This window comes from Lissotriton vulgaris, chromosome 7 (genome assembly GCF_964263255.1).
Source record: "Lissotriton vulgaris chromosome 7, aLisVul1.2, whole genome shotgun sequence".
Taxonomy (NCBI): Eukaryota; Metazoa; Chordata; class Amphibia; order Caudata; family Salamandridae; genus Lissotriton; species Lissotriton vulgaris.
In genome coordinates, this window is record NC_141695.1 from 182,724,315 (window position 1) to 183,847,601 (window position 1,123,287).

At 44.7% G+C, this 1,123,287-nt stretch overlaps 1 protein-coding gene across 3 annotated transcripts; it reads right to left on the reverse strand.

Moving 5' to 3' along the window:
- Nucleotides 1-449,735: 449,735 nt before the first annotated feature.
- Nucleotides 449,736-955,824, reverse strand: LOC147701147 (sialic acid-binding Ig-like lectin 13). Of its 3 annotated transcripts, XM_086929908.1 has the most exons (13): nucleotides 955,688-955,824; nucleotides 867,452-867,645; nucleotides 842,046-842,426; nucleotides 789,616-789,921; nucleotides 735,841-735,882; nucleotides 706,737-706,997; nucleotides 647,416-647,460; nucleotides 627,372-627,632; nucleotides 601,634-601,681; nucleotides 517,250-517,510; nucleotides 505,211-505,319; nucleotides 468,924-469,014; nucleotides 449,736-450,612 (listed from the first exon to the last, which is right to left on the reverse strand). In XM_086929908.1, exons 2-13 carry the CDS (start codon nucleotides 867,537-867,539, stop codon nucleotides 450,427-450,429), a joined length of 2,079 nt encoding a protein of 692 aa, XP_086786034.1. In that variant the 5' UTR covers nucleotides 867,540-867,645; nucleotides 955,688-955,824; the 3' UTR covers nucleotides 449,736-450,426. The 3 variants fall into 3 exon arrangements, with proteins under 3 accessions (XP_086786034.1, XP_086786036.1, XP_086786035.1); XM_086929910.1 differs by lacking the exon at nucleotides 706,737-706,997; XM_086929909.1 differs by lacking the exon at nucleotides 468,924-469,014.
- Between the last annotated feature and the right edge of the window lie 167,463 nt (nucleotides 955,825-1,123,287).

The following is a 1,123,287-nucleotide window of genomic DNA, read 5'->3' on the forward strand; positions in this document are numbered from 1 at the left end:
ATCGATATTTCAAACAATTTACTTTTGCCTTTTATTTGCAGGAGGCACTGTTTCTTATCGTGGTAATTGCTGGGTAACTGCATGTACTTTAACACACGACCGTTTGCACTAGAAGTCGTTTATGCAAGCATACTAATCAATACATTGCAGTCCATGGCGTTTTCATGTACACTTTCAATGGTGTGCACATCACCAGCAATGAGTTCGATTCCTATTCGTTCTAATTCAATTGCTGGCATCAATTTACTTAGATGGCGCCTCACGCTGCGTTTCAGTAGCGCATTACGCGCTTAGACAAGCGCAGAAGGTGCACCAGGAAGGCGCGAAACAGCTGACAGGAATTATTGCCGAAGGACGCGCACGACTAGCCAATCACCCAGGGAGATGAGCGGATGCCCAAAACTGGCCTGTTATTAAATGAGTTGGCAATCGTGGGCTTTAGCAGATCACGCGATGGCAAGACAGAGTTCAGGAGCCAGTCATGTTACAGGAGCAGAGGTCGAACCGGACGGCACACATCCATGCACAAGAGTCATAAGATCAAAATACACTCCCAAGTCGCTCAAGATACAACGCTAGGAAGTCTGACACTAACCCAGGTATGAAGACCGATCTTCAGTATCATGGGTGAAACTTCTTGTAAAGTTCTTGGAATGAGTTTAAATTCACAAAGTCCGCGGTGAGGGGATGTTGTAGAAAGTAAATTACTGGTACACAGTAGTTGAAATCAGTAACAGGTTTATTCATGAACAGCCCCACACCTGGCGCGGTGCGTGGGTCAGGAAGGTCATCACTGGAATGACAGTTAGGCAGTTGGAGTGGAACAGAAGGAAGGGTGGAATGTTGGGAACCAATGGAAAGGGGTATGATGACAATGGGTGCCCCTGCGCAGGAGAGGTGACTGGTTGTCGTCACACACTGGGGCACGAGGAAGTACAGAACTGGGATATAACAATATACACCAATCATTAGCCATTTGCAGGCTACGATGTATTAAGGACACAGACAATAGCCAATCCAAACGTGGAAGGAGACAGACCCCACAAAGTACCTACAACAGATAGAATGAGAGCGCACAGTCTAGGCTCGACCTAACAAACATTAGCAATGCAATAAGTCTTGCATAGCTGAAAGGTTGACCTATTGGCATTGCAAATAAGAATGCAACGCCAATAGCTCAAACTTTCAGTAATGCAAGACCTATTACATTGCAAATGCTTGTCATCCTTGCATCCCTCCTTTTTCTCTTCTTTCCGATCTTCCGCTTCCTCTTTTCTTTCTTTTTTGCATTTCTCACTTTTGCTCTGGTTCAAAGACTTGTGTAGGAAAAAAAGTCCTGATCCACCAAAATAGCTGCGGAAGAAAAAGGACTCTTGGGATTCAGTGTATTTGTGGTAAAGGCCACAAGCAGAGCTCACAATATCTATTAACCTTTGGTTTTAGCTGCACAGCCCAAGCGTCACTTACAGCATCCTACAGTTCTAACCCATCCTCATCCCTAAAATTCAGGACCCATGACTTCATACTCTAAGGACCTGACTTGCCAACACCTTATGCTATTCCTAAGAGACGTAAAATCATTCAAAGTGATGCAAAGCAATGCAGTTATTCACTCTCCAGGCAGTATGTTGTATTGCAAAGTAACCCTTTTTTATGTTCCATAAGTGCTTTGCATCACTTTGAGTCAAGGTTGAAAGGGAGTCACAATGCCAACACACTTGGGTCCAGATTTACAAACAGGTTGTGCTGTGTTTTGTCAAAATTTACTAGAACCAGTCTTTTTGTTATTTATTTTTCTGGACAAAAATTATTTTGTGCTGGAAAGTTGACTGAACATAATGCCAATGAGCGTAAAGTGCTGTTTTGCATTACTTAGCTTCAAGGGGGTGCTACGTGTGTGGGACATGGGCTTTACCATGCAGCCCCCAAAGCCTTTTGTTGCAAAATCCTATCTACTAACAGTAGTGACAAGGTTTTTGTTCCGAAAAATAACCCTGCTTAGAAGCAGGCAGTTGAAAGAAGACATACTTGTATTTCTCCATACGTTTCCCAATTTGCATGTGTGCTGCACGGTACAGAACCCATTCAATGGAGAAAATATTTTAAAATTAGTCTAAGCATAGTATTTTGTATGGAAGGGAAGCCTTCCAGTGAAAAACCTATGTTAGACTCACACACATGCCCTTGCACTATGGTGCAACAGTGTACGCGTGGGGCTAAGCAGGAAAATGCTGTGCCTGCACTAGGAAGATGAGAGGAGAGAGCCATCTCTTTAAAGCTATGGCCTTCTCCTGCTCCCTCCATGTTACGTAATGCAGTGCAGCACTTATGGATGCTGCACTGAGTTGTGTGTAACTTTTGTAAAGCTAAGCCATACTTAACTAGCACCTCCTTGAAGAAGGTGCCAATAAGTAGATTTTATTTCATTTTTCATGAAAACCTGCACGCTGCATGTATGATGACCTTCGCAGCACACATCCACTGCTTTGTCTAGTTCAGAAATTTGAACTAGAGGGATGTTCCTCCAGTGCAAACGTTATGGTAGAGAGTACACACTCATCTCAGAGAGGCTGTAAGTCACAGAGGGCACCCTGTAAGAGTGTCAGTGCAGTGGGTCACAGCAGAATCCATATATATGTCTCTATGGTTTGTGTACCCCCTTGTGCAATAGAGCACTGCAAATTTAGCTGCTGGGCTTTGTTGCTTTAAAAATGAGAAAATCGGCTCCTAAAGCCTCCCTTCTTCCGTTAAATGCCAAACATTTACAGCAAGTCTACTTATTCCCTTCCTCTTTCAGCCTACGATGACCAAATCTTGAGAATCAAATGAAAATTTGGCAAAAATAGAAGAAGGTCTGCAATTTTACATTAATGGAGTGGCACGAAATGACAGCTCTCATCAATATAGGAACACAAAAGAGGCACTAAGAAAATAAATATAAGGTATTTTCTAAAACCAGCATCATACTTGTTAATTAAATTGAGAAATTATAACAAATGCTAACTAGCACAGCTTTAAAACTCCTAAAAAGTGTCTCAGACGTGTCCAGTTGACGGAGCGTCGCTAACCGCCAGGCATGGCGGATGCACTTTAAGGGAGCTCCACGCCCAGACCACTGAGTCCGGTGAAATCCTCCCTTGCTGGGGTGCATCCTACTACCAAACGACAGCTGCCAGCTCAGGAAGTGGCAGATGTGAAATATAGCCACTCTCACACCGACTGAAGGTGATTCATACGGCTCTGTGGAGTGGCCGTGCTGGTACGCGAATGCCAGGCATGCCAAATCACTGGAAACTCTGAGTCACCGGCTCCTGTTATAATCGAAGAGCTAGCACCGTCACCTTGGTCGTGGATAAGTTTAGATTTCGTAATCTTTCCAGACGGTTGAACCACTGCAGTGCTAATCGACGGATACACCACATATCCATTCGTAGAGGCACTGCCATCAACTGCATTCAACCACTTACTACCGATGTTAGAGAAGACGTTTGCCCTATTTTGGTTACCACACATAGTCAGAACAGATAATGGACCCCCTTTTCAAGGAAACAAATTTAAAGAGTATTTAACAAGACTGGGGATAAAACACCATTGCATCACTCCACAATGGCCACAAGCAAATGGGGAGGCTGAACGATTCATGAGAACCCTTAATAAAATTCTACAAATAGCACTAGCCGAGCAATTAGACCCAGAAGTAGCACTACAGAACTTTCTGCTGGAGTACCGTAGTAATCCTCATTGCATCACCAAAAAATTCACCTTGGTCAATGATGTTTTCAAGATAATGATGAGACACCATCCCAGCAGCTGAGAATTGGAAGCCAGAGCCATACCGTCCTGAGGAGACTCAAGACCGTAGGATAGCAACCAACCAAAAGACCAGTCAGCAACGAAAAGCATGACCAAGGCTGTTTGTGCCTGGATGTACGGTTCTGGTGAGAAGAATCGTTGGAGTGGAGGAAAATTCCACACATTCTATGAACCAGGACTGTGGAATTAAAGGGACTGCCAGGACAGCGGGAAAAAATGGAGAAATAATCACTCGAAATATATCTTGGTTCAAAGAAATAAGTGCTCAGTAGCATAGGAGAGTTCGGACCGAAGCGCCCACCAACAGTGAACCACATTGGGTGGCTGATTAACTGAATCCTGCAAAAACCTGTGTGACTAGTGTCACAGTCCGTTACTTGTCCGCCGTCACCAGATCCAGATCTTCACCCAGTGAAAGAGAAACAACCACGCCACGAGCCAGCATGCCTGCCCGTCAACGTCATTATGATTTGAGGCCTAATCCAAGGCCAAACCTTATTCATTTGTTTATTTATTCTGTTTCTTTTAAAACAAAAGAACTGATTTGGGATCGGATGTAGCGGTCTAGTTGTTCACCGCTAATTATGTGGGGACCCCTAACCGGAAGTGGAAGCACACAATGCAACACCTTCGAGCCAGGCATGACGACAAGGCTTAAATAAACGGACCGGGGTCGTTCGGGACTTCTGGCCCACCTGACTGCTCTAGCCAATGTGTCTGTGTGCCATTATTAGAAGAGCGTAGGCCCTCACTAGTTTGGGCCCTCACAATGCTGACTGAGGCCTGGCTGGGCCGCCCAAACCTGATCCTGCCAAGTTGGCACTTGCCTGGGGGACTATTGTGATGCTGTCGATACAGGGAGGCCGATCCTGTTCCCACCCTTCAGCAGACCATTGTGGACCCCCTGTGAGGAAAGGGGCCTTAAGAGACACTACCTTGGAGATGCTGGCCCTTCCGCAGGGAGTGCCGAACCAGCCTACTCCCACCCGCGAGAAGACGCACCATATGCGGCCCTTCCCCTCACCTGAAGATCAATGGCATCCTGGGCCTCCTGTGCCAAGTGGTAAGTCAGGTGATCAGGGAGACCTCTGCAGTCTAGAACAGAACCTTGGTGAAGTGTGGCTTGCAGCTGAGCTTTGGGTCTGCTGCAGGGGACCAAGGCACTCATGGACTCGTTGTGGCCTTTGGAGAGAGCGAGTGCCCCTGTGTGCTCCCCCAGGCTGGGTGGAGTGCTCAATGCTAGCTGAGTGTATACCGGAGATGGCCTGTAGGTGTGTGGCAGAAGTGTGTGTGCTCCCGCCCTGCAGAGAACATTCCTGTGGACCATAATGGTGCTGGTGAAACGGAGGGCCCAGCCATCTGCTTCAGTGGCAGCCATTAGGTCTCGCATAATCAATCAGCTGTTCTAGTGTGGGGGCAGGGACCCAGTGGATTAGATTGCCGGGGCTGCTGGCCCACCAGCAGGGCTCACTGGTCTCCTGAGGCAGTGCGCTGCCATAGCCCCCCCCCCCTCGCCTGTACTTCTTTGAACCCTTGGGCACAATGCAGAATGCAGCGTGTGGGAAACCTAATGACTGCCCCTGTCCTGGACGGGGCCTGGATGCGAGTGACTGATCGCTGAGTCCTGTGCTTGTGCACTCCCTCTGATGCTGGTCCAGCCTTACCTATGGACATGGAGGGCAGATACAGGCCAGTTTGCTGCCTGATGGGCCTATAATAAGTGTAATCCCTGCTGTGTGCGGTCTGGTGGTGGCCTGAGGCTTGGTGCTCTTTTCTTTATCCCCCTTGACAACGTGATGGGGTGTGGAGGATGGGATAACCCTGGGATACTGCCAGAACCTGTGAGCCTGCCCTAGGGATGGATGGACATGTTCCCCCCTCAGTGAGGTTGTGTCAGTATAATAAAGCCCTGTAGGAGGCGGAGCACCCTGCTGGACCCCTGACACAGATCGTGGCACTCCCCTCTATCTCTCTGAAGACTTGGCACTGGAGAGGAAACACAGGAGGCCCTGGGACCTTGCATGGTCCTGACAAACCTTAGCAACAGCAACCACTAGGTGGAAGGCTCACATGTGATGCACTTGAGGACAATCACGTTGATTAAAGGGGCAGCTGGACAGAGGGCTAACATCAGCGCCTGTGTCAAGACACTGTGGGATAAAGGACAAATTGGTAAAGTCGGACGCCGAAAGCTTTGATTGAATCACAAGAGCACGATCAGCAATTAAAGCACAGTCCTTGCTGTAACTACAGTGGTTAGTTCACATACCTGGCGACCTGCGGATGGCTGAACCCCCCAAAGACAGGGCCTAGCCTAATACATCAGCGGAGTCATTGCAATCCACTAGGCACACTTGTTAATAGGTGAATCGAACTGTCTCCCGGCGCTAGGAAGAGTAACAATGGGGCGCCTGAAAAGCAGAGCTCCAGAAAATAACACCCCAAGCAAACAACAGGCAAAGTATATGGACGCCACCTCTCAGCCATGCCTCTTGATCTGTGTCCCGCCAACATATGTGGTCTCAGAACACGACAAACTGGATCTAATTCTCCAAGAATTATGAGACTCCAGAAAGTCCACAATGCAGCAAATTGGCTCCTTGAGAACAGGACTCACTCTCCGGAAAGCAGACCATGCCAAACTCGCCGCCACCATTAAAGTTAACAAACCTGTCATAACTGAATTAGTACAGCAACTTAAGGAACAGGTGTTAAGGGCCCCATGCTTCCAAGGTCATGGAGCAGTGGTTCAGGGAACATGTAGCCACAAAGGGCCTCTCAGACTTTTTCTGTGTGGAGAGAGAGAGCACAGATTCCCATCAGGACATCCAAGAGCAGGAGCCATGCCCTGTCCTATGATTGCCCATATATTAAAAGTACCATGACTACACGATGCTCGTACAGCACAGAAGATCCTCGTCCATAGCGACCAAGAAGAGACTTAGAGCCTTGGATCTTAAATATGCCCTCCTTTTCCCGGCTGGCCTGAAAGTCATACACGATCAAAAAGCGAACTTTTTGACACTCCGCAGGAAGCAGATGAATGGCTGGAGATTATGTTCCCACCGACAACATCCGGGTCCTCCACGCAAAGAATGCTTCACAGCCAGAAGATGCTGGGGTCTCGGAGATCACTGCATAATAAACTCACTCAGAAATCTCAGGGTGGTAATCCTACTCCGGAGCAGGTCTTACGTGGCTGTTTGGAGGCGATATGACCGGCAAGCACCTTCAGAGACATACACCTTCAGTTGGCATCTGAATCATCTGAAGAGAACACTGCTCACTCTGACTCCAAAAATAGTATTGCTTTATTTTCCAATGTAACTCCTCAGACTGCACACGACCTGCTAGGCTAATAAATAGTCTGGAGGGGGGGTATCTGCCACACCCAGTTGGTAGTTATGCAACAGTAATTGGTAAGATATCAGAGGGCAGTGGGGCGCAACACACACTTTATTCCCCAGCTTCGGTACTGTTACATTGTCACATGCATTGGGCCCGGGTAACATGGGCCCAAACACCCCTACAAAGCTATGTATAACATAGGAAACACCCCCCAGAAGGTGAATGCACCTCGTAACCTGTTTACATTTTACACTGTTGTGATATCAGTTTGGACCAGTGAAGTTAGAACACTAGACCTAGTTTTTAAAGTGTTCCAAAGGAGTTCTGGGTCACTGGCTCATCCCACATACTATGACTTCTCATACCTGCACTGGCGCCCCGCCTGTCACAATTTGCTCCCTGTACCAGGGGACCGCATAGTGGGACTTTCCAGTCTTCTAATAAGCTTCTAGACCCTCCCCTGCATGCATATCCTGACTCCCAGCCATTTGGATACTTATTGGAATTGACATCCATTCCCAATCCATGTCGGGTTTTGTGAAAGCCAGCCTGCTTATACTTGAAGCCACCCTCCTCATGTTTGGAACTCCACTACCTAGAGTTCCCTGCTCACTGCTTTGTCTTCACCCCTGCAGACCAAGGATGAGTGGAGGAATTCAGCTCACCTGTGGCTGGCTGCTGCTAGCCTGCTCACACCTGCTGCATGTGATTACTGTGAGCTCTTATAAGCCCCAGCTCCCTTCAGGCCAAGGTTGGTCATTGTAGCTGTTTAAAGGTGAGACTGATACTTATTTCCTGTGCTCCCTGAGCTTTTGCTATGCTTGTTTCTAGTCTTTCCTGAGCCTTAGTATTCCTTGTTCCTGAACTGCAGCAGTTTCCCTTCTCCTGAATTAGCACTGCTTGCAGTGCTACCTTGTTTCCTGAGTTCCTGAGCTATAGCTATTCCTTTTAAGCAAGTCTCTGGCCGAGCTATAAATGAGGCAAAATCACAGGTATTATTTTTCCATCCCGGCATACATCCAGATATCATACAATTTGATCAGTTCTCTCTCTCGGTGGCAGAACAAACATTCAAGTATCCAGGCATCCACATCTATAGAGAAGCACAAGACCTACTGGAAGGCAACCTGAACAGGGCTATCAGGGCACTCCATTCCCAAACGATCTTCTGGACTTCATTGCCGCTGTCATTGATGGGCCAGGTAGCTATCTCAAAGATGGTCATCCTCCCACAATTACTGTATTTTTAAACAACTTTGCTAGTGGTAATTCCTACTCCCATATTTAAATCATTAGATACCTTACCTTCTGACCTAATTTGGGGGATAGGTTAGTGATGGGTGGGCCAGGCCAAACTACAATGACTGTCATACTGGTTGGCAGGCTGTAATCTGCAGGAGGTGGGCTACACAATTCGGGACATCAACCGATGCGACCTACACACCTTGGTAATACCTCGCTCAAAAATCCCACAAAGTACACCCCCACTATTATGCACAGCACATTTATACAGGCACAGGGCGGTGCAATATACATGCCAGAATATCCCATACGCTAATAACGTGCCTTTACTGGGAATCCCTACACCCACAGGACTGATTAGAACTCGAACCACCTGCTTTTGGGCTGAGGAGGGGGTTACTACAGTGGGGGCGCTCTTCAACAATGGCATTCTCATGGAGCATGAGAACTTCACTAGGGAAAATGGGGTTTTTGACAATCTATACATGACACATGCAACTATCCTTGCCTATGTTAAAAAGCACTGGACCCCAAACAGAGAGGAACCCCAAACACATGACTTAACACAGGCCCTTAATCTTATGGGAAGGAGATGTCACCTTACAAAATGGCTATATTGTGCCATCAGGGCACAAGCAGGGGTATCTCTCACCGACCTGCGTACCAGGTGGTCTGAAGACTTTGGAAAAAAATTAACTGACAAGGAATGGGCCTCACTGTTGGAGTACCCCAAAAAGGTGTATAGAAATGCCAAGTTCAAATTCATAAAGTATATGATATTACATAGGGCCTACCTCACTCCGCACTGTTTACAGCGTATATTTCCGGACACAGAACACCAGTGCCACAGCTGTAGGTTAGAAAACGCTGACAATTTACATATGCTATCGGCATGCTCAATATTAGCTGAATTGTGGGTAGGGTTAGTATAGAGTTTAAGGACCACAATAGTTATTCCTATAGAACAGACAATGCATACTTGCGTGCTTGGCTTTTGCCGTCTCCCTAAATCGCAGAAGGTGCAAACTCGCCTCATTGACTTGGCAGTACATATCGCTACGCACGCTATCACCATGCGGTGGAACTCGGCGAAGGCCCCATCAGTTTATATTTGGCATAGAGAGGTGACACACTGGGGTAGTGCGGAGGGAGCTGCAATTAGACAAGCGGAGACCCGAGGCCTAAGCAAGACACTAATCTCAGTGGAATGGGACCCACTAATGGGGGCTTTTAAGGCCCTAGAACTTGCGCCTGTTCATAGAATAAATGATGAATAGCCTGAAAATGACCGTCCACTGTCAACTTCACCACTACTATTGGTCCAAGGATAATACACATAAGTAGTATGGTCCTCCAAACCCCATATTGTACACATGTGACTATGGGCACACGGTGGCCACCAGGGTAGACTGTATGGCCCAGGGTTCTTACTAGGATAGAGCCAGCCAAGAGGGCTTGGGCGATAGGGAAATTCAGATGTTATGTTGGTTTGTCATTATAATTACACTCATGTGTGACCTCTTTTATCAGGTCCTACTGTGAGATGGCACAAGATGTGTAGTGTCAAATGATATCCATACTCTATAGATTGCATGAAATATATTGGACAACATTACCTTCACTGTACTGTAACTTTCACTCTGCAAATACATGTTTCTGTCAACTTGAAGAAGAATTAAAAAAAACAAAGTGTGTTTTAAAAAAATGTTTCCAGTGTACCGCCTCTAAACAAGCATTTGCAATGCAATCGGTCTCGCATTGACGAGAATTAGAGCTATTGGCGTTGTAAATGATATTAGGGCATATGTAGGTAATCCTTTTTGAAAAACAGGGCACCCCTACTAGAGAATGCGTTCGTTACACGTAGGGAATAATAATCATTTGGAAAAAAGGAACTGTAGCAAACAAATCTATACTCTATACTAATATTATAAAGAGAGAACAGAAACCTTTTGGCAAGGTAAACTCGGGAACCACAGAGCCAATCCACACACCCAATACATTGTTGTAATCCTCCGGGTGTGTAGATGGACATAGGCTGCATAAAGTAAAAAAAAAAAACGTAAATTAAAAAATTAAACTTTAAAAACAAAGTTGTCCCCTTAAAGTAGCGCCGGCCGCGAGTAAACGCTGTCCGCGACCTAGCGATGTCCGCAACGTGTGTTATGACAACAGGCGGGGAAGAGTGGTGACGAGCAGCGAGGAGTGGCGGTGAAGTCCAGAGCGCGGGGAAGAGCGGCGGCTCAGGTAAGGCACAGGCAGAGGCGGGAGGCGGGAGGCGGCCGAGAGGCGGGAGGCGGTCTGGGCAATGTCGGGGCGGGCGGGGTAAGGCAAAGGCAAAGGCGAGGCCGGAGGGAGGCGGGAGGGAGGTGGGAGGCGGTCTGGGCAATGTCGGGGCGGGCGGGAGTGCACCCAAGCCTGATAGTACATTATCAATTGATACGTATTTAAAGGATTAAACATGCACGGTTTTTCTTATTATTTTCAATGAAAAAAGTCAATATGAGAATTAATTATTAAAAACCTAGTAGAAAATACTTCTGTTGTCACACAATCATAATTTTGTTATTATAATATACAGTGGATTTCAGTTTTAGTTCGCATTACATGTTTATACATTAGAAAAAACGAAGGTATCACTGACAGTTATGTACATGGACCAATCCCAAAACATATCAAAAAAGCTTCATTGACATGAACCTAACAGAATATAATCTTATCCTCAAACCAGCAAATGAACCCATAGAAGAGATAAAGTAAAAATAAAAGCAAGTAAAGAAAGGCAATTATAAGGGCAGCTGAAACCCTATGGTATGGTTGTTAGATTATGTTAGACCATTTAGCAAAAGAAATGGAAGGATTACACAGTAACTTACTATTTTCTTGCTCCAAGTAAATATGGGTCTGTAATGAGTCAATGGAGGTAGTAATCCGATGTAATAGGCTTCTATTTCATAAAAGATTAATTCGATTTCTTTTTAGTGTCTAGAAGTATATCAAATCCTAATTAGCGACTATTCTCATTGTGCATTTAACAAACTAGCGCTATTAATTGTAGATAAAATAGATTACCAATGTAATTTATCGCGGCAAACATCAAGACATCTAATCTCAAGTTCGAAAAAGGAGGTATTCAGACTGTTCCCTTGTCCATTTAATTTTTAGTTAGAGAACAATTTTTTCCTAAATGTTCATAACACGAGAATTATCAGTACGAGTGATGACACTTTTAACAGTAGTAAACAGAAGAACACAGAAAAGTAAGTGAGCATATACCTGATATAAATAAAGGGTAAATATCGATGTCTAGCGTGGTATTGTTCACACAGCTAAGACGTATTGGAAAGCGATGTCTATCCGGCTGCAGTACTTCCTGAGAGTTAGAGGATAGTTTTAAATATCTAAATGGATGACATATAAAGGGGGGGGGGAAGAAAACCGGTATTGGTAATTTCATGCAAATATGAACCTGGTAGTTCTACATTACATGGAAAAACCATTAAAAAGGATTACCTTATTTTAAGAAAACACCATTCCTCAATGAGATTCCATCAAAGGGATGTTTATAGAATGCCGTAATTTATCAACGCCATTGTGTAAATCTCGAAGATCTACATAATAAATAAATGAACAGGAGAATTAAAAATAGGGAGTTATTATAAACAAGTCGATCAGGGAGTTATTATCAGGTAACTTACCAAGGATAAAAAAAAGTCGCAATTCAATGTAGCCGGGATTCTATGTTCGACGTGCTGTCATCCACGTTAAAGAAGAATGAAGGGTAATACTTACTAACCACGCAATGTATGTATGCGTTTTCAGATGTTAATTAGAACCCGGTGTAAAAAATCTAAGGGATGATTTAGTCGCCTAGCTAATGGCGTATTCGGCCGAATATTACAAGCCTGATGTATGTCGGCATAGAAAGAGGACTGTTGTAAAGCCTCTTGGTTTCTTTGTGCAGAATGCCATAATATTTTTCTTTTTTGGAAAAAACGAGGAGTTAAGAGTTTAATCGTGTAAATTCAAAGAACTCATTATTTAAAAAAAATGTTTTAAATGTCTTGGCAGAGAAGAGGGAATGTTAAAATCAAAGAGATTGCCGAAACGGGATGTATCCCAGATATAGAAAAAGGACTACACACTAGCGCCATCTTTCAGTGTAGAACAAATAAGAGTTGCCATGTTAAAAAAGGGGATTACAATTTTTATGTGGAATTCAATGTATATACTCAGATTGAATTTCACTGAAAAGGCATAGTTAAAAAATATGAAATGATGATTCAATGCGAATCAGATAATGACCTGTAGTTGGTGGAAAAGAACGAATCCTGAATGCAAGAAGGCACTCACTTGAGTACCTCCTACATAGCCTTTTGGATTTGGTAATTACCAATTCCTTAAAATAAGGAATCAGTAGGTAATGACAGAATCCTTAAACCTGCCTCCTACATCTCAAACCCTAAATACCGGTCGGTAAAGGCCGAAATTCGGTAATTTCGGCCGTTACCGACCGGTATTGGGCTACCTACATCTGGCCCAATGTCTTTTACCCATGTGTTTTGCATTTCAGTGGAGTGGATGTATGCGGTTTGAGTGCAATTATGTGGGTTGAATTGGAGAAACTGTTAGTTGTGGAATTGTATGGTGTCTAGTGTATTTGTTAGTTTTATCGATATTATCAACACTATTATTTTCATTATGTTCCTCTTTGAATAATAATATTGTTGCCATTTGAATGAGGTATTCTATTTCGAGACCATTTGTAACATAGTTTCCTGTTTACTCCATGATATCTTAACATGATAACTTTGTTAGCATGGGTCCTGGGAATTTTCCGAAATGCCAGATTGAATAACAAGAGTTCTAGATTCCAAATACACGTTACCAGGATGCAGAAGCAGGCTAGAGATTTTACATGACATTTTACAGCAATGCTGGCACTGCAAGACGGAAAGATTCTTCATTAATCACCAGCGCACTTCTTTCAGAAGCAGCAGAATACGAAAACTTCCCTGGAGAATACAATTTTAATATAAAAAAAAGCCAAGAGACATTTAGTTGATATGATCTCTGTCCATAGGGCGCAGTTGCATTCCCATTCAAATATTTACAGGCAACAGCACTACGTTTACTTCTCGAAGTCGGTGAATGTTTTTAATGTTTGAGCTGCTTTGAAAACCCTGGATAATGAGAGCTAGTTACAAGCATACCTACATGTACTCCCTGCTACTTATGCTTGAAAGCGTAAGTTAAGAGTTCCCTTTTTTCCTCCGCAGGAAGGCATATGTGCATTCTCGTGTAGTAGGAAATTCAGCTGGGAAAATCCACTCCCCTTGCACGCCTTTTGCCTCATTAAAATAACGTGGCACCTTATATTATTGCATTGATGTCCCTGGATCTAGTCAGAAAACCACACATAGAAAACATTTTTTATAGAATTCCACAGCAGGGGAGCGGGCTGCCGGAGACATAATTGAAAGCGGGGCTGGTTGGAACTTACATGAGAATAGCTGTCAGAGCAGAGAGTGGGGGCTGGGTATAGCTGCACACGTTATGCCTCGCCAGGTGTTATAATCTTGGGGTAGGTTAGTCGACTGTTATGTCATGTCTGGAACTTGACTGTGTAATGGAATTCAGTGGTGCATGCCTCCTGTAGATCTAGCATTCCAGAGCTGAGTATCCTGCTGTGCAGTTGGTGCTGTGCGTTCATGCTGAGATTCGTGATTAAACTTCAACATTATCATCTCTTGTGGAAGATGCATCATTTCAACACTGACGACGAGGTGTTTTAGCCTGATTGGGTGTTAAGTAACCACACAGCTGGATTACTTAAGTATCTTCATTGAGATAAAATAATGAAAGAACAGGTAGTGTCAGGAACACAACTGGAAGGATCCGCAGTCAGTCAATAACTGCCCGTCTACCTGGAACACACTTACACAGTATTGTTCTAAGCTCTAACACCACGAGCCTTAAAGTAACACATACAATATTAAAAAGAGCAACATAACACATCCCCCCCTTACAAAAATAAAACAAAATTTTAAAAAAAACAATAGAACAATAAAGAAAGCATAACAACACACTGGACACCCATCCAATAAAAACTCACATGACATACTCATTCAACCCCAAAGGTAACATCCTTTTCCTCTTAGTGCAAACAGTATCCTTCACAAAGCCTGACTGCATATTTTCGTCAGTGCCACAAGCACCATCCACCAAAGCCTTATTCACATCACCATCCACCACCAACTCATCCACCGACCCTTCCCCTTCCCTTAATCGAGAAGGCACAGCCGAGACATCCACATTACAAGGACCACTTTGAGACTGTACACCATGCTTCTCCTCCAAAGCCAAACGAAACTGCAACTCACTATTTTCAAAATAATCCTCCACCCAATCAAAATCCCTTGCTACACCATTTCTAGACTCCACTCTATCATGATCCAGGCTGATATCCAATGCAACATCCTTGAGATTCCACACTTTCCCATCATCCAGTCTAACCGAGTTTCTAAAAACTTTAACTACCTGTTTAGCCACATCAAACTTGTTCTCACCCTTCTGAACTTTAAAAGGCTTCTTAACATGAATCCAATCTCCAACCTTAACCTGGGTATCTTTAGTACCATGATGTTTGTCATAATATTCTTTGTTCTTAGAATGCACATTTTCCAAATTCCTCTTTACCTCATCAATTGACCACTTTTCCTGTTTACCTTCAAACATCCATCCCGGGCTAAACTTACACCTTGGAGACCTGCCTCTCAAAATCACAAAAGGGGATAACCCTGTACTATTATGCACAGTAACCCTGTAAGACCATACCGCCTTCTGTATTTGCACCTTCCAATCCAACTTCTTATTAATAGCAGCTTGCAAAATTCCTTTAATTACAGTGCCGTTACCACTTGGATTGTACAGAGCTGTGGTTTTATGTTTAATTCCGCACCTTCCAAAATAATCCTGAGCTAAATTAGATAAAAATTGCACACCATTGTCCGTTAAAATGTTTACTGGCAACCCTCCCATTGTAAAAATCTTGTCCAAAAACTTAAGAACAGTTTGGGTATCTACCTTCTCCACGAATTTAACCACCGGCCATTTCGAAAAAAGATCAATGGCAACTAATCCGTACCCTCTGAGTTCCCCCACCGGACCAAAAATGTCCACAGCAACTGCCTCCCAGAGAAAACTGGGAATTAATCCCTCACTCATCACAGGTTTCAAAGTCCTCAAAGACTTGTCAGCTGAAGTACAAACCAAACATGCCCTTACAAAATCTTCTACCTCCTTATCAACTTTGGGCCACCAAAACAACTTTTTGACAGCTACCTTAGTCTTGACTATCCCAAAATGTCCTTTGTGACACATTTGTACAATCTTTTTCCGTAAACACACCGGAGGAACAATTCTGTATCCCCTTAGTAACACTTCTTTTTCAAAGGACAACTCCAAACGTACTTCCCAAAATGGCCTCAAACCATCAGCAATAAACCTTTCCTTAGGCTAACCTTCACAAATAAACTTAGATACATCAACCAAAATCTTATCTTTTTTTTTTTTTTTTTTTTTTTTTTTTTGTAAGACGTTTATTAATGTTCAAAGGTATAGTACACATAGCAAAGCCAACAACCCTGCGGGCCGGCTGCAAATGAACGGTAAATCGTGGGGGTGTGGGCCAACATAAAAAGGGCATGTCATTGCGTCCCTTGTGTCCCCGGTGTGCTAGGACATGGAGAAAATAATCACATTTTCTTAAGTCAAGAAAGGAAATGTCCATAAATGACGCCTTATTTTTTATTTTTTCTAGAACTGAGCCATGAAATCGGCAAACTAAACAAAACAGTTCGTATCGGTGTGTCCCAATGTTCCTATCGCGGCTTCCCCACTCGAAGTCTGTCCCACAGGCACGGTGTTAGTAGGTGCCACCTCCGTACGGTGTGTTGTTTGCCGATGCTGTTACAGTGCAACTGGAGGTCAGAGGTGTGCGCGCGCAAGTGTGCCTGGACTTGGAGTGGGACAGCCCCTGCGGGCCATGGTGTGTCTTCGGTCGCCGGCCTTGTTAGTGGAGCATGTGGCATTCAGGTGGAGGAGCCTCGCTGTCGGTGTGGCTATCAGCGTCCACGCCTGCAGTCGCCATCTGTAGTGCCGTCAGCGGCTTCTACCTACTTCAACACGAGGGGGCAGGGAGGCCACCTTCCGTGAGCAGGGGTCCGATACTACAAACATGTAAACATATATGTGATAGTGGGTGGGGGGGGGGGTGGAGTGTGCTTGCGGGGGCGTTGTCAGCAGCTTTGTGCTTGGGGCGCGCTGCTGGGCAATGGCCGCTGATGGGCGCCTGCGTGGGTGTTAGGTCGTAACCGAGGTGTACGCGCTGGCTGTTTCTTGTCTGCGTCAGGGGGGGGGGGTGGGGGGGGGGTGGCGCCGCTTACGATGATTCCTGCAATACAGCATTAGCCCCTGGGACCCACCTCCGGCCTCACCCAGTCTACGTGAGCCCTCTGACAGTGCCCTCTCCCTTCAGGGACCCCAGGATGCCATCCCAGAGCTGAGCAATCGGGAACTGCCGCAGGCCCGCTATTTCTTCCCGGTGGAGCGCCGTGCCTTCCGCTCCGGCCCAGGTTGTAAAGGAGGCGAACCAGTGTTTTGGGGTGGGTGGTTCCCGCCGCTTCCAGTGTCGCGTAATCAGCCGTTTGGCCGCAACGAGGCCCAGATCCCAGAACCGTGCCTGCGTTTTGTTTAGCTTGGTTCTTTTATAGAGGCCGAGGATGCACGCCTCCCACGTGTCCGGCAGGCCCAGGCCCGTGCTGTGATTCAGGAGTGAGGTCACCTCCCCCCAGTACGTGGTCAGGGTTGGGCAGTGCCAAAGCATGTGCAGGATATCTGCGCCTAACAGGTCACATCTGGGACAAACAGCAGTGTCAACGGCGAAGTATCTGTTTATTCTATCTGGTGTTAGGTATGCCTGGTGCAAGATGTATAGTTGGATGACACGGAAGCGGGAATTGCGGGGGATGTTCACGGGGCTAGCCAGTACTAGGTTCCACTCCTTGTCCGTCCAATCCCTCCCACGGTGCGCCGCCCATTTAGCCCTAATCTGCTGCGTGGGTTTTTGCGTGTGAATAAGAAGCGCCTGCGCCAACCAATGTGTGATGTGCGAGCCTCTGCCCATTACATGTAGATATTGGACCAGGTGGTGCATCGGCGGTTCATCCTGGATGTCACCCCAGGAGTCAGTGTATGCCCGCAGTACCGATGCATGGAGTAGGAACTGCCCGGCCTGGAGTCCCGTGGTGTCAGATAACTCCGCAAATGAGAGCAGGGCTCCGTCAGAATACAGGTCACCCATGGTCTCTACTCCAGCCGTGACCCAGTGGTCCAGATTGCGCTGCGTAATCATCCCGCCCCTCCTGGGGGTGCCCAGCAGGGGGAGGGCAGGAGCATATGGCCTGGTATTGTGCGTCAGCTTCAGGCTGCGGAGAAAACATTTGCGGGCCACGGCCACATGCATGGGCAGGGGACGGGGCCCCTTGGTCAATGGGTGGAACAGGGCGCAGGTCTGGGGATGTGTCCACTGGTAGTCCGCAGTGGCCGTATCGTCCAGATGTGCATCGCTGAGCCAGTACGTCACCCATTGGAGCTGCGCGGCCAGGTAATACAGCTCCATGTTGGGGACAGCCAGTCCTCCCTCCGCGGTCGGGGAGTACAGTTTAGCCAGCGCCACTCGAGGTCGCCCCGTGTTCCAGATCAAGCCACGGAGCATTGATTCCAGATCGCGGAATATCCGCGTGGGGACATACGTGGGGATATTCGCGAAGTAGTATAGCAGCCTAGGGAGCGCTATCATTTTAGTAAGAGCGATGCGGCTGGGCACGTTCAGCGGAAGGGTTTTCCAGAAGGACATCTGAGCTCGCAGAGAAGAAATTGCGCGCACCAGGTTGCCCTCTAGTAAGTCCTGTGGGTCTCTATAGATGTGTAGTCCTAGGTATTTAAACGTGGTCGGGTACCAAGCGAGCCTGGCCCCTCCAAGATGCACATCGCATTCCTCCTGATCACGGCTAAACGAGTATGCCCCGGACTTGGCCCAGTTGACCCTGAGGCCCGAGACCTCTGCGAAGGTCTGGAAGACGTCCGATAGCTCGGCTGGCACCGCGGTGAGGTCCCGCACATAAAGCAGCAGGTCGTCTGCGTAGAGTGAGACTATGTGCGTTCCGTCAGCCAATGGGATCCCCCATTCCGCTCCTCTGTCCCGTAGCAGCGCTGCCAGTGGTTCGATGGCTAAGGAGAAGAGGAGGGGGGACAGGGGGCAGCCTTGCCTGGTGCCTCTGCGCACCCCGATCCTCTCCGACAGCAGCCTTCCCGTTCTCACTCGGACACTGGGTCTCTGGTAGAGCAGACCGACCATGTCGGCAAACGCATCACCCACCTCAAATCTGTCCAGCACGGCTCCCAGGTATGGCCATTCTACCGAATCGAAGGCCTTCTCCAGGTCCAGGACCAGGCACCCCGATCTAGGCCAATGCGTCAGAGCCGCTTCCTGAATCCGGAAGAGGCGGCGTAGATTACGAGACGTGCTCCGCGCCGGCATGAAGCCATTTTGATCGGCGTGTATCAGAGTAGGCGCCTCCAGGGCCAGGCGGCGGGCCAGGAGTGAGGTGAAAATTTTATAATCAGTAGTTAGCATGGCCAACGGTCTATAGGACCCCATGAGTGCGCCATCTCTGCCCGGCTTCAGCAGCGAGACCAAGTTTGCCTCGTTAAGCGAGTCTGGGAGCGCTGATTCTTCCAGTGCTGTATTGTACAACTTGAGCAATTCCGGAACCAGCGTGTCTGAGCACGCCTTAAAAAATTCGGCGGGCAGTCCATCCGGGCCAGGTGATTTGCCGTTGGACAGTGCGAAGATGGCCTCGCGTATTTCGTCCGCGGAGAACGGCGCCCCCAGGGCGTCCTGTTGGGAGCCTATAAGGGAGGGCAGCGGGATGTTCGACAGGTAGTCTGCTATGTAGGCCGCAGTTACTCTCAGTTGCGACTTATATAGGGCCCGGTAGTGTCCCACAAACGCTTGGTGTATCCTATTTTGGGTGTACACTAGGTCCCCCTCAGCCGTGCGGATGACGGAGACCGGCTCCGTGCGTTCCTCCTGCCTGACTAACCAGGCCAATAGCCTGCCGGGCTTGTCACCGTGCTGGTGCACTCGCGCCGAATGGGCCGCAAAGTTGACGTGCCGCAGCCGTTCCAGTAGCGTTTCGTGCTCCGCCTGCAGCCGGTCACCTGCACCCTCCACCGCCTCCTGCTCCCCGCCGAGCAGGTCCGCCTCCACCCTGCGCAAGTCCTCCTCCAGCTTCCACCGTATGCTCCCCTGAGTGCTCAAGCAATGTCCCCGTACCACCACCTTGAATGCGTCCCACTCTACTCTCGGGGAGGATGCTGTATCTGAGTTGTCTTCGAAGTATTGCGCTACGCTGGCCTGCAGGGAATCTCTGAAGGGGGCATCTAGCAGTAATGCAGGTTGCAGTCGCCACGTGGGGATTGGCGGGCGCGGTCGTTCCCAGGCCATGTGCAGTGTATGGGGGTTGTGGTCGGAGTGTGTCCTACCCAGGTATTGTGAGTCTGTGATATGGGGCAACATGTCCGCTGACACCATGAATCTGTCGAGGCGAACATGTAATGCATGTGCTCCCGAGAAGTACGAGTACACCCTAGTGTTCGGATTATGCGCACGCCATGCATCTTTCAGACCCCACTGCGCCGCCCACTGTGTGAGTGTCCTCGTGGCCCCCTGGGGTGTCGCCTCTGGCCTCGGCGGGACCAAACGGTCCAACACTGGGTCTAGTACCGCGTTATAGTCGCCCCCCAGGATCCATGGGACGCCGTGCCAGGGCGCTAATTTCCCTGAGATACGCGCCAGGAAGGTGCCCTGATCCGTGTTTGGAGCGTAAATGGACGCCAGGACCACTGGTTGCCCGTCTATGCGACCCTTCACCAGGACATACCTCCCCTCCGCATCTATGTGTACGTCCAACATTACGAAGGGGGTTCCCGGCTTTACCCATAGCAGCGCCCCGCGGGCGTACGAGGAGTATTCAGTGGCATACAGTTGTCCCCTCCATCTCTGCCTCAGCGCTGTCACCTCTGCCCCACTCAGGTGTGTTTCCTGCAATAGCGCGACCTGCACGTTCTGCCTCTTCAAGTAGGAGTAGATTTGGTACCTGCGCGCGGGTGTGTGCATACCTCTAATGTTCCACGTGCATATTTTTATGGCAGACATTGCAGCAATATACATTCCCCCCTGACCCTCCCAATAGCAGCGGCATCACCAAAGGCCCCAGCAGTGGCTCTCCCAGCTCTTCCGTTCCCACCCCCCACATTACACTCAGCAAAGTTTGGGAAAACATAAGGACAGGGAAAAAAAACAGTAAAGAACAACAACCAACAGCGGGCGAACCCCACTAAAATACCAAAAGGGCAGTGGCGGAACGAGCCACCGTCCATACTCTCAGGAGAGAGGAACAGTCTTGCTTTGTTCAAGGGGCAGTGTGTGCTAAGCACAAGTTCGGCAGGATGTATGTATAGTCAGTTGTAGGGGAAGCAGGCCGCTTCCCTGAGCCATACAATACAGGACAATAGTGGCCGCCCACTGCGGTCCAATGCTCCAAATCGCCCATCCTGTGTGCGACCAGGCGCGGATGCGCGCTAAAAGACCACCCCTTCAGCGCCCTCCCAGCTTACCACTAGTGCCATAAGGGCATTACTCACTGTTCCAGGTGTCCACAGTTCGATCAGCTGGCAGCAGGGGGGGGGGGGGGAGTGGCCCCAGCAGTGGCGGGCACCGATTGCGCACCATCGTCCAGGCGACCACTGCCAGCCCCTCCCTCGTCATGGCAGGGCCAATGCAGACATCCCCCATGGGGTCAGTGGATCAGGTCTGAGGTTTGCGGCGTGACGATGGGCAGTTCCATCGAGATCTGTGAGTTCGGGATCCCGTATATGGCCTCGTCGTCGTCGCTGGGTACCGGCTGTTGGCCGTCCTCCTGGGTCGTCTCATGGGAGGATGAGTTGCTTATTTGGGAGACCTTCTGCAGTGCATCGCGTTGTTCTCGGAGCATCTGGTCCAGTGTGGGGGAAAGTCCCGGCCCCTCCTCCGCGCGTTGGGACTGTTGGGTCCTGTGCCTGCGGCGTCGTCGCGGTGCTCGTGGCCTGGTCCTCATCTCGCCCCCGCGAGAGTGCTTCGGTGCCGTGTCCGTGCCTCCGTCCAGCCACTCGTCGGCCTCCTCGGGTGTGTTGAAGAAGTAAGTGCTATCTCCCGCCACCACTCTCAGCTTGGCAGGGAATAGCAGGGAGTACTTGAGGCCCGCGGTGCGTAGTCTCCTCTTCACTGCCATGAAGTCGTGCCTCTGGCGCTGCACCTGGATGGTGTAGTCGGGAAAGAACATGATCGACGCGTTGTCTATGCGCACCTCGCCCAATCGCCGTGCCTCTCGTAGCACCGTGTCTCTGTCCCTATAGTTCAGTATTCTGAAGAGCAGCGGCCTCGGGTTGGCGCCGGTGGTATAGGGTCTCGTTGGCACCCGATGCGCGCGCTCCACGACGAAGTGTGGTGACAGCGAGCCTTCGGGCAAAAGTGTCCGTAGCCATTCTTCCACATGTTCGGCCGGGCGGGCCCCTTCCCATTTCTCCGGGACCCCCACAAGTCTAATGTTGTTGCGTCTCGCCCTCCCTTCCGCGTCCTCGACCCTGTCCTCCAGGAACTCCACTCTGTTCAGGAGGTCCTGTACGTGTCTGTCAGTCTGGGTGACCTTGGGCTCGATCTCCTTCACTGCGCCTTCCAGGGTCTTGGTTCGGTCGGACAATTTCCTATGGTCATCACGCAGGAGGGTCAGGTCCACTGCGACCCCGTCAATTTTGGACTCCAGGGAGGTTCTAGTTTGCTGGAGGGACTGCTCCATCCGTTCCACCGCTGCCAGCACGCTGTCAAGCCTCGCAGCCAGTTGCTCGGCGGCCATTTTGTGTATCCGCTTGTCCGTCTTCCCCTTCGGCGGGGCCCCTCCGGTCCCGGTGCGGGTCCGCACTCCCCCGGACATGTGCGGGTGGCGCCTGTCCAGCAGGGTCGGCCCCCGGCGTTGCTCCAGTGACGGTGTCCCCTGAAGCGCTGCGTTCCCGGGTTGGGGCCCCGCGAGTGCTGGCTGGTCCCTTCGGCTAGGCTGTCATTGTTGTCCCCTAGGGGGGGGGTCCTCCAGCGGGCGGCCTTGCGCGGGGGCCTCGGCGCAGGCGGGGGGGTCCTGTCTCCTCCTTCGCCCGTGCTCGTCCCTGGCGGTCTGCGGCCGCACCTATTGCCCCCCGGAGCGCTAGCGGGTCGCGGCCCAGTCACTCCGCCTCAGTTGTAGTGGGGGCCGGGGGGGCCGGCACTGTGCGTGAGTCCGAGGGGTCCAGGCGTCGCAAACAGGTCTGACCACCGGTTCCGGCCCGGGTCACAGCCTCTTGTGTGCCTCGCTGTCCTTCAGGCAGTGGTTGTCCCCGTGGGGGGGCCCCGCAGGCGGGCCCGGCGTGGGGCACACCGTCGCGTGCCTCCGTCTCAGGGGGGGGGCGGTCAGCCTGTCTCCGGCAGTGGTGTGGCGTCCAGGCGAGGGGAGGGACGGTCTGCTGTACCGCGGGTTTTGGGGCCTCAATGCCCGGGCTGGCGCTCCGCGTGGGCTCCTCTATGCTGGCGGGCGCAGGAGGGACTCACCGGGTGGCTCCGACGGCTGCACCGTGTCTCGGAGAGGGGCCCCCGCTGGTCGGGGCCGCCACGGCACCGGCGCCTCTCCGGGGTCGATCTCCACGCCTCACCTGCCCCAGATGTGCCCCAGGTGTGCCCTCCGGAGGTCCAAGGAGCCCGCCAGCTCGCAGGGCAGCAGTCGCGCGACGGCCGCGATGTGGGGGCTGGGGGCCCACTTCCCGCTGGGTCCGGGCCCTCCGCTGGAGTCCTGCTGCGGGTCAAGGCGATCGCCGGGCCACCGGAGGTTGCTCACAGCGCGGCAGCAGCCGGCCAGCGGGCCTCGGACAGTGTGGCGTGGCCTACCAGTTGGGGCCTGTGAGCCGGGCCCAAGCCCCGGACTCCCGTAGTAGCTCCGCCGGCCAGGTGTCAGCGGATCCCGCAGGAGGTCCGCAGGATAGGTCGGGGTCAGCCTCGTCGGAGCCCCGAAACAAAAGTCGGCCAGATTGCCGAGGAGAGCTCCGGGAGGGTCCGCCAGCAGTTTCGGGCGGCTCGAGTTAAATTTGGCGGAGAAACGGCTCAGGGAAGGGGAGCTTGGCACGGAGCTCTACCCTAACGCGTCCTCCGCCATTGCGTGCTTAGCCACGCCCCCAACCAAAATCTTATCTTTACCATGCTCTCTAGCCCAATCCTCCTTACTAATAGCAGGAACTCCAGAATCCTGAACCAAAGCCACACTGAAAATTCCCCACGGATCATCTACACACTCCTCCAGAGGTGTAGGCAACCTGGATAAACAATCTGCCACTACGTTATCCCTACCTGGCATGTAACTCAACTTGTAAATATACTCTTTCATACGCATTGAAATTCTTGCAAGTCTGGCTGATGCCGTAGCAGTCCCTTCTGTAGACAAAATATGGACCAAGGGTTTGTGGTCCGTTCGAATATGTACCACCTTGCCCCATACAAAAGCACGAAAATGCTGTAGAGCCCATGCACAAGCCAGAGCTTCTCTTTCTATGATGGGATATCTACCTTCAGCTGGTGACAAAGCCCTGGATGCGAACAAAATAATCCTTTCTTTCCCATCACCACCAACCTGCGAAAGTACTCCACCCAAACCCTTATCACTTGCGTCCGTAGTCAGCAAACAATCCAAATTAGGGTCAAAACTAGAAATTGAACTCACTTTCTGTAAATCCATCTTAATCTCTACAAACTCCCTTTCACATTGCTTGGTCCATTCAAATCTCAAATTCTTCTTAAGCAATGATCTGATGTTATAAACTTTCAAAGCGAAATTATTAATGAATTTTGCGCAATATTCCGCCATCCCTAAGAATGATTTAATCTCTTCTTTAGATCTCGGGGCTGGCGCAGCCAAGATATTTTCAACCAAAGACACCTTAGGTCTGACACCATCCTCACTAATCACATGACCAAGGTAAGAAACACTCCTCTCTCCAAATTTACATTTTGTTAATTCCACTGTCAAACCAGCTGTACTTAAAATTTCAAACACTCTCATCAACTTAGCGTCATGGTCCTCCTTGTTAGTTCCAGTAATAAGAACATCATCCTGGAAAAAACATACACCTTCCATTTCACCAAATAACTTGTGCATTAATCGCTGAAAAACAGCTGCAGCTGATGCCAAGCCAAATGGCATTCTCCTAAACTGATAACATCCGAATGGTGTGATGTACGCCGTCAGATGTCTCGATTCCGGTTCCAAAACCACCTGGTGATAGGCAGCAGAGAGGTCAAAGGTTGAGAACCATGTTGCCCCTCTTAAAAATGAAACCATCTCATTTATTTTTGGTAAAGGGAACCTTTCTATGACAATGTTTTTATTTAGATGGCGTAAATCAATGCATAAACACATTTTTCCGTTGGGCTTCCTCGCGACAACAATCAGAGAAATCCATTCCGACATGTCCACATCCTCAATGACCCCCTTAGATAAAAGACCTTGAATTTCTTTCTTCACTTCCTCCCTTATTAACATTGGAATGGGTCTGACCTTGTGCACTTTTGGCTGAGCGTCCCCTTTAAGCATAATCCTGTGCTCAAACCCTTTCAATTTCCCCAACTTTTGACTCATAACACTGGCAAATTTATCTTTCAAAACATCCTCTATTTTGCTGCACTCATCTAGTACCAGCACTTTCTCTTTACTATTTGGATCTAGGATGATATGTCATTCTTCCTTTAAAAAGAAAAGAGAGCCATCTAAATCCTAAAAAATGTATCCTCTCGCCCGTGTAACCCACTGGGTTCACATCAGATGCATTCAGATAATCCCCTATTTTGTGTACTAATTTATTTTTCCACACTTCTTCGTTTACAATGGTATATGGGGATCCAGAATCTGCATACACCTTAACCATTACACCACCCAGAGATAAATCACACATTGGTTTCCCTTCCATTGCCTCATCGCTGATATTAAGCATATAGTTCCCTCTTACGTTCTTTATGCATACTTCATCATCATCATCACTCTCTTCTGCATTCAATTCCTCACTCCAAATACATTTAACGTTACTACGTCTGCGACACATCTTGCTAAAATGTCCAACTAATCCACATATGCCACTCTTCTTCTTCAAAGCAGGACACATCTTGCTGAAAGCCAAATGTGCCCGGCTGTCGCAACGATAACACCTCCTTTCCTCTGCATTCCTATCTCTTCCTTGACTCTTAAATGGTAGGCTAGTTCCTTTCCCTTGAAATTGTCTGTTTGTGTTCTTTGAAACACTCTGGATTTTAAATACTGCTGATGCTGTTTTTACAGAATCCTTCTCCGTATCTTTAACCACATTGGCACATCTACCCGACATTTCAGATTTCCTCATAATGGCAAGTACATCATCTAAAGGTGCGTCTCCATTCACCCATAACCGATCTTGTATAGGTGAATTGTCATTGTGCATGACCAGTTGGTCCCGGATAAGATCATCATGTAGGTTATCAAATTTGCAGTCAATTGCCAACTTCTTCAAATCATCCAGCCATTCATCTACTAATTCTTCCTTCTTTTGCTTCCTCTGGAAGAATTTATGTCTTACTACACCAATACACACCTTAGGTGCAAAATATCTGTCCATATCATTCAAGGCATTTTCAAAGTCACTCAAATCTGCATTCACAACCTTTTGCATACGTGAACATGTTTTTAAACCTTTGGGACCTAGTGAATGCAATAATATTCTCTTCTTCTGTTCAGCCTTCATTTTCCCTGCTTCGTCGATAGCACAAATGTAATTAGTAAAATATTCCTTCCATTCTACCCATTTGATCTCCGGTTTCAATCCTGTGGACCAGAAAGGCTGTGGAGGACTTATGGTAAAATTCTGTTGAGCCTTATCCACTTCAGCCCTAGTCTGATCACCTCCATCCATAAAATGTGCTTCCAACACAACCAAGTCTTTGGACCTTCTTATTAAATTCACCACGCAAAAAAAATATATATGCTATTAATATTATTATTATTTTTTTTTAAAAGTGTCCGGACTTCCTCACCTGTTCTTTCCGTTTATCATGTATATTCCATTTCATAAATACTTTTCGCCGAATATCGTGTTTTCTTAATAATCGTGTTTCCTTTTCTTTTAAATCTGCCTATATCATATGGCTGAGATACCCGCCACCCCCTCTCAACACAATCCCCAAAGGAGGGAAACAGGAAACAGTTCTTGAAGTTTTTGGAAGAGGGAGGGAGTGACCCTCCCGGCCGTATTTATTAAAACAAAATTAAAACATTAAATCAACATTTTCATATTATGTACAATTTCATTACCACATTGCGATGTTTGGCTAACCTTAACAGATTCTCTAATACAGAGGTTCTCCTAGCCGAACTAACATCCTACAAACATTTACTTGAAATTATGAAATTGTACATCCTAACGTTTAAGGGCCAACGGCAAGGTCGTAACCGGTGTCAAGATCCCTAACCAGAAATACCCCCCCCCACTTGTGAGGGGCGACAGCACTGAGGCGTACCTCAAGTGCAACTACCAATTTCCCTTTGACTTGACGGGGGCACCAATAAAACTCGACGCCACTTAAAGGTCGTTCGAGGACTCGTGTGAGGTATCTAGAAGGTAGCGTAGACCCCCCCCCAAACCCCGCACAACTTACCACATCTGCCGTCGCAGACGTCACTGGCCCCGGGAAATTCCCCAGGAGGGGGCTGTAACCCCTCCTACACAGGAAGGGGCCTTGACCGCCTTTCCTTTTCTTTCGGCGACCCATCCTTAGAAGGGACCGCCTCCCCGTCGAGGGGCCAATGGCCACCTCTCCCGAGCGCTCCCATCCGTGTTGGGTGACGCCCACTCATAGGGATCTTCCAATTAGTGCTCACCGATCATGACCTTACCGCCCGACCAAAAATAAATACGACAATGCTAACTAACCTATTAAACTAAAAATACATTGGCTACTACGACCGTAATAAAAGCATGCTTATAAATGAACACTAAAGCCGAATTTCTTTAATCATAAAACATAAATGACATAGACCATTCTTTATTACATACTCAAAATCAACACGATAATACCACAACCTGTAAACGAAATTAGAGTTATCCATCAACTTTTATTCAAAACAACTGGCTGTCTTCAGGGGCTGGTGGGTGGGTCAAAATTGGCTCTTCGTTCCGTCTCGAGCTCACGTGCAGCGAGGAGGTGCAGCTTCAGAGCACAGGAACAAGAGGATGCCTTCTGGTCTTGCGTCCCCTTTTATCCGTCTTCAGGGCGGGCGTAAACCCGCCCCTGCCTGCCCCGAGGGCGTGGCCAGCCGCGTCAGTGTCTAGGCCAGCCCACTCTAGGGCGGGAAAAAGCGCGCCCCGGCTACGCCGCTTCGGGCATACCAGCCGAGACACGCCTCCCGCCCAAGATGGCTTCCCGGGGGGATCGTGGTACTCTGCCATACGTGCGGGGGGACCGAGTGGTCGCCCCTTTCCATATGGCTGAGATACCCGCCACCCCCTCTCAACACAATCCCCAAAGGAGGGAAACAGGAAACAGTTCTTGAAGTTTTTGGAAGAGGGAGGGAGTGACCCTCCCGGCCGTATTTATTAAAACAAAATTAAAACATTAAATCAACATTTTCATATTATGTACAATTTCATTACCACATTGCGATGTTTGGCTAACCTTAACAGATTCTCTAATACAGAGGTTCTCCTAGCCGAACTAACATCCTACAAACATTTACTTGAAATTATGAAATTGTACATCCTAACGTTTAAGGGCCAACGGCAAGGTCGTAACCGGTGTCAAGATCCCTAACCAGAAATACCCCCCCCACTTGTGAGGGGCGACAGCACTGAGGCGTACCTCAAGTGCAACTACCAATTTCCCTTTGACTTGACGGGGGCACCAATAAAACTCGACGCCACTTAAAGGTCGTTCGAGGACTCGTGTGAGGTATCTAGAAGGTAGCGTAGACCCCCCCCCAAACCCCGCACAACTTACCACATCTGCCGTCGCAGACGTCACTGGCCCCGGGAAATTCCCCAGGAGGGGGCTGTAACCCCTCCTACACAGGAAGGGGCCTTGACTGCCTTTCCTTTTCTTTCGGCGACCCATCCTTAGAAGGGACCGCCTCCCCGTTGAGGGGCCAATGGCCACCTCTCCCGAGCGCTCCCATCCGTGTTGGGTGACGCCCACTCATAGGGATCTTCCAATTAGTGCTCACCGATCATGACCTTACCGCCACAGGCCGGATAGTTGACCGGCTATCCGGACCCCCCACAAAGCTCCTACCTAAAGGTCATGTTTTAACGTTTTTAACCATGCTAAGAAGTCTCCTATGAGTAACTCATTCCCCACCCGAGACAAATGCACACCATCCCCCAAATACATACTGTCATCATTAATACAGCCATGCGAAATAGAATGCAATGTCCTGGAACGGAACAACCTACTCACTTTGTTATTAAGCTTTCTCACAGAGTGATTCAAAGCAGGAACAGAAATAGCCCCTCGCCACACCTTTCGTGGGATCATATGGGACCACGCAATTGTGCACCCCGGAACTCTCCTCGCCAACCAACTTACAGTGGAAAGCATTGCCTCCAGGAGAAGTCGTCTACCGGTGGTGACCAAATCATTGCCCCCTAGATGCACTATGATTATAGACGGCGGTGACCTCGTCCGCCCTAACAAACCCTCGAAAAATGCTTGAAACTGGTCAATACAGAGCCCGCCTCTTCCGTAGAAGGACACCCTGTACCCGTATTCCCCAGCTACGTGAATCATGTCACCTGCTTTGAATACGTCCGCGGCACGCCTCACGTATGAGTGGCCCACGACCCACCTCCTTCTTCACAGCCGGTGATGTCTGACCGCTGGCCCGGTGTTGGGTCGACTGCATAGTCCGCCCCGCCTCGTAGGCTTGCGCAACTGAAAACCAAACAAAGACAAGAAGCGTGAGTACATCATTACAGCTTCACAACATGTGCAACCGCACATACCTCTTATAACACTTGGAGGACCAACGCCCCACTCGTTTCACTTGTTCAACATTAAGACCCCTAGCTGTAGCTTCCGTAGCAGCCCCTATCCGAAAGGAATGGGTCCCAAACTCGCCCGGGTTCAAGCCCGCAGCGGCAATTGACATCGCAAGCACCCGCTGAAACTGAAATTTCGTCAGTGGGGTGGCGTCCGCGTGTCTCAACAAGGTCCCCCCCCATGATGCCACCCTTCGTGCTAGGTAGTCTTCTAAACACTTTACCGGACACATGGAGGACCCGGGAATCCTGCGTATGATTATGCAGTCACCCATCCCATCTTGATCGGTCTTGGACCTGACAAAGGAGACAGTCATTGTCTCTCCTCTGATCTGAACGTGTTCCTGGCACAAACCCCCTGTCACATCCCGTTTGTTCCTTGCCACCAGTTCGCTTACCCGCATCGCTCCATGAAATGCCAGCGTAAAAGCGGCTCGGAACAACACCGTCTCAAACTGAGATGAACATGTGGCAGGGAGTGTGGCCAACAACTGGGCCAACCTATCCAAACCTATCGGGCGCCTCTCATCTACTCTGCGACCCTCAAGGCGTTGCCACCCACGCAGCGCTTTCTGTACAACGAAAGACGCTGTCGGGTCCTGGATACCATGAGCCCTGGCAACAAAGGAAATGGCAGCACGATGCCTCTGGGCCGTAGCCACCGATTTCCCAGCCCTACGTAGGGACATCAGAAAATTCACTACCCATTCCTCGTGGCCCCAAAGCCCCTCTCTATCAGTCCCCAAAAAGGCTAAATAGGACCGAAACGCCCCTTCATATGCCTTCCTTGTCCTTGGTGCTAGGCTCTCTCCCACGAGGTGACGAAGTTCGGGGCACCGAGAGACCAGAGAGCTTCGGGAAAGGGTGCCGGCTCTGGGTCCGCTGTGGGAAGGAAACCCGAGAAAGCCTGCATATGAAAACGAGACAGTGCATCAGCCGCCTGATTCATTACCCCCGGGACATGTTTGGCTCTGAATAGCACATTCAGTTGCATACACAGTAAAACAATTTCTTTGAGCTGTCTTAAAATCAGTTTACATCGTGCTGCCTGGCTATTGATGCACTCGACCACAGTCATATTGTCAGACCAAAATACCACAGAGTGATCTTTGAACCCTTCGGGCCAGGTTCTTAGGGCCACCAAAATGGGGAAAAGTTCCAGGAAAGCAATATTACTTGTCAGTCCATTGTCATGCCACCATGCCGGCCATCTTTGTGCCGACCATTTTGTGCCGAAGATGGCACCAAAACCTATGCTACCTGCCGAATCTGTCCATAGCCCCAGCTCTTCAGAGGACACGGCCGGTTTGTTCCAGACGACTCGACCATTAAAATCCGCCAGAAATGTTAACCAAATGCGCATGTCCTGGCGGACCTCTGCCGATAGTCTTGTGCGATGATGACCCTCCTTTAGGCCGACCATAGCTTGGGCAATTGAACGGGAAAAGGGGCGGGCCATCGGTATAACCCTCAGGGCAAAATTCAACTGTCCCACCAACTGCTGTAATTGATGCAGCGTAACTTTAGATCCATTTATACACATTTGCAGGGCTGCCCTGAACTTCCCCACTTTGTCAGCTGGTAAACGAAAACAACCCTCACTGGAGTCTAACTCGATCCCCAGAAACTCGAGGCAAGTCGCAGGACCCACCGTCTTACCTGGTGCCAATGGCACACCAAACTGCTTCATTAATACACAAAATTCGGCCAAGGCCTGGCCACATTCGAGATCCCCGGCTGCCCCAAGGAACAGAAAGTCATCAAGGTAATGCATTACATGTTGGAAACCCGTCCTCTTTGTGAAGACCCATTGTAGAAAACTACTGAATTTCTCGAAATAGGCACAAGATATAGAGCACCCCATCGGCATACACCTATCCATGTAATAATGACCCTGAAACATGAAACCTAGGAGACGCTGGTCGTCTGGGTGTACCGGGAGCAATCGGAACGCTGACTCGATATCCGACTTCGCCATCAGCGCCCCGGGCCCCAGGCGATTCAAAATGGCTACGGCCTCATCGAAAGATGCGTACCGCACCGAACACACTTCAGGGTCTATTGCATCGTTTACAGAAAGACCACGTGGAGCTGATAAATTATGAATCAGTCGGAACTCACCCGGGTCCTTCTTGGGGACCACCCCTAAAGGAGAACAAACAAAACTCTGCACCGGGGGTACACTAAACGGGTCGGCAACCCGACCTCGAGTAACCTCTTTCCGGATCTTATCCTGTACCATGGTCGTATGCTGCAGGACCGAAAGTTGATTTTTACACTTCTCCACACCCTGAAAGTCCCCTACTGGGATGCGGAAACCATACGAAAACCCGTTCCGCAGCACCCCAGCAGAAGTACGATCCGGGTATTCACTGAGCCAGGGAATCATCGCCAAGGTATCAATCGGGGTAGGTAAAGGCGCCCCTCGGACTATGTTAGACCTGTTTGGCGCCTCCTCTACCCCCGTTATCACCCGTTTTGGCTCTGCACGTGGACTCAGGATGGGACGACCCGCACCCACTACATTCGTGTTTAAATTTACACGATCCCTGGGGCCTAGTACATTTACCTCTGTTGAAATTCCAGCAGAACCCCCTTTTCCCTGTATTGCTGGCAGGTCTCGAGTAATCGTCGGTACCCGTACCTGATCGAAAGGGCGTCCCCGCATATTGGCGGGAGGATTCGCCAACATTACCCCCTACCAATGGCATTTTCAACATACCTGTCTCCTTCATTTTATCCCATGTCAAAGAATCGTAACAATCCCAGGTTAAGCTTTTATTATGCTCTTTAGCCTTTCTAAAAAGATTATCGTAGCAGAACCAATGGTTACCCTGGTGTGACGTCGAGTACCCCATGATTCGCGACTGATAGGTCGGCAACTCGGAAAGCAACTCGGGCCTACGTTCCCCTAAGATCGACGTAAAAATCCCCCATGCTTTGCCCCAATTGCCAATATTCTCATTCACTTTAAAGGCGGCCATTTTTGCGCGCCAAACACTCGGATGCATGAGGTCTTTCTGGCCCTTAACATGCTCCACCTCATAATGATCAACAAGCAACGAGAAGATGTTCACATATTCCCCCGCCCAAATCTTCTCTTTAATTGCCAAAGGCACATGTTGACCCAACCTTTCTCTACGAGAGGGTGCTGACTCATCCCTCGCAATCGGCAATGGTCGCTTACCTGCACCGGACGCTGCCTCTGCGGTCGTAATCGTCCCTTGTGGCTTGTCAACTACTGCAGCCGGCGCGGACACCTTGGCTGCCTCCCGTTTCTCACGCAGTTGCTTCATCAGCGCCTGCGCGTCGACAGCCGTGGCACCCTCACTACCTTCGCCCAACCACGCTGCAAGTTGTGCTGCCAGCTCGGGCGGCATATCTTCATTGGACACCGGGGTGACCACCACGGGAATCGGATTCCCCTCCACGGGTACTGGGGTTGGCGCTTCGAGCGGGGTACGGGGAACCGGGACGTCTCCCCCAGCTGGTCCCCTCCTTGGCCTCTTGGCTCTCCCTCCTGGGGCTGCTCCAGCCGAAGGACGTTCCGGCCCCCCTTCCTCGTCTTTATCCGCCATTCGCCTCTTTAGGTCGGTCACCTCTTTCATAAGAACACGCAGCATCTGTTCGGTAGTCATTCGCTTTCCCGCTTTCTTGGGCATTCTCCAAACCGAGTATCTGTAAAACAAACAAGAAAGATTACAACGCTCAAAATTGGCTCTTCGTTCCGTCTCGAGCTCACGTGCAGCGAGGAGGTGCAGCTTCAGAGCACAGGAACAAGAGGATGCCTTCTGGTCTTGCGTCCCCTTTTATCCGTCTTCAGGGCGGGCGTAAACCCGCCCCTGCCTGCCCCGAGGGCGTGGCCAGCCGCGTCAGTGTCTAGGCCAGCCCACTCTAGGGCGGGAAAAAGCGCGCCCCGGCTACGCCGCTTCGGGCATACCAGCCGAGACACGCCTCCCGCCCAAGATGGCTTCCCGGGGGGATCGTGGTACTCTGCCATACGTGCGGGGGGACCGAGTGGTCGCCCCTTTCCATACTTTGATCACAATGCTCATCAACCATGGACAGTTCGCGCTTCACTACGGGTGTACTGTGAGTATGTTTATCACTTTTTACATCCTTAATGCTGTTTTGTGAAAAGCGCAAGGTTGTTTGCCAAGCTCACGGTTAACGTTCACCGCCCGAGCCATCTCTCAACCTCTCTTACGCTGCTTCCATCACTGAAACGCACGCCGCACTCCTGCACGAAGTGATGATGTGACACTGGGGTGTGTGGTCAACGTAGCGGCGTGTCTTGAAGCATTCTCATCATTGGAACGGCCATTTCGGTTCACTTTGTTTACATTCTGCTGTAATCGAACATTTTACCGGCATGGATGGAAATTGATCTTCTCATTATTTCACTTTTATCGATCCCTCACAAGAACATTTGTGGTAAGAATGGGCAATACTTTTAAAGTTTTTGGCCTAATACAGCAGTGACGATCCAACACAAGAACATTTATGGTGAGGCTAGGCAGTGCTTTTGAACTTTGTTTGGCCTAATACAGCAGTGACAATTGTTTTATTGTTGTTGTTCTTTCTATACAACTCCTGGTTTTCCTTTATTTGTTTACATCAAGAATTGGTCATGGCTTCCACAGAAAGTATGTTCCAACCACCACCTTTTTTATCAGAGGAAGGTGAACCGATCCTTCCTTGGAAGAGATGGAGAAACTTATTTGACTCCTACATAGTAGCAATTGGAGGAGAGAAGTTCTCAGCATTTAGAAAACAAGCTATCCTTCTTCATAATTTATGAATAGAGGGAAGGAACATTTACGATAGCACGGACCTTATCCCTGTTGGCAGTGGGGACGGAGAGCCTAGTGACGTCTACGAAATGTCCATGTTAGAGAAATATTTTGGTCCCAGCATTAATGTTGTACTAGAAAGACATACTTTTTTACTAGAGTTCAGGGTTCTGTTGAACGAGTTGGAAGTTATGTTGCATCTCTTAAGACTTTAGCACGTACTTGTGAATTTGGTGAACTCTCAGATTCACTTGTCAGGGATCAGCCTGTGAGATGTACTAATAGCACTCCAGTCCAAGAGAAATTGTTGTCAAAAAACCCATCATTGGTCAAAGCTGTTGCTTTAGTAGAATGAATGGAGAACACTTGTACTTGGATAAAGGAGATGAGGAAAAACCGAGAGGACAATAAAGAGGTGCAAAGCGATGTTAATGCCTTGGTTGAGTGTGAGACCCTGGAGGGCTACGATAGTGTTGCCAAGGTCTCGCCTATTGAGAAACATAAAGTCTAGGAGAAAGATACGCGGTCACATGGTCCTCCTAGAGGTTTACCAACTAAACCAGACCGTGAAAATCACTCTCCGAATGCTAGTAGTGGTAGTGCCAACAATAAAACATCTGGTGAATTTCCTAAACCTAGGTTTTGTAGGTGTGGCAGTTTTTCACACTTCTCCAATTATCCTCACTGCTTTGCCAGGGAGTCAAATTGCAATAAATGTGGTATCAAGGGGCATTATGCCAGGGTTTGTAAATCGTCCATCAAAACTCACAACCCTGAGAAAAAAACTGGGACTGTGCGTACTGTGGTACTGAGCATCGACCATGGCGAGGATGAAGTTGGTGTTGGGAAAGTACTGATGAGCGTCGGGCATTATGAAGGAGAAGTAGATGCTCGGAAGATAGTGATGCCCGAATGTGACATCTCTGTAGTTGGTTATGACTTTGTAGTTCTAGCCGATTCTGGCTCACTGTTCACGATGATTGGCAATAAGCAATGGGACGAGATTAGGGGTTTGGACAGTATGACATTATTTCCCCCCGATATAAACCCTATCAGTTATAGTGGTGGGAAAATCAATCTCCTAGGGTATGTCGAAGCCAATATCTGTTTCAAGGGGAGACGTACAGTTGGTAAGGTCTATGTAGCTGTGAGAGAGGATAAACTTTTGGGGTGGAGACACCGACGTGGCCTGGGTATCATACTTAATCCCAGTGCACGAGATCCCAAAGATCAGGTTATGTTGGTGGACTGTGAAAATTATACCTTGGGATGCCGTAAGGCGTTTGAGTACCAAATTCTACTCAAGGAGAGAGCTGTACCCTGTGTGCATAAGGTCAGAAGAGTACCAAATATGATAATGGCACTGTTAGAGTCTGAGCTCAAAAGACTCTTAAGTTTGGGGAATATTGAGGAAATAGAAGGCTCTGAGTTGTTGACTCCCATTGTTTTGGCCAAAAAGGATGGTGGTGCCAGCTTTAGGATGTGTGTGGACTTGAGGGGCCTAAATGAGTGGCTATGGGTAGGGGCCCAACCCTTGCCAAACATTTTTGAAACTCTTAGCATGCTCAAAGTAGCACAGATGTTTACTGTGTTGGACTTGTCATCCGCCTACCACCAGATACTTCTTCACAAGGACTCTAGACATCTTACCTCTTTTGTGACGCCTCTGGGAGCTTACCGCTTTCTGAGAACGCCTTTCGGGTTAGCATCAGCGGCGGCATGCTTCCAGAGGGTGATGAAGATGGTCCTGAAGGGAATACCTAACATCATGTTCTTTCAGGACGACATTTTGGTCTACAGGAAGAACGCGGTTGAACACAGCATGACTCTGACGTCTGTTTTGAAAAAGTTGAAAAAGAAGGGACTTACTGTAAAGAAACAAAAATGTAGTTTAGGGTTGAGAACAGTCACTTATTTGGGACATGTAATCTCTGGTGAATGGATTCAATCCAAGTTAGAACTTGCAGAAAGTATTGCAAAAGCTCCTGCACCCGAAGATAGAGATCAGGTCAGATCTTTTCTAGGACTGGCCGAGTTCTATTCCAAATTTGTAAAGGGATTTGGCAGTGTGACTGAACCCATCAGGGCTTTGCTTAAGAAAGGCACACATTTCTTATGGACTGATGATTATCAAAGAGCTTTTCTTGACATCAAAACTAAGATTGGGAATTTGCCCACTCTAGGGCATTTTGATGTCAACCGGAAAACTGTCCTAACCACTGATGCCGGTCTCAAGGGGTTGGGGGCAGTGCTCTCTCAAGTTGTGGACGGACAAGAGAGGACAGTCGCTTTTGCCTCTACGGCTCTTAGGGATGCAGAAGTCAATTATTTGTGTATGGAGAGGGAAGCTCTGAGTGTGTTTTGGGATATTCAGCACTTTAAGTTTTATCTTTGGGGCATTCCATTCCTGGTTAGGACGGACCATCGCCCTTTAATTCAAATCTTTTCATGCCGTCATAATAAGCATATCACACCCAGACTTAAATGCTGGAGAGAGGGTCTCCAGGAATATAACTTCTGTGTACAACATATTCCTGGAAATAGTAACAAGTCTGACGACTGTCTTTCACGGTTACCTGTTGAATGTGAGCAGAGTGAATCCCTACAGAAGGTGTACCCAAACTTTTAATTACAGATAATGGGGTGCAGTTTGTGTCTCATGAAATGTGTAAGTTTCTTAAAGATCATAACAACATTCATCAAAAATTGACTTAGGTCCTAAATGCTGCCTTCCGATTGGTTCTAGGCTTGTTAGTTCCTCCTCATGATGAATATGTCGTCATGTGTATCCTTCCATGGTTACTGGCACTTTTACTTCGAGTGTTGCATATTACGTTTTTTGTATATTGTGAGCACTCTTTTCTTCCTGTGCCTTCCCTTCCTGCAGTCCGTGCCTTCTCGGACCCTCCCTCCTGTTGTTTGTACCTTCTCACCCACTCGTTTGCAATGCAATAGGATTTGCTGTAAATACATGGGGAGCTATAAAGAACAGCTTCAGCCCTTCTCTGCCTCCGGAGACCACTTCTCTACTGTCTTGTCACAAATCCCCCTTTCCTGGTTCTTGCCTGGTGTCGAAATGATGCATCAAGCGATAATAATGTTTAAGTTTAATCATGAATCTCAGCATGAATGCACAGCATCAAATGTACAGCAGGATACTCTGCTCTGGAATGCTATATCTGCCAGGAGGCATGCAGCACTGCATTCCAAAACACAGTCAAGTTCCAGACATGACATAACAGGCTACTAACCTACCCCAAGATTACAAAACATCCCCCTTTCAACAGAGAAAATAACAAGAAATAAAAACAAAACAGTAAAAATACAATTAAAATAAATTGTGATAAGAACCTGCAAGCAATAAGTGATAAGAGAAACACTGCAGAACAGAAGATATCTTTAGGAAATCCTGCAAGGAAAAGAAATATATAAAAAAACATAGCATCAGAATAAAATGTAATCTTTCATCCTCACAGGCAGATTTTTACATCTTCCAGAAGAAGAACCTTCTTTGCAGCTAACAATTACATCTGAGGAGATGTGACCATCAAGCAAACCACTTGTTGAAGTCAAATGTAAACTTAGAGATGGATCCAAACATTTTCCCATATATCTCACAAGTCTATACATGCTCCATATGCAACCTGTGTCAACCTTCACCACATTCTTCTTAATGGCAACAATGGTGAAAGGACCTAAGAAGCTAGATTTCTCTTTTAAAGTATGCCTAGGATTTTTCACCATAACCCTGTCACCAAGGTGTCACTTTCTCCTCTTCGCACACGTCTGCAGTGTAGTTGCTATATACCCAATAGGCTCTGCGCATTGGAATAATATATCTTTTAGATTAGATGTAGGACTGGGATCAACTAGGTCTCTATCGAATATACTAGTCTTAATAGTGAGTGCCAGCTAGCTCAGAGGTCACTAGAAACTTTCTCGAATTCACAAGAAGGGATTCGTTTCTGCCAACCGCATAAATATGACAACTTTGTTTCCCAAGAATAAGAAATATATCTCGAGTTGCAGAAACAATAGATAAGTATTTCACTCAGTCAATCGTGCATGCTTCGTTTCAAAAGAGTTTGCAGATAAATGGAGAGACAGGTGTTTTCAATAATAAGGTTTATTGAACAGTCTTCTTTTTCATGCAATAGAAGTGAACTGCTACAATTGTTAAGCAGACTGCAAAGTATAATGCGTACAGCGAAATTAGTATTAAAAATAATACTGTAAAAGCATTGCATCGTTTCTAAGCCATATAAAAATACATACATAAATACCATTGAGTAAAATACTGAACTGGTGCTTCTAAGTACGCACACCCCAATGTACCTAACCTAAGTCTAGCACGCGGAAAGAAGTAAGTATGGTGTAGCATAGGTTTAGTTGTTTCTCTAGGTTCTAATCAGCTGCATACCTTGGTTTAGAATGAAGGAAGTCTGGTATCTCTGTCTCAGGACTCGATTTCCCAACACCCCGCAAGGGGAGTTGGAAACACTTGAGCTGATTTCTTGGCGAGAGAGAGACAGCCTCTTGATCAGTTCGTCAGCTGGATGGTCTGCTTCTTTTTGCACTTGCTGTAGCGAGCTGCATTGGGCAAGTAGATAGTCGAACTGCTCCGAACCACCGTAGTTTGCCATTGCAAGTGAAGGTATATTTATACCTTGAAGATGTTTAGGAATGCCATAAATTGACGTAAAGTCAGGCATAATAACGTCAGGAAAGAACCCCTAGAGAATAGTTATTCCTTGCAAAGTACACGAGTTCTTGGACAAGTGAATATTCAAGCAAAGGGAAGTTCCCTAACTGCTTTAGCTGATTTTCCAAGAAATCATTGTGACGTTTGGTACGGGTGGAAGTAGCCATGCCTGTATTTGGTCTGCATGGGCTATGCCTAAATAAGGGATTGATTTTTGATGAATGATGTTATGATCTTTAAGAAACTTACACATTTCATGAGAAACAAACTGCACCCCATTATCTGTAATTAAAAGTTTGGGTACACCTTCTGTAGGGATTCACTCTGCTCACATTCAACAGGTAACCGTGAAAGACAGTCATCAGACTTGTTACTATTTCCAGGAATATGTTGTACACAGAAGTTATATTCCTGGAGACCCTCTCTCCAGCATTTAAGTCTGGGCGTGATATGCTTATTATGACGGCATGAAAAGATTTGAATTAAAGGGCGATGGTCCGTCCTAACCAGGAATGGAATGCCCCAAAGATAAAACTTAAAGTGCTGAATATCCCAAAACACACTCAGAGCTTCCCTCTCAATAGACAAATAATTGACTTCTGCATCCCTAAGAGCCGTAGAGGCAAAAGCGACTGTCCTCTCTTGTCCGTCCACAACTTGAGAGAGCACTGCCCCCAACCCCTTGAGACTGGCATCAGTGGTTAAGACAGTTTTCCGGTTGACATCAAAATGCCCTAGAGTGGGCAAATTCCCAGTCTTAGTTTTGATGTCAAGAAAAGCTCTTTGATAATCATCAGTCCATAAGAAATGTGTGCCTTTCTTAAGCAAAGCCCTGATGGGTTCAGTCACACTGGCAAATCCCTTTACAAATTTGGAATAGAACTCGGCCAGTCCTAGAAAAGATCTGACCTGATCTCTATCTTCGGGTGCAGGAGCTTTTACAATACTTTCTGCAAGTTCTAACTTGGATTGAATCCATTCGCCAGAGATTACATGTCCCAAATAAGTGACTGTTCTCAACCCTAAACTACATTTTTGTTTCTTTACAGTAAGTCCCTTCTCTTTCAACTTCTTCAAAACAGACGTCAGAGGCATGCTGTGTTCAACTTCGTTCTTCCTGTAGACCAAAATGTCGTCCTAAAAGAACATGATGTTAGGTATTCCCTTCAGGACCATCTTCATCACCCTCTGGAAGCATGCCGCCGCTGATGCTAACCCGAAAGGCGTTCTCAGAAAGCGGTAAGCTCCCAGAGGCGTCACAAAAGACATAAGATGTCTAGAGTCCTTGTGAAGAAGTATCTGGTGGTAGGCGGCTGACAAGTCCAACACAGTAAACATCTGTGCTCCTTTGAGCATGCTAAGAGATTCAAGAATGTTTGGCAAGGGTTGGTGATCTACCCATAGCCATTCGTTTAGGCCCCTCAATTCCACACACATCCTAAAGCTGGCACCACCATCCTTTGGGGCCAAAACAATGGGAGTCAACAACTCAGAGCCTCCTATTTCCTCAATATTCCCCAAACTTAAGAGTCTTTTGAGCTCAGACTCTAACAGTGCCATTATCATATTTGGTACTCTTCTGACCTTATGCACACAGGGTACAGCTCTCTCCTTGAGTACAATTTGGTACTCAAACCCCTTACGGCATGTTATGTTATGTTATGTTACATACATTTGTAATGCGCACTGCTGCCCCAGCTAAGGGGCGTCCAGGCGCATGGCAGGTAAAAGTGTATGTGTTACTTTAAGGCTCGTGGTGTTAGAGCTTAGAACAGTACTGTGTAAGTGTGTTCCAGGTAGACGGGCAGTTATTGACTGACTGCGGATCCTTCCAGTTGTGTTCCTGGCACTACCTGTTCTTTCATTAATTATCTCAATAAAGATACTTAAGTAATTCAGCTGTGTGGTTACTTAACAAGTGTCGACGAGGGAAAACGCGGATGATGAAGCTAACATATGTATTTGACGGAACTCTGAAACGGAAAAAAAAAAACGGAACTTTTGGAAATATTCATCGTACTGATTTACTACAATCTCCATTGGCTCGCTGTTCAAAAAACAAATCCTTGTCACCTTTATTAACTTATTGCGTCAATTTAAACTGACCTGCATCATTTGAAAATCTGCTGTGAGGGCGAGTGTTAGCAGCATTGAGCGCCAGTGTTGCCAGCCATCGCATCGTAAACACAAAGACGTTGACGTGCGTGATGATGTCATTGCGCAGGGTCATGTAGCGTGACCTTTGCGTGGCGGCCATTTTGCGGGGAGAAATCAGTACTAGAAACATCGGAGATTTAAAAGAAAAAGGAAACACGATCTTTGGTGAACTGGAACATCGATTATTAAGAAAACACGATATTCGGCGAAAAGTATTTATTAAATGGAATATACATGATAAACGGAAAGAACAGGTGAGGAAGTCGGGACACTTTTAAAAAAAATAATAATAATAATATTAATAGCATATATTTTTTTTTTGGAAGGCTGAACAGAAGAAGAGAATATTATTGCATTCACTAGGTCCCAAAGGTTTAAAAACATTTTCACGTATGCAAAAGGTTGTGAATGCAGATTTGAGTGACTTTGAAAATGCCTTGAATGATATGGACAGATATTTTGCACCTAAGGTGTGTATTGGTGTAGTAAGACATAAATTCTTCCAGAGGAAGCAAAAGAAGGAAGAATTAGTAGATGAATGGCTGGATGATTTGAAGAAGTTGGCAATTGACTGCAAATTTGGTAACCTACATGATGATCTTATCCGGGACCAACTGGTCATGCACAATGACAATTCACCTATACAAGATCGGTTATGGGTGAATGGAGACGCACCTTTAGATTATGTACTTGCCATTATGAGGAAATCTAAAATGTCGGGTAGATGTGCCAATGTGGTTAAAGATACGGAGAAGGATTCTGAAAAAACAGCATCAGCAGTATTTAAAATCCAGAGTGTTTCAAAGAACACAAACAGACAATTTCAAGGGAAAGGAACTAGCCTACCATTTAAGAGTCAAGGAAGAGATAGGAATGCAGAGGAAAGGAGGTGTTATCGTTGCGACAGCCGGGAACATTTGGCTTTCAGCAAGATGTGTCCTGCTTTGAAGAAGAAGTGTGGCATATGTGGATTAGTTGGACATTTTAGCAAGATGTGTCGCAGACGTAGTAACGTTAAATGTATTTGGAGTGAGGAATTGAATGCAGAATAGAGTGATGATGATGATGAAGTATGCATAAAGAACGTGAGAGGGAACTATATGCTTAATATCAGCGATGAGGCAATGGAAGGGAAACCAATGTGTGATTTATCTCTGGGTGGTGTAATGGTTAAGGTGTATGCAGATTCTGGATCCCATATACCATTGTAAACGAAGAAGTGTGGAAACAGAAATTTGTACACAAAATGAAAAAGATGGGCGGAGAGTGGACGGAGCTTCCACAAAGCTTCCAAGTAATACTGAATACTGCATGCCTTACAAAGCTAGCAGCGCATGCGCTGCGATGCATTGCTCAAACTAAAAACGGGACATAAGCTAAAATTGCCGCAATCTATCGGAACAGCTTGTGGAAATGCAGGATGCCTGTTCACCATACTCCAACATCCTGGACAGCCTGTGCACTTTTCTTTGTTTCCCTAAACTTTGCATTATTCTTTTACTAAACCTCTCCGCTACCAACGTTCTCTGTTCTCCAGTTTTCTTAATTGGTGCTCTCTCAATTAACTTTTCTTCACAAGCCATTAAATACATGCAGTCAAAACACTTCACCCAACTTACTGCCAAAGGCCATTTAATGTTTGCCAGGGTGGTAATTGGGTTCTTTGGTGAACGGAAGAAATAATACTGTTGAACCTGCTCAGAAGTGGTTCAGCAATGACAAAACAGAGCAATGGCATTCCGTCTCCTCTTAGCAGAGCCTGCTTTTCCACTAGTAACCACCTGCAAACACTGGCAGAAATTAAGCACAGTGGCAGTAAAGCAAACAACAGTTTCATTTTCTGTCCTGCCAAAACTCAGAGTAAGCACTCCAAGGGGCTGATTACGATCCAAAAAGTTACATATTCCCCATGATAAATAACAATACCTTGAGGTATGTCATTGGGTGTGATAAATCAAACCTATTCTGAGTTCATGGACAATAAAATGTGGATATTGGGGTTCAACACACCAACATACACATGATATATTGGATACTGTATTATTACCCCTGTTAAATTCCTGCAGGTTTGACCTGCCGAAATTCAACGAAAAGTTGAGGTATTTAACATATCTAATGTTTCTGATAATTATCGGTTTTAAATTCCTCAAAATCGGTAATTCCGACCCCTGCATGAACAGGGTTTTACGCAGGGACCAATATCATGAGGAACTTGTAATCAGGAACTAAGTATCAGCAGTACAAACTAAAATGTGGACTACTATGACATGATGTACCAAGCTGTTGGAGAAGGGAACAGAGAAAAGTCAAACATCAGTCTAAAACTTTCAGTAAGTGTAAATGTTCCCAATAAGCATTTCCAAGGCACATGGCTGTCCAATGTCATTTGGAAGGAGACTGCCACCACTTAGTCTACTGTTGGGCTGGGCGTATTTCGAGAAGTAGCGCTACGCAAAGCTACGCGAAGTGAACTTCGCGAGCTTCGCGTAGCACTACGCGAACTGCGTAGTAGCATGTTCGCACTGTGCAAGATGCAGTTTTCAATGATTGCACAGCGCGGACAAGTATCCGGCACTGTGCAATCATTGAAAACGGCATCTTGCACAGTGCAAGCTGTAGTTTTCTGCAGCTCGAGGAGACGCGGGCTGGTAGTTTCTCATTCCGAGCATACGCAACTGCTCGCAATGAGAAAACAGACCTTCCTGCGTTGAAAATCTCACAGGGAGGTTTATTTTCCACGTCCGTGATCGGCAACTTGATGTTGCTGATCGCGAACGAGGAAAAAGTCTCGCCAAGATGTCATTTTGCTTGCTCGTGGTCGCCAACTTGTTGTTGAGGACCGTGAGCAAGCAAACAATGACCGCTGCATTACGCTATGCTACGCGTGTTCGCACTGTGCTATTTGCAGCTCGCTTAGTGCGAAGTTGCGCAAACTTCGCAAACTACGCAAGCATTGCATAGTGCTTCGCCCAGGATTAGTCTACAGTATAAATTACCAAAAAATTGTGATTTTGACCTTGTTTAATGTTTTTTTTTATTATTGAAAAATGTGTTCGTTCACATACAGGCCCATTAGCAGCTTAATTGAATTTAAGGGATCAGTTGAACCCTACAAAAAGGCTACCAATGGAAAAGAAGTCGAAGTTCTGAATTTTCCTTGCGTGTTACTCGAGAGTGCTGTAAGAAAAATGCATGTAACAGAGATGAAGTATAAGGTTAGTAACATGACTCATCAGACCTTGGCCTTACGTAGCATAAGAAGCATATGTCTTCTTGACAGTATTGACAAATATATGATATGGCGCTATCCAGCTCAATGATGCTCATTTGGGGAGCGACCCTTGACCCTTCCAGGTAAGTCACTCCCCCTCCGCAGAGCACCACCTGTGCCCGTTCTCTCCCTCACTGCCCCGTGTTTCACTGCCAGGTTTCCCTTCTGCTCCCCTCACTGCCCCCGTGTCTCGCTGCCCGGTTTTTCCTTCTGCTCCCCTCGCGGCCCGTGTCTCTCTGCCCGTTTTTGCCTTCTGTTGCCTAGCTGCCCCTGCATTTCTGTGACCTTTGTGCGTCTGTGCCACTTGTTTCCCCTGTTTATTGTGACCTTTCCTGCCCTTTCTTGTGACCTTTTGCCCTTTGTGCCACTCGTTTCCCCCCGTTTTCTGTGACCTTTTTGCCCTTCCTGTGACCTTTTTGCCTTCTGTGCCACTCGTTCCTCCCTATATTCTTGTGACCTTTTTGCTCTTTTTGTGACCTTTGTGCCCTCTGTGCCACTCATTTCCCCCCGTTTTTTGTGACCTTTTCTGCCCTGTCTTGTGACTTTTGTGCCCGCTGTGCCACTTGTTCCCCCCCATTTTCTGTGACATTTTCTGCCCTTTCTTGGGACCTTTCTGCCTCTGTGCCACTCGTTTCCCCCTGTTTTTTGTGATCTTTTTGCATCTGTGCCACCCGTTTCCCCCCGTTTTTTGTGACCTTTTTCTGCCCTTTCTTGTGACCTTTGTGCATCTGTGCCACTCGTTTCACCCTGTTTTTTGTGACCTTTCTACCCTCTCTTGTAACCTTTCTGCCTCGGTGCCACTCGTTTCCCCCCGTTTATTGTGACCTTTTCTGCCCTTTCTTGGGACCTTTCTGCCTCTGTGCCACTCGTTTCACCCTGTTTTTTGTGACCTTTCTACCCTTTCTTGTGACCTTTGCGCCCTCTGTGCCACTCGTTTCCCCCCATTTTTTGTGACCTTTTCTGCCCTTTCTTGGGACCTTTCTACCTCTGTGCCACTCATTTCCCCCCTTTTTTGTGACCTTTTCTGCCCTTTCTTGGGACCTTTCTGCCTCTGTGCCACTCATTTCCCCACATATTTTGTGACCTTACATGCCCTTTCCTGGGACCTTTCTGCCTCTGTGCCACTCGTATCCCCCTCAATTTTTGTGCCCTTTTGCCTTCTGTTTTATTCGTTGCCCCTCGCCACTGTGTTCCCGCCCCCCTGACTGCCCATTCACTACCCCCGCCTCCCAGCTGCTCCTACCTCCCACTTCCCCATATAGGCCGGCGGCTGCGTAGTGAGGAGAGCGACCCTTGACCCTTCCAGGTAGGTTGCTCCCCTTCCACACAGCACCGCCTGTGGCTGTTCTCTCCCTCACTGCCCCGTGTCTCTCTGCCCGGTTTCCCTTCTGCTCCCATCGCTGCCCCGTGTCTCTCTGCCTGGTTTTTCCTTCTGCTCCCCTCGCGTCCCCTGTGTCTCTCTGCCAGTTTTTGCCTTCTGTTGCTTAGCTGCCCCTGCATTTCTGTGACATTTCTGCCTTCTGTGCCACTCGTTTCCCCCCGTTTTTGTGACATTTCTGCCCTTTCTTGTGACTTTTTGCCCTCTGTGCCATTCGTTTCCCCCTGTTTTCTGTGACCTTTTTGCCCTTCCTGCGACCTTTTTGCCTTCTGTGCCACTCGTTTCCCCCTGAATTCTTGTGACCTTTCTGCAATTTTTGTGACCTTTGTGTCCTCTGTGCCACTCGTTTCCCCCCGTTTTTTGTGACCTTTTCTGCCCTTTCTTGTGACCTTTGTTCCCTCTATGCCACTCATTTCCCCCCATTTTTTTGTGACCTTTTCTGCCCTTCCTTGGGAACTTTCTGCTTCTGTGCCACTCGTTTCCCCCTTTTTTTTGTGACCTATGTGCATCTGTGCCACCCGTTTTCCCCTGTTTTTTGTGACCTTTTTCTGCCCATTCTTTGGACCTTTCTGCCTATGTGCCACTCGTTTTCCCCCATTTTTTGTGACCTCTTCTGCCCTTTCTTGGGACCTTTCTGCCTCTGTGCCACTCGTTTCCCCCTGTTTTTTGTGACCTTTCTACCCTTTCCTGTGACCTTTGTGCCCTCTGTGCCACTTGTTTCCCCTGTTTTTTGGGACCTTTTCTGCCCTTTCTTGGGACCTTTCTGCCTCTGTGCCACTCATTTCCCCACATATTTTGTGACCTTACCTGCCCTTTCCTGGGAACTTTCTGCCTCTGTGCAACTCGTTTCCTCTCAATTGTTGTGCCCTTTTGCCTTCTGTTTTCTTCGTCGCCCCTTGCCGCTGCGTTCCCGACCTCCTGACTGCCCATTCGCTGCCCCCACCTCCAGCCTCCCAGCTGCTCCTCCCTCCCACCTCCCCATATAGGCCAGCCGCTGCGCGGTGAGGAGAACGACCCTTGACCCTTCCAGGTAGGAAGCCTGTCTGCGCCCGCCCGCGCCTGGATTGTGCCTAGCGCCATAACCCCATGCCCCAAACCCATGCCCCCGCACCCGCCACCACTACGATGCCAGCACTCTGCACGCTCTCAACCCCGGTCGGACCCACAACTGCTTCAAGGCCACCCCGAAACGCACACATGGTCCCTTCACCTGCGGGAACTGCAGCTACACCAGCCACAAAGCCGACAAACCAGCCGCCAAAAAAGACCTCAACCACCTCCGATGCATACTACAGAACACCCGCTCCACACGCAAACACGCCGTCGAGCTCTGGGACCTGCATAACACAACCTCCCCAGACGTCGCCTTCCTGACAGAGACCTGGTTGAACAACTCCTCCACACCCGACATCGCCAAATCCATCCCAGACGGCTACAAGATCACCCGCAGAGACCGCACCAACGGAGTCGGAGGAGGAATCGCCATCATCCACAAGAACAGCATCAGGGTCTCAACTATCACCGACAACGCGCTCAGCACCACCGAACAAATCCATTTCCAGATTCACACAGACCCCAACTCCACCCTCAGAGGCACCCTCAGCTACCGACCCCCCAGGCCCCGCCCCCAGTTCAGCGACTCCATCGCCGACTTCATTAGCACGCACGCCCTGACCTCCACCGACTACATCCTCCTCAGAGACCTGAAATTTCACCTTGAGAACAACAACGACAACAACTCCACCACCCTGATCAATAACCTTGCCAACCTCGGACTGAGACAACTCATCACAATGCCCACTCACTCCACCGGCCACACTCTCGACCCTGTCTTCTCCTCAAGCCCCACGTCTCCGTCAGCAACACCACCGAACCCCTATGGACCGACCACTGCTGCATCCACTTCACCTTCCAGAAACCCACCACACACCACCGCACCCAACAGATCTCCCGCTGCTGCTGGAGTAAAATCATTGAAGACCAACTACATGCAAACCTTGCTCTCAGCCCACCCACCGAACCCTCCAACACCGATGTCGCTGCCCACAACCTCAAATGTTGGATCGAGGACTGCGCCAACACCCTCGCCTGCTGAAAAAAAAACCCACAGAGACACCAGCAAGAGGGCCAGCTGGTTCACCCCAGAACTCCTAGATTCCAAGATAGGCTGCCGAAAACTAGAGAAGACATGGCACATTGAACAAACTCCGGACAGCAACGCAGTACACAAGGACGCCATCTGCAACCACCACCACCTCTTCAGGGCTGCCAAGAAGACCCCTTTCAAAGACTGCCTCAACAACAACGCACACGACAGCAAGGAGCTCTTCAACATTGTGAAGGAACTCTCCAACCGCAGCTCCAACACCAATGACATCCCGCCATCGCAAGCCCTGTACGACTCCTTCGCCATCTTCTTCCACCGCAAGATAGCAGACATCCACGACAGCTTCAACACCCAGACAGCCCCAACAGACAGCAACACAACAGACCCTCCGCACACCATTGACCACATCCCCTTGCTAGCCTGGACCAGCGTGAGTGTCGATGACACCATCAAGACCATGAGCACAATCCACTCCGGCTCACCGTCAGACCAATTCCCGCACCACGTTTTCAACAAAGCAAGCAGCTCCATCGCACACCACCTACGCTACGTCATCAATCTCTCCGTTGAGACCGCGACCTTCCCAGAGAGCTGGTAACACGCTGAGATCAACTCCCTACTAAACAAACCCAAGGCAGACCCAAGAGACCTCAAGAACTTCCGAACCATCTCTCTGCTCTCCTTCCCAGCCAAGGTCATCAAAAAAATCGTTAACACACAGCTAACCCGATACCTCGAAGAGAACAGAATCCAGGACCCTTCCCGGTCAGGGTTATGTTATGTTATGTTAAAATCGGTTTTATATAGCGCTCAGCTACTCGGAGGAGTGTCCCGGCGCTTCAAGAAACCCGATGAAAAAGTGAGGTGCAAATGAAACAGAGCAGAACAACTATTGAACTAAAAGCCAGGACTTCAGCTCCTTCCTGAAAACTAGCAGATTAAAGTTTTTTTCTCAGAGGGACTGGCAAGGAGTTCCAAAGTTAAGGTGCCAGGTGACGAAAGGAGCGACCTCCAATCCGGGCTTGTCTGATTGGCGGAACAGATGCCAAAGCCAGGGAGGCAGACCTCAGCACCCTTGATGGCAAGTAGAAAGTCAGTCGTTTCCTGATATATTTTGCACCGGAGTCATGGAGTGCTTTAAAAGCAAGCGTAAGCGCCTTAAAAGCAATCTGTTTTTTAATAGGGAGCCAATGCAATTTTTTTAATAGATCCGTGGCACTGGATGTCCGGTGGAGGCCGTAGATGGCTTTGGCAGCAGAATTCTGCACCACTGCAGGCGAGATAGGAGATATTCCGGCAGGCCCAGGCAGAGCACGTTTGCGAAATCCAAACGGGAGCCTATCAGGGCCTGTACGGTAACTTTCCTGTGGTCATTAGATAGCAACAAAAGGAATGTTCTAAGCATTTTCAGGATGCCAAAACACTTCCCAACAAGGCCAAGAATCTGTGGCTTGAAGGTGAGACGATCGTCGATTCTTGGCCTTGGAAGACACGACTGCAGGACACACAGCACTGAGACCGCCCTCATCCCCGCCACCAACGACATCAGGACCCTGCTAGACAACGGGGAGACTGCAGCACTCATCCTCCTAGACCTCTCCGCCGCCTTCGACACCGTCTGCCACGGCACACGACGCGCATGCCTCCATGCCGCAGGGATCCGAGACAAGGCTCTGGAATGGACCACCTCCTTCCTCTCCGGCAGAACCCAGAGCGTCCGCCTCCCCACGTTCCGTTCCAAAGCTTCCGAGATCATCTGCGGCGTACCTCAAGGATCCTCCCTCAGCCCGACACTGTTCAACATTTACATGGCCTAGCTCGCACACGTCACCCAACAGCACGACCTCAACGTAATCTCCTATGCCGACGACACTCAACTGACCCCATAACCGCCAAAGCCAACCTCCATGAAGGAATGAAGACCGTTGCCGACTGGATGAAGATCAGCCGTCTGAAGCTGAACTCGGACAAGATGGAGGTCCTCATCCTCGGCTCCAACCCGTCAGCCTGGGACGACTCCTGGTGGCCAACGGCACTGGGAGCAGCCCCGATCCCCACCGACCATGCACGCAGCCTGGGAATCATCCTCGACTCAATGCTCTCAATGACCAAGCAAGTCAACGCCGTCTCCTCCTTCTGCTTCAACACCCTCCGCATGCTCCACAAGATCTACAGATGGATCCAGACAGATACAAGAAAGACAGTCACCCAGGCGTTCGTCAGCAGCAGACTATACTACGGAAACTCCCTCTGCGCGTCAGCCCCGACCAAGCTCATCAATCGACTACAACTCATCCAAAACACCTCGGCACTACTGATCCTTGATGTACCATGACACGGCCACATCACCCCCACCTGAGAAACCTACAGTGGCTCCCCGTGAACAAGAGAATATCCTTCAAGCTCCTCATCCACGCAAACAAGTGATGGAGCGAGCTTCAGAAAATATTTTATTCTGACTCGCAAAGTTCATTCCCTGTAACATGAATTAATCTATTAATGAATTGTTGCATGATTTATTTTACTAATTCAACTTAGAGTAAGATTGCACACACACAAACACGTGGGCCTAATGATATGTGCTCTTTTTGCATTTGCGAGTTTGTCATATAATACTTGATTAATATTGTCCTGTTCGTCCTATTGTCCTTGTCACTATTAATGTGCGGCTGATCATTTTATGGCATGTGCTTTTATCATGTGTGCTTATATGTTTGTCTTATGTTGTGTTTGTTTGTCTGTGTATTATTCGATCATCTTTTTACTCTTTCAGATACATAAACACTTCAACTGAACATTATGAAGAATGGTAGATATTAAATGTGCTGGTTTATTTGTTTGCATCTGCTAGATGTCATTTAATAATGGGTTAATTATTACCAAAGGTAGGGTGGGTAACAGAAGGGTTTATTTTACTTGAATTAATCATTCTTTTGTGTTTGTTTAAATACTAGCCCGAGAGAAAGGCTTGGGGCCTAGTTCTGAGAAAGTTGGTTAGCCTGTACGTGAGCAGAGCCAAGCACAGTCATATTGAAATTTTTCCATGAAAGCTATTCTTTGGATTGAACTGAAGTTTAAACACAAGAATTGTGCGTTATGTGCTCTGGATGTTATTTCTATAAGGCCAAGGAAGTGACAAGGGATGGTTTTGCCGAGCTTTGGAGGAAACCAGTGAAACAACTTTGGAAACTGTATCTAATCCTCGGAAGCTGGTGTCGCTTCATGTCAATGAACAATGATGAAATGACGTTGTCACTTTGGAAAGAGGTGGCTTTGGTGGTCTGACAGTCAGCAACCAATCAGGGTGCTGGAAATTATTAAAACATATCGTTTAGTTAGATTAGCGAGTAAGAAAGGTATAAAAATTAGGCCTCTTGAGGGGAGCGGGGCTGACTGTTTCCTGAGGGCGAAGTGCTGTCCGTTTTCCTTTTGACACGTAAGCATAATAGATTGTTGCTTTTCAGGTCAGAAAGCTAACACAGGGAATAGGGTAAATGTTTTCTTTAATTCGTTATTCTATGCAATGTTGAAGTGTCGGACCTTTTGAGCCAATGATTTAATGAATAAAACTGTTTTAATAAAATGCTTGATATTAATAAATGAGCTAATAAAGTTTATGAAACTTTGAAATTTAAAAAAATAAATAGACTTAAAACGTCAAGCTGGACTTGATTATTGAGTTGTTACCATTAGTTTAAATCCGTTGGCCTCAGTGGTCTAATTAAGGTTTCTTTGATTAATTTATGAATATAAATGTTATACTGCAGTTGTAAATATGTATTTATGAGTTTAATAGTGTGATAAATTAGGCCACATGATTCAGCTCCATGATTTTCTGTCTTGGTGCATGTCCTGGTTATTGATTAGTTTGGTGAGTATTAGGTAGTGAATGGTGACGCATGTGAGACAGAATTTCTATAGTGATGCTGGATCAATTCTTTTGGTAGCAGAGGATGGTTACTATGGTAACATACATGTTACATGCAAATTACATAGGATACATGTCTAAAAATTGTTGTTAGGTCTGTTCATTTGTTGAATTTAGTCGAAAGGATTTTTCCAGCAGTGTGAAAAATTCCTGGTTATTTGCCGGCAAAGGGTAGTGTGACTAGAAGAGTTACACAGTGCATTTGTTCTGTTTCAAAATGTGTGGTATAGAATATATCACGTGTTGTGGACGTACAACACAAGTTTAGGGACCTTAGATGTGACTGGTTGAATGTTATAGTGAGGATTGCCTATGAAATCGTAGCATTAAGCATAGGGACCTGGTGAGCCTGTTTTAAAACTTTTTGTGAAAAGAGTAATAGGATTTATCCAAGCTTGAGTGAAGGTTAAGATAGCGTTGTCTATTCTTATTTACGTTTGACGTTTTCTGTAGTTGGTTCAAGTCCTGCCAAGATTTCGTGTATGTATGATTAGGTTTCCGTATGAATGCGCGAATGATCGTATAGAAATAGCGTCGTCTATTTTATGCGGAGAGAAAGTTCTGAATGTTTGTAAAACTATCACTTTGTTAGCGAAACAGACAAGTGGTTTGTTTATTTGTAGTTACTAATTAAAAATTCATTGGAAAGTTTTGCTTAAAATGGCGCCGTGAAAAAGTTTTGTGAAGGAGGGGTGAGTTTACGGAGTAACACGCAGAGAAGCTGCAGCGGCAGCATACGTCATTTTGGTTCGCGCTGTGATTGGCTAACATACGTCACAGAAAGCGCACTGATTGGTTCAAGTGACAGTGACGAGCAGGTACCAGATTGGTCGGTTCTGAATACTGTATTTCTATTGGAGAAGTAAGGTGATGACGTGGCTTAACCTGATTGGCTTGTTGGTGTCTTTCGCACACGGATTGGCTGGAATAGCGGAACACCAAGAGAATATTTTGAAGCTTTCGGAATAAACGATTTTGATTTAAAACATGAGTTATTGGAACGATAGTGAGATAAAGAAGCCTTCATGGTTTCAGAAAGTGAAAAATTATTTTAAACCTGACAAGAAAATTGAATCGCGTGGTGGTAAATTACTTCATAAGTACAAAACCCCCGCAGCCTATATGGAAGGCGAATATGGCTATCATACTGTAATTTGGTTTGACAATTGGATGCATTATACTAGAAATGATGGCGTATTAGCCTGGCCAGAAGATGGGTCATTTAATATGAAAGTTTTGAGGAAAAATGATGGATCTTGTGCCGAAGCCTAGACCTACACAATTCGAGGCATTGGTTGAATGGGAGGTTGAGATGATGGAACTTGAGCGTGAAAGCAAAGGCTTGGCACCTAGAAATTCTAAGTATATTCTAAATAGAGAAACACATGAAGACAAAGTGAGACGCTGGAGGAAGGTAGACATGTATGATGGTCTGTATCCAGTAAGAATAATGATTACTGAAGATTTAGAACAAAAGAAAGCTGAAAAAAGACTTGATGAGGAATTAGATGATGCAGTTTTAGAAGACATTTATGCTACTAAACACAAACCGCCACCTTATCAAGTAAGTTCTCAGACTACCCCGAGAGTTTCTACAGGAACTTCTCCAAGTGCACCTCCTAGAGAAACTGAGGAAGGTTCTCCTAGATTTTTTAAATTACCTGAAAGAGTAGGGACAGTAAATAATTGTAGTACACCTAGAGAAAATAGATTTCCCCAACAGGAAAATAATTTTGTGAGAAATCAGGAAAGAATACCTGCTGATATGCAAGAAATTTCCAGTTACAATAAAGCAAAGGAAGAATTAATTCAACATTGACAAAGCATGGAAGCAGTGACAGTACCAGTAACTATTGGTCCTGTTGTACCGGTTTTCGATCAAGGAAACAATAGACATTCTGCTTTGACAGTTCCATTAAATGCAGAAATTCAAAAAGTGGCTGAGAGATTTTATTCAGAACTTTTAGAGATTCATAGAGAAAAATCTATGATGCCAAATTTAACTTTAAATGGAAGTTTGTCAGGTTCGCAAACACCATCTGTTGCAGAATCAGATTCAGGTCTGTCAGAGAAAAGTCTAAATAGAAAAGATTTATCTCAAAATGCATTGTCCCCTGAAGCTCCTGATTATAAAAAGCTTCATGTTGCAAAATTAAAGGCTGATTTAGAAGAATTAATCATTGGCACAATTGGTACTGACAATTTGAAGTTGTATCAGGATGATGAATTGCTTTTTATCTGTAAAAGTATTCAGTGGAAAACAAAAAACAGGTATGAACAACTGGAAGAAATGGCTGCTGAATTAGAAATTGATTTAAGTAAACAGAAACATTTACAGAAACACTACAGAGTGGATTTTTCTGAAAGAGATATTGATAATCTCAATGCTGCTGGAAGAATGGCCCATATAAAAGAATTAATAAGTTTTCTCAGAAAAGTAGGCGAATTAGATACATGGAGAATAAAATGGTCAAAGAATAAAGAACAGGATAAAAGGTTAAGAAATGATGTGGTTTCAGAATTTCCAATGAGGGAAATAGAAGGAGGAGGGTATGTACATGTTCCTTGGTCCAGACAGGATATTCTTCTGTTTACCAATGATATCCCACGTTTGAGAGAAAAGCCAGTTGAGTGGTATCGACAGGTAGACAGATTTATAAAAGTGTCAAAGGTTCTGTGGATTGATCTTGATGGATTCTTTGACATTGTTGTCCCATCAGATCTTTGGACAGAATGCAAGATTTCTGTGGATTGGCCAAAAGAAGAACCTCCCCGAGACCCATTCACAGGTGCCCCATCAAAAGATGTCATGGACATTTATAATAAAGTAATTTATTGGCTGAAGGGGAAAATTCCCCCGAAAGAAGTGGATTGGGTTAAAATTGACAGAACAAACCAGGGACCAAAAGAATCAGTTCATTCATGTTATGAAAGGTTACTGTTAGTCTTCAAACAGTACAGTGGCTACGAAAAATGAAGTGAAAAGGACATGAGCCACTTTATATACAGATTTGTATATGGCCTGAGATCTGAAATTGGCGATATGATTAGAAATGGAATTGTGTGCTGGCAATCACTTTCAGTTGATGACATCCTGAGAAAGGCAAAATATTGCAGTGATGAGATAGATGCAAAACAGAAAAATCTCAAGGAAAAGGCGATGTGGGCACAAGTGAAGGTAGCGGAGCAGCAACAACAGCAGTTAGCTTCTATGCAGCAGCAGAATCAAGGGAAATTCAAGAACAATTTCAATAATAATAAGCCAAAATTTAATGTAAATGTTGAAGAGCTTAAACAAAAGCTCCCATGTTTAATTGGGGCGAAATTGGACACTGGAAGCGCGAGTGTAAAAACCCACCCAGACATTTTAAAAATAATTCATTGAATCCACAGGTGCAGTGTGAGTTAAATCCGCAGCAACAGCAACAGCTACAGCAACAGTTAAACGAGCTAAATCAGCAGCGACAGCTACAGCGACAGGTAGCAAATCAGCAGAGCCAGATACAGCAGAACCAGATACAGCAGAGCCAAATTCAGCAGAGTCAGGTACCACAAGCACCATTCCCTAATAGTGCTAACACACAGAGATTTTCACATGAAACAGGTTTCTGTGGAGGTAATTTGGTAAATAATGTGTCAAAAGTTAACATGTCAAATGCTTCTCAATTTTGGCTGAAAGACAAAGAAGAGAGTGATTCATCAGAAGATTACTCATGACGGTGCCTGAGAGAGGAAGAAGAGTGTGTGCTTGGACCCACTCTTGAGGTAGATCAGTCTGGTCCATTTGTAAATGGTAAAGTGAATGATGTTGATATCACTTTCCTTGTGGACACAGGTGCTACCCGTTCTACTGTCAGATCAGCAGAAATAGAAAACCTTCCTCTCTCTGGTGAGTCCATCCAAGTTGTAGGTGTAGCTAATCAGCAAATTAAAACAAGTTTAACAGAACCAGTTAAAGTGGAAATAGGGAACTACAAAGATAAACACAGATTTTTAGTTTGTGACAGCAGTCCTGTGAATCTGTTGGGTCGTGATATGAATTGCATGATATATTGCTCACCAGATGGCATTGAAATGCAAACATCAGAAGAAGATGGGCTTTATAAATTGACAATGTTAATGGTTGGTGAGGAGAAAACATTACTGTTTCCTGTTTTTGATAAAAATGATTTGCCAGAAGAGCTCAAAAAGCCAGTTAATCCAGCAATTTGGGACCTAACAGGAAATGATATGGGTCTTATGAAAAATGTAGATCCAGTGAAAATTACAGTAAAGCAGGGAATAGATTTTCCAAATGTTCCTCAATACAAAATGAAAGCTGAGACAATCGAAGGTGTTATTCCAGTGATTGAAAAATTCATAAGTCAAGGTGTGCTAAAAGAAATTGAAAGTAGCACATGTAATTCACCGATTATGGGTATTAAAAAGCCAAACGGAACATATAGAATTGTTCAGGACCTGAGAAAAATTAACCAGATTGTTGTTCCTTGTTGCCCAATTGTTCCAAACCCTGCGGTAATTCTTTACCAGATTCCGCATGATGCAGAATGGTACACGGTCATTGACCTGTGTAATGCCTTCTTTACAGTTCCATTGCATCCAGAAAGCCAGCAAATTTTCACTTTCAGGTTCCAGAATAGGATCCTAGCATGGTGTCGTATCCCACAAGGGTATACTGAGAGTCCATCTATCTTTAATCAGTTGTTAAAGAAGTCTCTGGAAGATCTGATATTGCCTGGTAATTCCACACTGGTACCGTACATTGATGATTTGCTTGTGGCAGCAAAAACACGAGAAAATTGTGTTACTGATACCATTACTCTTTTACATTGTTTGGCAGATGAGGGACACAAAGTGTCACCTGCAAAATTGCAGTTTTGTAAACAAGAAGTAAAGTATCTTGGTCACAGAATTGCAAAAGGAACAAGAAAAGTGACAGTTGAAAGAATTAAAATGATTAGAGCAATTCAGCCACCGACAACACAAAGACAGGTCAGAATGTTTCTGGGAATGGTTGGTTACTGTCGACAATGGATTAGTGGATTTTCAGTAATTGCAAAACCACTTCAGAGATTAACAAAAGCAGAAATAAAAAATCCAATCAGATTGTCAAAAACTGAACTGGAAGCTTTTGAACAATTAAAAAAGAGCTTATGTGAGGCTCCGGCTCTGGGTATGCCAGACTATGAGAAAGAATTTGAACTGTACTGCAGTGAAAGGGAAGGTTGTGCATTGTCTGTGTTGATTCAGAGACATGGAAAGTTGAGAGAGCCAATTGCATATTTCTCAGCTGTTTTGGATCCCGTTGCAAAAGCTTTGCCAGGTTGCCTAAAAGCAGTGGCTGCAACAAGTGTAAGTCTTGAACAAAGTGAGGGTATCATTATGGGATTTCCTGTAAAAGTATATGTACCTCATTTAGTTGAAATTCTTCTTACCAGAAGTAAAACTCAACATTTAACAAGTTGCAGATTGATGAAATATGAAAAAACAATTCTGGGGTCAGATAACGTTTCAATTGCGAGGTGTGTTAATCTGAATCCTTCCACACTGTTGCCAGATGGAGTCGTTACTGAGGTAAATAATGAAAATGACATTGATCATGAATGCCTGGATGTTGTAAATTACTGCACAAAACCACGACAGGACATAAAAGATGTTCCTTTGCCTGAATCAGACATAGTGTATTTTGTGGATGGGTCCTGTTTGAGAACTGATGAAGGGATTCTGAGAGCAGCATATTCGGTATGTACAGTTTCAGATGTTGTTGAAGGTTCACCTCTTGATGGAATTCGATCTGCTCAAATTGCAGAGTTAATTGGTTTAATTTGAGCTTGTGAAAAGGCAGCTGGCAAAAGGGTAACCATAGTGACTGATAGTCTGTATGGTTATGGCTTGGTTCACGACTATGGACAGCAGTGGTCTCAAAGAGGTTATATGACCTCTGCTTGTTCGCCAATCAGAAATGCAAAATTAATCAAGAGATTGATCGATGGCATTCAGTTACCAGAGCAAATTGCTGTTGTAAAATGTGCAGCTCACAAGAAAGGTGATGATTACATCACCGCAGGAAATGCATATGCAAACGAAATTGCAAAGTATTGCGCGAAAAACAATTATTCAATCAATCGGGATAAAGACAAAAGTCACACGTTGAATTCTCTCATGCTAATTTCTGTAGTTGAAACATGGCAGGAGGTAAAAGAATTACAAGATGAGGCAGACGATGAAGAGAAAAACACATGGTTAAAAAAAGAATGCAGACAACGAGAGGAAGATGGAATTTGGGTGTACAAAGATGGAAGGCCTGTAATGCCAGACTGCATGATTGCTGACATGGCACGGATGTACCATGGTCCAGGGCATTTAGGGAGAGATTCTATGATCAGACTATTCAGAGAAACATGGTTCAGTACAAAATTTAGAATCATTGCAGAGTCACTTTGCTAAAGATGTTTGACCTGTCAACCGATGAATCCAAATAGGAAAACTGTTGTAAGCATGGGAACCATAGGACGGGAGGGTGGTCCTTTTACCAGATTACAGATGGATTTCATTGAAATGCCGATGCATAACAGACTAAAATATGTACTAGTATTTCTTTGTCTGTTTTCAAGATGGGTAGAACCTTTCCCAACCCGTCACAATGACTCAGTCACTGTGGCAAAATTGCTTTTAAGGGAGATCATACCTAGGTTCGGATTTCCAGTGACCATTGAAAGTGATTGTGGAACCCATTTTGAAAACAGATTGATGAAATTGATTTGTGAAGCTTTGAACATTGAACAAAAGCTGCATTGTGCGTACAGACCAGAAGCATCAGGTGTTGTTGAACAAATAAATGGAACTATCAAGAATAGAATTTCAAAAATGTGTCTGGCCACGGGAGTAAAGTGGACAGATGCTCTTCCACTTGTTCTGATGTCATTGAGAAGTACTCCTGAGAAAAAGACAGGCCTTAGTCCCCATGATATTGTAATGGGTAGAGTAATGAGGCAAGCATTTGTTCCAGTTGGCAAATTATTAAGTATTAATGATAGTGCAATCATTGAATATTGCCAAAATCTCTCTGATGTTGTAAATGCTGTATTTCATCAGGTGGGAACAGATGTAATCTCAAAGGAGAAAGTGCAAACGCATGACTTGTTGCCTGGAGACTGGGTGAGGACTAAAGTCCATCGGAGAAGAAACTGTTTAGTACCAAGGTGGCAGAAGGCAAGGCAAGTGATTTTGGTCACAACAAATGCTGTTAAGTGCAAGGGGTTGAAACGGTGGGTGCACGCGAGCCACACCATTCGTGTACCACCTCCTGAAAATCCTGATGAAGACAGTGAAGTGACAACTGATTCAGATTCAGAAGGAGATCCAGAAGATCCCGAGTCTGATGATCAACAAGAAAATCAACATCAAGGAAATCTAGATGAGAATCAGAACTTGAATGAAGAAGATCTGAATATCGAAACTGGAGATCAAGGTGTTGATAAAGACCATCTAGAAAAAGAATCTTAAAGAGAAAAGGGAGATTCAGAAGCAGAAGATTCTGAGCAAGACGAAAATCTGATCCGGGAAAGTATTGAAAAGCAAAGGAGTAACTCTGTGTATAGGAGCAAAAAGCCTGAAACTGGGAAGCTGAAGGTGATTCCTGAAGAAGAGGAAGAATTACCAAGTACCAGCTGTAAGGATATTTTTCCTAATGGAGTGAAGCAGCCGAGTAAAGAAGTTCCTAGGTACAGATTTGAAGTCTCAGATACAGATACTGATGAGAGTGATGAAGAATCTGAAGTAAGAAAATTCAGAAAAAGAGCTTGGAAAGCTGAATGTAACGAAAGTATGCCATAGAAAAATATCTTGAGGAAAGGAGATATTTGGCCTGAAGATAATTTGAAATTCAAACTGGTGAAGAAATCAAAAGAGCAAATCAACGAAGTTTCTAGTCAGGGGGGTGATTCTGATAAGAAAAACGAAAGTAAAAAGATTGAAGTGATCGCTCGAAAGACAAAAAGAGTAATTAAGCCAAATCAAAAGTGTAAGTCCCCAGAGTGGACCTATATTATTATACCACCAATTGTAGAGGTGGAAAGCAGTAGTCAGGAAGATTTGGAAGAGCTCAGTGACAAAGATTGAAGTTGTTTAAATTCTAGATAAGGGTTTTGTTTCCTGGCATAAGGCTGAAGAAAATGTGTTAGATGACTTTAGGTCGAAGAAATTGTGTTTAGTTGGAAGCACATATTTATGTGACACAAGGTCGAAGAAAAGCTGTTTAGGGTTTTATTCTAAAAAAAAAAAATTTTAAAAGGGGGATATAGTTTAATAGTTTACTCACATTTTAGTTAGTTGATTCACATTATTTTACATTTTTGTTTTTCAGAATGCCTAGATCAGATACTTCAAGGTGTTCAATACTAAGAAGATGTTGCAAAATGACTTCAATTTATGTGGTTTTATTAATCCTAGTTTGGTTAATATTAGCTGTAGTTTATCCTTTTAGTATTGACAAGCAAAAACTCAAGACTAATATAACAAGTAAGGCAGAGATTAGACATGATAAACATGCTGGCAAGTCTAGCAGAGTTGTTGAGCATGATCCAGAGATTCATCAAGACAGATCTGTTGGAGATTTCTCAAGCAATTCATTTTCAAGGCTTCTGTCTGAATATGTTAAAGTAATGAATGTAAAAGACTGTTATGTCTGTGTGAAATTGCCTGCTTCTGTTTCAGAAGGGGTGACTTATAATAAGTTACCTCTCACTTATGGCATTACTTGCAGTGTAATTGCTAGCCTGTTTTATCAAACTGGTCATCTGGAATATTATTATTCAGACTTTGATGGGGTTTTTGCAAACCTCAAAGTTGTAAATAGCTTGAACAAAGTGAAACCTGCGAAACAGATGAGGGAATTCTTTTTAGTTACTAATGAACTCAATTATGAGTATGCATATAGAAATAACTTAACGAGCAGAAGAAAAGACTTTACTGAACATGGTTGAGGAGAGAAGGGCTGTTTATAAGAGAAACGAAATGCTTATGTATGTATAGGCATTTATATAGCGCACTACTTACCGGGAGGGTCCCAAGGCGCTTCGACCGCTGTGAAACCCTTCCTGGCTTCCCTGAGAGATGGTCCCTTAATGGGTATCTCCAGGGTGAGACCAGGCATCCCCGGCGGTCTGGTGGGGCCGTTAGTAAAGATGAGGCAAGCTAATGCCCAGAGTTGCCGAGTGTGATCGCTGATCAGAGTGGGCACCGAGGTGAGAGAATTTTCGAGTCCGCTGACCCTGGTCCAGAAACCTGCTGCGCCGGGAATCGAACCCTGGTCCCGGGCCGTCCTCTGCTCTCGGGTCTGCCGCCTCTAACCAGTGAGCCACACTACTTCACACTTAAACATGCCAAGTCCAAGTACTGGCAAATGGAGGATGCTAAACTAAATGGTGTTAACACAAATGCTGCTATACATATAGATGAACCAGTTAGTGGTAAATTTTGCATTAGGAGAGATAATATGCTTTATGATAATTATTTTATGGGTGCTAGTCAATGTGAGGATACCTATCCTATCATAGGGGGATGGGGATTTAAGGGTGGTAAGGATCCCATTGTTCCTGGAATTTATTTTATTTGTGGTAATAAAGCATATTTTAGCCTCCCAGATCATTGGTATGGGACATGTTAGCTTGGTTTAGTTTTTCCAAAAATGTTTCATGTTGACAGAAATGAAAAGGGTACCTTTGAGTTTGATGAACATCTGAATAGGTACAAAACAAATAGTTTTACAGAGGTCCTGGGAGACATCTTTGGTGCTGTCATTCCTATGGTAGGAATTACCATGAATTCAATCAAAATCAGAAAGGTTTCTACAATCGTAGATAGGTTGTCAACAGATACTGCAAGTGGTTTTCAATTAGTCAATACAGAACTTGTTGCTACCAGAAGCATGGTTATGCAGAATCGTGGTGCATTAGACATTCTGTTTGCAAAAGAGGGGAGAGTCTGTGGGGTCTTACATGTCCAGCATTGCTCTACTTATATTCCTGACAAGAGTCAGAATATAGAGTCGCTCATTAAGAACATTACTGAGTTTCACGAGGAAATAGAACCCATGGAAGAAGAAAACTTCACAGAACAAATAGGGAAAAGAATGGAGGCTATAAAAGAATGGATTTCAGAAATTGGAAGCTCCATCATTGGCAAAGTGCTCTATACAGTAATTGTCATTATTATAGTGATAATGCTACTAAAAATTAGCTGTATGATTCACAAAAGGAAGAAGCATCAGAAGGAGAAGAGGAGGATTTACAAACTCAGAAAGGAACAGGAGAAGGAATATGAGTTAGAAGAAGGGCTCAGTTTGAGAGAGATGACCAGACAGCAGAAACAGGGGTTTAGGGAGACTAATACAGAGAGAATTCATAATGTGATGTCTCTAGATTGGGTTCAAAATTTCCTGAAATTTTTGGGTGTTGTTTGGTGATTTTTAAATCACCAGATGAAGGAGTTGATGGAGCGAGCTTCAGAAATTTTTATTCTGACTCGCAAAGTTCATTCCCTGTAACATGAATTAATCTATTAATGAATTGTTGCATGATGTATTTTACTAATTCAACTTAGAGTAAGATTGCACACACACAAACACGTGGGACTAATGATATGTGCTCTTGTTGCATTTGCGAGTTTGTCATATAATACTTGATTAATATTGTCCTGTTCGTCCTATTGTCCTTGTCACTATTAATGTGCGGCTGATCATTTTATGGCATGTGCTTTTATTATGTGTGCTTATATGTTTGTCTTATGTTTTTGTGTTTGTTTGTCTGTGTATTATTCAATCATCTTTTTACTCTTTCAGATACATAAAGACTTCAGATGAACATTATGAAGAATGGTAGATATTAAATGTGCTGCTTTATTTGTTTGCTTCTGCTAGATGTCATTTATTAATGGGCTATTTTATTAGCAAAGGTAGGGTGGGTAGCAGAAGGGTTTATTTTACTTGAATTAATCATTCTTTTGTGTTTGTTTAAATACTAGCCCGAGAGAAAGGCTTGGGGCCTAGTTCTGGAGAAAGTTGGTTAGCCTGTACGTGAGCAGAGCCAAGCACAGTCATATTGGAATTATTCCATGAAAGCTATTCTTTGGATTGAACTGAAGTTTAAACAAAAGACTTGTGCGTTATGTGCTCTGTATGTTATTTCTACAAGCCCAAGGAAGTGACAAGGGATGGTTTTGCTGAGCTTTGGAGGAAACCAGTGAAACAACTTTGGAAACTGTATCTAATCCTCGGAAGCTGGTGTCGCTTCATGTCAATGAACAATGATGAAATGACGTTGTCACTTTGGAACGAGGTGGCTTTGGTGGTCTGACAGACAGCAACCAATCAGGGTGCTGGAAATTATTAAAACATATCGTTTAGTTGGATTAGCGAGTAAGAAAGGTATAAAAATTAGGCCTCTTGAGGGGAGCGGGGCTCACTGTTTCCTGAGGGCGAAGTGCTGTCCGTTTTCCTTTGGACACGTAAGCTTAATAGATTGTTGCTTTTCAGGTCAGAAAGCTAACATAGGGAATAGGGTAAATGTTTTCTTTAATTCGTTATTCTATGCAATGTTGAAGTGTCGGATCTTTTGAGCCAATGATTTAATGAATAAAACTGTTTTAATAAAATGCTTGACATTAATAAATGAGCTAATAAAGTTTATGAAACTTTGAAATTTAAAAAAATAAAAAGACTTAAAACGTCAAGCTGGACTTGATTATTGAGTTGTTACCATTAGTTTAAATCCGTTGGCCTCAGTGGTCTAATTAATGTTTCTTTGATTAATTTATGAATATAAATGTTATACTGCAGTTGTAAATATGTATATATGAGTTTAATAGTGTGATAAATTAGGCCACATGATTCAGCTCCATGATTTTCCGTCTTGGTGCATGGGCCTGGTTATTGATTAGTTTGGTGAGTATTAGGTAGTCAATGGTCACGCATGTGAGACAGAATTTCTATAGTGACACTGGATCACAAGGCACTCCACAAGACCGGCCCAGCCTACCTCAACAAATGGCTCTCCTTCAACACCCCCAACCACCAGCTACGCTCCGCCGACCTCTCATTTGCCACCGTCCCGTGCACCCGAAGAACAACCACCAGTGGTAGATCCTTCTCCCACCTCGCTGCCAAGACATGGAACACCCTCCCACTGAGCCTATGACAGACCCAAGACCTGCTGACCTTCAGGAAGATACTAAAGACCTGGGTGTTCGATCAGTAGCGGCCCCCATCTTGCTCCCCCCCCAGCACCTTGAGACCCTCGCAGGTATGTCGTGCGCTTAGCAAATGACTGATTGATTGATTGATTGATTGATTTGAACAACTTCAGAAGGGAGGAAGTCTGACTGCGCCTAGCGGGATTTGATCCTGTGACCATGCTATCAAACACAGATTCCCTTTTATTGATGCATTTGTCCACTGAGCCAGCAGACCCACATCTCTGTGGTTTCAAACCCGACCGACTGACAGGTCGGCGGTCAAAAACCGCAATTGAGATGCAACCGCACGTGGTGAGTGCGCAACATCCCATTTCCCTATGGGAGCTTGAGTGGTGGTCGGAACCTGGATCCTCGGAGGAAAGGGGGCCTTGCTAAAGGCCCACAAATTTGTTTTTAGATATTGCCTGGCGAAAGCAGCGCATGCTCTGCTTTCGCCATGCGAGGACCGTTTGCAATCTATTCAGCCAAAGCTGAATGCACACGCGTACAGATTGACAACAATGGCTGCTCTCGCCATCCACAAAGCTAAACATGCACGCGTATGGACAAAAAAATGCATGCGCATGTGGACAGCCCAACGCCATCTTTGTTTACTTTTATTAGCTTAGGGATCTGCACATGCACGTGCATTTTTTTATCCGTACACGTGCATGGCGGCGTGCTTTCGCTTTCCATTTCCCTCTCTGTCAGTACCTCTCACTTGGTGTCTCGTCATTGGCTTCCTGGGGCCAGTTCCATCTCAAAGAGCCTCTGTATTCGTCACTCCTGTTCACAAGTTGGGACTAGCTTATGTTCTCAGCACACCTCACGTCACAATCTTCTGAGTAGAGCTTTATATAAGCTCTCTAACCTTCTTTGCTCTCCTGCATTCGGAGAACACGAATGGGAGGACGTTTCTTTCTCATTCCTGGCTGCCAAGCCATGGAATTCCTTGACTGCCACCCCCAACCCCCCGTCCCTGCCTGCCTTTTTGTATGCATCTGAAAACCCGGCTCTTCACTCAACCTCAATCTCAGATCTTTTCACAAGTATTTGGGGTTTCTGCCTTCATTCACTGGCACCAAAACACTATGTCTCGAAGCCTATGACCTGTGAAAGAAAGGCGAATAATCGCCGAGCGGCGTATCAAGAAAATAACTGATTCGAAACTGACTGTGTCACGTCCCCGCCTCACCCAGAAGGCGACAAGGACGCAGACATTTCTCAGCCTCGGCATTCAATGATTATGTTCCTGTAGGGCATACACTGTCACATTCCTGTGCTATCTCTTTGCCCTTCCTTCGGTATTTGCGCCATCCATCTACGTCTTCTCATATGGCTGAGATACCCGCCACCCCCTCTCAACACAATCCCAAAAGGAGGGAAACCGGAAACAGTTCTTGAAGTTTTTGGAAGAGGGAGGGAGTGACCCTCCCAGCCGTATTTATTAAAACAAAATTAAAACATTAAACAGTTTCATATTAATGTACAATTTCATTACCACATTGCGATGTTTGGCTAACCTTAACAGATTCTCTAATACAGAGGTTCTCCTAGCCGAACTAACATCCTACAAACATTTACTTGAAATTATGAAATTGTACATCCTAACGTTTAAGGGCCAACGGCAAGGTCGTAACCGGTGTCAAGATCCCTAACCAGAAATACCCCCCCCACTTGTGAGGGGCGACAGCACTGAGGCGTACCTCAAGTGCAACTACCAATTTCCCTTTGACTTGACGGGGGCACCAATAAAACTCGACGCCACTTAAAGGTCGTTCGAGGACTCGTGTGAGGTATCTAGAAGGTAGCGTAGACCCCCCCCCCAAACCCCGCACAACTTACCACATCTGCCGTCGCAGACGTCACTGGCCCCGGGAAATTCCCCAGGAGGGGGCTGTAACCCCTCCTACACAGGAAGGGGCCTTGACCGCCTTTCCTTTTCTTTCGGCGACCCATCCTTAGAAGGGACCGCCTCCCCGTTGAGGGGCCTATGGCCACCTCTCCCGAGCGCTCCCATCCGTGTTGGGTGACGCCCACTCATAGGGATCTTCCAATTAGTGCTCACCGATCATGACCTTACCGCCCGACCAAAATAAATACGACAATGCTAACTAATCCTATTAAACTAAAAAGACATTGGCATAACGACCATATTAAAAGCAAATAAGTGAATTTCTTTAATCACAAGACATAAATGAAATAGACCATTCTTTATTACACACTCAAAATCAACACGATAATACCACGACCTGTAAACGAAATTAGAGTTATCCATCAACTTTTATTCAAAACAACTGGCTGTCATCAGGGGCTGGTGGGTGGGTCAAAATTGGCTCTTCGTTCCGTCTCGAGCTCACGTGCAGCGAGGCGGTGCAGCTTCAGAGCACAGGAACAAGAGGATGCCTTCTGGTCTTGCGTCCCCTTTTATCCGTCTTCAGGGCGGGCGTAAACCCGCCCCTGCCTTCCCCGAGGGCGTGGCCAGCCGCGTCAGTGTCTAGGCCAGCCCACTCTAGGGCGGGAAAAAGCGCGCCCCGGCTACGCCGCTTCGGGCATACCAGCCGAGACACGCTTCCCGCCCAAGATGGCTTCCCGGGGGGATCGAGGTACTCTGCCATACGTGCGGGGGGACCGAGTGGTCGCCCCTTTCCATATGGCTGAGATACCCGCCACCCCCTCTCAACACAATCCCAAAAGGAGGGAAACCGGAAACAGTTCTTGAAGTTTTTGGAAGAGGGAGGGAGTGACCCTCCCGGCCGTATTTATTAAAACAAAATTAAAACATTAAACAGTTTCATATTAATGTACAATTTCATTACCACATTGCGATGTTTGGCTAACCTTAACAGATTCTCTAATACAGAGGTTCTCCTAGCCGAACTAACATCCTACAAACATTTACTTGAAATTATGAAATTGTACATCCTAACGTTTAAGGGCCAACGGCAAGGTCGTAACCGGTGTCAAGATCCCTAACCAGAAATACCCCCCCCACTTGTGAGGGGCGACAGCACTGAGGCGTACCTCAAGTGCAACTACCAATTTCCCTTTGACTTGACGGGGGCACCAATAAAACTCGACGCCACTTAAAGGTCGTTCGAGGACTCGTGTGAGGTATCTAGAAGGTAGCGTAGACCCCCCCCCAAACCCCGCACAACTTACCACATCTGCCGTCGCAGACGTCACTGGCCCCGGGAAATTCCCCAGGAGGGGGCTGTAACCCCTCCTACACAGGAAGGGGCCTTGACCGCCTTTCCTTTTCTTTCGGCGACCCATCCTTAGAAGGGACCGCCTCCCCGTTGAGGGGCCTATGGCCACCTCTCCCGAGCGCTCCCATCCGTGTTGGGTGACGCCCACTCATAGGGATCTTCCAATTAGTGCTCACCGATCATGACCTTACCGCCACAGGCCGGATAGTTGACCGGCTATCCGGACCCCCCACAAAGCTCCTACCTAAAGGTCATGTTTTAACGATTTTAACCATGCTAGGAAGTCTCCTATGAGTAACTCATTCCCCACCCGAGACAAATGCACACCATCCCCCAAATACATACTGTCATCATTAATACAGCCATGCGAAATAGAATGCAATGTCCTGGAACGGAACAACCTACTCACTTTGTTATTAAGCTTTCTCACAGAGTGATTCAAAGCAGGAACAGAAATAGCCCCTCGCCACACCTTTCGTGGGATCATATGGGACCATGCAATTGTGCACCCCGGAACTCTCCTCGCCAACCAACTTACAGTGGAAAGCATTGCCTCCAGGAGAAGTCGTCTACCGGTGGTGACCAAATCATTGCCCCCTAGATGTACTATGACTATAGACGGCGGTGACCTCGTCCGCCCTAACAAACCCTCGAAAAATGCTTGAAACTGGTCAATACAGAGACCGCCTCTTCCGTAGAAGGACACACTGTACCCGTATTCCCCAGCTACGTGAATCATGTCACCTGCTTTGAATACGTCCGCGGCACGCCTCACGTATGAGTGGCCCACGACCCACACCTCCTTTTTCACAGCCGGTGATGTCTGACCGCTGGCCCGGTGTTGGGTCGACTGCATAGTCCGCCCCGCCTCGTAGGCTTGCGCAACTGAAAACCAAACAAAGAGAAGAAGCGTGAGTACATCATTACAGCTTCACAACATGTGCAACCGCACATACCTCTTATAACACTTGGAGGACCAACGCCCCACTCGTTTCACTTGCTCAACATTAGACCCCTAGCTGTAGCTTCCGTAGCAGCCCCTATCCGAAAGGAATGGGTCCCAAACTCGCCCGGGTTCAAGCCCGCAGCGGCAATTGACATCGCAAGCACCCGCTGAAACTGAAATTTCGTCAGTGGGGTGGCGTCCGCGTGTCTCAACAAGGTCCCCCCCCATGATGCCACCCTTCGTGCTAGGTAGTCTTCTAAACACTTTACCGGACACATGGAGGACCCGGGAATCCTGCGTATGATTACGCAGTCACCTATCCCATCTTGATCGGTCTTGGACCTGACAAAGGAGACAGTCATTGTCTCTCCTCTGATCTGAACGTGTTCCTGGCACAAACCCCCTGTCACATCCCGTTTGTTCCTTGCCACCAGTTCGCTTACCCGCATCGCTCCATGAAATGCCAGCGTAAAAGCGGCTCGGAACAACACCGTCTCAAACTGAGATGAACATGTGGCAGGGAGTGTGGCCAACAACTGGGCCAACCTATCCAAACCTATCGGGCGCCTCTCATCTACTCTGCGACCCTCAAGGCGTTGCCACCCACGCAGCGCTTTCTGTACAACGAAAGACGCTGTCGGGTCCTGGATACCATGAGCCCTGGCAACAAAGGAAATGGCAGCACGATGCCTCTGGGCCGTAGCCACCGATTTCCCAGCCCTACGTAAGGACATCAGAAAATTCACTACCCATTCCTCGTGGCCCCAAAGCCCCTCTCTATCAGTCCCCAAAAAGGCTAAATAGGACCGAAACGCCCCTTCATATGCCTTCCTTGTCCTTGGTGCTAGGCTCTCTCCCACGAGGTGACGAAGTTCGGGGCACCGAGAGACCAGAGAGCTTCGGGAAAGGGTGCCGGCTCTGGGTCCGCTGTGGGAAGGAAACCCGAGAAAGCCTGCATATGAAAACGAGACAGTGCATCAGCCGCCTGATTCATCACCCCCGGGACATGTTTTGCTCTGAATAGCACATTCAGTTGCATACACAGTAAAACAATTTCTTTGAGCAGTCGTAAAACCAGTTTACATCGTGCTGCCTGGCTATTGATGCACTCGACCACGGTCATATTGTCAGACCAAAATACCACAGAGTGATCTTTGAACCCTTCGGGCCAGGTTCTCAGGGCCACCAAAATGGGGAAAAGTTCCAGGAAGGCAATATTACTTGTCAGTCCATTGTCATGCCACCATGCCGGCCATCTTTGTGCCGACCATTTTGTGCCGAAGATGGCACCAAAACCTATGCTACCTGCCGAATCTGTCCATAGCCCCAGCTCTTCAGAGGACACGGCCGGTTTGTTCCAGACGACTCGACCATTAAAATCCGCCAGAAATGCTAACCAAATGCGCATTCACTTCACACATTGTTGCATTTCTCCCTACAACCGTACTTGCTCTCTTTTTCACTTCTACTTCTCGTTGCCCCGGTCATTCTCCACTTTTTCTTCCCCTTCTAAATCCAGGCTCTCCTTCTCCCAAACTTCCTCTTTCCCACCCTCTCTCTCTCCAGATTTCCAACTCTCTCTTAAATACATATTTAAATATATTCCCCTCTCTTCTTCTGTCTCTCATCCTCCTTCGTTCCCATTCTCTTAAATCTTTTTCACTCCTTCTCTTCATTTCTCCTTTCCACTCGCCCCATCTTCATACTCTGTCATCACTCATCACCCCTGTATCCTCCCTCGACTTTTCCCTAGCTCACAGCTTTTTTGCCACCTCTCTTTCCCCTTTCACTGTCTTGATTCTGTAATCTCTCCCCATCTTCTTTCTAATTTCACCCCCCCTTTCCTTGCATTCTTCCTCTATTGCTCCCTCGCAGTTTCCCTTTTAAATGCATCCCAATTCGCACATTCATTTTCTCGTTTTATAGTGTTCTCCTTTCCACTGCCATTTCCGTTTTCACCCTGCCTTCTTAGCTCTTCTCTCTTTCATTTAATCATTCCTTCCTTTCATCTTACCCTCTTATCCCCTCATTACTAAGCCACTTTTAAGCCTTCTACACTCTCCTAACTGCCTGCCTCTTCCTCCCTCCATTTAATTCACCCCTCTTCCCTCTTCTCTCATCTTTCACCTCCCTGTTCCTCTGCCTCGGGTGATGTCAGAGTCTTGATTATTGTTTCGAGTGGATAATAAATACATCAGCACGAGACAACGGGCTGCACGCACAGCCACGCTCTGCAGCGCTCGGCAACAGACGCCGCCAATGAAAACAGCAGCCATGCATTTGTCTGGCGAAGACCCGGAGGAGAGATCGCTCATGTTCAGGTTATGTGTCAACTCAGGATCACGGACATTGGCCTTCTGAAACCCCTGACCTGCTCATAATGAGGCAGCCACTGAGTAGATGAAACTGCTTCTCTCTTCTTTTCTGCACTGCGTTTTCAACCAATGAATGGGACAAGATGACAGAGGATTGGGCCAATAAGGAAATCTGGTGCCATAACAGTGCCTTGTCCTAGGGATAGGGAGAAGGTTTCCCCGGCAGTATGCTGGAGGTAAGGTAGAGGGAAATGCCAGGAGGATGCGAGTAACATTCCAAGTTGTAAAACTTAGGGCTGGGGTCCTATCAAAGCTGGCCTTTGCTCCGATAGCGGCCTGGGAGAAACAACATTTTGTGTTCTGTGTCCATTTAAACGTATCCTCTCAGTGTCGCACCCACGAATGCAAAACACAAATTTCAAGAGTTTATTTCAGTCACTTTGTGAAGAGCCGAGAACTGTGAAGGAGAAACCATGGGGGGGAGAAGGCGACGAAGAAAGGTTAAAAGAGCAGCAGGCGGTGGAGGGGGGGGGGGGTGCAGGCGGGGGGGAGGGGCGAAGGTGCAGGCAGAGAGGGAGATGGTGCAGGCAGAGGGTGAGATGGTGCAGGCAGAGGGGAGATGGTGCAGGCAGAGGGGAGAGATGGAGCAGGCGGAGGGGAGATGGTGCAGGCATAGGGGAGATGGTGCAGGCAGATGGGAGATGGTGGAGGCAGAGGGAGAGATGGTGCAGGCACAGAGGGAGATGGTACAGGCAGAGGGTAAGATGGTGCAGGCAGAGGGGGAGTTGGTGCAGGCGGAGGGGAGATGGTGCAGGCAGAGGGGGAGATGGTGCAGGCAGAAGGGAGATGGTGCAGCCAGAGGGGAGAGATGGTGCAGGCGGAGGGGAGATGGTATGGACAGAGGAAGAGATGGTGCGGACAGAGGGGAGATGGTGCAGGCAGAGGGAGAGGTGGTGCAGGTGGAGGGGAGATGGTGCAGGTAGAGGGAGAGATGGTGCAGACGGAGGGGAGATGGTGCAGAAAAAGGGAGAGATGGTGCAGGCAGAGTGGAGATGGTGCAGGCAGAGGCGAGATGGTAAAGGCAGAGGGTGAGATGGTGCAGGCTAAGGGAGAGATGGTGCAGGCAGGGGGTGAGATGGTGCAGGCGGAGGGGAGATGGTACAGGCAGAGGGGACATGGTGCAGGCAGAGGGTGAGATGGTCCATCCCGTAAGTTGCGAGGGGCTGACACCATGAGTTACCCGCACCGGGTGACATCAACCCTAGTGACGCCAATTGTTAAGGTGCTGGGAAAATGGGAGGGGTAGCGAGAAGGTGAGGGGGCAAGATAATGAAGAACAAGCATTGGCATAGCCAATAGGTCTTGCTTTTAATTAAGTTAAAGCCATTTGCTTTGCTATACAATACCATTAGCAAAGCAAATGGCTTTAACTTAATTAAAAGGCGAGACCTCATGCATTTTCAATGCATGTTTGACAGGCTTTCCATGTCAAAGTCCAACATGGAAAGCCTGACGGAAGCCTACATCATAATCCTGACGGGAGAAACGCCAATCCGTAAGCGATTATGTGGCGGTTCGTATGGAAGCAAGGTTTACCCTCTGACTGCCTTCTTTGTAATAAGGCTGTAAGAATTTAAACCAAGGATGTTGGTGGGTGGGCCTCCAGCGAGCAATTGGAGGCTTACCGACCGACATCCTAATCGGCCCCTAGGTGTTTTTGGAATGCCTGTTTTCAATTCAATTGCTGAGTTGTTGTCTGCAGGGTTTTCATATGAGCTTACTTTGATTGGAATATCCCTTCCAAATAAAACAGACATGTACCCTTGCACTAAGTGACTGGTTTTATGTGATATTGCGATCCCAAATTTCTAGTTTGGCCCTTGTATCGAGCTAATCTTGCATGCGCGCAAATGACTAGGTATGTCCCGGTTATGCAAAATCTGGAACCAGATCTGTGGTCTGGAAGAGAGCACAGAGCATGCCACCATAATGGGCATAGTATGTCATTTTCCTAGGTTAAATGGGTGGCAACGTACTTGGATTTTATGAATCCGTAGTGTGATGAGACCTATTTCTCTGTATCATGGAGAGATAAGTTGACCGACCCTTCCTATATAATGAGGCTATTGAAAGGGCTGTTATCTGACCCCGAACCTTGTTCTGACATTCCTTGTGCATATTGTATGGGTTTATGTACACTGGCTGTGTATGGCAGTAGGACTCTGTGTGTGGTGATAGCCAGTGTGCTGTGGCCCGTGGGACCCATTTGAACGCCCTTACCTGTTGTTTGGGGAACAACTTTTGTGCCCAGATGCCCTTGCTGCCCTGCTGCGGTGCCCCGTGGGGGTGAAGACCTTTTGCTGCCCCTCAGCTCCTGCCCCCCCACTCGACGCGGATTCCCTTGCTGCCCTGCTGCGGTGCCCCGTGGGGGTGAAGACCGTTTGCTGCCCCTCAGCTCCTGCCCCGCACTCGACGCGGACCGCCGGCTGCCAAACGACATCACCCAGGAGGCAGCAAGGCGCGGTCTCGCGTGAGGAGGAGGGGGGCAGCCCCATAAATTCCACGGCGGGCTCCCATGGCGCGGGCGCCCTTACCTGTTGTTTGGGGAAAAACTTTTGTGCCCGGATTCCCTTGCTGTTCCCATGCTGTGGTGCCCCGTGGGGGTGAAGACCTTTTACTGCCCCTCAGCTCCTACCCCCGCACTCAACGCAGATTCCCTTGCTGCCCTGCTGCGGTGCCCCGTGGGGGTGAAGACCTTTTGCTGCCCCTCAGCTCCTGCGCCCGCACTTCTCACAGACCTCCAGCAGGCCAACGCGGAGCGGTCTCGCGTGAGGAGGAGGGGGGTGGGCCCATAAATTCCACGGCAGGCTCCCGCGGCGCGGGATGCGCACGGGCCAAGGGCACGCCCATCCTTGCCCATAAAAGGCCGGAGGAGGCCAGGCAGGGCCACCCCCCTTGCATCTAAACATAAAGGGACGAATGCTAGACTTGGAGAGGTAATAAGGGGATTGTTTTATATGCTCCCTGTACTGACAGCAGGACAGTCCGTGGAAATAGAGTTTGAACATATTAGCGGACCCGGAGGCAGTGCTTTGTAGACTGTAGCGCTCTCTGCATTGTATGCAATATAAGATTTGATTAAGTCTTAAATTATATCCACGTTGTATTTTGCGGGAGTTCTGGGTATTTTATTTTAAACATTTATCAAGTATGAGTAAGCGGAAGGTGACACCCGCAGGGGTAGGGAGTTAGTTAAGGGGACTCTTGATGCATTTCTTCAAAGAGCAGAGTCGCTGTTCATGAAATTCAGCTTACTGAAAAAAGATTGTCGCTAGATACACTGTTAGATCTTGTCCCGTCAGCCCTATTCCTCCCCTTCCCTCTCCTCCTCACCTCAAGACAACTTCTTTCATTAGTGGCCTCATTAACGCCAGATCCTTAGCACGTCACGGACAAGACATCCATGACCTTATTGTATCAGCCGATCTCGATGCCCTATTCATCACCGAATCCTGGTTGCATGATGCCTCCAACCCTGATCTTGCAACCGCCCTCCCTCCTGACTTCACCATCCTCAGGCAGGACAGACCCATTGGTCGGGGAGGCGGGCTGGCCATCATTGTAAAGAAATCATTCAAGTGCCATACATTCGACCTGGCCGCCTTCAAGGATTGTGAGTCCCTGGGGTTTGTTGTCCAAATTAGCTCTTCCTCCGCTTTCTCAGGAGGACTTGTCTACCGCCCCCCTGGAAATGCCACTTCATTCTTGGACTCCCTTGATGAAACTCTGGCAGCCCTCCTTACCCACTACCCCACCTTCACCCTCCTAGGGGATTTCAATCTTCATTTGGAATCTTGTACTGACCCACACACTCTCAATTTCCGCCACTCCCTCGAGATTTTTGGTCTCTCCCAATCAGTCTCCCTTCCTACCCATTGTGCCGGGCACACTCTGGACGGCATTTGCACAAACCTGGCCTCTTTAGATGTCTCTCCCCCCTACCACAAATATGGACAGATCACTGTTTCATTCCTTTTTCCATCAAAACCAAAACCCTGCTCTCTCCCCCCATTAAACACTCTCACATCCCCTTCCCCGTCAATTGGAAAAAGGTAGCTGAGTGCATCAAACTCAATCCCCAACCGGCTGTCCCCCCCCCTCCCATTATGGGAGATGCATCACTAGATTCCATAAACTTTCATCTGTGGATTGACAGAATGGTCTCTGCCAATTCAATATCTGCTACTCAAAAACCAGTTCGAGGTAAAAAGAAGCCCAATGCCCCCTGGTATACTCCAGCCCTCACTGACTGCCACCTTAAGTGTAGGCTTATGGAGAGAAAATGGAGAAAAACCTACGACCCTACTGCCAGATCCATATACGTCCTCCAGAGAAAACAATATCTTTCCAATATAAAAAAAGCAAAAATGGCATTCTTCACTCTAGCAATAGACTCAGCTAAACAGAAACAACAAACGATTTTCAACATCGTAAAATCTTTCACTCATCCCAAGGCACTGGCACTTGAAATTCCCCCCTCACAAACTCTCTGCGATCAAATCGCTGATTTCTTTGAGGAGAAAATTAATAATTTTCATAAGGACTTCCCCTCCTTACCCACTCCAACCCAAGAACCCGACACAACTACGCCCCTACTAAATCAATTCACAACAGTTTCCCTACAGCAAACCCAAAAAGCTATTCTGGCTTGTAAATCAGGTGCCCCTACGTACTCTTGCCCCCCAGTCATCCTACACCACCTTATCGAGGCCGTCAACCCTCTGATCAATGCTATTGTGAACCAATCTCTCAACTCCGGTATTGTTCCCACTGACTGGAAGAAGGCCATAGTCAAGCCCCTCATGAAAAAGCAAAATAAATCCCCTACTGATTTGTCTAATATGCTCCCAATTTCCCTTCTCCCGGTGCTAGGCAAAATCACCGAGCAATTAGTCCATGAGGAATTAAAAAATGTTGTGGAAAATAAACGCATCCTGCACCCACAGCAATCCGGCTTTCGCCCTGGCCATTCTACAGAAACCGCTCTGATTGAGTTATCAGACACCATCAAGTTCTTGCAGGATGAGGGCAGGCAGGCTGTCCTCATCCTGCTCGACTTAACCGCGGCCTTCGACACCATCACACATGCTATTCTTATCAATAGAATGCGTGAGATTGGTGTCTCGGGCTCCGCGCTTGCTTGGATAATTTCATTTCTGTCCAACCGCTCTCAAACGGTTTCCTTAGGCCCTTATCTTTCTGGCGAACGTTCCACCATCTCGGGTGTGCCCCAGGGTTCTATCCTGAGCCCTCTCTTTTTTAATGTATACATGGCCCCCCTCCTTACGTTGATTGAGTCACATGGGATTCTTGTGACATCCTACGCAGACGACACCCAGCTTGTCGTCACTATTGACAAAAGACTCCCTGATGCTGCCATCAGATTTCAAAACTGCCTGTCAGAAGTCTTTTCCTGGCTCAACCTGAATCATCTAAAATGCAACAGCGCCAAAACCGAAATAATACCCCTCGGTAAAGGCACACTCTTTTCCCCTAAAGAGTGGTGGCCTCATAACTCCGAAGCACCACCAAGCGCGGTTGTTTCAGCCCGCAATCTGGGAGTTCAATTCGACGCATCCCTCAGCTTCGATGAGCATGTGCGTATTACCGCAGGGCGCTGTTTCAGTCTAATCAGGCAATTAAAGAAATTCTTTAATTTTTTGCCCATTTCAGCCAGGAAATCAGTCGCGGTTGCGCTCATCCTTTCCCGGCTGGATTATTGTAACGGCCTCCTAGCAGGCATTAAGAAGTCCTCTCTTAAAAAATTACAAAGTGTTCAACACGCAGCGGCTAGGCTCGTCCTGAAACTCCCCCGCAGGTCTTCAGCCTCTGCAGCCCTTAACGCACTCCATTGGCTGCCCCTCCATAAGAGAATCTTATTCAAGCTTCTAGTTACTGTCTTTAAAGCCAACAGGTGTACGGGCCCATCTTACCTGATCAAGCGCTTTCAGCGTTATATTCCAACCCGCTGCTTGAGGTCATCAGGCGCTAATTTCATCTCTGAACCCCGAATAAAATTAAAAACCAAGGGCGGAAAGACCTTTTCATTTCTCGCTGCTAAGGCATGGAATCGCCTCCCCCCAATCTTAGGCATGCCCCCTCAGAAAGCCTTTTCAGGAAATCCCTGAAGACTTGGATTTACTCTCAATCTGACTCCTCAGTTCTCGCAGCCATTTGATCCATACTCCCCACAGTCGATCTTCTGTGTGCTCAGCGCCAAGATGCTCCCTCCGGAGCGAAAGTAGCGCTTTACAAAAGCTAATAAATATCAAATATCAAATAAGCGATCATCTATGGGTTCCATAGCAAGGTCTAAATCACCTAGTAAAGGTATCCCCCAAGGCCAACCAAATCAAGATAGTAGCAACAGTACTAGTGCCATAGTTCATGCTTCCCACATGACACAGGAGGATGGCTTGCCCACATACCTTAACGATCAGCTCACCTGTTACTCTGACTCCGATCTGACCCACATTATCATCGAAGAGGCGGAGGGGTACCCCAACCCAACCCCACCAGGAATTAATGGGTCAGAATTGGGGGGACGAGAGTTAGCAGCACCCAGGGCCAAACAAGGTGCAGGAATTAGGGCTAGGGAGGGTAGAGAGGTGGTCACGAGATCGAAAGGTGCCTTAAAAGCTGCATGCACCACACAGTTGGTATCACCTTTAGCTGACTCAAGGACTCTGGGCACACGATCGGGGGAGGGGGTTGAACCTGCCAAGACCCAAGCCAAAACAGAGGGGTGTAGCAAAGAAGAGTAGGGTGAAAACCTCAGTGGGACCCACAGGTAGTGCACAGTGTTCACTTTTTCGGAAGATGGGGATTGACCAGGGAGTGGAAAATGTATTATGGCCTAAGTTAGAGCTACTTTTTCCCACTCATTTGGGACAGGTGTTGGAGAAAATTAAGGCTATTGAGGAAAAACTTTCCCTGTTATGTGACCAGGGCAAACATGTATCCGGCAGATCTATGGGGCCAGAGGAGGGGGTAGTAAAGGCCGCATTACACCCAAAGCCCACCACTAGTAATGACGGCCAGGGAGGGCAATAACAAGGGCCCTGTGGTGGGCACAACGAGTGGGACTAATCAAGGCACAAGTAGTACGGGGCCAACTTATACGATTCACCCTCACACAGCCCATAGATGCCCTGAGGGAAGAAGGGCAACAGACAGTAAAAAAGAGCTAATACTGCCCAACCCTGTGCAGAGCACCCGGGGCCTACCGACACTGGACTTCACCCCAGCCTCAAGCCCCTACACAGTAGTTCTAGTAGGGGTTCCAAATGGTGGGGACGACAGGGAAGAAAGCCTTTGCACCCTAATTAATAAGACAGCCCATTGGTTAATTAAAAATACAGGTTTTAAAATTGCACAACACAGGCATATCCTGATGGCACGGAGGGTGGCCTGGATTGGAAGCAGCAGGAAGAGTTTTGAGGGCGACTGCGTAATTCTAAATTTCAGATATCCAGAGATAGTTAAAGACCTCCTTTATAGCCAATCGAGGGGTCAGTACCAAGGGGAGGGAGGGTCTAGTATTAGACCGCCCCCCCTGGCCTTTTATTATATGGCCACAGTGCATAGGAACATGCAAGGTGACCACAGGCGGAATCAGGTGGCACCACAAGGGGAGGGTTGGGTAGCCCCACTAACTAATCGATACACACCTCTCCATTGTGCTTCAGCCCTAAACGAAATAGATTGACTCATAGGGAGGCCGTCTGATGAGAAGGAAGTCATGCGGGAGGGGCTGTACACAGTTATATGATTCTAATTCTAATGCGAGAGACATAGAGCCCCGTGGGAGAGGTCTAGGGGAAAATGCAGGCACATTGGGCGAACCTTCTGCAATGTATATTAGCCCCACATCTGATATTGCAGGTAGCCACATAGCAGCAGAGATTAATATAATATCCTGGAATATTGCGGGATTAGCTTCAAAAATTAAAAATCATAATTGGCTAATTAATATAAAGAAACATCAAATAATCCTCGTGAAAGAAACATGGAAGGTACTTAGCAATATTCAGGCAATAGAAGGATACAAATAGTTTTTTATCCCAACACGTAAGTCAGCGTCGGGCAGGGCAAAAGGTGGTCTGACCATCTATGTCGACCTTAGATTATCAGGAAGATGGGAAGAATTGAGATGGGCCTCAGATTGCATACTGGGAATTACTTATCGCAATAAGGGCTTTAACTTAACCCTGGTTAATTTCTATTACGCTATTACCCCAGGACAACCCCTCTTATGTCTAACTGAATTGGGTGCTCCGCTGGCAGGAATGGAGGAGCTAGGGGCATTAAGCTCCCAGCTAGTACTAGCGGGTGACTTTAATTGTCATCCAAGCCCTTTTTTAAGAATGAATGGGGGGAACTGGTCGGCCTGCCCGATGGCAGAGGGGTGGCCCCTGAATCACACAAGGGAAGGAGGAGAGCTGAACAAGGTCTTGGGCAGTCATGCACTTACACACACTATGGATTTGATCGATGGGGAGGGAAATAGCACGGTTACTCCAACTTTTAAAGGCAGAGGAAAGGGTTCTATAAATGATTTTATCTTTGTTACAATTACGCTAAAATATCAGGTCACACGGTTTAAGATAGAGGTCAGCATTTTCAGTGACCATAACCCGCTATTCTTGTGTATTAGAGACCCAAACTCGGCAATTCAACCCCACCGAAGGGAGGCCGGAGGTCTGATTAAAGCCACCGACCAGGGCAGGAGACTAGTGTGGGTCAACACTGACAGTGAAGCATTTTATAGAACCTTACTGACACAGGATGAATCCAATGTCTGGAAGTGTTTGGGCCTAGAGGTCGAGGGGTCTGGACCTGATCAATGCATTGGAGGGTGCTGCCTAATAATTGATGGTTTACTCAGGGGCAGAAAGACCATCAAGGAACATAGCGCCCACGGGTGGTTTGATCATGACTGCACCCTTACCCTGAGGGATTTGAAGGCAGCTCTGAAATGTGTACCCAAGGATAGGGTGAAGGTATCGAGGTGTAGGGCAAGGTACAATAAGACATTGAAATGTCGGAAGACCTTACTGCAGAACCAGGCATGGGAAAACCTGAGAGAAGCGGCTGAGACAAAGGACTCGACTGCTTTCTGGAGAGTCATTAATGAACCATGCTTCCAGGATTCAAATAAACCCAATTTGGCCTGTCATATTCTCCCGGAAACTTGGCTTGAGAACTATCAGGGCATTTATAACCATGGCAGTACCAATGAACTGATTTCAGTAGAACAAGAAAGTGTGAATCCATCTCATATTATCTTTTCCCTGGGAGAAATAAAGGCTGGGATTGAGGGGCTAACCCGTAATAAGGCACCGGGCCCTGATAGGATACCCCCAGACCTTTGGGCGTCCATACTCACAAGGGTAATAAACACTGCAGTAGAGACAATGATGCCAACATCCTGGTCTATGGCCACAATAGTCCCAATATTCAAAAAAGGGAAGAAAAATAGCCCACAATGTTATCAGTCCATCTCGCTGATTGATGTTTCCATGAAGGTTCTAGGTAGGGCCATTCTTAACCGATTGATTGATTGGGTGGAGGAACATGAGATCATCACGGATACCCAGTAAGGGTTTAGGCATGGCCGCTCCACTACAGATCAATGCCTCAACCTATATCTCCTGGCAGCCAAGTACACTGTGGCCAGTGAGGGGATGGTGTACGTGGCTTTCATGGATCTTACTGCAGCATTTGATCGAGTAAATCAGGAGAAATTGTGGGAATTATTGGGGGCCTTGGGAGTTGACCCAGGATTGGTAAATATATTAAGAGGCCTGCACCAGAACACCTCTGCCCAGGTCAGATTCGATGAGGAGGGGAATGTCACTGACCACTTCCCATGTTCAAGGGGAGTGAGGCAGGGGTGTATTCTGGCTCCCTTCCTTTTTACTTTATACATAAATGGCTTAGCTCAGGTGCTGGCAGCATTAGGGGTGGACTGACCACATATAGGAAGTAGAGAGATTTCCGTGTTGTTGTATGCGTATTATGCAGTGCTTTTGGCCCGCACTGCGCGTGGATTGTAGCGCCTTATAGACGGCTTTGTCCGTTTTATGGATAGTCTAGATTTGTCACCGAACCTGACTAAATCTTATGTTATGGTGATAGGGAAAGAACCAACCAGGAAAACTAAGTACACAATAGGCACACATGGATTGGAAAAGGTCAAGATATTCTCATACCTGGGGATCTTGTTTGATAGTCGTCTTAGCTTTAAAGCCCTTGTAGAGGAGAAATGTCATACACTAATTAACTCAACAGGGGCAACTATGAACTTTGCAAAGAGGTTAGGACTATGGTCCCCGGAGCAAATTATGAACCTGTACAGTTCTGTAAGTTGTGCCAAAGTCCTATATGGTAGTGAGGTCTGGGATTTTATAGACCCACATAAGTTACAAATAGAAGAAAACAAATACTTGAGGCGGGTACTGAAAGTCCCTCAGAGTATACCATCTTATGTGGCTCATGAGGAACTGGGCATAATCCATCTGTGTGACAGGCTGCAATAGAAACGCCTTGAATGCTGGATTAAAATATGGACAACCCCAGAGGCTGCTTTAAGTCAGCAGATAATATTAGATTGTATGGCCCGGGCACAGGACATAACATTCCTTGGCTTAAATATATCAAGGAAAACCTGATGGCGAGGGGTCATGTTGAACATTTTACTCATCCAACAAAATTGTCATTCAAGGACAAGGGCCCCATTAAGTTAGGATTTTTAAATAGAGCCATATCAAACAGGGAAGACAGGGAGCTGACCAAGTTATCAGTGAGAACTCATCAGCTAACAAAGTCATGCCTGGGCCTGGAACCTTATCTGTGCCTTATTTATAATCCCCAGCACAGATTTCTTATGACCCGTTTCAGGCTAAATTTGTTACATCACATGCTGGCAGTTCCAGCAGGGTACACACCCATCTGAAGAGTAAGGGTCCCTGCGGCTGCAACCAACGGTCTCCGCAGGACACACTCCACTTGGTCTTATTATGCCAATGTTATGCTTACCCTAGGCGATTATTTTTAAAAGGTATTTTAAGGAATGCTAAGTTTAAACAAGCTAAGGTGCCCTATTGTTTCTGAAATTGTCTTTAGAACCACTTACGCTTTTTTGTACAGTACATTTTTTAAGACTGGCAATGAAACTTAGAACCAGTAATGGGGAGGAATAATGGCCCGCGTGTTTAATATTTGCTACTTGGAGAAAGGAAAGGTATTCCTCAGGTATTTATGACTGACTTATCTGTGTCGTGATCCTGTAATTGCTCATTGCACTACATTTTGGCTGAATCATTTTTAAATTGGGAAATTCTGTGTTAGTTCAATTAGATGATCCTTGTGTTGAATCAATTATACTTTATGCACCGCTGGTAAATATATTTTTAGCATGGTTTTTAAAATGTCTGAGATACTTTTTTAACGCTGTATTTTTATGGTATTGTTTTATGCCGAATAAAGTATATTTTGATTTGAATGGCCCCTGGTTTAACATGGCACTAGATGGAAAGTGGTGAACGTGGCCCTCTCTGATGGGCCGGGTTAACATTTTTTGCCTTCACCCTCCACTTTTTTCATGAATTAGTTTGTGCTGACCTAAGGACTCTGTGCACGTTACCACTATTAACCACTGCTAAAGTGCTTGCGTACTCTCCTTGGGGCAAGGTAGAATTGGTTTATACCCATTTGGCATATTCAATTTTCATGTAGGTCCCTATTAAAGTGGCACTACCTGTGACCAGGGCCTGTAATCAAGTTCTACTAGTGGGCCTGCATTACTGAATGTGCCAGCCAAATAAACATGCCTCAGGCCTGCCATCACAGCTTGTGTGTGTGCAGTTTTACACTGACATTTCAACCTAGAAAAATACACCTTTTTCCACACCCAAACCTTCCTTTTCAATAAATGCAAGTCATCCTAGGGATAGGGACTAGGCATGAATGTTTTTAAAAAGTAGAAAATGTACTCTTAGGATTCAAAGGTCCTGGTAGTGAAAAAAGGCTTGTGTTCATTTTTCACTACTGCAATACCCACCTCTTCCATAGGATATTATTGCAGTTACATTGTTTTATTAAATAATCATTCATTTCTAAATGGGAGCAGGTACCCAGTTCATATCTGGAGTGTTTGTCATTGTAATGGAAAATCCTAAGATAAGGTGAAGTCGGATTTTATATTACAATTTTCAAAAAAGGCATTCAGAAAGTTGGAATTTTCCTGCATTAGCCATTTAAGGCCTGCAGAAAGTCTCTGCGTTGCACGACTAGGTGTTGCAGACAGTTGGACCTTGTGTATTACTCCTAGACAGCCAATCACAATAGAGAGCTAAGGTGTTTCTGGATAGCCTCTCACTGGAAGTACGAGAGGGCACAGCTGGGCCCAGCCCTACCTACAATTGAATAGGCTATGTCCTGCCTCCACACAAAGGGCTGCATACCCGTGTAGTTAGTCTGGAGCCAAGGTATGGAACACAGGAAGCCTGTGAACTTCAAGAAGAATTTCTAGAAGCTTCTCCTAACTTCCAGAGAAAGGGCACCAAGTTTAAATATTGGACCTCAAGCACCACCTGTTTACTTCTGGACCTGTGGATACTCTTATAAGGAAGAAAACAAGGGAGGTCCCGTTTGTATCCAATTTAGGACAGGGGGAACAGAAGTAAAACAGCAATGTCCCTAGTACAGAGTAAAATTCTAAAGAAACCTGACTGTAGGATATTGTTATGTTTGTCAAAGTTCAGAAGAAGAAACCTAGTACCAGTATGTCAAAAAACAAAATACCCATAGATGACAAGTAAATGTGCTAAAAACAGTTAACAAAACAAAATTTCTAAAACAACATGATTTATTCATTACAGTACATTGATGTATACAATAAATTCAATTTCATAAAAATACATATTAAAATACAGTTAAAAGTTTCCTGTCACCAGGTAGCCACAGCCGGCCTGGCGGGGGCAATCCGCCCGACATCATATCCAGATTTCCACCCACCATATTAGAATGGAATTAGAATTAAAGTGGCACTACCTGTGACCAGGGCTGTTGTAATCAAGTTCTACTAGTGGGCCTGCATCACTGAATGTGCCACCCAATTAAGTAGCCCTTTAAACATGCCTCAGGCCTGCCATCACAGCTTGTGTGTGCAGTTTTACACCGACATTTCAACCTAGAAAAATACACCTTTTTCCACGCCCAAACCTTCCTTTTCAATAAATGCATGTCATCCCTAGGATAGGGACTAGACATCAATGTTTTTAAAAAGTAGAAAATGTACTCTTAGGATTCAAATGTCCTGGTAGTGAAAAAAAGCCTTGTGCTCATTTTTCACTACTGCAATACCCACCTCTTTCATAGGATAATATTGCAGTTACATTGTTTAAATAAATAATCATTCATTTCTAAATGGGAGCAGGTACCCAGTTCATGTCTGGTGTGTTTGTCATTGTAATGGAAAATCCTAACATAAGGTGAAGTCGGATTTTATATTACAATTTTCAAAAAAGCCATTTAGAAAGTTAGAATTTTCCTGCATTAGCCATTTAAGGCCTGCAGAAAGTCTCTGCATTGCACGAATAGGTGTTGCAGACAGTTGGACCTTGTGTATTACTCCTAGACAGCCAAACACAATATAGAGCTAAGGTGTGTCTGGATAGCCTCTCACTGGAAGGACGAGAGGGCACAGCCGAGCACAGCCCTACCTACAATTGAATAGGCTATGTCCTGCCTCCACACAAAGGGCTGCATACCCGTGTAGTTAGTCTGGAGCCAAGGTATGGAACACAGGAAGCCTGTGAACTTCAAAGAGAATTTCTAGAAGCTTCTCCTAACTTCCAGAGAAAGGGTACCAAGTTTAAATATTGGACCTCAAGCACCACCTGTTTACTTCTGGACCTGTGAATACTCTTATAAGGATGAAAACAAGGGAGGTCCCCTTTGTATCCAATTTAGGACAGGGGGAACAGAAGTAAAACAGCAATGTCCCTAGTGCAGAGTAAAATTCTAAAGAAACCTGACCGTAGGATAGTGTTATGTTTGTCAAAGTTCAGAAGAAGAAACCTAGTACCAGCATGTCAAAAAACAAAATGCCCATAGAACACAAGTACAGGTGCTAAAAACTGTTAACAAAACAAAATTTCTAAAAAAACATGATTTATTCATTACAGTACATAGATGTATACAATAAATTCAATTTCATAAAAATACATATTAAAATACAGTTAAAAGTTTCCTGTCACCAGATAAACAATAATGTGAAACAAAAACGATGGTATGGAAAAACACAGTTGTCGACGCAGCGTTTCGGTTTTTGCTTTAAAACACCTTCTTCAGGACAGTTTTTCTAGATGGTAAGAAACATATAATTAATCACATCATAATACTTAACAGCCTTTTTTACAAAAAAAATGTTACCAACATTTTTTTTTTGTGCAACAGTTTGACATGGTACAGATACAGTCTACATTCTTTTAGACCTGCTATTTTTTAATCTAACAGTTCTGAACTTGACCAACCCTTATTAACATAACTACTACCTCCAAAAACAATTGACATAAAGATATGTCAATTCGACACATGTATGTTGCATTATCCACTATATGGCAGTTACTGATTTCTGCAGTCTGTAATAATCCATAATGATTACATACCTCAAGAATCACATCCAAGATGTGAGCAAAAATAATTGGACTTTTCACTTTAATAATCCGGTCTATACCGTGCTTTGAGCGTACCAGTCTTCTCATCAAGGTACACACCTTTAAAACATCATTTAAACAGCAAATTTTGAAAAAAACCTATTGTAGTGTTTCTATTATTAGATTTTCAGATATATTAAATTCATTACCTTGGCTAGTCCAATTCCCAAGATGTATTTGTATATACAGGAGCCACCGTTTATCAGCAATTTTATTTGAAGGAAGACTCTAGAAAGATGTGATGATAGTATAAATTTACAGACTTTGGACTGGTGTGTCTTTTTTAACCCCTTGCATGCTGCCGCAATTCTGCGCCTGTGCGTCAAAATTGCGAGAGGGCAGGTTTATGACGGCCCCCAGCCATCATCAGCACATGAACACCGTAGTGCCTGACGGATGGAGGCCGTCATCAGCAAGCATGGGGTTTAGCATGGGCTGAAAATTCGTTCCGCTCGCGAAATTTGCGGATTTTGGGCAATTTCGCGAACTGCGCAAAATTGCCAAACAATTTGCAAGTTTGTGATTCTTTTTTGCTTGTTCGCGCTTCTAAAATACAATCTCGCGCCCACTGAGTTGACTTACCTTGATTCTGAGTTTGCCGAGTTGTTTTCCTCCCGTGAACAAGATGGCCGCGCCCAATAAGGACCGCATGGGTAAGTTCGCGGTAGCCGCTCTGAAAAAAAACCCTGCGAACATGCCAAAATAAAAAAATTCACAAGTTCGCACAAATTCACGGATTTTGCAGACCGCAAATTTGCTTTTGCGCAAATTCGCGGACCGCGAATTCGCGAATTTTGCCCATACTTAGGGGCCCATTATGATGTCGGGCGGATTGCCCTGCCAGGCTGGCGGTTCCAACCGCCGCCCTGGCGGGGGCAATCCACCCGACATCATATCCAGATTTCCCCCCGCCATATTAGAATGGTGGGGGGACCGCGGCGGACGGAAAGACCGTCTGCCGCTTTTCCACCCCGGTCACCTTGCGGCCGGGGTGGAAAAGGATTAATATGGTGGCGGTGTCTATGAGACACCGCCAGACATATTAGGATGCCCTTTCTGACATGCTTTTCCGTGGCGAAGGCATGCAGAGACTCACTGCGGGGACCTGTTACGGGCCCCTTGGGAGTCCGGGGGGTGCACATGGGGGGTACCTATTGTACCCCCCCGCATTTCAAAGTGCAACATGGCAGGCACCGCGCGGTGCCTGTCATGTTGTGCTTTGAAATGCACAACCTGCATTTTTACCATTGCAGTGGGCAGCGCTTTCTGCACCGCCCGCTGCAATGGTAAAAATACAGGATGCGCCCGCCTGTGTGGCGGGCGCATCCGAATGCTCAAGGCGGGACGACCGCTCCTATGGCGGGCGGTCCCGTTTTGCACGAGGATGGCGGGCGGGCAAAGTCTGCCCGCCATCCTAATGGGCACCTTAGTCTTTTGGCATATATACCGAAAGGTTTACAATGATACTCTTACCCAGTTAAAAGTAAGTAGGGCGACCAGTCACTGCAGCCACAATCAGTTTACTGTGATTATACTTGATCCGCAGTATTATCAGGGGTTATCCTCCTGAAGGGGTCTTTTTATATGACCATCTGAAAATATTATGTCAATTCGTGAATAGCATTATCATTAAAAGAGATAAGAAAAACCCTAATCTCAATTGACTTATTCGAGGAATAAAGTTAATTTGTGATATATTGTTTCACTCGTACTCATACCATATTCATCAGGTCAAGCACAGAGGAAAAAAAAGGGACAAAACAATACAATAAATCGCATATATGGTAGCCGACCTTAAGGCAGACCTAGAAGATACGATCACTGCCCTGATTAACCTCCTTATGTCAAAAATTGACAGATTAAGATCCCTAATAAACAATAAGGGGGTGGGGCTCACTAGGCAATCGGGACATGACGGCACATTATCCAAAGCGGGGCAAGAAGGGGGAATGGTTAACAAGACATCAAAAGATAAGGCAGTACCAATTAATGATCCTACTGCAAACAGACCAACGAAAGCCAGGCAAATGAACACCCCAACAGTAGAAAAAGCCCCTATACCCCCTAACACCGGTACCTCTAGTGCCACCCCACAGTTGTAAATGTAAATGTATTGCAATTTATATAGCGCACGTATCACCCAAAGACATCAAGGTGCTTGCCTTGGGAACCCGTCCTGGTATTCCCCTGTGAGATAACCCCAGCAGGGTATCCACAAGGTGAAAGCCAGGCATCCCGCCGCGAGGGGCTGTAGTGGAGATTAAGCAAGCTATTGCCCAGAGTCGCAGAGTGTGAACCCTTGAGTCGAGTAGGCACCGGAACGAGAATTATCGAGTCTGTGGAATTTTTGAGCCCAAGACCCGCCGAGGCGGGGAATTGAACCCTGGTCCAGGACCGATCTCAGCTTCCGGGTCTGCTGCCTCTAACCCCTGAGCCACACTTCTCCACAGGTACAAATAAAACAAGGTAAAGGAACCCTCCAAGACTCAAATGACAAAACAGGCCAAACCCTAAAAGAAAGGACCATCACAAACCCCCCTCCAGTAAAAAATGTACCTGAAAAAATAAGATCGACTCGATTCCAGACAATCAACCTCCCACCTGAAGCCTTGCCCTTAGTGGTTGTATTGACAGGAGTTCCACCCCTGAAAGAGGGAAAAAGGGAAACACACTTCGAACTAAAAAATAAATATGTGCAATGGCTACATGTAAATAGACCCCTACCTCCAAATATCTGTGGCGAAATACTTACAGTAAGAAGAGGGGAGTGGATTGGGAGAGGAATAAAAGCAATAGCAGGGGACATAATAACAATTAATTTCAGAGACATTGCTGCAGTGAATTATATATGCAATGCACCCCCCAGTAGATCTCAGACACAAATCCACCCTTTACATTTATCATATTTTTACCCGACTATACCCCAAAGACCAATGCAGGCAAATAGAACACCCATGAGTAGGGTTCAGCAGCTAGAACCACGGCATAGATTTCTCCAATGGCAAATGCCTTGCCAAGGCATCCCAGCCTATGACCCTTTTCTATCTCAGCATATGCACTGGAACAGGTTCAGTGCCCTTGAAGAGGTGGACTGACTTGTATTGGAGGAAACCAGTATTTTACATCCCATGAAGAGATTAGAGGAGAAAGGGATTACTGGGACAGGAACTCGTACACCGAGTACCCTAGGACATAGCAATGATAGGGGGGCTAGCATAAGGAACCTGAAAACAAAAAAAGGGGGAATAAAAACGACAGAGCAATTAGACCAAAAGATAACCCCCGTTCGAATTAGGCGGAACAGTGAAATTATACTTGAACCCCGCACCAATATAATAACAATAGGGGAAGTCAAGGAAGCGCATCCATTAAGGGAACCAAAAGGGTTTCCCTTAGGGGATAACCCGGATAGCCTCCGAATCATATCTTGGAATAATGCAGGAATGGCAGCTAAATATGAATCCCAGGAATGGCGGAAGTATATAAATAACTTCCAAATTATATGCCTGCAAGAGACATGGGCGGTTGACCCAAATATGTATAGCATAGAGGGGTATAAATGCTTTTCTGTCCCGGGCACAAAATCACCATCAGGGAGAGCGATTGGGGGATTAATAATGTATGTAGACCTCCTTATTCAAGGGACCTGGTTTAATTATAACTGGGATTCACGAAATATACAAGCGGTAGGGTATCGCTTTAAAAGGCTCAACCTCATTTTACTAAATTGGTACAACGCTGTAGGCATGATGGGAAAGGGGACCGTTACAAAAGAACTGGATTCCCAGCTAGACAAGCACGATTTATTAAATAAGACACCAAACCCCCCTAGTGTAATACTTATGGGGGATTTTAATTGCCACCTTTGCGAGAATCTAAGACCATTGAATAAGGATTGGTCGCAATGCACCGTATCAAAAGGCCCACATTTTGCACACACTATAGAGGGATGGGATTTAGAGAAGCTAACAAAAAGGTAGAACTTGGTCCATACTATGGACCTGATGGAGCTAGGCAGAAATGGAGACCCTAACCCAACATTCAAAGGCAGAGGCTGCCATTCGTACATTGACTTCATTTTGGCTTCACCTTTCATAAAAAGAAGTATCAGCAGCATGGCTATTGACACAAGCATTTTTAGGGATCACAACCCTCTGATCTTAGCAATAAAAGGCTTTAATTTTAAAAAACCTTCACATAGAACAGATATTATAGAGAAGGCAGTGGACCAGGGGAGGAGGATCAAGTGGGCCAAGATAGATGGAGATACATTTCTACAGAAGATTAATAACAGAAGGGCAAATGCTATAAATACATGCCTCGATCCCAGCATGGGGGGAGCAACGGTGGTTAGTGCATTTGAAGAAATTGCACGTCATGTAGATAATCTACTAAAGACCTCTAAAGGCAGTAAAGTAGCTCTTACCCAGCGTTGGTTTGACCTAGACTGTACTAAGGCGCACAAAAATCTCAAACTTAGCCTCAAGTCTCGCCCTAGGGATAACCTTAAAACTGCACAGTATAGATTAGAATACAAAAAAGCCCTGAAATCCCATAAAAAGAGTTCACAAACACAAGCGTGGGAGGACTTAAGGGAGGCGGCAGAAAGGGGAGATATTTCGGGATTTTGGAAAGTTATTATTACACCATGTTTCCAGGACCCAGGAGTACCCAAAATAATTAATACCATTTTACCAGAACAATGGCAGACCCATTTCCAGAGCCTCTATAATCATACAGGACAACTAACCCAGGGTGAAGGATCAAGGTTAAATCCAACTACACAATTGGACTTTTCCCTGGGAGAAGTGGAACTGGCAATAGCAGGTCTGAGCAAGAACAAAGCACCCGGCCATGATGGTATACCCCTGACCTCTGCCTGAGCAATATAGATCTGTGGGCTCCAATGCTCACGAGGGTTCTGAACGAGGCAGTGGTGGCAGGGCTACCTCGTTCCTGGTCAACGGCAACCATAGTCCCGATTTACAAAAAAGGGAATCGTGATGACCCACAATGTTACCGTCCTATATCCCTCATAGACGTGACGGCCAAGGTACTGGGCCGTGTTATTCTAAATCGTTTGCAGGAATGGGCGGAGGAGAACCAGGTCCTGACAGACATACAATATGGGTTCAGGGAGGGCAGATTTACCACCGATCAATGCTTGAATCTCTACCTCCTGACAGCCAAATATACCATAGCTGGTAAGGGGGCTATATACATGGGGTTCATGGACCTCCCTGCGGCCTTCGCCGTGTAAATAGAGAAAAACTTTGGACCCTATTGTTAAACTTAGGAGTGGAACAAAAACTGGTAGACCTCCTAAAAGCCCTACACTGGAACACTTCCGCAACAGTTCGATACAACCAAGAGGGAAGCAGGACTGAGCACTTTTTATGTACGAGTGGAGTGAGGCAGGGTTGCATCTTGGCGCCTTTCTGTTCTCTATATACATTAATCTCCTGGACAAAGAACTACTCAAATTGCATGTGGACTCACCCCAAATAGGACACCGAGCGGTGCCCGTATTACTCTACGCGGATGACACGGTGTTGTTAGCCAGAACACCCCTGGGGCTTCAGAAGCTGATTGATGGCTTTGTCGATTTCATGGCTAAACTTGACCTATCGGCAAATCTGGAAAAATCTTATGTCATGTCAGCAGGAGTCAAAGAAAAAGGGAAGTTTACCTATAAAATTGGGTCACACAAGATTGGACAGGTTAAGACCTTCTCGTACCTTGGTGTACTGTTCGATGAACGGTTAAACTTTAAACTCTTGACGGACAAACACGCAGCAAAACTGGCGGCGTCATCGGGGGCCATCACGAGTTACGGAAGAAGACTTGGCAGATGGTCTCCAGAGCGAATGCTAAACCTATATAGATCAGTATGTTGTGCCAAGGTCACCTACGGAGCAGAAGTATGGGGTTTTATAGATAAACAATTGCAGCAGATTCAGGTGGAAGAAAACAAGTTCTTTAAAAGAATCCTGAAATTGCCACATAGCATCCCGGCCAATATCATCCACGAGGAAGTAGGGGAGCCCTACATTGAAGATCATATCAAAATTAGACCCCTTCTCGCCTGGATTAAAATCTGGATTATTCCAGAAGCGTACCTCACAAGACAAATCCTAAAAGACTGTTTGAAACGTGACAGATGGGGCCACATTCCATGGCTGAAGTATGTAAAGGATTCTCTTGAGGCAATCGGCTGCAAAAACCTTTTCACTGCACCAGAATCTTTAAACGGGCAGAATAAAACAATGGTTAAAAAACTTTTTACAGAATGGACACTTACGACTAGAGCTGAGGTGGAAAGGTGTAAGCCTACTGTTTTATCCTACTGCTTATTGACAAAGAAACAAGGAATGGAACCACACCTCACTGTGATGCATAACGCCCAGGACCGATTCTATATGACCCGGTTTAGACTAAATATGCTACATCATTTAATTGCCGTCCCCTCTGGATTTACTCTAACACTGGAGGTGAAGGGTACCTGCTGCTAGGTCTCCGCAGGATACCCTTCACTTTGTTTAGCTATGTCCCTTTTATTCTGTTCCCAGACGTAAGTTCTTAGTAGGGATCCTGAAAGAAACTAAACTTAGACAAGCAAAAATGGCCCTGACGTTTCTCCAGGAAGCCTCAGATGCTCATACGTTGTTTTGTACAGTAAGTTTTATCAGGGTGGCAGTGCGGTTAAGGAACACCAGAGAAATAACTGACTGTAATGCTCCTTAAACAAAGACCCAAGTATGGAAATTTCCCCTTCTTCTTTGTAAATGAAATGAATTTTAGCCTATTTTTTAAAACTCATTTTTAAACTTGTTTTTATATATATAAAAAAAAATTATGTATTGTTTATGTACGTTTATGGTGTCTTTTTAAGTGCAGAATAAAGATTTAAATTGATTGAATTGAATGGGCTTAGTTCTAATGATATTGCCAAAGTGTTTCACAGCCAGTTGAGAGCTGTTAGCAACAAAGTAACACTTCAAAATGTCTACGGCCGCTGCCGGTATGCGTATTAAAGAGAAAAGAGAAGAGAAACAATGTCATAACGTTCTACACGGATAAAGAATAATCGCTTATCTGATTATGTGGCACTCACTGAAAATATTAGAACCGGCCTCCCTGCTCCTGGTATACTGATTATCAATGCGCCGCGATAGTTGACAAAACTTTTGCAGGAAATGCTGTTTATATACGTTCACTCCGCCTATCACATGTCTTTGTGCATATCATGTGATCATTGATTCACGTCACTACAATGCGACCACCATTTATACATAAGCGTTGCTACTATTTTTGAAGGGCAATTTGTAAATGCTTTATTTATAAACAAACTAAACGAGCACACAGACAAAGGATAATGAAAATTATTATTTTTAAGTGTGCAATTCGGCGGCCATAGATGAATAAACGCTATTGTGTATTCTAGGGGCTACAATAAAGGCTTCATTGTTGAAACAATCTAACCTCTTAGCGGCAGAGCAAATTTTAATATTAATGTTAAACTACATACAAAGTACTATTTAAAAGTGCAAGAAGTTTAACTTTCTATTGTAGATATTGACCCCCATATATTGACTAGAGGAGTGGCTATTGGATGGTCAAAAATAAAGCGCACAAATTGCTATACATAAGGAAAATAAAGAACATGCCGATTCATATACAATCACTTACAATGAAAAATTCTATAGAGTACAGACATGAATTTTTTCCAAGGAAAGTTTTTTATATATATAAAACAGAGCGATATCAAATACTTTTTGGACATAATATACTGAGCATAAAGCCTTGATACCCTAGCTAGAAATTAAAAAACTATGTTGAGCCTCAGAGAAGAAGATTCTAACAACTTTGACCCCAGCACCTGTACTCTGTCACCTGTGAATCTGTACTGCCAAGTGGTGCCATGCCAGTCCTGCAACCTTTGAAGTGGGCTTAACTTGCTGTACCAGACTCTGTGGACGTAGCAGAAATAAGACATCTCCTCTGAGCAGCTTAACCTTCAGCAGAACCAACGCATCGCCTCTACTGTGTGAATCAAACCTGTTTCAAAGACCTGCACTGCCTTTGCAGCCAACAACAGCTTTGAAATGGCTGCTTAATGAAAAATCCTCAGTGCAAGCCCACGTACCCCTCATAAACAGCAGCCTCGATGTTGGAGCTGGACTCCGCATCACAGGCTTGCAGCTTCTTGGACCCAAAGGATCACCTGACTGCATGACACATCCTCGACACTGGAGTTAGCATCTCAAGCCATCGTTTGCGGCATCCTCGATGATGATGAAGGCCCTCACCTCAGAGCTGATGTATTGCTTCGGTTGCACAACGCATCTTCAATGCAGATCATCATACTAACCAACCAACCAAGATTTGAGATAGTTTGTTCAGCGGGCCAAACTCGGTCCCTGAATCAAGCCTGTGATCCATCTCAGTCCAAAGCAAGGGACCCACGTCTGGGCATACCCTGCTAACTGCATTCAAGCTAGCCTGGCTGATGAGGGGTGTTACCCAAAAACTGGTCCCAGGATGCTTCTTTCCGGTGCAGGGAAGACCCGGCTTGGCAGTTCGGGCTGGATCATGCATTTAACCAGAGAAGCTGCATGGATGCGGTCTCTCTCACGCTTTCCCATTTTTAGGTGCTCTCACTACTACGTGCATCATTCCCTTGGATCTAAAACCTTTTGTCTTGTTTTAATTGTAACCTGGCATTGTGCATTTTAACTGTATTTTCTAAAAAAAACTTATATTGTGCAAAGATTGAATTTCATTGTACTGTGCTGAAAACTAGGGTAACTGAGCTGGTGGAAAGGTATTTTCTGACGGGCGGGGAAGGAAATCAACCGTTACTCGGCTAGGTAGTGGCCCGATATCTGGCAACCATTTTTCCTCCAGGGTGACAAATAAACGGGCAATTTTTGGAAACACCCGCACTAGTCTATCATGCCTCCCCATGCATTTAACCAGGGACGCTGCGCAGACGCATGTAGGAGGCCCGTAAAAGGAAAGCCTGTCTGCGCCCATCAGTGTCCCAGAAGCGACCAGCACCAGCCACTATGCCGGTACTCATAGGGCAAAGACGGCTTGCATTTCGGATAGCCCTCAACAACTTTGTTAGCTGGCCAAACATTTCACATGCACCACTTTTAACCCCCTTACCCTTCATCTCTCTGTTAACCAATGCAGTTTGAGTGATTTCTGTATTAAAGATGGGAAGCAACCTCTATGGGAGCACTTACATACTAGTCCCCACATTATGGCAGGTTTGATTAATATTTATTCTCTTCCAAAACATGCAGCCAATAATTATTTGACCTATTGTGTGATGAACAATTTGATGTACTATTTGTAACAAAAATTGGTCCTTCAGACTCGTCAGGCCCAGACATTTAGTCAGCCACTCTGTAAGGCTTTAAAATTATGAGAAAATATCACATTTTAGGTATTGGGGGAAGCCTCGCAATTATTTACAAGGAGTATTATACACTCACTTTCTGTGCCCCCAATGGATCTAGTTGGGCCATTGTTTCGGGGCTGCATGTTCTATCTCTCATTGAGACAATCGGTATGAGGGGCACTCATTTACAGGCCTCCTGGCCCTTCAGTAGGCTTTTTAGCCTCTCTTTGCACTGTACTGGCCCCAATGACTCTTAATTTCGCACACTGCTTAGTGTTGGGTGATTTTAACCTTCACATAGATTGTGCAGAGGCAAGAGATGCTACAATACTTCTTAAGAATCTAGCTGTTGTGGGCATGGTCCAGTCTGTTCTTTCCCCCACATATTTGGCCGGTCACACCCTGGACCAAATTTTGACCTCTTGCCCTCTTGAAGTGGATCTCTCTTGCTCTGGTTTGGTCTGAACACTATTTGCTAGAAGAAAATGGCTTAAACGTAGGAACCATCCAGCTCCAAAAGACAACTTATCCAATACAGTAAGAGCCTTTCACAAACCTATGCTCTACATGTGAAGTGGACAAACCCACCCCTATTGACAGGTAATCGAGAGGTAGACACAACCCAAATAAATAGCTAGTTAGAGACCTCAATCGTAGGTCTTGCTCCAGTAAGGAGGTCTCAGCAAAATCACCTTAAAAAGTCCAGTCCCTGGTACTAACGCTGGTTGAAAAGTCTAAAGCTAGAATGCTGTAATGAAAGAGCCACTCTTGTGGTTGAGCACCCTATGATGACCTCTGACTACCACCATTTTAACTGACTCTATTGTGTTTTTTTTACCCTAGCCTCAATTTAGGATGGTCCTGCATATGCCTGCTTCTCTTCTGTTCTGTAATCTTGCTGTCTTTCAATGGGAACTGTCACGAAGTGGAGCAGTCTTGCCAAGAGCAGAATGTGTGGGATGTGAATTTGAAGGCCTGAGAGGGAGAGAGAGATGTGGAATGTTCTTTTTGGTCTTGAGATGCAGTGTTGGGGGCGGGGTTGCACACATGTGCTCGGTGTTGTGCATTGGTGAGAATTATCTTGCTTTCTGACTTTACCTTGCTTCAGTTCTTCTGCATGCACAGTGGTGTTTGACTATTGGCTTTAACATGGTCTCATGTCATCTTGCTTTCTGACTTTGCCTTATTTCTGTTCTTCTGTGTGCACAGTGGTGCTTGCAAGTTGTTTGGGTTATGAGAATTATAGGTGCTTACTATTGGCATTGACATGGCCTCATGCAGGGCCGGAATGGCAAGCACAACCAGTCTTGGCAAAGTGCTCCTCCTCCCCCACCTCCGCACTGGAGGGTTGAAAGTGCCGCCGAGCTCTTTGCCGGGGCCGGTTTTCAGCCAATTTTGGTACAGGGCCGATTTTGCAGCTATGCTGCAAAAACTGCCCTGTAACAAAAACGGCACCCCAGGGGCCCAAAACCAGCCCTCACCCATGCAGCGCACCGAGGGATTGCCCGGTGCCCGCTATGGCCAGTCCGGCCCTGGCCTCATGTCATCTTGCTTTCTGACTCAAGCTTTTATGTGTGCCCAGCAGAGCTTGCAAGTTGTTTGGGTTATGAGAATTATAGATAGTTACTACTGGCTTTGACATGGCCTCATGTCTTCTTGATTTCTGACTTTGCCTTACTCCTGCGTGCACAGCACAATCAAGGCTTTTTCTGCTCCTCACTTGTTTTTCGCATTTCACCGAGTGAACAGGCACATGTTGTGGGAAGTGTCTCTGGAATATACAACTCTGCCTTGGAGTCAATATACGGGAGCTTGGCCAGCCTCTGTCTTGGCTTTGGCGCAGACTGGTACAAGCCAGCTGTTTTTTTCCAATGAGAAGTGGATGAGGTTTTCTAGAAGCTTCACTTCACATTGAGTAATGGTATTAAAGCTGGGGGCTTTTGGGGGCTAGGTGGAAGTTCACCACAGAATAGACGTATTGCTTTGGAGGTGACTGAACCCGGGTCCTGACTGAAGCTCCTTCCTGGGCTGTTGAAAGGACTTCCCCAGCTAGAGTTGGCAAGGATGTTGCAGAATCAGTCCATGAGGTGTTCCTAACCATTTTTGTATATATATTTTCTACTCATTGCTACTTATATATATTGCATTCTATTTCAATTGTTAATTTATTTAGTCACTCGAAATGTGGGAGTCTGCAATTACTGATATATTTGGCTTGCTTTTTTTAAATATTGCATTAATAAATTTGTGTGTCATATTAAATGCACCGGAATTTGCCTTCTTCCCTCGCCTTTGGGAGTGTTGCGTTTGTGAGAGTACAGGGTTTGGGTGTGTCCTTATCATGAAAAGCACATTAATTACAAATGCAAACACTTAGAAAGGCAGTGAAGAATTTCATACTGCACAACAAAAAAATCAGATTATAAAGAAAGTCTAAGGAGATTAAATTAGCAAAAAGCATACTTTGAGGCTAAATATTTAACTGCTGGCAACTGCTCTAAGGAAATCTTCAAAATCATCAAATCCTGAAGCAGAGACTAACTCTAAACCATCTTCTAAAAAATGGTGCAAACAACTTGCTAGTACAATACATGACAAAATAACCTCCATTCAACTTAGCCTTCCACCTGCAAAAGTCAACATCTGCTTGGATAATGATAGTACAAAGTAACTCACAGGCATAAAGGAGAGAAAGGAAGGAGAAAGACCTGATTCTTCCAATGCCAACCTTTAGTAGCACAGTCAACGTTTTTTACTCTTTCCTTCCATTTCAGTGGAAAATACCTTTCTAGCCATAAGTGTCCTAAAATCAGGCTCCCCCTCTGATCCTATCCCTGCCTCTCTATTAGCTCACGGGGCAAAGGACATCACCCCACTAGTGCATCAGTTATTTAAAACATCCCTGTCATCAGCTAAGAAGCCCATGGTTTGGAAAAAAGCTAAAATTTTACCACTGCTGAAAAACCCCTTGCAGATCCAACTGATCCAATCAGTAATCATCCTTTACTACGAATTTTTCATTCCGAATTCTATTATCACGCATACTTCCACTCCGCAAATGCATTAATTCCGAATACTTTCACTCCACATATACACTTATTCCGCAAACTTAATGCCCACAATACTATCACTCCGCATTTGTTTCTAGATATGGAATCTGGCATCGATTTTGTAAGAAAAGGAGCAACATCAGAAGGGTGCAGGATGAAGAGAAATTAATTATGTGGATATCGTGGAAAGACAGGAAAAGAGTGCAGCAGATTGGGACACTGATATATCCGATGGTGCAGGGGAAATGTGAATGGAGGTATTAAATATTACTTCAACAGGCATAGAAAGTAAAAGTATCGCCCATGTTAAACCTGCTCTGGAAAAGTGATTTATATTAAACTTTTTGTAGTAATCATAAAAAAAAGAATTATAATAAAAGAACTTTTGTAGAGAATATAAATAAAAGTGACTTACAGAATAAAAGAAGGGTTAATCTGGTCCAAAATACAGTGCACTGCCTGGTATATGACGAAACTTATTTTTTGGAAAAAAAGGACGGAGAGAGTGAAAAATTATGTGGACTGGTTGATGAATATTAGCGATGGTGAAGCTGTTAAAAAGGTATGTGTCGGGTATTGTTGTATTAATAGTTTTGTCGAAAGCGGTAATTCATAATAACAACTGTTTTACTTTGCAGCATGTCTTCAATGGGAACGGATGCAGGAGACAACTTCGGAAAGGTAAGTTAGATTTTCTATATTGTTATTGATTTAAATTGAAAGAACGTTTTGGGGGAAAGTAAGAAAACAAAGAATGTAATCTTTTTTTAAAACTATTGATATTTAATGTGAGATGCAGAATAATATTTATATTGAAAATAGAATAATAATTATATAGAATATTATTTTGAATGTTGTATGAAAATTATTCAAAGTGTTTAATAAATGATTTGATAATTATTTAGATTCCAAACATTGTAGATAATGCACTAATATAAAAAACCAGATTCTTTAAACAGTTGAAGATGAAAGTTTGGATGATTGGAGACTTCAAAGGTTTCTGCAAGCATGATAATGTGGCCCAGCTGGAAGAACGATCTGCGCTAAGGTAAGATAATAATGTAAAATAAAATAATAGAGGAGGTAGGCTGAAAGTTATGTAATATATTTAATATAAAACAAAGTAATTTAAAAAGGTTAAATATTCTTATGCAAGTTGAAGTAGAAATACCTAGTATTCACAATTAATAGTACAATTTTTAAATATATAAGTTAAAAAGGTTAAAAAATGGGAGTAATTTTTTTATTAAAAAAAGGTGTACATAAGAAATGTGTTTTTTTTTTAAATTAACCCCTTCGATGCTCATGACGGAACGGTTCCGTCATGAGCATCGGTCGGGCTGTGCTCATGACAGAACCATTCCGTCATGACCACTCCCGTTTTAATTAGGGCTCAGCACCGGGGGGGAATCGGCGCCGCATGGATGCAGTTAAGGATTATTCTTAAATGTAAAAAAGATAGATTTTTTTTATAAAAAAAAAGATCATTTAAAATTGGAAAATCATCATAGCCAGAATAGAAATTAAGTGTATCTTTTTTTTTTACAAAAAAGAAGAATATATTTCTAGTTGCAAGACAGAAATGCGAAAAAAATCAATTTAAAAGTAGTGGAAAATTCTAATTTTCTAAACAATAGGTTTTTATTTAAAAAATTGTGCATGTTTTCTTAATTTAAAAAAACAAAACATGCAACATTTAAAAAAGAAAGAAAAAACAGGCAAATAAAGAGCAGAAGAAAAAGGGTATTATTAGTAGTGTAGGATATGCACAATATTTTCCATGAAGTATGAGGCCACCATCAACGAAAACTGTTGAATATGTGCCAATAGTCGCTCCGACATTTCCTTTGGTTTTTTTTGGAAGTACGTGGATTCAGACTTCATGACAAAGGTTGGGCAATCCTCATTTATTGCAAACTTTGCTCCTATCTCTAAAATACCAAAAAATGCTAGAAACTGGGATGTGACTTACCAATTGATTTATTGAAGGAGTTGTGCCATCACTCAATGGCATTATTGGTTTTTGCTCCACCCTATAAGCAGGTCATGTAGCAGTTCTAAATTTGGATAGCAAACCTCGGGTTCCTCCTGCGGCCTGGCCTGTTTAGTCGGCTAATCCATGTGTCTTGGAAGTAATTTATTAAAGGGCCCAATTTATCCTCATTTGACACAAAATATTCATTTTCTGAAATGTTTGTGTAGTACTCTTCTATACATTCGGATGGAACAAAACACAATGCTGTGAGTTTCTTCCATTCAAACTGAAGTTTACTATCAGTTTTGTACTCCTCAACTAAGGATGTTTTTTGAATCTTGCACCAATAGGCCTGAGAAAAGTGAAAAAAACATCCTTGAATTTGGGTGTCCGTTTAGGTTTTGGGTATGGTATTAATCATAGATAATTCGTAGTCAATTATAACTTTTCTCTGACTTTTGTTATTTGATTTGGATTTTATTACTGATAAAAATTCAGTATATGTTGAGGAATGTTTATCTGGTAGTAAACTATAGACTAAAGGAACTACTGTCTGATTAATATAGGCATGAATAGTGTACATTTGTGAAAATGGATGGGGCGTGGATTTAACCGTACCATCCATCATCCAAATATCACTAGATTCTAATTTTAGAAAGTTAAGAGGTGTGCTAAAAATTTAAAGTCATTTTTGAGGGTTTTCGTTATCATATAAGAGAAAGGTTTCATTAGTTACAGTTAGTGTGTGTTCATGAGGAATGCGAATATCAGAAAAGGTCTGAGGAGTTATGCGTTGCGGGTTATTTGCCTGTTTTTGACGTTGTATAACCCTTCTTATATTGTGAATACTAGTCATAGAACTAGCAACATGCATAGGAATATGTTGAGATACCTCCCTCATAATAGATTACAGTATCATTGGAGGTTGATGCAAGACTTTTCATTTGATTTATATTTTCTCTTATTTCAATCTCCATTGCAGAGACAGAGTGGTTATGTTCGGTGGTTTTCTACACAAAGTTTTCCATTGTTACTGTTCTGCCTCTGCAATGTGATGCATGATAATGAAAACACCTCCAATGACTCCTGGGTTCTGTAAGTCTATCCTTACAATATAGATAGCCACCAAAATTCAGTAATCTATTCCCTTTTGCTGAAGTTACATATTTTGCCTCTCTTGAACTGGACATGGCTTCAAAATCTGAAAAAAGAAAAGACATTTTTTTCAATTATGAATAGTGAAAGTTTTTGAAATACAAAAAATTATATAGTTGTAATTGCTTAATCCGGAACCACTACACTGTACAACATTTTTCTTACTGAAAACACCTGGAGGTGTTAGAATAGTTAGCTGGCACCAATACACTGATTAACACTTTCCTTACTAAACACAATCTTTGCGGATAGAATAGTTATCTGGGACAGCTAAACTGAGCTAATCTTTCCCTATGTGTCACCCCCTCTGGAGTTTGAATAGTTATCTGGCATCACAAGATTGACCAAAACTTTCCGTAATGAAGACACCCTCTGGAGTTAGAATAGTTATCTGGCACCACAAGACTCATCAACACTTTCCCTACTGAACACACCCTCTTGAGATAGAATAGTTATCTGGCACCGCTAGACTGACCAACACTTTCCCTACTTAACACACCCTCTTGCTTTAGAATAGTTATCTGGCACCAATACACTGACCAAAGATTTTCCAACTGAACACACTCTGTAGAATTAGAATAGTTATCTTGTAAAGCTAGACTGACCAACACTTCCTCTACTGAACACACTCTCTGGAATTAGAATAGTTATGTGTCACTGCAAGAGTGACCAACACTTTCCCTACTGAATGCACTCTCATGAGTAAGAATAGTTATCTGGCATTGCTACGCTGATGTACACCTTGCCTACGTTACACACCCTCTAGAGTTGGATTAGTTATCTGACACTAATACATTTAGAATAACTTTTTCTCACCTTTTTAATGTGATCTTGATTTTGTATTTGTTGTTTAGAAAGTAAATGGCACTGTTGATGTTGTTGTTTGTTGCAATTCGGTGATACTTCACTGCTGTTTTGAAGGATTTCTGTTGAGAAAAATAAAATGATCTGGCACCGCTACACTGACCAACACTTTCCCTACCGAACACACCTCCTGGAGTTTGAATAGTTATCTGGCACAGCTACACTGACCAACACTTTCATTACTGAACGCACCCTCTGGATTTAGAATAGTTATCTGGCACCGCTACACTCACCAACACTTACCCTACTGAATGCACCCTCTGGAGTTTGAATAGTTATCTGGCACCGCTGCAATGGCCAACACTTTCCCTACTGAATGCACCCTCTGGAGTTAGAATAGTTATCTGGCACTACTACACTGACCAACACTTTACTTATAGAACACACCCTCTGGATTTAGAATAGTTAACTGGCACAGCAAGAGTGATCAAAATGTTCCCTAATTAAGACACCCTCTGGAGTAAGAATAGTTATTTGGCACTAATACATTTACATTTACTTTAATTGCATAATTCACACATTTCAATTACAACACTTATGATTCTCCCTTACAGAGCTTTTCTTGAATCGCATCTGGTAAAAAAAATTGTTTGTATATTTTTTTTTAGTTCTTTTCTCACCTCTTTAATGAGATTTTGATGTTGTATTTGTTGTTTAGAAAGTCGATGGCATTGTTGATGTTGTTTTTTGGCAATTTGGTGATACTTTACTGCTGATTTGAAGTATTTCTGTTGAGATAAATGAAACAATGTTAGATCTTATTTTCAAAAGAATTTGGCACCGCTACACTTACCAACACTTTCACTACTGAACACACCCTCTGGAGTTAGATTAGCTATCTGGTACCGGTACTCTGACCAACACTTTACCTACTGAACGCAACCTCTGGAGTTAAAATAGATATCTGGCACCGCTACTCTGACCAACACTTTCCCTACTGAACTCACCCTCTGGAGTTAAAATAGTTATTTGGCACTGCTACACTGACCAACACTTTCACTACTGAACGCACTCTCTGGATTTAGAATTGTTATCTGGTACCGCTACACTGACCAACACTTACCCTACTTATTGCACCCTTTGGAGTTAGAATAGTTATCTTGCACTGCTACACTGACCGACACTTTCCCTAGTGAATGCACCCTCTGGATTTAGAATGGTTATCTTGCACCGCTACACTGACCAACAATTTCCCTACTGAACACACCCTCTGGAGTTTGAATAGTTATCTGGCACCGCTACACTGACCAACACTTTCTCTACTGAATGCACCCTCTGGAGTTAGAATAGTTATCTGGTGCCACTACACTGACCAACACTTTTCTTACTGAACACACTCTCTCGATTTAGAATAGTTATCTGGCACCGCAAGACTGACCAACACTTTCCCTAATTAAGACACACTCTGGAGTTATCTGACACTAATACATTTACATTTACATTAATTGCATAATTCACACATTTGAGTTACAATACTTATGATTCTCCCTTACAGAGCTTTTCTTGAATCTCATCTGGTAAACGAAGTTGTTTGTATATTTTATTGTTTTTCTCACCTCTTTAATGAGATCTTGATGTCGTATTTGTTGTTCAGAAAGTCAATGGCAGTGTTCCTGTTGTTTTTTTGGCAATTTGGTAATACTTCACCGCTGATTTAAAGGATTTCCGTTGAGATAAATGAGAAAATGTTACGTCTTATTTTCAAACAAATCTGGCACCGCTACACTGACAAACAATTTCCTTACTGAAGACACCCTCTGGAGTTAGAATAGTTATCTTGCACCGCTACACTGACCAACACTTTCCCTAATGAGCCCACCCTCTGGAGTTTGAATAGTTATCTGGCACCACTACTCTGTCCAACATATTTCCTACTGAACACACCCTCTGGAGGTAAAATAGTTATCTGGCACCGCTACACTGACCAACACTTTCCCTACTGAGCACACCCTCTGGAGTTAGAATAGTTATCTGGCACCACTACTCTGTCCAACACTTTCCCTACTGAACGCACCCTCTGGATTTAGAATAGTTATCTGGCATCGCTACACTGACCAACACTTTCCCAGCCTGTTATTTTGAATAGTTTTATTACATTGCTATACTCAGAATGTAAGTGTACTGGTAGCTTCAAAACTCACCTCATTAAAGATTGGTACTTGTTTTTTCATTTTCTTTGAGTTTTGTATTGTTGCTTTAATGATCTTTTAGTCCTAGTATTTTAGGATTCTTCAAATGTATCAAAATGGTTTCCTGTTAATAAAAAAAATGAAATTAAATTCATGTTGTTATTTCTAGTGAATAAGATGTATATAGTCAATCATTTATTTTTTCATCGTTATTTGAAAAAACATCATTTTGCGTTTGTTTACAGTAACTTGCAGTTTATTTATTTTTTGTTTTTCAAATATATTTCTGGAGTGATTTTTTACTTGTAATTTTCAACACATTAATTTACATCTATTTAAAAATATATATATATTTTGAACAGGGATAGTTTGTTTATTTTCTAAAAACAAAATTCATTACTTTTTAACTAATAGTTTATTTTTATAAGAAAATATTTTATTAACATAATTAAAAATGAATACCTGTTTCCAAAGAAATAAAAAATGCTCACTTATTTCAAAAGACTTGATGACTGTGTCTTTAAACCGTTAAAATGTGTCTGAAATTATGACTTTTTTTTAATAATCTGCTTTTTTGAAATTCAAGATTTAAAGTTAAATACATTAATGTTCATTATACATTTATCTACTTATTATTTCAAATGTTTTGTTGTTCTTGCTCTTGTTACTTAAAAATAATTCATCATGGGTTACTTATTGAGTAATGTCGTCTTTAAATAATAGTACCTTATTATATCTTTTTTTTTTGTAACATTTCCTTACATATTGTCTCATTTACACATCAATTAATTTAAAAATATATATTTTAATAATTGATTTGATTGTATATCATGATTACATTGATTACTAGGCTGATCATTTTTAAACCTGTACTTACTTTTGTCAGTAGATGGCACTGTCATTCCACAAATGTTACAATATTGCCTCCTGACGAGAGAGCACGTCCTGTCAGTCTGGTAGCATGTGTGTAATGAACTCAAAATGGTGGGTGGCGTAATTTATATGTTTTTCATTGAGCAACAGTTTTTATTTTAAAAATATGATTTGTGAACCATAAAAAATGTAGAATCATTTGCTGACTAAAGGTATAATTTACATTTGATTTTTTTAAAGTACATTATAAATATATATCTCTCCCGTTTCTGGTCGCCATTTTGCCATCCTAGTATGACATCAATATTATTGGAAATAGTAGATGGACTCATTTTTAGTCTACTTTGTTTGTTTTCTTGTCTCAGAGGTTTTTTGAATGTTAATGCTTTATGTTCTTAAAACTGTATTTTTAAAGTAATTTAATATGAAATGTTTAATTGTTTTTTAAAATGAAATTATTTTTAAAGTATATTTTGAATTAAAATTAATTTTTAGATATTTATTCTCGAGATATATTTATTAAAGAAAATCTATGCCACTTACTCTCTAACACAAATCTATTCTCAGTTTTGTTTATTCAAAACAAAGAAAAAGATAAAATGACAGCTATCTAAGATCAGTGTTATTACTTTGTTTTTAAAAATTAATTTGGTTGATGTATTCAATAATTTAAATATTTCTTGAATATTTTTAAAAGTACTTACCCACCCAAAACCCCTATTTTTCCCTCTATCTGATCTAAGTACTCGAGTACTTTTTAAATTACTTACCGACCCAAAACCCCTATTTTTCGCACTATCCCGTCCCAGTACTCGAGTACTTTTTCAATTACTTATCTACCCAAAACTCTATTTTTCCCACTAACCCATGCGAGTACTTGAGAACTTTTTAAATACTTACCCACCCAAAATCCCTATTTTTCCCACTATCCCATCCCAGTACTCAAGTACTTTTTATATTACTTACCCACCCAAAACGCCTATTTTTCCCAGTATCCCGTCCCAGTATTCGAGTACTTTTTAAATTACTTACTCACCCAAAACCCCTATTTTTCCCACTAACCCGTCCCAGTACTTGAGTACTTTTTAAATTACTTACCCGCCCAAAACCCCTATTTTTCCCACTTTCCCGTCCCAGTACTCGAGTTCTTTTTAAATTACTTACCCACCCAAAACCCCTATTTTTCCTACTATCCCGTCCCAGTACTCGAGTGCTTTTTAAATTACTTACCCACCCAAAACCCCTATTTTCCCCCCACTATCCTTTGCCAGTAATTTAATTACAAAATAATTTAAAAAAGCATTTACAAGACTTTTATTATCGTTGTGAAAGGCAAGCATAGGTTCTTCCGAAATTCGTGATAAATATAGTTTTGTATATTAAAATAGATTGTTAGTTGCCATTGCTTTGTTTTAAGAAAATGCTGAGTTATGGTATTTGCGGACTTAAAAATGTGTTGAGATGGTATGCTGAATCATATCATGCGGAATAACTCCATATTTTCGATCCAATCAATTAGCAACCCATCTCCCTTCTCCCAGCCCTAGCAAAAGGAAATGGAGAAACTGATTTCCAAACCTTTAAAAAAACAATAATCTGTTGCATGCAAGTCAATCTGGCTTCTGGCCCAACTATAGTACTGAGGGTGCAATGCTAGAAGTTCTTGACAACATTCGCCTTAGTACAGGCAGGTACAACAGAGCGCTGCTGGTGTTACTCAATCGATCGGCATTGTTCAACACAGTATCTCACTCCATCCTCCTATCTTGTTTATTTATTTATTTATTTATTTATTTATTTATTCATTCATTTATTTGAAATTTTTTATGTAGCGCTGGCTAGACCGGGAGGTATCACAGCGATTTACATGAGGATCAGCGAGTTACAGGTCACATAGTTACATCAATTAAATCAAAGAATCAAGGAGGGAGGAGGGAGGAGGAAGGAGGAGGGGGAAGGAAGGAAACACAATGTTGAAATGAGAAAAACAATGTGAGAAGACCGACTGGGTAGGTGATGGCCGAGGGGGTGAGACCAGGGTCAGACTCCTCTATTGCTGAATATGACAGCTCCACCAGGCATCGGCCAAGGTTGCTCATGCACCGAGGTGAGTACAAACAGTTTTGGTATCCTCTGAAGGGGCATTGTCAAAGGTCCATTGAAAGTTCCATCAAAGTTCCACCGGGCATGGTCCATTTTGAACAGGCTTTGTGGTGTGTATAATGTTCAGAGTTTCAGTAGCGGCGATTTCTGCAATGGGCAGGCGGTGCCCTCTCTTTCCTGCCCGCCGCCGATGCTCACCTCGCTCGGCCTCGGTATGCAGTCAGTGTATGCATTGACTGCAGCCGAGCCGCGCACAGCCACACACAATTTGGATTTAAAATGATAAGTAACAACAATGTTACTTATCATTTTAAATCAAAAGCGGAACGGTGCGCGCATGCCCAGCCTCAGCCTGCATTGTTGTTTATTTGCTTATGACCAGAGCTGACTCGCTGTCATAAGCGCTGGTCAAGGGGAACGATGAGTCCTGCTACTGCTGCCTTCCTGCCTGTGACACTCAGAGTCAGACTCCAGCGTCATTAAGTCACGCAGGCCAGGCACGGAAGGCACAGAGGAAAGCAGTTTGGGGGCAAGTTTGTGATACATACAATTTGTGTATGTGTCACAAAATGAAACTTTACATCTACCAGGCGGACATGGTGTCAGCCCGGTAATTAATTTGAAAGCCCTGTTAGGGACTGCCTACTGATGACGCTAGGCAGCCCCAAATTTCTAGAGCAGCCTCAGGCGGGTACTGCAAAAGCCCGAGGCTGCATTACACCACCACACTGCCCTGCCTCACCCCTCCCTTTCACCAGTCATCACAGGATGGGGTGGGTTCAAGCATAACTGACCCGAGCCATCTCTATGACGAGTTGGGAAAGGTAGTTTTTATTTTTCGCTATTACAATAATGATTTCAAGCATTATTGTAATAACTTTACAGACTCAGAATAAAAAAAATCCACACACACATATTTCCTTATGTTACAGAGTCATGAGACTTAACTCGTGACCCTGTGAGGTGGAGTCACATGCTACATGCTGCACAGACTAAAGCTTTCACTGTCAGCTCTTCTGAACCAGCAGCAGCTCTGAATTTAAGGTGGCAGGAGCAGGTCCAGAGACTTCAGGAGAAGCACAAAGCACACAGCAACCAGCACTGAGGCCATCAACTAGCTGACTAAGACAGAAGCAGCTGTCTGATAGGGTAAGTGTGAAATAATAAATTGTACTTTTAATTTTTATGCAATGTTGCATTGTTTAAATATGCTGCTGTATAATTATTTTAGCATATTCCCCAGTTGGTTTACCAGGTCTAGTATAATGCCTCATGAGTGCATTAGCAAGGGTTAACATGATATTAACCCTTGCAAGTTTTTTTAAATGCACTCTAATATGTCTTATGCAAAGCAGATCATGTAATATGCAGATGACAATATTTTTACTTTATGTACCTACATAAGTGGGTCACTGCTATTAACACAGAGATAGTTGTTATCGACAGTTCATAAATTGTAATCCTTCTAATGTAGCACAGTGAGCTATAAACATGCAACTCTTACACATTATATCCCTCACTCACTTATGTAACACAACCTGTACATTCATTTAAACACTCTTTTTTATAAAGAGCAACTCCTTACCCATACGGGTTTCAAGCAGTGAGCGGGTGAGGGGATCTGTGGTTCAGTCGAAGAGCCAGGTCTTAAGGTCCTTTTCTGAATTGCGGATGTAATGATGATTGCCTGAGGTGGAGAGGCAGGGAGTTCCAGGAGTTAGGAGAAGGATCTTTCTCCAGCAGTGGTCTTGCTGATATTTAGGATGGTGGCCTGGGAGTGGTGGTTGAGGTATCAATCAATCATGTGTTTGTTAAGCACGACTACTCGCCCGTAAGGGTCTCAAGGCACTAGGGAAGAGGGGAGGTGCAGGTTCCAGTCCATCAAGGAGGGGGTCTGTCGAAAAGCCAAGTTTTGAGGATTTGCGTGAAGAAGGGAGTGATGTTGTCTGTCTAAGGTGAAGCGGTAAGGCAGGCTCTGGCCACGAGGAAGGAGGAGGAGCGACTTCCTCATCTGGTCTTTCTGGTGTGGGGGACAATGAAGTAAGAGAGCTGGGCTGATTGTAGGGTCCTTTGGGGTGAGTGGAATTTGAGTCAGCTGTTCAGGTATGCAGGTACGGTGTTGTGGCGGGCTTTGTAGCCATGGGTGAGAATCTTGAAGGTGAATCTAGCCTCAATGGCAAGACATGGAGTGTGCACAGGTGTTGTGAGATATGGCAGTGTCTTGGCAGGTTGAGGACCAATCGTTTGGCAGCGTTGTGGATGTTTTATAGCTTGCTGGAAAGGTTTTTGTGTATTCCGGCGTAGAGTGTGTTGCCGTAGTAGAGTCTGCTGGTGAAAAGGGCGTGAGTGACGGTCTTTCTGTGCTCAAGGGGGATCCATTTGATGGTCTTACATAGGAGGCAGAGGGTGTGAACGCAGGAGGATGCGACGGAATCGATCTGGCGGTCCATTTTGAGCTTGGAGTCCAGGATGATTCCAAGGTTGCGTGCGTGGTCCATGGGGGTGGGAGGACTTCCAAGGGCTGGGGCCACCAGGTGTCATTCCAGGTGTTCGGGTGTGGGTCCATGATGAGTACTTCTGTTTTGTCAGTGTTGAGTTGTAGGCAGCTGCTTTTCATCGATTGTGCAACAGCTTCCATGCCTTCTTGAAAGTTGTGTTTGGCTGCATTGGGCTCGCTGGATAGCAAGATAATGAGTTGTGTGTTATCTGCGTATGAAACAATGTGAGTCCATGGGTTCGGACGATGGGGTGAGTGGAGCCATGTAAACGTTGAAGAGCCTGGGGCTGAGGAAGGACCCCTGGGGGACTCTGCAGGTGGTTGGTGTAGGGTCCGAGAGTAAAGGTGGGAGTCTGACCCATTGTGTTCTGCCAGAGAGGAAAGAGAGGATCCAGTTGAGGGCCTTGTCCTGGATCTTTGCGTCATGGTGGGGATGCACTGCAATATCTTATGAAGTAGATGGAGCGTGTGGAAATGGGAGGATGAAACAGCATTGATTTGGTTGTTTATTGAGAGCGAGGAGTCCAGGAAGTTGCTAAGGTTTTGCACGTGGTCAGTGGGTTCCAAGTGCTGCAGGCCCCTCTGCCTGGGCCACCAGGTTTGTCCCAGGCAGAGGGGGTGTTGGCAGCAGTGAGGGATGGATCCTAGGATGAGGACTTTGGGGCTCATTATAATAGCTGAAGGACTGCAATAGCCGGGCCGGCGGTGGTGGTCCTTCCCCCATCATACTGAAAAATCCCACTGCCAAATTAGGATGGTGGTGGGATCTTATATCTTCCAGTTGGTCTTGAGAATTGTATTTTCAGCAATAACTTTCAAGTGTGGAAGAAACAGATTATATGCTCAAAATATGCCATCAGTCGGTTGTTTTCAATCAGAGAAAGAAAGATGAAGTAAATGCCATATGTCTGGTATCAGCGTCTCGTAAACATGCGGTCGTCTGGTCGTCTAGTAGATGTTATTGCTGAAAATACAATTCTCAAGACCAACTGGAAGCTGTGCTTCAAGATATATTTGACTCAAGCCCTGAAGAAGTCCGGTTTTCGGACGAAACGCGTTGGCTATTGTTTTTATCCACCAATTTTGAATAAAAGGAAAGAATAACGAAGAAACTTGACTTTGGACTTTCTTGGGAGAACATTTGGATTTCTTTTCTCTTGCAAATAATATGCATACTGAGCATTAATACTGTGTTTACTTACTGATTTTGGTGTGCAGGGTCAATTTGTGGAAATTGATGGAAATTGCAAGGTTGCTGAAATATTTTATTGTTTCACACATCTAAAAGACTCCTCTGCAGAAACAATTGCCTGGGCCATTCTTAATGAATTAAACATTTTTTTCCCTGAGCAATGTGCTAAAGGAAAACTAATTGCTCAAAGCTACGATGGTGCCAGTGTCATGCATGGTGCAACAGATGGGGCGCAAAAGAAAATCAGGGATGTTTACCCAAATGCACATTATATTCACTGCTATGCCCACCAACTTAATCTAATTATGAAACAGGCTTCCTCTAAAATATCTAGAGTTAAAATTTTCTTTTCAGAGATTGGTGGTATAACAGCACTTTTTGCACGTTCCCCGAAATGGACTGAAATTCTTGAACAAATAGTTACAAGAAGACATCCAAGAGTGTCTGCATTGCAACTCGCTGGAACTTCAATATTCAAGCAATATTGATAATTTATGAATAGAGACGATCTTCTTGAATGCATGTCAACCATTGCAAACAGTGGTGATTTTGAGTCAAATAATATATGTGAAGCTAAGGGATTTAGTAGAACATTAGATGATATAGAGTTTATATTCTTTCTGTTTCTTTTTTACCATATAATGCCCTACGTAGACATTTCATATAATCAATTGCAAATGCGAGAAATTGACACTGTGTCTGTCCAGAAAGCTACTACAGACTTTGTGACAAGCATCACCAAAGTACGGGAATTTATTGACAGTTTGGATTCTACACTGCCACAAGAATGTACATTTGTAAACCGGATACTGCAAATAAATACTTTGACTCAAGAAGCAAAATAAGTCTGTGACATTATTGTGGTCCATGCCAGAGAGCGCTTTGCATTCACAAAGCATCTTGTAAGTGCAACAATATTGCGAAGTGACCTTTTTGAAAGACATGACAAATCTTTCCCAGCTGAGGCACTCGCAGAAACAATAGAAGCCTATCCTATGTTAGACAAAGCCAGATTGCGTACAGAAGTTTCGGTCCGGTATGGAAGATGTGACTTCCGTCAAACTACTGGTGGTGCCATGGCTTTTTTTAGCTTTTTGTGTGAAAACAACTTAGGGAAATCCTTTTCTGAGACCATAAATCTTTTAAGAGTTGTCATTACAACATCCATGACAACAGCTGAGTCTGAGCGATGTTTTTCCACTCTAAAGATGGTAAAAACATTTTGGTGAAACACTATGACTCAAGCTAGACCTAGTTCATTGGCTATGCTATCAATGGTAAAAGAGCTAATAAATGAAATACCGGAATTCAACAACAGAACAATCAAAAAGTTTGTTCATATTAAAGGTCGACAAGCAAATTTTCTATATACATAGAAAATATGAATCTGATGTGTGATCAAAGCGTCAGGTGTTTATAGCTTGGTTTGATTGTAATGTTAGAAATGTACTCATTCCTTTTAATATGCATACAACTCCTCTATTAATATGTATTTATATATGTGTGCATATGTAGCTGTGAATTTATAAATATTTGTTTTCATATGTTATTATTATTTAAAATATTTGTGTTGTTAGTGTTTAAAAATATGTTGGTTTTGAGGGTATATGTCTTTATATGTACAACATTTAGTTATTTTCCTAATTCATTTTTATTTAACCGTTTTCCACTGTACTGACAGGGACAAGAACACTTCTACCTGAGATTGACATGCAACGTATTTAAATATTATTTTTATTTTTTAAATTGTGTTTATAAATATCATATTTGCTTTGAAAGTTCTTAAAATGTACATTTATTCATTTCCATAATTTCTTTTTGTTTAACTTTTTATGCTGTGCTGTCTGAAGGGCACAATGGCCTAAGAGTGGCACGCAAAGTATATACATAGTATTATAAAAAAGAATTGTTTTTGTGTTTACAAATTTCATATTGGTTTTGAAGGGATATTTCTTAAAATATACATGTATTTATTTATTTTCATATTTTATTTTCATTTAGCCATTTTCTACTGTCCTGACAGGCACATGGGCCTGAGAGTGGCATTCAAAGTATTTAAAAATAAAGTAAAACATTTTTACCTAGCCTGCTTATATATATAAAGTTGTTGTTGTTTCTTTCTAAACTAAATGAAAGATTTTTAATGGATATTTCTTATATTTTTGGGAATGCATATTACACTCATTTCATAACTTATTTTTATTTAGTGGTTTTCTAAAATACTGATGGACCCAAGGGTTTCAGAGCCCTATAGGAACTATTTTAAGTACAATATTTACTCCATTTTTTATTTTGCAAAATTGCCTTGCTCAAAAATGCAAAGCTTTTGCTGACTTCATAAAAAGTAAATGTTTGTTTCGAATGGATATTTCCTATACTTGTAGCTATTATATATGTCATTAAGATTACTGGGCAATCAACATTGAATAGCTGATGCAGAAAAGCTAGTGGGCAGCCTTCATTTCTGGTGTTTGTTTCTTTGTGGATGTTTATGCACCTATGTTAGATGATTTCTATTGGAATGGGTAGAGACGAAGCAGTCTTGCTTAGTACTGTAGCTCTCTTCTGAAGTCAGACTTACTCGGCAACACAGAAATTCTCTGAAATAATGTAGAAGAACTGATTTGTAATATTTAAAAAATGTCTTCACGGGTGGAGAACCCCCCCCCCCTCCACCCCACCGAGCCCGGCCTATTGCTGTCGGGTTCGCTCCCGTACGTTGGTTCCTACTTCATACGGCTCACCAGTTTAAAATTCCACCAGCCGCCACTGGGTTACAGTCCGGGGAACATTGTGAAAGATCAATTGGCAGCATTCTTTCCGGAGTTACTGGGAAGCTAAAACTTACCGTAGGATTGATATTCATTCAATAGCAATGCTTCCTGCATCTGTTCAGGGAAACCTCCATCTTGCCTCCGCCATCAATACCGACTTCACACAAATCTGGTAAAAAGGTCAGAGTGGCACAGATGTAGTCCCTGACTCCTGTGTGATTTCAGTGCATCTCCAGTGGTTCCAGAACCTCCCAGTCGCACCTTTTAGCTCCTTTCACAGAGGATCGGTGGCCCAGGACCTTGTGGGGACGATTGGATTCATCCACAAGGCTTCCCCCTTCACGAGATGGGATCAGTGGCAGCCATCTTAGGGTCAGGCATGGTGCAATGCTCATGGCCCTTGTTGCTGAGGACAAGCCAGCTCCCAAGATTGTGTTGTTGGGAGATCCAGAGACTCCCAGGTGGTCCAGGGGGTAGGACACCATCTGGAATGTGTCGACACTGTCCCTCCCGTAGCTACCACAAACATGGGTGCCATGTTGGAGTCAGGTGCGGCTGGAGAACATTATTCCTCCTGTGATGGAGATGGGCCATTTGCTTATACACTTATACACTCATACACAGCTCATATACACTTAGGGGCCTATTAGGATGGCGGACGGACCAGCGTCCGTCCGCCACCCCAGAGGTGGAGGGACCATCCGCAGGGGCAGCGCCCCTCCGTGCAAATTAGGATGTGACCGCCACCCTGGCGGTCCCATCCTGTATATTTAACAATGCGGCGGTTGCTGCTTGAAGCAGCACCAGCCGCAAGGTTAGATGTGCATTAATTCCATTTGCATGCACAAATCTTCAGGCACCACTGCGCGGTGCCTGCCGCCTTGTACATGCAAATGCTGGGGGGTACCATAGGTACGTGGAAAAGCATGTTTTCAAACACATCCTAATTTGGCTGACGGTGTCTTGCAGACACCGTCACCAAATAGCCCTCCACACCCCGCGGATCAGCGGCAGACGGACCTGCCGTCCGCCGCTGGTCCCACCGCAATCCCACCGCCATCCTAATCTAGCGGTGGGTGTTTTCTGTGGCCGCGGCGGTGAATCCGCATCCTCCAGGCCTGCGGTGGCAATCCGCATCCTCCAGGCCGGCGGTGGCAATCCCACCGCCATCCTAATTGCCTCCTAATGTGGATCACAAAGTGGCCCTGGAAGTGGCTTGCCACCTTTGTGGACGACAGAGGACAATAGGTTTGGTGCAGGCCTTTTCCCGCAAGCTAAAGGTTGGAGTCCCACAGGGCTCAGCGCTGAGTCTAGTTAATATCTATCTCTCCCTTGGCCTTCTTAATAGAATTCTGGGGAAAAAATAGTGCCATGTGCAGATGACACCAACTCCTTTTCTCCTGGGGGAAGAGTGAGGCCTTCCCTGGTGAGAAAATCTGTGAGTGCCTGAATGCATCATTCAGATGGTTATCCAATAACCAACTCAAATGTAAAGCTGGTAAGACTGAGCTTCTCTTCTTTGGCCTGGATGCCAAGACAGCATGGGAAACTTTCTAGCCGATCAATGCCCCCCTGGATTCGATGAGCAACTGTCATTTTACATTCAAATCAACTCTGTGGCGGGCATATGCTTTGCCCTTCTTCATTTTCTTAGGAAAATCTTTTATCTCCTCTCCCTTCATGTTAGACAACAGGTGACGCAGGCCTTGATTATCTCATGGTTGGGCTATGGAAATAGCCTTTAAGCAGGGTTGCCCAAGCACCTGACAGGTTGTAGTTAGTTCAGAATGCAGCAGCACCTACCATCTTTTGGCTCCAATGTCACTCCCATGTCTCATGCCTCCTTCACAGCCTACTTTGGCTTCCGCTCAGGAAGATGATCAAAGATGATAAAATATTGATCCTAACCCATAAGACACTTTATGGTGCCGTCCCAGGGTACCTTCAAGACAAAATCAAGCTCTACAATCCCTAGAGAAACCTTCGCTATGAAAATCTCTGTCTGGCCAGAGTCCCTTGGATTAGGAAGACGAGGATGGGGGCAGGACTTTCTCCTTTTTGTGTTTGACTTTGAGAGGGCACAGGCTTGGGTACTCAGCAGACCTATTTCAGAGGGAGAGGAGGCTGACATATCCCAAAAGAACCAAATGTTGGGAGTCTATGAGTCCATGAATCCTGAGCCAGGAGCCACTAGAAGGTGTGTGATTCTCTTAGTGCAAAGTAAAATTCCGTTTTTTTTTGGCCAACAATTTGCCCTAGGAGAGTTGGCCATAAAAAAGACCAGGCCATTGATGTGCAGAGTACAGAAAGGTTCTGTAGTATCTCTTCTACTTGCCAATAACAGGCCTAATCATATGCAAGTTTAATCTTACACTTTTCAGTACCTTTGCTACTTTGACCGTTCACCATTTCCAAGTATAATATTACTCAAAAATTGAGGCGTATATGTCCTCACTCCCTGAACTATGGAGTGGAGTCAGTAAACACTTCAAATACAGCTGCAAAAATACTACCAGCAGTGAGATCCCTGTTATTTTTCCTATAGCTCTTGAAGATAAATGGTGGAGACCCCCATTATCATAGCAGACATCTCCATACAGTAAAGTATAGGGAAAAGCTTGAAGTTGAATGGATTTTTTCAAAAATGTGTTAAAATATTTTTAGGTTAAATATTCATTTTAATTAATTTAAAAATAATGTTTTTATTTTGAATACACTAAATAAGATATAAAACATTATTTTCCTGAAGTTTAATTTGAAAAAAGATCCCAGCTATAGTAAACAAAATATTAGATATTTGCATTTTATTCAATATTATTGTTAGAATATTTTTACAATTGAAAAACTTTAATACCATATTTTTAAATAAATTAACAATGTTTTTTTTATTTTTACAAAACTTTTATAACAGTACAAATAATTTTTAAACTGTTTACATAATCTAATTTATTTTAAAATTACTTCATATGGGGTTTTATTTTAAGTTCTACTTCCAGTATTTTCCATGGGAGGGTGTACCAGTGAGCGGCCATGTGTGTTGCTGGACTTATTCCAGCTCTGTGCTGGAGTACATTCACTAATGTTGAGGGCATTTTAACTATAGAAGGGCAGTTTGCGAACAGGAACAGGCTTAGTTTTTTGTGCGTGGGTTCATATTTCTCCATAAACCTCTCCTTATTCCTCTCTCAACCCCCGTTTTTACCTCTCCCTAAGTCCGTCCCCTTCATTAGTATGTATTTCAAATGTGCAAGACACACCAATGTGTCCCTCCCACATTCACTACTAAGCCTAGGCTTATGTGTGTGAGGATATCTGCAGTCAGGGCGGATATCTCGATCACACAAAAGATAGGAGAAGTTGAGGTGTAGATCTCCACAGGTAGGCATGCTAATAGTAAGTTGTAGTACATTAGTAGTATACTAGTAGTAGTACTACTAAATATCCTACAAAATGCATTTGTGAACTGGCCCCCGGGTGGTAAGTAAAGAGGCAAGACCAAGGAACCATTAGGGCTACTGCCAGATGTAGGTGTGATTGACATTGTCAGTCCCTTTGACCCCCATCAGCATCAGGCCAAAAGTATCTCTTGGTTGTGGTGGATCATGCCACCGGGTATCCTGAGTCGGTATTTCTGAGGAACACAACTGCAACAGTAAAATATAGGGCTCTCCTGAGTATCCAATTTAGATAGCGACTTTCCATCAAGGAGCAACCTTGTGTGAAATACATGTCTCCAAGATATAGCACCCATAAACCACAGGGTTCGAGGAAAGGTTTAAACTTGGCCAAAACACATCCCAGTGGAAGTGGAATATTCTCCTGCTGTGTCTCTTGATCGTCTACAGAAGAATTCCCGAGTCCCTTTGAACATCTGTTTGGACTTCCCATGCTTGGCTCACTCAACAAAAGAGGAGAGAATCTTCAGAGTTACCACAAAAGAATCTTACGGAGTATGTGAATTGCATTAGGAGTCTGTTAAGTTATGTTAAAAGCTCTTATAAAGCGTACATTCACCCAGCGGTTTCATGGTGCTAGAAGGCAGAAAGAAAGGTTTAGGGAGTCTGCTAGTGCAATACATGAGTCATGTGAAGGTTAACTTTCAGGTATGAAAAGAGATGATGTAGGAGCAGTGTGACCATAAATTGAAAGTAAATGGGTACCAGGAGTGTCAGAAGCTACTCATAAAGAAGCCAATTTTTCAATTAGCTTTAGAAGATAAGTGCTATAGACCATAACTGTAGTACAGAAGGTGTCTGAAGTAAACCATTTGGTGGAAAAACTGGAGCCAAAGGGATTGTTTCATGTGAACCAGCTTTAGCCATCCCTCCATAGAGGCATTGTAATGAGCACCCAGCAAATGACAGAGAAAGCTGGAGAAGAAAGTGAATCACTTCCTGGCCGATTGCACAGTGATGAGAAAAATGGATCTGCGGAGGGGGAACAACTTGCACCTGAACAGAGGCCTGTGTAACAAAGAGCATGTAGATAGATATTGGGACGAATATACCATTTCTTATCCAGGCTTAACAACTGTCCGTGTGTATGACATAGATAAGCAAAACTTAACCTTCACATGCCACCCTCTAGACAGCTGTTTACTTGACTTAGCTCTGTAGTTCAGAAAGCTGTTAAAAGAGCAAGTATTTATTTACACATTAAATGAAATAAAAGAAAAAGAAGCAAATAAGGTGTTCTGCACCACTTATTTTTAGACACACCTTCATTTTTAAAGACATTTTGAAACAAGCATAAAATATGATAAAGAATCTTCAAAAGTGTATTTCATTAACATGCAGCAGCACTTCACGTTAGTGCAATATAATATTTAGAAAATAATTCACGCTGCAAAACAAAATGGTTACCAGTAGGAGTAGTTTTGCAGATTGAAGAGTTTCTGGATTCACATGTGACCCACCCACCTCCCCTATAATGAGGAATACTAACTGGTGGGACAAGATATTACTGAAACCAAAGAACTATTTATTTATTTATTTATTTATTGCATTTATATGGCGCAACAGCTACCCTGAGGGTTTCCCGGCGCCTTGGATCTATGTTACACATGGAAAGAGAGGGAGAAGCACTATTGATTAAACAGCCATGATTTGATTCCCTTCCGGAACCGAAGGTAACATGGTTCCAGGCATAAAAAGAGCGGAAGTGAATTCCTCAGTGCAGAGGCCAGATGGGCAAATGAGCGACCTCCCATCCGAGCCCGGTAGACCCTGGTAACTGTGAATTTTGCCTGGTTCATGGAGCGCAGATTACGAGAGGGTATATATTTCTGGGCAATCTTGCATAGATATACAGGCGCTTCTCCAGAACTAATCTTGAACATGTAGCATAGTGCCTTAAATTTAACTCTGCTGGAAATCTTCAACCAGTGTAGCTTCTTAAGGTGATCTGTCATGCTTGTACGGCCTGGGAGATTGAGGAGCAGTCGTGCCGCAGAGTTCTGGACCACCTGAAGTCGGTTCAGGATGCTTTTTGTGACACCCAGATAAAGCACATTGCCATAGTCTAATCTCGAGCTAACTAATGCCTGTAGTACTGTTCTCTGTGCATCGGCTGGTAGTTGCCATAACATTTTTCCTAGCCATTTGAGGATCAAAAAGCAGGTTGAGGCTGTTTTGGCTATATGTGCACACATAGATAGCTTGTCGTCAATTATTACCCCTAGGTTACGAGCAGATTGTACCGCAACCGGGGTTGCCCCCATTTCTGCTGGCCAGTGAGTCGGGCCCCAGAGATTTTTTTGGTTACCAAAAACAAGCTACTCAGTTTTTTGCCCGTTCAGTTTTAGTTTCCTAGAGTGAAGCCAGTTCGCTATTCTTAAGAGCCCAGAGCGAAGGGGAGAAGTTCCAGATTTGTCTGTGGGTGTGAGGGAGAACACAAGTTGCGTGTCATCCGCATAGGAATAAATTGTAAGACCCATTTCTTCCGCAATCCTGGCCACAGGAGTGACATAGACATTAAAAAGTAACAGACTTAAAATTGAACCCTGGGGTACCCCATAGGGGGACTTTTGGATCTCTGATGAATTCGTTTTGGAGAAGACCTGAAAGGTCCGATTCAGGAGGAATTCTTCAAGCCATTTCAGTGCTTTTCCTCTAACCCCTATATCTTCTAGGGCCTGAATCAAGATTGTGTGGGAGATGGTGTCAAATGCGGCACTCAGGTCTAATAGAATGAGTGCCGCCGTGCCTCCAATATCCAGTTCTTGATGGATAACCTCAGTGACCCCCAGTAAAGTGGATTCTGTAGAGTGGCCTTTCCTAAAGCAAGATTGAGAATGGTGTAGTAAGTTGTTATCATTAACAAAGTCTGTCAACTGCTTGTTTACGTGCTTTTCTAAGATTTTAGAAAAAATTGGTAGAAGGGATATAGGGCGGAAGTTAGAAAAGACCTCCGGATCGCTATTGGCCTTTTTTAGCAAGGGAATCACCATGGCATGCTTCCACTCACCAGGTATTGCCGCTTCATTGAGAGAGGCATTTAACAGCGCTCTGATTACTTCCAAGATGGATGGGTCTAGCTGTTTAAGAACATGAACAGGCATAGGGTCCTGGGGGGGAACCTGATTTAATACTATTCAGGACTTTGCCGAAAGTATTGATATTTAATGGCTGCCATGCTGTAAGAACGCGGTTCATGAAGCAATCCCTTTGGTCACTATAGCGAGGGGTGGAGAGATTAGATGGACCATCGATGCTGTCATCCTCTGAGGTGAAGTTGGCATAAATTGTCGATATTTTCTCCTGGAAGAAATTAGCAACGGAATTGCATTGCGTGGGAGACAGAGTAGGAGGTTCGGTTGGGCTGCTGCCCCAGCTAAATTCTTTAGAGTTTTAAAAAGAGTCCCTGAGTGATTTTGAGCTCCTAGGATGGTGTTTTTGGTGATGCCCTTTGGAGATTTTACAGGACAGATGGTACATATTAAGTGCATGTTTATATCTTTCTTTTTTAGCAGGATTATAATCTCTTCTCCACAGTCTCTCTAGTTTTTTACACTGACTTTTTCCTTCTCTCAATTTATCTGTGAACCAAGGGACCGGGGGATTACATTATTTATGCTTACTTAAGGTCACGGGAATGATTGTTTGTATGGCACTAGATAACCAATCATTGATCGTCCTATGGTCACTAATAGTGATCTTCTCAAGATCGAAACAAGGGCTGGATCTAATTACTTGTTCATCAAGATCTTTTATGTTGAGTTTTTGCCAATTTCTAAACCATACCTCAGATTTTACAAGGATTTTATGAGCGGGTTCCCAGATATGAAATTTGGTAAGAAAGTGGCCAGACCACGGGATTAATAGTGCGGACTTGCACTTTATGCAAATTTGCAAAGATTGGATCTAATAGGTGACCGGCTCTATGTGTGGGGCCTGTGTTCCATAGGTGGATGTTAACTATCATCTAAACAAAACAGAATGTAAGACATTTCCCACAGAAAAAGAGGAAAAAAAGCATCTGAAGATGGCTACCACACATAGGAACTTCTGGGGCACCGTCTGTCGTCACACAAGGGATGGACCTAGTGCCAAATGGTGGCGGTCGACAACACCCTAAACAGGCAAAAAAGAAAACCACTAGATGGCAGAATAATGCAAATGTATATGCTTATTAAAAGTGATAGTTCACAAACAAGAACTTAAAACATTCATACCTTCCACTCCTCGACAACAATGCCATTAGGTCAGTTGTCTTGCACAATGTCTCTGTGGCATGAATCATTATTATGAATGGAACTAGAGGTTTCATACAGAAGACATCCTGAACTCATTTATTTGAAGGCGCTCTCATACATGATAATGAAGGAAAAAAAACAAAGTGAAATGAAACAATTGCTTAGTGTAGGAAAGTGCCCCTTTTTGCATGGTTACCCCCCTCTTTCTGCCTAACATCTTATGCAACTTGACTTGATCTACCCATGGTCCCTGCCAACCAGGTTCCCATGACCTATGTTCTTTACAAAAACTGAACCTTTGTATCCACAATTGTCACCTTCCTGGCCCCAGGTAAGCCCTTTCTAAAAGGTACCATGGGTACCAAGGGCACTGTAAAAAGGGAAGGCCTCCAAGGGCTGCAGCACTTATTGTGCCACCCTTAGAGGCCCTGTACATTAACACCCACACCCTGCCATTGAAGGTTGCATGTTCTGGTGCAGAGAAAAGTGAAGAGTCGGCAGAGCACACATCCCTGTGTGCCTACCTGCAGGCCACTGCCTGAGGCCTTGGTAAGTCACCACTCTAGCAGGGTGCACTAGCTCTCAGGTGAGAGCACAGTGACACGAGCCCTGTGACAAACAGTGACACAAACCCTGTGCCAGAACAGTGTCTAAGTTCATTCTAGGTGGTGTGATCACTTCTTTTAGATCCATTAATGAGCCTAGATGCTGCATTTATTGTGTCGTTTAATTGTGCAAGTGAGGTTTGTGGGAGGCATACCAGGGTAGGACCATCATTGTCTAATTTCAATAGCACAACTGCTGCTGCGATGTCAGCCACAGGGAGGTGAGGTGTTAGCTTTCTAAGAATGTTCAACTAGGGTTTCGGCAGAATCAATGATATGTGGTGTACAATTCAGGGCAGGTAAATGTATACAGATGGACTTTACATAAGCATAATGCCAAAATATAACTCTGAAGGGATGGGATGGCAAGTTGTAATTAATTGAATGATGGATAATATTTAGCCTTTTGTCATAATATACCCAGTTACAACATGCACACATTAGTGTCTTTTCATGTGCACATCCACAGCTAGGCCTGAGCTGAGTTCCCCAATCAAAGTGGGAAAGAATCTGCGGAGTTCCAGTGGCGTTTCCCAGCCCACCTGTTTGCATAGCATTTCATTGTCAAACACAATGCAGAGTGCATCCTTACATTGTGTGTGTGTGTTTGTATTTATATAGCGCACTTCTACCCAGAGGTCTCGTAGCGCTTTATTCATACTGGTCCTGTTTTTTAATTCCTTCTTAATTTTTTCAATCTTCCGCCCTCCTTACTCATCTGCCCCATAAATGTATGTTTGTTTTAGTGCGTGTTCCCCTGTCTGTGTATTCATCATTTTTGTATTTAAATGGTGTTGTTTAATGATTATTTTATTTTTGTTTATTTTTTGTTTTACATTCTTATTTCTTCCTTCTCTTCTTCCTTCCTTTTCCTCTTTCTTTTTTTCTCACCCCACCCAGCACCATGGCTGAGCAGGTCGATCATGGAAACAGCGGTACCAGGCAATCCCGAACAGCCAACAGTAGCCACCTATCTTGCGGATGACGGGTGCAGCCCTGGCAATCTTTTGTGATATGCAGTTGGTAACACTAACTTTTTTTGTGCAGTGCCACCTCTTTTCCATGCTGGTATCAGTTTGCAGGCCTGGCAGGGGTTGCCTCCTGTGGGAGCATCGGATAAATTGGGGGAGGGTGTGGCGCTCCAAACAAGGCTATCACACTACCGAGCAGCTGACGCACCACTGCGCCGATATCTTAGACTGGGAACAGGACCTACTAGTCCTGCTAGGCAGCGAAGTTGTGGGGCTGGGTGGGTATTCATTGTTTGTTATGTTTGTGTTTTACAATGCTGACATTTTTATTTCTGAATAGCATGCTGTTCACAGGATGTTTAGGTTACATTAAGAATATTATTATGTGATCCAGTTTGAGCAAGAATGGTGCTCAGCGCTACCTACTTGAACTCCTTGGTGCTTGCTTTCGGTGATTATTTAAGAAGCCATTGCCCACTCCTCTGTCCTCCTCCTGCCACCATAGTAAATTAGTGATATCTGTGAGTTAGTGCTCTCTGTGACTTTATTTATATAACTCATACAGTCCCAAGCAATTTCACAGTAATGTGTAGTACTAGCAGGCATCTGTGTATTGCAAAAAAGGGAGACTGAGTTGGTCTATCAAGGGGGTCGAGAAATGAGAATACTATCAAAGATCATTCATTGCAATGAATTAGTTCCAAATGCAGTTTTGTTAAAAACTTGCAATAGGTATTTTTGAATTTTATGGCCAACTGAATGATAGTTGATGATAGTACTATAGGAGATCTGATTTAAATAAGTACAATGTAATACCTTTTCAGAGATTAACTGTACCACTAATCTTTTTTTTTTAAATCTTTATATCTTATGTCAGCACCCAAGGGCAAGAAGAGGGGCAGTTTGGGAAGAACTAGGGATGAGATGGGAACCACCAGAGCCACTGCAGAGGGCTCTACTTAGCCCAGTAATTCCTACTATTCATTATTATTTTATCTCTTCCTATTGTACTAAATTATTGTTGCCTTGCTTATTACTTTTATACTGTCTTCTTTTTCCAACTCCCCTATCCAATTTTGTTTTAATTCCTGTTATCCTTGCATTATCTTGTTATCCTATTTCAAGGTATATTTTTTGGTAGCTGACTTTTTCCGGTCTATAATAGTCTGTAGTTTTCTTCTACTTTGTTGGCACTCTTTACCTCTCCCCTATAAAGCTTGAGGAACTTGTAAGACTAAGAACTGATTTTTGGTACTCTACTGTCTACTGTGAAGATTGCATGCCCAAGTAAGCTAGTATTATGAATATGAACCATGTAGGTTTGTTGAGAAGGTTTTCTTTTTCTGGCTCCTGCTCTAATAGTTAACAAGAGAGTGGCTATGTTCAACCTCAACTCCCAATGTTGTGCTGTGTAATTCATTTATGCACTATACCAAAGGTTCCATGACAGCATAGCATAGCTAAAAAGTATAAGATTCCCATTGCATTTGCCATACAACAGCATATGTCTTTTATTGACCATTATTATTCAAATCCTTCATTGTGCTTCAATGACTCAAACTCATCATCATTATATGATATAGCTCTGGCCTGTATGGCTTGCCTACCTGGCTTTTCTAACATTGTGAACCAACAAAATGCCTAGATTGATATTTTTAATCAAAGATACTGCAGTGCTCACCAAACTTTGTGTATTGCGTTGTACTTTTTCATTAAAAAAGTTAAGGGTAGGTGTAGCTGGCATCTAAAAAATTTATAATGTTTTTTTATAGCCACACAGAGTGCAGCTGGCTCAAGTGCCGCTGCAGGAGGAGAAGGAGATTCGGTTGGAGGAGGAGAAGCGGCAGCAGGGACAGGCGATGGTATGTCACTTTGCTTGCTTGTTGACAATTACCTTTATATGGTAAGGGTGTCACTGTGACTTGTGATCATGAACCCCCCCCCCCTTTACCAGCTGCAGCAGTGGTTGATTTATGGCCTCTTCCATCTGCAACTCATCAAAATCTCACATAAATAATGCTCAAAATTATAAAAGATGGAAATGGCGAATAACGGAAGGTTAACAGAAAGGATGGGTGAAATGGTATATTAGTTAAACAACAGGATGTGTGGGAGGATAAAAGTATGCATGGGTGGGTATTGGGTAAATGGATGGATGAGTGAAAGGATGATTGAAAGAAAGGGTGCCTTCTGAATGGATGCTTAATAGATTTTAAATTTGGGTGAAAGGCAGGATGAGAGAAAGTAAAGCTTAAATCATGGTGGCTATGAGTGAATATAGAAGAATGAAAGGATGATTGAATGATTAATTGGATAGGGGCATGTTGTTCACCTACTTCATTTACTTTCTTGTATAGTTATCAAGTGTATGGTTCAAAGTTGGTGGTATTTTTATTTGTTTTCTAATCTTGTAACTCACTGTTTTTGTTATTAGAAGCAGGTATGTATTCCACTGATCATCATTCATCACCGCCCTCCGTGCCCAGGGCATTTTGCCACCCAGGATGAAGTGCAGTGTGGTTCAATGCCTGACTGCAATGTTGGCTGTGCATCTGCTTCAGTTAATGCAGCATTTACAAAGTTTCCAATGCATTTCAAACCAAACACACAAGGTGTGTTTCCCTTTACCCACTCCGTCACCTCTTAGTACTTTGATCCTTTATTCTGTCCTGAGTTCTTATTTTCCAGCCAGCCAAAAAATTTAAAAATCCATTCTTGACATGTGTCTCAAGTCATTTTTATGGCGATTTTAAATTATGACAAAATATATTTCATGGTTTCCTATAACAGATTTATTTTATGCCTGCTCAGATTTTTCCCTTTTGACTTTTGTCTATTGCAGTGACTGAATAAGCCGAAGTTTAGACACATGATAAATTGATTATCAGTTACACCATTCTTTTCTATTTCAAAACCTCTTTCTACCCACTTTATCCCTCTACCTTACCCTGCAGTAGAGCAAGTCAAGTTTCCTTTCCTTACTGCCCAGTGAATGAATTTGTTGGAAATACTTTGTTGTGGTGGGCGAGGCCAGTGAGTAAAGTGGTACTAAGTGCCTAATTTGATTTCAACTTTTGTGTAAGGGATCCTCTGTGATTAATGTGCCAAATACAATCTATAAAGCCAGTCCCTTTCTAAGCAGTGCAGTGTAGTGCATTTTTTTCCCTACCATCTACTTACAGCAGACAGGATAATAATAGCTGTATTTTATACAGGACGTGTGTAACGTATTTCCTATTCATCTGCCTCTTTGGAATCAGTGTAAAAAGTGAAAGGCATTTGGAGAACAGCAGGACCATTGGAATTAGAGATAGTTAATTGTCAACTACTGGTTAGCATACCTCCATTCATTTAGCACAACTACTTGTACTCCATTGTGCGTATTGCCTTACTCATTAATGAGAGGTAACTTATTTTTATTTTTCCACTCAAAGTGTCTGTTCAGTTATTAGTAAAACCTTTGAAAAAAAGAAAAAAGTAAAACAGAGTTTTTAAAATGTGGTATTATTTTTCATTAATTCTTTTGTGCCAGTCAGTGTTTTTATGTGAGGATTGTGTGGGTACAAAATAAAATTAAATTGGCCTTGTAACTCCCCTTATTATAATCATATCCAATTTCAATGGCCCTAGGGGACCAGCAATGTACTGCTAATGTGACACGCACTACTAAATTTGAAACAAGTATTTGCATGGAGCATTGTTCACAATTTGTCTTTTTTCTTTACATTATCCCCAATATAGTTACTCCTGCTGGTCTACCAGAACCACCCACTAGGCAGGAGATAGCTGCCCAGCTTCGGCAGCAGAGGCTGGAGAACATCCAGTTAAAATACCAGCAGCAGAAGACCCTAAAGGATGAAGAGGTGGAAGTAGATGCCACTGACCCAGGACCCTGTTCAAGAAGCCAGTCCCAGCCTCCTTTTCTTACCATTGCATCACCCGCATTGCTGCCAGCCCTGACTGCACTGCTGCTACCCCCTCCGGTCGTACAGGCAATTTTATCCTGCAGCGGCTTGACCGCATTGAAAGCTGACTAGGGAGCATCGAGCAGAGTCAGGACTAGCTCCAGACCTGTTTGGACAATGCTCTCTTCTAATCTACCTTTTTAATTTTTGGGGGGGTGAAAGGGACTTGTTGTGGGTGGAGAGGGTGGAAAGTGTTGAACTTTAGTTTAGTCATTGATTGGGAATGGGTCAATTTGTTTGGAGACAGGGGTGGGCATGTTGTGGGTATATAGGGTGGTACTTTTTGTAAAATGTCAATGGGGGAAATTATTTTGCCACACTTTATGCCTTGAATAGTTTACTTTTGTTTTACCTTTACTTTGCACTGCTGCCCCTTTGTACTGCCTGTTTTTCTAAACCTGTTTAGTAATAGTGTATACCGGTTAGTTACCCTTGTCTTATTTCCCTCTCAAACTATATTGACCATTAGCGGGGATGCTGCCATCACCTATATTATCCATAACAACCTAGTTAAATGGTGTCTTATCTGCAGTAGCAGTCAGTTGCTTACTTGCTAGTTTAACTAGCTCACTTCACTCTATAGTTCTCTTACCTGAATAATGATGAAAGAATAACAGTGAAGGCATCACAGCTTCACAAGTGAGTTCCGACTCCTACCAGGTGAGCTCCAACTGTTGGATTAATTGTAAGGAATGTACATTGCAGCCAAATAAATGGAAATGAAAACACTGAGTTAGTGGGTTACAAATTATATTGTAGCTTTACAAAGAACTGAGACCACTCTACTACATGACATATCAAAGAATACCTGATAGTGAAAAAATAACAAACAAATGGCAATATTAACTTCTTCTGGCAATGGAGAGCTAGTATTTAATTAAAACTAAAGTTACAAATTCCTGAGCCAAGAAACGTTGACTCAAAGCTTGGAGTGGACAAGGTTAAGCATTTACGCACCACAAGGCCTGCTTATTGATACAGACAACTGATGTGCTTCAATGTATAAAATATGTATCTTTTTTATGCATCAGTGAGTAAATGAAGCAAGAGAGGGTTTTGCTAAGTTAATAGAAGATCCTGCAGTGAGTTGGTGTCGCTTTCACCCCATCCACCCCACCAAGTGTGTAATCCATTCATGGTGTGAATTAAGTCACACCGCTATAAATCACACAGCCCTGGGGAAGAGATATATGGGTTTGATGATTGGATGGGAAAGGGTATTTGAGGAAAGGTGTGTCAAACACAAACACAACATAAGAACAATATTCATCTGGGCAATGAGTAGCATATCATAGTCATCACTCTGTTGTAGAAAAAAATGAAGGAATGAGTATGAAACAGTACAGTTCAATGTATTGAAATAAGTCATTCCGCCCCAGATACCCAAGTTATCAGATATCTAAATGTTCTCTCTACCAGGTTTGAAAACCTAAAATTATGGAGGAGTGAACCCACCCTGTTCTAAAAATATGATTGTTAAAAGAAAACATTATACTGTATTGCACAATTGGGTGGTGCATTTGTATTCTCCTCAGGAATGTCCAGAAATCTTGGGTGCCTGTCTGGTCCAGTTCGGTAGGTAAGCAGAAGAGTTGAGGTCAGCTTTCACCTTTTGTTCATGCAGAAGACAAGACGGCCTGCAGATTGTAAAACACAATCTTCATTGTAGAGCCAAAGAGCAGGACAGAAGGAAGGTAAGCTTCATGAGAAGTGTACCAAGAAGATTCAGAAGCATGCAAAAAACAAGAGGGCGGAGTGTTTCACTTTTGCCACCAGTGCAACATACACTTGCAGCATTTCCAAAATCAACGCACCTCTCTCGGTTCCATATAGCTGACTAAATGGTTCCCCTTTGACCACAATAACTTCTTTCTTCTAGCTGTTGCAAAGGTAATCCCGTCCTGAGTTCATCCATCCTCCTCCTGGCTCTGACTACCTCTGCAGCAGTCCTGACCCAAGCAAAATAGACATGTGGAGCACTGCTGTTGAATCAAGTAGAGAAACAGAATTGCAGTATTTTTTATAGGTGTTTTGTTTGTTAACTACAGTGACTGGCTTGATCTCTGAAGAACCAGAAAAAAGGAGTGAAATCCGCAAGTAAATCTCGCTAAGTGTGAAATTACCAATCACAATCCGTAAAAATGATCACCCATCATTCAGGTCCCAATCATTGCAAATCATCTCAATCAAGTTTACAAATTACAGTTGAACACTCTCCCTCACTGTCTGCCAGATGAAGGATCAATCATCACTCACAATTACTCAATAATATATCACTCATCTGTGTAATAGTTACCTGTTCCCATACAAGCACGGTGATAGGTACACAATTGTATCTCTACTTTCATGCAAGCAACATATTGGAATCAGTTGTGTAAATTAAATGATCTTGTGGGGCAGCCCTTGTAGGTGATGAATACAAGAAGGATGATAGGAGTCAACTGTAAAAGTTCATTTTCACTAAGTAACTTTGTAAAGGCCAATTCTCTGGAAAAATGATCACCCATCATTCAGGCCCAATTGAAAATCATCTCAATCAAGTTTGCACATTACAGTTGAACACGCTCATTAATCATCAATCATCACTCACAATCACTCACTGATTGTTGCAATTGTTGTAACTTTTTTAAACAAAAAAGAGAGTGACCCTTCAAAACAAAGGGAACTGGTTTGAGACAAATAATAATAGACTGTTCCCTTTGGTGTTCATACGACCTCCCTATTCCTACGCATTCATTCAATCATATGTGCCCCAATATATAGCTGGATTAGGAAAATTATAGAATAAATGAATTGCCTTGCCAATAATATAAAAATATGTTTTACTTTATTTAAATGTTTCTTACAAATGTATTGTTCTGTTCTCCACAATGTAAAAACACATTAACATTTCATTAAAAAACATCCTTGTTTCATGGATGAGAAAGACACAATTTGATCTCATATACCCTTATGTGTCTACAATCTTAGATGACAAATGGCACATCACATTTCTTTGTGTACCTATTCATTTAGAATTATCCAATAATAAATCATATGCATGTATAATATCATATATTTATACAAATCTAGATTTTTTTTAAAACAATACACAAAATGAAAAAAGTTTAACTACCTCTTCTAATCCAAGCAGAGGTATATTAGGTACACAGTTTTATCTTTAACGCAGGCAACACATTGGAATGTGGTATAGGCACTGTTGTAAATTAACGATCTTCTGGGGCAGCCCTGCTAAGTAATGCACAGAGGATAGGCATGTCTCCAATGTCATGAAGGAATTGAGGAGGCATCTGCACTTCACACTGAGCCAACTGCAATCCAGCAATATAGGTGACTACAACTGCTGAGACAGTATACATCTGACACCAATATAATGTTTCCCTAGCTACTTCTTTTTTTTCTTCACAAAGAAATAGGTTTAACAAAAATTAATAAACATGTTGTATGGTGGCACTGGCCAGGAAGTAGAGTTTGTCAAACTCAGGTATGTATGGCTCATCCAGAAGTTGGTCAACTAACACAGTTGATTCTGACCAGTCTTCATCCTCCTCCTCTTCCTCCTGTGCAGTTTCTGGAACAGTTTAATTGTGTGGTATGAAATGTTGCTTCATTTTGATCATAGTCCATCTCTCCATGTTTCTGAGGTGAAAGGCCTATCCTTCTCACTATAACAACTACACCAACTGCCCTGAAAATATGCTCAGCAGACACATTGCCTATAGGACAAGCCAGATACTTTTCTGCCAGCCTGCTGAGCCCTGGCCACTGGTTCCTCTTCCCATACCAATGCATCAATCGGTTTCGATCCACTTACATCTCTGGATAGCCAGTGGTGCTGCCACTTTCTCAACCTCTTTTGCTATCACCGCTGCACTGGACTAAGCCCTGCAATTGGATACCAATGCAATTTCGAGTTAAATCTGTTACTTCTGTTGCTGTTGTTGCCCGTGTTCTTGTTGCTGGTGTTGTTGGCTGCTGTGAGACTGCCCTCACTGTAGTTGACGGTGGCACCAGAAAACTGCGGGGTGGGACTTTAACCTCCAGCCATTCTAATTCCAGGTCACCAGCTTTCTCAACAATCCACCTTTTGTACTTTGAAATATACCATCAGAAAAATAAATGAAAGTGGGCTGAATTATTTTGTACTATGGATCAAGTAGTGTGGTACATATGTAACCCTCCCCGCTCCCGCCTCCCAACTGCTCCTCCCTCCCTCCCACTTGGCCATAAATGGCTACCGCGCGGCGCAGGTGAGTGTGACCTGTTCCCAGGACACCCCTGCGCTGCACGGCCACCAGCTGTTGCGTGTGCAACCCGCCCCGCTGCTGAGCCTGCCTCGGCCCCCGCCATATCTTCATGTTGTGCTAATTTTCTTTTTGTCTCCTTTGTCTCTTCTCTGTTTCATTGCAGCTTGCTAATCTACTTTTTATTTTCCATTACTGTTATTGATTTTTGATCACTGCCTGTACTGTTTACTGTGTCTCTGCCCCCTGCCCGCCCCGCTCCCCGCTTCCCGCTGCCGTGCTAGCGGCCATGCCCCCTTTTCCTTCTGTGCCCTCCCCACTCCCGCCTCCCAGCTGCTCCTCCCTCCCTCCCACTTCGCCATGAATGGCGAACGCGCGGACGCGAAGGCGCGCCAAAGGTAAGCCCATCTGCACCCGTCCACGCCTGGACCGCGCCCAGCGCCAGGACCCGTGGTCCCCACCGACGATGCAAGACGACCCGACAGACCTACGACGCCGCCGCCCTCAACGCACTCAATGCCGGCCGGAACCCCGCCTGCTGCCGGGCCACCCCGAAACGCTTCCACGGACCCTTCACCTGCACCACCTGCAAGTTCACCTGCCTCCGAACATGCACCACGCCCGCCAAGCTTAACCCCAGCATCGACCTCAAGTGCATCCTGCTCAACACCTGCTCCGTCCACAGAACCGCCATCGAACTCTGGAACCTGCTCGACACAACATCACCAGATGTCGCCTTCCTCACTGAAACATGAATGAATGCCTCCTCAGCCCCCGACATCGCCATCGCCATCCCGGATGGATACAAGATCATCAGGATGGACCGCGTCAACCAGACCGGAGGAGGCATCGCCATCGTCCACAAGAACACCATCCGCATCACGGCCGACGCCGATGACACCTACATCGCCGCTGAACACCTCCACTTCCAGATTCACACCGACCCAAAGACGACCCTCAGAGGCACCCTCATCTACAGACCCCCGGGACCACGCACACAATTCAGCGAAGACATCACGGACTTCATCAGCCCACACGCCCTCCCCTCCGCCGACTACATCCTCCTAGGGGACCTCAACTTCCACCTGGAGAACAGCAAGGACTGCAACACCGTCAACCTGCTGGACAACCTGGCCAACCTCGGACTCAAGCAACTGGTCAACACCCCCACCCACTACGCCGGCCACACGCTTGTCCCCATCTTCTCATCCAGCAAGCACATCACCTTCAGCCACTCCACCAGACTTCACTGGACCGACCACAGCTGCGTCCACTTCAGGTTCAGAAAAACCACCACGCACCACCACCCGCAACAGGTTCCCCACAGAAGCTGGAGCAAGATCACCGCCGACCAGCTCACCGCCTCCCTCAGCCAGAATCCACCTGCAAGCACACCGGACCCCAACGAAGCAGCCCGCAACTTCACACAATGGCTGACCGCCTGCGCCAATGACCTCGCACCACTAAAGAACCCTCCCAGCAAACCGAGAAGCAAGAAGGCCCCCTGGTTCACCGACGAACTCAAGGACTCCAAGAAGACCTGCCGCACACTCGAGAAAGCCTGGCTCCTCGACCGGACCACTGACAACATGACCGCCCTCAAACACGCGACCCGCAAGCACCACCAGCTCATCCGCACCACCAAGAAGAAATCACTGAAGGACCGACTGGACAACAACGCCCACGACAGCAAGGAACTCTTCAGCATCATCAAGGAGTTCTCCAACCCCATCACCGGCAACAACGACATCACTCCCTCACAAGATCTCTGCGACTCCCTCGCCTCGTTCTTCCACCGCAAGATTGCCGACATCCACAACAGCTTCAGCACACCATCCTCGCAACCAACCGTCGAACCAACGCACCCCAGTGCCACCCTCCGCACCAGGACCGCAGTGACTACCGAAGACACAGCCCGCACGATGAACACCATCCACTCTGGATCTCCGACTGACCCCTGCCCCCACCACGTCTTCAACAAGGCCGACTCCACCATCGCACCCCAACTCCGAGACGTCATCAACACCTCCTTTAACACCGCCACCTTCCCGCAGAGCCGGAAGCATGCCGAGCTCAGTCAGCGCCCTACTGAAGAAACCAACAGCGGACCCCACCGACCTCAAGAACTTCCGCCCCATCTCGCTCCTCCCTTTTCCTGCCAAAGTCATTGAGAAGATCGCCAACAGACAGCTTGCCGCCTTCCTCGAGACAAACGGATCCCTCGACCCCTCGCAGTCCGGTTTCAGAGCCAACCACAGCACCGAGACCGCCCTCATCGCAGCCACCGACGACATCCGAGCCCTTCTCGACAACGGGGAAACAGCGGCACTCATCCTCCTGGACCTCTCCGCCGCATTCGACACTGTCTGCCACCGCACCCTAGTCCAACGCCTCAGCAACACCGGCATCCAAGAGAGGGCATTGAAGTGGATCATCTCGTTCCTCGCTGGAAGAACACAGAGAGTCCGCCTCCCCCCGTTTCGCTCCGAGGCCACCGAAGTCATCTGCGGCGTCCTGCAAGGATCATCACTCAGCCCTACCCTCTTCAACGTCTACATGAGACCTCTCGCAGCCATCGCACGCCAACACAACCTCAACATCATCTCCTAAGGCCGACGACACCCAGCTGATCCTCTCCCTCACCAGAGACCCCGACACCGCCAGAACCAGCCTCCACGAAGGGATGAAAGACGTCGCCGAGTGGATGAAAAACAGCCGTTTGAAACTGAACTCAGACAAGACGGAAGTCCTCATCCTTGGGCCATCACCCACGGCCTGGGACGACTCCTGGTGGCCCCCAGCCCTGGGCACCGCCCCCAAGCCGACAGACCACGCACGCAACCTGGGCTTCATCCTGGACTCCTCCCTCTCGATGACCAGACAAGTCAACGCCGTCTCCTCTTCATGCTTTCACACCCTCCGCATGCTCCGCAAGATCTTCCGATGGATCCCGATCGAAACCAGGAAGACGGTCACCCAGGCCCTCGTCTTACAGCCAGCTGGACTACGGAAGCACCGGAAACAGCGGAACCACAGCCAAGCTGCAGAAAAGACTACAAAGCATCCAGAACGCCTCCGCCCGACTCATCCTAGACATCCTTCGACGCAGCCACATCACCGGCCACCTGATGAACCTGCACTGGCTCCCCGTCAACAAGAGGATCACGTTCAGGCTCCTCACCCACACACACAAGTCTCTCCACAACCTGGGCCCCAAGTACCTCAACGACCGCCTAACCTTCCACACGCTTACCCGCCAGCTATGATCCGCTAGCCTCGCCCTCGCCACCGTACCACGCATCCGAAGAACCACCGCCGGAGGCAGATCCTTCTCCTACCTGGCGGCCAAGACATGGAACTCCCTCCCCATCCACCTTCGGCTAACCCAGGACCACCTCGCCTTCAGGAGACAACTCAAGACCTGGCTGTTCGAGCAGTAGCGGCCCCCCTCCCCCAAGCGCCTTGAGACCCATCTGGGTGAGTAGCACGCTATACAAATGTTATGATTGATTGATTGATTGATCCTTGGATGAGATGAATTTATGTTGCAGCCTTGTATTACAAGTCAAGCAAAGTATTAAGCTCTCAACCAAGGCATGCGCTTCTGTGTTTTTTAGCGAACACCTGTGATGGCGAACCTTTCAGATACCTCCTTTAGCTGGTCCTGTACCAGATGCAACAATGGGATACCTTGGCCCATTGTACTGTCCTAATTGCTAACCTCCAGTGTGAAAACCACAAAAGAGAGTAGATCGGTGTCAGGCATTTGACTAGAACCTATTTGACCGCATCCATGGTCATAGCTTTCCCAATTGCATCCCTCCTCTTTGAATTACATTGTCATTGATCTGTTTGTACTGCACAAACAGACATTGCGACATGCAATAGGTCGAATTCCAACGTGTTGGCACTTCCTGTATCAGAGCTTTAACTAATACTCTATTAGAATGCTAAATAATCCACAACTGCTACTGGCATTAAAAGAATGGCTGAAATGAGTGCTGATTCTTCTGCAGCTGGTCAGTATGGTGCTTACTATGTGTTCTTTTTTGAGAAATTCTTGCACCACCCGGTTGATGCAAAAGGCTAAACACAGGAGTCTGGAATAGCCCTGGTCTGCCATGGGCTTTCATTGCCATTGTGCATGGCAACTAAAATGATTCTGAGACCTCTTGGTGGCAGCCAGTCAGGCACCTTGCTGTTAAATTCTTCCAAGATGTTTACAGCTGTATGTGATTTTTCCACGGTGAACATGGCCAATGTTGCATACCATCAAACGCTCTTAAAATGTTCTTCAGGCCCAAGACCTGTAGCTATATTTTGCTTTACCCCAGCAAAAAAGATCTAGTGTGCAATGATGCACATGTAATCAGTCTCCTGACAACTGGCCCATATTTCTGTCTTCAGGCGTATAGAGCTGACACCACTTTGCTGCAAAGCTTGTCCAACCAACTGCAGCACATCGAGATGCAGCACAGGAGCTGCTTGCAAGACTCGCTCCGGACACCGCTTCATAGATACGTCGAGACAGACATAGGACTCCAGCTATACTCTGCAAGAATCCTTCTCTAACCGGAGAACTTTCCATTAAATAACAAACTTTCTCTATCAGAACTTATAAGTGTCACCATTAAATAGACGGCCATTGAAGGATTATATCTACCTTTAGCAAATTTTGCCCTGAAGAAGCCCATGTTTGGGTAAAACGCGTTTGCTGGTTTGATCATTTGCACACTTTGCACAGCTGAAAATAAAAGATGAATAACAGCATCTCTTATGTCGTCTCATTGAGTGCTTACACATTTTTCTGTTGCTATATGTTGCCTCTCATCCAATTTATTTGTGATTCTTTTTTGTGGTCTATAAGCAGCAGGCCACGTGAGGTAGGCAATATACCAATCTAATTTGTGACTTGCCCTGGCACTGCTGCCCTTAAAGACCCAGCTGCTTAGTGCTGCACTAATCCACAGGAGCAGCAACTCTGGCAAAATAGGTCTGACTTGGTACCTTCCATTATGAGCACATGGCTGCCACAATTTCTAAGAATTCCACTTCTTCAACAAAAGAAAAAGAGAGAAGGTCTAGAGCTTTCATTGTTGCCTTCTTCCCTTTGTACAAATGTGCATTTGGGTGATTGCCGTCATAGCCCCCCCATGCGGAGAAATGCCCATAAAAGTAACCTGTATTGTTTCCTTCTTTTCTGGAGCCACTGACAGTGACAACTTTTGAGAAGTTGATGGTGGTGGACTCAGTTTGTATCATGGTGCAGTAGTCACGGTATGCTGTGGTGTCTCCCTCTGACTATTACCCTCTTCTTCCTCATCATCACCTCCCACAGTGATTCAACTTGTAGCTGATGTTCCCTACCTCACCTTACTTTTACCACTACAACCATGTTCAGCAATTCTTTCAAGGTGCTCCTCCGCATGGATTGCATGAGGTTTTTTCGTATCGGTAATTTGGACTTCAGTACCATAATGTGAACCAGGCTTACCTCAAAAAAAACTTTTGTGGCAAATGGTACATATTGCTATTTGTAAACAAATCCCAAACTGGGGGGACTACGTTTTTCCTGGGCCACTACCAAAGCCTGAAGAAGAACTGGAGGTAGGTGGGCATGTCTTCCATTGCCTTTCTGCAGTGCATACTTCTACTGAGGGTGTGGTTAGTGCAGGTCTCAACTGAGGCTTTGCAATTATGAGAGCTGGTGGTGCTACCTGTGCCACATCCATCAGAGCAGGTTGAATAGCAATGTTAGACTCATCTGTGCCACCTTCCACATTGAGTAGCTTGTCGTTGTTATCCTCTTCATCATCCCCTTCCATAATTGAAAGGCTGTCAGAAACTTTTCTTTTCCTTTGCCTCTCCTGGCGTCTTCTGGACTCTGGTGGGGTCTACTCCAATTCCTTATCATCATCATCAGAAATGGTGCTTGAAGAAGATGATGGAATAGTACCCTTCGTTTTCTCTGCTGGAGGTCAGGGAGCCAGTGATTCTAGAAAAAGAGGTTCTTGCTCGACAAGATGCTTAACCTCCAGTTCTGCTCCAACATCAGGAAGATGTACTATTGCTTGCTGCGGCTGCTGTACAATTTGCTCTATTTCCTGAAATAAATGGGTACTACTTTGCTATATGGACAAATCCAATTCAATGTTACTGCTCGTCAGCATCACTATATTGCATTGGCTGCCTCACTGACAGACATGGTCTTCGGCTTAGGTTAGAGTGGTGCTGTTGATGTGAGAGCGCTGCTTCAAGCTTGCTTCCCGGAGGGAAACAATGTTTCGGCCAACACGCCATTAGTAGAAAGCTGCTTCTTCACACTGACCCCTTTTTTGGCAGCAACTCTGTTTGTGGCCATCTTGAAGCACTCAGTTCGCAGGGGCACAAAGCTGCACAAGCAGAAGAGATTGGAGGACTAACGTGTGATGTCACTATTGATGCATTATTTTTGGCAGTACTGCGGATGATTTCTCTTCTTCTCTTGTGCACCCGAAAGTAAACAAGCAAGAAAAACATTTAGTGAATTGGAGGAGAACATGGTGGCCGGCAGTTAGCTGGTCGTGGAGGCTCCAGAGGTCGGGATGAAAATTACTGCATAAGTTTAGCTCTAAAATCCGAACACATACACGCGGATCCGATTCGGAAAGCTACTGATCTGTTTGGAATGAAAATATAGCTAAATGGTAGAGGAAAACAACATAAAGTGTGTTCCACGCTTGATGGCAGCGAGGCAGGCTGCAAGCTAGTTGTGGCGGTTTCTCTCCACGGACATGCTCATTGTGTTCCCCTGGATGTGTTTCTCTGGTGTATTTTCTTGCGCTGTGGCAGAGGTGATGGGTTTTGTGGTGGCTGTCCCAGACGCGATGCCCCCCCCCCCGGGAGAGGCTCAGCAGGAGCAGGTTGCTCTCTGGTCTTGGGCAGCCTTACAGCTGCATTGTGGGTGGAGGGCGGCAGCAAGGCTCCCCATCCACGGCGGCCGATGGCGAGGAGGAATACAAGGGAGTCCTGAAAACGACAAAATTAATTGGCTCGCACGGAGAAGTGGACTACAAGACACCCCCTGTGAAGAGGCAGATACTAATATCAGCACACGTTTAAAACAGAAAGTAAGTGCTGCATCTGTTGTATCTGTGGAACGGGGGGGAGGGCCTAAAGGGTGTCATTAGGAAAAAAAAGGGGGTTAACTGGCAGGATACCACTGCATTATGTTTTTAGGAGCTCAGGACGAGATTCACTCTCTGGGTTAACAGAGGATCTGGAAATAGCTGATTTTAGTGCGACAGCCTGTAAAGCTCATCAAGCCTGTTTATCCCCTAATCACGAGACCCAGTCACAGATAAGTTCAGTAAAACAAAAATTGAAATCTCTGGCAAAGACAAAAGCCAAGACACCAAGTCAGGAACAGAAAAAAATAAACCATACTCCTTTGTTAAAAGGCTACTTTAAGACAGTACCTAGCAAATAATACCTAAACCGACAGAGAGCATGTCAAAGGACGGTACTTGTAGCAATTTGGGTGATACCACTGAACTCCCTCAATATTCTGAGGGCAAAACAACACATAATAAATATTAGCCTTTAGTAGATCTCCAATAGAGCAAGAAACAGGAGGGCATAGGACGCTAGAGACAGCTGACTACGCGTGAAAATTGGGAAAAGATGGGTCTCCTTTAGTGGATTCTCAAGAAGTGAGAAAGTAGAAGGAGAATAAACAACCGGAAACATCAAGCGAAAGTTCTAGCGGTCTAAACAATCAGAGGAAAACCTTGGATCTCCTGTAGGCTTTAACTGACGAGATAAGGAACAGATTCCAGGTCTCGGAAAAGAATCAAGCTGAAATCAAAGTTTTCTGTGGAAAAATGGAATATAAGCTAGATTAATTAACAGCCGGAGCAGAAGCATTAGAAACAACGGTAGTCGAGCTAACAAGAAAAGTGGACAAAAATGTGAGAGACCTTGTTAAAATAAAAGAGCAAGAAATTAATCTTCAGGACAAGCTAGAATCTATTGAGAATGCTCAACGAAGGAATAATCTACGCTTACTTAAAGTACCAGAGGGAGTCGAAGGAGATAATATAAAAGAGTTTGTAGGTAAACTAATCAAGCAAATGGCTAACATTGAATGTTCAGAACAAGCTTTGTGTGCTGACATTCTAAGAGTCCATAGGGACCCTTTTAGACAAAGCCCAAATAAGACCAGACCCAGGAAGATTTTTATTCATTTCCTAACATACCATGTAAAAGATGTGATTTTAAATAAGGCATTAAAAATGAATACATTAAGTGCAGAAGGGTTTACTTTTCAGAATCGCTCTGATGTCTCCTCATAATGGCATCTAAACAGTGGGAGCTGGGAAATCTTTTAGAACCATTTACTCAGCTGCGAGCAACAGCGCAACTCAAATTTCCAGCTACTCTAAAAGTGATGTTTAAAAATAAAATGCATACATTCAGACGGGTGGATGAGGCAGAAGCATTTTTGCAGCTTATCACAGAAAAGAGCAAAGAACTAATGGTTTGATAAAGAAACTAAACAACTAAAAAAAGAGGGGAAAGAATGTTTTCTTCATCTCGAGTCTTCAAGACAAGGTTAATAAGAGATATTTAGAAATCTATCCTTAAATAATTATATAACAAATATAACAAAATAGAAAAAACAAAAAATCAGCGGTAATTCATGGAGCTAGAATGAAGTAAAATTGTCCCGACCAAAGAGAGGTAGCCTCAAAGGCCAGGGTAGGGCCATTAGAGAAATAGTGGGGGTTCTCCAGGGGAGCACAGGGGTGGGAGGAGGGTGGGTTCAGGGTTGGTCACCGGGTGGGGAGCATAGGGTAAAAAAAAAATATATATTTCCAAGTCGTCATGTAAAATCTTGTAAAAGTCCACCATACATCTTAATGAGTAATGGCACGGGCTCTAGATGACCATGCTATATATTCGAAGATATTGACGTGGAATCTAAATGGGTTATGGGTAAAACATTGAATGGAAAGGATATTCCAGTACTTAAAAGATGTCCTAGAACAAATTCTTATTCTCCAGGAAACACACCTAGTTGAAAAAGAGATGAGGGCTTTGTGTAAAACCAGAAGTTGGATTAAGGAGGTTATTTGCACCACACTGCACATATCAACAATGGGTGTTGCAATAATTGTAAAGAAACATTCTGCTTTAACAGTTGAAGGGTCTAAAGTGGATAAGTTGGGAAGATGGGCCATAGCAAACATATAGTTCTACTTTATTAAATTCACGATAGCAGGATACTATGGTCCAAATTTGGACGATACAGTCCCTTTGAAGGATATCTGTGTTCAGCTGTTGCTTTTCCAAGATCCCTTAATGCTTGAAGGAGACATTAATTTAGTCCTGTATCCTGTGATGGATAGATCCCTAAAGAGTAAAGTATCACAAAATTGTAAAATTAGGTCTTTACTGAAAAATACGATGAAGCAATTAGGGTGGGCAGATATATGGAGAGAGAGAGAGGGAGGCAGGAGAGTTTACACGTTTCACAATAAGAAGTATGGCTACAGATCTAGGTAAGACTTTTTAATCTGTGTGACCTTGAGAACTTGGGTGACAGAAGTGAAACATCTTGGAGGCCATTTATCTGACCACGTGGCTGTGGCATTAACGTTGAGACTTTCCAGTAATCCAATAAATAAAAGACGGACGTTAGATCGAGCTATCTTGTTTGAGGAAGAAACAGTAGAAAGAATAATGGTAGAAACTTATGCCTTTTTCTAAAAAAACATTGATATAATTTCCATTGAAATTGTATGGGACGCCTATAATGCTTTTTTAAGAGGCTGTATAACTTCTATTCAGTATGCCAGACAGAAGAAATATAAAACAGAGATTAAGATAATAGAGGACAAAATTCAAGAGTTAGAACAATACCTCATGGGGCAAGGAGAAAGTATGACTATCTTATAGAATAGACTTGGCAGGGGTATTGGACGCGAGATTGCAAAAGAGGTGGGAGGCCAGTAAAATGGCACACTTGAATATGGGGAAGGCTCCTGTAAACTTCTTGCATTGAAAACTAAGCAAGAATTAGCAAGGATAACATAAGGGAAGTAGTATGTAATGCTACGGGAAAAGTGTGCCAGGGTCCGGCAGATATCGATGAAGCCTTCCGAAAGCATTTTGAGAAAGTGTATTAAGAGGGACTCGTTCCTCAGGATAGCATAATAGAATACTTGTTTCAGAGTTATCCTTCAGAAACAGCTAGTGATGAGGCCTTATTAATAAACCCTATACCAGTTTGAGATTAAGAAGTTAGATTTGTGTAAGAAAGGCAAGGCGCCAGGACCAGATAGTCTTCCGGCTGAGCTTTATAAATCCCTAGCTGAAGTTCTGATTCCAATAATGGACAAGATGTTTTCTCATATTTTTGATAAAGGTCGGAATATGCCTCCCTCATGGGATGAGGCCATGGTAACCTTGATTTTAAAGCCTTCTAAGCCTGCAAACCAGTGTGACTCCTACAGACCAATCTCTCTGCTTAACCTTGACTATAAGATCTTTGTCAAGGTTTGAGCAGAGAGGTTGAATGGTATTATGAGTGGTTTGCTGCATCAGGATCAAAAGGGCTTTGTTAGAGGAATAGGCATTCAAGATCTAACTTATAACTTGATTGGCGCTATTGATCTTGCAACGGCATACAAATTACCATTGGCAGTTATCACGCTGGATGCCACCAAAGTGTTTTTTGATAGGGACAACTGGACATATCCGATTAAGGTATTAGAGAAATCAAACTTTGGAGAACAATTTTGTAGGGTTATCGCAGCGATCTACCATGCCCCAATAGTTAGAATTTTGATAAATAAGTTCAGTTGGGAGAATTACTCTCCACGGCATCACCAATCTCTTGTGGAGTGCCACAGGGGTCGGCTTTGTCGCCCCTGTTATTTAATATATACCTTCAACCACTGATTGGACTCCTGAATCAGATGGATTGTCAGGTATATAACTACGCCGATGACACCCAAATCATTATCCAAATGGATGATGGGGCACCAGCTAATCTGCAAGCCATCTTGAAGCAGACAGCTAACTGGATGTCACTGAATTCTTTAAAAATCAATCCGGAGAAAACGGAAGTTCTACCTGTTACCATCGCCGGCCACCCATGGCATGATGGATTCTGGCCGAGGGAACTTGGACCGCCCCCGGAGCCGGCAGTGGCTGTAAAAAGCCTTGGCATTTATGTGGATGACAAGCTCTCCATGCGGAAACAGGTCACCACGGTGGTAGGAACTTGTGTTGGCATGTTGCGTCAACTTAGGAAGATCGCGCCATTACTGTCCCATTCTACCCTGCGAAGGGCGGTCTCTGCTATGATCCTGGCAAGACTGGATTATGGTAACTCGCTCTATTTGGGCTTACCTCAAAAACTTCTGGACAAACTGCAGATGGTGATGAATGATGCCGCCAGGCTCATTCACAAGAAACCCAGGAGCACGCATGTGTCCCCACTCATGCGTGAGTTACATTGGCTCCCAGTAAGGCAGAGGGTGCTTTTTAAAGGGTTATGCATTGCACATAAATCCCTTTATGGTAAGGCACCAAGTTACATCAAGACCCGCCTGACCCCATACACACCGTCCAGGGTGTTAAGATCTGCCGAAGCAACTATGCTCACGCAACCCCGGTTCAGATTGGCGACAGTGGGCGGTCGTGCCATCTCCAATACCCTTCCAGGGGTCTGGAACAGTCTGCCGGTGGACTTGCGCAAAGAACCCAATTTGCTGACCTTTCGGAAGAGGCTGAAGACGGTTCTGTTCCAGAAAGCTTGGGGAGGGCTATAAATCGCCTGTAGTGTTTCTTTTGGTTCCTGTGGTGTTTACTGGACAAGCGCTTAGAGACCCCGGGGTTATATAGCGCTATATAAATCGAAATAAATAAATAAATAAATAAATAAATGGTAATCTCTCCTCTTCAATACAAGTGCAAAGAGGCACAAAGCAGGGATGTCCTCTTTCGCCAATGTTATTTAATTTATACATAGAGTCTTTTGCATAAAGCATAAGGATACATGAGCATATTCCCCCATTTAGATTTGGTAATTAGGAAAAAAAAGGTCTAATTGTTTGCCGATGATATTAGGGTATACACATCAGATCCCGAGAAATCCATTCCTATCATATATAGTTGAGCCGAACAATTTGGTAATATTTCAGGATATGAGATTAACCAATCAAAAACTGAGTGTATGGCTTGGAATTATACAGTTTGTTCCCTTTAACTAAAAAAAGAAATCCGATATCTAGGAATAAAAATTACTCAGGACATTAATGATATACCCAACACAAATCTGCGCAAAATTTCAGATTCTCTCAAAAGTTGGGCATAATTACCCATAACATTAATAGGTAGAGTCAATCTAGTAAAAATGATGCTCTTACCTAAATTGATTTTTATGTTCCAAAATATACCGCCAGCCTTCAAAGAAGAAAGCTTGAGGAAAATTCAGTCAAAAATTCATTCATTTATATGGTCTTCTAAAGGGACTAGAATTTCTTGGAAGAAACTTTGGAGAAGGAAGAATAAGGGAGTGCTAAGTGCGCCAGATATAATTATTTACACATGGGTCTTCTTAATGAAGGCTGGTAAAAGGATGATAAATGAGCCCAATCTTTCAGACATAGGAATAATGTTCAGGGAAATGCTGCAAGACCCAAAAGCAGCGGTATATGCCTATATACATAAATTTGGAGATCCCCGCTTCTTCAAGAAAGTCTGATTGAAAACTTTAAGGGTCTTAGCAATCACTTGGAGCAAAATCAGAAAGCTTTGAAAAATCAGCTATTATAGCGCCAATGCTCATATATGGGACACACCTGGCTCACCCGAGTGGACTAGAGATTCACTAGCAATCCCATTAAAATTGGCTGGTATAAATTGGCTGGTATAAACCCTCTGGAACTTATTCCAGAGGGAATTCTGCTACCCTGGGAAGATTTAAAGTTTATAACGGATAATCAATTAGCAAAATTCAAATACTTACAGATAAAAAGCTGGTCCGTAGCAGTTGGTATCTTGGTTAGTTTCACAAATAAGTTTGAGAATGTTCTGAGATCCAGACAACAAAACAAGAAAGAAGTGGTGAATCTTTACTGGCTCCTGATGGATCTGGCAGGTGGGGACTTCATCCTTCCTGTACAGCTGTGGGGCGAGTGCTTGCCTGGCGCCAGTACAGAAGCTATATGGCAAGTATCATTTGACTTACTACATTCTACAGTCCAAGCTGCCAATTTAAGAAGGAATCATCTTTTCTCTCTTCACAGAGTATACTGGTCTCCTCTCAAATTATCAAAGTTTGCAAAGGGTACCATACCATGCTGTCCAAAATGCCAGAAGGATAAAGCTAACGATGAGCATATCTTCATAAGCTGGCCTCGATTACAGCAATTTTGGGGTCTGGTAATAAAAGGTATGGAAGATATATTTGAGTTTGACATTAAGGTGAGCATTTCCTTAATATTTTTGGGTATTCTCCCAAATTATAATTTGTTTTCTTTAGACATTAATAAATTGTTTTTTTATCTCATCCTATTAGCGCGTAGGGAAATTTGCAAATGTTGGATGAAATGTACCCTTCCGACTTTCCTAGACTGGCTCAACTTTATAAAATATGTAGTGAAATTAGATATTGTCACACGTATAGAAAATAATAGGAAGAAGGCCTTTTGGACACCTTGTATAGGATGGATGGATAATCTTTGAATTAGGGGTATGTTTGTCCAATGATTATGCCTCCACATTGAATTACTTCACCACTCGGGTCAGTTCTTGGGCTTACAGATAGAAGAAGAGAATAGACAAATCACAAGAGGTTCTGTATAAAGTGCAAACCATTAAGATCAGAGCTCTTGTGCTGGTCCCATCAGACAGGGAGCACAGCAAAGGTAATCAAGCTAGCTCTGTTAAGATGTAATGGCGCATGAGGACAAATATAAAAAAAAAGAACATTTAGTGAAATGTGGTATGCTGCAGTTTTAGTGCAGACAAAGGCAATATTAATGTGGTTGGTTACTTAGGAAATAATCACTTTAGAAATCAAACCACACCACCATACCATAAAGTGTTATTACCCATCAGGATAACACAAAATTACCAGATAGAGCTTTTTACTTGAAGTCCATATATTTTAAGGGAGACAGATGTGACACACAGGGATCTGCAAGGGGAAATGAAATAATAATATTTAAAAAGATGGAGGCTAGTGTGTGTCTATGGCAGGCAATGTGGTCCAGGGGGAAATGGAATAACAATTAAAACAAGCATTTGCAATGCAATTGGTCTCGCCTTTTGGACCTTATAAGTATTTAGTGATGCAGCATATTATCGCATATTAGTGCAAGGTAGATCTCCATGGCTATGAATAAATCACTGTGTAAGCACTCATTAAATAATCAGATGCAGCCACCCCTAAAATTGTACACCCATGGAGAGAGTAAATCAAGCGCGAAGGAGCTGTTGCCTTCCTTAAGAGCCAGCTTTAAAGGGGAATTTTTGAATGTCAAAGAAGAATGAAATCTGAAGCTGATGTCATCAAACAAGCAGCATTCTGAATGCCTATTGCTCATGCCCACGAGAGAAGCAGGGCTGTACTAACTAAGAGGGTTTATGTGACTTTAGTGGAAGGCAACAAACCGAAGCCCCTGCCTAACAGTGGATAAATCAAGCAGCCTAAATGCTTCGACAGATTGCATGCAGGAAGCTTTGTGGTGACAATCCCTTGGGGTTTGCCATCTTTTGCATACCTGTGACTGTCAGGACATGGGATATTCATAACGTACCCAGAGTTAGTGTACATTACACTGATAGATATGTAGTTAAACACATAGATTTTACCATTGTGAATTGCATGCACTCTTGTATTCATTGAATGCAGCATGTCCATGCATAAGTATAATTGACATAACCTTGAAAATGGTTAGTGCATCGACCCCTAAATGTAATTGTAATTGTAATTGTAATTGTAAATGGGTATTCTTAGAGCGCATGGCTACTCCATGAAGTGTCCTGGCGCTAAATGTGTCATGTCCTAACATCAACAGCAAATGTAAATGTACACATAGGTGTTTGTTAAGCTGTTTATAATGGGAGCCCTGAAATGTGTTGTTAGATTTTTACAGTGGAGAATAGCATTCATGAGTGGCAAGATTTATTCACTGCTTAATTTGAGCCAGAGGTTGCAGGTGGGTCCTACCAATACTAATTTTTAGGATTGGCAATTATTTTTCCTCAACCATCTTTGATTCAGTGGAAGCGAGAGAAAAACTTAAGGGGGAAGAGAAAGACGGAATAACACTGACATAAAAAGAAAGCAGGTTTGAAAAATATTCTGCTAGAGTGAGATATATAGGCAGTGTATAGTGATGAATTAAAGAGGCATGAGATGGAATAAAGTTTATGCAGCATTGGTATCTGGTACCATCCTTTGATAGTAGCAGCCGCAGAATTTTGAGCAAAACTTTGGGCCATAACACTTATTCTTTTGCAAATGAAGCCCTCCATATTGTGCGGCAATTTGTTTTCTAAAGAGGGTTTGGGAAGTTATAATTTTAGCAGGGTCATTGTTCACGAGCATAGGGGCAGAGATGGAGAAGGCCTGTCTTCCATTAGTTTGTTGCCATTTTTGTTTGCAGTCCGGGGATGTCCTGGCTTTTGGTGTGGCGTTGTGCTTCTGAGATGGGCAGTTTCTTCATTGGATATTTTCAAGGTCCCTCTCCGAGAACCTTATACGTGACGGCGGTGGTCTTGGAGAGGACAATTGCCTGAAAATGCAGAATGTGGAAGTCTAGTGGACCTTATTTTAGCATCCTGACACACATCTCTTTAGATACAATTTTAAGGAATGAGCTGAAAGTTAGAATGAAAGCAGACACACCTTGCTGAGTTTAAAATTAAATTTCCCCAGTACATGCAAACTGGCACACATTTGACTAAGGATGTACAAACATTGGGCTATGTTTTCCGTGAGCATACCCTCCATACAAGAACAAGGGGGCATATTATCAAGGGGGTTTATCTCCGCTTTTTTGGCTTTAAAGGCCAAGAAAGAGGAGATAAAATTATCTCCCTATTACCTAGCTGTCGCTAACACCAGTTAGCGACAGCTAGTAGGAGATAGCGACCATCTTGGGCCCCACTTTGCATGTCAGTGATATTTATCACTAATGACAGGCAAAGTGGGCGTGCCAAGATGTTAGCGACTGGAAACAGTCGCTAACATCGCTATCTCCTATTACCAACTTTTGGAGATATTCGCGATAAACGCGATTATCTCCAAAAGCTAACACCTGCCCTGAGCAGTTCTTAGCCATGTTATCCAATGGGAGGTGGATAACATGGCTAAGAGCATTAGCTTGCTAATGCATGAATATCGCTGACTTTTCAGCGATATTCATGCATTGCGGACGAATTTTATTGCATTTGCGATAAACCTTGGTAATACCAAGGTTTATTTGCGATAAAAATCACCGCAGCTTAGCGGTAAATTTTTGTCTCTAACAAAGCAATAGCGATAATTATCGCTATTGCTTGGTAATATGCCCCAAGAAGTTTACCAAAAAAGTCACCTGTGCAAAATACATTGAATGCCATTAACTAGAGAGATTTGCATTAAATTTTGGCTGCTGCAGCGTCATAGCTGCATGGTTCCAAAATGTCCTCAGAGAATCCAAACTGTTCTCAATAAAAAACAGCGACCATTTTCAAACAGGAGTCTTCCAAAGACTCAAAACTAACCAGGAGCAGAAAAGTGGGGATGGATTCCGTAAACCTTCCGTCGCATTACTCCGCTCTTCTCCAGAAGCTCCAGAGCGACTCTTGTCAAGTAATATCCTTTAATAAACTATATTAGTTTTAACTTTTTAAAATGTAAGCTTTAACTTCGAGGAATCACACAGGATCTGAAAATGTTAACTTTGTTGGTACCTAGTGCTGGTAATAAAGCCACAACACCGTCTTCCCGTTTGATGGGGTTTTTACTGGTGTTACAATTGGGGACCGCCGGTCTAATGCTATTTTAAAGAATGAAGGAAGAGACGCCGAGTAAGTGACGTGTGTATAGAAGAGGCAGCATTTCAGTGTGTGCTACCAGTCATACTATTGGCTTACTTTAGCATGAATCTAATGCACTGGAGAAATGCTGTTGCACTGAAGAATTAACAAAAAGTGAGCGACCCAAATAGACCCTTGAGGGCTTGGGTAATTAAACTGAAAAGGTAAGAATGCCTTCAAGGGAATTTGTTTTAGTACGTATTTAGTAACTTAAAACAGTTTTAAAAGGATGAATTCATAATCCTTATTGTGAACAAATCGAGTACTATTAGACTCTAATTCAATGTAAACTCAATTTTGACAGGACACAACATACAAACAAAACACGAGGAGTATTAGAAAAATAGATTTTTATCAAAAGAATTTTTAAATTAGACACTTCATATACAGATAAGTACACAAACAAAGAATAGGTCTGTGGGTACACACAAAAATAAATCAATACGTGACTCAACAGAACCTAAACGACATCTATCCCCAGTCACATTGAATAAAGCAAGATAGGGATGAGATGTAGGGTCGACGTTTCGGTTTCCTAAGAGTTATTTGTAGAAACCATCTTCAGGACTGCTGTTAATTGAAATCTGTACAGAGATATTGTAATCTGAAATAAAAATATTTACAATTACAAATCTACATTAACTATATCTATTCCTTACACCTCGGTGACATAACAAGAATCATATAAAAACACTAGGGACATTTAAGAAATACTGACATGGTAATGTACAAAAAACATAAAAAACATTGTGAACCTAGAATTCATCTGTAGAGAATCATTTGAATGATAAAATATATACATCTTATTTGGTACAAGCAGATTTTTGTTCAACTCAAAAGGGTTCTTTCTGCACTAGAACATTAGAACATGCGACAAGTACAATGATCCTGTAGCACTAATGCCAAAATTGAGGGAAGTCTCATATCTTATTAGGTAAAGATAATTAGCACAATCTGCAGAATCCTATAATTATGAAATGGATGCAGTAATTTATACGTGAGATGTTCGTTCGGGTTGGGAATCCCTCCCACGACTGGACGGGGCCGATGCTGCACCTCGCTGGGCATAAGCTATCCCTGCTTTACGTTGCCTGCCTCTACTGCAGAGCTGAACCAGGCACCACAGACAACAGGAGGGAGGGATGAGTGGTGGGATAAAGGCACCACGGACAACCGAAGAGAGGGTGTGGGGTAAAGGCATCACAGACAATGGGGGGGGGTAAATTGACGATGTACAACAGGAAGAGAGGGGAGGTCAAGGCACCAAAGACAACGGGAGGGGGGTGGGGTAAAGTCACCACAGACAATGGGAGAGAGGGTGTGGGGTAAAGACACCATGGACAACGGAGGGAAGGGGAGGTAAATGCACCACTGACCACAGGAGGGAGGGGGGTAGGGTAAAGTCACCACAGACAACGGTAGGGAGGGGGGTGGGGTAAAGTTACCACAGACAATGGGAGGGGGGTGGGATAAAGTCACCACAGACAACGGGAGGGAGTGGGGTGGGTTAAAGGCATCATGGACAACGGGGGGTAAATTTACCATGGACAACAGGAGGAAAGGGGAGGTAAAGGTACCACAGACAATGGGAGGGGGTGGGGTGGGGTAAAGTCACCACAGACAATGGGAGAGGAGGGGAGGTAAAGGCTCCACAGACAACAGGTGGGAGGGGGTGGAATAAAGTCACCAAGGAAAACAGGAGGGAGAAGGATGGGGTAACGTCACCACGGACAATGAGAGCGGGTGGGATAAAATCACCACAGACAATGGGAGGGAGGAGGTGGGGTAAAGTCACCACGGACAACAGGCAGGAGGGGGGTGGGATAGAGTCACCAGGGACAACGGGCGGGAGGAGGTGGGGTAAATTCACCACAGAAAATGGGAGGGACGGAGCTTGGTGTTAAGTCACCATGGACAAAAGGGGAAAAGTCACCACAGACAACGGAAAGGAGGGGGCTAAATTTACCTAAAAATGTATGATGCTGATGTGTCTGCAGTGCACCACCGGCAGAGTGTCCAGGAGAAAATGGTATTATACCTAAAAAACTGAATGCTGTTGCATGGCTATGCGCCTGTGATGGATGGATCGATTGTGGCAAAATGAATAAAAAGCCTAAAAAACTGTTTCTTTTTGTAAAAGTAAAAAATAAATTGAAATTATTTAAATTTGTTTTAAATTAAAATGAAATTAAAAATAGAACAATTAAAATAAAATAGTAGCCCATCTCTGCTTTGCTTTGTAAAAGACTAATAAGGGTCACCTTCCTTGTAACAGTGTGTTCATGAAGTAGAATAGAGACAGTGGGAGGCTTGCCCTTTGTGGAAGTGGTCCTTCTTTCTGGTAAGTACTAAAGCTTTTGTCCTAATCTCTAATATGTAAATAAGACACTTAGGGAATCTTCATTGCTTGAAATGGGAGGGGGGCAGCTGTGCAGTAGTGCATCTGTGACCCTGGGATTTGTCCTTGTGACCTTCAGGTTCAACAGAGATAGATCCATTTAAGGGACACAAATCCGTAGTATAATATCTGACCATTGGTTTTTACCATTTCCCTAGACTCTCTTTCCATAAGTGCCATAGAGTGGAAAGATTTCTTAACCCACAACATATCTCCCTTCATTGGATTATCTAGTGAGTTCAATAATTCAGGCCGCCCTAATTGCACTGCAACCTTTTCACATAACTCAACCAGGTGATACTACTTGCTTGGTCTAAAGCTAAACAGCTGCGCATAATTTCACGATTCTTTTCAAGTTCAGGGTTTATCCAAGTTGCTACCCATTTGAGTAGAGGTGCCATTTCAATTAGGTCTGCCACAAAACCTTCGCCATTCTCCTGATGAACTATGTATGATGGTGTTAATTGTGGCACTGGAAGAATATTTCTTAGAAATTTGTTTCCACTATTTGGATACCCTTAGCTTCTTTATATCACCATATATAAGAGCCGTAATTTGAGATATCAATGCATTTAGCTCTGTATATATTTTAAAGTGCTTGTATTGGATTTGCCCTTAGCCTAAGTGCAAAGCCACGGACAATGAGAGCGGGTGGGATAAAATCACCACAGACAATGGGAGGGAGGAGGTAGGGTAAAGTCACCACTGACAACAGGCAGGAGGGGGGTGGGATAAAGTCACCAGGGACAACGGGAGGGAGGAGGTGGGGTAAATTCACAACAGACAATGGGAGGGACGGAGGTTGGTGTAAAGTCACCATGGACAAAAGGCGGGAGGGGGTAAAGTCACCATGGAAAAACGGAGGGAGGGGGGAAATGTCACCACAGACAACGGAAAGGAGGGGGCTAAATTTACCTAAAAATATATGATGCTGATGTGTCTGCAGTGCACCTCTGGCAGAGTGTCCAGGAGAAAATGGTATTATACCTAAAAAACTGAATGCTGTTGCATGGCTTTGCGCCTGTGATGGATGGATCGATTGAGGCAAAATTAATAAAAAGCCTAAAAACTGTTTTTTTTTAAATTAAAAAATAAATTGAAATACTTACATTTTTTTTAAATAAAAATGAAATTAAAAATAGAACAATTAAAATAAAATAGTAGCCCAGCTCTGCTCTGCTTTGTAAAAGACTAATAAGGGTCACCTTCCTTGTAACAGTTTGTTCATGAAGTAGAATAGAGACAGTGGGAGGCTTGCCCTTTGTGGATGTGGTCCTTCTTTCTGGTAAGTACTAAAGCTTTTGTCCTAATCTCTAATATGTAAATAAGACACTTAGGAGAAACTTCACTGCTTGAAATGGGAGGGGGGCAGCTGTGCAGTAGTGCATCTGTGACCCTGGGATTTGTCCTTGTGACCTTCGGGTTCAACAGAGATAGATCCATTTAAGGGACACAAATCCGTAGTATAATATCCGACCATTGGTTTTACCAGTTCCCTAGACTCTCTTTCCATAAGTGCCATATAGTGGAAAGATTTCTTAACCCACAACATATCTCCCTTCATTGGATTATCTAGTGAGTTCAATAATTCAGGCCGCCCTAATTGCAATGCAACCTTTTCACATAACTCAACCAGGTGATACTACTTGCTTGGTCTAAAGCTAAACAGCTGCGCATAATTTCACGATTCTTTTCAAGTTCAGAGTTTATCCAAGTTGCTACCCATTTGAGTAGAGGTGACATTTCAATTAAGTCTGCCACAAAACCTTCGCCATTCTCCTGATGAACTATGTGTGATGGTGTTAATTGTGGCACTGAAAGAAGATTTCTTAGAAATTTGTTTTCACTATTTGGATAGGTTCTTTATATCCCCATATATAAGAGCCGTAATTCGAGATATCAATGCATTTAAGCTCTGTATATATTTTAAAGTGCTTGTATTGGTTTTGCCCTTAGCATAAGAGCAAAACCAAAAACCGCTCAAGTGGATCTGTCCATTATATTTCTTTTTGCATTCATTTGCGGGGCCCATGTACCCCTACTGTCAAATAGGATGCCTAAGTAAGTAAATGTAGTAATCCTGGTGATCTTTTTTCTTTCACAATGCAGTGTTTTAGGCCTTCTGGGCTTGCAGCCAATTATAATTGAGTGAGATTTTGAAAAGTTTACACTTAAGTCCAAGGATCTCATGAAAACAGCAAAGAAATGTCTTTACTGGCTTCGTCTAAGGCTGGGTCCAGGTTCTTGGTGTATAAGGTAACAAATGGGGGGGCTAAAATGCGTCCCTGCCTTACTCCATATATAATGCTTATTCCCTTTTTTCAATTACCCCATTGATCAAATTTCACTGTGGCTGTCAGATCCCTGTGCAGATCAGCAAGGAATGTTCTTATCCATGCCTAATTTATTTAATATTGCCCATAGCTTGGATTTATTCAGCTAGTCAAAGGCCGAGGAAAGACCCATGAACGCCAAATATAGTGTCCCATTCTCGGCGATGTTATACTTCCCAATTCGAACACTGATCCGTGATCCCCCTCCCTTTCCTGAAACCATATTGCAAATTTGAATGTGTGTTTGTTTTGGTTAACCAATCAGTAAGTTTACTGAGTACCACTCTTCCTAGCACCTTCACTGCTGAATCTATAAGTGAGATTGGTCTGTAGCAGCTTGGATCCCCTCTGTTACCCTTTTTTTTAAACTGGGATTATAATTGACTCAGACCATGATCTAGGCAGGCCAAATTTACAGGCCATATTAAAAACATGAGCCAAACGTTTTGACCATAATGTCACGTTATATTAAAAAAGATCGGCCAGGACACCATCTGGTCCAGGAGCCTTATTGCTTGTCATTTGGTTTATAAACCAGGGCATATACCTTAACCTCAAACAATGTACCTAGGGGTCCTTTGTTCTCCTGGTCGCCAAATATATGTTTAAAATGTTTAAACCATTCCTGTTCTGGTATGTTGTGTTCTAGAGGGCTACCCTTAGTATCCTGGAAAAATGGTTTATTAACAATTTCCCAAAACTAATTTTAATAACGTCTATGGACAAAAGATCATTCCACGCCTAACTTTTTAATCTCAGATTTCAGTGTATTTATGGCCAATTTATAGGTTTGTCTAGGAGCTGCTATTACACTTTTGTCTTGTGGTTTATGTTTTAGGGCCACCAGCAACTTTTGTTGGGCAACTGTACAATTATGGTCAAACCATCACTCCCCTTTATTCAAAAATTCCTTATACAGACGATTAAAGTCACAGCCCACCTGGTTATAGATTTTAGATTAGGCTATGAGGATCTCTTTGGCCCTTATATTATCGTCTAGGCAGATATCAATCTCCATTCCAACAGTTATCAGTAAGTTCTCATGAAAATCCTCCGGCACTACCTTAAGCCACTTAAGTCAACGCTTGGTCTTTGGTTTTTAAATTAGCAGTGGGGAAACATCTATTTGTTTTTAAGTTGTTCTTAATACCCCCTGCCAGTGTAATATGTATAGGGTTGTGGTCACTAAAATGTGACCACATAGTGGTATATCCTATCACCAGGTGTGTCATAGCAGTATTAACAAAAATATAATCAATAGTGGAATTAATTCCTCTACCTTTAAAAGTTGGAATGCTATTGCTATCATGCGAGGTATTAGGATATGATGAACCAAATTCTGCTGGGGTACCCTCTAAGATTCCACCTTGCTGTGAATGTTCAAAATGTGTCTACGAATAATTACCGGGGCCTAAACTGTCAGTGACGTGACAGTTGAATGGGCATCGATGTACATTAAAATCTCCTAAAACAATAACCGAATAAGATGTAACTTGCTTTCCAATATAAGACTCAAGGAAACAATTCAGACTGGCCAAATGTTCCTTTGCAGCAATTTTGTCAAATGAGTTGTAAAAATGAACAATAGGATTTTGGGTGTATTAGTAGCGTAATCTGTACTGCCTGACAGTGTAATGAACCTGAGGCCAGTTTACAGTGTTTGCCCATAACCTTTAAGGAGATTAGGGTTATTAAACCGCCCTTTGCCCTACCAGCTACAGATGGTCTTGCTGACTCAAAATAGGTTGTGTAACCATCCAGGCAGGAGTTAATTTCGGTTTCCCAGGACTCTTGAAGCCCAATCACATCATAATCTTTTAAAAATCCTTTCCCCCTTTCATCCTCAATCTTGTTTTCTAGCCCTGCTATGTTCCAATTTGGCGGTCTATTACGATGGTGGACGGAAAATCATTCTGACCACTATGGTAGCGGAAATGAACTGTCCACAGGTACCGCGTAAAAACTGGCAGTCAGATTAGGATCAACTGCCAGAAAAATCCGACTGTAGTTGAACAGTGCCACAATAGACCGCCGGTAGTGGGCGAGGCAGGTGAGAATCTGTCCGCGGCAGTCAGCTTCCTGGCATAAAAACCCAAACCAGCCGCAAGGCCAGCAGAGTGACCATACACACAATTAGGATACCATTGAGGTGACAGCGGAAGGGTCTGCTGTTTCCGATCACCATGGTTGCTAACAGTGATGAATGGGAAAGCAGGTGGAAGGGCTGCTTCACACCCACTGCCGAGGCTGCACCAGAATTATTACAGCTATAAAGAAAAAAAACACACAACAAGGCCACCAAGTGTACACATCAAACTAACTCAGCACCCAAAAACACCTAACACACCCCAAGGACACACCCCCAGGGCATCTAAAAAAATACAAATCCCAGGACAACGCACACAACACACCTGACAGCACTACACCATTTTGACACATCCACATAGGTGAGTATATCAATCAATCAATCAATCAAAAACATTTGTAAAGCGCACTAGTCACCCGTGAGGGTCTCAAGGCACTGGGGGGAGGGATGCTGCTATTGTTTGAATAGCCAGGTTTTGAGTAGCCTCCTGAAGGTAATTAGGTCCTGTGTCTGCCGTAGGAGGATGGGGTGGGTGTTCCAGGTTTTGGCGGCGAGATGGAAGAATGATCGGCCGCCTGTGGTTGCTCTTCAGATGTGGAGGATGGTGGTGAGGGTGAGCTCGGCGGAGCGGAGCTGGCGGTTCGGGTGAGAAGGGAGTCATGTATTGAGGTATGCAGGTCCGGTGTTGTGGAGTGTTTTGTGTTCATGGGTGAGGAGCCTGAAAGTGATCTTCTTGTTGACCGGCCACCAGTCTCTCAGGTGGGGTGTGATGTGGCGGCAGCGGGGGATGTCGAGGATCAGGCGTGCAGAGGCGTTCTGTATGCGGTTTTAGTCATTTCAGGAGTTTGGACGAGACTCCTGCATAGAGGGTGTTTCTGTAGTCTAACCTGCTGTTGACGAGGGCCTGGGTGACCGTTCTTCTTGTTTCGGTGGGGATCCACCTGTAGATTTAGCGATGCATGCGGAGGGTGTTGAAGCAGGAGGATGAGACGGCATTGACTTGCTTGGTCATGGGGAGTGTTGAGTCTAGGATAAAACCTAGGTTGCGGGTGTGGTCGGTGGGTGTCGGTGCTGCTCCTAGTAAGGTCGGCCCCTAGGAGTCGTCCCAAGCTGAGGGGATGGAGCCGAGGATGGGGACTTCTGTATTGTCCAAGTTCAACTTCAGACGGCTGTTTATTATCCACTCAGCGACGGCTTTCATTCCTTCATGGAGGTTGGTTTTGGTGTTGAGGGGGTCCTTGGTGAGGGAGAGGATCAGCTGGGTGTTGTCGGCGTAGGAGATGATGTTGAGGTCATGTAGTCGGGCGACGTGAGTGAGTGGTGCCATGTAGACGTTAAACAAAGTCCAGCTGAGGGATGATCCCAGGGGCATATGATCTTGGTGGCTTCGGAACGAAAAGGGGGGAGGCGGACGCTCTGGAACCTGCCACTTGCCTGACCAGAATTCTTTGCATTGCTCCAGCCCAGAAGGAACTAAACCCTACAGCACATTGGATATGCAAAACACCACAAATCTGACCAGCACAACAACACACACACATACACCACCTACACCACCCCCACCACCCTCCCACCTGCACTTCAAAATATTTGCACACCATACACCATAGCACAAAAGAAAATGCCCAAATTCACCGACTATGAGTTGTCAGTCATGGCAGATGAGATAATCAGATTAGAACCACAATTGTTTGGTCACCGGGTCCAATAGACACCATTAGCCACCAGAGCACAAATGTAGGTAAGGATTGTCAACAAGGTCTATGCATTAGGGACCACCCCGCGCACCAAGAAGGAGATCATGAAGCAGTGGCATGACCTGAAGTGGCAGGTGAAGGAGAAGAACAACAAGAACCGTCAGCTGGCTCAGATGACTTGCGGTGGCCCTCCCATTCCACCAAGAACATTCACTTCATGGGAGGAGTAAGTGCTTGCCATACTGCATCCAGAAAGTCTCACAGGAAAAGTCGGGAGAGAGGAGGATGGTGAGTATAAACAAATATCTACCATCACGCTGCTATATACTGTCTTGCACAAACACAGGGCTACACCTCCTAGGCCCAAATTCACCTTGTGCACCACACACTCCCCAACAATGTCTCACAGATCCAAGATTCACTCCCTCACATTTACCCCAAAGTTAGCTAGCAACATTCCCTAGATTGCATGCGTTAAGGCAGACAGCACTACAACTCTGTCCCACAGCTCAGTAGGATGGAACACTCCCCCCATCCAAGAGCCATGTGTAATCATTCACTTCCTCTGCTCCACAGGGAGCCAGCCATCTGAACAGGGAGGGGTGTCTTTGGATAGGCAGCCAGCAGTCCAACTCCCACCAGGCCCCCTAGTACCACAGTTCAGAAAGATGTAGCACTTCCACCCCAGCTATAAGCATTTGGCAGCCATTGTATCTAACCAACCAAACTTACAGGTAGTTAGCCATCTTAAGTTAACAGGGTGGGGTGTATGTGTGTGGGAGGCCAGCACTCCAACTCCCACCAGGCCCCCTGTCCCACAGCTTAGCAAGATGGAGCACTCCACACCACACAGAAGCATGTGGCACTTATTGTATCACATCAACCAAACTTACAGGTAGGTAGCCATCTTAACAGGGAGTGGTATCTATGGGTGGGAGGCAGGCACTACAACTCCCAACAGGCCCCCATGTCCCACAGTTCAGCAAAATTGAACACTCCCGCCAACAAGAAGCATGTGGCAGCCATTGCATCTCACCAACCCAACTTACAGGTAGGTAGCCATTTTAACATGGAGGGGTGTTTGTGGGTGGGAGGCCTGCACTCCAACTCCCACCATGAACCATTGTCCCACAGCTCAGCAAGGTGGAACACTCCCCTCACCCAGAACCATGTGGCAACTATTGCGTTGCTCACCTTCACGTAACATGTAGGTAGCCATCCTATACTCTCTTGTCTCACCCCTGATCAGGATGGAACGCTCCCCCACCAAAGAGCCATGTGTAACCTATATCCTCACTCTGCTCAACTTCACAGCTAGGTAGCCATCTTAAGAGGGAGGTGTATCTCTGGGTGGGATGTTAGCACTACAGCTCCGACCAGGCACCCTGATCCCACTGTTCAGCAAATTGGAGCAGCCATCCCACCCCACCCAGAAGCATGTGGCAGCCATTACATTGCCCTCATCAAACTAACAGGTAGGTAGCCATCTTCACAAGGAGGGGTCTGTGTGGGTTAGAGGCCAGCACTACAACTCTCACCTGGCTCCCTTGTCCCAAAGCTGAGAAAGATGTAGTACTCCCCCCACCCACAACCATGTGGCAGACATTTAATCTCACTCATCAAACTAACCGCTAGGTAGCCATCTTCACAGGGAGGGGTGTGTGTGGGTTGGAGGCCAGCACTACAACTCCCACCAGGCCCACTTGTCCCAAAGCTGAGCAAGATGTAGTACTCCCCCCAGCCACAACCATGTGGCAGACATTGAATCTCACTCATCAAAGTTACAGGTAGGTAGCCATCTTCATAGGGAGGGGTGTTTGTGGGTGGGAAGCCAGCAATACAAATCCCAACAGGCACCCTTGTCCCACAGCTCAGCAGAATGGAGCACTACCCCACCCAGAACCATGTGCACTCATTGCATTGCTCACTGGTAGACCTTGTACCATTGGTATGAGTCTCCCTTCCATTTTCTGCTGATGTCTTCTCTGTTTTTGATCTGTTTTGCTGGTTTACATTCTTTGGGCACTGTGCCACTGCCATGCAGTGCCACAGTGCAAGTGCTCCCTATTGTAAATTGATGTAATGGATTAGTGACTCCATGATTGGCTTATTTGATGTACTTGTCAGGCCCTAGTACAATGCACCATGTTTGCCCAGAACTTGTAGATCAAATGCTTCTAGTGGGCTTGCAGCACTGATTGTGTCACCCACAGAAGCAGCTTGCAAATTGTTTCTCGGGCATGCCATTGCAGTGTCTGTGTGCAGTCTAGTACTGCTGTGTCAACCTGGTGGGTGCACCCACTTACCAGTCCCTAAACCTTCCCTTTTCTTCATGTTAGCCACCCCGAAGGTAGGCCCAAGGGAAGGGTGCATTGTAAGTTAGAGGTAGGACATGCCCTGATGTGTGCTGCATGTCCTGATAGTGAATTACAGCACATTTTATTTTTCAGTATTGCAAGACTACCTGTCCCTATCGACCAGATTGGGCAGTTTGATAATAACATTTTATAATCCGAACTGACCCGGGGAATGGCTCGCCACGGCAAGTTCGTAAGGAATTCAAGTCCCCGCCTGACGCACTGACCAGACGCTGTCATCCTGCTCGCAGAGAAATCAGCTTTCAGTGTTCTGACTCCCATGCGGGGTGTTAGAGATTGAGATCCGGAAAGAAATTCCCACCTCTCTCATTCTAAGGAATGGAGCAGACTAGAACCTAGAGGGACTCTTGGCATACAAACTTTGCATATACCATACTATAGAAAAAAGCACCTACTTCTTACCTCGTACTACACTTAGGTTAGGTACACTGAGGTAGAACTATTTAGAAGCACCAGACGAGTATCCACATTTTAGCCTGTGTTATTTATGTTTCTATATATGAATATATGTCATAGCTAAAAGACAATGCTATTGCCGTATTATTTCTTCTTACTGCTCATGCTGTACGTATTATATCTCGCATACTGTCTTGCGATTGTAACAGCTCATATTTCTTACATGAGAAACAAGACTATTCAATAAATCCTTTTATTGAAAAGCCCATCTATCTATTTCCTTGTAACTCTGAAGAAACTAAGCATGCACAATTGACTGAGTGAAACTGTTATCTATTGTTTCCACAATTCTGACACTGTTCCGATTCCAAGGGAAACAAAATTGCCATGTTTATGCGGTTGTCCGAAACTACTCCCTTCTTGTTTATTCAAGAAGTTTCTTGTGATGTCTGAGTTAACTGGCACACAACGTAATTAAGTTTAATGTACTCAATAGAGGCATACTGACCTCAGTCCTATGCCAAAACTATAGTGCGAATTATTCCAATGCGCCAAGCCTATGAGGGAAATAGGAACTACACTACACAAGGTACTCAATTCTGCACACATTACAATGAGCAACAGTACCAACATAGACATTCTGTAGATGTGCATGACTGCCCTATCCTAGAAATATTAGCAGCCTGCACAGACCCAACAGGCAGCAGTCACAAAGCTCATGTAGACCTTTTCACCAACAACAACATCTGCAGAAAATGGCACTGTTGTAAGTTTTCACTCACCTTCAAGGGAAGTAGCGGTTGATGAGCTGTTGACCCAGATCAACACCTTCCTCCTCTCCTCTATGCTCATCACTGGACATGTAGGGTTTGCAGGTGGGGGCCTTGGCTGCTCATCATTGTCCAGGAGCAGGGGGATCACCTTGTGCAAGGCCAGGTTGTGGAGCATGCAACTACGATCTGACACACCTTGTGGGGAGAGTACATCAGTGCACCTCCGGTCTTGTCCAGGCAGCAAAATTGTGACTTAAGTAGACCAAAAGTATGGCACAGACATGTGAGGTTATCATATCCACCTGGTATACCACTTGCACATTGATGGAATGGAAATGCTTCAGATTCCTGTAGAAATGCTCACATGCCTATGCCTATGGTAGAACCAGGCCAAAATGTGTGCAGTCAATGGCACCAACAACATTAAGGATGTGGCCAAGGACATAAAAATCACCCTTCACAGCAACTATTTCATGCCCCTTGGGCAGATTGCTATATCGGTCCTTGTAGGTCATCATAGCAGACAGGACATCATGTAGCACCATGCTGAACATAGGTTGCGACATCCCACCTGCGGTGAACACTATATACTGGACTGAATCAGTAGCAAAGAAATGCAGGGCTGCCATCACCTTATACATTGGTGTCAAAGCAGGCAGATAGGTTCTGTGAGGCCAAGATGGGGATCCAACTGACCACATAGGTCTTGAAGGGTAGGTTGATCCAAATGGAATTGCCATATGACCTCCTCATCTTCCATGTCCGCAAGCACTGTGAATGGATGATGCACATTTAGTTGTCTCCTAGGTGAGGTGAAAGGGCACACATGTCAATTGAATCCCGCTATGTGATGTGTCCAACATCTTACGTGTCCACTGAGACAACACCAACAATGACTGGCAAAAACACGTCAGCTTACAGCACAATTCACATGTAGGGACAGCTTGATCCAAACTAGTCGTACACTTGTCCAGTTGTCACACAGTGAGTACCTCCAAAACAGAATCAGACTATGTGAATTCCAAAAGGTACATTTCAACGTCTTGTGTCACCAGCCCTGAGAGTAGTTGTCACACCACATGTGTGAGACAGCAACACTGCTAGCCTCTACATAGCTGCTGTACATGCCACATCTTCTTGAGTAAGTCAGACAGGGCACCCATTAAAAGCACAATGTGCACAGTGTGTGCACAACGAGCAAGTATTATCATGAGTTCAGCCTATTTGTGTGATACAAATATGCCTATTTGTATCACACAAATAGGCATATTATGCAGTCATACCTTCATTGCTGTCTGTGGATTAGCCATCTCACACATTGAAATGTGTACACATGTGAGAGTCCATCACACCACACATGTGTGTACATGCACAACATTTTTATAAGTGACATGTGAGTACATACCCGTGCATGAAATCCTGTGCACTGACATGGCATGTGTAATCGTCAGTGGGCTAAATGTCACGCTTTGCTTAGCAATATCTGGTGGTAAGATTCATGTGTCTACTGTACAATGTTTTGAACTGGCCATTGACACTGCCACTGCATGATGTGTCCATAGGTGCCATGAGCGTGCTCCGCCACCAAAATCACAGCAATGTGCACCAATATGAATCTGCCAAATCACAGCAGCGTTTGCCTGGCCCCTGCGGTGTGCCACCGCAAATACCCGCCGCAATCGCAGTACTGATATACACACTGTAAAATGGCGGTTGGTGTGCTCCGCCACCACAATCACGCCCATGGGTACCAATATCAAGCAGCCAAATCACGGGAGCGACCGCCTGGCCCCTGCGGTGTACCACCGCCAATGCGCACCGCAAAACGAGGTAGTGATGTACACATTGTAAAATGGCGGTTGGTATGCTCGGCCACCACAATCACTGCCATGGGCACCAATATCAAGCGGCCAAATCAGGTTAGCAACCGCCTGGCCCCTGCGGTGTGCCACCCCCAATGCCCATGCCCTTACAGTCAATGAGAAGTGCAAACACGGTAGCAAAAAGTAATTTTGAAAATAGCGGTAGGTGTGCTTCGCTACCATGGGTACAATCATTGGATGCAATTATAAGATGCACGATCGCAGTAGCAACCAGCTGGCCCCTAAGGTATGTCAACGCCAATGCCCATGCCCTTACAGCCAATGGGATCCACAACTGCGGTAGCCAAATGTGGCCAGTAATTGGATGCAATTGTAAGATGCACAATCGCGGTTGCAACTGCCTGGCCCCTGCGGTTTGTCACCGCCAATGCCCGTGCCCTTACAGCCAATAGGAAGCGCAATCGCGGTAGCCAAATGCAATTTGGAAAATCGCGGTAGGCGTGCTCCGCTACTGCGAGGCCAGTCATTAGATGCATTTGAAAAAGGCTGACCTGGAACTCCAATTGCAGCCGCTTGGTACCACTGAAACGAACTCAGGGGGCTATATATGTCTGGGAGAGAGCTACACAGTTCCACTGCTTCCAGACACTGCTGACTGACACAATTCACCACCAACTGCTGCTGTTCCTGTCTCCTGGACCCAATGATGGTGAAGACTGGGAATATAAGGGCCATTAGGAAGCGCAATTGCGGTAGCCAAATGCAATTCTGAAAATCGCGGTAAGTGTGCTCTGCTACTGCGAGGCCAGTCATTGGATGCATTTGAAAAAGGCTGACCTGGAACTCCAATTGCAGCAGCTTGGTACCACAGAAACAGCCCCTAGGGGCTATATGTGTCTGGGAGAGAGCTATATATTTCCACTGCTTCCAGAAACTGCTGACTGACACAATTCACCAACAACTGCTGCTGTTCCTGTCTCCTGAACCCAATGATGGTGAAGACTGGGAACATAAGGGCCAATAGGAAGCGCAATCGTGGTAGCAAAATGCAATTTTGAATATTGTGGTAGTCATGGTACGCTACTGCAAGGCCAGTCATTGGATGCATTTGAAAAAGGCTGTCCTGGAACACCAATTGCAGCAGCTTGGAACCACTGAATCAAATCAGGGGGCTATATATGTGTGGGAGAGAGCCACACAGTTCCACTGCTTCCAGACACTGCTGACTGACACACTTCACCCCAACTGCTACTGTACCTAATTCCCGGACCCAGTGATGGCAAGGACTGAGAACATCAGGGCCCGTCCCTTCACCACAGAGAAGTTGGAGGTCCTGGTGGACGAGGTGCTCACACAGTATAGGAGGCTATATGGTGCTCCTGATGTCATGGTAAGTGTTTCTGATTGAAAGTACCGTAGTGCACAAATTAAGTTGATCTGCTTCTGTATGTGCCTGAGAGTGAAGGTATGTGTGATACACTGCCTAGCATGCTTTTTCAGGGGAAAGGGGTTTGTAGCCTATTTTACACATTTCCCTGACTGCACATCAGGATGGGAGCAACATGCAGTGTTTTTGGCAGCCAAACAGTGACCCTGCAAGTTTGGTAAGTGGGTGTCAGGAAAGAAATTGCCTGTGCCAATGGATGTTTGGGTTGATGAGGTTCTTCACAGGCTCATCTGTGACATTACAAAAAGTTTCTGTCCAGAGGGAACTGAAGGAAGTGTGTCTGAATAAATATTGCCACAATGCATATGTCAGAATTATGCACAAGAGTGAGGGTGACACTATTGATGGAAATCTACCTATGACACAGCAGATTGTTGTACTTTTGAAATGTCCCCCTTTAATTTTAATTTTCATGTGTACTGACTCGCATGTGTAGGCAATGTTTGCACTCTCAGATTGTACATGCATATGACAGTTCTAATGGCCCACGTTAGTGCGCAGTGTGAGCCCCCCTGGCATGCACAGTTACTGCCCATTTTGTCAGGGACCCATCACTGAAGGGACAGAGTGAGACATATGCGGACAGTCAAGTCACCATGCGGACACTCAAGTCACCCTTCCTAGGAGATCCCCCAGCTTTCCGCCACTTAGATGTGGCGGTGCCAGCTGATAAATGGGTGGCTCATTACTCGCAAATATTTGGTGACTCCTCCGCCGAAGCCTTAAACGCACAGCCCATGAAGAAGCCCTCACGCTGGATAATCCTTATCCAATTGACCTCTTCTTCGATCTTAAAGAGGTCACAGCCGCACTAACCTCTTCGAAGACTGGCAAAGGGCCTGGCCCCGACGGAGTACCACTCTATAATTTTGTGAGTAATCTTGATCTCTGGTCCCCAATAGTCACACAGATCATGTCTGCAGTCTCACAGGCTGGCCTAATAGAATCCTAGTCCTCGTCAGTATTGCTTCCAATTTTTAAAAAGGGTGAACGGGATAACCCAGCCTGCTACAGGCCCATTTCCCTCTTGGACTCACTGGGGAAGGTTACCGGGCGATTAATCCTGGAGCGCCTCCAGTATTGGACATCGGAGATGAACATCCTAACCGATCTCCAGTATGGGTTCCAAGAGGGATTGGGAACTGTAGAACAGGCCCTTAACCTGACTCTTTTAATGGGCAAATACACAGGGGCAAAAGGAGGTAACTTGTATTTAGTGTACGTTGACCTCAGTGCTGCATTCGATTGCGTGATTCACTCCAAATTGTGGGTAATCCTGAGGGACTTGGGGGTTGATCCTCCCCTTCTAAAATTCCTCTGAGAGCTTTATACCGACGCCAATGCGTGCGTGAGGTATGGTACAAACGGCGAACTATCTCAGTCATTTAGCGTAGCGAAAGGTGTTAGACAGGGGTGCGTCCATGCCCCATTTTTATTTAATATCTACACTAACGGGTTAGAACAGGCGATGCTGGAAGGCAGCCAGGACCTTCCTTGCATAAAAACTCGGCCTATTCCAGCCCTATTGTATGCCGATGACTCTGTCATCCTGGCGAGAACATTAAAACAGCTTCAATTACAACTGGACAAGTACTGCCAGTTTATGCTCTCCCTGGGTTTAAAAGTTAATAAGAGCAAGACCTTCGTGATGCATATTGGCCCAAAAGTGAAGAAACCGAAACCTCTCTTTGTAGAAAAGACTAGATTGGATTATGCTAGGGAATATCCCTACCTGGGTATTTTCATTGATGACCAAATAACCTGGAAACCCGCCATTGCGAGGAAAAAGTTGTTATTCCAGCGAACAACTGCGGCGCTGATTTCTTTTTCTAGGAAACTTGGCAAACCTGCTTTAGGCCTTCTGGCCTTGCAGCCAATTATAATTGAGTGGGATTTTGAAAAGTTTACACTTAAGTCCAAGGATCTCATGAAAACAGCAAAGAAATGTCTTTACTGGCTTCGTCTAAGGCTGGGTCCAGGTTCTTGGTGTACAAGGTAAAAAATGGGGGGGCTAAAATGCATCCCTGCCTTACTCCATTTATAATGCTTATTCCCTTGTTTCAATTACCCCATTGATCAAAATTCACTGTGGCTGTCAGATCCCTGTGCAGATCAGCAAGGAATGTTCTTATCCATGCCTAATTTATTTAATATTGCCCATAGCTTGGATTTATTCAGCAAGTCAAAGGCTGAGGAAAGACCCATGAACGCCAAATATAGTGTCCCATTCTCGGCGATGTTATACTTCCCAATTCGAACACTGATCCGTGATCCCCCTCCCTTTCCTGAAACCATATTGCAAATTTGAATGTGTGTTGGTTTTGTTTAACTAATCAGTAAGTTTACTGAGTACCACTCTTCCTAGCACCTTCACTGCTGAATATATAAGTGAGATTAGTCTGTAGCAGCTTGGATCCCCTCTGTTACCCTTTTTTTAAAACTGGGACTGTAATTGACTCAGACCATGATCTAGGCAGGCCAAATTTACAGGCCATATTAAAAACATGAGCCAAACGTTTTGACCATAATGTCACGTTATATTAAAAAAGATCGGCCAGGACACCATCTGGTCCAGGAGCCTTATTGCTTGTCATTTGGTTTATAAACCAGGGCATATACCTTAGCCTCAAATAATGTACCTAGGGGTCCTTGGTTCTCCTGGTCGCCAAACATATGTTTAAAATTATTAAACCATTCCTGATCTGGTAAGTTGTGTTCTAGAGGGCTACCCTTAGTATCCTGGAAAAATGGTTTATTAACAATTTCCCAAAACTAATTTTAATAACGTCTATGGACAAAAGATCATTCTACGCCTCACTTTTTTAATCTCAGATTTCAGTGTATTTATGGCCAATTTATAGGTTTGTCTAAGAGCTGCTATTACACTTTTGTCTTGTGGTTTATGTTTTAGGGCCACCAGCAACTTTTGTTGGGCAACTGTACAATTATGGTCAAACCATCTCTCCCCTTTATTCAAAAAATCCTTATACAGACGATTAAGGTCACAGGCCACCTGGTTATAGATTTTAGATTAGGCTATGAGGATCTCTTTGGCCCTTATATTATTGTCTAGGCAGATATCAATCTCCATTCCAACAGTTATCAGTAAGTTCTCATGAAAATCCTCCGGCACTACCTTAAGCCACTTAAGTTAACGCTTGGTCTTTGGTTTTTAAATAAGCAGTGGGGAAACATCTATTTGTTTTTAAGTTGTTCTTAATACCCCCTGCCAGTGTAATATGTATAGGGTTGTGGTCACTAAAATGTGACCACGTAGTGGTATATCCTATCACCAGGTGTGTCAAGGCAGTATTAACAAAAATATAATCAACAGTGGAATTAATTCCTCTACCTTTAAAAGTTGGAATGCTATTGCTATCATGCGAGGAATTAGGATATGATAAACCAAATTCTGCTGGGGTACCCTCTAAGATTCCACCTTGCTGTGAATGTTCAAAATGTGTCTCCGAATAATTTGAATGGGCATCGATGTACATTAAAATCTCCTAAAACAATAACCGAATAAGATGTAACTTGCTTTCCAATATAAGACTCAAGGAAACAATTCAGACTGGCCAAATGTTCCTTTGCAGCAATTCTGTCAAATGAGTTGTAAAAATGTACAATAGGATTTTGGGTGTATTAGTAGCGTAATCTGTACTGCTAGACAGTTTAATGAACCTGAGGCCAGTTTACAGTGTTTGCCCATAACCTTTAAGGAGATTAGGGTTATTAAACCGCCCTTTGCCCTACCAGCTACAGATGGTCTTGCTGGCTCAAAATAGGTTGTGTAACCATCCAGGCAGAAGTTAATTTCGGTTTCCCAGGCTCTTGAAGCCCAATCACATCATAATCTTTTAAAAATCCTTTCCCCCTTTCATCGTCAATCTTGTTTTCTAGCCCTGCTATGTTCCAAATTGGCGGTCTATTACGATGGTTGAAGGAAAATCATTCTGACCACCATGGTAGCGGAAATGAACTGTCCACAGGTACCGCGTGAAAACTGGCAGTCAGATTAGGATCAACTGCCAGACTGCGGTGGAACAGTGCCACAAGAAACCGCCGGTAGTGGGCGAGGCAGGTGAGAATCTGTCCGCGGCAGTCAGCTTCCTGGCATAAAAACCCAAACCAGCCGCAAGGCCAGCAGAGTGACCATACACACAATTAGGATACCATTGAGGAGACAGCGGAAGGGTCTGCTGTTTCCGATCACCATGGTGGCTAACAGTGATGAATGGGAAAGCAGGTGGAAGGGCTGCTTCACACCCACTGCCGAGGCTGCACCAGAATTATTACAGCTATCAAGAAAAAAAACACACAACAAGGCCACCAAGTGTACACATCAAACTAACTCAGAACCCAAAAACACCTAACACACCCCAAGGACACACCCCCAGGGCATCTAAAAAAATACAAATCCCAGGACAACCCACACAACACACCTGACAGCACTACACCATTTTGACACACCCACATAGGTGAGTATATCAATCAATCAATCAATCAATCAATCAATCAAAAACATTTGTAAAGCGCACTACTCACCCGTGAGGGTCTCAAGGCACTGGGGGGAGGGATGCTGCTATTGTTTGAATAGCCAGGTTTTGAGTAGCCTCCTGAAGGTAAGTAGGTCCTGTGTCTGCCGTAGGAGGATGGGGTGGGTGTTCCAGGTTTTGGCGGTGAGGTGGAAGAATGATCGGCCGCCTGTGGTTGCTCTTCGGATGTGGAGGATGGTGGTGAGGGCGAGGTCGGCGGAGCGGAGCTGGCGGTTCGGGTGTAGAAGGTGAGTCATGTATTGAGGTATGCAGGTCCGGTGTTGTGGAGTGTTTTGTGTTCATGGGTGAGGAGCCTGAAAGTGATCCTCTTGTTGACCGGCCACCAGTCTCTCAGGTGGGGTGTGATGTGGCGGCAGCGGGGGATGTCGAGGATCAGGCGTGCAGAGGCGTTCTGTATGCGTTGTAGTCATTTCAGGAGTTTGGACAAGACTCCTGCGTAGAGGGTGTTTCTGTAGTCTAACCTGCTGCTGACGAGGGCCTGGGTGACCGTTCTTCTTGTTTCGGTGGGGATCCACCTGTAGATTTAGCGATGCATGCGGAGGGTGTTGAAGCAGGAGGATGAGACGGCATTGACTTGCTTGGTCATGGGGAGTGTTGAGTCTAGGATAAAACCAAGGTTGCGGGTGTGGTCGGTGGGTGTCGGTGCTGCTCCTAGTGAGGTCGGCCCCTAGGAGTCGTCCCAAGCTGAGGGGATGGAGCCGAGGATGGGGACTTCCGTATTGTCCAAGTTCAACTTCAGACGGCTGTTTATTATCCACTCAGCGACGGCTTTCATTCCTTCATGGAGGTTGGTTTTGGTGGTGAGGGGGTCCTTGGTGAGGGAGAGGATCAGCTGGGTGTCGTCGGCGTAGGAGATGATGTTGAGGTCATGTAGTCGGGCGACGTGAGTGAGTGGTGCCATGTAGCCGTTAAACAATGTCCGGCTGAGGGATGATCCCAGGGGCATATGATCTTGGTGGCTTCGGAACGAAAAGGGGGAGGTGGACGCTCTGGAACCTGCCCCTTGCCTGACCAGAATTCTTTGCACTGCTCCAGCCCAGAAGGAACTAAACCCTACAGCACATTGGATATGCAAAACACCACAAATCTGACCAGCACAACAACACACACACATACACCACCTACACCACCCCCACCACCCTCCCACCTGCACTTCAAAACATTTGCACACCACACACCATAGCACAAAAGAAAATGCCCAAATTCAAAGACAATGAGTTGTCAGTCATGGCAGATGAGATAATCAGAGTAGAACCACATTTGTTTGGTCACCTGGTCCAACAGACACCATTAGCCACCAGAGCACAAATGTAGGTAAGGATTGTCAACACGGTCTATGCATTAGGGACCACCCCGCGCACCAAGAAGGAGATCATGAAGCAGTGGCATGACCTGAAGTGGCAGGTGAAGGAGAAGAACAACAAGAACCGTCAGCTGGCTCAGATGACTTGCGGTGGCCCTCGCATTCCACCAAGAACATTCACTGCATGGGAGGAGTAAGTGCTTGCCATACTGCATCCAGAAAGTCTCACGGGAAAAGTCGGGAGAGAGGAGGATGGTGAGTATAAACAAATATCTACCATCAAGCTGCTATATACTGTCTTGCACAAACACAGGGCTACACCTCCTAGGCCCAAATTCACCTTGTGACCACACACTCCCCAACAATGTCTCACAGATCCAAGATTCACTCCCTCACATTTACCCCAAAGTTAGCTAGCAACATTCCCTAGATTGCATGTGTTAAGGCAGACAGCACTACAACTCCCACCACGCCACCTGTCCCACAGCTCAGCAGGATGGAACCCTTCCCCCCATCCAAGAGCCATGTGTAATCATTCACTTCCTCTGCTCCACAGGGAGCCAGCCATCTGAACAGGGAGGGGTGTCTTTGGATAGGCAGCCAGCAGTTCAACTCCCACCAGGCCCCCTAGTACCACAGTTCAGAAAGATGTAGCACTTCCACCCCAACCAGAAGCATTTGGCTGCCATTGTATCTAACCAACCAAACTTACAGGTAGTTAGCCATCTTAAGTTAACAGGGTGGGGTGTATGTGTGTGGGAGGCCAGCACTCCAACTCCCACCAGGCCCCCTGTCCCACAGCTTAGCAAGATGGAGCACTCCACACCACACAGAAGCATGTGGCACTTATTGTATCCCATCAACCAAACTTACCAGTAGTTAGCCATCTTATGTTAACAGGGTGGGGTGTATGTGTGTGGGAGGCCAGCACTCCAACTCCCACCAGGCCCCCTGTCCCACAGCTTAGCAAGATGGAGCACTCCACACCACACAGAAGCATGTGGCACTTATTGTATCACATCAACCAAACTTACAGGTAGGTAGCCATCTTAACAGGGAGTGGTATCTATGGGTGGGAGGCAGGCACTACAACTCCCAACAGGCCCCCATGTCCCACAGTTCAGCAAAATGGAACACTCCCGCCAACAAGAAGCATGTGGCAGCCATTGCATCTCACCAACCCAACTTACAGGTAGGTAGCCATTTTAACATGGAGGGGTGTTTGTGGGTGGGAGGCCTGCACTCCAACTCCCACCATGAACCATTGTCCCACAGCTCAGCAAGGTGGAACACTCCCCTCACCCAGAACCATGTGGCAACTATTGCGTTGCTCACCTTCACGTAACATGTAGGTAGCCATCCTATCCTCTCTTGTCTCACCCCTGATCAGGATGAAACGCTCCCCCACCAAAGAGCCATGTGTAACCTATATCCTCACTCTGCTCAACTTCACAGCTAGGTAGCCATCTTAAGAGGGAGGTGTATCTCTGGGTGGGATGTTAGCACTACAGCTCCCACCAGGCACCCTGGTCCCACTGTTCAGCAAATTGGAGCAGCCATGCCACCCCACCCAGAAGCATGTGGCAGCCATTACATTGCCCTCATCAAACTAACAGGTAGGGAGCCATCTTCACAGGGAGGGGTCTGTGTGGGTTAGAGGCCAGCACTACAACTCTCACCTGGCCCCCTTGTCCCAAAGCTGAGAAAGATGTAATACTCCCCCCACCCACAACCATGTGGCAGACATTTAATCTCACTCATCAAACTAACAGCTAGGTAGCCATCTTCACAGGGAGGGGTGTGTGTGGGTTGGAGGCCAGCACTACAACTCCCACCAGGCCCACTTGTCCCAAAGCCGAGCAAGATGTAGTACTCCCCCCAGCCACAACCATGTGGCAGACATTGAATCGCACTCATCAAAGTTACAGGTAGGTAGCCATCTTCATAGGGTGGGGTGTTTGTGGGTTGGAAGCCAGCAATACAAATCCCAACAGGCACCCTTGTCCCACAGCTCAGCAGAATGGAGCACTACCCCACCCAGAACCATGTGGCACCCATTGCATTGCTCACTGGTAGACCTTGTACCATTGGTATGAGTCTCCCTTCCATTTTTTGCTGATGTCCTCTCTGTTTTTGATCTGTTTTGCTGGTTTACATTCTTTGGGCACTGTGCCACTGCCATGCAGTGCCACAGTGCAAGTGCTCCCTATTGTAAATTGATGTAATGGATTAGTGACTCCATGATTGGCTTATTTGATGTACTTGTCAGGCCCTAGTACAATGCACCATGTTTGCCCAGAACTTGTAGATCAAATGCTTCTAGTGGGCTTGCAGCACTGATTGTGTCACCCACAGAAGCAGCTTGCAAATTGTTTCTCGGGCATGCTATTGCAGTGTCTGTGTGCAGTCTAGTACTGCTGTGTGAACCTGGTGGGTGCACCCACTTACCAGTCCCTAAACCTTCCCTTTTCTACATGTTAGCCACCCCTAAGGTAGGCCCAAGGGAAGGGTGCATTGTAAGTTAGAGGTAGGACATGCCCTGATGTGTACTGAATGTCCTGATAGTGAATTACAGCAAATTTTATTTTTCACTATTGCAAGACTACCTGTCCCTATCGACCAGATTGGGCAGTTTGATAATAACATCTTATAATCCTAACTGACCCGGGGAATGGCTCACCACGGCAAGTTCGTAAGGAATTCGAGTCCCCGCCTGACGCAATGACCAGACGCTGTCATCCTGCTCGCAGAGAAATCAGCTTTCAGTGTTCTGACTCCCATGCGGGGTGTTAGAGATTGAGATCCGGAAAGAAATTCCCACCTCTCTCATTCTAAGGAATGGAGCAGACTAGAACCTAGAGGGACTCTTGGCATACAAACTTTGCATATACCATACTATAGAAAAAAGCACCTACTTCTTACCTCGTACTACACTTAGGTTAGGTACACTGAGGTAGAACTATTTAGAAGCACCAGACGAGTATCCACATTTTAGCCTGTGTTATTTATGTTTCTCTATATGAATATATGTCATAGCTAAAAGACAATGCTATTGCCGTATTATTTCTTCTTACTGCTCATGCTGTACGTATTATATCTCGCATACTGTCTTGCGATTGTAACAGCTCATATTTCTTACATGAGAAACAAGACTATTCAATAAATCCTTTTATTGAAAAGCCCATCTATCTATTTCCTTGTAACTCTGAAGAAACTAAGCATGCACAATTGACTGAGTGAAACTGTTATCTATTGTTTCCACAATTCTGACACTGTTCCGATTCCAAGGGAAACAAAATTGCCATGTTTATGCGGTTGTCCGAAACTACTCCCTTCTTGTTTATTCAAGAAGTTTCTTGTGATGTCTGAGTTAACTGGCACACATCGTAATTAAGTTTAATGTACTCAATAGAGGCATACTGACCTCAGTCCTATGCCAAAACTATAGTGCGAATTATTCCAATGCGCCAAGCCTATGAGGGAAATAGGAACTACACTACACAAGGTACTCAATTCTGCACACATTACAATGAGCAACAGTACCAACATAGACATTCTGTAGATGTGCATGACTGCCCTATCCTAGAAACATTAGCAGCCTGCACAGACCCAACAGGCAGCAGTCACAAAGCTCATGTAGACCTTTTCACCAACAACAACATCTGCAGAAAGTGGCACTGTTGTAAGTTTTCACTCACCTTCAAGGGAAGTAGCGGTTGATGAGCTGTTGACCCAGATCAACACCTTGCTCCTTTCCTCTATGCTCATCACTGGACATGTGGGGTTTGCAGGTGGGGGCCTTGGCTGCTCATCATTGTCCAGGAGCAGGGGGATCACCTTGTGCAAGGCCAGGTTGTGGAGCATGCAACTACGATCTGACACACCTTGTGGGGAGAGTACATCAGTGCACCTCCGGTCTTGTCCAGGCAGCAAAATTGTGACTTAAGTAGACCAAAAGTAAGGCACAGACATGTGAGGTTATTATATCCACCTGGCATACCACTTGCACATTGATGGAATGGAAATGCTTCAGATTCCTGTAGAAATGCTCACATGCCTATGCCTATGGTAGAACCAGGCCAAAATGTGTGCAGTCAATGGCACCAACAACATTAAGGATGTGGCCAAGGACATAAAAATCACCCTTCACAGCAACTATTTCATGCCCCTTGGGCAGATTGCTATATCGGTCCTTGTAGGTCATCATAGCAGACAGGACATCATGTAGCACCATGCTGAACATAGGTTGCGACATCCCACCTGCGGTGAACACTGTATACTGGACTGAATAAGTAGCAAAGAAATGCAGGGCTGCTATCACCTTATACGTTGGTGACAAAGCAGGCAGATAGGTTCTGTGAGGCCAAGATGGGGATCCAACTGACCACATAGGTCTTGAAGGATAGGTTGATCCAAATGGAATTGCCATATGACCTCCTCATCTTCCATGTCCGCAAGTACTGTGAATGGATGATGCACATTTAGTTGTCTCCTAGGTGAGGTGAAAGGGCACACATGTCAATTGAATCCCGCTATGTGATGTGTCCAACATCTTACGTGTCCACTGAGACAACACCAACAATGACTGGCAAAAACACGTCAGCTTACAGCACAATTCACATGTAGGGACAGCTTGATCCAAACTAGTCGTACACTTGTCCAGTTGTCACACAGTGAGTACCTCCAAAACAGAATCAGACTATGTGAATTCCAAAAGGTACATTTCAACGTCTTGTGTCACCAGCCCTGAGAGTAGTTGTCACACCACATGTGTGAGACAGCAACACTGCTAGCCTCTACATAGCTGCTGTACATGCCACATCTTGTTGAGTAAGTCAGACAGGGCACCCATTAAAAGCACAATGTGCACAGTGTGTGCACAACGAGCAAGTATTATCATGAGTTCAGCCTATTTGTGTGATACAAATATGCCTATTTGTATCACACAAATAGGCATATTATGCAGTCATACCTTCATTGCTGTCTGTAGCTTAGCCATCTCACACATTGAAATGTGTACACATGTGAGAGTCCATCACACCACACATGTGTGTACATGCACAACATTTTTATAAGTGACATGTGAGTACATACCCGTGCATGAAATCCTCTGCACTGACATGGCATGTGTAATCGTCAGTGGGCTAAATGTCAAGCTTTGCTTAGCACTATCTGGTGGTAAGATTCATGTGTCTACTGTACAATGTTTTGAACTGGCCATTGACACTGCCACTGCATGATGTGTCCATAGGTGCCATGAGCGTGCTCCGCCACCACAATCACAGCAATGTGCACCAATATGAATCTGCCAAATCACAGCAGCGTTTGCCTGGCCCCTGCGGTGTGCCACTGCCCGCCACAATCGCAGTACTGATATACACACTGTAAAATGGCGGTTGGTGTGCTCCGCCACCACAATCATGCCCATGGGTACCAATATCAAGCAGCCAAATCACGGGAGCGACCGCCTGGCCCCTGCGGTGTGCCACCGCCAATGCACACCGCAAAACGAGGTAGTGATGTACACATTGCAAAATGCCGGTTGGTATGCTCGGCCACCACAATCACTACCATGGGCACCAACATCAACCGGCCAAATCAGGTTAGCGACCGCCTGGCCCCGGCGGTGTGCCACCCCCAATGCCCATGCCCTTACAGTCAATGGGAAGTGCAAACACGGTAGCAAAAAGAAATTTTGAAAATAGCGGTAGGTGTGCTTCGCTACCATGGGCACAATCATTGGATGCAATTATAAGATGCACAATCGCAGTAGCAACCAGCTGGCCCCTACGGTATGTCAACGCCAATGCCCATGCCCTTACAGCCAATGGGATCCACAATTGCGGTAGCCAAATGCAATTTAAAAAATAGCAGTAGGCGTGCTCTGCTACTGCTGGCCAGTAATTAGATGCAATTAGAAGATGCACAATCGCGGTTGCAACTGCCTGGCCCCTGCGGTTTGTCACCGCCAATGCCCGTGCCCTTGCAGCCAATAGGAAGCGCAATCGCGGTAGCCAAATGCAATTTGGAAAATCGCGGTAGGCGTGCTCTGCTACTGCGAGGCCAGTCATTAGATGAATTTGAAAAAGGCTGACCTGGAACTCCAATTGCAGCCGCTTGGTACCACTGAAACAAACCAAGGGGGCTATATATGTCTGGGAGAGAGCTACACAGTTCCACTGCTTCCAGACACTGCTGACTGACACAATTCACCACCAACTGCTGCTGTTCCTGTCTCCTGGACCCAATGATGGTGAAGACTGGGAATATAAGGGCCATTAGGAAGCGCAATTGCGGTAGCCAAATGCAATTCTGAAAATCGCGGTAGGTGTGCTCTGCTACTGCGAGGCCAGTCATTGGATGCATTTGAAAAAGGCTGACCTGGAACTCCAATTGCAGCAGCTTGGTACCACAGAAACAGCCCCTGGGGGCTATATATGTCTGGGAGAGAGCTACATATTTCCACTGCTTCCAGACACTGCTGACTGACACAATTCACCACCAACTGCTGCTGTTCCTGTCTCCTGAACCCATTGATGGTGAAGACTGGGAACATAAGGGCCAATAGGAAGCTCAATTGTGGCAGCCAAATGCAATTTTGAATATTGTGGTAGTCATTTTCATTTCATAAAGCTTTATTCGGAACATTTAAAAACATGTCCATAAAAGCACAAATAATACAGACAATTCATACATTTCTTAGAGGCAAGCATAAATATACATATACATCAACTAGCAAAATACACATATTACAAAATATCCAGAGGGGGATGGAATAAATATTTAAAAAAGTACAGAAATTTTAATTTAAAAACACATACTTTTCCTGGCGCTAATCGCTTTATATAAAAAAGATGCAGTGAAAAAACAAATGTCCGCATGGTTCAGATTAAAAATCAATTTCATGGCCTCTGTTGTGCCTCTTACTCCAAATCTAATGAATAATGGCTTCAGGTAGAATTTCCTTAGCTCAGTGTACAAATCACAAGTTAACAAAAAGTGCTTAGTGCATTGTTTGGACTTATTGTCACATTTACAGGGACCAACAGGGCGCGATTTGATGTTAGGCCACGTGACCAGATGTTGTGCTATGCCCATCCTCATTCTGGTCAATACAAACTGGTGTGAGGATCTAGTCACCTGTGATAAATATGGTCTGAAACCTGTAAATTCATTCAAATTATTGTATAGTACACAAGTTGTTAATTTAGAGTCCTCTAAATGATGACTTTCGTTACAGTTATTTAAAAATATAGTTTTCACATCGGATTTGGAGATTTCCGAAAGCCTGTAGGGGTCCATTAAAACATTGATACCAAATAAATTTTGTACACGGTCAATAATATAACCGATCCAGGGGATCTTCAAATGCTGGTCCAATAGGAGGCAGTCCTTGATAATTGCTCTGTTCAAAGTGGTACCTTCGCTGAGCCAGATCGAGCGCCACAATAAAATGGGCCTTAACATGATCAAATCATTTAGGGTTGGGTCCCTGTTTCATTGTAAACCAAGGAATTGGAAGTAGACCTGGGTAAGCATAGGAGCTTTTTCAGGAAGAGGTTCTCCTCTACCTGCAGGCTCTTAGCAGTTATCACCCCCCAGACTCCTGCCCCGTACAGGGCAGCCGAACGGCATTTAGATTTATAGATGTTTAACATATCTTTAATGCGTCTATTCCCCAGTTTCTTGGCAAACAGAAAGACCCCATTGGCGCTTCTGGTCATCTTAGTACAATTTTGAATATTGTGGTAGTCATGGTATGCTACTGCAAGGCCAGTCATTGGATGCATTTGAAAAAGGCTGTCCTGGAACACCAATTGCAGCAGCTTGGAACCACTGAATCAACTCAGGGGGCTATATATGTGTGGGAGAGAGCCACACATTTCCACTGCTTCCAGACACTGCTGACTGACACACTTCACCCCCAACTGCTGCTGTACCTGACTCCCGGACCCAGTGTTGGCAAGGACTGAGAACATCAGGGCCCGTCCCTTCACCACAGAGAAGTTGGAGGTCCTGGTGGACGAGGTGCTCACACAGTATAGGAGGCTATATGGTGCTCCTGATGTCATGGTAAGTGATTCTGATTGAAAGTACCGTAGTGCACAAATTAAGTTGATCTGCTTCTGTATTTGCCTGAGAGTGAGGGTATGTGTGATACACTGCCTAGCATGCTTTTTCAGGGGAAAGGGGTTTGTAGCCTATTTTACACATTTCCCTGACTGCACATTAGGATGGGAGCGACATACAGTGTTTTTGGCAGCCATACAGTGACCCTGCAAGTTTGGTAAGTGGGTGTCAGGACAGAAATTGCCTGTGCCAATGGATGTTTGGGTCGATGAGGTTCTTCACAGGCTCATCTGTGACATTACAAAAAGTTGCTGTCCAGAGGGAACTGAAGGAAGTGTGTCTGAATAAATATTGCCACAATGCATATGTCCGAATTATGCACAAGAGTGAGGGTGACACTATTGATGGAAATCTACCTATGACACAGCAGATTGTTGTACTTTTGAAATGTCCCCCTTTCATTTTAATTATCATGTGTACTGATTTGCATGTGTAGGCAATGTTTGCACTATCATATTGTACATGCATATGACAGTTCTGATGGCCCACGTTAGTGCGCAGTGTGAGCCCCCCTGGCATGCACAGTTACTGCCCATTTTGTCAGGGACCCATCACTGAAGGGACAGAGTGAGACATATGCGGACACTCAAGTCACCATGCGGACAGTCAAGTCACCCTGCGGACAGTCAAGTCACCCTTCCTAGTAGATCCCTCAGCTGTCCGTCACTTAGATGTGGCGGTGCCAGCAGATAAATGGGTGGCTCATTACTCGCAAATATTTGGTGACTCCTCCGCCGAAGCCTTAAACGCACAGCCCCACGAAGAAGCCCTCACGCTGGATAATCCTTATCCAATTGACCTCTTCTTCGATCTTAAAGAGGTCACAGCCGCACTAACCTCTTCGAAGACTGGCAAAGCGCCTGGCCCCGACGGAGTACCACTCGATATTTTTGTGAGTAATCTTGATCTCTGGTCCCCAATAGTCACACAAGTCATGTCCGCAGTCTCACAGGCTGGCCTAATAGAATCCTGGTCCTCGTCAGTATTGCTACCAATTTTTAAAAAGGGTGAACGGGATAACCCAGCCTGCTACAGGCCCATTTCCCTCTTGGACTCACTCGGGAAGGTTGCCGGGCGATTAATCCTGGAGCGCCTCCAGTATTGGGCATCGGAGAAGAACATCCTAACCGATCTCCAGTATGGGTTCCAAGAGGGATTGGGCACTGTAGAACAGGCCCTTAACCTGACTCTTTTGATGGGCAAATACGCAGGGGCAAAAGGAGGTAACTTGTATTTAGTGTACGTTGACCTCAGTGCCGCATTCAATTGCATGATTCTCTCCAAATTGTGGGTAATCCTGAGGGACTTGGGGGTTGATCCTCCCCTTCTAAAATTCCTCTGAGAGCTTTATACCGACGCCAATGTGTGCGTGAGGTATGGTACAAACGGCGAACTATCTCAGTCATTTAGCGTAGCGAAAGGTGTTAGACAGGGGTGCGTCCATGCCCCATTTTTATTTAATATCTACACTAATGGGTTAGAACAGGCAATGCTGGAAGGCAGCCAGGACCTTCCTTGCATAAACACTCGGCCTATTCCAGCCCTATTGTACGCCGATGACTCTGTCATCCTGGCGAGAACATTAAAACAGCTTCAATTACAACTGGACAAGTACTGCCAGTTTATGCTCTCCCTGGGTTTAAAAGTTAATAAGAGCAAGACCTTTGTGATGCATATTGGCCCAAAAGTGAAGAAACCGAAACCTCTCTTTGTAGAAAATGCTAGATTGGATTATGCTAGGGAATATCCCTACCTGGGTATTTTCATTGATGACCAAATAACCTGGAAACCGGCCATTGCGAGGAAAAAGTTGTTATTCCAGCGAACAACTGCGGCGCTGATTTCTTTTTCTAGGAAACTTGGCAAACCTGCTCCTGCCGAGTTGCTCAAAATCTACCACGCTAAATGCCACAGCGTTGCAACTTACGGAGCGGGAGTTTGGGGCTACGCTCCCTCCGACGAGCTCCAAAAAATTCAAAATGGGTTTTTAAAATACATTCTTGCCCTTCCTCAAAGCGCCCCAATCTATGGTTGCCAGATCGAGCTTGGCTTGGATTATCTATCGGATACCATCAGATACCAGCCAATCCTCTTATGGCACCGTATTTGGACTAAACAGCAATGCCACCTTACACGCTCTCTAATAACTGATTGCTTATCCTTGGCTCACTGGAAAAAGATCCCATGGTTATTGTACGTTTTTAACTTTCTGAAAGATTTAAATTGTTTAATATTTTTTACAGACCCCTCTTCACTGTTTGATATATCCAGGAAGGCCTTGAAAAATCTGTGTGTAAATCACCTTAGAGATCTACGTTTATGCACAGAGATAGGCAAACGTACAAACACACATCTACTGATGATACAAACCTCACCTGGCATTCAATTGTATTTGTCCTTCTTTCTGTCAAATCACGAAAAGTTTGTCCTAACCAGGTTTCGTTTTGATTCCTTTTTCCGTCTTGTTTCATTTCCCGGGGTTTCAAACTGGTCACACAAATTGATTAGATGTCCTTGTGACGGAACTGCACATCAGTCAACCCTACATGTAACATTGTTTTGTAGCTATTATGAGACCCCACGCAAACGTTGGATTATTCCTCTCCTCCGTCAAATGGGCCTGAGAAGATGTAGGCCTGCGCTCCTGGCTGTACAGTTTTTAGAGACTCAATTTGCTGCTAAATGTATAGCTTGTTTCTTAAAAGCATGCTTGAAAATTCACTTACAATCATCTGAGATATCTTTTTAATTTTGATCTAAATGATATCAACTGTCTTTTCTTAAATTGAAATACTTTTAACCTATCTGTTACAAACGTGTATGTGACAATCTTTTTTAGAAGTTTGATGTAATCTTTTATTATGCACTTTTTATGCTTGTAAAATCTCAATCGAAATAAAGACTTTTGAATGAAATGAATATTGTGGTAGTCATGGTACGCTACTGCAAGGCCAGTCATTGGATGCATTTGAAAAAGGCTGTCCTGGAACACCAATTGCAGCAGCTTGGAACCACTGAATCAACTCAAGGGGCTATATATGTGTGGGAGAGAGCCATACATTTCCACTGCTTCCAGACACTGCTGACTGACACACTTCACCCCCAACTGCTGCTGTACCTGACTCCCGGACCCAGTGACGGCAAGGACTGAGAACATCAGGGCCTGTCCCTTCACCACAGAGAAGTTGGAGGTCCTGGTGGACGAGGTGCTCACACAGTATAGAGGCTATATGGTGCTCCTGATGTCATGGTAAGTGTTTCTGATTGAAAGTACCGTAGTGCACGAATTAAGTTGATCTGCTTTTGTATGTGCCTGAGAGTGAGGGTATGTGTGATACACTGCCTAGCATGCTTTTTCAGGGGAAAGGGGTTTGTAGCCTATTTTACACATTTCCCTGACTGCACATCAGGATGGGAGCGACATGCAGTGTTTTTGGCAGCCATACAGTGACCCTGCAAGTTTGGTAAGTGGGTGTCAGGACAGAAATTGCCTGTGCCAATGGATGTTTGGGTCGATGAGGTTCTTCACAGGCTCATCTGTGACATTACAAAAAGTTGCTGTCCAGAGGGAACTGAAGGAAGTGTGTCTGAATAAATATTGCCACAATGCATATGTCCGAATTATGCACAAGAGTGAGGGTGACACTATTGATGGAAATCTACCTATGACACAGCAGATTGTTGTACTTTTGAAATGTCCCCCTTTCATTTTAATTATCATGTGTACTGATTTGCATGTGTAGGCAATGTTTGCACTCTCATATTGTACATGCATATGACAGTTCTGATGGCCCACGTTAGTGCGCAGTGTGAGCCCCCCTGGCATGCACAGTTACTGCCCATTTTGTCAGGGACCCATCACTGAAGGGACAGAGTGAGACATATGCGGACACTCAAGTCACCATGCGGACAGTCAAGTCACCCTGCGGACAGTCAAGTCACCCTTCCTAGTAGATCCCTCAGCTGTCCGTCACTTAGATGTGGCGGTGCCAGCAGATAAATGGGTGGCTCATTACTCGCAAATATTTGGTGACTCCTCCGCCGAAGCCTTAAACGCACAGCCCCACGAAGAAGCCCTCACGCTGGATAATCCTTATCCAATTGACCTCTTCTTCGATCTTAAAGAGGTCACAGCCGCACTAACCTCTTCGAAGACTGGCAAAGCGCCTGGCCCCGACGGAGTATCACTCGATATTTTTGTGAGTAATCTTGATCTCTGGTCCCCAATAGTCACACAAGTCATGTCCGCAGTCTCACAGGCTGGCCTAATAGAATCCTGGTCCTCGTCAGTATTGCTACCAATTTTTAAAAAGGGTGAACGGGATAACCCAGCCTGCTACAGGCCCATTTCCCTCTTGGACTCACTCGGGAAGGTTGCCGGGCGATTAATCCTGGAGCGCCTCCAGTATTGGGCATCGGAGAAGAACATCATAACCGATCTCCAGTATGGGTTCCAAGAGGGATTGGGCACTGTAGAACAGGCCCTTAACCTGACTCTTTTGATGGGCAAATACGCAGGGGCAAAAGGAGGTAACTTGTATTTAGTGTACGTTGACCTCAGTGCCGCATTCGATTGCATGATTCTCTCCAAATTGTGGGTAATCCTGAGGGACTTGGGGGTTGATCCTCCCCTTCTAAAATTCCTCTGAGAGCTTTATACCGACGCCAATGTGTGCGTGAGGTATGGTACAAACGGCGAACTATCTCAGTCATTTAGCGTAGCGAAAGGTGTTAGACAGGGGTGCGTCCATGCCCCATTTTTATTTAATATCTACACTAATGGGTTAGAACAGGCAATGCTGGAAGGCAGCCAGGACCTTCCTTGCATAAACACTCGGCCTATTCCAGCCCTATTGTACGCCGATGACTCTGTCATCCTGGCGAGAACATTAAAACAGCTTCAATTACAACTGGACAAGCACTGCCAGTTTATGCTCTCCCTGGGTTTAAAAGTTAATAAGAGCAAGACCTTTGTGATGCATATTGGCCCAAAAGTGAAGAAACCGAAACCTCTCTTTGTAGAAAATGCTAGATTGGATTATGCTAGGGAATATCCCTACCTGGGTATTTTCATTGATGACCAAATAACCTGGAAACCGGCCATTGCGAGGAAAAAGTTGTTATTCCAGCGAACAACTGCGGCGCTGATTTCTTTTTCTAGGAAACTTGGCAAACCTGCTCCCGCCGAGTTGCTCAAAATCTACCACGCTAAATGCCACAGCGTTGCAACTTACGGAGCGGGAGTTTGGGGCTACGCTCCCTCCGACGAGCTCCAAAAAATTCAAAATGGGTTTTTAAAATACATTCTTGCCCTTCCTCAAAGCGCCCCAATCTATGGTTGCCAGATCGAGCTTGGCTTGGATTATCTATCGGATACCATCAGATACCAGCCGATCCTCTTATGGCACCGTATTTGGACTAAACAGCAATGCCACCTTACACGCTCTCTAATAACTGATTGCTTATCCTTGGCTCACTGGAAAAAGATCCCATGGTTATTGTACGTTTTTAACTTTCTGAAAGATTTAAATTGTTTAATATTTTTTACAGACCCCTCTTCACTGTTTGATATATCCAGGAAGGCCTTGAAAAATCTGTGTGTAAATCACCTTAGAGATCTACGTTTATGCACAGAGATAGGCAAACGTACAAACACACATCTACTGATGATACAAACCTCACCTGGCATTCAATTGTATTTGTCCTTCTTTCTGTCAAATCACGAAAAGTTTGTCCTAACCAGGTTTCGTTTTGATTCCTTTTTCCGTCTTGTTTCATTTCCCGGGGTTTCAAACTGGTCACACAAATTGATTAGATGTCCTTGTGACGGAACTGCACATCAGTCAACCCTACATGTAACATTGTTTTGTAGCTATTATGAGACCCCACGCAAACGTTGGATTATTCCTCTCCTCCGTCAAATGGGCCTGAGAAGATGTAGGCCTGCGCTCCTGGCTGTACAGTATTTAGAGACTCAATTTGCTGCTAAATGTATAGCTTGTTTCTTAAAAGCATGCTTGAAAATTCACTTACAATCATCTGAGATATCTTTTTAATTTTGATCTAAATGATATCAACTGTCTTTTCTTAAATTGAAATACTTTTAACCTATCTGTTACAAACGTGTATGTGACAATCTTTTTTAGAAGTTTGATGTAATCTTTTATTATGCACTTTTTATGCTTGTAAAATCTCAATCGAAATAAAGACTTTTGAATGAAATGAATATTGTGGTAGTCATGGTACGCTACTGCAAGGCCAGTCATTGGATGCATTTGAAAAAGGCTGTCCTGGAACACCAATTGCAGCAGCTTGGAACCACTGAATCAACTCAAGGGGCTATATATGTGTGGGAGAGAGCCACACATTTCCACTGCTTCCAGACACTGCTGACTGACACACTTCACCCCCAACTGCTGCTGTACCTGACTCCCGGACCCAGTGACGGCAAGGACTGAGAACATCAGGGCCTGTCCCTTCACCACAGAGAAGTTGGAGGTCCTGGTGGACGAGGTGCTCACACAGTATAGAGGCTATATGGTGCTCCTGATGTCATGGTAAGTGTTTCTGATTGAAAGTACCGTAGTGCACGAATTAAGTTGATCTGCTTTTGTATGTGCCTGAGAGTGAGGGTATGTGTGATACACTGCCTAGCATGCTTTTTCAGGGGAAAGGGGTTTGTAGCCTATTTTACACATTTCCCTGACTGCACATCAGGATGGGAGCGACATGCAGTGTTTTTGGCAGCCATACAGTGACCCTGCAAGTTTGGTAAGTGGGTGTCAGGACAGAAATTGCCTGTGCCAATGGATGTTTGGGTCGATGAGGTTCTTCACAGGCTCATCTGTGACATTACAAAAAGTTTCTGTCCAGAGGGAACTGAAGGAAGTGTGTCTGAATAAATATTGCCTCAATGCATATGTCAGAATTATGCACAAGATTGAGGGTGACACTATTGATGGAAAGCTACCTATGACACAGCAGATTGTTGTACTTTTGAAATGTCCCCCTTTCATTTTAATTATCATGTGTACTGACTCGCATGTGTAGGCAATGTTTGCACTCTCATATTGTACATGCATATGACAGTTCTGATGGCCCACGTTAGTGCGCAGTGTGAGCCCCCCTGGCATGCACAGTTACTGACCATTTTGTCAGGGACCCATCACTGAAGGGACAGAGTGAGACATATGGGTTGTCTGCTACCCTATTCCTCAATGAGCTATCCCACTACTGTGGGTTGCAAAAGACAGGCCTTGTGATAGGGGTGTGAGGTTGTAAGATCATGTCCCTATATGTGAACTCCATGACACAGGTAGCCATTCACAGGCCAAGGACATTGAGGGGTGTGCAGTGTTGGTCACAGTGAGTCTGCCCCAAAACATAATTTGCAATGTAATGTATGTCTTGCTCCCTCACATACTGCATTGCAGATGTGGGCCATCTTCCCCTTGCTTTCTGTGCTTGCATTCTGTGTATGAGATGGACAGGTACTGTGCCATCCCCATACCTGCATGCATCTAGGTATGATTGTCTCGTGCTAATGTCCTACTTGTCATGCTGCATTGTCTCTGCTAAACATATCTGAAAAGATGTGATGACTGTGTGCATGCTCCTGTACTGAGACACAGCGGTACATAACCCAGTGTTACTGAAATTTGCTCTCTTTGTCTCCCATGCCGGCAGCTCAAAGTCCACCTGCGGAATACTGTATGGAGGGTCATTGCACGCAAGGTACGGGCTCTGGGTGTCTCCAACTGACGGCACACACACGGCTGAGTAAAAACCCGGCAGAGATGATGCTGGGGCTGCTCCCTCAGACTGACAGGTGCGCAGGAGCATGACACCACTAATGGCCGCATCTTGGCAGTGTCACAGCCAGAGCTGGATGAACATTTGAGGGCCCATCAGCAACAAGCTGGCGGTGAGTATTCTGGGACTGGTAGCTTTGGTTGTGAGTGTCTGCATGTGTTCCAACCCAGAGCCAGTGCTGAGCTCTCTGATGTTGCTAGTGTTATGCAATGAGTTGTAAGCGGCCTCTGTGTTGGTTGCAGCTGTCATGCATTTTCGCTACATGTACTTTCTCATGTCATTGATGTAATGGCCCTTGACGTTGCATTCTGAGTTGTGGCCTTATGGCATTGGCTGCATTAGGGGAGTCAGGGACATCCCATAGCAGTGAATGTTAGTGCGCCTCACCTGAGTGTGCTTTTGTCAATGTGTGCAGTGCCTGTGCTCGGAACCATGAGAACTACATCTGACATCAATGTGCAACTGTAGTTTTGCACCAGAGCATGACATGGTGGATGGCAGGAGCTCATGGCCACAGCTAAATGACATTTTGCATCTGTGTTGTCCCCTTATGTTGACTCCATATGTGACTGTGACAACCTGTTGGGATGTGCATCTTTTTTACCCACAGGGACCAAGGTATGCTTACAGGGATGTGTATGTCAGGTTACACGGAGGCACAGGCAATCTATTTGGCTGTGTGCATATCATATGGATCAATAATGCAAAGTGTGCAGGTTACCATGCATCTTTTGAGTTTTGAATTAAGGTTGCACAATGTGACTGTTGCAAAAACCACAGTTGATGGACAGAATGCAGAACAATGTCATACATTCACCCCAGTACAGAGATCTGGGCCTAAATCCATCGTTTTTTTGCACTCCACACCACCCCAGTTCAGACATGGCCATATGCAAATCAGTCTGACCCTGTGCCTCATGGGAACAGTCCAGCCCGAACCGCCAAGCCATGCCTTCCCTGGACCGGAAACAAGCTTCCGAGGACCGGTTTCTGGCATTCCAGCTGTCTTCAGCCCGGCTTGCTTGAATCCAGTGGTGTGGAGTGCATGGGACTCATGTCTGAGCATACCCATCCCTTTCGGGGTGACAAATGCAAAAACCACAGTTGATGGACAGAATGCAGAACAGTTTTATACATTCACCCCAGTACAGAGATCTGGGCCTAAATCCATCGTTTTTTTGCACTCCACACCTCCCCAGTTCAGACATGGCCATATGCAAATCAGTCTGACCCTGTGCCTCATGGAAACAGTCCATTCCGACCCGCCAAACCATGCCTTCCCTGGACCGGAAACAAGCTTCCAAGGACGGGTTTCTGGCATTCCAGCCGTCTTCAGCCCGGTTTGCTTGAATCCATTAGTGTGGAGTGCATGGGACTCACGTCTGAGCAATTTAACCCAGATCAGTTGACTGGTGGTGAGTGTTTGTATTGTCAACGCTCCGTCCATCATCACCTTTGGTTTTTCTTTGTTCACCCTAAGTTGGCAGGGTATGCTCAGACGTGCGTCCCTTGCTCACTTTGCCACTGGAGTCAAGCAGGCCCGGCTGAAGACGGCTGTAATGCCAGAAACCGGCCCTGGGAAGATTGATTCTGGTCCAGAGAAGACATGGCTCGGCAGTTCGGGCTGGACTGTTCACATGAGGCACAGGGTCAGACTGATTTGCATATAGCCATGTCTGAACTGGGGTGGCGGAGTGAGCTAAAGAACGGTGATGGATTAAACCCAGATCTGTTGACTGGGGGTGAGTGTTTGTATTGTCAACGCTCCGTCCATCATCACCTTTGGTTTTTCTTTGTTCGCCCTAAGTTGGCAGGGTATGCTCAGACATGAGTCCCTTGCTCACTTTGCCACTGGAGTCAAGCAAGCCCGGATGAAGATGGCTGTAATGCCAGAAACTGGTCCTGGGAAGCTTGATTCCGGTTCAGGGAAGACATGGCTTGGCAGTTCGGGTTGGACTGTTCCCATGAGGCACAGGGTCAGACTGATTTGCATATAGCCATGTCTGAACTGGGGTGGCGGAGTGAGCTAAAGAACAGTGATGGATTTAACCCAGAACAGTTGACTGGGGGTGAGTGTTTGTATTGTCAACGCTCCGTCCATCATCACCTTTGGTTTTTCTTTGCACAATGTGACTGCACAGGGTGATGTGCAACCTGGGGGTATCATCATCTTGTTTTGTGCTTTGCTTGCATATGATGTTTGTGTGTATGGCCCTAAACTGAACCTAAATCTCTGTATCTTGCAGCATCTACAGAGAGCACAGCTACAGAAGGACATGGGACAAACACCAGTGGTGAGGCATCTTGCTCGACTGCTATGCATGATCTCACTGACACTGATTTGACTAGCGCCTCAGAGGGGGACAGGAGTGTCCTTTAGGAATCATGCCCAGAAACACCAACCTCTACGTCATCTGACGCCAGCGGTGACTCCTCGATGTTGGCAGACACAGGTAATGGGAAATCTGCCTCCTCTTCCAACACACATCGTCCAGTTCCCACCCTCCCAGCTACTTCCACTAGTGCTGCACGTGCTCGCACCAGTAAGAAGGGAAGAGTGTCCTTCCCCCCAGGCAAAGCTGCCCCTGGCCGTGTCTCTCCTGCTGCCCTCAGTGTTGAGGCTGTGGACCTTTTGTGTCAGCTGTGTGTGGGTCAGACAACTCTCCTGAATGCCTTCCAAGACCATGACAAGAAGTTGGCACAGGTAGTTGCCTTCATGGAGAGCATTCATTCAGATGTGGGTGGGCTACACTGGACTTTCCAGTCCTTGTCCTCCACAGTGATGGCAGCTCTGTTCACTTTGACCATACGCCAAAGCCCACAGAATCCAGGTACACCATAAGCAGCACACAACAGCTGCACCCCAAGCGGGCCACATTACAGTCACCATCCCCCAAAGAAAATAAAGTGAGTCAGGAGCGCAAAGGCAAAAGCCCTTCAGATGACAGTCAGGGGCATCAAGAGGCATCAAGCCAAGAAGCAGGCCTCAGACTCACATTCCTCAAAATCACCTCCATCGCAAAAGCGTCTCATAAAGACAGGCAGACAGTTGCCGTGCCTGCTGTGAAGCTGGTGCCTGCTAAGAGTCAGCATAAAAAGCCCTCTAAGGCAGATTCACGCACAACCTCATCACCCATCCACACCCCTGTGAAGCTGGTAAAGGAGGGAGGCACTGTAGGGGGCTCAACTGGGCAACAGGGGATGGAGGGGAAAAAGCAAGGCCAGGCCAAGTGTACCGCCCAATCCAGCAGATCCCCAGAGGGAGGGCCACCACCTGCACCTGATGCACCTGTGGTAGTGAGTGAGTCTGTTGTGCCCGCCACACTTCCCACTCCTACCAAGACACTAATTCCCTATCAAATCCCCAAGAGGTTGAAAGGCAGCCCTCCACATTCTCTCTCCCACACTGTGTCTCACGGCATCATGTCTCTGCCTCCACGAGCCACCACACCACCCGGTACAAGCAGCCCTCTGACTCACAAAGCCACTGATGCCTCTACCTCAGCTGGTCCTCTCTCTCCCAGGTCCAGTCCTCCAACTGTCCCCGACAATCAGCCACCTCCCAGTTCAACTGACAGCCAAGTCTGAGGCAATGGCTGCCACCCACACCTATCCCTCCCACAACCGAGCCTGGACTTCCCATTGTTATCCCCTAGCTGTGTTGCTTCCCATGGCAGTGTATGGTGTCACCCATTCCCTGTGCAGGTTCTCGTGCGCACATGTGCCTACTTTGAACTATGGACTGGCCACTGGCCTTGGTGTTTGTACCTATTGATGCCTTTCCATGTGCATGTTCTCATGCACACATGTGCCTACTTTGAACTATGGATGGGCCACTGGACTTGCTGCTTGTACCTATGGATGCCCATTCCCTGTGCAGGTTCTCATGCACACATGTGCCTACTTCAAGATATGAACTGGCCACTGGCCTTGCTGTTTGTCACTTTGTTTGCCCATTCTCTGTGCAGCTTCTCATGGACACATGTGCCTACGTTGAAATATTGATTGGCCACTGGCTTTGCTGTTTGTACCTATGGATGCCCATTCCCTATGCAGCTTCTCATGCACACATGTGCCTACTTTGAGCTATGGACTGGCCTCTGGCCTTGCTGTTTGTCACTTTGTTTGCCCATTCCCTGTGCAGCTTCTCATGCACACATGTGCCTAATTTGAGCTATGGACTGGCCACTGGCCTTGCTCTTGTCTATTTTCTCTGTGCAGCTTCTCATGGACACATGTGCCTACGTTGAAATATTGACTGGCCACTGGCTTTGCTGTTTGTACCTATGGATGCCCATTCCCTATGCAGCTTCTCATGCACACATGTGCCTACTTTGAGCTATGGACTGGTCTCTGGCCTTGCTGTTTGTCACTTTGTTTGCCCATTCCCTCTGCAGCTTCTCATGCACACATGTGCCTACTTTGAGCTATGGACTGGCCACTGGCCTTGCTCTTGTCTATTTTGATGCCTATCTGGGTAATATGTAATAAAGACAGTTGCTCCTGTTGTCTGCTTTGTCAGTGTCCTTGCTTAATAAAAAAATTCTGTATGGGTATGGTTTCATTTGACACACGCTCTGTATGCCACTTTAACATTGCCAATTGCTTGTTTCACTTTTTCTGACTTTGTCAGAGGTGACAAGCACTTCAGTTCTTCTTGGCTCTTAGGCTTGGGGGTGCAATGATGGTTGTTTGTGGTGATATACTGTTCTCCTAATCTATGTATTTATTTATTTATTTATTGAGAAGTTTTATATAGCAATGGTCATACCCGAGGGTATCGGAGTGCTTTACAAATTTTGTTTTTGCAGGATAATACAATAGGTCATGGTATATAATATAGTTTCGGAGGTTCCAGCGTGCTGTGTAACATTGAGGTATGAAAGTCGTGAGAATACTCAATGGGAACACAATAGGTCATGGTATTTAGTATTGTTTCTGAGGTCCATGTGTGCTGTGCAACATTGAGGTATGGAACACCTTACAAAACTTGATTAGGGCACAATGTCTTGGGTTGTACCTCTTTCAAGGAGGAGGGAATGGGGAGAAGGGGAGCGTGGAAGAGGTAGGTTTGAGTATCACAGTGTCAAGATGCTACAGAGTTCAGGCTTGTGGGCATCAGCAGCTGTTAGGGGTTCAGGAAGGCACGATTGAGGAAGAGTCATTTAGGAGTTTCTTGAATTTGTCAAGGAAGAGGTAGTCCTGGTGTCGATTGGGATGGATTTCCAGATTTTGAGTGCGTTTCCAGCAAAGGATCATGCGGCAGTTTTTTGTTTGTGTGTTTTCATGGGAAGGAGAAAGAAGGATGTTAGAGCTCCTGACTTTCCTTGTCTGACCATCTCTCTTGAGTTTTGAGGCCAGGTAGTCGGGTTTTCCTGTGTGCAGGGCTTTGTGCATGAGGCGAGCAGTTCTGAAGCTGGCACGCATTTTGATGGGAAGCCACTTTAGTTCTCTGAGTGCGGGTGAGATGTGATCATATTTCTTGATTCCAGTTACCATCCTGGCTGCTGCGTTGAGGGTTGTTTTGAGGGGGGCTAGGTGAGATTTGGTTGTACCTGTAAGGACTGCAGTCCTGTAGTTGAGTCTGGATAGCACCAAAGATTGAGTCGCTAGTTTGAGGTCCTTGGGTGGGATGTATGGTTTTATTTTGTTAAGTACCTTCAGATTGAGGAAGGCACTCCTAGCGGAGATCTTAATGTGCTTGGCCATGTCGAGTTTAGGGTCTAGGTCGATTCCTAATGATTTAACTGAGTTAGCCAGAGTGAGATTGCTGTTGAGGGCCTTTAATTGCTTTTAGCCATTCTGTGAATTAGGGGTTTTCCTCTTTGTTAGAGATAAGGAGAATTTAGGTTTTGTCTTGGTTGAGTTTTAGGTGGTTTGTTGATAGCCAGTGTTGGACTTCTTTTAGCGTGTTGTTGAGTCTCTGAATGTCATCAATGGAGGAGGTTTCCTGGTAGATCTGGGTGTCATCAGCGTATAGGTGGAATGGGAGGTTGGATTTTTTGAGTAGGGTATTGAGTGGTTCCATGTATATGTTGAACAGTTGGGGCAAGACCACTGATCCTTTGGGAACACCTCTGCTGACGGGGTGAAGGTCAGAAATAAACGTTTTCATTTTTATACTTTGGGAGCGATTGTGTATAAAGGAGTAGAACCATTGTAGGACCACATTGTCTGCACCTACCCTTTCTTGAAGAGCCTTAATGAGTAGGTTCGTGTCAAATGCTGCAGAAAGTTCCAAGAGAATAAGTAGGCAGAATTTGTCATTATCTAGTGACTTGTGGATATCGTCTATGACGTTAAGGATCACGGTCTCTGTGCTACAGCCTTTTCTGAAGCTTGATTGGTGTGGGTCTAGAAAGTTGATGTTGTCCAGCTGTTGGGTCAGTTGTAGTAGAACACATTTTTCAAGGGTTTTGGAAAAGAGGAGGAGATTGAAGACCGGTCTGAACTTGTTCAGATCGTTGGTGTCAAGGCCTAGTTTTTTCAATAGTGGCGTGACTTGTCCGACTTTGAGGCCGTCTGGTATGACGTCGGTTATCAATCAGCTGTTTATGATCTTTCATCAATATGGGGTTAGGGAGGGTCCCAGCTTTTTGGTCATTTGGGAGGGGATAGGATCTAGGACTTGAGATGCGGGTTTGGAGGTGGAGATCAGTTTGATAATCTCGACTTTGGGGATATAGATGAAGGATTTCTAGGTTTTAAGGGACCTGTGAGATCTGTATTCGGTCTCTGAAGTCAGATTTTTGTTTGAGGTATTGAGTTTATTGTCTGTAGAGAGCTCAAACTTGGTGATTTTGTCGTTGAAGAAGTTGGCAGAATTGTTGCACAGGTCTTTGGAGGCCAGAACTGAGGTAGGAGGGGCTTGGAGGTTTGCTGTCTGATGATGTTAAAGACTTCTTTGGGCCTGTTTTTTGAGTTGTCCAAGACGTTGGAGAAAAAAGTGGATTTTTTGTTACTGGTGTGCTTTTTGTATTATCGGCAGGCTGCTTTGAGTTGCTCATGGAGGTTTGTTGAGGTATTGCTCCTCCAAAGTCTTTCTGTGGCTCTTAGTTGTCTTCTTTCAGCATTGATGTTAGTATTGAACCATGATCTGGATGGAATGTTCCTGTTTTTTTTTGCTTTAGGGGGCTATTTTGTCTAGGGTGGTCATCATAGTTTAGTTATATTGAGAGGAGAGTTCTGTGGTGGAGAGATCGTCAGTGGCCATAGGAAGGAGTGAGTTTACTCTTTCCTCCAGGTCGGCCATGTTGATCTGTGTTAGATTTCTCGACCAGTGATGTGAAATAGGATTAGGCGGCGTTCGGACCAGTCATCAGGAAGGATGTGGTCAATCGTAACAGTGTCAAGTTTGGCGATAATGGCATCTAGGGTTGCTTTTTTGTTATGGGTTCCATCCGCACAGTGCTGGGTGAGGTTGCTGCTGTGAAGCAGCTCATTCACGTTTTGGGTTAGAGAGTTGTTTTCTTCATTCCAGTTTAGGTTGAGGTCACCCAGAATAAGGTTGTTGATATCACGGAGCGAGCAATGGACAATCAAGTTTGATAGGTGCTTGGTAAATGCAAGGGTGTTGCCTGGAGAGTGGTATAGGTGATGACAGTGTAGTGTTTTGTTGTCGCTGGTGTTAATCATTCTATGTATTGAGAAACAATTGGACCCCCTGCGAAGAACACTAAATACTAGGGCTATCAAACTGATTGGTGTTGGCTTCTTCACTTATAGGCTTGTAATGTTTGCTCTTAGTAGAGAATGCACTTTTTACTTCACCTCTCTTGTGACTTCCTCGTGTCTAGTTATGCTCAGCCTCTGAGCTCATTCTTCCACCTATCTCATGACTGTGAAGCATTTCCCCTTTCAGTTTGTGAAACTGATTGACAACACACAGTTAGATGCTGTTAGATTAGTGTAAGTCATGTAAATTTCTTCATATACATGAGCTCTTTTCAAAGTGTGTCCATATTCAAACACTGCAAAGTTAATCGGCCACCTGTGGTCCAAGCAGAACCGACCCATCGCCTTACAGATTTACATAGGGACTTGTTGGAATGTGGTTTATTAGTAGGGGTAAGTAGGTATCTACCACCAGTAATGAGGCCACAAGTACAATATAAGGCTCAATGAAGGTCTTAATAAATTATTCCTTTCCTCAACCCTTGGTAGCTGGCTGTGAGCAGGCAGGCTTAACGTAGGAGATGGGTGTCTTAAGCATTTAAAAACACTAATATGTCAAATATTTAAGCCATAACACACACAACAATTTCACCATTTTAAACCAACTGGAAATATTTTTTTGATTAAAATGACACCAAAACAACAAAAATCCAATGTAGGGAATCAGAGATATGGATTTTAAAGATTAAAAATAAAACTAGTGCTCAGAAACAAATAATGCTCAAAGGTTTAAAAAATAGGTTGTGCTGGACCGAGACAAAGTCAAGTGTACAGGCTACTCATGATGTAATACTTGTACACTTCCAAAAGTGTTTCTAGATGCATGAAAGTGGTCCACAGCCCAAGCCAAGGTTTCAGATGCTCTGGTTTGTCTCTTGGGGTCTGGGGTTACAACTCCCACAAGCACCCATTCAATCCAAGTAAAATCAAGGTGAAAATTGTCAGCTGGACTTGTCCTCATTGTTGATGTTACAGGTACCCCTTCTAGCACTTTTCTACATGTTGCTGATAAGGGAGTCCACTCCTTATACTTGAAGACAGGAAAAATCCTTTTGCTACGAAGCCTTGTAGGTGCTGCTGGTGCAGTCATTATCAGTGCAGTCCTCTCTTGTGCAGTCCAAGGATCCAGCCGGACAATACTTATTCTTCCTGTAGTTTTGGCAGTCCTTCTTCTCCAGATGTTGGGGGTCCATAACACCAATCCAAGGTTCGAGTATCTCTGAGTTGCTCTTTGGGAAGTTGGACCTACAAGACCCATAATGCACCTTGCCAAATTCTTTAAAGTCCACTGAACACTATACAGCTGGGTCCTTTAAGATGGTGATTATGCTGGTGGGGCTCTTCTAAATTGTTGCTTTCGGGGAGTCAACTTCTTCAACTTTCAGAGCAAGCCAAAGCACTTTTTGGGTTGAAAACCAAAGTGTGCAGCAGGAGCAGTCCTCATGAGTGCTGTCTTCTCTTATGCAATTCAAGGGTCCAGCAAGGCAGTCCTTCTTCTTCTTGTAGTTTTGAGGAAGAGATCTGAGTTTCTGCACATCTCTCCCATATGTATGCAGTGTTCTTTGGTGACAAGCCGGGTGGTAACCCTGACAAATGGGGTACAGAAGTATGACAGCTCCCTCCAAAGTATGGCATATTCTTCTCCCAGAAAGCACTGTACTTTAGAATCCTTTCTCCTGCATGTTAAGATCTGGTTAAGCCAACCCACTGGTGTAGTTTACTTTCCATAGTACTCCCTTCCAAACCCTCAGCTAATTCAATTACTTCAGCTCCTCTCTGCCTGGGGGTACAGGATGTGGGGCTGAGCCTGTGTCCTTTGCTAACTGCCATTTTCTCTTTGAAGACCCATTTGACAACTCCACCCCAATCCTACCTTTTGCTCTGCAACTGCTGAACTCCTTGCATCTGATGTCCTTTGTGTCTATGCAGGTCACTTCACACCTCACCAGAGCAGCTTGACTCAGCCTGTCAGGCCTGGCTATTTACTCAATAACTTACAGGGAGTGCCGCCTTTTTTCTTTTTCTGCTATCTCAGCGCCGAGACACCACATGTGGTATTTGTTGCGCTCTACAAATCTTAAAAATAAATAAATAAATAAATAAGCAGGAGAGGTAGCTAGAAGGCTACATTTTGGCACATCAGAAAAGCAAGCTTTATAACTTCTCTGTAATAGTTATAATATCTGGATTTATCATAACTATTCTTTTAAGTATGTGAACTATATGTTTGGCTTACTCCTGTCAATAGCTATAGTAAATTATTCCCATGTTAGCCCATTGAGCCAATGTGCGACGATGGGGACAAACGAAAATGGCAGTTATTCCCTCACCAGGGCTTATAAAACATCTTTTAAAATGTCCCTATTTATTTCTACATGGCTCCCTACCCTGAGGGCACCGAGAGTAGACCATAGGGGTAACTTGAATGTAAAAAATAAGGTATTTTAAGGAAATGAATATACCCTTAATTCCAAAGTCAAAGTTGCATATAATTAAATTTTAAAAGCAGACTGCAAAGCAGGGCTGCTTTTAAAAAAATGACAGCAGGCAACACAGCGGTTCACACTCAAGTACATTAAATATACTGAGCCTCTAAATCCACATGCCCTACCATATACTAGGGTCTTACAGGTAGGTTGTCAGTACCAATTGTAATTATACCTAATTATGTTGTACTTTTAATCATTGCATTGAAAATAAACACACTGAGAATGACTTAAAGTGGTCAATTCTATATGTTCTGCAACAGTCTAGACCCATTGACCATGATAAACTTCTACTAAAAAAAGAGGCCTACCTTATACTTAAGTTTAATAGCGCACTCAGCGGGCTCAACTCGCTTTCTGAAATATCTAGAGTGTGAGCTTTATCTAGTACAGTGCCTCCAAAAGAAAGGGTCGATGGTATTTGCGCGTATGTTTTCATATGTGGTTTAAATTCACCTTTTTTCACATCTAAATGATAGCCTTCTCTAGCGACCCCATTCTAAGATGGCCGCCAAGCAAGTAGCTATAAGTAGGTCCAAATCCATGTTACAACATGGCTGCCATACTAAGTGAATGAGAGCTTTCTCTAGCGACCCCACTCTAAGATGGCCGCCAAGCAAGTAGCTATACGTAGGTCCAAAACCATGTTACAACATGGCTGCCAAACTAAGTGAATGAGAGCTAGATGCCGAGTCACAGCTTGTTCAAGTAAGTCTAGAGCTAACATGGGTTTGATTTGCCACCAATATTGCAGTAGCCCCAGAAACCTAATAAAACGCTGTTATTTCCTCTAAGGAAAGCGAGCGCAAATAATAAGGACTGAGGAAAGCGGTGCCTACATGGTTAGAAAGCGTTTACCGCTGCATCCGATTAGAACACGAACAGCCCAAGCGAGGAATCCCTCAGAGCAGGTATGCCGAGTAGAGCAACGAGTGACATACTCTCTCCGTCTGTGCATAAAAAGCGCGTAAAATGTTATTCTCATTATTTTCAGGCTGTAATACAAGACTGAAAATTAACTCCCATTTGGTGGAAACGTAGGATCACGAGCATGATCCAGTAAAGTATGTTGATAACATATGTGCCCCATTCTGGTCTTAGAAAGTGAGCAAGAACAGGTCATGATACCTGCGTTTGTTTTTTGATCCCGAAAAGAAAAGAAACTCAGTCAGAACTAATACCCTACCCTTGACCGGCGGCTGCTGGTTCAACAGGTAATATGAGGAATCTGAGTTAAATGTAAGTTGGAAGCTAAACAACTGTCAGAAATGTAGCTAAAACAAGTTTTATTTTATACACTTGCAGATATCCCGTATTAAGACAGAGCCCTGATGAGAATCCGTAGAGTTGACATACCGGATTCGAAACGCGTTGGCGTAAAAAGATTAGCCATTTATTGTTTGAATGGACTGAATGAATTAATTTGAAGTCTATTTTTCCTTTTTTGAACTGCCTACATTCAACTGTAGTTCATTGATTTATGATTGTCATCAAGTTTATACTTTTGACTCTGGTCTTTATGGAATTACGGATGATTTTTTCTTCGTAGTATGAATATTTGAGTGTATATATATCAGAGCAATTTACTTTGTATAATACAACTAGTTATGTGAATGTGTTTGTGTTGTAAATAATCGCGAATTGTAAATAATTGTATATAAGGTGTACAAAACAATAAGGTGTCCCTTTCATACATCAATACTTAAAAAAAGACAAAAAACAAATAAATAATAAAAGGGTTTGAGTGATATACCCGTACGAACCAGGAAGTCTCTTATGGTTTGTTCCGTCAAAAATAGAGGATTTAAGTAAGTGTGTGGCTGGCAATCTGTGTACTTAGGTACTTTTAATCAGAGCACAGGCCCTGTGTCCGGTTAGCAAAGCCCAGGGCACAATCATAGTCGGAATACCAGCATCAATAAGTCAAAATGTGGCCAAAAAAGTAGGGGGCACTATATAAGGCACTGGATTCTCACAGGACTGCTGCTGCATGCTGCAGCCTTAATTCAGGACCCCACATATCATTGGAAATGCTGCTGCTCGATTCATCATTGATGTAGGATTTTGCATCGCAGCTCCATGGAACTGCTGCAGTGTGACACATCCTCATCATAGGACCTTATATCGCTGCTCCACAGCTGCTCATACATGCTGCTGCGCAATGCATTCTTGATGCAGGACCACACATCTCAGCCCTGAGCCGCTAATGTGCAAAGCATCCCAACATGGGACGTCGCAACACTGCGTAACCTGAATTTAAGGTACATTGTTCCAGGGGCGTACCCTGATCCCTATATCCGGTCAGCACTCCATTGTGGTCAATCTGAACTTGTGAGTGTGTCCCAGTTCAGTGTGATGAGATAACCACAGTTGGCGATTTGTGTTTTTCAGCCCTATTCTTACCTAAATCTTTAAAATTGCATATCTCTAGTTCTAACAATTGAATTTTTGCTGTTTTGGAGACAGTGTATTACATGTTACTGTATGTTTCTAAAATCATGAAGGAGTATTCTTGTGTTCTGTTTTTACTTTTTTACTAATTGAAGCGATGCATAAGTATTTTACACATTGCCTCTAAGTTAGGCCTGACTGCTCTGTGCCAATCTACCAGATGGTTAAAAATAGGTAAATTTGGGGCTTGTTTGTTTTTCACCTTGACAAGAATTGTGGTTAACCACTGGCCTAGTAAACCAGTTTCCTACAACTGTGATTGAAATGTTCAAATTGATGACTCTAACCCTCCGTTCGAGATTACAGCCCACCGGAGTAAGTGCAGCAAGGACAGGAGGCTGTGCCTAGTTTGTGCAGTGCGAATACCATCCTTATCTTCCTGAGCTATCATGTGTTACATCAGTCACTTCAGTTTCTGCCTTGATAATAAGAAGTGCTATGTTTCTCGAAAAGTCAAGGTGTTACTGGAATGACACCCTATATACAGCAACTATCGCTTGGCTTTAGCCATTTTTAGTACTCCTCTCACTAAAAGAAGGGTCACCTTCTATGGTCTAATAAATGCTGGATAGACTGCGGGCCTGCCTGAGTTGCTCAGAGACTGCATTGGAAGCTGACCGAAGGCAAGATGCCCAAAAACAATTCTCAGAAAGGGTGTGTCAGTGTATATAATACATTGCCCTATGAAGCTGCTAGTAGAGAGAAGTGAATTACTGCAGGGCAGCCTGTTCCTTTAATAATGTATTGGGTGGAGTGATCACTCAATCACTGACCTGCGGAATAAACAGACCGCCACATCAGAGCTCAGGCAGGACCTCCCCTCCATCCACTGAAACTGAATAAATACAATGGGCAAACAATTAGATGTGGAGAATGCCTGATGAACTGCTCAGAACCTGATCTTCTGCACTGACCTGCTCCATCATTCCTCCAAAACCATGCAGGTGTTCCTCACCTCCGCCATCTTTCTCGCTTCTGTGATCACCGAAGGTGAGACATCAGTTGATACTCAATATTTTTAGTTCACTTAATAAACTCAGGATCACATAGTCCAAAAGAGAAACTTTAAAGTCTTCTGCTGGAAAACAACTTGGGTTGACACAACAAGAAAAGGCAAAACAGGTCATTCTTACAACATGTACCAGAGTGCTAAATAACCCTACCAGTGAGGTACATGCCATTTCATCCTAGCAATAATTCAAGAAATGGGCAGGGGGACCCTTTCACTGTGCATGTTTGACAATGATATTGCACGGGGAATACATTCAATTATGAATACATTCAATGATGTGGTTGGAGTAGTTTCCTGTACAAGTTATTTCTTCCAGTAGACTGCATGGCTTCTGTGTGGCTTCAGGCAAATGAGGCGTAAAGTAGAAAAAAAGTATTTCAACCAACTGATTTCTTTCCAATGTTTTATATAGATGTTTTTTAAAAGACAGTTATTTCCAATAATCATGCACCTGAACTAACTGAATGTTTTCCATATTTACAGATTTTTTCCACCTATTTACACAAACAAATTATTTTCTCTGTTTCCATAAAAATGTCAAACATGGAAACGAGGCTTTTAAAATTCTAGCTCCTCGGTATTCCATTGGCTATGCAGTTTCACTGAATGGAAAACATTGGTTGTTTACATCCAGTTGTCAGGCAGACGCCTAAAGTCATCAGTCAAAGGTCATTTCTATCACTTTAGACATAATTAACATTTCACCTTTCCTATGTCAGGTGTTCATCCATGCCCAACTATATGGCACCTCCTTTGCAGAGATTGACTATTTCTCATCACACTATCGGGGCTTTGGGTGCTATACAAAGAACTAAAAATGAACAATAAATGAATAAATAATGCCTTGTAAATGGCTACTTAATTAAAGCAAACAACATGGGGTTCGTCTTGTGAAATTGTACATGAAATGACAAATAAATGTTTACAAATACGTGTTCATTTTCATTTTCTTTCATTTCTACATGGAACAAAAAATAAATGTTGACAAATTCATAGGAAATGGTCAAAAGTAAATGCAAGTGAAATTTTCAGAAAATAAAAAAACATTGAATTGGGAGTCTAATCAGCCGCTAATCAGATTGAAAGAGGACATATAATGTAGCTTGAACCTGGATTTTCAGACTGAAATTTGAACAGTAAATTTAGGTGAAATCCAGACCGAAAGCAGACAGTATAAGGTAGTGACCTTCACTCTAGTCTGAAGATGGTTGTGGAATGTGGATGCTCATAGTCCGAAGGTGATTGTAGAATGTGGGAGCCCATAGACCAAAGGTGATTGTAGAAAGTGGGTGCTCATAGTCTGAAGGTGATTGTGCAATGTGGGTGGGCTCTCTGTAAATGTCTGCATTAATTTTCAGCACCACTAAGGGATAGTTACGAACGTAGGTGCTATTTATCACACCTTATAAATAGCAATACCACGGGGCACGTTATATATAGGGTATATATAGGGTGTTATTACATGAGGTGGGGAATAATTTATGGATTTTGCTGTTTAACTCACCAAAATCTGCATGATACACAGTGGCAGCTGCCACATACAAAAGAGTCGTGGGGTGCAGGAGGTAACACAGGGGCCTTGGGTGGGGAGGCCGGGAAGGGGTGCGGGGGAACTATAATAACAATTTAAATCATTAAAAAAAGCTTAACTTATCTAATGCTGGCTACTATGTGTCTCTTAGTGCTGTGACATCCTTGCCCCAGCAGACACTGTGACTATGTGCAGCACAGGGATTGGCCTGAGCAGGCTAGAAAGACGCTCTGCACAGGTCAGGAAGTCTGTGGGGTTTCTCCAACCAGGCTGTGCAATACTGCCGGGTTAGATAAACCTAAGTGCGCATGTGTGCTTTAGTCAGCCTGAGCTGGTCGGCCAAACACATATGTGCACTTAGGGAGGGCACATGGCACTCCTCTTTCTCCTCCCATGCCCCGGTCCAACCCCTTCCTAGCACACATTTAAAAATAAAACGATAATGAACTATTGTTTTCTTTTTTTGCTGCTGGGTTTGAGCCAGTAGGATGGCGTTCCCCCACCATTGCTGTTCCTGTCTGCACAGTAACTAGTGTATGCTTTTGACTCGTTAAATTATGGCAGGTTTGACCTTCTAAAAACTTAACAAGAGTTGAGGTATTTTGCACATTCAATAATTATCACATGCGCTAAACACCTGCCAACTCGTTATTGCAACCCATGTGTAGACGGCTCTTTCACGTTCTGGAGACAGTTCCCATTTCTGACCTCCAATCATTGAAAGTGTCGATGGAATCTGTGAAAGCCTCTATTACTATTAGCTGGACATACCTGCATGCACTATTTTAGAGAAGAAGCTATGAAATAGAATTATGCAGCAGGCGAGGGCCACATTTTGAAGCAGGGATGAGTAAATTATGCAACATAGTGAAGCACATTTTGTATTAGAAGTACTTCATTAGTTTGTAATTTCTAAACTTTGTAATACTCTCTGGGCAATGGTAGCACCTCATTAGTACCAGTTTAACACCCAAATATACTAATAAGCAACAGAAAGGTGACTAGTTCAGCTTTGCAAACTGCCTTCCACTGTGCTGCAAAACGTGTTATTGCATGTTTAGTAATTTTTTAACCATTTGAGCTGGTAAACAAATCTTTTTTGGTCAAAACCTGCAGAATATGTGGCAGATGAAGTATCGTGTAGCAAGTACAGCCAATCTATAATTATTCAAAAAATGTTGTGGCCGCACAATCGCATAATTCCAGTGGCAATCCTACGACAAGAATATGCATTTTGAATACATATAATTGAAGTTGTTGGAACTGGGCTATTAGTTGTGTAGCCATCAAAAGTAATAGGCCCACAATTGTCCTCACCTTATTGTAGTGCTTGACTCTTACAGTGTAGCGAAGTGTAGCAGTCGAATGCCTACTCAAGGTAGGTGGTGACCTCCTAGAGGGGTTGCCCAAACATACCAAGTGAGTTTATTTATGTTATTTCATAATAAACCACATTAAGTTACCTTTAGCAGGAATCATTGTCAATATTGCAGTGAACAAGGAATTATGGATCATTATAGTGAACCTATACAATATGTGCAATTATTATGCTGAACCAATACCTAATAAAGCATTAAGAGCATTAAAACCTGTTGTTGTGTAATTCTTAGGCATTTTATACCAAGATCTTAACCAGGCCCAGGCCCAGTGCTATGATGAAAATACAGTGATAACTTACACACAAACAGATTAGGGTACACTATGTGTTGGAGTAACCTATGATTGACATGACCTATCCTATAAGTCCCTAGTACTAAATAGGGCAGCAGGCTTAAAACTACATTTAATTCCCTAGAATCTAACAAGGCATGGCAGTCTAGAGGCCAGCAGCCCTTTCTGCACTTGCATGTCGGTACTGCTAAGAGCCTGAGGTCATTTCAAAAGCAGCCATGTGTTACAGGACTGCTTTTAAATGTAAATTGTGCCCAATATCGACTTTGGTGGAAGGGGTACTTAAAAATTGATAAACTACAATATTTTGCCATTGTTTGTGCTCCCATGGTTGGGGTCAGGTACTTATAAGGAGAACCCTTATAAAAGATGCTTCATATGTCCTGGAGATAGAGTGATTGCAAATTTCACTTCCCCGATTGTGGTGAAGTGCTTCCCAAAATCCACTTTTATGCTAGGAGCAGTGTGGATGGAGAATCTACATTACTCCTAAAGTCCCTCCTGGTATCCCAGGGATGGGGAGTCATGTAGCTTTTAGCAGGGTCCTTATAAAAGATTTTTTATAAGCCCTTGTGTTAGAAAAAGTTGATATTTCATTTTCCCCATTGTTTATAAACTCATAACTAACTCTTGGGATTACCGAAAAATACTATTCAAGGATTTTGGAGAATGGTATTGATGAATCCAACAATATGATATTGTTGAATATATCCTGAAATGTACAGAAAATAAGTTATGCATGCTTTATAACCTGTTAGTCAAAACTGCCTGTGGTTTCCCCAGATTGGTTAGAGTTAACATGTTTAACCAGGCTACTTTGATTTGCTGATAAGTGGCACCAAGGGAGAAAGGCTATCTAGAAGGAGAGGGCACTGCTACACAGGAATGCCAAAGCAGAGGGGAGGGGTTGTAAACCATGAGCTTCAAAGGAAGAATGGGCTAGGCAGAAAATTTCAGGTCCATCTTCCCAAATCCCCTGTGATGGCCGGCTTAAGGAATGAATTTGCAGAAGTCAGGGAGAGGAGAGCTACGGAAATGAACCATACTAGAAGTTGGTTTAACTAGTTCTTACACCTCTGATGAGATTTCAGCTACATTGAATTTTGGAAGAATGGTGCTCTCTGGGAAAGAGTTTGGAGGAAGTGGTCATGCTCTGGGGTGTTTCCCTGCACCTCACTGGAATGCAGTGCCCTCCTGCTTGACTGCAGAGCAAATTTAATGAGCATTTGACAGGGGCAGAGCCTTTCCTATCTACTGCTTGGAACTAAGAAGAAGAGGGGTCCCTGCTGGAAGTTTCACTTGCACCAACCAGACCCTGCACTCTGACTGACTGCACCTGCTGCACAGTCTGGAACTACAGTCCAGTGGATCTAACTTGCTTCAAGAGGACTAAAGAGAGGACTCTCTACAAGCTACAGGTTAACATAGCTCACCTGGACCATCACTAAGATTCCCCAGTCTGGAGGTTTGACTTTCAGAGTTTGACTGGGAGCTCCTTGGAAAGCAAGCAAGTGTCTCTCTCCAAATCTGGAATAGTGATGAGCATCAAGGGACTACAGCAGAAAAAGTAGTTAGTACAAGCTTTGCCTGAATTACCCGGAATAAAGGTGTAAGAATGTGGAACGCAACTGTCTTATTCAGGTTTTTTAGGTTTAAAGCATTTTATTAAGCATTCACAAATGAAAAGAAAAATAAACTGTTGTCGCAAAGAAGCAGTGCATAGGATATAACCATATAGTACCGCACCAGCGCGCTACGTAGCGTTCATCCAAATGTGATGGTTGGTGCATATGCTGCAACAAGATGTTCCAAAATGAACAAACCCCCCTCAAACTTCCCCACTCCTCCCTGATCCCACAAAGCCCCCCCCCCCTCCACCCCCGTCCAGTGCCTCAAACCTTCACCCGCCTCAGCCCCCCAAACCACCCCTCCTCTCCAGTTGCTCCCAGGTCTAGGCACGCTGGCTATCTGAATCGGCTAATGCAGTCAACCTCAACAAGCGGAGATATCTTGGGCATGTAAGTTCTGTGAATTCCCCTACAAGCAGTGAGTGAAACGGATGCCACAGGTCATTAAACTGTTCCACCTCTCCCGCCACCATAAGCGACAATTTTTCCATTCCCAGGACATGCCATAATCTATGCAACCACCCTGTGGTGGAGGGGAGTGTGGTGGTGCGCCAGTGAATAAGTATGTTTTGCACAGCAGAGCCCAGTGCGATCGCAATTTGCCTCCCTCTACGAGACCTCACAGGATACATCAGCCCATTGGGTAAGCCCAACAGTACGTATGCTGGAAAACGGAGAAATTCAATATCGAAATTGGAGTCAATCTCGTCCAGGACCTCTTTCCAGTAGGGGGACAGCAGTGGGCAGTCCCATAAAACATGAGTGAGGGTGCTTATTTGCCCGCAGGCCCGCCAGCAGGTGTCGTCGATATTGCGATTCATCTCATGCAGTCTCTGAGGTGTGTAATATCAGAATGTGGGCAATTTAGTGAATGTTTCCGTAAGCCCAGTGTGATATGCGGAGTGGCGAGCTCGATAGGCGATGTTGTCCCAGTACTTGTGGCTTGAGGATCTCCCCAGTTCTCTTTCCCAGCGTTCCCTACCAGGGTTTTAGAGGTCAAAGGAGAAAGGCTGCAAGAATGTATACAAATTCGAGATAAGTTTCGTATCTGAGGTGTGTGTTACGAGCCATTTCTCGTAGGGAAGGAGCTTCCTATCTGCCGACTCACGTACCTGTGGCTGCAGCGCCCAATGGCGCACCTGCATGTATCGCAACCGTTCCACTTCAGGTAATTGATATTCTTTCCTGAGATCTGGAAACGGAATGACGCTGTCTTGACCATATACATGAAATAGTGCTCTGCATACCGCAGCCCGCCAGCGCGTGAAGGCCCCTGGTTCCATCCCAGGATGGAAATCTGGGTTGTCGATCAGTGGTGTGAACGGTGAGGGGAAGGTGGTGAGTGCGTGAGTCGCGTTCGTGGCGTCCCACACCCTCATCGGGACCCGTGTGATAAAAGACGCATATAAGTTGGGCGGGCGATGTGTCATACGTAAAAAGGGCACCTCCTGCAGAGTCCGGCCCGCCACCACCTGGTCTTGGAAAAGCCAGTGTTTGTCAGACTCCCACTTGCTCCACTCCACTAGGTATCGTAATTGTGCTTCCTGAAAATATTTGCGGAGGTCCGGTACTCCCAGTCCCCCCGCCTCAGGTGCCAGTGTAGTCAGGGCCCTCTTAAGCCTGGGTTTGCGACCCTGCCATATGAAGCGCACAATGTCCGCCTGAATCTGCAGTAGCCAACCTTTCGGGTGCTGCAGCGGCAGGGCTCGAAACAGGTATAGCGCCTGCGGCAAGATGGTCATCTTCACCGCCGCAATTCTGCCCAGCCAGGACAAGGTGCCTTTGTTCCAGCGACCCAGTTCCTCCTTTATTTTCGTACCAAGGGAGGTATAATTCGCGGTCATCATAGCGGGGAATGTGGGTGCCAGAAGAATGCCCAGGTAGGGCACCAGATCTTTAGACCAGTGCATGGGGAACCGGCCCTGCAAGTCAGTTCTGGTGGCCGCAGTCAGCGAAACATCGAGGACCGCTGATTTCCCCATGTTCATCTTGAAGCCTGCTATGGCAGCAAAGGCCTCCAATTCATCAATGCACGCAGGGAGTGCCCTCCCTGGATCAGATAGTGTCAGTATGATGTCATCTGCATAAAGACTAATAGTATGAGTGTACTCCCCCTATCTTCATTCCCAGCGCATTCGGATTCTGGCGTATCCTCTGGGCCAGGGGTTCCATATAAAGTGCGAATAGGAGCGGGGACAGCGGACACCCCTACCTAGTGCCCCTTTCTATCGCGAACTGTTGGGAGCTGCAGCCGTTAACTCGCACCACTGCCGATGGGAACTTGATGCGAAATTTCTCTCCGATACCCGCTTTCGCTAGAACCTTCTCTAGATATGGCCAATGCCCCCTGCCAAAGGCTTTCTCTGCATCAACTGCTAGTAGCATCCTCTCCCCGGGTATCCGGGAGGCTTTCTCTAGTATATGGACCACCTTCTTGGTGTTATCCACCGTTTGCCTCCCAGGGACAAATCCGGCCTGATCCGGGTCCACCAGTCCCGGGAGATGAAGTGCCGCCAGGATCCCAGAATACAACTTGAGGTTGATATTCAAGAGAGAGATCGCTCTGTAGGAACTACATTGCATCCGATCCTTCCCCGGTTTAGGGATAACCGAAACCGTTGCTTGAAGCAGATCTGGGGGGATGGCTCCAGGAGCGGAGAAGGAATTAAAGAGGCGCGTGAGGATCGGGGCCAACGCAGGGCAGAAAGTTTTATAGAAGAGGGAAGTGTTACCGTCCGGGCCCGGAGCCTTCCCGTGTTTAAGCCTGGAAATGGCTGTAATCACCTCCTCAACTCGAATGTCCCTTTCGAGGTATTCCGCCTGTTCCGGAGTGAGAGAGGGAAGGTCAACCGAGGCTAGATAGTCCGCCTCTGCTTGTGCCGACGGGGTTCACCTTTATAGAGGTCAGCATAGAATCGGCGAAAGCCCTCAGCTATTTGGCTGTCCTCCGTAACCGACACCCCGGTAGGTGTCGATATCTCCTTCACCAAGTGCCTCTGATTTGCTTCCCTGAGTTTGTGTGCCAGAAGCCTGCCACATTTGTCCCCACCCGTATAATATGCATGCTTCAAGCGTAATGCAGCATATTCCGCTCTGTCCATATCTAAGGCTGACAAAAGTTTCCTCGCAGCTTTAAGTTGCTTCCAGATTCTGGGAGCTCCCGTCCTCTGGTGAACCTGTTCCAAATCTCGCACTTTGCTGGTGAGTTCATCCCGCTTCTGCTGTCGTTCCCTATTCTCTGCGGAGGAGATGGCCATAAATTTCCCTCAGAGCACTGCTTTCAATGCCGCCCATTGAGTCGCCTGGGTGGTGTCATTATTATCATTGTGCTCCTGGTAATCCCGTATCGAATCGTGAATATTCTTCACCACCGTCTTTTTATGCAACAGGGTATCCCTGAGGCGCCATACCCCACGCTTGGGCGACATCGGTGGCAATTGAAATGTCCCCGTACAAGGGGCGTGGTCCGACAGAGAGAGAACCCCTATCTCAGAAGCTGTGGCCAAGTCGCAGACCGGCTTTGTGACTAATAGATGGTCAAGACGTGCATATGTCTTGTGTGCGTGCCAGTAATAAGAATAGTCTCGGGCGGTGGGGTGGAAGCGGCACCAAAGGTCATGGAGATCTAACTCCTCTAATTGGCGTTTGCCTGTCTGCGAGATCTCCCAAGTCTGCGGGAACCTCTGCATTGACCTGTCCAAGGAAGAATCGAAGACCATATTCAGGTCTCCCCCTATGATTATGTGTCTGTCTGGTGTGGCGGTGACATCCACCACGACCGAGTGAAGGAATCGTTCTTGGTGTTCATTGTGGCTATACATCGATCCAATGGTGAATATCAATCCTCCGTATTTGACCCTAAAAGCGAGGAGTCTACCTTTCTGTTCAGCAAACTTATGGAGGACCTCTCCTTTAAATGTTCTGGACACTAGAATTGCTACCCCAGCGGTCTTAGTGGTATTGCATGAGAAAAATTGCGTGGGGAACTTGTGGGAGCGCATCCTCTGACAGTCTTTGGCTAGGAAATGAGTCTCCTGTAGGAGACAAATGTCCGCGCGGGTATTTTCCAGTAAGGAGAGCACTGCCTTTGTCTTGACAGGGTATTTAACCCCTTTAGATTAAGCGTGACTACTGTAAGAGCTGTCATCTGTGTGAGTGAAACCAAAGTTCAAGCAGTGTGCCACAGCCCAAGAGGGGCGGGTGGGGTGCAGATAACGTGTAGGAGCTCGGCAAAGCTGTAATGACTGGTTCAATAGCACTGGACGGTCCCTGTTCCCCCCCCCAAACCCCCTCGAACTTCCCCAAAACCACCTACCCTCTACCTCCCTCTTCCCCAAACCCCCTCTACACCCCAACAAACCCCTCATGCAAACAACCAAGCACCCTCCTCCCCCTCCCTCCAGCAAACCCCTGAAATCCCAACGATTGTCAGTCCCAGTCATGCCCAGCCGGCAAGTCTGTGGTGATTTACTAAAGTGGACGTCCGGCCACTTACTCCCTCTCCCTCCTCCCCTCCACCCCCATCCCTCCAAGACCCGAACCTGCTACATCAGTAAGGCTGTGGTGTTCTCCCCCGGAGCGTCATTATGCTGTCAGCGACACATCACCGTTGGAAGCATTGTCTCTGGCCGCTTCGGAGACCGCATTCTCCATGCCAGCTCTAATGGTGGGCGAGTCCGGCCTTCTGGAGCTAGCAGACACTCGTCTCCGTGATACCCTCTGCCAGCCGTCTCTGGGGCCGCGTCTCTCGCTCGGTGTGGCCATGTCTTCCTCCTCCGCCGTGATCCCCAGAACCTCACACGTGTCTTGTAGCGATCTAAGTTGATGCATCGTGCCATTCCATCTAAAGATAAGGCGGAAGGGGTGACCCCAGGGATAGGATGTTTCATGCTCTCTCAGAAAGTCAGTGGCGATCTTAAATGATTTCCGATTTTGAAGAGTGATGGCGGACAAGTCCTGATACAGTCCCACAGAGTGACCACGAAAAGTGAACGTGGGTTGTTTCCGGGCCTCTGCCATGATGCGTTCCTTCAGTGGGAAGTCTGGGAGGAACGCTAGGATGTCCAGAGGAGGTGCCGATGCTTGTCGCGGCGTCCTACCCTGTGAACTCTATCGATCCGGACTGGGAACTCCAGCGGTTCACCCAGGATAGCCCGAAGCAGGTCTCTCAGGTAACCCGCCGCATCCGAGCCTTCTTCTGCGGACCGAATTCCCCGGACTCGGATGTTGTTTCTTCGAGACCGGTTCTCAAGGTCCTCATTGTGCGTTTGCAGGTCTAAATGCTGGTCTCTGAGGCGCAACACCTCCTGTTGCAGCAGGACTATGTCCTCATCGAGACGGTGGTTTGTGCTCTCCACCGTGGCCACTCGCTCCCCGATTTCTTCCACCTCTCTGCGCACCTCCCGAACTTCACCCGCTACTTCCTGTTTCAATGTCTGAAAATCGTCTCTGAGGGTGCTGAACAGCGATTCAAGGAACAATATGGTGACAGGCGGTTCCCCTCCATTCGCACCCTGTGACCCTCTGGTACGGCTTGAGGAAGGTTGCCCCCTGTCTCCTCTTTGCTGGGACCTGTTGAGCATTTCGGGGAGGGTGCGCTCTCCCTGCTTGGTGCCTCTGCCTGACGCCATCTTGGATTGAGCGTGGGCCAACTCTCCCGTCCCCTCGACTCGACATTTCCTGATCTGCCGGTGCTGTACTGGGTCAGGCAGGGGACTGTCGGTGGTCACCAGCGATCGTTCCGAGCACCGTTGAAAAGAGCGCTACCAGCGCCGCCGCACCAGACTCCAGGCGTGGCCACTATGGCAGGCGCCATTATGCTGTTCACTCTTCCCGTAGGCCCCGCCGGTCTTCGTCTGCCGCGGGCTCTGCCAGGCGCAGGTGTCGCCCCCGTGATCGTCTCCTCCACTTGACCTCGATCACACCGGATGGGGGAAGTGCTATGTGGCCCTTCGGTTCCACTCGGGACCTCTCACCAACGTAGGCCTCTCAGGCTGTCCCCACCATCTTCCACCTCCGCCCAGTCATGCCGCATGTCACGGAACCAGCGGCTGAGGATCGTTCAGGGGGCATCAATGCAAGCCCCGGGACCGCTAAGGCCACCAGATTTTCTTCGGTGCTTTATGGACGCCCGCCGAGCTGGGTGGCCCCCTCTCTGGGGGGACCGGGGAAGCAAGATGCAGCGTGGGGCTCCAGGCCGATACCCTTCCTGCTCCGGTTCTCTCCCAGCGGGTGCTTAGTCGAGTAGGCCGAAGCTCATGCGCCGCTCACAGCTGCTCCCACGGGGCCGGCCCGGTGGTCTCCGCCGGCATTCAGGGCCGTCCGGGCGTGATGGTGCAATACCTCCTCTGGCTGCGCACTCCAAACGGCAATGGCCGCGGCGTACGTCCGGCCGACGTGCTTCGGGATTGGCCTCCTCCTCCTCCAGCTTCCCGGGCCAGACCTCCAACGCCGTCCGGCGGGCTGTCCTGAGGCTAAACGGAGACCAGGACCAGACCAGTGTCTTCACGTCTGGTTCCTCCACCTCTCCCAGTGCCGTTAAGCTCCGGCGGGGGGAGAAAAGGCTATATTTCAAGGCTCGGGCCTAGTCGGATCGGGGAGCTGCAAGAAGAAGCGTCCTCTCACTCCGCCATCTTGGCCACGCCCCCCTATTCAGGTTTTTTAATACAAGGTCTAGAGCCCTCCCTCGTCTCCTCACGGCTTATTTCTAGGGAGTGAATAACCATTTTGTTATGTCCTGCATAGTTTACGTATATCTTGTAGTTTATCAATGTTCTTGCTGCTCAGCCAGTGTGTATGTTTACTGGAGAATGTTGGGAATTCAGTGATGTGCGGACTGTTGGGTGTCTGTGATTGAGGAATGACAGTTAGAGATGGGCGGAGCAGCAGGAAGGCTGCTACAGGTGGGGTTTGCTTTTACATGGAACTAAGGGTTAACAACAGGTTAACCTACATTATCTTTTCCTGTTTACCTGGACTATCTATCTGATGTACTTGTATACCATCTGGATGTACTTGGACCAACTACAGAATAAAGGTACGTATGAACTTTACTTGGCTATCAGCATTTACTTGTGCCACAGGGTACAATACAGTTGTTGTCTATTATCACTCACAAGTACTAATATCCTGCTTCTGTCTCCAGAAGTTGTTGGTTAAGTACCAACATGGGGCTCTTTTTTTCCCTTGATTTAGTATTAGAGTTTTCATTTTTCTAAGTTGTTCATCAGGCCGTTCTCGACCGAGAAAAATTGTGTTACATCAAGCAATTGTTGAAGCTTATCAACACCAAGTCATTGGGATAAACAGATTTGATAATATCAACCACCCCAGTTTCAGAGTGTGGCAGTTGCAGCAGTTCAACTTTGGTCTTCCATTAAAAGATGAAGCAGGGTGGGGGAAATGACGCACCTCTGCTTCAGGCCTTTTGTGGTTAAAATGCACCTGGAGAGATGCATACCAGCCCATCCCTTAACTTGTACCCACGTGTCTGTATGCAGTAAGACCAACTGTCTCAGAAGGGCAGATGGGATTTCCCAGTCGTTCAACTTAGGCACAGTTTTTCCCGATCTATATGATCAAAAGCAGACCGGTAATCGAAAAAGCAAAGATACATGCGTAGCCTGGGAAAAAAAAGTATTTTAAATGAGTGGCCCACAAGTCATTATGCAGTGAGATTAGAAGAGAAGTTGATCATTTTTGCGGCATTTGGAAGAGCCAAGTCGGGTTAATTTTTTCTTTCTCTTCATTTTTCGTGTGGACTCATGCCGTGGATTTCCGTTGCGGTGTGCTCGGCCCCACTCATACTCTGTTGGGCAGATTTGGATGATCCTGGGCCTGTTTTACTTCTGGTAGTGAGTTCTATCCACCAAGGGAAGTTGCAGAAACCCTCCTCAACTCCAAAGTGGTGCAGCTCTCAAAAAGTAGTTTTTCCTGGCCCCCTGCACCAGTTCTCCTTTGGTTCTTTGCTGGTTGGTACAGAAAAGTCAAGGATTTTCTACCAACTTGTTCTCAGGGGGCTCGAGGGGGCACGCCTCACTTGCCCTTGTGGAGACCCACTGGTCCTGGGATCAACTGTACAGAGTCCTGGGTCCTGAGTGGGGGTCAGATAGTTACTTTTTCCAGTTCTCCATGGTAGTCCTAGGATCCAGCAGTGAAGTTTGTAGAAATCCACAGGCAAGAGAACGTCTCTTCCTTGTACAAGAGTTTTTAAAGGGAAGAGGAAGGTTCCAGAAGACAGGCACCCTTGGCCAAATCTGGGTTGCCAGATTATCTCTCGACGCATGACCCAACCTTCCTGCCCAGCACGTTGGGACAATCAAAAATGGAGTCATCCAGGAGGCACTGGTTATAGTAGCTCCGGGGGTCTCAGCTCCACCCCTCACTGACATCACTGCCAGGCACTTGCAAACTAGGATTTCAAAGACAGCCCCCCTCTGGGTTGGCTCCAGTTGTATGGGCACTCTAATTTGTTAAGTGAGCTTGGGCAGGCCAATGCCCGGTACACTGTGCCACCTGAGTGGTTGATGGAGATCATACCACCCCACCCCTTCATTCCTGAGCTGGTAGAAGTACTGTTAGTTACTCCTTTTGTGTGGGACTGGCTTTGTTTCAGCTGATGAAGAAAATGTAACTAACCGAGCACTGCAGGATGACAAAGGGCCTGGGAGCTGATCCTGAGATAAGCGGGGAAAATATGGAAACCTGTACAGTACCTGTACAGGTTACACTCCAGTTCTAGATGTCAATGGTATCTGTAGGCCAAGGGGTAATGAAACTGCACTCTTAGACAGTTCTCTCCCAATTGTACAACGGGTGCCACAACCAGAAAAACAGTAAAACACACTGACTTCTACTGCTAGTGTAATCTTCCCTCATAAGGTCTATCCCTGGTGAATACCTAAATATGCAGAGTCCCCATTACCTGTGGGCTGTTAGAGGGCTGGCACAACAATAGTCTCCTATGCATAGCCCGCAGACGTGTGCACACACATATGCAAACATGGTCACGTGTATCCAGCCAAGTGTCCCTTGCCCTTGTTGAATTGCAGAAGCCTTACCCTAAAAGGTGGTAATGATGCACAGTCCATTCACTATGTCATTACAGTGGGTCAAACATCAGTAGTGAGACTCACCCACGTAAAATGTTTTTAAACTGGTTGATCAGAAAAGCAAAACATCCGGGCGTACGGAAGAGGCGAAACCCAGTAGAACAAGAGTAACACAGAGTAGAGCGAGGAACCTCTCAAGGTTGCAATTAGAAATGAACCATTAATCAGTGGTATGAAAGCAAAAAGCAGGAACCACAAGGGTACAGGCTAGGCATTATTATCTTTTAAGCAGATTATTTACCGCTTTATTTAAGGGTATGCAGACAGGGTTAGGACCATCTATTGAAGGTATAGAAGAGTTTAGGGAAACTATTGGACATGCAGGTATATTGGCCCATATCGAGCATATTTCCAGTAGGGCTTGTCCAGAGCAGCAGAGTGCTCCAAGGTGTATCCACCCTATAGCTTGGGATCATCACATTACAGTAGTTAAGAATACAAAAACATAGAAAGGAAAGGTATATTATTGAAGACAATATAGGGCAGACTAAAACATCTGTCAGAGGCCCACACTCTCTGACTGTCCCAATCCGGAGCCTCCCTGGAGTAGGTGGACAGAGTGGGTCCCACAGTTTAGTATACTGGACCTCGATGGGAGTGAGTACAGATGAGAAACTTTTACAACAGAGTTCTCAAGCACATGATGCATGAGAATGGGTTATCAGGTATCAAGGGGACAGTTGATAACTCACATTAAATCCCAAAGTGGTACAAGAGCTTTGTGGCAGCAAATGTAAAAAATCCCTGACACATGAAATATAGAATTTATTAACCATGATAGGAACTGGGTGAAGAGCAGTTTCACATCTATTTACAGTTCTAATAGACTGAACTAAAAGTGTGCTGGCTGGGTGAACGGAGAGATGGCTCTAGGGGCACAGAGCCTTGAAGACATGGACTGCACACTTAAAGTGAACTGTGAATTCAAGTGAAGTGCCCAGAAATACCAGATTACATTAGTCCAACACAGTTTTTCTTTAACTCTAAAGTGGGCAGTCAAAATATATTAATTGTTTCTGGGGTGATGCTCACAGTGTGAGATAAAAAAATGCAACCTTCTGGTACAGGTTTGCGCATGGTGGATTATTGTATGGTACAGGGGTGTTCTTGCTGGAAAACTCATAAAAATAACTGAATAACTAATTTAAACACTGGTGAACTGTATGATTTCAACTTGATGCCAGATCCTAGCAACCAAAAATCAGCTTGCCGATTTGTTGACTGTGGGTTTTTTTCTAGTCCAAAGGGGGACATCTATAAACTGGAAGTCACCTAATGCTCCTGCTATTGCTTTTTGGCTGCAAATAGTGGCAGACTGGGATAGCCGGGAAAGAGACGTGTTACACATAGAGAAAAGCATAGGACTTCAGATATACTCCTATCAAAGTTTGAAGTGGAAAGAAGGAACTGAGTGATAATCAGCAAAACCAGGGCTGGCTATCAGGCCTAGGATAAGACGCAAACTTAATGACTGAATCAACGGTCCCCCGGCTTGCACCATCAGTTCTAATAGACTCCAAAATGAAGTAGGGAAGGCAGATACTGTGATTTCTAGACAACTTGGACCTACCTAATTATTTAAATAATCCAGACCTTACGTAAATGAAAGGTAATGGGAGACAGTAGTATCTAGTAGTACTGTGGTGCTCTGACATTTACCTACGCACCAGTTGGAAATGACTACCTCTTGCCTGCTTTACCCCCAGATTTTTGCTTTGACTATTTTTGATGGCTGTAAACTCCTAACCAGTGGCAGAGTGCATGTGCTCCCTCTTTCAACATAGTGACATTGAAATATCTTTAATTGCCATACTTAACTCTAGTCTCTGGTATAACGGTACGTAAAGAGTAACCAGGACCTATAGGTTAGAGGCCATATTTTGGCACCATATGTAGTGACAGGACAAATGAATGTGAACCTTTATATATAAAAATACCTACTTGCAGTTGCCAGTAGGTAGTTATAGTTAGGACCTAGTTTCCTCAAGAAAAGCGTTTATTATTTTGTTAATAACTTTGGTGCTGTTTGATGAATCTTCATTAAATTTACAATACTAGTTTACCACTCACTTCAGCTGCTATCTGTAATGTTTTGGGGTGATTCAATAAATGGGGACGAAAAAAAGGTGGGGTCCCCATTCAAATTCCCACAGGTGTTTTAGACACAACTACAGACTGAACTGCTTAAAGCACACCATATTTGGCATAAAGCTGGATCTCGGTACAGAAAATACTTTTTGTAATCCTGACCCTCATGGGGCTGATGGAAGGGTCTGTGAGGGAACCCTCGTGGGCAAGAAATTGATAAAAAAAATGTTTTTTAATGAGCGCTAGGATTAGAAGATTTACTGTTGTTCTCACTGCTGCCCACCATATGAATCTGTGGCAGATTCATGGATCCAAATCCCAATAAAAAAATGACACTCACTCACACACTCACTCATATGCACTAGACACCTACACACTCACTCACACATCCATACAGGCATTCACACACCCACTCAGAGACCCAGAACACCATCCACGCACCCACTGGCACACTTACTCAGAGACCCGGAGAATCACTCACAGACCAACCAAGGGACATATATACTAATCTCAAGTAACTATAACAAGTGCCCTAAGGTAACTAGAAGTTGCGCCCTCGACATGCACTGCTAATTTTCCCACCATATTACCTTACTCCCAAATCTTCTATGACATCGTTGCCAATACTGCTGCAATTTTTTAAGTGAAATTATTGGTGGGAAAACTGTGCATGGTAGGGGCTTGAGTTCTAGTTACCTTAAAGCAAGGTTTATAGTTACTTGAGATAACTATAATTGCTGAATTTCTATAGTGTTGTATATGGAAAATCTGAAGGCCAACAAGGGTTTACTGTGGGGGAGAAAGTTTGGATATTACTACTCACGCCTGTGAAGAAAATCTTAGCCACTTGGCAAGGTCCTTATCAGGTACCAGAATAAGAGAACCCAGTGACATACAGGGTTTCCCACACAGAGGGCGGTGGGACAAATGTATCTCGTAAATCTATTGAATACATGAGAGGAGCCACCTCCCGCTCAATGGACCCAGTAGTCTCCGTAATCTCTGTGAACAATGGTAACCCCCTAGATATTCCCATTCAACCATTTTTAGACAACAATGGTGAGTCTGTTAAAATGGGGACTATATTACCTACCAAGCAAAAACAACATCTAGCTACATTATTCGACCATGATTTCAGGTGTTCCTGGACACACATTCCTGATGTACCACAATATCATCACATGTGTGGTTAAGCTTAATCCATACTACAACCGAGCTGTGAGATGACAGGCAGTGGAAAAAGAAGTAGAAGACAATCTTCGAGCTCACTTAATAGAACCGTCCTGGAGTGCTCGGTGTTCACCCATGGTATTGATACTGAAAGAAGACAGGAGTCTTCATTTCTGTAATAACCTCTGCCAATCAAATGCCATATCCCAGTTCAATACCTATGAACTGGTAGCGAGGCTGGGAGTTGCGGGTGTCATGTACATGACTGACCTCACGAAGCGATATTGACGAACACCCCTTATGCTTGAAGCACAAGATAAGACAGCCTTTGCGACCCATTCAGGGATTTATTACTACAAGGTTCTGCCATTTGGCCTTTGTAGGGTCCCTGCCACCTTTCAGAGACTCGTGGGTATATTGTTAGGAGCTCATCAGGCCTACACAGTGGCATACGTAGTCTATAATGTGGTAAACAATCCTTACTGGTGAACACACCTGCAGCACCTAGGACAGGTTTTTACATACCCTGAATCAAGAGGGGTATACTTTGAATCCGAAGAAGACCACCTTTGCCATGGAACACATAGATTATTTAGGGTTCACCATACATGCATTGGTCATCTGACCACAGCTAAACAAACTCAAGGTCATTCAAAGGATTCCACAACGAAAAAGAAGCTAGACTCTTTTTGGGACTTGTAGGATACTTTCGCATGTTTGTTCCATAGTTTTATGAAATTACGGACTTTCTACCTCAGAAGTACACAGGTAAACATGTGCCATGGAGCATAACTTCCAACAATAGAAATTGGCATTGACAATTGACCCTGTTCTCATGTGTCCTAACACTGACAAGACTGTTGTGCCTAAGGCTGATTACTCTGTTCAGGGCTTGAGTAAAATTTTATCACAGCCCGACCAGTATTGTGACCTGCGCCCGATCCTGTATGACCACCACAAATTGTTCCCTGGAAGTACATTATGGCACCATAAGGTAGGAATGTCTTGCCATCAAGTGGGTTATGGAAGTCCTACAGTATTACCCAATGGGTCGTACATTTATTCATTGACAGATCATGCCCCCCTCACCTGGCTGGAGCTGCATAAAGATTCCAACCCTAAGGTGCACTGTGGTCTTACAGCCTGTTTTGTTTCAGGCCTTCTATGTTCCTGGGAAGCTGCAGGATAATATGGATTTCCTGTCCCATTGCCCCGTCACTGAATGGCTCCATTAATTTTGGGTAGGCAGTGTAGTCAGATGGCTACCATCTGACTTCACTGCAGGCAACATCAACACAGGATAAGCATTGGCATTGTCTAGATTAGATTATGGCAATGCCTTGTATGCTGGAGCCCGAAAACAAATCTTAAACAAGTTGCAACACCTACAGAATGCAGCTGCAAGGCTGGTGCTCGGTATCCCCAAATATGAGCCAATTACATCTAAATTAAAACTTCTGCATTGGCTCCCAGTGGAAAAGAGGGTTTGTTTCAAATCACTATGCCTGGCATATAAGGCTGTTCAGGGCCTAGGATCACAGTTTTTGCGTACCAAGTTGAAACTGTATGAACCAGGCAGGATGCTTAGATCAAGGCAATTGAAATTAATTAATATCCCAAAATTCAAACGAACCAATTGGGTTGGGAGAAGTTTCCTGGTACATACAGCACGGGCATGGAACCGGCTGCCACTTGGTATAAAAGAAAGTCCAACACTGGCTCAATTCCGAAAGGCAGTGAAAACTTGGCTTTTCACTGCAGACTGTTAAGGGAGTTATGTTTCCATAGTTGAGGCCTGCTATATGTCCTAGCGCCAAGACGCCTTCGGGCAATCGCGCGCTGTATAAGTTGCTAAATCAAATCAAATCATAAGGGAACTGCAGTGCTCCTGTGGCTCATGAGTGATATGAGATATCATGTGGCCTCCTGAGTGAGTCAGCACCATAAATAAAGAACCGCATTGGTTCAGGGTGGACAGCATTATTACAGAGCAGGAACCTGGAGTGTGAGCAGAAAGAAAGGCGACTTCAGACAGATGTTGTCTGTATGTAAGCAAGGGAGGAGACACTGAGGACTGTTGGGAAGTGGACGTGGAGTAAGGGGAGACCAAGGCTGTAAACAGCGTGTCCATCAGAGGAAATAGCGTGAAAGGGCCGGGCTCATTAGTTCTACACCTTTTGTCTGGAGACACACTCCAATTGTTCTTTTTCTCAGCATGAGTGCATAAAGGGTGAGAAAGGTAGTTAATCAGCAGTTAAATAGGCAATGATACACTTGATACATAATAACCCACTGACAACTACATAAGGTTAATTCATTCATTACAAAGCCAAAAGTAACTGGACATAAAGGCACCTCAACACGAGGGTATAGAAATACAAATAAATTACAACAAAGCTAAATCTATGCATCCAATTTAGATGATGCAGTATGAACAAAACTGTAAATTGAAGAAGTAGCATACAGGAAATCAGAAAGAATGAGTTCCAATTTCTCTGCATTGAGGGTTGGTGAGTGAAAATATTTAGATACATCCCTATTCTAGCACTAAGAAGACATCCCTACGTAACCATTTTCCATAGAAAGGTGTCAGTATGTGGAGTATTCCTAAGAAGTCTCTCCACCGTCCATAAGTTAAGAAGCATTAAGCCAGGATCGCAAAGTAAGAGCTTGTTCTTAGATGTTCTCTCTCTCTGAAGGCAAGAATGAAGTGGGGCTCTTTCCCTAATTCCAACAAACAATTATCCACAGGTAGAATTTCCATAGCACACTTTGCACATGCCATCCACTTTGCACAGCCAGTCCTGAGCATTCTTTTCCACAGCACTGTCCATGTGCAACCTTGGCAACATTTTGTTCTTGTTTCCCAGCCCTTCTCCTGTGTGAATCCTAACTTCCTTTCTTTATCACCCCAAGTCACATGATTGTAACTTCTTCTCTCCTTGTCTAGCTACTAAACATGGACATTATTCTGCCTTAAAAGAATGCCTCTTCATCTCGCAATACAAAACGTGAGAAGAGACAGATTCAACAGCACACATGAAAGTCAAGCTTTAGTTCTAAAGCAAGAGTTGTAAGGGAATTGCCTTTCAGGCTTACGATTTCAGCTAACATAAGAATGTCTCAATTTAAGAATTATAGATTGGCATTACGTTATTTCGTTTAGATTAACACATTTACCAAATTATAGAAACATCAGTGTTAAACACTTTCAGTATATGAGTGATATTATCTTCACAACACCAACTCTTCATGTTAACGTTTTTTGTTATTTACATCCATTTCCTATGTTAATTCTCCATGCTAATTTTCAAAACCTAAAACACGACATGTAGTTATGTTAATACATTGCAACACCTCACGTGTTCACAGTTGTAAGATTATATGCAGGTGCGCCGTTTGAATTATTATGATGCACCCCTACAATAAAAAGTCACAGTCACCTAATTAAAACCTTTACAGTTAAAAGATCATTGCATCAGCACTGTCACCTGGGAGATTCTTTTCTATGTATCAAACCATACAGCAACATGGTGCAGTGTGCCAGATGCCAATAGGAGCTCATCAAGTTTTAACACATAAATAATATAAACAGCAGATAAGACAATCTATGAATACATTCTGTGCAAAGGAGCGATTCATCAAATCTCAATTCAATTCAATATTGCTTTATTTCGATTTTGGTTGCAAATCATAAAAGCATACATTACAAGTCATACATATATTCATAAATAAATACAATCATATAACCATATATAATACGATTAAAAATACAATATTTACAGAATTAAAATGTTAATCGATTGGCAACCTGCAGGTTGATTTTATACAAATGTCTAAGCATTACTTGTTGCGTTATTAAAATTCAGGTTTCAATATTATACAGGGAGCAATCTAAGGTCGGACGATGGCGGACAACGCATTTAAGGAAGCTCGCCACTAGAAAAACCAACTGCTCACCCTGTAACAATTGTAAAAAAAGTAATGCTGGACGGTATTGTGTAAGACCAGTGCTCCTTAGTATGAGTATAAGCCATTTTTTCCTAAGGTTATAATAAAAAGTACGGAAAAATAAAATATGGGGAGTAGATTGTAACGAGACTTCATCACAGGGACAAGGAGGAAGTGTTTTTGCCCAATTATTTCTAGTAGGAAATGTAACCAATCTATAAAAGGAATTCATTCTGAACCTTACCAACAGATGGCGTTCATAACTCGTGGTGTTATAGGTGAGGTACGGCTGTATTGTAGGTTCCGTTTGTGTAAGCAAAGCATGAGTAACAGAGGGTTTAGTAATCTCACTTGTTAATCTCAGAGCCTCTAAATGAGCCAAACATTTCTTTTTTAGAACCTTTCTCAGTACCTTGCGAATTAGGGAGGGATTTGAATAGTATTGGTCCCACCCCAGATCATGGAAAAATCTCGCTGTGTATCGCAGCCACCTTGAGCTATTGGCATCATCCATTTTCAAGCAATCAGAGAGAATAAGCTGGGTAAAGGCTGCCTTGTCTGAGGTCCAGATCCTATGCCACAGTAACAATGGTTCAGTTTTTGCTAGGTCCATAACACATGAAAGACCTAGTTCGATGTGACAAGCCAGAGTACCCGAGCTACCAGGAACTCCTAGAAGATATCTTAGAAAGGAGTTTTCTACCCTATGAATGCTGTCAAGAGCAACAAAATCCCAAAGACCAGCCCCATACAGAGCCACGGAGAGACATTTGGCTTTATAGATCTTTATCATTTCCAGGGGCGCTCTCTTTCCCAGCTTCCTGGCAAAGTTGTTTAAGCAGCTGTGGTTCTTAGAAAGAGCCGTTTACGTGTATCCATGGCTGCTCTCCATGAAAGTTTGTGGTCTGTTGTTATGCCTAGATATGAATATTTATCAGTAGTCGCTATTTTTTCTTTGTTGAGGTAAATCCCCCTCATTTTGTTTTTGCGGCTAGTACCCACCCTCATAACAAAGGTTTTACTATTGTTTATTTTCAAATCCAGACCAGCCATAAACCTTGAGTATCTATCCAGATTCTTTTGCAGTTCAATGGGGGTGCGGGCTAGTATTACTGTATCGTCCGCTTAAAGTAATGCGGGGATTGGGCGGTTTTCCACCATTGGGAGGTCTTGGGAATCCTTCAACATCTCACTTTCCAGCCCATTCGTATACAAAGGGAAAAGGAAGGGTGCCAGGACACACCCTTGCCTCACCCCTCTTTCTATTGGGAACTCCTCCGTCAACTCTCCACCCATCGATCAATAAAGACCAAAGGTAAGAGTGGGAGACACAATCGAACATGGATGATAGATCCACATAGACCAAATAAAGGTCTCCGCCTTTGATGGAAACATATTTGTCAATCAGGAGGGAGAGATTTAGGTCCTGCTCAATAGTCCCTAGGCCTTGACGAAACCCATACTGTAGGTCTGAAATAATTCTGCCTTCCTCTGCCAAATCTTGTAACAGTTCTAAAATAACATCAAATCTTTTTGTACAAATTAAAAAAAACAAGATTCTAACGTGTTTAATGTGCTGATTGTGAAAAGAAAGTGCATCTCACTAATGTAAGAACCACACATATTAAAAAATGAATTGCAGATGTTTTCAAAATTTAAAAGAGCTCTCACATTTTTAAAGTGCTAGATTGTACACAGTAAATGCACCCTCACTAATTACAACAATGTCCAAATTGAGTTTTTAAAGTTCCTCCCCTACTGTATTCTATGCACGGTCCTGTTTTACGGGTTAGAGAGGACTATCTTGTTAGCAGTTTTTTGGGCTAATGACATGAATTGCAAAAATCTTTCACTGAGTACTAAGTCATCTCCTTGAATGGAGGCTATTTGTTTTTAAATGTTACTTTAATAGCTGTTTAAGTTCTTCTAATAATGGTGGGTATATGCATAAAATGTGCAATGGGTCCTTCGTGATGCAATTGCACAGACAACAAGCAGTCTCGATAGATGGTCTTATCCAAGCAAAGGAGTACTGTAAAATAATAAAGCAGCCCAATCTATAGCCCTTTAGTTTCAGATGTGCTTTATGGTCAAAGGTTTCCGAGCAAGATGGTGCCTGTGTGATTCCCTGCCTCACCGCCACCTGTGCCATGAGTTCACTCGGTCATCTGCTACGGGGCCTGACCTGGAGACACTGCTTTGCCGGGATCAGTCTGTGCAGGTTTGCTGCTTTGGGTGCGCCTGTGGATCCTTTCGCATCTGCGAAAGCTCAGAGAATGTAATCATTGCAACTCGCGGAGCCATCCTTCCAATTTTTGGTGCTGCGTTTCTCCTTGGGGGGCTGGAGCGGTCCAGTTTTTCTGCATGGTCTTTTCGCTGCTCGGCTGTTCTCTTTGGCAATTCAATGCTGTCCCCCCACCGATCCCATTTGTGCTAATTACCGATTCTTTGGCAGGACCGGAGGCTTCTGATTATGCTTTCTCATTTCTTTACTGCCAAAACACAGCAGCCAATAAAAGGAAAACTACAGTATTGAACAACTACAATACCCATGAGGCTTTGAACCACGCCTCTAACATTACAGCCAATCACAGCATACATTTAGCATACAAAGTAGAGAGACACTAATCTGGCCTCCTCTTTCTTTGCTGCTTGGCAGCCCAGATAAGTGCCTCTCTACTTTGTACCCTTGCACTGTACTGTTGTTGCATATGCTTAATATACTTATGATTGTTTTGTAGTACATATACATATTGTACGCTGTATATTTTTGTATACTGTATTTAAAAAATATTAGTACACAATGGCTACAAAATCCTGGTTCTCCAGATCCCTTTGGGGAGCACTTTTTCTCGGTCTCAGATGGTTCAAACTCTCCGACTGAAGCAAGTTCTTCTTCATCTAGTGACCGTGACCTCTCTGAATCCAATTTCAGTAATGCCTCTAAAGGGAAGATGTGTGGCACAGCACCCAGGGCGACTGACGCTGGACACAGGGGATCACGATTCGATCTCCAGCACAGGCAGCAAGCGCCTGCCCAGCACCATGTGACTCTGGACAGTAGCTTGCTTCAAGAATCTTTACTTCAGAAATCAAGGCTAAAGAGTTTCTCACTGAACTCAAGGCCAGAAAAATGCCAAAATAATGCTAATCCTGGCTTAGTATGGTTGTAGTTAATTTCGCCGGTATGATAGTTGATACCTCTAAAATTTACTTTAACAATAGGATAGCCTCTAAAAAAACTATCTGTTCTGCTATCAGCAAAGAGCTACTCGATCAAGAGACTTAGGATAAGGGCTATGCTGAATTAGTTTTTTCCCTTTTTCCGTTTTTGTTTTAAATCTAGTCTTACTTCTCGCTTGTTATCTTACTTTTTTTTCTCTTCGCTAGTTCTTGTCCTTCCCCGGTAGTGGCCGGTTCTAGGCTATAGGGATTAGATGGCCCCCTCTTGAGCCCTCTTTGATAAAATTCATAACAGCCTGATGTGTTAATACATGCCACACGTTAAACATAGGCTTATCTAACATGGCAAGGGACAGGTGGCGGGGTGTAATAATAGGTATCCATCATTCAGGGTTTTCCTGATTGCTCATTTTTGGGGGGGGAGGGTAGATAGGGGGTTCTAGAGGTTAGAGCAAGGTTGAGAGGGGGGCGGGTGCTCAGGGGGGGAAGCCTAATGTAAAATAGTTGCTTTTGCTTTTGTTTTTTTGATATGCCTAATGTTTAATTTGTACAAGCAGTCATATGCCAAAAGTATATCTAAATGTCTTATAGTCCGACATGGCCGATGCATCCACTCACTTTGGGTAGGCTTCAGGATGTCTTAATGTGCTTCATCTATATTTGCTTCATGGCTTATGTTTGTGCATTGTATGTGAATTGTGCACACTTACCCACAGTGGTTCATTATGGGGGGTTCTTTCCTCTAAAACTTTCATGAATACTCCAAATCTTAACAAATTTTCTCTGAATATGTGTGGGTTAAACGATATAAGAAAAAGGCAGAAGGTAGCCCAGAGCTTAGGGTTGATGGGGCATTGTTTGCCTTCAAGAGACACACATAGAAGGCTCTCAGTTGCATCTTTTAAATACTCTGGGATACAAGGTTATTGGGGGAACTTCGCAAGGAACTTGAACCAGGGGTGTTGCTATTTTAGCACGCTATAATTGCTTACCTCAGTCAACCCCAGTAAAATCTGATCCCCAAGGAAGATGGGTGTTTGCAGAATGTCATATACCCTACCTTTTCTTTCACCCTTTGCTCTATATATGCGAGTATTCTGGATGACCCCCGCGTGCTAGCCTGGGTTTCTGCAGAATTGGCACACTGGCCCCTACCTTTTATCTTATATGAGGACCTTAAAGTTAATCTGCCCTGCAACTGGGGGTCGAATCCCCAAGTCCGGCTGACTAATAGCAAACCCAATGTGCCTTAAGCCCTTAAAAGTCTTCTGAATATTCATGGGCTTGTGAATGCCTGGTCTCATTTAAATCCAACTATGCCAGGCTACACATTTTTTTCCGAACCCCACAAATCCTTTGCACGCCGGGCTTGTTTTTGGTCTCCTCCTCTCTAATCCATATTAGTGAAATTGATCTGCTTCCCTGCATCTTTTCTGATCACAACCATTTAAGCTTTAATATTCAGGGTCTGATCACCCGCAAGGAAATCTTATCCTGGAGTTTTGAGAGAGCACTCCAGTTAGATGAAGGCTACCATACTCATTTGAAACAGTGGATACAGACCATCCTTGATAATAACCTAGGCTCAGCCCCCATTATGGTAGTTTGGGACACACTAAAAGCATGTGTTCGGGGCGAAACCTTACAATTTCACTAAGGAAAAACAGGCAGGAGAGGGCACAGCTGAAGGAGCTAAACGCAAAATTAGCAAAAACAGAGGAAAGCCTTATTGCGGTAGTTTAATCCAAGGGGGAGGTAGGTGAGGCTCAACTGGGAGTGGCCGCTGCTGGGCTGAGATCTGCTCAGTTTTGGCTGAGAAAGCCGCCTCCATGTAGGCTGCTACACGAGAAAAAGCATACGAGTGTAGCAAAAAGGATCGGCCATCAGTTGGCAACGAGAACCAGACAACAGACCACTGTTAATGAAATTCAAAAAATTAGGACCTCCTCAGGAGTCATAAGTAGCAATCCGGAAGAAAGTTGTACAGCCTTCTGCAAATTTTTCCAGGGCTTATATTCAGAGGAAACTGTGGCATCTTGATTGGATGGGCAATCTGACTTTAATAATTACTTGGACCCAATTGTGCTGTCATCCCTTTAGTAGAGACGAGCGAGATGAAAGTGAGTCTCCTCCCTCCTGGGATGAAATCGCCAATGCTCTGACCAATCTACCCGATGGGAAAGGTACCTGCCCGACAGTATTCCAGTTGAATTTTATAAGGTTTTCCTTTCCCAAATTAAAGATATTTTTAGTGCTGTAGTGACGCAAATCTTTCATGGCCATTCCTTCTCAATCCTGGTTCATAGCCAAGATTATTGTCTTCCTTAAAAAAGACAAATCTCCAACGGAAATCGGTTTGTATCACCCAATCACCCTTATTAAAAGTGATTCAAAGGTATACTCTAAACTTTTGCCACACGACTCTCGGTCAGAATTGAAGGTCTCGTATCCTGGAGGCAGCACAGGTTCATACCCCTCAAAGGCACTACTGGCCTATTCGGAGGGTTATTACTCTGCTTGACGCTGCACAGGTTTCAGGGGACCCAATGGCTGTAATACTCCTTGATGCCGCAAAAGCATTCAATGGATCTCCTGGAATTTTCTCTGGGGCGACATGCAGAAAATGAATTTTGGGCCTAAAGCCATCCAGGCCATTAAGGCATTATACCTAACCCCTATGGGGAGGGTGTCTATTAACGGGACACTGACGGAACAAATAAAAATTTGTCCGGGGGCCCAACAAGGTTGTCTCTGCTCCCCATTACTCTTTGCCATGTACATCGATCTACTCATTAAAAAACTTGAAGGAAACCAAGCTATACCAGTAGTGAGTAACTAAAATCATGGCGTATGACGACTAGTTGGCCTTCTCATACCAGATACGGGCATAGCCAGTCCAAAAGTCGAGGCTGAGGCCCATTTATTTGGTTCTGTATCAGGATACAAACTAAACAAATTTAAAACCCAAATATTAATCAACAAAAATGTCACCTGGAACGATGGAAGAGTAGTGGCCAAAGCTAAATACTTAGGCATTGACATCTTGGCTGATACCGACCTGATAGTTGGCCAGAAAATGGACCCTCTTGTCTCAGAGACTAGGAAAGCCTTGAGTCATCTTAACAATCTACATCTTTCCATCTTTGGTCGTTGCAATGTGATAAAAATGACTTTTTTCCCCAAAATTCTATACTTGTTTAGAGCCAAACTTTTAGAGTTCAATAAGTCAACACCCTTAAGATTTGATAGGTTTGTGTGGGCATTTTCTCACCCGGGGAGGGCATACAAATTCTTGTCCCTACCTCGAGAAAGTGGAGGGTGGGCTCTACCCAACTTAAGAATATATTATTGGGCTACTGTTGTACAATCATGTCCTATACTGCTGCAAGACTATCCCCTAATCCCCGATAAAGGTCTACCTTCACCCTTCGAACTTTTGCTTGGTCCCGGAGCTTGGGGTTGCTTGTGGCGACAGCTGAAATTTGGATATTATAGAAGGGTCAAATTCAAGACCCTCTTAGGTGTCTACAAGGTTTTCTCTGCTGTTTGTAAGAATCTAGGTAACAGTAGATTGAATTTTTATACTCCTATTAAAAATAATTCAAATCTACCAGATGTCTGCTGTGGTGTTCTTATTCTAATGACGTACTGTTGCACTGGACACTTTATCACTTGTTTTTATCAATATTGATTACTTTTTTCTTCCCAACTCCTCGCTGGAGAATTTTCTATCGTATTTGGATATTTTGGACTTTGACACTTCTGCTCTAATATGATATATAATCATAGGCTTTTAAAGATCTGGTTTTTGTTGTACATTCTCAGCCTTGGGGCGGGAGAGTTGGGGGGTTGCTACCCTTTGTATTTTCATCTCCCATGCTATGTATTCTGTGTTCACTGCAAAATATATTTATTTAAAAAAAAGGTCAAAGGGTTCCATCAAATGGCTCAGAATAAATACCCAGTCGGAAAGGATGTATACATTACAGAGGGGGTTTGTAGGCTGTGCATAGGATGATGAAACAGAGGATGAGCAGCCAAAAAACTTAAGTCACCAGTATAATGCATTGAGTAAAAAATATAAACATGTAATTCCAGAACATAAAAAATGCATATCCAGGCAGTATGGTCTAAACATATATTAAAGATAGTCATAGCTGTTGACACAAATGAACCAGTTGTATACCATGCATACCTAACAGCAGGTTATACACTAGGGGCCAGATGTAGGAAGCCTAATACCGGTCGGTAACGGCCGAAATTACCGAATTTTGGCCGTTACCGACCAGTATTAGGCTTTTGGGATGCAGGGGCCTAAATTGTAAATTCGGTAATTTACCGAATCGGTATTTTAAGGAATTGGTAAATTACCGATTCCTTAAAATACTGAATCGGTAAATTACCGATTCCTTAAAATACCAAATCGGTAAATTACCGAATTTGCAATGTAGGGAACACTCAAATTAGTGCTTTTTTCCATTTTAGGATTCGATATTTACCACTAACTATAGGTTGGCGGTAAATAACGAATACCTTTGAAAATGCAAATCTGTGCATGTTCAACTGTGCCATACGGCAGACATACATACCCTTAGGGCATGTATGTGTGCCACATCTGCACACAAGCACGATTCAGGGGTGCAACAGGGAGTCAAATTGACACCCTGGCACCCTTGAATGTGTCCCCCATTTTACGGAATAGGTATATACCGATTCGGTAATTGCCATTTATTCCTATGGGCCTCCTGGCCAATAGGAATGAATGGCAATTACCGAATCGGTAAATACAGATTCTTAAATACTGAATCAGTAAAATTCGGTATTTAAGGATAGGTAAATTGGGATTACCTACATCTGACCCCAGGTAATGTTAGGAATTAGTGAGGGTTTAGCTCCCTGGTCTAGTCTTTTTCCTTCTTTCGATTTTCCTATGGTGTCCTTCCTCTGTTTCCTTGTTTTCGGTAACCCCGCCCCCTTTCCCTCCGTGGATTTAGGTCGCCAGCACTGGGGCTCTGTGCTTGGTTTCTGACCTTGTTGGCGTTTTTCGTGAGTCTGGATTTCGAGTATTCCTGGATTCTTCGTGGGAACCTGTGGGACTTTGATTGTTCTGATCGCTTCTTGACAAGCGGAGGCGTTCTGCTGCACGAGGCTTCGTGTCAGCCGCCCGGATGGGTGCCACTCCGGCCGTCTCCCAGATCGAGTGAGAACCGGCGGTAAAGTAAGAGAAGCGTCCGCTTTGAAAAGCACGTGAACTTACTGCTGATATTATTGTGTGGAATCGGGACTGTGCTCGAGGGTTCTCCTCGCCGAGGGAATCGCGAAAGCCTTGCCGGGTTCTGAGTGCCCGAGGTTTAGTGTAGTTTTCTAGTGCTACCAGTGGTGGCGTGTCTAGTCTGTGGCCACAGAAAGTGGGATTTTTGTTGGATTGTTTAGTGCCTAGTGTGCACTTCACGTTTATCTTTCAGGGGTTTTTTATGTCAGACGTATGACTTTTTTCCCCCTTTCACTTATAAGAATATTCTACTAAGCCGGTCCTTGAACCGCTAATGGACCTTTTGCTCTTCTCGGATCACTCCTGATATGTTACACAAGTAAGGAGGGGATTGGGGTGTGTTGGAAGTGTTTATTGTGTGTGAACAAGGATTCAGGAGAAGGAACACTGGGCTATATGTTAACATGCTCTTTCTTTTCTGTGTTTCTTTTCTCCTTTGACTGCAGGTTAGAATACCTTTTCCCATGCAAATGAAGAGGGTCTGCTGTGCTGTAACAAAGAGAGAGCATTGGCTTTACTTTTTCTTTGTTTTACTTTTTCCTACCTTCTCCCTTTTCCCGGTTCGCGGTCACGCTGTTCTGACTTGCGTGTGGCGATCCGAGCAGGGGCAGAGGAGTGGGGCCATCCTCGCTTCCGTGGTTGTGGGCTGAGTCTGCGAAAGACCCAACAGGTAATCACTAATGTGTTGAATAAGACTAGACAGAAAGATGCAACATGGCAACTGTTGTCCTACGGAATGCACAGGGGAAAATTGAAAGGATTTGTCTCACAAGTATGCGGGGGTGTTAGTGAGATAGATTGTGTGATCCAGTAGCGAGGAACTCTGATATGTATTGAAAGAGAAGACACAACATAAGGAGATATTGCAGAGGTGTGGAAGACATAACGTGAATCATGGCAGTTTGTAAGTAAAGCCCCTTGAATCTAGTGTCTGCCAGATTGAAAGACGTGAGACACTCCATGGGGTAATTTGGCGAGCAATGTTGTCAGCACCCCTCAGGAAATGGAGCCATTCCTGCCATTTGGCAGAGGAGACCACTGTGAAATTTTTATCACTGGATAGGATTAGTTTTCAAGCTAACCTAAGCATTAAATCCAGGAGGAATTGGTCAAGGTCACATTTGAGTTGGGGATCCAAAGGACCAAGGGCCAGATGTAGGTAATTCTGATTTACCTACTCTTAAATACCGAATCATACCGATTCAGTATTTAAGAGTAGGTAAATTGGAAGTTGGCAGATGTAGGTAATTTTACTTTTTCAATTACCGAATCTGTAAGATTTGGTATTTACCGAATCGGTAAATACCGAATCGGTATTTCCCATTGATTCCTATGTCTTTGAAGCACATAGGAGTCTATGGGAAATACAGAATCGGTATTTACATACCGAATCCTGGCAGGGGGAACGGGGTGTCACTGTAGCACCCCTATTGCAGGCTTGTGTGCCATGTGTCACATGGCATAGGTGTACATGCTCAGATGGGCATGTACACTGGAATTCGGTATTTTACCACCCAATAGGATTGGGTGGTAAATTATGAATTCCTAAGGGCCTGTGGCACTGCAAACTGTGCCACCTACATATGGATTTACAGAATCGGTATATTTACAGATTCGGAAAAATACCGAAGCGGTAAATTTACCGAACCGGTAAATATACCGATTCTGTAAATTCAGCGACACCTACATGTCAAATGCCAAATACCGGTCGGTAACTGCCGAAATCGGCCGTTACCGACCGGTATTAGGCGGCCTACATCGGGCCCCAAGTGAGATGTATGCGAACTGTCTTATTGGGAGTATTTTAATGTGAATGTGATGTAATCAAAGACCATCGTCCAATAGGTATGAAGTAGTAGGAAGCTAAATAGCATGTGTTCAAGGGAGCCTTCATATTAATTGCAATAATAGAACAAAATAGCTGCCAATGCTGAGACTGACTATTCAATTACTTAGGGTCATTTCACGAAGGAAAACATGAAATGCTGCTTTAAGAATTGCAACTTAGTACAACGCACATTATTTAACCTTCATTTATTTTTTTCAGTTATTTTTTAAAAGAGGGCTGCATATTTAGTTGTGCATTTCAATACATTAAAGACATAAACACATTATTGGACAAAAGATAAGCACACGTAAAACAGAGTCATCACCATACACTTGGCAAATTCCACATTCATATCACATTCACACAAACATCCATCCTAGAAACAAAAAACGACAAGGTCCCTTTGTCACATACACATGTATGGTTAAACAAACAATGTATCATGTGTCACAAATTTAAATTAATCAAATGATTTGCAAGGGAAATATTTTCTTATATACACAAGTAACTTCTGTGTGATCAGGGACAGGGTTGGTCGACGCGTTTTGAACCCCGACTGTTTTGTGGGTTCTCCTAAGGACCAATAGCTATTTACAAGAGACAACAAACAACAAGTTTTAGACTAACTAAGCTTACGCAAGACCGATGGCCATAGGTTTAATGTCTGCTCCCCTAGTTGCTTCTCTACCTTCAGTTTTCCAGCTCGTGATTACAATCCATGTATGCCAAAATCCATACTTCACACATAGACAACACTGAAAAAGGAGAATGGAAAGTACTCAGATAACAACATGTATAATGATAGATTTCTGCATTCTAATTATCGCTCCAATGGAGTAACTTACTGTGAATTGCACGGTTGTTTATGTCATCTCAATTCTTAAAGGTGATTGCCCTTCAAAATGTTGCACCGTGGGGCGCGGTCATGTCCTAAGCCCTGTGATGGAAAAAGGTCAATGTCCCATTTATTGTAAACTTATAGGCATTTGGGGCGGCTTCTGTATTAAATAACACCGTTAATCGCTTACCCCGTGTTATTGGGTTTGGTGGTCTCGGTTTGTGGCCAGCGCTACTTCAATTACAGGCGATTTGCTTGTAATCTGATGGGGGCATAAAGCATTCAAGGTATTAATGATCTGAAGCCCTTCTGTTGTGGCGGCTCAAAGGGCGCGGTGAACTGTAGCCTTACCGGGTGGTTGTGAGTTCAGTCTGCCAAGCGATTCAATCCCTCACTGGCAAGCGACCGCACTGCTCAGGACGGAGCATTTACTTGACTCCCGCACGGGAGTATGGGATTTGTAGTTGATTCTAAAATTGAGGAGCGATAATTGTAACAACATCACAGAATGACACCCCTGCCGAGCATTAGCCAAAGGCTCACAGAGTTCGGGCACGTGATGCCGCAATATTTACAAGGGTTTGAATATTTCAGAAATCTCGTTGAGGCCATGAGTAGCGGTATTGAACTTCATGATTAGGAGAGCTTGTCTTTGACTTAGCCGTGCCTCGAGATCACCCCCTCGAGGGTCTTTTTCACTTTTCGAAGGAACAGTCCATTTCAAGTCTGTTTCTTTATGATCTTTAATAATCCAGTGATTCACAAGTGGCGCATTCTGGACTCGTCTCCGTATGCGGGACTTATGCTGTGTGATGCGCTGTCTGATTTCCTGGGTCGTTTTGCCAATATATAGGCTTGGGCAAGGACACATGACACCATACACCACGTTTTTGGTTTTACAATTAGTAAACACCTCATGTTTCCAATAGATATCCTGAAATGTGAAAATTTAATTTTCTATGGTTTGTTCGCAACAAGTGCATGTGCCACATTTGTGGTGTCCAATGACAGGTGTTAAACCCAGCATGCTCCTTAAGGTTGGTGTTTGTGTTATCGGTAGCGATGCGCGGACAATGTGGTTGGCAACGCTCTTTTCTTTCCGAAATGCAAATAGTGGTGGTGATTCAAACTTCTCATGTAGATTTTTAATCAAATGCCAATTCGTTAAGATTAGTTTTCTAAGTTGGTGGGCATTTGGACAAAACGTAGTGACGCAGACGGCTCTTTTGAGAACCGGTTTGTTTTTCTTCACAATTAAAGTTTCTCGAGGTGTCCACCATGCTCTCTTGATTGAATGTTTGAGTAGTTTTTTGGGGTAACCTCTCTGTAGTAAACAATCTTTTAATTGATTAGCATAGCTAAAGTAGTTTTCTTTCAGTTTCTACGAATCCGTAGGAATTGTCCATAGGGTAAATTCTGTCTAAGGCTGCGCTGGTGATTACTACTATAATAAAGGGCTTTGTTTCTATCCGTCTCCTTGCGGAATAAAGTTGTAGCCAATTGTCCTTCCGATGCCACCACTTTGACGTCCAAAAAATTGATAGTTGTATTCGATGCGGAACAGCTGAATTTGATGTCATTAGTTCTTAGGTTTAACCACTCCACAAATTCATTGAGTAGTTCATGAGTTCCCGTCCAAATTAAAAATACATCGTCGATGTATCGCATATAATTGGAAATGTGTTCAGTATAAGGATTATTATTGTAAATGAACTTGTTTTCGTATAATCCCATAAAAAGTACTGCCAGTTCTGGCGCAAAGGGGCATCCCATGGCTACTCCTCTTATTTGATAGAAGAATTCCGAGTCAAATGCGAAATAGTTTTTTTGTAATGCAAATTTTGCAAGTTCCAAAATGAAATCTGTAGGTACTCTCATCGGTTGGTCTCTGGTGTCTAAGAAAAAGGACACGAGCAGTTGTTTGGTTTCATCAAATTGCACTGATGCAATTCTACTAAGGAATGCCGTGGAGTCTTTCAGATGGGCTGGGATGTCTTCAATGAAAGGTTTCAAAAATAAGTCAATATACTTGGCTACTGGTTCAATTAAAGAGTTGCATCCCGACACTATTGGTCGGCCTGGGGGGTCAATTTCGCTTTTATGCAGCTTGGGCAGTACATAAAAGACTTGTATACTGGGGTTTTTGTTCTGCAAAAATGAGCATTCTTTAGACCCTTTAAATCCTAGTTCAAATCCTCGCTGAATGATACTGAAAAGATGATTTTGTAGTTCATTTGTTGGATTTCTTTCAATCCTTCTGTAACAACTAGTATCATCTAATTGCTGAAAAACTTCCTTTTTGTATTTGTTGATGTCCCAGAGTACCACTGCCCCACCTTTGTCTGCCTGCTTGATGACTAAGGAATTGTCGTTTTTTAATGAAGATAGTGCATCTTTTTCATTTTTAGAGAGGTTGTAGTTCACATATTTTTTCTTTGACTCCATGGCTTTTATCCCTGATAAATGGTTCTTTCAAATGTTACGACTTCCTTTGGCACTTTCAGGCCACCTGGGCAAAAGGATGATTTGTTTCTTAAACCTGTGACTTCACCTGTAGATGTTTCTTGAATGTCCAAGAAAAAGGTTTTGAGTTGAATCTTGCGACAGAATTCAATAATTTCCAGTTTCATTTTGATGAAATCCATTGGTCTGGAAGGTACGAAACTCAGACCTTTCCTTAGAATCGATAATTCCGATTTGGCCAGTATTCTGTCCGATAAGTTGAAAATCGGAGATTCTTCTAGCTCTTGTAATATTGACGACAAGTCGTCATCTCCCATGGTTGGGCAAAGCGTGTCCTGCCTCTGCCTCTCTGTTGGCCTCTGCCTAAAAAAGGCGTCTGATTCTGTGGTTGTTGGAGTAGTTGTTGGTTTTGTTGGTTCCCTTTCCTGTTGGGGTTAAACCTTGTGTTAGTATCCGGTTCTCCTTCCGAAGATGACGATGTATCAGAAAAAGTTAAAAACTTTTGTCGTGATCGACCCTGGTTTCCTTGAAGAAATCTCCTTGAGTCCACCCGTGTATAAAAGTCTTTGTTTAAATACGGATTATTAAAGATCATAAAGAAACAGACTTGAAATGGACTGTTCCTTCGAAAAGTGAAAAAGACCCTCGAGGGGGTGATCTCGAGGCACGGCTAAGTCAAAGACAAGCTCTCCTAATCATGAAGTTCAATACCGCTACTCATGGCCTCAACGAGATTTCTGAAATATTCAAACCCTTGTAAATATTGCGGCATCACGTGTCCGAACTCTGTGAGCCTTTGGCTAATGCTCGGCAGGGGTGTCATTCTGTGATGTTGTTACAATTATCGCTCCTCAATTTTAGAATCAACTACAAATCCCATACTCCCGTGCGGGAGTCAAGTAAATGCTCCGTCCTGAGCAGTGCGGTCGCTTGCCAGTCAGGGATTGAATCGCTTGGCAGACTGAACTCACAACCACCCGGTAAGGCTACAGTTCACCGCGCCCCTTGAGCCGCCACAACAGAAGGGCTTCAGATTATTAATATCTTGAATGCTTTACGCCCCCATCAGATTACAAGCAAATCGTCTGCAATTGAAGTAGCGCTGGCCACAAACCGAGACCACCAAACCCAGTAACACGGGGTAAGCGATCAACGGTGTTATTTAATACAGAAGCCGCCCCAAATACCTATAAGTTTACAATAAATGGGACATTGACCTTTTTCCATCACAGGGCTTAGGATACGACCGCGCCCCATGGTGCAACATTTTAAAGGGCAATCACCTTTAAGTATTGAGATGACATAAACAACTTTGCAATTCACGGTAAGTTACTCCAATCAAGCGATAATTAGAATGCAGCAATCTATCATTATACATGTTGTTATCTTAGTACTTTCCATTCTCCTTTTTCAGTGTTGTCTATGTGTGAAGTATGGATTTTGGCATACATGGATTTTAATCACGAGCTGGAAAACTGGAGGTAGGGAAGCAACTAGAGGAGCAGACATTAAACCTAAGGCCATAGGTCTTGCGTAAGCTTAGTTAGTCTAAAACTTGTTGTTTGTTGTCTCTTGTAGATAGGTATTGGTCCTGAGGAGAACCCACAAAACAGTCGGGGTTCGAAACGCGTCGACCAACCCGGTCCCTGATCACACAGAAGTTACTTGTGTATATAGAAAAACTTTTTCCCTTGCGAATTATTTGATTAATTTAAATTTGTGACACATGATACATTGTTTGTTTAACCATACATGTGTATGTGACAAAGGGACCTTGTCGTTTTTTGTTTCTAGGATGGATGTTTGTGTGAATGTGATATGAATGTGGAATTGGCCAAGTGTATGGTGATGACTCTGTTTTAGCATGCCCTTATCTTTTGTCCAATAATGTGTTAATGTCTTTACTGTTTTGAAATGCACAACTAAATATGCAGCCCTCTTTTAAAAAATAACTGAAAAAAATTAAATAAAGGTTAAATAATGTGCGTTGTACTAAGTTGCAATTCTTAAAGCAGCCTTTCATGTTTTCCTTCGTGAAATGACCCTAAGTAATTGAATAGTCAGTCTCAGCATTGGCAGCTATTTTGTTCTATTATTATATTGGCTCAGCCTTGCTGAGTGAGAGCCAAGACCCATTACTGTTGTTAGATTCATATTAATTGCAGGACCAGCAGGTGGGGCTTTTAGTAAGACTGAGTTTTATTGTGACCTTTATAAACACCTTCGCGGTGCCTATCTAAAACCATTATTTAAAAAACAGGCAACTACAACGGTTAATTTGGCAATGAGGTTACTGTTTTCCCTATTTGATCCCGATATTTGTTTCTGCACAGCCATGTATATTTTGAAATCTGTGGCCGCAAGGAATAGTATGTTTTTTAAATTATTCTGTTTTATTGTATCACTGTGTTGTACCAAATCGGTCTTTTTTAATTCCTAATGATTTATCCCATGAATAATTTTTATGGGGTACCCCCATTCGAGTTTTATATTATGAATGTATATGTACTGTATGCTTTTATGATTGTTTTTTATAATCCAATATAGCTTTGAAACTTGTACTTGAGTATTTTAATGTGAATGTGATGTAATCAAAGACCATCGTCCAATAGGTATGAAATAGTAGGAAGCTAAATAGCATGTGTTCAAGGGAGCCTTCATATTTATTGCAACACCAGCAGGTGGGGCTTTTAGTAAGACTGAGCTTAAAGAGTTTTGCAGGAGTCTAGTAAGTCCTGTTGATTAGCATGAATTTACTTTCTGATAGTATTGGTGATATTTTATGTGAGAATTGGGATTTGTTGATTTCTGGCCAGTTGAAGGCAATGTTTATTTTGATAGGTTCGGACTCCCATTTCTTTTGGTTACGAGATAAAGATTTGCTTTGGTTCGGTAAGATGATTTTATAAATGTGTAACATTAGTTGTCCTACCTTGGATAGGTAACACAATAGGGCAGCGATAGAGGGCAGAGAACTTGATAGGTTTATTTTTGTAAACTCTACTTTAAGCTGAAGGAAAGTGTAGTGATCAAAGTTAGTAAGATTGAACCTATTTTGTATGAATGAGAATGGCAGTGGGGAGGCCTTTTCGAAAACGTCTTGCACAAGGGTAATGCCTTTGCCTGACCTGTCTGGCCAGAAGAAGAACCGTCAATTTTGAAAGCTTTATTATACCATAGAGAGGATAAGTGGGTATGTTTTATTTTGATCTTGAGTTGAGTCTAGAAGTAGGGTGGCTCCTTTGGTGTTGTGTATGATGTTCCTAGAATGTGGTAGGTGGGAGGTATCCATCGTGGCTATTGCGGGTGAATGGGATATTCTGTAAGAGGGACTTTTCTATAAACACCAAGGGTGGAAATGTATGATGGGCTTCAATAAACCAGGCTGTGCCTTGTTTGCATAGAAAGGCTGTTTGATAGTTTCTGAAAATCGGGAGGGAGATGCCCCCATTTCTTTGGGCCAGTTGGAGCTTTTTCATAGAGATTCTGGGATTTAAAAGCCCCCTGACCGAGAGAAAGTACCTATAGTGGTTCAATGTACATCCTTTGTATGGCTGACATCATGTATTTACTTCCTAAGGTTTTGCCTGCACTGGGTACTACCTTCCATAGGATGTTGTTCAATGTGCCTTCCTTGCTCTTTTCATTTTATAACACATTTCAAGTAAGCAACCAAGCGTGCCACGTCTTGTCTCCCCAGTCAGAATTCCAGCTTTAGTTGTGTAATGGATGTATGGCACAACAACTAGAATACTCATTGGTAGATGTCTATACTCAATGTGTCATTGATTCCAACTACCCTTCCCCTTGAGTGCTTCCAAACCTTATGCTAGGGTGGGGGCTAGTTTTACTCTCATGACCTTGCCCAGAAGTTAAAGAAACGGGGCATTTAGAGAGTTCCTTAAGCCCTTGCATGCTCATGAGGGCCCTCGGCCGTCATGCGTCACTGTAGGCGTGTGCAGAGGAAGGCCGTAGCTGTGCGAATCCCGCCCACTTTTAAAAAGGCACGCACAGCGCGAAAATATGCGCAGCATGCAAGGGGTTTATGTGTAAAACGCAGCTAAAAGGGTATTGCTCCTTTTAGCCATTGAACATTTACATGCTGCAAATGTCCCTCTTGCATCAAACATTATCCCCAGGTACTTCTACTCTGGATCTGTATCCAGCACATTTCTGTTCAAATAGTATACTGGTGCTGGAAACCTCTCTGTTCTGAGAGACATTGCTTTTGTTTTTGGAGATTGACTTCTAGCCTGTGTGTTTCCGCAGTGGAGTTTATTAGACTTTGAGGACCCACATTTGTGTGGCTTAACATAACAGTGTCATCAGCGTACATTATGTTTGAAGCATTAAAACCTGCCACCTTTGGAAAGTGAGAGTGTACCTTGTTAAGTGTTAATGTGAGTTCTGCCAGATATAAATTGGAAAAGAATGGTGCAGGAATGCAGCTGCCATTGCTCATGTTTATTTTCCGATTAAGTGTTATTTTGATAACATTCCTTATTTCTATCTATGTGTTGGAATGTAAGAGCTAAATAGCATTTAGAAGTGCTGGTGCAATACCACCTTGCTGGACTTTGTGCCAGCATAAGTTATGCTGGACCACATAAAATGCAGAGAGAAAGTCCACGAAACATAGATGTAGGTTCTGGCTCTGGAGACTGACCTAGTTAACTATTTGGGAAAGCATTAAGTTATCAGTTGAAAAGACAATGTGGGTGCTAACAGTTCATGGGCGCTCCACAATTGATACAAGGGATAGTAAAGTCAAAACACAGAATCAACGGTTGGTGCTTCTAGTGGGAGGGCGTGCATCCTACACCCTAAACTTGTGAAAAAAAAATTCAAAAACAAAATGTATCAATACCCTCTGGGCACACAAATACTAATAACTGGGCGAGTCTCAATTTGTAATATAATTCCGCAAGTTATAGATGACTGGTGAGTCACAATGTGTCTAATGAATTCAAGTCCATTCATAAGTCGTCGTAGTCACTTGTATCTTCAATTGTAATTTATTCCAATCCAATGTAACTGTACATTCTGTACAACAGTCCAGTGTATGGATGGTACGTCAGCCAATACGTGTTTCGTCGTGTATTTATACAACACTTAGACTTCCTCAGGGCTGTAACCAAAACATAAACAATGCCCATATTTAAAATAAGAACTCAATATATCTAAGAGATGAAGAAAAATGATAGTAATCTCCACCAAGAAAATATTATGTCATGCATACCTAATAGTAGAGTAGGTACTCTTAGTGAGAAACACAGAGGTTAGAAAACCCATTTAAATATAGTGGAAACCTTATAACCCATGCGCTATCAGTAAAATATTAGTAAGCTCATATTTACCTCGAACTAAATCCTGTATCATGGAATATAAGAGTTCCTTGTCCTATTCCAGTTTGATCACTATAAATGAACGTAAATCAAAGTCACCAAACATATCAAATATGCTCCTGACATCTCATAGTCTCAGTGACCTCAGAGAAACTTTATCAGAAGCCTATCACCCCTACTTAGGAAACCCTAAGTATCGAACGAACTAAGATCAGCCTTCGGCTTGGAGCTAAGAATAATGGATATGCAACTTTCTTGTGTCCCACTTAGCAAATGTTGTTTTCTCCTTCCATACCAGCTGTGTGATTTGATTTATTTGCCCAAGTAATAATGATAGATTATTCTGTGTTATTCTGTGGTGGTCGGCGGATTGCAACTTGTAAAATGTCAGTGGTAGTGATGTGCTGTAGAGAAGGGTTTTCCTGGGTCATAGGTAACATTGAGCATTTATTAATTACATCATGCTGTCCCCAGGACTTGTATTTAGGGATAAATAAATAAAATCTTCAAAGTATGCAGTAGATCAAACTCAGTGAACGACCAACTGATCACACCTATAAACGTTGAAGCCAAATTGCATGTCTCCAATCTACTATTAGACTTTGAGGTTTGGGCCGCAGCCAGCATCATTATTCCAATTACATAAATGAGATTTAGTGGTGACATGAGCCCAACGAGCACCATTTATTTTTTATTTATACGATTTATATAGCGCGCAAATACCCTGAGGTGTCTCGGTGCTGAACGTAGCTCAAGAGACGCTGGATGGGGTTACTAATTGAAAAGCCAGGTTTTTATTTGTTTCCGGACTAGCAGCAAGGATGGGCTATTTTTGATGTGGAGGGGGATGGCATTCCACAGTCTGGAAACTGCCACTATGAATCGTCTGTCACTCTAGGCCACTTTTTTTGTACGTGGGATTGGGAGCAGGTGGGCGGAGGATGAGCGTAGGGATCTTTTAGGAGTGTATGTGAGCATAGCTTTTTTAAAGAAACTTCGGCCCTATATTGTTCATAGCTTTGTAGGCGATGCACAGAGCCTTGAATTTGGTTCGGGTTCTGACCGGGATCCAGTGAAGTTGATGAATGATGTGATATTGAGGTAAACTTTAGGGTGTGGGTCAGAATTCTTGCTGCCGCGTTCTGGATTTTGTTAAGGACTTTCTCTTGTGAATTTAATAGAAGTCCATTGCAGTAGTCAACCTTGGATAGGACCAAGGTGCACATGAGGGTCTTGCCGGCGCTGGGAGGGAGGAAAGGCAGGAGTGTTCTAACCATTCTAAGGGTATAAAATGAGGAGGAAACAACAGCATTTGCATGACTGACAAAAGATAACTTGTCATCAAATATTACTCCTAAGTTCCTGACCTTCGTAACAGGTAGTACAGGGGGACCCAAATCAGTAGGCCACCAAACTGGGGACCAAGAGGGGGTGAGACTGCCAAAAATCCTGACCTCCGTTTTATCGGAATTAAATTTTAGGCAGTAACATGCCATTCAGGAGCTAATAGCCATCACGCCTTCTTGAAAGTTGGCAGCAATTGCTCCTCCATCATTATGTACAGATGAACAGGCTGGGCTAACCTTGTTCTCCTATGCAGATGACACCCAGATTGTCTTCTCCCTATCAGGGAGAGACGAGAACAATACCTCCGCACTCAAGTCTGGCCTCATCCTTGTGGCCGACTGGATGCGGAGAAATTGTCTCAAGCTGAATGGGGAGAAGACCGAGGTGGTCATTCTGGGTCGGAACAAACATCTCTGGGGCTCCCGTCATTGGCCCATTGAACTGGGAAATGCGCCTACACCATCCACTGCAGTTCGTAACCTGGGCGTCTTTATTGACGACAGGCTAACTATGAAGCAACAGGCTACTAAGGTTGCAGCCATTTTCTTCTCAGCGCTGCGGTGGCATCACAAGATTTTGTGGATGCTCCCCCTCTCCTCTCGCAGAACCGTAGTCCAGGCACTTGTAACATCACGCCTGGACTATGGCAATATTCTCTACCTGGGCGCAGATAAAGCTACCATACATGTGCTTCAGGTTGTACAAAATGCGGCTGCGCGCCTGTTAAAGAACGTCCCTAGACGCACTTCAGCCGCTGCCGCCTTGCGTGACCTTCATTGGCTGAGCGTCCCGAACGTGTTAAATTCAAGGCACTCTGTTACATGTTCAAGGCCAAGCAGGGCAGCGCTCCAGCTTACATTCAAGGGTTGGTAAAACCTTACAGACCCTTGCGCTCACTAAGGTCATCGGACACTGGCAATTTCACATTGCCAAGATGTAAGCTGGCAAAAATGGGAGGCCGCTCCTTTTCTATTCTGGGCCCTAAATATTGGAACTCCCTCCCACTGGCACTAAAGTCAGAGACCAACCTACTTTGCTTCCGTAGGGCTCTGAAGACTCTACTTTTCACTAAGCGTAGCCAATAGTTGGTTGTGGCCTCAAGTCAGGTGCTGCACCGTCCTTTCTTCTACAGTCTATCCCTGGCGCCGGGAAACCCACTGTGGGTAGCTGTGCGCGATAAAAGCTTAAATAAATAAAAATAAATACAGCCAGTACCAGCTGGTTATCATCTGCGTACGATGTTAGCCTTATTCCGTGTGCTTTGATGACCTTGGCCAAGTCCTACACATAGATGTTGAATAAGGTCGGACTTAGTGAGGATCCTTGGGGTACTCCACAAGGGAGGGTGAAAACAGGGGAGTAGTAGCCACCAAGTTTGACCGACTGTTTACGGTCAGATAAAAAGGAGGTCAGAAGGGTTTTAGCCTTTTAATGGATGCCAATGGAGGATGCACGGTCGATCAAGATAGTATGATCGACCGTGTCAAAGGCTGTGGACAAATCCAATAGTATCAGGACTGCCGCACAGCCTTGGTCGAGGATCAACCTAATTTCGTCCGATGCCTTTATGAGGGCTGTTTCTGTCCCATGGCCCCTCCTAAATCCAAATTGTGTGTCGCATGGGGGGTTGTTCTGGGACAACTGTGTGCTCATGATTTTTTCAAATATTTAAGATGGGAAGGGAAGAGATGCAATGGGTCTGTAACTTTTAGGTTCTGCGGGATCGAGATTGTTTTTTTTTAATAAGGGTTTGATGATAGCTTTTTTCCAAGTGGATGGATAGGAGCCTGAGAGGAACATGGAGTTGTAGATTTTAGTGAGAGCGGGTCCTATTAGATTTGAAACAGGCTTGAGGATGGAATGTGGACAAGGGTCGAGGGGGGATCCTGATTTGGCGGTTGCTATTAGTTCTGCTATCTGTGTAGGGGAGGTTTGACTAAATTCGAGAAATGTGGTGATGGGGAAGCTGGAGCTAATGTTGTGATTTGGGCGATCAGTAGCAGCCTTGGATGCGAAATTGGAATAGATGTCGTTGACCTTTTCCTTGAAGAAATCAGCCAGGGAATTGCAGAGATTTTGAGAGGGTTCTGTGGTTGCACTTACCGGCAGAATAGATAATTTTGTTACTACCTGAAAAAGTTGTTTGGCGGAATTTTGGGCTGATTCTATTTGTGTGAGGTAAAATTTGCTTTTTTCTGTGGTGAGAATCATTCTATATGTGGCAAGTGCTTTTTTGTATGCAGCTCTATCATTGTTGTCATATTGTTTGCGCCATCACCTTTCTAGATTTCTACAACGTTGCCCTTCCAGTCTGAGGGTTTCTGAGAACCAGGGGGCGGACGGGGAAGTCCCGTTGGGCGACATGTTCTTAGAAGGTGTTAAAGTGGTGAATGCATTATGTAACCAGCGAGAATAGTTATTAGAGGCTATGTGTGGGTCTATTATGTCATCCGGTTGAGTAGATGAAAGGGTTGTCTGTTGGGTTGGGATATCAATGTTCTTCCAGTCTCGAAATTGAACAGGAGGACGAGAGGTGACATGTGGGTTTTTGTGATTGGTTGTCATGATGGTGAACATAACTGCTGAGTGATCTGTCCAAGTTAGTGGTATACCTGCTGATAAAGCAATGTGGGTGTTATTAGTGAATAAGCCATTGAGGGTATGGCCCGCTTGATGAGTTGGTACGGTAACCAATTGTTGAAGACCTACTGATAGAAGGTCCGAGATTAAAGCTAGGGAGTCTTTGTCAATGGAGGTTTCTAGATGGAAATTAAAGTCTCCTAATATGGTGTAATCAGGGGTAGAGGCAATAGGCTCTATTAAGCTATTAAGGGCTGCAAGGAAATCAGTCCCGGGATTCGGTGGGCGGTAGAGAAGAGTTCCTTTGAAGGATTCAGAGTGTGAGAGCGTGATTAAGAAAGTTAGTGCTTCTGTGGATGAGAAGTCAATGGATTCTATTTTAGTTACAAAGTTTTTCCTATTGATAATTGCTATACCACCACCTTTTTTATTTGAGGATCTGTCCTGTCTGACTACTTGGTAGCCATCAGGGGTGGCGATGCAGAAGTCTGGACCGGATGCTTGGTCAGCCCAGGTTTCGGTTATGAAAAGGAGATAAATGTTATGGCTGGTTATCATTTAAGAGATTTCAAATTTGTGTTTTACGAGGGAACGAGTGTTGATGAGCGAGCATTGGATGTATTTAGATTCATTGGCTCCAGGAGAAAGGTTATCCGGGTGTTGGCAGAAAGGTGGGATCATCTTGCAGAGCAGTTGGGGCAATGTGTGGATACTAGGTTGATTGGGGAGTCGAGTTTAAAATAGGGGCAGCGAGAGGTGCAAGTGGTGTTCTTGATATCCATAAGTTGGGAGCTGGTGTAGGTAAGTACCTTATCTCCAATTAGGGGTCTCGGAGGGCCAAGGGACATGGCCCTTGGCGTAATCCAGGCGCGGACGGGTGCAGACAGCTTCCCTTTGGCTCGCCTTCGGCGCTCCCGCGGCGTGCCCGCAGCGTGTGTGCGCTGCGCGTCTGGTAGATCATGAGCAATATATCGTCTAGCCCCTCCTCCAGCTAGACCGCAGCCTATGGTCCTGCCGCGCTCAGGGACTGACCCAAGATGGCGCCCTGCCCTCCACACAAACGGCAATACAGCCGCGATGGACCGGGGCAGGGAGAGCACACCTCGCACCAGGTAGGAAAGGGGATTCTAAAATGCTGTTGCAAAAGCAATTGGAACAGTTAAAAAGTTGATTTAACAATGCGAGTAAAAGCTATAGGGACAAGCAATTTGGCGATCAGTAAAGCAGAAGTGTACGCAGTAATCTCAATCATTACGATCAAGTGCCTCGCAGTCTGCCCCCAGCGCTCAGCAGAATCGTAGGAGCTGCCACCACCTACTACTGCCGCCTCGTGCTTCGTCTTGCCCTGAGTCTCCTCATCAAAAATCTATTCACAAGACCTCTAAATTGTACACCTGCTTTATTGACCTAAAAGCGACCTTTCACATGGTCACAAGAGAGCGCCTTTGGGCAAATTTGGTCAGATGGGGAGCACCGCCAAATCTACGGGGAGCCATAGTCAACTTATACTCAGAGACATGGGTTCGAGTCAAACTAGGCAAAGGCGATGGAAAAACAGGGAAGATCCCCACACACATATACCTAAAGTGTGTGTGCTCGTCCCTTGCTCATTTATCATTTTTCTGGTGGACCTAGATGAATGGTTATCTGTAAAAGCTACAAAGTGATCCACCAAACCAGCAAAGAGTGTTGGGTTTAGGGTATTTCTTACCAGTCTTGAGGCATTGGAACGGTTCCCAGCTTCGGTTCTGGTACTTCCTAGTTTGTCTGAGATAGGGGCGACCCCTTCTGGTAGCCATGGTGCTGCATACAATGAAAGCCTTAGTAACCAGTGCCCTCCAGAAGGAGTCCCAAGAGGAAAACCCTGGAGGGAAAAAACCTCTGATGTTAAGACTCCAGGAATGAAGGAGAAGACAAGGAGCCAGAAGACACTGGATGACCAGGAGCCCAAAAGGAGCCAGGAGAAAACTGTAAGTTAAGCTGGAGCAGAAGTCGCCAGGTAAACAGGAACGCCAATGGAAGGAAGAGATCACCAAAATAAGAGTCAAGGAGCCAACAGAAGGGAGGACAAAAGGAAGCAAAGGTTCTGATCCCTTATATACAGAAAGACCGGGAGTGACAAACAGGAAGTGACATACACAATAGGAAGTGACAAAACAGGAAGAAGAGGTGTTGCCATCTTGGATAGGGAAAATAATGGAGTGCATTACAGTAAGATCACCATGTTAGGTAGGTAAGTCACTCTCCCCTTTTGCCTTCTGGGAGCAAGTTGAAGAGGAGAGCAACAATACGGCCCCCAAGGAAGGGGATCTTCAGACACCCACACCAGGTGAGTGTAATATCCGAAGGTGCTGCGGGAAGCAGATGGGCCACTGTGCAAGTAAGTGGCATGCCCGAATACCAACATGCATTGCAGGTGCTTTCGGCAACGCCGTTGAAATGGCCACAGCGGGCGCAATGCTGTCCCACGGTGCCCCCAAAGAGGAGGGAGGTGCATCTGGGGTTGCACCGTGGCTGGCAAATAGGAAACAGGTAGCGCCGCAGGTTGCATGTTGGCCCTCAGTATTCTGCCAACGGTAGGTAGGAGGACCAGTCGCTCTGAGTCGAATTGCAATAACGGCAGAGGTATTGCTCTAGCCCTTGATTTAAGCTTTCTGTTTGACCATTGGTCTGGGGATGAAACCCGGAGGACAAGGTCACCTAAATATGAAGAGCTTTACAAAAATATCTCTAAAACTTGATACATACTGAGGGTCTCAATCCAATATAATCACATTTGGCATGCCATGGAGGTGGTATATCTCCTATATGAAGACACTTCTAAGTTCTCTTGCAGTAGTTAGTTTTTTAAGGGCAGTGTAAGACTCTATTGTCACCATTGTAACCCGGTTACCTTCAGATGGAAGCAGAAAGGAAATTAAGTCGGTGGATATGGTATGTCATGGAGCTCGTGGAACGGGTAGAGGGTGAAGCAATCCCATGGGTTTCGTATGCAATGTTTTGTCTTGGGCACAGACAGGGCAAGATGTTACATAGGCTTCAGTATCTTTTCTTATGGACCGATACCAGAAAGAGCAAAGTATCAGTTCTAGGGTAGTCTTGAAACCATGATGACCAGCCACAGGAGAATCCTGACACTTTTGGAGGGCTTCTAGCTGCAACTTTTGTGTAGGAAGAAATAAAATCCTACCATGGTAGCAGTGTGTGACATGTTGCTTGACCAGATCAAATAGCTTCTTCTATTCTTCCTGGTTCATGGATTTCTATTTGGGAATAACCCTGTATATAAAAGATTGAACTATGCCAATAATTCTTTGTGGCTAGATTATGTACTGTTGTGGGAGCTTACGTCTTTCTGGATAACGTCTGCCAAAGTATTCTGAGATCCTGGTATATAGGAAATGACAAAGCCATACTGGCTGAAAAAGTAAGCCCACCTGGCTCGGTGACTATTTTGGCATTGAAAGTTACGGAGACATTAGAGGTTTCTATGGTCTGTTCTGATGTCAAAAGATTCATTGGTTCTCATTAAAAACTGTCTCCATTCACGGCAAGCATACTTCATGGCCAGTAGTTCTCATTCTAGGACAGAATAGTTCCTTTCAGAATCTGACAGGACATGTGACAGGTAAAACACAGGATGTTACAGTCCTTCATTTTCTTGTTGTTGGAGGAAGACGGCTCTGTCCGAGGCATCTGTTTCTAGAAAGAAAAGTATTCGTTGCATCAGGGTGTTGTAATATGGATGCTTGCATGAAAGCTTTTTTTAGGGATTAGAAGGTCTGTTCGGCAGCTTTGGTCTACTTGAACCCTTGCAGGAGATACTCTTTCTTCAGAGTTGAGGACATGGTGTTGCAGGTATTCTGCTCATGCACAGAACTATGCACAGGAAACCAGGACCTCGGTGTATTGTGGTGTACCAAAAACCTACCTCAGTGCCCAGAACACCAATCCGTCCGGCATCAGTGTGTCATTCATTCTCCATACTACAGCGAAGCTACCAATGATTAGAGAGCCAAGAACAAGCGATTCAGTGAATTCTCAGGAATGGTGGAAATCAAGAATACTTTTTCGTTTTATCTCTCATACAAGTCAGCAATGTGAATATTCAGAGCATGATATAGTTTAAAATGTTTATTTTAGCAACATGCTGTAAGATGCAGTACTTTTGCCAATACTAATAAGAAGATGCATAATAATAATACAATCAGCTTTGTTACAATTCCATAAAATACAAAGCGAGGAATCATATTATAATGATAGTGGAACCAGGAATATAGCGCCATGTGTATCACCCTCCCCTTTCTAGGAGCTAGCTTTTATATTCTATAGCCCCTGTTATTGAAATCTATGCAGCAAGGGGAGTTAGCACAGCTCTTTATGGGGCAGAGCTATGGGGCTCATGTAACACTAGCGAATTGTCAAGATCTGAGAGGATGTTATGTAGGGCAATCATGTCACTTCCCCAGGGTACTCCTATGATCCCACTAATGCTTGACTTAGGCTGCCTCCCTATTGGAGATGTGGCAAAGTTCCGGCCCTTACTCTTATGAGCCCGGCTGTGGTGAGTCCCGGAGCTTGCCAAATATGCTAAAGGGCTCTCTGAAGTAATGCCATTACCGGGGTGGCACAGGAAAAAATGGCTGAGAGATATGAAAGCCCTCCTGTGTAACTTGGGTCTAAGTGAAGCCTGTGCAAATAGGTCTTCCCCCCCAAAGGCAACACTCAAGAGTTTGTATTGGAACTGGATTGTGACTCAACGGAGTACTAACTGTACATTGGGTAGACTCACGGAGGACTTTTTAAAATTTAAGGATTTGCTGATCCGGGAACTTTAATTAGACATTATTGAGAGACCATTTGACAGGACCCTTTATTTTAAATTTAGGACTGGGACTCTTCCACTGCACGCTTTTACATCTCGGTGGAAACCCCCAGCACAGACCACAGAATTTTGCCCTATTTGCATATCCAGACAAGAGTCAGTGGCACACTTTCTGTTTGAATGCCAGGTGTATGCTCAACCAAGAAGAAGATGGCTTAAGCAATTGTGCCATTTGTTAGGAACCAGGCATCACATTGAGGCAATACGTATTTTAATGTCGGACTCTCGCCCACTGTATGTCTGTGCCCTTTCCAAATTTTTATCATGGGCCTGGTGCATTAGAAGCAAAAGGCTTAAAGGAAATGTTTAATTCTCTTTTTAAATAACTATTTATGATGTGCTTCTTTTATCTGAAAATTAAGATTCTAAGGTTAAATGTAATTAAATTTCTATATTTTCTTCTTTTCTTTTCTAAAAATGAAATTGTCTGTTTTTAATATGAAGCTTTTATGATAAGTTTTTATCGAAATAAAGCCTTTTGACTTGACTTGATTAAAAGAAGACCTCTAGACTTTGACAGGGAACCCCATACCTCCAAGATCAGATGCAGTGAATCATATACCAGGACCAGTACATCTCTTTGTAGATGGAAAGGTTTTCTCCAAGTGCCCCCTTCATTCATGCAATGCAATATTAAAAGCACCCGAGTTTCAGTTATTTGCAGCTGTGTTCGTGTTATGTCTAAGTGTGTGGGATTGATCAACCTGAATTAACAGCGTACATTGTTATTCGACCTTGGACACTCTGTGCAGACTGAGGTTGAGGTGTAAGCCTAGGCTTGTGAAACACAGACCATTCTCAGGTGAAGAAAAGCAAGCAGTTTTATTTACGAGAACAAAGGCATGTAGTGTTGTGCGCAAAAGCAGTAAAATGGTGTCTAAGCATATAGTTCACCTATGCTAACATAGCAATGTCTGCAGGCAATATCGTATCTTCACTACAACCTCCCCTGAAGAGGTCAATGAACAAAGGTACACAAAATAGGAAACACAGAGTTCAAGTTGGAGTGAGCAAGAAATAAGTTCATCCTTGTCAAATGGGGCAATTTCAAAGGGGTAAAAAATATCAACAAGGAAAACGGAAGAAAAAAATGTAGGCGCCAGTCAGCCAAGAGAGAAAAAAAAACTCAGTAAAAGGGCTCTACTGATGATGGAAGGCTGGCAAGTTGATCCATCAGCCTATATGCACAATATGTTACAACAGCTTCCAAGAAGAAGCCATTCTTATTGTCAGAAAAGAGACATGGCATAAAATCGAGCAAAGAAAAGGAACATACATGTTCTTTGATTATAGGAGCCTCTAGCACCATCAGTTCTTCAAGATAACTTCATTCAGGAAGTCATGTGCAGCCACACAGATGTCCCATTGAGCCACAACTCCAAGCGCAGCCGCACAGGCCATAATCCCAAAACCTGAGCATTCCAACGCATGAGCCAATAGGGGACTCATCAGCAGATCGTAATACGGGTCAGGAAACACTGTATTGGAGAGGCCGAGATCCAGTGGCCATTGGAAGGGACATACCAGGCAATGGAAGACAGGTTGCACGCAAGTGAAATATGAGAAATGAAAAGATAATCCATATGCCGCGCTCAAAAAGTGGCCAAGGGCAGAATACCGCAGTATTCAAGCATAAGGCTACGAAGCTTTATCCGCCGTGCTCGGCTGTTTTGTGACACAGACAGTGCAGCCATTCCGGAGCAAGCAAAATAACAGCAATACACCGCCAGCCAGGGCGAGAATTAGTGGGAAGCAGCCGAAGATTCTGGAAAAAATAGAATGAAAAAATGTCGGTATCACACCAAATATAGTTTGGAATGAGGTTACAAGACCGGAGCCCACAAGTTTAAAAAAATGGGCCAACCTTGCGGGAGTCGAGGCATTGAAAATGGTGTGGCTCAATGAGCCGAAATGAAGTGGGAGATCGGTATTTAAAAGCGCCTGCATCTCTGTACCAGTGTTAGCAACAGTAAGGACAAATGTTTCACAGGAAGAAGTAAGAGCTAATTCTTTTTGGGACAAGAGTGCCCGTATTCTGCTCAACTTGTTAAACTCTGCTTTCAAGGTCAGAATGGAAGGCCAAATCGAGATGTCAAGCCTCCCATATGGGGGCAGAAAAAGCACATTTTAACAGCAAACTACATATTGTGAGACTGTCACAGTGTAAGGGATCCCAGCCAGCAACCCGCAGCAAGCTTCGTAATTGAAAAGTAAATAACTACCGTTAGCAAGCAGTGTGAAAGTTGGTGTGATAGCTGGCGGTGGATTACCCTTTAAAATGCAAGCTAAAATCCGTGCCTGTAAATTCCAAGCTCCGTGCATTTGTATATTCTTACAGACAAGTGAGTGATCAGGTGTGGAAGGGCACTCTTCCCCTGTTAAGTAAACCTCTTTGTCATCTCTCAGACATCTGTATCTGAATCGCAAAGACCATACTTCATGGAGAAACGCACTACCCAGGAGTTTATATCTTCCTAGGGCATAATGCTTCATACACAAACTAAATTTAAACATGGAAAATGGCAGAGTTATTTCCCTATTGATGAGCCATACAGCAGAATAAGTTTCAGCTACTGAAAATGGTAATTGTTCTAATTTTTCAATATGTGATAGAGAGTAGGTTGCATCCTTCATGGACATGAACTGTTGTCTTTCTGTCAAATTAAAAGACAAAAATAAAAATGAAGTGTTCATGTAGTCCCAAAGAACTTTGCCAGATTTCAATGTTTGTAAAGTCCAAGCGAACTGCAGTATGGAATGCAATTGATTCTAAACATGGTACAATGCCGACACTTCATCATGTACAATCTCCACAACAGATGCAACAATATTATCTAATGTACAAATTCTGGAGGAGAGAGTGTTAATGCTATTATCAATGACAGCAAGCACTTTTTCTAAATTTGCTTGGTCTATTGCCCTTAAACGTGAAGGCGCTTCTATTTGGAAAAAGCCGTACAGCTCCAACTTACGGACTATTTAGAAAACCACTCTCTGCTTCATGGATCCCAATCCGGTTTCAGAGCAGGATTTAGCACCGAGACGGCCCTGCTGGAGGTATCTGAAACCATCCGAGAATGCGTGGACAGGGGCGAGGAGGCCATGCTGGTTCTCCTCGACCTGTCCGCAGCATTCGACACGGTCTCCCACCCCATCCTTCTTGATCGCCTTAAGCAGATAGGCATCGGCGGCACTGCCCTCAGCTGGATTGAGTCGTTCCTCTCATCCAGAAGTCAAAGGGTTCTGTTACGTCCTTTTAAATCAGAGAAAAAACCTCTGTCATGTGGAGTGCCGCAGGGCTCCGCCCTAAGCCCCCTATTCTTCAATGTCTACCTGGCCCCCTTGGCTGACGTTGTGGAATCTTACGGAGTCAGGGTGGTCTCGTATGCTGACGACACACAGCTGGTGTTTTCCTTTCGGGACCACTCGGACTCCGCATTTCTCAACTTCCGCCAATGCCTTAATAACATCAGTGGCTGGATGACTACGAACCACCTCAGATTGAACGCAGATAAAACAGAGGTTCTGTTCTTCAATCAGAAAACCCCTATCCCGTCTGCTTGGTGGTGGCCGACGGCGCTTGATCCTGCCCCATCCCCGGTTCACTCGGCGCGGAATCTTGGCTTCCAATTTGATGACTCTTTATCATGCAAAACCCAGATCAATAAAGTTACTTCCGCCTGTTTTATGAAACTCCGCATGATAAAAAAGATCCTTCCCTATCTCCCCCTGGTTTCCCGCCGCACAGTCACCCAGGCCCTTATCACGTCCCATTTGGACTATGCCAATAGTCTTTATGCAGGGGCTCCCCAGTACCTGATTGGCCGGCTGCAGATTGTCCAGAATGCTGCAGCCAGACTGATCGGTAATATCCCGTACCGTCAATCTGTCTCTGCATATCGGAGGCTACTCCACTGGCTCCCTGTGGCTAGCCGCATCCAGTTTAAGGTCCTCACTCTTACCTATCGAGCCGTCAACAACTTCGGTCCTACTTATTTAAAAAACCGGGTCTCGATATCCCGCTCCACCAGAGCCTTGAGATCCAATGACCTTCGCCTCCTGATCTCGCCCCGTTTCAGACTGTCTCGAACCGGTGGCAGAGGTTTCAGTGTCATTGCTGCCAGACTTTGGAACTCCCTTCCACTTGAGCTGAGGTTCTGTCCCTCCGAAACCATCTTCCGAGCCAAACTTAAAACCTGGCTCTTCTCCGGACTCTAGCCTCCCCACTTCTTTCCTTTTTCACCCCCCCTCTTACTCGGTTGACCCTGGATTTTAGCGCCGGGACACCCCTTCGGGGGTAGCTGCGCGCTCTACAAACTCCATAAAATAAATAAATAAAATAAAAATTTGCGACAGTTTCCAAACTTCATTGTACATAGCATAGGGACATTTTTGGGATCTGCCACCTGCAGGGCCTTTAACAATATCAGTCAAATAAATATCTTCTGTTAATAAGGACAAATGATGTTTAACTGACATCAGAGTGTTTCAACCAATTTTGGCTAAATTTCCTACTGAATATGTAGTAACCGAATAGGAGTTTTTCAAAATGAGGGTCTGGTCTATCTTGTGTGTATCCGGGGGCCTGTCCTAGAAAACAGTGTTGGTATGTATCAGAACTTGTTTGCCATACCAATCAACCCAAGGGATCTAGACTAGAACTAGTAAATGAAGTGTTAGCAATTAGTAACTGTAATTCATCAAGTGGCATATATGTGTGATTTTTCCATGTAGGATAAGCATACAGATCAGGAATTTTAGGGCCATTCATTTGAAAGGGGTCAAAAAATCAAAAAGGAAAGGAAAACAGAAGAGAAAAAAAAATGGGGGTGTCAGTCAGCCAAGAGAGAAAAAAACAACTCAGTGAAAGGACTCGACTGATGATGGAAGGCTGCCAAGTTAATCCATCAGCGTATATGCATAATATGTTGCTAAAGCCTCCAAGAAGAAGCCATTGTTATTGTCAGAAAAGAGACATGATATCCAATCAAGCAAAGAAATGGAACATACATGTTCTTCGATTCTAGGAGCCTCTAGCACCATCAGAGGGCAACTTGCATGTTCTTCAAGATAACTTTGTTCCAGAAAGTCATGTTCAGGCGCACGGATGTCCAATTGAGCCAAAACTCCATGTGCAGGCCATAAACCGTATTGGAGAGGCAGAAATCTAGTGCCCATGGAAGAGAAATTCCAGGCAATGAAAGACAGGTTGCAAGCAAGTGAAATATGAGAATCGAAAAGATAATCCATATGCCACGCTCAAAGTGGCCAAGGGCAGAGTACCGTAGTATTCAAACATATAGCTACAAAGCTGTATGAGCAGTGCTCAGCTGTTTCATGACACAGAAAGTGCAGCCATTCTGGAGCAAGCAAAATAACAGCAACACACCAGCAGCCAGGCCGAGAATTAGTGGGATACTGCCGAAGTTGGTGGAAAAAATAGAATGAAAAAATGCCAGTATCACACCAAATATAGTTTGGAATGAGGTCACAAGGCGGGATCCCACAAGTTATAAAAAATGGGCCAGGCCTGCTGTAGTCGAGTCATTGAAAATGGTGTGGATTAATAAGCATAAATGAAGTGGGAGATCGGAATTTAAAAGAGCTAGCCCCTCAGTACGGGGGTTTAACACATGAAGGACAAATGTTTCATAGGAAGAATTAAGAGCTACTTCTTTTTGGGAAAATAGAGCCCTTATTCTGCTCAACGTGTTAAACTCCGCTTTCAAGGTCGGAATGGAAGGCCAAATTGAGATGTTGAGCCTCCCATGTGGGGGCAGAAATAGTACATTTTTGCAGCAAACTACACGTTTTGAGACAGTCACAATGTAAGGGATTCCAGCCAGCATGCCACAGCAAGCTACGGTATTTAAAAGTACATCACTACCGTTAGCAAGCAGTGTGAAAGTTGGCGTGCTAGCTGGCACTGGATTACCCTTTAAAATGCAAGCTTTATTTTGTGCCTGTAAATTACAAGCGCCGTGCAATTGTATATTATTACGCAGAAGTGCGTGATCTGGTGTGGAAGTGCACTCTTCCCCTGTTAAGTTAGCCTCTTTGTCATCTCTGACATCTGTATGTGAATGGCAAAGGCCATACTTCATGGAATAAAGCACTACCCAGGGGTTCATATCTTTCTAGGGCATAATGGTTCATACACAAACTAAATTTAAACAAGGAAAATGGCAGCGTTATTACCTCATGGAGGAGCCATACAGCAGAATTAGTTTCAGCTACTGGAAATGGTAATGGTTCTAATTTTTCAATATGTAATAGAGAGTAGGTTGCATCCTTCATGGACATGACCTGTTGTCTTTCTGTCAAATTAAAAGGCAACAATAAAGATGAAGTGTTCATCTAGTCCCAAGGAACTTTCCCAGATTTCAATGTTTGTAAAGTCTAAGCAAACTGCATTATGGAACGCAATTGATTCTTACCATGGTACAATACCGACACTTCTTCATGTACAATATCCACAGCAGATGAAACAATAATATCTAATGTATAAATTCTGGAGGAGTGTTAATGCTATTATCAATGACAGCAAGCACTTTTTATAAATTTGCTTGGTATTTTGCCCTTGAACGTGAAGCTTCTTCTATTTGCGACATTTTCCAAAATTCATTGTAAATAGCATAGAGAAATCTTTTGGATCTGCCACCTGCAGGGCCTTTAACAAAATCAGTCAAATCAATATCATCAAATAGTAAGGACAAATGATGTTTAACTGACATCAGGGTGGAGTGTTTCAGCCAATTTTGACATAATTTTCTTACTGAATAGGTAGTAACCGAATGGGAGTTTTCAAAACTGAGGTTTGGTCTATCTTGGGTGTATCCAGGGGCCTTTCCTATAAAAACGGTGTTGGAATGTATCAAACCTTGTTTGCCATACCAATCAACCCAAGGGATCCAGAAATATTAGATGAAGCTTTAGCAATTCGTGACTGTAATTCATCAAGTGACAGTCTGTGAGATTGTTCCATGTAGGATCAGCATACAGATCAGGAACTGTAGGGGTATTCATTTGTTTTGAGGTAGCTAATATAAAATAGGTCATTTGATAAATAGAGCTGTTCAGAAACAACCTGTGGTTTGGGATAAGGCATGCACGATGTAAAGCCTCTGTGCCTTGTATCTGCCAGGGTGTAGAACCCCAAACAGATTTAAGAACAACAGCATCTCTCCATAGCTCATATCCACCTATAGCTAACTGATCAATTTAGGATTTTGAATACAGTAACTTAGTGTGGGTGAGCCTAACTTTAGAATTGGACTTAGAATTCCATTTAAAATAAAAAAGAATGCGGATTGGACCAATTAAATTCAGTGAAGTATGTACATTTTTTCAAAAGGATTTGTAAACTGCCTTCAATGGCAGCTGGGCAATGTTCCCATTGTGTATAAATAACCACATTTCCAAAGGTATTAGTTTTAGGCAGGAAATGTTGGACATAATACGGGTACAAAATAAATCAGCATCATTTGCAGAATTTAAATACAAATCTTCAGCATCAATTACAGCATAATATTTCAAATCAGAAAATAAAGACTATACTGCTTGAACGTCCCAATCATCAGAGCGTATGTTTTGTTACTCTTCATCCCCCATAGAAACATGAAGTACATTTGGGACATTAACCACCTCAGTTGAGCCATGAATTTGAAATGTTTCAGCATCCCATACAATCCCATCCAACACAAGCCAGGCAGAAATGTTGACAAAAGTCTGGTCTCGCATCATGATGTGTGAAGAAGAGTTTGGTGCCAAAGTAACATCGATTAACTTGATAGCTGAGCGTTCAGTAAGGTAGTGTCCATTGATTAGATGGAAAACGACTGTCACAAATCCAATCAACATGAACAACCATATGTAAGTCCAAGGTGGAATACATTTTATTTGTTTAAACCCAGTGTCAAAAATAGAAAATTTCGATGGTGTACTCAATGTTTTGGAGTTAGTGTCAAATGAAAAACGTGACTGGTCTACTGCATTTGCTTCCACAACAGGCAATGAAACAATCATAGGGATACGCATTCTCTGTATCTGTATGTCGACTGCAAGTCGGAGGATTCAATAATGGATTAGTAACAGAGGGCATCTCTATGGCAATGTCAGTCCTGATGGTGTTTGCCGAGGCCAAGACACAATTTCGTAGTATCATTGAACTGGAAACCGAAGGAGTCATAATATGAAGAATCGGACATGCATTGTAGTTTGACCTTGTCAATGGATATGTACCTGTTATCCTTGTGACCAGGAATATCTTGGTAAAATGACTGTTCTAGTACCCTGTACGCCAAGCACTAGAACCTGTGCATGATAAGAGGGACCAAACTCTTTTTTGTTCTCCACTTTCTCACGTCCAAGGTCACAGACTTGGAAGCTTGCTTCCGGTCCAGGGAAGACATGGCTTGGCAGTTTGGGCTGGACTGTTCTCATGAGGCACAGGGTCAGACTGATTTGCATATAGCCATGTCTGAACTGGGGTGGCAAAGTGGGCTACAGAACGGTGATGGATTAAACCCAGATCTTTTGACTGGGTGTGAGTGTTTGATTGATTCAGATGCTCCGTCCATCACCACCCCCTTTTGTACCCGAGACTTGAGGTAGCCAGCCAACTACTGGAATCTGTAGTGCAGCTTCAGTTGCGCTGGGCAAATGTTCCTTTGCAAGACTGTCACAAGTCTCTTATAGGTTCTGTAACACAGCAGAATGATTATCTACATCAAAGGGTACGGCTGTCATTGCCATGTCTAGACCATCAAGATCCGGGACAAACATTTTTATGCCAAAGAACATTTCGTATGGGGTCCGACCACCCAGAGATGTTCTAGGGAGATTATTAAGTGCACATTGTATGCTATATAAATGGGTGAACAAGTTCCTGCCAGTACCAAAGACTCTAGCTGTCAAGGATTGCTTTAGGTTGCGGTTCATTCGCTCCACAATACAATTGCCTTCAGGCCGGTATGGAGACGAAAATTTGAGGTGCACTCCCAAAGACCTCATGGCTTCCTTATACGTCTTAAAGGCAAACGCTGGACCCTGGTCAGAATGGAAGGTGCCACATGCAAAAACTGACACAAAGACATGCAAATCCCTGATGTCAGTTCATGCGACAGAACTGCATTGTGGCCAAACCCATAGAAAACATGTGGGGGTTAGCGCTGCCCTTTATGGGGCTGAGCTGTGGGGTACTTGTAACTTAGATGTACTAGTAAAAGCAGAGAGCAAATTTTTGAAAGATCTGTTGGCTCTCCCGTCGAGTACTCCAACTGTCCCAGTGTTTCTTGATTTAGGATGTAAATCGATCAAGGACCATGTGCAACTTCGCCCCTTGCTTCTCTGGGCTCAGTTGTGGCGGGTGCCAGAATTAGCCTCCTATGCAGAAGCGCTATCAGAGGTAATGGCAATGGTAGGCTGGTCTAGGATTAAATGGTTGAGGGACGTAAAACGGCTTCTAGTGGAGATAGGGCTAGGTGAGGCTTGGGCATCTAGATCTGCCCCTCCTAAAGCTACGATTAAGAAATTGTACTGGGATCTTCAAAACTACTCTCAGATCCAAGCCATTTGCAATTCCACTCTAGCCTTTTTGGGGATTAAAGATGTGGTGGCCTACGAACCCTACTTAGACATGATTTCCATCCCTTTTGACCGTACCCTGTACTTTAAGTTCAGAGTAGGAAAACTACCAGTAGGCAAATTAGTTGCCCGCTGAAAATCCCCTTACCAGATCTCTCCCTCTTGTGCGCGCTGTCCCACTCGTATTGAGTCGGTAGCCCACATTCTCTTCGAATGTCCGGATTATTGTGCACCTAGGAGGCGATGGCTTAAACCCTTATGTAGACTTCTAGGCACCCGTCAATATAAAGCGGTGCTACGTATTTTAATGTCTGACACATCAACTCTGATTGTTTGTACTGTTTCAAAATTTTTAAAGTGGTGTTGGTTGATTCATGCAAGAAGGCTTTCATTATCAATTTAATCTTGTTTTAACTGTTTTTAATACCTTTTCTTTCTGTTTTTTTCTTTTGTAAATTTGGAATTTGATTGTTGTAAATGCTGTGTCCCTTATTTATTGTATGCGCTTTTATGATATTTTTATATCGAAATAAAGCTATCAATCAATCAATCAGAAAACATGTGCACAAATCCACTGCAACTGAAATAAACTTGTATGCAGTATCATATGAAAATGGACCTCAGTGATCTAATAAACACAACCAAGTTGTATATGTGTGTATGTGTTTGAGGAGGCCCTGCAGCAGTGTAAGGTTTAATCTGCTGACAAATGTCACAAGAAAGGTCATAATAACGAGTTTGTTTATACAACCCACGCCACCAGTACCTTTGCTGTAAGATACAGACAGTCACTGAAATGCCTGCATGAGCCAAGGCCATGCCTTCGTGAGCGGCTGTTATCAAGGAAACTCTGCGGTCCGCGTTGGGAATCAATCTGTCACCAAGGTATTTAATTCTCACATAGGGAACATCATAAGGACTTAATTGATGAGAGTATTTAGAAGGGAATCTCTTGGGGTAATTACCACCCTACTCTGTAGCAGCGATAGCCGCCAAGATGTCATCATCAATCTTACTTTTGGATCTTGTAACTGCTGCTACTAAGAGTGGGTCCGATTCACAGAACTAACTTAAGACAAAATCCTAAACTTACTACTTTTGGTATTCACAGAAGTTAGGATTTTGTCTTAAGACACACTTAAGACAGGCTTAAGACAAAATTAAGACAAAAACCTAACTTAAGTCTGTCTTAAGTTTGTCTTAAGACAAAATCCTAACTTCTGTGAATACCAAAAGTAGTAAGTTTAGGATTTTGTCTTAAGTTAGTTCTGTGAATCGGGCCCTATGTGGCTACTGATGTTTTTCCCGCTGCTTGGTCAGCTAAACTGCTGCCAACAGCGTGTACTCCTACATGCTGATGACCAAGAGTATGAATTACATTTGAAAGAGGTAGATGTTCTTTAAGTTCTGCGACTCAAACCCATAGCATTTTTATGCTTAATTGTGCTACCTTTGGAATCATGATGGTCATTCGAGTCCAAAAGGAATAAATTGTCGTTGAAGGACCGAGCACAGTAGTAAGGGTCACTTACAATGAATGTAGTCACATTAGGATTAGCATATTCCAGTGCAAGCACAAGAATACGCAGCTCTGCCAAGTGGGCGGTATAGTCTCCTAATGCCTGCCTGTGCACTACATTTGACTTGAATTCTCCATTCACCATGGTACCAGCCACTATTGGGCAGGCCACTAAATAAGAATGCTTAGATCCAGTTGCCGGTTGCACTGAACCGCCGGTGTAAATGATACAATGGTAATTCTCAAGCGGGCGCATGGTCAGAGGAGCGGGATGAACAAATTCATACTGTAACAACTCCTGTGTTTGTAATGAGGAGTCAAAGATAAATGTGACAGCAGGAGCTGTCAGCGAAGTAGACCATTGCATCCAACATGGATAAAATGCTTTTGAATTGGGTACACTAGCTTCTGTCACTGCATCAGGGCTGGATAGGGTGTAGCAACCAACATACGTTTTCCTTGTGACAGCACTCTTTCCTTTAGGATCGCCATCTGCACTGCTGTCAAAACTTTTTCAACAGACGAAAAGCGCATTTCTGCCGAAATGTACAAGTGTGACTTGTAAGCAATGGTACTGTGTCCCATTCATTAAACGTCAAGTAAGTGAAACCCACTGCGCCTGGTACACATTTTATTACCAGGTTTGTATAGTTATCACATGTAAGAATTTAGATTCAAGAAGATCAGACTACAAAGATTGCAGAATAGCAGAATGTCTTGGAAGCCAGCAGGTTTTGGTAAATGTAGGTTGTATCAAGGCATATAGCGGCTTGACAAGCTGGGCATATTCGGGAATGTAAGTCTGGCCAAAATCTTTGTTATACACAGCATAGATTGAAGTTTTTTCGGAGTTGTAGGAGAACGCAAACATCCACATTTCTCCAGGTAGTGAGGTGCCAGACTTCGACCTTCATTGTTGAACTCATAGCCAAGAAACAACACTGTGTACTCTGCAATATGTGATTTTGCGAAGTTCAATTTGTACCCGTAGTCCGCAAACAGAACTATGATGCGGTCCATGTGACAGAGATGCAGTTATAATTCCTCATCCGTGAGCTAAATATCGTCAACATCTGAGTACGCATTAGGGTATATGCCATCTAAGAAGGAGACAACACGTTTTTCTGAAGCCCATGGCCAATCTTTTGAACTGTTTTGGTTTGCCACCAGAAGTAAAGGCTGTCCACTGACTACTAATAGAGGACAGGTTATGACTAAAAAAGCCATTGGAAATGTCAAGTGGGGTTTTTGTCACAAGACTGTTTACGAGGGCAGAACTATGGGTATTCTGTACCATGCAGGTTCGACAATGAGGGGCCGATTGACAGAACTAACTTAAGACAAAATCCTAACTTTACTACCACTAAATGCCTTCTGTGAATACCAAAAGTAGTAAGTTTAGGATTTTGTCTTAAGGTAGTTCTGTGAATCGGGCCCTGAGAGTTCAAATGTCAATAATTCAAAACTAGGCGGTACGACCCATCTGGTTTGGTGACAGTGAAAAGAAGGTTATTCATGGGTGACACACATGTCCCAATCACACCTTGATATTCCAATTGTTCAAGGATTTCATCAATGGGAGCTTTTGCCTCCCACTGCAGGGGATATTGAGGTTGTGGCTGTGACATAGACAATGGTATCTCATGTGGGGTTGAAAGTTTATCCCACCCAACCTGAGTATGGTACAAAGCCAGAGCCCACTCTTCAGCAAAATTCTGTGCCTGCTCCTTGGGCACTACCCCCTTCGAAAGGCCAAAACAAAAGGCGGGGGGCAATCTGTTTCAGTTAACAAGATGTCAAATCCTTTTAACTATGCGTTGCATGTCACCTTCAACTAAAAATACTATATCATATTGTCTGTCCGGGGGAGCCACTCGGGTGTCAGCAGTTTCAACTGTGATGAAAGTGTTAGTTGCTTGCCGCACTTCTGTAACCTCCACTGCACTGTCTAGCAGCATTACTTTCAATTAATCAAAAAGAGACTAGCTAGAAATGGGGTTGGCAAGATTTTATATTTTAAAGATCATAGTGACTCAGTTTTGTTTTGTCAAGGGGTGGTGGCACCTGATGGGTGTCCTTAAAAAGCCCTCACCCACCAACCTAGTTGGTGGCATGCTTCATCATCGGGCCCACCCAGTGACACCTAGCGTGTCCCGGGTGTGCTACGACGCCTGGTTACAGCGGAGCAGGTATGTCACTGTGTGTGCGGTGAAGGGTGATAAGATTGTGAGTTTAAAACGGCTTGGCGGGGGTCCCAGTACCCAGGGGGTAAAGACACTTTATTACCTGGGCCTCCGTCAGCAGTTAAAAATAAGGCTGTGGGACGTTAGAGGCGAGTTACGACCTACCACGTCCTTAGAGTGTCAACATGTTTCAGCCAGTGCCTTATCAATATGCTGGCTTTCTTCAGGACTGATAAAAAAAGTGTGTGAAATTAAAACTAGTGGGTGTGTGAAACAGGCTATGTGTCTACACGCCCTAAAGTGTATCTATGTGTGAGAGGGGGGATTCCCTTCTCAAGATCACGCTAGTTTTAAGTTGTTTTCTCTTCAAGGTTATTGAAGTGGCAAGGGGTTGGCCAGGATTTCTGGCCAGCGCCGGCTTTGGACCTGTTGTGCCTCCTTCGCAGAACCGGTTATGTTACGGGTGAGAAGAATCACCTCCAACCCTTCACTTATTGAAACAAGATTGGAAGAAATGGGAAGAAGGTTCAAAGAAAGAGGATACCCGGAAGGAATAATCCAAGACGCCAAAAGAAAAGCACAAACAACACCTAGAGAAAAACTATTAACAAAAGCCAAACAACCACAAAAGGACAGGATGGTCCTTGTATCTAGGTTTTCTACACTCAGCACAGCGTTTAAGAAAATTGTTTTAAGACATTGGTCAATCCTAACAGCTGAACAAGACTTTGGAACCACCTTTAAGGATCCTCCCATCTTTGCATACACTCGCAGTGCGAACCTAAAAGAAATTCTCACCAAAAAAACACACTCAAAAGGCAATTACAAAGGTACCCAACCGTGTATGAACTGCGGTAATTGCAACTGTATTATCAAGGGCATGTCCATCAACCATCCCATGAGAGGGAATGAAATACAACTAAAAGTCAACGCAACATGTGACACGCAAAATGCCATCTATCTGATAAAATGCCCGTGCGGCAAAATATATGTCGGCAAAACCGAAAGGAAGGTAAAAATTCGGATTAATGAACACAAGTCTAACATCAGGACACAGAACACCAAGTCCAACGTGGCAGCACATTTTACTGAATCAAGACACAACATCTCCCAATTGAAGTTTTTGATATTAGAAGTTGTTGAAAAACGTGAACGCGCCGACAACAACAAAGAACTACTCAGAAGAGAAATGACATGGATTTTTAAACTTCAGTCCATGAAACCCATGGGACTGAATGATCGGTTGGAATTTTCCTGCTACCTGTAAAGTACTTTTTCGTGGTGTTTAATTGCCGATTACAGACATTCCTTATGTGCTGTGACCCAAATATTGTTTTTATTGTACCTGTTCACCTACTTTAATTTATTTACACATTTAGTCACAACCACTTTTATTTTATTTTTAACCCCCATCGCGGGTATCGAACCCTCACTAATACACCTTTTCACCCTCCTAAGATGGCCGCCTTCATAGTCCTTTCTCTATATTAACTACAACACTCTAGGGCGCAACCCACTCATTTCCGGGTTTCGCGGGAGAGACGAACGCCGGACTAATTCACAGAAGCCGCTGAGCACATTAACCAAGGTAAAGCGTTGAGACTCCAACTTACATGTCCCGCATAGGCGCTTGAGAAGCGCATTGGAATACGAATGTAGCGCACCGAGGCTTTACTAACGTTCACTATCATTATTTTTTTAGACACTCCACACATCGCAAGCACGTAAGCGAACGACGATTTACCAATTTTTGATGCACACGCATGTTCAGTCACTGAAATCACTTTGTAGCACCTTGTTAGTTTCGTCATCAGTCACTGCGATCCTTTCTACTCAGCACACCACCACGCAATAGGAATTCTAAGCACACGGTAACATTGGCCGTTCACCCCAAGCACTTACCCGACCTGCATGCAATGCGAGAACATCTTTGTAAATACGACCCCACCCTTAGTGTGATATGCTTTATCTCTGTTCACAGAAGCTCCCCGATGAAGGGCACAAGACCCGAAATGCATTGGAGCAGTGTCTTGAAAACATAAACTTTTCAAATGTAAAACATGAATGAAATGGATTACTGATTGAAATATCATGCACCAATTAATTTGCGACAATTGGTTACACTATGGAGGTTTATTGTCTAAACACCAAAGGTGTGCACTAAACGCAGGGACGTCACCAAGGCAATATGGTGACGCTTTGAACAGATCTTTAAGATCTAACCAGCGTAATTTGCTGGTAGTACCCAGGGTGAAGCTGGTTCGGATGGGTGGCCGCCGGCTTTCTGTTCAAGCAGCCAAAGAATGGAACAAACTCCCAGACAACATCAGGCATGAGTCCAACCATCTAGCTTTCAGGAAGCGACTAAAGACATTCCTGTACCAATAGTGTCTTTCTATGTCCTCTGGTCTTACAGCGCTGGGATGCTCGAGAGTAGCCATGCGCTATACAAGAGGGTATTCATTCATTCATTCATTTATTGCATGAAATGTATTGTACTAGAGCCCGATGTACCCTATTAAGAAGGTATGTAAGAGAACTAATTCTTCAAGAGGTATCAGTAAATAAGGTGGATGTGGTATGTACCCTGCAAAAACTGGCCGAGTAACCCCAGGAATTGACAAAGGGCCTAACTGGACCAGATCACTGTGTGGGTGAGGGCAACATTAAACCAAATACGATGCTGCCATGCTGAAATTGGAACTTCTTGTGACGTATATGGCCAATAATTCGCAAGTGTAGCGGAGGGAGTATAAGAATGGAACAACTCATCGTCCCCATCTAAAGCCCCAAAGGTAACCCAAGAGTAGAACATTTCGATGGGTACCCTGCGGTTGCACCAACCACAAAAATAAGCGCCATACCTGCGTCAGGCATCAAGTGACGTTGGAGTGCCGCACCACTATGCAGAGCAATTTCCATCGCAGCCATAAGGACAAAGAAAATTAACACAATCTATATGAACCGTAGCAGAAAAAGGGTTAATAATTCAAAATGTGAACCTTCTTTAAATTTCAAGCTTGAACTAACCTATAAGTCTTCATTATAGGTAGGTTATGTCGTCACAACTGTTATCCGGAAACAGGAGTGAGGGTATTGTGGACAAGTATAAACACTACTAAAGTGTCTCAAAAATAAAACCAAACGTTAGGTGTGCCATGTTGCAGGAATTCTCTTCATGAACAGAACTATGTGCAGGAAACCAGGACCTCGGTGTATTGTGGTGTGCCAAAAACCCACCTCAGTGCCCAGAACCCCAATCCGACTAGCATCAGTGTCTCATTCATTCTCCGTACTTCAGCGAAGCTGCCAATGATTAGACAACCCAGAACAAGCAACTTAATAAACTCTCAGGAATGGTGGGAATCAAGAACAGTCTTTCGTTTTAGCCCCACACAAGTCCACAACGTGAGTAATCAGAGACAAGATATAGTTAAAAAACATGTATTTTATCTGCGTGCTGTAAGATGCAGTACTTTCGCCATTAGTAATAAAAAGATGCATAATAATAATACAATCAGCATTGTTACAATTACATAAAACGCAAAAGGAGAAATCATATTATAATGATAGTGGAACCAGGACTATAGCGCCGTATGTACCACCCTCCCCTTGCTAGGAGCTAGCTTTTTATAATAATAGAAGACCTCTAGGTCTTGACGGGGAACCCCATACCTCCAAGATCAGATGCAGTGAATCACATTCTACGACCAGCACAGCTCTCTGTAGATGGAAAGCTTTTCTCCAAGTGGCCCCTTCATGCATGCAATGCAATATTATAAGCAGAGTTTCAGTTATTTGCAGCTGTTTTCGTGTTATGTCTAAGTGTGTGGGATTGATCAACCTGAATTACCAGCATATATTGTTATTCGACCGTGAGCACTCTCTGCAGTCGTGTGAAAAGCAGCCCGTCTCATGTGAAGAAAAGCAAGCAGTTTTATTTACGAGAACAGAGGCATGTAGTGTCATGCGCAAAAGCGGCAAAATGGTGTCTAAGCATATAGTTCACTCATGCTAACATGGCAATGTCTGCAGGCAATATCGTATCTTCACTACAATGCAGCTGGATTGGTGAGCAAAGTTGTCAATTAATTGATGGTAAAAGTTTGCCAGACCTAGGAAACGCTGTGTTTCTTTAATGGTTGAAGGTGATGGCCAATCCAAAATTGCATGTACCTTTTGAGGATCCATGGAAATTCCCTTCTTGTTAATTCGGTAGCCCAAATATTCTACCTCGGACTTGTCAAACTAACATTTGTCAGGTTTACAGAAGAGACTAATTTGGTGTAGTCGTTCCAGTACGTGCATGACGTGCATGCAGTGTAACTCAGGAGCTGCTGAATGGATCAATATGTCGTCTAGGTAGATTACCACTATCTGGTTTAGGGGATCCTAGAACACATCGTCCATGAACCTTTGAAAGATGGAAGGCGCATTGGTCAGCCCAAAAGGAATAACTTGTTATTCAAAATGCTCTAATCGAGTTTGAAATGCAGTTTTCCACTCATCCCCTACCTTGATTCGAAGGAGATGATAGGAACACCTGAGATCCAGCTTGTTGAATATTTGTGCCACTCTTACCGACTCCAGGATATACTTTATCAAGGGCAGCGGCTAACGCTCTTTGATGGTGACTTTATTTAAGCCTCTGAAGTCCCTACATGGCAAAATATTGTAGTTTATCCATTTTTAAGTGCCATACAGGGACACGTTGCCTGTTGCTGCCAGCGCATTTCTGGACCCGTGCTCACCTTCTGACTCCAGCGTTAGCAGCTCGCCGCACCCGCTCCGCGGGTGCCGCTTCGCCGAGGGTCCTGCTGCTGACTCTGCCTGCTTCCTGTAGGGGCACTTCAGGGCGAACTTTGGGAACTGAAAGGCTTGAGGGCTGCGAGCGTGCAGGGACTACCTGATCCAGGTGTCCCTGCGAGACCGAGTCCACCTTCCGGTCCGCTCTCCCTCTAGCTCCGCCCCCCGCCCATCGGAGGGCCGATAAAATCACCTGTACTGCCTTTGACCCCTGGGACACTTTGCCTGTTGCTGCCAGCGCATTTCTGGACCCGCGCTCACCTTCTGACTCCAGCGTTAGCAGCTCGCCGCACCCGCTCCGCGGGTGCCGCTTCGCCGAGGGTCCTGCTGCTGACTCTGCCTGCTTCCTGTAGGGGCACTTCAGGGCGAACTTTGGGAACTGAAAGGCTTGAGGGCTGCGAGCGTGCAGGGACTACCGGATCCAGGTATCCCTGCGAGACCGAGTCCACCTTCCGGTCCGCTCTCCCTCTAGCTCCGCCCCCCGCCCATCGGAGGGCCGATAAAATCACCTGTACTGCCTTTGACCCCTGGGACACTTTGCCTGTTGCTGCCAGCGCATTTCTGGACCCGCGCTCACCTTCTGACTCCAGCGTTAGCAGCTCGCCGCACCTGCTCCGCGGGTGCCGCTTCGCCGAGGGTCCTGCTGCTGACTCTGCCTGCTTCCTGTAGGGGCACTTCAGGGCGAACTTTGGGAACTGAAAGGCTTGAGGGCTGCGAGCGTGCAGGGACTACCTGATCCAGGTGTCCCTGCGAGACCGAGTCCACCTTCCGGTCCGCTCTCCCTCTAGCTCTGCCCCCCGCCCATCGGAGGGCCAATAAAATCACCTGTACTGCCTTTGACCCCTGGGACACTTTGCCTGTTGCTGCCAGCGCATTTCTGGACCCGCGCTCACCTTCTGACTCCAGCGTTAGCAGCTCGCCGCACCCGCTCCGCGGGTGCCGCTTCGCCGAGGGTCCTGCTGCTGACTCTGCCTGCTTCCTGTAGGGGCACTTCAGGGCGAACTTTGGGAACTGAAAGGCTTGAGGGCTGCGAGCGTGCAGGGACTACCTGATCCAGGTGTCCCTGCGAGACCGAGTCCACCTTCCGGTCCGCTCTCCCTCTAGCTCCGCCCCCCGCCCATCGGAGGGCCGATAAAATCACCTGTACTGCCTTTGACCCCTGGGACACTTTGCCTGTTGCTGCCAGCGCATTTCTGGACCCGCGCTCACCTTCTGACTCCAGCGTTAGCAGCTCGCCGCACCCGCTCCGCGGGTGCCGCTTCGCCAAGGGTCCTGCTGCTGACTCTGCCTGCTTCCTGTAGGGGCACTTCAGGGCGAACTTTGGGAACTGAAAGGCTTGAGGGCTGCGAGCGTGCAGGGACTACCTGATCCAGGTGTCCCTGCGAGACCGAGTCCACCTTCCGGTCCGCTCTCCCTCTAGCTCCGCCCCCGCCCTTTCAAACTACCATAAACAGTGTGTGTTCTCCCGCAGCGCGGGACGCAGCTCGGGGCGAAGACCGGGCTAAGAGCGGGCCGTTTGAGGCCGTTCGAGGTCTGAGAGGACTGGACTGGCCCACCCCCCTTGGCTCAATATCTTGGTAACTAAATCATTACCTGAGGGGGAATTGATCTACTCTCGTCCCAGTGCCCCACTACTATGGATCCAAGGGTAACCGGTAGCAAGTCCTCTAAACGTGGGTCACTAGTTAGCGGCCCCATGGATGACTTTATAACCCGCACCAACATAGCTATAGACAAGGAAATTTCTAAGCTCCAAACCCGGGTGTCGCTAGAACTAGACGCCGCAAGAAGAGTGTCCCAAGTAATTGCACTTACCAAAAAATCCTCCCTAGGCCACATAGCAACCTCTGTTACCCCTGAGCGCCCAGCTCGCCCACATTGCATAGTCGCTCAGGCAGATATCCACCATTCACCGACCCCGGCCAACCCTATATCTGCATCAGGAAGTAAGGTTGAGGATACTCCACTGACACCTCTTAGTGTGCAAATCCCTACTCCCATTGTATCTTTCCCGAACCTGCCCCATAACATCTCCAGTGGCAAACAACCAAAGAGGAAACGCAATTCTTGCTCAGCTTATTTTCGTAAGAAAGCGAAAATTGCTGTTCCCAAAGATTTGCCCACGAATAACATCATAGCATCCAATGTTGGAGCTGAGTTTACCCCTAATACCCAGTCTTGTAGTGAGGGACAGGGAAACAATTCATCTATTCCCCTCCAGGCGAGGACCCTGAAGTAGACGGGCTAACCAACAACAATAAAGAATTTATAGAGGTGGTTTGGGACACACTTAAAAAACTCTTGTCACCCCTGGACCTAAGACTATCAAGGATAGAAAATAATTTGCTAGAAATGGAGAAGAGCATTATTGCGTTGGCCACTCTTGGGTTGAAAAGTCTGGAAAACCAGGGCATTATTGTAGCTGACCCAACGCCACAACCTACCGCACCCCAAATCAATCTAGCTTCCCCTTCAGCACCACCTACAATAAAACCTGTTCCCAAACCAAGGACAGTTACGGTGGAGCAAGCTCGTGTTAAACCAAAAGCACCTCCACGAGGCTCCACACGCAACTCGCAAAACCCCAAACACGAAACATTCATTAGACCGGTTCCCAGTGAAATTCAGGTCCCCCCAGTTAAAGATAACTTTAGAGGTGGCTATATTGACCTCCCTGTATGGATATCAAAAGGAGACTAGCTAGAGATTGGGTTAATCTGACATTAATATTATTAATTACATAGCGACTCAGTATCGTTTTGCCAAGTGGCAGTGGCACCTGTTGGGTGTCTTTAGAAAGCCCTCACCCACCAACCTAGTTGGTGGCATGCTTCATCATCGGGCCCACCCAGTGACACCTAGCGTGTCCCGGGTGTGCTTCGACACCTGATTACAGCGGAGCAGGTATGTCACTGTGTGTGCGGTGTAGGGTGTTTAGGTATGTGAAGTTAAAACGGCTTGGCGGATGGTCCCTGGGGTGAGGATACTTTATTAAAAGGGCCTCCGTCAGCGGTTAAAATAAGGCTGTGGGACGTTAGAGGCGGGTTACGACCTCCTACGTCCTTAGAGTGTCAACATGTTTCAGCCAGTGCCTTATACTAATCTGGCTTTCTTCAGGACAATAAAATATGTGTGGGTTAAAATAGGGGTTGTGTAGTGTAGTCTATGTGTCTACACGCCCTAAAGTGTATCTAACTGTGAGAGGGGGGATTCCCTTCTCAAGATCACCTGTACATTTAACATTGAGGACAGGTACAAGACAAACATGGGAGAGAAAGAGTCACTAGAAGGTATTGATCATATATTATGACAGCCGACTTAAATAGCGAATAGTGCAGGCTATGAGCGGCTCAAGTGTAATGACACTGGTGGTATCATTAATGTGGAATCGCACTAGAACTTCGAGGGTGAAGTGATTAAAACAGCGGTAAAAATTACTGCAGTGAATGGTGAAGAATTGTGGCGCAAGGACCATGTCTTACGCTTTCAAGGCTTGTTTTTGCTCCAAGGTTATTGAAGTGGCAAGGTGTGGCCCTAGTAGGGAGAAAGAGGTAGGACCACTGGGGTTAGGGGACCTGTGGGAGAAAATTTGGGAAGCGCTTACCTATTGTGGTGATGTACAGCATACTTACAGGATTTCTGGCCAGCACCAGCGTGGGACCTGTTGTGCCTCCTTCGCAGAACCGGTAGTGAATGGCTGCTGTTGCCGGTTTATATACTGTCATAGATTGAATAATTGAGGGCACCTGGGGGGAGAGCAATGGTAGAAAGACTCGCTAGGCGGGTCTAGATAGCGCTCAGGTGTGTTTCTAATTGGCGCGCTGATGCGCGGTATAGTGCCCGGTCTGAAGCGCCTGTGTGGGCGTGTGAGGCTGCCGGGTGCTGGGGCGGCCGTGAATAGCGCATGCGCGGCCGGGAAGTGGTCCGCGCATGCGTAGAAGGCAGTGATCGGCGCATGCGCGGCCGAGAAGTGGTCCGCGCATGCGCCGTAGTGTGTATACCGGTGCGCGAATGGGAGGGTATCCCCGTTCGCGCTACCGCTCCGTTACCTGCTGCACTGGCTCATGATAAGTGACAGGGGCAGTATAATATGGCATTATGAATAGCGCTTATGGCCCTGGGTGCTAGTATATGTAAATTAAAATTAAAATACCGCTCCGTTACCTGCTGCACTGGCTCATGATAGGTGACAGGGGCAGTTTAATGTGGCATTATGAATAGCGCTTAAGGCCCTGGGTGTTCTCAGGTGCTAGTATATGTAAATGGAACACTGTGTGTGACCTATTGCCGTGGCTCCTTGCTGGTGAATGGGGCGAATAACATGGCAAGAGGAATAGCGCTTGAGACACCAGGTTGTTCTCAAGTGCTAGGTTAGCACAGTGTAATTTGGTAGCGCCTTGCTGGGGGGTGATAAAGACCAGGGGACATTGTATATCCTGGGAGGTAGGTGTTTGGTCAGACTGGGCTGCTCAATAGAGTTGCGTAGCCGGGTGATGTGATTGCCATCATAGGGTCAGGGAGTTCCAGGGGATAGCATCATTAAGCCCATCCGTGGCTGTGGACAGACGGTATATCCATCTTTGTTCTTTGTTTAATAGTTTTTTGTCATTGTTGATGGGGCTAACTGGTATTTGCTCAATGACTGTCCAGGTGAAGTCATTGGGGGTGTGACAGTGGGTGATGAAGTGGTTTGTCAACTTGCTAATGTTTTTCTTGGTTTTGGTGTGGGATGTCAGGTGACAGACACTGCAGTCAACGACTACAAAACACAATCAGCGGACCTAGCCCAAAAACTAGAAAACCGCGGTTACCCTAAGGCGATCATCAAGAAAACCCAGAAGAGGGCAAGAAACCAGAACCGTGACGCACTACTTGAAGACGTCACCAAAGAAAGCGACACACAACCTACTACATGTGTGACTACTTTCAATACTGCCTCCAATGAAGTGGCTAAAATTATAAAAAAGCACTGGAGAATCATCAATTCAGGGCAAAGGAAATGGGAACCCCCCAGGTTCGCCTACAAAAGGTGCCATAACCTCAGAGACCAACTAGTCAGTACCAGACCCAAACCACCACCTAAACCCGACAATACCATCCTCAATGCGTGGGGAATGCCCAAAGTAACCGGACACTACCCATGCAATGACTGCAGTGTCTGTCACCTGACATCCCACACCAAAACCCTGAACCTGGAACCGAATAAAGTATGGTCCCAAAGGAGCCACACTAATTGCAACTCACAGAATGTGATTTACTTACTAACCTGCAGATGTGGACTCTGATATGTGGGCATGACCACTCGCAAAGTGAGGACCAGGATCACGGAGCACCGCAGCACAATGCGATGCAAGAAAAACATTAGCAAGTTGACAAACCACTTCATCACCCACTGTCACACCCCCAATGACTTCACCTGGACAGTCATTGAGCAAATACCAGTTAGCCCCATCAACAATGACAAAAAACTATTAAACAAAGAACAAAGATGGATATACCGTCTGTCCACAGCCACGGATGGGCTTAATGATGCTATCCCCTGGAACTCCCTGACCCTATGATGGCAATCACATCACCCGGCTACGCAACTCTATTGAGCAGCCCAGTCTGACCAAACACCTACCTCCCAGGATATACAATGTCCCCTGGTCTTTATCACCCCCCAGCAAGGCGCAACCAAATTACACTGTGCTAACCTAGCACTTGAGAACAACCTGGTGTCTCAAGCGCTATTCCTCTTGCCATGTTATTCGCCCCATTCACCAGCAAGGAGCCACGGCAATAGGTCACACACAGTGTTCCATTTACATATACTAGCACCTGAGAACACCCAGGGCCTTAAGCGCTATTCATAATGCCACATTAAACTGCCCCTGTCACCTATCATGAGCCAGTGCCGCAGGTAACGGAGCGGTATTTTAATTTTAATTTACATATACTAGCACCCTGGGCCATAAGCGCTATTCATAATGCCATATTATACTGCCCCTGTCACTTATCATGAGCCAGTGCAGCAGGTAACGGAGCGGTAGCGCGAACGGGGATACCCTCCCATTTGCGCACCGGTATACACACTACGGCGCATGCGCGGACCACTTCTCGGCCGCGCATACGCCGATCACTGCCTTCTACGCATGCGCGGACCACTTCCCGGCCGCGCATGCGCTATTCACGGCCGCCCCAGCACCCGGCAGCCTCACACGCCCACACAGGCGCTTCAGACCGGGCACTATACCGCGCATCAGCGCGCCAATTAGAAACACACCTGAGCGCTATCTAGACCCGCCTAGCGAGTCTTTCTACCATTGCTCTCCCCCCAGGTGCCCTCAATTATTCAATCTATGACAGTATATAAACCGGCAACAGCAGCCATTCACTACCGGTTCTGCGAAGGAGGCACAACAGGTCCCACGCTGGTGCTGGCCAGAAATCCTGTGAGTATGCTGTACATCACCACAATAGGTAAGCGCTTCCCAAATTTTCTCTCACAGGTCCCCTAACCCCAGTGGTCCTACCTCTTTCTCCCTACTAGGGCCACACCTTGCCACTTCAATAACCTTGGAGCAAAAACAAGCCTTGAAAGCGTAAGACATGGTCCTTGCGCCACAATTCTTCACCATTCACTGCAGTAATTTTTACCGCTGTTTTAATCACTTCACCCTCGAAGTTCTAGTGCGATTCCACATTAATGATACCACCAGTGTCATTACACTTGAGCCGCTCATAGCCTGCACTATTCGCTATTTAAGTCGGCTGTCATAATATATGATCAATACCTTCTAGTGACTCTTTCTCTCCCATGTTTGTCTTGTACCTGTCCTCAATGTTAAATGTACAGGTGATCTTGAGAAGGGAATCCCCCCTCTCACAGTTAGATACACTTTAGGGCGTGTAGACACATAGACTACACTACACAACCCCTATTTTAACCCACACATATTTTATTGTCCTGAAGAAAGCCAGATTAGTATAAGGCACTGGCTGAAACATGTTGACACTCTAAGGACGTAGGAGGTCGTAACCCGCCTCTAACGTCCCACAGCCTTATTTTAACCGCTGACGGAGGCCCTTTTAATAAAGTATCCTCACCCCAGGGACCATCCGCCAAGCCGTTTTAACTTCACATACCTAAACACCCTACACCGCACACACAGTGACATACCTGCTCCGCTGTAATCAGGCGTCGAAGCACACCCGGGACACGCTAGGTGTCACTGGGTGGGCCCGATGATGAAGCATGCCACCAACTAGGTTGGTGGGTGAGGGCTTTCTAAAGACACCCAACAGGTGCCACTGCCACTTGGCAAAACGATACTGAGTCGCTATGTAATTAATAATATTAATGTCAGATTAACCCAATCTCTAGCTAGTCTCCTTTTGATATCCATACATATAAACCGGGGATCTGGACTAGCTTTCTGGTCCTCTCTCTCCCTCTTGATTCTCGCATATATTGACCTCCCCCCAGAGGCAAACGACTATGTCGTTGTATTGACGGGTGTTCCAACGTTAGGTAATGGCCAATTTGAAAACCACTGGTCACTTAAAAATAAAATAATGCACTGGTTAGATGTCAACAGACCTATCCCCCATGGCAGAAAAAGTAGGGTATTGATGGTTCGCAGAACCCCCTGGGTAGGGCCAACGTTGAAATCTAGTCCGGGGGACTGCATAGTAGTGACCTTCGAAGATCCACACACGGCGCACTACATTTGCAGTTGGCCCAGTAATGATGACTCCTTAGTCAAACCCAAACCATTATCCTTTTTCTATCCTCCCCGTCCTAGCTGTAATCAGGGGGACAATTGGACATTGGTTCAGCACCATCAACGGCCGAATAAGTCCCGGGGCCACAGGGAGACCCTGCTACACTGGAATGGCCTCTCTACCTATAACAGATTTGGTGGTCTAGAGGAGGTGTATTGACTCTGTGTGCAAGCAGCCAAGCAATCTTGAAAGGTATTCTTAACTTCGCGAAGGCATCATTCCACTGATTGTGCTGCCCCTGAATCTGCAACAAGCCGAGTAGGACGATCCAGCAACGCAAGGGTTGATGGTGTGACAATGTCATTGGACATAATAGCAAATTGTAAAAGGGAAGACTGGCCAAATCCGCTTTGCGTGACCCTCCCTGCATCCACTTCTCTTGAACAATTGGATCCTTCCTGCCCTGCCCCCTATGTGTCCTCCAATCTCCCGCAAATCGAGCCGCTTGTGAGGCCTTCAAAATCTGTGGGTGCGACTGTTTCTCCTATGCCGATGACTATCGACCACATCAGGGCTTCTTCACCAGCTGACTCTGTCCTAAAAATACTATCTTGGAATGTGGCTGGTCTTGGTCGCAACTTTGACATCCCCGAATGGAGTGACTTCCTGGAACCCTTCCACATCTGCCTCTTACAGGAAACCTGGTGTCTGGAGCCAAGACACCGAGTGGGATTCTCCACTTTTTTTATCCCCGCAGTCCAGGAACAAGGATCCAAAGGTCGTCCGTCAGGCGGCCTTATAATATGGATTAGTATTGCTTTAGGCTTTAGGGTAAAAGAAAGAAACACCCAATCTTTGGATCTCCAGTGGCTAACGGTAACACAGAAAGGGGGAAAAAGATTGGAAGTCTTTAACATCTACCTGAGGGGTGCCAAAGGCGGTGCATCCCATTTACCATCCACAGGCTTAAACTGCAACCTGGCCGCCTGTGATGCGGATTCCCATATATTGCTTGCTGGGGATTTCAACTGCTGTTTTGAGCCCTTGGCCAATGAAGATATCTTGGACACTTTTGAGGAGGACACCAGGAGAGGCATTCCCATTTTGAATCTTGCCCCGATCCCCAAATGGTCGCAAAATGCAATAGAGATCAATGCCCTGTGCATGGAGCATAACTTGCGACCGACAAATGGACGATCCAAATCTGACCATATGGGCGCCCACACCTATAACAGACAAGATCACACGTCTAGGATTGACTATATCATGCTTAATTACAACCTCTGGCAACACCATCTAGATATGGAGGTTATAGCGTCGGGTGATAGCGACCACAACCCCTTATCGCTATCCATTTCATCCCCTTGGCAGGCTGAAAGGCAAGGCCTAACCGGTCATAAGTGGAAATCCTCCCATGAGATAGTCCCTACAAATTGCAGCAGGCGGTTAAAGTGGGCCAAAGTCTTAGCAGATGATACGAGAATTGCCCAAGCCGGATTAATTTTGGAAGAGGTGGAGTCCCGGATGACCACTCCTAACCAGAACGATAACAAGATCCTACCTCTATTCAATAAGACTGTTCTGGCGCTAAGTGACTTATTTATTGTTCCCCAAACCACACGAAGTGGTATCTCAAAATCATTGCCTAAACAGTCAGACGAGTGGTATACTCCAAAATGTCGTGAGGCCAAGAAGGAACTTGTTGTGACATTAAAGTCTAAAGATGCGGTTGCTATTAGGGCTGCTAGAAAATTTTATAAAAAAATCATAACTGAAGCCAAACAGATTTATGATTCTAATTTCTGGGGAGATCTAGTAGAGGCCAGCACTAGTAAGGATGCTAAGAGGTTTTGGGACCTATTAAGATCTAGGGAAAAGCCCATAGACCAGCAGCTAACATGCAACATTACAGGGGGTGCATGGTTCGAACATTTCTCACAACTGTACTCTGCTCCCTCAGACCCAGCCCAGGTAGCTTGCCCATTTATGGGTCTTACAACTAACCTCCCGTGCCATGATGGCCTATTTACCAACCTAGAAGTAGAAAAAGCAATCCAATGCATTGTCCCGAACAAGGCAGCGGGTCCGGATGGAATCCCAGGAGACTTAATTAAGAACTACCCATCTCCTTGGAGTAGACTAATCGCCTTGCTGCTGAATGAAGTGATGTTGGGTGGGTCTTTCCTGACTCTTGGAGGGGCGCTGAGGTCGTACCTATTTTTAAAAAAGGCTCTAGGGACGACCCAGCGAACTACCGCCCAATTAGCTTATTGGATTCTTCTCAAAAGGTAGCAGGGAAGGTGGTACTGGGCAGGATCATTGAGTGGGCAGATGAAAATCACATCCTGTCAGATCTCCAAGCAGGCTTCAGAACAGGAACAGGCACAATCGAGCAGACGTTCCGCCTTCTAATGATCTATTGGAAAGTGGTGGTGCTGGGAGGGGGCAGTCTGTATCTAGTCTTCATTGACCTACGGACTGCCTTCGACCTGGTACCACGCACGCTCCTATGGAACGTCCTCGACGGGTTAGGCCTCCCCCCCTACTTGTTGTCACTGCTTGTTAAATTCCACAATAGGAATTTTGCCCAAATTAGATGGGGTAGACAGGGAGAGAAAACATCTTGTATCCCCGTGGACAGAGGCGTCCGCCAGGGGTGTGTGCTTGCCCCCACTCTGTTTTCTCTTTACATTAACGGAGTGGTGGAGCATCTCCTACAACAACCATCAGATGCACCCACCCTGGCTGGAAGGAAGATCCCAACGCTTCTGTTCGCCGACGATACCCTCCTAATTTCAAAATCACCGATGGGCATCCAAGCGTTGCTTTCTAGGTTTCAAACCTTCTGCAACGAAAGGGGTTTGGCAATAAATATAGGCAAAACTAAGTTTTTAGTTCTTAACCCGCCAAAAAAATCTGTTTATCCCCCGTCCTGGATTCCGTTCCACTTGATCGCGTGAAAGAATTTGACTACCTGGGTATACGCATCAGTGATACTATGAGCCGGAAGTCACACCACCAAAAAGTCTTCCTTACCCACAAAAGGGTGGCAGGTGCGCTGCTCAAGGAGCAGCGAGCATCATCATCAAAACCTATTGGGGCTCCCCTAGATATCTATAGGGCAAGGGTTGTAAGTGCGGCACTTTACGGTGCTGAGCTGTGGGGCACTCAAAAAGTTGACACTCTGGCCCACCTTGAGAACAACTTTCACAAAGATCTAATGGGTTTGCCCCACAGCACACCAACAATTCCATTGCTGATAGATGCAGGTACCCGGGCAATCTGCGACCAAGCGAAACTACGCCCACTCCTGTTATGGTCCAGAATCTGGAATGTGCAGGAATTAAGTAGTTACGCAGATGCCTTATCCGACATTTTGTCATTACCGGGCTCTCACAAGATCACCTGGCTTAGGGAGGTTAAAAAGTTGCTCTACAAACTAGGCCTAGGAGAGGCTTGGTCCACTAAATCTGTACCCACGAAACAACAGCTAAAGAAGGTCTATTGGGCATGGGTAGACAGTGAGAGGGCACGATCCACAACCCATTGTAAATCTGTAGTTTTGTTTTTGTCAGCCAAGGAGTTACCGCTAAGGGAACCTTATCTAGACACCATTCAAAACCCGAGGGACAGAGCATTGTACATCAAGTTCAGGTTGGAGGTGCTCCCATTATGTGAGTTTACTTCTACATGGAAACCGCCCGCTCAAACTGTACCCTATTGCCCCTTTTGCGATCTAAGGGTAAAGTCTGTGTCCCACATGTTGTTCGAATGTAGTGTCTATGTAGCCCCGAGACGTAGGTGGCTGAAGCCCCTCTGCAGAAGTTTGGGAACTCGCTCTCACTTGGAAGCCCTGCGTATTTTACGTACAGATGCTAGACCCTTATTCTCCATTTGCATGGCAAAATTTTTGGGGTGGGCATGGCGTCTAAGAACTGCAAGACAACTGTTAATCCAGTAAATGGGCCTATTTACCTAATATGCTGTTCTGGATATGAAATGTTTTTATGTTGATGATTGTTGTAAAAATGTTTTTTTTAAAAATGATGTGTAAATGCTTTTATGATATGTTTTTATCGAATAAAGCTACTACTACTAAAAAAAAGTGCCATACAGCATGCAATGGACAAGACTGCCTTAGGTCCTAGGCAGTCTTGTCCATTGCATGCTGTATTTTAAATGTATCTATGGATTAAGAGAATAAAAGGAACCGCTTTCTATAATCAAAACGACCATTGCTTTATTTTTTTTAACCGTTTTTATTAATTTGTTATCACAGTGAAGCCATTCAATCACAATATCATATAATGTGGACAGGCTTGTGATTAATAGCGTATGACAATAAAATTCTTCCTCACAGGGATGTCTCTTAATGAACAGTATTAGCTTCTAGATCCGAACTGTTGTAGCGGTGATTTCTTCAGTACATCATTACATCTCGCCTACATTGTCCGGCATGACATGTTTTATTCGCATCTGTACATTGAATGTGATTGCTAGCTATAGTACACTTACAATCAGCATTAACACATTACCGAATACATTCGCACCAATAGCAGCACCAAAACGGAATCGGAAATGGAGATAGAGCAATGGTCGGAAATGTGGGAAGAGTACACCATCCGGGGGGTGTCAGGTGAGTGCATACAGGGAATAAAGAAAAACCAAAGGGGATGATGGACGGTGCATTGACAATACAAACACTCACCCCCAGTCAACTGATCTGGGTTTAATCCATCACCGTTCTTTAGCTCACTCCGCCAGCCCAGTTCAGACATGGCCATATGCAAATCAGTCTGACCCTGTGCCTCATGGAAACAGTCCAGCCGAACTGCCAAGCCATGTCTTCCCTGGACCAAAATCAAGCTTCCCAGGACCGGTTTTTGAAGAAAATCGGCCTCTGGAACGTTACAGCATGCGCACCGATCAGTGTCTTTTAACTTAAATGTGTGAATTTTTACTGGGCTATAATACAAGCGATGTAGGAATTTGCAGTGTGTGATATGCATTTTATGGCTTGCAGAGATTTGTTCAGTTTGCATGCAACAGTATGTCAATTGGTCATCAGTGAGCCTGTAACCTAGCTCCGAGTCCCAGTGCGTTCTGGAGGGCCATGGTGACATCTCTTCTGTTTTGTGTATTGTGTGTTAGATATTAAAGACGATGTGCCCTGGGGAAGTAACATGTAGCACAAGGTGCAAAGGGGCTAGTGTAGGAGGCTTAGGTGGAAACTGTAGTGTGATAGAGTGGAGGTCCTGCTGCAGCCGCACGTATAGGAAGACATCTAAAGGGGATGGCTCGTTGTCTCTGAATATGTGAGATAGTGTCCAAAACTGTCCATTATAGTAGAGGTCGCCCCATGTGATGATTTGTGTCCATTCTAGGAGCTTGTGGAACCCTTTCTCCTGTAGGATTTGCATGTGGGGTAGATATGTCAGTGGGAGTAGTGGAGAATAAATAGAGCAAAGGACATGGTGCTAAGCTTAATATACAATGCCAGGCGTTGACTGTGCAGGTAACTATAGTCGATGTCTTGTCTCGTAGTGCCGGAGGGTCACAGAGTGCTCCTTCTAGGGGTATGGGGTCGGACAGCCAGCGCTCCGCCGTGATTTTTGGCATGTATCAGGCAGGGTGAAACCAATAATATGCGTAGTGAACTTGGGCACATGTATAATAGAGCTCGAAATCCGGCATATCAATATTTCTGTACGTAGTGCTATGACAAAATGGCGTCTGGGATTATAGCGTATGTTGAGAAACAAGTATAGCAACTGTGGGAGAACCACCATTTTAATTATAGATGCAAGTCCCACCGAGAGAGGCAGAGAAACCCATTGGATAACATTGTCTAGGATGTGAATCAGGGCTCTACCGTAGTTCGAGCGCATGAGTCACAATGAAGAGCGGACTTCCCGGGTTTCAGTAGAGATGTAATGTGGCCTCCCACATAGACGGGCGGAGTATGCCATTTTCAAGCGCATCTTCATACACCTCTTGGAGGAAGGGAGCTAGGTAATCTATATCTGTTTCATAACATTCTATTGGGAGCCCATCTGAGCCAGGGGCCTTCCCCGATTGTGTGTGCATTATAGATTCCTGTATTTTCTCCAGCCGAATGGGACGCTGAGAAATTCCTGTTGGCAATCACTCAGCCATCCACACGCTACATCCTCTAGATATGCGTTTAGGTCTAGTTCGTCATGGTGCTGTGATGCGTACAGGGTGGAGTAGTGCATGGAAAATGTACTAAGTATGTCAGCAGTGTCCTGGTACGTGGTGTCCCCTGGCCCTGCAATTTCTAGTACATGGTTGGAAAAATGGGGTTTGCATATCGTATTGGCCAGGGACTTTCCAGCTCATTCCCTCTTGCCATACCGTCTGGTGACCCAATGTTTGCTTCTGAACTTAGCATCTCTGCTAGCAGCATCAGTATACTCGGTTAATTTATTGCGAATCTCTCATTGGACCTTCCTGTTGTATTGGCGGCTAGTCGTGTCCCTAGTTGCTTGATTTCAGTCTCCAACATTTTTAGCGAGCCCAGAATGTTCTGTAGTACACCAGAGGTTTTGGAAATACAGGAGCCCCTAATCGTGACCTTAAAAGCCTCCCAGACTGTTTTCAGGCTGTCTATTAAGCCTTTGTTTCTCTGGAAGAACTCTTGTATTTCTTGGCCTAGTTCTTCATGGAACACCGCATCGAGCAGCGCTAGGGACTGGAGACGCCAATTCCTGTGTGGGGCGTCGTATCCTGGAAGCTTAATAGCTAGTCTTACGGAGAAGTGGTCTGAGTATGTTCTTGCTAAGTGTGTGACACGGGATACTAGGAGGCCAATCCCTCGTGTGAGTAGGAAATAGTCTATGCGGGCCCATGACGTAAATTGAGATGCATAGTGTAAACCTTTGGTGACCTGTGGATAAAGATGGTGCCAGGTGTCTATTAGGCTATTAGACATTGTCATGCCCTGCAGATGATTTTTGTGAGCAAATATAGTGATGTGGAGCAGGGTTAGAACTGTCTAAGGTAGGGTCCGGGGCAACACTAAAATCACCTCCCTAGATAAAGTGGGCCGTTCCTATCTCTGTAATCTTACCCCAGAACGTGTTAAAAAAGTCGGGGAAGTCGACATTGGGTCTATAGCAGCAGGCTAAGGTGACAGAGTATTTTCCCAGTCTACCCTGCGCAATGCAAAATCTACCATTCCAATCGTGTTTTTGATCCAGCCAGGCCAAATGGAACGTTTTTTTAATAAGTATGGCCGTCCCTCTAGAATACAAGGAGTATGAAGAAAAAATCCTATGTTCTGCCCACCTATGTGCAAATGTGTTATATTAGAGATTGATGTGGGTCTTTTTCTGAAGCATTGCTGTGTGTATTTGATGTCTTTCTAAATATGCCTGGACTTGGCAGCTTTTTTTTTGGATCCCCCAGGCCCAGGACATTCCAAGTGAGTATTTGTACAGTCGGAGTTGACGCTAAGTTAGCAATGTATGTCGACAAGTTATAACAAGTCTTATAGCAGCTATTCTATGCATGCAAGGAAGATTAAAACAGTGCAAAGACGATTTTTATCACATGTGGTCTGTTCTTTAAAAGGTAAACTTGGAAACTAACCCTTTATAATTGGCTCTGTTGGGGTAGGTAAGAGTCACCTTCTGGCACCCAACTTACGAGCAGATAAGCAAGACTGCGCTTCTATTATTCATCGAATGGGACCAGTTGGACAGGATATTTTAGCGGATTAGTACCCCGAGCTGCTGGAGCCTCACTCCAGTGCGGCCATTCTGCTTGTTCGCCACCTAGCGCCCCCCGACCATTGCTCTTTCCATTTGGTAAGCCACTGATTGATTCCTTTATGCTTGATTATGGACAATAATTTGCCTTCCCCTACTATTTCCTTGTTGTTTTGAGTGCAGCGCAATTCATGTTTAATTTGATTTAGTGTTTTTTTACCACTTTTCTTGGGACGTATGGAGGTTACATCCCAGGCTTATTGCACCTTGTTCTATCCATAGTTGTAACCACATCACATGATAATGACAGGTGCAGGATTCTTTGCCTTGATCTTAATTTTTTGTGTTTTAGAATAACGGTGTCATGTCTTTGACCAGACCGGAAATGAGGGGGGTTCTGTCCATGTTATGTACTTGTTCCGGGATCTCTTTAGGGACACGACTAATGTGCCTCTGACTAGCCCATTCTTTATGCAAGTACATCCTGCAATGCTCATATCTTCTATTCTACTCCACTTGGCAGCCTTATAAGTACAGGCAGAAGAAAGAAAGAGGTGGAAGTTTGGTACGAGGTACAGATGGAAGGGGTTCCAGACCATAAGTTATGCAAATATTATAGTGCTAGGGGACCTCAATATTCATATAGATAACAAGGACTGCCCGATCACGAAAAACCTAATGGAAGATTTGAGTATGTTGGAACTCATCCAATTAGTTATTGACCCATGCATGATCTAGGCTATATTTTGGATCCCATCTTTACCAACTCTCATTCTTTTAAAGTAGCCTAACCTATCCGGGTAGCATTTCAGACCATCGCTTGATTCCTTTCTGAGCTACAGAACCCTTACACGCAGAGATGCAGCTCCAAAAATCCTTCTCATGCAAATGGGCTTGGATTAGCCTCAACAAATGTATTATGGCCTTAAACTTCCATAGACTAACTCTTGCAGAATCTAGCATTAGACACTTTAGCACCACTGAAGTCAGTTACTAGCAGGTGGGTTAAACCTTCTGCACCCTGGTTTTCAGAGGCACTCCAAAAAACTATGAGATCTTGCAAAAAGTTAGAGAGAGTATACTGCAAAGAATATAAAGAACATCACAAACCTACATATCTTGCAGCCTTAAAGAAATATCACAAGGATCGTAGGCAGGCCCGGGCAAACTATTATGCCCGACAAATTTAACACTCGAAAAACTCTACCAAGGAGCACTTTCAGATAATCAAATCTCTCCCCTCCCTAGAACGTACTACAGCAGTAATCCCCCATTTCCTGAGCGCTGTGATCAAATTGCAGTCTACTTTGTGAATAAAGTGAACACCATCTATACTTCTTCCCCATAGAATGCTAGAACCTTTAAGAAGCCACTGCTCTAAAGCACTCCGTTAGACACTTCGGGAAAACGTCTTAGATTACAATCTATTTCAGAGAATGATACTGTCAGTCTAATGCTCAGAGTTAAATTTGGATCCCCTTAGATCCTGCCTCCCTAGCTATGTTGGAAAAGGACAGTGCCACTATTGCTGCAGTACTAACAGAAACTTTCAATTTGTCTTCTGCACCGGCCTATTCCTGGAAGAATAGAAGCATGCCATGGTCATTCCTTTGCTCAAAAAACCTACCATACACCCATTAGTACCTGAAAACTTAAAACCTATCTCATTACTTCCCTACTTTACGAAGGTGGTGGAGAAGTTCATCACCCAACAGCTAATGCAGTCTGTAGAGGAATACAACCTCCTCCATGAGAGACAGTCTGGAATTAGACCCCTCTTTAGCACAGAATCAGCACTACTTCTAGCTTCAGACTCAATATGTAAAATTGTTGATGATGCTCAAAAGGCGGCTCTAGTCATGCTGGACCTAAGTGCCGCCTCTGATATGGTTTCTCATGGCCTTCTACTTGACTGCTTCAAACAACAGGAGAGTCAGGGTGTAAACAATCACTCTTTTACCCTTAAGATCGAGTTTCATTTAACAACAGAAGAGTGATAAATATAAACCATCTCGAATGGGTACTCAAAGAAAACCCAGAGATTAACAAAACAAGACAAAGTGAAGGAAACACAAAAGATATTTTGTAAAAAGAACTCTCACTCACCACATAGTGGTGACATGCTTCATCATTGGGTCCCTACTGGAAGGACCGAGTGTCCTCCCAGTGTGCTACTACGCCTGTCTACAGCGGAGCTGGTTCTTTTGTGCGTTGATTCAGTGAAAAACAAAAAGTGATTAATGCGTGCAGGAATTAAAAAATGCGTAGTTGTGACTGTCAATCACTTTATTATTAGTCCAACCAGCATTGGTTAAAAGGGTGAAAATGGGACCTGTAAAAAGGTTTTTTTAAATTGAAAACCTTATGTCCTCTGATAAAACGGTCAACATGTTTCTGCTCATCATATTCATAATTACCTGCAAAATGTTTTCAAAAGCATAGTTTCCTAGTATTCTCCTTCACCAAATGACACCCGATTCAGTGGCATACTGTTCATGCATGCAAATCTTGTGCTCTTAATGTCAAGGGATAACACAACTTGTTCCCCAATCACTGGTGTCAGATTACGTCTGAATGCTGGGAGGACACTCTGTCCTTCCAGTGGGAACCCAATGATGAAGCATGTCACCACTAGGTGGTGAGTGAGATTTCCTTCTACTTTACTGACCATACCAGGCTGGTATAGGAGATCTGGTCCGGGGCCGGCAGGCGAGCTTTCTGGAGGGTTGCACTTTTCAAACTACTCTGCAACCCTTTGTCTCCTCTATTCAACATCTGAAACAGAGGGTACCACAGGGCTCCGCCTTGAGCCCGACCCTGTTTAATCCATATATGCGGCCATTTTCAGAACTGTTGAGCAAACATGGGATGTCATATGTAGATGACGTTCAGCTGATCCTCAGGTTGGCCTAGGACAATGTCAAAGCAGCAGAGGATTTTAATCTCTGCATGGAGGACATGGCTAACTGGATGAAACACAGTTTTCTCAGGCTTACTAGCAAAACTGACATTCTAGTGGTAGGAAAACAACCCTCCATCGGGTCCTCAAGGTGGTGGTCTATGTTGTTAGGATCTCTTCCCACTGTGAGCCACTAAAAATCTTGGAGTTTGGTTTGACTTCACCCTATCCTTCTCTGATCAGATTTCAACTCTTAAAGCTACCTGCTTTGGGATTTTAAAGATGCTGAAGAAAATCCTAGGACTTATCCCGGACAATGCTAGAAAGACAGTGGTACAGGCGCTTGTGACATCTAGACTGGACTGATGTAAAGTCCTGTATCTGGGGGCCCCAAAAAGGAGCAAAGGTGCAAAAAGCTGCAGCTTGAATGCTTCAAAACATCCCTAGATTCTCTCCAACAGTGACTGCTCCGGAGACTCTCCATTGGCTCCCTATTAAGGAATGTCCATAGGAAAATGCAGGGTAAGGGCCCGGAATATCCATGCCCTATGATACATCCCTGTCCTCCCATACACAGTCTAAGATCAGCCAGGACCGGACTGGTCTACATCCCTAAATTTAACATGAAACACTTTGGAGGTATCTCCGTTAGGTACCTGGCAACTAAAAAATGAAATTATCTTCCTATGTACTGAAGACAGGAGACCTCAGAATCAGTTTTTAGGAAGTAAATCAAAACGTGGTTGTTTAAGAAAAATCTTGCTCTCACAAATTGTCATCCTCTCTAGCTTTCAATTATGATCTTAGCCTCTGAAGGAATTTAGCGTGGGGACACTCCATAATGCAGTAACTATTGCGCTTTACAAACTGCTATAACATAACAATAATAGATAGGAAACCCTCCCACAAGAAAATGTCCTTTAGGAAATTGATAACATCGTTGGATTTAGGCTCGCCAAAGAAACTATAGTTTGCCAATTTGGAATTGTAAACAGCAAAGGAAGCCGAGGGAGGAAGGTTTCCCTGTCAACAAGAGGATATCCTTCAAGCTCCTCACCCAGGCACACAAGGCACTCGACAAGACTGGCCCAGCCTACCTCAAAAGACACCTCTTCTTCTACATCCACAACCGCCAGCTACGCTCCGCCGACCTCTCACTCGCCACCATTCTGTGCATCCGAAGAACAATCACTGGTGGGAGATCCTTCTCCCACCTCGCCCCCAAGACATGGAACACCCTCCCATTGAGCCTAAGACAGACCCAAGACCTGCTGACCTTCAGGAGGATACTCAAGACCTGGCTGTTCGATCATTAGCCCCCCCCCATCAACACCTTTAGACCCTCGCGGGTATGTAGTGCGCTTTACAAATGACTGATTGATTGATTGAGGTTGAAAGGACCAACAAATCAATGCCAACTTTCCCCTAGGGCCAAGCTGGAAGTTGAATGGGTTGGAGAGGTGGAGTTCTCATTTGCAGTCCTTTTTCTGCATTCAAAAATACAACACATAAGGGGCCACCAATCAAATTCATGTAGACTGTGCTTGGTGATAATTTCAACCAAATGCCCTTTGTGACCACCACAAACCAATTTATCACCACACACCAAGAAACGGTCCTCCACAGAAAGTTCAAGGGAGACTTGTACAAAAGTTTGCTATAAGAAGGGTGCCTTCATTTATTTGTACAGCCACCTTCAAAAGACGTTATGACCTGAGACAGCATGACATTTTTGGTCACTCATCTCTCCATTCTTCTTCACTCACAGCACACATGCCACCCATAACCATGTAGGCAATAAACAATAGTTGAGAACCTCATCATCACCTGACAAGGAATCTTCATCGGCCACGGGAAATCTCGAAAAAATTTGTGCCTTGCCATTCTTGTTACCAGGAAGGTAGGAGACTTAAAAATCATATTGTAACAACTTAGTGGACAACCTGGCTATTCTGGGAGTGTGTACTTTGATTTTGTTCCCAGAAAGGATGGAAACAAGTGGACTGTGATTGGTGCACAACACAAAATTGTTGCCCCAATTATAAGGATGAAATTTCCTAATGGCCCACCATCAGGCCAACAACTCTCTTTCTATAACTGAGAAATTCAACTCTGGATGGCGCAAAACTCTAGATGCATACCCCAAAGTGTTTTTTGTACTGTCGCTGGTCTGTGTGAGACTAGCACCCAACCCAACACTGCTGGCATCCACTGTGATGGTGCACCTGACATTGGGATCAAAAGATTTAAGAATATTCGGACTAACTAATTGGATCTTGATCCATTAAAAAAACTTCCTGCCAGTGAATGTCTCAGGCAACAGCTATACTTTTCTTCAACATGTTGCTGAGGGTTGTACCTTTGATGCATGGTCAGGCACAAACCAGGACACAGAACCTTATCAGTGGGTGTGGTGCAGTCAACAATGGTCCTCACCAGACCAGACCTCGGTTCCACCCCTTGTTCAGACAAAACATGGTCCAAGTACTCTTTCTTTTCTAGGAAGGGAAACTTTTCATTTTTGAGAACAGCTCCCTCCTTCTGCATGATGTCCACAACATGATACAAGGATTCATTGTGCTGATCCTTGGATGTAACATAGATCAAGACATCATCCTGAAAGACACAAATTCCCATTTTAGCTTGAGGCCATTTGGTCCAAGAGGCAGGGCCAAATGGCATCATCCTACAATATTGAACTTTTCAATGAGCGACACAAATGTTGTGAGAGGCCACGAAGAAGGGTCTAAAACCACCTGATGGTAAGCTGATGGTACGTAACCGAAGTTCAATTTTTATTTGCTTGAATAACACTAGAGGATCCATTCGATAGCCCACTTGGTTGTTCATCTGAGGTTCGAGGGTGCACCCATGACCTAAACTTGTCATTACCAGTACTGCATATGGGGGCTTGCTTTCAATGTTCTTACCCACATCTTTTTTGATTTAACACTTCTTACTGCCCATTCTTCCATTTGGAATGATGAATATCTTTTGCTTTCCAATTTTGTCTTCTGCACTGATTCGCACTGGTTGCCTTCAAATTGTAATTCATAAGAGGGAGTAGTGTGTGGCTGAAGGGGACAATGGTCATTTGACTTTTTTATTGTATTAAAATATTGTATCCATTGGGTTTTTTAAATAACTAAATTTAGTCTGCGATCTCAGCTTAGCTTTAATGGGACTTTTCCATTGCAACAGGTGAAAATAAGGTCCCCTCCTCCTACTGTAACATTAGCGGTGGACCTTCTGGAACCCTGTTACTTTTAGCCGTATGTGTGCATCTCTGCTTACGCCCAGTGGTTTTCACCCAACCTCATTCAACCCTACCTGATGGGTTTGGTTTGACCCCACCAAGCACTTTTGAGTATCAAGGGAGGGTGGGATAGATGTTCTCTACTTCCAAAGAGGCACTTGTCTCTATCCCTCTAATTCTTTAGATGATGTTTGGATGATGCCCTGGTACATGTCTTACTGGGATTGCAGCAGGGAGCAAATTTTCTGTTGGCTGTGAGCCGTAAGCCTTAAATTGCATGCCACTGAATAGATAGTCATCTACAGCTCTTGTCAATTGTCACACTATAGTTGAAACTGATACTGTGAGCCCATAAAAAAGCTGGGGGTGCCTTCATAGAGCACAGATGTTGGATTTATTGGAGCAGCAACTTTCTTTACATTATGCAGTGCTTTGTATTGCGTGGAGTTGGAGACTATTTGGAGACCAGTGGAGAAGTGTGGCTCAATGGTTAGAGCGGCAGACCCTGATGCAGAGGTCTGGCCCGGGACCAGGGCTCAATTCCCGCCTCGGTGGGTCTTGGGTTCAATCTCCTCGGACCTGATAATTCTCGCCTTGTTGCCTAATCTAATCATGGGTCCCACTCTGCACCTCTGGGCAATAGCTTGCTTAATCTCCACAATGGCCCGAACAGGGCTGGGATGCCTGGCTTCACCTTGGGGGTGCCCAGGAGTGGGCACTTCACAGGGAAAAGCCAGGAAGGGTTCCACAGCGGTATGCGTACAGCGCCTAGAGGCCTCAGGGTATAAGTGCGCTATACAAGTACGAAGTTTACAGTTTACTACTCTTAGATCGTCCATAAAGGACATGTGAGGATGTGGGTCTTCACGTGGGCCGACTTACAACTAGCCTGCGGGCCTGCAGGTGGTTTTCTATCCTGTGGGGCAACAGGACTCTAGCTGCCCCCTAGAGGTCCAGAAGAGCCAAAATGATGGGGTATTGATATGGCCTAGATTTTGAAGTCCCTCTGGCATCTATGTACTAGCATTGCTTGCATGGGCCATGACTGTGGCAGCTCTGGCAGCAGTTTGAGTGAGAGGGACAGTGTAGGCACAAAGTTTCCTGCATGTCAGCAATGCATTCATCTGCCTCTGATATACTTATTATGAAAAGTTATGACAAAAGCAGTAAGTGTGACTAATTTATTGTGAAAAGTGATGGTTAATGCTAACGGGCCTTTAACCTCTTGCATTCTCATGACTGCCTCTAGCCATCATGAGTCACAGTGGGCATGTGCTCATGACGGCCGGGAGCCGTCATGACTACGCCCGTGATTAGAATTCCCAGCACTGCGGTGGAATTTGCGCCGCAGTGAAGAGGTTAAGTGTGGATAGTCACTACAATTAGTTAAAGGCTGCAGGCAGATATTTTATTACAAGGAATATCACAGATGAACATTGTAATCAAGGGGTGCAGTTTGAGTACCCCCTTGGACATACACTTGTAGTTCAAGATTTGCGTTGTGATAATCCTTTTAAGGCCAATTTTCCTGGGGTTGTCTATTGCTTTGCTAAGTGTAAGTTTATATATATTTGTTATTCTTCGGCTGTTGATGATGGTTTCTCACTCATGTGCAAGACAGGAGGCCTCAGTTTGTATGGCAATAACTCAATAAAGAAAATTGTTGTCTTGATTGGTTCATTGGGAAATGTTATGTCATATGCCACAGGTCTGATATGTTTATTATTAAACATTACAAAGGGAGTAGGTCTGGCCTACTTATTGTGAAATACATGTAATATTAACTCCAATAGACCTTTATGAGTGATTTGTTCTGGCACTGTATTGAAAGCTGTAGACTGATATTTTGTAACGTGGCATCTCACAGAGATGTCGGACAACCCTTTGAGTAGAAGACTGGTATTGTTGTAATCCTGGTGAGAACTTCTTAAGTGAGGAAGTGTCTGCCAGGTCCTTGTAAAAAAAACTCTTCTTACCTACTTACATAAAGGGCCTTTGTGGCAGGCCTCTTCTACCTTTTCCAGTGTCATTCTTATTCTGCTTCTCCCCATTACAGTATACTGCATGGGGCAATCATTTTGCCCATTTCTGCAATTGGCAGTGAGAAACATCGGGCCATATTATCAAGGAAGCTGCGGTAGTTTATCGCCGCTTTACCGGCAGGAAACTGCCGATAAAGCGGCGATAATGGGCTTGATAATATGCGATTCGAATTTCAATCGAAGCCCAGGTTAGATGTTCACACATTTAACCTGGGCTTCGATTGAAATTCGAATCGCATATTATCAAGCCCATTATCGCCGCTTTATCGGCAGTTTCCTGCCGGTAAAGCGGCGATAAACTACCGCAGCTTCCTTGATAACATGGCCCATCATTTGTCCTGATCATATGTGCACATCCATCGAAAATTGAGGGCATTTCTTTGTCTGGGTTAGTGACCAATCAACAATTTTTCTGTTTATTTTTATTACTTAGGTCATCTTTCATTTCTTTCATTCTTTTTCATGAGCATCCTGCAGCTCACCCATACTCCTACCGGCTGCTCGCTTGCCCCAACATGTTATCTGCTGCATCCGATGTTGTCACTATTTTTAAAATGGCTTCAGATCTTGTAATGGTATTGTCTATAGTATCATTGCTTTATAGTTCCAAGATGGTCAACATATTTAGAAATATTATATCGGCAACCTTGGCTTAATATGTCTTTAGCATCTTAAGATTGTATTGTGCACATTGTGTCATTGCTTTCACTGCTCCAAGGTGGCCAACACATTGCTACTTAATGTGGCATCCATGTTTAAAATGTAAAACAGTTGTACACTGTGTACAATACAATTGATAACCGCCTCTTCCTATGTTCAATATTATATTTGCATTATCTCATAAAGGTTAGGAGGGGTATGTTTTCACTTTTCTATGTGTGCTCTTTTTATTTATCGTACACGTGGGCATTTGTTTTATTGTGGGTGGATAATTGACCCATTGGATGGATGAATCGATCTATCAGTTCAGGAATGAGTAACAGAGTGCATTCTTGATGACTTAGGGTGTTCCTAAAATACATCAGTGACAGAAGAGGAACTTTCAGTTATAAGACAGACTTATTAGCAGTGCCATTGCTTGTTTCTTTTTATTAATATCCTTCTCACACCAATTCTCATGGTGCATAAAATATAAAAAATGATTCACCAGCCTGTGGCTCAGCATCATTTAATATACATAGTCCCCAGACTGGACAATAGCCCCAAAAGGAGAAATGTAAGTGCATTTTAATCAAATACCCACATATTCACTACAATATGTTGTACAGTCGAATGAGGGTGTACCTTTGAAAACGTTCTCAGAGCCAACACATATCATAAATATAGGTTTCTGACAAACATACTGGGCCCAGTAGCAAAATAGTTGCAAAATGGAAAATCTAACAACACACAAAATCTAAAAATACATTCATTCTTTTCTTTTCAGGGAGTTCCCTCATTTGTGAGGGTTGTTTAAGCCGCAACAGATTCACTTGCTCTGGCAGGTATTACCAGTGCGGCAAAGGAGTCACTCACTGCAGTGTTGGCCTGCGGAGAAAAACAGCAGGTACGTGTCCATGGATGAATTGTGTCTTCATCGCCGACCCAGTTCCATTTTTTATTTTGTGCCAAGGGGGCGCAACAGGCATGTGCACCCACTTCGAGCTCCCCAGGCACATTGGTACTACAGAAGAAGCTTCAGACTCTTGTGTGTCCCCTTCTGTAATACAGATAACGCTGGTGGACAAGTTGCTCCAGTGCTATCATGAGAGAGCGCTTCCACATTTCCTGGAGGCATGGCTTCATGTAAATGAGGGAATCACTTTGCCTCTGCGCCCGTGCCATATTACTGCCATGGGGACAGACTCAAACGTGCAATTAAGAGGTATGATGAAAGTGCGCCACAAAAAGGTAGTGCACTTTCAGTGCGCTTCCTAACAGCAGCCCCCTCGAGGAGGAGATATAGGGTCTCATGCACCTCCTCAGACATTACCCTGAATACGGGTGTAGTAACTCACTGCACACGATTGCAAGGGGATCTCTAATCTCTGATCCGCATTTCAATTAAATACGCTGCCCCTTGGGCAGCGCAAATTGGCGGTTTCTCTGAGGACAGCACATTAATTCGAATATGGCGCACTTTCCTTTTTTGCTCAGGGTGCAGTTCGGCACAGCATGTGAAAGGTAAGGCCATGCTCATTTTACTGAAAACGTGTGTAATTTAGGTAAATTTCTATTATGCATACATTGCCAAATGTCAGAGGAAACGCCATTGTGTAATTTTATATATTTTCTGACTTTGAACTGAAAGAAGTTCATAATGTGCTGAAGGGCTAGAGAAAGGAATGAAGAGATTCTAAAAACAGTCTAAATATCAACCAGGGTGCCACAGTGTAAGTCGCGGATAGAGTGCCAGTTCTTCTGTAGGTGTTAGATATTAAGCTTTTTGTTGCTGCAATTCTATTTTCTTTCAACCATATAATGTGTTCTTTTCACTTAGGGACCAAGGTCTTTTTATCTGCATCCAAAGGTTGCGTGCAACCCACCGCGCAGTTCAACTGTGGAAGAGATGTTGTGATCAGGGGCGCTGGCATTCTCCTGCAGAACACACTACTGTGCTGCAGCTCAGACAAATGTAACTATCATGAAATTTATGGTAAGGAACATGCCTGATCTGCCATCCAACATGTGCCCGGACTCTTGAAAATGAAAGAGGTTTAAAAATGTTTAAAGGGGACCTCAACTTGTAAAATTTGTACTTATAAATTCACCATAGTAGCATTACCAACACATACTTTTAGATATAAGATGGCGGCTATTTGGAAGCCCACGGAAAGCAATGCACCTACCATCAGTGAAGATACCAGGAGGGAGATCAATCTGCAGACTCAGTATTGGATGACTTTGCAGTTATTTGGTAAATCGTAATAGGACTGTCACAGAAGAACTGCACATGCACTAATTAAAGGACAAGTAATCAGCTGAAAGCAGCCTCTAAATAATGCTGCTGACATTTTCAGGGCAGTATATAGGGACAGGAGCAAAAACCCATGAACGGCGTTCAGATCAGTTGAGACCACATTGAGTGTTTCAACTGGTATTTTGAAGAAAAGGAAAAGTACAAAACATTACACGAAGGAAGAAGGGAGACTCGTGTTATTTGGTTTTGGAAGTGCTCATGGCATCATATATTTAGTTAAGGTAATTTATTCAACACATTTATATCAGCACTGTGGGCATAAATTGCAAAGGCAACCCAAAAACATTAGGTGTACGTTGTGCTTATGACATTAAAAGTGATGGCGCAAGTGACACTTGGTGAAGAACAGCATAAGGCGAGAATGTGAAGAAGCATATATACAGAGTTATGGTTCAGCTTTAAAAGTTTGAGGCATTAATTCATGTTATTCAAGATATTTCAGTGAACCATAGAGATATGTGCGCTGCGAATTGTGCTGAAAGTTTGGTCGACGGCGTTTCTATCCTTTCGAGTCAGAATAATCTTCAGTACCCGGTTGCCTATTGATGGGTGCTGTATGGGGGAGGAAAAGGAGAGATCAGGGTGGGTAGAGGGGCGAGGGCAGGCGGTGCGGGCTCGTCGAGGATAAAGGACAGTGGTTGGAAGTCTAATTCAGTGCATGAAATGCGTGAAATTTGAGGAATTCAGAGAGGACAGAAGGCTGAGCGCCAGAGAAACACCTCAAAAAGGAAGGAGTGAGTCTGAAACTGCGGATGGTGTCGGAGATAGGTTGTGGAGAGAACGGCTCAATGAACGAGGGTCCAATTAAGCTGAGCTGGAATGGGAGTCAGATGGCCGTGCGTCTGAGACTTTGCGCAAGAACCACACTCCACGCTGTTACTTGAAGTGTAAAAGGCCATTTTATTAGGACAAGGTTGCACTCCTTTAGACTTTATTACATAGTACATAAATGCAATAAATGTACTTTCCCCACCCCATACTGACTCATTCTCCATTCCTCCTTCTCAAAACCATCTCACCTGTTTGACTCTTCCCCATTCACTCGGTGACCTCCTTCCTCTCCCCATTCTCACCTTCAATTGCCTTCCGAGCATCCTCTGTTGAATTTCCTTCATTGCCTCCCGCTCCCCGCTATCAGTCCCCCGTGTACCGTTCTCCACCTCGAGGGGTGGATCATCCGTATGTGACTCACCACCCCTCCAAAGTACCGCCACACCTCTGCCCTGCAAGCTGCCCTAAACTGGCATGCTCAGACCCAAAAACCACCCCAAGCCCATCGCTTAAGACATGTAGGGTGGGTCGGTGGACAAAGTTTTCTTATGTCCCCCAGGTGGTGCTTAGGTGTTCAGAAGAGGCAGATTCTCCTCTCCTAACACCTTTTAAGCCCTCCCAGATCCCGCCCCTTCCCCATGCCCCTCTAATCCCACCCCCACACCTTGTCCTTCCGGTCTATGCGTGAATTCCCCAGGGGAAGACTGTTTGGTGACCTTACTTCCCCTGGGGCCCGAATCGTGCAAGAACCACACTCCACGCTGTTACTTGAAGCGTAAAAGGCCATTTTATTAGGACAAGGTTGCACTCATTTAGACTTTATTACATAGTACATAAATGCGATAAGTGTACTTTCCCCACCCCATACCGACTCATTCTCCATCCCTCCTTCTCAAAACCATCTCACCTGTTTGACTTTTTCCCATTCACTCACATTCTCACCTTCAGTTGCCCTCCGAGCATCCTCAGTTGAATTTCCTTCATTGCCTCCCGCGCCCTGCTATCATTCACCCGTGTACCGTTCTCCCCCTCGAGGGGTGGATCGCCCATATGTGACTCACGACCCCTCCAAAGTACTGCCAACCAGGGAACCCTCGTAGGGTGATTCACTGCCCCACCCCCTGCTCCTGTGCCCCTTTCGCCTCCTGTCGGCCGACCCCATGCCACCCCATGGACAACCACCCACTCGTATGTTTGATATAATTCACTATTGATGGGACAACTGTCAGTCACGAAAGGTACCAATGTTCGCAGCACCACTTGAAACCCCAAGTTCCTGTGCAGTGAATGCATCCGTCACCTTGTAGCATCCAGTGGCTGACCAGCCACCACTTCCCCATGCGTCTTGCGCAAACAAATAACATTTCCATTGCAAACCCATGTCTGGGAAAAGTGTCCCCCTCTTAGTGAAAGACCATGCCACTTTGCTTGCATCCAGTGTAACCAAACATTTGTCGGGCCAAACCGTGTCAGTGACAGCAGGCCCCCCTTTGTTTGTTGAACAATTATCCACCACCTATGCCTGTGCTCAGATTTACAGAGCACATTGCGTCTGGCCAAACCATGGCCGGGACATTGCCCTCATTGCGTTGAACGACCCCCCCCACCGCGGGAACAAATCACATATTGCAAGCCACTCTTAGTCTGCAAAAGGTGCCACTCCTGTGGTGAACGACCAATCCACCACCTCTGCCTGCATCCCGAGCACACAGATGAGAGTCATTTTGGGACAAACTTTGCTTGCAACACGTGCCTCCTTGGCTTGTGAACGACCATCCACCCTTTTACTGGTGTCCAGCATAGACATAGGTTTCCAAAACCCTATTAGTGCCAAGTACCCCCTTTCTGGTGAACGACCATCCACCTTTTTTGCCCGCCTCCACTGTGAACCTATAGAATTCAAGGTGACCAAAACTTCATTTGTGACAGGTGCCCCCCCTCGCGGTGAACGACCATCCACCCTTTGCTTGTATTCAGAGTAACAGAAGATTTTTGCGGGACCAAATCTGCTTGCAACAAGCACCCCCTCCTAGGTGAACGACCATCCACCCGCATTGGTTGCATCCTGTGTAAACAGACCGGATTCTTGGGCCAAATTCTATCAAGTGCACCCTTTGCGGTGAATGACCATCCACCTTCTTGCATGCAACCAGTAGAACGGAAAATTTTGGGCCCACACTTTGCTTTTTTGACGAGCGCCCCTTCATTGGTGAACAAACATCCACCCATTTGCTTGCCTTCAATGGAGATAGCTAGGATGCTGGGGCCTAAACCTTATCAGTGCCAAATGTCCCCTTCACGATGGACGACCATCCACCCTCTTGCTCGCCACCATTGTGGACAGATACGATTTGATGGGACCGAAATTATGTTTGCAGCACTTGCCCCCCTCTCTTTGACCAGTCCACCCTTCTCCCTTCATCCCATGGAAGCCGCTCAGAAATATTTAGGCCAAAACTTTGCTTATGACAAGAGCCCCCCTTCACGGTGAACAACCATCCACCACCAGGGCCTGCACTCAAAGGAACCAGCAGCGTTTATGGAAGGGACCGACCCTGTCCATTCAGGTGGCTCCCTTCCCAGCGCAGTCCTACTCCCCTCACCTGTACCTTAGTCAGTCAATAGCTCCCCCCATTCTGCTGCGAGGCCCCAAGTCATCACAGCAACCTCATTGCCACCGGTACCTGCTTCCTTTCCCCATGTCCCACTCCATGCATCATTTGTGTAAAGACATACCCACCATATCCCAGCATCCGTCTGTCTCGCACCTGAAACCTCGGATTGGGGCGACTCCTTATTTCACATAACAAAGTGCCAAACATCCAGACCAAAAACTCCCGAAATACATCCCCCAGATTCCTTCATCATTGTACAGCCCTTGTGCAACTGGCTAGTTTGCCTCTTCTGACGGTCCATGCCCAGGAGAAAGGGGGCCACTCCCGCCAGGTGACCTCCTGGGGTCCTGCTCCACTCCCAACTCCTGTAGTAGAAAATAATAATTAGTCCGGCATGAATTCTATCCTTCTTCCCTTAGCCCCGGTCGACAAGTGTCCAGTCGCCACGTCATCACAGAAACACCTTGTCGGACACCCGAAGCCCTGAATCCTGCAGCCACTCCCTCCCCTCCCCCCAGGGCCCTGCGTCTGTCAATGCTGCAACAGCCCCCATAACGCCGAAACCGTGCGGCACCGTAGGCAGCCCCTTGCGTGTGAAGCCTATAACGACCTGCAGAACTGAAAACCCACTTTCCTCATTTGGAAAACAACACCCCCAGTCCTATGCTATGCAATCTTAAGCCAATAATCTTGTTTCCCGTGAAGACTGCCCTCCAACCGTAACCACTAAACCCAGCCCCATTCCAGGCATTCAGACAAACCATCCTCACAAAGCGCCTTAAAGCACCAAAGTCGCCCTGCTTGAGAATCAGGTGCCCCCAGTATTTATTTATTTCTTATTTCTAGTATTTGTAGAGCGCGACACTCATCCCATGGGATATCACGGCGCTATAAGAAAAGAAGACTACTGAAACTGTGCTGTATCCCAAGGCACGCCAGCCACAATGCCGGTCACCCATTCATCCGCTGCTCAAGATTGCCCACTGTAAACCGGCCTCCAGGAGAAAACTAACGCACTTCCAGGTTCCCTGTAACTCATGAGAATAGCACAGTGCCAGAGTCTTCCCGCCACTGCCCCGCGTGCAGGTTCCCCCCACCACACATCCCAAAAACCATCCCTACCTACCCTGTTGCGTACGATCCCGATGCACCATACGGTCTTGCACTCTGTGTGCTCATGAAAAAATTCTCCGGCCAGACACCCAGCCTAATACCCCCCCTTCCATGTGTATCACTCCCAAACCAGACATGCTATAAAGCCACCTGTGCCCAAGGCCCCCCAAAAACCTCAGCCGCTTCACACCCCCGACACCCCAGTTTGTCACAGCCTGTGTGCAGTGCGCCCTGATACCCACGGGTCCAGCCACCACTATATAAAAACTGTACTTCAATAAATGGGGATAGCATATCAGTCAAAACCAGTCTCAACTATAGCACAAACCTCAAGCCCTACCACTCTTATGCCAGTCTTCAGTATCCGCAGAATTTGTGTTAGCCATCCATGTCTACGCCCCCCCGGGTGGGCCCCCATCGCAGCCACAGACACCCACTCCAGCGTCCCTGGACCTATGCAAACCCACCCCCCACAACAAATCCTGCATCTGCGCTGGACTATCGGCTTTCTCCCTACGACATTGAGTGCCATGGACCCATGGCCGCGAACAACAGAGATGGGCTTCCTAGTCCCTTCAATACCCTGCATGTCAGTGGATTGTCTAATTCTTTACCGTGCAAGTCAACCCAGCCTGATGGCCCCCAATATCATCATGCCCAGGAACAGTGCGCGTACGCCTCCCCCCATTGCCACTTATACCACCCATGGGGCAGTCGGCGCCTCAGGCCCCCAAGTGCTCCTCTTACTCTGAGAATGTCCCGGGACCCCTGGCAAAGAATTTCAACCACGCTGAATCAACCAACACCGTTACCTAACATTCCAATCCAGCAACCAGTGTGCTCCGTCAGTCCCCAGTCCAGTCCCATGCCTACCCATCACTTTATCCTAAACAGTACACCAGCAGCCTGCCGTAGCAGCACCTTCATCCCCTTTAATCCACCACCTCCCAATGCACCCCGGCCAACCAGCCGTAGACCCCTGTCTGTGCAGCTCCCCCCTTTGCCCCATCCATAGATCCGTACCTCAGAGTCCATCCAGGACCTCCTTCTCCTGTTCAGACGCTGATGTTCCCACTTACGACGTCCCCCTCCCTCACCTGTAACCGTACTTGTCTCCTGGAACAGCACAAAACAAATTAATTACTGGAACTCCCCCCGGGCAACCCCACTCATCCGCCACCCCATTTGCACCGCATCTCGCACTCCACCAACCCATTCTCACGGCATACCCCCACATCCATGGCCACAAACCCTCACTCATCAGCAGACTTACCTGCCACATGTCAACTGTCACACACTGTGGTCATAATTCCCCAAAAATTCCATCTCGCCGCAATGTTAGAGCTGCGCGATCCCACGATGGAGGGGCAGGCCGCCGCGGACACCCCTACTGCTTCTGGCCAGCATCTGGAGGACGTTGTGCGCCCCACTTGGCATCCCTGTCTGCCGGAACAATAACCGGTCCTGGTTCCCCCCAACCAGGTTGCTCCAATCAGGTGAAGCCCGAGCACCACCGGGCCTTGCGCGGTGCATGGCGGACCCTCACCCCTAATCACAGTGCCCCAAACATCACCTGGGTCCCCGTCCGCCTCCCACGGCCCTCCCATGCAGCACCCCCCCCCAAAACAAGGCCCCTGCAATATTTAGCATAGTCACACTACGGAGGTGTCATTCGCCATGACTCCGGACACGTGCTACTCCGCGCCTCCCCCCAAATGGGTGCAGGTCTGCGATAGGGGGCCCTTCTTTTTCAAACATGTGCAGCAGCAGCAGTGCCCCCCACCCCCGTTGCCGCCGAGCCCACGTGTGCTCCAGCCGAGCCTTGTGTCTTTGTTAAATTTATGTTACGGCTGGACCCTGCTCCGGTTTCCCCCACTTCTCTCTAGGGCAGCCAGCTCGCATCCTTACCGGGCAAAGTTGCCAGCGCCCGCATACAGACGCCGCCACCCGTCCGCACCCCCCGTCCCACCCCCCCCCCCTCCTCCCCCCCGCGGCCATCCAAATTACAACGCATCACATCGCCAGCCCCACCTGACAAGGGGTCCGCCTCCCACCCAGCGCAGACCCACGCGCGTCACAAAGCCGCCCTCCCTGCCCACAAGCAAAGGAAGCGAACAACGCGTAAGCGGCAAATGTAAACAGGGCCTGCCGACCCCCGCCCCAACTCCCGCCGAACACCACAACAGGGTGCCCACCTCAACTTGCCACAGCCACATTACGGAGTGCGCCGAACCACAGCAGCATCTACGCTGGCCCCGCACATGCCTGCCGGCCGGCCCTTCCCCCACCCGGTGAGCACGCTGGCCACAGCCTCTCCTACCACCCGCTCGGCTCCGCACCGTGGGCAGCTAACCCTAGCAGGGCACCAGAGCCCATAACCCCCATAAAACTTCCCTGCGCTACACCCTAAAACCGCAGCCAAAAAACAAAAAAAACTCCCCGCCGATCGACAAATCGGCCCCTGCCCCAACCACCCACCTACCAACCACAACATTTTCTTATGTCCCGCCGGTGGTGCTTAGGTGTTCAGAAGAGGCTGATTCTCATCTCCTAACACCTTTTAAGCCCTCCAAGATCCCGCCCCTTCCCCTTGCCCCTCTAATCCCACCCCCACACCTTGTCCTTCCGGTCTATGCGTGAATTCCCCAGGGGAAGACTGGTCTGCGACCGTACTTCCCCTGGGGCCCGCATGGCACGTGGCAAGTGGGAAAGAAGCTTCACGTCTAAAACTGCGGGTAGCTTCAGTGAGGGAGAGGCAAGGAATGCGTCTGGGAAAGCCTGGTTGTAAGGAAGGGCAGAACTGCTGATTGGAGCGGTGGCTAGGCAGCAGGGAATGAGGGAACTCACCTGTCTGCCACCTGGAGCGAGCGAGCGGTGAGCAGGTGGAGTGGTCGGAGACCCGATCCACTGCAGGGCGAATCCGCAGGGGGATTCAGCTATCTTTGAACCAAGGGTCAAGATTAGGTGAGGGGATCCAAGGGAAGAAGGGGAAGAGAAAAGATGCTGGGAAGGAGAACTTATCGAAGGAAGATACCGTTTGGGTGGCACAGAGTCAATCCAGTAGTGGTGTGTGTGGCAATCCGTGCCAAACACAGAACCACAAGGAAATTCAGAATCTGTGGGAGGAAGGGGAAATGGTTAGGGGGATTCTGGAGGGTGAGATGGTTCGAGTGCAAGCTGTGGATGACTATGGGAAGGCTTATTGTGGTGTTTAATGAGGAAGAAATCCAGGACTGCGGGATGTGCAGAGATCAGTCCTGGGCACCCACGTTCGTGTGTGGAATGTTCAAGTGCCTAGAGCGATAGTGAAACTGCCCAGATCAAGTAGGAGCTGCGCTTCTGGGTTCAGCACGTCACTGAGTCATGTGGCAGAGGCCACTGCGGTCAATGATGAGTGTGGGAGGGACATCAGGGGTGTCGCATGTATGACAGCAGGATTGCGGAGATGGACGCGCAGCAGAGGGAGCCGGGAAGGGAGGGGCGGTGGAAAAAAGGGGGAGGGTGGGAGCGGAAACAAACGGAGGGGAAAGAAATGTTATCCGCACAATTAATCTGTACTTCAGCAAATGCAATTTAGACAGGTATCACATAAAATGCAATGTTACTTGGTGATAATCTCGGAGCTAAACGGAGGGGAAAAAAACTTTGGCGACACAAAGAACCTGTATGACACAGATTGCAAGTGAGACAGGTTTTACATAAAATACAGTTAAACATAGTGTGGACATAGATTGTATCAAGGGATTCAAAATTAGACAAGTGTTACATTTCAAAATGGTGCGGGCGTGGTTTGCATCAAGGGTGGCAAAATAGACAGGTATTATATAATTTACAATTTTCATTGTGCAGAAGTGGTATCTACAAACGGTGGTGAAGCTAATTACACATATTAGAGTAGAGACAATGGATGTGCTAAAGGGAGCGCAATCCCTGGGACAAATGCAACAAGCGTGTGGTGCAATAGGGGGAGCATGGGGGAATCAAGTTATAGCATGGACGCTAGGTATCTGTCTCATGGGGGAGCATGGTTGATCTTCTGAAGTGGTTAGTGAACTAGCGGGATGCTGATCTGCCGACAACTAATACCAAGCAATCATTCAGGGCCCATCCAACACACACATAAATGCACCATACACCCAGAAATCAATATTCATAATCACCTCTGGGAATCAATTTTATAGGGCTAGGACCGATTTTTAATTCTTTACCTGATTTAGCCCTATTTATGACTCATGGATCGCTTTAGTTAGATAGTTGTGGCAATTATGTAACAGTTCACTTTATCATTTATTATTAATAATCACAGACAAAATTATAGTTTTTAATGTTTAAAAAATTATTCTTTTACAGCAAGCAAAATACAGTGTTAACTCCGTACCCACAAGGAAAGATTCATTAAGCATTTCCGTTTGATTAGAGTCTTTTAGCAATAACGGATACCTTAGGAAAGGAGAGGATAGAAAGAAAAGGTACATAGGAAAATTCACATTTATATTAACCTAATAATGTGTGGAAATCAAACCCCTCTGGCCAAGAGATTATGGGTCCTTTGGAAAGATTCAGATATTGAAAGTCTCAGGGTAGATTCAGACAGATTCAGGACAGGATTTTAGGACAGATTCAGGACAGGACAGATGATTTCCTTTGGATTAGATGCCTGCATCTTACCCCTCTCTGACACTAAAAAACTAAAAACCTTCCTTGAGGACTTTATGCAAAATCTATTCCATAAATTCTCCTACCTCCAGGTCTAAGTCTTTTCTCCTCGTGGATTTTCTCCAAAGCAAATAAACTCACTAATACCTAACTTGCCTCTCTCTAAGTCGATCAACATTCGGACAGCATCTCTGCTCCTAAGCATTCCATCTGCAGCATCTGGCACTTGGTCAGCAGCTCTCTCGTCTGTGTGAATCTGGCTCGATAGAAGTCAGCCAGCGTGCACAATTAAACTAATCAGACAGGCCAATTATACCTTTCTTTGGGTATGTACCACCTCCAAATGTTTCAGTTGTATGGCATTTCTTTATTATGATTGGTCGGGCAGAGGGGATGAGCATCACACCACATTAAAATTGCAATGTTTTCTTTAAGTCTATTGTCTTAAGTTTCCGTCCATCAATATGGATTCCCAAACTTTATTTCCCACCCAATGATCATAGCAATAGAATACAATGTATATAAACTTGCATGATTTGTCCATTGAGTCTTCAGGATGTTCCTGCTTTCCCAGGTCATCTCGTTCAGAGTTCCTTCCAATTGGTAAGGTGACTTAGTCACATGTTTAAGACTTCATTATGATTTTAGGCCCATTTACAAATAATTTAGGAAAGTCAAAGAAAACAAGTATTAATTTCAAAATACAATGATTTCACTGTATGCCACTTATGTCTACACTATTCCCATTTATTTATGTTAACTATATCTGCATTAGCGTTTAGTATATCACTCAAGTTAATTCTAGGAAAGCAGATGCTTAGCACATGATTTTCTGAGCTGCCATTTTATCACCCCTGCGCAGATGTAAACTTTTCCCTCCAAAGCGTTATGTCATCATGTGGCGTGCGCATGCACAATTTACTTCCAGCTTTTTTAGCAGCCATCTTAGTTTATTGAGTTATTTGTTAGTAATACACATAGGCAAGCTTCCCTCTATCTAATAATATGTCTGTTTTGATGGAAGATTAGTATTATAAACATATTTTAGTACTTAATAATAATGGTTTACTTGAGGATATTGCTCCAAACAAGTTACATTATGGATCCTTGCTCCATCAATCCCCTCTCTGATGGCATTAATGCCATCAAAACCTACCTATACCCAATCAGATACCAGTTTTAGCACATCTCAATTCCCTTCTCTGGTTTTTCGATATCAACATTCCCTTTGCCTTTCATATTTTTCATGTTCTTGTACAGTTCTCCTTTCATTTATTCTAATTCAATTTCTTCATACTTTCTTTTCTTTTCCTGTTTGCTCACAACATACCTTCCTTTTCTATATTTACATCAGATCATTACTATTAATATTATCATTGTTATTCCAAGTATTGGTAAGATTACTTGTGCTACCACTCCTTTACCTATATTAGCAATCCATGTATCTATTGAGGTTAGATTATTGTTTCATTTCTTCCATACACTATCAACTTCCAGTGGTTTAAAATCGTCTTCTAATTTTGTAATATTCTTTATATATTTTCCAATTTCAATACTTTTGTCAGTTAATTACGTGCAACAATGCTGTTCTTTCAACATTTTACTGACTCTGCCCTATTTGCCAAAAATATATCAAGGGCAAGTCGATTTTCCATAACCGTTGATTTGATTGCAACCATTTTGGTATTGATCATCAGAAATCCTCCTGTAGTATCTGTTGATACACAATCAACTACTGTGGATAATTGACAAATTCTATGTGAATTTTGAACTACACCCACTGAAGGACTCAATGCACTGAATGTCACCTACAATTTCTGCGAAAATAGATCTTCTATTTCAAATTAGTTCACTACTGTTTTCATTGGTTCCAGTGATTCTTTTCACATGATAAACTTTGGGGAACATTATTTTAAAATAGCACCTCCCATACCATCATGCAGGAAGCCTAAAATAGGCCTTATTCCCACACACACATAATAAATTTCAGGAAATACTGGATCTGTTCCTGCTTTTAACCCCATCCTCCAAGAATTTAAAAATTGTGCTCACATTCACTGGAGCCAGTACATACATTGTTTTAATCAGTCTTTAACCTTTGGAGATACATTTTTCCTTTCTTTTCATAGTCAAGGGCCATTGCAGCATGAGTCTTTCAAGATGTGTAAAAACTTTCTTTTTCAGCCCATTGTGGCACAACTTGATTCTCTTTGGTCTCTGAATTCCTCTCTAGCTTACCAAATTCAGGACTTTTCGGTGTGCTAGCCTTCACCTGAATATGTTACACAATGTCTAACTGTCCCTGTTCTGGGTTTTCTTTAATTCTTTCTTCTTCGTTAATGTCTTTTGCTATTCCGAACAGGTCCTGAAAAGGTCTTAATGCACTTGATTTGTTTGCTGCCTGAACATGTTCTTCTAAACCTACCTGTCCCTTCTCAGACTTAAACATTTTCTGATTCCCCTTTGTCTGAGTGTAGTTTTCTTTCCTTAACTGTGCCTGCGTATTATTTTCAACAATTTCAAATTCTATTTCCTGAGCTGGTTCTTCTAAACCTATCTGGTCCTCTCTATTTTCCTGTTCTTCTAGCTGTTTTCTCCTACTTGTTTTGAGAATGACTTCAGGAATGTCAACCACTGGTATCCAATCATCCTGACTAGTGTTTGGCTGTTCTTGGTCAGCTATTTTGAAATCTAATACTTTAGATCCCTCAGCTGTTCAACCTTCAGCACTCTCAACTTCTTGAATCAGTTGAGGAATGATCTCACCAGGAGTTAGAATTCTCTTGGTATGACTGGCATGCACCCAATTAGGCAAAGCTGCACATCTCACTGCTGTTGTAGTGACCAATATGACCTGCTTTGGTTTACTCCACCTCAGTGCAAGGCACTTCTCATGGGTGTGATTCTTTACTACACCCGATCTCCAGGATTTAACTCATGTGTTTGGTCCGGCTGTCTGGCAAATGCGTCTTCTCCAACCTGATGAGAAACAGAACGCACCAGGTCAGACAATCTTTTACAATAGTCCAATACTTGATCATCAGCAATGCTTAACAGTGTGTGTCCAGGAATAAATGCTAATCTTATTGTTCTTCCCATGATTATTTAATGAGGACTCAAAACTGTGTTCCAGTCAGGATTTTTTCTGAGTCCCATCAGAACAAGAGGTAATGCATCTGACCACAACATTGAAGTGGAGGAGCACACCTTTGCCAATCTTGTCTTTATTGTGCCATTCATTTGTACTACCACTCCGGAAGCCTTTGGGCGATATGCACTGTTCAGTTTTTGTTCAATTTTAAATGCTTCACATATCATTCGAATTACTTCATTATTAAAGTGTGATCCTCTATCTGATTCCAAAGTTACTGGAAAACCAAAATGTGGGATCAACTCTCTCAATAATAATTTTGCAGCTGTCATGCTGTCATTTCTTCTAGTTGGATATGCCTCCACTCACCGTGAAAACAAACAGACAATGACAAGGATGTATTTTAATCCCCTGCATTGTGGTAACTGAATGAATCCAGCTGCAACCTTACAAAAGGTCCTTCTTCCTTTCCAATTCTTCCCCAACTAACTACTGTTTTAATTCCTGGATTTTTCTGTTGAGAAATTAAACATCTCTGGCAAGGACTCCCTGCAACAGTCCTAAACTTTTGGTTAAACCAATCTTGTCTTAAGAGTCAGATCAAAGCATCACTACCTATGCGTGTGTCTCCATGGTACATTCTGGGAAATTATTAAAGTAAACAGTCTGGCATAATTGGTCTACCTTCAGGGTAAATCCAGGCGCCATCTTCTTCCCTTCTTTTGCATCCATAGTTGGCAAAAATCATGCACAACCCCTTAACCATACTGACTATCTTTAAAAATGGTTACTTTCCAATTTTTCCCAATTTTGCAAGCTTTAATTAAGGCTATCAATTAGGCTACTTGTTCTGGTTTGACTTCTGGTAAAAAGGATGCTTCGACATTCCAGCCAATGTACAGACCGCATAAGCAGCACTCAACCTTCCTTCTTCATGTCGCAAACAAGAGCCATCTACAAACAGCTCCCTTTCACATTCTTTTAAGGGTTGTTCTCGTATGTCTGGGTAAGGTTTGGTTTGGTAAAGTACTCTGTTACATCTAAGCAATCATGTTCAGTGTCATCCCTCACTTCTTCATCATACGTGTCAGGTAGTACCGTAGTAGGATTTAAGACAGTGCATCTGATTAATGTCACATTTTCTGCACCCAATATTATTTTTTCATATTTTGTCATTGGACTTGGGGTAAGTATTGTGTTTGAGTCCTGGTCAATAATATCTCAAAAGAGTGTTGAACATAGACTTTTAAAGGATGTCCCATCACAATAGGCTCACTTTGTTCATTGACCATGCAGGTCGCTGCTACTGCTTTAAAACAACCAGGTAATAATGACGCTACGGGATCAAGAATTGCTGAAAAATATGCCATTGGTCTTTCGCATTAGTCAATGTCTTTGAGTTAATGCTGATAGAGCACAATTATCTCTTTCACAAAATAACAAAGCAAATTCTTTTCTGTAATCTCGCATTCCAAGAGCAGGAGCTTCACATAAACAATTTCTTAATTTCACAAAAGCTGTCATGCTTTCATCACCCCATTCTATGGGATCCTTTGCTCGCTTTTTTGAAATTTGTATTAGTGGCTTGGCCAACAGTGAAAACCCTGCAATCCACTGCCTGCAGTAGCCTATCACACCAAGGAACATTCTGATTTCTTTCTGAGACTGGGGTGTCTGCATTTGTTTAATTATCTTAACTCTTTCAGGAGTAACTCTCTTCACCCCTCTTTCCAATTGATGCCCCAAGTACTTAACTTGTGTTTGACAAAATGGCATTTTTTCTGGTGATAATTTGTGTCCTCCATCAGCCAAGTGATTCAACAAGGCAATGGTATCTTGAATACAATCATCTTTAGTCCTTGAGGCAACCAGTATATCATCAATATATTGAACTAGGACTGATTTTCGCACAAATTCTTCCAAGCATTTTTTTAGGAATCTGATTAAATATAGAAGGACTTTCTGTATACCCTTGAGGAACTTGATTCCACAGATGCGATTTTCAAATTTAAATGTAAATAGATAATGACTATCTGGATGTAGTGGGATATAGAAAAAGGCATGACACAAATCGATTACTGTAAAACCATCCTGCATTCCAGGGTTTTTGATACAATATTACTGCTGGTTTGGGTACCACAGGGTGACATGGCACCACTATTTTATTATTTTTTTGTACTATCCAGTATTTCCCACTAGGTTTCTTAATGCAAATTATAGGGGAATTACAAGGACTGCTCATTATTATTTTCAGAATGCCTTGTTGGACCATTTGTTCCATTTCTGCAATGACACCTGCTTTAATTTCAGGGCTCATTTTGTATTGCTTTGTGTTTTGCATAAACTGCATTTTCCTTCAGTGTTACTTTTATTGGGTCTACATTTGCCATTAATCCTACTTCTTTTCCAGCAAAATCCCTTACTTTTAGATTGACTGTAAATTTTAACTTATCATGTAAATCATCTTTTGTCCTCATAGAATACATGTCGTCTACTTCAGTGCCTTGCTTTGTCAGCATTATTTTATAGACACCATTCTCATCAGGAGTCTGTATTGTAACACCATCCAGTGAACAATAAAGGGTGCAATTCATCTTGCACAATAGGTATCATCCCAAAAGATTTACAGGACTAGAGTCACACACCACAAACGTATGCATCTCTCTGAAATTACATATTTGAACTTCCGTGGGTTCTGTTACGGGAGTTCTAATATTCTTATTTGATACACCAACCACTTGTATTGCCGCTCTTGAGAGGGGAAGGTTTGGGATGTCTGCTGTTCTCACAGTAGAACGGGTAGCACCAGTATCCAATAAAAAGATATGGGGGCATATTATCAAGGGGGTTTATCTCCGCTTTTTTGCCTTTAAAAGACAAGAAAGCGGAAATAAAATTATCTCCCTATTACCTAGCTGCTGCTAACACCAGTTAGCGACAGCTAGTAGGAGATAGCGACCATCTTGGGCCCCACTTTGCATGTCAGTGATATTTATCACTAATGAGATGCAAAGTGGGCGTGCCAAGATGTTAGAGACTGAAACAGTCGCTAACATCGCTATCTCCTATTACCAACTTTTGGAGATATTCGCGCTAAGCGGGAATATCTCCAAAAGCTAACACCTGCCCTGAGCAGTTCTTAGCCATGTTATCCAATGGGAGGTGGATAACATGGCTAAGAGCATTAGCTCGCTAATGCATGAATATCGCTGACTTTTCAGCGATATTCATGCTTTGCGGCGATTTTTACCGCATTTGCGTTAAACCTTGGTAATACCAAGGTTTATTTGCGGTAAACATCGCCGCAGCTCTGCAGTAAATTTTTGTCTCTAACCAAGCAATAGCGATAATTATCGCTATTGCTTGGTAATATGCCCCAATGTTCCTTCTACCTTTCCCTCAATAAATGGACCTGACTGATCTGCCTGCAAGGATGCACCAAGTACGCACTTCCCTTCCTTCATTGCGCCTCTTCTAAAAAAGAGCAAATACTCTGCGTACTTTCCCTTGTCACCCATTTTTTTTATAATCCACCATACTGCTTGAATACCTGTAGTAAATGCTCATAATATGCATGTACACTTTCATGTATATCTGGAGTAGTTCTGTCTAATTTTATCTAATCTATTTCTTATGGGGACATTTTCGCTTTCAAGAAAGTAATTACTTGCTGATACTTTTTCATCACTTCTACTGAAGGAGCACCTGTTTTCTCATCTCTAGGGTATTCCTCACTTGGCCAATCAACATTGATTTTACATTCTGTCCATAAATCAGCAGGTACCACTATGTTAAATAGACCCTCCAAATCTTTCAATAAAATTCTTGAAACCTTTACAAATCTGTCAGCCTGTCTCTACCACTCAAATGGCTTTTCTCGTAATTTGGGGAAATCATTTGTAAATGATAAAATATCTTGTCTAGTCCATGGGACATGCCCATACCCTCTACCTGGTAATTCTCTTATAGGGTACAATTGTTCTGCCTTTTTAGTTTCTTTTAATTAGTATTCTGTTGTTGTTTTATTTGCCTGTGTTCCTTCCTTTTTCTTTGTCCACCTTGTTTTCCATCGATCTGAATCTCCCCATTTCTGAAAAAATTGTCATTAATTCTTTCACCTGTAGTTTTCTCCCTGGCACATTCATATTCTCTTAATCTTTGTCAGTAAATTCTGCTCTGTAGGGTTTCCGTAATACTTTTGATTTCCCAATCTCGAATCCCATTTCTGAAGCAAGTTCTGTTAATTTTTTGTGGAATATTTTTACATTTCTAGTTCTACTGTTGCATAAGAACAGCAGTTCCTCATCATTGTATGTGTTTAGCCTGTCGATTACCACATTTTCTGCTAATATTTCATCTAATTAAATTTTATATTTATAAATATAGAGAATCTTTGGCTTCTGGGTAGGTTTTTCCATTCCCTGTGCCCACCTCTCTAATTCCTCTGTGGACATTATAGTAGCACTCCTAGTTCCTGTGGATGTTTCTAGTCGTATTTCCTTTGAACAACCAGAAGTAACTCTTCTTTGTGTTTCATTTATCTGTTCTCTTATTGGCATATCCATTAAGGATATCACTGACTCACAATAACTTGCTTGATCTTCAATTATGTTATTTTCTTTTCTTGGTTCTATTTTGGGAGTAGTCATAACAGGTGGCTTTGGATAACTTCTGTTATCACTGTCAAATGGTTCAACAGGCCCTATAGTCACTGGTATAGTCAATGCCTCAGGGTTACACTCAATTGGGTTATTTTCTGTAATTTTTCTTCTCTATTTTTGTTTATTGCTTTTCTCTCTTTTTCTTGCAATATTCTTTCATTCAATGAATCATTTAACATCTGTTGGACTAATGGTGTTTCAAAAATAGGAGCACTTGGAGTATTTCTACTGGGTCCTTCCTGTTATGTTGGAGGATTTTTAGTTAACATGTCTTCTAATAATTCATCATCTGATTCGCCACAACCTGTCAAATGTTTTGTTTTTCTTGCGCTTTTACTTCCTGACTGTTCCTCTGACATTAATACAGGATGCAGTCCATCTGTGACCATTGCCTGTCTCCATTGTCTCATTTGGTCTTCCCAGGTGTTGTTTTTTTCTTTTCAGGGTAAAACCCTCAGTACCCCCTAGAACTTCTACATCCGACTCTAACAAATTACTCCATTTCCCATTTTTCTAATGCTTCACATCGAGATTGCCTTGTCCTGGGTTCTAATTAATTCATTCTAGCCCTTACATTTTGAAGAATTCATCCATTAAAAGTACCATTTTCTGGGAAGGCTAGTATTCCATCCTCTGTTGTATATTCCCTCCAATCCTCTAACCACTCACAGGTATGATAACCTCTCTCCATCATTAAAAATGAAGCAGTAGTTTTAGGTGGAGGGATTAAAATTCCCTCCCTAGTTTTAATAGGCTTGGCATTCTTGAAATAATTTTACATTTTCTAAAAGAACGACATTTTCCTCTGTTCTCCGTACATGTTTGGACTTCGTTACCTAATATATTCTATTCAGAAAAAAACTAGATATCATCTGTCAGGGCAATTCCCTACTAAAGTTGGATCTTTTACCCACATACAATTTCCCCTATCCACTATAATCTTCACTCCTATTTTGATACCTAATTAGTCTCTTTCTGTGTACACTCAAGTTAACCAATCCTAAGGTAGTTTGTAACTTTTGTTCAATCAACTGTGATTTTACAACACCACGTTAGCCGATATTAGCGTGGCTCTATTGTGATGTCTTTACCACTCCTTATTACAGACCCCTCCTTTACAATTTCTCCATAAACCACATGCCCACTGTCTCCTCCAATCCCAGCACGGCACTCTTTAACCTCCTCACACTCCTGCAGCCAACCCTCCCTTCACAAGGTAATACGGAAAACGTATTTTCTTTCAAATTTCATCAATATCTTCATCAATAACAACATAAAACGTTTGCTATTCGTCAGTTTCACAAAACTCATTCAACCAGTCTCTTATTCTGTGAGTAAAACCTTCTACTTACTCTTCATTCACTGCGAGTAAAACCTTTCCATCCAGGCTCTATTGAGAAATGGTTTATGGTATTTATCTTAAATAAATACACTACACAAATTACCTCGTTTAGCCTTTTATTACAATTTTACACTTACCCCTTCAAACAAATCGGAAGAACCTGCTATTCTTCTAGTGTTACCCTTTCTAGGTGATATACCACCAACATTTCACTAGCTAACTCCTTTTCCCCTCAATCACTCTCACGTATTCGATTTCCAGAAACAAGATGAATAACCTCACTGCAGTATGGCTTCCAATTTACCACCCACTATACTTTTCCCGGGCATTCCAGACAACATATAACAATTGTAAACATACACATTTGTTAGTACATAAATCAATAACCAGAAATCACTTAAATCAACGACCAATGATCAAAAATCACCTAATCAATGACCAACCATTGCCAAACTAAAGAACAAAAACCATACTTCTGCTACCAACAAGCTGAGACAGCGGGATACCAATCTGCGGACCACTCATACCAAGTAATTATCAGGGCCCCTCTAACACACACATAAATGCACCATACACCCAGAAATCAATATTGATAATCACTGATGGGAATCAATTATATAGAGCTGTGACCAATTTTATATTCTTTACCCTGATTTAGCCCTATTTACGACTCATGGATCTATTTTAGTTAGATAGTTGTGGCAATTATTTAATAGTTTACTTTATCATTTATTGTACATAATCACAGACTTAATTATAGTTTTAAATGACTATAAACATTGTTCTTTTAGAGCAAGCAAAATACAGTGTTAACTCTGTACCCACACGGAAAGATTCATTAAAGCATTTATGTTTCATTATAGTGTTTTAGCAATAACGGATACCTCAGGAAAGGAGAGGATAGAGAGAAAAGGGACATAGGCAAATTCGCATTTATATTTACCTAACAGTGTGGAAATCAAAACACTGGCCAAGAGTTTATGGGTCCTCGGGAAAGATTCAAATATCGAAAGTCTCAGCGTAGATTCGGACAGGATTTCAGGACAGATAATGTCATCTGGATTAGATGCCTGTGTCTTACCCCTCTCTGACACTACAATAATAAAAACCTTCCTTGAGGACTTTACGCAAAATCTATTCCCGAATTCTCCTACCTCCAGGTCAGAGTCTTATCTCCTCATGGATTTTCTCTAAAGCAACACTACGACTACACTGCAAATAAACTCACTAGTATCTAAGTTCTAACCTGCCTCTCTCTAAGTTGATCAGCAGCATGCAGACAGCATCCCTGCTCCTCAGCATTCCATCTGCAGCATCGGGCACTCGGTCAGCAGCTCTCTCGTCTCTCGTCTGTGTCTATAGAAGTCAGCCAGCATGCGCAATTAAAATAATCAGTCAGACCAATTATATCTTTCTTCGGGTGTGTACCACCTCCAAATGTTTCAGATGTATGGCATTACTTTAATATGATTGGTTGGGGCAGAGGGGATGATCATCATACCACATTATAGTTGCAATATTTTCTTTAAGTCTATTGTTTTAAGTTCCTGCCCATCAATATGGTGTCCCAAGCTTTATTTCCCACCCAATGTTCATTCCATTAGAATACATTGTATATAAATTTGCATGATTTGTCCGTTGCGTCTTCAGGATGTTCCTGCTTTCCAAGGCCACTGTAAGGTCTCGGCCTTGGACGGATCACAATACTTAAGGTCATATTGTTCAGGGTTCCTCACGATTGGCCAGATGACTTAGTCATATGTTAAAGACTCCATTATGATTTTAAGCCCATTTACGAACTATTTAGGAAAGTCAAAGAAAGCAAGTATTAATTTCAAAATATAATGATTTCACTGTATACCACTTATTTCTACACTATTCCCATGTATTTATGTTAACTATATATGCGTTAGCGTTTAGTATATCACTCATGTTAGTTCTAGCAAAGCAGATGCTTAGCACGTGAGTTTCTGAGCGGCCATTTTAATTACCACTGTGCAGAAGCAAGCTTTTCCCTCCAAAGCGTTATGTCTTCATGCGGAGTGCACATGCGCAATTCATCTCCCACGTTTTTAGCAGCCATCTTAGTTTATTGAGTTGTTTCGTTAGTAATACACACAGGCAAGCTTCCCTCTATCTAATAATATGTCTCTTTTGATGGAAGATTAGTATGACAAACACATTTTAGTACTTAATATTAACGGTTTACTTGAGGAGAGTGCCCTGAGCAAGTTTCATTATGGATCCTTACTCCATCAGTAGGAACACAAAATGTGTCAAGGAATGTGGAGGAACACACTTGCATAGTACTGTTCAACTCATCAATGGTGTTGAGGCCTTGGTTGACTGAGTTACAGCGAGCAATCCATTTGTATTCACCTAAGTTTAGGAGTGTCTGAAGATTGCCACTCCATTATGATTTTAAGCCCATTTACGAACTATTTAGGAAAGTCAAAGAAAGCAAGTATTAATTTCAAAATATAATGATTTCACTGTATACCACTTATTTCTACACTATTCCCATGTATTTATGTTAACTATATATGCGTTAGCGTTTAGTATATCACTCATGTTAGTTCTAGCAAAGCAGATGCTTAGCACGTGAGTTTCTGAGCGGCCATTTTAATTACCACTGTGCAGAAGCAAGCTTTTCCCTCCAAAGCGTTATGTCTTCATGCGGAGTGCACATGCGCAATTCATCTCCCACGTTTTTAGCAGCCATCTTAGTTTATTGAGTTGTTTCGTTAGTAATACACACAGGCAAGCTTCCCTCTATCTAATAATATGTCTCTTTTGATGGAAGATTAGTATGACAAACACATTTTAGTACTTAATATTAACGGTTTACTTGAGGAGAGTGCCCTGAGCAAGTTTCATTATGGATCCTTACTCCATCAGTAGGAACACAAAATGTGTCAAGGAATGTGGAGGAACACACTTGCATAGTACTGTTCAACTCATCAATGGTGTTGAGGCCTTGGTTGACTGAGTTACAGCGAGCAATCCATTTGTATTCACCTAAGTTTAGGAGTGTCTGAAGATTGCCACCCCTGATGGGGAGTAGGGGTTGGTCAATGACCTGCCAGGCAATGTCTAGTCCGTTATGGTTTTTTTCAAGGTAATGTGAGACCAGCTGGGCTGTTGACACTTTGCAATTAATACTGTTTTTGAGCTGTTTATACATTGGTTCACCATTTGGGTCGTTTGTCTGATATAGATGAGGTTGCAGGGACATTGGATTGCGCAAATGACATTCTGTGAATGGCAGTTGGTGAAGGTTTTGAGTGGGTAGGATTTGTTGTTGACCTTGAATTCTTTGGTGTTGCAAGTGAGGTCATACATGATGCAGGACAAACATCGGTTGTGTCCTCTTTGTGGTGGTAGGCCCCAAGCAGTGGTGATGGAATGCTGTTGGGTAGGTTTAGTTGGTCAAGTAATGGCATGGACACGATGATTGTACAGATTGTCCCCTCTTTGGTAGGAAAATGTGGCAGTTCTGTGAATGATTGCTGGGATCTCAAAATGGACCAATTGCGTGTGATGATCTTCTTGATTTGGTTGCTGCAGGGGCTAGATTTGGTAACCAAGAGGATTCTGGTATTAACTCTATTGGCATATGGTGTCAGTAGAAGTTCTCGGTGGCAATACCATGCTCTTTTGTGGGCCCTTGAGACCAAGCATGGGGGTACCCTCTGGCGATCAATTTGTCTCTGAGGATGTCTGATTCACGGAAGTATTCTTTATGCCATTTACAATTTATATGGATTCGCAAGAACTGGCCCTATGGCAGGTCATCCCTGAGACCACGTGGGTGGTAGTTCGAATAGTGCAACCAGGTATTCCGTTCAGTGGGTTTCTGATACAGCGAGGTTCAAAATGATGCCGTCCTCGGCATGGATGCTGAGATCCAAGAATGGTAAATCGTTGGATTTGTGATCTGATGTAAATTTTATATGAGTTTGGGATTGGTTTAGCCAGGAGACAAAGGGATGTATTGAGTCAGGTTGTCCCTTCTTGAAAAGTAGGATGTTGTCTATGTAGCAACACCAGAAAGAGATATTGGTTTGGGATAGGTTGTTACGTGTGAGTACATGTGTGATTCAAGGTTGTAAACTAAAAGAATTGAGACGTTGGGGGCAAAACAAGCGTCCATGGAGATTGTAGGTAGAATGTATCCCGGTATAAAAAATAGTTGTTATCCAGGGCAATGTGTAATAGATCCATAATGAATTCCATGGGAATGCGGGTCGGTCTTGGTCTGTTCTGGAGCAGATTTAAAATCACTGCTAGGCCTTCAAAATGGAGGATGTTGGTGTAAAGAGACTCTATGTCCAATACCACATGAGTTCAGAGTTATTGTCAAATGGTCCGTCCACAATTGCTGTAATGAGGCGTATGAATGTTTCCGTAGATGGAACAAATTCTTTTATGACAGCGTTGATGTAATTGCCCAGTGGCTCGAGCATAGAGTAACATTCTGAGATAATGGGCTGCCCAGGGTTTTTTTTCTGTCTTTGTGTACCTTTGGAAGTATCTAAATCAGTGGCATTCGGGGGTGTACGTTATTCCAAAATGCAAACTCCTTCTGAGAGATGATGTCTTTGGATCTTGCTTGGCTTGTGATTTCCTGAATTTAGTTTTTTAGTTCTGGTAAGGGATCTTTGGTACATTTGTGGTAGTGTTGGTGTTGGACAGTTGTCTTTGTAGTTCGAGGTTGTACTTGTCGATGTACATTACCATGATCCCAACCCCTTTGTCCGCAGTGATTCCCTTTTTTAAGTTTCACAAAAATGTGAATGGCGGAGTTAGGAAGGAGGCACATAAGCTCATTAGGGCTAGGCGTTATTGCTGTGTGGCACAGGGTCACTTAAAGTGTAATGGCCCAAATATTTCCCCACCTGTAAATATTTCAGTCCAGGACATTTATTGGAGTTGCGCTAGAAGCCCCTCTGAGGTAATAGAGCTGGCTGTACATGGTTGTGATAGGAGGAAAGGTACCAAACCTCAAAACCCAACTAAGGAATACCAGGAGCCTCTGTTTGTAAAGGGCATCAGGTTGGTTCACTTGTAATACCACCACTCTCTGTTCTACTATGTCTCTTTCAGAAACAGTAGGCCAGTCAAAGAATTTCCTCATAATCCCTTGGCATATAATAATTGCAACTGATGAGCTGAAGATGGATGGTGAGTCCAGGCCAGCTAGTCTTGCCCTAAAATAAGGTCTAGGTATGGGATGCCTGCTCGGCAATGGTCTTAGAAATTGAGGTAGTGCAAACCAAAGCACAAGCTGCCACAAGAAACCACTTGAAGTGTGCTTCCACCAAGTAACGTGGAACTGCCTAGGTAGGTCTAGGTATGAAAGGAGCACTATCTCAGGTGCATTCATATATGGTGAAGGAAGAGAAATGCTAGCAGTAGATCCTACCAGAATGTAAGCCATTGCTGTAAGTTGAAAGTCTCAGCAAAGTAGAATTCACGAAAACTCCACTAGAATGTACCAGCTCAAGTCCAATAGTGGAAAGCCTGTGGATTCATAATGGTTACAAATATGGTATACCCTCCAGTGAGATAGCATATCCTGAACCTATAGTACTGAACAGGCAGTTGTTCTATGGCCACCTGAGAAGCCTGTGGAGCCCAGACATAATAATGTGATGTACTTCACTCTGACTAAAAAAAGGCTTGCCTATTAAAATAAAGAAGCACTTGATTATGTCAGACTTCTTGCCCTGACCACTAAACCACTAGAGAGGGATACAAATTCTAGACGGCCTGAATTCCTTTAAAAAATAGAGGCTGTCCTAATAATGGGATGATCTGCACAAGGCCCAGCAGGTTGGAGACTATGGAGGATGCAACGCCGGATAGGCCCTATCGGGCATCAGTTGTTTCCCCTGGAGATAGAAGGGGGGGGTGGCGTTTTTGTTAGTGGGGGCCAGTGTTAAAAGCACTGCAAGTTTCTTGTGTATTCAGCTTGTTTTCAGGCAACAATGAAAGTGTCAAGATAACTCTAGTGATTAAAGTACCTGCTTGAGAGAGATGGATGTTTTGTTTAGTGTCATTATTGACTCATCGAAGGTAGCGCAGAGGGTTACTATTCCTGCTGCACAGAACAAGTACCATGCATTTGCACAGAACAGTACTTTTCGTGTATAGCTCATTTGGCTACTTATTTTATCACAGAGATTCATTTATGACTGTGCAGTTCATAATTTGAAATGGTATCAAGCACTATGAGGAGTCAAGTGCCATCAAAGAGCTGCATGCAAGCTGCATGGTATAGGTTAGAAAGTAATGTTTTTCCCAGTCTTTCTTTATCCTGATGATACTAAAAAAGGTTTGTTTGGGTAGAAATAAATTTGTATTAGTAAAGTCAACCTTAACCACTGTGTTATGTTCTGAATCTTGGATTTGTGCTTCTCCAGACCAAGCACTCTTAAAACCTGCCTACAAGTATCAGTAGCATGTGAATCCTACATCTTATACTCTGATTACACATGTATGATACATGGCCTCTGTCTGTGTGTGTGTCTGTGTGTGTGGGTGTGTCTACGTGTGTGTGAAGTGCTCCAACGCCCTACACTGGTATGAAAAGTGCTACAAAACAAATAAAATACATGTGAGAGAGAGGCTGTGTAGAGATGAGAGTCACTGGTGATCGTATCCTGGTGCACAGTATGGTCATCATTTACTATGCTTTAAAGCTAATACAATTGAATACATAAAGTGAAAAAAAATTGGGGTGGAAACCCCCCTCCCAAACACCCCCATTGTAGCGTTCAGGCTCTCTCAATGCACATGCTATGTACCGTTGGGGAGCTGGTCTGACAAAATGTGGCAGGGCTGCTTTGCCAATGAATAGAGCCCAACCTAGAGCCATCAATCTACACTTCCAAGGATGCAAAAAAGAGGAATAGCATGAGGAACTTATAGAGATGATACTATTTTTCTTTGTGCTGGGGCTCCATTCTAAAGTCCTGTTCTCATGGGGACTGGTGGTGTACCTTACAACTAGAAGATTTCAGTTGTGACTGGAAGTGTGATAACACCATCCATAATCAATGGAGGACTTCACAGTAAGTGTCAATCCACTATGACATCCCTCAGTTGCTATAAACTAAAAAACTGCTACAGTGTTATGTCTTAAAATTGAATAGCTGAAGCTTCAACCAGCAGACTTATCCTGTTGGGCCAGAGCCATTAGAACAGAGTCAGAAATATCATAAGATTGTTGCAATAATGTAACATTGCATCACTTGTGGCAATTCCCAAAGTTCCTTTGTTCAACTCAAGCATAGCCAGTTCGGACACCAATGTTATAGCATCCAAGCGAGTGCATGAACACTATGTTAGTGTTCTATGTTGTTCCACAACACAAGAAGGTGTTGGTGTCTTTAAGAGTTCTCTGTGTATTGTGTTTAATTTACTCTTTAACACACCTGTAAATAAAAGCCATCTTCATCTTGATTTTCTGTGTTATTTATTTATTATGCTATAGCTTAGTCTCTATTAAATACTTCTCCAAGAATATGCCTTAATGGCTTGGCTCCACTTCCCCAGTAGAGAGTGAAAAACGCCTCACAGTCTACATTATATGAGGTCCATGGGGTAGGCTTGAAAGTTTATTCTGTGGAGTCCACGGGCCACAGTGTTGTGGTCAGAGGTTCTGTGGAAAATGTTAATCCATTCATTTATAAAGATGCTGGGACACCTTGCATTGTAGGTAAGACTGGTAGGACTTTTGGTGCTGCATGTCCTGAGTAGAGGAGATGCACAGATGGACTTGGTTATCTTCTGTCTGGAAGCTGTATATTTGTCCAGGAGTTCACACTGGGACTCCCTGTCTATGGGAGATTTGATAATTGAGTAGCTACCCCATGTAGTTGGCTAACTTGGATAGAGTTTCCAGGAGTGAGGTGGTCCTGTAAGGACAGGTCCTTATATCTCTTTGATGTTGGATCGGACATCATCACCTTTGTAAAGTGTTTTATTCCCCAAATGTAGTGAAAAATCCCCTGAGATGTATTGTCCTTTTTCCTTTAGTGCCTGTTGTAAAAGTGACAGTGAACGGATACAAGTGTCCAGCTTGCTTCGCGAACCAGTCCTCTGATGGATGCACACCAGAGAGGGACGTTTCCTGTGAAGGCAAGGAGGACCAGTGTGCCACATTCACTAAATCAGGTATTATACCAGGTTGATGCATCAGTTATTTAATATGGTTACTTGTTAACAGGTCTAAGTACAAAATTGTGCAAAATGTTGTATAATTGTACAGCACACTGATACACTGTGCCTTAGGGCACTTGATAAGAATGCTAAAATAAAATAAACATTTATTTCTTAAATAAAATAAAATATGCTTTTGTTTTAATGCAGCAGCAATTAACATTTTTCAAAACAGTGTTGTACATTAAAGAAACAATACACCTAATGCATGGGAGTGAATACGGATAGAGTGGAACAAAAAACAACAAGGCCATAGCTATATGAGTACAGTAGAACCTGAAACATGTTAATAGGTCGGTGTAACTGGCAAATGACTCCTTGCTTGAGGTACATAGGCACAACTGACATAGCTGTACTCTTAGGAAGAAGTACATGCAGAGCTCAAATGAGATAAAAGGTGGAAGGGATCTCTGCAAGGGGTGTGGCCTTTGCAGTTATAGCCGTGACTTAAACACAAACAATTTCTGTGCATGTGTGCCACCCGACCAGTATTTTGGTTTCTCTCTGAGCTTTTTGTTACTTTATTCCGTATAATAACACAACAACATAAGAACACCTAAAACTAGACAATACTGTCGGCTTTGTCAATGGTTGTGTGTGTGGAGAAAAGCCAGGGATTGGTTGACCATGTATTCCGAACATCTCACAGACAGGCATTGTGTGAAACTGACACTGCTTTTAGTCTCAAGCTCAGAGCAGTCAGTCGCAGCTGCCGTAACCACCTGAAGATGGCTTATTCTAAAGCGTGCACAACACAAGAGTAATATGCTACAGAAAAATACAGAAAAGCAACATATTGGAAATAGCTAACACTAATGGAGTGCAAGATTCAGGATGAGATGTGAAATATAAACCAGAACTGAATCACTGACATGGATTACCTAAAACCTTATTATATCTAATGTTCAGAAATCCCATGGAAGTCAAGAGCATAAATATAGGCCCCGATAGAGACCCGCTTCAATGTCTGTTCTAAAATAATATCTGGTCAGAGAGCTGGAGGGATCCAGCCCATTTAAAGCCTAGCTGCATAAACTGTTAAGCACATGACCTTTGAACTCCTGTCAAGTTGGGCCAGTGGAAGATAGTTCCAGTGCTTTGGTCCCAGAGGACCGGACCTAGAGGTGCAATTTGCAGTTATGAAGCAATGATGAACTGATATTAAGTTGCAGGAACAGATATATTTGGCACCAGAAAGAAAATTTGGGGATTACTATAAAAGGCTTTGAGAACTATTGCAAGTAGTTTGTAGAGGGAGGGACCTGTTCTTAACGAAGAGCCCGTCAGCTTGGCAATAGTGTAAAGGTAGAGGTTCCCAATTCACAAAGATGTTGATATGGTTACACTTGCTGCACTCCTTAATTCAAGGAGAATGCCATGGGTAATATTGGTTCACTTGTGTGGAATTCATGAGTAAGCTAGAGGTACTACAATAGTAAGTCACACATACTTATACATCAAACTTTCTGAATCCAGCCTGGGGTGTTCACAGCAGAGGGCATAGTGCTCTAGTGGTGAGTAAGTGATATGAAAGGGTCACTCAAATACTAATTCAGCTGACCAAATTTCTGATAACGAACACGTTAATTACTACTATGACTTGCAGAAAGGGTCCCCTGTGCCAAAGTGAATCTCTCTGGGAAGTGGAATTAGAATGCATTTTACTGAGATTTAGAATGTTATGCATAGTTTTGGTAGTGATAAAATTGTGGTGGTGGTAAATTCCCTGATATCAGAAGGAAACTATATATACCTAGGAGCAGGGGTAATAGTAGTAGAGGACTACAGCTGCTGTGTGTGGGGGTACGGAGCCCCCTGCCATATTGAACATCTCTGCATTCCTTGAAGGAACCTTCAGTCCCAGATATCCCCATGGTATCAGAGTGCCAACACTCACAGAGGGGTTGGGCTGCCCGGTCATCAGCACTACAAAGTGTTGCACCTGAGCTTGTGGCACAGGACTGAAGAACCGGGTTTTTAGAACCCAGCGGCGCCAGTGGAAACGCCCAATGTCTTCGGATTCACCTGTCTTGGCAAACAGAGACACGGGACACTTCTAGGTGACGTCAAAGACCAAGTTTATTGGTTGCAACCAGGAACAGAGATCTACGAAGCACAACACGGGTGGTTCGCCAGAGCCTGCACAAATGATGCTAAAATTCACATTCCTGGCTAGCATCAATTAGGTTTCAAACTGACCAATGAAATAGTGACATTTCAAACATATCGCATGACGACAAACCCACTTTTCCATTGTCCAACCCACCAGAGATGACTAGGAAAAATCCAACATTCCTGCTCGGGCGGGTCGGACGAACACACAAAGGATCTCAACCCAAACAATAATTAAGCCATAAAAAGGAAGGAACAGAAACAGATGAGGAGCAAGATAGAAGGGTGTGTGCGTGTACCATAAACTCAGCAATGTCCTGTTCTTTGATCTCTTTCTGACCAGCTGCCTAACAAGGAACAGGCTCAACAAGGTCAGCTTCAGGCAAGGGAGTCAACTAACTCAGGTCACACAGAACTCAGCTAAAGGTGTACGTGTCCCAAGGACTCGTTCGGCCGAAGTCTCAGCCTATGTGAGGGCAACCACAAAATGGCTGCCGTACACAAAATGGAACCCGATGGTTCGAACGAAATCCCTGAATACATAGTGTTTTGCTTGATCGTTTATGACGAAAACACTTGTACATGCCGCACTCATCATTTGCGGTCCGCTGAACCAAAATCGTCTGGTTACGACGACTTTTATGAAACGGGTTCAGAATCACCGAACCTCAGACCTTCCTTTTGCCCTTACATAGGCAATAACCTAAACTCACGTCAGTCTGAATCCAGGTCTATATTCATCAGATTGCTGTAGCATCATCCTAGTACTTAGTAACTCTCTCTGGACAGGTCTCCTCGAACACGAAGTAGCACAGAGGCCACATATAGTAGGAGCACACTGTACACAAAGACAGAACAGGAAAAGGATAGCTAATATCATCCCAAAGATCATCAGAATCTTCCATCCCCACGTGGATAACAATCCCCATAACCATCCCATTAATGACCAATCTCCTTCGTCCATATGTATAGACTCGAAGATCTTATGTAGCTTGGAAATGGCTTGGAAATGGCTTGGAAGACTGTCGGAGCAGTGTCTGGGATGAAAACACAACAGCTTGATTGGATCAATTTACACACACCTCCTCTATCTGCAAGTATGACATCTAACGCAACTCTGTTCTGAAGAGTCATAAGGCGATCGGACTGGAGCTCAGCAGTCAAGTTACTAAGGGCACCGGCAGTTTCAACTATAGTGGACTCAACCACTCTCGTCAATTGCCGTATGATCCTGCTGTTAACCATAGGTCCCCAAAACAGCTGAAAACCCTTGAAAAAATCTCCCAATTCTTGTCCAGCGGTGTCATCCTTACTGACGACACCCCTAACAACTCTCGTCTTGTGGTAATCTGCCTCAGCTGTATAAGTGGGAGGCAACAGGAACAAAACGAAACGTGTGCCAAAGAAGTCAGGGGGCAACCATGTGTACGCTCTATCGTAACAGACAAAGTAGGTACCCTTAGCTGCAAGAAACAATGGAGCGTGGAGGATATGGTTCGATGGCATATATGAACATCGTCTGAAACGCCCACAAAGAACCATTGGAGCTAAATGGTAGGACCAAGTAAGGAATACCTTTATCTGTAGTATGGGGCATGAGGTCACACACCCAATAATTAGTTGTATTCACTACTAGCTGGTGTTGGTGCAGAAGCTGAACAAAGGAATTATTAGCAAATTCCATTCTTCTAACAGTTTCATGTTCGGGCAGAGGGTGAAAACAATGTGAAGAAACAGTAAGAGCAGTTATAGGTTGTACAGTGGGTGCAAACGTCATTTTGAAAGAGAATGTCACATATCCACATATCACACATCATTACACTAAACAGCATAAATAAACACAATATTACAAAACGTTTTCTACTCATAATAATACATATTTTGCTCTTGAAGCTCATTCTTTCAACAGGTCTCTCCATCTCGAAAAACTCCATCCTCTAATCCAGGCAGCACCCTTAGACCAACCAGAACCGTCGACCTAACATCTTCGGCTTGCACTCCAAAGACTTGGCACCGCGACCCTACAGCTGAACCCGGATGGCGGTTCGAAAAACAAAAATCAAAATAGTTCCTCGGAGGAGAGTTAAACCTCAAAAATAGCAAAGAAAGAATTTACACTTTTATTTGTCCCACGACTCTTGGTCGCAAATTATAACGCTCTTTGCCAGGCAATGTCTCTTCTCTGAATAACAGTTCAGGTTCAGAAGTATCCAAACGATTCGACGGAGGCTCAGCTTCTTGCAGAAGATTATCGCTTTCTTGTTCAGAGTTCGTTCCAATCAAATGTGCATCGCTAAAAGGCATAAAACGGGGCACGGTCTCAGTCTCAGAGTCAGGAAGTCCTTTCTGGACCCACCGGTCGTATGGCAGAGGCAAAGGGGCCCTCTTACAATGTACACCATGGATCCAGTTCTTTTTACCGTGCACTCGTACTGCAGAATGGGTTGACAACAGGACTAAATACGGTCCTATCCAGCGGGGCTGCTAGTTTCTTGGTCCGCTGGAAATTCTTAAAGAGGACCCATGTACCAGGTTCAATAGCATGTCCTGGATCTTCAGATGCTTGTGGCAGTGAATCATGAACCTGTTGGTGCAAAACACGCAATTTATCCGTCAAATCATACAGATAATCAAGTAGTACAGGATGTTCGATCTCGCTAAATTTTGTCGGCCTCGGCACTCCCCAAATATTTGCCGGGCGACCGAACACGACCTCATACGGACTAAGTCCCATTCGAAAATGCAGAGTCATTCTTGTGGACAGAAGGGCTAATGGCAAAGCATCAGGCCATTTAAGACCAGAACTCGCTTGTATCTTGGCAAGCTTCAGTTTAAGAGTGCCATTATAGCACTCGACCCGACCAGCTGACTGGGGTGATTTGCAGCGTGGAACTTCTGCCTTATGCCTAAGCCATCACACACTCTCTTCTTCACTTGACCCACAAATTCTCTCCCATTATCACTCCAGACCATTCTCAGCAATCCATACCTAGGGAAAAACTCTTTAATAAGGGCTTTAGCTGTGGACAAGGCAGTGTTATCCTTCAGGGGGTATGCTTCTACCCATCTCGAAAAGGCACAAACAACAACGAGTACATACTTTAAGTTGTTGCACCTCTCCATGTGGATGAAATCTAGGTGCAAAACCTCGAACGGCTACGTTGGAGGCGCAAATTGACCAGCTGGAGTTGGAGTTCCCTTACCAGGATTGTACATCAGACACACCATACAATTCTTGACCACATTCTATGTACACTTAGGAATTCCAGCATTTTGCCATACTGGAGCCAACAACTTACAAATCTCTTTCATACTGATATGGGCCATTCCATGAGCCATTGTAACCACTGGAAGTACATACGCATCGGGTAACAACCATCGGTGATGCTCTGACAATTCAATCAAAGAACCATTCGAATCCAATCTACCCTTAGTTTCTCTCCATTCATTCAACTCTTTCTCCGTAGCTTCAGCTTGAATGGACTTCACGCTCTCAATCGTATCTTCACACATACCTATATTCAGAACCCATCTTGCTGGACCTGCAACATACATTCGGCTCAACGCATCTCTCGCAGTTTCTTTCGCAACTTCGTCTGCAAATGCATTACCACGACGAACATCATCAGTAACTTTCTTATGCGCACTGCATTTCACGATCGCAACTTGCAACGGCAAAGTAAGTGACTCAAGGAGTTCATTCACCAGCTGACCATGCTGAATCTTAGTCCCATGCGAAGTCAGGAACCCACACTCTTTCCACAGTCGTCCAAAACTATGAGCCACACCAAACGCATACTGACTATCGGTGTACACAGTCACTCGTTTCCCTTTCGACAACACACACGCTCTTGTCAATGCAATCAACTTTGCTGCTTGCGCTGAATTATGTGGGATACGTGCAGCTTCAACAATCGTATGGAAAGTCGTAACAGCATATGCCGCAGTCGTATCACCATTCGGAAGCTTAAAGCACGAACCATCAACCCATAAGGTACCATCACACTTTGCAAGAGGATTATCCCTAAGGGCTATCCTCCCTTTCGTTTCTTCCTCTGTCCTAAGGAAGCAAGCGTATTGTTCACAAACATCTGTCTCAACTGTAATCGGCAACAACGTAGCTGGATTCAACGTGTTGCATCTCTTTATGTGCACATGGCTTGCTAAGAGTGTCAATTCATAACCTGACAAGCGCGCACTAGTTAAGTGCTGTTTCTTGGTATGATTCAATAAGGTATCCACTGCATGTGGAGCCATCACGATCAATGTATTGTCCATCACCAAACCAGCAGACTGTCAAATAGAAACAGCCGCTGCTGCTGTAGATCTCAAACAACTCGGCAAAGCTCTAGCTACCGGATCTAAAGTCGACGAGAAATACGCACATGGACGCTGCTTATCGCCAAACTGTTGAGTCAGGACTGACAATGCACATCCCTCTCTCTCGTGGACATAGAGTGTGAAAGGCTTACTGTAGTCGGGAGTACCCAACACAGGAGCCGAACACAACGCATCACGCAATTCTGAAAAACTCTTCTGACATTCGTCAGTTCAAGGAATAGGATTTGGAGTATCCTTAACAGTAAGAGCTATCAAAGGTTTCGCAAAGAGCGAAAAATTCGGAATCCACTGTCTACAATAAGATGTAATACCTAGGAAAGCACGCACTTCTCTCTGTGTCGTAGGCAAACTCATTTTCACAATAGCTTGAATTCGTTTCGGAATCAACCTTCTTCCCTTCTTCGATAAGAGGTGACCTAAGTAGGTTACTTCTTGTCGACAATATTGCAACTTCGAAAAAGACACCTTATGATGGAAATCAGACAAATGACGTAACAACGACAAAGTAGCCTCTTTACAAATCTCTTCACTGTCGGCAGCAACTAACAAATCGTCGACATACTGAATAAGAGCAGCACCATCAGGTAAAACAATCGTATCAAGTTGTGTCTTCAAGGCCTGGCTGTAGGTCGGTGGACTCTCACAATAACCTTGGGGAGCGCGTTTAAACCGGAAACTTTGTTCTCCTAAAGAGAAAAAAAAGATATCTCTACTTTCCAAGGCAATCGGGATACTGAAGAAAGCATTCTTCAAGTCAATCACCGAAAACCACGTGGCTGTAGCCGGGATCAAAGTCCGTAAAGCGGTGATATCAGGCACAACAGGAAATTGCGGAACGAGGTTGTGAAGAATCAGTTCTTTTCAAAATGGGCAAAACCGGACTATTGCACACATTACCTCTCGTTTCCACAATCACACCTTTCTCAATCAGATCATAAATGATCGCTAAAAGTGCTCGTTCACCATCACTGGAAATCCTGTATTGGGGAATACGAGGTATTCTAGCATTCGCTTTCAACGTCACAACATATGGCGGGATCTCCAAAAGATCCACCTCATTAGGACCAGTAGCCCAAAGAAAATCATGGAGAGAAGATAATTCAGCTGAAAGCTGATCTTTAGACAAATACATCGGAGAGATCACTCTCTTACCCAATGTAAGCTGTACTCCTGACGGAGAACAATACAGTGTCGCATACAATCTCTTTAACAAGTCCAATCCCAACAAGTTCTCACCACAACCAGTCATTAGAATGAGGGGCGCTTCGAAATCACAAGGTCCAACAGAAAGAGACAAAGGACTAGAAATCGGATTACTAACCGGGGCGCCAGAAAAACCTACTGAAACATTTGTTAAGCCAGACAAAGCTGCACCAGGGAGTTTAGAGTGCATGATAGAACTCTTCGCAGCACCAGTATCCAACAGAAAAGGCTCTGACACACCTGGTGCAATCACTTCAATGTAAGGTCCACTCTGATCTACTGGAACTGAGATAACTCCCTCTCTTTGTCTATGGCTGTCCTAGCAATCATTACCGTCCATATTCTCACCTTCGACATAGTAGTCGTCAGTATAATACTGAGTCGTCCTACCAGATGCACCATTCTGCTGATCAAAACAATTCATAGAATTTTGAGGGGGAAAGGAACGCGCATTCTGAGGGAACGCACCACGCCCCCTACCTCTAGGAGTTTGTTGAACACCTCGACCTCTCATACCAAAAACACCATTCGTGCGCTGCAGCAAAACCTGGAAACTACTCTTGAAATGACCCTCTTCTTTACAATACGCACACTGATTAGGGCCTACGAAAAAACGCTGTTGAGAAGACTCAAACCTTTGATAGTTTCTCTGATATTGATGAGGTTGTTGGGAATCACGCTGATTACTACGAGGCGGATACGCTTGCTGCAAAAGAACCTTCATTTTCAGATCTTTAGTCTTCTTGTTGGCTCTATCTCTATCTCTCTCATTTTTATCCCTATTTTCGTAGTACTGCCTAGTAGCCAATATCTGCGCCGACGACGATACTGCCCAAGAACTCTCTGAATCCTTCAACTTAGTGCACAACTCGGGAAGCAATTATGTACAAACTTGTCAACAAACAACTGTCGACCACCTTCCGTACTCATGTCTTGACCACTGTGATCGATAAAGGTTTCTTCGAACCGAGTGAAAAAAGGCAGACACACTTTCATCTTTCTTCTGCTTACACGCAGACAGTTTGTCCCAATTTACTCGCATATCAGGCATTAAAGTCTTCATGTAATCAATAATTCTACCAGGTAAGTCCGCAAGTAAAGGTTCAGGTTTGGCTCCACCAACTTGTCGACCATCTGCAGCAGCAAGATTAGCCCACGTATCACCTAACTCATGTGCATGGTTCTCATGACGAATCTTTGCCCATAATGGTTGTGGAACTACATTCCCAAACAACATGTCTATATCGGCTAAATTCATGATACATGAACCTGTGGTCTGCAATAACTCCTTATAATACCCAGCAGGAATTTTACGGGGGTCAGGTAAAGTCTGTTTAAGGGCCAAAACTTCAGCTCGCTTCCACGGAACATGTACCCAAACACGCTGAAAATGAGCCGGCACAGCTGCAATACCAGCAACGGCATCAGCCTGAATTGCTTCCTTCCACATCGGAGGAACCTCTCTCATCGGATATTGGTGCGCTTCCCTCCTAACAGAAGGATCAGGCTCAAATAACAGCTGAGAAGGAGTCTCGCTCCTAAATGAAAGTAGTGTCGCTACTGCTCTTTCAACATTGGGACCCACAACCGTGCCTTTCGCAAACTCGGATTGTACACGGAACAATTCTGGCGGAGTCTGTCCCAAATCACCATCTTCCCATTCTTCACGAAGGAAAGCACACATCATCCCAAAAACATATCTCTGCTTCGGTTCTTCCCATTGCCGGAAAAGATCCATAACAGACTTTAGATCATATCTCGAAGTATTAGTAACCCATTTACGTGCTAAATCATCCAACCCTGTTCGCTCTTCGGAACCAGGCAAATGGCTACGTAATTGTTTACGCTCTAAAACAGGGATCATACCTAATGACCCAAAAAGAGGAGACAGAAGACTAGTAACAGTATCTGTCATCCTCTGTCGAACAGAAGGAGAAGTTGATAGAAGGACAGGAGACAAAGCAGACTGAGAGGAAACCAATGTAGGAGTAATAGCAGAAGAAGTAGACAACACAGAAGTAGGAATCACAGATGAATGGGTAGAAAGGTCAGCAACCCTTGAGGAGGCTGCGCCAAAGGAATAGGAGCCACCTGAAGAGGAGCTGGCGGTGGCACGATAACAGGAGGTAAAACAACCGGGGGTTGCGGAGGTTGCGCAACTAAAGGTTGCGGAGGTGCTGTAGCACTTTGCGCATAGGGTGGCGGCGAACTTAACAGATGGGACATCAAAGGATCTTTCTCAAGATCCAGCTTTTCATCTTGCATTTTAAGTAAAGCTGGATAGCACTTATCAATCGCCATTTTACGTTGCCTGTGCAACTGCTCACTTTCTTGTTCTTCTTCATTATCCTTAAACTGTATAGCAGCTTGCATTTTTGAAATACCCTTCTCTCTTTTATTTTTCTTCGCTAACTTAATTTCTTTCTGTTTGGCTTCCTTTCGCCATAGGCGGAAAGAGTCAAACATCGCCGGCCGGGCTTTCTTCTTGAAGAGTTTAACTTCTAAATTATCTAAGATTTCCGCGTCATAATACCATATTGGGGCCATTTGAGGACACCGTCCTTCCTCGTATACCTCATCCATACTGCATTATACGCGATAGGGCCCACGCCATGTTTACATAAAGTTCATAGGTCGGAGTTCCAATCGGAGGAACCGGACACAAGTCCTCCAATCGGGAATCCCTATTATAACCACAACAAAATATCTTTTCAAGTCTGCTAAGACCAGGCATCTTCACTCACTAGTCTAGCTTCAAACTTCAGGGGAAAAAGCGAACACAATAGTCTCGTGAATACACAAGTCCCTCGGCTTTGGAACTTGCAAGACCCAAATCAAAGTGATCCCATGGGGATACCCAAAACTAAGAACCAAAACTAAGGACTGGGAGACGCTCCACTCATCTGAAATGTCGATGACGTCGCCAGAAGACCCATCTATTGTCTCGCTATACAAATCTTCAAAAGGCTTCCAAGACAGGGTGTCAGTCAGGGCAGCAGTCCTTGGTAGCCGCTGGAAAGTGGGGAACCTCGCAGCAAAGACTTTTGGACCACGACGACATACAGGGGTCGATGAAGTGGCAGGCCTTCTTCCAGAATTTTCACACAAAGCTCCTCACGATCTTCAGGCTTGGACCGGTACCACTGAAGTCGCCCCACGTGGGCGCCAACTTAAGAACCGGCAAACAGAGACACAGGACACTTCTAGGTGATGTCAAAGACCAAGTTTATTGGTTGAAACCAGGAACAGAGATCTACGAAGCACAACACGGGTGGTTCACCAGAGACTGCACAAATTCATAGAGCGAGACATCGACTTTTATGGTAAAAATGATGCTTCAGGCAAACATTCCTGGCTAGCATCAGTTACGTACAAACTGACCAATGAAATAGTGACATTTCAAACATATCACATGACAACAATCCAACTTTCCGTTGTCCAGCCCACCAGACATGACCAAGCAAAAACCAACATTCCTGTTCGGACGGGCTGGACAAACCCATCATAAAAGACCTCAACCCATATCAATGATTAAGCCATAAAGGAGGAACAGAAACAGAGGAGGAACAAGATAGAAGGGTGTGTGCGGGTACCATAAACTCAGCAATGTCCTGCTCTTTGATCTCTATCTGACCAGCTGCCTAACAAGGAACTGACTCAACAAGGTCAGCTTCGGGCAAGGGACTCAACTAACAGGGTCACACAGAAGTCAGCTAAAGGTGTACGTGTCCCAAGGACTCGTTCGGCCGAAGTCATCAGCCTATGTGAGGGCAACCACAAAATGGCTGCCGTACACAAAATGGAACCCGACGGTTCGAATGAAATCCCTGGATACATAGTGTTTTGCTTGATCGTTTATGACGAAAACACTTGTACTTGCCGCACTCGTCATTTGCGGTCCGCTGATACCAAAATCGTCTAGTTACGACAAACTTTTATGAAACGGGTTTAGAATCACGGAACCTCAAGACTCGGAATCACCCTGGACAAACACCAGAATATGAAAAATCATATTATCAAAGTGTATATGGGAGCTAATCACTTGATGAGGACACTCCGAAACATCAAATCATTCCTTCCACAAAAGGACTTCAAGCAGGTGGTACAAGCTCTAGTCCTGCCGAGGCCAGACTATTGTAGCGCAACGCTCTGTGGTCTGCCCAAATACACCCTGGCACCACTAAGGGCATCACTGAATGCTGCGGCCAGACTGGTCACAGGTACCAAATGAAGTGAGCACATATCCCCAATACTAAAATCTCTTAAATGGTTGACTGATGAAGTGCAAATTCAGCTAAAGATTGCCGTTCTAGCGCACAAAGCCTTGCATTTCAAAACTCAACGGTACCTTGCCCAAAAGCTTGAATTATCCTGTGGTGGGAGAGCATCAAGAAGCGCTATCACTCTCCTCCTGAAACCAGCCATCCTTAAGAAAAAGAGAACTGCCCTCCGGGCCGTCTCTGGCGCTGCTCCAACGAATTGGAACTCTCTTCCACCGTAAGTTCACAGAATCTCTTCAACAACTGTTTTCAAACTTGAAGCCAAAAGATTCCTAATGAACAAATTTTTACCTTAATTTGGGCTTGGATCACAACCTCTCTTCCTACAACCTCATGTGATGCTGCTCGTTCTTTACTTCAATTTTTGTCCCCTTCTTAGCCTGTTATATTCAGGTTTTTCATATTATTCCCTGTGATTCACTTGTCTGGGAAACATGCAAGTATTCCTGTTATGTATTCTAACATGTTGTTGATACTGGGTCTATGCTCTTTTTTCTGCATTGTGTACCCCCTTTCTTAGACTGTTACATACTTGTTTACTGTTCTAATCTCCTTGTGTCATTTGTCTGGAAACTATGCATTTATTAATCTGGGATACATGCGATTATTCTGGTTGTATATTCTTACTTGTGATCAATACTGGATGTATGTCCTATCTTCCTTCCTTTGTAAAGCGCTCTGATATCCCTCTGGATATTTTTTGTGCTATATAAAACTTTATAAATAAAAATAAAGTAAATCAAAATAGCACCTTCATTTCACTCCTACCCCACATTTTCTTGAGGTCCTTGCACAGCGGTGAAAGAACAAAAGGCAAAAAGAAAATTGTAAGGGAAAGGGTCCTTACTGTATGAGAGTAGGGTCTGCTTCCTATGGTTACCCCCACTTTTTGCTGTGATTCACAGGTTTTTCAACTTTAGTATGGCTGTGGTCCTGCTAATCAGGCCAACAGCCTTGCTATACTCTTTTTAAATTGATACCATGTACTTTAAGTACATACCAGATTGGTTACTGGGTCACCCTTGTGTGCCCTTGTATATGGTACTCTAGGTACCCAAGGCATAGGTGAACCCTAGGCCTACCAGGGGCTGCAGCATGTATTGTGCCACCCCTGGTTAGCCTTCCAAACTGACACCATAGGTCTGTTCTTAGCGTCTGGTTAAGGTGTGTAATCACCCCTTACTTAGATTTTGTATATCTATATCTACCTTATATATAGACACATAGAAATCTATAAGTCACTCCTATGGTAGGCCTTGACAATCCTGGAGGCAGAGTGCTTGGTTTTGTGTGAGAGGGTGCCCTAGCATGAGCTGAACCCCTCTGCAGCTTTCGGAACCATCTCCTTATAGCTGTTCTATGATATAGCCATACCATATACTCTTAAGTGCATTATAATCCTCGCGGTTAATGCTAACTTTGGTTTGGCTTTATCAAAACTTGTCATGTAAGGTGTAAACACTTTGGAATACTTCCCCCCACCAGTCCAGTTAGCGGCGGTAGCATTCCACCCTTCTAGAGGGAGAAGACATGCAGTTACTGCTAAACCCAGTAAAGGTTAAACAGAGCCCCAGCATCACAAAATGGATGCTGCTGCTACAGACACGAGTCTACCCTCCTGCTGCTGGACGAAACTCTGGCAGGAGAGGCCTGGACAAAAGATTTCCTGTCAAGGGAGGTGCTGGCACCTCTCCAGACATGCTTTAGTGTATTGGGGCATGGAGGGTTGCATTCAGTGAATGCTTTTCAAAAAACTGCCAAAGGCATACAAGGTGCTCCATCCATTTCCCAGTTCAAACCGGTTGCTGGGACAAAGTGTAAGGGGTGTAATCACACCCTCCCCAGGTCCACCCATTGGAGGGACCTTAGAGTTATTCCAACCTCTAAATTTGCTATAAGTATAGAAACCCGGTCCCTAGGACTTTAGATTACCATGCACGAAACTCTGCAACATATATCTTGTACCTTTGACATTCCATATCGACTGTAAGACGGAAGAAATCTCCTTTGTGGTCAAGGAATGACAACCCTGTTCAAACAGGCACCAACTGCATCTTTGCTGGTATGCATTTTCGAGGCTCCCACCAGATCCTGAAGAATCTGCGACGCAGGACACAGACTTCCAGACATCTCTCACGCTGACCTGCGCTCCCAGCAAAGCTAAGACCGGCAGCGGACACGAGAGACGTGGGACGAGAACTCCTAGACATTCTGCATTTTGCAACTTGCACCTACTTTCCGAGGTATCCCGAAGTTGTGCATTGGAGTGCTTGAATCCCCAGCCTCAAGCAACTTTTGCACAGAAGCTCAGAGGCCCATACTCCACGAGGGCCCGCTTTGTGCATTTCAGCTTGATGAGTCTTCCCGATTCCTAGTCCATTGGCTAGCGAGCACCCAAGAAGGCCAATCCTTGATTTACTTTGCTTTTCTAAATGCTCCAGGCTTGCTCCAACTCATCTCCAAAGGGGGAGTTCCTCAGACCTTGCGGGAAATCCTTTACCACGCAACTTTTACCACGCAGTGCCTTTACAACGCAGGTTTTACAACGAAAACCATTACAACGCATTGCACTGGGGGGGCTCTAGGATAGGGAATAGTTTTAATTTACTATCCAACACCTTCCCTACTATCCACGGGGACTGGAGTTGGAATAGTAAATTAAACTATTCACTATCCAGCACCCCCCAAAGCAATGTGTTGTAATGGCTTGCGTTGTAAAACTTGCGTTGTAACAGCAAGCGTGGTAAAAGCATGCGATGTAACAATGCACATCCGACCTTGCTGGTCTGCAACGAAGCACATCTTTGCATCTTTCGTGGATTGCGTTTGTCAAGGCTTTTTGGGTCCAATCTGGATACCGACACCGCCGTCAACTAGATCCTTTGTGGTCCAGCTCGAATCCAGCTCCTGGTTATCGTCAATGCCTCCTGGTCCTCGTGGCTGAAGAGACAAGCTTCACCCTTTCACCTGAAATCACCCAACATCGGCTGGCATCTTCCGATCCCCATCCTTGTCACTGGCTAGTGACCCAGACTCTGTCTCCTCTGCTTTCAGGTTCTTCACATCTCTGATCCACCCTTGAATCCACCTGGACACTTTTCCTCTGGTCGCCTGCAGCACTTCTTTGCAGCTCTCCATTGTAACCGATGAAGAAACCCGACACCAAAAGGCACCTATACATCCGGTTTCCCTGGTTGAGGTAACACAATTACTCCGGTCTTGACTCTCGAAGTGCCCTAGTCTAAAAGGGTTCCATCGTAGTTCATCTAGAAGTACCCTTCAACTGTAACTTTCTAACTTGTTCGTTCTCCATGGAAAGTCAGCGGTAACCCGTGGCTGTGTTTAGACACTGCATGCATCACCCGTGGGCCTCCTACATCCTAACCTTTGGTGGTTATAGGCAACGCCAGCGATTCCACTGGCCCTAGGCATGCTTTCTAAGTTTCATGTGGTTCTTATACCACTATTTTAGTATATGGTTTGTGAGGCCTCTAGAGCATAACGTATACTGTGCAACTTATTGTATGCTAATTAAGTTCCTTGTAATTGTACATTTACCTCTGACCTCATAAAGAGTGCAGAGGGGTTGGGTTTAGAATAGATACATATATATTTGATTTACACCTTGTGTGGTGTGCTTTCATTTGATCATTCAACAGATTATAATTGGTAAAACAATTTGCTTAACTCGTCTCCAAGTCTTAGCCTGAAGTCTGCTCTCCACAGCTACCACTAGGATAGCTTTCTATAAGGTTGACTTTATAACCTACCATCAATAAGGGTCGATTGGACTGGTGCAAGGTGCCCACTAGAATAGTGGACATCATATACCAGGCCAACTTCTCACACTTACTTCTGGAGTCTGTTTTTGATTCATGTTGTCAATGTTGTTTCACAGGAAGTAGAACTGACCGAAAGGCGTCGCTCTCTTGATATTTGAGTTGCTTTTGGTTGTTCTCTAGCTTCCCCGGCAGGTTTATCCACAGGTCCTATCATTCCACCTGGGTTAATGGTGGATATGGCTACAGACCACATGGCTGCCCTGACCACTCCATGTTTCTGCAATCCAGATGTTCCACAAATCAGTGACAGTGAACCTGGCTCCAAAAGAAAGCATAAATTGAAGGATGGGGAAAATGCGAAATCACAATGCAGGTTCAGTCACTGTACTTTTCGCAAGGAGTCTCTAGACCCCCATTGTTGCTGTATGGGCAGGCTTCAATTAAACCTACAGATGAGGATGGTGTACTGTCACCTATCGACTTAGTTGGCATTTTGGATGTTCATCTTCTGTGCATGCATGTATTTCTCCTTCGTTGGATGAGATTTATTACAGTCTACATACTGTTAGCCTGTTGATTTCTTCTTTAAACGTTTCCTCAGGTTGACAGTTTTCAGGGCCACTGCTGTTGACTGCCTCTGTTGATAATACTACTCCATCAGCTGTCCCCTCAAGGTTACTGGATAACGTAGGTCCTGACCAGTCCTCTAAAGTTCGAGGTGATTTGTGCCCCCCACAGTCAGGAGCAAGAGGGGCAGATGGTTCAGGGGTTCAAACTTTAGGAGTGGGTGCCCCGTACAGGGCACTGGGATAAGGGCCTAACTAGATGTTTCAAGCACCTCCCCTCAGCCTGAGTCATGTCTGAGCCTCCCCCCTTCCTACTGTCCCTATTTAATCATTCTAACTGGAGTTACCCCACCCCAGGGATGAAGTAAAGAGTCTTATGGGTACCATAAAAATAAGGTATGTCATTGGTTGATCAATCCCTGAATTTGTTGACATCATATTGGTAAGGAGGGAGGGAGGGAGGAGGGAGGTCCAAGGTTGGGTGGGCCCATCGCCCAAAAACATTATTTATTTATTTTTCACATTTTTAGAGCGCACTGTTAACCGGAGGTGTCCTGGCGCTGACTGTCTGACCATAGTGCGTGAGAACTGAGAGCTTAGTGCGTAAAGAGCCAAGTCTTCAGAGCTCTTCTGAAGGATAAAAGGTCTGATGACTGTTTGAGGTTTAATGGCAATCTGTTCCATGCTATTGCAGCGCCCAGGGAGAAGCTCCTGCCCCCCCCAACGCGCTTTCCTGACTCTTGGGACTGTCACCAGCGCCTGCTCAGCTGACCTTAAGGATCTTACAGGTTTGTACCAATGGAAAAGCAGCTTCATACATTGGGGGCCGAGGCCATGCAATACATTGAAGACCACGCAGAGTGCTTTGAAGACTATTCTTTTACAAACTGGTAACCAGTGTAGCTGCGCCAGCTCCTGTGCTATAGAGGCAAACTTAGGAGTACCCGTAATCAGGCAAGCAGCTGAATTCTGCAGGATCTGGAGTTTGCTTAACCCCTTCACTGCTCATGACGAGCTCAGCTCGTCATGAGGCACAGTGAAGCTGTGCTTATGACGAGCTGAGCTCGTCATGAACAATGGGAAAAAGGAGACTCAGCACAGGAGGGGAAAACCATTACCAGCCAAGGTGTTACTAGACCTTGTTGGGCATTCAGCATGAGGCCGTTGCAGTAATCTATCAGAAGAGCACCAAACCTGTTACCACTGTTTTCCTATGTTCTTCCACCAAGAATGGCAGAACTTTACGAATGGTTTTTAGCACATAGTGTGTTGTTGAGGATAGTGCATGCATTTGTGGTTTAGAGGACAACGATTCGTCCATAAGTACCCACAGGTTTTTAACCTTCGCCACTGGAGAGGGGGGGGGGCATTTCTTCTGGCCACCACTGTGGGGACCAGAAGTTGTCCTTGGAACCAAAAAGCAGCACTTCCGTCTTTGCTGAATTGAGTCTAAGACAGTTTTGTGCCATCCAGTTGCCGACCTCTCGCATACAGCCTCTAAACCTGTCTGCCATGCTATCAGTTTCACCCGGAAGCAGCGACACCACAATCTGCGTGTCGTCTGCATATGCTGTGAGATTAAAACCAAAGGAACGAATCACAGGCGCTAGGGTGGAGACATACACGTTAAAAAGAGTCGGACTCAGGGAAGACCCTTGGGGAACTCCACATGGAAGAACAAATGGACGTGATTCAAAGTCCCCCAGGGCCACCGTCTGAGTCCTGCTTGAAAAGGGATTGTGTTTTTATCAATTTTAGGAACACTGGTCTGGCTCAGTGGTTAGTTAAAAGTGGGGCTATGGCCCTTTTAGTGAGAGATAAAATTAACCTTGTCCCCCCTGGCATTTTTTATAAGCAAGAGAAAGGGTGGGATACAAGCCCTGGCCCTCCAGGGTTGCTGCTGAGGGTGGGTTTTCAGTCTCGACCTCCAACAGATTTCTTCCTCTTCTACCAGCAATAGCAATATTCTGGCTACTAGTTTCTAAATTGTGCAGCCGTCCCACACTAATCCCCCATGTTCTTCCCCTACTCCTTCTGGAGTGTGCATGCTCTCCCTTAATTATTTGGGGCCGCCTCTTTTATCTCACATAGCCTTGGATTCTCACGTTTTGGGTGACTCTGAGCCGCACAAGCATACCCATACTAAGTTTGTCTTTTGGAATGTTGCTGGCTTGCTGTCAATGCTTGAGTCCTTGGATTCGGGTCATTCCATAAATTCATTTGACATCTGCCTGTTCCAAGATATTTTCGGCCGGATTTACCAAATTCTCATGCAGCGCAGTGGAGCATCCGCAAGTTCTGTGCTGTGTGAGAAGGAGAGAGCAGGACAGCACCACATTTACTGAAATATGGCACTCTCCTTCCCTCTCCCTAGTGTTGCACTTGAATTAGCTTCCCGACTCCACAGAGACGCCTTTGCGTTACAGTGCTAATGTATCTTTGTGAATCATGCATAGGTTCTGTACTGGAAGGATACCTTTCCAGTTAAAAAAAATATGCTTAGTCTAATTTTAAACATTCTCCCACTTTGCATATGTGTTGTAAAGTGTAGCACACATGCAAAGTCAGAAAATAAAGGAGAAAAAAAAATTCTTCTTCATAGCGCTTGGTTGCAGGGTGAGCTATTATCTGATGCTAAATTCTTTCTATTTTATTTAGGTAATTGGATTTAACATCAGAAACCTTGGATGGTTCCAGGAAAATGCCCATGGTAATTATAAGCAGCATTAGGCGCTGCTTCGATATACTTTCACATTGTTTCCAGCTCTAAACAAGTTTAGCTCTGGAAAGAAAATTGGACAAAAAGATTTGGCGCCAATATGTATAATAAGTTTGTGACACAAATACAGCATTAAGGGATAGGGGCCAGATGTAGGTCGGTCGGTAACGGCCGAAAATCTGTATTTTCGGCCGTTACCGACCGGTATACATTATTTGGCATGTAGGGGCACAATTTTACAGAATCGGTAACTTTACCGATTCTGTAAAGTTACCGGTTCTGTAAAATACCGAATCGGTATTTTTACCGATTCGGTAAATCTCTGATGTAGGTGGGACTCTTCTGAGTCCCAAAGGCCCTACAAAATCGGTATTTTACCACACAATTCTATTCTGTGGTAAAATACCGATTTCAGGTGTGCATGCACACCTAGCCATGTGACAGACAGACATGCCCTTAGGGCATGTCTGTGTGCCACATGGCGCACATGCCTATTTGTGGGGTGCCAGAGGATGTCAAAGTGACACCCCCTGCACCCTTGCAAAATTCTGTATTTACCGATTCTGTAAATACAGAGTCGGTATTTCCCATTGATTCATATGGGCTTTGAAGCCCGTAGGAATCAATGGTAAATACCGATTCTGTATTTACAGAATCGGTAAATACCGAATGTGACAGATTCGGTATTTACACATCTGGAAATAGCTACATGTCCACCACATTGATTTACCGATTTTCAATTACCGAATCGGTAAAATTCGGTAATTGAAAATCGGTAAATCAATTTCACCTACATCGGGCCCTTTATGAAGGTAAAAAGGTTTTACCAATTCTAAAATACCGAATTTTACCGATTAGGTATTTTAGAATCGGTAAAACCTATGTAGGTAATTATTCAGTATTTTTTATTGAATCGCTAAAATTCGGTAATTACCGAATCGGTATTTACCGATTCGGTAATTGCCATTCATTCCTACGGGCCTGGAGGCCCATCGGAATGAATGGCAATTACCGAATCGGTAAATACCGATTCGGTAAAATTGTGCAATAGTGAAGGGTGGCACGGTGTTGCACACATACATGCCCTTAGGGCAGGTGTAAATGCACATATTTGCTTTTACATAGGAATTCGTTATTTACCACCAACTAATAATGTACTTGCAGAGATGGGGGGCCCTGAGTATCTTCTAGACTTTTTAACTAAACTACATTCGACCAACAATGCCCAGGTCAGATGCGCGACTTAGGGTGAATTAATACATTCCATCCCGTATAATCATTGAGTGAGTAAGACAGTGGTGTGTGCTGGCTCCCACCCTCTTTCTCTTATATATTAATGATTTAGTATCACAGCATAGGAAATGTGAGTGTGACACCTCACATCTTTCAAGGGTGAAGATCCTAACTGTAAGACCTGGTATCATTGGCGTGAGTCTCCCTTCCATTTATTACTGATTGCATCCTCTGTTTTTGATCTGTTTGCTGGTTTTAGATGCTTTAGGCACTGTGCCACTGCTATTCAGTGCCACAGTGCATGTGGTCCCTATGTTAGTTTGTTCTACTAATTAGTGACTCCATGATTGGTTATTTGATTTACTTGTCAGACCCTAGTACGGTGCACCATGTGTGCCCAGAGCTTGTAAATCAAATGCTCCCGGTGGGCTTGCTTGTAAAAACAAAAGGAGCAAGGCACCTGTTAACCGTGTTGGGATTTGGGTTCGGTATAGTAAAGAAATATAAAATCCCAACTGGCATTTTTTAGAGGCAGTTAGCAAGGATATGCATACAACATTATCCGAAAGGAAGCAAAGGAGACTCTGGATGATTATGGCATGTGCTCAAGGCATCATTTATACAAAAGTTCAAGGGAAAAGGTAAAACAAAAGAAGTAATTTGCAGTTATTGCAGCACTGCAGTATACAAATAACAGAAATTAAGAACAACCCACATTGTACGTGGTGCTCTAGGTGTACAAGTGAAAACCAAGGTAGCGACGCATGTGACAATGTGAAACAGCGTGGGTGGCGCAAGGTGACTGGTGCATAAATGTACAGTGAAAAAATTGGTACACGGCGGTTCCAGGTAATTTAAAAGTTCATTTTTGGTTTGTTCAGTATTGTGAGCCGCTTCTTGTTTTGCGCCTGTATTCGCGTTGGATGGTCGACGGCGTTTCAATCCCCTTAAATCGGGATCTTCATCAGGACTGGGTCGAGGGCAGTGCTGCATGGGGGGCACAGAAAGCAGGAAAAGGGTTGGAGCATAGGTGGTCGGTGGCTGGGGGGAGAAAAAGGGCATAAAGGACTGGGATAAATTACCAGGAATAGTGGTAGTTGCACAATTAGCCGGTTGGTGAAGGCCAAGGGTAGGGGGGTCCAGGGTGGTAGAAGGAACCACTAGTGGGCTTGCAGCACGGGTTGTGCCACCCACAGAAGCAGCTTGTAAAGTGTGTCTTAGGTCTGCCATTGCAGAACCTGTGTGCAGTCCGTTACTGCCATGTCATCTTGGCAAGTGCACCCACTTGCCAGCCCCTAAACCTTCCCTTTTCTTCATGTCAGACACCCCTAAGGTAGGCCCAAGAGCAGGGTGCATTGTACGTATAAGGTAGTACATGCCCTGGAGTTTGTAGAATGTCCTAATAGTGAATTACAGCCATTTTCATTTTTCACTATTGCAAGGATATCTGTTCTCCATAGGCCAGAATGGACAGTTTTATTATTACATCTTAGAATCCTAACTGACTCAGGGAACAAGCTATACATTTGAGTTTAGTATGCTTGAACTCAGAATGATAAAATACATATGTTAGTGAAGTTGGTTTTAACATTCTGTGTTTGAAAATACCACTTTTAGAAAGTAGGTATTTTCTTGCCTAACTATCCAATCCTGCCTCTGCTAGGTTAAGTATTCCTTGTCTGGAGTTTAGGTGCCAGGGGCTGGGGGATTGCAGGTGGCAGGGCGAGTCAGTACAGTGCTGAATAGAGAGAACTGCATCCAGATGGGTGGGAGGAGTTGCACCTGGGACCTCAATAGGGCTCGGCCTTCCCTCTACAATGCTGGTCCCACCTCCTGTGGTGTGTCTGATGTCCCTGGCGTACACTGTGCAAGGAAAGAAGGAGTGTTGTCAACAAAGTGCTTCAGGACTGACCAGAACTGGTTCAGACTAGGCAGAGGCCTCTCTGCCTTCAGAGAACAACGAAAATGTGAATACAAATATGGGGAACCAGAACCTAAGACTTTAGATCACTACTGGAAACAAGACAAACCTTTTGCCAAGGTGAAGAACCAAGGAAGCTGCAGGAGTTTGGACTGCCCCTCTGCCGGTGTGCTGTTTGCTGGGTTGGCCTTCAGTGCTCTCTTTATTGCCAAGAAAAGGAGAAGGAACTTTTAAAGATCTTCATCATCTTGCGGAATATTTCTCCAAGGGCTTGAACTTGTGCTTGCCTTCTGCTGAAGTCTCAGGGCTATACGACTTCACCACCAGCTCCCCTCTGAATTTCCTTGCTGGGAATTCTATCTGTAGAAGCCTGCATGTCGCTGGGAGCTAAGGGTGTGACGCAATGAGAAGATGCTTGTTGCCACCACAGCTGCTGTCCTCGCAACGCCAGAGAAGCGTGCCACCGCCACATCTGCTGAAAAGCGTGTCTTCGTCACAGCTGTCTGCGTGTTGCAGGGCCTGGCGCGGTTCCAAAGTACAGAGTTCGATGCACGGCCATCAGAGCGTGCCCGCATCATCTTCACGTCGTCGCTTCAAGGGCGCCATTTTATTGCATCGCACCGGATCGTCACATCGCATTGAAGCACCATCTTGTCGCATCACAACCGGAACGCATAGCAAGAATCTACGTATCACCTCCTCTACGGTAAGGACCAAGAAGCATCCCCTACTCCGCACAAGCATTGAGGCGTGACGCATCTTCTCCCCAAAAGCAAGGAACCGACGCATCTCCATTCCTGCAAGCCTTTTTTTTGTTTGTTTTGCGTTACCCATCCAGGTACTTTTGTGAGAACTTTGTCTCATTTATCATCAACTTGAATTATGCAACTTCTACCATCTTAAACACATCTTTATTTACAGTATTGTGGATTTTTGTCCTTTGTGGTCTTGTGTTAAGTCTATATAAAGAATACTTATTTTTACAAAATCTGTGTGTTTTCACTGTATTACTGTGTATATTCACAAATGCTTAACACACTGCCTCTGAGATAAGCCTGTCTGCTGATGCCAAGCTACCAAGGGGGTGAGCAGGGGTTATCCAGTAGTGTCATCCTCTTTCCCTGACTTAGAAGCAAGAGTCCCTATTTGGTCACATGTGTATACCATTGCCAACTAGAGACCCCCAGTTCTAACACAGACCCTATTATTTGCAGGCAATACCCTTTTATTATCAAAATTCCCTATAAGGGTCTAAAGTCTTCTGGATTGTTTAAGGTCCTTCTGCAAGCAGCTGAGGCTAAAGATTATACTCAGCAAGACAAAATAAATGGTTCTCAACCCCTGTCCAACTACCCATGCAAACCCGACTATCAGTGGAGTGGCTCTTGAGAGAGTTCAGATGTTCAATTATCTGGGAGTTGCGCTCACCATAGTTTTGATTGGTTACCCCATATTTAGATGCAAGGGCTCAAAATACATTGTGGGGGTATTTTGAGTGCACACCGCAGCTCCGGGGACTACATCCCTTGAAATCTACAAAAGACAAGCACTAGGAGTCACTCTGTACGGTAGAGAGCTTTTGGGCTTCCAAAACTTTATACCCTTAGAGATTATAGAAAATAATTTTCAGGAGGAATCTAAGTAGCTTACCTGCTAGCACCCGCTTGTACCCCTACATCTAGATTATGGCTTAGATGCATCAATGACACAGCTGGATTAAGACAGCTTTTGTGCTGGCTGAGACTCTGAGTTACCCTACTGCTTGTGACATTTCATATGGCCATAGATTGTTTGGCTCAGATATCAAAAGATCGGCTGAGACAGATTGGGTGCAAGAAACTTTGGTTTTCCCCTGCAGATGCTGGGTTAATTTTATATCTGAGCTAAAAGTCACCTATTGGCATCATACTGACAACCAAATTCTATACCCTCTTACGGCCGGGACTCTTACTGTTTCTTTTTTAGAGTTCAAAGTAGATTACCATCTGGAAGCATTCTTGGATAATATTGAACCCCCCCCTCCTTGCAAAGCATTTCTATGTTAAATTTGCAAAGGGATCTTGCCTATTTGCTCTTTTACAGTAGAATGGAATTGCCACTCTAGTGATTGTGACAAATTCTGCCTGTTCTGCCCTCAGGTGGCCAAATCGGCTGAGCATGTCATATTTTTCTGTTCAACATACCAAAGCATCAGAAGGAAGTGACAGACAGACAGATAGACAAAACCACTTTATTCTATTTCGATTTCTATGTAAAACATTTATAGAGCGCGACAGCTGCCCCAGGTCATCCTGGCGCTAATGGCAAAAAGGCAGCAACATCACAGACAGCGGCCTACACAGCAGGAAAAAGAAAAGTTTTAATGGCTTTCCTAAAATCAGTGAGATTGTTGAGGCTGGGAATATGGGAGGGCAGAGAGTTCCCAAGAATCATTGCTCCGTACCTGAAGGAATGACCTCCGGCCCGAGTTTTCCCAACTCGAGGGACCAGCAGCAAATGCTTGCCCATGGAGCAGAGCTGACTGAAGGAACATAAAAAGAGAGCAGATCTGTCAAGATGCTGGGGGATCCGAGCTTCAGAATTTTGAAGGCTATAAAAAGAGCCTTAAACTTGATCCGTTGGGCCACGGGTAACCAGTGATGGCTGCGAATAGTGTTTGCCACCAAACAGACTCTACACAACCCCACTAGAGCTCTAACTGCGGCGTTCTGTACTCTCTGTAGCATATGTATTTCTGCCCTGTTCGGCCCTAAGTACAGGGAGTTCACATAATCAAGCCTAGATATTATTAATACCTGAATAATGATCTGTCTGGTAGGGCATCAAAAAAACCTACAATGGGTCTAAGCCCACGTAATAGGCCAAAACAGGTGCCCGCTACCTTCTTCGTTTGTGTCTGGAAACTGAGCTAGGAGTCCATCCATACCCCCAAGTTCTTTACCATCTGTTTAGCGGGAGGAGGGGCATCTAAATTCCTGGGCCCCCAATGCTCGTTCCACAACCCATGGTCCCTTCCCACCAGCAACACCTCCGACTTGCTGTCGTTCAGCTGGAGGCAGTTAGCTGTCATTCAACCGGCAACTATTAATTAATGATGAATTAAAATCATAAAAGTACTGTACACAATGTACAGTAAACCAATTCATGTTGTCAATACATACATATGAGCGATGGTAAAAAAGGTAAAAACATTAGCAGCAATTATATAACTCATCAAAGCTAAGAAAAAAGTAAATAGGATAACATTTCATAAAAATATAAAATTTGGGATTTCATACAGAGATTAACGATGGAAGTCTTTGTTTCCTAAGCGGAACAGCAGCAACTAGAAAACTAGCAATACTAAAAATGTCCCAGTTATTATTAAGCATTTGTAGATAAAGTAATGCATGTCTAACCTGTAAAAAACCCTTATCCTTCAGGAAAGGGACCAAAAACCTCCTAAGAATTTCAATATAATACTCGCAAAACATCATGAAATACAGTGTATCCTATGGTGAGAAGTTGACACACTGACACAGGCCTATATCCTCTGGTTTGCACCACCCCGTCAGGTTACCGAGTGAGAAATTAATTAAAACAAAACCTGATCAGGAGCCGGCGATAGAATGGCTTACTCACTATTCTCAATACGGCTCCATTGATTCTGAGTATTTTATCAAATATTGAGCCCTGACACAAGGTTTCTTTAGCTCCAGCTCTTCACGTTCCATTATCAAAATATTCATAAATTGTGATTTGACCCATTTCACGTCTTCTTTTTTAATTCCTTCTGGAGCATTAAAAAGTTCGGGCACCCCAGTTTCGAGAACATAGACTTAACATAGGACAGCCATGGGCTACTGCTGGCTTTATCCAATATAATACAGTCCCTCATAATCAAGTGATTCAGAGATAGATGTGGGTTATTCCAGGTTTTAAGCCAGCATACAAATGGTGCTGTTCTCAACAGATCAGACACATAAACCAGCGCGAGTTCCTGATGGATAACAAAAGTTGGGGTTGATTGAGGTACAGACAGGACAGTATTTAAAAATCTACAACAAGTTCCGAAATGCACCACTTTGACAGTCAAAATTACACCATATGTCAGTGAAGGAGTCTATATTCGAAAAGAGATAATCCAAATAAAAGAGCGCTGAGTCCAAAATTGCAAGCAAGTGTTCAGGATTCTTTTAATTTTCAATTTTGGACTCAGCGCTCTTTTATTTGGATTATCTCTTTTCGAATATAGACTCCTTCACTGACATATGGTGTAATTTTGACTGTCAAAGTGGTGCATTTCGGAACTTGTTGTAAATTTCGTGTTTACCCAAAGCTGCTGGGTTATACTCTCTGGACAGGGAGTATTCTGAACATTGCACACGATTTGAAAAACAATTTAAATGCAAATATTGGAAATAGTTGGATTGGTGCTTGTAGGGTGTTAAAAGTGGTCCACTGTCCACATTGTGTTTTTGAAAAAGTATTTAAAAATCTGTTTTCTGCTATTTGAACCCGTTCCAGCTGTTTGTAACTCCAGATAGCCATACATAGCAATAGCCAAGCATTTGGCTCTATATAGGCTAAGCATGGATTCTAGAGGCCTAGCCCTCAAACGCTGTGCAAACCTTAATAAAGCTGACGTTGATCTGACTACTGCATATTTTTTGGCTTTCTGTTGGGGGACCCAGGAACATATATCGTCAAAAAAAAACCCAGATATGTAAAAGATGTCACCCTAGACACCTCTGCTCTGTTACAGAGGAACATGTATGGTATTTCTGTTTCTCTGACCCATTGACATGACGTAATTTCGCGATGTTCACTATCAAATCAAATCAAATCATAAACATTTATTGAGCGCGCATATCACTCAGGAGTCTCATGGCACTGGTGGATGTCTCTGAAAGGATAAGACTGCATATGCAGCTAAAGGTCGAACAACCATGTCTTTAGGTTCCTACAAAAATGATTGTGATCACTAATAGTGCGTAGGTGTAAAGGTAATTGATTCCAGAAAGACGGAGCAAGGAAGGAGTGGTGCGTATTCTGGGAGGCACAGGGAGCGCTTGATTGCTGGATCTCAGGGTTCTGCCATGGAGATACCAGGTTAATTTCTTTGTCCAGAAAGCTGGGCCTTTTACGTACATATTCTAATGCGTCAAGCAAAGTACCTTAAAACGGATACGTTTTCGTACAGGCAACCAGTGCAGAAGTTTCAAACTGGGATCCGAAAGAGATCTTGAAGGAAGATCAAGGACTAATCTTGCTGCAGTATTCTGCAGAACCTGCAACTTAGATAGAAGATTTTCATCGATGGAGGCCAATAAGGCATTCTCATAGTCCATACGGTTGATGATAAGACCCTAACGAGGGGTTTTCTTGCGTCTGGTGGAATCCACTTAAAAAATTTACACAGGCTACGCATAATTTCAAAGCAAGCTCCATAGGTCTTATTGACATGGTCTTTCATTCATAGTTTATTGTCCAATTGGAAACCCAGATTTCTTACGGACTAAGTCGGAGTAGGACAGAGACCAAGGCTAGAGGGCCACCAGTCTAGTGTCCAGTACTCATCCACCTTGCCAAAAAGTAAAATCTCAATTTTCCCACCATTCAACTGAAGGTGGTTAGTGCTCATCCACTTCTCAATTTGAGACATACAGTCAATAAAGCCCAACTTCGTTTCAGATGGATCAGGACCAAGGGTGACCATGAGCTGAGTGTTGTCAGCGTAAGAGACAACCCCAAAACCATTTGATAGGATCACCTTGGCCAAAGAGGTCACATAAAGATTGAAAAGTGTTGGACCCAGAATGGAACCCTGTGGTACTCCCATCTCAACTATCAAGTCCAGGGACTTCATATAGGCCCCGAAGGCATTCAAAAGCCTCTGGAGGCCTAAAGGTGTATGAGCTAGTAACACTGCATCGTCCGCGTATAGGAGGACCGGAACTGTCCTTACTCCTACATGCGGGATGTCCAAGCTACCATCATCTAAGGTTTTATCTAACGCATTAATATATAGAGTATAAATTAGTAGCACCAATATACATCCCTGACAGACGCCTCTGCCCGATTTAAAGTGCCAAGTGCATTCACAATCCTGAGTGAGCCTAACTGAAGCTGAGAGGTCCCGGTGTAAATCTGCCAAGAAATAAACTAGGGCAGGATCAATGCCCATATCAAGTAAAATAGCCCACAGCTTCAATCTGTTAACCAGGTTGAACGCTGAGGAAAGGTCCATAAAAGCCATTTGCAGAGACCCTTTTTTGCTATAGTATATTTGCTTATTAATAGGTATAAATGAAGACACTGATCCATAGTGCTTCTGCCCTGTCTAAAACCATATTGTAAGTTTGATAAAACCTCATTGTCGTTCGCCCCGTCCGTGATTTTAACAAGAATCACTTTACCTAAAATTTTGACTGCAGAATCAATCAATGATATTGGTCTATAACAACGTGGATCCCCTCTCTGGCCCTTTTTAAAAACTGGCATAATAATCGACAGGGACCAGGATACAGGGAACCCCTGGACACCAGAGGCATTAAAAACATTTGTTATTATCTTAGCCATGAATTTAGGGTCACATTTATACAAATCTGCAGGCACACAGTCTGATCCAGGTGCTTTATTACTTGATGTCTCTATTATTGCCCTTTCAGTATCCTCCTCCTTAAAAACCAACCAAGGTAAAGCTCTGTCATTTTCTAGACTGGGGAGGGGGTCTGGAATCATATTAGAGCCATAGATTGCCTCAAAATCGGAAAGCCACTGCGCCTCTGTAATGTTGCTTTCCATAGCATTGTTCTCTGTGGTGGAGAAAAAAGGTGTAGTAAAAATAGCCCAGAATTTCGAACTATTCTTTAAAACTTCCACATATAAAAGTGCATTCCAGGCCTCTTCTTTAATCTCTTTTTTCCGTGTATGACCCACAGACTTATACTGCCTCCTTAAGATAGCTATCTCTTCCCTGTCACAAGAGGTATTTTTTAGTGCTCGGACCAGATTTCGGTGGGCCCTTGAGCAGTTGTTCTCAAATCACCATTCGCCCATATTCAGTCTGGGTTTGGTTATCACAGTCAAATCAGAAGATATCGGGTTGCAGATACCTTCAAAGGCGCTCATAACCTCAGCCCTTGGGGTCTTACAGTCTACACATTTTACAATGTTTACTTTGGCATTCTCACAGAGATCAGCAAAGAAAGATTCAGGGATTACCTTGGACCATTTAAGCCTCCTCCCCTGAGCACTTGTTTTCAGACAGTTAGCTCCCACTTTCTTTCCTGCTGTTCCCAAAAGGCCACAAACTTTGTCAAGTTCTAACATTTCGGGATTGTAGAACACAACCTTGGTTAACATCGAGGGGGACATGAATATATAATCAATGACGGTGTCCCTTGCCTTGGCTTTAAACATGGGGAACCTATCAGTTCAATCATTGAAACTAGATTCAAAGAGGTCTGCTCCAGTAATGAATTCCACCAGAGTCTCTCCCTGTTACATGTGCTCAAAGTGTGGTATACCTGAGTGGTCAGGCCCTAGGTGATCATCCACATAACACTTCAAGTCACACAAATGAATATTAAAATTGTCCATGAGTATAATATGGTAAAAAGTGGATTGCTTTAACCTGTAGTCTTCTAAAAAACATTTCAAATAGCTTAATTGTTGATTCATAAAATCACTTTCCCTCGAATTGTAAAAATGTACAAATAATGTTTTAGGAGAATTAGGTATGGTTAGTTCTACAATCAGAGAATTATGGGAATCCACCTCCAGTCTCTCTTGAGACCCTTTTAGTTTTAATGAGAAGAAGAGCATAAGGCTTCCCCTAGCTCTACCTGCCGAGACAGGGCGTGCGGGTAAGGAGTAAGATTTAAACCCATCCAGCCAAAAATTGCTCTCCCTATCCCAAGTTTCCTGGATGCCAATTATGTCATATTGTTTTATAAAATTAAGCCAGTTTGTATTGTCTATTTTAGTTATTAACCCCTCATATTCCAGCCGATGGTCTTACAGTTAGAAGCAATTTCTACATCTACGGCCTGATCGTTTTGATAGGGATCAGATAGACAATCAATGGAGCCTCCAGTCAATCATTCGCATGAAGGTGGGACAATAGGAAAAATCTATTTGTTAGAGCCAAAGCACCTCCTTCCTGCCCTACTGTCAGGGATAGTTGATGTGGGGCTGTTACATCACTCCAGTGGGATCTTACAGGGTGGGCTTCAGGTTCTCTAGGTCTGGGATGATAGTCAATGCTCCGATAGGGCCTCAAAGAGTGTACCTCAGTATAGAGACTAGCCTGTGCTTTTGATCGACTTACTGGGGATAGAAGAAACCCAACGGCAAAGCCATAATACCCCCACCCTCTCTGTCTCAGAAGCATCCCAGAACAACCTGCCAGCTGTATCTCGTTTGTTAAATTTAACTATAATACAATCGCCATCAACCTGTTTGGGGCAGTTTCGGAGCCACCCCACTTGTCTAGCCATTATAATGAGATGAGATCTCAGCATTGCCTTTACATCGTAGATCAGACCTGTGTTTAGTTTTTCACAATAAAGACAGGGTGGATTCATTGTCATGGCCACCAATTGTGGGTACCCCTATAAAAACTGCTTCCAGAGGGGTCGCTTCTGGGGGAAGGTTGAGTCTGCAACATTTCGATCTTGAATTCCTCTCCAGGGCTGCAGGAGTCCTACTGGAAGCCTGGGCCATGCCATTTAAAGGGTTCTGAGCACCATGAGTTGGTATTCTCCTCCCTGCTAAGGGACCCTGGGTTACCTCGGTTCTATCTGGGAACTAAGTTTTTACCGGACATGTGGGTGCGATTGCGGTTGAGTACCAGGATCTGACTCTCCAATATGGGGCCTATAATCTGTTTGTGCCTTGGATAACCTAATTTGGCTGGAGGTGTCATGCAGGGTTCTCAATTCCCTTAGAAAGGAATCAATACGATCACATTTATTCAAATTGCCAGCAACACAGGTATTCAAAGTGTCAATTATGTCTTTAGCAATTCTTGTAAGTGTTGTTTCCATCCCCAGGCTTAATCTGTCCTCCACCAGGTTCTGCAATGTTAATTGAATATTCTTATCTGCAACAATGCCCTGCATAGAGTTACTCTTTATTGAGCCTATAGGCCTTTTGTTTCCTTTTCTAGTGGACCTCTTTTTCCCAAGAGGCCCCAAAAATGGGCCTATTGACACCCTTTCAAGAAATTTGATTGATGTTCCACCCGTGCCTCCAGTTAGAGCCACATCATCGTTAGTTACTTCACTCCCTGCTCTCGGGCAATTCATCATCATCTTTGACTCCAGAGGTATGGGAAGTGTATTCAGAGACTCAGTTACAGCATTCCTTACCTCAGGATCTTGGCTCATCCCCGAACCCAGTTATCTTTTTCTGCGTGGGCTATCTCCTTGTTTAATACACCCACCGCTGAGGTTAAATATGAAATAATGGACACGGACTTCCTTGGAATTTTAGCTTTTAAACCTCCCAGGTCTTGGCTATAAAGTTGTTTCTGCTTACCCATTGTTGATGTTAGAGGGGTGGCCCAGCCCAACCTCTTCCGGTCTCTGACAGCCTCGGACGGGCCCGCCCTTGGCCCCGCAAAGCGGGAGCCACGAGTGCCATTATGCACCTCCGGGCGCGTGGGTGAATGACAGTGCCTCCAGGCGCAATGAGCAACAGGGCAGTCTGGGGGCTGAAGTCCCCCCTGCAGTGATGTGTCAAGAAGTTCCCACGGAGCGAGAGCCACAAGTGCCTTTATGCGCCTCCTGGAGCGCGGGAGAATGGCTGCGCCTCCTGGCACAATGTGCAGCAGGGCAGTCTGGGAGCTGAAGGCCCCCCTGCAGTGATGTGTCAAGCAGAAGGAAGTGCATTTGCTGCAACGTGGGGATTAGGAATTTTAGGACCTCATATACAATTTTTTTTTGATAATCAAGTATTATTGATTTTGTAAATTGCAACAAAGGAAAACAATACCAGATCTTAGTACAGTGATCATTGCATATTGGAGACAAAAAATGTATAATGCCCTAGTGTGCACACTTCAACATATGAGTAGCAAGCAAAATTGACCTCACCCAAGTTCATAGGTGATCATCAGGAATGTTCAGTCTTCTACCACCCGACCCATTTGCCCCACTCCCTTCGAAATTGGGACAGCCTCGGGCTGCATACATAGGTCGTACCTTCGCAGTGCAGCAATCCACCCCTCAGCAGCATTGTGGCATGGAATGAGCTGTCGGGTCCAACCAGATAGCTGCAATATCCTGTTTAGCTACCATCAATGCTGTATTTAAACAAAGCTTCTCTGCGCTGGTCTCATCCAATTCCTCAGTAACACCCAGGAGTATGTTCATTTGACTCATGGGAACCTCCCAACCCAGGACCTTTGTAAGTTTCCCAGTCACTAACTCCCAGTAGCATGTGATTGTAGGATAGAGCCATACCATGTAGTAAAAGTCAGCCTGGGGGCATCTACAGCGGGGACATGAAGCTTAATCTCGGAGCCCAGCGTGATGAAGACGCAATGGCGTGAGGTAGGCCGCGTGTAAGTAGTATATTTTAACTAAATTGAGCCGCACTGAAGCTGTAACTGTTTTGGGGGCCATCAGCGCATCCCACCAGTCATCCTCGTCTATGGTTCCATCCCAGCCCTCCCACTTATCCCTGAGATGGGAGAAGGAGATGAGGGTGTTATTTGTGAGGGAACAATAGATGCGGGAAATCCCCTCATTCCCCAGATTCCCAGTCATGACCTGAGCTTCAGGTGGGCTATATTCGGGTCTTCTGAGATGTGGGTGTGGAGGGTGTGGCACAGCTGTAGGTAGCGGTAAAACTAGGAGATGTAGAGGGAGAACTGGGCCTGAAGATCCGGGAAATTGTGTATGTGGCTCCTATTACAGATATCCCCAATGAGATCCCAGGCTCTGAAGCCAGAAAGAGCGGCAACGTCCTTGAGCCACGTTTCGCAACACAGTGGGATATATCGGGTTAATTTGCCCGACAAATAGGTGTGGCGCAGAGAGGCCCGCCAGGCCAAAAAGCACCCCATGTGTGACCTCAGGCGGAGCGTGGGAGATAGCGGTTTCGTATAGCATCTCCTGAATGTTGGAGAAACCCAAGATATGCAGCTCCAGGCGATATGCCAGGTCTGAGCAGCCACCATTAAACTAGTCATGCATTGTGAGGAGCCGAGTCGCCAAATAATATAATTACAGGTTTGTTACTCCCAGCCCACCGTCAAAGGGTGATATCCTGCACTGGGTGAGGGCCAGGCTGGGTCTCCAACCTCCTCACAGGAATTTAGTGGCCAAACCATCCATCCCCCGGAACCAGGACCGTGAGAAGGAGAGGGGTGTGTCCTGAATTATATAGAGAAATTTGGGCAGAACTATCATTTTAAAAAGGGCTATTCTGCCTATAGGGTTTAGTGGCAACACTTGTCTTTTAAGGAGGTCGGCACAAGCCCGTTTCACCAGAGGAGTGATGCTGAGAGACCAGGCGAGGTCGGGAAGGAGGGACACCCAGATCTCCAAATACTTGAAGGACTGTCACCAAAGAGGAATCGACGACTGCCGATCACAGCGCTCTCTCGATAGATGAAGGAGGACCAGGACCGACTTGGCCACATTCAGTCGGAGGCCGGAGACTCTCTCTAAGAGGCGCAGGGCTCAGATACATCGGGGCCCTGACCGAGCTGGGTCTGACAAAAATACCAGAACGTCATCAGCGTAAAGTGCAATCTTGTCCTCTGCGAGACCAGGCCATTGCCATCCTATGAGAAACGGATCAGTGTGGATAAGAGATGCAAAGGGCTCTATCACTAACGCAAAAAGGAGAGGCAAAAGGGGGCAACCCTGCCTTGTACCCCTTCTATTGGGAAAGGGGTGTGAAAGGGCACCATTGACCATCACCTGGGCTTGCGGCTTGCAGTAGAGTGTCCTGACAAGATTATGAAAGGGGGTCCCAATATCCATCTCCAACAACACCAACTCCAGATATTGCCAATCAGCGGAATCAAATGTTTTCTCAAAGTCCACAAGGAGCAAAGAGCGATAGGGGTCAGTTGTTGTCGATTCGCCAAATCAAGGTAAAGCCGTCTGAGGCAGTGCCTGGTTCCCCGGGAGGGCTTGAATGCACATTGGTCCATCTGGACCAGCTTATCCAAGTAAGGACATATGCGGTTCGCCAGGACCGAGGAAAATGTTTTGAGCTCTAAATTAATGAGGGAGACGGGGCGATAATCAGAGCAGTGGGATGAGGGAGGCTGAGATTTAGGAATCATTACAATAGTGGCAAGGTCTGTTTCATGGCGGAAAGAGCCGCGGTCAGCCGCCTCTTGATACATTGCTAGGAGGTGGGGAACCAGAGTGTACCGGTAGGACAAATAAAATTCCTGCGGGAGTCCGTCTGGTCCCGGTGTCTTACACGCAGCCATGCGGGAGATAGCATCATTAATTTCTTCCGGAGTAATCAGGAGATCCAGGTGCTCTGTCTCATTGTCACTGAGCCGCGGGAGGGGAAACCTTTCACACTTGAGGAGCTCTGAGAGTGTGAGGTCTGGAGGCTTGACAGAGTATAGAGTGGAGTAGCGGCAAAGCATTGGGCAACCGCCGTGGGGGTCCGATGGATCTCCCCGTGGGAGTCAATAACTTCAGGGATAATACTGTCAGCCATAGGATAGGTGGCTAAACGATGCAGGAATTTTACCATTTGTATCGCCCCATCCATACACTTGCGCCACAGAGGACCTCCATAGCAGCTTAGTGGACTCCATGGAGGCCCGTTTGATCTTATCCCTCTGAAACATCAGTTTCTGATCCTGGGCCTCTGTTCACTCCCCTGGCGGGTGGGCTTCAAGCCAGGCAGCCTGAGCCTCAAAAAGTGGGAGCCGGGCATCCTGTTTCATGCATTGGAGTTGGCTTTTTGTGAAGCCACGGATGGTGACCTTACTGGCCTCCAATAAAGGACCAGGAGATGAGACCGAGCCCAGATTAGTGGCGAACTATTGATGGAGTTTGTCCCCTATGTGTTTCGGGAAGTCTTTGTCCTTTAGAAACCAGGTGTTTAGCCTCCAAATCGGGCGTGAAAATGCCGGAAGGCTGCCCATCTGCATAAATATTGAGGAGTGATCTGATAAGCTCCTGGGAAGGATGGTGATGGCCTGGATTGACTGAAAGTCCAGGGATGGAAGGAAGAGATAGTCCAGTCTGGCTTCCGTGTGGTGGGAGGCTGATGTGTGAGTGTACATACGAACAGTCGGGTGCCAGAGCCTGCATGCATCTCCGAGGCCCAGAGCTGTAGCCCAGTTGGAAAGGAGCATGGATTGGGATACCCAAGAGGCAGAAGGGGCCGCAGCAGTGTCAAGATCCAGATCGATACATGCATTGAAGTCCCCCCCAACAACAGTCGTCCCCGGGGTTAGGGCAGCCACTAGAGGAGCAAGACACTGGAATATAGAGGACAGCAGAGGGGGGGAGTACACAGTGATCAGCCCCTCCGGTTTATGTACTACTTTACGTGCCAGAAAAGGAAGAGCACAGCGCATCAGGACCGCCACCCCCGAGATCCACGGGTAAAACCAGAGTGCTAAATCCCACCTCAGCCATAGTGTGCCAGAAAGGGACAGTGGTTGCCTACCAGGTGGGTCTCCTGAAGCATCCATATATCTGCATGTGTCACTGGGTATAACGCAGGACCGCAGTGCACTTGACCTTATCTAAGAGGCCGTTAACATTCCAGGACATGTAAATGTAAATGTACAGGAATTTATATAGCGCAAATCACTGAGCGGTTTCTAAGCGCTTGCTTAGGGAACCCGTCCTGGTAGTCCCCTGTGAGATATCCCCGGTAGGGTATCCGCAAGGTGAAAGCCAGGCATCCCGCCGCGAGGGGCCATTGTGGAGATTAGGCAAGCTATTGCCCAGAGTCGCAGAGTGTGAACCCGTGAATCGAGTAGGCACCAGAGCGAGAATTGTTGAGTCCATGGACATTTTAGGACTCATGACCCCGCCGAGCCGGGAATTGAACCCTGGTCCCAGGCTGACCTCTGCTTCCAGGTCTGCCTCCTCTAACCAGTGAGCCACACTTCTCCACTTGGGCCACAGAGGAGTATCCCCTGCGAGCCAGTGACATAACATGAAGTGATGTTAATGTGGAACAACCATCTGGCATGGGAGGCTGGGCAAGCAGTCGAGCACCCGGCGCGGGCAAGGAGCGTGGTAGTGCAAGTGTGCGGGGTAGCAGGCATATAATTACAATGTTGATCAGTGTATGGTTGTTTCCCATCCCCAACCCAAAACCCACCCCCACCCTATACTTCAGGAACGAAAGCATAAGTCGCCCTAACAGTGAAAAACAAGAGTCCAAACTAGAACGCTTGGGAATAGGGAGGTCGTGGAGGACCCCCTCTTCATAGCAGAATGTGCATAATCAAGTCTGTCGGCAATTTAAGTAGTGGTAAGCCGATGTGCCGCCTCTAGCCGTGGAGCTATGCCCGGCAGGCAGAGACGGTCTCATGCCTGGCCCGTGATAAGCATCGGGCTACATGAGAGATCTGTATCTGGTAAGTCCAGCAGCGTGGGTCAAGGCGAAGCACCGGCAGGGTCCAGGCGGCCGGAGGAGCCAGACCGCCACATGACCAGGGGGTCTCCAGGAAGCGGCATCGGCTGCCGAGAGGGGCCCAGTGGGGAATCCGAGTGGGCTTACCTCTGGCCATGGTGCTTATGTGAGCAGTTGCGCTGAGGCCTGGGGGGCAGGGTTCTCCTGTCGGGCGCACCCACTCGCCACACCCCTGGGTGATGGCTTTCAATCACTGACTCGCAGGGGATACTCCTCTGTGGCCCAAGTCCAAGCCTCCTTAGGGGTGTCAAAGAATAGGGTCTTGCTGGGGAACATCACTCGCAAGCTCGCCAGGATGAGGAGCCTGTATTGTATGTTAAGAGTGTGCAGCTTCTGCTTGACTTCCCCAAACGAGCGGACCTCATTAGTATAGTCAGGGATGATCCTGATCGCATGATTATCATATTTGAGGTGTTGCTGCTTGCGGACCTCAGCCAGGACAGAGTCACGGTCTTTAAAATTGAAGATTCACAATATGACCGTTCTGGGGGGCACCCCTGGGGGCGGCTTAGGAGCAAGGGAACGGTGTGCTCGCTCGATCGCGAATCACAGGGAGAGGGTGCCCTCGGGGATCCATGAGCGCAACCACTTCTCCATATAGTCTGCCGCTTGGCCTTGTTCCGCCCCCACTAGAAACCCCATCAGGCAAAATTTGTTGCAGCGCGACCTGTTTTCTTTGTCTTGTGCCCGCCAGCGTAGCTCCTGGGTGTGAGATTGGAGAAGAGCAACTTGTTCCTTAAGTTGCTGAACATCATCTTCCACAGTGGAAAATCTTTAACATGGGCCGCAGCGTTCGGAACGTCTTGCCGGATAAGAGTCACATCAACCTGGACCTCAGCAATCTTGCCCTCCATGGAGGACTGTGAATCATGGATAGCTTGAAGGATGGTAGATAGGTCGCAGCAGGTGGGGCATCCTTTTCCGCACTTTCCCCAGTCGCCCCGGGGTCCCTGGTGGTGAAACGGTCCTTTAATTTTGGGAGACCTGAACCTACATTGGAATGATAAAAACAGCTCATTAACCCAGAATATGAATGGGCTACTTCATAATAACAACCTTACGAAGCACTGCTCTGAGGAAACCCACACCAAAGGAGCGATCCTTGATGCCATTATCGCCCAACAAAACACTATCAAAGTCAATCACACACTACCTGTTGACTGGTCTGACCACCACCTAATCCTATTCCACATCACTCAACCATTCATTTATCAACCTCCCAACCAAGACCCCCCCAAATGGACGAGAAGCCTGACACAATTCTCCATGGCCAACCTGGCCAACTCACCTCTCACTACAACTCCACTATGACCGACATCCTAGATCAATTAGCACCCCTGAAACTAAAGAAAAACAGAAACATCCCATCCAGATCCTGGTTCAACTCGGGCATCAACGCCGAAAGGAGACAACTTAGAGCCACAGAACATTTATGGAGGAACCGCCCCTCCACAAGCCTCCATGAACAACTCAAAGCAACCCGAAGGAATTACAAAAAACACATCCAAAAAGAAAATAAACCTTCTTCTGCCCTGTCCAGGGCCGGACTGGGAACCACAAACGGCCCTGGCAAAGGGATGTATGACGTTACAACGCGAAATATTACAACGCACACCGTTACAACGCATTTTTTACAACGCAGGATCCATTACATCGCATGGCTTTACAACGCATGACATTACATAGCAGAGGCTATTACAACGCATGCCATTACAACGTAAGTATAGGTAAGTATATCATTTTTAAAAAAAATGTAATTAATTTAAATGTAATTAATTTAATAAATTAAATTATTATAAAATAATTCTTTTGTACATATATTACTTTAAGTTTATTTTTAAAATAACTATTATTAATAAAGAAGTATTATTAATAAATAATAAAATTATAAAAATTAATTTTTAAAATTAAATTAAAAGATTTATTTTAAAACTAAACCCTAAAAATACCCCTGTACCCAAAAACCCAAACCCAACCCTAAAACCTAAAAATACCCCTGTACCCCAAAACCCAAACCCAGCCCTGAAACCTAAAAATACCCCTGTACCCCAAAAACCAAACCCAGCCCTGAAACCTAAAAATACCCCTGTACCCCAAAAACCAAACCCAGCCCTAAAACCTAAAAATACCCCGTACCCCAAAACCCAAACCCAGCCCTAAAACCTAAAAATACCCCTATACCCCAAAACCCAAACCCAGCCCTGAAACCTAAAAATACCCCTGTACCCCAAAAACCAAACCCAGCCCTGAAACCTAAAAATACCCCTGTACCCCAAAAACCAAACCCAGCCCTGAAACCTAAAAATACCCATGTACCCCAAAAACCAAACCTTGCCCTGAAACCTAAAAATACCCCTGTACCCCAAAACCCAAACCCAGCCCTGAAACCTAAAAATACCCCTGTACCCCAAAAACCAAACCCAGCCCTGAAACCTAAAAATACCCCTGTACCCCAAAAACCAAACCCAGCCCTGAAACCTAAAAATACCCCTGTACCCCAAAAACCAAACACAGCCCTAAAACCTAAAAATACCCCTGTACCCCAAAAACCAAACACAGCCCTGAAACCAAAAAAATACCCCTGTACCCCAAAAACCAAACCCAGCCCTGAAAGCTAAAAATACCCCTGTACCCCAAAAACCAAACCCAGCCCTGAAACCTAAAAATACCCCAGTACCCCAAAACACAAACCCAGCCCTGAAACCTAATAATACCCCAGTACCCCAAAACCCAAACCTAGCCCTGAACCCTAAAAATACCCAAACACCCCAAAACATATACCTCAGTACCCCAAAACATATACTCCTATACTCAAACTTATTTTTAAAAATTACTTAAATTAATATATTTAATTTATTATATTAAAATACATAAATTAATATATGTAATTTTTTTAAAAAAAATTAAATTAAATAAATAATGTTAAAAAAAATTAAATACTTACCTATACTTACGTTGTAATGTCATGCGTGGTAGTAGCATCTGCTATGTAATGTCATGCGTTGTAAAGGCATGCGATGTAATGGACCCTGCGTTGTAAAAGTAGCGTTGTAATGGTAGTGCGTTGTAAAAGTCGCGTTGTAACGGTTGTTTCCCCTGGCAAAGTGCTTGGCTGCCCCCCCCCCACTCGGCGGGAGTGGGGTTTGGAGGTGCCGCCGAGCTCTTTGCTGGGGCCGGTTTTCGGCCGATTTTGGTACAGAGCTGATGCTGCAAAATTGGCCCTTTAACAAAAACGGTCCCCAGGGGCCCAAAACCAGCCCCCACCCGTGCAGTGCACCGGGGTATCGCCCGGTGCCAGCTATGGCCAGTCCAGACCTGGCCCCATCCTGGACAATGCAAAGAACTGACCCAAGGAACTATTCAACATCATCAGGCTGCAAACATCCAAAGCCCTCTACTTCCTTCGGTCAGGCCTCCAAAGTCCTGTGCGCCAACTTCGCCAACTTCTTCGATGACATAATCACTAAGATTGAGCTCTCACTCAATGATATCCTTTATCCCTCTGGCTCAATCCCAATCCCTAAAACCGAAGCTGACACATGCAAACAACCTGTGAAAGCCTGGAAAGCCTTCACCCCCACAACCGAAGCAGAGATTATTAAACTAATCGACTCCTCCAAACCCACCTCTCATGCTCTCGATCCTATACCCACCCAAGTGACCAAAAAGCTGAAACTTACCTTGGCTCCATTCTGGTCTAAGATAGAAATAGCTCCTTGAGATCCGGTGACATTCCTGACTGCCTCAAAGTCGGCCAAGTCACGCCACTTCTGAAAAAAACAGGCCTAGACCCTAATGACCTGAACAACTTTAGGCCTGTCTCCAATCTCCCCTTCCTTTCTAAAATCCTTGAAAAATGCATGCTCCTACAACTGACTCAGAACAGGGTCAGCATCAACCTTCTTGATCCCCACCAATCAGGCTTCAGAAAAGGCTGCAGCACCGAGACTGCGATCCTCAACATCGTGGACAACATTTGCAAATCTCTGGATACCGACCAATGCTGCCTTCTCATCCTCCTAGACTTATCATTCAGCAGCCTTTGACACAGTAGATCACAATCTACTCATCAAGGTGCTCCAAGACAGAGTGGGTGCAGATGAAAAGGTCCTATACTGGTTCTCCTCCTTCCTTCACAATCGCTCCCAAAGGATAAAAATCAAAAACCTACATGTCTGAACTACACTCCGTCAGCAGAGGCGTCCCCCAAGGATCAGTGCTCTACCCCCAACTATTCAATATATATATATGGAACCCCTCACCTCCCTTCTTAAAACAAACAAACATCCCCTTCCACCTCTATGCAGACGATACCCAGATCTATCTGGAAACCTCCTCTATTGAAGACATCCAGAGACTAAATAATACCCTCCAAGAAGTCCAACACTGGCTAAATATCAACCACCTTAAACGTAACCATGACAAAACCTTATCATGGAATGACTAAAAGCAATCGATGCTCTCAACGACAATCTCAAACTGGCAAAATCTGTAAAATCATTAGGAATCACCCTTGACCCCAAACTTGACATGAACAAAGGCATCAAAACCTCTGCAAGGAGTGCCTTACTCAACCTGAAGCTTCTCAATACATTAAAACCCTTCATCCCACCCACAGACCTATAACAAGCCACTCAATCACTGGTGATATCCAGACTGGATTATGGAAATGCAATATTCACTGGTGCAAAGAAATCCCACTGGCCCCCCTCAAAATAACTCTCATAATGGTCACTGGAGTCAAGAAATTTGATCAAATATCACCTGCACTCAAAGAACTAAAATGGCGCCCAATAGAAATGCATGCCAGCTTCAGAACTGCCTGCCTCACACATAAAGCCCTACTCACAGGGTAACCAGAATACCTGGGCACCAATCTCATAAAGGCCGGCCTAACAAGGATCCTCAGGAGCTCCAACTCCCTACTACTCATCCCTATGAAAACACACAAAAATAAAACCGCTACACGATCCTTCGCTGGAAGCGCACCAAAAATCTGGAACTCCATCCCAGCGAATATTATGACTATTCAGTCCTTTGTTAAATTTAAAAACTCTTAAAAGACATTTTCCTCAAGCGGGCCTTCCTGCATCGATAGTCATCGATGTACCGAACATGCCTGCACTCCGCACCTTTATGACATTTGCCTCTAAGACGTACCAGCCCAAACGTCCATCCGGCCTCCTCTTACAGATAAGGGCTACGCTCAAGACCACATGCACTTAGCAAGGGTCCCCAGGACTCCTGTACCCTACTGTTTTACTGTTCGCTGGGACTACCGAATCCAACATCTACACTTTTTCTCTTATTGTGTGATTCCTGCTTTATAATCTGTTGTAAAGTGCTCCGATACCCTGGGCGCAGCTAGCGCTATATAAAACTCCGTAATTAAAACAAATAAATAGATTATTCTGGGTGGCCGGGGTTTTGGGTGGCTTGTCGCCAATGGCTGCAACCCAAAAGGGCAGGGGGCCCAGACAAGCCTATTACAAAGGTCTCTGCAGCGGGGGCCCACAGTCAGCTTCAGTAGGCCCCAGAGCAAGACCACAGGGGCAATGGAGCAGGTGCTTTCAAGTACTCGGGACATGCAGCCGGTTCCACCTCCCCGGGTGGGACCCCACACCGGAAGCAACAGCAGAGAGGTCTAACCCCAGGGTCCACAGCAGGGCCCCAGCGTCAGGATCCACAGTGCCAGGCTTAACCTTCCTGCTGGTCATGCCTACGTAGCGAAGGTTGCAGGGACATATGATAAGGTATACTACGTTAGTACTGTTACAGTTGGTCTCCCAAACGTCAGTGGGCACTATAAATGTGGCAATTGCAGCGTGCGCCACCTGACGGAGAACACTAAAACTCTTTCGTTGGAACCAGAATAAACTTGGACCGTCAGGTCCCACACCAACTGTAACAGTACTAACGTTGGCGAACATAAAAGCACCATTCGGTGCAAGGAAACTATGACTAAACTGACTGAGCACTACCTTTCCATGAACCACACGCCCAATGATATGACATGGACTGTCATAGAACAGCTAACACTGGGCAACAGATTATCACAACGACTCTATGAAAAAGAGCAACGTTGGATATATAGACTATCCACCCAGAGTACAGGTCTCAACGACAATATCCCCTGGAATACAGTGCTCTCCAGTTAAAATCACTAATCTGTATTTGCTTGAAGTTCATGTAATACTGATCCGTTACAGGATTCTGTCCCCCCTAGGATCAATTAATGATCCCTCCCTCCTTTCTGATAACTCCATCACTATGAATCACCTTTAGTCCAACACTACGCTGACGAGCGTCTCCTTTTGTCCCATAATTGATTTAAGTATTTGAATCCCGAGTTCTCAACGCTACCTGGGCAGTGCAACCATCTGAGGCTGCACAAGCCTAGCGTCTGACTCGACACCAGTTACCCTAGCAACCGGGCCCCACGTGACCACATTCCGCCCCCTCTCGGCAAACACGGAAGTTTACTTTAGCTTCACGTTAGATCCAATACCTCACTCCCACGGAGCTTCCGACCGAATCTCTGCTAGGTTAATCAGCCTGACTTCCTGATGCCACAAGTAAGTCCAGATATCGCCCAAACAGATGGGTCAAGGTTCGACGGAACTATTTCGATCCTCTCACTTCCCTACCACTTTCCGTTTTAGATGGTGGTTGCATGGTAAAGCAGGGTCGGGGGAGCTCATGAAGCCCTCAATCAGCGTGCTTCGAGTAAGAAGATTTTACCAATCTGTTCGTATGCGGATAACTGCTTGTGCTGCCTGTATGCGAGTGTGTTATGTGTGTTTTTTAACTAGATCTTAAATTATCAGCACTTAAGATCTGTTTTGCGATGCATTACTTTATTTATTGTTCAATCACGGCACGCTCCGATACCGGAGCTTTGATACTGCTATTACGTCATGAGCCGTACCCACTCATGTTTCTGGCACTCACGGGTACAGCGGCAATCGTATTTTGGCAAAGTCACGATACACCACAGGTCCGAATGTAGCGTAATAACCTGATGGCAGTAAACGCGTGTTTCTTTCACAAACAGCACGTAAGCCTGCTCCAGTTACGATTGCTCCAGTCCGAAAACGGGCACTTCTCCACACAACGCACCAAGCACATATTCTTTGTATGTTTGCACTAGATTAATATGCCCTCACCTCACCCTTTCTCCACGTTTTTTCCACAGGTTTTTATTTGAAACTACACGGAGAACAACACTTTTTAGAAATCACCGGTTTGTGATTTCGCGTACACAATTAGACTAGGATACACCTTAGCGTGTGTAGACCACCCAGCCTAAGATACACTGGTCCTGATGAAAACCTCTATAATCACACGAAGGTTGAAACATGTAGACCTACCCTTTTAACTTACTTTACGTCTATTTTTTGACACCACAGCCTACCTAACCAGGCAAAGGTGCCACATGTAAATATAATTGTATATATATTTTTACTGGTTGTCCAACCACTCCAGAATAAAGTCTCCGAGTGGGTAGTGTTGAGACAACTTTTAACTACACTTTTCTATTCATATCACATATAAAACAAGAATAACCAGCTCCACTGTAATCAGGTGTCGCAGCACACCTGGATGGCATTTGGCTGTCCGGGTGGGACCCCGATGATGAAGCATGTCACCAACTAGGTTGGTGAGTGAGGGGTCTTCTAAGGACAAAGGATTGTCCCAGATTGGGTCACAGGGCATGCACCTCAATACCCTAATAACAGTACAGGTATTTAGTACCCTTAGTGGTTACCCCTCTATTTGTTTAATTATTATATCTAAGGGGACAAGGACTTCCTACTAAACCTTTAAGGTCTAACCACCCTTTCTCTCCCAATTGTTTACAAGAACCGCATAAACACAACAACTTTGTTTCCCCAAGATAAACTGATCTTCAGAGTCGTGGAAACAATAGATAGATATTTCACTGAGTCAACCATGCATGCTTCGTTTCACCAGAGGTGCAGAGAAATAGAGAGACAGGCGTTTTCAATAAAAGGATTTATTGAACAGTCTTCTTTCTCAAGCATAAGAAATGAACTGCTACAATCCTAAAACTGGTTGAAAAATATAATGCATACAGTAAAAAGAGTAGGATAAAATAATACTGTAAGAGCATCTTAAATCATAAATATCATAAATCATAGATAAATACAAACCTAAATAACAGAGGCTAAAAGTACTCAACTGGTGCTTCTAAAATACGCCTACCCCGATGTACCTAACCTAAGCTTAGTATGAGGGAAGAAGTAAGTGAGGTGTAGCACACATGTAGTATTCTTTGCAAAGAATCTGTCCAAGATTTCTCTTAGGGTCTAATCAGCTCTGTACATTGATTTGGAATGAAGAAGGTCAGGCTCAGGACTCGATTTCCCAACAACCCGCAAAGGTAGCTTGGAAACACTGGAGCTGGATTTCTCAACAGAAGAAAAGACAGCGTCTCTCTCAGTGCGTCCGCTGGAGGGTTGGCTTCCTTCAGCACTTGCAGTAGCAGGGCGCGTCAGGCATGTAGATAGTCAAACTGCTCCAAACCACAGTGTGTTTTCTATGGTAAGTGTGGGCATATTTATACCTTGAAGGTACCGAGTTTGACGTAAAGGTGGACATAATAACGTCATCAAAGAGTCTCAGTTCTTTGAAAACTCCATGACTTCTTGGACAAGTCAGCATTCGAGCAAGGGGAAGTCCCTAGCTGCTGAAGCCGAGTTTTCCAAGAAATCGTTGTAGATTTTCGGAACAGTGGAAGTAGCCCTGCCATATTTGGACTGCATGAGCTATGTCTAAATATGGTTATGGTTCTTATGCCTATATAAGGATATGATGATTTATACCTATATAAGGGCAGGAATTGTGAAAATTACAATAGGGTCATAAAATGTTACACAACATAATAAGCAATCACCCAATCAGAACAAGGCCTTGCACTTACATAATTTTTAATGGCTATATGGTAGCCAGTAGGAACAGCTGTGGAATGGGGGGATGGCAAACATATAGTCATCTGTAGGCTGGTGTGATATGCTCTCCCCATTATTTTTGATTGCCTGGTAAGACAAGATTTGCTTCTTCTTACCATGAACTAAAAAAGATAAACAGTTGTTGAGGCCCCATTTCGTACAATGGGGGTAACAGTCAGAACAACGAACAATGGTTCAGTAAATGCTAGCATTGAACAGCCACAGCAGCTATGGTATTTCAATACAGAAATGAAACTTTATGCTTTGATAACCATGTACCAAGGTTTTACCCCCCTAAGTACACCTGCTGTCTTTCCACTAAAATATACATCACTGATATCCTTATAGATCAGTGTCCTGGCTGTTGGGCACCCATACTCACTAATTGCTGTGGAAGGTTACGCTCTTAAAATGTATTGTTAGTCAAGCACATGATACCCTAATTCCACTAATATACTTACAGCATACCTACGAAAATATAGGATTAACTTCAGAATGAGGTTTTTTGTTTGTTTCAACTTTTGGTTTCCTATTTTATTGCCCAATTTAGCCTTCAGAAATCTTATTCGATCAATCTAAACACCAAGCGAAACATGTGTCAGCTTAAAGATTTCAAGAATGTAGAATGCAGTACAATGAAGAAAGTATATAATACTGAAGTGACTTATTGCAGCAAAAGTGGTCATCCTAGAAATGTACCCATCTGGGTATGAGATTTCCAATAAGTCCAGTCAATGGCACATTATGTTCTCCTATTAAGTTCTTAGTATCATAACTGAATATAAATAAGTGAATTGTTTGGTGCCATCTTTTTGTTGAAACAAAAGTCTCAGTTAAATCATCAAACATGCAGATGTATGTGATGTACAGCTTTTTATACTCACCCACTACCCCACCCAGTAAAACAATGCATGTTATGCAGAGTTCTACAGTTTTACCTACTTATAAAGTACACTAGAGGATTGGAAAAACAGGTGTCCTGTCTTTGTGTTTCAGGTATCACTGAAGAAAGGTATAGCATGAGAGGGTGTGCTACCAAGGATGCCTGTGAAGTCGGACTTCTCAGCCTGGCGCGATTTGGAGCATATCATTATGAGTTAAAGTGTGTTCCTTCCAATAAAGTTTAAAATGACACTAGAAATCTAAAATACATCCTTTTCTCAGCCTGTTAATCATAGGTAACATCATCGATAATTCACTGTGGCCACCAGAACCATCTGATGCAGAGAGTCAGGTTTTATGATGTACATTGTAAAGACATTGTGCTGTTTATGGGCCACTCCCACTTCCATTGGGCCAGCTTTGTCTGTAGGTTGGGTTCCACCTGTAGGCACATTTAAGCCTTGAGAATTTATAATATGGATGTGTATATGTATGTTGCTTATATAAAGGAAATCGAGTGATGTGGATGGTAGATTGTGACATTACAGAGTTGGCAGACAAAGAGGAGATGGATTTTCGGAGCAAGAATACAGCCCTAAGTGGTGGACTTTGAAGAGTCAAAAAGAAGACAGCCACCATCAGCATTATAGTGAACATGTATATGATTAGGCAAAACCTAAGCATAACATATTTTAGTATTGTACAACATTTGTGATGTACTTGGTCTCAGTGGGAGCTGTTGGATGCATGGGGCAGGTTTGACCAATGAACCAGACTTCAAATGGGTTTAACTTCCTTCTGACATTGTATATGAGACAAATGAGAATTTGAAAGAGGGATATAATGGCTGAGCCGTATTAATCTGTCTGATAAATCGTGAAATATGCTGCAGGCTGCGTGGCTATCTAACTGCATCCCTTTCTTCCCAGCATCACTCAAACTTGAGCAGCTCCTTTTCAGGACTAGCAAAAAAAGGCCCACTAACCTCTGAGAGAGTACTCTGAAAAGTGCTGATGATCAAACTCTGTAGCTGATCATCCCAATGTTCTACTCCACCTCTGGGCAATGTCCCCCTACACCAATTTTCCACACTTGTGCAAAACAGAATGCAATTAAATTTGTTGACTTGTACTGTTTGTTCCCATATCCCTCCTGCTCTGCCACATCACGTTTTATGGGTGGTAACAAGTGAAGACAGGGAAAGCAGCCTAAGCAAACAAATCTGTCATTAAAATGACCTTGATACTTTTCATACTTTTGCACCTGGCTACTGTGGTGATGGCAGTGTGACACAATTTTGGTTTGGAAATTGGAAGCATCTTTCTTCATGTATCTTTGAGCCTTCATGACTGTTGGTAATGATCATCTTTTGTGTGGCATTCCCCCAGATCTTTGCCTTCTTTTGCTGTATATGTTTTTGCTGGCCATTGGACTGTGTACACCTTACTACTCCTAACCAGTGGCAATATGCATGCGATATAAAAACATTAGAATTGGTATACCACTAAGCAGCATATTTTATTATTTGTGAAGTCCCTATGAGATACCACCACATGTAACCAGGTTCATATAATGTCCCAAGAGGATGAGGCATGCTGTTGTGGGTCTTGTGAAATATATCAATAAGTTGAGTCATTGGTCCACTACCTTCATTACTGAGATGTAGACACACACAGACTCTGCATACTCTTAGATCATTGTGATTGATAGTAAAGCAGTCATTTGTTTCTTTCAGGTGGGGAGATGATAACATTTCAGTCTTATTACACAGTCAGTCTGATTTTTGGAAGTGTTTGCCCTGTTGAGGTGCAGGGGAAGAAGACTTCTGCTTCTAAGTGAATGCCTGCTTCATACTTGGCAGAGCAAGCCTCCAGGGTGTGGCCCTAAAACATTATCACCAGAATTTTGACTGACCTATGTATTGTATCTTGAATGTAATTAAAAAACGAATGCCCCTTTGGGGTTGAATAAAGAAAAGCTACACCCAATGGGGCTGTATATGAGTTAATTCATGTTTTTTTTTCTTGGAGCCTTCTTTCTTTTCCGTTTTTCCTTTTTTTTTTATTAGTCAGCTTGATAACAAAATTTATAAACCAATTAAAAGTAAAACATCAAAAGAATCTTCGCAGAAATTTTAGCTCAATCGATTAAATTTAAACACAAATTAAAGTACATGTTCACCAAGCCTGCAAGTCCATTTTAGTCCAAGAAGTTTTTTTTTAGCAGGTCAAATACTAAGATAAAGGGGGAAAGAAGCATAAAGAGAAAGCCAGCTCATGTAAGTACTGTACCCAGGTTGACATAAAGAAAAAAGGAGAAGTTCCCCCATCAAATATTTAATTATTCAACCAACATACAAATGGTGCCCATATTTTAGATCCCCTCTCACGCCTCCTCCTACCCCCTCTTTGAAACACAGCAGATTCCAAATTTTGAAGTGCTAACATCCTTGATCTCCAGTTGATAAAAGTAGGGGGGATAGGACTAATCCATTCAGAAGTTATGCTAAGTCGGATTATTGACATAGCAATACAAAGAAGAGCTGACTCATGAGCAGATCTGATGAACGGAGAATCACACTCGCACCCCGTTGTTATCAACTCAGAAGATAAATCCATCGATATCTTAAAAGCCACATTAATTAATTGCTGAACATCCTGCAGAAAAGGACCCAATTAGGGACACGAGAAAAACATGTGAACATCGTTGGCTGCTGCTTGACCGCATCGTGGACAACCGTGGCCACTAACCCCTCCCCATTTAGAAATCTTAGCGGGGGTAAAATAAAGATCAAAAAGGGCCATGTAGCTTTGGGAACGTAAACTCCCTGAAGTTAATACAGAGTTCGACAAATCAAGTATTAATGAAACATCTATACCAGTCTTACCCAACTTATTGTCCAATTTGGCGTTATGGGAAGAGAGATCATCTGGGAGACCAGATAACAGGTTCTAATAAAGATCCCCGATCCGAGCTTTTCTCAAAATAAGTTCCATAAGGGTATTTTTAACCAATGCGGTTGGGGTGTCGCGCAAGAATTTGTAAATATAGCTGCATAGCTGTAAGTACCTAAAGAATTCATGTGTACCCAATCCAAACTTATCTTTTAAAAATAGAAAAGAGGCCATCACAGCCTCAGAAGTTAAATCCCCCAAAGTAAAAATCCCATGCGATCTCCATCTAATTGTAACAAAATCTTGGAAGATGGAGGGCAAAAGTCTAGCAGCAGCCAAAGGTGTAAAATAATTAAGATTAGGAAATTTGCCATTTCCGGCGTACTTTCCTCCATACTGAATACATAGCTATGATAACTTTGAACTTTGTTTTTTTATAGTAGCTGGGTTCCAGCACCGATAAGAGAACCCCCTTGACTTCATCCCCCAAACCTATCTCAAAGATCGAGGGAGTACAAGCTGGTGAGAGAGTGCCCTGGCCCCAAACGGTGGTAGAGCTAAATGTTGCAAAAGAGCTGCCCAGTTATATAAAAGCAAATCAGGGACTGACCACCCGCCCCTGTCCAGTGGTAGATGCATCCATTTAGCAGCCCTGCAGGGAGAATGGTAGCTCCACAGGAACCTGTTGCAGCACCTTTCTGCTCGGGCAAGACTGGACTGAGCAAATACCAGCGGGATAGTCCTAAAAATATACATAAATTTAGGCAATATGAGCATTTTTAGGACATTCCTCCTACCAAATAACGATAGGTGTAGATTATCCAACCTGTGCAAGATGTGTTCGACTGAGTCAATAATTGGAAGAATGTTCATTTATGGTAAAAGCTCCACTGCTGCAGTGATTTGGACCCCTAGATATTTGGGGCCAGATGTAGGTAAATTACATTTACCGATTTTGAAATACCGAATATTACCAAATTTTACCGATTCGGTATTTCAAAATCGGTAAATGGGATGTAGGTACCAACATCTGGATTTTTTACCGATTCCTTAAAAATTCGGTATTTACCGATTTGGTAAATACCGAATCGGTATTTGCTATTGAATCATATGGGCCTTGAAGCCCATAGGATTCAAATCAAATACCGATTCAGTATTTACCGAATCGGTAAATACCGAATTTGTCAAGGGTGCAGGGGGTGTCACTTTGACACCCTCTAGCACCCCCAAAACGGGCATGTGTGCAATGTGGCACACATACATGCCCTAAGGGCACGTCAGTCTGTCACATGGCACATGTGTACACGCACAGATGTGCATGTACACAGGAATCGGTATTTTACCATAGATTTGTATTCCATGGTAAAATACCGATTCTGAAAGCCATGTGCCAATGCAAAATTGGCTACCCACATTTCAATCTTGCATTTTCGGTAAAATTACCGAATCGGTAAAATTACTGAATTGGCAAAATTACCGATTCGGTAAAATAACCGAAAATGCAACATTTAAGGGCTCCTACATGTCAATGGGCATTTACCGGTCGGTAACGGCCGAATTCGGCCGTTACCGATCGGCAAATGGCTATTTTCGGCCACCTACATCTGGCCCCAAGTGCTTTGAACGACTGGAGCGTCCGAGGGACCCATAGTAATGGATTGAATGACCTGTGTTTTGTGAACATTCAGCTTATAGCCTGAAAGCTGACCATACCTTTTAGCCAAATTCTGTATAGCCGAAAATGAAGATGACACATTAGAAGTTAAAAAAACAATGTCATCGGCATACGCCAGAATTTTAAAAACATGGGGATTAATCTTAACAGGTTCTATATTTACAGCAAGCTAAATTGTGTTAATAAACAGATCGATATATAGAGCAAATAGTAAGGGCGAACAGGGGCACCCCTGCATGGTGCCTCTACTAATATTCAATGGTCTAGAGAGAAGACCCGATATTGAAACCTTTGCTTGAGGGGGATATACAAAGACTTTAAAGCGCGTATAAAAATAGGGGAGAATCCTTTCCACTGAAGGACCTTTCACAGAAAACCCCAGGCAACCCTGTCGAACGCCTTTTCGGCGTCCAACAGGATTATACCTAGGGGAGAATTTGTTACCTGAGCCTAATCCAATAAAGCTCTAACACAGCGGACATGATCCACCGTGTCCCTTCCAGGAATAAATCCGTGTTGACGAATAGAGACTAAAGGTGTTATCACAGTTGCGAGCCTATTTTATTTATTTTTATTTTATTTTATTTGCTTATAGAGCGCTTGACTAGACCCCCGAAGGGGTATCTCCGCGCTATAACTGCAGATGGAGGTAAGAGTAACAATGTATTCAAGAATAGAGTAGCGTTAGTAGCTGGAAAACAAATAGGTTTTTAGATTTTTTCTGAACATCAAATGGTTGGTAATTGACCTTAATTCAAGCGGAAGTGAGTTCCATAATATGGGTCCAGTGTGGGCCAGGGCACGGCCACCTTGTCTAGTTTTCTTGATTCTTGGTGTTTTAAGAAGTTGCTGGCTGCTGGAACGCAAAGAGCGTCCTGGAATGTAAGGCTGAAAGATGTCAGTGAAATACTTAGGGCCTATCCCCATTAGGCTCTTGTGTATGGTACAAAGAGTCTTGAACTGAACTCGTTTCTTCACTGGGAGCCAGTGAAGCTGAGACAGTAGGGGGCAAGATGGTGTCCTAGGAGGAGCATTCACGACAATCCTTGCGGCAGTATTTTGAATGACCTGCAATTTCTTAAGTTGCTCCTCGTTGGCTCCTTGGAGCAATCCATTGCAGTAGTCAACCCTACTGATAACCAGCGCCTGCACCAGCGTTTTTCTGTGGTGATCCGGGAGATAGGGAAAGACACGTCTTAGCATCCCTATAGTCCGGAAACAGGTGCCGGCTACTTGATTAACGTGGTCCTTGAAGGTAAGTTGTTGGTCAAATAATACTCCCAAGTTTCTGATCTTACTCTTGGGGGTGGGGACAGGACCCAGTTCTTGAGGCCACCAGTCTGATGACCAGTGTGTCATTGCCTGACCGAACAACATCACTTCGGTTTTCCCGACGTTACACTGCAGACAGTTAGATGACATCCAGTCTGCAATGGCTCTCATGCCATCTGCAAATGATCTTTTAACTGCAGGTGTAAGATTTTTAAAGGGAAAAAGGAGTTGGGTGTCGTCAGCGTACGACACAGGGGTGAACCCGAAAGATCTTGCTAGGTTGGCAAGGGGGGCCACATATATGTTGAAAAGTGTGGGGCTCAGACATGAGCCCTGTGGCACCCCCTTATTGAGCTTCCTGTAGGTGGATGTATGGGCGCCCAGCCTAACCTCTTGAGAACGCCCGGACAGAAAGCTCTCCAACCAAGTCAAAGCCCCTCCTCCTATTCCCACCTCCTTTAGGCGATGGAGAAGCACCTTGTGTGACACCGTATCGAAAGCGGCGGAAAGGTCCAACAGCACCAGAATCATAGAGCAGCCATCATCCAGTGCCATTTTGATGTTGTTGGTCACTGTTTGAAGTGCTGATTCTGTGCTGTGGTTCGGCCTGAACCCCGATTGAGAGTGGTCCAGGCCTTCCATCGCTTCCAGATGTTGGGAGAGGTAGGTATTCACGTGCTTCTCCGTGATCTTGCCTAGGTAGGGTAGGAGAGAGATGGGACGTAGGTTGGATAGGTCTGTCCAGGGAGATGATGCCTTTTTTCTTATCGGGTTCACCACTGCCTTTTTCCAATCTGCCGGGACCTGGCCTGTCCTAAGGGAGATGTTGACCATTTCAAGTATGTGGGGACCTAAAAGAGGAAACAGTGGACCTACCATTTTAGCTGGGACAAGGTCATTGGGGGATCCCGTTTTAATATGGTTACAGAGAGTAAGAAGCTCTGTATACGTAACGGGAGGGAAGGACGTCAGAGAGGGTTTATTGTCTGTAGTGGTAATCGTAGTGGGACCTAGATTAGTATTATTTTTATTGATATTGTTGGCAGCTACTATTTTTTCATATATGATGTTGATTTTATTCTCGAAGAACAGCAGCCAAGATTTTAGAAAAGATTTTGCTGTCCAAGTTGATTAGTGAAATCGGACGAAATGAGGCTGGGTCCAACTCTGGCATATCTTTTTTTTTAATCAAAATAATTGTTGTTAAACGCCAGGAATCTGGGATGGTTCCCCACTGGGTATCTCTAAGAGTCAGCAAAAGATCTTCCTGAATCTCTGACCGGAATATAGCATAGAATTCGAAAGGAATAAAATCCGGGCCAGCTGCCTTCCCACTGGCCAAAGAATTTAAAGCTAGCACCACCTCATCCAACTCTATAGGGGCGATAAGGACTGAGTTCTGATGCCCAGAGATTTTAGACGTGTTGAGGCCAGAGGCGAAAGCTTCAAATTCGCGACTGATAGTAACATCACTTACTTCCTCGCTATATAATAACTGGTAGAACTCAGAGAAAACTGCTAGTACGCCTGAGGGATTATCGTAAATATGACCGTGGGGGTCCTGAATCCTAGTAATTCGATTAGCTATGCCACGCTGCTAAAGTCGCTTGGCAAGAACCCTACCAGACTTTTCCCCGAATTCAAACATTGTTGACCAATATTGTAAGTATTTGGCTGCTAGATCCTGGCCAAAAAATTCAAGCAGGGAGGCTTTAATGTGTGCAACCTGTAGCTGAATGGGGGCTATATCGCCGCCTTTCCTGATCGCTGGTGTGAGTTGGGCCTCTGACCGACGCAACTCGTCGACAAGCTCCTTGGTTTTTTCCTGAATTAGTCGCTGACGCGAAAATGAAAAGCTTTTCGTCTCTCCACGAACCGCAGCTTTAAATGAATCCCAAACGATGTTACTAGGGGCTGAGCCTCTGTTAATATCTAAAAATTCCCTTATCCAAGGCCTCATATGGTCTACATTTGTTTGATCTGATAATAATTTTCTCTTGAATGTCCACAGACTTGGGGATCTTGCAATATCTTTCAGAGTACAACCAATTATCAAAAAATTGTGATCAGATGTGATTCTAGGTGAAATAAAAATTGAAGTAGTGGCTGCAACTTGATCTGATACAAAAAAATAGTCTAAACGGACCATTTTTTTGTGAGGAGCTGAGAAGTATGTGGTGCCAACTAAATTTTTACAGTGATAAAACCATAAATCCACCATTGAGGGTTCTTGGACCAGTGCTTGCAGAGCCCTATAGACCCTAGGTTTATGGCCCACATAGATTTGCCCGCCTAATAAATTAAAATCTGAAGCTAAGTTAATGTTAAAGTCGCCGCAGAGAATAACAAGATGCGGCCATAAGACTAATTCGACATTAAGATGGTCTACAACTGCAGGATCGTCAACATTTGAACTATAAACTGTGCAGATCGTAAGAGATGTCCCATTAATTGCAAGTTCAGCAAGTGCCCATCTACCACAACTATCTTGCTTAGCTCTTACACAAGCACCCAGCCCACGTTTCATTAAGATGGCCACCCCTCTTATCAATGAGGTTTGTTGGGAACATACTATTAAATCATAGCCAGGTATTTTCAAACAATCCTGATTATTTCAGGGCACATGAGTTTCCTGCAAACATAAGATCTGAAGTTGAAGGCCCTGGATAATACGAGAAAGTAAAGCCCGCTTCTTCCCATTGTTTAAACCACAAACGTTACATGAGGCTATACGTATTTTGCTATATATGATGCCATTAAAGAATTAGTAAAAAAAAGTTGTGAGAAAACATCAGAATTAAGATAGCTGTCTGTTTTAATTCACAATTGTAGTGATATAAAGATAAATTCTCAAGCTGTTTTTTGATGTGCCCTACCCCCCCCAACCCATCCCCCCTCCCACCCTGCCACCTACCCACCACCCCCTAGAACCCCCACCCCCCAAACTAGGCAAATGGACCATGATCCAATGATGGAGAAGCTGGTGTAAGCAGAGTCCCTGCTCAGAATTGCCACCAGTTTATAAAAGACACCACAAAAGAAAAAAAAGGCCTGTAAATAATCAATATATCCCCCAGAGGGATGTAAAATGGAAGCAGATTAAATAATACCTTTCACGAAAAAAAACACATCATCCCCTGTAGAGGCCTAACCCCTACTAATAAGTACGGGAAAAGAAGGAAGAAAAGAGAAATGTGTAGCCACATACTAATGCATGTTGACAATTACAATGAGTCCAGAAACTCTTTTGCTTGAATTTCTGAATCAAAAAATCTAGACTGACCTTGATGAATTATCTTGAGCTTAGACAGAAAAAGCAAGTAAACTTGCGCTCCCTTTGACTGAAAGGGAGCAATATGCTGGCGGAGCTGCCACCTCCGCTCAACCGTTGCAGGACAAAAATCAGGCCTAACAAAGAATTTACAGCCCTTTCCGGATCTTTGCTTATCAACTCGTGCCAGATCATAGAGCCTTTCTCTAGCCAAAAAGTTTTGCAGGCAAATCAAAATAGCGCGGGTCTGGTAGATGTTTGGCCAGGGCGTTGTTTGAAAGGGAACCGATGGGCTCGCTGAACTTCCAGCTGCCAGTCCCATTCCTTGATCTCGGGATACGCCTCTGTAAATAAGTCAATAACAAATTGCTGGGTGTCTGATCCTTCCAAACCCTCGGGAACGCCCAGGATCCTTTGGTTGTTTCTGCAAGCGCGATTCTCCAAGTCTACGAGTTTTCCTTGGATATCCAGCCGCTGAGCTTGTATTGAGTTAATAGTGGATTTTGGGCCAATACGTCATCTTCGAGAGTGGAAATCCGGGTCTCTGCTTCCGTGATGCTGGATGCGATGTCAGAGCAGGTCTTAATTACTCTGGTCAGAGAATTTTGTACTCTGCGACCAGCCCCCTGTGCTCGAGCACTCTCCTGCCCGGTCTCCTCCCGATGGGCCATTATCGTCTGATACAAAATTGCAAGAGTCATCTCACCAGGGGGGAGACGGGCATTGAAATCCGGAACAGTAGAAGCAGGGGGGTGAGGGTTCTCTTGTGCACCAGATGGGCCAGAAAATGAATAATCCCAGGCAAGAGAACCCGTGTTTGCGCCTGAGTCCTGAGGTAATTTACGAACTGTAAAAAGCCCATTTGGAACAGAATTCAGGGCATCATTAGTGCGCCAATCCCCCAGCTCGCTACCTTCTTCATCGGACCAATCTTTATCCAAACCATTGTCATCAACCGAGGAGCCCGTGTGTTCTGAGAGGGAGTAAAAATGATCCCCTTCAACTTCGCCCTCAGCAATTGGCAGTACAGGGACTACAACTCCATTAATCCCACTGGAATGTGCTTCTGAAACCAGGGTAAGGTCGCTCTGCACAGCTATTTCCCCAGAGTCTGCAGGTAATCCCTCTTCACCCCTCTGCCCCATTAAACTTGTGGTGACCCCCCCAGCAGCGTCTTTCGATATGGCAACAACAGAGGAGGATGTCACAGATACTGGTTTAGTCTTACTGACGGCAGGCAGTGAGGGAGCCCCGTTGGTAGCAGCCGGTACGTTGGGGGTAATTGACGTGGCAGGGCTGAGTTGATTCCTGGATGCAGTGCCTCCGTGTACTTTGAAAAATGCAGGTACCGGAGGAGGAGGAACCTTGGTGTTCTTTGTAGTTTACCGTATCGCGGCTGCAGGAGTGTCTTTCTGAGGCTTTTTCACAGCCTCTGGAGTCAAGAGTTTACCCTGCACTGAAGGAGATGCTGTCACTGGAGTTGGTGGTTTAACCACTGCCCGGGACTGCGCTTTCGATTGAGGCTTCGGCGGCATTACAACGTCGGAAAAGCAGCGCTGCGAGAGCCGAGTGCACTGATGTGTGAACAGCCAGCCGCGGCCAGAAAACCGCTGCGTTAGATTCCAGAGGGTCGACGAGTTGCAGCGGTAAGTGTTGAGAAAACAAAGCATCTCCTGTCACTTTGGACCTTTATCCCATGCTATGCAAGCAGTTGGCAGCTCATTCTGAGGAGAGACTGCTAGGACCAGCTCACTCGACCAACGTACTGGCCGCCATCTTTGCCTCGCTTCAACAACAAGAATAGATGGTTTCCAAAATCCCTTTTTCTTGGAGCCAATACTAAATAGAGAAATTGATCCCACTGGGGAGGTTAGAGCGCACAAACTGTTGACTATTAAATGGAGAGCTTGATCCCTGGAGAAGCCAAGGGGTAGTGGTCCAGCAGGTCTTCCACCTTTCTGAAATTCTGACACCGGTGTGATTGAGTGTTGTCTGGAGGTGTCAGCAACACTAGGCATTCTGTTACCATTTAGTTGCTTGCTTCTATGGTGTCTAAAAGCTAAGAAGCAGCTTCCAAGAGGAAACACGTGGGTATTGTGTTGTATAGCAAGATGAATGTGTCATAGAGAGTACAGCAAGAGTCATTGTGCCACTGAGCAGTGTGTACCCAATGAACTTTCACAAGGCTCAAATTAGCATGAAATAGTATTTTGGTGAGATGGGGCAATGAAATAAAGTTGGTGTATCTTCAACAAATAATGAGTCTGGCTAGATCACTAACCATGAGATGTTCAGTCTAAAAGGACCTTAAAGCTTTTTCTCACCAGTGTATGCGACATCTAAAAATTTCTTGGGAAGACTTAGGGACTAATTTATGAGGAATTGATGTAGAGCAGCACCTCAAGTCTTCTTGCTGTTCTTCCCTAAGCCAATGTGAAAGGGGAGGAATGCACCGTATTTATGAAGGGAGGTGCAATCCTTTTCCCTCTGCTGTGGCACACAATTTGCTGCCTAGCACCAATTTAGGCACCCTTCACCATGGTGGAAGGGGGCCTCCGTTTCATGCAGGATTGTTTTAGAGCTGGAAAGGATACCTTCCCACACAAAACATACCGAGAGTCTTTTTACTTTTTCTATGTGTGCTGCATTGTTCCCACACAAAACTTACTCAGAGGTTTTTTACTCTTTCTCTGTGTGCTGCACAAAGCACGACACATGGAAAGCAGAAAAAACGAGAAGAACAAATATTTCTCCTTGTTATGCCTGCTCTGGGGAGATGTATGTTTTTGGCGCTGCCCTAGGTTTACATAATTAAGCAAATCTGGGGTAGCGTCGAATTCCATGGGCGTTTCGTGGGAAAACCCACGTCAATGCCTATGGAATGCCTCTTTGATGTAGAGTAAAATAAGGCAGCAACTTGCGCTGCTTTGTCTTACTCCATATCTATGGGGCCTTGCAAAGGCATGCAGAGTGGCTTTGCTCCACCTCATAGGTGTGATTGAAGTACTTGCACCGCTGTAGCAACAACAGAGTGACTCAACAGCAGTGCAGCCCGCTTGTAAGTGACGCCCAGAGTCTTCTATATGAGACTCAGAACTGTGACTTAATGATCAACATGAAACCCGCAATTCCTCAAAAGTCTCATGTGGTGTCTGTTTTGAAACACATGATCCATTTCGGATTGTGACTACTGAGATGGTAGAGGGGACACTGGGATGTGACACAGTTGAGCTAAAACATGGCAGATGAAGTGCTCTGCACGATGTTCAGGACCACCAACCAGAAATAATCAGGAAGCTTTTGGTGCCTTAGCACTGAGTCTTGGGACCAATATAGCTGTCAATGTTTGAGATGGCTTATGATTGACGTTTTCATAATTTCAGTGTAATTATGAGTAACATTCAGTGACTATGAGTGACACTTTTTTGTGAGCCTAACCAAGCAATGTATAGGAGAGAAACATAAATATCAAAAGTTACACCCATTTGAGCAACACAAATCTTTAAGAAGATCTTAACACTGCTGTAAAGCACCATAAATTGAAAGGAGCTAGCCTAGTGCCCCACTGAATTTTTTTCAGAAGACTCAACTTAGGTTCATGGTGACATGCTCTAAGATAGTAAATTAAATTAGGATTCATTAGAGAAGTTCATAGCTGCCAAGTTTGTCTGTATATGTGTGAAATTTCTGTGTGTGCATTGTGATAGTGTGGGACACTTCAGTGCCTTATGAGTGACACTTTGAGTGACACCTTTATGCAAGTAAAACTAAAAGGTTATGCCCAGTTAGATATACCAATTTCAGATATGACTCTTCTGTTTAGAAAGCCCATGTGCTGCTGGATTTCCTGAGCTTCTTAACTGCAGTTACTGTTCCTGTTTTAATGTAACTTTTGAGATATGATCACAGCTGTGTGTAATGTGTGTCAGAGTCTTATAGCTAGACAGGAGTTTGCACACTTTTTCCAGTGAATAGGAAGTGGAAAACATAGTTCCTGGACATGGGCAGCTTTGAAGATTGGAGCCCCTGATGGTGAGAGATGCTTCTAAGAGCAGCCTCGTCCCAAGGTACATCATCTCTCTAAGCCTTAACTGCCTCAGAGAGCTCTTAATATCCAGAAAATTTGTCTCTTTACTTCTGGAAAGTTTAGTGATAGGATAGAGTCTTCAGTGCATTACAGTGATGAGAGAGGGCCCCAACCACCAAACAACCTCGACAGCTTTGCATAGCTGAGATCTACTGCTGTCTTGCTTCATCAGTGACACTGCAAGTACACTGCTTCTGCAGAGCTGTCAAATTAGGTCAAGCTGTGAAGTTCCAAATGAGGTAAGTTGGTAGAGCAGTGCAACATTTATTTTTTTCAGGTGATATCACTAAATCACTTCCAAAGGATGTTATTGGATGAAAGTTCATTTGTTACTGTCCAGCTCCACTTTGGGGGGAAATTGGCTAATTTGAATGTAACTTTAAGTCCACTGCTTTTGATTGCCTGAAGCCTTTAGCTTTGAAGAGTTAGGCAGCTGCCTAAACTCTGAGGTAGACAGCTCACCCAAGATTTGGCGTTACTGCGTCAGTAGTAATCTAAAGGGGCAATGAGTGTTCTCCCACAACACATCAAATATCTACTTGTCACAGTGGAGTCAAACATATACTGCTGTTTCTTTCTTGTAAATCTAATGAGGGTTATGGAATAATTTCTATTGCGTTTGGTGGTTTTCAATTTTTAAAGGAATGATAAAGTGATCAATACTGAAGAGCCAACCTCTTAAACTTAAAAACTTCTTGTAAGGTTAAAAGACAGCTGAATTTTAAATTAATAACAAAATAATCAGGGAAACATGGTTTTACAATGCATGCTTTGTGGTAACAATTTTTTTTATTAAGAAATGTGTAAAAGATTCTATTTTGCATATGGGGAAAAATAACACATAATCACAATAAATATTTTCTTGAAGCTGAGTGAGATATCTGCTTTTAACATTCAGAGAGGCGGATGAATCCCAATGTAAATAATATGTGTGCATTGTTTATTTAACTGCCACAGTGCTGGGAAAAGATACAGCAAGGTGAGGGTCTATTGTCCTCAGGTTTCCCAGCCTGAATTATGGCCGCCATCCTCAGACTCAGCAAGCTACAATATTGTGCTTGCAGTGATCAGGCCACTTCCACAGCATGTCTGGTATGGGGGAACAGGGTTTAGCATCAGCAAGCCTGGTTCAAATCTAGTTGGACCCACACTGCCCCCTGCATGGCCAGGGCTGCGGACAGTGGCCTCTGCCAAGGACTTGATAACTCGTGCAGACTGCCTGCTGAAATTGAAGTATGGCCACTCTGGCAGTGACCACAGTCTGGGTTGGGTAGCAGCTGTCATCATATTACGGCCGCATGGCAGGACAATGCATGGTGCCCACTGACAAATTTATACTGACTGCTGCACTGCTGCACTGCCTGTTCGCGCCGCAGGTGCCGGGGCATGCCCATGCCCATGGGTGCATGTAGTCAGTGCCTGATGGAAGAAACCATTGGGCAGGGCAAATCCTGCAGACACTGATTCTTTTAAGTCGTCACATGACATAAGTGAGTCTGAAAGCGGTACCGCGGATAAAGTTGTTGCACTGTAGCCCCTAAATCCAGCCCAGAGCGAGCTTAATTAGCCCCAAGCATGCTTCAAGCAGTGTGGACCATGCGTTGCCAGTTTCCTGTCAGTGGTGCTAATTAGCAGCTAGTGCTTGGCTTGACAGCTGAGGAGGCACTATGAATGCGTGACTATGCATTTCAGTGCGGTGATGCGGACTACCACACTAAAATGCATTAGCCAAATCCCTGATGTACGGTACTTGGCAGGGCTGGATCCAATTCAGGAGCAGTGTCCTGATGGTTGTCCTATCCAAAGGCGAGCAGAAATACCTTCAGCGAAACATGTTCATCTGTGAGGATCGGACACTAAGGAAACCAGTATTAGCTCACAAGACTGTGACTTCTCTCCTGCACAGTCTGCCAAGGCAATTTCCACCATAGACTATCAAAGGAAAATGTATTGTGTTAACACTTTGAAAATAATGCTCTCCTGAGAGAATTAATGCAATTTAAACACAAGGGAGCAGCAAAGCACTATTTTTTCCTTGCTCTTCCATTGGTAAAGAACTACTCCTACTTGTTTGAAAATGTTTGTTTACTGCAAAAGGGGTTTGTTTATGAGAGGTTTGCATGTTTTCACCATACAACCTGGTACATGTGTGACGCAAACCTCTAAGTCAGATTTTTGAAGCCACTTACTACCAGATTTAATGATTGGGTTAATGAAGCTTGTGATAAGCTCGCCCCAAAAAAACGCTTCTACCCTAAAAGGATCTATCCTTCTGCCCCCTGGTATACCCCTAATCTAAAAGCTCAGAAATGTATCTGTAAGCACTCTGAACAGGAATGGAGGAAGGGTTATAAGGCAGAGGATAAAATAAAACATAAAGTATACAGGCATATAAGCAACTGTTGACTAAGCAGGAATACTTTGCTAATCAAATTGAACTAGCAGAAAACTCAGCAAAATAACTTTTTAAGATTGTCTGCAAATTGGCCAACCCTCATATGTCACAAGTGGCAGAGAGCCAAGAACTCTGTGATAAAATCACCAGGTACTTTTTAGATAAAGTTAAGGATATTTTCTCAACCTTCAATAATGCCAACAATGATCTCTCTCAGGAACCAGGCATGGATATATTCATGGCCCCACAAACGCAGAACGCTTTGAATGAATCCCCTATGCTATCCAACACTCATACTGCCATACGTTTGCTAAATTTGATATCAGGCTCCCATTATGACCCCTGTTCTATTAAAATAGCCAAATTGATCCCTCAAATCTTTACTACGGCTCTGACTCCCCTCTTTAATACAGTATTGGGGCTGGTCAGCTTTCCGGCGTATTGGAAGCGGCCTCCTTGATCCCTTGCTAAAAAAAACTAATCTTCACTCAACAGATGTTCGCAACTTCAGACCCATTTTTCGCCTACCTTTTCCAGCCAAAATGTTGGAGAAATGGATTCATAGATATTTGAGCAGATATCTATATGATGCTGAGGTGCTTTATTGTACTCAATATGGCTTCTGGGAGGGCCACAGTACAGAAACCGCCCTCTTAAAATCTACTGATGAGATTAGGAAAACTCTGTATCAGGGTGGTAAAGCAGCAATGATTATGCTGGATCTCTCCACAGCGTTTGACACAGTCCATCATGATCTTGTGATGGACCCTTTGTCAGCATGCGGAGTAAAGAACTCTGCCTGGAAGATCCTAAAGTCTTTCCTCTCTGATCGTAGGCGGATAGTAGCCCTTGGAGAGTTTTGCTCGGCCCCTTTTCAACTTCCCTATGAGGTCCCACAGGGATCATCATTAAGTCCAACTATATTTGACGTGTACGTATCCTCCCTGGCTCCATTGATAAGATCTTTTGGTTTCCATCTTACCTCCTATGCGGACGATACGCAGATAGTGGTATCCCTCCTTCCAGGATTAGCCACAAGCTATACAATTGTATGGAAGCAGTTGGATCATGGATGGCCAGTAATTGTCTTAAATTAAACTCAGACAAGACTGAGGTCATTCTATTTGGGAACGACATTAACTTGTGGACCCAGAATGCTGGCTCGACTCTTTGGGACCTCTTCCTGTACCTTCCACACATGTGAAAAATTTGGGAGTGTATCTGGATGACAGATTGGACATGAAAAAACAGGTCAACACCATGGTGTCATCCACGATGTTCACTGTTAGAACTACCAAGAAAATCCTCCCTTTTCTGCCTAAGGAGAGTCGACAGACGGTGGTTACGGCACTGGTCATGTCAAGACTGGACTATTGCAAGAGCCTCTATTTAAACATCCAAGAGAGGCTGTTGCATAGGCTACAGATGCTGCAGAACACAACTGCTAGGCTTATGTCAGGCATACCTAAATTCTCCCCTATTTCTAGTGAAATCCGTAGACTTCACTGGCTGCCAGTGAGACAACGAGTGCACTTCAAATCGATGTGCCTCGTTTTTGAGTCACTTCAGAACCAGGGACCACGCTATCTACAGGACCAACTTCAATGGTATCTACCAACTAGGCCTCTACGCTCATCAGCTCAAAAACTGGTGAAAAAAGCCCACTGGGGCGGGAAAAGCTTTGTGGTGGGCGCAGCAAAACTGTGGAATCAGCTTCCCTTTTATTTGAGGAGTTGCACGGATTTGCTACCATTCAGAAAAATGCTTAAAACGTGGTTGTTCTAGAACCACCTCTTTACTGTGCAACTTGTCTTTTTTCCCTCCCTCAGGATAGCAGATAGCGCCAGGACACAGACGGGTAACAGACGCGCTCTATACATTAATTAACATAACATAACATGTGCACATTGCGGTATTTACAAGGCTGCCCCAGCATTTGAGCATACGTTTGTTTTGGGAGAAAACCTATGTTTTTGCCAAAAACTAACCTCTGCTAAAATGCAGATTTACCTATCCCTAACATTGGGGTGGATTATGCTGATACGACCACAGGGCCGTATCAGCAAGGTTATCGCTGTTTTGCAGGGAACATTGCTGGAAAACCAGCGAAGGTCCATGCAAAACGGTGATTTCTAACTATCGCTGAAATTGTTATTGCCCTGGAGAAATGCGTTGTTAATAACGTGCTACCAGGGTGATAAATTCCAGCAATGGACGGCAATAAATTAAAAAGCGCTAAGAGCGATATTCTTTATTTATCGCCGTCCCTAGATAAAATGCCCCCTGGTACTTTGTAAGAACTCTCAATATGGCATTAGTGAATCAAGTTTTGAATTTGCAAGGCAGCCAACAATACTTCTAAGAAGATTTCATCCACCCAGGCTAGTGCTTGTTTCTGTTGTCTCACATAGAAGGGCCAATGAACCCAGGAAAAAAAATGAAATTCAAAATGACGTTGTTGGTGACTCTTGAAGCACATGACATTGCACTAATATATTGAAAAGGGTCCAGCTTCACCCTCAGTGTGCAGCCCACAGAAATAACCCAGAGCCCTAAAGTCCTTATCTGACTGAGAAGCAAAGGAGAAGACAATCATATCCTTAGTGCACTACTAGTCAGAGGTTCACTTCCAACACACAGCACACAAGAAGTCAATTGTGCTGTTCGTCCACTCATAGAGTGCACCAGGAGAGTAGCCAAAGTGGGGCAAGCAAGGCAACCTGAGCCCAGCCAGTGAAGACCAGGACATTTTTGCCATATGAAGTCAGGAACCAGATCTCTGAGAGTGTATAATGGCCAGCTAAACTGTAGTTCAAGGACCAAATGGGTTTGTCTGAAAGCTGGGAGATGCTCTCTAAAGGGCAGTCGGTTAACTCTGGAGATGTATTTGTCTCTGGGCCTCTGGTGGGTGGAACAAAGCTCCACCCGGAGACGTTAGAGGTTTCTGGGGTCACACAGTTTCTAAGGGCTAGCTGGGGTTTTGTTAGAGCCCTAGTGAGCATGAGTGAGGCTGTATCAGGATCTCTTGAAGGCATACTGGAGATATCCAAGGCATGAAAACTGTCTTTGAGTGCCTATTGGGAGCGTTTGCTATCCAAAGGTGTGGAGGGGCGTCTTAGGGTCTCTGTGAATCCTTCAAAGGACTTCATGGATATGCTGTAAGGCTCTGAGGGCCCAGCAAAGGACTCTGACAGCATACCTGCGGCTATTTAAATATAAGATAGTGGCATCTCAAGGAAAGGCTAAGGAACAGCTTAGTGTGTCTACGGTCCGAATGGCGGTGTCTAAGTCGCACCTGGGCTCTGCTGGCCTTTGGCTAGGTTGATCCATATCGAAAAAACATCTACATACATGCATACATCCCTGGCAGCAGCCAGGTGGTCTCTTAAGGCAAAGTAAGTGTGCTTAGTGACTGTCTCAATGACTCTTAAGGCCTGCTAGGCATACATTAGTGTTAGATTTCTGTGGGATGTGAGCTTTAACCTAATGGCCAGCTGGGCTTGTCTTAAGATATGTCAAGAGCTGGCTGAGGTAGCTACTAAAAATATGTTTGAAGACTGTCTAAGTCTGAAGGTCTCAGGCGGTATGGGGGTCATTGATGAGCAGTTCATTGATTACGATGATGGGCCAGAGGTGCTTGAGAGTAGGCTGGTTGTACCTCAGGCAGCATCACTGAGGGTCTCTGAGGACTTGTTAGTAGTGTTCAATACAATGCTGTGGCCACTGAAGGTTAGATGACATCTCAGAGGTCTAGCTTCAGCTAACTTGTTTGCAGTTCTCTGAACCACTGATGATTTCTAAGAGTAGATGGTGCTGTCTGAAAGTCAGCCGAGGGTCGTGGAGAAGTTCTGAGGGCCTTTGTGAGCCTGCTAGAGATGTCTGTAAAACATCGGGGGATCTCTAATGTCCATGGTGGTGACTGTACAGACCAACTGCCTTTAATGAGGGCAGGTTCACTGCCATTGAAGGCATGCTTGTGTTCTGTGAGGGCATACTAGGGGATTCTAGATGATGTGCTAATGGTCACTGAAGACTGGAGTTGTTTTGGGGAAAACTCAGAATATCTAAATGCCATTTTCTGAAACCTTATAGTTTCTGTTTGGGTTTCTAAATGTTACTCAACAGGCACTCGCTGTCTATGGATCAATTGTTGTTCCTGAAGGTAGGCTGAGAAGAGGTTCTCAGCCATTGTCTGAATGGTAAAGTATAAGCAACATTCGAAAAGGTTATTAAAACAATATATGTAAAAAAAAAATTCAATAATATTACTGGTAATTATTTTATATATTTATTTTTTAAATGTAAAAGAAAATATAAAAATGTTGCTACACTATCAACTTAAATTGTGATTTAAATATTTATTTAAAGTAAATATAATAAATGAATTAAAATATTTCTGACCTAAATTAATTTGTATTAAGCATTAATATTTATTAAAAGAGGTTTGTTAAATATTTGTGGATGGAGAAGTATAAGCAGTGCTTATTTTCAGCCAGTGGTTGCCAATTGGGCTCAGCAATACTCATTTCTGGGACCGCTGGTGTCCTCCTGAAAATATTTTTTCTCATCAGAAATTCTGCGAGAGCAGCTGAGGGAAGAACACACAAACAGGAATGAAGAAGGAAGAGAAGATGGAAAAACATCAACAAGGAAGAAAGCAGGGTTGAGATGAAGGGGCAAGGAGTGTCTGGCTGTGGATTACAGAGTCATGGGGTAGATTCTGGACTGCACCACCTTGGTATTTGGCGTGCAGACATTTAATGGCACTGTCCACCATCTTTTGAGCAGTGCTGTGGACACCAGTACTTATTATGTTACAAATTAAGCATGAAAGAATCTCAATGCTTTTGCGTTTGGCTTATGAGAGACACTTAGGCCCTACTTATGATGTTGGGTGACTACCACTAACAGGGCATCAGTGTCAGGCTACCAAACATCTAGGGCAGCGGTCAAACCACTGGATTACAATGCTGGCGGTTGGAGTGTAGTGGGTGGGGGGAAAAACCGCCGCCTCCAACAGTCTCAAGGAGCTGGAGGTTGGAATGTAACCCCTACAATGGGAAGAGTGCCTGCGCTAGCATAGCTTTAGGGATTGCAATGTCCATTTCCCACAGCCTTTTCATGGCTGTCCCACTGCCATTGGAAGACTGTCGTAAAGGGAATTTGGGGGCCAAAGCAGACACCTGTCCCTCGTGGGCCTCCGCTGTCTAGTTATGGCCAGGGGGCACATGTGCTGCCCCCGAACATCCAGGAACCACATGGTGCCTGGCACAAGAAGCAAGGATATTTTAAAACATCCATGCACACTAACAGCTGCGAAGTATTGGCTGTTTACCGCAAAAAGACAATTACACAATTAACATTGCATTATTAACAGTCCCCACGTAATGGCAAATGACAGCATGTTTGTAAAAGTGCCTTAAGAAAGCAAATGGACACACCTGCATTCTGGGAGAAAACCAAACCGCAGTGGTAATGCATGAGGCAAGATGAAAAACATAAGTGTACCCGTGATCAAGCCTCACATAGAGGAGAAATGCGTTGGGTTTGTGTATTTGTGCAACAATCTGCACGGAGTAAATGCATTTTCAACCTCCAGCCGTGGTGTCAGTGTCCACACTTCAAGGTTTAGTGAGGTTTTATTTGAATTCTAATTGGGGACACCAGTATCTTGTCACTGGCCCGCCCTGCAGAGCCTCTTGGCTCACATTCCGGTGCAAACTTGTTGGCATTTCATTTCCATGAAGCCCGGCTAACCATGAATTCCTGAGGATTCAAAATGGAGATATACCATAAGAAAATCGTAAGGCATGCTGGTAAGGGTGCAAGAGGAAGTTTTCTTCATTTGTTGGCTGAGGGATTAAGGTTCTTGTCCCATCCACACAAGTGAGGTATCATTTTACTCCGGAGACTGAGGTACACACTGTGGGGTAGACAATTGGTGCCCTGCCCAGTGATTCCACGCAAACAATATGAGGAAAATGTGTTTTTTTCAGCTTAATTTGAGGTTTGCAGGGGATTACGAGTGGGAAAACGTTGAGGGATCAACACAAGCCATACCTCGCTGGACTCCCCCGGGGGTCTAGTTTTCAGGAAAGAGTGGGTTTTGTAGTCTCCCAAGATGGCCACCGAGCCCGGGGCTAAAAACCCAGATGACCCCCCTTGCAAAACCAGGTTGTTTTGTGATAGGTAATTTTGATGTCTCCTCAATATGTTTTGGGCCCTTGCTTGTTGCGGGTACTTGACCCACCCAAACGAGTGAGGTACCATTTTTTTCAGGAGACCTAGGGGAACTGTAGGTGGTAGTAAATGTGTGTCAACTCGGTAATTTCACAACTTACCCACACAGAAATTTGAGAAAAATGTGTTTTTACAACTATTTTTGAGGTTTGCAATCCCTACCTCACTGGACTCCCCCTGGTGTATAGTTTTCAGAAATGTGTGGGTTTGGGAGTTTCCCAAGATGGCCACCCAGCCTGGGGCCAAAAATCCAGGTGATCCCCCTTGCAAATCCAGGTTGTTTTATGATAGGTAATTGTGATGTCTCCACAATTTTCGGCCCTTCTCTGCTGTGGGCACTTGGCCTACCCACACAAGTGAGGTACCATTTCTATCTGAAGAATTTGAGGAATGCAGGGTGGGTGGAATTTTTTAGATCCACACAGATTCCAGAACTTTCCATCCCAGAAATGTGAGGAACATGTGTTTTTTTTTTACAAAGTTTGAGGTGTGTAAAGGATTCTGTGTAACAGAACCTAATGCAAGCCAGAAAAGTCACTGCATCCTGGATTCCGCTGGGTGTCTAGTTTAAAAAAATGTATAGGTTGACTAGGCTTCTCTTGGTGCCGGCAGAGCTAGGGTTAAAATCCCCAGCTAGGCATTTTGCAAAAAAATGGTCAGTTTTCACTGTAAAAATGTTTTGTGTCCACGTTGCGTTTTGGGCCATTTCCTGATACAGGCACTAGACCTACCTACACAAGTGAGGTACCATTTTTATTGGAAGACTTTAGGGAATGGGGGGGATTGTGTGGATCCACGATGATTCAAAAACATTCCATCACATAAATGTGAGGAACATGTGTTTTTTTTACCAAGGATTCTGGGTAACAGAACCTGGTGCGAGTCAGACAAGTTACCCCACCCTGGTTTCCCCTGGGTGTCTAGTTTCAAAAAATGTATATGCTTGCTAGGTTTCTCTAGGTGCCGGCAGAGCTAGGGTTAAAATCCACAGCTAGGCACTTTGAAAAAAAGAGTCCGTTTTCTCAGTAAAAATGTTGTGTGTCCACGTTGCGTTTTGAGCCATTTCCTGTCGCGGACACTAGGGCCACACAAGTGAGTTACCATTTTTATTGGGGGACTTCGGGCAGTACAGAATTGTAGAGCAACCGTTATTACCTTTTGACTTTTGATTGATTTCTGCCTTCCAAGCGAAAGACAATGTGTGAAAAAGAAGTCACATTGAAAAATATCCTATAATTCCCATGCTAGTATGCGGACTTACAATTTCGGAGATATGTAAATAGCCACTGTTTATAAACTCTACATTTTCTTCTGATTACAGAAACACATAGGTGTCTTTCATCCTGATTTTTCACTGCATATTTTTACCCAAATTAATTGCTATATACCTGGTACACAATAAAAAACCATGGCAAGATGCTTCTCAGTTATTGGCTCTGGGTTCATTGAGTTATTGGTGAACTTGCAAGTCTTGTAGTTCTCCACAACCAGAAAGGTCAAGTGGATGTAACGTTATATTGCTTTAAAAAATGTCATAATTCAAAGAAGTTACATGTGAAAATGTTAGCGCAAATGGCTGTTTTTTTAACTGACTTTCAATTTTTCCTATTTTCATCTGTTAGTTTCTATTAAAAAAACTTGAAAGATCTACACAAATGACCCCTTTCTGAATTCAGAATCTTGTCTACTGTTAAAAAATGTATTGCTTTCTAGGATCCATTTTTGCTTTCATACCCATTTCTGGAAGAAGGTTGAAAGCACAAAAAATAGCGAAAATAAGCCATGTCCCAGTAAAATGTCAAAACTGTGTAAAAATGTTTGTTTCCTGACAAAAGTCTGTCAGTCCCTAAAAGCTGTGAAGATGAGTATTTCATCACCACAAACCCTTTTTTGATTCAATTTTGAGGGGAAAAAACAGACACTTTCATTTGCAGCACTGTTTTCCCATTTTTCCCCCAAAAACCAAATTGTAGCTGTATTTTGGAACATTTCTGTGTCCCCTCCAGGGGAATCCACAAACCATAGGTACCTTTAGAATTTCCAGCCCTGGTGCTAGCCTAATTAACACTTCTGCTGGTCAGAATACACAGAATAGGGCTATCATGCCCCCTACCCAGGGTGCGGATGTAAGTGGCCCCCTCAGTCCTAAGAAACAACGGAAAGTAAATAAGCAAATAATCCTGGTAAAGAAATTGAAAGGCACTGCATGTTTGGACATTAAGGACGCTAAGGTCCTTGAAGAATTGTGGGTGCCCTTGAAACAAAGAATTGTGGAAACAGTGACTGATCTAGTTGACAACTCTTTTAATGACATTTCTAAAGTTTTGGATGATACGAGAGCCACGCTTGTTAAAATTGATAAAACATTGTCTCCCCTTAGCCAGGTCATGCAGAGCTCAGTTTCCCTTCTCCAGGACGCTCAATCCCGCCTAAAGCGGGACACATCTAACAATAACAATAACAACAACACTGAAACCCAGATCCCTCATGTAATCCCTTGAATCTGGGGATAAGTCTCCCCAGACTGCTGGTAACCCAGAATAGTGGGTCAAATCAAATAAATCACCAGCCACAACATTGGCCAGCCAGTAGGCATTGTGTGTTTGCCACTACTACCATAGACCTACCAGTCATAGATATCCCACCAGTGAGCTTCACTCATACCGTGGTACGGGTAGGTGTACCAGGACGAAATAGCGCAAACGGCGAGGCCACCAACCAGTTGATCAATAAAGTAACACACTGTCATGCACATATGTGAGGTTTAATATGACAGAGCAGAGGCACATTCTGATGGCAAGGAGTGTAGTTTGGATTTGCAGGACTTAAAAACATTTCCATTTCCAGGAGACAGCGTGATTGTCACTCTTAGGCACCAAGTACTGGCCCACAAGATCCTGCCTCACTCACTGCATTCATTTTCAGCAGAATCAGGAACTAAGCCAATACCTTTGTTTTTTTTCTCAAAGGCCCTCCTTTTAGACCTACACCACCCCAACACATTTTTGTGCATGAAGAGGGTTCTACCCGGGGCTAGGGATTCTTGACATCACGCAATGCATTCGCCCCCCTGAGGGATCTAAATGAAATATATTGACTACAAGTGGGTTAGGGTATGGGCAGAGTTACTGACATTTGGGTCAAAACCACTGGTGAACCAAGTGTGACAGAGGAGACAGAGGAGACCAATTCCAGGGAAATAACAAGAATTCTCCAAAGCGCCGGGACCAAAGTCAGATGGGACTATGTAATGAAGAGATGGCTACCACCATTTTCAGGAAACATTGGAGCCACTTAAAAACTTTTTTTCTGCCCAGCAAGAAGGTCGAGTGCAGGGAGAGCAAGGGGGGTTTAACTTAGTTATAGACCTCAGTATTTACGGTTGGTGGAAGACCCTGTTGTGGAACTCTGATGTCCTTCAAGGACTTACATTGTTAAGTAACACATGTCAATTGTTTCTAATTAAGTTTTATAATGGGAAATCACACTCACTGGGAACGGCTAGCCTTGATAAATTAAGTAGACGGCTGGAGCAAACCCAGGCAGAAGGCCAGTCGCAGCCTAAACTACTCTACTAGTGGGAGACTTCAATTGCCACCTTGTCCGAACCTAATGGTGACTCATCAAGACTGGTCGACCTGCACATTAAGTAAGGGACCGCATATGGAACATACCCAGGAAGGGCGGGATTTGAGTGTCCTCCTAAACACTCATGGCTTAACTCATACTCTGGACCTGATCGCTACCCATCCTGATACAGCTGTGCCCTTGACTTATAAAGGCAGAGGAAGCTAATATTTTATTGATTTCATATTCGTGTCTCTTACATTGAGGAGGTTTATATAATTTTAAACATTAACCATAGTATATTCAGTGAACATAATCCTGTGACGTTGTCACTTGCTGGCCCCTAGAATCAGCCCATACCCCATAGGATAGCTGGAGGAACAATCTCGGCAACTGACCAAGGTAGGCGGTTTTGTTGGGTATAGGTCGAAAGTATTGCTTTCAACAATTCACTTTTTAGTATGGGCAAACAGGAGATTTTAAAATGTTGAGGCCCACAAGTGCAGGGAGTAGAAATAGTTCTGGCATTTAATTGCTATTACACAACCAGTGAATGGTTTATTAACAGTGCCATAACTGAGCTCATCCTAACTGCCGCGGAAGCGCCCACGCGGGGATAAATTTCCTCCTCTGCGGGGAAGGGCGTTCCATTGATTGGGCAGAGTTGTGACTAGCTCAGCTCGTCATGAGCACAGCTCCACTGAGCTGCATGAGGCGCTGAGCTCGCCATGAGCACCGCGTGCGACCCCCTCCCCCACGCCGTGGATGAATTAGCCCCGCAGTGAAGGGGTTAAACAGACACCAAGAGATAGGGGTCAGATGGCGGCCTGCTGTAAAATATACAAGCAAGCTGTCAAGGGACGGAAGTGCCAACTAAAAAAGAAAGCCTGGGAGGACCTAACGGAGGCATCTGAACGAAAGGACTCTACAAATATCTGGAGGGTCATGAACAACCCATGTTTCAAAGATTTGACCAAACCAAGGTTAAGCCGTAATATCTTACAAGAGTAATGGCAGGCTCACTTTGAGTGGGTGTATAATCTTTCCCACAGAGAGGAGCAATTATAGGAATTAAACCCTGTTCACAGATCTGATCCCATTACCTTTACTGTGGATAAGGTGAGACTTGGAATTGAGGGACTTTCGCTGAATAAGGCGCCAGGACCAGATGGGATCCCGTAAGACCTCTTTCAATGCAATACAGAGATATGGGCTCCTCTTCTAGTGAGGGTTTTAAACACGGCAGTAGTATCAGCAATGCCAGCATCATGGTCTACTGCCACGATTGTACCGATTTTTATCACCCAATGTCGCTTATTGACGTGACAGTGAAAATTCTGGGTCAGGTGCTATTGATTAGGTTGTCTGAATGGGCAGAGGCCAATCAAATAATATCAGATGTACAATATGGTTTCCGAGCCGGTAAATCCATGACAGATCAATGCCTCAACCTTTACCTTATAATAGCAAAATACACAATAGCTAAATTGGGGGCGTTGTATCTAGCGTTTACGGGCCATCCCTGCGGCCCTGCATCAAGTGAACCACTGTAAACTTTGGACACTCCTTGGAGAGCTTGGGGTGGATTTGGAAATAAATAATACCCTAATGGCCCTACATTTTAACACTACTGCAGTGGTCAGATGCAAACAAGAAGGGAAAACCACAGATCATTTTAACTGCTCTAGTGGGGTCAGACAGGGTTGTATGTAGGAGCAGGTTTTATTCACACTATACACTAATGGTTTCGCCTCTGAGCTGACAGCCTTACAGGCTGACACCCCAAGGATAGGCCCAAGACCGGTCTCTGTTTTGTTACATACAGATGACGCAGTACTCCTTGCATGTACCCCAAAGTACTTGCAACTTTTATTAGATGGGTTTGTGACTTTTATGGATACAATGGCTTTGTCATCTAATTTAACTAAATCCTATATTATGGAACTTAGAAAGCAGAGCAAGAAGCATAATACATACACAGTATGCACACATAGTCTAGGGAAGGTACTGGTCTTCTCGTATCTGGGTATTTTATTTTATGAGATATTGAGTTTTAAACACTTAGAGGAATGACCAGGTCTACTGGAGCAATTTCAAACTATGCCCATAGGGTGAGCAGCCATCACAATGCGGGCATTACCACGCGCTGCCATTATGACGCTGCTTTTACAATGCAAGTCGTTTCAATGACTTGCGCTGGAGGGCTCTGATGGAAAAGGAATAGTTTCATTTTCTATTCCAACACCTTCCCTACTGTAACGTGGGCTGGAGTTGGAATAGAAAATTAAACTATTCCACTATCCAGTGCTTACGTTGTAACGACTTGCATTGTAAAACCAGCGTTGTAATGGCACGCGGGATAAAAGCCTGTGTTGTAATGTCATACAACCGCTCATAGATTAGGCAATTGGTCACTTGTGATCATTTTAAAGTTTTACAACTCCTTCTATATTTATAAAGTTGTATATGTTAGTGCGGTATGGGGATATAAGATGGTTAATAATTTCCAAATTGAAGAAAACAAATATTTTAGTTGGATGCTGAACGTCCCTCAGAGTACCCCTGCATACTCTGTTCATGAGGAATTGGGGTCTAAGTATATCTCTGATATGGTGGCTGTCAAACCCTTCCTGTGTTGGGTAAAGATCTGTTCCAACAAGGAGGCAGACTTTAACAGTCTAGTAATACAGATCTGCCTCTCCCTCGATTATGCATCAAAAATCCCATGCTTAAAATATGTAAAGGACACTCTTACCACACTAGGATAGGAAGTTCTGTTTACTAATCATGACAAGGTGGCATCTCAGGAAAATGTGATTATGAAAGATATGTTTTTTAAGCATGTCACGGCACGCCATGAGATTAGGGAGATTAGGAAACCCATGGTAAGAGAACATATTTTAGTAAAATCAGTGCAGGGAATGGAACCCTATTTATCCCTTATAACAATTGCACATGATACATTTTTAATTACACGTTTTAGAATGAACTTATTTCATCACTTACTGGCCTTACACCCCAGCTTCACGGTACACTCGATTTTGCTCTCCTGCTGCTGAGCCAAACTTGAGCAAAGGAAGGGGAAACAATAGGTATCCTGTCACAGGGAGGTGTGACCACCTCCCAGATCGAGTTTAGTGTATTGGGGCAGTGTGGGGGAGCTTGCCAGTGCCACATAGTCTGCATGCAGGGCACATTTGGTGCCTTCCATGCAAAGTCCGGTTCAAACCAGTTCAGGGAGCCGTTAACTTCGATGCTGGTGTGAAACTGGACAAAGGACAGGGGAGTATCCTCCCCATTGTTCAGCCCCTCCATAGGGAGGGACCCCTGAATCGTCCCAACCCTTTTCTTAGGGTAATTAATGGCTTCCCTGTTGGTGGGTCCCTAGATTCGTTGTGGGACAAGATCCATTTCAGAACACCACTTCTACTTTGACCGTCTGGGCATTCTGGACTTTGCTGTACTTCGCTCTGGGCATCAAGACAGCAACTGGGAAGACTCCTGCTGCTCCTGACCTTATCACCCTGCTCATCTGCTGCAACGTCCATGCCTGTTCCCTCTTTCTGCACCTCTTTTGCCTGTTTCTACAACTCTCTTGCCTGTTTCTGCAGTCCCCTTGCCTCCTCTGCTGCTTTTTTTTCTGCACCTCTCTTCCCTCTTTATGCACCTCTGTTGCTTCTTTCAGCACCTCTCTTGCCTCTTTCTGTACTGCTCTTTCCTGTTTCTCTACCTGTCTTGCCTGTTTCTGCACCCTTCTTCCCTCTTTGTGAACCTCTCTTGCCTCTCTCTGTACCTCTCTTCCCTCTTTTTACAGTTCTCTTGCCTCTCCTTTCTGTACCTCTTTTTGTTCTTTCTGCAGTTCTCTTGCCTTTTTCTGTATCCCGTTTGCCTCTTTCTGCACCTCTGTTGTTTCTTTCTGCACTGCTCTTGCTTCTTTCTGTACCCCTCTTGCCTCTTTCTGTACCACTCTTGCCTCTTTCTACACTGCTTTTGCTTCTTTCTGCATCTCTCTGGACACTTTATGTACCCCTCTTGCCTCTTTCTGTACCACTCTTCCCTTTTTTGCACCTCTCTTGCTCTGGTTGCATCCCTGTCCTCTCTTTCTGCATCTCTTCGGTCTGTTGCTGCAACTCGCTTGCCTCTTTCTGCAGTTCCATTGCCTCATTCTGCTATTCTGCTTCTTCTTTCTGCGCTTCTCTTGCTTCTTTCTGCACCTCTCTTGCTTTTTACACCACCCCTCTTGCCTCTTTTTGCACATCTCTTGCCTCTTTCTGCACTTCTCCTACCTCTTTTTGCACCTCTGTTGCTTCTAACTGCATCTGTCTTGCCTCAGTCTGTACCCCTGTTCCCTCTTTATGCAACTCTTTTGCCTGTTTCTGCAACTCTCTTGCCTCTTTCTGCAGGCCCCTTGCCTCCTCTGCTGCTTTTTTCTGCACCTCTCTTGCCTCTTTCTGCACCTCTCTTTCCTCTTTCTGTACCCTTCTTCCCTCTTGCTGCCCCTGTCTTGCCTCTTTCTGTACCTCTCTCGCCTTTTTCATTGCTTCTCTTGTTTCGTTCTGCACCTCTGTTGCTTCTTTCAGCAACTCTCTTGCCTCTTTCTGTACTTCTTGTATCAGTTATCAGCTGTTTCTTTGTGCACTACTCTTGCCTCTTTCTGTACCCCTCTCGCCTCTTTCAGCACCTCTCTTCTCTCTTTCTGCACCTGTACTGCCTTTTCCTACACTTATGTTTCCTCTTTCTGCACCTCTCCTGCCTTTTACTACAACTCTCCTCCCTCTTTCAGCACCTCTGTTGCTTCTTTATTCACGTATCTTGTTTCTTTCTGCCGCTTTCTTCCTCTCTTTGTATTTCTGTTGCCTCTTTCTGCTTTTTTCGTGTTTCTTTCTGCATTTTTATTCCTCTTTATGCCCCTTTCTTGCATCTTTCTGTACTTCTATTGCTTCTTTCTGCACCTTTCTTCCTGTGCATGACCTACCTATGTAGGCATAGTTAGAAAATAACATTAAAAAACACAGGTTTCTGTGACGTTATAGTTAGTATTCACATTTAAAATACCTTAGAAATTCACTGGACAAACCACAGGTTTTAGGGATGTTATTGTTAAGAATTAGCATTTAAAAATCCTTAGATATTCTCTGATAAAGCCACAGGTTTTTAGATATATTTAGGCCGACATTTTACTTATACTAAACTAGTGAAATTCATCTGTTATAGTTAGCTGAGCTAACTGTAACTTGCACCCCGCAATGCACTGCTGATGACGTCACATATTAAATCACTCATGACATGGTCAGTGACATCACTGATGACATCTCAAATTACATTACCGATGACATAACTGATGACATAATCCACTTAATATCTGATGCACCTCCACACCATAATATGACCTTTCAAACACCTGCTCTAAATACAGACTACCATTCTCAAAACTGTAGACACCAATACCAGTTAGTACATGCCCACTCACTGATTCATAGGGCTAAACACACATCCATTCACTCACCTATACAGTCATTCATACCTGAAGTCATTCTTCAATACAGCCACTGATATATACACTGATAAACCCATACAGACACTCACACACTTCCACTCACCCATAAAGTTAAAATAATAATTAAAAAATAAAAAGAATCAATCACACTGCGATTTACTCACCTATACAGTTATGCAGACACCACCTCACTTATTCATATATATACTAACACATACTTAGCCTCTTCTACAATCACTGATGCAAGCACACACTCATCCATACAGCCACTCTCACAATCACTCACAATCACATATACTCACTTATATACTCCAACACTCACATATACTGCCCATCACATATGTAGTTAATCACATATATACCACTGAGACATCCATTCACTCACCAACACAGCCATACACACATTCACTCACCGATACAACCCCTCGCAGATGCACTCATGAACCCAAACACCCTGTCAATCACCAACACACACATCAATGCAAGGAGTCACATACACCCCCACCCACCCACACAGACATTTAGCCTCCCATACAGGTACTCAGACAACCAATCATTAACCCATAAAGACACTAATGTAGCTACTCACAAATGCTGCCACTTACACACCAACTGACAGACTGATACAGACATTCACACACATTAGTCATTAACCCATGCATTTAGTATGTTTAATTACTCACTTATACAGTCAGTCACACACCAACTAAATCATCCATCCATTCTTTAATACACCTTGGCATATGTATATAACATTCTTAAACTTTTTAGAAACCCTCAGTCACTGGATGATGTCATCAGTGATGTCATCAGTGATGTAATTTGAGATGTCATCAGTGATGTCACTAACTATGTCATGAGTGATGTAATACGTGACGTCATTAGCCGTGCATTGTAAAGCGCGAGTTATATAACGGCTGAATTTCTCTGGTTTCGGACTAGTGAAATGTCAACCTAACTATAACGTCTCTGAAACCTATGGTTTTTTCAGTGAATATCTAAGGTTTTATAAATGCTAATTCCTAACTATAACATCCCTGAAACCTGTGTTTTTTTCAGTGAAAATATATATATACATATATAATTTATATTTTTATATTTAATTTATATTTGATAATATTGAATGTATACGAAGTTTAACTATATATATAATTGACTAAAAAAACAAGGTTATAGGGACACTATTGCTAGGAAATGGAATTAAAAAAAACTGTAGGAATTCTCTGAAAAAGACAACGGTTACAGGGATGTTATCATTAGGCTCCGGTTTCACTTGTGCAAAACCAGAGAAATGCATTAGTTATAGTTAGCTAAGCTAACTATAACTCACGCCCTCGGAGTGCACTGCTTATGACCTCACCTATTACATCACTCATGACATGGTCAGTAACATTACTCATGACATCTCATATGACATGAAATGTAAAAGCAAAGTGCTCTCGCTTGCCCTGCAGCGGGGGGCGCAAGGCCCCCCCACATAATGGAAAGTAGACCCGGGGAGGTGGCAGCCCCAGGCGGGGCTTTGGGCAGGTGCAGAGGTTCCGCCCCCATTCATGATGAAAAGTACCCCTGGAAGGTGGCAGTCCCTGGGGTTTTGTAAAGCCATAGGAGGGGGCCACATACGCCCCCCTCTTAAATTTCGCATAAATCCCTGGGACCTGGCCCACCCATATGTTATTTTAGAACAAGTGTGGGAGCCCACACTTGCTTTCTTTTATATTTTGCTTCAGATTCTCAGATCCACTTGTGAGTCTATGGCAAACTATTTTCAAAAACATGCTTTTTACCCCAAGCTGGGCCCCTTACGGGACCCCCACACCATATCAGGGGGGTCTGAGGATTCCTATCCTGGTCCCTATTCTTTTTTTAAACATTTTTTCGGGGGCTCTGCATCAAGCCGTGTCCCATGATGGCTACCAACACTTCCTGGTGAACGTTTTGACAGACAATCAAATGTATGTAGGATTCACGAGTCCATCAAGGACTTGCGTGCCCGGATATTTATACTTTTTAAAGATAGATAACTCAAAAACCACAGAACAGATTTACACCAAGTCACAAAAAGCAAGCTTTCTGTACCGGCCAAATTTGGTATAATTCCGTTCAGCAGTGAAATTAAAAATCCCCATTGACTTAAAATGGGGAAAATGCATTTTGGGACCCCTCTTGTTACATGGCTCCTGCTTGACGGATCAGCCCGAAACACAGCAGCTGAACCAATAAGGGGAAGTTTTGTTAAATTTTCCTGTATATTCGTCAAGCAGCACCAAAGCAAAAACAAAAAAACACTTTTCCTATGGAAACTTTGGTCCTAACTAATAATTCCTACAAAAGCAAAAACATACACCTTCAAATGGCAACGTGTAACAAACCCACCATCTGATCATCGTTCACAATCATTTTATTAAAACTGGAAAGGCCAATATCGATGATGCGTTTTGACCCCTTCTGGGACTTAATCATATGTAAATGAAAGTTGATCTGCTACTCTGCTTTTGGACGTGATGTGCAAGAACAGGAAAGAGAAACTTTAGGTAAGATGACATCAATAAAGATGATAATTGCAATTGGCACAGTATGTTTATACAAGGGATCAGTAAATATATAAAGCCCATTCTGTTCACAACATTAACAATCCACACAATATACGTTTTCACTGATAGTTTTTCCTATTGCTCAATTTTTGAACAACAGTATCAATAATGCACTGCCAAAGTGCGTGTTTTTTTAAAATTCTTTCTCAAGGTCTTCCAGCCTCTTTTCACTATTAACCTATATCCTTGTCACCTGTAGAGCAACTAATGTCACTGGTGACTCAATTTCAGTCATTTATAACGTTACATTTTCATTAAAAAACCGCAAGCATCACATATGTACCGACATTAGTTGCTGTGCGGGTGTCAAGCTATATAGGTTATCTACAATCAGACTACTACCTAAATGGCTGGCTGAAACCCGGGCACTGCCAAACAATAGTAACACATGCTTTGTGGGAAGATCTGTGATAAATGACTGTCCCAGATCTGTTCTTTCTACATGAGAGACTCTTCATACCTATTTCCATTTCAATAACAATGTTTTAGTGAGGAGAGGTCAATGGTGGTCTCGATATGCTTGCATGTTCATTGCATGAGAGTACAGTAGTATATAGTGCATCATGCGTTTGTTCAATTTAATTTTCTTGACATCTCCGTTTCACTTAGTTAATATTTTTTTAGCATAGCGTTGATTGATGACTTTTCCTGTTTTGGAAACTTTCTGTCCTGAGATCAGGGGGAAATGTTGACCGAAAAGCGTTTGGCATCTTGACGGCAGCTAATTACATTTCCTGCAACATCTCCATGGGCTCACGTGTTTTAGTCTAAGTAATTGGAGCGCGATGTAATATAAAATTAATAAATAAACAGGCAATATTAATAGACATATTTACACACTATTAATACGACTTTGAAGTCTTGGAATAATAGATGTACTATTCCCACTCCAGTTTATGAATCAATAAGGAAAATGTAGGGTTAAAGTTACTACCCTCACTCCAAATAGGTCAACAGAAGGGAAAATTCTTCAGAGGGGTAGGATTTACTATTCCCACTCCAGTATGTGTAACACAAGGGAAAGCTTTGGACTTAGAAGGGGTAAATGTACCATTCCCACTCGATTAAGTGCAACATTAGGGGAAGTACGTCATTTCAAACACATATTTGAATAACCCCATTAAATGAGAACACATTTAAAATTCTTAATATGAACAATATTAAATAACCAAATATATATATATATATATATATATATATATATATAATTAAAAACCAATAAAACATGTATATATTATTAAACAATTTAATAATTATTTATCAATTTAAAAAACATGTTTTTTCTTTTTTTCTTTTCACTTAATTAACATCAATCAGTCAATCATTCAATAAATCAGAGTTGGTAAAGTGCAGCTACTTCCCCGCAATGGTCTCAAGGTGCTGGGGGGGTGGCTCCTTTGAGTGCTGGGGTCATTCAAAGAGCCACGTTTTGAGATCCTTCCTGAACTGGGAGAGTGTGGGGACTTGCTAGAGGTGTAGGTAGTCCCAGGCCTTGGCTATGAGGTAAGAGAAGGACTATCCTCCCATGCTGGTCCTGTAGATGTGTGGTATGGAAGCCAGAGAGAGGTCAGCTGATCGGAGGCGTCTCTTGGGTGCATGGAAGGATAGGCAGGTGTGTAGGTATTCTGGTCCTATGTCTCCACCAGACAACTACAGTCTTTCTGCCCCTGTGTGGCAGACGGGGTCATTAGCTCCAAATCTGACACCCGGGGGTGGCATAAAGTCCACTAGAAACTAGAGATTTTTTAAAGTAAAGAGAAATTCAAGTCTTTCTGCCCCCCGGGGCAGAAGGAGCCAGTGGCCCACTAGAAACCAGAGATTTTGTTTTGTATTTATGTTGGGGTGGGTGCTGACAAAAATGGGCATGACAATGCTCCCATCCCCCACCACAGAAATTCCAGTCTTTCTGCCCCCCGGGGAACCACAGCCCACTAGAAACCAGGGACTTTTTTTTTAGTAATGTCGGGGTGGGGTTGCCAAAAATGGGCATGACAATGCCCCCACCCTCAGAGAATTCTATTCTTTCTGCCCCTCTGGGGGTCAGACAGCTGCAGTAGCCCACAATCTCACCCCCGGGGGGCGGGGGGCAGAAAGCCCACCATAAGCCAGGGATTTTTTTGTACATATGTTGGGGTGGGGGCTGCCCAAAATAAGCGTGACATGACAATTTCCCCACCCCCACCAGAGAAATTCCAGTCTTTCTGCCCCCCCCGGGGGTAGATGGGGGCAGTAGCGCCCGATCTGACCATCAGGGGACAGAAAGCCCACTAGAAACCAGGGACTATTTTTTTTAGTAATGTTGGGGTGGGGTCTGCCCAAAATGGCATGACAATGCCCCCACCCCAGCAGAAATTCTATTATTTCTGCCCCCCTGGGGGTCAGAAAGAGGCAGTGGCCCACAATCAGACTCCCGGGGGTAGATGGGGGCAGTAGCACCTGATCTGACCACCAGGGGCCAGAAAGCCCATTAAAAACCAGGGACTTATTTTTTTAGTAATGTTGGGCTGGGGGCTGCCCAAAATGATCATGACAATGCCCCCACTCCCCAGGGAAATTCTATTCGTTCTGCCCCCCCCCCCCCCGCCCCCAGGGGTCAGACAGAGAAATTCTATTCTTTCTGCCCCCCACGGTGGTCAGACAGAGGCAGTAGCATCCAATCTGACCCCGGGGGCAGAAAACCCACTATAAGCCAGGGATTTTTTATTTGATTTAGGGGTGGAGGCTGCCAAGATGGGCATGCCAGTGCTGCCACCCCAGAAACAATTACCACAGTCTTTTTGCCTTCCTGGTTGGTATATGTGGACAATAGCTCCTTATCTGCCCCCCCGGGGGGGGGCAGAAAGCCCACTAGGCATCAGGATATATATATATATATATATATATATATATATATATATATATATATATATATTCAATGAAAAAACCATTGGTTTTAGGCCATATATAGTTAGGGATTTGCATTTACAAAACCTTATTTTACTCGCATAAAACCATTGAAATTCCATATATAGTTATAAGCGCTAACTATATATCGCGCACCCGCAATCCACTGCTGATGATGTCACATATTACATCATTCATGACATGGTTAGTGACATCACTGATGACATCACTGATGACATCTCAAATGACATCACTGATGACATCACTGATGACAACATCCAGTGACTGTATGTTTCTGTAAAGTTAAAATATGTCTTACATATTGAAGAATGAGTGGATGTATAAGTGTCTGGATGAAGGATTTAGTAGGTGCATGACTGACTGTATGAGTGAGTGATTAAATGTGTCTCACTGAGTGCATGGGTTAGTGACTAAACTGTCTTAATTTGTGCATCAGTATGTCTGTTGTTGTGTAAGCTGCTGCATGTGTTGATCAGTAGCTATAAGAGTGGCTATATGGGTTATTGATTGGTTGCCCAAGTATTTGAATGGGAGGCTGAGTGTGTGTGTGGGTGGCTGGGAGGTGTGTGACTCTGTGCATAGATGTGTAAGCAGTTGATTCACTAGGTGTATGAGTTCAAGAGTGCATGTGGAAACAGCTGTATGGGTGGTTAACTGTGTACGAGTGTATTGGTGAGTGAATGGATATCTCAGTGCTACATGTGCAAGTAAGTATGTATGTAAAACACAATACATGTGAGAGTTGACATATATAAATAACTGTGGATAAGAGCCAGTGAATGTGTGAGTGGCTGTATGAATCACTATGAGCTTGTATCAGGGATTGTATAAGAGAGTAAATATGTGTTACTATATGTTTGAATAAGTAAAGTGTGTATAACTATATAGTTGAGGAAATGGAGTTGTGATTGATTCTTTGCATGACTGACTAGGTGTGTGAGTAACTCCATGGATGTGTGACAGTCTGTGAGTGCCTGTTTACACTGAGTGTATCTAAGGTTATATTAGAGTCTGAAGATGTATTATCACATAAATGATATCATCAGTGGTGTAATCAGTAATGTCAAATGAGATGTCAGTGATATCATCAGTGATGTCATTTGAGATGTCATCAGTGATGTCATCAGTGATGTCACTAACCATGTCATGAATGATGTAATATGTGACATCATCAGCAGTGGATTGCGGGTGCGCGATATATAGTTAGCGCTTATAACTATATATGGAATTTCAATGGTTTTATGCGAGTAAAATAAGGTTTTGTAAATGCAAATCCCTAACTATATATGGCCTAAAACCAATGGTTTTTTCATTGAATTTTCAAGGTTTTGTAAATGCAAATTCCTAACTATATATCCACTATAACCTATGGTTTTTTCTGTGAATTTCATTGGTTTTTTAATAGCAAATATGAAAAGCTTTAAAATGTCAAGTACGTGATAGATAAAAACATTTTCGTATTTATGCACGCTGATGTGCTTTGAACGCTGCACCCCCCCCTCCCCTCTTTTGTCTTAGTAGTACTCTCTCTTTGCAGATAGTGAATGGTAGTTTACGCAAGCCTTTGCCCCCGTTGTAATCCGTCGTGCCTGCTTGTCTCTCCATTTGATTGATTGTTGTCCAAGCATTTACTGTTTTAGAATTGGTTCTCTTTGGATCATTCTCTATTTACAAACAAGCACAAAGTCGCAATACTCTGTTTAGTCTTTGCAGATAGTGAAAAATCGTGTAAAAAAATAAAAGTAATCGAACAAAATCAGTAGGCCACTAATTGGATCTCTTTTTGACCTCGCTAAAATAGAAATATTAGGAACAACCCTTCATGAGAAATACGAAAATAGTGAGATGAACTGAGCTCCACACCATGAGGGCTGCAAGACAGCTCGGCTCCATCACCCATCCCGCACAAAATAACGACAAACCCTATGCAAATATTAAAAATATAGACAACACACCAGCAAAGAAACAGGGTAAAACATTTTATTAAAAAACTATTTACATAACGTTGGTTTATAAGATGATGTCAGTAGTGGACCGATGTGTGAATAGGTCGAAAGCAGCACAAGGCTCCAAGATCCGGATGGCAAGCTCCTGGATGTTGGGTGCCATAGTTCAGAGTTCTGAGTTTGAGCCTTTTTCAATGCCTGTGCTTTGTTGAATCAAAATGGTGGCTTGACACAAAGCTGACTCAAGCGTTGCTACTGATGCTATGCAGACCAAAACTGGTTTTCAGTTTGTACATTTTTCTAGATTTTTCAATCCAAGTTTGGTTGACTTTGTAGAACGATGGCTTCAGATTTTCAACATACGGTGTGGTGGCGCTGACTGGGAGGGGGCGCTTCGCTCCTGCCCCCTCCCCAAGTAAGATTTTCATACGTGAAAGTACGTTAATGGTTTTGGTCCCTGAGATGCTTCGATGTCACTACCATTCTCAAATAGCATAAGTTCTGGATGTTGGGTGCCATAGTTAAGAGTTCTGAGCAGTGCTTGTAACACTGTCTGAAGCTTATTTCCACCTACTGCAGCTTCACTATTCTCAAAGTAAGTGAGTGTCGTTTGTGGACCTGACTGCATTAGAAAACAATGTGATATGTTACCTTCCTAAACAGCTTGACGGAGGCCCCTGAGGGGCGGTGTGATGGCCATGGACTCGGAGAAGACGCTTGGCTCCGACACCCTCCCCAAGTCTTATAGCACTGGTGTAGCCTGAGATCGCCCCCGACATAGGCGGCCGGCTCCCGGGGTCCGGCGGAACTTTTTGCCTTTTGATGACTCTTCAATTCTGGTCCTTGTCCCACAATCCGTTTGACCTGAAGACAAGCTGTAGTGGGGCGCCCCTTTATCGTTTTAGTTGCCATTCCGCCCGCTTTAGCTACACTGTGCCTCTTCCGCCATTCAGCTGTTTACCGCCCGCTCTTGCGACTACAGCGTCTCGCTCACCATGTAGTTGAGATGCGCCCGCTCTTGCGGTGCAGCGATAGGCGGCTGCCACAGGACTCTCAAAATGGCGGCCGGCTCTTCGGTTTTGGGCCTGGTCCACTAAAATGGCCCTGGGACACCTTGGAACTCGGACGCTTGTCTGCTAGGGCTTGGGTCCCATTCTCGAAAAGCGTCCCCTCAGCCGTGAAGATTCTACAAAAGTCTTGGGGGCCTCCGACTCCCGCAGGCTTCTGGTGGGGAGCGGCTGCCATGATTGCTCGTGGAATGGCCACGACGGAGCTACGAGATGGTAGTGGTCTCATGCTGACGCCAGCTTTAGTCTGAAACATCCAGAAACACTATAGACTACCAATTCGATCAGTTCCGGTAGCGCCCCAACATGACCCGGAAGAGAAGAACTTGCCCTCCCCTCTTTGACTGATGGTTCTTGTTGCCTGTCCCCTCTGTTGTCATTTAACAGAACTTTTTGGACTGCTGAAAGGGGTTGTGTTCTGAACGCTGGTTGGTGGAGACATTTAGACTATATTCTTGACCTACGTTGTCGCGTAATGCGTTTTATGACACGCCGCGTTAGCGCACCCGGAAGTGATCCGAGGCGCGGCGCGCAGCGCGTAACGTAAGCATAACAGGTCATGTGACTTGTTAATAAAACTTTTCATTGGTTCATTTTACTTTTGTTAATTTAATGATGAAAAGCTTGGTCATATGACCTAAAAATTACGCTTTTTATTATTTTCGAACAATATTTTTTTTTCAAACATATGTTATAATATTCCAGGCTAATGTACTTTCCCGGAAAATTTACAACTGTCTTGCAAGTAAAATATATTCCTTTTTCGAGAAAAAGGGCGTTTCTTCCTTCCATGACGGAGCCGTTGAGTAAAAGAGATTCGGCCTGCTGTCTTAGTCGCCGATACGCCTGATTATCAGATTCTTATCGATCACTTTATGTTGCAGACATGAAAAACACAACTGCCCTAGACCATTTATCTTTACTGCGTTCCTACATATTATACCTTTTATCCGTCATGTAATTGGACTGCTTTATTTCACTTGCCTTTTACTGATTCGAAAACAGTCACTAAAAGTAAAAACTTTACAAATGTAAATACTACTACCGTGTTTTGTTTTAAAAACCTTTATTGTGAAAATGTCAGTATACAAATACGGGCCTATAACCACGTGGGCCGGCCACGGAGCAAACTGAAATCGTATATGATGAGGAGACATTTACACTGTAGAAGAACGTAACGAGCGGGCCATTAGGTGACAAGAACAAAGGTGTCTAACAGTTGCGGAATCGGTGGACGTACATTTTGTAATTAAAATACGACAGGGCCACTTACAATAACATTTTCTAGATATACATTTGCGGGCAAGGAGTTACGAGTCCCATTTATACCGGCGCCATTTTGGGCGAGGCCGGGCAGGTCCAAGATATAGTCAAAATGTCTCCACCAACCATCGGCCAGACCAGAACCCCTTTCGGCCCTTTATGCTACAAGATGGTGTCTTCCATTCAGAAAATATTGGTGGCAGCATTTTGAAAGGAAACAGAAACAGCCGTTCTCCTAGTGAGTTTCACATTGTTACATTTAGGAAGAATGTTGAAGAGTAGTATTTGGAAAATCTGAAGCCATTTTTCTACAAACTCTCAATCAGACTTGGATGGAAAAAAAAAACCTGAAGAATGTACAAACTGAAAACCAATTTTTGTCTGTATAGCACCAACAGTAACGCTTGAGTCAGCTTTGTGTCAAGCCGCCATTTTCATTCAATCAATAGCGTCCCCCTGCACACATTCAGGGACCTGGTCGTGTCTTCAGATGAAACGCATTGTAGGAAAAGAAGCAGAAAGGAAAAGGAAAAAAGTTCCGCCGGACCTAGTGAAGCTGCAGCAGGTGCAAATAAGCTTCAGACAGTCTTACAAGCACTGCTCAGAACTCTCAACTGAGGCACTCAACATCCAGGACTTGCCATTCGGATCTTGGTGCCTTGTGCTGGTTCCGACCTATTCACACATCGGTCCACTACTGACATCACCTCATAAGCCAACGGGGCACCCCACGCCGACTTTCGGCGCAGCATTGTAGGATGGCCACACCAGTGCGGCAACTTGCTGGACACAACATCGGGGCCATCCAGATCTCGGCGCGTTCGACTCACTGTACCGCAACAGTGACCGCAACTCAGCTGGACACGCCGTCTTTCGGCGCAGCATTGTAGGATGGCCACACCAGTGCGGCAATTTGCTGGACACCACCTCGGTGCCATCCGGATCTCGGCGCGTTCGAGTCACTGTACCGCAACAGTGACCGCAATTCAGCTGGACACGCCGTCTTTCGGCGCAGCATTGTAGGATGGCCACACCAGTGCGGCAATTTGCTGGACACCACCTCGGTGCCATCCGGATCTCGGCGCGTTCGAGTCACTGTACCGCAACAGTGACCGCAATTCAGCTGGACACGCCGTCTTTCGGCGCAGCATTGTAGGATGGCCACACCAGTGCGGCAATTTGCTGGACACCACCTCGGTGCCATCCGGATCTCGGCGCGTTCGAGTCACTGTACCGCAACAGTGACCGCAACTCAGCTGGACACGCCGTCTTTCGGCGCAGCATTGTAGGATGGCCACACCAGTGCGGCAATTTGCTGGACACCACCTCGGTACCATCCGGATCTCGGCCCGTTGTGCTGCCTTCGGCCTATTCGCACATCGGTCCGCTACTGACGCCACCTCACGTGCCAACGGATTTTCTACGCTTTTTGTAGCCCTATGCCGCATAACAGGTCATGTGACTTGTTTATAAAACTTTTCATTGGTTCATTTTACTTTTGGTTTCCTAAAGATGGAAGGCTTGGTCATATGACCTAAAAATAACACTTTTCATTGGTTTAGAACATTTTTTTTCCCAAACGATGAAAGCCCCACCTTGTTTCTGGATCATTCAGACTGAAGCTGGCGTCAGCATGAGAGCACCACCATCTCGTGGCTCCGTCGTGGTCATTCTGCGAGCAATCATGGCAGCCGCTCCCCACCGGAAGCCTGCGGGAGTCGGGGGCCCCCAAGACTTTTATACAATCTTCACGGCTGAGGGGACGCTTTTCGAGAATGGAGCCCAAGCCCTAGCAAGCAAGCGTCCGAGTTCCAAAGTGTCCCAGGGCCATTTCAGTGGACCAGGCCTAAAACCGAGGAGCTGTCCGCCATTTTAAGAGCCATGTGGCAGCCGCCTATCGCTGCACTGCAAGAGTGGGAGCAACTCAACAACATGGTGAGCGAGACGCTGTGGCCGCAAGAGCGAGCGCAACTCAGCTAGATGGCCGCCACCTGGGGAGGCCCGTTCACGCCGGCTCCCCCACGCCCCCCCCCGGGCCGCCGCACGCCAATTTTCGGAGCAGCATTGTAGGATACCAAAACCAGTGCGGCAGTTTACTGGACATCACCTGGGTGCCTGTCGTACATGTTGTGTCAGCCATGTGACACTGGACACAGACCGCTACTGACGAGGCCTCCCCCCGCACCACCCGGGACGCCCCACGCTGTTTTTCTGTGCTGCATTGTAGGATCCCTAAACCAGTGCGGCACCCAGGCGACATCACCTGGGTGCCGTCCAGAACTCTGCACGTTGTGCTGCCTTGGGACTATTCGCACAACAGACCGCTACTGACGAGGCCTCCCCCCGCCCCACCCGGGACGCCCCACGCCAATTTTCGGAGCAGCATTGTAGGATCCCTAAACCAGTGCGGCACCCAGGCGACATCACCTGGGTGCCGTCCAGAACTCTGCACGTTGTGCTGCCTTGGGACTATTCGCACAAAAGACAGCTTCTAACCATTGTTGCTTTTTGTGTTGAGAAATGTTTAAATGTTTTTAGTTTTTGTTCCGTTCGTTAAAGTTAGTAGTTAATAAAGTTTTATAACCTTACTTTGTTGGAGTGTTATCTATTTTTTTTAAAACGGGTGAATGGGGCCTTGAATCGGGTTATTGTCATGTGTGGGCTTTGGAAGTGTGCTGCTGCAGGATCGGACATTTCAAAGTCAAATGCACGTTCTTTTTCTTACCTTTCCGAAGCATGGAGCGCAATAGCAGGCAGAGAAAGGGTGATGCACGTGTTGAACACTACCTGACCTGGCAAGTTGCTGGCAGTGCCCCCCCGCCCGCTCCTGAAAGAGGGCACACACACACCGCCGCCCCGAGTACTTCACAAATCTTTAAAAGACCATGCGCTTGTTCATGAGGCTTAAATGGTTTATCACCTCTTCTAGAACCCCTGCATCGACCCTCTGACGTTTCATGGAAAAATTACCATGTAACACAATACCAAGCCCTGTCACCTGAAACCCCCAAGGAATCGTGGGGCATATTATCAAGGGGGTTTATCTCCGCTTTTTTGGCTTTAAAAGCCATGAAAGCGGAGATAAAATTATTTCCCTATTACCAAGCTGTCGCTAACACCAGTTAGTGACAGCTAAAAGGAGATAGCGACCATCTTGGGCCCCGCTTTGCATGTCAGTGATACTTATCACTAATGACATGCAAAGTGGCGTGCCAAGATGTTAGCGACTGGAAACAGTCCCTAACATCGCTACCTTCTATTACCAACTTTTGGAGATATTCGCGCTAAGCGCGAATATCTCCAAAATCTAACACCTGCCCTGAGCAGTTCTTAGCCATGTTATCCAATGGGAGGTGGATAACATGGCTAAGAGCATTAGGTCGATAATACATGAATATCGCTGACTTTTCTGCGATAATAGCAAGGTTTATCTGCGATAAAAATCGCCGATGTGCGGCGATAATTTTTGTCTCTAAACAAGTTAGAGACAAAAATTATCGCTAGTTGTTCGTAATATGCCCCCGGGTTTTTGCTTGCAGAAATCGGGAGGCGGGAGACTAGCACTGAAATCAGTAGTCACACGCCTGAATCAGGAGGATTGGCATGTCTGAATTCTCTACAGCTGGGGCCATAAACTACATCCGCAGGGTTAGGTGATAGCCTGGGACCAGCCTGGCATCTAAAATGGCTGCCGTGCACGACAAAATTGTGGCATTCGAAAAAAGGCAAGATGGCGCAGCCGCTGGAAGAGATGTATCAACATATATCAGCCTCCTCAGCCACCCTCAGGAAACATAGGGGATTAGGATACGTCTCCCGCACCCCCTTATACCTAGTACTTTAATTAACGAAGCACAAAATGGCGAATTCCCGTTTCGCTACCAGTTTGCGGCCCAGTTCGCGGCCCGTGAAGCGCTTCTACCGTGAAAAATCATTTTTTTTTTATTTTCCCCACGGGACCCTTTAATAACCCCAACAACATTCCTAGGGGGTCAAGAGGGGGATACCTTGCCCCCTTTCATTAAATTCCCCCTTAGTTTTTCACCTTTTCTTCTCTCTCGATCCTACCGAGAGACAAGATGGCGGCCGCTCCGGAATGTCACGCAGCAAAAAAAAAAAAAAGCTCACACTGTAGCCGCTGGAAGAGATGTATCAACATATATCAGCCTCCTCAGCCACCCTCAGGAAACATAGGGGATTAGGATACGTCTCCCGCACCCACTTATAACTAGTAATTTAATTAACGAAGCACAAAATGGCGAATTCCCGTTTCGCTACCAGTTCGCGGCCGCGCTTCTACCGTGAAAAATCATTTTTTTTTTATTTTCCCCACGGGACCCTTTAATAACCCCAACAACATTCCTAGGGGGTCAAGAGGGGGATACCTTGCCCCCTTTCATTAAATTCCCCCTTCGTTTTCCACCTCTTCTTCTCTCTCGATCCTACCGAGAGACAAGATGGCGTCCGCTCCGGACTGTTTAGAATGTTGACAGACACCGGAGAGCCAATCAGCTTTCTGCGCGCAAAGTTCCGATAAGCGAAAAGTAAGCGGACCGGATCGCTGCCCAGAGCGCTGTTACAGATATATATCTTGGTTTGAACGTTAATTTCTCAAAACCTACTGGAGCACATATATTGAGACCTAGCAAAGGCACATCGGGCTAACAGTCCCTACAATTTTGCCAAGTTTCGTGCAAATCCATTCAGCCGTTCGAGCTAAAAGTGAGTCCAACCGCCCTATGGAAAAATGAATGGAAAAAACGCGTTTTGGGACCCCCCTTTATTCTCAGCCCCCCCTTGACGAAACTCCACCAAATTTTCAGGGGCTGCTCAGAATCAAAATGTGCCATTTTCCTGAAAATTTCAGCCGATTCCGTCCACAAACGCCAAAGTTATTAGACATAGAATTTTCAAAAGTCCCATAGAGAAAAAATTCTAACTATATATACCTACTGGCTATCGCCAGTAGGTAATATATATATATATATATATATATATATATATATATATATATATATATATATATATATATATATATATATATATTTTTTTTTTTTTTTTTTTTTTAATTCAGGGGTCAGCCCAGAATTGGCATGGCAATGCCCACCCCCTCAAGACAAATGCCACAGGTTTTGTGCCTCTCCTGGGGGCAGATGGGGACAGTGGCCCCTGATAAGCCCTCTAGGAGGGCAGAAAGCCCACTAGGTGCCAGTGATTATGCTGGATTTTTGAAGCATGGGGGCTGCCCAGAATGGGCCTACCAATACCCCCACCCCCCACAAAAATATCTACAGTCTTTCTGCCTCCCTTTGGGGCATATCAGCGCAACCCCCCTGATTGCCCCCTAAAGCAGCAGAAAGGCCACCAGGCAGAGAATTGGTTTAAGCAATGTTCCAACCTGTGGATTTTGAGCCTTAGCGCAGCCGGCACCTAGGGAAACTTAGCAAAACTGTACATTTTGTAAAGGTAGAAACTGAGGGGAATCCAGGATGGGGTGATTTGTGTGTTTCTCACCAGGTTCTGTTACCCAGAATCTATTGCAAAACTCAAACTTAGTTAAAAAAACACATTTTCCTCACATTTCTGGTGTGGAAAGTCTTGGAATCTGTGTGGATCCACAAAATTCTAACCACCCCGTATTCCCCAAAGTCTTCAGAGAAAAATGGTACCTCACTTGTGTGGGTAGGCCTACTGCCTGTGACCGGAAACTACATTTTCACAGTGAAAACTGACCCTTTTTTTGCATAGTGCCTAGCTGTAGATTTGGAACACTATCTCTGCCGGAACCTTGGGAAACCTAGAAAACCTAAAAAAGTTTTGAAAACTAGACACCCAGGGAAATCCAGGATGGGGTGGCTGGTTTGGCTCTCACCAGGTTCTGTTACCCTTGCAAACCTCAAACTTTGTAATATAAAACAAATTTTTCCTCACATTTCTGAGGTGGAAAGTTCTGGAATGTGTATGGATCCTACCACCCAACATTCCCCCAGGTCACCCAATAAAAATGGTACCTCACGCGGGTGGGTAGGTGAAGTACCCGCGACAGGCAAGAGCCCAAAACGTATTGAGGAGACTTCAAAATTACCTATCACAAAACAACCTGGTTTTGCTGTGGGGGTCACATGGGTTTTTGCCCCGGGCTCTGCGGCCATATTGGGAATCCTACCAAACCCACACATTTCTGAAAAATAGACATCCAGGGGAATCCAGCGAGTTATGTCTTGGTTGGACCCCCCAACATTTTCCTACCGAGAATCTCCTGCAAACCCCAAATTTAGCTAAAAAAATCACATTTTTATCAGATTTCTGTGAGAAATTCCTGCAATTTGCATGTATCCACAAATTTCTTACCAGCCAGTGTTTCCTTAGGTCTCCTGATAAAAATGGTAACTCACTCGCGTGGGTGGGTCAAGTACCCGGGACAGGAAGGGGCCCAAAACGTATCGAGGAGTCATCAAAATTACCTGTCACAAAACAACCTGGTCTTGCAAGGGGGGTCACCAGGGTTTTTGGGCCCGGGCTCGGTGGCCATCTTAGGAAACTACCAAACCCACACATTTCTAGAAACTAGAAACCTGGGGTAGTTAAGCGAGGTAAGGCTTGCGCGGGTCCCTCAAAGGGTTCCTACCCAGAATCCCCTGTAAACCTCACCTTTAGCTGAAAAAAACACATTTTATACATATTTTTCAGTGGAATCAGAGTGCCAGCAAAAATGTTCTACCCCAGAGAGTTCCCCTCAGTCTCCCGAGTAAAATGATAACTCACTTGTGTGGGTGTCTAATGCAGAATTGGCTAAAAACGTATTATTTTCAAATGTAGCGCTTAGAATTCTTCGTGCTATACACTTAAACCCCTATGTTTTTGGCTCTTCCCAGTCACATGCCCTTGCCCCACCCACAGGACTTCGCAAAGTGAGATTAAATATTTGAATATCTAGTTTTATATGAAAAGTGCAGTGCAGGAGGGTTCCCTGCCGGACTTGTCAGAGACACTCTGGGTGCTCGACATATTAACAGAAGAATTTTAGGAATGAGATCCTCCTACACTAAGTGTTTTAGTACAGGAACTCTACATGCAGATCTTCTAAGTGCAGGGTCTCCCGGCAGGACATGTCTGTGCAGACTTTGTTACTGCTGTTTCTATCCTGTTGCGGCAGTACCTGTGTCTGCAAACAGACTCATGTATCTATGACTGTTGTGGGCAGCCCCCTCTTGCCACCATCTTCACAGAACCTGCATAGTTCTTATCCCCACCCCCATACAGCTGATGAAACAGTGGTGTAGGTGGCTCTCATTTCAGAAATGATACCAGGTACCAAAGGTAGTGTGAGCCCTTCTTTCATGAAGTACCTAGGAGGCAGAGGAAATGGTAAATATGAGAAGTGTGAAGGGAGAAATGTTGAAAAGGGACTAATGGTGGACTAGATGCGAGGAGGAGGTGATCAAGAGGAAAGAGGATAATAAAGTAAAGCAAGGAGAAGGAGAAAAGGGGGAGATGGGCGAGCGGAGAGATGAAGGAGATGAAAAGGGGCAGATTATTTTATAGCTAAGCAAGGGTTGAGGTGACAGTTAAGGAAGAGAAGCGTAGTCAATGAATGAATGGATGAAGAGACAAGGAAGGAGCAAGGAGACAGTGAAGATGGAGATGATGATACAAGAAATGGATGTCGTGACAAAAAATATTGGGTGAGGTACCAAAAAGAGTGAGGAGACAGTCAATACAATTATGGAATGGAAGAGGAGACTTTTAATGGAGCAATGAGGTTACAATCAAGGAAGAGAATAGATGACAACAAATAGTGTGGTAACAGAAATGAGTAAGGCGACAGTCAAATAAAGGAAGAGGAGAAAGGCAAGAAAAGGATGAGGAACAATTCAAGGAAAGGCTTAGGAGCAATAAAGAAAGAGGAAACACAATGGAAGTGAAGAGATCTTTAAGGAAGGAATAAAGAGCGAGTGAAGTGAAGACAGTCAAGGGGGGATATGAACATAGTCAAGGATGGGTAGGGGAAAGAATCAAGAAAGAGTGAAGCACCAATCAAGAAAGGAGTGAAAGGACAGTAAGGGAAGAGATGAGATCACAAGGAGACAATCAAGAAAGAAAGATGTACAAAGAAAGGAGAAGACATTTAAGGAAGATCTGGGGTGATGATCAGAAAGTATCTGGGAGATAGTTCAGGAAGGCATGAGGAGACAGCAAACAATGTACAACAAGACAGTTAAGGAAGAGGCAAAGGACAGCTAACAGATGGATGATAAGATAATTAAGGAGTAAATGAGGTGAGGTTCAAGAGAGGGTGAAGTAACAATGAAGAAACAACTGAAGAAACAGCAAAAGAACCACTAAAGGAGGTTATATTTAATGAAGGGGTGAGGTGACAATTAGGAAAGGAGTTACAAAAATATAAGGTGGCTATTAGAGAAAAATTGAAGTGGCAGACAAAAGATGTATAGAATGTAAATAGAATCATGGAGGATATGAGGAGAAATTCTAGGAAATGTTGCACATCAGCTTATTTGGAAAAACAGGAAGTCTCTCAAATATTGTATGAGTGTTCTGGCAGAGATGCTTTTATAAACTATTACTTTGTGCTAAATCATTCCAGAAATTGAGATTGTTAATGTATAATTTTACGCCATTATTAAACAAAATTATCCACCATGGAACCAAGAGTCCTCCTTAGGTGGTCAATTGCTGTGCTTGCTAGAACAGGAAAAATCTGAATTTCGTCTAGCGCCCACCACATTCAAAGTTCACCAGCCACCACTGTATATTATTGAAAACGGTATTAAAAACAATATTATTAACAATGATATTACCTGAAATAACGATATTCTTGACAACAATATTTCTGCATCAAAATATTTTTGTGTCACAATATTTTTTTCTGTAAGTTACTGGCACTTGATATTTACAACTCAATTTTATGTTCAAATTCCACACATTGCATATTGAGTGTTTGTGAATGATTTTTCCTGTACTTTAGTGTAAGGGAGCGGCTGTTCTTTGTTTTGTTTTGTCATTGAAATAGAGGTGCGTAGTATCCTGGTTATCCCCGTTCCCTGTATATCTGAGCTTGTGTGTGGAATGCTAAAAGTGATTGATGTAATATAAATTTGGTGTGCGGTGTGGAGTGAAAGTTAGGAGATAGTGACTGTTGGAAGGATAATTGAGTCCTGGTATGACCTGCCTGCTGTTGCTGTAAACTAAGGAACTAACATGAAATATATTTCACACATCCAACCTTAATGTTTCCAGGATTTGATATGTCAACCCTGTCCTGTAACTGTATAAGATGCATGTTCTGTGACCACTAAGAAAAACACTGTTCACCTGGCCTGCTAGATAAGTAAACACTGTTTTCTTCGGTATTTTCAAAACAGCTTTTTGCTCCTACTTTCAATAGCCTACTGTTCTGCATGTTCAAGCGCAGTGCAATGTACATTTGTTTATTTGGACTTTGGGGCATATGCACAAGCCCCTATTGCCACAGGAATGTCACTTTTTGTGGAAGGGAGATTTTCCTGTACATAAACAATAAAATGCGTTTTGCCTTCTCCTGCATGCGTACACCATTGCCCTATGGTGCCTGCGTTGGCGCTACACTGGTAAGTGTAGCACCAGCACAGGGGGAAACGCAAGGCTGCACCTTATCATTGTAAATATGATGCAGCCTTGCGTTTCTGAAGTGAAGGAGTGAGGTGTTCAGGGCATGACGGGTAACGCTTCACTCCCCCACATCCGTTGTACATATCCCCCTATGTGTCTCGGATTGAGCTGACCAAATATTGTGTTCACTGCGAAAATGACAAGCTTGAATCTTAAACAACCGCAAACCACAGAAGCTTCCAGTTTTGCATGCATTTTTGCCTCTATCTTCTCCCGGGATCCATCAAGCCACAGCAAGAATGAGGTATAGTAAATCCAAAAATTGCGGATGTATGGCATTACAACGCGGGCTTTTACACTGCGTGCCGTTACAACGCTGTTTTTACAACGCAAGTCGTTACAACGACTTGCGCTGTAAGGGCTGGATAGTGGAATAGTTTAATTTTCTATTCCAACTCCAGCCCACGTTACAGCAGTGAAGGTGTTGGAATAGAAAATTAACTATTCCTTATCCAATAGCGCCCTCCAGAGCAAGTCGTCGTAACGACTTGCGTTGTAAAGGCAGCGTCGTGATAGCAGCGCGGGGTAATGCCCGCGTTGTTAAAGATGTTTCCCAAAAATTGCAGTACCTGTAGAGTATCCAAGTGCAGTAATTGGTTCAAAATGTGTCCAAATCAAGTCCAAAATAAATTTCCAATTGTAGGGGAATTGATGGTTGAAGGTGCTTGTCCCCAATCAAGCTTGACCCTCGTCACCAGTGATAAAAGCTCTTAAACAGGTTGAATTGGAAGAGCAGGTTTATTGATACAACCATCAACAGCAGATTGCAGCAACTGACTCTCACATAGGAAACATAACATTCCAACAATGATGTAAGGAAGATAGTGTTCCATTAAAGGGATAGTAACCATAACACATCCCCTAACCAAAAGAAAAAGAAAAGAAAAGGATGTAAAGACAAAACAACATCAGAGAACAATGTATAAAAAATAAGTTAATACAGAACATAATCCTTAAACTTCCTAGGAGCTTGTCTTGTCCTAGGAACAAGTCTTGAACTGCCAAGAATATTTTCTCGGCCAGGACCAGAAGAAGTGCACGCATAACTGGAATTATCAACAGGCTCGGAAGCACTATTGGAAAGATTTTTAAACTCAGTGTACTTTGCCAATCTTGACATGTTCCAAGCACAACCAGTGTTTAGAGTCACAACATTCTTCCTAATAGCAGTAATGATGAAAGGACCACTGAAATTGGAAGTACCCTTGTGTCCATATTTTGGCTTCTTCACAAGAACACTATCCCCAACATTCAATTTCCTAAATTTGACAGCCATAATATCATCATAACGTTATTTATACTTCCGTTGATATTCAGCCAACCCATCTCTCCTTCTCAACTCACACTCAACACTACCATCACAAACTCTGTCCGGAAGCCAAGCAGGGTTGAGCTTGGAATTAGCCAATCTCCCCCTCAATGCTTCAAAAGCAGACTTTTGCATGAAAGCATTTGGAACTGTGCGATGTGCCCACCAGGTCTCCCTCAACACACTACTGAAAGAAACCTCTGACTGCAAAGCCCTCTGCGCACAACTCTTAACAACTCTATTCATTCGCTCAGTAAGACCGTTCGCCTGAGGCGAATAAAGGGCAGTCTTCTGGTGAACAATCCCAAGATCTTTGAGAAAACAATCCATCTCATTGGAGGTAAATTGTACACCATTGTCCGTAAGTTCATACTTAGGCGCGTCCTCTGATACAAATACATCCTTCAGGAACTCAATAATGGCTCTGGAATTCACCATGCCCATGCATTTAGAAATCACCCACTTGGAAGTGTAATCCACCAGTAAAACTACAAACCTCTCATGTGAAGGCATGAGCTCAAAAGGACCCACTATGTCTAGCCCCACCTTTGTCCAAACCGTAGCAGGAACTTTCACCGGAGAGAGAGGAGAATGACTCGTGGTGTGTGACTTGTCATTAGCAGCACATAAATGGCAATCTTTTAGAACAACTTCCACCATCCGATCCATACTAGGCCACCAGTATCTCTCTCTGATGCGAGCCTTGGTGAGATTCCTCCCAAGATGCCCCTCATGAGCCAAATTGACAACTTTCTCACACAAATCATTTGGAGGTACTAGTCTGTCCCCTCTTAACAAGTTACCTTGATAAAATGTCAAGTCATTTCTGACCGTCCAATAAGGCTTTAATTCACCATCCAGTTGATCATACCTAGGCCACCCTTTTCTGATGATATCTCTCAAAGATTGAAAAATAACATCATTAGCAACACAACTTGACCATTCATCCTTAGACAAAGAAGATTTCAGTACCCAATTTGCACATTCCAAATTACCTGAAAAACAATCCCCTTCAATCGGCAACCTGGATAAACAGTCTGTAGGCTTGTTGTTCTGACCAGCAATATACTGTACAGTAAAATTAAATTCCTGTAGACCTTCACTCCATCTCTTCAATTTAGGCGTCATATGATCAGTTTGAGACAAGAAAATATCTGAACAAGAGAGCGATGATCCGGAATGCCCCATAAAAAGAACTTAAAATTATATATTGACCAAAATACAGCCAATGCCTCTCTTTCAATGCAAGAGTAATTCAATTCTGCATCCTTCAAAGCTCTGGAAGCAAAAGCTACCACATCCTCTTCTCCATTCACAATTTGGGAAAGTACAGCGCCAAGATCCTTAAGGCTGGCATCGGTAGCGACAATGGTTTTTAGTTTAGCATCAAAATGACCCAAAGTGGGCATTTTGCAATCTCACTCTTTATCAGACGAAATGCTTCCTCACAATCACTAGACCAAGTGAATCGTACACCCTTTTTTAAAAGAGATCTTATAGGCTCAACAATGCTAGCAAAACCTTTAACAAATTTGGAATAAAATTCCGCCATGCCCAATAAAGACTTGGCCTGGTCTTTATCCTCTGGAGCTGGTGTTTTAACAATACTCTCAGCCAATTCTAACTTCGGTTGTATCCCTTTCCCCGAGATTACATGCCCAAGATAAGTAACTGAGTCCAAACCAATTTTGCACTTCTCTTTCTTAACTGTGAGTCCCCTGTCAGATAGTCTATTTAACACCGATCTTAAGACAGCATCATGCTCCCTTGGAATCCACTATATACATCAAAAGAACATTACATTATGTAGATCTCCAAGAACCATTTTAATCACCCTTTGAAAACAGGCAGCAGCCGAGGCTAACCCAAAGGGCATTCTCAAGAAGCGATAAGCACCAAGGGGTGTAACAAAGGATGTTAAATGTCTAGACTGCTGATGTTAGACAATTTGGTGGTACGCAGAAGAGAGATCTAGAACACTAAATATGTTCGCTCCCTTCAAAATACTAATAGATTCAGAAATATTTGGTAAAGGTTGTCAATCAACCCAAATACATTCATTCAGTCCACGCAAATCCACACACATTCTTACCGCTTTTCCACCATCCTTGGGTGCCAAAACTATTGGACTTAACCATTCTGAAGACTCAATTTCTTCAATCACCCCTAATTTCAAAAGTTTCTCAAACTCCAATCTCAAAGGTCAACCATCATATTAGGGACTTTTCGAACCTTATGCACACACGGTTTAGCAGATTTCTTAAGAACAATTTTGTGTTCAAATCCCTTTAAACATCCCAATGTATCTGAGAACACTTTAGGAAATTCAGAAAAAATGTTGTCAGAATCAGACACAGTGCTAACTCCTTGAGGAAGAGAAGAAGAAATTAAGTCCTCCATAAAGATGACTTGATCATGAGAATTTTTAGCACAAGGATTAAGGATTATACCAAAATCATGTTGATGTTTCCACCCAAGAAGATTGTCCCCTCTCACAGCCACATAAACTTTGCCAGTGATTTATTTACCTCTGAAAGAAATCTTAGCCACTGTATATCCCAAGATGTCTATCTTTGAACGACCATAACTTAAAGGAGCAATATCTGGAGGCAAGAGTGGGACATTTTTTAGACCAACAATCTCATCCCAAATTTTGTTACCTATTAAAGTAAAAGGAGATCCTGAATCTGCCATAAGCTTTAATATATACTTGTCAATACCTATTTCACAAAAAGGCATAATAATCTTTTCAGAATCAACACTCTCTCCAATACATTTTACATTTGAAACAACTACAGTGCGTACAATGTCAGATACATTTTCATTAGATTCTTTCTTTTTGTTGGATTTACAAACACGAGCATAGTGACCTTTACCCCCACAAATTTAAAAATAGTATCTCTTGCAAAACAATTTGGATAATTAGAAGTGTGAGAAAAACTACCACATCTGAAACAACGCAATCTTTGATTAGAAAATGGGCGTTGTTGTCGAAAATCACGTTCTTTGGATAAAGAAGTCACTCTATTTAACAAAGGACGACTCTCTTGAGAACCCTTCTGAGATGATAAGTTCTTTTGAGGCAATTTGTTTCTTACATTAGTTGAAACTTTAGCAATGGAATCAGGAGATTCCTCCAAAAATTCATCTTCTTCTAGTCTATGCACAACATCTTGACTTTTCTTTTTAACTTCGACAGAAGTGTGATTTGCCTCTTCTTTATTTTTCCTTATCTCTTTAACCCAAGTAGACGTATTCTCCATGCCCTCTACAATAGCCATAGCTTCTTTCAGAGTGTTTTTTTTATAACAATTTTTCTTGGACTCTTGTGCTGTTCACACATCTCACAAGCTGATCTCTTACAAACGACTCAGATAAATCTCCAAAATCACAAGTACGTGCAAGAGTTTTTAAAACAGCTGCATATGTACCAACACGTTCAACAGGACCTTGTACACGAGTAAAGAATCTATGTCGTTCTAAAACAACATCAATTTTTGGGCCAAAATAACGTTCTAACATAGTCATAGACATTTTGAAAATGTCTGCAGGTTTACCATCAGCCCCAGTAACAGGTATAGTATCCATACTATCATATGTGTGTCTGCCCTCAACCCCTAAATTATGTAGTAAAATAGCTTGTTTCCTTATAGTTGAGAACATCTCTCCTCCTATTGCTACTAAGTAAGAGTCAAACAAATTCCTCCATCTCTTCCAAGGGAGTATGGCTTCACCCTCCTCTGAAAGAAATGGTGGTGGTTGTGACATGCTAGATGTGGTAGCCATATTGAAATAATAAATAAATAAGAAAATAAATACCAAAACAACCGTGTTTCTAAATAAAACGCAAAACCTCACAACACAACACAGAAATAAATAAATATGCTGTGGCAGACATAAATGAGTGCTGATATCTGCTTTAAAATACCCAATTTGGCTTTCAATGCACTGCTGTGCTGATAACTGCTTTAAAATACCTAAATCTTCGAATGCACAGCTGTGCGCATCAGCGTAGAAAATAGCGATGAGTTGATAAAGAGTTTTAAATATTGGAATTTATTGATGCACAGCCGTGCGCATGGGTGTTGAAACCATATTCCAAGTATTGAAATAATGCACAGCCGTGCGCATCGGCATTGAAACGGTAGTCAAGGAAACCTCAAAATGGCTGCATACGCGATGACGCAGGACGTTGCGTGATGACGTGAACGTCAGGTCAAAGTTCTCAGCACCGCATCACCGCATCAGAACGAAGAAGTCACCAAATGAAGGTTCCAGGCATGTGGATTGTATGGGATGTTTAACGCGAGGCAAATTCAAATCCAAACAAGGTCAGTAAACATCGGTGAATCCGAATCCAAGAAAAGAGATTTTAATCGGATTTTCTGTACATGCCTTTTTGTGCACGGCAATTACTTCTTCTTCCTCTAATGATGGCAAACAAACTCTACAGTCATTGTGACAGCCAGCAAAAGTTGTGAAGTTATGGAACTCCAAATTCAGGAAAATGTAGCTATGTAAATCCAAAAGAAATATCAGGGTGACGGTACAATATCGAAGTACAGTAACAAATCCAAAAATGAATAATCCAAAACTGCAATTAAGGATTCAACCGTTCAACAGGATTTTAAGAGTAAGCCCGTCCAAGCAAAGTAAAATTCAGAAATCCAAAATATAAGTGCAGTAGTTCAAATTCAATTAATTAGCAGCATTAGAGGAGAATGGTGCTATAGTAAATCCAAAAATTGCGGATGTATGGCATTACAACGCGGGCTTTTACACCGCGTGCCGTTACAACGCTGTTTTTACAACGCAAGTCGTTACAACGACTTGCGCTGTAAGGGCTGGATAGTGGAATAGTTTAATTTTCTATTCCAACTCCAGCCCACGTTACAGCAGGGAAGGTGTTGGAATAGAAAATTAACTATTCCTTATCCAATAGCGCCCTCCAGAGCAAGTCGTCGTAACGACTTGCGTTGTAAAGGCAGCGTCGTGATAGCAGCGCGGGGTAATGCCCGCGTTGTTAAAGATGTTTCCCAAAAATTGCAGTACCTGTAGAGTATCCAAGTGCAGTAATTGGTTCAAAATGTGTCCAAATCAAGTCCAAAATAAATTTCCAATTGTAGGGGAATTGATGGTTGAAGGTGCTTGTCCCCAATCAAGCTTGACCCTCGTCACCAGTGATAAAAGCTCTTAAACAGGTTGAGTTGGAAGAGCAGGTTTATTGATACAACCATCAACAGCAGATTGCAGCAACTGACTCTCACATAGGAAACATAACATTCCAACAATGATGTAAGGAAGACAGTGTTCCATTAAAGGGATAGTAACCATGTCAGTGAGAATCAAGCACATCCTTCCTGTCAAATACTATATTATATAAAGTCACAAGCAAGCAAACCCTGACTTGTCAAACATTCAATTGCTGTTGTTGTCCCTGTTTGTGCTCCATGAGTCGGTGGATTCATCCTCATTTCCGAACTAGAGCTGCCACAGTTTTGGCAACAGGTTCTCAGCGGTGAAGGGCACCACTTTAAAATAATGTAGTACATTTCCTGCAAGTGAATTTACCACCACCATGGATTGATTAGGGAAACACTTGTATCAAAGTTGGCACACTCTCCTGTTCAGATGCGATCAGTGTAGCGTTCAATATAGCGTGTCTCGATCTGTCAAAGTTCACCCTCTCTCTCGCCCTCCATATCTAGCAGCACCAAATCGCTCTCTCTCCTTTCCACTCCACCAGAAGTCCAATCCCAATGACATAAATCACTAAAAGAGCACAACTCTGGACATTGAAAGACTAACCATAGATGCGGCATTCCGACCAAGCACTCCCATGGACTACTAGTCTACCCGGCAGAAAATGTGTTATGGCCATCACCAAGGTGTAAACTCTATTTAAATAAGACTACAATGCAATACACACCCACAGAGCCATTAACAAAGACACCCATTCATAATCCTTATTTGGTTTTGTCATACTGCGCGTGTGTTGTCGCATGTGTGTGTGTATGTGCACGTAAATATGTTGTGTCATTTTTTGGTCAAAAATAACAATGGAACACACATCTATTATATTAATAAAGCACATTAAGCATACTGATATCATAAGCCAGCCTTGTTACCTTTGCAAATGATAGTCTTGCATCTTTTATGCATTCCAGAAGAACAAGCAATGAGCAGAGACAGCGCAAAATCATACCAGTCTCACTGCTAAATCTGCTGTTCGCTCTGGCTGCCCTCCATATAGATTGCCCGGCTTCGAGCTGCGGCCTCCCTCTGAGGGAAACTGCCCCACCCTGCAACGCAAGGCTTGGGAGGACTATCTGTACTCCACTCGGACCTGAAGATCTGTTCCTGGAGGAAGGCTGACGCCCGGGTCACTGTCTGACCGACCCACAGTTTAAAAGCCATTTTGTACACTTACTTCTGGAGGAGCTGAGGGTGTCCTGTCTGTGCGCTTCGGACTCCGTGCTAGTGTGAACAAAAGGTGGGCGAGTAGTCGGGCAGGGGCGACTTCCTTGCGGTGACCATTGTCTGCAGCTCTTTCCGTTCCCGGCAGCACCCGCCTCCTCTTCTCAGGGGCATGAATGTTGCTGAAGACCGCACAATATGACGGCATTTTATGGGTACTTGAACAGAATATGTTTTCATGAAAAAGCAAATTATTCGGGTATGTCATCTTCTCAAGAGTTCCAATCATTATGTAACCCAATTACCATTCCCAGATAGCATTAGTACAATAACGAATGTTCCTTCCAAAGCAGGGTTTATGCATGTGTCTTTGTATTGCTCTTTGACCTTATTGTGTCATGAGAGACAAGCACGGTTAGATCAATGTAGCGGTGTTTGAGGGTCCCTTCACTAGAAAGTAGCTGGTCCATCCCAGAACTTATGATGCTTAAAGAGGGCAGTACCTTGCTCATTGCTGTTCGGAGAGTGGGATCTTCTTTTAGCATTTAAATGTTGACTCCACAAGAAACAAGCATTGACAAAACCCATCGGTCTGGCCTTTAGTGTTGTAACACATGACAGAGCTGTAGTTTGTCTCAATGCTTCTGCATACAAGAGCGGATATCTTGAAACCTGTAGGGGCAGATTTACAAGAAACTGATGCATCTGTAGAGATGTGTCAGTTTCCCTGCACCTCCATGCGAAACCCTCGCGCCACCATTGATGCGCCGTATTTACAATACGGCGCACCATGCCGCAAGGATTGACAGATGTGCCAGAAATTCTGATGCATCTGTTGGCGCAAAAGTCACTCATTGCTGAAGTTTTTTTGCAAGCATGAAACAACTCCAGCAATGCATGGGGAGGCCTAGAATTATTGTGCTGCGTCACACTCCTTACGCCTGCTCGATGCAGGCGTAAGGTTTCGATGCAGTGGTGTTCTAGAAGTGGCACAGTAAAATCTTGTGGATTTCATTGCATCATTTCTACAAGGCTTTCCTGCGTGGATAAGGTCTGGTATTGCCGAGTCCCCTCCCATGGGTTGATTTGTTGACCCCCAATAATCACCTCCAGACAGGGATCCTGGGATGGTTGCTTTTTCCCCCGAGGCACCAGTAAGAAATCATCCAAACACAGAACTTGGATTTGGGGTCGGATAACCACAGCCGTATTTTATTAAAATTAATAAATCATAATTTAAAATTTCTTAACACCATTTTTATACACAGAAAACCCCAACATATTCAATAACATTTCAAATACACATATTTACACTTCTTTTATGGCTAACTTTGACATAAGTCTAATACATAGCCATACCTAACCTAAAACTGGAATATGTACACTTTGTTTTCTGCGGTTCCCGGATGAGCCTACGTGCAAAGTCATGACTGTTCCCAACTACTTGCCAGGTGCCCCTTTAATGGAGTGACCTTGCACAGAAGGCCTGTTTGCCCATCAGATTCCTTTCCGTGGGCACCCTCTACTCCCTTCCATACTACCTCCCAGGGACTGATGTTATGACACATTGGCGCCCATGTGCCTGCACAGGGGATGGCCCAAGGGGACTGTCAGAAGTGGAAATTCCTACACCCGCACCCTTCAGGCGACTGGCCGTAAGCGCCCCCCTGTAGTGTGTTGAGGGACCCCTGTCACCCCCAGGCGCCCCCCTTAAACAATGGGATGCCTACTAAGAGATGTAAAATTTGAACTAGCAATCATGACCGTACCGCCACAAGCCAGTATAGTTGACCGACTATCTGGCTCCCCCATCTGCGGCTGACCCGAAAGTCTGCAGGCCATGTACGCCTCCAAGTTGCCCACTGAACAGCACAAGCTCCCCAGAGCTTTCACTCAATCAATCATAACACTTGTATAGCGCACTACTCACCCAGAAGGGTCTCAAGGCGCTTGGGGGAGGGGGTCCGCTACTGCTCGAACAGCCAGGTCTTGAGTTGTCTCCTGAAAGCGAGATGGTCCTGGGTCAGCCGAAGGTGGATGGGGAGGGAGTTCCATGTCTTGGCCGCCAGGTAGGAGAAGGATCTGACTCCGGCGGTTGCTCTTCGGATGCGTGGTTCGGCGGCGAGTGCGAGGGTAGTGGACCGTGGCCGGTGGGTGCTTTGTGCAAGCTAACGTGTTCCCCCCTCCCGTTCTGATCCATTTTTGATCTGAGGATTCATAAGGATACTGACCCTGCCTGTAGGTGGACATGGGCACATTGCATCCTACCCTGCCAATCGTGTTTATTACGTGCCACCAATTCCCCAACTCTGAAAGCGCCATAAAAGGCAAGGGAAAAGCTGTAAAGGAGATTCACAAGGCTTTGAATTCAATACGCCTGGCCACAGGTAACCAATGAAGAGGGCGAATGGCCTCGGACACAGAACAAGGCCTGCACAAACCTAAAAGGGTTCTTGCTGCCGCATTCTGTGCCCTTTGCAGCCTCAAAACCTCCGCCTTGTTGGACTCCAGATTTAGAGAACTGGCATAATCAAGTCTGGACGATACAGACGCCTGGATGATAACTTGACACGTAGGTGCATCAAAGAAGCCCAGCAGGGGTCTAAGCCCCCGTTGGAGTCCAAAACAGGTCCCTGCCATCTTTTTGGTTTGGACTCAATAGTTAAGAGATGAGTCCAACCAAACCCCTCGATTTTTCACTGCCTACTTTGGGGAGGGGGCACTCCCCAGGCTAGCTGACGACCAGAGTTCACTCCACTGACCATGGTCCTTACCCACTAACAATACCTCCAACTTGTTAGAATTCAGCTGGAGACAGTTGGTGGAAATCCCCCGATCACTGCTACATGGCCGCCCTGAAACTTGAGGGCGTCATGCTCGGTGTTGTTCGAGAGTGCCACCACCAACTGTGTATCGTCAACGTAGGAGACCATGGTCAGACCCCTCTTTGATTTTCGCCGCCCCAGGGAGCAAATAAATAATGCGGTTGTACTCTGATTTGGCCGGATCAAGCGCAGGTTTTTTAAGTAGGGGTATTACCTTGGCCTTTTTCCATGCCCTGGGCACGGTGGCTGTGGCAAGTGGCCCATTTATCACCTGATTCAGGGAGGGTAAGATTGTAGGCAGTACTTTCCTGAATTAGTCTGGTTTAGGCAGGTCAGCGGGGGATCCTGACTTGCCACCCCTTCAGGGCCCTTTGAACCAGGAATGAGCCTATGGGATCCCTATGCCCAAGCATCTTTGTGAAAAAGGCTTTTGCTGTCAAGTGGCGCTTTGAGCATGCCACAGAATTCCCTTATGAATGTTATTACGGACACTGGTTTGTGACATGCCCCTTCCCAGCCCACCCCCAGAAATGTGCAGTATGCAGTATGGCCCCCTCATAGGCCCGCCTAGTCCTGGGTTCTAGGCTAGCTGCCAAGAGATCTAGCAGGTTGGGTCACCAAGCTGCCACAGACACTCCAGAAAAGGGATGGGACAGTCCACTGCTTCTGGATGGTAGGACCTGAAAACCTGCGTCTTGAAATGACACAATGCATCAGCTACGTGGTTCAGTATTTCTCATATATGCCTAGCACTAAACATCACATTTAATCTCCTACATTGCATCATCATCTTACACTTGGCAGACTGCTGATTAATGCATTTCACCACCGCCATATTCTCTGACCAGAAGACCACAGACTGATTGCGAAACTGGTGTGGCCAAATGGTCAAGGCCACCAAAATGGGGAAGAGTTCCAGAAATTAAATGTTATTTGTTACACCGGTATCAACCCACCACGCAGGACAATATTGTGCCTCCCATTGATAACCCAGAATAACTCCAAAACCCTCACTCCTTGCCGCGTCCATCATGAGGCCAAGCTCTGGACTTGACCTGGCCGGGCTGGGCCATACTACTGAGCCAATGAAATCACACAAGAATGCCATCCAAATCTGCATATCCTGCTTAACCTCGCTGGACTGCCGAGTGTGGTTTTTCTTTCAGCCCTGAAATTGCCTGTACGATGGAACATAAAAAGGGGCAGGCCATAGGTATGATTCTTGGTGCAAAGTTCAGCTTTCCCACTGCCTTCTGTAGTTGATGCAAAGTGACCTATTCTTTGTGCAAATAGTTTGCTAATGCTAGCGTGAAACCTTCTACCTTACTCAACGGCAAGCGTGACACACCCTCAATAGAATTCAACTCTATGCCCAGGAAATCAATTTGTGTGGCCGGCCCAACTGTCTTTCCTTTGTGCCAGGGAACCCCAAAATCCCTCATGAGTGTACTGAATGCTTCTAAAGCCCTGCCACACTCCTGTGACTGTGGTGCCCCTAAAAACAAGAAATCATCTAATTAGTTCAATACCAGTGGTGCCCGGTCACCTGCCTGAAAATCCACTCCAGAAAAGAGCTACATTTCTCAAAATAGGAGCCAGAGACAGAGTACCCCATTTTCATGCACTTGTCCATGTAGAACGTCCCCTCTAGCTGCAACCCCTAAAGATGGGAATCCTGTAGATGGACTGGTAGTAAACAGAAGGCAGATTCTATGTCAGATTTTGCTAGCAAAGTGCCTGGGCCAAGCGATTGTAGCATTGCAATCGCCTAAGCCAATGATACATATTTCACGGTGCACAAAGCCCCATCAATAGCATCATTCAGTGACTGACCCCTGGGAGCAGATAAATTATGGTTCAATCGGATCTCCCCCTGGCCCTTTTTGCGTACTACACCCAGAGGTGAGCAGACAAAAACTGCAACAGGGATTGAATCAAAAGGACCCACCAGCCTCTCCAAAAACAGTTCCTTCAACACTTTATCTATTGCCACGGGCATGTTCTCCCTCACTGACTGCTGATTGCGGCAGTAAGGAACCCCAGAATAGCCAGGAGCAGGAATCCTGAAACCATCCCGGAATCCCTCCAACAACAACTGGGCTGTGTTTGGGCAGCATTATTTATTTAGCCAGAGAATCAAAGCCATTGTGTTTATGGGTGAGTGTGCCTTAGTAATTGATAAATCCTCATTCCTGTTATTTACCTCCCTTGTCCTTTGATTTCTTGAAACACTTGGATTCTGAGTGAGAGGATAAATCACAGGAAGAGAAGGCATGCCTGAATTTACATGAACCATTGGGCCTTGTGCATGTCCGTTTGTTGAAATCCCAACACGTTTTCTTCTTGCTACCCCCTACCCCCTTATGGGATGTACCAGACCGAAAGGATTGCCCTTTTGGTGTGTCCTGGCTCGCGCTTTTCATGTGCCTCAACCACAGAATTACATCCATTTGATCCCATGCTAGAGCCGGGTCAAAGGCCTTCGCCCTCTTAAATGCCTTGTCATTTTCCTTCCAACACATTCCCCCACATTCATCATGTGCACATGTGATCCTATTCTGATAGCACACCAATTCAGTCTGCAGCCCAGGGAATTTCTCCACCATTATCGCATGGAAGTTTGAAAATGCCTTATTCAGTTAATTAAGGTTTCACAATCTTTTTCCTAGTCGGCCAAGTGCCCCAATCCCTTGGGTGAGCCCATTGCATTAACTTTTTATCCTCCTCCCTCTCATCCTTCTCCACTAACAAAGAAAACATGTTCACATATTCTCCTTTCCAGATCTGCTCTTTCACATCCTGTGCGATGTGCCTCCCCAGACGCTCTCTGGGTGTGTGCATCTCCCCCAAACCTAAACTTGGTAACACTTGGACTGTACCTGCAGACGTGCCTGCTTGCGTCTTTGAGAGTGTAGTTTCTGAAACCGTGACCGGATCGGGGAGCTCTGGGACACTCTTGTTGCTCCCTGCACTCTTTTGCCCTGCCCCGCTGGCAGTCCCTACCACTGCTGGTGTGCCCGTTTCAACCGTCTGTGGCACCACCTCCTTCGTCTTTTCTACATATGCTACCAAACTATTGGCCCACTCTACAGCGTCCCCTTCAGCTAACAAGGCCCCACTGCCTGCAGAAGGAATTACAGTACCTGCCTTGGCTAGCCACAGGAGCGCTGCCGCTAAATTTGCCACTAAATCAGGTTGACATGTACCCAAACTAGGGGTTTCACAGGTGGGTACCACTGGCTGGGATGGAGATCCTTCTGAACAAGGTCCCCAGGTGCGCTAGCCTGACTTGGACCACCAGGACCCCCAGGTGCGCTAGGATGACTTGGGCCACCTGTGCCCCCCGATCGTGTTACTCCCACTGCCACTGCTCCATTCCCCTCCTCTGGCTGTGCCCCCCCAGCTGGGATTACAGTTCCTGGAACACGTTTATCAAGTCTCAATAAGGTACCCATGCAGATCTGATGTACATATCCTTGCGAACTGTGTGCAACTTACAAGCCACACTTTCAGAATGCTTAAAGTTTGCATGCAAGTTAGTTTGACTTTAAACTATGCCAGTTAAGTACATCTTGGGCACAGATTGAGTTCCAGCTATGAATTTACAAAGGGATTGCATCCAGAGTCTGAATGCACAAATATATGTATACATGTCTATACAATTGTGTGCAAGTTGGGTAAGGGTTCGACATTTTCTGCATTCTACAAAAATACAAGTAGAAGCAACGTATATTTTTGTGCAGGTGTGTAGAGCTTATGCATGGGAGAGGTCAACGCTTGTCTGCAGAACAGGTACACAGGCTGTTTACAATGCAGGTGAAGCTTGTCTGCTGAGTGTGCGCTACTTAGCGTGTGTGTGTACTAGTTGAGTGGATAGATTGTGACATTCAGTTGTTGTATGCAACCAGTTGAGAAAAGAGTTTCTGAGCAGAACAAACTATGATTGGGAGTGGACTGCATGAGAGTCACCTGCGATTTGTCCAGAAAGTGTGTGTGCCAGCATAAATTGTGTACAGGTTGTGAGAAGAGCTTGTAAACACGTTATAGAGAGGCGATTGTTCCCAGCCTAGTTAAAGGTTCAGGTTGAGTTTGTTGGGAGGTTATTTGCAGTTTGTGTGAGGTTAAATGCTGAATATATGAGTGGAGACTGTTGGTGTTCCCACACAACTCCCATGGGTTTTGACGCATCCTCATATTTACAAGGCCTTGTAAACCTGGGAATGCATCAAAATCTTACGCCTCCCAGGGCAGGTGTGAAGAGGAGAGAAATATTTATTTCTCCTATTTTTTTCCTCTTTCTATGTGTGCTGCATTATGCAGCACACATAGAAAGAGGAAACCACCTCTATGGATTCTTTCTGTTCAGGAAGACACCCCTTCCTGCACTTAAACAATACTGCTGACAACACAGGCCCCCTTACATCATGGTGCAAGGGTGCCTGAGTTGGCGCTAGTCTGCTGAAATGGCACTAGCACTGGGGCAAATGACAGAAATACACCATAATTGATAAATATGGTGCATTCCTGCCCATTCCCTGTGAGGTAAGGCAGTGCATCAGGGTGACTTGCTGTACATCCTTACGCAAATCCCCATAAATGAGGGCCTTAGTTCGTATGTAAACTGGGAATTGTCATAAATAGTGGTCCTTATTCATGGGGATTTGGCATGTAGGGAATTAAAGATATGAGATTTTAAAGATTAGAAACAAAAATGGTGCATTCTAGCACTAAATAGCTTACAGCTTGCGGCTATCTGGTTGTGTAGGACTTTAGTCAGAGTAAGCGAAGTTTACACTAAAAGATAACCTGTGCTCAACCTCTAGTAGCTTGACACAGAGCAGTCAGGCTTATCTAAAGAGACAATGTGTAAAGTATTTGTGTAGCACTTACATACAATAACACAATGAACACATCACGAAAAGACTCCACACATGTTTAGAATAATACATTTTTTATATTCTGAACAAAACATGACCAACCCGACAAAAATCCATTGTATAGAAGTTGAGATATTGAATTTTAAAGTAATAAATGCAGTTAGGCGCTTAAAGCAAGGAGCGCTAAAAAGTTACTTTAGGTCATATTGGACCGGTGAAAAGTCAAATTCAGGCTGACCTTTTAGAAGAGCAGGCCGACTACAGGTTCCATGCAGGCCCCAATGAACAGATAACCTTTCCTGGTCACAATCAATGAGATGCGCTGATCTTCTCCCTGCAGTGAAAGCAATGCGTCAGTTCTGAAGACAGGTGCCAGAGTGGAGAGGCATCGAGTGAGGCGCTGAATTCCACCACACAGACGAGGGGCAGTGTCGATCAAACCAAGCTGCAGCAGCAGCGATATACTGTGCGGTGCATCAATCTCTGGAGGCAAAGCACTGGTTCTGATGCAGTGCACGGATTTTACTCCCACAACCGGATCAATGCACCTGCTCTGCTTTATGCAGACAGGCGATGCGTTGAAATTCATTTTGCAAGTATTTGGGCCACTTCCAGGGAGCCAGACACTGGAGCAGAGGTAGAGACTTTTATTTCTCTGAGTCTCAAGCAAGAGGAGGCAAGCTAACAAGCCCTTGTTGATCACTTGAAGTGAAAGCAGATTCCAGCTTTCCTTCAGCTGACTTATAGAGCAGCAAGCAGCTGGGTAGAACAAGAGAAAAGCCGGCCTCCCAAATCTTTAGTCCAAAGATATGCCCTTTAAGCTGCACAGCAGTCTTTCTGACAGCGGATCAGCTTAAGATCCAAATGTGTACAATTCAAGGGGTTCAGAGGCCCATTACTTATATCCAAAAGTGCCTATGATGTGGGGGTGACTTCAAAGCAGGTCTCTGAAGTGCACTCATATCCCTTTTAACCCAGTCCTGTCTGCCATGTTATCTATGTGTGGGTGTGTGGGTGGGTAATCAGTCCTTTGTGTGGGGACAGGGCACAGCCTATTCAAGTGAAGTGTTAAGAGTGTAGATCTCCCTTCCATCCTGCCCCGGCAAGGCCATCAGAATTCTAATGTATGTAAATGGATATTTAGACACACCTAATCTTCCAGTGTTGTAGCTATCTAGAGGGAATGCATACACTGTAGCTGTAGCACACCCCAGACATGTATTGGAGACATGCTGCCAAGAACACAGAGCAGTAAGTTCAGAGAAATTTCAACTTTCTAATTGTGGCATTTCAAAAATAGTAATGTTAGATCCACCTTCACCAGTAAGGATGATTTATTGTTATCATTTCAAAGATATGAACATGAAAAAACGACTCCTCTGTGATCTGGAATCACAGCTTAAAATTGTATTAAGGAATTACCAATGCTTGCCTTAGTTGTAAAAAACTAATTTAGGTGTTTGTTACTATGAGGACATGAAAGACATAAAGGTACATGTCTTACCTTTTACTTACTTAGGATTCTGCCACTTGGGCTATCTAGGGACTACTTTAGGGGTGACATAAGCAATATAAGGGGAGTTTCATGCTTGGGAAGTAGTTGTAAATGCCAAGTCGAAGTGTCTGTAAACTGTACTCACAGGCACTGCAATGGTAGGCATGAGACATGTTTGAAAGGCTCCTTCTGAGCGTAGCACAATCAGTGCTGTAGGCCCACTAGTAGCATTTAACTTACAGTCCCTGGTTATAGTGTATACTACTTTACCAGGGAAAATAAATTTGCCAGTCATGTATACACCAATTTCACACATGTTTAGGGAAGAAGCACAAGCACTTTAGCATTGGTGAGAACGAAGTGATACAGTGCTCAGAGTCCTAAGGCCAACAAAAAGAGTAAAAAGAAACAGCAGAAATAGGAGGTGAAAGCAAAAACAACTGGGGGAAGACCACCCTAAGGATGCCAGGACTAATACCGGTCAAAAGTTTACCTTCAGAGTTGGTCTTTTTCTTGGCACTTTTCTCTCATCGACAGGCTCATTTGGGTCTAGTTGTGCTTCTCAGATCTGAGTTTGATTTGATAATTGTGGCCTGCTGTAGAACAATGCCTTGGTGAGCCTCTGGAAATCTTTCTCCTCAATGATGAAGAACTCTGGAGCTTTAAGCGGGACAAACTAGCAACTGTCAGGCCGATTCGCGAGTTCACAATGGCGGCTTGACTCTCGATAATGAGCTGGTCTCTAAGCTTTTTTCTGCAAAACCTTGCAGAAAGTTTCCAAACTTTCTGTTCTTGTTGATTCTTGGTTCCTTTGCTAAACAAGGAGTGTCTGGAATCACCAGCTAAGGATTAAGAGACTCTGGGTTGCCTTTTGGGGTAAAGGACTCAATTTCCACATAATGCACCTACACAGTCCTGGAAAAATCCAGTTCCAACTGGTCATATGGGGTGATCCTCCCTTTGCCTTGTCAGGGACAGTCCTTTCTTTGTAGAGCATTGTGACTGCAGCAGGTGCAATCTGTGTGCAAGCCTTCTGTGGTGCAGTCCAATGGTCCAGCAGGGAAGTCCTTCTTCTGATGCCCCAGGCAGTGTTCGAAGGAGGTTCTACAGCTCACCAATATTTATCCTCCATTCTGGGTTGGCAAGGAGGTGCACCCTGACCAATAGTTGTGAATCTACCGCTCTCTGCTGTGACCACTTCTTGTGAAGTGTGGCATATTTTTGACTCAAAATGCACTTTACTCCAAAAATCTAAATGGAGAAAATCTCTCCTTGGCGCGTGTATCTGTGTAACCCAAACCAAAAGCATACCTAACAACTGACTACACTGCACTTCCCTTCCAGTCCCTCTGGTAATCTAATTAGGGAGGCTTCCATCTGGCTGGGGATCAAGGAAGTGTGGGCTGGCCTGGGTCCTATAACATCTGTTCTCCTGCCTTTGATGTCCAGCTTATCTCCCCTGCTCTTTCCTCTCCCTGGCTTCTCCAGGAAGAAAGTATCCTCCCTCTAAATGGTTGTACTGTTAAATCCCCAGTCCTCTTCACACCTAATCTGGGAGCAACTTGGCTTAGGTTGTTATTGGCCGGCCAACTAGAAGAGGATGTGTCATGGCTGATTTATGTGACGTAAGGATAGTGGGTTCTAAAACTGCTGTCCTGTAACAATTACATTAAATCTAACTTTGACAAGTTGTTGGTTCTATTGTGACCATTAGTTTGATACTGTGAATGATAGTGTAAGCTAACACCAAAGCAAAGATAGACTTTATTACGTTTAATAAAGCCTCCCCCAAGAAAGCCTGTAGGGCTAGCAGCACTACAATAGGGAAGAATGACGTTGGCTGTTTTCCCTTAGAAGGGCATGTAAAACATCTTTCATCCTGTCACTGCTTTTTACAACTATGCACCCTACATTTGGGGTAACTAGGGCAAACCCTAGGACTAACCTATACGTAATAAAATGGTAGTTTTGGACTTTGAAAGTACTTTTTTAATTACAAATTCGAATTTGGACATAGTTTTATTTTAATACCACAGCAGTGGACAATTAAGTGCATTAAGTTCACTAGGGGTCTCTAAACCTACACATTCTACCATATTATAGTCTCTTAGAGGTAGGTTGTCTGCGCTAACTAAAATGATACCAACTACCATATACCTTTAGAGGATAGAGTACTGGGGTTTCTAAACGTACATGTTCTACCATATTCTAGGGGCTTACAAGTAGGTTGTCTTTGCCAATTAAAGTACACCATTTACCATATGCCTTTATAGAATAGAGCACTGGCTCTGAGCCTGGTTAGGAGAGCCCATGGCACATTCAGAATCAGTAACCACCAGCATCAGTCAAAGAATGGGTGTGATCATGGCAAAAAGGGATAGCTTTCCTTCATATTCCACCTTTGTTCCTGTGGAAGTTACCTCTCACTAATGAAGGCTACCAGTTGTTCGACTCTCTACTGCTTTAACAGTTCTAAGGCCACCCCTATACCATGCTCTGAAGCATTTGTCTGCACTATGAGCTCCTATGAGAAGTCAGGAGCCATGAGTATGGGCGGTTTACACATGACATCCTTGACAGTATCAAAGGCTTTATGGCAGGCCTCTATTCGGATAACCTGTCAGGGTGCTTCTTTTAAGTAGGCAACATTGCTGCCATATCCCATAACAAACCTCCTATTATATCCGGTGAGTGCCAGGAAGGCCCTCATCTCAGTCGGTATTTTAGGGGGTTGCCAGGCCAAGATAGTCTCAATCTTGGCCTGACGTGGTAGTACCTCAACGCCACCATGTGGCCCAGATATACCACGGAATATTGCCCTGTCTGCCACTTAAGAACCTTGATAGTCAGCCATGCCTGTAGCAGGGCCAGAAGCACCTCCTGGAGGTGGTACAGGTGTCCCTCCCAGATGGAGCTGTCGAAAGCCAGGACCCTGTTGAACAAACTTTGAAAGGTGGCAGTGGCATTCTTCAGAGCAAAGGGCATTCCCCCTAAACTGGAAGTGGCTCTTTGTTGCCCCATCAGTGTGATATGCCAGTACCCTGATGTTAAATCAAAAGTACTAAAAGACTTGGCAGCGCCCAACCTGTCTATGGGCTCATTAGCTCTGGGATGTGTTGGCCATCAATATTCGTGACAGAGTTGAGACCCTGGTAGATCAAATGGAACCTATGTACTTGTGTGGTGCTGGTGGGGTAGCATTGTTTACAAGCACCACTGGGCTGGGCCAGGGAATGTTACATGGCTCAATCACTCCTATTGCCAGCATCTTGGAGCCCTCCTCTTTGCTACTGACCCTCAACTTGTCTGACAATTTTCAAATCTTATTTTTAAGAGATGGACTACCAGTGTCTATATCATGCATGGACGCACAAGTGTGTGAGTTCAGCAGTGAGGGAGAACAAAGAGACAAACTGCCCTTGTAACTTGCAACAGTCACTCTACTGGTCCCACAAAGCCTCCACCCATTTCCCATTGATAGCGACCAACTGCCTAGTAATTAGAAGTATTTTCAGACATATGGGCTTTTGGCACCATCTCCTTTTGCTCCCCAAAGCTAACTAGTGCCTATGTCCTCCACAAGCACTACACTCGCTGACCTAGCTGTCTTAATACCTGTGGGGGGCTGTGCCCACTCAGGACATTTGGAGTTGCCATTAGAATGCTCATACTAGTAACATTGGGATACGAATTTCCATGTTTGCTTATCAAAGAACCCCTTATTTTTAGGCTCAGACTTGGAGTTCTGGACTTTTTGGTTCCGTCCAGAGGTGTCAGGGTACAACACCCGAAGACCCCGGAGTTCCACCTGCCTTGGTGCACAAATGAACAGAAACACGGGCTTCTCGATGGTGGCGTCAAAGACCAAAGGTTTATTACTGCAGGGACACAGAAGTCACAGAATCTACACACGGGCAGAGACTAGGAGCCTGTTCGATTTGTACAAAGAGGGCTGCTCCTTATATACGGTTTTTTATGCTAGGGGCAAATTCTTTACATGTCACATTCCCAAAACCCTTGTGTCTAAAACAATAAATATTTGGTGTTACACAGGAACCGTCGATAATATCTGAGGCCAAACATTGCGAAAAGAGGGGTTCCCACTAGTTTGTCACAATTCCCTGTCAATATTGCATTCAGGACCCGGACCGCCTCATCGTAAAGTTCGTTACCCCCCCCTAATAAAGATTCAGAAAGAAAGAAACAGAGCCAGGTGTGGAAGATAGAAAAGCGGGATAAGGGATGTTTGTGGATTGTAAATGGGCAAGGCTACCGGCTTCGGCCGCCTAATCATGATCAGGTACAATGGACACGAAGACCAGTTTGGCAGGACTGGCCTCGGGCAGAGGAGGCAGCCTTTGTCGAGTCATGCAGCTACAGCGTGATCTGGTTTAAGGTGCACGTGTCATGTAAGAGGTGAATCTCCGGCTAAGGCTACGTGTCCTTAATCAAAGTGGAGTGAATGAAGTGATCAGAGGCTATTGCATATGTGAGGGCAAGGAAACACAAAATGGCGGCCACGATCTAAGATGGATGCCGTGGGTATATCAGAAATATGTCAATGGAAGGAGTGCTCTTGCTCGTAGCGTAGCGAAAACACTAGGATATACTAAAATGGATCATTTGCGGTTCACTGATACCAATATTATGTATTTCCGACAAACTTGAAAACACGGGTTCAAGCCGTCACGGAACCGTCACGGAACCTTACGGAACCTCACGGAACCTCAGACCCTCCTTTTGCCCTTACATAGGCAATTACTCAGTCTATGTCAGAGTCTAGTTCTATGCTCATCAGGTCAGTGACATGCTGTTGTATCATCATCCTTTCTCGTGTCTTTTCTCCAAACGCAGGTGGTTTTCTGAGACAAGTCGCAGCACAAAGACTACACAGAGCAGGACCACACTGGATAATCAGACAACATGAGAATAGGAATACTAGGATGACACCAATGACCATTAGAACCTTCCATCCCCACGCTGAAATCAGAGTCCAAACCCACTCCATGAAGGACCAGTTTCCCTTGTCTACATGTATGGAGTCCGAAATCTTGTGCAACTTAGAGATCGCCTCGTAAACTGTTGGAGCATTATTAGGAATAAAGACACAGCAGCTCGATTGGATCATTCTGCATACCCCACCTCGATCTGCAAGTATAACATCTAGAACCATACGGTTCTGTAATGTCATAAGCCTATCCGCCTGAAGCTCAGCTGTCAGATTGCTAAGGGCACCAGCAGTTTCAGTAATAGTAGATTCAACTACCCGTGTTAGCTGACGTATGTTTCTACTATTGGCCATAGGTCCCCAGAACGGAAGGAAGCCTTTGAAGAAGTCTCCGGCTTCCTGACCAGCGGTATCTTCCTTGCTGAAGACACCTCTCGCTACTCTTGTTCTGTGGTAATCAGGTGAAGCAGTGTATGTCGGAGGCAACAATCGAGCAATGTAACATGATCCTGAGAAGTCGGCAGGCAACCATGTATAAGCTCTGTCTCGACAAATGAAATAGGTACCCCTAGCAGTAAGAAAGGCAGGGGAAGAGTTAGCCGGAAACACATAAGTCTCTACGCACTCACTCCTCCCTAGCTGAGCTCTCGGATTTCTCCCATTACCTTGCAAACAGACCTGACCTCGGTGAGGTACGACCCAGATTGGAGTTGAGCTTTTACGCTTGCTTTCTCCTAAACTAAGGCGATACTCTGAAGTATTCCAACTTAAATATACTCGCAATTCGTCTCTAGGGTATGATGGAGTATTATTGACGTCCTTGACCATGTCAATAATTCCCTGGACTAAGGCTTTGTTGGCAGAGTTATATTTAGTGGAACGTGGTGGACGTGGAGGATAAGTTTCAAGGGCATAAGCAAAGATGGTTTGGAAGGCCTGAAATGATCCATTATAGCTGTAAGGCAAAACCAAATAGGGAATACCTTTATCCATAGTGTGAGGTATCAAGCCACACACCCAGCAGTCTGTAGTGTTAACTACCAGTTGGTGTTGGTGCAAGAGCTGTACAAAAGTATTATTAATGAATTCTGAGCGTCGAGCTTGCTCATGTTCAGGAAACGAGTGAAAAGAGTGTATAGAAGAAACAGTAGAAATAGCAGGATCAAGGGGAGGTACTGTAGAAACTGGCACAAAAATCAAATTTATGCTAAAGACAATTCCACCCACCAATGTTGCTAAAACAATCAAAAATGTAATGGCACATTGCATCAAGAAACATTTGCTGTGAAGAATTCTATTAAGTCTGTTTCTGCGAACGTAAATCACATTCTTTCGTTGCAGCGCAGGAAGCTCCATCTTCTACAATCCGCTCGCGACCACTGATGATGTGTACGTAGATGAAAATGCCTCTGTCAGCCCTGGGAGTTCCCAAAACTAACAGAAAGATCGACCTTGTGTCAGACCCCTGCAAATTCAAACTAGGCACACAGCCACGACCCTACGGCTACCCAGACGGCAAGGCAATTTTAAAAACAATAAACAATAGCAAACTTCCTGGCTGAAGGCAAAAGGTTCAATATATCAAAATCACAATATGCAGTTGCCTGCTTTATTTGTCCTTTTTATGGCTTCTAAGGTTGTATTTCTGCTTCGCTGGTACTGTCTGATCGGAAAATAGTGTATCACTAGCAGCTGTTGCAGAGTTTAAGTTCGCAGATAGCAAAGTTTCTTCTGATGCTGGAGACAAATGTTCAGTGTTCAAAGGAGTCTTTTCAGGAGGAGAGTCAAGTTTCAAAGTGTCAGTAATCAAATCGGCATCGCTGAAAGGGACAAATTTCGGAGTGATTTCAGATTCGGAGGCACCAATTCCCTTCTTCACCCAGTCGTCGTAAGGCAGCGGCAGTGGAACACGCTTTACGTGAGAAGCGTGAATCCAGTGTTTTCGGCCAGCGACACGTACAGCTGTCCTCGTTGCCAGTAGGATTTGGAAGGGGCCGATGTAGCGAGGCTGAAGATTCTTTGTCCTCGCGAAGTTTCTGACCACCACGTGGTCGCCGGGTTTCAGCTGATGCCCTGGACTCTCCGGAGGTTTTGGCAAAGCATCAAAGACCTGTTGATGAATAAGACTTAATTTAGCAGTCAAGTCGTAAAGGTAGTCTATCAACATAGGATATTCAATGGAGCAAAATTGTTTAGGCCTTGGCACACCCCAGACATTTGCCGGGCGGCCAAATACAATCTCATATGGAGAAAGCCCTATTCTAGAATGCACTGTTGCTCTCGTTGATAACAAAGCCAAGGGAAGTGCGTCTGGCCAAGCCAAACCTGTGGATGCTTGTATTTTGGCTATTTTAAGCTTGAGGGTGCCATTGTAACCCTCGACTAAACCAGCTGACTGGGGATGGTTCGCACTATGAAATTTTTGTTTCAATCCTAGGCCAGCACACACACTCTGCATAACTTTCCCTATAAACTCACTTCCGTTATCTGACCATACAATCCGTGGCATTCCATACCTAGGGAAAAATTCTTTTAGAAGAATTTTGGCAGTAGATAGAGCAGTGTTGTCCTTTAGTGGGTATGCTTCTATCCACCTGGAAAAAGCACAAACTACCACCAGGACGTATTTTAAATTGTTGCAGCGTTCCATGTGAATGAAGTCTAATTGAATTACTTCAAAGGGACAGGAAGGAGGAGCAAAATGACCAGCTGGAGTTGGAGTTCCCTTGCCAGGATTATGCATCAAGCACACCATACAATTTTTCACCACTCTCTCTGCACATTTACTGATTCCCTCATTCTTCCAGACCGGAGCTAACATCTTACATATCCCTTTAGAACTTATGTGCGCCACTCCATGCGCCATCGTCACTACTGCAAGCACATATGCATCAGGCAACATCCAACGCTGCTGTTCTGTCAAATCGATCCAACATCCATTCGAGTCCAATTTGCCCGTACTTTCTCTCCATACGCGTTTCTCTTCCTCAGTCGCTTCTTTCTGAATCTCTTTCACACTTTCCATAGTGTCCTCACACATTCCAGACTCAGCAATCCATCTTGCAGACGTAGCAACGTACATTCTACTCATCATGTCTCTAGCTGTTTGTTTAGCGGTTTCATCAGCAAAGGCATTTCCCCGACCAACATCATCCGTGATTGCTTTATGAGCACTGCACTTCACAATCGCAACTTCAGTCGGTAAGGTTAGAGATTCCAACAAGTCGTTAACTAGCTGACCATGTTGAATCTTAGTCCCATGGGACGTAATGAAACCCCTTTCTCTCCACAACCGGCCAAAACTATGGGCCACGCCAAATGCGTACTGGCTATCTGTAAACACATTCACTCTCTTTCCCTTAGCTAAAACACACGCTCTCGTAAGAGCTATTAACTCTGCAGCTTGGGCAGAATTCTGACTCACTCTTGCAGTCTCCACAATCGTCTTCAAAGTCGTTACCGCGTAGGCAGCAGTCACATCACCATTCTCCAATTTAAAACATGACCCGTCCACATACAGCGTACCATCCGGGTCGGATAGGGGAGTATCCCTCAAGTCGATACGACCTTTTGTCTCTTCCTCCGTTTTGAAATAACAGTCATGTGGCTCAGAATCACTCGACTCTTGATCAGTCGGCAACAATGTTGCTGGATTCAATACATTGCATCTTTTGATCTGAATATGACTCGCTAATAACGTCAGCTCGTAACCAGATAGTCTCGCACTAGTAAGGTGTTGTGTCTTCGTTCGGTTCATGAGTGTATCCACTGCATGAGGAACCATGACCACTAGCATATTGTTCATCACCAAACCAGCAGATTGTCGAATGGAAGCCGCAGCTGCCGCTGTAGCCCTCAAACAACTAGGTAACGCTCTGGCTACCGGATCTAATGTTGATGAAAAATACGCACAAGGGCGTTGTTTATCACCAAACTTCTGTGTCAGAACACTCAACGCGCAACCTTCTCTTTCGTGAACGTAGAGCGTGAATGGCTTGCTATAATCAGGTGTACCCAATACAGGAGCTGAACACAGTGCTTTTCGTAACTCAATAAAACTCTCTTGACATTCATCAGACCATGGCACCGGACTCGAAACATTTTTCCCAGTCAAAGCTACCAATGGCTTCGCTAAAAGTGAAAAATTTGGAATCCACTGCCTACAGTAGGAGGTAATACCTAGAAAGGCACGTACTTCCCTCTGTGTGCGTGGAACACTCATCTGCATAATTGCTTTTATTCTTTCTGGGGTCAACTTCCTTCCCTCCTTTGATAAGAGGTGACCTAGGTAGGTTACTTCTTGGCAGCAATATTGCATTTTGGAAGGTGACACCTTATGATTCAAATTAGACAAATGATGCAATAGGGAAATTGTAGCTGCTTTGCAAGTTTCCTTGTCATCGGCAGCCACTAAAAGATCGTCTACGTACTGTACTAGGGCAGAGCCTGGAGGAAGGACAAAAGAATCTAACTGACTTTTTAAAGCTTGACTGTAAATGGATGGACTTTCACAATAGCCTTGTGGAGCGCGTTTAAATCTGAAACTGCGACCTCCTAGACAGAAGCCAAAAATATCTCTGCTTTCCTCGGCTATCGGAATGCTGAAAAAGGCATTCTTCAAGTCGATGACTGAGAACCAATTGGCTGTAGCGGGAATCAATGTTAGCAAGGCAGTAATGTCTGGCACTACAGGAAACTGTGGAATTACAATCTTATTAACTTCTCTAAGGTCTATGACAAACCTATAAACTGGAGGTTTTGTAGGGTCAGTTCGCTTCAGAATCGGTAATACAGGACTGTTACAGACATTTCCTCTAGTTTCCTCAACTACACCCTTCTTAATCAAGTCTTGCACAATCAATAAAAGTGCACGCTCACCTTCACTCGATATTTTATACTGGGGAATTCTTGGAAATTTCACATTTGCTTTCAAAGTTACTACATACGGTGGAATTTCTAGGAGACCTACATCATTAGGACCAGTCGCCCAAAGAGAATCAGGGAGTGAACGTAGCTCCGGCGGGAGTGCGTCCATTGACAAGTACATCGGAGAGGTGAGTCTATTACCCAAAGTAAGCTGTACTCCTTCCGGAGAACAGTACAATGTCGCATATAGTCGTTTTAACAAATCTAAACCAAGCAGATTTTCATTACAACCTGTAGTCAAAATCAGGGGTGCTTTCAAGTGACACGGTCCAACAGAAATAGACAAAGGACCAGATATCGGGTTGTACACAGGGGCGCCTGAAAAACCTACGGAAACATTTGTTGAGCCAGACAAAGGTGCGCCAGGGAGTTTCGCATGCATGATAGAACTTTTTGCGGCACCAGTATCCAACAGAAACGGTTCGACTACACCTGATGTTGCTACTGCGACATAAGGCCCACTCTGATCCACTGGAACTGATACTACTCCCTCTCTCTGTCCATGGCTGTCCTAGTACCCATTTTGTTGAAATCCCTCTTCAACTTCACAATAATCCTCAACAAGATATTGCTGAGATCTATTTTGCTGAACAGATTGTCCATTTCTCTGATCAAAGTGATTGGAAGGACGATCATTCGTTTGTGGAGGCATAGCACCTCGTCCTCGTCCTCTAGAATTCTGCACAAAACCACCACGACCTCTCTGAGCTGCTGCCGCATTATTTTGCGCTAAAATCTGACAATCATTTTTATAGTGACCCTCTTTCTTACAGTACGCACACTGATTCCATTGGTATTGAGGCCTGGTCGAATTATAATCTGTCTTTTGATACGAATTCTGTTGCATATTAGTCTGATTCGTGCGAGGCGGATACGCCTGCTGTAAAAGAACTTTAGTCTTTAAATCTTTCGTTTTCTTCTCTGATTTCTCCTTTTCCTCTTTATCTCTATTTTCGTAGTACTGTGCTGTCGCAAGTATTTGCGCTGTCGTAGATACAGCCCACGCACTTTCTGAGTCTTTCAATTTATTGCATAATTCAGGTAACAAATTATGCACAAATTTATCGACAAACAATCTTTGTCCTCCTTCAGTGCTCATGTCCTGACCACTATGATCCACAAAAGTCTCTTCGAACCTCGTGAAGAAGTCCGAGACACTTTCGTCTTTCTTCTGCTTGCATGCTGACAACTTATCCCAATTAACACGCAATGCTGGCATCAGAGTCTTCATTAGATCAATTATTCTACCTGGCAGATTAGCGATCAAAGGTTCAGGTTTCGCACCACCTATTTGTTGATTATCTGCTGCAGTGATAGCTGCCCAATCACCACCTAAAGCAGCCTGATGATCCTCTCTACGAATTTTAGCCCACACTGGTTGCGGAACTACATTACCAAACAACATATCAATGTCGGCTAAGTTCATTATACAAGCCTCAACTGTCTGTGTTAATTCCTTGTAATATCCGGCTGGATTCTTACGTGGATCTGGCAAGGCCTGTTTCACTGCTAACACTTCTGCTCGCTTCCATGGAATATGTATCCATACTCTTTGGAACTGTGCTGGAGCAGCTACAACACCATTCGGTGCGTCAGCTTGCACAGCTTCGCGCCAAATTGGAGGAACCTCCCTCATAGGATATTGGCGACTTAGCTTCATTTTACCTTTCTCTAAATCTCTCGGTGAACGAAGAGATGGATCATTCCTAAAACTCAAAATAAGTTCCATCGCTTGCTTTATATTCTCACCCACTATCATTCCAGCAGCAAACTCTTTCTGCACTTTAATTAAATCTTCCAAATCTGATTCGACATCGTCTTCTTCTATTTCCTCACGTAACAACGAGCACATCTCATCAAAGACGTATCGTTGCGTTGGTTCTCCCCACTGCATAAATGTGTCTAGCACATCTCTTGTACTATATCTTCTACCCTTCGAAATCCATCTGAGAGCCGTGGAATCTAAAACTCCCCGTTCCTCAGTACTTGGAAGCTGACTCCGTCTCTGAACAGAGTCAGGAGTAGGAGTCTTAATCAAAGTTTTATATATAGGAGACAGCATATTAGTAACCGAATCAGTGATTCTTCGACGAACAGAAAGTGGAGTTAGTACACTCGCAGACATAGAGAATGCAGTAGAGGTAGGAATAGATGACGAAACAATAGGAGTATCGAGAAAAATAGTTTGAGGAACAGTAGGTACAGTGGTAGGTATAGGAGCTGGCAGTGCGGGAAGAGGAGGAGCTGTAGGAACATTTACATTCACCACGGGAAGTATAGGAACTTGATTCTGAGGAACAAGGACACCAGGTTGTCCAGCAACCGGCAATTGAACATTCGGTATAAGTTGGGCCGCAGCACCTTGTGCGTACGGTGGAGGCGACCGTAACAGATAAGATAGCAGAGGATCGTTTTCAGAATCCTCCAGTATCTTAGCCATTTTCGATGGCAAGGCAGGATAGCACTTGTCAATCGCTAAGTTATGCTCTCTAATGGCTACATCTATGACCTTCTCACACTCGTTAGCCTGCAACTGTTTAGTCGCTTGTTCTAGAGTTAACTCTTCTTGTTCTTTCTGCTCTTTCTTCAACCTTCTCATTTCTCTCTGTTTGGATTCTTTCCGCCAATAACGGAAAGAGTCAAACATTGCCGGCCGGGCTTTCTTCCTAAACAATTTCTCTTCTAAGTTGTCGAGAATCTCTTGTTCAAAACTACCATGCAGTGGCCAACTAAGGACACCATCCTTCTTACAATAGCGGACCCATATCTCATTATAAGTTATAGGACCCACGCCATATTTGCAATATAAATCATATAGGGGAGTCCCAATCGGAGGAACCAGACAAGAGTCCTCTAATCGTGAGTCACGGTTGCAACCAAAACAAGACAACATTTTCCGACTTACCATTTTCAGTCCGGAACACAAAACAAACAAAACACGGAACAAATATGTGCACTCGAACCAAGAACTTAGGCCTACCAAAACGAACTAATGTATCGATACCCAAAACTAAACCAAATAGATTATCGTAACTAGAACAACCAGTGATAATCTGACAAAACCAAACCAAACCAAGAACCGATCAAGGATTTTTAACAATCCTCACAAAAGTAACCAGCTAGCTATCACTAAATACTTAACTGAGTCACTGAAGACGTCACCAAGGAGAAACCCGTCACGTTTCGCCGTACTAAGGACTGCACCACTTCGGGTCCAAGACAGGGCGACGGTCAAGGCAACGGCCCACTGCAGCCGTCCTGAACGGGAAACCCTCGTGGAAGAGAACTTCGGGCCACTTTTGCGATATGCCGGGATCGATGAAGTGGGGCGCCTCCCTCAGGAATCTTCACACGAAGCTTCTCGAACTCTTCAGGCTTTTGGACCGGTACCGAATGACGTCGCCCCACGTTGGGCGCCAATTGGAGTTCTGGACTTTTTGGTTCCGTCCAGAGGTGTCAGGGTACAACACCCGAAGACCCCGGAGTTCCACCTGCCTTGGTGCACAAATGAACAGAAACACGGGCTTCTCGATGGTGGCGTCAAAGACCAAAGGTTTATTACTGCAGGGACACAGAAGTCACAGAATCTACACACGGGCAGAGACTAGGAGCCTGTTCGATTTGTACAAAGAGGGCTGCTCCTTATATACGGTTTTTTATGCTAGGGGCAAATTCTTTACATGTCACATTCCCAAAACCCTTGTGTCTAAAACAATAAATATTTGGTGTTACACAGGAACCGTCGATAATATCTGAGGCCAAACATTGCGAAAAGAGGGGTTCCCACTAGTTTGTCACAATTCCCTGTCAATATTGCATTCAGGACCCGGACCGCCTCATCGTAAAGTTCGTTACCCCCCCCTAATAAAGATTCAGAAAGAAAGAAACAGAGCCAGGTGTGGAAGATAGAAAAGCGGGATAAGGGATGTTTGTGGATTGTAAATGGGCAAGGCTACCGGCTTCGGCCGCCTAATCATGATCAGGTACAATGGACACGAAGACCAGTTTGGCAGGACTGGCCTCGGGCAGAGGAGGCAGCCTTTGTCGAGTCATGCAGCTACAGCGTGATCTGGTTTAAGGTGCACGTGTCATGTAAGAGGTGAATCTCCGGCTAAGGCTACGTGTCCTTAATCAAAGTGGAGTGAATGAAGTGATCAGAGGCTATTGCATATGTGAGGGCAAGGAAACACAAAATGGCGGCCACGATCTAAGATGGATGCCGTGGGTATATCAGAAATATGTCAATGGAAGGAGTGCTCTTGCTCGTAGCGTAGCGAAAACACTAGGATATACTAAAATGGATCATTTGCGGTTCACTGATACCAATATTATGTATTTCCGACAAACTTGAAAACACGGGTTCAAGCCGTCACGGAACCGTCACGGAACCTTACGGAACCTCACGGAACCTCAGACTGAGGCTAGTTACAACTGCTCCCTTTGGATTTTTTTTGGGGGCCTTTTGAGGACTCCTTAGTTTAAATCTTTCTCCGTCTTCTTTCTTTTTGCGGGAACCATGACCAACCTTGTGAGAGTCTACTTCAAATACATTTGGACATCTTGTGATGACCCAGAGGTCATCCTGCTCAGCAAGCTTCCTGGGGCCAGTCAGCTTGCTGTCAACTAGGTGATTAATAAAACACACAAGATGATGGATGGAATGTTGCACAATGGCAAAACATTCATCCCCAGTCACAGATCTGGGTTTAATCCATCGTTATTTTGCTCACCAAGCCACCCCAGTTCAGACATGGCCATATGCAAATCAGTCTTGACCCTGTGCTTCATGGGAACAGTCCAGCCCAAACTGCCAAGCCATGTCTTTCCTGCACCGGAATCAAGCATCCTATGACCAGTTTATGGCTATCAGCCGTCTTCAGGCAGGATAGCTTCACTCCAGTGGCTTAGTGAGCAAGGGACCCACGTCTGTCGGCAGATGTAAAGTCCATCCGCCGCTTTTGCGCCGGTGGCAATCGTTACGATTGCCTGCTGGGCCACTAATATGGTGGCAGTTCCTAGCAGGCATCGTTCTCCATATTAGGATGTGGGTGATGTAAGGCTGGTGGGATTTGCTTTGGGGTCTGTTGCGGGCCCCCTCTGGGGGGGTGAGAGGGGTGCCCATGGTACCCCCTGCAGTTCCCTGCACCAAGTGGCAGGCATCGCATGGTGCCTGCCACATGGTGCAGGGAAATCCTGTGCATGCTCTTTTACCATTGCGGACGGTGCTGTAGCTAACAGCACCGTTCGCAATGGTAAAAGGCCCTACTAGCGGGAGCATCCAAATTTGGCTGGTGGGACCACCGCACAGCTGGTGGGCGGTCCAACCACTGTTATGATGGTGGGCGGAGTGATGTCCCCCCTCCATCATAATGAGCCCCCATAGATCTTCTTATGTTGTTGGTTGATTGGGGAAATGTATGGCACCTGTTGGGGCACACGTATTGCACCTTTATGCTTAGCTGTAGGCTCCTGTCCTTCCCAGTCTACACATGGGGTTCCCCCTTATCCCATAGAAATGCCTCCCGCCCAACTTGGCTTCCACCCCTCTCGAGATCTGACTGAAATCCTGAGATGGCCCAGGCAGTATACCCCCGGCCTCAGCCACAGACACACAAGCCCAGTGAGCCCTAAGCCTGGGCACTGTCTTCTCCCCTCTCCCGCTGCAGACAGCGACTGGCTGTTCATTTTATTTCCCAGCCGAGCCTCCCCAGCACGCTCCTTTCCATATTTGTCAGCTAGTACAGACCCCAGGCCTTACCCTGTCTCATCGCACTGTAGCGCGGACCCATTAACCACCTACCCCACCTCCCCAGCTGGAGCTGCATTCCCCACGCTGGTATCCTGACACTCAGGCAAGCTCTGCCGCCTGCCCAGCGCTTCCCCAATGCCTTCTGGGTGCCCCCACGCCCCCTACTCAGACTTGCCCTACGGTCCGGTGGTAGCTCCTCCTGGTACACCACCACTGCGGCCGCCAGGGCCGCCGACGCCGTCCTCGGCATTTGGGAAAGTCCCGTCCAAGTCTGGCCCAGGACGCCCGGCTGCAGGAGATCCTTCCTGCCGGCCTCCCTGTGCATGTGCAGTGCGGCGCGCACCGCCTTCTCGTAAGGGTCTGCCACCGATTCTGCCGAGTCCTTCGGTCCTTCGCTGATTAATCTGCTAAAATGCAAACTGGCCTAAAAGTAGCTCACCAATCGACTGATCAGCACAAAAAGCCCTATCACCCTCGCTACACTCAAAAACCTTTTCCCTCCCCATTGGTCTCGGGTGCAGAAAGAGGACGATCAACCGCTTCCTGGCCCTTATAACCACTCCCCAGTGACCCCACCCCTAATCCCACCTTCTAACCCCTACACTCAGGTGTCCTTCCTGTCCTGCACGAATACCCCGGGGAAAAACTGGTCTGCGACCTCACTTCCCCCAGGGGCTGCATTCCCCAACCATTTGGAACTCCATATGTATGCTATGTTCCTGCCTCTTTATTACTGGCAGCTGTAAAAACACGTAGGGCCTCTACTGTATTTACAGGTTTAGCATAAGGAAATCCGCTTACACTTTGAATTAAGTATTTTGTCTGTAATGCAATTCCTACACTCATGATGAAGCTTGGGTTAGTTCACATAATGGGCAGGTCCTGCATACATATATAGAGGACTCTACTAAAAGATCTCTGCTATGCTATACCAGGAGACCTTAGAGTAGACTAAAAAAATAAGTAGCATCAAAGGGATTTCTATATTTTGTAATATAGTCATCATGGCCTTTTTAGATTATGGTCTTGTTGCACATAGTCTGAATTCTCCTCCCTTTTAGCAATATGTGAATATTAAATATTTATTGTAAAATTGAACCTTTTATCTACTGTTGTTTTTATAAGGTAGCCCAGGCGATATATCAATTGATATGTCATTTAAAAAGGACTCTCAATATTTCATTCATTCCTGAACTTAGACTGCATCGGTATTTGTAGATTTGTTTTGTATGAATTGAGTTTTTCTCTAAGTACTTTTACGCCTTTTACTGCGAAAAAAGTTTGAAATTGAAACGGCCCCTCCTTTCAATTATTAACACTCTCATGGGTGTTTGAATACTTTATACATATTAATTGCAAACCTAGGTATCATTGCTTAAATGTGCAAGGCTTTATTACAAAATGATTTACATTTTTAATGATAGTACAATTGTTCAATTGCAAGAAACAACCCTGGTGCAGTCACTTGTAAACACAGAAAAACATCCTGCCATTCCATCACTTTCAAAAGGGATCATTACTCCTGCTAGTCTTTGCGTCTCATACTTCCTAATATGAATGTTACCAAAAGTAGATTACTTCCAGAATGATTTCCTTTTAGTTCTCCTCTTTGTCAGTGCTCAGTATCAAAAGGACCCAGTCTCCTTAATATGATGACTTAAAAGATGAATTTTCACTCTTTTAGGTACCTTCAGACTCCTATCTCCACCAATGATCCACCTAGGAGGCTGTTATCCATTGGATACATGGTTGAGAAACTCCAGACCCAATCAGCATCAAAGAGATTTACAGTAAGCAAGCTTACCTATTGTCTAAGCATTAGAGTCTATAATTGTTGCAACCAATGAGAGTTAATGCATCATAATCTTCCTCCAACAGATTACCACTACCAATAGCAGCACAGAATGTTGTTTCACTGGGACAATAGATTCTTGCCAGCACTTCTTATGAAGTGTAGGCATATATTGGCATGTGAGTGTATGTACAGAAAATCATTCTTATTTCACTGAAAACACAGGAAACCTATAGTATAATGGGTCATGAAATTAGAGACACCGATCTGCTAGTGCACTTTGACCTCTGAATACAAGGTCTCTTCTGGAACTGGGATGGGCTGGCTTCCAGGCTTGGCTCTGGAGAAGTGGATGGACGAGTATTGAATGATGTCACGTCTGAAGTTCTCATACAAATCTTCTTTGGAGTCCATTGTGCTGGCATCAGTGCACGGATTGTTTTCAGTCTTGGGACCCTACAGAGAATGAAGACAAGGGGGAGAGGAGTAATTTAAATAGGGGAACATAGATGTACAACTAGGAGGGGAAAAGGCTCCAGAGCCACCCAGCTCTCCCAAGCCTTTATTTTATTAAAGCATTCATAATTTTAACACCTTGCAAATACATTGTAGATTTCATTTGCACACAATTAGACTGAAGCTATGACATGACTTAATATTAATTTTCTCAGAATAAATCTGTATGAGACTGGTTTGAAATTATTGCACAGGTAGCTAATCTCACATGTTACCTCTTCCTCCAGTGGACAGAGCTGGTCCTCACTATCTGCACTTGAAGACATGCTATACATTAGCTCCCACTCCCCACCAGCCGCCTTCCTCGTGTGATCAAGGAGATCAAACTTATTTTGCTGTCTCATTGTAGTAAATTTGAGCAATTAAAATAATTCTAAAATTGGAAGGAGATGCATCTTATATCTGAAAAATTTAGGCTATTTCCCTACAAAGTAAAACAACTTTGAAGGTCTCAGACAAAACCAAGGTACATGCATAAGAGGTTCAACATGCGAGGAACATATACAACGGTGGGTCTCTACTCATGTGAGAGCTAACAGGCATACATATTCTCACACCTGGCAAATAACCAATTCCGGTAAAAACAAGATAAAACCACTGATATCGGTCTCATCATTCCAGGTGCACATGAAACACACTCCAGCTCCACTACTTGAGAAAACTCTTTACTCCTGACCCCAAACCAGCACTGGTGAACTTAACAGCTCAGATTTACGAACATGTTGTAGGAGAGTAGGGTCTGCAATCCTATGATCACCCAGATTTTTTGCTTTTGTTTCACTGGTTTACGACTTTCTCTGGCTGTGGGCCTGCTAATCAGACCCACAGCCTGGCTGTTCTCTTTCTAAATTACGACATGTACCCTAGGTGCATTTACCAATTGGTACTGGGCCACCTTATCAGACCCTGTAACTCAGGGCATAGGTGTACCCAGGGCCGCCAGGGGCTGCAGCATGTATTATGCCACCCCTGGCTGGCCTCCTAAATTTGACACAACTGGCTGCATGACAGCTGGGGCGAAGTCGTGTAATCACACTTTGCTTTAGATATAGTAGCCCTATATCTAACCATACAATGGACACCCGAGTTCCTATCAGTCACTCCTATGGCAGGCCTTGACAATCCTGAAGGCAGAGTGCGTGGGCTCGTGTGAACTAGGCTCTGGCCCGAGCCGAGCCCGGTTGCAGCTTGCGGAACCAAGACCCAATGGCTGTTCCATGATAACGCGTACCACATCGGTAACTTCGGTGTCGCGTTATCAAGACATGTCGAGTAAGGTGTCATACGAATCGGGATGCTGCCCTCTCACCAACTCTGGCGACGAGGTTAGCATTCCGCCCTTCTAGAGGGACACGACATGTACGTAACTGTGAACCCCGGTTAAAGTTAACTAAAGCCTCAGCTCCACAAAATGGATGCTGCCACCACAGACACGAGTCTGACCTCCTGCTGCTGGGAGTCCTTCCAGCGAGGAGGGCTTGGACAAAGGGTTTCCTGTCGAGGGCGGTGTTCGCACCGTCCCAGACAGGGTTTGTGTATTCTGGGTAGGTAGGGCTTTTGCGAGAAGGTGACTGCGGAGTGGCACCCCGGTGCTCACTACGCATCTGCCGGTTAGAACCAGTTCCAGGGGCACCAGCCCTGGCCTGGGGAAAGTCCGGCAGGGGAGAGGGGTGTAACTACCCCCCTTCCTGGTCCCACCCTTAGGGCAGGACCTAGTCATGTACCCACCCCTTTCTTTAGAATAAAGGCCGGAGCGGGGACCCTTCCAAATTAGATCATCTTTGAATCAAGAACTACTTTCTACGAAAGGACACTCAAGACTCTTCTCAAGATTTCTCCCTTGTGACTAAGGAGTAGTCACCCTGCATCAGCGGGCACCATCTAAGAACTCTGCGGTTTGCTGCAAGTCCTTCCTCAAGGATCCGACGGCCCAGCTCGACGAGAACCGGCTTCCCTGGCACCTCTGACCTCTACCCACGTCATCAGCTCAGCTGTGATCTGTGGGTGCGACGAGACCTCGAGGGACCGGCCATCATCAGAACCTGCACGCTCTTAACCAGCACGACCATCGAAGCAATTCCCTGGTGAGTGCTCTGGGGTCCGAGAAGCCCCGACCCTGAGCCGCTCCAGCACCGAAGTGCAGTCTCCCAGCATCTCCACGATCTGCGTGGGGCCCTTCTGCTCGCTGCTCAGCACGTTGTCTGGTCACTAGCCGCTGGCTTGTGCCCTTCTGTGACGACGTCCGACAATCAACACTGCTAGTCTGGTTGCTCCAGACTGGCCCTTGCTTCCATCTTTGAGAGAAGCACCCCGGACCCTCCTGGTCCACTCAAGACGCCATCTTAGGCCCACCACGTGGCCCTGAGATCTGCCAAGGCTTGTTGCCCCATCCTGGGCCCAGCGACGCCGACAGCATCATCCTTCGTGGGACAGCTCGCACCTCCACCGTGGTCGCCGACAACGCCTCCTGGTCCGTGAGACTGCAGAGCCTAGCGTCGCCCACTCACCTGGTCGAGGTGACGGCCAACCGGTGCCCTCCTGGTACCCTCTGACTACTGGCTAGTAGTACGAACTTGGTCCCCTCTGCTTTCAGGTATCAACGATCTCTGATCCAGGCTTGGATCTCTACGAACTATTCATCACTGGTCGCCGGCCAGCAACTCTTTTCTTCCGGCTCCTGGCTCGTCAGCGAAGACCCCGACGCCTGTAAGACTTGTGCAGCCGCAGCCCTCGTGGCTAGGTAACTCGGCATTTCGGTGCCTGCATAGCCTCTTTACTCTAGGGTCCTGAGTCCCTCGCTTCCGACTTGCCTTATCGGGTCCGCCCGAACCCTTAAACTTTCTGTGTCCTCGGACACTTGTTTTAAATTGTGCACTTGAAGTATTTTCCTAAGAGATTTGGTTTGTGCTTAGTACCCTGTCCTCATAAAGAGTACAGGGCTGTTGTGATTCTTAATAAATATCCTGTTTATTTTCATAACACTTGTGTGGTGTCCTTTCACTTGGTGTTCAAGGGGTACATGTGTGGTAAACAGCTGGCTTAACACGCCCTCTCGAGTCTTTAGCCTTAGACTGCTCGTATCCACGCTACTAGGATAGCTGGTCTTTAGGTTGACTTACAACCAATCATCATAAGGGTCGTTTGGAACGATACATAGCAGTCGCTAGAATAGCGAACGCTGCATATCGGGCCAACTTCTCACATTGGTGGCAGCGGTGGGATTTGAGCTTGCTGTTGTTTTACCACACGTATCCTAAGAATATCTTGTTGAAAGATCACATAAGTACTGTTAGTACATATAACTAAAGCTTAGAATACTCTGAGTTCTACTGAACCAGCTGTTGCAGCTCCTCAAGGCTTAGCACACCTTGGCTGCAACTCTTAGCAAGGGAACAGTAGGTAAACACATAGTGTAGGTAGGTGCATCACTTACACCACACTAGAAACAGTATGTCGGACAAAGGAGGAAACTCTGAGTCTCCCCTTGTGTCAGTTGACCCTCCACAGGTCATCCCTTCGAGATATACTGTGCTGAGCTTCAAGGAGTTAAGACAAGTGTGTCACTCCAGGAAGATCAAGCAGGGGTCTAACCCCACAACGTCCTTTCTGATTGGTCTCTTGGAGACTTATGATGCCAGAAAAGCTGAGACCCGTCCCAGCTCTTCTAATCCAGAAGGAGACATGCCTCCCCTCGAGGGAACCAGAGGCGATCCTGACCTCATCCACCTCTCGACTGAGACTGAAGAAGTAGAGGACGATGAGAATGAGGATCCCTCTGGGGATGAGGCAGATAAGGGACAGGTAGAAGTCGTAAGACTAAGCAGGTCCAACTTAAGCAAACATGACAGTGGTACTGGGGGACTCCTGGGGCCACTATCAGGTCAGCTTAACATTGGGAATGGACGAGCCAGATCTCTGTCAAGAGACTCTGGCAGATCCCTTCAAACCAATGGCTCTCACAACTCTTCGCAAAGAGGGATGACGTCCCCTCAGCGGAGAGTGTACGAAGCTAAGGAAAGGGCAGCTAATCTGAGGATCGAAAGGGAAGAACTTGCCCTGGCCAAAGAAAGGCTTGCCTTTGCTAGAGAGCAACAGTTAAGTGGGGTAGTCCCCACTGGTGGCAGCATTGTACCTAGTAATAGGGAAAGGAGTTTTGATACGAAACACCTTGGTAAGATAGTGCCCCCCTTTAAACAAGGGGACGACATCCACAAATGGATTACTGCTTTGGAGAGGGCCTGCACTGTGCAAGGTGTTCCCCAGAGTCAGTGGGCAGCTATCTTGTGGCTCTCCTTTGAAGGTAAAGGAAGAGACAAGCTCCTCACCACAAGGGTAGAGGATGCTAATAATTACCACGTCTTGAAGAATACACTCGTTGAAGGGTTTGGCCTAACCACTGAGCAGTACAGGGTGCTGTTCAGGGATACCCAGAAAACGCAGTCTCAAGATTGGTCTGACTTTGTCGATTGTGCCACTAAGGCTTTTGAGGGCTGGTTGCTGGGCAGTAAGGTTACTGATTACAAAGGATTGTATAATTTGATGATGAGAGAACAAATTTTAAACAATTGTCAGAACCAGTTGTTGCATCAGCATCTTGTCGACTCGGATCTGACCTCTCCCCAAGAATTGGGAAAGAAGGCAGACAGATGGGTTCGCACGAGAGTTAAACAGAACCAGGGCCAGAATCAAGGTGGTCAGAAGAAAGCAGACCAGAAGGGTAAAGATTCTAAGGGGGAACAAAATGACCAGAAGTCTTCGACAGGTCCCCAACAACCCAAAGAGGGTGGGGGTCAGGCTCCCCAAAAGAAGAAAGAAGGCCAATCCAAAAGATGGTGCCAGTACTGCAAAAGTAAATCTCACTGGTTTAGTGAGTGCACCAAGAAAGGAGGAGGGCAGACTCCTGCCACTGCAGCCCCTAAGGCACCTGTGCCCCCTAGTACAGTCAGCAGTGGTAGTGCGCCTCCCAAGGGTTTAGTAGGGTTAACCCTGGGTTCTGAGGGGCGTGACAACTTAGTTGGCACACTCACTCAGGCTATCCTTGTCAGTACTGGGGACGTGGACGTGTCCCCTGACATAAGTCCCAATACTTTGGGCAAATACAGACAGACGCCTTTCATAAATGGAAAGATGGCTCAGGCCTATAGGGACACTTGTGCCAGCGTCACCATGGTGACGCCTAACTTTGTGGACCCTGGACAGATCATGCCAGGTACAGAATTCCTGGTGACCAATGCAAGCAATGTCACTACCAATCACAGTATGGCAATTGTAGCTTTCTCCTGGGGAGGGGTAACTGGCCAAAAGAAGGTTGTAGTTAGTTCAGACCTCCCAGTGGATTGTTTGTTGGGCAATGATTTGGAGTCATCACAATGGTCAGAAGTGGAGAACCGGACTCACATGGAAATGTTAGGTTTGCCAGCACATGTGTTCGCTGTGACCAGGTCACAGGTCAGGAAATGCCCCACTGAACAGGTGCTGGATCCTGGAACAACGGACCAGACACCTCCCAAGAAAAAGAGCAGTAGGGTTAAGGCTGCGCCTTCCCCCTTGCCCCAGGTCGTGGATCAAGTCTCAGAGGAGGCTGACCTACAAGAATTGAGGGAAACTGAGCCTAGGGAGTTCGAACTTGATCAAGTTGAATTCTTGGGTTCAGGGGGACCCTCAAGGGAAGACCTGGGGAAGGACCAGTTAGACTGCCCTTCTCTTGAACCCCTCAGACAGCAGGCTGCTGCTGAGGCTGCTGGGAACGCCACAGGTACCCACAAGGTATACTGGGAAGACGGACTCCTGTACACTGAGTCAAGAGACCCCAAGCCTGGCATGACCAGGAGGCTGGTTGTACCCTTGTCTCAGTGAGGTTTCCGACTTACCTTGGCCCACGAGATTCCCTTAGCAGGTCACTTAGGCCAGACGAAGACGTGGGACAGGCTTGTCTCGCACTTTCACTGGCCTCACATGAACGAAGATACCAAGGAGTTTTGCCGCTCCTGTGTCACTTGCCAAGCCAGTGGTAAGTCAGGTGGCATGACAAAGGCCCCCCTTATACCAATGCCTGGGGTGGGGGTGCCCTTTGAACGGGTGGGGATCGACATCGTCGGTCCCATGGAACCACCAACAGCATCAGGGCACAAGTTTATACTGGTGGTAGTGGATCATGCCACCAGGTATCCTGAAGCTATTCCCCTTAGGACCACCTCAGCACCTGTTGTGGCAAGAGCCCTAGTTGGAGTATTCTCCAGAGTGGGCTTCCCTAAGGAGGTCGTCTCCGACAGAGGTGCAAACTTTATGTCGAGCTACTTAACTGCTATGTGGAAGGAATGTGGTGTCAACTACAAGTTCACTACACCCTATCATCCACAATGCAATGGGCTTGTTGAGAGATTCAACAGGACCCTGAAAGGGATGATTCATGGACTACCGGAAAAGCTTCGGCGTAGATGAAACGTCCTGATCCCCTGCCTCTTGTTCGCCTACAGAGAAGTCCCACAGAAGAGGGTTGGCTACAGCCCTTTTGAACTTTTGTACGGACATCCTGTAAGAGGACCCCTGTGTTTGGTGAAGGAAGGATGGGAGAGACCTCTCAAAAAGCCTGCAGCCAACATAGTGGACTATGTGCTTGGCCTCCGCTCGCGGATGGCTGAATACATGGAGAAGGCATCTGAAAACCTTAAGGCCAGCCAAGAACTCCAAAAAGCTTGGCATGACCAAAAGGCTGTCTTGACTGTTTATCAGCCCGGACAGAAGGTGTGGGTGTTGGAGCCAGTGGCCCCAGCAGCACTCAAGGACAAATGGTCCGGGCCCTACACCATCCTGGAGAAAAAGGGAGAGGTCACCTACCTGGTCGACCTGGGAACTCCCCGGAGCCCCCACAGGGTGCTTCATGTCAACAGGCTCAAGGCATATGTCGACAGGAAGGACATGAGTTTGCTCATGGCCCTAGATGAGGGACAGGAAGAGGAGAGTGACCCTCTCCCCGACCTGCTCACTCAGAATCCTGACGATGGATCGGTAGATGGTGTTGTCTTTTGTGGCAGCCTCTCCGAACATCAACAGAGCGACTGTAAACAGGTTCTTCAGTCGTTCAGACATATGTTTTCTCTAACACCCAGTCAGACCAATTGGTGCACCCATGAGGTCGACACTGGTGACAGCTTGCCCGTTAAGAGTAAAATCTACCAGCAGCCTGATCACGTTAGAGACTGCATCAAGAGTGAAGTGCAGAAAATGTTGGAGCTGGGAGTCATTGAACCCTCGGACAGCCCTTGGGCTAGTCCCGTAGTTCTAGTGCCGAAACCTCACACCCAGGGCGGTAAGAAAGAGATGAGGTTCTGCGTAGACTACAGGGGTCTAAATGCAGTCACTAAGACTGACGCCCACCCAATACCAAGGGCAGACGAGCTTATCGATAGATTGGCTTCGGCCAACTACTTAAGTACGTTTGACCTGACAGCTGGGTATTGGCAAATCAGGTTAGCTGAGGACGCCAAGCCTAAGACCGCATTTTCAACCCCTGGTGGGCATTATCAGTTCGTGGTGATGCCCTTTGGTCTGAAAAATGCACCTGCCACCTTCCAAAGGTTGGTGAATCAAGTCCTTACTGGGCTGGATGACTTCTGTGCGGCGTATCTTGACGATATTGCTGTCTTTAGCTCCACCTGGGAGGATCACCTGGTCCACCTGCGGAAAGTGTTAGAGGCTCTGCAAGCGGCAGGCCTCACTATCAAGGCCACCAAGTGCCAGATAGGGCAGACACAGGTTGTATACCTGGGCCACCTTGTAGGTGGAGGCCAGGTTCAGCCACTGGAGAGCAAGATACAGTCAATCAGGGACTGGGCTCCTCCAACCACCCAGACTCAGGTTCGAGCTTTCTTGGGCCTGACTGGATACTACCGGAAGTTTGTCAGGAACTATGGTTCCATCGTGACACCATGAAACGAACTGACAAGCAAGAAAATGCCAAAAAAGGTTCAGTGGACAGCGAGCTGTCAAAAAGCATTCGATGACCTAAAGCAGGCCATGTGCACGGCGCCTATCCTCAAGAGTCCGGACTACTCCAAACCATTCATTGTCCAAACAGATGCTTCTGAGTTGGGTGTGGGAGCTGTTCTTTCTCAACTGAATTTTGATGGTCAAGACCAGCCCATTGCTTTTATAAGCAGAAGGCTGACCCCTAGAGAGAAGAATTGGTCAGCTATTGAGAGGGAGGCCTTTGCTGTGGTTTGGGCCCTGAAGAAGCTGAGGCCATACTTGTTTGGCACTCACTTCAAGATTCAGACCGACCATAAGCCCCTCTTGTGGCTAAATCAGATGAAGGGTGAAAACCCCAAACTGCTAAGGTGGTCCATTTCCCTACAGGGGATGGACTTTACAGTGGAACATAGACCTGGTACTGATCATGGCAATGCCGATGGGCTCTCCAGATATTTCCACTTAGAACAAGAAGACTCACCTGGTCAAGGTTAGCTTATTGTTCCGACGTTTGGGGGGGGGTCATGTAGGAGAGTAGGGTCTGCAATCCTATGATCACCCAGATTTTTTGCTTTTGTTTCACTGGTTTACGACTTTCTCTGGCTGTGGGCCTGCTAATCAGACCCACAGCCTGGCTGTTCTCTTTCTAAATTACGACATGTACCCTAGGTGCATTTACCAATTGGTACTGGGCCACCTTATCAGACCCTGTAACTCAGGGCATAGGTGTACCCAGGGCCGCCAGGGGCTGCAGCATGTATTATGCCACCCCTGGCTGGCCTCCTAAATTTGACACAACTGGCTGCATGACAGTTGGGGCGAAGTCGTGTAATCACACTTTGCTTTAGATATAGTAGCCCTATATCTAACCATACAATGGACACCCGAGTTCCTATCAGTCACTCCTATGGCAGGCCTTGACAATCCTGAAGGCAGAGTGCGTGGGCTCGTGTGAACTAGGCTCTGGCCCGAGCCGAGCCCGGTTGCAGCTTGCGGAACCAAGACCCAATGGCTGTTCCATGATAACGCGTACCACATCGGTAACTTCGGTGTCGCGTTATCAAGACATGTCGAGTAAGGTGTCATACGAATCGGGATGCTGCCCTCTCACCAACTCTGGCGACGAGGTTAGCATTCCGCCCTTCTAGAGGGACACGACATGTACGTAACTGTGAACCCCGGTTAAAGTTAACTAAAGCCTCAGCTCCACAAAATGGATGCTGCCACCACAGACACGAGTCTGACCTCCTGCTGCTGGGAGTCCTTCCAGCGAGGAGCGCTTGGACAAAGGGTTTCCTGTCGAGGGCGGTGTTCGCACCGTCCCAGACAGGGTTTGTGTATTCTGGGTAGGTAGGGCTTTTGCGAGAAGGTGACTGCGGAGTGGCACCCCGGTGCTCACTACGCATCTGCCGGTTAGAACCAGTTCCAGGGGCACCAGCCCTGGCCTGGGGAAAGTCCGGCAGGGGAGAGGGGTGTAACTACCCCCCTTCCTGGTCCCACCCTTAGGGCAGGACCTAGTCATGTACCCACCCCTTTCTTTAGAATAAAGGCCGGAGCGGGGACCCTTCCAAATTAGATCATCTTTGAATCAAGAACTACTTTCTACGAAAGGACACTCAAGACTCTTCTCAAGATTTCTCCCTTGTGACTAAGGAGTAGTCACCCTGCATCAGCGGGCACCATCTAAGAACTCTGCGGTTTGCTGCAAGTCCTTCCTCAAGGATCCGACGGCCCAGCTCGACGAGAACCGGCTTCCCTGGCACCTCTGACCTCTACCCACGTCATCAGCTCAGCTGTGATCTGTGGGTGCGACGAGACCTCGAGGGACCGGCCATCATCAGAACCTGCACGCTCTTAACCAGCACGACCATCGAAGCAATTCCCTGGTGAGTGCTCTGGGGTCCGAGAAGCCCCGACCCTGAGCCGCTCCAGCACCGAAGTGCAGTCTCCCAGCATCTCCACGATCTGCGTGGGGCCCTTCTGCTCGCTGCTCAGCACGTTGTCTGGTCACTAGCCGCTGGCTTGTGCCCTTCTGTGACGATGTCCGACAATCAACACTGCTAGTCTGGTTGCTCCAGACTGGCCCTTGCTTCCATCTTTGAGAGAAGCACCCCGGACCCTCCTGGTCCACTCAAGACGCCATCTTAGGCCCACCACGTGGCCCTGAGATCTGCCAAGGCTTGTTGCTCCATCCTGGGCCCAGCGACGCCGACAGCATCATCCTTCGTGGGACAGCTCGCACCTCCACCGTGGTCGCCGACAACGCCTCCTGGTCCGTGAGACTGCAGAGCCTAGCGTCGCCCACTCACCTGGTCGAGGTGACGGCCAACCGGTGCCCTCCTGGTACCCTCTGACTACTGGCTAGTAGTACGAACTTGGTCCCCTCTGCTTTCAGGTATCAACGATCTCTGATCCAGGCTTGGATCTCTACGAACTATTCATCACTGGTCGCCGGCCAGCAACTCTTTTCTTCCGGCTCCTGGCTCGTCAGCGAAGACCCCGACGCCTGTAAGACTTGTGCAGCCGCAGCCCTCGTGGCTAGGTAACTCGGCATTTCGGTGCCTGCATAGCCTCTTTACTCTAGGGTCCTGAGTCCCTCGCTTCCGACTTGCCTTATCGGGTCCACCCGAACCCTTAAACTTTCCGTGTCCTCGGACACTTGTTTTAAATTGTGCACTTGAAGTATTTTCCTAAGAGATTTGGTTTGTGCTTAGTACCCTGTCCTCATAAAGAGTACAGGGCTGTTGTGATTCTTAATAAATATCCTGTTTATTTTCATAACACTTGTGTGGTGTCCTTTCACTTGGTGTTCAAGGTGTACATGTGTGGTAAACAGCTGGCTTAACACGCCCTCTCGAGTCTTTAGCCTTAGACTGCTCGTATCCACGCTACTAGGATAGCTGGTCTTTAGGTTGACTTACAACCAATCATCATAAGGGTCGTTTGGAACGATACATAGCGGTCGCTAGAATAGCGAACGCTGCATATCGGGCCAACTTCTCATACATGTCTCCCAATGTAGTGCAACACCTAGGGACGCTGTGTTGCGTTGCATGACAGGGTGAGAGCAGGGCAGCACCATATCTACAGAAGTATGGGACAATCCTGCTTGCTCCTAAACTATGTTTAGACTAACTTTAAACCTTTTCTCAATTTGGATGTGTGCTGTGCAGTGCAATACACATTAAACCATTCTCCTTTTAAACGCCTGTGTCAAAGTGGCATTATGTTTTGGTGCAAAACTCTGTAAACTATTGTTAGTAGATATGGTTTTGTATAAAACCCCCTGGGTGGTTACACAGGAATGTCTGTGTACCACCCATGGGACGCACCCTTGGCGCAAGTAATGCAAAGCAGTGCTTCATGCTGGTTCGCGTTACGTTTCCTTACAAACCAATGCAAACACCAGTTTGTGTTTGTTTGTAAATCCTGGAAAGGATTTTATGCTGTGACTGAGTGTCACAAAAACTTAATAACTCTGGCCCTACATGTGGAGTCAGTTTGGGCCAGATGTATCAAGATACCGTTTTGCGAATCCTAAATGGCGATTTTTTGCGAATCGCTATTTAGAATTCGCAAAACGGTATGTATGTACAAAATCGCTATTTTTTAGCGAATCCTTATTATTCTTTATTTGCGAATTCGCAATTTGCGAATTCGCAAATAAAGAATACTTTCCAATGCATTCCTATGGGCCAGGAGGCCCATAGGAATGATAGTGCAATAATTCTCAAACTGCGCATTCGCAATTTGCTAATCGCAATTTGAGAATTATTTCAAGGGTGCAGGGGTGCCTCAAAGACACCCTGCTGTGCCCCTGAAATCTACATGTGTGTGCATGTGGCAAACATACATGCCCTATGGGCATGTATGTGTGTCACATGCCACCCTCACAAATGCCAAATAGGGCATATTTAAAAGAAATCGCAAATGACCACCAACTACAAGTTGGTGGTAAATTGCGATTTCTTAACACAAATTTGCAATTCAAAAATGTTTCATACATATTATTGTTATTATTATTATTATGTTTCTTATATAGCGCCTGAATCGACCCCCGAAGGGGTATCTCCGCGCTTGCCTTGGGAACCCGTCCTGGCTTTTCCCTGTGAGATAGCCCCTACAGGGCATCCCCAAGGTGAAAGCCAGGCATCCCGCCGCGGGGGGGCCGTTGTGGAGATTAAGCAAGCTTAATGCCCAGAGTTGCAGAGTGTGAACCCATGATTAGGTCAGGCACCGAAGCAAGAATTATCGAGTCCATGGACATTTGAGCTCAAGACCCTGCCGCGTCGGGAATTGAACCCTGGTCCCTGGTCTGACCTCTGCTTCAGGGTCTGCCTGCTCTAACCAGTGAGCCACACTTCTCCACATATCATTTAAGGAATCGCAAAATTTGCGATTCCTTAAATCCTATGGCAAAATAAGGAATCGCAAATTATTGCGATTCCTTAAATTGCGAATTTTTGATACATAAGAAAAAATGCAAAAAGGCCGTTTGCGAGTCGCAAAGGCCGAAATTTGCAGAATTTCGGCCTTTGCGAATCGCAAAAGCCTTGATACATCTGGCCCATAGTCTTGTTTTGTTTGTTGTGTGGAAGAGCTTCCAGCTCAGTCAAGCGATCAGTGAAAGTAATTGAAATGGATTGACATAGAAGACATGTTTGCTCCTGGTGTGGTGTTTTAATGGAACTTATTGCTCATGTCGTGATTGAAATTGATATTACAGTTGCTAACAAACCCGCCATCTCAGCTGTCCGGACTGATGTCTCTCAATCAAAACCGCTGGTCTAAAATTAAGATGGAGTAAACCATTTCGAAATTGTGGTCCTTGGTTCTGCCAACTATTAGCCCAGTATAGCTTTCCTTAGCATGTAAACACTGTCTATCCACTGTTAGTGAACGGACAATTCCTCCAGTTAAAAAAAGTACATCCTCTACCTGGCAGTCAACTGGTGGTGAACAGATGAATTGAGGGAGATGTGTCTACCATGCAACCTTTATCTAAATAGGATGAGAACTCCTTCAACGTTATTTAGAGTAGACCTTCTGAGGCATAAATGGCAAGAAAAATCTACAGCGAGTCTGGTCAGACAAATGAGATCACTAAAAGAGGCCAGAAAGTCAAGTCACAATGCACAGTACCAGTTTAACCATGGTGGCTGATAGGGATGTTAGCCAACCTCTTCAAGTAAACATGGTAAAGCAAGTCCTATTTTAAAATTAAGCATGGCAAACTGTGCAGCGGTATTTTAGTCAAGCACCACCATCCTGTGGTCTGCCTCTCCTATAGAGCTGAACAGCCGCTCCTTCATTTCTCCTGCCTGATTTTCTCCTGCTGGGAGCACCGCGCATCATCAGAGACTCGGAGTCCCAGTAGTCCTTATGCCACCATTGCCCTCAACACTACGCACAAAAGCGAGCCAGGAGTCCCATGGCGTGGAACGTGTGTGGGGGTGCACTTGGGCCAAGGGCATGCCCGTCCATGCGCATCGGAACCCGGAAGAGGCTGGGCTCAGCCCCCCTAACATCTTGCCTTGGCCAAAAGGTAATCCTGGCTAGAGCAGTCGGCGTTCTCACACACGAAATTGAGGTAATTCAGAGGTGTTTGTCAATGGAACTGCTTCTTCTCCCGCTTAAGTCACCCAGAGGGGGCACTCTGGAGACCCCCTCACGAACCTGCTTGCCTCTTCTGATAATATCTGGTGACCTTCCACCAGGCCAACAGGATCCACTGCCCATGTCCAGTTCACCGTCTGTCATATCTAGAGGGGATTTAGAGTCTTCAACTGTTTTATTAACGGACGCCTCATATGATCCCCTGCAAAGCGGCACAGGCCAGGCATGACTATTAAAACCAAACAAACTAAAGCCACTTGCGCTACAAAATCAAGAGGTATACAACCTAAAGTCTCCACACTGACTTATGGAATACCAGTAATGACCCAAACTGCAAACACTCTGCCCTTATACCCCCCAAATAATGATGCCGTATGGGCAGAAGCAAGTAAAAGGCTGATGACACTCCTGGACCCAATTCTAACTAAGTTAACTCAGATTGAACACTGACTGGCCAGCTTAATAACACCCAACACACCTGTCCTTTTTTGGATGATCCGTCTAGAGCGCATTCTCCATGCATACCAGCAGACGTTTCTCTAGTTCCCCTAGTGAGGCCACATCCCCTTTATCTATACCAACATGGGGGAATACATCAAACCCACTACCCCAGTCTGTGGGCCATCCTCTACAATGAGCGGTCATGTAAATTCACAAAGGTACCTAAAGCAATGGCACCAGGGGACTTACACCACCGACCACTCTCATAGGAGGTGGCCTCAAGACCTCCTTACCAGGCTCCAGGAAAATATGACACTCATGCCACCCCTACTGAAGACAGCACAGATGATCGCACTACAATAGTCCTCCATCTTCTGCCGGAAGCCTCCCCTCTGGTATTGGTTCTGGCTAGTGTAACCCCTCACTGGGAGAATCAGCTAAATCAACATCACAACTGATAGACAAATGCCTTCATGGGCTCTCATACAATCTAAGGAACTCAGAAATTAGTACTTGGCAAATATGATTATCATGGCTAGGAGAGTGGAGTGGGTGTGTATTTTCCCAAAGACAATTGGGGGGATTGTGTGGTGATACATTTTAACAACCCCCCAGGTGGGTCAACTTGTTTGAGCCAATCTCCACAGGTCTGCCATTAGTAGCAGTCAAATTATACCTTTACCACTGCAACACTTTCATTAACAGGTTGCAAATTTGGGAGTGGGGAATAGTGGTGGGTTAACGTTAGCTCATCTCCCTACGAGAAATGTGGATGGCCTCAATATTCCTCAGGGGGTAAGGTTACAAAATAGATTTGCACCTCTCTCTGACTTAGAATCCTGTGATTGACCACCATTGTTCCTGGTAGATTAGCTATGCCAGCTAGTCTACCACATGGAACACAGGCAACACCTTCGACCACCTCCACCCAGTGTAACATGGATAAAAATTAGATTACTTTAGCATCCTAGAATGTGGCAGGAATTGCCTCTAAAATAGACAATGAACAGTGATATAAACTTCGGTACTCCCTGGAGATCATTTATTTCCAGGAAACATTGGGTAAGGAACCAGTCTTTTTCCCTGGTTTTTGTACTCTTCATACTCCCGCAGTGCCCTCTACATCAAGCCGAGCGAAGGGGGGACTATTAACTTTAATTTCTAATACCAACCCTGTTCAAATGGGGCAGATTGGTTCCCCAAATATCTATTTCCAGCTTCTTTACCTTGAGCTAAAAAACGAGGGGTCATGGATTCTAATTAACTTCTATAATAACAAATTTGGGTGATATATGGGAGTTAGGGAGTTAGGGAAAATTACCCTATCTAACAAAAACACACCTCACATTATTTGGGTGTGGGATTTTAACCCTCATCTACGTAAATATACAGAGTCTAAGGTGTGTGGTTTTACGGATCCTGAGGATAACACCCTCACACATTTTTCGCACAATAAATATGGTGATACCCTGAATAATTTCATATATTCAAGCAATCTGGGAATAATCAACAATATAAAATCTGGCGACTTAGGGAAAACATTCAAGCAGGGCACACAGGAGACAACAATTGACTTTATTCTAGTTTCTTCCATACTAAGTAGAAAAGTGGTCCATTCAGACAATTTGTTTACACATTATTCTGTCTATCAATAGTGTAAACTCAATTGTAGAGCTTCTTATTTATAGACCCCCTAGCCAGGCAAGTGTCTTCCTTTATGACCTAGCTGAGACAGTGCCTCCCTATACCATCCATTACCCCAATTTTATTCTGCTGGGGGATTTGAATCTTCATTTAGAAGATAAAGGAAATAGAGATAATGAGGAGTTGACTCAAGGACTACAGGGTTTAATTCAATTGGTCAACACCCCTACACTTAATAGGGGTTATACTTTTTACCAACAGTGCGCAGGTAGAAGCACTGTAGCCTGTGCCCATAGTGTGGTCTGACTATTTTATCCTCCCTTTCAGGATTATGAACACCAGAAAGGCTCCCTGTATCCCGGGATAAACTTTGTGTGCCCATAATTGTTCAGAAATGGGCTGCGTTGAGCACTGATACATTTGGGGATAAGTTGGCTTCAAGTTTTCCATATTTAGGGTCTGAAGACCAGATTGCAGAGAGTCTCTCTTTGGATTAAGGAGGCAGTGGACTATAATGCCCCTGAAAACCTGGTAAAAGTACTCCTAATACCCCTTCTGTGAAATGGTTCTCAGAGGAATTGGCACTCCTGAAAACTGATTGTATGCGCCTTGAATGCCGATGGAGGGGGAACTATCTAAATGAAAATAGGTTGATACACTTAGCTGCACTCAAGTCGTATCATCAACAAATCGGGAGAGCATGCAGGGAGTTTTACACTGAGCAAATTAAAGCAGCAAAAAATTCCACTAATAATATTCTTAACGTAGTGAAAAAACGGTCTTCTCTAGGACGTGTGACAGCCGTTATGCCTGCCTCTACTGTTCATTGTAATAAGGTTGCAGATTTTTTCATGGGCAAGATTGATAAAATATACGCAACCTTCTCTGAAAGCAGCAGGAATTATATCTCAGCTACAGTCACAGATGATTCTAGTATTGAGGATAGGTTTGTTTTTCACCCTCCGGAAGTAAGTGATGTTTTAAAACTTATGGAAGCAGTCAAATCTGGGTCGCCTCTGGATCCGATCCCTCGGAAATTCATACGGCAAGGGAAATAAGTTATTGCTCTGGTTCTCACCAAGCTTTTGAACATGTCTTTTATTTCGGGTCAGGTTCTTAGCAACTGGAAGCATGCCTTGGTGGGACCACTGCTAAAAAAACCTTCCTTAGATCCTGCTCTCGATCAAACTATGCTTTACATCCGGAATTGGGGTCACCTTACTTGCTTGATTCCATCAGATTGGCCCCAATCTGCTGTGGCTCTCGATCTGGCGTAGGTCCCCCGGTCAATTTAACGCAACATATAATCGTCAGCTGCCTGAAGCTGGACCACTACAGCAGAATTGACTGGCTCAGCTATGTAGAGGTAGAATTGATCACGATTGGGCAAGACAGGCGGAGAATGCCTTCAGGGGCCCGTTGCGGGTCTCCCGCAACGGGCCCCTGGGCGGGCGGGTGCTGCACATGGGGGTACCTATGGTACCCCGCTGTATGTGCATGTACAAGGTGGCAGGCACCGCACGGTGCCTGCCACGTTGTACATGCACATGCAAAACCTGTATTTTTACATTGTGGCGGGTGCTGCCACCTGCTGCAATGTAAACATACAGGATACGACCGCTGGTGTGGCGGGCTCATCCTAATCCATTTTGCGGGACTGCTGCACCTATGGTGAGCGGTCACTTTTGCAACAGCGTTGGTGGGTGGACAAACCGCCATCGTAATCGGCCCCTTAGTCTTGGCAGATCCCTGGTTTCTCTGCATCTACCCAGCGCCAAGACACCCATGGGCAATTGCGCACTTTATACATTCACAAATCAAATCAAATTGAAAGATGAAAGAGTCTGGTCAGACAAATGAGATCACTAAGAGAAGCCGGAAAGTCAACTCAAAATGCACAGTTCCAGTATAACCATGGTGGCTGATAGGGATACTAGCCAAGCTCTTCAAGTAAACATGGGAAAGCAAGTCCCATTTTTAATAAGGCATGGCAAACTGTGCAGATGGTATTTTAGTCTAGAACCACCACTCTGCGTTCTGCCTCTCATATAGAGCTGGACAGATATTTTATCAGCACTCTGGTCCATCAATCACTCATAGTAATATAAACATAAAGGGATCTTCAGCTTGCCAAGTTCTGAAACAATTCTGGTAGTTACGTCAACACATGTACCAATGTCCTGATCTTAACTCAATATAAAATCACTTTTCTAAAAACATAGTTTTATAGCCCAGCCTCTTTACTGAAGGGCAGATTGGAATTTTAACCTTAACACCACTTTCTGAAAGGATCCTCTTGTTTCCGCTGGGGAGTTGGGTTACATTTCAGTGGCAACTTCATTTACAACAGCTCATGTTTATTTAGATATTTTGATGAGTGTATTCAAACACTGATTGTTGTAGTTCTGACGTCAAAAGGTATGACAGCCCTCATTGTCAATAAAATATTACTTTACACAAAAGAAGAACACAAAAATAAAATAATAGTTAGATCAGAAAGTTCACTCAAGAGTCCCAAAACACCTTCTCTGCATCCATAGGTTCAGAGTTTTCCCTTGGGCTGTACCTTACACAGCACATACCTTTGGGGTCTTGTTAATGGCACTGTAGATCACGGTGCTGTCACCCACTACTTCCATTTTATCACTGGACTCAATGTTCGCATCCTTTTCCCTGCAGTAAAAAAGTCCTCACATGTAATATCCGCCTCATTTCAATTCATCTATAACTGATAATGCAGGACTTCTTAAAGTGTTTACCTCATGATGCACCAGTGTACCCTTACATAACAGTATCAATGAATCTAGATACATTTTGCTTCCAACCTAAAACAATGTCTAACCTTGCACGCATGAGCATTTGTATGCACTGGCATTCATGTTTAACTGAAGTCAGTGCTGACTGTGAGAACACTGAACAGAGTCTAATGGTAATGGAATGTTTAACTGCACACACATTTGGGTTTGAAATCTTATGCCTGATGGATTTCATCAATGTTTGCATGCACATGCATAACAGTTTCAAAGACCAGCTTAGGTGGCATCCCAGTCAGAGCTATCATCAACCACTCCCTAAAGATCCATAAAGTGCTGTAAAAATATATTGAAAAGTATAAATACATTTCTCTACCTATAATCATTTTTAAAAAGTGGTAATAATTTGGGAACAACAATAAAACCAAATACTTACCTATTTAAGGGACTAACCCACAACACAGCAAAAGTGTGCTGAAAACTACATGGCAGCCCTTAATGTTTTGCAAATGCAGGCATTAGGCAATCAGATACTGCCTTCTCATTTGTATGTGGTGCAGTATACCGTGAAATTACCACGGTATACCATGGCCCATTATATTACCAAGCATGTTGACACCTATAACTATTACACTATTTACACCTACTGCCAAAAATTAGCATTTATACATCATAATCTATATTTCTGCCACATTAAATCAAAATCTATTCATCCACTTTCATGGTAAGTCTGTTTCAAGCAACACACTCCACTGTACGCCATTCCATTCTATGCCACTCAAATTCAAATTCAAAAAGTCTTTATTGCGATTATTCATCTTAAAAGACAGGGCAGTCAGTTAATTACATGTTACAACAAGATTCAACCGTTAGAACACCATAAAATCTGTCTTTACAAATTTGGTAATAAAGTTAAGAAAATAAATACCTATATTTACAGTTTTAACATTCAATACATTAAAACAGAATTAAATATATCACAAGCACAAGATTTTACACAATCTAAAATACAAAGAGGAGAAAAAAAAATCCATAACATTTTATTTCTTAAAATTCCGAACCCAGCAAAAATTAGTATATAGCTATTACAACCTCCCGTTTTTCTCCGGCGAAACCCAAGCCCAACTCAGGAACTTAGCTACACCTATTACTGCGATGTCATTACAACCAGTTTTTGGTAGCCTTTTAGCAGTCCGCGCAGAGCGCGTTCCCAGGGTTCTACATGTTGGTATAAGCCACATGCTTCTGGGTTGTTGGTACGCCGGGCAAATAAATAGACAATGATCGATATCTTCTATACAATCCGGGCAAAATGGGCATTTGTCACTGGTTCCTGGTAGCCATTTACATGTGAACTTTCTAAGCGGGAGTGACTCAACTCTAAACTGGTGATAGAGCTTACGATCTTGGGGTTTTGTTTTTAAATCCCAATACCTTTCCATGCAGGGTTCATTTTTAAACTCACAAAAATCTCTAGACAAAGAGGAACTAGTCAGGGCGGAATACCTCATGGTTTTAATTAAGTTCCAATATGCTGCTCTATATATTTCTTTGGATGGAAAATCCACAGACTCTGGACTGTCCCACAGGTCTCTCATCCCCATTTCAAGAAGCAGGGTTTTGATACCAGTCAACCATGAGATCTTATGCGAACGGTCCAATCCCCTTACTTTGGTCAAAGCCCTAGCGAATAGATGTAGTTCAGGAGTGATCCAAAGCCTTCTCCAGAAAGCCAGCGGCATGTACCGTGCGGTGTCCTCAATTGAATGGCAACCAAGGTCTAGGAGGAGTGGGATGCAGGGGGAGGATTGGGGCAGACCCACAACCATTCTCATAAATTTGTTCTGGGCTGTTGCTAGTTGGGCTAAATTACCAAATCCCCAGATTTCAGCCCCATATAAAATGGCGGGGATGATTTTAGTATTATAAATTTTAACGGCTGGGGCTACAGGCTTAGTTAGCGAAATCGTATGTTCCTTGATCAAAGTTCCTGCTAGTTGGGAGTGTTTCAGAGCGAGGATCCTAATTTGGGGTTTCCAGCTCAATTTATCGCCGAAGGTGACGCCTTAGTAGGTGAAGACATCGGTCTGCTCCAAGAGTGTTCCGCTCATGAAGACTCTTGCTTTAACAGACCTGGACCCATGGAGTACCATAAATTTAGTCTTCTCTACGTTGACCACTAGCCCATAATCGCAGCAAAACTCCTCAAAACGAGACAGTGCAGACTGTAGCCCCTGTCTTGTCTTGGATATTATCAAGGTGTCGTCTGCGAACATGAGCAGGGGCACCCTTTGGCCAGCTAGCATAGGCGCATCTGTGGGGTGGTTAGCAAAATACTGCACCACACTGTTAATGAATAGTGAAAACAGTGTGGGAGCCAACACACACCCTTGGCGAATGCCTTTCCCTACCTCGAATCTCTCTGTAACTTCACCAAGTTTCCCCCATCGAACCTGAGCATAAGTGGATTTGTGAAGTCTCAACACGAAGGCAACTAGCTCCTTGGGCATCCCAAATCCTAATAAAACTTCCCACAATTTAGCTCTAGGGACAAGAGCTAAATTTTAAGTCCACGAAAGCGGCAAAGGTCCACACAAGCAGCAAAAATCATTCCCCTACCCAAAAGGACCTCCTTCCAAAAAAGCAGGACAAAATGAAAAGCTTGATCCAGGGTCCCCAAATGGGACTGGAACCCTGCCTGCAAGGGGGATAAGATATCTTCTTCTGACATCCAGCCCTGGATCCTACCCAATAGCACTCATGCAACTATCTTTTGCAGTGCGCTGATGAGGCTAATGGGTCTATAGTTGGCTGGAGTGGAACGATCACCCGTCTTATAAATCAGGATGATTTCCGCTCCAGACCAAGATGCAGGAATTGGTGCCCCCCACATTTAATCACTCACTCATACAGTCAGTCACGCACCTACTAAATCCTTCATCCTTCATCCAGACACTTATACATCCACTCATTCTTCAATATGTAAAACATATTTAAACTTTACGGAAACACACAGTCACTGGATGATGTCATCAGTGATGTCAAATGAGATGTCATCAGTGATGTCATTTGAGATGTCATCAGTGATGTCATCAGTGATGTCACTGACCATGTCATGAATGATGTAATATGTGACATCATCAGCAGTGGATTGCGGGTGCGCGAAATATAGATAGTACAACTAACTATATAGGAGCAATTTCAATGGTTTTTTAAATGCTAATTCCTAACTATATAAGGCCTGAAACCTATGTTTTTTTAAGTGAATTTGAAAGGTTTTTAAAATGCTAATTCCTAGCTATATAAGGCCTGAAACCTATGTTTTTTTGAGTGAATTTGCAAGGTTTTTTAAATGCTAATTCCTAACTATAATATTATATAAGGCCTCAAACCTATGGTTTTTTTAAGTGAATTTGCAAGGTTTTTTAAATGCTAATTCCTAACTATATAAGGCCTGAAACCTATGTTTTTTCAGTGAATTTGCAAGTTTTTTTAAATGCTAATTCCTAAGTATATCAGGCTTGAAACCTATATTTTTTTCAATACATTTCAAAGGTTTGGTAAATGCTATTCTATTAGCGGATAACGTTGATATATGTTATTATCCTTCTGGGACCACCTGAGCAGCCATCTTCTTTCTCAGGAGAAGTGAGGCACAAGAGAGCACAAAACAAGAGTGGAAAACGTGAAAAGGGGGCAGGGTAGAGACCCCCTGACCCCCTAGCCCTTCTCAGGGGGTCCCAGAAGGACCACCAAGTGCAACAAAATTTTATTTATTTTTTAAATAGCGGGGTACGCGCACGGTACGCGTACCGTATGAGTACGGTGTGCGTACCCCTCGATTTTTTTGAATTATTATTATTTTTTTTTTTTTTGCCTTTGGGGGTCCTTCTGGGACCCCCTGAGAAGGGCTAGAGGGTTGGGGGGTCTCTACCCTGCCACCTTTTCGTGTTTTCCACTCTAGTTTTGGGCTCTCTTGTGCCTCAGTTCTCCTGAAAAACAAGATGGTGGCCAACACTTTCTGGTTTGGACAGTTTGGAATGTTGACAGTCGACTGCCAGACAATCAGAAACTCACTCATGCATGTAAGGGTACGCACACGTACGCGTACGGTACGCCTACAGTGCGCCCTGTGCCTGTGCCCATAGCCCTGTGACGCTAACTGGAGGTACCTGGTGGGCAACTTGGCCCCCAGGGACCCTCATGATTGTAGGGAATTAATTCCCCAACTTAAAATGTGCCACTGGGTGTGTTTGCATAGTGTTGCTGAGAGGTGGCCAGGCCTCCGGTGTGATGCCAACTATTGTTTACATTTTGTTTTTCTTGAAGGGGTCTGTGTGGCCCTCCTTCCTTTATATATATATATATATATATATATATATATATATATATATATATATGGGCCCTGGGGACCCCATCCCCCAGGGTCTTACCCCTAATTTTATTTTTTTAATTTTTTTAACTGGAACGGGGCTGCGCAGCCCCCATCCTGAGGCCATTTTCAGCCCTGGGGACTCCATCCCCAGGGGCATGCACACTATATATATATTTTTTTATATCTTTACAAAGGAGGGGGGCACGTAGCCCCCCTCCCAGGCCACTTCTAGCCCCAGGGACCCCATTCCCCGGGGCTAGCCCTCTTCATTGAGGACCGTGGGGGAAACCGGGGCTGCTTTCCCGCCACAACTCTGTAATCAAGCCCTGGGCGTTGGTGGTCCCGGTGCCTGCGGGGGCCCCGCGGGCTCCCGCATACATTTTTAGCAAATGCCCCGGGGACCTGGACCACCCGGGGGCCTCAATTAAATGAAGCGCGGGAGCCCATGCCTAATTTTTGTTTTACATTTTGGCTCGTCCAGTACAAACTTCGCCGAAATGTTTGAAAAAAATGCTTTTTTTGGCCCTGATTTTTTTTTGTACCCTGCCCCCTTTTCTTGTTTTGTTTTCTTGTGACTCAGTTCTACCGAGTCACAAGATGGCTGCCAACACTTCCTGGTTTGGAGTGTTGACAGCCAATTAGCATAAAGCTCATGGTCAGGAGGGTGTGCGGATCCTCCGTGCCTCTATATATCGATACTTTAATTTTCTCAGCAACTACTGAAAGGATTTACACCACGTAAAAAAAGGGCGGTTTCTAAATCACTAACTTTTTGCCAAACTTGGTGTAATTCCGTTCAGCAGTTCGGGCTCTAGTAGTGTCAAAAGTTTCTTATAGGAAATAACATGGAGAAAACATGTTTTGGGACCCCCTCTTTTTTCTCGGCCCCCGCTTGGCAAATCGCCCCAAAACCTTTAGGATAAGAGCTGACCGGAGCTGGCCATACGTTTTAAAAATTTCCTGAAGATTCGTCAACTTGCGCCAAAGTTATTGGGAAAACAAAAAATTATTTTCCCATGGAAACTAGGTCCTAACTATAACTATCTACTGGCGACCGCCAGTAAGGTAATTACCTACTGGCGGTCGCCAGTAGGTATATATAGTTAGGATTTTTTTGAATAGGGATTTCTGAAAATTCTATGTTGAATAACTTTGGCGTTGATGGACGGAATTGGCTGAAATTTTCAGGAAAATGGCACATTTTGTTTCTGAGCGTCCCCTAAAAGATTGGGGGGGTTTCGTCAAGCGGGGGCCGAGAAAAAAGGGGGGTCCCAAAACGTGTTTTTAACATTGAGTTTTCCATAGGGCGGTTGGACTCACTTTTAGCTCGAACGGCTGAATGGATTTGCACAAAACTTGGCAACATTGTAGGGACTGGTAGCCCGATGTGCCTTTGCTATGTCTCAAGATATATGCTCCAGTGGTTTTTACGAAAATTAACTTTGAAAAATATATATTGGGCTACATTGGGCTATATATATGTTAGAGCCCAAATGTAGCCCATTGTAGCCCAATGTAGCCCAAAGATGGCCACCAGAGACAAAAAAAAACAAATGTAGCCCAAATATCAGCCAGATGTAGCCCAACTATAGCCCAGTGACAGAATGTCCCAGAGTGTTCTAAAGAACAACTAGAGCGCTAATAGTCTTACTTATGACAAAAGTATGGCACACCTGAAGTCATCTTGATTGGAATAAAGTGTTAACACTTAAAACATTTAATTTGCAAAGGAACAAAATGAGGGGTTTCATTTTGCCATAGAAATGTTATAGATATATTCATATATATATATATATATATATATATATATATATATATATATATATATATATATATATATATATATATATATATACACTCTCTGAACGCCGCCGATCCTCAGCATGGCTCCCCACCCCCGCAAGCATCTCCCCTACGCACTGGTCACCCCCGCTCTCTCTCTCATGCATGGGCCATAAACCTCCCCCCATTTGCGCTGCTCTTCCCTGAGAATCACACCCTGTGCCCGCCCGACACCTCCCTTTCACCCTATTCACTACCGCACCCTCTGACACTCCTCTTTCTCTGTGTCCGATTGTCCAGGCCGGTCCCAGGCTATCAGCTAGCCCTGCAGATGAAGTTTATGGCCCAAGCTGTAGAGAATCACCCCTCTTCAAAGGAGTTACAGTAGATCAAGGCCCCCACCCGATGAGATCCGTCACACCACACGCGTTCCTACTATCTGATAACCATCCTGTATTGTGCTTGGGGAGGGGATTCTCACTGTGAGGGTGTGTGGGTCCCAGCCTGAAGCGGAAGATTCCAGGGATGCCTTTTTGTACATCAAAGTCTTCACAATTATGTGTCACATTAAAAATATATGAAAGATCGTTATGGTGGTATTGGGTTACCACCCAATCGCGCACTGTTCACGTGGCGCTCTGGCGCTTTATATTATCTTATTGATACAAACTGTATTTTAACCACTCTAGTGTTTCATTTCATTCATTTATTTCTTCTCTAACTCATATTATTTTTCATATAAGTTTTGATTGCATTATTTTACATGCATATAACTTTTCATCATTGACATTTATCACAGAACAATTTCATTTCATGTTTGTCAACTTATACTTGGCACATGTATTATGATCAACAATTTTATGAATGAGCCCAATGCATTTCGGCACTCGAGTGTGCCTTCATCAGGGGCAGTATCTACAAAAGGAAATGAAAAAAACATGGTGTAAGTGTCTGTTTTTGGTGGGGGGTTCTGAAGATGTATAACTTTGATGTGTGCCTACCTGATAGTTCGGGTGGTCAGTGAACTGTATCCTGTCCCTGAGTCTCTGTACAAAACATAAGTGTAAGCCACTCTATGATAAGTCCATATGCACATATATTATAACTCACAACTTGCCATTGATTGTCCTACATACCTTGAGCAACTGTATCTCAGATCTCTGGGAAAAAATAATAAGCAACCTGATTTTAATTATTTGTGTTTATGCATTCAAAACCTTTTCCTGCATTTTCTGTAGTCAACATACCTTGTTGGACTGTGCCTCAGAATTCTGAAACATATAAATCAGATCTATCTCTTAGTTGAAATTAAAACATTATTTTGGGAATGTTGTTGAATCGGGTGATCCCCAGGAGGAACACATAGAAAAACAATTTAAGCCGAAAAGCACATTTCAAGCACCAATATCGCATAAAATGCTTGACACCTTTGAGATAATGGTGAAAAATGATTTAAAAACATTGGATTACAGGAGAAAAAGGTACACCAATCTGACAAAAGTTGAAGACCACATCATTAACAACTTGGCTAATGACGCAAAATTGACCATACAACCTACAGACAAGGGTGGAGCATTGGTATTAATGGACACCCAGTATTATGAACACAAAGTAAATGAACATGTCTTAGATCAGGACACATATCTACAGTTGACTTCAGATCCTACACCAGGACTGCAAAGGATGTTACAAGGCATATTACAAGCAGCCAGAATCAACGACACAGTGGATGAAAATACAGTAGCATTTTTAATAGCCAACAATCCAAGAAGACCACGGATATATATGATCCCGAAGATTCACAAACATCCGACTAACCCACCCTTCAGACCGATAGTATCAGGGTGCGGATCTATATTTGATCCCATTGGACAATACATTGATCATCATTTACAGCATTTTGTCCAACAATGGGGCTCATACATCAGGGACACGACAGACTTTTTGAACAAACTGGCCTGGATACAGGAAGGATATCAAGAACATTGGATATTGTGCACCATTGATGTGGTTGCACTCTATACATCAATACCGCATGCAGCAGGTCTTGAAGCAGTGGAGTGGGCATTACTTAAACTGGATGACATACCAACCGACAAAAAGATCCTGTTGATGCAACTATTGAAGTTTTGCTTACACAATAGTTATTTTGTTTGGAAAGACACATTTTTTGCCCAACTTACTGGAACTTCCATGGGCTTTGCTGGGGCCCCAGCATATGCTAACACTTTTATGGCTCAATTTGAGTCACAAACCATGATGAGCTGGAGTGAATGGACACACGTGAAATTTTACTGTCGCTTCATAGACGACATATTTCTAATCTGGGACGACACACAGGCAAAACTAGAACAGGTAATAAGAGCACTCAACCAGGTGGAAACAAGAATCCAATTCACTCACAAGATAAGCAATGAAACAATTGACTTCTTAGATGTCAGAATCACCAAAAGAGCTAATGGTTTTGATACTGAATTATATACAAAACCCACGGATCGGAACAGTGCCCTTAATTACACGAGTTGTCACCCCAGAAGCTTGATTAAAAATCTACCACTATCACAATTCATCCGAATTAAGCGTATATGCTCAAACATACAGACATGTGAAAAAACCTTGGAAAGACAAGTACGAAAATATGAGCAAAGAGGATATCCAAACAATATACTGCAAGAACAGATAGCAAAAGTATCCACAATGAACAGATTGACGTTACTGCAATCACGACCAAAAAAACAACAGGAAAGGATGGTATTTGTTACAAAATACACCACCCAATCACACAAAATCAAAAAAATCATTAATAAGAGATGGGAATTACTATCCCAGGAACCGGATTTCAAAGGTTTGTTCAAAGAATTGCCACTACATGCGTACACACGAGGATTAAATCTTAAAGAAAAATTAAAACTCAAACACCAACCAGAAGAAATTTCAACCAACAGAGGGACGATTCGATGCCACAATTGTGTCAATTGTAACAATGCAATAATAGGTGATACATGTATTCACCCAACAACAGGCAAACAAATACGTCTAAGACACACAAGCGATTGCAACACGCAAAATGTAGTGTACGGAATCAAATGTCCATGTGGAAGGATGTACGTAGGGAAGACTGAGAGAAAAATAAAAGTGCGTATATCTGAACACAAAAGTCGCATTCGGAACAAAAACTTGACCTCACCACTGGTACAACATTGGATTCTAGAGAAACACAGCATATCCCAATTGAGATTTCAAATTCTAGAACAAGTATCATTAAGACAAGGCATAAACAATCATCAAAGACTATTACAACGTGAACTCTTTTGGATAAAATATCTGAATACCATGACACCAACTGGTCTGAATGACAAGTATGATTTAGCATGCTTCCTATAGGTACTGGTATTAACAAGATTTCAAGTTGAAGAAGAGACACTGCATTATAATTCTCCAGTGAGGTTTTCACGCTTGCAGAAGACAACATTGTTTTTAATATCAGGGAGATATAACAGCTTGTTAGATGATACAAATGAGATATTTATGTTGAAAAACGCATTAGTAATTGGATGGTGTTATAACATTGTATTTTCAGATAATGTATAACATGATGACATGATATCCAACACAGTCCTTAAATGTTTTCTCTCTCAATACAACAAGCACCCTCTACATGAGTCAGTGATATACACAACCCATCCCAGGCACGAAGTGCACATATCATGAGTTAGTAGTTTAACATATGCACAATACCACTAAAACCAGATCTTGTAGAATATACATTGTTAAACAGACATCCAGTCACAACAGCAGGATAACAATCCAACATCAACATTGATTTTGCCATTGGATGACAATAATAGCATAGACTCCGGATAGGGTTTATTTTAGGTATAGCAGTCAACCATATAGCAAAATTAAAAAACAGACATAGGTGAGCCATAGCTTTAAGTTGATCCTTTTATTAACCAGTTCAATATGGCCGCTTCGAAAATCAAGAATCCCATAGATCATGTTGATCAGTCCGTCGTCAATTGTTAACTTTGTGACACTGACGCGGAGTTTTTACGGGGCCATAACAGGCAGGCAGTGATATTATCAGAAAGTGATGTAGCACGAGGGTATCGTTTGGAGCGACAAGCGCGCCAGCAATTCCAACTCATACATTCAATTAACTAGTCAGAGATGGCCGCTACGATTTCTTCAAATCACGTCTATTAGTCCTTTGTTAGTTTCTAGAACCGCGAAACTGACGCAGAGTTTCACGGAGTTAATAACAATCGGACACTGCAGCCACCTAAACGCGAAGCAGAACATGGAAATCGTTTAGAGCGGCAGTAACTTAGAAAACAGGTATGGGTCCAGCGTTTCCATCAGAACAGTGGTATATACTCAGGTATTACCGCGAGGGTGCTCACTTTGTTGTATCTCGGTTTTTCAGATAAGGAAGACACAGAACAAGACAAGGTAAATACGGCAAGCTACAGCGAGCCGTTTTTTAGTAGTTCATTAACCGTCATTAAAAACTAAGAGATAGATCTGATTTATATGTTTCAGAATTCTGAGGCACAGTCCAACAAGGTATGTTGACTACAGAAAATGCAGGAAAAGGTTTTGAATGCATAAACACAAATAATTAAAATCAGGTTGCTTATTATTTTTTTCCCAGAGATCTGAGATACAGTTGCTCAAGGTATGTAGGACAATCAATGGCAAGTTGTGAGTTATAATATATGTGCATATGGACTTATCATAGAGTGGCTTACACTTATGTTTTGTACAGAGACTCAGGGACAGGATACAGTTCACTGACCACCCGAACTATCAGGTAGGCACACATCAAAGTTATACATCTTCAGAACCCCCCACCAAAAACAGACACTTACACCATATTTTTTTCATTTCCTTTTGTAGATACTGCCCCTGATGAAGGCACACTCGAGTGCCGAAATGCATTGGGCTCATTCATAAAATTGTTGATCATAATACATGTGCCAAGTATAAGTTGACAAACATGAAATGAAATTGTTCTGTGATAAATGTCAATGATGAAAAGTTATATGCATGTAAAATAATGCAATCAAAACTTATATGAAAAATAATATGAGTTAGAGAAGAAATAAATGAATGAAATGAAACACTAGAGTGGTTAAAATACAGTTTGTATCAATAAGATAATATAAAGCGCCAGAGCGCCACGTGAACAGTGCGCGATTGGGTGGTAACCCAATACCACCATAACGATCTTTCATTACCAGGACTGACAACCCTTTTATAATCGCAGCACCAGTGTACATAAAAGTAAAATTCAGATAAATTCGGAGTGCTCCTACAACCCTTCTACTTTGTCTACATTAAAAATATATAGCACTTCAACAAAGTTGTAGGATTATAACACTTTAATAACTTATAAATATATACAACGCTCCAACAAAGTAAACACGTTAAAAAAAACTTTTTACACAACTATTTACATGACATTGCTTTAACCAGGATAGACAAAGAAATGACACAGTGAGGTAAAAGTTTCTGAAAGAAATGCCAAGAACGTCCCATGTGAAAGTGAATTTTATCTGGCAATTTTTTTCTTTTCCTTCTCATGAAAAGAAAGTTAATGCCAGGTTTGTTACCTGCCTCATCTGCAAAAAAAAAACTCTCGAGAGGGACCGAAAAAAAATATAGCTATGGTAATCATACCATGCATCGGCACATGGAGAGGTGGCACTCTCTTAATTATTCTAAAGCACAACTTCGAGATTTGGTGGATAATCCCCGACCGGCAAAAACATCCACCAATGACTTAGCAATAAGTGAGTCAGAGGCAAGGGAAACGGTCCCAAATCTGTAAAAGAACTTTAGGCAGATGAGATTGACTTGTGTAGCATGTGGAAAATTGATTTCATGCGGAGAGATGAGTATTACTTTAATAAATAGATCATATGAAAATCATCATTGTCCAAAACGTTCTAGAAAGTAATTTTTGTCATTTTTGAGGAAGAGAGATAACCTACAGTGGTACGGGGTCGTTTTCGTTCGTACTAGGGGGGCCAGGTTACATTCGTTCGGGGTGGCTTAGGGGCATTTAAAAACAACTTCCCTGATACAGGTAGCATATAAAGTAGAGGCTAAATACCAGGATCTTTATCGATTGCTTTATGCTTTATGCTGTGGAAAAATGAAAAACACACAACAAACCTGGACCATTCATATTTTCAATGTTTCTGCGTACTATACTTTTTAACCCTTAACTAATTGAGCTGCTTCATTTCACCTGCTTTTTTAAAAAAAAAAAAATAAAAAAAAATCGGAAACAGTGGCCATTTCTTCGAAACTTACCAATCTACGCGTTACAACTACGTTTGCTTTTTCAAAAAACCTTTAATAAAAATGTTGGTGCCCAAATACGGGCTTACAACCCCGTGGGCCGGCCACGGAGCAGGCTGGAACTGAAAATGGGGGGGGGGGTATTTATTTGTGGAAAACATAACAGAGTAAGTGGTCGTTGATTTCATAGTAAAAAGTGCGACAAGTGCAACAAAATCATATCGATAATTCATTGTGAGCAAGTACCAAAAGTGTTGACAATTCAAACCTTCAATAATAAATACAGTAATCAATGATGCATTAGAAGTTAATATCAATTCATTGTTCGAACGTGTAATCAGTACCCGTCCCTTGTCAATTCATTGTTCGAACGTATAATCAATACCCATCCTGGATCAATTCATTGTCCGAACATATAATCAGTCTCATCCCATATCAATTCATGTGCTAAAAACTGCATACATATCTCATGATATCAAGGCTGAGCAATCGAGGCACAACAAGGTGTTGAGAGTTTCATTTGTACCGGCGCCATTTTGGGTGAGGTCAGGAAGGTCTAAGTATAGTCAAAATGTCTCCACCAACTCGTGGTTGGACCGGGACCTCTTTCGGCAGTCCAAAAGTTTTCGTTGAAGGGTAGCAGAGGGGACTGGTGAAATGAACCATCAGTGAAAGTGGGATGGGAGGAAACAATCTCTCCTACCGGGTCATACTGGTGTCACACCGGAACTGATCAAGTTGGTAGTCTTGCAGGATTTTGGTGATTTCAAGACTGAGGCCGGCGCCGGCATGAGCGCGCCGACGTTCCGCGGCTACGTTGTGGTCATTCCGTGTGTGATTATGGCAGTCATTTCCCATCGGGGGTCGGGGGCCCCCGTGGCTCTTATAGAATCTTCAAAGTTGAGGAGAACGTTTCTGGTCGCAGGAAACTAGAAGCGTCGTTGCACCGCAACAGTGGACGAGACCCCCGCTGGGTGAGCGGAGCATCATTGCCTCGCAATAGTGGACGAGACCTTTTGTCGGGTGAGTGCAGCGCCGCTGCATCGCAAGAGTGGAGGAACCCTTTTGTTGGGTGAGTGGAGCGTTGGGGGTGCAGCTGAGGAGCCCCCACCTGTGGCGGTGGGAGAGGCTCGTTCGCGCCGCCTCTCCCTCTCAGCGCACCCCACTCCGACACCTGGCGTTGATATCCGTGATGTCCGGACCAGGCGATAAGAGGTGGGGGGGGGGGGGTCGGAGGCAGAGGCAAGACATCCCCCCCATGGCCTGCAGGGCGCTGCTTCAGGACCGAACGGGGAGCTCATATCAAGCCGGGGCCAGACCAGGAGATACGAGGGAAGAGGGGGGGGGGTCGGTGGCATGTGCAAGACATCCCCCCCCAGTGTGGTCCCAGCCATTATTGAAAAAAAGAAGAAGATACCGTCGGCCTAGGCTCCTCTCCTGGTCCACCTTATGCGACGACCCTTTTGTTGGGTGAGTGGAGCGTTGGGGGTGCAGTTGAGGGGCCCCCACCTGGGGGGGTGGGAGAGGCTCATTCGCGCCGCCTCTCCCTCCCAGCGCACCCCACGCAGACACCTGGCATTGATATTCGTGATGTCCGGACCAGGCGATAAGAGGGGGGGGGTCGGAGGCAGAGGCAAGACATCCCCCCGTGGCCTGCAAGGCGGCAGAAGAAGGGAATCGGGAGACCAGTACATTTCGGGCCATCCACCCCACGGCTGCCCTGCACGTGTCGAGGCCTCATCTTCCAGATGGGCATAACCGTGGCCCTGTTGCACTTCGGGAGTTTCCGGAATGGGGGTAGGTATCTGCTGATTTGTATCTATTTCATGTTACCGTTAATGGGCGTGGCGGCGGTGGGACAGACATGCTTGGAGCAGTGGGGGGGTGGCGGAGCCTAGCTACCTCGTGGCTGCCGTAACGTCAAGCTTGGCTTTTTTTACCACTTCCATGTTTCTTAACCTCATAGCTGCTATTAAACATTCCTCCCCAGTGCTGCGCTGTCCATTGGAACTAGTGCTGAATGGACGTCCAATGGTCGTGCGCAGCACTGGGGAGGTAGTGCTGCCGTCGGCCAATGCACCGAGGCAGCACTTAAGGGGTTAAGGTATTGGTGAATTATACTTCTCCGGAAATTTAAAAGTCACAAATGTTTTATTTGTGTAATCGTTTCAGGTCAAATGGATTGTGGGACAATGTTCAGAATGGAAGAGTCACCAAAAGGTGAAATTGTTTTTGATGGTAAAATGATGTGACTCCTGCAATGTGTCGCTTTTGCGGAACAGATATATGATGTAATTGTGTTGTTAATGTTACGGTGTACATGTAAAAAATGATGCATAAGTGTTGCACGGGCATTGTAGATACTCTCCTATGTGTGCTTAGCAATTTCAAGTCACTTCCCCCGGGTTCAAGGGCCTTGTAAATACGTCCCCATGTGTGTCTGGTCATTTGAAGTCATTTTCCTTGTAGTGTAAGGCCCTTGTAAATATGCCCCCATGTGTAAAATTAATTAATTTGCCCTTAAATGTTGCATTTTCGGTAATTTTATCGAATCGGTAATTTTACCCATTCGGTAATTTTACCGAAAATGCAAGATTGAAATGTGGGTAGCCAATTTTCCAGTGGCACATGGCTTTCAGAATCGGTATTTTAACAGGGAATACAAATCCATGGTAAAATACCGATTCCTGTGTACATGCACATCTGTGCATGTACACATATGCCATGTGAGAGACAGACGTGTCCTTAGGGCATGTCTGTGTGCCACATTGCACACCTGCCCGTTTTGGGGGTGCTAGATGGTGTCAAAGTGATACCCCCTGCACCCTTGACAAATTTCGGTATTTACCGATTCGGTAAATACTGAATCGGTATTTGAATTGAATCCTATGGGCTTCAAGGCCCATAGGATTCAATAGCAAATACCGATTCAGTATTTACCGAATCGGTAAATACCGAATTTTTAAGGAATCGGTAATAAATCAGATGTTGGTACTTACATCCCATTTACCGATTTTGAAATACCGAATCGGTAAAATTCGGTAATATTCGGTATTTCAAAATCGGTAAATGTGATTTACCTACATCTGGCACTAGGTGTATTATTGTTTTACATAAAATGTTTTAAAACTTTGTTTGAAATCAAATGCATGCACACTTAGGGCCAGATGTAGGTGGTCGTTTCAGGCCATTTACCGACCGGTTACGGCCGTTTTCGGCCGTTTCCGATCGTTAAATGGCAAATCGGTATGTAGGGGCTTAAATCCAAGGCCACATGTAGGTAAATCTACATTTATAGAATCGGAAAAATTATTTGTTCGGTAAAATACCGAATCGGTAATTTTACTGATTCTGTTAATTTGTTATGTAGGGGGGAGTCTTCTGAGTCCCAAAGACCTTAACGAATCGGTATTTTAGCATGAAATGAAACTTCATGGTAAAATACCGTTTCCGGTGTGCATGCACATGTGTGCTCGCACACCTATGTCATGTGAAAGGCAGACCTGCCCTTAGGGCTGGTTTGCTTGCCACATTGCACCTGTGCCTGTTTTGAGGGTGTCAAAGTGATACCCCCTGCACCCTTGTGCATACTTTTTTTTTTTTATAGCATTGTCGAATCTAGTTCTTACTGTTATTGATTTACTGTTTGGTAATAGTGGTTAATAACATTTTTTATTATATTTCACCACAGATTCAACTGCAGATTATTTGGGAATTAGACAATGCCGCCTAAGGATAGAATTCGAAAGGCTACAAAACGTCAAAGACAGCTTGACCCCGGGAGCCGGCCGCCTATGTCGGGTGCGATCTCAGGCTACACCAGGGCTATAAGACTTGGGGAGGGGGTCGGAGCCAAGCGTCTTCTCCGAGTCCGTGCCATGACACCGCCCCTCGGGGGCCTCCGTCATGCGGTTTAGGGAGGTACCGTATCACATTGTTTTCAAATGCAGTCAGGTCCACAAACGGCCCCCACTTACTTTGAGAATAGTGAAGCTGCAGCAGGTGCAAATAAGGTTTAGACAGTGTTACAAGCGCTGCTCAGAACTCTGAAGTATGGCACCAACATCCAGGACTTATGCCATTTGTGCAAGGCAGTGAAATCGAAGCAACTCAGGGACCAAAACCATGAACGAACACTCATGTATTAAAATTTTACTATTGATGCTTGACTGAGGCCAAGGAGATCAGAGTGCATGAGTCTCATGCTCGATCGATTGAGCTAGCCGGATCGGGCAACTAAAAGTATAAAATAGTTATGTAAATAGTTATTTAATAAAATGTTTTACCTTGTTACTTTGCTGGTGTGTTGTATATATTTATAATATTTGCATAGGGTTTGTCGTTATTTTGGGTGGGGTGGGTGGCGAGCCAAGCTGTCTTGCAGCCATCATCGTGTGGAGCTCAGTTCATCTCACTAGTTTCGTATTTCTCATGAGGGGTTGTTTTTAATGTTTCTATTTTAGCTAGGTCAAAAAGAGATCCCATTAGTGGCCTACTGATTTTGCTCGATTCCTTTTGTTTTTTAAAACGATTTTTCACTATCTGCAAAGACTAAACTGAGTATTGCGACTCTGTGCTTGTTTGTAAATAGAGAATGAACCAAAGAGAACCAATTTTAAAACAGTAAATGCTTGGATAACAATCAATCAAATGAAGAGAGAAGCAGACACGACGGATTACAAATGGGGCAAAGGCCTGCGTTAACTACCCTTCACTATCTGCAAAGAGAGAGTACTGCTAAGAGAAAAGCGAGGGGGGGGGGCAGCGTTCAAAGTACATCAGTGTGCATAAATACGAAAATGTTTTTACCTATCACGTACTTCACATTTGACAGCTTTTGATATTTGCTATTAAAAAACCATTGAAATTCACTGAAAAAACCATAGGTTTTAGGCCATATATAGTTAGGGGTTAGCATTTCCAAACCTTAATTTACTTGCACAAAACCATAGAAATTCGCATATATAGTTAGATGCAATAAATATATTTCGCGCACCCGCAATCCACTGCTGATGATGTCACATATTACATCATTAATGACATGGTCAGTGACATCACTGATGACATCTCAAATGACATCACTGATGACATCACTGATGACATCTCAAATGACAACATTCAGTGACTGTATGTTTCTGAAAAGTCAAAATATGTCTTACATATTGAAGAATGAGTGGATGTATAAGTGTCTGGATGAAGGATTTAGTAGGTGCATGACTGACTGTATGAGAGAGTGATTAAATGTGTCTCACTGAGAGCATGGGTTAGTGACTAAACTGTCTTAATTTGTGCATCATTATATCTGTTGTTCTATGAAGTGCTGCATGTGTTAATCAGTAGCTATATGAGTAACTATATGGGTTATTGATTGGTTGCCTAGGTATTTCTATGGGAGAGTAAGTGTGTGTGTGGGGGTGGCTGGGAGGTGTGTGACTCTGTGTATACATGTGTGAACAGTTGATTCACTCGATCTATGGGTTCAAAACTGCATGTTGAAACATCTGTATGGGTGGTTGACTGTGTACGAGTGTATTGGTGAGTGAATGGCTATCTCAGTGCTACATGTCAAAGTAAGTAAATATGTAAAACACAGTACATGTGAGAGTTCACATATATAAATTACTGTGCATAAGAGCCAGTGAATGTGTGAGTGGCTGAATGGATCATTGAAAACTTGTATCAGGAATTGTATATGAGAGTAAATATGTGTTAGTATATGTTTGAATAAGTAAGGTGTGTGTATAACTGTATAGTTGATGAAATGGAGGTGTGATTGATTCAGTGCATGACTGACTAGGTGTGTGAGTAACTCCATGGATGAGTGACAGTCTGTGAGTGTCTGTTTACACTGAGTGTATCTAAGGTTATATTAGAGTCTGAAGAGGTACATCGTATTATCACATGAATGATGTCATCAGTGATGTGATCAGTAATGTCAAATGAGATGTCATCAGTGATGTCATCAGTGATGTCATTTGAGATGTCATCAGTGATGTCATCAGTGATGTCATTTGAGATATCATCAGTGATGTCATCAGTGATGTCACTGACCATGTCATGAATGATGTAATATGTGACATGATCAGCAGTGGATTGCGGGTGCGCGATATATAGTTAGTGCAACTAACTATATATGCAAATTTCAATGGTTTTGTATGAGTAAAATAAGGTTTTGTAAACGCTAATTCCTAACTATATATGGTCTATAACCTATGGTTTTTTCAGTGAATTTTCAAGGTTTTGTAAATGCTAATTCCTAACTATACATGGTCTATAACCTATGGGTTTTTCAGTGAATATATATATATATATATATATATATATATATATATATACATATATATATATATATATATATATATATATATATATTACCTACTGGCGGTCGCCAGTAGGTATATATAGTTAGGATTTTTTCCCTATGGGATTTCTGAAAATTCTATGCCTAATAACTTTTGCGTTTGTGGACGGAATTGGCTGAAATTTTCAGGAAAATGGCACATTTTGTTTCTGAGCAGCCCTTGAAAATTTGGGGGGGTTTTGTGGAGGGGGGCCGAGAAAAAAGGGGGGTCCCAAAACGCCTTTTTCCCATGTTAATTTCCATAGGGCGGTTGGACTCACTTTTAGCCCGAACGGCTGAATGGATTTTCACGAAACTTGGCAAAATTGTAGGGACTGTTAGCCTGATGTGCCTTTGCTAGGTCTCAATATATGTGCTTCAGTGGATTTTGAGAAATTAACGTTTAAATCAAGATATATATCTGTAACAGCGCTCCGGGCAGCTATCCGGTTAGCGAACCTTTCGCGTAACGGAACTTTGCGATGAGAAGCTGATTGGCCCTCCGGTGTCTGTCAACATTCTAAACAGTCCGGAGCGGCCGCCATCTTGTCTCTCGGTAGGATCGAGAGACAAGAGGAGGCCTAAACAAAGGGGGAAATTACCATAAGGGGGCATAGTAGATCCTCGTTGACCCCCTAGGTTTTATGTGGAGGTTTTAAAAGGGCCTAGGAGGGTCCCAAAAAAAAAATTTTTTTTTGCGTGGTAAGCGCCAAGTTCGCGAACCGGATAGCTTTCTGGGCAGCGAACTTTATGGATAAAAGAATGAAAGACTTTTCTAATACTGTATGTTAATTGTTTGTTGTTTTTCTTTTTTTTTTTTGTTTTCTTTTTATTAAAGTGTTTTTTTTATTTTGATTCTTTTTCATAATTTATTAAACTTTCTAACATTTCAGTGTCTGAAATGTCATTATTTTCTTGAAATATTGTTTGCAATCTGTGAGGTTGCAAAATGTCCTCATTTGCAAGGAGGAGATCTACTGCTTGGACACATTGCAGCAGTTCATTATCCAAGCTTTCATCCATAAATTCCATGTCAATTGGTTCAATCAATTCCTGGCTGCTCTCTTCCAGGTCCATCTCAAAAGAAACTTGCTGCTCGCCTTCCATTTTGCCTGAAATTTGGATTAAAAAAATATATATTAGTAGAGATAGGGCACTGTTGGGATTAATTTTAGATAGGCAGTTTTTATCAGTGAATTTATCTTTTGGCAGTGTATAGTATCAGAGTGGAAATAGGACTATAAAAAAGTGTATGTGATTTAACCAAGACAAGCCTAACTCCATTCATAACTATAACAGAGAAGTCTATCTAAATCCATAACTACTACAGAGGGATAGTATATATCTATCAGAAAAAGTCTACCATATTAAGTTATAGTGCACAATATACTTCAGTTTTAAAAATAACAACTTACCTTCACAAACAAGTTGAAGTGTTTAGTAGCTAATCAAATGTAATGTACAACAAGAAGTAGCAGTCAAAATGGCTGTGTTTCCTTCTCTTCCTTTATATATATTCAGGTATATAACCAATCAAATGTCAGGTAATAAAAGTAGAAAATGAAAGTAACATTTTCATTGGTTGTCATTTCCAACACTTCAGATGTGTTTTGTGAAGTAATTTACCTCACGGTACTTGGAGAGGTCTACAGGCTAAATGGCTAAATGGAATTTCAATGAAATTTGTGAGAATGGAAGGGATTGTTATGTAGTATGAGCTAATCTATATTTGGTGAGAGTGTCTCTAGTCGTTTTTCTGTAAATTACTTTCCCGCCTTTTTTTAGGACCGCTTTCCGGGAAGCTGCCCGGTTAGCGAACCTTAAGCGTCACGGGAGTCCACCATTTTGTGTTTCGTTCGCATTAAGATACAAGATGGAGGGCAAATAATGTTTGTTTTTGAACCTTTTCCCTTGTCTTTTCTAATTTTTAAATACATGTTTTAATTTTTTTTGAAATGTTTGTTCTTTGTTTTACAGATTGAAAGTATGAAAAAATATTTAAAAAAGGTAACAAGAATTATAAGGTAAATGTTTTCCACTCTTTTTACCCGCAATGCACTGCTGATGATGTCATTGACACTATCTCTCATTTACTCTCTCTAGCTGTCTTTCTTTTTACATTATTCTCTGTTTACTTCCCTTATACTAACTCTTCTTTTTTTTAAAAAAATATTTTTTTAGTTCGCTTAAAGTTCGCGAACCGGTCAGCGAACTTGAAGCGAACCAAAAGAAATAGAGCTTGCCAGAGTGATAAACATTCTAGCAATTTTGTTTGAAAGGGGAGGTAGTTCTGAAAAGAACTGTTTTTTTTTGTTTTTGTTGTTTTATATTTTTTTTTTATTTTTTGAACATTTTTTGATTTTTTTGTATTTTTAGAACTGTTTTATGTTTTTTTTGTGTTTTTTATGGAGGGGAGACAACAAAAAACAGGCTTTCAAAACGGCTCAACTGGAGCAAAAAAAAGAAAATTACTTTTTGGGTGCATTAGGGCATTTATGATTTTCATATGCAATGTTCATGAGGTTGACACTCATGTTGCCATATGACAGCATAGCACCACAGTAAATACAAGACAACTTCATGTGCTGGAAGTTAGGTTGGATGTTTGGCACAGTCTCTTGTGCCTCTCTTCCCGTCAAAGACAATGTGGATGTAGATCTTGCCACAGGAGTTGCCGTCGGATTGTCTTCAAGATCCCTTAACTCAGCCCGGCTGTAGTTCAAGGGATGCCACCTGCTCATGTGACGATGCATTGTATAGTTCCCCATACTGTACTTCTTTTCTGTGCCTCTCGACAATCTGTAGTCACAGATGAGGCAGGTGGCATATTTTGCATTCACTTTCTTGGTTCCAGGAGGGATGGTGAAAAACTGCCAGATGAAACTGGTTTTTCGTTTAGAAACCCGGGGCAACTCATCAACAAATTGTTGTCCCTCTCTCTCCTCTTCTTCTTCTTCCTCATCTTCCTCCTCTCTGTTAGTCATAATTTGACTAGGTGGTCCTCTCTTCTTATGGGGAGGTGGAGGTGGTGGTGGGGGTGCACCAGCTGCAGCAAGAATGGAAGCCATTGTGGAACTTCAGAAAAATGGTCTTTCTCTCACCAAGATGAAAGTCAGAGTGAGGAAATAAGGAGGGGTTTACATGATTTGGGGAAAACAAAAGTTCTGAGCCAATGAAAAGTGTTATTTTTAGGTCACATGACCTAGTCATACATCATTTGGAAACCAAAAGTGAAATGAACCAATGAGAAGTTTGATAAACAAGTCACATGACCTGTTCCGCTTACGTTACGCGGCGCGCGCCGCGTCCCAGATCGCTTCCGGTTCGCTGTCCGGAGCACTTCCGGGAGCGCTAACGCGACGCGTCATTAGACGCATTACGCGATAACGTGATACGTCGCGCTTCCGCGGCGCGTCACTGTTCCGCTAACGTAACGTTGACCGGTTCGCGAACTAGATCGCGGCAACAAGATGAGCTAACGGAAAGCTTCCCGGTTCGCGAACTAGAAGCGAAGAAAAAAATATTTAAAAAAAATTATCAATAAATATCTATATATATTTTGGGATTTAAAGAATAATACATTTTACAGCTATAGATACTAGCTTTTAAAAAACCAATGAAATTCACAGAAAAAACCATAGGTTATAGACCATATATAGTTAGTAATTAGCATTTACAAAACCTTGAAAATTCACTGAAAAAACCATAGGTTATAGACCATATATAGTTAGGAATAAGCATTTACAAAACCTTATTTTACTCGCATAAAACCATTGAAATTCCATATATAGTTAGTTGCACTAACTATATATCGCGCACCCGCAATCCACTGCTGATGATGTCACATATTACATCATTCATGACATGGTCAGTGACATCACTGATGACATCACTGATGACATCTCAAATGACATCACTGATGACATCTCAAATGACATCACTGATGACATCACTGATGACATCTCATTTGACATTACTGATCACATCACTGATGATATCATTCATGTGATAATACAATGAACCTCTTCAGACTCTAATATAACCTTAGATACAATCAGTGTAAACAGACACTCACAGACTGTCACTCATCCATGGAGTTACTCACACACCTAGTCAGTCATGCAAAGAATCAATCACACCTCCATTTCCTCAACTATACAGTTATACAAACTTTACTTATTCAAACATATACTAACACATATTTACTCTCTTATACAATCCCTGATACAAGTTCACAATGATCCATACAGCCACTCACACATTCACTGGCTCTTATGCACAGTTATTTATATATGTCAACTCTCACATGTACTGTGTTTTACATATGTACTTACTTTGACATGTAGCACTGAGATATCCATTCACTCACCAATACACTCATGCACACAGTCAACCGCCCATACAGCTGTTTCCACATGCAGTTTTGAACCCATAGATCTAGTGAATCAACTGCTCACACATCTATGCACAGAGTCATACACCTCCCAGCCACCCACACACACACTCAGTCTCCCATACAAATACTTGGGCAACCAATCAATAACCCATATAGTTACTCATATAGCTACTGATCAACACATGCAGCAGTTTACAGAACAACAGACATAATGATGCACAAATTAAGACAGTTTAGTCACTAACCCATGCACTCAGTGAGACATATTTAATCACTCACTCATACAGTCAGTCATGCACCTACTAAATCCTTCATCCAGACACTTATACATCCACTCATTCTTCAATATGTAAGACATATTTTAACTTTACAGAAACATACAGTCACTGGATGTTGTCATCAGTGATGTCATCAGTGATGTCATTTGAGATGTCATCAGTGATGTCATCAGTGATGTCACTGACCATGTCATGAATGATGTAATATGTGACATCATCAGCAGTGGATTGCGGGTGCGCGATATATAGTTAGTGCAACTAACTATATATGGAATTTCAATGGTTTTATGCGAGTAAAATAAGGTTTTGTAAATGCTTATTCCTAACTATATATGGTCTATAACCTATGGTTTTTTCAGTGAATTTTCAAGGTTTTGTAAATGCTAATTACTAACTATATATGGTCTATAACCTATGGTTTTTTCTGTGAATATATATATATATATATATATATATATATATATATATATATATATATATATATATATATATATATATATATATATACAAACCGGAACAGATGAAAAAAAGATTGAAGAGTTATGAACAGAAAATACAAACGGGAACAGCTGAAAAAAAGATTGAAGAGTTATGAACAGAAAATACAACAGCGCAAGGAGGAAAACTTTGATCGTGAAGAGAAGGATTATAGTCTGGGCTGAGTGTTGACATTTGCCAATCCTAGAAAAGAACTGCGACAAACTACAGTCCAGTCTATGACAGCTGTCCTGGAAACCTCAGAATCTGAAGTATCTATGAGTGGTCTATCCAGTGAGGAAGGGCACAGTGGACTGTTGGAAAGCGTACCTCCTTTTCACAGAGAATTCAAGTTGATCAGAAAACAACAATTGCAAGGGGGCAGAGGCAAACCAACAGAACAGGGTGTAAGAGGAAGACGAGGCGGGGACCAAAAAGATTGTAGGCTCGCCACCCATAACACAGAGCAAGAGATTTTACAAAAAGAAATAGAAGATGAAAGTCCAATGATTATCAATTTGACATCTAGGGTCCTAACTCCAGAAAGAATCGATTTTAAAATTAGGACTCTCATTCTGCCCTGACAAAAATATGGAATTGACTCAAACACGTATCGACCTGTTCAAATTCACCCGAAAATTAAACCTACAAAAAAACTTCAAGCAGAAACCACCAACTTCCAAAAAAGAAACAACTTGGCATGAATAGAACTGAGTCGGCGGACCTGACAGGTAGAGATTTAGATGCTCTAAGAAGCATGGAGAGTTTAGGAATGGAATTGGACTTGGTCCCCACACAGCCCGTAGCATTGTCTGAAATTCATCAATGCGGGGGGCTTAGTCCATTTAAACCTACCTCCATATTCCTTCCACAAATGGCAGTGGATGCGATTGATACCTTTTCGGAAGCGGTTATGAAAGCTCTAAGACGTCTGTGTAATGACAACAAATATCACAAGAAAATGACAAATTTTTCATATACACAACAGACAGCATTGAGCACCTTACGCCAAGATGACTCCCTTGTCTGCAAACCGTCTGACAAGGGAGGCAGCGTTGTTATACTTATGAAAGTACAATATGAAAAAGAGGCATTTCGCCAACTATATGATGCTCGCCATTATGAAAAGATCAACAAACAGGTCTACAACCAAAACATCTGATGATTTCCATATGGTACAACAAGGGCATGCTAGACACAGATGAACATAAGTTTTTACGATGTCTAAACCCGAAGATTCCGTCTTTTTATTACCTGCCCAAGGGTCATAAAAACATGAACGATCCACTGGGGAGGCCCATTGTGGCCTCAATAGGTGGCCTAACTGAACACTTGTCTATATACGTGGATTTCTTTCTATTCCAACATGTGATTAAATTGAAATCATATCTGTGAGGCACAAAAGATTTCTTAAATAGGATTGATGAGATGTAGTGGAAGGATGGCTTTTGCTTACTGGTATTAGACATCACCAGTTTATATACCTGCTTGCTCATATAGATGGTATAAAAGTACTTCCTAGAATGTTGAGCATTGAAATATTATGAACATAGCAAAATGTTACTTGAATTCGTTAATTTCTGTCTAACTCATAACATCTTCTTGTTCCAGAAACAAGTATTTTGACAAGTATCTGGTACGGCAATGGCGCCTGCTTCGCCCCCACTATGCAAATCTTTTCATTGGTTGGTGGGAGGAGCAGGTGGCCTGGGGGACACGTAACCAGAATTGGAACAAGTCTATTATTGCACGGCATCGTTATATTGACAACTTCTTTATTGTGTTTGATGGTTTGGTCGAGCAGGCTAGCTCGTACATTGAGGTCCTGAACAGTAATAATGTTAATTTGAAATTTTCAGGAGACATCATCACTAAAGAGGTGATTATTTGGATTTAACTGTGTACGTATCAGAGGGACTCCTTAAGACCAAACTTTTTAGGAAGCCCACTGCAGGGAACTCTACATTGTTTACCATTAGCAGTCATCCACAGAAACTCATTAACAGTATCCCCTATGAAGAACTGTTAAGATTAAAGAGAAACAATACTACTGGTGTGGATTTTCAAGAGGCAGCTCAGTTTAGTATTGAACGCTTCAAATTCAGAGGTTATAGTGGTAAGGTTCTGAACCAGACTTTGTCTAGAGTTGCCAAAATTGATTGCAAAACTTTATTGACTGAGAACAAGGGGAACAAAAAGACAATGGTTCCTTTAGGATGATTACGACATTTTGCAACACTGCTAATCAACTTAAAAGAATTATGCGAAAAAATTGGCATATTCTACTTGCAGACAATGTCATTGGAGATTTGACACCAAATCCTCTCGTGACTTTTAAGAAAGCCAGGTCCCTGAGAGACAATTTAGTACACAGTTACCATGCGGCAGATTCTAGCAAGGCCATGCTGAAAACGCTACATGGATTTTATCCATGTGGCAAGTATAAAGTTTCAAAACAAGCAAGCGTACTCTTTTTTACAACATTCCCGGATTGCATAAACCAAAAAGAATAGGGACATTTCTTACCTTCACTACTCCCTATGTAATCTATTGCCTAGTGTGCCCGTGAGGCCTGAGATATAGCGGGAGCACTATTCATCCAGTGAAGATAAGACTATTGGATCACATGAGGGCGATTGCTAATGTGGAAGAGGCCTACCCAGTGGCAAGGCATTTTAACAAAGCACATAGTTGTAATAGAGATCTTCTTATGTACTTTTGTCTTGACCATGTTCCGGCAAATCCCAGGGGAGGGGACAGGATACAAAGATTGGGACGCCTTGAATCAAGGGTTTTTTATTGACTTACCTTTGATCTTTAGACCCTGTAGTGGGTGTTGTGATGAATTCAGGAATTTTCTTGATCTTCAGGATGTTACGTTCAATAACAGTATATTGGAATTAATTTGAATGAGTCTTTATCGTATACATTTCTATACATGCTTAATTTTGTGACTCGATCATTGTTTCCGGGGTGATGCTGAACTGAAGCCCATACAGGGCGTGATAAATTCTTTATGTACAATCAGATTACTGTCATGTTAGTAGCCCATCCAGGGGCGTAATAACATTCCATATGTCTTGTGATATTGAAGACTGTGGGAGAATTGAGGAGTAGTGTTTGTGATATGTAGTATAACTCACTGCCTCAACTCAAGTCATGATGAGATCTCAGATGTCTGAGACAGTGAAACGCGGGTGACATTTAATATTTAAGAATATATCTGTGTAGGCCTTTATCTATGCAATATTGATTGTTAGATGTTCTTATACACCATTATAAGATGGCGGATTATTTTGATAACATGAATACGAATGTTCTGATTGGTTGTCAAAGGGTCATGTGCCTGGAAACTGCGAATGTTTTGAAATGCATATCAAAATCATGGCGGATGCAGCGTTTCTGTGCATACATTGATGAAGGCTTAGCGCCGAAACACGTCTGCGTGTCCAGAGTCCGAGCATGGAATAAACAACTTGAGGACTCTACCCGTGAGTGCTGTCGTTCTTTACTGGGTGTGCATACCCTTGGAACTTTGCAGTGGCACGTTAATATTTATATTTATATATATCTATATATATATATATATACTAGCAGCCCATCCCGACGTTGTCCGGGTATGAATTGCTGCCGGCCAGTAGTATATTGTTTTGTAGGATTTCGTTTTGATAGCATTTCTTATCTGTGACAGGCCTGTGAAACGCTCCGATTCACAGTGCACTGCTGATGCACTTAAGAGTGCATGTTCAGTAGTGTGTGAACTCAAGTTTACCTACTTTATTTTTCCTTGCAATATTATATAGCACGAACTCGACAACATGGCATGAGCACAATTTACATTACAGAAGAAAACATTCATTTGTGGTAGGCACGGGGAGACAAAGCGATTTGCCTGGAATCACAGGATGTTGAGTTGATGCCGAGATTCGAAAGTAGCTCCCCAGCTCTAAAGTTCGCAATTCTAGAACTTGGGGCGGGAGGTGTGTCTAAAAGTGTATGTTGGTGCTGGCCATCAATGAGAGAGACCTGTGCAATGTTTGGATAAGGTAAGTATGGGTATAGGGGTATATGTTTTGGGGTACTGAGGTGTATGTTTTGGGGTGTTTGGGTATTTGAGGGGTTAAGATATAGTTTTGGCTTATGGGGGACAGGGGTAGTTTTAGGGTTTAGGGATAGGTATGGGTTTTGGGGTACAGGGGTATTTTTAGGGTTCAGGGGTAGGTTTGGGTTTTGGGATACAGGGGTATTTTAAGGGTTCAGGGCTAGGTTTAGGGTTTGGGCTACAGGGGTATTTTTAGGGTTCAGGGCTAGGTTTGGGTTTTGGGGTACAGGGGTATTTTAGGGTTCAGGGGTAGGTTTGGGTTTTGGGGTACTGGGTTATTTTTAGGGTTCAGGGCTAGGTTTTGGTTTTGGGGTACAGGGGTATTTTTAGGGTTCAGGGGTAGGTTTGGGATTTGGGGTACAGGGGTATCTTAAGGGTTCAGGGCTAGGTTTGGGTTTTGGGGTACAGGGATATTTTAGGGTTCAGGGGTAGGTTTGGGTTTTGTGATACAGTGGTATTTTTAGGGTTCAGGGCTAGGTTTGCGTTTTGGGGTACAGGGGTATTTTTAAGGTTCAGGGGTAGGTTTGGGTTTTGAGGTACAGGGGTATTTATAGGGTTCAGGGCTAGGTTTGGGTTTTGGGGTACAGGGGTATTTTTAGGGTTTAGGGATAGGTTTGGGTTTTGGGGTACAGGGTATATTTATAGGGTTAAGATAGGTTAGTGTTTAAGGGTGTTTGGGTATTTTAAGGAGTAAGGGTGGGTTATGATTATGGGGTGCAGGGGTATTTAAAGGGAGCAGGGTGGGATTAGCACACGATATGAGACATGGCATGAAGGGCGGAATGTACCACACGCCCCCAGCGTTTGTCACGGCCCCAGCACACGCCCACAGCGCAACGCAGGCACGCCCACAAGAGACTACTTTGCTAGCACGGTTCCTTTACCTTTTAAATGTATATGGTGGGTGTCTGCATAGCCTATGTCCTTCTGCTGCAACTGCCCTTTCCAACGCTGTATTGGGTGTTGTGATTGGAGCTGTGGTTCCTGAGATTACCCGCCTCAAAAGTTTGGGCTCTCTCTTTATTATATTAGTATGGATATATATATATAGATACATATATGAATATATTTACAACCATTCCTGTCTGTCAACAAACAAACAGGGGCCAACTCCGTGAGAGTAGAGCAATAAGATTCTTTAATAACAGAAAGAGGTCCAGACGCGCTTCGATGGCAAGCTGCCGATAAAGACACATACACATACCCATACATATATATATATATATATATATATATATATATATATATATATATATATATATATATATATGTACATTTAAAAAAAAATTACCATTACAAAATCAATTAAAATTACTGATTTATTAATTTATTAAAGGAAATATAAAGACATTATTATATATATATATATGTACTTAACTTTTTAATGATGTTTTTTTTACATTTATATTAAATTTGCTTTATTCTTTTATAATAATTTAATATTTAACATATTTAACTATATTTTTACATCAATATTTAATTTCTCGATATTTTTGTACTTATCTGTTTAAGTATAGGGAGTTGATATTTTTGCATTCTGTATTTACATCAATATTTTTACTTCTATATTGTTAACTTTGATATTTTAATGAGGGGTTAAGTGAACCCTCTATGCCACTTCATTGTATACATCTCCTTTCTATGCCACTGTGCTGTATGCTGATCAAGTCTACGTCAATGCACTGTATGCTAATCAACTGTACCCTATGCCACTGTAAGCTATTCCACTCTACGCAATTCCAGTCCACGCCACCTCACTCTGCACCACTCCACTTTATTCCATCGCAGTCTGTACTTCACCCCTCTATGCCACTCCAGTGTATGCTATTCCAGTTTAGGCCACTCCACTGTGCCCCACTACACTCTACTCTACTTCACTCTACTCTATTTTACTCTATGCCACTCTACTATATGCTATTCCACTGTACACTATTTCAGTATGTGGCACTCCACTCTACGCTAATAATATCTATGCTGCTCCACTCTATGCTATTCCCCTTTACTACACTCCACTCTATGTCACTCCACTGTAAGCTATTGCACTCTATGCCACTCGGCTCTATGCCACTACTCTATACATCACTTCACTCAATACTATTCATTATCAGGCAATCTACTGTGTGCTATTTCCCTTTTATGACACTCCATTGTACACTACAACACTCTACGCTGCCCGATTTTATTCCACTCCACTCTGTGTTATTGCATTATACGCCACTCAACTGTATGCCACTCGACTCTTCGCTACTTCACTGTATGCCACTCCACTTTATGGCACTGTACTGTATGCACTCCACTATACGCTTGTCCAGTATATGCCACACTACACCACTCCACTTTACGCTTTTCCACTCTACGGCACTCCACTATATGCCACTTCACTATACGCTTTTGCACTGTACACCACTTAACTGTAGCACAATCCACTTTACACCAATCCACTCTACACGATTACAGTGTACACCACTCCACTCTATACCCCTCCAGCCTATGGCATTCCAATCTATGACACTCTAAACTATTCCACTCTATGCCGCTCCACTCTAAGCTATTCTACATTATGCAACTCCACTTCTGGTGTTGCTACAGAGTTGAATACAATGGAGGTGCACAAGTTTTAATAATTTAAAGTTATCTCACAAATTAAAGGTATAAGTATAATTTTAGAATTTCTGTTTGTGTAGCTTAAGTCTGATTTGTATCTAAATAATAAGCAAAGTTACACTAATTTAAAGGTGGTACGTATATTATACATTTAAGGTAGAACTATAACTTTAGAAATTGTAATGTTTGTGTAAGTAATGTTTGGTTGGTATCAGAAGAATAAATAACATTTTCCTAACTATAACAAAGGTTTAATCTTAGTTTTGTTTTTCATTGAATATATCTACACAGATACATAATAAATCTGGAGTTGCAACATTCAATAAACACATTTATATCTGTATATGATATTTGCAACCTTGCCAAGTGACAAAAAGGTTCTGCTGGCAAAAATTGTTTTTCACCCATGTTCCTTCGGATAAAAAAAGAATAATAAAAAACGAATAAATAGAACTAACTGAAAGACTTCTTCTGGATATCTATTATAAGGCCTGACTGGTGGTCTAAAAATGGTTTGCCAATATACAAGTTGGTTTCGGAACACTAAGGGCTTTATTGTAAATTTGGCAGTCTTAGGGCAGGCCACCACACCGGCGCCCCTTTCCAGGACCGCCATACTTCATCCCTGTCCCCCTGACAGATTACAAGTAATCTCGTAGTCTGACGGGCAGTTATGTGACATTCCCACGGCAGTGCATTTTAAAAACGCACCGCAATGGGAATGCCAAAACCCATCCTGCACGGCATGGACTGTACACTCCATGCTGTGCATGAAAGTGGGTGTATGAGCCCCATGGACATGATGCAACAAGAGGACCTGTAGGACCCCTTTTTTTCCTCTCTGCCACAGCTTTCGTGGTGGGCTCACCGCCATAAAAACCATGGCAGAGAGGAAACTCGTAATATGCTTGGCGATGCTGCAGCGGCACAGCCAGGCATTTTTCAGCCTCAAGACTGCCAGAACACTGCAAGGGATGGTTGTAGGAGTTCTAAGGCAGTCCGACCGCCCAACCTGTAATAGGGCAATTGGGCCGCCTGTGCAGCGGTGCCCACACCGCCACTGTGGCTACAGTGGTCCATCATAATAAGGCCCTAGTCATAATAAAGCCCTAAAGTCAAGTCAAGGAGATTTATTAAGCCCACATATCACCCGGGGGTCTGAAGGACACATAAAGAGAAGTTACAGCTGATCAAACAGCGAGACTTTTAGTTCCTTGTGGAGACGATTGTGACCTTTTACGCAGAGTAATTGAAATGGAAGTTTGTTCCAGAGAGTGTGTGCAAGATAAGAGAAAGATCTTCCGCCATTCCTGGCGGTATGAATTTTACATGCGGTGAGAAGAGATTTGGTGCTTGACCTGAGTGTCCTAGTTGGTGGTACCAGCAGAAATTTTATTCGAAGTAGCTTGGCCCGCTTCTCTACATGTTCTTGTGTTGATGTTTCAGCAGATAAATGCATACGAGTTGCAGTGCACACACAAATGCATGGAAGTTTTTATGTGTAGGCCTATGTATTTATATTCATGTGCAGTTGAATAAAAACATGAGTGCATGTTTCTAGGGATATGCAGTATGACTGAATGCACATGCACAAGAATTGTATACATATGTCTAATGTATTGTATAAGAAAATGCTAATTCTTAAGACTTTGTCAGCGAAATCATTTTTCACAATTATGAGGGATTTTAAGCTCATTTAGGGCTGCAGACCCTGGAGGGTCTAAATACACATGCTTGACAATTTATAAGATGATGTATACGAGTCTGCACATTCAATCTTGTGTTACAGCAACATGGACTTGTGGATAGGTGGACGGTGAGGAATCATGGAGATCCAGGGTATACATTTTTCTCTTCTCCACATAATAAGACTAGACTATATTTTTTTACTCCGATTTTTAACTGTCGGTGCAAAGATGCAGGTAAGGCTCCGTATTACGTCGGACCATGGCCCTGTGGTTATGGACTTGGTTCGCTTTAACATTAAGAGGGAACAGCGATCTTTTACATTTAGAAAAAAGCTTGTAAGTTATGAAGAATATATATGCTATATTCAACTCTCGGCTACGTGGTTTTTAGAACATAATAGAAGAACGGTTTGCGACTTTTTTGAAGCCGCACTAAGGGGTGAAACTTGTAATTATGGCTGGGTTAAACAGAAGAAACAGAAAGCTTTAATAAGGGACTTACTTGAGGATTTAAGAAAGGCTGAGTGTGAGCTTATTTCAGTGATCAATTCCAATATGGACAGTCAAACTGCGGAAACTAAGGTAGCCTGTAGTAAAGCTAGGATTAATGGGGTCTGGAGTCAAGAAATAGCAACCCAGTTCAAAATGCATAAAGGTGAAAGATATGAATATGGAGAAACAACCGGTAGACGTCTAGCTCAAAGACTGTGGGGTAGGCAGGCATCTCAACAAATTGAAATCTTGGAGAACGATAGAGGGGGTACGGCTGAGACAATGTAAGGTATAATGGAGGTATTTCACTCATACTATAAAGAATTATATACTCAAGATCCTGTTGCTCAGGATCTGATTGACCTTGACCTATCTGAGTTGGGGTCTACTGAAAGAGAAGAGCTGGAAGCTCCAATTTCTATGCAAGAATTTTAGACAGCATTAGAGGACTTAGCGCTAGGGAAAGCAGCTGGACCGGATAGACTCCCTCTGGAGGTTTATCAGATGCTTTTTCCTATTATAAAGGAATGATATGCTTGGCACTTTTATATCCGCTGAATGTGGAAATCCCCCTCCATCTTGGGGTGATGCAAATATAGTGTTTTTTAATAAGAAAGATAAGTCCCCTAGACTTCCTTGGTCCTATAGACCTATATCATTAGTAATTGCGGATGCTAAATTATACTCAAAAATACTCGCAACTCGGTTAGTGCAAGTCCTTCCACCACTGGTATCTCGCACCAGCATGAATTCTTCCCTGGCAGGAGCACGGTCAACCATCTGCATAGGGTTATAGCGTTGCTGGATTATGCTACTTCACTGGCATAATATTTTTAGATGCTGAAAAAGCATTTGACCGTGTTACATGAGCATTTTAATGGGCTACAATGCGCAAGATGGTGTTTGGGCACCAGTTTTTGCTCGCATTGCTCGCATTACATACTATGTATAAACGCCCGTGGGCTAAGATTTGTACAATGGGGCAAGAATCATCTTTTGTATATATAACCAGGGCACACGGCAAGGATGCCCATGTTCACCATTACTTTTCACCATTTACATTGAATCAGTGCTGCAAATGCTGGAGACTACCAATGGTATACAATCAATGGTAGTGGGCGAGCATCAAGTGCATGTTCTCGCCTACGGTGATGACATAGCGGTTGTAATATCTGACCCTGAGCAAGCACTAAGAGAGATTGAGCATTTGACTCAAGAGTTTGAGGAAGGTCACTGGATATAAGTTAAACATCTCAAAAACCCAGGTCATTTGAACCGAGGGGCTTTGTCCTAGAGAGGCGCGTGTGACACAAAAAGGAAGGTACTTGGGGATTAAAATCAGGATGTCTCTCCAGGAGATAGTTGATGTAAACTGGGCTGATATAGTAGGATCAGTTAAAAGACAGCTGGAAAAGGTGAAATGCCTACATTTATCAATAGTTGGTCGACGGAATGTTTTAAAGATGTGTATACTTCCCAGGGTGGTTTACTATTTTCGGACGGTACCGCTGGAGTTGACACAGGCACAATTAATGCAGCTACAATCTGTCACAGACAGGTTTATTTGGGGCTGGAGGAAGACTCGGCGTGCCTCAAAATATATGATGCTACCACTGGCGCGAGGAGGGTGGGGCGTGCCAAATTTTGCTTTTTATATTTTGGTCTTTTTTTGCAAAATATGAACTATTTGGTTATTGGGGGAGAAACAATGCAGTTTGAATCCCCAAATATTTATCAGATGCTACTAGGAGTCCAGGCACGAGAAGTTTTGCTTAAATTTTTCAAACCAAGTTATTTTAAAAGAACACGATTTAAAACTATACTTGCAGCATATAAAGCTTGGAAATAGATGTGTAAAATTATATCCATAAACCGGATTAGCTACTATGCTCCTCTCGATGATATTTTGGGATATGAAGATGACGACATGGAGGGATAAGGGGATTCGCTGTTTAGGGGATATCTACAGTGCTGGGGCAATTGTTTCCTTCGCAGAACTAGCAGAACAATTTATAATATCTAAGAATGTTTTTTTAAAATATTTACAGATACGGGCTTTTATTTATAAACACTGTAGACTTCTACCTATTCTAACTAATAAATTTCTAGAAGCTTTGATTAAAGGGGCTAAGACCGGAATTTTGTATGATATATTATTGGCAAAGCAGTGTGACGATATAGAGATTTAAGATAAGATATGGAGGGATCGACTTGGCAACTCTGGTTCATTCGTGCAAGAATCGATCGATATGGCTAGCAAAGTTATCCTGACTGCAAATGTACGCACCCAACATTATAAAACCTTGTTTAGTCTATACCATACACCTGCTAAATTGATGAAGTGGGGTGATGTTTATGATGGAAAATGCTTTAGGTGCCAGTCGGAGGTAGCAGATATTGTACATAAATTTTTCGATTGTATCGTGCTGAGACAATTTTTTCTATGCATTGCACAATTTATGTCTCAAATGACGAGGGTTAATGTCTCTATATCTAGAGAGATGATGCTATTAGCGGTGTATGAGGACAGGGAAGCTATGCAGTCTTGCTATCCATTTTGATATTTTATTTTCATGGCTATGGCCGTTGCTCGACTATGTATTGCTTCGATGTGGTTGAAACCAGAGCCGCCATCATATGAAATGTGGCGAGCAAAGTTTTATAATGTGTTTTATCTTGAATTTAATTTGTATCATAATAAATCGCTGAAGAAAAAACAATTAGGGGTAAAGATTTGGCAGCCCATGCTACAACATATGGAGATGTTGTTTTGAAATTATTTTTAAGATGATGAACATTTTCGGACTTTCTATGGTATTTGCAATGTCTCTTCAGCACTTTGATTGTTGATCTATGTATGATTTACAATTGTTATATAAGCTATGAACTGAACAATAAAGAACATTAAAAAAGGAAAAACAATCTTGTGTTGCAACACATGGCTAAGGGGATTGAGGCATTTAAGCACATGATGAGGATTTGGCTTCTCTCTAGTGTGAGGGCTTGTATAGATCTAGGTGCATTTGTGAACTTGCAGCAGCCTGAAAGTGCATGTGAGGATGCATGAAGGTTTGAATGCACATGCATGAGTGTGTGTTCCCATAGAGAACACTTTGAAACAGAAGACTACTAGATAATTGCACCAGGCAGAGACTGGAAACTGTCTACTGTGACTGGACGGATCTGAGTGTCAATGATTTACTCAAAGGATTAGAGAATATAAATGTGGATTTGGGAAAACGTTTTACCCAAATTCGAAAAAGAGGATCTTACCTTCTGCAATACATCATCCAGGCCAAAAAGCACACCCCAGCCAGGACAACAAGACTTGCAACCACTCCCCCAATGATGGCTGCACGCGGCTGGTTTGGAGATTCCATTTCTGAAAAGAGAAAGAAAGATATCTATTTATATAATGTTCTTATTTACAGGCCACTTCCAGAACATTGCACCCAAATAGCCAGCATCCCCTTTCATGTTAAACATGACACAAACTAGGGTCTTCTTCCTCAAACAGAAATAGGGTGAGTGAGGTTATCTTAAACTATGACAAAAGAGCTAGAAATCTAATAGAAAAAGCGTATGAGCTAGCAAGACTAGATGGAGGAAAAAAGGGTATAAGAGATAGAATTAAAGGGAGAAAGATTTAAAGAGAGATAGCTTTGCCTTTTTGTTACTCTCTTTTCCAGTTTGAGGAATAACTGATACATATACACTTTTACAGGTTTCCTGATGCCTACACTCAAAGCTTGCTTGATAATGTATGTTTGTTAACCTGGAAACCGTCCAAAGTATTATGTGCACTTAGAAAGTGCCCACCGCTACCCCCGTTGCTATGTGGGTAGCCCAACTCTGCCCCACCCTGCCAGGCACCTAAAAGAAATACAACAGAGGGAGATGCTCCTCTGCCTCAGCCGAGGAGCCGCGGCTGCCCAATGGTCAGGAGACTCCTGGATGTCATCAGGGCTCCAGTCCTCCCACTGAAAAGTTGAAATAACTGTGCAAATTCTGTGTGTGCACTTCCCAACAACCTGCTTGTCCTAGTGCCCATATCAGTAATAAGAAGAGCAAATTATTAACTCATGAGGAAACTTCCTTTAACTCAAATCTTGAATGTTGTTGACTTTTCCTTACAATATCAGTCCCACTCTGGCAACCAATCGTTGGCCGGCCTGCCATGGTATACCTACAAATTAGGAATCTTCATCAAGAGTGGCCACTTAATTCCACTGAGGCCATTAACTGCAAGACCATTGACTTATTGTCTGTGAAATTGCTCTCCCCTCCTTGCAGCTCCACCATCAAGTGAGGTGTAGTGTTCTTGTCATTGAGAAAGCCATCAACAGCCTACTCGCCACATACATCGAAGAGCACAACATCCTCGATTCTTCCCAATCCGGCTTCAGTAAAAACCACAGTACGGAAACCACCCTCCTCGTTGCAACAGACGACATCCGCAGCCTACTGGACAAAGAAGAAACAGCTGTCTCCCTCTTCCTCGACCTCTCAGAGGTGTTCAACACACCCTAATACTCCAAAACGCAGGGATCCAAGACAAGGCCATCAACTGAATCCGCTCCTTCCTCTCCGGCAGAACACAGCGGGTAAGACTCCCCCCTTTCCTCCCGGACTCTACAACTACCACCTGCAGAGTCCCCCAGGGGTCCTCCCTCTGCCCTACACTCTTCAACGTCTACATGGCACTGCTCACCCATCGTGACTCAACATTGTGTCATACACAGACGACACCCAACTTATCCTCTCCCTATCCAACGAACCCAATACCGCCAGACACAATTTTCGAGACGGCATGAAAGCCATCACCAAATGGATGAAAAACAGCAGCCTACAATTAAACACAAACAAAACAGAAGTACTCATCGTGGGCCCAAACCCCAAAGTCTGGAATGACACCTCGTGGCCCCCTGACCTCAGAAGCCCGGCGACCCCTGCGGACCACGAACACAACCTGGGAATCATCCTGGACTCCAAGCTCAAAATAGACTGCCAGATCAACTCTGTGTCATCCTCCTACTTCCTCACCCTCTGCCTCCTACATAAGACCTTCAAATGGACCCCCCTCAAACACAAAAAGACCGTCACTCACGCCCTTGTCCCCACCCGACTCGACTACGGCAACGCAATGTACGCCCGAATAAACAAAAACCGCAAGCTACAGAACATCCAGAATGCCACCGCAAGTCTACTCCTCGACCTGCCAAGACACTGCCACATCTCCCAGCACCTGCGCACACTCCACTGGCTCCATATCAAAGCTAGAGTCACCTTCAAGATGCTCACCCACAACCACAAGGCCCAGCACGACACCTGACCAGCATACCTGAACAGCCGACTCAAATTCCACGCACCCCAGAAGACCCTACAATCAGCCCAGCTCTCCTACACCATGATTCCCCATACCAGAAAGACCAGATCGGGAGGCCACTACTTCTTCCTCATGGCCCGAGCGTTAAACGCCCTTCTGCTCCACCTCAGACAGGCATCGCTCCCCATCTTCGCAAGACACCTCAAAACCAGGACCTTCAACTTGATGGACTGGAGCCTGCTAACCCCCACAAACTTCTCCCCAGTGCCTTGAGAACCTTACAGGTGAGTAGTTGCGCTTAACAAATGCTTGATTGAATGATTGATTGATTGATTGAATTACTGGCCCTATGAGAATTAAGAGATCCCTGAAAGCTGCTGAAATATTTGAGTGAAACTCCAGGCCAAAATGCGGAACTGCTGGGGGAGCCTGAAATATGGATTGTCCTGATATTGTTTTAACTTCTTATTGGACTCTCAGGGGCCAACATGAAATGGGCAGGATGTTCCCCACCCCCAGAACCACTGGTATTGGTGCATCTCGGGGAGGGGAAATACCAGCTCACTTCTTGTGCCATTCGAAACAAGGCTTTAATCTCAAAACTGGTGCCTCAACAGTACACTTCAAAACCCCTTATCCAAATGTGACAATTCAAGATAGACCCTATATTATATATTTTTGAAAATAAAATTCACAGTTCATATCAGTTGTTCCATAAAAGTGGCTTTTGCATCTGCACTCTCAAAATGTTTCTTAGGCCAATGTGTCAATGTCTGATCACCATAAAGTCAATAATATAGCCCTATATCCTGCCTTAGCAGGCTATACCGGCTATTAAAGGCCATCTCCCTCGATAAAAGCCTGAGCCAAGGCGAGGGACTTTAACAAGGGACTGGACTTTAATAGCTGGTATAGCCTTGCTACGAAGGGCTATAAGGCTAGTAGAACATTCTGCCACTAGAGGGCAGAATGTTCTAACAAATAAAACAAAGGTTTCTCGAATCTCGAGTGGTTTGTTGCTCTGCGGGCCTTAACCGGCCCTTAGTAGCAGGGAGCACTCCATTGTCTTCGATGGAGCTCCCAGCATTCTAATGTTCTCATAAGGTTGTAGTTATAATCACTATTGCTTTGTAACGTTTTAAATTGAATTTGTAAAGAATAATACTTGCTCTGAGAACTGTATTTATGTGTTTAGTCCTAAAGTAAGTACATTTAATTAATTGATTTAACATATGTTTTTCAAATTAAATGTTGTTTTGCCACAAATTGACTTTTTAAACTGTCCTACAAAAGTTAAAATTGCAGTAGTTTAGAGTATTTGTATACGCGTTATGTAGCTGAGCACACAGTGCTTTTTACTAAGTTGTCCTTGCCGCTATTAAGCACTGTAAATTTGAAATTTGAGATCCCACATAGCTCCCTATACATTTCTTGAGTGCCTGAAAAAGAACAGCCTTATTGGCCTACTAAATTACTAAAAATAAAAGTTGCTTATAAACCCTCGCAAATTAGGACCTAATTTGCCCATGGAATGCTTGTCCCAAAACGGCATTCTATATTCTCCTACATGTAAATCATAGTATATCCAACATAAAACAAATGTGAGGATCTATGTCTGTGGCGGTACAGTGACCAAAACAATGGACGTTGATGTAGCCATAGTAGATATGTGGGTGCGATTCATTCAAGCATTTATTGCATCTTTTTGCTATTAGGGGTCAGTATATTTGCTATGGCTTTACTGACTGCCAGCTAAGACTATATCAGCCGATAAACAATTAATTAAATGAATGAATTTTACACTTGTATAAACTGTACGAAAGACTGACATTCATAAACGTATAATTATTCAAGATTTGACTTCATAGCAACAAATATGGAAGTCTCAAACATTTAGATAAACACTTTTTTTTAAGTGAAACCCAAAATTCGTTTTTTCACAGACACATGCATCGTGGTATAAAGTTAAATAAAAATGAAGTCTGCCTTATGACAGCACTTTGTCCTCCCATTGGGTATTTAGAACTGTAGAGAGCATTTGTGTGCATCATCATGTATCGACAGAGAAGTTAAAGCTGCAATATAGGCAATGGGAAAACAAGCACTAAAGAATGGCACACAACAAAGATATTTTGAACATGTCTTTACGACGAGCAGCAGAACAGGACTGTTTTGCACAGAATCTCAGCAGACGGATGCAAGAAGGCTGAGTGCTGGCCTCACATTCAGAATATCCGCATGAACCAGGAACGGCGATGCTGAACATAGCTCTGACTCCAGGGGCTGATGCAGCAGACATAGGCTTGAAAGGGAACTGCTGCATCTGGATGGTGATGTGAAAAACAAAACTGTAGTGTGATGTAGGGCAAGGTGTACAATCTACTGGGGAGTGTTCTGAGTTAACAGGTTAACGGCAGGACCACAGAGACCCTCCAGAGGTGCCACCTGGTGGCAGATTGGTAGAATTCAGACACATGCAACTCAATAACCCTGGGGACTTTAATCACTATGGTGATGGGGTGCTAATTCCCCTATGTCTCTTGTTTTCAATTTTAATATCAAGTAGTTGTCTTTTTGAATAAATGTATTTTGACAATTATACTGATTTTTAATTATCACTTACTGTCACGTGCCCCCACTCAGATTTAGAAGTGCCTCCATGTCCCCAAATGTAGGCCCGCTCTCTTTTTAGAGAGCGACGACTACCAATGATGAAGCATGACACCTGGTGGTGTGTGAGGACAGCCCTTCACTTTTTGTGAGATGCCAGGTACTCTAGTAAGTACTTTTTGAGCCTCTGTCATTTTACACTCATGGTAGCTTCTTTTGTGTATACAGAATTCAGATACAACCACTTCACCTACTCTTGTGCCAAGGTCATTATTCACACTTTACTTTCACAAAAGAATACATAGCTTGGTCTGTAAGGATAGGTCATCTTGTAATCAAATTTAAAACTTGAGGTAACTAGTTCAGTGCTAGTTCCTGTAGAGCGATGAATGGCAGAGGGAACAATATTTAATAAGCCTTGATAGAAAATGAAAAAGTCTGTGTTTGGGATCTCTTGATATTACTGTTTTGCCAGAGTCCAACCCCGTGCTTTCTTCACTCAAAGATGAACTACCATTCTGAAATCATGGACAAACTTTGGGGCAGATTTATGATGCCCTTGCGCCGCAATTCCGTCACTTTAAGTGACGCAACTGCGGCGCAAACAATGCGCCCTATTTACAACATGACGCATCTAGGAGATGCGTCACGTTGTAAACCCCTGCGCCATAAGGAGGCGTTCCTGCGCAGGTGGGGGCGTTCCTGCGCAGGAACACCTCCTGAAAGTGGCTGAGTGAAATCTATGAGATTTCACTCAGTCACTTTCAGGCCAATGCTGCGTCAAAACCCTGCGCCTGCTTGAAGCAGGCGTAGGTCTTGATGCAGCATTGTGTAGATGGGGCACCCCCGAGCCTTGCTGGAGCTGCGTCGCGCTTGCGACGCAACTCCAGCAATGCGCCACATTTCCGGCACAGATGCATCACGCATCTGTGCCGTTTTTGCACCATGGTGCGCCGCATTATAAATGCGGCGCACCATGGGTGGCGGAGCTGTGGCGCACTGTGGCGCACGTTAACTGGCGCATCCCTGGGGATGCGCCAGTTAACATAAATCTGCCCCATGATCTTTTCTCTTGGAACAGGAGATTTCTTCAATAATTAATATGTATTTTGCTTCCATATTGCAGATGTATGCCTTGTAGATTTTCAGTAGTTTAGCTCTTATGGCACTCCTGAATTTGACATGTATGCATTTTTGTAATGTGCTTAACGCCATCAAAGATGTTATTTTAGTGTTTAGTAAAGTGCTTGGTTACTCCAGTCCGAAGTGTCCCCACGCTAGCTTCAAGCTGAAACCCAGGTAAAACGGCGCCCCTGTATTGTTAAGGCAAAACACACAAGATGATGGACGGAATGTTGCACATGGAAAAACATTCACCCCCAGTCACAGATCTGGGTATAATCCAGCGTTAATTTGCTCACCAAGTTCAGACATGGCCATATGCAAATCAGTCTTGACCCTGTGCCTCATGGGAACCGTCCAGCCTGAACTGCCAAGCCATGTCTTCCCTGGACTAGAATCAAGCATCCTAGGAGCGGTTTCTGGCTATCAGCCCCCTTCAGCCAGGATAGCTTGACTCCAGTGGGTTAGTGAGCACGAGACGGATATCTGGGCATACTCTTCCCACATAGGGTGAAAAGCAAAACACACAAGATGATGGACAGAATGTTGCACAATGGCAAAACATTCACCCCCAGTCACAGATCTGGGTTTAATCCATTGTTATTTTGCTCACCAAGCCACCCCAGTTCAGACATGGCCATATGCAACTCAGTCTTGTCCCTGAGCCTCATGGAAACAGTGCAGCCCGAACTGCCAAGCCATGTCTTCCCTGGACCGGAATCAAGCATCCAAGGACCGGTTTCTGGCTATCAGCTGTCTTCAGGTTTCAAAAAAGAGAGGGTACCCCACTTTCACCAGGGAACAGGGTAGGAAGACAGTTAGTCAAAGGGGAAATCCCTGGAGTCAACTAGTCCACTAATCACTATAGGCCTTTCTTGTTGTAAAAGGAAAGGTCACAGTATACCATGGGTATTCGGACAAACATAAAAATAGGTTTCCACAAAGAAATAGTCTTGTTTACAATCTAGATTTATTAAAATTACATTTAAATAAACAATAAAAACAAGATAAATTCATACAATTCTTCCGAAACAATTAAAATCCAAGATTAAGTATCTTGGAGGGATAAAAATGATTATTCAACAGTATTACACAAACACAATATTACGGTACACGATAAATGGAAAGACAATCAAAATATGTTCACAATAAACAACAGACTAAACATAATCACAACAAACCCCTCATGTATAAGTGGCCCACTTGATATCTCTGCCACTGTATTTCACTAGATCCAATGGCCGTGGACAATTTGGTTACTCTAAAGCTTTAGTGGAAAGATGTGATACCCATCTAAAGTTTTACCCGGCCCTAACTGGATTCTTTTAGACCAAACAGTGCGTCGACGCGTTTTGGTGCTTAACACTTGATATCGTGGCACCTTCCTCAGGACTTCTTATTTCTGGGGTTTCGGGGAACGGATGGATACACTGTATCCTCGGGACCGTGTAGGAAACGTTCCTAGATGGGGTCTATTTGAAGTATCACTTATTGGTACTACAGGTGTAGTTCTTGGAGCCTTCTCTCTCCTGTAAAGGGAGCTCCTTTTGATGGGGTTCCTTGGTTTTTTGTTTATCAGGCGATTGCCCACTTGTCGTATATCTCAAATGTTTTTAAAACGTACTTAGAACGGGCATATAAAGTCGTTGGTCTACTCCTGAACTGGATGTGTTCGGGTTAGCGCTGTTTGTTAGCTTCTGCCTCGTTCCTTCACTCGATCTCGAGTGAAGGAACGAGGCAGAAGCTAACAAACAGCGCTAACCCGAACACATCCAGTTCAGGAGTAGACCAACGACTTTATATGCCCGTTCTAAGTACGTTTTAAAAACATTTGAGATATACGACAAGTGGGCAATCGCCTGATAAACAAAAAACCAAGGAACCCCATCAAAAGGAGCTCCCTTTACAGGAGAGAGAAGGCTCCAAGAACTACACCTGTAGTACCAATAAGTGATACTTCAAATAGACCCCATCTAGGAACGTTTCCTACACGGTATATAAAGTCGTTGGTCTACTCCTGAACTGGATGTGTTCGGGTTAGCGCTGTTTGTTAGCTTCTGCCTCGTTCCTTCACTCGATCTCGAGTGAAGGAACGAGGCAGAAGCTAACAAACAGCGCTAACCCGAACACATCCAGTTCAGGAGTAGACCAACGACTATATATGCCCGTTCTAAGTACGTTTTAAAAACATTTGAGATATACGACAAGTGGGCAATCGCCTGATAAACAAAAAACCAAGGAACCCCATCAAAAGGAGCTCCCTTTACAGGAGAGAGAAGGCTCCAAGAACTACACCTGTAGTACCAATAAGTGATACTTCAAATAGACCCCATCTAGGAACGTTTCCTACACGGTCCCGAGGATACGGTGTATCCATCCGTTCCCCGAAACCCCAGAAATAAGAAGTCCTGAGGAAGGTGCCACGATATCAAGTGTTAAGCACCGAAACGCGTCGACGCACTGTTTGGTCTAAAAGAATCCAGTTAGGGCCGGGTAAAACTTTAGATGGGTATCACATCTTTCCACTAAAGCTTTAGAGTAACCAAATTGTCCACGGCCATTGGATCTAGTGAAATACAGTGGCAGAGATATCAAGTGGGCCACTTATACATGAGGGGTTTGTTGTGATTATGTTTAGTCTGTTGTTTATTGTGAACATATTTTGATTGTCTTTCCATTTATCGTGTACCGTAATATTGTGTTTGTGTAATACTGTTGAATAATCATTTTTATCCCTCCAAGATACTTAATCTTGGATTTTAATTGTTTCGGAAGAATTGTATGAATTTATCTTGTTTTTATTGTTTATTTAAATGTAATTTTAATAAATCTAGATTGTAAACAAGACTATTTCTTTGTGGAAACCTATTTTTATGTTTGTCCGAATACCCATGGTATACTGTGACCTTTCCTTTTACAACAAGAAAGGCGTATAGTGATTAGTGGACTAGTTGACTCCAGGGATTTCCCCTTTGATTAACTATCAGCTGTCTTCAGCCAGGACAGCTTGACTCCAGTGGCTTAGTGAGCACGGGACCCACGTCTGGGCATACCCTTCCCACATAGGGTGAACAGCAAAACACACAAGATGATGGACGGAATGTTGCACAAGGCAAAACATTCACCCCCGTCACATATCTGGCTTTAATCCATGGTTATTTTCTCACCAAGCAACCCCAGTTCAGACATGGCCATATGCAAATCAGTCTTGACCCTGAGCCTCATGGGAACAGTCTAGCCCGAACTGCCAAGCCATGTCTTCCCTGGATCGGAATCAAGCATGCTAGGACCAGTTACTGGCTATTAGCCATCTTCAGCCAGAATAGCTTGACTCCAGTGGCTTAGTGAGCACGGGACCCACGGGACCCACGTCTGAACTGGGGTGGAGTGGTGAGCAAAATAATGACCACAACAGGTTAGAAAAATAAAGTATCTTTATCTAAACTAAACAAGACCAAAACTACAAAAATCCATATACAAGTATTAAGAAAAATGACTTTAGTAAGGATATTTCAAAGTATTTGATTTATTAGCTGTGGCACACTCAGTGCACTTTATTAGGGACTAACCAATAAATCAAATATGCCAATCATGAATAACCAATCATAATAACAATTTACACAGAGAGCATATGCACTGTAGCACTGATTAGTAGTGGTAAAGTGCCCAGAGTCCTAAAACCAACAAAGACAGGTCAGAAAAAGATAGAATGAAGAAGCAAAATGTTTGGGGATAACAGTTCAAAAAGTGCCAAGTCTAACAGATAGTCATTCTAATAACAGTCCATGTGAAACTGTATTGACTAATGCAGCTGTCTTTCCCTCATCCGTCGTGAGACGCTGTGACCCTGAGGTGAATAAGAGAGTAAATTATGTACTGAAGAAAGGCCTGAAGCCAGATTGAGACTCAAATAAGAGAGCCTTCTCTTCCACAAAATTCGTCAATTGTTAGTTGACACATTCAACAACGACTTTCGTAAGGATAGGCAGCAAGGATATGGGTCTCAGATTCTCAGGTTCCTTCAAGAGTGGAATTACCATGGCATGTTTCCAGTTAAAGGGAACACAACCTGATGAGAAAGAGCTGCAGATCCACCGAAATGGCCTATAATTTGACATTTATCTGACAAGGAAGGCGTCAACCAACAGGAACTCCTTGTCTGGTGCTCCCGACTACTAAGCAGGAGCCCTGCTGGGAAGCAGACTGAGGAGCTGGAATGAGCCTTGTCTGGCTTGGGCCAGAGGAGGGGGCCATACCTTGATACTGGGGCCTAGGGAGGGGCCAGGAGTGATGAGTTGTCTAGAGATCCACATGCGCGTGGCTTGCTTCACCTGCACAAGCACTCGGGATTCAGTGCCCATTGAATACTGACTTGCACCTTCCCGCCTAAGCTCCTCAGTAGCCACGATGAGTGAGTAAAACCAGATGCCCAGAAGCAATTGGCAGAGAATACTGAGAACGGGAGACGAAGAAGTAATATATGCATTGTAGGACTGGTCGAGGGCCCAGGATGTAGTGACCTACATGAAAAACGATATCTGGTGCTTTACACCCCCGCCAAACTGTCCCAAAACTTTTCAATCAAGAGGGCCTGTCGAAGGATTCCCACTATGAGAAGTAAAGTTGTAAATTTACTTCACTACAGAGACTGCAATGAGGTCCTGCGTGCAGCGTATTGGAAATCAATATCAATAGCTGTTATGTTATTCTTAGATTAAAATGTTACTGTACAGCATGATATGTCTTCTTCACAGTTGTCTAAAGCAAGGTTTGCGAGATGAACCTTATGTATTTGCTTTTTTTTCCTGCTAGGCTGCGAGTGGGTGAAGCAAATAAATCATGTTTCTTTGAGAACGCTGCGGAGGTGAGAGGCAGAACAGAATCATAGAAAAAGGTTTAAGCTGTTCCTCTGAAGTAAGAGTCAAGTAAAGTGACTATTAGGAATAAATAAGGACCAACCTGACCAGAGAGGTTCAAAGTTGGGAATCCATTTTATTGGATTATAATGCCCTCTCACACCCTGTTGGGTGTCATGCGTCATCATCAGGCTGCTCTTCGTTGGGTCGGCAGTGCAATACCCGACGGGCTCCCTATAGTAGGGACACTTTGGCAGAGATCTTCTTGCAACAGCCATTTGATGAGGTGGGGGTGAGGGGGTCTAGTGTGCATAGATAAATTTGTGCTTAGAGTATGTTTTCAAGTGATTCTAAAATAGAGTTTGGAGTACTTACGACAACAACTTTAATCAAGGGGTCTCCTACCCTAAGTAAAAACAAGGATATAAGGTGCTAGGCTGAGGTTATGTCTCAGGTTGTGTTGCTCTTATATGTGCTCGGTCACCATGTTTCTCGCCAATTGAATAAGCTGCGGGCGATTCGTCAGGGCCAAATAGGTGAAATCCTATCTACAACTAACAACTCAAATGGAGTTGTGGCTGCACACTCACATCAACCATACTACTAACTAGTCATGTACCTGGTAGTACTAGAACTACCCACAACTGTGGACTAACCAGGCTTCACAGCACCCGGTAGGTAGAAAACACGAGGAGTTCCTCATGTATTGTGTGCCTGTAGCACATTGCTTTGCAACCTACCCACTTCTACCGGGACCCGGGTGGGAACACACAGAATGACACACAGAATGACACACTGATAATGATAAATACAGACCTGGTCTAGACAAAGTCGCTGCTGTAGGAGGTCCACCCACAGCTCCACTGATGCTGCAACTGGTTGCTGACACCATCGGAACCTCAGATCGATGATGACAGGTGTTCGACTTTGGAATCAGTAACCCAGTGAAAACTGTGCTGCGAGTATCCCAAGTCTCTTCCTCTCTGGATTGATGGTTCACCCGAGGTTACGCCCCAAACTGCCTATGACTTGCTGTTACCTTTTGCCTACTGAACCACTTCAAGAGTTCCCCACTACCATCAGCCCCCCAATCTCAATGTCACAATACAAGGGCGTCCTTCCCTAGTAAAGGCTCTCTTTGCCTGTCAAGGGCTTCATCAATATGATCTACAACAGCTCACCCCCACCTAATTGGAAGTATACAATTTGCATGAGGTTTGTACTGTGACAGTTCACTGTCTGCCTTTTGTTTTGTTGTACTGCTATTGTTACCTTACTCTCTTGCAGGCTTTTCCAGGGTGCCATGAGTGCAAACGCCAGCCCTAATCACAAGCTATACATGTTTCCATGTAGTCTTCCTCATGTCTCGAACGCGCTTCCAGGACACGAATTACTCACCCAGCACACTGATGAATACGGAAGAGTTTGCCAGGCCATGTTTGTTCTTTGCGATGCACCAGTACTGTCCTTCGTCCTTGCTTGTTACGTTTGAGAGCCTCAGCGTTAGATTGTTAATGTCACCTTTTTCTAATTTAGTTTCTCCTCCTTTTATCCAGGTGAGACTGGCAAGCGGAGAACTGTCCACTGAGCAGTGCATGTTGAGAGTTTGCCCTTCCTTTATCATTTTATTTGAAACATTTTCTTGTTTTCCAGACCAATCTGCAAACATAAAGAAATTGATACATTTTAAATAGTTATTATGTTCAATGATGTTTACCAAATTATTGTCTCCTTCAGTGATAACATTAACACAGAGAATGTAGAGATTATTTCTATTCAATTTCTAAAATTTAGGTCTTCAACTAAAATGTTCAGCCCACAAGCCTGTTATTCGTGAGTCAAAAACAGATTCCCTGATAGATCTCATCCCAATTCTAGTGGCATGTGGAGGCATGATGAGGAGGACAAACCTGAAGAAGAACGTTGACATGTTCGAGTGCGGGAGGACTTTCGTTTTTGCACCCACAAAATTAAAACGATTCATAAACCTTGCACACAAGTATGCAACATGTGGTGAAGAAGAAGTATGACGGAAAGAAAAAGGGTAACCCCTGCTAGCAGTTCGAGTTCCTGAGCCAGGAAAAAAATATCAATGTACACGAACCTAAGGCAACTCAAGACATCTAATTGACATGCATGTGTTAATAAGAAAACATTCATCGGCAAAAGGAGCTCAAGGAAAAATGCATGCAAAGTGTATCACAAACATATTTTTTATTGTTTATTTTAAATACTTATTATGGAATATGCTGAAAATATGAAACACATTATTGAGCAAATGTGCTCTTCACTCACACCAGAAAGGAATTTACAACAAACTTCTATGTGTGTACAAGCTTTATTCGAGATAATTTCTCATAAAAGCACGGCATAAAATTGAACATGACAGAATAAAAAAGCATATCATTTGACAAGTGCAAATTCATAAAAACATGTTGTGCAAGCTCATACAATACCAACGTAGAAAAATTTACGTATATAACAAATTAGTTTTGTATTTTATAACAATTAAAAACCTGATTAACTGGACCCCCCCAAAGATCGCCGCCTAATTGCCCAGGCCCACCCCAAATATTTGGCTACCCCAATAACTATCGACTCCTGAGTTGATTTACACAAAATTCTTAATGCCACTGCGCTATCACGTGTCCCAAGGTTTTTACATACAGGTGTGAGCCATACCCTCCTAGGTGATGAATAGGCTTTACAAACAAATAGAAAGTGGCCTACGCTCTCCACAGCTATTTCACATACTGGGCATGACATATTAGTCGACCTCTGCCAACCTGCCGTTAGCTTTTTTAGGGGAATAGAACCAGATCTTAGCTGGAAGACTAGCTTCCTATCCATTGGGACCGTAATAGTGTCCCAGTAATTTTCTAGGATAGGATAGATTTTTGTCTCCAGGAAGCGACCCGCCATAGAGTCAGACCTAACTCCTCTCAACAGATTGCCACCCACCCAGTCCCAATATTGTAATTTGAGGGCTTCCTTACTTGGGAAGACTTCTCCCAGTGGGTTAGTCCAAAGATTGGAAAACCCAAGGTTAATTAACATGGCCCTTAGATTTTTAAGCCACTTTATCTTGTGGAAGTTGTCTTCCTTGATTATCGAGAGGAAACCATCAGCATATTGCCTAATCTCAGGAGTTGTCCAGAGACCTCTCCAATAGAGAACAGGGCGCAGCCGCGCTCTGTCGCTAATTGGGCGTCTACCCAACTCCAGGAACAATGGTATTAGGGGGGTGCTCTGTGGGAGGCCTGTGATCCCTCCGAGAAACTTGTTCTCAGATGTCTGTAGGGCCGAAAGATTGTCCCAAGCCCATAACTCCGCCCCGTATAAGGTGGCGCCTAAAACCTTTGCGTCATAAACTATAAGGGCGGGTTTGATCGGTTTCGTCTTGGATTTTCGGTGTTCTCCCCGCAATGCACCTGAAAGCTGTTGGTGTTTTAGGGCCGTTTTTTCCAGATGATGTGACCAACCAGGGCCCTCTGCTATCTCTACCCCTAAATATGTAAACTCCTTGACAGTCTCTAGCTTGCTATTGTTCAGGGTTACCTTAGGATAAATTGTACGGCGTGGGGAGAAGGCCATTAGTTTCGTCTTCCCAACATTTACTTCTAGGCCGTGCTCTTTGCAGTAAATATCGAATATATTTAATGCACGCTGTAGCCCTCAGGGGTTTTTGACATGATCAAGGTATCGTCAGCGAACATCAGGATCGGGACCCTGACGTCCGCTAGCGATGGAGCGTCTACACTTGCTTTCAACATTCGCTCAACAATCCCATTGATAAATAATGAGAAGAGTAAGGGTGCCATGGCACAGCCTTGTCGGACCCCCCTTTCCACCGGGAAGTCCGAAGTTGACTCGCCATTCCCACCCCACTGGACTCTTGCGAAATTAGATTCATGCAAACCCATGATTAGGGTGAGCAATTCAGCAGGAATCCCCAGCTTTTGCAAGACCAACCATAACAAACTTCTATTATTGGCTCATCCTTATTCAAAAATCACCCACACATGAACAAAACAGAGTACAATGGATATATACAGCAATGACATTGTCGTGAAAAATGAAGCTTGATTTGATGATCAAAAGACAATTAAATCTTTATTTCATTTTATTAAATGGATTTCTTTTAAATCAATTTTCGTGTGGCTTTTGTTCAATTATCTACGTGTGTTTCGAAAAAAAAGCCTTCTTCAGGAAGCCACGTGCTCACACTCAATAGTACCTGCATTTATACACTTGTTTTGGTACGTAGAAACCACGGAGTCAGACCCAGCATCTAATGGTATGCTTTGCACAAGAAGGATAATATGTTGATACTATAATGAATTCCGAATGCGTCCCAGAGCAAGACTGAAACAAAAAGGGGCATATTATCAAGAAACGGCGTTAAAATTGTTGCTGCTTAAGCGGCAGGAAACTGCCACTAAAGTAGCGATAATGGGCTTGATACTATGCCCGGAGTACTTAAAATGCAGCAATTATAGCGATAAAATGGTTTCCGCTGCAGTTCATGGGCACAAAGTTAATATTAGTAAATACATAGACACTAATACAAAAGTAGAGGCTCGAAGGTCCCATGGTATAAGGCGGGTTTAACAAAGGTGCCTGCTGAATGAGGGGTTGCTAAGGAGTCCTTCAAACCCGGCAGATGTTAAGTAAAAGTGGATTTCAGTGGAATCCACTGGAGATGGGTTCAGTTAGATGAATCAGTGGACTAAGTCACGATCTCATAGCACCTGCAACTCGGAGACTTGCCTTGCCTCGCCTGGGGTACCATCATGGTGGACGCCGTGCAGCCTTTCCAGTCCGGTATCCACATCTGAAAGTCGCACACCAGGCGAGGCCTTTAAGTCTATGCTGGCTGGCTGGGGACTCCTCATTGGAAGGAAAAAAAATAATGAATCTTGTGCTGACCCCTGGGCACTGGCCCACCCCAGGGCTTAGTTTACAATTTTCCCTAAAATCTACAACCTTTGTTCCTCGCATGCAGGAGTCAAAGATCACAAAGATTTGAAGGTTCATAACTCGGGCTCTCTTGAGCCAATTTTGATGCTCATGGACTTTTGTATCTCCTGATGCAAACACTAGCCACCTTGAGATTTTTAGCAGGCCTACCTACCTCCAAGGGGTGCCTTCTCAGAGAGCTGGCTTCACTGGCTCCCCGCACCAGCTTTCTCCTTTGCCTGGCCTCAGGAGCTCTCCTCATTCTGCTGGGGCACAGAATTCCAGGTCTTCCCCAGCTGGTCGTTCATGTTCTGGGATGCCCATTTTATGCCCAGTCCCAGCCTGTTGGTAGGGGATAGCCATTTGTTGAACCCTAAAATTGATTCTAGTCAGTTCTCCTTTCCCCTCTTCACTGGGTATGGCTAGTGACACAAAAGGCTGTTTTCTTGTGTGTTCTTGGGAAGTCCCTTTGAAGTATAATCTTACCTAACCATTGTTAGAACTGGCTGTCTCTAGTTGGCAGAGGTATACACTTCTGACAAATAGGGACACACCTTTTCTAGTCAGGGCGAGGGGATCACACCCTTTGATAACCCCTGCTCGCCCCCTTGGTAGCTTGGCAGAGCAGACAGGCTTATCTCAGAGGCTGTGTGTTAAGCATTTATGACCACATACAGCAATAAAGTGAATACACTACAAATGGACACGACACCGTAGTATTATAAAAATAAGGATCTTTATATAAGGCTTAGCACAAGACCAAATAACGACAAAAATGTACACAATCTTAATAAATACTCTTGGAAGGGAAAATAATAGTTCAAATGCAGTTTCTTCTTAGCACAAAGTCTTTTTGTATCAAAGCAACGCTTCTTCCTGGAAACACAGTTCTTGGCAACAATGTAACCCACATGGGAGTTACACGACGTCGAGGCAAGGTTAATCCAAAGGTTCGGCGTCGACCGCGAGGAGCGCTACGTCGAGCCCGGAGTCACACGGACCCCCAACAACACAGTACCTTGGAAAATGAAGCACACGATGATCAGCGGCGTCGAGCAATCCGGCGTCGCGTCTTCGGTGTCGATCAGGCCTCAGCAGTCGTCGATGTCGGTGATTCTGTTGCAAGTGTGAGCAGCACTCACGGCGTCGAGAGGGCACGAGGGTGATGCGATCAGCAGCGGTGCAGACACGAGGTCCCTTGGAGCTGGAGCCGAACTCACTACTCACTGGCGTTGCTGCTGGCGTCGATCGGGCCCGGCGGCCGGCGTCGAGGAAGCGGGACACTGGAGCCATTACTCACTATGTCGAGCTGGATTCGGCGACGTCCGTCGGCGCCGAGATTGCTGGTTCTTTCAGAGGTGCTGGATTCACAGGTTCCAGCAAATAGCACTTTAAGCAGATGAAGTCCTTTAGCCCTGTGACTTCAGCAGGAGACTGGCACTCTTCCAGTCCTTGGAGATTTTCTTAGCAAGCGTGAGAGTACACACACAGTTCCTCTCTCCTGGTTCCTAGGAAAAAATAAAGAAGCACTGCAGGATTCCCCCCAGCAAACAGCACACTGGCAGCAGGGGTAGGCAAGTCCTTAGATCAGCAGGCCTCTTGTCCTTGGTTACAGGGTTCCTTGTCAGAAGTGATCTGATCTCTTGGTTCAGGGGTCCTTCTCTTATACCCCTTTTCGGCTTTGATCCCTTTGTCCATGCAGGGGAATTTCCCAACATCCTGGGTCTGTTGTGGGTGGAGCCAGGCAGAAGCACCTGGCCTATTCACTGAGCAGGGCTGGGTCCTCAGACACCCAGCAGGAGGTGGAGCCAGCATTGTCACTGGCAGGAGCAGAGCTATCGGCCTCCTGGCAGGAGGTGGGGCTAGGATCGTCCATGGCAAGCACAGAGCCATCAGTCGCTTGGCAGGAGGTGGAGCCAGCATTGTATCAGGCAGGGCAGGCTATCAGCAACTACTCTCCCCCTACTCTCAACGCAAATGTCCCACTCATCCCACACTGACTCATCCAGACCCCTGGAGCCACCCAGCTCCTGTCACACACACGCAAGACCAGCAGAAACCAGAAATGGTTAGACAAGGAAATAGACACTTTCTAAAAGGGCTATTTTCAAACCCAGAGTCCAAAAACCATCCACACCAACGGATGCGTAATTAAACCCCGAGTTCAGGGATACCAAACTCGACATTGCACCATGCTCCCCGAGCCAGCTAGGATCCTCTCATGAAGTTAAGGGAAGGTTTGAGGGGCTGGCAAGTAGGTATACTTGCGCAGTCAGCGTGACAGTACCAGACTGCACGTGGGTCTCGCAATGACCGACCCGTAGACATTCTTTTACGAGGCCGCTCTTGTGGGTGGCACAACACGTGCTGCAAGCCCACGAGCGGCATTTGTATTTACAAGCCCCGGCACTCCTGGTGCACTAGACTAGGGACTGACAGTAAACCAAATAAGCCAAACATGGAATACAATCGATACATCAATTTAACATCGGGAGCACTTGCGCTGTGGCACTGATCAGCAGTGGCACAGCGCCCAAAGCATTATCCAGCAAAACATCGTAAAACAGTGGAGGCAAACGGAAAAAATGGAGGAGAGACTCAATCCAATGATGTCAGGTCTAACAACCATTAAAGAGGACTTTAAATTATAATTGACAAGAGCGTAACGTTTGTATTTCTTGCTGTTACCAATTGGAATTTAGCATTTAAGTTTTGGAACGATGGAGTCCAATGATTCCCTATGACAGCAGGCAAACTTGCTACAGTGGAAATAATTTTTGGGATAATTAGGGATATGACTACTACGCGGCTTCCCCCATTGAGAGGAAGACTCCCCGGTGCGCTGCTCAAAAGAGACTAAAGCGTCTAAAGTTTTAAATGAAGTTCATAGAAAGTTAAATCCACAAGGTTACGTCGTTTTTCACATTTAATCCATATTCATTGTACTTCATGTATGGTTCATCAATGTTTCAAAACATGCATACATTCATTTATGGCATTGTGGTGGGCGGTGCAGAGAGCACCGCCCGCCACAATGTTATAAATGCAGGATGCGGCCGCCACTGTGGCGGCCGCATGCAAATACCACCCACGGGACTCCAGCCCTTATGGCGGGCGGTCCCAATCCCCAACAGGATGGCGGGCGGGCAAAGTCCGCCCGCCATCCTAATGACCCCCTTAGTGTTCGGTTTCGACAGCTAACAGGGTGATAAATTGGATGATGGTGTAGTTAAAGCCAGTTTGGGGTTCTGGTCGTCTGTATGCGAGGGTTCCTCTGATGGTGGTCCTGGTGTCGGCATGGGGCCGGAAATTAATGTGTTCCATGATCTGTGTCGTCGTTGGTGATGGTGCAAGTGACTGACTCATAGTGTACGATGGCAAAGCCCCCATTGTGTCTGCTGGTGCGGTCTCAGTGTTTCATCTTGTAGCTGATGGGAGTTTCTGTAGCGATGTCTTGGGCAGATGTTGGGGTGTGCCAGGTCCCTGTGATGAACGTCACCTTGGGGGCGAAGGTGGCTTGTGTCCCAGATTTCAGTGGCATGTTTGCAAAGGCATCTGGCATTGATCAGGAGGCAGTTGAGTTGATCCGGTGGGGTGTCAGAATACGAGGTTGCCTTGGCATTGCTTTGAGAGGCATTGATAAATGATGGGTGGTGGTGAAGTGGCAGTGGATGCAGGTGAAGAATTCCTGATGCGGAGCATGATGATGCAAGGCAGCAGTTGTGGTTGTGTGTGCGATCCAGGGTGTGGATGTCTGCGGTGGAGGGCCTGTGGTAGAGCTGTGGGCCAGGGTTCCTGGAGCTTGGATGATGTAGGAACGGATACTTGCAGAAGGGCTTACCTTGGGTGTGCGTTCAGTGTGCCGGCGGTGTGGCTGCGCTGAGCCCTCCATTAGGTAGCCCAGTGAGGTAGGAGGGGCTGTCCGGGAGGCAGGAGGGTAGGGGTCATGGGTAGTGGTAAAAGCAGGCACAGGGAGAAACCGGAGTGAACTGAATAAAAAAAAAACAGAAAAAGGGAAAAACAGAGTGTGCAGTCATGCAAACAGTGCAGCAAAACAATGAAAATCAATGCATTCAAAGCTTTTGAAGAGCATAAACCAAGGAGGGAACAGAGCTCAAACTGTGGTACCACGTAGAGTGAACTGGATAAGAAATAGACCAGAAAAAGAGAAAACATTCGAGGGAAAAACATAGTGTACAATCAGGCAAACAGCACAGTAAAACAATGAAAAGCAATACAATTAACAGTACAGCAGCACAGACAAAAACAATACCATCAGAGCTTTTTAAGGGCAAAAACCAAGCGGGAACCAGGGCTCGCACCATGTTACTGGGTAGCAGGAGGGCCAGAACGATGCCTCTGTGCTATGGGGACTGCAGCAGCGAGCAAGACCAGGCAGTCGAGGGTTACTTATTGTATTACTACTTACTTACACATCTACACACATCTCTACTTAACTTTCTGTGTGCAAGCGCACACACACACATTCCATTGTGTGCACACACACACAACTGTATCCAACACACACACAAAGCCAAACACATACACTTCCACACATTAAGTGACAGAGACACTAACATTCACATACACATCTACACACACCTCTATACATCTTCCCTTGCTTTCACACACAAAGACACACAGATGCAACTACACGCCTCACACACATCCACAGGCACCCACAAACACTTGCACATGCCTCCACACACATTCCCATGCAAACAAACACAAACTATCCACAAAGAGACGGCATGGATGGACAGTCATGAATTCATACAGGTCTTCAAAGCCACAAGCCTACTTATCTGCCCATTTTAGTTCCTTTTTAAAGATGTGCTTTCTAAAGTTCAGGATGGGGGTGCATGCGGATTCCAAAAGGAAACCTTGGCCCATTTGCTGTGCGCATGTCCAGCCATGTTAACCCAAAGGAGACAATACCTAAAGGCGATTTTTATCAACCTGAACATTCGATCTAGCAGACAAGCAGTAATAAGCTGGCTGGAGGGCTCGTCATGCATCTTGTCTTGCCGAGGAGTCAAGTTTATGAGACTAGTCAACAGCTGCTTATTGCAAGCGGATGATCTTTAATCATAATTGCATGTAACACATCCCCATACTTTTAATTTGGTTGGTACATAATTTAAATTTTTTGCTGTAACTTGATCTAAACATAATCTTAGAATGATTTTATAATAACAGAATTTTACACATTTGAAATGTATGGGAGACAGAGAACAGATGTACATTTGCATATATGACACTTCTAGTTGTTTGAGTAGATGAAACTCACTTATTTTATGTAGGGGGGTATTGTGATGATTTTAATTAATCAAGCAATAAACATTAAACTGAAACTGAAACTGAAACTATCCACACACACACTCTCACAAACTCAATCACATATATACACACATAGATACATCCACACTCACTGACACTTACACTGACATACACACTGTAGACACCTCTACACACATTCCCTTACACACACAAAGACACACACCTACACCCACAAGCATACACGCCCATGCTCTGTCACACACACACACAAAGAGACCACAACATAATGAGTCACGCACTCACACACACACTTGCACACACATTTACACATGTTACCTCACACAAAATACACAACCACACTCACCCACACATTCATATATTCAGTTAAATGCACTATCACATGCATTGCTACACCCATGTCTACACACATTCACTTGCACACACACAGACACAACTACCCCCACCACACATACCCACACTTAGTCACACACATATACGCTCACACATTCAGTAACACCCACACAAACACCTGCACATAACTCTACAATTAATCCCTTGTACACATTTACACACACACACACACACACATATTACAACACCCAAACACTCAGGGATACACATGCACACATATGCCCAAACATGCACATACAAACACATCCACAGACAATTCCTTGCACACATTCCAACAAACATATTATCTTGCACACATACACAGAGTCATACATACAAACATTTTGAGTTAGAAACAAAAACATGGACATTGACACACTAACAAACAACATTGTTTTTTCCATCTTTAAAACAAAATAGGCTTTTCGGAAAAGAAAAGCCTTTTTTTGCATGTTTTAAAAAGTTAAAGGTTAAATAGAAAGGGACTCTGAACTTGAGTGTAAGTAAACTCCAAACTAAAAATAATAAACATTTATGGTCCAACACTGCCATCATGAAACTAGAAAAGGTGGGCTCTCCTATGCTCAAAACTTTACTGCAGAGCAAGCAGTACGCCACTATCTTCTCCTGCTGTATATTATGATATGTCATGTTAGCGGGGTTTGTAGAGTGCATCTAGGTGCTATCAGTTCCAGCAAAGAAGAGCAGAGCAGAGAAACCACAACATTACAAAGACCTAAAAAGCAAGGGATTTAAGGCTTTGCTGAAAGCAAGAAGACTAGGTGTCATTTTGATGAAAAGAGGTAAGATACTCCATGCCTTAGATGCTTCCATCAGGAAGACCTTGCCACCCCACCTGGCTCGTTTGAACCTAGGTAGTACAGCTAGTTTAGTATTAGCGGAACATTGACTTCTGTTGGGGCAGTACCATTTGAAGCTCTGAATAAGCAAGTGAGGGATAAGATCACGAAGAGCCTTATTGGATAAACAAAGCACCTTGAAACTGATTCCCATCAACTGCATTGATGGGAAGACAGTGCAGGTTTTTGATACCCTGAGATACTGAGACAAATGTGAGAATTTTCAACAGAAGTCCGGCTGCAGCATTTTCAAGGAATTGTAATCTTTTGATATTGTATTGATGGGTGGTGAGAAGTAGGCTATTGCTATAATCAAATTTTAACAAGATCGGGGAAGTGACTAGATTTTTCAAGTTTATCAGAAATATGAGGGTACAGGAGATGGATGAGGTGAGCTTATTCACCTGATCAACGAAATTCAGTTTATCATCAATAATCACCAGCGGAGTACGGGTCTTGTCTACCAACATTGGTATGGAACCCATAATGGCCGGCCAAGGATATGGAGTCCACATGGGTGACTGTACTCCAAAAAGCAGGACATTCAGTCATTGAATCTGACCCCAGTGCCCTCCTCATCATTTCCAAAGGAGACGACAATTTGGGTATCATTCGCGTAGGAGCTCAAGGAAAATCCAAAACTTCTTATCAACTTGACAAGACGGGAAACATAAATATTAAAAAGAGTTGGGTTCAACGAATACCCCGTGGGGACCCCACAAGGAAAGGAGAAAGGACGAGAAACATAGTTCTCCGCTTTAACTATGTGCTCGCGATTAAGCAAATAGGATTTTAGCAAATGCAAGGCCAAACCTGAGATCCCACAATTAGGCAGCTGTTCTAGCAGCAGATTGTGACTGACAGTGTCAATAGCAGCCGAGAGTTCAAGTAGGATAAGGGCTGCCCCTTTCCCCTGATCCAATGCCTGCCTGATCTCGTTGGCTGCCTTAATCACTGCTGTCTTGGTGTTATGACCTCTTCGAAAGTCGCATTGGGTGGCATCCAAAAGCTTATTAGATTCAAGGAAAGCAACATGCTGGTTGTTAATAACCATTTCAGCTATTTTGACCGGTAAGAGAGGCAGGAGGTGGGGCGGTAGTGGGATCCTTCTGGTCTACCTAGGCATTTTTTTAGAAGAGGAAGCAGTACTGCTTTCTTCCAGATGGTGGGGAAGATACCTGATTTAAACATAGGATAGAAGATAAAAGGTAGCTTGCCCGTAATTACCTGTGTAGCAAGTCTGGCTACATTAGGAGGGCAAGAGTCATATGGTGAACCCAAAGTTGAAGTTCTCAATAAAATAGTAATATCCTCTGTGGATAGAGAGGAAAGCTTGCGTGTGATGTTAGCTGATTTCGATGGCAGGCTGGATACGTTTTCTAATAAAATATAAGACTCAAAAATGCAGAAAGTCTTGAACACGTTTTCCACTTTTTCCAAAAATATGTTGGCTAAGGTATCACAGAAAGATTGACTAGTGACTGAACTTTCTGGTGCAGTTTGTTGTCAATTCGGTAATTGTTCAAAAAAGTTCTTTAGTTGAGTTTTTTGCAACCTTGTTCTTCGTAATTTAGAAGGCTTTAGCCTTCAGAATAAGAGCTTGATGAATAGCTAATCAGTTGAAGCCTTGATGATAATCCTTGGGTTATTTTGGATGACACTGAGTCTCCTTGGACCAAGTTTGGAGCACCAGTGAATGTTGATTCTTGCGCTGCATCCCACCCCATCACCCTTTCAAGTTGCCTGGGGTGAATGATTTGCAGGTTTTCCATCATACTCAATGTCCCATTTGAATATTCCTTCCCTGTGCTTATCAAAAGTTTCCTTTGACAAATTGTGCATAGAACAATCCTTTTCAACAGCTTCTCTTCAATGGATGATACAGTGAATAATCTAATTCTAGGGATTGTTTCTTTGATGGGGTTCTTCTTCCTCTTCCTCTTCCTGGTGTTCCTTTTTTTCTCCAGGAGCAATTTTGGATGGTGGTTGGGGAAATGCATTGGAATTTGTGAATGTGGAGAGTGTTGTAACAGATGTGTTCTGGTTTTGCAGCAGATTCACAATGCTAAAAAGGGACTGTATATCCATAAAAATCCAGGTAAACCACTAATAGAGACATTTCATTCTAGGAAAAAAAACACGCTGGATGCAAGGCTCCCCAGGGGTGCCCAAACAGAAAGTCAAAGCACATGGGGACAACAAAGTTCAGGCATTTGACTTTGCGAGGGATCTGTGGATCTAAAATGGACCAAAAACCCAATACATATATCCTAGTTCATTAGAACAATGTTACTTATGTTAAAAGAAAAACTATTTGAGTGAAATTTTGGAAAAAAAAATACCTGTGATTGAAAATAAACACTAGTTTGGTGCAACGTACATGCTATAATGGATCACTGACAAAATATCGAAGACAGAAATATAGAATACCCCAAATATTGATGACAAAATATAGAATACAAAAATATCGAAGTCCTATCTACAATCAGGTAAGTACAAAAATATCGAATCAAAAATATCGAAATAAATATATAGTTAGTCAAAATATCGATTTTTTAAAAATATTTTAAAAGTAATTTAAAATTAATAAAATACTGAATATAATTAACTAAAACATACTTAAAAATACTTAAATAACCCTAAAATTAATAAATAATTGATTTAAGTAAAAAGAAAATAAACATACAATTTTATTTTTCAACACATATATATAGTAATATAATATTAATAAAAAATATACAATATTTTAACGTAGGATAGTGGGAGGGTAACATTTACTATTACCACTCCAGCGACTGCAGCAGTAGGGTAATTTTTGGATAACATAGGGGTAAAAATTACTATTCCCACTCCAGTGAGTGCAACAGTAGGGAAAGCATTGGATAGCTTAGGGGTAAACATTACTATTCCCACTCCAGTGAGTGCAACAGTAGGGAAAGCGTTGGATAGCAGGAGGGTAAAAATTACTATTCCCACTCCAGAGAGTGCAACAGTAGGTAAAGCGTTGGATAGCGGGAGGGTAAAAATTACTATTACCACTCCAGAGAGTGCAACATTAGAGAAAGTGTTGAATAGCCTAGGGGTGAAAATTACTATTCCCACTCCTGAGAGTGCAACAGTAGGGAAAGAGTTGGATAGCATAGGGGTAAAAATTACTGTTCCCACTCCAGAGAGTGCAACAGTAGGGAAAGCGTTGGATAGAGTAGGGGTAAAAATTACTATTCCCGCTCCAGAGAGTACAACAGTAGAGAAAGCGTTGGATAGCGTAGGGGTAAAAATTACTATTTCCACTCCAGAGAGTGAAACGGTGGGGAAAGCGTTGGATAAAAATTACTATTACCACTCTAGTGAGTTTAACAGTAGGGAAAGTAAAGATTTTATATATTAATAAAAATAAATTAAATATCAATACCAATAAAAAATTAATTAAAATAAATTACCAATTTAATATTATGTAATGATTAATCAATTAAAAATACAAATAAATATTAGTTATTAAAATTAACCTCCTATTAATACAAATTAATTAACAATTAACAATTAATTCTGCAGCACACATAGAATGAGGAAATCACCTTTTGTGATTGTTTATGTGCACTTAAGTAGCACAATTAGATGTTTAAAAACGCTATTTAATATTTTTATGTGCATGAAGGGACACCTTCATGCACATAAACAGTCATCCTTGTGACTCAGGCATCTTCGCACCATAATGCAAAGGTGCCTGCATTGGCAAATGGCAGCTAATTGTTCCCCAGCGCAGGGGAGAGCAAGGGGATCAGCCAAAAAGCTTGTGGCACCCCAAATGACTTGCGGCACCGCGCTGCATTAATTCGTTGTAAATAAGGCCCCTAAAGTTTAAATTTACTTTATAGTTATAATTATATTGAATATTAGACACATTCACTGAAAAAAAACGTAAAAGTTAAAGGCACACTATAGATAGAAGCCTCCTTGGGGGAAATCCAGAAAAGCAAATCTGGGTCACCTGGTGATCCTGGCTGGCGAAACAATATCGTGCCTTGGCTGAGCTGCTCAATCCCCCCCTGAATACCATCTGGAAATCTTCGCTGAGACAGCGGGTCTTTCCATTTGCCTGGAAACATGCATTTATTTTTCCCATTTTAGAGAAAGTCAATGCTGACCCTACAGACACTAGTAATTATAGGCCCATTTACCTGTTGCCTGCCCCTGCTAAAATTCTTGAAAGGCTAGCTCACCAGCAGTTGGTGGCTTTTATTCAGTCTAATGGCATACTCCTTGATTCCCAGTTCGGATTTTGCTCAGGTTTTAGCATAGAAACAGTGCTGACTCTTCCAGGCATGTTGTTCCTCACGCCACTCAGCACCACCTATGTCTCCGTCCCCTTGAGCCCCAGCTGCCGCTGCTGTTAGGAATTCGATGTCCTCCTCCGTAAGTGTCTGATTGTATTGCTTCTCTGGGTTTGTCATTTGTTGCCTTATTTTTTGTATTGCATTGGTTCCCCGATTTGTGCTGTTTATTTCTCCTTCCCTGTTTTTGTCAATTTTCTTTTTTTTATTAAGTCTTTATTACAAAAATAGATTGGAGAAAGCAAGCAGTTTTTTCAGACTGTCTGTTTTTGTATTGTTATTTTAAAACAATTTTATTAGCATTTCAACAAATTACAATCAAATAGCACAAAATTGGCATGTGTAGGGCAATAATATCACAATAGCTCTTCGTCATGTACACATTATTCAATGGCAACGGTTTTACCCCCAATTCAGACGGTGATGTTATCATATACACAATGCACTGCCTCATCGAAGACTTCATTGGTGTTATCAGTGGACCCCACTCCTGCTCCATCGTCAGCAGCTAAATTCCATTCCAGGTTCTTTAAACCAGAGCCTCTACGTCAGCGTGTATTGGTGCGTTCTCTCGTGTGCTCCTCGACTCTAAGACTGCGTGTGTGTCGCACAAATCACTATCGCCCAACGCAGGCCTCCTCTCCAGGTACTGCACCCAGTAGTTCTTAGGTCGTGTTTCGTCACAGCGTCTAGCGGCTGTGACTCATCAGGGCTTAAACGCAGGGTATGCAAAATAAGGGGGTCAGTGGCGTGCGTGGTTAGCGCAGGCACCTCGAGGATCAAAGTAGAGACGGGTAGATCTCCAACTTAGGGATATGAACGGATTGCACGGGTGGTCCACTCGGGGGACAGAGGGTGTTTAATTAGGAGTGGGTCGAACATAGGGTCTCCAAAGGGATCTAGTAGGGCTATGTTTTTCTCTGGGACCTTAGGTGTCCCTTCTGAGCTCCCTGTTCCTCTTTTTTGGTATTCATCTTCATCAGTATCAAATTCAGATGAATAGGACAGGTTTATTTCAGGTTCTGAGATATCGTCGATATCCATATTAGTAGGGGGCTCTGGGCCTTCATTTTGCCCACATGGGGTGCCCAAGGCACCATTCTTGTCACCACCCCGAGGGCGTGAAGGGGCGGAGGTCGCCTTATGTTTCTTTGAGTCTTTGCGATCTAAACCTCCTAATGCCCTTTTTTGGGAGCCTTATTTGCTCCGGATTGAGTACCCCTGGTAGATGGGAGGGGGGAATGTAAGGCCTCAAGCCTTTTATTAATATTTTCGTCAATTGAGTCAAGGACCTTTTCAAAGGCCTTATTGACTAGTTTCTCTAATTGACCCTCGATGTTTTGGATAGGTTCTGACATGCTTACCCGAGAAAGGGGGTAGTAATAATGATTATGGTGGAATAAGGGTTAAATATTAGGCAGATCGGTAAAAGGATCTCTCGTAGCAAAAGCGCTGTGAAAAAACGCTGTTGATTCTGTGAAGGGCACGTTATGTGTTTATCAAAACAACAAGTGGTCCTGAGCATACTAAGATAACAAAAAATAATAGATATAGATCACAATGGAATTCTATACAGTTTAGGATTCCTTGACCAGCCGGCCAGGGAATATTTATTAGTTCAATTGTTTAGGATCTCAGAGATACAAAAATTAACCCCAATAGTTAGGGTTAAATTGGGGCACAATCCTGTGCCATATAGAGAAGAGCAAGACAAGGGGGTAAAGGTAAGTGAAAGAAAGTTATCAGGCAAACACAAGTGAGCTAGCAGGTCACTGACATTAAATATACGTTAGCAGTGTATCCTGGAGTCATTCATACAAACAATGGTATCATATAAGTACATGTATGAACTGCTCTGAGGTCGACGTTTCGATCCCTAGCTCGAGTATCACGGGATCATCATCAGGACAAGAAATTAATATTGCCTGAAAGTAATTATTTATAACACCTGTTTAGAAAAAAGAAGAAATGAAGAAGGGAGAGAAACATAGAAATACATAGTCATTGTTTGTATAATTAATGCTCACATTGTACCAACAGACTTTTCATTCGGAAACGCAGTGGTCGGTGTTACCATAAGGCGTGCGTATTCCGTGCAAAACCCTCTAAAAAGCATGCACTTACTGTGGGCGGTCAGGACTGGTGGGGTGAAGTGTCCGTGACGGGGCACATTAGAATTGTGAACCAGAGTGGTGGAGGGAATTGGGTAAGCCGTGAGTAGGTGAGGCTTGTGTTGGTGGGAAGTATCAGGGCTTGGGGTGAGCCTGAGGAACCTTCCAGGTGCTCGCCCGGGGTATTTTGGGCTTCGATTGAGAAGGACCTTTTACGGGGAGAGCTCGTGATTCTGTTGTAATTACGGAACGTAAAAAGTCCTCGTCAGCCAGTTATTTACACACTACCCAAAGTTCACAAGAACATAAACAGTCCTCCGGGCAGACCCGTAGTATCTGCCTGCGGTTCAATTTTAGAGCCATTGGGCTCTTATGTTGATTTCTTTATAAAAGAATTCGTACCCACCACCACTTGCTATGTAAGGGACAGTATGCAAATGATCAACTTAGTGAAACATCACCCTTTTGACCCAACTATTCATACCCTATGCACAATGGACGTCGAGTCACTTTATACAAACATACCACAAACAGCGGCTCTACTGGTCATCCAAAAAACTTTGGATTCCCGTCCTCGTCCCCACAGGGTTCCCTCGATTTTCATCCTACAGCTCCTTGAACTTTGCCTCACTAGAAACTATTTCATGTTTGACAATACCTATTACCAGCAAGTGAAGGGGACATCCATGGGGGCTATTTTTGCCCCCAACCTGGCAATTCTGTTTATGGATGCCTTGGAGACTATTAACATCTTGACAGAAAGCAATCCCTTCTATGCAGGGATCTGCTTATGGCGGAGGTACATAGACGATATCTTCCTCATATGGAACCAGGACATACCCTCACTGCAATCTTTCAATCACTGGCTTAATAACAACTGTGATGGCTTAAAATTCTCTTTGACTCATGATAAAAACCAGATAGCCTTTCTAGACTTGACCATCTTTCATCATGAAAATGTACTATTGACACGCCTCTTCCGCAAACCAACGGAACGCAACACACTATTAAGCTATCAAAGCAACCATCCCAGGGCACTAAAAGATTCCCTACCCTACTCCCAGTTTCTAAGAATAAGAAGAAATTGCTCAGTTAAAGAAGATTATTTCAGGGAAGCCGATGTGCTTTCAAATAAACTGAGGGCACGCGGCTACCCCAAAAGACTGATTAAAACAGCCACTAAAAGGGCCTGGTACTGCCCCCGTGAAGCCCTCCTGACACCAAAAATAAGGGATAAAACCGAACGCATTGCGTGTGTAACCACCTTCTCCCCCGTGTCCAATAAAATTCGACAATCCATTCTCAAGCACTGGCCCACTTTAAATGCAGGTCCAATTAATTTAGAGAGGCCCGTGTTTGCTTTTAAGAAAAGCAAAAATCTAAGAGACCATTTGGTAAGAGCAGCGTTACCAGCTCCAAATCCATCCACCACAATTGAAACCAACTGGGGCCTCCCTCCTATCCTAGGGCATGCTAAGTGTGGTTGTTGCACGATGTGTGAATTTACTATTGAGGCGCGCAATTTCAGCCATAACAATGTGACAGTGACCATGAAAAGCTTCACTAATTGCAACAGCAATAACGTCATTTATGCCATCCTATGCCCATGTCCGAAAATGTACGTTGGTCAAACTACTCAGAAAATAAAGACTCGAATTGGCCAGCACAGAAGCCGGATACGTTGTGGGACCCCAAACGCACCGCTCGTTGAACACTATACAGAACTGAAACACACTGTGGACGACATCAAGTGGACAGTGCTAAAAACAGTGAAACTCCCACAAAGAGGAGGCAACTTGGCTCAACTCCTCAACAGAGAGGAATTGAAGACAATCATACAATTTGACACCATCCACACAGGGTTAAACAGAAGTGAAGACTGGACAACCCTGTTATAAGCTGGCTAACCATCTACAACTTTTTGGAGTTTTGACCTAGAACCTTTAAACTTTGAAAAGACAATTTTTGGAGACAATATTTAAAATGCAATTCTGGTCATGAAATTTAAAACACCATGTATGAGTGAAAAGTAATGTTCACAAAAACGTTATTCACTGCTCACGCACTTTTTCTGCACTTTTAACTGTTTTTTAATTGTTTTTATCATTAATCCTTCCCGATTCCCAGTCCCCACATTCCAAAACTTTGGCCCCTAAAGGAAACGAGTTGGTAATCCTTGTCTTTAATCATAACATTGTAACCCTGCTCAAAATGTCCGCCCCCGCGGGCAATGAAGCCACTATGTCGTTGGCCTCCCCTGTCACATGACTTGTGACAAACCAATCCCCACGCACCCTCCTCAATCACATGGTCGCCTCTGCAACCAATACTAAGGTTGCCTACCAAAGCATCCGGAAGGGTCTGACCGAGAGCAGCCTCAGCGACCGGCAACTACGGAGAACTTCTGTCTCCCACCGGTAAGCCCGCCACATTCCATTTTCTATCCTGACTAGGATGCTTCCGTTCTGGAAACATGCCAGAATCTAACCGCCTTTTCCGTTACCCCACAGCGGACCAGTTATCTACCTGGCCGAAATCCCCGACCCGGCTCCATTGCGAAGACAGCGCTCCCGCCCGGGAGGCATCTGGTAAAATAACGTGATCCGCCTGCTCCCCCCACAAACCTTTTACTTGTCCTTTAAATTAATTAATTGTGTCCCTCCGCAATTTTCTTTACAGATCGACCAACGTGTCGCGCTCCAATATTCAGTAGACAGTACTACCAGTAACTACCTCGGACCTATGCCACCTCGATGTTTTTTCCCCACCACACGAGGGTAATTGCAGCCCACTCGACACCCCTTGATATTACTAGCGGAAGTCAATGTAAAGTAATCACAGCTTTCTCTCTTCCGTTTTATAGCATATAATTGCGGAGCTGCAGACGCTTCTTAAACTGAACACATCTAAGTAATGTGACTTCGTCAGTAATTAACTCATTGCAACCCAGAAGGTAACCCATCCAAGTCTCTCACTTTGGCAACACCCATAACGCATATGCACCCAGTAAAAGTATACAACCCCTTTCTTATTAATTTTTAGATTGAGCTCTGCCATTCAACCCGGACCTGCGCGCCCACAGACCCTCAGATGAAAGTGCAATCTGAATTACGGGGCACCTACGCTGAATCACTGTACTAGAATCTCAGATGGAATAACAATCTGAATTATGGTGCACCCATCCAAGGTACCCAGACCCAACATCAAGTTCCGTAATTACAACAGAATCACGAGCTCTCCCCGTAAAAGGTCCTTCTCAATCGAAGCCCAAAATACCCCGGGCGAGCACCTGGAAGGTTCCTCAGGCTCACCCCAAGCCCTGATACTTCCCACCAACACAAGCCTCACCTACTCACGGCTTACCCAATTCCCTCCACCACTCTGGTTCACAATTCTAATGTGCCCCGTCACGGACACTTCACCCCACTAGTCCTGACCGCCCACAGTAAGTGCATGCTTTTTAGAGGGTTTTGCACGGAATACGCACGCCTTATGGTAACACCGACCACTGCGTTTCCGAATGAAAAGTCTGTTGGTACAATGTGAGCATTAATTATACAAACAATGACTATGTATTTCTATGTTTCTCTCCCTTCTTCATTTCTTCTTTTTTCTAAACAGGTGTTATAAATAATTACTTTCAGGCAATATTAATTTCTTGTCCTGATGATGATCCCGTGATACTCGAGCTAGGGATCGAAACGTCGACCTCAGAGCAGTTCATACATGTACTTATATGATACCATTGTTTGTATGAATGACTCCAGGATACACTGCTAACGTATATTTAATGTCAGTGACCTGCTAGCTCACTTGTGTTTGCCTGATAACTTTCTTTCACTTACCTTTACCCCCTTGTCTTGCTCTTCTCTATATGGCACAGGATTGTGCCCCAATTTAACCCTAACTATTGGGGTTAATTTTTGTATCTCTGAGATCCTAAACAATTGAACTAATAAATATTCCCTGGCCGGCTGGTCAAGGAATCCTAAACTGTATAGAATTCCATTGTGATCTATATCTATTATTTTTTGTTATCTTAGTATGCTCAGGACCACTTGTTGTTTTGATAAATACTTGCTACCCATGGTCCCGAGTGATTTAATGGGTTCCCCTTGTCCTCGTTGATGGGCACGTTATGTGTGTCGGTAAACTGCCATTTCATCGACAGTAGAGTAAACCAACGTTTTAAAATGGTTCTCTAATGTAAAAGAATAGGACTTGCGCAAGGTCCTAAAATGACCGCCACGCACGTTTTACGCGTGCGTCTGCCGTTTGTAAGGTCAATTCCTCTAATCCGGCCCCTCTCGAGTAACGTTAGCGAGGGGGCCGGAAAAGTCAGTGAAGATGCAGAGCGGATTGCGAGCGGAGGCGGAGAAGTGCCTGCGACTGGAAAGGGAGCTGGGGGGATCACGGAGGTGAGTCCATGTAGCTCAGATTTACACGTTGCGAGCGGCGCGCGCGTGCATTCAAACAACAACAGTGATTGGAAAGCGGTAAAAAGCATGAAACCGGTCCGAAATAGAACCGGAGGGGGACATAATGAAAGGCGAAGAAAGATACAAGCTACCAAAGAGGTAAAGCGTAATAGGGATACATATACATACAAGTCTAGTGTTATATCAAGAGACAAACCCAAAGTATATGAGAACCAATAAAAAACATGCAGTAAAGTCTACAAAGAGACATTCCCAATATAATAGTACAACAAAAGGGAAAACTACTAGTCGAAATCACCAAGTAAGTCAGAGTGACAAGGAAGAGCTACTTATCTTTCTGAGCAGCAGCAACAAAGAAGGATGAGAGATGGTTTCTAAGAGACTTTATTCTTACTCAGAATGTTCATTGAAGTTCTATATTCTTCAATTGTTGCTACTGAGCTGTGGTAATAAAGGAGATTTGCATAATATTAGCCTCCGTGTCCTTAATAAAATCCAGATTTTCTGCCCATCAGGCTGTGAAAAATCTAAATTGCACGGGTCCGTGCAGGCGTTACCATCGGCATCCGGGTTGTGGATCCACGTGCCGGCTTCATTTAATTTTGTTTACAACTTGCTACTTGGATGTACTGAACATTCATTCCACGATTAAATTCTATATTGTCACCAGACGAATCGTTTGAATATTTTCGTTAACGCTGCTCAATTGAAGTCTCCACCTCGGGCCTACTCGATTATTCGTGTGCACAGGACTTTGTTCAGCAATATAACATGTCATGAGACCATCTGGCTAGCGTCGGGGTCGGTCCCTGCATCCAGGTGAGCGCGACACATCGTTTGGCTACAAGGAAGGCCATATCCACAAGCCTACGTCGAGTCGGCGCAATATCCTTAGAATACCCCAGTAGTGCCAGTAGTGGGGAGGGGTTCAACGACAAATCAGTAACTTTATTCACCTCGTCATAAACCGCCTGCCAAAAGTCAGCAACTTTCGGGCAGAGCCAGGCCAGATAGAGAAAATCTGCAGACTGCGCTCTACATCTCTCGAAACCAGGATTCTCCCGCAAGCCGTATCGGAACAAGCGCTCAGGGGTGTAATAGACCCTATTAAGGAATTTAAAGTGCAATAGCCGGTGCGGCAATTAAGTGATACTCTCTTAACATTAGACCAGAAATACCTCCATGTGTCCTCAGGGAGGTCAGTTTCTAAGTCCATCTGCCACACTAAGCGTGGTTAAGCATAATGCGCTGTCCTCTTAGGGACGTATGAGGATGTCCCATGCTTCTCTGGGTTGCTTATCAGCCCAAACCAGTCGCAGCACCAGGGCATGAAGTTGTCTGAAGAATGCTCCTGATAAGACCATAGGGATGTTACTAAAAAGAAATAGAAAGCTGGGAAGTACTATCATTTTCAGCAATGATATGCGGCCCATTAATGAAAGGGAGAGGCCTATCCACTTATTCACATCATCTTCCAGTTTGGAGATCGCAACCCCGTAATTCTCCCAAAGGACCACCTCCGAGTCCATATGTAGTCGGATACCCAAGTAGCGTAACAAATCAGTATTCCACTGTATAGGATAATCAGAATCTACTCTCCTGATGGCAGGGGTAAGCGGGAACATTATGGTTTTGCCCCAGTTCACGTGAATCCCGCAAAGCGAGCTGAACAGCACCACCTCTCTCAGCACCCTCGAGAGGTTGACCTCCGGTTTCTGTACATAGAGCAGAGTGTCGTCCACATACGTGGGCACTACCAGGTTGTACCTGGGGAATCGAATACCACGATGACTGTGGTACTCGCGCAAAGTGCATGCAAGCGGCTCCCCAACTAGGGCGTATTAGAGGGGTAAGAGGGGGCAGCCCTGTCTGGTGCCACGTCCAACAGAAAAAGGCTCAGTCGTGAGTGATCCTAAGTGGACTCGCGCCGTTGGGGAGGCATAGAGTGTATTCAGCAGCTGAATGAAAAGGTCCCCGACCCCCATTCGGTGCATCACCAAGCAAAGAAAAGGCAACTCTACAGAATTGAAGGCCTTTTCCATATCCAGGAAAACTGCTACTGCAGGCACTTCCTGACGCGTGTGTTGGAATGCCGCTAACACTGTGCGCAAGTTATAGGTCAAATTACGGTTTGGGACAAAGCCTGCCTGTTCGGGAGCCACGAGTGTAGGAATCAGTGGGTTGAGGTGGTTTGCAATGATCTTTGCGAATATCTTCGCGTCCACATTAGGCAGCGACAGCGGTCGGTAGGAAGCGCAGTCCTCCGGGGGCTTTCCGGGTTTAAGGATAGCTACTATAATAGCTTCCCGCATCATCGGGGGCATATCTTCCACTTCCGCCATTTGCTCAATAAGCATCATTAATTTAGGTATCAGTAGGTCAGAGTACGTTTTATAAAATGAGGCCGGGAAGCCGTCACTGCCCGGGGCACTACCCGCCTTCATGGATGACAATGCCCAGACAACCTCCTCTCTCTCAAACGGACGCACCAGGAACTCGCAATGCGCATTGGGGAGCCAGGGTAGCTGGATATGTGTTAAGTAATGGAGGATACGTCCCTCCGAGATCGGTCCTCTAGAGGCGTAGAGATCGGCATAATATTCCCTAAAGCGGGCCGTTACCTGCGGGGATCTCAGTATGGGTGACTCTCGCACAATGCCTGCGCTGTTTAGCAATTCTTGCCAAAACCGCTCCCGGGCGCTCTCCATCTCCATATGATCTGGAAATGGCATATTTCCCCAGGTGTTTCACCTCGGCGTCTGCCTCGTCATGATATTCGCGAATCATTTGCGCAAGCTCCTGTGTCAGCTCTGCGCTGGGGTCACGTAGGCATCACGCTTCAATATCCTTCAGTCTATTTTCCAGGAGGGACAGGCGATCACGAATGGACTTAAGGACACCTGCTTGCTTAGAGATAGCAATTCCGCGTAGGTAAGCCTTGAAGGCTTCCCATACAGTCAGGAAAGAGTCTACCGTGCCCACGTTTCTGTCAAAGAACTCCTCAATGGCAGTCGCCAATTCCTCACGAAAGGCGTCGTCCAACAGTGCAAATGGAGGGAGACGCCAGGAAAATGGAGGAGGTCGGCGTGTCGGGCTCGAAGGGTAACAAGCACCGGGTAATGACCTGAGTAGGTGCGGGGCAACGTCACGCATGACTACCATAGAGAGGAGGTGTGAGGAGAGTAGCCAGTAATCGATACAGGTGGGAATATCATGCTGTGTTGAGTAGTGTGTATATCCCCCTTGTTCTGAGTGTCTAGTTCTCCAAATGTCCTGTAATCCCAGTCGGGTCATCTCAGCCTCAAGGACACAAGCTGAGGCCGAAGGGCACCTGTCAGGGCCATCCGACCGATCCAGCGCTGGTTGGCGGGTCATGTTATGATCACCGCCCCACAGGACATGTCCCCCACCAAGATCTCTTACTGGTCAGTGTTAAGTAGAAGGAGGGGCAATCGAAATTTGGACCAAATGAGTTGACCACGTGAAAGGTCATGCCTTTACCGGCACATTTCGTGATAACATATCACCCATCACCATCCGTGGCCACTGGGGTTAATCTCAGGGAGGCCTTAGGGTTCACCCAGGTCAGCCCTCCCCTGGCACTTGAGGTGAATCCAGCGGCATGTATGTGGTTATGTAGCCCCTGTAGTTTAGTGTCGGACTGTCCGGTCGTAAGTGAGTCTCTTGGATCAGTGCTATATCAATTGCGTGTCTCGAGAAGTACTGAAGCACTCGTCTGACCTTTCTGTGGTCATTTAGACCCCTAACGTTCCACGTCATAAATGTAATGGTGTCATTGTCCTGCAAGTGTTGTGTCACTACGGGGGGTGAGGTAAATATATGCAAAAAGGTATAACCTTACGTGCCAGTGTCCTACCTGTATGCCTCTTCGTGTTCTCGCCAATAAAACTCAATTTCGAACATACAACAACAGAACATTCTCCCTCTTCCATAAACAGCAGTAAAAGAGAAACATGTGATTCTGCCCAAACCCCCACCCATGCCTGCCCATCCCCAACACGGACGCTTCCCAGCACCCCACCCCATCCCACCCATCCCCTGCTGCCCTCCCCAAATTAGCTCCAACTGCAAATAACCAATCAAAACAGAAAAGAAATGAGCTCCAATTAGTGAGAGCTTGGAGGGGGGAATTGTTCCACACACAGGGGCGTAGGTAGCCTGCTCCCAGTAAGTCTATAGCGATGTCCTTTCAATAATCCCACCGCACTGCCACGCCCCTCCGCCCAGAAAAGAAAACATCAAACGTTAGCCAGTGCCCTCCTAAATATTAAGAATTCTCCTATGGCAGTGGAGGCCATTAATAACTGGCATCAGATTGTACCGTCTCCCCTTCTCATCAAGTGACTCAGCTATTAACTATGACTCATCTAGCACATTCTATATAGAAAACTAACATCATTACGTCCCTTCCGGTTCCAGCACGCCGTCTCAACAGGGCTTCAAACACCACATATCCAGTACAGTAGAGGGTGAAGAACAAGTGATGCGATATTGTAAATGTATCCCCAATAAGAAAGCGCTCCCCGCCTTTCTACCCATCCCGACTCACTGCTTCCCTGTGTCATCACAGCAAACCCTGGCGGGATATGAGCTCAGCAGAGACATCAGTCCATACCCGAATCAGCAATGTCTGGAGCCATATGAAGAGTATCTCGTATTCACAGTTCTCTAGAGGACAAGTTCCTCACCCAGTAGCATGTCACAGATTCAGTCTTGATCTTCCATGGATCCTCCCGGAGCCTCATCCAGTCGTCCGTCTCTCGATGTATGCTATGTAGCCCTGCGCCAGTCCTTCATGGCTTTCTGCAGTGCCCTCGGGTCTGTGAAGATCGTAGACCTCCCCTGTCTGTTGACCCATAACTTAGCAGGATATAGTATTGCGTAATCGACTCCAAGATGTCAAAGTTGTCGCTTCGCCGGGACAAACTGGCGGCGCGCCTCCTGCACTCTGGCTGTAAAGTCCGGGAACAAAGATAGCGTGCTTCCCTCGTAGTTTAGTGGTTGTTTCTCTCGAGCAAGCTTCAGTGCAACGTAGCGGTCTCTATGAGTAAGAAGCTTGGCCACAATGGGTCGTGGAGGGGCTCCCGGTTTAGGTTTTGGGCCTAAAGTACAATACGCTCTTTCAGGGACAAACATCCACGAAAATGCAGTCTCGCCCAGCAGCTTCTTCAAAAGGGACTCTACGAAAAGTTCCATGTTGCCCGTCGCAGTACTTTAAGGCAGTCCCGTAATGCGTATGTTGCATCTGCGCGACCGCGCCTCCAAATCCTCAGCCTTGTCTTGCAAAAGTTGGATCACCTTGCCAAGTTGTTTATGCTCAGAGTCCAAGGTCGTCTGCGCCTCCTCTACCTCTCCTATTCGCCTCTCCGACATATCCAGGCGTTCGGCATGTTTGTCGAGCCGTTCCACCATCCGGTCCATGCGGTACTTGAGGGCGTCCATCTCGGTCCCTAAGGAAGTGATGCCTCCCTGCAAGTTCTTTTCCATAGCTAGTAATATGCTGCAAATGTCTGGTTCGGTCGCATCTCCATCTGTCGCATTCCCTGCTCCGTCGTCCGCTTCACGAGGTGGGGGATCTGTGGCTTTGGGCTTTTTATTATTATCAATTGTCAATTTAGGCTGCGAACGATCCGGGAGGACCATGGCAGCGCATTAGACCCTCGATTCGGCCAGGACCGCTTCCCCAGAGTGTCACAGGGCCACAAAGCCCAAAGGCACAGCCGGGAAAGTATGCGCAGACAATGCAGGTCCTATAGCAGGGTTGAGACCGGTTACCTCTGAGATTCCGTACTGAGCCCGTATAGTTATGTCTCCAATCTCCCGGCCCAGGGGTCCCGGGGCCTCCGTCAGCACTCACCGTACGTTGTTTCCAGGGTATGTGCTGTGCAGCATTTTCTGCAGATGTGCCTCTAAAATGATGGGGGAGACTCAAAAGATGCAGGGTAGTCCCAGTCCATCCTCCATGGGCACCCTCGTGGGGTGTCAAATCAAAATCACTTTCCTCGGGACGGGGGAACAAGCTCTGTACAGTGTAATGGCGTAGTATCCCAGGCGTGGCCTCAGTACAATACCCGGCAAGAAAGTCCCACCAGGCCTTCGGATCTCCCGCAGCTCAGGGCGCATCTATCGATAGGCTCCACCGTCCAGTTGTGGCAGCCCTCAAGGCCGATGATGGGAGGAGGGAAAGTGGGCATCCAGCCCCCCTCGAAGGTACGTCGCGCTCTGGTCCCACTACTCCCAGGCTTTATTCCAGGACTTCAGTCGCAGATCATGGAAGGGTGGGGGGAGGTGTCTCAGGCCTCCAGCTAACGGCTCTGTCCCCACGCTGCCAGGGAAGGGAGATGGGTGTAAGACTCCCGGGGGAGTAGGAGGGGGCTGTATGGCTTTAAGCGGCTCAGGTCGCGCTCTCTCTGCCAGAATTTTGCTGCTCGTTGGTGCCCCAAGGCGGCGCAGCACTCACAGCGCGGTCCCCGCTCACCGCCTCCCATCGGTCCGGGACTCCACAGCACTCTCCCCAGCTCCGGCTCAGGGCCACTGCTCCACTGACTCTTTGGGCTGCCCACAACGTCAAGGCACACCCGGGGCAGCGGAGGTTCTCGCAGCAGCGCTCTGAAGGCCGCATTCTCGTCTCGCTTACCGCTCAGCAAGATGGTCCGAAACAGCTTACGGACACAGGTGTATTTTGACCAGGATGTGCCCCCACCCGTCCGGAGCCACAAATCAGCAGTTCAGTGCTTGGAGGGCACCGCTAACCGCAGGATAATTAATCGGATCGTGCTTTAGGCGGAGGAGCTAATGGCTCAGGCAGACATCTCTGTTGCAGGCTAGCTCCGCCCCCCCTTGTTTCAGACTTTATGTTAAGCACCACATGTGCCAGGGCCAGGCTGCAGAGCAGGAGGAACATGGCGCTGAGAAAGACCTTCATACTTCTAGGAGCTGGACAAAGGACCGAATACAAGGGAAGCTCAGAAAACTGCCTTCTGTACCCTTTGCCCGATTGTTTCCTGCCACTGCTTCCCCTGCGGCCACACTCCCCGCTCGAAGATTCGTTCGCTGCCTTCTGCAAGTTGCTCCTCCATTCCTCCTCCCCTTCTTATGGCAGCCGCTGCGTGGTTGCACTGCTGGCGCACCTAAGTCAAGCCTGTCTGCACCCTTCCATGCCTCGAATGCGCCCAGCACCAGAACCCTGGCCCCGTGAACGCCACAACGCTCGTCTCCGCTACGATGTTAGCACCCTCCATGCATTCAACACCGACGATCACACTCCTGCTTCCTGGCCGCCCCAAAGCGCACCAAAGGACCCTTCTCCTGCCGGTGCTGCAGCTTCACCAGCTTTCAAGCCACCAAATCACCCACTGACAGAGGACGCAACCACCTCACATGCATTTTACCCAACACCCGCTCCGCCTGCAAACACTCAAACGAACTCTGGGACCTACTCAACTCCACCTCTCCAGACCACGCCTTCCTGACGGAGACCAGGATGAACCCCTCCTCGGCACCCAACAGCGCCATAGCCATCCCTGACGGCTACAAGATCCCTCACTGGCACCGCACCAACAGAACAGGAGGAGGAACTACCATCATCCACAGGAACACCCTCAGAGTCTTTACCAGCACTGACCACAACCTCAGCACCTACACTTCCAGATCCAAACTGATCCCAACATCGCACCCAGAGGAACCCTCATTACTGACCCTCCAGACCCCAGCCACAGTTCAGCGACTCCATCACTGACTTTGTCAGTACGCACGCCTTGGTCTCCACATACTACATACTCCTTAGGGGACCTGAGCTTCCACCTTGAGAACAAAAGCAACACAAACTCCAGCACCCTGATAGACAACCTCACCAACCTCAGACTCAGACTGCTCGTCACTACGCCCACCCACACCACCGGCCACACGCTTGACCCCATATTCTCCGCAAGCTCCCATGTCTCATTCAGCCACACCACCAAACTCCACTGGACTGACCATCGCTGCATCCACTTCACCTTCCGGAAACCCACCACGCACCACTGCACTCAACAGATCACCTGCCGCTGCTGGAGCAAAGTCACCGAAGACCAGCTAAGCACCACCCTCACCCAAAGCCCTCCTGTCGACCCCACCGACAGCCGACACAGACTCCTGCAACCTCAGACAGTGGATCAACGACTGCGCCAACACTCTCACCCCGATCAAAAACCCTCAGTCACACCAACAGGAAAGCCAGCTGGTTCACCACGGACCTCCAGGCCTCCAAGCAAACCTTCCGGAAGCTAGAGAAGAGATGGCACCGCTAACAGACATAGGACAGCTACACAGACCACAAGAACCCCATCCGCAAATTCGCCAAAAGGGCCTCCTTCAAAGACCGCCTAGACAACAACGTGCACAGCAGCAAAGAGCTATTCAACCTCGTGAAGGAACTCTCTAACCCCAGCTCCAACACCAATGACATCCCACCATCGCAGGACCTGTGCGACTCCCTTGCCACCTTCTTCAATCGCAAGGTCGAAGACATCCATGACAGCTTCAACAAACTGACTGCCCCGATAGCCACCGAGTCCTCAGACCTCTCGGCCACCACCAACATAAACGATGATGAAACCATCAAAATCATGAACTCCCTCCACTCCTGCTCTCCGACTGGCCATCCCACATCACCTCCACAAGGCCACAGCATCTCCTTCAAGACTGCAAACTTCCAGGAGAGCTGGAAGCATGCCGAGATCAACGCCTTACTTAAAAAACCCAAATCTGATCCGAAGGACCTCAAGAACTTCTGACCCATCTCCCTGCTCCCGTTCCCAGGGAAGGTCATCGAGAAGACCGTTAACATACAACTGACCCGGTGGATCCATACCGGAACCAGAAAGACGGTCACCCAGGCCCTCGTCACCAGCAAACTGGATTACGGGAACGCCCTCTACAAAGGAACCACAGACAAACTTCAGAAAAGGCTCCAGCGCATACAGAACGCATCTGCTCGACTCGTCCTCAACATCCATCACCACAGCCACATATCTGCCCACCTGAGAGAACTACACTGGCTTCCCGTCAGCAAAAGGATCACCTTCAGGCTCCTCACCTCACCTACCTGGCTGCCAAGACGTGGAACAACGGCTGACCCAGGACTATCTCATTCTACAGGAAACACCTCAAGACCTGGCTTTTCGAGCGGTAGCAGCACCCCCCTCCCCTCAGCGCCTTGGGACCCTCATGGGTGCATACCACGCGCTATAAATGTACTGATTGATTGATTGACCCGCTACCTCGAAGAGAACAGCACTGAAATGCCCTCATCGCCACTATCAACGACATCAGGGCCCTGCTGGAAAACGGCAAAACCACAGCCCTCCTCATCCTGGACCTATCAGCCGCCTTCGACACCATCTGTCACTGTGCCCTTTGGATACGCCTCCACGGCGCAGAGATCCGTGACAAGGCTCTGGAATGGACCACCTTCCTCTCCGGCAGAACCCAGAGCGTCCGCCTCCCCCCTTTCGTATCCGAAGCCACCGAAATCATCTGCGGCGTACCCCAAGGATCATCCCTCAGCCCAACATTGATCAACATCTACATGGCACCACTCGCTCACGTCGCCCGACTGCACAACCTCAACATCATCTCCTATGCCGACCCAGCTGATCCTCTTCCTCACCAAGGACCCCCTCACCACCAAACCCAACCTCTACAAAGGAATGATAGCTGTCTCTGAGTGGATGAAGAACAGGCATCTGAAGCTAAACTCGGACAAGATGGAAGTCCTCATCCTCAGCTCCACTCCCTCGGCCTGGGACGACTCCTGGCGGCCGAACGCGCCGGAAGCAGCACCGATACCCATAGACCACGCACGCAACCTGGGGTTCATCCTCGACTCAACACTCTCCATGACCAAGCAAGTCAACGCCTTCTCGTCCTCCTGCTTCAACACCCTCCTCATGCTCCGCAAGATCTAGAGGTGAATCCCCACCAAAACAAGAAGAACGGTCACCCAGGCCCTCATCAGCAGCAGGCTGGACTACAGAAATGCCCTCTACGCAGGGGCCAAACTCCTGAAACGACTACAACTCATACAGAACGCCACCGCGCACTTGATCCTCAACATCCCTGACCACATCCACATCACACCCCACCTGAGAGACCTGCACTGGCTTCCTGTAAACAAGAGAATCACCTTCAAGCTCCTCATCCACGAACACAAGGCACTCCACAACACCGGACTGGCATACCTCAACAGACTACTTACACCCCGAACCGTCAGCTCCGCCAACCACGCCCTCGCCACCATCCCCCGCATCCAACGAGTGACAATCAGTGGCAGATTGTTCACCCACCTCGCCGCCAAAACCTGGAACACCCTCCTCATCCTCCTATGGCAGACCCAGGACCTACTAACTTCCAGGAGGCTACTCAAGACCTGGCTATTTGAGCAATAGCAGCACCCCTCCCCTGTCCTCCCCTCTGTGCCTTGAGACCCTCATGGGTGAGTAGTGTGCTTTACAAATGTTATGATTGATTGATTGATTGATTGATTGATTGACCGATTAAGATGGCAGATGCCATCCGATGAGCGGTGGATAGGGGCTCGCAGGTCATGCTGGTACTACTCGACCTGTTAGCAGCGTTTGACACAGTGTCTCATTCCATCTTAATTGATCGCCCTAAGCAAACTGACATCTAGGGGACAGCGCTTGACTGTATCGCATCTTACCTACATGGCCGAGTACAACAGGTCTCGATCCCCCCTTACACCTCCACCGCAAAACCATTAAAGTAGGATCGGCCTTGAGCCCGCTCCTTTTTAACATCTATTTGACTCCGCTTGCGGAGATTATCACTGACACTGGGATCAAGGTGACATTTTATGCCGACGACACTCAACTGATGTTTACTCTCAGTGGAGTGTCACACCTTCCTTTGACTCTCTGAAACAATGCCTAAAAAACATCTGTGCCTGGATGATCACTAATTTCCTTAAACTTAATGCTGACAAGACGGAGGTCTTGTTTTTTAATCAAGCTTTAACACTTTCTTCAGCATTATGATGGCCAGCTGATTTAGGACCCCCCACGCCTAAGGACTCTGTTAAGAATCTAGAAATTAGGTGGGACAAAGATCTATTCCTTGCCACCCAGGTTCGACACATATCTGGGGCCTGCTTCTGCAAGATAAAAATCATTAGGAAATTCATTGATTTCATGCCTGAGTCAGAACATAAAACCGTTGTGCGCACCCTAACCACAACCCATCTTGATTATGCTGACGGTCTCTATATGGGTCTGCCAATTGGACTGATCCGTAGGCTTCAGATAGTGAAGAATTCAGCGGCCAGACTGTTCTGCAAGGTCCCTCTTTGCAAACGTATTTCCCCTTATCTGAGACTACTGCATTGGCTACCTGTGGCCAAGCGCATCAAATTTAAAATCATTACGTTTGCTTTTCAGGCATTTCAAGGAAGGGGGCCCAACTATTTGAGGAAGACACTTCATCCTTGACAGATTTCTTAGATCTAACCACAAACGATACCTCACTACCCTCTGTTTAGCGAAAGCCAGAATGGGGGTAAGAAATTTCGAGGTGGGGACCTCTAAATGCTGTAATAACCTTCCTCTTCAACTGTGTGTATTGCAGTCCGAACAAGAATTTAAAAAGCCCCTGAAAACTTGGCTCTATAGTCGTAATGACTAAGGTATACTGACCACTATCTCTATCAATATCGGTGCTAGCGCCACGAGACACCATCCGGGGTAGCTGAGCATGTTACAAGTTTATTTATTAATATTATTAATATTATTATTATAGATAATATATGTGAGTGAAACCCTTTTTGTTTTAACCACAAAAGAACGTACATTCACCAGCTAAAGTTCACTGAGTTAACCATAATTTGTGCCCTGCCATGCACTGCTTATGACCTACACATTAAATCACTTTGGACATGTTCAATGACATCATGGTTTACATCACTGGTGACATCTCAAAGGTCATCACTGATCACATCACAATCAGTTTTGTAGATCAGTAACCTGTGTTCCAGTGATTTTGTTCAAAATTGAACCGCAGCAAATTTGTGTGATATGCATACATTTTGCAATTGGTTGTAGTGCAAAGCTCTGCATTCCACTCAGTTCAAGAGATGAAATTATAATGTTGGTCAATTACACTCTCAACTAACTGTCACAAAATGGGCAAATAGTTGTGCTAGAATGAAGAGAAGACAGTGTCTTCTTGGTTGAACTCCAGGACAAAGCCAGTCTGGGGCTGCTTGAGTTTCCATTTGGAGGGTGCTTGACTGGTCAGTTCTGTTGGAGTGCTTTCCTATTGGAGTAGGATCAACACATTTGCATAGAATGACACAGTGGTAAAAAACAATTTACTGGCATGAAAATCAATCCTGAGTGGTTGCCAGTGGCTATGACTATCTAAAGCATGCCTCTGTTCACTTTGCTATTTGCTGCAGCAATGCCATACTTCCCGATGGTACCTGCTTTTTGTGGATCTGTGTATGTTCCTCAATTAAACCCACAAAGGTCAGAAATTAAAATGTAATATTATCTGAACGGCCACTGTTTAACCAAAGTAAGCCCTCTAGTGCCCTATTACTCATAGCAGAATGATTGTTCTAAATGCGTATTTGGGTGCTCAGTGCTGGTGCACTTGCGCTCCCAGTAGAATGCATTGTCTGAATTTGGATATGAGTGCTCAGTTTCAGTGCAATAGTGCTCCTTGTGGTAAGGGTGCTCTGAACCTGGATGTGAGTGCTAGTGCTAGTAGTACTGTAGCGGGAATTCCGTTCTCCTACAGAACTGTGCATAGAGACCTGGAACCTCAGTGAATTAGGATGGCCCAAAACTCACCTCAGTACCCAAAATCCCCTTACCGAGCTAGCTACAGTGTCTCATTGGTCACAACAAACTCCCAATGCTTAGACAGACCAGAACATGAACTTAGATTACCTCAGGTATCGTGGAACACATGAACACTCTTTCGTTATATAATCATTACAAACCAGAACATGGAGTAAATGAGGACACATGCATGTTTGAAATATTTACTTACTAATGCATGGTTCTCAAACGCAGTATCTTGTATAATACTAGAAAACATATTATAAGCAATAAAGTTATCAGCATAGTTATCAGTCCATAAAAGGCGAATGGTGACAGCATACTAAGATGCTGAAATGAATAGGAATTAAGAACCCTAATTCTCACCCTCCCTATTTAGCATAGTATTTTATATCTATGAAGGTCTCATTTGGGTTTTAGCAGGGCGGGCCCATACCTCAAAATCTCAGTGGCAGAGGATCACATCATCTTCCACCAGCTCTCTGCATGCGAAGCACCATCAAGTGTGTTACGCGTGTGTTCAGCACAACAATATAAAACCTGCCTAGAGCCAGATTGTGGCAGCAGCATGTGTGTTATGTCTATGGAGGTGCGAAGATCAGACCTCACAACAACATTGTGTCTAGTTATCCTTACAGCCTTCAGCAGTCACTGTGCAGACAGTGTACCGAGCAAAACTGATATCAGAGCAATAACATATTATTTCTCAAGTAAATCACGAAGCTCTTCTGGGTTGAAAGCTAAAACAACAATTATGTGTCGTGTGCAAAATGAGGCAGAAAGGTAAAATGGCGTTTAAACATTTAATAAGCTCATGCTAACTTAACACAGTATATAGAAAAGAGTTAGCTATATCACAACCCCCCATGGATCCAAGCACGGACAAAATCAAGGCAAGGTAAAACCAGAACAAGGGCATAACATGAAAGCAAAATTCAATAATAATGAGCTAAGCTAATCTGAAAAGGCATACATGATGGCCTATAGCGGACAAAATAAATGGTCCAAACTCTTCAACACAAGGCCTCTAAAGATAATGTCAATAGGCCTGGGGCGAATAAAAAGAATAAAGGCACCATCAAAAAAATACAAACTGGTACGTGCCTAAACAATAAAAAGTTTCCGAGGCATCTCAGGGTAGGACTGTATACGCAAAATATGCAGCAACAGCCTCCAATATGAAATCACTGTCATCATCCGAAAACAGCTCAGCCATCCAATTAAGCAGCGGAAAAGAACATACGTGCTCCTCCAGCACTGGATCCTCTAGCATCATCAGAGGACAACTCGGTGGGTTTTCATGAACGCTCTGTGCCAAGAACTCATGCGCCGCTGCGAGTATGTCCCAATGACCCATTAGTCCATGCATCGCTGCCAAGGCCATAATCCTTTCGCCAGAAAAAAACAATTCGTGAGCAACTATGTTGCTCATCAGGTGATTGAAATCGACGTCAGGAGACACCGTCAAGCAGAGACACAAATCAAGGGCCCATTCGAAATCGCAGCTCCGGCAATGAAACACAGGCTGGACAAATGTGAAATAGGAAAATCGAAACGATAATCCAAATGCCATGCTTAAAGTCGCAAGCGGCAGGATGCCATAGTAATCAAGCATCCGGTTGCGAAACAGCAGTAGGAGGGGCTCTGCGGCTTCCAGCGCAGGACGGGCATCCATGTTTAATGAAACAAAATATAACCAAAACGCCTGCAGCTAATGCCAGCAAAACCGGGAAGCCACCAAACAGACTTGAAAATATAGAATGGAGAAAGCTAGGGATGATTCCAAATATTTTCTCGAATGAAGTCACAAGACCACTGCTAACTAATTTAAAAAAGTGAGCCAGGCCAGAATTGGAGGAGGCATTAAAGATTTGATGAACCAGCTCGCTGAAATGTAAAGGTAAATCTGTATTCAAAAGGGCCTGCACCTCCGTGCGCGTGTTAGCTATGTGAAGGACGAATGTTTCTCGGCCGAACTCAGGGCCACTTCTTTTTGAGACAAAAGGGCTCTTATTCTACTCATACCATTGAACTCTGCTTTCAAGGTTGGGATACGCGGCCAGATGGATACAGCTGAATTCCCATGCATAGGAGGATACAGAACGTTTTTGCACCAGACGACACGTTCTGATACAGTTACCACATAAGCGACACCTTTAATTAAACCGCAACACTCCTAGTTATTCAACAGCAAATAACTACTATTCGCCAGTAATGTGAATGTGGGAACTATCGCAGGAACTGGAGTACCTTTTAAAAAACATGCTAAATTAGGCCGGTCCTGATTACAGGAACCATGTAACTGGATGTGCCTGCATATCAATGAATGGTCAGGGGACTCTGTGCATTCTCCTCCATTAAGATACACTTCTTTCTCGTCTTTCAAGCATCTATAAGTGAATGGAAGAGACCATGCCTCGTTGAGGAAAAAGTTCCCTAATGGTTCATATCTCTCTATAGCTATGTAACGCATACAATTAGTAAACTTGTACAAGGCAAATGGTAATGTGATTAATCCGTGGATAAGCCACGTTGCAGCAGTAGCTTCAGCTACAGAGAAAGGTAAAGATTCCAACCTCTCAATGTGTAACATGGAAAATGAAGCATCACGCATTGAAAGCAAGCGTTGTTTGTCAGTTAAATTAAAAGGGGCAAAAAGAGAGGGAACGTTCATGTAACTCCAAGGCACTCGACCAGCCTTAAGCATCTGCAGGGTCCATGCAAATTGCATATTAGAACGCAATTGATTTTGACCATGGTACAAAACAGACACTTCATCATGTACAATGTCAACAACAGAAGATACAATATTATTCAACGTATAAATGTGGGAAGAAAGCATGTTAATACTGTGATCGACAACTGCAAGCACTTTTTCTAAATTAGCTTGATCTATTGCCCTTAGGCGCTTAGCAGCCTCAACCTGTGAAGTTTTCCAGATTTCATTGTAAATTGCATAAATCCATCTTTTAGATCTATCATTAGCCGGGCCCTTTATGAAATCATTCAAATCCACATCATCAGTCAGCTTGGACAGATGTAATTTAACAGCAGCTAATTTGGATATTTGGAAGGGTATTTCTAAAGCGCAGACGTTCGCTCCAGAAGGAGCATCATGGCGCTATAAATCCTGTCACCAGTACACAGAGTGAGGGGAGGGGGGCTAGATGGCAGCTTTAGACCAGTCGTCGGGAAGATTGAAAATCCACGTTTTGCGGCGCTTCCTAAAAGGCTTCTCGACTGTCTGAAGCCTGAGATGCCTTGGCATGCTGTTCCAGGCTCTAATAGCCAGGGTGCTGAGAGTTTTTCCGCCTTTGGATTTCAGATTGAATTTAGTGGGGGTCATGAGGTTATCTTGTGAAGATCTGAGGGAGCGGCACGGAGTATAGTGAGGGAAGCGTCTAGACAAGTAGGACGGACCGGATTTGTTGAAGGCTCGGAAGGCTACAATGAGAATTTTGAAGAGTATTCTCTTGTGCAAGGGGAGCCAATGTAAGGTTTTAAGGGCTGTGGAGATTGAAGATTTGCGTGGAAGTTTTAAGACAAGACGGGGGGCAGTGTGCAGGACACTTTGCAGTTTTGAGAGAGTGGACTTTTTGGTCCCTGCCAGAAGTCCATTGCAGTAGTCCACTCGAGAGAGTATAAGGGCTACCGCCACAGTTTTTCTGGAGTCAAGCGGGAGGAAATCAAAAAACGTACTCAGGGACTTTATTATGCTGAAGCATTTTCCAGCTACGGTCGAAACATGGAGATCGAAAGAGAGCTCGGAGTCAAAAAGGACCCCGAGGTTCCTGGCCGATGAAACTGTCTGAGGTGGAGCAGCAGAATTGTCAGGCCACCACAGGGCAGGGCAAAAAGAGGCATTCTTTCCGATGGGAAGGATCTCAGTTTTATTCGAGTTGCAGCGAAGATGGTTAGCGTCCATCCATTGGAAGACTGCTGTGAGGCAGTGTTTCAGATTGAGCTCTGCCGTATTGGAATTGTCGTCTAGGGGGATGATAAGCTGAGTATCGTCGGCATAGGAGGTGACGGTTATGCCGAACGATTCTATAAGGGTAAGAAGGGGGATAAGATAGATATTGAAGAGGAGGGGACTTAGGATGGAACCCTGGGGAACTCCACAGGACACCTTTTTCTCATTAGAATGGAAGGGGCCAAGGGTGACAGTTTGGTACCTGTCGCTGAGGAAAGAACTAATCCAAGATAGGGCAGAGTTGGTGACGCCGATGTCCATGAGTCTCTTAATCAGAATGGAGTGGGAAATGGTGTCGAAAGCTGCCGTGAGGTCAAGAAGGATCAAAATGGCCTTCTTCCTTTGATCTTGAAGGATTTTGATGGTATCGGTCAGTTCGATCAGGGCAGTTTCGGTAGAATGTTTAGACCGAAATCCGGATTGCTGGGGATGAAGTAGGTTATGAGAATCCAGGAAGGTCTTGAGCTCCTTGTGGACCAACTGTTCAGTTATTTTACCCAGTGCGGGTAGCAGGGTAATAGGGCGGAGGTTGGTCAAGTCTGAAGGGGGTTTGTTCGACTTTTTCATAAGTGGCTTAACCACACCTTTTTTCCAAGAGAGGGGAGCAGAACCGGATTTGAGGGATAAGTTGATTATTGCATTGATGGAGGGGTTGACTTCATCAATGATGAGGTGAAGAATCTTTGGTGGACAAGGGTCTGAGGGGGAGCCAGATTTGCAGGAGAGGATCGCTTCTCTGGTCTGAGACAAAGTCACCGGAGTAAAGCTTTTAAGACTGTTAGCAGTCGGGCAAGATTGATCCAGATACGGGATTGAGTGAACAGGGGGGGAGGGGGGAAGTTTTTATGGATGGAGGTGATTTTATCATCAAAGTAGTCGGAAATCTTATCACAAAGTTCTTGAGATGGGGGGATTTCCGGTTGGAGAGCTTTAGGTTTGGTAAAGGATTTTACTATTGCAAAGAGGGTTTTTTGGTTTTGGCTGGCATCCTTAATGGCGTTAACATGGTAAGTTTTTTTAGCTGATTTGATAGTTGAAAGATAGATTTTCCTCTGTAGGATGTAATTGCTACGATCGCCATTATCGTAGGTTCTGCGCCATTTCCGTTCCGCTTTCCTGCAGAGGAGGTGGGCGGCTGTTAGATCAGGCATGTACCAGGGGGCTTTGATTTTAGTTTTCTTCAAAGCACTGTCCTGTTGGTTGGGTGGGCATCGTTTTGTAATTTCTTGAGAGAGCCAGTTATTGAGACAATCTGCATCTCTGTCGATGTTACCAGAGGGAGAGGGGGCATTGGTTGGGGAAAAAGGATGAAGAATAAGGTTTTTCTGGACAGTTTTCCAATTAATGGAATGAACGTGTTGGCGTGTGCGTTTTTTGCAGGTAGGAGGGTGGCAGCTAGAGATGTGAAAGGGGATCAGACAATGATCAGTCCAAATTTGGGGAATGGGGGACAGGGTGGAGAGGGACGGGAAATTGGAACAAACACCGTCCAAGGTATGGCCAAGGGAGTGGGTAGGCAGTTTGACGCTTTGTTGGAGATTAAAGATATCCAATGACTGCAGGAAGTTTCTGGTGTGAGAGTCGGCTAAGGTTTCGAGATGTAGGTTGAAATCTCCCAGGAGGGTAAAATGTGGGTAGCGGAGTAGGAAGTGTCCGAGAGCGTCGTTTAGGGAGTCAAGGAATTTAGCCGCATTACCAGGTGGGCGGTAGATCAGGCCACCGGAGAAGGAGAGAGCTTGGCTAAGTTTGATGCAAAAACCTAGTCCTTCTGCGTCAGTGAGAGGGTCAAGGCAGAAGGTGTGGCAGCTAAAGGTGTTCCTTAGGATAAATGCAACACCTCCTCCTCTACCTTTCTGTCTATCCTGTCTGTGGAAGGAGTAACCCGGGGGGAGGGCAATGGCTATGTCTGGGTTGCTGTCTTCGGTGAGCCAGGTCTCAGTAATCATGAGACAATCCAGGTCATAGTCAATAATGAGATCGTGGATATCCTGACTATGTTTACACATCGACCTGGCGTTTATCAGGCCACCTGTAAAGCAAGGTCGCAGGGTTTTGGGGGAGGTTGGCCGTTCGGCATCAAGGTTGAGTGTCCAGCGACATTTGAGGCAGCTGGTAGAGCCAAGTACTTTAGATAGATCAAGTTTACAGGGGCAGCCGGGTTCGCCTCGGAGTTGGTGGAGGTCGTTAGGAGCATACCTGAGGGCGGGAGGAATTTGGGCAGGGGTTCCTGTGCCTGGCGCGGTCTTGGCGCGGACGGGCGCAGACGGGCTTGCTTTAGGTGTGCCTTCGGCGCGCAAACGGCGCTCCCGCTGCGCTCGTCCGCTGCGCTTCCTATTCATGCACATTTCTAGGGAGAGTTGGCGTGGCCTCTAGTGGGCGTGGTCGGCGAGCGCGCCTGGTGTAATGGCGGCCGCTTTATCCAAACAATAGCGCGACAGCGTTAACACCGCTGTGAATTACAAGAGGCTTTTACTGTTGGTGGCAGGAACAGTAAAGAGCATGAAGCAAGTTATTCAGTGACACCACACAATATTAAAAGACGATGTAACAAGGTCTGAATCGTACCTCCAGCTCCCGGCTTCCGCCTCAGGACTGGGTCAGGGATAGGAACGTTGCGCTTTTGATCAGCGTTTAAATATGCTAAAAAGGGGGCATGGCCTCTAGTGGGCGTGGCCGGCGAGCGCGCCTGGTGTAATGGCGGCCGCTTTATCCAAACAATAGCGCGACAGCATTAACACCGCTGTGAATTACAAGAGGCTTTTACTGTTGGTGGCAGGAACAGTATAGAGCATGAAGCAAGGTATTCAGTGACACCACACAATATTAAAAGACGATGTAACAAGGTCTGAATCGTACCTCCAGCTCCCGGCTTCCGCCTCAGGACTGGGTCAGGGATAGGAACGTTGCGCTTTTGATCAGCGTTTAAATATGCTAAAAAGGGGGCGTGGCCTCTAGTGGGCGTGGTCGGCGAGCGCGCCTGGTGTAATGGCGGCCGCTTTATCCAAACAATAGCGCGACAGCGTTAACACCGCTGTGAATTACAAGAGGCTTTTACTGTTGGTGGCAGGAACAGTAAAGAGCATGAAGCAAGTTATTCAGTGACACCACACAATATTAAAAGACGATGTAACAAGGTCTGAATCGTACCTCCAGCTCCCGGCTTCCGCCTCAGGACTAGAATGTTGTAGCCAATTCTGACATAATTTGCCAACTGAGTAAGTAGTGACAGTATGGTCAGTCTCAAAACGTGGGTCAGGCCTGACGTGTGTAAAACCTTCAGTTAAACCCAAAAAGCGATGCTGGCAAGAATCAGAGCTTCTGTGCCACATCAGCCAACCCTTTGGATCCAAACTGGATGAGACATGCACGGTACAAAGCCTCAGTGCCTTGTACCTGCCAACTTTTAGAACCCCAAATTGATTTAAGGTCAATGGTTTCCTTCCATAGCTCGTAGCCCTCTGCAGCTAATCCGTCTAGAAAGGACTTCAAATACAACAATTTAGTATCGGTAAGTCTAACTTTGGACATGGGCTTTTGTGTCATCTTAAAATAAAAGGACTCAGGACTTGATTGATTAAAGTCGGTAAAATAAGTGTACTTTTTCAAAAATGTACTGGAGCTGCCTTGTAATGGTGCTGGGCAATGTTCCCACTGTGTGTAATTTACAGTAACCCTTCTAGAAGTTGTTTTATACAGGAAATGGTTAACAAAATGTTGAAAGCAAAATAAATCACCATAATTAGCAGATTCTAAATACAAATCTTCAGCATCAAAGGTAGCATAATATTTCAAATCAGAAAATAATGATTCTACGGCCTAAACATCCCAATCATCAGAACGTATGTTTTGTTTCACCACATCCCCCATGTTCACTCTGAGTACATTAGGGACATTAACCCCTTCAGTTGGGCCATGGATTTGAAATTTAACTTCATCCCACACAATCCCATCAAGAACCGGCCAAGCAGTGATGTTTACAAAATTCAAGTCTCTCTTCAGTCTGTGTGCAGAATGGGACGGGGAAAGGGGGGGCCAAAGTTCCATTAAGGTGCTGAATGCATGTTCTCTCCTCGACATAGTGTCCATCGATCAGACGGAAAAAATAAAACACAAACCCAATTGACATAAAAAGATATACTGAAAAAAGCACTAGCCAAATGTACGTCCATGGAGGGACCAAAAATGTTTTTTAAATAAAGTGGCGTAAGTTGCTAGACGTGAGGGTTTTTTCAAATTAACTGAAACACAGTCAAATGAGAATCGGGATTCTGTGGTCAAACGTGTCTGTAAATCAGGTATCGATAAGCCAGCAGGATAGGCATAGTCTATGTCATCAATGTTATTAACGTGATAAGTATTTAATAAAGGCTTGGAAATGACAGGCATCTCAAGGGCCACTTCAGGTTCAGCATTAGAAGTTGTGGCCAACACAGAATTTCTCACAATCGAAAGACAGGAGACCGCTGGTGTCATACCTTGAAGAATCGGCCACCCTGTGTATCTTGACATTGTCAATTGAGATAAACCTGTTTTCCTATACGACCTGGAAGTGGTGGTGAAATGACTGTTCTTGTGCCCTTCACTCCAAGAACGGGAACCGGCGCTCGATAGGAAGGACCAAATTCTTTCTTGTTATCGATATTCTCTCGAACCTGTTCTCCAACTTTGGGTAGCCAGCCAACTACCGGGATCTGCAACGCATCATCCGTAGGGAGGGCAAATGTTCCTTTGCAAGACTCTCTCCGGTCTTTTGTAGATCCTGTAAAACATTGCAATGTTCATCTACGTCAAAGGCCGTGGCTTGAGCCACGCAGTCTAGACCGTCGAGGTCAGGGACATACATCTTGATACCAAAGAGCATTTCATACGGGGTCCGCCTACCCAGAGACCTTCTAGGGAGATTGTTTAGAGCACGCTGCACGCCATTAAGGTGGGCCAACCAGTTTCTGCCAGTGCCTATACCTCGAGCTGTCAAAGATTGCTTAAGTCATGGTTCATTCGCTCCACTACACTATTACCCTCAGGTCTGTACGGAGACGAAAACTTGACTTGGACCCCCAACTAAATCATAGCATCCTTATACGCCTTAGAGGCAAAAGCCGGACCCTGATCCGAATGGAAGGTACCACAGGCAAAAATCCCTACAAAGACACGCAAATCTCTTATGACAGTCCGTGAATCAGCGCTGCGATTGGGCCATACCCACACAAAGCGTGTGTATGAATCAACTGCTACTAAGATGTATTTATACGCAGTATCAGAAGAAAAAGGACCGCAGTGATCTAAATAAATGCAACACAGTGGTTTATTAGATATGTACAACTGTGTCTGAGGCGGACGCGCAGCAGTCGAAGGCTTGATCTGCTGGCAAATGTCACATTGAAGGACATAATCTTGCGTCTGTTTGTACAGTCCCCGCCACCAGAACCTCTGTTGTAGCTGAGTTACAGTGGCTGAGACACCTGCATGCGCAGACGCCACACCTTCATGCGCCGCTGTAATCAAAGTAACACTGCGATCCGAGTTGGGAATCAAACATTCGCCAAAATCAGGAATTTTGACATAAGGAACCTTATCGGGACTTAAGTGGTATGTGTACTTCGAAGGGAACCCCAAAGGATATTTACCTCCTTTCTCAGTGGCAGCAACTGCCGCCAAGATGTCATCATCAATTTTACTTTTGGACCATGTAACTGCTGCAACTAAATATTTTGATACACTGATTTCGCTGCCTCATCAGCAAGCGAGTTACCGATAGCGTGGACTCCTACACGTTGATGGCCAAGAGTATGACTCACAAACACAAGTGGCAACCGCTCTTTAAGCTCAGCCACTCGGACCCAGATCATTTTATATTTTATTGTGCTACCCTTGGAATCACGAAAGTCATTCTGAATCTAAAAGAACAAGTTCTCATTGTAAGACTGGACACAGTATTAAGAATCACTTACGATTAGAGTTGTCACACTAGGATCTTCGTACTCCAATGCAAGCATCAGAGCACAAAGCTCTGCTGATTGTGCAGTGCAGTCCCCTAGTGTCTGCGTGTGCACGACACTGGACTTGAACTCATCGTTCACCATGGCACCGACCACAATCGCGCATGCGGAAACGTAGGCATGTTTAGAGCCATGCGCAACCTGCGCCAAACCATCAGTGTAAATGATGCAATGGAAATCCTCCAGGGTTCGCATTGCTAAAGGAGCCGGATGAACTAATTCATACTGTAAGTACTCCTGCGACCGTAATGAGGCTTCAAAGATAAACGTGACATCCTGGGATGTCAAGGATGCAGCCCATTGAATCCACCGAGGGTGCAAAGCTTTAGAATTTGGTACACTGGCTTTCGTGACTGCCTCCAAGGCAGGACACAGGGTAACAACCAACATGCGCTTTCCCTGTGACAGGGCACGTTCCTTAAGAATTGCCATCTGCACAGCCGTCAAAACTTTCTCCACATTGGAAAAGCGCAATTCAGCCGAAGTGTACAAGTGTGACTTGTAAGCAATAGGTACTGTGTCTCCTTCATTAAAAGTCAGGTACGTGAAACCCACCGTCCCAGGGATAATTCTTATCACCAGGTTGGTTTGGTTATCACGAGTCAGTAAGAATTTAGAAGCAAGCAGATCAGCTTGCAAAGACTGCAGAATAGCCGAATGCTCAGGCAGCCAGCATGATTTGGAAAAAGATGGTTGTATCAAAGCATACAAAGGCTTGATACGCTGGGCATATTCCGGAATGTAGGTCCTCCTGAAATTCAAGAAGCCCAGTAAAGATTGTAATTTTTTCAGTGTTGTCGGAGCGCGCAGTTCTGCGTATTTCTCCAGGAAGTGAGGAGCCAATCCATTTCCTTCATTGTTGAGCTCTTAGCCCAGAAACAACACTGTGTACTCTGCAATGTGCGATTTTGCAAAGTTGAATTTGTAACCTAAGTTGGCAAAGGTACAAACAATCCCGTTGACCCGACACAGATGCTCCCAAAGTTCGTCGTCTGTGAGATATATGTCATCCACATACGAATAATCATCTGGGTCGATTCCCTCCAAAAGGGAGACAATGCGGGCAGTGAAAATCTCAGAACTAATCTCATAGCCCATAGGCAAACGCCAAAATTGTTCGTGGACACCGCCGCAAGTAAAGGAGGCCATTGGGAACTTAGAGCATCCAATCGATGGGCATAAAAACCGTTGGAAATGTCAAGCGTGGTTTTAAACCGCTTACGCACATGACTATTCACTAGAGCTGAGCGGTGAGTATTCTGTACTGCACAGTTACGGCAATGCGAGTTTAAATGCCAGTAATCCAATACCAAACGATATGAACCGTCTGGCTTGTTTACAGTAAAAAGAGGGTTAATCATTGGTGACACACATGTTTCAATTACACCTTGATATTCTAATTGTTCAAGGATAGCCGCGACGGTAGCCTTTGCTTCACGCCGTATGGGATATTGAGTTTGAGGTTGTGGCTGAGACCGCAAAGGAATCTCGTGGCACGGGGACAATTTATCCCAACCACATTGATTGCGGTACACAGCCGGCGCTAGAGCCAGAGCCCACTCTTCTGCAAAATGCAGCGCATCCCCTTTCGAGACTGTGTTCGCGAAACAGGGGAGGATTACCTCCTCCCCTCGCGGAGCTGCGAGCACAAAAGGTGGGGGCCAGTCAGCCCCCGCAAGCAAAATGTCATATGTAGACGAAAGATTTTCCCAAAATACCCCTTTTATGGTTCGCTGTATGTCACCCTCGATTAACAGGACAATTTCAAAAAGTCTATCAGGGGGAGCAACTCTTGTATCAGCTGTTTCAATCACAACATAAGTATCAGTCGCTGTCACCTTCAGTAGTGGACGGAGGGCCTCTCTCACTATGGTAATCTCTGCCGCGCATTCCAGCAAGGTCAGAGCCCATGTCAGATTCCGAAGCTGTGTTCTCACTATCTGTGGCATATCGATGCACTGTTAAGGCTGCGACTTTCTTCTTGGCAAACTGCGGTCTTTTAGGCGTAGAGCCTTCCTGCTTTTCTGCACTGTTTCTCGGGCGGGGCTGGTCACGTCCTTGCTGGCCACCCCGACCCCTGCCGCCCCCTCCACCACCGGTTGTCGGAGCCAATGAGTCCTGAAAGGAACGAGGAGAGTGTTGGTCAGAAGTCTGAAATCGATCAGGAGTTTTAATCGTCACCCGATCGCGCAAGTCATAAACAAGTTCCGACTACGCAGGCAACGAGACGCAGGATGAGATGCATGGGTTTGTTGTTGCTGTTGCTTCCTCTGTTTCTGTTTTTTAGACCAATTTTGTTTTTTGGACTTGGGCTGAACTTCCGTTTCCGAAGTTTGTCCCTGGGGCTGCTTTTTCTCCTTAACAGAAAAAGTCTTAAGACCCTTACTATTGCGACCCACGGTTTTATAAGCCGCCACAATAATTTTCGCTAACTGTCGGGGTTTCTCAGCATCGGGAAGCACCGCCAACGCGTTAGACACCTGAAAGTTCACTGCATCCCCCTTGACATTAGCAAGGATCAGATCGCAAACCACATCAAAGGTGCCACACAGACGCATGTCCAATTCAACCGTAGACTCTGGTCCGTGATCATCTTGAACACGTTTAAGGACCGTAGACAGCACGGACATAGACGGTGTGCCGTAGCACCTAGCATAGACCGCTGCAAAAGTCTTACCCCAGGTCTCACAGTCAACAAGCTCAGGGGTCAAATCCTTCGGCAAACTTAGCGTAAGAATCCGGTGTTTTTCACCAGGAGTGGTATTAGGAAATACAGCTTCCAGCTGGTCAAATTTCTCGGCAAGCCAGAAAGGAAAATCATCCTTATCCTGGGGCTTCTTGCCCATTACAGAATTGACCATGACAGGACAGAGTTTAAAACCACCCTGTCCGGCCGGAAGCGCCGCACCCCCCGGAGCTCCACCCGGAAGATTACGGCCCATGTAGTGCACTAATGCTCTAATCACGGCAATTGCGACTACATGTGTTGGACTTGGCCCTTCCTGCTGGGTCATCCCTAAACTTTTTGCCTTTTTCCTCCTATATTTCCTCTGACCTGTTTTTGTTGGTTTAGGACTCTGGGCACTTTACCACTGCTGACCAGTGCTAAAGTGCATACGCTCTCCCTGTACAAAGTGTATCTGTAATTGAAATTCCTGATTGGGTCATTGGATTTACTATCAGTCCCCAGTAGAGTGCACCAGGAGTGCCAGGGCTTGTAAATGCCAATACTACTATTGGGCCTGCAGCGCTGGTTGCGCCACCCACAGAAGCAGCCTTTCAAAATGTGTCTAGGGTCTGCCATTGCAGAACCTGCGTGCAGTCTGGTACTGTCATGCTGGCTGGGCAAGTGCACACACTTGCCAGCCCCTCAACCTTCCCTTAACTTCATATTAGTCACCCCTATGGTAGGCCCTAGAGCAGGGTGCATTGTAAGTGTAAGGTAGGACATGCTCTGATGTGTGTGGCATGTCCTAATAGTGAATTACTGCCAAATTCGTTTTTCACTATTGTAAGGCTACCTGCTCCCTTTAGGCCAGAATGGGCTGCTGGAATTATTACACTCTATAATCCCAGCAGGCTCAGGGAACATGGTAGAAAGTCAAGTTTAGTATGCCTGAACTCAGAATAATAAAATACTTCTTTTAGTAAAGTTTATTTTAATATCCTGTGTTTGAAAATGCTACTTTTAGAAAGATAGCATTTGCTTGCCTAACCATTTCAGCCTGCCTCTGCTTTTGTGTGTATCTGACTGTCTGAGTTGTGTGAGTGACAGGGCTGGGAGGTGACAGGTGGTGAATGGCAGGATGACACCTTAGTGGGAGGTGGGAGTTTCCCTGAACTGTGCATCAGGCTGTGCTCTGCCACCACAATGCTGGCTCCGCCCCCCTGGGGAGCGACTGATGACTCAGCCTGCACCTGGCCCAGGAAGGACCGAAGCTTGTCAACAAAGTGCTCCTGGCTGCCCCTGTCCACACAATGCTGGCTCCGCCCCCCTGGGGAGCGGCTGATGTGCCTGTCCTCACACTGAATGCAGAAGCCAGAAGTACCCACCACAAGTGCTCAGAGGCTGAGAGCAGTTATGCAAAGGCCCCCCTGGCCTGTGAGAACAAAAGAAACTGGGTATAAAAGTAGGAGCCCTGCTCCTTGTAAATTAGATCCTGTTTGTGCTACAGAAGAAACTCTGCCCGAAGAGAAGGACCTGGAAGAAGACTACAAGGAGGAGTGCTGTCTCTGGCCTGTGTCTGGTGCCTTGCTGCAGCAGGAGAGGAAAGAAAAGACTACAAGAGACTTTTGCTTTTATTGAACTTTGTGCCAAACTCCTGAAAAGATCTCCAAGGGCTTGCTGTGGAATTTGCCCCCTGACCAGCGCCCCAGGAACAGTGGGCGCTACCCCACCCCCCTGGAAGAGAAAGCTGCTGTGAGCCGTGTATCTGCCCTGCACCACTACGGAGGAGAAGCGGAGTGCGCCGTGAGAGAATCACTGTGCCCTCTGAGAGGCCCTTGGCACCCCCGTCCCGCCGAGCACCGCAACTGCTATCTGGCAGGCCCCAGCTGACATCGCCAGGACCAGCCTCGCTGGCCCCAGCACCGTGCCTGTCGCCTGCCTAACTGCGGTCTGCACCACAAGAACGGACCTTGTCTTGTGCCTGCCTGCTTCACCGAAGAAGTTGCCCTGAAGCCCCTGCCGTTTGTAAGCTGCAGCGGCGTGGGGAGAGAAGGAATCCACGCTGTGCGCACAGAGGCTGTGTTCGCGCCTCACACTGCCGCCCCGGACCCTGACCCCTCTTGCCAGACCGGGAGCACTTCGCCGGAAGATCTGACCCCCACCGCAATGCCGCCCTCCTGAACCGAGCCGTAGCTCGAATCTACTGAGGAAGACACCGCGACGTGGGACCCGGAATCGACCCCGGCATCGTCCGCCCCGGACCCCCCCTCTCAAGGACTCTAAGGTACTGTTGGCTGCTGAAGTGCGCCGCGCTCTGGACACGGAGTCCGTGAGGCACGCACCCCTCGTCCCCTGCTGGCCCGCGCTCTGTGCGCTCTGAACTGCGAGACTCCGGGAAGCCGTCCCGCAGCTCAGTTCGAGGCGCACTGCCAGCTGAACGCCTCGTACTCTCACCGCCCGGTACGCCCGACCCGTGAGAGTCAGCGAGGCCCCTTTTTGCCGGTAGTGAACAGGACGCCTCTCAGCCTACGAGGTGCATTAACCCCCCTCACCCAAGGGGAGTCGGTGCACTGCAAACCTTGCCCGCACCCTTGAGGGGATACTTCTAAAATAAATCGCCACGCTTGACTGTCCGCTCTTTGGGTTCCTAAACTCTGTGCGCATCATCCCATTTAAGTCGATCAGGCCTGGAACGTGCGCTGAGAATTGTGCGCTTGTGACTGGGGGGACGGTACGTCTCATTCCGGCCATCATAGTGTACACCGCGCACACCTGCTCACGCGGAAGGCGTGAGGGTTGATAGGGACTAGAATTAGGAGCCGAACAAAGCGCACAGAAGCTCTAGGGAGCACTGTACTTTCCTGGAACTGGGTAGAAGACCCCAAAGATCGCATTCAGGAACTGTGGCACTCTATTTGAGGGGTAAAGACTATTTTTGATTACAAGCTGAACAAGAACTGTGGTGTATGTTGAAGAGTAACTGAACTGTATTTACAAGCCTGCTGCTAAAGAAATATAAAGAGAATATATTTTACTACAATACAGTTTGGTGTCATTGTGTGGTGGGCTGGTGGTAAATGGAGTGATACTGCAAATGTTTAACCATATGTGCCCCAGAGATTAGCCTAGACTGCTTGCGCCACACTACCTAGAGGGTGAGCAGGGGATATTCTTGAAGGTGATCCTTTGCCCTGACTTGGAAGAGAGGGTCCCTGCTTGTCGCCAGTGCTGCACTGCGCCAACCAGAGACCCCCAATTCCAACAACATGTAGTCGTCGAAGTTCAGCCACGTTACAATTGCGGTGTAGAGGATGAGGAGTAATTCCAGCCAAAACAGGCCAACTAGCGCCTGGAATGGACAAAGGACCTAGCCTCGGAGCGTTCAAAGAATGGGGTAGGGCGCCACCAAACCAAACTCAATGCTGCCAAATGTCAATAGGAACTTCCTGTGCCCTGTACGGAGTATACTCATTAGGTACAGCCGTGGGAGTGTATGTGTGGAACACACCAGAATTTGCGTCCACCTCCGGAAATGTCACCCACGAATAAAAGATTTCGTAAGGGTAAGCAGCATCCACACTCACCACCATTATCACAGCCAAGCCTTCCAAAGGCACATTGTACATCTGCAAATGAACTCGCACCGCAATGCGACTATGCTGCGGAATGTCCACTGCAGCCATGACAGCACAGGAAATATGAAAAACAAAGTAAACTTTGTAGCAAAACTGGGTAGTAATTCAAGGAAACCTTTTTAGTAAGAATCAAGCTTGAAAAGACCTATTTCAAAATAGGTAGGTTTTTCCGACACCACTGCTTTCCGGAAACTGCAGTGAAGGGGTTAACGAATGAATGATATACTACTCGAGTGTCATGATATAAGGCCAACAACCTATGGGCGCCATGTAGCGGGAATTCCGTTCTCCTACAGCACTATGCATAGAGACCTGGAACCTCTGTGAATTAGGATGGCCCAAAACTCACCTCAGTACCCAAAATCCCCTTACCGAGCTAGCTACAGTGTCTTATTGGTCATAACAAACTCCCAATGCTTAGCCGGACCAGAACATGAACTTAGATTACCTCAGGTATCGTGGAACACATGAACACTTTTTCGTTATATAATCATTACAAACCAGAACATGGAGTAAATGAGGACACATGCATGTTTGAAATATTTATTTACTAATGCATGGTTCTCAAATGCAGTATCTTGTATAATACTAGCAAACATGTTATAAGCAACAAAGTTATCAGCATAGTTATCAGTCCATAAAAGGCAAATGGTGACAGCATACTAAGATGCTGAAATGAATAGGAATTAACAACCCCTATTTAGCATGGTATTTTATATCTATGAAGGTCTCATTTGGGTTTTAGCAGGGCGGGCCCATACCTCAAAATCTCAGTGGCAGAGGATCACATAATCTACCACCAGCTCTCTGCATGCGAAGCACCATCAAATGTGTTACGTATGTGTTCAGCTCAACAATATAAAACCCGCCTAGAGCCAGATTTTGGCAGCAGCATGTGTGTTATGTCTATGGAGGTGCGAAGATCAGACCTCACAAGAACATCGTGCCTAGTTATCCTTGCAGCCTTCAGCACTCACTGTGCAGACAGTGTACCGAGCAAAACTGATATCAGAGCAATAACATATTATTTCTCAAGTAAATCACAAAGCTCTTCTGGGTTGAAAGCTAAAACAACAATTATGTGTCGTGTGCAAAATGAGGCAGAAAGGTAAAATGGCGTTTAAACATTTAATAAGCTCATGCTAACTTAACACAGTATATAGAAAAGAATTAGCTATATGACAGTACGAGTGCTTTGCCCCTAAATGTGGGTTCTTAGTGCCGGTGCACTAGTGCTCCCAGTAGAATGAGTGCTCTAAATTTGGATATAGGCACACAGATGGAGTACAACCGTGATCTTTATGCTATGTGTGCACAAAACCTGGATGCAGTGCTCATGCAGGTAGAAAAGGTGCCCTGACCCTGGATGTGGGTTCTCAGTTCTAGCACGACAGTGCTCCTACTAGGGTAGTTCCAATACACAACTGGGGTGGGTGACAACTGGAATTTCTGCATTACCTCCAGTCAGCCACACACAAGGGAGCAAAGATGTGAATGATGGTCCAGTCACAGGTAAGACTGGTGGAGTGGGGTGATGGGGCAAGGTGGGGCGGGGTGGGCGATGTGGAAAGCACAACATAAGTGGTTTTATTATTTTTTTTATTTAATTTGTCCCATCCCGTTGTCTTTTGACTTGCCCCCACTCCTCCTGCCCCACCTCACCACCCCACCCCACCAATCTTACCTGTGCTGGCCGCACCAGCAGCACCACCATTATCTGGCTAGCCACACCTGTTATTAGGAATGAGCTAACCACAACCTCACCCTTATACCTGAATGGGCTATGTTATATCCCCAAACAAACAACAGCTTAACCCCCTGTAGTGAGCCTGGAACCAGGGTAGGATGTGAGGGCCTTTGTGCACTCCAAAGCCCCTCTTGGAAGTAGCCCCCAATTTAAAGGCACCACTAGGTATAAAAACTTGACTTCTGACCCTACCACCTCAGTACACTACTGGACCTGTGGATACTCTGCTAGGAAGAAGGACTGCTGTGCTGCTGAAGGACTGCCACTTTGATAGACTGCTGCTCTGGAAGACCTGCTTTATAGCTGTGTTCACCTGCCTGCTGCCTCCTTGCCTGGGTGAGAAGGACTGGACCTGCATCACTTGAAACCAGAGTGACTCAAAGGACATGCTGGCTTGCCTCCTGTTCTGAAGTTTCGGTGACATCAAAGGCTTCCAACTCACCTTGCTACAGCACATGGACTCGGCCATCTGCAAGTCTTGTCTTGACAAGTGGTGCCAACCCAGTCTCGGATCCTTGGAAGTTGGTGTAAAGTGCTATTCCAGCAAAAATCCACGCATCAACTCATTGTGTCACTCAGACCTGGCACATCTCTAATTACGATGAAGCCTCACTGCTTTTTCGGGGAAAGGGTAAATTGCAAACTACATTGCACATCACCTCTATTTCCTAAGCATCTTTGCATGGATCAGAGCTGATGCATCACCTTCATACTGTGGTTTGATGATGGTGCATCGCCTCTTTGCTTCCCACATCTTGGCTCTGCCGACAATGCAACTAAGGATCTTTGTAGAGGACCAAGGTTGATCCCAGTATCTGACCCGGGCTGCATCGCGGCCAGCTTGAACTTTTGGATTTTAGCTGGTCTAGCCCCAGTTGGCGCTTTATGCTTTTAAGCATTATACTTCAGGATATTCTTTAAAAAGTCATAACTCGGGTTCTATTTATTAGAGTTTTATCATGTAGGTTTGTTTTGTTCATTAAATTAAGCTCTAATTTTCTAACCCGGTGTGGTGTCTGTTTGTGTGGTGTTTCTACTGTTTTACTGTTTTAAGTGTTGCACAAATACTTCACACATTGTCTCAGTTAAGCCTGACTGCTCTGTGTCAAGCTACCCAGGTGTGAGCCCAGGTTAATTTAAGGTATGTTTGTGCCTTACTCTGACTAGTATTGTGGTTCCTGCTTGTACATGATGCATACCTCTGCCAACCTGAAACCCAATATTTAACACTGGTGATTAGCGATGTAAATAGGACTTGTGTTTGTGCAGCATCATATAGTAATATGGTGTACACTACAGTACCATACTTAAGACCAATTCAGGTTCATTCTCCCTGATTGGCATTTTTGTTTTTTTCCAAGCTATCCTTTCTCAACCTGCCTGTTGGATTTGTGATTTCACCTGCAAAGATTGAGTTTGAGATGGCCAACCTGGACAGCTACACAGGGGTCCAGCTCAAGGAGGTTTGCCAAGGATAAGGGTTGCCTGCCAAGACAAGCATTAAGAAGGCTTACTTACAAAAGGCTTTAAAGGCATGGGCAGAGGCCCATGAAGCCCACACAGACAATGAGGAAGAGAAGATGGATGTTGAGGAGGAATTGGACTAAGACGCATAAGAGGGTCTCGAAATGCTACCTGTAGAGGAGGGGAGCAACATCCTTCCAGGATTGGAGATTCCAATCCGGGCCGGTAGGAGTGTGCCATCCAGAGGCCTTTCTCCAGGGAGCTGGAAGACAGTAGAGAGGAGAGAAAGCTAAAGTTGGAGCTTGGTAAGCTGGAAAAAGAGCAAGCTTTGGAATAAAATAGGCTGCCCATGAAGGAAAAGTGAATTGCCCATGCACTGAGCCTCAGGCAGTTGGACATCAAAGCCATGCTATTGCAGTACAGCAGTTATGGTGGCAGCATACCTGCAGTGTACAATGGAGAAGGGAATCTGTGAATCCCAAAGGATTTGGTACCCAGTTATGTGGTGGGTAATGACATTGATAAGAGGCTCTCAGCCTATTAAATGGATCAATATTCCTCAGGAATACTGGGTGAGTAGCATGTGGAGGTACATGCCCACAGTGGGAAGAGGCACACTCCTGACCGGACACTATAGGTAGATGACCATAAATAGGACACTCTCATGAAGGACATACTCATCAATTTATTTGGGTTGACCCTTGACAGGTGTAGACAGACATTCAAGAGCAGGCACAAACTCTTCACACAGACCTGGGTAGACTTCCTAGATTATTCCAGCAAGGCAATGAAGGGCTGGGTGAGAGGCAGCAAGGTAGATGATTTCACTGAGATGTACAACCTAATCATGAGGGAGCACATGCTTGATGTTTGTTTTCCAGAGCTGCACCAACATCTAGTTGACAGAAAGCTGACTGAGCCAGGAAGCTTGCTAAAGAGGCAGATCTTTGGGTCAGCATCAGTGGTTCAAGAAGGTATATGGGGGAGACTTCCAAAAGGGTGGTCAGGGTTCCCAAAAGATGATAGAGAGGGAGATAAGAATAAAGAGTTCCCACACGGCCCCCAAAACAGTTTTCAAAGGAAAGGGTGCCTTTCCTAATTTGTGCACCAAACAAAAAAGAGCTTCCCCAACAATAGTCAGGACAAAACCACCAAGTGCTATGAGTGCTATGATTATGGGTATTACAAGGGGGATCCCAAATGTCTCAAAGACGGCGCAGCCTCCCACATGAGGTAAGATACCACGGTTGACAATTGTAGTGATTGGGTTCAGTTTGTCTCAGTCAGTGCGGGAGGGAGGGAGACAGTGTAGTTAATCTAGTGTCCCTAGGTAATGTGGGGATGTTGCCTAAAGCACATTTGGCTTCTAATACTGTAACGTATAGGCAATTGGTCACCAATAATAGGCAAGGAGTTGAGGCTCTGAAGGACACAGGACTCCGCATGGCTTTGATAAGGAGTCAGCTTGTGGCCCAAGAGCAAATTTTATCCAATGCAATCCATCATGTTGTAGTAGCTGACAATTGCTAGGGTCACTATCCAGTGGTCCTTTTTCCATTTGAGTGGGGGTGGGTAGGTTTTTTCAAAGTTGCAGTGAGCCCTGCCATGCCTGTAGACTGTTTGTTAGGGAATGACCTAGAGCACACTCCTTTAAACAAAAGTGGAGATCAGGTCACACCTGGAAATGTTGGGAGTACCTGAGTGGGTGTGTGTAATGAAAAGGTCCTGCTGCCAAGAGAGGGACGGGAAACAGCCGTGGGAAACCAGCACCCGAATGTCTTCCAGCTGAGGTGGATGGGGCACCAGAGTAGGTTGCGCTGAAGACCACTTGAAAAGACATTGTCTCCCTTTGTGACCTATCTGAACTTGCTGGGTGGCAAGTAGAGGGAGGTCCAACCAGGGAGGAGTTGTACAAGGCACGGAAAGAGTGCCCAACCTTGGAGGCCATGAGGCAACAGGCTGAATCCCAGGCAGCAGGTGAGGCCTTTGACAGTCACCACATGTACTGGAGGGAAACCTCCTGTATAATGAAGCAAAGGCAACTGTGCATTGGGCAACATAGGAGCTGGTAGTTCCCCAGTGCTATAGGGTATTCTTCATGGGGCTGGCTCATGAGATACCCCTGGCAGGACATCTAAAGTAGGAAAAGACCTCTAGGATAGGAAAAGACCTTTTCCATTGGTCTCGGATGAAGGCTTCCTCAGATACATTTTGCAGGACTTGCTTGACATGCCAGGCCAACAGGAAGACAGACAGAAGCTGGAAGCTCCCCTGAATCACTTGCCTGTCGTTAGCATCTCCTTTGAGAGGGTTGGTATCGGCTTTCTTGGGTCCATAAAACCCCACAAAGCCTCTGGCAACGGGTTTATCCTGGTACTTGTGGATCATGCCACAAGTTACACACAGGCCATACATACCTCTGAGCATTGCAACTTCACCTGCAGTGGCTAAGGCCCTAATTAGGATTTTCACCAGAGTAGGATTCCTCAAGGAAGGGGTGTCTAACAGGGACACCAACTTCATGTCTGCATAATTGCAGCGTACGTGGAAGGAATGTGCCATTACACATTTCCACACCCTACCATCCAAAAACCAATGGGCTTGTTGAGAGATTCAGCAAGACCCTCCATTGAGGACGACCCATTGCCACTGCTGCGAGGATTTCCTACAGAGAAACCTCTGCTTCTTGCTTCCTCATTTCGGTAGACCATCTCTGATGGGTGGTTGTAGGTGGCAATGCAATAGTGCCCAATCCTCCTCTCTTTGTTACTGGCTAATAAGCTGTACCACTTGCAGCAGAGCATTTTAGAGCTGACCCTTTGGACTGCACATGCCTCAGGCTAATATAAAGCTTGAGGGGTCTCATTAATTACCAGCTCATTCATTATAAGCCAGTGTGATCCTATGCAACTAGACATTTGTCTGACAACCTCTCCCTCCAACTATCGTCCCATCTCCCTCCTCCCCTTTATGGCCAAAGCCCGGAGGCTCACGTCACCCAGGCCCTTGGCGCCTTTGTGGAGGAGAGTGGGGGATTTGCTTCCCGTCAGGCCGGCTTTCACCCCGGCACTCCACTGAGAAGGTGGTCATCTCTGTGATGGACGAGCTTAGAGAGGGGCTAGATACCAACACTCCCCAGGCCCTTGTTCTCTTCGATTTTTCCGCCGCCTTTGACACGGTTGACCACTCCATCCTTCTCACCCGTGTCAAGGCGACGGGCATCGATGGCCCAGCTGTGGCCTGGATTAGCTCCTTTCTAAGAGATCGCTCCCAGGCGGTTCATCTTACTGAATTCACCGCCCCCCCTCTCTCGGTTCAGTGTGGTGTCCCCCAGCGTTCTTCTCTCTCTCCTTTATTATTTAATCTATACTAAGCATGGGCGGAAAATCCGTTACGCTCGCGGATTTTGCGGATTTTCGGGAAATTCGCAATCCACGAGATTTGCGAATTTCCCGCAAAATCCGCGAATTCGCACGCAGCGGATTTTTTTTGCGGCGCGCAGCGTTGGTGATACAATTTTTGCGGCGCGCGGCGTTTATCATCGTTTGCCGAGTTGTTGTTCTCGATATTTTGCGAGTGCTGCGCCATTTTGGATCTTGCTGTGTGATCCCGCGGGAATTTGGCGAGCGTGATTACGTCATCGCGGCTTGCCAACTTGCACAGCGAGAGTTTGTCAACGCGAGAACGGCGAGATCACGTCTCGCGGTACTTCGCAATTGCGAGATTTGAGATGCGGCGAGCAGCAACAATCTCGCACAAGCGAAAATATAAAATTTGCAATTCTGCACAAGAAATCCACCAGCAAGCAGCATAAACCTTCTTGAAATGATGATTTTTATCTGAATAACTCCTTAGGTTGACATTTGCCTGCACTTTTTTAGCGAGGAGTCCATTTTGGGGAGGGGGGGGTGGGGGGGTGGGAGGAAGGAAGTGCCCCACAGTCTTCAACTTCCTGTTCCTGTCCAGCAGGCTCCTCCCAGTGCTTTGTCCATCTCCTGGTCACTTTTCATTTGGATCTGGAGCTGGTAGGATTACTTTTTGTGGATGCTGCTGGATATTTGGATTTGAGGCCTTTTTGACTTTCTTTGGATCATTGTTGGATTAGAAATTTTACAAGTAAGTTTGTTTGGGGCATTACAGTTGCTGCAACTAAAATTTTGGAATTTTCGATTTTTGGGCTGTTTTGGGGCCTTTTGCCCAGGGGTACTCAGTGGTGGGTGGACTGAGTCTTTCTGTGGGTTGTCTTAAACTTAAACATCATGGAGGGCATGGATGGTTTGGGATTGTCCTGATTTTTCAGTGATTTTCGTTTTTTGGGGCTGTACTTGTGGCCTTTTCACCAGGGGTATTTGAGTCTAGCATGGGCCTAGTCTTTCTGTGGGCTGTCTTGAACTTAAACATCATGGAGGGCATTGATGGAATGGGATTGTGCAGATTTTTCAGTGATTTTCGTTTTTTGGGGCTGTACTTGTGGCCTTTTTACCAGGGGTATTTGAGTCTAGCATGGGCCTAGTCTTTCTGTGGGGTGTTTTGAACTTAAACATCATGGAGGGCATGGATGGAATGGGATTGTGCTGATTTTGCAGTGTTTTTCGATTTTTGGGGGTGTTCATGGGGAGGGACAGGCCATGTGGCTGGGGGCCATTTTGAGTGCTGATACAGGCCCTGGCCATGTGCTGGGAGGCAAGTGGCCATTTTGAATGCAGGCTTTGTTGTTAGGCCTGCAACCATTTTGCCTACTTTTCAACCTTTATGCCCAGGGTTAGTGAGTCTTGCATGGGCCTAGTCTTTCTGTGGGTTGTCTTGAATTTAAACATCATGGAGGGCATGAATGGATTGGGATTGTGCTGATTTTTCAGTGATTTTCGTTTTTTGGGGCTGTACTTGTGGCCTTTTCACCAGGGGTATTTGAGTCTAGCATGGGCCTAGTCTTTCTGTGGGGTGTCTTGAACTTAAACATCATGGAGGGCATGGATGGAATGGGATTGTGCTGATTTTTCAGTGATTTTCGTTTTTTGGGGCTGTACTTGTGGCCTTTTCACCAGGGGTATTTGAGTCTAGCATGGGCCTAGTCTTTCTGTGGGCTGTCTTGAACTTAAATATCATGGAGGGCATGGATGGAATGGGATTGTGCTGATTTTGCAGTGTTTTTCGATTTTTGGGGGTGTTCATGGGGAGGGACAGGCCATGTGGCTGGGGGCCATTTTGAGTGCTGCTACAGGCCCTGGCCATGTGCTGGGAGGCAAGTGGCCATTTTGAATGCAGGCATTGTTGTTAGGCCTGCAACCATTTTGCCTAATTTTCAACCTTTATGCCCAGGGGTAGTGAGTCTTGCATGGGCCTAGTCTTTCTGTGGGTTGTCTTGAATTTAAACATCATGGAAGGCATGGATGGATTGGGATTGTGCTGACTTTTCAGTGATTTTCGTTTTTTGGGGCTGTACTTGTGGCCTTTTCACCAGGGGTATTTGAGTCTAGCATGGGCCTAGTCTTTCTGTGGGGTGTCTTGAACTTAAACATCATGGAGGGCATGGATGGAATGGGATTGTGCTGATTTTTTAGTGATTTTTGTTTTTTGGGGCTGTACTTGTGGCCTTTTCACCAGGGGTATTTGAGTCTAGCATGGGCCTAGTTTTTCTGTGGGCTGTCTTGAACTTAAACATCATGGAGGGCATGGATGGAATGGGATTGTGCTGATTTTTCAGTGATTTTCATTTTTTGGGGCTGTACTTGTGGCCTTTTCACCGGGGTATTTGAGGCTATCATGGGCCTAGTCTTTCTGTGGGGTGTCTTGAACTTAAACATCATGGAGGGCATGGATGGAATGGGATTGTGCTGATTTTTCAGTGATTTTCGTTTTGGGGGGCTGTACTTGTGGCCTTTTCACCAGGGGTATTTGAGTCTAGCATGGGCCTAGTCTTTCTGTGGGGTGTCTTGAACTTAAACATCATGAAGGGCATGGATGGAATGGGATTGTGCTGATTTTTCAGTGATTTTCGTTTTTTGGGGCTGTACTTGTGGCCTTTTCACCAGGGGTATTTGAGTCTAGTATGGGCCTAGTCTTTCTGTGGGCTGTCTTGAACTTAAACATCATGGAGGGCATGGATGGAATGGGATTGTGCTGATTTTGCAGTGTTTTTCGATTTTTGGGGGTGTTCATGGGGAGGGACAGGCCATGTGGCTGGGGGTCATTTTGAGTGCTGCTACAGGCCCTGGCCATGTGCTGGGAGGCAAGTGGCCATTTTGAATGCAGGCATTGTTGTTAGGCCTGCAACCATTTTGCCTACTTTTCAACCTTTATGCCCAGGGGTAGTGAGTCTTGCATGGGCATAGTCTTTCTGTGGGTTGTCTTGAATTTAAACATCATGGAGGGCATGGATGGAATGGGATTGTGCTGATTTTTCAGTGATTTTCGTTTTTTTGGGCTGTACTTGTGGCCTTTTCACCAGGGGTATTTGAGTCTAGCATGGGCCTAGTCTTTTTGTGGGGTGTCTTGAACTTAAACATCATGAAGGGCATGGATGGAATGGGATTGTGCTGATTTTTCAGTGATTTTCGTTTTTTGGGGCTGTACTTGTGGCCTTTTCACCAGGGGTATTTGAGTCTAGCATGGGCCTAGTCTTTCTGTGGGGTGTCTTGAACTTAAACATCATGGAGGGCATGGATGGAATGGGATTGTGCTGATTTTTCAGTGGTTTTCATTTTTTGGGGCTGTACTTGTGGCCTTTTCACCAGGGGTATTTGAGTCTAGCATGGGCCTAGTCTTTCTGTGGGGTGTCTTGAACTTAAACATCATGGAGGGCATGGATGGAATGGGATTGTTCTGATTTTTCAGTGATTTCCGTTTTTGGGGGCTTTACTTGTGGCCTTTTCACCAGGGGTATTTGAGTCTAGCATGGGCCTAGTCTTTCTGTGGGGTGTCTTGAACTTAAACATCATGGAGGGCATGGATGGAATGGGATTGTGCTGATTTTTCAGTGATTTTCGTTTTTTGGGGCTGTACTTGTGGCCTTTTCACCAGGGGTATTTGAGTCTAGCATGGGCCTAGTCTTTCTGTGGGCTGTCTTCAACTTAAACATCATGGAGGGCATGGATGGAATGGGATTGTGCTGATTTTTCAGTGATTTTCGTTTTTTGGGGCTGTACTTGTGGCCTTTTCACCAGGGGTATTTGAGTCTAGCATGGGCCTAGTCTTTCTGTGGGCTGTCTTGAACTTAAAAATCATGGAGGGCATGGATGGAATGGGATTGTGCTGATTTTGCAGTGATTTTCGTTTTTTGGGGCTGTACTTGTGGCCTTTTCACCAGGGGTATTTGAGTCTAGCATGGGCCTAGTCTTTCTGTGGGGTGTCTTGAACTTAAACATCATGGAGGGCATGGATGGAATGGGATTGTGCTGATTTTTCTGTTTTTTTTTCGATTTTTCTGGGGTGTATAACTGAACTGATGTTCCTCTGTCTTCCATTGTTTTTAGGTGCACAAGACTCAAGAGAACCACCAGTGCCAGGAAGAAGTCCTGCAGCGGTGTGTGTGTGCAGCATAACGTCACGCGACGTCACGTCTGGCCTCGGACAACTCTACAATTCGTGCAACTGCGACCTGCTGTCTGACCTGCTCTGAAGAAGATGGCCCCAAAAAAAGGTGTCCGTAGCTCCTCTAGCAAGAAAGTTGCTAGTAAGGAGCAGAAGAAGCAAGTTACCAAGGAGGCTGGTGTGCCAACCGCCACGTTTTTTGGGAGCAAAAAAAAAAGTACGCCTGCAGCAGCAGGATCTGCTGGGGACCAAGCTGGGAGCAGCACCCTCGCTCCATTGGGTTCAGTGTCTCCACCACCACGCCAACTTAAGTCAAAGCCCTTGAGTGCTTCAGAGGCAGTCAGTGTACTTCTCCAATCACCATCGACCAGTGATGTTGGCTCATCGCAAGAAAGTAGCAGCAATGTCCCTGAATCAACACAGGTTGTTGTAACTCATCTGACAAGTGTTGAACAACCACAGCCGCAACAACAACATGTGGAAGTAGTACAAGCCCAAGTACATGTGGAAGGAGAGGCAGCACAAGGAGATGCGCAAGTAGAGGTGCATGGAGGGTCACAACAAGTTCCCACAATAGTTGTCCCTCCCGAAGTAGGGGCACATCAGGAAATCGACAATCAAGCCGAGGTATCATTGGAAGCCACTTCTCCTGATGATTATTCATTGTCTTCCACATCCCTAGCAAGGAAAAGATCAAGGTTGGTGTCTACATCTTCTTCAAGCCCACCGCCTTGTGATGATCTGGATGACGAATGGGTACCACCACGGCAGCCTGAGAGTGAGGCACACCATGATCTGACAAAGATACCTAAGCGTAAAAGGAAGGTCGTCGACAAACTCATACCTATGGAGTGTGATGAGGCTCAACAAGAAGTGACGCATACTGCTGCTGATGAAGCCCTTCACGACGACGATCAAGTCATCATAAAGGTCACTGCAGGCCCAGCGGGCATGCAGCAAAGAGACATTTTGACCCTATCCGAGAAGCTGCTGAGCGTGATGATGATGTTGACGAGGAGGCAATGGAAATGGAAACACAACAATCATTACATTTGGAGTTAACTAGTACACCAACACCTACCGCTTCCATATTTCTTCCTCGCAAGAAGGGACCCACCTCGACCTCAATTCGTTGTGGTGAAAGTGCAAAACGTACTGAAGTCCAGCAATCCACATCCTCCACTTCATCTGGCATTAGCAGAAGGACCACCACCACCAGTATAGTTGCCTTGTCCGGCCCCCGAAGACATTTCAAGTCTCCAGTTTGGGACTTCTTTAGTGTTTGCCCAAAAATGGAAAACGTAGCCATTTGTAGCATTTGTAAGCTTCGAGTTAGTCGTGGTAAGTTTGGTACCAACTATGGTACCAGAGGCCAGAGAGGTCATCTTAGGAGAGCGCACCCTGTCCAATGGTTTCCGCACCTAGAGGCGTTCAAGGAAGTCGGAATTGCACGTAATGAAAACGTTGATTTTTCATCTGATGATGACGAGGAGGAAGAAGACGATTCAAACACTTGACTTACACCCAGTACCCCTGTCAGCAGCACACCCCATGTGAGGCACACTAAGAGTGTGGGAGAGAGTGAGACATCAATGCGGAAAAGTTCACCAGCGAGCGTAACTGGGTTGAAGATATCATCATCATCCCGTAAATCCTTGGTCCAGGGCAACATTAAAAAGATGTTGTTTACAGAAGCGCAATATGAACGCAACCACCCACTGACGCGTCTGTATAACACTAAGCTGGCTAAAATGCTAGCTCTGGACCTTCTCCCTTTTTCTTTTGTAGAAGGGGTTGATTTTCTAGAATTAGTGGCAGAGCTCTGCCCTAAATGGAAGGTTCCTAGCCGGTTCTATTTTGCCCGAGTTGCGTTTCCAGCACTACATGAAGATGTTCTGAAGGTGATTGGGGCAGCTTTGCAGAAGAGTGCTGTTCACACTATACATCTGACAACAGACATGTGGACCAGTGGAGCAGGTGCTGATTACATGTGCATCACTGCACACTGGGTCTCTTTTTCAGGGGCTAAAGCAAAGCTAAACACAGGTGTTGACACGGACATTGTTTTTAAAGCTGCTCGGAAACATGCAACACTAGCCATGTTTGGTTTGGAGAAACGTCACACAGCAGAAAACATTTTGGATGTCTTTAACACAAAGGTCCTTAACTGGCTGTCCCCACTAAAACGCCAGGTTGGTTATGTTTCCACGGACAATGGCGCCAATATAGTTAAGGCCATGAGGAAGGGTGACTATTTCAGAGTGCCGTGTTTGGCGCACTGTATAAACCTGGTTGTCCAAAAATTCTTGGGTAATAAAGGCAGTGCAGCGTACAGAGTATTGGACACCTGCTGAAAAATGTGCAACCATTTCAGCCATTCTTTTAAGGCCCGGAAGCAGCTGAGGAGCCTGCTATATCAACGTCAAATGCCAGTGAAAGCACTCATCCAGGAGGTGGTAACACGTTGGAACTCAACCTTCTACATGCTTGAGTGTCTGTATGAGCAGTATACGGTACTCGATCAATATTTCTTGACAGAGGGTACAGAGGACCTGAGGATGGGTGCGGCGCAATGGAACATAGTTCAAAGCCTGAAAGGCATGCTTCGTCCTTTTGAGTTCTTCACGTGTGCAGTCAGCAAGGAGGACTGTAATTTGGGAAAAGCTATCCCATTGTTGTACATGCTGGAGGACCAACTGAAGGAGGTGTGTTCTGTGTTTGAAAATAGATGTAAAAAACCAAGACTCTTTTGTTCTGGCTGAGAAATTATTAAAGCTCCTACAAGGTGATGAACGTCTTAAAACGATCCACTCAGAAGAGCATTACATTTGTGCTACTATTCTGGATCCATGCTACAAAAAGGCGCTGGCAGGCCAAGCATTCTTTCCTTTTGATGATGAACATGTTCCAAAGTACAAACATTGGCTAGCCTTGTCAGCCAAGAGGTTTGAAAGAGAACGGCTGAAAATTGAAGGAAATGGCAGTACATCAGCAGCCCATCCCCAGTCAAAACAATCCACTTCTGCACCTGTGGCTGTGGCACAAGTGACCTCTCAGCCGTTAAAGACACCGGCAACCGGATCATCTGCACCAGACACAACAGAAACATTGGAGGCTGAAGAGGATTGGCTAGCTCTGCGTGGGTTTGGTTCTCAAAAGGTCAGAGGCACAGCAAGAGCTAAGCAAAGTGGAGGAACCTTGGATGAGGACCTTGAGTCGATGGTGAAGGACTATCTGAATGACTCAACAGAGGTCTATGTTAATTCTGACCCATTGGCGTATTGGCATGGGAAAAAAGAATTGTGGCCACAGCTCACCAACCTGGCTTTAAACTACTTGTCTTGCCCACTCGCAAGCGTGTCTTCTGAACGTGTTTTCAGTGCTGCTGGTGGCATTGTAACTCCCAAACGGAGCCGCCTCTCGCCCAAAAATGTGGAGAGGTTAACAATGATCAAGATGAATCAGCACCTCATACCACCAGATTTCAGAGTACGAGAAATCGCGCCGGGTGAAGACGAGGTGGCCAGCAACATAGATGAGGGAATTTCTACTCTGTCAGGTGACACTGAGCTCACCCTGCCTGAATTCGCAGAGTATGATGACGAAGCCTTATTCTCATTCCTGGACCGTGATACTGAGCCCTGAAAATGAGACAACGAATCATTAACTTTCTTTTTCGTCCTTATTCACTTTTATTCCTGTGTGTCTGTCCTTCTTTGTTGTGCACAGTTAATATATTTCAAACTTTAATCAGATAATCACAAAAACAAGCCCATCAGCAGAACTGTCTTCACTGGTTTACTAATTGATTTGAAGTTGCCGCAGTCTGCATTCCTCAGGTTCACAAGTTCAGAAGAACATGCTCCTCTATCCTCCTCCTCAGACTCCTATTTCCATCAAACCAGAGGGCTGGTTTACGCCCAATGAAGAAAGACTCAACACTTGTGGGGGTGTTGTTCTACCTCTTTGCAGGTGAGTTGACGGCTCTGGGACCATTGTTGGGAAGCTCTAATACCGGATAAAAGTGTTTTGGACCAAATCCGAGGCGCACATTTTTTAGTGTTTTTGCTGACTTGCTTGCCTTTGAGGTGCTCTTAGGGGGGGTTCCGTCTGTTTGTGGGTGAGTTTCGGGGTCTGGGAGCACTGCTGGGACACTCTAATCTTGATTGCATTTGCTTTTCAGGAAATCCGTGGTGGTTTGGCTATTTCTGACATTTTGCTCAATGTAGCCTTTTCGGGGGCCTGTTTGGGGGGCTTCCTGGTGTTTGTGGGTGGGTTTCGGGGTCTGGGCGCACTGCTGGCTACATATACTTTACTTTGCAAGAGATTTGGAGCAAATCCATGGTGGCAGAGGGGAGTTAGGGCCTAGCTGCAGAGCGCACGCGGATTGATTTGGGAAATTTGGAAAAAATTACAAAGTCCCCATTTTTGTACTTTTGCTCTTTGGCTGTTTGGGGGTCTTCTACTCGTTTTCTCCTGGGTTGACGGCTCTGGGGCCATTGCTGGGAAGCTCTAATACCGGATAAAAGTGGTTGGGACAAAATCCAGGCCGATTTTCTTTTGTGCTATTTCTGATATTTTGCTCAATGTAGCGTTTTCGGGGGCCTGTTTGTGGGGCTTCCTGGTGTTTGTGGGTGAGTTTCGGGGTCTGGGAGCACTGCTGGGACACTCTAATCTTGATTGCATTTGCTTTTCAGGAAATCCGTGGTGGCAACCTCGACTTATGGCCTAGCTACGCAGCGCGTTTGGACCGAAGGCCGAGAAATATTGCAAGTATGAGATTTTGCTTTTGGCCTGTTTGGGGGTGTTATGCTTCTTGGCGGGTGGGTTGGCGGGTCTTGGGGCATTCCTGGGAAGGTATAATACCGGGTAGAAGTGGTTGGGACAAAATCCAGGCCGATTTTTTTTTTGCTATTTCTGACATTGTGCTCAATGTAGCGTTTTTGGGGGCCTGTTTGGGGGGCTTCCTGGTGTTTGTGGGTGAGTTTCAGAGTCTGGGAGCACTGCTGGGACACTCTAATCTTGATTGCATTTGCTTTTCAGGAAATCCGTGATGGCAACCCCGACTTATGGCCTAGCTACGCAGCGCGTTTGGACCGAAGGCCGAGAAATATTGAAAGTATGAGATTTTGCTTTTGGCCTGTTTGGGGGTGTTATGCTTCTTGGCGGGTGGGTTGGCGGGTCTTGGGACATTCCTGGGAAGGTCTAATACCGGGTAGAAGTGGTTGGGACAAAATCCAGGCCGAATTTTTTTGGGCTATTTCTGACATTTTGCTCAATGTAGCGTTTTCGGGGGCCTGTTTGGGGGGCTTCCTGGTGTTTGTGGGTGGGTTTCGGGGTCTGGGCGCACTGCTGGCTATATATACTTTACTTTGCAAGAGATTTGAAGCAAATCCATGGTGGCAGAGGGGAGTTAGGGCCTAGCTGCAGAGCGCGCGCGGAGTGATTTGGGAAATTAGGAAAAAAATGACAAAGTTCCCATTTTTGTACTTTTGCTCTTTGGCTGTTTGGGGGTCTTCTACTCGTTTTCTCCTGGATTGACGGCTCTAGGGCCATTGCTGGGAAGCTCTAATACCGGATAAAAGTGGTTGGGACAAAATCCAGGCCGATTTTTTTTTGCTATTTCTGACATTTTGCTCAATGTAGCGTTTTCGGGGGCCTGTTTGTGGGGCTTCCTGGTGTTTGTGGGTGAGTTTCGGGGTCTGGGAGCACTGCTGGGACACTCTAATCTTGATTGCATTTGCTTTTCAGGAAATCCGTGGTGGCAACCCCGACTTATGGCCTAGCTACGCAGCGCGTTTGGACCGAAGGCCGAGAAATATTGCAAGTATGAGATTTTGCTTTTGGCCTGTTTGGGGGTGTTATGCTTCTTGGCGGGTGGGTTGGCGGGTCTTGGGGCATTCCTGGGAAGGTCTAATACCGGGTAGAAGTGGTTGGGACAAAATCCAGGCCGAATTTTTTTGGCTATTTCTGACATTTTGCTCAATGTAGCCTTTTCGGGGGCCTGTTTGGGGGGCTTCCTGGTGTTTGTGGGTGGGTTTCGGGGTCTGGGAGCACTGCTGGGACACTCTAATCTTGATTGCATTTGCTTTTCAGGAAATCCGTGGTGGCAACCCCGACTTATGGCCTAGCTACGCAGCGCGTTTGGACCGAAGGCCGAGAAATATTGCAAGTATGAGATTTTGATTTTGGCCTGTTTGGGGGTGTTATGCTTCTTGGCGGGTGGGTTGGCGGGTCTTGGGGCATTCCTGGGAAGGTTTAATACCGGGTAGAAGTGGTTGGGACAAAATCCTCGCGGAAAAGCCTTTTGGCACTTTTTGTAACTTAGGGTTCGTTAGGGTTAGCCCTAGCAGCAGGATTGCATGTGTTTCGGGGTGTTCTAGATTTTTGCAACTGAGTTCTGGGGTCTTAGAGCACTCGTGAGAATGTGTAATTTTGGTTGCAAGTCATTTGAAGAAAATCCATGGTGGGAAAGAGGGATTTGGCATAGTTAAAGAAAGCCTTTGCCACTATTCTTAACTTAGGGTTCGTTAGGGTTAGCAGTATTTCTATTGTATGTGTTTGGGTGGGGGGGTTTCGAGTCTTGGAGCGATGCTGGCTATGGATACTTTTGCTTGGTTGCTTGCAAGTGGTTTGAATGCAATCCACGGTGGGTAAGGGGGTACTTGGGCCTACTTTTACTTTCAAAGTACGTTTTGTCACCAGTTTTCTGCTAGGCCTAGTTTTTTGAGATTTGATTGGGGGGTCTTCTACATTTTTGCGACTGGCTTTAGTAAGGGTCTGGGTGGGAGCACTGCTGGGAAGATCTAATTTTGTTCTAAAACACAGTTTACAGGACACCTAGCTTGAGGGGAAAGATCCGCTACATTAATTTGCCCATACTTATTCATCCTTCAAAAGGTGACTCCGACAGAGTTTGCACTTTCAAAAATATAGTACTGTCTAATAGGAAAATCAAAGTGTGACTTTTTGCACTCCACAGCCTACATACCTTATATTTATTTATCAGTGGTGTTGTAATATTATATCCCTTCCTGTTTTTCGTTGAATAATTACAGGCCGGGTTTCAGTCTGTGCAATGGGGAAAAAAGGATGGAGTCAGGCTTCACATTAGCGAGCCACAATTCAGCATCAGGCAGGCAGTGGACAGGGTGTCTTCTGGTCACCAACATCGATGGACGAAGCATCAGCTGCAATGGAGGAGTGCCGCTAATAAGAGGATTTTTTTTCTGCAGGCAACTTACTTACCAAATTCAACAGGACAACTACAACAACATACAGATACAGTATCCTTTGTCTTTTTCTCTGACTGTGACTGCATTTCTTGGATCTCTCTCTGCTTCTAAATTGATCCCTTAACACATCACTTAGTCCACTCCACTATCACATCTGCACCACACATAGTCATTTGTAAGTGCTCCTACGTAATTCGCAAGTCGCAGCACGCCCCAGCCCGTAGAGGACTGGGATGGCCCCAATGATGAAGCATGTCACCAAGGGGCAACCCTGGTGAGTGAGGGGACACCTAGAAAAAGAGCAATTTCTCCTTTTCTATCTACTATACTTTCCAGACCAACCCCATTGAGTGTTGTGAATGGATTTATAGTGACCAGCAAGGCTCTCAGGTATCTGGCAACAGAGACCTTATGTTGAATATAATTATCAATAATTCCACACACGCCCTGTACTGTCGCATTCTTTCTTCCACAGTTGTCGAAAGTACTACTTACTTTTCACTGACATGCATCCAGTAGTGCATGCACTTTCAAAGATTGATGGATAGGTTTGTACCCAAAGATTTGTTTATGTTCAATTGTTTGTCCATGCTGTGCTTTTTTTACAGGGTGTCTTCTGGTGGTGACCAACATCGATGGACGAAGCGTCGGCTGCAATGGAGGAGTGCCGCTAATAAGAGGATTTTTTTTCTGCAGGCAACTTACTTACCAAATTCAACAGGACAACTACAACAACATACAGATACAGTATCCTTTGTCTTTTTCTCTGACTGTGACTGCATTTCTTGGATCTCTCTCTGCTTCTAAATTGATCCCTTAACACATCACTTAGTCCACTCCACTATCACATCTGCACCACACATAGTCATTTGTAAGTGCTCCTACGTAATTCGCAAGTCGCAGCACGCCCCAGCCCGTAGAGGACTGGGATGGCCCCAATGATGAAGCATGTCACCAAGGGGCAACCCTGGTGAGTGAGGGGACACCTAGAAAAAGAGCAATTTCTCCTTTTCTATCTACTATGCCTTCCAGACCAACCCCATTGAGTGTTGTGAATGGATTTATAGTGACCAGCAAGGCTCTCAGGTATCTGGCAACAGAGACCTTATGTTGAATATAGTTATCAATAATTCCACACACGCCCTGTACTGTCGCATTCTTTCTTCCACAGTTGTCGAAAGTACTACTTACTTTTCACTGACATGCATCCAGTAGTGCATGCACTTTCAAAGATTGATGGATAGGTTTGTACCCAAAGATTTGGTTATGTTCACAATTGTTTGTCCATGCTGTGCTATTTTTTCTTGTCTCCCAAAACCTTTCCCAAAAACCCCCGTACCCATCCATTTTTCAAACCCTAACCCTCTTCCCCCGGGCTGTGTGGTTTTCATTGATGTGTGACTAAATTACAGCAATAAATCCACACACTTGCTGGGGAGGATAAGTTGATAGCAACAGGCTGGTGAAGAAATCCGAGGATATATTCTTACTCTGATTGACAAAGACCCATGGCTAATGTCAAAGAACTTCAACTGAATTAGTTATACTTTAACATTTGTTAGGCTACAATGTGGCACTGTTCTAGTGTACTTCTGTCACCTGCTATATTCTCTATTGTACCGTTGTATTGCTCAGGAGGACAAACCAGATTTCATTTTCTTTTTTTTCATAGGCATGCAACTGCCACTGTGTCACACCACTAGTACCACCGCTATGAGGAAATTTTTATCCGCCCAGGATTGCCAACCTTATTCGCTGTTTCCCGTGGAGCCAGCCCTGGGCCTAGCCCTACTTGCAAACAGAAATTACAGGTAGGATAGGCGTTTGGTTGGAGGTAGTATAATGGAGTATTAGGAGAGACGAGAGATTGGATTGACGGTAGTACTACTAAAGTCCTAGGACTATTCAGGAAAACAAACTTACTGTTAAACCCCCACCCACCAGACTCAAAAGCAGTAAAAAACAGGTATGGTCAGATAAAGTTTCAAAAAGTATATTTTTATAGCCCTAACAAAAGAATCTCCCGCAAGACCCTCCCTAACCCCAACGATTGTCCTTCAAAAGTCCCCAAAAATCCCAACTCCCAATTCCCACCCCCCAAAAGTCTCTAAAAAAGGGGCAAGGGACACTATGGCAGGGTGCTGTTGGAATTAGCAGCCAGGGCATCATGCTCCTTGCGGAGGGTGGCAAGTTTGAAGCGGAGGCCCTCCACCACATTTTTATAGTTATGGACCTCCTGCTCCAGGTAGGACAGTCTGAGGGATAAGGGGCGCCGGTGTGCCTTGCAAATCCTGTGAGGGGCAGCTGCTTTCTTTGCTGCTGGGCGGTGGCGTTTGGCTTTGGTAGCCCGGCTCCGTACCGCTGGAGCACTGCGCTGGCTGGCAGCCCGCACGGAGGAGGATGCAGCTGTCCCAGTGGACGTTGTTGTTGTACCAGACTGCGTCTCCTCCTCCTCCAGGGCCACCAGCCGCCGATATTCAGCGACAGTGGCATCCAGCCTCCGTTGCCGGGCCATTCGAGCCAGCTCCTTCCTCCTTGATGGTGTCTTGGATTTGGAAGGAGCAACTACATGAAAAAAGAAAGACATAGTCTGTAACCAATGCTCCTTAAGATTAACAAAAAATGATTGAGCAGAAAGTTGTCACAGTACAAGTAGCAAATTGAAAGCACAGTACATAACTATTGAGGACAGTATCTATGTAACCTCCGACTTCTTCATCCTTGCTCTAACATTAGTGGGAGTTTCAGGAACAAATTCTACGAGCACTATGGACTTCCATTACAGTCGACTATGACAGTACACCACTCTTATTCTTCTTCTTCTCTCTTGTTTAGGAAAATTGGTACGTTATCTTATGCAAGCCGGCATAATGCCAGCGCAGTGAACTTGCACCCGAGAAAAACAGACGCACACCATGGTGAGTGAGACAGACTTGCGTTACTGTACCGGTCCAGTACATGCAGATGGTGAAGCTCTTACTTTTCTATTACGGGTGGCACTGAGAATACTCTGTTAAAAGGGTTACTGCTTAATTAATTTAGCTTTCACCCTACAGTGCAAATGAGTATTAGAAAAGGAAAATGAAGAAGCTAAATTATCTGATTATCTATCACTTCACATGGGATGTATTTGATGACATATGGGATGACTTTAGGTGCTTTGCTTATTATTGAGTGAACAGTGATACCCCCACACATGAATGACGTACTACTACTAAACTAAAGTTATTAAGAGAGGTAGGGAGTGTCCACCGTAATAACCGGATATATGCTGTGCTTGCAGTTGCAATACAAACTACTGCTACTATTCATGGTAGTATTTGGACAACGTTACAACTTCTTTTCCTTGCCTTTCCTACACTGGAACGGACGTGCGGGTGCAGTGTTACATGCTCTTCAAAGTAACACTTAGTTCATCCAGTGACCGTCTACTATCTCTAGATACACATATGCTATCTAAGAGTCAGATAGTACCATGAATGATCCAGGCATCCATCCATTCAAAGTATATTGCACACATACAGTTTCTGTCTCACCCACCCAGGCTGTTCTCCTTCCACCCATCCTTGCTTCATCATTCACCCAGCCATGCACCATACCATTTTCTTACCTTCCCAGCCACTTCGGGGACCAAGCAAACACATATCATTCTTCTTTGCCAGTCATCATTACATTTCTCGTGCTTCCACACTTACTTACACCCTTCCTTCGCTTTTCGTTCATCCCATCCATCAAGTTCACCTCAGATCTGATTGGGATTCTTCTCGCCAAAAACTTCACAGCTACGTCGAAGTACATTTAGAGGAGGCTACTACCTGCTTTTTTTATAATACACCCGTGCAGAAAGCACACTCTGCAGTCTTCAATCTCAATGACTAAGGAATGTATAGCTTACCTCTGCCCGCCACCACCGTGTGAACCCTCAGAGGCATGTCCTTGTCCGGCACTTGCACCGCCTCCTCCCCAGAGTTGTCCTCCTCGTCCAATGCCACCACCACCTCCGCGCTGGCCCCATCTCCAGATGTTCCACCTACAAAATACATTTAATAATGTTAGAATACACCACTCACTACTATATAATATTTGGTCTAGGAGGAAGAAAGAAATGTGAAAAAAACAGTATACAATTTAATAATTTATGACTGTGTACTCTAGAGTAAAAATGTCCCTTTTTCCAGGGAAGGCTGTTGTCTTGCTGCACTTTTTGGCACAACTGATGAATGTTTGCTTTTTACTTTTTAACACGCACCACTTTTTCTCCTAACAGACAGAACCTTGACTTCTAAGAACACAAGCAGGATCAAGTTCAAACCAGGTGAGAGCTCGGCTCGACCACAAGAAATGTGTCCAATTAATGGTCAGCACTAAGCACTTTTCCATTTTCAGTTACACGTTCACTTTTATGACAAACTTGAATTTAATAAATGTGCTTACTTTTAATAAAGCTTTTAAACTTAAATAGACTCTGTGGTTTTTGGTCCTCCAGACTAGAGTGGATGAGCTAAAGGTTTTCGAATTTTTGCAAGCATGAGTCCGTGCCTCTGCCATCGGTGACTTTGGGAGCTAAATGACTCTGCCACACTATCCAGTCAGTAAGGAGATTGGGGGTTCAACTACAAAGTCTGTTATCACTGAGGTATGTGGAAAGTCTAACAGTTACAGCACCTATTATAATTGATAAGCTAAGCGATGCCTTATTTAGTGTCCATAGTTCTGTTTGTGCAGATTTGTCCCTGCAACAGTAGTAGAATGGATTGTCCTCCTATCCAAACCAAAAGTAAAGTAGTATCTTATTCTTTCTTGGTGGTCATTCACCTTTTTATTGTTGGCAATGGTCAAAGCATAAACATTTAGAATACTTGAAAAGACATTATGGACAATCCCAGAGGACTGCACTCAGTGCATAGAGCTATTGCTGACTAGAATGGGAGTCCAATGGAAATGCCAAATGTGCAATCTTAGTTAGCTACACAGACAGACTAATAAGAATAATCTAGTAATACCACACGGAGTCATAGTCGAGGCAGGATAAGAATTTAGATCCTGTTTACAAGAAAATAAAAGACGATTTAGAAAAAATCGAATGAGGAATGCTAGGAAAAAATAATTACTCTATATTAAAATTAAAACGTACTGGGGCCAGCAAAGGAGCCCTCGCCTGCCCAGTCCTGGCCTGCATCGTCAACAGCACCCTCCTCCTCCTCCTCCTGTGTCCTCCTCTTGCTCCTGGGGGAAGCTGATGTACAACATGAAAGAAAGACAAACAGAAAACATGGATGATATTTCTCAACCAAATCAAACATTTCAAAAGAACTAACAAAGTAACAAAATATTTTTGCGAAATAGCAAATAGGGAACGACTCCATGGGATATATTATTGACCAATCTCATGTGGTCGACGACGTCATTACTTTAGTATTGCTTGATTTGCGGACCATCGAATTGGAAACTACCCTATGTAACTCACTAAACAAAGTACTAAAAATGTTTGCCTAGGATTGGCAGGCAGCAGTCCGCAGCACGCAAAGTGACAGCCAAAGTCCATCGTGATTGAAGATCAGCGACAACACTAAAGGTTCCTACTACATTAACCAGTCATTAAAATACTCAAACTATTAATCCACAACCACTATTTCTTCTTATCGCCATGTGTACAAAGGAAGGGCTGGACTTGAGTCTGTAGGGGCTGATTAAGAAGGCCCTTGCGGCTCTTTTGCTCCATTGTTGCGTGACTTTTGTGACGCAGCGAGAGCACAAAAGAGGCGCAATGGTGCGGCGTATATTAACAACGTGACGCATATGGGAGATGCATCACGTTGTAAAGCCCTGCGCCAATAGGGGGCGTTCCGGCGCAAGGGAGGGCGTTCCTGCACAGGAACGCATCCTAAAAGTGGCTGAGGGAAATCTACAAGATTTCAATCAGTCACTTTGAGGACAATGATGCGTGACTCAAACCCTGCGCCTGCTTGAAGCACACGTACGGCTTGACGCAGCATTGGGGAGATAGGGCTCCCCAGAGCATTGATGGAGCTGCACCATCGTTGCGACGCAACTCCAGCAATGCGCCGCCTTTACGGCACAGATGCGTAACGCTTTGGTGACGTTTTGGGCCCATGGTGCGCCGCATTGTAAATACGGCGCACCATGGGTGATGGTGGCGTGACGCACAATTACTGGCGCATCCCTGCTACTTTGCAGGGATGCGCCGGTAATTAAAAATCTGAACCTTAGTGTGTAGCATTACGCAGTTCTTTCAACTACACTCATACATAATTTCACAGGCCAATGAAATGAACACAAAATCTAAAACAAATAAGCATAGTAGCAACACTACTGAGAAGAAGGAGAGCAGTGTACCTGAAATGCACAGAAGATTTTGAAATATAATTTACCTACAATGTAATGAGCAGCATTATTGCTCTTGGAAAAAAACAAAAATTTGCAATATAATAACACAGCAGGAGAAAACATAGTAGTAAAGACATAGCTACTACTACTCACCAAGCCCGGGGATCTCAAGGCCAAGGAGGTCGAGCAGATCTCGCTTACGGGTCAGGACATCCGTCCAGCGGTGGGTGGCCTGGTTGTAGGTGCGCCAGACCCGAGAGTGGTGGTAAATGGCCTGGCACACCTTCTCCCACCGCTTCCGGCGCTCCCGGGCCCCGTACCCGGCACTGATCTTGCCGCCTCCCATGATGGTCCTGGGGAGGCGGCGCTGAACATAAAAAACGAGTTGGCCCACCTACTCCGGGGTAAAGATCTCCCGTGGCATCACTAGCTCCCCCTCAAACGCCCGCACGGGAGCCGGACACGGGGTGCAGGACCCTTCCCCTTCTCGGGATGCTTCCCGCTCCCATCACCATGGTCTGGGCGGAAAGGAATAAAGAAAATAGAATAGGGAAGAGAAGAAAAGAAAAGAGTTTACAAAAGTAGTTTAAAATTAACCAAAAGTAGCAGTAAACACAAAAATATAGGGCTAGGAAAATAGAGGGATAGATAATAAGTAAAATAGATTAAAAAAAACTTCAAACAAGCAAAGGATGGCAGAATTTGACAGAGGATACAAAGACCATGCCCAGAACCATAGCAATGAATGAGAAACAAGATGGCCGCGCCCGTTCACAACCGCGCGGGTAAGTTCGCGCGAGATTTTCCTTGCGAGCACACGCGAAACTGTACTGGCAAGCCGCAGACTTTGCGAGATTACACTTCGCGCCCGGAAACGGAAATACGTCAGGCAAACAAGATGGCTGCGCCCTTGAACGACCGCGAGGGTAACTTCGCGCCTTGCGCTACGAGCGGCTCGCAAAAACGCACAAAACCTTGCCAACTAACACCCCGCAAAAAAACAAATTGCATATTCGCACAAATTTGCGGCTTCCGAATCCGATCTCGCGTGTGTTCGCGCCCCGCGAACACCGCGAAATTGCAGAAAAACGAGTTTTTCAAAACTGAAAGCACTCGGCAGGGGCAAGAGTTCAAACTCATCATTAGTAAAAATTCCCGGTAGTGCTTCCTGACTGGGGCCCCTCCAGAATTCAGTTGCTAGTTGCAACAATTGTATGACCCTGCTCTGACCCTTGGATATTTGGAGGGGTATTTATAAAGCGCGGCGTTCGCTCCGGAAGGAGCATCATGGCGCTGTAAGTCCTTGAGGCCAGGTCACAGAGTGATAGGGGGGAGGCTAGATGGAGGCTTTACTTCATGAATTGCCGAAGCACTCTAATTTGAGTATATGAATTGTTCAGTAACAATTTATAAAATTCATTAACAATTTACAAAATTCAAACACCAATTCTGACAGAAGTAACAAAGTTCCAATAGATGAGTGAATCTTGGAGTCTTTAATGGAGATTACAGCCAGCCGACACGTGTTTCATCGCCTTCGTGATTCATCAGGGCTAGAAGGCCGTATCGACGTCAGAAGGTCGCTCAGCTGGTGATAATTCCGACCCAGCCGGGCCCTTGACCAGTTATGCTAGTTCGAGTGCGTCCAGCAGCGGTCAATATCTTTATTTATGAGTATAGAATCAAGAAGTTTACAGTGGGCTCGGAGGTAACCCGATACAGTTCTTGGCGTTTATGATTTTCGTTATCAAAAAATTACTATTCCATTTCCAAAGCGTGGATACCGGTTTCGGTTCCAATTCAGGCGTACTCCAAGCCGTGTTTGGCTTTTCCAGTGCGTATGGCGGGTGCACCTCCTCCGAGCTCGGAACAGGAACAGGAACCGAGCTCGGAGGAGGTGCACCCGCCATACGCACTGGAAAAGCCAAACACGGCTTGGAGTATGCCTGAATTTGAACCGAAACCGGTATCCACGCTTTGGAAATGGAATAGTAATTTTTTGATAACGAAAATCATAAACGCCAAGAACTGTATCGGGTTACCTCCGAGCCCACTGTAAACTTCTTGATTCTATACTCATAAATAAAGATATTGACCGCTGCTGGACGCACTCGAACTAGCATAACTGGTCAAGGGCCCGGCTGGGTCGGAATTATCACCAGCTGAGCGACCTTCTGACGTCGATACGGCCTTCTAGCCCTGATGAATCGCGAAGGTGATGAAACACGTGTCGGCTGGCTGTAATCTCCATTAAAGACTCCAAGATTCACTCATCTATTGGAACTTTGTTACTTCTGTCAGAATTGGTGTTTGAATTTTGTAAATTGGTAATGAATTTTGTAAATTGTTACTGAACAATTCATATACTCAAATTAGAGTGCTTCGGCAATTCATGAAGTAATTAGCAGTAGTTTCCTCTACTCTAGGGAGTGGTTCAGGTTTGTCCACTCGCCGAATAGCACCTAGGATACCCACTTTAATTATAACTGAATGCGTATGAACTGGCAGTGCACCCATTCACAACTGATCTAAAAACCTTCCCTTCTCTAGTTAGATGGAGGCTTTAGTCCAGTCGTCGGAGAGATTAAAAATCCAAGTTTTGAGGAGTTTCCTAAAAGGTTTCTCAAGAGTTTGGAGTCTGAGGTGTCTGGGCATGCTGTTCCAGGCTCTAATAGCCAGGGTACTAAGGGTTTTTCCGCCTTTAGACTTCAGGTTGAACTTGGTAGGGGTCATGAAGTTTTCTTGTGAGGATCGGAGAGAGCGACTCGCATTGTAGTGAGGGAAGCGTCTGGTGAGATAAGAGGGACCTGTTTTGTTGAAGGCTCGGAAGGCAACAGTGAGAATCTTAAAGAGTATTCTCTTGTGCAAGGGGAGCCAATGTAAGGTCTTTAAGGCTGCGGAGATTGAGGATTTGCGTGGAAGTTTTAGGACAAGGCGGGCAGCAGTGTGTAGAACACTTTGAAGTTTTGAGAAAGTGGACTTCTTGGTCCCTGCCAGAAGGTCGTTACAGTAGTCCACTCGTGAGAGTATGAGGGCTACTGTAACTGTCTTTCTAGAGTTGAGGGGGAGAAAATAAAAGAACTTTCTCAGGGATTTGATTATGCCGAAGCATTTTCCTGCTACGGACGTGACGTGGTGATCAAATGAGAGGTCAGAATCAAAAAGGACCCCGAGGTTTCTGGCAGAAGTGACGGTCTGGGGGGAGCCACAGAGTTATCAGGGCACCACAGGGCAGGACAGAACGAGGCGTTCTTTCCAATGGGGAGGATCTCAGTTTTATTTGAGTTGCAGCGGAGGTGGTTAGCGTCCATCCATTGGAATACTGCAGTTAGGCAGTGTTTAAGATTGAGCTCTGCCTTGTTGGAATTGTCGTCTAGGGGGATGATCAACTGAGTATCATCGGCATAAGAAGTAACGGTTATGCCGAATGATTCTATCAGGGTGAGAAGAGGGATGAGATAAATGTTGAAGAGGAGGGGGCTTAAGATGGACCCTTGGGGGACTCCGGAGGAAACCTTTTTCTCATTGGATTGAAAGGAGCCAAGGGTGACAGTTTGGGACCTATCGCTAAGGAAAGATCTAATCCATGATAGGGCTGAGTTGGTGATGCCGATGTCCATAAGTCTGTTAATCAGGATAGAGTGGGATATGGTTTCAAAAGCGGCCGTAAGGTCAAGAAGGATCAGAATAGCCTTCTTCCTTTGGTCTTGTAGGGTTTTAATGGTGTCGGTCAATTCGATTAAGGCAGTTTCAGTTGAACGTTTGGACCGGAACCCGGATTGCTGGGGATGGAGTATGTTATGGGATTCCAGAAAGGTCTTGAGCTCTTTGTGGACTAGCTGTTCTGTTATTTTCCCCAGAGCGGGTAGAAGGGTGATAGGACGGAGGTTGGTCAAGTCCGTTGGGGATTTGTTCGCCTTTTTCATAAGTGGCTTAACCACACCTTTTTTCCATGAGAGAGGAACAGAGCCGGAACTGAGAGACAGGTTGATGATTTCATTGACGATAGGGTTGACTTCATTAATGATGAGGTGGAGAATCTTGGGGGGACAGGGGTCGGAGGGGGATCCAGATTTGCAGGACAGGATCGCTTCTCTGGTCTGAGCCAGAGTCACCGGAGTGAAGTTTTTGAGACTGTTAGCGGTCAGGCACGGTTGGTCCGGATCGGGGATTTTGTGTGTAGAAGGGGGAGGGGGAATGTTTTTTTGAATGGAGGTGATTTTATCGTCAAAGTAATCAGAGATTTTGTCACATAGTTCTTGGGATGGGGGGATTTCGGGTTGGAGAGCTTTGGGGTTGGTGAAGGTCTTTACTATTGTAAACAGAGTTTTTTGCTTTTGGCTGGCTTCTTTAATAGCATTTACGTAATAAGTTCTCTTGGCCGATTTGATGGTGGAGAGATAGCTTTTCCTCTGCAGAATATAGGTGCTTCGGTCGTCATTATCGTAGGTTCTGCGCCATTTACGTTCCGCTTTCCTGCAGAGTAGATGTGCGGAGGCTAAGTCAGGCGTATACCAGGGAGCTTTGATTTTAGTTTTCTTCAATGTCCTATCCTGTTGATTGGATGGGCATCGTTTAGCAATTTCTTGTGAGAGCCAGTTGTGGAGGCGGTCTGTATCTCTATCGATGTTACCGGATAGAGAGGGGGTGTTGGTTGGGGAAAAGGGATGGAGGATTAGATTTTTCTGGACAGTTTTCCAGTTTGTAGAGTGAGCATGGTGAGGAATGCGTTTATTGCTGGTAGGAGGGTGGCAGCTGGAAATGTGGAAGGGGATCAGGCAATGATCAGTCCAAATCTGGGGTAGGGGTGGCAGGGTGGTGATGGAAGGGAAATTGGAACAAACACCATCCAAGGTGTGACCAAGAGAGTGAGTAGGCAACTTGACGCTTTGTTGTAGGTTGAAGATTTCAAGTGTCTGCAGAAAGTTGCTAGTTTGAGAGTCGGCGAGGATCTCAAGGTGCAAGTTAAAATCTCCTAACAGGGTAAAGTGTGGATAACGGAGTAGGAAGTGTCCTAGAGCGTCATTTAGAGAGTCGAGAAACTTAGCAGCATTGCCGGGTGGGCGGTAGATCAGACCACCGGAGAGGGAGAGGGAATGGCTGAGTTTGATGGAAAAGCCTAGTCCCTCTGCGTCTATGAGAGGGTCAAGGCAGAAGGTGTGACAGTTAAAGGTGTTCCTCAGTATAATTGCAACACCTCCTCCTCTACCTTTCTGTCTGTCCTGTCTGTGGAAGGAGTAACCCTGGGGGAGGGCTACGGCTATGTCGGGGTTACTGTCTTCAGTGAGCCAGGTTTCAGTGATCATGAGACAGTCAAGGTCATGGTCAATGATGAGGTCGTGAATGTCCTGACTATGTTTGCACATCGACCGGGCATTTATCAGGCCACCTGTGAAGAAGGGTCGTTGGTGTTTGGGGGAGGTAGGCAGGTCGTGGTCGAAATTGAGTGACCAGCGACATTTGGTGCAGCTGGTAGAGCCGACTACTTTTGACAGATCAAACTTACAAGAGCAGCCGAAACTGCCTCGGAGTCTGCGAAGGTCGTTGGGAGCATACCTGATGCAAGGGGGGATTTGGGCAGGGGTTCCTGCGCCTGGCGCGGTCTTGGCACAGCAGGCTCATAGAATAGCTACAAGTAGGCCACAAAGGTCCTGGGGAAAAAAATGCACTGCAACAGAAAGCAAAATTACAGATAAGGAAGCAGGTGCCAGACTGGAATTTTAAAACAGTGACACATTAATAAACTAACCCCAAATTAATTCATCTCAGTTGAAGCAGGGCTGGTGTGCTTGCTTTTCCCCCCCATAATCTACAGTAATGATGAACCAGATGGTGGCATTGATGTAACAAAGGGTTGCAGTGGTGAAACAGAGGGTGCTGGGAACCTGTGATGATGAACCAGACGTAGAAACAACATAATTCGCGACCGTTGCGCGCCGAAATGTAAGTTCGCAATTGCGAACTGGTAAGAAACCCTCGCGAACTGGCAGAAATCCTTGCGAACACAAAAAAAAAAAATCCGCAAATTCGCAAGAATTCGCGGATTTTGCGGATTGCGAGTTCGCAAATCCGCAAAATTCGCGAACGCGAGATTCGCAAAATTCACCCATACTTAATCTATACATCTTTCCACTTATTTTTGCACTTCAGCAAATGGAGGTCACCGTGTATAACTATGCCGATGACCTCTAACTCATTTTCCATCTGTCACACTCCCCAACCAGCATATTTAATTTCCAGTCTGTCATGCTGTTCATCAGTGATTGGATGAACTGCAACCATCTGAAATTAAACCCGAACACGACTGAACTTGTTGTCACTGGTAGCACCCCCAACCCCTGGTCCCCCAACTTGTGGCCTCCCTCCTTAGGCATCTCCCCCACACCCTCCTCCCCTGTAAAAATTCTAGGGATCTCACTCAATAAACACCTCACTCCTCACTCCCAGATCAGTTCTGTTGTTTCTTCCTGTTTCTTTGCCCTCCGCACTATACGGAAAATTTCCCGTTTTCTTTCCTTTCCCGCCCTTAAACTGATTCTGATGGCGATGGTCCTGTCCCGGTTGGACTACGGGAATATTGTGTATAATGGCGCTCCTGCATATGCCTTTCGCCGCCTTCAGTTAGTCCAAAATCAGGCTGCCCACCTGATTTATGGCCTGCCCAGATCCCATCACATCACTCCCCTACTCAAATCCCTGCATTGGCTGCCCATTAAAGAACGGGCTCTCTTTAAATTGGGCTGTACCACCTTTCAGGCCTTGGCGGGGACTGCCCCAGATTTTCTTTCTTCCGCCATCAGTGCTTACTGCCCCAACAGAGAACTTCGCTCTCCTATTAAATTTTTTCTTTCTGTTCCCCGGTTCAAAAAAAGGAAATCTGGGGGTTTGAAATTCACTGTCCTTGCCCCCATTTTTTGGAATTCCCTCCCCCTTCACATTAGATCTATTTCCTTTTATCTTGAATTTCGCAGGGCCCTCAAGACTTTTTTATTTTCCCACGCCTTCCCACCTCAGTAATTCCGTCGCTCTAGTCCTGGGTTAAGCATCCTTCAGCGCCATGAAACCGCCTGGTATACGAGCGCTATACAAATTCCTGTAAATTAAAATTCAAATTCAACCTCAGTACAGTCGGTATCAATTCATTTTAAGTAATAAATAACAGTGAATTACCATATGAAAATATATTTTTATCAAGATGTTTTTTCGGTTCTCAGATTTGATGACAACATATTGTTGATTCTGTTTCCAAGAAGTTTATGTTGTGTAAGTAAAGACAATTTCATCATACCCTGCAAAGGTCGGTAGAAAGTGTAAATACACTGACTCACTCAAAAGAGATCCCTAGGCTGATTGTTAAACAAAACAACTCTTGCCTTGCTGCAGGATTGACGAGCACACACACACACACACACACACCGCACTCTCACTCTTCTAATGTTTATGATGTTAATAAAGGTCATCATCTGACTACCATGGATTATTTCTAAAGTACCAAAATCTGCATGTTATGCTCAGTTTATGAGGAGATAAATCAGATCAGGCAATAACTATCAGACCCAATCATTTCTGAACACAGGAGTCTCTCATTTTATCTGGTGCAATATTTATTGCATTAGAAGCTGGGCCCTAGAATCTGATCTATAGCTGTCTCTGGACCAATGGCGGCTCTCATTTATCAGCTCTACAACTACACTACAACCTCCTTGTTTTCTGGTCCATTTTTATTGTTCCAAGAATGAATGAGTATGCACTCTTGGTATAATGAAAATAAAATGCAGACCCACTGAGGGTCCAACAACAAATTGAGGTAGCTAGTGACATTGTCTGATTGGTGACTTAGGTGCACGAAGGTGCCTGTACCAGCCATTAGAGAGACTGTTCGTGGCTGGTGGAATCCCAGCACTGTGAGCATGTCAGTGTGAATATGAGTGAGAGTTAAAGTGAGAGAGAGTGAGTGAAGGTGTGAGTCAGAGTGAGTGAGAGTGAGTGAAATTAAGAGCAAGTATTTGTGAGAACTAATGTGAGTGAGGGAGGGAGAATGACAGTGAGTGTTACTGTGTGCGAGACTGAGTGAGTCACAGTAAGACATTAATTCAGTGAGAGTGAGCATTTTCAGGACTGAGTGAGACAGAGTGGGTCAGAGTAGAATGAGTGAGACTGCGTAAATTAGTGAGACCAAGTGAGACTGAATGAGACAGATTGAGAGATTAAACATAGTGCAAGAAAAAGCCAGAGAGCCCTTCAAGATGCAAAACATACAAAGACATGAACGAACACATGCACTTGCTTTCTCTCTCCACATCCCTTACTCTTTGTAAGGGATGTGGAGAGAGGTTAGAGGCGGCAGACCCAAGAGCAGAGGACGGCCCGGGACCAGGGTTCGATTCCCGGCGCGGCAGGTTTCTGGACCAGGGTCAGCGGACTCGATAATTCTCTCGCCTCGGTGCCCACTCTGATCAGCGTTCACACTCGGCAACTCTGGGCATTAGCTTGCCTCATCTTCACTAACGGCCCCACCAGACCGCCGGGGATGCCTGGTCTCACCCTGGAGATACCCATTAAGGGACCATCTCTCAGGGAAGCCAGGAAGGGTTTCGCAGCGGTCGAAGCGCCTTGGGACCCTCCGGGTAAGTAGTGCGCTATATAAATGCACATACATTTACATTTACATTTACTCTTTCCTCCAGACACAGAACATACACTGACATGAATGCACTCATGCAAGCACCCCAAGAAATACCCCCCCCCCCACTATTCTAATGGATCTTTCCTTTCCTATTCATTCTCTCTGCTCTAATCCTGATTCAATCAATTTCTCCTCCCTTCCACTGACTGGGTTCCATCTTCATACTGCGGCTCCCCACTGCAAGTCCGGTGCTACATTTATGTGCACAGTGATTGCCAACACATCTCCAAAGACATTGGAATGCACTGGTATCATAGCAAGGCCTTGTCCTGATGTCTATAAATTTACATGAGGAGAGCCAAGCTGCAACAGTGCCATATTGACTTCAGTTAATGCATTACAATGAACACATCTTCGACTAGGCGGACCTCAGGAGGCAGACGTCAGCACCTACCAGCACCCTATAAGGAAGCCAGGTGCCCACCACCCTGGCTTCCCTACTAGCTTTGCCACTGCTAATTGGTTTCCAAGCTGCTGTTTCTGGGGATTTAGGGGCATATTACCAACAACTAGCGATAATTATCGCTAATTTGGCTTAGCGGGAATATTCCTATCGCCGCCCTTCACCTGTTTTTATCGCTGAGATACCTTGCTATTATCAAGGTTTATCTCAGAAGCGATAAAAAACTGGCAAAATGCGTGAATATCGCTGTCAATACAGTGATATTCAGGCATTACCGTGACAATGCTCTTAGCCATGTTATCCACCTCTCATTGGATAACATGGCTAAGAACTGGTCAGGGCAGGCGTTAGCTTTTGGAGATATTCGCGCTTAGCGCGAATATTTCCAAAATTTCGCCTGTGTTGATCATAGGTGATAGCGATTGCAGCAACTGTTTTCAGTCGCTGACATTTTGGCACGCCCACTTTGCATGTCATTAGCAATAATTATCGCTGACATGCAAAGCGGGCCTCAAAATGCCCACTATCGCCTACAAGCTGTCGCTAACTAGTGTTAGCGACAGCTTGGTAATAGGGCAATAAAATTATCGCCGCTTTAGTGGGAAAAAGTCCTGCTAAAGCGGCGATAATGGCCCTTGGTAATATGCCCCTTTATTGCCAGTTTCTGAAATGTATGAGGTTAGCAAGTCCTGGAGGCCAGAGTTCAGAATACTGTAGCCAAAAGACAGACCGTCTTTGGAATTTGACATTTTGATGTAAACAATGAAAGGGTGTAGTAAATATTATTCATGTCCTCACATTAATGTCCTGGCTGGTGACTGACACTTGTGAAGATTGTCTATAATCCAACGTTCAGAATAATACCTGTTGTCGTGACATCCTCAGCAATTATTTGTGGTGTCCTGGGAGGATCTGTAACAAAAAAACAGAGCACGCCCTTGTAATTACATTGTATCGAAGTCTTTTGTTACATATTTTTCTTCATGTTTGCTAAATTCTCACATAAACCTTTCGGTTTATTGAGGAGCTGGTGATATATCTGACAGTGGAGGTCCTTGTTAGACACTCACCCAAAATACAGCTTAAAAGTGCTTTTACAAGTCAGGCATGCTTTAAGTAAAAGACTAACATCAAACATCTGCTTCTGCACAGCATTGCAATTGAGGTACCAAATAACACTAGTCACAGCATACGATACCTAATTCCTAACATATAGATGCCAATTGGCACGTGTTTAACAATATTATGTAGAACTGTCAGCAAAAATAGTGTCTAGAGACTTTCATCTCCTGTGTGCAAATCTAGAACTTCAGCAGTAACGTGACATTGCTCACCATTTAATCAAACTATCATTCCTCAGTCTGACCAACATTAATAGTGTTTAATTCTACAGGCAAAATGGGGTTGCAGTGGGCCCTGCACTATTGACCGAGATAGAACTGGTTAACAGAATGCTGGCCGTCCACCAAAGCAGCAGAGTTAACGAGAAACACTTCAATAATTATCAGCCAGAGTGAGAATGCAGTCACTGGACAGTCATTGAGGTAAGCCTCTGTAGTTTCTTGTAAGGGGAAAAGCAAACTTTAAGTAGGGGTGAGCGTAAGTAGCGGAATTCTCTTTAGCATAATTACTCGCAATTACCACAAAATTATTCGTAATTACGCACAATTACGTGGGAAGCCTAATCCAGAATTTAGTACTATTTCCAGATAGTGCTAAATGCACTCTTGCATCCAAAACCAGGCCAAGGATGCATTTAGCACTAGGAAAAAAAATACTAAGTGGCATATTATCAAGGACCGGTGTTAAAATTATCGCCATTTTATCGGCAGGAAACTGCCGATAAAACTGCGATAATGGGCTTGATAATACGCCCTTGTTAATTTCCACAGAAGCCCATGTTAACACAAGAACATGGGCTTCTATGGGAATTAACAAAGGCGTATTTTCAAGCCCATTATCGCCATTTTATCGGCAGTTTCCTGTCGATAAAACAGCGATAATTTTAACACCGGTCCTTGATAATATGCCCCCAAATGCTATGGAACACAACCAGCAATAGGCAGCTGTCTCTCTTAGTTTGTTGGTCCTGTGCTCCTGCAGAAGTAATTTTGGCCCAAATTACTCAAGCTGGCATAATTACATAATTTCGGTAATTTGCATTCACATGAGCAGTCCATCATACAGAATTTACTCCTGTGTAATTCATATTTCCCCCAGGCCTAACCTGAAGGAGTTCTCTCTATTTCTCTGGACTCCTTGTGCAAACAAAATACAACAGCAGTTCTAGGTTATCCAGGTCTATCCAGGAGGTCTAAATTATGGAAGCAGCAAATACTGTCTGTGTCCAAGAGGTGTTCATCAACCTGGAGAGATGATTCAGCTTATATTTCCGTGCTGTGATAGCAGGCAGCCACCCACAGTTGAGAACAAGGATACATTAAAATAAAAAGAGAAAATATTAACAAACAAGAGAATGCATGAGACATGTAGCGAAGGACAGCAGATAAGATAACTTAAAGGAAACAATGGTGTGAAATGACATGTAGTCCGGACGGGGATTAATCAGCTCAGACAGTAATAAGTGTACTCGGCCAGACCCTGACACTCGTTAGTAAACATAGGCGAGGAAGCCACCTGACACGCAGAGCAGAAACGACAAAAACATCAGGTTCGCCGAGCTGCCTGAGTGAGGGCAACATAAAAGGGCGGCGATCACAAAATGGAGGCTGAGCACGAACAAATTCGTAATTTACAGAACCTCACAATGCATGTCACTACAACGCATGCCATTACAACGCATAACATTACAACGCATTATAAGGTGAGGTAAGTAATGGGTATTTTTTAGTTTTAAGGTGGATATGGGTTTTGGGGTACATGGGGATAGTATTTTTACCTCTACGATATCCAACACTTACCCTACTGTTGCACTCACCAGAGTGGGAATAATAATTTATACCCCTACACTATCCAACACTTACCCTACTGTTGCACTCACGGGAGTGGGAATAACAATTTATACCCCTACACTATCCAACACTTACCCCACTGTCATCCCAAAAGAATTATGCGTTGTAATGGTATGGGTTGGATTGGTAGTTTCTAAAAATGCGTTGTAATGACATGAGTTATAAAATCATGAGTTGTAATGGTAGTTGCGGAGTAAAATCCACGTTGTAAAGGCATGCATTGTAATTGTTTGCTTTGTAACGCCATATATTCGAGCAAACCATCTGTTGGAAAGTTATTTTCTAGTAGTGATAAGTAGGGACTTACCAACAGTAATAAGGCATAAACACAATAAAAGGTTCAGTAAAGATCTCAATAAACTATTCCAGTGCTCAACCCTTGGTAGCTGGATGCGAGCAGATAGGCTTCACTTAGGAGACAGGTGTGTAAGGCATTTAAAAAAAACAATACATTACATAAGTAAGACATAATAAACAATAAAAATCCAACACCAATTAATAAAAAAAGATTATATTTTATGAGCACATAGACATAAAAATGACAAAAATCAAATGTAGGGAACTGGAGATATACATTTTTAAAGAATAAACACTATAAAGCACCACTTTAAGACATCTGATAGAACTTGACCGGAACAAAGTCAAAGTTTGAGGCCAGCGTGATGGAGCCCTAGTCGAGTCCACTAAGTGGGCGGCCTTGCTCAAAATTGTACCTTTGGGCGTTAAAATGTTTTTTTTGTAGCATTTTCTCTAGTCGTCGAGCAAGTCACTTCTTCAAGTAGGATCTGTGTCGACATTTGAACGCTTCAGCGCTACCCCCCTGGCAAATCCTAGAAGTATGGAGCTTCTGAGCTTTTAGCGGGATGAACCTGAAATCCGGGCTGGGTCTCAATTTTATGTCGGCGTCATGACTCTCGTTGATAGGTATGTAACCATATGGAGCTTTTCCACCAAAAGTCCTCAATATTCTCCAAGATTCTGGAGCTGGTTCCAGAAGTTTCTTTTGGGATACCAGAGTGTCTACAACACAAATCCAAGGGTCTAGAAGCTCCGAGATGGTCTATGGGATGTTGGGACTACATTTTCCACAATGCACCTGGCCAAATCCTTAAATGTTCACTGGACACACTCCAGGATGAGGACTTCTTGGCGCAGATGGGGCAGGTGATTTCTGTTAACCTGTTGCTGTCAGGGCGACTCCAGTCCTTAATCCTTGTGAAGCCAGGCATCCTATGGCAAAATCATTATTCCCCTTTCCCTTTTGTCAGGGCAGGGGGGCACCATTCTCTTTGACAGCTGCCTGACTGTTCAGGACTTCCTGTGGTCAGGTGAAGCCTCACAAGTGCCAACATTTGGTTTCTCCCTTACTGGGACAGAAGACACTTGGCTTACTTGGACTCTACTTGGGACTCTACTTAAGAGTGGATTACCTTTCCTCTTCTCTTTCAATTTCTTTTGGGACCTCTGTCTCTTAACAATAGGGACATGTTCCCTATGTACTTTGGGCTGGGGGGCGCCATGGTTTACCACCCCAGTTAGGATAAATCCAACCTCTGGGGAAGTCATTGCCCAGGATACAATCTTCAGGAAGGTTTTTACAGAATGCCACCTTTTACCAGTCAAATTCACCTTCCCTCTTTAGGGGTACTAAGATTTCATGTTTGATTGTGACCTCTTCATCTCTCCTGGTACATACCAGCCTGGAAAATACAAACTGTCACTCACTAGATTGTGACAGATATGCGTCTCTCAGGCCAATTGCAGGAATCCCATTCACTTGAATAGAATATAAGTACCTACTCCCACTCTCAGGGATTAGCAGTTTACCATCGGGTCCTGTTTCCAAGCTCAATGTTATGATAATATTCTCATCTGAGCAGTCCTCCTGTATGGCTACACTGGACTGCCCAGTGCTAACCACCTTCTTGGAACATGCAGGGTCACATCCAAAGTGTTCTGACTGCTTGCAGTCGAAACACACCCTGTTGTCCATGTATATTTCCAACTCTTGGGTCCCCTGCCTCTGCCTCTGCTTATCAGAGTTGACGTGGGATCTACCCTCCTCACTTTTAGGGTTCTGGAGTCCTGATGGAGTCTCTGTGGTGGGCTTTCCACTTCACTCTGTTTGCTTTCATGGGCCAAACCCCCCTGCTGTCTTGGAGTCTACCCTCTGGGACTGCTTTGATAGTCAGGTTTGCATCCACTCAGCAGCATTCTCTCTCAGCTCTCTGGGGCTAGAAAGTTTTGAGTTCACTAGGCTTGTGTGACCGTTCTTCTGGTTTCGGTGGGGATCCAACGGAAGATCTTCCGGAGCATGCGCAGGGCGTTGAAGCATGAGGATGAGATGGCGTTGACTTGTTTGGTCATCGTGAGCGAGGAGTCCAGGATGAAGCCCAGGTTGCGTGCTTGGTCCGTGGGTGTCGGTGCGGCGCCCAACGCCGGGGGCCACCATGAGTTGTCCCATGCCAAGGAGGCTTGTCCGAGGATGAGGACCTCAGTCTTGTCCGAGTTGAGTTTGAGGCAGAAGAGCTTCATCCTGTCCGCTACCTCTTTCATTCCTTCCTGGAAGTTAGATATGGCGGTGGCTGGGTCCTTGGTGAGGGAGAGTATCAGCTGGGTATCGTCGGCGTAGGAGATGATGTTAATGTTGTGCTTGCGTGCGATGGAGGCGAGGGGGCTCATGTAGATAATGAAGAGTGTTGGGCTGAGTGAGGATCCTTGGGGAACTCCGCAGATGATTTTGGTCGCTGAGGAGCGGAAAGGGGCCGTATGGTGGTCCTGATAACTAGGGTAAGACTACAGGTATTTTTATTAGACCAGGTGAATTATCGGTGGGTGAGCATAGACACAGTGACATGCATGGAATACCCACTAAGTATGGGTGTGACGAGAGGAGCTATTTGTAATAAACACACAATAAATCTACCGATTATACAAATGAAGGGAGTGGATATCTCCATGTCGCAGTCTTTAGACTATTTTTTCGAGCACTGTATTGGCAAAGAAGAGATAGAACTATATCAGTAGAATAAATGTATAGTTATGTATTGAAAACTTTGATTATTATTGTTGATACTGTGTACCCTTGTCCTGAGGAAGCCGAAAGAAATTGTGGGCTGAAACGAGACCGCGTTGACATATATGAGGAGTCCAATAATTTTTTTTATTTGGCTTTAGTTTATAGGCGCACATAAGTGAATGAGAGAGAGGTGTGATAACTCTGGCGCAAAGAGGACTACCTCTGAATGTATTACTCGGATTAAGGAGTGTACATATTAAGTATATGTACTGTTGTTGTGATAATGATTTTTTTTGATTAGTATGTATTTGTTTATGTTTTTTTTTAATTCATGTGTAAATTTATGTACCTGAGTCCAGCCGAATGATATGTGTATCTAGCAAAATCATTAATATTTATAATCACAAAATATTGAAAACGTCAAGGTAATTGATGGTGCCTTGGACTAAAATTTTGTAGATGTTTTATGCCCAGGTATAGGAGGCTAATTTTGGCATACCCCCCTGTTTGTAGTTTGTACTCAACACACCCCCAGCACCTTGAGACCCTTACGGGTGAGTAGTCACACTTAACAAACACCTGATTTGATTTGAGATCTTACCTGAAATGAAAGTCAAAATTGTAGGAAAAGGCCCGTATTAGCTTCTATTTCTATGGTCCTCTCCACATTTTGCTAGATTTTATTGTTATTTTTTTGACTCTGCACTCTAGTGCACTGCTGTCAAGTTAACATGTGCTCTGACCCCTAAAACATGGTGAATCTAGCAGTACTCTAACTGGCATATTTAACTAATGTTTAAGTCCCTAGTATATGGTACAATCATGTATATACCCGGGCCTTAACCCCTTCGACGCTCATGATGAGCTGGGCTCGTCATGTCGTAGCCCGCTCGCACGCTGTTGACGAGCCCAGCTCGTCACGTAAAGTGCGTTTTTGAAAAACCCAGCGCGCTAGCGGAATTCCGCTAGCGCGCATGGTGTTAAAGATAAATGTCACTAGTGGACTGCAGCACATGTTGTGCCATAGCTAATGTGACAGTGCAAAGCATGTCTCCAAGCCTGCCCCTGCAGCTTACGTGTGCAGTGTTAAAACTGACAATTTGACCTGGCATGATAATCTTCTATGTCACCTCTAATGTAGGCCCTAAATACCCATAGGAAAGAGAGCATGGTATTTAAAAAGCAGGGCATGCATCTTTTATGTTTTACAAGTCCTGGTAGTGAAAAACCTTCAGAGCCATTCTTCATTGACCTCCAGAGTCCTTCTTCATTGTGACAAGGTAGGCTCTCCCATTGGGAAACACTGGATTACATTTTAACACTGTATACTGTTTATCCTCAGTTTGGGAATACATAGAACATTTAATCAATAAATTATTTTTAAAGTAACTTAAACTTTAGCTGTTGTACTTGGCTCTCTTTGCAGGGTCACCTCCAAACCTTTCGCCTTCAGCCCGCCTCTTTTCTGAACACAGTTTTGTTGACTTTTAGGATTCTGTGCACTTTATCCAGTAAAGTGGTACTGCCTATACTCGGGAAATATAAATTAAATGCTACTAGTGGGCATGCAGCACTCATTGTGCTGCCCATCTAAGTTGTCCTTTCCAACTTGTTCATTTGCAGCCTCTGTACAGTTTTGAACTGCCATTTCGACCTAGCAAACTAAAACTCTTGCGCGACCTAAACTTTTCTTTTCAATACATATGTCACCTGAGGGTACTTCCTAAATGACCCACAGGGCAGGGTGCAGTGTATCCAACAAGCTGGACATGTAGTTTTATATTTTACATGGCCTGGTAGTAAAAAACGCCTTAATTTGTTTTTCACTACTGTAAGACCTCTAACACACGAAATCATTAGGATACCTTATTAACTTTAAGTGATAAGTTTTGTTTGAGAGCAGATAGAAATAGCATGTTTGGTGTCTAGGGAATAGAAATTTAAAATCCTCTTTAAGTGTAAAGTTAGATATTAAATCCCAATTCTGAAAATGTTACTTGTAGGAAGTTGACAATTCCTTGTCCTATACATTTAGTGCTTGCAGCCTGTCTCCTGGGTCACATGACTAGGTGTAGTTGGGCTTTGTATATTCCTCCAAAGCAGCTACACAATAGGGGAACTGGTGTTGGCAGGAGGGGCCATTTCAGCAGGATGGAGAGTGGAGCTTTGCAGAGACCCACTTACACTTCAAATACGCACAAAGAACTTCACATTAGGCAGACATCCTGGGACTAGGAGAGGGATGTTGGAAGTTCCAGACACATATGTGGGAGGAAAAATCTACAACTTTTTTCCATTTCAAAGCTGGCACTGGTATAAAAATAGGACCTTCAAAACCACTCTTGAGTACACTCCTGGACTTCGGGCTACTACAGAAGAAAGACCCCCCTCCCACTGCCAAAGTACCGCCCTGCTGATTGAGGCCTGCCCTACAGTTAGAAATTTGGTTCTTGGTTGACTGGGATATAAGCCCTGGTCAAGCTGAATTCACAATCCTAGTCAGGGTAAGAAACAAGCACACCCTAGATTTACTTGCGCTCCCGCTCTGGTAGCTTCGTAAACAGCAGTCAGGCTTAACTTTAGAGGCAATGTGTAAAGTGTTTGTTCAAACCTTCAAACAGTAAGACAGTGAAAACTCCATGCAAAAAGATAACACTACAGGTTAGAAAAATAGAGTTTAATTTTACAAATCAAACAAGATGAAAATGACAAAATGTAATAAGTAAAACTGGGGTTATGATTTTTTTTGCTTAAAAGCCGGAAGCACAAACCGATGATATCTGGTCGCGTTAGACAGGGTAAAATCCAAAAGTTCAAGTTGGAGACAGCCCCAGATTAGTCCCACTGAAGGTTTACCTTCTCAAGTTTTGTGGCAAGAGTACCATTTGCAAAGAAGAAGTTCGCCGGGAGCGTCACTGGAGATGGTTGGTGAGGTGCAAAGAGCCAGCAGGCTTTGCAGATGGGCGGGCTGAAGCCTTGCTGTTGTGTGTGCTGATACTTGCTGAACGCAGAGACGAACTTCTGACGGCTCATGCTGGATCTTTGGTCATGCAACATGGTTCCAGAGCAAACAAGCCCAGTCCTGTTTGTGAAGAGCCAAATGTTTAACTTTAAGAGCATAAAAACAGCTTCCAAGGTCCCAGGACCTGAGAGGCCCCTCTAAGGTGTCAGGAGCTCATTGAAAACCTGTTATGTCCCTGGGGTTCAGATCAGGAGGCCAGCAGACTCACCCATTGAGTCTCTCTGGAGTCCTGGGTTCAAGATGGGTTCCAGGTCCAGTTCTTCCTCACCAGGCAAAAGGGTAGCAGGCAGCGGCTCCATCAGAATGGCAGTCCAGCAGAGTGTCAGTCCATTCAGCAGCACAGCAGTCCTTCTTACCAGCATACTGTCCACAGGTCGAGAAGTGTATTGACATGCTGGAGCCAGAGGTTCAATACTTATACCTAGGTGTGCCTTTCATGTGGGGGAGACTTCAAAGGCATGCCTTTCAAGTGCACAGAGTCATTGTCATTCCTGCCCTGGCTCCTGACTGACAACAGGGAGTTAAGGTGCACTTTGAGTGTAAATAGGACGTATCCTATTTAGGTGTGAGTGAGGTTGTGTCATCAAGTCACACCTATTCACCCAGTGTGCGGTTATCTAGGAGGCATTCACAAAGCTCAACTGTCAACTACTCCAGACAGGCAGCAGGCACCAAATGGATAAAGTAAGTAAATGTCAACTTTCTAAAAGTAAAAAGCTGAAAGACAAGTAATTTAAAATCAAGTTAAATGAAAGTGTGTTACAATGTATACAGTAGAAAAACATTTAATTATTGCAGTGTGCACCTTCTGAGGTGGCTCTACCACACCACCTGATTCAAACAGTGAAAAGAAAAACTAGGACCTAAGTCTTACACATAAGGTGCACTACTATTATTCACTCTAACAGTGTCTACCAGATTATTTCCATAGTGTAAACTAACTCAGAACAATCTACATACAAAACTTAATCACAAGCACAAGTTCCTTATTCTAGAAGTGGTCAACGTGATAGAGATACCTCCACATTTTTGACACAACAAGAGAGTTTTGGATTTGCTTTCTTGATACCCTTATGCCCAAGGGTCTTAATGATAAGCTTGAACCATCTTGCTTCCTGTAAGATGAGGCCTGTTTTACATTCATAGACCTTCAGATTTACAGTTTACAGCTGTTTTCTTGAGGGCAGTAGGAATACACAGGGGTCATTTACACTTTGAGTTCCCTCTTCTTTTTCTTTTCTTCTTTTTCTCGTCTTTAGTCATGGGGTAACGTACCAATGAATCTGCATTCAGCTGCTCAGGGTGTACTATTGTACTGTTAGATAAGTCATGTTAGGTTTACTTTTTAGACATGTGTTTCCCTTCCTCCAATAAATAGTGTAATATGAGAATTGTGGTTGTCATAAATCGAGGACAGCTTATGTTTATCACATTGGAACTAGCGTTGCAGGACTGGCACCAGTAGGGTGCTCAATGGTATTAAAGAGACTGAAAATGCTTATAGACCTATTACAAAACTTCTTTGATTCAATTAATCAATATTTGACACAATGTGATATGGTTGTTCCTAGTGTTTTCAACAGGCAATTTTGTATATGGTAAGAGTCATGAGTGAGCACAAATGTATTTGAAGTTGTGATCTTCAAATGTTTAAGCATACATGTTAACTAAGAGTATCCATTTGACTTAAGTGCATTACTATATGACACATGTACATTACTTATCACGTTGGTTTAAACTTTTAATACATCATCGCATTGGATTCAAGCATATTGGCAGACATGTTGTTCAGCCTTTCCGGCTGCTTCTCGAAGTTGTTCTCTGTCCTCTTTCTAATTCTAACTATGGTGGAGGTTTGTCCAATTTCCCAAGATGGTGGCTCGAGGCAGCACCCTTAGATAAGATTAGGTAGTAACACTTGCGGTGATAGCATCACTTTTTTACACCAGGAGAAAGTTGAGGAGGTGATTATGTATTAAAACTGTGTTGGGAAAGCGGGCACGCTCGTTATTGAACATGAAGGTTCTGTAAGTGGAGCAGGGGTTTTCCGCACGTTGTCAGTTCAAGGCATCACGTTTGTAACTCAAACGTGAATTGGAAATAACAGGTTGCTCCATTAATCTTTCAGCTGGAGTCGCTCCTCTAATCCGGATGTTGCTCTATATTTAAATTTTCTATTGGATACATTGGAGATTCTAGAGAGCAGCGCTTGGGGTCAACAACACTCTATTCTGGAGCCAGCTGAGGACTTGGTTTACAGGGTCTTGTTCAGCATTCAACAGAAAGGTTTGATGAGTTGGCTTGGGTTTTCTGATACTCTGTTAGTTGTAGGTAATGTGTTTGTAATGGAATCGCAATTGGGGACCAGTGGGTTGGTTTGTTTTACAGTTGGAATCGCTCCTGCTACTCGGGGGTTGTCAACTTGTGCGGACTACTGGATATATTTGACATCCAAGGGGGCAACATTTGGGGTTGACCACGCACTGTTTTGGGAGTCAACTGAGGACCAGCACAAGTTTGTATTCATTAGGATATAATGACGTATCGCAGAGCGTGGAGGTATCAAACCTTGATAGAGGTGTAGCAATTATTGATGCATGGATTTGCATGTTGACTCACAAAGAGATAATGTGAAAGTTGTTAGCCGTCACGGATTTGTATCTCAAAATCATGAGCCCGTTCCGTGAGGGCACTGTTGGTTTCATCATTTCTTGTATTTTTCATTTTTTGTCTTTCTCATTCTTGCTTCTCCTACTCTTTCATGCCACTCTTGTGTCAGTTGCAGTAGATCTGTTTCTCTGGATTCACTGAAGGATATTCGCATACTCTGTAATTTCATGTCCGCCTCAGAGGACATAGCGGCCATTTGTTATAATGACATTTTTTGATCAGCTGTACATGATGTTTGCTTATTGTTATTATAATTTGTTTGTAGATTCCCTAGAAGAAGGGCTTCTTTTCATGCCCAAATGCATTGGGACTCGTAGAATCCATGTAGGAATTATTTGGATGTCATCTAAACATTGATGAAATGGTTTTCCCATGAAGCACCTAGGTTTGAATAATAAATACCAAAGAAACCAAAAATCAACCGTGTTGGGGATGACCTATTGATGTATTGCTATAAATTGGAATGTTGCTTGTGATTTAAGTTTTATATGTACATTGTTCTGAATTAGTTTACAATATGGACATAATCTGGTAGACACTCTTAGAGTGAATAATAGTAGTGTACCTTATGTCTGAGACTTAGGTCCTAGTTTTTCTTTTAACTTTCTAAAAGTGTCATTTTCAAAATTGCAATTTGATGTCTGATTTATTCATAAATTGCGATTGTCTATTGTGATTCCATCCCATATGGAACTACACTTATAAAATGCAATAAGGTAATCCCAATATTATCCCCCGGGAGTTATTGGCCTTGCAATAGTGAAAAAAAAACGTTCGAGTTTTTAACTACCCACAGCATGTAAAACTTAAAAGTACATGTCTTACTTTTTAAATAGACTGCACCTACCCCTTGGGCAGTCAAGGGCCTACCTTAGGCGTGATTTATGTGTACTAAAAAGGAAGATTTGGCTATGACAATAGGTTTTCACTTGCCAGGTCTACATGTCAGTTTAACACTCCACACACAGGCTCAGCAATATCAAGCCTGAGTCCTGTTTAGAGGGTTCCTTAAGTGGGTGGCACAGCCAGTACCGCAGGCCCATTAGTAGCAATATTTACAGCTCACATGTAGTGCACTTTACTAGAGACTTATCAGTAAATTAAATATGCCAATTGAGGATAAGCAATGTTACCATGTTTTAGGGAAAGAGCACAAGCACTTTAGCACAGGTCAGCAGTGGTACAGTGTGCAGAATCTTCAGGCCAGCAAAATATTAATTCAGCTAAGCAGCTCATCATCATAACTGATGCAGCACAAGGCTGTGCCTTATATCAAAGATATAAGGTACAATTCTCAGTGGGAATAACCTGGTCGCTGTAATCCCCCCACCATCCTTCACACTGGGCATGAGCTGCGTGGTGCAACCAGATAACTACAGTTGACGCTTTGTGTTTTTAGTGCTATTTTCACTAAAGCCTTTAATATTGATATCTCTTGTCATACTTATTGGAGTTTTGTTGTTTGGATCTCTAATTAATTATTCACTTTTACTCTATTTTTCTAAATTAATGTGAGATTTTTCTTCTGTTGTGCTTTCACTTTATTACTGTTTGTGTGCTGCATAAATACTTTACACTTTGCCTCTAAGTTAAGTCAGACGGCTTCTGTGCCAATCTACAAGAGGGTGAAACACAGTTTGATTCTGTGACTTTTGTGGTTCACCATGACACAGATTGTGGCTTCTGCCTGAGAAGAGATTACACTCCCCTCATATATTACGATTTTTAAAATTACACTTTTAGAAAGATGTTCTTTTTTCTGCTTGAGGCAAAGGTGCATTTCTGGACATCACATTCAAAAAAAGGGTTAGGGTAATAGAAAAATGTACCTACTGTATAGTAAGGGTGACTCTTTATATCCTAAGAAGTTTAACCCGTATCAACTTCTAAGGGAGAAAAACTTCCAAATTCGCATCAATCTTTAGCAATTCAGCAGCTGAGGCTCAATGGCCTTTAATATATCTATTACTTTGAATAATAATGCAGATTTTGTTATTTTAATATTTTAAATGTTATTCATTAGAATTCATCTCCTTCATAAACCGGGGGCCTTCTTATCCATTACCTACGTGTCCGTAATTTCAATATTGTTGAATCTAAACATACGAACCAATATAGGGTATTTCCCAGGACGCAACAATAACTCCTTCCCTCCAATTAGAGTTTACAAAACTAAGATTATTCCAAAAGGGACGGTAATCAGATAAAAACCTTTTTTTATTATTGGCCCTCTATCAATAGGATGCCGGCAATGTAAATTTGATATTATGTATTTCTGGACACAAGCCAAAGATTATTATAGAAGAAGTGCCCTTTATCAAATTAGATGTAGAAACTGTGATTGGTTTACTTTGGATATGCCTATTTGCACCATAGATTTTTAAGTTTTATAATTACATAATAGATCCTACTCACTAATATTATTTCTGATACTTTACATCATATATAGGATTTCATCATTAGACCCAACAAAATGTATTTCAAGAATTGACAGATGTATGAGCTTTACATGTCTATTTAAGAAGGAATTCTATGAAAGGTACATGAATCATGTGACTATACTGTGTGTGCGTTAGGGTGTTAAAATATCGATTACAAAAATATAGCTGACATAAATATCGTTGTAAAAATATCGTTTACAAAAATATCGACACCCTATACTTAAACAGGTAAGTACATAAATATCGACTCCAAAATATCGTTGTAATTAATATAGATGTAAAAAATATCGACTTTTTAAAATAATTAAAATTACATTAAATAATAAATAAATATAAGTACTATTAAAAAAATACATTACATTACTTTTATTTTTTAACTATTTCAAAAAAATTTACTAAACTTTTTAATTATAAACTTAATAAATGTGGACATATAAATTGATTTTACACATTACTTTATATAACAACAATAATACATACATATAATTAAAATACCCCTTTACCCAAAAACCCAAAACTGACCCTGAACCCTAAAAATACCCCTTTACCCAAAAACTGAAAACTGACCCTGAACCCTAAAAATACCCCTTTACCCAAGAACTGAAAACTGACCCTGAACCCTAAAAATACCCCTTTACCCAAAAACTGAAAACTGACCCTGAACCCTAAAAATACCCCTTTACCCAAAAACTGAAAACTGACCCTGAACCCTAAAACTACCCCTTTACCCAAAAACTGAAAACTGACCCTGAACCCTAAAAATACCCCTTTACCCAAAAACTGAAAACTGACCCTGAACCCTAAAAATACCCCTTTACCCAAAAACTGAAAACTGACCCTGAACCCTAAAAATACCCCTTTACCCAAAAACATTTTCACTAAAGACATCCTGTACACACACCTAAAATTAATAAAAAAATTAACATAATTAATTACATAATTATTATTCAATTAACTAATTGAAATTAAATAACTATTATTTATTACACTATTTATATTCATTTAAAACATTAATTAATGTATTATTTCATTATATTTAAATTACTTCCCACCCTACTCCCCTATAAACCCACAACCCGCTACGGAACTATTAATACTAAATTCAACTGAAAATACATTATTAAATAATAACATACTACTAAAAATACTACTTTGACTACAAATATTCATTAAAAACACTACATTACTTATAATTATTTAAAAAACGATATTATTGTATACTATGTTTTTGTAAACGATATTTATTACAACTATATTAATGTTAACGATATTACTTACCTGTCTGTCGATATTCTGGTCAGACGATATTTTTGTCATCGATATTTCTTCCTGTAGATATTTTTGCAGCGATATTTAGGTTAGTCGATATTTTTACGACAATATTCCTGCTCTGTACCGTGTGGGCATATCTCCATCTCTATAACATTCAAAACATGTTTTTAATGATCCAAATAGTGTTGGCCAATTTCTGTGTTATCTAAAAAATATTTTTTCAGAATTATTGTATATAGACAGACTTGGACATGAAACGAACCCTAAGTGCCATGACTTTTTGAGTGACGTATTTTATCTTGTGAGTTGGACTATATCGCAAGAAGATGTTTAGAAACTAATTAGGTAGTCTTACATGAGAATATGACTTATGTAATAATAGGATTATGTGAAATATGTTTTATTATGGTGATCAAAGGGCCAAGCATATGCAACAGAAGCACTACTAAATAATGTTTACATCTTACATGTTTTAATTGAATGAAGGATAATGTGCAAAGTAAATGTCTTATGTAAGGATACAACTTATTTAACAATATGATTTTGAGAAATATGTTATATTTTGGTGATAAAAGGGTTCAGCATGTTTTTAATATGCAATTGAAGCACTTATAAAGTTTACATCTTACATGTTGAATGAACAGTAGTGCAAATTGAGATATTAATATTGACTGTTTTTGGAAAGTATAAATTATTATTTTATGTGAAATTGAAGTGTTGGGATAATTGTTTGTATATACTGTAAATAAATGTTATTTTTATGTGTCTTCTTGTAGCCCTGTAGAAGTCCAAGAGGGGGTAACGCGTTGGCTACAGTTTTAAATTAAAACAGAAGAAAAAGGATAAAGAATTAATAACACAATATGTCTGAAGGAAACTGTGTATTGCAATAAATATGTTGTATATACAGTGATTGCCTTTGTGAACTTTGCTGAACTCTTAATGTTTGCTCAATTCAGGGTGCCTGCACTGCTAAAGATTAAAGGTGCATTTCTTCCATGTTTACTGTCACTCCAGGAACCGAATGACTCCTTAACTAAGTTTGAAGTGTTGCTCAGCACTGAGAGAAACATAAAGGGCTGTCCTTCCCATGACAAGATGGCTATCTCTTTTTGTGCCCAGAAACATGATTATCTTTGAAGGATACTGTTGTAAATTCATACTTAGCTTTAAATCCAACTTAACTATGGGAAGACCTGTCCTGCTGCCTACTTAATTCTATTTACAACATTTTGGCGACATTTGAAGCTGACCAGACCAGAGGCAGACCAAAGGAGAAGACCAAGAAGACCAGAACACTACCTCACCAAAAAGAACCCACCTAACTGCGGCAAGAAACAAGAGGAAAAGTCTAAAACCAGCGTATGTAAGAAAGTCTGAAGAAATTAGCCGCAATTTACAAGGAAAAATCAACAAAACAAGCCGCAAGTAAATCCTGTGAAACGCTTGAAAATCAGTTTAAAGCAACTGTACGTAACAGAGAAATTTAAAGTAGATATTGTGCCACTGCAGCAATAATCCTGAGCTACTGAAACTGTCATTTAAACAAAGCGACTGTTTAAACTTTTGGAATGTGCCAGATTGAAATCAGCCACATTGCAAAGATAGCTGTATCCAGAGTAATGCAGCAATCAACTTGGAAAAAGAAAACTTCCAAATAATATTACAAATTTGAACTGCAGTCTCTAAGCCAGTCCCTACCATGAACGTGTGTTATGTTAAACAATTGTTTCAACGAATTGAAGGTCATTCCACAGACAAGAACTTCAGGAGTCCTGTTTTTGTTTTAATCACCTGATTAAGAACATATCAGGTGAGCCATCTTACTTATTTGTGGTGCTATCTACCTTGCCGTTGGTGTCCAGAGAAATCCTTCTGTGTAGAGATCAGCTGTGAACTGATGACGTATCAGAATGTTCGTTGGGCTCTAGTAAGAGGCTGTGTTTCAGCATTCTAGTTTCTGCTCTTTGTCAGTATTACCGTGTCGAGAGAGCTCTGGGCAATGTAAAAAGTCTCGATGGATAGCGATGTGTGATGTCATGACGCTGCGCAAGCGAGCCATCTTGTTGTTCGGTCTCCACAGTAACTGGAACAACGCAACGCTTTCGACCTCATCTTGAACACGGATCTCATGTCGTGTTACTCCGATTCGATGCATAGCTGCTCTAACTTATTGGATCGGATTTCAGATGGTGTGCAAGACGGTACACAATTTTCGAGGTATGAGTCAATGTAAGCGTTATCTCAGGGATACTCTATCACTAGCTGGGACTTGTGTGTACTTTGGGACAGTTGTCAATTTCAGCAGTGCCGGTGTTTGTTAAAGACTATCAATTCACCAATGCCGGTTAGTTTCAGAGTTAAAAAAATAATAATAACCTATGATTCTATGAGGAAAAAGAATCGCATTTAATTACCAGAAGTTCACAACTCGTTCCTAAGTGGTATAAACACCAACTTTTATTAGCGTAAAATACCATTTCAACAGACTGTTACTTCATACAACAGCGCCACCTACTGGATCTTTGGATAAAAATTCAGAGTGCCAATCCTGATTTGTAGATGCTTCTAAAGTCTAAAGGCCTTGTACATAGTTTTGCGCACACAGTGTCATCGTCACTAAGTTGTTATGAATGAATTGTTGTCAATTGTGAAGCTGCAGAAGTGCAGTTCTGTGGAGCTAAGAAAATGAACAAAGGTTAAAAGAGGAGACACCAGAAAGAAAAAGGAGAGCCCACAACGGGGACAAATGTGGTCTCATATGGACAAATGTTGTCTCATATGGAAGTGGACTAACGCTCCAGTGCCACTGTAAATCTGGATGGAAACTCCTGTGGTTTAAGTGCACATATGTTTTTTTTTTAAAAGAGATGACAAAGGAGATTCCAGGATCCTCAGAACCAAGGAATGGGTGGGGACTGATAAATGTCCCTGGACTGGTAGGGTTCAAAGTAAATTCCAGGACCCGCTGAATCAAGAGATGGGTGGGGACAGAAAAATGCCCTGGACTGGAAGGGAACAAGGTAAATTCCAGGACCCGCTAAACCAGGAGATGGGTGGGGACAGAAGAAAGTCTCTGGACTGGAAGGGTACAAAAGTTCCTGATTTAGGACCGGGAGAGGACAAAGGATGTTCCAGGACCGGAGGAGGAGTACCAGGAGTGGACTGATGACGTCCCAGGACCGGTGGAGGACCAAACTCCCACAACCTGTACCGGGAGAGGATGAAGAGAGTCCCAGGTCCAGCAGGGTTCACGACCGTGGTTCGTGAAGGACTAGAGCTTGAAAAATGAAATTTAAGGGATTTCGGAAACCTGAAAACAATCTGAGGCTCTTAACCCGAAGGAAAGACCCAGAACCTGTACACCTGGTTCAGGACTAACTTTTGGTCTGAAAGAAGTCAAGATCCAAATTTTCTTCGGGAGTATTCTTTCAGAACTGTTATATCTCCTAAATAGCGAATATCTGCGATGGAAAATTATTGTTGGAGAAAGTGAACTCTCTATTTCTGTTTTTGGTGGCCACAATGATGGAGCGTAGAGAGTAGACTGGCTCTTCGTTTTTGTCTATTGAAGGGGGGAAGGTGGTCATAGTGATCTTCATCCTATTTCACTTCTGATCCTGATTCTTTTCTCCCTGTTCTGGAAGTTCATGAGGTCTTCGACCTCATAAGGGTTATACGTTTTCTTCTCTGTGTTTTCCATGCTTTATCTTCTTATGTATTTGAGGCTTTCATATGTGTTGTTTGTAAGGGGGAAGATGTGTTGTAAAGTCATACCTAGCTTTATATGGCTTCTTGGTTTCTTTACTCCTTTCTTTGTGTTTCTATCTTCTTACCTAGCTGTGTTCTATCTGGTGTGTTGGGATTCAAGCCCTGGCAGTTGGCCTGGTCAGCTGTGAGGCTTTGTGCTCTGCTGTCTTAACTTATTCTTTGTAACTTAATAAATCCAACTTAACTACTGGAAGACGTGTCCTGCTGCCTACTTAATTCTATTTACAACAGATACCTACTGTCACTGGCAGATACAGGTCACCCCTGCACCTGCCTCCCTATTGTCTTTATAGCCAGCCTGTCTCCCAACCCATTGGGAGAGGTAGCTACCCCAGGATTGGTGTGAAGTGACCACAAGGGAGGGTTTGCCACACATCTGGATGGGCACACGAGGCCCTGAACAAGGGAATAACATTTCTGCCATGTTGGTTTTCAAGTAGGCAGGAGTAATGTGGATAGTTTATGGTAAAACACACAGGAGGTGCTGCAAATGTAGGTAGGGTCACCACTGGGAATGTCTACTAAGCATGGGCGAATTTTGCGAATCTGGTGTTCGCGAATTTTGCGAATTTGCGAACTCGCAATCCGCAAAATCCGCGAATTCTCGCGAATTTGCGGATTTTTTTTTTGTGTTCGCAAGGATTTCTGCCAGTTCGCAAGGATTTCTGACAGTTCTCAAGGGTTTTGTAACAGTTCGCAATTGCGAACTTACATGTCGGCTTGCAACGGTCACGATTATGTTGTTTCTACGTCTGGTTCATCATCATAGGTTCCCAGCATTCTCTGTTTCACCCCTGCCACCCTCTGTTTTACCCATGCCACCCTCTGGTACATCAATGCCTTATGCCACCCTCTGGTTCATCATCACTGTAGATTATGGGGGGAAAAAGCAAGCACACCTGCCTGCTTCAACTGACATGAATTAATTTGGGGTTGATTTATTAATGTGTCACTGTTTTAAAATTCCAGTCTGGCACCTGCATCTTTATCTGTAATTTGCTTTCTGTTGCAGTGCAATTTTTTTTCTCCAGGACCTTTGTGGCCTACTTGTAGCTATTCTATGAGCCTGCTGTGAGGGTCAGAGCAGGGTCATACAAGTGTTGCAACTAGCAACTGAACTCTGGAGGGGCCCTTGTCAGGAAGCACTACAGGGAATGGTTACTAATGATGAGTTTGAACTTTTGAACCTGCTGAATGTTTTTTTTGTGTTCGCAAGGAATTCTGCCAGTTCGCAAGGATTTCTGCCAGTTCGCGAGGGTTGTGTACCAGTTCGCAATTGCGAACTTACATGTCGGCTCGCAACGGTCACGATTATAATGTTTCTACGTCTGGTTCATCATCACAGGTTCCCAGCACCCTCTGTTTCACCCCTGCCACCCTCTGTTTTGCCCATGCCACCCTCTGGTACATCAATGCCTTAGGCCACCCTCTGGTTCATCATCACTGTAGATTATGGGGGGAAAAAGCAAGCACACCTGCCTGCTTCAACTGACATGAAATAATTTGGGGTTGATTTATTAATGTGTCACTGTTTTAAAATTCCAGTCTGGCACCTGCATCCTTATCTGTAATTTGCTTTCTGTTGCAGTGCAATTTTTTTTTCCAGGACCTTTGTGGCCTACTTGTAGCTATTCTATGAGCCTGCTGTGAGGGTCAGAGCAGGGTCATACAATTTTGCAACTAGCAACTGAACTTTGGAGGGGCCCTTGTCAGGGAGCACTACAGGGAACGGTAACTAATGATGAGTTTGAACTTTTGAACCTGCTTTCACTTTTGCAAAACTCGTTTTTCTGCAGCGCAGCATTACAGCAACTTTAATGCCCCACCAAGCTTATATGAGAAAGTTGATTTCTAATCCAAAAGTTATCCAAAGAAAATCAAAAGGCCTCAAATCTAAAAAAGTGCAGGCAAATGTCATCCTGAGTAGTTATTCTGATAAAAATAATCATTTTCAGAAGGTCTATGCTGCTTGCTAGTAGATTTCTTGTGCGGAATTGCAATTTTTGTAATTTCGCGAGTGCAAGATTGTTGCTGCCCGCCGCACCTACATGTTCGCAATTGCGAACTTACACCGCAAAGAAAAAAAATCCGCTGCGTGCGAATTTGCAGATTTTGCGGGAAATTCGCGAATCTCGCGGATTGCGAATTTACCAAAAATCCGCAAAATCCGCGAGCGTAACGGATTTTCCGCCCATGCTTAATGTCTACCCCATTGGTTAGGGAGTGGCCAGGAGTTTCCTCCACACACAGGACTGCACTGGGCATAAATGTGCCACCCCCACCGCCCCCGGGCCCTCTTCAGAACACATTTGGACCTATAGAAGACAGAAAAAGAATGGCACCTGCTGTTGTGGTCAGTGAGGAGAACCCTAAGGACGGACCTGCTCTCATCTGTACCGAATGAATGAGAAGTGTCAGCCAGTCAGTCAGTCAACAACTTTGTTTTGGCCGTTGCGGCCATAAAATTATCACATTTATACAGTACAATACAGACATTGTAAAGCAATGAAATTTAAAATAACAATCCGTAGTGACATGTCGATCTTTCTTTTTAGAGTCCAGACTTGATAGTACTCTGGGGGATAAAAAAAAGTCTACAAAAGTACGTGTGATTGAGTATAAAAAATTGGTAGCCATCATACAAGAGCAGGTTCCTAGGATTAGAGGAAACAGCCTAACCTCCAGTTGTCGAATCAGGACCTTATGTGCAAAAAAGACCAAAGCTTGATTACAAATTCCCAAAGGCTGGTTCAGCTCGGAACATCTAATGCAAATAATAATATAACAGGGTTAAAAAAGCGATAAAAATGGCTACAAATTATATCCAAGAACTGTAACAGCAAAAATCTATGACGTAAGAGTTATCAGCCTGAGCCGTCATGCAGGTACAGTTCTAAGATTAGTTCAGGACTAGACTAATAAATACAAATATGTATATAATCAATTAAAAAGTATTCAAATACAAAGAGGTTACATCAGTTACATGGTCAATGAGTACCTCCAACTGATCCACATTTTGCCTAGAAATTTAGCAACAACACAGACAATTAGCATGCTAGAGTCAAATTTCAAGATACGTAGTGCATCGCTGTGACAGCGGGAACCTAGTTGTCTACAGACAGGAGCTATCCACCTAGGTCTCAAAAGGTGATACCTAGGGCATGCAAAAAGTATGTGACTAATGGACTCAATTGCAGAAGAGCAGCCAGGAAAGAGCTGATGTGTGGAAGAAGGCTGGCACCAGGAGGCAACAAAGGTGTTAACAGGAAGGGAACCAAATCTGAATTGCATGTAGCGTGTCCTATCCTGGCCAATTGTAATACCCTCCAAGTATTGCTTGAAGGTGCCTTCCCATTTGAACTCCATGAAATCAAGTGTGAAACGGCCCCCGGATGGATGGTTGATAAGGGACTGCGCAACACAGTCTCAGTAATATTTCTTAACCAGGGCTTTGGTAGGAAGAGAGTGAAGAGTATCAGTGTCCCATATGCCTTCCATCTCTAGAGTGGATATCAATGATTTCACCCTGGTTAGTCAGCCAATTTTCCTATGGAAATCCAGCGCATATACCTCGCCCAAAGCAGCAGCACATGGTTGTAGCTGAAAGGTGCTTTTTAAATGTAGCCAAAAGAGCAAGGGGTGTAGCTGCGCTTCTTGCACAATCAAGAATCTATCCATATCAAATCTCAGCAGTTGCTGGGGGTACTCTGTGGAAGAGAACAAAGTGATCTAAGAAATGTTTTGTAAGTCACTAAGAGTGCATCCAGTTTTTCGAACCCCCAGAGTTCCAACACATAAGGAGCTGCTCTCACTACTTTGTGATTGTAAGTGCAGAGGGGGGCAGCTATTGGCTTGTTCCATGAGATCTTATGCTCCTTGATCAAAGCACCTGAGATACGCCTTAGCTGGAGGTTTTGCCTGTTAACATGATGTCTCAAGGAAAGGTCATCAGAGAGAGTGACCCCCAAGTATTCAAAGGTACTCACTCACTCCAGTGGCTTCCCCTTTAGGAACAGCTTCCCCTTAAAAGATTGGTGTGGTTAAACATTAAGAGCTTGGTCTTTGCAGTGTTTATCTCAAGACCTCTTAATGCGCAAAAAGACTTAAAATATTTTAAAAGGGATTGCAGGCCACTCGGGGTCTTGAAAACTATCAAAGTGTTGTCTGCAAAAAGTAAGGTTGTCACCTTATTCCCCCCCCAGGAACGTCTCATCAGCTGGGCTCTAGGTGAGAAACTGGACAACACCATTGATAAAGAGTGAGAAGAAAGTGGGGGCCATTACACACCCTTGTCGGACCCCTCTGTCATCCCTGATTGGGTCTGACAATTGACTTTGGTTACCCCAGCCTACCCTTTCATAGTTGTTCTCATGCAGGAAAACCGTCAGTGATGGAATTTTGGGTGGGATAAGGGATAGTTATTTCCTTCAAGACACACCAAAGTTTGTGTCTGGGAATAAGGTCTAAAGCACACCATAAATCAATAAACACTACATATAATCTTCCCTCAGAACTTGTCACTGTCTACCAAAATAGTGATAGGAAGCGGAAAACCTGATCGACAGTGCTGACTTTCTGTCTAAACCTGGCTTGAAAAGGGGTCAGAATATTGTTGTATTGTATCCAAGTTTGGATTTTCATAAGTAGTGCTCGGGCAAAGACCTTTTGGGCTCTGTCGATCAGGCTAATGGGTTTATAATTCCAGGGCAGTGAGCGATCACCCTTCTTGAACACTGGGATTACCTAAGCGAACACTGGGATTACCTAAGCTCCTTTCCATGAGGACGGAATTGCGGAACCAGCGGCTATTCCATTGGCCAGGCCAGAATATACAATGACCAATTCACAATGTTACTGAGAAATAAGTCACCAGGGACAAGAAGTGTTTTTCAATGGTCAGTTGGTTGACATCCTCTTAAGCTTCAGGGACTCAAAAACAACATGAAGTCCACTTTCCTGAGAGAGCTAAAACTGGACCTGCCCTGGTCCCGCAACTGGCTTTTGCTGGAGTCCTAACCTCAACATAGTGTTCATAAGGGGTACATAAATACCTGTCGGAGTGTACTTCTCCTGCCTACCCATAAACCTGAGATTTGTAAATGTTTTCAACGATTTTTGCCTCGACAACCAAGGAAAAGAATGGGACAAACAATGCAAGTCAATCTAACGATGGGTCATTATGGCTGTGCCAAATATACAGGTTGCTCCCATCTAAGTTTTTCAGTGGCACCAAATCTGTTTTTGGAAATACAACAGAGAAAAGGCATCCAGCCTTATGGAGCCGAGTTTGGCTACAGTTTGCAGTCTTGCCCCGTTGGAGGAATCTGAACTCCAAAAAAAGTGATCAATGGTAGAAATCTTCACCAGGCGAAGGCGCTAAAAGTATCCAGCTAGTGTGGGACTACTTCTGTGTGAATTTTGATTTTCGCTTGGTGCTTTCCTGCTAAATGTCAATGGCTTCACCGGGACTTCGGTTGACCTCAAACTTTAATTACAGAAACCTTTACTGGACTTAACAGGAAAAGTAAAATTTTACCTGAGGTGGACTCCCATCAACTCCAAATAAGAATCCACTTTTTCACAAAAACCCTTAAGTGGGGTATAGCAGCAGGCTGTATCCAAGGTGAGCTCTACAGCGTCAGATTAGCATTGGACGAGGACCGAGTAAAACCATTGCTTTTGTTGGAAAAATCTCCAATACCAAAAATTTGAAATTCATGTACAGGGTAGTTCTTTTGCCAGCAAGACACTTAGGTGCCTTCGCTCAGTCAACATTTTTACCTTCAAACTTAAACTCTCTTTCAGAGCTTGGAATTCTCTAGCAGAGCAAAGCTATGGGCAGTGTCCCACAAAGGCTCCACAATCTTGGGTGTCTTCTTGCCGAGATCCAAGTGAAATGTTGCTGCTGCTGAGAGAACCTGTTTCTTCAACGCACGAGTTCATGCCTTGGCAGTTTTGTCCCAATTCTCCTGTAGTCTTGGAGCTCAAAACAATGTTAATTCCCAGAGGTCACAGAGGTGAAATGAGAAGGCCTGTGGGCACTTGGAGGTTCAAGTCTCACTTCAGCAGAGGGCACCATTAGGGTCCAAGTCAGGTCCAATTAGTACTGGTCATCTGGGCACTTCTTGGAAAGGCTTCATGTGGCTTATTGTGTCCCTGTAGCCAAAAAGGATGTCCACTAACATGCACTTGGAATCCACTTCTTTGCCCTGGGTCCAATTCATTCACTCAGACAACAAGAGATATATTCTGAATGGGGATGAACATGTTGATACAGGGAATGCCACTAGACACCTTCTTCATCCTGCACATATTCCTGCTCATTCAACAACCGGGCAACCAATTTATGGGACAGTGCCTGGTCCACACAAAGGGACTGACATCAATGGGAGGTCATTAGTATGTCCCTATTTTTAGGTTTCCCACACGTTTGCCACCTAAGTCCATCAATCTGTGGTTTTGCTTTTATTTCAAAGGGCTCTGGAGTGCTTCAGAGGGTCTGCCACAATGCAAAATGATCCCTTGTGCTGACAGTCATTTACATCAGGTACATGGCCTTCCAATTTATGTCTATTTTGCATTTGAGAAAAGCTTCCTTTCTTGTTGGTTAGAGACTGTGTTTGGGAGATGAATAGTGCTTAAATCCTTCCTTCCATTTCTAACATGTAGCTGCTGACATTACAGCCTGCACATAAATGTCATTTGGAAGACACAGACATTCCAAAAGTACTCAGGGAAATCAGAACGGGGGCAGGTTCCTAGTGTAAGGTTGTAGGTTCCTGAAGAGAGATGCCGGTTTTAGAGGAGAGAGGAAGCCGCGCAAAAAGAGGACTCCGAGTAAGTCAGGCACATGAGGTGTTTTTTAGGGGGAGTTTAATATAATGCTAATTCGAGCCGGAAATATTGGAGCTTTGTACACGAGCAACCAGTTAACGTTTCTTAAGGACACCCTCACTTTAGGTGTTTTTTAGGCACAGGGAGGTTACATGATTTGTCCTGAATCACAGGATGCTGAGCTAATGCCAAGACTCAAACATGCAGCTCGGGCCTTTACATCACACCATCTAACACCTCCACTTAAAAGTGTGAATCCAAATAGGCTTCTTGCTTTTAGAACAGGATATTCTCTTAGAGTATCTCCAAAAGGCAAGGGGACTCAGGGCAGACAAACGACTGCCTGGCATCTCATGCATGGCTTGTCCTACAGCAGCCGTCATCACCTTGCACAAGTGTTCCGTTTTGTAAGGGCCCTTGCTTAAGTACCATACCAACAGGGAGACCGGGGAAGCAGCAAAAGAGAGTGAGATGTCCAGAGTCAACAGTTGAGTTTGAGTTTCACAATAGCCAGTAATAGAATGATGCTACATCATTATGGTAAAACAAACACAGTGTAGACCCCTCAAAAATGTGTTAATTAGAAATGTTTAATACTTACACTCCAAATGAGCATTGATGAAGCTACTGTTAGATCCATGTTTATTGGTTGCCACACAGTAGTAGTCACCATCATCACTGGAAGTTACATTGTGAAGGGTCAGTTGTAGAGTATTAGAAGAGCTGACAGATCGCTCCAGGATGTTTTCACTCTTCTTCCAGGTGAGTTTGGAAATAGGGTTACTGTCCACAGTGCACACCAGAGTATAATCTAAGCCTTCTAGCATCTCCATTGAAGTCGCAGTAGGTGTTTGTTTTCCACCTGTAACAACATAACGCAGTGGGTTTATCTTTGCATTTACTATTCCACATTGGTCTGATAACATCTCAATAGGTTCTTTTAAAGAATGGTTCATATATGCATGTTTGATGTATATTTGTCTGCATGTATGTTTCCATTTTTTTAAATATTTCTTATTGGTACTTTTATAATATTCCTCCTCATTACAGTACATAATCACAAGAAAGCAGGTGTGTGCACCAATTTGTAGGAATGCAGATTCATGGGAATGCAAATTCACGGAGACAAGTTGGCAATTGCGTGAGGTTGTGATGGAGCAAGGATTCACAAGTAAAGCGACTTGCTCACATTCAAGAACCTCGCATTATCAATAATGTCATTAACCAACCTGTTTTGTTATTAATAATGCACTTTCACACAACATGCGGGTGTCCCAGAGATGCTTGCCTATGTGTCTAATAATGAACTTACGTACTACAGAATCACTGCTTTGCAGAAATCTAGTCTGCGCATGCGTCGGTCATACCCATGTGATGTGACGCACTCGTAGTTCTGGATGGATTTTTCGCACAGGCGCATTACTTCTAAAATGGCCACTTTGTTTTTAACATGCTCTCTGCTTGCTACTGCCGCTTTTGCTCAGCTGTCTATTTCTGCTAAACCACTAATGCTATAGATATTATAAAGTAAGGGGTGCAGTGAAGCTAATCCCGGTATACAGTGTATTCATTTTTTCTGTGTTTCTAATTTGTTTTCGCTTACTTTTCATGTACCGCGTATCTGTGGGCCTGGGAGTGGGGAGCCTCTCCATCTTAGATGTCTGACAGGGACTCACCACGTGACATGAGAAACGAAGTCTTGCAACAGTGGAACTCAGCCAGCTGGCTGCCGAAGCTGAGATGCTCCTGGGAACCTGCTCTTTGGCCTAGGAGAAGACTTCGTCTTGTACCTGAAATGTATCTAATTTTGTGATAATGTTTGTGTGCCCCATTGTTCTCTTCTACACGTCTGCCATGGGAACTGGAATGTAAGGGGTGGGTACGAAAATTAAATATTCATTGTGGGAACACTACATTTTAGGTGGTGACAATGACCTAACCACCTCTCTTGTCCAATCCAAAGTTGGGGATCCTGTCACTTGCAACATTTGTGGGTGGTCTAGGGATCCGAAAACAGTATAACTAGCCTAGTTTTAGATAAAGAAATTGTCCGACTTGTCCGAGTAGCAGACCTGTCACCGACCCTACGAACTCTATAGGTGATTGATACAGAGAGCTGCGGAGCACTCTGTCCGTAATTTCCACAAACTCCAAGGGGTGGAATAGTCTTAAGTGCTGGCGAAGCACTTTGCTGGGAGATTCGAGAACCCAATCGGGGTTACTGGCGGATTCCGTGCAGAGAGGGAGTAACGCAGGCGTTGCATCCGAAGCTGCAGGTGTTGGTCATGCCCTTTGGTGAGCCCAGTCCCGATCCAAATCCTGAGGGGTATCCTGTCCTGACTGTCCATGGGCTGTACCTGCTCGCCTACTGACATCCTAAATCTTTGAGGGTCCTGGTCCTCGCCTTTTCCCAAACTGACCCGTGGCCTGGGTTAGTCCTCATTCCTCTCCTAGGTAAATATAATTGTGGGTGTTCATCTATCTATCCTCTCTTCTTCTCCTCCTTTTAATAAAGCATCCTTGCCCATGTTATTCTCCCTGTCTTTTCCAAAAGACTTACATGCAAACTGTTAATTAGCTATGTTCCATTTTTCCCCTTCCCTGTAGTATACTAATTAAACTGTTTACTTAATTAGTGTGATCTAATTTTACTCGTGTTTAGAATCTATGCTTAAATTAGTAGTTAGAATAAGTTCAGTTTAAATCACTTGCAGGAATTTAGCAATCCACTGAATAATATGGTTTTAACTCACCTGCCTTAGTATAAGCCTGAAAACTGAATAGCATGTTCCCTGTTACCCTTACCCTGTAGTTTACACTCGCACTCAATGGTGCTTGCTCTCATTCATAGTTATTTTATAGTTCTAATTCTAGTTATCGATATTCTAATCTGTATCAATTTTATTCTCATGTCATTTGGACTTTAAAACTTACTATATAAAGTATTTAAAACCCTTCAGGTGTCTGTGGTTATTACAAAAGGTATAAAGTGTTATTAAATTTATAAGGTATTTTTTTTAGTCTTATCTCCTACCGACTAATAGCTCCTGATTCGTCGGGAACATAGGTACCTGTGACAAGGTGGTAAGTCAGGTACTCTGGTAATAGTGGTAAGAAAAACACATAGAATTACTGATGGTGTCGTGCAAACTCGTCCGATTAAAAAAAACACAGTCATAAACTCGTCAATGGCCCAAGTGCGTGTAATCTGGTGAAATAAAGAGTCGGGCGACCTGCGCGCTCTATCAGCGGCATGCATGCATGGCAACTCTTTTCCGCGGTGCAAGCAAGCAGCATCTGGTCAAATTGAAGTGCGTGGAGGTGGGGCCTCTACTGAAGCACGGAATGCAGATGACCTTTCTGCGGCTCGCCACTATCAGAGCCACGGTCAGGGTTACTGGGTGTGATTTTGCTGGTGGTTGGGCTCAGACTCAAGGGCTCATCAGTGAAGTGTTTTGGAATTCTGCCAGCTGGAACGGGCGCTTGGCTGTTGGCTTTTGCTCCGGACAGTGGGCCAGGAAAAGAGGTCTGAAAGAAGTCAGAAACGCTGTTATGGCATGGAAGAATGCCAAATTTGATCTGTGATAAGGCGGAGGCAGTCTTAGGATATCGAACATTTGAGGGATGCCAGATGCTTGACCAAACCCATGACCATGGGGGGGATGCCGCAATAGGTAGGCGTTCAAACTCGGGCCCCGGGCTTGCTAAGCAACAATCAGAGCAGTCAGGGGCATGGAGAAGGGCTGTGGCAGATCACCAGGTAGGAGTTGTGAGGAAGGTAATGACTCTCTGGTCAAACCAGCTACCGTCTTGCGAGGCCCAGCATATTTGTGCCCCCCAAAGCCCGCAAATGCAAACTTTTTCAAGTAATGGAGCCGCCCTGCAAGTCTGTTTTTTCCGCTGATATAGCTCCTGTGGATACATGGACCACGTGGTTGAAAAGGGCTTTGGGGGCTCAGCTAAGGTTTGTTCCTCAGAACATGCGTTGTCTTCAGACGCTGTCATACCTTGGGATTTGCGGGTGCAGTAGTCCCCCGGAAGGACTTAGGAATAAAACTACTGTGGGAATAAGGAGTTAGCATGGTTGACTTCCACATGTAGAACTTCTGGGTCTCTAGGGACCCATTAAAAGTGTCAACCAGATAATGCTTACCCTGCCACTAGTAATCTGCAGAGATGACTTCATCAAGCTCAGGAGGAAGATGGGTCTGGTCAGCCTGGTCATTGCAGAAATGTTCTTCACAGTGCTCAGCCTAGGGGTCAGACTTTATTAAATCTTAAAGATGGTCAGTCTGATCCTTCTTATAAGATGACCAGCTAGGTACGAGGCACTACCTGTAGGGCTTTGGATGGTACTCATCAAGGGGGCACTAAATTCTACTCTCTTACAGAAGACTCAGAATCTACTGGGTCTTTTTCTAATTTGAGTGATGACGAGCTCAGTGCCCCTTTATCAGACGTCCGCTCATCTTTTGCGCCAGAGACGATTCTGAATATTTCGAAACGCCATAAGAGCTCAAAAGTAAATATGGGCTCACATAGTGTTAAAGAATTATAAATACCGGCGAGGCTTTAAGATGGGACTATTCAGTCATCAAACTGTGTCATCAAACAGGGTCCTCTCTGTTGTCTAAGGAGGCTGTTTAGTATCAGGTTGGCACCAATACTAATGGTCTATCTCTGGAGTAAATCTACACATCCATAAAGGAGCAATAAGCAGAGACTCTGGCCAAGAGCAGAAGGGCTAGGCTGGCAACAAAGCAGCTACAGGGTTCAATTAAAAAAGTTGGCAGTTCTGGTACTGATATAGGGGATAAACAATATAATTGAGGGAAGAACAACAATCTGCGAAGCTGATGTTGGGACATTGAATGCGCAGGTTGAATCCCAGTGGGCATGCTGACTGATGTTAAATGGAAAATAGAAGATTTTGAAAACCTTAATCAACAAGAAAATGGACACTTGTAACACTGCTTGACCTTTGGTTCAGTGTAAATAAGGAAACCCTCAAAGAAATCAATGTTAGATGGAGTTGCGGTATATATGTTTCATCCGCCCCACATTGAAATTCCGGCAGTTATCATAGGGTTATTGGAACCCAATCTCCACTGAGGACACAATCCGCCTGATGAATTCCATCCACTCAGGATCCCCCACAGACCCATGTCCTCACCACATCTTCAACAAAGCAGACTCCGTCATAGCACCACACCTCCGAGACGTCATCAACAGCTCCCTCAACTCCGCCACCTTCCCGGAAGACTGGAAACACGCTGAACTCACCGCCCTTCTGAAGAAACCCACAGCGGACCCCACCGAACTAAAAAATTACCGCCCCATCTCGCTCCTTCCATTCCCGGCCAAAGTCATCGAGAAAGCTGTCAACAACCAACTCGCCGCCTTCCTCGAAGCCAACAAATCCCTCGACTCCTCACAATCTGGCTTCCGAGCAAAACACAGCACTGAGACCGCCCTCATCGCAGCAACAGACGACATTCGAACTCTACTGGACAATGGAGACACAGTCGCCCTCATCCTCCTCGACCTCTCTGCAGCATTTGACACAGTCTGCCACAGCACCCTTTTACAACGCCTCAATAACATCGGAATCCAAGGAAAAGCACTTGAATGGATCACCTCGTTCCTCACCGGAAGAACTCAGAAAGTCCGCCTCCCACCATTCAAGTCCGAGGCCACTGAAGTCATCTGTGGCGTACCACAAGGATCCTCACTCAGCCCCACCCTCTTCAACGTATACATGAGCCCCCTCGCGACCATCGCCCGCCAACACAACCTCAACATCATCTCCTACGCGGATGACACTCAACTAATCCTTTCTCTCACCAATGACCCCAGCACCGCCAAAACTAACCTACACGAAGGAATGAAAGAAGTTGCCGAATGGATGAAACAAAGCCGTCTGAAACTGAACTCAGACAAAACAGAAGTCCTCATCTTAGGTACATCCCCCTCTGCATGGGACGACTCCTGGTGGCCGGAAGCACTCGGAAAGGCACCCATCCCGACAGACCATGCACGGAACTTAGGCATCATACTGGACTCTTCACTCTCAATGAACAAACAAGTCAGCGCCGTATCCTCTTCCTGCTTCAACATTCTTCGCATGCTGAGAAAAACATTTCGCTGGATCCCCACCGAAACAAGGAAAACAGTCACCCATGCTCTGATCACGAGCCGACTAGACTACGGAAACACCCTCTACGCAGGCATTACCACCAAACTCCAGAAGAAACTCCAACGAATCCAAAACGCCTCAGCCAGGATCATATTAGACATCCCACGCAACGAACACATCTCCGGTCACCTTAAGGACCTCCACTGGCTACCCGTCAATAAGAGGATCACTTTCCGACTGCTAACCCACGCACACAAATCACTCTACGACATCGGACCAGAATGCCTCAACTCACGACTGTCCTTCTACACCCCCTCCCGCCAACTACGCTCTTCCAGCCAAGCCCTCGCCACTGTACCTCGCATCAACAAGACCACCATGGGCGGCAGATCCTTCTCATACCTGGCTGCTAAAACATGGAACTCACTCCCCGCTTACCTTCGCCTTACCCAGAACCACCTAGCATTTAGAAAACAGCTTAAAACGTGGATATTTGACAAGTAATCTCCCTCCCCTCTCTAAGCGCCTTGGGACCCTCTGGGTATGTAGTGCGCTATATAAATTATCTGACTTGACTTGACTTGCCTCATCCACAGGCACCTCCAGGCTCGAGTGCAGTGTCCAGAGACAAAAAGGATTTCCCACAGAGAAGGGAGAAAAATAAGGGAGATAAAGAGTTCTTTAAAAAATGGGAAAAATACCTTATAGATTTATTTCAGGGCAAGTTTCCATTGGTTAAAATGGTTGGTATACTATGTAAAGGCCAAGTTACTGGGCCATATAGTATTGCAAGAAAGAGGTTGTCGACATGTTTCAGCTCCTTGGGCCAAACGGTCTATGGAGCTTTCGTCAGGACTTACAAACAGAAAGTAGACATATAGTTTACACATAAAGTTCTACTCACACTACTTGTGCGGTAATCCATTTCTCATAATGTTTTTAAGGAAAATATGCTCTTCACAATCTAGAAGAAATGTATAATTAGGCATATTGGCTAATTATTGCAAACATTAAATTTTAAGTTGTCTGTGGGGGAGGGGGTGAGGGTGGGTTCGAGATCACATGTAATCAATTATAATTACACTGGACTTGCTGGAAGGAAAGTGAGGGGGGGGCTACAGATACACCCTGATATTATATGATAGGGCTAGAAGGTGATTGCCATATATTGTCACATTTCGTATGTACACATTGTGTGTTTTCAACAGCATGAAGTCGCTAAAGTGCAGCACGGTATGGTAGGCTGTGCATATGGTGAGGACATATACATCGGTATGCATACAATGCTATGCAGTTTGAAAATTTGTATGGTCAAGTGATCTCATGTCGCACTGTACAGTCAATATATAATATGCGCTATATATTACTGGCAGGTGGGTCCATATAAGTAACAGCCTGTTATACGGCTGTTCCTATTAGGGTGGTGGTGCCAACACTAACGCATATGATGGTGGAACATTTGCACTCAGGGATGCGTTTATGCAAAATGCCCAACAAAGTATGGTAAAAAACTTGCTTGAAGGAAGTGGGACAAACATTTTATGCTTTAGCGGTGCTCGGGCTTCTAAAGTTGCTCAACATTCATGACCACGTTGTAATTGCAAATTACGTAATAGCGACTGGGGTGACTAGGAAGGAGAACAATTGTGCATTAATAAGATTAGCCTTAGACATATACGATTGTAATCACGCACATTCAGCTCTTACCTGCTGTGTAAGAGTACTCCACTTTCAACGGGGGACCGCTACTTAAAAGCGCAGAGCTGGATTTAGAGAAGAAATTGATATTGATGAACTGTTGGCGGCACAGCCACTTCTAAACAACACAGACCTAACAGAAGCCCTATCCCAAACAGATGACTGGGAAACTCTAACAGAGAAAAAGAGAAACCAAATAAGAACTGCGATTCATGGAATCATAATGACAGAATACTTAAGGTCCAAAATAGCCCCCAGAGGCCTCTGGGTAGGAAATGCACCAATAATTTTCCTTCACGATTTGGCATTCCGCAAGGACTGGTCCTCCATTTCATGGAAATGCACTCTAGACTACTTGGTCCTAATAATCAAGACCGCAAGACGACTTTCAGAAGCCTTGCTCCTGGAAATACAAGCCTGCGAAAATGAACTGAAAAAGGGCATAAATCCACAAATATATAGGAAGAGATTGGATGAAATAACAAAGGAAATGGAAGAAACACAAGAGTTTCTTATGCAGAGCAAATTACAAAAGCTTGGAAAAGACCTTAAAAAATTTAGCCAAGAAAAAATGCATCCATACATAAAAGATGATTATGTCCTTCCAGATGTAGACTCAGATAATGAATCTACCGGAAAAAAATCCTCTAAAAACTCTTTCAACAGCTCAGATGATTATACCCCCATTAGAGCTTGCAGCAATTTCCGATTTCAACGCCCAAGAAGGGGAAACAGATGGCAACGCCCATACCACTCTGGCTTCAACATGCCATACTACCAACCATTTGTCCCACATTACGGAGGCTGGGCAGACCCATTCCAGCAAGGGATGCGACAGATGCCCCAAATGATGGATCAACCAATGCTGGGACAACACAACACACATCAACAAGAACAACCTTTTTTATCCAGAGGCCGCCCTCAGCCCCGAGGAAAAAGAAAGTCACTAACCTGGCAAGACCAACAAAGGAATGTTCAAACCCGGAGCATGGCAGCAGCACAACCCTCCACCAGCAAGAACAATCACTGATTGTCAATCTCTCAGGTGTTGAGCTTAACGATGACCAAATATCTGTCCTCAATAATGGATTGGGATATGTTCCTACCCCAAAAATGGATACATTCAAAATCAAAAGTGAACTGGCTGAATTCTGCAGAACTTTGAAACTCAAAGCATACTTCAGCAATAACACTACCCAACAGCAAGAGGGTGATACCACCATTCGCAGGAAATCTACTTTCAACCCCCCATCATTCAGTGTTCCTCCAGAGCTCCACACTTTCGAACAAGCTCTCCTGAAAGGAATAGACAATATGGACAAGAACGGGACAAAGGCTTTCCAAAATCTGACAAAAAAGGAACGTCTGGCACTTGAGGATTTGAGTAAAAATGATGAACTGGTGATAAAACCCGCGGACAAGGGGGGAGGCACAGTAATCTTGAATAAGATAGGCTACAACCAACAGTGTTTGGCACTCCTCTCCGATACCAGATTCTACCAGAGAATTACAATAGATCCTACCGAGAGACTCCGAAACACCATATCCATCATGGTATATGAGGCCGAAACTAAAAGGTGGATATCTAAAAAAGAAGCAGAATTTTTGATGACAAGGGAGCCAATCACCCCATACTTTTATTCACTCCCGAAAACCCACAAGAACAGGACACCACCACCAGGACGCCCAATAGTGTCCGGAATTGGGTCAGTACTCGAGCCACTTTCCAAATTCGCAGATGAATTTTTGAAACCTTTGGTTCAAAAAACCCAAACGTACCTAAAAGATACAAGAGATCTCCTGATACAGATTTCAGACATGCCCTTTGACTCAGAGACAATGCTCCTAGTGGGCTTAGATGTGGAGTCCCTATTCACAAGTCTTCCCCAAGATGAGACATTACAGATGTTAGAGGACGTCCTATACGCGCAGGATTGGCAGTACAATACACCGATGCATTTCATTCTGGAATGCTGCAAGTTGGCGCTCAAAGGAAATTTCTTCGAATATGATGACAAGCTGTATCTCCAAACCCATGGTACCTCCATGGGTAGCGCCTTCACGCCTTCGGTGGCAGGACTCTACGTGAGCCAATTCGAAACACAATTTGTCTTCAGTGAAACCAACACTTTCTCTACCAGTATTAAATACTGGAAGAGATACATTGATGACATTTTTCTAATCTGGAACATTGAACAGGTTAAGAACGGACACCACTCTCCTGACTCTTGGGCCCTAGTAAGCATTATTGTTTTTCTTTACAAAGGGAACGCATCCAACAATCCCGGTTCGCATAGCCCTATCACAATAATAAACAGTGACATAAAAGTTATATTCGAAGATTTTGGATAATCCTTTGGGGCACATCATTTCTAGATTAGTGTCAGTGAAGCAGCATGGATTCATTCCCGGGAAGAGTACCTCCGATCATGTTCTCTAGGTGCTTGCTCTCTTAAATGCTATAATTTTAGCAAACAAGACCATTGGATGTCAAAAAGGAATTCAATAGGGTACCCTGGAACTATCTATGGAAGGCTATCAGCTCGTTTGGGTTTGGGGAGCCTTTTAATAATGCAATTCAGACATTGTATCATAGACTGGTAGCTCATCAGCAGATGGGGAATTATTCTGGGTTGGTTCCAATTGAAAGGGGACCTAAGCGTAGGTGCCCTTGCTCCCCTTTATTGTTAGCTTTGTATATACAGCCATTTATTCGCAGGCTCGAGGGTCACTTGGATATTGTATCAGTTAGACTGAACGTGTGGGAGACTAAAACTCTTGCTTATGCAAACGATATACCTGCAGTGACAATGAACCCAGAAAGGGCTATGCCATCAATAGAGGATTTGGCCACTGATTTTGGTAAACTAGCTGGGTATTTATTGAGTAGCAACAAAACACAGTTAGTGGGAAATAGATTTATGGCAACCCAAGGCCATTGGGTGGTGGAGCGGACAGTTTATCTAGGGGTAACAATCACTTCAAAATTGGAACAGAGTGTTGAGATCAATATGGTTCTGGTTATTATCAAAGCGAAAAAAGATTTTTCAAGAAAGGACCATCTACACTGATTGATCATAGGTAGGTGTAATATAGTGAAAATGCTTTTTATCCCAAAAGTATTTGACTTTTCTTTGCACTAGTCCTCTCGAGTTTGATAGTTCATGGCTTAAACTGATGTATGTCATAATTTCCAGGTTTATCTGGTTTTATGTCAAAATTAGGAGGACAAACAGGCTTTTAATTTTTTCCTAGGGAGAGGGGGATGGGTGCTACCTAATATTAAATTGTATTATCTAGATGCTGCTATGCATTATATGTGGCCCTGCTTGATAATAATGCTGAGGGTCAAATATATTAGGATTATGTTCCATCTGTTTTTGAGCTTCTTATAGGGAGAGTTGCCAAGGGATGCTTGCTAAAATAACTTGAGGCCAGTTACTACAAAAAACACGATTCAAGATCCTGGTGTCTGCCTGTAAAAACTGGGCCAGCTGCAGGAAAAATCTGGGGTTCGGCTGTTATAGCTGGTATACTATCCTGAGGAACATGCAGCTGCCAGATATATTTCAAGATTCTTGCATATTAAGTGGAAGAGGCATACGGTATTAAGGCTCAGGGACTTTTTTCTTGGATCATTACTGGCATTGGATGAAGATCTTTGGGCTATATCAGATATTCGGTCGAAAGAAGTAAGGGACATTTTACAGAGGATGGTGGGTGGTTTTGCTGGCTGGGTTTTCTATGGTGCCCAAGCTGGATTTATTACTCTGCGAGGTAGACTGTACAATTACTCATTTGTATACATCGGGGGCTTAACACAGGCCCCCATAGCTCCCGCTGTGCGGGTGGCCTCCGAGCTGCAGGAGGTCTCTTCAGCAAAGTACTCAGGCCTGAAAGCTCTGTATTAAATGTGGAGCGGGGGCCCCTTGGTATACCATGCAGGGGGGCCCCCCTCAATGTTCGTTATGCCACTGATATACATGCCTGAGACTGGTGATCAAGAATGATCTGGAGAAACATAATGCTAAACTGCAGCAGAGACTCAGCTCTGAAAATCTTATCTTTTTTGAGTTGCTGGAGCTCAGTCGCCTTGCTCCACTAGCTTGCAGGCCTAACACAAATGACAATATTTGATCTATATTTTACACCATCAAAAATTGCTGAATTGGGTGATTTGGATGGGATATGTTGCCCTTGTTGCCGCAAGCTGGAGGCTGATTTAATTCATTTGCTTTGCACTTGTCCTTTCCAGGATGCCTTTAAATGAGAAGCTGCTGATGTTTTTATGTAAAAACCCTTTGATATTGATATATCCTTGACTCCACAAATGATGTTAACAAGATAAGTGAATCTGGCTTTGTGGAAAACCGGGAGCCACTGACTTTTGTGGCCATGGTAGTTTGTTGGTTTTGTATAGCGCCTGCTCAGTTGGGCCCACAACCTCCATCATTTCAACAATGGCAGGGCGAATCCTGGCTATCTATAACTTATAAACTGAACTGTATGAGCCTAAGGGAAGAGGGGCAAGACAGAAGGGTAGGAAAATGTGGGGCTTCTTGTCAGATTGGATTCAGTCCTGTCAGCAGGATGATTGTGGGTCAGCATATTGATTGTTTTTCAAAAACTTGCTTATAATAGTGTCCCCGAACTAATGTTTGCAGATGACACCTTACAAATACCCAAATCGCCCATGGGGTACTGAAGCCTTTAGACAGTTTTGATACTTTTTGTTCCAAGAGTGATTTCGAAACTAACATCTTGAAGACAAAATTTATGATCCTTAACCTCTGCTCCACCACCAGACCCAGTCTCAAGCTCAAGGGCTCCATATTGAAGCTGGTGCACACATTTGAGTATTTAGGATTAATTCTTAATGAGCAGTAAGACTGGTGACACCATATCGACCGATGTAGATTAAAACTTGAACAACACACTGGATGGCTGATAAAGGTGATAAAGGTGCAAAACAGATAAAGGTTTTGCCCAATATTACCCGCACTGCAAATTTACAACTAACAGGCCACGGGAGCTGCCATCTAAGGTGTGGAGCTCTGGGTCACAAGGTAACCCTGGGCAGTTAACTCTGCTCCGCTAGCGCAGTTTGCTGAGTTTTCCACACTCCGCGTTACGCAGAGCTCGGGGAGTTCTGAAAAACTCCACTTAGTGGAGTAGAGTTTTTTCCTCGCTCGCGTTAGTCAATGTCAACTTGGAGAGATCGAGCGAGAAAAATCAACCTCCCGCCGACATTTTTCCTCGTTTGTCAACATCAAGTTGGCGAGCACAAGCGTGGGAAATCAACCCCCCGTGAGATTTATCAACGCGGCGGGGTCAGGTCTCTCATTGCGAGTGGTCGTGAATGATCGCGACCGCCAGTGTTGAGAAACTGCCCGTTCGCGTTGAGAAATCTGGTGCGTGAGTAAAAATCTACTTGAGCAGCAGAAAAAGAAAGCAGGGACAGCTTGTGATGTGCATGGTGTCGTTCGCAATGATTGCACAGTGTGGACAAGCATCTGGCACTGTGCAATCACCGCAAATGGCATTTTTTTATCGTACTCCGCCGCTCGCGGAGCAACGCGTAGTGCAACAGAGTTTTTTTTTTCACTTATCAGAGTTTCACGTAGTGCAACTCCATGAACTCCACCCAGGGTTATCACAAAGTCGCAATGGCTCACACTTTAGTCGAAAATTGATTTCTGTGCAAGCTGACAAGCCATCCTGCCAGCACCCCATTATTCCCTTAGGTTAGATATGGGTATTAGGTAAATATTAGAAGGAATAGGAGTGAGGCCTATAATCTATTGGAGGAGACTCTGTGCAACCCCTGAACTCATAACATATCACAAAGGGGCTAGAGAAGATTCTGAGGCTTCCTTGCTCTGTTAACATCCCATGGAACAGGTAAATTAGAGATATACTGGTAAAGTGAGGTGTAGGTTCCCTGTGGATAGACCCGTTAACAGATGGGTCCATAAGCAGGAATACCATTACATCGCATTATTCTCCGTATAAATTAGATTTAATGCAGCCTCAAATCATCTTTGGCATCCTGTTTGATGGTTTTTTAGCTGCGAAACGCAAGTTCAAGATAGAAGGGTTCCTTTATGAGATCAAATCTGCGGGAGTCAGGAAACTATATCTGCAGTTTTGTTATGGTACTCTTCCTGTGTTCTCCTTCACCTCAGGCTGGGCTCGTCCACATGAGTGGGTTAGATGGGATGGTTCACTTGGGGTGCCAGTAAAATATCTGTAGAGCACGTCTTATTTTTCTGTCCTGCCTATGCCAACATGAGGAAAAATTGGATCCTTCCAGTATGTTGGATACTAGGGATGAGAAAGCACGTAGAGGCCCTCCATATTTGAAGACATGACACAAAACAATGCATCGACTTTGCCATCTCTCGTTACCTTTTGGCGATGGAGAGGATCAGGCGGTTGATCTTTAAATCAAACCCAGGGACTAATACCATGATAGCATCAGGGCTTTAAATGTTTCTGTCATCTCACCCACGTTAGTAACCTGTGACGCTGCAACATAAAAAATCAAAGGCTCATTCAAGCAGAGAGCTGTCACGATTTGTGTCGCATTTGCACCTACATGGATTGACCACGGCCTGCTTTGAGTTCACGACTGTTCCCATATGCACTGGCATTTTATGTATATATGGGTCGAGATTGCTTTCACATATCCTTGTGTTTTTATACATCAAGCTTACAAAATGTTCTGATAGTATATGATTGCATGATGTTGTTTTATGTAGGTTTTACGTATTTATGTTGTGTAATAGCACAGTTGTAATGTTTTACATTGAAGATATGGCCATACGGCTAAAGAGGTCGAACTCGAAGCTGAAGAACCAGGTTCGAGTTTCGGCAACGACGCTCAACATCCTGTGATTTTGGACAAATCACTAAATATCCAAGTACCTACAAAAAAAGAATGTATCCATCTGTAACAAAGCTGGTGCACATGTAAAGTGCTCTGATACCGGATATCTTCGAGTTAAGTTTGCGCTATATAAAACTCTAACAAACAAAAACTGTCTTCTTTACTTTTATGGCTTGTAGATGAAATAAAGTATTTTTAATTGAATTGATTCTTTATTTTTGTTAATAATTTTAAAACATGTATAATATAGCCTTATAGCCCGCCCTAGATGGCTATGCCGGCTATTATAGGCCCGCTGAATCGTTAAAGGCCCGAGCCGAAGGCAAGGGACTTTAACGAGACAGCGGGACTTTAATAGCCGGTATAGCCCTGCTACGAAGGGCTATAAGGCTATTAGAACATTCTGCCACTAGAGGGTAGAATGTTCTAACATATTAAACAAAGAGTTCTCGAAGCTCGAGGGGATATAAATCCCCTAGAGCTTCGAGAAGCCTTTGTAGAACATTGGAATGTTGCTCTGCGGGTTTTTACCGGCCCATAGAAGCAGGGAGCACTCCATTCTCTGCAATGGAGCTCCCAACATTCCAATGTTCCAATAAGCTGTATTAACATAAAATAACATATTAACAAAACAAATATCCAGGTAAGCATGTCTGTCATCATGGATCACATTGGTAAAATGGTCCAAAGTTGTGCATTTCAGAGGGTTTAAGAATGTCTGGGTATATTGACAAGAGAATCTATAAAAGTATGTGAAAAGTTTCACCTCACCAAATGTAAAAAAGTCAGATTCATACCAGCAACGTCCTTCTCCAAGGCCTCAAAGACTCCACACTTGCACCATTCAGGGCATCCTTAATGTGATAGAACGTCTCATCCAGACGCTGCAGAAATATCATGACATCACCCCAATCGTGATGGCACATTATTGACTCTCTTTACCGGCCTGCACCATTTTCAAAATTAGCTGCATCATTTTGTAAGCCATCACAACCAGCACACACAGACAAGCTCACCATCTATGCTGGTTCTCTGCACACCCACAGTCAGGACAGCAATAGATTGCAGACTAAGAACTGTAAAATGGAAAAAAACAAGACAACAGGTTTTTTCCATCTATGCTCCCAGGATCTTGTGAAACATCAAAATATCCATAAGACCTGCAACAACACAGTTTCAATTTAGCAAAAGTTAAAGATGTCCACTTTAATGGACTACATCACAATTGCTTCACCATCCATAGACCAGCTACCTGGTCAATCACCTGTTTACTGTATGCTTCTCTTTGACCCTGTACAGGGCTCTGCTGCCTTTGGGCTAGGTTTGTGCTATGAAATATATCTGCAGGTGTGTGTTCCAACAAGTAAAAGCAAAAAGGGAAAAACAGATCTATAATGCCTGATGCAAATTAATTTGCATTCAAAGCTTAAAAATGTTAAGAATCTCACAAATCTAACCCCAATTAGAACATTGGAATGTTGGGAGCTCTATTGGAAAAAAATGGAGTGCTCTGGGCTTATAATGGCTGGTATAAGCCTGGAGCTCCAACATTCCAATGTTTCTTTGTATTTGTATTTGTATTTTTATTTGTATATGATATTTATAGAGCGCTACTGTCGCTCCGAAAGGAGCATCCTGGCGCTGAAAACAGTGTACAATACAATATTAAAACCTAGATGGCAGCCATTACAAAACTGTCTGACAAACTGTAGATCCAAGTTTTTAATTGTTTCCTGAAGGCATTCTCCTGAACCAGAAGTCTAAGGTCTTTAGACATGGCATTCCATGCCTTGGAGGCCAGTACGGTAAGGGTCTTACCTCCCTTGGTTTTATAATTGAATCTAGGGATGTTAATTAGGTTGCCGCCTGCCGACCTCAGGCATCTTGAAGGGTTATAGCGAGCAAAACGTCTTGCAAGATACTTTGGACCTGTCTTATTTAGAGCTCTAAAAGAGATCAACAAGTTCTTAAATAAGATTCTCTTATGTAGCGGCAGCCAGTGTAAGATCTGAAGCGCAGTGGTAGCCGAGGATCTTCTGGGTAATTTAAGTACCAATCTCGCTGCTGCGTGTTGGACACTCTGAAGTTTTTTTAGCGTTGATTTTTTCACCCCGGCCATCAAGCCGTTGCAATAATCCAAACGCGATAGTATCAAGGCCACTGCCACCGTCTTTCTGGAATCAGTGGGCAGGAACTCGAAAAACTTCTTTAGAGATTTAAAGATACTAAAGCAGCTTCCTGCCGTATTCCTTACATGCTGGTCGAAGGAGAGAGTAGAGTCAAATAGAACCCCTAAATTTCCCGTGGTTTCCACTGACTGGGGCGGAGCAGGGGAGTCCCCAGGCCACCAATCCTTAGGACAGAAATTGAACTTTGTTTCCAGAGGGAAAATATCTGTTTTATTGGCATTACATTTTAAATGGTTGGTGTTCATCCATCGGAAAACCTCCGTCAAACAGTTCTTAAAGTTTTGTTCCATATTGATGGAATTTTTATCCGTAGAGACCACTAACTGAGTGTCATCAGCGTATGATGTGACAAGTATCCTGTGTGACTCTATCAGTGCCATAAGGGGGGATCATGTAAATGTTAAACAATAAAGGGCTTAAGATGGAGCCATGCTGGACCCTAGATGAATCTTTTTTTTCGTTGGATAAAAAAGGGCCCAAGAAGACTGTTTGGGATCTATCAGTCAAAAAGGATATTATCCATGCCAAGGCAAATTCTGTTATGCCTATGCTTCTCAGCCTGTCAATCAGGATTTCGTGCGAGATGGTGTCGAACACTGCCGTGAGGTCCAACAAAATCAAGACAGCCTTTTTGCCCTCATCCTGCAAGAATTTAATGGAATCAGTGAGCTCGATGAGGGCAGTTTCAGTCGAATGTTTAGGTCGAAAACCTGACTGTTGAGGATGTAGAATATTATGAGTATCAACAAAAGTTTTCAATTCTTGGTATACTACCTGCTCGGTTATTTTACCCAAGACAGGGAGAAGGGATATTGGTCGAAGATTGGATAAATCCGTGGTAGATTTGTTGGATTTCTTCATTAGAGGCTGGCTTCACAATTGCTTTTTTCCAATCAAGAGGGAACACTCCAGAGCTTAGCGAGGCATTAACTATCGCATTTATAGTGGGATTAACTACATCGATTATCTGATGAATTATTTGGGGAGGGCACGAATCAGAGGGAGCTCCTGATTTACAAGCCAGGATGACTTTGCGGGTTTGTGTAAGAGAGGCCGATTGAAAGGGTATCTAGCTTGTTTTCCCCCGGCCTTAGATGGCTGTTATCGGAGGGAGAAGGAGGGACTGGAAAATCTCTCTGTATACGCTCAATTTTCTCCTTGAAATAGTCGGCAATCTGGTTGCAGAAGGCTGCTGATGGTGGAATTTGCGGCTCTAGCGCTTTTGGATGTGTGAAGGACTTCACTATAGAGAAGACCGTTCTTTGCTTCTGCTCTGCCTCTTTAATAGCATTGATGTACTATTCCTTTTTGGCCAGTTTAATACTGGCCAGATAGGATTTCCTTTGCTGTACATAAAGAGTTTTGGCTGATTGATCATAGGTTTTTCTCCAAATCCTTTCACTCTTTCTACATAGTAAATGACTTTCTGCTAACACTTGCGAGTACCAGGGGGCATTCAATTTTCTCCTAGTGCCCTTGATGGGGCGGTCTTTAAATGGGACACGTTTTGCAATGACTTGGCGCATCCAAGAGTGAAAGTCTCTATAATCCCGGGTCGTGACCCCAGACAATCTAGGGGCTTGAGACTGTCGGGGGGGATCCTCCCCAGAACAGCCCAGAGGGACGCTGGGAGACACCGACGGAGAGAGCGGTGCTCCTTATTTACCTGAGCTGCAGCCAGGTGAGGTGAGGCGCCATCCCCACAGAAATTGGATTGTGGTGGAGAATCAACACCTAACAAACAGGTGATATTTTTTCTATTCATTCTTTCTCACTTAATAATATACAGCAGTAGCAATATCATGGTCCTGATGAAAGCATAGGATTACTTCCACCTATATGCAGAAACATGTCGACCACTTGCTGAGTAGATATTATGTCAAATCTACTTGTTTTTTCACTGTTCACTTGTTTTTAAACTTAGGGGTCTGAGAGAAACCATTAAAATATCTATTCTACTCAGTTCCACCTAATTTTACTCACTTCACTTATTTTCACTTGCACTGCTTTTCTTCAGTTGTAAACACCAACACCATACTGACACCACCCAGTAACAACACTATTACCAACACCTCCTGACTCATATAGCCCTCACCTTTTAATTAGGGTGACAGACTTCATACTATCTCCTGGGTAAGGAGTACCCAAATGATGTAATAGTGGTGGCACAGAACGACAACTGATGGAAAAATTTCCTACCTGGGTTGTATGTCATAGATATGAGTGTCTAGATGGTGTTTACATATTTAATTGCATTTAATTCACAATTTAGTTCGCTAGTCATATAGTGGTTAGTCTAAAGTATGATAACAGGGTTGTGACTCCTGGATACTTTTCGTTGCAAGGATTAGATTTGATAACCTCAGCCACCCTCTACCAGTTCAAATCAGAGGTAGGCTGCTGGCTAGTCCACGAAATTTTTAATGGGTCAGAGAGACAGACCTTAAAGGGAATCAAACTATGGCGGAGTGAGTGGGTAGCATGAGTGCAAATTGAGGGTAGCGCGGAAGAAGTTGGCCTAAACTATCACCAAGTGAGTCTAGAAATGAAGTAGCGTTACCTGGGGAGTGATAAACCACACCTCCCGAGAAAGAGACGGATGCGTTTAGCTTGATCGAAAAGCCAATTCCTTCCGCTCCTTTAAGAGGGCCTAGATTAAAAGTATGACACTTAAGGGAGCTTCTAAGGATTATAGCAACCCCTCCACCTCTTCTACTCGGTCTACCCTGCCTAAAAATAGTGAAGCCGGACGGAAGGGCGGTCACCAGGTCAGGGTTACTGGTGTCGTTAAGCCAAGTCTCAGTCACAAAAAGAAAGTCCACAGCTTTGTTCACAGCACTGGCTGTGAACAAAGTCTTCAAGGAGCCTGAGGGGACTCCAACCCCCTCACGCTCCTATAAGGCTTTGTTCTTTTTTGTTAGAACATTCTGCTCTCTGGTGGCAGAATGTTCTAATAGCCTTATAGCCCTTCGTAGCTGGGCTATACGGCTATTAAAGTCCCTCTCCCTTGTTAAAGATCCTCGCCTTCGGCTCAGGCCTTTAACGCTGGAGAAGGCCTTTAATAGCCGGTATAGCCCTCTATGGCAGGCTATAAGGCTATAATAAAGCACAAATCACCTTCACATAGATATCTCGGTGCTGACGATAAGCACAGGCAAACCCAAACGCAGAGATTTAAAATAAGATTATTTTAAGCAGTTTTATGAATTTAAAATAATTGGGACAGATGCGAATATGATAGGGCAAGACATTTCAATACCAGGTGCCGGGTAAGTGAAAGACCTGCCACCGCATCGTATCAAAAGAACACGAGGAGTGATAAGTAGGGCTTTGTCCTAGGAGAGCAAATCCCTGACTGGCCAATAGTAGTTTAGTTTCTGACGTAGGTGCCCGTATTGGGCAATGATCCTTCCTTTCCAGAGGATTATACTAGTGAGTTCAGGATCCTCTTTGCTCCATAAATAAACACTCACAAGTGCCAAAAATGTATACTTTTAAAGGCTATATTTTAAATATTAAACCACGGCTCTAGTACAGATTATACCTTTCCAATTATTACGACGCTGTCTCTACTCTAATAAATAAAAACTCTGGATGTCAGAGCTCAGAATACTATAGCCAAAAACAGACTGCAGTTGGAATTTGACAGTATGGTAAACATTTGTTATACCCTCACAGTAATGTACAGGCAGGCGAGTTAAGATTGTCTATCACACAACGTTTAGATTCATACCTGGTGTGACATCCTTAGCATTTATTTTGGGGGTCCTGGGAGGATCTGTAACACAAAAACAGAGCACGGCCTTGTAATTACATTGTACCAAAATAGTTTATTATTTTGTTTTCTTCACGTTTGCTGAATTCTCAGATCATCATTTAAAAGTATCGAGGAGCTGGAGAGATATGTGACAATAGAGGGCCTTGTAGAGCTCTCACCAAAAGACAGCTTACAGTGCTTTTGCAAAACAGATATGCTTTGAAAAAGACTAACTTCACAAGTTAAACATCTGCTTCTGCACAGCTTTGTAATTGAGGTGGGAAATCACACTAGTCACTGCATACGATGCTTAATTCCTTGCATTCAAATAAACATTGGCAAGTGTTAAACAATATTATGTAGAACTGCCAGTAAAAATAGTGTCTAGAGAGTTTCATGTATTGTGCGCAAATGTAGAACATCAGCAGTAAAGTGACATTGCTCATGATTTTATCAAAGCATAATTCCTCAGTCTGACCCACATAAATAGTGTTTAACCCAGAGGCAAAAATGGCTTGCAGTGGACCCTGCACTCTTGACCGAGATAGAACTGGTTAACAGAATGCTGACCGTCCATCAAAGCAACAGAGTTAACGAGGAACACTTCAATAACCATCAGCCAGAGCGAGAATGTATTCCCTGGACAGTCACTGCTCAATTTATGTGCACTTGTACCAGCAGTATATTGAGGTAAATCTCTGTAGTTTCCTGTCAGGGGAAGAGCAACCTTTAAGTAGGGGTGTGGGTAAGTGGTGTAATTACCGCAAAATTACTTGTATTTATATGCAATAAAATGAGAAGTGTAATCCAGAATTCAGCACCATTTTTTTCTTTTACTTTTTTTTGGAGCCATAAATATAACACAGTACAGTACAATCAACGAAGAAAAAGACGGACAAAAAGAAAGAATGAGTAAGACATAGATTGTACATTAATTATATATTGATGTAGGAAATATTAACTTCACATAGTTTTAACCCTTTGATGCCTCTATCATAGCTGGAGAAAAAGAGATAAACCAGGTATGGCGGTATAGACCAGCTACTAAAGTACAGGAAATAATGACAATTTTCAATTTTTAGGTAGAGCATCAGTGCGCATGTGCTACCTATTGTTAGCACGAAAACCAGGTTTTTCCCACCTCCTACTTACCATACACCAACTCCAGTGTTGATTGTCCTTCCTGCCTCTTAAATGGTTCCTGCAGCAGATATCTCACTTCCGTAGAAGGCTGAGGAGCACCGACTGCGTACAGTTTCCGTACGCTTTCACGCCAAATGTGTTGTTTGGAAGAACTATTTTTCTACTGCCAATTCTCTCTACTCTCTGCTATAGAAAGAATTTTATTTTATCAAGGCGTTTAACTTGATTTTTCGTTCGGGGCCTGTGTGTTTATGTTATCACATGCTGTACGAGACTTAAGGCCCCATTAGGATGACGGGCGGACTTTGTCCGCCTGCCATCTCGTCGGAAAAATGGACCACCCGCCATAGGGGCGGGGGTCCCATGGGTGCTATTAGGATGCGCCCACCACAGTGGTGGGCGCATTCTCCATCCCTAACATTGTGGCAGGCGGTGCACTGCCCGCCACAATGTTAGGGAGGCATGTTGAGCACTTCCATGCACAACATGGCAGACACCTTGCGGTACCTGCCATGCAGTGCATGGAACTGCTGGGAGGGTTCCATAGGTACCCCCCATGTGCACCCCCTACCCCCGGAGTCCTTGGGGGCCCGCAACAGGCCCCCTTCGCAGACTCCGAATGCCTTTCCATGGCTTTCTAAATGCACATTGTAATATGGCTGGCGGTGTCAAAAACAGCGCCACCATATTGCAGCCTTTTCCGCCCGGTCGCAAGTCGACCGGGGCGGAAATGCAGCAGACGGTCTTTCTGTCCGCTGCGGACCCCCGAGCCATAATAATATGGTGGGGGGGTTTTCAACAGGGATGGTGGGCGGATTGCCCCCGCCGGCCTGGCACCCCCTGCACCCCCTGCTTCCCCACTTTGTCACCTGAGCGAAATCACGTACCATTAACAATGCTGGAACTTCTCCCGTACCGCCCGAGCCAGATGAAATATTACAATTAATCACACTGGCACAGATGACCTCGCCGCGAGGTCACAGAAAAGAACAAAAAGAATTACACCTGGACAGAGTGACACAGACAGAGAAGCACGCAAAACAGCAGTAAAAGAAAGTCGGGTAAGGAAAAGCAACATGCTGGGTATGATAGCTGCAGGGTCCTTTTTAAAAAAAAGCACAGACTTTATTTATATATTGTGTTATTTGGACTAGTGCTGAATGTGTTTTTCTGTATACATTGAATCACTGAATCAGTGCCCCAAACCATGGCACTGTCGCATGGGGGTAACAGTGTTATTGTTGGAGACCTCATTACGGAAGGTGCGTGATAGCCTGAATACTTGTGATTAGACCGAGGACAAGGGAGGAGGGAAGTTACATTAAGGGTATATGAGCCCACACGTAACTACGTGATTGTTAGGAATGTTAATAAGATTTAGGCAATCGTTCAGTATGGAATAATTGTATGCACTCATGGGAAAAGCGCAGAATGCACATTTGATTGTATGGTGGTTACTGTAAATGAATTTAACCTGATATGTAAAAAAGTGATTTGGTTATTTAGTAGCGCATTGTATGTTAATATTTGTTTAATTAACTTTTACAGTTACCCCTGACGAAGGGCCACTGGAGGCCCGAAATGCATTGGGTTGTAATAAACTGCTTAAAGATGAAACATGCCTTCAGTGCGTATTTTTGAATGAAGAGGTTCGGATGGCCCATCAAGGATATGAGAAATAGTGGTAAATTGTCATTTTCTTGCTCGTGGATTTATCAGATTTAAAAATGACTAAAGACTCGAAATAATGGAATATAATAGGATTAAATTGGATGAAAAAGTAAAAATGTTTGCAACTGCACAAGCGACAGTGCCATGGTTTGGGGCACTGCTTCAGTGATTCAATGTTACACATGTCTTAGGAGCTGGGCATGTAACCATTGAGCGCGCATATCTAACAATGAAGAGGTGGACTAATTGGATGAAATAGGTGTGCAGCCTACTCCCCCCATATGTTTTTTCTGTATACAGCCTGCTCTCCTTGTTTGTCACACTCTTTTATCACGTGACGCCGGTAATTACCAGTCTCCACAGACTTCAAATACAGTTTCAGGTGCACGACTGAAACACAAAAGAAAATTGTGACTTAGGAATCACTGCCCCAGGCATGTTAAAAGATCTTTTAACTCTTCTGTTTTTTTATTTTTCCTTTTTGCCCGTAACTGATTGTCTTGCCATCCACTTCTGCTGCTTTAATGCATGTACTACTTCTTCTGGTTTCAGCTGCCGAACTTTGTTTTCCTATCTTAGTGCAGCATGTCTGCTTCCTGGTGTTTGCCTTTTATTTTTTTCCCCATATTGGCCAAACAATCCCCTCCCTTACTCCGACCCCGCCTCTGCAGGACACATGGTGCTGCATCTACTCCGGATGCACAAAGTACTCCTGCAACTGCCCCAGACCCGTTATTGCCACTTTAAACCCCTCCAGGTGGCAGATCGACCTCTCACCCTCATGCCCACTACCAACCAACACTGCATTCTCTTTTACTTAAATCACCACTGCAACTTGCTTTTGGTGCCTTAAAAGGTCGCAGTTTATTCACTTTACATGTTTTCACTAAATTTACATGATTGATAACATTTCATTTTTGGACATAGCAGCGGTTCCTTATTCACTGTTCGTGCTATCCATTTCTATTTTTTCATCTCTCGTGCAGTATGGCCCCATTCTCCTCAATTTTCCCGGGAGTGGTGCGACTCCCCTTGTTTGGGCCTCTAATTCATGGGTCTAGGCTTCAACTTGCTACCAACTTGGAGGGTGTCGGTCTGCCCGGGCTGCAAGTGCCATCCCACTCGTCCTATGCCCTTTCATGGGTCCTCCCTAATCCCAGGGGCCCCTGCCGTGTGGCATCCCAAGGACCTTCATTGAGCATCTTCTCTATTTCTTCTGAGGCTGAGTCCCTGCAACTTTCTCCTCGGTACCCCTTACAGGAGGCATCCCAAATGTCCTGCAGGAGCATCCCATCTATTCTTTCTATGGCGGAACACCGCCCTTTGGCTTCCCCAGTGCCCCACTTCCATGAGGCATCCCAAGGACACTGTGAGGGCCGTCCATTTACCTTTTTTTTAAGTGTTTTTCCTTTTGACTAACTTCCTTCTGTTTTATCCACTCCCCCTCTATCTTGGTGGATGTGACACCCGCTTCATCCGTGTGGGTGGGTGGGATTCTTTGGTTTCCTGTGTGAGGGGGTTATTGTGCCTGCTTGCCGGCCAGTCCCTTTTTTAACCCACCTCGCCTTAACAGGCACGCCACCTTATTAGAGAACCGCGCGTGCCCTTGGGGACCAATCCTGGTAGCCCCTTCTCTAGCCTCAATTTACATTTAAGGGGTGCACAAGCGGCTTCCTGCACCGGACGGCGTTACACCTGTGCTCCCATCATACATACATACATACATCAGGTCCGGCTTTGCTGCCCGAGCCTGGGCTTCCTCTCTCGCAGGTGTGTGTTTATTTTTAGTTAGTGCTTGTGTTTTCAGCGGTCGAGGGCTTGCAAACTAACAAGGATCGGCTGAGAACACAAGCACTTGCAGCTTGTGTTTTCAGCCGATCCTCGCCACTCCTCTAGTACCTCTCTCCCAGTTTCCTTTGTTTTAAACAACCAAGCCGAACATAGGGGCCCATTAGGATGTCGGGCGGATTGCCCCCGCCAGGATGGCGGTAGCCACCGCCGGCCTGGCGGGGGCAATCCGCCGGACATCTACAACTGAATCCCCCCCCCCACCATATTAGTATGGCGGGGGGGACTGTGGCGGACGGAAAGACTGTCCGCCGCTTTTCCGCCTGGTCGCTTTGCAGCCGGCGGAAAAGGATTAATATGTTGGCAGTGTCTAATAGACACCGCCAGCCATATTAGTATGGGCCAAAAAAGATGCCGCCACGGAACGGCATGCGGTCTTCACTTTGGGGGCCCCCTGCGCAAACTCGACAACATGGCATGAGCAGAATTTACATTACACATTCATTTGTGGTAGGCACGGGGAGACAAAGCGATTTGCCTGGAATCACAGGATGTTGAGCTGATGCTGAGTTTCGAACGTAGCTCCCCAGCTCTAAAGTTCGCAATTCTAGAACTTGTGGCGGGGGGTGTGTCTAAAAGTGTATGTCGGTGCTGGCCATCAATGAGAGAGACCTGTGCATTTTTCAAATGGGTAGTGAAAAAATATGAGTATGTTGCTGGAGATGTGGGCCGCCAATCCACCAATGTACCTAAACACCCATTATTCCGCGACTTTCTTTCCGCATACCATAACTCCGCATACTTTCATTACCAAAGTACCATGACTCCGCAATGCCATGAAAATGCATGGCATTACATTTTACATGCTTTTACCACGCATACATTTACAACAAATTCGTTGTAAATGCATGAATGGTAAAAACATGTTTTTTTTAATGTTGGGTATAGGGGTATATGTTTTGGGGTACTGAGGTATATGTTTTGGAGTGTTTGGGTATTTTTAGGGTTCAGTCATAATTTTGGGTTATGGGGTACAGGGGTAGTTTTAGGGTTTAGGGATAGGTATGGGTTTTGGGGTACAGGGGTATTTTTAGGGTTCAGGGCTAGGTTTGGGTTTTGGGGTATAGGGGTATTTTTAGAGTTCAGGGGTAGGTTTGGGTTTTGGGGTACAGGGGTATTTTAAGGGTTCAGGGCTAGGTTTGGGTTTTGGGGTACAGGGGTATTTTTAGGGTTTAGGGATAGGTTTGGGTTTTGGGGTACAGGGTATATTTATAGGGTTAAGATGGGTTAGTGTTTAAGGGTGTTGGGGTATTTTAAGGAGTAAGGGTGGGTTAGTTTTTAGGGTGTAAAGGGTAATAAAATAAAATAATAAATAAAAGTATTATAAATAATGCAATTTAAAAGAATAAATGTTTTAATTAAATAAAGAATTGTATATATATATATATATATATATATATATATATATATATCAGCTCCCAAGTTGCCCAAGGCAAGAACAGCACTCAAATGTCAGCATTCGGCTGTAGGCTTTTATTTAGGTATGCACAGTGTCCCGTTTGCCGATTCCATTTAGCAGCGATTCCGTCAATTGTGGCCTGACGCGTTTCAAAGGTAAATCCCTCCTTCCTCAGAGGCTGTTGACGGAAAGGTTTGCGCGCTTGTTGCCGGTTTCAATTCCCCCATGTTTTTATGCTTAATTCCATGCCCCTTAATTGGGCTGCTCATTAAAGTCTGTGGGGCATTGTGGGGAATGTAGTTCCGGAAACCACTATCGCCATAGATGGCTGCGCTAATTTCCTGCCAGATACAAAGATTTACAAGCCCTGCATGGGCCTCAGCGCTCAGGACCCGTCCTTAATCCTATGCTGGCGCTCCAAAAAGTAGCTCGGTTAGATACCGGGCTTCGTGGTCCCCTTCTTTTTCTTTGCGGGGATGGTGCGCGTTCGGCGGCTGGACTACCGCCTTTAAATGTCAGCTCCCAAGTTGCCCAAGGCAAGAACAGCACTCAAACGCCATAAATACACATATATACAAACATATATTTGATGTTTTAATAATGTACTTTTACAATGTATATGACTTTGCCACACATGCATTTGCGTTATAATGGCATGCGTGATAAAGTCATATGCGTTGTAAAAGTTTTAGAAATGATGACTTTGTAGAGTAATAGTCCAGCGTTATAAAAATTGCGGAGTGATGGTATGCGGGATGTTGGTTTGCGGAATATCATCACATATTCCCGGGGGAGGGATAGTCCCTTTCTTGCTATTTCCGTGGAGGCGGGCCTTGTGTCCGGATGTGCGTGGTGCGTGGCGCGAGGCCTGTGCGCAACAGAAGTGGAAAATCTCCAGTGTGCGCTTCAGGTGTCACCGGAAGTTAAGGCGAGATTACATTTCCTGCACAAAGGCCCCTGTTTGCGCTCCATCCGGCCCTTGGGAATAGCGCCATGCCTGACCTCCATACAGTAAAGCAGGTGCACTTCACTGGGAGCGTGGGGCAAGCACACCCGGAGCTGGAATGTACAGAACCTGGGAAAATAACAATGAAATATTGGGCACAACGCTCGCTTTTTTTTCCGTAATCCCGCGCCCGCACACGCCCACGCCCCCAGCACACACCCACAGCACACAATATGAGACATGGCATGAAGGGTGGAACATACCACATGCCCCCAGCGTTTGTCACGCCCCCAGCACAAGCCCACAGCACAACGCAGACACGCCCACAAGGGACTACTTTTCTGGCACGGTTCTTTTACCTTTTAAATGTATATGGTGGGCATCTGCATAGTCTATGTCCTTCTGCTGCAACTGCCCTTTCCAACGCTGTATTGGGTGTTGTGATTGGTGCTGTGGTTCCTGAGATTACCCGCCTCAAAGGTTTGGGCTCTCTCTTTATTATATTAGTATAGATTAAAGGTGCAGAACCTTATGTGGCTTATAGAGGGCCATTTACAACTCCACATGAAAACCTAGTAACAGCCTGTGGTACTGCACCCTTTCCTTGCTTTCTGGATTTTCAACTATTACTTATGCTACTGCTCGGATAATTTTTGATAAAAAAATAAAATGAAAAAATTATCATTTGCAATGCCAATAGCTCAAACTTTTGCTAATGCAAGACCTATTGCTTGCAAATGTTTGTTTAGGATTGGTATTTGAAAAGTAAAGAACAGATATAAAGTGACAGTGCACCATTTATCCCATTGGGGACTAGCCCAAATCCTATTAAATTTAAGCCAATAGCGAGGCCCCCATGCTCTAGCTATACATAGTCAGGCACATACTATAATGATAGTAGCTAATAGACTCGCATACCTTGCATCATCATATTTGATCTCCAAGATTTTTTTCCTTCACAGTAAGCTGAAGGTTTTGTCCAAGAATTAAAATAAGAATATTAGAAACCTCACTCCAAAACCATTTAAGCCCAGGGCAATCAATGAACATGTGCTGAAGGTCTGCAGCAGAGAGTTGACATTTCGGACAGAGTGACTTAATAGAGGGTCGAAATGCAGCCCACTTAGCAATAATCAACAGTGTATAATACAGCATGTAAAGTGTCCGATGCTGTTGTAATTTTGCGAATGGCGGGTTTGTTATATGGGAGATGATCTCTGTTTGACGCTCACATCGTACGTTACGAGAGTTTTTGGAATGAGCAGGTATGTTTGTGGTTAGTTGTTGAGGTATTAGGGCATTTTTTAGTGTATCGGTTGGCATTCGTTTGGGAACTAGAAGTGAATGGTCGAATGCGTAGGATGTGAGTAAGGTGAAACTCATGTGTGAATGGAGCTGAAGATGACTGTTTCGTGAGATACGGTAAGGTTGAGTGATCTAGTTGAGTATGTGTGGGTTTGATTGGGTGGACTTGGGAGCGTGATCCGATGGACGGGGGAAGAGGAGGTCATGGGGAGCCGTCAGATTTCGGAGTGGGATTGTTTATCACTGCATAGTTTGGGGGATTAAGGATAATGGATTGATGTGGAGGAGTGTGGCTCACTGGTTAGAAGAGGCAGACCCTGAAGCCGAGATCAGGCCTGGGACCAAGGTTCAATTCCCGACGTGGCAGGGTCTTGGCTCAATGTCTGCAGACTCCATAATTCTCGCCTCGGTGCCTACTCTAATCATGGGTCCCACGCTGCAACTCTGCGCAATAGCTTGCTTAATCTCCACAACGGCCCCAACAACACTGGGATGCCTGGCTTCACCCTGTGGGTGCCCAGGAGGGGCATCTCACAGGGAGAGTCAGGAAGGGTTCCACAGCGCTATACAGCGCCGGGACGCCCCGTTGCTGGGGCAGCTGTGCACTTTACAAGTATATTACATTTACATTAAGGGGAGTAAGTTTGTTTGAATTTAAATGCAATTGATTTTGATGTATGTTTTGAGCAAAATGTATCATGGATTTATGTGAATATTATTGGTAATGTTACACAGAGAACGATTCAGTAATTGTGTACTTTCTTTAATTGTCAACTGACAGTTACCCCTGACGAAGGGCTGGACTCAAGCCCTAATTGCATTGGGTGCTCAGTAAAGAAATGCTGATTTGAACGATTCTGTGCATTTTGATCGTATTTTCGAAGAGGTCCGGATGGGCACACTTAAATATGGGAAGCATTCAAAATACACAACGCCATACACGTGGACAATTTAAAGGATAACAAGGAAATCTTTTGGCAAAAAATTGTGGACTAAATGGGATTAATTAAAATAAAAAACAAATGTTGAATGTGCAGCAGGATCTAGTATCCAATAAACGCTGTGCATCTGGGAGTGGAGCGTTTAAACGCGCTCCCAACAGTATCGTATCCCTTTTAGAAAGTGGCCATTTCTCTGCACTTACTGCTCTGTGTGCCTGACAGCCTGACTCCAATGAATGCTTCGGCTGGATTGCAGCTACGTTTGTGCATTTCTTTTAGACAGCCACAACACAGTACACTCAACCGCATCTGCATTCATCTGCATTCTGATGGGTCTTCTGGGGCAGAGAGGAATGGGAGGGGCTGACACTTACACTTCAATAGGTAGTGTCCACACACAAAGGGCTGATTACCCCCACCGATAGCCTGAACTTCAGAGAGATCCCTCTAAAGTCACCCCATATATCAAAGGCACTTTTGGGTATAAGTACTTGGCCTCTGATCCTGTAAAGACAGATACATTTGGGACTCGTAACCAGGTACGGTTGGATTTAAATCTGCACATTGGCTGAGACTGCCACTCTGCTAACTGATTTGCTGTGTTGACCTGCTACTTGCTGACTGCTGTGCTGCAGGAAGGACTGCCACTTTGCTTCCCTCATTGTGTTCTGGCCTGTTGTCTGCTGCTTTCTACTGTGCTATCATCAAGTGTTCTCCAAAGGGTTTGTTGTCTTACCCCCTGTTATCTAAGTTTTAGGGTTATCAAAGACTTCACCAATCTCTTCCTAGCTACCAGACTCTGCCACCTGTGGGTGGCAGAGTCTCAACAAGAGGCAGTTCTTGCTAGTGATGCACGGCACTCCCTGTTCACCACATCAAAGGGCCTGAACTTCATTGCTGAACGCGGCAGAGTCCTGGTTAACGGCAGCGTGTGCCCCGATAATCAACTGAGCCAGTGTTCCGTGTACCCACATCAGAGGAACTGTGCTCCATTTTCCGAATGCAGAATTGTCCGGAGTGACAACAGCATGTCACTCTAAATCACTGCCTTCCTGCTTAAAAGAATTGCCAGAGCAATGTTGGGGCCCTCCTACTAACCTTAAGGCATGTGGATGGCCCACGGTGCCTCAAGCATGGCCCAAGGGAGCTGTCTCTCGCAGGTGGTTGACTTTGTCTCAATGCAATGTTCTTTGGGGAACCGGGAAAGATCCTCTCTTTTAGTGACTGTTAGGCACTGAATCGCAGACAAGTTGAGCAGCATGACTATTAATCTACTGCTTGGATCCTCCACACTGCCACCCAGTCGGCGTGACCGTGACTAACCTATAAAACGTATGTGTTTCTTCAGCACAAAGCAGCACACATGTAAACAGCAAAAATGAGGAAAACTAACGCATTTCTCCTCATTTTGCCATTTTAAGACCAGGTTTTCTGTGGTCTTATTTTTTGCGCTTCTACCAATTTATGTCACCTGTTTAAATAGGAGGAAGCATCAAAATCAATGGGTGTTGCAGTGGAACGCCCACTGCAACACCCATTACCCTCCCCTTTGACGCGTGAAAGGGTGCCTTATTTAGAAGAAAGCATTAAGCCATCTTAAGTGGCTTAACAAAACTATGTAAAACCTTGTAAAAGTGATGTTCCGGTGGTGATATGGGATTGTAAATATGCAACTGTGTTTTGCATGTATACTTAAACCAGTCATCACTTGGAAAGTATACATTGGATTTTTGTCATTATGGCTCTGTGTCTCTTATAATTTGGTTTTCACCACAACAAACTGAGGCCACTGTACGAACATAAGCTTCCCCACAATGCAACCATAAGGCATACAGTCATAAAATGTCATTGTATACAAAATTACAGTTGACAACGTAACATACAGTCTCTACTAAGAGAGTCTAGCAAGGATTCTGATAGTGCAAATCTTCTATCCTCACGGTTTAGCAGAGGTGGTAAACAGCACACTAGCTCCAGACAGCTATGGAAATCTGTGAGATTCCATGCAATAAAATGTCAATCTGTGGACTTTAATACTGAGCAAAAGCAATCTACCCATACATTCCTATTGACTTTAACACATACTTTTGGCAATCAACATGACAGTACAAACAACATTATCCCCGAGTCTACACACAAAAGGTACCACAAATATCTTACCAAGCCAAGGCTATCTCACAGAATAATAATAAATCCTGAAAAAATATTCAATACATTTTCAGATGGCAAGACCACAATTTTATTCTTGTCTGTCATGATCCAAATTAAAAACAGTGCAAAAGAACAGTTTCAACAGATAGCTGTCCCTAATAGACAAATGGTCAACATGTTTCAGCACGTCTAGGCAAATCTATACCTTGTGCTTTCATCAGGACCTATCAATTAGTTTTGCTACTGTAAAAGTGAAAAGAATATAATATTAATTACATCTAAAATGTATCCATGCATGTACCCCACTGGGAAACAATACAACCTTGTCACCTGTTTCTCACAGTTCACAATTCTCGTATCTCTTGAGAAATCTACGAGGAAATACAAACGGAATGCATGGCGATTAAACAACCTTGGATGTAAACACACGTGTCCCATATATATAATCATTGTAGCAACAAATTTGCCAGCCGATTGACCCTTATTTAGGGCACTCCTCTCTCTTTTCGTACCTCCAGTGTACTGAGAAAATACCTCACCCCACCTGGCAACTGCTCAGGTTAAAGGAGGCACCGCTCTGAAAAGTAAAAAACAGAGCAATCCAACATTTACATTATGGTGCTCTGCCTTGCCTTACATTTACTAACTATTATTCATAGTGCAGCAGAACCAATACAACACTACACACATTCCTAAAGAACAGCCTTTCTTGTTGACATGGGCTAGTCCCATATAGCTTATAAGCAGGTGCTCAATTTACTAAGCATCCAAATCTGTTTGGAGTGGTTTTCTCAAAAAAACTTTACTCAATCGGTAATTCAAACATAATAATGAAAATCCCCCAAGAGAGGTGATGGTAACTCACTAGACGCAATAAACCTCATTTCATATGTAATTGGTATCTCTAACTCAAAAGGTGTAAATGCACAAAATGCAATGTTCGCTACAAACACATATAATAAGGTTAAGTCCTGTTCTCAAAATGGTCCGACAACACATTAACATAAATGATAGCCCGAGTGATGCTGTAGAGAGAACAAATGCTATGAACATCATGCAACACTAAAAATAACTCGAGGCCAACTACAGCACCGAGACCGCCCTCATCGCCGCCACTGATGACATCCGAACCCTGTTCGACAACGGGAAAACAGCGGCCCTCATCCTACTGGACCTCTCCGCGGCATTCAACACTGTCTGCCACCGCACCCTAGTGCAGCGCCTCTGCAACGTCAGAATCCAGGAGAAGGCACTAGAATGGATCATCTCCTTCCTCGCCGGAATAACACAGAGAGTCCGCCTCCCCCCGTTCAGATCAGAAGCCACCAAAGTCATCTGCAGTGTTCCTCAAGGCTCCTCACTCAGCCCCACCCTCTTCAATGTCTACATGAGCCCCCTTGCAGCCATCGCACGCCAACACAACCTCAACATCATCTCCCACGCCGACGACACCCAGCTGATCCTCTCCCTCACCAACGACCCCGCCACCGCCAGAGCCAACCTACACGAAGGGATGACAGACGTAGCCAAGTGGATGATGAACAGCCGCCTGAAGCTGAACTCGGACAAGACGGAGGTCCTCATCCTGGGCTCCTCGCCCTCCGCCTGGGACGACTCCTGGTGGCCCCCTGCCCTGGGCAGCGCACCCAAACCTACAGACCACGCACACAACCTGGGCTTCATCCTGGACTCCTCCCTCTCCATGACCAGACAAGTCAACTCCGTCTCCTCGTCGTGCTTCAACATCCTGCGCATGCTACGTAAGATCTTCCGGTGGATCCCCACCGAGACCAGAAAGATGGTTACCCAGGCCCTCGACACCAGCCGACTGGACTACGGCAACTCCCTCTACGCCGGAACCACTGCCAAACTCCAGAAGAGACTCCAGCGGATCCAGAACACCTCAGCAAGACTCATCCTCGACATCCCCCGACACAGCCACATCTCCGGACACCTGAGAGACCTGTACTGGCTCCCGGTCAACAAGAGGATCACCTTCCGTCTCCTCACTCACGCACACAAAGCTACACAACCAAGGCCCAAGATACCTCAACAGCCGCCTCAACTTCTACACTCCCACACGTCAGCTTCGATCGACCAGCCATGCCCTCGCCGCCGTCCCCCGCATCCAAAGAGTCAACACAGGAGGAAGGGCCTTCTCCTACCTGGCCGCCAAGACTTGGAACTCCCTCCCGACCCACCTCCGCCTGACCCAAGACCACCTCGCCTTCAGGAAGCAACTCAAGACCTGGCTGTTCGAGCAGTAGCGGACCCCCCTACCCAAGCGCCTTGAGACCCTCGGGTGAGTAGTGCCCTATATAAATGCTTGATTGATTGATTGAGGGACAACGTAGCGAATTTCAAATTGCAAAAGGGGTTTAAGCAATCAGTGATAGCCCGACTGATGCTGAAAAGAAAACAAATGCTTTGAGCATCATGCAATCTCAACAATAACTAACTTAAGGGACAACGTAGCGAATTTTAAATTACTAAAGAGGTTTAAGCAGATGGCTCCTCCCGCTCGCTTGACACTCCTAACAATGTCGCTAGCTCTTACCTATCCATCGGTACCTCTGACAGTCATCCAAGCCGTCGGGGAGGTACTGACTACAGGAGCTTCTGGTGAATATATTAGCTCCTTACTTCCTGATCCGTAATGCCAGTGTGTCACTACGCTAGCACGTGACTTTTGTAATCGCGTTTCAGCCTCATAGGAAATGTACTCCCATAGGGCGAGAGCGTGATGTTACTGGGAAACTCAATGTCAAAGCGCATAGCCTCAGCCAAAATGCAAAAGGAGTGCAGAGCGCTGTGGGACTATACCTCAATCTGTGGTCACAAACTGAATTACTCGACTCATTAATTGAATAAATAATCAGCCAAAATTATTATCTATTACATGGCAACAGATTCAAAGAATAGAAAATGCAGGCTACCTGTGTGCGCCTTATGATGGTAATAACTCACTAGCAAAATAGCTCCCCCTAGATGGATAATCAGGACAGTGTGAGCTTACTAACATACCATTACGGTCACAACTATGCTTCGACACGCAAGATAATTGGCAATATCTCGATAATCATCCATAATTACTGTCTATAAGTTGGCACCAAGTTAAAAGCTACTACAAACAGCCTATTTGTGACTTTTGATGGTATTTGCTCTCTAAAAAACTGTGAAAAACTGTTCCCCATAGATGGATGACTTTAGAAGGGTATGAACTCTTCTGATATACAATTGCAATTTGTCAGGTTACAATTAGCACAATGATGAAATCTGTATAGCGATTTAAACATACCAGATGTCATGTGTAATCAATAAATGCTCACCAAGTGCTTTATAACATGGTCCAGGGAATGGAGTCATTCAGACCTATTTTATCACTCTTGAGTCCGAAAACCCATTTTTATTCCCTGAGCAAAAGAAATTTAGATATATCAGTCACATGTTCAGGGACGTACGGTTGTTCTAGGACCTTCCAGACAAAATCGTCTTGTCGATGGTTTTGTTCCAAGTAATGGGTTGTCATTTGTGTAGCCTGTTTTTTGCATCTCAAGGTGCTCATGTGTTCCATAATTCTGAGCTTGACTTTACTAGTAGTCATCCCTATGTAGTTTAATTTGCAGGGGCATGTTATAAGATATACCACCCTTTCGCTATTGCAATTAGTAAATCTCTTTTGTATCCACGGTCTTTCTGTGCCAATCTCCACTGATTTTGATTTCCTAGTTAATGGGCATACTTTGCACGAGCCACAAGGGAAGTGACCCTGCACCGCTGGTAAGCCCCAATGGTATCTGTTGTCTGTACTCTAGGATTTAAGGGTCTGGTATGTACAAGCTTATCTTGTAAATTACTGCTTCTTTTAAAAGCAAATAGAGGTTCTGGTTTACTGGTTTACTTCAATGTTGAGTATTTTCCAGTGTCTCCGCACCGTTTTCTTAACTGCATTAGACACTGTACTGAAATTATTGACAAAAGTCAATCTTGATGTTGTTCCTTTGGGGTCACATGGTTCTAAAAGAGCTTCTCTGTTGTTATAACTTGCACTTTTTACTGAGCTTCGTACTAATTTGGGAGGATATTTTCTTTCTACCAATTCTGATGTAAGGTTCTTAGCATGTTTCTGGAAACTATCCTTGGTAGAACAGTTCCTGCGGATCTGCAGGAACTGGCCATAAGGGAGATTATCTTAATGATAGGTCCTGATGAAAGCACAAGGTATAGATTTGCCTAAGATGTGCCGAAACATGCTGGCCATTTGACTATTAGGGACAGCTATCTGTTGAGACTTTTCTTTTGCACTGTTTTTAATTTGGATCGTGAAATACAGGAATAAAATGGTGGTCTTACCACGCTTCAATTTTAACTCACATTCATGACTGCACCGCACCTCTTCCCATACACTCTATAATACATGAGCTCACATCTGTATTAAAACATCCTTGGACTCCTCCATTAATAGGGTGGAGTTGTAGCCCTTTCAAAGGAGACCCAGATGAAGAAGCATTATTTTTTCAGGATTTATCATTATTCTGTGAGATAGCCTTGGCTCGGTAAGATATTCGTGGTCTCTTTTGTGTCTAGACTCCGAGATATTGTTGTTTGTATAGTTAAAGTGGGGCTTTTTATCCCGTTGGGTCTTTAAACTCTTAGCCTCTGACCCTACCTAATGTGTGATGTATTAAAATCAACATGCCAGGCCTATTGACGTTATCGTAACATTTCAGTATAAAAAAAAGGCCCATAAACCTATCAAATTGGCTTGGCACCATAACCATCAGAGACCAACACTGTTGGTTTATAAGCATTCACACAAGACAGCTATTAATTATACCATAAAAAAATCACAAATATGTACTAACTACAGTTAACAAAACAGTATAAAATCTAATTGGGATTTCCAGAGCGCAAATTGTCTGGTCCCTATAGTTTGTTTAGATAAGTCACCAGTACCAACATATTTGCCTACAATAGTATAGTGGTATATTCCATATAACACATTACTTAACTATATGCTTTAGCCCTTTGTAATAGCAATCTACCTTTAAAAGTATTTTGCCTTTGACACGTTCTTCTATCAATAAGGTAGGCCTATTTACTTTGTCATAACTTTTCATTATAAACAAATGACACATAAGAAATCTGATATAACTTTTTTCCAGTGAATTGATAAGGGCTCACACATTTACCAATGGTTTTGACAATATATAACGCAATCCTGCTGGAGTGTCCATAAATTGACAACTATTGGGAATACACTCATACAATTATAAATATGTACAACATTACAGTTGACAAAACAATATACAGCTCATCTCATTATGACCTACCAAGAATCATCATTGTGAAATTCCATACAATGTGGTAATCGCCTACAGGCTTTAGCACAGTATAATGACAATTTATCCTTAAAAACCGATTTTTCTTAATGTATGCTTCTCACAATACATAGATAAGCCTGCTGGCTTTGTCACAAGATTTCATAAAAAAAAGAACCAACCTATGAAATCTGGCATGACCTTTTCCAATGAACTGTTGAAGCCTTTACTCATTAACGTTGGCTTTATGCTTTGCCCAACACCGGCCTATTCAAGCACACAATCTGGCAACCATACAAATATGGAGAAAAATACAACTTGAAAAATAATGTACAAGCAATCTCAACAGGGCCCAAGAAGAATCATATCATTGATAACCCACAGGGTTTGCCAGATTGGGCGGCCAAATCCAAAACCCTTGCCTAATATGGTAATCTGTGAGATTACATGTAACAAAAAGCTGTCTATAGTGCATAGCACAATGTGATAACACACAACTCTTAAAGTCTTACTGACTTTATCAAAAACTTTTCACAATTAATTAGCTGGATCAGAAGCCTTTGAAGTTGTTGGCACTGGCCCTTATTTCCAACAGTCACAATGTTTCATAATCATTAGACTAGACCTGTGGCATTGGACATAATGGGGCATATGTACAAGGACTTAACGCCATCAAGGTGCACATTTATTGATGTTACGTCAGCTTTTTTTAATTGCTGTATTTACAAATTGCTGCTAACTAGAGTTAGTGGCACTTTTGCCGAGAAAACATGAATTTTTAAGATCGCCGCTTCTGTTTGCGAGACTTAACGAAAATGATATGCAAGGTAGGCGTTCCTGTGCAAAAAGTGCTGCTAACCCCACTTCGCAATAATTACAAAGGAATTCCTTGCATGGTGCAAAACCTCAAAAACTGCCTCTAACCGGAGTTTTTGAGGACCAGACAATAGCTGGTCTTAATAATGGTGCAAACACATGGGGCCTGATTTCAGAAGGTTTTGGTGCTGGACAAGGCTGCAAGGAATGTTATCGCGCTGCCCTGCGACAAAACTACAGGGCAGGAATGTCCTCAATCAATAAGGCACATTCCTGGGCCTAATTCATGAAAAGTGTTGCATTACTCCAACAAAACAGTTTTGCAACACTTTTCACTATCCCCTTCTTGAGACACCATGGATGCTCTGTATTCACTGCACAGCACTCAATGTCGCAATTAATGACAGATACGTCCGTAATCCTATGTATCTGTTAGCGCTACAGTCAAACATTGTTGCAGTTGTGTCACATGCATGACGCAACTCCAGCAATGCATGGAGCAAGCCTATCCCTGTGGCACTGCGCCACCCTTACGCATGCCCTGAGGCAGGCGTAAGGTACTGATGCAGTAGTGTCCTACAATTGTTGCAGTGAAATCTGATGGATTTCACTGCACCACTCCATGAGGCTTTGTTGCGTGGAAACGTCCACCCGCCATACATCAGAACTGATGCAGTTATAATGTGGCACAGAGCTTCACAAGGTCATGCAATTGCCTAGATGCATCACTTTGCAAATAGGGCGAAATGTGGTGCAAGAATCACATTGCAAGTAAGTCAAGGAAATGACCCACCAGGGGTGTGAAACTCTCCAAAGGGGCTCATGAATAAGCTCCCCCTTCCTTTTCCCCCTAAGTTGTCGCACAATAGCTGCCATACGCCAACGCAGGCACCCATGTGCCATTGTGCAAAGGTGAATGTGTTGAAGAGTTGATTGATGTTGTGGCTCCATTTCTTCTCAAGACGTCTGCAGGTGGGGCTGGACTAGTGGAGGGCGGGAGTGGACCAGTGGCCTTCTTGGAGTTTTGTTTGCCTGGATGTGTTCTAGAATGCTGCCAGGGTGTTGGCACAGTTGGAGATCCATCGGTGGAGGTTGCACGCTGTGGTGTTGCCGTCTGTAAGGGTTGGCAGAGTGGTGGTGCAGAGGGAGTTGAAGGGAAGTTCTTAAGTGGCCCTAATCAAGCTGCGACGGGGGGGGCTATGATGGTGATAGTGTATGGTTGCCGTGGTGGTGGCGTGATGTAAACAATGATGGTCGGTACAGGCGAGTGCTGTGGTGTGACTGTATTTGAAGTTCCTTTTGGTGGAGAAGACGGGGTCAAGCGTGTGTCAGGCTATGTGGGATGGTGCGGTGACTAGCTGCTTGAGTCCAATGTTGGCAAGGTTCCCCAGGAGGGGATTGGTGTTCTGGTCACTGTGGTTTTCCAGGTGTTACTTGAGGTCTCCAGTAAGATGTATTTGGTGGATGGGAGAGCCTGGGGTGCTTTAATTAGGTGTGTAGTGTCTCTCAGGGCTAAAGAAAACAAAGAGGGGTTGACCTTTCCCTGACAAGACGACCCAGGAACTTGACTTTCTCCAAAGGGTACCTACCCTTTCACTGGCAGATGTAGGTGGTATCTATGCCTGCCTCCCTTTTGTCTTCATAGCCAGACTGTCTGCCATCCAGCCAGTCTGCCATCCCAGTGAGATAGTGTGGAATTACTACAAAGGAAGGTTTGCCAAACCTCTGGGTGGGCACAAGTAAATCTGCAAAGGGGAATACAATTTCTGCTGTGTTGGTTTTAGGTAGAGAGGGCCACTGTAGATAGTTTACAGTAAAACCCATACGATGTGCTGCAAAATATGGTAGGGTCACCCCAGGTAAATTCTACCCTATTTGTTAGGGAGCAGCCAGGAGTTTTCCCCGCCCACAGACTGACACTGAGCATAAATGTGCCCTCTTCAAAACACCTCTGGGCCTATAGAAGACAGAAAAACTTCACCTGCTGTTGTGTCCTATGAGCAGAACTTTAAGGGCTGGACCTGCTCTCACGTGTACCAAGGAATAAGAAGTGGATTTCAAGGCTCACTTGGTTGTGCTCCTGTTAAGCTTTAGGAACACAAAAGCTACAGGAAGCCCGCTTTCCTTAGGGCTTTAACTTGACCTGCCCTGGACCCTGCTGATGGCTTCTACTGAAATGTGCCATGACCTCTATGTGGTGCTCTAAGGTCTTGGGGTCCTTAGATAAGTGTCAGAGTGTACTCCTCCTGCCTAACTATAAAACCAGAGATTAAGAAATGTTTTCAAGACAATCAAGGACAAGAAGGGGACAAAGTTTGCAAGTCAATCTTAAGAAGGTGCATTGCTGCCTGGCCAAAGATTCAGGCTGCTCCCACTTGAAGTTTTTCTGCAGCAGCAAATCCATTCCAGTAATACGTCACAGAGTAGTTATCTGGCCTACTGGAGCACTGTTTGGCTATATCTTGCAGCCTTGCCCTGGTCGAGGAATCAGAGCTCCCAAAAAAGTGAGTAGGTCCAAAGATAAAAATGTTCATTGGGTGAAGGCACTAAAAGTCTCCAGCCAGCGAGGGACTATCCATCTGTGTGAAGTTTGCTTTCCCCCCACTTAAATATCAGTTGCTTCACCTGTACTTCGGGTGACCTCAGTTTTAATTACAGAACCCTTTACTGGTCTAAACAAGAATGGTGACATTTTTACTTGTGGTGGACTTCCATCAACCCAAATAAAAATCCACTTTCTCACAGAAATCCTTCAGCAGAATAAGACAGCAATCTATATCCAAGGAGGGTTCCAAAACATTGCATTGCTGTTGGGCGAGGGCCTGGTAAAGCCATTGGTTTTTGTGAGAAAAGCTCCAAAACAGAAAATTCGAAGTTCACGCTCAGGGTAGTTCCATTGTTGGCCATATACTTTGGTGCCTTCGACCAGTCAAGAGTTTTTCTTTCAGATCTAAACTCTCTTTCAGAGATTAGAATCCTCCATCAGAGCATAGCTGTGGGCAGTGTCTCACAAAGGTTCCACTATGCTTGATGTCATCTTGTCGAGGTCCATCTGAAGCAGATTTGCTACTGAGCAAAGGTTTTGAGCAAGAAAACATGTTTATTCAGCCTAGTGAGGTCAGGCTTTGGGCGAATTGACTTTTCAGTTTTGTCCCGGTCATCGAGAGGGCTTGGAACTCAAAAGATTTGTAAGTTCCAGAGGTCTCAGAGGTGAAAGGAGATGTCCTGTTAGGCACAGCTAAGGATCCCAGATCCTCATGAACAGCACTCAGGGTTTAAGGCTCACTTCAGCAGAGACCACCATTGTGGTACTGGTCAGCTGGGCCCTCCATGGAAAGGCCTTGTGTAGCTTATAGTATCTCTGTAGCTAAAAATAAAGTCAGCTAACTGACACTTGGAGCCCACTGCTTTGCCCTGGGTACAAAATATTCACTCAGACAACATGAGAAATATTTTTATTAGTGGTGAACATGTGGTACAAGAAAAGCCACAAGACACTTTCTTCAACCCTGAACATATTCCTGTCCCTTTTAGAACCAGACAAACTGATTTATGGGATAGATTCTGGTTCACACAAGGGGATTGACATCAATGGGCGGTCAATAGTATGTACCCATTTTAGGGTTTTCCACATGGTTACCGCCAGATTATGTCAATCTGTGCATTGGTTTTTATTTCAATGGGCTCCTGAGTTCTTCAGTGGTTCAGCAACAATACAAAATGTTCCTATTGTTGACAGCATTTACTTCATATACATGGCCTTCCAATTTGTGTCTATTCTGCACTTGAGAAAAGCTTCTTTTATTGTTGGTTTCTGTTGGAAGGTGGATTATTAGTGTGGGTAAGTATGCACCTACCTCTAGCAATAAGGCCACCAACCAAGTAGAAGGTCCAGTCAAGATGTCAAAACATTAGCCCCTGGCTCGAACCTTGGTAGCTGGCTGCGAGCAGGCAGGCTTAACTTCAGGACACAGGCATTAAAGCATTCAAATCCACCAATACATTTAATAAGTATGACTCAGCACTCAATAAAAATGCCACACCAACTTACAAAAATAGGGAATATTTGTATCTTTTATATGCCACCAAAATGACAACAATGTAACGTAGTAAAAATAAAATTGTAAATTGATACTTGTATAGCGCACTACTCACCCGCAAGGGTCTCAAGGCGCTTGTATGAATACCGCTGTGGAACCCGTCCTGGCTTTCCCTGTGAGGCGTCCACTCCTGGGCACCCCCAAGGTGGAGGCCAGGCATCCTTAGCGTTGTGGGGGCCGTTGTGGAGATTAAGCAAGCTATTGCCCAGAGTTGCAGAGTAGGACTCCATGATTGGAATAGGCACCGAGGCGAGAATTATCAGGTCCGTGGAATTTTGAGCCTAAGACCCGCCGAGGCGGGGAATTGAAACCTGGTCCCGGGCCAGACCTCTGCATCAGGGTCTGCCGCTTTAACCATTGAGCCACACTTCTCGTAGGAAACCAGAGAGATTCATTTTTACTGTTTAACCACTTTCTAGTGCTTAAAAAACAAATAGCGCCACTCTGGGACACTAAGCAGGAGACCCCGGTTAAAATTTTACGTTCACACTTATAAACATCTCATTACGATTTTTTCTTGATGTAGTGCAGGCCGACTAATCAGGCTGGATTCACTATGGGTTTGCTGGCTTGGTTTTGTGGGAGCTCCTGCTAAAATTCTGGAAGTCTCCAGCTCTGGAGCTTTCTGCGGGTCAAATTGGAAATCCTGTACAGGTCGCAGTTGACTTTGGTAGGTTTGACTCTCGATGTTGAATCAGTTCACAGGGAAGCTCTGTTAACCTCTTGCTTAAAGTGAGTCAATTTCCTATTCCTTTTTGTAGCAAGCAAAGTCCTCTGGGTTGTAGCTCCAAGTGTGCAACAGGAGCAGTCCTTCAGGGAGAAATCCTGTGTGATGCAGAAAAGGGTTCCAGCAGGGCAAACCTTTCTCTTGTAGTTTCAGGGAGCCAGTTCAAATCATGGCCTCAACTTTAACTAAGTTGCTATCAAAGATTTTCTCTCCTTTGGAGCAAGACCTGATTTAGCAAACCCACTGGAGCAGCTCCTTTCTATTAACACTCCCTTCTCAGTTCCCCAGACCTTTTGCAAATTCCAAACCTGGGCCTGCCATCTTCCTGGGGGTACAGGAAGCGATGGGGAAGGCCTGGCATTCCTTTACTGTCCTCTCTCCATGAAGCACAGTTTGATTTACCCAGCCCCCTTTCTGACCTGAGCTATGCAGCTGCATTGTTTCTCCATCAGATAACCACTGCTCTATGCGGCCACTTATCACCTCATCAAATCAGCCTGGCTATGCCAGTTAAGGCTGACCAATCAGTAGAGACTGTATGAAGAGGGGATTTTAGCTTACTGAAAAGAAAGCTTCATCCTTTCTTTTCTGTACTCGTTATGTAGATGTAGAGGTACTTGTATAGCGCACGACTACCCGGAGGCATCTCAGCATTTGTACGAATACCGCTGAGGAACCCTTCCTGGCCTTTCCCTGTGAAGTGCCCCTTCCTGGACACCCCCAAGGTGAAGCCAGGCATCCTAGTGTTGTTGGGGCCGTTGTGGAGATTAAGCAAGCTATTGACCAGAGTTGCAGAGTGGGACCCATGATTAGAATAGGCACTGAGGCGAGAATTAACAGGTCCAAGGAAATTGAGCCCAAGACCTGCCAAGGCGGGAATTGAACCCTGGTCCCGGCCCAGACTTCTGCATCAGGGTCTGCCTCTCTAACCATTGAACAACATGTAATGGGGGGTGGGTTGCACTCCATAGTTCCGTCTCCATTCACAAATCTTGGTTACTTAAATATAGCGTGTTCAATGGCTCCGAGCCCAGCTCCAATAGCTCGTGATACATAATAAACACAACAGAGGGACACTAATACAAGTGCCCCTAACCATGGCACAGTTGCTGCTGTCTGCTTTCGCAGTGTATGTTTTTCAATGTCATCCAATTTATCATTTGTAATCCTTGTTTCATCATCTTCTACCATTTGTACTCATAATTAAGACCACATGCAAGATCAAAGCCAATTTTCAAAGTTTCTCATATTCAAGATGGGCCATCCGTGCCTCTTCATTCAAGAATACGCAGTAGTGCTCGTTTCATCCAGAAACAGTTTATTGACAAAACGCAATGCATTTCGGGCCTCCGAGGGCCCTTCGTCTGGGGTAACTGTGAAAACAATTAATCACCAATAAGTACCAAAGCATACACTGTACGCATTTTCATCTTAAAAATTATGTCTTATAAAAAAAACGTTACACAATAAAATCATGGTGATATTGGCTATCATGGATAGCGAAAAGCGTTACATGTTATCCGTACATTTCATCATCTATCATTTTATTAACAGTTGTGCGTGCTGCTGCTGTACCTGACGTGGTATTTTACAAACAATCCTAATCCAAATGGTTGCGAAACTTATGTGTCAGAAATAAACACACGCCCTACGCTCTGAACCCCTTTCACCCACATGGCAGTTCACCGGCATCCTACCCTTTGACTCACATTCCTCATAACATATTTCCTCACGTTACTAACTCAAAACCTACTCCTTGTTATTCCCACCTCAAGCGTTATTAACTACTCACCCTTCACTGATGATCAACTTTGCTATACCAACATTCTATGATCTTACAGTATATGCTAATAAACTAAAACGCTTTGTTTCACTCTCCCCCTCACGCGTACCTGCTGTTAAATATGCATCCTCCTTTCAGTTGTGAAAAGGTCTTCCTGAGCATCGGTGAAATCTACTCACTTTAAAAAAGGGTGGCTAACGTCCCTCCTCCCCCACGTGCTTACTCTATTGCGCTAATCCTTTGCACCTGGAGGCCCGAAATGCATTGGGTTTTGTCAATAAACTGTTTTGATCTTGCATGTGGTCTTAATTATGAGTACAAATGGTAGAAGATGATGAAACAAGGATTACAAATGATAAATTGGATGACATTGAAAAACATACACTGCGAAAGCAGACAGCAGCAACTGTGCCATGGTTAGGGGCACTTGTATTAGTGTCCCTCTGTTGTGTCTCTAACCATTGAGCCACATTTCTCCACAATCCAATGAATCCAACAGTGGCAAGTTCTTGGATTTATCAATACTGATCCTTCAGGTCTTAAATAAAAATATTAGCTCCTTTCTAGCAATATTTACATTTAAATAAAATATGGCAATGCTAGCTTATGGAGCCCACATTCTACAATGGGGAAAAGCGCAATTGACAGTTTTTCCCTCACCAGGGCATATAAAATATCTTTTATTAGGTCCCTGTTTTTAGTTACATACCACCACACCCCTGAAGAACCGGAGGAGACCTTAACGGTGACTAATATGTACAAAGATACCCCTTGGGAAGTACCCGTACCACCAAAGTTGTATTTGCATACATTTTTCTTTTAAAGACAGCCTGCCAAGCAGAGCTGCATTTATGGAGAAAATCTTTTATTCATTCTATGAGACAATCAGTTACCAGTGGGGCGGAGCTAGCCGGCGTCGATGGCGGACGCGTGAGCTCTCGACTCCTCGCCTTAGCCCCGGAATAATCCTGATAATCTATCCTAAACCGTGTCCTGTATGCCATGGCGGGCGCTCCTACACCCGCCGACACCCCTAGATTATTTGGGGGCCTCTTTGGACATTTTCTGGCGAGCCTCTCCAAGTTGTTTGAGAAGCGACTCATTGCGACTCGGCCGAGCAGGACTGGGCCTGAAGCTGCGCACTATTCTGGAGAGGTGGCCGGGCGACGTCGCCTGACGTGCAGCCTCAGAGTCGGGAGAGGACGGGCTGATCACCGACCGGACTAACACCTGGCCTTTTCAATTGCCGGAACGTCCTCCCCCCCTTTTGTCTGTGATTGCCCCACATCGGGACGACTTGTCCTCCCAAGTGTAGGGTCACCGGCTGAGAGGACACTGAGCACCCGAACCACGAGGTGGAGCGATCGGCATATCGATGTGATCACTGGTCCGGATCCCCACGGCGGCGACCTGCTATCCCCACTCCCTCACGCCTCGGTGTTGCGACGTTGTCTGGTGCTGGCATTGTAGCCCTAACTATACCCTGTGTCTAGCGAGTGTGGGTGCTGCCGAAGTGATCGGAGGCGGTTTGTCCGCCATTACGGACGCCATCTTAGCCGCATCGGGCCTCTGGCTCAGCCCTGGTATCTAGTGGCAGTGGATCGCTGACTGGAGTATCTCCTGTATTGCCCCTGCGGCCTGCTGATTGCGAGACGCCTCTTTGTTCTAGGTCCCTCTGGCAGAAGATGGGGAAAAACGACGCAGCCCAGGCGAAGCTCTCCTTTGAACGGCGCCGACCGAAAGGGCCTGATGCGACGGCCCCGGAGTCATCCCCGAAGGGAGCCGCTGTGACCGCCCCAGCATCCACGGAGCTCCGGGACATGCTGGCGGCCATGGAAAAGGGCATCCAGGACAGCATTGCGTCTGTGGGCACTAAGATAGACGCTTTGTCCTACCGCATGGACCGCATGGCGGAGCGAGTGGACAAACACGCGGAGCGCCTGGACATGGCGGAACGTCGACTCACCAAAGCAGAAGAAGCCCAGACCGAGTGGGACAAAGATAGAAAGCAGTTTGATAGACTTTTGCAAGTTATCCGGGATAAAACTGAGGACTTGGAGGCGCGCTCGCGCAGATCCAACATCCGTATTACAGGAATGGCGGAAACAACGCAAACAGGGAAGATGGAACACTTCGTAGAAAAACTGCTGAAACTGCTGCTCGGGGAGGAGGCTTTTTCCCCCCTGTTCATAGTGGAACGGGCCCACCGCACGTTGGGCCCACAACCGCAGCCTGGCACGCCACCTCGCCCCATCATCGCGAAGCTCCTTAATTACCGCAACAGAGACACTGCTTTGCGCTTGGCGAGGGAGAAGGGCAAGCTTCAACATGAGGGTATGGACATCTCCCTCTACCCGGACTTTACGGCCAAAGTGCAGGAGGAGAGGCGACAGTTCGCGCCGTATAAAAAACAATTGCGTACTCTGGGCCTTGACTACGCGATGCTGTACCCAGCCAAGCTTCGCATCAACACGGGAGGGCGATCGTATTTCTTTACGGATCCGAAAGAACTCCAGAAATCCCTAAAGACATGGACACGGGAGCGAAAGGAGGCTAGGCATAGCCAAGAAGACGACGCTGGCTCAGCGTCGAACCTGGATGAACAGGATTAGAGGGCTCTGCCGGGATATTTGGATCTTCTCAACGTGTGTGGGACACTGCAACCTGGCACCGCTGCGCCACCCCGAGAGGGGCTGTAAGTCTGGTCTTCATGAGCGCTGCCGGAACTACTTGGTGGGGCGGCGACCACACAGTCCGGACATATGCCTTATGGACTGCTGGTGAGGAGGTCGTTTATCACTGATTGGGGGGGGATCTGAACACTGCTGAATCGTTGGGGGGCTGGTAGGGTTGTGGGGGGGTCGTTATACTTGCCACTCGAAGGGCACTGATCCATAAGTGGGGCAGGATCGAGGTGCCGATCTGAACTTTTCATTGAGACAGTTTGCGGTGTTGTACTATTTTAGCGCGCTTCGCCCCGGTGCCTTTGGTTGTGCGACTCTCCAGGCAGTTGGTATCGAACTGACAAATACTCTGCTTCTCGAGGGTTGATGGGGGGATCTTTGGGACCTGTCTGACCTGGTTGGGGGTGGTCGGCTGTGGGTGGGCGGGGGTATGGGGGGTGGGGTCGGGGGACTGGACAGTTGGGGGGGGTTGTTGCCTTGGGCTGTTTGGGGGGTCTGTGCGTATTGAGTGTGGACTGCTATGTGGAACTGTGCCCGTTTGGAAATGCCGGCTGGCGAATTTGGGATCAAATGTATTGCTGTGTCCTGTTTTGACTATCCCTGCTGCTAATACAACTCATGAGCTCATGCAATGTCTAGTGCTTCACTGAATGTACCCACAAGCATCCCTAATAAGCTGAAATTGATGACCTGGAATGTTCGGGCCTGAACGACTTTCGTAAACTGAGGAAGGTCCTCGGCTATCTCCATAGACATCATGTCGATCTAGCCCTGTTGCAGGAAACGCACTTGCCACTCGCCAGTAGGATGTTACAATCTAGAGGGTTGGCGGGGAATATAGTGGCTGCATGCTTCACGACACACGCCCGGGGGGTATTAATTTGGGCCAATCCTACATCACAACTGAAATTGATCCCGGTGCACGCGGACACGGAGGGCAGGTACGTCCTGGCTAGGTGTGTGGGTAAGGGTCTTGATCTGCTGGTAGTAAATGTTTATGGCCCCAATTATGACCACCCTGAATTCTATGCGACTTTGTCTGCTCTTTGCAGGTCACATGCTCAGCCTGGGATTTTATGGGGGGGGATTTTAATTTTGTGTTCGACCCATCCAGGGACCGCTCCGCGGGCCCTACTCAGCGCCCGGTGGCTTCTGCCACACATATGAAAGCCGAGATGACTAAATTGGACCTAGTGGACGTCTGGAGAGACAAACACCCCACGAAGGGCGGCTTCACGCACTATTCGGCCTTTCACTATGTGCACACTAGGATAGATTACTGGTTAGCATCTCCCTTGGTCCTGGGTGGTATCAGCGCATCCGAGGTGCTCCCACGCACACTCTCGGACCACTCCCCCATTCTCTTACACCTCTCCACTGCCAGAAAGGGGATTCCAGCCTTCACTTGGAGGTTCCCTCCTTTCGCTCTACTAGATGACGCCTTCCGGGGGGAGCTTGCGGAAGAGATAGAACAATATTTCACTACCAACCTAGGCTCGGTCGAAGACTTTTTTACAGTTTGGGAGGCTTTTAAGGTGTACATCAGGGGTATAGCTATGTCTAAGCACTCTAGTGTGCTACGTTCCATCAGGCGGGAACTCACTGCTCTGGAGACTAGGATAGCCGAGCTGGAGGCTCGACAATTGTCGACACTTGGTAATGCAGAAGGCCCGGCGCTCACCCAACTCCTGTCCGAGTTTCAGGCTCTGGCGGATAGAGAGATTCTTTATATGGGCAAGTATGCCACTGCCCGAGTGTATGGTGAGGGGGATAGGCCAGGTGCCTTGCTGGCTCGCAGGGTTCGGGGCTCTCGACGGCCTCTGGTTGTTGAGGAGCTAAGGACTCCGGAGGGTGACGCGGTCTCAGACGAGGAGCAGATACTAGGGACCTTTAGACGATATTACGCTGAACTATATCAGTCCAAGACGGAGGGAGTGGAGGGCGAAATGGACAACTATCTGGACCACATTGCCATGCCGTTCCTCAAGAACTCGGATAGGGAATTTTTGATGGCCCCCTTTCACCAGGACGAAATACTAGAGGCTCTCGCGAGCATGAAATCGGGGAGTGCGCCGGGTTCCGACGGACTCACGGTTGGCTTTTATAAAGCCTTCAAAGACATTCTGCTCCCGCACTTGGTTGCCCTCTTTGATGCTGTCTGCGAGGATGGCGAGATGCCGCCCACCATGCGTGAGGCATTGCTGATCACTATACCTAAGCCGGGGAAACCTCCAGACCTTTGCGGCTCGTACAGGCCACTCAGCCTGCTGAACGTGGATGCAAAGATCTATGCCAAAGTCCTGGCCAATCGGCTGGCTTTATTGGTCCCAGAGCTCGTCGCCCCGGAGCAGTCCGGATTTGTCCCATGCAGGAATTTAACTTACAACATACGCACGGTGCTGGGCACAATGCAACATGTCAAGCAGGAGAACAGCGCACTGGCAATCTTCCTTGACATGGAAAAGGCGTTCGACTCTGTTCGAGTACTGCGAAAGCTGGGCCTGGGAGAACCGTTCCTGCAGAGGATTGGGGCGCTGTACCATCGGCCTTCTGCCAGACTATGGTTGGGAGACAGAGTGTCGGAGCCGGTATACATTGGTAGAGGCACTCGGCAGGGCTGCCCTCTGTCCCCGTTGCTCTCTGCACTGGTCGCGGAGCCCCTTGCTTGCGCTATACGGGAGTACCACAGTCTGGAGGGTATAAGTTTTCCCACCTACAAAATAGGGGTTTCGACGTACGCTGATGACACTCTACTGTATGTCCGGAACCCGGAATCTAACCTGACCTCGGTTCTTCAGGAGGTAGTCCGCTTTGGCTCGCTCTCGGGCTTGAGGGTGAACTGGGACAAGTCCATTGCCTTTCCTCTCACCCCGGTGACACAACCTTTTGCTATGGAGTACCCACTACAGTGGTCCTCTGACTCAGTCCGTTATTTGGGTATCCGCCTGCATACAGATCCTGAGGTCCTGGTCAGGGACAACTACGGAGTTGCGTACAATAAATTGGTTGATGATGTCGATGCCTGGGTCAAACTCCCGCTCTCTCTTCTGGGCAGGATCGCTCTTATGAAAATGATAGTGCTTCCCCAATTCCTGTTCCTTTTCCTCAACATACCTGTGGTACTGTCGAGAGCATTTTTTAAACATTTTACCCAAGTCTTGATCCGGCTGGCCTGGGGTGGTAAGCAACCAAGAGTACGGTGGACGATCCTGACTCTCCCCTGTGAGATGGGGGGCTTGGGAGCTCCAGATCTAGAGCGCTACTACCGAGTTGCGCAGGCTTCGCACCTGCACTCGTGGATCCATGGTGACGCACGCACGCCGCACCTCATGCTGGAGCGGTTGTTTGCGGACCCACTCCTTCTGCCTGCCACTATTTGCTTACCCACGGATCGGTCGATCGGGCGGATGGACTCCCTTAAGGTGACCAATCATGCCTGGAACTCCTTGATGCGTTCCCGCGGCTGCGCCCTTTTGTACTCCCCATTGATGCCTGTTGAATGGGCCCTCTGGCTGGACCCGTTGGGCGAGAGAGGAGTAGTCAAGGCCCTGCGTGCCCTCGGCATAGCGAGGATGGAGGACTTGTTCTCAGAGGGCACTTTGAAAACCTGGAATCAACTCACTACTACGGAGTCGGGCCCTTCCTTGCTACAGAAATTTCAATTTCACAGACTTCGCTCTGCGTTCCAAGAGGTCCTGGGCTCTACCATGGAGGAGCCTGAGGAGATCCCGGAACTGACCTATATTATTAAATCCACATCATCTGCAAAGCTAATTTCACAGGTCAACAGGTTGGGAGTGGCGCATCAGCGCCTACAACCCTCTAAAGCTAGAGCGGCCTGGCAGGACGATTTTCAAACCCCCATAGACGACGTTATGTGGCGATACTGCTGCTCCAGCACACGCAAGATTTCCCTGAATGGCAGGCACAGGCTGGTGCATTTCAAATTCCCACAGCGGGTGTACTATACCCCCGAACGACTGCACCGCTATGGCCTTCACCCCACTGCGGAGTGCGAGCGTTGCCGAACATTGGTGGCAGACTTCTTCCATTTAGCGTGGCTCTGTCCCGGTGTACAGGCATTCTGGGGGGAGGTATTTGCGGAACTTGACCAGATTCTGAGGGAGACCTTGCCGCACACTCCAGCGCTTGCGCTTCTTGGTTACACTAAGCCATTGGCCCCTTCTCTGCGCCGGCTGGTCGATATGGCCCTGCTGTTGGCCAGAAGGGTGGTTGCGGCCTGTTGGATGCGTGGGCCCCTACCTGCCAAAGCGAGATGGTTGCGGGACCTACAGTACTGCTGCACTGAAACAGAACTGTACAGCGACCTGTTACCGCCCAGGAGTAGGCCCAAGAATTTCTGGGATCTTTACAAAGAATACCTGCATAAGGGGGAGGATGGCGACTCTGACTCTTCTGAAGTAGCTGAACTCCAAGACCGGGTGGTGGAATAGTGGTTTGAACGCATACACAGTGGCGTCACTAGGGGGGTGCGGGGGGTGCGGCCCGCACCGGGTGACACCAGCACATGGGGGTGACACCAAATTAGTTATGCTGTGTTGGCTGCTGGCCAAACTTTGCAGCCTCGCGCCTCTGCCATTAAATGGGCGCTGCCGTCCTTTCAGAAGACTTCCTCACTCGCGCTCCGGTGGAATTTTATGACCAGAACCTTTCATTACTTAATACTACAATCTCGCCCAGTGTCTGCTAAATTTGATTGGTAAAGGTTTATAATAGTAGCGGTTTAAGCTTAGTCATCATAATAAGCTGCCTGCCAGTGCCCGGACGTTCACACACAGTCTAGTGTCTTCTTTGTGCAATACACAGTACTTTTCAGAGGCCCTGCGCCAAGCGGCATAGTTGAAGTCGCACTCTAGTCAGTGGTGACAGAGTAGCGATAGTGTCACTTATAGTCCGTTGAAATGTCGCTCAATTACCCTGAAATTATGATTATGTCACACACATAAGCAATCTAAAACCTTGGCCATGCATGGAGTTTAAAAAGCGTGTTCTGCTCAAATAAAAAAACATATGGCAGCAGCCTTATGCACTTCCGGCTACACGGGTCACTTTTACAGCATAGGACTTAAAGCACAGACCTACTCCAGGTGGGCTCCTGGAGGGCTTAGGAGAAATTGACTCATGAGGGAAGGAGGGAGGGAGTGATTGTTCAGCCAAGTGCAATCTGTTCTTGGTGTTCCACATAAATGCATAGAATGTTCACGTATGCCCAGACTGAATCATTTCGGAGTGTGATTCCAAACCCCACAAATGCTTTTACATCCTGGATCAGGAAGTGAACTGGGGGGGTAGAAAATGTGTATCTTCACATGGTTCCTGACCTCTTTCTCTGCTAGATTCTGTTGAGTCACATTTAGAAATCAGCTTCTCAGTGCATGTGTTTACCCTATTGTATTGTATTGTAATTGCATTTATATAGCGCTTACTACCCCTGACGAGGCGTCACCGTCAAATACCTTTTTTTGGCAATAAACACGATTTATGGTTCATTAGGTCACTGTGTTTAGTTTCTCAGCTGCAGGCGCACAACCTGACTGTTCTTCGGATGAGATGGACGCAGAAGGGTGCATTCTCTTTGCTGGACCCTACAATGGTCTGCAGTTGTAAGCTGGGGGAAGCGGTGACAGGGAGAGGGCAACACGCCTTTGCTCAGCTGTGACAACTGCGTGAAAGACTCAACGAGGCATCAGTAAACCATCACGGATTGGAGAGACACGGTAAACTCAAGTAGTGAAACGCGCCCTGCAGTTTAACAACCATGCCGCCCACCCCCTCCCCGGAATCACTGTTAAGAGTGGACTCTGCAGCCAATCAGCACTTCGGTTGGCTGAGGTGAAAGGGATACTTAAATCCTAGATCACTCTACACATTACGAGCCCCACACACTCCTAGAAAATGTTTAGACATATAACTGGCTCTCTGTCGACCCGGAAGTAGTGACAATACGGAGACCTGTTATTCACTGTTAAAAAATCAATACTGGATAGCAGGTTGCCTTCACGGGCGGTCCTTGTAAACTAAAGTTACAAGCAACTGAGCCGGCATTTTACATCAGCGGAGCAAAGCTGTCTGTCATGCTGTGCTTTAGCCGAAAACTGCTGAGGAAGGACCCGTCTGTTTCCATATAATTCTTTACACTGCAAAATGTAGTTTTCCCCACCTTTTGCGCTAGCAGCACTTCCCCATCAGCCATGCCTGGTAGGGGTGTACTGTAAAGAAAAGGCCTTGGGGGCTTTTGGCGGAGCCCCGGGGGCACTAAGGAGACCTGCTTCCTGGTCTTTTCCTCTGTTGCCGGTGTAAGGAAGGACTTTATATTCCGATGGCCCGGGACTGTGGAGGGGAACTCGGATGCAAGGAGGTGAAAGCAGGAGAGCCGAGGAGGACAACAGGAAGGAGGACGCAGTAGCAGGATGACCACCGGGAAGGCGTGCCGGACGAATCAGCCTGGGCTCTGTCACAGAGGAGGTCCATGGGGTAAGTCGTGAGGGGGGTGACACCATGAGTTACTCGCACTGGGTGACACCAACCCTAGTGACGCCCCTGCGCATACATTTCTTTCCCCGAGGGGAGTGGGTTGGGGGGAGTTACGGGACGGGAGGGGGCTACACTGAGGTTCCAGACTCTGGGGCACGATTGAGGGTAGCACTGGGGGGGGCCCACATTTACGGTGGGACGACACGGGACGCATGGCAGACACACCTTGAGGTACACATGACTGAATGGGGTTAGCAGTTCCACTGACACACTCTGGGGGGAGGGGTAGGGGTTTAGTTGGGGTAGTTCTATTGACCTTATCTCAATACCAGACCTTGTTGCCGCGATCGCAGTAGGGGATTGCCAGTTGACACACTGCTCCAATAAGCTGCCTTTGGAGTGACATTGCACTTGGTTATACTGGAATAATGACACATCATTACGCCGCCGGGATGCCGGCAAACAGGCTGTGTACGGTTCGTCTCGATCATCGCTTGCATGTTTTTTGTAATGTGTGATATAGTGCAATGTGAAAATGTACAGACTTGGTGGTGTCAATGGCTTTGCTTTCAATAAAGGTCTTTTAATAAAAAAAAAAAAACAATCAGTTACCAGTACACAGCTGTATGCCTACAGCCATCTTGGCCGGCAGTGTGGGATTGATGCACGAACCACATTTACACAGCTTTAGTGCATACAACCCGGAGGCTGGCAGCGTTGTCTGGATTTCCTGGGTATATATGACTACAATAAAGACACACCTAACCTCAATACGAAAAAGGAGATACAGGACGCCAAAACACCCCTCCGTCCCCCTCAGAAGATGGAAAAGAAGGTAAGAAAAGGGTTCCTACACCACAGCGTACTAGATCACGTGGGACCACTCGCCCTCGCCTAACAGCTCCTCCCCAGGGGCCCACCCCATTATGTACGGTACTAGATCTTGCACCCTTGGGATCAAATGCAGAATTTGAAGATATTTGGGGCAAGTGACTTCTCTAAACTCTTTAGATAGTAAATATATAAAAGGGGCCCTAAATTCTGTGCAGGTTTCGCCCTTGTGGTCATGCACTAGAGAAAGGCATTACATGGCAAGTGTCAACCAGAGTCTGTGTAGCCAAGTCGTATAATCCAGCACCGCTGAAGAGCCCCGGTTTGCCAGGATCGCTTGTCGCACTGCCAGTAATGCCAAAGCCATTTACCTACCCCTGCAGAGAGCGCAGGGGGAACAACGACGCATTTGAAAGCCCTAGTAGTGTGTATGCCAGGAAGCGAGGTATCTCAGTCTCAAAGGCAGCGTCTGTGTCGTTCAGCACCCCCTCCTAGAGGTGCTCTAGTCTCGGGCAGCGCCAGAGCAGGTGCACCAGAGAGCCGGCCAGTCCACAGCCACTCAGGCATTTTTCAGTGTGATTTGTATCCCAGCGGAGAATGCGGTCCGGAGTGAGGTACCAGTAAGATGTGACCTTGTATGTAGATTTGGCTCCGAATGTATTGTAAGCAGTGTGGTGCCCCCTGTAATTTATGTTTGCCCATTCTTTATCTCAAAGGGCCCTCTTTAGCTCCTCCTCCGTTTGTAGTTGGCCTTTTGTGCACTTCCCTCCTTCAAAGGAGGCAAGCAAGGTAAAGAGCTCCGAAATCAAGTGCTTATCATCTTTCTTACTCATTAGCCATTTCTCTAAGGGGGTGAGTCGACGAGAGACCTGCGGCAGGTAGGCTACTGAGTTTGCCCAGTGTCGTAATTGCAGATAGTAGAATCCGTCGGATTCGGGGAGATTATAGTCATGACACACCTGGGTGAAGGGAAGTATGCCCTCCACATCAAACAGTGAGCCTACGCATTTGCAACCCACCTCCCTCCACTGCTGGGCAACTTCGGACTTACAACCCGGTGGGAAATCTGGATTGTCTACCATCGGAGTCATCGGCAAGGGGAATGTCGTAAGCCCCTTTCTGAGCGCAACAGCATCCCAAACCTTTTGCGTTGCTGCGGTAACCAAGGAAGAGTAGAGGCCCCATCCCCTCAGCTCACATGGACGCCACACCTCCCTCCAGATATTCGCTCCTGCCTCAGCTTGGTCCATGAAAGTCCAATTTTTTTTGGAGAGAGGGCGGTTACATTCTAAAATATATTGAAGGTGGGAGAACTAGAGATATCTTTGGCCCAGCGGAAGATTGACACCACCCTCACTCTTGGGCTGCACCAATTGGGACATGGTCAATTGCGCTTTCCTCCTCCCCCAAACAATTTTGTTTATGGCCAGCTGCAAGGCTTGCATAGATTTCAGGGGGGGGGGGGGGAGCACCAAGGGCAGGGTCTGAAACAGATGAAAAAAACTGTGGTAACACCATCATCTTCACCGCTGCTATGCGCCCGAACCAGACCAGCTTAAGCCTTGACTATCCATCCAGAGCCTTCGCCGTGTGTTCCACCAGTTCGAAATATTTCTGCCCAAGCGTTTGCAACAGTGTAGGAGCCAGAAGGATGCCCAAATATCATCATCATCATTTGATCTTTATTTCGACATTTTTTCAGTCATAAAAGATTACAGTTAAAACATATATAAAACCAGAGTACATAACATTAACATTTCATAAAATCAGATTATCAGTCAGGTTATCAGTTAGGATATGCAATCACAATAAACAATCACCCCTGGGTTCCGCTGTGATCAGGGAACATCTTTTGGTCCACATAGCTATAAGGAACTTTGAGAGTGCATAAACTATATGTGGTGATGTGTCAGTCTTAAAGACCCTCATTGCAACATAACATTTGTCGAATCCCATGTTCTTACATAAGGGTACCGACCCGTACTTTCTAGCTTTTCTGTAAACGGGGCAAAAAAAGAGCATGTGTAATTCATTCTCCTTAGTCGCACCACACCCGGGGCAGGAGTTACTCGTGGGAATCGACCACTTGCCTGTGAATGCCCTTAATGGTAGTGTTCCATGCCTCCATTGGATGTATAGCTTCCTAGCTCCTACTTGATAGATGACATTCAAAAACTCCTCGAAAGCATAAGAGTGTTTAAGTGTTAAGAAGGTTGCTGTCAGAGAGCCAGCTTTGGAGTCATGCAACCTTATATTCTGTTTATAATCCATGAAGGACTATGCAAGCATTTTACCTGAGACCCCTCTGCATGCCCGTTCTGGATTATACCAGAGGTCTGATAGTCCCATTTTCCCCAGTTCCTTTTTCACAAATGCAAGCCAGGGGATTTTTACTGCACTACCATGGCTCAACACGTCCTTTAATTCAAGCCTGTAGTTGGACAGTTCTGGAGTTATCCATAGCCTGCGCCAAAACCTTAAGGCTTTCAGAGCTAGCTCATCCTGGATAAAACTCAGTCCTAAGTCCAATCTCAATGGAAGAAGAGGTGTGCTTTGGGGAAGTGCGAGTAACTGCCTCATAAACTTATTCTCCACATTAGGGATTTCGGGCCTACAAGAGTACCCCCAAAGTTCCCCACCATGAAGAGCCGATGCCCTCGCCTTGACTTTGTAAATCTCCAGTGCAGGGCTCACTGGCTTGAATGTAGATGTATTTGACATTTTGAGAATACTACCCACTAGTTGGGAGAGTTTAAGTTGGAATTTCACCTGTTGGGGATCCCAAGTAAGGTTTTCGTTGATCGTGACCCCCAGGTATTGAAAAGTCTGTACCCTTTCCACTCTGACCGAACCCAGGATCGGTGTTGGGCGGGTGAGTACAGGGGGACTGAAAATCATAAATTTAGTCTTATCAGCATTGATTTCCAGTCCGTGGCAACGGCAAAAATCTGTGAATCCGTCCAGCACTCGCTGGATCCCCATAGGGGACTTGGAAAGCAGGGTGGTTTCATCAGCAAACATTATCGCTGGCACCCTCCTACCTGCCAATCTGGGTGCCTCGTTGTTAGGAACCGCATCTAGGTGCGATATAACGCCGTTCACATAGAGGCAGAACAGGGTTGGTGCCAGGACGCACCCCTGCCTGACCCCCCTGCAAACCGGGAACCGGGACGACAGCATCCCATCCCTCCCACATCTAACCTGTGCATAGTTTTGTGCATGCAGCCGCATCAGAACCGCCAATAACGTTTGGGACTCCCATATCCAAAAGCACCGCCCACAGTTTACCCCTAGGTACTAGGTCAAAAGCGGAACGAAATTCCACGAAGACCATGTAGAGGCTGCCATGCTCCAGTGTTGCCGTCTTCCAGAATAACATTATGAGATGGAAAATCTGGTCCACAGTCGATGTTTTCTTTCTAAATCCCGCCTGATAAGGACTAAGGATATCATGTTTCTTAATCCACTCCTGTAAACGGTCCAGGATTAGTCGAGAGAAGATTTTTTGAGGGACGTCAATGAGGCTAATGGGCCTGTAATTGGTTGGAAGCAGAGTAGAGCCCTTCTTAAAGATTGATACATCTCTGCTCCCAACCAAGTACCCGGTATCTCCATACCTCCCAAAATTGCGTTGAAAAGTGCACATAGGTAAGGGGCCCAGATCGCCAGTTGATCTCTAATAAGGGTGGGCGTAAAATCTGTTTCGCGGGCGAATTTGCGGAATTTCCGCGATTTCGCGATCCACGAATCTCGCGAAATCGCGGTAAAATCCGCGAATCAGCGGGGACGAATTTTCAGCCAAGCAAGGGTTACAGCAGCAGGAGCAAAAGTTGAACCTAATTTCTTTGTAACCTTTTACAAAAGTGTTACAAATAAATTAACTTCAACTTGGACACCTGCTGCTAATTGCTTCCTGACGCCTCGTTGCCTACTTGCAACTATTCTCTGACCCTGCTCTGACCCTTGAAGCAGGGTCAGAGAATAGTTACAAGTAGGCAACAAGGCACCTGTCCAAGGAATTAAACCTCATCAGGAAGCACTTACAGAAATAAAAAACAGGAAGAAGGGAAAGGATGGCAAATACACCCATTTTGAGTTGTCAGGAGGGGTTAAACTAAAAGAGACCTTTACAGCACAATTTTCATGTGCATTTTGCTAAAAATAAAAGGCTGTATGTTCTGTAGGGGCAACTCAGGAATCTGGCCCTTCAGAGATGCGGCCTCTCTTTCTTTCTCTCGTTCTCTCTCTCCCTCTCTCTTTCTATCTATCTATCTATCTATCTATCTATCTATCTATCTATCTATCTATCTATCTATCTATCTATCTATCTATCTATCTGTCTATCTCTCCCTCTCCCATAAACGACTGCATGGGTAACTTCGCTATGCAAGCGGCTTGCAAAGACGCAAAAATCCCCGCGAACACGCAAAAAACCCCGCGAACACGCAAAAAACCCAGCGAACACGCAAAAAAACAAAAATCCGCAAATTCGCACAAATTCGTCCATGCTTAATCCCTAAATAAATCACCGGGAAGCCTATCTAGGCCAGGGGCCTTACCCATGGCCAACTTCCCTATGGCAATATAGACCTCCCCAACTCAGAATATCCTGCTCATCTCATTCCCCCAGTCTAGGTGTACATACCAGTGGACTTTCTAGACCTGCTGCTACTGCATATAAGGTCTTGAAATGGAGCTCCCAGACCCCCGCCTCTATATTGGGTTCGATTGCGGATCTAGGCTCTCCTGACCTTGCACTGACTATTGCCAAAAATCTGCGTGCATCTCTAGTGTCCAATGAGGAGGAAAGGTTAGACCATTTCTCCATATCCCACTCCTTCCTAGCATGGTTCATTATTTCTTTGTATTGTGATCTTAGGGAGCTAATTTTTAGTTTGTCTCTCCCATCTTTGAGGGCCCCGATAAGCTCTGATTTGACCTTCCTACAGGAGGCGTTGTACCTGGTAGATACAGGGATTCTACGCCTCCTGTTAGAGCCAAAGGGATTAAAAAATTCCGCTAAACAGGCTACTAGGTCCTGATGCACACACTGCATGTTATCATTAAAATCTAGTACCGGAGGCTGGGAAATTAAAGAGCCCACCTTCATAAAAAAGGGTACAATTGCGCTATATAGTTTAGGCAATGCATCTCGTGATACCACCAGTTTCTCCCACTTGACTCTGCGTCTGTTGTTGGTTATGGCCAGCCCTTCAACCACACCCAAGCCAAATTCCTTTCCATTTGTCCTAGGCCAAGGGCACTCTAACCTCAGGCTCAATGCGTTATGATCGCTGTCCACCCTAGGCAATACCTCGAAGTCAACAACCTTCGACCATAAGCATGCCTCCACCATAATATAGTCCAGTCTTGATTCGTGGCCCCTCTTATTGAAGGTACACTTTGACAGGGTGTCGGATGGCGTCCGACCATTACAGGCCCTGATGGAGTTATTCAAAGTTAGGGTCGTGATCTGGATGGCCAGAGGGGACCAGGACTTCGGATGTGGAGACTGGCATGGCAGGATTACCCAGTGTTCGTCTTTGCCCGTCAGGACTCCCTCATTTAAACCGTGGAGTGGCTCGTAGTGACAGTTTAGGTCCCCGGCGACAAAGTAATGTATATCCCTACTAAGGGAGCCGAGGAAAGATGACAACTCTTCAATGGTTTTGGACTCGTTTGCCACACTTGTCGGCCGTGAGTAAACATTCACAATGGCAAGTTTGTAGGGGGTTGGCCAGGACAGGAGAACGCACTGAATATCATCAGAGTGGGTCGGGATAATCTCGCCCGAGCAGCCCAGATGTAGCCCAACCCAGATTGTAAGGCCCCCTGATGGGCGCCCCTTGCCTCCCCACCGTGCAGCAATATTATATGCTGCAAAGCCCACTCTGTGTTGGTCACCCCTAGCCCAGGTTTCTTGGAATACACATATATCACTACCATCCACAAAGGTGCCCCATTCTGGACAAGCTAGTTTATTTGGTAAACCTGCCACGTTCCAAGACAGGATGGACATACACTATGAGGAGGACGGCTTCGATCAGGGCGGAGACTAGATCTCCATGTAAGATGGGGGTGCCGTGTGAGGTCAAGAATCCCCTCTCCTTCCAAAGGAGTCCAAAATGGTGAACCACCCCGAAGGCATACTGGCTGTCGGTGTAAATGTTTGCTGTGGTTCCTGCTGCCAGGATGCATGCTCGTGTCAGGGCAATCAGTTCTGCTGCCTGTGCAGATCGTTGTGTGATGCGGGCTGTCTCTACTACAGTCCGGGCTGTGGTGACTGCATAAGCAGCTGAGGTGGTGCCATCAGGGAGTTTGATGCAAGAGCCGTACACCCACAGCTCTCCATCGGGGTCAGAAAAAGCTGTGTCTCTGAGGTCGACCCTACTCCTAGTCTTTTCGTCCGTGAGGGTCACACAGTCATGTACAGGGGACACATTGAACATATCCGTGATGTGCTCCCCACTCTCCTTTCTTTCTACCAGTGTCCTCACTACCTTGTCGATCCCTGCTCGCTCATCTTTGCTTAACCTGTTCGTTCTTGTGGAATATGTTTTTCGGGCCTCTGGGTCATCTAACACTGTCGCTTGTGCTGTCTCTAGTACAAGGGGTTCGGCCGGCGCGGAGGCCATGGGGACCGAAGCTCTGGTACTACTCTCGTCTGTGCTTGAGGGTGGTGGGCGTTGTGCTAAAGGTTGGGAAGGGGCATATGGAGGGGGCATGTAGATGATCGGAGGACCTAACAAAAGATCATCGTTGGCTCGCTGTTTCGAGGGTAATTCAGGGTAGAGAGTAGAGGGTGTTCTAACCGGACACTGGCTTAATGTCGCCAACTCTTGTTTCTGTTTGGCTTCTTCTCTCTCCTTAATCTCTTCTTCTAATTTCTTAGCAGCTAGGTGGGCTGCCTTTTGCAGCTCTTTTTCCAACCTACTTTCATTTCTCTTTTTACGTTGTTCTGTTTCTTTGCGCCACATGCCAAGACTATCGAACATAGTGGGCGTTGTCTTGTGTTTCCCAAGGGCCGTTTCTAGCGCGCTTATTTTATCCTCGTCGAAGGATCCTATCAGTGGCCACTGACGTTTCTGATCCTATTTCGTATATTTATGCCACAGCTTGCTATAGGCTATAGCGATCAATCCATGCTTCATAAACATGTCCTTATTAAGCGTGCCTTCCAGTGGAGCTGGATGGTCCATCTCTAATAAGCGTTCCGGGCTAAACAGGCTACCAATCAGTGGGGAAAAGATAGGCATGACGGATTACAACGGGGACAAAGGTATGCACTACCTATCTTATCACTGCGTGCAAAGACTAGACAGAATATTTCTATTCTACGTTATTTGCAGGCGGTGAATACCTCAAAATAACCAATATCGAACAGTCAATGTTCGGTCAATCAAACAATCAATGGGGAGGATAAGTAGGCACAACGGGTTACAACGTGGACAAAAGTCTGCGTTACCTACCCTTTCACTACCTGCAAAGAGAGAACCTGTTCTTCTCCGTTTGCAGACAGAGAATCTCCAGAAAACAATCCGCGAACAACAGTTCGGGCCAAACAATCAATCAGTGGGGGAGGAAGATAGGCACGACGGATTACAACGGGGACAAAAGTCTGCATTACCTATCCTTCACTACCTGCAAAGAGAGAACCTGTTCTTCTCTGTTTGCAGACAGAGAATCTCCAAAAGAACCAACAATTCAAAGAGTAATACCAGTATTTTCCAAATACACAATCATTTCGCAATTTGTCGTGTTACACGACCTTACCCGGACCGCATGGACAGTTTCTTGTCTTCCGAATCCAGCGCCCGATCGTCCTCTACTCTTCGTGACCGTCGCGGCACTCCTGATGGTTCCCAGTCAGGACCGTAGATCACTTGAGAGAGGTCTGTTCGGAACCAGTGAAGTTCGGATGATCGGCTGTCAGACGAGGGTCTATCGGACAGGAGCTCTTCCGATCGTTGCAGTCGTTCACTCTGTCGTCAGGACCTCTCCCACTGGATCCACGAGTCGCTGATGGGCCCCACGTTTGGGACGCCAATTGTGGAAAAAGGTACGGGCCGATGACCTTTTTCAAAGTTGTCCGGCGCTAACCGCCTCTAATACCACTCAAGTTACCAAACAAAGAGGCATGCGCTGGAGACTGGAAGGCAGGAAACAGAAGTTTTATTCTGACGGAGCAGAATAAGCATGGGCGAATTTTGCGAATCTCGCGTTCGCGAATTTTGCGGATTTGCGAACTCGCAATTCGCAAAATCCACGAATTCTCGCGAATTTGCGGATTTTTTTTTTTGTGTTCGCGCGTGTTTCTGCCAGTTCGCGAGGGTTTTGTACAATTTCGCAAAACGCGAACTTACCTGTCGGGTCGCAAGTTTTGCGAACTTGTTGTTTCTACGTGTCCAGCCTGTTTGGGACACTCTTCTTCATCACTGCCACTCTCTGTCACCACTGCCACTCTCTGACTACTCATGCCACCCTCTGGCCCACCCATGCCACCCTCTGTTTCATCACAGCACCCTCTGGTTGTCCAGTCAGTGTACATTATTGTGGCAAAGCAAAGCACACCTTCCCTGCCTCAAGTGACCTGAATTAATTTGGGGCTGATTAATGTGTCACAGAATATATTTTTTAGCTGGCACCTGCTTCCTTAGTGCTTCCTGATTAGTGATCTTTTGCACTTGCTAAGTGCTTTCATTGTTGCAAAATTAGTTACAACACCTGCCCTGCCCCAACTGACAATAATGAATTAGGGGCTGATTAATGGTTTTGAACTTCCAGCCTGGCTCCTGCTTGTCTCCCTTAGCTGTAATTCAGGACCTTTGTGGCATATGTGTAACTATTCTGAGGTTCAGAGCTGGGTCACATAATAGTTGCAAGTAGGCAACTGAACTCTGGAGGGGCCCCTCAGGAAGCACTACAGGAAATGGCTACTAATGATGAGCCTGAACTTTTGAACCTGGTAAGTAGTTTCAGTTTTGCTAAGATCGTATTTCTGCAATTTAGCGCTTATTCGCGGGGCGCGAAGTTGTACTGGGAAGCCGCGAACTCACGCGAACAGTGCGAGCAAAATCCGCTGCTCGCGGATTTGCGGATTTTGCGGGAGATTCGCGAATCTCGCGGATTGCGAATTTACCGAAAATCCGCAAAATCCGCGAGCGAAACGGATTTTCCGCCCATGCTTAGAGCAGAACACATCAATTCAGACAACAGGGTATCTTCACAAGGTGCTTTAACCGCATCTCTGAGGCCTGGCCTCTTATACACCGGTTTATGATCGTTATTACAGTTTATTGCATGTGGCACATTGTCGTAAATACTTTGAAGTACGGAAAGGCATCCTCGGAATCCCCGCTTCAGGCCCGTTCCCACACACATTTACAGTAGAAGTCCCCACCCCGGTCACAACAATTGACGATTGTCGCGCAGCTGGACAATTCTGCCGATTCACGGAATGTATGTGGTCGATCGGATCTCATGGGGTGGGGGCTTTGATCAACTCGTGGATCCTTTGATGGGAGAAGCTTCCTACTGTATGGGAGGGGGGGCAATAAACAGCCTCTGCAGGGCCAGGTGGCGGCCTGGAAACGAGTAAGACATTCGGGCACAGAGGAAAGGGGGTTTTATCAAAGGACCCAGGATCATGAAAGGAATGGAGGGAGGTGTTGAGCTGGGAACAGGATGGGGTTCCGAGGCAGGGCTGCGCTGAAGAGGGGTTTATGGCCCAAGCATGTGGCAGCGGGGGGTTGTCAGCGCGCGGGGGGGGATGCCTGCGAGGTCAGGAGAGAGAGAGAGAGAGACGCGCTGGCTGTTGGCGATGGGCAGAGTGGCCGTGGTATTTAAAATGGCTGCCGCTTACACGCACAAATGGACTCAAAAAAAGGGGGACAAGATGGCGCCGATAAGTTGACACTGCAGACCAGATTTTAACAAGGGATTCTCCTCATAGACTCACAGCAAGGAAGCGCAAGGGACCCCCACGCTAACACGGTCTCATGGAGTAGTAGACTCCTGACAAAACAGTCAGCTAAATAGCGGTTATCTAGTAGGTACATTGCATTACCTGCACTATTAAATTTCACTTTTTTAGTATAGAACATTCTGAAAAAGTAGAGAAACGCGAGTAAGGTGGGGATTTGTGTACCCCAGTCCTGAAGAAGGTGTTTTTACACCGAAACATGTTGACACACACATAGGAGGTGGCGCACATAGGTCACGCCAATACCTCCTCTCTCACCCTTTTTATTAGTACAAGCCCGGGGGCCAAATAAAAGTTTTTTGTTACCCCACGAGCCAGGCACTTTTAAACTCCACTCACTATTAAAACCCCACCACAGCACTCACATTATATTCCCTCACTCACACCACACATAGCCACCATAAGTGCTCCCACGCAACCATAGATCGCAGCACGCCACAGCCCGTAGAGGGGTGCGAGGACCCCAATGATGAAGCATGACACCAAGGGGCCTGTTGGTGTGTGAGTGGTACCAAAAACAACCAGGGGGTTCCCAACCATCGTAGGGACCCTCATTTCCCCATTTCCTAATGGATTCTCTTTGTTTATAAAACTAACCCAGGGAGAACGAATCCATTTAAGATTATTCTCTCCCTCCCCCTTTTGTTAACATTTATTTAGCTTCTAGCTTGCTCACCTCCTGTTCAATGCTTTGCCGGATCTCCTGTCACCTTTTATTTTCGGCCGAGAAAACCGCCTTAAGTTCTCTCCTCATTACAAGTTTAAGGGCTAGATGTAGGTAGAATAGATTTACCAATTTTTAATTACCGAATTTTACCGATTCGGTAATTAAAAATCGGTAAATCTAAGGGGTGGGTATGTAGGTATTCCAGATATGCTGGAATACCGAATCTGAAGAATTCTGTATTTACCGATTCGGTAAATACCGAATCGGTAATGCCCATTCATTCCTATGGGCTTTGAAGCCCATAGGAATGAATGGGCATTACCGATTCGGTATTTACCGAATCGGTAAATACCGAATTTCACAAGGGTGCAGGGGGTGTCACTTTGACACCCTCTGGCACCCCAAAAATAGGCATGTGCGCCATGTGGCACACAGACATGCCCTAAGGGCATGTCTGTCTGTCACATGGCTAGGTGTGCATGCACACATGTGCATGCACACCTGAATTCGGTATTTTAACCCCCAATTGGATTGAGTGGTAAAATACCAAATTTGTAAGGCCTTTGGGACTCAGAAGAGTCCCACCTACATCTGGGAATTACCGAATCTGTAAAAATACCGATTCAGTGTTTTACAGATTCTGTAAATTTACAGATTCGGTAAATTTACAGAATCTGTAAAATCTGGCCCCCTACATCTCAAGATGCCAAATACCGGTCAGAAACGGCCAAATTCGGCCGTTTCTGACCGGTATTTGCCACCTACATCGGGCCCATAGTGTCTCCCAGATGGCTGCCAACGGAGTGTCTCACCTATCATTATGGTGTAGGTATTCTATTACCTTTGCACGTAAGCCCTCTACCGTACTAGAAGATTGCCGCAAACACTTTCGCAGGCACCACCTCACATGGGCGTGCGTGTTTTTGTCTGGTTGGATGCAAATAGTGATCGGAGCATGATCATACAAGGAACATGGCTCTATAGAAGCCTCCTGGATCCTGGGCACTAGTGCAGTGGAAACATAAAAATGGTCAAGGCATGCATAAGATTTGTGAGCAGCAGAGTAGTGTGTGTAGTCCTGCAGTTCAGGGTAGTCATGACGCCAGACATCGTGTAAGCCATTGTCTGCAAGCTATTGTCTACCCCCCGGGGAGAGCACTCCTACTTGCGTATTCCTCTGACCAGAGCGGTCTTTAACATTATCCACGACCAAGTTAAGGTCCCTACCCACTATTATGACAGCGCCAGGTGAGGCTAAACCCCCTGAGAGAGTCCTGATGAGAAAAGGCCCCTGGTGCATGTTAGGTGCAAAAACATTGATCAGTGTAAAAAGAGTAGACCCCCAGAGCTTTAGCACAAGGACCTGCCCGTCGCCATCGTAGAGGGAAGAAAGTACCTTCCCTTTGAATTTTACCCCAGCAGAATAGCCACCCCATTTTTCTTAGCAGTGCCTGAGGACCAATATTGATGGGGAAATCGTCTCATGCGCATGCCGGCCATGTCTTTGGACAGCAGATGAGTCTACTGTAAGATGAAAATGGCTCTTTCACCGTGCTCTAGTAAGTGTTTTTCTAGGACCGGTGCAGGATACCCAACATAAAATAAACCCCCAAAACGTAAACAGTAAAAGTTCTGACATCCATAAGGATAGTACTAAAGGAAAAATCTCTGAAGACCAAAGTTCATCTAGGAAACGCTGATTAGGGGGACACGCGGACCTGGCGACAGGCAGAAGATCATGCATAACCTGCCTTTACTAAACATTCAGGAGGGAGATAAGGGGAAGAGGCCAACGAAGAGATAACTCCTTCTCCTTATATCGCAATAGTTGCTGTATCCATTTGTGGGCGGCCGCTGACTTACCCACTGCGTAAAAAAGTGTAGGAGAGTGACCTCTAAACTGCAAGGGGTGCGCATCACTCGCCTTTCTTATGATGAACTCCTTGAGCTCTAATTTATGAACACAAACCAAGATGTCCTGTGGTGGGGCCTTGCCGCCTCTTGGCAACCCGACCTAATGAGCCCAGTCAATCTCAACTGCAGTTGAGTGGTCCGTGGTCAACACCTAGCTGAAGGGTGCCATAACAAATTATCTTTTGTCCGATATGCTGCTCCTTGAGCCCGGGGATTTCTTGCGGCATCATTTCTACTTCCTAATTGCATCCATTTTTTTTTAAAAATAATTTTTATTGTAGTCATGCTAGAGCAGGCCAATGCACAATTATACATCCCCGTAAGTTTGAGCAGTTACGTAATATGATCCGTTGTCCCATACACAGCCTTCGTGCCCACAACCCGGGGGTTGGGCGGCAAACAGTTCGTGGCTCCCCCATGCCTGATGTTAAATATATAGGAGTAGCTAGTCACAGGATTGTGTGCATGACTACTTTTTATGCCTCATCTAACCAACACGCTAAACCCCAACTCCCCCCCTGCGCTAAAACCTAAAACACCCCCCCTGCCAGCCCCTCCCCCACCACCAGTCGAAGGCCCTTGCCACGACCATTCCTCTTCTGATAAAGTGTGTGCTTTGTCGACCCTGTATACCTGCAGTCTCTGGGACCTCAGCTAGCCCCTACCACCCTTCCCGCATCGGGGGCCTCCTCCACCTCATCCTCCTCGCTATCTCTAAGGGCCTGTACCATCACTTCCCATGCGGTCGCTGTTTCAGTTGTGTTCTGGCTAGGGGTCCTACGTGCAAGCTGGTACCTGTGCGTGCTGTCAGCGGTCGCCCATTTCAGAAATTCCTGCCTCCACCTCCTGGGAGTCGGACCCACCCTCGCTTTCCAGTTCCTAGTGATCTCCCTTTTAGCTACCATCAATCCCATGTCAATAAACCTGCTCGTGAGTTTGGTTTTGGGGGTATGAGGGAACCAATGTAAAAGACACTCCGCCGGTCCAAAGTCGATGGACCTTTCAGTTATTTCGTTCAGCACGTCGCCTATGGTCTGCCAATAATCCCGAAGGGCCGGGCACGCCCACAGCATATGTACTAACTCGACCCCCTCTTCCGGGCACCGGGGGCAGGCCGCCGTTATAGCACCGAAATACCTCTTGATCCTCCCCAAGGTCATGTACGCCCTATGTAGCACATAATAGTGGATAAGTTGGAATCTAGCATTCCTCGTGCTGTTGCGAGCCCTACGGACCAGCTGCGCCCACGTCGTGTCAGGTATGTCTTTACCCAGGTCCACCTCCCATTTGGCCTTCAGCGATGCAAGAGGAGGAAGATTCTCTCTCACCATTCTACTGTAGAGGCACGTCACCGCCTTGATTGTACCCGCCGACATCATAGTATATTGGCATGCAGCTGCCGTCGCGGGTTCCTCTAGCCCCGTGCCCCAGTGGGCCTGCACTGCTCTGCTCACTGCCGCATGAAGTAAAAATCCCCCTCTCTGGAGTTCAAAGCGCTCCAGCAGTGCTTGGAATGGGAGTAGCGTGCCATTTTCATATAGGTCCCCAATTACCTGCACCCCTGCCTCCTCCACCTCTGTAAATGCGACCAGTCACCACCATGCGGCAACGCTGTCAGCATGCCCAGAGGGATCTCCGGTGCATATGGGCGCCGAATTCCTGCCCTCTTCTGCGCTCGATTCCAGCATTGACGGTACGTGCGTTGTTCCAACGATAAGTCCCGACTATCTATCCGCTGTTGGAGGGTAATGTACGCCAAGACATGTCGGGGCGTCCCCTGCAGCCTTTCGTCTTCCGGGCCCCGGAATACTTGTGCCACCTCTTGCGTGAAGACCTGCAGTTGGGCCGCCAAATAATAAAGCTCAAAGTCCGGCACCGCCAGTCCCCCTTCATCCTTCGGGCGGGAAAGCGTTGCCAGCGCTACCCTGCACCACCCCGCTCCCCAAAGGAACGTCGTAATCATAGATCGGAGCTGCCGAAAGAAGGAGCCAGGAATCCAAATTGGGAGCGTTCGAAAGTAATATAATAATCTCGGCAGGGCGACCATCTTCAACAAGGAGATCCGGCCTGCTACCGAGAGCGGCAACGTGGCCCAGAAGGCCATACAGCCCTTCAGTCCTCGCATGCACCGCCCTAGGTTGCCCTCGAGCAAATCCTCCACCTTGTGGTAAATATGGACCCCTAAGTACTTAATACAGGCCGGTTCCCAGACCAATGCCGATCGGCGTTGCGGTCGAGCAGCCCCCTCTAATAGCGGGAACAAACTTGTCTTGGGCCAATTAACCCTCAGGCCCGACAGCGCGCCGAAGCGCTCTAGTAGTGCCTCCGCACCCTCCAGGTCCGCAGCTCCGTCATGTAGGAAAAGCAGTAAATCATCAGCATAAAGCGAGATGAACTGCTGCCCGTCTCGGGCTTGCACCCCTAGGAAGTGCCGCCCCGTCCGGGCCTCAGCCGCTAGTGGCTCGATAGCCAGTGCAAATAGAAGCGGCGACAGGGAGCAACCCTGCCGGGTGCCCCATTCTACCGGATAGCGGAGGGACACTGTCGACCCAACTCGTACCCTGGCTATCGCTTCCGCGTAGAGGACCTTCGTCCATTGGATATAGCCTGTACCCAGACCGAATCGTTCCATAACTGCATAGAGGTAGTCCCACTCTAGGCTGTCGAAAGCTTTTTCTATGTCTACCGAGAGGACCAGCTCATTCCCGACCCCCCCCTCCAGCTCGTCCATGAGGCGAACAAGTCGTCTAACATTGATCGTGGTATTTCGAGTCGGTATAAAACCGTTCTGGTCTGCGTGCACCAGTCCCGTCATGTGTGGTAGGAGCCTCGCCGCCAGGATAGAGCTCAAGATCTTGTAATCTGCGGTGAGCATAGAGAGCGGCCGGTAAGACGCGGGGTCGCTGCTTTCCCTGCTGGGCTTCAGCAGTGGCACCACCAACGCCTCCCGCATTGATTGCGGTAGGCGGCCCGCTGCCTTTGCTTCTTTGTAAACGATCAGGAGTCGCGGTGCCAGGATGTCTAAATATTTACTGTAGAACTCTATGGGAAGCCCGTCTATCCCCGGCGATTTGTTACGTGCCATATTCCGTACCTCCTTCCTAATTTCCCCTAGTTCGATGTCCGGCCCCAGCTCCTTCGCTTGCTCCTCCTCCAGCCGCTGCAGGGGCAGGCCGCTCAAAAAGGGCTCGGCCAGTCCCGTCCGATCTCCCGGGGTACTCTTATACAGGCCCTCATAATATTTTTGGAATCCGTCAACTATTCCCAGCTGAGTATGCTGCACCAGGCCAGCTGCATCCCGCAGCTGAAGTATGGGAGAGCATCGCCTAGTGGGGTTCGAAAGCCAGGCTAGAAGGGTGCCCGCCTTATCTCCATCGACGTGGGAGCGCAACACATACCTTTTATAGTCAAAGGCACGGAGCCTCTCCACTTCAATGGCTACCGCCTCCCTAGCCGAGCAAAGCGCCTCTTGGAGGTCCGGGTGTCCGTGCCGCTCCCTTTCCGCCTCCCGTAGCTTGGTATCTGCCTTGTCCAGATCGCTCAGCAATACCTTCCGCACGCCTACATAGTCCCTGATGCAGATACCCCTCACCACCACCTTAAAGGCGTCCCATTCTGTTGCCCTAGAGGTTGCCGTCCCCTCATTCTCCGCGAAATATAAGTTCACCCCCTCCGCCAGTGCCGCCCCAAATAGGGGGTCTTCCAGAGTCTCGGGCCTCAGTTTCCAGGTCTGGACCCTGGGCCTCTCAGCTACCCACGCTAGTCGGACAAAGAGTGGATTATGGTCCGAGATTGTCCTCGACAGGTATTCCGACCCCGTGACGCACGGCAGTACCCCCCGGGAGCATAGTATCGCATCTAGTCGGACATGCAAATCATGTAGGCCAGAGAAAAAGGAGTAATCCCGGTCAGTCGGGTGTTGTCCTCGCCACACGTCTGTCAATTCCCAACTCTCCTGCCACTACCTCCTACCTCTAGATAGCCTGTGTACCGGGGAATCATGCAGTGGGGGGTGGGATCTATCTAAGGAGGGGTCTGCTATGGAATTAAAGTCACCTCCCAGTAGGACCGGGCCCGCCAGGGAGTGAGCCAGCGTCCCCGATAGTGTCGCAAAGAAAGCCAGCTGGTCAGTATTCGGGGCATATATACTAGCTAGCACAATATCTCTGCCCTCTAGCTTCCCTTCTACTACCACATATCTCCCCTCTTTATCTACCCATTGGCGTGTGAGTTGGAACGGTGTGCCTGCCCTAATCCAAATCAGGACTCCCCTAGCATAGGCTGAATAGCAGGTGTGAAAAATCTGGCCCCGCCACCTCCTCTGCAGCGCTGGCCTCTCCTGCTTTGTGAGATGCGTTTCCTGCAGCATTGCAATATGCACCCCCCTCCTCACTAAATAGGCATGCACTTTATGTCTACGCTGCATGGTGTGTAGGCCCCGCACGTTCCAGGTGATGCAGTTCAAGCGATTCGCACTAGCCATTGTCCCAATGATCCGGTCGGAGCACATTCCTCAGTGTCTGCCCTTCGACGGTGGTGGTACCCCCCCTGAACAAAACAAAACCTCCCAACTGTCCGGCCCACGGTGTACCCAGGGTCCAAGACATCAAAGAGAGCAAACAAACCCCAACTGTGGAACCCCCCCGCCCCCCAGAACAGGCCCCAATATCGAAATATCAGTCCCCATCCAAACACCCGCGCCTGATTGATCCAGGTCCCTACTACACAGCCGTAACCGTGGGTGCCTTAAGGGCCTACGGAGCGCGGCCTTGTCCAGAGGGGAGCTGCGCCGCCCGCCTCCCCGCCCCCTCCCCTATTCCCCGTGATCATCCGGCTCTGAGCCCTCTGATGTGCCCCGGCCCTCGTAGGTATGGAGCTATGGGCCCCCTCCCAGCGCCCCAAACATTACCCATTGATCGCTTCTGGCAGTTCAGACATTCAGGATCCCATCCGTTGTCTGCGGCGTCACCAGCGGCCCTTCGGATCGATGGACCCCAGAAAGGTCCGACTCCGATCCCGAAGCCGATACATGAGTGTCCGAGTCCGTAGCACATTTAGAGCCGGGGCCCTCAGCCCGCCCCAACTTCGCCACCTCCAGCAACGCGGCCTGTCGTTCCGCTTCAGTCTGGGAAGCCGTCGGCCCATGCTTCCCCTGCTTCCGTTTCCTCAATCGTTTCGATTTCCGCTGCCGGGCTGGCTCCCGCTCCCGCTCCTTTTCCCTTTCCTCTCGTGCCTTGGCCCCATCAGTTCCAGCCTTGTACGTCTCCCACCAGTCCCAGGCGTCCGTTGCCGCGTTAAAAAAGAGCGTTTTGTCGTCCACCACCACCCGGAGCCTGGCTGGGAAAAGCAAGGAGTAGGCGATCCCCTCTGTACGTAGTTCCTTTTTAATTGTGAGGAAGGAGGCCCGCTGCTTCTGCGTCTCGAAGGTGAAATCTGGGAAGAGTGTGACCCTGCTGTTCGCGATCTGAAAAGGGCCGTCCTCCCGGGCTTTTTGCAGGAGCAGGTCCCTATCCCTGTAATGTAGGAGCTTAGCTATTATCGGTCTGGGTGGTAGCCCTGGCTTAGGTGGTCCGGACGGGACCCTGTGGGCTCGCTCCAGTGTGAAGAATGAGGACAATCCCTCCGGCGCTACAACCGTCTTTAGCCACTCGTCAAGATAGGCCACCATGTCCTTCACCCCTTCAGTCTCCGGCACACCTACTATCCGGACATTGCTGCGTCGGCTTCTATTTTCGGCATCTTCCGCTCTTCTCTCCAGGGCTCGAATGCGGTCCAGGGCCTCCGTAAGCTTACTCTCTAGTACTTTTTGAGCTGGCGCTAGGACTGCAATCGTGGTCTCATTGTCCTTGACCCTGTCCTTCAGCTTGTCGTGGTCCGCCCAGAGCAGGCCCAGCCCCGACGCCACCTGTGCTATGTTGTTGTGGAGCGTGTCGTGCGTGGCCGTAATGGCCTCCAGAATGCGATCCTGCAACTGCTGCAGGACTTTGGGCTCCGCTGGGTCCCCCTCCGCAGTGTCCGAGGTCGCAGCCCCCTCCGCCTTAGCCCTCAGCTTCCCCATGATGTCAGGGCCCCGTCTCAGGCGTCTGTCCAATGTCCAGCGCTCCCCCCAGGCCACCGTAGACTCTCAGGTCTCCAACCGGCTATGCAGCCCTGTTGCGCGGCTGCTGCTGCCCCCTCCTGTGCGTGGTGTTGTGGCCTCTGGGGGGAGGGGAAAACCGGGGTCTCGGTCGGGCGTCTCTGTCCTGCGACCCAACGTGTGGCTGCCGCTGCCTCTCCCGTGCCCGCTGTTAAGGCCTCCGGGGGGGGGGGGGAGGGGGGGAAATATTGGGGCTCTCGATCCGCTCTCTCCGTGATGCGTCCCTCTCCGCTATTCCCCCAAAGGTCTATTCACACTCCAGGGAGCCTGGCCCTTCTGGGGCTCCTCCGCCGCTTTTGGGCCTGACAGTTGGTCCCCCCAGCGTTTCAGATCGTCCGCGATAGAGCCCGGGGGGTGGGGGGGCGGCGGCGCCCGCCTCCACTGGTCAAGTTCGTCACCCCCCCGGCCCGCTGCACGGTCACCGCTCCTCACCTCCTTGTGTCGCCTGGGTCTCAGGACTATGTCCCGTGCCTCTGGTTCCCCTGGGGCGGCACTCGGCACTTCTCTCCCGCCTCCACAGGCGCGTCTGGGCAGCCGTTTCCTCCAGCGCGGCCGCTCGCGTCTCACCAGCGGCCGGTCCCTCCTGCCGCGATAGCTGCAGCTATTAGGGTTGCCCAATCCTCGGGTTGTCGGGGAGCTGATTTCCGGATACCTTGTGGCTCGCGGCCGTCTCCGACCCCCAGGCCACGTTGCTGCAGGCGGCCCGGTCTGACTCAGCGCTCCCTGCACTCCGTCGCAGCCGCCATCTTAGGTGTCTCTTTCCCTCGGCTCCGGCCGCTCCGGGGCCCGGCGGCCACACTCGATGGAGCAGCCCTCGCTGATGCTCTCCGTCCGCCTCGCCAGTCACCACGGCCCGCCCTTCCAGCGCCGGGGTTTACACAGGCTCTCCGCCGTATGTAGCAGGATTTATCAGGGGAAGAGGCACGGAGCTCTGGGCTCACGCCGCCATCACCCTCGGCGCTCAAGCCACGCCCCTTCCTCATTGCATCCATTTTCATAATCTTCCAATGTCGCCACACGGTCGCCGATCTCCTTAACATCTTGCTTGTCTTCCTTGAGGTCAGCCTCCAGTTGACCTTTGAGCTCCTGCAGATCCTTGCGCAAGGACAAAAAGAGTGTGATAATTAAAGCTTTAGTAGCCGGGGCATCAGCCCCCTCTTGATTTCCCAGGCAAATAATCCTCTTGCACCGTCGCCACGGTGGCCCCCAGCGTGGGCTGCTGCAGGAGCATCTCCTTGAACGAGCGTTCCTTTTTCCGCCTAACGCTTGTCATTATGATTGGTCAGGGTCCTCCGGTACCTTTCTGAATACTTGGCTTTAAGCCAAGTGTCGTCAGACCTCAGACACTCACTTGCTCACCAAAGTTTGTGCCGGGGCACCTCCCACAGTGCAGTAGAGCTTGCGACCTCTGGGCCCCAGATATATACTGCTGTGTCGATCTAGTAGGGCCAATATGGGCAGGTCAACTCGCTCAATGCTTTGGCCTCAGGGAGGATCTACAGCCATGGGGAGGTCGTGTGTCTCACAGAGGAGGTGCAAAACAACAGGGCCAGCAGCGCCAGCAGTTGCGTTGATTCTACCCAGATTCTAGCCCTCGCTCTTTGAGCCCTCTCCACCACACCTGTGCTGGCGGGGATTCTCCCACCAGGAAGGTGCGCTTAGCTAAATGTAGAACCAGGAGTTATTGGCCCACATGCCAGCAAGTGAATCCCGGGGGCCCAAACTCTGCCTCTTAGGCTCCACAAATGAGCTGACCTCGACAAGCTCACAGGGGCTCCCACACTCCTAGGCACCCTGCTGAATACTCCTAAGCACACACACACCAGACCAGCAACGACTGAGGGGAGCAGGCAGCGGTAAATGACTCTCCGTCGCGCCTCCTCGCTGGCAGCCTCTGGGTCCCTTCGCCCATGCCCCAGGCCCCACACAGCGCACTAGGCTGGCTCAGGTCCATCGTTCCTCCCTGGATGCGGGCTTGTGTTGTTCACAGAGTTGGCGGTAGGTCTCTCAGCCTGCTTGTGTAGCCTCAACTCCCTTGGGACCGGGGGGATTCCTCCTGTTGCACCCCTCTCGCCAGGCCGCACTCCACAGTTCTCCAACAACTCTGGGCCCTTATTACATTGCCTTGCAGTGCTGTGCCTCCTTGATATTTTTTCCACCATCCGCCAAACTCTCCGTACTCGTGTGGTGCAGGCCAAAACTCTCAGAGCTGATGGGGGCAATAAGCGAGTTCAGAGCTCTCAGTACTTCCAGGGGGTCCGGGCAGGCTCTAGAGCCTGGCCTTCCTCCCTCCTGTTGGCAGTGGGCACGTAGAGCAGGCAAAAAACAAGGTGAAAGCTGTGGGAGAGGCCGCAAGGCACGCCCTAGGTGGCCGCCATCTTGGCCATGCCCGCAAGGCTGCATTTAAAGATGACAGCAGTCAACACAGAAGTGCAAAGTATAAGGTGGTGAAAAACATTAAGTTCTTCAACTGTTTCAGATGCAAGTCAGACCTAAACTATAGTAAATGTAAGGGTATATTTACCATGAAATGGTGCAGCTCGGCGTGCGAACAATTTTGCAGCACTGCATCATTTAAAAAATGCAGGGATGCGCTACTTTTACAAGAATACAGCACATTCCTTTGTTTTCCCTTGTGCTGGTGCTAAAAAGCTCTTTAGCGCCAACACAGACACACTTGCGCTATAGTGCAAGGGGGCCTGCGTTGCAGGAATGATTGTTTATGTGTAGGAAGGTGTCCCTTCCTGATCATAAACAGAAGGTGCCCCTTCAAAACACACCCTCGCGGCCTGTCCTAAGCGCAGAGATACCCCTTCGGGGGTCGATTCAAGTGCTATAGAAAGAAAGAAAGAAAGAAAGAAAGAAAGAAAGAAAGAAAGAAAGAAAGAAAGAAAGAAAGAAAGAAAGAATGGCGATTTGCTACTTCTTAGGGTGCTGCATTCAGTCATTATTTAATGATTGTTTTTGTGCAGGAAGGGATACCTTCCTGTACATAAACAATCATTAAAGTAATTTTGCAGAATGCAGCACACGTAGAAAGACTGAATAATGAGTAGAAATAGAAGTATTTTCCCCCGATGCACTAATCTAATGCCTGGTACTTAGTGGCATTTTTGGTGCTGCCTCAGATTTACGGATCCTTGTAAATCTGAGGAGGCGTGAAAAAGCAATGGGGGTTGCAATGGAACGCGCACACCAACACCCATTGCATGCCTCTTTCAAGCAGAAAACTGTGAAAAGGGTGCCATATTTACAAAGCAGCGTCAAACCACACAAAGGGCCCGATTCACAGAACTAACTTAAGACAAAATCCTAAACTTACTACCATTTTGGTATTCACAGAAGGCACTTACTCACTTAAGTATTCACAGAAGTTAGGACTCCTAACTGTAGGACTCCTAAATGTCTTCTGTGAATACAGAAAGTCTTAAAGTTAGGATTGTTCTCAGTTTAGGAGTCCTAAAGTTAGGAGTCCTAACTTTACTACTCCTAAACAGAGAAAAATCCTAACTTTAAGACTTTCAGTATTCATAGAAGGACTCCTAACTTCTGTGAATACTGAAATGAGTAAATGCCTTCTGTGAATACCAAAATGTGTAAGTGCCTTCTGTGAATACCAAAATGGTAGTACGTTTAGGATTTTGTCTTAAGTTAGTTCTGTGAATCGGGCCCAATGTTGCTTAATGGCACTTTGTAAAGATGATGAAGTGTAGTGCGCCACCGGAACATCTGAAAAATGTATGTTCCAGTGGAGCAATCCCCTTGTAAATATGCCCCTTAGACTATCAATGATCACTTTTTCTGTTATGGTCCTTGGCTACATACGTACATCAAGAACACAGAAGTGTTTGCTGATGAACATAGTCTGGTATCAAGGCATTTTGTGGAAGTGGTCTCACCTTACAACTGTGCGGAAGTCACATTCCTTGCTAACTAGGAACATTCTCTGATGAGGTTTGTAGCATTCAAAATAAAGATAAAACATCTGAACTTTATTCTAGTCTAGTCAGTTTACTTAATTGAATACACATTAGGAGTTTATTTTTGGATCAGAAAATCAGTATGAGGGAGTTCCTGTAACAACAGCAATATATAGGTGATTTGGAGGAACCCCACATTTCGGAACTAAATTCAAAAAAACATTTTGCAGGTACAAGTTCAAATCACAATTGAGTAAACTTGTAAATTGAATTACTCATGTACACCATTATCCGACCATAGTAATGTTATACATAAGTGAAGCTGCCACCAGAGGCCTGGAGTGGGTCTTCTTGGTCAGGGAAGCCCTAAAAATCTGTCCCTAGTCCATTCTCACAATGGAAACACTCACGGAGTTCCCATTGTGAGAATACAAATTCCCACGCAGGGACACTTTTTCTCTAGCACCAAATAGTTAATGCATTACAGACTTCGCAGACTTGTCATTTAGAAGACACAGGCACTCCATAAGGGTTTCTGGAAATCAGTAACTGGAGCACAATAGCGGCTCCCACCACTTTCAAGCAGAGCGAGAAGAGGAAACATAAAATGATAACATTAAATTATTATCATTTTATGTTCATCCTGCTTTGCAGGCGGGCGGGTGGGCGGGCGGGGCTGCATTGCTCTCGGAGCAGGGCAGGGGAGGAGTGGTATGCCCACTGCTAAGTGCGCAATGACTGTTTGTACCGCCCTCTCGGGCCGCCCAAACCAGTCACGCGCACTTTCCCAGTTCTCCATACAGCTTGCATTACAGCTTGCATGGAGAAAATGCCCAGGCCACCATTCCATGGTTGAGCATCAAACCAGGCCTCTCAAAACCAATCACAACACTGCAGCAGCGTTGTGATTGGTCAGGGAAGCCTGGGTGCCCACCAATCACAACGCTGCATTGCAGAGTTGAGATTGGTCAGAGGGGCCTGGCTGTGCTTCCTGATTCTGGAGGAGATCATGGGGCAGAAACACATGATTTAAAACAAAAAGTTTTTGCTTTGCATATCCTTGCGTGTCCCGCGCCTACGACCCCAACCTCTCCCTCCCCACCACCCTCGAGCCATGCCGGCCACCACTGTGGAGAAGGTTCCTACTGGAATAATTGTTATCTCCCGATCAGGATGCTCAATATAAAAGAGGAAGCCACGCAAAAAGAAGTCTCAGAGTAAGTCAGGCATCATGAGGTGTATTGTTGGGGGTATTTTATACCCCAACAAAACATAAGCGGGAACTCAAGCCAAAAATATAGGAGGGCTTTACACAAGGACACACTCACTCCTTGTGTATTTTAGGCATGGGGAGATTATGGGCCAGATGTAGGTGGCTAAATATTGGTCGGTAATGCTAGAATTCGGTAAATTACTGCATTACCGACCGGTATTTAGCCATGTGCAATGCAAATGAGTTCAAACCTACTTGCAAAATAAGAAATTGCTAAATAGCGATTCCTTATTTTGCTCTTGAATTTAAGGAATCGGAAATACTGATTCCTTAAATGCAATGTACGTAGCACTAACAATAATGCACTTCAGCCTTAAGGAATCGCTAATTACCACCAACTTCAAGTTGGTGGTAAGTAGCGATTTCCTTTAAAAAAGCACTTTTTTGCTTTTTTAATTGTTCCACATGTGCACACATGCACATTTCACGGGTGCAATAGGGTGTCCTTTGGACACCCTGGCACCCATGAAATACCTCCCGCTATTAGCGATTCGGCAATTCCGAATAGCCAATAGTGAATCTCTTCCCATTGATTCCTATGGGCCTCCGAGCCCATAGGAATGAATGGCTAGGTATTCCTTAATAACAAATCTCAATGAATTCTTTATTAAGGAATGTTAAGGAATCACTAATATTTTAGCGATTCCTACCTACATTCCATTTAGCGAGTCCTTAATAGCGATTCAGTAAAAATGGCTGTTAAGGACTCGCTAAATGTAAGTTGCTTACATCTTGCCCTTAGTCTTTTGTCCAGAATCACAGGATGTTGAGCTGACGCCGAGGCTTGAATCTGTTTCACAAGGTCAAAAGTTAGCCGCTCTGGCCGTTACACCGCACCCTCTACCGTCTCCTCTAAAAAGTGTGGATCTAACTAAGTGTGCCACCTTTAAAACAAGATCTTCTCTTCAGGTATCTCAGAACGACAGGGCACTCACGGCGGACGCATGACTGGCTAATATCTCATGTGGGGCTTGGACCCCAGCAGGCTGTTATCACCTCTCTCAAGTGCTCAGCTTAGGAAGGGCCCCTTGCTAAATTAACAGGCCAACAGGGAGACCACCAAAAGCAGCAAAGGAGAGTGAGATGTCCAGACTCAACAGTCCAGTTTGAGGTTCACTATACCCAGTAATAAAATTATGCTACATCATTATGGTAAAGCACACAAAGCGTAGAACACCATATAAAGACATGCTCATTAGAAAACCTGCCTTTGAATGTGTTCTTTAGATATGATTGATACTTACACTCCACACAAGCAGTGATGGAGCTAAATTTAGATCCATGTATATTGCTTGCTCCACAGTAGTAGTCACCATCATCACTGGATGTTACATCACTGAGGGTCAGTTGTAGAGTATTAGTAATGCCTGCAGATTCCCCCAGGATCCTTTCCTCCTTCTTCCAGGTGAGAGTGGAAAGGGGGTTACTGTCCACCGTGCAGACCAGAGTATAATCGAAGCCTTCTCGCATTACCATAGGAGACACAATAGTTGTTTCTGTTCCACCTGAAAAGCATGTAACAACATATTGCAGTGGGGTTATCTTTGCATTTACTTTTACATAATATAAATGGCTTCCATACCGTTAGAAGGTCATCCTTTTGCCCTGTTTACCTCCATTTGTTTCTGAATTATATTGGTGGTTACTGACTCTGACTGTGCCCTGGGCTCTGCTAACCAGCCTGAGGGCCAGTGCTATGTTTAGAAGGGTATATGTACTAGGGTACACTTACAATTGGCAATGACAAACCTTTTAATCCCTAGTAGATAATAGGTGCAATATACCTACATGTTCTTAGTATATAATAGGATGGGAATGTTTAGAGGCCCAGCAGATTTCCTGCACTTGCCTGTTTGCATTGCTGTGTGCCTGCTGTCCTTTTAAAGACAGTCCTGCCTTTCAGCCTGCTTTTAAAAGTAACTTCTTCAATTGATATTGACAGACCTTAAAGGTCTGCATGTGTACACTGCTGAGTGCCTGCTGTCATTTTATCGGCAGCCTGGCTTTGCAGACTGTCTTTAAAAGTAAAATTGTGTGCAAACTAGACTTTGTTGGTATGGGCAGTTTCAAAGTGATAATCTACCATAATTGTACATATTAGGCAACCCCCAGGTCTCCCATAGGTGTCCAGCGGTAGGGGTCATATAATAATAAGCAGGGACCTTTTAAATGATGATGTATGTGTCCTGGTGAGGGAAAAACGTTCCCCATTCTAGATACTAAGCTCCATTGGCATTGCAACATTTTATTTAGATATCACTTTTGCTAGGAAAGGAGTTAACATGTTATTCAAGGACGTAAAAGATTGGTATTATTAACTGCAACTACGTGCCCCTGTTTAATTTATTATAACTAGTAGAGTTATGGAATTTTCTTTGCTGTATGCCAAAATTCAGCCTCCTAGTGGTCTTTGCTGATTGGTGAGCTTTAACAGGCTTAGCAAGGCTGTGTTGATAGGTGATGAGTGGCCTGGCAGCAGCAAAACCCACGGCTGATCCTCAAGTATTTCAAGTACTTAGTAATTACTGTCCTATTTCCTTGCTACCCCTACTGGGTAAGCAATTGGAAATTATAATAAATAGGCAGCTGAGTTTATATCTTGAATCCTACAAAATTCTGGACCCCTCACAATCAGGTTTTCGTTTGAGTTTCAGTACTAAGATTGCTATTCTGGCTGCGACTGACTCCCTTAGGCAGGTAATGGATGCTGGAGGATCAGTAGTATTGATCCTATTAGATCTCTCCGCAGCGTTTGATACCATCTAGCACTCCAAGCTTGTGGAGAGATTATACTCCTATGGTATCCAAGGTACAGCCTTAAAATGGCTACAGTACTTCATGTCAGACAGACAACAAACCATTATGCTAGGGCCCTATTTCTCAGAAAAGATGGGCCTGGATAAGGGCGTACCTCAGGGTTCTTGTCTAAGTCCGACCTTATTTAATATATATATGGCCCCTCTGGCAACAATTGTAGAGCAGCTCAGATTTGAGATAGTTTCATATGCTGACGATACTTAGTTCATGTTTACTGTCGGCCCCAATTTAGAAACAGGGAAAATCTGTTTCGCTGCCGGAATGCTTGCAATTTCCAGCTGGATGACGGAGAATTGCCTTCAATTAAAACCAGCAAAAACTGAGGTCATGTTAATGAGGATAGCCTCAACTATTTGGTCGGATGAATGGTGGCCCCAACAGCTGGGAACAGCCTCCGTACCCAAAGAATGTGTAAGAAACCTAGGACTAAAACTTGATCGGACATTAACAATGAAAGATCATATTGCTGCCACGACCAGTTCTTGCTATTACAGCCTGCGTCTTCTGCGCAAGATCCTTCCCAATCTGCCTATTATCTGTCATAGAACTTTGGTTCAGGCCATGGTGATTAGCAGATTGGATTACGGGAACCCTCTGCTGGCCGAAGTAGGAAAGACCTTGCTTGCTAAACTACAGGTGATTCAGAACACTGCTGCAAGAATCATTCTGAATCACCCGGATGGCTCCCCCTCTGGCCCTCTGTTGAAAGAGCTGCACTTGCTACCAATGAGGAAGCAATCATATTTTAAAATCTGTATTCTTACCTACAATGCCTTGAAAGGCAAAGGTCCCTGCTATCTGCAAAGGAAACTTACAAAACACGTACCCGGTTGAAATCTTAGATCCAGTACACTAGCTCTCCTACAGGTGCCCCAAATACGCCTTAGTCGGATATATGATGTTACAACGCGGACTGTAACAACGCATACCGTTACAACGCGGATTTTACAACGCGGATACTGTAACAACGCATGTATTTACAACGCATTTTTTTACAACGCAGGTACCTTTACAACGCAGACCATTACAACGTAAGTATTGGTAAGTATATATTAATATTAATATTATAATCGTAAATTAATTTTAAAAAATATAAATTAATGTAATTTTATTTAATTTAATTTCCGTTAATTCATTTAATTTAAAATTAATATTACATTATTTTTACCCTGTACCCCTGTACCCCTGAAACTCAAAACTGACCCTCAACCCCAAAAATAAATTTAAGTAATTTAATTTATTTTAATTTAAATTAATTATTGTAATTTAAAAAATAAATTAAGTTATTTTTACCCTGTACCCCTGTACCCCTGAAACTCAAAACTGACCCTCAACCCCAAAAATAAATTTAACTAATTTAATTTAATTTAATTTAAATTAATTATTGTAATTTAAAAAATACATTAAGTTATTTTTAGCCTGTACCCCTGTACCCCAAAAACGCAAAACTGACCCTCAACCCCAAAAATAATGTAATGTAATTTTATTTAATTTATTTTCTATTAAATAATTTAATTTAAAATTAATTTTAATTTATTTTTACCCTGTACCCCAAAAACTGAAAACTGACCCTGAACCCTAAAAATACCCCTTTACCCAAAAACTAAAAACTGACCCTGAACCCCAAAAAAACCCCTTTTCCCAAAAACTAAAAACTGACCCTGAACCCCAAAAATACCCCTTTACCCAAAAACTGAAAACTGACCCTGAACCCCAAAAATACCCCTTTTCCCAAAAACTAAAAACTGACCCTGAACCCCAAAAATACCCCTTTACCCAAAAACTGAAAACTGACCCTGAACCCTAAAAATACCCCTTCACCCAAAAACTGAAAACTGACCCTGAACCCTAAAAATACCCCTTTACCCAAAAACTGAAAACTGACCCTGAACCCTAAAAATACCCCTTTACCCAAAAACTGAAAACTGACCCTGAACCCTAAAAATACCCCTTTACCCAAAAACTGAAAACTGACCCTGAACCCTAAAAATACCCCTTTACCCAAAAACTGAAAACTGACCCTGAACCCTAAAAATACCCCTTTACCCAAAAACTGAAACTGACCCTTAACCCTAAAAATACCCCTTTACCCTAAAACCCAAAACTGACCCTAAACCCTAAAAATACCCCTTTACCCCAAACATATAACATTTAACATATAACTATATACTTACCAATACTTACGTTGTAATGGTATGCGTTGTAAAGGTACCTGCGTTGTTAAAAAATGCGTTGTAAAAACATGAGTTGTAACAGTATCTGCGTTGTAATAGATGCGTTGTAACAGTAGTGCGTTGTAAAAAATGCGTTGTAACAGGTGCATACCGTCTTAGTCGTACAGGGGTCAACACTTTTTCGTACCTTGCTCCAGGACACAGGAATAAATGACCTATTGCTCTGCGTGAAATTTCCACCTGCAGTGCAGTTAGGAAACAATTAAAACCTTACCTGTTTTAATTTTGTATGGTCTGATCTCCCAGTTTCAGGTTTGTCTCGAAGTAGAGCCGAGATGAGTTGTGCGCTATAAAAGTAAAGCTAACATAACATAACAGAGGTTAATTTATGACGACATTTCTGTAGCTGTGGAAGTTAGGTCTTTGACAGGGGAGTAGGTAAATCAAACTGAGTGCAAAGATAGAGCAGTTCAGTAGGGCAGGCCATGCATACCTATCCCCACATCCTGTGCCCCAGCCAGATGGCAGGCTTAGGATTGGAATTGCTAAATTCCTGGGGAAGAGAGCTAATGGAAATGAGCCACACTGTGGGTTGGGGAACTTAACCCTCACTCCTCTGGAGAGAAATCATTCATGCTGGATTTTCTCCAAGCCATCTCAAAATTGAACTCAGGCTCTCCTCTCGATCCCTGTCCACCTCTACTACTTAAGGCCATAAAAGACGAGGTCAACCCAATGATCAATTCAATATTGAACTCTTCCCTGCAAACAGGAGACATCCCCACATGCTGGAAGGTCGCAGTAGTCAAACCTCTCCAAAAAAAATCTATCCAGGACCCCACGACACTGTCAAACCTTCGACCCCATATCACTTCTCCCAGCATTATGTAAACTTACAGAGACATGCGTAAACAAACAGCTCACCGCATACTTAGAGAACAATAGCCTTCTTCATCCAAATCAAGCAGGTTTCCGCTCTCACAACTCCACTGAACCTGCCCTCATCTTCTCGACGGAAACAATCAGGGCCGCTTTGGATCAGGGCAAAAGAGCAGTCCTGATCCTACTGGATTTATCCGCAGCATTCGACACGGTGTCCCACGATATTCTACTTCATCGCCTGAGTAGTGCAGGCATAGGGGGCACCGTGCTGAAATGGTTCACCAACTTCCTGAGACAAAGAAAACAGACCATCTTCCTAGGGCCATATCACTTTGAGGCAACGGAAGTTCAATCTGGGGTACCTCAGGGCACCAGCTTAAGCCCTATATTGTTCAACCTATACATGGTCCCATTATTGAAACTCATCTCCTCCTTTGCTATCAGTTCAATAGCCTATGCCGATGACACTCAACTAGTTTTAATCCTAGATGAGGACGCAGCAATTGCCGAACGCTCCCTTAGGGATTGTCTGAAAGCCACTTTTGAGTGGATGAACATAAACCATCTGAGATGTAACACCGCAAAGACCGAAATCCTACCCTTCGGGAAAAATAATCTGTTTTCTCCCCAAACCTGCTGGCCATCCAATGCCGAAGCCTCGCCGAGCACTATAAAGAGTGCCCGAAACCTAGGAATCAAATTTGACGAGGCAATATCCTTCAAGCAACAGACCAGTGAAGTGGCTGGCTCCTGTTTCAATGTCATCAAGAGTCTTCGGAAATTCTTCGACTTCCTTCCCCTATCAGCCAGGAAAACATTAGCGGTGGCATTAATCACATCCAGGCTAGACTATTGTAATGGTCTATATGTAGGGGCCAACAAAGCCTTCCTAAGAAACGCCGCAGCAAGATTAGTCCTAAAAATGCCAAGAAAGTCCTCAGCATCTGCAGCTCTTGACATTCTCCACTGGCTCCCCATTCAAAAGAGAATCCTGTTCAAACTATTGATAATTTCCTTTAGGGCATTCCATAAAAGAGGCCCAACTTACCTGCTTAACAATTTCAATCGTTACCACCCCGGACGTCATCTGAGATCTGCTACGGCCAATCTAATGATTATCCCAAAATTCCGACTGGCCAATAGAGGGGGAAAGTCCCTAGCGGTCAAAGGCTCTAAAGCATGGAACAAACTCTCATCTCAAATCCGTGAAATCTCTTGCGAGAGCAAATTCAGGAAAGCCATCAAAACCTGGATCTACAACCAAACAGCCACCACCTGTAAAACCCTGGTTTAAAACTGAAACGTCTCTAGGGGTCATTACATCTCCCACCCCTTTTTTGGACTACACAAACCACAACAAGTGCCAAGATGCTCCTCGGAGTGATAGAGCGCTATATAAATTCCTAATCAAATCAAATCAATTTTGGAAGTGCAGTACTTTGTTGGACAAGAAGATGTCACACTATGGAGGAAATTGACATGCTTTTGGGTGGCACCCAACATCTCAATGGTCAGAGGTCCTACCGCGTGTTACCCCAGAACACTGACTAAGTATATAAGAGCTGCATAGTCTCTTAGATCTGCTGTCTGAAACTACAAGGACAAGAATTACTGCCCTAATGGAATCTGGATCGGCATCCAAAGGCATGCACTCTGAATGACTGTGCCTGCACAATCTGGTACTACAGCCCTGTGGACTGTTCCTTGCTTCAAGAAGGATAACGGAGTGAATTCCCTGCAAGCTATAGATTAACAGAGCCCCTATGAAACATCTCCACCAAGAGTCCCTATCCTGGAGTGCGTTCTGTGTACTTTTGAGGATTTGTGGCCATTGTAGTCTAGCCATCCCAAGGATCACCTAGGAGATTCCAGACCTTTGGATTCGTTTTTGGGGCACTTTGAACATACAAAGAGAGTTGAGGAAGAGATTCCTGAAGTTTCCAGAACTTTAGAAAACTTTTGTGAAAAAGCTCCATGAGGTGACAGATTCGACATCGAGAGTCAAGCCAACTACCTTCAACCGCGGCCCGGCCAGGATTTCAGGTTAGTCCAAGCTGAAAGTTCCAGACTTCCAGGGTTTGACCCAGGTCTCGTAGAAAAACAAGTTGGCGGACCTTCACAGAATCCGGCCTGTTGAGGAGAGTTGAGGGACTTCTAAAAAAAAAGCTCACAAAAGGTTCCTAAGTGTGAAGGTAAGGTAAAATTTTGACCGGGGCCGTCCCACTTGATGTATTTGACCAGGGCTCCATCGTGGTCGGCCTTAAACTTTGACTTTGTTTCAGACAAGCATGACCAGATGTCCCAGAGTGCCGCTGTAGGACTGGGTTCAAACTGGGGTGGCATGGTGAGCAACAGAACAATGGATTAAACCCAGATCTTTGTGACTGTGGGTGAATGCTTGTAGTGTTCAGCATTCTGTCCATCATTTGTCCCTTTTGCTCTATGGGTTTAAGCACTATAAAGTGGTTAATCTTTCAAAATTCATATCTGCGGTTCCCTACATTGGATTTTAGTCATTTTGATGTCTATTTGCTCATAAAATTATTACCTATTTTATGAATTGGTGTGGGATTTTTATTGTATGTTGTGTCTTACTTATGTGATGTATTGATGTTTTTAAATGTTTTACATTCCTGTCTCCTAAGTTAGGCCCAACTGTTCATTGTCAGCTAGCAAGGGATGAGCAAGGTGTTAATTTACTGATACATTTACTGGACCGCATACTGTGTTAGTGGCATTGGCCCACATGCATCATTGTTACATTTTGCGATTTCTTAATTGCGAAAATTAAGGAATCGCAATTAAGAAATCGCAAAATGCTATACATTAAAAAATCGCAATATTTTTTATGATTCGGTATTTTTCCTTAATTGCGATTCACAATTTGCGAATCGCAATTAAGGAAAACCCTTCCCATTGATTCCTATGGGCCAAAAGGCCCATAGGAATGAATGGAAAGGCATTCACATTTTGCGAATTTCGATTGCGAATCGCAAAATGTGAATGCAATTTCAAGGGTGCAGGGGGGTCCAAAGAACCCCTCCCTGCACCCCTGAAATGTAACTTTAAATGCAATTTACACACACACATGACCCAAGGACATGTGTGTGTGTAAATTAAAACGTTCAAATATGCAACTAGTGCATGTTTGAAAGTTTTTCGTAAATTAGAATGAAGTTTAACTTCATGCTAATTTACCCCTTCCAAATAGCGAATTCGCAATTTAAAAATAATCATGCATTGCATTTAAGAAATCTCAAATTGCGATTTCTTAAATGCAATCACAATTTTAGAAAGCGCAACATGGTGACTTGTGGATGCACACTGTTGTTTCTCTACAACATCTTTTACCGCAGCACGATCTACCCATACATATTCCATATTCTTCAACCAACCTGGAACTTCCTTCACACCTGGTTCATGTCCCTTAGGAGAAACAAAAGGAGAAACTCCCGTTATAGAATGCGGTGTGACTCTATATGACCACACTGACTTATTGAGCTCTTCAGACCGTAGCAATTCATTCACTAGAGAGAGTTGAATATTGTCCATTAACAAATGGTTAATTCTCTCAACCAAACCATTGGCTTGCGGCCTAAACAATGCAACTCTCTCATGATTAATTCCCATTTTACATAAAAATTCCTTCATTCGTCTAGAAACCAACTCAACTCCATTGTCCGACACCAACGTCTTCGGTATTCCCTCATTCATGAAAACTCTTTCATAAAACAAATCACTTTTCCAGTTTCAATGCAATCAGTGGACTCCACCACAAACCATTTGGAATGGTAGACCACAAGAACCATCAAATATTTGTTACGAGATCCCAATTTTGAAATGGGACCGAGAAAGTCAATCACCACTTTCTCCCAGGGGCGTTCTGGAAATTCCATACAAGCAAGGGGGGGTTGTCTAACAACCTTATTGTTATCACTCCTAGCACATGCGTAGCATTTCTTAACAAGATCGTCAATATCATTGTCCATCCCTGGCCACCAGAAGGACTCTCAAATTCTTCTCTTGGTCATATTCCTCCCCAAGTGCCCCTCATGTGCTGTATCCATTATCTTACTTCTCACCTTAGTCGGTGGTACCAATCTCTTCCTTCTCCATAACTTACCTTCACTTACGCTCAACTCACCCTCAACATGATAAAACCCTCTGAAACGAACATCACAAAATTCCTTAGACCATTCATCTGACACACACTGCATGACCTGACCTATTATCTCATCATCAGACATAGCACTGTCCTATTCTTCCTTAACAAATGCTTGAACCTTATTGCACCTAATCAAACCATCCACATCCTCAAACTCTTCTCTAACAACATCTACTGGCATTCTAGATAAATAGTCCGCTACCACATTTTTTAATCCGTTCATGTATTCCATTTCAAAATTGTACTCAAGTACAGACAAGATCCACCTGGAAATTCTGGGAGTGACATTGCATTCCAAACCTCTCCCACCTCTAAACAGGTGCACTAGGGGTTTGTGATCAGTGCTTTCCCTGAATGGCAAACCCCCCAAAAAGTATCTAAAATGCTTGATACCCCAAGTCCATGCAAGAGCTTCTCTCTCAATGACAGAATACGAGCTTTCAGCACCCTGAAGTCTTCTTGATGCGAGACCTATGATTCTCTCCACACCATCATGAATTTGAAACAACACAGTCCCAATTCTTACTGCGCTAGCATCAGTAGTGACCAAAATTTTTGACTTGACATCAAAATGCCCAAGGTTGGTGCATGTAAATTTCCCTCCTTCTTCACATCTGAACGCTTTCTCACACGCATCATTCCATTCAAATGCAACTCCATTTTTCATTAATAGTCTCAAAGGTTCTACTACTTCTGAAAACCCCTTTATGAACTTAGAACAATACTCAGCAAGTCCCAGGAAGTACTTCAATTGGTCCTTGTTTAGGGGAGTTGGAGCATCATTTATTGCTGAGACTATACTTTTCTTCGGTTTTATTCCCAATCCAGATATTTCATGTCCTAAATAGGAAAAGCTGTCTGTTTTTAGTTGAGATTTTTATTTTTTTATCGTCAACCCATGTCTCTCCATATGCCCCAATACCTCAGTTAAAACCTTGTCATAATGATCATAACTCTTTCCAACAATCAATACATCATCTTGGAAGCACAGAACATTGCTCATATCACCAAGGATCTGCTGCATGATCCTTTGAAATACCGCTGAGGCAGACGCTAAACCAAACGGCATCCTGCAGTAATGAAATGCCACCAGCGGTGTTACAAATGAGGTGAGATGTCTGGACTCTTTATCTAAATCAATCTGATGATATGCAGAAGACATATCTATGACACTGAAAACAACACCTCCTCCCATTGCAGTTAACATTTCAGATATATTTGGCAGTGGTTATCTGTCTACTCAAATGTTCCTATTAAGGTCACATAAATCCATACAGAGCCGAATCTTGGCTCCCCCATCCTTCGGTGCGACTACAATGGGCGCAAGCCATTCTGAGGCTTCAATGGGCTTGATGATGTTCATTTTCAGTAATTTATCGAGTTCTTCCTGGAGTGGACCTCTCATTAAATAAGGCACATTTCTCACTTTGTGAACCACTGGTACAGCATTTTTCTTGAGGATGATCTTGTGAGAAAAACCCCTTAATTTCTCCAGTTCATCAGAGAAAACATTTGAAAATGTCTTCATAATATCAGTTTCAAAACCATCAATGTTAAGAATAGGCAAATATGAAATTGTCTCAGTTGCATTAGGATTGAGAAAAATTCCCAAGTCTTTTTCGTGACGCCAACCTAGTAAAATAGAACCCTGTTTTGTTAGATACACCCGTCTAAACACTTTCCTGCCTGAAAAACTTATCACCATCCACTTAAGTCCTAGAATAGCTATGGTTTTTCCACCATAGCCAACCGCTTTGTTAGCGGGCAAATCCCAAGAATTCACATCACTCTCATTACTTCAAACTTTAAGATACATTTCTTTAGACAATAATGTATATAAACTACCAGAATCAATCAACATTCTGACATCTTTAGTACCAGGGTGCTTCACATCCTTACTATCAAAATGTATAAGGCAGTGGGGCTTCTCAAGCTTATCGGAACTTTCAGTAGCTACTTCCACATCACAAACAGATTTTGAATTACAATTTTCTTGTATAGATGATCCCTCAACGCACAACATCAATTCCTGAATATTTTCGCAAGTGTCATCTATTTCATTAACATATTGAGTGTTAGCATTACAAGCTTTTGCAATATGTCCCCTTTTTCCACATGCCCTACAAATTGCATTTCTGGCCATGCACTTTGAACTAGATGCAATATGCCCAGGAGCTCCACATCTGTAACATTTAACAACACGTGAATTCGATTGCTGTGCAACGATAGTAGAACAAGACATCCCAAAGGACTTGTTGAAAGGTTTAGGTTCGAATTTCCCCATATTCTTTAAGATTTTTATCTCATCAATGCATGCATGAACCTGTGAATTCTTTGAATTTAAATCTTTTGAATCAGAATCTTTCACTATGGAGCTGGTACACTTATCCATTTCCTTGATCCAGAGATCCGTATTCGCTAGACCTTTAGCTATTTGTATGGCTTCTAATGTACAATCCTTAATAAGTAACTTTTCCCATACTCTCTTGTTATTGGTACACCTAACAATTTGATCACATATAAGTGAATCACCCAAACCTTCAAATTGGCAATTTAAAGATAACCCTCTCAACGCAGCTACGTAAGTTGCGATGTCTTTTTCAACTTTTTGTACACGACAAAGAAATGTGTGCCTCTCTAACACTGTATTAATCTTGGTAATAAATCTCTTCTCTAACATTTGCATGCTCATATCGTAGACATTAATTGGTTGCCCATTTCCCATCTCTAAGGATATCTCAGGTAAGTCTTCATACAAACGTCGACCTTCAACACCCAAATGGTGAAGTAAAATTGCTTGTTTCTTTTATTCCTTCCAGGGTATAGCGGGTATAGCGGGTTCACCTGGAGTAGGAAGAAAAGAAGGAGGTGCAGCTAAACTCTGATCGGCCATGAAGAAAGTCAAGCAAAGAAATTCACTTCAAATCTAAATACATACAATGCAACCTGAAAGGGAAACAACTTTAGGAAAACAATAAATTAAAATAATTTGATAAAATAATAAATTACTGTCACTCCCGGTGATTTGTGAAGTAAATTCGGTGTTAAGAGTTGATAGTTGTTCTTGCCGAGTTCTCCATTCTGTATTATATCCACTTTTAATTGAAAAATTGTTATTTATTGTGATACAACGTATTGCACAAGTTTTAGTGAAGTTGATCGCCGACGAAGCAGGTGCGCGAATGCTGCGAGTGCAACACACCGGTATCTAAGATACCAGTGCGGCTTTAGAAAGATGCAAGTTCCGATCATTATGATCTTCGTAAGATGCGGCTTAATGGTAACCCAATCCAATAATATACAAACAGTCCCAAGATGTAAAATGCTAATTTCTGTTTGAAAACAGTTTGGAAAATGCTAATTTTTTGCTTGATTTCCTTTCCTTTCTTTTGTATATTTCTATGTGACGCAGGCTCTAAATAACATCTCAAATCCACACCATAAGAGTACAGGTTTTGTTTTTTAACAGCAGGTTATTTTCTAGAGCATACAAATGATCTCAGTCTAGTTCTTAGAATAACATGAGTTCCATAGGGTGCAGTGAAAGTTAATCAGTGGCAAATCAAAGAGAGTCCAAGAGAAATAGGAGGGTAAATCCAAGATAAGAGGAAAAGTCACTTTTATGTTGAAGTAGCTTAAAGAAGTGAATACTCATCAGATACAAAGTACATACCAGTAACCAGGTATCATGAAATATACTTAAAATCCTTGAAATCTTGAAAAGTTGAAATGTATACCAATTCCAGGTATCATCCAGGGGTGGAGGTCCTTGATGTCTGTCCCCTGCAAAGATATGTCATCATCGCCAATGTAAAGATGTCTCCAACGCAGGAAACAAGTTGGTAAATCTTTATTGGTGGTAGAAGAGAAACAGACCTCCAGCTTCTTCTCCAGCTCCACTGTCTATTAACTTACTTCAAGTAACAACATTCCAATCACCTAGCAACAGTTTATCATTCCATTAAGAATAAATCCCCACCATTACCCTTCCGATCACCTTGCACGTGGCGTCTATTAGAGAGATCGGCCTATTACATGTTGGGTCATTTCTGTTTCCCTGTTTAAAAATTGGCACCAACACTGCTTTTTTCCAAGATAGTGGGATTTGGCCTACTATGACTGCTCTAAAAACATTTAGTATCAATGGGTCCCGTATCACTGGATTTCTTTTAAAGAAGTCCAAGGGTGCCCCATCTGGCCCTGGGGCTTTGGAATCAATACCTTTTCGCAGGGCCTCCTCCACTTCACTTAGAGACAGGGATGCACTTAGCTGCTGAGCAGATTCAGGATTAAAACATATATCTGTCTGATAATCCTGGGGAATAATATCCTTGGTGTTAAAAATCCTAGACTAGTGAGACTCCCAGGCTGTCCCTGTCATGTTAGTTTCCACGCTCCTAGTTTCATTTGTAAAAAGTGGGTGGTTTATCACCTCCTGGAAGATCCTGGGATCCCTTAGGGCACTTGCTTTTTCTAGATCATCCCAGGCTTGGCGTCTAAGTTCGTCCTTTCTACTTTCTATTGTCTTCCAATAGGACTGTCTGGCTTCCATTATCGAAGCCCTATCACAGGGAACTACACTTAATGCTTTTTTTTAGAGCTTTATTTGCCGCTGAGCACTAAGTGTTACACCATTTGAGTTCGGGACAGTTATGTTTTTTCTCTCATCTTAACAGATTTTTGGCTACGTCTTTGCCAATGGTTTCAAAACTCTGTATAATGGAGTCTGGGGGGACTATATGAGTTAGACAGGTCATCACTTGAGTTAGGTTTGTCCTGATAACATTCTCCTTGAAATTGACATGGTATATCGTACTCCACATTTACCTTACCCCTTGATTACGATTACATTTTATTGGGCAATCTACAGCCCTCCCTTTCTGTGCCGTAGCTTTTAGAAAGGCTATTAGAGGATTGTGGTCACTGGCCAGGTTAGAGATCAACATGGAATCAATAGTGCTGGTTCTCCCCCCCTGAAATGTAGGAGGAGACTAAATCGACCAAATTGTTAGCCAAAGATAAATCATTTACTATAATAATTGAGTTTACTGCATCACCCTGCGTAGTATGTATAAAGTGGGCTAGAGGTTGTTCATAAAAATCTAGGAGCCCATTTGCTTTATTACCACTGTGCTAACATAAGGTGCAATTGAAGTCTCCAACCCAGATGATACATAAGGGGTTGAATTGTAATGCTGTTTTGTCAATTTTTTCTTTAAGTGAATTTATAACCCAAGAGCTTTGAGGGTCAAAAATATTGCAGTACCAATTGACTGATAATAAAGTTACATGAATCAGATTAAAACACACAATTAGCTGGTACCAATGGGAGTCAATTAATTTTTCTATTACAACAGCTTCACACTGTACCTAGTGTAGTGTAGTTCCAATATTCCCAATAGGCTCTGCGCATTGTAATAATATATACTATAGAATTGACGTAGGACTTAGGTCTACTAGGTCTCTACCGAATATATCAGACTTAATTGTCTGTGCCAGCTAGCTCAGAGGTCACTAGAAACTTTCTCGAATGAACACAAAGGTATTAGTTTCTGACAACCGCATAGGCATGACAACTTTATTTCCCAAGAATAAGAAATGTATCTCTAGAGTCGCGGAAACAATAGATAAGTATTTCACTCAGTCAATCGTGCATGCTTCATTTCACCAGAGGTGGAGAGAAATAGAGAGACGGGCGTTTTCAATAAAAGGATTTATTGAACAGTCTTCTTTCTCTTGCAGAAGAAATGAACTGCTACAATCATAATACTGGCTGCAAAGTACAATGCATTCAGTACGAAGAGTATTATAAAATAATACTGTAAAAGCATGGTTTGGTTTCTAAGCCATAAAATACATACATAAATACATAAATACTAAAAGTACTCAACTGGTGCTTCTAAAATACACCTACCCCGATGTATCTAACCTAGGTCTAGTAGGAGGGAAGAAGTAAGTATGGTGTAGCAACCCGACCCTACTGTACTCGGGTGGTAAAGAACATTTATCATACGCAGGAGCCACCCTCAATGAAGGTTCCCTGAGATTCCCAATTGTAACGGGGAAGTTAACGGAATCATTGAAAGAATCATGTGAAGTCTCCTCCGACCTACCCCCTTTAATGGATGGTCAATCTAGTTCTGCTAGGTTGCTTAATGGCACAAATCAATTTCCATGAAACCAGGGTTGGAGCTGAAGGTGTTGATTTATCATGGGGCATCTCTCTTCTTCCATATTATAAATTACAGATTTGGGTGGTGGATACATGTCTAATATTGATTTTACCAGGCCTGGGGATCTAAAGGTCAGCTCAACACAATCCTCTGTCAGTTTCTTAATAGTTGCACCTACCCACCCATTCCTGCGGGCCATCTTGAATTTTGAGAATAAGAGTCTGTTATCAAACCCTGTTTTTATATTTAGAAAGTGCAGTGCCTTATTTCTTAGAGGAGACCAGTGTTCCCTCTGGCCAGATGGCAACAGGGGAACATTGGCTAACACAATTATGTAAGGTGTAGTTTGTGGGGGAAGGTGCAGGTTGATATCTGTGCCACTTGTGATTAAGGGCCATATGTATCAACATTCCGTTTTGCGATTCCTAAATAGCGATTTTGAAGGAATCGGTATTTAGAAATCGCAAAATGGTATGTATGTAGAAAATCGCTTCTTTTTAGCGATTCCTTAAAATTCCATAATTGCGATTAACAAATTGCTAATCAAAATTAAGGAATAATTTCCCATTCATTCCTATGGGCCAGAAGGCCCATAGGAATGAAGGGGAAATTGCAAATCACAATTTGCTAACTGCAAATTGTGAATATTTTCAAGGGTGCAGGGGTGTCTCAAGAACATCCTGCTGCACCCCTGAAAATGACATGTGTGTGCATATGGCGCACATACATGCCCCAAGGGCATGTATGAGCGTCACATGGCACCTTTTGATTTTTAAAAAAATGCTTTTTTTAAAGAATTTGCAACTTACCACCAACTAGAAGTTGGTGGTAATTTGCGATTCCTTAATGGAATTTTGGAATGTTTTTTTCCTTGATACATTGCATTTAAGGAATCGCAAGATTTGCAATTCCTTAAATGCAATCGTAAAATAAGGAATGGCAAATTTAGCGATTCCTTATTTTGCACCAAAAATGTTTCATACATACCATTTAGCGAAAATGGGTTCGCAAACGCCGGAATTCTACGAATTTCGGCGTTTGCGAACCCATTTTGCCTTGATACATATGGCCCTAAGTTATATATCTGCCAACTCACAAAAGTACTTTGGCTTTGTGGTCTATTATCTGGTTTAATAGTGAGTTTGGAAGGGTAGCTGCACTCTTGTTAGATGAGTGTATTGGAACGTTAATCCGGTATGTGTGCTGTGCTGGTATATAGCCTGCAAACTATAGAATATAGAGTGAATTTGGCCTGGTTGAGAACCAGGACACCAGTACGCACTACTTGATTTGTATTTAGACGTTAGTACATTTGTTTATTTTTCATCAAAAAATCAACTTAGATCAGCAAAACATTCATATTCATGTTACATTTGTTAAAGCACATGTTCATTAGCCAACATATACATAGATATCATCAATCTTATATCGTACACCGTAATATCAATACATTTAGTGTCAACCCAATGCATTTCGGGGCGCGAGCCCCTTCGTCAGGGGTCTGTATGTGGATGCCAAGGAGAAAAAAGAAAGAGAAAAAGAATCTAATTACTATTGATGCACTGTAGAAAAATGAAATTGAATCTCTATATAATTAATGTTTCTTACCGCAAACTAGGTGAGGTCTATTGGAAGTTATATTCCTGGTTAAATGTTGGTATAATCTACATGACAACAAGAAATACTTATGAGTATGTAGAGAATAATAAATAAACCGGTGCCTGGTATAAATGGAGCGTAATGTTACCTGTGCGCTTGTATTGTTAGAGTCTGTGGGGATAAACAAAGGGTAAAAGGCAGGGTCAGGATTGAAAGAGGTGTCCAATGCTTACATTGCATGAACCTAAAAATGGGTTAATTGCAAAGAGAAGTAATCGTATCTACATCAGTTCTCACCTCATATGTACTGTCTTTAAGTCAAGGAGCCTGTGCAGAAATAAAAGAGATTTCTGATAAATGCTGTGAAGTAGCAGCAATCGCGGTAAATAAAGACTCCACAAGTGTAGGAGTTTACCTGAGGGTTCTACCCAGTAAACATCGAACTCTGCAGGGGCTCGATGAAGAGGTAAGAAGATCTGCCAAAAAAAAGTGAAAACAACGACCTGTAAATTGCTGGCCAGCGTGCAATTCGTTCAGATCACAAAGCGGAAGGAAAGCTTAGTGGATAGTTAGAGGAGAAGTCTTACCGGAGCAAAAAGTTCATTAATCCCGTCTCGGCGTTTTTCCGAATGCAAACGTGAAGGCAGCTAGTCCTTCCTTTATTCGATGATTACTATCGCGTGGCTATCGAAAACGGACTGTAGTAGTTCCGAAGTTGACGTGAAGGCGACTAGTCCTTCTTTTATTATAGAGATTGATTTTGCAAGTTAATGCCAATACCGATCTCGGGATGGTTTTTATTTTAACTGCGAAGTTGTGGTTTAGAGGTTATAGGCGAGTCAACGGATTCACCATGAAATTAGGTGTTTATAAAAACCTTAAATTTACGAGTCTACTGTTAGTACAGTAAAGTAGATGGCTAAGGTCGCCATCTTGGAGTGGTGTGTGGGCTCGGTGTATAGGCGCCGGAAGCACCAGTTATAGGTTGAAGAAGGTAAGCATGATGGAGGAAAACAAAACATGTGGAGAAAACAACAATCAAGGTGCACGGAAGATAAGAGAACAGTAAATGGTGAAACGTGTGGCAGAGTTATGGTTGTTCAAAAAATGTCAGGTTTCTTCACCTCTGGTATTTTTACATCATATAGCTTTCAATCAACAATTACTATTCCTTTTGTATCATACAAATAAAATATAATGAATAGTCCTGCCTATTTACATTCTATGAATGGTGTCCTACTGAACCTGAGTATGTCAAGAAGGACTTGCTATGCAGAATGAGATAAAGAGAAATGTGGGTGGTCAAGTACGATGAAAAATGCGTTTAGTGAGAGACTAATGATAGAGTGTCAAGTGGGTGTAACTGTATGGTAGACCATACTCAATGTGTATTATGAGTTCAAGCTTTTAGGTGATAAGTGGATATTGCAAAGAGGGTAGTAATAGTATGCGGTCTTCTCGGATTTGGATGTCTATAGGAAACATATAAGATCTAACTTATCATTCAATCCATTTGCGATAAGGGTCTGAAGCTTTCGAATCCAGAATGTTTCTCTTTGGATTAACACTTTAGCATTGTCTATACCCAATCTTTGGGGAACCATTTCAATGATTTGGAATCTTAGTTGGGCGATGGAGTGCCCCGCTTCGTTCCAATGTTTTGCCAGGGGTGCAGTTATGTTCTTGTTGCGAATACGGCTTTTATGTTCCGTCAGCCTGATTTTCAATTTTCTGTCTGTTTTACCAACGTATAACAGTCCACATGGACATTTTATGGAATAAACCACATGCTCTGAGTTGCAGTTTGTTGTGTGCCTTAGTTTTATCTTTTCACCCGTGCGTGGATGAAGCAAGATGTCTCCTAAGATGACATTGTTACAGTTTTTACAATTGTAGCATTTCTGGGTTCCCTTATGTGTTCTTTTAGATGTCATGTCGTCATTGGTAGCTTTATTCAATAATTCTTTGAGATTCTGAGACCTTTTGTACGCGAACAATGGTTTGTCGTGGAAGAGTGTTTCGAAATCTTTATCAGCTGTTATGATTTCCCATCTTTTGGAGATTATCCTTTGTATGTCTTTTGACACAGATGAGTATTTTGACACAAATACCATCCTTCTGTTGTCAGTTTTGGTCTTTTTTTGCAGTAGATTCTTCCTAGGTATATTTTTAACTCTTTCCAAATGGCCTTCTAGCAACTTCTCTGGGTAGCCCCTGTCCAAGTATCTCTGTCTTTGCTGTTCCAGACTTTTCTTGCAATCCGTCTCATTGGATGATATTCTTTTGATCCTCATGAATTGAGAAATTGGGAGATTGTTTATGAGGTTAATCGGATGAAAACTCTTGTAGAGGAGTGCCGTGTTTCTGTCTGTTTCTTTCTTGAATAGTTTGGTTTGAATTATTCCATTTTGAAGTTCAACAAGAACATCCAAGAAGGGGAGCGCCGTGTCACTGATACTGTGGGTAAATTGTATTCGTGGATTGGCCAGGTTTAGACTCTTGATATTCTGTAGTAGTTCTGTAGGTGTGCGTCTCCATATGATGAAAATGTCATCAATATAGCGCTTATAGTAGACTAATCCGGCTTGCCATGTTGGATCTTCTAGTATAAAGTCTAGCTCAAATTTCGCCATAAAGATGTTCGCGTAGACGCAGGCTCCTGGGAATCCCATAGCTGTGCCTGTTTGTTGAATGTAGAAATTTTCTTTCCATAAAAAGTAGCTGTTCAAGAGGCAGAATTCAAGTAGTTGCAGTATGAAGTATTTCAATTCTTCCAGTATTTCTGATCTAAGTAATGCCCATTCCATCGCTTCTAACCCTTGCTTATGGGGAATCGATGTGTAAAGCGAGGTTACATCTATGGTGCATAATGTCCAGTTTTCATTGTCCACTTTTATGATTTCTGTTAGCAGAAATCATAAAAGTGGACAATGAAAATAATGCATAATGCATAATGTCCAGTTTTCATTGTCCACTTTTATGATTTCTGTTAGCAGAAATCATAAAAGTGGACAATGAAAACTGGACATTATGCACCATAGATGTAACCTCGCTTTACACATCGATTCCCCATAAGCAAGGGTTAGAAGCGATGGAATGGGCATTACTTAGATCAGAAATACTGGAAGAATTGAAATACTTCATACTGCAACTACTTGAATTCTGCCTCTTGAACAGCTACTTTTTATGGAAAGAAAATTTCTACATTCAACAAACAGGCACAGCTATGGGATTCCCAGGAGCCTGCGTCTACGCGAACATCTTTATGGCGAAATTTGAGCTAGACTTTATACTAGAAGATCCAACATGGCAAGCCGGATTAGTCTACTATAAGCGCTATATTGATGACATTTTCATCATATGGAGACGCACACCTACAGAACTACTACAGAATATCAAGAGTCTAAACCTGGCCAATCCACGAATACAATTTACCCACAGTATCAGTGACACGGCGCTCCCCTTCTTGGATGTTCTTGTTGAACTTCAAAATGGAATAATTCAAACCAAACTATTCAAGAAAGAAACAGACAGAAACACGGCACTCCTCTACAAGAGTTTTCATCCGATTAACCTCATAAACAATCTCCCAATTTCTCAATTCATGAGGATCAAAAGAATATCATCCAATGAGACGGATTGCAAGAAAAGTCTGGAACAGCAAAGACAGAGATACTTGGACAGGGGCTACCCAGAGAAGTTGCTAGAAGGCCATTTGGAAAGAGTTAAAAACATACCTAGGAAGAATCTACTGCAAAAAAAGACCAAAACTGACAACAGAAGGATGGTATTTGTGTCAAAATACTCATCTGTGTCAAAAGACATACAAAGGATAATCTCCAAAAGATGGGAAATCATAACAGCTGATAAAGATTTCGAAACACTCTTCCACGACAAACCATTGTTCGCGTACAAAAGGTCTCAGAATCTCAAAGAACTATTGAATAAAGCTACCAATGACGACATGACATCTAAAAGAACACATAAGGGAACCCAGAAATGCTACAATTGTAAAAACTGTAACAATGTCATCTTAGGAGACATCTTGCTTCATCCACGCACGGGTGAAAAGATAAAACTAAGGCACACAACAAACTGCAACTCAGAGCATGTGGTTTATTCCATAAAATGTCCATGTGGACTGTTATACGTTGGTAAAACAGACAGAAAATTGAAAATCAGGCTGACGGAACATAAAAGCCGTATTCGCAACAAGAACATAACTGCACCCCTGGCAAAACATTGGAACGAAGCGGGGCACTCCATCGCCCAACTAAGATTCCAAATCATTGAAATGGTTCCCCAAAGATTGGGTATAGACAATGCTAAAGTGTTAATCCAAAGAGAAACATTCTGGATTCGAAAGCTTCAGACCCTTATCGCAAATGGATTGAATGATAAGTTAGATCTTATATGTTTCCTATAGACATCCAAATCCGAGAAGACCGCATACTATTACTACCCTCTTTGCAATATCCACTTATCACCTAAAAGCTTGAACTCATAATACACATTGAGTATGGTCTACCATACAGTTACACCCACTTGACACTCTATCATTAGTCTCTCACTAAACGCATTTTTCATCGTACTTGACCACCCACATTTCTCTTTATCTCATTCTGCATAGCAAGTCCTTCTTGACATACTCAGGTTCAGTAGGACACCATTCATAGAATGTAAATAGGCAGGACTATTCATTATATTTTATTTGTATGATACAAAAGGAATAGTAATTGTTGATTGAAAGCTATATGATGTAAAAATACCAGAGGTGAAGAAACCTGACATTTTTTGAACAACCATAACTCTGCCACACGTTTCACCATTTACTGTTCTCTTATCTTCCGTGCACCTTGATTGTTGTTTTCTCCACATGTTTTGTTTTCCTCCATCATGCTTACCTTCTTCAACCTATAACTGGTGCTTCCGGCGCCTATACACCGAGCCCACACACCACTCCAAGATGGCGACCTTAGCCATCTACTTTACTGTACTAACAGTAGACTCGTAAATTTAAGGTTTTTATAAACACCTAATTTCATGGTGAATCCGTTGACTCGCCTATAACCTCTAAACCACAACTTCGCAGTTAAAATAAAAACCATCCCGAGATCGGTATTGGCATTAACTTGCAAAATCAATCTCTATAATAAAAGAAGGACTAGTCGCCTTCACGTCAACTTCGGAACTACTACAGTCCGTTTTCGATAGCCACGCGATAGTAATCATCGAATAAAGGAAGGACTAGCTGCCTTCACGTTTGCATTCGGAAAAACGCCGAGACGGGATTAATGAACTTTTTGCTCCGGTAAGACTTCTCCTCTAACTATCCACTAAGCTTTCCTTCCGCTTTGTGATCTGAACGAATTGCACGCTGGCCAGCAATTTACAGGTCGTTGTTTTCACTTTTTTTTGGCAGATCTTCTTACCTCTTCATCGAGCCCCTGCAGAGTTCGATGTTTACTGGGTAGAACCCTCAGGTAAACTCCTACACTTGTGGAGTCTTTATTTACCGCGATTGCTGCTACTTCACAGCATTTATCAGAAATCTCTTTTATTTCTGCACAGGCTCCTTGACTTAAAGACAGTACATATGAGGTGAGAACTGATGTAGATACGATTACTTCTCTTTGCAATTAACCCATTTTTAGGTTCATGCAATGTAAGCATTGGACACCTCTTTCAATCCTGACCCTGCCTTTTACCCTTTGTCTATCCCCACAGACTCTAACAATACAAGCGCACAGGTAACAATACGCTCCATTTATACCAGGCACCGGTTTATTTATTATTCTCTACATACTCATAAGTATTTCTTGTTGTCATGTAGATTATACCAACATTTAACCAGGAATATAACTTCCAATAGACCTCGCCTAGTTTGCGGTAAGAAACATTAATTATATAGAGATTCAATTTCATTTTTCTACAGTGCATCAATAGTAATTAGATTCTTTTTCTCTTTCTTTTTTCTCCTTGGCATCCACATACAGACCCCTGACGAAGGGGCTCGCGCCCCGAAATGCATTGGGTTGACACTAAATGTATTGATATTACGGTGTACGATATAAGATTGATGATATCTATGTATATGTTGGCTAATGAACATGTGCTTTAACAAATGTAACATGAATATGAATGTTTTGCTGATCTAAGTTGATTTTTTGATGAAAAATAAACAAATGTACTAACGTCTAAATACAAATCAAGTAGTGCGTACTGGTGTCCTGGTTCTCAACCAGGCCAAATTCACACTATTATCTGGTTTGGCATATACCTGACCAACCGGCTCCAAGTTTAAAGAGTCGGTGGCCTGTCCAACTTTTCGGAGTAGAACCTGGCTCTGCGATGAGGGCTCACTATCGTACAAATGAACCCTCCTTTGATTTAACCCATCCTGTAACATCACTTTTGGTGGGGAAATCAAGGTCCATGCATCCCCTCCAGAAGCCCCATCCATAGTCCTGATTGGTCTATGCATGCGATCTCTTGATGACGGAGGTGCGCTATTAGTTTTCTCTTATAAACAATATAACCTATTTTATATATCAGTCAACTTTTGTAAGATGGGATTTAAATGTACTGATATTAATGCTTCCAATTTAATCCAGTAAGCCACCTCTCCCTTGTTGGCATAGACGTTGTGGATACCTCCTCAGCTTGAACTGTGCATGAATTGACTTCTGAACGAGGTTCATTATCTATCTGTTCACCCTCTTCACTCAAAGGTTTAGGCGAGAAATAATTCTGTTTTGATAGTTTAGTTGCTGCCTGCCCCTTTTTTTTCCTTTGCTGCGGTACCACACTCCTTCCACCCGTATTCTTAAGTCTCTGGCCTCTTGTTACAACATTTGGCATAGCCTCTTCAATTAAATGTGCTGCACCATTATTAGGCAATAGGTTTGATGAGTGTGGCCCACTGGTTTGAGGTTGAAGTTGACTGTCACCCAAACTTCCCTGTGAATCCAAGGTACAGGGTTTAGTACAGACTGGTTGAGTATGGGGATCCATAGACACTATGCGCTCTAGTAACTCCATTTCTTGAATGGGAGAAAATTCTGCCCTTAGTAAAAACGGATCTAACTTGCCAACTATCCCTTGCCCACTTTTAGTTTTCCCTCCTTCCATTGAACCATAATCAATAAATATAGTCAGTAGGGTCAATGATGTCAATAGCGACACACCGCAAGTTCAAACAGTACCTTTTCAGTTTGTGCGCTTATCACAGAGGGGCTCTGATGTGGAAGCTGGAAATAATGTGGCCCTGCCCGCCCTCCTTCGGCCTCTGACAGGTGCAGACAGGCCCGCCCTTGGTTCGGGCTTCGCCTGCGCGCATCCCGCAATGAGGAAGGTGGGCGAAGCAAACATCGCGCCTCCGGGCGCATGTACAGTGTCAAGTGGCATTGGGGCTGCTCAATGGGGGAAATATCTCCAACCAAAAAACCACGTAACTTCGAAGCGTGGTTGTTTGTCAAAAGTACATAATCTATAGTACTATATAGGCCTCTTCCATTGAAGGTATAACCCATAGGGACAGGATGATCACTGATTTCATTCGCAAAGCCCAGGTCTAAAGTAAATATAATTTCACTAAACAAGTCCCCCGACACAGTGACAAAAATAAGAATTGCTGGTACCCTCTTCATATATGAATCCACAAAGCTTTTCATCAACATTAGAGCATAATGAGCAATTAATATCCCCCAACATGATAATCATGATTTCTTCTATGCTTTTACTGCATATGGCAATCACTTCCATGGTCAGCTGTTAGTATCCATCCCAAGTTTCCAATGGGGATGTTATTATAAAGATTAACTATTAGCATGCGTGGCCTTTTATAAAAATCCACCGTAATTAACTGATAATTAGGCTCTGCAAGCTTATTCTCTATCTTTTTTACATTTAGTATATTTAAATGTAAGTACATAGGCCACCTTTTGCTCCACCACTTGAGCCCTCAACTGCAGCAATGTGGAAAGTTGTGTAGCCATTATGTGGATTGAATCTTTCTGCCAGGTTTCTTAAAGGGATAACATTTTGTAATGCGTTTTTAAAATCGCTCCAAATAGGATTATTTATCTTAGATCGTAGGCCTTGGATATTCCAAGAGACTAGGTTGCAGGTTGCCTCCACGCTCATCTCCTGTGGCATGAATTGCGCGTCTGGGGGTGTGATGTGACCATGTACGTGGACCTCAATCATATCTGGGGTTACAGACTTACTCTCATTCAGGAGTTCTCCTGGTAGCACATTTTTATAAACTTCACAAACTTCCCCATGTCCTGATGAGGCTGGTAGGTTTGAATAGGTACCTACAGCTACACGAGATTTGATAGAGGTGGAGTATTCTATATGGGGGGTGTTCACTAGTTGTTTGCTAGGAGCAAACTCCCAGTTAATTGAATGTTCACCTGAGTGGGCCATACCATCGCCCAGTCAATCAACTCCTTCAAGGGAATTTAGAATACTGTATCGATTGCTAAGTAGAATTTCATTGCGGCCCTGTCTGACCCAAGGAAATGCATGTCCAACCTTTGACTGCCACTGTGCTCCCATTGTGATCATCTCCCTTCCTTGAGTCGACCCCACAAACATTTGTGCAACTCTCATTCCCCAGTAATCTCTGGCTGGTTCATTAAAAAGCCTGAGCGGGAGAATATTTATTTCCTGTGCCATAATGTTACTATTCCCAGCCCTGCGCAGGATTATCTGCACCAAGTCTGGAGATTTAAAAATTATAACCATACCGTTACCTGGTATGGTCTTATGAGGATTTCCTATCCACCCTACTCTCTGCACCATTTTAAACTCTGTGAAGAAGATGTATTTAAGGCCTGTCCTGGTCTCAAGGAAATGCAGGCTTTTGTTCTGCAAGGATGACCAATGTTCATGGGTATTAGGTGTATTAGGTTTAAAACTTGGGACGTTTGCCATGATAACTACATATGGTGTAGCCTCTGGGGGAAGGTGTTTTACTTGGGTTTTGTTGTACATCCCTCATTTAATAAATTTGTTCTATGTGGTGACTGGTGGCTCAAACCCTCCCCAACTTAGATGTCCCTTGTTTTTTTTAGTGGGGCATGGATTGTTAGGGGAGGCTATGCCACCGGTGGAAATACCACTTTTATTGCCCATATCTCTCATAATGCCAATATTTGCACCCATGCCCGTGCCCTTGCATGAGTGAGCACCAGTATGGGAAATGGTAGTACTAAAAACAGACTCTTCTATCTTGGCAAGCCTAGTTTCAATCTGAGATAATTTGTGTGACAAAGGGTCCAGCAGAGCAGTCTGCATTACTTCCAGTCTTTTCAATGTTTCATCCTCATGTTGCCCCACAAGAGGCCCATTAGCAAGTGTCTATAATAAGACATTTTGTCCCTGCCTGCTACCATTATCCGTAACATTCGTTTTCCTCCTTGTAGGCTCTGGAGACTGTTTACTTTTTGGTGCAGGTCGGCCCTTCCTTTTTTGGTAGAAGGTTCAAGGCTATTACTCTGGCTTATTTTTGGCTTCTGGCCCCTGGTGGTAATATTTGGACTAGTTGAACTCCTTGCTACCTCTGAAGGTCTAGGTTGCTCTAAATCTATGTCAATGATCCTTGAATATTCAGAATGAACGCTATGGTCGGCCAGATCATCCTCCACATTTGCATCGCTTTGGGGCAATGAACCCTATCTGTGTAGTAATACATTGTGCATGCTTTGGTTCCAATGACAACCTTCTCTCTGTGAGTTCTATCTCATGAATGAGAGCCGATTCAACCCTCAGTAAAAAAGCGTCCAGAGTCCCTACCACCCCGGTACCAGGTTTGCATTTACTCATTATTACTATTTTATCTGGTTTTGATAATCGCACAGTACCTGTCACTTATATGAATTACCCAGTCCTTTCATATACAGAAATTCAATGTTGGTGGTGTGGCCCAGCCCAGCCTCTTCCAGCCTCTGACAGGCTTGGATGGGCCCGACCTTGGCCTGGGCCAGCCCTCGCTCATCCCGCGCTCAGGAAGCCCTGTGTTCCTTATGTGTGCCTCCAGGTGGAAGGAACCGTTGTAGGCGGCGTTTGTGCTGTTAGGGCTACTGGGGCTTGTAGTTCGATGCTGGGCTCCTCACTCAAGCACAGCATCTCCCCTCAAAATGACTCTGGTGCGGTGGCGCAGTTAATGGCAGTATCCAGCAACAAAAGACAACCAGGGCACAAAGTCCCAGGTAAGTGGAAGCTGCCACGCTGCGGGAGCCCTGCATTCCTTATGTGTGCCTTCGGGTGGAACGAACCATTGTGGGCGGCGTTTGTGCTGCTATGGATACTGGGGGTTGAAGTTCGATGCTGGGCTCCTCACTCGAGCACAGCGTCTCTGTAGTATTGAGTCCACTCAATATTTAGTAGAAAAAGTGAGTGTATTAGAAGGAAAGCACAGGAGCAGGGTAGGGTACAACCTACACAGGACTTCTTCCCCAGCAACAAACCTCAAAATGGCCGCCAGCGTCCTACGTCATCACACGACGTGCGTAATGCGTCGTGGTATGATGCGCATCAGAACGAACGTAGGGTGGAAGAATTGGAGAGCGAGGCAGAATGAAGATGCTCGATTAAAGTCAAGGTAACAGCTTCACTAACTGCTTCACTGCACTTTTCAAAAGATGCACAGTTCTTCCACAAGTTTTTATAAGGATAAAATTAACTACAGACCCAGCGCCAAGACAATGAAAATAGTTCAAAGTCCCTAAAACGATTGCGCATAAAACGGAAGTCCGGGGTCAATTAAAACAAAAAGATCCTTTACTCACATGGGTACTGTGAAAGCAGTCAAACGAAGAAAGCAGTCAAACGTAGTAGAGGCAGTCAAGGTAGAAGCAGAATAAAGATGTTCCTTGGAGTAAAGAGTCTTTAAAATATCGATGAAATAAGTGTAGAACTAATTTTCCAGTAAAACGCTTCTTCCTTGTAAATAGGTAAAAATTCGAAAAATTCTTGAAATTGAAATCATCAGGGTTCAAGGGATTTCCTAGTGCTTCCTGGACCTCGTCGCCAAAATTGTAGTATTGAGTCCACTCAATATTTTGTAGAAAAAGTGAGTTTATTAGAAGGAAAGCACAGGAGCTGGGTAGGGTACAACCTACACAGGACTTCTTCCCCAGCAACTGTCAGGACAGAGGATGGAAGAGAATCCTGGGACTAAAAGGAATGTTAAAGCAAAACAATTCTAAACATAACTTAAAGGAGCAACACAACATTCTCCCCTCAAAATAACTCTGGTGGTGGTGGTGGTGGCGTTAATGGCAGTATCCAGCAACAGCTGACAACAAAGGTAGAAAGTCCCAGGTAAGTGATGATTTAATATTAAATGGGCATTGTCTTTCCCACACTGATTGTGTAAATATGCAGAAAACATTGCTTAATTTTGTCCCACATACAGTGTGCCCATTATGTATTATGTAGTATGATATCTACAAAAGAGCACTCGATGATCAGTAGCATATTATAAAAATATACCTGGATTTATAAATAGGCTAAGGCAGAGATATCTGTCAATTGAGAAATTACAAGGGCAGGTCTTACGCACTTAATTATTTCCCAGAAAATTCTAATCCCTGTGCTGCAACAACTGAGCAACCAAGTGATGACAAGCTTATTTCACCCAGTAATGAGTGGAATGCGATAAATGTACTAGCCTTTTTAAAATTTCACAAAGTCCAGCCTGCTAGAATTGAATAGGGAAAAAGGGTTAGTAATTGCCAGGAAATGAGGTATGCACCATAATCCACATTTTACTCCACTTCTTGGGGTAAAATTAGTAAAAGGTGCTTTTTATCGCACCTGATCAATTCCAACCACTGTGTTGTTGGATTTCTTTGAGTGCAATAAATATTGCACCCTCCTCTGGGTAATCTATACGACTAGTATAAAGAGAGAACAGAATCCTTTTGGCAAGGTAAACACGGGAACAACAGCGCCAATCCACACACCCAATACATTGTTGGAATCCTCAGGGTGTGTAGATGGACATAGGTGACTTTAAATTTTAAAAAAACGTAAATTAAAAAATTAAAATTTGTAAACAAAGTAGTCCCCTAAAACAAGCGCCGGCCGTGACGTAGCGCTGACCGAGACCGAGACGTAATGACGATATGCGGGGAGGAGCGGTGACGTGCGGCGAGGAGTGGCGGTGAAGTCCGGAGCGGGCGGCTCAGGTAAGGCAAAGGCAGGCGAGAGGCGGGCAATGTCGGGGGGGTGCACAGAGGCTTAAAATGCTGCCCCATCCCCCTTCTCCCCCGGGCAAAGCCGGGGCGGGCTGCTAGTGTATTATAAGGGTTATATAGTCAGAGGTCTTGTGTTGTGCCCTGCTTCACATAATTGTGTGCAAGAAATGTCTTCATATTCTATGAACAGTTGAACATAATTGTGCCTGTAACTGTTGATCTACCAATTCAAAAGCAGATTGATATTATGACTAATATTGCTCAATATAAGATCAAAACATAGTTATTATACAGTGTGCAACAAACAAAAAACCATGCCAGTACCTTACCTTCTGCTTCATACGGGATAATCACTGGTGCAGCAGGTGGATCTGTAACAGAGTTCATAAAGTTAATAAGGGGCTTAGGCCAATCTGAAGACAGATGTATATGAGCAGTATTCTTTTACAGTTCCTTTTTCCTCACCTGACGGTGGTAAGTGTTTGTTTCTGCATTATTGATTACCCCATCGCTATTCTTGAGTGTTTTGTGTCTTTGAGTGCAATGACAATGTCTCTATTAATAAAACCAGTGATGGCCGCTAATAGGAGTGAGGGAGCATGATTTGATGGAGCTTGTAGAAGTCCCCAGTGAAAAGGGAAGATGTAGTCTCTTGCAGAAGTGATTATCAACTGGCTGTGAAAAAGGAAGTTAGATCTGTGGAAAGAAGCATGGGATACCTTGATAACATGTTGTAAGCTTGAAGACATCAGAGCATTTTGGCAGGTATTTTTTATCTAATATTCCAACAAACAGGACCGAATCCCCGTTCGATAAAGCCCGTATCATAAGGTTTCCTAATTATCCTTTTAATATGTTCTTCTTGTTAAGCGAGAGCGTACAAATGAGAAAAAAAGGAAATAAATAATATAAGTGACACCAAGTGAAAAGTACATTGCAACAGGGAGAAATGGAGAGGAGGACAGAGAAGCAATCGTAATAAGGAGAATGCAGCAGGTAAGATGCCCCAATGGTGACAAGGATTCAACAAAGGTATCCACAGGGGGATCAGTGCTTGCGTGCTTACAGTTACATGGAACACTGTTAGGTAAGCATCAGCCCCGGCGGCCCCCTCTCCCACTTCAGGATAAAGCCACAAGTTGTCCCGTAACGGTTGCCATATATTTTTAGGTCTGGAGGTTAGTGGCTGTAGAGTAGCACAGGAATCGCTCATTTTATTGCCTTATATTAAGTCTCAGAGCCATGCCCTCATTGTCAGGACAGTGGTGCCGCCCCAATGTAAAGATACCTGCCGCTTGGCCAATAATAGAACAATAGCGACAAATCGCTGAACTTCTGCAGGTAATCGCTTAACATAGCCCAACAATGCCAAAGAGAGGGGTTGGCACAAGTTCTAATTCAATCATCCGTGATAGTAGCAAAACCTATCCTCCCAATATGGTTATTGGGGCACAGTTTCATGCCAGATGTGAAAAGTCAGCATGCTCTGTTGCGCATCTAGAGCAGCAGTGGGATTTGGTGGGGTCAATTTTGGCTATGAGCGGAGGGGTAGCACATGCCCTGTACTCATGAACTTTATGATCATGGTGAGCGGTGAAAAATCCAAAGGCTCTACCGAGGAAGATGGGAGTATAGAGCAAATGACTGACTGGCTGACTGATTTTACTTGTAAAGCGCGCTATTGCCGAGGCGTCTTGGCGCTGTGTTAGGATCGAGACATCTACTGTGCAGACGTTCAGATGACATTAGGGAAAGAGCCAGGTTTTAATTTCCTCGCGGAATGCATGTCTACTGGGCAGGCTTCTTATGTGCAGTGGAAGTTTGTTCCAGAGCTTTGATGCCAGAAATGAGAAGCGCTTTCCCCCACAGCATACTTTCTGTATGTTTGGAACTTGTAGCAGACCCAACGACGAGGATCTAAGGGTCCGTGCAGGAACATACTTCGAGAAGAGATTCCGCAACTCTTCCGTGCCCTCTCCAAACAAAGCCTTGTGGACTAGACAGAGTGATTTGAATTCTATCCGTCTGCACACTGGAAGCCAGTGAAGATTTTTTATGGCTGCCGAGGTAGGATGTTGTCTTGGCAGCCCAAGCAGTACTCTGGCCGCAGCATTTTGAATTGGGCTACACCCAGTCCAAGATAGAGAGCATTACAGGAGTCAATTCTGGAGAGTATGGTTGACATGATGACAATTTTCGTTAAGGCAAATGGTATATATGGGAGGATCTTCCTCAACCCTTTAATGGTAAGGAAACAGGCTAATGTTACCTGATTGATCTGTGCTGCCCAGGTAGGATTTTTTTCCACCATTACTCCAGATTCACTGCCTTTGAAACTGGTGTTGGAGGTTTTTCGGCCATGCTCGGCCACCATAACTGATTCCATATTCGATCTTTTGAGCCAAATTTAATGACCTCTGCCTTGTCTCACAGGGTAAATGGGACATACTCAACCGTAGCAACCTATTAACACTCTTCGCGAACATCCCAGACCTGGAAAATATAAAGTCTACAGACATTGAAAGTGTCTCCTTTCTCACACAAGGACCAGGCGATATCAACGAACCCACAGAACTGCTCTTTTCTAATCTAGACACGGTTCATACACTGAAAAGAAATAAGAACCTATTGGAAGACTGGGGCATAAAGATCATAAACCGACCGGCGATAAAATACCCCATGCTGTTGTTGAAATACGTCCATTCGAAGCATCTAAACGATTCCTGGACACCTGACACACAAAGGGAGACTCCGTTAGCTGAGCCACAACATCCACCTATAAAAACCCTCTCTATATTCATGGGAGCAACAGTGGAACAAACCCAAAACTGATAAACAATGGGTTAATCAAGGTCACTACAAACCTGGGCAAAGGCACCCGGAGCTGCTGAATACAAAACAATTCTATTGAAGATTGGTCCTGGGTGCCCAGGGCCTTATTTCACAACTCCTAACTTCCTCACCACTACAATTAGGAACAGACCAACGCACCGACAGGCAGATTTATCAGGTATAAAACAAAAAATGGAGATAATTGGTAGACAGACCACAACGATTATGTCCTGGAATGTAGCTGGAACATCAAAACTATTACAACAGCCGGCATCACCTCCGTTCCATGCAGGAATTGACATACTCTGCATCCAAGAAACATGGGCCATCAAACCAGTTTCAATAAGGGGATCGCGGATTAACATAAACCAGCTATTAAGAAGAACATCTTTGGCAGACCGGCAGGAGGCATTTCAATATATACCAGGCTTTCACTGAAGATACAATTTAGGGAAATAAAAACAACATCAAATTTGTACATGGCCGGCATTTTGAAAGGCCTCTCATCAAACAAAGGCCCATTGACCATACTGTTAATCAATGTTTACTACAATCCAAATGGACCAGGAGCAAAGGATAAGCTCTCCGAGTTATTAGTAAACATTGAAAATCTCCTCTTAAAATTTGCTCACATGGACTCAATAATCCTCTGAGACTTTAATACCCATAACATTGGGGTAAAGTCTGCTGAAAACAATAGTTCTTCCTCGACGGAAGCATTTAATGCCCTTTTGCTTGCCTACCAGTTGTCAACAGCCCACTCCTTACTCCTAAAAAACTCCCCAGAAACGCTCTGCCCGCCAACATACAACAATCATACCACAATTGATTACATCCTGCTAAGCAGCAGGCTACAGAGGCTAATGACAGGGTACGAAGTTGTACAGCGGAAGGAAAGCGACCACGCGACTCTAATAACAGCTTTAAACTCTACAGCAGTCAACCACTTCACGCTAAAACAAATTGGATCAACAAACTGTATTGAACAGTATATTTTGGGAGAAGGATCAAATGGGGCACGGCTCCTATATACAAGTATGAAGAGTGGAAAAAAGCATGATTGGAGGGCACACTAAAGGGAGGACGCAGAGAGTAGAGCTCGAAGACTTGTTCTCCCTTACAGCATCGATTACCTGTGGAGTGCCGCAGGGGTCCGCCCTTTCACCCCTTTTATTCAATATTTATTTACAGCCTCTGATCTCACTGCTTAATCAGATGGATTGCCAGGTCTACAATTACGCTGACGCCACCCAAATTGTCATCCAAATGGAGGACGAGCCAGGTGCGTTTGCGAGATTACAAAATATTCTTAAGCACACAGCCAATTGGATGTCCATGAATTCGCTAAAAATCAATCCTGACAAGACCGAGGTGTTGCCATTCACTATCGTAGGCAACCCATGGAATGATGGTTTCTGGCCAAGAGAACTAGGGACACCCCCAGAACCAGCGGCGGCAGTAAAAAGCCTGGGCATCCATGTGGATGGCAAGCTATCCATGCAGAAACAAGTCACTGCGGTGGTGGGAACCTGTGTTGGCCTTCTCCGACAACTAAGAAAAATCTCTTCACTATTGTCCTTTTCAACTTTGAGGCGCGCGGCCTCTGCTATGATCTTAGCGAGGCTGGATTATGGAAATTCGCTATATATAGGCCTGCCTCAAAAACTTCTGGACAAGTTGCAAGTTGTCATGAATGACGCTGCAAGGCTCATCTTCAAGAAACCGAGGAATACGCATGCCTCCCCCCTCATGTGTGAGCTGCACTGGCTGCCAGTGAGGCAGAGGGTACTGTTTAAAGGGCTCTGCATTGCACACAAATCCTTATACGGAAAGGCGCCAAGGTATCTGAAGGCCCGCCTGACTTCCTATAGGCCTGGTAGGATGTTAAGATCGTCGGAAGCTACTCTCCTCACCCAACCACGTTTTAGGCTGGCCACAGTTGATGGCCGCACTATCTCTAATACCCTTCCAGCAGCCTGGAACAAGCTACCAGTGGAATTACGGAGAGAAACCAACCTGCTGTGCTTTCGGAAGAAGTTAAAAACTGTGCTCTTCCAACAAGCTTGGGTGGGGCTGTAAATTCTCGAATGGCCCTCTGAATGTCTGCTGTGCGTACCTGACAAAGCGCTTAGAGACCCCTGGGTTATAACGCGCTATACAAATCGAAATAAATAAATAAATAAATAAAATAGGGGCACAATCAAAGAATGGGATCGGTTTGCTCACAATCTAGTATTATATCTACAAGAAGGAAAAACAAATAAAGTTAATTCTTATCCTAGGCATAACCTTGGTTATATCCCTGCAATCCGTGAAAGTGCGAAACAAGTGCGAACCAAATAAAGGATATACCTGAAAACTGGCCTAACTCAAGACAAAAAACTGCTTCAGGAAACAGCAAAATTACACTCAAAGCAAGTTTGGATCGAAAAACGGAATCAAATTGAAGCAAAATGGCTAAAGATCTTTGGATTGTTGAGTCCCAGCAAAACACAAGAGTTCTGGAAATACCTCAACACCCTAAACCAAGGGAGCATGCTGAGGGAGAACTCAATTGACTCTGACATCTGGACAGCCCATGTGATATACTTGTACAAAGAGGAAGGTAGCTTAACTCACCCAAATATAGACCTGGATAATGCAACCCAACTGACCAACCTCAAAAACTCCCTAAATATTGCGAAGCAGCCGAGTTCATCAGAAAAAAAATTAGTCAACACAATTTTTTTTAAAACAGACCCAATGGGGCGCCGGGACTCAATGGACTGCCAGGCTCCCTGTTCAGGCAAGACACACACTTCTGGACTGAAAACTTGACCATGTTATATGCCGAATGTCGAGCAACAGGGAACGTCCCGGACTCCTGGCGAGGGTCACTTCTGCACCCCATTTATAAGAAAGGGCCGAAATCAAACCCACAAAACTACCGCATGATTGCTCTCCATGACATTGAGGGAAAGGCCTACGCAAGCACTTTACTAGCAGAGCTTTCAAATTGGGTCAGTAAGGAAGGCCTTCTGCCCTTCTACCAAACATGGTTCAGACCAGGAGCCTCAACAGTGGGCAACATCATTGTGCTCTCATACCTAACATCTAAGGCAGTGGCACGAAAATCTTTTCCCATCTTTGCCTGCTTTATCAACTACACTGCGGCCTTTGATGGTGTCGACTGCTCTATTCTCTGGCAGAAATTGGCAAGCTGGAACATCGACCCCCTTCTATTAAAAGCAATTATATCACTATATTCAAGAACGTGGGTCAGAATTAAACTGTCAAATACAGCAGCCACAGAGAAAATTTACACCAATCGCAGCTTGAAGCAAGGATGCGTTTTAGCCCCGATGTTATTCAATTTATACACAGCACACGTGGGCAAAGCTTTGACTGGAACATCACTAGCAACACCCCGGCTTGGGCATACTAAGATTCAATTATTGCAGTACGCCGACGATTTGGCATTACTAGATCACATCAAAATCGGGCTTCAAAAAGCTTTAACATCTCTGGGAAATTATAATGCAAAGAATAAACTGATCGTGAATGCAGCCAAATCAAAAATAATAATATTCGGGCCTTTTCCAAAGAAAAAACTGATAAAATGGAGAATAGGAAAGTTGACGTTGGACTGCACACAACAATATAATTACTTGGGGGTATGGCTAAGTGAGACAGGGTGCCCGGGAGTTCATCTGGACAAAATACGGGCAAAAGGGAAACGCATCTCATACGCCCTTGGAAAGCTGCATGCCACTTTACACAGCCCCACGACAACAGCAATTCGAAGAGTATTAAGGGTGAAGCTAATACCATCATTGAACTATGCCCAGCAGGCCTTCCCAGGAAAACTATCAAGCACTCTGGAAAAAATTCACTGCTCGGCGTAGAAAAAGCTATTCCATCTACCCTCCTGCACCAGAAACACCTTAGTGCGGCTTGAATTCGGCCTGACACAACAAAAACTTGAGGAACTGGCTTTAATGAGTAAATACTACTACCTCAATACCACAGCACCAGAAAACTCTTTGAAATTTAGTATAAAGAATATCTTTCTGGAAGCAGGGAATCCGTGGTCAAATAGTCTCTCCTCCGCCAAAGAAATTTTGAATCTTGCAGTGCATAATTGGGATCCCGAGTTAATCAACTATGCTGCCATTAAAAGCGCAACAAAATAACAAGTCCGGCTTTGTTTGCGCACAACTGATTTGGAAGCACTGGAATTAAGAGGCTTTCACGAGTCTCTGAAACTTCCGCAGTTGATACAGACCTCGAAACTCCATCTTACCCAAGTGGTGGGAAAACAAGCAGTAAACAGGATTTTAGCACTCAGATTACATCCTCTCCCTCTTAAAGACCTTTATTCCACGGGGCTATCTGATATAACCCACTCTGAGTGCCACCTATGCAACTACAGACAAAAGAGTTTTGTACATTTTTTATTCCGCTGCCCGGGGTTGTCTTCCGAGCGCAACCGTTACCTAAAGCCAATTTTACTTAGACAAGGAATTAGAACAATAAAGGAGGCCGTCAACTATCTATTCACAATGGAAACTGTGAAAGATATGGCTGTGTTCAGCAAATTCATTCAACAGGCACGCCAGAAACTGATGGCCCCGCTTAGCTAGGCCACCGGTCAATTACCCTCTAATTATCGAGACTCACCAGCCCACGTAGAAATGGACTAATGAACCTTTTTTAATTGTGTCTTTGATTTTATTTATTTTTAAGTTTGCTCTTTTACTTTGGCCTGACAATCATGTTTATTTGTAGTTTGACGCCCTATTTTAATGGTTTTGAGTAACCAAAAATAAAGTTTTACTCATTCATTCATTCATTCATTCATTCATTCTGTCTTGGTTGCGTTTAACTTTAAAAAGTTAGCATTCATCCAGTTCATCACAGATGACATGCAGCTACAGAAATACAAGGCTCTGGAGTCTGCACCATTGGCTAACGATACTATAAGCTGTGTATCATCAGCATATGATACCAGCTTAAATCCGTAGCTCTTTATCAGGCTAGCTAAGGGGGCTACATACATGTTAAAAGCCGATCCCTGGGGAACTCCTCCCGGCAGGATGAATTCTTCCGATCTAAGACCATTCCAGTAGATCAGTTGTTTCCTGTCTGCCAGGAAGGATGACAGGAGAGAGAGTGCCGTCCCCTTGACACCTGCATCTTACAGCCTTTGTTTCAACACAGTGTGGTTTACCGTATCGAATGCTGCTGTTAAGTCAAGCAGGACCAATACAGCATTCCCTCCTCCATCTGTTACCCTACGGATTTCATTTATTGCTAAAACTAAGGCAGTTTCCGTGAAATGTTTGGGTCGGAATCCATGTTGAGTGGTGTCCAATAAGTTGTTTTTCTCAAAAAAGGACATGAGCTCAGTATTTAAAGCCTTTTCCAACACCTTTGCTGTAAAAGGCAGACAGGAGATGGGTCTGTAATTCGACTCAACCTGTGGGTCCAGTTTTGGCTTTTTTAGAAGTGGGCGTATACACGCTTTCTTCCATGTTACAGGGAACACTCCATCCAACAGAATTTTGTTGATTAGAGGAGATAGCACAGAACTTATGACTTCTGATGCCAAGTGTATTATGTGTGGTGGGCATGGGTCTAGCGGGGAACCCGATTTTATACTTAATATCAGTTCCTCTACCTTCTTTTCTGTTAGTAATGTGAAGGATGACAGAGCTTCATATTCCACTCTGACTTCAGAGTGAACTGCAGTTTGCTACTCTGTATTGTGTGTTGCTTCTTCTAAGCTATCGTACACTAACTGTACCTTATTCTGAAAGAAAGTGGCAATTTTGTCTACAAATGATTGTTCCGGTATGAACATGCTATCTCGAGGGCATCTCATCAGGACATTGACTGCCTGGAATACTTCCTTAGAGGAATTTGCAGCATTCTGGATTTTATTTGTATAGTATGAGGCCTTTGCTGATATGATTGCAGCTTTGTATTCCTCCAGGGCTGCACAGTAGTCTTTCTTATGAGTAGGACTGTATTGGGATCTCCAGATTTCTTTTTTTCTGCCTGCACTTAATCATGATTAGTTTTAGTTCGGGTGAATACCATGGTGAGGAAGCTTTTTTAATTATAGGTTTTGTTCGACACTTCTGGTGCTACTTTGTCTGCCGCTGTGATTATCCAGCTGTGAAAGCTATCGATGGTTTGATTAAGATCGCGCGATATTACCGGCCTATTTGCAAGGGCTGATACAATCTGTGCTTCACTCACTGACTTCCAGATTCTATACTTATTGTCTGGAGTCTGCGGGATATATCTTCTCTTGGCTGATAGAAAAGATACATCAAAATAAATCGCCGAGTGATCGGTCCATGGTAAAATGCAGATTTTTCTGATGGATATGCCAGAATTATTAGTGCATATCCTGTCTAACGTATGCCCTGCTATGTGTGTGGGCTCGTCAATGATCTGATTAAAATCCAGACTGGCTAATTTATCCAACAGGCAACTGGTGTCAGGGTTGTTTGTGTCTTCCAAATGGAAGTTAAGATCTCCCAATATTGTAAAGTGCGGTGTATCCAGACATGATTCCATGAAGGTATATATTGCCTTTAGAAATCCCACTTTAGATCCCGGGGGCCTGTAGGTTAGAAGGCCAGGAAATATCTCTTCCTTGTTCAGTTTTACAGAGAAGGATATAGCCTCTGCATCAGTTATGGTCTCAGCCCTGGTTTTCACCTCAAAAGCATCCCAATATATTATGGCTATTCCTCCACCTTTAGATCCTACTCGATCATGGGTAGTAACAAAATATCCCGTTGGGACTGTGATCTGCCAATCAGGGTCGCTGTTTTCGTTTGACCAGGTCTTTCTACTTGAATCAGGCATTCCAATTGAAATTTATGTTTCCAGATCGATCTAGTATTTAGCAGAATGCATCTTAAAAGTGCCTTTCCATTTGGTCACATCATCATTGCCAGTGCTACCCTCTTGATCTGCCCTCCATTTACAGTGGTCACATTTGATAGTACCATGTGAATTTCCTGTAATGTTGTGAGGGTATTGTGAAGTTTATGTGAGAGGAATCCGTCAATATATGACACACCATTCCCATCCGACAGAGAAGTTACAGTACACAGCCTGACATCCATGAAAAGTCCACTCAGTCTGTGAAGCTGTCACGTGGCCAAAGTCCGCTTAACCATTGCTTCCATCGTCATTGGAAGCCAGGGATTGTCGGGAAGCAGAATGTGTGCAAAGTGCAGGAGATCAAAGCCAAGGTAGCGTTGCAGTTTGGTCCCGGCCCAGCATGTGGTAAGGAGCGTCTGTATTTCAGAGGGAGTCCTGGGTGGACCCCAGTGGCATGGTAGGGGATATCGATGAGCCTTAGTCCACTCAGGCTTCATGAATTACAATCAAGCATCAGGATGGTACCAATAGCTTGCAAAATGTTCCTGTGCAACTAGGTAGTAGAGATAAAAGATTAAGGGACTTCGAACCCCCAGTACGTATGACATAGTTAATGTCTGCCAGCCTATTTTGGGTTTACTAGAAAGGGAAATAAGGGAACCCTACGCACATGGAGCCTGGGTGAAGACTTAGACAAGAAACAATGGCTACTGTGGGTAAATAAGATCTAGTTCTGGTAAGGATAACGCACAATGGCAATGAGGGTGATTGCTATAGATGTCAAAAAAGGAAGCTGTAAGTGCACAAAGTGAATATCATAGTATTTTATGAAAATATTTATCAACAGTTTACAAAGAGTTTTTTGTAGTAATATGAACACATATGCAATCAAGTAACTGATGGTGTGACCCAAGTGAATTTTACCAAAAAAGAACATAACTGATAAAGTGTGACATAAGAACGTGTAGATAACATAAGGTTTCAAGTATATATTTCAGTTCGAAAGAGGCAACCTAGTTGTAGGTATAAACAATTTGAGTACAGCAGTTGAAGTGTATAGACAACTGTTGTGAAAGGTCTGGCTCTTTATCTCTGTCGACGACGTTTCGACCTGAATAGGGTGTCAGGTCTCTTCAGGACTGTTCAATGAGGGGCACTTATAAGAGTTGATAAGTGTGTGTTAGCATGTGGGCCATAACCAGCGAAATAATGTAAATGCATTCGGCCATGTCAGTCAGGAAAACAGACTACCTTTAAGGGTATGCCTTGCTTGTGGGACGTACAGTTGTGGCACCGTGAAGTAAGGTGAAAGTAAAACTTACGGGGATCCTGTCCTGGGCCTGTGTGGGATAGCATGACAAGGAATGGATCAGTAACTGTCCATGTAGCCATTGTAAATGTATACATTTATAGCTTTACGGCGTACATCAGCAGAACTTACCCCTGCTGTGGGTGTGCAGTGAGCAGGCCGACAGGATGGAGGGGGGGTCCGCAGATCCGTAAATAATGGATGTCGGGATAACGGAAAACGGTGTGGGCTCTGTGCGGATTGTTCACATTTTTTACTTAGATACAGTGGAGAAAGTGCATGGCAATGGAGAGTACAATGACGATTCAACATGTAACAGACAGGCACATTTAGATATGGGATTAACAATAAGTACACAGAGTTATATCAATAAAAGTCGATACATAATGGACATATATACGTAGTAACCTTATCACAGAAAGATGCTCGGCGCTGTAATAATATACACACGATTTGTCAATTCATTGTCGAGATTCCACCGTAATAAACATAGTACCCAATAATCAATTGAGGAAAATACCAGCTCCATTACTGAATATAACTGACATTCGAATATTTTGTGAAAGACATCGATATGTATCATTGTAAAGGTAATGCCCAGTTGTGTTTCTTACTATCTGTATGTCAGTGGTATTGCCAGCACTACCTGTGTCATGGGATGTTAGTAGCTGAACATCTCATGTATTATAGCATGTTATCATGAATGGCCGTAAACTGTTGATAAATATTTTCATAAAATACTATGATATTCACTTCGTGCATTTACAGCTTCCTTTTTTGACATCTATAGCAATCCCTAACTTCTACTTTGCAGGGACGCGCCACATCACACCACAATGTTAGGAAACTGAAGGGTCAGAAGCACCGGAGAGTAGTCCCGCAAGGTTCGGAGAAGATGCTCAATTTGAATAGCTGAAAGTAATAGACCACGGTTAAGATACCAGTGGTCAAAGGGTGACCACAACCCATGAGGAGCAGAGGAGAAAGTGTAGCCTCAAGGCCCATAGGAATAAATGGGAATTACCGAACCTGTATTTACCGAATCGGAAATACAAAATACACCCAATTGAGCCTGTCAACCAATCAGGAACACTCACCCCACAACAAAGCAACAGAGGAACCAACCAATCAAATGCATCTACTCCACCCCACTACCAGGAAGTGGCCACACCCATGCAGGTGCAGGGCAACTGAACAGCATTGAGAGCAGTGAGACACTGAGGAACAGGCTGCCCAGAGCTGAGCTGAGCTGCACAATGGAGTCCCAGGATGCCCAGAAGGATGGAGTTGAGCGCAAAAGGAAACTTAAATTCAGCACAGCTGAACTGCAGATGCTGGTGGAGGAGGTTGTGAGACACCACACCCAGCTCTTTGGCAAGCAGTCTCTGCATGTTGCAGAGTCTGTTAAAAGGAACACCTGGCTGGGGATCCAGTCCAAGGTGAATGACATCGGGGTCACAAGCAGGGAAATTGATGACCTGAAGAAACGGTGGTATGATCTTCGGAGCATAACCGAAAAAAACTGGCAGCCCAGAAAAAAGAAGCCTGTGCCACAGGTGGAGGAAGGAACTGTGCACCTGCACTAACTGACCTGGAGCTGATGGTGGAGTCCACCCTGGAGCCAGAGAGTGTCCATGGGATAGGGGATGCTGACAGCTCAGCCAGAGCTGCAAAAAAACAGGGTAAGGTGCATGGACATCAATCCCCACCCCCTTCCCTGTCCCCCTTCCCCAATGTTGTAGTGTGTATCGCACTCCAGTACAGGTTTTAGGATTTACCTGCAACGCATTATGGGAGACGTAGTCATAGAAACATAGATCAATACCTTCATCACAGAAAACAGCAAGGCATGCCACACACTACATCCAGAAGCAGTTGAGGACTATGCAATTGTGTGACAGGAATGTGATTTCATAATGACACCACTGAGCCAATGTTCATATCTGTCCACAGGAGAGTCATCGCGTAGTACAGCACAGGAAAGGGAGGAGAGGGCACCGGCAACGGAGAGGAGTGAGGACGCAGCCACAAGTGCAGGGCTAAGCACTGTTCTGCCACCCAAACCCACGGGCGCAGGCAGCAACAACACCAGAGCGACTCACCACACCACAGCCTCTGTCACCTCTGCTGTTTGGCTCACAACAGTTGTCATCTGAACTGGTAAGGCCAAGGAGGCATGATGTGCCCCCTCTCAGGATTCTGGAGACGTCCAATGAGGATGATGGGGAGGGTGACACACAAACAGATCCACTTGAGGCAGACAACGCTGGGCAGCAGATCGCATCTGGAGGTATGCATACCGGTGCCAGACGCCGAAGGGTACGGGAGAGAGGCAATGCTCAGGATGGAGAGGGGGTCTTCTGTGGTCTGGAGGCCACTATGGTCAAAGTCCAGCGCCTGCAAGCAAAGGGAATATTAGCAGTGCAGAGACAGGTGCGCAACTTGAATACCAGGAGGGGCAACATTGACCGGGGGATTGGCTCCATGGCAGAGAGCATGGAGTCCATGGCAGAGGGAATGAGGGACATGTCGCAGTGCATGATTTCTCTCTGTGAGAAACTAGATTCTGACCACACAGAGAGGCGCCGGGATCGACAGTGCATGCGGCAACACACCAAGGCCATGAACCGGCTTGCCACAGCAACCTCCCTGCTATGTCGGTGCTCTGTTGCCATGCAAGATGGCATTGTGCACTGCTGCACGGATTTGTCTAGAGGGATGGGGAAAGTAACCTCTGCCATGGAACTACTACTTACAAACCAGGCAGCCACTGGGGACACAGGTGTCGGGGACACTGAAGACTCCACCAGCAAGAGCAGCTGTAGCACTCCTATTCCTGACAACTGTAGAAGCAGCAGGCGCCAATCTGCTGACGCAGGCGCCACTGCCACCGTTGCCACCCAGCCTCGTGCATCCTGCACTGTTGTGCGTGGGCGCAAACAATAATGATGCCCACAACCCACGGGACATGTCATGGTGAGGTCACCTGTGACCACACAGTGGGGTATTCAGACATTGAAGTAGCATGGTGTACTATCAGTAAATTGCTGTAGTGCCCATTAAACAATGTCATTCTAATAGAAAGCCTAGCTGTGTCTCTTTACTTACTTAGAAATAGTTGCGTGTGATCTCTGCCCGTCTCAGTCTCCCATCTGTGGCTTGAGCTGCTCCTGCTGCAAAGGGCTCTGGCTGTTCAGTTCCATTATCAATGTCCTCATGATATGTCATTTCCACTTCTGTGCCTTTCTTGGTGGCAAGGTTGTGCAGAATGGCACAGGTTGCAATGATCTTACAGCAGATGATAGGAGTGTACTGCCGTGCACCTCCGCTCTTGTGGAGGCAGCAAGACCTGCTTTTTAGAAGTCCAAATGTGCGTTCTACAATGCTGCGTGTTGCTCTGTGTGCCACATTGTAACACCTCTCACTCCTGGTAGATGGATTAAGATAGGGGTGAGCACAAAGGACCGCACAGTATAAGCACTATCGCCTAGGTGGAAAATAGAGTGCCATTAGTTACATACTCATTATACATTCATCTGCAGTAACTATCAGGGTGTGTCACAGTTAGTTACCTAGCAGGTCTCCTTCCCCAAAATCTCCAGCAGCAAGGCGTGTGTAGATCCCACTGTTCTGGAATATGTAGGAGTCGTGGGTGCTCCCAGGGAATTTGGCCACAATGTCTGTTATGATGTTGCCAGCGGTGCATATCACATGCACATTGATTGAGTGTGTTGACTTCCGGTTCCTGTATATGTATTCTGTGGCTGCAGGTGGGCAGATTGGGATGTGGGTGCCATCTATACAGCCTATGATGTGAGGGAAGTGTGCCAGTTGATAGAAATCAGTTTTGGTCTTCACCAGTTCTGCAGTGTGTCAGGGAAGCTAATGTAATGATGCATTCTCTGCATCATGGCCTCCAGGAACTTCCTGAAGAAACGGGACAGGCAGCTCTGGGACACCCCACCTACCGCAGCAATCAAACTCTGATAACTACCAGATGCAAGCAGGTGTAGGCTACAAAGCACCTGCACATGGGGTGGGATGGCGTGCGCCCTTGGTGTTGGGTGCGCCAGAAGTGGGTGCACGTCCCTGATCAAGTCCATGATGGTGTGGCGGTGAAGCCTGTACCTTTGCAATATCTCTGGCTCAGTGAGTTGGAAAAGCGTAATCAGCTGCCTATAGTGTATACTTGCTCCTCCCTTCTCCAGACCCTCTCTCCTGCTGCCTGTAGCCGTAGTCGTCTTACAATGACTTAGAATGCCGCCATTCTGGTCAAACTTTTGCATTTTGGGTCCTTTTTTATAGCCTGCACCTGGTTACCACCTGCTTTCACTCCATAGTAAATACCGACTCTTAAATACCGAATTTCATGAAATTCTGTATTTTTGAGGATTCCTACATCTCAATGGTCTTTTTTTACCATTTCTTATTTACCGACTTCTCCAAATTGCATTTAAAAGTAATATAAGTTTATTAAAACTAAAAGAATATTATTTTTTTTGCCTTAATATTTATATTACATACATATATATCTTTGTTTGTATCGAAAAATTTAGCGGAAGTCGCGTGCTCCCCGCATTGAACACGCACATGACGTCATGCGGAAATGCGCGCGCACTGTATGGCTTGATACGTATATTTTGCGTATGCGCTTGAAGTCACGTACGGGTCGCATAGCAATCGCGCATGAAAATATGCACCCATTGCACAACCTACGCGCATCCTACAGAACAATTATAAAATGGAGGCTATGTTCTGTACATCAATCGAGAGAGGTGCGCTTTGGGTGTGGGACAGCTCAAAAAAATTGTAGAAAAAGAAAACAGAAAATATAAAAATATTTAAAAAAATATAAAATATATATATATATATATATATATATATATATATATATGAAATCCGATATCGTTTAATGCGCACAGCATCATTCCTCCATTCCACAGGAAAACGAACAAGTCGGACCCAAAGCTTCGTGCAAAAGTTAAGTGTTCTTTATTTCAAAGAAGTAAAACCCAAGCAGTCCTGCATATATATATATATATATATATATATATATATAATACATTTTAAAAAAATATATAAAAAATGTGTAATGTAATCTAAAAAATAAGATATCTAAAAATGTATTTATTTAAAATAAATTTGTAAATTAGTATCAAAGAATTAAATATAACAATTAATAGTTTAAAAATTATTCTTGAATAAATCTTTCAAAATCACTGAAAAAACCTTGGGTTTCAGGCAGGTTATACTTTGGAATTATCTTATAAAACACCTTTGAAATTCACTGAAAAACATAGGTTTCAAGCATGTTATAGTTAGGAATTATCATATAAAAAAACATTGAAATTCACTGAAAAAACCAAAGGTTTCGAGGAGGTTATAGTTAGGAATTATCATTTAAAAAAACCTTAGAAATTCACTGAAAAAACCATAGGTTTTAGGGGTGTTATAGTTAACTGGACATTTCACTCATACAAAACCATTGAAATTCCTCCGTTATAGTTAGTTGTACTAACTGTAACTCTCGCGCCGCAATCTTCTTGTGATGATGTCAGATATTGCATCACTCATGACATGGTCAGTGACATCACTGATGACATCATTGATGTCATCTCAAATGACATCATTGATGACATCAGTGATGTCAATGACCATGTCATAAATGATGTAATATGTGACAACATCACCAGTGTATTGCGGGCGCGGGAGTTACAGTTAGTACTACTAACTATAACGGAGGAATTTCAATGGTTTTGTATGAGTGATTACAGCGGCCAGCAGTGGACTACTCATACCCTATACATAAAGGCTTGCCACCTTTCCATCTGTGTGGTGCGAGTGCTGGTTCAACGGTGGGCAACTTGGAGCGAGGTATATATAGTTAGGATTTTTTCTCTATGGGACTTTTGAAAATTCTATGTCTAATAACTTTGGCGTTTGTGGACGGAATTGGCTGAAGTTTCAGGAAAATGGCACATTTTGTTTCTGAGCAGCCCCTGAAAATTTGGGGGGGTTTCGTCAATGGGGGGCCGAGAAAAAAGGGGGGTCCCAAAACGCGTTTTTAACATTGAGTTTTCCACAGGGCGGTTGGCCTCACTTTTAGCTCGAACGGCTGAATGAATTTGCACGAAACTTGGCCCGATGTGCCTTTGCTAGGTCTCAATATATGTGCTCCAGTGGATTTAGAGAAATTAACGTTTTAAAAAACAGATATATCTGTGACAGCGTCCCGGGTAGCGCTCCGGTTTGCGTACTTTTCGCGTAACGGAACTTTGCGAAGCGAAGCTGATTGGCTCTCCGGTGTCTGTCAACATTCTAAACAGTCCGGAACGGCCGCCATCTTGTCTCTCGGTAGGATCGAGAGATAAGAGAAGGAGAAAAACGAAGGGGGAATTTAATGAAAGGGGGCAAGGTAGACCCCTCTTGACCCCCTAGGAATAATGTTGGGGTTATTAAAGGGTCCCGTGGGGCAAATAAAAAAAAAATGTTTTTTCGCGGTATCAGCGCTTCCCGGTTCGCGAACCGGGTTGCGAACTGGTAGCGAAACGGGAATTCGCCATTTTGTGTTTCGTTTTAATTAAATTACAAGATGGAGGAAAAACAATGTGGGAAATGGGTATAAGGGAGTACGGGAGACGTATCCTGACGCCCTATGTTTTCTGAGGGTGGTTGAGGAGGCTCATATATGTTGATACATGTCTTCCAGCGGCTGCGCATGAGCGGATTTTTTTTTTTGCTGCGTGACGTCTGTTAACGTTCGATTCGAAGGAAATCAGGAAGTGTTGACCGCCATTTTGTCACTGCGAGTAAATATATTGTTAAAAATAATTGTTATAAATTAATCCGTATTGATAAACATTGTCTGCGCCATCTTGCCTTTTTTCCAATGCCACACTTTTGTCGTGCACGGCAGCCATTTTAGATGCCTTGACCAGACCCACTCTCTGCACGCCGCCAATCCTCAGCATGGCTCCCCACCCTCGCAAGCATCTCCCCCACGCACTGGTCACCCACGCTCTCTCTCTCATGCATGGGCCATAAACCTCCTCCCATCTGCGCTGCTCTTCCCTGAGAATCACACCCTGTGCCCGCCCAACACCTCCCTTTCACCCTATTCACTACCGCACCCTCTGACACTCCTCTTCCTCTGTGTCCGATTGTCCAGGCCGGTCCCAGGCTATCACCTAGCCCTGCAGATGTAGTTTATGGCCCCAACTGTAAAGAATCACCCCTCTTCAAAGGAGTTACAGTAGATCAAGGCCCCCACCCCATGAGATCCGTCACACCACACGCGTTCCTACTATCTGATAGCGATCCTGTATTGTGATTGGGGAGGGGATTCTCACTGTACCGCTACCACGGAACACACGAAATGGCGGTCGGCTCCACAGACTTGGGCCTGGCCTGCAAGGATGGCTCTGGGCAACCGTGGAACTCGGACGCTTGACTGCTAGGGCATGGGCCCCATTCCCAAAAACGTCCCCTCAGCCTTGAAGATTCTACAACAGTCACCGGGACCCCCGACTCCTGGAGACTTCCGGTGGGGAGCTACTGCCATGATTGCTCGCGGAATGGCCACGACGTAGCCACGGGGTGCTCTCATGCTGACGCCAGCTTCAATCTGAAACATCCAGAAACACTGTAGACTACCAATTCGATCAGTTCCGGTGGAGCCCCAACATGACCCGGTAGAGAAGAACTTGCCCTCCCCTCTTTGACTGAAGGTTCTTGTTGCCTGTCCCTTCTGTTGTCATTTAACAGAACTTTTTTGACTGCTGAAAGGGGTTCTGTTCCGACCGCTGGTTGGTGGAGACATTTTGACTATATTCTGGACCTGCGTTGTCGCGTAATGCGTCATATGACGCGCCGCGTTACCGCACCCGGAAGTGCTCCGGTGCGCGAGGCGCAGCTTCCCGGAAGCGATCCGGGGCGCGGTGCGCAGCGCGTAACGTAAGCATAACAGGTCATGTGACTTGTTAATAAAACTTTTCTTTGGTTCATTTTACTTTTGTTTTTCTTATGATGGAAGGCTTGGTCATATGACCTAAAAATAACACTTTTCATTGGTTTAGAACATTTATTTTTTCCCAAATGATGAAAGCCCCACCTTTTTTTTTCTCACTCTGACTTGTAAAGCAAAGGACCCAGATGCATTTACAGTTTATCACTAACAATGTTCCAGGCTAATGTATTTTCCCGGGAAATTTACAACTGTCCTACAAGTAAAATATTCCTATTTCGAGAAAAAGGGCATTTCTTCGTCCCATGAGGGAGCAGTTGAACAAAAGAAGCTCGACCTGCTGTCTTAGTCGCTGATAGGCATGAATATCGGATTCTTATTGATCACTTTATGTTGCAGGAGTGGAAAACACAACAGCCCTTGACCATTTAACTGTACTGCTTTCGTTTGTATTATACCTTTTAACTGTCATGTAATCGGGCTGCTTTATTTCACTTGCCTTTCACTGATTCGAAAACAGTGTCTATTATTCAAAACTTTACCAATCTAGGTACTACTACCATGTTTTGTTTTAAAAACCTTTATTGTGAAAATGTCAGTATACAAATACGGGCCTATAACCACGTGGGCCGGCCACGGAGTAAACTGTAATCGTATATGATGAGGGGACATTTACACTGTAGAAGAACGTAACGGGCGGGCCATTAGGTTGCAAGAACTAAGGTGTCTAACAGTTGCGGAATCGGTGGACGTACATTTTATAATTAAAGTACGACAGGGCCAGTTACAATAAAATTATCTAGATATACATTTGCGGGCAAGTACCAGGGATGACGTTAATTCAAACTTTCAATAGTACAGTAATCAATAACACATCAGAAATTAATATCAATAGGAATGTCCAAATGTTCAATCAGTACTCGTCCCCGCCCGCCATGTGCTTCAAAACTGCATACGTATCTCGTGATATCAAGGCTGGGCAACCAGTACACAACAAGTAGTTACGAGTCCCATTTATACCGGCGCCATTTTGGGAGAGGCCGGGCAGGTCCAGGATATAGTCAAAATGTCTCCACCAACCAGCGGTCGGACCAGAACCCCTTTCTGCAGTCAAAAAAGGTTCAGTTAAATGACAACAGAAGAGATAGGCAACAAGAACCATCAGTCAAAAGAGGGGACGCTTTCAGGAATGGGACCCATGCCCTAGCAGGCAAGCGTCCGAGTTCCAAGGTGTCCCAGGGCCATTTTAGTGGACCAGGCCCAAATCCAAAGAGCCGGCCGCCATTTTGAGAGTCCTTTTGCAGCCGCCTATCGCTGCACCGCAAGAGTGGGCGCAATTCAGCTGGATGGTGGGCGAGACGCTGTAGCCGCAAGAGCGGGCCCAACTCAGCTGGATGGTGGGTGAGGCAGTGTGCCGCAAGAGCGGGCGCAATTCAGCTGGATGGTGGGTGAGGCACTGTGCCGCAAGAGCGGGCGGAACTCAGCTGGATGGCGGGTGAGGCACTGTGCTGCAAGAGCGGGCGGAACTCAGCTGGATGGCGGGTGAGGCACTGTGCCGCAAGAGCGGGCGGAACTCAGCTGGATGGCGGGTGAGGCACTGTAGCCGCAAGTGCGGGCGCAACTCAGCTAGATAGCGAGTGAAACGCCAAGGGGCGCCCCACTGCAGCTGAGGAGCCTCCACCTGGGGAGGCGGGAGAGGCCCATTTGCGCCGCCTCTCCCCCCCGGGGCACCCCACGCCGTCTTTCGGCGCAGCATTGTAGGATGGCCACACCAGTGCTGCAACTTGCTGGACACCACCTCGGTGCCATCCGGATCTCGTCGCGTTGTGCTGCCTTCGGCCTACTGTAGCCGCAAGTGCGGACGCAACTCAGCTGGATAGCGAGTGAAACACCAAGGGGCGCCCCACTGCAGCTGAGGAGCCTCCACCTGGGGAGGCGGGAGAGGCCCGTTCGCGCCGCCTCCCCCCGCTCCCGGGGGCACCCCACGCCGTCTTTCGGCGCAGCATTGTAGGATGGCCACACCAGTGCGGCAACTTGCTGGACACCACCTCGGTGCCATCCGGATCTCGGCGCGTTGTGCTGCCTTCGGCCTATTCGCACATCGGTCCGCTACTGACGCCACCTCACAGGCCAACGGATTTTGTAGGCTTTTTATAGCCCAAAGCAGCATAACAGGTCATGTGACTTGTTAATAAAACTTTTCATTGGTTCATTTTACTTTTGGTTTCCTAATGATGGAAGGCTTGTAATAGCAAGAGCAGGCGCAATTCAGCTGGCCGAGCGAGGCACTGTGTCGCAAGAGCGGGCGCAAGTCAGCTGGTCGAGTGAAGCGGTGGGGTGTAGCTGAGACACCTCCACCTGGGGAGGTGGGGGAGGCTCGTTCGCGCCGCCTCTCCCTTCTAGTGCACCCCACGCCGTCTCCTGGCGCAGGAATATGTGATGGTCGGACTAGGGCATCGCAGGACGTGTCTTCAGGTCAAACGGATTGTGGGACAAGGTCCAGAATGGAAGAGTCACTAAAAGGCAAAAAGTTCTGTCTGACCCCGGGAGCCGGCCGCCTATGTCGGGGCGATCTTAGGCCACATCAGGGCAACAAGACTTGAGGAGGGGGGAGGAGAACTCCCAGGTATGGATTTGATTTTGAGCCCCAAATACAAGGCTTGTTTGGATCGATGTTGCAGCAGGCTGCCATGTAAATAGTTATTTAATAAAACATTTTACCCTGTTACTTTGCTGGTGTGTTGTATATATTAATAATATTTGCATAGCGTTTGTCATTATTTTGGGCGGGGTGGGCGGTGGAGCCGAGCTGTCTGCAGCCATCATGGTGTCGAGCTCAGTTCATTTCACTAGTTTCGTATTTCTCATGAGGGGTTGTTCCTAATGTTTCTATTTTAGCGAGGTCAAAAAGAGATCCCATTAGTGGCCTACTGATTTTGTTTGATTCCTTTTGTTTTTTTAACGATTTTTCACTATCTGCAAAGACTAAACAGAGTATTGCGACTCTGTGCTTGTTTGTAAATAGAGAATGAACCAAAGAGAACCAATTCTAAAACAGTAAATGCTTGGATAACAATCAATCAAATGGAGAGAGAAGCAGGCACGACGGATTACAACGGGGGGGGCAAAGGCCTGCGTTACCTACCCTTCACTATCTACAAAGAGAGAATACTCCTAAAAGAAAAGAGGGGGGGGGCAGCGTTCAAAGCACATCAGCGTGCATAAACACGAAAATGTTTTTACCTGTCACGTACTTGACATTTTAAAGCTTTTGATTAAAAACCATTGAAATTCACTGAAAAAACCATAGGTTATAGACCATATATAGTTAGGAATTAGCATTTACAAAACCTTGAAAATTCACTGAAAAAAACATGGGTTATAGACCATATATGGTTAGGAATTAGCATTTACAAAACCTTATTTTACTCACACAAAACCATTGAAATTTCATATATAGTTAGTTGCACTAACTATATATCCCGCACCCGCAATCCACTGTTGATGATGTCACATATTACTTCATTCATGACATGGTCAGTGACATCACTGATGACATCACTGATGACATCTCAAATGACATCACTGATGACATCACTGATGACATCTCAAATGACATTACTGATGACATCACTGATGACATCTCAATTGACATCACTGATCACATCACTGATGACATCTCATTTGACATCAATAATCACGTCACTGATGATATAATTCATGTGATAATACAATGCACCTCCTCACACTCTAAAATAACCTCTGTTACACCCAGTGTTAAATACAGAGTATCATTTTTGGAACCATTGACACACCAATACCAGTTACTACATACGCACTCACTGATTCCTACGTCTACACACACATTCACTCATTCACCCATACAATCACTCATACATACAGTCACTCATTATTACAACACTATCATATGCACTCATACACCTATGCAGACACTCACACACTGCCACTCATCCATAGAGTTACTCACACACCTAGTCAGTCCTGTAAAGAATCAATCACACTTCGATTTCCTCATCTATACAGTTAAACACAGAACACCTTACTTTTTCAAACATATACTAACACATACTTACTCTCTTATACAATTACTGATACCAGTACACATTGATCTGCACAGAGTCACACACCTCACAGCCAGCCACACACACACTCAGTCTTCCATACAAATACTTGGGCAATCAATCAATAACCCATATAGCCACTCATATAGCTATTGATCAACACATGCAGCAGCTTGCACAACAACAGACATATTGATGCACACTTTCAGACAGTTTAGTCTCTAACCCATGCATTCAGTAAGACACATTTATTCACTCACTCAGTCAGTCACGCACCTACTAAATCCTTCATCCAGACACCTATACATCCACTCATTCTTCAATATGTAAAACATATTTAAACTTTACAGAAACACACAGTCACTGGATGATGTCATCAGTGATGTCACTGACCATGTCATGAATGATGTAATATGTGACATCATCAGCAGTGGATTGCGGGTGCGCGATATATAGTTAGTGCAACTAACTATATATGAAATTTCAATGGTTTTGTGTGAGTAAAATAAGGTTTTGCAAATGCTAATTCCTAACTATATATGGTCTATAACCCATGGTTTTTTCAGTGAATATATATATATATATATATATATGACAGGAACCTCCTTCCCATAACAAAAGGAGCAGAGACTCGGGGGGACATTGGAGGCCTTTATTGTGATCTGTGGCGAATGCATTTCTGGATCGATGGTAGCTGTCATCAGCGCCCAAAAGCCTCCAAGGATTGAAATAACACAACGCCAGTGCGTCCCACCTTTTTAAGCCTCGATGTTGCTGGCTCACTCTGCCCCCTCAGCACACCTGTGTGGCCTCCCTAGTGTGCCGAGAGACTACTAGTCCCAGAATCCCCAATGTTCGGATCCTCGGTATGGTGTTGCAGGGGGGGTAACAACAGTACCCTGGTGGTTGTACTCAGGTGCAGGGGAGCATGGAATGTGCCTAAAATCTAAGTGTCATGGTTTGTGGCTTTATGTTCACAAGCAAAGTGTCTCCTCCGGTCCCCTCATGACGCTTCAGCCGTGAAGAACAGGGATCAATGTAGCAGGGGCTGCAATGACAGTTCATGCTGCGCTGTGTGTGGCCCCATGGCCCCAAGACTGCATAATCTCCTCCAAGACTTCCCGGTGGACTACGGACTTCCAATTAACATTGGGTACACAAAGAACTGCAACAGCTCATGCCAGCTTAGTCCGGACCCTTTGGTGAAGCGGGGTACTCTGTAAAGCGTCTCTGGCAGACGCGTGGATACATAACAGGAACCTCCTTCCCATAACAAAAGGAGCAGAGACCTGGGGGGAACATTGGAGGCCTTTATTGTGATCTGTGGCGAATGCATTTCTGGCTCGATGTTAGCCGTCATCAGCGCCCAAAAGCCTCCCAGGATTGAACTAACACAACGCCAGTGCGTCCCACCTTTTTAAGCCTCGATGTTGCCGGCTCTCTCCGCCCCCTCGGCACACCTGTGTGGCCTCCCTAGTGTGCCGAGAGACTACAAGTCCCAGAATCCCCAATGTTCGGATCCTTGGAATGGTGTTGCAGAGGGGTAACAACAGTACCCTGGTGGTTGTACTCAGGTGCAGGGGAGCACGGAATGTGCCTAAAATTCAAGTGTCATGGTTCGTGGCTTTATGTTCGCAAGCAAAGTGTCTCCTCCAGTCCCCTCATGACGCTTCAGCCGTGAAGAACAGGGATCAATGTAGCAGGGGCTGCAATGACAGTTAGGTATATATAGTTAGGATTAGCTACCATAAGAAATCCGCAACATTCTATTGGGAATAACTTTGGCGCCGGTTGGGGAATTTGCATGTAATTTTCCAAAATTTTGGCCAGCTCCGCTCCGCTCCTTCCCTAAAAGTTTCGGGGGGATTCCTGAAGTGGGGGCTGAGAAAAAAGGGGGGTCCCAAAACGTGTTTTCCCCATGTTAATTTCCATAGGACGGTCTGACAAGTCTACAGTCCGAACCGCTGAACGGAATAACGCCAAACTTTGCAAAATTGTAGGGACTGGTACGCAGATGTGCCTTTGCTATGTTTGGTGACAATTGCTCAGTGGTTTTTATGAAAATTAACTTCAAAAACATATATATCTGGGCGGAGCCTAACCACACATCTGATCTGATTGGCTGTCAGCACTTCATCCAAGTGTTGGCAGCCATCTTGGGACCAATATACATGATAGCACCTCATTAAAAAGCATTGTAGTTAATAGAGGGTTTTAGGACTTTAGTTACATTATAAATCATTTGTTGATGGTACCATACTCATTTTAGGAATTGTGGTGTGTTCTAAGGTGATTTTACCATGTGAAAAAGCCTTCTGCTGTGATATCATGAATCATGTTTGAAAGAAAACTATTATCTCATGCTTTTCCCACAGTGGTGTGGAAGGGGATCTATAAGCTAAACTGAAAGCATATTTTCGGTAAATTCACATTATCTTTCTCAGTCATGTGAGAATGAAGTCTGACATTCTCAGTAAAACATGTACATCCAACAAGGACAGAGACTGTCAGTTGATTCCTTTATGTTCTACTGCAGCCTCCTTGTTCTAAAGAACAACTAGAGCGCTAACAGTCCTACTTATTACAAAGGTATAGCACACCAGAAGCCATCTTGATTGGAATGACGTGGTAAGTCTGAAAACATTTAATTTAAAAAGGAACAAAATGAGGGGGTTCATTTTGCCATAGAAAGTATGATTAGTGCTTCAGAAAGAAAAATTAGGGCACATTTTGAGTGATTTCTCAAATCCTCGTCTATTTAATTAAAAAATTCTGACATGCAGACTGAAACATGCACTTTGAATACCAGCAGCAGACTTCCCTGGTGAGGAGTAGCTATACTACAGTGATCTAATGAGCAACTAGAGTGCTAACATTCAGAATTTATGGCAAATGTGTGACACATCTGAATGCCTTTTTGATGGAACCAAAGTAAACAAGCATTGAAAATGCAATAGATCTCGCCCTCGTTTAAGTTAAAGCCATTCTGTTTGTAATGAGGTGGCTTTTTATTAGCTTTGCTTTTATTAGTGTTTTTTAAACTTTCATGTAAATAACATGCATATGTATGCATATATGTATATGTATGCATGCATTTATATTTGTATTTATATGGATATACAGATTATATATGTTTATATATGTATGTATATATATATATATATATGTATATATATATATATATATTACGCTCGACTCTCCCAAAGTCAAAAAGAAAGAGGCAGCACTCGCGGAGCAAAGTCAGACCAGGGTTTTAATTAGAGGGAAAAGGGAAAAGCACAGACGCGTTTCGGCGTTTCGGCGGTCGCCAGTAGGTAGTTATAGTTAGGATTTTTTTTCAATGTTAAATCTCAAAATTCTATTTGGAATAACTTTGGCGCCGGTTGACGAATCTGCCTGAAAATTTCCTCAAAATGGCCTTGCGGCTCCCCGGTCCTTCCCTGAAAGTTTGGGGGGGATTTGTCAAGCGGGGGCCAAGATAAACGGGGGGTCCCAAAACGTGTTTTCCCCATGTTAATTTCCATAGGGCGGTCGACCTCACTTTTAGCCCGAACGGCTGAATGGATTTGCAACAAACTTGGCAAAAATGTAGGGACTGGTAGCCCGATGTGCCTTTGCTAAGTCTCAAGATATGTGCTCCAGTGGTTTTTGAGTAATTTAGGTTAAATAAAAATATATATCTATAAGCGCGCCCCGGTACGCGCACCGGAGAGCGCTCCGGGCGCGCCACGTGAGGTGCGCACGGAAAGCTGATTGGCTCTCAGGTGTCTGTAAACATTCGAAACAGTCCGGAGCGGCCGCCATCTTGTGTCTTGGTAAAATCGAGACACAAGAGGTGGCAAAAACAAAGGGGGAAAAGACCATAAGGGGGCAGAGAAGACCCCCCCTGACCCCCTAGGTTTGATGTGGGGGCTATAAAAGGGCCCCGCTGGGCAAAATGTTTTTTTTTTTCCGATTTGCGCGGGGGAGCGCACCGTGCGCGCACCGGGGAGCGGACCGGGGAGCGTACCAAGAGGAAAAAAGAAAGACAGTTTTAAAAAAATGAAGCCTTTTTTTATAAATTGGAGGTAGTACTGAAAAGAACTGTTTTTTTTAATTCTTTTTGTTGTTTTATATTTTTTTATTAGTTTTTTAACATTTTTTTCCTTTTTTGGCTTTTCTGAACATTTTTTGTTATTTTTGTATTTTTTTAAGGAGAGAAACAAAAAACAGGGAATTCAAAAGGGCTCAACAGGAGCAAAAAAAAAAGCGGAACAAATTAATGTTTCCTTGGGCTCTTGTGGTTATCCCAAGCACGATTAATAAGTGTGATGCATTGCTCTCCATAGCATATTATTTGTCCACAAAAAATACAAACCATTTTAAAATTTGAAAATTTGGTTTGTATGGTGGAGCATGTCTCCCTAACTTCCGGTCCTGATGGGGTGGCAACATTAGTTTGGGAGGTGCTGGCAGAAGTTTGGACAGGGTTTCTGGCCAGTTCCCTGACCTCTGATAGTTATTTGGATGCTTTCTAAGCATATGCCTGATCATTGTGTGGTTGCCGAAGGAGTATTTTTTGTTGGGATTCCCCCTTGACAGCTCCTGAAGACAGATTAAGCAGGTTGCCTTAGGTGCATTTACTTTTTTATGTCGTTGGGGATTGAAAAGAATTGCCAGATGATGTGCTCTTTTGGTTTGTAGGGAATATTGTCCTCTGGGACGAATCTACTCTCCTCCTCCTCCTCATCCTCCTCCTGTTCTTGATCTCCACCACTGTGAAGTTGTGGAGGTCCTAGTGGTGGTGGTGGTGGAAGTGGTGGTCCAGAAGATCCAGCAGCTGCAGCTAATGTAGCCATTTTCAACAGATATAAGTGCAGGTCCTCCTCTCTCAAAGCAGAAAGGTAGAATAAGGAAAAAAGGTGGGGGCTTTCATCATTTGGAAAAAGAAATATCCTGAACCAATGAAAAGTGTTATTTGTAGGTCACATGACCAGGGGTTTCATCATTATGAAACCAAAACTGTTATGAACCAATGAAAAGTGTTATTTTCAGGTCACATGACCCGACGCGCTTACGCTACGCGCCCCGGGGCGCGTAAGCGTAAGCGCGTCGAATGCTTCCGGGTGCGTTTACGTCGTGCGTATCACGTGGACGCGACTACGCGATACGTCACGATCATGTTTTCGTTCGCGACACTGGTGCAAACGGGACGCTTCCCGGTTCACGCACCGGGACGCTTCAAAATACTACGCTTTCCGGGGCGCTCACCGGGCGCGCACCGGGAGCGCTCCAAGGCAAAAAAAATAATAATAATAATAAAAAATGGGAACAATTGTAGGGACTGGTAGCCCGATGTGCCTTTGCTATTATCAATTGGTTTTAAAGAAAATTAACTTAGAAAAAATATATATTGGGCTATATACATGTTAGAGCCCAAATGTAGCCCAATGTAGCGCAATGTAGCCCAAAGATGGCCACCAGAGACAAAAAAAAACAAATGTAGCCCAAATATCAGCCAGATGTAGGCTAACTATAGCCCAATGACAGAATGAACCAGAGTGTACTAAAGAACAACTAGAGCGCTAACAGTCTTACTTATAAAGTGAGACTTATAGTTAGGAATTAGCATTTAAAAACCCTAAGAAATTCCCTGAAAAAACCATAGGTTTCACACCAGTTATAGTTAGGAATTAGCATTTAAAAAACCTATTACATTCACTAAAAAAAAACATAGGTTTCACACCAGTTATAGTTAGCAGGAAATTTTACTGACATAAAACCATTGAAATTCCACGTTATAGTTAGTTGGGTCACTATAACTTGCGCGCCTGCACTGCTGATGACGTCACATATTACATCACTCATGACATGGTCAGTGACATCACTCATGACATCACTGATGACACCATCCTTGTGACAGAATGACAGACCTCCTTTCAGTGTAATGTAACCCTTGAAACACATATTCAAAAATAGAAACTAACATTTAAAAAAAAGTGGATATACCCATAACAGTTACTACAACCAATTCAGTAATTCCACCATCTATATACACATTCACTCATTCACCAACAGTTATATATAGTCACTCATATATATACTCACTCATCATATGTAGTGATACACCTATACATCCTGTTACACAACGACAGTCATCAAAAAGTTACTCACACACATACTCACACATGCAAATAAACTAATAAACATTCATTAATTTACATATACAGATATACACACACTACCACCTTACTTCTAAGGAAACTTACACATACTTACTCTCTTAAACAATCACTTATAGAAACACATACTTATTTAAACAGGAACTCTTACAATCTCTCACTCTCACATATACTCACTTATATATATCAATACTCACATATACTAGATTAAAACATATGTCGTTACTAATAAAGACATTAGTGAGAAAGTCGTTTACTCACTAACACACTCATATACACACTCATCGACCCATACAGTCCTGCACATATGCTGTCTTCAATACACATACAAACAGTGAGTCAGTCACCAACCCATGCAGCCACTTATACACAAAGTGAAACACTGATACATATATTTAAATATTTAAAAATTAGTCGCCAATATATGTATTCACTAACATACACTTAATAAGCCAGTTAACCAATCGACTTTTTTTTATAAAAAACATACATTAAGACACTTATTTAAACATTTATTTTTCCATTGACCTTTACATATACATATATCAAACATATTTATTTTTCAGAAAGACACACATTTCCTGCTAACTATAACTGGTGTGAAACCTATGGTTTTTTCAGTGAATATATATATATATATATATATATATATATATATATATATATATATATATATATATATATATATATATATATGAACACTCCATCCAGCTCCCACAGAGTACACCATAGAAGCAGGCACAGACACAAGGCTGTCAGGGTATGGCATCAATTTATTCTTTATGGACACCCTCAACCCATGAGGTAAAAGAAGAGACGCGTTTCGGCAAAAGCCTTTATCAATCTAGTTAGCGCCATTTCATGCACTCTATATATAGTCACTCCCATTGTAAGTAAACGATAAACATAGAAGACATACTCTCCAATGCGTCTCCACACTGTATGGCTAACGGAGCCTATACATATGTGCTGCAAAGTTATGTCCACAATATTGCAAAAATGCAATATTACAAAAATGCAGGAAGTTCAGCTATGCTGGTACTCCTGGATCTGTCGGCCGCCTTCGACACGGTGGACCACGCCAGATTACTCAGCCGGCTGGCAGAGATAGGCATTCAAGACCACGCGCTGAGGTGGATTAACTCCTATCTATCTCAGAGAACGCAGAAGGTGGCACTCGGGACGATCTCCTCCACACCTAAAACCCTCAACTGTGGAGTCCCGCAGGGCTCGGCCCTCAGCCCTCTCTTATTCAATATCTACCTGGCCCCCCTCTTTACGCTAATTGCCAACTGGGGTGTTAAGGCAATTTCTTATGCCGACGACACCCAGTTGGTATTTCCTTACTCTGAGATGACACAGGAATCCTTCGCAAACTTTAAAGGCTGTCTCCAGGACATCGCACACTGGATGAATACTAACAAACTAAAACTAAACGCCAATAAAACCGAAGTCATCTTCTTCGGTAAGGGTCCTGTCCCCGCCCCAGAGCTATGGTGGCCGGTGGAAATGGGCCCCTCACCCCTGCCCAGTCATTCGGCAAAAAACCTTGGAGTGAGATGGGATGATAAGATGTCTTTTACTTCCCATATCCAACAAGTGGCCGGCTGCTGCCTAAGTAAATTAAGAAACCTCCGAAAATTTCTTAAACTTCTACCCGAGAGCTGCAGGAAAATGGTAGTCCATGCAACTGTCACTTCACGGCTGGACTACGCCAATGGTCTATACCTGGGCCTCCCAAAATTCCTAACCCATAAACTGCAGGTAGTTCAAAATGCGGCTGCGAGGCTGCTACTGCGAATTCCTTTCAAGCAGTCAGTCTCTCCGCATCTTCGAACCCTGCACTGGCTCCCTGTGGCCAACCGGATAAAATTCAAAGCCCTGACGCTTGCGTTCAGATCTTTGCATGGCTCCTGCCCACTCTACCTAAAAAAACGCCTTCCAAGGTATTCCCAAAGCCGTGCATTACGGTCAAACGACCGTATCCAACTGGTTGTCCCACGAGCTAAAAAGGCACGCCTTGGCGGTCGTACCTTTTCAGCAAACGTCTCTGCTTTGTGGAACTCCCTACCTCAAGCAATCCAGCAGGCTCCATCTGAACCTTGCTTTAAGAAGTTGCTAAAGACTTGGCTCTTTTCCCAGCCTCGCTAGGTCTCCCACTTCTGCCCCTGGACCTCTGTGGTACTTTTAGCGCCGGGACACCTCCTCGTGAGGTAGCTGTTCGCGCTCTATAAAACACAGTATTATTATTATTATTATTGGTGAGGCGATATGTTGCTATATAAAAATGCACAATACATGATTTAGACAGTTTACAACAATTGCCTCATACTGACTGACATAGATCAAATAGCATTTGCAGGCATTGTATACTGAAACGTTGTACTGGGAATGTAATTAAAACAGCTGAATGTGCCGCCAAACTAAAACCTCTTGTAACGCCTGAACACGTAAAAATCATGTTCACAATTAAAAACCTTCATACTGCTAAAAGTCATTCAATTGTTCCAAGGAGACAGTATTAGCCCCGAAGTAGATACAGCCTCTGATCACAGCAATGCTGAGACGCACCCTCTGACCTCCATTTAGCAATCCGAGTTGCCTCCCGTAATTTATGAAGATGCTGCATTCCAAGACAGTTATGAAATATATATATATATACACACATATATAAATGCATATGCATATATATGAATATATATATATATATGTGTATATGTGTGCGTGTAGAGAGAGGTAGAGGTGTAGAGGTAGAGAGGTAGAGAGCTAGCGGTAGAGAGGTAGAGACTAGTAGAGAGAGAAGTAGAGAGAGGTAGAGAGGTAGAGAGTAGAGAGTAGAGAGTGAGTAGTAGAGAGTAGTAGAGAGCGGTAGAGAGAGTAGCAGAGAGTGAGTAGTAGAGAGTAGTGGAGAGTAAGTAGTAGAGTGAGTAGTAGAGAACAGTAGAGCGTGAGTAGTAGAGAGTAGTAAAGAGTGAGTAGTAGAGTGAGTAGTAGAGAGTAGTAGAGAGTGAGTAGTAGAGAGTGAGTAGTAGAGAGTAGTAGAGAGTAAGTAGTAGAGTGAGTAGTAGAGAACAGTAGAGAGTGAGTAGTAGAGAGTAGTAAAGAGTGAGTACTAGAGAGTAGTAGACAGTGAGTAGTAGAGAGTGAATAGTAGAGAGTAGTAGAGAGTGAGTAGCAGAGAGAGAGAATAGTAGAGAGTAGTAGAGTGAGTAGTAGAGTGAGTAGTAGAGACGAGTTGAGAGAGAGTAGTAGAGAGTGAGTAGTAGAGAGTAGTAGAGAGTGAGTAGTAGAGTGAGTAGTAGAGAGTGAGTAGTATAGAGAGAGTAGTAGAGAGTGAGTAGTAGAAAGTAGTAGAGAGTGAGAAGTAGAGAGTGAATAGTAGAGAGTAGTAGAGAGTGAGTAGTAAAGAGTGAGTAGTAGAGAGAGAGTAGTGGAGAGTGAGTAGTAGAGAGTAGAGAATAGTAGAGAGTGAGTAGTAGAGAGTAGTATATAGTGAGTAGTAGGGAGTGAGTAGTAGAGAGAGAGTAGTAGAGAGTAGTAGAGTAGTAGAGAATGACTAGTAAAGAGTGAGTATTAGAGAGTAGTGGAGTAGGAGAGAGTAAGTACTAGAGAGTAGTGGAGAATATTCCAAAGTTTGGCACAGCACCACTTGCACAATACGTCCAATCAAATCATATCACTTAGAGTCCTTATTGAAGCGCTGAATCTTGGTGTATATTCAAATGCTTTTACTTTCCTTAAGTTTATGTACCACAGCCAGCCGAAACGTTTCGTTCTGCACAACAGAACGTCTTCAGGGCATTCTTATTTCCTTCAAGTTATGTCGGTATCCTGTTGTCATATACCTAGATATTTCTTCCAAATGTTAGACGAGACGTAAGTACATTCTTATTCAAAGTGACTAGGTATCAATTTTACCCACACAATTCGGGCAGACTTGAGTAATTTATAGCATCCTCAAAGTCAGTCTTTCAAAAATTCCAAAGTATAGGACATGATAATCCAAATCCAAATGTTTCTCAAGAAAAGTCATTTTCAATCGTTCGGAATATCGGTGTTTGGGCAGATATGACCCAGGGACCCCCAATATGCAAGGGGAATAAGTCCCCCCTCTGCAAAAGCGCCATTGGCCTGCGTTGAACAGAGGTGTAAAAAGGGGCATAGCCTCATTACACCTCTGTGCAATGCAGCCCCCTGGCGCATACTGGAGGTTCCAGGTGGGCTAGTTGGCCACCAGGGACCCCTAGTATGCAAGGGGAATTAGTTCCCCCTCTTCAAACATGCACGGGGGCTGCATTGCAGAGAGGTGTAAAAAAGGGTGTGGCCTCATTACACCTCTCTGCAATGCAGCCCCCTGGCGCATACTGGAGGCTCCATGTCATGTGATGCCATTTGAGATGTCATCTGTGATGTCACTGACCTTGTCATGAATGATGTAATATGTGACATCATCAGCAGTGGATTGCGGGTGCGCGAAATATAGTTAGTACAACTAACTATATAGGAGCAATTTCAATGGTTTTGTATGAGTGAAATGTCCAGCTAACTATAACACCCCTAAAACGTATAGTTTTTTGAGTGAATTTTAAAGGTTTTTAAATGCTAATTCCTAACTATATAAGGCCAGAAACCTATGGTTTTTTCAGTGAATATATATATATATATATGTGTATATATATATATACATATCATCCAAAGAGCACTCTGCATTTGAGGGCCACTCTGGCAGCACGCACTATGCAAAGACTACATTGACAATAATGCAGAGCGAGTGGAGGCCCGGAGGGGCGTGCATTTAAAAGGCGCAGGTGTGCTTCTTTGAACTAACGCTGCCGCTGAGGTTGCCTACACCAGTGATCAAGGGCAATGCTGCCCGAAACATGTTTGGAAATTCGAAAATGAGGCAAGCTGAATAAATATGCGTGAAAGGAAACTCCTTGCAAGCCTTCTTTCTGCCAACAGATGGGAAATGTACAACGTGGGTGGCCCTCAAATGCAGAGTGCTCTTTGGATGACATATATACATATATATATATATATTCAGTCATAAAGAGTTACCCCCAAAGGACCAGCCACACACAGGTAGGTTTGTTCGTCGTGCCTTTAATCCTGGAAGCTTGCAACAATGAAAGCCAGCTCCTCGCAGATAGAATGCCTGACGCGCTTCGTGAAAACCATTCACTTTTTCAAAGGCAGGATATGCAATGGCCTGTAAGTGATGCCAGATGGGGGTCATTAGGACAGGAGGTTCGTGCTGGAAGAAAGTAACGTGCAACGGTGAATAGCCCAACTTTTGGCAGAACCCACTTGGGTTTTATTTGTTGGATTAAGACAGCGCGAAGCACCGCACAGTAGGAACACTGAGGCACTTCAAGTACCAGCAAGCTGTGCGAAACTGCCACAGGACGGGAGCCAAGAATTGGATAAAGTGCCCATCATGCTTTGCACTGTGTTTGTTATCCTGCCTTTGAGAAAGTAAATTGTTTTCACGAAACGCGTCAGGTATGGCTAATTAGGTATGGCTAATTGCTAATAGAGCAATGGAATTATCGCCACTTAGCGGCCGAAAACGGCTGCTAAACCGGCGATAATTGCCTATCGCCCTGCTTGGTAATATGCCCCTTAGTGTAAGTTTGATCGCCAATTAACTACGGGCAATCTTTACCACTCCGATTACCTATACTTGCACAACCACTTACTAATTTAGGCATGTCCACTTCCTCCCATACAACACATGACCAGGCAAAAAGTTGGAAACAGACATTCACCCACTCCCTTTTTGCCTCCCCCCTCAGGCTCCTCCTACTTAGAGGGCCATAGTGGGGCAGAGACCCTTCCTGTAATTCCTAAGCAGTAGGGAAAAGGGTTGGGTTCATAGGGAGGGTTGGCTGTAAGTACTGAGACAACAAATGATAATTGGAGTAATAAAGTAATCTTACATCTGCATATGCGGGAGCAGTGCTTTCATAATCTGATACATATCCCACAGTAACACCTCACAGAGCCTACTGCATGTTAGGAATACATCTACGTTAAAATGATCACATGCACATCTGAGTGAAACCAGTACTTGTTTAGGCCAAAACATCCTAAAAAGTGACACCAATCCCACAACCAGCAATGGAGAGTGCACCGGAAACAACAACTCCAACACTAAAAAGTAAAAATAGAACATGCATACAATTTGGGAATAGCAGGTTTATATTAGAGAATGTCAAGCACACAAAAGGTGAAGGGAGGAATGCTAGATATTTGTCTAACTACTGGCAAACACTTGTGGTAGTAGTCCAACCCATTGTTCTTTGCCCACCATGCCACCTCTGATTAGACCCAAACATATGCAAATCATCCTTGATCCTCCTCCAGTAGGAACAGTCCAGCTGAAAGAGTCAAGCCAGGTCCTCTCCTTACCAGGACACAAGAAACACAGGACCGGTTGAAGCCTATTTGGGCTTCTTCGGTCAGGTGAAGCTTGGTTCAGTTGCACAGAAGCACTAGATAAAGCCACAGAAACACAGGGATATCATGTACAGCCACAAGCATAAAAGGAAACTGGGTCTAGCAGAGAATCCTCTCATTCTCTGAAGATCTCATGCTTAAGAGCTCACCCTTTTTGCACAAAAGTGAGAACAATACAATAGAAAAGTGGCCAAACCCCAATACCTCAACCTCAAAAGCCCAATTAGGAACACAAAAGAATTACAGAGATCAAGGGGCAAATTGATGTTTTTCTCATGAAATGCAACATATCAATAAAAATAGCTGTTCTGCATTGAGAGAGGATGAGTGATGGATAACACAATGTCTAGTTAGATATGGTGCTGATGCTGGCATACTCTCTGGCTGCCTAGCATCATTGATGTGCAAAGATGTCTGTGTCAGTCTAGCACAGGTTTGATAATGGAAGGGTGCCTTCCCAGTATAAAATATGATGTTTAAACTTATCTTTATCATTTAATACTTCCTATGAGTGCTGTACACGACAACACACAAAGTTAGAAATATTTGAGAATGTCTTTTTTTGTCTTCTTTGTACATACTTTAAGGAGGCATCCTTTGTTGTTGAAAAGCCCTGTATGCAAAGGTACGTACATCAGGATTTGCTTTAAAAACCCTGGGTTGTTTCATGGGTTGTTCCATTGGAGCACTCGTGGGACAGACACCTACTTGATAAAAAGTAGCAACAAATGCTACTTTCTGTTACATTGGGCAGCTTTTGAGAACAAACATGTTTTGTATTGTAAATTATTCATAAATCAACACTTTGTGCTTTTTGGTATGAATACATTTGTCTCCAAGTCTTCATCCAAAGATATCCAAGGAGAACTACCATAATCCTGAATGGTCATAGTCAAAGTCTTCAACATCTTTTCACAGTAAGGAGTACAAGAGGAATCCAAACCAAATGTGTGTAATTCCTCAAACCCTGAGGCCACTATGGAGTATAGGAGAAAACTACAGAGACCAATAATGTATCCTCTGTTTCCAAAGCCAACAATATCTCACAATCCAGATTGGTCATTGTCCAACTATTCCCCATTGCTGCGCTATGAGTACGAGAATAGACCACATGAACTACAGTCCAATATATCAAGCCTCAAGCCAAATAAGCAGCATAAGGAGAGACCATGGTTTCATCTTTCATCCACAGTTTCCAACCCTGCTTGGAGTAATATTGTAAATCAGATTGAACATTGACCGATACCTCTGCCTTGATGCACAGCAGGGAGTACAGCAGGAACTAAAAGCAACCAAGGTCCAATACCTCAGGGATCAACACCAGCAGTGAGCATAAGAGGAGTTAGAATGACAAAGCTTTTATCTGCAGGCTTCCAACCCACCAAGGAACACTTTCATAATCTAGAGTGGCAATAGTATAATAAGCCACATTTCATTACTAGCAAGGAGTTCAGATAAAAGTCCAATCAATCAGAATCCAACAACTCAAGGCTCAAGCCTCAAAGAGACTGGATTGACAAAGAATTAAGATACAAATTCCTGAATCAACAAGGAGTACTCACAAAACAGATGCAGTTATGGGCTGATACTCCATATTTCAAGAGGATACTAAAGCACCCAAAACCATCGGGTGACAGAAGCAGAAACAAAATCGGCCAAGGATCACTCTCCAAAATCAGAGTGAATATGACCCAACACTCTCCACCCTGTGTCCAGCAGGAAGTTCAAGGTGAAGCCAAAGTGACCAGAGCCTAACACCTCAATTTCCAAAACCTCACCTAAAAGAACAGATTAACCATTGATTAATGTATTCATTTGAAACTCAGCAAAAACAGTATGGCTATGGCCCAATACCACACTCCTTGGTCAGCAGGGAGTACGATGGAAGTTAAGGTGGCCAGAGTTGTAGTTGCTCAAGCCCTGAGAGTAGCAGAGATTACAAAAGGAACCATAGGGACCAAAACTTGCATCATCAATTCCAAGTCCAACAATATCATTCCACAAAACCCAAATGAAAACTCCAATATATATCGCAACAGGCAATATTAAAGGTGAAAACTCAATAATTCTCAACAAAGATAAACAGTTGTCCATCTAGTAGCTGCAGTTCTAACAAGAAGTCTACAGTTTATTTCAGGGCATAACATTCAGACATGTATATTATGCCCTACCTAGACTGAGATAAAAAACAAACTCTCTATTTATAACCAAGTACAGGAACAATAGGTGGGAGATAAGTTGTCCGTCATACTGTACTTTAGATTTAAAAGCTGGAAAAACACACAATACCCTCAGCCACATTCTTGAACAGCCAACCACGTTCACAGTACAAACAAAGACTCACAATGTCAACACCAAACTGAAATCTTAAACTGAAATCCTAAGATGATCTTACAGTATTGAAAGTTGGTCAGGCTAACCTTTATAAAGCGCTTGTGAGAAAATGTATCTTCTCTGTGATCACATTCTTTTTTTTTTTTTGCTGACTGGTAGTACTGGTTTTTTAACTTTGCCCACTGAGAGCACCGCAGTGCAGCTCCAAGGACATGTTCGCTGATCCCTAAAACATAATACAATTGGCTAATCCTCAACTGTCTTATTTAACTTCCCTGTAAGACCATAGTTTATGATGCATAAAAATACACAAATGACATATAAATTTAAATATATATAGACTTCAGCACCGATTGTGCCACCCACTAGGCATCCAAAGTAAAAACATTTTTAGGCATACTTTATTTTAAACCCGCAGTTGAACCTGTCAAAATAAAATGTTTTTATAATAAGGACCTTCAACTTTAAATATTAGACAACCCACCCCTAAGTAAACCCACACAGAAGGGTTCCTAGCATGTATAAGCAAAACATATAGGGATTTAATTTTGATATGTTCCCACAGTGAATCATCCCCCAAATTGCTACGTTTTGCGACTCGCAATTAGTGACTCACAAATAGGAATGCACAACAGTGTCTCAGACACTGTTTACAATTCCTAATGGGGTCACAAATTGCATTCCTCATTAATATTTACGAGGCAGGTGCAATTGAAGACCCCTTTAGGAATGGCTAGCACTCCCAGGGATGGTGGCCAGCTGGAGTCAGCAGCCCAGCATATCTGTGTCTGCTTTTTAAATAAAGCAGTCTTTTTTTGTTAAATGCATCCTGTTTTTCTCACAAACCTTGCGGTTGCAAAACAATGCTACATTCCATTGTGACTTGCTATTAGGAAGGGACGCCCCTTCCTAATAGCATGTCACAAGTGCTATTTTGCGAGTCACTGATTTGAAAAATAGCATTTCATGCCAGGACCGGTTTGAGCTCTTGCAAACGGGCCGATTTCCTATTTGTGACTGCAAAAAACGGTCATACATCTGGCCCCATATTTTCTAACGTTGGTTTGGCATAGGCAAGCAAATCCATTCAACTACTTTTTGTAAAATATATTAAAATGAAATTCAATGGGAAGGTACATTTTTTTTAACAAATATACTATAAAAATAACTATTAACAAAAAGCTTCAGTATGCTAATTAGCATTATCTTGCCAGCAGCTACCCACACCAGTACTTCTCCCATGATGACGTGTGAAATCGCCCATTTTAATGTGAAGTCTACCAGTATATTAATGACAAATGCCAGTGCTCTTGGTGGGGACTTTTCTTTCAAAATTCAGAAAGAGGGTAAAAAGCCCAATTAAGTTTACATTAAGGACTCTTGATACAACGGACGGCAACTATTTAATGATAGAAAATTAGGCATTAGAATCAACCTAGGTTGCAAAGTACTTCTATACCTACTTGTAGGGGTAAATGTCAGATTAAGAAAAGATCAATATTTTTGCTAAAAGTGTTTCAAACAGGAGGGGCAAAGCGAGGTTCAGCCAGATTGATAGGCAGACAGATAGAATGACAGTATCGGTAGGCGCAGGTGTCTAGATGAAAGAATTATCAGGATGGATTCTTACCAGAAATGTCATTAAAGTGTGGATGACACTGACTTTAAAATGCTGTGAAGTGATCTTCTTGAGTGTGTATTGCCAAGTGAAGAGGATGCTTCAGAAGGAGAGGGTAGTGTCATCCGAGGGGGGAGTGGTGGAGATAGGGGGGAGTAGGGAGTGGGAAACAGCTGTACAGACAGATGCAATTTCATTATGAGTTTTGAAGGGCATAAAGTAGGAATAAAATAGAGATGGAGACTTGATTCCGAACTTATGTAGTTTTGGCAAAGTAAGAAATTCATTAAACTCAGAAGAGACAATTGTCTAGGTGATGAGAGGTGGAAGGTATATTCCACCACCCAGGCATAACATGGAGACAAGTGGAATTAGCACTCAAAGACACTTGGACCAACATTGCAAAAAAGGCGACTGAAAGACAAGTTTTGGCAACCTCAAATAGATAAAAAAAAGTATAGGAATGGGTGGAAAATTGTAGCTTATGCTTGAACAGGGAAGAGAGACTGAGATGTAGGGGGAAGGCTGTGATTTGGCACAAGGACATGACAAAGGGTATGCATGTATTTCATGGAGTTGCCCCGGGCCCACGTGTCATTCCACCAGTCATCTATTTAGAGAACCTAACACAATGAGCAGAGCACATGGCTCCCTGTTTAACTATGTACTAACAGAAAATGCAATCCCATCATCCTGGAAAGAGTTAATTATATCACCAATCTTCAAAGGAATAGAAAACGCCTTTCCAGATTACTAGAGGCTAATTGCCCTCATCGACAATGAGGGAAAGCACTAGTCTGGTATACTACTGGAACACCTAATGCAAAGGACAACCACTAACTCCGTAATTCCTATTGACCAAACAGGTTTCACAAAATAAATGGGAACATCAACTGACATCATGGCACAGTCGCTACTAATTGGCTCTTCCAAGCTCTACCATCTACCACTACATCTTTGTTGTATAAACTAAAAAGCTGCATTCGATTGTGTTGATCGGAATAGGCTGTGGCACAAACTATCCAACGAAAATACTCCTTTATCACTCTTGAGAGCAGTTGAAAACCTGCACAAAAAACGTGCGTTACAATACATTTGAGAGTTGGCGTCAACCCGTCAAGGGGAATACCCACAACACAGGAACTCAAAGAGGGGTACGTCCTGGCACCAACCCTTTTCAACTTGTTTCTGGACGATCCATCACCGGCCCTAAACAAGATCAATTCTCATGCTCCACCTTGATACAATTAAATAACCTTTTATAAGCTGATGACCTATTACTGATTAGCAGGACCAAGGTTGATCTGCAGTGCCTACTGAACACAACCCCGGAGTAGTCGAGGAAATATGCCTTGATGATAAACATGAAGAAAACCAACACCATGCCCTTCACGAAAAGGGATTTATTGCAAGACAGTTGGTTCCTCTAGGCCACAGCAAAAAAACTATTGCTACAGTAGGACAAAGGCACATCATACAGCATTCTTAGATGGTCCTGAACAGCAATGAGACCTTGAAGCTGCACAAGTATCTGGGAGATGTCTTTAATGACGTAATTAAAGCAAAATACATCAACCAGCGACTGGGCCTCTAACCATTAATTTTGTATGTGCCTCAATGGCTAATCAATCAATCAGACAATTTGTAAAGCATGCTACTCACCCGTGAGGGTCTCAGGGCGCTGAAGGGAGGGGCGGGGTGCCGCTTCTGCTCGAATAGCCAGGTCTTGAGGTGTTTTCTAAAGGTGAGATGGTCCTGGATCAGCCGTAGGTGTGTGTGGAGGGAGTTCCATGTCTTGGCTGCCTGGAAGGAGAATGATCTTCCTCCGGTGGTGGTTCTGCAAATCCGAGGGACGGTGGCGAGGGTGAGGCTGGTGGAGCGGAGCTGGCGGGTGGGACTGTAGAACGAGAGGCGGTTGTTGAGGTATTCGGGGCCCGTGTTGTTGAGCGCCTTGTGTGCGTGGGTGAGCAGCTTGAACGTGATCCTCTTGCTGACGGGGAGCCAGTGCAGGTTTCTCAGGTGGGTAGATATGTGGCTGTGGCGAGGGATGTAGAGGATGAGTCTTGCGGAGGTGTTCTGTATGCGTTGCAGGCGTTTCTGAAGTTTGGCTGTGGTTCCTGCGTACAGGGTGTTTCCATAGTCCAGTCGGCTGGTGACGAGGGCCTGGGTGACAGTCTTCCTGGTTTCGGTGGGGATCCACCGGAAGATCTTTCGGAGCATGCGCAGGGTGTTGAAGCATGAGGACGAGACTGCTTTGACTTGCTTGAGTTTGAGTTTGAGTTTTAAAATACTTGTAAAGCGCTCATACACCGGCGGTTTCTTGGCGCTACAGCTAACAAGATCCAGGGCTAAAAAGGCGGGGGAGGCTGCTGGGGATTTAGTCAAAAGACTTTATGAACAGGTGGGCCTTGAGATGTTTCCGGACTTGCGGGTACAAGGTGATGGACCGCAGATCCAGGGGAAGGGAGTTCCAGAGGATCGGGGCAAGGGTAGCAAATTTCGAGCCTTGCTTGGTCATCGTGAGGGAAGAGTCCAGGATGAACCCTAGGTTGCGTGCGTGGTCCGTGGGTGTTGGTGCGGTGCCCAGCGACGTGGGCCACCAGGAGTCGTCCCAGGTGGATGGGGATTGTCCGAGGATGAGGACCTCTGTCTTGTCCGAGTTGAGCTTCAGACGACTGAGCTTCATCCATTCTGTGACATCTTTCATTCCGTCCTTTAAGTTGGCTTTGGCGGTGAGGTAGTCTGTGGTGAGGGAGAGTATCAGTTGGGTGTCGTCGGCGTGAGAGATGATGTTGATGTTGTGTTTGCTTGCGATGGTGGCGAGGGGGCTCATGTAGATGTTGAAGAGGGTAGGGCTGAGTGAGGAGCCCTGGGGTACGCCGCAGATGATCTTGGTGGCCTTGGAGTGGAAGCGTGGTAGGTGGACTCTCTGGGTTCTGTCAAAGAGGAACGATGTGATCCAGTCCAGGGCCTTTCCTTGGATCCCAGTGTTTTAGAGGTGGGTTATTAGGGTGCGGTGGCAGATGGTGTCGAAGGCTACCGAGAGGTCAAGGAGGATGAGGGCGGCTGTCTCTCTGTTGTCCATCAGGGTCCTGATGTCATCAGTGGCTGCGATGAGGGCGGTTTCGGTGCTGTGGTTGGCTCAGAATCCGGACTGGGATGGGTCGAGAGAGTCGGTTTCTTCCAGGAATGCCGTCAGCTGTTTGTTGACGGTCTTCTCGATGACTTTAGCCCGGAAGGGGAGGAGAGAGATGGGGCGGAAGTTCTTGAGGTCTTTGGGGTCCGCTGTTGGTTTCTTCAGTAGGGCGTTGATTTCTGCGTGTTTCCAGCTTTTAGGGAATGTGGCTGACGTGAAAGAGCTGTTAATGACGTGATGGTGTCGGCATTGTTGAAGATATGCTGAGGGCATGGGTCGGAGGGGGAGCCGGAGTGGATGCTGTTCATGACGCGGGTGGTGTCTTCGGTGCTGATGGAGGTCCATGCATTGAGGCTGGAGGTGGGGGTAGTTGGTTCGGTGGTTGGAGGCGGGGTCTGGGGTCCGAAGCTGTCGTGTATGTCTGTGATCTTGCGGTGGAAGAATGTGGCGAGGGAGTTGCAGATGTCTTGTGACGGTGAGATGTCGTTGTTGCTGGTGCTGGGATTGGAGAGCTCTTTGACGATGCTGAAGAGTTCCTTGCTGTTGTGGGCGTTGTTGTCCAGCCGCTCTTTGAACAATGTCTTTTTGATGGTGCGGATCATCTGGTGGTATTCGTGTGTGGCGTTTTTGAGTGTAGTCATGTTTTCTTGTGTCCGCTTGTGGCGCCAGGCTTTTTCAAGGGTTCGGCATGATTTCTTTGCGATTTTGAGGGCGTCTGTGAACCATTTGTTTTTTCTGTTGCTAGTCTTGCCTGGCGGTTTCTTCAGAGGAGCGAGGTCGTCGGCGCAGTTGGTGATCCACTGTGTGAGGTTGTGCGCTGTGTTGTTGGTGTCGGGGGTGTCGGCAGGTGGGTTCTGGCTCAGCGATGTGTTCAGTTGGTCTGTGGTGACTTTGCTCCAGCATCTGCGGGGGATCTGTGGTGTTTGGTGGTGGGAGGTGGTCTATTCGAAGGTGAAGTGGATGCAGCTGTGGTCGGTCCAGTGTAGTCCGGAGGAGTGGCTGAAGGAGACGTGGTTGCTGGCGGAGAAGATGGGGTCGAGTGTGTGGCCGGCGAGGTGGGTGGGCGTGTCCACCAGTTGCTTGAGTCCGAGGTTAGCAAGGTTGTCGAGCAGGGTGGTGGAGTTGCTGTCATTGTTTTTTTCAGGAGGAAGTTTAGGTCCCCAAGGAGGATGTACTCTGGAGAGGCTAGGGCGTGCGGGCTGATGAAGTCGGCGATGGTCTTGCTGAATTGTGTTCGTGGGTCCGGGGGTCTGTAGATGAGGGTTCCTCTAAGGGTGGTCTGGGGGTCGAAGTGGATCTGGAAGTGTAGGTGTTCGGCGGCGGTGAGTGTGTCTTCGGCGTTGGTCGTGACGCTGATGGTGTTCTTGTTGATGATGGCGATTCCTCCTCCAGTTTTGTTGACGCGGCCCTTCCAGGCGATTTTGTACCCGTCCGGGATGGCTATGGCGATGTCGGGGGCCGAGGAGGTGTTCATCCAGGTTTCCGTAAGGAAGGCGACGTCTGGTGCTGTGGTATCGAGGAGGTCCCAGAGTTCGACGGCGTGTTTGTGGACAGAGCGGGTGTTGAGCAGGATGCACTTGAGCTGGTTGTTGTTGGTGTTATGTTCGGTGGGAGGTCTGCAGGTTCGGAGGCAGGTGAATTTGCAGGTTTGACAGGTGAAGGGTCCGTGGGTTTGCTTCGGGGTGGCTCGGTAGCAGGCAGGTGGTCGTCCGGTGTTGAGTGCGTTGAGGGCAGCGGAGTCGTATCTCAGTCGGGTAGCTTGGCTTCAGCGGGGGCCAAGGGTTCTGGCGCTGGGCGCGGTCCAGGCACGGACGGGCGCAGACGGGCTTCCCTTTGGCGCGCCTGCTGCGCGCGCCAGCTGCGCGTCCGCCGCGCGGCCTCTTTAATAGGCGAAGTGGGAGGGAGGAGCAGCTGGGAGGCGGGAGCGGGGTGGCCAATGGGCAGGGGGTACAGAAAGGAAAAGGGGGCGGGCCACGGGGGAGCAGCGGCGGGAAGCAGGGAGCGGGGGCACAGAGGGCAGGGGCGCCTGAAAAAAGCAAAAACAGAATGAAGTACGCAGTAAAATACAATTAGAATACAATTAAAAGTGGCAGCAAGAAATAAAAATACAATTCACAAAGCAAGCGAGAACACGGATACCAGGGGCGGACCGGGGGTGCCGGGGGCAGTGACTCGGGCAGTCAGGAGGAGCCGTGCAGCGTGGGGGGTGGCCTGGGGAAAGGATGATACAGGAAGCTGCAGCCTGTGTGGTCATGTAAAGGTGGGCATAATTCACATCCTGTGCCTCTGCAAAGGGAAACTTAGTCTCCGCTGAGCCTTACTTTGCCATTCTGGAACTAAAAAGGCCTTGCTCCCACAGACAGGCAGTAATCATCTGTCTCAGCTTAGCAGAGCCACAATTGATATGCGGGACTGCAAAATACTTTCAGGGTGAAAAGTGTCCGCCCACACTGATAAAAGAGTTCCAACCTGGTGGGCTGTTATGAAGTGCACCAGGCATGTCTTTTTGGGCTCAACTGATCATGAACTTTGTCAAAATTGTTTTGTTAACTGACTGCAAGACCACTAACTCATTGTCAGTGAAATTGCTCTCCCACCCTCGCAGCTCTACCATTAAGTGAGGTGCCCCTGCCCCTGCACTCTTGAGTGTTAGTGATCGAGGTCCTCCTCCACCCGCAGGTTTCCCTGCGCCTCATCCCTGGTGGTCCAGTGGACCTCTGTCTCCTTTCTCTCACTCTGCTCCTTCACTCGTTTTTCTACCCTTTCTATCTTTCACCCTTCTGCACCTTTCTGCATCTCTGCTCTTTTGTTCCTTATTTCTGCCCATTATCTCTTTCTCTCCCTCTGCTCCTTCACTCGTTTTTCTACCCTTTCTATCTTTCACCTTTCTGCACCTCTGCTCTTTTTTGCCTTATTTCTTCCCATTTTCCCTTTCTCTCCCTCTGCTCCTACACTCGTTTTTCCATCTTTCACCTTTCTGCCCTTTTCTGCATCTCTGCTCTTTTGTGCCTTATTTCTGCTTATTTTCCCTTTTTTCTTTATCCCTTCTTTCCTCCCTTTACCGTTCCCCGCCGCTGCTGCCCCCGCGGCCCCTCCCCCCCAGGGCGACCGGCCCAATCCAGCTCCTCTCCCCGCTCCTGCCTCCCAGCTGTCCAGCCCTCCCCGACCCCTACTTAATGGCGGCCACTGCACGGCCGCGGGCTGCGGGTGCGCCGCTGGTGCACCGAAGGCGCGTCAAAGGCAAGCATGTCTGCGCCTGTCCGCGACCCGTCTGCGACCAGCACCAGGAACCCTTGACCTCCGCCCCGCCAACGCTACGACCCAGCAGCACTCCACACACTCAACCCAGGCTGCAACAACAACTGCAAGCTAGCATCACCAGCCGACACCCATGGACCCTTCAGCTGTCACCGCTGCCGGCACACCTGCAGCACCGCCAAGAATACGGATCAAGCACAACCCGCCCACAAGAACACAACCGAACCGAAGACCCTGCAATGCATCCTCCTCAACGTCCGATCCCTCCACAAACACGTCACAGATATCTGGGACCTCCTCGACAGCACCACCCCGGACGTAGCATTCTTCACCGAAACCTGGACCAACGCCACCTCAGGACCGGACATCGCCATCGCCATCTCCCAAGGATACAAGATCTACAGGAAGGACCACCCCACCCACCCAGGACGAAGAATCGCCATCGTCCACAAATCCAGCCTGTGCCTGAGCACACTCCCTGATGAGTCCCCAGAACTGATGGATAACCTTCACTTCAAAAATACTGGCCAGCCCCACTGCCGCCCTCCGAGGAACCCTCATCTACCAACCCCCTGGACCCCGCGGACCCTTCGCCAACTCCATCACGGACATTATCTCCCAGCAGTCCATCGCATCCACCAACTACACCCTGATGGGAGAACTCAACTTCCACCTCGACAATCAACTGGACCCCAACACCACATGCCTCCTGGACAACCTCCACAACATTGGACTCTGCCAGATCATGACCGAGCCCCCACACTCAACAGGACACACCCTCGACCCCCTCTTCACTTCAGGAAACTCCATCACCTTCAGCCACACCACCGAACTCCCATGGACCGACCATCGTTGCGTCCACTTCACCTTCAGAACACCCACCATCCACAGACACCGGCACCTGCTTCCACAAAGAAACTGGACCAAAATCACCAACGACCAGCTCATCTCCTCACTCAACAACTCCACCCCAATCATCGCGGAAAACGACGACCCCAACACCGCAGCCTGAACCCTGCATAGATGGATCTAGGACAGCACCAACACCATAGCCCCCCTCAAGAAAAACAAAAATACCCGTGCCAAGAAAGCCAGATGGTTTACCACTGAACTTCGAGAGTCCAGGAGCACATGCCGCCGCCTCGAAAAGTCCTGGAGAAACACCAAATCCACAGAAGCCCACAACAACTTCAGAGCCGCCACCAACGCTCACTATCAACTTATCAGAGAAACGAGGAAAAAAGCGATTGAAGACAGAATCTCCACCCACGCACACAACAGCAAGGAACTCTTCAGCATCATCAAGGAGTTCGCCCAACCCACAAGCGAGTCTACCGACATCCCTCCCTCACAAGACCTCTGCGACAAACTCAGCACCTTTTTCCACCACAAAATCAAGAGCATCTACGACAACTTCGACGAAGACAACCAACACACTGAACCCTCACCAACCTCCCCTGACACCCGGAAACCAGTGATTGATGACTGGACAGCCCTCACCACCAAAGACACACTGAAGACAATGAAGTCAATCTACTCAGGGGCCCCCACGGACCCCTGCCCCCACCATATCTTCAACAGAGCCGCTGACACCATCGCACGCATGCTCTGCCACACCATCAACCGCTCCCTGGCGACCGCCTCGTTCCCCGACGACTGGGAAACACGCTGAGGTCAACCCGCTCCTGAAGAAACCCTCAGCGGACCCCACCGACCTCAAAAACTACAGACCCATCTCCCTGCTATCTTTACCAGCGAAAGTCATCGAGAAAGCCATCAACAGCCAACTCGCCACATTCATTGAAGAACACAACATCCTCAACTTCTCCCAATCCGGCTTCAGAAAAAACCACAGTACGGAAACCGCCCTCCTCGCCGCAACAGACGACATCCGCACCCTACTGGACAAAGGAGAAACAGTAGCCCTCATCCTCCTAGACCTATCAGCGGCATTCGACACAGTCACCCACCGCACCCTAATACGCAGACTCTAAGACGCAGGAATCCAGGACAAGGCCCTCGACTGGATCTGCTCCTTCCTCTCCGGCAGGACGCAACGGGTCAGACTCCCCCCTTTCCTCTCAGACCCCACACCTACCACCTGCGGAGTCCCCCAGGGCTCCTCCTTCAGCCTGACGCTCTTCAACGTCTACATGGCTCCACTTGCCCCCATCGTCAGAACCTACGGACTCAACATCGTGTCATACGCAGACGACACCCAGCTCATCCTCTCCCTATCCAACGAGCCCAACATCGCCAGACGCAACTTTCGAGAAGGCATGGAAGCCGTCACCAAATGGATGAAAAACAGCTGCCTACAACTAAACACCAACAAAACAGAAGTACTCATCATGGGACCAAACCCCGACGCCTGGAGCGACACCTGGTGGCCCACCGCCCTCGGAAACCCGCCAACCCCCACAGACCACGCAAGCAACCTGGGAATCATCCTGGACTCCGAGCTCAAAATGGACCGCCAGATCAACTCTATCTCATCTTCCTGCTTCCACAGCCTCCTTCGTAAGACCTTCAAATGGATCCCCCTCGAACACCGAAAGACAGTCACTCACGCCCTGGTCACCAGTAGACTCGACTACGGCAACGCACTCTACGCTGGAATAAACAAAAACCTCATCCGCAGGCTACAGAACATCCAGAACGCCGCCGCAAGACTGGTCCTCAACCTGCCAAAACACTGCCACATCTCCCAGCACCTGCGCACACTCCACTAGCTCCCCGTCGAGGCGAGAATCACCTTTAAGATGCTCACCGACGCACACAAGGCCCTCCACGGCACCGGACCAGCATACCTGAACAGCTGGCTCAAATTCCACACACCCCCAAAGGACCCTACGATCAGCCCAGCTCTCCTACGCCGAGGCCCCCCGCACCAAAAAGACCAGATCAGGATCTTGCTCCTTCTCCTTCCTCGCAGCCGAAGCATGGAAAGCCCTTCCGCTCCGCCTCACACAGACAACATCGCTCCCCATCTTCGCAAGAAACCTCAAAACCTGGCTCTTCGACAGACCTCCTCCTTGATTGAATGGAACCTGCACCCCCCCCCCACCCCTAGCGCCTTGAGACCCTTACGGGTGAGTAGTTGCGCTTTAACAAACTCCTGATTGATTGATTGATTGACTGCTAAGAACTGCACTCTGCACTTTATTTGGCCCTCCTTCTGCTCCTAGTCACCTTAATGCCCCCTCACCCCAAGAACTGGTCCTGTGGCCAACATCTCAGCCCATCTTATGGCTGTTCATTACTGCACAATGTCACAGTCCTATAAAAACTCTGAGGGTGCTTAGCAGTTCGTTGTTCGTTGTTTGTACTGTACACTTCCAATGCCAATGTCCACATTGTCTGCAACCTGTCTCGATCTATATTTTAAGCCTTCTTATACTTTATTATTTACTAGCAGCCCGTCCCGACGATGTCCGGGGTTGAAAATGTATGTGTGTAATGTTTTTAATGTGAAAGTACAAATTATTGTAATATCTCAGGGTATACAACGTTTTTGGTTTCATCTAAAAAATCCATGTCTCGATTGATACCAGAATAAATACAAACCATACCAGAATAAATACAAACAATACCAACAATGAACTGAACTTAACTGAAATGAACTGATCACTAAAACTCTGCTTCGGAGGGGCAACAGGCAGACAGGCAGGGAGACGGACATGCAGCACTTGTATTTTGCCGGCACATGCACACAAAGTTTTGCAAACTTTCAAAATGATTCTCCGTCAGAGCGCACATTTGCACAGGGCGTGTGTCTGACCCCGGCCGAGCTGAGACCCATTTTGTTGGAGCCGGGCAGCGAGGCCATGCTGCAGGTGCTGGTATAGCCGGGCCCGGCGCCCCCACCGCTGTAGCTCCCTGTCATGGTGTTGTAGGCACTGCTCACTATGCAGCCCAGGCCGTAGTCTGAGTCCTGCAGGCGGGAGCCCGAGATCATGCAGCTGCCCTGGTCCGGGGAGTTCAGGATCTGGTTGATGCCAAAGCTGATGGGCTCAGGGTGTCACTGGTGCATGTGGTGGGCGCCCATGAGATCCATGTCTGTCTGCGCCCCACCCGCTTGTTGCCACAGGTACCAGCCTCAGCCTGCCCCCGATGCCCACGGCGTGGAGGCAGAGACGGGATACGCACAGCACCGCCTCCACCTGTGGCTCCTTTCCCTGCGCTCCGGGTGCAGCCCGGCCGCCGAAGCCCTTGGTGCGCGGATCCACCACAGGCAGGGCCAGGTCCCTCTGCGTTCGAATCCGGCCGGTTCTACCAACGGGAACATCAATCCTGGTGCCAGAGAGGCCCGGGCAAGATGTAGCCCTTGCCCCTGGCCTTGCCTCTCTATTGGCTGGAGGAGGGAAGAGGCTCGCTGAATGAGCGTACTGAAGGGGCGGAGGAGGTAGCGCGGCTGAGAGCCGGGAGGAGCGAGCGGGGCCGAGGACACGCGCCGCCAACTTTACTTACCAGCATTGCGCACCCTGGACACGGGCCCTCCGCGCCGCCTAAGGTTGTGCATCTTGCATTTGTTGGGCATGGGTGACTTGGCAGGGTGTGGGTTCCGAGCTCCTGGCCGTTTGTTGGGCATGTCGGACTCCGCAGGGTGTTGGTTCCACGCTCCTGGCCGGCCAGACCTGTTTACTTTACCAAAATGGCCGGCCCGTGATGTCAGCACGCCTACTGCATTGAACGTCATTAACGCACACGCCCACCTCCGAGATGGTGCTACTTCCAAGGGACTACTTTGGCAAAGAACGTACTTTGCCCTTCTAACGTATATTTTTTGCTGCTATATAGCCTATGTCCATCTGCTTACCCTGCCCTTTCCAACGCTGTATTGGGTGTTTTGATTGGCGCTGTGGTTCCTGAATTTACCCGCCTCAAAGGTTCCCCGTTCTCTCTTTATTATAGTAGTATAGATGGATATGCAAAATGTTTTGTATATGCAAAGGTTTATTTTATTCATGCGTAATAAATGCATTATTATAATTATTATTAGAAGCAACAATACAAGGACTTGTTTTTTGAAATATGACAGGCCTGCGGGTTTTGACAAGGGATTAGAACATCAATATATAAAATTCAGACCTAATGTATTTGTCAAGGTGCACTTACAACAAGGAGGGACCAAGAGCACATAAATGCCGAGCATACATGCTCCAAACAAACACTAGCAGGCTAATTGATTTGGAGTTCCTATGGCGGTGAAAAGAGGCCAAGAACGTTTCTAAGAGATTCTTACCAGCCAGGTTAAATGGAAACAGAGGGGTGGTTAATTTTTGGAATTGGAGCACTCACACACTGTCACAAGTATCTTGCTTCATCAAAGGGCTTTTGTTGCTTGTCGAGCTGGTACTGCAACGTCGGGCACCCTCTAGCGGGCTCTTGGCTGGAGATCATTTTCCAAATCTGTATTGTATTGTATTTATTATTTGTATCGCGCAACTGTCACCCTACGGGTATCTTGGTGCCCAAACAGGAATTAGTCTGATGGAACAACAATACACTAGCTGTCGTGACATATAAAACAGCCGCCGGAACTATTAGATAGAATCAGGGGGATTATCCTTGGGCAAACAGCCATGTTTTCAGGCTCTTTCTGAATCCTAGCAGGGTGTCAATTTGCCTGATGTTCTGGGGAAGCTCGTTCCACAGCCTAGATGCGGCAGTGGAGAAGGCTCTGCCTCCCATCCTTGATCTCCTGATCCTGGTGGTTGCTGCCAAACCCAGGCTAGAGGAGCACAGGGACCTGGTGGGCTTATACCAGGTGAGCCTTTCCTGTAAAAGAATAGGTCCCGTGTTGTGCAGGGCTCTGTACACAATACATAGGGACTTAAAAGTGACTCTACTCCCGATTGGCAGCCAGTGTAGGTCTCTGAGCGCCAACGTAGTGGAAGAACTGCGAGGTCTTTTAAGTGCCAGCTTGGCCGCTATGGACTGGACCCTCTGGAGCCCCTGTAAGATATATAAGGGGGCCCCTAGATATAAGGAGTTACAGTAGTCCAGTCTGGCCAGTATCACACTCCTAACCACTAGCGGTCTAGACTCATCAGGCAGAGGGGGCAGAATCTGTCTGAGCGCTTTCAGTAGTCCAAAGCAGACACTGATGTTTTTATTGGTCTGAGAGGTCATTTGGAGATTCGCATCAAACATTACCCCTAGATTGCGCACGGTCTTAACTGGGATGCAAGGATCAGCTCCCGGCGCAAGCCTGATCTCATAGGAAGGTTGCTGACTCAGTTTGGCTGACGAGCAGTAAACTACCTCCGTCTTCCCCTCGTTAAATTGGAGGGAGCTTATTTTCAGCGACCTGAAGACCCTGCTCATACAGTTCTGAAAGGTCTCCATGGTCACCGCCTGTCTTCCTTCTAAGGAGAACACCAGTTGGGTGTCGTTGGCGTAATTTATCAAATCTATTCCATAGGATTTGATCATGGGGATCAGGGGCTGCAGATAAAGATTAAAAAGAATAGGGCTGATCGAGGAGCCCTGAGGTACTCCATGACTGGCCGGGGACTTGGGAGATGAAAAGGGTGCTAGGGTCACCACCTGTTGTCTGCCTGTCAGGTAGGATTGTATCCACCTCAGGGCCTTGCCCTTCACGCCCAGTTTTTCCAGCCTACTTAGCAGAACTGCATGGTTAACCGTGTCGAATGCGGCCGACATGTCCAACAGCACCAAGACTGAGGAGTTGCCATTGTCGGCTCGCATTCGAAGGGTGTATGTGAAGTGCCTCTGGAGGGCCCTACATGTACATGTGTAACAAGTCAATGTTGGGGTAGTGAGTGTACATGACTGAAAAGCATAAGGCAATTGCTCAAGACGAAAGACTTTTAATTCCGTTGGTTCACCTATCTTGTTGAAAATGTGTGCATCACTGATGGAGGCAATGATCTCTGGTGGCTTCTTAATATCATGGGGTTGACATGTTTCTTGCCTATGGTTGTCAGTAAATGATCTGTGGCAATTCTTTAGGACCAAAAAAGGGAAAATTTAAACTGCACAATGCTTGGAACCATAAATGTAGCAAATGTGATCCAAGCGGTGTGGTAATCAGGTTGCCCCTATTAGGGTTACGTTTGTTCCTCCTGGAGGGCATCTAGAGAGGCACGCTGTATTACAGCATAATCATCCTGGCAATAATCTTGCAGCGACTTACCTTGTCTCCAGCGCCTCGGGAGTGTCAAGGGGTGACAACAGCAACATATTTAACCTGTTCTGTGCTCGCGTCGGAGAGCACTACCTGCCCAGTGCTGCGAACAACCGTTGGCCGACGCAGCCCTGCCCGCTCTTTAGAACTCCTGCACTGGAGCGAAATTCGCGCCACGGTTAAGGAGATAAAGCAGACCTACGCCCTTGTCAGACAGTCACATATTAATAGATCAGCCACATTTCATAGTGGATGACTGAAACCAATGGAATCAATAGCCATAATATAATGTATTCTTTATTAATATACACAATGCAGATGATCAATAGTTGTGGTCCCAAACATTTTTTTTTTTAAATAAAGCTCCCCGAATGAAAACATCCGTAAACCAGTGTGAGTTTTCAGGATACACGATGCAGTCATAATATCAACCACAAGGGGTCCCTGCACTCCAGCTCAAGAGCCCAAGCTCAGAGTAAAAACAACGAAAAGCTCTCCACGGGTCGTGGATTCCATGATGCAGGAAACATAAAGCAGTTCTCTAAGAGCCAAACAACTATTGCAGCTCCCTAGCTCTAGCAGCAAAAACAGGCCAAGTAATCCAATCAAAACGATGACAATACATTTTTTTTGTTTTTCCATAAAATCAAACTTTACAGCATTATTCGTCAGCTATTTTTTTTTTTAAAGATTAGCCTAATTCGGTATGTTGATGTATATTCAAAAAGCACATGTCCTTTGCAAACATCGCAGGTATTTAGGTATCACACTTGGCTGTTGCTCGTTTTCCGGCTGCATCACACCGATTTTGGCACAACTACTGTGACTGAAATCGGCCAGGTACCTAGTGGTACTTTTATCTCATTGACAAGTCAAATACGTTTTATTTTGTGAGATTGGATAAAGGCCGCACTTACATTCAATATTCAACCAGACGCTTCTACTACTGGATGCACCCACGGCTGGGAAAAACACGCTGCAAGACAGATGTTTGTTGTTCTGGTCCCTCGAGGCAGTGAATGTGATAGTAGATCTATAGGTTCTGGTGCCATCCGGATTATGAGTATTATGAACCGATGGATGATAATCGAACTGTGACTCGGAGCTCCAGGTGATCTCCGGGGCGGTGCCCGAGCACCTCCCGGGCGCCGTGCACGTCACAGTCACCCTTGTATTCTCGATCCCTCCTTGAGGAAGAGAGATTTCTGGCTGGTCCCGAAGACCTAATAACATAAAAATAAAGGAAATTACACCATCTAGGTAGCTACTGCTATAAAGAAGCTTTGACAAAGACAAAATGTCTGAATATTGTATAAGGGTAGTGTTATCGTAGCACAATATGGGTTTGTTTGCTGCACTAACGGAAGACTCACCGTCACCATCATCACAAAAAAACGTTCATTCGACTTTACAATCAAATATTATAAGTACATAAAAGAATCCATCAGGATAAAGACAAATACAATTCAATGCATACGATACAACTGGGAGTATTCCCTATAGTATCGCTTTGTAAACCCCCAAAAGAAACATTGATTCATTATAACATATTTATTTTGAATATAAAAGTTGTAAGCATAAAAGAGCTGGTCTGAACTGATCAAAGGAATAGCTTAAAAAAAGAGGTTTTAAAATATATGTCGGAGCTGTGCAAACATAGGACACACATTCAAGCAGGCGATCAGATCGACATCTAGGTCGGACACAAAGATGCCCTTACACACAGACAGCACAGAGCCATACATGCTCACTGCGGCGGAGGGATACATGTAAAAATAGTGATGCGGCTTGGAAGGACGTCTGTGTGAGGAGTGCAACATGGTTCAGCGGTTGGCAAGGAGGTTGGAGGAGTCTAGGTGAAATCACTGATTCGGGATGGATGCATGAATATGTAAATGTATGTGCAGGCTGATAGACACTGAAGGAATGAGAGGGATTAAGTGCCTTCTAGAAAGGCATAAAGGTTTGTATCTGGAGACTAGACGAGGCAGCCTCAAAATCAATAATTGACAATACCAAAAGGCCTGCTTTATTGTGCTGCACCCTGCCCTCATATAGCACCAGTGCTTAATTTGTAAAATATGAAGTCCAGGTGCTCAAGTATTTGTCGGAGGACACACCTACTTTTCCCCGGCTCCACCCACTTCCTCCACTGGCCTCACCCACTTACTCTATTGACTCCACCCATATCCTCCATGGGCACTGCTAAACGTCAGATGTACTTTGACACAGAAAAAAACATACATAAAACAAAATTTTTACAGACAGTTCAGTGCAAAAACAACTTGTACCTGACAGTCTAGTACTAAAACAACGTTTACACAGGAAGACCAGTGTAAAAAAACCATTTGAATGGACAGTCCAGTACAAAAACAACTTGTATGTGACAGACCAGCGCTAAAACAACATTTGCACTGACTGCCCAGTGCAAAATCAACTTGTGTACTACAGTCCACTACAAAAACGTTCAAACATGAAGACCAGTGTAAAAACATCTGCACTTGCAGTCCATTGCAAAAACAACTTTAGTACTGACAGCCCAGTGCTAAAGCAACATTTCAACTGGCAGTTCAGTACTAAAGGGACATTTACATAGAAACACCAGTGTAAAACATTTATTTTCATTGCCGATCTAGTCCAAAAACAACGTTTACACAGGAAGAGCAGTGTAAAAACAACATTGTCACTCACAGTTCAGTGCAAAAACAACATTTGCATTGACTGTACATTGCAGAAACACCTGCAGTGGTCCAAGCGTGGGCAGCTCCCCTTATCAACTTCTATAAAAACAACAACATTGAGCCAGCATTTTCTTTTTACAATGCTTTAGCAGCAGTTGGCTTGGGCAAAAGTGACCTGAATCAGTTAAAATGTTTTTTTATCGGACCCCAGAGTTCAGTCAGTTTTTTTTTGTATTAGTCTTTATTTCGATATAGGAATCATAAAAGACAGCATAATAAAAGAGACTAAAAATTACACAATGAACCTATACAATAGCCTTACATTCGCATATTATCATGATACCAAAGGAAGTACAAGGTTTGGACCGATTATCTATCGTCTATACACTAATTAAAACAATAAATTAAATAACTTGATTGGGAAATTTCATATATTTTGACATCAATTTAAAATATATACAATTCATTACCCAAGGATAAAAGTTTATATTTAAAATCAGACATCACGCTTTCTAAGTGTTACACAAACGACTATATCTGAAAGTATATGTTAGGTGGCATGATCACGTTTAGTTAGTTTAAAATATCAGACAATTTGGCTATTTAAACACAATTTTCGTGCTCGAATTTTCCACATCCAGTGGAGAAACTTGGCAACAGCTATAACCACAGGTTGGGAATTATCAGAACGAAGAATCCGTAAGCACTCACAACCTGTTTTAAGACCAAGCTGTAAACAGATATGTTTCAACCAAGTTTGCCTAGGGGCTTTGTACTCGGGGCGGATAAAAAGTATATGACCAATGCTTTCTCGTTGGGTGGGACAGAAAGGACAGCTAGTATTACATCCGCCATTCCATTTAGCCGTAAAGGAATTAATCGGGAATGTGCCAACCCTGAACTGGTGATAGTTCTTCCGGTCCGCAGGGACGGTAATCCAGTCCCAATAGCCCTCACGAGCAGGAGAATGTTTTAATTCCAAAAACTCCATGGTTAGCGACGGACTGGAACAGCGACCAAAACGCTTGAATGAAACCATGTGCCAGTATAATTCTCAAAAAAATGTCCTTGGGGGGAATGGATTAGCTGTCGAGTCTTCCCACAAGAACGATAAACCCATAGCAGAGTATGTTTCCCTTGCCTCCCTCATCCATGGGATTTTATGAGCCCTATCAGCATCCCTGACTTCGAGGAATGCCCGGGCATACTGGGAGAGTTCCGGAGTAACCCACAGTCTCCTCCAGTATGCAACTGGTCGATACCGGGCCAGATCCTCCAAGCGTTGGCAGCCCAAATCGTAGAATAGGGGAGTCAATGGGATTGACACAGGAAGACCTGTAATACCACGCAAACATTTATTCTGAGCACCTGTCAGACGGATAAGATTACTAAAACCCCATAATTCTGCCCCGTAAAGAACAGCTGCTCCTATCTTAGCGTCATAGATTTTAAGAACTGGAGTAATGGGCCTTGTGTGGGATAGTAAGAACTCTTTGGTTAAAGCCCCTGCTAATTGGGCATTTTTTGTGACCAGCTGGTTAGTGTGATGTTTCCAGTCTAGTTTGGATGCTAGGGTAATCCCCAGATAAGAAAAAACCTGGGTCTGATCTAATAGCACCCCGTTCAACGCTACCTTCCCTCTGACACGCTTGGTCTTGTGAAGGACCATGAACTTGGTCTTACTTACGTTTGTAGCAAGTCCATGGTCTTTGCAGAACACCTCAAAAACATCTATAGCCTTTTGCAGGCCTTGTTGAGTTTTGGAGATTAATAAGGTGTCATCTGCAAAAATCAACAGGGGGATCAGCTTGCCATTCAACTTCGGGGCATCAGTTGGTTGCTGCTCGTAATAGTTGATCACCCTGTTGATGTATAATGAGATACGGGTCGGTGCCAGTACGCACCCTTGGCGTTCACCCCTAGCAATTGGGAACTTGTCAGTCACACTCCCCTGCTGGTTCCAACGAACTTGGGCGAAGTTGTCCTCGTGCAATTTAATTAGGAAAGGACAAAATATCCAATGGCATGCCCTGATCAGCAAAGGCAGCCCACATTTTGCCTCGTGGTACCAAGTCAAATGCAGATTTAAGATCGACAAAGGCCGCAAAGAGTGTACCCCCCCCAGCACTACCTACCACCCGCCAGTAAATTAAAACAAATCTAAACACTTGATCAATTGTGCTAGTATGACTACGGAACCCCGCCTGGAGAAGAGACAACACCTCTTCCTCTTCAATACACCCTTGGATTCTCTGTAGTACAAGCCTAGATACCACCTTTTGGATACAGTCGATTAGGCTGATAGGCCTGTAATTTCCTGGATCAGAGCGCTCCCCCTTCTTGAAGATCGGAATGATCTCAGCACCCTTCCAGGTATCAGGTACGGGTGAGCCTGTAGCAATTCCATTAATAAGAGATGAATATATGGTGCCCAGACCTCTTTGTGGTACTTGAATAGATCAGCAGGAACTGAGTCCAGGCCCGGATCCCTTCCCTTCGGAATGGTATCCAGAATCTTACTGACCTCGGTTCTATCAAATCGCAATGGGATAATGTCCCGATTGGAAATGATAAGATCCACACTCCCGTCACCAACCAATTCGGGTGATGCAAACTGGGACGCGTAGTGAGAGACCCAGAGGTTATGGGTTCTCTCTTGTTACTCCCCCTACCCCATTTTACCATGTTCCAAAAGGAGCACATAGATCTTTCATTACTAGCCCTCAACAACTCCTTCCAATAATCCTCATCCCATGTCCGCTTCGCATCATATTGGACTTTTTTAAAAAGCACGCGGGCATTCTTAATTAAGTTTCTATCTTTTAATTTGACAGCATCTGCTAATAATTTATATGCAGCCCTACAGGACTTTCCGTACCATTGATCTTCTTTTCTTACTAGCCTATTCAGTTTGTTTGACACCTTTTTATTAAAAAGCACCTCAATTGGCTAAAATTTTTTGTATGAATCAGATTGACATTGGTTATTACATCCTCCTTTTTGGTAAGATATTGAAGTTCCATAGTGGATTGGACAGTCAGTTCCCTCATTGCATCTATTTTATCATCTTTTAATAAGCAATTAGCCCATCAAATTCGTCTGGTGTCGTTGGAGAGGACAATGTCCACACAATTTGGAGGACCTTCTAGATGATGGGAATTAAATAGCTGAAATGATAAAATTAACGGATCGTGATCACTCTCGACCCTTTCCACTATTATCATATCCTTGAGATTAGGCCAGTTCTCTTTGTTAGTAAGGATATAATCAATGCGGCTCTTACAGGAGCCATTGGTGAAAGTAAAAGTGCCATGTTTGTCAGAGGCCATTCTTGCATTTATTGCACGGAGCCCATGTCCAACACATAGAACTTTGAGCTGGAGTGCAGCTTCTGTCCATTTTGTGATTGGCGCTACTGTCAACTGGGGGATGTTCCATATGGAATCTTCTTCCAGAATGAGATCTAAATCGTTGCTATCCAAAGGTTCGAAACAACAATTGAGATCCCCTGCTAATATGACGTTACCTTTATTACTATATAGGTCTAAAAGAACATCTAGTTGTTCAATAGTATCAGAGGGTTTGCCCCCTGGCAATCCCCTAGAGTAAATATTAAAAATGAACAGATCTTTACAATCTGGGCATTTAATTTGGATTAATAAAATATCTTTACTATTGGAATCCAATTGATGGATGGTATATCTACTGTCCTGTTTAACCCAGCTGAGTAATCCCCCCTTAGGTCTTCCTCTCATACTCGGGGTCGCTGATGCATAAAAATTGAGATACCCAGGTTTGAACTCTGGAGCAACCAACCAGGGGGCATATTACCAAGCAATAGCGATAATTATCGCTATTGCTTGGTTAGAGACAAAAATTTACCGCTGAGCTGCGGCGATTTTTATCGCAAATAAACCTTGGTATTACCAAGGTTTATCGCAAATGCAATAAAAATCGGCTGCAATGCATGAATATCGCTGAAAAGTCAGCGATATTCATGCATTACCGAGCTAATGCTCTTAGCCATGTTATCCACCTCCCATTGGATAACATGGCTAAGAACTGCTCAGGGCAGGTGTTAGCTTTTGGAGATATTCGCGCTTAGCGCAAATATCTCCAAAAATTGGTAATAGGAGAAACGATGTTAGCGACTGTTTCCAGTCACTAACATCTTGGCACTCCCACTTTGCATGTCATTAGTGATAAATATCACTGACATGCAAAGTGGGGCCCAAGATGGTCGCTATCTCCTAAAAGCTGTCGCTAACTGGTGTCAGCGACAGCTAGGTAATAGGGAGATAATTTTATCTCCGCTTTCTTGGCTTTTAAAGCCAAAAAAGCGGAGATAAACCCCCTTGATAATATGCCCCCATGTTTCCTGAAGAAGGATAAGATCTTTACCGTCTAAGAACGACGACCACTCTGGGGAGATAACCTTACTTCTGAGCCCTGCCACATTCCACAAAACCATAGAATTTTCCTCAGAGTAAGAAACAGTGTTGTCGTGTAGACCCGAAAGTCCCCTATCAACATACCTTCCCATACCGCTTTGGACACTCTGATGGCCCTCTAATGGTGAGCTGTATGAATTTTCAAATCCACTCATTGTCACAGTAATCGCCGTATTTAAAGAATTAGCTTCCAGAGGACAGGTACCAGGAAGTAGACTCACACTGAGCGGACATTTAGCTACTTTTTTGTCATGTGCCTGTACCATAGTTTCTGTGTGACAACCTTCCTGTGTTTGTTGTCAGTTGCAATCCTTCAGCCCAGATAGGACTGTAAACCTATTGTTCAATCTTTCATTCCTATCACTAAAGTGGTTCGGTACCTCGCCCCTTGAAAAGGTTTCTCTGCGCAAGTCCTGTGCTGGTGAATAAAAATAAAACAATGGGAGTGATTGGATCATGGTCTGGGAAACATTTTGTGGTCAATTACAAATGTTTTCAGCACATCTCCTGTCCCTAAAATTAATAATAATACAATCTCCCCCAATGGACTTTGAGGACCTGCCCACCCAGTTAACTCTCCTAACAAATAGGATTTCTGCACAGACATGGGATGGTAGAGGCCGATTTGCATTAAGCCAAAAGATACACTTGTTCTTTAAGTCCATGTATGTCTCCCTCTTTCCTTGTTCTAATGGTGGAACCCCTGCTAGTATTACCACATAAGGGGCTGACTCTGGGGGGAGTTCTATGGTTGGCAGGGGAGCTGTGCCTTGAGCTGTTGGAAAATTAGCCGCTGGACGAGGTTTCGCTGGTGGTTTGCCTGCCCCCATGTTTTTATCCCTTTCAATCTGGGCTGTTTGAACAGCACCACCCAGGTTAGTAGAAGGATTAGCAGTGCAGGAGACATCAGGTTTACTTGCTGGGGTATTTTTACTACCATTTACCCAGCCTTTTGAGACTGTGCCCCCGGCCGGTTGCCCTGTTGGACTTGCCCGCGTGCAATGTGGACCACTACCCTGATTGCCCACCCATGTCTGGACTGAGGCAAGCAAAAGTTCCAGGCATACCAGTCTCGTCTCAATACAGTCCAGTCTCTCATGTATCGGTTGGATTAACTTCTTTACAGTAGATTACAGCCTGTTCCAGAAGGAGGGACCCAGCTCACTTGATGGTTTGTCCACCACTTTAGGCGGTGGGTTAGCCCCTTCAATAACTCAGAGCGATGAGTTGGAACATACTAAGATTCTAGATGTGGAATTTTCCTTGTTTGTCGCCTCTTTTACGTTCTTTGATTTTTTTGCCATTGATTGTGCTTGCACCCCAGGACGTTTTCTTTTTGATGCTACACACTTTAGATTAGGTACTGCACCTGCTTTAGCGTTGCTAGCTGATCTAGTCTTAATGTTGGGTGAGATTAGTCTCTTTGAGGTAGAACTCGGATTTGTGACCGGCTAACTGAACAGAACAGCTGCTCTCATCCCCCCCCCAGGACACATTGCCCCCCCAGTGTGGGCAATGTGTCCTGAGGATCAACCTCTATGGTGACAGGTGACCTTGCCTTTGCCAAGCTTCCCATTGAGGACCTATTATCAAAAAGAGGGACAAGAGATAGTCTTTTTTCAGTCAATTCAATGTCTTGGCCAAGGCTGTTGATACTTGTATGAGGAAATTATCCAAGGTGCCCATTAGAGATCCACTAGCGCTTTTCCCGCTATTCCCACCTATGAAAGGATCTGAAGCCATAGTAGTTGCTGCAGATATTACAAACTTATGTGGGACATGTAACTATCCACGCTCTGTCAAACAAGGTAGATCTATACAGATAAGCACTGACCTTGATTTGGGCACAGATCTAATGGAGGTGGCCCGTCCTGTCCTTGTCCGTGCTTGAACGGGCTTAAACGGGCCCGCCCTTGGCCCGGGCTTCGCCCGGCGCGACCCGGGCGCGATCCCGCAATGCGGGGGCTGTGCTTGCTAATCAGCGCCTCCAGGCGCGAGAATGACGGTGGCCGCGAAGGAGCCTGGGGTTTGTGGCTCCCCTCCACGCGGCGGCCGCTGAGAATGAAGTCTGCGGCGGCGGGAGGGAGAGGGGCAGTAGCTGTGGCAGAAGGTAAGGGCAGCAGCAATGAATGTCACAGAATGCCCCTCTAATTTTTGTAAAGACGCCCGCTCCACCGGGGCAGTGCTTGCTTATCAGCGCCTCCAGGCGCGAGAATGACGGTGGCCGCGAAGGAGCCTGGGGGTTGTGGTCCCCCTCCACGTGGCGGCCGCTGAAAAGGGAGGCTGTGGGGGCGAGAGGGAGGCGGGCAGCAGCAACGAATGTCACAGAATGCCCCTCTAATTTTTGCAAAGACGCCAGAGTTCAGTCTCTCTAGGAACAGCCTCAAGAACTAAATTTTAAAGATAAATATACATCGATGCCAACCTTCTCTCGAAACAACATGTGAAAATGCACCTTAAATAACCTCTCGGTATCTGCGATCGATTACCATTTTGAATATGAAAAAGGGTTCTGTTCTGCACCCACACAAGTTCGTCAAATTAAGAGACCTCCCTGTATTTTGAAAATTGTTTCCTACTGGAAATTAATGGCAGCTTTGCCTATACGGTGACGTTTCTGGTATGGATGTTGTTGTTGCTGTATCTAAATATAATAGGAGCTTTGGTATTTTTTCTAGGTTTATTTCAGCTTTTTGCAAATAAAGACCACTTCAAGTGTATTCTCTTTTAAACTGGTGGGACCCGGCTCTCCAATGATAATTTTTATTGAATTTGTTAAAGATTATGTTTTCTGGTTCATAAATGAATATGTGCAACAGTGAGGCTAATGCATAATAAAAATATGTGCCCAAGATCACATTCTCACAGGTTTTTCCTGCAGAGGATTGTGGAGCTGCTCAGGGTATCTCGAGGGTGGCATTTAACTCATCGAGCATCGCTGGCTCTGGCCATAATCTTGCGATGTCTGGAGCCCCCAAGTGGCGTGCATTTCAATTGGTACACACTTTATAAATTTGTTAAAGCCGGACCCATGACATGGGGCAGATTGACTGATGTGAAAACTTCTAGAACTGGCTTGTATTTCAAAAAATATGTAAAAAATGACGCTCTATATATTTTGCAATTTTTTTGCTGCCACAAAATACATACATTTTTTGGTGGTCGCGTTGCAGAAACATTTTACACGCAGAGAAAAATGGGACGCAGTGCAATTAATTTTTTTAGTAATGTAGTGCAGAACAAAATCAGAATAAAATCTGTATGCGTGATGAGTGTAGTGTGACACCGGCAATATAAATTGTGCACTGTGGACTTTCTGCTGCTGGTGAAAAGGGTACAATGGTGCATGTGAGGCAGCCCCCAATTTTTGAGAGACTAGGCCTCGCTGCTAAAGTCCAGGGTTAAGTAAGTAAAGTAAAGTTAAAAGTCCTGCAAGGTCCCTGCCCTTCTTAAAGCCTTCTCCTCCTGGCCTGGCCAGGGCAGTGGCATTGTAATTGCACAAGCACACTGTGCCTGGTGCCGGAGGCATGATTACTCAGGGCCAGGGCAAGTTTTGGACTTGTCACTCGGCGTTTCTGTCACTTCACAGTTCATGCGTATCGGAATTTTTACAAACACTTGCTAATTCCATCCCATCCCATCACCCTGATATTAATACATCAGAAAATAATCTCTCTGACTGGCTGCAAACAGCTAGTGACGTCCACGCCCCATACAAGAAGGTCAAATTAGCCCGGCGCGCAGTCGCCCAAAAATGGTTCTCTTCGGACCTTAAAGTAAAGAAATTGGCCCTGCGCCAACTAGAGCGCCAGTGGCGCCGCAACTACGCCCCTGACTCTAAGTGCCGCTATATCATGGGTATATCATGGCCAGGAAAGAATACGTTCATTTCTGGCCGAACTCAATCGGTCAGACTGGGTACCTTTACGGCCCCCACCATATCCACCAACTGCGGAGTGCCTCAAGGCTCTTCGCTGTCCCCCCTACTTTTTAATCTATACCTGCGTCCTCTTCTGTTTTCTCTTAGAAATGCCAAGGTAACCATCTTCAACTATGCTGATGATTTGCAGCTCATCTTCCCCCTTAACACCAAGGACTCAGTGGCAGAATTTCAGAACACCATGTCCCACATTCTGAGTTGGATGAGCTGCAATCATTTAAAACTCAACCCAGGAAAGACCGAATTGGTCTTGCCTGGACAGAGTATACATAGTTGGAATCCTAGCTTTTGGCCCTCCTGTATGGGTGCCCCTCCGTCTAAGTCATCTTCGGTAAAAAGTTTGGGCATCCACATCAGTGAAGATCTTTCCTTGAAGAAACAGGTGGGGTCAGTCGTCTCCGCCAGTTTTTTTCAGCTGAAAAAAATTAAAAAAATTGCACGCTTTTTTTCCTTTTCCGCCCTTACCCAGATTGTCATCTCCTTGGTTTTATCCAGACTGGATTTTTCCAATAGCCTTTACCTCGGGCTCCCAAAAGGAGAGCTCAAACGCCTCCAGCTGGTTCAGAACTAAGCAGCCAGACTTCTTCTGAACATCCCCAGAAGGCAATCAGTTAGATCTGGCCTGAAACAATTACACTGGTTGCCGGTGGAACAACGTGTGCCCTTCAAGACGGGCTGCATTTTATTTAAATCCTTGCAAGATACTGGCCCCCAATTCGTCAGGAACCTATTCCATAAATACAATCCTTCCCGACACCTCCGGTCCACCCATAAATCTCTGTTGACTGTGCCGTCGTACAAGAGGAAACGTCTCGGAGGCAGCTGCTTTGACCTTCTTGCAGCTGCCTTCTGGAACTCCCTCCCTCCTCACCTAAAACTAAGCGACAATCTCCTCAGTTTTAGACATCTTCTGAAGACCTGGCTCTTTTCTCAGGCACACCCTTGAACTGCCTCTTTTCATCAAATGATTGACGCGCCCTGTTCCTTTCTATAGCGCCATGAAGCCTCCGGGCGTACGAGCGCTCAATAAATACCAGTTAACATTAACATGAAATCTATCCTATCCACTACAGCTGCCTATTTTTCCTCTCATATTATCAACTCGACAAACAGATCAAAGGACATTTTCTCAATTCTCAATGAGCTAACGAATCTTGACAATGCCCGCCCAGGCTTACCTCCGACCCAGACCCTCTGTGACTCATTGAATGTCTTCTTTATAGAGAAAATTGCTTCCATTAAAGCCAGTATTCCACAAACCATAAACCCCACCTTCTCTGAGACCGTAAATCCTAATATTACTGGTACACTCAGCAGCTTCCCCTCCTTTACCCCAGATCAATTTCAGGAGCCACTGGTGAGAGTAAAATCAGGTGCCCCTTCGGACAGATGCCCACCCTACATCTTGAAAGATTGCCTCTCAGAGATTTCAGCCCCTGCCTGCATCCTCCTAAACGATTCATTAGCCTCAGGACAAGTCCTCCTCGCGTTTAAGGAAGCAACGGTTATACCACTCTTGAAGAAACCCGGGGCAGACCCCACATGCAGGGCTAACTATTGCCCAATTTCCCTTCTCCCCTTTTTAGCTAAGGTGTTGGAGGCTCATGTAGCCAAATGCCTGTCCAACTTCATGGAGGAATCAAACTGCCTTGAACCACATCAGGCGGGATTTCGCCCTGCCCACTCAACAGAGGCGGCGGTCGCTTCAGTAATGGACACTCTCCGGGATTGTGCTGACAAACGCCTTCCTCAGGCCTTAGTGCTCCCAGACCTGTCGGCTGCGTTTGACACGGTCGATCACGCCATCTTGATCGACCGTGTCACCCAGGCCGGCATCCGAGGCACGGCAGCCTGTTGGCTGAAGTCCTTCCTAGAGGACCGATCTCAGGCAGTTCGTCTGGGTGACTTAGTTGGCACCAAACAGGTCATCACGTGCGGCGTACCCCAGGACTCCTCCCTGTCACCCCACCTGTTTAATCTCTATATCTTTCCCCTAATCCAGGCTCTCAGAGATAAACAGGTGACGGTGCTCAACTATGCAGACGACCTGCAGCTAATTTTTACAATTGACAACTCGGAAGCATCCATTTCCATCTTTCAGTCAACAATGAGGTTCATCCAAGCTTGGATGGACCAAAATCATTTGCAGCTGAACCCAGGAAAAACCGAGTTGGTTCTCACAGGTGACAGTGTCAAACACTGGGGTTCACATTACTGGCCGACGGACATCGGTCAGGCACCAATCCCTTCCTCTTCGGCAAAGACACTTGGTGTCACCTTAAACAGCGACCTATGACTCAAAACACAAGTGGGTCAGGTGGTCTCCAAGTGTCTTTTCCAACTTAGGAAAATACAGAAGGTCCGTCGCCTCCTGACCCTGGAAGCTTTGACACAGGTGGTGATCGGCACTGTGATCTCTCACCTAGATTACGCAAACTCGATCTATCTGGCCCTCCCTCAGTATCTTCTGAAACGTCTTCAGATGGTGCAAAACCACGCAGCCAGGCTAATTTTGAGTCAGCCCAGATGGCAATCAGCCACCCCCCTTTTGAAGAAACTTCATCGGCTCCCTGTGGCGCAGCGCTGCACCTTCAAAGTTGGCTGCATGATTTTTAAAGCGCTTCATTTTAAAAGTCCTAAATTTATTACGAAACTTATTATGAAGCATGTCCTGTCCCGAAATCTGCGCTCGGCTCACCAAGGCCTTCTACAGATACCATCTTTTAAACGCAAACGCTTGGACGGTTACAGACTCAGCACATTGGCCCCTCACTTGTGAAATGCCTTCCCCCCTGAGATCCGGCTATGTCCGGACCTCATGTCATTTAGGAAAACCTTAAAGACCTGGCTTTACCAACAAGCATTCCACTAACTCTGCAGGCTTACAACTCTGACCTCGTCCTTTGTCTTCAATAGCGCCAGGAAACCAATCAGTGTCAGTGCGCTTAATAAATCATTATTAACATAACATAACATGCGTAGGAAGTGAACTGTGAAGTGAATCACCCAGTGACGAGTCCAAGGCCTGCCCTGAGCAGCCAATCATACCTCCAGCGCTGAGCACGGGGCACCTGGCTAGTACAATGCCACTGCCCGGACGAGGTCAGGAGAAGTCTGGAAGAAGGAGAACAGGGGCCGGTGCACAGCAGGGCCGAGAGGCCCGCTTTAACTTGCTTAACGCCGAAGGTTATGTGGAGACGTGTGGGAGTCTGAGCTACCACCCGACGCAGTTGACCGTCATGTCACCCCACCCACAAGTCCATGTCCCCCCCAAAAAACAGCTTTTGTAATTGAAACTAATTATATTATTTAGGCTGTCTGTTACTTACCATTACTGCCTTTGTGGTGGTGGGTGGCCGAGCACAAGGCCTTGCCTGCCTTTATATTCTATAGGCGCATAGGCCAGGCTGTTGCTGCAGCTGCTGCCTGCACTACGTTGTCGTTGGGGCTGGGCGGGCTAAACACCGTCCTCAATCCAGAACTGCTTCAACCGCTGATGACTCGTGGCGGGGACTGGTGCGTGCGGGGGTGTGGCATTTTGAAAACAACCTAGGCATTCTGCCTGCTGCACAGCCATACTCCCACAGGACGACACCCAGCCCCTTGCCCCTGCCCCATCAGTGTCCTCCCGCCCCCCCCGGAAAAGGCCGGCGCGCCGGCGCCGCCTAACTAAAGAAAGCTATTTGCCTATTTAGTATTTCAAAATGCCGTTCGTGAGTGCTCATCCTGACCGTCACTCACAAGCTAATCTGATCTGCATATTAGATTCATTATGAGTCAGACAGTCTGGATGTGATGCGCCAAGTCAGTAATGTAATGTTATATCCTGTCTACGGCTACCGGCTACGTGTACGTCAAATTCACATTGCCATATGATATGACGTGCAGAGTTGCTGACTGTGGTGTAATGTAGACCCGGCCCCGATAAATAAGTGCCGGTGCTAAGCACTGGAAAGCACCGGCACAAATTAAGGACTGTATAGCACCCCTCTCATCAAGCATGCTTTGTACCCAGCACTGTGCACTTATAGGCGATGTCTCACATAGCACTTATAAATGCACACTCCTCACACAAACACACAGATTACCATGAACTGACAGCTTTCCTTGTTCACCACACAGTCATACAGACCTACCTCCCTGTTTGAAATGGGCGTCTCTAGTTGGCAGAGGTAGGTACGTTTGTCCCAATAGGGACCCTTGCTTCTAGTCAGGTTAAGGGGGATAAACTTCTAAAATAACCTCTATTCACTCCCTAGGTAGCTTGGCACAAGCAGACATTCTTATCTCAGAGGAAGTGTGTAAAGCATTTGTGAACACATACAGTAATTGTTGGAATTTGCCCTTTTGGCATGGTCACTCCGAAACTTTTGCATTCTCCTAGCCTTTTTCTGTAACCTAGTGTTGGTGATTTTAGACCTCTGAAAACTTTAGCACTGTGGTCCAGTGTAAAGTGCGTGCGCTCTCTGTGTGCATGTGGTTAGATTGGCCTGTCCTCCTATAGGAATGCATTGGGGATAAGTGTGTCCGTGGTAATTCCTAATATGAAAGGAGTGGCAGTGGCAAGTTTAGTATGTATGAACTCGTGAGAAAAAATGCTGTGCAATGGTGTGCACAGATTTATGATGACTGGTGAAGAAATGCCACTTTTAGAAGTTGTAGAGAAAAAGGAGGGGTTTGGCCCTGTAGGGAAGAGGGTAGGTAGGGCCTATTAATGCCAAAAAGAAGGGGATTTACCTATGCCTCTGTGTGCATAATTACAACACTTAATGTTCATCAAAGAGAAAACCACACCGTTAGTTAACTCAGACACTTGATTTATGTCAATTACTTTTGAAATTCATAAACTGTCCGTTACTTGCGACAAGAAAGAATACATAATCAACTTCACACAACAAAAACATTTTTGCAAGGGAAAAAGCCAGAAAAACAGACATGTGAACAATTATTGTGTAAATTAATGTGACCATATCAACATAATGTGCATATACATTGTACACAGTGATGAGCAATTATCTCAAAAACAGTAAAAAGCAAACTTTCATCAAGTCCAATCGAAAATGGCAGTTTGGGGGGTACGTCTTATTCATTACCAGCCCAACTTCCTGTAACAATATTTACTATGATAATGTAGTTGTGTGAGTACAGGAAATAGAAAAACCAAACATCAATTAGGACATGCCAACAATTTTGGGCAAACAACAATGCTAAATGCCGACGCGTTTCGAATCCCAATGTAATGATCATCGGATTCTCATCAGGGCGTGGAATTTATCCGCAGATACTTATGCGACCAATGAATTGTGGTCGTGTTAGTCTTTTAGGAAAAGGTCATCATATACCGTGGATGTCAACCTCTGTGTCTGATGCGGCCGCTCAGAAATCGAGGCAGGAAAAGATGCAGTTTTCAGTTCATGTATTCTGTCCCTTTAAAAAAAATGTATCCATGAATTAGGCGAAGAATTGTATCTTCGAGGTGTCCGTGAATTGTGACCCTCGGGACGTTGAATTAACCGTGTACTTGAAGGGCAGAGGTCTTGATCAAGAATGAATCCTTGGGTAAATGAATCACCGCGTTGTCTTTTCCAAAATCGGGGTGAACACAACCACCTTTCTGAGCGGCCGCATCAGACACAGAGGTTGACATCCACGGTATATGATGACCTTTTCCTAAAAGACTAACACGACCACAATTCATTGGTCGCATAAGTATCTGCGGATAAATTCCACGCCCTGATGAGAATCCGATGATCATTACATTGGGATTCGAAACGCGTCGGCATTTAGCATTGTTGTTTGCCCAAAATTGTTGGCATGTCCTAATTGATGTTTGGTTTTTCTATTTCCTGTACTCACACAACTACATTATCATAGTAAATATTGTTACAGGAAGTTGGGCTGGTAATGAATAAGACGTACCCCCCAAACTGCCATTTTCGATTGGACTTGATGAAAGTTTGCTTTTTACTGTTTTTGAGATAATTGCTCATCACTGTGTACAATGTATATGCACATTATGTTGATATGGTCACTTTAATTTACACAATAATTGTTCACATGTCTGTTTTTCTGGCTTTTTCCCTTGCAAAATTTTTTTTGTTGTGTTCAATGTGAAGTTGATTATGTATTCTTTCTTGTCGCAAGTAACGGACAATTTATGAATTTCAAAAGTAATTGACATAAATCAAGTGTCTGAGTTAACTAACGGTGTGGTTTTCTCTTTGATGAACATTAAGTGTTGTAATTATGCACACAGAGGCATAGGTAAATCCCCTTCTTTTTGGCACTTTTAGAAGTTGGCATTACTGCGTGCTATGTGTCTGCCTGCCTGATGTGAATTGCATGTCTGGCTGGTTAGTGACAGGGGCTGAGAGGTGTGGGTGTCTCCAGGAGGGGCAAGGTGAGTCAGCGCTTGGCTGAATGGGACACCTGGAGTAAGAGTAGTGGGAGGGGTAATTCCTTGACTCTGAATAGGATGGTGCCTGTCCTACTTATTGCTGGCTCCGCCCCCTTTGGTGTGTCTGATGACAAGCCCCCACCTGACAAAGGGGGAGAGGAGCTTGCAAAATAAAGTGCTCTAATTCCCCCCTGAACCAGTTGCATCCGGTACCCCCATGCCCCGCACTTTAGACAAAGGAATTAGGGATATAGAAGTATGGGCTGTGACCCCATGAGGTTGTTCTGTTCTGGAGTGCTTGTTTCTGACTTGCAGGGGGCTGGCCCGTGCTGGGGCACAAGAGGACCTGTCATGGGTGGTCCAGCTATACCCCATGGACCTGGAGGAACTCTTGCCTGGACTCCTGCTTTTTGACTGCAGGACCTTTTCTGCTTCTAGTGCCTTGTGAGTGCTGCACCTTATTTACCAGGAGGAAGGAGTTGGCTCACCTACAGCTGAGGCTTGGGGGGAACCCCTGCCCGTGGGATTCCCCCTGAACTGCTTATTTGAAGCTGGAGCCTACCCCGCATGAGTGCCATGCAGCTCTGTGCTGCATGCAGTTTCCTGGAGGGAACCCCGGCGTGAGTGGTTCCCCCAAGTTTGCGGAATAGCGGTGCCCACCCCGCATTGGTGATTTTATTTTTGGAGAGCGGATGCCCACCCCGCTCTCAGGTCATTTTAATCACGGGTGCCTACCCCGCTTTATATGTTGAGATTACGAGGGAGCCTACCCCTTTTTTCTGCCGAAGGGAATTGCTGGGCCGCGGCTGAGCGCAACCCGGAAGACAGGCTCCGTTGCCTGGTTGTGGGCAGGCCTTGGTACACAGCGCCAGAAGTGACCATTGCTCCCGTGAACTGTGGGAGCCCAGCGCATAGAAGAAGCCAGGCGGGAGCCCACCCTGCACTGGTAAGCCGAAGAGGGAAGTCAGGCAGGAACCCACCCACCTTAGTGAATGCCGCATAGTGCAGCCGGTGCAGGATTTCAGGCAGGGCTCCTGTGAGCAAAACGGAGCCCCGCGTGTTGCTGCGCCACAAAGAGTGCCCGGGTGAAGTGAGGTAGCATGGTTACCGAAGCAGAAGTCCCGGTCCCAGGAGAGGGACCGGGTATAGAGGCGAGCTCCCCCTGCCATCGAGGAGACCAGCCAGGGAGCAGCGCAGAGTCCCCACAAGAGCGGGTGAGTGGGGTTGAGCGGGAGCCTGCATTGGTTAAAGAGCTCCGTGTGGCTCACATGAACATTGTTAGTGCCCGCTTTGGGGCACATTGTCGGTGCTTGCTTCCCTCACAGCTGCCCCACTAGACAGAGGGCAGCTGCAACGTTGGCAGAAGTTGCTTTGGGAGTCCCGGAGTGGGGCTTCCACGGCACCGTGGGAGCAGCACCATTTCTTTGGGGCAAGTTTCGTCTTGGAGAGCCCCAGAGTGGGGACTCATGAGGCACCGTGGTGCCAGTGCTGAGGTTGTTTGCCCAGCTGCCCTGTGAGCGCGCAGGCAGCTGCAACTGTTGGGCATATTTGAGTTTTAGAGTCCCAGTGGAGGACTCAGGGCACAGGAGTACCCCTGCCTACAGTTTTCCACAGCTTCCCAGAAATTAGTGGGCTGCTGCAACGTTTAGGCCAGTGCCTGTACGCAATATTCTCTGCTGCATTGGCATCTGGCCCTGACATTGGGACATAGGGCATTCAAGCCCTTTAAGAAGGCCAGTTGGCCTGGGGGCATTTTGGTGACATTGGTAGAGAGCCAGGCTCTAACAAAATGCGTAATGTTTCTATTAGTAGGAGTGTAGCCAAAGAATGATTTATGCCCATTGTATCTATAAAAATGTGTTTATGCTGGTGATACCTAATGGATACTGTGTGTATGCTTATGAGGTTTGGGCCGATTGTGTTTATGCCTAATGTCATGTTATGAGCTTATTGCATAAGGTGTTTATGCGGGTGAGTGCCTAATTGCGTAAGGTCTTTATGTTGATGAGGTTTGAGCCTAAAGTTTATGTCTAATGCTACTGTGATAATGCTTAGGTCATTATGGTACCAGTAGTTACTGGTTGTGGTTTACATTTACTTAAATGATCTGATGGTTCTGACCGTGGCCCGATAGGCCCGGTCCTGTATATAATTCCCTGTGAATATTGCCTGTGCTAGTTGGCACAGTGTAAATTTGTGATTATGTTTCTAATGTGTTCATGACAATACAAAGGCTATTTTTTTATATGACCTTGTGTGGAGGTCCTTATGTGGTGTGCCTAGTGTGTTGCTGCTGTGTGTGTGTGTTGCACAAACGCTTTTCACATTGCCTCTGGGATAAGCCAGACTGCTAATGCCAAGCTATCAGGGGGGTGAGCAGGGCTGATCTTTTGCGTGTAACTCTCTTGCCCTGACTAGAGTGGTGGTTTCTGTCTGACTTTGGCGCAAGCCTTAGCCAACCAGAAATCCCATTTCTAACAGTAATACAGTGAAAACACTACAAATGGACACAAATCAATCAATCAGAACATTTCTAAAGCACACTACTCACCTGTGAGGGCCTCAAGGCGCTGGCTGGGGGTGGGGGGATGGTGCTACTGCTCAAAAAGCCAGGTTTTGGGAAGTCTTCTGAAGGTTAGTAGGTCTTGGGTCAGCCGCAGGAGGATGGGGAGGCTCTTCCAGGTCTTGGCGGCAAGGTGGGAGAACGATCTGCCGTCGGAGGTCGCTCTTCGGATGCGGGGGATGGTGGCGAGGGAGAGGTTGGCGGGGCAGAGCTGGCAGTTGGGGGTGTAGAAGGAGAGTTGTCTGTTGAGGTAAGCTGGTCCTGTGTTGTGGAGTACCTTGTGTGCATGGCTGAGCAGCATGAAGGTGATCATCTTGTTGACAGGGAGCCAGTGCAGGTCTCTTAGGTGGGGTGTGATGTTGCAGAGGTTAGGGATGTTGAGGATCTGGCGCACAGAGGCGTTTTGAATGCATTGAAGTCATTTCAGGAGTTTGGCCAAGGCTCCTGCGTAGAGGGCGTTTCCGTAGTCCAACCTGCTGCTGACGCGGGCCTGGATTACCATTCTTCTTGTTACAATGGGGATACACCTGTAGATCTTGTGGAGCATGTAGAAGGTGTTGAAGCAGGAGGATGAGACAGCGATGACCTGCTTTGTCATGGAGAGAGTAGAGTCGAGGATGAACCCCCGGTTTCATGCGTGGTCGGTGGGTGTTGGTGCTGTTCCCAGTGCGGTCAGCCACCAGGAGTCGTCCCAGGCTGAGGGGGTGGAGCAGAGGATGAGGACTTCCCTCTTATCCGAGTTTAGCTTCAGACGACTGTTCTTCATCCACTCGGCGATGGCTTTCATTCCTTCGTGGAGGTTGGTTTTGGCAGTGCGGTGGTCCTTGGTGAGGGAGAGGCTCAGCTGGGAGTTATCGGCCTAGGAAATGATGTTGAGTTTGTGCAGTCGGGCAACGTGGATGAGAGGCGCCATGTAGATATTGAACAATGTTGGTCTGAGGGATGAGCACTGGGGTATGCGGCAGATGACCTCGGTGGCTTTGTTGCGGAAGGGGTGGAGGCGGACGCTCTGGATTCTGCCGGAGAGGAAGAAGGTGGTACAGTCCAGAGCCTTGTCTCAGATCCCAGCGTCATGGAGGCGTGTGCAAGGGGTGTGGTGGCAGACAGTATCGAAGGCGACTGACAGGTGCAGGAGGATGAGGGCTGCGGTTTCGCCGTTGTCCAGCACGGCCCTGAATCATTGTTGGGTGAGCGTGCTGGCATTTTACTGTAGCGCTTTAATTTAATTAGAAGTCCGCTTTAATTGCTGTGAAGATCCTTGCCTGCTTGCTCCCACACACTCGCCCCGTGTTCTTGTTTGTTTTTGCCGCCATCTTGTGACTGTGCCTCCCGGCCCGTAGCTCCGCTCCGCTCCCGCCTCTCAGCTGACCCTCCCTCCCACTAACAGATAAGGAAGACCTCGCCAGCCCCATCGCTGTGACCGTCCTGTCTCTGGCAGTAGCGGTCGCTCCCCCACGCTCCCCTGGCCAACGGGTATCGTAGCGCTTAGCTGCTTTGCTGCTCTGTGACATTTCAATCTTTCTGTGCATCATTTAAAAGCATAGCGCTTATTGCATTTTTACAGCGCGTTACAATTGGTGCCTGATTCATTGCTGTTCTGCTCGTGCTTTCACATTATATATGTGCCTGAATCATTGTTGGGTGATCGTGCTGGCATTTTACTGTAGCGCTTTAATTTAATTAGATGTCCGCTTTAATTGCTGTGAAGATCCTTGCCTGCTTGCTCACACACACTCACCCCGTGTTCTCGTTTGTTTTTGCCGCCATCTTGTGACTGTGCCTCCCGGCCCGTAGCTCCGCCCCGCTCCCGCCTCCCAGCTTACCCTCCCTCGCCCCACGCCCCCGTCAACCATTTATGACAGATGCTTTTGCGCGCAGAGTTTACGCGCAGTGCTCGCGCCCCATGCGCGCCGAAGGTGCGCCAAAGGTAAGCCAGTCTACGCCGGTCCGCGCCTGGACCGCGCCCAGCACCAGACCCCCTGGCCCCCGCCGTACCCAGCCCACTAGATTCACATATGATGCCGCAACTCTCCTCGCCCTCAACCCCGGACGCACACCACAATGCTGCGAAGCCACCCCAGGACGTACCCACGGCCCATTCGCTTGTCACACCTGCAAGTTCACCTGCTTCAGGACCCTCACCAAATCCACTTCCTCCAAACATAGCTCCGACTCTAACCACCTGAAGTGCATCTTGCTGAACACCCGCTCGGTCCACAGACACGCAACTGAACTCTGGGACCTACTCGACACTGCGTCACCGGACATCGCCTTCCTTACAGAAACATGGATGAACACATCATCAGCACCCGACATCGCTATAGCCCTACCAAACGCTTACAAGATCATCCTAAAAGACCGCACCAACCAAACAGGAGGAGGCATCGCCATCATCCATAGGAATACCATCAAAATCACGACCAGCTTCGACGATAATCTTGCAACCGCCGAACATCTCCACTTCCAGATCCACACCGACCCTAGGACCACACTTAGAGGCACCCTCATCTACAGGCCTCCAGGAACCCGCACTCAATTCAGCGATGACATCACTGACTTCATCAGCCCACATGCCCTCGCCTCCGAGAACTACATTCTATTAGGAGACCTCAACTTCCACCTTGAAAACAAACACAACAGCAACACCAACTCCCTTCTGGACAACCTGGCCAATCTCGGACTCAAACAACTTGTTGACACCCCCACCCATGTAGCCGGACACACGCTCAACCCTTTCTTCACCTCCAGCAAGCACATTTCCTTTGACCGCACCATAGCTCTCTATTGGACGGACCACAGCTGTGTTCACTTCAGCTACAAAACCACCTTGACCCACAACCGCCCACAACCTATTCCTCAGAGAAACTGGAACAAAATCACCTCCGACCAACTCCTCACATCACTCAACCAAAACCCTCCCACCCTCTCATTGGACCCAAACCAAGCGGCCACCAAACTCAAGCAATGGATCACCCACAGCGCTGACGAATTAGCACCCCTGAAAAAGCACCAGATCAATACAGGCAGCAAAAAAGCTTCCTGGTTCAATGATGACCTTAAAAAATCCAAGAAGCTATGCCGCTCCCTAGAGAAAACATGGAGAAAAAACCCAACCACCGACAACATGGCCACCCTCAAGGCAGCCACCCGGAAACACCACCAACTGATTCGATCCACCAAGAAATCAGCATTCAAGGATCGTCTCGACAACAACGCCCACAACTGCAAGGAACTTTTCAACATTGTCAAAGAATTCACCTACCCCGCCGCAGCATCTAACGACATCACTCCCTCCCAAGACCTCTGCGATGCGTTATCCTCCTTCTTCTACAACAAAATTGCCGACATTCACAACAGCTTCGAGAACACTCCCTGCGATCAACCCTCCCCACCCCCGTCAGATCCTACACCGCCAACTAACAACCTCAGCGCCTGGAACCCAATCACCACCGAAGACACCATCCGCCTAATGAACTCAATCCACTCTGGCTCGCCAACCGACCCCTGCCCCCACCACATCTTCAACAAAGCTGACTTCATCATCGCACCCCATCTCCGTGATGTCATCAACTGCTCGTTCAACTCTGCCACCTTCCCAGAAAGCTGGAAACACGCCGAACTCAGCGCCCTCTTGAAGAAACCCACAGCAGACCCCTCTGAACTTAAAAACTACCGACCCATATCCCTCCTCCCCTTCCCCGCCAAAGTCATTGAGAAAGCCGTCAACAGCCATCTCGCCGCCTTCCTTGAATCCAACAACTCCCTCGATCCCTCTCAGTCCGGATTTCGAGCCAAAGACAGCACCGAAACCGCCCTCATTGCAGCGACAGACGACATCCGAACACTACTGGATAACGGAGAAACAGCGGCCCTCATTCTTCTCGACTTCTCCGCCGCTTTCGACACAGTCTGCCACAGCACTCTTATACAACGCCTGAGCAACATCGGCATACAAGGAAAAGCCTTGGACTGGATCATCTCATTCCTCGCCAGGAGAACTCAAAGAGTCCTACTTCCCCCATTCAACTCAGAGGCCACTGAAGTCATCTGTGGAGTACCACAAGGATCATCACTTAGTCCCACCCTCTTCAACGTTTACATGAGTCCCCTTGCCTCCATCGCGCGTCAACACAACCTTAACATCATCTCTTACGCCGACGACACCCAGTTAATCCTTTCCCTCACCAAAGACCCTAACACCGCCAAAACCAATCTTCACGAAGGCATGAAAGAAGTAGCCGAATGGATGAAACATAGCCGCCTAAAACTCAACTCAGACAAAACGGAGGTGCTCATCCTAGGATCTTCCCCCTCTGCCTGGGACGACTCTTGGTGGCCTTCTGCTCTGGGCACAGCACCCACACCCACAGACCACGCACGCAACCTGGGCTTCATCCTAGACTCCTCTCTCTCGATGTCCAGACAAGTCAACACAGTCTCATCCTCCTGCTTTAACATACTTCGTATTCTCAAAAAGATCTTCCGCTGGATCCCCCTCGAAACAAGAAAGACTGTCACCCACGCACTGGTCACGAGTCGACTGGATTATGGTAACACACTATACGCCGGAATCACAGCAAAATTACAGAAAAAACTCCAACGCATCCAAAACGCATCAGCGAGACTCATATTGGACATCCCTCGCCAAGATCACATCACCGGACACCTAAAAGACCTCCACTGGCTTTCCGTCAACAAGAGAATTACTTTCTGTCTTCTCACCCACTCACACAAGGCCCTCTACAAACTAGGACCCGAATGCCTCAACACTCGACTGTCCTTCTACACACCCACCCGCCAACTAAGATCGTCCAATCAAGCCCTCAACTCAGTCCCGAGCATCCGAAAATCCACCATGGGTGGCAGATCCTTCTCCTTCCTGGTGGCCAAGACCTGGAACTCACTCCCCACTCACCTCCGCCTTACTCAAAACCACATCTCCTTCAGAAAAGAACTTAAAACCTGGCTATTCGACAAAAATTGAACCCCCCTTCCCCAAGCGCCTTGAGACCCTCAGGGTGAGTAGTGCGCTATATAAATCCAGGAACTTGAACTTGAACTAGTGGCGGCAATGAGGGTAGTTTCTGTGCTGTGGTTGCTACGGAACTCAGACTGGGATGGGTCCAGTATTCTGTTCTCCTCGAGGTAGCGGGTCAGTTGTTTGTTGACGGTCTTCTCGACGACCTTCGCCAGGAACGGGAACATGGAGATGGACCGGAAGTTCTTGAGGTCCTTGGGTTCAACCTTAGGTTTTTTGAGTAAGGCGCTGATCTCAGCGTGTTTCCAGCTCTCCGGGAAGGTCGCTGTCTCGAAGGAGATGGAGATGGGCTGCGATGGTGATGCTGACTTTTTCTGAAGATGTGGTGAGAGCATGGGTCTGACAGAGATCTGGAGTGGATGGTGTTCATGATATTGATTGTGTTGTCATCATTTATGTTGGTTCAGGAGAGCAGGGGATCGGTGCAAATGGTGGCTGGGAGGATGGAGGTCTCAGTGGTTGTCAGGGCAGTTGTGACTTTGAAGCTGTCGTGGATGACTGCTATCTTGCGATGGAAGAAGTTGGCAAGGGAGTCGCACAGGTCTTGCGAGGGTGGGATGTCGTTGGCGTTGGAGCTGGGGTTGGAAAGTTCCTTCACGATGTTGAAGAGCTCCTTGCTGTTATGTGCATTGTTGTCTAGGAGGTCTTTAAATGGAGCCCTTTTGGCGGATCTGATGAGGTGATGGTGTCTACTGGTGGCGTTCTTGTGGGCTGCGTAGCTGTCCGGCGTCTGTTCACAGAGCCATTTCTTCTCTAGCTTTCTGCAGGTTTGCTTGGTGGCTTGCACGTCCTCAGTGAACCCGCTGGCTTTCTTGTTGGTGTGTCTGTTGGAGGGTTTCTTGATTGGGCGAGGGTTTTAGCGCAGTCGTTGATCCATTGTCTGAGGTTGCAGGCTGCGGTTTCGGGGTCAGTGGGGTCGTTGGGTAGGCTCCGGGCGAGAGTGGTGGTTAGCTGGTCTTCGGTGATTTTGTTCCAGAAGCGGCAGGGGATATGTTGGGTGCGGTGGTGCGTGTTGGGTTTCCGGAAGGTGAAGTGGATGCAGCGATGGTCAGTCCAGTGGAGTTTGGTGGTGTGGTTGAAGGACATGTGGGAGCTTGTGGAGAAGATGGAGGCAAGCGTGTGGCCAGCAGAGTGGGTGGGTGTTGTGACGAGTTGTCTGAGTCCGAGGTTGGTGAGGTTGTCAATCAGGGTGGTGAACTTGGTGTCATTGTTGTTCTCAATGTGGCAATTTCAAGTCCCCAAGGAGGATGTAGTCTGTGTAGGCGAGGACGTGTGTACTGATGAAGTCGGCGATGGAGTCGCTGAACTGTGGCCGGGGTCGGGGGGTCTGTCGATGAGGGTTCCTCTGAGGGTGGTGTTGTCATAGGTGTGGATCTGGAAGTGCAGGTGTTCGGCGGTGCTGAGGGTGTTGTTGGTGTTGGTCGAAACTCTGAGAGTGTTCCTGTAAACGATGGCGATTAATCCTTCTAATCCGTTGGTGCGGTCCCTGCGGGTGATCTTGTAGCCATCCGGGATGGCTATGGCGAAGTTGGTGCCGAGGAGGCGTTCACCCAGGTCTCCGTCAGGTAGGTAACGTCTGGGGAGGTTGAGTTGAGTAGGTCTAGATTTCAACGGCGTGTTTGCGGGCGGAGCAGGCTTTGAGAAGAATGCATCTGAGATGGTTGCGTTCTTTCATGGCCGGTGGGATGGTGGAAAAGATGCTGGTGAAGTTGCAGTTCCGGTGTGTGATCGTCCGGTGTTGAGTGCGTGGAGGGTGCTGGCATCATAGAGTAAAGGGCTGTTGTGCTGTTCGTGGGGGCCAGGGGTTCTGGTGCTGGGCGTGGTCCAGGTGCGGACAGGTAAGAGGGGCTTGCCTGATGTGTGGCCACGCAGCAGCTGCCATATAAGGGGAGGTGAGAGGACAGAGAATCTGGGAGGCGGGAGGGGGCGGCAAATGGACGAGAAGGGGGCGGGGCTGCAGGGGCTACAGCGGTGAGAAAAAAACGGGTGGAAATCCAGCCCCCGAGATCAAGGAAAACAAAAGTGAAGTAATACAGTGAATCAGAAATAAAATACCGACCAGGGAACAAAATACAAACTAGGGGCACAGGAGAACAACAAAAGGGAGGCAACACAATTACCAAGGAACAATGAAGTGATTGCAAGAGTGCAGCCAAGGCACAGGGACCTCAAACCTACGGCGCAGGGACAGGGGCACACAAGTGTTGCTGTGCAGTGTGGGGGAGCGACCTACCTGAAATTAGGGTCAATGATCGCTCCACACCAGTTTAGAAAAATGAGTAATCTTTATCTAAACCAACCAAGATAAAACCAACTAAAATTCACTATACAGTAGTAAAAATAAGACTTTCAAATGGTAGAAAAAGTTAAGTTTAAGGCAAATTGCAAATGCAACACTTTTTACACTAAGTACCTTGGATGTGTCGCAACAAAAAGGGTCGTAGGGAAGGTAATGAGTCAGTTCCATACACTCAGGAAAGGTGATGTGTCAGTTCCTTGCTCCGGGGGAGGTGATGTGTTGATTCCTTACTGCTGCGCAGGGGAGGTGATGCCTCGGTTCCTTGCCGGAGAGGAGGTGATGTGTCGGTTTCCTATAGCGTGGGGAGGTTATGCATCAGTTTCTTACTGTGGCCCCCAACGATGGGACAGACTTAGCGCCTCGATGCGATAATCTGTGACGATGCATGGGTTCTTGCAACCGCACTGCAGGCCTTGCATCGGAATCGGTATGGTGATCTAAGATTTGGGAGATCTGTGCCCTCGATGTCCCGTATGGTGATTTCTTGAAATGTGGGCAGGCACTGCGAAGATTTCTACGACGATGCAACGGAAACATGTGCGGAAGCATCACACTTCTCGAAGTTGCATTATTTTTCCTAGCTCCCAGCGGCAAACAGCCTCAAGAGGTCTAAAATAACAGCAGGAACATCTTAGCAGGTCAGAACTCCTAGCAAGTAAGTTCTGGGGAGCTTGTGTTGTAGGGTATAGTCTTTGTGTCCCTGAGACTTCAGAACTGTAGGCATGCTCAGTTTCAAGCCATTGCAGATCTTCCTCAAGCAGGGGACACAGCAAAGAGCGAAGTCTTTTCTCCTTTCCTTGGCAGCAGGTGGCTGCTGCAGGCCAACCCCAGACAGTAAACAGCACCGGGGCAGTATTCCCCCTCAGCTTCTTCAGCTCTTCTCCTTGCAAACGTTCCTCCTGATTCCCAGGAGTGATCTGAAAGTCTATGGTCTGGGCCCCTCTTTTTATACAGTAACTCTCTTTGTACTCTCTGACCCAGGGCTCTGAGCCCAATCCAAACCAGTTCCCGGGGGTACTTTGCAAGTGCACAACAACCTCCTTTGTCAATGTGAGCCCTGGCTACAGAGAGACACAACAAAACACAGAAGGTAGAGGGTCCTAGGGGAAGTTTAACGACCAGACCTGCTTTTATGAGCTAGCATGTTGATCAGGATATAATTATTTCTTGATCCATGCACACTGTTAAAGTTACTGATTGTGCTTTCTTGGTCTTTCTTTTTATATATCTCGAATTTCTCCTGCTGTATATTGTGGTTTAAAGTCAGGAGGATGAAAACATATTGCACTTTTCAGGTAATATCTTTCTTCTTTTTATATGTATAGCAGTAGCATTAATGGTCCTGAGGAAGCAGCAGGAGACCATATGGCTCCGAGTGACTGCAGAAACATGTCGACCTAAGATTCTCACTGGTAGTTATTTGGTACACTACTATTTGCACTGTTTTTATTGATTTGGGAGCGAAGGGGTGCATAATAAAATGTTCTTTTTTCCCCCATCATTATCCAATTTTAGAGCATTTCATTTTTCTCACAAATTCACTTTCACTTTAGTCAGCACTGCTATTCAGTTCCCTCATAGACATAGTTTTTTCACTTCTGAGCCTTGTTACACTGATATACCCCACATTAGGTTTACAGCATCTGCCGGTCTGTTGTGGGTATCAGTACTCTCGATGTTTGAGAGTACCCAGATGATGAAGGACGGTCTCGATGGTGGACTGATGGGAACTCTTTCATGTTGAGTAGTTTCCCCTGACAAGACTTCACATTTTGCTTTCACACACATTTGCTGATATTTGATGGATACATAATCTAGTTAGTCCCGTGACCCACTGCTATTTTTTGTTGGTGTAAATACAGAGAGACACACCACAGGAGGTGCAGAACCATCATTGTGGAAGGCAGACACAGCCCTATTTAGGTGCAGGTGCTACTCCTCCCACACTCCACATTCAGATCAGGCCAATTCAGCCTAGTGCTGACTCATCCAGACTCTCTGGAGCCGCTTTACCGTTCCAGCCCCTGTCACACCAAAGCCAGACAGTCAATACACAACCTGGCAGATGCAGACTGGGTGGCTAAGCAAGAAAATTCCTACTTTTTAAAATTGGTATTTCCAAACACAGAATGTAAAAATCTCTCTCACTAAAAGATGCATCTTAGCATTCTGAGTTCAGACATATCAAACGTTATTTTGCAATCTTGTTCCCAGGGGTAGGTATGTTTATAAAATGTTATAAGCAAACTCCCTATTTTATCCTATGGGAACAGATAGCCTTGCAATTGCGAAGAAAGAAATTGGTAGTATTTCTCTAACAGGACATCATGGCATATCATACCTTTCACGTACACTGCACCCTGCCCACAGGGGCACCTTGGGACTACCTTAGGGAAGGTTAGGGCCTGGCAAGTGGGTGCAGTTGCCAAGTCAACATGGCAGCACTAGACTGCCCACAGGTTGTGCAATGGCAGGCCTGAGTTATGTTTACAGGCTGCTTATGTGGGTAACGCAATCAGTGCTGCAAGCCCTATAGCAGCATTTGATTTACAAGTCCTGGCCACACAATGCGCACTGTACTAGGGACTGACTAGTAAATCAAATATCCCAATCATGGAATCACCAATCCATACACACTATTTTTATGGAGAACATATGCACTTTAGCAGTGATCAGCAGTGGTAAAGTGCCCAGAGTCATAAAACCACCAACAAACAACAGGTCAGAAAATGTAGGAGGAAGGCAAAACGTTCTGGGATGACCCTGCAAAAAAGGGCCAGGCCCAACATAACCCCCGGGACACACCGGTACACCTCTCATACTGTGCGCACATGTGCACGTTGCTCCCTCTGCACTCTCAAGGCCACTTAGCTACCCTGCACTCACATGAGCACACTGCACATCCTACCGTGACATGAACACACCTCTCACCAGACATGCTTGCACCATGCACTCTCAGATACACTAACTACCCAGTATTTATATGTGCATATTGTTATGTTATGTTATGTTATGTTATGTTATACTTTTATTTGTATAGCGCACGGCTACTCAGAAAGAGTGTCCCGGCGCTTTGTACAGGCAGCTCAGCGTTAACAAACATAACAGCATAAAACAAAAACAGAAGAAAAGAGAAACAACCTAAAGGTTCAAAAGCCAGGTCTTAAGGCTCTTCCTAAACAGGAACAAATTGGGAGTACTACGTAAAGCCAAAGGTAAAGAATTCCACAGCTGGGGGGCCCTGAGACTATTCCTCACAGAGACACACAGTTTATGCTGCACTGACCGCTTTCCTTGCTCATCACACACTCAGCTAGGTACCCCTCCCATACTGAACCCACATGTGCACACTGCTCACCCTGCACTCAGAATTACACTTCCCAACCCTACACTCACATGAGCACTCTGCACACCCTACAGTGACATGGGCACACCTCTCTCCAAGCACTAACACAGCCACAGGCTTATCTGCATTCATAGAGGCACACCACCCTGAAGTAAGAATATAGAATATACTCAGATGGAGATGAGGCCCGTAAAGTGATTTTCTTCTGAGAATTTACTATTTGAGAAGACAGAATGTAATATAAAACGTCTTCTCAGAACTGCTGCAGACTATTCCAATCCGTTTGTTTTATTTTATCTCAGACTGCATAGTGGGGGGATTATATACATGAAATCAGGGACACTAACTGTGGGGACTAGCATGAAGTGAGATGGGAAAAATAAGTAATATGTTTAAAACAAACCGACACATTACCTTTGATATAGGGCACAATTTGCTCTGATTTATTATATCTTCCTTTTATCATGACCTATTTTAAATTAAAATTAACACAATTGCAAAACCAACATTCACTATACTGTTCAGGGGTAACAGGCTACTCCAAAGTATTATTGCCATAGAACGAATTCTTGCTTGTAATAAATATATTATCACCCATACAGAGTGCCATGTAATGTGCTCAGAAGACAAAATATATGCTCATATCAGTCTTTGCACACATGTGGAGTTTAATGGTAAAGCCATTTGTATGATGCACTTTCCCCACATCGATAACACTATAAAGAAGCTTTGGCAAAGCCAAAAAGTCTCGCCAATTTGTTTTGTCGAGGGGGTAGGGGTTGTGAATGGGAGGGCGAGTGAGGGTGGTGAATGGGAGGGTGAACCGGGTTGGTGAATGAGACAGCGGGTGAAGGTGGAAAATAAATAGATGTGTGTGGGTGAAAGAAAGGAGAAGGGACATGGTGGGTGGGGTGCAGGAGAAGAAATGGAAGGGGCAGAGTAATGGGAGAGAAAAAAAGCAACATAGGCATGGGCTGGAGGTGATCCAAAGAAGCAACCTGGACACACCTGTGGGTAAATATTAAAATGAACAACATGAACGGGTGGAGGGGTTGGAAAAGAAGTGATATGGACAGGGTGGTGAATGGGAGGGAAAAGATGCAATATTAGAAGAAGCACATGATTTTTATGACCAAACTACTGAATAGGTAGCTACATTTAATTTTATGTGTGCCAGGTGTATTACCACTGACTCTAGCCCTATCTTATGAATGTATTTATTTCAGTGAATAAAATGTAGTATGTATTGAACTATGGTACACCTATGTTCCCTCTTTTTGAAATACTGTGAAGTCTTTACATTCACAGTAACTCACTGCACCATATTGAATCAGGCCTCAGCTGTTGGTAGAGAGACAGCTAATAATACTTTATTCCTATGTTTAGATGACCTGAATTTGTTGTTGTAAATACGATTTCAGTCATATAGTACATACCAAACTCTACGCCGTGGTAGATGCTATCAAATAGAAAAAAGCAAATTAGGAAGCTGCAAGTTCTATTTTTTGTCCTTAATAAATAAATAATAGTGAGCATATGTTCAGGTAAATACTACAACACAGAAAGTTATATTAACCTGCTTCAATATGGCACAAATGCAGTCTGAAGTGCTATATAGAAACAGATTATCATTATGAATTTTTACCTCACATTTATCAGGGCTGATTACAACTGACAGGCTGGGTAATGCTTACATTAAAACTGTTGGATTTTACACTATCCTCAACAAATGGCCAAATGTTTGCACATACCTTGTGTGCAGTATGGGGAGTAAGGCAACTGTACTGTCCAGCACAAGATCTATGCTTTCATGACTGGGCCTATGTTTGTGAGTGTTAGGGATAGGATTGTCTTGAGGTTCCTCCAAAGGGACTTCAGGGTGCAGCCCTACCACTTGTGAGGCGCCACCCAATGCTGGAAACCTGTGCCCACACTGCTAAGTATTTAACTTAGTAGTGTTCATGAAAACACAACTAAGTTGTTTTCATGAACACTACCAGTGCACAGGTCAGCTCACTCAGCCTCTCTTCCAAGCTCCTAATGACAGGAGGAAGTGGATGGGGCTGAGGGAGATGAGCAGTGATCCATCCAGAGTGTTTAATTTTAAAACACAGCACTCTGTTGATGAATATCTGAAGTGAGCATGTGAGGGTCATACTTCAGCTACAATCCCCTCACACAGGTGCAATCCATTTTATTTGGCAGACAAACTTGGCATAGCTCAGGCATCACAGTCTATCTGGACAGTATATCTACTAAATTGGGTCTGTCCTGAATCATATCAGTACTTCTCTGAGGCTAATGAGGTGCCACCAAGGGCTTTAGAGACAAGATCTTCAGCACGGTTCGAACTTTTTTCAGTGCTATGCTCCCACTCCTAATAATAATAATAAGAAGAGGGCTTACAGCAGGCCTGCCACTTAATCTTGGCCATGATGCTCAGTATGGCTCCTCATTGAGAATTATTGCTTGCTGGTTCCAATGTTCAACACAGGATTCTTGTTGTACTGCTGCACAGAGCCTTTAAGTTACCAGCAAAAAAAGGAAGGTAAGTAAACAATACAGTGGTGTTCATATGTGCACATATGAATGAATGTGTGTTTGTGAGGGATGGTAAGAGAATGAGATAAAGTGAGAGTGTGTGTGATAATATAGTATGTTTAAAAGTGAAATAAGCAAGCAAATGCGGCTGACCACGGTTCAGCACCTCAGTTCCTAAATTGAATAAAATAAGATAGTCTGTACATCAACTTCCGAAGTTTGCTGCACTTTCACTCCACTGGAAACCAGATAAATAATTTGTAAGGAGGAGGAAGGTGCACCAGAGACAAAGTCAATTAGCTTCAAATGTATCCAAATAATTGTTATCCTTTATTGTAGCTGTTGTTAAAATTGGACATCAGCCAGAGCGTTTCGTTCCAGATGGAACTTCGTCAGGGCTTTGATATAGTAATCTCAATCCAAATGTTCTAAGTATGTGGGTCAATAATTCCCACGGTCAACTGCAGGTAAACAGAGTCCGCTAGCTAGTAATAGAAATGTTCGGTGTCTCAGTAGTATAATCGTCCAAGCTCAGTGGCCCAGAAAGTATTGGCATAAGTTGTAATTCTTAAAAATCCAACAATCATACAAATTGCAAGGCCCAAAGACATTTTTGGCCCAATCCTTCACATCTACACAAACGTAGTAATGTGCAGGCGTCCTGTATTATCCAAGGCCAATGAAGTGGCCAATAATCCCAGTCGATGTCGACATGCTGGATAAAAGTCCTTCGTCCGGAAATTTGTACACTATACAGTGGTGTTCATCTGTGCACATATAAATGAAATTGCATTTGTGAGGGATGGTAAGAGAATGAGATTGAGTGTGAGTTTGTGTGATAATATAGTATGTTTAAAAGTGAATATGAATAATTGAGGGTGAGGGAGTGAGTAAAGTAGTGTGAGTGAGTAAGAATGAGTGAGAGAGGGGATGATTACAGGAGGGAGTGGGGGTGAGTCAGAGATGCCTCAGTAAATGGTGATGGATGGAGTTCTTGAATTTATCTCATCCACTGGTAATTACTCAGAGTAGCATCCTAGTCCATTGTTACTATGCATACCATGCCACCTCAGTTTGGACCTAACCATATGCAAATCAGCCTTAAACCTAATAAGATGGGAACAGTTCAGGTCAAACTGCCAGGGCACAACCTCCCTGAACCAGAATAAAAGCATCCCAAGTCAGTTTTCACCCTAATTAGGGCTCATCAGTCGGAAATAGCTTGGTTCCAAAGGCATAGCATGCATGGTATCCATGTCTAGGCTTATCTGACCCACTTAAGGCATCAGACTAAAGTATATGCAAAAGTGTATGGATGGACTCCTTGAATTTAATACGTGATGGATGGAGTGCGTAAATTAATCACAGTCACTGGCAATTACTCAGGTCAGCATCCCAGTCCATTGTTATTTTGTACACCATGCCACCTGTTTAGACAGAGACATATGCAAATCAATCTCGACCTGGTCCTATATGAATAGTCCACTGCATGTCAATATCAATGGTGCAGTAGATACAGATGCATCAAGGCCCAGGGCAACTGAGCCTACTGAAACTATTTAACAAACTAGAGCACATGTACCACGGAGATCAAACCAAAGTCCTTCTACACCAGTACTTGTGAGTGAGGGTCAATGATTGTAAAAATGTAAGTAAGTATTTGTAAGCATGTATGTGAGTGCGTGTGAGCATCAGTGAGTGCGAGTGAATGGGTATATTGTGTGAGAGAGTAAGTGGGGCAAATATGAATCAGTATAAGTGAGAGAGTGTGAGTTAGAGTGAGTGAGGCGAAGCAAGAGAAGATATAGAGAGTGAGTGAGTATGATTGAGACAACGTGTAAATGAGAAAGAGTGTGTTTGTTAGCATGTTTAATGCTTGTGGTTCTGATGCTGGTTTTAGCATATTTAAGATAATTCTTGGTGTATGGGACAGCCTAAGATAATGTACTGTCAGTGGCATATTGAAAGTATTTCTTGTCATATGGGAGGACACTCATTGAAAAATGTAGGCATTGACATGCTGGTTGTAATTGTTGCCATACTGGGGACTCCTATGGCACAATGATAGTGCTAAAAAGGGTAGAGGTTACGCACTCCGCTGTTGATAGTGTGAATTAGTTTGTGGTGTGCGCCAGAGATATCACTCCCCGACAAAGGTGTGGTAATCAAGAACAGTCTGCGACACTTGAGGTAAGTGCCGTCTCCCTGAGCACAATCAGTTGGAACGTGAAAAACGTTCTAAAGAATTATGGATCAAGTCAAGTTCAACAAACCGTGATTTCCATCATTGTTTAGATTTATTCCATGTTATCTCCACAGGAAATTATTCAAATAATTTGACAGATTGCTAGTTTAATGTCCTTTAATTTTCACAAAGAATACGCATAAGAATCATTGAGGATTCACCCAATGCATTTCAGACTGGTAAAGTCCTTCATCAGGGGAAGTCTGAAAATGATGTAAACAAGAAAATATATGTAGGATCTTTCAAAGCGTCATAATGCACAAAAACATTGGTGGTCAAGTGAATTCTAAATGAAAAACAACATGTTGCATAGTGATAAAGAAAATTAAATAATTAAATAATGCAGCGACTATAACGTGTCAGGTTTAGTAAGGGAAGCCCAAAAAAGAATACCAAATGGGTAACAGTGAAATCATAAAACGAACTGAATGATGCGACGTGACCAAACTCTGTGCAAAAGATAAACAGAAACAGTTTTACGTGAATCACGAACGAAATATGCCATGAGTGTAAAGTGCTTGCCCAAGATATGTTAGATGAGTGTTAACGAATTAGATGGATTAAATAGTGCAGCAACTATAGCGTGTCATGGTGGGTGTAAAAGCCATTAAAACAAGAATACCAAACGGATAGCAATGAAATCGTAGAACAATCTAAGTGGTGCGTCTTTATCAAACGCTGTGCGGAAGATAAAAAGAAACGGTTTAACGTGATTAATGAGCGGGATATACCATGCGTCCAAGTGCAGATAACCTAATCAAAGTGCTCGCCCAAGCTGTATAAGAACAACTGAACTGAACTTACTATTAGACAGGAATAAACAGCATATCAACGCCGGTCGGCCATCATTACGTGTGTGTTAGTTTCAGAAGATAGCGGAAGATAAATACGAGGTTAGTGATGTCTACATAGAAAGAGGACGATGTTTGTAGCGGCCATCTTGTAACGGTGTATAAGAACAAATGAACAAGAAAACGAGTGAATAGACATGAATAGGTGTTCATTAGTGCAAGGAGAAATAAATGCGACATGCACAAAAATGTAACTCATAAATTAAAAACCAACAGCAGATGAAAAAGATGTAGGTTAATCACAGTATCACAAATAACACAAAAATTCCATCAGATCATTTAGACCCAATGGTCTAGAAGATTGCAGAAATTTTATCCAATGATTTTCTCTTTGCAAAAGAAAGTTGTTATTGTCTCTGTCATCGCGCTTAGACACCACTTCGACAGCAGCAAATCGTAATTGACTGACATTGTGTCCGCATCCTTTGAAGTGAGCTGCTACAGTTGATTTTAGGTTCTGAGTCCTGATGTTACCTGTCCGATAGTAGCACCTCTCCAAGATGGCAACCAAAACCCAAGACCTAAGATCGCAGTCCCCCCCCACTCCTCCCGTTATCCTCATAGCATTTATCTGTCCTTGAACACATGTTGCCCTTTGTACTCAGAGATTTACCTGAGCATGCTGGGCTTGCCGAAAGAAAACAGAAGACGGTCCCAGTCTCCAGTTCCCCTCCCTCTCACTAACCCAGAGGCGGCCTCCAGCGCTTAATAATTATCAGGTGAGCTTGCCGTAATGTTTGGAGCGGGACCGCTTTTGCCCGTCCTAGCATGTACATCTTATATCTAGACCTGACTGCGTTTTTTACGTCTCTGTAAACATTTGACAAACCTCCCGCATTGATGCTCCTTTTATTCATATGCAGCACGATTAAACCTTAGGAAGCACCAAGATCGGAATCCCGCTCCCGTTCGACCTCTGAGCGTTAGACGTGACCCCCACGCCCGCAACACTATCAGGTGAGTGCGCCTAAACCCACCCCCGCCCCTGGAGTGAATCTTCCGCAGACTAACCCTGGCCGTCTCGGTGGCATATGATCCTCTTTAAACACCATGGATCCCCTGTATCTATCATTGATTTGAATTCATCCACTTTTATATATAATCTCCCGCAATCCTTATCCTTAGTGACCTTAGTGTAATAGTTGAAACCACCGACCTAGCAAATATCATGTCAATATCTTTCTTCCCTGTCTATTTCTTCCAGTGTGATCCTCTAACATCCCGAATAACGGATATTCGCAGATACCAGGAACCGCTAGAATGAAATGATATTCCAGGCCTTTGGCCCCATGCTAGCGAAAGGTCGGAACCCACGCCTTTCCCCTTATAGATGTCCCTCTATATCTATTAGGCATGTACTAAACGCATCCTGTACTAGAACATTCTTCTCCACATGAAATGATGTACTTTATTGATGGTTTTATTAATTCTAGAACCTGTTATTTTTGATTGTTTCTTAAATATGACTGATTGCATCAAAACAAATAAGAAAAAAAAATATATTTTCTATAAAAAAAGATTAATTGAATGCTGTCTATCTGTTGTCTTGGGTTTTGATATTCTTTTGATATTGCTCCCCTCTAACCAGAATCGGATCCTATATAGGACCACTTATTATCATCCGTGGCAGGGTGTTCTTTTCTAATTTTTCTATTGATTTTCCCCTCCCTTCCTGCCCACATCGCCTATCTGCCCTGGGAACCCCCTTCTATTGGATAATGTTACTTTTGTACTCGTTGATTCGTGTTTTCAGCTTGCGTGAAGTCTTCCCCGTGTAGATCAATCTACAGGGGCATTTGATTATGTACACCACGTTTTCAGTGTCACATGTGGCATTGAGTTTAAGGTTGATGTTGGTACCTTTCATAGGATGTTTCATGACTGACTCTCTGATAAGATTGTTACAATTGTTGCAGTTTAAGTAGGGTTGGTTGCCCTTGAAGGTGGCAGAGGTTTCTTGTTTGGGTTTAGTGATGATTTCCTTTAAATTGTGACCTCTTTTGTAGGCGAATAATGGTGGACTTTGAAAAATCAGTTTGAAATCAGGTTCAGTATCTATGATTGACCAATGTTTGAGTATAGATGCCTTGTATGCTCTGGAGGTCACTGAGTATTTAGACATGACCACAGGTCTTTTGGTAATATCGTTTTGTTTGAATACCAATGTTTCTTGACTACTCAGTTTGTCGCAACGTTCTTTCGCAATCCTGAGAATGGTCTGCGGATAACCTCTTTGTTCGAAACGTCTGATCATGGTGGTGGCCTGTTTTTCGAACTTGGTTGTATCAGATACAATCCGTTTCACCCGGAGAATTTGGGAGAACGGTAAGTGATTTTTCAGGGCTGTTTGATGGAAAGATTTGTAGTGCAGGGTGTTGTTCTTATCAGTGGATTTCCTGTATAGATCAGTTTCTAGATGATCTTTGACACGGTGATCTTTACATCCAGGAAAATGATGGGTTCTTGATTAGACTCATAAGTGAATTGGATGCGATCATTAATGCTATTCAGTTGTAGTAATGCATTACTCAAAGATTCGTGATCTCCTTGCCACAAAACAAAGATGTCGTCAATGTACCTTAGGAAAATCCTGGCATGTGTTATCCAAGTATTGAGGTTTAAGGTGTTGTTTTCTTCAAAATACATCATGAATGCGTTTGCGTAGACCCGCGCGGCACAGTTGCCCATAGAAGTACCGGACAACTGTACGTAGTGCTGGCCTTCCCATTGGAAGTAACTCTGATATAACGTAAAATGCATTAATTGCATTATAAAGATTTGAAAATCAGTGTCCAAGTCGGAATGCAATAACATGTTCTCGATAGCCTCCATGCCTAGGTCATGTGGTATGCTGGTGTAAAGTGATTTTACATCAATGGAACATAGCCAGATAGGATCATTCTCTTCAAAAAGTATGTTGCTGATATGATGCAAAAAGTCTGTTGTGTCTTTGACATAAGTACGTGACCGTTGAACAAAAGGTTGTAGATATTTGTCTATTAAATTTCCTGTGGGTTCGTGAATGCTTCCGCGAGTTGAAACAATAGGCCTAAATGGAGGACATAGAACAATGTAAAAAAGATTTATCTCACATGTTAACCAAGGATGAATGGTCCAAGATCCTAGAGGACATCACTGTACAACTGGACAAACATACACGTGAAATCAATGAGCGTAAGATATGCAAATATAGAAGGGACACTATTGACTACAAATTAGGGGAGGTATACTCCTGGGCTGAGGTCTATGCCAAAGGTCATCAGAATAAACCACACAAGACCAACACAGAAACTGAGACATCTTCTTCTGAGGAAGATGCATCTACCAACATAAGCAAAACTGGTTCTCAACAACCTTCCACGAGCAGAGAATCTATACTGAGCACATCCACATTTACTGCGGTTCCTTTTTTAGAAGAAGGTTCAGGAGAAAGAGACGACCCCGGAGGAGCCAAAGGAAAAGACAAGGTAGAGGAAAAGGAAACGGAACGAGACACCAGGAGCACCACAGCGAACAAGAAAGCGAAGGAGTGGAAGAAGAAATGAATCTAGTAGTCAACATTTCGTCACATGTACATACGGAACAAGAGAAATCGGTTCTACAAAAAGGCACTTCGTTTGTCCCTACCAGCCATACCAACGAGCTTGAATTAATAATAAGCTTATTCAAATTCATGCGCAACCTACGTCTCAGGCACTATTTTGAAAACATCGTCCCAGAGCAAGTTGATCAACTTAAAGGCCTGCGCAACAAGAGTACTTTCATTGCACCCATCAGCCACAAGTCATTTGATATTTTTGAAAACGTTGTGAGAAATGACATTTCAGGTTTCAACTATCAACGCATCTCAAGACATACTAATATGACAAACAAAGAATTTTCAATATGGAACAATTTAGCTAAGAATGCTGGGGTCACCTATCAATCCGCTGACAAAGGAGGGGCTCTAGTCCTGATGGACACGGATTTTTATCGTAGACAAGTGAATGAACTTCTATCTGATGATAACACATATTAGGCTATTCAATACAACCCCACCAAACAGTTCACTGAAGTTTTACTCAATATTCTATCAACAGCACACGATAATGGCATCATCAATCAAAAGACTGTCAAGTTTTTGACTCCAAGGAATCCTAGAACACCCAGCATGTACATGCTGCCTAAGATTCATAAGAGTTTGACGCAACCTCCATTTAGGCCTATTGTTTCAACTCCCGAAAGCATTCACGAACCCACAGGAAAGCTAATAGACAAATATCTACAACCTTTTGTTCAACGGTCACATACTTATGTCAAAGACACAACAGACTTTTTGCATCATATCAGCAACATACTTTTTGAAGAGAATGATCCTATCTGGCTATGTTCCATTGATGTAAAATCACTTTACACCAGCATACCACATGACCTAGGCATGGAGGCTATCGAGAACATGTTATTGCATTCCGACTTGGACACTAATTTTCAAATCTTCATAATGCAATTAATGTATTTTACGTTATATCAGAGTTACTTCCAATGGGAAGGCCAGCACTACGTACAGTTGTCCGGTACTTCTATGGGCAACTGTGCCGCGCCGGTTTACGCAAACGCATTCATGATTTATTTTGACAAAAACACCATCTTGAACCTCAATACTTGGAAAACACATGCCAGGATTTTCCTAAGGTACATTGACGACATCTTTGTCTTGTGGCAAGGAGATCACGAATCTTTGAGTAATGCATTACTACAACTGAATAGCATTAATGATCGCATCCAATTCACTTATGAGTCTAATCAAGAATCCATCACTTTCCTGGATGTAAAGATCACCTGTGTCAAAGATCCTCTAGAAACTGATCTATACAGGAAATCCACTGATAAGAACAACACCCTGCACTACAAATCTTTACATCAAACAGCCCTGAAAAATCACTTACTGTTCTCCCAACTTCTCCGGGTGAAACGGATTGTATCTGATACAACCAAGTTCGAACAACAGGCCACCACCATGATCAGACGTTTCGAACAAAGAGGTGATCCGCAGACCATTGCAGGAATGCGAAAGAACGTTGCGACAAACTGAGTCGTCAAGAAACATTGGTATTCAAATAAAAGGATATTACAAAAAGACCTGTGGTCGTGTCTAAATGCTCAGTGACCTCAGAGCATACAAGGCATCTATACTCAAACACTGGTCAATCATAGATACTGAACCTGATTTTAAACTGATTTTTCAAGGTCCACCATTATTCGCCTACAAAAGAGGTCACAATTTAAAGGAAATCATCACTAAACCCAAACAAGAAACCTCAACCACCTTCAGGGGCAACCAACCCTGCTTAAACTGCAAACATTGTAACAATCTTATCAGAGGGTCAGTCATGAAACATCCTATGAAAGGTACCAACATCAACCTTAAACTCAAACCACATGTGACACTGAAAACATGGTGTACATAATCAAATGCCCCTGTGGATTGACCTACACGGGGAAGACTTCACACAAGCTGAAAACACGAATCAACGAGCACAAAAGTAACATCAGGACTCAGAACCTAAAATCAACTGTAGCAGCTCACTTCAAAGAATCCAGACACAATGTCAGTCAATTACGATTTGCTGCTGTCGAAGTGGTGTCTAAGTGCGATGACAGAGACAATAACAACTTTCTTTTGCAAAGAGAAAATCATTGGATAACATTTATGCAATCTTCTAGACCACTGGGTCTAAATGATCAGATGGAATTTTTGTGTTATTTGTGATACTGTGATTAACCTACATCTTTTTCATCTGCTGTTCGTTTTTAATTTGTGATTTACATTTTTGTGCATGTCGCATTTATTTCTTCTTGCACTAATGAACACCTATTCATGTCTATTCACTCGTTTTCCTGTTCATTTGTTCTTATACACCATTACAAAATGGCCGCTACAAACCTCATCCTCTTTCTATGTAGACATCACTAACCTCGTATTTAACTTCCCCTATCTTCTGACACTAACACACACATCGGCGTAATGATGGCCGACCGGCGTTGATATGCTGTTTATTCCTGTCTAATAGTAAGTTCAGTTCAGGTGTTCTTATACAGCTTGGGCAAGCACTTTGATTAGGTTATCTGCTCTTGGACGCATGGTATATCCCGCTCGTTGCTCACGTTTAACCGTTTCTTTCTATCTTCCGCACAGCGTTTGATAAAGACGCACCAATTAGTTCGTTCTACGATTTCATTGCTATCCATTTGGTATTCTCGTTTTAATGGCTTTTACACCCACCATGACATGCTATAGTTGCTGCACTATTTAATCCATCTAATTCGTTAACACTCATCTAACATATCTTGGGCAAGCACTTTACACTTATGGCATATTTCGTTCGTGATTCACGTAAAACTGTTTCTGTTTATCTTTTGCACAGCGTTTGGTCACGTCGCATCACTCAGTTTGTTTTATGATTTCACTGTTACCCGTTTGGTATTCTTTTTTGGCTTTCCTTACTAAACCTGACACGTTATAGTCGCTGCATTATTTAATTATTTAATTCTCTTTCTCACTATGCAACATGTTGGTTATCATTCGGAATTCACTTGACCGCCAATGTTTTTGTGCATTATGACGCTTTGAAAGATCCTACATATATTTTCTTGTTTACATTATTTTCAGACTGCCCCTGATGAAGGACTTTACCAGACTGAAATGCATTGGGTGAATCCTCAATGATTCTTATGCATATTCTTTAGGACAATTAAAGGACATTAAACTAGCAATCTGTCAAATGATTTGAATAATTTCCTGTGGACATAACATGGAATCAATCTAAACAATGATGGAAATCACAATTTGTTAAACTTGACTTGATCTATAATTCTTTAGAACATTTTTCACGTTCCAACTGGTTGTGCTCAGGGAGACGGCACTTACCTCAAGTGTCGCAGACTGTACAATGATAGTGCTGACATACTAGAGATAATACTTGCCAACCATGGTACATTAAGGGTAGGAGTTCTGGTTGGATGAAGCAAACCATGGGAAAATGCTGCCTCTGACATACTGGGCGTAATTCATAACGTATTTGACATCCACGGTATATGGGCAGTAGTCGGGTACAGATATAATGTACGTCTTGGTTAATGAGGTGCCAACTTCGGTCCCCAACACTGCACACTGGGTGTCTTGGGAGTGATCCAGGGCACACAGCACCAACTGACAGTGTGTTTTTACTTCTCATCTCCTGCTGAGAGCAGATTCCATGGTTCTCCCTTAATTACTATGAGTATGTAAATACACAAAATACCCTGCAAGCTCTGCCCATTTTTGCCCTGCCCCGTCCACCTTAGTAGAATACAACAGGTTTCATGCCTTTTCCCAGGTTGATAGCGAGCTTACTAAAAGGCCCCAGAGAGAATTTCCCACCAATTTTGGTGACGTGTTCTTGATGCAATGGAATATGAGGATATCTCCTCCAAACAAAGAAGTACTTACTACATATAATAAAAAGGAAGTACCATTATTTGGTTGAGATTCAACTATTTGTTGTCTTCTCAATACAAGGATTAATGTTATTACAAATTTCTGTATGAAGAAGATGCAAGAGGAACAATCACATTACCAACTTTACATACATATAAGATGATTGGAGACATTACCTCCTTGTTCTTTAAGCAACTGTAGTGCACTAGACGTTTACCCAATGAGTTAGTACTTAGTAATTAACCACGAAACCAGTAGAAGTTACTTCAGTTGGCAGGACATTTTGGGCAAAACTGTGACTTTTGAAGGGTAAAGGGGTAGGTGAAGTTCTGTTTTGGCCTAGTCACTCACACAGCTACTGACACAATCACAAAGACACTCAGAGGCATCCGCTCACACGCCCATTCAGTCACTCTCACATCCACTCACAGACCCACATAGTCACTCACACACTTATACAGTCACTCCCCCACCCACAATACCACTGACTCGCAGAACCATACAGTCTGTCAAATACCCACTCACATACCCACATAACCAGTCACATACCCATACAGCCACTAATCCACCCAATTACAGATCTATACAGCCAATAACACACCCACTCAGACCCATACAGCCACTCACAGACCCATACAGTTTCTCACACACCTATTCATAGACCTATTCCGCCACTCACACACCCACTCACTGACTCACAAATCCACTCATACACCCTAATTACTACTCCCACATCCACCCATAAACCCACGCAGACTGTTGAAAAATGGGTTATTAGTAGTGGTATAGGTATATCTACCACTGGCAAAAAGGCCACCCTACTTTATATCAACTTTATCCTACTAACAGACACATATCCACCACTCCCAAAAACATCTCACATCTTCATTTTACTAACCTACTTCAATTAATACATCCTTATTCAAAACACTAGTGTAAATCAAGAGCACAGACGTATAATCCTACAAGGAAAAGGAAGCACATAATACTAATCTACTACCTATTTACGTCTAAACATTGGTTTCAGATTAGAGTGTCACATGCCAAAAAGCACTGCAAAACCTATTCAGGGATATCAAATGCTATAGGAAAAACAATTAACAGATTCATTAAATAATAGCACAAACTGTATGGATTCATAACACCTCTCCAAAAGTTCTTTTTTATCAAATACGTTGTAATACAAACTGTGAACAATGTGGTGCCTCTCTGTAATAAATATTCATCAACTCTGGAAATGTCTCTCAAAGTGCCAGTAAATGAATTATTCTGCTGTCTATTATTATGGCCCAGAACATTGCACTGCATTGCATAGACAATCTAGTGTTAAAGTGTTTTAATATATAATGATATTCACTAGAACTGCCAAAGTTGTGTAGCCAATGGAACCTTTAAAATGTCATTTGAAAGTGCAATTGGTTTTTGAGTGCTTGGAATATTTTTACACCTGATTAGACCTTAAGATGCAAAAACTGACAGGGGTGGTCAGGCGCCTGAGGAGTATGGACGCGTCTCGGTAAGGCTCTTGGCACTGGAACGGAGAAGTCCTGCCTCACGGAACCCCAAGTGAGTCGGTTTGCGGGATAACATCACCGAACTGAAGTAGTTCCAGACGCAAAGACGCCCACAGCCTTTTAGAGTGGGAACCATCCATATTTTGCAGGTAAAGCACTCCTGAGCATTGTTGCGGCATCGCGGCCGCCATTTTGGAACTTAGGCTCGAGCGGGGAGCGCTTTTTTGCCTCACCTCCTCAGAATTTGGCACCCTCACGATGCTTCATGGCTCATCTCACGGTCCAGGATTCTAATGCACACATCAACAATGAATTTACAGTAACAGCTACCCCTTATTGTATCATCAACCCACAGCTGTTGAAGGGTCCCTGTAATGGCACCATTTTTAATTCTTTTTCCCTCACAACGCTGACACAATGCATTTTCCAGCACTCGGATTACTTGCATCTCCTTCTCACTTACTTTCGCTCATTTGTTCAACTGAAAAGCTGGTCATTTTTGATTTACTCATTCCTTGGCTCTGATTGTTGGTTTCTATGACAAACTTGTGGAAAGAAGATGTGGGCGTTCTGAGCCAGCGTAATTCAAGCAAACAAGGTTTGGGGAGAACCATACCCTCTGAGACAGTGAACACATGATAGCTTTCTCAAGTTATATCAATATATTTGCTTGCATATCCCTTATTATAAGCACTGTGCACAAGTTGCGGTCTCTCCCTTTTGTCCATTTCTTTTAAGTTACATTTATTTTCTGGCTCCACCGCCAGATCTTTCTTTTGCACCTGTTTCTTCCGCTCATGGGTAGAACGAACGGCTCTCTTCACAGTGCATCTACACCACAACTCTCTTTTATTAAAAACTCCACACTTTTTTCACAACTATCTAAATTGGAGGATTTAAAATTAATTGATGAGGATAACGCAAACTCAACAATGGATTCCACACCAGTCGCATCTTGAAATCAAACATGAAAAGGTTGAAAAAAGACCTTCCTCTGTGATACTATTAAGAGTGTGCCTTTCTTGCACTCTCAAGTCACAACCCTCCAAAAGCAGGTAGAGGACCTTGAAAATTGTAACAGGAGAAACAATCTATGTATTTATGGCCTGGGAGAGGGGGCCGAAGGCACAGACTCCATTGCATTTTTCAAATCTTTCCTCCATAAAATCTTACATGTCAGAAGATACAACATTCAACATACAACGCGCCCAAAGATTGGGGCCAGCCTCCACCACTGCTTTATCTTCACAAAGACCAAGGGGAATCATTCTTTATTTTCTAGAATATACAGACTTGCTAAGGGTACTGACAGCAGCCAAAGCTATTCAACGCATCACGTGGTCAGGTTCCACATTGTTTTTCACGCAAGACTACTCTACAGCTACAGCTGCCAGATGTAAAGCCTTTTTCAACTTAAGACCAGATCTGCGCTCCATGGGTGCCAGAAATGGCCTTTTTCACCCATGTCTTTTCAAGGTTCGTTTGCAGAGTTTCATCAATTCGCATCAGATGGATTCTATGACCTCTTCAGGACGTTCCTCATCGCATATTACATGAACTATTGACCCATGTAATTAAGCTGTTAATATCCTTTTAACTGTAGATCTTATAAACCCAGTTTTAGGTAGATGTTGACAGTTTATCCTTAACAGTATTATAGTTTACTTGTTCCCTTTTATGCTGTGTGGATGGATTTGAATTCACATGATCATGTTTTTATTGTTTCTAAGTCATGTTTTTAATGTTTCTAGTTTCTTAGTTCCTTCTACACACTAAGTTGTATTTCTTGTTCTTACTTCACAGCTGGGTTTAATTGTCAAAAGGTCTTCCCCGGGTCCTGCTGAATCCTCCCTAGACGCATGTCTGCTCCATGTGGTTCCACCCCCCATATCTCCCTTTTGTAGGTATGTTTTTTGTTGTGTCCTTTGTTCTCTGTGTCGTACTGTCTTTGGTCTCTCAATAGGTTTTGCATTCTAAGATCGGTTGTTTATTTGGTGTCTTTACTACTCTTATTTTCTCTTATATGCCCAATATTATTTTAATATCTACTATTGCAGTTCCAGATGCCACTATTTCTTCATCTTTCCCTTTCTTATTTACTATATTTATCTTTTCTTTTATTGATATGTTTTGTTCACTTCTCTGGTTCCGTCTTTATTTTTTCCTTTGGCTATCTGATTTATATGTTCTTCTTTACTCTGGCATTAAATTGGCATTATTCTCTTTCTTATCTCCTTTCACATTCTATATTGATTTTACAATGAATTGGATCGATGTTTCATACATCTAGATCAATTTATTTCTAACAATTGATGTAATTAGAACTGATTACTTGGAACGTTAGGGGATTGAATTCTCCCATGAAAAGGTAAAGAGTCCTGACCCACCTAGCCAAATTAGATGTAGATATTGCATTTTTGCAAGAGACTCGCCTCTCAGATGCTGAATCATTAAAATTAAAAAAAGGTTGGGTGGGGGAAGTTTTCTTCTCCCCTGGTGATGGCAAACGCAATGTAGTAAGGATACTTTGTCGCAAATTCCTTTCGCTTACAATTATATCACAAGGATCAGATGTTGCCGGCAGATGGCTGAATGTTAAATTGTCTTTGAAGGGTGTTCCAGTCTCTCTTCTAAACATCTATGCTCCCACTTGTGGTGATTCCTCTTTTTGGCACATATTGGCCAAGTAAGTACTCACTGCATAGAAGATAACTTTATTCTAGCTGGTGACTGTAATCGAATTTTTGACACTGTTATTGATAGAAACTCTAGTGTCTCCTTTGTTCCTAATAAACCCTATACATATTTTGTTCATACTATCACCCAGCATAAACTCCTTGATGCTTGGCGTCTCTGCAATCAGACCACTAGAGAGTACACTTTTTATTCCCTATCCCATCAATCTCAATCAAAAAGCGATTACATATTTATCTCCCATACTATTTCGCAGACTCTTACATACACAGAGATTGGTCCCATTTTATTGTCAGATCATGCCCCTGTCTCCATTTGCCTTGACATCCTACCCAAAGCCACAGGTCCTAGAAGATAGCATTTTAATAATGCCCTCCTTTTAGATCCAAAATTTACTGCCTCCTTTACTGCCTTTTTGATGAGTATTTTTAGATGAACCAAACTCAATGCATGCCCTTCTCCACTTTATGGGATGCAGTCAAAGCCACAGCTAGGGATTTCATAATCGGCTTTGTTGCAAAGAAATGAAAGAATGCCCGTAAATTAACTAAGGATCTCCTTCAGGAAATTAAAAGACTGGAGCACTCTTATTATACTTCACACTCAAAGGATTGTTTAGCAGCTCTCATTAACGCCAAAATGCAATTTAACAAGAAATCAACGGAGGATGATTCACTATACCTCTCAAAATCTAGTGCAACATTTTATGGGGGTAAAAAAAGAGCTGGCAAAATATTGGCCAAATATTTCAAAGTTAGACATAATAAATTGAATATTAAATCTATCTATGATACACAATCAGATTTAAAAGTCAAGGACACTAATATTTTGAATTAATTCTCTCTCTTTTACAAATCATTATACGCTTCTGAAACACATCCCACTGACCATTCCCTCTTGAACTTTTTCTCCAATATCCAAAAACTTCAACATACTCTCCAAGACTTATCATCACTGGAGTTAGATCTTACACAGCAAGAACTATTAAAAGCTCTTCAACTACTTAAAAAAGACAATGCCCCGGGACCAGATGGTTTCACTGTTGAATTTTATCTCCACTTCTCTAAACTTGTATTGCCCAAATTGTACTCCCTATTAATTTCCTTTAACTCCTTAGGCGGCTCCTCGGGTTCCTTCTCAGAAGCTCATATTTGCCTCATTCCCAAAGAAGGTAAAGATTCTAAATGCTGTAAAATTTATAGGCCTATATCCTTGGTTAACATCGACTACAAAATCTTCTCCAAAGCATTAGCCACACAATTCGATTACTACCTACCAGATGTGCTGGGAAAAGAGCAATCTAGATATGTCAAAGGTTGATTCATAACTGATAATACACAACTCCTTTTTAACGTCTTATCAAAATCTTCCCACTTAAAACAATCCCTTGTAGCAATAGCACTAGATGCAGAAAAGGTGTTTGTTAGAGTTAAGTGGACCTATTTATTTTATACTTTCAAGTGGTTTGGTTTTGGCCCTAAATGTATATCCTTAATTTCTCTTCTTTATTCTAACCCACGTGCGGCTGTCTGTGCCAATGGTTTGATTTCCCTATTCTTTGATTTAGGGAGAGGTGTGCATCAATGTTGCTCTCTTTCCCCCTTCCTTTTTAATTTGGACTTGGAACCTTTTCTCTCTAAATTACGTCAAAACCCAAATATATATGGTTTTCAAACACTAAATTCCCACATTATACGTTCCGCTTATGCTGTTGGTCAAAACCAAGTGACTCAATACCTGCCTTTTTGGCGAAAGTACAAGCATACTCCAATATTTCCGGTTATAAATTGAATAATGATAAATGTGAGATTTTACCCTTAACTAAGTAAACTTTTAAATCAGATTTTAGTGCTTCCAACTTCACATGGAGTCCTAGTCACATTAAGTATCTAGAATTACATGTCATTTCCTCCATTTTGGACACAGTATCTCTATGCATGAATAAATGTACACAAAAGATTTCAGACCTAGCTAGTAAATGGTATCCCCTTTATTTATCCTGGTGGGCCAGTTTGGACACTATAAAGATGATGCTGTCACCTATAATTATATATACTATTTCTAACATTGCGGGCCCTCTCCCTACTAAATTTTTTAAGAAGATTAATTCCGTCCTTTCTTCCTTACTATGGGACAGCAAGATATCCTGAATGTCTTTACTCAGACTAATTAACCCTAAAGCAAGAGGTGGAGTTAACTTTCCCGACATCCCGGCATATCATAAACAATTTCTTTTACATCAGGCTTCTCTTTGATTGCGTGATCCCACAGTAGACTGTCCTTTATGGACTACAATTGAGCGACTTTTTTAGTCCCCCTTCTCCTTTGATGAATACTTTTCTTCTCATGTAAACCACAGGTCTTATCTACTCCCATAATCAAAATGACCTCTAAACTCTTAGTCTCTGAATCTCTCACTGCTCATAGCACCATAGATTCCTTCATCAACTCAACAATTTGGCATAACAAAAATCTAAATAATCAAAATAAATCATCCTATTGGAAGACTTGGCGTCAGAGAGGATTAATATGGATCCATCAGTTACTCTCACAATCAGATACGTACCTTGTTCCTCACTTAGTCAATCATTCAATTTGCCTGCCTCATTTATCCATAAATATAGTCTACTTAAGAAAGCTGTGATGGATACATGCACCCAATTATCTACTGCACCTACTATTTCCATCACACCAGACCCTTCTTTACAACTTCACACCTTGTTAAAAACTACACCCAAAGCTTCCATTATATACAGGTATTTACATGGCAATAATACTGTTAGGCAGAAATCCAAAATAGAAGAGGCATGGGAACGAGATTTTGTGTTATCTTGGCCAGTGTCGTTATGGAACAGCTTATCGACCAAGATACGTAAATCATCCAGAGCAGCTAATACAACGCAACTGCTGTTTTTTGTTTATAACAGTCTGTTATTAACACCGAATGCCTTAAGCAAAAAATGTATGACTGTACCAGATGCTTGTTGGACATGTTCCTCCCCAAATGCTGATTTATGTCATTGTTATTTTCTTGTCCTATTGTATATAATTTCTGGTAACAAGTATGGTTGCAAATCAACCTGATTTTTGGAACTACATTTTTTTTTTCTTCTACTCATATTTTCCTAGGAAGTCTCTCATCTTAGTGGGAGAATGGCACGTTTAATGTTAAAAGTATTGATTTGCTTTTAGCGGAAGCATTTTGACAAATCACTGCAAATTGGAAGGACTTTACAAAAATCTCTTTAAAGGCTTGGTGATATGCTGTTTGCCACAATCAGAGGTTGGATACCTCCTTTGTATATCCCATACACATGGCAACAAAACGCCTCAATTTGTGGTCTCCGGTTATAATATACCTTGACGCAAGTGCCAGACGATCTTTCCAGCTACAACCAACTCAACAAGAAGTTATAAAACCCCCTTGAACTCTCAACTGTTCCTAAAATATTTGATATTCCAATGTTGTCCATAACTTACTTTTACCATTTCATTCTATCTATTTTTTTCTCGAGTCCGATTAATGTAACTTTTCAGCAGCAAATTACTTTGTATTGACATGCATCTAATATTGTGAACTATATATTGACACCCTTATTTCTTTCAATAAACTTTTTCTGAACTTAAAAAGAGGCAAACCATGAGCAGTATCTAGAGCTTCTTGTGAAATGTAATCATGCAAGCGGAGACTGCAAAGTTTACTTACTGCGTGATTATTGGCTTTTGTGGCATTTCACACCTTCACTTTACCTGCGACTTAATGGTATTTTAGTATAAGTACTGGCGGTAGTAGTAGTTGCCATAGTAGTAGTTAGTTCCAGCAGAAACATGCTGCGCCTTATTACTGCATGAGAGAAAACTACACCAAATGACACTCCTGTACAAAATGATAACAAGATGTAGTATGGAACCTTAAAACATTATCTGCATACAACTTCTCCGCCTTTAAGCACCTTGTGCAGGCTTTGCAGAAATGTATGAAGGCTGCAAAAAAATACACACTTTCATGATCACAAACTCTTTCTCATCCTTTTTGTACATTTACGGATCGTATTTACAACATTTAGCAAATACACCTAGCATTAGATAAAGCCAAGCTAATTCCCTGGTTTAAAACCAAGCTGGTGCAGTTTGTGCTCAACTCTTATTAGGGTCTATTGGCAAATAGAGTCAGATTGATTTTTCAGCCATTATAAAACTGTGACCCATATCTGAATGAAGTGATACACAGTGCTTTGTCTGGACGATAAATAGTGTTAATTGTGGGCTCCTGTAATGGAATATGTGACAGTTTTTACTCCCTGATAACAGCAGACATGTGTAATCTCTTACTGTGCCCATGGGCAGGTTCACTAATGTTTCATGCAACTCTGACAACATGCAAAGTCTGTTTGATGCACAGAACCGTGCCATAACTTCTAAAACATTGAGCAGTTTTCCGCTCTCGAAGTGTGGCTGCACTTTAGGCTGGCATGTGCCAGAACACACACCCTTGCACCATAATGCAAAGGTGTGTGCATGATGTCAACCATAGATTTTGTCTTAAAGAACTGGAATATGCTTGGAGAAATAAAAACATTTTCTCAAGCAAGCTTCAAAGAGTGGTTGTTTTGGTGCAAAGTCCTATCTATAAATGATACTTGATAGAGACAGGCATTAAAAATCATTGGTGGATGTACAGGAATGCCCTTGTACCATCCATGGGACACCCCCCACCCTCCTTGATGCAAAGCCACATTGCTTTACTCTAGTGCTACTTTCCACCAACATGAAGTTTGGTGCTGTAATCAAATCCCAAATTAAGAATTTATATCACTTTGTGTTGTAAGCCTGGCACAAATAGTTAGTAAGTGTGCCCTCCAATATACTGCGTACTGCCACAAATATATCCTTCGGTGGGAGGTGAAGTGTAAGCAGTGGTTTGAGTGGAATTCCATGTTTTAAACACCAGAAGTAGCACCAGCTGTGCTAATGCACACAGTGGACTGTGGAGTGATGTGTTGTCACCAAATTAATAATGCAGGAACACCATGTTACTTCCAGTTTGCTGTGACACATGTATCATTCATCCAACCTACAAGTATTTTGCGCTTCCCCTCTGTTCCTAACGAGGTGATCTGTATGTGTAGACCTAGTACCAATTACACTTTATCGGCAGCACCATCTTCTTCTCTGTGACTTACATAACATGAACCACAAAAAGAGCTGTCAATATTTTTGTTCTGTTGTGTTCATGTCTGTTGTCCTTACTGTGTGTCAAGCATTGACGTGTGCCCGGTATACGACAATAAACTCAATTTAGAACCAGTGTGGCCTTCAGATGTGACTCACCTACAACCGTAAGTCGCACTAGGTATCGTGTATAAGAATATTTAACTGTTGAGTATCCACCGTGTTCATATCGGAAGTAGTAGTTTCTTGCATCCGATTTCCTGACGTCATTGATACTGAGGGAACAGTACTTTCTCGTCACATCTCCCGCCAGTCTGAAGCGCCCTCTGGTGTCCGCGCGGATCTCTTTGTTCTCATCGTTTGAAGCCACGGCCGGGTCGTCCCCGCTGTCACCATAAAAGAACCAGTATCCGCGGGGGCTCCCAGCAGACCAAGGCGTCTCGTAGTTAAACTGGCAGGGAATGAGGACGCACAGGCCTTCCTGAGCTGTGACGTACCAGGGGGCGGTCAATGTATAATCTTTATGGGCACCGAGGACTCCTGTGGAGAGAAGAGCAGCGGGTCAGAGGGTATAACAATGTGAACTAATGGAGGGAACTGAAGGGAAGAGGAGAAACTAGAAACACAGAACGCTGATGTATGAAAGAGGCTGGGGGACAGTGGGTTATAATACAGGAACCAGACGGAAACAGAAGAGTAGCGAGGAAGCCAGAAATCAGAGAGGCCCGCCCCGTTTGAAGGATAGAGGCAAGTGAGACTAGAGGACACACGTGGCTGCATATCATTAGGGGGCTGTTCAAGCAATGATCGCTGTAATTTTACAATGAAGAGCAACAACATGTAAAGATTAATAAACAAAACTCAGCGATGGTTGATCAGTTTTAATATAGCTGAGATACCCGCCACCCCCTCTCAACACAATCCCCAAGGATGGGAAACCGGAAACAGTTCTGACTTTTGGAAGACGGGAGGGAGTGACCCTCCCGGCCGTATTTATTAAAATATGAAACAAAATTAAAACATTAAAATAACAGTTTCATATTATGTACAATTTCATTTCCACATTGCGGTGTTTGGCTAACCTTAACATATTCTCTAATACAAAGGTTCTCCTAGCCGAACTAACATCCTACAAAACATTTTAACTTGAAATTGTACATCCTAACGTTTAAGGGCCAACGGCAAGGTCGTAACCGGTGTCAAGATCCCTAACCAGAAATATCCCCCTCACTTGTGAGGGGCGACCGCACAGAGGTGTACCTCAAGTGCATCTACCAATTTCCCTTGACTTGACGGGGGCCCAATAGACTCGACGCCATTTAAAGGTCGTCCGAGGACTCGTGTGAGGTATCTAGAAGGTAGCGTAGACCCCCTCCCAAACCCCACACAACTTACCACATCTGCCGTCGCAGATGTCCTGGCCCCGGGAAATTCCCCAGCAGGGGGCTGTAGCCCCTCCTACCCAGGAAGGGGCCTTGACCGCCTTTCCTTTCCTTTCGGCGGCCCTTCCTTAGAAGGGACCGCCTCCCCGTTGAGGGGCCAATGGCCACCTCCCCCGAGCGCTCCCATCCGTAATGGGTGGCGCCCACCCATAGGGATCTTCCAATTACTGCTCACCGATCATGACCTTACCGCCCGACCGAAATAAATACGACAATTCTAACTAACTTACTAGATGACTAAATTACTAAAAGACAGTAACAATTTACGAATTACTAAAAAAGCATGATTACTGATCAACACTAGTGCAGAATTACTTTATTTGCAAAACATATTACCAATTGACCATTCTTTATTGCATATTCAAAAGTTATCACGATAATCATCCCAACCTGCAAGAATTAGCGTTACCACATCAAACTTTATTCAAAAAACCACTTGCTGTCCTCAGGGGCTGGTGGGTGGGTCAAAATTGGCTCTTCGTTCCGTCTCGAGCTCACGTGCAGCGAGGAGGTGCAGCTTCAGAGCACAGGAACAAGAGGATGCTTTCTTGGCTTGTTGCTCCTTTTATCCGCCTTCAGGGCGGGCGTAAACCCGCCCCTGCCTGCCCGAAGGGCGTGGCCGTCCGCGTCAGTGTCTAGGCCAGCCCACTCCAGGGCGGGAAAAAAGCGCGCCCCGGCTACGCCGCTTCGGGCATACCAGCCGAGACTCGCCTCCCGCCCAAGATGGCTTCCCGGGGGGATCGTGGTACTCCGCCATACGTTCGGGGGGACCGAATGGTCGCCCCTTTCCATATAGCTGAGATACCCGCCACCCCCTCTCAACACAATCCCCAAGGATGGGAAACCGGAAACAGTTCTGACTTTTGGAAGACGGGAGGGAGTGACCCTCCCGGCCGTATTTATTAAAATATGAAACAAAATTAAAACATTAAAATAACAGTTTCATATTATGTACAATTTCATTTCCACATTGCGGTGTTTGGCTAACCTTAACATATTCTCTAATACAAAGGTTCTCCTAGCCGAACTAACATCCTACAAAACATTTTAACTTGAAATTGTACATCCTAACGTTTAAGGGCCAACGGCAAGGTCGTAACCGGTGTCAAGATCCCTAACCAGAAATATCCCCCTCACTTGTGAGGGGCGACCGCACAGAGGTGTACCTCAAGTGCATCTACCAATTTCCCTTGACTTGACGGGGGCCCAATAGACTCGACGCCATTTAAAGGTCGTCCGAGGACTCGTGTGAGGTATCTAGAAGGTAGCGTAGACCCCCTCCCAAACCCCACACAACTTACCACATCTGCCGTCGCAGATGTCCTGGCCCCGGGAAATTCCCCAGGAGGGGGCTGTAGCCCCTCCTACCCAGGAAGGGGCCTTGACCGCCTTTCCTTTCCTTTCGGCGGCCCTTCCTTAGAAGGGACCGCCTCCCCGTTGAGGGGCCAATGGCCACCTCCCCCGAGCGCTCCCATCCGTAATGGGTGGCGCCCACCCATAGGGATCTTCCAATTACTGCTCACTGATCATGACCTTACCGCCACAGGCCGGATAGTTGACCGGCTATCCGGACCCCCCACAACACTCCTGCCTAAAAGGTCATGTCATATAGTCTTTAGCCAAGCTATCAGGTCTCCTATGAGTACCTCGTTCCCCATCCGGGACAAATGGACACCATCCCCCAAATACATACTGTCCCCTTTAATACAACCATGCGAAATAGAATGCAGTGTACTTGAACGGAACAATCTACTCACTTTATTATTAATTTTCCTTACTGAATGGTTCAGAGCAGAAACCGAAAGAGCCCCCCGCCACACTTTCCGTGGGATCATATGGGACCATGCAATTGTGCACCCTGGAACTCTTCTCGCCAACCAACTTACCGTGGAAAGCATCGCCTCAAGAAGGAGTCGTCTACCAGTGGTCACCAAATCATTGCCCCCAAGATGTACTATGACTACAGACGGCGGTGACCTCGTCCGCCCTAACAAATCCTCAAAAAATGATCGAAACTGGTCAATACAGAGCCCGCCCTTTCCGTAGAAGGACACACTGTACCCGTATTCCCCAGCCACGTGAATCATGTCACCTGCTTTGAATACGTCCGCGGCACGCCTCACGTATGAGTGGCCTACGACCCACACCTCCTTTTTCACAGCCGGTGATGTCTGACCGCTGGCCCCCCGGTGTCGGGTCGACTGCACAGTCCGCCCCGCCTCGTAGGCTTGCGCAACTGAAAACCAAACAAAACAAGAAGCGTGAGTACATCATTACAGCTTCACAACATGTGCAACCGCACATACCTCTTATAACAGTTTGAGGACCAACGCCCCACACGTTTTACTTGTTCAACATTCAGACCCCTGGCTGTAGCCTCTGTAGCAGCCCCTATCCGAAAGGAATGGGTCCCAAACTCGCCGGGGTTCAAGCCCGCGGCCGAAATCGACATCGCAAGCACCCGCTGAAACTGAAACCTCGTCAGTGGGGTGGCGTCAGCGTGTCTCAACAAGGTCCCCCCCCATGATGCCACCCTTCGCGTTAAATATTCCTCTACGCACACCACAGGGCACATGGAAGACCCGGGGATCCTCTGAATGATTATGCAGTCCCCAATCGCACCCTGATCGGTCTTGGACCTGACAAACGAGACAGTCATTGTCTCCCCCCTGACCTGAACGTGCTCTCGGCACAGGCCCCCCATGGTATCCTGCTTATTCTTTGCCACTAGTTCGCTTACCCACATAGCCCCATGGAATGCTAGCACAAAAGCGGCTCGGAATAACACTGTTTCATACTGGGATGAACACGTTGCAGGAAGTACTGATAACAACAGAGCCAACCTATCCAGACCTATCGGGCGCCTTTCATCTACTCTGCGACCCTCAAGGCGTTGCCACCCACGTAGCGCTTTTTGTACAACGAAAGACGCAGTTGGGTCCTGGATCCCATGAGCCCTTGCCATAAAGGAAATGGCGGCCCGAGGCCTCTGGGCCGTAGCCACTGATTTGCCTGCCTGATGTAAAGACAGCAGAAAGTTTACTACTCGCTCTTCCTGTCCCCAAAGCCCTCCCCTAGCAGCCCCCAAAAAGGCCCAATAGGATCGGAACGCCCCTTTATATGCCTTCCTTGTCCTGGGTGCTAAACTCTCTCCCACAAGGTTCTGTAGTTCGGGGCACCGAGAGACCAGAGAGCTTCGGGAAAGGGTGCCGCCACCGGGTCCGCTGCGGGCAGAAAACCCCAGAAGGCCTGCATACGAAAACGAGAAAGCGCATCAGCCGCTTGATTCTTTACCCCCGGCACATGTCTTGCCCTGAATAGCACGTTCAATTGCATACACAATAACACAATTTCTTTGAGCAATCTCAGAATCCATTTGCATCGTGCTGCCTGGCTATTGATACACTCAACCACGGTCATGTTATCAGACCAAAACACCACAGAGTGATCTCTGAATCCCACAGGCCAAGTTCTCAGGGCCACCAGAATGGGAAAAAGTTCAAGAAAGGCAATGTTACTTGTCAGCCCACACTCATGCCACCATAACGGCCATTTTTGAGCCGACCATTGTGTGCCGAATATGGCACCAAAGCCAATGCTCCCAGCCGAATCTGTCCACAGCCCCAGCTCCTCGGAGGACACCGCCGGTTTATTCCAGACGATTCGGCCATTGAACTCCGCCAGAAATGCCAACCAAATGCGCATGTCCTGGCGAACCTCTGCCGATAGCCTCGTGCGATGATGACCCTCCTTCAGGCCGACCATGGCCTGAGCGATCGAGCGGGAAAAGGGGCGGGCCATCGGCATTACTCTCAGGGCAAAATTCAGCTGGCCCACCAATTGTTGCAATTGATGCAGTTTGACCTTAGACTCACTAATACACGTTTCCAGGGATGCCCTGAATCTTAACACCTTTTCTCTTGGCAATCGAAAACAACCTTCCTCTGAATCGAGCTCGATCCCAAGGAACTCGAGGCAAGTCGAGGGACCCACAGTCTTACCTGGTGCCAATGGCACACCAAAATGCTTCATTAAGACACAAAATTCATTCAACGCCTGTCCACATTCTGGATCCCCGGCTGCCCCCCGAAACAAAAAGTCATCGAGATAATGCATAACATGTTGAAAACCCGTCCTCTTTGTGAAGACCCATTGCAGAAAACCACTGAACTTTTCAAAGTAGGCACAAGATATAGAGCATCCCATTGGCATACACCTATCCATGTAATAATGACCCTGAAACATGAAACCAAGGAGACGCTGATCGCCTGGGTGTACCGGGAGCGACCGGAACGCTGACTCAATATCAGATTTTGCCATCAGCGCACCGGGCCCTAGGCGATTCAACATGGCAACGGCCTCATCGAAGGATGCGTACCGCACCGAACACACTTCCGGGTCTATCGCATCATTCACGGACAGACCACGTGGGGCTGATAGATTATGTATCAGCCGAAACTCACCCGGGTCCTTCTTGGGGACCACCCCCAAAGGGGAACAAACAAAGTTAGCACATGGTGGCACATCAAATGGACCGGCGACTCGACCTCGAGTAACCTCCTTCCCAATCTTTTCCTGTACCACGGTCGTATGTTGCAAGACCGACAGTTGGTTCTTACATTTTTCTACACCCTGAAAATCCCCCACTGGGATGCGGAAACCATATGAAAACCCGTTCCGCAACACCCCAGCGGAAGCATGATCCGGGTATTCGTTGAGCCAAGGAATCATTGCCATGGAATCAATCGGAGTAGGTAAAGGCGCCCCTCGGACCATTTCAGACCTGTTTAGCGCTTCCCCTACCACCGTTATCACCCGTTTTGGCTCTGCACATGGACTCAGGATGGGATGGTTGCCCACACCCTCCACATTCGTGTCTAAACTTGCATGACCCCTGGGGCCTCGTACATTTACCCCTGTTAAAATTCCAACAAATCCCCCTTTTACCTGCGTTGCCGTTCGGCTTCGAGTGGTAGTCGTTACCTGTACCCGATCGAAAGGGTGTCCCAGCATATTGGCGGGAGGATTCGCCCCCGCTACTCCCTACCAATGGTACCTTCAACATACCTGTACTCTCCATTTTTGACCACGAAACAGAGTCGTAACAATCCCAAGTCAAGTTTTTGTCGTGTTCTTTCGCTTTTCTAAAAAATATTATCGTAACAGAACCACTGATTGCCCCCATATGATCCATAATACTCCATGATCCGTGACTGATAAATAGGCAATTCGGTCAGTAACTCGGGCCTACGTTCGCCCATGATGGAGGTAAAGATTCCCCATGCCCTGCCCCAAGTGCCAATGTTTTTGTCAACCTTAAAGGCGGCCATCTTTGCGCGCCAAACACTCGGATGCATGAGCTCCTTTTGGCTCTTAACATGCTCCATCTCATAATGGTCGGTAAGCAAAGAGAAAATGTTTACATACTCATCTGCCCACATCTTTTCCTTAATTGCCAGAGGAACATGCTGACCCACCTTTTCCCTTCGTGAAGGTGCAGACCCCTCCCTCGCAATCGGCAATGGCCGCTTACCTGAACCAGAAGCTGCATCTGCCGCTGGACCTGATCCTGTTGCTTTTTCCACCGCCGGAGACAGCGGAGTAACTGGCGCTGGTGCCTTCACCGCCTCCCTAGTTTCACGCAGTTGTTTCATTAACACCCGTGCGTCGTCAGCCGTGGCGCCCTCGCTATCTTTCCCCAACCACGCTGCCAATTGTGCTGCTAACTCAGGAGGCATATCCTCCCCGGACACAGGAGTGACCCCCACGGGAATCGGATTCCCCTCCCTCGGCACTGGAGTTGGCTCTTCAAGTGGGGTATCGGGAACCGGGTTGTCCCCCCCAGATGCTCCCCTTCTGGACCTCTTGCCTTTCCCTCCGGGAGCTGCTCCCGACAAAGGTCGTTTCGGTCCACCTTCCCCATCTTTAGCCGCCATCTGCTTCTTCAGATCGGTTACTTCTTTCATGAGCATACGGAGCATCTGATCGGTAGTCACTCGCTTTCCGACTGTCTTGGGCATTCTCAGACAGAGTATCTGTAAGACAAAAAAGAAAGATTACCACGCTCAAAATTGGCTCTTCGTTCCGTCTCGAGCTCACGTGCAGCGAGGAGGTGCAGCTTCAGAGCACAGGAACAAGAGGATGCTTTCTTGGCTTGTTGCTCCTTTTATCCGCCTTCAGGGCGGGCGTAAACCCGCCCCTGCCTGCCCGAAGGGCGTGGCAGTCCGCGTCAGTGTCTAGGCCAGCCCACTCCAGGGCGGGAAAAAAGCGCTCCCCGGCTACGCCGCTTCGGGCATACCAGCCGAGACTCGCCTCCCGCCCAAGATGGCTTCCCGGGGGGATCGTGGTACTCCGCCATACGTTCGGGGGGACCGAATGGTCGCCCCTTTCCAAAAACATTTGCGGCTGCAGTTTGTTTTTGCTTAGGAGTCCTGCAGAAGCATCCTTTAGTGGCAGCCCCTTCCTGGAAATAAAGGGGCAGATTTATTACCGTTCACGCGGCGCAGCAACCAATGGGAGAGACCAGGACAGCGCTATATCTACTACACACTCCATGCATGCGAGGATGTGCGGGTGATGTCAACTCTAGGTTTTATACCCTTGCTGTACAGAATAACATGCCTAAAGACAGTTCACCTTTCCTCACTTTCTCAGCGTGCTGTACAGGGCAGCACACATGCAAGGTTTGACAGGCTCAGAGAAATAAAATACATTCTCCAAATTGTCACCAGCCTCAATCAAGTGTATTTTTTTCGTGCAAAGCCCTTTCTACAAATATTAGTTGAAAGGGCTTTGCATCAAAATCCGTGTGTGGTTGCACAAGATCCCCCATGTTCCATCCATGATGAACCCCGTGCGTAAATCAGCACAAAAGTAGTGCATAGCACTACTTTGCCCTACACCTACTTTCCTTAATTCTACACATTGACCCTGTGTGCATAACTTTTGCTCAGCAAACCTAGTGTTTAATGTTAGTACATCTGCTGCAAAGGGTTTTGCTGAAACTTTTTTGTTGGAATTTTTGGCTCACAGGTGCTCTGCAGCAAAATTGTAATGGGCTGGTTCTCTGTCTTTCCACCCCTCACATCATTATCTTTAATGGGTTGGAAACCTGGTCCTCTACCTGCATCAAAGCTGCCAGGGCTGCTCCCTTGCTCACAGGAGGGTGGCATCACTGTATGATAACAAAACGTCCTTCTTCACTACCCGGCCAAGTGCTGGGCTGACTCTCCAATGCTTCATTATCTCACCATTCCTCCATCACATTAGCATTAGTGTGCATTTATTCCTCCTCTCCATGACTGTGGTTCCCACAAAATGGTATTCAGAATATCGAGCTGGAAATGTCGACTTGCACAAAATTCGATTTGGAAATATCGTGACACAGAAATATCAACAGCAAGAATATTGAGGTCAAGAATTTTGAATTTAAGGTATGAAATATCGAAGACATTAATATCATTTGCAAATATAGGTGTTTAAAATAACGATTTATTAATTAGTGTTATGAATTTCAGTTAATATTTTGAATGTATGTGATGTGTGTTTTTTGTGAAAGTATTGTTTATGTTTTTTAATATATGTGTTACATTTGTAGCAATTATCAATTGTATTTTAAGTAAATTTTGTGTTTTTTAGTTACATAATGGGATGTGGGTTTATAGGAGAATAGGGTGAGAAGTAATTTAAATATAATAAATGAATGATTATTTTGTATTTATTAGTATTTTTTATTTAAGATTTTATAGTGTTAATTGTGGAAAGTAATGTATTTGAAATTATTAATTGGTTATTAATTAAAATTAACTAATTTATTGGGAATTCATTATGGTAATTGTGTAATTTGTTTTAGGTGCAGGTTGTGGGGTTTATAGGGGTAAAGAGTGGTAAGCAAGTTATGAGTAATTCATTATTAGTTGTTAATTGATATTCATTAATTGATTGAAAATGAATTATTAAAATTGTGTAATTAATTTTAGGTGCGGGTTATGGGGTTTATAGGGGAAAAGGGTGGGAAGTAATTTATGTTTAATTAATTAATATTTAGTTGATCATTAATATTAATTAAGGAATTGATATTTAATTAGGTGAATTGATATTTAATTATATTTTTGTGTGTGGGTTTTACTGTTATAGGGGTACAGTGTGGGGAGTACAATAATTTTACTTACTGCTAGTTTTTTAATTGAAAACAGGTTTTAATTATGTAATATCTTTTACTGTTTAATTGTAACTGGGGGTTGTGGAAATTATAGGGGTAAAGTGTGGGAAGCCAATTAATTTTTATGAGTTTTAACTTGCTTTTTATTTAGTAATATTTATTTCATTGGTATTAATTATGTTAATTAAGGAAGTACTTTTTTAATTTAGTTGTGAATTGTGTGGTGTTAGAGGGTAGAAATTAAAAAAAAGTAAATTAATGTAATAATTAATTTTTTTGTTCCTAAATAATTTATTTCTTATTGAAAATTTTCGTTTGGAAATTATTTTTTATTTGATTTAATATACTATTCGTAGGTATTTGTTATATGTATTTAACATTATAATATGTTCTTTTTTAATTTAACACTAACTAGATTTGTATTTTACATTTTAACATATTTATATATTTTTACATTTATTTTGTTTTTTTAAATATTACTGTTGTTGTTAATACATATATATATATATATTTATTTTGAACTGACCGCAGTGAGATTTTTGCCCATCCGCAATCCAACACTTTCCCTACTGTTGCACTCACTGGAGTAGGAATAGTAATTGTTACCCCTCTGCCATCCAACACATTCCATACTGTTGCACTCACTGGTGTGGAAATAGTAAATTTTACCCCTCCACTATCCAACACCTTCCCTACTGTTGAACTCGAATAAAGAAAACAGGGTCCTAGGCACACATATGAGAGAGTAACATTCATATAAGTAGCAATATAACAAAGAACATTGTATCATCCAGATCAAAGGAAACAATAAATGCTACAGTCAACAGTTGCCATTAAACTTTCCATGCCATGGCTGTAGTTTTCACGCCACATACTATGGCCACACTGGAGAGTTAAATATACCAATCAGTTATTGGACACTTTTTACACATTTTAGGGGTCAGAGCGCATACACTGAGTACTGGGCAGAAGTGCCCCATTGTAAAGAATCCAAACACCAGCAAAAATGTTTTGGAGAAAATGGGGGTAAACATGCAAAAAGGGGCCTTTTCTCACACATAATTAGGAGGGAACATTGAGTAACAACTTCTGCTGGTGGGTAAAGTAATTAAATAGGCATTGCAGACTATGTCAGTCAAGATTACAAGAAGGAGGGCTTTCCTTTTTGTAAAGGAGAATGAGATGAGGAATTCCAAAGACTTTCTGCCATGCCCTGGTTATACCTTGCTTTTTAGCTGTTACCCTTTACTGCAGATATAATAGATCTGTTCTGAAACTTTTTATTGTTATTGAAACAGCCTGTTGCTGATCTATATGTGGATATATAGATAACGAATTATCAAAGGAGGCAAAAGCAGTGGAGAATTAAACTGTTTCACCTTCAGCAAAATTACACCCATGCCAAGATATCTTACTGACTCTGAGCTCATTTGGCTTTTCCTGTGTTTCAAATCAGCAGTGGAGCCACAGATTTCTTGCTTGATTTGTCGTCTGATGCACTATTTATTATGGGTTTTGTTTTGTTTGTATGTTTTCAGCCAGGTTAAGAGTTGCCTTTAGTGATGGACAGATTCATTGTTAGACACTAGCATATGTAAAGGAGTGAGATGATCATGCCCACCTCTAGTCTCTGAATGGCTGTAGATACCATTGAGATAAGATAGCTTCCTTCCTTCACAAGGACAACCATGTTAGCATAATGTGGGGGGGACCAGGGACAACTTACAAACCCCATACCAATCAAGATGAGCATCTGACAGGGGGTGACCTGGCCCCCACTCTGTTCTATTCATACTTAAACGATGCGTTCCACTTTTTGTCAGCATACCCCATTGAAACCCCATCAATTGCTTGCACGAGATCTCCCACCTTAATCTTCATGTACGAAACTCTATTCATATTGCAGACTCCAAGTGAATATCCGCGCTTGGTAAATCGATTCATCAAATTTTGCACCATGGGAGGATTGGTGGTTAACTTATCTAAAACAAAGCACATGTCCCTTAATCAGCAAACGTCTTTTAGAAAGAACATTTTCCTGGGGAGCTGTGATCTTGAGAGAGGAGACAAATTGGATTATTTAGAATCAGGTCGTCCCCTAAACTCTCTTGTATCCTTCACATAGATGAGGCTTCACTTAAAAATAGAAAAAATGTGGGTGCCATCCTAAAATACCATAGTGCATCATTTACTAAACCAATAATTCCAGCTCAACAACTCTATGATGCAAAGACAATGGGAATAGCCATTTATGAAACTGATCGAGCTCTGTGGTTTTCAAAATATTGCTGTTCAAATAAAAACTGAAAGAAGTTCCAGATAAAGCTTGCTTTGCTACCAGCCACTACCCGGGTTTATCCCCTGAACCTTGACATGGGAAGAAGGACAATTTTGGACAAGGCAAGAATCACTTGATTCTAGTTTTGTAGAAGGATGCGAGTTACACCAGAACTTTCACCCTATGCCTAGGCTCTCCGAGAGATTACGGAAATGGACAGATTCTAATCGAGTGGCTCAACAAAAACAAAAAACTGCTAAATCTGCTAAGGCTTTCGGACTTGTGGGACTCTTGTCCATCTCACCCCCAAAGTAAAAATTAAAGATCTACATTGATCTTGGGTTGCCAGAATGACGCTAACAGCTCAATTAGAGGTTCACTCACTGACGAATTTACTATGTTTACAGTGCCCGTAAACCTCACTTGGATTTCATGACTGACCCCACTAACTAGACGCTTTACATTCAGTTTAGGACTGGTACTCTGCCTCTCAATATTTACGTCAAATGGTGATCTCCCTCCATATCTCTTTCACCGTGCCCTGTTTGCAATGTTTCAAACGAATCAACAGCACCGGTGCTGTTTGCTGGACCCAAGGCCGGCCTTAGGCATGTGCAAGCTGTGCACCTGCACAGGGCCACCAAACCCCGGGGGCCACCACACCAATATATACCCTTTGTAGTGTTCTGCAAAGACACAGTCTAGTTGTTGCAGCCCTGTATTACACTAATCACCCACCCACCACAGACGTCACTGGGTCAGGTGACGCTGCCAATAAAAGGGGCCGAGCGCACGTGCTCGTGGCCATAGTTGTACCACATAACTGGTGTCCTGTGTCGTCCTTTACTCCAGCATGTGGGCCTAGGGCCCCATCACCACACCCTTAATATATTTAACCTCTGAGGATGGATACATATTTGTGTGGCGGCCCCTGGCAGGGATTTGGCGGCCTCCGGCTCAGTTCCACTTCTAAACCCCCTGACCCCCCCCCCCCCCCCCCTCTTCACTGGCCTCCGCGCTCTGCCCCACCCGGACCCCCTCTTCCGGGGACCCCTACCTATGCTCCCTGCCCAGGGCCACCATGACCCTAGAGCCGCCCCTGCTGGACCTGCCTTTTGTCGGACAGATTGTCCTGGATAAGACCCGTTGTTCAGAGATGAGCACCACGAGTCATGCCGAAGTCTTAAGAAACTTAAGGTCGGATCATAGTCCATTGTTTGCCTCCACAGTAGATACATTTATGGGCAGAGCATGGTTCCTAAAGCGCAAAGATTTTGCATCAAACTCTTTTCACCCATAATCCAAGTGCCTGCCAATAGCCCTTAAGAAAGGGACTGTTACTGTCTATTTTGTTGCTGCATCAACCCATATTAGATGAGTCACTACTCAGTTTATGTAGTGGACCCTCCTGAGGTTTTTGTAGAATGAGTGAGTATGTGTCCCTAATCCCGCATCCGGTCAGTTATCTACCTGCTCTTCCCGCTTGGTTTTTGGCCTCACACTAATATGCCAGATAGTATTTAATAAATGGTTGCTTTGCACCATTTCTAAGATCTGCCCATCTCGTGCCTGTGCCACCCAACTAATGAATGTGTTGGCAGACAGGTGTTAGGCTTAGCTGCTCCCCATCATCACATTCTCAGCTGACTTGCTCTTGGTCATGCCGCCTCAACACTTTGAACTTGCTGTATTGCATTGACCTTTTAGGATTGTCCATCCAAGCCTGCTCAATACATTCAAAAGTAAATTCACAGTGCATTTCTATTTGAACTTCATTTTAAATCAGCCCTGCGGATGAGCGTTCTTTTATTGACGTGAATTGTGATGACTTTTACCTTAAGACTATACAATTATCCTTTATCCTGTGTGCGAAGCTTTGTGATAAATGTGTGCAATTAAACGTTGTACTGTGAGCCTGGGGTTGCAAAACGTTGACTGTGTTTTTTAAAGCTTTTACTGTACTTTTAAGACATTTTAATGTTGCTGTTGTTGGTAACTTTTATGGCACTGATGCTGAATAAAGATTGATGGGCTAGCTTCCTTTAGGATACCCTGGGGCTTGTTGTCACATTGTCATGCACTTCGCAGGCACGAAGGTGAAAGGGTTACCGCAAACCAACATTTTGGCATTGCTTTGTACCCTTTTCCCTACATCATACCAGTTGAGACCAAGTGATACATGCAGCATATCTAGTTGACATAACTTGTATTCTATAAGGCCACATGTTGCCTTGCCTCTATTCATAGCACAGTTGCTTGTTAGGTCTCGCATAGTGTGAAGCGCGAAAGCGCTGTCATCGCTTTGCGAGGCATGCAGTATACGCTATAGTGGGGGGAGCTCAGTTTATGCTCCACCTACTCTCCGTCCATCTTTTGGATTGGCTTAGATGGTAAACGCTGCCTTCGGATTGGTTTTTAGCTGGTTAAACCCTCCTCCTGATGGCCATGTTCTGATTTGTATCCCTCCATGGCTATCAGCCCCTTTACTTTAAAAACAATGTTGTTGCTGTGGCTCATTCCGTTCCCTTTCACAGTTCATGACTTCTGGGGCAAGCCCCAACCACCCCGCACTCCCGTTAATGCCTTTTTGCCTGCCCACACTCCCATTATAAATGCAATAGGGCTCGGGTAAATGCGAGTTCTATTGCATTGCACATGCTTGTTTTTAAAATAGTCCCTCGAGCATGTCAGCATCAGTAGAATGGTTGTGGGCGGCAGCAGGCGTCACTTCCGCCTTGCTCGTGCGTCCCTGGAGCCCACACGTTCCTTTAGATATACATTTTACAGCAGCTGCCCAGCAGCATTGAAAGGGAAAGCGCTCGCTCACTATGAAGTGACGTTTATCTATGTGTTGTGCCGTTGCTAAGGTTTTTTTTTTCTCTAAATCGTGGAAAGAATGATCTATCATCCAAATGTCACGCAGCGCCTGAAAGCGGGTCTTCTCCCCGAACAGACACAGCTGCAAATCTCTGGCCCTCGACGCTATTGCCAGACTTCGTCTGGAGTCCTGTACACCTATTGCCAAATAGAGCACAAACATTATTATCACTAGGGTTAGGATCTGCTCCAGTGTCCGGTTGTGCACGCACATTTCCAGTCACCCCCTTCATGGTGCCGGCAGCCTGCCCAAATAGAAAGCAAGGACTATAAGTGCAGTCTACCTGTAATTCTGCTTCAAATACCTTCATCATCAATGTTATGTTATGTTATGTTATGAGGGATTTCTAAAGCGCACAGCTACTCCGAAGAGTGTCCCGGCGCTACAAACAGTAGGAAGGGCTAACAGGACCGTGAGGATGGTCTAACAAAAATCAACTATTGTAAAAAAAGAAACGTTTTCAGTGATTTCCTGAAAGGAAGAAGATCATGTATCTGTCTCAGCTCCAAAGGGCAGAATTATGAGTTAACACGTGACTGAACATTACAAATTGTGGCTTTGCTGGTTATAAAAAATATACGGCCAGACGGAATCTGTAGTAATCACTTTTATGCATCTTTTATGCTGTGGACGTTGATGATGTAATTTCTCAGTGGATGGTTTAAGAAAGGGGTTGCGGGAGCTTCCCTCTTGCATTTAAAAAGGTGGAAGGATGTGCATTGAGTAAAGAAATGGGAAAACGACTGCCCTAAATAGAGAAACTCAATAACATTGCTCAAGGGGGTAATGCACTTACTGGGGACATCCGGAGTTGCAGACAGGGGGTCTTCTGCGGCTGGCTTCATGTTGTCTGCCAGCTCAGGCGTTTCTCACCAGCAAATATTGTTGCTCAAGCTCTCTTAGGCTCCCTGTGATCCCACTGTGGACTCTATGAGGGAGCAGGACTGCAACTTCTTCTAGCTGACTGGACAGCTTAGCTAGTTCAAGCCCCTCATGGGAAGATCTTTCCACAGTGCGCTACTTCCTATCTTGTATGACTGCATTAGCCGTTGATCCTTCTGAAGTCGATAACATGATATCCTTTGAGACCGCAGTTAGAAATGGGGTCTCTAGTTGGCTGAGGCTTGCGCCAAACCCAGGCAGAGACCACCACTCTAGTCAGGGCAAGGGAGTTAAACGCCAAGATATTCCCTGCTCACCCCCTTGGTAGCATGGCACGAGCAGTAAGGCTTATCCCGGAGGAAATGTGTAAAGCATCTGCACACGCACCCACCAGCAGCAACATCCCAGGCTCCCCACAAAAGGAACTCCACACAAGGTTATATCAAAAATAGCCTTTGTATTCCCAAAACACATCAGATAGTAATCACCCAATATAAATGAATTTAGAACACAGCCAGTAATCACTGGCAGACACTATACTCAGCGTCAACCTGTAGTATTACTCATAACAGGCACAATATCCCACAAGTCTAAATACATTAGGCCCCCCCACCTAAGTAAAAACTACACTAGGGGCGTAAATCACACAGGGAAGTATTATCTCCCTAACACAAACCTAAACAAGTAAAACAACTTTCTATGCTTAACCCTTATCTAACCACGTGTGCAAAACATACTACACACAATACATTTTCTAGCACACAAAAGTATTAGCACATAAATCACTTTAGCATATAAATCACTTTAGCACATAAATCACTTTAGGGCTTGGCGCCCTATAAAAGTAACCATCCCCCTAGCCAACTGCCCATCTAAAAGGGGCTCAAATGCCCTATGTCCAGAGAGTCAGGGCTGCTGCGTAGGCAGCGAAAGTCAAAGTTGCGCCACTGTGCCAAAACATAAACGTTGCAGCTGCCCACTACTTGCTGGGCAGCTGAGGACAATGAACTGGATGCCTAAACGCTGCAGCTGGCACTAAGCGCTGCGCAGCTGTGGAAGGCCAAGGTAGGGCGAAGGAGTGCGTCTCACTCCTAGGTTTAAAAGCACATGTCCCCTGAAAGAAATGCCTAAACGGTGCAGCTGCCCACTACTTGCTGGGCAGCTGTAAAAGCAAAACTGCGGCATGGGCTCTCACTGGCCCTCAGAACGGATTGCGCCAAAAGGTGGGAACCCTCTAGGCTCTAGAACAAATCAGGCGCACATTGGAGCCCTTTAGGCTCTGAAAACAACCATGTCCCCTGTCGTGGGGCAGCCCTCTCACAAGCGGGGTGGCCCAGACGCCGACAATGTGCCTCAAAATGGCCCTAGGTGCGGGGATCAGCGCAGGACCCTCTGAGGCTTTTCACATAAACATGGCCCCACTGGGGCATGGTAAATAAACTCTGCTCCCAGGTTGGAGCCACGCACAGGCTCTAGGAATAATGGGCAAAGTGTTGGACCGGCCTGCTGCCATCCGGGGCCGCTCTGAAAAGGGCACCACTATGGTGCCTGGGAAGTAGGGAGGTACAGGCCCCTCGGGCCCTTCAATGACCACGGGTTCCCCCCTGAGGCAGCTGCCCGCAACTGCGGCGCAGCTGGGTAGCACAGCACAGGGTAGGGTGGAGAGGAGCCTACAAGTCCTCCCAGTGCTCACCGGTTCCTGCTCGGAGGCGTCCCGGCAGCATCCTCCTCATCCACTCGGGCAGCGGCAGTACTTCTCTTGTGGGGCTCCCCTGGACTCCTGGGAGCCCCGCACTGCCGTTGGCGGCCTCGGCCGCCATTGATGATTCACCCGGGTCCCCTCCTGGGAGCTTTGCCCCATCAGGCGCCACCGCAAAGCTCTCTACTTCACATGGGAGCCCCCCGTCTGCACTTCCCAGCATCACGTCCGCTTACATCCGGTGGCCCCGCCCACAACCAGACGGGCCGCGGACGGACTGCGATCTCGGTTCTCGGCCGCCATGAAGGGTAGGCTCTCTCGAGAGAGCGCAAAATAAAGGCAAAATGCGGGGTGGGCACCCGCTAGGATTCTAATAAGCGGGGTGGTCCCCCGCAGCAACTATGAAACAAAAACGACAAGGTGTTAGGAACCTGATTTAGTCCTCTTTCAGTGACCATGAACTATTGTCACATGATCTACCAGTTCTGGATATAGGTCAGTCCAACCTTACTGTCAGTGCTTGTTATTGTTAATGTCTGGGTTCCTGGTTGCTCACTAAACACCGGGACGGAACAGAAGGCAGGGAAAAGGGACACTAACGAACTAAGGAAGAAGGAGAGGGAAAGACAGGGATTCAGGAGTCCACGACTCGAGCTCCAGAAAGGGATCCACAATTCTCACGGGTTCGTGAGAATTGTGGATCCCTTTCTGGAGCTCGAGTCGTGGACTCCTGAATCCCTGTCTTTCCCTCTCCTTCTTCCTTAGTTCGTTAGTGTCCCTTTTCCCTGCCTTCTGTTCCGTCCCGGTGTTTAGTGAGGTTCCCTTTCTTGTTTTGGGCTGGGGGGTTCTAGGGGTTGCTATTTCCCCTCCCATCTTGTGCCTTCATTGAAACTTGTTTCGGAGCAGTAAGGTGTGGGGGAGTCGCGATGTTTGTTTTGGCAACTCGTTTTCTTTTGCGCTGCTCCTCGTCCCACCGCTCCATGTCATGTGCGCGGAAATGACGTTTTAGGTCATTCCGTGATTAGGTCCCGATCTCAAGTGCTGGTATGGACGGCTTGCGACAGCCTTACTCATTGTCCCAATCGAAGTTACAGTTTTAACGTTTGTATTGAAACGGGTAGGGGGTTTTTGTTCATGCCGAAATAGAGGCATGTTTTTCCCCTAATACCAAGACGTTAAGAGACACCCTATTAGTACTGTTCTACTGCCTGTTACCAAGAGACGTTATCTTGGTCCTGAATTACCTGTTGACCTATTCCTTCATGAAGCCAAGCCTGTACCCTCAACTGGTGAGTGTAATGTGATTGATTTGGTAGGACATGGTCACTGTTGTTGGGGTATCTGGGAAAGGTGTATGACGTTGTGAAGTGTGTATTTTTCGTTTGTCCAGGTGCAGAAGCATGGAGGAGGGAGCAGTGAACTCTTCGTTCTACAGGGGTGGAAGACTTGGTGTCTCCTCAAATTCCACCCCCTTTTCTGGTTCATTGGTACACTCATAGTTAACAACTTGTTGGTAACCTGTGGGTCGGGGAAGTGGATTGGAACATACCTCGTTCCAGCAGTGTGTGGGCTGAGTGGAAGGAATCCAACAGAATAACAAGCCCACAAAATATCACACTGCCCGGACGGATATGGATGTGGAAATAGGGGACTGGGGCGCTACTGCCCCTATCATGCAAGATGTGATGGGGGCTTTGGCGGCTTTACAGGCTCAGGTGCGGGACGTATGTCAGGAAAACATGGGCTTAAGACAGGTACTGGGGGCTGTGAGGGCCAGAGAACAGCCACAAAGTAGGGGACAGGGTTCTGTTATGCAACCTGCAACATTCCAGTATGGAGGAGGGGCGGGACAGAGTACAAGTGGTAGTGGGGCCCCTCTATCAGTTACCGTGACATCCCCTGTTCCCGTTCCTTTGGCCCCCCCTGAGAGGTTTACTGGGGACAGTGATAAGTTCGGGATGTTTATGAACCAGTGCCAACTACACTTTATGTGCAGGCCTGGTGCCTTTCCCGATGACTCTGCCAAAGTCGCTTTCACTATCTCGTATTTGGCTGGCACCGCTGCTCAGTGGTCTATTCCCTTGGTAGAGAGTGGTGACCGAGTGCTGTACAACTATACGGCTTTCAAGGAGTTGATGCGGGGACTATTTGCTAAGCATGCCTTTATGCAAGCAAGCGATACGGAGTTATTGAAGTTACGGCAGGGCAGACAGGATTTATTAACCTACATAGCCTCGTTCAACCGGTTGGTATCCGAGACTCATTGGCCGACGGAGAAGCGGACTTCCCTGTTTTATCAGGGTCTTTGTGATTAACTCAAGGACGTGGTGTCACAGGTGGTGAACCTACCTGAGGACTGCGCTGCGTTCATAGATCTTGTCGTAAAACTAAACCATCGATTATCGGAGAGGCGTGGGGACCATAACCGATTTCAGGTATCCAGGGGTAGCTATATGAGACCTGAGGTTAAGCCACTTGGAGAGCATAGACCCGCACCTGAACCTATGGAGATAGGAGGAGTAAGAGGGCCCTTGACTCCTGAGGAAAAGAAAAGGAGAAGAGAGTTGAATCTCTGTTTGTATTGTGGTCAGGGAGGCCATTTCGCCAGGGAATGTCCTGTCAAACCGTCCAGTGTTGGATTTGGGAAGAAAGTGGCATTTTTCCAGGTGGAAGGATGCTCGAAAGAGGTGGAGGAGTTGAGGGGACTGTATGATGTATTGGGGGCAGTCGATCTGGCACCAAGGCATTTTATTATTGATGCCCATCTTCTGCTGTCTGTGCACAACCGAGTACCGGTGTCTGTGTTGTTGGATTCCGGTGCCACCGGGAAGTTCATTGATATCTCTTCGGTGGATAAACTGGGGATTCCCTGACACTACAAGGAACAACCAGAGCCGGTAAGAGCCATAGACGGGACTGAACAGACATCAGGGAGTATCACCCGTCAAACTGTACCCTTACGGCTACTGTGTGAAAATGGGCATACTGAAACAGTGGTTTTTTACTTAATAGATGCTCCTTCTTTTGGTTTGGTGTTGGGGGTTCCTTGGCTGCAGGAACACAATCCCAAGATCGATTGGGTACAGCGTTTGGTGAGGTTGGACTCCGCTTTTTGTTTGAGGCATTGCTACAGAGAGGCTAGTGAACGGATCACCCCTTTGTCTTGTGCGGTGTCAGAAGTGGGCTCTGTTCCACCGCAGTATTCCGCTTTCAAGGATGTGTTTGATAAGGGTCAGGCTCAGGGTCTTCCACTGCACTGGTCATTCGATTGTAGGATTGATTTGGTGCCAGGTATTCCTTTGACATGCAGCCGCATATATGCTTTATCTGAACCCGAAGAGCTGCATCTCAAGGAATATCTGGATGAGATGTTGAAGTTGGGTTTTATCTGTCCCTCCTGTTCGCCTGTGTCATCAGCAATTTTCTTCATACCGAAGAAGGAGGGGATGTTGAGGGCTTGTGTGGACTATCGGACCTTAAACAAGGCCACGGTGAAGAACAAATACCCTCTTCCACTCATCCCCGTGTTGTTCGACCAGCTCCGCAAAGCCACGGTATTTACCAAATTGGATTTGCGGGGCGCCTACCATCTTATTCGTGGTCGACCGGGGGATGAGTGGAAGACGGCTTTTAAGACCAAACATGGTTTATTTGAATACTGTGTAACGGCGTTTGGCTTATGCAATGCGCCAGCGGCATTCCAGTTCTTCATCAATGAGGTCCTTAGTGAGTACCTGGATAGAACCGTCATCGTCTATCTGGATGACATCCTCATATTTTCGGAGACCGGTGGTGAACATCAAGAACATGTGACACAAGTGCTACAGAAGTTGCAGGAACATCAACTGTATGCCAAATTAGAAAAGTGTCAGTTCAGTACATCTGAGGTGGAGTTTTTGGGATTTATCATCTCGGCAGAAGGTATTCAAATGGATCCAAAGAAGATACAGGCGATTGTGACCTGGCCCATACCATCTACAGTTATGCACATTCAGGTGCTTTTAGGGTTTGCCAATTTTTATCGGCGGTTTATTTCAAATTTTTCCGATATAGTGGCACCCATGACACGTCTGTTGAGGAAGGGGGTTCCCTTCGTTTGGTCTCTTGAGGCTCAGGATGCCTTCCGGTTGTTACTCAGGAAATTTATGTCAGCACCAGTGTTGACGCATCCTGATCCTGCCCTGCCATTCTTTGTTGAAACGGATGCTTCATCGTGTGCGGTGGGTGGGGTGTTATCCCAATGGGAGGAGGGTACTGGCCATATGAACCCCATCGCCTTTTTCTCTAAGACCTTGTTGCCTGCAGAACGCAACTACACTGTGGCGGAGAGGGAATTATTGGCTGTGAAGCTGTCCTTCGAGGAATGGCGCCATTATTTATGGGGCGCCCGGCATACAATTGCGATCTATACCGACCACAAAAACCTGGAGTTTTTCCGGTCTGCCCGGGCTTTGACTCCGCGACAGATGCGGTGGGTACTATTCTTTAACAAATATGATTTTGTTATAACATACAGACCCGCAGCACAGCAGATCAAATCTGACACTCTTTCCCGCATCCATGTTGATCCAAGAGAAGTGAGTCCCTTGAAGGAAGATAGACCAATGATCGATGGTGGGAGGATCATTGGGGTCGTAACAGCTGATGACTTTCCTTCTCTGGTGAAAGAGCGGTTACGTCAGACGGATTTGGCTCCTTGGTTAGCATTACCCCAGGTGGGATCTCAGGATGGGTTGTTGTATCATGAGAGCCGGTTGTTTGTTCCCCCAGTCTTGAGAGAGATGTTTCTGAAGTGGTGTCAGTCCGCTGCATTGGTGGCACATCCTGGGATGCGTAAGACGAAGGAGTTATGTTTGAGGTGGTTCTGGTGGGAGACTTTGGCGCGAGACATCCAGAGTTATGTGACCGCTTGCCCTGTTTGTGCCGTTAGTAAGCCTTCACACTGTAAGCCCTCTGGTCTATTGCAGCACTTAGAGGTCCCTCCTGCTCCTTGGCATACCATCAGTATGGATTTCGTAACTGACCTTCCATCTGTGTCTGGATTTACCGCCATTTTGGTGATGGTAGATTTATTTACGAAATCGGAGCATTTCATCCCGCTATCCAAGATCCCTACAGTGAAGGAGATGGCCTTGGTGTTTATGACCTCGGTTGTGATGATACATGGCTTACCATCTGTCGTAATATCTGACAAGGGGGCTCAGTTTGTGTCCCATTTCTGGACAGAGCTATGTTTGGTGCTCAAGATAACAATACGTTATCTTGGTCCTGAATTACCTGTTGACCTATTCCTTCATGAAGCCAAGCCTGTACCCTCCACTGGTGAGTGCAATGTGATTGATTTGGTAGGACATGGTCACTGGTGTTGGGGTATCTGGGTAAGGTATATGACGTTGTGAAGTGTGTATTTTTCATTTGTCCAGGTGCAGAAGCTTGGAGGAGGGAGCAGTGAACTCTTCGTTCTACAGGGGTGGAAGACTTGGTGTCTCCTCAAATTCCACCCCCTTTTCTGGTTCATTGGTACACTCATAGTTAACAACTTGTGGGTGACTTGTGGGTCGGGGAAGTAGATTGGAACATACCTCGTTCCTGCAGTGTGTGGGCTGAGTGGAAGGAATCCAACACAAGGGAAGAACCAGATGCAACTGGTTCTGGAGCACTTTGTTTTGCTCAGCCCCTCTCCCTATTCACAGGACAGGTCAGGGACATCAGACACACCACAGGGGGTGGAGTCAGCATTGTGGAGGGAAGGCCCAGCCCTATTCAGGTCCCAGGTGCCACTCCTCCCTGTCACCGCCGGGCAGACCCATCCTGACTGGTTCATTTTTGAATGATTGCAATTGGAAATAGAGGAATTATGTACTTCAAGGTTAGCAATGAAGAACCTTGTAGGTAAGAGATACATCATGCCTCAGTAAAATCAGGAATGAATCAGGACTGGAGATTTAAGTGTCTTAACTGTGGACTTAGGGAATGTTCTCCTCTAGAATACTTAGAGGTGTACCAAAGGATTGTAGCATCTTACTATAACGACGGGCCATATTGTATTTCTTGGAGGAGTACCGTAGATGATGTTTATGAGATTGGCAGCTACTGCTGGAATAAGATGCTGCCTGAGGTACCTTGAAAAAATCATACCTATTCTCTGTTGCTGTGAATTCTACCTTGTTTCACTATGCAATAAATATGAGATGGTGACACCTAAGCTGTTCTGTTCTACTCAGCATTTAGAGTCAACGTCAATCAATGTTAAAAAAACAAAGGCGTGAAGGAATTAGAAGCAGTGAGGGATGCTAGATTGAATGCTTTTGGTGAACCACTCAACATAAGCATCATCAGAATGGTTGAACCAATGTACTGGTTCATGTGAAAGTTGGCAAAGGAAGCTGAGAAGGTGGTGACATCGGTGAAGCAGACTCTCTACTGCATTGAAGAGTGTGGTATTGCGGAGTCGCAAAGTGATTTGAATAGTAGCAGTGTCATCACCTTAGAGGCAGCGGACATAGTAGCGTGTTATGAGAATACCAAAACCAGCATGAATTTGATGTAACAAATGCTTATAGACAGCGGCCATGTTAGGAGTTATATAGGACAGTGCCAATTTATAAATATGGCTGTCAGCAAGAAGATGAAGCACAACTGCTAGCTGAAACATGGAACATGGACTAGGTGGAAGAAGGAACAATATAACTTCTGTAATAGAGAGCAGGCAATTGTGAGAGTTGCACATGTGTCTGTTGCAATCAGGTAATTACAAAACCGAGAAATAGGTTGGGGATGATTGAATATTAATGAAGTTGATGTCTGTAACAATGATGGTAAATGGTGATGCACTAGAAGGTATCACATTCTTTATAGTTTTTTTTAATATATGTGTTAAATTTGTAGCAGTTATCAATTGTATTTTAAGTAAATTTTGTGCTTTTTAGTTACATAATGGGATGTGGGTTTATAGGAGAATATTGTGAGAAGTAATTTAAATATAATAAATGAATGATTATTTTGTATTTATTAGTTTTTTTTAATTTAAGATTTTATAGTGTTGATTGTGGAAAGTAATGTATTTGTAATTATTAAATGGTTGTTAATTAAAATTAACTAATTTATTGGGAATTCATTATGGTAATTGTGTAATTTGGTTTAGGTGCAGGTTGTGGGGTTTATAGGGGTAAAGAGTGGTAAGCAAGTTATGAGTAATTAATAATTAGTTGTTAATTGATATTCATTAATTGATTGAAAATGAATTATTAAATTGTGTAATTAATTTTAGGTGCGGGTTGTGTTTTTTTAATTTTATTTTATTGTCTCTTGTAATGTTCACATAGATGAGGCTTCACTAAAAAATAGTAAAAATGTGGGTGTTATCCTAAAATACCATAGTGCATCATTTACTAAACCAATTCTTCCAGCTCAACAACTCTATGATGCAAAGACAATGGGAATAGCCATTTATGAAACTGATCGAGCTCTGTGGTTTTCAAAATATTGCTGTTCAAATAAAAACTGAAAGAAGTTCCAGATAAAGCTTGCTTTGCTACCAGCCACTACCCGGGTTTATCCCCTGAACCTTGACATGGGGAGGAGGACAATTTTGGACAAGGCAAGAATCAGATGATGACTCCTGCGCTCCTTCTCCCTCTCCCTCGTGCACACCTCCTCCACCAGAACAACAGTGGAGGACTCTGTTTCACCTACCTTTCATTTAAATCCTAGAATGAGCTCACCTTCACCAATGGACCTCATCCTCTCTTTTGGGATTCAGGAAGGGACTGAACACTTAGCTGTTTGATTTCACCCCTTAGCAGATCTGATCTCTGCACTTGGATACCCATGCAGGGTATTTAGATTTAATTTGTGGATCTTAAAGGGTCCCTTTGTACAGATGGGTGACTCATTGATACCTTAGCAAGGTAGCCTCTCCTGAGTGTCTTGTAGAGGATTTGTGTCATATTTAGTGACTCACTAGCCTCACACCTACCCTGGGTTATGTTCAGTGTGTTTCTGTATAGAAGTTCTCCATTAAACCACCTATTGGATGCTGTGGTGCCTTGATCGGGCTTATGTTTGAAAAGAGGTATTATGCCACAGTAAGAGAATACATTGTGGTAAAAGTCGTACACCGACAATGCAATTATACCACAACATCCATTTCAAATCAAATTCCTAGGTGTTAATGAGTAATAAGTACCAAACAGCATGAACTGGGTGTAGTACATCACACTTACCATTCCAAAGAAAGGACATCACAAGAAGTCTAACACAGGTGATAGTTGGATATGCACAGATAGGTGAGATATTTCCAAAGGTAATCATTCCAAGAAGCTTATTGTGTTCCTAGAGGGCACAACACTGCTACGAGTGTGGAAATGGCAAGACTTGTTTCTGGTGTGGCATATCCAATGTATTTCAAAGAGTCAATCTGAGGAGGGAAATAAGAGAACATTTCTATTTAGTGATGTGTGTTCTTGATATACAGTAATACACATTGTAATATTCAACACATATCATTCGATTAGATGAGTTATTTGTACACCTGGCAGATATTGCACAATGTAATATCCGTTGGGCGTCCAGCTCCAGTCAGGAATAATGTAGATACCAGTTGTTTACATTTGGAACATTTTGACAAAAGTGTAATGCATATATTTTGTTTTGCGCAAAAAAACTTCTCACATCTTAAATTCTGCAACAGAACGACCATCCTAAAAAAATGGTGGTAATTCTGTCTGCAAGAGAAGTCACTAATCAGTCAGATTTTCTCAATTACGTTTATAAACTAATCAATTAATTCAAATTAAAAGCTCTAGAACAATCGATATTACAAAGAATGCTCAAGTTGTTGACACGCAGATTCATAATAGTCTAAAAACCAGAAACACAATAACTAAGGTCTATTGCCAGACAGCAAACTCTGTTTAAAACCGATAAACCTCTAACCAGGAAAATAAGGCACCCACTCTGTAATTTAAGGTCTAAGAGGAGGGGGAAACAAAAAACTTAAAGTACATACCTCTGAACTGACCTGTATTCCTTTTCATGCAGCCAATTTTGGCTCAAAGCTAACCGTTCCCCCAAATTCATGTCATGTTACAGAGTTAATCACAAAAATATATAATTTACTTTCTTTTATTTTTCATTATGCAAAATTGTTTTGTACTTTTTTAATATATATTAAAATTGTTCTACCTTTCCATAGTTTTAAAAGAAAACCCATTACAGTGTTTTTTACATACACATACACAACCATTAATCATTTCTTGAGATGTGAGTTATCAGTCAAATTATTGAATATTGTTCTTTATATAAAGAATAAGTAACGTACTAAACATTCATTAAATTAACATAGAATAACTAATGAATACATATCAATATATACATATATATAGAATAAGAACCCCACAATCACCATCCATAAAACTCACCCACTAGTCACACTTACTCATTCACACTTTCACTCATACAAAAAGAGAGATTCAAACAGCAAAGGAGGTCCCCAGATGATCTAATAGTAGCTGACTCAATAGTTGTTGACTGATGTTAATCACACCAATCAGATGTCTGTAATGTGTCTGCCTCTATGGGAGCTCTCCAGATGTGACATATTGGTCAACACATGTTTCAGTGGATAAGATAGAACTCTAACGGTGCTACAAGGGGCTCGTAAATATGGCCTATTGTGTTCTGAACCTACACTAGCAGAAGCCACCAATAGGGCCTAGTCCTGGTTTAGTTGTAATTGTTCAACTTGTCTTTTGAGAAAAAGGCCTTGTAATGCTAGTGTAGCCATACAGGGGGAAAGCCACCCGTCAATTGGTGTCTACTTCCATTTCCTGGGTAAGAAAGGGAGCTTGTCCAATCCTTCAGGTGTTCTTGCAGGTCTCAAACAACAGGTGCAGTCCTCATGCTATCCTTCCCCAGGTCCAGAAAGTGTATGGGAGGTACACGCTTTTTAGATTTCACAAGCCAGTTGGTGGAGATGACTCCAGGTCCTCTCTAATGAAGAAAGATTTCGTGGGGGACACTTTTGCAACGTATCCTGTTTGCCTTACTGCTGACTATCCCATATTTCACCAGGTTGGCACAGACCTTCTCTCCCAGAACAGAACCTGTTGGCCAGTTAGGGGTGTTTTTAGGGTAATGAGCAATCCACTCATACTCACCTAAACCAAACTTGTTCTGGGAACAGCTCTCTCTCTCTCTCTCTCACTGGACTGGTGCCAAACTGGTTACAGAGGTCCTAAAGAATAAAGGCCTTCCTTTCCTCAGGCCTCCTCTTACACTAATACATGAATGGCAGGCCTCACCTTTGTCTTTTTTTAGTTCAGGAAGTTCCCGGACCCTTCCCAGTTACCCTTCCTGAGCGTATGTGCATGAAATGCTACATATTCAGCCCATCAAACCAAAGGCCACTCACCAGAATTCCCAAGACTTCTACAAGAGAGAGGATCTGCAAACATTCCCCCTGAGGTTAATCCTTAGTATCAGAAGAGATGTCTGACACCATACATGGTGATGGGGAGTGAGAGAGAGAGAGCAATATTCTAGTGTACCTGGAGCTCTCATGAAAAGCATGACAGGTGTTTGCTGATCCTTTTGAAAAGGACCCTTAATGTTCTAGTGGTGGTGAGGCACACTTTACTGTCAGGAGAGGTACTCTGTGAAAAAAGGTGACACCCTCCCCTCCATCAGTTGTTTGTAGATTACCTCAACAATCCCTAAATTCACTTGACGAGAATGCTATCAAGTTTACCATTCTGCTCTCCATAAGGTAAAAGTAGATTGAAATGAAAAGCAATCCTATAATATTTTATGTTCTTACTTCACACAACCCACACAATGTGTCCTTTTTTTCTTTTCTTCTGCAACAACATCCACATTTAAATTCAGACTGTAAGAGTGTCCTTGCAGACAGGAGCAACCAAAATCAAGATGTAACTGGATAATACACTAACTTGTGGTCTTTGTGATATAGAATGATATAGAGAATGATAGTCATAGTCAAAGAGAGGGAGATACAGAGGCAATGGCCGAATGACCGGGGTCCGCGGTTCGTGGTTGTAGAAAGTTGTCCTGAAGGAACGGGCTTCCAATAGAGGTTCAAAGCTTCTGGGTGACAATGTCTGGGTTGCTCTTGTTGCAGTCGGTGGGGCTCATAACAGAAGGATGGTGCTGGCAGGAGACACAGCTCTCTCTTTAGATGGATCGACTGAGCCAGATTTAGGCCACAATTTGAATGTTTTATTTGTAACCTGTCATGCACATGGACATGGCTGCCTTCCAATCAGAATACAGTCTCCAGCAGGAAAATGAGAAAGGATATAGGGAACCTTAATTAGTCAGCAGTTGTTGCACAAACGAAAACAAAATATCAGACACTCCAGTAAGAAATGAGGGCAGCAGGGAACAGGTGTCTTTAAATAGTCAAAAAACAAGGACTCTTGAAGAAATCTCAAGTATTGTTCAGATGCTGGGAGACTGAGACATTGAGGCAAGGAAAAGGACTTTGCCAGAATTGATAAAAATACAAATAATCATGGTTGTGTTGTGATAGTCATGCTATCAAGGGACTGAAGGAAACCTCAGTGACTTTTATGGCTTTTATGGTACTGTTTTCAGACCTATATACTAACTTGGATTATTGTCAATGAAATACTTGTCTATGTACTGGAAGTACGCCTTTCAAATGTAATTGTTGATGAGCTACATTGTTGATGAAAGTATATAACTGTGACAACCCCTGCCAGTATCTGTCTGCATTGTATGTATACACAGTGTTCAAGTCTTCAGAAACCTTATTGCACTGTTGTTTCATACCTTGTTATTGTGACTTCATTTTAGCCTTCTTAGTTGCTATGTAAATCGCTTACTACTTCATTTGTATTGTTTGCCAATCTTTTGTTGTGTTTCCTTTTGCCTCATGGTTCTGATTGTCTTGTTGCCAGTCATGCAGGCAACACACACGATACACTGTTTCAATGGAATGCGTGCTTTTGCCAAGGAGTGTTTACTGCCACGCATTGCCCTTCCTTCTGGACTGCTGACGTTGCTGTACGTCATTTCAGGCTCCTTAAATAGCGGCCGCACCCATTTACCCTCACGGATCATTCCTTGCCTCCAGCTCTCGGATCTACACGTTCCGGCTTCTGAGGAGTTCTAGTCTCCGTTCTCTGGTCGCAGTAGTGGATGAATTGCTCTTAATGCTTCAGGTTTGTCAGTGCTCCTAACTCATGGCAGCCTTAGGTAGGAGACGACTATAGCTATGGCACAAATCTTCATGTAAAGGTCGGAGAGCACGCGTTTTTAATTTAAAGCACATGTGACATTAACGTGAGACATCTCTTGATACTTTTGGCGTAAGACTTCCTCATATACTAAATACTGAACAGAGGCATGGTGCTAAGTAAATGTTTAAGTACTTGATGAAAACAGAGGGGCATATTATCAAGGGGGTTTATCTCTGCTTTTTTGGCTTTAAAAGCCAAGAAAGCGGAGATAAAATTATCTCCCTATTACCTAGCTGTCGCTAACACCAGTTAGCGACTGCTAGTAGGAGATAGCGACCATCTTGGGCCCCACTTTGCATGTCAGTGATGACATGCAAAGTGGGCGTGCCAAGATGTTAGCGACTGAAAACAGTCGCTAACATCGCTATCTCCTATTACCAACTTTTGGAGATATTCGCTCTAAGCGCGAATATCTCCAAAAGCTAACACCTGCCCTGAGCAGTTCTTAACCATGTTATCCAATGGGAGGTGGATAACATGGCTAAGAGCATTAGATCGGTAATGCATGAATATCGCGGACCTTTCAGCGATATTCATGCATTGCGGCGATTTTTATCGCATTTGCGATAAACCTTGGTAATACCAAGGTTTATTTGCGGTAAAAATCGCCGCAGCTCAGCGGTAAATTTTTGTCTTTAACCAAGCAATAGCGATAATTATCGCTATTGCTTGGTAATATGCCCCAGAGTTTATTGGCACAGAACAGAGCCATGGTATTGAGTAAATGTGAAAGGCGCTTGATGAGAACAAAGGAAGATTTTGGTGTTCTTGTTTAAAAAACACTTCAGTGCTTGAAATTGGGGATTCTATTACAAAGATATGTAATGATACCTTCACGATGAAAGGTTGATTGACTTTGCTGATTCCAAAGCAGAACTTTTTGGGCAACTTGATTACTTGAATTAATGTGTTTCATTTAAAGGGAAATAATACAACTAATGTGATTTTGTTATGAACAAAAGGCAATACACAAGCTAATGTATCTCCATTTATAAATCAAAAGCCAATACTTGAACTAATGTGTTATCTTTTACGAACCAAAGGCAATACGTAGAACTAATATGTTGCCATGATTGAATCAAAGGCAAATATTTGAAAGTACAACTTAGGACAAAGCAGATACTTTACTTGGACTCAATTGTGTCTTAATTTTCAGGTAAATGTTGTTTCTTATGTTATCCATATACTTATTGTACTAAAGCAAGAAGAGAACCAGTATTCACCAATTGTATCATCTTCATTCCAGATCTCCCTCCCCTCAGTACCCTCCCTAATTTCCTTCCCTTCCCCTCGCCTGGCCACTTTAATCCTCTGGTGTTTTTACACAGAGTAAAAGCTACCGGAAAGTGAGACGAGCATGGTACTTGACAATAGCAGAAATCTAGACAGCCATCCAATTGGAAAATAGTGAAAGCTACCAGGAACATGCACACATGCAGACCAGTGTTTCACAGTCACCAGGCCTATACCATTGTCCCTGCTCCTGGAGCAGTTTTCGTATTTCATTGAGGTCAAGCCCCAGTAGGGCAGGTATTGGCTATGTAATGGAATTAATACCTTTGAATTTCAGTCAGAAAAAAGTTACTTATCTAAAAGTAAATTTTCCCATACATTTATTATAAATCCAACTGCACCATTGAATTGGGCTAGAAAAAAATATCAAAATAGCAGTTGAGCCATTTCCTTAGCTTGTCCAAAATCCAAGATTAAAGAAAACGGATATATTATTATGTACTATACTTTTCCGTACACGCTAGGCAGAGCCTAACTCAGTGAAAAGGGCTTTTGAGGGCTTGTCACTTTACAGATATGGAGACATTAAAATTCTATTTGTTCCATTTTTAAATCCGAAACATCCTCACTTGAGGGCTGCAAGGCCTATGTATGTGTGACTTTAATAATTAAAAGAAAGGGTTATTTTGACAGGTTGGCTAAAACAATCAGGTTACATTGGTATGCCTGAAGCCATGTTTTCCTTGTCCCAATAGCGAATGACACAAAATGTTCTACAGTATACAGGTGTCAATTAACTTCCCTTACATAGATAGAATTCAGCCCCAATTTGGTATGGTCTTAATGGAAAGTTAAATGAGTCAATTAGGAGTATGTCAATGTTAGCATATTTTAGGGTTCAGAGCACATCCACTGGAGCCAGGTTAGAAGCATCCTATCTCATGAGTACAAAACAGCAACATTGGTCCAAAACAATGTACAAAAAAATCACTTCCGGACAATATTTATCTATCTGTCGATCTGTCGATCTATCTATCTGTCGATCTGTCGATCTATCTATCTATCTATCTATCTATCTATCTATCTATCTATCTATCTATCTATCTATCTATCTATCTATCTATCTATCTATCTATCTATCTATCTATCTATCTATCTATCTATCTATCTATCTATCTATCTATCTATCTATCTATCTATCTATCTATCTCCCAGTCTATCGGTCTGTCTGTCTCTCTGCCTATGAGTTTGTCTCTTTGTCTGTCTGTCTGCCGGTCTGTCTATTTGTCTGCGGTCTGTCTATCTGTTTATCTATCTATCTAGATCGAATGAAAAAAAGTTACATTGACGTCATTGTTAAGCAAGGGAATAAGACCTTGGTTTATGTTTTTTTTTAAAACAGCAAAACAGAAATGCACTGAAACACCAACAGTTAAAGTGACATAACAGATAGTTACTGAAATAAGATAAGAAGTAAAATTCAAAAAAGCTAAAATATACTAAAATTCACCAGTTACAATTTAGTGAACTGACTTGCTCCCCTATAATGCACAGCTTATGACTTCACATATTACATCACTCATGACATGTTAGAAGACATCATTGATGATATCAATGATAACATTCAGGTTACAAAAGTGATTGGCATGCACTGCCTTGTTTTCAAAATTGTGGGTTTAGCTGATATGCTGTGCTCCCGGGAATCACTCCCCACTCAGGAGTGTATGCAATATAGCGCTGGGTTGCAGTTCAAACAACGTTTTAGACTGGCTCTCGGGGCACTAGTTAATGGTGCTGTGTATCCAGCTTAATTTATGATCTGTTATTTGGCGATCCAATAAACAAAAAAACATCTCTTCTTTAATTGAATGGCTTCTTTATTTTCAATGTTCCGTTTCACATTGGTTATCTTTTAGCCAACTGCCATATATCAATACTACTATTATAAAAAGAGAACACGCACCAATCCACACACCCGATACATTGTAGAAATTGTCAGGGTGTGCAGATGGACATAGGCTATAAAAAATAAAAAAACGTACATTTGAAAATATAACTTTTTAAAAAAAATAGTGCCCTGGAAGTAGCGCCGGCCGCAATGCTGCTCTTGCCGCGACGTAACGCTGGCCGTGAAGTGCGGGATGACGAGGAGGAGAGACATGGAGCTGCGGTGAAGTGAGGAGCCCTGTCGCGTCATGGCGAATAGGAGCGGCAGTGAAGTGAAGATGGCGGGAAGGAGCGGCAGCTCAGGTAAAGCAAATGCTCATTGAAATCGAGGCGGGAGGCGGGAGGCGGGCGGCGTGCGGGAGGCGGGGCGGGAGCGGGGGTGCACAGAGGGACAGGCGGGAGGAGTGGGGGCGGGAGGGAGTCGGGAGGGGGTCGGGGCAGGAGCGGGTCGGGGCGGGAGCAGGTGTACTGCCCCCAGCCCCTTTCTGCCCCAGGCAACGCTGGGGCGGGCTGCTAGTTCCTTTATAAATGGCTATCTTATTTTGCTTTCTTTTTTATTTATCCATCCCAATGCATTTTGGCAAACACAGTGCCTTTATCAAGGGAATATCTGTGAAACAAACAGCACATATTCAGATATTACACGTATAGGAATGACATTTTCTACCCTTAAAAGCATACATCTATAATTGTGCAATTACTTTAGTAACAGCGTTTCTATGTTGGTATGTGTTAATGAATGATAATCAATGGATTTATGTGGTCTGTACAAAGTTATATGGAACTGGTCACTAAAGGTGGTCATAGTGTCCGTTGGTATTTGTCTCCCCCGTTACCGCGTTTTACCCCCATTGTTGGGTTTGCGTGCTATTCGTTGCCGATAGCGTTTTCAGGTAGCCGCATCATCTACCTTATGTGTGGGAATGTTAAGCGCAAGTATCTTTCTGGGGCTGATATAAATTATTATTGCTAAGCATTTCCAGAAGCTGAAAATGGTTTCCGTTTTTTCCAGGGCTCTCCTTTAGTATTCGCAGTCTCTTACCCTGTTCGGCATGGTGTTCGTCTCTAATGTGGATCAGCTTACGCTTCGCATTCTGAACGTCATGACGCTTCTAGCGTCATGGTTGATAGATATAGAGATAGGATTACCCTGTGTTCACGGTCGGGGTAGTTAATAAAGTTATGTTCTGAAGAAAAAGTGTATAGCATTATCGTGTGCCGATTGGGTGACGTGTGCACGGGACTGCATTGTTAAATTATAGATGTCAAAACAGGAATAAAAGAAACTGTGTAGCGGCCGGGGCTGTCGTACTGTGGTATGATTCTAATGCGTGTAGATGGAGTAGTAAGTATGTGTTATGGCTTATTAATAATGCAGTTAGGTAATCGCCTTATAGGGTGCAGAAAGGATCAGATATAATAATACACATAATTACAAATAACACAAAAATTCAACCCGCTCATTTAACCCATGGGGTTTCAACGTATTAAGAAAATAAATCCAGTGATTTTCCCTTTTCAACAGCATTTTCTTATTGTCCATGCCTTCTCTTTTTTCTACAGTCTCAATAATGCATGTTCTCAATTGGCTGATTTGATGTTTGGCTTCTAAAAAATGGGAAGCTATGGTTGATTTCATCATTTTTGTCCTGATGTTACTTTTGTGTTCGTTAAGGCGAACCTTCCGTTTTCGTTCAGTTTGGCCTATGTAGGCTTTGCCACATGGGCATTTCAACATGTATATCGTGTTGGTAGTATCACAAGTTGCATTAACTTTGAGTGGTATGTTATTTCCTTTGGTAGGGTGTGTGATTAAAGATCCTCTCATTATATTATTGCAATTATTACAGTTGTGACATGGTTGAGTTCCCGAGAATTTTTTTCTTGTCTGTGTGTCTTTAGGTGTTTTGAGTAGTTCTCCTATGTTTTTTGATCTGGTGTGGGCAAATAATGGTTCGTGGATAAACGATGTTTGCAAATCCGGTTCTGCTTGCAACAAGGCCCAATGCTTTCTGATTATTCTTTTGACTGGTTGCGAATTTGGAAACTCATGTAATGCGTTGTTCTGATATGTGTTTGCTTGTTTTAAGGAAATCTTCTCTGGATTTCAGCTGTGCTCTCTGTTCAGCTCTTTTCAAAGTTTGTTCGGGGTATCCTCTTTGTTTAAAACGGGATAACATGAGTTTCATTTGTGTTTGTTGTGCTTCGGGTTCCGAGACCACACGCTTTACCCTTAATAATTGTGAATATGGTAGATGTTCTTTTAATGACGGAGGATGGTGGCTCTCGTATCTCAAAATGTTATTTCTGTCGTTTGGTTTTCTGAAGATGGTGGTGGTGAATCCTGTCGCTTTCTTCGTTATTTCTACATCCAGGAAATGGATGGTGTCTTCTTGGATATCCCACATGACTTGGATTCTCTCATCCAATCAATCAATCAATCAATCAATCAAGAAATGTGTATAGCGCGCTACTCACCCGGAGGGTCTTAAGGCGCTGGGGGGGGGCGCTACTGCTCGAACAGCCAGGTCTTCAGTTGCTTCCTGACGGAGAGGTGGTCTTGGGTGAGGCGGAGGTGGATGGGGAGGGAGTTCCAGGTCTTGGCTGCCAGGTAGGAGAAGGATCTTCCTCCCATGGTGGTTCTTCTGATGCGTGGAATGGCGGCGAGGGCGTGGTAGGTCGATCGTAGTTGGCGAGTGGGAGTGTAGAAGGTCAGGCGGTTGTTGAGGTACCTGGGGCCCAGGTCTTGGAGGGCTTTGTGTGCGTGGGTGAGGAGACGGAATGTGATTCTTTTGCTGACGGGGAGCCAGTGCAGGTCTCTAATGCGTTGTTCTGATATGTGTTTGCTTGTTTTAAGGAAATCTTCTCTGGATTTCAGCTGTGCTCTCTGTTCAGCTCTTTTCAAAGTTTGTTCGGGGTACCCTCTTTGTTTAAAACGGGATAACATGAGTTTCATTTGTGTTTGTTGTGCTTCGGGTTCCGAGACCACACGCTTTACCCTTAATAATTGTGAATATGGTAGATGTTCTTTTAATGACGGAGGATGGTGGCTCTCGTATCTCAAAATGTTATTTCTGTCGTTTGGTTTTCTGAAGATGGTGGTGGTGAATCCTGTCGCTTTCTTCGTTATTTCTACATCCAGGAAATGGATGGTGTCTTCTTGGATATCCCACATGACTTGGATTCTCTCATCCAATCAATCAATCAATCAATCAATCAAGAAATGTGTATAGCGCGCTACTCACCCGGAGGGTCTTAAGGCGCTGGGGGGGGGCGCTACTGCTCGAACAGCCAGGTCTTCAGTTGCTTCCTGACGGAGAGGTGGTCTTGGGTGAGGCGGAGGTGGATGGGGAGGGAGTTCCAGGTCTTGGCTGCCAGGTAGGAGAAGGATCTTCCTCCCATGGTGGTTCTTCTGATGCGTGGAATGGCGGCGAGGGCGTGGTAGGTCGATCGTAGTTGGCGAGTGGGAGTGTAGAAGGTCAGGCGGTTGTTGAGGTACCTGGGGCCCAGGTCTTGGAGGGCTTTGTGTGCGTGGGTGAGGAGACGGAATGTGATTCTTTTGCTGACGGGGAGCCAGTGCAGGTCTCTCAGGTGTCTGGAGATGTGGCTGTGGCCGGGAATGTCCAGGATGAGTCGTGCGGAGGCGTTCTGGATGCGTTGGAGTCTTTTCTGCAGTTTGGCTGTGGTTCCGGTGAAGAGGGTGTTTCCGTAGTCTAGTCGGCTGGTGACAAGAGCCTGGGTGACCGTCTTCCTGGTTTCGGTGGGGATCCATCTGAAGATCTTCCGGAGCATGCGTAGGATGTTGAAGCATGAAGACGAGACGGCGTTGACTTGTCTGGTCATTGACAGGGAAGAGTCCAGGATGAAGCCCAGGTTGCGTGCGTGGTCCTTTGGTTTGGGTGCGCTGCCTAGGGCCGGGGGCCACCAGGAGTCGTCCCAGGCAGAAGGTGTTGGTCCAAGGATGAGGACTTCCGTCTTGTCTGAGTTCAGTTTCAGGTGGCTGTTCTTCATCCACTCGGCTACTTCTTTCATCCCTTCGTGTAGGTTAGTTCTGGCGGTGGCGGGGTCGTTGGTGAGAGAGAGGATCAGCTGGGTGTCGTCGGCGTAGGAGATGATGTTGAGGTTGTGTTGGTGTGCGATGGCTGCGAGGGGGCTCATGCTCACGTTGAATAGGGTGGGGCTGAGTGATGAGCCTTGTGGTATGCCGCAGATGACTTCGGTGGCCTCAGATCTGAACGGGGGAGGCGGACTCTCTGGGTTCTTCCGGTGAGGAACGAGATGATCCACTCCAGTGCCTTCTCTTGGATTCCGACGTTGCTGAGGCATTGAACTAGGGTGCGGTGGCAGACAGTATCGAACGCTGCGGAGAGGTCCAGGAGGATGAGGGCCGCTGTTTCCCCCGTTGTCGAGCAGGGTTCGGATGTCATCAGTGGCTGCGATGAGGGTGGTCTCGGTGCTGTGGTTGGCTCGGAAGCCGGACTGTGAGTGGTCGAGGGATCTGTTTGTCTCGAGGAAGGCGGTCAGCTGTCTGTTGATGGTCTTCTTGATGACTTTGGCGGGAAACGGGAGCAGCGAGATGGGGCGGTAGTTCTTGAGGTCGGTGGGGTCTGCTGATGGTTTCTTCAGGGGGGCGCTGAGTTCGGCATGCTTCCAGCTCTCCGGGAAGGTGGCGGTGTCGAAGGAGCAGTTGGTGATGTCCCGGAGTTGGGGTGCGATGATGGAGTCGGCCTTGTTGAAGACGTGGTGAGGGCATGGGTCAGTTGGCGATCCGGAGTGGATGGTGTTCATCGTCCGAATGATGTCTTCGGTGTTGACTGGGGTCCAGTTGCGGAGGGTGGTGGTGGTTGGGTGCGTGGTCTGTTCACATCATTTAATTGTGTTATCTGGCTATGTAAGGATTCTTTGGATCCTTTCCAAATTACGAATATGTCGTCTATGAAACGTACATATAATTGGATATTCGATTTCCATGGTTCCTTCTGTAGGATGTGCTTTTCCTCGAATGCGTTCATGTAAATATTGGCATAGGCTGGTGCCGCACAATTGCCCATTGAAGTCCTACTCTTTTGTAAAAACCATCTGTTGTTGTACGTGAAATAACTGTGCATTAGTGTGAATTCCATTAACTCCATAAGGAATACTTGCATATTATGTTCGTATTCACTGGATAATGAAGCTCTTTCAACTGCTTCCAAGCCTTGTTTATGTGGTATTGACGTGTATAACGCCTTGACGTCGATGGTAGCCATGATCAGATGTTGGCTCTCATCTGTTGGTACTTCGGACAATTTATTGAGGAAATCTGTAGTGTCTTTTATGAACAATTTAGAAACGGTGACACTCGGTTGCAAATATTTGTCCAAAAATTTCCCAACAGGCCTGTGGACACTTCTTCTGGTCGATACAATGGGTCGACAGGGAGGCTCTTGCAAGTTTTTATGTACTTTTGGTACCATGTAGAAGCTGGGGCTTATGGGATTCTCTTGAGTTAAATATTGTTTAACTTTGCCTTGTATGATCCTGTCAGTATGTGCTCTTCGTAAGATAATCTCTCAAATGTTCTTGATTTCTTGTGTAGGATTACAGTCTAAAGGCATATATGTGTTTTCATCTCCCAGGTGGCTTTCTGCTTGTAACTCATAGTATGTTTTGTCTAAAATCACGAGAGCTCCTCCTTTATCCGCCTTTTGACAGATAATTTGGTCATTGTTACTGATGCTTTTTAATGTTTCATATTCTTTTTTGGACATATTGAGTTGCCTCTTTCTTTTGCTAGGGTTCAGTTTCTGAAGATCTTCCTTGCATAGTTTTTCAAATAAGTCGATAGTTTTATGGCTCGTGGGAGCCATGTAAGTACTGGTAGTTCTTAGACCCTTTAATTGATCTTCGTCCCTTTGTGGTGTGTCTGTTACAATATTATCAAAGAAATGTCTCAATCTGATTTTTCTAGTCAGTTTAAATAAACTGATTTCCAATTCAAGATGATTTGTGTGTGCGGTGGGCACATAAGATGTTCCTTTTTGTAGGGTTTGTATCTGTGTGTTAGTTAATGACCATTTTGATATGTTGAGTACTAAGTTATCCTCATTGTTGGTTAATTCAGGTTTTTCTTGGTCTTGTCTTTCTTGGCCGTAAAGTTCCTCGTCTGCGGGGGTTCCTAGTCTTTTTCTTTTGCCTTGTCCCCTCCTGGGTCTTCCCTTTCGTCGTGCCTTTTTCTAAAAAAGACCCCTGTGATGACGTGCTGGCTTGTTCTTTCCTTTGTGGTCCGTTTCTTCCCTGTTGTTTGTTCGTGACTGATGTGTTGCTCTCAGTAGACGACGTGTCTGTTTTTCTTCAGAACATAACTTTATTAACTACCCCGACCGTGAACACTGGGTAATCCTATCTCTATATCTATCACCCACGACACTATAAGCGTCATGACGTTCAGAATGCGAAGCGTAAGCTGATCCACATTAGAGACGAACACCATGCTGAACAGGGTAAGAGACTGCGAATACCAAAGGAGAGCCGTGGAAAAAACGGAAACCATTTTCAGCTTCTGGAAATGCTTAACAATAATAATTTATATCGGCCCCAGAATGATACTAGCGCTTAACATTCCCACACATAAGATAGATGAGGCGGCTCCCTCATAGGAAAACGCTATCTGCAACAAATAGCACGCGATCCCAACAGTTGGGATAAAACGCGGTAACGGGGGAGACAAATACCAACGGACACTATGACCATGTTTAGTGACCAGTTCCATATAACTTTGTAAAGACCACATAAATCCATTGATTATCATTCATTAACACATACCAACATAGAAACGCTGTTACTAAAGTAATTGCACAATTATAGATGTATGCATTTAAGGATAGAAAATGTCGTTCCTATACATGTAATATCTTAATATATGCTGTTTGTTTCACAGATATTCCCTTGATAAAGGCACTGTGTTTGCCGAAATGCATTGGGATGGATGAATAAAAAAGAAAGCAAAATAAGATAGCCATTTATAAAGGAATATATGGCAGTTGGCTAAAAGATAACCAATGTGAAACGGAACATTGAAAATAAAGAAGCCATTCAATTAAAGAAGAGAAGTTTTTATGTTTATTGGATCGCCAAATAACATATCATAAATTAAGCTGGATACACAGCACCATTAACTAGTGCCCCGAGAGCCAGTCCAAAACGTTGTTTGAACTGCAACCCAACATTCAGATTACATCACTAATGGCATCAATAATGATATCATCCAGTCATTGCAACACTGACTTGAAGTAATTCAGCAAACTGCACCCATGCATATTTTTCTATCATGAATGAAGTGATAATAGATATAATGTTTGACCACACGTGGGTCATGCAGCATGTTTATGAAGTCACCTACATTTGGTGGATGTAACACTCTTTTTACTGGTCTGCACCTAGCTAACAACATGTCTAATTCTTAAACCTTCAATATCCTCTAAAAAAGCATTGGTAGTCTGCCCGCTTTAATTGAAGCACTCTCTTAAAAGCTATGCTATTTTAAGGCAAGGTTAACAGGTATCTATTTGCCAATGATGCAACATCTTATACCAGGCCCTATTGACAATCTATAGTTTGGTAAAATACACTAAACATGTTTCTGAGATGAGCAAAACGACATGCAAACTTGGAACCATGCTTACAATCCAGTGTGAGGTATCCACCTCTAAACTGACCACCCCTACAATTGTAATTATTCAATAATTTATAGTGGCTCAAAATTTTCAGTGCAGTTCTGGAAATAAACATCCACACCTTATAAACGTCCTCTTTACATAGAATGGATCTATTAGTTTTTAACATAGGCACATGGCCAAGACATCTAGTCAACAAAAGCATTTACTTTTCTCACAGATTTTTTGTAACTGGCTTTGACATTAAGGCACAACCTAATTTGAAACAAGCCTCTGAAACCTGCATCAGTTATACTCGTCCTTCATCTTATTTACATTTCATGGACCCATACATGCACACACAGTAACTCCATGTTGTATGGGAGCCTAGGCCATTCACTAACAATGTTCTTTTTTTTTCAAGACTGTTTTACATAAAATGAAATAGCAAAAGGTTTAGAAACAATAATAACCAATAATACAAAAAGAACTAGAGAACTGCTATGATATTCCTGCTGATAAAATACCAATAATAAATAAATTCTATTTTTACATTGAACATCTTATCTCAAGTTCATTTATATTCATGAGAAATTGTTAAGTATTGTTAACAAGTCACCATTTTGAAAAATGGTGCAACACACAAGAAAGAAAGGAAGGAGGAAACTGGAAAGGTGTGAGAAGAAAAATAAGGATTTATAGCAGGGGGGCGCTAGAGGGCGCATGAGCAGTATGGCCGCCATCTGGTGAGGCTCCTGCTGCCTGGAATTAATATCCGTCATTTATCCTCCTCAACTGGAATGACGCCTACGTATGCATGAATTTATTGCCAAGCTCCGGTGAAAGTTTGAGATCCTTCCTGGCCTGCGTGACCGAGATCAGAGCCGCGGAACTTCCTCCCGCGGAGAGCGCTGGACCAGCGAGGGTCACTGAGGGTGGCTGCTAGTAACAGGCGAGGCCGGGGATCCCTTTGTGGGAGACAGGCCTCTATGCTGGGGATGGACATTGCGGAGGCGTGCCCGGAGGCCGCGCGCATGAGACAACGCTGTTTTTTGCATTTATAAGCTGCAGTGGAATGCGTGCACATTCTACCGTACTACCACGATCCTCATTTGGCATCTGAGCTGCCTGAAGTTGGAGGATGGACGGCCTAACAGACATCGTGCAGGCCTGAGATGGGGACTAACGATCGGAGCGCTGCTGCGGTATAGTGGCGGGAAGGCCTAACTTCGAATCCCCCAACTGGTGATTGTTCTTGGTGACTGCCTGTAAGGGCTGAGAGGCACGTTAATGCACTGGTCGTACTAAATATAGCTGCGAGGGCCAGAGGGTGTGATCTGCGTGGTCGGCTAACCCCGGCTGGGTGCGACTGCCATCTGTCTCTGCACCGGGTGCTGCGGGGGATCTTAGGCATTGGTGAGGCACTGAACTTGGGACCGTCGTGCGGAGACCGGGACAGTGAACACTTGCACAGTTGGGAAGCTATTTACAAAGCCCCGTTGCAGTGATGAACAGACTTGCGTGGATGGATCTTCGCTGCCTGAATCTGATGCACGTGGAGGCGTACAGCTGTAGCAGCCGGGACAAGGCCACGCAGAGCAGTTTGCTAGAATACCCAGGGCAGTACAGGACATTTACAGTGGAGGTTGGCACTGCTGGGCTTGCTGCGGACTTGTGACGCAGAGTGCTGCCTGTGAGATACCAGTGGAGACTACGGCCTGCCTACATAAGATTAGCTACTGACCACTCGGTTGTGGCGGCAACATGGGGAAGCAAGACACACGTCAGCCGAACTCAGACGACGCGGAAATGGACGTAGTCAGCAGACTGGGCACCAGCGAAACATCCCCGGAACTAGATATTAAGCAGATTTTACAGGATATGAGACATGGATTTGCCACAGTCGTCAACAAGGTGGATCACATGTCCTCCAGAATGGATGCAATGGTCCATAAAGTGGATCAGCACGAGGAACATCTCAAAGAAGTCGAACGGTGAATCTCAGATAATGAAGATTCGACTGCTAGTAATGTGACCCAATTGGCAAGAATGGAAAACCTGACCTGTGCGTGTTATAGCTTCGAAGAACAAAAATTTTGGCAGCCCTTAGTAGGCGCAATAACTTTCGCATGACGGGCATACCGGAATCCACAGACACTGGGAGCATTGAGGATTACTGACGTCTATTGGAGCTGAGGCTTTTTCCACGCAGCTTATTGTAGAACGAGCGCACCGATCTCTTGGGCCCCGGCCGAAACCTGGTGCACCTCCTAGGCCCATTATTGCGCGCCTATTAAATTACCAGGACCGCGATGTGGCATTGCGCGCAGCACGTACCAAGCAAAATCTGGTATACAACGGAATGTCCTTCTCGATTTTCCCGGTCTTCACTCCACTGGTGCAGGAGGAAAGGCGTAAATTCATAGATGTGAAAAAGTAATTACGTGCAGCACTGATTGATTATGCCTTATTATATCCGGCGCGTCTGCGTGTGACGCATCAGGGGAAACAGTGATTCTTTACAAACCCACAACACGTCGAAGACTACCTACGTTCGCTGAAGAGGTCGCAACGAGGAGGTACTGCTCGTGGCGAGGCGAAACGAGACAATGCCCAACATGCAGATGAAGAGGACTGGACTGTGGGCCAGCAGATTGCATGCATCTCTGGGACAAAGCTGGTGGTATTGGCAGACTTCGGCGATGAGCTGGGACTAAGGCTGATGCTGACCGTGGAACCGAGTAGCTCGCTGTTCATCCAGTGGTAACGTATTCCAGGACCCACTACCCTCCCTCATACAGAGCCTAGAGGGCATACAGGTCTAGAGGCTTGAGGAGGGGATAGTGTTGGTGTTACTCTCTAGACTGCCCCCCCCCCACTGGTGTTCCCCGATATTGTACTGTATTATTTGGGGGGGGATTCTGTCACTGTTTGGGGGTATGGGTGGTGGGGGGGTAGAATTTACTGGCAAGTTGGGGTTGCTTCAGTGGGAGGGGGGTGGAACAGGGAGGCATTGGCTGGTCTATTGTTGCATAGTATGGCTGTTTGTTGTTGGGGGAAGGGAGGGAACATGTAGGCGATTTGGGAGGGATTGGGGGACGGGGATTGTTCGAATAGTGCACGTAGGGAACACACGCTTGAGATTCGGCTATTACTACAGCAGTGTACACACATGTTTGGTGAGACAGGATTTGACATATGGCGTGCCAAAAACCATTAATTTAAATTATGGCATGACCCAATGGGTTTTCACTTCTGCCAGACTGGTAGGCACCGATACAATTGTGAAATGTATTGTAAAATGGCAGGGAATGTTTTGAACTTTATCACATGGAATGTACGGGGGTTGGGGGACCCGAGGAAGAGGCGGCAGGTATTATCATATCTCGACCGCCATTCCGTACACATTGCTCTATTGCAAGAGACTCATCTCAGTCCTCAAACCGGTGGCACCTTTGCCTGTAGGTGGGCGTTGCATACAATTTTCTCCTGTAATTGAACATATGGAAGAGGCACCGCGATTCTTATTAAAAAATGCACACCGTTTAACCTGGCAGGCGAAAAGCTTGACACACAGGGGAGGTACTGTATGGTGTGGGGGAGGTTGGGGCACATGTCAGTTACCCTAGTGTGTTGCTATGGACCGAATACTGATGACCCTCAATTTTTTGCCGAGCTGTGGGCCACTGTACTAGGAACGGGGCCTGAGTACATAATATGGGGCAGGAATTTTAACATATCTCGGGATCTGGCCGTAGACAGGTCGTACCTGGCCTCCCATCATTACACTAAAGCACGTACTGAGCTTCATAACACGATCCAGGAATATAATTTGATTGATACCTGGAGACACCTCCACCCTGGCAAGCTTGAGGGCACTCACTTCACAACGCATGCACGGTCCTGGGCGAGATTGGATTACATATTCACATGTCCTGCGCTTTCAGATGCGCCACATTTGGCCAGGACCTATTCGGATCACTCGCCAGTGAGGCTCACCCTATGTGCAGAATACTTAGGCCCACCAAGATCTTTTTGGCATCTCCAGCCCACAATGCTACTTGACACTGACTTTCAGGAGGAATTGAGGGAGGAAGTTTTGGATTTTTTTGATCGTAACAAGAACTCCGTTGAGAGCGTAGAAACCATATGGGAGGTGTTTAAAGTCACCCTGAGGGGGATCTGCATAGCAAAGGGATCTGGGGTCCTTAAGAACATTATGTCTACTCTGGCCAACCTTGAAACTGAGCTTCAATCACTTGAAATATCCCTGGCCACCTGCCCAGATAGTTTGACCCATTCAAAAATTCGAGAGACACTCACGGAATATACTGAGAAGGTCTGTAGAGAAGCCAAATTTAGAGGCCGGCACTGGGTAGCACGTCGTTATGGCGAAGGTTGGAGGCCGGGCAGGGCACTTGCAGCGACGATCAAGCTGACTCGGCAACCGAATGTTATACTGGAAATTGAAAGCTCAGATGAGGTCGTTTATAGAGACACGGTGAACATACTGAATGCTTTTGTTGCGCATTACACCAAGCTCTACACCACCACTAGAACTGACAAGCTCAACCTACATGAATATCTGGGGGATGTCTCACTAGGCTGGTTAAGTGACACTCAGCGGACGTTTCTCAACACCCCGTTCAAACTAGATGAAGTTTGTGACGCTATAATGCACATGCAGTCCGGTAAAGCCACAGGACTAGACGGGATTCCGGTTGAGTTCTACAAAACTTATATCGAATTTATGGCCCCCATACTGTGGGAGGTATATGAAGACACTTTGGAGGTCGGACATCTTCCCCCCGCCATGCGTACAGCCCTCATCACGTCCTTATTGAAACTGGGGAGACCACTTACCAGCTGCGACTCGTACAGGCCGCTGCCGCTTTTAAATTGTGATGTCAAGATCCTTGCTAAACTTATTGATACGCACCTTTGACAAATCTGGTCCTGCCTGATCAATCGGGTTTTTTCCCTGGTGGGGCGACGTCTCACAACTTACGGACGTTCTTCACAGTCTTGAACAATGTCTCAGAAGATCTGCCAATGGTGGACATTTTTTTAGATGCCACCAAGGCATTCGATTCCCTGGAGTGGGACTATGTGTTTGCAGTGATGGCACGTATGGGATTTTTTGCTATTTTTGTTTCTTGGATTAGGCTGCTTTATGAATCGCCGGTAGCTAAGGTGATCGTTAATGGGAGGGTATCTCATGAAATACCCATCACGAGGGGCACTAGACAAGGTTGTCCGTTGTTGCTTCTACTATTTGCGATTGCCACTGAGCCTTAGGCGGTGAGGCTCCGGCAGCATCATAATGACAAAGCATTGCAGTGTAATATGCGACAAATCTTGATATCACTGTACGCAGATGATATCACCCTATATGTCCGCGATCCCAGCCAAAACCTGAGTCCCATTCCCAGGGAGTTTATCCACTTTGGCAAGCTCTCTGGCATCCATATCAACTGTGGCAAATCATGCTTATTCCCCCTCACGTCGTCGACGGCTAAATTTCCTTTGGATTATCCTATCGCCTGGTGTGAGGACGAGTTCAAATATTTAGGGATTTGCATTTCTAAAGACAGGGATGAGCTTACAGACAACATTACACGGTGGATCACTTTGCCATTGTCGATGACAGGCATAGCATCTCTAATAAAAATGGTGGTCCTCCCACAACTGCTTTACCTTTTTTTTAACATCCCATTCTACCCCGGAAGGTATTTCTTCCGGCAGCTGCAATCAGAACTGACCTGGCTGGTGTGGGGAGGTAAGACCCCCCCCGACTCAAGTGGGAGACCCTCACTAGACCCTACATTCAAGGTGGATTCGGAACCCCCGATTTTGATTTGTACTACTACAGTGCCCAGGCGCATTATGCGTTTTTTTGGATACACCAGCCTCGATACATGCACCAGTTAGCGGCAGAGCAATGGCTGGCCCAGCCAGTCCCAATTGACTGAGCGTTGTATATGCCCTCACATGGCAGAGATAAGACTCCGACGACGGTGATGAGCACTGTCAATGCATGGGCCCAGAAAGGGGCGCTGTTAGACTCACATATAATATATTCACCGGCTTTGCCACTTACATACCACCCTGACATGCCACTGCTGCAGAGCGCTCACACATTCAAACATGGGGGGACTTGTACCATGACGGTACATTCCGCACATTGGAGCACTGCTGCCCAATACGCAACTAACACCGCTTGACACCTTTCTTTATATTCGCCTGCGCCAAGGCCTTAGGTCAATTACTCCTGACTTTCCTACTGAACCCCAAGCCTTTGCGCTTCTACAGGTAATACTGCAAGATACCAAAGCTAAGAGGCTAGTTTCTATGATTTACAGAACAGTGCATACACTAAGAGAACTGCCGGCTCCGGCGGCCAGAGCAAAATGAGACCGGGAACTGGGTATAGTCTTAACGGATAGGCAATGGGATTTCTGCTTGCAGCAAACAGAACGTATTTAATCAAGCAGTATATTCAGAATAAGTCATTACAAATTCATACATAGGCTCTATAACACGCCTGTACGCCTGCATAAGTTCCGCCCGCGGGATTTAGATAACTGCGACAGGTGCCATGCTCCAGGAGCCGACTTCTTACATCTGGCATGGTCATGCGATGCAGTCCAAGCCTACTAGCAACAGGTGTTTACTGCTGTGTCGAAGATGATAAATGCCGAGTTGGGACTCTCCCCAGTGCTTGCTCTTTTGGGGTATGTAGAACCGATACAGGCAGTGCACCGCAAGTTTGTAGTGATGGCATTCCTTATAGCTAAAAGGAGAGTGGCTTGTCGATGGGGAAGGGGCAGGGCTTCCATATTTAAGGACTGGCTTCGCGACCTTACATATTGTCAGGAACAGATAGCAACATACGCTAAGTTATTACCTGGGGCCTCCAGACGCACTGATATATGGGCTCCTTTGCAGTGCTACTTACTAGAAGGGGCACAACCTGACATTGCAGAGACAGCACTGTCCCAGGGGATGGGATGATCTCTAATAGTATAGGTTTCTGAGCATGTATGCATATTGAAGATGAGGGAGGTTATGGAGGGGGTTTATGAACAGGGATCATGGCGGGGTTGGGGATCTCCTACCGACGGCACCTGCCTGATGCATGTACCATGTGGACATCAGAAATTGCTTTGTCATTTGTCACCTGTCTATAGATGTCTGTGCTATTAGAAATGACCTATACTAGCTCTCTACTGAACTGAGAAACTGTATTGCAGAGCCAATGTTGGTGACCTGTGGAGCTTGCATTCGCATGACTCTGGAATGCATTGTTGGGGCGGTTGATCAGGCCACTAAATAAGAATGTATTGCCAATTATTTCATGATCTGACACCATATGCTGTACTATGTATTAATCGATCGTTATATTGCTGCAACTGTGTGGATACATGTGCACTTACCAGTTTGTATTGACAACAAAACTTGAAAATAAAGTTTTAAAAAAAAGGATTTATAGCAACATAATAGATACCTTACAGACTATTTGTAAGATTTTGCAAGATGGCCCAATTAATGAACAATAGCATAATATATGGGACAATATTACATAGTATCCTAGGTGATACATAATTCATAAATGCTAAATATATATAATATTTCAAAGAGGTTTTAAAAGCTTAACCACAGTAACATCATTGGTCATTTGTTTAGTTCAAGATCAACCTTAATTCTTGCCTCTTAATAGCAAAGTTCAGGCAACAATTGTACTACGCCAGTGTAAGTTGAGTAACTTAGAATTCAGAAATACTAAAAGATAAAACTTATTTCAAAAAGGTTTTAAAAAGTCGCAACCACAGAAACATCATTGGTCATTTGTTTAGGAAAGAAGGAAGTCACGGGCATCCACAACTTATGTCTGTTAGTAACAAGGCCTTAACAAAATGTTAATTATGTCAGTGTAAATGTACTGTCAGTTTTCTGTAACAAAATTGACACATAATGGCTGAGAGTACACCGTTACATCATATTGCATATCTAAAATCCTGCTCAGGGAATATCGTAATGTGAGACACACCAAAACCATGAGATTGGCACGAATGCAAGCTGCATCTTCCCAACAAAACTTACATTTCAGGTTGATTTGTTTCACGAGAGGCCCATTCGCATATTTTGTTGAGAATACAACTACAATTCTGAACATAAGCCGCAGCTCCTATAATGTTAGCAACCAAAAATCAACTCAAGAATACATTTTCAATTGAATTTCTACACTACCAGTCAGTTCAGGTAATCTTTCGAGTGTGCAACACATTTCCCTTTTCTATATGAACAAGATGAAAGTGCCATAGAGATAGGTAGGATACTGTACATACAATACCAACTTCTCCTTCCTGGCCTGAGGCCTCTTCCCTCTGCTTTGTTCAGCCATTGGTCATTTTGAATCTTGATTTTCAAGGGAAAGCACCGCTCTATTTTTGTCTGCAGTCCCTGCTCCATCTCCATCCTTGGAATATTTACTTTTGGGAATAATCAAGTTAGTTCAATGTAGTACTTTGCAAAGTTTATTTAATTTTCTTTTTCTGACATTGCTGATTTACTGGTGGTGGGTAAAGGTGGTGGGTAAAGGACAGTCCCATGTGTTGGCTCAGCCACACTATAGGTAAGTCAGATATATCTTTACAATCCTTTCCTGGTAATGCTACACAGTTTATTCTGGGAGGGGCAGGGGAGGAAGATGCTTCAGGCACGAAAGGGCAACCATATTCTTTGGTCTCAATGTCTTCTTTTTGGCTGGCCATGTGGAAGTGACTATTTTGTGCAGAGATTGTGTGTGTTTGTTATAGGCTGTCATTTTTATTGTTGTTTTCAATCCCTCCTGGACATGCAGTGGTGACCATTTGTATAGCCAGTGGGAATATATGTATCTGTGTGTGTGTGCGTATTTGTGTGTGTGTCTGTGTCTTTGTGTCTGTGTGTGTATATGTGTGTGGGCATTTTGTCTATGTTCTTTCTGGCTCGGTGATTTCTGGGCATGTGAAGATCATTTTGTGTAACCAGTGAGTGTGTGATCACTATTTTTCCCTGTTTACCGTACCTACTTCTTCACTGGCCGTGTGGTGGATGAGCTAGCTACCATCATTTTGGGCAGCCAGGGTGTATTTCAATCTTTTTATTCCATTTTTAAAAGCCATTTCTGAGAACATTAATACAAGAAGCTCATTAAATGTATTTGTTTGTTTGTTTTTAAATAAATTGCGCACTTGAGTAAATACAGCCACCCACTCCTACTCACGTATTAGTAAGAACCAGGTCCCCGGTCCACCGCCGATTTTTCGGTTTGTTTGGAGGGACCGGAGCATGCCACCGAAAGTGATTACGACTTCCGAGCAGTCTCAGCCAATCAGCTGCGAGCAGCTGACCGACCTCACAGGGTAAAACCCGGATGCCTCACGTCCCCCGTAGGGGATGTGCGCAGCGGGATCACCGCTGGCACGCCGAAGGCACGCCAGAGGCAAGCCCATCTGAGCGCGTCCGCGCCCGACGGTGCCCAGGGGCCAGGCCCCCTGGACCAAAAGGGGCCCATATCACGTACTCTAGACACCATCTTATGGCAATAAGGGTACCACGAAAAGAACGTTGTGGGCACTGCATTGCCCCTTCATCCAGTGAGCACCCCTGCCATAAATGCAAATTCCAAATTGCAACCCCAAAGCCCATCTCTTGTAATAAAGTCAAACATACTGAACATAAATTACTCCTAGTAAACTGCAGGTCTATGTCAAAACTCCAACCAGAAATAAACATTCTGCTCAGAGAAGAGGAGCCGGAGGCTCTTTTCTCACCGAAATCTGGTTGCAAAAAAACTCAGACCCAGATGTGGTACAAACCCTCCCCACAGGATATCATATACTAAGGAACAACAGGAAATCAGGGAAAGGAGGAGGAACCACCATCATCCTTAAAGACCACATAAAAGGACGCATAGAACAAGACATTACCCTTGACTGTGAGAACGTGGGTTTCATACTATCCTTCACACACACATGCTCATTATCGGAGATACTGATATAGAGATCCCCTGGCCCCTGCGGAATCTTCATTGAGTCTCTCACCAACCTTACGTCAGCCAGGGCAAACCTACCCGCTAATTTCATCATCCTTGGAGAACTAAACTTGCACATAGAGGACCCCAAGAATTAAGAGGCTGGCAGCCTAACCCAAAATCTTCTAGCACTTCAAATATGACACATTGTAACTAGCCCAACTCACAATAAAGGCCAAACACTAGACCCCGTCCCCATCCCCTGGTCAGACCACTTTATAATCCCAATATTCTGGAGAACTCCTTACCCACCGTCAGACTACCAACCCACGAAGGAGTGGGACTGACCTTGGGCAAAAATTATCCCTGAAACCTGGACAGAGCAGCTAACAACCACCTACCCTTGCTGGAATACTGAACCCACCAGTGCGTATGATAAATATAATGAATGGATCACAGCATCCCTAGATGCAACCATCCCACTTAAATAGAGAGCAAAAAGGCCCACTAACAAAAGATCACCGTGGTACACTACAAATATTCGGGAACTCAAGCAAAACTGTAAAAAGCTTGAGAGGGCATAGAGAAGATACTATTGCCCGGAGAAAAAACTAAAATACAAAGAGGCAATAAAAATTTATCAAACAGAAATAAAAAAGGCACAAGCACTTTACTTTGAGGAAAAGATTAAGGCAGCAACTAACGCCCCTAAAGAAATAGCCAGAATAGTAAAAACATCTACATGCCCTCAGCCAGAAGGTTCCAGAGATGTAAGGAACTAGCAGAATTCTTTAATAACAAAATTCTCAATATATACAATACGTTCCAACCCCCACAGCAGAAGGACACACCTTACCCTGAAACTCCTAGTGGATCAGACAAACTAGGTCTTCTAGAAGAAATCCCAATCATGGATTTCACTACCTTGGATACATTTTTGGGGAAAATCGAAATCAGGATCGCCCAGCGACCCAGCGTCGGCACATATGCTAAAAAAAGTTAAGGAAACAATCCTCCCAGTTCTCCTAGAAATGCTCAACCTTTCCCTGACCACTTCCACTGTACCGGTAAGGTGGAAACTGGCGATGGTGAGGGCACTCATAAACAAACCTAGACTAAATCCAGATAACTGGGGGAACTACAGACCGGTTTCGCTCCTCCCACTAGTCAGTAAGATACTAGAGAAACACGTGAACACGATACTGTCCAATTATCTGGAATCACAGGACATTCTGCACAAATCACAGACAGGCTTCCCACCTAACCATGGGATGGAAAATGCACTCCTAATGGTAATGGAGGAAGCAAGGAAAGTGCTGGATCGTGGACGAACAGTGGCAGTTATCCTATTGGATCTCATGGCTCCGTTTGATACGGTAAACCATAGGATCTTACTAGACAGACTCAGAGAGATAGGAATCGAAGGAAAGCCTGGCTGAATTCCTTCCTATCAGAGAGAACTTTCCAAGTGTTTGAAGGCAGGTACCAATCAAGAGAGATACCTCTCACTTGCGGAGTCCCGCAAGGCTTATCTCTTAGCCCCAACCCTTTTTAACATGTACATGAGACAAGAGATAGTACAGCCGTATGGTGTCACAATTGTGACCTACGCAGACGACACCCAACTTTTAGTAGCCCTGGAACACCCTAAAGAAAACCCCATCGACCTTAAGTCATGCTTGGAACAGGAAGCCACCTGGATGGAGCAATCGTTCCTCAAACTCAATGGGGACAAAACGGAGCTAATGATCCTCGGAAATAAGGCCGAGTCACACACTAACATAAGTTGGCCTAGCCGCCTCGGTCCCCCTCCCCAGCCCAAAGAGAAGATTAAAAGCTTGGGAATCTGGCTAGATAGGTCACTCAAGCTCTACCACCAAGCAGTCATAGCAGCAGCTGCATGCTTTGGCATCCTAAAAAAACTTAGAAAGATTTTACCACTTCTCCCGGACACTGTGCGCAGAACCATGGTACAATCTTTGTTTCTCCCCCGGCTGGACTATTGTAATTCACTCTACCTAGGAACCCCTAAAACCACGATCAAGAAGCTCCAGATAGTGCAGAATGCAGCAGCCAGACTACTTCACAATATTCCAGGAAAACAATCAGCGAAACCAGCATTAATAGCTCTACACTGGCTGCCTATAGCAGAATGTGTCAAATTCAAAGCACTATGCATTGCCCACAAAGCTCTCTGGAACATAGGCCCAAAAATAAATCAAGCCCTCCTTACCTTTCACCGACCTTCTCGTAACCTTAGATCCGCCAACCTTTTCCAATCCAAGACACCTAAAACAAGGAGAGCAAAATCAGGCGGACGTATGTTCTCATATAATGCATCCATCTTATGGAACTCTCTCCCAACCAAGCTCAGATCCAATCCTGACCATCTAACGTTCAGGAAACAACTAAAAACATGGCTATTCCAGAAAATTCACTAGATCTCCTTGCCTAGTCCGTTGCCTGACAGCGCTGGGATGCCTATGGGTAGCCATGCGCTCAACAAGAATTGATTAATAATAATAATAATAATTGTGGTTGTGGCTGATTAGTTTGATTCCTTGTTAGATTTTGGCCTGCTTTCTCAAGCCCCTAAAGGAGTTCAATGGGACCAGCAGAGGCACCAGCAATAAATGAATTCATTTGTTCAGTTTTTTGTCAAAGATGTGTTTATTAAATTTTCGTAAACACTTCATGGCACAATCTGCCCAAGTTCCCACGCAGGGGCGGCCAGCTCAAGAATTAGACAGTTAATCGATCGAAAAGGAAACCCACCGGCCTAGAGTCACATACCCCGGCCCAATGTACATAGCTATTTACAGGTTACAGATTCTGGAGAAAAAAAACGGGTGCTCCGAGTAGTCCTTCCCGGACCAATGGACAGTAGCAAACCCTCTAGTTCCCACCACTCCAAGGAAGAGCTAAAGGTCCCGATGTGTCTATCTGTGGTCAAAGTCCATGCTCGACAACAAACCGAATCGCCCCCCCTGGGGTTCAGAAAGCAGTAGCAAAAAGAAAACGAGAACACAAGAAAGAAGCAAGTTGGTAGTTGCAGCCATGATATAACAATAAATTAAACTCCCCCCCTCCCTCCCCATAAAACTCTCTCCCCTCCCCTCCCCCCCTTGTTGGTGGCAGCGGTGTAGAATGGAGTCTTAGAAGTGGGATGACCTGGAGCTGGAAGAGATGTAGGGCCCGCACTGTGGGTGGGCACACTGCTGAAGGCAGTCCCCGGGACAGAAAGGCGACCAACGGTCCCCACTTGAATTCAAAGTTTTTGAAGTCTTCACGGAAGATATCCGACATACGTTCCAGACTGAGGAGCCTCCAGAGACGGGAATGCTACAAGGACATTGCAGGGGCCTCTCTCTTCTTCCAGGCCGCTGCTATAGGGATTTTGGTTCCCCTAAACAGAGCCACATAATTCTTTTGTCCGCCCTCGTTTGATGCTCTAGCATAGGGTCTCGGACCCCTAAGAGTGTTCCAATCATGGAGGTCGGTATAGGGTACACCAGTAAGTCCTTTATCTGCGCTAGTATTTCCTCCCAGAATGGCCTGATGGCAGGGCAGTCCCACCAGATGTGCTGAAAGTCTCTCAGGAGACCACATCCACGCCAACACCTATCTGACGTGCCTGGGAAGATCCGAGCTAGTTTGGATGGATATAGGTACCAATCCATCATTGTCTTTAGGTGTGCCTCTCGTAAATCTGTAGACTGGTTAAATTTGAAGATATCGGACCATAGGTGTGACCACTCTTCGTCAGTGACTTCCCGCTGGGCCAGTCCCTCCCACATTGGCATGTATCGGGGTCTAGGACTCGGTGTCGAGGACAGCAGGTGTTTGTACAGGAAGGATATGGCCCCTTTCACGGTGGGAGATTTAGCTAGGAAAGCTTCGAACTTAGTGAGGGATCTGGTCGCACCCACCCGCACCTGAGGACCCAAGGCCCAGTGTAGCATCTGTGTGTGGTGGAAGTGCTCAGAGTCCCCAATCCCATAGTCCCTCTTGCAGTTCTCGAATGTGAGGGGATCATAGTTGTGGAACAGATGGGTCAGAGCCAAACAACCCCCCTCCCTCCAGGAATCAAATGGTCCCACATGAAGCGCAGGGGAGAAAGCCAGGTTAAAATGGATAGGGGTGAAGGGTGAGGGGAAGGAGGTCCAACTGTCCAGCAGGGCCACCGAGTCCCAGACCTTCAGAGTGGTACGAGTGGGAGTGCTTAGGTAGGCGTTCTTGGGCCTGTCCTGTTTCGCCCGCCAAATGAGGTCCCAGATCGTTGTGCCCACTACACTACGGTCCATATGTAGCCAGTGTTTCTCTGATTCTTCCTGTGACCATTTGGTTAGAACCCTAAGTTGGGCTTCCTTATAGTAAAGGTGTATGTCCGGTAGGCCAGCCCCTCCCTCCCTCTGGGGGAGTTGAAGCAGATTAAAAGAAAAACGGGCCGCCCTCCCTGCCAAACAAATCTCAGGATCATGACCTTCACTCTCCTAAAGAAGTCCGTATCCATCTCTATGGGCAGTGCTTGGAATAAATGCAACAGTTTGGGAAGTAGGGTCATCTTAACCGCGTGGATCCACCCTAGCCAAGAGAGGAATAGTGGTTTGCACTTCGTGAGTTCTGCTTGAATGCCCAGCAGGATAGGCGGGAAGTTAGCGCCGTGTAGGTGCTCCACCTTCGATGTGAGCTGTACTCCCAGGTACTGAAGCGAGGAGTAGGCCCATGACAAGGGTGTCAATGTCTTAAGGTGAGAGGCCTCAGCCGAAGAGAGAGTGAGGTTAAGTATGTAAGATTTGGTCAGGTTGACTTTGAATCCCGCTGCAGCATCAAAGCGGCTCAGAACATCCTGCAGGTGTGGGAGAGACGACCTCGGGTTGGAGAGGGACAGGAGGACGTCGTCCGCAAAGAGGGATATTTTATGGGCCTCGCCCGTGAATGGGAGACCTTCAATGCCCGGGTGTTCTCTAACGGCAATGGCCAAGGGTTCAATACTAAGGGCGAACAATAAAGGGGACAGGGGACAGCCCTGCCTAGTGCCCCTGGAGTGGAGGAAGGGAGCAGATTGGACGCCGTTCACCGCGACTCTGGATCTCGGTGACCTATAATTGGCTTGGAGCATTTGAATACATTTGGGGGAGAAGCCAAATGCCGCGAGTGTTGTCATGAGAAAGTTCCAATCGACGTGTTCGAAGGCTTTTTCGGCATCGAGGCCGACCAGGATAGCCGGAATTTTAAATTTGTTTGCCTTTTCGATTAGGTGAATGATGCGTCGAGTGTTATCGTGCGTTTGGCGACCCGCAATAAAGCCAGATTGGTCAGGGTGGATGATAAGCGGCATAAGGCTGTTAATTCGTTTAGCCAGGATAGAGTAGTAGAGTTTAGCGTCTATATTCAAGAGTGCAATAGGCCGGTAGGAGGCACAAAGGGTGGGATCTTTGCCTGCCTTAGGGATCACTGTGATTACTGCCTCGGCCATAGAAACAGACGTGTCCCCGTCGGAAGCCCTTTGGTTGAACAGCCTAACCAGGTGATGGCCTAGGTTGGGGGCAAACGTTTTATAAAAAAGTGCAGTGTACCCATCTGTGCATGGTGCCTTGTGGGATTGCAAAGCTCTGATAGCAGAGAGTACTGCCTCCAGCATGATCGGAGCAGTCAGCTCCTCATTCCAGGCTGGGGAGACTTGCGGGATAGGGAGATTCTGGAGGAAGTCCTGCTGTGAGGTCGGGTCCAGGGCATCTGCAGAGTACAATGCTCTATAGAAGTCCCCGAAGAGGGCCGCTTTGTCCTGGTCTCTGTGGGTGAGTGCCTCTGAGGCGTCCTGAATACCCCCAATGTACTCCCGCTCCCTTTTGTCTCGCAGCTGCCTCACAAGATGTTTCCCTACCTTATTGCCTTGGGTGTAGGAGAGGTTACGCAGTTTAAGAAGAGTGAACTCGGCTTGGTTATTATATATGGCCTTGAGTTTGCCTCTGATGGCCGTGAGAGTGCGGAGTGTTTGTCTGGTGGGTGCGAGTTTGTGGGCACCTTCAACGGACGCCAGTTCCTCCTCTAGTTCTTCCCCCTCTTTTGCCCTGCGCCTATTCAGAGCGGAGGTGAGGGCAATACACTTACCCCGAATCACCGCCTTAAGGGCGTCCCATGTGTTGTATTCAGAGGTGTTTTCCGGGTGGTTATGTTCGTAAAAATCCCTAATAGTCTCCCGCAGGAGGGTGCATGAGTCCTTATCCCTAGAAAGAGATGCTGGGAAATACCAGCAGGCCGGGGAAGGGGCATTGCCTAGTCAGGACAAGCAAATAGAGTATAAACCGTGATCGGAGACTAATATGGGGAATATCTTAGCCTCTCTGAGGTTGCCCTGAATGGACTGGCTAGCAAAGATGTAATCCAGCCTAGAGTAGGAGTGATGGACGTGAGAGAAGAAGGTGTAGTCGTAGGTGTGTGGGTAAAGGGCGCGCCAGGTATCCAATAATCCCATGTCAGTGATAAGCCCTTGAGTATCAGGATGGAAAGAGCCCAGGCCAGAGCGTCTAGTATGTGTGCTGTCAAGAGTGGGGTGCCAGACTAAGTTGAAGTCGCCTAGTACGAATAAGGGGCCTTCGGCGAAATCCGTTATTTTACCCAGGAGAGTATTCAGGAAGTCTCTCTGTCCACTATTGGGGGCCTAGAGCGTCACAAAGGTGCACAGCTTCCCCTTCAGCCGGCCTTTAACCATCAGCCACTGGCCATCCTTATCAGTTAGTATATCCAGGGGCTGAAAGTGAGCGGAGGGACGAAAAAGGAGTGCCACCCCCCTGTGCTTGGTAGGAGCAGAGGATCTATAAATGAGCGGGTATGCCTTATGTTTCAGGCGGAAGTCCTCAACTTTCTTTAAGTGGGTTTCTTGTAGTGCAAGTATATCTATATGGTGGTCTAAGATGTATTTCCAAACTTTCTGCCTTTTCGGGGGGGAATTAAGCCCCTTAACATTCCAGGTACCTATTGTGACCGGCATTGCAATATGTACACCAGGGTAACCATCTTAGCGAGACCACCCGGGTTCCCCAACGTGTACCACCAGACTCTGCTCCCCTCTCCCTCTCCCGTAGGCCAGACAACATCCCGTTCACTATTATGCCCGCCACCCCCCCTAAGGTGCATTGGAAAGCTATGCTGTGTCCCCTCCAGCCCCTGCCTCCCCAACCCCCTCGCTCTCCAGGTCCTGCCCACCCAGAGGAGAATTAGTAGCCACCACCAGATGTCCCTCCCTCCCCCCCTTCCCCAGAACAAAAAACAAGTTAATCAACCATAACCAAAATTGTAGAATTTTGCGCAGCCACCCCGTGGGGCGGTCCACCTCACTCATAGGCAGGTGGGAACCACGGGCTTTGGGGCCCGGACCGCACGGCATCACAGCGGTAGTAGATTAGAGTCATTGGAATAGCAAGTCACTTGCATAGCGATCCATTCAGCACAGCGTTCGTCACCCGGGAGAATGAGACTGTCCTCGGCGGCCCCCATGGCATGAAGGTGACCCCGACAGTCGGAGAAGGCCCGCCATAGTCACCGCGGTCACTCCCAGAGATAAAAAAGAAAGACAACGCTCCTCAAGCAGGCCATAAGCCATTTCTCTTATTCGTAGCTTGCGACCAAGGCAAGGTGGAGGCTGCAGTCCTCGGCGGGGATTTGGATGCATCCGGCACAGGGTCGCCCTCCTCTGTCGGCAGCCCCAGGAGGCGCAGCCCCTCTCCCAGGGAGGTGAGATGATGTCATTTGTTTTGGAGCTCAAAGCTCAGACCAATTTGTTCAGTTTTTGACTACGTCCCCAATGGATCCCATGAGCATGGGCTCTGGAGGGACACCAGCAATTACTTAATTAATATAGTCAATTTTTGCTTAAATTTTTGCTTGAATGATGAAGGTTCCATGGGTCCCAGAAGTACACCAGTAAATATTGTATGTATTTATTCAATTTTAAAAACAAAGTGGTGGTGTGGCACACCAAAGGGTTTAGTTTGTAATCCAGTGGTACTACGTAATCAGCTTTTACTTCGCTTTTTTGGGCGCCTGAATACAGTCAACCACACAGAGCTGAAATTTTTTCTGGAACGAAACCATGCCACAACTGTGGTCACTGTCACAATATAATCAGTGGCAATTCCATCAACCATCCACGTACGGGCAAAGTCATACACCTTAAAACCAACGCTACATGTGACTCGATGAACTTAGTGTATCTACTTAAATGCCCATGTGGGTTACCTTACGTTGGAAAGACCGAGAGGAAATTAAAGACCCGTCTCACGGAACATAAAAGTACCATCAGAACCCAAAACACTAAATCTCCGCTAGCCGCTCATTTCATATCTGCCTCACATAACATCAGTCAGTTGAGGTTCCTGGCACTGGAGGTTGTCCCCATGAGACCGGGAGTTGACAATCATAAAAGACTTTTACAACGAGAACTAATATGGATGAAAATCTTGGACTCGTGTCAACCTTTTGGTCTTAATGACCGTACAGAATTTAGTTGTTTCTTATAAAACTGTCCTTTCTCCAAACCTTCCAGCTCATCTTCACTCACTCATTTTCTCCTATCTTCCTTATCCACCTTTATAACTTTCTTACTCTCAGTTTCTATCTCGCATATTTTCAGTTCTACCATTTGTGTTTTTTTTTATATATATCATTTTTTCTCGTTTTAACCGCATCATTTAATGTCTATGATTTAGATTTTGTCATGTTTAGCAGTAAAATCCCTCGTTAGATGTTTACATAGTCCCTTGTTTGTGTCAAGTATCTCAGCCTTCTCCTATGGTCCGTTTTCTTACTTGTTACTGTTTCACCCATAATTCTTCCACTTTAGTCCACTTTTTGTTTCACGTACTCCCCTAATCACGCAGTCCGTTTTTTAGTCCACTTTTCGTTTCACATACTCCCCTAATCACGCAGTCCGTCTTTTACTTTATTAACTGCCATAACACGCCATCCAGCTTCACAGAACGCGGAAACGCCGGATTACTAACTGCACGCCCGACCTTTTGGTGAGTTCCAACAGGCACTTTACACCGGACCTTTGAGTCCGTTAGAATTGGTTGCGCCTCGAGCACTCTTATTTATTCACTATAACTCGAGCACTCTTATTTATTCACTATAACTATCCTGACTGCGGGTCGATTCATACACTCGATCTTTACCCTCGCGTGTAACAGTGTGTTTACGTTCTCGATCACTGGAGCACTTTCGCATAAATTCCTGCCAGACTTTTATTATTATTTTTATGCCGTTTTTCTTGACGCTAGATTTTTGGACGCCCATATTTTTTTAAATCACCTGCATGCTAAGATCACCTCGACACAGAATGGATCCTATAACTAGTAACCAGATTGGGTTTACGCGACGCATTTCACTTTTCTGTTTCTTTAATTTCACGGGTGATAGATGAGCTTTACCCTAGTGTCCGCCCTAATACGATGTTTATCTCCTCACCAGATCCCCTGATGAAGGGACTTCATGTCCCGAAATGCATTGGGATTAACTACGGGATTTCTAAAGGATTATAACGATTCCAATAACCAATCTACAATTGAATATATGATGTTTGAATATACTGCAATGTTGATATAATGTGAATAAAAACATATTCAACTTCAAACTTGGAGTAACGTCTGAAAATTCAGAGGCCAAGGCCCATTGGCGCTCCCCAAGATTCAGCGTGGGATGTTCCTACGCCCCCTTTTGATATTTATTCAATTTTAGCCTGCTCCCCGGGTCCCATTAACTCTGTAAGGATATCAGCAAAGAGTGTTTTCGTTATTTAAATGTCTGCCCATCCTGCCCGATGGACCCTGTAGGGACACCAGCAAATATTATATTCATTTATTCAATATTTTTTCCCTTTCCTATTCCTCTCTTTTGGGATCTTACTGACCCTGGATAGACAGCAGCAATGATTGAATTATTTTATTCAATTTTGTCCAGTCCCAGTCTCCAATGTCTCTCAATGCTCCCTGGAAAGACACCGGCAAATATTTAATTTATGTATTCAACTTTTCCCTGTTTAAGTTCCACTGACTGAATGATTTATTTTTCTTGCCTGCAGGTGCAAAAGGCACCACACACAATACTGAGATGGAGAGAATACTACAAAGTAGCTGACTGTGATACCTGAGAACTCTTGCAAAGTGTGTCTACTCATGCTAATTGATACCTACTGGAGGTAAGAAAATGGGATCATAGAAGAAGGTTTCTGCTATTAAAGCGGCCAGAGAGGAGAAGAAGAAGACTGAGTCAGTGCCACCACTGGCCTAAAGCCCTCACCCTTTATCTGGGCACTCAACTCTCCTGCTGTACCCTTCTCTGGGCAGGAAGAGGAGGAGGATCATTCCTGGATCAATGGCACCACCACCAAAGGCCTAAGCCTATGAATGCTGTGACAGCATTTTAGGAGAACAGTGAGTCTGAAATCGATTTCTCTCAGGACCAAACTGAATCTCTTCATATGAAAATTGTGAGAAATTGTTTGATGGTTGACTACTGCCACAACTCTTGCAAGGTGAACCACAAAAGGTCACCGAATTAGCCTGTGCGTAACGCTGGGTAGCTTGGCACAAAAGCAGTCAGACTTAACTTGAAGGCACTGTTTCAAATACTTATGCAGCACAAAACAGTAAAAACACAAAGCAAGAAAAATCCCAAATCAATTCGAAAAGGTAGAGTACATGTTAATTAATTATTTGACACTAAAATTACAAAACTCCAACCAGCAGAACCAGAGTTATGTATGTTTAAAGAGTCTAGTTAAAATTGCACCAAAAAGCACAAAATGCCAACCATGGCTATCTAGTTGATCTGGACTGGGTCAAAGACACAAGTTGAGGCTGACTGCAATAGAGTACAGGTCTTCTACAGTCACCATGTTAGGCCCGCTTAAATGTTACCTTCTCAAATCCTTTCCAAGGGTCCTGTTCTCGTTGGAGGGGGCTGCAAGGAGCAGGGAGAATGTTGCAGAAGGTTGATGGCATGTTGCGAAGAGCAGGCCAGCCATCATGGAGGGCACTGCTTGAGCGTCACATTGGCAGTCCCCACAAATGGTTCATGCGGTACCACAAAGGGTCTGAGGGAGCTTTGCGTTGAATCGCTGTGCGAGCAGCAAGGTCTTGGTGCGAACTGGCCCATTTGTGGTCACAGGGAGCCCAAAAGCTTGAATGCAGCTCTCCAAGGGTCCAGAACCTGAGGGGCACTACTTGGGGTCAAGGAATAAACTTCAGCTGGGTCCAGGGGCTGCTGCAGGTTTTAGAAGAGCATTTGATGTCCCTGAGGCTCAGATCAGCAGGTCAGCCGACTGGCCCTTATAGTCCCTTTAGTTACCTGGGCTCAAGGTTGAAGTTGCAGGTCCAGTATTTCTTTCTCAGGCAAGAGGGCAGTAGGGCAGAAAGGACGCAATTGACCAATGCAGCAGGTTAGCAGTCTAGCAGAGTGGCAATCCTTTCAGCAGCACAGCAGTCCTTCTTCTGGGCGAGGGGTCTGAGGTCCTAATTTTATTCCCTGGTGCACTGGTTCTGGAAGGTGAGAGAAGGTTATAGACAGTGGATTTGAAGTGCATGGAGTTTCCTGCCTCCCTTCCTGGTTCCAAGCTGGCTGCAGTGACAATGTGGGGTCGTTAGGGACTTTGTCTGAAGGCAGAACACATGCTATTCAGTTCAAGTGGGACTGTAATCAGCTCCGCTCCCCCATCCTGCCAGCAGACGGCTCATTCAGGCACACCTAATCCCTCAATTCTATGACTGGGAGGAATTCACAAAGTCAAAGTCTAGTCTAGTCTAGTCTGGAAATTTGTATTGCGCAGAACATATCACATCCCGTGAGGGAGTCTCATGGCGCATGCGGACAGTCCCAGAGAAAGAGAAGAGAGATCCTATGAAAGGCAAGACCTAGCTGAAAAGCCATGTTTTCAACAATTTTCGGAACCTCATGTGCTCGATCGTTGCACGGATGTTCAGAGGAAGTTTGTTCCATAGGAGAGGTGCCATATGGGAAAAAGCACGTCCCCCATTTCTGACTGTTTGTACTCTAGATGGCGTAAGTAGGAACTTGGAGCTAGATCTCAGTTCTCGTCCGGGCTGGTACCAGGTCAATTTTTGGTTCCAGTATTTGGGTCCAGTGCCATGCATATGTTCATGAACTAGACACATGGTTTTAAAAATGACTCTTTTTTTTATGGGGAGCCAGTGTAGAATTTTTAGGCTTGGAGAGGAAGGAGATCGTTTTGGGAGTCCCAAAATCAGACGAGCAGCAGTGTTTTGAACAACTTGTAGCCTCTTTATATGGCACTCATTTATGGCCAGCAAGATGGAGTTGCAGTAGTCTAACCTATTTATTAAGAGGCCCTGAACTAGAACTTTGCGAGCTTCTTTTGGTATCCATTTGAAGGCTCTGCGGAGGCTTCGCATGATTCCAAAACAGGTCCCAACAGTGTGGTTCACATGGTCCTTCATGGATAGTTTATTATCCATGTGGATTCCGAGTTTGCGGACGGATTCTTTTGGGGCCGGACATTCCCCCATTTCCGGGGGCCACCAGTCCTGAGTCCAATGTGCACTGGCTTGACCAAAAGTCATTATTTCAGATTTTGCACCATTTAGTTGTAGGTGGTTGAGACTCATCCAGTTTTAACCTCGATCAAGCACTTTTTAAAACGTTTTTTTGTATCATTAATATCATGGCCAAGGGTAACAAGTATTTGCGTGTCATCCGCATATGATAACACGTCAAATCCATGTGCCCTAATGAGATTGGCCAGAGGGGCCATATAAACATTAAAAAGCGAAGGACTGAGGATTGAGCCTTGTGGCACACCCCTAGTAACTGGCCGTGTACTGGCCAAAGTTTCATCAGTTTGCAGTGTGGTAGTTCGATTGGACAAATAGCTGATGAACCACCTTAAAACCTGCCCTTTGACACCATACTCCCACAGTCGTCTGACTAAGATATGATGGGAGATGGTGTCAAAGGCAGCCGATAGGTCTAAAAGTACCAGAATGCATGACTGGCTTTTGTCAAGGGCACCTCTGATGTTGTCGGTCACCTCAATCAGGGCTGTCTCCGTGCTATGTGCAGCACGGAAACCTGACTGTGAGGTGTCGAGTAGATTGTTCCTCTCGAGATAGCTTATCAGCTGCTCATTTACGAATGCCTCCAGCACTTTCCCTGAAAAGGGTAGCAAGGAAATGGGGCGATAGTTTGAAAAGGTGTTTGCATCCGCACCGGGCTTTTTTAGTAGTGGTTTTACTCTAGCCGCTTTCCAGATTTGAGGGAATTCCGCTTCTATGAGGGATGTGTTTAGAAGGCAAGAGAGGGGATGGGCCAACACTGGAGCAAGGGTTGTAAATAGTTTGGATGTTAGATGGTCGCAAGGAGATCCGGATTTAATTTTATGTCCTAGACGTAGGATTTTTTCATCATTTAACAATTCAAAAGTGGACCAATTAGAGGAAGAGACAACTTGGTTCATGTGTAGCTCTTTGTCAAGATGTTGGAGAGAGGTATTTTCTGTATTGAATGGTTGGCATATTTTTGTGATTTTGTCGTCTAAGAACATTGAAAGGTCTTCCGTCCACTCTTGGGTTTTAGAGGCCTCTTGTGAACTTTTAACGGACGTAAGTTCTTTTAGTATGTGATGGAGCTCTTTGGACGAGTTTTTAGCTTTACTTATGCGTTCAGCTATATGTTTTTTTTTTGCCGCTTTGATTTTTCTCATGTATTCGGTATGTAGGGTTTGGTAAATTTTGCGACCATTGGGGTTTTTTGTTTTACGCCAGGTTTTTTCAGCATTTCTTGTTTGAGTTTTAAGATGTTTTAATTGGTCGGTAAACCGTGGTGAGGTTTTTTCCCTACAGTATACCTTTCGTAAAGGGGCTATTTTATCTAGTGTTTTATGGATGGCAGACTCCAGATGTATAGCTCCAAGGTGTACATTTTCCTTAAGGTTAATGTGATCTATTTTAAAATTTTCTGAGAAAGAAACCTGAGTAATATTTTTCATGTTCCTACATACTTTTTGATTTTTGTTTATTATAGTTTTAGCTCTATGGCCACTTATAGAGAATTTCACCAGAAAGTGGTCGGTCCATAATAATGGAGTGGGAGTCTTTAGTGAGACATTAGGCGAATTTGTAAATAGAGGATCGAGAGTATGACCTGCTAGGTGAGTGGGGCCAGTGACCATTTGTATCAGGTTTAGGGTGTTCATTGTGGAAATCAGTTTTTCTGTGTCCGATTTGGACTGATCGTCCACATGGTAGTTAAAATCGCCTAATAATAGGAAATTATCTGATGTCAGTACGTGAGGGGCGATGGTTTCTAATAGGGTGTTAGCGAAATCTCCTTTGTTTCCAGGAGGGCGATATAATAAAGCCCATTTCCAGATGTCTTCCTTTTCTAGCTCGTTAATTTTAAAAATTAGAATTTCTGTATCTCTTACCGCTAAGCTGTCTATGATTTGAACATTTATGTTATTTGTAGCAGCTATAAGTACAATGGGATCACAAATGTTGTTCGTTGTTGATGAACAATGCATTGCTAAGGCTGTGATTTAAAAACTCTGGTCCCGATTCACAAAAGTAATCTGAGACAAAATCCTAACTTTATGAATTCCAGTATTCAAAAGGCACATTTAGGAGTGGTGAAGTTAGGATGTTGTCTCAGTTAAACTTAAGTTTTAGTCTTAAGTTTAACTCATGAACAAAATGAAGGTTTAACTGAGACCCAGTTTTGGTCCTAAGTTTAAGTTTTGGCCTTAAGTTTAACTTAAGACCAAAACTTAAGTTTAACTCCTAACTTTACTACTCCTGAATGCCCTTTTTAATACCGAAAGTTGTAAAGTTGAATGCCCTTTTTAATACCGAAAGTCATAAAGTTAGGATTTTGTCTCAGATTACTTTTGTGAATCTGGCCCTCCAATGTTGGAACCGACAATAAGAACACTGAGAGACTGCCAACTAGGTTCCAAAGGTGATGCAACATGAAAGAGCATACAATACTTTATAGCCCATGAATGAAAAGCAGCTCACCCCCAAATCCTGTCTTCACCATGGTGTCAATAGAATGCTGTACGTTTAAGTTAGGGCAAGAGCCTTCTGCGTGCATCCATGTGTCTGATTTCAGTGTTTGAAATCCAGTATTTGTAAAGCTCACAAATACACAAGGGTGTCAAGGCGTTGTGGGTCGTCAGGAAGATTAAGCGAGCCATTGTCCGGAGTCTCATGGTGCTGGGATAACCTGCCGCCAGCGACTGAACCGTGAACCCTGTGGTCCAGAGTCAGGTACCCCATAGCTGTGCCACATCTTTTCCATAATACATACTTGGGTCACCAACTCGATTCAGAAAAGGGGGTGGTGATGAACAGAGTGTCTGAATTAAGCAGACCACTCTTACCCAGTCCAAAGATCAGGGCTTGATCCATCACCGTTTTTTAGCTCACTGCATCATCCCAGCTCAGGGTCACCAACTCAGCACATATCATGCCCTGCAATCTGTAACCCATGTAGCTGTTCTTGAAATTCCTGTCCTGCATGACAGAATATACCGAGATGCAGTTCTTTGTCCTGGCGTTCTACAGGCAGAATGGCTTGCTAATAATGGAGAGAATTAAAAAACTGGTTAAAGACCTGTTCTGCTCTATAGTGATTACAGGAGTAATGCACAGTATTAAAAACATGTGGAATTTTCTTTTTTAAAGAGGTTGCTAAAGGGTTCTTTGAGTTCCAAGAGACATGGCGCAAAACTCCTATTGGTGAGGGTTGAACTAATAAAGGAAAAAGGTGCACTAAGGTAAGTCTGTATCACTAAATGCTTCAAAACAGTTGAAGAGATCACGCTTATATCATGCTCATGCACCACTGCTGAGCAGTGTTTCTATCTCATGTTATTGCCCTGAATCAAAATGCATGCACTAAGACAACAAGGTTTGAGGGTCACATATGTGGGGCTCACACCAGCCCACAAAGGACTCCTCTATACATCATATTTCCACTATAAGGAATCACTCAAGTACATGCTGATCCCTGACTGTAATGCAAATTGCACTACCATTCACCAACTGGCTTTTCCACCCTGTGAGAGTTTCTGCAAGTGCCTAGGTCAACCAGGTAGGTGACCTCATCTTTTCTCTCAAGTATAGGGTAGGGACCACTCCGTTTGCCCTGTAGGGCCCTAGGTGCCACAGGCTCTAACACTTACACCTTCTGCCCTGTTTGGGACTTCACCAGTGCAGCTTGTTGGTAATACCAGAGCTTCTGGTTGTTTTGGCTGTTCTCAAGGTTTTTACTTGCTTTACCTATGTACTCAGCCATCCTTAAATGTAGGCCAAGCACATAGTCCACAATATTAAGCCTGCGGTCTTTGAGAGGTCTCTACCAGCCTTCATTCACTAGACATAGTGGTCCCCTCACAGGATGAAAAGAGGTTTAAAGGGACTAAAGTACGCTTCCTGTTTTGGCATGTCTCTGTAGGAGAAATGAAGGCATAGAAAAAGGACATCCCGTCTCCTTCGGAGTTTTTCAGGGAGTCCCATGGGCATACCTTTCATGGTCTTTTTTAATCTCTCAACTAGATCATTTATTTGTGGGTAATGTGGGGCGGTAGACTTGTATGTCACCCCACACTCATCCCACATGGCTTTTAGATAGCCAGATATTACGTTAGTACATCTGTCTGATAACACTTCCTCAGTTTCCTGTTGCTGTTGGAGGGTCAAGGGGAGGGGCTACATCAATTCCTGCCATTTGAAATGGAACTCCAACCATTGGAAATGGAACTAAGGGTGGCCTTGGTGGTTACCCATTTTGCAACTGGCTAGACAGGTAGCACAGAGTTACAAAACTCCTTCACCTTCTGAGACATGCTTAGCCAGTAGAAATGGGCAACTAGCCTACTCCAAGTCTTTGCCTGACCAAGACGCTCAGCAAGGGGGATTTCATGGCCCAATAAGTGTAAGAACTCTCAGTGTTGCTGAGGCATTACAACTCTCCTAGTGGCACAAGGTTTGCGATCTCTGGCCTCATATCACAGGAGCCCTTCTTCACAATAGGTCTTGTGGGAGCTACTGACTGACATCTCCCTTTTCCTGTGCAGCAGCTTGCTGTCTCAGGTTCTCAAGAGCAGGTTTTCTGTTCCAGGTACTGCTCTTCCCTAGAGGGTCTTCCTGGGCTTAGGAGCTCTGCCATGTAAGGCCCAAGTTCTTGAGGTTCTGTTTCTTTTAGGCTGACAGGTCTTCTGCCTGAGGAGAGTGAACCTGAGATTGTGGCTGGTCAGAAGTTGGTTTCCCAGCCTTCTAAAATGTTCTCTTGGATGACTGGGCCATCATTCCAGGCTTCAGCTGCTCTTTTCACCCTGGGCTTTGCTTTGTGCTCTTGTTTTTGCACACACCAATTCGGGTATTCCCAGATGGCTGCATGGAATCTTAGCTCCAAAATATAAAGGTAGTTTTTAGAGCATGTATTTGCATCCCATGGTACAGTGCCGAAAATGGCTCAGCTTATGAAAGGATAACTCTGATTGTTCCTGCCTAAGCAGGAGAGGCAGGCTGGTCCACAGCTTCTCTGCCCTAAAGCTAAAAAAGCACCCGCAGATACGAGCTCTTTTGATGCTGGGAAATGCACGCTAGGGAAGCTCCAGCTTATCGCAAAATTCTCTTTGGGGAGTAGGTTGCAACCAAAGGATGCAAATAACTAGGGCCTTTGCTGTTGCGAATTGTGTTTCAATAGCACATAGCTTTAAAGGAAACCTGTTCCTTCAAAGGAAGCAAATGCAACTTTGTGAGAGCAGGAGCTGAGGGGAAGCATCTCAGTAGATTTAAAAGAAGTAGAGTTGCCAATGTCTGCACACACTGGTGTCTCATTAGTTGTGACTGAGAGACTCCCACATATAGTATATTGCAATAGTCCAGTATGGACATTATCAGAGACTGGACCACTCTCTTCCTAGCTGCCTCTGGGAAGACAGCAAGAATTTTTTTCAGGGATTTCAAAATACTAAAACATTGTCCTGCTAGGCTCGTGATTTGATTGAGTAATGATAGCTTTGAGTCATTTTTTACTCCTGGCTTGGGTAAAGATAAATGGCCCAGGGTATCAGGCCACCAGGCAGTTGACCAGATTGAAGGCTGCTTGCAAAGGATGAGGACAGTATACAGTCAAAATATCGAGTTTTTAATATCGAGTTACAAAACATATCGAGTTTAAAATATAGAATGGACACAATATCGAATGGACATAATATAGACTACAAAAATATCGAATAGAATAGCATAAATATCGAATCAAAAAATATAGAATGGCCAAAATATCGAATGCCAGAATATAGACAACAAAAATATAGAATGCCAGAATATAGACAACAAAAATATAGAATGACAGAATATAGACAACAAAAATATCGAATTTGAGGTAAGTAAGTTAATAATAATTTTTTATTTTAGTATATGTGTGAAAAGTTTATATTTGTTTTATAAATTATTTTAATTAATTAATGTTATGGTATTTAATTTTTGCATAATATAATTCTGTAGCGGGTTGTGGGTTTGGAAAAAACCTGGGCTTTTCAATTATCGCATGTTAGAATGCTTTTAAAGATGCCATTAGATTCGGGAGTGGGTGCCTTGTTGTCATCCTTGATTGATGGGGAGGGTTTAGGTAATTCAGGTTTATTATTTAAATTTGGAAATCAACGCTTTTTTAAGAAAATTAAGTTAAAGATCCTACAGGGTGTATCCAAAACATGGGCCAAACTGATGGGCACATTAAAAATAGGCTATTATTGCGATAAGACTCCCTTATGGGGACTGCCAGAAAGTCCGGAGTGGCTGGGTGATAGCTTGGCGATTCCGATTAAAGATGCAGGGTTGCTGGTTTGGGGGGACTTGTTCTCTGAGGGCAACCTGCTCCCATGGGAGTGCTTGAGAGAGAAAGTGGGTCCTAACTTCTCAAGATTTAAATATCTTCAGATATCAGGTTGGACGCAAGCCTTCTTAGCGCGGCCATCTTTACTGAATACGTTTCCTATTGGAGGCTATATTTATCTGGTCTCACAGCTAGTTGACACTCCACCGTCTAAGAAAGAAGTCTCCTTGTGGTACAACTTGATGCTGGATGAACTTGAAAGCAACTTTTTGTTACCAGAACATCTTTGGGGTTCTACGTTACCGGGTCATAAGGTGACCGAGTTGTGGTCCATTTCATTTAAAACATTGTGGGAGTTTGTAAAACCGGCTTGGTTACGTAGGAACCACCTATATACGCTGCATAGGGCCTATTACTCTCCACTCAGGCTCTCGAAATTCAATCCCGGAAACCCTGTAATGTGCCCAAAATGTGGATCACCGTTGGCGTCAGATGCCCATATGTTCTTCGAATGTCCCTCTTTAATACCTTTTTGGGAAGATATTGGCCGTTTTCTCTCAGATGCTCTTGGAACTATAATTACTTTTGATTTGGCTATGGTTATCTTTGCGCTCTTGCCTGAGGTCCAAGGTCAGGCAAAAATTATTTTGTTCTATGCTGCTTTACTTGCCCGGAGAGAGATCTGCAAAAAGTGGAAAGAGGTTACACCACCTGCATTTTTAGATTGGCAGATCTCGGTTTTACATGTTTCAAGAATAGATCTAGAAAGATCTGGTAACAGGCCAAGAGAGCCTTTTGGCACCGTTTGGTATGGATAAACTAAAGCCCGGGTTTTTTTTTGGGTTTTTTTCTCCCCCGGTCCAATGATTATTCACTGTTGGGGTTTCCGAACCTAAATACCTGGACTCTTTTGTTTGGTGTCCTTGGTTTATATCAGCCCCATCAGCCGGGCATGGTGGTGGCGGCACTTACCCCTTCCTATCTGGATTCCTCATTAGATGGCCCCTGAAGGCATATCTCTCTGAGGGTAGTGTTCAACCTTGTGTTGTTACAATCTATACCCTGCCTGGTTTCTAACCTGAGATGGACTGTTGTGTTCTTGTAGGTGGCCACATCTGGAATCAATAGTGATTAATGAGGACCAAAAAAAAAATATATATATAATTGTTAATTATTTTAATTAATTGATTAATTGATAATTATGTTAATTTTATTAATGTATTTTCTGTAGCAGGTTGTGGGTTCATAGGGGAATAGGGTGGGAAGTAATTTAATTATAATTAATTAAATATGTTAATTTATTTATTGGTATTTATTTAGAATTAATAGTTAATTGACAATTAATTGGTAATTAATTAAAATATAATTGTTAATTGTATTAATTATTGATTAATTGATAATTAAGTTAATTTTATTAATGTGTTTTTTGTAGCGGGTTGTGGGTTTATAGGGAAATAGTGTGGGAAGTAATTTAATTATAATTAATTAAATATGTTAATTTGTTTATTTGTATTTATTTAGAATTAATAGTTAATTGATAATTAATTGGTAATTAATTAAAATATAATTGTTAATTATTTTAATTGATTGATTAATTGATAATTATATTAATTTTATTAATGTATTTTCTGTAGGGGCTTTTGGGTTTATAGGGGAATAGGGTGGGAAGTAATTTACATTTAATTATTTAAATGTTTTAATGTATTTATTGGTATTTAATTTTAATTAATTGATATTTAAATTGTTAATTGTAAATAATTAAAAAATAGTTGGTAATTCATTTTAATTAATTGATTAATTGATAATTATGTAATTGATAATTATGTAAATTGTATTAATGTATTTTCTGTAGCGGGTTGTGGGCTTATAGGGGAATAGGGTGGGAAGTAAATTAATTATAATTAATTATATTGTTAAATTAATTTTTTGGGATTTATTTGGAATTAATTGATATTTACATTTTTAATTGGTAATTAATTAAAATATAATTGATAATTAATTTTCATTAATAGTTTAATTGTTAATTATATTAAATGTAATAATGTATTTTCTGTAGTGGGTTGTGGGTTTATAGGGGAATAGGGTGGGAAGCAATATTGTTATTTATTTTTTGATTTTGTTTTGTTGTAAAAATTAATACATTTTTAATTGTTAATTAATTAATTGGTAATTGGTAAATAATTTGTAATAATAGGTAATTATTTGTAATCATTATCTTTTTGGTATTTTTAAATGATTAATTATTATATTATATAAAATTGTTATTTATTGTTAATTAATTTATATTTTAATTTATTTTAATTCATATATGAAGTATTTACTTTCTCTACTGTTGCACTCTCTGGAGTGTGAATAGTAATTTTTAGCCCTACGCTGTCCAATTCTTTCCCTACTGTTGCACTCTTTGTAGTGGAAATAGTAATTTTAAATCTCCCGCTATCCAATGCTTTCCCTACTGTTGCACTCATTGGAGTTGGAATAGTAATTTTAACCCCTATGCTATCCAACGCTTTCTCTACTGTTGCACTCTTTGGAGTGGGAATAGTAATTTTTACCCCTACGCTATCCAACGCTTTCCCTAAAGTTGCACTCACTGGAGTGGGAATACTAATTTTTACCCCTACGCTATCCAACGCTTTCACTAAAGTTGTATTCACTGGAGTGGGAATAGTAATTTTTACTCCTACGCTATCCAACACTTTCTCTACTGTTGCACTCTCTGGAGTGGGAATAGTAATTTTAACCCTCCCGCTATCCAACGCTTTCCCTACTGTAGCACTTTCTGGAGTAGGATTAGTAATTGTTACCCCTATGCTATCCAAAGCCTTTCCCTACTGTTGTACTCTTTGGAGTGGGAATACTCATTTTTACCCCTCCGCTATCCAACGCTTTCCCTACTGTTGCACTCTCTGGAGTGGGAATAGTAATTTTTACCCCTACGCTATCCAACAATTTCTATACTGTAGCAATCTCTGGAGTAGGAATAGTAATTTTTACCACTACGCTCTCCAATGCTTTCCCTACTGTTGCACTCTCTGGAGTGGGTATAGTAATTTTAACACTCCCGCTATCCAACGGTTTGCCTACTGTTGCACTCTTTGGAGTGGGAATAGTAATTTTTACCCCTACGCTATCCAATGCTTTCCCTACTGTTGCACTCATTGAAGTGGGAATAGTAATTTTTACCCCTACGCTATACAACACTTTCCCTACTGTTGCAATCTCTGGAGTGGGAATAGTAATTTTTGCCCCTACGCTATCCAACGTTTTCCCTACTGTTGCACTCTCTGGAGTGGGAATAGTAATTTTAACTCTCCCGCTATCCAACGCTTTCCCTACTGTTGCACTTTCTGGGGTGGGAATAGTAATTTTTACTGCTACGCTATCCAATGCTTTCCCTACTGTTGCACTCTTTAGAGTGGGAATAGTAATTCTTACCCCTTCGCTATCCAATGCTTTCCCTACTGTTGCACTCTCTGGAGTGGGAATAGTAATTTTTACCGCTACCCTATCCAACGCTTTCCCTACTGTTGCACTCACTGGAGTGGGAATAGTAATTTTAATCCTCCAGCTATCCAACGCTTTGCCTACTGTTGCAGTCTTTGGAGTGGGAATAGTAATTTTTACCCCTACGCTATCCAACGCTTTCCCTACAGTTGCACTCACTGGAGTGGGAATAGTAACTTTTTACCCCTAGCTATCCAACACTTTCTCTACTGTTGCACTCTCTGGAGTGTGAATAGTAATTTTTACCCCTACGCTATCCAACGCTTTCTATACTGTTGCACTCTCTGGAGTGGAAATAGTAAGTTTTTACCCCTACGCTATCCAACTTTTTCTCTACTGTTGCACTCTCTGGAGTGGGAATAGTAATTTTAACCCTCCCGCTATCCAATGCTTTCCCTACTGTTGCACTTTCTGGAGTGGGAATAGTAATTTTTACCGCTACGCTATCCAATGCTTTCCCTACTGTTGCACTCTTTGGAGTGGGAATAGTAATTTTTATCCCTACGCTATCCAACGCTTTCCCTACTGTTGCACTCTGTCGAGTGGGGATAATAATTTTTACCCCTCAGCTATCCAACGCTTTCCCTACTGATGCACTCTCTGGAGTGGGAATAGTAATTTTAACCCCTGCGCTATCCAACGCTTTCTCTACTGTTGCATTTAAAGGAGTGGTTATAGTAAATTTTACACTTTCCGCTATCCTACGGTAAAAATATTGTAAATATTCTAATAATATTATGTTTATATATATATATATATATATATATATATGTATTAACAAATTCATTTGTAAAACATTTTTTTTAAATTATATTAATTAATTATTAATTTTAAGGTTATTTAAGTAGTTTAAGTATGTTTAAGTTAATTATATTTAATATTAAATTAATTTTTAATTAATTTAAAGCATTTTTTAAAATTCAATATTTTGACTAACTATATTATTTACATCGATATTTTTGATTCGATATTTTTGTACTTACCTGTCGATATTTTGGTATTCTATATTTTTACCTCGATATTTTTGTAACTCGATATTTTTTACATCAATATTGTTTCAGTGATCCGATGAGGACCTCAGTCTTTCCAGCATTTAGCTTAAGACAACTGAGGCTCATCCACTCGGCCAACTCTGTTAGGCAGAAGCGAAGCAGCTCTGCAGTGCTGGACGAATTTTGATAAAGTGACTACTAACTGTGTATCAGGAGTATACAACACAATGTTAATGGTCTCCAGATCATTCCCTAGCAGACAATCACCTGGAATTGCAGATGACATGACCACTTTCTTTTGGTCAGTAATGCCTCCCTACTTTAAGGACACCATAACCGTTGTGCGAATCTTAGTATAGCTGTTGGAAGTTGAGGTCCCTGTCCCTTAAAGCCGCCACCAAATGCTGGAGGCATGCATTCCCAACCCCTCGCTTCAACGTTAGGCTAAATAAGGACACATCTGAGATAGCCCTGCTCACCGCCTTAATAGCTTTTCACGAGCAGCCAGGCTTATCTCCAAGGCACAAGTGGTCAGTATGTGCAATAACCCCATGATGTCATCACAAATAGACTCCATATGAGTATTGATAAAATGGCTATAATCTTTATATAAGCAATTATACAACATGACCACACGATACAAAATCAACATATAAGAATGGGTAGTATTCTTTCCGGTGGGCTGGTAGGTTCTTATCCCAGACACTGCTTCTTAACCAACAGTTAAGCTCACTTCTAACCATTTCGGAAAAGGTTAGGAAAGTTGTATTGCTGGAATCACACACATTGCAAAAGGATACAATACTGCAATGTGTTACAATATTCTCTTATACTGTGCAACAAAGAAACAATGCTATACATAGCGCCACAGTCACGTACTTGCAATTTAAGGAATAATGCTATGCGTATCACCACCAGCATGCCCTATACCAGGATGAAACAAAGCAATGCGTCACGCTACAATCCTGTATCGTGCAATAAAGAAATAATACACTGTGCCACGTTATACTCAGATACTGTACACTGAAGAAATAATGCAATGCGCCACGTTACAATCAGGTAATATGCAAGGGAGAAATAACGTAATGCGTAGCACACCCCATATACAGTTCGTCAGGCTCAAATGAGGTCAGAGGCCATACAACAGATTGATAGTTCATTAGCAGCAATAATTGCAAAGTGTAATACGACAGTTCTACGTCCTTCGTTAACAGTGCCCCCGTTATGGATCAAATGATGACACAAAAAGTACTGCTTCCCATCCAGCCTCAGTGCTGCCCCGTCTTGGGTCAGCACGGGCTGGGATCTGAGCCGAAGCAATGGCTCACTCAGTTGACTGAAGCGGGAGGCCGAGAGAGTGTCCCTCCGGGCCCGGACCCCACCACAGGTGTTGATCCACATTACCTGGGGTGACGCGATCCCACTCTCCTCTCTGACATCAGCGACTTGGGCCTTGATCCAGAACTCCATCACGGGTTGTGGCGGACTCGGGCCAGCGGCTCAGTTCTTCTGTGCTGTCCGGGCTGCTGATGATCGACTCTAAAGGCCCCAATGACTTGACCCTCCCTCCGGTGGTCTCGGTTCACAGCAAGACCCGCCATCAGCACTGTGGAGACTTTACTTCAATTCGGTGCACACTCAAACCCGGAACTCCTCCCCAGTACCTTCAGGTTGCACTTCGACACGCACACTGAACGTCCAAGATCCGCCTCTTTTTTGGGGCTTATGACAATCCGGTGCTCTTCACCAATGCTCCGCTTGCACCTCAACATGCACCCTGCGCATTCGAGCCTCTCCTCTTCTCCCGGTGCACACGATGTCCAGGCGTTCTTCACCAATGCCCTGGCTGCACCGCGACAGCACTCTTGTGCGTCTGAGTCTAACCTCTTCTCCCAGTGCACACTATATCCAGGTACTCCTCCCTAACACCCCAGCTGCATCATGAGACGCACTCTTGCATGTCGGAGACTCACTACTTCTTTTGGTGCCTATGAGGCCCCGGCGCTCTTCACCAACACTTGGGCTGCACCATTACACGCACCCAGGGCATCTGAGACTCACTTCCTCCGTTGGTGCACACAATGTTCAGGTGCTCCTCACCAATGCACTGGCTGGACCACGACATGCACTCTTGCACGTCAGAGTCTTGCTTCTTCACTCGGTACACACGAGGCCCAGGCACTCTTCACCAACTCCCGTGCTGCACCACGACATGCACTCAGTGCATCTGGTTTTCCCTTGAAACTCCAGGTGCCCAAGATCACAGAGCACAGCTTGCGAAGGTCTCAGGCTAGACAGAGGACACGACCCACGGCGTATCTGAGAGTCTTCTCCTGAAACTTTTATATTGATCTGTTTCCAAAACAGGGTGTCAGCTCACCTCGGGCCCTTGGGCTTTCGTGACACAGGACAAAGCACAGTCTTCTTCCAGCAAGGGGACCCAGTGCCTCCAAGCACAGTCCCAAAAGCCTCTTACTTAGTTAGAGCAGCATATTGCAGACCAGCCCCGGATCACGAAGCAAGGATTGGTTTATCCACAGCAGTCTCATCAGTTGCTCCTTCCTTAGCAGAGGTTCCTCTTGACCACAGAATAGTTCCAAGCCTTTTCAGTCTAAATCCATATCGGTTTCATTCCCACGTTCAGGGGTTTCAGCTCTCATAGTTATACCCCTTAATGCCTTGAAGTTTGTATGTGCTCATAGGTCCCTGGCCCCTCCCTAAATCAGTTCTGGGTGTATCCCTACAAGTGCAACCTCTCTCCCTTTGATACTGGGGGTCTGGATCCTTATTCACTCAGCAGGAGATGGGTCAATTGGTTTATAGCACCAGCCCAGGCCTTTTCACCTTGAGGTTCCGTGACAATTGTAAGTGGTGTTTTCGACTCACACGAATATGGTCGAGTCTGGTATCTATGAACCGCAAATGACGAGTTTAGTGGATGTGTGCAGTTTCCCTGTGTTAACCTAAACCGTTCGTTTGTTACGTGGGTTTTTCATCTGTACCCACGGGTTCCATCTTAGATACAGCATCCATTTTGTCTCTTGCCCTCAAGTAGCCAGCGAACGGACGTTGTCCGTTTCGCGACCCTGGGATTCCCAAGACATCCGCGGAAGACACATGTCCTTTGAAAGTGTCTTTATGACGAGGGGGATGATACTGTAAGGCAGATGGCCCCGCTCGAGGCTCATCTTGCCGTGCCGGTCTATTGTCTCAGCCGTGCATCTCATTAGGCACGTCCCTTTGATGCCTGTAGCTCGTGTTTCCCGATACCTCCCCTCTTTACACCCTTTTCGATCTCCCCACTGTTTCCATCTTCCTCTGCACCTGTCCTTGTTCCTTCTTCGATCTGTTTTACTGCCGATTGGAATGTACTAATGGTGGGAAGATGGGTTTTTACAGTTGGGAACCGCCAAATGTTTCCGCACTTATGCCCCGGACCTTGAATGTATCAAAGTGACCAAAGTGACCCCTCTCGGGGATAATTATGGGAACCGAGTTGTAAACCTTTGTGTACCATGTAACCCTATGGGAGAAATCTGTATAAAAGGAGCGATCCACAGTAGCAATTTGAAGCAGTTTACTCGAACTTACACTCGTTGTACTTCCTGTGACTTCTGTGTTCCCTGCAGTAAATAAACCTCGAATCTTTGACGCCGAAGGAAGTGTCCCGTGTCTCTGTCATTCGTACGCCGGAGCAGGTTACCCACGAAGGTTTCAGGTGTTGTCCCCTGGCACCGCTGGGTCTTAAATAACCCAGTCCTTCAGTTGGCGCCCAACGTGGGGCTGCATCAGTGGTACCGGTCCAAGCCCGACGATCGTGAGGAACTTCGTGTGAAATCTCCGAGGGAAGGTGCACTCCGCTTCATCGATCCTGTTGTCGAAATAAGTGGCCCGAAGACTTTTCCCGCGAAGATTCCCGCCTCCTGACGGCTGCGACGGACTGCTGCCCTGACTGTAGACCTGTTTTGGCGCCTGGCGTAGACCTTGGTATAGTGAGACGATTGACGGGCCTTCCTGGTGACGCCATCGATCTTTGAGTTAAGTATTTGTGGGTCGCTCCCAGAGTTCTTGGTTGTGGTTGCTTAGTTGTTGCATGGTTCCATTGCATTTGTGGTTCTTGGTACTTTGTTGTGATATTTGACGACTGCAGCCGCCAAAAACCGAGGGTTGTTGCTCTTTGCTGGGACTTGGTAAATCCCGTAACCCTTGACGTTTGTGAAACTCGGCTAGTGTGCAAGATGCCTGGTCGTAGTACTCTGTTTAGTTGTTTCAGACGTTGTGGTACGGATTCCCGACTGGAGGACTCTTGTCCGATACCTCCGGTTGGAACTCCAACTTATGAGCTCTACAGTAAACACGGGCTAGGCCCGATTACTTTTAATGAATACTGGATTCGTTACACCAAAAAAGATGGTGCCCTTAGTTGGCCACCTCATGGTAGTTTTGAGACCACGATCTTAGATAATCTTGAGGCTAAATTGTTCGAGAAAAAGTCAAGGCCGGCCATGTTTGATGCCTTTCGGTTGTGGCGTAAAGAAGCCCAACAGAAAGAGATCAGACAGACTAAACGTAATCAGAGAGATGGTGTTGCTACTATTGTAAAGAAAGCAGAGCAGTTTCAGCGTGATAAGGAGGATAAGGAAAAGGAAGTTTTTGATAGGCTACAGCGTATGTCCATAGATAAATGCTATCCTGCTTTACCTGCGGAGTCGGATAATAAGGAAGAATTAGTTGAGGATCCTTTAATGTCCTATCTTATGAAGTCTCCACCTCCGTATGTACAGGGTACCGCGCCTCCTGTGGTTCCCCCTGTACCTGCTCCTGTACCTGCTCCTCAACCTGTTCCTCAACCTGTTCCTCAAACTGTACCCGTTCTTCCGGCTGTTCCTGCTCCTTTGCCTACTGCTGTTCCTACTGCTCCTCCGCTTCCACATACTCCTGCTCCCGCTACTGCTCCTACCCTACTTACTCCTGTTGCTTCTTCTGCTTCTACCTCTTCTCTTGTTAATCCCTTATGCTATACTTCTCCCTCTACTCGATGTCGTACCCCTCCGGTTGCGGCTAGCTTCTTCAATTCTCTTGGCCCTGTTCTTGGGTCCGCTGGTTCGGACGGTCCTCAAAGACGTAGTCAGCTTCCCGGTAACAGGGAACGTGCTGCGTTATATAATATGGCGATGGGTTGGATGACGCACCCTCTTAGAAATCCTCCACGTGCTGTACTTGATACGTTTTGTCAATTTAATGTGCCGACACAGAGGTACGTGTTCGAAGAAATGTGCAAGGTTCTGCGCGACCAGATATCGGCCGATGCATCTGACGATGTGTTGACCGCCTTGTCTGATCTACAGCTTCAGTTCTCGAGCGGAATGATAGTGGATACCAACGTTCGACGCGCTGTCGAGCGGTTGTTATCTTTCCGTCCCTCTCCGATACCTCAGGCTTTGTTCGTTGAGGACGTTGAGAGACAGTTAGACGCGTCTGGTCAGTTTCCCATGCGTGAAGTCCCTCCCGTATGGATGCCAGCTATTCCTGGGGCTCAACCTCCGGTAGTGGCACACTTCCAGAGAGTGTGGATACATCTCCCATGGAAACGATCGGAAGTGTTGCAGGTGAAACAATCTTTGCCTGACCCTCGCAAAAATCCTGCAGGGTACTATAAAGAATTGTCACAGCTCGTAGACGCTACGATAATGAATATTGCCGATATCGACATGCTGTTCGGCAATGTTGTACCTCAACCGGTATGGGCTAAGATTCATCAGGAAAATCATCCGAACGAATTAGGTGGTGATTGGGCTGCCCTTGTAGCGGCGGATGGGTTGCAAACTGGTGGTGCTAAACCCGAGCAGTTGATTGCTGATCTCCCTCAAAGAATAATTACACTAATGAAAACACTTATGCCAGCTATGAGGGTGAACTGGGACAAATTGTCAGCCTGTAAACAGAAGAAAGACGAGAGTGTCTCTGATTTCTTTACGAGATTTGAGGAGGCATTCATCGACCATAGTGGTCAGGATATGGGCACTGAGGGTGGTCAACGGTTGTTTGTGGATAAATTTGTCTCTAACTTATTGCCCGACTTGAGCAATAAATTAAAAAATTCTGAGAGTGCGTGGGCCGTCTCTACATCTGCTCAAATATTGGCTACGGCACAGTATTACGAAAACAGAGAAAAAGAAGAGAACGACCGCGCTGATAAAAAGACGAAAGAACTTAAAACCAAAGTGTTGTTGGAGCAGGCCTATCCTCCGCGTTCAAATCCGAATGCTCCTCAGCAAAATAGATCGCAGTCGCAATCGAATAGGTCACAACCTCGAAATGACTCCTCTTCCCAAAGATCTTCGTTAGGGTACAATCAGTGTGCCTATTGTAGACAGGAGGGTCATTTAAAATTCAACTGTCCCGTTCTAAACGATCGTAACAGTGGTAACTCATCTAGAGGAGGTCGTGGTGGTTCTCAGCAGACATCACGTGGTAGGGGTCGTGGTGTTCAAAATGATCGTTCAGATAACTCATCAAATTCCAATAACTGTTTTGATCAACGTGGATCATCGCAAGGACGATCTGCGCAGTACAATGTAGATGATTATTACGTCGATCAGGGAACTGACGACAGTAATTACTAGGACAGCCATAGACAAGGAGAGGGAGTGGTATCAGTTCCGGTTGATCAGAGAGGGCCTTACGTCGCAGTTGCTACATCGGGCATTGTTGAGCCTTTTCTGTTGGACACTGGTGCAGCGAAAAGTTCCATAATGCATTCGAAACTCCCTGGCGCACCTTTGTCTGGCTTAACAAATGTTTCCGTTGGATTCTCTGGCGCCCCCGTTAGCAATCCAGTTTCACGCCCTTTGCCCCTTACAATTGGGCCTCGTGAGCTTCAAGCTCCGCTGATTTTAACTACTGGTTGTGATGAAAATCTTTTGGGCCTGGATTTGCTAAAACGTTTGTATGCAACTTTGTATTGTTCTCCTGCGGGTGTAAAGCTTACGTTAGGAGAGAGGGTTGTCTCTCCTATGTACTTGTCTCTCGATAGGCTTCCACCGGAATTGAGTTCTCTTCCTGCATCTTTGTGGGCCACAGGTCCCAATGATGTGGGCCTGCTTGACATCTCCCCTTATGTTGTTCAGCTGAAATCTAATGTACGGTTGCCACGTATTCCCCAGTATCGAATCTCTCTTGATGGTGAACGAGCACTGTTAGCGATCATCTATGATCTGATCGAGAAAGATGTTATTGAAGAAACGCGGGGAAACGTGTGCAACAGCCCTGTACTGCCCATTCTAAAATGTACTGACCCTTCAAAACCACCTGTTTATCGTTTTGTTATTGATTTACGGGAGGTAAATAAAATTGTGATTCCTCAGTTCCCTGTTGTGCCTGACATCACGGCGCTACTGACTCTGATTCCAGCTTCTGCATCTTGGTTTTCGGTGATCGATTTGAAGAATGCTTTCTTTAGCATTCCGATTGCCGAAGAAAGCAGAGACCTTTTCGGTTTCTCTCTTGGTGGTCGCAGCTTCCGGTTTAAACGTGTTCCTCAGGGCTACTGTGAGAGTCCATCGATTTACAGTCAAGCCTTGAAGGGTCAACTGGATGCGTTTTCGTTGCCGGCTGGTGCGGCCTTAATCCAATATGTCGATGACTTATTGGTGGCTGCAGATACTCAGGACATTTGCAAAATTGCTACGGTGTCGTTGCTGCAACATCTCTGTGACTTACATCACAAGGTGTCACCTTCTAAACTCCAATATTGTTGTCAAGAAGTCACCTATCTAGGTCACTTATTGTCAAAGGAGGGAAGGCGGTTGACCCCAGAGAGAATTGCAGCAATTGCGCGGATGACTGTGCCAACAACCCAAAGAGATGTGCGTGCCTTTCTAGGTATTACGTCGTATTGCAGGCAATGGATTCCAAACTTTTCATTGCTAGCGAAACCATTGGTGGCTCTTACGTGCAAGGATGTTTCAACTCCTTTACCATAGACGGAAGAATGTCAGAAGAGTTTTTCTGAATTGCGTGACTCACTGTGTTCGGCTCCTGTGTTAGGTACCCCTGACTACAGTAAACCGTTTACATTATATGTTCACGAGAGGGAAGGTTGTGCTTTGAGTGTCTTAACGCAACCTTTTGGTGGTAAGCAACGTCCATGTGCATATTTTTCCTCGACCTTGAACCCGGTAGCTAGAGCATTGCCGAGTTGCTTGAGAGCAACAGCGGCAGCTGCGGTGTCCATCCGACAATCAGCAGGATTGGTCATGGATAATATGCTTACGGTGATGGTTCCGCATGCGGTCGACACTCTTTTGAATCGTACGAAAACTCAGCACTTGACGAGTGCGAGGTTGTCTGGGTACGAGTTGACGCTGTTGGCAAGTCATATTCAGATAAAACGTTGCAATGTTCTGAACCCGGCGACTTTGTTACCAATTAGTACAGAGTCAGATGAAATAACAGCCCATGACTGCTATTTGAGGACTGAAGAGGAAACAAAAGGTCGAGTGGACCTTAAAAACACCCCTTTGGTAGATCCCGATGGGACCTTGTATGTGGATGGTTCGTGTTTTAAATTGCCGAATGGTGATGTGACTACTGCGTATGCTGTTGTAACTTTGAATACTGTTGTGGAAACTGCGAGATTGAATCAGAACTCTGCCCAGGTTGCAGAACTGATTGCTCTCACTAGAGCGTGTGTGTTAGCAAAAGGGAAACGTGTGAATGTGTTTACCGACAGCCAATATGCATTTGGCGTCGCCCATAGCTTTGGACGATTGTGGAGAGAGAGAGGTTTTATGACGTTGCATGGTACGAAGATTCAGCATGGACAACTTGTGAATGATCTTTTGGATGCACTTACGTTGCCTAAGCAGGTAGCGATTGTTAAATGTAGTGCACATCGTAAGGTGACGGATGATGTTGGTCGTGGTAATGCATTTGCGGATGAGATTGCTAAGGAGACTGCCCGGAACCTTAGCACTAGAATGTATGTGACGAGTTCGGTTAGGTGGCCTACAGAGACTAGTATGTGTGAGGACACTATCGAGAGTGTGAAAGCGATTCAAGATGAGGCCACCGAGACTGAAAAGACGAAGTGGAAAGAAAGTACGGGAAAATTGGATGCGAATGGTTGTTGGGTTGATTTGTCGGAACATAAGAGATGGATGTTGCCGGATGCGTATGTGCTAGCTGTTGTGACAATGGCGCATGGGTTAGCACATATTAGTGTGAAAGGTATTTGTAAGTTGCTGTCCCATGTGTGGAAGAATGATGGTATCACGAAATGTGCTGAACGGTTGGTTAAGAATTGTATGGTATGTATGTTGTACAATCCTGGTAAGGGAACAACAACACCTCCTGGCCATTTTGCTCCCCCTTCATGTCCTTTTGAGGTGATTCAATTAGACTTCATCCATATGGAGAGATGCAACAACCTGAAATATGTTTTAGTTGTGGTTTGCGCGTTCTCCCGATGGATTGAAGCCTACCCTCTTAAAGACAATACTGCCCTGTCGACTGCGAAAATCCTACTGAAGGAATACTTTCCTCGGTATGGAATGCCTCGGATTGTATGGTCTGATAACGGAAGTGAGTTTGTGGGGAGTGTGATGAAGAGTGTGTGTAAGGGCCTTGGAATTAATCAAAAATTCCATAGCGCCAATCATCCCCAGTCAGCTGGTTTGGTTGAAGGGTATAACGGCACCCTTAAACTAAAGCTAGCGAAGATTCAGGCTACGACTGGTCTTTCGTGGCCTGACGCTTTACCCTTAGCTTTACTGTCAACTAGGGCAACCGTACACTCCCGAGTAGGACTTAGTCCCTATGAAATAGTGTTCGGTCGTCCTGCGAATGTCTGGGGGGTCCCTAGACCGGGTGTGTTCTCTAGTCTTGAGTATCCAATGTTGATTGACTATCTTCATGATCTGACTGCTAAACTGACGTTAATTCACCAACAGGTTTACGAAGCATTGCCGACGCAGATGGAGGGTCCAGGCCACCAGCTCCAGCCCGGAGACTGGGTGGTAACGCGCAACTTTGCCCGTAAGAAGAATTTGGAACCCCGCTTCACTGGACCCTACCAGGTCCTCCTTGCCACGAGAACTGCTGTCCGTTTAGAAGGCCGGAAAAATTGGGTGCATGCCACCAATACGAAGAAAGTTCCCTATACCCTTACCGGCAGACTCGTGGGTGAGGAGGGGCATTGCTTTAGCTGAATCCGAAGGATTGCCGGCTTTTGTACCTTTTAGCGACGCACAACCTATCGGAGAATCCTCAGTGCAGCAAAAAGACATTGTTGAACATTTGCCACCAAAAGACTCAAGACCGGAACATTCGACTGATCAGCAGGACTCTGTTCCCTCATCGGATCCTTTGTTTGATGAACATACACGTCCTGGGAAAACTCGATACTTTTTGCGATCCAGCACTAAGGACAAATAAAAAAGATTTCGTTTTGTCCCTTGACAATTACATTTCCCGTTTTCCACGATCAGTCTGAACACCCGTATCATTGTAATTATTTTTGTATATATTGAGTTTCGGTCCATATGTATTTTTGCTTCCACAGCTGAGAGACATTTTGCATATACATTGTGAATAAAGGCCGTAGGGCCGCGCGTGTACTTCCTTCTGGTTAGTAGATCTTGACGCTAGGTTAAAGACTGTCGGTTCCTGGGAACTCCTAGGGATTGACCACTGCTACACAGAACGAAGTGCGTCAAGAAACGTTGCGGACGGTCATAGGGAATGGCGTTTTCAAAGCTGATGGACTTGGAAGAAGCTCAGGCGCAAAGATTCAAACTGCAACAACTCATTCGTACCAAATGTTTTATGTTTCAAATGTTCGTTTTGCTTTTGACTGTTTCTGCACTATTGGCGGGTGGGGTGTATTACATGATGTCGTACTTCTTACCTTCTGCCATACCTACTCCTACTTCTGACCCTAAACTTACCTCCACTGCATCCCCTCATTCTTTCCATATCCTACCCGAACACGAGCAGGCTAGACGTGCAGAATTCCAAAATAATTCCTTTATTCAGCTCCTTCATCAGCACCAGTTAGTGGTTAATACTACTAATTGTTGGGTGTGTGGGCTGATGCCACATACCACGGATAAGGGAATCCCATATCTGGTCTTACCGTATAGTTTCCAGGGTTCAGCTCGAGCATTCCAAACAATGTTTCGAAGCGCACTAGATTCTTACCCCAGTCGAGAGCCACGTTCTCCCTACTTTGGCCCTGGCTCGTATCATAAGCCTTTGTCTATAGCGATAGAAGATTTAGATAGAGATATCTATGAGCCGTCGCTCATCCCAGAGGAAGAGGTACAAGCCTATAGGGTCCTGAGTAAGGTCGAGTATAGTGTGCTCACGAGTGAAAAACAGCTTAAAAGCTCGCCTCCGATATGGGTCGTACCCCACATTGGTAATTTTTGTCTAATGGGTCGTGGCCGAAGATCGAAAGCTCAACTTGGAGAGAGTGCTTGCACCGAGAATTACATTCTGCCGATGGTCTCGTCCCCTGTGTTTCTGGCTGCCAAGGGTACATACTTTGTCTGCCATGATCGTGCGTATGCATGGTTGCCCTCCGACTTTGTGGGCTCATGTTTTATCGCAAACCTGTTGCCTCCGACGTTCACTGTAGACGCAGACTATCACAAAACTAGAGTTGTGAGAGGCGTAATTAGCGAAGAGGACACTGCCGGTCAAGAGGCAGGAGACTTTTTCAAGGGTTTCCTCCCGTTTTGGGGGCCTATGGTTAATAGTAGGAACCTGAGACAGTTGACTCGAGTGGTGGAATCGACAGCTAATATTACTGCCAGTGCCCTTGGTAATATCACCACAGAACTTCAGGCGGATAGGCTTATGACGTAACAAAACCGTATGGTTTTAGACATGATCTTAGCAGATCGAGGTGGGGTATGTAAGCTGATCCATTCGAGCTGCTGTATTTTCATTCCAGATAACGCTCCGACCGTCTATCAAGCCATCTCAAAGTTGCATAAGATCTCTGAATCCATACACGTGGATGTAGGGGATTGGACGCTACTTGGGTGGTTTTGGGGCCTGATGTCGACTTGGGGTTGGAAGATTCTGATGATTATCGGAGTTGTTGTGGCGTTCCTGTTCACGTGTTGCCTTTGTGTGCAGTGTGGTCCTGCCTTATGTGGCCTCTGTGCTACAACGTGTATAAGACAGCCACCTGTTACCAAGGGGACTCGGTTGGACAGAGCTATGTTACAGCAACATCTAGATGGTCTGATGAATATTGAGTATGATTCCGACTAGTGCTTGCCTACATGAGGGCAAAAGGAGCGTCTGAGGTTCCGTGACAATTGTAAGTGGTGTTTTCGACTCACACGAATATGGTCGAGTCTGGTATCTATGAACCGCAAATGACGAGTTTAGTGGATGTGTGCAGTTTCCCTGTGTTAACCTAAACCGTTCGTTTGTTACGTGGGTTTTTCATCTGTACCCACGGGTTCCATCTTAGATACGGCATCCATTTTGTCTCTTGCCCTCAAGTAGCCAGCGAACGGACGTTGTCCGTTTCGCGACCCTGGGATTCCCAAGACATCCGCGGAAGACACATGTCCTTTGAAAGTGTCTTTATGACGAGGGGGATGATACTGTAAGGCAGATGGCCCCGCTCGAGGCTCATCTTGCCGTGCCGGTCTATTGTCTCAGCCGTGCATCTCATTAGGCACGTCCCTTTGATGCCTGTAGCTCGTGTTTCTCGATACCTCCCCTCTTTACACCCTTTTCGATCTCCCCACTGTTTCCATCTTCCTCTGCACCTGTCCTTGTTCCTTCTTCGATCTGTTTTACTGCCGATTGGAATGTACTAATGGTGGGAAGATGGGTTTTTACAGTTGGGAACCGCCAAATGTTTCCGCACTTATGCCCCGGACCTTGAATGTATCAAAGTGACCAAAGTGACCCCTCTCGGGGATAATTATGGGAACCGAGTTGTGAACCTTTGTGTACCATGTAACCCTATGGGAGAAATCTGTATAAAAGGAGCGATCCACAGTAGCAATTTTAAGCAGTTTACTCGAACTTACACTCGTTGTACTTCCTGTGACTTCTGTGTTCCCTGCAGTAAATAAACCTCGAATCTTTGACGCCGAAGGAAGTGTCCCGTGTCTCTGTCATTCGTACGCCGGAGCAGGTTACCCACGAAGGTTTCAGGTGTTGTCCCCTGGCACCGCTGGGTCTTAAATAACCCAGTCCTTCAGTTGGCGCCCAACGTGGGGCTGCATCAGTGGTACCGGTCCAAGCCCGACGATCGTGAGGAACTTCGTGTGAAATCTCCGAGGGAAGGTGCACTCCGCTTCATCGATCCTGTTGTCGAAATAAGTGGCCCGAAGACTTTTCCCGCGAAGATTCCCGCCTCCTGACGGCTGCGACGGACTGCTGCCCTGACTGTAGACCTGTTTTGGCGCCTGGCATAGACCTTGGTATAGTGAGACGATTGACGGGCCTTCCTGGTGACGCCATCGATCTTTGAGTTAAGTATTTGTGGGTCGCTCCCAGAGTTCTTGGTTGTGGTTGCTTAGTTGTTGCATGGTTCCATTGCATTTGTGGTTCTTGGTACTTTGTTGTGATATTTGACGACTGCAGCCGCCAAAAACCGAGGGTTGTTGCTCTTTGCTGGGACTTGGTAAATCCCGTAACCCTTGACGTTTGTGAAACTCGGCTAGTGTGCAAGATGCCTGGTCGTAGTACTCTGTTTAGTTGTTTCAGACGTTGTGGTACGGATTCCCGACTGGAGGACTCTTGTCCGATACCTCCGGTTGGAACTCCAACTTATGAGCTCTACAGTAAACACGGGCTAGGCCCGATTACTTTTAATGAATACTGGATTCGTTACACCAAAAAAGATGGTGCCCTTAGTTGGCCACCTCATGGTAGTTTTGAGACCACGATCTTAGATAATCTTGAGGCTAAATTGTTCGAGAAAAAGTCAAGGCCGGCCATGTTTGATGCCTTTCGGTTGTGGCGTAAAGAAGCCCGACAGAAAGAGATCAGACAGACTAAACGTAATCAGAGAGATGGTGTTGCTACTATTGTAAAGAAAGCAGAGCAGTTTCAGCGTGATAAGGAGGATAAGGAAAAGGAAGTTTTTGATAGGCTACAGCGTATGTCCATAGATAAATGCTATCCTGCTTTACCTGCGGAGTCGGATAATAAGGAAGAAATAGTTGAGGATCCTTTAATGTCCTATCTTATGAAGTCGCCACCTCCGTATGTACAGGGTACCGCGCCTCCTGTGGTTCCCCCTGTACCTGCTCCTGTACCTGCTCCTCAACCTGTTCCTCAACCTGTTCCTCAAACTGTACCCGTTCTTCCGGCTGTTCCTGCTCCTTTGCCTACTGCTGTTCCTACTGCTCCTCCGCTTCCACATACTCCTGCTCCCGCTACTGCTCCTACCCTACTTACTCCTGTTGCTTCTTCTGCTTCTACCTCTTCTCTTGTTAATCCCTTATGCTATACTTCTCCCTCTACTCGATGTCGTACCCCTCCGGTTGCGGCTAGCTTCTTCAATTCTCTTGGCCCTGTTCTTGGGTCCGCTGGTTCGGACGGTCCTCAAAGACGTAGTCAGCTTCCCGGTAACAGGGAACGTGCTGCGTTATATAATATGGCGATGGGTTGGATGACGCACCCTCTTAGAAATCCTCCACGTGCTGTACTTGATACGTTTTGTCAATTTAATGTGCCGACACAGAGGTACGTGTTCGAAGAAATGTGCAAGGTTCTGCGCGACCAGATATCGGCCGATGCATCTGACGATGTGTTGACCGCCTTGTCTGATCTACAGCTTCAGTTCTCGAGCGGAATGATAGTGGATACCAACGTTCGACGCGCTGTCGAGCGGTTGTTATCTTTCCGTCCCTCTCCGATACCTCAGGCTTTGTTCGTTGAGGACGTTGAGAGACAGTTAGACGCGTCTGGTCAGTTTCCCATGCGTGAAGTCCCTCCCGTATGGATGCCAGCTATTCCTGGGGCTCAACCTCCGGTAGTGGCACACTTCCAGAGAGTGTGGATACATCTCCCATGGAAACGATCAGAAGTGTTGCAGGTGAAACAATCTTTGCCTGACCCTCGCAAAAATCCTGCAGGGTACTATAAAGAATTGTCACAGCTCGTAGACGCTACGATAATGAATCTTGCCGATATCGACATGCTGTTCGGCAATGTTGTACCTCAACCGGTATGGGCTAAGATTCGTCAGGAAAATCATCCGAACGAATTAGGTGGTGATTGGGCTGCCCTTGTAGCGGCGGATGGGTTGCAAACTGGTGGTGCTAAACCCGAGCAGTTGATTGCTGATCTCCCTCAAAGAATAATTACACTAATGAAAACACTTATGCCAGCTATGAGGGTGAACTGGGACAAATTGTCAGCCTGTAAACAGAAGAAAGACGAGAGTGTCTCTGATTTCTTTACGAGATTTGAGGAGGCATTCATCGACCATAGTGGTCAAGATATGGGCACTGAGGGTGGTCAACGGTTGTTTGTGGATAAATTTGTCTCTAACTTATTGCCCGACTTGAGCAATAAATTAAAAAATTCTGAGAGTGCGTGGGCCATCTCTACATCTGCTCAAATATTGGCTACGGCACAGTATTACGAAAACAGAGAAAAAGAAGAGAACGACCGCGCTGATAAAAAGACGAAAGAACTTAAAACCAAAGTGTTGTTGCAGCAGGCCTATCCTCCGCGTTCAAATCAGAATGCTCCTCAGCAAAATAGATCGCAGTCGCAATCGAATAGGTCACAACCTCGAAATGACTCCTCTTCCCAAAGATCTTCGTTAGGGTACAATCAGTGTGCCTATTGTAGACAGGAGGGTCATTTAAAATTCAACTGTCCCGTTCTAAATGATCGTAACAGTGGTAACTCATCTAGAGGAGGTCGTGGTGGTTCTCAGCAGACATCACGTGGTAGGGGTCGTGGTGTTCAAAATGATCGTTCAGATAACTCATCAAATTCCAATAACTGTTTTGATCAACGTGGATCATCGCAAGGACGATCTGCGCAGTACAATGTAGATGATTATTACGTCGATCAGGGAACTGACGACAGTAATTACTAGGACAGCCATAGACAAGGAGAGGGAGTGGTATCAGTTCCGGTTGATCAGAGAGGGCCTTACGTCGCAGTTGCTACATCGGGCGTCGTTGAGCCTTTTCTGTTGGACACTGGTGCAGCGAAAAGTTCCATAATGCATTTGAAACTCCCTGGCGCACCTTTGTCTGGCTTAACAAATGTTTCCGTTGGATTCTCTGGCGCCCCCGTTAGCAATCCAGTTTCGCGCCCTTTGCCCCTTACAATTGGGCCTTGTGAGCTTCAAGCTCCGCTGATTTTAACTACTGGTTGTGGTGAAAATCTTTTGGGCCTGGATTTGCTAAAACGTTTGTATGCAACTTTGTATTGTTCTCCTGCGGGTGTAAAGCTTACGTTAGGAGAGAGGGTTGTCTCTCCTATGTACTTGTCTCTCGATAGGCTTCCACCGGAATTGAGTTCTCTTCCTGCATCTTTTTGGGCCACAGGTCGCAATGATGTGGGCCTGCTTGACATCTCCCCTTATGTTGTTCAGCTGAAATCTAATGTACGGTTGCCACGTATTCCCCAGTATCGAATCTCTCTTGATGGTGAACGAGCACTGTTAGCGATCATCTATGATCTGATCGAGAAAGATGTTATTGAAGAAACGCGGGGAAACGTGTGCAACAGCCCTGTACTGCCCATTCTAAAACGTACTGACCCTTCAAAACCACCTGTTTATCGTTTTGTTATTGATTTACGGGAGGTAAATAAAATTGTGATTCCTCAGTTCCCTGTTGTGCCTGACATCACGGCGCTACTGACTCTGATTCCAGCTTCTGCATCTTGGTTTTCGGTGATCGATTTGAAGAATGCTTTCTTTAGCATTCCGATTGCCGAAGAAAGCAGAGACCTTTTCGGTTTCTCTCTTGGTGGTCGCAGCTTCCGGTTTAAACGTGCTCCTCAGGGCTACTGTGAGAGTCCATCGATTTACAGTCAAGCCTTGAAGGGTCAACTGTATGCGTTTTCGTTGCCGGCTGGTGCGGCCTTAATCCAATATGTCGATGACTTATTGGTGGCTGCAGATACTCAGGACATTTGCAAAATTGCTACGGTGTCGTTGCTGCAACATCTCTGTGACTTACATCACAAGGTGTCACCTTCTAAACTCCAATATTGTTGTCAAGAAGTCACCTATCTAGGTCACTTATTGTCAAAGGAGGGAAGGCGGTTGACCCCAGAGAGAATTGCAGCAATTGCGCTGATGACTGTGCCAACAACCCAAAGAGATGTGCGTGCCTTTCTAGGTATTACGTCGTATTGCAGGCAATGGATTCCAAACTTTTCATTGCTAGCGAAACCATTGGTGGCTCTTACGTGCAAGGATGTTTCAACTCCTTTACCATGGACGGAAGAATGTCAGAAGAGTTTTTCTGAATTGTGACGTAAATAATTAATTTACTCTCTTAATTTCTATGCAGGTAAGTACTTAATCAATAATAACTCAATCGGAATGAAAGAAAACAGAGTCCGTGGTGTTAGAGTTTCTAAGGGTTTTATTCCTCATAAAGGAATCAGGATATCATGTTCTGACCACCACAGGGGTGTCAGAAGGGATAGATGAGCGCGCTCAATTTTATTGATAATACATAGCTTATATACTCGAATTATGCCATAGGAATCAATGTAAGAGGCGTAACAGCTGAGGGAAGACAAGATAACAGTATACACGTGGTACTAGTACATCATCAAGAGGCGTAAACTAGGCGTGAACCAGAGGCGTGTGCTAGAAACGTCACTGATAGGTGACGCAAGTGGGTGGCACCAAGGGGTGGTGCTAACAGAATGTTGCAATGTCAGCAGAAATCGGAAGCTTGGATGCGCGCGCAGCTGCATGACGTGTGATTGACGGGGTGCAGGGGACTTGACATTTACACTGACGGAAAGAGACAGAAGTCTGGCATGTCAGATCAACTTGTACTTCTATCATATCTGATATCTGGTGTTTAGGAACTATACTATCTGGGCGGAAAGGTCTCTAGGGCAGAAGCTATTCTATGCTAACTGTGGATGCGTGTTTAAGCGCCTGAGTGTCTACATGTGAAGCGTGGGGCACGGGGCCTTCCATGGAAGCATGGCAACAGAGGCTATGAATTACTTGCATTAAGACAGGTCGGCCTTTTGGCTCTGCAGCTGGAGAGGATGTTTACAGGATCTAGTAGGCAGGAATGTATTCTCGAGGAGCGGAACAGATAACTCGAAGGTTATAGTCAGTCTTGGCAGAAAGCAGGCTTGAGCTGAGCGCGAGGGGCCGCGCTGAAAGTAGGACAGAGTTCACGAGTACAGAGGTAGCCTGGGCAGAGTCAGGAGCCACAAAAGAGGTTCAGATGGCAGGATGGCAGGAATTCAGGGCCTACTCTTGCTAGAGCAGGAAAAATACGAAAAGTGCACTACAAAAAGACGGTGGCATAGCATACTTAGGAACGGACTATATAATCCATTCATGGTGGATCTGAAAGAGGACAAGTTAACGGTGGACGCAAATGTATTTGCGTCTTCATAGCTGGCATAGGAGGGAAGTTACATGCACTTTAAGCTGGTACATGGAGTCGGTGGGGTACGCGCTAGGGAACACAACATGGCCAAAATTTAATTTTCCTCATTCCCTCCTTGTTCCCTACGGACCCTTCATGAAATATCGATCCTCATGAATCGATCAGTCTGTTCTTGTAACATCATTTGTTCTTCTTTCTTTCGGTTACATTTTAAGTGAAAACTGGAATGTTCAATACAAGAGGTGGCACACAGTCCACAAATCGCTGGCCCGCACTGCAGGCACAGGCAGCAACTGAATACTAGGACTAGGCCAATGCCTAGGAAGGATAGGATCTTCCATCCCCAAGCAGTTAACGTTGTCCAGAACCAACCGGACCAAGTCCAGGTGCCTGGATTCTGATGTATCTGATTTGCAATTTTATGAAGACGGGTGATAGCTTGATATACAGATGGTGCATTTTGTGGAATGAAAACACAGCAGCTTGACCCGATGACCTTACAGGCTCCACCTCTATCTGCCAAGATGACGTCAATTACAAGACGATTCTGAAGGACAACAACCCGCATAGCGGACTGCTCTTCTGTTAAGTTACCTAAGGCGGAGGTAGTTTCATTTACTACGGCTTCAAGTGTTCTAGTTAATCTGCGTATTAATTTACTATTCTGAACAGGTCCTAAAAAGAAAAAGAATCCTTTATTAAAATCGGTGTACTGTTCCCATGCCGTTTCTGTGTAGTCGACAAGTGGGACATCTCTTCTGGGTCTATTCTTTACTAGATTGCTATTTCTGTGGTAATCAGGAGGAGCTAGAAAAACAGGTGGCAGAAGGAATGCAATGTAGCAGGTACCATCCCAATCTGGAGGTAGACGTATGTATGCGGTATGACCACAAACAAAGTAAGAATGACTGATAGCTTTGAAAGATGACTTTCCATGATCACTGAATTCGACCACAGTAGTGCATTTACTATGACCTAAGTGTACAGAACCTTTCTTCTTGATACATAATTCACCAGTGACTGGCAGTACTGACATAATAGGTAGAACTGGTGTGGCTTCGGATTCGACAGTAAGAATCATAAGGCTAATTGTATAATTACCTAATCCATACACTTCATTTTCTAGATCAGTTCCTATTCTAGTGGGGAGTCCCTCCTTATCCGGGTAACAGACGTCTAGTAGGACCAAGTTCAGGTTTCCCCAAACCCAACCCCCATCGAAAACAGCAATGTCGGGATCTAAAGAATTAATTATCTTAAACCATGCTCCACAGGAGCCATTGTGAGAGAACGGGTACGGAAAGAGAGGCAGGGCTCCCTTGTAATTCTGGTAGGGAGGGAGTCGGCCACATATCCAGCAATTTGTAGCATTGTTAGTTTGATGAGAATGATGTAACATACTAATGAATGTGTTGTTGCGCAGCGCGAGTCTGTAGGAAAGCTCATGAGGAGGTAACTCACTAAAAGTGTGTTCAGCAGAGACATTGTAAGCAGATTGTTCACGCTTGAAAATAGGATAGTAGATAGGTAATAAGATGCTAGCAATAATAATTAAAACACTGAGAATAAACATTATTATTAGTGTCACTATGCAGTGACTACGGAGTGATTTGCAATATGTACGTTTCTTTGCTTCTCTCTCTCTATCTCGATCTAGGGGATACATGTCAGAAACTATTTAACCGATTCACCTAGGGGAGGACTTAAACAATTAAACTGTCTGACTTGCTAGATCGTAATTTCATGCGGTATTGTTCTTGAGGAGTTTTTTCTCGTTTGGATTCGGTAAAGTCTTTGGTAACACAGTCTTTGGTGGGGGTGGGTGTGTCTTGTTCCGGTTTCAGTCCTGGGAATGTTTTGATATGGCTTAGGTGGACCCACCCCTTTCTGCCTTCCAATTTGACTGCGGTCCTTGTAGTACACAACTTGCTGAACACAGAATTGTAGCTTCGAAGGGGACACCTTGTGTCCCTTGTCGGCCAGGAAATGCAAAACTGTCAGAGATGCTTGTTCACATTCGGGCTCACTTCGCGCGGTGATCAGTAGATCATCGACGTATTGCAGTAAAGCGGTATTAACTGGCATGTGGATACAATCTAGTTGTCTTTTCAGTGCTTGACTATAGATGCTGGGGCTTTCTGTAAATCCTTGAGGTGCGCGGGAAAATTTGAAACTTCGTCCATTTAAACTGAATCCGAAGAGATACTGGCTCTCCGGGTCAATAGGTACACTGAAGAAAGCGTTCTTGAGATCGATTACAGTAAAGAACGTTGCTTCTGAATCAATAGCAGTCAATAGGGAGGAGATATCGGGGACCACAGGATACTGTGGTACAATACATTTGTTCAGTTCTCGAAGGTCAATCACCAGCCGATATACTGGCGGTGCATTGCGGTCTGTACGTTTAAGAATTGGAATGATGGGTGAATTACAGATATTGGAGTCAGTCTCTACGACCACTCCCTGGGCAATAAGCTCTTCAATTATTTTCAGTAAAGCCACTACAGCATCGGGTGGTAACTTGTATTGCCTGATTCTGGGTAAAACAACTCCTGTCTTGAGTGTAACACGGTATGGTGTGATATGCATACAACCTACATCAGCTGGGCCTTTTGCCCATAAGTGATCTGGTACATTTTTCAATCTGACATCAAAGTCACGTAGAACATAATGACCCTTGAAATCCCGTAGAAAGAGTCTAACTCCCTCCGGGGAACAGCATATTATAGCTCCTAGAGCCTTCAGTGTTTTAATTCCTAACAGATTTTCTGGACATGATTTCGTAAGCAACAAATCTGTAACTCGAGATAATGGACCCACAGCTAGTGGTACTGGTTCCGATACTTCATTTACAATAGGCTGTCCTGAAAAACCAAGGGAAACATTCTGTGAGCCTGAGAGGGGTGCCCCTGGGACTTCATTGTGACTTATGGTAGTGCGACTTGCCCCTGTGTCAATTAAAAACTTTCTGTCTTTTCCTAATACGTAACTGTGTACATAAGGACCTTCTTGATCTACAGGAATTTCAATAAGAGGCAAATCACTTTCCCTCCCTAGGCTGTTTCATGTATAACGCTGATAATCTGGATATGCCGCCTGGGCATACTGGTACATCTGTTGTGATACTTGCCGAGTTGCGGCAATGGGCTGTGTCTGAGCATGCTGTGGCTGCGGTACTGCTACTGTCTGTACTGTATGGGACTGATCATGCATAGGCTGTGTATTCTGCATTGGCTGTTCGTTCTGTGAAGTCTGTTGATGACCCTGTTCATGTCTAGGCGGACGCGGTCTTTCTTTAGTTTTACCTGTCTCGATGTTATGTTTCAGGACTGGACATTCATGTACGTAGTGACCTGGCTGCTTGCAATAATTACATGTCCCTTTAACGGGAGCGGCAGAATGATTGGTCTGGGCCCCACCTTTTCTATGACCGTCGGCTGGAATCGTCTGAGCTACTAACATTTTCATTTTCGTGTCTTTCATACGTTTCTGTTCCTGATCTTGTTCTTCCCTAATTCTGTTCTGGTGATATTGTAACATTTGTAACATCTGAGATGGCGTATTTGCCTGCCAAGTACTTTCAACTTTGTACACTCTATTTTTGACTAATGGTAGGGCATTCTCTACTAATTTTGTTACAAAAAGGTGCGGATATGACTCACTACTAGTTTTTAGACCACTATTTATGATGAAACATTTCTCGAATCTTGAATAAAAGTCACTAGTATCTTCATCTTGTTTCTGTTTACAGGACGAGATTGCGTCCCAATCTTCCTTTCTTGTTGTCAATAATCTTGGCAAAACCTGTACTATTAAACCTGGTAATGCTTTAGTCTTATCCCCAAGGCCTACCCCTGGGACTCGTTTGCTTTCTTCGTCTTCTATTTCTGCCCATGCTATCTTTGACTCTCCTACCTCCCAATCCTTCTCCTTTAATTTTTCGTAAATGCCCGTGGGCAACAGTACTTTTAACATTTTCATAATATCATCGTACGTGTAATCTCCCATCAGTAACATGTCTTTAAGCTCTCTATGAAAACCTGCAGGGTCCTTATCATGGCACGGAACTAATTTCTTCATTTCTAACAGTTCTAACTTAGTCAGTGGTGTGTGAACATACACACGCTTCAAGCGTTGGTCCTCACCCATAACTGGGTGTACTTCTCGTAAGGGGTTCTGACTTTCAATGCTACCACCGCATTGCATGTGGTACGTTTTTCTTTCTGGAGGCGGGGCGGGAACATATTCAGAGCTTAGGAAGGTGTTATACTTACATCGTTGTTCTAGAATTATTTGTATTAATTTGGTACTAAAACCTCTCCATCTATCCATGAGTAGTGCTTCTAATGTTTCATGTAAGGGACCTGGATCAGAATGATGGTTTCTGAACTTGATGAGGAGGTGCTGAATCATGTATACACCTGCTATTTTCTGCTCTTCCGGGGAAAGGTTCAGGAATGTCTGTACTAACGTGTCATCATTATACATGTCTGGGTTTTCGGCCCATAACACGGCTGACCGTGCTAGTTCTTGTTCATCCATAGAATTGAGTACATGGTACCCCACTCGGTCTCGAAGCCTTTTATCAGTTTCCTGGAACTGGTGTTCAGAAGAATTCGGATTTGTTAAAGCAGAGAAAAGAACTCTCTTGCTTTCTGGACGGACACCTTTCCTAAGGTAGGCTCCCCTACCTACATATGCTATAGTATCTGTAGACCTTCCTGGTGTGTCATGTTCATCTTCCTCCTCGGAGGAAGCTTTATCATTCTCTTCCTGGTGTGCAGTCAATACTGCCTTTCTAATTTTCTGGGACATACTGGCTATGCAAGCCCCTTTATCATGCTTTCCTTCGGCTATATTTTGACCCCACTTGTTTAATGCGTCTAATTCACTTTGATCTGTCCCGGGCCTGTCTCGTTCTCTTATTACACAATTTATAAAAAATCGTAATATCTGTGCTTGAATGTCAACTTTCTGTTTATGCATGGCAGCTTTGACACTGTCGGGGTCTTTCCCGGTCTGTATAAACTTATATATTCTGTCGAGAAGTTCCTGCATTCCTACATAGCATAACAAGCTATCGGTGGCAGATCTTAATCGTAGTGATGCTAATATCATTAAATCGTCTTTTCCGGGTACTGGATCATATCTGCAAACTGACATCTTCTCTTTAAATGCGTCAAGCCGGGATAAGTGGGGAGACTGGAAAGGATTCTGCGTGTCCCTTAAGTTTAATCTGTGTGTCGGTGGCGGGGTCTGTAGACCCGCTGTCGCACCTCCTGAGGCGGATGCTTGAGCATTATCTCTCCGCGGCGTCTGGATCTGAACTGGAATTTGTCGTTTAGTAAGATCAGGCAGGACTGGTTTCGGTAGGTCTGTTTTGAGTACGGGAAGTGGCGGAGCTGTCGGAACAGAGGAGGTCTGTCGCGGTACCGGCGGAACATTATCTGGGGGCGCAGTGCCACCCCCATCCCTGTCAGTAGGCAGGGCACGAACAGGCAGATTGGTATAAGCTGGTGCTACATCCTCTAGATATGAATTTAGGAATATGTCTTTAGTGGTTTTATGCATTACTTTAGTTGGAACTAATGGTGTCGGTAAGTTTTTCGGTATCTCTGATTCAGTTTCAGATGTGCCATCTGCTGCAAGATACATACCGTTTACAAGATTATTTCGGGCTCGGTCTATTTGTTCTGTTTTTACTCGGATCCCTTCAGTAACTAATTCGTTTTCCTGTTCTTTATCTGATTCTTTAAGTCTATCCTCTCTACGGAGTGCTTTGTCAGCACGCTTACGTGATTCCTTACGCCAAAATTCTATGGCGTCCTTCTGAGATTGTCTAGCTTTCTTTTTCCATAATGCTTCTTCTACCCTCATGATGCACTCGGCATCCCACGTTCCGGTAACAGGCCATCTGTGTCTTTCGTCTAGGTGTTTGGTGTAATCGGCCCATAAATCTAGATATAATATGGCATCTATGCCGTGTTTTTGGTACATAAAATTGCCTGGAGTGTCCCTAGGGGGGATAGGAATCTCTTCCTCCAGTAACCCTTTCCTAGTTCCTATCTGTTTTAGCTTGTTGAAGAACGGCATCTTGTTTACTTATTACTGAATACTAGATCCTTTTTCCTTAATACTCCTGACAGCTATATTATACGAGAAACACAATAATACACGTTTTAAACAGTCACATTCATACCACAACATTAATCACATAAAAACATTGAAAACATAGATGACTACCCCCTATACTGTATGTACTGCTCAACAGTACGGATACACCGGTGTAACAGTGCAAAAATTCGGAATACTTGATATACTGCTAAACAGTACAGATACACTGCCTAAAAACAGTGCAGACCGGACTTGCGTACCCAAACCCATCTAGATACGACCCAGCAATGGTACTCACCGGGAAGCACGGAAACAGAAGGCCTCGGAAAACTCGACTGGACTCGACTCGGAACTTCGGAAAACTTCGGAAAACTTCGGAAAACTTCGGAAAACTTCGGAAAACTGGTGGGCCTCTTCACACCTCGGACCTTGCTTCTTTCGGCTGGGCTCTGGTCGGGATCCTCCGCACTCCTCACCGCCTCGTCTGGGCACTGATCGCAGTCTTCGTCACCTCCGTGGGTCAGAGGGAGATGCAGGAAATCCTGCCAGTACACGTGTGTTCCGTCTAACTGATGGCAGGGGACAGAGTTTGCAACGCACCAACCGGCGCGTGAGGTGGGGGAGGGGTCCCTGTTCGGGCGCCAAAATGACGTAAATAATTAATTTACTCTCTTAATTTCTATGCAGGTAAGTACTTAATCAATAATAACTCAATCGGAATGAAAGAAAACAGAGTCCGTGGTGTTAGAGTTTCTAAGGGTTTTATTCCTCATAAAGGAATCAGGATATCATGTTCTGACCACCACAGGGGTGTCAGAAGGGATAGATGAGCGCGCTCAATTTTATTGATAATACATAGCTTATATACTCGACTTATGCCATAGGAATCAATGTAAGAGGCGTAACAGCTGAGGGAAGACAAGATAACAGTATACACGTGGTACTAGTACATCATCAAGAGGCGTAAACTAGGCGTGAACCAGAGGCGTGTGCTAGAAACGTCACTGATAGGTGACGCAAGTGGGTGGCACCAAGGGGTGGTGCTAACAGAATGTTGCAATGTCAGCAGAAATCGGAAGCTTGGATGCGCGCGCAGCTGCATGACGTGTGATTGACGGGGTGCAGGGGACTTGACATTTACACTGACGGAAAGAGACAGAAGTCTGGCATGTCAGATCAACTTGTACTTCTATCATATCTGATATCTGGTGTTTAGGAACTATACTATCTGGGCGGAAAGGTCTCTAGGGCAGAAGCTATTCTATGCTAACTGTGGATGCGTGTTTAAGCGCCTGAGTGTCTACATGTGAAGCGTGGGGCACGGGGCCTTCCATGGAAGCATGGCAACAGAGGCTATGAATTACTTGCATTAAGACAGGTCGGCCTTTTGGCTCTGCAGCTGGAGAGGATGTTTACAGGATCTAGTAGGCAGGAATGTATTCTCGAGGAGCGGAACAGATAACTCGAAGGTTATAGTCAGTCTTGGCAGAAAGCAGGCTTGAGCTGAGCGCGAGGGGCCGCGCTGAAAGTAGGACAGAGTTCACGAGTACAGAGGTAGCCTGGGCAGAGTCAGGAGCCACAAAAGAGGTTCAGATGGCAGGATGGCAGGAATTCAGGGCCTACTCTTGCTAGAGCAGGAAAAATACGAAAAGTGCACTACAAAAAGACGGTGGCATAGCATACTTAGGAACGGACTATATAATCCATTCATGGTGGATCTGAAAGAGGACAAGTTAACGGTGGACGCAAATGTATTTGCGTCTTCATAGCTGGCATAGGAGGGAAGTTACATGCACTTTAAGCTGGTACATGGAGTCGGTGGGGTACGCGCTAGGGAACACAACATGGCCAAAATTTAATTTTCCTCAATTGCGTGACTCACTGTGTTCGGCTCCTGTGTTAGGTACCCCTGACTACGGTAAACCGTTTACATTATATGTTCACGAGAGGGAAGGTTGTGCTTTGAGTGTCTTAACGCAACCTTTTGGTGGTAAGCAACGTCCATGTGCATATTTTTCCTCGACCTTGGACCCGGTAGCTAGAGCATTGCCGAGTTGCTTGAGAGCAACAGCGGCAGCTGCGGTGTCCATTCGAAAATCAGCAGGATTGGTCATGGATAATATGCTTACGGTGATGGTTCCGCATGCGGTCGACACTCTTTTGAATCGTACGAAAACTCAGCACTTGACGAGTGCGAGGTTGTCTGGGTACGAGTTGACGCTGTTGGCAAGTCATATTCAGATAAAACGTTGCAATGTTCTGAACCCGGCGACTTTGTTACCAATTAGTACAGAGTCAGATGAAATAACAGCCCATGACTGCTATTTGAGGACTGAAGAGGAAACAAAAGGTCGAGTGGACCTTAAAAACACCCCTTTGGTAGATCCCGATGGGACCTTGTATGTGGATGGTTCGTGTTTTAAATTGCCGAATGGTGATGTGACTACTGCGTATGCTGTTGTAACTTTGAATACTGTTGTGGAAACTGCGAGATTGAATCAGAACTCTGCCCAGGTTGCAGAACTGATTGCTCTCACTAGAGCGTGTGTGTTAGCAAAAGGGAAACGTGTGAATGTGTTTACCGACAGCCAATATGCATTTGGCGTCGCCCATAGCTTTGGACGATTGTGGAGAGAGAGAGGTTTTATGACGTCGCATGGTACGAAGATTCAGCATGGACAACTTGTGAATGATCTTTTGGATGCACTTACGTTGCCTAAGGAGGTAGCGATTGTTAAATGTAGTGCACATCGTAAGGTGACGGATGATGTTGGTCGTGGTAATGCATTTGCGGATGAGATTGCTAAGGAGACTGCCCGGAACCTTAGCACTAGAATGTATGTAACGAGTTCGGTTAGGTGGCCTACAGAGACTAGTATGTGTGAGGACACTATCGAGAGTGTGAAAGCGATTCAAGATGAGGCCACCGAGACTGAAAAGACGAAGTGGAAAGAAAGTACGGGAAAATTGGATGCGAATGGTTGTTGGGTTGATTTGTCGGAACATAAGAGATGGATGTTGCCGGATGCGTATGTGCTAGCTGTTGTGACAATGGCGCATGGGTTAGCACATATTAGTGTGAAAGGTATTTGTAAGTTGCTGTCCCATGTGTGGAAGAATGATGGTATCACGAAATGTGCTGAACGGTTGGTTAAGAATTGTATGGTATGTATGTAGTACAATCCTGGTAAGGGAACCCCAACACCTCCTGGCCATTTTGCTCCCCCTTCATGTCCTTTTGAGGTGATTCAATTAGACTTCATCCATATGGAGAGATGCAACAACCTGAAATATGTTTTAGTTGTGGTTTGCGCGTTCTCCCGATGGATTGAAGCCTACCCTCTTAAAGACAATACTGCCCTGTCGACTGCGAAAATCCTACTGAAGGAATACTTTCCTCGGTATGGAATGCCTCGGATTGTATGGTCTGATAACGGAAGTGAGTTTGTGGGGAGTGTGATGAAGAGTGTGTGTAAGGGCCTTGGAATTAATCAAAAATTCCATAGCGCCAATCATCCCCAGTCAGCTGGTTTGGTTGAAGGGTATAACGGCACCCTTAAACTAAAGCTAGCGAAGATTCAGGCTACGACTGGTCTTTCGTGGCCTGACGCTTTACCCTTAGCTTTACTGTCAACTAGGGCAACCGTACACTCCCGAGTAGGGCTTAGTCCCTATGAAATAGTGTTCGGTCGTCCTGCGAATGTCTGGGGGGTCCCTAGACCGGGTGTGTTCTCTAGTCTTGAGTATCCAATGTTGATTGACTATCTTCATGATCTGACTGCTAAACTGAGGTTAATTCACCAACAGGTTTACGAAGCATTGCCGACGCAGACGGAGGGTCCAGGCCACCTGCTTCAGCCCGGAGACTGGGTGGTAACGCGCAACTTTGCCCGTAAGAAGAATTTGGAACCCCGCTTCACTGGACCCTACCAGGTCCTCCTTGCCACGAGAACTGCTGTCCGTTTAGAAGGCCGGAAAAATTGGGTGCATGCCACCCTTACGAAGAAAGTTCCTATACCCTTACCGGCAGACTCGTGGGTGAGGAGGGGCATTGCTTTAGCTGAATCCGAAGGATTGCCGGCTTTTGTACCTTTTAGCGACGCACAACCTATCGGAGAATCCTCAGTGCAGCAGAAAGACATTGTTGAACATTTGCCACCAAAAGACTCAAGACCGGAACATTCGACTGATCAGCAGGACTCTGTTCCCTCATCGGATCCTTTGTTTGATGAACATACACGTCCTGGGAAAACTCGATACTTTTTGCGATCCAGCACTAAGGACAAATAAAAAAGATTTTGTTTTGTCCCTTGACAATTACATTTCCCGTTTTCCACGATCAGTCTGAACACCCGTATCATTGTAATTATTTTTGTATATATTGAGTTTCGGTCCATATGTATTTTTGCTTCCACAGCTCAGAGACATTTTGCATATACATTGTGAATAAAGGCCGTAGGGCCGCGCGTGTACTTCCTTCTGGTTAGTAGGTCTTGACGCTAGGTTAAAGACCGTCGGTTCCTGGGAACTCCTAGGGATTGACCACTGCTACACAGAACGAAGTGCATCAAGAAACGTTGCGGACGGTCATAGGGAATGGCGTTTTCAAAGCTGATGGACTTGGAAGAAGCTCAGGCGCAAAGATTCAAACTGCAACAACTCATTCGTACCAAATGTTTTATGTTTCAAATGTTCGTTTTGCTTTTGACTGTTTCTGCACTATTGGCGGGTGGGGTGTATTACATGATGTCGTACTTCTTACCTTCTGCCATACCTACTCCTACTTCTGACCCTAAACTTACCTCCACTGCATCCCCTCATTCTTTCCATATCCTACCCGAACACGAGCAGGCTAGACGTGCAGAATTCCAAAATAATTCCTTTATTCAGCTCCTTCATCAGCACCAGTTAGTGGTTAATACTACTAATTGTTGGGTGTGTGGGCTGATGCCACATACCAGGGATAAGGGAATCCCATATCTGGTCTTACCGTATAGTTCCCAGGGTTCAGCTCGAGCATTCCAAACAATGTTTCGAAGCGCACTAGATTCTTACCCCAGTCGAGAGCCACGTTCTCCCTACTTTGGCCCTGGCTCGTATCATAAGCCTTTGTCTATAGCGATAGAAGATTTAGATAGAGATATCTATGAGCCGTCGCTCATCCCAGAGGAAGAGGTACAAGCCTATAGGGTCCTGAGTAAGGTCAAGTATAGTGTGCTCACGAGTGAAAAACAGCTTAAAAGCTCGCCTCCGATATGGGTCGTACCCCACATTGGTAATTTTTGTCTAATGGGTCGTGGCCGAAGATCGAAAGCTCAACTTGGAGAGAGTGCTTGCACCGAGAATTACATTCTGCCGATGGTCTCGTCCCCTGTGTTTCTGGCCTCCAAGGGTACTTACTTTGTCTGCCATGATCGTGCGTATGCATGGTTGCCCTCCGACTTTGTGGGCTCATGTTTTATCGCAAACCTGTTGCCTCCGACGTTCACTGTAGACGCAGACTATCACAAAACTAGAGTTGTGAGAGGCGTAATTAGCGAAGAGGACACTGCCGGTCAAGAGGCAGGAGACTTTTTCAAGGGTTTCCTCCCGTTTTGGGGGCCTATGGTTAATAGTAGGAACCTGAGACAGTTGACTCGAGTGGTGGAATCGACAGCTAATATTACTGCCAGTGCCCTTGGTAATATCACCACAGAACTTCAGGCGGATAGGCTTATGACGTTACAAAACCGTATGGTTTTAGACATGATCTTAGCAGATCGAGGTGGGGTATGTAAGCTGATCCATTCGAGCTGCTGTATTTTCATTCCAGATAACGCTCCGACCGTCTATCAAGCCATCTCAAAGTTGCATAAGATCTCTGAATCCATACACGTGGATGTAGGGGATTGGACGCTACTTGGGTGGTTTTGGGGCCTGATGTCGACTTGGGGTTGGAAGATTCTGATGATTATCGGAGTTGTTGTGGCGTTCTTGTTCACGTGTTGCCTTTGTGTGCAGTGTGGTACTGCCTTATGTGGCCTCTGTGCTACAACGTGTATAAGACAGCCACCTGTTACCAAGGGGACTCGGTTGGACAGAGCTATGTTACAGCAACATCTAGATGGTCTGATGAATATTGAGTATGATTCCGACTAGTGCTTGCCTACATGAGGGCAAAAGGAGCGTCTGAGGTTCCGTGACAATTGTAAGTGGTGTTTTCGACTCACACGAATATGGTCGAGTCTGGTATCTATGAACCGCAAATGACGAGTTTAGTGGGTGTGTGCAGTTTCCCTGTGTTAACCTAAACCGTTCGTTTGTTACGTGGGTTTTTCATCTGTACCCACGGGTTCCATCTTAGATACGGCATCCATTTTGTCTCTTGCCCTCAAGTAGCCAGCGAACGGACGTTGTCTGTTTCGCGACCCTGGGATTCCCAAGACATCCGCGGAAGACACATGTCCTTTGAAAGTGTCTTTATGACGAGGGGGATGATACTGTAAGGCAGATGGCCCCGCTCGAGGCTCATCTTGCCGTGCCGGTCTATTGTCTCAGCCGTGCATCTCATTAGGCACGTCCCTTTGATGCCTGTAGCTCGTGTTTCCCGATACCTCCCCTCTTTACACCCTTTTCGATCTCCCCACTGTTTCCATCTTCCTCTGCACCTGTCCTTGTTCCTTCTTCGATCTGTTTTACTGCCGATTGGAATGTACTAATGGTGGAAAGATGGGTTTTTACAGTTGGGAACCGCCAAATGTTTCCGCACTTATGCCCCAGAGCTTGAATGTATCAAAGTGACCAAAGTGACCCCTCTCGGGGATAATTATGGGAACCGAGTTGTAAACCTTTGTGTACCATGTAACCCTATGGGAGAAATCTGTATAAAAGGAGCGGTCCACAGTAGCAATTTGAAGCAGTCTCCTCGAACTTACACTCGTTGTACTTCCTGTGACTTCTGTGTTCCCTGCAGTAAATAAACCTCAAATCTTTGACGCCGAAGGAAGTGTCCCGTGTCTCTGTCATTCGTACGCCGGAGCAGGTTACCCACGAAGGTTTCAGGTGTTGTCCCCTGGCACCGCTGGGTCTTAAATAACCCAGTCCTTCAGTCTCCCGCGCTTCTGCTCCCCCTATTCTCCAGATTTCAGAGACACACAGAAATGCTCCGAGCACAAAACTCGGCCACTTTCTAATAGAGTGGTTTATAAACACACAGTGACAAAACTACCTTCACAGAAAGATGCATTATGTCACTGTGGGTCCACACATACCAAACGTCACCTCTCCATTATAAACTGACAGGAAACTAGGCTAACAAACAGAACACTCAACCTCCCCCATTCTGTCCTATGTGCAGAATGACCTTTCAGCAGCGAAAAACGAAATGGAGAGTTTTCACTGTCAGAACACAACACACACACACAGTTTATGTTTTGCCTTTTACCTACACTGCACCCTGCCCAGGTGTTACCTGGCACCTACCACAGGGGTGCCCCATGTGTATGTAAAAGGGAAATTCAGGCCTGACAAGTGGTTACACTTGTCAGGACTACATGTTTACGTAGCATTCTGTGCACAGGCCCTTCACTGAAAGCCTGAGTTCCCTACCGTGAACACCTTTGTATTACTAGCCCTTGCACACATAGTGCACATCACTAGGGACGTTTAATAGTAAGGCAACATACCAATGATGGCCAACCAATCACCATTACATTTTACATAGGGAACTCCTTTACTTTGACACTGATCAGCAGTGGTTAAGTACCCAAAGCATCTAAATTGGCATCTCTAGGTCAAGAAAACAGTCTAGGGGGGAAGCAAAAAGTTAAGGGAACTTTAACCAAAAAGACAATAGTTATCAGCATTGGTCACTGGATAAGTTTGTCCGGCCAAATACTGCTCTGAAAATACCAGTTTTTCCATCACCATGGTGCCACTTACATCTGTATCCATAAGTGCTGCTACTCTAACCCCATTGATATGTAGCTGTTGTCTGTATTTCTCCAGATTACTGACCCAGACAGCCAGGGCAGCTACATCCACCACATCCACTTAGATTAAGGTAGCTTCTATGTGCTCTCTGATCTGGTCAGTGCATGCCAAAGTTCGCATCTGGAGACTCACCACCTCACTGGTAACTGGGGGTGCACCAGTGGTAGCCTTTTTTGGACAGGAAGAGTTCCATGTTCGGTGTCCACTAGATTTACAATTGAAACACCAAGCCTTTTTGGGATCCCAGTTCTTACCCACTCTTGGTTTATGAAGTGTCTCGGGGCAATCCTCCTGAAGAGGCTTTTGGTTTTTAGGGTCCTTTAGAAGACTCTTTACCTTTTGATTTAGACTGTCCCTCATCTTTCCTTTGAGGGGGATTAGCCGCCCCTTTCTTTTGGTCACCCCCTCCAGGAGACTTTTTGGACACTCTAGACTTGACCCAAAAGTCAGCCTTCTTCCCCATCTCCTAGGGAGAAACCAAACCTAGGCCTACCAAGTTTTGATGCAATTTTTTTCAGAGGTCCAATTACTTAAGAGATGTTTTTTCATTGGAAAATTATAAACGCCCATTATAGTTTTGCACCTTACTCCCTTTAAACAAACCACCTAGGGTTTTTAATGAAAAGTCTACAAAATCAACCCAGGACTGATTCAAGGATTTATGACTCTCCCTGATCATAATCTTGTACTCCTCAGTGGTGAGTCAAAAGCATTCAATTAGGGTATCCTTTATGGGGTCATAGGACTCAGCACATTCCTCATTTAGGGCCCCATTAGTATGGCGGGCGGGCTTTGCCTGCCCACGATCCGATCGGAAATCGGGACTGCCCGCCCTAAGGGCGGGGGTCCCGCACGCACCATTAGGATGTGCCCGCCACAGTGGCAGACACATCCTGTATATAGTATTGTGGCGGGCGGAGCTCTCTGCTCCGCCCGGCACAATACTAAAAATGCTTAGCAGCATTTACATAATCAAAGCGGCAGGCACCGCACGGTGCCTGCCGCTTTGATTATGCAAATGCAGGGGGTTACCACAGGTACCCCCGTGTGCCACCCCCCTTTGGCCTTCACTCAGAGGCCCACAAGGGGCCCTCAGAGTGAACACGGCCTGCCTTTCCGTGGTGGCATTGCCGCCGCGGAAAGGCATTGCACACTTGCCATTGTAATATGGCTCGCGGTGTCTCATAGACATCGCCACCATATTAATAATTTTCCGCCCCGGCCGCGGAAAAGTGGCGGGCGGTGTTTCCCTCCGTTGCGGTCCCCCCCGCCATTGTAATGTGACGGGGGAAAAGGGTGGCGGGCGGTCATTTCTGTCGGGCGGATCGCCACTGCCACCATGGCGGTGGCGATCCGCCCGACATCCTAATGGAGCCCTTAGTGTCAGGAATCTATCCCTGTATTTGCCTGAGAAAAGCTCCCATAGTAGAGAGCCCTATTACTTTTGGTTTAGCTTCTCATTTTACAACCCGCTCAAAGGATATACAACATGCTGTGATATGATCTCATTACCCTTAACATATTTAGGGACTATCCATTTGGAAATTTTGAGATCAAAAATGTCCACCCTATCTCTATTTACAATGTTGCTGCCACCAATTATGGGTGTTAGACCATCTCAGCCTTTTTATTCCATGGCCAGGATTTTGGCCTCCCAGGCAACTCTTCTGGCTACTCTCTCTAGCTTCTGATCTTGATCTTCTAGTTCCTCTTGGACCTGGCGTGGCCTGGCCTATCTCCATGTACAGTTTCAGGTAAACAATTTCTATGGCTATCCTCTTCCTCTAGGGTATTGGAAGGGGAGTCATCCCCATGAGTATTGTTTGCAGACTCGTCTTCACTGACATGGCCATCATCCATGTTTTCAGTGTCTTCTTCTCTTGCCTGGACTCTGTACAACTCAGCAAACACCTTCTGGAGTTGTGCTTTGCTTGGTCTAGATAGTCATTAGGCCTTAACCCCTTTACCGCGGTGTAGAATCCGACGCAGTGCAGAGGTTTCCGTGCGCGGGCAGGGCCGCATCAGCCAATGGACGTGCGCAGCATTCCGAAGGGAGTGCTCGCGACGGCAGTTGGCCGACACCAGCACGCTACAGGTTAATACTAGTGCACTTTTACATTTCTAATACAAAAGGAGTAGGGAACTTACAACAATGCCCTAATAGTTCAGATGAAAAAAAAATTGAAAAATCAAAAATTGAAAGCAGATTCATTTTTTTAGACTCACGTCAACTGTGGGCTTCTTCATGGAATCACTTATTGACCAATGTGGGAAGCTGGCTTTTTATGTAGTGTAGCAATAAGAGTTACATAATGATCCCAAATGTTCTCTTTTGTGGTAGTGTGAGTAAGCAGTTAAGGCTTATCAGGGGGTTGTGTTAACTATTTGTTGAACACACATAGTCAATAAATGAGCCACAAACTCAAGAAGAAACTCGAGATGAATTTTGAAAAATACAAGTATTTTTATATATATTTTAACACAAAGAAGTTTATTATTGGTAAGTACTTTTCGAGATATCGACTTTTACAGGTAACTAAAATTGAAGAGCGGTAATGCATTTCTATGGAGAAAGAAACATACTATGCATACAAGAATTTGCAATCACATTCCTGGAGTCCCCTTTATGACTTAAGGTGCTAGGAGGCCAAGGTCCAAAGTACCACCAACAGGTTGAGTTTACTTTCCCTAGAGTGTCTGGGTGCAGAGGTGCTCGACAGGGTGGTAGCCTTGTCTGCTACACCCTAGGCAAAGAAGGGGGACACCTAGAAACTGTTATGTGGTCACATTTCAGATCAAGAATACTGCCATTTTACATGTCTACGTTAAAATAACATATTTTCTTGAACACCGTCCATTGACAATTTGACACACATTTCATTGCATGCCTCTGCAGGATAATATTCTTTAAAATCGATTTGCTTACATTTCCACTGCATAAGCATATTATCAACTACCTTGAACTTTCTGTAAAGGGTCTAATTTCAATATGTCAAATGTTGTCACCTATTTACTAGAATAAGCAATAGCGGCCTGACTGGGGCTTTGGCATGGCTCCACGGGTGATAATGACAGAACGTAAATAGTATGTAAACAGAACCATTTCCTTGATTAGACCAGAGAAGAATTTCTCTGTCACTGAGAGGTGACCGCCCCATGCCGGAATTCGGGCACAGCTGATTCCTGTTTATCTCCGTGAGGAATGTGGCTAAGCTCTCTAACAAATGGGAGCCCTGAGGACACTTACCCGCAGGTAATGGTGAGTAAGACCACCTGACAGAGATTGGGCATATACACCTACCCTAGACAAATTAGGACAGGATGCACTAGTTAGGAGTATACTATACTACAATGCTTATATGCATATATATATATCCTCTGTTATAGAATCATGGTTGAATTAATCATCTTCTTCACCATTCCCATCATGTTGATTACATTATTCTGTTCCCTTCTATTGATTATTGCACCGCTTGTTTTTATACAAGAATGACAATGTTTCACCAGTATTTCTTTTGTAACCGTTTGGGTATGCATGAGGTCCCAAATGAAAAGGTTCTAGATCTTTTACCATAAGTCCTTGGGGAGTCAGGGTTGCCATGTTCTTTGGTTGCACAATACACTTGTTACATTGTTAGGCTTAGGGGTACAGATGCTGCATTGTGATCTAGCAGTACTACAGGCCAACACAGAGTGTGCATGGGATCAGTCTAACACAATCCTGACGTTTATGTTGTCCAACAGCTGCACAGTTTTTACTGAGAAAGTATAAGCCATATGACAAAAAAGGCTGCAGAGGGGAACTTGGGGACACATCCGGATGCTCCCAGCCGGGGGCTCAGTTTGTAAGGGTCCTTAGAGCTGTGGGGCACAGTCGGTAGTTGTGGCCCTAGGCATAGGAAATTTGGTGAAGAGGGTTTTGGTAAGCTGGGCCAGTACGTCAAAGGCTCTCACTGTTCTCTGTTAGGACTGAAGAGAGGAACAAAACAGGACAGCTGTGCCACTCTTGGTGCTGGCCTTTGTGATGCTGGTGTTCCTCATTGGCTGGTTGGTTCTTTTTGCATTGCAGTCAGGATTGGATTTCAAAAAAGCTTTGGTTGCTGCAAGTGGCCGGATTCCCCGTGTATTGGTACAGGGCATATCCGGTTGGCCCTGGCATCTTCACACTTGCTTGGAAGAGGATCTGACCTCCTGGAGCATGGTGCCCTCCTGGTGGGAGGCTGCTGCATTTTTGGGCCCAGTGGTCATCCGAACAACAAACCGGAGAATGCAGTAGGTGCCAGCAGCTTGATGGGCAGTGGCTCGTCCACTTCAAGGGAAATGCTGACCACTGGGCAAAGTGTTGGAAACCATCAAAGGCTTTTGGAGGCTGTTCACCTGCAGGTTGAGTTGCGTTGTCACAATTATTAGGACAGGAGGAGGCAAGTAGGGCTATGAGTGTGACTGGCCTGGTGGTGCAACACACCTACTTACAAATCTAATTTCCTGTTTTTCCTGTTGGTAAATAGGCTTCAAGGTAGGGGGGTGGTATCCCCCAAGTCTGGGGGAAGCAAGGGCCACATAACAAAGGCAGCAGGAGATTTGAAGTCCCTGGCCTTGGTATGCAGATTTACTAACAATCCTGCTTGAGGAAGTGTGAACACCATCCTGCAGAGCAGACATTGTTTGTGGCATCGGAGAAGCTGGTCTCTTACCTGCAGGGGTCAGAAACATCACGAGGCTGGTACGTTTTCAGGGGGCACCTCAAAGATGCACTCAGGGTGCATGTTTTAATACATTCACTATTGGCATCAGTATGGATTTATTAGGAAAAGGTGTTTGATACCAGACACCATGTGTTTCAGTGAAGCCATCGTGTAGCTGGGAAGTCGTAATAACCAGTGCCCAGTTCATATAGTGAAGATGGCTTCCCTGCTCACTTGTACTATCCAGTAATTGAACTAGATAGCGTAAGGGCATACCTGTCATGCAGGTCTGCTGTAGGGGTGACTTACATATATTGCATGCAGCTGCTGTGGGCATGGCACACATGGTGCGTGTCATGTCATTGTTTCACACTTGTTTGCACCATTTCATGCATCCTGCAAATGCAGTCTGCATGAGTTTGGTGGTGAGTCCCTTAAGGTCACACAATACATGCTGCAGCCATTAGGGACCCTCTTTAGTACCCGTGCCCTAGGTACCAGGGGTACCATTAACCTATATCAGTTAATTATTTATTCTACTTAATCTTTCTGCTAATAATAAAGGACCCACCAAATTCCACAAGAAGAAATGCAGTTTTTAAAAACGAAATATGAATTTGCCCCCCCGAAAATGAGCCCCAATTTTTTATTGTTTGTAAAAAGGAAAATGATAGAAACATATTAAACTAAATAATAAGAAATGCTACAAAAATATATAAAGATAGCAATTAAATCAACACTTTTAAAAAAACACTACCCATCCAGTCACCTATTGAACTCCACGTGATGCATAGTAAAATGACAGAAATCGCCATATTTTTGAACTAGATGTTATTGTCAAACAATATTTTAGAGGCAAAATTCAGGAACCTTAGCGGGGAAACCTATTAGCTTTTCCCAGGCTTATATTTTTAACTGTCCTGAGCTGGCCATCGGCAATCATTGAACAGTAATTTAAGGATAAACTTTAAAAAAAAGATGGACAGAAAAGAAAGCAATCCAATCATATGTATCTATTTATCTTGGATTCCAGACAAGGCGGCCAGATGCACAAAGGTAAGTGTACATGAGTAATCCTACTCAAATGTCAATCTACTGGAACACTTAGTTATAATTTCTAACATATTTGCTATTTCTTATTTCCGTAAGGACATTTACATCAATTTGTCGACTTTGGATTCTTCACCTCCTCAAGTGAGAAGGTGGAGACTTCTACAATAGATGTGTGAGTGTAAACATACTATTAGTCATTTTCTCCTATTTGTGGTGATCTCTGCCACTAGAGCACAGTTATCCCAATTAGAAAATACAGGGACCATTAAAAATGTTTAATATATACATTTTTTAAATAAATACAATTTATTTAATCTGATTTTTTTTTAATGATTTAAACACAATATATTAACTTACGACCACCTAAAAAACAAGCAAAAATCCACTACCTCCTGCAATGAACTCTGTATGAAATGGTAAATTCATTTAACTATATTAATACTTGAATATTATTTTTGATCAATATCCAATAAATAAAAATTAAAACCATGCACCAACACTAGCTTTTTGCATTTATATTTAGTTTGCAACACACGTGGTTATAAGTTATTCTAAATTAATTTTAATCATGTATAGACTTGTGATATTAGCATTGCAATGTGTGCCCCTTATTTCTCTGGGAGTGTAGTGCAGTACATGTGATTGGGCATGTGTGGTGCTTTTCTTACTCCACGTCTGGGCTGGAGAACACTGAAGCTTGTTTTGTCACTGTTTGGGCTGTAGTACAATTAGAAGTCTATTTTATGAATTGTAATTGTCCTATGTGTGTTTGTGTGAATGCGTGTGTGTTTTGTATTAGAATGCTCCTTTCTAAACCCCTCCTTCAATTACCCATATTAGCACCAATTTTGTAATTATGTTTGCCCATTTGACCACAACGTTTCCCTGTTCCTACCACAATGACAACCAATACGTATACCTGTGTGTTCGAAGATGTCCACCAGCGGGCAGCGCTCTCCATACAGAGGATGCTATGATAGAGATCTATGGGTGAAGGTTTGTGAATTGCATTTTGTGGTACATGAAGTAGTGCTACTGGAGTACCACTTTGGGATCTTCAGAATGCTTCTTGAGAATGAGGTCCATAGGTCTTTGACAACAGACAACTAAAGCTGTTTATAGGTCGCATCTTGAAAGGGAAGCCAAGGACAGCAGTGTGGGCTCTCTTTATGAGATCTGCTGTTTGGCGACTCAGCTCCCAACACCCCGACAGAGCCATTCATTCTTGAGGCTGATAACAAGAATACTAGTGAACTCACCACATTAACAACTATCAGTCACACTACTAGGTAACTTGAAGCTTGTAAGTCATTGGGTAAGATATTTTCATTCAACAATTGTCCACTGTGCTTATGATACAGAAAGATGCTTGTCACCCCACACTAGAAAACATGCTAATGCACTGTGCACAGAGAGCACTGAAACCGCGCGGGTCGTGGACAGAGACTCTCTGGCAGCACCAGAAGGGCTGCCCTCTCTTTCATTTCAGCTCTGAGTTTGTGCAAATTTTAGCAATTAAATGTATACTATGGATTCACCTACCTCCTGCAGGTCTTGTTTTCCAAAGGACTGGTTGATGGATCTGTGTCAGGTCAGCTCTCAACCCCTGTCGGAGGGAAGCAATGGAGGGTTGCTGCAGGAAGCCAGCAAGAGGTCTGCAGTTGTTACACTCTCTGTGTAGATTAAAATAGAAAACTGACATTTTAACTTCCCCTTTTTCACTTTTCTCTCGCGAAACACGATGGCAGAGTGCATTCGTTGCTGAAAAAACGAGGGTTTTTTTAATGTACAATTTTCACCCTAGCAGTTCCCATCAGATTTGTTAATGTCAAGAAGTTTGTCGACGAAAACACAGTTTACCACGTCCTCTTGTCCTGCTTGGTTCTCTTCATCGGCCACTCAGCGATATTAATCTGCATTCTTCTAATTCCTCATGAGCAGTCTGAGATGAATATTTAGGGTTTCCTCAATTCTTTAGAAAACTAAATAATATTAGCAGACTGGTATGGCATACATACGTAAAAGCAAAAAACATTGTAAGCCAGTCTGCAAATATGATGGAATGTGGCATTGGAGTTGGTATCCTTAGTTTGATATGTGAAGCAGCAAGTACAGCATGCATATTCTAGTATTGATGATAGATGGGCTTGATTGAAGAACTGATGTGTGCTGATAAACAAACAGGATGCTCTAAGAGCAAAGAAAATAGTGTTGCTAGTCAGCATATCACTTTGTCTTTTAGAAATAAAACTAACTTCTGAAAAATTTCAACATTCCCATTAAACTTAATTTTTCAGTGTTTGCATTGGAAAAGATGGATGTTCTCCCTGTAGTGATGCATTGAGGGTCCACAGGAGACGCAAGGTTAAACCCCGCACCTGTATCACTTCATCTGCCTCCATTTCAAAACTGCCTTATGTATTTCAATGCTTTAATGTCACATCGGGCTAAGAAATATGTGGAGAAACCAGGCACATATATGACTACGGTATTGTTGAGTTCTTCACATCTGGATTACTGCAAAGGGCTCAGCCTTTCTACCCTGCAGTCGAGTACTTGAGCGTCAACTGCCCTGAAACACACTGAAAACACAGGAGAGGATGCAGCTGCCTTTTTATACCACAATTCTATTAATGACCACACCCATGACTCAATGTATCCAACTTTGAATTATCCATCTGTAAGTGATGCCAAAAGCTTGAGGATGGCAGGAAAATTGCTGATGTTCACATGGTGTTTATAGCACGAATAGAATTAAAGGGAAAAACATTTTCATGAAGAGGAAAAGTAAAAGTAAAGATATATTTTTAATTTCACTTTCTTCCTAAACTTATGTTCACAGTGCTATTTAGTCATGCAGCAAGCACCATCTCTTAACTGCAGCCCTTATATTGGCTACAATACACATGATGGAATTTAAGTCTGTCATTTGAGTATCGATGGCCTTAAAAATGCCTGGGCAAATTTACGACTATTTCACGCAATGCAGCAAACCTGTTTGCTGTGTTGCGTTGCGTTGCGTTGTTTTGTGCTGTGCTGGAAGGGATAAATTATTGCACAAAACAATCCTTAGAGGAATAGTTGCCTTTCTGTGTCTGCTGCAGAGTGCAGCATACGTAGAAAAAAGAAGCAACAAGGAGAAATGAAGATATATCTCCCTGTTACGGCTCTGTCGAATAGGTGCCCCATTTTAATGTAAACACAGGTTTCAAAGTTCTAATTTACAAAGGTAAGTTTACATGTACGTCAAAATACTTGGGTTGATGCATGGGAACAACCTATGTTTGGTCCATCGGAAGGAAAGTAGGCCAGTTGGTCTGCCTTACTTAATAGGACACCCCCTTACATTGTTACGTTATGTTAAATAACACCAGAAATTCTCTGAAAAAAGCAAAGGTTAAAGTCATGTTATTATTAGATCAATATAGGTCAGTTAAAACAACTTTTTAAATTCTAAATATTCACCACTTTTAGTTAAATGAAGAAACTATAACTTGCTCCCTCACTTGCACTGCTTCTGAACTCACATACTACAGCACCCAAAAATGCTCAATCACTTTATTAATAACACCATTGACGACATCTGAAACGACATTATTGTTGACAACACCATGCATGGTGATGCCTACAGTGGAGACCTTAGCACAACTGGCCACCAAACCATCCACTTCGACACAATACTCATCTTTTTCAGTGTCAATTACTCCCTGGAGTCAAGATTTTATAGTTATTGTATTGTACCTAAAGTTCTGAAAAATGTCTAGTTGAACATCGATGTATTAATTTTATCCTCGATTATTCATCCTGCCATAAATGACACTTGAGAGTATTCCTGGCAAACCTATGATAAATTTACTAGAAGGCGATGGGAGACGGGGTCCAGGCACAGTTTTAAGCTTTTCAATTGAGTGTCTAGGAGAGAATGTCTGATTTCTGGCCTTTAGTTCTTGCACCACTAATATGGGATTCCCTCATGTTATGCAGGTGTTATGGTGGCGAAGTGCTTGTCTTGTCAGTATCCACGATCGGCTCAGGCCTTAATTGTAATTGCCCTTTTCATACAAGAAGCAACAACTCCCATGGTCATGGGGTAGAGAAGAAAACTCCCCCCTTTCAATGGCAACAGAACCTGGCAAGACCACTGCCCACATCTACAAAGATAAAAGCCGTTGGCGTTCTGTTCGATGCCAGTAAGACCTTTCAATGCCACTCTTCAATGTGGTCAAGGGGCATCAATTTGAAGCTGTCCTTACTCGGAAGTAGAGTGCCCATGGGGCACCTCATCAATCGTGTGTAACTAATTCGATTATAAAGGAACAGATGCCTTTTGAAATGGGTATACACTGAAGTTGCAGAAAAATTTACCTGGAGAATGAAAGATCTGCAGAATCATGCAACTAGGAATTGCACAACCACGAAAATCCAGCATTGAAAACACGTCAGTGGCTGCTGTTAGACGCATTTACAATTCCCTGCATGGTGCATGAACTGGAAAAGAAGCCGAGAGTAAATGCAAACTCTTGCCCCGGTGCATACCAGCCAGGAGTCACCAGCCAGCCAGTCAGAGCCCTAGAAATTCAGCATCGAAGATGTGGAACTCTCAATATCGAACCTTAATGGCAGAACCTAACTTTGCAATATAGAAAACTACTACAAATGTAGCTACTCGGGCTGTCCTTGACATGCATGCATCCACCCATGTATTACAGCTTCACATTGGTCTTCCCACTTGAAATTCACATATTGTTGAACCAGACGACCGCATGCACTACGAGACGCCGATACCTTGTTTACGGCACTTACCGCTCTATCTTTTTGGACCTTTTGGAAACTTGGTGTATTGGGATAATATGATTTCTTTTATTTTCTGAAAAATATGTGAATTTCAAGTGGGAAGACCAATGTGAAGCTGTAATACATAGGAAATTCTGAATAAAGCCCTGAAGAAGTCCGGTTACGGACGAAACACGTTGGCTATTGGTTTTAAATCATCAGTTGTGAATAAAAGAATCTGTTTACAGAAGAAATCTGACTTTGGAATTCTTGGGAGAACAATTGGAAAGTCTATGTGACCACATAATTTACTGAGTCATTACATTGTGCTATTTATGTTTGAAGTGTGCGGGGTCACCTTGTGTAATTTAACCTGTAAAACAAGTTTCTTGTTTTCTAATTTTGGGATCTAGGGGATTGGTTCCCAGACCTCCAGCACCCACAGATATGCATATTATAGGGATTTTGTTACCAGTGCGGACAAAGTAGCCTTAATCCCCTGTTCTTGCTTGAATCTAATGTTATGGTTTTAATTAACTAAACAATAAAGTTCAAATTTCAAATTTCAAATTTCAAAATTTCAAATTTCAAGATATGCCCCTAGGTTTTGCATTGTAGAAATTCAATATTAATCAGGTTACGGCGATGAGCTCCATTTCAAGAGCAAAGTTCGACTGGACTCTCCTGATAAACCACAGTTTCCGTCCCCCTCGAGGCAGCAAGACCCGCAAACACTGATTGTATGAAGTGGTTAACCCAGCTCCAGTGCAATACTAGCAGACTACTTGTGACGTCACTTTTAGTGTGACTTTCTATTAGCTTTTAGGAAATCACATCTATTTGCTCAAAGAATGTTTAGTAAGGTCTATTGAGGCTTGTTTGTAACATGAGATTAAAGAAAAGAGTATGTTTCTTTAAACATATACTTATATATATATATATATATATATATATATATATATATATATATATATATATATATATATTATAAATATTTGGCAGATCAGATGCTTTGAGGCTCTTTACTGAATTTGCAGAATATTTATGACAGAATACCCCATATCTCGTTTCCAACGTCACCAGGTGGAGGTTCAGTGACTCTGGCCCAGAGAAACAGGAGTAAAGTGTTTCCACAAAATACAGACACAATGCTTCCCTGCAAGTTTACAGAGCCATGACTCTGGCAGAAGAATGCTACTACGGCAATACTGATTTTTTATTCTAGCTGAAACCGCTGAGTATGGAAAAATCCACATATTATAGTAAATAGCCATTGCATGTGTCATAACAAAATGAAAATAAATAAGCATAATGTAAGTTTTACCGAGGGGGAGGTGGCAATCCCTACCGATAACATGCAAACTTGGGTGACTAAAGTTTCAACTAGCCACTCGCATGACAACCAAACCATAGTAGACAAGGGACAACTCCCCTACCCTAGGCCCAAAGGAATAGCTCCAACTTCTAATATTATCAACCTCCTCTCTTGGAACATAGCAGGGCTACAAAAAAAACTAGCCATTCCAGAATGGAATGATTTCATTGATAAATTTAATATCTGCATGTTCCAGAGACATGGAGTATGACCCCACTTTATAAAAACGGTTATGCGACTTATTTCATTGCAGCAACTACTGTGGGGAGAGGATGCCCTTCTGGTGGTCTTCATGTATGGATTAGCGTATCACTGAATTTGACTGTCACCATTCAAAAGCTATCATCAGATGATATACTATATCTATCCCTTAAGGGCCTGAGTGGTGGCAAGACCTTGGAATTGTTCTGCGTATATGCTAGGGGTACCACAGGTGGTAAATCCTCACCCATAATATCACTACTGGATGCTACGCTAGCTGATATTCCCCCACAGTCTAAAGTAATTGTGGGGGGTGATTTTAATTGTACATTCGAGCCCCTAGCCGGTGAAGAGTCACTTCGCTTTACAGAAGACGATTGGAGGCAGTCCATTCCATCCTTATCTTTGGAAGCATTAGGAAATGGTCGGCTAGAGCAATTCAAATGAACGCCCTAACATTGGAACACAATTTACGAGCTCTTAACGGGAGGACTCCTTCGGATCCCAACGGGGCTTTGACATATAACAGAGTAGGCAGTCAATCTCGTATCGATTATATCTTATTAGATACCCAATCATGGAACAACTTAGTGGACATGGAGGTCATACAATCCCAGGACAGTGACCACAATCGATTGAAAGAAGGGCTGTCCCCATGATGATCACGAAGGAAGTAGTCCCTACAAATTGTAATCGGAAGCTGAAATGGAGTAGGGTAAGATGCGATGAGGGAAAACTAGCCAATGGTAAAGAGCTTGTTCATGCAGAAACGGCCGACCTTACATTATGTAGGCTATTGAAACCTAAAGACACAGAATTTAATTTACCAGACTCTTATAAGATCTTAATTGACAAAATTAGCATGATATTTATTGCTGGGGTCAGTAGGGGTTCGATTAAAGCCAAACAAAAACCCCTGAATGGCAGCCCTTGGTATACTGCTGAATGCAGGGTTAAAAGAAAAGCAATAACAGCAGCCATAAAAAACAATGATATTGCAGGAGTAAGACTAGCCAGAAAATATTACTCCCGAATTATTAAAGTAGCAAAGAGGGATTGGGAGGAGGACCATTGGCAGCAACTCAAGCTTGCAGCCAAAGCAAAAGACTCAACCTTATTTTGTAACCTGGTTAAGAAATTAGATAGAAAAGGGACAGAGCCAATATCCAACCATATTACGGAATCACAGTGGCACTCACACTTCTTAAAATTATACTGTGGAGAAGTGGATCTGGGACCGACAAAAAGGATAGATAATGAACTGAATATGGAGACTCCCAATCAGCCGGAAATCTTTACAGCTCGGGAAGTGCAGGATGCAATCTCAAGCATAACACCGGGTCAGGCTGCAGGGCCAGATTGGCTGCCAGGCAATTTTCTTCTGCACGACCCAAAGCTATGGTCCGATTTTATAGTCCTTATAATGAGCTTAATTCTACTTGGACACCCCGTCCCTGATTCTTGGAAGGGTGCAGAGGTTGTAACCATTTATAAGAAAGGAGATAGGGAGGACCTTGCCAACTACAGACCTATTAGTCTGATTGATACAATTCAGAAGGTAGTTGGCAGGGTCGTTGTAACTAGAATAGGGACCTGGTTAGACGATAATAACATCTTGACACAATATCAGGCGGGATTCAGGCGGAATGTTGGCATGATGGACCAGGTTTTCAGGTTTTGTGCGGTGTACTGGAAAACTGTGTCCATCGAGAGGGGTAGTCTATACTTAGCCTTCATTGACCTCAAAACAGAATTTGACGTAATCCCCCACAAGAAGTTGTGGACAGTCTTGCTGGACATGGGGTTACCGAGTTACTTACTGCAGTTGGTTGTTAGGCTCCACGAGGGAAATTACGCCAGAGTCCGGTGGGGGAGCCAAGGCCAATTAACAGAGAGGGTGCCAGTTAGCCGAGGGGTCCGCCCGGGGTGTGTTATGGCCCCAACATTGTTCTCCCTATTTCTAAATGGGGTGGTAGACTATTTGAGGGAGGACACTGCCGATGCCCCAGTCCTGGCCGGGGAAAAAACACAAACCCTACTCCTTGCAGATGACACCCTCCTGATGTCTCAAACCCCATCTTGTCTACAGAAGCTGCTTGATCGCTTTAGTTTGTTTTGCGAAGAGCGAGGGCTAGCAGTGAGCACAACAAAAACTAAGCTGATGGTCTTATCTACCAGAAAAAAAGCCAGGAAGGTTCCTCTTACCTTAGATGGGTCCGTGCTAGAGGTGGTGGAAGAGTTCGACTATCTGGGGGTTAGGTTAAATAACAACATGAAATGGGACTCCCACTTAGCAAAGATGCTCTTAAACCAGAAAAGGGTCTCCGGAGTTATCTTGAGAGACCAGCGAGCGACCACTAGCAGGCCAATAGCATCGGCCCTCGTGGTCTATGAGGGGAAGGAGCTGGCCTCGGCGTTTATGGCTCTGAATTGTGGGGGGATGAAAACATGAGAGATCTGGTTACAGCTGAGAATACGTTTGTGAGAGACTTAGTATCACTCCCCCTCTCAACCCCTCTGAAACCCCTGTATAATGATATGGGTAAACGCTCAATCGCAGATATAATACGCCATTGCCCATTGCTATTTTGGGTGCGTCTGAGAAGGACCCCAGATTTAGCAAACTATGCCCGGGTGTTGGACGAGCTGATTAAACTGAATGTGGCGAACACGATAAAATGGGTAAACTCCTTGAGACAGCTAGTTTGAAGTTAGGAATGGTAGAATTTTGGAACTCCCAGACGCCACCTCACAAACAAATTGTTAAGAACATTTATTGGGAGTGGGTTGAGTCGTAGGAATTAAAAAGCACAAAGTGGGGCCAAGTAACTAATCAATTCCTTGAACACAATCCAATGAGGAAGTTGGAGCCCTTTTTGGATTATATCCAAATCCCGAGAGACAGATCCCTCTTCCTGAAGATGAGGTATGGTATACTCCCCCTCAAAAAGTTCACAGAGGGGTGGAAAGGAGTGAGGGACCACGATCTTACTTGCCCAGGGTGTCCATTCAAGAGGGAAACTCTGCCCCATTTCTTGTTTGCTTGTAAAGCTTATAACCTCCCTAGAGCAAGATGGTTAAAACCTGTGTGTAGGGAGATAGGAATCAGAGATTTCACGATCGCTCTGCGTATTTTCCTATCGGACACTACATCGCTGTTTATTGTTTGCGGGATTGCAAAGTTTTTGGCAAGTGCCTGGTTCACTCGGACCAGGCTGATAAGTAACATTAATAATCAGATCTCCGTACCTACATAGATGAATTTTAGATTGATTGCACCTTGTCTGTAACCCCATTTTTATTGTATATAGATTTTAGCCTTTTTTAAATGATGTCGGATGTAATACTTTTGTACATTGGTTTTATGTATATAAATGTTTGTACTTTTATGATATGTAATATATTGAATAAAGTATTACTACTACTACCAAAAATAAATAATCAAAACTGAACGTCCACACCCAGATGGATCAGCAGCTCCCCACCCAACCCCGCACCATGAGACCCTCAAGGGTGAGTAGCCGTGCTTTACAAAACCCTGATTGATTGATTGATTAAATATTAGAGGAAGGGCACCTCAGTGACCCCTGCCAGGGTTTGGTTACATTCCTAGGTTTCTGCCCATGATTAGTTTGAGAAAGGCGTTCAACAAAGACGTGATCTTCGCAGCATCACTGCAGTGGCAGGCTAGCAGCATCAGAAACACATTCTAGATCACAGTTTCAGATCCTAACCATAAAAGCTGTGGAGTCAGGGTCAAGAAGTTTACTAGATGCCACACTCTGGTTTACATTCAAGAAGCAACACATTCTAGCCAGAAAAAAAATGTTTAGGGGCTACCAGGCGGCTCCAGGATTTAGCGCCACCTAGTGGTGCAGATGTGTGATTGGCAGGCCTTCGTTTGAATGTACGAAAAACAATTTCCAGCAGGGATAGGAGGCCCTGAAAAGAGTGAGGCCTGTTGAGAAGAGTCCCCCACTGCTCGGCCTCCTTAAAGGCATTGACCCTAGTAAGGGAAAATCCCTATTATATCTGTGTGTCCGTGCGTTTTGTATTTCTGCCATGAGTGCTCCACTTGAATTAAGAAAGTAACATGCATGTCTCTTCCACTTGAAAAGTGTAAGAGAAAAGCTCAAGGTGAAAAGATTGATGTCCCCCAAATGTAATCTTTCAACTCTTAAATTTGGAAAGAAAGTGACAGAAGTAACAGTGTGAAAAAGAAAATGACTGGATGATTCTGTGAATTTGTATCTTGCATGCAAGAGTGTATGGTATAAATTCCCCTTTGAGAGTAAGAGTCAAGGAGCTGAAATGTCACTCCAGTGCACAACTGGACCCACTAACTTGCCCTCAATAAACCCCAGAAAGATAAAAGTTATTTGCAGTGAGTAACATCTTGATATGTCCAAAGCTCTTTTGATACCAGTCATTGTCATAACAATGGGGCTGGTATATGAAGCCTCTGTTAACAAGCCAGCCACTGTTTTCACACAATGAATGCATTTTTACAACCCACCTTATTCTGTGAATCAGAGGATGTACCTAATTGTGGCAGAACACCTTCTGCAAATACCCCAGAATGCATAGATTCTGGAATTTAGTGTGGGGGCATATGCTGAACTGCCAAAATACCCATGCTGGAGTTCAGAGGGAAGCAGCAATTGCGTTTTGTTTCATGGTGTCACATTTGCTTTCCATTCAAAGACAAAGGTCAGTCAATTTTTACTGCGTTTTCTGACAAGTTGCTAATTATTTTTTAACAAGTAAACTGGTGTTTTGGTTTCTCTGTCTGACTGCCGAGCGAGTCTGTAGGATATCAGGTTTTTTTAACACAACATACTTTAAATACCTTCAAATTAACTGTACTCATATTTCAAAATATATCAGCAATTAGGAAACCACAAATGAATCACATTTTTTTGTAACCATAAAGTGTGATAAAAACAAAGATTCTAAAAGGATCAAAACATTTGAAAACCCTTTACTTGGTGAGGCACAAATGATAAATACTATTTGTGTGCCATACATATTTATCAGTAAAACTGCATGTCTATGCAAATTCAGTGGCCATTTCATCTGAAAATGGGCTGTCTATCAATGACAGTGCACACATGAGCGCCCAAAATGCATCACCAGCTACGTACCACACCCTTACCGCTTTCCTGCTGAATGTGTGTGGCACATTTGCTACACTTACTTTTTGTGTGACACTGGGAATTTTCACAATCCCTTTGTCTTAAGTGATATAACATTAAGGGCAGCACCCCAGCTCTGATAAGTATTCCAACACCACTAGCAGAATCACTATGAATGTAGTGAGGAGGGAAGCTAAGACCAGCAGCCCTCTATTAATACATTCAATGTTAATAAAATCCAGCAACCATTGTCCATCAAAGGAGTTCCAATGTTAAAAAAAATGGAACAATGCAAATGAATACCAGGGAATCATGCAGTCGTCCCCTGCACTGCTGTCCCAAAAGTCGACCTGTCACATCATCAAAGTGTAAGCTGTCCCTGTCCGTCATGAACAGCTTTCACCTTGTGAATGGAAACCATCTCTTTTAAAATGCGGCACAAATCATTAGTACATATCATGTAGTTCACAACAACGGACTCTGAGGTATGCAAACCTTTGTCATTTCATAACATTTGAAGATTGTGTTTTCCAGTTGAAAAGCCTAAAATTTTGCAATTACAAAAATCAATAGTGCATTTGTTTAGTATTCATTTAACTCAGAATATTTGTGCAGACTTCCTGGTAAAGGTATATGTACCACAACGATTTCTACAATATTTGCTATCACCTTTTTTACTTGTTCAAGTCAATGAATATGCTGTCATTTGTTAAGCATTCACAATATGTTTAGTAATAACTGGTTGTTAGCCCTGGCATCATTGGAGTGGTTTCCTCTGACTTTTTGCCTTCTAATCTCATGTTTTGCTGACTTCATTTTTGCTGGCTTTAGGATTTTGGGCACTTTACCACTGCTAGCAAGTGCTAAAGTGCATGTGCTCTGTACTCTAAACATAGTAACATTGGCTTATCCACAACTGGTTAATTTAGCTTACCTACAAGCAGCCGCAGCCCTTGCAGGTAAAAGCGGTGGGGCCAGGTGGGTGGCAGATATGGATAGACGATGATGAGGGAAAATGAAATAATTTATTAATTTGCCCTTGTCATCTTCCGTCGAAATTCCCCCCGTTCCAGCTCCACCGCCCTTACCTGCACGGGACATGGCTGCCTACAAGTCCCTACTAAAGTGCATTACATGTGCCCAGGGCATGTAAATGAAATACTAATAGTTGTCCTGCAGCACTGATTGTGCCACTCACTTCAGTAGCCCTCTTAACATGCTTCAGGCCTGCCATTGCAGAGATTGTATGTGTAGTTTTAATTGCCATTTCGATCTGGTAAGTTACCCCACTTGCCACGCAAACATCCACCTTTTTAATACATATAAGTCACCCCTAAGTTAGGCCCTAGGCAGGCCCAAGGGCAAGGTTCAGTGTATTCAAAAGTACTTTTTAGTTTTAAATGTCCTGGTAGTGAAATACTCTTACATTCGTTTTTCACTACTGTAGGGCCTATCTGTCCCATAAGTTAACATGGGGACTGCCTTAAAGCATTTTATATGTGTCATTTTCCATTGGGACAAGATCGGAATTTTAAAATTGGTGTTTCTGGACTCCCAATTCACGGTGAAGTTATTTTTTAAATACCAGTTCTGAAAATGCCACTTTTTGAAAATTGGGGTGGATAGGCCCAAAGGACCAGAACCAGGTAGGGCCATATTAATTGAATACAAAAAGAGGACTCTGGCTCCATTTGACGTTATGCTCTTATTATTTTTGAGCAACAAACAGACCACTAACTTTTCTGTTTGAATGGAATTTTTATTAAATCATTCCTTTCTTTGCAATTGTTTGTATTTTACCAAAAATATTTTAGTTGCATGAGAAGTAAAGAGACACACATTTTTCAAATTAACATACAAAACATGAAAAATACTTATTACGATTCACAATAGACAGTACATGAAATACTTATATACAAACACATTTATATTCAACAACATTGGACTTTTGCATCATAACATCAGCAACTAGAATACTCTTATCGCTATCTTGTTTTTGGGGCCAAACATGTGCCACATGCAACTAAAATCTTTTTGGTAAAATACAAACAATTGCAAAGAAAGGAATTGTTTAAATAATAAGAGCATAACGTCAAACGGAGCCAGGTTCCTCTTTTTGTATTCACTTTTTAAAATTGGCATTTCTTTACTTAAACCATTTCGTGCCTTTCTGCCTGCCCCTGGAATACATGTCTGTGGTGGGTAGCCGCGGGCTTCCTGTATTCCCTCTAAACAGCCACACACAAAGGCAGAGTAGGTGTGACTGAGCAACCATCTGCATGTTGATGGGTCATCCTGAGGCAACATGAGAGGGAGGAGCATACAGGGGTGTTCCTGTCTCTACCCAAAGGATTGCATAACCCCCTGTAGTGAGTTTGGGGCCAGGACAGGAAAGGCAGAGCCTTTCGCACTTCAACATATCTCTTTGACATCTTCCTACTTCAAAGGCCAAATTGGGTATAAGTACCATGATTGAGAACTTTGCTGGAACCAAGGACTGCCTGCCAGGAAGAAGAGCTGCTGTGCTGTAGGATGGAAGGCCACTTTTCTCACTGCGTTTCTGTGTTGCCTACTTCAGCTGATTGGTGTTCTGTAGAAACGACTGTCACTTTGCTACCTGTTTAGCTGTGTTGGTCTGCTGCCTGCTGCTTTTTGCCTTGGAGTGAGAACTACTGGACCTGTTCTCTATATCTTAGAACCCTAGCTTCTCCAAGCGCTTGTCAGCTCCTCCACGGTTTTAAAGTCTCAGGGTCATCAAAGACTTCCTTCAAATCTGCTTCAGCTGTTGCACTCTGCCTGGTCAGTCCTGCCCTGCCAAGAGTTGCCAATCCAGTCATGGGCCTTGAAAGTGGGTTCTGCAGCTGTTTGCCCACAAAAAGCAACACAGTGACGACTTTGGGCTGACGCAGTTGCCCTGTGACGCTGACGCAGCACTGATCCGAGGACATCCCTGTTTGGCTTAACAACAACTCGGGACCCGACTCTGAGGATCACCGATGCCGCACCTGTATCATAATCAGTTTTATGGCGATGTGGGGTATGACTGCGAGGTTTGGCGATGACACCTCTTCTGCATCGTACGAGGCTCATCACCAATGCATCTACCCGACTGCGTGAATTGGAACTAACGCATTGATTCTTCAAATCCAATTCTTGCTCCGTCCAAGGTACTGTATCAGCAGGCCCCTTGTGGGTCCTGTATCTGGCCGGCCCTCCATCATGGTCAGCCTGAAAGTGTGGATTTACCCTGGTCTAGCGCGACCTCAAGTAACCCCTAAGCAATATTGACTTCAAAGCAAAACATTGCAGTTTATTCTTTAAAAATGATCATCTCAAGTTCTACTTATTTGATGTTTGTTATTTTGTTCTTTATTGCTCATATAAATAATCTATTTTTCTAAACTGGTGTGGCCTTTTTGGGGTGTTTTCACTGTGTTGCAGTATTATAAGTTTGGCCCAAATACTTTACACATTGCCTCGGCGACTCTGTGCCAATGCTACCAGAGGGTAAGCAGAGGTTAATTTAGGTTGCGTATCTGACTTACCCTGACTAGGACTGTGGCTCCTATTGGGACAGGGTGCAAACCTCTGCCAATTAGAGAACCACATTTTAAAACTGGTAGGAACTCTTTTTACCAACCACCATTTCTGAATGTTCTGCAGAGATTACAGGAAGGTGTGTGGTGTGAAATAATAACATAAATTCAAGCACTTGATGCAGATGCTGTAATGAAAAAGAGAATCAAACACACAAAAGGTGATGGGAGGATGTTTTTAATATGTGTAAACACTTGCAATGGCTCAGGGTAGCATTCCAGCTCATCATTCTATTTCCCAACATGCCACATCAGATTAGACCCAGCTAAATGCAAAACAGTCTTGACCCTGCTCCAATATTTACAGTCAAGCCCGAAGTGCAAAGCTAGGTCCCCAAGACCGTTTTCACCCTGATTGGGACTCTTCAATCAGGTGTAGGTTGGTCCAAGTCTGGGCCTACCCTTGGTCACTTAGGATGGTACATCAAACACACTAAAGGTGATGGGGGTATGCTAGCTAGGGACCCAGGGCACAGCATATACAGTAAGATAGCTCGATCAGTGCAGTGGTAACAATGGACCTGAATTTCATATTCGGCTCCTACGAATAACTGAGCTGTATCACCACCGGACCTTGCACCCACCAGGTGATCTCCTTCTTCTCGCAAGGCACACTGGTCTTAAGTTAGGCAGAAGCTTGTGCTCCAGGGTCCAGGCAAGAGTTCTTGAATCTCCTGGGATATGTCCCCTCATCCAAAATGACAGATTTGCAGGCTCTCAATCCCGAGCTTTGGTCATAACAGGCATAACTTGTCTGAGATTTCCCACGCTGAGGAACAACTTCAGTATGACAATTTGAGAGTCTCAAACTCTTCCTTATAAATCCATTTCCAGACACAAATGGCATTTGTGTCTCTGCCTTTAAAGGTTGTGTGCTGGAGGTCGACTATTTTGGGACCCCCCTTTGTTGTGCTGTTGTTCCCGAGAGCAGTCTATCACAGCAGGATATTCTCCAATCATGATAACCCCAAACACTGGCTGGATGGGTGATTAGAACTTCACTCCCTGATGTCATTTTCAGTGAGATGTGCATCAAAAGGTTATGAAAGGGCTCCAGCCCTCCGCTTTATGATTCCATTAGGAGCCCCATGTCTTTACTGAGATGTGTCCAGGTCTCTTTTGACCAGAAAAAAAGGCCCTTGAATCATACTGACAAGCTTGGGTCTTCCATCCTCCAGAGTGTGTCCACCAAACTCTCAGGAACACAGCAATCCACTTATCTCTCTGGGGGGGAATCTTCTACTTCCACAAATTCCTCATGCAGTCCTGGGGTTCCCAAGCTAGACCCACAGGTACCATGCACTGTACCACGCACATCCTTACTGCTGTTTTCAAACCAGTGTTTAGCTTCCCATGTACTGCTGACATGGGTACACATACATAATATGCACGACTGCCATGGGAATGCATACATAACAGCGCACCTTGTAAAGACATGCTTGCAAGCCTACTTGCACTGCTGGCATGCACATACAATAAAAACACACCATGTAAAGACACACAGTTTCCTGTCCTCCCATTCTGAGATAGGCAAAAGGCAAACTACAGATTATATACATTGAAGAAACAGTATGCTGTCGCCTGCCATGCTTATGTAATGGAGCTCTTGCTAAGTGTAGTAGCACTACATTACCATGTCAGGGACTTTTCCATCCCAGCAGTGATCGTTGTTTTGTTTCATTTCACCATGAAAAATGATATAGCTCGGTATGCTGAGGACTAAGGGCTTGATTCCAGATCGGAGTAGAGGTCATTAAATGTATCAAAAGTGGTGGATTTTTCCTTCTTTGTTGATGTAAAAGCCATGTTTAGAGTTTCCAAGATGCCAGATCTGCTAGAAGCAGAATCTCCCCACCTTCACGTTGGCTCTATGGTTGCTCAGAATTTACCCCAACATAATCGCTGGAAAAATACCCATCCAATCTACAATGGCTAGTCAGCAAACATATCTGCCAGATTATCCTTGTGAAGGATAACTGTTAAAATGATAGTGTGTTTTCAAGGAAAGGTAAGAATAGTGGTATAAAAAAATGGAAGATTGCTCACATAATGTTAGAGATTCCACCAGGCCACTCTAAGATTATCTAACTGCCCGGGGTTGGTCCTATAAACAACAGAGCTTCTGTGGTGGGTACACATTCAGTATACTGGCAGAAACCTCTAAATGTAGTGGCTATTCTTCTGCCATCTTGGGAGAGGAATGCAATCTACTGCAACAGCCACCCAAACTTCAAATCAGGACCAAAGACTATGTTTGCTTTTTTGTCTTGTGTCCAAGAGTATTAGAAATGGGGATCTCTAGTTGGCAGAGAAAAGAAGAAGACCGGTAGTGGTGTATCCAAATTGGAAAAGATCGCACATACACACTTTGTAGTAAAATAGATAACAGTACTGGATTAGTGATGAATCTTTAGTATTTAAAGACGGAGTGCTACATTGACCATAGTCCCCCACTACCAGGAGAGACTAATGACAATCAAAGATTGGCATTCATATTACTGCAGAAAAATGGTCAAAGGGAGCACATTCCTAAAGTACAAATGTACAGAAAAAGACTAATAGGTCTCCTTGTAATTCAGCAACACTTGAACTGTAATAGTCCTATGGTTTCAGCATTTGGACAGGACAAATAAACGGGAAAGTTCAATTTATTTTCCTTTTTTCTTTATTAGAAGATCCATAAAAGTAGAGTTGACAAGAAACAGCCGACACGTGTTTCGTCAGTACTATATATCAGTACTATGACTTTTTCAAGGCTATGTAAGCGAGGCTAGCACCACGCATCCAAGATCATAACATGTCCATATCAAGAAATATAAAAAAAACGACCATAGCAGTTAGAATACAAATCGAACACGCATCTACAAGGGACAAGAGTCCATATAATCCGATGATGTCACTGGAGGTAGATGTAATTGGCCCCTGAAATCTCGAAGGCAACACGTCTCAATATATAGAAGGGGAATGATGCGAGATGGGGATATAGGAGTCCATATATGAAGTCAGTTGGTTGCGTGCCCCAGTCAAACAACTCAAGAGATCCTAAAATTTGGCTATTCGAATATGTGACGCCCCTAATGGAAATTATAGCGTGCTCGAGCCCAGCCCCACAACAGTCAAGGAGCGGTAGCGTGATGATAGATACCACGTATTGTATCGGGTTTGTACCATATACAAGGTAAGATGCTTATATGCCACAGTCAGTCAAATCGAGAGAACCTGAATTTGGCTACTCGAACAAGCGACGCCCCTCATAGACAATAACAGCATGCTCGAGCCCAGCCCCACAACAGTCAAGGAGCGGTAACGTGATGAAAGAGTCCACGTAATAACGGAATCCGAGGAACCAGTTGGCAGAGGTAGGGACCCTTGATTTTAGACAGGGTAAGGGGGATACACACTTTAGATAATCCCTGCTCACTCCCTGGGTAGCTTGGTATGAGCAGACAGTCCTATCCCAAAGGCAATGTGTATAGTATTTGTAATCAAAACACGCAGTAATACAGTGATGACATGACAAATGGACACTGCACCAGTTTAGAAAAATTAAGTATCTTTAACTAAACTCAACAAGACCAAAATGAGAAAAATCCAACATACATGTAATAAGAATATGACTTTCAAAAGGTTTCAAACAACTTGGGTCCATATAAAATTATGGATGCGTGATTTCTCTCAAAATACCTGTAGTTGCGACAAAATTCACAAGGTCAAACAGCCACAGAGATGGGAAGAGTCGAGAGCACAAAGAGATGCGTCAGTTCCTAAGACCATGGGGAGGTGATGCAACAATTCTGCTGCATGCAGGAGTAGCGATGAGTCGTGTCCGGTCTGTAGGGGGAATTGATACGTCGACTCCAAGACGATCAATTCTGGTACGCAGGCAATGTACCAGGAAAACTTGCCACACAGGTACGATGTATGGAAATCCGGGATGTGGCGTCGATTGATGTGGTGGCGCAAGTGGTGCAGCATCAGTTTCTTCAGCCGCAATCCCTTGACACATTGGTTCATGCAGCAGAGAGAGGCAGTGCATAGGTTTCGGCAGCGAAGCTGCATTGCTTGGCGATTCTTCTCACGTAGGGAAAACTGTGACAAGAAAAGCGATGCATCAATTTTCTTGTAGTTGCGTTGCCTTTCCAGGTCCCAACAGCAGGAACAACCTTTAGAGTCGCAACACAGTCACAGGCACTGTAGGAAGGTGGATATCTGACTATATGGTTACCCCAACTTTTTGCCTAGTGTTTAGCTGGTTTTTTACTTAGGTGGCCTGGGATCCTGCTAATCAGGGCCCCAGGCTATCTGCTCTCTCTGTAAAATGGACTCCATGTACTTTAGTTGGGTCACCTTGTGAGCCCCTGTATAGTGTACCATGGTACCCAGGGCAAAGGTGCATCCAAGGACTACCAGGGGCTGTAGCATGTATTATGCCACCCCTGGCTGGCAATCCAAATTGACACAACTGGCTGATCACTCAGCTGGGGAAAGGTTGTGTAATCACCCCATGCTTAGGTATAGTATTCCTATACCTACCATTATATAGACACATATATACCTATAAGTCACTCCTATGGCAGGCCTTGACAATCCTGAAGGCAGAGTGCTTGGTTTTATGTGAGATGGTGCTCTAGCATGGGCTGAGCCTGTCTGCAGCTTTCGGAACCATGTCCTTATAGCTGTTCTATGATATAGCCATACCATATACTCTTAAGTGCATTATAATCCTCGCGGTTAATGCTAACTTTGGTTTGGCTTTTTCAAAACATGTCGTGTAAGGTGTCATACGCCTTGGAATACTACGCCCCCCCCACCAGTCCTGGAGGCATGGGTAGCATTCCACCCTTCTAGAGGGAGAAGACATGTAGTTGTAGCTTTACCCGGTTAAAGTTAAACAGAGCCTCAGCATCACAAAATGGATGCTGCTGCCACAGACACGAGTCTGACCTCCTGCTGTTGGACGAAACTCCGGCAGGGGAGGCCTGGACAATAGGTTTCCTGCCTTGGGAGGTGCAAGCAACTCCCAAGACAGGCTATAGTGTATTGGGGCAGGGTGGGTTGAATGAAATGAGACACTGCCTGGGGCACACAAGGTGTTCCATGCATAGCCCGGTTCAAACCAGTTTCTGGGGCACTCCAGCCCCAGCTCTGGCGTGAAACTGGACAAAAGGAAAGGGGTGTAACCACCCTTTGGAGGGACCTAGCAGGTAATCCAGCCCCTTAGATTGGTATAAAGCTAGGAGCTGTGTTTAGAGACATTAGATTGTCCTGAACTGAAACTCTGAAACAAAACTTCGGACCTTCTGGACTTCCAGACTTCTCTGACCCCGACCCACTTCCACAGCAAAGCTGAGACCCGTGGTGGACACCAGAGACGTGGGAATGGACTACCTGCAGTACCTGCTTTTTTGCTAACTGTGCAGCTTCTGAAGTGTCCTCCAAGTTGTGCATTGGGACTTGAGAAGCCCCAACCCCGAGCCATAAGTGCACCGAAGCTCAGCCCTCCACACTCCACGAGTGCCGCGTGGGGCCTGCTCCTGCATTTCTCCTCGATGCATCTTTGCAGTTGCTAGCCCTTTGGCTAGTGGCCCTCCTGAAGAAGTCCTTTTGAAACCACACTGCTTGCCTGGTTGCTCTGAGCTTGCTCCTGCTTTCCTGTAAAGGGAACGCTCCCCAGACCTTGCTGGTCTGAACAGAAGCCGATCTTCCCTTCCTGCTTGGGTTGTCTTTGCCAAGGCTTGTTATCCCCAATCCACCACCAGGGAGATCCTTTGTGGGACAGTCCGTATCCAGCTCCTGGTTGTCATCGACACCTCCTGGTCCACGTGGCTGCAGAGACAAGCTTCACTTCTTCACCTGTTTGCATCTCGACATGGTTCCATCCTGGTCACTAGCTAGTGACCCAGACTCTGTCCCCTCTGCTTTCAGGTTCTTCACTTCTCCGATCCACCCAGACATCTTCCTCCTGGTCACCTGCAGCATCTTTGTGCAGCTCTACATAGGATTCGACAACGAAACCCGACACAAAAGAACACCTATGCACACGGCTTCCCTGGGTGAGGTAACTCGAGTACTCCGGTGCTCCCATGGGTAATAACTATCCAAGTGTCCTAATTTACCTGAAAAAGCGAGTGATAATTTCTCAATCTGTCAGATCACTTAGATCCAACAACCTTCGCCTCTTGACCACACCCCGCTTTCACCGCTCCAGAATGGGCGGTAGAGGGTTCAGCGTTATCAGTGCCAAACTATGGAACTGCCTCCCTATCGACCTCAGGTTCAGCCCATCTGAATCCATCTTCCGTGCCAAATTAAAAACCTGGCTATTCTCCAGACTCTGATTGTCTGTATTAAGGTGGTTCCACCCCTCCCTCCCCTGAGATCCTGTTTCTAGCGCCGGGACACCCCTCCGGGGGTAGCTGTGCGCTGTATAAGCTACTTAAATAAATAAATAAATGTAACTGTGTTTTCCCGTAGTCCATCCGGAAGTGCCCGAAATCAACTACTTTGTAAACTTTACGTTCCCATTGAAAGTCCATGAGAACTTGCGTGTGTGTTTAGACACTGCACACGCATCCTGTGGGACTCCTACTTCCTAACCTTTGGTTGTTCAGTGTAGCCCCAGCGATTTCCTAGGCCCTAAGCCTACTCACCTTTCCTGAAATGGTTCTTATACCACTTACTTAGTATATGGTTTGTGAGGCCCCTATGGCAGAATTATATTTGTGCAACTTATACTATGCTTATTGAGTAACTTGTGCTGTATCTCGAACTCTGACCTCATAAAGCGTGCAGAGGGGTTGTGTTAGTAATAAATACCAATATATTTGATATATACCTTGTGTGGTGTCCTTTCATTTGTTATTCAAGGGGTTATTATTGGTAAAACAATTGGCTTCACATGCTCTCTGAAGTATTAGCCAAAGACTGCTTTGTCCATGCTACCACTAGGATAGCTGGTCTATAAGGTTGACTTTACAACCATCACCATAAGGGTTGTTTGGACTGATACAGGGTGCCCACTAAAATAGTGGACATCACATATCAGGCCAACTTCTCACAGGCACCTCTTGGCAGGTCAGAACTACCAGCAAGGAACTTTAAGGGAGGTGGGGGTGAAGTCTTTGTGTTCCTGAGACTTCAGAACCGGAGGCAATCTCTACTTAAGCCCTTTGAGATCTCCTCAAGCTGGGGGACACAGCACACGGCAAAGTCCTTCTCCTTTTCTTGAGAGTAACAGCTACTGCAGGCCAATCCCAGACAGCACACCACAAAGGGGTAGTGCTTCTCCTGACTTTTGCCAGCACTTCTCCTTGGCAAAGGATCCTCTTGATTCCAAAAGTCGTCTAAAATTCTGGGGTTTCAGGTGTAATACCTATACCCCAAAATGTATTTTTTCTCTTTGTGCAAGGGTCTCTGAACCCAGTCCAACCCAGTTCTGTCGTCAGTGGTGCAGCATGACTGCAGAGGGTTGAGACAATATTGTGAAAGAGAGACAGGTCCTATTAAGGTGCAAGGAAATCTCCTCCCACTACTATTAATTCAGCCAGGGTCTATTGAGCCCAGCTCTGAATCATTTTTGAAGGGCCAAGCACCTCCACCATGGCTGCCTACAGTGAATGCACACCCTCAGCGCCTGTCACTCCAAAACCAGACAGTCAATACACAAACAGGCAGAGGCACACAGAATTTGTAAAAGTGCCACTTTCAAACACACAATTTAAAACCATATTTACTAAAAGATGTGTTATTGAATTCTCAGTTCAGCGAGCCTAAACTTTGTTTCTCTATCTTGTCCCAATACAGAGTCATATTTAAAGGATTGTATAAATAAATTCCCACTCTATCCTATGGGGATAGATAGCCTTCCAATAGTGAAAAACGAAATTGGCAATATTTCACTATCAGGATGTCACACACACCATGTCCTACCTTTCACATACACTGCACCCTGCCCAGGGGAGTACCTTGGGTCTACCTTAGGGGTGCGCTTCATGTAGAAAAAGGGAAGTTTAGGGCCTGGCTAGTAGGTGCACTTGCCAAGTCGACATGGAAGTTAACAACTGCGTACAGACACTGCAGTGGCAGACCTGCGTTACCGTTTCAGAGCTACTCATGTGGGTGGCACAATCAGTGCTGAAGGCCCACTGGTTTTGTGAAAAAGAAAGGAACCCACACTTCAATATGTTTTGCACCGTTCGGTTTTGGATGAAAAGATAAACAAAACCTAATATGTTTATCAAGGCGATTATTTACGCCGTTTTATTCATCAATTTTGTTGGAAAAAACTTTGCATGTACAGAGAAATCCCACTGTCATTTACGTAATAGCCAACAAAGTCGTGATAACTAATCTTTAACAACACAAAACATGATTTCACAGACATAAACAATATGAAAGCATATAGCTGGTGAGAAAAAATTTGCAACAAAGTGAAAATATATCAAAAAGGGAGGGAAAGATGTCAAGGTATTTTTCAAATAACATCAATATACGCAATTAAGCAAACATATTTCCATCAAAAAGCAATTATTGCCCAAAAAGCAGCCTTTCAATGAATCTGCATGAAAACAAATAACCTCTCGGAAACAATGTTTTTTAGGCTATAGATTCCTAAGTATTTTGTTCGTATTTCCAAACTTAGGACGTAATCCTGTTCGCCTATGCGTTTCGAGTTTGCAGGGTTTCTTCACAAACTCTCTTCAGGGCCAAATGAATTCTTTCCCCTGTTCCTTAAACCTATTAGTGAAAACACAAACAATTGTGGACACTCATTATAAGTTGCTCGCCTGAGCCCACTCATACCTTCTCATATGTGCAACTTTTAAAATGAAACGTACCTCAGGGGACTTGAGGTAAGTTCAGTTCATAGAGAGTGCTAAAATGGGCGTGCAATAAATTGTACATAGGCAAAACATGCCAACAGGTAAATGTCAGGATAACACAGCACCGCTCGAGACTAAAGAAAAAAGTGCAGAATGCCCCAATGGTGGAGCATTTTCTAGCTGCCAGCCACAGAGAAACAGATTTCAAATGGACGGTCCTGGCTGGAATAGATCCACAACATAGATCGCCTAATGTAGAGCAGGCACTTTTGCGCAAAGAGGCGTATCTGATACTCCGCTTTGATACCATCAATACGGGCCTCAATTCAATTAGTGAAATTTCCAGACTTTGAAATTGACTTACAGCCAAATTGACTTCAGGTCCCACAATGCACCACTGTTGGTTTTCAAAATAGCCCATCTGTGATTGGTCATATAACAGTGAGCCTCTCAGAGAGACTGTTGGAACTGTATGCCATTCACTTCACTTGATGGAATGAGGAAGTGGAACACGCTGACACACCAGCAGGTACGTGCTGTCACTAGACTGTAAAACGGGGGAATCAGGCTGCGATTTATCCATTAACTAACTAACCATTGCCCCGCGCGGTTTAAAACGTATAAATGCTACAGCGCTGTCCTGAAATGGACAAACCGGCAAAGCATCAACGCGCGCGCTCCCCTGAGACACATTGATTCAATCTGATGTAAGCGCCCGGCTCCCCACAAGCCGCGCAACCCATGGACTAGCTAACGAGTGCGTCTCTAAACATTTGGCGCTCGCCCCCCCTTTTTTCTGCAGATACATTCACGGAATATTAAAAGGGAACCGGCCCACTCCAGGACCCTCCCTGAACAAAGACGATTTGGAAACGACGGCTACATGCCCACCTCCAAAAATAAAATTGCAGCGTTCACCTGATTCCCTCCCGGTCATATATCCAGGTAGGAAACAATTGGCCATTTTTTCCTTTATGTTGAGCTGGATAACATTTTCAAACATAGCAGCCCCTGACACAACACCTTGTGTCTTTTAGAAAGCGCACAGACTCGACAAATCCCGTTTTAGCACTCTGGATGAACTGAACTTACCTCAAGTCCCCTGAGGTACGTTTCATTTTAAAAGTTGCACATATGAGAAGGTATGAGTGGGCTCAGGCGAGCTACTTATAATGAGTGTCCACAATTGTTTGTGTTTTCACTAATAGGTTTAAGGAACAGGGGAAAGAATTCATTTGGCCCTGAAGAGAGTTTGTGAAGAAACCCTGCAAACTCGAAACGCGTAGGCGAACAGGATTACGTCCTAATTTTGGAAATACGAACAAAATACTTAGGAATCTATAGCCTAAAAAACATTGTTTCCGAGAGGTTATTTGTTTTCATGCAGATTCATTGAAAGGCTGCTTTTTGGGCAATAATTGCTTTTTGATGGAAATATGTTTGCTTAATTGCGTATATTGATGTTATTTGAAAAATACCTTGGCATCTTTCCCTCCCTTTTTGATATATTTTCACTTTGTTGCAAATTTTTTCTCACCAGCTATATGCTTTCATATTGTTTATGTCTGTGAAATCATGTTTTGTGTTGTTAAAGATTAGTTATCACGACTTTGTTGGCTATTACGTAAATGACAGTGGGATTTCTCTGTACATGCAAAGTTTTTTTCAACAAAATTGATGATTAAAATGGCGTAAATAATCGCCTTGATAAACATATTAAGTTTTGTTTATCTTTTCATCCAAAACCGAACGGTGCAAAACATATTGAAGTGTGGGTTCCTTTCTTTTTCACAAAGTATTTGGGCCCTTACCCCACTTCTGTCCGCATGGGCCAAACTCCTTTTTGTTAGACAGGAAGGCCCACTGGTAGCATTTGATTTACAGGCCCTGGCACACTTAAGTGCAATTTACTAGGGGCTTACTAGTAAATCAAATATGCCAATCAGGGAGAACCAATAGTAACAAAGATTTACACAAGGAGCACTTGTACTTTCACATTGTGCCCAAAGAATCTGAGCCATCAAAAAACAAAATCCAGCAAAGTATCAAAAATACAGATAGAGGCAAAAAGTCCGGGGAAACCATGCCAAAAATGCCAAGTCTAACAAAGAGGAATTGTTTCTGGCAGCATAATAGGATTATATAAAGTAGTTTCCTAATTTGAGAACAGCCTTTCTATCAGGGAGACAAGTAGCCAAAGGTTAGTCAAAGGATTAACAGTGAAACACTTCAACTGGAAAAGAATGAATAGATGAACATGTCTTGAGATGGGGAAGAGTGAATTTCAAAGTAGTGGGAGTTTAGGGCTAGATGCACATAGTTTTAGGTCGCAAACAGCAGTATTCACAGAATCGGGCTGTTGGTGACTGGAAAAAAATCCTTTTTCTATGTACCACCCCAAATTTTTTATTTGGTAACCTAATACCGAATTACAAAATGTGTTACCGAATTGGTATTAGGAAGGGCCATGTTAAAGGCGTCCCTTCTTAATAGTGACTTGCATGTGTGGATGTTTTGCGACTGAAATACGTCTTCACCTTTATGAATGGTTGTGAAAATCTTTTTTAAGACCAGGCATTGTTACTTTCGGGAAAACGTGCTGTGTTTTAATAACAAAAAGGTTGCTCTATTTAAAAGCAATCACCCCAGCATGCTACCATCCCTGTGATTTAGAGATTCCCATTGGTTCCCAAATGGAGACCTACCTCATGGCTATTAATGAGGTAGGTCAATGTGCGACCCCCTGGGAATCGCAAACACTATGAAACACAATGTTGTACATAGCCGTTTCAGATTTCCTAAAAGCAAATTGCAAAAAATTGCTATCAGGTAATCACAAACCTGAGTCTCTGTAGTACATCTGGCCTTATGTTCCAAGAGCAGTGGAGTGTGTATGACTAAGAAAGGAGTGTGAGACAGAGGGAGGGGCCGTTAGGTTCAGGGAAGGTATTCACAGGTCCATATTAGTGCAGCAGTGCCGTTCTTTCGTCCAAAGAAGAGGATCATTAAGTCAAAAGGAAGGAGAACAGTTTATTATTGGAATAGTTGTGGTAGGCACCTAATGTGAGTTGTGTTGCCATTGGGGGTGGTCTAAATTCGTTTTTTGTTGTGAAGAGCCCAATGTGCAGCCAACAAGGATGTTTTTTTTTTCTTTTTTGGTTTGGAGTTTTATATAGCACAAACATGACCAGAAGGTATCAGGGTGCTTTATATGAGTACCAGTTGTGTTACAGGCAGACTCATTCATTTTGTTTGGCACGGGGATATTAAGGGATTTACCCAGAATCACAGTATGTTGATCATCCCCAGAGTTGAGATCAACCTCCCCAGTGGATGGGCCACATCTTCCCGGAGCAAAAGGAAGGGTGTTAGGAGAACAGTGTTAACTATTTGGAGAAGCCCTATACTTGGGGGCACTCCTGCAGGCAAAGCACAGTTCTTTAAAATTGAAGCCAAAAGCCTAGTCTATACTTTTTAATACCTCAAAATACTAAAAATCCTTCAAAAATTTACATAATCAATATTAAATATTAACTGAAACCCTGTCACATAAACAGTAGTCGCATAATTACAGGCACAACATGTTTTTACAGTCAAAAACAGCAAACATTTTTTTAAGATGTAAAAACCCTGTTTTAGGTGTCGGTATATTCTGACCTACTCCTGAAACGGTTTTGCAATTCCATACAGAATTGGTATGTAGAGGGGTGTGTTATAGGCATCCCTCCCAAATAGTAATTCTGTGAGAGATATATCAATGTTTTCCGACTAGCATATGGTTATAAAACATTGAAAATGTACTGATTGCTAGCTTAGGTAGCCCCTTCCATTTTGTGTGAATGGCTTATCACCCCATATTTCGGAGTCTATAAATTTTGAATGTTTTGCAAACAGAATTTGGTTACAGAACACTGATACATCAGCTAAAGAATCTCTATTCGTAGGGTGTGCCTAAAACACCCCCCCCCCCCACTCAAAATAGAGATTATTATAGAGTTGCAAAGTCCTAAAGTGGTGTTTGTACATATTAAAAATGTTTTCATGGCCAGAAACAGTAAGAATCTCTGTAGCGACTTTAAAACATGTTGTACATGATTCCCTAGATTTCTTAAAAGTACCAGTCCAATGTATCATATGCCCAAGTGTTTCAATGAGAGACTCACAAATAGCACATGTTGTAAATCCTGAGGCCTAACCCCACACATTGGGAAATACCTGGATCCATAAAGGTAATCGAAATGTACTGAAAAATACATCAGCATCCAATATATTGTATAGCTAAGTGACTCCCCTGAAAATGTTAGGCTTCTGCAGTTATTCGATTCAACCGAAATGTCAACGTGTTGGTACAAGACATTTCTTGATTGACATGAAAACCTAAGGATCCATCCTGCACACACACTATTGTATAGCAACACCTTAAAAACACAGAACACCTTTTATATAAAATAAGCTTTTCCATTTACAGAGCATGCGCAGGAAGGGGCTTCTTATCACATCTCATTGATGGGGTGAAGGATAATACTTGTCACAAAGGCAAGAACCTGGGTTCAGCATGGAAAATATATGTTGATGCTACTCTCCTCCAAGTATCAGTACTCAATCTGTCATGCATGCAAGAACACACATAAAAAGTAATTAGTACAAAAAGTTTAGGCACTAAAAGTGTTGTAGCACCATCCCTGCCCAGCACTGCAGTCTGTGGGAGGAGCCACTCACTCATCTAATCCCCAGGCATGCAAGACGAAAAAATCACATTAGGTTACTGTGTAATCTGGAAGACGTTATTGGGCCTGATTGTAAAAGGCAAACCTACACTTTTGTGTAAGTTTACAATTTGATTCTTATTTGCAAAGTAAGATATAATAGTAATTTTATGACTGCGGAGACAGGTTGTGCTAAAAAAATTAATCCTAAATATTGGGAGTAAATTGGGGGAAATTCCTTGCGCAAGAGCACTGCCCTTTGTATTTCAGAGTTCTTTTGAATTTAGCACTTTTTCTCAGTAGAAAATGCATCCTTGGAGTCTGGGATGAATACACACATGTCAACTGCCAAGTACACCTAGTCCTAGTCATGTGACCCAGGATACAGGCTGCAGGTAACAAACGCTGAGGACAAGAAAATGCCAACTATCTAATGTAGACTATAGAGAAAGGGGAAAACCAATAATCCCTTGTGAGCTTGGGAATTTAACAATGTCAAGATAAATGGCCAACAAAGGGATCATTTATGAGGAGCATTCACTAATTAGGTATATCTATTACATATACCTAATCCAAAACTCAGGTTTCCCACCTTCTGTGGAAGCCACTTATACCCTCAATGGGTTCCATGAGCGCTATGTGGGATCTCTCAAGGTTCACCTCTCCCGGAAGATCACACCATGGCAATCTCTCTCTTCTAGAAGGTCATCTCTGTTACCTTTCACTATGCTTGGCTCCCCTTCTCATGTTGGCATCTCCATGGTTAGAGGGGGCAATACATCCCAGTGGGCACCACCATGGAAGTGTGTCCTCTCTCAGTCTGATAGGGCTCATCTGAATATCCTAGCTGTGCCCCCTCTGATCATTTCTTCATAAGGAGATTGGCTCCCCTCCTACTTGTCCAGGTTCCTCTCGCCCTGCAGGGAAAGGCAGAAAATTGCTTCAAGCCAGCAGCACTTGCCTTTTCTCTTGTTCTGGTGTGAGATGTTCACTGAATTCAAAGTCAATTGGGTTGATTCCTGGCACCGACTTCACCCTCAAGGAACTCATTACCAAAATAAAAGCCAGGCATTATCGCTCTCTTCTAAAGAATGTCATTTAGTATCTTCCAGAACTGCAATTCAAGCCCCCATACTATTACATCTGGATTTTAGGAATGCTCTACTCCATGTACTCCCTGACTATACACTGACACCCGTTAAGGCATTATACACACAGCAGCTTGGGTCATCTAGGGCATGAGGAAATATGATCATATCCCTCTCATCATAGTGAAACTCAGTTGGGTCCCGTTGTAAGCCTAAACATCTCCAAAACCAGCTGCATCATTTACATGACCAGCAGTATTGCTTTTTTGTAGACAAGCTCACCATCTCTGGTGAGTTATGGCACACCCACTGCCAAGACACCATTAGTTTTCAGCCTAAGAAGTGTTAAAAAACAAAAAGAAGGCCATCTGTTTTCTGGAATGACATCCTGTATTCATCTTGACCAGCACAACACTGCTTCAATGTAGGAAATATTAGAATGTTCATCTCCTTAAATAACACTCAATTAGAATGCATTAACCAACCACAAATAAGCTTACTCACCTCTTACTCATTCAATGTATGAAAGCAATCGAATTTAAGATATTGACCTATGTATGGATGGTAAATAAATTTAAGAGTTTCATGTTTGTAATCAGAACTGACCATAAACCTCTAGTTAACATCTTAGAAGGTGGCTGGTAAAGTAAAACGTGACTCAGAATAACAACACTGGCACGTAAACTTCCAGAATATCAATTCATAATAAAACATATTTCAGGGAGAATTAATGTCTTGGCGTATATCTGTCACAAGCCCCTTATGATGAAGAACAAGATGGGGATTGTGAGAAAACGAGGTACTTATTGGGGGGCATGTGAAACCCTTCTCAAGGAGCAACTACAGTTCTCAGGGTGAAATCACAAGCAAACTCTAAATTAACTAATGGCCAACCCTTGGAACGGAGCTGCCAGGCTTAACTCAGAGGCAATGGTACAGTATTTGTGCAACCCTTGAAACAGTAACACAGTGAAAACACACCACAAAAGGATCCCACACCAGTTTAGAATAATTGCATAATGTTTAATAAATACAAGACCAAAACTAACCGGAGAAATTAAGTTTTAATTTTAGTACAAATAGTGCCAAAAGGCATAAAGCAATAGTTGTGGAAATCCAGTTGTGCCAGACTGGTACAAAGTGACAGGTTGTGCACTAGGAGGATTACGCTGAAAGGAACAGCAAGTCGTATCTGAATAGTGGCTGGCCTAAGCTTAATACCTGCTCCTGTGTGGCACCCGGAAGTGTGCTTTCCAATGACAAGTTGGCATGCCCCCTGTTCTCTGTGGTGGTCTCATGAAAATCAAAGATCTCCCCCGAGTGACCCACATCACCTACTTGTGATACCTGGAGGGAGGTGCCCTCTTAAGTGCCCACATTGTCTGCTGAATCCCACCTGGTAGCGCAGCTTGAGCGTGGAACTAAGAATTGTGCCTGGAGACCAGATTGCCTGGTGTGGAGCCCCAAAAGCATTGCCTGCATTCAAGGAGGGGGACCCCCACTTTGTGGTTAGCTCAACTCGCATAAGAATGTTATTCACCGGTTGCAAGATCTCGCATGATCAGCTTTGTCGATCATGCTGTATCTCTCTCTTGTAACATGCCGACTGCATGCTCATTGCATGCAGTGTCCAATTCATTGAGTGCGACCCTTGAAGGTGAAGGTGTACTCATTGTGGTGCTGTATTCTACCTCATTTAACACTGCTGAACTTGTTCCTGTGTCAGTGACCTGAATTGACTGGAAAGACCATTATCAATGCACACCAGTCGTTGGGCCTCGTCTTATGGAGATATTGACTTTCAACTCTTCGTAGTCCGAGACCAGTATCATCTGATGCAACTAGCATCAATGTGCAGCAGGCGTTGTGCTTCATTGCCAGGAAGGGACGTGCTTTGCAACTCTTCGTTGTGTGAGACAAGTATTGTCTGGTTCAGCTCGTTATTATAAATAACTAACAACACCGAAACTATTCAGTTTTTGGGGGGTAGAAGAGGAACAACAAATTGGAGTATATCCTCCCTGAAACTTTATATCCCTAGAAATACTCCAAACTGGCATACCAGTGGTGGTAAGCAGTGTTATGATATACTGTATGGCTCAATCTAATACAGAGGGCTGCTCAGGAGGAACCTATAGGTATAGTAGACCTCTCAAGGGTGGATGTATACTATTCAGAACTGTGGATGGTTATGCTAATCATAACCACGTGTAGGAGAGACAGCCTTTTGTTGTTAAATTACCCTCCCACAACCTAGTGGTGTCATGCTTCATCATTGGGTCACCCCGACCCCTAAAAGTCGGGGTGGGCTTGACCACAGTGTAGTGTAGTTCCTATATTCCCAATAGGCTCTGTGCATTGGAATAACATAAACAGCAGTGTAGATGTAAGATTGAGGTCATCTAGGTCTCTACTGACTATGTTAGACTTAATTAGTTTTGCCAGCTAGCTCAGAGGTCACTAGAAACTTTCTCGAATGTTAAGGAAAGGGTTAACCGTCCTGATTTAGACAAGAAAGGATTAGTTTCTGACACCCGCATAAACATGACAACTTTGCTCCCTCAGAATAAAGAGTGTATTTCTAGAGTTGTGTGAAAACAATAGACGGCTATTTCACTCAGTCAATCGTGCATACTTAATTTCACCAGAGTGCAGAGAAATAGAGAGACGCGCGTTTTCAATAAAAGGTGTCATTTTATTGAGCAGTCTTCTTTCTCATGCAAGAGAAATGAATTGCTGCAGTTGCAATACTTATTATAAAGTAAAGTGCGTACAGTAAAAGTAGTATTATGAAATAATACTGTAAAAGCATTGATATGGTTTCTTAGCCATATGATACTTAAAATGGATAAAATATATACATACATAAAAACATTGACTAACGAACTCAACTGGTGCTTCTAAGATACGCCTACCCCGGTGTACCTGACCTAAGCCTAATACGTGGGAAGGAGTAAGTAAGTTGCAGTTTTAAGTTAAGTTAGGTTTTTGCCAAGTATCAGAATCAAGAATTCTCTCTAAGGTTTTAATCAGCTCCGTACCTTGGTTATAGAATGAAGGAGATCTTAAATCTCACTTCTCAGGACTCAATCTCCTATCAACCCGCGAGGGTGACTTGGGAACACCGGAGCTTGATTTTCTCGGCTGGAGAAAAAGACAGCGTCTCTCTCAGTGCGTTGAAGGGAGGGACGTTTTTCTTTGGCTCTGGCAACAGCTGGGCTCTCGGACAAGTAGAACGTCGCTCTGCTCCCCACCACCGTGTGTTTGCTTAAGGCAACGTTGGTATATTTATACCTGAAAGGTGCCGGGTTTGACGTAAGGTTGGACATAAGACGTCACTAAGAACTAACAGTTCTTTCTGGACTCCAGGAGTTCTTGTGCAAATCAAAACAAAAGCAGGGGGAATCCCGGGCTGCTGGAGGCTTGGTTTGTTTAAAGAACACATTGTGCTTTCTAGGCGTCTATGGGAGTAGCCTTGCCGTGTTTTGGACTGCATGGGCTATTACTAAATATGGATATGATTCTTGTGCCTTTATAAGGATACTATTAGTTATAAACACATAAGGGCATGAATCGGGAATATCAAATTAGGGTCCTAGATAGAAATACAACACACACTCCACGTATTTATGTCCATCATTACTAAAAAATAAGCAATATTAAACATACGATGCATGTGTGTTTTCCAACCCACCCCAAAATACATAATTGCATTTGAAATGGTGTATGTTTTATACACGAAAATGAGTATTGGTACTGTACGTTTTTTTCAAGCAAGGTTATCATTCAGTTAAATGCATATATATCAGCTGAATGAATTGTGAAAATTACACATGAAATGGCTCTGTATACAGAAAAGAAGGTCGATACCATTTCATCACATATTTATACGACAATATACATGTGCTAGAGGCTGAGGTAAAATATTGTCTCTAATGTCTCTAAAAATAGAAGCTCTGTTCTCTAAGAATAGTTCTACTTTAAGCAACGTACCATGTGCCGGAAAAAATGGTAAATATTTTTGATTTGAAAGAAAAATAATTTCGCTTTCAGGGGAAAAAATAGTTCCAAATGTTTTCAGTTGCTTTGTTTAACAGAACTGAAGGCCAACTTCAGAGTTCAGGGAACGCTGTGTGCTTGTTGTTTTTTAAAGTTATTCTCGTTGTCCAGGGGAGAACATCATATCAGACAGGCGTGTAAAAAATTGGTCTACGACATCAGGTGAAAGTTCGACCGAGTTTTAAAATACTGAAACTGTGCAGTTCTGTGCGTGATTGCTATCATCGATGTTTGGATCAGCAATGCTCACAGAAGGTTGTACCTGTTTGGTGCTGTTTTCCTCTGATACTTCACTGCCACCTACTCATAATGGTGAAGTCTCAACGAATGCTAACATCAGAATAGGTAGCCACTGGGGACAACACGTTGCAGGAGTCGTTACTGGACAAAGCAAAGTGTTGATATCCATTGGTACTGCTGATGGTAGTGTAAGACAGACGTCCAACACGCATTCTTCTCTGCATAGCAGACATCGAAGCACAGGTAAGATGCAATCCTGCCAGATTGGTCTGAATGAAAGAAACCAAGTTGTACTCAGATCTCTTAGCCGGGCTAATCCGAGGACCTTAGTGATACGGTCTCGATATCGTATTGCTAGGATCGTTTCTTCCATCGTTGCTGGAGTCTTGTTTGTGGATTGGCTTGCCATATCGGAGCAGAAGGAACAAAAATAAAATTCCTGCTACGAGTCCCAAAATTAAAGGTAGGCTGCCAAAGACAGAATGGACAAAATTCGGGAAGATGCCTAGAACTGTTTCAAATGGTGTTAACAGTCCCGAAAAAATTGTCTTAAATACATGTGCAATGCCACTGGTATCAGACATGTTTAAAATTTGACTTAACATTTCTACAAAATGCACGGGGCAATTTGTTGATAAAAGGGTATGTATCTCTGATGTTGTCCTTGCAACTTGCAGATCATACGTTTCTTTGGACGAGGTCAGTGGCACAGTAGTCTGTAAAAGAATGGACTTCATTCTGCTTAAAATATCAATTTGAATAGAAGAGATATTCACATAAGTCCATATTGCCGCCTCCATGTCAGGATTGCTGTTTGGATACAATACTTGCATACAGCAAACGACCCTGGAAGTAACAGGTACGAGATAGCATTCTCCTGGCAGCATTCGACAACAGCTGTGGTAATTTATTGAAACGTAGCTCCCGTTGGAAAGCTGTCTGAAGAATGGTTCTATCTGTGTTGCAGGAGTGCCTTGCAGGTGACATGAAAGGGTATTTGAAGACCCTTCGCAAGCTCCATGCAAGTTAATACCTTGACACAGAAGTGTACCGCTTAGTGATCTTTTACAATTATTGCCACTAAGGAATACCTCCTTTTTCCCTTCACTATAACATTTGTGCGTGTAACGTAAATCCCAGGTTGATTTGATGTATCCTTTACCCAACCTTTCATACTGGCCTGCTGGTATATATTCTTGGCAATATTTAAACTGGAAAGTTGTTATGGGAATTGTAATTGTTCCGTGTATTATCCATTCAATGACAGGTCTCTCTGATATTGTCAATGGTAATCTCTCGAGTTTTTCAATGCTCAGAATCGTATAGTCTGCTCCTTTTTGTGCCAAACTGATTTGTTTATCAGTAAGGTTAAAGATAGAAAATAATGACGTTATGTTGATTAGACACCATGGCACGTAGCCTGAACGTAGGTTTTGCAACGTCCAGCCTAGCTGTACAATAGAACGCAATTGGGACTGACCATTTTGTAACATTAGTAAGTCTTGCTCTATTATATCAAAGGCAGATGATACAATACTGTCCAGTGAATATATTCTGGAAGACAGAGTCGTTAACCTATTGTCCACTACAGAAAGTGATTTTTCCAAATGTATACGATCAATTTCTCGTATTTTTTCTGCTGTTTCAATTTGCATTACTTTCCAAGCTTCCTTGTATGCAGCGTATATACCGGCCGCTATGAAACATCAGCCCCTTCTTTAAGTAAATTCAAGTGTTGCTTAATTTCAGCCAGTGTGGATTTCTGTAGCCACTCAAGGCATAATTTCCCTACAATGTATGTTGTAACTATCCCAGGATGTTGTCTCTGGGAATATCTTGGGTCTGGCCTGGTCAGTTTGAACCCCTGTCTTTTGTTCAGGAATCTATCTTGACAGTTATTTGTGTCTGTGGACCAGATCAACCATTTTTTCCAATCAGGATTTGTTCTGTTTTGGTGAAAAATATGGGATACGTCTATTTCCACATCCGTGGTACTATTAATATCAGGTATGGGCTTCGGAATAGACGGTTTATTTAAGTCTTTTATCTTAACTAAACCAAGACAATAGTTTGTTGAATGGTATCATTCAGGAATATAATTTGTTCTGGGATCATGCAGGCTCTAAATAATGATTCTGGACCTTGTACCTGCCAGTCTTTTGTTCCCCAGATGGTTTTTGTTTCAATGTTATTTTTCCAAAATTCAAAACCAAATGTAGACATTTTGTCATAAAACTTTTCATAATAAATCAGTTTAGTATTTGTCAACATTGTTTTCTTTCCTGTCTTATTTAACATTTTAAAATAAAACGTTTTTAGATCACTGTTGTTAAACCCTGAGAAGTATGGAAATTTCTCATTAAATGTCTTCGAACTTCCTTTTGGTGGAGTTGGACAATGTTCCCATTGATTATAAGTAAAAAACATTTCTAGGTTGTGCGGATTTATGCAAATAGTGATGACCATAGTGATTGTAACAGTATAACACTTCATAATTTGATGAACCCTGTAAATAATCATGTTCTGTAAATTTAGCTGACATTACTAAATCTGACATCATATTAACAATATTTTCAAAGTCCCAATCATCAGAAAAAGAACTTGTATCACAAAATCACTTGAGGAAACCTTAAACTGGTGTGGATACTTCAAGAGCTCAATCGGGCCATAAATTCCATAGTCAGTTCTGTCCCATGCTATACCCCCAGGTATTGGATTGGCTGTGATGTTCACTGATGATAGTTCTCTTTTCTCGATGTGAGAGGATCTGTGAGACTTTAGGACCAGGTTGTGTCCATTGTACTATATTTTCCATCAATGAATCTACCCAAGTATAAAACCATGATGAGCCAAAGCAGGAGGAAAAGTACACCTAACACAGTCCAAATCCATGGTGAAATCAGATATGTTTCTTTTAGTTGGTGAAAAAGCTCAGTTATTTTTTCTTGGAAAGTTTTTGTTGCTGGCTTGTCTCCATGTTCACTTGGATCATCGGAAAAGTCATCAAAGTTGATAAAATAGCCAGATGCAGTTCTGTCAATTGGTAAGATTGCTTCCGGATTTCCATTAATCTTTGCATTTTCTTTTGTTACATTTGTACAGTCTGAGGCTATATTGTTGTAGATTGGTGTGTCATCAGGAATTGTTGCAATTTGAGTTTCAAGAGGTACAAGTTCCATGGCTTTGTTGCATAGTCCTTTTTTATTTACTGCAGGTTTATCGAATGTGATTAGTCTCTCAGTTTGAACCTCTTGAATTGTAGCAAAGTTTGGTCTTCTGCTATTTCTTTGTAGTCCACTGGGCCTGCTATTTATTATCGGCCACATGTTTGTGGTTTCACCAGGTCGATGGAAACAATTCTGTTTTCCTTTTTACCAGCAAGTGGCGGTAGTACTACTGATCTTGTTCCGCTGACAGCTAAGACAGGTACTGCTTTTCTGTAAGAAGGCCCAAATTCCTTCATCATCGCGATCTTTTCTCTGACCAGATCCCCAATCTTTGGAAACCAGACAGGTCTTGCTGGGACAGGTGGTTCTTCAGTGGTTGTTGGCTTAAACTTTATGTAACTTAGACTTGTTTCATTCAAGTCCTGTAAAACAGCCAAACGATCTTTGATATCAAATGTTTTTTCTTCTACCTCTGAAGTTTGACGATCCAGATCCTGGATAATCATTCTAGTACCAAACAAAAGTTCATACGGACTGATACCTCCTAGAGAATTCCTTGGCATGTTATTAAGACTACGTTGGACACTTATTAGATGTTTGACCCACCCATCACCCGAACTTAATACCCTCGCTGTTATAGATTGCTTTATGTCACGTTTTTTTCTTTCCACTACCGCATTTCCCTCAGGATGGAAGGGAGAAGAGTACCGCAATGCAATGCCCATGCTGGTCATGGCCTCTTTGTAAGCTCGAGAGCTAAACGCAGGACCCTGATCAGAATGTAGCATGCCAATTGCGTATGTGCCGATAAAGACTCGCAAATCTTTTATAAAAGTTCTGGCGTCAGCCGAGCGCTGGAGCCACATTTTTAAGTGAATTCAGTCTTAATATTTATAGGGACGCATTTCTCCGGCTGGATTTCTGCATATAGATCGCCTGATGCTTTCTAATAAAGGTGTCCTGGCAATAGTCTGGTCCGGTTCACAACTGCGACCTCTGTTGCAGTCTGGACAATCCATTGCAAATTTGTAAATTTGCAAGCTCATCCCCGGCCACCAGTATTCTGTTTGTAATTCTATTAGAGATTTCAAGATCTCTTGGTGCCTCGGACCCAGTCCCATCTGTGCGTCTTCAATCAAGAAAACTCTCCGGTTCGTGTTTGGAATTACTCTATCCCCCACTCCAGGGATTTGAGCAAAAGGAACGGAGTTTGCATCAATTATGTATGTATTACTGAGTGGATAGTTGAGAGGTAATGCTGCATAATCGCCTGTTAACGACTCTTTTACCGCCAGCATGGTTTCTCCATCTATGTGTTTTTTAGAACGCTTTTTTGTGGCTACAGAAGCCGGTTGAACCGCTGCCACTGTGGCTCTGTTAGCCAATGAATTCCTTGCAACGTGAACGCCATCACGTTGATGACTCAGTGTATGTATCACGTGAGTCTTTTGTAGTTCTTTCTGCAAAAGAACTACCTGTTCCCAAAGCGTTTTATGTTTTATTGTGGCACCGGTGTCATCTTTGTAACCGTTTTTGCTCCATGTCTGCATGTCACTGTTGTATGACTTGACACAGTAATGCGAATCGAACACTATTAGTGTGGGGAATTCGCGATTGTCATTTTCAAGCGCCATCTTTAAAGATCTTATTTCAGCTCGCTGAGCTGAACAGTTTCTGAGTGATTCAGTTTTGGTAATCATCGGTTTGAATTTACCAGAGCGCCAGCGACCATTAACAATCGCGCACGCTGCATTGTAGGATTTTTTCTCTACATCGTAATGGTGTGCAAATCTGTCCATATAGATTACACAGGTATATTGTTCGAGAGGCAGAATTTAGATTTGCAGAGGATATTCTTGTTCGTATTCTAGATCATCTAGTTTTTTCATTTGCGGGTCAAAATAGTATTTCACGTCTTCTGCAGCAAGACAATTTTCCCATTGTATCCATCTTGGAACTAATGCCACTGTATTCAGATTGCGTGGACTTGTTAATGCCTCAAGAGCTGATTCTGCTGTATAAACAGTTATTCTCTTGCCTTGGGCTAGGGCTCTATCTCTTGCTACAGCAGTTTGAACCGCTGTCAGACTTTTTCTGTAGAACTGAATTTCAATTCACGGGCCATCTCTGATTCTCTTCCAAGTCTTTCGTGTAGTCCACCCACAAGTCGAGAAATAATATGGCATCTAAGCCGTGCTTGTGGTACATAAAATGCCCAGGAGTGTCCCTGGGTGGGATGGGAACAGCTTCTTCAAGTATCCCTTTCCTAGTTCCTATCTCTCGTAATTTCGAGAATAAAGGCATTGCTACCTCGATCTAAACACTATACACAATAAACACAGTAAAAAAAATGCGAACAATCACTCATACCACGACATTAAAACACATTAAAACATTATGAAACGAACAACAATACCTGGATAACGGAATACTAGATGCACTGCTAAACAGTACAGATACACTGCTAAAACAGTGCAGACCGGGTCTGTGTACCCAAACCCGTCTTGACCGGACACAAATTAATGCACCCGTCTAGATGCGTCCCCAGCAACGGAACTCACCGGGAAGCACGGAACGGAAGGCCGCAGAAACTCGACTGGACTGGACTGACGTCACTGCTTCTGCTGCGCACTACGCATGCTCCTCGACACTACAGGTGGGCCTCTCGATACCTCGGACACTGCTCTCTCGGCTGGGCTCTGGTCGGGATCCTCCGCACTCCTCACCGCCTCGTCTGGATGTCGGCCGCAGTCTCCGTCACCTCCGTAGGCCTGAGGGAGATACAGGAAGTCCTGCAGATGCGCATGGGGTCCGTCACGGCCGTGGCAGGGGGCAAGGCCTGCGACGCATCACCGGCGCGTGGGGTGGGGGAGGGGTCCCTGTTCGGGTGCCAAATTATGTGGTAAATATTTTACCGTATACGAGTTTGCCGGATAATTTCAGACAGGTTACAAAATGATAGCTCAATCAAATGAGAGGCAGAGTCCGTGGTGTCTGAGTCATAAGGGCTTTAATCATAAATGACTAAATGACTCGAGTCAATGGAGATCTAATCCATCAATACAAGGGTTCGGGTATGCAATGATGGCAGGAAAAGATGTCAACGATTTATTCACAGTACATGACATATATAGTAGAATGACACAATAGCATTGAATACAGTATTGTATTGTATTGTATTGTATTGTGATTTGTAAAGCGCGAATTGCTGCCCCAATGGGCGTCCAAGCGCTGAGGCATAAAAAACAGAACTGATGAGTGATGGAGACGAGCTTAGATGGATCTAGTAAACAAGTACGTTTTCAGCTGCTTTCGGAATGAGAGTAAGTTGGGAATGGACCTGATTTGTAGCGGGAGTGAGTTCCACATCTTCGCAGCGTTTAAGGAGAACATCCTTCCTCCGGTCCTGGCTCTCCGCACTCTTGGGACTACGGCTAGAAAAGCTTCCGTAGATCGGAGGTTTCTGTTAGGATGGTATTGAGTAACCAGTTTGTTGAGGATCCTCGGGCCAGACCCCCAGAAAGCTCGATGGGCGATGCATAGTGCCTTAAAAGCCACTCTCTGCTTTACTGGGAGCCAGTGTAGGGCAACCAGGGCGGGTTTTGCGGACTGCGTCCTTGAAATTTGCAGCAACGTGCGAGCGGCGCAGTTTTGGACGACCTGCAGTTTTCGCATGGACAGCTCTGGGGCCCCCACATACAGAGCGTTATTTGAGTCCAGACGGGACTGGATCAGGCCCTGAACTGCCACTTGTTTTGCTTCCATTGGGAGGAGGGGGAGGACCTTCCTTAGTGTTCTAAGTAAGCCAAAACAGATGGCGGAAAGTTTAGTGGCCTGGGTGGAGAAGGAGAGGTTTTTATCCAGCCATACTCCCAGGCTTTTTACACTCTCTTTGGGGGTGGGAGGTGTGCCCAAACATCCAGGCCACATGGAAGGGAGTAAAGTGGGTGAAACAGAGCCTAGGAGCATAAGCTCGGTTTTATCTCCATTCAGCTTTAATGAAGAGCCTGTCATCCACTTTTTTATATCCTCTAGGCAGTTCATCAGGTTTCCTGAGGTGTGGCCGGTGCTTTCCTGCGTCAGTGAAACCACTAGCTGGGTATCGTCGGCATATGATACAATTTTTATGCCTGATAATTCGACGAGCCCAGCCAATGGTTTCATATAGACATTGAAGAGCACAGGGCTCAGAGAGGAGCCCTGTGGTACTCCACAGTCTAGGGGTTTTCTGACTGATGTTATGTCCCCATCAAAGATCTGGAAGGATCTGTTATGCAGGAATGATTCCAGCCATTTTAGAGCGTCGCCTCCGACACCGACGTTATGCAGACGGTTCAGCAGAGTGGCATGGCTGACCGTGTCGAAAGCTGCACTTAGATCAAGGAGGATCACTGCCACTGATCCCCCTTTATCCAGTATCCTTCGAGACTCTTCGACGACTACCAGCAAAGCAGTTTCAGTACCATGTTTTGGCCTGAAACCTGTCTGGGTTGGGTCCAGGAGTGCATGGCTTTCCAGAAATTGTGTCAACTGGGTATTTATGTGTTTCTCTAGCACTTTACTTACCCAGGGAAGTAATGAAATTGGTCGGTAGCTAGAGTGATCTTCTGGATTGAGGGTGGGTTTCTTTAGCAGAGCCCGTACCATGGCTCTCTTCCACCCAGTTGGAACTGAACAGGAGGAAATGGATGAGTTAAGGAGCTCTAGCACCACTGGAAAGATGGCTTGGCCTGCCTGGAGCAGTATTTCTGGTGGGGCAGGGTCGAGGGGAGACCCCGATTTGACTTGGGTTGCCAGTTGTTGCAGTGTCTCCAAGTTTAGTGGAGAAAAATGATCCAGCCTAGGTTGTCCTTGCAGGGGGGAATTATTCAGGGGGCTTTGATTAATTGAATTGTTGTCTGTTACCGGGAAAGCAGAGTAAATCTGCGTGACTTTATTATGGAAAAAGTCTGCAAGTTCATTGCATTGCTCTAGCGATTTCGGGACTGGGGGGGCAGTATTGACAGTAATGCATTTTTTGGCCAGATGGAAGATCTCCTTGGGTTTTGATTTTGCTGCCATTATTTGGTCTGCAAAATAGGCGGACTGAGCTGTTCTCACCCCGTTTCTGTAGGCCTTAATAGCTTCTTTATAGTGTTTTTTGTTTTCTGGAAGGAAATCTATTCTCCAGGCTCTCTCTTTTTTCCTGCAGAGGCGTTTCAGATCTCTCAGGGAATCTGAAAACCAGGGAGCAGACTTGTGTACTCTCTTAGGAACGGATTTCTGTAGAGGAAGAATTGTGTCCAGTGATTTCCTGATCCAACCCTCATAGTTGTTATTTGCTTGGTTGGGGTTAGTACATGGAGGTGGACGGGAGTCTTCAAGGATAGTTGTCCATGACTCTATGGAAAGTTTTTTCCAATTCCTCCTAGTTATAGGGCGGGGGGGCAAAGAGGGGAGTTTGCTGGTAGACCAGGTAAATGGGATGAGAAAATGGTCTGTCCATGGGAGGCGAGTGGGTTGGCTGACCGTTAGTCCGGTGCAGTTACTAAAAATTGGGTCGAGCAAGTTTCCCTTTTCATGGGTGGGGGACCTAACCAATTGAGTCAAATGCAGAGCTGCCAGGTCCTCTGTTAGTTCCCTAGCAACAAGGTCTGTGGGGGAGTCAAAATGGAAGTTAAAATCTCCTAGAACTGTATAGTTAGCCGGAGTTAGAAGCCGATTCGCAACGATATCTAGTAGAGACCTAATGAACAGTTTTCCTGAATCTGGGGGGCGGTATATCAGGATACCAGAAAGGGAGCTGTTCGCGGAGAAGTCTATTCTGAATGCAATACTTTCGCATTCGGGAATAGCTTCGGACGAAATACGGCAGCAGTATTTCTCTTTTAGAATAATGGCCAGGCCTCCCCCTCTTCCCTTGGTCCGGTCCATTCTATGGATTTGGAACCCAGGGGGAAGGGCGGTGACTATGTCTGGCTCTGACTGGGGCGCGAGCCATGTCTCCGTCAAGAAGATGGCATCCGGGTTGTGATTCTCTAAGAGTAGGCATATCTGTGTGCTATGCCGAGGAAGAGATCGGCAGTTTAGCAGGTACATCTGGTGGTCCTGTGGCGTGGCTGGCGCCTCACTGGTGTCAAAGGAGTGTTTGCAGCCAGGGCATTGAATAGGGAGGTCGGCTGGAGGGAAGGAGTGCGAGCATTGAGCCATAATAGGAGGTCTTATCTTTTTTAAGGCGGCTGGGCTGTATGTCCTGACCTGGATGGTGTGGGGGGCAGGGGTTGTGGCCCCTGGCCCCGTCAGGTCGCGGACGGGCGCAGACGGGCTTGTCTTTGGCGCGCCTTCGGCGCACCGCCGGCGCGCCCGCTGCGCCCGTCCGCTGCGCCTCCGGAAACAGCACATTCTTAAATGAGGGGGGAGTGGTGGGGTGTGGCCTAACTCGGTGGGCGTGTCCCTGTGTTTCCACGGCGGCTGTCCTCAACCCTCCTCAGCGCCTAGCTCAGCTGCGCAAGGGGTTCGATTGTCAGGGGGCAGTGGTTAGGCCTAGGGGATTACAATTCTGACACACTCAACAGTTTTAAAAGCAAACTTTAAAAATGAGGAGCCAACAGTATTCACACACACAGTAATAACAGAGTAGTTTTAAAAATTGCGTATCCCTGCTCTCGGCTTCCGCCTCAAGAGCTCTATCTTTTATCAAGCGCTGACCGGAGAGCGCGCGCTTTTATAGCGAGGGTAGCAGGGGGCGTGGCCTAACTCGGTGGGCGTGTCCCTGTGTTTCCACGGCGGCTGTCCTCAACCCTCCTCAGCGCCTAGCTCAGCTGCGCGAGGGGTTCGATTGTCAGGGGGCAGTGGTTAGGCTTAGGGGATTACAATTCTGACACACTCAACAGTTTTAAAAGCAAACTTTAAAAATGAGGAGCCAACAGTATTCACACACACAGTAATAACAGAGTAGTTTTAAAAATTGCGTATCCCTGCTCTCGGCTTCCGCCTCAAGAGCTCTATCTTTTATCAAGCGCTGACCGGAGAGCGCGCGCTTTTATAGCGAGGGTAGCGGGGGGCGTGGCCTAACTCGGTGGGCGTGTCCCTGTGTTTCCACGGCGGCTGTCCTCAACCCTCCTCAGCGCCTAGCTCAGCTGCGCGAGGGGTTCGATTGTCAGGGGGCAGTGGTTAGGCTTAGGGGGTTACAATTCTGACACACTCAACAGTTTTAAAAGCAAACTTTAAAAATGAGGAGCCAACAGTATTCACACACACAGTAATAACAGAGTAGTTTTAAAAATTGCGTATCCCTGCTCTCGGCTTCCGCCTTAAGAGCTCTATCTTTTAACAGTAGGCGTGACAAGTGAAATGTATATGATAAGAACACATGTGCGTAGCAAAAAGGCGTGAACATGGGTGTGCACAGAGGCGTGAACTAGAAACGTCACAGAAAAGTGTCATACGTGGGTGGATGCTTAGAGAAATGTTGCAGAGTCAGCTGAAACCTGTGGCCTGGATGCGCGCGCAGCTAATATGACGTGTGATTGGCGTGCAACGGGAGGAAGCTAAAAGTCTGACTTTTAACACTAGTAGAAGAGACGAAAGTCTGGCATGTCAGATCGACCTGTCCCTAAAACATATCTGATATCTTGTGTTTGGAGGATGTTTAATCTGGAGTAAAAGGTCTTTCGGGCAGAGGCTATTCTATACTGAATGTATGCGTGTCTAGGTGCAAATGCTCGGAGCCAGGGGCCTACCATGGTAACGGGAGCAATGATTTTCATGAGGGAGGACAGGAAGGCTTGGCCCTTGCTCTGCAGTCGGGGATATGTTTTCGTATTTCACTAGACAGGAATGTGTTTTCGAGGAGCTGAGCTGACTACGCTGATAACTTGAAGGCAAAATACTGTTTTTGGCAGGCAGACCAGGCCGAGCCGGGCACCGCTCGGTTGGCAGAGTAAGGCAGAGGTCAGGGATGCGTCTCCATGCTGCAGCTTTCAGAGACAGAGGCAGAAGTGGCTTGAAGACAGAATTCAGGGCCTAGCTCGGCAGAGCCAGGAGAAACGTGAGAGCGCACCACATCAAGACGGTGGCACGGCATACTTAGGAACTGAATTATCGATCCATTCATGGTGGATCTGATAGAGGACATATTAACGTTGGACGCAAATGTATTTGCGTCTTCAGATTTGGTTGTGGAGGGAAATTACATGTACTTGAAGTGCGTACATGGAGCCGTTGGGGTACACGTTAGGGGACACAATTGACCATAAAAATCTCGATTACCTCAGTACAAATGTGATTTGTAAGCTATAGGTACCGTTTCTCCCTCATTAGAGGTCAGGTATGTGAATCCGCATCTTCCTGGGATGACTCGGATTACAAGGTTGCGTACGTTTTCGCGAGTTTGCAGTTTTGTTTTTAGCTAACATGTCTGTTTGTAATGATCTTAAAATTTCTGTGTGTTTCTGAGTCCAATGTATTGGTTTGAAATCAGGTTTTATTAATTCATAGAGAGGTTTAACCCTCTCTGCATAATTTAGAATGTATGTTCTATTGAAATTCAGGAAGCCTAGTATTGATTGTAAATTTTTCAGCGTTTTTGGTGCTTGGAGTACTGCACACTTCTCTAGAAAGTTGTCTGCCAGGCTTTTGCCTTCACTTGATAATTCATATCCTAAAAATAGGACTGTTAGATGGGCAATTCCTGACTTTTTAAAGTTGAATTTGTAACCCTCTGATGCGAACCCAAGAATTATGGTGTTCACTCTTTTTAAGTGAGTCTCCAGGTCATCGTCTGTAAGATAGATGTCATCGACATATGATAATGCCTCATAATCATATATTTGTAGTAATTCTATTACCCTTGCTGAGAATAATCCTGGGCTATTCTTGAATCCCTGTGGGAGTCGGTAAAATTGTTTTCGCGACCCCATTATTGAGAAAGCTGTCAAATACCTGCTTTCAGGTGCAATGTTTTGACAGACGAATCCATTAGAGATATCTAATGTTGTTTTATATTTTTTGCGCACAATGTTGTTCATTAGTGCTGCACTGTGAGAGTTTTGTACTGCAAAAGTTTTGCAGCAGGAGTTTAAATGTCTGTAGTCCAAAACTAGGCGATATGAATTGTCTGGCTTGGAGACAGGAAACAAAGGATTGTTCATTTGTGAGGTGCATGTTTCAATCACCCCTTGATATTCAAGTTGATCTAAGATCTCCCTGACTTGCTTTTTAGCTACTTCTTTAACTGGGTACTGCCTTTGTGCAGTGGGTTGATTTTTTAACTGGATTTTGTGGTGAGGAGAGTCCTCATCCTATCCTACATGATTTTTGTATAATGCAGGGGTTTGGGCCACTGCCCATTTTCTTGCAAATGTGTATTTTTTATGAATCGGGATGTGATTTGAGAAGGTAGGCATAATCATTTCTTCGCCATGAGGGCACTCCCTGACAAACTCTGGTGGCCAGTCTTTTCAGGTAACAGGATGTCATAGCCTTTAGAAAGATTCTCCCAAAAGAGCCCTTTTATTTTCCTTGTTTTATCTCCCTCTATACGTAATGTTATTTCATATAGTTTATGGGGCACGCTAACTCGTGTGTCTGCAGTTTCCACCTGAATGTATTAATTCGTGTCCAATGTCTCCAGAAGATTCATCAGGATCTTGCGAGCTATGGTCACTTCTGCTGCGCTGTCTAGCATTGTCTGGGCCCACTCTCCGTTTTTCAGTTGTGTCCTCAGAATCCTCGGCATGTTTAATTTTAATACTTGCTACCTTCTTTCTGGGAAATTGTGATTTTTTACTTTGATGAGCAGGTTCTTTGTCTTTGGACTTGACGTGCTCTTCCTTGTGTTCTGACCGTCCTCTTCTTTCCAATTTCTGTGAGGAAGTCTGAAAAGAGCGAGAGGGGCGTGTATCAATATCTTGATATCTATCAGGTTTTCTCAATTTATCAATGTCTCTAAGGCTGTATCTTTTCTCAGAGGGTTCCCTTTGGGGAGACTTGCCTCCTCGGCCAGGAGATCTTTCTCTCTGTTGAGGAGACCTTCCTCTGGACTGGAATCGTTTTTCCTTGGGAGTGAATTGTTTATTACCATCCCAACTCTTTTTTGGAGTATTTAGATTATTTTTAATAAATGTTTTTTCAGGATTTTCAGTTAATTGGGGTTTTATTGGTTTCCTACCCAAACTATCTCTTCCTAGCTCTTCATAGGATTTTTCTATGATTCTGGCAAGTTCAAATGGTTGGTCTGTTATATCTGTCTCCTTTAATTTCTGGAGGTACTTTATATCGTCCCTTGCCAACTGAACTAATTCTCTATATGCCTTTGGTAATTCTTTTAGTTTAACCAGAAATTCTCCTCTCAACATTGTTTCAATGTCTGGGTGTTTTGTGTAGCTGGCTAGAACCGGCCACATGGCTCATGGTCTACCTAGTGGACCGTGCCTGGTGATGTGATTTTGATGTTTTAGGGCGCCCTTAAACCAGAGCAGGTGCTCTTGGTGAGTTAGTGGGATTTCAACGTCCTCGAAAGGAGTGTATACATCCGGAGGTTCCTCTATTTTGTAATAGTGGAAATCTTTTGTCACAGCGTGTGCTGCTGGAAAATGTATCCATGAATAGAATACCTCTGTCTGCCGAAACTCATGTGCCTCTATCACGAATATGACTGTACCACCTCTTGGTGATAGTCCATTTTCTATAAGTTTAAGAGTTATAGTTTTCCTTATATTGACCGGAATGATTATAGCATTCGGGTCACCTGCTGGAGACTTGTGTCTTCCTCTAAGAGTCGAGCTGCTAATGCTTCTCTATCTCTTTCTTCTTCACTATTCGTCATTTTACTGAAAGAATTTTTTTTGTTGCAGATCAAGTTTCAAGGAAACAAAGATTAGGTGCACAATATTTTGGAACACTGTATCCTTCAACGTTGACTAAACCAAAAACTAATACATAGGAATCTCTTCCTACTAAGGTCCGGCGGATATTACACTTTCACCCACTCCAGACGTCTAATGGAGTTTTTATGGGAGAAAGGGTCTGTGTGAAAAGCACGACTGAGTTACTCTAGTGTCTTGCGTTACCCTATTGAGTGATACCAAGTTCTACAAAAAAAAATCAATAAAGACCCCACTACAAGATTGAGGAAAACTATCAGTACTTTAACAGTTGATGCCTTGGAAAGAGGTTGGAGCTCCAAAAAAGAACACAGATTCTTCAATCAGGAAGAACCACGAATACCACTGTTTTACACAATCCCTAAAATTCAAAAAGGGAAAATATCACCACCTGACAGACCCATTGTATCCGGGATTGGATCAATTTTAGAACCCCTATCCAAATACACTGACTGGTTTCTACGCCCTCTGGTTAAACAAATCAAATCCTTTGTACAAGACACCAAACATCTACTGAACCTTCTAACAAACAGTGAGTATGACCCGAATGAGAACATACTGGTTTGCCTTGATGTTGAGGGATTATATACCAGCATACCACAGTCAGAAAGTATCAAGGTAATAGACCCATGGAACATCTATGGGTAGTACATTTGCTCCTAGCATCTCCTGCCTGTACATGAGTCATTTTGAGAACTTACATATATGGACCACCAACCCATACACCAATAATATCTGTAAGTGATGTGCTTATGGTCTGGAAAGGAGATGAAGAGAGACTACTGGAGTTCACCAACTGGATCAACCAGCTTAACCCACATCTTAACTTCACAGTAACAAAGGACAGGGAAAAGGTCTCCTTCCTGGATATCAACAATATTGCGGGCAATGGCACACTGAGCAGTTCTCTATACACTAAACCTACAGACAAAAAGAGCCGGTTGAGGTTTGACAGCGCCCATTCGAGATCACTCAGAGAGAACCTACCGGTGGGACAATTTTTACGCCTCCAGACGAATTGCTCTCAAATAAAGGACTACAAAAACGAAGCACATATATTAACAAACAAGTTGAAAGAAAAGAAGTACCCCACCATAATCATTGAAACCGCCCAGAAAAGAGCGCGCAACACTCCCAGAGAAACCCTCCAGGTATGCGGCCACATCCTCCCCTTCTCTCAGCGGTAGGCACTCCCCGGACTCGGATGTTGTTCCGGCAGGCCGGTTTTCAAGGTCCTCATTGTGTGCTTGGAGGTCCAGATGTTGTTCCCTAAGGCGCAGCACCTCCTGTTGCAACTGTCCAATCTCTTCATCCCTGGAATGCCCTGATCCTTCCACAGCAGCAACCCGTTCACCCAGGCTATCTACCTCTCTCCGCACCTCCCGAACCTCTCCGGCCACTTCCTGCTTCAATGTCTGGAAATCATCCCTCAGGGAACTAAAGAGCGACTCTAGGAAGGATCTGGTCACCGGCGGTTCTACGTCTCCTGCTTCCACCGAGTTCCGTGAGGGGCCCGGAGAGTGTTGTCCTTTGTCCTGCTTCATCGCACTCCTGCTCATCATCTCTGGCAGTGTCTGTCCACCCTTCCTGGACCCTCTGTTGCTGGCCATTGCGATTGCGGCACCTCCCAGGCGAACCCAGTCCGTCCGCTAGTTCCAGATGGGAGCACAAACAGTCAGGGGCGCTGGACACAGAGAAGGGATCACCCCCTCAGACTCCGTCGGTCAGTACGCACAGACGAGCACCAGTTCCAGACCCCAAACACCTGCGGACGACCCAGATAGAATGGGCAATTTCTTCCGCAGCCAACGTCGGCAAGTCTGGTGTAGACAATCTCAGGGTGCCTGCGGGTCCCAGGCCATGAGCGTCGCCGTTATGATACCCAAGCCACTCAGTCTTTACTGTTACTCGGCAAGTCCCCACCTGAGTTCCCCGCAGGGCACCGACCTGACCAGAAGCCTCCGCCAGTGGTCTCTGTTGCTGTGGGGTACCAGTGTGCGCAGTCACTGCCCGAGCCGTCCCTCAGGATTGCGCCTCTTCCTTCCCACCTCACGCGTCCTGGCCTCGTTCCAGCCACAGGCCGCCGCAGCAGGCCTGCACCATGCGCCACCGCCTCCGTTGAACTCGGCACCGGGTTCCCAGCCGCCTCCTTAGAGCTCCGCCTCGCAGTTCAAGATCCCCAGACGGGCAAGTGCGTGGTCCTCCCCAGTGGCGGACCGGAAAGGGCTAGGGGGGGTGGCTCCCCCCAGGCTGCGTCCCCGGCCTCTCGTAGCGTGTTGTGCCAATGCCTCTGGTTCAAAACTCCGCTTCTGGTCACGGGGAGCCACTATAGGGGGGGGGGCTGCTTCACAGTGCTTCCTGCCTGACCAGGCGCCCCCCGCCAGCCGGTCCAGGTAGTCCAATACGCACCCAGGGGCCAGGGCTACTCACTGTGTTCAGGTCCGGCCAGTCCCCGCCAGCCCAAGGAACAGCAAGGGCTCGGAGTGCTCCGCCAGCAGGCCGCGCCTCCGGACTTGCTTGATGGCTCCCCGCTCGTTTGGTGCGCCGGAACCCCATCCAACTGCCTCCGGGCCCTTCCCCGTGTCGATACCTGACCGGGGGAGCCGCCGGTAACCCCCGGCGTTGATCTTCCGTAGAGGACAGGGGGCCGCGCCACCGGAGGCCTACTTCCGGTCACGACCTCGGACTTGCGTAGCGATTCTACGCCGATCTGTGGCACCAGGCCCCAGCCATGCTCAAGGCCGGACTGGGAACTGAAAGCAGCCCTGGCAAATTTTCCCACACCAGCCCCCATCCGGCGCGTAGCGCGCGAGCGCAACGTGCAAGCCTGGCGACTACTATGGGCCTTGAGGCTGTTCTCCCACAAGAAAATTTTGGAAAAAGACAGAGCAAAATGGACAATTTTACAGCACATTTTCCATTACATATTCAATTGTATGAACTTTCAAAGCAATGTAAATAGTAGATGATGACCCTAAAGAGCACCCAGTTACACCCACCCAGTCAGATCATGTACCCATAGACATTCTTTCAGAGAGCAACAAAAATCATCAGAGAGAACAAAGTAAAAGTGAGACCAGCCCTACATGATGTGTAGCGAGCAAGCGCAGCGAGCGAGCCCGGCGACTACTTTTGGAAAAAGAGAGACAAAAATTGTGAATTTTAGAGCACCAGGTTACCCACCCAGTCACATTATGTACCTGAAGCACACATGCTGTTTCCATGAGTTTTCACATTAAAGCTAGGCCTGCTGACTTTATCAATGCTTGTTGTCACAAAAATGTGTCCTAAAGTAGTCGAGAAAACTCAACTTAACTGGATATTTTCATACCTTGCTGCCAGAACCAGAATACCACCAGAAATAACAGTTTGATTCCACAAGCTAGCTGAGAGACAACCCAATATGAAAGTGTTCTCCTTTTCCAAGCTCTTTAAAGAGAGACCAATGATTTCTAAAGAAACGTACCTAAAGATGGTGCTGAAACAGGGATAGACATAGGCAGCGCAGCTCCCACAAGATATGTGGTTGGAGGTGGGCGTAGAATAGAGATGCTTTGAAGAAACCAGGGATGCCAACTGTGCCCTCTGCACATCTGCCTGTCTCTTGCTTGATCCATGTGACCTGTCTACCCATCTCTTTCCTGTGCAGTCCTAAAATATTTAATGTTCTGTTTACAACACAGCTCTTTCTCAGGGTTGGTTGGGGGCAGCGGTCTTGAAAATGGCATTGTCTTGCCAATGAATGTGTGTGATGTGACCTCTGAGGGTCCAGTCGGGGTGAACCAAGGTCTGACTGACGGCAGCTGGGACAGTGCACAGTGATGAAAGGCACAGTTTCTTCTAATCCTGCTGTTTTCCAGTATGACAATGTTTGTGTGTTTTGAACAAACCAGAGACTGGCAGGAGGTGTCCTATTACCATATAGGAAAGAAGACAGATGCATCTATGACCGGAATGAAAGAATAACCAATACACGGGAAGACACACAAATAGGTAGGTCTGCCTGAAGGCCTGCTTGACCTCCAATCACACAAGAAGTTATACAAAGGGCAAAGAAAAAACACAGGAAGATAGAGTGAGGACAGGTAAAGGGGAACACAGACAGAGACACAGATAACAGAAAAAGAAGGAAGACTGGCATAGAGGAACGACAAAAAGACAAATCTACAGGACAGATACAGAGGAATACGGACATAATCTCAGAATATTGACAGGCACCAAGGTTAGACCAATCTTTCATTCACAAGCAACCTAGGGTGAGGTGACACTTCGGCTTAGAGACAGGCGACTCTATGAGGAAGCAGCAATATACTTTAATACACATCATGTGTCTTTGAAGTTTGAGCAGATCTTGATCCCAGCCATCAACATCCAGGCGACAGCCAGGGAAGAAGGGGTGCTGTGCTAACCGCTGTGGGGTAAGTGACTGCCCTAGCCCTGCCTTTTGTGTTTGTGACCTGAAGAGGAGTTGGGCTAGTGTAGGCGGACTCTCGGAGTGGCTTAATCATTCTGTGCTCGTCTGTGTGTTTCACTGTCTTGGCTTCGGGAGTCAGGGCCGGCAAGGCCCAGGCAACGCGCAATATACAACTAGTCAAGCCCTGGCCATCCCACTCCAATCTACCCTACCCCTCTCCACCTCAAACTAACCTACTCCAATCTATATTGAGATAAGTTTACAATGATAACATATAATTGACAAACACTGCTGCCATCTCCTTATTGGGCATGCAGAACTGGATATGGCAATGGCATGGATACCTTGCATTATCTGTATTGCCTTATTATGCCTTTATTTCGTACCAATTGAAATAAAAACATGCTTTAAAAAAAACTACTCCAGTCTACTGCGTCTAATTCCACCCACTTCAATCTACACCACCCCAATGTTATCTACCCTACTCCAATCTACCCCATTCCCATCTACCTCACCCCATCCCAATCCACCACATGCCTCTCTATCCAACTCCACTGCAATACAATCTATCCCAATCTACCCCACTCCAATCTACCCCACACCTCCCCAATCTACCGACTCCATCCCAATCTACCCCACTTCAATCTACCCCCCTCCACTTTACTCCAGTTGACCCAACTCCTCTAGTATACCCCACTCCAGTCTACCCCACTCTACTCCCATCTACCCTAATCAACCCCACTCTTCCCAATCTACCCCACTCTTCCCAATCTACCCCACTCTTCCCAATCTACCCCACTCTTCCCAATCTACCCCACTCTTCCCAATCTACCCCACTCTTCCCAATCTATCTACCCCACTCTTCCCAATCTACCCCACTTCATCCCAATCCATCCCACTTCATCCCAATCCACCCCAATCCAATCTACCCCACTACAATCTACCACGCTGATCTACCCAACTACCTAATGCCTCCCCAATACAATCTACCCCACTCCCTTCTACCTCACTCTAGCCTCACTACACTACGCCAATCTTCCCCACTCCACTTTACCACAATCCACCCTATTCCACTACCCCAATATACCCCACTCCAATCTACCCTACGCTACACCACACCACTAACTTTTAGACATGCTGAACAGTAGCCACACTGGTATACAGCATGGCTGAAGCACATTGCCCAAGCAAATAGCTCTCGCATAGGCAAGACATATTGGCTTTTCCCGTGCTTGTTTATTAGTGGCCTGTTGACAATGCATATGCAGAATTTCATGATAAAACGGAGGAACGTCTAGTTTTTAAGATAAAAGCCTAGCAGCATTAAGAACGTTTTGGAGTAAAAGGCTTTAACCTAAGTATTTTAACTTTTATGCTCCGTGTTACACTAGCATGATAATTGGTGCCAGATTTTGCAAATATTAAAAACATGTAGGAATTGTTTTATCGCACACCAAGGTATAACGTACATGTGCTCCTAATGGCGACCGATTAATACGTTAGCCACTAAGCTAGCTGACCATGCCTTTCAATGTATATTATATTTTTCTTATGTTTTTTCCCTGCCTCCATCTCTACAGCCTCACATACCATGACCATGAAAACGGTGCTGTATTTCCTCATGCCGCCAAGAGACCCATATTAGGCCCAACTGATCATTTTCTGGCGCCGGTCCGGACCTTGCCATCCGAACTCTGCATTTAAGGCGCTCACAAATTCAGCATATGCTTCTACTTTTGAAAACACTGGTGGCACTGGGGCTTGAATGAAGATTATCGGGGAGCATTATACACCATGGAATAGAGAGGAAGTACAGGGTCAGTTAGCTTTGGTGGAGTAACCACCACCAGAAACCCAACCAACTTGAAGCTACTGATGAATCTGTGGGGCCCAAAGGTGCACCAGAGAGTTCCAAACCATCTGTAAAAGCTGCAGCATGGTCGCCTTGAAGTCTGAGATTTGCTGCAGAGCCTAGTGTGGCCGGTGAACTTGCAGCGCAGTGGGTACAAAACTGGAATGGGATCAGTCAGATATTAAAGCTAGAGTTATTTTATGAGACTCTATTTTAGAGATACCTATTCCCTTTAAATTGGTACACATTGGCCAGCGTTACTAAGACAGCCAGGTGTTAACTGAGTCTGGTATTTGTAGGTAAGTTGGGCTTCCTTTTTAACTGTTGAGCTTAACAAACGTCTGAAAGAATAGGGAAAACCTATGCCAATTAAGTGCCAGCTGGACGTTGCCTTTTTTTATTTAGAAAAGAGGGTGACAGAGCTCAATTTGAAAGGATTATAGTGGCCCTCGGCTGATTCTGGAGCCTCACTTATGCATGCCAAGGTTTTGGCCACACCATGAACAACTCTCTTGGACCCTTAGGGACTGTGGTTAGGGTCTATCGAGCCTGCAGTGAGGATACCATAGACATCATCAAAGGCCCTGACATGGTCAGTAAGGAAACATGGAATAACACCTGCCAAAGACCCAACAAGGAATCTGTAGGTAGGGTTCCATTTGTCAACCCCCAAGTCAGTATACAGACAAGGCCTGCATCTATAGTTATTTATTATGCACAAGCCTGGCGAAGTAAATATGCTGCATGATTATAGCAACACAGAGTATTCCAACTTCTATGTGGTGAACATCCCCCTTTATAGTAGCCAACCAGTAGTCATTTTTGGTGAAACATAAGCCCATTGCTTTGACTTTCTCAAACTGTAACCTCTTGTTCAGTATTTTCTTTTTTTTTTTCAAAGGAATTCAGTATTTTCTTAACTTTATGGCTAACAATATCACAGAACACACTATTCCAAAAAGACAAAGGAGGTTCGAGCCTCTCTGTGCTAGGTAATTTTAAACAAGTTTGTAAATTATAATCTGGTCCTACCGTCTGATCATGACAGAGAAGAGAACACCTCTCAAACAGTCCTTTTATCTGCTGTCCCACTGCTACGAGCAACAAGTCCGCATGGATATGGGAAGGATTGCATCATAGGCCTTTCACCGCCGTGTGTTATTTGAAATCAGTGAGGAGGCCAGGTGTTTCTAAATTCCTTTTTGCAAGGGTGCTTCCGCAAGATTTCCCTCTTCCCCCCACAACTACGGTACCTGATAAATACAGCAGTGAGCTCCTGTGATCATATTTACTTAGCTTGCAGCTAGTGAGCCCATAGCGGAGGCTGCTACACCAAAAAGCCGGGGCCTGGCGCCACCATTTATCCAGCATTTTCAGGCACATGCTTTGCACCGGGGGCTGGGTGTGTTCAGAGATGTGTATGGGGGATTCCGTATTTAGCTCACATCTCTATTCACGAGTGTTTTCTTGGTATGCAATTAAGAATCAGAAAAGAACATATAAGATACGGAATCAGAAAAAAAGGGCCTGCCTCTTGCAGAACAGGGAGAATGGGCATTTGACATCTACACACTCTTATACAACCCCCACCCCCGTGCTCGGATCATTATTTCAAATGGCATCGGCACCTGTCTTCCCAAAGTGAGTTCATGATCTTCACATATGTACGCAACATACGTTGTCATTGTAATAGACACCCAAATGCAGCTAAGGGTATCTGTTGCAGCAAAGAGGCCAAACTCTGAATGGGCACGTAAACAGGGTTAATGCCTTAGACCGTAATAGGTGTGATGCACATTGGCTCACAGTGTGGCAGAAGGATGAAGAACTGATCATGCCCATGTAATGCCTGTATCTGTTTGGTTAGGAGAGGTCACACAACTGCCACTGATGGAAGCGGCCCTCTCCACCACGAACATGGGCCCGTATTTTCAAAATGTTTAACTGGTGGCACAAATTATAAATCCCCTGAAATTGTGGGTAATTTGAAATTCACACAAACAAATGTGTCTGTACATGGAGGGAAGCTACTAAGGGCCATGTCGCATGTTATACGGGAGGGCAGGGTGTGCCATTATTCCCCAAGGGGCCATACTTCTTCGGGGCCCCATGCCCGTGCTACATTTGTTTATAGATTTTAAAGTAAGTCTACTTACTCAATTTATTAATAACAAGTCAACTAACGTGGCTAATACCAGTAGACAGAGCCAGATATTCCGAGTTTCTTGACCCGGGCTCCACAAAAATACCTAACATGCCTGGGTCATATCTGGGAGTCCACTTTACACCTAGAAATTTGAACCATCATTGCGGAGTAAAATAGCTCTGTTTTGCTGGAGCTCTTCAGTTTCACAACGATGGCTAGCACCCAGGCCTGTATTAGGAAGAACTGTGGTCTCGGCCAATACAAATCCTTGGCAAAACCCATCGTCCTCACAGCAATGCACTTGGCTGCAGTACTACGGAAGTGCCTGCCGGCTGCAGGCCGCCGATATACCTTATGTTTTAATCCCGGCCAGGCCGCGGCCCGGCCCACCGACTAGTGCCAATGCCATGATGAAAATGCAATTTGGAAAAATGCACTCACCTGCGATCGGCGGGCCGGGGCAGTCTGCAGACAGTCGGCAGCAGCAGCAAGCATCAGGGAGGGACAGTGGGACACGCAGGCAGGGGCTACTACAAATAATTAAATTATGGGGTGCATGCGTGCAACTTGCCTAAATCTCTGGCTGGCTTAGTTCGTCTGGAATGCTCTGACTCACGGGTCACGCGCGCGGACCCCAATGCGCATGTCATGTTACCACCAATGCCGCCCCTCCCCACCCTACGGTGGTTGAATTGAGACCGCGCAGACGCGGAGCCATCTGCGCAGCGCGCTGCGCGATTGATATTGATTATATTTGCACTAGTAGAGAAAAATAAAGTACAGATTTATCGATGATGTGCTTTATTTCTGCCCCCGCACGGAGCGCTGAGCAGCGAGGAGAGACGCAGGCAGACTACTACTAGTAGGTCTCCAGTCTGAGCTTCAACTTCTCTATTTATTGACTACCACGGTACGCACGCTGGACAAAAAAACGGCCTCAACGACAAAACCGGCCCCCTGCCAAAAAACCGGCCCCCACCCCTGGCAGCCGACCGGGGGATTGCCCGGTGCCCGGCATTGCCAGTCCTGCCCTGGCCATGCTTCCCCAGCCACCGCGGTCCCAGCCCAGACCCGTGCAGCGTTCAAGAAAAAGCCCAATGGAGCGTGGGGCCTCTTCGGTGTGACCTTCCGCTCACTCCCTCCACTCGTGCCAGTCACAGGGGAGCAGTGGGTATCGCGGACCCATTGTTCTGTTAGCGGGCCCAGTCCTCGATCCGGCGTGCTGCACCTCTGCGCTGGTCTGCCACGCCGCAGACCTGCCCCTTGGTTTCTAGGGCTTCGTGCCCCTCTCCGGGCCACAACGAAGGCCGGGCCGGGACCGCACGGCACCTCCTGGCGGTCTGTGTGCCTCCGAGTCCGTCCCCCCGCAGGCACCGTAATCTCGTCTGCGGCCTCCTTCGCCGCTGACCGGCTCCCCACACAGGCTCACTCCGAAGCGCTACGGCGGCAGCCACCAGTCCACTCGGCGCCAACCTGCTACTGGGGCGATCCCCGAGCTGTCGGGGGGAGATCAGCGGGTTTCAGCGGGTTAAGGGACCTGGATCACGGGAGCTCTCGGAGAGTGCGTCCTCTCAGCCCGCCATCCTGGCCATGCCCCCAAAGAGCACTTTTAATTACAATTCTTCAGACATCATACTAAAATTGCCGACCTGCTCCCATTGCCTGTAACATGCAATAAGGTAACTTTCATTTTAACCTATGGGAGAGGTAGGTCTCGCAGTAATGAAAAATAAATTTAGGAGTTTTTCAGTACCATGACATGGAAAACTGAGTATTACCTGAGCATCCTTTTTAATGTACTGCACCCAGACCTATGGGCTGTGTAGGGCCTTCTCTAGGGGTAACTTTCATGTATTAAAACAGAAGGTTTGAGCTAGGGCGAGGTTTATCTTACCAGGTCAAAATGGCAATTTAAAACTGCACACACAGGCTGCAGTGGCAGGCTTGCGAAATGTTTAAAAACATGGCTACTTAAGTGGGTGGCACAATCAGTGCAGGCCTACTAGTAGTATTTCATTTATGGGCCCTGGCTACATGTGGTAGCACTGTACCAGGGACTTACAAGTAAGGTAAATATGTCAATTGGGTATAAGCCAATTCCACCAAGTTTTAAGAAGAGAGCACAAGCACTTTAGCACTGGTAGCAGTGGTGAAGTGCACAGAGTTCTAAAACCAGCACAAATGAGATCTGCGAAACATTGGGGGGATGTAGGCAATAAGGGGTATATTTAAAAAGGACTTTATCTTTGCTTTTGTGGCTTAAATAGCAAAAAAGCAGAGATAAAACTATTGCCCTATTTGCAAGAGGGTGCTAACATGCATAATCGCATGTTAGCACCCTTTTTACCAACGCCTCCCTTTGCATCTCTAATGAGATGTAAAGTGGTTTCACTGGGCGTACCCCGGATGGACAACCTTGCAAATATCGCTGACGTTCACATTGCGATATTTACAAGGCTGCCCCAGCATTTTAGCACACGTTAGTTTTCGGAGAAAACTGCTGTTTTCTCCAAAAACTAACGTCTGCTAAAATGCAGACTTACCTATCCCTAACATTGCGGTGGATTATGCTGATACGACCTTGTGGGTTGTATCAGCAGGGTTATCGCCGTTTTGCAGGGGACATCGCTTGAAAACCAGCGATGGTCCCAGCAAAACGGCGATAACCTCGCTATATTTGGAATTTTTGTCGCCCTGAAGTAACCCTTTGTTAATAATGCGCTACCAGGACCAGACATTCCAGACATAGCCTGCGATAATAAAATTATCGCTAAGCACTGGCCCTTGATAATATGCCCCTTAGTTTGGGAGAACCAACCCTAAAACTGACCAGTGGTATTATGCTGGAGATGATGTGATAGAAGAGTTTGATGTCTCAAATAGTGCTATCACAAACAAAGATTGGATGCCAAATGATGGCAATGATAGCACCTTAATGGAGGTGAAAGAGCAAATTTTTAAGGGATGGCCTTCTGAAAGGGTGTTAGATAAAGTCATAAGACAAATAATGATCTCTCTGTGGTGGATATTGTCTTATGTGGCGATGCACTAGTTGCTCCATCATCTTTGAAAGGAAAACTGATAGCTTTGGCTCATGATGGTCATGTGGGAATGACTTGAACATAAATAATCTTAGAGGAATGTACTGCAGGCATTTAATGGACTATGATGTTGATATCTATGTCAGCTGAAGCACCATTTTTAACAGTGCCGATAAAATCTTGCCAGAACATAAATGCTCCATGACTGACTTCTATTGGGTTACCAGAAGGTCCTTGGATAACATTCAGTATCAACCTCATAGGACCCATGAATGCCTTGCCCTTGACATGCGTCATGCTATGGTTCTAATTGATTATTGCAGCAAATAGATTGAGGTGACATTCATGCCCCAACCTCGTTCCTCTGAAGTAATTGAGCTCTTGAAGGAATTATTCTATTGTGAAGGATTTCCAAGGCAATTGGTTAGTGATAATGGGGTGCTGTTTGTGTCTATTTGTTTTATTGAAGGTAAATGAGGTAGACCAGAGCAATGGTCAGGTGGAAAAAGCTAATTGCTTGATCAGAGAAACCATTAAAATGGTGTTAAAGTCACAAATGTAAATTCGGGCAGCCCTTATAACAAGACTGTGGTCACATCGCACCACCTCCACAACACCACAAGCAGAAATCAATTTGAATTACTTGAGGGGTAGACTGACTATAACACAATTGCAACCTTACTGGTCATTGCATGGAAAACATGAGAAGGTATAAGCCAAGCAGAGAAAAATATACAAACACCGAATAGAGTGTCTAAAGGGCATTGCAAAATGCATAGCATTTATGATTGCAAGAATTCTGTGAAGAAAATGTGGATACGAAGTGCTGATCAAGAGTGAGATACTTCACCAAAAGATGTAATATAAGTAAATAAATTGGGGCAGATTTACAAGGAAGTGACACATCTGTACAGATGCGTCACTTTCCAATGCGCCACCATGGATGCGCTGTATTTAGAATACAGCGCACCATAGAGCAAAGGATTGACAGATGTTCTGACACATCTGTTAGGGCAAAAGTCATGCATTGTTGAAGTTGTGTTGCAAGCAAGACGCAACTCCAGCAAGGCATTTTGATGCATATTCCCACTACACTGCGTCACTCCTTACACCTGCTTCAAGCAGGCGTAAGGTTTTGACGAAGTGGCGTCCAAGAAGTGACGCAGTGAAATCTTGTATATTTCACTGCGTCACTTTTATGAGGCTTTCCTGCGTGAGATCACCCAACCTGCATACATTATACCTGACGCAGGGCTTTATAACGTGACACATCTCCCTAGATGTGTCATGTTCTAAACTGCCCGCATTTCTCACACCCGGCTGCGTGACAAAAGTGATGCAACGGTAGTGCAAAAGTGTTGCAAGGGGCTTGTAAATATGCCCCCTTGAACGCATGCGGGTAGTCCAAACAGAAGCCTCAACAGTCTTGCTAGATAATGGTTGATGGCCAATGCTGGAATGAGCCACATTTTATGGTTATTAAACTCAATGAATCTTCAGGTGGATCTGTGTTCGAAAAGATGGAATGAGTGAGATAGTTGATAAGTATGAGAGTGGTGTGCAAGGTATTGGACTGTGAACGATCTAATGACAATTGTTCCACCGACATTTCCTAACTCTATAAAAAACATTTTGTTGACTATGAGAGAGCTAAATGAAATGCCGCTCTTCCCTTTGATTCAAAGGCTACGAATTGGCAGTGCTTAATTTGAGCTGGTGGTTTCCGGCACTTACAAGTCAGCGCCAGCACTTATGACTGTCTGCAACATGGTGACGCTGTCTGTCATTGTTCTCCAAGTCCTGGAGAGTCCTTTCTCACTTTTGTGTTTGTGTGAACGCAGGCCCCAAGCGCTGTTAACTTTAGAATGTTGGAAAGGAGTTAAAGGGCGCCGAGGAAGAGTAACAGCATCCTGCGAGGAGTCCTTATTGAATAAACATCTTCAAACGTTTCTGGTTACTTCATTATTACAGAGTCTAGGGTGGTTATGACTAAACAGTGGACACAGACCAGGAGTGGGATCTATTTGGACTACTTGCTGCAAGTGATCGAGCAATAACACGTTTGTTATACATACTAACCTCAAGTAAAAGAGAAAAAAAGAAACAGGGAGCCATTGGAACCAAAAACTCTGGTAGACACTGACACTTGATAAAATATTGGAATCAAAGAAAGAAGGGTGAGGCAGGCATCTGGCAGCATTCTGTGTCCACTGCAGAGTCTGTGTCAGGGAAACAGACAAAAGCGGACTTTCATAAATGTTTGCTGTTAAGTGCAGGCGCATGTTTATGAGACCTGGTTTGCCCTATGCCACAAGGACTGTGCTGCGGAGAGAGCCAGGCTGGTTATGTGTTGATGCGTTTGTTGAGGGGGCTGGAGAATTGGCGGTGACTAGAAGAGTCTGCAGTGAATGGTACTGAGGTCTGTAGATGTCCATATGTTAACAACATTCATGTTCTTAGAAAGACTCAATTGGGGCGTGGCTTAGGAGCCTTCGGAAATGGCCGCAGTTCTTGGGAGCTCCGCCGAGACGTAAGGGCTCGGATCGGCTTCAGGACGTATTTCTTTGGTCCGGACCCGAATTTTCTCCTCTTCGGACGTCGGAACCAGAGCTGCTTCTAATGCAGTGAAAAACTGCACTCATGGTGAGCCCAGCGACTTTATTGTCTTCAATTTGTTGTTGCCCCTCAGCGTAACGTCGCTGCTGCCATTTTGTTTTTCGGCGCTCCCGCTGACTTTCGCTCTTTCTGTGTGCAATGAATTTTTCTCTCAGGAAAACTACTTTGTAATGACAATATTTTCCTTCATTATTGGGTACCTCTGACCCTTTTCACTACGTTGATTTATTTACTTTGCTCTCTGCTGACAGACTTTTCAGTTTTTACCTAATACTCTACGACTCTCCTCACAATTTCCCTGACGGGCTTCTATTTGTACGGCTTTTCATGGCAACGTCTCGAAACAACCGTGGTGGGTCACTTCATTCTAAACAAGCTGGTTTAGAGGACTTTAATCTGTTCAATGTTCTACAGGAACCTGTGGACGATTCTAACAATGATTCTAATGCATCTAAAGGCTCTGCATCTTCTTCTGGTTCTCGCACCAGCTCAAAGCAAACCGCTAAAGTTCCCTCAACGTCAACAACTGCCTCTGGCAAAAGAGTGAAAGTTAACCCACCTTCTCCCACTAATTCGTCTTCCTCAATTTCTATGGAGCTTCTTATTGAGGAAATTCGTGCTCTTAAGCCCCATATGGAAGAGACGAATGCCCGCCTACAAAATTTGGAGTCCTAATGGTCCCTCACTGAGCAGAGAGTTGGAGATTTGGAAAGTCGTATGGACTTAGTTCAAGGACTTGCTAATCAGGTCCCTCTCATGTCTAAGGAGATATCTTACCTCAAACAGCAGATGGAGCAGTTAGAAAACGGTAATAGACGCCTATAATCTATGCATTACCGATTTGGTTGAAGGTCTTGAAGGATCAAATCCAATATCCTTTTTTCAGACTTTCTTACCAACTCTTCTGGTTCTTCCTGATGCTCCACCTCTGAATATTCAACGTGCCCATCGTCTTGGCTCGATTTCTCACTCAGCTTCGTCTTCTTCAAAACCCAGAGGTGTTATCCTGTATTTTCTGGAATACACAGAGTTACTCTAAGTTGTTCATGCTGCTAAACAATGTGGAAAAATAATTTGGAACGGTTCTAATCTCTTTTTTGCCCAAGACTACGCTAAACTAACTGCAGTTCATCGGAAAAGATTTTTGGAGATGAGACCTGCTCTGCGTAGTTTGAATGCTAGATATGGCGTGTTCCATCCTTGCCTTTTCGGAGTGACTTATAATAACAAGACGACCACCTACGAAGACTCTGCACTGCTTTAGAAATTTTTGGACAGTTGCTATGGAGAATCTATGGAAGTTCCTCGACCATGATGGCTTAATATTACTTCTTTGAGGAATCTGTTGTGTTTTATTAATGTTTCTCTCCCCTCGTTCGTAATGTATGGTGATTTTTGTACCGTCTTGTATTGACTTTTCTTGTTATTTATTGCTTTGTGTGTTTTATTGCTCATCTCTTTATTTTTCCCTCATTTCTCTTTTAGGTAGCAGTTTTGTGGTCCCTCATCACTTTGTACCTCATATGTCTCTCCTGGGAGTTGTTCTTCTCCTCACGAATTCATTTTGGAGTCTCCTGTTCAGCGTTCTGTTTCCCTTATGTTGCTCCACCACCCCTGTTCTATCCGTTTTCTTGTGGTATGTCTTTTGTTGTATTATTTCTTCATCGCATATTGCTCTTATTTTGCTCTTTTCTATTGTGTTCTATCCTCTCTCTATTTCTATTCCCCCTTTTCGTATTTCTTTCTTTGTTTTCTTCTCTTCTATTTTCTTCCTCCCCTTTCTCCTTTTTCAGTTCCTCTCCCTTCTCATTTTTCTGATTTTGCAGTAATTTCTAACTTTTTCCATCAGCTTTTTCTTTCCCTTACTTCCAATATCTTTCTTTCTCTATTTTGGTTGTATTGTTTCTACTTATTTTGGATACGTTTTTATTATATACTCATGTTATTGTTTCATTGTTCTTGCATTTTTAGATATTGTTCAAAACTTTTAGATGTCGATTAATGTAATGTCCTGGAATGTTAGAGGCTTGGGGTCTCCTATTAAGAGAAAACGTGTTCTTTCTCATTTAGCTCATTTGAAAGCAGATATAGTATTGTTACAGGAAATTCATGTTAACCCCTTCCATGCTCATGACGAGCTCAGCTCGTCATGAGGCACAGTGGAGCTGTGCTGATGATGAGCTGAGCTCGTCATGTTTAATGGGAATGAAGACCCTTCAGCACAGCAGGGGAATTGCTGTAGCAGCGATGTGGTTAAAGATGTTGAAATCCCTAAATTGCGACGTAACTGGGTAGGCCATGTTTTCGCTTCTCCTGGTTCGGGTAAGCGTAATGGGGTTGCAGTTTTGTGCTATAAACGCTTGAATGTTCAGCTTATATCTCAAAACACCGATACTGAAGCTCGATGGGTAGTTGTTTCATTATTGGTTAACAAGATCCCTCTCACTATTTTTAATATTTATGCTCCCACTGCCCCAGACAAATTATTTTGGCCCCAAATCCTTTCCTCCTCCATGCAATATGCTGATGACTATTTTATTCTTGGTGGGGATTGCAACATGATTATGGACCCATTTCTAGATAGGAAATCTTCCTTCCGTTTTTCTCCTTCTCAGGTTCAGACTCAATTTACAAACACTATTTCTCAACGGTCTCTAGAGGATTCCAGGAGGCTTTGCAATCCTTCTTTACAAGAGTACACATTTTTCTCTCCCGTTCACTCTTCCCAATCCCAAATTGACTATCTCTTTATTTCCAAGGCTTTGACACAACACATTACTCACTCAGACATGCTCCTGTATCCTTAGGTCTGGATTTACTCCCTCCTGTTAAAGGTACACGACGATGGAGATTTAACAATTCTCTCCTTCTGGATCCATCTTTCACTTCTGCTTTCCAAGGTTTTGCTCCATGCTTTTTTACAGAAAATGAAACTTCCCACACATCTCCTCAATTAATTTTGGACACTTTCAAAGCTGCTTCTAGAGATTTCATTATTTCCTATGTTGCCAAGAAATGTCGTCTTGCTCACAAATCTTTATCCTCTTTAACTTCTCAAATTAAACAACTTGAACATTCTTATTTTTCATCCAAATCACCTTCTGTCCTTACTCAACTCATTAACGCAAAACTTTCATTTAATTAATTATCTACTAATTCTGCCTACTTAGTTTTACTTAAATCTAGTGCTAAGTTCTATTCTTCGCAAAATAAGGCAGGTAATGTTCTCGCTAATTATCTTAAAGTTAAAAAAGAGTGTACGAAAATTGATTCCATTTTGTCTTCTTCTAGAATCAATCTCCATAAAGATGAAGATATTTTAGAAGAATTTACTAATTTCTATCAAAATCTTTATACCCCTGAATCTCCTCCCTTACTTTCTTACATTGATACTTACCTCTCCTCCATCCCTCCCCCCTCAGTGTCAGATGTAGACTTTTCACCCCTAGATAAAGATATTCTTCCTAAAGACTTTTTAGAGGCCATCCAAGTTCTTAAAAGAGGCAAGGCCCCTGGCCCGGACAAATTTTTGATCAAATTGTATTCCCATTTCTTTTCTTTTTTAGTCCCTAAACTTCATCAGTTCTTTTCTTATTTTATATCCTCTCAGAAATCCTTCTTCCCAAAGATAATAAAGATCACACTTTATGCAAAAACTATAGATTATAAAATTTTTGCCAAAATTTTAGCTTTACGTTTAGATAAAATTCTTCCCCAACTCATTGGTCGAGAGCAATGTGGTTTCATAAAGGGTTGCCATCTTTCGGACAATACTCGCCTTTTCTTTAATGTTCTCAGTAAATCCCCTTCCTTCTCTCACTCCTTGGCTGCTATCGCACTAGATGCTGAGAAAGCTTTCGATAGAGTCAACTGGTCTTTTATGCTTTCTACTTTATCTTGGTTTGGTTTTGGTCCCAAAATCATTTCTTATATATCTTTATTGTATTCCTATCCTAGGTCTTTCATTTTTGCTAATGGTCTTGTCTCTTCCTCCTTCCCTCTTCTTAGAGGAGTCCGGCAGGGTTGTCCTCTTTCTTCTCTTCTTTTTATTTTAGCTTTAGAACCATTTTTGTCCCGGATTAGATTAAACAATATTATCTCTGTTTTTTTGTATGGGGAAAACCATTTAAAGTTGTCCGCTTACGCAGATGATATTCTTTTATTTATCTCTCAGCCTCAAACCTCTGTCCTGGCCTTTTTATCCGAAGTATCTTCCTATGCAGCAGTTTCCGGTTATAAGCTTAATGTTGATAAGTGTGAAATTCTCCCTCTTAATGAATATTGTTTTCATGCTGGTTTTATGATTTCATCATTTCACTGGAGTCCCTCTAAAATAAAATACTTAGGTCTCTCGTTTACTCCTTCCATTAAAGACACGGTTGCCTTAAATATTAAAAATCTGCAGACCACTTTAACAGAATCCACTACTAGATGGCACCCTTTATTTCTATCATGGTGGGGTAGATTAGACTCTATCAAAATGATGTTGGTTCCAATAATTCAATTTTTCCTTTCTAATCTTCCTGTTAATCTTCCTAAGTCTTGTTATAAATCCATTTACTCTATACTTTCAAAATTCTTGTGGCAAAATAAAAAAGCTAGGATGTCCTTCGCCAAACTCAAAACGTCCTAAATTTTTAGGTGGAGTTAATTTTCCCTTTTCTTATCATACTTCATTTTTTCTTTCTCATTCCGTTTCCTTTTTACTTAACTCTACTGCTGATGTTTCCTCTTTTCCTTTATGGGTTGCAATTGAAACCTCTTTCTTTCAACCCTTTACCTTTAAGGAATTTATCTCTTTGCCACATATTCTTCTGAAGCTGTCTCTTCCTATTCTTAAATATTCTAGGAAACTCTTTCTTCCTCTTTTTCCAAATGGTCTTGATGACCGAACTTGTTTTTTACAATCTCACATTTGGTACAATCCTCTGATTAAGATCAACAATAGAAAGATTTTCTGGAAAGACTGGCATTCTCTTGGTCTCTTTTGGATTCATCAGTTCCTTCAGGATGGTCTTTGACTTCCTTTTTCGTCTCTCCAATCTCGTTTCTCTCTTCCTGACTCCTTTCGTCCCAAATACAACCTATTGTGTGCGGCTATTCAATCTAGTTATAACTCTTTTTCTACTTCTTCTACCCCTACTTTACCTTCCTCTCTTACTATTCCCTTTCTCATATCTTCTTCTTCAGCCTCTCAAATCTAGAAACAATTGCAGGTGTTTCTCCTCTTCGTGATCAATCTAAAACAGAACAAGACTGGGAATCTGATTTAAATGTTTCTTTCAATATCCCTTTATGGCACAATATATGGAATAAACTAAGGAAATCCTCTAGAGCAGCCAATACCACCCAAACGTTATTTTTTGTTTATAACAGAATTCTTATCACCCCTTCCAAATTACATGCTATCGATCCATCTATCCCCTCAACCTGTTGGTCCTGTCCTCATACACACGCTGATCTCAAACGCATGCTTTTCACATGTCCTTTGATTCATCTTTTTTGGTCCAAAGTTTGGGAACAAATTAATTCTGTTTTTTCTGCTCATTTTCCATTTTCCCTTACCCACATTTTTCTGGGTAGTTTATCTGACATATGGTCTTCCCACACTTCCAATATTTCCATCATTGACCTTCTCTTAGTGGTGGCTTTTCAACAGATCACTAAGTCATGGAAGAATGCATCAAATGTCTCTTTTCAAGCTTGGTGGTATGGTGTCTGCTACAGTCATAGACTTGACAGAGCATATGTATATCCTGTTCAACTTGCTATCTAAGGAGATTTATTATGGTTACCAGTTACTGAGTTTTTAGATGTATCTGCTCAATCTCACCCATTACAAACCCCCTCTAGTGAAGAAGTCTCTAAACCCCCCATGATTTGGTTATATCCTTCAGTTTACTATATTACATGACTGTTTTCTTTTTATTCTATGACAGTGTATGTAGAATTCCTCCATAATTTATGCTCTTACTGCATTTTTTATAAGAAGTTTGTTCTTTAATTTCTCCCTCTCCTGTTTCTCCCTCTTTTTCTTTTCCTTCTTTTTCTTTTTCCTTCTTTTTCTTCTCTTTTTTCTTCCCCCTATATTGCAGTTTATTATTTCTTTGACTTGATTGCTTTTCTTTTTGTATTAAGCATATTATAAGTTTATGTATTGCAATCTTTATTTATATAAACTCCTTTTTTTGAAACTTAAGAAAGACTCAATCACCAGAACACAGCATACATTCACCCATGACAAATAATATACCAACAATTACACAAAACAGGCCCAGGTCTGCAAGAAATGCATTTTATTGAGACAAGACTGGTTATGTGCCGTTTATTGAAGGTTGGTTATATGAACAACACTGGGAGACAGACAGTCATATGAGACACAAAGTAATGTGGTGGGATTTTTGGGAACTTGAGAGCAGGGCATCTCTGGGTTTTGGTTTTAATGTTTATGATATGAGATGAATAAGGGGATAAAGACAATTGGACATCTCTCACTTCGATAAGCTCCTAAAATGATTAATGTGGATGCACGATTGTATCATTTTTTTTAAATCAAAACAATTATGATGTTTTACGCAATCTAACAATCTTTACAATATACACCTCAATTATTCTGAAAACAAATATAGTACATTGGTTGTGCATTTTAACAAAAACTTCTTCTCCTTATAGTTTAATCGAGGAACATGACTCTATCTCCTCTCTTCATGTAGGTTGTCTCCTTCAGGACATTTGTTGATGTCAGCCACCTTTCCAAGCCCCACACATCCAACCCACCACAGTTAGGAAAGCAAATGTTCTGCACACAAAGGCTGTGTGAACTATGTCCACATACAACTGCTGCAGGAAAAAGAAGTGGACATGAACAACAATTAAGGGCATTTCGATTTACAAGCTTGTGTGATGTCACAAAGTAATAAAGCATAAACAGAGATGAGGGTCCCTGTGTGCCATGGGAAGTGCTGCTGGGCACATGCGAAAACGGCTATAGCAGTTCCACTGTAAGGTGGTCAACCTCTATAGAATATCGGGCCTGATTTCACAACAGGTGTATAAGAAATGATTAGCTACATAGCAGTCTTTTGTCTGTGTTTGCAAAGTAGTGGCATGTATGAGAAAACAGAAATAAATGCATTTTGCGTAAATAATGTCAGATCCCACAAAGAGCATTGACAGTAAGGGTTGCAGCTGAAAATAATCAGCTTGTCCTAATAAATTTCCCGTGCCCCGATGCCTAAAGAAAAAGGTTGAAATTAGTGGTTTCAAATTAAGTACTGGAGTTTCACAAAACGATTCTGATTTTGCGATGCAAGCTATGCCCAGACCCAACCCCAGCACAGAAACTGTCCTCATTGCCACCACAGATGTCATCCGCAAATCTCTGGACAGCCTCGGATGAAGTGGTATACCCTCACACTGCCGTTCGCGCAGGGAGGGTTTGAAATGCCAGATCCCAAACTCTACTATCTTAGCGCCCAAGCACATTATGCTGCATATTGGTTTGCCCCCCCGCCCTTTATGACGCACTTGGCGGAGGAGCAGGGGTTTATGGCACCTATCCTCCTGACAGGGTTCATGGGAACTGACAACAAGACGGCTGGAGGGAGAAGGTCAACGGTAGCATGCACCAAATCGGCGTGGCCTGCTCTCGGAAAATGTTCACAGGCTCCCATGCTATACTTCCCTCTACTTCCCCTCCGAGACCAGCAGGGATTACCAGTCACTCAGGAAGCTATATGCAAATGCATGCTCCTAAATATTGGCATGATATGTATGCCCAGGGAGAATTCAAGGAGGTGGATAGTTTCTTTGGGGACAACACTCCCACCACCATGGAAAGATTCCTATACATTAGACTACGGCAGGATGTCAAAGCTGCTACCCCCAAGTTTCCTGGAGGAAGCCCCTCTATTGCTTCCCTTGCACCATCTGTTGCAAGCTGGGGCACCTCTCCCAGTGTCCTTTATATATAAGGCAATAATAGGGGTAGGGACGTACAATATATTGAAGACAAGACTGGGGTGGGAAACAGAATTAGGATATCAAATAACAGAAGAGATCTGGACAAACTGCTGCCAGAAAACAGAGCGCATCACAGCAAGTAGCAGATTCTGGATTATACATTTAAAATTTCTCCACAGGATGTATTATACCCCTGTAAAAATGCACAAGCTCCAACTGCGGGATAATGATAAATGCAACCATTGTAGACGTGAGCAAGCAGGTTTTCAATATCTTGCCTGGGAATGTAAAGCCATAGCAAATTACTGGACCGAAATAGGAACGGCCCTAAGTGGCATGGCTGGCGATCTGATTGACTTAACACATGAGATGGGGCTCCTACGCTACTTACCAGGGTACAGAGGGCACACCAATCATTTGATTGGGGTGGGCTTGCTCATTTCAAAGTGAAGGTTTGCTTGAGGATGGGGGAGGGGCAGGGCACCCAAATTTAAGGAACAGATGGCAGGTATGAAATATTGTCAGGAGCGAAATAACGTATACGCAGAACTGCTTCCATCTCGTTCCAGGCCCTGTAACATTTGGGAACCTCTCACAAATTATCTGCAACGTGCGACTGCTATCGAGGCGGGTGTATAAATGTCAATAGTACAGGTCAGCTGGCTGGTTGGGGCCACAGCGCAGCGTAGAATTCTGGGACACACAGAGGAGAAGTACAGGGTATAGTTATATACGCATTGCCTGCATAACAAGCTCACTTTGTGCTATGACCACCATTCACAAGCTGATAATTGTGTTTTACCTAATTGTAGACATGCTATGTAACTGAAAAGCCTCATAAGAATTGTATGTGTTGTATTCTTGAACCAAAAAATGCAAATTAATAAAGTTTTTTTTTAAAAATTGAAGATTTTTCATAGCATGCGTAGGGTGTGGGAGCAGGAGGTGAACACTGCGTTGACTTGAGTCGTCATGTTGAGCTTGTCATCTAGGATGATGCCCAGATGTCTTGGGGGGTCTGTTGGTGTGGGAGTTGGTCCTAGCTCTGACAACCACCTGGTGGAGTCTCATGGGGAGGTCTTGTTGCCATTGACCAGAACTTCCGTCTTGTTAGATTTGAGCAGTTGGTTTGTACCCAGTCTGCTACCATGGTCATGCAGTTGGTGTAGTTGTTTCTGCCTTTCACAAGCCTTCCAGACACCTTTGTTTATTTTGACTCCTACTTGCACATGTCCAAGCATAACAAAACCCAGATCCGGCGGGTGAGCCTTCCCCTACATCACTCCCAAAGTGCAGAAAAAGCTGCAACTAAATATAGGAGGTTCTCATCACATCTTGAATTCCACCAGAAGTGGAATACCTGGCTTTTAGAGTAGTCCCACTAGGCCCCAGGCTTGGCTAGACTCACACCTGCTCAGCACCAGGATACCTTCCCGGGTGATAATGCGCTGTTCATATCTGCATAAAATAAGAGAACACAACACTAGTAGGTCTCATTGCAACATCCCCAGTCGCAGGATCTTTTCAGAACTACTTGACTAATGAGTGTACATTAGACAGTTTGCTATTTGCTATTTGCTATCTCAGCAATTGGCTACAAAAACAGGGATGGTGACCTGCAAGGAACAGCTTACTAGTATCCCTGCATTTATGTTCCAAAACCGGAAACTTAATTTTATTTATTTTATTTCATTTATTTATTCATGATGTTTTATAAAGTGCGAACATGACCCACAGGTATCAGGGTGCTGTATCTTTGAAAGATCCACAGAAAGAAAGATCTAATTATTAAAAAAAACATCTAATAAAAACAAAGATTAATTTTTAAGAACTTCAGTAAGAAAGGATGTGTTATAACAGAGTCATTAATAGACGATCTCAATTCCTTAAGCCTCACTGGAGTAGTTTCCTAGGGCAGAATTCCATGAATCTGATTAAATTTGGTTCCGTTTGAGGAACCCTAGGTTCAATGTTTCTGTAGATTTCATTGGGAATTGATGTGCTTTAGCCATGTATTGGTATCAGTCAGCTTCCTTTTTAAAGTCACTGTGTTCCTTAAAACAATTGGTGCATCTTTTAATAACAGTTTCAAATTTAGAAAAACATCAGAGGAGTAAGCAGAACCTACTTCTCCCAGTGCTGCGGACTCAATTCACAATTCCCTTTGGGGAAAGTTGACCCTTTTAGTTACAATTGCAACACTATCTAACCTGTTAACGGTTTGCGGCTACAATTGTGGTCACAAACCATAAATGCCTTTCATTTGAACTGAAATAGGAATTGGATCCCCTAATTCTGTAGGTCTGTATGCTGGTGCTGTGTTTGGAGGTGTTGGATCATACAAATATTCACTTTCAGTCTCTCTTCAGTTCACAGTAAGTGTCTGACTGGCGGCGTTGAAGTTCCTGAAAGAAGGAATAGAGAATTAATGTCAATCTAATTATTCATCTGAAAGCATAAGCTCCTGTTTAAATAATTGATTATCCTGCTTTCGAAGTACATATTGTTTGGTAAAAGAAAGGTAATGTTATTCTTGCAATGTACAAATAGAATTCTGACCTATTTTGTTTTTCCATTGACCCAGTGATTTTGCTCTTGTGCACTGATCTTATAATTTCAATGCAGGTGTTTCCACCTTGCATTGCTTGTTCTTCAGCAGGTCTCACCACCTGATCCTTTACAACCACCAATGAGAAATGTCAGGATCTGGGTGGACTAACCATGAGGGGTGCAACCTAAAGGTTCAGAAGCTACATATATTAGTGACCATTCTTTATGTTTGGATTCAGCTCCTCCTCTCCAAGTGAATTTGTATGTTCCATAATGGGACACAATATGCGGCTAAAGGAATAGTACAGTATTTATTATTATGCAGATTCTCAGTCTTTGTGCAATCAGTTTTTTCCCAAAACATATTTAAAATATACAGTCTTCTCCTTGACCTGCCAATGTGAGCAAATATGTATCAACAGCACCCTACAGCTGACATCTTAACACAGCATTAAAAGTGAGCCTGTTCACTTGTGATTGCTCCACATAATGTTCTGTATTGTATGGGGGTCACACACATTATTTAGGTGGCTATTTAGGTGAACACAGAGTCCTTTTATCACTGAGATTGTATGAGGGGGATGTGGTGCACTCATGTAGGAAGTTGGCTCTCTATATAGTGTACTAAAACAAAGTAGACTGTGCAGAGAGTCCACGGAGAACCAGATTGGTGTATAGAGGCCAAAGTAGGTAACACTACACTCTATTTGTGGTAGTGTGGGTGAGCAGTAACGCTTCTCAGAGGTTAATGCTTAGTATTTGTTGTACTCACGGAGGCAATGAATGAGACACACACTCAAGAATAAATCTAAGACCAATTAAAAAATAACACAGATTTTTATATAATTTTTAAGACCAAGAACTTTGCTTACAGATAACTACTTTTTTAGCTACGATTTTCCAAAGTTTGGAAAATTAATCACTGTTGTATGCAATTATGCACAATGAAAGTCTATGGAGAATCACACATAAATGTATATAAAGTCATACAGTCGGTTCTAGGTGCTCACCTTAGAAATTTGAGGTAGAATCTGGTTAAAGACCAAGGTTCTGCCTGCAGATTGTCAGGAGCATCCTGGATTTGTCCAGGAGAAGGGTGCTGATGTTGTTAGTAGCTGGAGCGCTACGCAGAAGGGGGGCTATCTAAAAACGGGCTGAACAGTGGGACTTACAGGTCAGTCGGGGAACCCCAAATGAGGGATAGGGTCGCAAGGGCCTCAGGACCACAACAGCACAGCTGGTTCATCAATACACAGGCAGAGTGGGCTGGGTGCAGAGCAGATAGGTCAGTCGGGCTCTCTGAGTCAAAATCGACTTTTTGGTCACAAGTAAGCAGCTTGCAGGGACGATTCCTTGACAGCTGGGCCCCTTACAAAGTGGTTCTCAGGGGTCTTGATGTCCCTCGATGGGTGCTTGCTTCCTGGGCAGCTCAACTTCAAATTGGGCTCTTTGTCTCAGTGGTTGTTGCAGGTGGACTGGTACCCTAAGGATTGGTACTGCAGGGCTCCGGTAGGTCCGAGTGTCTTCACACTCAGTGGGGGAGACAAGGTTGACCTCCCAGAGCACAAATACCTCTTCCTGGGGGACTGCAGCATCATTCTGGCAAGGAGGCTGCAAGTCGATAGGCTGGACACTGTGAGTTTGGTGCACGTGGTCTGCAGGGGAGTAGCTTCTTTACTCAAAGGGAGTTCCTGGGTGATTTTTGAAGGACTGGAGGTTTTCAGAGGTTTTTATATTCCTCACCACAGCAAGACGAGACAGCACACCATGATGGTTGAGTCTTGGCAGCGGCAGGCAAGATTTCGTGCCCCAAGTCCACAGCAGGCACTCAGTTCTCGGGTTCAGCAGCTCTTCATTGTCCAGTTTGTTCTTAGGTCTGTTGAATCTGATGTTTAGGGTCCAGCGGCGCCACATAAATAGTGAATATATGGGTGTTATATAGAATATAAGTAGTAGCCACTGAGCTAACCTACCTTTAGCATGCCCCCCCCCACTACATGAACACTTCCTATGGGGAGTGGGCACAACCCTGACCCTAACTGGCTGATTCCCTCTGAACCAAGATGGAGGAAACTAAAAATAGGGGTCCACATCAACTGCCCCACCTCAGGGGTGATGTTGGCTAAATGTAGGTCCACCTCCTAATCCACCTAGTTTTCCTGCCTGATCTCCCACCAAATGTGGAACAGGACAGGGGGTTTGGCATCCTCCACTACCGGGAGATGCCTATGTTGCATTTCAAAGGTCGCATCCCCGGTGAAGCTTCCCGCCTTGAAATGCCATTCTGGCCTGGAAGAGGTGTGAAGCCCCAGATAAGGCATTGTTCCTGGTCTCTGAGAGTGAAGGATCTCATCTCATGAGGTCGGAAACATGACTGGTGGTGACAGGCTGTCAATGACTAGTCAGAGACCACAACAGTGCTTGGTAGGATTTCAGAGGCCTACTGTGTGCATTTATAAATAAATCTAACTCTGGAATCAGTGTGGATTTAATAAGAGGAGATGGTTGTTAGCAAACACCCCTGGGTACAGTGAAGCCATCATGGTGCTGGGGAACTCATGCAGATGAGTGCCCAACCCATGTACTCTCCAAGGCTCCCCGTGCACTAGGAATATCCAAGAATCGACTAAGATATTAGAGGATCAGATCTGCTCAGGCAGATAAGGCTGCACATGGGATATAGTGCACCCTGTGTTAAGGCTGGAAGTCCTGCAGTAGGGGTGACTTACCTATATCTAATGCAATGATTGTGGGCATTGCACACAGATATGTGTGCCATGTCGACTCTTAACTATTCTTTGCACCAAGACATTCAGCCTGCAATGGCAGCTTGCATGGTCTTCGTGAGGGGTCCTTAGGGTGGCGCAACTGGTGCTGCAGCCCTGGGGCTGGCTCTTCAGTCCCAATGCCCTAAGTACCAGGGGTACCAGTTAATAGAGACTTACAGGAGTGGATGAAGTTGTACCATTGCCAATCATGGTCAAGTTTTAGGAAGGAGATCTGGCAGTGGGCACCTGGTTAACGGGGACCCAGTGCACTTTCATCTATAATCACATCATGTTCAAGGCAAAGAGTGGGGGCTAACAATGTCAAAAGAGGCACTTTCTCACATCTCACCAATTTGCAATGTAGTGCATAAATGAAAAGGTTGAGGAATGAACAAATAGACAAATGAGGCAAGTGTGATGAGGTGTCAGTCACCCATTGTGCAGTGGGATAGCCTCCTTAATTGAAACTGTTACTCAATCTCTCATGCAATAATTGATCCATTCTTCCAGCCAAGAAGTCAACAATTTACCTGTTTATCCATCCATGTTGCGCAACCTCTTTTGAAATCCCATATGGTTACTTACCAACGTTCCCTGCTTTCTTTCTACACACCAGAATTGTTTATTGATCAGTCCCTCACAAATTTTAACCTCTCCCTCTATTCTCTATTTTTCCAATTTCCTTATTTCTGTACATTCTACAAGAACCACAGTTTGTTCTCTTCATCGGATCCACACAAGGTGAAACCTCAGGCACAGGCTGTGAGCAGAAAGGCAGCCCGTCCATGACTGCCCTCACCTGCCTCCCTGATGCACTGTGGAAGGAGGGGCCAAAGGTATCTCCAGCATTCCCATGCTTTGGAGTACAATTTCCCCACTTCCTCCTGACCCACAGGACTCCATGACCACCATTTGCCACGTTGTTTGTGAATGTCAGGGTAAAATAGCCAATTTTGTTCCAGGAAAGGAGAACAAAATGTTGAAAAGAACCTGGTATTTCCAGGTCTACATATTATTTACCATTCCTTATGGAATAACTCATAATGCTCCTTCTTTGAAGCAGCAAAACGTACCTGCACCTAAGAGTCATTCTACCTCCTCCAGTATCTTTACAGAAAATAACAGACACCTTGTATTGAGCCCTTAAGTCATAGATTACAGTCCAGGACAACTCCTACTAAAATAAAGGTGGTGCTTTCAATTAATTATAGATGGAAGAAAACTTATTGTAGCAATATCCCAACTTGAGGAGGAACAATGAGACCATAAAACATGGATTAATGCCCAGAACAATTAAAAAGTACTGTGTTTTTTTGTGTACTGGGACTGTGTGAGAACTAAACTATTTTATCCACTAAAGTGTGTCAGCTCTTAAGGAGCATACTGAGAGTGTCATCAATGCTGGTGTCTCCGGTCTCACCATCTGTTACACACACACACACACTTCTTGAGGGCCAGGGCACACGGGGTAATGATGGTATTGGGGAGCACACATTTTAGCTTTTTTTCACTCATTCAAACCAGTACAAAAGCTCAGTGGCATAGAAAGGGAGGCGGAATGCCCTAGCGACACAAGTTTTGAGGGTGGAGGTGTCCTCCTAACTCCTTGCTCGTACCAGCTGTGATTGCGGGGTGACAGCCGCCCAAGATTTATGCCAACACCCCCCAGTCGTCCTGAGAATCCATCATCCCCTCCCCATTACCCCCACTCTTACAACCTCCGCAGGCGACCATTGATCTAGCTACCCCACTGCGAAAGCTTTACTAAAACAAATACACTATACATGTCCTGATTGACAATTATCAAAGTCTCCAGTGGGGGAAGATTGAAAATATGAAAGACACAGCCAGCAATGAATGAATGGGTTGATTCAGACAAAGAGCTTCAATTTGAACTTAGTTATTTTACCTGTGTAAACCTTGCTTATTAACTTTGCTCCCAATGTTATTTCATTTTTATAATTTTCTGTGAGAAAATGCCCATTTTTAAATTGTCATGCCTTTTATTTGCTTAATATATTGCTGGTTTTACACTCTACAAACTGGGGTACTGCGGTCCAGTGGCCAGTGTATGGGCATTGACCATTTAAACACGTAGAAATAGACAATATTTCTGAATGGCTCATTTAACTCTCTTATAACACCATGGTGTATGGTGTAGAAAATGCATCCATGGCATGGAAAGTTTAATGTCACTTGTGGACTGCAGAATGTATTGTGCCATCTACTAGTGTGAAAAGGAAAACATGGTTTCAGGCCTACCATTGTAGCCTGATTGCTACAGTTTAAACATTCAGTGCATCCCGTTAAAATAACCCATTTTGACAGGTAAAACATCCCTTTAAAATATTAGTAAGTTGCCCCTATGTAGGCCTTGTAGCCCAAAAAGTAGGGTGGATGGTATTGAAAACAGAAACATATAGAAAATGAATGCTTCTATCTCCCAATCGTAACAAGCCCCAAAAAAATATTTTATTTTGGCAGACCTATCAGTCCAATGTAGAATATCGGAGTACTGATTGAAATGCTAATACTGTATTTCAGAAATGGGACCAGCTAGTAAAAAAAACATTTTTTAAGAGTTACTTAAAATCCAATCCTGAAGTTACATTTTTATTACATACTAGCAGCCCGTCCCGATGTTACCCGGGAGCAATTAGGCTTCAGGGCCCCCTCCCGCCCCGCTTTTGTAACCTGCAGATGTCACTTTTTCCTCCTGTAATTTACTTTGCTTCAGGGCCCCCGCCCGCCCCACTTTTGTAACCTGCACACGTCACTTTTTCCTCGTGCACACATCATCCACCCCCTTCCCTCCACTACACCAAAGGGACGCAGGTATTCGTGAAGGAAATATTCCTATATAAATATAATCTCCTATAGTGAAGCAAACGCATCTAAACAATAACATATTGTCCGCTGACAGTTATGTGAGTAAACTCTCCCCTTTTTGAAAGAAGGTGGCCTCGTTCGAGGGGGTACAGTTTTTCTCCTGACCGTGTGTAGGCTTTCGTTGCGCACTTTGTTAACGGCGGAGCACAGAGTCCCATTGAGAAGAGCATGGGATTATCGTACGGAAGCCGAGGTGGCTCAAACGTTTACAGCATCTAAAACTCCTCTGGCTACACGTCACTTTTTCCTCCTTTTCCTCATGTAATACACATTTGTAGTGCACCGTTTGCCTCCTTTTTCTTGTCCTCAGGCTTCCCCGACCGCCGCCCACCCGTCCCATCCTCCGCCCGGCCCGTCCCGTCCCGTCCCTCGCCCGTCCTGTCCCCCGCCTGCCCCTACATGAGTGCCCTTACCTCCGCCAGCGCTGCTCCCGGCATGTCCGCTCGCACCACAGCTCCTCCCCTGCGCCATGTCCGCCGCTCCTCCTCTGCCGCCGGTCCTCTTCTCCTGACGTCATCGCTCCTCCCCCGTGCTATGTCCGCCACTCCTCGGACGCCGCTCCTCCCCGTGCTCCTAACGTGACCACGCACGTCGCGCATCGCGGCCGGCGCTACTTTTGAGGGACTACTTTTTTTTATCTAAAATTTTAAATAACGTTTATTTTTTTAATTTATGTAGCCTATAACCATCTACACACCCTACGATACAATCAGCATTTCGTCCATCATGTGTTGCAGCAGCACATGTGTGTAGATTGGCACAGTGGTTCCCGAGTTTACCCGCCTCAAAGCTTGAAAGTTTCTGCTTTATTATAGTAGTATAGATTAAGGAAAAGTACATTTTAAAATGTAACCTCCCCCTGCCTGACATTTCTGGAGGCTAAAGTGTGTTCATTATCAAGTAACTCCTTGCCTGTATATAGTTGAATGAGATGTGAATAAATTGTGAACATCCTTGCAGGATCTACATAATAGGGCACATGGATAAGTCTTTAGTGCCCAGAAGATGGGTGAGGGCCTGCCACCTGTTGACATCAAAATGTCAATTCCTGCTTGACAGATCTGTTTGAGCTACATGAAATACTTTGGTACACTTGAAAGGAGCAAACAGAATGCCAGGACAGTGCTTGTTTATTTCTTGTGTATTCTATGCATAGTGGTCAGAGACCTTGCTTTTGTCTCACCAGAACTCTGTCTCCTGGTTTATTATGGGTACAGGGCCTGCTTCCAACTGGATGTTAGTTGTGGGTGTACACTAATAATTTCCATAGACCACTTCTGTAGGAAGCTGGCTCTGTGTATACTATACCAAAGTGAGGAATAGTGTGCACGGAGTCCAGTGGAACCCCAAAGGTAGGCAAAGGTAAAAGTATATAGCACCTTACTCTCTATTTTTGGTAGTGAGGGCAAGCAGTAAGGGTTTATTAGAGGACTAGCAGCCCGTCCGGGTATGAATTGCTGCCGGCCAGTAGTATATTGTTTTGTAGGATTTCGTTTTGATAGCATTTCTTATCTGTGACAGGCCTGTGAAACGCTCCGATTCACAGTGCACTGCTGATGCACTTAAGAATGCGTGTTCTGTAGTGTGTGAACTCGAGTTTCCCTACTTTATTTTTCCTTGCAATGTAATATAGCGCGAACTCGACAACATGGCATGAGCACAATTTACATTACAGAAGAACACATTCATTTGTGGTAGGCACGGGGAGACAAAGAGATTTGCCTGGAATCACAGGATGTTGAGCTGATGCCGAGATTCGAACGTAGCTCCCGAGCTCTAAAGTTCGCAATTTTAGAACTTGTGGCGAGAGGTGTGTCTAAAAGTGTATGTCGGTGCTGGCCATCAATGAGAGAGACCTGTGCATTTTTCAAAAGGGTGGTGAAAAAATATGAGTATGTTGCTGGAGATGTGGACCGCCGTGCCACCAATGTACTTACCGGGGGAGGTTAAAACACCCATTATTCCGCAACTTCTTCTTCTTCTTCTTCTTTCCGCATACCATCACTCCGCATACTTTCATTACGAAAGTACCATGACTCCGCAATGCCATTATAACACATGGCATTACATTTTATATGCTTTTACCACGCATACATTTACAACGAAATTCGTTGTAAATGCATGAATGGTAAAAGCAATTTTTTTTTTAATTGTTTGGATAAGGTAAGTATGGGTATAGGGGTATATGTTTTGGGGTACTGAGGTATATGTTTTGGGGTGTTTGGGTATTTTAAGGGTTCATATATAGTTTTGGGTTATGGGGTACAGGGGTAGTTTAAGGGTTTAGGGATAGGTATGGGTTTTGGGGTACAGGGGTATTTTTTGGGTTCAGGGCAAGGTTTGGGTTTTGGGGTATAGGGGCATTTTTAGGGCTCAGGGGTAGGTTTGGGTTTTGGGGTACAGGGGTATTAGGGTTCAGGGCTAGGTTTGGGTTTTGAGATTCAGGGGTATTTTTAAGGTTCAGGACTAGGTTTGGGTTTTGGGGTACAGGGGTATTTTAGGGCTCAGGGGTAGGTTTGGGTTTTGGGGTACAGAGTTATTTTTAGGGTTCAGGGTTAGGTTTGGGTTTTGAGCTACAGGGGTATTTTTAGGGTTCAGGGCTAGGTTTGGGTTTTGGGGTACAGGGGTATTTTAGGGTTCAGGGGTAGGTTTGGGTTTTGGGGTACAGGGGTCTTTTTATGGTTCAGGGCTAGTTTTTGATTTTGGGGTACAGGGGTATTTTTAGGGTTCAGGGGTAGGTTTGGGTTTTGAGGCACAGAGGTATTTATAGGGTTCAGGGCTAGGTTTGGGTTTTGGGGTACAGGGGTATTTTTAGGGTTTAGGGATATGTTTGGGTTTTGGGGTACATGGTATATTTATAGGGTTAAGATGGGTTCGTGTTTAAGGGTGTTGGGGTATTTTAAGCAGTAAGGGTGGGTAATGATGATGGGTTGCAGGGGTATTTAAAAGGAGCAGGGTTGGATTCGTTTTTAGGGTGTAAAGGGTAATAAAATAAAATAATAAATAAAAATAATATAAATAATGCAATTTAAAAGAATAAATGTTTTAATTAAATTTAAAAAATGTGTATATATATAGTGTTTGGAGGATTGTTACGATAGTTTCCGTGTCAGCCAGAGACACGCCAAGGATCCCCGCCTCGTCAAGGGACTGCCTGCTTCACTGGTGCGCTGCGCAAGCAGGTTTCTCTTCAGCCAAGGTATTGGCCACAGGCAGTACACCTTCTAAGCGTTGGAGCTGCAAGGGACACCGCGTGATAGCGGTCCGTGACTTCACGGAGGTGCTGGTGCACTGTCGCCAAACCCATGACCCAGCGAACTGACGCCCAGAAGGGTGAGGCGTAATGCGGGGACCCGAGGGGTTCGGATGCCAGAGTATTCACCTCTACACAGCTGCCAAGCGCTACTAACGCCCATGAACACTGAGACTCAACTCGTGTTACCCCCGTCACGCTACACCTGGTAAACAGCATTCTGGGAGTTGGAGTTTTCCACAGACTCTAACACAGCGGAAGGTCACATGAGTGGGGGCGGCGTCAGTAAGGAACTATATAAAGGTTGCCATTATGTGAACTTGGCGCTTTGGACTGGTGGCACAGCAGCTAAAGGCGTCTGAAGAAGGATAATGTTTCCGAAATGCATTATGCCTAGCTGTAAGGATATCCATTAAAGAACCTCACCTGCATTTCCCCGCTTGGGCTCCTTTCTTTCAAGTGTTTGGAGGATTGTTACGATAGTTTCCGTGTCAGCCAGAGACACGCCAAGGATCCCCGCCTCGTCAAGGGACTGCCTGCTTCACTGGTGCGCTGCGCAAGCAGGTTTCTCTTCAGCCAAGGTATTGGCCACAGGCAGTACACCTTCTAAGCGTTGGAGCTGCAAGGGACACCGCGTGATAGCGGTCCGTGACTTCACGGAGGTGCTGGTGCACTGTCGCCAAACCCATGACCCAGCGGACTGACGCCCAGAAGGGTGAGGCGTAATGCGGGGACCCGAGGGGTTCGGATGCCAGAGTATTCACCTCTACACAGCTGCCAAGCGCTACTAACGCCCATGAACACTGAGACTCAACTCGTGTTACCCCCGTCATGCTACACCTGGTAAACAGCATTCTGGGAGTTGGAGTTCTCCACAGACTCTAACACAGCGGAAGGTCACATGAGTGGGGGCGGCGTCAGTAAGGAACTATATAAAGGTTGCCATTATGTGAACTTGGCGCTTTGGACTGGTGGCACAGCAGCTAAAGGCGTCTGAAGAAGGATAATGTTTCCGAAATGCATTATGCCTAGCTGTAAGGATATCCATTAAAGAACCTCACCTGCATTTTCCCGCTTGGGCTCCTTTCTTTCAAGTGTTTGGAGGATTGTTAAGATATATATATATATATTAAGTCAAAAGAGGTTGCCCTCGTGAGGAGGTCTCTCTGGAAGAGGTTACAGCACACCAAGGCCGGCAGCAGCAATGACAGGATGCCCTTGTGTCTCCAAGGCCAAACGCGTTTCGAGCGGTCTATCCGCTCTTCATCAGTGGCAAAAGTGTAAATGCAAATGCAGCTTTTTCAAATCCAAGTTTTTTATTTACAAGTCCCGCCCCAAATAGGCGCTAGGCATTCTGGTCATTATAGTCCACAATGTGAATGCCCAGGACTCTGGATTCCTGTATAAACTCCAGTGAGTGTCACATATTGCATATTATCCCAAGTGGGTTGAGATGCACGAAGGTATACTGCCCAGCTCCCAATAAAGTCCCGGACAGCGAGGCCCTCTTCCCCCCACGCAGTGCCGCGATTGCAAGCACGTAGGATCCGCTCAGCGGCGGGACTTTTAAATAAAAAACTTCGATTTGAAAAAGGGCACCCTCTTTTGACTTGATATATATATATATATATATATATATATATATATATCAAGTCAAAAGAGGGTGCCCTTTTTCAAATCCAAGTTTATATATATATATATATATATATATATATATATATATATATATATATATACACATATATAAAAACACATATATAAAAACATATATTTGATGTTTTAACAATGTACTTTTACAATGTATATGTCTTTACCACACATGCATTTGCATTATAATGGCATGCGTGATAAAGCCATATGCGTTGGAAAAGTTTTAGAAATGATTTCTTTGCGGAGGAATAGTCCTGCGTTATAAAAATTGCGGAGTGATGGTATGCGGGATGTTGGTTTGCGGAATATCACCACATATTCCCTGGGGAGGGATATTCCCTTTCTTGCTATTTCCGTGGAGGCGGGCCTTGTGTCCGGATGTGCATGGCGCGAGGCTTGTGCGCAACAGAAGTGGAAAATCTCCAGTGTGCGCTTCATGCGTTACCGGAAGTTAAGGCGAGATTATATTTCCTGCACAATGGCCCCTGTTTGCGCTCCTTCCGGCCATTGGGAATAGCGCCATGACTGACCTCCATACAGTAAAGCAGGTGCATGTCACTGGGAGCGCGGGGCAAGCACACCAGGAGCTGGAATGTACAGAACCTGGGAAGAAAAAACTATGAAATATTGGGCACAATGCTCTCTTTTTTTTTCGTTATCCCGCGCCCTGCACACGCCCACGCCCCCAGCATACGCCCACAGCACACGATATGAGACATAGCATGAAGGGAGGAACATACCACACGCCCCCAGCGTTTGTCACGCCCCCAGCACACGCCCACAGCACAACGCAGACACGCCCACAAGGGACTACTTTGCTGGCACGGTTCTTTTACCTTTTAAATGTATATGGTGGGCTTCTGCATAGCCTATGTCCTTCTGCTGCAACTGCCCTTTCCAACGCTGTATTGGGTGTTGTGATTGGTGCTGTGGTTCCTGAGATTACCCGCTCAAAGGTTTGGGCTCTCTCTTTATTATATTAGTATAGATAGTGTTAAGCATTTGTTGTACACACTCAATCAGCAAATGATGGTCACACACTCAAAGATTGAGCTCATAACAATTTTGTTTCATACAAAAATATTATTTTAGTTATTTTATTTCCTAAAACCAAGCAAGCTTGGCACAGGTAATTGATTTATACTTCGCAGTAATAATACCGTTTAAATTGCAGTTGTATACATACTTTGGTTTGATTACAGTATAATCGCTGGTAATGCAATGCTTTGAAATATTGTACATATACTTTGCATTGGCTTTCCAATAGGATGTCAAATAGATTACTTTACAGATTATTTTTCTTGCGCCGTGTAATATACCAGGATTCTACACTGGGACAGTTCCTGTAAACAGGTAAGTAAAGCGTTTTTGGATTATTTAATTACAGTTTTAGAGACTTTTATAGATTTCACAACTCCACACTTAGAAACCTTTTCACAAAAAAACAGACAATATTATCCTATGAGAGAAAATAGTGTTGTCAGTTAACAGGTAAGTACTTAGTTGTGGGAGTTGGGTCTGGGGTTAGACTCAGGGGTCCCCCCAGGGTCAATGATGCACTCTTGTTACACCCTCAGCGGCACTAGGGCGGCCTGGTACAGAGTGATGAAGCCCAATGTTATCCAATGAGGGATAGGGGGCTTCAGGTTGGTGGCTACTTACAAGCAGGCCTAAAGGTTGTGGGAACAATGCTCCTGGCCTTATGCTCAGGGCAAATGGGGGTTCAAGATATCACCAATGGTACACCCTCACCTGCACTAGGGTGGCTGGGTGCAGGGTGCTGGTCTGTGATCGGGTGCCCAGTTACTTTCAATGGTGAGTCTCTGGTTTGTAAACACACTACAGGCTCAGGGATGAAGGTCTTCTGGGTGCGACCAACACTTAGAGTGGTAAGTTCGGATGCTGGGGGTTGGTTAGACACCATTGGTTGGGCCACCCAAGGCCATGGGGCGTCAGGTGCCGGGGTGTCTTTTATGGTCGGATCTTCTTATCAGCTCCTTGCGAATTGAGGCTGCAGGTGTTGGATGGAGACTTTAGGCAGCTCAGGGATCGCTGGATCTCGGGTCAGGATTGCTGGGGAGACCTCCATTTTGGTGTTGGTGCACTCGAACACGGGCTGTGGGCGTCAGGCGCGGAGTGGTGCAGAATCGTGTATTTTGTCAGAGCTGCAGTCTGTGGGTGGACAAATCCGGTGTTCACGGGAGACAAAGTCTTTTCCTTGGAAGGCAGGGCCGGTCCTCAGGGTTCTTGAGGTTGCTGGCTGCAGGACACAGGGCTGGGGCCAAGTCAGTTGGCATTGTCCTCTTCTTAGCTTTGGCACACTTGTTCAGTTCTTCTTCTTCTTTTCTTCCTGTGGTTTCTTGTCTGAGGACGCAAGGTTCAGGGGTGCCCCTAAATACTAGATTAAGGGGTGTTACAGGTAAGTAAATGTTCGGACCAATGAGTCCCTTCCTTGGGGTGGGTATGCCTCCCTCCTGTGGGGGGGGGGGCATATGTCTCACTCCGGTTGGCTGGGTCCCCCATCTGCAATACAGCAGGGACTGAAAGTTGTGCTTCACCTCGCTTCCCCCTCCTGAAAGATGGGGTTGGCAAAGGGGGTCTCACCTCTGTTTCTGACTAGTTTTCCCCTGATTGTCCCACCCAAAGTGGGAGTCAGAACCGGTGGGGGCCAGTTCCTGAAAGTAGCAACAGGCCTGGGAAAGCTCACAAAGGTGGCAAGCCTTTGAAGCTTTCCCTTCGTGGACCCTGCCTATCCTGGTGAAGGAGGCTCAGCACCTCCTCCTAGGATGTGATTTGCTTCAGACCCCAAAGAGCAGCAGGCTCTCAACCCAGGGGTCCAGAAACATGTCTAGTGGTGGCAGCTGGTGAACAGCCACTCAGCCTGGACACTAGTGATAGGTTGTTTTTTAGGGGGCATCTCTAAGACTGACCTGTGGCCAAAGAGTGCCAATTGGGTTTGGTCTTCAATGCAGTTTTAGGGAAAGAACATAGGCCCTGGGTACCTGATTGGCAGGAGCTCAGGGCACACTCAGTCAAAGTACATCAGCAGTTCAGCAAGTGGGGGCAACCATGTAGAAAGAGGTCACTTTCTCTACACAAAGACATACTTAAAAGAACATGTTTAGTGTTGCCCACAGAAACATTTACTCCATTGATTAGGAAATGCCCAGGAGTCACCACCCACTAGCTGATATAAGACAACCACTAGCTCCTCGTACAGAGGATTTCCTGCGAGAACTTTGCCCTTTGCTACAGGAGTAGCTATACAGTTTGCCTGCCATTCTTTGACTCCGGCGTGAGGAGGAATCCACCGGCGAGGCCGCAGAGGAGGTGAGAGGCGCGGCCCCGGGACTGCGAGGACCAGCATTCCACACCATCAGCTGTGTCCTCTTCCCGCGTGAGCCGCGCCCCCTCCCAGTGCCACGCCCCCACCAAAGCGCTCTTCACCTCTCGCGGCCCCCGCTTCGCGGGAGCCGCTCGTACAGAGGATTTCCTGCGAGAACTTTGCCCTTTGCTACAGGAGTAGCTATACAGTTTGCCTGCCATTCTTTGACTCCGGCGTGAGGAGGAATCCACCGGCGAGGCCGCAGAGGAGGTGAGAGGCGCGACCCCGGGACTGCGAGGACCAGCATTCCACACCATCAGCTGTGTCCTCTTCCCGCGTGAGCCGCGCCCCCTCCCAGTGCCACGCCCCCTTTTACCCAACAGGAACTTAAGTAATTCAACTAACGCGCAACGCGGGACGCGCGCGGGTCGCAGCCCGGGGCGGAGCCCGGGCAAAGGGCGGGCCCGTTTAAGCCCGTTCAAGCCTGTGCAAGACTGGTCTGGGCCTACCCCTTTTCATTTTGTTCTCGATATATCCCTTCTACATCCTGGTAGCTGTTCTTCAGCTATTTCCTTCATCTCCGCCTGCTATCGTGCTACTATAGCGATACCATGTCCACAAGGGGTAGCAGGAGCAAGACGGCTCAGGGTTTGGGCCAGGTCACCGGTCCAATTGACCAATTCATCCCCAAAGCTAATGATGCAATCAACCAGGGGATTGTACTTCTAGAAAGACGCGTTTTGCAGGACCTTGCTGCGGCGCGAAGATCTTCAATGGGCCTTCTGGCTCTAGCTACAACACCTATTCAGTCAGGAACAAATGCCCCATTATTGCATGAAGCTCGTGTAGACATACATACCATTCCAATGAGTGTTGATTTATCTGCCACTTGTCTTTCTCTGGGCGAAGTCACCTGGAGAAAACACCGATCATGGTGATAAGCCCCACTCAAATGGTCCCGCAAACCTTGGTAGACCCGCAAACCCTAGTAGATCCCCCGATTATAATAGACAAGGGGACAAGGGAGGGAGCAATCCCTAAACAAAATGGCACCAGGCCAACAGATAAAAATAAACAACACTGCCCTCCAAAGCATAAAAGATCTAGAAAATCTCCCCGTACCTCTCCAAAAAATAATTCTACAAATTCCCTACCTGCAAATATGGACGAACTCTCTGCAGTAGCTGCATTTTCGGACGCTGTCGAGAGGGGGTCCGCTGCTGGTAATAAAAACCACTTTGAACTAAACGCGCAAGTGTTAGCCACTATTAAGGATCTTATAAAGACCCAATTAATACCAATTGAACGATCCTTAATCAACATCGAGAAACAAATCGCCAGGCTTATTAACCTCTCAAGTCACCAAAAACCTATTATCAGCACTCTAGCTCCTCCAGCCCCCACTAAAGTAAACAACACCAAGGCAGCTACCGCACAGAAATCTGCACCTCCACCACTAACATCTAAAACCCCCACGATCCCTACCAACTTGCAAGAGAATCCAAAAGAGACCAAGGATACTACCCAGCAAGCACAGGGGAAGACGGGAATACCCGCCGACCTTCAAAAAACCAAACCCAAGCCTTTCCCCCCCAAAACCCTAGATTTTCAGCAGGGTGGAGATACAGCCAAAAAAACAGCAAGACCTAAGAGGCCTATCCACCTCCCCCCAGAGGCAAGCCCCTATACTGTGATCCTCACGGGGGTCCCAGAATTAGAGGAAAACATGAGAGAATCTACCTGGTCTTTAACGAATAAAGTAATGCAATGGCTTAACATCAATAGACCCCTTCCTTCAAACTGTAACAGTAGATTGTCCATGGTACGTAGGGTCCCTTGGATTGGGGATACAAGAAAAAGAACACAGGGGGACTGCATCATCATCAACTTTGATGATCCAGAGACAGTAAGATATATATGCTCTTGGACAACTTTGGAGAAAAAGGGAGGTATAGATGCTAATCGTCTGTCCTTTTTTTACCCACCGAGGTTTCCTTATGAACAAGATCACCCTTTTAGTTGGAATCAATCCCCTGGGTGGAGCTGGTCCCAAGTAGATACATGCAGTAGAAGAAGGGAATGGGAACCTTACCCTTGGAATCCTAGAAGAGAGCAACCTTATATAGAGGGTTGGAGAGGGGCACCGACCAGTAATCACTTTTCAGTCCTAGAAATGGTAGATTGACCATCAAGTAACCAAACATCTTCTAAGAACGAGACCAAAATTCCCCAAGTCAAGCCAGCGAACCTTCTGCGGAAATTTCCACTGTGGGCCTTCCTAACATGTCCATTTCTGGGTAAACGAATGTTCCATCTGATGTATCTTCAGCCCTCCCTCCGAACTCAGTCCCTGGTCAAACTCATTCCAACTCCCCATCGAACAATTCTGATCCAAATCAAAACATGTCCCTTTTAACCTGGAACATCGCTGGTCTCTCAAAAAAAGCAAGCAACCCAATCTTCCTGAATTTTATAAATGCCTTTGATATAATAGCGCTGCAGGAATGTTGGTATCTGACACCTACCAATCTAGATGGCTTTAGCACACACTTTACTCCAGCCATTCAGTCCAGTAAAGACAGACCCTCTGGAGGACTTTGTCTATACGTCTCAAATAGGTTCAATGTATCTCTAGAAAGTGTAGAGCTCTCTTCAACTGATCTCAGCACCAACAAAATTGGTCTCTCCCTACAGGCTTTTCGACTGATTGGGAAAGAGGTTGTTAGTTCCCTCATTATCAACTTATATAATAATGTATCGAGGGATGACCAACTCCAATTTACAGAGCATCTGTTTAAACTTTTAAAGAAGGGAATGGGAGAGGTCGGATCGGATAGACGTATAGTGATTCTAGGAGACTTTAATTGCCATCTATGCCCATACAGCGGAACAAGGGTCTGTGATTTAAGAGCCCCAAATGGCGACTATATCACCCACTTCGAGCACACAACTGTTGGGAATCAATTGAACAACCTACTACACGAGTGGGATTTGGGCTTCTTTAATGATCTAACTGTGCCCTCGACTGACTTTTTACCTACATTTCACGGAAGGGGGTCGTTCACGATAATAGACTTCATCCTGATGTCCAATAGTCACCATGGCGACGCCCTAGAAGCTAGGAGAGAAGACTTAGTTATGAGCGACCACTATCCGATTAGTGCCAAAATATACACTCCCTTCAGTGGAAATAAATCCGGGGACATAACAGAAAATCTTTATTCACATTCCATATCTTTATCATCGAGAAACGGATACACCATAAAATGGGCTAAAGTTGACACAATTAAGTTCCTGGAAAAACTGATAATGTCTGACCCTGATCTATTTCAGACTTGTCTTGAACACCCTCCTAATCCACAAGCAATTATACTTGCCTTTGATCAAATTGCAATACAAATTAGGAAAAATCTAACCAGAAAACACAAAGAAAGTACTGTGACCAAGAGCCCAGGCTGGTTTGACCACGAATGCTCAAAAACACATAACATCCTAAAGGCTATACTTAAAAAATCTCCTAAAAACTTATTGGAAATAAGAGCTGCCCGTGCTGCTTACAGACAGGCAATCAAAAACAGGAAAAGGGAACTGAAAAATGCCGCCTGGGAGGCATTGATAAAAGCAAGCACCCTAAGGGACAATACAGCCTTTTGGAGGGAGGTCAACGCCCCCTTTTTTAAGGATAGGACGTCTGACCTCATAGAAATCGCCATCACGGAGGAAGCCTGGACAAATTATTTTACTGAACTGTATAAACTAGATGAGCAGATTGAACCACCCAACCTTGAAATACTGCCAGTGGAGAGAAACGACTCATACAGAAGCCAGACAGAGTCTTTTCCACTTCTCACCCATTTTAACTATCCAGATGTGGAATTGGCCATACTTGAAAACTCCAATGCTAAAGCTCCAGGTCCGGACGGAATTCCCATTGACTTATTCAAAGACAATACCCAACTCTGGGCACCAATCATCACAAACGTTCTTAATTCTTATGCTCTCGAAGGTTTCCCTGTAACATGGCAAGAAGCAATAATAATACCTATCTTTAAAAAAGGTGAAAGAATGGTCCCAAAATGCTATAGACCGATTTCTTTACTGGACTCTATGATGAAGGTGGCTGGGAGAGTCTTGTTGAACCAACTACAAGCATGGGCCCAGGAAAATGACGTTTTGTCCAAATTTCAATATGGTTTTGTTTCTGGCCTTGGGACAGTGGAGCAATGCCTTAATTTAGCCCTGATCACAGACAAATATTTAATGGCGAAGAAGAGCAATATATATATGACCTTCGTAGACTTAAGCTCTGCTTTTGACTGTCTTAACCATAGCATACTTTGGTCTACCCTCACAGACCTGGGAGTCGATCCAAATATACTTGCCTTTATAATGGAACTGTATTGAGGAGCCGGGGCCAAGGTCCGTTATGGTAAGGACGGAACCTGTACACAAAAATTTCCCATCAGAAAGGGGGTCAGGCAGGGTTGCATCCTCGCCCCTTTTCTTTTTAATCTTTGTATTAACAGTGTTGCTGATTGTCTGGCAAAATTGGACGTCGACTATCCTAAAATAAATGGCCACGCAGTCCCAATCCTCTTATACGCTGACGACGCTGTTATTATGTCCAGGACCCAACTAGGATTACAAAAAGCGTTGTCAGCCTTTTCCACATTCATGGGCTCGAGAGGCCTTAAGATTAACGTGAGCAAAACTTTCACTATGTGCTGCAGTAACAAAAAGAACATTTCATGTAACACCTTTATAAATGCAACAAAGATAAGCCTTACAAAAACCTTTAGATATTTGGGTCTACATTTTAACAACAAAGGGTCATGGAATACAGCCATTCATACTCGCAACCTGGATTTCATCAGACAAATTGGAGCCTTAAAGAAATTTGCAACAAAACTAGGTGGGAAACCGGTTGGGATTTTGCTGGACATTTATGCAGCCAAATGCGTTTCCACAGCAACATATTGTGGTAAATTTAAATTACCTATACTTAATTTATGCGGTAAAGTTCAATAAGAATAACTCAGTCAAAAAGAAGAGGCAAAATCCGTGATATTTGAGGTTTCTCAAAAGGGGTTTTATTCCTTAAAAAGGAATTGGTATTGGTTCGAACCAAGGTGGCATACCATTCCGTCACCACGTAGGTTCGGGAAGGGACTGACAGACAATACTTTATTGACAGTTAATAGTATATATAGTCAATGCATTACAGTAAAGGCAGATGCAGAAGGCGTAACAGCTGAGAGGAGAGATAAGAATACACATACGTAATGAAAAGGCGTTACAATAGGCGTGCATGAAGGCGTGTACTAGAAACGTCATTAAGAAGATGTCACAAGTGGGTGGATCCATAAGAGAATCCTGCAGTGTCAGCAGAAATACATGGCAGAGATGCGCGCGCAGGCAGCATGACGTGTAATTGACGTGTAACTGGAGGGTGAAGGGCACTTGACATTTAGCCCCACATGAGGAGACAGAAGTCTGGGATGTCAGATCAACCTAATCCCAAATCGTATCTAATATCTCGTGTTTAAGGAACTGTATTATCTGGAAGGAAAGGTCTCTCGGCCAGAGGCTATTCTATACTAACTGTGAGTGCGTGTATAAGCGTCTACGTGTCTGCATGAGATGCGAGGGGGCATGGGCCTACCATGGTAACAGGAGCTATGAATTACTTGCACGGAGACAGTGAGGCCGGGCCCTTTGCTCTGCAGCTGGAAGGATGTTTACTTGAACTACTAGACAGGAATGTATTTTTCGAAGAGCGGAGCAGATAACTTGAAGGCTAAAATACAGTCTTGGCAGGCAACAGGCCGAGCCAAGCACCGCTAGCCGCGCAGGGAGTGAGACAAAGGTCACGGGTACAGATGCAGGCCCAGGCTGAAGCATTCAGAATCATAAGGCAGGAAAAGGCTCGATGACAGAATTCAGGGCCTACTTCGCCAGAGCTGAAAAACGTGTAAAGTACACCACATAAAGACGTTGGCAAGGCATACTTAGGAACGGAATATTCGACCCATTCATGGTGGATCTGAAAGAGGACATGTTAACGTTTGACGCAAATGTATTTGCGTCTTCATAGCTGGAAGTGGAGGGAACGTACATGTACTTGTAGCGCGTACACGGAGTCGTTGGGGTCTAAGATAGGGGACACAATTGATCATAAAAATTCATATTTCCTCATTCCCTCCTTGTCCCCTACGGACCCTTCATGATATATCGATCCTCATGAATCGATCAATCTGTTCGCGTAACATCATTTGCTCTTCTTTCTTCTTATGGCGTTTTGAATGGGGACTTGAATGTGGAATACATGATGTGGCACACAGGCCGCAAATCGCTGGCCCACATTGCAGACATAGGCAGCAACTGAATACTACGAGAAGGGCAATGCCTAGGAAGGATAGGACCTTCCATCCCCAGGCGGTCAATGTGGTCCAGAACCAACCGGACCAAGTCCAGGTGCCTGGATTCTGGTGTATCAAACTTGCAATTTTATGAAGACGGGTAATAGCTTTATATACTGATGGCGCGTTTTCTGGAATGAAAACACAGCAGCTTGACCCGATGACCTTACAGGCTCCGCCCCTATCAGCCAGGATGACGTCAAGGACGAGACGATTTTGAAGAACAACAACCCGCATAGCAGACTGTTCCTCTGTTAGGTTGCCTAGGGCGGAAGTAGTTTCATTCACTACTGCTTCGAGGGTTCTAGTTAATTTGCGTATCAGTTTACTATTAAAGACAGCACCTAAGTAGGGAAAGAAACCTTTATTGAAGTCTGTGTATTGCTCCCATGCCGTTTCAGTGTAATCGACAATCGGGAGATCTCTTCGGAGTCTATTGTTTACTAGATTGGTATTTCTATGATAATCAGGAGGGGCTAGGAAAACAGGTGGCAGAAGTAATGCAATGTAACAGGTACCATCCCAATCTAGAGGTAAGCGTATATATGCGGTATGAGCACAAATGAAGTAGGAATGACGAGTAGCTCTGAATGTAGACTTGCCTTGATCACTGAATTCGACCACAGTAGAAAATTTACTATGACCTAAGTGTACTGAACCATTCTTTCTGACACATAATTCGCCTGTGACTGGTAATACTGACATAGCAGGCAAAACTGGTGCAGCTTCGGATTCAACATTCAAAATCATGAGGTTAATGGTAAAGTTACCTAATCCATATACTTCATTTTCGAGATCGGTTCCTGCCCTTGTGGGAAGTCCCTCCTTGTTAGGGTAGCAGGCTTTAAGCAAAACTAAATTCATGTTTCCCCAAACCCAATTTCCTTCATAAACTATAGTATCAGAATCTAAAGAATTAATCAGTCTAAACCATGCACCACATGAACCATTATGTGTGAACGGGTACGGAAAGAGGGGCAGAACTCCCTTGTATTTCTGGTAGGGAGGGAGTCGGCCACATATCCAACAATTTGTAGCGTTGTTGGTCAGATGGGAGTGATGTAACATACTAATGAATGTGTTGTTGCGCAGCGCAAGTCTGTAAGACAATTCATGCGGAGTTAATTCGCTAAAAGAATGTTCGGCAGTAACGTTGAAAGCAGAATGTGCACGCTTGAAAATAGGGTAATATATATGCAATAATATACTGCCAGCAATAATCAGCAGACTCAGAAAAAACATAATCAATAATGTCACTATACAGTGACTATGAAGAGATTTACAATATGCACGTTTCTTGAGCTGTATCTGTCTATCTCTCTCTCTATCTCGGTCTAGGGGATACATGTCAGAGACTAATTTAACCGATTCACCTAGGGGAGGACTTAAACAATTAAACTGTCTGACTTGCTAGACCGTAGTTTCAGTCTATATTCCTCGGAGGCGGTTTTCTCAACCAGGGGAATTTTTGAGTCAGTCTGTGGAGGAGGGCAGGGCTTAGAGTCCAAGTCCGAAGGGAGTCCGTGAAACTTCTTAACGTGGCTTGAGTGCAGCCACCCTTTTCTGCCCTCAACCTTCACGGCGGTCCTCGTCGTCAGAAGAACCAATTTCGGAGTTTGCCAGCGGGGCTCCAGCGGACTTCTTCGATCAAAATTGCGAACAAACACAAAATCCCCGGGAACCACTTCATGGGGCTTCACCTCGGTGTTGTCGGGAAAGGCTGCAGCTACCTGTGAATGACAAGATTGTAGTGCAGACATCAAGGAAGCAAGGTAATCTGTCAGCATAATACAGTCAACATCTGTGATTTTACGCGGTATAGGCGTCCCCCACATATTTGGTGGCCTGCCAAAGACCACCTCATACGGGGATAGCCCGGTTCGAGAATGCGCTACCATACCACATCGCAGGTCACACACTCGACCCCATCTTCACCTCCAGCAATCATGTCTCCTTCAGCCACACTACGGATCTCCTCTGGACTGACCACAGCTGCGTTCACTTCACCTACAACAAACCAAAACCCACCAACCACCTCCAACCAACTCTGCAAAGAAACTGGAACAAAATCACCACGGACCAGATCTCCACATCGCTCCTTCTAAACACCCCAGCCCACTCTTCCAACGCAAACGAAGCCGCCGCCAACCTCAACCTATGGTTATCCAACACCGCCGACACCTTGGCACCACTGAAAAAACGCCAAAGCAAACCTGGCAGCAAAAAGGCCTCATGGTTCAACGATGATCTTAAGAAGTCCAAGAAACTCTGCCGCTCCCTTGAAAAGGCCTGGAAAAAAGACCCAAAGACCAGCACCAGGGACGCCTTCAAAAACGCCACCCGCACTCACCACCAACTAATCCGAAAGGCCAAGAAAACAGCATTCAAGGATCGACTTGACAACAACGCCCACAACAGCAAGGAACTTTTCAACATCGTCAAGGAATTTTCCAATCCCTCGGCCAACTCCAACGACATCACCCCCTCTCAAGCCCTCTGCGACTCCCTAGCCTCATTCTTCCACAACAAGATTGCAGACATCCACAACAGCTTCGACAACCAACCCGGAAACCAACCCACCCTACCATCTGCTGAACACTCTCCCCCCTTGAACACCCTCAACGACTGGAACCCAATCTCCACTGAGGACACAATCCGCCTGATGAATTCCATCCACTCAGGATCCCCCACAGACCTATGTCCTCACCACATCTTCAACAAAGCAGACTCCGTCATAGCACCGCACCTCCGAGACGTCATCAACTGCTCCTTCAACTCCGCCACCTTCCCGGAAGACTGGAAACGCGCTGAACTCACCGCCCTTCTGAAAAAACCCACAGCGGACCCCACCGAACTCAAAAATTACCGCCCCATCTCGCTCCTTCCATTCCCGGCCAAAGTCATCGAGAAAGCTGTCAACAACCAGCTCGCCGCCTTCCTCGAAGCCAACAAATCCCTTGACTACTCACAATCTGGCTTCCGAGCAAAACACAGCACTGAGACCGCCCTCATCGCAGCAACAGACGACATTCGAACTCTACTGGACAATGGAGACACAGTCGCCCTCATCCTCCTCGACCTCTCTGCAGCATTCGACACAGTCTGCCACAGCACCCTTTTACAACGCCTCAATAACATCGGAATCCAAGGAAAAGCACTTGATTGGATCACCTCGTTCCTCACCGGAAGAACCCAGAGAGTCCGCCTCCCACCATTCAAGTCCGAGGCCACTGAAGTCATCTGTGGCGTACCACAAGGATCCTCACTCAGCCCCACCCTCTTCAACGTATACAACGTATACATGAGCCCCCTCGCGGCCATCGCCCGCCAACACAACCTCAACATCATCTCTTACGCGGATGACACTCAACTAATCCTTTCTCTCACCAATGACCCCAGCACCGCCAAAACTAACCTACACGAAGGAATGAAAGAAGTTGCCGAATGGATGAAACAAAGCCATCTGAAACTGAACTCAGACAAAACTGAAGTCCTCATCTTAGGTACATCCCCCTCTGCATGGGACGACTCCTGGTGGCCGGAAGCCCTCGGAAAAGCACCCATCCCGACAGACCACGCACGGAACCTAGGCGTCATCCTGGATTCTTCACTCTCAATGAACAGACAAGTCAGCGCCGTATCCTCTTCCTGCTTCAACATTCTTCGCATGCTCAGAAAAAGATTTCGCTGGATCCCCACCGAAACAAGGAAAACAGTCACCCATGCTCTGGTCACAAGCCGACTGGACTACGGAAACACCCTCTACGCAGGCACTACCGCTAAACTCCAGAAAAAACTCCAACGAATCCAAAACGCCTCAGCCAGGATCATATTAGACATCCCACGCAATGAACACATCTCTGGTCACCTTAAAGACCTCCACTGGCTGCCCGTCAATAAGAGGATCACTCTCCGACTGCTAACCCACGCACACAAATCACTCTACGACATCGGACCAGAATGCCTCAACTCACGACTGTCCTTCCACACCCCCCCCCGCCAACTACGTTCTTCCAGCCAAGCCCTCGCCACTGTACCTCGCATCAACAAGACCACCATGGGAGGCAGATCCTTTTCATACCTGGCTGCTAAAACATGGAACTCACTCCCCGCTTACCTTCGCCTTACCCAGAACCACCTAGCATTCAGAAAGCAACTTAAAACGTGGATATTTGACAAGTAATCCTCCTCCCCTTTCTAAGCGCCTTGAAACCCTCTGGGTATGTAGTGCGCTATATAAATTCTCTGACTTGACTTGACATATAAAAAAGGGCAACTGGCAAAGCTACTATCCAGTCAACGACTTTCTCTCTGCAGATTTTAGAAAGTCGGATTTTCAGAGTCTGATTATGACGCTCCACGAGACCTGCTGCCTTGGGATGCCGGACACAGTGGAATTTCCACTGGTAGCCTAACAGGAGTGTAATATTTTTCACAAGCTCGGATGAGAATGGCTGACCGTTATCTGAGTACACGATACGGGGCAAACCATACCGTGGGAAGAATTCACGAACCAGCTGCTTGGCAGTGGTCGGAGCAGTGTAATCTGGGACTGGATATGCTTCTGTCCATCGGGAAAGTGCACATACGACTACAAGGACATATTTGAATCCTCGACAACGTTCCATCTGGATATAATCCATCTGGAGGACTTCAAAAGGGTGATCGGGAGGCTGAAATCCACCTTGCTCAACGGGAATGCTTTTACCTGGATTGAACTGGCAACAAATCATGCAAGTACGCACTTTCTGTTTGGCTGCTGCTCGTAAGTTTTATTGAACCATATGTGTTGAATACTGTCTAGCATGGCTTTTTCTCCTAGGTGTGCTGGACTATGTATCGTGTTAATGATGACTTGAACCATAGAGTCGGGGAGAAACCATGTAGATTGTCCTTTCGTCATCCATCCCTGATCTGTTTGGATCCCTCCTAATTCAGTCCACTTCTTGATTTCATCTGGTGTAGCATGTGTCTGTATGTCAATTACATCATGTGCGGGTGTTGCGTGCTTATCTAGGTTCCTGATCGATACTGTGACCTTATGCCCCTATTCGGCTATAAATCCATTTATTCCCTATATTGGCATAACCGTTCAAGTACGATTTTCTGAAAAGTCATCTCTGGCCTCACACGAACAGAGCCACATTCCAGCATGACTCTCTGCTACTTCCTTTGCGACCAATTAGTGCAATGACAGAGCAGCAGTCACTATCTGATATTCCTAGATAACACTCCGAGTTCTTCAACAAGATAAAAACTCAGCAAACCTGGAAATCCCCGCTTGCTATGTTTTGATTAGTAATGGAACTCTAATGAGCAACTGATAACTGTCACTTCCTAGTGACATCTTTAATTGACGTCTTATGTCCAGCAAACTTGCGTCAAACCCGGCACCTGTCAGGTATAAATATTACCAACGTTGCCTTAAGCAATGTGAGCTGTGAGCTGCAAGCTACTGTTGCTGATGCTGGCTGCCTGCATGACCCTGTGTTGGTAAATCTAGCACTCTGTCGCTGCAGCCTGCTATCCTGTGGTGGTGAAGCTGCTGATTACCATTATCGCCGCTACAGCGCGAACTATGGTGCAGTACCCTTAAGGAGCTGAACAGCCGTCCTCTGCGAAGACATCCAGCAGATTCCAGCTGCCCGCGGACGCTGTCACCCCTCCTTCCTCGACGCGCTGAGAGAAGCCGCTGCCTTTCTCGTGCAGAGAAATCCAGTCCCGGCGCTTCCGGTTTACCCTCGCAGGTGACTGGGATATCGAGAGAGACCCCTGAAGGAGATACCAATCCTCCATCATTCTATTCAGAGGTATGGTGTTGACTAAACCCTTAGACGAGAATTCTTGAAACAAACCTTGGCAAAACCAACTTAACTTAAGCTACTTCCTTACTCCCCTTTCACGTGTTAGGCTTAGGTCAGGCACACTGGGGTAGGCTTAGTTAGAAGCACCAGTTGAGTATGTTAGCCTAATGTATATATGACTGTATATATGTTTTATTACTTTTAAACCATTGTATGGCTAAGAAACCATATCAATGCTTTTACAGTTCTATTTCGCAATACTTATCTTACTGTACGTACTTTTTATAATAACAGTTATTGCAATTGTGGCAATACATTTCTCTTGTACGAGAAGAAAGACTGTTCAATAAATGTTAACCCTTTATTGATACACGCCCGTCTCTCTATTCTCTACATCTCGTGAAAGTAAACTGCACTAGACTGTCTGGGTGAAATCTATGTCTATTGTTTCACACGACCCTAGAGATCGACTCTTGATCTGAGGAGCAAAGTTGTCATGTTGCACGGTTGTTGGAAAACTGAATCCCTTCTTGTCTGTGCCAAGGAAGCTGATCACTTCCTATGCAGAGAAGAAAGTTTCCAGTGACCTCTGAGCTAGTTGGTAACACAACCCAATTAAGTTTAGCATAGTCAGTGGAGGCCTGGAATATCCGCAGTTCCACGTCGATACTACTGTTTATGTTATTCCAATGCGCAGGGCCTAGTGGGAAACTAGGAACTACACTACATGGCGCCCAACGTTTTGGTAAGGCGATAAACTAACGCAAGACTTGTAGAGTAACTCAGTTGTGCATATTTCACACCCCTTTCTCCCGTAAATACTCCAATAGACGTCTGGAGTGGGTGAAAGGTTAAAATCCGCCCGACCTTAGTAGGAAGAGATTCCTATGTAAAGCTCTGGTTTATTCAACGTTGAAGGATACAGTGTTCCAAAATATTGTGCACCTAATCTTTGTCTCCTTGGAGACCTACTCTGCAAAAACTGCATTTATACAATGTCAGTAGAAAACAACGGCACCACTGGGGGCGCAGCAGATGCGACTCAGGAAGGTCCCGAACACACAGACCCGGATGCAATAATCATCCCAGCACACTTAAGAAGATCTATAACTTTAAAACTTATAGAAAACGGACTGGCACCTCAAGGTGGTACAGTAATTTTCGTGATAGAGGCTCACGAGTATCGGCAGACAGAGGTATTCTATTCATGGATAAACTTTCCAGCGGTAAACGCTAGAACAAAAGAGTTTCACTATTACAAAATAGAGGAACCTCCGGAAGAGTACGCTCCTTTCGAGGAGATTGAAATTCCACTTAAATTTCAAGAGCACCTGCTCTGGTTTAATGGCGCCCTAAAACACAATGATCACATAACTAGGCTCGGTCCACTAGGTAGACCAGGAGCCACGTGGCCGGTTCTAGCCAGCTACACACCACATCCTGACATTGCAAGAATGTCTAGAGAAGAGCTGTTAGCACAGCTAAACACATTAATAAAAATACATAGGCAATTAGTCCAATATGTAATGCGGACTGCAACAGTCCAGCCAGCTGTTAATTCACACCAGCTGACCCCTCACCAGGGGAACACAAATAAAATTACACCACAGAACATACAGTCATGTCTTGGTAAAACACCCGCAAAACGGGAACAAATTCCTTTCTGGTTAGCCCAGAAAATCACTCAAATAGAGGCAGTATTTCCTGATACTACCCCTATAGAGAAACACAGAATCTTGACCATCTGCCTTCCTATGGGAATCGCACCACACGTGGAGGACTGCGACACTTGGGGTACAGTCTTTGCTTCCATTTACACAAAAACACACGGTGTTCCGTCTATGGCGGTAATACCAGAAGTGCTAAAACAGATTCAAAATGAATTCGGTCCAGAGCCCGCTTTAAATCTAGGTATGAAATTACTGAAAGACTTCAAGCAGGTCACGGCTATATTATTAGCCAACATAAGAGGGGAAGCAGCATCTGTGGCGATCCGCCAGAAGTTGAAGGAAACAGATATAAAAGATCCTGTTGAGCTTGCAAAAATCATAGAAAAATGCTATGAAGAATTAGGTAGAGACAGCTTGGGTGGGAAACCAGTTAAGCCCCAACTGCTCGAAAATCTTGAAAAATTATTTATTAAAAATAATTTAAACACTCCTAAAAAGAGCTGGGATGGAAATAAACAATCCACTCCCAAGGAAAAAGTTTTCCAGTCCAGAGGAAGGTCTCCTCGACGGAGGGAAAGAACTCCGACTCGAGAACGCCAGTCTCCCCAGAGGGAGCCCTCTGAGAAAAGATATAACCTTAGAAATAGGGATAATATAAAAAAACCTGATAGATATCAGAGTATTGATACACGTCCCTCTCGATCTCTTCCACAGAATTCGGAAAGAAGAGGACGGTCAGACCCAGGAGAGCACACCAAGTCCAAAGACAAGGAACCTGCTCAAAATAAGAAATCTCAATTTCAGAAAAAGAAGGTAGCCAGTATTAGAGTAATCAACCATGCCGAGAATGCTGAGGACACAGTTGAAAAACGGGGAGTGGGCATTGACAATGTTGGACAGTGCAGCAGAAATCAGTATAGCGCGCAAGATCTTGATGAGTCATCTGGAGACAGTGGACACGAATGAATACATTCAGGTTGAAACTGCCGACGCCAGACTTAGCGAGCCCCATAAAATATACGAAATAACATTGCGTATAGAGGGTGATAAGACTAGGAAAATTAAGGGTCTATTTTGGGATAAGCTCTCAAAAGGCTATGATATTCTGTTAGCTGAAAAAGATTGGCCCCCGGAGTTTGTCAGGGAGTGCCCTCGTGGCGAAGAAGTGATTATGCCTGCCTTCTCGAATCACATTCCGATTCACAAAAAATACACATATGTAAGGAAATGGGCAGTGGCCCAGGCACCTGCATTATATAAAAATCATGTAGGATGGGATGAGGATTCACCACCTCACAAAATCCAATTAAAAAGTGAACCAACTGCCCAACGGCAGTATCCCATAAAGCAAGAAGCTAAAAAACAAGTCAGGGAGATCTTAGATCAACTTGAGTACCAGGGGGTGATTGAAACATGCACCTCTCAAATGAACAATCCTTTGTTTCCTGTCTCCAAGCCAGACAATTCATATCGTCTAGTTTTGGACTACATACATCTTAATACATGTTGCAAAACTTTTGCAGTACAAAACTCGCATAGTGCAACCCTAATGAATAACATAGTTAGGAAAAAATATAAAACGACATTAGACATTTCTAATGGTTTCTTTTGTCAAAACATTGCACCAGAAAGCAGATATTTGACCGCTTTCTCCGCATTTGGGTCGCAGAAAAAATTCTGTCGACTCCCACAGGGGTTCAAGAACAGCCCAGGACTATTCTCAGCTAGGGTAACAGAGTTACTACAAATCTATGATGATGAAGCATTGTCTTACGTAGATGATATTTATCTCACAGACGACGACTTGGATACTCACTTGAAAAGAGTGAACACCATTATACTTGGGTTCGCAGCAGAGGGTTACAAATTCAACTTTAAAAAGTCCCGAATTGCCCATCTGACAGTACTGTTCTTAGGGTACGAATTGTCAAGTGAAGGGAAAAGCCTAGCGGACAACTTCTTAGAGAAGTGCGCTGTACTCCAAGCTCCAAAAACGCTGAAGAATTTACAATCAATACTAGGTTTTCTGAATTTCGGAAGAACTTACATCCTAAATTACGCAGAGAGGGTTAAACCTCTCTACGAACTAATAAAACCTGATTTAAAACAAATCAATTGGACTCAAAAACACACAGAAATTTTGAGATCACTGCAAACAGACATGTTAGCAAAAACAAAATTAGATACGCGTGACAACACGATCGATCTTGTAATCCGAGTCATCCCAGGAAGATGCGGATTCACGTACCTGACCTCTAATGAGGGAGAAAAGGTACCAATTTCAATTAAATCTCACTTGTACACACAAGCAGAAAAAACATTCAGTCACACAGAAAGAACTGTGAACGCAGTGCAAATCGCATTAGCAAATGAACGAGAACTAGCACACGACAAACGGATTAATATCCTTACAGCGGAATCCGCCTTCGAGGCGCTATTCAGCCCAGTAAACCTGCCTACAGTGTCACTGGATCCGAAATGGATACAGTGCATAGATTCTCTAGGAGCGGAAGATGTGAAATACTATTTCGCCCCGCAATTTGAAGAACTGAATGATTTAGAATATGAAGAAGAATATCCTCTGCCAATCGAAATTCTGCCTCTCCCACAATATGCCTGTATAATCTATACAGATAGCTTTGTACAGCATTTCAACGTAGAGAGCAAATCCTACAATGCAGCGTGTGCGATCATTAAAGGTCGTTGGCTGTGCGGTAAATTCAGACCGAAAGTAACAAAAACTGAATCTGTAAGAAACTGTTCGGTTCAGAGAACTGAAATCAGATCTTTAAAGATGGCGCTCGAAAATGCAGAACGCGAATTCCCGACACTTATAGTGTGCGATTCTCATTTTTGCGTCAATTCTTACAACAATAAACTACAGAGTTGGATCGAAAACGACTACAAAGATGACACAGGTGCCACAATAAAGCATAAATTGCTCTGGAACGAGGTAGCTCTTTTACACAAAGAACTACAAAAGACTCACGTGATTCACGCACAGAGTCTTCAGCGTGATGGCGTTCACGTTGCAGGGAATTCATTGGCTAATACAGCCAAAGCGGAAGCAACTAAACCGGCTTCCGTAGCCACAAAAAAGCGTACAGATAAGTACATAGACGGGGAAACCATGCTGGCAGTAAAAACGACCGTAAAAGGCGACTGTGCAGCACTACCCGTAAACTATCCACTCAATTATGCATACATAATCGATGCAAACTCCGTTCCTTTTGCTCGAATCCCTGGAGTGGGGGACAGAGTAATTCCAAACAGGAGCAGGAGGGGCTTCCTCTTACTGGAAGCACACATGGGGTTGGGTCTGAGACACCAAACAATCAAAGCCTCTCTGAAAGAATTACAATCAGAGTACTGGTGGCCAGGAATGAGTATAGATATTCAATGTTTTGCTCAAAATTGTGAAAACTGCAACCGAGATCGCAGAAATGAACAGGCCAGTGTAGTTTCAGGATCCCTTCTAGACAGCATAAGGCGGTCTATCTGCGCAATCAAAGAAGAGAAGCGCGTCCCAGTGTACACCATTAAGACGAAAAGCACTTAAAAAATGTAGTGTAGTTCCTAGTTTCCCACTAGGCCGTGCGCATTGGAATAACATAAACAGTAGTATCGACGTGGAACTGCGGATATTCCTAGATAACACTCCGAGTTCTTCAACAAGATAAAAACTCAGCAAACCTGGAAATCCCCGCTTGCTATGTTTTGATTAGTAATGGAACTCTAATGAGCAACTGATAACTGTCACTTCCTAGTGACATCTTTAATTGACGTCTTATGTCCAGCAAACCCGGCACCTGTCAGGTATAAATATTACCAACGTTGCCTTAAGCAATGTGAGCTGTGAGCTGTGAGCTGCAAGCTACTGTTGCTGATGCTGGCTGCCTGCATGACCCTGTGTTGGTAAATCTAGCACTCTGTCGCTGCAGCCTGCTATCCTGTGGTGGTGAAGCTGCTGATTACCATTATCGCCGCTACAGCGCGAACTATGGTGCAGTACGCTTAAGGAGCTGAACAGCCGTCCTCTGCGAAGACATCCAGCAGATTCCAGCTGCCCGCGGACGCTGTCACCCCTCCTTCCTCGACGCGCTGAGAGAAGCCGCTGCCTTTCTCGTGCAGAGAAATCCAGTCCCGGCGCTTCCGGTTTACCCTCGCAGGTGACTGGGATATCGAGAGAGACCCCTGAAGGAGATACCAATCCTCCATCATTCTATTCAGAGGTATGGTGTTGACTAAACCCTTAGACGAGAATTCTTGAAACAAACCTTGGCAAAACCAACTTAACTTAAGCTACTTCCTTACTCCCCTTTCACGTGTTAGGCTTAGGTCAGGCACACTGGGGTAGGCTTAGTTAGAAGCACCAGTTGAGTATGTTAGCCTAATGTATATATGACTGTATATATGTTTTATTACTTTTAAACCATTGTATGGCTAAGAAACCATATCAATGCTTTTACAGTTCTATTTCGCAATACTTATCTTACTGTACGTACTTTTTATAATAACAGTTATTGCAATTGTGGCAATACATTTCTCTTGTACGAGAAGAAAGACTGTTCAATAAATGTTAACCCTTTATTGATACACGCCCGTCTCTCTATTCTCTACATCTCGTGAAAGTAAACTGCACTAGACTGACTGGGTGAAATCTATGTCTATTGTTTCACACGACCCTAGAGATCGACTCTTGATCTGAGGAGCAAAGTTGTCATGTTGCACGGTTGTTGGAAAACTGAATCCCTTCTTGTCTGTGCCAAGGAAGCTGATCACTTCCTATGCAGAGAAGAAAGTTTCCAGTGACCTCTGAGCTAGTTGGTAACACAACCCAATTAAGTTTAGCATAGTCAGTGGAGGCCTGGAATATCCGCAGTTCCACGTCGATACTACTGTTTATGTTATTCCAATGCGCAGGGCCTAGTGGGAAACTAGGAACTACACTACACGGGATCCCTGACTGTCATGCAATGTGTCGATGTCGGAATTATTGTCTTTGTCACGTCAGTTACATGAGTTCGATTCTGGGCAGTTTGCTTAGCTGTTCGATCTGCCAGGTCGTTACCCTGGGAGATGATATCGGTGACTTTTGTATGTGCTTTACACTTCATGATAGATATTGCAGTAGGCAGATGTATTGCATCTAACAGTGTTTGAATGAGGGGACCGTGTTGAATGTTAGTACTAGAACAGAGCCACCCAATAGTCCCACCAGGACTGGGTAATGTAAATCATATAAGCTAAATGTCCAGGTAGGAATCATTCACAGTATAAATTTTTAATCAACAGTGTCATAACTATGATCACTCAATTCAGGAGGGTAACCAAGGGGTTTCAACAACAACAAAAAGTGAATAGTATCAAAAATATATTTTTATTTTTTATAGTTTTATATATATATCACTTTTTATACAGAAATCCAAAAGTCTGGCAACAGTAAACCACCGACGTCAAATATCACAAATCGGGTGGTGTACAACACCTTTACCACGTAATGTGGACACAATGAAAGGACCACATGCACAATCTTGTATGTGCACCCTAATTCACACAGTATTGTTTCAAGTGAATATATACAGTATGGTTGTATAAAAGGTGTTCATGCGTCGACGTTTCGGTCCATGTTGGTCACAAAGATCCGGAGGACCATCTTCAGGACAAAAAACGTTGCACAGGGGTATCTAATATAAACATAATTACATAACATTATCAGTGAAACCCTGGGGTACACGGAGAATTATTTGCAGCTCAAAACCAAAAACAAAGTGACAAAGCACTCGGTGTGGCATGCACCTTCAGACCACCACCAAGTGCACCTCAAACAACACGTTGGTATAGAAGTGCCAAAGAAAATACCATCCATAGAACCACGTGACTAGTGCCTACATGTCTACATTACTAGTGTGCCGGAAAAATCAACACTTCCACCTCATAGAAATTTCATAGAAATACCAAGCTTACATGTCTATAACTTACATGTAGCAAAAACGCCTCACAGGTCGTTCTGGAAAAACCAATAAATCAATGCATGAGTATCGCCATGTCAGCTGGAGAGATAGTTATCTAACTAAACATGCACGTGAAATCACTTACATATTAGTGGCCGCCCGAACCTATGAAAGACAGACAAGTCCGTAATCAGCAGAATGCAACCGCCAGAGTTACTTAGCATTCAATTATAACGTGCCTCAAAGACTTACTTGACTAGCCAAGAGACGCCGGCTCAGGAGGAGTCCGTGTGTCTGCGCTGGTAACACTCGCGGTAACCTTAATGTTCCGCAAAAATAAACAAACATAAACAAAACCACAATCAGGAGGCTGAACGCATCACAGGTACTTAAAATCTAATATTAACTCATACTCCAGACTTACTATGTATGATGGGAGACGCCGGCTCAAAGGAGTCCGTGTGTCTTCTCCGATTGCACTCGCGGAGCCGTTCGGCTTCTGCAAAGCACGTAAATAAAATAGAGCGACATGACGTCACTTTGGCGGTGAGTTCGGCGGCCATCTTAGAGTGGTCTACTAGGTTAATATGTCTAAGGCTAATAGGACAGAGAAACGTTATTGACCAGGGGGGAAGAAAGGGGAAACTGAAATACAAAAACAGAACTCTGCTACACTCCAGTTACTGATGTATTATAACAGGATCACTGAAATAATATCGAGGGACAAAATATCGACTTGCCAAAATATCGTGGACAAAATATCGACAGTCAAAATATCGAGTTTGTATCTACAAACAGGTAAGTACAAAAATATCGAGTACAAAATATCGTTAACAAAAATATAGATGTAAAAAATATCGACTTTATTAAAAACAGTGTTAAATTAAATTAATATTAAATTGTAATTACTAAAATATACTTAAAACGACTTAAATTAAATTATAATAATTAAATAATAAATGAAAATAATAAAAATAATTTTTTTAAATCTTATTTGTTGACCCTGAACCCTAAAAATACCCCTTTACCCAAAAACCCAAAACTGACCCTGAACCCTAAAAATACCCCTTTACCCAAAAACCCAAAACTGACCCTGAACCCTAAAAATACCCCTTTACCCAAAAACTGAAAACTGACCCTGAACCCTAAAAATGCCCCTTTACCCAAAAACTGAAAACTGACCCTGAACCCTAAAAATACCCCTTTACCCAAAAACTGAAAACTGACCCTGAACCCTAAAAATACCCCTTTACCCATGAACTGAAAACTGACCCTGAACCCTAAAAATACCCCTTTACCCATGAACTGAAAACTGACCCTGAACCCTAAAAATACCCCTTTACCCATGAACTGAAAACTGACCCTGAACCCTAAAAATACCCCTTTACCCATGAACTGAAAACTGACCCTGAACCCTAAAAATACCCCTTTACCCATGAACTGAAAACTGACCCTGAACCCTAAAAATACCCCTTTACCCATGAACTGAAAACTGACCCTGAACCCTAAAAATACCCCTTTACCCATGAACTGAAAACTGACCCTGAACCCTAAAAATGCTCCTTTACCCAAAATTTATCAATATTATTTAATTACCAATTAATTATTAATTAACAATAACAATAAAGTAAATATATTAGAACATTAGCTGTAATTATTTTAATAATTAATATTATTTTTTCCAAATTAATTACTTAAAAATAACACAAAATTATATATATTAAAAATGTACTCTAATTAATGTAATTAACTAATTACAATTAATTAATTAACAATTATTTACTAATACAAAATATGTTCAAAATTATATTAATTAATTAACTAATTAATATTAATTAATTATCAATTAATTATTAAATAAAAATATTAACAAACATATATTAATTAATTAATTATTATTAAATTACTTCCCACCCTATTCCCCTATAAACCCACAACCCGCTACAGAATTACATTACGCAATTATTATAAAAACAAAATTCATGTAATAAAATATTTTATAACATTAATACACACTATTCACACATATTATTACATAAAAATACACTATAAAATATTATATATTATTAAAAAATCGATATTTTTGCTATCTATATTTTATACAGTCGATATTACTTCACTTACCTGAAAAACGATATTTTTGTAGTCGATATTATGTCCAGTCGATATTTTGTCCAGTCTATATTTAAAACTCGATATTATGTCCAGTCGATATTTTGGAGTCGATATTTTGTCTCTATACCATTATAACATACAGCCGTATGTAAAAGTCATGATTCGAAAAAAGACTTACATTAAGGTGGCCAAAGAATGCCATTCAATAAAGGTATTCAACCCATTTTCTACAGTATCGCACAACCAGATCAGTTTGTTTTCCCTTTGAGCAAGCAATTTATCCACATTGGGACGTCTCCTTGTACCCCTTACACACTCAATAACAAACCATTTCAGATCAGTGGGAGCATGTGACATGCTAATAAAATGCTCAACTAGTGGTGCCGTTTGGATTTTGCATCTAATGCGGGACTGATGTTGTGTTATCCGTTTCCTTATTTCCTGTGTTGTTTTTCCCAGGTAATACAGGCCACATGGACACTGGATGCAATACACCACGTTCTTGGACATACAATTAGAATGGTGTTTCAACGTAAATTGTCTCCCATTAATACAGCAGGTTTTTGTTACTTGTGTGGTCGCACAAGCTGTGCATCCACCACAGGGGAAATGCCCGACAATGGGAGCCAGGCCCCATAGGTTAGTTAGGGTATTGATTTTAGGTTCCCTATAGGCTTTGACCAAATGATCACGTAGATTCTTTCCTCTTTTGAAGGCAAATCTAGGGATGGCTAGTTGGGGTTCAACCTTTTGGATCAAATGCCAGTTGCGTTTGATAATTTTGGTAATTTCTGTGGATTCAGTACCAAAAGTCAAAACACAAGTTGTGGATACTGTGTCTGGTATGATGTTAGGGTTAGGAGTTAGCTTTTTCTGTAGAAGGGCTTGACGGTCATAATACCAAGCACGTTTCATAGCATGCTTTACCAGCCGGTATGGGTATGACCGGGTCACGAGTTTTTCTTGTAAAATTTTTGCCTCCCTGAAATAGTCTTCCCTTTTGGTACAATTCCTTCGGATTCGAAGGAATTGACCGAAGGGGAGGTTGTCCCGTAAATTTCGGGGGTGGTGACTGTTGTACCTCAAAAGGGTATTACGTGCCGTGGGCTTAGTATATAAACTCACGGCAAGTGTCCCTTCAGCATGTATGATATTGAGGTCAAGAAAATTCAGGGCCTCACAGTTACTCTCCAGGGTGAATTGCAGATTTTCATCCTGTGTATTAAGCCATCCGTGAAATTCCTTCAACCTGTCCATACTTCCCTTCCAGACAATACAGACATCATCGATGTACCTTAAATAGTGAACCAGATTGGATGCATAGGGGTTGTTGTCATAGATGACTCTTTCCTCAAAATCTGCTACAAACAAATTCGCTATTGTGGGAGCAAAAACTGCTCCCATTGCCACACCCTTCAGTTGGACAAAGAAGTCGTTGTTAAAGAGAAAATAATTTTCTTCAAGAGCAAGTCTTGCACATTCAGTGATGAACCAAGTAGGAACTTGGTGAGGCCGAATACGAGTCTCTAGAGTGTTATAGATTACTTGTAGTGCCTCTGTCTGATGGATATTAGTGTAGAGACTTTCGATGTCCATTGTAGCCAGAATGTTGTGATTAGGGCTAAAATGGACACCCTCCAATTTCACAATTACACCTCTACTGTCTTGAGTGAATGACCTGGTTGTGGTAACAAATGGTTTTAAAAAATGATCTACGTATTCTGCCAAGGGTTGGAGAATAGACTGGCAGCCTGCCACAATTGGTCTTCCCGGCGGTTGCTGACTATTCTTATGAATTTTTGGTAGCGTGTAAAACGCAGGGATACTGTAGTCATCCTTATTCAAGTAGTCAAATTCCTTTTTGCTAAGCCATAACCCTTCCTGGCCTTTTGTGGTTAGAGTAAGGATAAGTTTGCGGATCCTAGCCGTAGGGTCACTAGAAAGTTTTTTGTAATGGTCTTGGTTGCTCAATTGTCTATGGGCCTCCTGATCATATGCAGTTTTGTCCTGCAAAATGATTCCTCCCCCCTTGTCAGCCGGTTTGACTACTAGGTCTTCCCGCTCGGACAAGGTTTTGATAATAGACATGTCATCCTTCGACAGATTGAATCTGACCGTGTTGAATGTTGGCACCGTGAGAAGTTAAGTAACCTCTCTCTCGCCAGAGGACTCCGAAGTCGTGAACGACTCCAAATGCATAACGTGAATCAGTGTATATGTTAACTTTCTTATTTTTGGCTTGAATACAGGCTTGTGTCAGAGCGATAAGCTCTGCTGCTTGAGCTGACAGGGTGTCAATACAATTGGTTTCAATATCTTCAGTGTCTGTCGTGACTGCGTAGGCGGCCACTAATTCACCTGTACTTGTTCTCATACATGAACCATCCACATAAAGTGTCAGGTCTGGATCTGGTAATGGGACGTCTGTCAAGTCTTGTCTGGGTTTCGTCGTAATAGTAATGACTTCAATACAATCATGTGCCAATGGGTCTACACCACTTAATGGCAAAAGTGTGGCAGGATTTAATGTACTACAGCGTCTGATTTCTATGTGTGGCTAAAACAATGTCAATTCATAACCTGTCAGTCTTGCTATGGTCAAGTGTTGGGTCTGTGTACGGTTTAAAAGAACTTCCACGGAATGTGGAACTTGCACTGTCAATTGATGTCCTAGTACTATGGAATCGGTTTGTCTGATTGCTAAAGCTGTCGCTGCAACTGATTTCAAGCACGCAGGCAGAGCCTGGGCTACTGGATCCAATGTGCTAGAGAAGTAAGCACACGGTTTGTGTGAACCTGCTTGTTCCTGAGTGATTACTGACAAGGCAGTACCTTCACGTTCTGTGACAAAAAGTGTAAAAGGCTTACTGTAACATGGTGTTGCTAAAACTGGTGCTTGACATAAGGCTTTCTTTAAGTCTTCAAAAGCTTGTGTATGTTCTTGAGTCCAAGGGAGAACAGTCGATGTCGCTGCCTCCTGAGTTGTCAACTGAATAAGTGGTTTTGCTAGAAATGCATATTGGGGAATCCATTGTCTACAGTATGAAGTGAGGTCTATAAAGGCCCGCACCTCCTTTTGTGTCTTGGGTGGTGACATGTTTACAATTAACTGGATGCGATCAGGTGTGAGCTGTCTCCCCACTTTGGACAGCAAGTGACCAAGGTACACAACTTGCTGAACACAGAATTGCAGCTTCGAAGGGGATACCTTGTGCCCCTTGTCAGCCAGAAAAATTAAAACCGTAAGTGATGCTTTTTCACATTCGGGTTCGCTTCGGGCGGTGATCAGCAGATCATCGACATACTGAAGTAGGGCGGTGTTAACAGGCATGTGGATACTGTCAAGTTGTCTTTTCAGTGCTTGGCTATAGATGGTGGGGCTTTCTGTGAATCCTTGAGGTGCGCGTGCAAATTTGAAACTTCGTCCATTTAAACAGAATCCGAACAAGTATTGGCTTTCCGGATCGATTGGGACGCTAAAGAAGGCGTTCTTGAGGTCAATTACAGTAAAGAACGCTGCTTCTGGATCAATAGCTGTCAGTAATGAAGAGATATCTGGAACCACGAGGTACTGTGGTACAATGCATTTATTCAATTCGCGCAGATCAATAACTAATCGATAAACTGGTGGTGCATTTGGATCAGTACGTTTAAGAACTGGAATGATAGGAGAATTACATACATTAGAGTCGGTCTCTACGACCACTCCTTGTGCAATGAGCTCGTCAATGATTTTCAGTAAAGCCACTACAGCATCTGGGGGTAACTTGTATTGCCGAATTCGTGGTAATACCACTCCTGCTTTGAGTGTGACTCGATATGGTGTAATGTGCATACAACCTACATCAGTGGGGCCTTGTGCCCACAAATGTGCAGGGACATTCTGTAATCGGTGATCCATGTTTCTCAATACATAGTGACCTTTAAAATCTCGCAAGAATAATCGTACTCCTTCCGGAGAACAGCATATTATAGCTCCTAGAGCTTTCAGTGTCTTTATACCTAGCAAATTTTCTGGGCATGACTTTGTAAGCAATAAATCTGTAGTCCGTGTCAGAGGACCAACTGCAAGAGGAAGAGGTTGTGATACTTCGTTAATAATAGGTTTTCCTGAAAATCCAAGGGAAACATTCTGTGAGCCTGAGAGGGGTGCCCCTGGGACCTCATCATGACTTATTGTTGTTCGGCTTGCCCCTGTATCAATTAAAAACTTTCTGTCTTTTCCTAATACTTGACTGTGTACATAAGGACCCTCTTGATCTACAGGAACCTCAAAAAGAGGCAAGCCAACCTCCCTCTCTAGGCTGTTTCATGTGTATCGCTGGTAATCGGGGTAGTCATTTTGTGCATACTGGTACATCTGTTGTGTCGTGTTTTGTGTTGCGGTTTCTGGTGCGTCCTCCTCCCCTGAGGATTCAAACTTGTCTGATTCTATTTCTGGTTCTAACTGTCTTTTTTCATGTATTTTTATTACTGCGCTTCTGATTCTTTGGTACATGTTTTTTATACAACTCTGTTTATCGTGGTTCCCGTCTGCTATATTCTGACCCCATCTATTAAGTGCTCTCATTTCCTCCGGGTCTACACCCGGCCTATCTTGTTCTGTTATTAGGCAGTTTATGAAAAACCGCAATATCTTGGCTTGAGTGTCAACTTTCTGGTGAGCCATGGCCTGGCCAATACTTTCAGGGCCTTCCCCTGTTTGAACAAAATGATATATTCTGTCTAGATGATCAACCTTTCAAGGTAGTGTCAATAAAAAGTTGGTAACCTGTCTTAGTCGTACTGATGCGAGCATTAATCTGTCGTCATTTTTTCCGGGTACTGGATCATATCTACAGTCCGAAAGACGTTCTTTATATATGTCAAAATCAGCTGCTTGAGGTGTACGTTGTTGTGCTAAATCCCTATAAGTCCACCTATGTGTTGGTGGTGGGGTTTGAAATCCTACCGCCCCTCCGGACGCGCCTCCTGAGGCGCCGGGTCCGAAGGGATTCGTTGGGTGTAAAGTAGGAAGAATAGGTGCAGGAAGAGGTGGAAGAACGGCTGGAAGGGTTGGAACGGGAGGAGGAGTAGCTTGTCGCGGAGGTGGGGGCTGACTATCTCGGGGTCGAGCGCCGCCAGTAGGAGGTGTGTGTGGCGGTGCGGTATTAACATATTCGGGGGGTACATCGTCTAGATAGGAAGAAAGGAAAATATCCTTTGCTGTTTTATGATGCATTTTAGTCGGTAGCATTGGAGGTGGCAGATCTTTTGGTACTTCCGGGGTGGCCTTAGGTAAACCCTCGGCCAAAAGAGGATACATACCATTCATAAGGGTGTTTCGTTGTCTATCTACTTTCTCTATTTTTACTCGGATACCTTCCTCAACTAATACGTTTTCTCGGGCCTTGTCTGAATCCTCTCTACCTTTCTCTTCTTTTCTGTGTGCTTTTTCTGTACGCCTATGCGATTCTTTACGCCATAATTCAATGGCATCTTTCTGTGACTGTCTGGCTTTCTTTTTCCATAATGCTTCTTCTACTCTCATGATGCAATCTGCATCCCATGTCCCCGCAGCGGGCCATCTCTGATTCTCTGCTAGATCCTTGGTGTAGTCCACCCATAAATCGAGATATAAAACGGCATCTAGGCCATGTTTGTGGTACATAAAGTACCCTGGAGTGTCCCTAGGTGGAATGGGAACGGCTTCCTCGAGTATCCCTTTTCTAGTTTTTATCTGTCTTAATTTGGAGAATAACGGCATCTTAGAAATCAGGCTACTTGATCCTTACTTAGATATGAACATAATTAACACAATAATCACAATAATGAAAATCGAACAATCACTCATACCACGACATTTTGAAAACACATTAAAACATTAAAACATTATAAAACGAACAACAATGATTAGAATAAAACTAGCTAACGACATGATACTGGATGTACTGCTAAACAGTACAGATACACCGCTAAACAGTGCAGACAGGATATACTGCTAAACAGTACAGATACACTGCTAAACAGTGCAGACCAGGTCTGTGTACCCAAACCCGTCTTGACCGGCACAAATTAATGCGCACGTCTAGATGCGTCCCCAGCAATGGTACTCACCGGGAAGCACGGAACGGAAGGCCTCGGAAACTGGACTGGACTGGACCGGACTCGACTCGTGACGCAGAAACTTCGGAACTTCGGAACCTGGTGGGCCTCTGTATACCTCGGATCTTGCTCTCTCAGCTAGGCTCTGGTCGGGATCCTCCGCACTCCTCACCGCCTCGTCTGGGTGTTGATCGCAGCCTCAGTCACCTCCGTTGGCCTGAGGGAGATACAGGAAATCCTGCGGGTACGCGTAGTTGTCCGTCCGGCTGTGGCAGGGGGCCAGGCCTGCAACGCACCTCCGGCGCGTGAGGTGGGGGAGGGGTCCCTATTCGGGCGCCAATTATGTGGTAAATTTAAATTACCTATACTTAATTTATGCGGTAAAGTTCAATAAGAATAACTCAGTCAAAAAGAAGAGGCAAAATCCGTGATATTTGAGGTTTCTCAAAAGGGGTTTTATTCCTTAAAAAGGAATTGGTATTGGTTCGAACCAAGGTGGCATACCATTCCGTCACCACGTAGGTTCGGGAAGGGACTGACAGACAATACTTTATTGACAGTTAATAGTATATATAGTCAATGCATTACAGTAAAGGCAGATGCAGAAGGCGTAACAGCTGAGAGGAGAGATAAGAATACACATACGTAATGAAAAGGCGTTACAATAGGCGTGCATGAAGGCGTGTACTAGAAACGTCATTAAGAAGATGTCACAAGTGGGTGGATCCATAAGAGAATCCTGCAGTGTCAGCAGAAATACATGGCAGAGATGCGCGCGCAGGCAGCATGACGTGTAATTGACGTGTAACTGGAGGGTGAAGGGGACTTGACATTTAGCCCCACATGAGGAGACAGAAGTCTGGGATGTCAGATCAACCTAATCCCAAATCGTATCTAATATCTCGTGTTTAAGGAACTGTATTATCTGGAAGGAAAGGTCTCTCGGGCAGAGGCTATTCTATACTAACTGTGAGTGCGTGTATAAGCGTCTACGTGTCTGCATGAGATGCGAGGGGGCATGGGCCTACCATGGCAACAGGAGCTATGAATTACTTGCACGGAGACAGTGAGGCCGGGCCCTTTGCTCTGCAGCTGGAAGGATGTTTACTTGAACTACTAGACAGGAATGTATTTTTCGAAGAGCGGAGCAGATAACTTGAAGGCTAAAATACAGTCTTGGCAGGCAACAGGCCGAGCCAAGCACCGCTAGCCGCGCAGGGAGTGAGACAAAGGTCACGGGTACAGATGCAGGCCCAGGCTGAAGCATTCAGAATCATAAGGCAGGAAAAGGCTCGATGACAGAATTCAGGGCCTACTTCGCCAGAGCTGAAAAACGTGTAAAGTACACCACATAAAGACGTTGGCAAGGCATACTTAGGAACGGAATATTCGACCCATTCATGGTGGATCTGAAAGAGGACATGTTAACGTTGGACGCAAATGTATTTGCGTCTTCATAGCTGGAAGTGGAGGGAACGTACATGTACTTGTAGCGCGTACACGGAGTCGTTGGGGTCTAAGATAGGGGACACAATTGATCATAAAAATTCATATTTCCTCAATATGGTGCTGGAATCTGGGGCGTGGCGGACTGCCGAGAGATACAAACCAGCGAGAACGCATTCCTGAGATATCTGCTGGCTGTCCCTCGCTCCATCTCTACCACAGTCTGCCACAACGAGCTTGCCCGGGCACACATTTCTGACATAATCAAGTCCACACCAATCCTGCTATGGTACAAAATATCGTCCTCGGAAAAGACAGTCCTCAATCGAGATGTGATCAAGGACTGTATGGCTTTAACAGACTCAAGGAAAATACCCTGGCTTGTCTATGTCAAGAAATTTCTAACATCACTGGGTCTAGCTGATCTGTATGATAATCCAACTTCGTGTCTAACAATCTTGAAAAAGGACCTCAAGGCCCGTTGTCTAGGCCTGCTTGAGGACAGGCGTTCCTACCTTGAAGGAAACAAATCAACGATTGTCCACCATAATCTTTTACTCCATGATGCAGGCATTCCCCTTTATCTTTCCCCGACTCTTTCGACCTACACGAGAATGCTGTTAACAAGGATGAGGACGGACTGCTTATACCGTCTGTTAACATTCCCCACCATAAACGATTGGTCTGCCGACTTGGTGGTTTGTCCCTGCGACAACGTGTCTAAGCAGTCCAACATACACGTCGTTTTGTTCTGTAAATTTTATGACTGGGGAAGAAAGAAACATCTACTCCCACTCCTGAAGTTATGGGGCCTAAGACAATGCAGGCCAGCCTTACTCAAACTATACATGCTTGAGGATGAACTCACGACTACTGCAGCTGCCAGTTTCTTGAAATTTGTAGTAAGGTGCAGAGCGTCCATGAACTGATTTATTTCTGATAGTTACTTCTGATCAGTATAAAGACTCTCGCAACTTATCCTTTTTCTGTTTTATACCTGAGCTTTGAACTCAATTTTATGCTGTATTAAATTGTGCTTTTATGATTTTCTTGTGCAAAAATCGAATAAAGCTATTTTGAATTTGAATTTCAATTTGATATCAGACAAAAATATGGCATGCTATGATACCTCCACAGAACAGGTCCGGGACCTGTAGAAGAACAGAAGAGGGCTGGAGCTGCTGTCCATCACATGAGGACAGTACTGAAGGACTGGACCTGCCCCCCATGTACCCAGGCAAAACAATAAGACTCCAAGGGTTAGTTGGCTGACCTACTGTGTGACAACAAGAACACAACTAACTAAAAGAGGAAATCTACTGGAAATGCCCAGCTAACAAGTGGCAACTGGGACATGCACTTAACTTTGCTGGAGGCCTCTGACTGATACATTGAGAGTCTCTAAGAGTCCCCATCCCTTAGGTACTTGAGACCTTGGAAGTGTACTTCCGTAATTTTTTTAACACACAAAAAATTTGGAAACTTTTGCTACAGTGCTTCACAGGGAACTGATGCAAAACATATCTGATCAGTTGTTCCAGAATGTTGGATTGAATTATTGACTTGTCCGGTGCAGAAACAAGCTTTTGGTTTGGGAATTTTTCAGACTTTTTGATTTCCAAACTTTCTCTGAAACCAATTCACTTGATGTGTTTGATGCAGGCTCCATCATGATCAGTATAAAATCATGTTTAGGAGCATGTCTACAGCACGCATTGACTATCGTTGCCACTTTGCACCTTTTGGGGGAATTTTTACTTAAATCTTTAAAAATTCATATCTGCATTTCCCTTATTGATTTTATGTCGTTTTAATATCATTAAGCATATGGAATATTCCTCTATTTTTATAAATTGGAGTGGACTTTTACTGGGTTGTGTCTTCGATTGTTTTAATTGTTTTGTACTTCTAAATGCTTTGCACATGTTTTCTAAGCTAAGCCTGCTGCTCTGTGCCACAGCTACCACTCCAAATAATATTTCATTTTTTCAGCCTTAATGATCCCTAATTTGGCAAGTTTACAACTTCCTGCTGTAGCTTGTCCCTCAGTATGCATCTCAAATGTTTTTTTTATATTATCACTATTATTACCATTCCACAAATTTCAATTAAAAATTATGTTTTGAGCGTAATTCTAAGTTATTATTCCATTTTCTGAACTTGTATAGGACTCATGCCGTTTTGCTACTGAGAAACTAAAAGTATGTGTTTACGAAAGTATTATGTTAATTTGTTATTTAACATTGTTGGTATATGTTTGATAATGTAGCACTGGTACAGGAAAGATGAATGATGCAGGACATAGAACTTGAACTACAAATAGGAAGAAATGTAAATGAAAAAGTTCTTTCTTCATTGTTAAGGCACGATTCTCACAATGTGTGTATTTCAAATGCCAAAACACCAAAACTCTCCTGATATGTAGAATCCACTGTAGTGCCATTCGATGACTCATTCATGGTTCCGCTGCCTTTAATAAAAACAAAAGTGTAGTTATTCCTCCATTCGTCAAATGTTGATTATCACACAAAAAAGCATATGGTCTCATCCAATGTTTGATAGAGGTGCCGCCAAACCACTTGTCAAGTGGACGCCATGCCTCTATCAACCTGGTGACGTCCCACCTGCAAACTTTAGAGTTCCCTGTTATATAACTCTGAAATTCATACTAAAGGTGCTGTAGTCTACGTGGAAGTTGATTCTGCCATTCAGGTATTTGGGTCTGTTGTTGTGTATGCATTTGTAGGCGTTTGTGAGTACTTTGAAGGTAACTCTCTTCTCCACTGAGAGCCAGCGGAGTCTCCGTAGGTGTTGGCTGATGTGTTTGTGCCGGGAGAATCCGAGGACGTGTCTGGCCCCTGTGTTCTGTATTGTCTGGAGTTTGTGGAGTTGGGACTTGTTGATGCCGGCGTAGAGTGCATTTCCATAGTCGAGTCTGATAGTGATGAGTGCATGAGTGACTGTCTTCCTTGACTCAGGGGGATTTCATTTGAAGGTCTTGCGGAGGATGCAGAGGGTGTTGAAGCAGCGGGAGGTGACGGTGTTGACCTGCCGGTTCAAGCTGTGTGATGAGTCGAATACGATGTAAAGGTTTTTGGCGTGGTCAAAGGGGGTGGGTGGGTTTCCGAGGGCGGTGGGCCACCAGGTGTTGTCCCTTGATGATCGGGTGGTTCCAAGGACGAGTACTTCTGTCTTCTCGGCATAGGATACGATGTTGAGGCCGTTTTGTCCGACGATGGCTGTGAGGGGGGCCATGTAGATGTTGAAAAGGGTTGGGCTCAGTGATGACACCTGTGGGACTCCGCAGGTGATTTTCATGGGGGCGGAGAGGAGGGGTGATAGTCTGATCCTTTGGCTTCTTCGGGTAAGGAATGGTCGCATCTAGTACAGGGCTTTTCCTTGTATGCCGACGTCGTGTAGTCTGGCGACTAGTGTGCGGTGAGAGACGGTGTGAAGGCTGAAGACAGTTCAAGTAGGATGAGGGCTGTGGAGTGGCCTTGGTCCAGGATGGTGTGGAAGTCATCTGTGTCAGTGAGTAGGGCTGTGGTTGCTTCGGAATCCGGATTGGGATGGGTCGAGAGTGGCGTTCTTTTCGATGAAACGCGTCAATCAATCAATCATATCACTTGTAAAGCGCACTAATTACCCGTGAGGGTCTCAAGGTGCTGGGGGCGAGGGGTGCTGCTACTGCTCAAAGAGCCAGGTCTTAAGGAGTCTTCTGAAAGTCAGCAGGTCTTGGGTCTGCAGTAGGAGGATGGGGAGGGTGTTCCAGGTCTTGGCGGCAAGGTGGGAGAAAGATCTGCTGCCGGCAGTCGTTCTTTGGATGCAAGGGACTGCAGCGAGGATGAGACCGGTGGAGCGGAGCTGGTGAGTGGGGGTGTAGAAGCTGAGTCGTCTGTTGAGGTATGCTAGTTCGGTGTTGTGGAGTGCCTTGTGTGCATGGGTGAGGAGCTTGAAGGTTATCCTCTTGTTGATGGGGAGCCAGTGCAGGCATCTCAGGTGGGGTGTTATGTGGTTGCGGCAAGGGATGTCGAGGATCAGACGTGCAGGGGCATACTGGATGCGTTGCAGCCGTCTCTGGAGTTTGGATGAAGTTCCTGCGTAGAGGGCGTTTCTGGAATCCAACCTGCTGACGAGGGCCTGGGGGACCGTTCTTATCATTTAGTTGGGGATCCACTTGTAGATCCTGCGGAGCATGCAGAAGGTGTTGAATCAGGAGGTGGAGACAGCATTGACCTGCTTAGTCATGGAGAGGATGGAGTCGAGGATGACCCTAGGTTACGTGCGTGGTCAGTGGTTGTTGGAGCTGTTCCCAGTGTGGTCAGCCACCAGGAGTCGTCTCAGGACAAAGGGGTGGATCCAAGGATGAGGACCTCCGTCTTGTCCGAGTTCAGTTTCAGTCGGCTGTTCCTCAACCATTCAGTGGCGGCCTTCATTCCTTCGTGGAGGTTGGTTTTGGCAGTGTGAGGGTCTTTGGTGAGGGAGAGGATTAGCTGGGTGTCATCGGCGTAGGAGATGATGTTGAGGTTGTGCTTTCGGGCGACGAGGGCGAGAGGTGCCATTTAGATGTTGAACACCGTTGGGCTGAGGGATGAGCCCTGGGGTACACCGCAGATGATCGCAGTGCCATTGGAGTAGAAGGGGGGAGGCGGACGCTCTGTGTTCTGCCGGATAGGAAGGATGTGGTCCAGTCCAGGACTTCTCTTGGATCCCGGCGTCGTGTAGGTGTGTTCTTACTGTGCGGTGGCAGACCGTGTCGAAGGCGGCTGATAGGTCCAGGAGGATGAGGGCCGCTGTTTCTCCATTGTCTAGCAGGGTCCTGATGTCATTGGTGGCAGTGATGATGGCGGTTTTGGTGCTTTGGTTGCTGTGGGACCCGGACTGGGACGGGTCCAGGATGCTGTTCTCCTTGAGGTAGCGGGTCCATTGTTTGTTGACGGTTTCCTCTATGACCTTTGCCGGGAACGGGAGCAGGGAGATGGGTCGGAGGACCTTGAGGTCCTTGGGGTCCGCCTTGAGTTTATTGAGTAAGGTGTTGATCTTTGCATGCTTCCAGCTTTCCGGGAAGGTTGCTGTCTCAAAGGAAATGTTATTTACTTTCCGGAGATGGGATGCGATGGCTGTGCTGGTCTTGTTGAAGATGTGGTGTGGGCATGGGTCTAACAGTGATCCGGAGTGGATGGTGTTCATGATCTTGATGGTGTCCTCAAGGTTGATGTTGGTCTAGGAGAGCAGGCGGTTGGTGCGGGTGGTGGTCATGGGGGCTGAGGTCTCAGTGGTTGTCGGGCGGTTGTGACGTTGAAGCTGTCATGGATGTTAGCGATCTTGCAGAGGAAGAAGTTGGCCAGCGAGCCGCACAACTCTTGCAGTTCTCTGTTGATTGTTTTCTCTGCCACTTTTGCTGCGAAGGGGAGGAGCGAGATGGGCCGGTAGTTTTTGAGGTCGGAGGGGTCGTCCGTGGGCTTCTTGAGCAGGGGTCTGACTGAAGCACTTTTCCATCCGTGTGGGAAGGTGCCTGTTCTGAAGGTGGTGTTGATAATGCGTTGTAGTTCGGGTGCCATGGCGTCTGTGGCTCTGTGGTAGATGTGCGGAGGACAGGGGTCGTTGGGGGACCCTGAGTGGATGCCTCTCATGATTGTGATGGCGTCCTCGGTCATGATCGGTGTCCAGTTGGAGATGGTGGGCTGGCTAGTGTTTCTGGGGGCGGGGGGCTGGCAGTTGCATCTTGTGGGTGGTCAACAAGTTGTCGTAGAGTGTTATGATCTTGAAATGGAAGTAGGTTCCAAGTTTATTGCAGAGGTCTTGGGACAGGGTGATGTCTGTGGCTTTGCTGCGTGGGTTAGTGAAATCTTGAATGACACTGAAGAGTTCCTTGGAGTTGGTGGAGTTGGTGAGGATTTTGTTGTGGATGAAGTTCGTCTTGGTTCTGATTTGGTTGTGGTAGTCCGCATGATGTCCTTATAGGTGGAGGGGTATTCGGTTGTCTCCATTTCTTCTCCAGACGTCTGCAGGCGCACCTGGCTTCTTGGAGATCGGAGGTGAACCAGGTGGCTTTCCTGGGGCGCTGTTTGCCGGGGTTGCATAGCGGGGCGAGCTTGTCTGCGCAGTTGGAGATCCAAGTGTGGAGTTCACTGGCTGCGGTGTTTGCGTTGGGTGGCCAGGTGTGGTTGTCTCAGGTGAGGGAGGAGTTCAGTTGCTCGTCACTCGCCACTTCCTTTAATGTCACTTTCATACTGCCTAACTTGGTTAGTCCTTTTTGGGACTTGTTTCCTGATTATGTGTCTCTGTACCAGTGACTCTCTTTAAACACGTCACATTCCGATGCAGAGGCCTGTCCATGACGAATTTCATTGTCAGGCCTAACACTCTGTAACGAAAGCACCTTGCAGCTGGGCGTCTCAAGGAGCAGTCTCTCTCACTCCCTCTCCTCACTCTCTGCTCTGAGGGTTTGAGCTATTTACAGCCCATATTATCTACACCCCTTCCCAGTGACTAACCCTGACTTACTGCCTCTCGATTTAACACTGTTCCTCTTACCTTCCTCCCTTCACCCTTCTCTAATCCACTAGCATCAAGCAGTCTGTCCTTGATATGGATCATATAAGAAGTAGTAATGCCAAACTGGAATTGTCAGACAGCTATGCCTATACAATCAAGTACCCCCCTAATCTAACAAAAAACGCATTCAAAATCTTTAAACATAGACTTCTTAAATCCCACCTAGGTTTCTGACCCCTTCTTCTCCATGAACAAAGGAGTCATAACGAGTGACTTCATCCTTTACATGAAGAGAAGAGCTCAATGTAGAGAAGCCCTGTTCTCTGTGCTCATGATCTCCACATCCAGGAAAAGTCCTCATGGTCTAAGAGTTGAATTTGCTCCCTCTTCAGTTTACAGAGCAGATGCAACAATCACCATTTACAACAATCGAATCATCTTTATAAAATCATTAAACTGCAACCTTGAAATACTTTATGAAATCTTCCTTCTCATTAAGAAAGCGACAACAAGGCCCGAATCCTCTCGCGCCCAAGGTTCTTGTATCTTTGTATGCAACTCTAACGCTTCACCATCACCTGAGCCTCATGTCTTCAATAACCACACCTCTCTGCAGCATCACCCCATGCCCAGTTCAGCTATTTCAGCATCACCTGGCCTTGAAGTTCTCACCTCAACCGGCACTACTCAGCAGACCCTCCACATCCCGCAACCTATGCCTCGCCCGAAGTCTGACCCACTAATTATGCCTAGTGGCCTATCTCAAGTTCCCCTACTCCTGCATCTTTTGAGCTCTTTACCTTCAACTTCTATCCTTGACCTTGCCTTCCCCTTCAACCCTCCGTCACCTCTGCTGGCTCCCATAGGCCAAGGATATTCTAACTCCTTAAAGTCAGGCTCTCCCCCTCCCACTGGTCCCACTTGTCCCTTGCCCCTAGACCTGATAACCTGTACACACTCCTCACTAAACTACAGATTGAGTGAGATCACTCATTCTCTACAACAACCTAAAGCTGACCTACAAAGCCTTATTGGCTTTTTCTTAAGAGCATCCAATAATAGATGGCATGTAGAGCTCTGAATATAAACAGTTTACTTAGTTGCCGTTCTCCCAAACCCATCACATTGCCTACCACACACCTCCCAACCAACTTGATCTTAACTTCTGCAAAGTTCACACACCTGAGATGGAGAACTTTCCCTGACCCTAATGCGCCCACTCGGCCATCTAGATTATTAAATCCTCTGTCGGGCAAATATTTCCACTCACTCCTCTCCTCATATTATCTGTTACACCCTGACAATGATTCATTACTCCCTGATACCATAGACAATTATGCTCTTATCCAATCAATCCCTACGAATCCAAATAGGGAACTAAGATCCAACCACATGAGAGTAAATAAACATAACCTTTAACGTATTGCCCTCACAAAGAACACCCTAGATAATTCCAAACCCCATCTCAAATGCAGGCTCCTCAACTGCAGATCCGTAACAAGACATGCAGCGGGTATCGCTGACCTTATTCTCTCACATGATTTTGACATCTTAATCCTGACTGAAGCTTTCTTAATTGAATCATCTGCACCCGCCCTTGACTCCTGTCCTAACCATTATACCACTAGATTAGACAAATCTGGCAGACAGGGTAGGGGTATTGCCGGCATACACAGTAGTAGCCTATCTGTGAAACAATCACATTTCCCCATTCTATCCTCATGCAAATACCTATGCATTGATATTGCATGCAACAACAGACCAGTTTACAAACTGTGCACAAACTATCATCCGCTAGGGGACAACCTCTCTTTCATTGAACAGATTGTGGAAAGCATCACAACAAACACAGGACTACACAGTACCTAAATCTTTCTTAGAGACTTCAATCTACATTGGAAAGATCTAAATGACTCTGCAGCGAACAACCTTACTACATGCCTTCTGGACCTCAATTCGATCGAAATTTGCAACAGCCCCACACACAACAAGGGATTAACCTTCGATCTCATCATTGCCAACGCCAACTCCATTCAACTTTAATCAATCCCCCCCATGTGACTGGTCTGACCACCACTACATCACATTCCTCATCAATGAAGTAGTGAGAGCAAATATAGCTCAACTACTGAAACCCAAAATCTGGAAAAGGAGCTTAAGAAATATCAACATCGACGAATTGACAAATCTCAGTGGCAACATCGTGCCTTTTCCTGAAGATGTCGGGCATACAGGATCTTACAAACACTACATCAGCTCCATGACTCATATTCTAAACAATACTGCACTATTGCAACTAAAAACACTGTTCACTAAAGACTCCAAACCAGGGTACAATGTTTGTCTCAATACTGATAGATGTAACCTGAGACTAGTTGAACGACGGTGGAGATCCTCTCCATCTTTTGAACCCTTGAGCATTTGATAACAAGAAGGAATTCAGACTATAAAAGTATCAGAAGGTTGAAAATTCACTTTTTTAAAAACCAACTAGACTAAGCTGGAAACAGACCAAAAAACTATTTTAACTTGTTAAACTACAATCAAATTGCCTACCCTTCCGAAGATGATTCCTGCTTTTTACCTAACTGCCAATAATTTGCCTCCTTCTTCCTTGAGAAGACGGAAAACATGAAGATTGTCCTGCATAGGACTTTGGAGCTTTGTCCTCTCACTCCTATCTCCACCCTGCTCCTGTCCGAGGCAGCATTACCCACATCGCGTCTGGGCTCACCCTCAAAAACAATGCGTTATGGACTTCCTTCAAAACCTCTAATGAAGTCGCCATCTTCAGAATTCTTGCAGTGCTGAAACCAGCAAACCACTTTGTTGACCCACTTCTCCCCAACCTCTTTAATGAGATCAAATCGTCAAAGCTCCCACTCTGGACCAAGATTGTTACATCAAGACACTATCCCTGACGGCCTAAACTCAGGGCTGGGGGCCCCCATCCTTAAAAAATCAGCGGACCACTCAGATCTAAACAACTTCAGCCCAATATCTAACATTCCAGCTCTGGCGAAGCTCCTGGAAAAATGTTTTCACATCCAACTCTGGAGTCACATTGAATAAATTCTGCCTTTTGGACCATTTCCAATCTGGCTTACAACCGGGACACAGCGCCAAATCAGTTCTGACTCAAATAGTGGACGATGCGCTAAAAATGTTGGACCAAATTTAATCTTGCCTTCTAATCCTCCTTCACCTGTCTTTGGCATTTGATATGGTTAAACACGACAACTTATTAGACCTTTTAAAACAAACATAGAACAGGCTCATCAGGGTCCGTCCTAAACTGATTCACCTTGTTTCTCCAAAACAGATCTCAAAGATTCAAGGTTAATCAGTCCCAATCTAAGAGCACTGCTGTCACACTAAGGGTACCACAGGGTCCTGCAGAGTTCATCCCTCTCACCCACCCTCTTTAACTTGTTCACAAGACTCTAACCAAAATTCTGAGTTCATTCAACATCCACTATCATATTTAAACTGATGACACCCAACTATACTTGGAAGTTTTCTCACCTGAAGACATTAATGCCCACATGCATCATTGAGAATTGCATTCGCAAGCGGTGCGAATCGCAATTTTCGGCCGTTTGCGAATGCAATTCTCAAATTTGGGATGCATCATGCTTTTCGCAATTTTAGGAATCGCAACCATGTTGCGATTTCTAAAATTGCGATTGCATTTAAGAAATTGCAATTTGAGATTTCTTAATTGCAATGCATGAACATTTTTAATTTGGGAATTCGCAAATAGGAAGGGGTAAATTAGCATGAAGTTGACCTTCATGCTAATTTGCGAAAACTTTCAAAAATGCACAAAAATGCATTTTTGAAAGTTTCATATTACACGCACACATGTCCTTGGGACATGTGTGTGTGAAACTTGCACTTAAAGTTACATTTCAGGGGTGCAGGGGGGGGTCCTTTGGACCCCCCCTCAGCACCCTTGAAAATGCATTCAGAAATTGCGATTCGCAAAATGCGAATCGCAATTTGTGAATGCCTTCCCATTCATTCGTATGGGCCTCTTGGCCCATAGGAATGAATGGGAAGGGATTCCTTAATTGCGATTCTCAAATTGTGAATCGCAATTAAGGAATTTTTAGAAATCGCAAAAAGAAATGCGATTTTTTGATGCATAGCAATTTGCGATTTCTTAATTGCGATTCCTTAATTTTCGCAATTAAGAATTCGCAAATGCTAACTTTGATGCATGTGGCCGTATATCTCTTAATATAACTCTGCAGAAAAACCAGTCCTTGTTGGCAGGCAACAACCTCAAATAAAAATCCCTCAAACCTGAATTCCTCTTAATTGTTCCACACAGCTGTTCACCCATCATCAAGGAATGGCTGAATCAATTTACAGCCCTCAACTGCCTGCCTTAAGTTATCAATTCGACGAGATCACTGGGAATAACTCTTGACAAGAACCGTAACATACAAAAGCACAGCAGCCCCACAACCAAACAAACAAACATACAAATTAGCATCTTGAGGAAATTAAAACCCTTCCTCCCCCCAATGACTCCAAATCTACAGTACAAGTCCTAGTACACCCTAGGCTAGATTATGGAAGTGCAACCCTTCAACCGCTTTGCGGTCCACAACAGCTCCTCTAAGGGCCTCCCTCAATTCTGCTGCTAGACTCATCACAGGATTGAAAAAAAACAGCCACATCTCCCCTGACCTTATAGCTCTAAAATAAATAAATCCCTTATGTAGCAAGAATTCAATTAAAAATGCCTGCATGACCCATAAAGCCCTACAGTTTAATACCTCGAGATACCTTGCTCAGAGGGCGGAGCTCTCTGGTGGTGACAGATCTTCCAGAAGCTCCAGCATTTTATTCCTGAAACCACTGAGATTCTCCAAAAAGAAAATCTACAACTGAGCTTTCTCTGGGATCGCCCAGAGAATCTAGAACTCACTGTCACCCTGAAACAAGACTGGATCCCTCAATTGTTTCATTCAAGAAAGAAGTAAAAACAATGCTCATGAATACATTTATGCGCTAGATCATAGGCTCTCCTCATCCTGTTCTTCTCCTGCCAATTACTCTCATGAGTACTGCTTGCTGTCCTTGTTTTGATGATGGTTTTATCTATGATTATTATGTTTGTATTCACTTGCAATTATTGTGTTGATCTCTCCCCTATCTTGGGAACCATATTTTTTTTCATGTGTAAAGCGCTTTGATACCAGCTAGGGTCATGTGCGTGCTATATAAGAATTTTAACATAAAATAAATACAAAATACTACATTTATTAAACTTTAATAATGCCCATACTCTGATAGGATGAGCCACTACCAAGGACCTTCAGTAATTAACTTCTGCTGTGTACATATTTGCCAAGTAACTCCATGTCATGTGGGACACATTCAGCAAGTTCTTCTTTTTTTATCTTACCACATTTGCATTCTGGGACTTGTGGTTTGACTTTCACAACTGTAAGTTAGGATAGAAAGTGTTTTAGCCAAAACAAAACAGGACTGGCTATGGTTCTCACAAAGCATGGGGTTGTTAGGTTGAAAGAGGCCAAGAACCTCATGAAATAACTACGGTGTCTGACCTGCTACTTAAATAAAGTGCCAGAAGTGATCTAGCCGCTGCTTAATCACAGCTGATTATGTACTGCTCATTAAAAAATCATTATGTGCATCTGTAAAAAAAAATTTCAGGCATTTTTTTACAGGTTCACTACCTTGAAAGGTTCTACACACTAAGAATCCACACAGGAATATTTTTCTTCGTGAGAACTGGATGGAGGAGGATGAGCTGAGGGTGAGGACACACTGAGCTGCTTTCTTTGAGCTGCATGGTGACAAGCCATATCTGAATTCACTGTACAGACTTATTTATGTCATTACCAGTGTTAACGTGTCACTAAAAGTGTCACACATAAGACACGCAAATGTCACTCATAGGTGTATGGCAAACCTAGTAATGTCACGCATAAGCAAACAGAAAACTTGGCATCCCTGCATGGTCTGTCAAGGGTTGGCTATAAAGGGTACATGGTCAATTGCCAGGAAAATATCTTGACATTTTGAGACTTTTTACAATTCTCTCCTATGTGGAGGACTGGGAGGGGTTATTTTGATTCCTACATGCATGTTTTGTGTTTATAACATTTGTCTAGCTAAGTTCTACTTTCCTTAGCCACATTGCTGGGTATTTTGTAGAGAACAAGTCACGTGCATTTATTAAGAAACTCTTGCCAAAGCTTCCTCACTCAAACCAGTTTATCCTTAAGCATAACAGTGTTTGTACTTTGTGGGAGCTCAGGGTAACACTGCTGCCTCAGGCTCACAGTCTGGACACCTGATATGTAGAAAGCCACAGTAGCTTGACTCCTTTGCGCCTCTTACCTGTGTTGCCCCTCTTCCTGATTTTTCTGGTGACAAAAATAGACACTCCCACCAGTAGCACCAAAAGCAGAGTGGTGGCAACTGCTATTCCTGCGACAGCGCCTATAGAGACTTGAGAGACTTGAGAGGTACTGGAGCCTCCTGGAAAAGAAGAGATACCAATAGTTATTTGTGTCCTTCTACCGGGGCGGCAACAAAACCCAAGAAGAGTGCCAAAAAAGGGCTTGTTTTTCAAGTAAAGACAGAAAGACAGGTGTGATCATACTAATGAGTTCCAGACATCAAATGTGGGAAGAAGAGCCATCAATGAGGTCCAAACTTTGCAAGAATGATACTAGAAGGCAGCACCAACCTCATAAATACACTGCGTACCAATGACTTGCAGTTGATATCTCCCACCTCCAGAGCAGCTCGGAATAAATATGAGCATTGCTTTCAAAACCGAAATGACATCCTAACTTTTAGAGATACCTGGAAAATCACGATCCATTTATAACTGATCAAATTTACTGAAAGGCAAGCCTATTTTCATCTTGTACCACAGAGTGCTTAATTTGTGGAAAATTAAGCACCACCCATGCCATGCCAAAGCCGCCAAGGACAGTACCAACATAACACCTAACCATAGCAGTCCTTCAAGTATGACAGTTCAGACTATTTCAGGCCACACAAAGCTATAATAATTGCATGAGAAGCTGGTATTCTTTATTTTATATGTATATTGACTTAATAAACACGGTTGCTAATCTCATGTCAAAATTAGAAAGATAGTGCCACCATGAGGTGGACTGTCTCCAGAGCAGGTGCTGACAATTAAGTGCAGGTGCCGAACACCACAAACCATCAGCACAAATTAAGCACTGGTACCACACAATGGAGCTGGTTATTTACTTTCTAAGAATGTTGGGAAAATAAATACATGCGGTATGACACCTAAAACAGGATGTCTTTGATATTGCAAAACAGCCGATGAGCTCAGCACTTGAGATTCACAATGGCCTTGTCCACTCCCCTTGTGCAAGACTTTGCAAGCATTTCAGGTTGCTCCGAACACTAGCAATGCAAATTCAGCAGACATTTGGTGACTTCTAATGAAAGTGAGAACAATGGTCCATATCAATAAAAAAAAACAAAAAAAATGTGGTTTTAGCAGGAAGGTACTTTCCTTTTTTGCTAGTTATAAACTTTTTAAATAGTGGGCCAGATATACATAGCCTTTACGGTTTGCAGAACTGGACCATTTGCAGCCACAAAAAGGCCTTTTCTCATTTACAAATCATAAATTGAGATTCGGTAACACATTACTGAATCGCAATTTAGGTGTGAGACCTAATGCCAATTTGCATGTTTACAACATCCCTTCCAGATACTGACTGGCATTGGTATATATTGATGTTTTGCAACTTTATGTCGGTCCCAAAACATTAATCCTTTGCCACCTCTTCTAAGAAGGTGCCGGGTGGGAAGCCAATCACAAATGGTAAGATGTCCCTGTCTAGACAAAACATTTTTAAAGTGTAGGCAGTGGTCCTACAAAACTCTACCTACTCTTAAAGAACGTCAACTTTGCATTTTTTTAATGCTTTCCTTTATATAAAAAAAGAAAATGAGTCAAATTTCTAAAAAAATGTTTATTTATAAAAAATCACAAAGATGGTGGTAATGAGGCCATCATCCCTGTGATGACTGCGAGTTCTATTGGTTCCCAATTTCCGACCTATTTTATTATTCATGTGGTAGGTCGAATTACAATCCACTAGGAACATTTGCAAACCTGACCTATTAGTACACAGGCTGGTTCGCAAATTACCAACCTATTTGCAATTTGCGACTAACATTTTGCAATCAGTGCTTCATACATCTGGCCCAAGATGAATACAGAACAGCCCCTTGCTTAGGTTTCTAGACATTAAGGGGGTCATTAGGATGTCTGGACGATTGCCACCAACAGGCAGGCGGTGGCCACCGCCAGCCTGGCGGAGGCAATCTGCCAGACATCCTTCCCTGAATTCCCCCCCGCCATATTACAATGGTGGGGGGGACTGCAGCGGGAGAAAACACCGCCCGCCTGTTTTCCACCCGGTCGCCTTGCAGCCGGGGCGGAAAATGATTACTATGGTGGCGGTGCCTATTAGACACCGCCAGCCATATTAACATGGGCTGTGTTTCATGCTTTTCCGCTACGGCAATGCCGCCACGGAAAGGCAGGCAGTGTTCACTCTGGGGGCCCCCTGCGGGCCCCCAGAGTGAAGCAGAGTGGGGACATGCACACGGGGGGTACTTGTGGTACCCCCCCACATTTACATAAACAAAGCGGCAGGCACCGCGTGATGCCTGCCGCTTTGTTTATGTAAATGCTGCAAAGCATTTTTAGTATTGTGGCAGGTGGAGCACAGAGCACTGCCTGCCACAATACTAAAAATACAGGATGTGCCCGCCACTGTGGACCCCTGCCCTTATGGCGGGCGGTCCCATTTACCACGAGGATGGCGGGCGGGCAAAGTCCGCCCGCCATCCTAATGAGGCCCTTAGTTAGCAACTTCATGGGACTATTTATTTGGATCACTGCCTGCTCTGTATTTGGAGGGAGGCCCTAAACACTCCCCTCCCAAATTTGCGATTCAGTAACATGTTACCGAATCACAATTTGGGATTAATACATACCAAAATGCATTTTTGCGTTCGTAGATGAAAGTTTGCAACAGCAAAAATGCATCGTACTTGTAGCCCTACATTCTCATTAGGGATCTATATTTGTCATGTGAATCAGCCGAGATCAGCGCATTCCCTGCTGAAAACAAAACCAGCAGTCTTCTATTCGAAATGCCTGCCTTCCCTTTAATAGACATGAACGTGCTATTATAGCATGCCGGGATGATAAGAGTGCCCATTGCTGGAGGCCATCTACTCATGATGACAATTCACAAGTATTGCTTCATTGATTATACAGCCAAGGGATATTCATGCTGCTACTAGTGGTAATTCCCTTGCTTTGTCCAGTAATTGCATTCAATATAGCCACACATAAGGCATGAAATATCACATCCGTGCACTCATAAGCAGCATGACAACTTGGCAGCCCTTCATAATAATTGCATCTGGAACCACTGTATTCAACTATTGGTAACAACTCTAGGTACATTTCAAAAACATATTATGTCATACTTCTCCCCCCAGGAATGGCAGAAGCAGGCCGGGTATTCATGCTAATACAATGGGTACGCACTAAAATTATGTTTGTTAAAGTAATAATCACCACAAAAAATACAGTAATTATAAAAATAATTACGTTCTATCAATCACTAGAGAAGCTGTCTCCAAAAGGTTTAGCTTATGCCAATGCTTTTTCAATTACCATTTGCATACCAACTCATGTCTCTTGTATGGGCATGCATAGCTAGCCATCTTGCCGTTTTCTAATAATGAAAAATAATTCTAAGGTGGCTGCTAACGGGTATGCATGTGTCATGCTGCACACACCTACATGTTTAAGATTCATGTACATCTATACATTTTGACACCTGCATACAGATGCACAGAGGGCCTTTTGTTATTAACGTGTGGTAACTCTATAACCATTCAGTCGGCATTATGGTTTATATACTGGGCTGCTAAATGATAAGATGCTGCTGCTGTCCCTCAGTGTAAATGTTGTGATATTTTGTCACTGCCAAATAATGAGACTCATAGGCCCACATGCATCAATATCGGCTTTTGCGATTTCTAAATTGCGAAAAATAGCGATTCGCAATTTAGAAATCGCAAAAGCCTATGCATGATTATTTTTTCATTTTTTATGCAATTCGGTAAAAATCGCTATTTTTACCGAATCACATAAAAAATGCGAATTTAAAATTTCGAATTCGCAATTCCCATTCATTCCTATGGGCCAAAATGCCCATAGGAATGAATGGGAATTGCGAATTCGCAATTTGAAATCGCAATTCATCAATCCATTTCAAGGGTGGAGAGGGGGGTCTAAATGACCCCCCCCGCACCCATGAAATGTACTTTTCAGTAGAAGTTACATACACACATGTCCTAAGGACATGTGTGTATGTAACTTAACAGTTTAAAAAATGCATTTTTGTGCATTTTTAAACAATCTCGCAAATTATCACGAGGTTGAACTTCGTGGTCATTTGCACTTCCAATTTGAAAAATCGCACATTTTTGGGAAATGATGCATAGCATTTAAGAAATCGCAAAATTGCGATTTCTTATATGCTATCGCAATTTTAGAAATTGCAAAAAAGTTGCGATTTCTAAAATAGCATGATGCATCCCAAACAGCACTTTTGGAATCGCAAACGTCCGATTTTAAGGAATCGCACCGTTTGCGACTCCAAAAATGCTTGATGCATGTGGGCCATAATTCTGCATATTTTGCCTTTTTCTTGCACCATAATGCAGTTAACCCTACCAATTTGGCACTCTTCCATCACCATTCAATGATGCTTTCATCTTTCCTCTATATAGCTTTGTCTGTGCCTTCTGTCTCCCCTCCTCTGTGGTGCCAGAGGCCTATGTCCAAGGGTACATACTTTGAATTTGCTATGCACTAATAGGTCATTTCTCAAAATAACAAATGCTAGTGGGTCACACTGTGATCTGCCACATGAATATTAATAAGATAAGGAGAAATTACGACCCACTGCAAATCACAGGGATGGCGCCCTGCTGGGGTCAGACGACCACCTTCTCTAACATTGCTTTGAAAAAGGCAAAAAAACGTTTCTTAATCGAAAACAGGATGTTTTTAAAAAATATATTTTAAAGTGAACCACTGCGTACTCCTAAAACATTTATTTTTAAACATTCATAAAGGGGAAGGGGGTTCAGTAAAATACTAATGTTTTGTGACTTGCTTTTGGTTGCACAGTAATACATACCTCCATAATTTTTAATTTTTTTTAAAATCTGTTTTTATTGCAGAGTTAGAAACAAAGCAGCAAAGTAGGTCAACCTTCTCACTCTTGACATATCAAGGCACATTCTTGTCAATAAAATTGCACACAGCCATTCAGCCCACATCCCGGAGGTTGGGCGGCGTACCCGTTCGTTCCAGCAAAGATGTCATGGTGGTCATCTTATAGAGATGTCTGGTCAACAACATAATATAGTATCTGCATTTTTTACCCTCCAAACTCCCCCCCCCAATTCACCGCCAATTATAGTCAGCCACCCATTGTGGGTGACACCAGTAGCATCAGTGCCCGCGCTATTCGGTCTATTCTAGTACCCTCCCGTGGTGGTGTTCTCTGGGGACTATTGATGACCAATCCCTGTGTACCCAAAGTGTCGTGGCCCGGATATCCTCTCCCTTCAGTTGTAACCACAATTCCCTTCCGCAGGCACCCCTCCTGTCGCTACAGCGGATCCCTAATAACTCCCCTCCCTCCCCCAACTGCTGCTGATGTGGGTTGTAATTGTAGGTTCTGACTTTAGAGGTCGCCACTTGACGATTCTATGCATTCGTTCTTACAAGCCCCATGGAACCCTCCTCTCCGGAAGTCTCTACTCTTCATCCTCTGTCATATAGTATTTCAAAGCCTGCACTACTGTTTCCCAAGCCCTCGCCATCTCCAAGCTCTTATCGTTAGCGGTCCTAGCAGCCTGCCGTAATCTAATCACACTTTCCCATCTGGACCATTTCAGCAGCTCATTCATCCATCTCCTAACTGATAGGCCCTCCTTGGATGTCCAGTGCAAGGTAATCTCTCTCTGGGCTAATATGAGTCATAGATCAATAAATTTACTTGTAATTTTCGTTCTGGTTGTGTGAGGAAACCAAAGCAGTAGGCAAGTCGCCATATCAAACTCCACTTCACGGTCCGTAACTGTGTTCAGAAGCTCCCCCACCTCAGGCCAATACGTCCCCAACTTCGGGCACCCCCATAATAAGTGGTCAAGCTCTACCTCAAGTGCTAGGCACCTCGGGCACGCTGCATCTTGTACCCGGAAGTACCGTCTGATCTTTCCCGGGGTCAAGTAGGCTCTATGTAGTACAAAGAAATGCACCTGCTGGAAGCGGGCATTTCTGCAACCCTTCCACGTCCTCTTTAGGATACGTCCCCAGACCGTGTCTCGGATAGGTTTGCCTATACTCTCCTCCCATTTCTCCTTCAGTGTAATCAGTGGCTCTAGTCCTTCATGTAGCATTCTAGAGTGGAGGCAGGTAACCGCTTTGATCGTTCTCGCAGCCATCACCACATATTGACAGGCCATGGTCGTGTCTGGTTCCGCCAGCCCCCCTTTCCAGTGTTTCTGCATCGCCGCGACCACTGCTGCGTGCAAGAGGTAGCTCCCATCAGGGAGACCAAACTGATCTTGCAGTACCCTAAAGGGGACCAGCATCCCATCAATATATAAGTCTCCCACCATCTGTAGGCCCAGATCTTCTTATTCCGATAGTGGGGACCAATCGCCTCCATGTGGTAGTGTCGTCAACATCCCCAGAGGGATCTCCTGCGCGTATGGCCTTATTGCCTTTGCCCTCTTCAAGCTCCTGTGCCAGCACAACCGTAGGGTTCTCTCTTCAATGGATAAACCTCTCAATTCTAATTTCTGTTGCATAATTATATATGATAACATGTGTCTCTGGATACCGGTCCCCCGGTCCTGGTCTGGGCCTCTAAATTCTTTTGCAATGTTTTGCGTTAAGATCTGTAACTGTGCTGCCAGGTAATACAATTCAAAATCGGGAACCGCCATCCCCCCTTCCAGTTTGGGTCTTATCAGAGTATTCAATGCCACCCTGCGCCTCCCGTGCCCCCAGAGAAAGTCAATAACCATCATACTCAGTTCTTTAAAGATCCGCTGAGGAACCCAAACCGGTAAGGTACGAAAGTAATAGAGCAGCTTTGGCAAAACCACCATCTTCAGTAGTGCCACCCGGCCTTGCACCAATAAAGGTAGGGAGGCCCAAAAGGTCATGCACCCCCTCAGAGCCCTGATGCAGCGCCCTATATTTCCTTCAAGCAGAGTCGTGGCATCGTGGTAAATACGGACCCCTAGATAGGTAAAGCAAGTACCCTCCCAGACCACATCCACTGCAAAGAGGGGGATATGGCGTATCCACCCGCAACGGAAAAACGCAGGTTTTATTCCAGTTCACCTTGAGGCCCGACAGCCTACCAAAGTTTGCCAGCATCCCCACCGCCCCGTCTACTGCTCTTTCCGTATCCTCCAGGTACAGCAACAGATCGTCTGCGTACAGTGATATGTGATGAAACTCCCCACCATGTCCAATCCCATTTACAGCGCCCCTGTTCTCGCCTGCGCTGCCAGTGGTTCCATTGCTAATGCAAACAACAGGGGAGATAGCGAGCATCCCTGCCTCGTTCCTCTGCACTCCGGGTAGGCGGAGGAGATAACAGACCCCAATCGTACCCTGGCCGTAGCAGAGGAGTAGAGAACTCTCGTCCAGCGCACGAATCCGCCCCCTAGGCCAAACCTCTCTAGCACCCTATCAAGGTACTTCCACTCTAGGCTATCGAATGCCTTTTCGCTATCCACCGATAAAACTGCTGGTTTGTGATCTTTTTCCAAAGTGCTGTCTAGTAAGCGGACCAGTCGGCGGATGTTTATAGCGGTGTTCCTAGTAGGAATAAACCCGGCTTGGTCCCTGTGGACCAGCATGGTCATGTGCATCAGTAGTCTGGTGGCCAAAATGCGACTCAGAATCTTGTAATCCACCGTCAGCATAGATAGGGGTCTATACGACGTCACGTCAGAGGCCTCCCTACCAGGTTTCAGCAGCGGTACCACCAGTGCTTCCCTCATCGATTGGGGTAGACGCCCTAGTTTCATGGCTTCAGAGTATACCGCTAGTAGCCTGGGCGCCAGAGTGTCAATATATTTCACATAAAATTCAATCGGTAGGCCATCCACCCCCAGTGTCTTATTTCTAGCCATCTGCTTGATGGCCACCTGAATCTCCGACACCGTTATGGGACCGCCCAGGTCCTTCGCGGTAGCGTCATCCAGCACTGGGATATGGAAACTCTCCAGGTAATCGTCAATGGTAGAGATGTTCACCTCTAGCCGACTTTCATATAGAGTCGTATAGTACGACAGGAAGCGCATCAAAACTGGTTCTAGCGAGTAGACTACTGCTCCTGTCTCCATCTTTATGCTCATAATCGGGCAACCTCTAGGTTCCGGATTGGCAAGTTTAGCCAGTAGGGTTCCCACCTTATCCCTTTCCGCATGTACCTTGGTGATATACAACTTATAATCATAGCACCGCAGTCGCTCTGTTTCCGTCGCTACCAATTCCTTCGCCTCTAGCAGCCGGTCCTGTAAATCCGGTCACTCCGGCCTACGCTGTTCCAGCTCTCTCAACCCACATTCCGCCTTTTCCAAATCAGCCAAAACCGTTGTCCTTTCATTCGAAAACCTGCCCATGCAGATGCCCCTCACTACCACCTTCATTGCATCAAAATTCAATCGATCTCGTGGCAGCTGAACCCTCGTTCTCACCAAAATATCGCTTGATGCCCTGGTGGACCGTATCACTGAACACCAGGTCCTCTAATGTATCAGGCCGCAGTCTCCATGTTGGAACCGCCGACCTCGTTCGCTGCCACTGCACAGTCATCAGTAATGGATTATGGTCCGAAATGGTTCTAGCCAGGTATTCTGTGTGAGCTATCATGGCAGCCAGTGGGCTACTACACAAGATGGAGTCTATCCTAACATGTAATGCATGTAGCGCCGAGAAGAAGGAGTAGTCCCTAAGATCAGAATGTTGTTCCCTCCATACATCAATAAGGCCCCATCTCTCCTGCCAGTCTTTCCTGTGTGTGGCTAACCTACGCACTGGGGAGTCAGCTAATGGTGGGCGTGATCTATCCAGTAATACATTGGTGATCGAGTTGAGGTCACCTCCCAGTATGATGGGGCCCGCTAAGAAGTGTGCCAGCGAGCCTGTCAATCTATCAAAAAAGCGGGCCTGGTCAGCATTGGGGGCGTAAACACTACATAAGACCACTTCACGGCCATACAGCCTTCCCTCCACTGCTACGAATTGACCCTCAGGGTCCACCAGCTGGTTCGTGGCCTGGAAAGGGACCCCCGCTCTCACCCATATCAGCACCCCCTGGCAAACGCTGAGTACGATGGGCCAAACACCTGGCCATGCCACCTCCTCTGCAGTGCAGTACATTCCTGCTTGGTTAAGTGAGTTTCTTGCAACAGTGCTATTTGAATACCGCGCCTTACCAGATAGGCGTGCACCTTGTATCGTCTTGACATTGTTCGAAGTCCATGGACATTCCATGTAAGGCATTTCAAATTAGGTAACGTCCCCATTGCAGCCATCCCCCAACCATCCCAGCAGTGTCAGTCGGCTACCCACATCATTGCAGCAAAACCCCCCACTCAAAACACCCCGGAAAACTCCCCCAACCCCTATCCCCAGAACAGGACCTAATAACACGACATCAGCCCCCATCCAAACCAGTCGTCACTACAGAAGGCCTTAAGGGCAACGAGAGGGTGATTCAGAGCCGACCGGGGCCAGGCAAGGCCCTCGCTTCGAGCCCGCGACCCCCCATGCGGTGTTGCAACACCATACCTGCCTTCCCGCAGAACACCAGGGCAATCTGCACCAGCAGGATTAATGAGTATGGTCCTCACTCTAAATGTCATTCATTAAAGAGTCCATCTGCTGTCTGTGGGGTGACCGCCGGCCCCCCAGAGCTATCAACGTCCGAAATGTCTCCTCCAGATTTTCCTCTGTCCTCTTCAGAGTCCGAACCTATCGATTGTCCCTCCTGTTGTGAGAACGTGAGGATCGCCGTTGCAGCCAAAGCTCCTTTTCTGTCCGCCACCATCTGATCATCCCGCATCGCTCTCTTGAGTTTATTCCGCTTGCGGATGCGTTGGGACTTTCGCACCTGGATAGGTTTTTGTCTCTCCTTCTCTACCTTACCCCTGCGGTCCGTACCAGCACGATATAACTCGAGCCATGACCACACCTCGTCGGGAGTCTGAAAGAATTGGGTCGTCCCATCCAGGATCACTCGCAACTTGGCCGGGAAGAGCAAGGAATATTGTATGCCCTCACCCCTCAGTTCTTTGTTGACTGCCAGATAAGAGGACCTACGTTTTTGGACCTCCTGCGTGTAGTCGGGAAAAAGCGTGACCGAACTGTTGTCCACCTGGAAGGGGCCCGTCGAGCGTGCCCTTTGTATCAGCAGGTCTCTGTCTCTGATATGCAAAATCTTGACCACCATAGGTCTGGGTGGGCGGCCCTGCAAGGGTGGGCGGGCAGGGACCCTGTGCGCCCATTCCAAGGAGAAGAAATGGGAGAGACCCTCTGGGGCCACAACCGTTTTGAACCAGTTCTCCATGTAGGCTACCGCATCATCCCCCTCAACTTTTTCCGGCAGGCCTACCACCCTCACGTTGTTCTTTCTATTTCGGCTTTCGGAATCCTCCACCCGCTTCTCCAGCGTCGCCAGGCGACCAAGGATATCTGTCAGTTTGTGCTCTGCAGTCACCACCGCCGGTTTGAGTTCCTGAAGCAGTAGCTCATTTTCCTTCACTCTATCAGTTAGTTTAGCATGATGCCCTCAAGAGACCCAGTCCCGTGGCAACCTGCGCTATATCTTGATGTAGGGACTCCTTGGTTGCGGCTATTGCCTCCAGTATGCCATCTAGTTTTTTATTCAGTCGCTGTTCCTGGGTCGAGCCTTCTGAATCAATATGGGTCCTGCTATCCGTTTCAGGCCCTGTCGCCTGGTCATGCCCCTGTTTCATTTTCAGTTCGCGACCATTGACGGCCATCTTGATCACTGAGAGCGCCGTTTCGGTTTCGCTTCCAGGGGAGTTCTCGGTTCATACGTCCATCCGCTGAGGAATGGTGGCCCCTCGATCTTCTTCCCCCCGCACAGTAGTCTCAGTATACCACCCGAGCAGTGGCTACCTCTTTCATGGGTTAGATCTTCCTCAGCCTGAGGGCCTCATTATCGAGTTAAAAATGGCCGTTCACTATCCGTTGCACCTCACTCCGGGTGGGCAGCGATCACATCCAACAGTACTTCTGTAAGCACCTAGCGGCCCAAGAGCCTTTCTTTGCACAGCCTGTCGTCGCCCGCTGTGTGGGCTCACCAGGTCCCCTTGACAGTAGAATCAAAGAGGTCCCAGTACAATATTGTGGAGAAGCCAATAGTTCACACCAAATCTAGCAGGCAAATGCCATGTTGAGCCATATCTGTGGTCCGTGTGGAGTGTTGCTCTGTATTGATCTGGTGTGCAGACCCCCAGCGCCAGCCAATCCCCACACTACCGCCTCCTGTGTGGCCGTGCAGTGTCAGATTGCCGCTGCTGGTCGCCGATCTCGTCAACAGTCGACGTCCCGTGTCACCTCGTCCCACCGGTGAAGCCCGCCCGGGCTCACTCCTCGTTCAGCTCAGCACTCGCCTTCGTGATCTGTCGCCCTGTGCAGGGAGTGACGTCCTGTCGTGGCTCTTGCACGGTGCTATCAAACAGCTTCGAGGTCGGGTTTAGGGTCTACTCGTCCCTATTTCCGCTCCTTCCCCGTTGTGCACCTCTTCACAAGTCCTCCATGGCGCGTTGTTTGTTGGACTCTCAGTGGCAACGAACGTCTCGGGCCGCGTTCAGGAAACGAGGACTTCCTCAAACGGTCGCCATCTTAGGCAGCGGGGATCGGCGCCTCGATCGCAAGTCTCTAAAGTGGCGGAGAGTGAACTTTATCGCAGCCTCATCAGTTGATAGGGGCCCCACTCCGCTCACTCCTTCAGATGTTTTCCTTCAGCATTTTCCAGCCGCGGTCCTTCGCACCTCGTTGTTCAGACTCCTCCACTCGGGGCCGCCACCATCTTGCAATCAGAACGCAGCACCTCCTGCTCCGAAATCGGTTCTAATTACACCATTCGGCCTCCTGCTTCTTCTAAAAGATGCTCCTCCGCTACACCTGGGGTTCCGTGCAGATTGCCCGTGCTGCAAGCGGCGGGCAGGCTAAGTCTATCAGGAGAAATTGCGGGACCGGGCACGGAGCTACAGGCTCACGCCACCATCCCTATCGGCGTCCAAGCCACACCCCCCATACCTCCATAATAGGCATGGGCGGATTTCGCGGATTTGCAATCCGCGAATTTGCGGATTTGCAGATTTGCGAATTAGCGGATTGCGAAAATCCGCAAAATCTGCGAATTCTCGCGGATTTTGCGGATTTTTTTTTTGGGTGTTCGCACGGGTTTCTGCAAGTTCTCGAGGGTTTTGTACAATTTCGCAAATTGCGAACTTACTTGTCGGGTCGCCAGTTTTGCGAACTTGTTGTTTCTACGTGCCCAGCCTGTTTGCAAGCGTTTCTTCATCACTGCCACCCTCTGTCACCACTGGCACTCTCTTTGTTCCCCCATGCCACCCTCTGGCTCACCCATGTCACCCTCTGTGTCATCACAGCACCCTCTGGTTCACCAGTGTACATTATTGGGGGAAAGCAAAGCACTGCCATCCTCTGTCAACACTGGCACTCTGGTTCACCCATGCCACCCTCTGGCTGGCACACCCATGCCACCCTCGGTGTCATCACAGCACCCTCTGGTTGACCAGTGAGTGTACATTATTGTGGCAAAGCACACCTGCTAAGTGCTTTAAGTTTTGCAAAATTAAATTACAACAACACCTGCCCTGCCCCAACTGACATTAATGAAGGCTGGCACCTGCTTGTCTGCTCCTTTTACTTTGTGTTGCAATGTAATTTTTTTTAACAGGATCTTTGTTGGCAATGGCATGCTTGTAACTATTCTGTGACTGTCAGAGCAGGGTCACACAATAGTTGCAAGTAGGCAACCGAATTCTGGAGGGCCCCTTCAGGAAGCACTACAGGGAATGGTTACAAATGATGAGATTGAACTTTTGCACCTGCTCATTGCTTTTGATTTTGCAAAAATCGTTTTTCGGTAATTTCGCGCTATTCGCGAGGCGCGGCGTGGTGCGAAATCGACCGTGGAAGCCACGAACTCGTGCAAATTACCCCAAGGTTGAGTATGGGCGCCGCCATTTTGTTTGCGTGACGTATTTCCGTTTCCGCCCGCTATGTGTAATCTCGCGGAATGAGCGCCTTGCGATTACAAGTCCGCACGAGTTCGCGAGAGAAATCGCGTGCGAACTTACTTACGTGCACGTGATCGGGCCGCCATCTTGTTTTTCATTCATTCCTATGTGTCTGGGCATGGTGTTTCTAATCCTCTCTATATCTCTGCCATCCTTTGCTTGTTTTAATATTTTTTGAATCTATTTAAATTATTATCTATCCCTCTAGTTTTCTCGCTCTATATTTTTGTGTTTTAGGCTACTTTTGTTTACTTTTCAACTACTTTTTTAAACTTTTATTTTCTTCTTCCCTAGTCTTATTCTTTTTCATTTTTTCTCCTTGTTGCTACCACCTGCCCAGACCATGGTGAAGCCAGCAGTCAAGCTGCCCAAGACGGGCCCCGCAGCCCGTGCCCGGCTCCCATGTGGCCGTTTGAGGGCGGAAATGGTGGTGCCCAGGGACATCTTCAGCCCTGAGGAGGTGGGCGCACTAGTTTACTATGTACAGCGCCGCCTCCCCAGGACCATCGCGGCAGGCGGCAGGATCGCTTGTGGCTACAACAACCGCCAGGAGCGACGGAAGCGGTGGGAGCAGGTGTGCCGGGCCCTGTTTGACATCTCGGGGGTCCAGCGCACCTACAACCAGGTGACCCACCGCTGGACGGATCTCCTGGACCGGGAGCGCGACCTGCTCGACCTGCTGGGAGTGGAGATCCCCGGGCTTGGTGAGTAGTAGTAGCAATTTTTTCATCACTCACTACTCTGTTTTTTCTCCTGCTCTGTGTGTTATATTGCAAATGTTTGTTTTAACTTTTTTACAAAGAGCAATAATGCTGCTGATTACATGTTGCAACGATGGCGCAGCTCCAGCAATGCTGCGTCAAGCCGTACGTCTGCTTCATGCAGGCGCAGGGTTTCAGTGACGCATCATTGTCCTAAATGACTGATTGAAATTTTATATATTCCCCATAGCCACTTTTAGCATGCGTTCCTGCGCAGGAACGCCCTCCCTTGCGCTGGAACGCTCCCTTATGGCGCAGGGCTTTAGAATGGGATGCATCTCCCATATGCGTCACATTGATAATATACGCCACACCATGGCGCCTCTCTTGTTGTGGCGCTGCGTCACAAAAGTGACGCAAGAACGGTGCAAAAGAGCTGCAAGGGGCTTGTAAATCTGCCCCTAGAGTAGAGGCTCAGGTGCAGTCCTTCCTTTGTAGCCCTCTTTTTGGCTGAAATAGTTGGTTCTTGTTCTTTCTAAATGTTTGATTTGGTTGACAAGGTCATCGACAAGCAGCAATCATCAATGTTTTCTGTTCTTTCTTTCATGTTGTACGTCAGGTCCCCCCAGGGGCAAGCGGACGGAACAGGAGGATGCTGTGGCTCCAAAGGAGGAGGATGCAGGCCAGGGCGGCGAGTGCTCCTTTGCTGGCCCTAGTAAGTTTTCATTTGAATATAGAGGACCTATTGTTGTCCAAGCGTTCCTAATTTAATTTTTTCGAAATAGTGTTTAGATAGGAGCACAATCCATAATACTACTGTTGCAGGGACAATTCTCCACAAACCGAACTATGGACACTAAACACCAGAGTAATAATATTTCAGAGTGGCGTGTTTGGCGCACTGTATAAACCTGGTAGTGTCAGAGGCACAGACTCCTCCTTGCAAAAATTGCAAAACCTTTCGCTCAGTCACTCTAGTCTGGAGGACCAAAAACCACAGAGTCTATTCAAGTTTAAAAGCTTTATTAAAAGTAAACACATATATTAAAATTAAGTTAACTGGAAATGGAAAAGTGCTTGGTGCTGAGTTGATGAGTAATGGAACACATTTCTTGTGGTCGAGCCGAGCTTTCACCTGGTTTGAAGTTGATGTTGCTCTTGTCCTTAGAAGTCCAGCTTCTGTCTGTTCAGAGAAAAATGGTGTGTGTTAAAATTAAGCAAGCATTCATCAATTGTGACAAAAAAGTGCAGTAAGACAACAGCCTTCCCTGGAAGGAGGGACATTTTTACTTTAGATTAGACAGTCAATTACTTTTTCTGTTGTTTTCACATTTCTTCATTCCTAGACCAAATACTACTGAGTGGTGTAATCTAACATTCTTAAATCTACTTTGTAGGTGGAACATTTGGTGGCGGGGCCAGCTCAGATGTGGTGGTGGTGGTCGACAACGAGGACAACTCTGGGGAGGAGGCGGCGCAAGTGGCCCAAGAAGATACTGTGAGGAAGCAGACATTGGTGTTGGCGGATAGAGGTAAGCTGGATCATGGTACTCTCTGGCTCTTAGATAGCATATGATGTGTATCTACAGAGAGTAGACGGTCACTGGATGAACTACGAAAATACTATGAAATGTTTCCAGGAGGGGGGCAACATCATCACCATCTCCTGACATGATTGAGCACAAGTATTAAATACATTTTTTTAAAATCTAACACGACATAGAGCTTAAATAAACAAAGAACCCCATAGGGGGAAGAAAAAAATCTTGTGCGGCACCACAGCAGACGACCTGGCAACTACATTAAAACAGAGGGAAAAACTAAAGATGCCAGAAAAAAACAATTCTAAATCAGGAGGATGTGGTTATAGAGCATGGGTCCTCACAAACTTTCTCTCGGGGCCAAATTGACAGTGTGGTTTGTGGCCAAGGGCCGCACCGATGGGGGCAGGGTCAGTGGGGGAGGGGGGTGGATCTAGAGCAACAAAAAAAACTATGACCATGAGGTTGAACTCATGCCCCTGCAGCGGACGCCTTCGTCCACTGAGCCACCAGACCTGGCATACACACATCTTTCTTTCTCTCTCTCTCTGTCTCTCTCCCTCCCTCTCTCTCTGTCTCCCTCCCTCTCTCTCTGTCTCCCTCCCTCTCTGTTTCCCTCTCTCTCTCTCTCTGTCTCCCTCTTTCTGTCTCCCTGTGTCTCCCTCTACCTTGCCGTCTCTCTCTCTCTGTCTCCCTCCCTCACCCTCCCTCTGTCACCCTCTGGCTCCCTCCCTCTCTCTCTCTCCTTCTGTCTCCCTCTCCGTCTTCCTCTCTGTCTGTCCCTGTCTCTGCCTCCATCTGTCTCTGTCTGTGTCTCTCTGTCTGTCTCTGTCTCCCTCCCTCCCTCTCTCTCTCTGTCTCCCTCCCTCTCTGCCTGTCTCCCTCTCTTGCTCTCTCTCCCCCTCTCTCTCTCTCCCTCTGTCTCATTCACTCTGTCCATCTCCCTCTCTCTCTGTCTCCCTCCGTCTCCGTCTCTCTGTCTCCCTCTGTCTCCGTCTCTCTGTCTCCCTCTCTGTCTCCCTCCCTCTGTCACCCTCAGTCTCAATCCCTCTCTCTCTCTCCCTCTGTCTCCCTCTCCATCTCCCTCGTCCCTGTCTCTGCCTCTATCTGTCTGTCGGTCCCAGCCTGCTGTAATTACCATATTGTCACTGGGCCAGCACTGGATGGGCCTGCGATCCAGGGGGGGGGGGGCAAGCGCCCCCCCTTGCCCCTCCCTGCTGACGCCCATGATACTGGCCTCAATAGTTTTGTACTGCGCTGGCTAGTTGCTAGTTGTACTGTGACACAACTTTCTGCTGAATCATTTTGTGTTAATCATATTCTTAAAGAGCATTGGTCACAGATTATGTCTTTCTTTCTTCATATAGTTGGTCGTACTAAAACATCCAAACCATCCAGGAGTATGCAGGCTCTACTGGCCCGGCAACGGAGGCTGGATGCCACTGTTGCCGAATATCGGCGGCTGGTGGAACTGGAGGGGGTAGACATGCAGTCCAGTACATCTAATGGGACACCTGCATCCTCCTCCGTGCCCCCACGTTCTGCTGGTCAGCGCAGTGCTCCGGCGATACGGAGCCGGGCTGGCAGACGCCACCGCCGAGCAGCAAAGGCTGCCCCTCACAGTACACTCAAGGCTCGCTTGCAACCCACAGAGTGTCTGACCTGGAGGCGAAGGTCCGCAAGTTGAAGGAAAATCAAAATTTGTTGGAGGGCCTCCGCTTAGACCACGCCATCCTACGGGAGCAGTACGATGCCCTGGCCCTAAGGCATGATGCCCTGGAGGCCAAAGTCCACAGCATGCATCCCTAGAGTGTCCCTTGCCCCTTTTTTAGAGACTTTTGGGGGGTGGGAATTGGGAGTTGGGGTTTTTGGGGACTTTTGAAGGACTATTTATTTGTTGGGGTTAGGGAGGGTCTTGCGGGAGATTATTTTGTTAGGGATATAAAAATATACTTTTTCAAACTTTATCTGAGCATACCTGTTTTTTACTACTTTTGAGCCTGGTGGGTGGTGGTTTTGCAGTAAGTTCGTTTTACTGAACACTGTCATCGTGTTGGTTCATGTGTAATTGGCCAAATGTTTTCCAAAGTAAATGCCTGTCACAGAGTAAGTTAATTCAAGAGTCCTAGGACTTTACTAGTACCACTGTCACTCTCTCGCCTCTCCTAATACTCCATTATACTACCTCCCCTCCAAACGCTTATCTTACCTGTAATTTGTGTTTGAGGGCTGGCTCCACCTGGAATTCACAGTGTCCTAAAGCGTTCTGCAGCAGGGCCCCAACTGGAGTTTCCCGGCGTGGATTTTCTGCAAAACAAAAGCAATCAACATTAGAAATGTGGCAGCGGTGCTCACAGACCCCAAAACCCACACCCAAAAACCTAGAAGCCCCAGCGACAGCAACCCTATGACAGGCAAGCGAGCAATAACGCCTAAACGTTTTCACCTCCCATTTCCTCCTAACCAATTTCATCCCTTAATAGACCTTGCCAGAAATGGCCCAGCCAAGACCCGTAAACCCAGGCGCAAACAAGTTTGACACCCCCAAACAGCCAAAAAGCAAATCCGGGAAAAAAGCCACACTTAGCAAAATGTATTTAAATGAGGACTCACTACTTCCAGTACCTCTTTAGGTGACTCGTCAACGTAAGTTTCTTCATTGTGCGGAATCCAGGCATCAGCATTACGGGAAATGGATAGGGTGAGTCTGGAGGAGGAGGATAGACGACCAGGACTGAGTTCTTGTCAACTTGTGAACCTGAGGAATGCTGCGGCATCAAAATCAAGACAGTTCTGCTGATGGGCTTGTTGTTGTGATTGGGTGATTACAGTTTTGTTGTGAATGTGATCAAGCACTTGCTAAACAAAGACAGACAGACACACAGGAATAAAAGTGAATAAGGACGAAAAATAAAGTTAGTGATTCATTGACTCATTTTCAGAACTCGCTGTCAGGGAAGCAGAACTCGTCCTCAAACTCTGCAAATTGAGTCGGTAGTACTTCTGGTAACTGAGGAAAACTTCCCTCAGGTAGGTTGGTGTCCTCTTCTTCCTGCGTGCATTCTCGTACTTTGTAATCTGGTGGTATGAAGTGCTGGTTCATCTTTATCATGGTGAGCCGCTCCACATTTGCGGGCAAGAGGTGGGACCTTTTGGAAGTCACATTGCCACCAGCAGAACTAAAAACACGTTCTGAAAACACGCTTGCAAGTGGGCAAGACAAGTAATTGATAGCCAGGTTGGTGAGCTCTGGCCATATGTTTCTTTTCCCATGCCAATACGCCAATGGGTCCTCAGTAATATTGACCGCTGTTGAGTCATCCAGATAGGCCTGCACCATTGAAACAATGTTCTCCCGGATTCCTGTACTTTGCACTTCTTTGTCCTTTCTGGGACAAGGAAACCCTAGCTGACTTAACCAATACTCTTCAGACATATTGCCTGGGCCTGGTGCAGATGATACGGTTGCTGGTGTGGTTAACGGCTCAGAGGAAAAGTCACTCACTTCTGCCACAGGCACAGATGCAGAAGTGCTTTTTTGGGACGCCTGATGGCCAGCTGATTCACTAGTAGTACTGTCTTCTCCTACAGTTTCCTTCCGCTCTCTTTCAAAACGAATGGCTGACTGAGCTAGCCAACCTTTGTACTCTGTAACATCTGATATTTCAAAAGGAATTAATACTTTGCCAAACAATGGCTTTTTGTAACGTGGATCCAGAATAGTAGCACAAATGTAGTGCGGTTGTTTCTTGATATTTACAAGCCGTTCATTGCTAACTAGGCGTTGTAATAATCTCTGCGCCAACTCATATGTTTCATTCTTTCCAGCATCCTTTAATTTTGAAGACAACGCCTTGACTTGGTGCTCGAGCTTCAGCAACAATGGGATAGCTTTTCCCAAATTACAGTCCTCCCTGCTGACTTCACGCGTGAAGACCTCAAAAGGACGAAGCATGTCTGTCAGGCTTTTAACTAGCTGCCATTGCTCCACCGCTGGCATCATTTCTGTCATAGCACCACCCAGGTTGTAGACATACTCATTGACTACTGGAAACAGCTCATGCAGATGCTCAAGCATGTAGAAGGTTGAGTTCCAACGTGTTGCCACCTCCTGGATAAGTGCTTTCACTGGCATTCTACGTTCATTTTGCTTGCGCCTCAGCTCCTTCCGGGCCTTAAAAGAATGGTTGAAATGTGTGCATATTCTTCTGCAGATGGTCAGTATTTGGTCGACTGCAAGTTCTTTTTTTAAGAACTTTTGCACGACCAGGTTTATACAGTGCGCCAAACACGCCACTCTGAAATAGTCACCGTCCTCCATGGCCTTAACTACATTGCTGCCATTATCAGTGGCAACATAACCAACCTTGCATTTTCTTGGGGGCAGCCATTGCGAGGCCTTTTTGTTAAAGTCATCCAAAATGTTGTCTGCAGTATGACTTTTCTCCAAGCCAAACATGGCTAATGTTGCATGTTTACGAGCACCCTTAAAAATCTCGACCAAGTCACCACCTGCATTTATCTGTTTTGCAACCCCTGAAAAAGAGACCCAGTGTGCAGTGATGCACATGTAATCAAGGGCTTGGCAAATGGTCCACATGTCTGTTGTCAGGTGTATAGTGTGAACAGCACTCTTCTGCAAAGCTTCCCCAATCAACTCAAGCACCTCTTTATGTAGTGCTGGAACAGCAACCCTGGCAAAATAGAACCGGCTAGGAACCTTCCATTTAGGGGCCAGTGTTGCCACGAGTTCAAGAAAACCCACACCTTCGACAAACGAAAAAGGGAGAAGGTCCACCGCTAGCATTTTAGCCAGCTTAGTGTTATACAGGCGCACAATTGGGTGGTTGCGTTGAAATGGCGCATCTGAGGAGAACATGGCTGTAATGGTGCGCTGGACAAATTTACTGGATGATGCTGATGACTTCTTCGACCCACTTGTGCTCAGTGTTGACATTTTCCGCATTGGTGTGTCTCCCAGACTCTCAGTGTGCCTCCTATGTGTTGCGGAGGGTGTGGTGCTGCCAGGGGTACTGGGTGCAACCGGACAAATGTCTGACGCTTCTTCTGCCTCCCCCTCATCTTCAGATGAAACACCTAGTACGGGTATATTTTGGCCACTTGCCCTTTGGGATTGCTTTCCCTTGATGTTTGCTAGGTGCGCAAACCATTCGACAGCGTGCCTTCTTTTAAGATGACCTATCTGGCCTCCGGTACCATAGTTGGTACCAGTCTTACCACGGCTAACTCTAGTCTTACAAATGGAACAAATGGCTATGTAATCATGCTTTGCATGGACACTAAAAAAGTTCCAAACTGGGGACTGGAAACTTCTGGTTTTGCCGCACGAGGTGATACTGCCAATGCCAGATGAAGCAGTGGTGGATGAGCCTTGCAGACATCTACTGGGTTATGCAATTATTGCAGCAACCCTACTTGAGGGAGTCGAGCTGGATGGAGGTCCCCTCTGGGGAGAAAATATGGGAGCTGTAGGTTTTGTTGAACTTGTTGTACTACTTGACTGCGTTGGTGGTGCTACCAGTGCCACGTCGCCAGGGTCACGCTCAGCATGACCTCGGGATAGGGTATAAATGTCTGTCTGCTGCATGGCCGGTGTGGCTGGAATGACGTGTGTGATGACTAGGTCATTGCTGTCATCCTGTTCATCAACATCAGAATGCACCACTTCATCAAGTCCGACGTTCGGATCCATAAGTATGAGCTTTCCGGGGCCCTTCCTTTTAACATTTGATACCTTTCTCAGCTCATGGTGTGCCTCCCTCTCAGACGTCGGAGATGGTTGCCAATCTTGATCCAGATCATCTGATAGAGCGGGGCTTGATGAGGAACTTCTACACACCCTCCTTGATCTTTTCCTTGCTGGGGAGCTGGGAGAAAATGAATCATCAGGAGGAGTGGCTTCGTCTTCCTGACATGATACCCCGGCTCCAAAGTCAATTTCCTCCTGTGCCCCTACTTCTGGAAGAACAACCATTGTGGGCACTTGCACCGCTCCATGCGCCGCTACATGGGCCTCTTCACTGACCTCTACTTGCAACTCTCCATGGACCTCTCCTTCTCTGCCCTCTCCTTCTCGGCCTTCTCCTTCTCGGCCTTCCCGGCCTTCTCCTTCTCGGCCTTCTCCTTCTCGGCCTTCTCCTTCTCGGCCTTCTCCTTCTCGGCCAGCTCCTTCTCGGCCAGCTCCTTCTCGGACAGCTCCTTCTCGGACAGCTCCTTGGACAGCTCCTTGCGCATGAACTTGTGCTTGTACTAGTAGCCCATCCAGTTGTTGTTGCGCTTTGGTTGTTGAATAGTACTTGTGAGATGAGTTACAACCTGTGTTGATTGTGTGCTGCTACTTTCTTGCGATGAGCCAACATCACTGGTCGTTGGTGATTGAACCACTAAACAGGCTACCTGTGCAGCACTCATGGTGGACTTTTGTTTTTTCCACAAAAATGTAGTGGTCGAGGCACCAGTCTCCTTGGTAAGTGGTGCTACTTGCTTCTTCTTCTCCTTAGTAGAGACATCTTTCTTGCAAGAGGAGCTACAGGCACCTCTTTTTGGAGCCATCTTCTTCAGATGTTGGAACAGCAGGCCGCAGCAGGACTTCTTCCTGGCACTGATGCTCAACGATGATGCGGAGTTCTTGACTTTGTGCACCTAAAAGCAAACGAAGACAGAGGAACATCAGTTAAATATATGTTGCATATGTAGCGCTTCAATTAATAGTTTGCAAGTAGGCATTTAAGAATACACACGTGCACACCACAATATGGAAATATCAAAAATAAGAATTGCTAAATTTTTGGGAAACAGGAATTTAACATTGATCCAAGAGAGCCCACAGAGAGGGTTGTAGTTTCATGTACCACTGACTCCACCTGGGCACAATGGGTGAAAGCAAGGCAAAATGGGTGCAGGCCAATGGCACAAAGCTCACTGCCTGCCTTCAAAATGGCCGCTTGACCCCCATCCACATGGCCAGGACCATGCCGCAAAATGGCCCCCACCAACATAGCCAGCCCCCAACCCCTACTCCAAAAAGTCAAAAAACACAACACAAATCACCACAATCCAATGCCATCCATCAAGTTTCAGAAGGTTTATGCTGCCTGCTGGTGGTTTTCTGGTGCAGAATTGCAATTTTTGCAATTTTGCGAGTGCGAGATTGTTGCTTCACGTCGTGAACGTGGCAAAAAACCCGCAAAATCCGCGAACAGACCGATTCTGGGCCCCCTGGGCATAATGAATGAAATCAGAGCACACTGGGTGCAGGCCTATGGCACAAAGCACACAACCTGGCTTCAAAATGGCCCTTAGACCCCCACCCACACGGGACCAGGCAATAAAATGGCCCCCACCCACATAGCAAGCCCCCAACACCACCCCAAAAAGTCGTAAAACACACAAAAATCACCACAATCCAAAGCCATCCATGCCCTGGGCAGAATCATGTTAAAATTCAACAAAACAGTTGTATCATGCACCCATAACTAAACCTGGTCCAACTGGATACTGTGGCTAGCCAGTAGCCACTATATAATATTTTACTTAATGTTTTGAAAAAAGTTCCAAAATTGTAGCTAATGCCCCAAACAAACATCAACTTATCAACTTACTTGTGAAATCAAATTTCTAATCCAAAAGTAATCCAAAGAAAGTCAAAAAGGCCTCAAATCCAAATATCCTGCAGCATCCACAATAAGTAATCCTTCCCAGTCAAGATCAAATTCAAAATGGACAAAGCAATGGGAGTAGCTTGCTGGACAGGAACAGGAAGAACTTGGTGACTGGGGCACTTCCTTCACCCCCCCAACCCCCCCCCCCCCCCCACAAAATGGACTCCTTGCAATTAATTATGGTGCCTGCTGGTGGTTTTCAATTCATGTGCAGAATTGTAATTTTTGCAATTTCGCGAGTGCGAAATTGTTGCTGCCCGGGACGCGAGCAGTGCGAACACAAGCAAAAAAATCCGCAGCTCGCGAACTTGCAGATTTTCGATAAATCCGCGGGAGTTCTAGGCCCCCTGGGCATAATGAACGAAATCAGAGCAGACTGGGTGGGCCTATGGCACAAAGCACACTGCCTGACTTCAAAATGGCCGCTTGACCCCATCCACATGGCCAGGACCTGCAGGACCATGCCTAAAAATGGCCCCCCACCAACATAGCCAGCCCCCAGCACCACCCCAAAAAGTCGAAAAACACACACAAAAATCACCACAAACAAACAACATCAACTTATCAACTTACTTGTGAAATCAAATTTCGAATCCAAAAGTAATCCAAAAGGCCTCAAATCCAAATATCCAGCAGCATCCACAAAAAGTAATCCTTCCCAGTCAAGATCGAATTCAAAGTGGCCAGGAAATGGACTAAGCAATGAGAGGAGCTTGCTGGACAGGAACAGGAAGTTGGAGACTGGGGCACTTCCTTCACGCCACCCCAATGGGAGGAGCTTGCTGGACAGGAACAGGAAGATGGAGACTGGGCCACTTCCTTCACAGCTCCCCAATTGTAATTTTTGTAATTTCGCGAGTGCGAGATTGTTGCTGCCCGCACCGCGAACACAAGCAAAAAATCCGCAGCGCGCGGATTTGCAGATTTTCGGTAAATCCGCGACAGTTTGCGGTTTGCGGATTTACCGAAAATCCGCAAAATCCGCGAGCGTAACGGATTTTCCGCCCATGCTTACTCCATAATTTGTATTTTGAAAGGATGCACTTTAACTAGCACCTTTCAAATGCTGATTTGAGCTCATTTCTGAAACCCATGTGAGGATTCTAAAAATGTACTAATGAGGTTAGTACACTTCTAAAACGGTTTTAGCATTTTCAAACCCTCTGATTCAGCAGACGTTCCCCTTTGTGAATGGTGACAAAAACATTTTCAGGAGTAAGCATTGGTCCTTAAGACCACGGCTTACTCCTAAAGAATTTTGAGAAACTTTTCACTTTTTTTAAATGCATCCCATTTTCTTTAAGGAAATGGGATGGAATAAAAAAAATGATTGCTTTATCTAACAACAATCACTAACATGATGGTCTGCTGAACCCAGCAGGCCACCATCACTGTGGTAGCAGAAAATTGAAAATGGATCATGATTTGTGACATACCTCAATAATAGGTCACAGGTCTAATTTTGAGTTGGTTCACAAAATGCCAATGCATGCGATATAAGTAAGTGTACAAATTGCTACCACTTTTACACATTGCATTGTACATACATCAGGCCCCAAATCGCAATCATTCTTATGTTCAAGGAGCCAAATATTTGTTTAGTAATCAGGCACGTAGCGAATAGGATGTTCTTTTAATTTTATCAAGCACAGGTGGCCTTTTCCTCCATGTAAGGCATTGGCTTGCTGGTTGGGAGGGCTGGAATCCTACTCAACCATTAACCACAATCCTTGTTAGGGTGAAGACACAAGCAACACTCATTTAACCTATGCTCAACCTGCTCAACCCCCTCGCAGCTTGGCACAACACAGTCATGCTTAACTTCCTAATGAGAAAAGTATTTGTCAGCACTTCAACAGTAACTCAGTAAAAACACACCACAAAAGGGATCCTAAACCAGCACATTTTAATAAATAAAGTAAAACAAAAACAACATACTCAATCAGTAGAACCAGATATATGCAAGTTTTAAGATTTCAATAAATATAGTGCCAAAAAGCACAAACTGTAGATATCTGGTTGCACCGGACTGGAACTAATTCACAAGTTCAAACTTACTGTGATGGCTTGCGAGCCAGCTACAGGGACCAATTAAGACCCGCTGATCAAGAGTATCTTAAATCTTGGTTTGCGGAGCACTGCGAGGTCCCTCACCAAGGATGCATCAAACAGTCGAGGAGATGCATCAGTTTTGAAGAGCTGCAGAGCTGTGATGGGAGGTCCTGTGTCTAGACATCCAGTGAAATGCAGGACGGGGTGACTTGTGTTGCTCTCACTAGGTTCTGTTATCCAGAATCCCTTAAAAACCTCAAACTTTGTAAAACAAAACAAATTTTCCTCACATTTCTGTGAAAGAAAGTTCTGGTAACTGCAGAGACCCACAAACTTCCAGCCACTCAGCATTCCCCAAAGTCTCCTGAAAAAAATGGTACCTCTCTTGTGTGGGTAGGTCTAGTAGCCGTGACAGAAAGTGGCCCAAAACGCAATGTGGACACATTTTTTCAGTGAGATAGGCCCCTTTTTGTGCAATGTGCGCAGTTGAGGATTTCAGACCCTACTTCTGCCGGCACCTAAGGAAATATACTTTTTTTTTTAAACTAGACATCCAGGGAAATCAAGGATTGGGTCATTTGTGTGGCTCTCCCCAAGTTTTGTTACACCAAATCCTTTGCAAATCTTAAATTTTGTAAAACAAAACATATTTTCCTCACATTTCTGTGCTGGAAAGTTTGGAGTCTATGGGGAGCTACAAACTTCCACCCACCCAGTCTCCCATTAACAATGGTACCTCACTTGAGCGTAGGCCTAGTACCAGCAACAGGAAACGGCCCAAAACACAACATGGATACATCACATTTATCCAGTGAAAAGTGACCCTTTTTTAGCAGTGTGCCCAGATGTGGATTTTGGGCCTTAGCTCTGCCGGCACCTAAGGAAATCTTGCAAACCTATACATTTCTGAAAACTAGACATCAAGGGGAATCCATGATGGGGCAACTTATGTGGCTTTCACCAGTTTGTGTTACCTAGAACCTCAAACGTTGTCAAAAGGAAAAAATAATTTTCATCAAATTTCTGTGATAGACTTTTCTGGAATCTGCGTGGATCCACAAGCTTCTACCCCAACATCTTTTCCCAAAGTCTCTCATTAAAAATGGTACCTCACTTGGGTAGGTAGGCCTAGCACCCACAGCGGGAATCATCCCAAAACGCAACATGGACACATCACATTGTTCCACAGAAAATTGACCCATTTTTGGAATGTTAGCTGTATGTTTGGGACTCTAGCTCCGCTGGCATCATGGGAAACCTAGCAAACATGTATATTATGGGAAACTAGAAATACAGGGAAATCTAGGATGGGGTGACTCGTGTGACTCTCACCAGGTTCTGTTACCCAGTATCCCTCGCAAACTTCAAACTTTATATAATAAAAACATTTTCCTCACATTTCTGTGATGGAAAGTTCTAGAATCTTTATGGACCACACACTTCCACACTTCCCAATACAAATGATACCTTACTTAGGTAGGTAGGCCTAGAACCTGCGACAGGAAACAGCCCAAAACTCAACTTGGACACGTCACACTTTTCCAGTGAAAACTGACCCTTTTGTCGCTATCTGCCTAGTTGTGGATTTTGGATTCTAACTCTGCTGGCCCCTCAGGAAACCTAGCAAAACTATACATTTTGGAGAACTAGAATTCAAGGGGAATCCAGGATCGGGTAACTTGTATGGCTCTCACCAGCTTCTGTTACTGAGAATCCCTTGCAAAGCCCAAACTTTGTAAACAAAAACACATTTTCCTCAGTTTCTGTGATGGAAAGTTCTGGAATCTGGAGGGAGCCGCAAACTTCTACCCACAAAGCATTTCCCCAAGCCTCCTGATAAAAATGGTACCTCACTTGTGGGGGTAGGACTAGTGCCCGTGACAGGAAATGGCTGAAAGAGTACTGTGGAGACATCAAAATGATCGATTACAAAAAGACCTTGTTTTGCGAGGGAGTCACCTGCGTTTTTTTATCCTGGGCTCGACAGCCATGTAGAGAAACAAATACCAGATATTTCTGGAAATCAGACACGCTGGGGATTCTAGGGAGGTGTGACCTTGCATGGATCCCCCAACTTTTTCCTACTAAGGATCCCTTGTAAACTTCAAATTTAGCTGAAAAGATCACATTTTTCTCACATTTCTGTGTGGGAAAGTTGTGGGATCATCGGGCTGACACAAATTCCCTACTAACCAGCATTCCCCAAGGTCTCCTAATAAAAATGGTCCTTCACTTGGGTGGGTGCGCCAAGAACCTGCAACAGGCAATGGCCCAAAACGTATTGTGGAGACAAAAAACGCATTTACCAAAAAACAACCTGGCTTTGCCAGGGGGGGCACCTACGTTTTTGGTCCCGGCTCGGCGGCCATCAAGGGAAATCTACCAAGCCCATACATTTTAGAAAACTATACACCTGGGGGAGTGCAGGGAGGTGTGGCTTGTGTGGCTCCCCCAATGTTTTCCTAACTAGAATCCCCTGAAACCTCAAATTTTACTGGAAAAAAGTCAAATGATTCTCAAATTTCTGTGTCCTGGGGGAGGGCAGAAAGACTGCAGGAATTCTTTGGGGGGGTGAAGGCATTGACATGCCCATTCTGGGCGTCCCCAACCCAACATATAAAAATACTAATCTCTGGTGCCTAGTGGGCTTTTCTCCCCCACCCCTCATGGGACAGGTCAGGGGCTTTTGCCCCTATCTGCCTTCATGGGCGAACAGAAAGACTGTGGCATTTTTTGAGGGAGTGCGGCATTGGAGTGCCCATTCTAGGCAGCCCCCACCCCTGAAATTTGATAAAATAAATCCATGGTACCTAGTGGGCATTCTGCCACCCTGGTAGACAGATAAGTGGCTATTGCCCCATCTACATTGTGGGCAGCCCCCACCCCGGGTATAAAACACAAAATGAATACCTGGTGCCTTGTCGGCTTGATCAGGGGCTATTACCCTCATCTGCTACCTGGTAGTGAGCAGCAGGACTTTGGCATTTTTGAGGTGGGAAGGGGGGGCATTGGCATGGCCATTTTGGGCAGCCCCCAACCCTGACCTGTAAAAAAATCACTGGTTTCTATGATGCTTTCCACCCCTGGGGGCAGAAGGACTGATTATGGAATTTTTTTATTGGGGGAGCACAGGCCCTTGCCCATGGGGCCGCTCCCCTTCCCTGGTGTCTAGTGGGTAGATCCCTCCTTTCGAATTATCCTCCTGGGGTGTTCTCCGAAGAGGGATCCAGTAGGGAAGGGTACCATTAGAAAGGGGAGTTACTCCCCTTTCTAATGATACCACTACATAGTGATTTGGTGCTCCCCCACAATCACTGAAACTATGAAACTGAAACTTAGTTTCTGTTTCATTTCCAAATGTAATGACATCAGCATGCCATGCGTGCAATTGCCATTACATTAGGAAAAAAATCCTCGGAGGTTGGCGAAGCTCTTCCCCACCTCCCGAAGCAAAAATGCAAAAAAGGAAATCCCTCAGCTGTCTGCAGCAGAGGGATTTTGTGCTTGTGTGTGTATGATGAAATGGTTTCGTCAAGAGCACCAAGCACTGGTGCTCATGACGGAACCATTCTGCCATGAGCACCAGAGGGATGAAAGTGCCATTTTCAAAATTGTAATTTGAATTCCGACTTTCCCACAAGAGGTGATTTTTCATTACAATTCCAAAGCCACCAGACGTGAACTGGTTACCTGTTTCCATTTGGAAGTTACAGCCTATTAAATATAATAAGGTAGCCCACAATGCTATCTATAGAAGAGGTCTGTCTTCCAATAGTGAAACATTAACTTTCACTACCAGGACATGTAACACTTAAAAGTGCAAACTTTTTAAATACAGTGCATCTTGCCCTTTGGGTTGTCCAGGGCATACCTTAGGGGGGATTTATATGAATTAGCAAGTAAAGTTTGGCCCTGGCAAAAGAATTTGGTCAAAATAGTCAAAGTGGCAGTTCAAAATGACATGTTAAAACTGCACAGACAGGATGCGATGGCAGACCTGAGACATGTATAAGGGGCTGCTTAAATGAGTGGCACAATGAATGCTAAAGGCCCACAAATTGCATCTAATTTACAGCGCCTGGGTATATGTAGTACCACTTTACTAGGATCTTACAAGTAAATTAAGTATGTTAATTAGGGAATACCCTAGGTTGCCATACTTTAGCACTGCTGTAGCAAAGTTTGCAGAGTCCTAAGGCCACCAAAACCGCAATCAGCAATAATAAGGGGTGGAAGGCAAAAAACGTTGGGGGAAGACCACCCTAAGAGTGACAGTTCAAACACCCCTGATGTGCTAGGGCAGTCTAGTTACGTTCAAGAAAGTAGATGTAAACAGAAATCTAGGAGCTTGGAAAATGAAATCTTGCACAGAAGCAGAGCTGGGGCAGCACAGCTAAAGTTGTCTGCAAATGAAGCACGTGGTACATGCAGAACATTCAACAGCTGTATATTTCATAGTTGCTGCGAATTGGGGTGGCTCAAAGATTGTGGGCTGGAGTGTGGTTCTGGAGTCCGAGCTGTTCACTACTATATGTAAAGCAAGCATTGGGCAGGTCACAGGCCTGGAACACCTTGTATAGTGTCTCATTGGAACATAGTTCCTGGTGGCATTCTGACAACAAGCTGGTGGGATGAGAGCGCACCTCACTCATTGCAGGCATGTTCTTTAGTGAAGGTCCCACCTTCACTCTACCTCCTCTAATGCTTTCACTCACTGGAGTGCTGCAAATAAGCCTGAGGAAAGTTTCAGGAAGAAAACCTATATCCTTCACCTCTCCTGGCCTTACAGCCCAAGGAACCCCACAAGTAATATCCCTAGAGAAAATAGTCCTTGATCCTCCAAGCTTTTGTTTTGTTCATTGCTCTCTGCTCCTCACCGCTCCTGCCCCCCTGCAGAACATGTCAGCAGAAGGTTGGAGTATAGGGATAGGAGCTAGTTAGGGGAGGGGCATGCTCCAGAAGCTTGCTTCTAGCAGAGTAAAAGGAGGAGGAGCTGGGAACAATGTAACATGCCTTGGAGTGAGGTGGTGCTCAGGATGGTGAAGGTAGGTGTTAGGGAGTGAAGAGGGTAAAAAACCCTAAAAAATAAAGTTAAAAAAAGGATTTAGGATGATACTCATGATGATTGGCAAGAAAAAGCCAAGACAATTTCAAATGTAATGGCATAAAAATAGATACGATGAATAGATCTGATCTGTGATGGTTATCTGGTTAATGTCACAAAGGCTTTGTCCGAGGCAGTTGTCACTGTCCTTTTAAAACATTTAAATGTCACGATCCAGTTAGTTCAAACTAATGGGCAAATGAATATATTGTAAGCCAATTGTTATACGGTTCCTATGAGTTTAGTAGGACTGTGTATTATGTCAACAAAAACTTTATAATATAGAGATGGTGTCCACACATATCATCAGTAAACGCTGGCTTAATTTCCTGTCTGGCTCACAGTACCACATTTAACCCCTAACCTCACCAGGGTAATAGATGCAATTGATAACCTCGAACACAACCACCGTTATTCCCATGGAAATTGTTCAAACAGATATACCATGTTGTTGTTACTTTTGCATGCCCAAGGGAAAGACAAGAAAAATACCAAAATGCATTTTCAAAACATTCATTGAAATAATCATGTTCTTGTAAAGAATGTATGAGCTGCGATTATTAGGCAGATGAAACAGATCATTGTAACAAGTGTTATTCCAATGGTGAAGGAGATAAACACTTCTAACATGGTAACTGTTACTAATGGTATTACACTCCTATCTGCCACTACCTATACAAAAGTGAGCATAGCATGAATACCCTCTGCCAGATCTGTTGGGTTAGCCAAATCCCCATACGTTGGCATTATGCTGGGAAGACTGTATTACATTGTGCAGACTATCTTCCTTTGCAGGATGATGGTAGGTGTCAGCAGAGCTGCATCTCAGTAACACTGCACAAAGGATCAAGGATAATCCAAACAAGAAGTCTCCTCTAAAAAATTCAGCACAGTCTGTATATATATAATTCACTGAAAAAACCATAGGTTTCAGGCACGTTATAGTTAGGAGTTAGCATTTAAAAAACCTTAGAAATTCATGTTTAGTTAGTTGAACATTTGATTTATATAAAACCAGAGAAATTTGCCTGTTATAGTTAGTTGAGCTAACTATAATTCATGCGCCCGCAATGCACTGGTGATGATGTCACACCCATAAGAGTGACTAATTGGCACTTCAGAAATACCAAATTGATTTGATATGCGCAAATTTACCTTTGCACTCCCTCTATAACGCCCCCTAAGCACCATACACAAGGTACAATGTTCGAAACAAAGTTCCTCTGAGTACATGCTGACACTACTTGGCTACTATGTGGCACAGCGGGAAGAGCACAAGACTTCACAGCATATGACACACAGTTTGGGCTCACGCTTTAATCCCAGAGTCCGGCGGCAGCTCAGCTTAGCACCATGAGACTCTAGAAAATACGTCACATATTTTCCGTACCCCAGGACTTTCAGACCAGTACGGGTCAGTAGTTAGTCCTAGTAGGTATAAACTCATGCTGTGCACTACTTCCACAGGTATAGTGCAGCGGCCACAACCCAATTCCATAGCATAAGACACACACTCACTCTTAAATCCCCGAGTCCCGCATCAGCTCACCTTACCAGCATCGGACTCCAGGAAATACCTCACTTAATTTCCGTAGCCCAGCACTTTCACACCGGTAGGGGTGAATACTTCACTTCGCACCGCCTCTATAGCACACCCTAAACACCCCACTGAGGTTACAGTGCTTCTACCCTTCTCTTTCCCGCTTTTTCCACCCTTTTTTCCACTTACTCACTTCAACGGAATCACAAAATGGCGGCCAACACTTTCTAGCTGCAACTGTTTGCAGCCAATCAACGGTAAGCTTTTTCTTGTAACACCTCAGCCAATCAAATGGCAGAATTCCCAAATATCGATATCTGTAAATTTCGATATTTCTCAAAAACTACAGAACGGATTTACACCAAATAAACAATAGCATGCTTTCCAGACCAAGACCCTTCTCCCTGCCACATGTGGGGTAATTTCATTCTCCTATTCGACCTGTAACCTTGTCTAAAGTTTCCTGTGGAAATTAACATGGAGAAAACACGTTATGCTACCCCCTTTTTTCTCGGCCCCCCTTGACGAATCACCCCAAACTTTCAACATAGGAGCTGATCTCAACAAAGAATTTGTTTTGAAAATTTCGCGAACATTCATCAATTGGCACCAAAGTTATTGGGAATAAAATGTTGCCATTTTCCTATGGTACCTAGGTGGTAACTATGACTGGAGACTGCCAGTAGTTAATAAAGCACTGCTCATATTCACTGTGCCTAAGATGCAGAGCTGCTACATTGGTTCATCTAAATTGTAAGAGCTGTCTCGAACGAGCAACCAATCCTGGGACTCAATGTACAGACTATATGGTGGTAATGCCTATCAAAATATCTGTTTGTACAGCATATTCTTGTGTCAGTGTAAAACATGTAAAAAAATCACCATCAGAAATATACTGTCAAGATTATATTTTGAATCTAAAATGGAGACTTGGCGCGGGCCCTAATGCATCTTACAACACAGTTGTCCTTGCTCTCTGACATCTCTCCTTGAACACATCTTGTCTGATGAATCTCATGCCTCTCCCCTGCACCATCAATCCTCACCTGATCCTCTGTGCACCTACACTTCCTCATCACAATAATATGCATACAAACCAAAGAACTTTTGGTTGAAATGCCCTAGGACAATCAAGGTTACAGGGGTTTCTAGTACTTTGTCTCCAAGTACCCCATCACCCATATTACAAACCCTCAAAATAGGGACCAAGTATCCCTTTTAGCACTTGACTGTCAGGGTTTAAGGCTTACTCGGGGATATGCAGTGGGACAGTAACTGAGAATACAGCAGCAAAACAAACACACAGTAAATGTATGTTTATTCACTGTTTGCTCTCTGAAAAAAACAAGCATTTGCAATGCAATAGGTCTTGCACATACTCAACAAGTGCTCCCTGGATTTTATTCTTCTCATTATAGAAGAACTCTCAAAAGTTCTAGAAGAATTGAATAAAGAAATAATACAATCAAAAATGGAATTACAAGAGATAATGGAACAATATGAGTGGAAGAAAACTTTAGAAGATATTAACACACAATTAGATAAGTACACAGAAGAAATCAATGAACGCAAGATCCGAAAACACAAAGAGACACCATTGATTATAAGAAGGGGGAAGTCTATTCATGGGCAGAGGTATATGCTAGAAGAAGACAAAACAAACCATATAATACGAATACAGAAACCTCCTCCTCGGAAGGTGAATCAAGACCCCCTGCACAAAAAAGTACAACAGAACAACCTTCTACCTCATCTTCTTTGCAATCATCAACAAGTGTGCCTTTTTTAGAATTGGGTCAAAAAGACAACGAAGACCCAGGAGGGGCAAAAGACGAAGAGCAAACTACCACTCAGCCAAAAGTTCCCATCCAGGGACCAAAACGCAACAGAAAAAAAACCCACCAGTCAACTGGTTATCAACATATCATCATATAAACTCTCACCAATGGAAATCAAAACCTTGCAAAAAGGTACATCATATGTTCCGACACACCACATCAACAAATTGGAGTTAGACGTCAGTGCCTTCAAACTCATGCGTAAGCAGAGAATGCACCATTTCTTTAAAAATGTTATACAACCACAAGAAAAAGAAGAAGAAAAACAACTCAAAAATCTAAGAACAAGTAGCTCTTTCCAAGCTCCTGTAAGCCATAAAACATTGGATAATTTTGTAAATCTTATAAAAAATGACATCAGCAAATTGAATTTTAAATCCAGATCGAAATTACAAAACTTATCTAACAGGAACAAAAGATTCTAAAGAAAATTTCAATCAACCCAAATATCATTTGCTAAAGGGCAGACGAAGGAGGAGCACTGGTGTTAGAACTGGGGGTCTCTAGTTGGCAGAGGTAGGTACCAAATAGGGACTCTTGCTTCTAGTCAGGGTAAGAAGGATACACTCTTTAGATAACCCCTGCTCACCCCTTGGTAGCTTGGCACGAGCAGTCAGGCTTATCAAAGGCAAAGTGCTTAGTATTTATACCAACATTCACAGTAACACAGTGAAAACACCACAAACTGACTCCACAACAGTTTAAACAAATAAAGGTACTTAAATCTAAACTATACAAGACCAAAATGACAAAAATCCAACATACACAGTTCAAGAATATGGTTTCAAGAGACTTCTTCAGGTTGCGTTAAAATAATCCACAGTTGTCTCACGTTTTAGCCAACAGTATCTTTAGATGCGATAAAAGTTCCAAGTGAAAGCTGTAGCGTTGAAAAGCAAGTGATCCGTCACTCCTGAGACCCTGTGGAGGCAATGCGACAACCCCGCTGGACACAGCGGGCATGTTGCAATGACTTCAGTCTGTATGGGGAGGGATGCGATACCTTGCTTGGATTCCGGTGCACAGGTTTCGGTGAAAGCGGCTCGCAAAAGGTATGATGCGACGATCTTCGGAACATCGATGATCTCCGGTGCGGCGACGATGCGCGACTCAGCATCTATCTTCTCCTCTCTCGGCCCCTTGATGCGATGGCTCTGCAATGACTCTCGCAGCGAAGTGATGCGGTCCGCAAGCAAGCGGTGCCACGATCTCACCCAGTGACGACAGGCTCTGTGATAGTACTTGCAGCGATGGTAATATTCCCGCACCGGACTGGTGCGTCCCACAAGCGAAGGATGCAACGACTCTGACAGGGGCAACAGGCACTTTGACGATCTCGGCCTTCGCGGCAGCTGGAATTTCCTTGCACTGACGGGGATGCGCTCCGCAAGCGAGCGATGCATTAAAACTTGCAGAAAGTCTTTAAAATCTTGGTTTCCAGCTTCCCAACACAGGTACAACTTCCAGAGGCACCACAACTAGCCCAAGCACTCTAGGAAGGACAGAACTCGCTCAGCAGAGTCCAGGGAAGCTGGGGGTGCAATCATTTTGTTTCTGGGACCTCTTAACAGGGAGCCAGCTCTTCTCAGGCCCTTGGAGATTCCTTCAAGCAAGGGGACACAACACAAAGCAAAGTCCTTCCCCTCTCCTTGGCAGCAAAGCAACTGCAGGTCAGTCCAGCAAAGCAACAGCAGGACAGTCTTCGTTTTTCAGTCTTCCAGCTTTCTCCTTGGCAGAAGTTTCCTCTTGATTCCAGGATGATCTAATTTTCTGTAGTCTGGTAGTCTGGGGTCCTATACTTATACCCCTACAAATCTTGGTTCCCTTTGTGCAGGAGGGCTCTGAGGCCTGTCCAAACCAGTTCCAGAGCACTCTGTTTACATGACTCCTTCTTTCCTTTCATAATGCTGAGCAGAAACATCAGACACCCCACAGGAGGTGGAGCCTGAATTGTGGAAGGAAAGCACTGCCCTGGAGCACTTTGTTGACATGATTCCTTCTCTCCTTTCATAGTGCAGGGCAGAGACATCAGACGCACCACAGGGTGTGGAGCCAGCACTGTTGGGGGCAGGCACAGTCCTATTCAGGTTCCAGGTGCAACTCCTCCCTCCCATCTAGATGCAGATCTCTCCATTCACCACTGGGCGGACTCATTCTTTCTCCAGGAATCCCCTAGCCCTGTCACTCAGAAACCAGACAGTTAATTCACAAACAGCCAAAGGCACACAGAAAGGTCAGATAAGAAAGCAGCCACTTTCTAAAAGTGCTGTTTTCAAACACAGGATTTAAAAACCATCCTTCCTAAAAGATGTGAGTTCAGGGATACCAGACTTTAATTTTCTATCTTGCTCCTATGGGAAGATATGCAGGTAAACATTATACACAGCATTCCCCATTATAACCTATGGGCAAGATAGCCTTTCAATAGTCAAAATCTAAAATGGCTGTCATTCACTACCAGAGCATGTCACCCACACTAGTACATGCTCTACCTTTCACATACACTGCACCCTGCCCAGGAGGGTACCTAGGGTCTTCCATAGGGGTGTCCAATGTGTACAGAAAGGGAAGGGTTAGGCCTGGCCAGTGTGGACACTGGTCAGGTCAGCATTGCAGTTAGCAACTGCACACAGGCACTGCGGTGGCAGGCCTGAGACACCATTTTAGGGCTACTCCTGTTGGTGGCATAATCAGTGCTGCAGGCCCACTAGTAGCATTTGAATCACCAGCCCGGGCACACTAAGTGCACTTTACTAGGGACTTCCTGGTAAAACAAATATGCCAATCATGGATAACCAATCACAATAACAATTTATACAGAGAGCATATGCACTTTCGCACTGATCATCAGTGGTAAAGTGCCCAGAGTCCTATTGCCAACAATCACAGGTCAGGAAAAATAAAGGAGGAAGAAGCCAAACCAAACCTTCAGCAACCTGGGAATTCCCCATGTCTTTGTTTTGATTTGTCATTGAACTCCTGCGAGCACTAAAGGAACAGTCAGTTCTTAGTGACATCTTTTATTGACGTCTTATGTCCAACCTTACGTCAAACACAGCACCTTCCAGGTATAAATATACCAACACTTGCCTTAAGCAGACACACAGTGGTGTGGAGCAGAGCGGCTATCTACTTATCCGAAGCCCAGCAGATGCGAGAGCTGAAGGAAGCCACCCCTCCCCTTTGACACACTGGAGAAGCTGCCTTTTCTCACACCGAGAAATCCAGCTCCGGTGTTTTCCAGTCACACTTGCGGGTTACTGGGAGATCGAGTCCTGAGAAACGAGATACAAGACCTCCTTCATTCTATAACCAAGGTACAGAGCTGATTCAAACCTTAGAGAGAATTCTTGATTCAGATTCTTGGCAATAACCCAACTTAACTTAAAACTGCAACTTACTTACTCCTTCCCACGTATTAGGCTTAGGTCAGGTACACCGGGGTAGGCGTATCTTAGAAGCACCAGTTGAGTTTGTTAGTCAATGTTTTTATGTATGTAAATATTTTATCCGTTTTAAAGTATCTTATGGCTAAGAAACCATATCAATGCTTTTACAGTATTATTTTATAATACTCCTTTTACTGTACGCACTTTACTTCATGATAAGTATTGGAATTGTGGCAATTCATTTCTCTTGCATGAGAAAGAAGACTGCTCAATAAAATAACACCTTTTATTGAAAAGGCCCGTCTCTCTATTTCTCTGCACTCTGGTAGAACTAAGCATGCACGATTGACTGAGTGAAATAGCTGTCTATTGTTTTCAAACGACTCTGGAGATACACTCCTTATTCTGGGGGAGCAAAGTTGTCATGATATGTGGTTGTCAGAAGCTAATCCCTTCTTGTCTAAATCAGGGAAGTTAACCCCTCTATATTCATTCGAGAACGTTTCTAGTGACCTCTGAGCTAGCTGGCAAAAACTAATTAAGTCTAACATAGTCAGTAGAGACCTAGATGACCTCAGTCCTACGTCTACACTGCTGTTTATGTAATTCCAATGCGCAGAGCCTATTGGGAATATAGGGACTACACTACAGTACAGCGATGTTGGACATGTTTTAAAGAGGACAGGGACGGGTTCTCTTGAGCAAATGGGACTTGTAATGAGATACAAAGTTACTTGTAGCTATAGAGCTAACCGTGGGCCTTCACACAAATCAGTACATAAGGAGCAACACATAAAATGATAAAGCAGTAAAGGTTGGTACAGAAAGCAGTGTGCTCACCAAGCTTAGGCATGACTATCTATCTATTCTGCACTTACAGCAGTTACCTGCTTCTGTCTCATATTGAGGGGTTTGAAGGGCTTTATGGATGTTATCAAATACACTCAGCTATTGAGGTTGAATCATTGGCAGCAGCCATCCATTTTGTGGTGAAGGGCAGAACGACCTCGGACTCTCTTCAGGATTTTAGGATTCCTTGGCCTGGCTGTGGACGTTTGCACAGAGCAAGGTCAGCAGAAGAGCAGTGTTGTGTTGCTTTAAAATTTTTATTTGAAAAGCTCATGTTTCTACGTGCATGTTTGCACATGTGGAATGTATTTTCTTGATTAGTGTTCTATGTTCCATTGTGGGGAGTTGGGCAATCTGTACCGGAATGAACACAGTGTAGTGGTGTTTCTCCATGCTCCTCAGGATTAAAGGAATTTACTTCAAATTCTGGCTTCTGCATCATCTCTTCACTGGCGATGAGGACCTGAGGAACCAGTGAACCACGGGCATGCAGGAAGGACTTACTCGTGGGAATTATATTTGTTTTCAACTAATCAAAGAGTCTCATTGGATTGGATGCACCTCCTGCCGTTGTGTATTGGATGTATTAGATGTCCTGACTCAACCTTGAAGCGGTGTTGGAGTTGACCCTATCTATTGCTTATGCCTGCGTAAGTAACTGTGCCGGGACTTTGAGCCTTTTTTTTTGTTTAAAGCAAATTGGATTTACCTGCACCGTTGAGAGATCGCATCTAGGTTCTATACTGTGTCTTACCTTGGAATTTGATCTCGGATCTTCGGGAACTCTTTCCAAGATCTTCAGTGTGTGACATCCTCTCCTTCTTATTACAATTGCCAAATGACACACAGCGGAAGAACGTCACTAAGCAGGTCACGTAACTTGACCTCTTGGTGGCCATCTTTGTTTTGAAATTTATGTGTATTCCAGTTGCTTGGTTACCGGATTGTCGGAACTGCTTAACGCAGGAACTGTCCTTTCTTTTGATATTCGCGCCAACAATCTTCCTCACATTTGAATCATATTGGATCTAACTACAGATACTGTGCCAACATTGAGAGTAAATTGAATTAACATTTGTTTCAAGAATACTTACTACTCAGTCTTGAGATACATTACTGCTTGTGCTTTTTAGACTAACTCGTCATGTCTACTGAAGCCTCAAGCACAAATGTAACAAATTTGAAAGAACGTGGAGGCAGCACCAATCTTGAAGTAAATCAACAAGGCCAAAGTTTTTTATCAAAAAATATATTTTTCTTTTCATTTTAGTATTTTCAAAGTGCACAGGACAGCCAACGCGTTTTGCTCCCCAACCATGGGAGCTTCGTCAGGGCTGAAAACAACGTAAAATATACACATATATTAATAACATATACTAACATAAAAAATACATCACAGTACACACAAATTTTAAAAACACATTGCTACAAGAACAAAGGGCAAAGGAGATGACACTACACCTAAAAGGACACATTAACAATCCTACTAACATGAGGGCATGTTGCCCCAAATTAAGAGACGCAATAAAAATATTATTAATATATTAAAGCTCCAGGGTAAATACAGCTGCTACGTTGTCAAACAAGGTTTTACACAACCATAGATCACATTGCAATCAAAAAAATGGGAGTGAGTGGAGAGCAGGGAGAAGGGCAAGATGGGAAAAAGTAGAGAAAAGAGGAGGGGTGATTTCTATTGTGGAGTACTTGTGGGTGGGAGAAACAACGAAGGATAACTCAATGTAATAGATTCTCAGTAAAATAGACAATATTAACCAGGTAAATAAAACATATAATTCTCACCAATTTTAATAGATGGTTCTCCTACAGCTGTGCAATCAACAGTGAAGAAAGAGCTGGCCACTATAATGGTACAAATACTGTAACAGCAAAAGAAAAATATATATATATGTCAAAAGACTGAATGGGGATGCCTCTCTTGATGATGGGGTAGCTATTGTGAGGAAGGCAGAAATTTCTGGTCGTTGTGCTGTTGCGATAAAAAATGATACTTAAAATAGAGCCTTACTTGGTAAAACCAATATCGCCAAAGACTTCAATAGAGACACTCCCAAGTTCAGAGATAAACCACCCTCTAGGGATCGTACTAAGTGCTACAGGTGTGGCAGTCTTGCCCACAGCAAATCTTGTCCTGCCATTAGGCAGAAATGTACCAATTGTGGCTTAGTGGGTGATTTTTCTAAAGTATGCAAAAGGAAAAATTCTAAGATTAGATATGTTTCTGATGATACTCTTTCCAGCGAGGCTGGGGCTGACTCGATTCCAGACCCTAACAATATTCTAGCTCATGAGTTATCAACGAGCTTTAGAAGTAATTTAATGCTCAACATCAATGGAGCTATTTACATTAACAAACCTGTCTGCAACATGTTAATTGGTGGTGTGAATGTGGATATTATTGCTGATTCTGGTTCACCGTACACCATAATTGAAGAAAAGTTATGGAAAAGTAAATTTGTGAACAAAGTAGGT

Coding starts and splice junctions, on each gene's coding strand:
- LOC147701147 (XM_086929908.1), bottom strand. CDS start 867,539: ATGATTACCTTTGGAAATATCTCACCTATCTGTGCATATCCAACTATC. Junction 842,427..867,451: donor GATGTCCTTTCTTTGGAATG/GTAAGTGTGATG, acceptor TTCTCTCCACAG/GAGTCCTCGGTGCCCATAAA. Junction 627,633..647,415: donor TGCTAAGGATGTCACACCAG/GTATGAATCTAA, acceptor ATGTTGTTACAG/GTGGAAAACAAACACCTACT.